Source organism: Sciurus carolinensis, chromosome X (assembly GCF_902686445.1).
Source record: "Sciurus carolinensis chromosome X, mSciCar1.2, whole genome shotgun sequence".
Lineage (NCBI taxonomy): Eukaryota > Metazoa > Chordata > Mammalia > Rodentia > Sciuridae > Sciurus > Sciurus carolinensis.
The window spans coordinates 86,664,930-87,818,362 of record NC_062232.1 but is presented as its reverse complement, the minus strand read 5'-3'; the positions used below and the strand labels follow the sequence as shown (position 1 = coordinate 87,818,362).

The window sequence follows — 1,153,433 nt, the reverse complement described above, 5'->3', positions numbered from 1 at the left end:
CTCTTTAAAGAGTGTAGGAAAGTTTTTAAATCCTTGAGGTAGGACATTACAGCAATACTGGGTATTTGGTATTTGGGACCTACCATTCAAAAGCAAAGAGTAATTGGAACTGCCTTTTCAGGGTGATGCAAAATAAAGTATCCTTTTATTCTAGCATTGTGAACCATCCATAGTTAGCTGGCATCGTAAGGGTGTATGGATTAGGTACTATGTGGTAAATGTCCTGAACAATATTATTTATAGCTCTCAAGTCTTGCACAAATTGGTGCTCATCAGTGTGAGGTTTCTTATTTCTTATAAGACTGAATAGGCATATTGTAGTGTGATTGGCAAGGCTGAAGCAACCCCTGTTTCAAAAACTTACCTAGAAGAGGCAGAATTCCTATTAGTGCCACTCTTCTAAGGGAGTATTGTTTTTCCTTGAGGCAGGTAACCCCGTCCTTCTTTTTCTTTCTTTCTTTCTTTCTTTCTTTCTTTCTTTTTCTTTCTCTTTCTTTCTCTCGCTCCCTCCCTCTCTCCTTCCTTCCTTACTTCCTTCCTTCCTCCCCTCCCTCCCTCCCTCTCTCTCTCTCTCTCTCTTTCTTTCTTTCTTTGATTGTGTATGTATTTATTTTTATGCAGTGCTAAGGATCAAACCCAGTACCTCACATATGCTAGGCCAGTGCTCTTCCACTGAGCTACAGTCCCAACTCCAGGTTACCCCTTCTTAAGCAAGATTTGATGGGAGTAATATTGACTTCTCTCCCTGGGGTTCCATCAGCCAATTCAGATGTACTTACTTTTTTGTCAACCAGTGGAATGGGTTCAGTTTCCTTTTCCTGGTTAACAAGCAAAAACTGAAACTGGAGTGCATTTTTTGGAGGCAATTGCAAATGAAGTTGTTGCTTTTTGGTTGAGAATGTTATCTGTGTCTTTAATTTACACAACAAATTCAATCCCAGGAGAGATATTTGGTAATCTTGCAAACACAAAAAAAAACTCTGCCTTAATTTTTTTCCTCCCAGTTTGCATTGAAGGAGTTGGAACAATGGATGATGCAGAGCTTGGCTTGTCACTTCTTGTTGGGGGCTGTGCCAGCCAGAACAGCGCCTAATCACATTGGCAGTGAGGAGGTTAATTTACATAAGCACACTCAGGTGATTTATCACTGGCCGTATTCAGTTAAGTCCACGCGCACAATGCGTGCACAGGTGTTCCCAAGCACGCCTGCTTGGGCCTGCTGGTTTTAAACCTTGCTGTGATGGGGCAGCTGGCTCTTCGCCTGATTGCAACTGGCGTGGCCCCGCCCTCCACCTCCTGGAGGGAATATAAGTGGGCGGTGGGCGGGGGCGCAACAGTAAGGAGCAGCAGCAAGCAGAGCAGCAGCTAGCAGAAAGAAGCGGAGTAGAAGCCATTAGCAGAAAGGAAGAAAAAGAAGCGGAAGGAAGATAGAAGTAGCTCGCAGAGAGAAGTAGAGGCAGCAGCAGAAGGCAGATCGCAGAGCGGAGAACTGGGAACACATCTTTAGGTTGCATATCACAGATAGGCAGATCGCAGTACTTGGGACGCATCACTAAGAAGCACCTTAGGTAGACGCACCCTTAGTTCACAGGATGCAGGATGCACCTTTAAGAAGAAGCAGCAGAAATAAGAAGAAATAGATCTCTGATAAGCGTAGAAGCCTCTTTCTCTAAAACTTTCTCTCTAAGCAAAGTTTCTCTTCCTGATAAGCAAAGTTTCTCTTCCTCTAAGCAAAGCCTATCTTTCTCTCAGGGTCTCTCTTCCTCTATGAATTAGTGAATATAGGAAAAATAGTTTATTTCCAGGCCCCTCTGATAAATACCTGTGCAATTGTTGCCGCGGGCGGCGACAACTTCTTACTGCTCTCAGGGTGCTATAGCTTAAAGAGGCCAGTTTAGAATTTAAAACAGAATAACTGGAAGCAGTGTTAACCAGGAAGTCAGTCAGTCAGGTCCCTAATGTCACTTGTACCTGGGACTCTTCTGAGGCTATTGGTATAGAGGCCTCCAACAAGGCTTAGAGCCCTGGGCTCTGTCACTCATCATCTGAGCTTTGGATTTTGGAGACTATTTGTTTTTCAGGGGAGCAGTTGGTTCTGAGGACCTTGGTTTCCTTGGACCATAATTTTCCCCACCAAAATATATTTCCAGTTATGATTAATCATTGTGTTGTCTGCCATAACATTTGGGTCCCAATTGGGCTCCCTCATAGGAATGGCTTCTGACAGTACAGAAGTCTTATTGGTATCCTCATCATAAAGCCTATGGGCTTCTTCCCTTGCCTTTTTCTCTTGCACTGTTCAGTGCTCATTGACCATGAGTAATAAGTCTAACAGAGTCTGCGTGTCCACCCAGGTTGAATGATGAGTGGCAAAAAAATGGTAGTGAGCAACTCAGCCATTTTCTGTAAGTCTTCCCAATAGGTTAGGTTTAAATGTTTACAATTTATCAAGTCAGGGATTGAGAAAGGACTATAAACCCAAGAATACCCTGCCAGATTCCCCTGTTCATTTGTGCTGTTGGAGTATTGCCTTAGTCGAAATTGTCCTGCTCCAGAAATAGGTGCTATCTAGCCAAAAGGAGTGTCCTGGCAGGCTTTAGAAGGGGAGATCATCCCTGACCCTGAGTCATAGCCCTGTAATGCTGACAGTGGGAGCTCCTTTTCCTCCATCTTCCCCTCAGCTGAAAGACTCCATATGGGACTAAGAGCTAGTGGGGGCCAGAGGTAGTGCCAGACAATCTGACTCGTCAGCCACCGGGTTAGAATTAGGATTAAAAGGGTTCCTTATATTTAAATTTATCAAATCCTCCTCAACCTTCTCTACTGACTTGCTAATGCCCTCACACACTAGAGGCTGTGCCTTTCTCTGCACCATCAATCTAGTCCCTGGTCAGGCAGACACCTGTACTTATGGAATTTCTTCATATTTTCCTGGCCTGTAGCAGAATAGCTCCAACTGTAAGTAATTTGGAGTACCAGACAGTGGCCACCTTTCTTTCCCTTCCACTATACACATTGACCAGACTGTGTTATACTAAAACACCATCTTTTTTGTAGTCATAGGCTTGTAGCTATACATGGCCCAGTCAGCCAAGATCTTTCCCAAGGGACCATCAGCAGAAACTGACACAGTGTTGCCCATGTCTTAAAGGGACCAATCACAGATTAAAAACAAACAAACAAACAAAACACAGAGAGACAGTTAACCAGAGGGAATTCACAAACCCAAAGCCAATAAACAAATGATAAGATCCCTACGTTCCCAAGTCCCACTTAACAGTGACTCCTACATCAGTGGCATCACAGATGTCCAGATGTTTCCACAAAGAAGGAACAAGAGGTTCCCACGAAGAGGAACCAGATGGGTGGAATCAAGCGTTTTGGCATTCATACTAGGGTACTACCAAGGGTGTTGCAACTTTACTGAATTCAGTTTCCTTTTTCTCAAAGTAGGTGATGGAGCAATTTGTACAGGTCAGGGAGAGAACATGAGAGTTCCTTAAAACAAAAGGAGCTTTGGCAGCTGCTGGAACAATCCCTCAGTCCTTCCGTCTACTCACAGGAACAGTTCCTCTGGTTTGATCTGAGACGAACTCACCTCATTTCCCAATTTCTCCAGTGGTGGACTCAATGAATTCACCAGCCAATTTGCATCATCAGCATCAAAGTGGGGGCGTTGCTCAGAGTGCCAGACCTGCCCATGAAAACTGGAGCAGGGGTTTCTCTGGGCTCCACACTGGGCACCAATTTGTTACTGAAAGCTCAGTCCTCATCCTGGATGCCTATCCAATAATGAAGATAATGTTTTGAGAAAAAGGAAAAATGAGACCAAACGGGACTCCTGTCACAGCGTCTTTGATTCTCTCCATCAGGGAAAGCAGAAGATTTTTAAAGAGGTGATTCTGAAGGAATCCTGTTTCCTGAAGTTAGGGAGGGGAGATTAGAGAGGAGAGATCAGGGAGGGGAAGATTTGGAAAGAGAGATCAGGAAAGAAAAGGCAAGGGAGAAGAGGATCAGGAGGAGAGGAAAAAACGTGTCTATTTTAGAGCAAAAAGGACTATATTGAAAGCATGGAATGAACTGCTGTTACAATTGGGCATGGAGGTGGAGACATTATGAATGGAATTAGTGCCCTTAAAAAAGAGACACCAGCCAGGTGTGGTAGTGCATGCCTGTAATCCCAGTGGCTCCAGAGGCTGAGGCAGGAGGATCTTGAGTCCCAAGCCAGGCTCAGCAGTTTAGTGAGACCCTAAGCAACTCAGTGAGACCCTGTCTCTAAATAAAATACAAAAAAATAGGACTGGAGATGTAGCTCAGTGGTCGAGTGTCCCTGAGTTCAATCCCCAGTATAGAGAGAGAGAGAGAGAGAGAGAGAGAGAGAGAGAGAGCCCAGAGAGATTCCTCTCCCTTTCTGTCACGTGAAAAGAGTGAAAAAGATGGCCATGTAGGAAGTATGTCCTTGCCAGACACCAAGTATGCATTGCCTTGATCATGAACTTCACAGGCTTCAGAACTGTGAAAAATAAATTTCTGTTGTTGATAAACTATCTTATTTCTGGTATTTTATTATAGCAACTGGAATAGACTAAGATAGTGTTATAGCATGTAGAAGTACTTTATTCATTTTCAATGATGAGTAGTAGCAATTGTATAGATAAATCAAATTTTTCCCTTTATAATTTTTTTTGTTTTATTTGCCATGAATAGTGCTGTTAACATTGTGATAATAGTTTCTATGTAAACATATGATTTTATTTCTGTTTGTTAGATATCTAAGAGTGGAATTGCTGGTTAATATGATAAATTTGTGTTTAACATTTTAAGGAAATGCCAAACTGTTTTTGAGAGTGACTACATTAATCCTAAAGTCCCAATAGCAATTTTTGAGGGTCTCTGTTTCTCCACATCTTCATCAACACTTGTTGTGTATCCTTTAATTATAGATATTGCTTTCTGTGTGAGGTGATATTTCATTTTTTTTCAGTTTCTTATCAAGAGTCATTACTTTATGAACCAAGGTTGTGATAGTGGCTTTAAATTTGTTTGTTTGTTTTTTCCCTAAGTCCAATTCTTGGATCATCTTGGTATTTGGTGCTATTAATTATCTTTTCAATTGGGAATTATTGACATTTTCCTGGTTCCTCATACAACAATTTAAAATATATCCTGGATATTTTAATATTATGTTGTTGGATGCTATATCTTACTTAAGCCCTATGAAGTTATTTTTTGTTTTAAATTCAGTCTAAAGTGTCCATCACTGAATAAATGAATAAAGAAAATGTGATACATATACACAATGAAATACTATTCATTCAAAAAAAGGATGAAATCCTGTCATTTGTGATAACGTGAATAGACCTGAAGGACATTATATTAAATAATCCAGGCACAGAAAAACTAATGTTGCATGATCTCACTCACATGTGTAATCTAAATAAGTTGATCTCATGGAAATTGAGAGTAGAATTGTGCTTACAGAGTCTAAGGTTACTGTGTCGGACAGTTGGGGAGATGTTGGTTAAAGGATACAAAATTTCAGTTAAAAAGGAGAAAGAAATTCAAGAGGTATATTGTACAGCCTAATGACTATAGTTAAAAATAATGTATTGTTCTTGAAAATTGCTAAGAGAGTAGATTTTAAGTGTTCTTATCACAAAAAATGAGAAGTATTTGAGTAAATTAGTATGTTAATTAGCTCAAGTGTACATATTTGAAAACTGCATGTCATTCATGATATTTTGTTTTTCATTTAAAGATAAATAAATTAGAAAAAGAATATCATTCAAATTGGAAAAGAAGTAAAATTATTTCTATTTATAGAAGACATGATCTTATATATAGAACTCCCTAAAGAATTCATATAAAAATCTTAGAGGTAATGAATCAATATACCAAGGTTATAAGATACAAGAATCAATATATAAAACTCAATTGTTTATTTACATTAGCAATGAACAATACAATAATGAAATTAAGAAATCAGTACTACATGGAGATTCCTTAGAAATCTTGGAATGGAACCACCATTTGACCCAGTTATTCCACTCCTAGGCCTATACTCAAAGGACTTAAAATCAGTATACTACAGTGATGCAGCCACATCAATGTTTATAGCAGCTCAATTCACAATAGCTAAACTGTGGAACCGACCTAGATGCTCTTCAACAGATTAATGGGTACAGAAAATGTGGTACTTATATGCAATGGAATGTTACTTAGCTTAAAGAAGAATGAAATTATGGCATTTGCCAGTAAATGAATAGAACTGGAGAATATCATGCTAAGTGAAATAAGCCAAACCCAAAAAACTGAAGTCTAAATGTTTTCTCTGTTAAGTGGATGCTAATCCATAATGGGGTGGGGGTAAATAAAGGAACTTTGGATTGTGCAGAGGGGAATAAGGGGAGGGGAAGGGTGTAGGGATGGGAAGGAGGGTGGAATGAGATGGATATTATTACCCTATATGTATGTATGATTATGCTACTGGTATGACTCTGCAAAATGTTCAGGTAGAGGAAAGAGGAGTTGTGCTCCATTTGTGTACAATGTGTCAAAATATATTGTACTGTCATGTATAACTAATTAGAAAAAATTTTTTAAAAATTTTAAAAAATAAAAAAGCACCATAAGTGAATTGATTTATTACTTTTCTTAGATGTAATTATATTGGGGTATATAAGAAAAAAATCAATACTACATATAAGAACATAAAATAAGCTAAACACTTAGGAATAAATGTAACAACACAATGTCCATCAATCAAAAATGTATATTTGTAGAATATTAATCAATCATGAAGTTAGTACTGATAAATTCTACAACATGTATGCACTTTGGAACAATATACCAAGTGAAATAATTTAGTCACAAAAGACCATATGTCATGTGTTTTTATTTATATAAAATATAAATATGAAATATATGGAAAAAGCAAGTTCATGGAGACAGAAAGTGGTTGCCTGATACTTGCCTGACAGAAAGTAGTTGCCTGAGTCTGGGTTTGGGCTTAGAAACAGGAGTTGAAAGTGGGCACAAGGTATCTTTTTGAGATATCAGAAATGTTCTAAAATGATTAGAACATATAGATCATGTTGATGGTGGCCAATATTTAATTTTAATAAAGAGCCATTGAATTTTAAACATAAAAACAAGTGAAACATTAATTATACCTCAATAAATATGTTAAAATAATCTTACTAATGGTCTTTTGTGCTGTTGTTGTATACAGTATTCTATCAGTCAATTGGAGATCTTAATGGGAGGAATGTTTCATTCTTACATATTACTCAAGTTCTATATACTAACACATTCCTTTCTATCTCATTTATTCATTCATTAGTTTTAGAATTATGGGTTATGTTGTATCATAGCCAATTAGCTATGATACAAGGCCATGATCCTGATGGTACACTTACGGTGCTATGAAAAGAATGTGTTAATCTCGTATACCAGATCATCTGCCGGCCATTGACTACTTATGCACTGATTTTGTGGATATATGGAATTTGAGATCACTGTCAGTATAAGCACTTGTTATTTCCACATTCTAAGATGGTTCTGAAGAGAGACTGAAGCAGGTTCGTTGGATGGGAATGCCAGAATCATCATGAATTATGCTTTTGTCTGCTTTAATTCACATGTCAGTATTTATTTTTACTCTACTGGTTTTTATTTGAGAATTCCTGTTATGTCCCTTATCTATCATTTATCCATTGATCATATTGATTCTGAGGATGAATTTGTATGTCCCAGTTTCCATTGAAAGCTGATTATAAGCTGATTATTATGCCAATAATCTCATCTAATGATAACTAAGAAATGCTATTTAATGACTGGAGGTACCAGCAATTATTAGGAAAGTCAGAAAAGGCAGCATACATACATCCTTCACAACCCTATTAAGGGGCTACCATGACAGTGACTGTGTGTATGTGTGTTTATGTGTGTGTGTGTGTGTGTGTGTGTGTGTGTATGTATGTGTGTACACATGCATGTGTGTTTGGGAAGGGTGTGAATTTATGGAAGATGCTGTGTCTGAGAACTTTTTTACTTGGAAAATATAGTTAGCACCTTATGAGTAGAGTTAGAAATAGGTGAGTCACCAGTTATTCATTCACTTCTCTTGTTTCTGTGTCCTAAAATAGCCTGACACTTGTAAAGGGAGGGCCTAGTTAGCCTGTGATACTTTCAGCTGTATTCTGTTGATGAACATAGAATAAAATGTGGACAATGAGAAAGAACACTAAAATTTACCATTGTTTTCATAAATCTGATATTAATTTTATGCTTTTATAAATATTCAGAATAGTTTTATTTTTAATAGGTATTAAAAATTCCCCTGGCAACCTGGGTATTAATTGTTGGAAAAAGTATGAAATTTTAGCAAAGACCTAAAAATCTCCCTCAATTGTCCCATATATTGAATATCCAAGCAAATAATTATCAAAAATTCCTTTTAATTTTACAAGGCATTTTAAATAGTCATATAGTGTTAGTAATATTCCAGAATAGCCAAGACATTTTTATTACATAGGACCATTATGGACTGTCCTTTTATTATAAAAAGATGTTTCTTTCTCTTTATTTTTGGAAACTTCAGGTACTTTAAAATTTATACAGATTTCTTCATATAAGAAACTCCAATATAAGAGCTTGAAATTTCTTTGGGGGTTTGGATAAAAGTGAGAAAAAATTTCCCATAGGTATTGGTGTTCATGAGCATAATATTATGAAGCATGCTTTTATTTATAGAGAACTCCATACTTATGATTTATTTTCTTTTAGATATGTGTTGATTAACTACCTGTGTAGGAAATATAGGAATATGGATTCCAAATTAATACTTTTTATAAGGTATGCCTATCGTATAAGTGAAAACTGCTTTTTTGTCTAGTGATTTTATTTCAACCTTAGAGACATGGTGAAAAATGAATCATATTTGTTAGAAGTGGGAATATTTAAAAACCCTCATTAGAGTATTTGATTTCTTGATTAACCTTAGAAAACTTTCATTTTATTGGGCATGGATTTGGCAAGATTAAATCTTTATATTTTACTGTGGACTGAGAAGGGTTAACTCAGCAGGATTAAGTTGCTCAAACCATGTACATTCCAAAGAAGTGCCTGTCTTCAAAACTAACCCTTATTTGGCTACTGGGAGATAATGTTGGAGCCTTTGGAATGTTCTGACTGATAAGTTTAATTCCATATGTCTGTGCCCTTGAGCCATGCTGTACCTGTTTGATTGTTTAAGTTTATCCTAGCAATGAGAATTTTTTGTGTGTGAATGGCTGTTTTTGTTCTAGGGGATGGGCTTGAATCTTAGTAACTGGTCATTCATGTGAGTGCTACATAGCTACATGATTGACCCACAGTAAAAGACCTGAAATACAAGGCTCAAGTGATCTTCCCTAATTCATATATATCATTTCTGGTAGCACTAGATATGTCCATGTGTGATTCTTCTGGGACACTTGGCAGCTTATGCCTGGTTTCTCTTGTATTTTGACCCATGCTCCTTTTCTGTTTGCTGACTCTAACCTGTATCCTTTCAAGGTAATACACCATAAATGTGAGTACAAGGGCTTCTGAGTCCTTTGGGTCCTTTTAGTAATCATTGAGCCTGAGTGTGGTCTGGTCGTAAAGGAGTGGGATTTAGTTGAGTAAACCTGACATGCTAAAACATTGCGAATGCATTTTTGTGGGGATAAATGAAGGAAGAAGGTGTAATGAAAAGTAAACTTTGACATTTGGATAACAGTTGAGTCACACCCATTATATGAGACAACAGCTATTATGCGATTAGTTATTAGAAGTAAAAATTACATAATAATTAAAGTTGATACAGTCCTGAGTAGTAATGAAAAACAATCTAAATAGACAACTTCTTAGCTATTTTTAGCTGTAATTGAGAAAATGAAAGCAAAGAATAGTGTTGAAGTGAATCCTAGCACTGAACTCAGATTTCATTCAATCTGAGCTGTGACTTTTAACCTCAGAACTATAACTGAAAGTGAAAATTGTACTGGAACAATGCATCACACTTTCGTTCTTCAAGATGGTATTCTATGTGGCAGATGGAAGAAAATCCAAAAAACTACTGATGAATGAGTATGGTTTTAAAGAGTTGCCTCCTTTTATGGGTCCATATAATCAGCTCCCTGAAAAACCTTAAGAAAAATGGATTGTAATAGTGACTAACTTGGGAGCAATCTCCTTGGTTTGGAATGCTGAAGAATAGAGAAATATATTTGGAACCAACCCATTGATTTCTATTGAATAGGTGACTGTGCATGCTCTACAAACACATCGGTTTCTTCCTGAGGGGATAACTAGTTTTATGAACTGAATAAAACCTCTATAAAGTTCATTTGTCCTGTAAGGGGATGATTTTTTTTCACCTACTTTAAAAGTTAAGGGTTATGCTCAAGATGAAGTAGCTGATATGCTGCATATGCAAGCCATGCTGGATTGGTGTTATAATTACTGAGATGTTCACTTACTTACTTTTATCACTTTACATCAGTTTAAATGCTGTGATTTAGGACTATCCCACATAATCTTGTTTTTGCAAAATCAAGCAGTGGTCTAAGAAGCTATATCAGATTTTTCATCTCAGATTTCCCCCTGGGTATCACAGTAAGAAAATGATAGTGACTCATCAGAAAATCAAGATATCCAGTAACTGTTGTCTCCGTTACATTTATTGCAAAGGATATCATTTAGGAAGGAATTTCTACGAGCAACTCTATGCTGGGTGATCAGTCTGTGCAGTGTATAGCTTCTGGCATAGTAATTACTGTGTAACTATAAAGCCTGACTATCAAATAATCAGAAAGATCTCTGGTTATGAAGGATGCTATATAACAATATAATTCTAACATGCTACAGAATTCTGCACAAAATATATTACCTTTGCCTATGTGGATGGAAAGCTAGTTAAGATTTTTTAAAAAAATGGATTTCTGATGCAATTAACTCAGTTGTACCACTGGGTAAATCTAGTTTCCCTTAGGGAATGGTCCCAACTTGAGCAACTGTCTTGTGTAAATAAGCCATATGATAATACTGATATTGGCAAAATATATTGGGACATTGAGTTAAAACCTGTTCAGAAGAGAATACAGATAAAAAGTGGACATAAAGAGCTAGATTTCACTAACCGTCAACTTACTTTTATGTTAAATGGTTCTATGTAAATTTATCACAAGTGATAAATAACATTGCATCTGTGGGAGAAATCAGTCAAATGAGTATAGAAATAATGTGTTTCCATTCCCCTGTGCTGGCTCCTCTAACTATTAGGCATATTCATACTGATTCTGTTGCTGTATCAATTCTATAAATGTTATAGTAAATGCAATTACACAGGAAAATATGATAATTTTGCTCTGAGTGATCCTAGGCTAAGGGCCAGAAGAGCCATCTGGGCAGGAAAGGGTTAAATTGACTGTCCTGGTTTCCTAAAATACTGTATATTCTAAGGAAAGGACTGTTTTCAGAACCAACCCTTGAGTTACTCCTGATAGATAACCTCTGTATATTTGAATATTTTACTTCAAACGTTTGTTTTCATTTGTTTTTGTAACTTGGAGCCTTGGACCATGCTGTACCAGTTTAAACAGATAAGTTTATTATTTATGCTAAATACCTATGTTGGCTCCAAGAGTGCAGAGGGAGGCTGGGGTCTAAGTTGGTGAGGTCAGTCAAAAAAGCTCTGCACTGGGCTGGGGATGTAGCTCAGTTGGTAGAGTGCCTGCCTCGCATACACAAAGCCCTGGGTTCAATCCCCAGCACCGCAAAAAAAAAAAAAAAAAAAAGCTCTGTATGTCTATGTGACAGTTCCCTCAAAAAGATCTGTACACCACAGTTTAGGTGATCTCTATTTAGCAATACTTCACCTGCATTGTCACACATTGATGCTGGTAAGTGTATTCCTGTGCAGATTTACTGGTAGGGGACACCTGGAAGTTTGAGCCTGATTTCTGTGAGACTTATCATGGTGTACTTTTCCCCCTTTGTATAATCTGATCTATTTGAACTGAGTTTTTACTGAATAAACTATAACTTCAGAGATAGCAAATTTCTAAGTCCAATAAGTCTTTAGATAAAATTATTGAAGTTTTTACTATATCCCTAAAACACATTGTGAGTAAAACATACACCACGTGTTAGAAGATTGAAGTTCAGATAAATTGAGATATATTGAGATATTCAATTATTTGTGAAAGGATCCAAAATATGAGAATTAGAGGATAGTATAACATAGGTGGGTCTTGTTTAGTACCATGTACAAACAGTGAAAGAGAGAACATCACAGAGAGTGTGAAAGAGAGATGTTCAGAATGAAATAAAAACAAAAGGAGAGAGAGAAGAGGAAGATGAGGAGGGGAAAGGGAGGAGGGTTGGGGAGAGGAAGAGACAGAAAAGAGGAACAGAATAGTGATATACATATGGGTATAAGAAAATGAAATTACTGGAAGTATATATCCAAACCTGGAAATACAGAATATATTGAGAAAAGGTGAATGAGAGCTGAACATTTGAATAAATTTTAGAAATATAATTTTGAATCATTTGCACATAGTACACATGGATTTTTGTTTAAAAAGAACAGAGGTTAATATTTTGAAGATATATAGAAAATATCACTTCTACTTGATTTATACTTTTTAAAAGATGAAAACATGAAAAATAAAATATGTTGAAATCTGGTGCAGAATTGCAGTATGAATAAAGAGTATACTTAAATCTTTAGATATGAAGCAGAATAAATGCTAAAAGTATATAATGAAATGTTGACAATTAAATATTTAGTATTTTGAATATTTTCACTCTCTCTCATTTATAGTGAGAAATCCTGTTGTAACAATACAGAGGAGACAACAATACAGAAGTGGGTTAACTACCTGGGGGATTTTGAGGAGCAGCAAGTCTCTTTCCAGGGCCTCTTTTGTCAGGCCTGGACAAACATGAGTTTTAATTCTTCTTTGGTTCTGACAAATCATATGCCACAAATTAAAGAGTTCCTTTCACATTTGTGTTCTTTGATTATTGCTAAAGGAGGTATCACTTCACATATTCACTGGCAATTGCCTTTTCATTTCCTATCATTGAATTGTGGTTGCATAATAAATCTCATTTCTCTTCCCCATGCATCTGGTGGGAAAGTTTAGAAAAGTACCTATCTGCTGGCAATTTAAATGCTGAAAAATAGAGGTCATAATGCTTACTCTGAAATCCGATGCTCCCGGACCAGCTGTGGCTCCCTATGGCTTGGTATTACCTTGAAGTTTTGATGCTGCTATTTATCCTTCACATTCCAAATAAAACACAGTGCAATTTTGTTTCCTCCTACCAGCCCTAGGATTGAAGAGAAGATGGCATTTGACTCTTTGTCAGAAAAGGAGATTAAGAGACAGAGCATACCACTGAAGGAGCTGAGCCATGCTCAAACCTATGTGAAGGACTCTCCGGTAAGAAACATTACCCACGGAGCTATACCAGCCTTTCACAATGAGGAGAAATGATGACAGATAGAATGGGGACCGTGGCATGTGTCTTGTTAATCATGTCATGGAGAAGCTGCTGAAAACTTTACTTTGTATATGGGCATGATGCTGTCCCAGCCCGGCCTTACACCCGTGTATCCCATGAGGAACATGGTGGCTTCCTGAGTAGGAGATCCTGAGATGAAACCCAAAGGGGATCTTCTTGTTGATTCTTATCTGAGAAGAAATGCTTCTTAACTCTGAGAGAAGTTTCATCCCTCTGAACTGAGTCAGTACTGATAATTGTCAACGTTCACGGTCAAACTCCTAAAGCTTCTTTCTACAACTCTCCATATACCATGGTCTGTAAGAGCCATGTGGCCTCGGAGGGTGATCCATAGAAAGTGAGCAGATTGCAGCATTGCCCAAGGGGCGAAAACAGGTCTCAAAATGTCAGAGGTCCAGATTGATTCGTCAGTGACTGGCAAACACAAGGAACTCTGTGGAAGTTTACCACTTGTCAGATACCTTTCCTTCTCCTTTTATTACACGTATGCATTTCCAAATATTGACCTGTGCATGATGGCACAGGCAGAACTCATCATGTGGTTTGCCTTCCTCTGTACCTGGAGCTTTTGATGTCTGCAGCTTCTGCAACAGTGACATTTCTCCAGAGCATCCTGAGAGTTCATGAGCATTCCACCCACACCAAACAACTTATCCACCTGACAGCCCAGAGGACTCTTGCAAGGACAGCATGTCAGAACAGATCGTAAGCATTGTTCAGAGGGAAGAAAAATCCACTCCCATCATTGCCTTAGCTCTGTGTTATGAATGAAGTCCTCACAATTTTGGGTTCTAGCATTTTCTGTGCTACTTCATTCTCTCAGCTATAGCAGGGTGAGTCAGAGAGTGAGCCTTTTTGATCTGGTGGAAAAGACTGGCATCTTGTGACTCAAGAGCCAAGGCTCTTTCTCTATTGATGACATTGAAGTAATGACTTGTGCCTCGATTGAGATCAAAAAGCAGTGCTGGGGATTGACAGGGTCTTCCATGCATCAGGAACAGCTCTCAGGGTTTCCCCTGATGAGTTAGTCAAACTGAGTGTGGGTCCTTGTTGGCCAATGGTGGCAAATAGCACAACCCTCTTGAAACCAAACAAAGTCCTCAAGCACTCAGGAAAGGGCATCTCAGAGATATTTCTTAGACCTCCTTCCTCATCCTTGAGTCCATGGTTCAGTTGCAGCAGCTAAGTGTCAGAGGTGGCTTGGGAGCTCACAGACTTCAGTGTCCCTTCACAGCCAAGCAGGCAATATGTTGGCCTCAAATAAATCCTCACCCTGAGAATGGTGGGAAATCAGACCCCGTTATCAATTGTTAACTTCCTCCATCGTCTATTGCCTGAATAGTTTGTTCCACGCAGTACCAGTAATATAAGGGTAGCTAAGTATGTCCCTTAAGCATTTCTTCACCCATTACCTTTGTAATTGGTAAGGCTTGCAGGGCTGACAACTCAGTGATGAATCCGACTCTGTGTGTGTGTGTGTGTGTGTGTGTGTCTATCTCCCATCTTAGGCAGTGCTACTCTGATGCAGGAAATATGACATCTTGTGTTTTTTATGATAAGTGTCTATGCGATTGAGTCCTAGGAGTTGGATCAGATATAATTACAGGCAGGAAAGGCTGAAACTGTGAATCAATTACAAGCCTGTGCAAAGTCTGTCACGACAGTGTGTTTGCGTGAGTCTGTCTGGGTCTCTGTATTTCTTAGAGGGAGAGAGTGTTTGGTCCTTCCTGTTGTGTGGGAGATGCTGGCGGCTCTTGCTGAGAGGAGCCTGAAGAGGCTGAGTCACCAGCCAGTGTTTTTCCTTCATTGATTCTGTGAGGGCGACTGTGCTAGGTGGGCCTTTTGATGTCTGGTTTCATAAAGCAGAGGTCTCTGACCTTTTCTAAGTAAGTATACTGCTTAAGATAGCTTTGCCCTCAGTATTTTCAAGACATGTGTCACAAGTCATAAAAAAAATCCACAGGGTAATAATTATTAAAGGTCTGTTAGAAGCACAGACACAATCAATGTTGGCAAAATTATTCAGTGAGTGCCAGATATTAGATATTCCAGTTTTGATATTCATAGGCCTTTGCTGCAAATGCTCAGTTCTGCCGTTTTCTCGGGGAATCAGCCACAGATATTTTTCATCAAGATAAAAAAATGAGGGTTGTTGTGTTCCCCAAAAAATGATTAGGAAGAAAAACAAAAAGACATGGCAGGAGAGATACTACTCTCAGGTCATCATTTGTTGGCCCCTGATAGAAAAGATTAGATATTTAAATATTTGGAGATGTCTCATGCTCACCTTCTGGACTCCAATACATCAACGTTTTGCTCATCACAGACATACCTGAGTCCGAACTTGGAAACAAGGTGTCTAAAGACAAAGCTGTGTCTTTTCAAGCCACTAATCTAAACCTCTCTATGGCTGTCCTGCGCTTGTGGCATAAGGCCTAGGCTCCATAGAAAGACTCTTTGAGGTGATGTGCGTGCCTGTCAATAGATACGGGTTTCAATGGAGTTAGCAGGAACTCTTTGTCCATGTCAACAGTGCTTTGGAAGAAATGTATAGTCTCTTTGGTGCTTGTTGCTGACGTCCATGCGTGATACCTGCTGAGAGAAAAACCAGATGGTAGAAAAGAGGTATCTGAATATGTCCATTCCACATTCCTTAGATGCACTCATTTTGTGACCTGGTCCCTGAGATCAATGCTCTTCCTTTACCCACTGTTGCCTCTTCATTATGATCATTGGCAATGCAACAGGGAGAGGGAAACCTAGGGGAGAAATGAGGAGGTGCGATTCCCATTTTGCTTCCTGATGCTGGCATTGCCACCCAACAAAGGCCCTTCACCCAGTAGTGACTTGTAGTTGATTTATGGGCAGGAAGGACCAGAGGAGATTTTCTTTTACCTTCAGGGCCACTGGGCATCGCACCTTCTCAGAAAGTTCAACTAGCAATGGCGTGCTGATGGCCCTTCTCCTCTCAAAACCTGAATCCCAGACCAGAGGTAGCCTCTCTTCCATAGGTTGCTTCCACTCAGACCAATATGTTTTTCATATTTTTCACTCTCCTCCCGCTATCTGGAAGCTACCTCAAATGCATTGGGAACACAACCAGATGCACCTCTTTTAAAGCAATACAATGAACTGAACACTGAAGTTGAAAGACATTGTGCAGTACAATCAATGATCCTGCTTTTACTGGTTTTCACATGAATCCCATTTCATCAGCTTTGGAAATGGCATGGGGGCTGCTTTTTCTGTGGGTTCTTAGGTCATTTTGTTCCAAGGGATAACCGTACAATGCAGTCCCAAAGGTATGGGAATTACACAATTTAAGCAGTGTTGGTTTACAACTGAATATTTTCACCTGGTATTTGCCTTTTGCGTAAAATGCTTATGAATCTATCTTTCCCTTTAATAAAAGCACTTGACAACCTGGGACCAGGGGAGAGGCTTTTTCTTCAAACTAAGAAAGGCTATCTCCAAAACAAACTGCTGTTAACATTAGGATTAGTGATGACAGACTAATCTTCCACCTAACATCAAAAGACCAGGAGGTCGACTCTGGCCACTCTTTTACTCAAGAACTACTAACATACAAATGATTTAAAGCCTTTCCCATTAAGATGTGAGCTACTGGCATGCTCACTATGGCTAAAATATGTGTGCATTGCCAAGAATGGAGTGGCATTATTGTTTTCTACAAGTCAGTTCCTCTCCTTTACAGACTGGTCAAGTCACCTAATCAATCAAGGACAGTGAAAGGGGCTTACCTTGCAGAAAGAGATAATCCCAAGAAGGCCCATTGGCCATGCTCACCATTCCACAGACTCCACCCCAGCCCCCTAACAGCTTGTACCCTTTCACCAAGTAATTGACATGTTTAGTAAACATGCTGTTTTACCACTTGCCATTATCTAAGGGAACTCCAGGCCTAGAATCTTGCTCTCCTGTATAAATATGCAAAGCCACCACTTAGGCAATGTGGGAATCTAACTTCCTACTTAATATATTATGAAAGAAAGCATGGATGTTAATTGCAAGACTTCCCTTTCAAGTAAAGTGGCAAAATTCAGTGTTATAAGATATCTTAGAAAATGTGACATCTTACTTCTTTATCATCCTCAGCAGACTGTGTAGTTTGAGTGTGGAGGACTCCCCATAGTAACATTTGCCTTTCATAATCATTTGATTGTGAATCCTAACCTTGCAAACTCAGACGGGTTTTTCCAGGCATTTTTACAAGTACTGGATATGTGTGTAAACCCAAGGTCCTCTGAGAAATTGGGGATACATTAAAACAGCTTGGGTGATCACCAGCCTCTTCTCCTGCTGGAGAGGACCTATGGGGAAGGAGACAGAGAATACAGTGACAGGGCAGCTTATGACTTTTCCTGAGGAGATTTACTTACTTGTTTATCTTCAGACTGTGTTGGGTTTTTTTCATAGAATATGAACCAAATCATTATTTCTAGAGTTGTGGGGTGATCCCTGTCAACGCCATTCACAGTAAAATGCAGACAAATGGGAACTCGTACGGATGGGGTAATATGGCACGGATTTGATTGAAATGGCTCTTCGTGAACTTCACAAAATACACATGTGGGAAGAACAAATATTTGAAATCCAGACACGTTTGTTTACACCAAACCTTTACTTCAACTATTAGAACTTTCAAGGAGGATTCCTATGATGGGGGAAAGAAGAGATGAATGTGACACACATCCTTGTATGACACAATACACTGCTTTGTGGGGAATTCACAGACATGCAGGCAGGCCCTGTTGTCAAGCGATGGTGGAATATCCCATGGGCTGGAGAGTGTTACCTGAGTGCCTTGTCACTGGTTGCCCCAGTGTCCTGGGTGATTTCCCTTTCAGTGTCCTTGTGCAGAATTCCACCTCTGGTCAGCAGGTGGCACTTTTCTACACTCCTGTGATTCCTCAGAAGAAAGTTTGTGGGAATGCTTCTAGTACAGCATGGAGTATGCAATACAAACATACGTAAATCCATGCATGCATTGGAGTGACAAAGCAGCTTTTACCAAGTAAGGGAGACTGAAATGTAATGATCTGGAATGATGTTCGGTTTCGTGGGCAAAGTAAATTCAAGAATGACGTGCATTGGATAATATCATGTCTGGGAAAAGTGCCACTGAAATCAAGTAGATGCACCAGCATGCCACCTTCTCCTTATCTGAGGTGGAGGGCTTCTCTGTGCATTGGTGTGGCCTGCACCCAGACCTGAGGGCTGCAGTGTCCTGGAGTTCCACCCTCTGATTTCTCATCCTGTGCAATGTTGTCTGCACTTCCCCTTCTGACCCAGGGCTGTGTTACAAGTGTTGGAGAGGAAGGGTGAGAGAAGGTGCTGTTTTGAAAGTCAGCTTTGTCGGACTCCGATCAAGGAGACTTATGACCTCTTCCTCAATTCTACAATTTTAATTGCTCTTTTTAATTTTAATTCGTTTTTATTCTGAATCAACTTATTGAGACTATAAAATATAAAGAATATTCTCTTAAAAATATAGCTCATTATAGTGTTCACTGCTAATGTGATGGTTTTTTGCTTCCTTATTTTTGTTTTTTAATACTTCTAAAACCTCATGCGTTTGTGGCTTATGTCTGCCAAAATGTTAAAATTCATAATGCTAATTTGTTTTAAATCTAATTTTTTGTTCAGTTAAAATAAAAAGGCCATTCCTATTTTATGTTCTCAGAAAATCACATGGTTTATGGAAAAAAACTCTTTTCTGAAAGACAATTTTCAATTTTCCTTAATGATATTATCACCTTTCTATACTTATGAACTCTAGGGCACAGCAAGTTTCATTGTAAGCTTCAGGGCATGTTTGTTAGCTGCACAGCTGAGACTCAAATCTGCATCTGTCTTTTCTAAAACTCTTGGATTTGAAGTGACTGACCATGAAATCTTTCCACTCTTTTCCCTTCCACTGAAACTACATAGTTTGCCAACCCACTGATCAGTGATAGCATCTTGGTGGCTAAGAAAATGTAGACCACCATGAGAGTTTTTAAACCTGGGAAGCACTAGAAGTCAGTACTGCTTACCTCCCCTTCTAAGAGCCTGTTACCTGCATGTTTTTGCTAGGATTAACTATAGAGAGAGAGCCTCTGTTAATGTAGCAGAAAGTGCTGCATAATAATGCAGCTGTGTCTCCCTCATGTGAATTATTTTTTATTGTAAACAAATGGGATACATGTTGTTTCTGTTTGTACATGGCATAAAGGCATACCATTTGTGTAATCATAAATTTACATAGGGTAATGTTGTTTGATTCATTCTGTTATTTTTCCCTTCCCCCCCACCCCTCCCACCCCTCTTTTCCCTCTACACAGTCCTTCCTTCCTCCATTCTTGCCCCCCTCCCTAACCCTAACTCCAACCCTAACACTAACCCCTCCCACCCCCTCATGTGAATTTGTGTGTGTGTGTGTGTGTGTGTGTTGTGACAGAATCTTTGTGTGCCTGTGTACTTTGATCATGACTTTGCACAGTTCTCACGAACTTGACTCATTTTTAAAGAATCTTAAAGTAACTAAAAGAGAACCACTTCTAAGCATACAATTGACTATCAGTGTGTTTTAGAGAAAAGTACCTGGGTAGAGCAGATCCTCAAATGTGAGATGATCAGATTAATCTATTGTTACCCTAGGGCACAGTGTACTTTGTGGGAGTTATTTATCCATTTTGTCCTCAGAACCCTTCAAATATACATGTACTCTAGACTTTCTTTGGCCATGGTAAAACCAGAATTTCTGGTTTGCCTTCTTCTGACATCCAGGTGCTTTATCTTCATATCTGTTCTCCTTTGCTGGTCAGTTTTTAGTGATCAATAATCCACATGCTTCTGCCTGCAGGAATGTGTCTTGTGTTAGGAAGGCTGAAATGTAGTTTATACCAGGTATTGAAATGTTAATCTGTGTTTCTAACAGGTGAATCAAGTTTCCCTCCAATTCAACCTTCCTTCCTTCCTTCTTTCCTTTTCTTTCTTTTATAATCCCTTGTATATAAGCTCCTTTTCCCAAAATGTCCATTTTATGAAGAACTTTGGGTATTGTCTCTAATATTTAATTAATTCATTCATTGAATTTTGCATGGGATAAGGGACTGAACTCAAGATCAGTACTGTGCTTCTGAGGATGTATGCGTACTTCCTGATTTCCTTAGAAAGTGGACATCATGAAGAACATTTTTGATGAAATTCTGGTTGCTATGACAACTGGGATATGTCATTTTATTCTGGAGGCAGAAACATGACAAAAATATTTACAAGCTGGAAGGAAATACTAGCAGCAAAATTGTTTGGCCTAGTAGGTGTCTACTATCACTGTGAGACTCTCTCTCACTCTCTGTGTGTTTTGGGAGAGTGAGTTATTTAATTGGATATTTGGAGCTATAAGCTTTCCTGTTTTATTGACGAGTCTGGAAGTTGATATGGAAGGGATGATAAATCACCTGTCATTCCTTGTGTTTCTGGATTGAAAGATGATACTTGATGCATGTGCACATCATCATATGAATTCTTCAAAGTAGAAGCCTCAAATTATTTCTGATTTGATACCACTGTTTAACAAATATTGTTGTTTGTAACCATAAAGATGCACATTATTCATTTTATATATACTTTGAGTAAAAAATATTGTGTGTATTATAGGAAAGAGAATTTGAACTCAGCATATGATGAGACATATGAGTAAGATTGGAAGCACTAATGTGAATTTTTAGAACTTCAGGGTTGAGGTCATGTTCACCTTGAGTAGCTAACACAGAGATTAACAAAGGTCCTATATTTAAAAGACTTATTTCCCATCATCATGCCACTAATTAAAATCTATAAATGGTTCCTCTTAATATAAACATGAGGTACAAGTTCCTTAGCAAATGTTCTGATTTTTGTTTTGTGTTTTAGGAAGTGAATGTTGCTTATACTATACTTCTTTTTCTATTACCACAGTGGAAATTAATGGCATTCTTTGTCAAAATCTCTGATTTAGAAGGAAGCACAATAATGTGGCTGTATTACTATAGTATGCTGACTTTAGTTCTTTTGGTAAAATACCAAGGAGTGGGATAGCTGGGTCATATGGTGGGTTTATTCCTATACTTTAGAAGAATCTCAATACTGCTTTCCAGAGTGGTTCTACTAAATTGTTTTTCACCATTCAGTCTGATGAGCAATAATTTATAATAATTTACATAATTTATATTAAATAGAAGAGAGGAATTTGAATGCAGTTGCCATAAAAAATTGACAAAATTTAAGGTGATCAGATATGCTAATTACCCCATTGATCACTACCTATAGTATACATGATTCAAAACATCATATTATACCTGAGAAATATTTACAAATACTATGTGCCAATAAAAATTTAAAGAGGAAAAAACTTCCATGCTGAGAGACTCAGATACCTTTTTACCTCGCATGTGCTGTCAATTTGTGATTTTTATCTCCTCTGTTTTTGTGTTGAAGTATTGAGCTTGAGTGGGGGTTAGTTTGTACATGGAGTGAGTTTCTCTGTTACTTTGTGGAGTTGTGAGTGTAACACAGTAGTAGGGTCTCTACCCTGTGAATTTTTATCCCAATCACTTCCCAGTACTTAAAAAAGGGAGAGCAAGGAGCATCAATAATAGTAACAACAAATATACAGTCTTAAAATAAATATCTTGTGCCTACTATGACATCTCTAACACTAATTCCTACATGAAGAGGAATGATGTGGTCAGCATTTAACATTAACGTCAACAATAAAGAGCTGTGAACTAGATCTAACGTTAAATAGCAGGTTTAAACTACGTTATCTACTCTATTAATAAACACAACAACATGAATGGTGGGAGGTTGTAATTATATAAACTAAATAGTTTATATAAATTATATAAACTAAATAGTTCTAACATAGTTAAATTAGTCCCTTCAGTGAAGAGAGTACAAGATGGGAAGACAAGAAAATATTTGAAATATTTAAAAAAACAGGAAAAAATTCTTAATACAATATGAAGGACTTGTTTCTGCTTAGGTGGTCAAAACCCATGGCAAGGATGGATGTTCATTGCTTATGGTGATGCACCATTCTTTGCATTTCTTTTTGTGTCATGTACCCCTTGGATCAAGTGCTAGGGGTTATTAAATCCAGCCTCTTGGTGTTCTTAGTAAGATACCAGTCAGTATGACCTAGAAATGAAGGTGGTTTTAATAGCTTTTAGCTTCCTGTCTCACATTATAGAGTAGGATAGGTTTTCAGTACTGACAATTGGAGTTTTATCTAGACAGTCTAGGTCATTGCATTCCCAGTGTAAGGATGCTGCAGTGTTCTAAATGGGCAGTTCCAGTGGTTGAGGTTTAATTCTGGCTATCCTTTGGAACTTTGTCAGGAGATATTTGAGATTACATCAATTCCTCCTGTTTCTGGGATCAAGGACATCCCCCAAGTACCACTTTTAGAGTAGTGGATCTAATCGATAGTTTTGTATTCCACTGCCATGGATGTGAATTTCCCAGTATCAGAACTGGAGTACGGATGTATCTCTGACCAGTTTCTGGCCTTTTCCCAAATGCTTCCATGGGCTCCTGATAACTACGGGAACTCAAGCCTTTCTCCCCTTGGTATCCCCAGCCTGGATCATCCTGGGCACAATCGTCTCTGCACATGTTTCAATTGCACTAGTCCAGGCACACTCTGGACCTCTGATAGGTACTCTGGGACAAGCTGACAATACCCTTTATGAACTCCCGATGTTCCACCTCTACAAGTTGCCATGCTGCCACTTACTGATAGTTCCTACTGCAACTCTCCACTTGCCAGTGAATGATTATGATCACTTTCAATCATCAACTTGCCCCACCATCTCTAAGTCAGTTAAGATTAGCCTCATTCTGTGTTCCACAGATTCTCTCTTGCCAAAATTATTCACAGTCCTTTTCTCTCTTCCTGTCTGTGTTACCTATTCCCTCTGCAGTGATTTGGTGGCACTGATGCTGCCACTGTCCACAGAGCTGGCACTTCTCTAATATATTATTTCTTATTCTGTATTCAGTGTTTTTGAGTTTCTGTGACTCTATGATTATTTTACTCTCCAATATTGAATTTCTGTAAATTCCCTCAATCACCCAGTGTTTTAATAAGCTATTTTTGCCCTTGTGATAAAAAAGGTGAAAAGAACGTGCTTTTTTTATCACAACAGCAAATAAAAGTTTATTTGGGGGCTCATGGTTTCAGAGGTCTCAGTCTGTAGACAGCTAGCTCCATTCCTTGGGGCTTAAGGTAAGGCAGAACATCATGGTGGAAGGGTGTGGCAGAGGAAAGTAGCTGGGAACATGGCATTGGGAAGCAGAGAGAGAGTTCTGCTCAACAAGGACAAAATATAAACTCCAAAGGCATGTCCACAGTTATCACCTCCTCCAGTCATACCCTACCTGCTTACAGATAACCACCAAGTTAGTCCCTATAAGGAGACTAATCTACTGATTAGATTAACCTCGAATAACCCAATTATTTCACCTCTAAACTTTCTTACATTGCCTCACACATGTGCTTTTGGGGAACATCTAATATTTAAACCATAATACCCAACTTATGGAAAAGCAATACTACTGCTGCTTGAATCACAGAGCTGTGCAGTAGCAACTGGAGAATATACCTGTCTTCTAATCTGCCACCTTCCCTCCCCTGCAGTAAACTTTTAAGGATCCCCATTAAGTTTTTGAATGAATGTCTTATAACCTATCTGAATTTATGCCAGAAGGAGGTGAAATAGGTGATCTCCTAGAACATCTTCCTCTTCATTTTGTGACCTCCTGAGAGTTGCTCTAACTCAGCTTTTGTTTCTCTTTTGAAGGAATTGTCATAAAATTCAACTACATTTTTTTACACGTGGCATACCTCTCTTGGAAATTTCTTCATTCTCATTTTCTTAATGGACTTCTTCCTCTTTGCTTAGTATCCCAGCAGAGGAGTCTTTATTAATGACATCCAGGAAGAAGTCCAAACATGGTTACAGAGCTCACAGTGGTAAATAACTGAAACAAAATGCCCCAAAACCTCCTGAGAGGCCTAAGGAACATTAGTTTTCCTGAGACCAATAAGGTGAGGTAACCAAACAACTTGAAGAAGGGATGCCAAGATTGATGAATGGAGAAGATGATTCTTTGTTCCTTTTTAGACTTTCTTTTCAAGAACAAAAAGGGTGCATAAAGTTCAATCTTAACCAGTTGTCAGATCATCCAGAAAAATGATGGACAGATCAGTGATAAGTTCCATTCCTATACTAGTCTTTTTTCTTTTTCCCCCAGACACAGTATGGATAAAATGAGTTCCAACCTCAGAATCTGCCAATTTACCCAGCCCTAACTCTATAATAGCCATGTATATATGCTCATTTTTTCATGATTCATCATAGTTATTGGAAGCCAAAGAGTTACTTTAAGCTGTAAATTTTCTCTATCAGTTTGCCCATGATGACATCATCTTATTTAAAATCATCTCCAGATGACACATGTGAATCTTTACTTGCAGCTAAGACATCTAGAAATGAAGATTTGCTTCCATTTGTGGATCACCAGAATGACATTAAGGACAGCATTCGTGGTTCCATTGATAATTAGTACTGTTTCTTTCTCAATTGGTTTTCAGCCAAATAGAAACCCACTCTTCACTTTACCTTCATAGCAAATGCTATGTATTGGTAAATGTCTTCAGGTCATTGGAGGTTGTCCCAATGAAGTTGTTGGTGTTTATTTGTGATATTGGAATAAAAACCTGGACAATAATGGAGGGTATCTGGAGGGTTTATGCCTGGGAAGGCACTGGGTCCCCCATACGGATCAGGGACAGCATTCAGTGAACTGTGGCTCTGGCAGTGAAGAGGCTGTGTTATTTGTGTGCGTGTATGTGTGTGTGTGTGTGAGTTATTTGTGTTCTTTAAATATTCTGGCTATTAGCCCTTTGTCAGATGTATAGTTTGCAAATCTTTCCTCCTTTCTAGGTTTCCCCTTTGATCTGTTGCTTTCTTTGCCATACAGAAGCTTTTTAGTTTGACATAGTCTGTCACTTTTTGTTTTTGTTGCCTGCCTGTCAGCACCAAATCTCACAGGCTTCTCTGTCATGCTGGGATTCTCCTGTTATCGTTGAATGAACACTTGTCTAAGTTATTATTTGTCTTAATAATTAATGAGGGAAGCAGCAGACTATTAAACACTTCTCAAATTGGAAATTGAATTTCCAGAATATTTTCAATAGAATAAAATGTACATTGGAAAGAATAGGAATGATTTTCATGACTATGGAGTGGAAGCACCAGTGTTGCAATCAGTTTTCTACATGTTTACATCTGTCTCTTAGAGAGTGGTATAGTAGTCTAATCAGTCAAAACCAATGAAATGGCTATATCCCAAGAGAATGAGATAATTCCTGGAGGGTCCATTAGCCAATGTTCAGCATTCCACTAGAAGCACCCTCAGTAATCTCCAGTGCCCATTACCAAGTCTTTGACATGTTTCACTGAAAGGGTGGTATTAAGAGAAGCACTCACACTTAAAGAGAATTCTTCACTGTAAATATTTTCTTTTCTTCCCTTTTGTTCCCTACATAAATGTGCAAATATTTTACTGTGGTCTGCAGGTGGCACCCATGATTTCATGTCATCCTGTGTAGCTGATGTATGAATTAATAAACATTCTCAGTAAAGTTCAAATTTCCTCCCATCACAACAGTAATTTAAATCTGCAAATGACTCTTAATTTATACATAAGGATAAGACACACACTCCTTAGCAATGCTTCTGATTTTTGTTTTTTGCATTTTAGGATGTGAGCATTGTTGACTTTATAGTTATTTCTGATTATTATGTTTCAGAAGAAATGCACAGTGTCTAAAAGACTTACTTATGACTTCTCTATCTCTTGTCCTGTTAGAGGTTTTATAAGTAAATGCTTTTTAAAATAAATAAAAAGCTAGGTGATCTCAATAAGGACAAATAATCCATAATATGGTTCATGTTCAAATTCCAAGGACTCTCCATACCTAGTCTCCTCAGAAAGACCAGCTACACTGTACTGTTTAACTCTCCCTCCTCTGAGCTCTTGGTCTAAGCTTTTAGAGTGGTCTCTTCACAGATTCTAGTGCTCTGGTATTAGCAGTGAATAGATAACTATAACCATAAGTATGGTGTCTCAAGTTTGAGGGGTCCCTGCGGTGATCTATAGAAACTTTGGCTAAGTAACCCTAATTCCTCAGAAGTCTGTGTCCAAGATCCGAGTATCCCCTCCTCCAAGTTCATCAAGTTTTAGAATCACCAAATCTTCCCTGTGCTTTTTCTAGACCTAAGAGTACATGATGCTGCTTCTACTACTGGTGTCTCTGATAACTCATTGCTTTTTATTTGCCTCTTTTGGCAGCAAAATAAAGCTATAACTTCTTTCTGACTTAAAAAAAAGGGTAGAGAATTGTTCATTGTTTGGTATTCATTTTGTCTCTTCTAAATTTCTTCCTTTATCTTTGATTTCTAGGAATTTCACAATGATAGGTACAAGTGTGTGTGTGTGTGTGTGTGTGTGTGTGTGTGTGTGTGTGTATGCGTGCGCTGGGTTGTGTGTTTGTATTTGTGTATGTGTGTATAAATGTTATGCTTTGGGGGTTAGCACATCTTCAATATTCCACTCAATATCGTTCATTATTTTGTTCCTTTGAACATTGTACTTCTCCAAGCTCTCTCCTGGTACTCCAGTTTCACATTTCTTATGTGGTTAGGTATATAACATTACATTGATAATTTTCAATCTAAGACAATTTCAAAGATAATTACTTTATATTCTCTTTTGTATGGTACCATTTTGGTTTTTGATTTGTTTTTGTTCACTTACATTATGTATTTTATTTCATATCTTCATAAAGTGTCCATAAAGTAATACTTAAGTGCATATGTACATGTAAATGCATTATCCCCATAATCTTTTATAATATGATAGGGAGAGTCAATCTTACCTTTACCATTCCTTTCTATCCTTGTTCCTCTCATATCTCATGTCATCAGGTTTCTGTTTACTGTTCAAGACATTGTCATTTTTATGTTAAGCATATGTAGCATTGTTATCAGTGTGTATTTTTAACATAAACTGAATCATTTGTACTGTATTGGGCTCTAGCCTATATTTTTAAACCTATGATTTTTTTCTGTTAGTGCATTCAGATCCCCATCAGTTTTTTTAACTGGTAAGTAACATCATTATTGACCTAACTAGAGATTTGTCAGTCTGTCCCATACATAGTACATTGGTTATATCCCATTTAATTGTTGTTATGATAAACTACAGTGCGCTGACTTATTTTGTGAACACAAGAAATCTTTTATCCTTGGGCACAATACAAGGAAATCAACATGTTCAGAAACATACATGTTGTTCACAAACCTGGTTACTGGTAATTAAGGAGGTCTCACATTTAGGATAAGAAGTTACCTTCTACCTTTTAACCCAGAACACTGTATGTGATATTAAAGTTATAGGATATACAAAATGCTTCATCTGTGGCAGAGTAATAGAACCTGGAGGGTTAAAAGAGCATCTTTGGAAGTAAGATGCCCTCCCGGACTGAGGAAACAACCAAAGTTTTGTAGAGTAATGACCTTCAAAACGGAGAGTATTCACTCTAGTCTTAATGCCTTAAAATGATTCATGAAATCTATGTAACTTTTTGCCCAAGCTCTTGCCTTTCCTTTTCTATGTGGGAGATAGCACTTGATGTTGTATACTTGATGAATAGGTTTTTGTGGTTGATTTTTTAGGGAAATATTAGGACTCAGAACTTTAATACTGAAAATTTTGCCATTTGAATGTGTGTATCTATATTTATGATAATATGTTACAATTAGGAAAACAAGAACCAACTCTAATTTTTTATTCCTAATTAGAAAACTGAGGACAATATCATTAGTTTTGTTTGTAATAGTTGCCATTTAAATACTATGTAAAAGCAACCCTTCTCCAATAATGAACCCTCTGAAGAAATATCAGTAATCAGTGAGAATCATAAGGGAAAAAAATTTAAAAATACAAAACTTTATCCAATTATTCTAAAAATTCATAATGGACCCAATGAAACCTTAAAAGTTTTTGTATAAATGCTTTTCTGAAAATTTATGCTAAAATTAGTCTGAAGATGGAAAGGTGCAAGGAGAAGCAAGGAAGTATTTTCTTTATGAGAGCTTTTTTATAAATTGTGGCTTTATTTTGATAAAGGGAACTTTCACCTCATACTTTTTGAAAATTATTTGTTGGAGGCTTTGAAATTATAAATCCTACTGCTTATAAGAAACTCAACTAAATAGCTAGTAATTTTAGGGAAGGAGCATTGTGGTAAATGAATCATTGCCTCTGGGTAATGGTATGACAGGATTTATATCAAGAAAAGTATCCTCATCCTTGCTGAGGATTGTGTTTCTTTTCACTTCAGAAGTTAAGTCATTACTTAAGAATGAATTTAACAAAATACAGCTTGCAAAATAGCTCCTCCAAAACACATCGTTGTTAATTGGAGATACATTCATTTTCATCTAGTTATTTCACTCTTAAAAAAGAGTAAATATCATAGAATAGATGTTAAAAGAGACTTTAAAAATAAACCATTCAATTTGATAAATTTATTTATTGATAATCTAAAATTGACTATGATGCTGTGGATTTCAAAGTTACTAGCTATAGTATTTCCCTTTTGTCATAAACTTATTATTTTCACACTTTTCAGATAGTGTTTTATTTGATTCTAAAATGACATATTGATTACATTTTTATACCCATGGTCTTCAGAGAATTTTTTTTTAAAGTTAGCCTGGTGTTCAATGTTCTATGAGTATAGCACTGGTACAGGTGTGGAAAAGAGTATCAATAATTTTATACCTTTATTTCCCTTTCAGGTTGTTATCCATATTTATTTATCTGTCCCTATAAGAATAAAGAGGTATTCCTATTAATACAAAATATGAAAAGATATCTTCAAGATTATAATGATGGAGGAAAGATGGCAGAGTATAGGAAGGGTACACTTCCCTGCAGTTCCTCAGCTTGAGATTTAAAAAACTGGAACACTGATACTTAGAAAGGTCAATGACTAAGGGAATTCACTGAAATTCAACACTGGACAGCAAAAGAATCATAGAGATACAGAAAATCAGAAAATTTGAACATAGTATAAGAAATAGGAGAGGAATATGGTAGAGCAGATCTAGGTAGTAAGCCCTGATCCCTCCACAGTCCAGAAAGGAGGCAGGCAGCAAAAGAAAAGCAAAAGAACCAGAGTTGAGTGACAAACTCAATGTTGGACATTCTGAGATTTAGAGAGAATTGAAGTTTGGTTACTGGAGCAGAAAAATAAGGATAGAATTCCTTAAACCTGAACCCACACCTGGGTTGGGTAAGAGTATAGAGGCAATAAAGAGGAGAGGAAAATTACGTAGGCTCACTTTCTTAACAACAGTTGAAAAGAAAACAGACCAAATAAAAATGTGACAAGAGCAACAAAGTCAGCTCACACCTATAATCCCAGCATCTCAGGAGGTTGAATCAGTTCAAAGATTCAAAGACAGATCACGAGTTCAAAGCCAGCTTCAGCAATTTAGCAAAATCCTAAGCAACTCAGTGAGATCCTGTCACTAATAAAATATAAAAAAGGGCTGGGGATGTGGCTCAGTGTTTAAGCACCCCTGGGTTCACTACCTGTTACAAAAAAAAAAAGGAAAAAAGAAAGAAAAAAACTACAAAATCAGTGAAGGAGAATAAGCAGTTTATCCCAAATTGTGGACTGAAATTCATGCCAGAAATGGCAGCCATTTTGCAGATTCCACAGCTATACAGCCTCCCTAAAAGATATTAAGTCAGGCTGGGGATATAGCTCAGTTGGTAGAGTGTTTGCCTCGCAAGCACAAGGCCCTGGGTTCAATCCCAGTACCGCAAAAAAAAAAAAAAAAAAAAAAAAAAAAAAGATATTAAGTCAACACAGAAACTCTCTGTTTCAGATAGCAACAAATAAAAGCAGAGGGAATACCTCTGCAGTGGGATGCCTCAATAATCCATCTAGAAGGAACTTGTAGAGGGATCACTGCTACCTGAATGTTACTGAAACTCCCTCCCTGTCACTGCAGACAAGGAAAGTACAGTGGAGCAGGCCTGAAGCTAGTCACTCCTGGGAAGTGCTAGCCTAATCCAGCACTCCTCAAAACCTCCTCAGGAGCTCAAGGAGATATAGAGAGGACACCCATGATTCACAGTTGTAGGCACTTAGATCTCAAAGGCAACTTTCTCTGTACCAGGCAGCACAGGGAGAGTGACACCTGCAATCCACAGTTGTGGGCAGTGGGAGCTCCAATACAGCCAGAAGAACTCTGCCCCAATAAAGGGAGGGGAATGGTACCCCCAATTCACAACCACAGACAGTAAGAGCTTGGATAAAATATACCAGCTGAGTCTTTCCCAGTCATAAGGACAATGCCCCAGTGACCTGCAATGATCAGGAGAAAATGCTTCCATACCACAAATCACTCAGAGAGAGCCCACAGTCATAGATCCCGCACTTGCATATAGCAACTAGGCCTTAAGCTACGTGGTAGAGGTCCCTATAGAGGGGAGGAAGTGTGCAACATTCTACTACAGTCAGAGCAACAGTCCTGAACCCTCCATCCTATTCTCCTTCACACAATAGAAACAGCCAGCAGACACAGCATAGCACCCTCCTCAGAGAATCTATTATGGTTTGGATGTGAGGTGTCCCCTAAAACCTCATGTATGAGACAATGCAAGAAGGTTCAGTGGAGAAATGATTGGGTTTTGAGATTCTTAACCTAATCAGTGAATTGATCCCTGATGGGATTAACTGAGTGGTAACTGGAGGTAGGTAGGGTGTGACTAAAGGAGATGGGAATTGGGGCAGGACTTTAGGGTGTGTGTGTATATATATATATATATATATATATATATATATATATATATGCAAGTGGAGTCTCTCTCTGCTTCCTAATCAACATTTCAGCTGCTTCCCTCTGCCACACTCATTCCACCATGATGTCTTGGGTCACCTGGAACACAGAGGAATGGAGCCGACCTTCTGTGGACTAAGATCTCTGAAAGTGTAAGCCCTCAGATAAACTTTTCTTTCTCTGAAATTGTGTTGGTCAGATCCTTTATTCGTAGTAGCAGAATAACTGACTAAAACAGCATTCAACCTCAGAGTCCTAGACTGACAAAGCAAACCAGCTGCTGGGAATTCCATAGGAATCAGGGCTTTGTCCCAGCACCTCAGAGGGATCCAAAGCTGAAGAAGAGAGATGGACATCTTCTAAAGGACCCAAATTTTGATGAAATTCAAACCATGAATTTTCAATACGAATTTTCTTCACTTTGGCATGGTGTACAATAAACAGCCAAGTATGATGAGAACTTTGATCATATATATTACTCTTTGATTAAATAGTTTCCCTGTTGTTTAATACTGTGCCCTCAATCCATCTGATTTTATTTATTCTAATATTTTAAAGCATTAATTGGAATCATTTACTCTGTCTTTGTTTTCCTAGTTCAGGTTTACACTAGCTCTTTTTAGGTCCAGTTTTCCATTTTACATTACCTAATACTGCCTCAAATGCTGCCCCATCCTTCCTTTTCTTCTCTGAACCTTGAACTTATTATGTTTTCTATTTTTTCTCTCATCTTTTATCCAATTTTTCTCTCCTTCCCTTTTCAGTTTCTATGTAACGTAATGACAATTTTGCTATCTATAATAACTAATTTTTCAACCTATCCCAAAACATACGAGAAGTTTATACCTGGATAAGAGGAACTGTGGAAAACACTATCAACAAGTTTTTGTTTTTTATAAGGTTATTAAGTGGCTTGGCATCAAAGTGATTGTAGTAAACAGAGTTTAGTATCTTCTCTCAAAGTGTTGCTGATATTGGGTATAGCAAAGGACAAATATTGAGTGAAAATATCAATACCTGGAATATTTGCCCATCCCAGGGATCCTCAGAAAAGACAAAGCTCAATATTTTTTCCTTGCATAAAACTAGAAGAGCTAATCATTCCAAAAGATATATAGACATATAAACAGCATGAAAAAAACAACGGAACAAACCACCCAAACAATCTACAACACTTTAACAACTGATACAATTGACACCAAAGTGGAGCAAATATCAGAGAAAGAATTTAGAAAGTTCATAGTTAAAATGTTCAGTGAGCTAAAAGAAGATTTAAACAATGAACTTAGAAAATACAGGAAGTGAAAGGAAGTGAAAGATCATTGCAATAAAAAGGAATTCTGAAAAAGAATCGAATGGAAATTCTGGAAATGAAATACTCAATAAATCAAATTACAAATTCAATGGAAAGTATCACCAAAAGATTAGAACATTTTGAAAACAGGTTCTCAGTCTGTCAAGACAAAGTATATAATCATGAAAATAGAGTCAACATCAAAGAAAAGATGTTAATAGACCATAACCAGAATATTCAAGAAATCTGGGATAACATTAGGAGATCAAATTTAAGAATCAGTGGGTAGAAGGCTCTGAAATACAAACCAAGAAACACACAATCTTTTCAATGAAATGATATTAGTAAAATTCTGAAATCATGGGAATGAGATGGAAATCCAAATATGAGCATATAGAAACCCAAAAAGAATAATATACAGAATAAGAGTAGAATATCAAAAGCTGAAAGAGAAAAATGGCAGGTCACATTTACAGGTAACCCAATTCAGATTTCAAAGCTCAGATTCTAAAACCCAGAAGGGCTTGAAATAATATATACCTATCACTGAAAGAAAATGGGTGTCAACCAAGATTATTCTATCCATCAAAGCTATCTTTTAGCATTAAAGATAAAAAAACTTCCATGATAAGCAGAAACTAAAAGAATTGACAACCGTTACACCTGCACTACAAAATACTCAATAAAATATTTCATGCAGAAAAAGATGTACAGTAAAAATGAAAGAGTAGAGTGATTAGTTGTACGAAAATAATAGTCAATTAAAGGAGAAACGAGTTAGAATTTAGCATTAGAAATAGATAAAAATGGCAGGAGATAAAAAGAATTCACCTCTCTTTAATAACATTGAATGTGAGTCGTCTAAACTCTTCCATCTGAAGACACAGATGGATATATGGGATTAAAAACAAGACCCAAACATCTGTTGTTTTTAAGAGATTAATTGTACAAAGACATCCACATACTGAAGGTGAAAGGATTGAAAAAGATAGGTCATACAAATGGGAACTAAAGTAAGCAGGGATAGCTACTCTAATAACAGATAAAACAGACTTCAAGCCAAAATTAATCAGAATAAAGAGGTCACTTCATAATGGTTAAGGGATTCACCCAAAAATGAGATATAATAATTGTAAATGTTTATGCTGCAAAGAACAGTGTACTTATAAGCCTAAAACAAAGACTTCTCAATATAAAAACTTCAATTGACAATAATGCAATAATATTTGGTGATTTCAGCACACATCTCTCAACATTACATAGGTCATTCAGACATAAACTAAGAATCTTCAGAAGAAAAGAATACTATTAATTGACTGGATCTAACAGATATCTATATAATATTTCATTCATCAACACCGGAATTCACTTTCTTAGTGGTACATAGAACTTTTGCTAAAATAGATAATATTTTAAGGCACAAAGCTAAACTTAGCAAAGAGTAAAAAATGGAGATAATTGCTTGCATCTTATCAGATCACAATGAAATGAAATTAGAAGTTAACAACAAGATAAAAATGAGAAAAAAATTCTAACACCTGAAGAATAAATAATACACTTTTGAATGAGGAATGGACCACAGAATAAAGTAGGGGAGACACTTTAAAACTTCTTAGAAACAAATAAGAATATAAATACAACACATCAAAATCTCCTGGACAGTATAAAAGCAATTCTAAGAGAAAAGTTTATAGCACTGACTTTCTACATTAAATAAATAGGAATATACCAAATAAATTATCTATTTTTACACTTCAAGTCCCTAGAAGAACAAAATGATAGCCAAATCAGCAGAAGACAGAAAATAATCAAGATCAGAGCTTAAATTAATGAAATTGAAAATAAAACAATACAAAGCTTCTGTGAAAGTGTTGGTTCTTTGAAAATATAAATAATATTGATAAACCCTTAGCCAAAATAACCAAAATAAAGAGAGAAACACAAATCAACAAAATAAGACATGAAAAAAGAGATATCACCACAGATACTTCTGAAATCCAGAGGATCATTAAAAACCACTTGGAAAATTTATGCTTGGATAAGCTAGAATATCTTGAAGATATTGAAAAATTCCTAGAGATATATGACCTACCAAAATTGAACCATGAAGATGTAGAAAACTTGAAAAAAATGAGATTGAAGCAGCTATTAAAATCCTCCCAAAAAAGAAAAACACAAGATCAGGCAAATTCTTAACTCAGTTCTATCACACCTTTAAGAAGAACTAATGCAAATGCTCCTCAAACTATTCCATGAAATAGAAAAGGAGGGAACACTGCCAAATTCATTCTATGAAGCCAGTATCACCCTCATAGCAAAATAAGGTACGTCAAGGAAAGAAAACTTCAGGCTAGTACTCCTGATGAATATGGGTGCAAAAATCCTCAATAATATCTTGGCAAATCACATTCAAAAGCCCATTAAGAACATAGTGCACCATAATCAAGTGGATTTCATCAAAAAGGGTGCAAAGTTGTTTCAAATTTATGCAAATTAATAAATGCAATTCACCACAAAAATAAAATTAAGGACAAGAATATCATCATCTTAATAGATGCAGAAAAAGTATTTGATAACATTCCACACTTGTTCACGTTGAAAGCACTAGGGAAACTAGGGATAGAAGGAACATACCTCAAAAACTCCAATAAAGTTCCTGGGGTACCCTTCTTGGCACTGCCCACTCCCATGGAGTTTCTACACTGAAGTAGCTACAACTGCTCTCTGGTCCTCTGGCTTCTCCATTCTGCATGGCACAGGATGCTCAGTTTCTGACCTGAATGGGAAGAGAGGGACTCAGGATTCAAAAAGAGGTACCAAAAGACTTTGGACCAGCTCAGAGCCACCAGGTGAGTCTCTCCAACTGGGCAAGGCTACCTGGATGGGGTGGTAGTCCCGGAATGCAGGGAACATTGTGGAGTACAGTTGCCCAGTGAGACTCCCACACTGGAGCAAGAAACCTGGACAACTGGGAGCATTGTAGAGGAGGGGCTGTGCATCAAGAGGCTATGGAGCAGAGCGAGGGTACCAAGACCGGCAGCAGGAACAGACCACAGGCAGATTCTCAGAGGAGGTGCCACCAGCGAGAGGCTTTGGTGCAGAGAAAGCTCCGCAGCCCAGGCATTAGTTCTGGACCCCAGGGAACATCGCAGAGGTGGGCTGCCCAGGGAGAGACTCACTCGCAGGGCGAGGCTCCCTAGCCTAGGAGGTAGGTCCGGACCCCTGTGAATGTCCCAGAGGAGGTCCAGCCCAGGTAATAGTTCTGGCCGGAAGGAAACTTCTCAGAGGAGAGCTGCCAGCGAGACTTCCCCACCGTGTGAGTCTTCCCTGCCGGGCGAGGCTTCCAAACAGGGTGGTAGAACCAGAGACACAGGCCCAGACCAGCCATGCCCCAGCCTGCAGTCTAGTCCCCCTTTTAGCTGACCATTGGTCAACAAGTGGAGGCGCCTCTGCCCACCAGCAGGGAATATACACCACCTGAAGGCCACCACCCCTAGAGGGGCAGCTTCCTTGTGGAGCACTGCATTATCAAGTTCCTCCAAGACTTCAGGCTACTGAAGGATAAGAGGGGATATACTAGAAATCTTCAGGGACATTATAAGTCAATAGAGTTTCACTACTACAGGGGTAGATACCTGAACAATATGAGAAAACAAGGGAAGAAAATGTCCCAAACAAACCTAGATGATACATCAATAAAATCCAATGACAGCATGGCAGAAGAAATGTCAGAAAGGGAGTTCAGAATGTACATAATTAAAATGATCAGAGAAGCAAATGATGAGATGAAAGAGCGAATGCAGGCTTTGAATGATTGCACCAATCAACAGTTAAAAGAGCAAATGCAGGAAGCAAAAGATCATTTCAATAAAGAGAGATATTGAAAAAAAACAAACAAACGGAAATCCTTGAAATGAAGGAAACAATAAACCAAATTAAAAACTCCATAGAAAGCATAACCAATAGGATAGAACACTTGGAAGACAGAACCTCAGACGTTGAAGAAAAAATATTTAATCTTGAAAACAAAGTTGACCAAACAGAGAAGATGGTAAGAAATCATGAACAAAATCTACGAGAATTATGGGATATCATGAAAAGGACAAATTTAAGACTTATTGGGATTGAGGAAGGCTTAGAGAAACAAACCAAAGGAATGAACAATCTATTCAATGAAATAATATCAGAAAATTTCCCAAATCTGAAGAATGAAATGGAAAATCAAGTACGAGAGGCTTATAGGACTCCAAATACACAAAATTACAATAGACCCACACCAAGGCACATTATTATGAAAATACCTATCATATAAAATAAAGACAGAATTTTAAAGGCTGCAAGAGAAAATAATCAAATTACATTCAGGGGGAAATCAATATGGATATCAGCAAATTTTTCAACCCAGACCCTAAAAACTAGAAGGGACTGGAACAACATATTTCAAGCTCTGAAAGAAACTGGATACCAACCAAGAATCTTATACCCAGCAAAACTTACCTTCAGATTTGACAACAAAATAAAATCCTTCCATGATAAACAAAAGCTAAAAGAATTTACAAAAAGAAAGCCAACAATATAGAACATTCTCAGCAAACTATTCCATGAGGAAGAGATGAAAAACAACAATGTAAATCAGCAATGGGAGGAACTACCCTAAAGGAATAGCCAAATAAAGGAGAAACCAAGTCGTGTCAAAAAAAAAATGAGCCAAATGACTGGGAATACAAATAATATCTCAATAATAACCTTGAATGTTAATGACCTGAACTCATCAATCAAAAGACACAGAGTGGCAGATTGAATTAAAAAGAAAGATCCAACAGTATGCTGCCTGCAAGAGACTCATCTCATAGAAAAAGAAACCTATAGACTAAAGGTGAAAGGATGGGAAAAAACATACCATGCACATGAACTCAGCAAAAAAGCCAGAGTATCCGTCCTCATATCAGATAACATGGACATCAAGCCAAAGTTAGTCAGAAGGCATAAAGAAGGACATTTCATACTGCTTAAGGAAAGCATAAATCAGCAAGACATAACAATCATAAATATCTATGCCCCAACCAGTGGCTCATCCATATACATCAAACAAATCCTTCTCAATTCCAGAAATCAAATAGACCACAACATAATAATACTAGGTGACTTTAACACACCTCTCTCCCCACTGAACAGATGTTCCAAACAAAAACTGAACAAAGAAATCATAGATCTCAAAAACACAATCAATAATTTAGACTTAATGGACATTTATAGAATATACCATCCAACAACGAGTGAATACACTTTCTTCTCAGTAGCACATGGATCCTTCTCTAAAATAGGCCATATATTATGCCATCAAGGTACTGCTAGCAAATACAAGAAGACAGAGACACTACCTTGTATTCTATCAGATCATAATGGATTGAAATTAGAAATAAATGAGTGAGTAAAAAACAAACTACTCCAACACCTGGAGATTAAATAATAGGCTATTGAATGATGAATGGATAACAGAAGACATCAGGGGGGAAATAAAAAATTCTTAGAGGTATATGTGAACAAAGAAACATCATATCAAAAATCTATGGGACACTATGAAAGCAGTTCTTAGAAGAAAATTTATTTCATGGAGCACATTCAATAAAAGAAGAAAAAAATCAACAAATAAACGACCTAACACTATAGCTCAAAGCCCTAGAAAAAGAAGAACAGAGCAACACCAAAAGTAGTAGAAGACAGGAAATAGTTAAAAACAGAGCTGAAACCAACGAAATTGAAACAAAAGAAACAATCGAAAAAATTGACAAAATAAATAGTTGGTTCTATGAAAAAATAAAGAAAATTGATAAACCCTTAGCCACACTAACAAAGAGAAAGAGAGAGAAAACTCAAATTACTAAAATTCATAATGAACAAGGAAATATCACAACAGACACGATTGAAATACAAAACATACTTAGAAGCTATTTTGAAAATCTATACTCCAACAAAATAGAAAATCTCGAAGACATCAACAGGTTTCTAGAGACATATGAATTACCTAAACTGAACCAGGTGGACATACACAATTTAAATAGATGAATTTCAAGTAATGAAATAGAAGGAGTCATCAAAAGTCTACCAACAAAGAATAGTCTGGGACCAGATGGGTTCTCAGCAGAGTTCTACAAAACCTTTAAAGACTATCTCATTCCAATACTTCTGAAAGTATTCCATAAAATAGAAGAGGAGGGAACCCTCCCAAACTCATTCTATGAAAACAATACCACCCTGGTACCTAAACCAGACAGAGACACATGGAGGAAAGAAAATTTCAGACCAATATTTTCAATGAACATTGATGCAAAAATTCTCAACAAAATTTTAGCAAATTGCATACAAAATACATTTAAAAGATAGTGCACCATGATCAAGTGGGTTTTATCCCAGGGATGCAAGGGTGGTTCAACATCCAGAAATCAATAAATGTCATTCACCATATCAACAGACTTACAGTTCAGAATCAAATGATTATTTAGATAGATGCAGAAAAAGCATTTGATAAAATACAGCATCCCTTCATGCTCAAAATACTAGAAAAAATAGGCATAGTGGGAACATTCCTTAACATTGTAAAGGCCATCTATGCTGAGCCCATGGCCAATATCATTCTAAATGGTGAAAAACTGAAAGCATTCCCCCTAAAAACTGGAACAAGGCAGGGATGCCCTCTTTCACCACTTCTATTCAACATTGTCCTTGAAACTCTAGCCAGTCAATTAGGCAGACCAAAGAAATTAAAGGGATATGAATAGGAAAAGAAGAACTCAAACTATTCCTATTTACTGATGACATGATTATATATTTAGAGGAACCAGGAAATTCCACCAGAAAAGCTTTAGAACTCATAAGTGAATTCAGTAAAGTAGCAGAAAATAAGATCAATGCTCATAAATCTAATGCATTTTTATACATAAATGATGAATCTTCAGAAAGAGAAGTTAGGAAAAATACCCCATTCACAATAGCCTCAAAAAAAATAAAATAATTGGGAATCAATCTAACAAAAGAGGTGAATGAACTCTACAATGAGAACTACAGAATACTAAAGAAAGAAATTAAAGAAAACCTTAGAAGGGGGAAGGATCTCCCATGTTCTTTGATAGGCAGAATTAATATTGTCAAAATGGCCATACTACCAAAAGTGCTATACAGATTCAGTGCAATTCCAATTAAAATCCCAATGACATACCTCACAGAGAGCAAGCAATCATGAAATTCTTCTGGAAGAATAAGAAACCCAGAATAGCTAAAGCAATCCTTAGCAGGAAGAGTGAAGCAGGGGGTATTGCAATACCAGATCTTCAACTATACTACAAAGCAATAGTAACAAAAACGGCATGGTGTTGGCACCAAAATAGACAGGTAGATGAATGGTATAGAATAGAGGACACAGACACAAAACCAAATCAATACAATTTTCTCCTATTAGACAAAGATGCCAAAAGTATGCAATGGAGAAAAGACAGCCTCTTCAACAAATGGTGCTGGGAAAACTGGAAATCGATATGCAACAGAATGAAATTATACCCCTATTTCTCACCCTGCACAAAAATCAACTCAAAATGGATCAAGGACCTCGGAATCAGACCAGAGACCCTGCATCTTATAAAAGAAAAAGTAGCTCCAAATCTTCAACATGTTGGCTTAGGATCAGACTTCCTTAACAGGACTCCCATAGCACAAGAAATAACAGCAAGAATCAACAACTTGGATAGATTCAAACTAAAAAGCTTTCTCTCAGCAAAGGAAACTATCAGCAATGTGAAGAAAGAGCCTACAGAGTGGGAGAAAATCTTTGCCACTCATCCTTCAGATAGAGCACTAATTTCCAGAATCTATAAAGAACTCAAAAAACTCTACACCAAGAATACAAATAACCCAATCAACAAATGGATTAAGGAAATGAACAGACACCTCACAGGAGATCTACAAGCAATCAACAGATATATGAAAAATGTTCAACATCTCTAATAATAAGAGAAATGCAAATCAAAACTACCCTGAGATTCCATCTCATCCCAATTAGAATGGTGATAATCAAGAATACAAGCAACGATAGGTGTTGGTGAGGATGTGGGGAAAAGGTACACTCATACATTGTTGGTGGGGTTCCAAAATTAGTGCAGCCACTCTGGAAAGCAATGTTGGGATTTCTTAGAAAACTTGGAATGGAACCACCATTTGACTCAGCTATCCCACTCCTTGGCCTATACCCAAAGGACTTAAAATCAGCATACTACAGTGATACAGCCCCATCAATGTTCATAACTGCTCAATTCACAATAGCCATATTTTGGAACCAACCTAGATGCCCTTCAATAGATGAAAGGATAAAGAAACCATGGTATATATACACAATGGAATATTACTCAGCCATAAGGAAGAATAAAATTATAGCATTTGCAGGCAAATGGATGAAATTGGAGAATATTGTGCTAAGTGAGCTAAGCCAATCTCAAAATACCAAAGGACAAATGATTTGCTGAGAAACAGATGATAATACATAATGGGGGGTGGGAGGGAGGCAAGAATGGAGGAAGGAGGGAGTGTATAGAGGGAAAAGAGGGGTGGGAAAAGTGGGGAGAAGGAAAAAATAACAGAATGAATCAAACATCATTACCCTATTAAATGTATGATTACACAAATGATATGCCTCTAGTTCATGTACAGAGAAACAAGATGTATCCCATTTTTTTACAATAAAAATAAATTTAAAAAAAGAAGGAACATACCTCGATATTGTAAAGGCTATATACAACAAACCCACAGCCAATGTCATAATGAATGCCGAAAAACTGAAAGCATTTCCTCTAAAAACAGGAGTAAGATAAAAATATTCATTCTTACCACTCCTACTTAACCTAGTTCTTGAAACTCTTGCCACAGGAATCAGGTAGTAGAAGGAATTTAAAGGGATTCAAATAGGAAAAGAAGTTAAATTATTTCTGTTACTGATGATATCATCCTCTATTTAGAAGACATGAAAATCTCCACCAGAGCAGTTCTACAGCTAAAAAACAAATTTAGCAAAGTAACAGTATATAAGATCAATATACATAAATCATCTGATACTCAATAACATAGATACTAAAAATGAAATTAGGAAAGCTATCCCATTTACAATTACCTCAAAAATATATACCTGGGAATATATCTAACCAAGGAGGTGAAAACTACAGAACACTGAAGGAAGTAATTGAAGAAGACCTTAAAGATAGAAAGACTCCCATGTTCTTGGAAAGACAGAATTAATACTGTCAAAATGACCATATTACCAAAAGCAATATACAGATTGAATGCAATCTGCATCAAAATATCATTGACATTCTTCACAGAAGTAGAAAAAGCAGTTTCTAAAATTCATTTGGAAGAGTAAGAGACCACAATAGCCAAATCAGTCAAGAGCAAGAATATCAATGTGGAAGACACCACAATACCATAAATCAAATTATACTACAGAGCCATAGTAAAAAAAAAAAAAAGCAGCATGACCATGGCGCCAAACTAGAAGTGAAGACCAATGGAAGAGAATAGAAGACACAGAGACAAATCCATAATACATATATGTAGTTATCTGATAGTTGACAAAGGTGTCAAAAGCATGTTGGAGAAAAGATAGTGTCTTTAGCAAATGGTACTGGGAAAAATGGATATCCATATGAAGAAAAATGAAATTTGATCCCTAACTCTTGCCCTACACAAAAAGTCAAATCAAAGGGAACAAAGACCCAGGAATTAGACAAGAAATGCTAGAAGAAAACACAAGGTCAACACTCCAACATATTGGCTCAGGCACTGACTTCATTAATGAGACTCCTAAAGCTCAAGACACAAAACCAAGAATCAATAAGTGAGATGGCATCAAATTAAAAAGTTTCTACATGGCAAAGGAAACAAAAACATGAAGAGAGAACCTACAAAATTGGAAAAGATCTTTTCTACCTACTCCTATGACAGGGGACTAATGCCCAGAATATATAAAGAAGTCAAATAATGTAACACAAAAAAATACCCAATTAATAAATGGACAAAATAACTAAACAGACACTTCTCAAAAGAAGAAATACAAATAGCCAACAAATATATGAAAAAATGTTCAACATTTCTAGTAATCAGGAAAATGCAAGTCCAAACTACATTTAAATTTCATCTCACTCCAATTAGAATGGCAGTCATCAAAAATACAAATAATAATAAATGCTGGCAAGGGTGTGGGGAAAAAAGGTACAATCATACATTATTGGTGGGACTAAAAATTAGTTCAACCACTTTGGAAAGCAATGCAGATTCCTCAAAATTCTTGGAGAGTACCCAACATATGACCTAGCTAATGCACTCCTCAGTATATACCCCAAAGTACTAAAATCAGCATATTATGGTGTTACAGTCAAATCCATGTTTATAACAGTGGACCTCGAAATAGCCAAGATATGAAAGCCACCCAGATGCCCATCAATAGGTGCATGGATTAATAAAATGTTTCATATACCTATATATGTACACACACACACACACACATACATACACAATGGAGTTTTACTTACTCATAAAGAATAATAAAATTATGGTATTTGCCTGTAAGTGAATATAATGGGAGACCATCATGCTAAATGAAATAAGCCACACTCAGAAAATCAAGGGTCAAATGTTTTCTCTCACACATGGAAGACAGAGGAAAGTAAGGAAAAATAGGGGGATGGAGCTGCTTGGATATCATAGAGGAAAGTTTAGTAGAATAGAAGAAGGAGATATAGAGGGAGGGAGGAGGGAAAGGTGAGTAAATGCAATATAATTTGATAAAATGATGCTAAGTACATGTATAAACATACCACAGTAAATTCTACCTTTGTGTGTGTGTGTGTGTGCGTGTGTGTGTGTGTGTGTATCAACAATTAAAATTAATTATAAACATGGTAGAGTTTTGGCAATAGGGAAAGGGAAGAGGAAAGGGAAAGAGTGAGTACCAAGGATGGAAATGAAGCAAATTAAATTCCATGCATGTACAGTTATGTCAAAATGAACCCAACTGTTATGTGGAACTCTGATGCACTGAGAAAAGAAAAAAGAAATGTTTTATTAAAGAAAAAGAGTATATTTACAGGACCAAAGCACATTGTGAGGGAACAGCTAAATATTTTTATTTAATGTACTTTGCTCATCTTGTTTTCTATCAGGCATGCAATTTTTTTGTAATGAGACTATAAATATCATGACTTTAATACATATGTATACTACTGTTAAAAAGAGTTTTACCCATAAAAATACAAGCAAATTTGAGTATTGATAAACATCAAAAGAGGCTGACATTTTTAAATTGACTTTGATATTTTATATAAGCATATGTTTAAATGGGATTAATATTCTGGGGTATGTGGACTTAAATACTCATAGTAACATTCCTGGATTATTGGAATAGTAATGCATTATATGTTCTTTCTTTTTAATTTTAAAAATCATTTTAGATTTTCTCCCAAGAACTTTGATAAAAAGTGAATATTTGAAGATGAAAATAATGTCTGAATTAGAAAAAATTCGCAGGAATGTACATAGGCATTCATCATTGGATATATGAAGGGGAATTTTTTTTTTTTTGGGTGCTGGGGATCGAACCCAGGACCTTGTGCTTACAAGGCAAGCACTCTACCAACTGAGCTATCTCCCCAGTCCCTGGATATATGAATCAATAGAAAAACTCATGTGAATATGGGATGTGTGTGTGTGTGTGTGTGTGTGTGTGTGTGTTTCTATATGTGTGTGTGTTGGAGGTTAGCAAGTTATTTCTGATTGGCTGGTCAACTGAATTTTGTGAGAAAGGTTTAGAAGTCCTGCTGAGAAAAATTAAGGTGACTTACTCACCAGATATTTACAAGTTTTACTGTGTCCGCAGGTGACACCTGTGATTTGATAGCCAAGTTGTCTAAGTCCTCTGCAGTATAGGACTCCAAACCTGAAAAATCATCACTGTTCGAAGAAAATGATACGTGCAGATGATCACCAAACTATGTATTATAAATGCAATGAGATCATATGTTGCATATAAGCATGTATAAAAAATAATGTGTTTATTATGAAAAATATTTTATGAAACAAAATTTGAAGTCAATAACACAAGTGCTAAAGTATATAAATTTATTGTAATACATATTTCTAAACTCTATGCAGAAAAATGGGAAAATATACACAAATACAACAAGAGAATTATGGACTGTGAAAACAAATTTGAGAAAAACAAATGCACATTCCATGTCATATATTTGCTTATTGCTAGAAATTTCTTAAGGCAAATATTAGAAAAAATGGTTTAAACATTCAAAAAAACTGTGTCGAAGTATTTATTTACATGAAAAGGTGCACAAATATAATGCTGAATTTAAAACTTTTGTATAATATGTGCACGTAACTATCTACGAATTCATGCAAAACTGTAGGAAGCAGAAAAACATATTAGCAGTGAACACTATAATGAGCTATATTTTTAAGAGAATATTCTTTATATTTTATAGTCTCAATAAGTTGATTCAGAATAAAAACGAATTAAAATTAAAAAGAGCAATTAAAATTGTAGAATTGAGGAAGAGGTCATAAGTCTCCTTGATCGGAGTCCGACAAAGCTGACTTTCAAAACAGCACCTTCTCTCACCCTTCCTCTCCAACACTTGTAACACAGCCCTGGGTCAGAAGGGGAAGTGCAGACAACATTGCACAGGATGAGAAATCAGAGGGTGGAACTCCAGGACACTGCAGCCCTCAGGTCTGGGTGCAGGCCACACCAATGCACAGAGAAGCCCTCCACCTCAGATAAGGAGAAGGTGGCACGCTGGTGCATCTACTTGATTTCAGTGGCACTTTTCCCAGACATGATATTATCCAATGCACGTCATTCTTGAATTTACTTTGCCCACGAAACCGAACATCATTCCAGATCATTACATTTCAGTCTCCCTTACTTGGTAAAAGCTGCTTTGTCACTCCAATGCATGCATGGATTTACGTATGTTTGTATTGCATACTCCATGCTGTACTAGAAGCATTCCCACAAACTTTCTTCTGAGGAATCACAGGAGTGTAGAAAAGTGCCACCTGCTGACCAGAGGTGGAATTCTGCACAAGGACACTGAAAGGAAAATCACCCAGGACACTGGGGCAACCAGTGACAAGGCACTCAGGTAACACTCTCCAGCCCATGGGATATTCCACCATCGCTTGACAACAGGGCCTGCCTGCATGTCTGTGAATTCCCCACAAAGCAGTGTATTGTGTCATACAAGGATGTGTGTCACATTCATCTCTTCTTTCCCCCATCATAGGAATCCTCCTTGAAAGTTCTAATAGTTGAAGTAAAGGTTTGGTGTAAACAAACGTGTCTGGATTTCAAATATTTGTTCTTCCCACATGTGTATTTTGTGAAGTTCACGAAGAGCCATTTCAATCAAATCCGTGCCATATTACCCCATCCGTACGAGTTCCCATTTGTCTGCATTTTACTGTGAATGGCGTTGACAGGGATCACCCCACAACTCTAGAAATAATGATTTGGTTCATATTCTATGAAAAAAACCCAACACAGTCTGAAGATAAACAAGTAAGTAAATCTCCTCAGGAAAAGTCATAAGCTTCCCTAGTCACTGTATTCTCTGGCTCCTTCCCCATAGGTCCTCTCCAGCAGGAGAAGAGGCTGGTGATCACCCAAGCTGTTTTAATGTATCCCCAATTTCTCAGAGGACCTTGGGTTTACACACATATCCAGTACTTGTAAAAATGCCTGGAAAAACCCGTCTGAGTTTGCAAGGTTAGGATTCACAATCAAATGATTATGAAAGGCAAATGTTACTATGGGGAGTCCTCCACACTCAAACTACACAGTCTGCTGAGGATGATAAAGAAGTAAGATGTCACATTTTCTAAGATATCTTATAACACTGAATTTTGCCACTTTACTTGAAAGGGAAGTCTTGCAATTAACATCCATGCTTTCTTTCATAATATATTAAGTAGGAAGTTAGATTCCCACATTGCCTAAGTGGTGGCTTTGCATATTTATACAGGAGAGCAAGATTCTAGGCCTGGAGTTCCCTTAGATAATGGCAAGTGGTAAAACAGCATGTTTACTAAACATGTCAATTACTTGGTGAAAGGGTACAAGCTGTTAGGGGGCTGGGGTGGAGTCTGTGGAATGGTGAGCATGGCCAATGGGCCTTCTTGGGATTATCTCTTTCTGCAAGGTAAGCCCCTTTCACTGTCCTTGATTGATTAGGTGACTTGACCAGTCTGTAAAGGAGAGGAACTGACTTGTAGAAAACAATAATGCCACTCCATTCTTGGCAATGCACACATATTTTAGCCATAGTGAGCATGCCAGTAGCTCACATCTTAATGGGAAAGGCTTTAAAATCATTTGTATGTTAGTAGTTCTTGAGTAAAAGAGTGGCCAGAGTCGACCTCCTGGTCTTTTGATGTTAGGTGGAAGATTAGTCTGTCATCACTAATCCTAATGTTAACAGCAGTTTGTTTTGGAGATAGCCTTTCTTAGTTTGAAGAAAAAGCCTCTCCCCTGGTCCCAGGTTGTCAAGTGCTTTTATTAAAGGGAAAGGTAGATTCATAAGCATTTTACGCAAAAGGCAAATACCAGGTGAAAATATTCAGTTGTAAACCAACACTGCTTAAATTGTGTAATTCCCATACCTTTGGGACTGCATTGTACGGTTATCCCTTGGAACAAAATGACCTAAGAACCCACAGAAAAAGCAGCCCCCATGCCATTTCCAAAGCTGATGAAATGGGATTCATGTGAAAACCAGTAAAAGCAGGATCATTGATTGTACTGCACAATGTCTTTCAACTTCAGTGTTCAGTTCATTGTATTGCTTTAAAAGAGGTGCATCTGGTTGTGTTCCCAATGCATTTGAGGTAGCTTCCAGATAGCGGGAGGAGAGTGAAAAATATGAAAAACATATTGGTCTGAGTGGAAGCAACCTATGGAAGAGGGGCTACCTCTGGTCTGGGATTCAGGTTTTGAGAGGAGAAGGGCCATCAGCACGCCATTGCTAGTTGAACTTTCTGAGAAGGTGCGATGCCCAGTGGCCCTGAAGGTAAAAGAAAATCTCCTCTGGTCCTTCCTGCCCATAAATCAACTACAAGTCACTACTGGGTGAAGGGCCTTTGTTGGGTGGCAATGCCAGCATCAGGAAGCAAAATGGGAATTGCACCTCCTCATTTCTCCCCTAGGTTTCCCTCTCCCTGTTGCATTGCCAATGATCATAATGAAGAGGCAACAGTGGGTAAAGGAAGAGCATTGATCTCAGGGACCAGGTCACAAAATGAGTGCATCTAAGGAATGTGGAATGGACATATTCAGATACCTCTTTTCTACCATCTGGTTTTTCTCTCAGCAGGTATCACGCATGGACGTCAGCAACAAGCACCAAAGAGACTATACATTTCTTCCAAAGCACTGTTGACATGGACAAAGAGTTCCTGCTAACTCCATTGAAACCCGTATCTATTGACAGGCACGCACATCACCTCAAAGAGTCTTTCTATGGAGCCTAGGCCTTATGCCACAAGCGCAGGACAGCCATAGAGAGGTTTAGATTAGTGGCTTGAAAAGACACAGCTTTGTCTTTAGACAGCTTGTTTCCAAGTTCGGACTCAGGTATGTCTGTGATGAGCAAAACGTTGATGTATTGGAGTCCAGAAGGTGAGCATGAGACATCTCCAAATATTTAAATATCTAATCTTTTCTATCAGGGGCCAACAAATGATGACCTGAGAGTAGTATCTCTCCTGCCATGTCTTTTTGTTTTTCTTCCTAATCATTTTTTGGGGAACACAACAACCCTCATTTTTTTATCTTGATGAAAAATATCTGTGGCTGCTTCCCCGAGAAAACGGCAGAACTGAGCATTTGCAGCAAAGGCCTATGAATATCAAAACTGGAATATCCAATATCTGGCACTCACTGAATAATTTTGCCAACATTGATTGTGTCTGTGCTTCTAACAGACCTTTAATAATTATTACCCTGTGGATTTTTTTTTATGACTTGTGACACATGTCTTGAAAATACTGAGGGCAAAGCTATCTTAAGCAGTATACTTACTTAGAAAAGGTCAGAGACCTCTGCTTTATGAAACCAGACATCAAAAGGCCCACCTAGCACAGTCGCCCTCACAGAATCAATGAAGGAAAAACACTGGCTGGTGACTCAGCCTCTTCAGGCTCCTCTCAGCAAGAGCCGCCAGCATCTCCCACACAACAGGAAGGACCAAACACTCTCTCCCTCTAAGAAATACAGAGACCCAGACAGACTCACGCAAACACACTGTCGTGACAGACTTTGCACAGGCTTGTAATTGATTCACAGTTTCAGCCTTTCCTGCCTGTAATTATATCTGATCCAACTCCTAGGACTCAATCGCATAGACACTTATCATAAAAAACACAAGATGTCATATTTCCTGCATCAGAGTAGCACTGCCTAAGATGGGAGATAGACACACACACACACACACACACACACAGAGTCGGATTCATCACTGAGTTGTCAGCCCTGCAAGCCTTACCAATTACAAAGGTAATGGGTGAAGAAATGCTTAAGGGACATACTTAGCTACCCTTATATTACTGGTACTGCGTGGAACAAACTATTCAGGCAATAGACGATGGAGGAAGTTAACAATTGATAACGGGGTCTGATTTCCCACCATTCTCAGGGTGAGGATTTATTTGAGGCCAACATATTGCCTGCTTGGCTGTGAAGGGACACTGAAGTCTGTGAGCTCCCAAGCCACCTCTGACACTTAGCTGCTGCAACTGAACCATGGACTCAAGGATGAGGAAGGAGGTCTAAGAAATATCTCTGAGATGCCCTTTCCTGAGTGCTTGAGGACTTTGTTTGGTTTCAAGAGGGTTGTGCTATTTGCCACCATTGGCCAACAAGGACCCACACTCAGTTTGACTAACTCATCAGGGGAAACCCTGAGAGCTGTTCCTGATGCATGGAAGACCCTGTCAATCCCCAGCACTGCTTTTTGATCTCAATCGAGGCACAAGTCATTACTTCAATGTCATCAATAGAGAAAGAGCCTTGGCTCTTGAGTCACAAGATGCCAGTCTTTTCCACCAGATCAAAAAGGCTCACTCTCTGACTCACCCTGCTATAGCTGAGAGAATGAAGTAGCACAGAAAATGCTAGAACCCAAAATTGTGAGGACTTCATTCATAACACAGAGCTAAGGCAATGATGGGAGTGGATTTTTCTTCCCTCTGAACAATGCTTACGATCTGTTCTGACATGCTGTCCTTGCAAGAGTCCTCTGGGCTGTCAGGTGGATAAGTTGTTTGGTGTGGGTGGAATGCTCATGAACTCTCAGGATGCTCTGGAGAAATGTCACTGTTGCAGAAGCTGCAGACATCAAAAGCTCCAGGTACAGAGGAAGGCAAACCACATGATGAGTTCTGCCTGTGCCATCATGCACAGGTCAATATTTGGAAATGCATACGTGTAATAAAAGGAGAAGGAAAGGTATCTGACAAGTGGTAAACTTCCACAGAGTTCCTTGTGTTTGCCAGTCACTGACGAATCAATCTGGACCTCTGACATTTTGAGACCTGTTTTCGCCCCTTGGGCAATGCTGCAATCTGCTCACTTTCTATGGATCACCCTCCGAGGCCACATGGCTCTTACAGACCATGGTATATGGAGAGTTGTAGAAAGAAGCTTTAGGAGTTTGACCGTGAACGTTGACAATTATCAGTACTGACTCAGTTCAGAGGGATGAAACTTCTCTCAGAGTTAAGAAGCATTTCTTCTCAGATAAGAATCAACGAGAAGATCCCCTTTGGGTTTCATCTCAGGATCTCCTACTCAGGAAGCCACCATGTTCCTCATGGGATACACGGGTGTAAGGCCGGGCTGGGACAGCATCATGCCCATATACAAAGTAAAGTTTTCAGCAGCTTCTCCATGACATGATTAACAAGACACATGCCACGGTCCCCATTCTATCTGTCATCATTTCTCCTCTTTGTGAAAGGCTGGTATAGCTCCGTGGGTAATGTTTCTTACCGGAGAGTCCTTCACATAGGTTTGAGCATGGCTCAGCTCCTTCAGTGGTATGCTCTGTCTCTTAATCTCCTTTTCTGACAAAGAGTCAAATGCCATCTTCTCTTCAACCCTAGGGCTGGTAGGAGGAAACAAAATTGCACTGTGTTTTATTTGGAATGTGAAGGATAAATAGCAGCATCAAAACTTCAAGGTAATACCAAGCCATAGGGAGCCACAGCTGGTCCGGGAGCATCGGATTTCAGAGTAAGCATTATGACCTCTATTTTTCAGCATTTAAATTGCCAGCAGATAGGTACTTTTCTAAACTTTCCCACCAGATGCATGGGGAAGAGAAATGAGATTTATTATGCAACCACAATTCAATGATAGGAAATGAAAAGGCAATTGCCAGTGAATATGTGAAATGATACCTCCTTTAGCAATAATCAAAGAACACAAATGTGAAAGGAACTCTTTAATTTGTGGCATATGATTTGTCAGAACCAAAGAAGAATTAAAACTCATGTTTGTCCAGGCCTGACAAAAGAGGCCCTGGAAAGAGACTTGCTGCTCCTCAAATTCCCCTAGGTAATAATAGTACTTGGGACTCTCGTGGGATCATTTCTTGAGGGCAGGAATTCAGCGTGTATAGTGTTATGCTGATAGGTGGTCTGTAGTCAGTGGACAGAGAATATATGATTGACACCTTTATCAATGATACTCAAAGAAAATAATTGTGAAAGGCATTCTTCAATTTTAGTCATTTTAATTGGCAAAATTTTCAAGCTGGAGATTATCTCTATTCTGACTAAATGCTTAGAAGGAACTTGTGCTCTTGCTGAAGATCACACGGGTATGAAGTGGAAAACTCAGATCAGGAGTAGTTTTCCTTTCTTTTTTTTTTGTAGTTGTGCATGTACACAACATCTTTATTTTGTTTATTTTATTTATGTGGTGCTTAGGCTTGAACCCCATGCCCCACCATGCAAAGCAAGTGCTCTACCCCTGAGGCACAACTCCAGCCCATGTCTCCTTTTCTGTATAACCAAATCTGGCACTTTTTTTCTCTCAGTTTCATCACTTCTTATTTTGTCATAAATCTTTGATTACTTAGAGAAATGCATCAAAAGCACTCTAAGATTTCATGTCGCTCCAGTGAAACTGGCAGTTTTCAAGAATACAAGCAATAATAAGTGTTGCCAAGGATGTGGGGAAAACAGTACACTGGTACATTGATGGTGGAACTGCAAATTGGTGCAAACACTCTGGAAAGCAGGATGGTGATTCTTCAGAAAACTTGGAATGGAACCACCATTTGACCCAGAAATCCCACTCTTCAGTTTTTATCCAGAGGACTTAAAATCAGCATACTACAGTGACACAATCACTTCAATGTTTACAGCAGGTCAATTCACAATAGCTAAACTATGGAACCAACCTAGATGCCCTTCAGCAGATGAAGGGGTAAAGAAAATGTGGTACATATACACAATATAGTATTACTCAGGCTTAAAGAAGAATGAAATTATGCCATTTGCAGGTACATGGATGGAACTGAGAAATATTATGCTAAGTGAAATAAGCCAATCCAACCAAAGGCTGAATATTCTCTCTGATATGCAGGTGCTCATTCATAATGGGGGATGGGCTAAGGAAAAATGGAGGAACTTTGGATTGGATAGAGGGGAGTAAGGGGAAGAGAGGGGATGTGAAGAGGGAAGGATGGTGAAATGACATTATTACCCTATGTATTTGTATGATTGCATGACCTGTGTAACTCTACATCCAGAGGAACAAGAAGTTGTGCTTCATTTCTGCACAATGCATCAAAATGCATTCTGCTGTCATGTATTACTAATTAGAATGAATAAAACATTAAAAATAAATAAAAATAAATGTTGACTACCTGTGCCTCATTATTTTACTTAAAATTATTATGTCACTACATTTCAGTCTTTATTTTTCTGCATTTTAGGTACTGGGGATTGAACCCAGGGGTGCAATACTGCTGTTTTAGTCAGCTTTTCACTGCAATGACTAAAAGACCTGACCAGAACAATTGTAGAGGGAAAGTGTATTTGAGGGCTCATGTTTTATGAGGTCTTCATCAATGAAGAGCATGCTCCATTACTCAGAGCTCAAGGTGAGGCAGAACATCAATGGAGTAAGAGTGTGGCGGAAAGCAGTTCACATGATGACTAGACAGCAGAGAGACTCCACTTACCAGATACAAAATATATATCCCAAAGGCACTCTACCAATGACCCACCTCCTTCAGCCACACCCTACCGACCTTTAGTTACCACTGAGTTAATCAAATTAGTGGACTAATTCACTGATTGACTTAAGGCTCTCATAACCCAATCATTTCTCCTCTAAACCTTATTGCATTTTCTCACACATGAGCTTTTGGGGAACACCTCATATCCAAACCACAAAAACCACTAAGCTACATCCCCAGTCATTTTTATTTTTACTTTGATACTGCATCTTGTTAAGTTGCTTAACCTCTCTGAGTTACTGAGCCTGGTTTTGAACTCGTGATCCTCCTGCCTCAACCTCCTGAGTTGCTAGGATTACAGGTGTGCATCCCAACACAGAGGTCTTAATCTTATTGTTTTTAAATGTAGAAAATTTAGATCAGTTTTAAATCTAGAACATATAAATTATTGTGAAAAAAAAATCCTGGATTTCCAAGCAACTACATGCCCTAGGTCTGTATATACTCTTAATTGAATCCACAAAAACTACCACATTTGGGAAAAGATAAGAAAGTATAAATATGTGTGAAATATGATGATTTTTTTCTTGATTTTATTTTTTAGACAAGAGATCATTTAATGCCTTTTTAAAATTTTCTTCATACATTTTGATATTACTCTGTATTGCTTCATCATGAAATTACTAATCAGGCATAGTATTTCAAAGTATATGCTTATACATGTGTTCATCTCATATACCAAACATCAATTTTTAAGAGAAAATTATCTTCTTTCTCTCTTCTATGAAAGTATATAGATAGAGATAAATGCATATACAAGGCAAACTATTTGTCTACACAGCATGATGGTAGGGAAAACACTCATGGCAGTTGGTGGGTAGCCAACCACAGAAAGATAACCAGCAACAGTAATATTCTACTCCCAATTAAATGTAAACTTGTGTGTTTGTGTGCGTGTGTGAATGTACAAGTGTGCAAGTGTGTGTTTTGTAAAAGGGCAAGTTATACTATTTTTATATTTGTTTTGTGGCACCATTGATTTAATTCAGGGGTGCTTAACCACTGAACCACATCCCCAGGCTTTTTTCACTTTTTATTTTGATACAGGGTCTCATTAAGTTGCTTAGGGCCTCACTGAGTTGCTCAGGCTGGCTTTGAACTTTTGATCCTTTTGCCTCAGCCTCCTGAGCTATGGAGTTCCAGAAGTGTGCCACTGTGCCAGCAGTTATACTATTTTAAGGTCATTTTGTTTTTACCCTGTGAATGCACATTAGAAATGCTAAAAAAGAGACAATGTGGGGAGGGGTTGGAGTTTAGGAAAGGTGCTGGAATGAGACAAACATCATTACCCTATGTACATGTATGATTACACAAACGGTGTGATGCTACTTCATGTACAACCAGAGAAATGAAAGTTATACCCCATTTGTGTACAATGAATAAAAATAAATAAAATACAATTTAGAAAGAGACAATGTGATTATACACTTCCAAAATTTTGTTCTTTTCATAGATTTATTTCTATGACTAAAAGTCTTTATTTAAAAAAATTGTAGCACATTACATGACTTTATTGTTTATATCTGTGATACGAGTTCTGCTTCCTCTAATGTTGAAGTTTGAACACTAGAGAAGCACACCAAGGCAAGCATATTAAGCAGGTTTTATTTAAAGGTAATAATACAGACTTCTCCCGGCAGGAAGAAGGGGGCCATGGTTGATGTTCTAAAGTTCCAAGAAGTGAGCACACCGTACATCTTTTATAGGTTAAATTCTCTTTTGTTCTCTAGTTCTCTCCCCCCTTATCTCTCCTTCCTGCCTAAGTGACTAGGCCTGGTTTTGCAGGTGAGATGGATAAAGTGAGAAGCCATGGGCAGCGGGAGGGCCAAAGTGATTCAGGCAGGCACGGGCCCAGGGGGCATTTATTAACAGCTCATTGCTTGCAGTCCTTGATAAGGGCAGGTAAATTGGTCATCAATGGGCTCCGGAGATCCTTGACATTCCATTCTCCCAGGGGCAGTCTCCAGCTTCCAGAGGCAAATGGCTTTCATGGCCTCCATTTCCTCTATTTGACCTGATCCCCTATTTCTACACTAACTGCCTATCCCCAATTCTGGCTTCATCTGTATGTATCTTAGTATGAATAATGTTGATTATGTATTGTTTGTATACCCTTGATTTATAAATTTCAGTGATTTATAAATTTAATGTTTCATGATTAATGTAAACAAATATTAGGAAAATATCTTAAATGAAAAAATGTCCAAATGTACTGTTACATCACTCAGTGGTCTCTTAAATATATTCTTTACTACCAAGTTTGTATATACTTAGAGATATTTTATTTCATTTTCTATAACCATAGCTACCTCACTTGATTCTCGATTCCTTCTCCTTCTTTCTCGTTCTCATATTATCTTTTACCATTAGTTTGTGACACTAAACAATACCTAACCTACATTAAAGTAGATTCAAAATCTCAGAGGTCTTTGACATTATACGAGTATTAAAATAGTATCATTTTCTCTGATCCAAATCTTCTAAAATTTACCATAATTCTTAAATACAAATTTGAATTAATATAAAGAGCAAATATTTATCTTGCACAATCAATGCCCCGTAAATTATATTTTATAAGGATGATAAAGAACAAGTTTTCAAACTTAGGAGGTTTTTATTCCCATAGTTTTAACAAAAATAGTATTCCATCTTCTACCTTTGCTGAAAGGATGAAATATAATCACTAATCAAGAAATAGTTTTCAATGGAAGAGAGATGAGTAGATTAGAGGAACGGGGTCAGTGGGAAGGAGGGTGTCCTGAGGATAAAATTTACCAGATTAAATTATGAGCATTATGAATATGTAAAAATGAATCCCACTATTATGTATAATTATAATGTACCAATAAAAATTTTTAAAAGAAGTACTTTTAAGTTATCCAAATGATAGCCATGCTCTATAGAATTATTAATTTGGGACCTATATTCTGATAACCCCTTATCTAAGTGGTTAATTAACATATATCCCAAGGAAAAGAAATCTGACATATGGATTTCCAAATAACCACTTATTTCCTAAAATGATCCACATGAACAGAAACACCTATAGACTAAAATTTGAATTTTTGTCACTTTTATTCCACATCCACATCACTCTAATTACAAGCTATTTACTTAAAGCTTCTCGTACTATGTGCCCTTTGGAAATTTAAAGGATCCTAAATGGTGAATTTCTAAACAGCATTGAGTAAAAAGATTTTTTTGTAATAAATGGGCAGCTCATATTGGTCATATATAATTGAAGGATGGCAGAATATGTCACCCCAAAATATGCGACTATGGCAAATAAGAGCTATTTTTTGAGCTGAATACACTTGGGAAACAGCAGGTGCAAGAGGGGCATTTGAATCTCTTCTTTCTGAAAACAGAAAATTAAAAGATACCCTCCCTATACCAGAAAAAAAGGAACATTCTTCAACAGAGAGTCACAGTTGAAAGAATTCTGTACAAACCGAACTTGCTAAAATAATTCTTATCTTCCTTTAGCCTCCCCACATAATTTAATTTCCTCCAACCACCTCTCTCAACCTAGTATAAAAAGCATTTAGGTTTTGTTGTTTCTTTGGTTCTTCATTTCCATATAAGGGCTCTCTTTTCACAAAAAAACATATTTTTATGCTTTTCCAATTTTCATCTGTTTTGTGTCAATTTAATTATCATTACCAGCTGAAAACTCTAAGAGAATCGAGACAAAATTTTGCTTCTCCTTACATAATACAAATGTTTTGGCTCTTCTGGAACCTTCAGGACACAAAATAAGTTTTAGAATTACCTGCTCTAATTAAAAAGAACTTTTGATAACTGATTATTTTGGCATTTACTGTTAGTATAATTTAGAGGGAATTTGGGTCTTCACAAAAATTCCATTGTTTTCAAAATAACAACTATTTTTTTCATGATAATTTTAATATATAATATTAAAATTAAAAATATTTTAAACATTTATAAAATAATAAATTTAACTTAGAACTCTTTATTTTTTCCAAATTTGATTCTGTGTCCACCAAGAGAATCCAATTGCAAGTACCAAAGGCTAATGAGGCTCTCCCTGCACAGATGTTGGGCTATTTTAGAACACAGAAACAAGGGAATTAAATAAGTAACTGGTGACTCAGCTACTTACATCTCCCTTTGTGAATAGTTGACAGTATCTCTCAAGTTACAGAGATCAGAACCAGCTTTTCCAATAAAATATTTCACTGCTTCAAACAGAAAGAAACACACACAAAAACAGTCATAATGATGATAGACCGCTGATAGGCTTGTTATAGATGCTTGTAAATATCCTTGCAATCTATTTTTACCTCTGGCCATTAGGGAGCATAACCCAGTTGTCATAGAAACCAGAATATCAGCATAACAATAAGTTTTACATTAGCTTTCCACAGAAACTGGGAAGTACAAATTCATCCTCAGAATCGATGCAATGAATGAATAAATGAATATCATATTACAAGAGATTATACCATCAATTTCCAAAAAAAAAATCATCAGAGTAAAAAAAAAAACAGGATTTTTGAAACAATGGATTTAAGTGAAAGAAAAGGATAGTTAATCATTGTGGGTTTCCTGTCAGACACATCAAATCTGTCCTCTGTCTATGTTTAGGACCACCATAGATTCTAAGTAACAGATGCTTGTGCTGAAAGGGATATCAAAATCAATACATTTCAAAACCTGTCCCAAAGCTAGGCAAACACTCAATAGCTCCAGACAGTGTGGCTCACAAGGTTAACAATTTCTATCTATTGCACATTAAATTCATCCTGAGTCATAGATTTGCATCATAGCTCAGTGATTCACCTGTGACTCACCATGTTAAAACCAAATGAATGAATGAGACAGAACAAAAATAATGTTAGAATTTGGACATAAAAACAATGCTAAAGACACAGATCCTGAATAATATCTGAGAATGAGATTTTTCCTCCACCAAGATATTTGTTGATAATGGACCTACTTTATTAGAACAGTCCCAAGAACTGTAATAACACCATATCCATGGACGTTTAATAATTTTAGAATGACAGGAGGAGAATATTTGTGAATATCAATCTTCCAGATGGAGGATTAGGGAACCAGCTACTGCAGAGCTGCCTGTGCTAAGGACACTGGTAAATTTTTGGACAAATATTTATGAAGATAGAAGCATGAAAACAGTGATTATAAGAAAGATACACTGACTTCTAGTTCCAGAAAAAAATAATGGAGATTAATTTTTCTTTCTCCTTCACCCTAAATATCATAGGAATAATTTGAGAATTAAGAAAGGACCATCAGGGTAAAGGATGAAGTTGACAGGCCAGGGAACTGAGAACTTGAGGAAAGATTTCACTGTGAGTCCATTGGGCTTTCTTTTTTATCTCTTGTATAATCATGCCTATATCAAAAAGTCCTCTAAGCAGGAAGCTCCAATAGCTATAGAAAAAAAAAAAAAAAAAAGAAAACAAGAAAAACATGTTATTTCTAGATCAAGGAACTGAAAAAAAATGATGCCTAGCAAAGATGTAGAGGGGAGATCTACACTTCCCAACAACCAGAGCAGTAGTGGTCTGATCCACCATCACAGCATAGTTAGCAGGGTCTAGCCAGGACTCCATTCTATGGTCCATGCATGGAGCAGTGACAAGTCAGTCCTTCACTGCATCAGCCAGGTCCTACTTTTTCATGAGCTCACCCAATTGCACTGGACACACAGGTGGTGCCTGCATGCACAAGTGGGAGACTAGCAGAACCAGAACAAAGCCAATCAGAATAGCACTGACCCAACCTCTGAACACTGAATTTAAAGGTCATAAAATTGTCTAGTATGTACAAGTTAGACCTAATAGGGTGATGGTTTGTTGACATGGAACATTTATGTATGATTAAGAACCTCCTAACATAATGTTCGAAATTTCCAGGATTTTATCAACAATCACTCATTGTACCAAGAACCATGGAAAACAACTTGAACCATATGCTAAGTGAAATAAGCCAGACACAGAAAGTCAAATATTGTATGATTTCAATTTTCTGTGAAATCTAAGGCATAAAAGAAATTGAACTTATAGAAGCAAAGATTAGAATGGTGGTTAACAGGGTATTGGGGATGGGGGAAATAAATGGTAAGTCATTGTTCAAAAGATACAACACTATAAATTGGATGAACAAATTCTGGGGATCAAATCATGGCATGGGTGGTGATGGTTGTGTTAGTTTGATTGTGGCAATCATTACAACATGCATATCAATTCACCATCTTTTATACCTTAAATAAATATATATGTATATAATTTTTATTTGTAAATTAAATATTCATAAACGAATATATAAACCCCTCTATAGTGCACTGGTACAGGAGAGAAGATAAATATGAGGCTGTCATTTTAGGGATTGTGCTCTTCCCTAGGCAGTGGTGAAGTAGAGTACCATATATAATCGATTTACAGACAAGTGTTTTACATACATGCTATGTTATGATTCATTTAAAAAATTTAGGTACATGATAATGACCACAAAAGCTTATCAGCAGAATAGGGACGCACATATCCATTTTGTATAATAAATACATGGTTAGAGAGATAGAGCTACTCTAGAGACACAGCTCTATTTCTTATCAACAAACATAGAAGCCACTACTCTGGTTGTTTGGGGGACTCAAAAGCAAGAACACATATAAAACCTCTTGTGATCCATAGGGTATGTGCCAGGTAATTCCAGAAATATGCCTTTATACAAACTGAGCGAATGGTTTCGACATTCTTTGCAATGAAGAGAAAATGGAGGAGGAAATCAAGACACATATTCTGGACTTTAGAGTTAATCAAAAAAGATAAATATTGATAGAACTGCTGAATTTAGTAAATAAAATTACAGGACACCCTGTTAAATTTGACTTTCAAATACACAACATATATTGTACAAGATATGCTTAAAATAAAATATTGTATATTTGAAATTGTTTTAATTGAGTGTAAAGTATTTTATCTGAATCTCATATTGGAGTCATTCACAGTTGTATTTTCTAACCAGAGAGCTATCCAGATGATGTGGGTTTGAGTCACAACTCTGCCACTTGCTAGCTCGTTTAATTTCAGTATGACTGTTCTGTTCCCTAGTCTCTTCTTTATGGTATCATTTATGAAAGCACCCAGAAACCACTCCAGATGCTGGAACTCACACAAGAGATTTTATTAAGTGGACAGGCAGAGTGTCTGCCCACAGGGTGAGAGAGAGAGAGAGAGTATGAGAGAGAGAGAGGGAGTGAGAGTGAGAATGAGAGAGAGAGAGAGAAAGAGAAAGAAAAAGAGAGTGAGCTAGAGTGAGAGTAAGAGTGAGTGAGAGAGAAATGGCAAATGGCGGGGGGAGCTATTGTTATGTAGTGGAATTTCCTGGGCTAATAACAATGGACCAATGACTGACTAGGAAGTTCATGGGCTAACAATCTGGGATGTGAAGTGGTGTGGGGGAAACAGAATAATGGCAGCAGCAAAATAGCATATCTCATGCCAATAATTTACACAGGTTTTTTTTGTTGTTGTTGTTGGTTGGTTGGTTTTTGAACACCCCAGAAAATCCTCTTGATTTAACAGTCACTTTAACAGTTCTTTGCATAAAACTCAAAATTAGTCCCTGAATTGACAGACCAATGTTCTTTTTATTATTTTCTTTTATCCCTTCCTTTCTCTATAACCTGAGAGACTGGAAACATCATAAAACTCCTGATGTTGTAAATGACTCAAGCATAGGTTTTGGAGCTTAGAAAATGGCACTTCTTTCTAGAGGAAGGTTCTATGTAATGGGAAAATTTGAGGTATGAGCTGAGTGTGTAATTCTTCTAGCATCTATTGTGCTCTGTGTTGTGCTCAAGATTATTGTCACAAGATTATAGATTGCATTATTTTTAAGACAAAGCACAATGAAAACTGCTGTTAAAAATGTGCCATTCTAGGGAATAGAAGTATCTGGAATGGAATATGAAGAATCAAGTGAACAAATGTGATGAATCTTATTATATTAACATAAAAAGAAAAATAACCAGATATAAAAATCAGGTTATACACCAAAGAGAATAATGATATCATTGATGTAAAATACCATACAGATACAATCCTTTGTTTCTCTGAGGACATAAGACATATCCATTTCCATTAGAAAAATGGTGTTGAACACATATGTGAAACTAATAAAATGAATTGATCTGAAGTCAGTAAAAGGAAAGGAGGATAGTCAGATGATCCAATGATGAGAGTCAACTGTAGTGTTACAGTCATAATGTAAAATTTAATCAAGAGAACATATTTCTATTTTAATTATTCATCTAATTTAGACCTTCCGAAAAACCATAAAGAGATATATGAAGTGTAAATGTTGAGAATATATTTTGAAATTTGATCAGTGGGTCAATATTAATGTAATATTAAAGAGGGATACCATTGAAAAGCACATAGGGAATAGTTAATATTAATCGAAGAAACTATTCACCAAGAAACCACGTATATCTAAGAATATAGGTTGAATTAAAAGATTACTTTAAAATATTAATTTAAGGGATAGTGACAAATTCAACACTAAATGAAATTTATTGAAAAGTTAAATGTAAAAATTGAGAATTCTCAAATATCGGATTTGACAGAGTGAAAGACAAAAATATGAATGATAGAAAAATAGAACTTGGACCAATAATAATGGAGCAGGAAAAATCCCATGAAAATGTAAAAGATGACAAGGAAATTTACAGGACACAGTGTAAAGGATAGGTGAGAGAGATTGAAGAGGAAATAATGATATTCGAAAAAATCAAGCAGAAAGTTCAAGAGGTGACCATGAAAAACCATGGGCCAAGAAGAGATCTGACAGCCACCAAAGGAAAAACTAAGGAGTATATTAGGCAAAATCCCCCCAGAAACATAAGTGCATCAGTCAGAGTAGTGCTCTAAAGGAAAAAAAAAAAAAAAAAACCACACACACAAGGTTAGTATAAGTGGGGATTTAGTAGAGAGGGTTGGTTAAAGAAGTTTGGAAAGTCCAAAAAGACATAAATGAAAGACTGACGTCATAGACAAAGATGGAACAAGATGGAACTCACATTCCTGGAGCCAGCAAATCAAGGAAAACCTGGGTATTCTGAGAACCCATAGGAGTAGAGAATAGCTCCTCAGAATTAAGGGTCAGACCTCTAAAGAAAGGAGAGTGTCCTGCTAGTGGTGGCTCCTAAAGGGGCTCAAGGAAAAAAAGCACAAATCATAGAATCATGTTTCTCAGAAGGGGGGGCTTCCTGTGTGTATGTATCTCAGAGGAGAACCCCCATACATAAATTTAAACTCAGACATCTAAGGAAAGAGTGATCCTAATAGGCTGCTTTTCATGGGCTTTCTGAATAGGCATAATTGAGTGCCTGGAGTTTGGGGAGCATAATCAGCAAAATGGATATTCCTGAAGACCACTCTTCTGGAATGAGACTATGTAAAATAGAAAGCAGAAGAAGTTCTCTCTCTCTTTTTCTTACTTTCATTTCCCTTTCTTTCTTCCCTCCATCCCTTTCTCACTATCCTTCTCTTTATCTTTCCTTCTCATTCTGTTATATACAAATACACAGAGATGTTAATTGCTTACAGATTTTGCTTACCAGGAACAGTGATCTGATCTATCATAAATGAAAACTAATGTTAATTTATCCCCAAATTCTCACAGTTGTTGAATTTAAACAAGTATTAGAGTAACTCGGTTTAACTTTAACTCAACACCACCAAAACTAGCCAGAATGTTTACCTACAGGCAAATATTATAGCTGTAAATCCATGTCTTATATATTTATAGTGCATTTTCAAGTCCCTTCAGCCAAAGATCACTAGGAAGATGAATAAGTTGAGTTTATTACTTTGTTGCAGGAAAGATAAACAGTAATCATGGGAAATGCAGTAGTTTCAATAAAGGAGTATTAGAGAGGGCTTAGAGGATTTGAACTTTGTTTCAATGTTTATTTGGTTCAGTGATTACTTATGTACAATAGAAGTATATGGCCTGTTAGTGTCAGGTAAACTTCCTAAAACCAGAGATGCTATTGTTTTTATTCATCACTATTTCAAAGCATGAAGAAATAAGTGAGCATACTAAAATTTCTTGTTTAAAATATTTAATTGAGTATATGATCCCTAAAATAGTTGTTTTCAGTCATTTCATTGATTATCATGTGATAGGATATATAAGTTTGGGAGATATGTTCTGGTAAAATAAGTGCATATTTTCAAAATTATCCTCACCAACACCAATACTTAGGGAAAAATTCATTTTTTTTATCAATTTTACCCAAAAGCCTCCAGCCAAAGTAGAAGGTATTGCCTTGGGGCATTCTACATGGTGCTGTATTTGGAAATTTAAAGGCACATGCATGCACTGTTTATTAAAAATAAAGAATCAGAAAACTTCATTATAATAATGGAGTCACTCATAACAATTTTGTGTTAAAATATTTTGACCACCTAGCTACCTTGCTGGCCCTAGATGACTTTTTAGAATTGGTTTGTAAATCAATGGGAATTTGATATTTCATTGCTTTGACATTTAAACCAATCAACTGAAATGTAAAGCAATTTAGAGGTAATTTAGATCTTCTTCAAAGTCCTTTTGGTTTTGTTTCTCTGAAAACTGAAACTAATAAGGATTTTGGTATTAAGAGCCATTCTAGAGAAATAGAACTTAAAGGATGAACTTTCTGAATGGGCTGTGGGATTTCTGAAATTGGTTCTCTAATCTTATTAGATTTAAATATGCTAGTGACTATTTTCAGGTAATAGAGTACTAGTAGTCCATGACATGACTTGGCAATAGAAAAATACAAAACATTTCCATCAAAAATCCCTAATTAGCCACATGTAAGGAGCAAGGATCTGGGTGTTTATGCATATGGTTTTGAGTATCTTTTGGAAATTTAATGTTGCTGAAGAAAGTATTGAAACAAAAAGTTGATTTCTGAGATTTCAATTCCCAGTTCAAGTGCAATATAAAGGACATGAAAGCTTCTATGTGTGACTTAAGTAGATTCTTATTGCCTATAGGTGCAGGGCTAGATTGTTGAAATTCAAATGCAAAATCTCTTCCTGTGATTGCTAAATTATAATGACTCAGGGTGTCTACTGTTAAAATAATAACATGGATTAGAAAAGAATGGGATCCTCTAAGTGGAAATGGGGATGTGTGTAAAGATACTGATGAAACTGGTGACATAGATTCCCAGAATTCTGATGAGTCTTCCTCGCCATTAGTAGAGGTCTCTATCTCTAGCAGTGGTGGCCTTTATATCCTATCTCAATCCAAGAGGATTGACCCTCACCACCTGAGGAAATTGTAATGACTTCTCTTGAGACTATTACCATGCAAGATAATGCTGATTCTCATCATGATTCATCTTGAACATCCCTCTTTGCTTCTAGATCCATAAGAAGACCCAAGTCCAGAAGACCTCTAGAAGGGAGGTACAAATTGTGACCTAAGCACTGCACTCTAAAAGAACTACTTGCATTTTATAATTTATATGTATAGAAATCTGAGGAACATGTATGGGAATGGATATGGAGGGTGTAGGATAATGGTGGAAGGAACATAAAATTGTACCAGTCTGAATTTATTGACACAGCCTCAAAACTAGAGATTCTGCATTTAATGCTACAGCTTTGGGATTTAGGAAGGGCTCTAACACTTTAATTTGGTTGGATGAAACATGGGCCAAAATGTGGTCTACAGTGAGTGAAATAGAAATGCCAGATTTGCCTTTGTTTAATGTAGACAAGTGGGTTCAAAGGTTAGGGAGATTGGAACTTTAGTGGTTTATTATTTAAGACCTACTCACACACACTGGAAGGGTCCACAAAACATATCTGTCACCATTACTCTGAGAAATCAACTTCTAGGGGAGTCCCGGTATTCTCTGAAGAGTTCTGCGATTGTTCTTATTTATTGGAAGGAACTTACAGGGGGTACTATGGTAACTGAATTAAGAAACCTAAATGCAGTGGAAATAATTGGATCCAAGGGTGGCAGGTGACAATATCACTGTGTTCCATCAATCACAGTAGGAACGTAGGAACGTCAGATGATCAATGGAGTTTTAGCTTCATTTCCCAAACTCATTGTGTGGCTATTTCTCCAGTTTCAGAATGCATAATTGGAATAGACATACTCAAAATTAGTCATAATCTCCACAATGCTTCCCTGACCTGTGTATTGAGGGTTATAGTGGTAGGACAGTCCAGATGAAGTCAGTAGAACTTCCTCTATCTAGACAAATAAACCAAAAGCAATACTATACTTCTAGAGAGATCACAGAGATCAGTGCCACCATCAAGAACTTGAACGATGAAAGGGTAGTGATTTCTACCACATCCTCATTCAACTCTCCTATTTGACCTATACAGAAGACAGATGGATCTTTGGAGAATAACAGTGAATAATTTTAAAATTAATCAGGTGGTAATTCTAATCACAGCTGCTGTACAGATCTGGTTTCATTGCTTGAGCAAATTAAGACATCTTGGTACCTAGTTTAAACTGATCTGATAGATGATATTTCTTAATAACTATTAGTAAGGAACACCAGAAGAAATTTACTTTTAACTGGGAGTACAACTTCACTATGCAATCTCAGAAATATATCAGCTCTTCAACCCTACGCCTAATTTAGTTCATGGGGAACTTTCTCTTCGACAAGATATCACTCAAGTTGATTATATTGATGATCTTATACTGATTGCAGCAGGCAGTAGCTACAATTTTAGATTTATTCTAAAAATTTGCACATCAGAAGGTAGGAAATATAACTGAAAAAAATTCAGGAACCTTTGACTCAGTGGAATTTCTAATGGTATGGAAAATATCAAACTGTCTTTCTAAAGTGAAGGATAATTATTGCATCTGACATCCTTCTACAATGAAAAAGGAGTCATAATACCTACTAGTCCCACTGAATTTTAGAGGCAACATATTTCTTGTTTGAATGTGTTATTCTGGTCCACTTATCAAGCGACCTGAAATGGTACTTGTTTTGAATGTGACCGAAACAATAGAAGTCTTATGAAGGAGGTCCAAGTTGCTGTGCAAGCTACTCTGCTCTTGGGGCCATATAATCCAGCAGATAATAGTTATTCAAGTGTCAATGGAAGATAAGGATACTGTTTGGAGCCTTTGGCAATCCTCTATATGTGAATTGGAACACAGGGCTTCAGAATTTTGGAGTGAAGCCCTGCCATCCTTCACGGATAGCTACTCTTTTTTTTTTTTTTTAGAAATTGTTCTTGACCTGATCATGGACCATAGTAGTGACTGAATGCTTAAACATGGGTCACAAAATTACCATGAAGCCTGAGCTATCCTTCATATACCACATTATCTGACCCATGAAGCAGGTAAAGCTGGTCTACATAGAGCAGTAATTCATCATGAAATGGTTTGCATGTGTGTATGTGTGTGTGTGTGTGTGTGAGAGAGAGAGAGAGAGAGAGAGAGTGATTGTGCTTGACACAAGGCCATAAATGCACTTGTAAGTTATATGAAGCAGTGGTTCAAATGCCCATGGTGACTTCATCACTACTCTGGCTTCACTGACTTCTTTCTCCCAGGCTATACATTTGGCCTCATGTGGAGTTCCCTACAATCAGTTGGCAGAAGAAGACTTGAGCCTAATTCACAGATGGTTCTTTATATTATGCAGGCACTACCCAAATGTGAATAGCTATAGAAATAAAGCCCTTTTCTGGGACATCACTTAAAGATAGTGGTAAAGGGAAATCCTCCAGGTGGACAGAATTTTGATTAGTGTACCTGGTTGTTCACTTTGCTTGGAAAGAAAAATGGTCAGAAATGTAATTATATACCAATTCATGCACTGTGGCGAATGTCTTGATTGGATGGTCAGATACTTGGGATTAATAAAATTGGAAAATTGATGACAAGAACATTTAGAGAACAAGTATGTGCATAGAACTCCCTGGATAGAAAACATAAATTCAAAAATCAAAACAAAACAACAAAAAACTCCATGAGGACATTTATGTCCCATGTGAATGCTCACCAAAGCAGGTCTCAGGAGAGGAAAATTTTAATAATCATCTCAGTAGCATGACCTATTATGGGGATACCAGTCAGACTTTTTCCCCAGTCAAACCTGTCATTGCACAAAAGGTTCATGAATCAAATGGCTGTGGTAGCAAGGAGGGAGGTTATGCTTGGGTTCAGGAACATGGACTTCCATTCTCCAAGGTTGACTTAGCTACAGTCACTGCTGCATACCTAATCTGTCAATATTAATGACCAACACTGTGTCCTTGGTATGGCTCCGTTCCCTGAAGTGATCAGTCAACTACCTGGTGGTAAGTTGATTACAGACTGCTTCCATTATGATATTCTTATTGGAATGGACACTTAATCTAGATATGTAATTTGCCCTCCTTGCAAGAAGTGCTTCTGCCAAAATTATCATCCATGGACTTATAGAATTCCTTATCCACCATCATGACATTCCTCATAAAATTGCTTCTTATCAAGCACCTGTCTTCAAAGCAAAAGAAGAAAAGAAATGAGCATATGTTCCACCACCTGGAAGTCTCTGGATTGACAGAATAGTGGAATGACCTTTTGAAGATTCAGTTGCAGTGTGAGCTAGGTAGTAATACCATGCAGGACTGTGGAATGTTTCTGCAGATGGCAGTGTATGCTCTGAATCAGTATACAATATATGATGCTCTTTGTCACACAACCAGGGTTCAAATATCCAGGAATCAGAGGGTGGAAATGTAATTTGACATCATTCACTGTTACCACTAATAACTCACTAGCAAAATTTTTGCTTCTTTTTCCTGTATTCTTATGCTCTACTGGCCTAAACAACTTAGCTCCAAATGGAGGAATGACTTCCACCAAGAGATACAACAATGATTCCACTGGAATGAAAGTTAAGATTGCAGCCCCAAATTGTAATAAAAGACAAAGGTCATTATATAAGGATAAAGTGTTCAAATTATCAAGAGGATATAATAAATATAAGCATACATGCACCTAATATCAGAAATCTAAATATAGAAAGTAAATATTGACAGATCTAAAGGGGAAAATAGATATCAATACAATAACAGCAGGGCTTCAATTCTTCACTATCAAAAAATAATAGATCTTTCTGACAGAAAATCAATAAGGAAACATTGTACTTGAACAGAAATTTTGAAAAAAATGGGCCTGACAGAGATATAAAACATATTCCATTCATCAGTGGCTGAAAATATATTCTTCTAAAGCATACGCAGAATGATCTCTAATATCAATCATATTTTAGTCACAAAATCTCAAAAAATTTAAGAAGAATGAAATCATATCAACCATCTTTTCTTATCAGAGTGCTATGAAACCAGAAATCAATAATGGAGGAAAACTAGAAAATTCACAAATGTGTGCAAATTAAACAACATATTCTTGAACAACTAATGAATTAAAGAAAAAAAAGAGAAAATTAGAACATATCTTGGCAGTCATTAAAGAAGAAACATAACATATTGAAACTTATGAGATATAGCAAAAACAGTTTTAAAAAGATGTTTAAAATAAATGCCTGTATGAACAAAAGAACATAAAGAGCTCAAATAAACAATCTAACCTTACATTTCAAGAAGAAAAACAAATAAAAAAAGAACAAAATTATCCCAAATGTAATAGATGGAAGGAAATATAAATATTATAGTAGAAATAAACAAAATAGAGTCTAAAAAAAGAAAAGATGAATCTAAGAGTTGGTTTGTGAAAAGATAAAATTGGCAAAATTTAGTTAGATGAATTAAGAAAAAAAGAAATGTTGCAGTTAGCTTTTTGTTACTGGAACCATAATACCTGATAAGAACAACTTAGAGGAGGAAAAGTTTATTTGGGACTCATGGTATCTGAGGTCACAGTCTATAAATGGCTGACTACATTACTGCATTACTCTGGGCCCAAATTGAGTCAGCATATCATGGAGGGAAGTTGCTCCCCTCATGGCAACAAGGAAACACACACACAGAAAGAGAGAGCCAGAGCAGAGAGAGAGAGAGAGAGAGAGAGAGAGAGAGAGAGAGAGAGAGATAGGCGGGGAGAGATACTATATGGAGAGCAACCCTTTCAGGGTATGCCTCAGTGTGTCTGCTCCTCCAACCACACTTCACCTGTCTACAGCTACCATCCAGTCCATTCAAACTAGGATGGATTGATTGGGTTACTGGTCTCCCAGTTAAATCATTTCATCTCTGAATATTCCTTCTGAAACACAGGAGCTTTGGAGAGATATCTCACATCTAATCCATGACAAGAAATATGACTCAAAATAAATATAATTAGAAACAAAAGACACATTACAACTGAAACCACAGAAATTCAAAGGATCATAAGAGACTGCTATAATAAATTTTTTGCCAATAAATTGAATAACCTAAAACAGACAGGTAAATTTCCAGAAACATACAACCTACTAAGAATACATCATGAAAAAATAGAGAAAATAAACAGACTAATAGTGAATAAGGACATCGAGTCAATAATTAAAAATTTCTCACCCAAGAAAACCCCAGGTCATAAACTTGTAAAATCTACCAAATATTTAAGGAAGAATTGATACAAGACTCTTCAAACACTCTAAAAAATGTAATAGGAGGAAGTACTTTCAAACTTATTTTTACAATGTCAGAGTTATCCTGACACCAAAACCAAAAAAGGACAACAGAAGAAAAGCAATTTTCAGATTAATATCCCTTATTAACACAGACACAAAAATCATCAATAAAATTTTAGCAAATGGGGCTGGGGATATAGCTTAGTGGTAAAGTGTTTGCCTAGTGTATACAAGGCCCTGGGTTTAATCCCTAGTACTGAAAAAAAAAAAACACTAGCAAATGAAATTCAATAAAACACTAAAGGATCATACATTATGATTATGTAAGATATATCCTTAGGATATTAAGGAAGATCAATATATGTAAATCAATAAGTGATATTCAACAATGATAGAATGAAAGGAAAAAAAACTCTAAAAAGCATTTGAAAAGTTCAATATCCTCACATGAATGCATGACTGATGTGATCCTGAAAATATACAACCAGAAAAATGAGAAATTAAACTCCATTTATGTATGATTTATCAAAATGCATAAATGTATTCTACTGTCATGTATAACTAATTAGAAGAAATAAAAAATAAAAAAATAAATTAAAGGAAAAGTCAAAGAAAAAAGTTTTTACAAATTAGATAAAGAAGAAATTTAATCAAACATAATAAAGGTCATGTAAGAAATTTTCTAATATGGTAATTTCTTCAATGGTGAAAAATTGAATGCTTTTCCTCTGAGATCAGGAACAAGATAAGTGCGCCCACTTTTGCTACTTCTTTTCAAAGTAGCACTGGAAGTCAGAGCCAGAGCAATTAGGCAAGGAAAAGAAATAGAAGGTATTTAAGTCAGAAAGGAAGAACTAAAATTGTTTCTGTTCATTCTGACATGATTTTATATTCATAAAACCCTAATGACTCCACAAAATAAACATATTAGACCTAATAAACAAATTGAATGTAAATGAAGAATTCAAAACCAATATACAAAATCGAGTTGCATTTCAGTACACTAACAACAAACTGTTCAAGATATGAACTAAGAAAACATTCCCATTTATAAAAGTGTAAAAACCAATAAGATAGGAGTAAGTTTCACTAAGGAAGTGAAAGCTTATACACTAAAAACTATAAAACATTAACAAAAGAAATTAAGAAGGCAAAAATAAATGGAAATATGGCTCATGTTCATTGGATGAATCAGTATTATCAAAATGTCCATAGTATCCAAAGTGATCTAAAAATTCAATATAAATCTTATCAAAATTCCAATGGTGCTTTTCAAAGATACAGAAAGAAATGATACCCATAATTCATATGAAACCACAAAAGAAACAGAATAAAGAAATCTTTTTTATTTTTATATTTTTTAAAATTTTGATACAGGATCTAACTAAGTTGTCAGTCTTGAACTTGTTATCCTTTTGCCTCAGCCTCTCAAGTCACTGGGATTACAGGCATGCACCACCATGTCCAGCTAATTAAAGCAATCTTGAGCCAGAATTACAAAGCAGGAGGCATCATACTTCATGATGTCAAATAAGATTACAAAGCTATAGTAGTTAAAACAGTATGGTACAGGAATAAAAATATGGACATGTAGACCAATGGATAAAGATAGATCTAGAAATAAACTCACGCATATATGGTCAAATAATCATTTGTGTGTGTGTGTGTATGTGTGTGTGTGTGTGTGTGTGTGTGTATGTGTGTGGGGTACTGGGGATTGAGTACAGGGGTGCTCTAACACTGTGCTATATCCTCAGACTTTGTATTTATTTTGAGACATGGTCTTGCTTAGTTGCCTGGGCTGGCCTCAAACTTGGGATCCTCCTGCATCAACTTCCCAAGCTGCTGTGGATTATAATGTGTGTGGCACCAATCCTGCTTGATCAAATAATCTTTGACAAGGGAATTAGGAACACACAATGGGGAAATGATAATCTCATTGATAAATGGTGCTGAGGAAATCCGGATATCTACATGGTAGAAAAAAATGTGTTCACACACACACACATGATCCTTACTTTACACCAGACACAAAAATCAATGCAAAATGAACTTGAACATAATACCTGAAATATAAAATCCTAGTAGAAAACCTTCATGACATTGATCTTGGATCTTGGCAATGATTCTCTTTCTCTCTGTCTCTCTGTCTCTGTCTCTGTCTCTGTCTCTCTCTCTCTCTTATGTGGGGTGCTAGGCATCAAATCCAGGTCTCATGCATGCTGCGTAAGCACTCTAGAACTGAACCACACCCCAGCTTCCAATGACTTATTTTTAATATGACACTAAAACCATAGTCGATCAATGCAAAAATAGCAAGTGGGACTACATCAGACTTCTGCATAGCAAAGGAGAGAACAAAATGAAAAGAAAGTTTATGGATTTAGACAAAGCACTTGTAAACCACATATCTAATAAGAGGTTAATACCCCAAATATATAAGGAAATTATATAATTCAGGTTTTTTTTTTTTGGTACCAGTGATTGAACCCAGGGACACCTAACCACTGAGCAACATCCCCAAATCTTTTTTATATTTTATTTAGAGACAGAGTCTTACTGAGTTACTTAGTGTCTTGTTAAGCTGTTGAGGCTAGCTTTGAACTCAATCCTCCTGCCTCAACCTCCCAAGCTGTTGGGACTATAGGCATGCACCACTGCACCTGGTTTATAATTCAGTTTTAATACATCCAAAATTCTCTCCCCCCATGAAATATATACCCAGTCCCACTAAAAATGGGCAGAGAGTCTGAGCAGACATTTTTCCAAAGAATATATAGAAATGGCCAACAGGTGTATGAAAAGGTGCACATCACTAATCATTAAAGAAATGCAAATTGAAATCATAATGAGATATTACCTCAAACCTATTAGGATGGGTAGTATCAAAACACCAAAAGTATCAAAACATTGTGGTGGTAATGTAAATTATACAGCTATTGTGAAAAATAGAACTACCATATATATGATCCAGCAATCCCAGAAATCCTATCTCTGGGGATATACTCAAAGGAAATAAAATCACTATCTGTAATGTACTCCCATGTTCCATGCAGCCTTATTCATAATAGTCAAGAATGGAAATCATCTAAGTATCTGTTGATGGATGAATGCATAAATTAAACACATAACATGTGCACACATGCACATACACAAATAATAAATTTTATTCAGTCTTCAAAATAAGGAAATGCTGATTTCTGACAACATTCATAAACCTAAATGACATTGTGATAAGTGAAATAAACCAACTTTAGGAAGGCAAATACTGCATATTTGTGCTTATATTTAGAATCTGTAGAAGTCAAGCATAAACACACAGAGTTGACTAGTGGTTAACAGGGTTCAGTTTGGGGGAAATGGGGAGATATTTGCCAAGGGATAGAAAATTTCAGTTAAACAAGAATAAGTTCTGAAGATCTAAGGTACAGCATGGTGACCATAGTTAATAATAATGTATTACATAGTTCAAGTTTATTAAGAACAGATTTTAAATAGTCTCCAGGAAAAGAAAAGGTAATTATGTAGGTGACAGGTATGTTACTTAATTTGATTTCAGTAATCACTTCCTAATATATACATATATCAAAACATTATGGTGTACATCATAAATCTATGTATGTTTTGTCACATATATCTCAATAAAGTTGAAAGGAATAAAGACTGCCAACTGACCACTTACAACTCCTCATGTCACTGAATCAATAGACAAAGAAGGAATTTACTGTGCCCGAGATTGAAATTAGACACCTACTTCATGATGGAGGTAAGACCAGTAGATTTCCTGACCCAGTGTGAGTGGGCCTCCTCCAATCTACTGAAGGCCTATGTAAAACAAAGGCTCCTCATTCTCCTTTGCAACCCCTCCTTATTCCCATAACCTGCAATCCTTGTCTTGTTTCCTAGGATCCATAGGTTTTGATTTTCCTAGAATTTTATCAATTTAATCATACATTATGCACTTTTTGAGTTTTGCTTCCTTCAGTCACAATAATCATGTTGAGATTCCTCTATATTGTCACATGTTGATTGATTTATATTTATTAATGAAACATATTGTAGTTTGTCCATTTAGTTCTAACTGGACATTTGAGTTGTATACCTTCATAGTATTTAGCTGATTTGAATAAAATTATTAAGCACATTTGTTTACAAGTCTTTCTATGGACATATGTTTTCATTTCTCTTTAGTAAATATCTAGGAGTATAATGACATATCATGTGGTAGGTGTATGTTCAACTTTTTAAGAAATGGTCAAGCTGTTTTTTGAAGTGTCTATACCATTTTACATTCTCACCAGCAGTGTATAAAAGTTTAAGTTCCTCCAACTTTGTAGTTGCTATGGCTAATTTTTTAAAAATTTTAACCTTTCTGATGTGTGTGGTGCTAACTCATGGTGGTTTTAATTTTTAATTTTCTTAATAATTAATGGTGTTGGACAACTCTATATGCCAAATTGCCATCTGTATATCCTATTTAACAAAGGTTGGCTAAAAATATTTCCCTGTAATTTTTGTATTATTATCAACATTTTAGATCTTACCTTATTTTAAGTTGTTTATTTTCTTATTGAGTTCCAACATTTGAAAATTATATTCTGGATGCATGACTTCTATCGAGGTATGAATCTTAGCTTGTCTATTTTCTTACAGTGTCTCTAGAGAAGGATAGAATTAATTTTGATAATGTCTGCCTTATCTATTTGTTCTGTTATAAATCATACTCTTGGTTTCTCATCTTAAAAAAACTTGGTCAGAAAGATATTCTCTAATGTTTTCTTCTAGATATTGTATAGCTTTAGGTTTAAGATTTAATTTGATGGTGCATTTTAACAATATTTTAGATATGATATAACTTGTGTATCAAATAATAGAATAAAAAGGGAGATAAATGTATTTTCTCAGAATGGAAGTCATTTCCAACTCTTTGAGATAGAACTAGATGACTTTCCTTGGAGCTTTCACTTCCTGTGCCACAAGGATCACATTTGGTTTTCAGAATAAATTTTGCTCAAGTCAGAGGATGCCAAAAGAAGTAAATGTTAAAACCTCTGCCTGTTCAGTGATACTTTAAATTTGAATGCTCTTTCCCAATTTGTCTGCTGCTATTTACATCTAAGAGTCTTTACATCGGTACTCCATGCATTTGTTCAAATTTTATGGTTGTATTCAGTGGAAGAGATCAGTGAAATGTGCTTATTTTATATTATTTGGAACCAGAACTAACATTCCCACTCTCATACATTTCTACTACTATTTTTACCTTACAAATATACTGATAACCCAGAAACTAATGCCATTTTTTTTCCTAAGAGACACAAATATCAGTGTTGGCCATACCCAGAAACTAATAACCATGACTGGTATTAGATGATATAAGCACTGGCAAGTGAAAGTGTATAAAATATTCTTCATTCATTGAACAGCACCTGTGCATATTAATCTCCCAATAATGTGGTGGAAGAATTCTGCTTCTCAGAATTGTGCCACCTAAAATTCTTCTTTTCTTTGAAAAAAACAACATTTTACTCTGCTAAATAATTTGATCACATATTTCTCAGCTTGACTTTCAATCCAAATAAGCAAATGTTTTCTTATTGTATAGAGTTCTGTGCCAATAACTTCTCCCATATTCCCCATTTTAAAGGAAGATTTTTAAACATCTTTAGTATAATATTTCTTTGTATGCTAAAGTGCCAAATAAAATGGAAAGTTTTCAATATACAGGCCTCTTTATATAAAACAAGATATAAAATAATTGCCATATATGTCCCCAAACCACTAATTTAAGAAATGCTAAGTAAATTAAAGAAAATCACTTTTTAAAAATGGCTTTATTGAGATATAATTCACAGATAATACAATTTACCCATTTAATGTATATAATCCAATGGTTTTTATTTTGTTCACAGTGATCATTACAATTTTAGAACACTTTTACCACCCAAAATATAACAATATAATGTGACTACTATATAATTATAATTACATAACCATTGACCATCATCTCCTTCTCCCTCACTCTCCTCTAAACGCCCAAACCTCTGGTAACTATTGTTCAACTCTACTTCTATGAGATCAATCTTTTTAGATTCTACATATGAGTGACATCTTGTAGTTGTTTGTCTTTTTGTGCTGGTTCTCTTTCAACCAACATAATGTTCTTTAGGTTCATCTGTGTTGTCACGAAAAAAAAAAATCCTGTCATGACAGGGTTGTTGTTATGGCTGAATATTATTCCATTATGTGTGTATATGTGTATGCATACACATTTTATTTATCATTCATTCTTGACAAACACTTAGCTTAATTCAGTTGCTGTTGAAATATGCTTTGGGATTAGAAATGTCTCATATCACAGCCCTCGTTCCATATTACTTACCAAAGAACAGAAGTGACAACAGTCTTTCAAGGAAAATCATGCATAAAGAGCAACATACTCTTGGTGTCAAGGACAGTCATTTTTAAATTTCAAACTTTTTCTGAAATATTCCCCAAAGCTTCAGAAATGGATAGCCCCAAAAACTTATTTCTCACATTTTTCTTATGCTTATCATTTGTATTTATATTAAACCTTCCTGGAAAATCCTTGAGATTTAACTACATTTTTTATTCTTAATGGGATAAATACAACAAATTTGTTAAGTATTTCTTTATTTTCCCTATATCAGAACCAACTGAAAATGGAGAATTGGGTAGCAGAGAGATTGGAAAAAAATTAGTTCAATCACTGATAATATGTAACCAAACTACTTCCAAATACTTTCTTTCCAGAAGTAGACAGATTTACTTATCTGGTGTGACACTGCTAGAAAATCACAGCCCTCATCATCTTTCAGCACTACAGGACAGGTTTATTTTAACTCATGCATAGAGAAAGGAATATTAAATCCCCATTTTGGATATTAAGATCCAAAGACAAAAGAGTGGGCTGAGATTGGGAGTGTAGCAGGGTGGTAGAGTACTTGCCTACCATGTGTGAGGTCCTGGGTTTAATCCTCAGAAAGGAAGTAGGAGGAGAAAAGTCTGATCCAGGTTCACTTAATTTCTTTCTTTAAGCTCACCAAAGTCACCCATCCAACCCAAGGAAGGAAAGACTTGGGAGAGATATCAAGAGTGTCACTCTGAAATCAGATGTTTTCCTTCCACAAGGAAATAAGCATCCGGGGAGATGGATTATCTACCACCCATTCCGATTTCAATGTTCTACCAGGTCTTTGTTCTCTTAACACACGTGGCTTCACCATGAATTAAACGTATGGAAAACCAAGTGTGTAGCTGCATCATTCTGTCATCAGAACTTATTAGAGGTACTTCTCTTCCCATCCAGCATATTTAAACATTTTTACTTGCCATTTGAGCCCTGTTTCTGGCACAAGAGTCAAAAATTCACTGTGGACTTTATCTAGCCACCTGCTCTCATAAGCAAGATTTCCCACATCTGTGGCAGCCAAGTATTCATTTACAAACATAGCCTTGCTTTCTCTATAGTCCCAGCCCTCTGCTGTAAGTTTATTATCTCTTTTATTTCTCATCCCATAATATCCATCTGTGTTACTCAATGTGTATATCACAGGTTCTAAGAATATCACATTTAGATATACCAATTGTAAAATGGCAACACTATAGAGATGCTTCAAAATTAGAATTAAAAGCTTTTCCTTTATGAGTTTCAAATAAATAAATAAATAAATAAATAACCAAAAAAAATACAATTATTTTGCCCTGTGTCAAATTAATTAAACCCCCCAGAATGTGAAGTCCTGCCCAATGCTTTTTTTTTCTTTTTAATTTTGTCCAAAGGTATTCCTGAGGCCTGGATTGTATTGACAACAGATATGTTCTGGTATGTAGATTTAATATAGTACTTTCAAAGTCTCAGAAATCACAGGAGTTGAATGTCAACTTTTTTATGAGCCTCACTTTTTTTTATATGCAAAGAAAGAGTCAGACTTAATAGATTTGATTTTCAAAGTAATCTTTCATTAAGTACATTTAATGAAAACTGGAATCTTTGTATGTGTTAGGCACTGTTCAAGGCACTAGAGATAGAGCAGAAATAAGAGAAGCAAAAATCATATGGGGTCCTAAGCTGGTATTCTAGGAAATTTTCATGGGTATAAATAAAAGATAAAAGCAACTTCAGATTTTAGGACAATTATCTTTTGTCCAATTGTGTTCCTAGAGCACAGTATATGGTATTGCCAAGGTCCATAGCAATGATTGAATGATATTTGATGAAGGAAAGGTACATGGATGAAATGTTGACTTCACTATTGTCAATCATTTAATGTAACTTATTCAGATGATAATACCTAATCATGAACTGAAAGGGAAAAAAATCTCATTTCAAAAGGTCAATTATGGAGCCATACTATGTAAAAGTGTGGATTAGTGGGGGGGAGGGGACTCATTCATGAATCCATTTTTTTCTTTTTCTTAACTAATTGGTGTGGGTAGAACTTTCAGTAAAGTGTTGTATAGAATTGATGGAAGCAAACATTACTGCCTGGTTACTGATATTCCGTGGAAAACTTTCAGTCTTTCACTAGTGTGTATGATATTAGCTGTGAGTTTTCCTTAGATGCCTTTTGCCAGGGTGAGGAAGTGTTTTGTATTCCTGGATAATTTTTTAAACAATGCAAATTTATTATCTTACAGTTACATCATTCAGAAGTCTGATAAGTGTCTCACTGGACTAAATCAAGGTGTTGGTAGGATTTTGTTCTTTTTTGCAGATTCCGGAGGAAATTAATTTCCTTGCCTTCTCCAGATTCCCATCCTACATTTTCAAACCAGCAATGATGGACAATCTTTCTTACATTGAAACACTGTGATTCATTTTTATGCCTCCCCTTTTCATTTTTCCCCCTCAGCTTCATTAAGGTGCAGGTCATATATAGAAATTGTATAGATTTCCAGTATATGATGTGATGTTATGACATGCACATGTATATATAGATATTGTGAAACAATTAAATCATGGTAGTTCATATATCCATCACCTCAGACTTTTTTGGGGTGAGAACATTTAAGATAGTTTCTTAGCAATTTCCACGTATAAAATACATTGTTTTAAGTATAATCACTATTCTATACAATAGATCTCCACAACTTATTCATTCTGCATAACTGAAACTTTGTGATCTTTGATCAACATCTTCTTCTTGCATTCCTCAGTCCCAGCCCCTGGCGACCTCCATTCTATTCTCTATGTGAGTCAACTCTTTTATGTTTTCTGTATAAGTGAGATCATGTATTATTTCTCTTACTGTGCCTTGTCTATTCAACTTAGCAAAATGTCCTCCAGGGTCGTCCATGTTGTCACAAATAATAGGATTTCATTGTGTATGTACAACAAATTTTCTTTACCCATTCATTCATCAATGAACTTTTACATCGTTCCCATTTCTTGGCATTGTAAAAAATGCTTCAGTGAACATGGGTGGGTAGATATGTCTTTGAAAGTAATTTTATTTTCTTTGGGTATTTACTATGAAATAAGAGTTTTGAATCATATGGTGATTCTAATTTTAATTTTTTTGAGGAAACTCCTTACTGTTTTTCATAATGGTTTACACTAATTTACATTACAACCAAGTGTTCTCTTCACATTCTCACCAGCATTTGTTATCTTCTGTGTTTTTGGTAATTTTCATACTAATAAGTATCAGGTGATATATCTTCATGGCTTTAATTTGCATCTCCCTGATCTTTAGCAATGTTGAACTGCCTTTTCATATACCCATTGGCCATTTGTATGTCTTCTTTTGAGACATATCTATTTAGGTAGTCTGCCCATTTTTAAATAGGTTTATTTGTTTTCTTGCTATTGAGTTCCATATAAATTTTGGATATTGACCTTTATTAGATGTATAGTTTACAAATATTTTCTCCCATGAGTTGTCCATTGACTCTGCTGATTCCTTTTCTGTACATTTCTAGACAGTTTCTTCTTCTGGTTGCACAGTTCCCTTATGTATACTGCTTGTTTAGTGATTATAAATTCCCTTAGTTTATGCTTGTCTTGGAAGATCTTTATTTCTTCTTTGATTCTGAAGGATAATTTGAGTGAAGATAGTAATCTAGGGTGTCAGTTGATTTCTTTCAGGACTTGAAATACATTATTTCATTCTTTCTTGGTTGTTTAAGTTTCTGATGAGAAATCTGATGTCATTTTGATAACTTTACCTTTAAATGTGACTTGGAATTTCTCTCTTGCAGATTTTAATATTCTTTTTTGTACTTTTGAAGTTTAATAAGTCATGGAGAAGTTCTTTGGGGTCATGTCTATTTGGGGTTTTTAAGCATCCTGTTCCTGGATGTCCATGTCTTTTCCAAAATTTATGAACTTTTATGATATTATTTTGATGAATAGGTTTTCTGTGCTTTCGACTTGTCTATTCTGATTAGCATAGGCATGGTCTTTTTAATGGTGACTCAGAGATCTAGTAGTTTTGTTATTCTTATTTATTTATTGACATGGGGGATTGAACCCTAGGATATTTTACCACTGAGGTGTAACTGCTATATCCCTACCTCTTCTTTTTTTTTTTTTTGAGTCAGATTCTCACTAGATTGTTGATGGTCTTACTAAATTGCAGAGGCTGACCTCAAACTTGTTATCCTCCTGCCTCAGAATCCCAATTTGCTGGGACTACTGTTTTTTTATTTACTACTGTCTGAATGTGATAATTCCTTAATCTTGCATTCAATCCACATATTCTTTCTTTCACTTGCTCTAGTCTATTGGTTAGGTTTATCAACTGAGCTGTTAATATAAATTATTAAACTTCTCATTTCCAATATTTCTGTTTTTTTTTTTCAAAATCTCTATCTCCTTATAAAATTGGTCATTCATGCCCTGCATTATATTCCTTAGTTTATTCAGCTCTTTGAATCCATTGAGCTTTTAAAAATCATTATTTTAAATTGTTTTCCAGCATTTAATACACGTTGCTATCTTTGGAATCAATTACTAGAGAAGTTAGGAGGTGTCACATTGCCCTTTTTGTGTTTCTATCTTGATATTTGTGCATCAGTTGGAATGGATAGCCCTTCCAATTTTATATGTACTGTGCTGAAGCCTGAGAGACATTCTTCTCTGTAGGTCTTGCAAGAGTGGGGCATCTCTGGTAGTCCATGCCGGTGTAGTATAGCCAAAAGTATATATGTAGTAAACCCTTTGCAGTTATTACGCCCATCTTGTCACTAGTGTGTGGACTGACAGGGTATGGGAGCAACCTATTCTGAGATTCCTCACAGATGCAATGTCCAAAACAAGCAGTGTTATTCCACTCTGCTTGTGTCATATGGGGGTGAATGTCCAGGAGCAGTATTTTAGGCCCTCTCTAGCTATAATCTATTTGGGGCCAGGTCTATGGTTGGTGGGTTTTATCTCCCCTACTCTTTTCCTTGGTGGGGGGGTACTAGGGATCAAACTCAGGGACATTCAACCTCTGAACTACATCCCCAGACCTATTTTGTATTTTATTTAGAGGCAGGGTCTCACTGAATTGCTTAGCTCCTCGCTAAGTTGCTGAGGCTGGCTTTGAACTCGCAAACCTCCTACCTCAGCCTCCCCAGCTGCCAGGATTACATGCCTATGCCACCATGCCAGGGCCCCTACTCTTTAATTTGAAATATCCATCAAGGTTTGAACAGATGTAAGTCATGTTTAGAGTGAAAAGGTCCAGATTCTCTGAGTTCTGCTGGAAGTTGAGCTCAGTGATAGAGTACCCATCTAATGTACTCAAGGTGCCAGGCTCAGTCCTCAACATTGCACAGAAATATAAAAACAAAACAAAACAGAAAAGCAGATATAGAAATAAAGTAAAAACCAAATAAAAACATCATCAATCACAACACCACCAAAAAAAAAAAAAAAAACAGAAAATAATAAGCCAAAAATAATGAAGAATAAACTGAAAAGTTAAAAAAAAAAGAAACAAAAAGGAAAAAGTAAGGAGGAAAGTTAAAAATCATAAAGAGAAATGAAAAAATAGAAAAAGGCAGGATAAAGGTGAGAAGTGGAATAAAAAGGAAAAAAGAAGAAAAGAGAATATTAAATATTGAACAAAGTTAAAGGCAAGAAAGTAAAACATATATGAACAAAAAGAGTGTTAAGTGCTTGCTTCAGCAGCACATATACTAAACATTGGAATGATACAGAGATTAACATGGCCCCAGGGCAAGAATGACACACAAATTCGTAAAGCATTCCATATTTTTAAACCAAAAAGTTTCTTCACAGCAAAGAAAACAATCAAGAACATGAACAGAGAGCTACAGAATGGGAAAAATTCTTTAGCATCTGCACCTCAGATAGAGCATTAATCTCCAGGATATATAAAGAACTCATTAAAAAAACACCAAAAAAACCCCCACAAATAACCCAATCAATAAATGGGCAAAAGAACTGAATGTGCACTTCACAGAAGAAGAAATACGAATGATCAACAAAACTACACTGACATTCCATCTCACTCCGGTGAGAATGGCAATTATCCAGAACACAGCAACAGCCGGGCATGGAGGCACATACCTGTAATCCCAGTGGCTCTGGAGGCTGAGGCAGGAGGATTGCGAGTTAAAAGCCAGCCTCAGCAAAAGCGAAGCACTAAGCAACTCAGTGAGACCCTGTCTCTAAATAAAATACAAAATAGGACTGGGGATGTGGCTCAGTGGTTCAGCGCCCCTGAGTTCAATCCCTGGTACCCACTCCACCAGAAAGGAATATAAGTAACAATAAATGTTTGTGAGGATGTGGGGGAAAAGGTTCACTCATACACTGATGATGAAACTGCAAATTGGTGCAACCACTATTGAAAGCAGTATGGAGATTCCTTAGAAAACATGGAATGGAACCAACATTTTACTCAGTTATCTCACTCCTCAGTTTATGCCCAAAGGACTTAAAATCAGCATACTACAGTGACACAGCCACATCAGTATTTATAGCAGATCAATTCACAAGAGCCAAGCTATGGAACCAACCTAGATGCCCTTCAACAGATGAATGGATAAATCAAATGTGGTACATATACACAATGGAATATTATTCAGCCATAAAGAAGAATGAAATTATGGCATTTGCAGGTAAATGGATGAAACTAGAGAATATCATCTAAGTGAAATAAGTCAATCCTAAAAAACGAAGGCCAAATATTTTTTCTGATATGTAAATGCTAACCCATAACAAGGGAAGGTAGGGAGGTAAGAATAGAAGTTCATTGGATTAGACAAGGGGGAATGAAGGTAAGGGAGAGGGGATGGCAAAAGGAAAGACAGTAGAATGAGTCAGGTATAACTTTCTTATTCTCATATATGAATATACGACCAGTATAACTCCACATCATGTACAAACACAAGAATGGGATCAAGATTGTAATGGGTTTCACTCCATGTATTTCAAAATATACCCTACAGTCAAGTATATCTAAAAACAACAAAAATAAATAAAACAGTGTTAACAAAAAAATCAATAAAAAATAAATATTTCCTTTCCACCAAGGTGCTTGATTGTGCAGCAAAAGTGTTTGCAACTGTTTCTGATCAGTTGTTTTTTTCATTGTTTTCTTAGGCTACATACCCCATATAGAGAGCAAATTCTGGGGATTATTTGTCCCCTTGTTTCCTTTGTGTTGCTTACCAGGTGACTAAAGGGAGTAGTTTGTAGCTGGAAATAGTTGAAATACCTCTCAACTCCCTTGTACACCAGAATGAGCTAGGATGGAATTCAAAGCTCCCCAGATAGTTTTAATATGGATTTATTTTGGTTGTATATTCTGAGAGCAGGGAATATTCCAACATTGTAGCACGTCACCAAACTTGCAGGAAGTGTGGATCTTGGTTAGCACTGGTTGCCTCCTATGTCCTTGGTGCTGTGCATTCCAAGGGCAGAGCTGATGTAGGAATGCTGCAGTGTGTCAAGTACTGTGGTGCTTTTTGTACTGAACATGTTGAGGACTGGAAGATGCTATGGTGTCAAAATTACCTGTGCTGAGGAAGTGATGACAGCTCTGTGCTAATCCAACACCCATGACTTTAGTGTTCTGAGACATTGCTTCTGCTTCTTACCCCAGACTCCAGCAACTATCTTCCAAAATCACAAGTTTTACAGGGGAAGTGTCTCCTCTATTCCCTTACATGTCAGTCTGGTTTCCCAACACATAAAATTCTCAGAAGATTTGTGTCAGAAACTCCCAGAGCCAAACTAACCACTGAACCAGGGTAGCAACATTGCCACAGAGGCATAGAAACAGGAAAATCCAGGGGCCTTTGACTCCCAGAGCAGTAAACTCAGACAAGACCTTCTGAAGATGGTTCTGTGTTACAGTATCATGAGAACACTCTGGAAAGTATAGAGAACATTTCCAAAGTCAGTTTGCTATGCAGGCCTATTTTCTAGAAGTTGCTGCTTCCTGTGATGGTGGGATGCACTGAAATCTCCCTCTTTCACCTCTGTCCCCATCCTCTGCAGTGCTGGGGTGCTCTGCCTCACCCTCTATTCCACTATCAAATTCTCTGTGTTTCTCCAAGTCTCTAGCTGTCCACTGTTGAATTTCAGAATTCTATAATAGTCACAAACCTTGGTATACAACTACTTTCCAATTGTTTTGGCTTTCTCTTGTAAAGAAGGGAGCAAGTTCTTTTTTCAAAAAATATTTGGTACCAGGGGTTGAACCCAGGGTCACTAAATCTCTGAGCCACATCCCCAGTCCTTTTCATATTTTATTTAGGGACAGTGTCTCACTGAGATGCTTACGGTCTAAGTTGCTGAGTTTGGCTTTGAACTCACAATCCTCCTACTTCAGCCTCCAAGACTGCTGGGATTATAGGCATGTGCCACCAGGCCTGACTAGGGGACAAGTTCTTGGTGCCATTAATGAACCATCTTGAAATGGTACTATGCTTTTTATCATCTTAAATTTTGGAATATGCTTCCTATTTGTTTATATAACACATATATAAATAGAATATATAAATAGAATATTTATATATAAAGAATATATATACATATATATCTATAATGTTAACTACAAAACAACCTCAGAATAGTCCTTCAGAAGGTATTCTAGAAAGTTGTTATCATGGGAGATTGATAACTCCATGTGTGATACTTTCCCTGAAAACCTTCCACTGGGACAACATGTGAAAATTGAAAATAGTGATATTGATGATTCTGACTCTTTGTAGGCTTATGTTAATGTGTTGTCTTCATTTATATCGAGAAAGTTTAAAAAGGAAAAAATTAAAAATAGAAAAACCTTATAGAATAAGAATGATAAAAATATTTTCATATAACTGTATAATATGTTCATAATTTAAACTAAGTTTTACTTTATTAAAAGAATCAAGAAGTTAAAGAATTAAAGTTTATAAAGTAAAAAGGTTATAATAACCTAAGGTTAAGTTATTGAAGAAGAAAAAACATTTTTATGAACTTAGTATCCTAAGTATGTGGTGTTTATGAAGTTTACAGTAGTGTATAGTAATGTCTAAGGCCTTCACATTCACTCACTCATTACTCATTGACTCACACAGAATAACTTCCAGTCCCGCAAGCTTCATTTATGGTTAGTACTTTATAGAGATGTATCTTTTTTAACTTTTTATATTATATTTTTAGTATGCCTTCTATATGTTTAGATACACAAACATTTATCATTGGGTTATGATTGTCTAAAATATTCTGGATAATATGTTGTACAGCTTTATGGTCTAGAATCAATAGGCTATACATGTAGCCTGGGTATGTAGTAGGCTATACTATCTAGATTTGAATAAGTACCTCTACAATGTTCACACAATAAGAAATTGCCTTATGATGTATTTCTCAGAAGGCATGCCCATTGCTAAATGAAGCATGATTGTATATATACCACATTTTTGTTTTCCATTCATTCTTCCAAGGGCATCCTGTTTACTATTGCCAATTTTTCTGTAGATTCCAGAGTTTCAGAAAAGTTAATTCTGACTCTTTTTGTTAGCATGTTTGTTGCTTTAGTGGATTGACATATCCTTGGAATTCCCAACTCTACAATTACAGAGACTCCACTCAAATAAATATATTTTTAACTTATACATTCAATGATGAAATCAACATTTTAAATGTGTATAATGTACTATAAGTTTTTGAAATGTATTATAATTTTTATTTCCAATTATCTTGGCAGAATGTATGTCTTTCTCTTAAAACAATAGCTTATCAGGTGAAAGGAAAATGGGTAGTTACCCATCTTTTGTGGTTTGGATATGAGGTATACTCCAAAAGGTCCTGTTATTATAGTAAAGTTCAGAGGTAAAATGGTTATATTATAAGAGCTGGTACCTAATCAGTTCATCCTAGTTTGCATAGATTGGGTAGTATCTGTAGCCAGGTGGAGTGTGGTTGAAGAAGTTGGGTCCCTAGGGGCAGGCCCTGGAATGGAATATCTTCCATGTGGCCCTTCCCATTTTTCCCTTTTTCTCTCTGCTTCCTGACACCAACATGAGCTGAGAAGTTTTCCTCTGCTGTACCATTCCCATATGGTGTTCTGCCTCAGCTTGGGCCTAGAGCAACAGATTTGATCATCTTTGACTGAGACACCTGAAACTGTGAGCCCTAAATAAAATTTTCCTCCTTTAAGTTGTTCTTGTTGGGTATTTTGGTCACAGCAATGCAAAAGCTAACTAAAACTCCATCTGATAGAAAATACAGTATAGTTGAAGTTCTGGTATTGTGATACCCTCTGCTTCACTCTTCCTGCTAAGGATTGCTTTAGCTAGTCTGGGTTTCTTATTCTTCCAGATGAGTTTCATGATTGCTTGCTCTATTTCTGTGAGGTATGTCACTGGGATTATAATTGGAATTGCACTGAATCTGTATAGCACTTCTGGTAATATGGCCATTTTGACAATATTAATTCTGCCTATCGAAGAACATGGGAGATCTTTCCATCTTTTAAGATTTTCTTTAATTTCTTTCTTTAGTGTTCTGTAGTTCTCATTGTAGAGGTCTTTCACCTCTTTTGTTACATTTATTCCCAAGTATTTTTTTTTGAGGCTATTGTGAATGGGATATTTTTTCTAACTTCTCTTTCTGAAGATTCATCACTTATGTATAAAAATGCATTAGATTTATGAGCATTGATCTTATATCCTGCTACTCTACTGAATTCACTTATTAGTTCTAAAAGTTTTCTGGTGGAATTTCCTGGTTCCTCTAAATATATAATCATATACCAGAACGTCAACTATACTACAAAGCAATAATAACAAAAACGGCATGGTATTGGCATCAAAATAGACAGGAAGATCAATGGTACAGAATAGAGGATGCAGACACAAACCCAAATAAATACAGTTTTCTCATACTAGACAAAGGGGCCAGAAACATGCAATGGAGAAAAGACAGCCTCTTCAACAAATGGTGCTGGGAAAACTGGAAATCTGTATGCAGCAGAATGAAAATAAACCCCTATCTCTCACCCTGTACAAAAATCAACTCAAAATGGATCAAGGACCTTGAAATCAGACCAGAGACCCTGCATCTCACAGAAGAAAAATTTGGTCCAAATCTTCAACATGTCAGCTTAGGACCAGACTTCCTTAACAGGACTCCCATAGCACAAGAAATAAAAGCAAGAATCAATAACTGGGATAGATTCAAACTAAAAAGCTTTCTCTCAGCAAAGGAAACTATCAGCAATGTGAAGAGAGAGCCTACAGAGTGGGAGAAAATCTTTGCCAATCACACTTCAGATAGAGCCCTAATCTCCAGAATCTATAAAGAACTCAAAAAACTCTACACCAAGAATACAAATAATCCAATCAACAAATGGGCTAAGGAAATGAACAGACACTTCACAGAAGAAGATCTACAAGCAATCAACAAACATATGACAAAATGTTCAACATCTCTAGTAATAAGAGAAATGCAAATCAAAACCACCCTAAGATTCCATCTCACCCCAATTAGAATGGCGATTATCAAGAACACAAGCAACAACAGGTGTTGGCGAGGATTTGGGGAAAAAGGTACACTCATACATTGCTGGTGGGACTGCAAATTAGTGCAGCCACTCTGGAAAGCAGTGTGGAGATTCCTTAGAAGACTTGGAATGGAACCACCATTTGACCCAGCTATCCCACTCCTTGACCTATACCCAAAGGACTTAAAATCAGCATATTACAGAGATACAGTCACATCAATGTTCATTGCTGCTCAATTCACAATAGCCAGATTGTGGAACCAACCTAGATGCCCTTCAATTAATGAATGGATAATGAAACTGTGGTATACATATACAATGGAATATTACTCAGCCATAAAGAAGAATAAAATTATGGCATTTGCAGGCAAATGGATGAAATTGGAGAATATCATTCTAAGTGAGCTAAGCCAATCTCAAAAAGCCAAAGGACAAATGATCTTGCTGATAAGCAGATGATGATACATAATGGGGAGTGGGAGGGAGGCAAGAATGGAGGAAGGAGGGACTGTATAGAGGGAAAAGAGGGGTGGGAAAGGTGGGTGGGAAGGAAAAAATTACAGAATGAATCAAACACCATTACCCTATGTAAATGTATGATTACACAAATGGTGGGACTCTACTTCCTTTACAACCAGAGAAATAAGTTGTACCCCATTTGATTACAATAAAAAAAAGAAAATACAATATAATTTTGATTAAGGGACCTTCTAAAAGTTGAGGGGGGAAATCAGGACAAATATTTCCTACTTCCCATAAAACAAGGATGTTATATCTTCAACTACCATAGTCATTACTATGAAAAATATAATTCTATCACAAATGAGCTGCATGCAGTTGAACCACCCAAGAGATAAAAATGCAGTCCCATCCAAGCACTGAGCATTTATTTCCACATCATTTTAAACTAGCTTTTCAAACAGTTTTTCACACAAAAGTCTCATTTCAATTGAAGATAAATAATTCTTTGACTTCATATTTAAACTTTTAACAGTTTAAATTTTATATTTGGACAATCATCTTATTTAGCCAAATGGAAGTTTTTTCTGTGACCCATCTCTGAATTCCCAGATTTTTGTCCATTTACTCCTTCTTGCAGCTCGGAATGACCAGTTACCAGTCAGCATTTGTATTATTGGGACCAATTGAAACTATTGTATGAAGCCAGATGTTAAATCTTGCTTGCTTTAAGACAAATGACTATGCATTTGAGATAATAGACTCATAAAAGAGTGCTCCGTAAATCTAGAGTAGCCAGTTCCTGAATCTAATGACTCCAGCTGGTTTCCGCATGGGGGGCACATAGCTATATTATGAAGATCCACTCAATATTAGTTATGAGGATGGCAAAAAGACTGTTTTAAGAAACCATGCAACTATTGATGAGTGGATACTCTAAAATGTACAGGGAAATTCAGGGATTGTGTAGTGTGAAAAATCTTGTTTAAGGCTAACAAAATTATTTATTACATGCTGAGATTTTATTCACATGTAGACTGCATACAGCTAATGCATTAACTTAATATTTTTATTACAGAAATTCTCTTGCAGAAGCAAATGATGTTGGTGATAATATGTAAGAAAGCACTGAAGGCATCTCTGTCATTGGTTTGACATTTCAGAATTTTTTCCAAAAGTAAATACCCATAATAGGGGAAATTCAGGAATTAGTTCAAGAAAAATCAAGTTTTTATCAATGAAGCAAAAAATTCAATTGCTATTTCTTAAAAACATACATTAATTTTTAGAATTATTGTTGCTTATTATATGACACTAGTGCCTTTTCATGCAAAAAGGTGAATCCTGTGTTTAAATATCAAGTGCACTCAAGGGATATATCATAAAATAAAATGGCATTTATTTGTCTTTAATTTTATTTGAAGTGTTGGTCCATTTCATCTAAGATATTAAATTGGTGTGTATGAAGATGTTGATAGCATCTTATGACCCCTTATTGTCCATGGGACTAGTACTGATGTCCCATCTTTCATTCCTGATATAGATAATTCGTTTCTTCTGTGTTTCTCTTGGTTTTCCTGGATAATGTCTTTTTTAAAATTATTTTTGTTAGTCATTGGTGAACTTTTTTTTTTAGTTAAGATACTTTTTTATTTGTTCTAATTAGTTTTACATGACAGTAGAATGCATTTATGCATTTTTTCATGTTTATTTATTTATTTATTTTTATTGTAAACAAATGGGATACATGTTTTTTCTCTGTTTGTACATGGAGTCAAGGCATACCATTTGTGTAATCATAAATTTACATAGGGCAATGTTGTTTGATTCATTCTGTTATTTTTTCCCTTAAACCCAACCCTCCCACCCCTCTTTTCCCTCCATACAGTCCTTCCTTCCTCCATTCTTACCACCCTCCTTATCCCTAAACCTAAACCAAACCCTAACCCTAACGCTAACCTCTCCCACCCCCCATTATACGTCCTAATCCGCTTATCAGCGAGATCATTCGTCCTTTAGTTTTTTGAGATTGGCTTATCTCACTTAGCATGATATTCTCCAATTTCATCCACTTGCCAGCAAATGCCATAATTTTATCATTCTTCATGGCGGAGTAATATTCCATTGTATATATATGCCACAGTTTCTTTATCCATTCATCAACTGAAGGGCATCTAGGTTGGTTCCACAATCTGGCTATGGTGAATTGAGCAGCAATGAACATTGATTAGAATGGCGATTATCAAGAACACAAGCAACAATAGGTGTTGGCGAGGATGTGGGGAAAACCCCACATTGCTGGTGGGGTTGCAAATTAGTGCAGCCACTCTGGAAAGCAGTATGGAGATTCCTCAGAAAGCTTGGAATGGAACCACCATTTGACCCAGCTATCCCACTCCTTGGCCTATACCCAAAGGACTTAAAATCAGCATTGGTGAACTTTTTTAAAAAATTTATTTTTTTGTATGTGGTGCTGAGAACTGAACCCAGTACCTCACACATACTAGGCAAATGCTCTACCACTGAGCCACAATCCCAGCTCCCTGGATAATGTCTTAACAAAACTTTCAGTCTTTTAGAATAACTAGTTCTATATTTAATTGATTTGTCCTATTGTTTTCCTGTTTTCAGCTTTGCTGATTTCTGCTCTAATATTTTCTTTCTTCTGCTTGTTTTTGATTTAATATACTCTTATTTTCCATTCCCTAAAGTGAAAATGTAGGTTATTGATTTTAGCAGGAGAAATCTGTGTACTACATCTTATCTAGAACTGAAAAAACTTCTAAACTTTTAATAGTTTTCATATGTGAATGGTTAAAATGTTTAATATATTATTGTTATGTACTACGTATTTATATTTTATAAAATATATACATAGTAATTGCTGGTCATCTTAACCTGAGAATCCAAAAAAGAAAGCCTGGTACAAGGGTTTCCATGTGAATAGCTTATTTGGCAAGTGAATTTGGTGAGTTAAGCATGAGTAAAATGAGTAATGAACAAGAAAGAAAAGTCAAATAAGTTTGCATCATTAAATTGAACACTACTATGGGCAAGTGCTACTTGATTCTATGGAATAGAAATTGGTATCCATCTTCACTGGGATCAATAGCTGCAACCTCAAATAGAAAGGGGGTGCAGTGTATTCAATGAGGATCCAAGTGATTGGATGGTATCCTTGAAGGAGGGTGCAAAACTGAGGGCACAGAATCAGATGTTGCTCTTGGAGAGTTATACATTCAGTGATGTCAATAACTTGATCAACCTTGGAAAGAGAGAACCAATGTTGTTGGCTCATGCTTAGGTTCCCTCTCTGTCACCACAACAATTCATGGATCCATGTGCTAAAACTAAGATAATTAAAGAGAGTTTTTCAACATCCATAACATCCTTAATTGTCTCTTGACAATTATTATGAAGCACAGATATGTGACTTGCTTCCATTCCTATAGTTCCATTCACAAGCTTCTTATTCAGATTTCATGTATTCAATTTCTAATCCTTCTTCTTCCAAGACTTTGAACATATCAGTCAAATTACTCTCCACAGTCCAGGATACCATTTCATCCAATTCCCTCCAAACAAAGTTCATTACCAAGTGTACTTCTCACAATTCAGCCAATTGGGAGTTTTCCTTTTAACCCTATTCCTTAGGGCTACTTTCAACTGATGCTCAAGTGTGGCAGCTGTCTATGTACATCTATCATCAACATTTAATGCTGACATCTGTGCACCAGGTCTGATACGTGCCTCTTCCATTAGTTGGTTATAGGTCACCTCCTACTCCATGAGCCCATAGAATTGAATAGAGGGAGGGACATCATCGCAATAATGGTCAGTGTCACAGAGATTTATGCAATCTGCTGATTTATTTGTGCTGTATCAGGCTGGATACCAAAGGTATCATTTCCAAAATGGGGTGGACTGCTGTTTAGTCTGTTGCACCTTAACACTTGGTGAATCTTTTGATGCACAGCTTATGATTGGCAGTTCCTATCATATAGTCATTTGCTGTCTATTGAATTAGACACTCTATTATGTATTAAGCCTTAACAGTATACGAGGAGTTATTTTTTACATGGCACACAGTTTATAGGAACCTCAGAATTCCGTTGCAATACATTCTTATTCACCATAGATAGTGCTATAAAGGATGTGAGTACTATCAGATATGCTGAGTCAAACGACTTTAGTAGCAGGACAACTTGTACTATGTTATCTTCAACTTGGTAGGAGACCATAATTTTCCACTGCAGATGGTAACATCAGATTTGGCTAACCAGGTCACATCTTGTTTTTGTAGATAAGAAGTAATACACCAGTCACCTGTTTCAATACCTACCCTAGAATACTATGATCTACCAGTCATTGCTGCAGAATTTAGTCAATCAAAATTACCTGATTCTAATCTGAACTTGCCTCCTATTAGGGCAAAGATAATTCCTTTGTGCCTGGAGGTTTTTGCTGTCTCTTTGGTCCTACTATCCTGGAATATCATTATCCCACTGTAATATAGTTTACTTCCAGTCATGGTTCACCAAGGAAAGCCAACACTGAGATACTAAAAAATGTCAGTGTTTTTCATCAATACTTTCCTTATCATTACACTGTCTTCTCTTCCCTCCTAGGGAAAATATTTCAGAGACAAGTTCTCTCTTCTCACACAATAAATCATTTCTTATACCCCTACCCCCTTGGCCTTCTTACCAATTCCTCAATACTCTAGCAAAAGAGTTCCAGTAGGCTGTTTTTGTCCAAGCTTAAAAGATATCACACCAGTAGCATATTAGGTCAACTCCAGGTCTTTGAACAAAGTTATAGGTGTGTGTTCCCGTGTTTCTAAGTTCTCCTGTATATTCACTGCTCTTCTTCCATGCTAGTTTGACATCCTCAAAATGCATTCCACCATATATTGTCCTAATTCATTATAGTACATATTAGCCCATTCCTATAGTACTTTCTGAATACAAAGTTATTCTCCATCTGATTAGAGACTGCAATTTGCCCCTTGTATTGTGATGAGACCTTATCTTTGTTATGAACTGGAGGGAATGAAAAATGTCAGCATTGACTGTTGAGTAATATAAGCAACAACCTTTGAGGTAACTGTTATCTGATGAGGTTATTGCATTTTCTCCAAAAAGATAGAGTCTGCCTGCCAATAGCTTGGGTTTTGGAGGCTGTAAATGCAAAGCCAAGGATTCAGGGGATTGTAGGTATTCAAGATTCTTACATTAATGTATGTTCCCAAGTGTTCTACTCTTCATTAGGATAGATAGATGACAGATACATAGAAAGATGAATAGATATGCCTGTAAATATTATGGATGCTATTTCCATGAAGCCATACAGACCTTAAAAATACATTCTGGATCTCATATTCAGCAGTCTGCTTTATAACTGAAAATGAGAGTCTCCTGAATCCAATGGGTTAGGGTGGATGTTAGCTCAGTTTTTCCCATCAGAGATTCAAATCTATGCTAGAGATTCATCTTAGGGCAATCTTAGAACCTTCCCTAACAACTACTCAGGCTGGAAGTAATCAGAGTCCACAATGAATTGGAAGCCAAGCCCATTTTCTTCCATATCCCAAATGTCATTCAGTGATCTACTCAGAGAACATAAGTGTGTCTCAGGCACACCTCCCTCACCTGAACATATACCACAAGATAAATGACATATTGAGAGAGATCAGATGCCTATTCTTTACCCCAAATCAAACAGATACCCAGGAACTCATGAATAGGGGGAAACTAGGGTCTTTGGTTTTCAAATACAGGCAGTCAGTCCATAAGGTTAATAAAATATTTCTAATTGTGATGACATAGTACATTGTATTCATTTAAAAAATTATATGAATATTCAGGAACAATATCTTCTGTGTGCCCTGTAATCTAACCTCAGGGCAAAACTTTAAGCCACATTATCACTTGAGGGAAACCATCCTTATTTAGAAGAATCAGACTAGCTTGAGCCATGGGATCCAGAGGCCTGGCTTCTAGGAACTGCCAGGAAGCATGTGGTGTTGCATGGGAGTGGTTCTCTGTCTCCTTCTGGAATTTTCCCCTAAGAGGATGGCTTCCCTAACCCCTACTCTATCCTGTCCATCACAGAAGCTCCTCCTGGTCCTTGCCCCCTTTACCTGTATATTATAAATAAAGGAGAATTGGGCAAGTTGTTGTTGTAAGAGGCCAGAGCTGGTATGACCAGACCTGTCACGCTCCCTCTCATAAAAAGAGTATGAACTCTTGTGTGTTCATTGAGTAGATAAAGTTTTTTGGGTAATAGATAGAAAAACCGCCAACATCCTCCTCCAGTAAACCCTTTTCTCCTCCACGTGGGACATGGCAGAGAGGACCCCCACAATCACTTGCTTTCCTCACAAGGCTATAAATGAGGTAGTACATAGTAAATGAGGTAGTAAAATATTAGAACCAGGAGATAGAGATAGCTTAATGAAAATACTGAAGTGGGTAATACACTGAAATCAGGGGGACACAGTATTATAGGATGAATAAGGGGTGATTTCTCAGGTTATAAAGTTCACATATTGTGGGGTGATGGTATGTTTTCAAATACTTCTCAGGGTCATGAGGAAGCTATTTGGATTAGTTCAGCCTGGATCCAAAGAAGGTTTTGTGGGATCTGCAGCAGATAAAATTGGGAAGGATTCTTCTAAAATAACACAAAATCAACCATGAAAATGAACATTTATTCAGAATGACAACTTATAACAAACATTAAAATGACAGCACCTATAAAAAGCAAAAATTAAAAAAAATAACCCACCACTTATGTAGTTGTATAATCTGGAGTATGGAGTGACCATCCGAAGTGAAGGATATAATGGTTTTATTACAAATCAAAATACCAACTTTTAAAAATTTTACATACACATGTAGCTATGTGAACACATATCAAGAGCCCAAGGATAACAGCTATCTCACTTTAAGATGTAAAATTGTAGACAGGTTCATGTTAAGTCTTCAGCACTTCTTATTGTAACAATTTTATTAAAATAATAAACTAGTTTTTCTTAGATGTAGTCTCATAAAAATCTTGTTTTGAGTTAGAATATATTCATCGGCTTCATCCTATCAATTGTCGATATTTAACCATATTTGGGTAATTGCCATATTTAGCCAATGGAGGCTCTTTCTGTGATCCATTTCCAAATTCCCAGGTTTTGGTCCATCTACTCCTTCTGATAGTTTGGAATGACTTACTAGTTGACATATTAGTACTGGAATCAATGAAAACTTCTGTACAAATAAGCCGGACGCTAAAGTTTGCTTAATTTGAGACAAATGACTACATATTTTGAAATAAGACTTAGAAAGAATGTAGTGCTTGCTTTCTATATGGTTTGAATCAAACTACATGGGCTCTTAAGCAGTAAGTCTGGACTCTGGAGTGACCAGACTGTGAATACAATGACTGTAGCTGCCTTTTACATGTGGTCAGACAGCTCTATTAAAAAGATCCACTCTTGGTTAGTTATGAAGACAGCCAGAAACCTGTCTGTTTTAAGAAACTATTCACTCATTTTAAGGACACACACTCTACAAAATTGAATTTCATGGAAGTATAGATTTGGATATCCTGTTCAAGGCTGCTGAAATTATTTTCTGCATGCTGAGATGTTATTCACACAAATACAGACTGCATGCAGATAATCCATTTACTTTATTTTTTAACTTTAGACTGTTGTTTTGCAAAAGCAACTGTGGTTAGTTATAATATGCAGCAAAGCTTATCTATCATCTATCTTTGGTTCTATGTCTCAGAGATACTTTTTTCCAAAAATAAATAGGCATGGCAGGAAAAATAATTCAACTATTTTAAGAGAAAATCCAGTATTTTATAAAAATTAAGCAAAAAAATATAATCATGTTTCTTTAACACTTCTTTTCTAACTATCTTGCTTAATATCTAACACCAGTGTAACTTTAATATTAAAATGACTGTATACACTGTATTTAACTATACAGCATAGACAAAAATGTCATAAAACCAAATAGTACTTTCTTTTAAAAATCACTTAGGAATAATTCATTCTAAAATGTTTTTGAAAGTGAAACTTCTGAAATCTGTTGATGACATTGACTTTGAAGAAGCATAAGAAAAAAAAAACATGTAGTGATATCTGCAGATCCTAGAGATCTTAAAAAGAAAAGCGAGTATGTTGCCCAAAGTCTTTCTTTTTCAGAAAATATTTACATTGTAGATAGTACTGTAAAGGGATTTTTTTTAAACTAACATCTGTGAAAGCTCCCTGTTATGATTTTGACTCTTGGGGTATTTAATGAGCTTCATTTGTTAAAGGTTTCCGTCTCTTTTCAAATATGATTTTTGAATCAAATAATTCTCTTTCCCTACAGCCAAGAGAAGGCCCTTTTAGATACTTTGCTTCAGCTGCTTCATAATCTAATCCATCAACAGCAGAAATTGAAAAAATGATTGCTTCTGGCAGGAGAACTTCCAGGATGAATTTAATTTTGTCATGTTTTATCCGAGTCAGCATCCTTTCATCTATTTGTTTGTAGATTTCCTGTAAATATTTCACTACCTCATCCAACTGATCATCATCTTCAAAGTATGTTTCAATACAGGGTGTGAACCTGTTTGCATTCAAAAATGATTTCAGCCATCTGGATGCTTTGGTGCCTTTTAAAATGGCCAAAAGATGGTTTTCTGTTCCCTTTGCATTCACAATAAAGTCCACTAGGTTCTTGTTGGCTCGGTCCCGAGCAGCCTTCATCCGGTCAGGGAGAATTTTCTGGAAGGCCATTTTCTTGGTCTGGGAAGTCACAACCATTTGTTCCACAGTATCATCACTCTGCAGCTTTGGAAATAGATTCCTGAAGGTATCCTGTTTGATTGCTTTCCTGATTGGATAACTAATGTCAGCAGCATAGTACTCAAGGAAAGAGCCTGTAAAAGATCCACAACCTATTCTAACTCTGTAGTCACAAATCAATGAAATGCACCAGTCAATACTTTCACTATACTCCTCCCTGGCTTTATCCACTAGTGCTTGTTTCTCTTTACAGTCAAACTTCTTTAATCTTCTGAATGGTACCCTAATGCCTTTCTTCTCAGGATTTATGTTTGCCTCAACAAAAAGCACACTTGCTTTCCTCTCTTTACGCCTGATGCTTTTTACCACTGCTGGCCAAAATGGGTATTTTTGATATTTAAACCAGACTATCATTCCTGTTTCAAATGAACGTGGCTCATAATGAAAAATGAAGCGTGGGAGTTCTTCATCTTCCTCATTATCATCTACTGCAGAAGAACTACCAGGATTTGGAGGTACTGACTTGTCAGAAGCTTGAATTTCTTCCTCAAGTTCCTCAAAATCCAATCTCTGAAAACTTCTTTCATTATTCACAAGAAGTGAATAATCCAGGACAGGGTTAGAGGCACTAAGTGAAGCCTGGCATTCCCCTGAACAACTTGCAGGGGATGTTGCAGCACCCATCTCTGATTCCACAGGTTGTTCCTGGGTAGCATCTGTGCATGGATTTGGATTTGAAGGACCTTCTCCAGGATCCTCAATATTCTCTGAGAAGGTAGAGCATTCAGAAGAAACAGCAGGGGTCTCTGAGCAGATGACTTTTTCCTCTTCTTTCAAAGTTTTGGGCATAGTGCCAATATCTGATGACAAAGTTGGAACAAATTTTTCATCTTTAACATATGCATCCTCTTCTTTGACTGTGGAACTTACAGATAAAATTGCTGAGATGTCGATCTTTTTCTTCTCTTTGTCATCATCATCTTCTGAAAGTGAAGGGAAAGTCTGGCACGAGATGGGGTTCTCTGATGACTTTGTTTCCATTTCACTCGGAATAGTATCAATAGTTGTGTGAACCTGTGGTTTATCATCAGGCTGGGAATTACCACTCTCTGAAGATATTAACAGGGATGTTGGGTCTTCATTTTCCTCAAGAGACTTCAGTAAGTCCCCTTCATGCCTCCGATACTTTTTACGAGGGGGTGAATCAGACAACTTTTGTGGGTCATTTTCAGACATCACAGTGGTTTCTTCTTCATTTGAAATGCTTGCTTGACTCAAAGTTTTTCCCTCATTCAGGATATCCAGTGCCGCTTTTAGTGACCTTCCATAGGCTGTTTCCTCTGGAGGTGGGGCACTGTCCTCTGACTGTACCACTAGAGAGGAGGCAATGGCTTCAACTTGAGATTTATCAAGGATCTTTGTTTCTGTGATGTCCACTTCAATCTTCTCACCTAGTGAGAGTATTTGAACTTCTAGTGAAATTGTCTTTTTTCTCTTACTGTCTGATGAAGTATCAGATCTGGACAAAACTTTCGCTGGCCATAACTGGTCTTTCCAATTGCATAGGACATACTCAACTTCCATTATGAATTAGACTTGTGTGCCAAGGAGTTCTTATCAGAAGTTGAGGTGACTTGCTGTCCTTGTCACTGCAAAAACAGGTCCTACAAAACAACACTTTCAACAAAGTTCCTTGTTTTAGGACTACAAAGAGTTTATAGCTTGTGTTTTGTCTTCACTACAATTACCCCAAGATGCTTGAACAAGTTGTTTGAATAGGACAATACTGGAGGATACTGAAATAGGGAAAAAGAAAAGTATCAGCAAATAAAATTATTTTGTCAAAATAGAATATGAACAAACCAAGAATAAATAAACTAGAGAGAAGACTGCTCAATGAAGGATCAGACAGAGAAAAATGCAGCATAATTTAAAGAGAGATAAGAACTAGAAAATTATTTTACCATACATCAGAATCAAGAACTTGTACATGTTTATTAAGGAGTCATGTATAGTATACATGTTGGCAGAAGTAGAAGGGCTTGTGGTGGTGTTTCAGGGAATCTATATTATTAAACACTTTGATATTTTTATGCCTCTACTATTAAAACTCTGGCAGTGGGTCTCCAAACTGAATATGCTTCAGAATCATCCAGAAGACTTAGATTTCTAGGCACCATTCTGAAAATCTTAATTAGAAGGTCTGAGTTGAGTTCAAAAATTCAAAAATTCATATTTCTAATAAGTTCTCAAATGATTTCAATGCTACATGTCAAAGAGGAACTTTTTGAGAACTAGCATGCTAGCCAAACACAACATTATAATTTCTAAGTTGTAAGTGCTTTTCTGTTCTATCAAAGCATCCAGACAAAGATAACAGGGTCTATACCATCCTGCATCCACACAATACAATGATGTTCTAAAAAGCATAAGTAGAAGGCAGAGGCTCAGAATGGCTGCTATGGACAGTTATGGAACATAGTAGTTTCAAGGATTTGAGAGCCAGACCATTGTCTGGAAACTTGGGTGGACGCCTGAATAGTGGTTTAATACATGATGTTCTCAAGATGAGAAGTTCAAACTTTTTAAGTTATTATGTTAATTACAAATGTTATGGCTAGAGAACAGGGAACAAGTTGAATTATACCCCTGATTCTCAACTGAATGTGATTTTAATATGAAATGTTTTTGAATTTAAAGTGTACAGCTGCAAAGCAGGAAGGAAAATGTCCTTCATGATCTCAGTAAGTGTTTAATGTAAAATGTTCCATGAAATGGGAATAGTCTTACCTTGGCACAATAATTATAGTCCTGTGATCCAGCTGTCTTGATTCTCACTCCAACTATTTGTCCAGCACAGCCTTCACCCTGCTGGGCACTTTCTGTGGTTGTACTTCCTTTCTGGGGTTCAAATGGAATCACATGCAGATTGCCCAGGTCTCATGAACCTCTGATATTAACCTAGGGTGTCCAAAAGGAAGACAAGGAATCAAGGAAATAAAATGGAAAAGGTGTAAGGAAATTTCACTATCAAAACACTAGAAAGCATATCATTCTGAAACACAGGGACAAAGTAAATCTTATCCCTAATGTAGGTGCCATGTTTTATAATATGAAATGTTCTTTAGTATACATTTATGTTATTTGGTTCATGATGAAACCATGTCTCTCAGGAAAAGTGTGAGGTGGGAATAGGAGAGAAGGAAGTAATAATTACCTGTGTCTACAAGTCAGAGTATAGATTTTCTATTTGAATCCTCAATAGTTATCATGTAGCTTTCTTTTTGATACACAAAATTTTCAATGGAATCACAATTACGCTGAACATGCTACCTCAGAATCTATTAATACAAAATAGTTTCATTGCTTTTTTCCTACTTCATAAAAATGGTTGCCTGGAGAAAATTTAGGTTGTTTGGCAAGTGACATCTTGTGATCAGAACCAGAACTGCAGCCAGCCCACAATGTGTAGGCAGGACCTCAATCACTATCAGATCTTTCTTATGGGAGGAGGATGGGAACTACTCTAGCCAGCCAGGAGCCTGCTTGCACTTCTAAGAATTCTCTATTCTAAATTAAGGGTTCTGTTGTATGGGATTATAACAGGAATATATGTCTTTAACCACAATGTTTCTTATTATAAAAACACTCACAAACACTTAAAATTGAAAAGATGAAAAAACACACATACCAAAGAAAGTACAATGCTATACAAACAATCACTATGACAACACTCTATGTATCATTCTAGAATTATTTTACATATATAGATGAATATGTTATCATTCCAAACTAGCTTTAGACCTCACTTAAGAGCATAGCTTGAACATCATTCTACATAAATATTTCCACATGATGTTTTATAAATTATTTTAAGTGAGGTTTTCCCAGGTCTGCAATATTTCAGCTCAATATTTCCATGAAGATGTGAAAACTAAACAAAGACATTATTAATTTTTAAAATAGAGAACAGTTTAGCCATCTCTGTCTCTCCAACTATACAAATAATTCCATTAGTAATTTGGCAGATATGCAATTCTGGATTTGGTTACATAGATTACAATAACATATATACATTCAACTAGCAAATGTATTTATTCTTAAGGGAGCTCATATGATATATGTTACTCTGTAATTTTTTATCTTATGCTATATGTCAGGAATTTTCAAATCACATATAGAGGTTCATGTTTATATATACCAAATACATAATATTCCAATATGTGGATATACAATGCCATATAATATTTTAAACTGCATATATAAATAAACCAAATAATCTGTCTCACTCTTAAAATTAGGTGATACATAAAAATTATTCTTGTTGACCATAACTGTATCTGTGGCCTGAAATAATGAACTGCAAGGAGGATAAACACAGGAATATTGTCAACACTGCAATCAGGCTATCCATTTGATCAGGTCCAGGAAAATTTCCACTACTGGCAAAAGACAGGGGATTATGGGAGCATGTTGTGTGTGTGTGTCTATGAATGTTTATGTGTCTGAAACAAAATGGATATGATGTTCTAGCTTAATTTTTATTTCACGATTATAAAAATAATCATGAAAAAATCCATTCTCAAAATATGAAAATAGGTTATAAAATACTATTTAAATAGTAACCTGATGACCCGGGTTAAAAGAGTTTATTTTCTCCCAAATTTCTTTCTAATCACCCATGTATATGTGTGTGTGTGTGTATATATATATATATATATATATATATATATATATATGTAAATACACATATACATATGCATATTAGTGCAAGTATCTTCCCTCAACTATATATTTGATCCCCTTTCCATTACTCATGTATATATGACACACAGTCGCCTTATGTATCAATCAATTTACAGAAGTATTTCCATCCATGCTGTCAAAATATTTGACAGTAAAATTTTTCTGTAAATCAATAAATGCTTAAAACTTCAAACAGTAACATAATGTCTGGCAATATGCACATGGAATGCTAAGTCAATAAATTAGGATGACCAGCCACACTGCACTGAGTGAAGCCTTAATTTAGAGGCTGTAATCTGATCACCCCTTCTCCCACTGTGGACTTATAAAGCATTGGGAGATACAAAAATTCCAGAGGACTAATTCCTTCAAAATGCCTGTAATTATCTCAAAACCACATTCCATTCCTACCACTCCAAGACCATCATCCCTATTTTTCACATCTATACTCTAGGGCCCTCAGAAGTCACTGGAAAATAATTAAATTTAAGACAGCCATTACCTTGAAGCTTCTTGTCAGCTGCAGCCTGGAGAAATGCAGCTCCTCCCCCAAGACTGGCCAGGCACAGCTCACTGCCAAGCTGCTCACGGAAGGCTCCACCCACTGGCTGAGATGAAGAGCAGAAGGCCCCTCCTCCCTGAATCAGAGGACAGAAACGGCAAGAGAAACTGCTTAAACGTTGAAGTATGGAAATGTTCCTTTTTAAAGAACTTTAAAGCGAAATGGCAACAAGTGTCTGTTTAATTTCCATTTGAATGCTTACAGTGGGTGATTTCTCATAGAAAAGAGGCAGCAAATCGGTTTATCATATAATAACCCAGTTAAATATTCCTTACATTTTTCTTGCTTTTTCTAGCATCTTACTGCTACAGGTGAATTTAAAACCCAGCTTTGTCAAACTGCACTGAACAAGACTGCTAAGGATATTGATAGGGACTGCATTAAAACTGCTCGTCATTTATGAGAGAACTGACTTAAAAATTCTTTTTTTTCTCTGTGTCCATGACATGTTATGTCTCTCCTTTTACTTAATTCTCTTCTTGAATCCTTCAGGGAGGTTTCAGCAAATTCTTCACATACATGTTCACTTAAATTTTTTTTTCGTTTAGGCGGACACAATACCTTTGTTTTATTTTTTTAATGCAATGCTGAGGATTGAATCCAGTGCCTCGCACATGCTAGGTAGGCAAGTGCTCTACCATTAAATTTTTTTGTGGGGGCACCAGGGATTGAACTCAGGAGCACTAGGCCACTGAGAAACATCCCCAGCCATATTTTGTATTTTATTTAGAGACAGGGTGTCACTGAGTTGCTTAGTGCCTCGCTAGTTTTGAACTTGCCATCCTCCTGCCTCAGCCTCCCAAGCCTCTGGGAATACAGGTGCACACCACGGCGTCCAGCTACATGTTTATTTTTGACAAGAGTTTGAACATCACTGGATTGGCAGGAAAACACCCATTTCATATTTCCTAATAACTGGGAATTCATCCTTTTATTGTGTTGTTGTTTTTCATTTGGGCATTTCAATGTGAGGTGAATTAATTTTGTTTAAATTTACATGTGTTTATCTGTTTCTATGTCAGAAATACAGTTTATGCATTCTGTTCATCAAGATTCTCCTGCATTAAATGTAGATTTCTGATTTAGATTAGAAATTCAAATTTTAAGTAACATTGATAATTTGAGGAATGAAGTGTTTTATTTGGCCTTTGTGTCATATAATACAGTGTTACTCACACTTATTATAATTAGTTTAAAATCCACATTTATATAAATATTAATGTTAGAACAATAAATAGAAATGAATTAATGAAGGTGAGTCCTAGACTGGTATATTTTTTGGCTCTAACAATTAGAGTATGTAATTGTAAACAACCCTTACATCTCAGAGGATAAATCACCAAAATGTGTATTTTGCTGATGTCAAAGTTCAATGTATGTAATCAAGTGGCCAGAGGGGACTGTTCCAAGTAGTCACTAGGTACCCAATTATTTTCCACCCTATGGCTCTACCATCTTCTTGGGCCTTGAAGTCCTTCAGTGCATTCTTTGCAACTGGCTAGCAGTCAAAAGAGAGAGGATGGAGAATCTCATGGATGGTTTGAAGGGACAGGTCTGGCAAATATCACTGCTGACCACAGTCCACTAGTCAGAACTCAGGAATGGAGCACCAACTGCCTTAAAGACTGGGGAATATACTGTCCCTGTCTTCTCAGGAAGAAAATATAACAGTTTGGTTAATAGATAGCATTTTCTGTGCCACAGGATGTTTTCTCTTAGAAATTTCTTTATATATTTCTGTTATCTGTTGAATGCTTTATTCATTTATAAATATAATGTTATATTTATAATAAATTGCCCATAAACTGCTAGTTGCCCACTTAATATCCACTTTTTGCATTTTTTCTCATGAGCAGAACTCCAGTTATATTCTAAGCAGTAGTATGAGCTCCTAAAATATTACTTTTCCCAGACTTCCTCACTGCAAGCCATGGCCACATGATGGAATTTCTTGTTGACAAATACAAACAACAATTGCTGTGAAAATTAGATTCTAGAGAAGGTACAAGCAAAGGGGCTAAATATTTTTTAAATTTTATTTTATATTTTTTAAATTTTATTTGATTTTTTTCATTTTCCCTTTTTCTTGGTTACTAGAAATTGCTCATGATAGATACAGTAAGGAAACCATTCCGAACCAAGAAGTGTCTTTAAATAGGATGTAACTCACTAGGGATGGATGATCTTGAGCTCCTGAATAATGGGACCACCTCATTTCAATCAGGACTTAGTGGAACCCTGAACTTCTACATTAAGTCACTGTGTTTTCCAATCTATTTCTAATAGTAGAATGAAGTACTTGATCTTATAATCACCACAAACAAAAAAGTCATTCTTATTGCAGAATTAATCCTTTCTAAGTATTTCTATGTAATTTAAAGAGGATTATTGGGGAATGTGAATATGAGTTTATTTATTTTTTAATTTTTAAATTTTTGTTGTTTTGAATTATACATGACAGTAGAATATTATATGGTTTATTTATACAAACATGAATTACATCTTATTCTAATTGGGATCTCAGTTTTGTGGGTGTACATGATGTAGAGATCCACTGGGTTTATTTAAATGAAGAGATATAATGCTTCATATATTTTTGTTTTCTCAGAAAAACCCAAAAACACACAAAATATGGTCATTAAATTTAAAACAATACTTTCTTGGATTTGTTATTTTCATTTTCCATATTGCACATAAATCAGGAAAGGTGATTTTCAGAAAAAGTTAAAGATCAATTCCAAGTTTAATATTTTATATTTAACTTTTATAGAAGGAGTTGGGAAAGAATTACAACCAATAATAATTGCTAATATTATATTACTAATATTATAATAATAAAGATATAGAATATTGAGATATAAAACCTAATACCTATAAGATTTTATATTCTGGGTTCTACTCTCAGCACTTGATTGATATATGATTTAATTTAATAATCATATGGTTATTTAATGGAGGACAGCCCGGTAAGTGATTCTTAATATTATAACAACAGTAATATTAAAAATAATAATGTTTTCTTACCATATGCCAGGTACTCTGCCATGTACTCTATATATGTCAACCAACTTGATTCTCACAAAATCTTGTCAGATCAGTATTACAGTTTGAATGCGTTCCCCCAAAGTCCATGTGTTGTAAACAATCCCCAATGTAAGAGTATAGATGTGGAGCCTTTAAGAGATAATCAAGTCATGAGGGCTATATATTGATTCCATTATACAGGAGTGGGTTAGTAATTGTGGGTATGGGTTGATGATAAAAGCATGAGTTTGGATCCCTTCTCCATTTTATGTATACTCTCTCACCATGTGATACTATCTGCCATGCAATGACATGGCAAGGTCATTACCAGATGCACTTCTTTAGTCACAGACGTTCCAGCCTCCAAAACTGTTACCTGAACAATGGCTATCGTGTATATATTATACATTCTCAAATATTATAGCAGCACAAAATGGAACAAAATAGTGGGTATTATGAGCATCCTCTTTTTGTAGATGAGGCATTGAAGAGATTGATGAATTTTTACAAGGATGTCCAGAGAGTATTTGGCATATGGCAAATACTTTGACATCTCAGGTGCTTTGACTCCAGGATCCACGCTCTTAATCACTAAGATACATTGCATCTGCCTCATTGTAAATGGAAAATGCCCTGTAAATGTGTGTGAAATGAATGGGTGAAGGAACTCATGTATTTAAAATAGTTATATGCCAGGAGTCACTGTAACTTAAAAGAGAATGCTGTCCCTGACTCTGCATCTAACCTGTCTCCCTCCTCCCTTTCTCTCATTATCTCCTATTTCTCTATACATTCAGGTATTACAGAGTTTAATATAGCTTAACAATCAATGGAACAAATAGTATTACACATTATATCATCTTTGTGAAATTCTATTAATTAGAAGCAAGGCACAGGTTCTATCCATACTCTAGTGGAAGAGATTATACAAGAGGGTGGGTCACCTAAAGCTTGCCTGCCACAATCCTGTATGACTGCATTTACATGACATTTTAAAAATGATAAAAGTAGCTGGGTATGGTGGTGCATGCTGGTAATCCCAGTGGCTCAGTAGACTGAGGCAGGAGGACTGTGAGTTCAAAGCCAGCCTCAGCAAAAGCAAGGTTCTAAGCAACTCAGTGAGACCCTGTCTCCAAATAAAAAATACAAAATAGGGCTGGGGATGTGGCTCAGTGGTGGAATGTCCTTGAATTCAATCCCTGGTACCAGAAAAAAAATGATAAAAGTACAGCAACAGTGAAAGATTAACAATCCCTGGTTTACCAGTCGGGAGGGTGTAGCTATAGAAGGACAGCACAAGGAGGTTATGAGGTGAGGAAATTCTTTTGTCTTCTGATTGTGATATGTTTATATTAACCTAAACATATGTTAAAATCCCTAAAATTGTATACAAAAGAGTTTGAGTATAGTATATGATACTTTTAAGTATGAGTTTAATATAATTCAAAGAATAAAAAAATTAATTAGAAATTTGTAATAATAACCATTATATAAAACCCTTTATATATACATGCTTTACAGATCATCTGATTTTTCCTAAATCATATTTATAGAGACAAAGATAACACCCAAGTATACGCTATTGAAAATCACCAGTCCCACTGTCATTTGGTATATAAAAAGGCATAACAAAATCTCATTCATAACTTAATAATGATGAATCTCTAGATAAATTACAAAATCAGAACTTTCCTTCAGCATATCAGAAAACTTAATTAAACTTAATACCAAAGAGTAACCAGCCCTTTTAAAGAGAAGCAGGACATCTTTCATCTTTGCCAGAGAATTGGAGACAAAGGTAGCTGCCATACAAGTAGATAAAAGGAAATCACTTAAAATTTTGGTGAATTTGTAGAGATAAAGCATGAACTAGTTTTTCAGTTTGGAATATCTGAAGTCCCCAATGCTTATTCACTTACTGCCAGGTTCTTTTTTATGTTCTTTAACCAGAAACTCAAACGTATGAGTAGGGAAAAAAACAAGAAACCTAAAGACTCCCCTGGTAGATATGAGGGTATTCTGGTTGTCACATCTGTCACCTCACTGATCACCAATGCTGATATGGCTGATGTGGTTGGGTAGGCAGGTCCCATCCTCCCTCACTGATTCATGGACATCCCTCCTGAACCTGTGCCTCTGATAGAGGGCAACCTTTCCCAATAGAGGAGGTCCATTCTTTGGTCAAGTGCATATGAGTAGCTGTGGTCCCCTTGGTCAAACCTCAAAACATTCTCTCAAGTGTCCACTGATTTAGGTTTGCAAGACACAAGCTGCTGTTGTGGAAAGACAGATATATAGCCTTAAACACTTAAATTCAAACCCTTCTGCAGAGAGCTAAAGTGTTAAGCCAGCTGGGGAGAAACAGCAAACTTTCTCCTGGACCCAGGCAAAAATCTAGTGCTTCTGAGGGAGGAGTGGAGACAAACTCATTTGCCTGGGAAGGGAAATAACAGGAAACTTTCCCATCCCTAGGACAAAAGCAGACATCCATTGCTGCTGGGGAGAAGCAGAAGCAAAAATCCTCTCAAGGAGCAGCGGGAAATCCTCTTGGGCCCAGGTTCTTACAAGAATGAACAGCAGTGGTCAGCTATTGCTAAGGCAGAGACAAGAAAGTATATCTTTCAAAAGATACAAATCCGAGGTTAGTTGCTATAGGGAGAAGACAGATGCCAAGACAGACCCTATTCTCAAGGTCCAGGTGAACAGGCCTCTATAAAGTTGAGGCCAGATAGGACGAGAGACAACACTCTATTCCTCCCCATGAGCCTAGAACCTAACACTCTCAGCAGCCTATTGCTGACAAATAGGCAAGAGGATGAAGACAGACCCTTCTCTGGTGGCACAGGTGTGAAGGAACGACTGAAAATTTAGGGTGGAAAATCATGAAGAAATAACCTCTGGCACTCCAGGCTCTACTTGAAAAACAAATAATTTAAGTTATGCAAGCCAGATAATAAAGAAGTGAGAAAAGGAAGGAACAATCTCCAGAATACTTTATAACACCAATATTAAGAACAGCTAATACTAAAGAAAAAAAGAAAACCTGACAGCAACAACTTCTGGAAATGATGCAGAGCAACTAAAATTCTTATAAATTTCTAGTGGAAATGTGAAAATGCAAAACTGCCACATTAGAAAACAGTTTGGCAGTTATTAATGTAGTGAAATATATATTTACCATTTCATCCAGAATCCCACTCCTAGGTATTTATCCAAAAGAAATGAAAAATTAGCTACACACAAAGATCTGGTTTGGAATGTTTAAAACCTTTAATCACAATCACCAAAAACAATAAATCACAGGATACACAAATTGTGGAACATTCATACTTCTCAGCTACATTAAGGAATAAGCTCCTGATACATGCAATAGTGTGGGTGAAGAGTAGACACACACACACACACACACACACACACACACACACAAACACACAAAGTGAAGAAAATCAGATGCCAAAGCCTACATAATTTATGATTGCATATATATGACATCCTGGAAAATAAAAAAGTTGGGAAAAAAATCAGATCAGTGGTTGTCAGGAATTGGGGTAGAGAGCGAGTACTGACTACAGTGGGGCAGGAAGGAACATTTTTGAGTTCAGGAAATATTCTCTTGATTGTATTAGTAGTTACATGACTGTCAAAGCTCATTAAACTGTACATGGAATAAACCAATAACTTTAACTCTACAAATTATACCTCAATAAACCTGAGTCTTAAAAAGGCATCCAATTAGAATATGACCTATATAAAAGACTTTGTATTTTACTGTGAAAGGAATGTAGATACATACAGATATTTTGATTTTTACTCTGAATCAAAGACTGCCAAAGAAGGTTGTGGGTACCATAAGGGATGTGTAAAATACTCCCTGGAATACAGAAAGAATATATTACAAATTCAAATTACTTCAATCTCTTCAATTTTTTATTAACTTCTACTTTTGAATTTGCTTTAAAGTGAAGTGGAGGCATCTAAGACACCTACATGATTTTTGACATGGTTGTATAACTTCCTTTAAGTTCATATTTTCATTATAATTTTTCATGAGTGTTTGGCTAGCACATGACACTTTTTAGGAAACCTGATGATATTAACATCCTATAGCTTATGAGATTTATCCTCAATGGCAGAGCTTTTAAGGATACTGAAGTTCTCACATGCCACTCAACTATATGAATGGCAGCAAAGGAAGGAGGAACATAAGAAGGAAGGAAACAGAGAATAGAAGCTAAATTCTTTAATCTGTTGATAGAAATTTGGTTAAAATAAGTCCCCAATGAAAAACAGAAGCTGAAAGGAACACAAGAGACAAACTGGTTATAGAATAACTGTCAGTATTTAGTGCATTAAATATAGTCAGAACATTCACAAACATCATGCAGGGGCCACAGGCATTGGTAAACCAAGAACTCTTAGACATTTAACAGATATACAAAATATTCAATGACACTTAAGGCAGAGACATACACAAACAACAAATTGGCTGTAAACACAGTTCAATCTTATTAATGTTCACTGGGTGAATATCAGTCTACCTGAAGAGAAAGAACATCAGGAAAATAAAAGTTTACAAAGGATGAGTATTCCAAGTGCAGAAAAAGGCAAGCCAGAGAATGAATCATTACTAGTGTCAAAAGGAATCCATGATCTCTGACCAAACATAGGATAGAGAAGGCATAAAAGAAAAACAAAACAAATAAACAAAGAAAAACAACCAACCAGTGACTTAGACATCTCAAGGGGAAAAAGTTCCCATGTTTGGAGCTTTGTATTCTGTAGGCAATGGTAAAAATTAGAATGCCAATAGAAAAAAGTACTAGGAGTTAATATTCAGGATGATGGAATGGGAAAGTTTTTAAAGCAATAAAATTAAAGAATGGTTTATGAGGACCTTAAAATCCCATCATGTCTGAGCATATACAAAGCTCTATTATACTCTGGGTATCCAAATATAGTGTTCTTCCTGGCAATAACAAGCAATGAGAAAGACCTTTCTCATATCTGCCTTGATAAATTTAAAGAAAAAATGAGTACTATCATCAAATATTGCCCACCTCTGAGATACCTACAGGAAAACATTCAAGCAGGATGAAAATTACTCCCATCACCACTCTGATTAATGGAGTTCATCACTTTCTTTCATGAGGAGATAAGATATATTATTACAGATCAAATTTTAGTCTAAACTTCAGAGTTTGTCAAGCAACCATTATGGCAAGATTGCTATGTTTCAAGTTCTCAAACAGATATAGAGACATGGATTTGAGAACCAGCTCCAACTTTATTTGTGGACTGAAAGACAATTGGTGCTACCAGATATCAAAATATATTGTAAGGTTAAAATAATTTTTAAAAGCTTAGTGAAAATGAATCAAACACTATTATCCTATGTAAAAGTATGACTACACAAATGGTATGCCTTTACTTCATGTACAGAGAAATAGTATGTATCCCATTTGTGTACAATAAAAATAAATTAAAAAAAGCTTAGTGAAAAATCTAAGTGTATAGAAGAGGTAGATATGGATGTAGAAAGGAAGGGGAAAAAGAAAAAAGAAGTTCAAAATGAACACAGAAGATCAGAATATGGGCATAATTCATTGGCACATCTGGATACAGACCAGAAATTAATCAGTGAACTCTTCATCATCTAAAAAACTCTATATGTGACTGGTCTGTGTTTGAATGCCTGGTTTAACCAGAAATGCACTGCCGTTATGGACTTCTATTGCCGCAGGGCTACTTAATAGTTTCTTCTTTCTGTGACTTATTCATATGCTTCTGAAAACTCACAAATAAGCTTGAATAAATAACTTCGGAAATTATACTTAAGGATTCCCAGTTAAAAAAACAAAAAAAGAGAATAAGCAAAGGAATATTTTCTGTCAGAGGAGAAGAAAAGTGGACAATGAAAATGGAGAAGGTGGCATGCTTAAAGGATGAATAAATACATGGCATAAGACCAAGAAACATATTGTGGTTTTAGAAAATATTTACAAATTCAAAATAAGAGAAGCAGTTGTATTATGTCCCAGTATGTGTCCCTGAGTATAGCTATTACCTAAAGGGAATAAGTGTGTATGTTGTGGTTGGATGGAAAGTGATGAAGGACAGTTGGAAAGTACATCAGGGACGCCATTTCTGCTACTGAGTATTTTGGTACTATGAGTCTTCTCAAAGTTTATTCTAGGGGACTGGGTATATGGCTCAGTGTTAAGAGTGCTTGCCTAGCATGTGTGAGGCACTGGGTTTGATTCTCAGCACTACATAAAAATAAGTAATGGTTCATCAACAACTAATAAAAAAAAAGTTTATTCTAGGGGAATCCTATTTTAACTTCTCTAAGTTGCCAGTGCTGCTCTGCCTACTTGAGACAGCCAGACACAGATACTTGGGTCTGTGTCTCCTAGACTGACCCAGGTAACAGCACAATAACTTAATTAAGAAGTGAGAGATTCTGGATGGCTGTCATGGCTACCTAGTGTCAGCATTGTTGTCAAGGACTTATTGAATGTCAGGTAGTTGGCTGGGACATGCAACTCTCACATAAGTAGCCAGCATTATGAATAATTGTTTAATTTATTTTTAAGTCTTTTTTGGTAGGTGTAGATGGGCAGCATGCCTTTATTGTACTTGTTTATTTGTGGTGCTAAGGATCGAATCCAGTGCCTCACACATGCTAGAAAAGCACTTTGCCACCAAGCTACAGCCCAAGCCCCTTGTTTAATTTCTTTACAGGAACTTAGCATACCCATGTTCCTCAACTTTTGATGGGGCTGTGTTCCAGTAAACCCATCATAAGTTGAAAATATCATAGTGGAAAATATATTTAATGTGTTCTGTAGACATGATATGATATGAAAACACAAAATAATATACAGAAAACACTGTCAACACAGTCACCTATAGAGCACTGATTGTTTTACCTCATGGCCCCATGACTGACTGGGAGCTGCGGATCATGACTGCTGCCCAGCATCAAGAAAGTATGTTGTTTGCACTGCAAGCTTGGGAAAATAACCAAATTCAAAACTCAAAGTATGGATTCTACTGAATATCAATGGTTTTTGTACCAATTATAAAGATGAAAAATCAGAAGTTGCAGCATTGCATGTTGAACACCAACACTAGAATGTATAGTTTTTAATTTAAAATGTTATGGTACCAAGTCAGAAACAACATACATTTTATTCCATAATCTCAATATGTTTTTAATATAAAATGTTTTATAAAATGGGGAATAGTCTTACTCTCTGTCACGTGGATTGTGATGGGTCTGGTCCTCTGATCCAGCTGTCTTGGTTCTCACTCCAACTGCTTGTCTAGCACTGTCTTCGCCCTGCTGGGCACTTCTGTGGTTGTACTGCCTTTCTGGGGTTCAACTGGTATCATATGCAGATTGCCCAGGTCTTATGCAACTCTGATATTAACCTCAGCTGTCCAACAGGAAGACAAGGAATCAAGGCAATAGAATGAAAAAGGTGTAAGGAAATTTCTCTACCAAAACACTAGCAGGTATGTCATTCTAAAAGGCAGGGACATAGTGAAATCCTATCCCTGATGTAGATGTTATGTCTATTTTTCCCTCATGTTCTTATAATATGAAATGCTCTCATTGACACAGTTATGTTATGCTGAAAACATCTCTATTTGGAAAATTATGAGGTAAAGACAGAAAAGAAGGGAAATAACAACTGCCTTATATCTACTATCACCAAACTATGAAGCAGTTTTTGTTGTTTTCTGTTTGAATCCTTGGGTGGGGCTTTGTCTCTCAGACACACAAATTTTTCAATGGAATTTCAATCACACTCTATATGCTCATTGTCCACTAATACAAAATATGTTTCATTGCTCTGTTTGCTCACTTTCATAAAAATAGTTGTTTGTGGAGAAAATTTAGGCTATCTGGTAAGCGCCATCTTGTGACCAAAACCAGAAGTGTTACTACCACGTCCTTGTTGGAGAAGGGTGGGAATTACATCCTGCTAGCTAGCAGCTTTCTCAGGCTTCTAGAATATACCATGCTCAAATTAGAGCTTTGTTATGCATTACACAAAAACAGAATCCAAATATCTTCACTTCCAATGGTCTTATTGAAAAAAAGAAACTTTGCATGCTCACTGAAAATTGAAAATATGAGAAAGATATATAAAAAGAAAGTATACTTTGAGAAAGATAACACTATTATTTCTTGTATATCTTTCCACATTTTCATTAAATATAAACATTAATGCACATCATTTCAATCCAGTTTTTTACCCTGCTTAAGCTCACAGTTTGAACATTTTCCCATAGTAGTAAGTATTTTCAATATGATTCTTCAATGAATCAGTTCAAATGTAATTTCCCCCAACCTTGAAGCACTTTATCTCAATCTTTTTTCTGTTTATTGTTGGAAAATGACTAAATATATATTAAAGATCATTTTAAAACAGAGATAATAAAACTTGTCCTGTCTCCTCAACTACACAGATATTTCCATAAGTAAGTTGCCTGTGTGTGCATACTTGCATGAGCACTATGTGTGTGTGTGTGTGTGTGTGTGTGTGTGTGTGTGTGTGTGTACAGTACCGGGGTTGAACCCAGGGACACTTAACCACTGGCCCACATCCTCGGCCATTTTAAAAGTTTTGAAACAGGGTCTTGCTAAGTTGCTGAGGCTGGCTTTGAATTTGCCATCTTCCTGCCTCAGCCTCGCAAGCTGCGCCTTTTATTTTTTTTCTGATTTGCTTATACAAAGTCTTTATTAACATAGTCTTTTCTCCTTAATGACATACAATGCTGCTTGCCATTCTGAAATTCGATTCATTTCACATAATACTACTTAACAGGCATCTTTTTTGAATCACTAGAAGTTCATATTTTCATTTGTTAGCTATGTAACATTTCACTAAGTGGAAGTATCCTGCCACATAATAACTTTTAAAACTGCTAATAGAAATAAACCAAATTCTCTTTCAATCTCACTTTTAAACTTAGATGATGTAGAAAAAATGGTTCTTGCTGACCACAGCTGTACCTGTGACCTGAAAGGATGACTTGCAGTGAGGACACCGGCAGGACTTGAAACAGCAACCAGAATACCTGTTAGACCAGGTCCAGGAAAAATTCCACTAATGGTAAAAGAAAACGGGAGTCAGAAAGGAGAACATGTGTGTGTATCTGTGAATATTTGTGTCTGACACAAAATGGGTATGTTGTTTCAGCAAAATTTTGCTCTTCTAATTATAAAAATGATCATGGAAAGAAAGCAATTCTAAAACCACTGAAACCAATTAAAATACATTTTTAAAATTGAGCAATCTGAACCCCCAGAGATGTTGACTGTTAACACCACAGACCCCCAATAAAAATGCAGATTTTTACAAGGGTTATCACTCAGCAGCATATCTGAATCTCTTTCCATGTACATGCACATTTATATTTGTGTTTGTATGTGTCATTCATTTTAAATGTTTACATATTTCTATCAATTATTTTTGGGTAGAATATAAATGTTTAAAAATATAATAAAATCTGTAATGAAGATAGAAACATGGAATGCCATGTAAAAAATTAACGTGAACGGTATGTCTCACTGAAGTCTTAATTTTAGAAGCTGTAATCTGATCACCTATTCCCACACTGTGGACTTTAAAAATATCGGGAGAAACAAAAATTCCAGAGGATTAATTCTGTGCCAGAAACAGCAATTTGACCAAAACCATGTTTCATTCCCACCTCTCCCAGGCAATAATCTCTAATATTTTTCACCTTAAAACCAAGGCCCAAAGAAATTCCCAGAAAATAACTAGCTTAAAGACAGCCATTACCTTGAAGCTTCTTGTCAGCTGCAGTCTCCTGAAATGCAGCCCCTCCCCCAAGACTGGCCAGGCACAGCTCACTTCCCAGCTGCTTGGAGAAGGCTCCGCCCCCTCCTGTGATGGGGAAAGCAGGGGGCCTTTCCCTCAATTAGAGGGAAGAGAATCACCAAGTTAAACTGAAATTCACTTAAAGGGAAAAATGTTCATTTTTAAGGCACTTGAAAGCGGAATGGCAACACGTGTCTCTGTAATTTACATTCAAACCACAAGGGTGGGTGATTTCCTAAAACAAAAACAAAAACAAGAGGTAGAAATGTCTTTATCAAATAATAAAGACCAGCAAAGAATATCTTTTATATATTTTCTGACTTTTTGGCACCAAATTTCTACAAATGATTTTTAAGATCCAACTGGTTAAGCTCCATTTAAAAGACCCACTAGGTCCTATTTGTGATTGCAATAAATTAATATATTATTTGTGGAGAATTAATTCTCTAAACTGTTAATTCTTTTGGTTGTGGGTCGTGCTCTTTTTTTATTCAGGTCTTTCTATTTATCCTTCAGGAAGTTCATAGATTTATCAACTACAATCAATTCTAGATATAAAAAAATCAACTAAAAATCTTTAATGAGGTATATATCTAAATACTGAAATTGCAAAAAAAAAAAGCTAGGGTAAAACAATGTTGAAAACAGAACAGTTTGATAAGACTGTTCTCAATGCAAAAATATCACACTATTCTAAAGTAGTTCTTACATATAACTAATAAATAGCAAAGTAAAAGTGGGCAAAGAACAAAAAGAGAATCCAAAATACTCTGAGGGAACAATTCTATTTACTTTCTTGTGAGCCAGATAATCAATGTAACTACAGGCATATCTGTCCTTCTTGTATATTTGCAAGCCTGGAATCTGTTTGGTTAGAGGTGCTTATATTAGGGGTTCTGTTATACAGCCCAATTGATTTTTACAATAGTCAATGCCCTACAACTTAACTTTCCCCTTGTACTAAAGCTGACATTTTGACTGCCATCTACAATTCCATTTACTTTACATCAATTTGTTCAGTGGAGAAAAGGAGGTGTTGTTTATTAGGGCTTCTCAAAATTCAAAATAAAAATTAAAACTGACCAATATATAAAAGATATTCACTTTCCCTAATAATCAGAGATGCAAATGTAAACAGAACTGAGATGTCATTTTTCTACTTAGTTTGACTGAAAAGAAGCAAAAAATGACATAGTGAACAGTTAGCAAGAAAATGGACATTTTCATACTCATGCCCAAGACAACAAAGTTGGGAAGAAGGCAAGATAAAATCAGAGCCAAAGTCCACCTGACCCCCAAACATAAGGATGTTCACTCTCTCCACCAATACTCACCGTCTCCTGGGCTTGGAATCTTGTCTCTTCTGTAGAATCAAAGATAATGTTATTTACTTTCAGATTGTGATGAAATTGGTGAATATACCCCCAGAGTGTGGATTAATTTCATGTTCCTGCTGGTGAACACATGGTGAACTACAACCATCTTCAATAGCTTACCATACTTATTCATGAACTCTTTCCATCTCTTACATTCTCACACAAATTTAAAAATATTTTGGTACACTATGCATCTGCACTGAGTATATCTGCATGACAGCATTCACTTGGCCTTAGAACAGTTATGACACGTCTTTTTTGTGTTGCTTGGTCTTGGCAGTAACTTCCTTTACAGATATGCCTGTTCCTGGACAGGCATTGAAAATCATTTTTCATGCAGTAAAGTGCCCATTTCATTTCACCCTTATTAACAACTGGCAATTCCTTGTTCCTGTGCTTTGTTGTTTATAATTGTCAATATGGGAAACTGTATTTCTATGTTTTGTTGAGCTTATTCACAAAATCCTCAAGAGATTAAGACATATTTAGATTTTTATTCCTTTAACTTTGAGTTTACTTCCTAGGAAGTGCTAGAACTTATACACTGATGGTGGATAATGATTCTGAGGTTTACGTCTCTTAAGAAAATGTTATGCTAAATTTTGGAACATAAATTCTAAAATTTTTGAACAACCCCATATGATCATAGGTAAACACATCTACCACATCCTAACCATTCAGTTTAGAGAAACTGTTGTATTATGACATAGCTCTTCCTGTATTGAACAGATAGGAAAAAAAGAACTATTTGCATTGGGGACTCTAAAGAAAGAAGAAGCCAACATTCATTTTCCCAGAGTTCTGTAACAGAAGGGTCAGGCTGGGACATTTTTCTATAACCACTCTAAAAAGAACATCAAGGGTTCTTTGGTGAAATATGGATTTCTGTTGGCAGGATACAATGTTTAGCCTTTAAGAGTTTGTCATGGAGGCATTATGACAGGGTTACGTTTTTGACATTTTTAAACAGGCAAGAAGTCAGACAGTTGTGGGTTTAAAACCCTTATTAGCTCAGTCGAAAGAAAACTCTCAAATCCTTGACAAGTATTTAGTTCATCATCTCTACATTGTAGTTCAAAAATGCATGGGGACAAAGTTTCATAGGAAATGTGCATCTCTGATATTAACCTAAGTTATGAAAATATCAAATATTAAACTACATTTAATGATATGGTAACAAAAAGCTGTAGCTACCCGGTTTTCTAGAAAGCAGTATTTTTGAAGACATCTTACTTTAGGGCCTTTAAGGTAGTTAATGGTTCTTACTTGCTGTAGCATTTTTATTATCCCCCCTGAAACTTCACAAAGTAGTTTGAATGAAGTTTTTTCAGTGAATGATAACTGGACTACATTAAAACATGGCAAAAAAGAGATAAGATAAAAATTTTACTTGGCTATGCAGAAAGAAGGCTGACCAACAATGGGGAGTGGAGATAAGATACAAGTCAGAAGAATAAATTGTATTGACAAAAGAGGTTGAGACACAGAACATATTTTGAGGGCCAGAAACAAAAACAGGTAAGTATGATGCAACACAAACTCCATACCCTATGTTTATTTTTTTCTCTTGTATAAGAAAAAGAGAATGTATATAGGAGGGTCTTTGACAATTAGGAATGTTATTTGTGTTCCTGGGTAATCAAACCCTTTTGGATCTCTCCGAGTTATCATAAGTAATGCTGGATTTAATGTTTTGTAAGCTGCTACTGCTTCCCGGTTTGTTCCAAGAAACCAGACAGTGGCATTCAACACCAACAACTTCAGTAAAAGCACGACCTTAGGAATCAGAGGTTTGTGATAGTTGCTGGGAAATAATTAAATGTGTTAAACCATTGCAAATATTATTCTAGGGAGTACACAGTTGTATCTAGAAGGTTTTAAGACTTTAAGAAGGTCTGAGGAAATCTTTGTAAGAATGCTATCTAGTATTTGGTGATGACAATCTAGCATAGTTGTTAAGGTTCTGAGAGCCAGGCCATGAGCTGGAACCTGAAGAAGACAACTGAATAGCCTTTTGCATGATTTCTTCATAGTGGTTTAATACATTCTCAAAATGATAAGTTCTAACTTTTAATTACAAACATTGTGGCTGCAGAATGGGAAGTCAAATGAATTGTACCTCAAATTATCAACCAGTCATAATTGAAATATGAAATGAAATTTAAAAATTAAAATGCTATAACTGTGGGCTGGGAGTACGGCTCAGTGGTACAACACTTGCTAATATGTGCAAGGCCCTGTGTTTGATTCCTAGCACCACATACACTCACACAAAAGTAATATGATACAACTGCAAAGCAGGAAGCAAAATAAATTATCCCTCATGATCTCAAAATGTTTTAACCATGCAGTTTCATGAAATGGGAAGAGACTTACCCTCTGTCACGTGGATCCTAGTGGGTCTGGTCCTGTGATCCAACTGCCTGATTCTCACTCCAATTGCTTGCCCAGCAGAGCTTTCACCCTGCTGGGCACTTCTGTTGCTGCACTGCTTTCCTGGGGCTTAACTGGCTTCACATGCAGATTGTCCAGTTTGTGTACACCTCTGATATCAACCTAGACTGTCCAAAAGAAAGACAGGGAATCAAACCAATAAAATGGAAAAAGTATAAAGAAATTCCCCTCCCAAACCCTAAGAGGTAGTCATTCTGAAACACAGAATCCCTGATGTAGATGTCATATTTATTTTCCTTTGTGCTGTTCTAATGTGTGAAAATTCTCTGTTACTTATTTATTATTAGATTCATGCTGAAATCATCTCCCTCAGGAAAATCAGGAGTTGGAGACATGACAGAAAGAAGTAAAAACTGCTTTGTGTCTACTATGAGCAAAATTCTGTGTAGCTACTTTTAATATTTTATATGTGTGAATCCTCACATCAGTCCTCACATGGAGTTTTTTCTTCTATACACAAATCATTTTCAACATATTTTTCAATCACACTCTACAAGCTGTCTCATAGTAGGCTAAAACAAAATATATTTCATAGATTTGTTTATCCATTCCATAAAAATGGTTGCCTGGAGAAAGTTTAGGAAACCTGGCAAGCACCATCTCGTGACCAGAACCAGAACTGCAGACTCTCAGGTCCTGGGGAAGGGAACTATAGTCATCTAGACAGCAGTCTTCTCAGGCTTCTAGAATTTTTCATTCAGCTTAAGAGTTGGAAGCATGTGTTGTACAAAAATAGGGTCATAAAGTCATAATTTCAGTATTTGTCATTACAAAATCTCTCCTGCACATTTCATATCTTTCTTCATCTCTTGAATTTCCAAAAACAAAAGCAAATCCCTACAACAATGGTCAAAATATGTATTGAAACTCTATGTATTTGTATATTTTTCCTACTGATACTTAAACATGTGCATGGTTTTTGAAACCAGAACTTTTATTCTTCCAATAATAATTTGATCATCTTTCAATATCAATACTATTTTCTTCATTATCTTTTTGTGAATTACTTTACAATAATTTTTCCATATTTCTAAACTTTACCTCATTTTCTCACAATGAAAATGATTCAAGCTTGTTTTTTAAAAATGAAGAAATTAGCTAAAATGTTCTGTGTCTCCAACTTCACTTATATTTACAATTTTAAAAGTAGCATACATATTTCCAGGTTTCACTTGCATGCAGTGTACTATTGCATACATATTCTTTTTTGAAAAAGCTGGGATTGTATGATGCAGGCCATTCTGCAATTTGTTTTTAAAAATACACACTGGATATGTTTTTTCATTGCATTTAGATATAGTTCTTTCTTTTTATAGGTAAGTAGTATTCAACATTATGAGTGAACTATTCTACGTGACTATTTCACAGTATGCTTTAAAATTTTTCTGAATTATTTCTCAAGAGTATATAGATGAATAGTTTCTACTTGAATGAGTAGTCTAATTTAAATTGTAAGAAAAGAACACCAACCAGGTAACTAGCTTTCTCTGATCAACAGAAAAAACAAACTTCAGCTAAACACAATGGAATGTGTGTGGGTATCTCTTCAAATATTTTAACATGATTTATTATTCCCTTTGGAGTTCCACTGATACACACAAAGAGTCTATAAGGTCATAAAATATAAATTAAGAAAATATACTTCATCAGTACTCCAGCCCCTGTTGTACACTACTTACATTTGAACTTAACCCCTTTGATTTTTTCCTTCATCACATACATATTTAAATACACTATTTGCATTTCTTTATTCAATTACATGTTTTAACATCTTTTCATGTTTTCATAAATTCACACCATTTTGGAGAAGGTAGCCCCCCCACACCGATTTTAAATGCTCACTGCAGGTTTTATATGCTGATACAGATACTACATGCTTAGTGAAATAATGAAGAAAGAAGGAGAAAATTTATTCTTTCCCCCCTTGATATCCTTTATTACGAGACATCCTTGATTACTGGATATAGTTTTCTTTATTATATTCAGATATATCTATTGTTTTATGGTCTCTCAGGTATGTTTTATAATATCATACAAATAGGAACATATCATTCTCTTGAGAGGTAGAGATGTAGACAAAGATCACCTTTTGCACATCATTAAACAAACAACTCTTTTAAAACACTGCGTATCCCCTGAACAAATAACCGAACTCCCAATTCTCAGAGGTACTTGAAACTGCGCAATTATACGTTACTTCAGATCACTATACAAACTCCGACAAAACAATATGATTTGTTTGAAATACAAATAACACGATCAAAGACGTATAAAACACAAAACATTTCCAGAAAACAACTTCTTTTTCATTCAGGATCATCATAACTGGTTTTTCAAAATAAGGAAAATTAATTTCCCAAGTTTTGTTTCATCGTTTACCCTAGCCAGTACTGGTTTTTAACTGAAACATAAAAAGCCTTCTTCAAAAGTTACGTTTGGCAACCGCATGAAAAAATTTTCCCCCCACAGGTGTAATCTGATCACCACCTCCCCCACTGTGGACTTTTAAAATATTTGAAGGAATACAAAATCCAGATATTAATTCCCTCACAGAAATAACGACTCCCACAAGGTATTGATTCCGTCACAGAATCAACGACTCACACAAAAAACGACTCTCCTTTCCCATTACGCCACATCAACACTCTCTTCTTTTTTCACCTTTACACCAAATCTTCTAGAAGTCTCTGAAAATAACCAGCTTTTACGACAGCCATTACCTCCAAGCTCCTTCTCTTCAACGGAAGCCTGCGAACCCTGCATGTAACGCGGCTCCTCCCCCACGACTGGCCAGGCGCAGCTTGCTTCCAAGCTGCTGGAAGATGCTCCGCCCCCTCCCTGTGATGGGAAAAGCGGGAGGTCGTTCCCTCATTTAGAGCCAGGAGAGTCATTAAGTCAAACCAAAACACAGTTAAAAGAAAGAAATGTTGTTTAAAACGAACTTTAAAGTGAAATCACGACATATGTCTGTTCAATATCAATTCAGACCCCCTAGAGCGAGTGATTTCCTAGGGGAAACAAAAAAGAAAACGAGGTAGCATATATCTTACTTGTATCATAGAGACGCCGTGAAAATATTCCTCACATTTTTTTCTGTCCCTCTTGCACTTTATTTCTGGTAAATGAAAGATTTACTGGCCCAACTCCCCCCAAAACGGTGCTAAGAACCTTGGGATTTTAGCGAATTAATATTTTATTTTAGGTAGGATAGATTCTTTGTAGTCTTGAATTTGAGCCTGGGACATATTGTACCTTTCTTTTTGTTGAAGTTTTTTTTTTTTTTTTTAATATTTCCTCAGGTCATTTCTAAAGAAAAACCCTGAAAGTCTGAATATACTAAATCAGAAAAAAATCATATGTATCTGTAGCACCATAATAAGTCAGTCAAAAGTCACCAATAAATATGAAACTGCTTTTCAATGCTAATGATTGTACACACAAAAATATCATCAAGCTAGGTCTTATATTTCAATAAGAAAGAACTGAAAAATAGCAGGAAGAAAGGGGCAAAGGACACAAGCAGACAATTCACAATATTCTTTATTCCTATGCAACATTAAGATTCTCTTCTAGAGAGGTTTCTATGCTAATAAATTGTTTTGCTTAAATATGGACTTCTATTAGTCCCACTTCACTCTCACAAAAAGCTATATCCTGCAATTTCCCTTCCTCTCTTAACCCATTATGTCCCATGATCACATTTAAATTGAGCAACAAATATACCACTTTGGGTAATATTGAAATAAATATTTATGTTTTTAGAGTTCTGTACTTCTGAGAGAAGTAATAGACAAATGATTTTTTATAATAGTAATATTGAATTATATACTAATGATAATGAATTATATATGAAGCTCTAGGTTATTTCCAACCTATTTTAATGTACCAGCGTCAGTTTCACTGAAATATTCAGAGTTCAAAACTTGAAACTTAATGGATTAATAAAGCTAATATTTCATTTGTTTTATTCCAATTTGTTCATTATTTTCCAGATATGACCATTTTGCAATTTTATGTTCCCACTAAATTACCTCAAAATGTGTGATAATGAAAAAATAAATAAAACTAGCTCTAACAAAAGTTGTGTAAAATATGGGTCAGTTCCTCCTGAGTCTCTTTTAACATACAAAGCATTTTGATTCTACCAGATTAGAGTCTATTTATTTTTCTCTTCTTGTATTATCTACTATAATTTCTTTTTCCCCACTGTATTGAAGTGTAATTGATGAAAGTGTATATACTCAAGATGTGCAATATGATGACTTATTATATGTATAAAATTTGAAGTGATTATCACAAGACAGTGATCATATCCATGACCTTACATCATTCCTATTGTGTGTGTGTGTGTGTGTGTGGTAATAATACTAAGATCTACTCTCTTAACAAATTTAAAATATACACTATATTCTTATTAACTACAGTCACCATGCTGTACATTTAGCCTCCAGAATCAATTTATCTTATAATTGAAAGTTTATACCCTTTGAACAAAATCTACACTTTCACACCATCCTTGATTCCTGGTAACAACATTTCTACTCCATTTTGGTGACTGTAACTTTTTTAGACTCCACATGTAAGTGAGGTCATGTAGTACCTGTCTTTCTGTGTCTGGCTTGTTTTACTTAGCATGATATTCACCTTACATATGTTGATGATAACGGCAAGATTTCCTTCTTTTTAAAGACTGAATAATATTCCATTATACTTACACCACTTTTACTTTGTTCATTTACCCATGGATGGACACTTAGATTCTTTAAATTTCTTGACTATTTAAATAGCACTGCAGTGAACCTGGGAGTACAGGTGTCTCTTCAAGATACCGAATTCATTACCTGATCATATAGTAGTTTTGGCTTTAATTTTTTGAGGAAACCCATGAAAAATATGTACCAATTTACATTCACATCGACCATGTATAAAAGTTCCCTTTTCTCCACATCCTTGTCAAAACTAGTTACCATTTGCATTTTAGATAATAGCCATCCTAACAGGTATGAGATGGTGTCTTAATATGATTTTGATTTATATTTCCCTAATGATTACTGATATTGAGAAACTTTGCCCACTTATATATTGTGTAACTTGCTTGATTTTTTGCTATTTAATTTTATAATACCTATGTATTTTGGATATTGATATTTCATCAAATATATAGCTTGCAAATAGTTTCTCCTATGGTTGTCTTTTCATCTAGTTGATCATTTCCTTTCCTGTACAAAATCTCTTTAGTTCGATATAATCCCACTTGTTCATTCTTATAAGTTCCCTCAAGAGCTTTGATATAATATAAAAAATGAAGGCTTCTCAACACTGAAATTCTATAAAACAGTTTGTCTTCATGGCAATCTCTGCAAAATTGTCAAAGTAGTTCTTCTAATGTGTGTCAAGGACATATCACTAAGCATCATTGTTTATTGAAACATAGTCATCAAGAACAGAGAACTGATAAATTTGGTTTTTAAATTAACAAGACTTTTAAAAATGTTGCTATTTAGAAGAAAAAGAATATTCTTTGAAGTGTTTCTTTTTATTATTATTGATATTGCTTTTATTTTGAGATATTAAAAGTACTTTAAAAAGCAGCAAACAAAAACATGTCAAAATATAGACGATGCAAATGTTGGTAAAGATGAAGAACACTTGGAAGTTTCATAAAATGGTGATAAGATTGTAAATTGGAACTAACATTTCAGGAAATGTTTTGATCTTATTGCCTAAAGCTGAACATTATGGAGATCAACAGAGAACCATCTGGAGCTTTAAGTAGAAGAGCAACATATCTAAATTGACAGTAGAGAAACAGTCCCCAGAGAAAACTGTGAATACACCAGGGAATATATAAGACCATCCAGTGTGCATAGGAAGTCAATGTTCAAAACTCTGTTTTTCATTTTGATTTATTTTATAAAAACCTGCTTAAACAGGTTTTAAAATGCATACTATAAAGTATTAGCACTTTAATGCATTAAATGCTTTATAAAAGTCAAATATTGAGGTAAATATCAATATTTTTAAAGTCATGATAGGTAAATATGGTAGTGTAGTTCTTTACAATCCACATAACTCTCCCACTTGTCTTTTCCCTGATTTGCATGCTTTGGTATTATCTTCTTATAAAAAAGATGAATTAGTCTAAATAAACTAAATTTCCTGCATTCTGATTCTACTGCCCAGGTAAACTAACATTACCCCCATGAAATGTTTGAAGTTGAATTAGAATAAGCCATGCTTTTACCAAAGGATTGGTTCTTGCAAACTTCAGACCAAGCTACAAAGTATGTGGGCATACAGTTATTCTATTTATACTGTAATAATAACAACAATGATTGTGATTTTTAAATATCAACCTAAATTTAATTTATATGTTCTATAATTGAATTTGAGATCTTGAAAAGAGACTGAAAAAATTTTGGATACATGGAAAATTCCTAAAAAAATCAGACAAAGCATCAGGCATATCAAGTTGTGGCACAAAACTATTTATTTTGATTCTTACTTAAATGTAAAATTATTAACATTTTAAAAGATAAAATAAAATGATAAAATAAGTATTGTATGTGTATGTTATTCTACTATGTTAAGAGGTTAACTATATTTTAATGTTTCAATTTGAATCTTGCTCATATGCTGTATGCCCACATATTTATACACATAAGTGTATAAATCCATATATTTATGTGGTTCTGTATATTTCAATACAATATACAATGTGATATTACTTTAGTAGTTTAGAAACAATAGAAATGAACGGGTTAAATCATTAAAATGAAAATAATCTTAGAATATGCAATCTGTTCTCATAATGAGATGTACATTTTTTTATTTTTCATACATTCCATCAAGAGAGCAAAATATTTAATATGTCCTACCTACATACAGATTTTAATGCATAAAAGTTAACTTGTTTTCTTTATGCTGCTCTTAGATTCTTCATTTTAGGAAAAGCTGCAATTTTTATTTGTTGTGTTTCATTCTGTTGAGTTTATTTTAAATATTTCATTGTCACTACAATTAATTATCCATGGATAAAACTGTTCCTTGCTCTAAGGTACTTATTTTCTAATTTCATTGGAGCAGTCAGTTTTCCCTAATAGTCTCTTTTATTTTCTTCCCCCATCTGACCCTAAATTTAGGATAATAAAACCATCAAGGTATCTTGTACACTGAAATCATCTTTGGCAGCTTCCACATGGCTATAAAGTAATAGAAAAAGCATGCTCCCTCACATAAAAGGAAGACTGAAAAATAAGTATATTGAATGTGCTCCACATTTTGTAATTCATCCACAATACTGGAAGAATTACTATATTTTTCAGATACATGTCATTGAAAAATGATCAAATCAAAAAAGTGAAAATAAAGTTCTTCTACATTAATTTTGTATACCTAACAGGGTGTTGATATAAATATATTTTAGTATGTCTTGTGTGGTGTCACACACCTGTAATTTCAGTTACTTGAGGGGCTGAGGCAGGAGGTTCACAAGTTCAAAGCCAGCCTCAGCAACTTAGCGTCACCCTATCATAATAAAAAAAATTTTTTTAAAGGGTTGGAAACATATCTCAGTGGTACATCACCCGTGTGTGTGTGTGTGTGTGTGTGTGTGTGTGTGTGTATTTCAGCGACTGTATCTTTTAAGTATAGTTAAATGTATGCTCTTAGTCATGTGCACAGAAAGGTGCAATAACATTTTATAAATTTATGTACAAGATTTCATTCCCAGGTTATTATTCTTAATGATAACTGTGATCCACACTTTATGGGAATGTTTTGAAATCCCTAGAGATTTAGCAGTCCATAAAGTTTTCTTATACTTACTGATGACAGTTGTAGTCTAAGTCATTAACAAATGGTCTTTTTCAGGCACACGTGTTTATGTATTATATCCATGAGGGAAGTCAATGCTCCTCTATTCTGATATATTTGATCATTCTACTAAGTTAACTCAAGCCCATCCACCTTCTGTCCCTCACCCAATGTATGCTTAATGGCACCTGTCATCACTGAAAGGTCAGGGAGTAGGCTTCATGGAAGAAAGTTACAAGAAACGTAGTCTTAGAGCCTCAGGGAAACAGATTGAACACAGGTCCTGAGATTCCAAATTTCCCAGACCATTTCAATCCATAAGCAGAGAACTTCAAGGAGGTAATTGTTAATCTCAAGACAAATTGAGCAAGAATTGGTTACATGTGACTAAGGGAGGACTGAATGAAAAGAATGAGAAAAATCTAATTGTGATTGTTTGCATTGGTGTGTTTTAGGTATTGTGCATAGCATTCTTTATTCTGACAATCTTTTACCATGATGTTTTTCTCTTTGTCTTTCTACTCTCCATTTCTTCTTCCACCTTTTAAAATTCTGACTCTGAAAATTACAGAGTAACAGGAATATCTTGCCTTTAACATGATTTAAAATGCGGGTGACCTCCACCCAAATCTGCAGAAAGAATATCATGGTGTAGCTCATGTCAACAAACTTAATTTTAAGATGCAACAGTGCAAATTCTTCAGATATTACAGTACATGTTACAGCATATCAGAATCCAAAGCAACACAAAGTTTCCTATGTTTTTGTTAAGATATTTTAATGTAAAAGGCTATGAATATGAATTCTCAGGGGATTAAAAAACTCAGCTGATGGCTCTACGTACGCAGGACACCATTCTTTAGCCCCACTGTTTAGCCTTTATATATTACCAGGGAAGTATATATGAAAGAGTGGTTACATGTTTAATATGTTAAATATAATAGACAATTTGACAGATATTAATTAATTCCTCAGTTCTGCCATTTATTAACTGCATAGTCTTCAATAATTTCCCTACTACCATGTGTTTCTGTTTTCTCATCTGTAAAATGTATGAATCATAACACTTACCATTAGAATTAACAGAAATTAAAACAATGTATTATCTCACTTGAAATCAAATTTGCAACTAATCCTAACAGAAAGGTCAAATGTAAAGTTACGATACCTAATCCAAATTGACAAGACTACCACCAAAGGAAACAAAATACACTTGATAATAATGCCTAAAAAGACCTCCCAGCAAACCATCTAATACTTGCTCTATTTTTCAAAGAGTCCCTGTTTTAAGAGTAGTAAACAATGCCTATTTTCTGTTAGGTCGGGGAACTTGGAAATTTGGGGGAAGTGTGGGATTGCCCCACAGTAATTGGTAAACAAAATTGATTAAGGAGAATTTATTAGTCTTTATTTTCTGGAGTTGGAAAAGGTAAGCTCATAAAATAGTAAAGAACACTTTTGGAGGAATAAGAACCATATAAAATAGAGCTTTGGATTCTTTTCATAATCTTTCTATAAATATTATCATGGTTTACTAGTTTCATACCATCAAAAGGCTGATAATGATACATTAAGGAGGTGTGTGTATATTTAGTAACATTTGATATGCTTATGTAAATACATCAGCATATACAGGAAAAGCACACGGCTTCCTGGACAACATTAAGATTGATTTACTGAGCTGGGGTTGTAGCTCTGTGGTAGAGCACTTGCCTGGCATATGTTAGGCACTAGGTTTGATCCTCAGCACCACATAAAAATAAATAAATAAAATAAAGGTATTGTGTCCATTTACAACTAAATACACACACACATATTAATTTACTTTGTGATTTTGTCCTAGATGTTGTAAACTATGAAATAACTTATGTAAATAAGTACAAAACTTGCTATTAATTGTGATTCTAATAATAATTTATAAAGTAAGCCCATGTCTGATTTCCCTCTATTTAAATTTTTTAAAATTATTCAATCAAATAATAAGGTAAAATGCTAGTTATTTTTAGGAGGATACCAAAAAATATGGTCAAAAGAAAATAAAGAAACATGTAAACAAACTAAAAAATGGGCAAAGTTATAGTTCTCATTTCAGTTTTCACCTTGAAAAAATATTCACTAGCAATAATTTGTTTTCTCTCTTTTTTTTTTTTTGCTCTGTTTCCAATCTCTATTGACCTTGTTCCATGCTTTTTCTTGAGATGTTCCTATTACACATTATTCCTGGGAGAATGAAAACTTTTAATCTCGAGCAGATATATTCTTAACATTTGCTACTTAAATAGGCTGTTTATTAAAAAAATTCTTCTAGCTGATATCTGGCATGTACTGTACTGCCCTAATCTTTTTTAACAACTGGCAGGAACATTCTGGGTTTATAAGTATATGAAAAGAAACTTTCTTAATTATTATAAAAACCTACTTGTTTAGGCATTCCTGTCTCCAAATTTCTGATCATTCCATTTCAACATCCTTTCTGCCCTGAGACACTCTTTCAAATATTTTTGTCATTTTGTTGTTTCCCAGGCTGGTAAATTAATCAAATTGGATACATGCTAGAGATAAAGCATGTTTAAAGCAAAATTTTATGCAAAGTCTGTAACAACCCCTAAGGCATAGGCCTTGACCAGTACCCCAAACTGACTATAAACAAACAGTATGACCATCAAAATGCATACTAACTGTATGTCAGACTACTTTAAGTGCAAGAGCAAAATAGAATTCAGTGGAGTTGAACTCCTGGATACTGAGAAAGGAAAAAAGTAATCAGTGTGTCACTGCCAGGGCCAAAGGGGGTCAAGATATTTCTATTCAAATGTATGGGAGCAGGGGAAGAGGGCCAAAGTGCTCCCAGTGGGAAGAGATGAACTCCCATAGAGAACACACAAACACATGACCCACAGGAATACAAGTGTGAGTTTGCTGCATTTGGGGATTTTGTGCTCCTAAGTCAATAGTAAAACCTGCACACTGCCAATGGCTAATAGTTCTATGAATTAAACTGCTTAGGGTAATATTATACTAACGATTTTAAATATAAATAAAGCTGCCCAAGACTTGACAATTGCATCATCACAACGCACAGGTAATTAACAAACAAAACATCCTAATTCTTGCCATAGTCAGGTCACAGGCAGTGCAAAACAGTTTCTCTTGAGATTGCCAAACAAAGAACAGATCCTTATGTGGCCAGTCTTGGAAATTAAAAAGGAAAAAAGTCATCTTATTCCCTTCATAACCCATAAAAGGAACAGCCTGGATGGGAATTTTTTCTGTATTTGCTTTTAGTAGAAGTCATAATTTTCAAGTAAGGATGTATAGAAGACCATTCACAAGGTCCACTATTTAGCTCTTATATGTTGTCGGGGATGCATATGCCCCAGATACTTACATATTTGATATTTTCAATACGATAGGCAATCTATTAGATATAAATTTCTTTCTCAGCTCTACCCTAGTTGAGTCATCTTAAGTAAGTTCCTTATCTTCTACATACTTCAGTTTCTTCATTTTAATATGTGACAATCACAATGTTCACCTCTAGAGTTAACAGAAGTAATCAAAACTGTACTGTTGCTCACCTGAAATAAAAATGTGTGAAGCTCCAGGAAATTTCTGGAAAATAAGTATTAAGAAAAACGAACACTACTACACATGAATTTATAAAAACAAAGTTAAAATGATTACAAGTTTTTAGTACTAACCTACCTAAGCATGTAGCAAGCAGCTAATGAAGACATAGCAAAAAAGGAAGAAAGGGAAAATGAAGCCCAAATGAACCACAGAGTATCTGAAGATACATTTGGTTCATTGATAAACTAGAAATCTAGCCTGAATTCTCTATACTCTGGAAAAATTCTTATGTCATTGATCTGGTTTTCATTTCTGATTCTATACTAAAGCTGTGATTTTAATAAGGTTCTTTTGGTTTTTAATTACTAATTGCTGTCACCTTTGATGATATCATCTTTTCCTCCTAAAACTTTGAGTGAACTTGCACACATGTTTTGAAAGAACAGTACTTGAAGATGCTAGAGTAAGTACAAGAGAGAAAAGAAGAACCTTCAAAGGAATGTTGTGTGTCAAAGAAGGAATCCTGTCAATGAGAATAAAGTAAAGATACAAAAAAAAGAGTGTGGAATATAAAGAGGAGACCACATACCTGGAATATACTTTAAAAATAAACTGTAAGAGTACTATCACATCATTTTAGGACGAACAAATTCTCATTATTGTTAATTTATTCTAAGTGATAAACATATATGTCACACACACTGTATTCATGTGTGCGAGAGCAACAGTGATGTTACAGACACACAAATGCTGAAAGTCACCTACACTGTTTTTATCTGAGCAAAAACCCATGAGTGCCCTGAAGCTATGGGAAAAAAATCATGCAAGTGCTGTGCTACCATGACTGCTAGAACTCCCATTGCCTCTATTAGAGTGAGAGTCAGCAACACCCTGCTGCCTAGGCTGCCATGGCATCCGAGACTTATCACCACAGCAAGAACCCAGGAAACATCATTTGACCCAGCTATCCCACTCCTTGGCCTATACCCAAAGGACTTAAAATCAGCATACTACAGAGATATAGCCACATCAATGTTCATAGCTGCTCAGTTCACCATAGCCAGATTGTGGAACCAACCTAGATGTCCTTCAATTGATGAATGGATAAAGAAACATATATATACAATGGAATATTACTCTGCCATAAAGAATGATAAAATTATGGCACTTGCAGGCAAATGGATGAAATTGGAGAATATCATGCTAAGTGAGATAAGCCAATCTCAAAAAACCAAAGGAGGAATGATCTCACTGATAAGTGGATGATGACACATAATGGGGGGTGGGAGGGTTTAGTGTTAGGGTTAGAGTTAGGGTTAGGGAGGGGGGCAAGAATGGAGGAAGGAAGGACTGTATAGAAGGAAAAGAGGGGTGGGAGGGGTGGGGGGAAGGGAAAAAATAACAGAATGAATCAAACAACATTACCCTATGTAAATTTATGATTACACAAATGGTATGCCTTGACTCCATGTACAGAGAAACAACATGTATCCCATTTGTTTACAAAAAAAAAAACTACACTAAAAAAAAAAAAAAAAAGAACCCAGGAAACACTTCTACTAAGGAAACCACATCACTACTGAGGAGTCCACCTTCTCTGCTGCTACTATTGTAGGAAGCACTGACACAAAAGAAAAAAAAAGAATGACGACAAAGACCAATAGCTTCTCTTTTTTACCATCCAATATCCTATCACTGTCTCCCATTGAAATAATCTAATAGATATTAAACTGGCAAGGGAATCTGGGAAAAGTAGTCTATGGGTTTCCTTCACTTACAATGCAAAATGGTAGGAAAGAAACTGAAAGCACCAGACATAGAAAGATTGCAATGTCTTTATTATCATTTTTTCTGTAAAATAATAACATACAGAAAACTAAAAAATACACTAAGATATATAGAGTAACCCCTGTCTTAGATGATCAATTTACAATGATCTGAAATTGATATTCATTAATTAAACCTTACTTTAAGCTTTGGATTTTAGTCTTTCCTGGGCTATTGATATGCAGTACAATACTTTCTTACAATGTTGGGCAACAGCGGCAAGCCATATCTTCAAATCATCTACAGGATTACAGGGTAAACAACTCTATAGTATACTGTGTTTCCAACATTATTTTGGATATTTTGTGTTTCGCTATGGCATCATGTCTACAAATGTCCCTCTGTGTGTTCTGTTTCTGGTGAGAAGAATAAGGCAATTAAGTCTTGAGATTAAATTAAAGGTAATTGCTCAGCATGAAAGAAGCAAGCCACTAATGTCCACTGCAAGTAAGGACCCTTGAATTGATTATTTCAACCATTCCAAAGGATAAACAGTGGATCAGACATGCAGTGAAATTGTCAGCATCACTTAAATTCATCATCATCACAAATAAAAGAGCTGGCTCAATCGATGATGTGGAAAAATTACTTGTCACATGGATGAAAACCAGATACGTAAGTGCATACCTTTCATTCTACTGATGATGCAGGATAAAGTAAAATGTCTTTCAATATGCTAAAAGAGTGTGCCAATGATCCTATGCATACACTAGTTATGGGTGGTTCCAGTGTTTCAAAAGGCAACATAATTTTCAGAATTTTATAGTCAACAGTGAAGCAGCAAATGCCAGTACTGAAGGAACTGAAGATTTTAAGGAAGAGCTGCACAGAATAATTGTGAGTTAGAAATATTTACCAAAAATTATTTAATGTTGATGAAAAGATAGTGTTTCAGAAGCATTTTCTAGAGTATACATATCTTAATCAAGACAGAAAAAGTCAGGATCAAGGCATTCAAAGACCATATAACACTGGAGGTGGTGTTGTTGCAGGATTTTAATTAAAATATTTTTGAGTCTACCCCTCAAAAAACCCTAGAGCATTCCAGGATGTGAATTAGAATGCACTTCCCATTTATTATTGCCATAACAAGAAAGTCTGGATGACATTAGCATTGATTAAAGATTGATTTTTTATTTCCACATTTTTATTGGAGCATTATGGCTGTACATATTGATGGAATTTGATGCTACATATTTGTACATGCACATAATACAACACTATAATTTAGCCAATACCACTCCTCAGTGGTTCCCCCTTTACCCCTGCCCTCCACTCCTTTGTCCCTTTCTCCTGCTGATCTTCTTTTAAATTTTAGGACATTCACCCCCATCTTTTGTTTTCATGTCTTCTCTCTAGCTTCTGCATATAAAAGAAAACTATGGACCCTTGACCTGAGTTTGACTTTTTTTGCTTAACATAATGGTCTCTAGTTCCATGTATTTCCCTGAAAATGCCATAATTCCATTTTTCTTTATAATCTTTATCAATAAGTCAAAGTGGGTTTTTTCTCTCATATAGTTCTCCGAAAAAAGATTTAAATTAATGAGTTTTATGTAAGTTAAAGTCTTAATTTGGTACTTGTAAATAGCACTAGGTGAAGTCTTAACTAATAATACTCTGAGATTTGTTAAGGTAGCAGATGGATTTAGGAAGAATTTTTTTTTTAAATCAGTCAATTTCCCATGTAAAGACTGATTTTTTAACTGGTTTATTTCATAGGCAAGAGAATATTCTAGGCAAAACAAGATTCCGTTCAAGATTCTTCTGAACTTAGATGGTGCTTCAGGACATCCATACCATATCAGTGACATGCACCCTGATGTAAAGGTTGTGTATTTGCAACCAAACACAACTGAAGTCATTCAACCAACAGACCTAGACACAATGGCTATGTTTATAGTGCTTTATTTATGTCAAACATTTCTGCAGGCTGTTGAAATAAATGAATCTACTCAAATACTCTTAGAGATTTGGAAAGATTTTAACATTGTAATTGCTATCTGGAAATTTTCTGTAGCCTGGGAAGAAGTCACACAGCAATAATGAATAGCATTTGGGAGAAAGTTTTAAAGATGTGAACACATTCAAAGACTTTAATAAGATACTGTTGTTGATAAAATACTAAGTAAGTAAAGAGGTATTAGTGCTTGGAACACAGCTAGCATTGGACATCAATGAAAAGGATATTCATGAGTTTATTAGCATTGAAGATAAAGAGCTTTTCAATGAGTAGCTGATAAAACTGAAGAAAGAAATAAGTAAAGAAATTGAGGCAGAGGAAGTACAATTTACACAAAGAACGTTTACAGCAAAGAAACTGGAGGTGCCAGGCTTGAGAGTGTATGCCTCTAATCTCAGTATCTTGGGAGGCTGAGGCAGGAGGATTGCAAGTTCAAAGCCTGCCTCAGCAACTTAGCAACTTAGTGAGATGCTGTCTCAAAAATAAAACTTATAAAAAAGGACTGAGATGTGACTCAGTGGTTAAGTGCTCCTGAGTTCAATCCCTGGTATTCTCCCCCATAAAAGAAAGAAACTGGAAGAGACATTACTCTTACCAGGGGAATACAGGTATTATAAGATATGGAAATCCATTATAAGAGATTCATGAGAGCTGACTGGTATGAGCAGGATGCTTTTTGGCTTGTGATACAGAAATATGTAATGCAAAGAAGAACCACACTGTAAGAGCAATCTTCCTGAAGAACACTATGCCTGCTAAACTGTCAACAAGTGCCAATGTCCCTGTGCCATCTAGTAGCTTTTCTTACACTTAATCAGAAGAGAGAGAAATTGATGACACTCTCATTGTAGCATTCATATCAAACAGAAATTAATTTTAGTTCAATGCATCAAACATGCTTCAGGTCCAGTGTGCTTTCTGCTGTGTGAGTTAATGGCGAGTTCCCATGCAATCATTCTATTTTTCACTTTCAGTACATTATTCAATACATTATATGAAATATTCAACAGTTTATTTTTATAATAAATATGTTTATCATTTTTATAATAAGATGATTTGGGAGCACATTTAAGGCAAGCTAGGCTAAGCTATGATGTTCAGTAGGTCAGATGCATTAAATGTATTTTTCACACAATATTTTCAATTTATGATGGGCTTATGAGGCCCTAACTCCATAGTGAGTCAAGGAACATCCATATAAAGAAGACAGTGTAACACACCAGAGATATTCACTGCTAATGTGTATAGATTTTATGCTTCATAAATTTTACACATATATGTGAATATTATTTGAAAGCTAGTGTTTTAATTCAATAATGTATATTTGAAACACTTTTCATCATTTAAAATATGATTGTGAGCAAGATGTACCTTTTGTTTCAAAAGTATCTCTTTCTTTTCTGGTAACCCAAATGTATTCTTTAAAAAAATCTATGTGAGGGCTGGGGAGATAGCTCAGTCAGTAGAGTGCTTGCCTTGCAAGTGCAAGGCCCTGGGTTCGATCCCCAGCACTGCAAGAAAAAAAAAAAAGTGGAAGTGAGAGAATTACATAACATAGAAGTAAGTTGGTATAATATTATATTGCAACCACCCCTAACCTCTCTGCTTTTCTACCTAGGGATGCTCTAATAATTACTCGAATCCTTTTTTAGATTTTAAAACCATCATTTTATTATTAGTAGTAGTACATATTAATTGTACAAAATAATGAGTTCCTTTGTTATATATTCATACATACATATAATGTACTTTAATTGTCTCCACCTTTCCTATTTCCCTTTCTTACCCACTTCCTCCTTCTGATCCTCTTCCCTTATACTTTTAAGTTGTCTTTTTTTTAGATTCCACATATGTGAGAAAACATGATACTTATTTTTCTGAGTTAGAGTTATTTTGCTTAACATGATGATTTCCAGTTCCGTCCATTTCTTGCAAATGACATGATTCACTTTTTTATGTCAGAATAATACTCTATTGTATATTTATTACACATTTTCTTTGTCTATCCATCTGCTGATGGGCATTTAGGCTGAATCCATTACTTGATTATTATGAATAGTGCCATGATAAATAGGGCTTTACACATCTCTTTTGCCATGTGAGGACACAGCATTTGTTGCTTTTGCCCCTTGTACCACATGGGGATGCAGCAAGAAGGCACAGATCCTCACTAGACACATCTGATTGTACCTTGATCAGGACCACGAGAGATAAGTTTCTATATGTAAATACTCAGTCTAAGGAATTTCTTTTATAGCATCAGGAAAGGACTTACAAACAAACCGTGTTTTATAACTTGATTTTCAAAGAGAGCTTTGTTTCATTTGATAAGTTGCTTATATTTAAAGACCATAATTTAATGAATTTTAACATATATAAACTATTGAAATTATTGGCAAAAATCAAGATTATTAAGTTTTTCATACTCTTCATAATACTCCTCCCATACTCAATTACTATCTCTAGTCAACTACCAATCTGCTTTCTGTCACTATAGATTTGTTTAGTTTTTTCTAGAGTTTTATATAAGCATACTTACACAGTAAACAATCTCTTTATCAGTCTATTTTACTCAGAATAATCATTTCAAGATTCATTCTTCTTGTTTTATGTTTAAATAGTTCATTACTTTCTATTGCTGATTAAATCTTGCATTCAGCAGATATACCACAATTTTTTATCTATTCAACTGTTGATGGGCATTTTTGTTTTTTCTAGTTTGGAGCTATTATAAAATAAAGTTGTTAAAAGTATTAATATGCAAATCTTTGTAGGGACTCACTTTTTTTCCTGTTGTGGATCATACAGTAGAGATATATATATATAAAACATTTTAGAAACTGCCAAACTATTTTCCACAGTGGTTGGACCATTTTACATTCCCATCAGAGGCATAAGGAAGTTAAGTCTTCTTTAACAACATTTAGTATACACAAATTTTTAAAAATGTCCTGTTAAGTGTGTAGTGGTTTTGATTTGCATTTCCTTAATTACTAATGATGTTGAACATCTTTTATATCCTTATTTATAAATCTTCCTTGATGATGAATTGATTAAAATATTTTGCCTATTATTTAACTTAAATTGATTTTAACTGATATAAAAAGCAAGCATTATACATATTTATGGAATACTATGTGATATTTCAATATGTGCACTGTATAATGGTCAAATCAAGGTAAACATATCTATATCCTCAAACATTTATTGATTTTTTTTGGTGAAAAATTTCAAAACCCTTTCTTCCTGCTTTTTAAATACATGGTACATTATCATTATTCATAGTCATTCTATCATATAGCATAACAAGAGAAATTCTTATTCCTATATAAATATAATTAGCACACATTCATCAACCTTTCTGTCCTTCCCTTTCCTTACTGTCCCCAGCCTTTTTTAACGACCATTCTACTCTCAACTTCTATGAAATGAACTATTTTAGATTCCACATATAAGATCATGCAGTTTTTCTTTCTTTTTTGAAAATTTTCTAATTTGTTCTAATTAATTCATGACACTAGAATGCATTTTGTCACATCATACGTAAATGGAATATAACTTCTCATTCTTCTGGTTGTACATGATGTAGAGTTACACAGGTTGTGTGATCATATATGTTCATAGGGTCATAATGTCCGATTCATACTATCTTCCTACTCCCATACCCATTCCCCTCCCTTCACTCCCCTCTGTCTAATCCAAAGTACATTTATTCTTCTCGCCCCTTATTGTGAATTAGCATCCACATATCAGAGAAAACATTCGGTCTTTGGTTTTTTGGGATTGGCTTATTTTGCTTAGCATGATATTCTCCAACTTCATTCATTTACCAGCAAATGCCATAATTTCATTCTTCTTTCTGGCTGAGTAATAGTCCAGTCATCTGTTGAAGGGCACCTAGGCTGGTTTCATAGTTTAGCTATTCTGAATTGAGCTGCTATAAACATCAATGTGGCTATGTCAGTGCACTGATTTTAAGTCCTTTGTGTATAAACCAAGGAGTGGGAGAGCTGGGTCAAATGGTGGTTCCATTCCAAGTTTTCTGAGAAATCTCCATACTGCTTTGCACAATGGTTGCAGCAATTTGTAGTCACATCAGCAATGTATGAGTGTACCCTTCTCCCCACATCCTCACCAACACTTATTGTTGCTTGTATTCTTGATAATTGCCACTCTGACTGGAGTGAGATGGAATCACAGTGTCATTTTGATTTGTATTTCTCTAATCATACCTAATTGAACTCTGTAACTGAACTCTTTTTTTTTTTGTTACAAGGGATTGAACCCAGAGGCACTCAACCACTGAGTCACCTCCCAGTCTTTTATTTCCAATTTGAGACAGGGTCTTGCTAAGTTGCTTAGGATCTCACTAAATTACTGAGGGTGACATCGAACTTTTGATCCTTCTGCCTCAGCCTCCTGAGCCACTGGGATTACAGGCCTAAGCCACAGCATCCAGTCACCATCTATCTTTCTGTGCCTGACTTTTTCACTGAACGTAGTATTTCCATTTCCATCTATGTTGTTACAAATGACTGGATTTCAAACATTTTATGGCTGGATATTATTCTAGATATTATTATAGTTGTATATTATTTATATGTACTACATTAACAAAGGGTAGAGCAGTGTAGTAAGCATAGGACTTTGTCTTAGAACTCAGGGCTGGGCTAGTGAAACCTAACACTGTGTAGATAATAATGGTCACCTCTCCATGCCAGTGCCCTCAAATGCAGCTCCTGGAACTGTGCTGGTGTCAGGGTCTCTGATCTATCAGACTTATATTCCAGTCAGCCTCATAAATGGGTGGTTGTAGTGGCTTTGTGCCATGAGTCTGACTTTATAATAGGCAGCCCATAGGAAGATGGGCCTTGTTCCTTCCCCACTGTTGTGCTGTCCTTGACTGGCTGTGACCTAAGGATGTAACACAGCATTGACTGGTTTTTTTAGTCAGTATAATTTCCTGAAGATTCATTCAAAGTTTTGTATATTTCAATAGCTCATCCTTTTACATTACTAAGTAGTATTTCATGCTGAGAGGGATGTAATACAATTAATCTTTTACCCATTGAAGGACAACTAGGTATTTCCAACTTTTTGTATTTTAAATAAAGCTTCTGTGATTTATTTAATCAATGAAGTTTTAAATAAATTAAAAGTTTCATTGATTTACAGGATTCTTAAAATATAAATTGTTGTTTCTCTGGGATAAATGCCCGAGACTAAATATGATGATTTGCTGAATATTTAGTATTAAAAATGCTATACCAGTTTTATTGACTGTACTCTTTTACGTGCCTGACAGCAATACACACAGTTTCTTTGCATCCTCATCAGGAGTTGGTATTATTCATTTTAAAGAAAAATTTAGGCCTATCATATAATGGTAGTGATATCACATTGTTGTTTTAATTTGCATTTCCCTATTGGTTAATCTTCTCAGTGCTTATTTTCCATGTTTAATACTCTTTAGTGAAATGTTTGCTTATTTTCAGATCGGATTGCTTATCTGTTAACATTGAGTTTTGATAGTCCTTTATACATTTTAGATATTAGACCTTTATTAAATGTGTTGTTCAGAAATTTTCCTTCCAATGAATAGTTTACCCTTTTATCCTCTTGACAGCGTCTTTATCAGAATCAGAGTGTTTAATTTTTAAAAGTAACTATTTTTCACTTTTAAAGAGTATCATTGATTTTAAGTCTAACAAGTTTGCCTTTCCCTGAATCCTGAAGAATTTTTCCTTCTTTTCTTAAAAGTTTATTTTGTAATGTTTACAGATTAATTTTATTTTTAACTAATACATAAAACATACAAGTTTACATATTAATGGCATAACATGTTATATTTCAATATGGGTATATATAGTATAACACTTTCAAACAGTTTTATAGATTTACACTTTACCCTTAAGTTCACAACCTATTTTGAGGCAATATTTGTATAAAATTGACTTCTATGGTGAATTTTACTTTGTCGCCACCCGCGGCAACAGTCGCGCGGATATTGCTACCACCTGCAGCAACAATTGCACGGGTATTTATTGGAGGGACTGGAAACTGAGCTACTTCTATTATCTTTCTCTTTAGTGGGCTGCTTTCTTGCTTGTTCAATTGTTCCCTAGCTTATAGAGGAAGAAAGGCTTTGCAAGGAGAGAGAGAGGCTTTGCATAAGAGAGAGAGACTTTGCTTAAGAAAGAGAGAATACACTTTCAGAGATCTATATCTTCTTAAAGTCCTGCATCCTGCAAACTAAAGGTGTGTGCTATCAGAGGTGCTTCTTCTGTGATCTGCCATCTGCCTTCTGCGATCTATCAGAGGTGCTGCTTAACCGTTGCTTATCGGTTATCCTCTCTACTACCTGCTTATTCGAGGTGCTTCCCATAGGTGCGTGTCTTATATACCTAAAGTAGCCAATCAGCTTAGGATTAAGTAGCACAGTTGGAGCATGCGCCACGGTACCAATCAAGAAAGAATGAGGGATATCTGTTGACCACTAGCACAAAGGAGACATTAACTAATTAGGCAAAGGTAGATCACGCAGTGTTAACATTAATTATGCGCCACCTCTTAGCTCAACGCCAGCCACCATCTTAGGGTTACCCAAACATGTCTTCTGCATTACTTCATTTCTAATGGTTGTCCTGCAGTTCCAGGACCATTTGTTGAAAAAGATTATCCTTCCTCTATTGAATTTCTTTTACTTGTCAAAATTTAGGTGAGCATATTTGTGTGGATCTATTTCTGTGTTCTCCATTCTGTTCCATTGATCTATGTGTCTATCCTTTCACTAATACCACACTGTCTTGATTACTGTACTATAGGTATTAATGTTCAAAGAGTGACTAAACTATTTCATTCCCTTGCCTTTCCACACAAATTTTAGAATAAACTGGTGTATGGCTGTGAAAACATTCTGGATTAATTTGGGAAGAATTGACATCTTTATAATGTTTACGCTTCCATTCCACAAACACAGTAAGTTTTTCCAAATATTCAGGTCTTTGATTTATTTTAGTATTTTGTAATTTGAATCTACACAAGATTTGTATACCTATATATTTCATTTATCTTGGGTTTATTGCAAATGACACTGTTCTTTAAATTTTGATTTCCATGTGTTCATTGTGAACATGTAGAAATTTGATTGATTTTTGTATGTTATTTTTTATATGAAAACATTACCAAACTCACTGATTAAGTGTAGGAGTATTTTCTACATTCACTAGAAATTTCTATTTTTATAATCAGGTCATAAACAAACATGGCTAAAATATGTATGCTTTTGTATCCCTTGCCTTATTGCAGTGGTTAAAATTTCCAGTAATATATTAAATAGAAATTGTGTGAGGAGAACCTTTTCCCAATCTTGGAGGTAAAGTTTTGTCTTTGGCCATTAAAAATGATGATGTTAGTTGTATGTTTTTTGTAGGTGTCTTATCAAATTGAGATAATTTTTTGTATTCTTAAATATGCTGAAATTTTTGTCATGATTGAGTAGTTGATTTTCTACATCAATTGGTATAATCATGACTTTCTTTTTGGCTTGCTTTTATGGTCCATTACATTGATTAATTTTTGTAAATTTGCAGAATAAATAAATTCCACTTGGTCATGTTGTATAAAGCTTATTACATATTGTTTGATTCAGTCTGCTAATATTTTTTTTTGTTGGTTATTTTTACTGTTTAATTTTGGAAGTGGGATATACTGGCCTTATAAAATAAATTAAAAAGTATTTTCTCCTCTTCTGTTTTGGGTAAAAATATTCATTCTAATTTTTCTTTGAATGTTTGATAGACTTTTTGAGTGAAACCAACTAGGACTAGAGATTTGTTTAACTGTGCCTTTTTATTTTAAACACAACTTATTGAATGGTCATGAAACATTTTTGAGTGCATTTTTCATCAGAATTGAATTTTATTATTTTGTGTTTTTGAAGAATACATACACATTTTCTAAGTAATCTAATTTATGGGCATAAAATTGTTTATAATATTTCTCTATTATCCTTTAAATGACTATAGGATCTGTAATGATAGCCCACATTTTGTCTTTCTAGAGGTTTATCCATTTTACTGATTTTTATATCTGCTTTTTGTTTCATTGATTTTTTTCATTGTTTTTCTTTTCTATTTCATTGATTTTTGTTCTTATCTTTATTATTTATTTATCTATATTTTGTTTTTGATTTATTTTTGTCTTAAGGTTTACTGAGGTGGGGAACTATTCATTTGAGACAGTTCCTCTTTTTTAATGAAAGCACTTTATGAATTCTACCTCATCTCTCTACCTTAGTTCACATTTTTTTAATTATGTTTTATTTTCATTTAGTTTTATATTTTATTTCCTTTGAGACTTTTTATTCAATCCAATGGATTATTTAAATATATATTCACCTAATATCCAAATTTTCATTTTTTCTTTTAATAGATGACAACGCATTTATTTTTTAATGCCAGTTTTGAGATATAATTCATATTCTATTACTATTCATCCATGAAAAGTATACAGTTTTCAATATTGAAATTGTGTTCAGAAATGTGTGAAGAAAAAAACATCATCATTTTAATTAATATGCTTGAATTAATAACATAAACAGTATTAGCTTATGTATAAACATAAAATACCACTTCACCTGGTAACTACTAAAATGTCAATGATAGTTACCAAAATGGCATACAAAATGTTCAAAGGAATTTAACCACCTGCCAGAGAGGTTGTCCATCCAAACTTAAACTTGACTAAGTAGCTAATGTGAACTATCAGAGATAAAAGTCACTAGTTATTTTGAAAACATTAAGACTTTTAAATAATCCAGATGAGCTATAAATTTTTAAATTTGCAAAAGGATTTGATTTCCATAATAGCACATCTATGGTTGTTAATTTGTGGTGATTTTATACTACAGGGGAACTCTGACAACAATTGGAAACATTTTTGGTTGTCAAAACTGGCACTAGGGGGTGATCCAATGGGTAGAGACCAGAGATGTAGCAACCAGAGATGTATCCTACATAGCATGCACAGGAAATTTCCCCTCAAAACAGAATTACCTGGCTCCAAATGGCAATGGTATCAAGGTTGAGAAACTTGTTTTTAAATTGTTTAAAACATGACACAATGTAAAATGCTATGAGAACAGAAATTTGATAAGTTATATTTCCACCACACACTGGTTGTTCTAGTATTTATTCAACAATAACAAATGAGCAAGAAGGTAGCAAGAGTGTGTTGCCGAAAGCTGGTTCCTTGTCCCCAATGCCAATTCAATAATGAGGACATGGTTTTGAGAAAAGGGAAAATGAAGGTTTATTGCTTTGTTAGCAAAGAAGAAACACAGGGGATTCCTGTTCCAGAGACTGTGATTCTGCCCATCAGGAGGAACAAGGAGATTTTAAAGGATCTATTCAAGGGTTACATTCCAGATGTGCTCTGATATGGGGTTCCAGAGCACCTTGATGGCGGGTTAGGATTCACTTGTTAATTTGGGAGATATTCACTTCCTAGATCCTCTGGCAGATATCTGCTTCCTGTGGAGGAGAGATAACTCAAGGTAATCTTGTTCCCTGCCCCCAGGTTAGGGAGCAGGAGAGGGAGAAGAGAAAAAGGAAAACTTGTCCCTTTTTAAAATAAGCCTCAGCACAAGAAATAAAAGCAAGAATTAATAACTGGGATAGATTCAAACTAAAAAGCTTTCTCTCAGCAAAGGAAACTATCAGCAATGCGAAGAAAGAGCCTACAGAGTGGGAGAAAATCTTTGCCAATCATACTTCAGATAGAGCGCTAATCTCCAGAATCTATAAAGAACTCAAAAAACTCTACACCAAGAATGTAAATAATCCAACTGACAAATGGGCTAAGGAAATGAATAGACACTTCACAGAAGAAGATATACAAGCAATCAACAAACATATGGAAAAATGTTCAACATCTCTAGTAATAAGAGAAATGCAAATCAAAACCACCCTAAGATTCCATCTCACCCCAATTAGAATGGCAATTATCAAGAATACAAGCAACAACAGGTGTTGGCAAGGATGTGGGGAGAAAGGTACACTCTTACATTGCTGGTGGGGCTGCAAATTAGTGCAGCCACTCTGGAAAGCAGTGTGGAGATTCCTTAGAAAACTTGGAATGGAACCACCATTTGACCCAGCTATCCCACTCCTTGGCCTATACCCAAAGGACTTAAAATCAGCATATTACAGAGATACAGCCACATCAATGTTCATAGCTGCTCAGTTCACAATAGCCAGATTGTGGAACCAACCTAGATGTCCTTCAATTGATGAATGGATAAAGAAAATGTGGTATATATATACAATGGAATATTACTCAGCCATAAAGAACGATAAAATTATGGCATTTGCAGGCAAATGGATGAAACTGGAGAATATCATGCTAAGTGAGATAAGCCAATCTCAAAAAACCAAAGGAAGAATGATATCGCTAATAAGTGGATGATGACACATAATGGGGGGTGGGAAGGGTTAGTGTTGGGGTTGGAGTTGGGTTTAGGGAGGGGGGCAGGAATGGAGGAAGGAAGGACTGTACAGATGGAGGGGAAGGGTGGGAGGGGGGGAAGGGAAAAAATGGCAGAATGAATCAAACAACATTACCCTATGTAAATTTATGATTACACAAATGGTATGCCTTTACGCCATGTACAGAGAAACAACATGTATCCCATTTGTTTACAATAAAAAAAAAAGAAAAAAAAATAAGCCTCAGAGCTATATTCAAAAGGGCAAGTGGACCACTGTTACAGGTGTAGCATTTTATGTGAGTTGAGAGAATTATTGGCTTTGGTATCAAAGAAACTGAAAATAGAATCCCAACCAATTCTGACAACTCCAAGCCTAAGTTGTAAATTATAAAAATAATACCAGTAATACCTATCTCTTAGTCTTGTAAGAAATTAAGAGAAAATGTTTCTAAAGAGGTTATCGAAGAGGCTAGGGCTCAGTAAAATCATAATCAATAATAAAAGGAACATAAGTTTCTTCCAATATTTAACCCATTATTTAAGAGAAACTGAATTTCTTATGAAATTAGCAATTTATATTTACTGGTCCCATCTTCTGGACACAAAACATTCCTGTTATGAAACCTATCTATTTTAGAGTCATGTCCATTATCTCTCTGTGATTTACAAAGTGTTTTGTCTTCATCGCTTTCACTGGAACTCCATGTTTTTATCTGTAAGTTCACTGGTATTCTTAGATGTGGTATTTTCTTTCTTTAGTCTTGGAGCTAATTCAACATCCTTTTCTGTAAGTCACCTTTTTCAGTTGTTAGTGACTGAGTCCCAGGAGTGTCCTGAAATCCTTCCCAACATGTAAGCCATGTTTCAGAGAGGGAGGCAGCTGCTTCTACTGTCCTGAGACCTATTGTGCACTGTAGTGGCTTCTCTTCTGGAAAGGATGAATATAGTATACACCAATTCCTTTTCCTCTTGTGACTGTGAGTGTGGCCAACATAAGACATCTCTGCATGTGCCTCCTCCCTCCTCTTGCTTGCACCCTAATATCCAAATTATTGAGGTTTTTCTATTGCTTTTCTGCTTTGATTTCTGATTTGAGTATGATCAGGGAACATATCATATGTGATTATATTTCTTTTAAATTTTTTGAGCTATTTTTGTGGTCCAGGGTATGGTCTATCTTGGTGAACACAGCATGGATACCTGAAAAAATTTATATTTTGCTCTTGTTGGATGATGTGTTACGTAAATGTCAATTAGAGCCCATTGACATTATGTTGTTCTGTTCTTCTATTCCTTGCAGATTTTCTATCAATTTCTGAGAGTAGGGATTGAATTTCCAAAGTATAATTGTATATTTCTCTATTTATCTATTCAGTTCCATCAGTTTTTGCTTCAGGTATTATTGATACCTCTGTTTACTGATGACAAGTTCTCCTCCCTCAAATGTTGAAGTTTGGACATCAGAGAAGCACGCCAAGGCAAGCATATTCAGCAGGTTTTATTTAAAGGTAATAATACAGACTTCTCCCAGGAGGGAGAAAGGGGGCCATGGCTGATATTCTAGAATTCCAAGAAGTGAGCACACCCTACATCTTTTATAGGTTAAGGTCTCTTTTGTTCTCCAGTTCTCTCCCCTCTTATCTCTCCTTCCTGCCTATGCGACTAGGCCTAGGAGTTGCCAGTGACATAGCAAAAAAGGTGAGCAGCAGATGGCAAGGGGAAGGGCCAAATAGAGATTCAGGCAGGTAGGGACCCAGGGGACATTAATTAGCAATTCCCTGCCTGCAGCATTTTGGGAGGGCTAGTTAGGCAGATAACCTTGGTGATCAAAAGGACTCTGGAGAAACTGACCTTCCAATCTCCCAGGGGCCATCTCCAACTTCCACATGCAGATGACTTTCATGGCCTCCATTTCCTCGATTTGACCTGATTCCCTATTTCTGCACTAACTGCCTGTTCTCAATTCTGGCTTCATTATGAGGGCCCGAGTTTTGGGATGTACTCATTTAGGATTGCTATATTTCCCAAGTGTATTCATCCTTTTCTTATTATGTACTGTTCTTTATCACTAGTAATTATCTTTGATCTGAAATCTACTATGTCTAATAGCAATACAGTCACTTCTGTATTTTTATAATGCTGGCATGATATATATATATATATATTTCTGTTTTTTAATATTTCTATCTCAACTACATTATTGGAAGTAAGCGTATTGTGAGGTCATCTGCTTGAAAAATCCATCCATCGAAACCTTTATTTTAGTTGGGCATGTTAAGTTGTTTTCATTTAAGGTAATGAATATGCTATGTTATTTATTCTTTTCTTGTTTTCACTGTTTCATGTTGTCTATCATTTATTACCTTCTGTGGATTATTAGAACAATTTTTTATAATTCCATCTTGATTTCTTTGTAGGATTTACAAAACTATGCTTTGTATAGTTTTCTTAGTAGATTCTCTAGGTATTACAATATGCATGTGTGACCTATTATATTTTACTGGTATGAACATTTTAGCCCTTTGAGTAATGTGACAAATCTTGCTCTCATTTTGGTCTCCTTACCCTATCTATTTTTAAATATAAGTGGGTTAAGTATTTCTTTTATATATGTTAAGTACCACATGAAATGGCATTATAACTTTCGCTTCAGCTGTCAAATATTATTAAAGCATGCCATTTTACCCCTATTTTTACCCACTAAATTTCTCCTTTGTAAAGTTACACTCCTTCTTCTATCATTGCATTTTTGTTTAGAGAATTTTCTTCAGTCATATTTAAATTATAGACTTCCTAACAAGACATTGTCTGTTTTCCTTCATTTGGGAAGATCTTTATTTTTCCTTCATTCATAAAGTAAATTTCCCTCAGATATAAAATTTGCAGCTGAAATACTTTTCTTCCAGTGTGTGGAAAACGTTGTGCCACTTCTTTCTGGTCTCCAGGGTTTCAGATGAAAAATCATGCTATTTTAATTATATTCTTTCTGGCTACTGTCAATTATTTCTTTCTTTAGATCCAAAAGTTTACTTGGAAATGACTTTCTGTGGGCTTCTCACAGTTTAGTTCATCTGATATTTTTTAAGCTTCTTGAATCTATAGATTATCTATTTCACCTACTTTGGGGAATTTATACTATTATTTTTTGTTTTTTAAAAACTGTTCTAATTAGTTATACATGAGAGTAGAATATTTGACACATTGTACACTAATGGAGCACAACTTCTTCCTCTGGCTGAACATGGTGCAGAGTCACACCTGTAGTGTAATCATACATGTATGTAGGGTAATAATGTTCATCTAGTTCCACTGTCCTTCCCATCCCCAACTCCCCTCCTCTCCCCTCACTCCCCTCTGCACAATCCAAAGTTCTTACATTCTCCCTCTCCATTATGGATTAGCATCTGTTTATCAAAGAAAACATTCAGCCTTTGGTTTTTTGTTTTTGTTTTTTTTATTATTTTATTGTAAACAAATGGGATACATGTTGTTTCTCTGTTTGTACATGGAGTAAAGGCATACCATTTGTGTAATCATAAATTTACATAGAGTAATAAAAGGGGTGGGAGGGGTGGGGGGGAAGGGGAAAAATAACAGCCTTTGGTTTTTGGCTTTGGCTTATATCACTTGGCATGATATTCTCCAACTCCATTCATTTACCAGCAAATGCCATAATTTCATTCTTATTTAAGGCTGAGTAATATTCCATTGTGTATATGTACCATATTTTCTTTATCCATTCACCTGTTGAAGGGCATCTAGGTTGGTTCCATGGTTTAGCTATTGTGAATTGAGCTGCTACAAACATTGATGTGACTGTGTCATTATAGTATGCTGATTTTCAGTCCTTTGGGTATAAACCAAGGAGTGGGATAAGTAGGTCAAATGTAAGTTCCATTCCGAGTTTTCTGAGGAGTTTCCATACTGCTTTCCAGTCCTGCACACAAATCAAGTCAAAGTGGATCAAAGACTTAGGCCCTAGAACAGAATTTTCACCTAATAGAAGAAAAAGTAGAACCAAGTTTCCACCATGTCAGCTTAGGAACTAACTTCTTTAACTATACTCCTATTATTTCTTTAAAGAGTCCTACTTTCCTCTCTGAGTCTTTGGTGAGAGGAGAATTGATTCTTTTGTTTTTACATCAGAACTTATTAAGACTTTCTCCATTTTAAAGTTTCTTTTTCTCTATTGTGTAGATTATGTAAATTCTATTGAAGTATCTATAAGTTTAATTATTCTATTCTCTCTCCCTTGTCTCTACAATTGATCCCATTCAATGATATTTTTAATTCAATTATTATTTTTCATGTAAATTTTTAAGTCATTGTATTACATAACTTTTATTTCTTTACTAGAATCCTCTTTATTTTCATTTGTTTCCAAAGAATTCCTACTTATTTGTTGAATCATTTTCTAATAATGGTTTAAAAATCCTTGTCAGATAATTCTAATTTGGATTTATCTCTGGCTTGGCATTAGTTTATTTTGTATTATCTTTCATTTTTTTCTTGTCCCTCATATGATTTTTAGTTGTATTTTGGATATTTTACGTATTACAGTATGAGTCTTTGTATTCTATTTAATCTAATTTTAGTAAGCTGTCTCCATGTTGAGTTTTAGTGAAAGGCCCAGGGGAGTGTGTTTGTATAGCTTTTACCCCACTTCACCAACACTACCTAGGAAAAAGTAAGGCACTGTCCCACATTGCCTCACTGAAGATGGAAGACGTAGAGGCTTGGCTTCACACTGTGCCCCAAGGACACCAGGGAGAACAGGATTATTGCCAATTAGTGCTGTTTAGAACCTCTTTGTTCACTCTTGTTGCTACTATATAAGTGGATGCTCAGTTTTCTAGCTCACTGACTCCAGGGATTGGAAAGAAAGAGGAATCCTTACTATTTCTGACTTGCACCACCTTGTTCAGTGTTGTTGTTGTCATATGAAGATGGAGACTATGCTCTTTAATTGATCCCATTGTCAATGTACCCTTGCAGATGATTTCAAGCACTGCCTGCTTCTGTAGGCCATGGCAATGGAAGTCAGCTGCCTGCTATGCCCTGTACCACCTGATGGGAAATTACACTGTTGTCTGCTTTCAGCAATTTTAACAAATATGAGTTTCCTGACCAGTGCCACTAACTCCACCTAGTAGGGAAATTGTAGTGTGAAGCTGCTTACCTGGGACAGGTTTATGGGGTGGATAATTGACCTCCAGTTCAGTTCCACAGAAATTACAAGAGGTAGGCAGTTTTCCATTAGTGTTTCATTGGAGTAGTACAATCATTGTCAAAAGATTTTCTGTTGTTGAGCTACACTTTTCTAACAACTGACAATGTGAAGTAGACTTTCCTTGGGACTTTATGTTATTTCATATTTCTGTTAGGTTTTCTGAGTTGGAGGCTTCTACAGTGCACTTTCCAGGATGTAATAAGGAAACTAAGAGAATTATCTGTTGTTTCTTTCAAGTCCTGAAGTCTCTAGTCAATCTTTCTTATTTCCAACTCATACAGAGTTGGCATTGCCTGTTTGCTGTATGTTCAGTGTTTCAGAGTTGTAAGCATAGAGAAGGATGGTCATAATCATTAAATCTCTCAATACTCAGATGCAAAACATAATGTTTAAACATCCTTTATCTATAATTTTGCTAACAGCAATAAAAATTTTACTACCCTGACCAGCTGATAAAAAAGACATATTGTTGTGGTGTTATACATTGCTAGAATAAATTTGGAGTAAATATATTTCAAAATTTAAGAGCAACTTTAATATATATCACTATTATAATGCTTTTATCTTGGTAATAATTTCTTACTTTAGATGCATTCATATATTACTATTGGCTCTATTCTGCATTACACTTTTTAAAAGAGAAGAAAGTAAAGGTATATGTATCTAACGATTAAGCCCTATGCATACATGAAATGTATTCATTTAAAAATAAGCAGTTTTATTTTTAGTCTTGTACTTTTCCCATTGCATTTCACTTTCTCGTTTGAGGTACACTTTTTTTCATTTTTAATTGTTTTTTTAGTTACATATGACAGTAGAATACACTTTTATATATTATACAAGCATGTAATATATCTTATTCTAATTAGGACCCCATTCTTGTGGGTATATATGATGGTGGGATTCACTTAGGTATTTTCACATATGTTTATAGGAAAATTATGTTAGGTTCATTTTATGGTCTTACCTATTCTTGCACCCCTCTCTTCCCTTCATTCTCCTTTGTTCAATCTGCTGAACTTCTCTTCCTATCCTTTATTTTGGTTTAGCTTCCCTGCATCAAATAGTCCACCTTTGTTTTTCAGGGGAATGGTTTTTTTCACTTAGCATGATAGTCTTCACATCCATCCATTTACTGGCAGATGACGTAATTTCATTCTTCTTTATGACTGAGTAATATTCTATTGTGTATATACACCACATTTTATTTATCCAATCATCTGTTTAAGGGCACCTAAGTTGGTTCCATAGCTTAGCTATTGTGAATTGGGCTGCTATAAATGTTGATGTGGCTGTGTCAATGCAGTATGCTGATTTTAAATCTTTTGGATATATGCCACAGAGTGGAATAACTGGGTCAAATAGTGGTTCCATTCCTAGATTTTTGAGCAATCTTCATACTGCTTTCAGAGTGGTTGTACCTATTTGCATGTATATCTTTTCCCCCACATTCTTGCCAACATTTATTGTTACTTGTGTTCTTGATAGTTGCCATTTTGACTGGAGTGAAACAGAATTTCAGTGTAGTTTTAATTTGCATTTCTCTAATCAGTAGAGATGTTGAACTTTTTAAGTATATTTGTTGACCATTCATATTTCTTTTTCTGAGAAGTATCTGTTCAGTTCCTTTGGCCATTTGTTTCACTGGATTATTATTATACTTTTTGGTGCTAATTTTTTTGAATACTTTGTATGTCCTAGAGGTTAGTGCTCTATCTGAGATGTAGGTAGCAAAGATTTTCTCCCAATCTGTAGGTTCTCTCTTCATATTCTTGAATATTTCCTTTGCTTTGATGAAGCTTTTTAGTTCGATGCCATCCCATTCATTGATTTTTAAATTTTATTTTCTTGCACGTTAGGAGTCTTGGTAAGGAATTCAGTTCCTGAGCCTATATGTTGAAGTGTTGGGCCTACATTTGCTTTGAGTATGTGCAGGTTTTCTGCTCTAATTTCTAGGTCTTTGATCTACTTTGAGTAGTTTTGTACAGGGTGAGAGATAGGGGTTCAATTTCATTCTATTGCATATCAGTCTCCAGTTTTCTCAGAACCATTTGTTGAAGAGGCTATCTTTTCTCCAGTGTATGTTTTTGGCACCTTTGACTAGTATGAGGTAACTATTTATGTAGGTTTGTCTCTTTGTTTTCTATTTTGTACAATTGGTCTTCCTGCCTGTTTTGGTGCCAATACCATCCTGTTTTTGTTACTGTAGCTCTGTAATATAATTTAAGGTCTGGTGTTGTGATACCTCCTGCTTCGTTTTTCTTGCTATGGATTGCTTTGGCTATTCTGGGTCTTTTATTTTTCCAAATGAATTTCATGACATCTTTTTCTATTTCTGTGAAGAATACCACTGGAATTTTGATGGTAATTGCATGAAATCTGTATAGGACTTTTGGTAGTATGGCCATTTTGACAATATTAATTCTGCCTATCCAGGAACATGGGAGGTGTTTCTATCTTCTAAGGTATTCTTCAATTACTTTCTTTAGTGTTCTGTAGTTTTCATTGTAGAGGTCCTTCACCTCTTTTGTTAGATTGATTCCTAAGTATTTTCTTTTTCTGATGCTATTGTGAATGGGATGGATTTCCTAATTTCTCTTTCACTGGAATCATCATTGGAATATAGGAATGCATTTGATTTATTATGGGCGTTCATTTTGCATCCTGCTACTTAGCTGAATTCATTTATGCATTCCAGAAATGAGGCATACTTTTCATAAACTAAACTCTACATATATTAATTGTATAGCTCAATGAAATTTTACATAAACATATAGTCCTGTAATCACCATATGGTTTAACATGTATAATAATTTTACCACTAAGGAAAGTTTTTTACCCTCTTTTCTTTCAATAACTACTCTTTCTGAACCAACAAAGTTTCTGATTGTACTGACATAGATTAGTTATGCCTGATCTTGAAACTCATGTTAACAGAATCATTCACTATTTATCCTTTTGAGTATGACTTCTTTTGTTAAATATTATCTATGAGATTCCTGTATGTAGAATTTGTCAGTAGCCCTGTCTTTTTTATTGCTGCATATTGTGCCATTGTATGACACTAATGCATACTTCCCAGGGTTCCGATTGATTTTAAAAAATATGTTTAGTTGTAGATGAACACAATACCTTTATTTTATTTTTATAGTTGTGTTGAGGATCAAATCCAGTGTCTCTCATGTGCTAGGCAAGTGCTCTACCAATGAGCTGCAACCTCGGTCCTCCAATTGATTTTGTATGTGTTCTATGAGCATTTTGTTAAATTTCTTTTCAGATATCTTGAACATATGATTCTTCATGGATTTGGCAACATTTGCTAGTCTTTTCTCAGTCAAGTTGTGGTTTTCTGTGGTTTGGTATGATAAGACATCTATTTCAACCTGGGGATTTTGAATATCATTAGATTGTTGAACTTATTCAATTTTTTTATTAGGACTTATACCCCTACTGAAGTATAATATGTGGGTTGGGCAGAATTCTGAATTATACTGTCTGTCTCACTAAAGATGAGTAAAGTAGAACTTCAGCTCTCCTTGCAACTCTGCAAACATTTTTTTCAGATCAAAGTGGGGCATTGACTCACACTGCTTTGTTGCCTTCAACTGGGATTATGTGCGCATTGTCCTGCTAATGAGAATATTAAAGAAAGCAGAGGGCTAATTCACACATTTTTTTGTTTTTGCTTTTGTTTTTTTGCTGCACAGCATCAAAGTGTCTTAAAATATTCAGGAAATAATATAATCAGAAGATGTAAGACTTGCACACTGAAACTATAAAATTGTTGAAGGAAATTAAAGAAGAAATAAATAAATGGGAAGATATTCTAGTTCATGGATGGGAACATATAATATTGTTAATATGGCACTAATCCCCAAATTAATCTACAGATTCAATGCAATTCCTGTCAAAATTCCAATGCTTTTTTTTTTTTGCAGAAATGCACAAACTGGTCTTAAAATTTGAAAGGGATTTCAATGATCTCTGAGTAGCCAAATAAATCTTGAAAAAAGAAGACAAAGTCGGGAGACTCAAGTTCTTGATCTCAAAACTTATGACAAAGATACAGTAATCAAAATTGTGTGGTATAAGTATAAAATGAGACTTATAAATATATTGAAGAGAATGAATAGACCATAATTAAACTATACATGTACAATGATTGTGTTTTCATAAGGATAGCAAGGCCCTTCCATAGGGAAAGCATAGTCATTAAAAGAAGCAATGCCTGGGCAACTAAATAGCTACATATTAAAGATGTTGGGTCTTTGCCTCATATTGTATACAAAATTCAACTCAAAATGAAAGAATAACCCAAATTTAAGAGCTAATACTAAAAAACTTAGAAAAATGTATAGTGACAAATCTTCATGTCTTTGAATGTGGCAAAGACTTCCAAAATATGACACCAAAAGCACAAGTGTCAAAGAAAAAAATTATAAAGTAGATTTCATCAAAATAAGAATATTTGAACATCAAAGGACTCCACCAAGAAAATTAAAAGACAACCTAGAGAATGGGAGAAAATATTTGCAAATCATTTGTCTGATAAGGTCTTAGTATCCAGAATATATGAAGAATTCCAGCAGCTAAACAACAAGAAGAAAAACACTCAAGTTTTAAAAAAGAGCAAATTCGTAAATGTTGTTTCTCTAAAGATGTAAAAATTGCCAACATTACATGAAAATATGCTATAATAAATTATCAGGGAAATGGAAATTGAAAATTCAATGAGATATCACTTTGAACCCACTATGATGCCTCCAATAAAAAATGTGGAAAACAACAAGCATCATCAAGGAAAAGGAAAAATTGGAATTCCCTGGTATGAATATAAAATGGTAGAGTTGCTATGGTATGCTTTGTTGATTTCTCAAAATATTGAACATAGAATTATCATGTGACCAAGAAATTCCTCTCCTACATATATACCCCAAAGAAATGAAAACATATAGCTGAATAAAAACATGTACATTGATGTTCATAGCAGCAGCATTGATTTCAAAACTGGAAACAATCCAAATATCCATTAATATATGATAAATGAAATGTGGTATAGCTATATAATGGAATATTATACTGTCATAAAAATGAAGTATTGATACATGAGTATGACATGGATGGTCCTTGAAAACCTGCTAAGTGAAAGAAGATATATATATATATATATATATAATATATTTTATACACACACACACAAACATTTTATATGAACTCTTCAGAACAAGCAAATCAACACAGACTGAAAGCAGACTACTGATGGCTAGGATCTGGGGGTAGTAAGAATGGAAAGTGGTTGCTTATTGGGTATGAAGATTCCTTTGGAGTTCGATAAAATGTTCTAGAACTAGATAATCATAATGACTTCACGGCATTGTTAATGTATGATAAGTCACTTAATTGTAAGATGGCTAAAGTGGCAAATTTTACCTTAAGTGAATCTTATGGCCCTCTAAAAAGATTTCTAATTTCTGCAATATTTTTAGAAAACTCTGCCACTATTGGCTTTTGTTTGAAATGATATGGCATATAAAAATTAACTTATTCTTCTCCAATCAAAACCTTACTATATTCTTAGATTATAAAGTGCAATTTATCATCTCTTTGGTCCATTTAGATTTAAAACATACATATGGGGGTGAGAGGGAGAATCTGGCAATGAATTGTTACAAAATAATAGCAATTTCCTTAACCACAACCCCAGATACAATCATGACCACAATATGTCATTTCCTTCTATCTCCCTTTACCCCAGTACCTGAAACTTTCTATCACTACCTTAATATTTCTTGTGAGCTACAGTCCTTAATAAAGCAGAGGTCTTTCAGGGAAGTACTTTCTAAAAATAGGATTTAGCTAGTTTCTTTACCTAAGTCTAAATTCCTAATATTCCATTTAAATTATCATTATTGGTTCTTGATGAACATTTACTTCACCAGATTAATTTAATACAGCTTGTCAAATGTTGAAGAGGATTAAAGAAGAAAAAGGCAAATATCGCTATATGAAATTACAATCCAAGCTTTTGAATATAAAAAGCAATGAATTATAACCTACAAAAAATTGACAGGATAATTTGGGATGTTAAGATATATTTTATAAGAAAATAAACAATGCAAAAAAATATGTAAGCATACAGACAAGTAGAAAACACATGTACCAAGTATGATCTAACAGAAAAATATAGAATTTTGCTTCCAGGAGAAATTATACATGGAAAATATACATTTTTATGCATGTGTATTGGAAGAGACAAAATTTGACAAGACAATATATACCCAAATGCAAAAAGTTTGATATTGTCCAATTTACCATTGTTGAACACAACTTGTAAGTTAATTATCAACCACAAAATGCATTCATCAAAGGCTGGGTACTTGGCAATGTAACAAAGTAACATTTAAATATCCATGAAATAGATATGAAATATGCATGAAATAATATATACTATATATATTGTGTACACATATACACACACATGCAGATAATAATGTTTGCAGAGAATGTGATCATGAATTGGAACAATTTAAAGAACATGCAGACATACTACAACTTCCAAAACAATTCAACAAGGAAAAGCAAATGTGCAAAGAACGTAAAAAATTTTTCTTAGCATTAATAGTAACTGGAAAACTTTTGTATCAAAACACGTGTATTAAAACAGAATTTCATTAGGTTGAAAAAAATGTTTTTAAGTTTCATATTACCTCTTGATGAAGATGTAGAGAAATGAGCACATATACAACCTGCATTACCAATTTGGGAACTTAATAGGTCACCTTGAAATGAAAACTGGAAGTCTTTACAGAAATTTTAAATCAGCCTACCTAGATTCCTGTTTTTGGAAATGACAAACTGATTTCTCTCACACCAATCTCTTGAAATAAAATATATATGGAAGTAGAAAAAAAGATTTAAAAACTTTCTGTTCAAAGATACAGGCAAGCTAGTGAGGCAGCTAAAACCGTAGGAGACAAGAATCTCCAAAGGAGTAGGGAGCAAAGGGATGAAGCTAAAATTTGTCAGGGTATTTCTCCATAAGACGTTTACTAATTTGAAAGCAGCAGCAGAAAGGTTGTGGAGATGAGCAGAGCTTCCAGCAGTGCCATAGGACTTGAGGAATAAAACTGGATCTTTGGGTCTGATACAAAGAAAAAGTTGAAGAATTTCAGTAAGGAATTACGAAGAGCTAGATACCAAGAATAAAAAATGAACTGAAAATAGGTCACCCTTCTCTAAATTGAATCTTAGCTTTGAACCACCCTCCTAAATGAAGATCTTCTTCCTTAACAGAGATAATAGCCTTGGTGCAAAGGACTAAATAAAAGATGTGTACTTGCAGTCCCAGGAGGAAAGAATACAAAATGAATAAAGTGAAATTGCTGAGAATTTCTAAAAATGTTTAAAGGCATCAAAATACACATTCAAGAAACAGTTTTGAAAGCTCTAGAACTGGAAGAGATTATTTAAATTATTCCTTTTCTTTCTTTCTCTTCAGTCGTAATTTGCTTGCTTATTGTATGGGAGAGAGAATTGGGTAGACAGCAAGGAAATATCAAAACTAGTTTAACTGAATTAAACAAACTTGGTAGATAAAGTGAACTTTGTAAGTGGGCCATGGAAAGAATAGTGCCTTCTAAAATGTGTCCAGTTACCCAGTTTCTTTTCAAATTTAAGCTATAGCATCTATTTAAAGGATAGAGAACATGTAAGAGTTTAGGCCCCAAATAAATCTTTATAGATTGATATTTTTAGTTTTCATTGACTGGGTTGAAGATACTATTTCTTTTAACAATAGAGAATTTTCAAATAGATTATATTTAAAGATATTGGACCCTGATATTTTAAAATATTATTATTTTAAAAAATTGGTAAATATACATATATACCTTAATTCTGAAATTCATTCCTTATCTCTTATTCTCCCTTTTATATAATCCATTAAAATGTAGTTTCAATACTCATTTTTGAAATGAAAAATTAGAACTGAGGTCTATATTACCTTTAATCCACATTTTATATATTTCTGTATAATTCAACTTTGAAAATATTACAACTGGATATTCCTTCAAAAAGATGACCTACATGTTCTATAGAAATCATAAAAAATTAGTTTAAAACTCATAGAGAGTTTTTTCAGCAAACTTGTAACTGGTGTCTTGGCCTGTTGTTTAGTGTCTCCTTCCTAAAAGTAACTTGTGAATTATGATTTATTTTATTTATGCCTTAAATACTATGTAGATAATCCTTTAGTAATAAAGAATTATAAATTCATAAAAGGAAACACATTTGGTACAATAATCCTAAGACTCACAGATGGAAAGAATAAAGGCATGTCTGAGATATGCCCAATTATCTTACCTGAGCCTTCATTCTCTTCATCTTTGAAAGATGATTCAGAGAGTAGAAGACAGACACACAATGCAAAGCCAAGAGTCACAGTTTTGGGTTACCAAATACACTTGCAGCCATAGAACTTTAGGGAAAGTAGGTATAGTGGAGTTTGTTGTCTTCTTCTATATGTTCCAAAGAACTTGGGAAAGAAAATGAGTTCAGGGCTTCAAATTCACAGACCAAGTTCTGGTTAGAGGACCAAACCACCTCTGTGGCTGCTGTAAGAATAATCCCTATCTTTTATATTCTTAGAGATGTGATTTCTGCAAAGCAAATCTTAAGCATAATATTGTGGGACATATAAATACAACCTAAATTTGTTTCTCAATGGCTTTCTCCTATTGAAGTTATAACATTGATAGAGAAGGATAGACAAGGACATACAGGAAGATATAAAGGTACATTTCAGAACTTCCATAAAGAGAACTGAAAGGTGTGTAAGTGTCCTACCAGTGATAAGATCAGCTGACTTGGTTGGTTCTTGGCAGCCCTGATATTCTGGGGCAGGGCAACCCAAACCTGGAGGAGAAATGGAAGGGATGAAAGGAAAGAAAATCATGGAAGAAACAAAGAAGGAAAATTCGAGTTTCTCTCTTTCAGATTCCCTTTCTTTCTTCAATGAAGATGCACATGACATCATGCGTTCTCATTTTGTTGATGGTATCATGATGATTATAACTGATTAATAGGATGTAATAACTACATGTGACATCTTAGTAAGACACTTTGTTGGTAGACTATAGGAAATGAACTCCACAAAAATTCAGGGGCTGGTCTCCTTGTTGAATTTTCTAGGGGTTCAAAGGTATAGCCTGTGTTGAGATATCTCTTCTAAAGGAAAGAACAATGGTTGCTTCTCTTCCCTACTACCAGGCACACTTTCTTAGTGAATTTTTATTCTGAGGGCATCATATAATTTATTTGTTATGGTAAAGCACACACATTTATTAGCAATCTAAAAGGTTACCAGTATTGAGTAGTGGTCAGAGAACAAAATCTCTGTAGTGGATCCAGACTACCGTGCAAGATGTTCTGCCACCTGGTTGATGTAGCCTAGCAGGTCAGTGGCACTGGCAATTGACTAGAAAATCAGGATGCTGTGTGGATCATTTTCCAGGCTCATATAGGTTATAAATCTGGTTATATTTCTTTCTAATCCTTATTTCAAATATCATAATTTATTTCTATCGATACCTTTACCCAGATAATTATGCTAGGTATTACATCATCTACCCCTTTTTTTTCAGAGAGGACAAAGATAAGTTATTCCCACTATGAAAATTCCCTATGAATGTTTTCCAAATTTAGCAACATGATCAATATGATTCTCTTCACTTCTTTTTCATTGAAGAGGCTAAGCTTGTCTAAGTGCAGAGAAGCACAGTCTGACAAGTTTCCAGTTCTTTGTAGTTCCTCTGATCTTTGTCTTATGAAAAACTAAATTTCCAAAATAGTTCCTCTTCTGTAGTCCATTTCAGTATGTATGTGACAGGAGAATGAAAGCAAATAGGATATTGATAATTCGGATTCGGATCTGAGGTTTTTCTGAGAAACAAAGTTCTTAAGAAAGATTGTGCTGATTCTAAGGGTTTCCACATAGGTGTGCCTGATACAGATGATGAAAGGTAGCCTTCATATGGTTATTTGCTTAGGAGAGAAGATGCCTTGAATATGATAAACTGTGCACACAATATGTGGGGAGAAAGTGAAAAATAGAGGAGAGAGGGTGGATGCAATTAATCATGGGTAGACGGGCAGAATATTTGGGGATTATACTTTAACCTTGCCCAAAGGCTAGATTTATAGGTTCAAGACCTGTAGAATGAGGGGCTATGAGATGAAGCTGAAGAGGTCCTTCATGGTTGCTTCTATTTTCTGCAAAGATGTTCAAGTCAGTGAATTGATGGTGGTTCTACCACGGGTGAGGCATTACTCTAAACAGCATTTCTCAAACTTTTTTGAGTTTTAGAATAAACTGAAAGATGTGAAAAACTGACTGGCAGATTTACTTTCAGAATTTCTTATTCATTAGGAATGGAGTGGAGCTTGGGAATTTTCATTTCTAACAAGTTCCTAGATGATGCTGATGCTGCTCGTCCAGAAATCCAATGACAAATTTGTCTGCCAGGTAAGTTGGGTCATTCCTTGGTTTCTTTCAAAAAAATGTAGTAGAGACCAGGTGCGGTGGTGCACAACTGTAATCCTAGTAGCTTGGGAAGCTGAGGCAGGAGGATCTTGAGTTCAAAGTCAGTTTCAGCAAAAGTGAGGCAATAAGCAACTCAGTGAGACCCTGTCTCTAAATAAAATACAAAATAGGGCTGGAGATGTGACTCAGTGGCCAAGTGCCCCTGAGTTCAACCCCTCATATCCCCCCAAAAATGTAGTGGAGGCTAGATCTCCATCTCTCTCTTTAGGTAAGTGGTTTAACTTGATACTTTAATTAATTGGATGTGTAATAAAAGAAATTCAAACATAGTTGAAATTGGTCCCTTTCTATATCTGGTAAGTCAAAACAAAAAGAAAGAGGCATCCAATAGATTCAAGACAGTGTTAACTCTCAAAAAAATTCATGTTATTAGTTTCAAACAGCTTTTATTTTTAATCTAAATGAAAGCTCTCGTATACATATACATCTAAGGTGTAGAATAGTTATCAATGTATGTGATATTTTGGATGATTAACTTTGGAACAAATCCACTGATGAAAAAATTCCCATGTGCTAACTTAAAATTGGAAAAATCTCAAATTCATGAAAAATAAATTCATTGTTTAAACTTCTTCCATGTTTTTCTATGCCTTCAAAAGGCAGAAAAAAGAAGACAATTAACAAGTGTACACTGTCAACATAAACCAATGATTTTCTAATTCAAAGAAAATATTTTACTGTCTTAACAGGAGAAATAAGCACATTTTCCTCTTGTAACACAGATACTTTGGTATCAGGATACTCATGTATTTCCTAATGTTTTCTATGAACTGACCACACCAACCTCATCTCTCTGTTGTCCAACACCAAAAAATGGGAGTGGGTATTTTCTCCTTGAGAGACTAGTCAGGAAAATATATACATCTTTCTACCTTAAAAGCACATGCCCTTTCCATAAACCATAATTTCTTAACCTTCCAGAACTTCAGATTCCATATTTATAAAGGGAAAAAAAGCAGAAGGGAGAAAAATGATAGATAAGATACAAGCTAATTACAAATTCAGTAGTAACCAAAATCATCTTATGGTTAATTTTCCTTTGAAGATCACATGAAATACAAAAATTTATAAGTGAATGAATATTTAGGTATCAGCCATTAATTTTGATTGAACTGGAAATTGTTAACTTTTTACCCCATTGTGGGTAGTTGCCTTCTCAGAGGCATCGTATCCTAATCAGTACACGGCAACACTATTCAAGGACACCCTCCTGTAACATGGCCTCCTCAGTTTCCTCTGACTTACGCTCTAACTGCTGTAGATTTCATGGGCACTCTGATGGCAGTTCCCTCTGCTAGGTATTCGCCCTCATAGCTCTCTGCTCTCTCTCCTATGTCCTCACCCTCATACTGAGTCCTTTCTCTCTCTTGAGTCTCCTAACTACTAGGGACAAATTCGACCACTATATCATCTTCATAGGGCCAGACCAGGATATGGCCATTCAAATAAATGCCCTGTGTTAAAGAACAGGCAAGGTCCTGGATTGGGGGCTGAAACCCTGCCATAGTGTACTCACAGTTACCTAGGATAAGTTCTTCTCCCTCCTCCTGTTCTCGTCTTCTCCTTCATGTTCCTTATTTCCTTCCTTATAGTTGTAGTCCTGCTCCTCTTCATCATTCTCACACCTCTCTCTGTTGTCTCCTTCCTGTTCTGGCCAGAGCCAGTGCTATGGGACATCAAGTTAGATCTGCTCAACATCAGACCCGACTTCTTCAACATTGAGCAATACCTTCTTGTCAGAACCTCCAGGTCAGAACTCCCAGTCACCCAGTTCCTCAGTAAAGCCTCACTCAGTTGCTAGAGAAACCAGAAAGGTTGTGGCTTCCTCAGTGCCATCTTCTGATTCAGCTTCTGGCAGCACATTCAATACAGTTTGTCTGGCATGTTCCTGCTCAATTCCACCCTCAGCTGTATCCTAGCCACTTAAGCCTGTGTCTCAATCCTCTGTGGCAGACATGGCAGGAATGACCAGCTGTTAGGACCTCAAGTGGAGCTGTGAGCAGAACATGATGATGTTGGTGGAGATGGCAGCTGTCCTTGTAACTGCCACGATGGGTGGGATGATGGCTGGGTCTTACTGGGAAGCAGTGGGGACAGTAGAGAAGGTGTTCACACAGGTGAAAAGCCTTAGCTGGTGCTGTAGAAGCCTGGTAAGAAGAAGGGTAGCCTGAGGAGATACTGCACAGTGGCGATGCCCTAAGATGGTGGTGGATGAGGTATGAAAGATCCTGTTGGCTGGGTTTTGAGAGTGGAGCCTGGAATGTTCAGTGAAGGGCCATGCCTCTTCCCCCTCAGCTGTAAGTTCATTTGCTGAAAAGTGAGGATAGACATGCCTAGTATTCAATGGGTAATCAAGGTCCTTAGGCTCTATGGACTACTCAGCATCATTTCTCTTTCCTTTGAGGCCTTAGTGTCTCGGCTACCTTTGAGAGTCACACAAGTCCTGTTTTTTTTTTTTTTTAATTCCACATTGTCATCAAAACAATACTGCTTCAATATGGATGAACCGTGCAGCACAGGCACTACAAATGGTCCCTGATTTCTACTCGAGATGGTTTATGCCAGGGACAGTCATAAAACAATTATACAACTCTGAGCTCAGCAGTGGCCAAAGAAGAGAAAGAGACAGAAAAGAACTTGGACATAATGTTATTAAAGCTACCTCATAAAGAAGATATAAAGTTGAGGGAGGGCACAAGATGACAGGGTAGACAAAGGAAGCACAGCACAGCAGTTCCTCAGCACCAGACTTCTAAAGCGGGAACTCTGCTCCTCAGCGAGGTAACAAAGGAACCTCACCTTCTCTACTGTCCCCACTGCTTCCCAGTAAGACCCAGCCATCCTCCCACCCATCGTGGCAGTTACAAGGACAGCTGCCATCTCCACCAACATCGTCATGTTCTGCTCACAGCTCCAGTTGAGGTCCTAACAGCTGGTCATTCCTGCCATGTCTGCCACAGAGGATTGAGACACAGGCTTAAGTGGCTAGGATACAGCTGAGGGTGGAATTGAGCAGGAACACGCCAGACAAACTGTGTTGAATGTGCTGCCAGAAGCTGAATCAGAAGATGGCTTGCCTCTGAGAAGCATTTTTTTACTGAATTGTAAAAAAAATATTCATAGGTCTACAGAAGTCAGTAACTTGAGCAGAAGAAATAATACCATAGATATTGCTAGCTAAAGATGCCATTGTGAGGAGTACAGACCAACAAGATGTGTGGCCTATGGATAAAAAATTTAAAATAAAGAAAAAACAACTTTGGAAACCCTTCAGAGGAAGGCTGATTTTAATGGGCAGAGTTGATAGGGTAAGCATCTTAGTGAAAACAAATCTAAAGTGATCCACTGGGGTGAAAGCTTCTGTGGGTGCAGAGAGCCCTCCACTAGTGTGACCAGGAAAGCCCTCTCTAGCATCATGCAGAAAGTTCTCTGTAAGCACAGAACATGCTGGCAAGTGAGAAAAATGTTACCAGTCCCTGGAAGCTGTACTGCTGCAAACAGAGATGGGGTGAGAAGGGGTGAGAAGGGGTAGGGGAGGATACGAACTCATAAAGGAAATTACAGCAGTCAACAAAAAACATCCCAGAGGGTGGCTAAACCAAAAAGACTGAAATAGGCACAAGAACATTTTACCTGGACCTTCCACCTTCTGGTCCCAAGGGAAAAAATTTCCACAATAACTGGCACCCCATAAGAATTATTGCAAACATGCTCCCTGGGACCCCACATGCTCATATACACTCCAGGGTGGATATCTGGTAATTCACAACCATAGCTGTGAAGATGAAACATGTGCAGGCTTAGGCCTACATTCTAAAGGTGGATTTTTCTGAAAGCTCCAGAGATCCAGAAGTGTAGCAGAGATAGGAAATGTCACAATAATATGGGGAGTGGACTGACAAAGTTCCAAACTCACCAAAGTCCTAACCTCAACAACTAGACATTCCAATATAGAATTATGCATCACTCCAACTAAGAAATTATACAATTCATCAGCACTCCCTAATCTATTCCATCCATTTCTGGGAGATTGGAAGCTGAATGCTACTACACATAGCTGGCAGCTACATGAGAAGCACAAGGACATTGGCCAAATATATGGGCACAAAAATAAATATGAAGACTGATAAATCCATCCTTGTCAACTGATTTGACCACCACAATGGAAATAAGTCCTCCATCTATCACTAAGTTTTTTTATTTTTCTCTTTTTAAATTTTTTTCCTGATTTCTTTTTTCCTCCATATGTCCATTTTTACTTCTTAAATTTTAACACTTTTTAAACATTATTTCATTTTTGTTTTATTCAGGTTTTTCACTGTGGTGACTAAATGACCCAAGCAGAACAATTATAGAGGAGGAAAGGTTTATTTCATAGTTTCAGAGGTCTCAATCCATAGATGGCAGGCTCCATTCCTTGGGGCTTGAGGTGAGGCAGGACACCATGGCAGAAGAGTGTGGTAAAGGGATCCAGCTCACATGAAGATCAGGAAGCAGAGAGAGACTCCACTCTCTAGATAAAAATGTATACCCCAAAGCCAAGCTCCCCAGGGACCCACCTCCTCTAGGCTCACCCTATCCACCTTCAGTTGCCACTCATTTAATCCTTATCAGGGTATTAACTCATTGATTGGGTTAAGACTCTCACAACCCAATCATTTCTCCTCTGAACCTTATTGCATTGTCTCACGTGTGAGCTTTTGGGGGACACCTCACAATCAAACCATAACATTGTAATTGTATCTTTCTTCACTTCTTTTTATTTATGTATGATTTTGTGTATATGTGAGTGTACTTGTGTGATTATGTATGCTTTCAATACCCAGATAGGTTTGAATATATATATATATATATATATATCCATTTAAGTTTACTCATATATTAATAGCTCTCCCATGCATGTGTTCATCATTTAACCTAGATTAGACTGAGGTATGGTACAATAATATGAGAGTTCAAGTTGTTTTTGATATTACATTTGCTGGTTCATTCATACCTAGGTTCTGGGTCCTCCTATCTCCCTTTCTTCACTATCTTCCCCAAATAGTAGTCAAAATTTCCTGTTCTCTCTTTTCTTTCTTTTTTGCTTTTTTAAAAATTACATTCAGTTAACTTATTACTCTGTCTTCGATATAGCTGACACCTGCTCCCTATCTCCTGCTTCTCCTCTGATCACTTTTTCAATTTTCAAGCACTTCAAATGTTTTCTTGCTTCCTATCCTATTTCACCTTACTTAAGAAACTGCAATCCCACTAAACAATAGAAATAAAATTCATTATAGTTAGACTCCATCCCTCAGGTGCTTCAGGCAGGCTACGTTTTTAGTGTGAAGCTGAGGTCATGAACATTCTGATTCAGTATATGTACTCAAGGTCATAAACATTTGCTTGTGAGCATATGTGTCCATTAATGTAACCTGTTGGCAATATGTCTTCTTTGAGTCTTTTCTGAAGACCTTTTTTATATAATGTCTTTGGAAAAGACTCAGTATATTAAATCAAACTAACTGGGGCTAAATGGGACTGGACAGGGGTGATTGATTCCTCTAAATAAAGGATGATCAATATTCCCAATGTGCCTCATATCTTTAACTTGCTGGATCTTCAAACTCTGCTTCCTGTACCTGAGACTTTCCCTCCTCTGACAGTACTGTTGTTAAATGCTGACCCTACCATTCCTAAATAGGTGTCAACTGGTGTTATAGATGAGAAAAGATACACTAGGCATATATCTTAAGGTTGTATATCTGTTGCTAACATTAGTGCCATTCCTGGATCCCCCATTCAAGGGGGCTGGAAAAAGATTGGAACACTTCAAGATCACAGTAGAGATCCTGATGCCAAGACATACAACTCAACCAAGAAACAGTGAATCTCACACCACACAAAATCTAACCCCACCTGAGCTTTAACATTACTTCAACACAAAGATTTGAGGAGATAAAAAAAAAAAAAAAAAACCAAACCAATAACCAGGACCCAAGGAGGAACAATCAGAGAGGGACCTCAGATCTCACTCCTTGACATCTACTCATATATCAAAAACAGAGAGAAGTCCCAAAACAAAAGGACAAGCACAGAAAAGAGAAAGGGGAATCCATCCCAATTGATGCATCAGTTTAAGACCTCTGAAAACATGAGAAGACTGACAAATCTACCCCCCAAATTCACAACCTCCCAACAAAAAATCACATTCATATTGAAGTGGATGCAATTCCAGAGAAAGATTATAAAGAACTGATTATTAAAATGTTCAATGACTAAAAGTAGATCTAACAAATAAATTAAAAGAGTAAATTCAGGAGATGAAAGAACACTTCAATTAATAAATAGAAACATTGAAAACAGAGAAACAACATGTATCCCATTTGTTTACAATAAAAAAATAGTTGTTGTGCAAAAAAAAAAAAAGGCCAACTTGAAAAATGCTGGGATAGAAGAGAATTTGAAGATAAAAGTTAAAGGCATTAGGAACATTTTCAATGAGACAGTTTCAGAAAATTCCCATATCAGAAATGAGATAGACATCCACATACTGGAGGTTGACAGAGCTCCAAAGAGACCTAATCAAATGAGAAATTCTCCAAGACACATCATAATCAAAATGTCTAACATAGAAAATAAGAAAAGAATATGAAGACTTACAAGAAAGAAAATGGTGTCTATCAACAAATGGGTAAAGAGAATGTGATATATATAATGGAGTTTTATCCAGCCATAGAGATAAATGAAATTGTGTCATTTGCTGGGAAATGGATGGAATAGGAGAACATCACAATAAGTGAAAAAAGTCATACTTAGAAAGTCAAAGTTTGAATGTCTTCTGTCATATGTGGAAGCTGTAGAGAAAAAAAGAAATAAAAGTGGGGATCCAAGATGGCGGACTAGAGGGTGATTGCATCTCCTGTCACTCCAGAACCCAGGATTCAAGAAGGGGAGGCACTGAGAGACTCGGACTAACATAGAACCACGGGGTGAGTCTCCCCCACCGGGTGAATCTCGGCCCGGGCGGCAGGTCTGGACAGGGCAGCTTCTCAGAGCAGGGCAGGGCAGCTAGAGTCTTCCCCAAGCAGCCCTGCTCCCTCTGGCGGTGGGCTCCTTCCACAGCCAGCTTCTCGGAGCAGGCCGCCCAGTGAGAGCCTTTCTGCACAGAGACAGCTCCAAATCTGGGAGCCAGCAGTGAGCTCCGGCCCGCAGGCAGTATCTGGGACCAGGGAAGGGCAGCCAGAGACTTCTCCAAGAAGCCCTGCTCACTCCAGCGGCAGGCTCCTTCCAAGACCAGCTTCTCGGAGCAGACAGCCCAGTGAGAGCCTTTGCACACAGAGCCAGCTCCAAGCCCTGGATCTAGTAGCAGGCTAGGGCAGCGTTCTTCAGAAACACTGCATTATCAAGTTCCTCCAAGACTTCAGGTTGCTGAAGGCTGGGAGGTGATATACTGGAAATCTACAGGGACACTATAAGCCAATAGAGGAAATCTGCAATATCTCAGAGTCCCACTGATATCTGACCAATATGAGAAAACAAGGGAAGAAAATGCCCCAAACAAACCTAGATACTATATCAATAAAACCCAATGACAGCACAGCAGAAGAAATGTCACAAAGGGAGTTCAGAATGTACATAATTAAAACAATCAGGGAAGCAAATGAGGAGATGAAAGAGCAAATGCAGGCATTGAAGGAGGAGATGAAAGAGCAAATTCAGACATTAAATAATCGCACCAATCAACAGTTAAAAGAGCAAATATGGGAAGCAAGAGATCATTTCAATAAAGAGTTAGAGATACTGAAAAAAAAAAAAACCCAGAAATTCTTGAAATGAAGGAAAAAATAAACCAAGTTAAAAACTCCATAGAAAGCATAACCAATAGGATAGAATACACGGAAGACAGAACCTCAGACACTGAAGACAAAATATTTAACCTTGAAAACAAAGTTGACCAAACAGAGACGATGGTAAGAAATCATGAACAGAATCTACAAGAATTATGGGATATCATGAAAAGGCCAAATTTAACAATTATTGGGATTGAGGAAGGCTTAGAGAAACAAACCAAAGGAATGAACAATCTAATCAATGAAATAATATCACAAAATTTCCGAAATCTGAAGAATGAAATGGAAAACCAAGTACAAGAGGCTTATAGGACTCCAAATATACAAAATTACAACAGACCCACACCAAGGCACATTATTATGAAAATACCTATCATACAAAATAAAGACAGAATTTTAAAGGCTGTGAGGGAAAAGAATCAAATTACATTCAGGGGGAAACCAATAAGAATATCAGCATATTTTTCAATCCAGACCCTAAAAGCTAGAAGGGCCTGGAACAACATTTACCAAGCCCTGCAAGAAAACGGATGCCAACCAAGAATCTTATACCCAGCAAAACTTACTTTCAGATTTGATGATGAAATAAGATTCTTCCATGATAAACAAAAGCTAAAGGAATTTACAAAAAGAAAGCTGGCATTACAGAACATTCTCAGCAAAATATTCCACGAGGAAGAGATGAAAAACAATGATGCAAATCAGCAAAGGGAGGAACTAGTCTAAAGGAATAGCCAAATAAAGGAGAAACCAAATCATGTCAAAAACAAAAATGAGTCAAATGACTGGGAATACAAATCATATCACAATAATAACCCTGAATGTTAATGGTCATCAATCAAAAGACATAGACTGGCAGATTGGATTAAAAAGAAAAATCCAACAATATGCTGGCTGCAAGAGATTCATCTCATAGAAAGACATACCCATAGACTAAAGGTGAAAGAATGGGGAAAAACATACCATGCACATGGAGACAGCAAAAAAGCTGGAGTATCCATCCTCATTTCAGATAATGTGGACTTTAAGCTAAAACTAGTCAGAAGGGATAAAGAAGGACATTACATACTGCTTAAGGGAAGCATAAAACAGCAAGACATAACAATCATAAATATCTATGCCCCGAACATTGGCTCATCCATGTACGTCAAACAAATCCTTCTCAATTCCAGAAATCAAATAGACCACAACACAAAAATACTAGGTGATTTTAACACACCTCTCCCACCACTGGATAGATCTTCCAAACAAAAATTGAATAAAGAAACCATAGATCTCAATAACACAATCAACAATTTAGACTTATGGACATATATACAATATACCATCCAACCAACAACGAATACACTTTCTTCTCAGCAGCACATGGATCCTTCTCTAAAATAGACCATATTTTATGCCACAAAGCTACTGTTAGCAAATACAAGAAGATAGAGATACTACCTTGTATTCCATCAGATCATAATGGATTGAAATTAGAAATAAATGACAGAATAAAAAACAGAATCTTCTCCAATACCTGGAGATTAAATAATACACTACTATATGATGAATGGATAACAGAAGACATCAGGAGGGAAATAAAAAAATTCTTAGAAGTAAACGAGAACAAAGACATATCATATCAAAATCTCTGGGACACTATGAAAGTAGTACTTAGAGGAAGATTTATTTCATGGGGTGCATTCAAAAAAAGAAGTAGAAATCAACAAATAAACGACTTAACACTACAGCTCAAAGCCCTAGAAAAAGAAGAGCAGACCAACAACAAAAGTAGTAGAAGACAGGAAATAGTTAAAATCAGAGTCAAAATCAATGAAATTGGAACAAAAGAAACAATCAGAAAAATTAACAAAATAAATACTTGGTTCTTTGAAAAAATAAAGAAAATTGATAAACCCTTAGCCACACTAACAAATAGAAAGAGGGAGAAAACTCAAATTACTAAAATTCGGAATGAACAAGGAAATATCACAACAGACACGAGTGAAATACAAAACATAATTAGAAGCTATTTTGAAAATCTATATTCCAACAAAACAGAAAACCTCGAAGACATCAACAAGTTTCTAGAGACATATGAATTACCTAAACTGAACAAAGAGGATATACACAACTTAAATAAATCAATTTCAAGCAATGAAATACAAGAGGTCATCAAAAGTCTACCAACAAAGAAAAGTCCGGGACCAGATGGGTTCTCAGCCAAATTCTACAAAACCTTTAAAGAAGAGCTCATTCCAATACTCCTCAAAGTATTCCATGAAATAGTAGAGTAGGGAACCTTCCCAAACTCATTCTATGAAGCCAATATCACCCTGATACCTAAACCAGACAGAGACACATCGAGGAAAGAAAATTTCAGACCAATATACTTAATGAACATCGATGCAAAAATTCGCAACAAAATTTTAGCAAATCGCATACAAAAATATATTAAAAAGATAGTGCACCATGATCAAGTGGGTTTTATCCCAGGGATGCAAGGTTGGTTCAACATCCAGAAATCAAAAATGTCATTCACCATATCAACAGACTTAAAGTTAAGAATCACATGATTATTTCAATAGATGCAGAAAAAGCATTTGATAAATTAGAGCATCCCTTCATGCTAAAAACACTAGAAAAAATTGGGGTGGTGGGAACATTCCTAAACATTGTAAAGGCCATCTATGCTAAGCCCATGGCCAATATCATTCTAAATGGTGAAAAACTGAAAGCATTCCCCCTAAAAACTGGAACAAGGCAGGGATGCCCTCTTTCATCACTTCTATTCAACATCGTCCTTGAGACTCTAGCCAGAGCAATTAGACAAACCAAAGAAATTAAAGGGATACGAATTGGAAAAGAAGAACTCAAACTATCCCTGTTCGCTGATGACATGATTATATATTTAGAGGAACCTGGAAATTCCACCAGAAAACTTTTAGAACTCATAAGTGAATTCAGTAAAGTAGCAGGTTACAAGATCAATGCTCATAAATCCAATGGATTTTTATACATAAGTGATGAATCTTCAGAAAGAGAAATTAGGAAAACTACCCCATTCACAATAGCCTCGAAAAAAATAAAATACTTGGGAATCGATCTCACAAAAGAGGTGAAAGACCTCTACAATGAGAACTACAGAACACTAAAGAAAGAAATTCAAGAAAACCTTAGAAGATGGAAAAATTTCCCATGTTCTTGGATAGGCAGAATTAATATTGTCAAATTGGCCATACTACCAAAAGTGCTATACAGATTCAATGCAATTCCAATTAAAATCCCAATGATGTACCTCACAAGAAATAGAGCAAGCAATTATGAAGTTCATCTGGAAGAATAAGAAACCCAGAATAGGTAAAGCAATCCTCAGTAGCAAGAGGGAAGCAGGGGGTATCGCAATACCAGATCTTCAACTCTACTACAAAGCAATAGTAACAAAAACGGCATGGTATTGGTACCAAAATAGACAGGTAGATCAATGGTACAGAATAGAGGACATGGACACAAACCCAAGTAAATACAATTTTCTCATATTGGACAAAGGGTCCAAAAATATGCAATGGAGAAAAGATAGCCTCTTCAACAAATGGTGCTGGGAAAACTGGAAAGCCATATGCAGCAAAATGAAACTAAACCCCTATCTCTCACCCTGCAAAAAACTCAACTCAAAATGGATCAAGGACCTCGGAATCAGACCAGAGACCCTGCATCTTATAGAAGAAAAAGTAGGTCCAAATCTTCAACTTGTTGGCTTAGGATCAGACTTCCTTAACAGGACTCCCATAGCACAAGAAATAAAAGCAAGAATCAACAACTGGGATAGATTCAAACTAAAAAGCTTTCTCTCAGCAAAGGAAACTATCAGTAATGTGAAGAGAGTCTACAGAGTGGGAGAATATCTTTGCCTCTCATACTTCAGATAGAGCACTAATTTCCAGAATCTATAAAGGACTCAAAAAACTCTACACCAAGAATACAAATAATCCAATCAACAAATGGGCTAAGAAAATGAACAGACACTTCACAGAAGAAGATGTACAAGCAATCAACAGATATATGAAAAAATGTTCAGCATGTCTAGTAATAAGAGAAATGCAAATCAAAACCACCCTAAGATTCCATCTCACCCCAATTAGAATGGCGATTATCAAGAACACAAGCAACAATAGGTGTTGGCGAGGATGTGGGGAAAAAGGTACACTCATACATTGCTGGTGGGGCTGCAAATTAGTGCAGCCACTCTGGAAAACAGTATGGAGATTCCTCAGAAAGCTTGGTTGGAACCACCATTTGACCCAGCTATCTCACTTCTTGGCCTATACCCAAAGGACTTAAAATTAGCATACTACAGTGATACAGCCACATCAATGTTCATAGCTGCTCAATTCACCATAGCCAGATTGTGGAATTAACCTAGATGTCCTTCAATTGATGAATGTATAAAGAAACTGTGGCATATATATACAATGGAATATTACTCCACCATAAAGAATGATAAAATTATGGCATTTGCAGGCAAATGGATGAAATTGGAGAATATCATGCTAAGTGAGATAAGCCAATCTCAAAAAACCAAAGGACGAATGTTCTCGCTGATAAGCGGATGATGACACATAGTCGGGGGTGGGAGGGGTTAGTGTTAGGGTTAGGGTTAGGTTTAGGGTTAGGGTTAAGGAGGGTGACAAGAATGGAGGAAGGAAGGACTGTATAGAGGGAAAAGAGGGGTGAGAGGGGTGGGGGAGAAGGAAAAAAAACAGAATGAATCAAACAACATTACCCTATGTAAATTTATGATTACACATATGGTATGCCTTGATTCCATGCACAAACACAGACACAACATGTATCCCATTTGTTTACAATAAAAAAAAAAGAAATAGAAGTGGGAAGTTCATAAAAATTGAAAGGAAGATCATCAGAGCAGAGGAAGGAGATTCAGCAGGAAGGAGAATGGGAGAGATATTAGAGGAAATGGTGAATGAAATCAACCAAAATATGCTGTGTGTATTATAAATATATCACTATGAATCATAATTTAATTTAGAATTATAATGCACCAATAAAAAACTAAATAGAATATTAGTAGAGAAAAGGGATCGAAGGAGGGAAGAGAAAGATAAGAGGACGTAATAGGGAATGAAATGGAGTAAATTATGTTACATGCATATATGAATACGCTGCAATAAACCACGCTATATAAATAAATGCATTAAAAATAGAAAAAATAGACTTTAAGTTACATCGACATTTTTCTTTTCCTTTTTAAAAAGATATACTCTACTCTCTTCTTTATTTCCTTTCTTCTGTTTCCTTTTAGTTGAGCTTTGTCTTCTTTTGCCAGTGTCTTAATGTGGGTCAGTTATTGATTTAAAATCTTTGTTCTAATATAGGCATTTATAGGTATAAGCTTTCCTTTAATAATTCCTATTACAGAGGGAGATCCAAGATGGCAAACTAGAGGGAGGCTGCATTCCTTGTTGCTCCTTAACTCAGGAAGCAAACAGAGGAAATCTTGTTTCTCTTTGAGGCAGTTATTGTTACCCAATGGTGCCCTGCTGTTTTCCCCATTCATCCTCCCTGATCACTGTCCTGTGCCATCATACCACCTGCCTTTTGAGTGCAGACTGCTCACTGATCACTCACTGACCACCGCCTATCTTCTGTCATTTGTCCATTTGCCTGTCTCTTGCCTGTCCCTCTCTGGCCTTTAACCTACTCATCACCCACTACTCAACATTCACCCGCTGATCACCCACCTTTAGCCTGCAGACTATACCCAGACTGCTTGTGGATCACCTGCTGCCCGCTATTGCCTGGAAGTCCATTGTTACAGTACCCACAGGTTTGGTGGTCACCACCTTTGGACACCAGCCAGGACCAGCAGGTCTTCCCCTGTGTTCACTGCCATCTCAGGATGAGGCTACCTCAGTATGGGGACTCAGGCCAGGCCTGGAGATATATTGGGGTACCTTCAGGTTTGGTTGCACCTGAGGTCTTTCTCCCCAGTGTGATGGTGGCTGCCATCTGGCTGACTCTTTGCAGGGTTGCTTCTTTGTGTGAAGGATCCCTGGTGGTCTCTCTGCAAGTTGAAAGGGCATTGAGATCTTGGGACAGCAGCAGGACAGAGTGTGGGGAATCTGAAGCCCAGGTCCATCAGATTGCAGCAGGATTTGCATGGGCCAGTCTGGGTCTGAAAATCCTGTGGAAAGCTGGAGCCTAGGGCAAGTACCCTGTGGGGAGCACAGGTTGAAGAAACTGGAGAAAATGACTTTCTCCAGATCAGTGAGTTCTGAAGTGTGCAGGGTCAGAAGGACCAATTATAATGGGTGGGAAGACTGGCAGAGGGTGTGAGGGCATCTTGCTATCAGCTCACCCACCAACTGGTCTGGCACCCACTGGGCTAGAGCTAACATCAAACTTCAGACAACCCCACCTATAGATGGAGAAGGGAAACTGAGAAAACTTTTGAAAGCCAACAGAAGCAATCATTCAATTTTCCTCTACTGAGACTTTCTTTTTTCTAGGTTTTTTTGCCCTCTCTCTCACACCTCTACCACCGTTGAATCCAAATATTCTTCATGCAGCAGTTTATTGAGAAATGGGATGTCTAAGTAGTATATTACAGTTTTGTTGTATATTCTTATATTTTTACATTTTTGAAATCTGTGTATATTTTCTCTCTCACTTATCTGTCTCCCTGGATTCTCTTTCTCACTTCTCTCATACTAATAGTCAACATCTATTAATTCCTCTCTTGCTCTTACTATAAATTTCTACATCTATCTTCTTTCATTCTCCCTCATAAACATTACATCTTACACTACTTCTGTTCCCTCATTGTCCACCATTTGAAATGGTAAACCCTTTTAGCAAACTTATTGTTTGTATTGTAGACCATAAAATCAAACACTTCATTTTTATCTATTGTGGTGAAATGATTACAAATGCCTTAATAGGAGCCATTTGGTTTAAGGTGGTATATTGTTTGCATTGGGTGCTGTTAATATTGGTCTCCCCCTTAAAGGTGAGATACTGGAAGCCTTCAGGGACACTATAAAGCTACAGGGTAGAATCTGTACCACCTCAGCTCCATACAGGTAGATGAGAAAACACACAAACAATATGAGAGAAAACAATGGAACAAAGTACCTCAAACAAACCAAGATGTTCCAACAGTAGAATCCATCACAACACAATAGAAGAAATGTCAGAGAAGGAGTTTAGAAAATAAATAGTTAGATTGATCTGGGACATAAAGGAAGTATTGGTGAGAAAATACAGAAAGTGAAAGATCACTTCAATAAAGAGGCAAAAATTATTAAAAGGAAAGAAGCAGAAATCCTCAAAATGAAGGAAACAATAAACCAAATTAAAAATTCAATGGAAAATATCTCCAACAGATTAGATCACTTGTAAGAAAGAACCTCAGACAATGAAGACAAAAAACATACTATTGAAAATAAAGTTGATCACACAGAAAAGATGGTAGGAAATCATGAACAGAACTTCTAAGAAATATGGGATAACATGAAAAGGTCAAATTTAAGATTTGTCAGAATAGAAGAAGGCATGGACATACAAACCAAAGGAATCCACAATATTTTCAATGACATAAAATCAGAAAACTTCCCAAATATAAAGAATGAAATAGAAAATCAACTATAAGAGGCTTACATGACCCCAAATGTACAAAATTACAACAGACCCACACCAAGGCACATTATAATGAGAATGACTAACATAGAGAATAAGGATAAAATTGTAAAGGCTATGAGAGAAAAAAAAATCAAATTACATATAGGGGAAAACCAATTCTGATCTCAGCTGATTTCTCAACCCAGACCCTTAATGCCAGGAGATTCTTGAATAACAAATATCAAGCTCTGAAAGAAAATGGATGCCAACTGAGAATTTTATATCCAGCAAAGTTAAGCTTCAGATTTGAAGATGAAATAAAAACCTTCCATGATAAACAAAAGTTAAAGGAATTCACAACTCGAAAGCCTGCACTATAGAATATTCTCAGCAAAATATTCCATGAAGCAAAAATGAAAAAATTGAAATTCAGCAAAGGGAAGAACTACACTAAAGGAAAAGCCAATCAAAGGAGAAACCAAGTCAAGTTAAAATCCAAAAATAAACCAAAATAACTGGGAATACAAACCATATTTCAATAACCCTGAATTTAATGACCTAAACCCATTAATCAAAAGACAAAGACTGGCAGATTGGATTAAAAAAATACCCAACAATATGCTGTCTTCAAGAGATTCATCTCATAGGAAAAGATACCCACAGACTGAAGGTGAAAGGATGGGAAAAAACATATCAGTCACATGGACAGGGTAAACAAGCAAGGGTTTCTATCCTCATATCAGATAAAATGGACTTCAAACCAAAGTTAATCAGAGGAGATAAAGAAGGACATTTCATACTGCTTAAGGGAATTATACACCAACAAGACATAACAATTGTCAAAATACTTGCCCAAAACAATGGAGAACCTCTGTACATCAAACAAACCCTTCTAAATTTCAAGAATCAAATAGACCACAACACAATAATGGGTGGGTGGGTGACTTTAACACACTTTCTCACCATTGGATAGACCTTCCAAACAAAAACTAAACAAAGTAACTATAGAATTAAAAAATACAATCAAGGATTTAGACATAATGGATACATATAGAATATTTCATCCATCGTCGAGCAGCACATGGATCCTTCTGTAAAATAGACCATATGTTATGCCACAAAGCAACACTCAGCAAATACAAAATAATAGAAATAATACCCTCCATTCTATCAGATCATAATGAAATGAAACTGGAAATCAATGATAAAAATAAAAAAAAGCAGAAGCTACTTCAACACCAGGAGACTAAATGGCATACTATTTAATGATGAATAAAAGAAGAAATCAAGGAGGAAATAAAAAATGCTTAGAGATAAATGTGAACACCAGCACAAAAGTATCAAATTCTCTAGGATGCTATGAAGGCAGTGCTAAGAGGAAAGATCATTGCATTAAGCTCATATATTAAAAGAATTAAAAGTCAACAAACAAATGACCTAACATTACATCTCAAAGTCCTAAAGAAAGAAGAATAAAACAACACCAAAAGCAGTAGAAGACAGGAAATGATTAAAATCAGAGCTGAGATCAATGAAATTGAAACAAAAGAAACAATTGAAAAAAATTGGCAGAACAAAATGTTCTTTGAAAAAACACAAATCTGATAGACCCTTAGCCACACTAACAAAGAGACAGAGAAAACTCAAATTACTAATATTCCTGATCAAAAAAATATCACAACAGATACTACTGAAATATAGAAAATAATTAGAAACTATTTTGAAAATTAATACTCAAATAAAATAGAAAAGCTTGAAGATATCAACAAATTTCTAGAGACATATGATCCACCCAAACTGAATCAGGAGGACATATACAATTTAAAAAGATCAATTTCAAGCAATGAAATAGATGAAGCCATCAAAAGACTACCAACCAGAAAAAGCACAGGACCAGATGGATTCTTAGCTGAGTTCTACCAGACCATCAAAGAAGAATTAACACCAATACTCCTCAAATTATTTCATGAAATAGAAAAGGAGGGAAGCCTTCCAAACTCATTCTATGAGGTTAGTATCACCCTTATAGCAAAAACAGACCAAGATACATCAAGGAAAGTAACTTCAGACCAGTATCTCTGATGAAAATAGATGCAAATTTTTCAATACCAGACATTGAACTATACTACAGGGTAATAGTAACAAAAACAGGATGATATTAGCACCAAAATGTACATGTAGACCAATGGTACAAAATAGAAGACACAGAGAGAAACCTACATAAATATGGTTATCTCATACTATACAAAGGTACCAAAAGTATACATTGGAGAAAACAGCCTATTCAACAAATGTTGCTGGGTAAACTGAAAATTCACATGTAACAAAATAAAATTAAACCTCTATCTCTCACCCTGCACAAAAATCAACTCAAAGTGTATCAAAGACTTAGGCAATAGAACAGAGACCCTGTGCCTAATAGAAGAAAAAGCAGGGCTATTCTTCATCATGTTGGCTTAGGACCTAACTTAATTAACAAGAGTCCTAAAGTGCAAGAAGTAAAATGAAGAATCAATAAATCAAATGAATTAAAACTAAAAAGCCTCTTCTCAGCAAAGGAAACTATCAATAAAGTGAAGGGAGAGCCTACAGAATGGGAAAAATCATCTTTACCACATGTACCTCTGATAGAGCACTAATCTCCAGAATTTATAAAGAACTCAAAAAACTTAACACCAAAAAAACCCTAAATAACCCAATCAATAAATGAGCTAAGAAACTAAACAGACACTTCACAGAAGATATACAAGCAATCAACAAATATATAAACAGATGCTCATCATCTCAGCAATTAGAGAAATGCAAATTAAAACTTTTTTGTGAATTCATCTCACTCCATTCAGAATGGCAAATATCAAGAATATAAGAAATAAGTATTGATGAGGATGTGGGGGAGGAAAAAGATACACTCATACATTATTGATGGGACTGCAGATTGGTGCAACTGTTTTGAAAAGTAGTATGGAGATTCCTCAGAAAACTTGGAATGGAACCACCATTTGACTCAGCTATCCCATTCCTTGGTCTATACGCAAAGGACTTAACGTCAGCATATTACAGTGACACAGCCACATCAATGTTTATAGCAGCTCAGTTCACAATAGCTAGATTGTGGAACCAACCTAGATGCCCTTCAACAGATGAATGGATAAAGAAACTGTGATACATATACACAGTGGAATATTACTCAGCCTTAAAGAAGAATGAAATTATGACACTTGCAGGTAAATGGATGAAACTAGAGAATATCATCTAAGTGAAATAAGCCAATCCCAAAAAACAAAGGCCAAAGGTTTTCTTTGATAAGTGGATGCTGATCCATAGTCGGGGGTGAGAAGGAACTTTGAATAATGCAGGAACTTTGGATTCTGCAGAGAAAGTGAGGGGAGGTATGGGGTGGTGGGAATGGGAAGGAAATAAATTCAAAGCCATGGGTAGAAAAATAAAGCCAAAATACTGACATTTTTTTTCTTTTTTTTCACGGTATTAGGGATTGAACCCAGGGCCTTGTGCTTGCGAGACAAACACTCTACCAACTGAGCTATCTCCCCAGCCCTGGTATATTTTTTCATGGAGCAAAATCCCAAACTATGTGCATCCTTACCAAATGGCTACTAGAAGCCAAAGGGAAAAAAGGGAAAATTGGGGGGAGGTTGTTTCTCATAAAATTAGAAGGGAAGTCAGTAGAGGAAGGGAATCAGCGGGAGGGAAAAGGGGAAGTACTGGGGAGTGAATCTGACAAAATTATGTTATGTGCATATATGAATATGTCACAGTTAATCCCACTTTATATATAATTATAATGTGCCAATAATATTCATTAAAAATTAAAAAATCCTATAACGGTTTGGATCTGGAATGTTCTCCAAAGTCTCCTATATTAAAGGTTTGACCCCAAGGCTGCAACATTCAGATTTGAGGCTCATGAGATCATGATGTTCTTTTTGCAAAAATTTTGTGTGTAGTAAATGCATTGCAATCATAGAAAGTTGTAGTCATGGCCTCATGCCTACTTGACTGTCCATGCTTTTATACATACCTGTACATCTAGTCTAGCCACCCTCATTTGGAGTTCTCATTATTGGGGGCCTTCTTAAGAGGAATTCTTATCCCATGAAGCTAAACAAATTAAAGATTTTTTAATTAGGAAAGTGTCAGCTCCAGTCAGTATCCAGTGCAACCCTCTAGATGGGCTCAAAGCCTCAATGTAATTAACATGTTAAGAACAACTTTACCCATTGCCTTGGGGTATCTATCTCTGGGCAGCATTTGAAGTTCTGGCCAGGATTCAGCTGTTGGGACAGTTTTTCTCTTTTACCATTTTCTGATAAAAGTAGCAATCCATGCATGTAGGGTATATTAGGGATGGTGTCTGAATTTCTAAGGGTCATCTGCTTGTAGATCAAGAGATGATCTGTCACACATCCACTTGCTCTAGGAAGAGGATACTTTAGTCTCTGCATTTAGCTGATGAGTACCATCTGAACTTTGTTTGTTTCCCCTTGTCAACATAAGGGCTTTTATGATGAACATCTACTTGAGTAAAAAAGAGCATATTATAAGCAGAACTGATTTTTATCTAAATCATATATAGTGTTAAGTAGTAGGGTCCATAGAAATAGATATTTGTAGGGGCACAAAGGGGTCTAATTGATAGTTAGGCTTGAGCAATAGTCTTCCTGGTGGTGACTTTGTAGACTCTAATGTAGAAGGTATTATATACTTTCCTTTCATCTTAGTTCAATGGTTGTAGAACTCATAGTCACCAATGAAACAATACCTAGAAAACCAAGAAGTTTAACTTTATCACTTCCCTAATGAATCTTAACCTTGGTACAGGGACTTCTATTCCCATGTGGTCAGAAGGGCACTGGCTTAATCAATATTTGTTTTTTTAAAAATGAGAGTCTTGGGCAAAAGTTGTTCAGCCTCTTAATATATCCTGAGACTTACAGAACCTGCCATTAGTCACAAGGGCTGGCAATGGGCAAAACTAAGAGGCATCACCTATCTGGATTTGGTTGTAAGATTTATAGAGAGATAGGGAGCACAGTTAGAAGAACAATGGGCTGAGGTGAACAGATGCTTCCTGGCGAGGACTCCTGGGAGCACCCAAAGCAGTTTAAATAGAGACTGGGCTTCTCTGGGTGGGGACATTACACCCAGAAACCTACAGTCACTGTTGCTACTGCTGTTTATTATCCTGGAAATGACTGTTCTTAGTATACTTTAAAGGACAGGATTTGTAGTAACAGACACTCCCTTTTTATCTTCATCAAGATTACCTCTGAAGGGGATCAAATTAAGTTTCTAAAGTCTATTTAGGGGTTCTGGGCAAATTAATCTTAAAGAATTTTGACTTAAAGTGTTTAACTTTCTCTTGAAGTTAAAACAACTCACTGCAATGCAGGGTATATATTCATACCAGAGATATACTTAGAGTTAGTTACTCAGCTCATGAGGGAACCTACATTTCCATCTCTGGCCCCACTGTCAGAGTCCTATGCAGGGGCTAGAATAGTGCTTCTTTAGCTTTCTTAGATTCTCTGTGTTGGAATTCTTGTATCCCTGATAGGGTAAGCTCAGCTAAGGTGTCAGGAACTGTATTAGTTAGGATTCTCTATGAGAAAAAGAATCAACAGAAAGTAAGATTATAAAAGGGGATTTATTAGATTGTCTTACATGACCAGAAGCTGGATAGTCCACAATGGCCATCTGCAGCTGGAGAGCTGTAAGAACCAGTAGCTGTGCAGTCCAAGAGGCAGAAGCCCCAGAACAAGAGGGATCAACAGTGCTACCCTAGTCTAAGACCAAGGCTTCTGGAAACTCCCTGGAGAATCACTGGCAGAGTCTGCTTTGGAAGAGTGAAGAAGTGAGATTCCAATATCCTCAGACAATCCAAGAAGCAATTAAGAACCCGTTCAAGAAGAGTCCAGCTTGCATCTGCTGCTGCTTCCTTGTTCTTGCAACTTTTATTCCATCCAAGCCACCATCATATTGGAGGGTGCTGCCCATGCCTAGGGAAGGTCTCCACTTCAGTTAGCTATCCCACATTCCAATCATTCCTAGACACACCCTAATCAACACACCTGGAAGCCTCTTAATCATCAGCATCTCTTAATCCAATCACGCTGATAATTCAAATTAACCATTAGAGGAACCAAGGAGAAAGACCACACGTCTCCCTTGGAACCAACATTTTATATAAAACTCTGCTAACACCTTCTGAGGATGTCCCATACCTTCCTCTAGTACTCCCAAAGACCCATGTATGTGACTGATAAATTGCTGCATGGGCCCCTCAGACTCTTGGAAATAATCAACTATCACCCTCATGGCATGCCCTACAAATTCCATTAATGCTTCCCAAAGGGCCTCTGTATGATTATTTTTTCTCTTCCAGAATGGCATTGGGGTTAATTGACTTCCTGGCTCACTGAATCAATTTGCTAGGAGCTCAGCTGAGCTGGAGAGATTGCTGAGGTGCCAGATGTCAGGGTGGTTATTTAAGTCAAGTGAAATGAAAGAATTGGTTAAGGCCTTAATCACTGGATAAGTTAAGCAAAACCTAACCTGGAGAAGATATTGCCTCCTCTCTATTCTGTTTATGCCCATGGAACAGCACAAGTTGAAGGTCAAGTGGATAGCCATAAGACACGGAGGTTGTCTCACTATTGAGGAGTGCTGAACAAAATGTTTTTGTAGTTGTATAGACCCTAGGGCTCAGAAGTGGGAAAGAACAAAGGGCTAGAATTGGAATTGTGAGTACTTATCTAGAACAGTGAAAAAGTACCTTCAAGTTTCCTCTACTCTCCTCAATAAAAGGAGATTTCAGCAAAGGCACCTGTGAAAGCCACCTATCAAAGACCAAAGAGTTAACTGTGTTAGGAATGCAGCTAAGTGGAAGAAACTGGCTGACCAGGGTACTTTGTTCTTTGACAGTAACTCCCTTCAGAAACTGCCATGCGTTTTGTAAGTGTAGGGTGACTAGAGAAGGTTTTCCCATAAGGTCTGCTAAGTAAAGCTTTTGTAATTGTTTATGGTCAGGCCTGAAAAATTGTATATGGGTTTTTAACCAGGAGTCAAACTCCACATTTTCATTATATTTTTTTTAAGTTTTTTTGTTATTATTTTTCAGTAGTTGCCTTAGGGCTTATCATATATGTCATATTTTTTTCAGAATCAGCTTCAGATTTTTACTACTTATTTCCAGTTAAATATAGAAACATTATTTCTATGTAGGTATATATCCCTTTACTATTTTGGGGATATTATTATGTGTATTACATATATAAATGTTACCTAATGAATAAGTCATTGCAATAGTTATTACTTTATATAATTCTATGTTATTTTATGAATCTGGGAGAAGAAAGGAGAATTAGTAGGTATTTATAGATTTTTGTTATTAACCTTTAGTTATAGTTTGGACCTGGAATGTTCACCCAAGACCCATGTGTTAAAGGATTGGTATCTAATTCATGGTACTAATTGGAGGTAGTAAAACCCTTAAAAGATGAGGCCTAGCTGGAGGAAGTTAGGTCACTTGGGATGAGCCCTCAAAGGGGATTATGGGACCCTGACCTCTTGCTCTCTCTCCTATATTTTCTCTTTTATTCATGACTATGTAGTGAGTCATTTTGCTCCATCATGCCCTCCCCACTAAGATATGCTGCCTCCTCACAGGCCCCAAAGTATGGTACCAACACACCATGAACTGAAACTGAGTAAAAATGAACCATTTTCTTTTTTTAAGATGATTATCTCAGGCATTGCATCACATTAACAGAGAGGATACACCTTCTTATTACAGGTGTTTCTCTTCATTTATTGCTATAAATTCAAGTTACCATTGTGATGGGTTGACATAACTCCATGGAAATGTTATAGGTCAGGCTCTATGGACAATGATTAAACAGACTTCATTTCACCCTGAGACTCCATGTTATGTAGGAAATGCTTCTCCCATGAGAACACCCCACCTCTGTACCCATCAACAGTTGCTTAGCATGACTTGTTTGGCAACACAAAATGACAAAATGGCAATTCTTGTTATAATGAAAAATTGTTCTCTTTTTGATTCCTAGTTTCTTAAATAATGTACCATGTTAATGGTGATGTCAACAGTGATTGCTTAGAGGTTAGTAACCGTTCTTCAGTTTGTACCTAAGTTTGACCCACTTCCCTCTCTGCTAATAATTTCAGACCCCATGATGTTAGTTTGAAATCACAGCAACAGACACCTATGATTGATGTACTGATTTATGGTATAAAAACTGCTGCAACTCTATGGTTGGGGCTGTTCTCCCAATAGCCATTTTTGGGGCACTGTGTGAGACAGTCAGCTGACTGGCTAATAAAGACTCTCAAATTTGGACTTCTCAGTGGTGATCGGCCTGTTTTTCAGTTGTGGTCCATAACACCATATGAAGTTATTTCCTTGCTCCTCTCATCTTTGTGCTGTTATTGGCAAATGTTACATATTTGCATATTATAGACCAAACTATATTTTATTCATATTGTATCATATAAATTCTCTTTAGATCTGTTAAGAGAAGAAAGAAGAATAAATGCCTTTTTATTATCAGATGTTTACTTTTTGTGTTGCTCCTTTTGTGTTTGAGGATTTAAATTATCTGAGGTGACACAATGTCAGCCTTTAGCCTTTTTGTGTAACTGGTGGGCTAGTAAAAACATGTATTTTTCTGTTGTTCTGGAATGTATTTTTTTCACGTGAATTTTTGAGAGATAGCCTTGCTTGTTATAGAATTCTTGGTTTCTTGGTTCACAGTTTATTTTCCCAGGTTATCCTGACTTCCATGGCTTCTTTTTTTTCTTTCCTTCCTTCCTTCCTTCCTTCCTTCCTTCCTTCCTTCCTTCCTTCCTTCCTTCCTTCCTTCCTTCCTTCCTCCCATTCTTTTTTTTTTCTTTCTTTCTCTCTCTCTCTCTCTCTCTGTCTTGTGGATGTACATGATGGTGATATCTGCTGTAGTATATTCATATATGTACATAAGAAAGTTAGGTCAGAATCATTCTTTTGTTCTCCCTTTATCCTCTCCCTTCTCTCCTCCTCAGTCTTCTACATCTAATTCTCTGGTCTTCTATTTTGATGGAAACCCCGACCCTTTCCCTTTCTCTCATTTTTTAATATCCCCTTATTTTGGATGAGCTTCCACATGTCAGAGAAAATATTTTACGTTGTTTTGATGATTTCAAGATTTTCTCCTGAATTTTAGATTTCACTATCTTTACTAAAAATGTCTATTTTATATCTCTTTGCATTTATCTACTTTGAGTAATTTGGGGTTCCTGGATATGTACATTAATATTTTTCATCAAGTTGGGAAATTTTCAATGTTTGTTTCTTCAAATATTTTTATTTACCTATATTCCTTCTCCTCTCCCCACTCTAGCACTCCCATTACATGCATGTTGGTGAACTTGATGTTCTCTCCCATTTCTCTGAGACTCTGTTCATTTATATTAATTCTTTTTATTTCTGTTATGAGAATCAATCTACCTTCAACTTCAATAATTCTTTCTTTTGATAGTTTTAACCTATTGTTGAGCACCTATAATTAATATTTCATTTCATTTATTATATTTTTCAATTCCAGAATTTCTATATGGTTCTTTTTTATAACCCTGATTCCTGGTAATGACCTGAGATGTTTGTCTCCAACACACACTTCTGCCTTGATGTTCAGTCAAACTTCAAGCCCAGAGGAATGGAGTTGGCTGTCTGTGTCCTAAGACCTTTTTGATGAGGTTTTGTTATCATACCTTCTCTAGTCATGATTCCCATAGTTCTTTCAACATACATACAATGGCTCATTAAAATTACTGACATCTGTTTGCTCTCATAGTTGTTTTTTTTAAAAAGATCTGTTTTAGTCATCTTTTATGCTGCTGTGACCAAAGGACTTGATTAGAACAATTTTAGAGGAGGAAAAGTTTAATTTGGGGCTCATGGTTTCAGAGGTCTTAGTCTATAGATGGCTGACTCCGTTCCTCCAGGCTTGAAGTTTTGCTGAATATCAAGACAGACATGTGTGTTGGAGACAAACATCTCAGGCCATTACCAGGAATCAGAGAGAGAAAGGTCCTTATGGACCAATTATAACCCTAATGTCGCACCTCCATGGACCTACCTCCTCCAACCACAACCTCAATTACTCCCTATAAGAGGTTTATAGGGTGTAAAATTAGGTTTACGATTAGGCTAAGACTATCAAAAACCAAGCATTTCACCTTTAAACTATCTGGCATTGTCTCACACATGAGCTTTTGTGGGACAACAAATATCTAAACCATAACAATGTCATTATGTGTACTGTATTTCAAGAAAAACAAAAGAGAGTGCTGGGGTTGTAGCTCAGTGGCAGAGTGCTTGTTTAGCATGTTGGAGGCACTGGGTTCCATCCTTAGCCCCCACATTAAAAAATAAATAAATAAAACAAAGGCATTCTGTTCATCTACAACTACACACAAGAAAAAGAAAGACAAAAGACAAAAAGCATAAAGAAGTCTAAAATGAATATATTTCAAAGATTCTTATTAAAACAAATATAAAGTATCATTTTCTACAAGAAATATACCCTTTTAAAATAAAAAAATAGTATTCTGAATTATATAAGCTTTGGACTGTTTGTTAAAAAATCTGCATGATTTTCTAATGAATAAAGATTTTCCATTAAACTGAGTTGGCCTATATGTCGTATTTTTAAATAGTTCAGTGACACAATTCATTAAATACACACACAACAGATAAAAATGCATGAAAATACTGAGCTTGATGTAAAGTGAAATTTTTTTATTAATACACTGAAAATTGACATAACATCTTTAAAATAAAGAATAAAAAGTTAAGTAATAAGACTTCTTCATTTTAGGAACTCATTTGAAAATGAAGCAGAATCTAATATGTATACTAAGCTGTACAACTTGTAACCTGCATAACAATAATTAACATACTCCTGGATTATCAGTTGTCTACACTTAATTTCCAATACTATACTTTCTGTATAAGCATAAAAAATATCAAACTTCTCTGGAGGAAAAAATGTGGTTTGTTGACATTTTTTACACAAAATATTCCAAGCTCATGGAAATTTAATGCAGTCAAGAGGCAAAGCATGCTAATTTTTATAAAGCTCATTTGAGGAAGAAGCCTCCCCCCAAATACATTACATGCTACTATAAAAATATCAACCTCTTATGGTAGCTTCTTTATAAACCAAGTTTTTAAAAAAATTTTATTAGTGCATTGTAGTTATACATTATTCTGGGGTTCATTTTGACATACTAATAAATATATATAACATAATTTGTTCCATTTCAATCCCCAGTACTATCCCGTCTTCTCCCCTCCTCCTTCCCCTGATCCTATTCTTCTATTTTATTAGTCTTCCTCAGTTCCTTTTCTCTTAATTTTAATTTGTGCATTATAGTTATACATATATACATATGTATATATGATATATTTATATATGCATAAAGTATAGTTTGATCAGTTTCATTCTGCAATTCCTTTCCTTTCCCATTCCTCTTCCCTGCCTCTCAGTTCCCTTTCCTTATTCCACTAGAGAATCAAGTGTTAAAGACTATTTTCATATAGCATTGGAAACTACCATGAGATCATATGAACTGTTCTGGTGGCCGAGTGTGTTGTGCCACAGAATTATGTATAAGTATTAATAGTTTCCAAGAATGTTACACAGAGTTTTGAACTGATTTCAACCAAGAGCACAACAAAGGTATTATCACCCCATACAAAATAACTAAAAATGTCAAGTCACTATGCTGAGTACGTCATTCCTGGAGGAAATGAAAGGCAACAAGAACCAATAAAGCCCAACAGATGACCAAACTCATTCTTTTCAAAAATCGGTGAGCATGGTGAGGTCAGGTGATGGAGGATGGGAGAGCAGATATGGAGATCAGGGGTCTCTGACACCCTCATGGCTGTGGCTTGCCTGGTGCCTGGGAATGTTTCTATGCAAGGGTACAGGATGCCCTGCATGAGAAGGCTGTGTGCAAGAGCCCTATCAGTTCTAACCTTGATCTCAGTCACACAGTTCCCGGGAAGAAAGGAATTCTAATGCTAAACAACCACAATGTTTCAGCAGCTCAACTGCTCTGGTTCCTGCCTGCCTTATAGCAACTTTTAACAATGGACTTTCTTTTTTGTTATTATTATTATTGTATACAAACGGGATACATATTGTTTCTCTATTTGTACATGGAGTCAAGGCATACCATTTGTGTAATCATACGTTTACATAGGGCAATGATGTTTGATTCATTATTTTTTTCCCTTCCCCCCACCCCTCCCACCCCTCTTTTCCCTCTATACAGTCCTTCTTTCCTTCATTCTTACCGCTCTCCTTATCCCTAACCCTAAACCTAACCCTAAACCTAATGCTAACCCTTCCCACCCCCCAATATATGTCCTTATCTGCTTATCAGCGAGATCATTTGTCCTTTAGTTTTTTGAGATTGACTTATCTCACTTAGCATGATATTCTCCAATTTCATCCATTTGCCTGCAAATGCCATAATTTTATCATTCTTCATTGCGGAGTAATATTCCATTGTATATATATGCCACAGTTTTTTTATACATTCATCAATTGAAGGACATCTAGGTTGGTTCCACAATCTGGCTATGGTGAATTGAGCAGCAATGAACATTGATGTGGCTGTATCTCTGTAGTATGCTGATTTTAAGTCCTTTGGGTATAGGCCAAGGAGTGGGATAGCTGGGTCAAATGGTGTTTCCATTCCAAGCTTTCTGAGGAATCTCCATACTGCTTTCCAGAGTGGCTGCACTAATTTGCAACCCCACCAGCAATGTATGAGTGTTCCTTTTTCACCACATCCTCGCCAACACCTATTGTTACTTGAGAGCTACACAAAGCTCCTAACATTGCACTTTGCAATTGTGGATTGCAGCTGTGGAAAACCTACATATGATGTCCTAGTTTCTGTAACTTTCCTGAATACAAAGAATAATGGTTGCATAGTCTTCAACCTGATAATGAGACATATATAAGTAAAGATTGCTGGATTAACTCTTTAGACCTGCATCTCCATAAGGGAACAGTCTCCACCTGATCCTAGCTTAATTTTCAAGATCTGTGTCTGTGAATATTTATTTTCCAATTCCCCTTCGCCCCTCACAGGACCTGAGAGATTGGTTGTGCTGGTCAGGACAAGGTGTACTTTTATCCATTATATCTGACATTACAGTTTGGAATGCATACCATCATCATAATGACTTAAATGTTTTGAGAGTCAGACATTCATATATTCTTAACTATTCTAAACAAGTTTTTCAAAAAGATTTCAGCTATTGTGGAAATAAAATATAAGTGCATATCCTTCTAAATAAAATTATAAGATTTTATAAATAAAATTATAAACTACACATTTACACATAAATAACTTTATTAGAGTCATACTTGTAGTAAACGGTCTTCTGCTTATTTTTACTAACTACTGAAATGGACTTCAGTAACCATTGATTATTATAGGACACCAAAGTGTAGAAGATCAAGATGATGTACAAAATGCAAAATTTCTATAGTAATGACAATATTTTGTGTTAATCCAAAAGGGCCCTGCATTCTCTCTCCCTTCAGTGATTTGATAAATCTTCATGTTTATTCTGGGGACAGAAAATCATGCAAGTGAAATCTATCTCTGATGTGAGATCAAACATGTTTTATTCTAAACATCTTCTGAAATGAAATCAATTTTAGGAGTTCATTGACATTTTTATCTATAAACTGGATTTCTGTAGAGATTCCATCAGAAGGTTGACAAGTAGAGATTTGTAGTGAGTTGTCAATTGTTACTGTTTTTGAAAGATCTCTTCCAAGGATAACTCCTTTATATGGTTTCCTTGTACACAAATATAATGTTCACAGAAAAGCTGGTATTTGACCAAGTGAATTTTGAGGTCTAAAATAGTAACCTTTTGGCCTAAACCTAGTAGAGGCAGTAATGTTGAAAGTTTGAGAAATTTATTTTAGAACTTCTCTGAAACATGGTCTTAATCTCAAATAAACATGATAAATAATATTGTGCAAGGGACTGGGCAAGCAAATGATGCATCTCCTAGCACATTTAGATGGATTACGGGGCACCAGTGTTTCATACACACCTACAAATAGGCAGAATTTTGCTGTGCTTCTTGTTTTCAATGGAAAAACAGGTCTACTATTTAGTTGTCCTTTCGTCTGTGATGGAACATGCGGGTTGAAATAATAAGGGTCAATTGCTAATCAAACAACATTACTCTATGTAAATTTATGATTACACAAATGGTATGCCTTTACGTCATGCACAAACAGAGAAACAACATGTATCCCATTTGTTTACAATAAAAAAAAGGGTCAATTGCTCTCCAGGCTTATTCATAGGTGCCCTTTGCATGAACTTATGAATTTAAATTATCTGGAGTTATTTGTGCTCAAAGGGTAGGATATACAATTAACTGTTTCTTATACTTCTAAACTATTATTTTCAGCAGCTTCAATTGAACTTCTTAATTTGAGAAAACTTCTCCATTAGTTACTACTATAGTATCAGTAGCATTTTTCTCCACCTGTTTCAAATAACATTGTTATACTCGCTCTTCAACTTTCACAGCCTGACCTGGAGAATCTAATCTTGATGTTTCTTTTTATTCACTGATGAACAAAAAAAAACCCCTCAAGACAAGAGAAAATACACTTTCCCAAAATATAGGTATTATTATTATTCATATCATACTACTATATTTTAAAGGATTTTATTTTTTTTGATTGTGCTTCCTATAATGAACTTAAAAAATTGAAATTGACAAACTGGTTTCATTTTTGGCAATTTTTCTTCTCCTGAAGGCAGACTATCAACAACCTCCATTTTCTCTTTGCTCTGGTAGTACATTGTTTGGATGTAGTTTGATTGCTGAGAACCTTTCCATGTTCTCAGCCTCTTCTTCAATGGGTAGCTCATTTTAAACTAACTGTGGCAATAGAGAAGTGTCCTCAGGTTATGGCAATGGTCCTGACAGCTCAATGTGTGTTGTCTTTTCTGTTAGCCAGAAGCAGTGATAGAACCATCTCTTCAGCCTGTTTTTAACCTACTGCCCTGCTGCACAAATGGACCTGTCAGTGTATTTCGACCACTTGTTTTTTCCACTGTTATGCTTAAAATTTCATGTACTGTCTTGACAATTTGAGCCTCACAGTGCCTTGAATGACTGGTCAGGATTTCTTTACTCTTGTCCAATATGACCCCAGTCACTGGGAAAGCCTTTTTACCAGGTTAGTTCTCCTATCAGCCTGGTCAGCTGCACTCCACCCAATCTTCAACCTAGTGAACTTCTATTCCTTGCCAAACTGCAAAATTATTCAAACAAACCAATCATATCATCCTGCAGGAACTAGGGTCCATTTTTTTTTTAATTCCAAAGTCTCCTTTCACAGTTCCTGCTTATTCACTCTGTTCCTAAATGCAATGGTTATGTGACCCTACATGACATACCATGTGCTCCTTCAGGACTGTATATTTGATTAATAAACCGTTAATTTAATATATTCTATGTCGTGTGTTATGTATTTGGCCATTGTTATGGTTTTAACCTTTAATGTCTCCTGACAATTTGAGGCTTTGAAAGCATGACTTCCAATACAGCAAGGTTCAGAGGTGGGGATTTTAGGCAATGATTAGATCATGGGGCTGTACTATCATCAGTGGATTAATTCATTTAGTGAATTAATAATTTGAGTGGACTATTGGGTGGTAACTATAGGCAAGTGAGGTGTGGGTGGAAGAAATAGGTCTCTGGGGCATGCCCTTGGGACCCATATCTTGTCTCTGGCCCTTTCTCAAACCCTCCACTCTCTCTGCCTATTGATTGCCATGAGCTGAGCAGCTTTATTCCTCCATGCCCTTCCCCCACAAAGTTCTACTTCACTTCAGGAACAGAGAAATGGAATTGACCAACCACAGATTTTTATCGTCTGAAATCCTCAGCTCGAAATAAACTTTTCCTCCTCTAAGTGGATCTTGTAAGGGATTTTGGTCACAGGGACAAAAGAAAGACTAACACAGCCATCTCTTAATGTTTGTGATAGAAGATCCCTGTCTAAATAGGAGTAGATCAAAATCAGGGTTAGTCTTTCTTATTTATTTGCATGCCTTATAATTGTGATGGGCTGACAGATCTGACTCCATGAGAATGTTATAGGCCAGACTCTAAGGGAAATGACTAAACAGACTCCATTTTGCTCTAAGACTCCATGTTATGTAGGAAATAAGCTTCTCCCATGGGAACACCCCGCCTCTGTGCCCATCATCAGTTACTTGGTGTGACATGTTTAATAATATACAATGGCAACTCCTATGTAGTAAAGAATTGCTCTCTTTTGATTCCTATTGCTCCTAAACAATGTACCATGTGAACAGTGATTGTGTGGATGTTAGTAACCATTCTTTAGTTTTTACCTAGGTAAGGGTCATTTTGACCCACATCCCCCTCTGTCGATGATCTCATGATGTTAATGTGTAATTTCGAATCATAGCAACAGACACTTATGATTAATGTAATTTTTGGTATAAGAACCCCTACAACCCTGTGGTCCGGACTGTTCTCCAATAGCCATTTTTTGGGGCATTGTGTGAGACAGTCAGCTGGCCAGCTTAATAAAGACTCTCAAATTTGGACTTCTCAGTGGTAATCGGTCTGTTCTTAAGTTGCACCCCATAACAATAATTATTGTGGGAAACTCCTTATTTTAGAGGCTATATTGCAGCAACTCTGATTGTTAGACCTGACCTTCTGGGACTTGCTACTGTTATTTGCTTTTTGATTAGTTTAGTGACTGGCTGGTTGGATTATTTTGGTGAAGTCTATTCCCCACCCCCAAGGCATAAAACCTCTGATCATCCTCTTCAGGGAGCACAGGCTTGGGCATGCCCAGGCGCCCTGGGATATTGGTGGTTGTGGCATTGCTCCTTTTGATTATCCCTTTCCCTGACCACCCTTGGCTGTTATTCTCCATTAATTGCTGTGTAAGGCATACATTGCTCAACCTACTGTTCCAATTAATTTCAGGATCCTTTGAAGGGATAGATTCTTTAGGTGGCATTTGAAAAATTTTTTCTGACTCCAAAGGAGAGAGGTCTTTTTAGCTTTTTCCCTGATTCCTTTCATAAACTTTCTTGCTGATACTTTATTTTTGTTTGTAATGATTCTATCAATTTCTTCTTAATAGCTCTTAATCAGAAACTCCATTATTTCTGAAAGCCATAAACTTCAACATTTTCACACTCCATTGTAAATGGGTTCACTTTCTTTGGGAAGAGATACAGAACTCTGTTAAATGACCTGATTTTTTTCCCTGGGCAAAAAGCTCTTGATCTGGATTTGGTTTCGGGGGCAAGAGTGAGCATCTCAATGAGTAACACTCCTACTTAAGGAGTTGTGCATTCAGTGGAGGGGGAGGTACTCAGGTTTTCTTTGCTTATCTCTCTCAGTGAAAAATCTCTACCTGATTGGGGACATAATATTCTCAGCAGTGTTGTGTCTAAGGTAAATCCTCCATCTTGCAAGTGGAGGCTGCATGAAAGATGTGAACCCCTCTTCTAAACTGCACTCACCTGGAACACAACCTCAGCAAAAGTAGCTGGGAGCAGGATAAGAAATGCTAGTGCCCATTCCTCTCTGGTAAGATCATTCTGGAGCCAGAGAGAGAGAAAGAGAGAGAGAGAGAGAGAGAGAGAGAGAGAGAGAGAGAGAGAGAGAGAGAACCCTGTTTTCTTGACTGTACCAACCTGGAGTTTCCATTTTGCTGAAATAGAGGAAGGGAATAGAGGAAGGGAAAGAAAATAATAGGCCTTGGTTCAGATACCACAGACTCTCACTATTCTCCCCAAATTTCAGTAGCCTTCCTTGAATGAATGTTTCTTTGCTTGCTGTATGACCTTAATACCATTTTAAGATAAGTTATGTAATTGGGCTTCTTAAAAAAGTGATTTTCACTGGTTTCACTGGGGAAAGAATCAGCAGTTCCTCAGGCTATCATGGCAGAAGTAGTACTTCTATCAAACTTATTAATCAATTCTTTAAAAGGTGATTCCATATCTTAAAATGCCAGCCTTTTTCATGTTTATTAGTGCACTGGTAGGTATCTTTCATCATGAATAGCATGCCATTTTCTGAGTTTGAGTGTCCTAGTTACAAAACTGTCTCAACTTAGACTCAAGAACTACTATTATGTGGGCAGAATTTGCTACTGACTTAGGAATGGGAACTTCTTGGCCTGACCAAGTTTCAATTCCTATTGGACATCAGTGGTAGCCATGAAACAGGGGCAGAGAATCCATGCAGTTCATTTATCAGGAATGGGGCCTACCAATTTCTTAAGCGATACATTTTTAAGTACTTATAATACTTCTCCATATCATAAGGGGAATTCCAGTTGAAGAATACTATGATTAGAACATTGGTAGTGGTACAAATGCAAAGCCAGGAGCCCATCTGGTTCTTCTAATCTAGTCATGTGGTTAGCATGGAGCAGCATAAAACACCAAGAGAGAGCCAATAGGCCCAGGTGGGAATGGGTAGACCAAATATTTAACATAGCCAACCTACAGTATTTGTAAAAATATTTACAAATATTAGGATGTAGGGCATGAAATCAGTTGGAAGCCACAATGTCCTATACCTAAGTATTTGAAATGTTTAAATCAAATAATAAACTGTTAAGTAAAATTTCAGTATCTCCTTCCACAATTGATATATCATTCTCAGGACCTGAAAGGTCAGATTTTAATTTAGAATTCCTGGACTGCTCTATCTTCTGTACCATCAGTGTGGGAAGAACTATTACCACAATTCTTGGTCTATTAGCACAGGTAAACGAGTACTCTTATTTCCCAACCTGACTTTCATCCCCTGCCATGACAAACCTCATCTGTGTGCATGTGTTTACTCGAGTCCATTCTTCACCTGTTCCCTATGTATAGTCGACCTGTATCCATGTATGAATATATACACCATCAATTATTTCTCCAGAGCATAAGGTAGAAGAGAATACAGGTGGTAGAAACAGGCTCGAGACTATCTGGGCAAAGAACTCAGGGGTCCCAGTTATCTTGAGGATGAATTGGAGTGACTAAGGACTTGAGTATCCATATATTCCTCTGGATCCACAAACTGGGCTCCTGACCCTGTGGGAAGGGCATAGCAGGGAGAGAACAAAGAGGGGTCTCCAAAACAAGAAATAGAGGACAAGGGACCCTTTTGGCAGGATCTAAGAGAAATACTATATTTTACAATTTGTAGAGCATAAACACTAACCAAACAGAAGCAAAATGAGGGTCTTCAAATCACACTATGTGGAGAGTTGTCTACATGGCTTGCCTTTTCCATTTAAATAATGACAACAAAGGGATCTATGCCTCATGTCTCAACAAGTGATTCTTGTCATAAAGAACATTACATGATAACACATTTTTAAATGTCAACACCATTGGCAGATAAAAGGTTATTGTGGATGCATTTCCTTTACTTCACTTTAATAAATGTTAACTGAGTAGCTACAGAGGGGTAAACAAAGTGCTTTGTACTTCGAGAAATGATAAAGAAACATTTTTAAGGTTATTATTAGTATTATTTTGGGGTGCCTCAAAAGGTGAGATTGTAGATACACAAATATAAAAAGTTATTATTAGTTAGACTATGGGATATCCTACCATAAAATAGGACAGAGGAAGGTATTAGATAATACCTAATAAGATATACCTAATTAGATAATACCTATAAGGCTAATTAGATAATACCTAGGCAGCCTTACATAAATCAAGAAATGGTCATCTACCATCAAATCTCTGGCTTTCATCCTTCTCTGATCCTCTGCTCTGTTCAACTAAGATTTTCTTTTCCTTAAACGACTTCTAGATAGCACAATTTTCTTGTTTTCCTCCTTTTTTTTTTGCCATTTTGACCTAGGAATGTTTGAGATCTACACAAAGGTATACAGAATTTAGTTGTCCCTCAGTATCTGTGGGAGATTAGTTCCAGGATCCCCCACAGATACCAAAATCCATGGATGCTCAAACCCCTTATATAAAATGGCATCTTGTTTGCATATCACCTTTGTACACCTTCTCATATTCTTTAAATCATATCTTGATTACTTATAATACATAGTACAATGAATACATAGTACAATGTAATACCATAAACAGTTGTTACACTATATTGTTTAGGAAATAATGGAAATTAAAGAGTCTATATTTCTTCAGTGCAGACACAATATTTTCCAAATATTTTTGATCCATTGTTGGTTGGACAATACACAGTTGTCTACCCATGGATCTGATGAACTGACTATACTATATTATATATCTACCACACAACTTAATATAATAATGCAAATACAGTGGAAACCTCCTGTGTTTCTTGTAGTGGGTTGAATTTCTCTTAAAAATCCTAATCCCTAGTACACTTGTAAGTATGATCTTATTTGGAAATAAGGTCTTTGTAGATGTAATTTATTTAAGAAACTCAAGATAAAATTATTCTGTATTTAGGGTAAGCCTTAAATCTAATGACTGGAGTCCTTGGATAAGGGAAAGGACAGTGAAAGAAACAGGGAAGGTCATATGAAAAGGAGGCAGATGTTAGAGTACTGCTGCCCTAAGATAAGGGATACCAAAAACCACCAGTATCTGAAAGAGGCAGTAAGGATTCTCACCGAGAGAATGGAGGGGGTGTCCATATACTGGAAACTTGATTTTAGACTGTGACCTTCAGAACTATCAGAGTATAAATTTCTGTTGTTCCAACCCATGTACTTCATGGTAATGCTTTATGACAGGTGTAGAAACCTAAGTGTAACCTTCTGCAATTGAATTATCCTCTTTCTCTCCATAAGACATAGCCACTACCCTAATTATGGTGTTTATCATTGTCATAAATGCCTTTCTGCATGGTACATATGTATGAATCTCTCCTATGTATATCTTTTACTGCATATATATGAATCCATAATCATTATGTGAATATTGTGCATATTATTAAACTTTGTATACAGGGTATCATAAAATTTGTATCTATCTGGAATTAGCTTTCTCATTTATCCATATTTTCCACTGTAACCATCCAATCGTTGCCCCTGCAGAAGTTATGTATCTATGTCCCAAGTCCTAGGAATTCTAGGCCCATCCACAGTCCAGTCTTTGTTGTCCTGTTCAATTTACCTAAAATTTGTCAATTAATTAACAATGGTGATGCTGAGTTTTCCTCCCACTGCTGTAAACCAGTGGTTCTCCAACATTAATGTACTTCATTAGTCACCTGAAAAAACGTGTAAATACTGATTGTTGGTCCACCTTCAAAATTTCTTATGTAGTATTTCTGGAGTGGACTTGGGTATTTCCATTTCTAACAAGTTCCCAGATGCTGCTGCTATTGCTCAAGCATGGCAGCCTAACAGCACTATCTGGTTTCCAGGCATGTTGGGTGTTATGATTTGAATGTGAGGTGGGTGTTAGCCAAAAATTCAGGTGTGAGACAATGCAAGAAGGTTTAGAGGAGAAATAATTGGGTTATAAATGCCTTAACCCAATCAGTGAATTAATCCCCTGATAGGAATTAACTGAGTGGTAACTGAAGTGGTAGGGTGTGGCTGGAGGAGGTGGGAATTGGGGTGTGGCTTTGGGGTATATATTTGTATCTGGCAAATGGAGCCTCTATCTCTGCTTCCTGATCACCATGATGTGAGCTGCTTCCTTCCACCACACTCTCCTGCCATGATGTCCCACCTTACCTCCAGTTCCGAGGAATGGAGCCTGATGTAAATGAACTGAGACCTCTGAAAACGTGAGCCCCCAAATAATCTTTTCCACCCCTAAAATTTTTCTTTCAGGTCTCTTAGTCACAGCAGTAAAAAAGCTGACTAAAACATTGGCACATTCATTGGTTTCTTTCAATAAAATGCAGTAGAGGCTAGAATTTCACCTCTTTCTTCGTGTAAAATGTTTAACTTGATATTGTAATTAATTAGGGGTATAATAAAAGAACTTAAAATGTAGTTGAAAGTGACCCCCTTCAATGACTGGCAACCAAAACAAAAAGAAAGATATATCAATAAATTTGAGTCTGTGTTATACATCAGCCGAGATTGGGTGCATTCAGGGTGGTATGGCCATAAATGAGTCAGTGTTATTTATCAAACAGTCTTTAGCTTATTTGTTTCAAAAACCTTTTATTTTGGACCAAAACGAATGCTGTCAAATATATCCAAAAAGCATAGAAGAGGAGTCAGATAACAGTGGATATCACTTTTGGGGTGACTAACTTCAGAACAAAACCAGTGCTGATAAAATGCTCACGTGCTGCTAAAAATCAGAAAATCTTTAATCTGTTACAAATTCACTGGTTCTTCCTTCTTGTATTTCTTTGCGTTCAAACTGTGGGAAGAAATAGAGATAACTGACAAATGTACACCATTAACATGCACAAGTGACATTCTAAATCTGAATAAACAGTCAATGTGTGTCTGTTGTCTCAACAGGCAAAACCAACACATTTTCCTCTTATAACCCAGATCCTTGGTATCAAAGTGCTCATGCATAAACATAATTTTATGTTATGATCACAGAAACCTCATTTACCAATTTTTAAACATTGAAAGTGCTTGTTTTGTTTTGCTTTGAGAGATCATTCTGGGATTTCAGTGTGTCTTTCCATTGAAAAACCTATGCTCTCTCCATAAACCATACTCTCTTAACCTACTTGGGTCACAGGTTTCATCTCAGTAAAAGGAGATTTTTTTTAAATGATATATGAGATATAAATTGAATTAATTATGAATTTAGTGAGAAACAATCTCTCTAGACTTATTTTCTTTTGATTGTTGTATGAAATACATAAATTTAAAATAGAATGAATACTTAGGTATGAATCACGGTGATTCTACTTGAAATCATTATTACATCTCTGTGATTAGTCATATACTCAAAAGCATTATTTCCTAAGTTAGTAAAAGAGACTATATTTCTGTACATGAATGATGAAGCTGCAACTAGAATATGTACTGTTACTTTAGCCACTTGTGGTCAACAATGTTCAAAATAAATGTTGGTCTCAGCTACAAAGTCTGGTCAGCTTTCTACATGGAGCAGTCATATAGCTCAAAGAATTGAAAACAAAGAGCATTTAAGAACATGCTACATTCCATACCATCTAGTACATAAGTACACTAATAATAGTAAACTGAATTTTAAAGCTAAATTTTCCACCATTTTTTTGTTATCCAGTTTACCAAAACCATTTCAAAGTGTACCAGGTATAGTGTCAGTAATGGTTAGGTGATATACATAGCTACACATAGATACCTGGATTCTAGGGGCTGCTTTCAGCTGGTTCTGAATTATTGTTAGGATCTTCTTCCAGTTTTTCAGTGTCATCCTCATCTTTCTCTTTCTCATATTCTGCTTCTTGGGCCTCATCATCAGAGTTTCCATACTTATATTCAGCTATTTAATAGTAAAGAATAAAACAGACCACAACTTCTCAGAAAAAAAATAACTCAATTAGCAATCAGTAGTAGCATCAGGGCTCTATTCTCAGGACAGAAGTATGTTTTATAAAAAGAATATCTGGATACCTTCCTAGTAGTTAATACAGTATTTCCATGGCTCTCACATTTCCTCTGGTCAATAGTTTCCATAGTGACATTTCCCCCTCTTTCCCATAGATCTCAACCCTGTGCTACTGATTATTTCTAGCCCTTTGGACAAGAAAGGATCGGAATCATATATGGGTCTGATTGCAATTGTTAAAGGTTTTGTTAAAACTTTACTGAACAACTATTTAATTGACTTAAATTCTATTGTTAATTTGTTCCTCAACCTATGAAAATATAATTTTAACCTCTTTCAAATGCTCTAGTACCAGTTCATCATTTTCTTTGATCATCCTGCCAAGAATCTTTACATTTTTAAAATCTATCAGTCAAAAACAGGGTATGCCATTTGTTTACCCTTTGCTTTTAGAAACTCCATCCATTTCCTCTTAAGATCCTTCCTGAACATTTAATACCTGCTAGCATTCATTTTCTGTGGGCACATACACTGCATTGCATACCTTCAGTCACTTTTCAAACAAAGACTAGTAGAAGGCAACATATGTTTCCTCAAGACAGGAAGGTATTTACAGAATTGGACTTCTACATGGGCCAATTGGGCCATAGGTTTTTGGAGAACACTGGCCCACTGCTTAACTAGGATAGGTAAGCTATGAGCATGCCCTAGAAGTGAGCCAGCAATTAACAGAGACATCAAAGGCCCAAGAACTTTGCTGCTGCCACCAATAACCTTCCCCTGTTACCAGGGTAGGTAATTGCTCTTCCAGACCTCTGCTCCCTCTCCTGGGTCATCGGGTTTCCACGTGGTCTGTGTGGTGCGTTACTGGGATAAGATCACTATAATAGGTAAGGTGTAGAAGGGAAGGAACCACATTTCACCACAAGGACCAAGACACCCACCAAAGATAACTTACCGCCAACTGTGACTTCTACAATTTCCTGATCATTTTCTTCATCATCGTCCTCATTGTGGCCCCACTCTTCATGGCTGTCCTCCTCTTCATTCTCCTTTTCCTCCTCCTCATTGTATTCTTCCTCTTCTTCCACCAGCTGTATATCCCTCTCTTCCTCAACATCAGGCCAGACATGCTCATCCTCCTCCTCCTCCCAAATGGCTTGCATCTCTGCTTGGAAAGCCATCGGGGCCACAAATCCGGCAGCTATATCTACCCATTCTTCAGGCACCAAACCGCCTTCCATGTATTTCTGATCTGGATTCACCCATCTTCCAACTCCATTCGGCCCCCCCGAAGCTGTTTCTCGCTCTTTAGTGGTGTCAGACATGGCAGGGAAAACACTCTAAGTTAGTTACTGCGATCTGGTGTCAGGGATGATGGCTATGAAAATGGCTGCCACCCAGGTGAATGCTGGGAGGGAGGGGAGGACTTTGGCCGCAGGGGCTGCTGGGATGTGGCAAGGGCACCAGAGAAGGTGCTCCCATAGGGGACAGCAGCTTGAGACTGCACCTGTGGAGGGAGGCCCAAGGAGTGACCTACCCCTGCTGGGCCCTGAGATGGTGGCTGACAAGTTGGGAAAGATTCGGATGGGCAGTTGATGGGGGTGGAGATTAGAGATGTCAACAAAAGATCACCGGCTTCCTCACGAGCTCTAAGCTCATTTGCTGAGAAGTAATGATTGACATGATCTGTGTCCAATGAGTGATCAAGGTCCTCAATTCCTAGAGTTTAGATCTTGTCTCCCTTAATTTCTTGAGTTCTTATGTTCTTGGGCTAACCTTTAGGTCTGGATGTGTCCTGTCCTTTAAATTTTGCCATTGCCAGAATTAAAGCAGTCCAATATATTTGTGCCTGGAGGCACAGGAACTATGAATTTTCCCCCTAATTTCTACCTGGGAAGGACTTATGCTAGGAGGCACGGACATAAAAAAATCACACATATCCAATCTCCCCAGTTTTATGAATCTGAGAGAGAGAGAGAGAGAGATGCAGATGTTGTAATGTTATTAAAGTTATTTAGAAAAGAGGATACAAAATTGAAATGCATAGAATATAAGGTTGAGAAGAGTTAAAAAAAGAAACTAGAGTAGGAAAGCATTTAATGAAAACTTCCAAATTTACATCAAGCCTCTGAAAAAGGCACAAAGGAGGAGGGATACTTGTTTGAATGCAACCATTACAGACATTATAAAGGAGGGGTTTCTTAGGATGGTTTCTGAGTAAACGAACTAGGACTTTGTATCACAATTAGCCCTACTAAGCCATGGTCTCGATTGTAAATAAATCTTAAAATTATGGATATATCCAACACTATTTCTTACTTTGGAAAATCTCTTATCACTCTGAAAATATTTTCTTACAAAAATATGACTTAGAAATATCACATTTCAGAAAAATGCTACCAATAAATCCTTTTAATTTCTCTGACCTAACTGAAATGTTTTTAATATTGTCTCTGGTTCCACTTCAAGAAGGAAGCCCAATGGTTCTCATAAAGCACTGACTTAAATTGGGAAAGAAATGTAGAAAACTTCTAAATCTTTTCTCTGTTCAAAGACAACAAAACTTAAGAATCCAAATCTGAGGTCTAAAGTTGGTTTCATCACTTGCTCTCCATTGTGACCATTTTGTGTTACTTATCCTCTTCAGGATTTAGTTTTATCATCTATCATCCTAGTGAAATTACTCCCTAGTTACTTCATAAGGTTGCTTTGACAATCAAATTAGATAATGGGCATGAAAGCACATTTCACATTTTGGTATGCTATATGTGCTTAAATATTATCAATATAAGTTGAATATTCCTTTGTCTGAAATGCTTGGGAATAGAAGCACTTTAGCTTTCAGATTTTTTCAGATTCTGTAATGTTTACATATGCATAATGAGATATCTTTTTTGTTTTCTGGTAGCAGGGATTGAACCAAGGGCACTTAACCACTGAGCCACATCCCCAGCTCTAATTTTTCATATTTTATTTTGAAACAGGGTCTTGCTAAGTTGCTCAGGGCCTTTCCAAGGCTGGCTTTGAACTTATGATCCTTCTGCCTCAGCCTCCCCAGCAGCTGGGATTGAAGGTGTGCACCACTGTGCCCAGATATAATGAGATATCGTGTATGGGATCCAAGTCCAAAAGTGAATTTATTCATGTTTCATTTATACTTTCTATGCATAGCCAGAATGTAATTTTATACAATACTTTTAGTTCAATTTTGTTTTGAGTTGGACCTGTCACATGAGGTCAGGTGTGGAATTTGTACTTGAAACATCATACTGATGCCGAATACTTTTGGAGTATGTCAAATTTCAGATTTTCAGATTAGGTATACTTGACTTGTAATATTGGTGTCCTATCTTGGATTATTGGAAATAATTTATTGATTTGTCTCTTGGGCCTTCAGAATGAAACTTCTGATTTGGTTTTGGCACAATCCACTTTTTCCCAAGGAACACAGACTTTAAATTCATATTCCCTGGGCATGCAAGAATTTGTATCATGCCTGTAGTCAAGGTTTGAGATGGGATGAGATGGAATTGTGTTTAGCACATTAACTATTTGACCAAAACATTTTTCTGCTTTATTTTTAAGATACTTTATAATGATTAGTGTTTCTAAATACACAGTTAAAACCTCCAAATTCTTTCAATAAAAAGAAAAATGCATCTTATTCTGTATTTCCTTCTTGTTTGAAGGTCTTCTTAATTTTTCATTCAAATCCTTAATCCATCTGAAATTAACATTAGCACACAGTATGAGTCTAAAAAATTCAGTTGATTTTTATTTTGAACAGCTAGATACAACACTATTTTTGAGTAATTCTTACCCTTCCATCTGATGTGTGGTTATACACCCCTTTGCATTTTCTCTAAAGGGAGAAAAATAGGAGAGGAATTTTGGATTCTTCTTGAATGCCAGAGCTGGATGATGGCTTAGAGATCACTTCCAAGACCATTTTTTTTTTCTTGGAAAAACTAAGACCCAAAGAATCTGACTGGCTTACCAACATTATGCTAGTTAGTAGCAGAGTGATTCTCAAAATATGTTTTCCTGAAGTCCAATCTAAATTTGAGACAGTATTTCTTCTTGCCTATCCAGTCTGTGGGGCATTTTCAGTTGAAGGCTTAAATAACCAGCCACAAAGGAAGTCAACTGCCTCAAGTTGAAGGACTCTGAAAGGATGAGACCACCCTGTCTTAACAACTCCTCCCATCCCTGATCAAAAATATTCTCAGGGACTAAGAAGTGCGTGCCACTGTTTCTGGAAATAAGGGACTCCACAAGTCAGGTTGTAGAAATAGACTAAATGTAAAATGGACCCATTACTTAGGCGACTTAATAAGTAATATATTGACTATAAATCTGTGTAGTTGAAATAATCAGGAAAGGTCACAATGAGTGGGCTTTTATCCAGAAAGAAGGAAGGAGGACTTTAGGTTAACTTCCAAATCTGGGCCATAGACCTCTGTGTGGAGACCACAGTTTTCATTTTCCCCTCAAATGCACTTGTTTTCTGAGAGTTTTCTTGACTCTCTGGAAGAAGGGATTTATAAGAGACCTGACCTTACACTATGGTCAGAACTGGTAAAACAATCTTTATATAGCTGCTTCTTTAGAATCTGGTGCTGATTCTAAACTCACCAAGATATAGGGTTAGGAAGAAAGAGTAAACATGGATGGGGAAATGTAAGGAAAAAATGGGACATGCAAGCAAAATGGAAACTATCTTTCTCTCACTGGAACACATGCCAGACTTTCTCCATGTTCAAGTAGAAAAATTGACTGCAATGTAGGACCTGGCAGAGAAGTAGAAGTCTTTCCACAAAGCTTCTCTTGAATCTGACCCAGACTTAGAGAAGCTGGAGGAATAGGACCCTGAAAACTAAAGCTACAAGCCTGGCTACTGCCATTGTCAACAAGGCAAACCAGCAGATGCACGGGAGAACACCTGGTCTACACAGCTACTCCTTCATTTCTTCTTTTCAAAGTTTAGGGAAATTTCTGTTGGGAACGACCCTAAACAGAAACATACAAAGAAAGATTTCTGGGAGATGTAGTTGGACTTAGCCCAAATTGGCACATTATGAATCTCCCACAGTCCAACTCTTGTCACCTTGGCACCCACAAGCAGCATTTTAATGCCTACTTCACTTATAAGTAAAGAAAAGAGCAAAGTCATTCTTCTACCTATCATGTTGCAACTCTCCCACATGCAACTGAAAACATGCTAAACCTCTTCATGCAAGAGGATACAAAGTTCCTGCTATGATCTGAATGTTTCCTCTCAAATCTTATGTTGAAATCCTAACCCCTCAGGTGATGGTGATACCACTGGTTATCAGTGATGAGTTCTGCTTCCTTAAATATTGAAGTTTGAACATTAGTGTGCTGAGGCAAGTGTTGAAAGCAGGGCCAGTCTCCAACTTCTGGGACTCAAACTGGCCTCCATTTTCATGATCCTACCTGATTACCTATCTACACTGACTGCCTGTCTTTAATTTTTGCTTCAATGGTGTTAGGTGGTGGAGCCTTTGGGAAGTGATTAGGTATTGGAGGAATAGCCATCATGATTGGGATTTGTACCTTTATAAAAGAGGTCCAGGAGGGGAACCCTTACCCTTCCTTGAAGAGGACATAGGGAGAAAGCATTCACCATGGCAGTTTAGAGGCCATTTAAACTTTAAAACATGTGCCTTGTATTAGGTCACTGGGGAAATGTCCTCAAAAGGGATTAAGGTTGTGCTCATGGAATCCCTTCATTATCTTTCATGTGAGCATGGTTTTATAAAAGCCTTACTCTTATCTCTGAATAGATCCCTGGCTTCTTGTCTGGCCTTGTACTCTCTTCCTCATAGATGCCCTCCCCCTAATGTGATCCCATCTTTGATAAGGCTCTCGTGAGAGCTGAGATCATGCTAATGTCATGCCCTTGAATCTCCAGAATCATGAGCTAAATAAATATTTTCCTTATAAAGTCACCCAGTCTCAGGAATTTTCTTATAGTACCAGAAACTTCACTAATAAATACTTTTATATTTCATTTGATACAAATATCCACCTTAGAGGTGAGACAACTGAGGTTTAGGGATTAAGTAACTTGTCTCAAATTACACAGTAAGAAAACAGCAGAGACATGACAGAAGTACAGGTGTAGTGATTCTGAATCCATAATACAGAACAAGGGAGTCTCCAGGGGGAAGGATGCCTTTCTCATGTAACACACAAGCCCTGCAGTTGCTACCTACTAGCTAAGCTCAGCAAAATCAGATGCAGCAAAGAACCTGTGCCATTGTATAACTATGCCACCAGAGGGCAGAGGTTTGGAAGTTGTCTTTTTAAAACATTCTTTTAGTATTTTTTTCTGCACGGACTTGGGGTAGCTAAGAGAGTAGGCAATATGTTCTATTACCAGAGTTGAGTATGAACTGACTTGGTATTCAAGAGACCTGAGCTTACCACTGATTTTCTGTGGGAAATATGCTCCAGTTAGATATGTGAGCATTTTGGGCATGTATGCTAATGCCAATAGATGAATGTTCCCTCTCCTATTTAGTTTGGGCAGTGGGTACTAAGTAGTTCAAGGTTTCACTTGGATGTGAGAATGATATTTAGCATTTGCTTCTGAACCCCAGGGCTGGGTGTGGTGCTTTCCACATAAGGAGCTCAGTCTTTATTCAGTTGAGAAGAAACAAGGGCAAGCTCATTCACCCTTCCCTACCCATTCCTCGTCAAAACACCTTGCTGGCTTCCCAATCCCCTCAGGTTAAAGTCTGAACTATTTATTCTGGTTTTAAAGTACCACAGTAGGCTGCATGTAAACCCCCGTATCTCCCCCTACTGCCTGTCTGACTTAAAACATATGTCTGTAATGTAGTCCTGAAGCTGGCAATGTCTGAAATAAGATACTTCATGTCAGGTATGTGATCAATTAGCATCAGGAATTGCTGTTACTATCACTACAGCTAGAAACTTAGAAAAGCAAAGCTGAATTCAGTTCTTGCTGAGTTTGGTGCACTTTTCTCCCAATTCTTCATTGTACAGTCAAGTACATAATTAATCCTGGATAGTGGGATTTTAATTCTACGTTCTTTGGCCCCTTCTGCATCTTCTATTGGAATTCTCAGGGCAAGGGAGGGTACATGGAATTTTAGTGACCAGAAAACAGGACTAGTTTTCCTCTTGGTATATACACGTGTGCAGCATCAGAAGACTAGGGTTTTGTGTTAGTCGTCTTTTTGTCACTGTGACCAAAATATCTGACAAAATTACAGGAGAAAAAATTAAAGAATGAGAGGCTTATTTTGAGCTAATTATTTCAGAGATTAAGCCCATTGTTTTCCTGCTCCATTGCTCTTTGTCTGAGGTGAGGCAAAACATCATGGTAGAAGGCTGTGGTGGAACAATAAAAAAAGAAAGATGTGGTGGAGATAAGCTGCTCAGCTAATGGCAGGTGGGAAGGAGAGAGGAAAGGGCCATGGACAAGATATAACCCTCAAAGGACTATAAATCCCCAGTACCCTACCATGCCCTACCTGCCTACAAGTTTCCATCTCCTCCCACTAGTTCACTCAAATTATTAATCCACCAAATAGATGAATCCACTGATGAAATTAGAACTCTCATGATCCAATCTCTTCCCCAAAGACTCACCTAGAAACACTGCTGCATTGGAGACCAAGTCTTTAATAGATGTGATTTTGGGGAATATTCCAGACCCAAACCCAGGATAGATAAGAGGTTTACTTTGATGTCACTTCCTCCTCCAATGAACAAATAATTTCCACAGCACCCATTAGAGAGGTATACCCAGCCTCTGCCTGTGTGTACCTTTCTCTCCAAAGGCCACCAATCCTAGCACTATTTGGCCTTGAATGGCAAGAACTGTCTTTCTCCTGCTTACTTTTGGCATCCATGGATGTTGTTCTGTCTGCTGAAGACACTTTTCCTAGCATGAATCTGCACTCCATTGGCTCTGACAGCTCTCTTTCTCTTTTGATTTAGATGAAGGATCGAGCAGCAGAAGAAATCACCCAAAGTTCAAATCTTATCATTTTTACTTTTTTCCTTTTGGCCTTGGTTTTGTAAATCATCTTTGAAAGTATCAACCCAGGGTTCATGTCAGGGTTAATTTGTAACTAAGAGTGTTCTAGTTTTGCAATACAGGGCATGTTATAAAGATGGAAAGGCGTTTCTTTCTGAGAGGTGCAAGTGACTTCTTGGGAATGTTCTGTAAGTACTTATTTTCTCTTTGGGAACTTTAAACATCTCTATCAACAAGCCAGAGTCCCAAATAACTGTGAGCTCCAAGTTTCTAGGTCCAAGGGCCAAGGTCTAAGTGTGGTCATCTGATAACTGACCTTCTAATCAGCCTTAGACTTTTACAGAAAGAGGACTCTTGTGACAATATGGAGATTGAATAGAGTAGTTTAAGGAGGATGGGATGGAGGAAATAGGAGGGAGTGTGACCTGACAGGAGTTGACACAGTGGTTCTGGCCATGAACTGAGGCAATTGAAGTAGAGGGGTGGACAGAAAGGAGAAGTAGTGAGAGGTATTCAGGCAGTATTCACAGGGCAACATAACTCATTAGAAGTGGGGAATGTGAATGAAGGAAACTCTCAGGATGACTCTGAGGTCTCAGGCCTTGGGTTCTCCACAAGCAGTGATGAAACAGACTGTGATGGAATGAAGATGAAGGAATGACAAAATGATATGTTTATATTTTGAAACTTTGAAATTTCCCAATTGAGACCAGGGTATGAGTGGACAATCCTGGTGGATATGTCCAATATATAGCTGAGTAGATGGTTAAGTATTCAGGAGAACAATGTGGACTCGAGAGAAAGAGGTTTTTGAAGTAACAGTTAAATGCCTAAGATGAAATCACTCAGGAAGAACAGGGAAGGTTGAGAAAGGAGCCTTGCCCTGACTCCAGGAATTTCTTCATTTTAGTCACAAATCCATCATCATTGGTTAGTCCACAGTTGAGTCCCTTATGCTATTTCCTTGTACTCTTCCAGGTTCAGAGAATCATATACTGGAGTATTCTGGTTCCACTGTAATAATTAGAAAATAACATGAGTGTGATAATAATAGTATTAATAGGTCTTAAAATTATAAATGACTCTTTAGATGATATGGATAGTTAAAGAGATCTAAAACACAAATTTATACTTTCATTTTCTTGTTGTTTAAAAATAGTACTGTGGTTTCCATGTATTTTGCATATGCACAAATTTTAGCTCATGAGGTTTATCATGATCACTATCTTTTATTCCAACTAATCATATGCCATATAAATTCCTCTTATTTTTTCTCTTAGCTATGAAAATGATAGGTGTTCTATCATCTCATTTCACAGATGTTATCTCAATAAAATGCTAAATTAAAACACACAAACACAATTCAAAATTCTAAACTATAAGAACACAAGCAGATAAACAGGAGTGCTAATTCTACCTAAGAATTCTTCCCTTTCCATAAGGCTACCTCTATTTCAAACAACAAGTAATTTGATTTCAATCAATTTAATATACTCATAGTATTTTCATACGTTGTTCCTACATCTTAATGAGAGTACACGGCATTATTTCTGTGGCCCTAGCAAGACATTTCTCCTAATACCTGCTGCCAGTAGATATGTCATAAGATTTTTAGAGGAGAGAGATATCCACCATTCCTTGGTTAGAACACCATAAAAAATTTGCTATTGTTTTACTGATCAAGGTGGATGATTTTTATGTCTCTGGATCAGAGAGTGTTTAATCCAGCTAAGCTTCCCCAATGGTTCTCTCAATTCATCTTTTATAGATTATCTTCCTTCCAGAATGACATTGTTATATCTGATTCTCTTGGTACTTGGGCTTCATGCTACAATCCATTGTGCACCACCTAACAGCTCTGAAGGCAAAGTAACTACCTGCCATTTGCCCCAACAAAATGCCACTCTCTATAAGATGTCATCCATCAATGCTGACTTTGCATTCAACCTGTACCGGAGGCTCACTGTGGAAACCCCAGATCGGAACATCTTCTTTTCCCCTGTGAGCATTTCTGCAGCTTTGGCCATGCTTTCCTTTGGGGCCGGCTCCAGCACCCAAACTCAGATCCTGGAGGTCTTAGGGTACAACCTCACAGATATTCCAGTGACAGAGATACAACAGGGCTTCCAACACCTGATCTGTTCACTGAATTTTCCAAAGAAGGAACTGGAATTGCAGATGGGAAATGCCTTCTTCATTGGGAAGCATCTGAAACCACTGGGAAAGTTCTTGGATGATGTCAAGACCCTCTATGAAACTGAAGTCTTTTCTACTGACTTCTCCAATGTTTCTGCAGCCCGACAGGAGATCAACTGTCATGTGGAGAAGCAAACCAAAGGGAAAATTGTGAACCTAATCCAAGACCTCAAGCTGAACACCATCATGGTACTGGTGAATTATATTTACTTTAAAGGTAAGACTGTAGTATGTCAATTTCAAGTCTACTGTTCGGATAATTTGGTGGAGCGCTGGGGGGAGCTCATGGTCTCTTATTACTGGCATCAGTAGGTGTCCCTCATGCCACAGTGATCTGCTCCACTGGACATAGCTGTGCATAGTATTGGATCATCCAGGAAGGACACACAGCTCTGTGCATGAGTCCAGGAAATTTCTAGGGAGAGCGCCCTTTCAGAGAGGTGGGTGACAATGGTATGAACATCCTGCTCATATTTGGCTAAAAATTTGTGGTTTTCAAAATATTTGGTGAAGTAGGACAAGCCTATTCTTGGAAGTAGACAGATGTGTATATAAGCTCTACTGTTATCCTCACTTGTTATGCACATTTGGACAAGTTACATAAATACGTTCATCATATATTGTGTGCCTCCTATGTACCAAACACTATGCTCCATGTGTGATTTACATATATTGTCTTATCCAGTCCTCATATTCATCCAATCCAAATTCATACAGTTAATAAATTTCAAAGCTGTTGTTCCCAACTAGGTGTTTTTAACTGTAAATCTGGTCCTTGTAACAACAAGAAATCATTGTACTCAAATGATTTCATATGATTCTATACTACATGTCAGCTAGGTTGGTAAAGTGAAAAATTATTGACCATAAACCATACACATATAGGTGGTCAAAATAGCAGAACAGATTTTTTTGTCTTATTTCTCCCTGTGGGTGAGTGTAAGTATATTTATTCTGAACACAAATTATGGAGTCCAATATTTCTGGGTATAATTCCTGGCTCTGCCATCTGCTAGCTGGGAGACCAGGTCAAGTGACTTTGTTTCTCTGATCCTAAGCTACTCATTGTAAAATGGTTGACAGTTGGTACCCACTTCTTGGTCGTCTTATTTACTAGATGAGATGGCAAATGGAAGCACTCTCATTGGTATTAATACAAGTTTAAAAGAAACACCTCTCTTTTTCTCTGTATTTTAAGCCCAGTGGGCAAATCCTTTTCATCCATCCAAGACAGAAGAAAACTCCAGCTTCTTAGTGGACAAGACTACCACAGTGCAAGTGCCCATGATGCACCAGACAGAACAATACTATCACCTGGTAGATATGGAATTGAACTGCACAGTACTACAAATGGACTACAGCAAGAACGCTCTGGCACTCTTTGTCTTTCCAAACGAGGGACAAATGGAGTGGGTAGAAGCAACAATGTCATCAAAAACACTGAAAAAGTGGAACCGCTTACTGCAGAAGGGGTAAATGACATATAGCATATGAGGGGTAAAAGGAGGGCATAATGGTGCAGGTGAGACAACTTTCGATGGAAACCCAGAAACTGGAGAATCACCCTGAACCACCAGTTATGTGATTATCATTATAATATGCCAAATCAAACCATGTGCCAGGCCCTTTGCTGGACACTTTACTCACTTCATTTAACCTAAGTGCATCATCAAAACTGCAAGGAGGTAGTATTATTGACATTTTTCAAATTAGAAAGAAAGGCCCAGAAAGATAAACTGTACTCTACAAAGTCAACCTGCTAATAAAATGTTGATCTCCTCAACACCACTAGAGCTTTGGGGATGGGTAGGATTTCAAAGTTGAGTGGTTGGGCTGTCTTTCTGGGCTAGGAGTATAAGATGGAAAAACCACGATGCTCCTGGATGATATTCATTGATTTTTGTGCCACTGGCTCCCTATCCTTTGCAAACACTACCAAAATGTCACCTTTTGATAATAGAGGACTTACCAGTTCCATATCTATTCCCAAAGTTATAGCATGACATTGGCTAACCCAGAGTGCAATCCTTCCACATAATTTATATGGCTTTTACACCATGTATTCATCTACATAGCAGTGGTTATCAATATTTAAGGGAGAAGCTGAGTCTAATAAAATGCCATCATGAAAGATATAGAGAAGGAGAGAATCTTTAGCTTGGTATGGTGATTACCATGTCTCTCCTTTTCATTACCCACAGGTGGATTGACTTGTTTGTTCCAAAATTTTCCATTTCTGCCACATATGACCTTGGAAACATGCTTATGAAAATGGGCCTCAAGGATGCCTTTGCTGAAAATGCTGACTTTCTTGGACTTACAGAGGACAATGGTCTGAAACTTTCCTATGTAAGTTGGTAAATTATGAGTCCTTGAATATATGAGCTAGAAGAACCATTGAGAGTCAATTAATTCACCCCTTTCATTCTATCACTGAAAATAATCTTTTATCTACAGGATGCGACTCCTTCTAGATCACAATTACACCGATTTAGTCCCATTACTACAAATAAGTCACTATAGCAGTTCCTCCCATCCCTTATCTAAATGACACTAATAGAAAATCTTAAGGATCAGAAGTGACTCTGGTGAGATACAGTTCTGGAGATGGGTGAGGTGCTTGCAGGTGACTCTGGGAGGCAAAAGTTCATGGAGAATAGACCTAAAAACTAGCCCTAAAATGCCAGGGATCCTTTAACTGCACTTAGTCCAATGACATTTATATTCAAGCAGCATCAACAAAATACAGAAAATGGGTGGCCTCAAATATCCTTTTCTTCTGTACCTCCAAACCTTCCCAAAGAATATTCCTATTTTTTCAGGGAACCAACAGTGTTTGTTCTGCTCACCACAGGTTGCCCACAAGGCTGTGCTGCACCTTGGTGAAGAGGGAACTGAAGATGTAGTGATCTCTGAAGTTGGATTCCTGGATCAGCGTGAAATAACTCTTCACCCTATAATCCGATTTAATAGAACCTTCTTGCTATTGATTTTGGAGAAAAGCACTAGAAGCATTCTGTTTCTAGGGAAAGTTGTGGACCCAACAGAAGTATAATTTGGGCAATTGCATGTGCATATTATAATGGTAAATAAATAAATAAATAATATAGCCTGATGTGATATCATTGATGTGGGCTTAAACTTGCCTTTACACATAGGTGAAGATTGGACCCTGGTATAATTGCCTGTGAAAGAGAGTAATCCTGTGACTAAAGATTCAGATAGTCAATGGCTGATTTATTATTACTCATAACAGAGGAAGATTCTGTATATATATTCTGAATATATTCTTTAGAACCCCATCTCCCCAATTATTTAGCTCCAGGAGATTTGACTGGAATGACAAATGCTTTTGCCATTGAAATAGTTGAAATACAGGTCAGGTCCTCATATTCCAGTATTTCAATAAGATCAATGAATATAAAAATGGCAAGGTAGTGGCTTATATGTAAATTTCCCAACTTTCTTCCTTCCACTGCTTAAGAATGCTTCTCGGTATTCTTGTCAGAACTGCCTTTGATAGGTTGAATAAAGCTTCTCCCAGTATAATACTGCTTTGTGACCTAGCAAGCATGAGACAACAGAGCAAGTGAGAAATTAATTCCCCTGTACAACCTTATCTCCCCCCAAAGTTCTCATCTTGCTAATTTATGAACTATTGGTGGAGCAGGAGTCATAAAATATCTTATAGCCCCTCATTTTTGGTGTTCTAATCAAACTCTTTTTCAAATATTGCTCTCCTGTCCCACTTGGTCAAGTAATACTGGGTAGCCTGTCTTTTGGTGTCTATATTCAAAGAAGTTTTATATTTTTAGAATCCTCAGATCCTTCAATAAGTTTTTCTGCCTATGCGTACCAACTCACCCCACTCACCAAAGTAGATTTAATCTCAGACAATATGTATTCAAACCCCTGTGTAGAATTTGGCATACATAAATAGCACAGTAAGGATTAATTCCATAGTTGATTCTAGTCTCAAGGTAAAAATCTTTCAGCAATAGAAAAATAGCAACAAATGCATTAAGTGCTATTATAGATATTAGATGTTATGCTTCCATAATATGTGCACATATTTTTGTAAACATATACATTTTATAAATATGTGTGTCAAATTTTTTCTTATTAGACACTTTCTTATAGGTTTGTTTATTTCTGATATAGTTCATGTTTTGGTCTTATGGATATGAAACACAGACATGGATAGTGATTCATGGTATAGAAAGTTAACTATTGAAATGGAGTCTGCTTTCAATGAAATTACATTACAATCCTAGTTCTGCTACTCACAGTATTTTGTATTCTTGAGCAAGGTAGCTAAACCCTGTACCTTATTTTTTCACCTTTAAATGGAAATACTAATAATATTCATGTCATCATTGTGTACCAAAGCCTATGAGATGCAGCAAAAAAGCTGACACTGAAATACATAGTGATAAATACTTACATTAAGTGGAAGAAAAATCTGAAAAGAACCCTAACTTTATATCTCACGGAACTAATAACAAATGTTATGTCTAAAGTTAGCATGAGAGAAAAAATAATATTAAAGCAGAAATAAAATAGAGAATATAAAAACAATAGAAAACAAACAATAAATTATAATTGATTTTTGAAAAGATGACATACCTGTAGGTAAACTAAAAAACAGAAGATTCAAAATCAGAAATGAAGGATGAGAAAATACAACTAATGACAAAAAAATGAATCAGAAGGCACTATTATGAATGAGTTTACCCCCCAAAATTGATAATGTAGAAGAAATAAATAAATTCCTGGAACCATACAACTTACTGAGACTGAGTCATGAAGAAAAAGAAAATATAAATAGACGTAACTAGTGAAGAGATTGAATCAGCATTTAGCAACTTCTCAACCAAGAAAAAAAAACAGGACCAGATGACACCCTGGAAACACTTATGGAATAATTAACACTAATCCATTTCAAACTCTCCCTCCCACACCAAAAAAGAAAGGGAGTGAACAGGCTTAAACTCATTTTATGAGACCAGATTTACTGATAACACAGTCAGACAAAGACACTACAAGGACAAAATTTGCAAGCCAACATCCCTGATGAACATAAACGTTCATCATCAGTAATACTAGCAAATCAAAGCTGGATATGGTGGTAGATGACTGTAATCCTAGCTACTGGGGAGGCTAAGGCAGGAGAATCACAATTTCCAGTACAGTCTGGACAATTTAGGGAAAGTCTGTCTCAAAATAAAAATAAAAGGGCTGGTGATTTATCTCAGTGATAGTGTGCTTTCCTCACATGCATATGGCCCTGGTTTCAATTCCCAGTACTGGAACAAAAGAAAAGAAAAGAAAGCAGAAAACCTATCAAACTGAATCAAACAGCACACTAAAAGACTCATACAACATTACCAAGTGGGATTTGTCTCTGGGATGCAAGGAAGTTTCACATTCAAATAATGTGATCTACCACATTTATTAAGAAGGAAGAGCAAAATATGCTACAGTAATCTCAATAGATTCAGAAAAAAAGAACTTGACAAAGTTCAACACATTTTCATGATTAAAAACTCTTAAAAACTAAGAAGAGAAAAAAATTACTTCATCATGAAGCTTGTATACAAAAAGCCTACAGGTAACATAGTTTTCAAAAGTGAAAAACCGAAAAATTTTTTCCTCCATGATAGGGAATAAGGCAAGAAACACACCTTCTCACCACTTCTATTCAACATAATGTCTGATGTCTAGTCAAAGATATTGGGCAAGAAAAAGAAATAAAAGACATTTGAATAAGAAAGGAAGAAGTAAAATTATATCTGTTTCTATAAAAAATGTTAGAATATAAATGAACTCAATAAATATGCAGAATATAAAACATCAATGTACAAAACACTTTCATTTGCAGAAAGCAATGAACAAACTTAAAAGGAAATAAAAATACAAACCTTTTTATAGTAAATAAGAAATAATAAAATAGGAATAAATGTAACCAAGGAAGTTGTAATAATATGGATATGGTTTTTTTTTATTTATTATCAATTTTATTATTAATCTCCCCACTTTAAGAAATAAGTAAAACAAATTATTTTCTATAATTTTGGTAATTAATACAATGGGAGGTAGCTTTCTTTTTTTTATTTTTTTTATTTTTTTACATTTACATAGGGTAATGATGTTTATTTTATTTTTCCCCTCCCCCCACCCCTCCCACCCCTCTTTTCCCTCTACACAGTCCTTCTTTCCTTCATTCTTGCCGCTGTCCTTAGCCTAACTCTAAACCTAACCCTAAACCTAATGCTAGCCCCTCCCACCCCCCATTATATGTCCTCATCCGCTTATCAGCGAGATCATTCGACCTTTAGTTTTTTGAGATTGGCTTATCTCACTTAGCATGATATTCTCCAATTTCGACCATTTGCCTACAAATGCCATAATTTTATCATTCTTCATTGCGGAGTAATATTCCATTGTATAAATATGCCACAGTTTCTTTATCCATTCATCAACTGAAGGGCATCTAGGTTGGTTCCACAATCTGGCTATGGTGAATTGAGCAGCAATGAACATTGATGTGGCTGTATCTCTGTAGTATGCTGATTTTAAGTCCTTTGGGTATAGGCCAAGGAGTGGGATAGCTGGGTCAAATGGTGTTTCCATTCCAAGCTTTCTGAGGAATCTCCACACTGCTTTCCAGAGTGGCTGCACTAATTTGCAACCCCACAAGCAATGTATGAGTGTTCCTTTTTCCCCACATCCTCGCCAACACCTATTGTTGCTTGTATTCTTGATAATCGCCATTCTAATTGGGGTGAGATGAAATCTTAGAGTAGTTTTGATTTGCATTTCCCTTATTACTAGAGATGTTGAACATTTTTTCATATATCTGTTGATTACTTGTACATCTTCTTCTGTGAAGTGTCTGTTCATTTCCTTAGCCCATTTGTTGATTGGATTATTTGTATTCTTCGTGTAGAGTTTTTTGAGTTCTTTATAGATTCTGGAAATTAGCGCTCTATCTGAAGTATGAGTGGCAAAGATATTCTCCCACTCTGTAGGCTCTCTCTTCACATTACTGATAGTTTCCTTTGCTGAGAGAAAGCTTTTTAGTTTGAATCTATCCCAGTTGTTGATTCTTGCTTTTATTTCTTGTGCTATGGGAGTCCTGTTAAGGAAGTCTGATCCTAAGCCAACAAGTTGAAGATTTGGACCTACTTTTTCTTCTATAAGATGCAGGGTCTCTGGTCTGATTCCGAGGTCCTTGATCCATTTTGAGTTGAGTTTTGTGTAGGGTGAGAGATAGGGGTTTAATTTCATTCTATTGCATATGGTTTTCCAGTTTTCCCAGCACCATTTGTTGAAGAGGCTATCTTTTCTCCATTGCATATTGTTGGAACCTTTGTCTAGTATGAGAAAATTGTATTTATTTGGGTTTGTGTCCATGTCCTCTATTCTGTACCATTGATCTACCTGTCTATTTTGGTACCAATACCATGCCATTTTTGTTACTATTGCTTTGTAGTAGAGTTGAAGATCTGGTATTGCAATACCCCCTGCTTCGCTCTTGCTACTGAGGATTGCTTTAGCTATTCTAGGTTTTTTATTCTTCCAGATGAATTTCATAATTGCTTGCTCTATTTCTGCAAGGTACATCATTGGGATTTTAATTGGAATTGCATTGAATCTGTATAGCACTTTAGGTAGTATAGCCATTTTGACGATATTAATTCTGCCTATCCAGGAACATGGGAGATCTTTCCATCTTCTAAGGTTTTCTTTAATTTCTTTCTTTAGTGTTCTGTAGTTCTCATTGTAGAGGTCTTTCACCTCTTTTGTGAGATTGATTCCCAAGTATTTTATTTTTTTCGATGCTATTGTGAATGGGGTAGTTTTCCTAATTTCTCTTTCTGAAGATTCATCACTTATGTATAAAAATGCATTGGATTTATGAGCATTGATTTGTAACCTGCTATTTTACTGAATTCACTTATGAGTTCTAAAAGTTTTCTGGTGGAATTTCCAGGTTCCTCTAAATATATAATCATGTCATCAGCGAACAGGGATAGTTTGAGTTCTTCTTTTCCAATTCGTATCCCTTTAATTTCTTTGGTTTGTCTGATTGCTCTGGCTAGAGTCTCAAGGACGATGTTGAATAGAAGCGGTGAAAGAGGGCATCCCTGCCTTGTTCCAGTTTTTAGGGGGAACGCTTTCAGTTTTTCACCATTTAGAATGATATTAGCCATGGGCTTAGCGTAGATTGCCTTTATAATGTTTAGGAATGTTCCCACTACCCCAATTTTTTCTAGTGTTTTGAGCATGAAGGGATGCTGTATTTTATCAAATGCTTTTTCTGCATCTATTGAAATAATCATGTGATTCTTAACTTTAAGTCTGTTGATATGGTGAATGACATTTATTGATTTCCGAATGTTGAACCAACCTTGCATCCCTGGGATAAAACCCACTTGATCGTGGTGCACTATCTTTTTAATATATATTTGTATGCGATTTGCTAAAATTTTGTTGAGAATTTTTGCATCGATATTCATTAAGGATATTGGTCTGAAATTTTCTTTCCTCGATGGGTCTCTGTCTGGTTTAGGTATCAGGGTGATATTGGCTTCATAGAACGAGTTTGGGAGGGTTCCCTCCTCTTCTATTTCATGGAATAGTTTGAGAAGTATTGGAATGAGCTCTTCTTTAAAGGTTTTGTAGAACTCGGCTGAGAACCCATCTGGTCCTGGACTTTTCTTTGTTGGTAGGCTTTTGATGACCTCTTCTATTTCATTGCTTGAAATTGGTTTATTTAAGTTGTGTATGTCCTCCTCGTTCAGTTTAGGTAGTTCATATGTCTCTAGAAATTTGTTGATGTCTTTGAGGTTTTCTGTTTTGTTGGAGTATAGATTTCCGAAATAGCTTCTAATTATGTTTTGTATTTCACTCGTGTCTGTTGTGATGTTTCCTTGTTCATTCCGAATTTTAGTAATTTGAGTTTTCTCCCTCTTTCTCTTTGTTAGTGTGGCTAAGGGTTTATCAATTTTATTTATTTTTTCAAAGAACCAACTATTTATTTTGTTAATTTTTCCGATTGTTTCTTTTGTTTCGATTTCGTTGATTTTGACTCTGATTTTAACTATTTCCTGTCTTCTACTACTTTTGGTATTGGTCTGCTCTTCTTTTTCTAGTGTTTTGAGCTGTAGTGTTAAGTCGTTTATTTGTTGATTTCTACTTCTTTTTTTGAATGCACCCCATGAAATAAATCTTCCTCTAAGTACTGCTTTCATAGTGTCCCAGAGATTTTGATATGATGTGTCTTTGTTCTCGTTTACTTCTAAGAATTTTTTAATTTCCCTCCTGATGTCTTCTGTTATCCATTCATCATATAATAGTGTATTATTTAGTCTCCAGGTATTGGAGAAGTTTCTGTTTTTTATTCTGTCATTTATTTCTAATTTCAATCCATTATGATCTGATAGAGTACAAGGTAGTATCTCTATCTTCTTGTATTTGCTAACAGTAGCTTTGTGGCATAAAATATGGTCTATTTTAGAGAAGGATCCATGTGCTGCTGAGAAGAAAGTGTATTCGTTCTTTGTTGGATGGTATATTCTATATATGTCCGTTAAGTCTAAATTGCTGATTGTGTTGTTGAGATCTGTAGTTTCTTTATTCAATTTTTGTTTGGACGATCTATCCAGTGGTGAGAGAGGTGTGTTAAAATCGCCTAGTATTATTGTGTTGTGGTCTATTTGAATTCTGGAATTGAGAAGGATTTGTTTGACGTACGTGGATGAGCCAATGTTCGGGGCATAGATATTTATGATTGTTATGTCTTGCTGATTTATGCTTCCCTTAAGCAGCATGTAATGTCCTTCTTTATCCCTTCTGACTAGTTTTGGTTTGAAGTCCACATTATCTGAGATGAGGATGGATACTCCAGCTTTTTTGCTGTGTCCGTGTGCATGGTATGTTTTTCCCCTTCCTTTCACCTTTAGTCTATGGGTGTCTCTTTCTATGAGGTGAGTCTCTTGCAGGCAGCATATTGTTGGATTTTTCTTTTTAATCCAATCTGCCAGTCTGTGTCTTTTGATTGATGAATTCAGGCCATTAACATTCAGGGTTATTATTGTGATATGATTTGTATTCCCAGTCAATTGTCTCATATTTGTTTTTGACATGATTTGGTTTCTCCTTTATTTGGCTATTCCTTTAGGCTAGCGCCTCCTGTTGCTGATTTGCATCGTTGTTTTTCATCTCTTCCTCATGGAATATTTTGCTGAGAATGTTCTGTAATGCTGGCTTTCTTTTTGTAAATTCCTTTAGCTTTTGTTTATCATGGAAGAATCTTATTTCATCATCAAATCTGAAAGTAAGTTTTGCTGGGTATAAGATTCTTGGTTGGCATCCGTTTTCTTGCAGGGCTTGGTAAATGTTGTTCCAGGCCCTTCTAGCTTTTAGGGTCTGGATTGAAAAATATGCTGATATTCTTATTGGTTTCCCCCTGAATGTAATTTGATTCTTTTCCCTCACAGCCTTTAAAATTCTGTCTTTATTTTGTATGATAGGTATTTTCATAATAATGTGCCTTGGTGTGGGTCTGTTGTAATTTTGTATATTTGGAGTCCTATAAGCCTCTTGTACTTGGTTTTCCATTTCATTCTTCAGATTTGGGAAATTTTCTGTTATTATTTCATTGAATAGATTGTTCATTCCTTTGGTTTGTTTCTCTAAGCCTTCCTCAATCCCAATAATTCTTAAATTTGGCCTTTTCATGATATCCCATAATTCTTGTAGATTCTGTTCATGATTTCTTACCATCTTTTCTGTTTGGCCAACTTTGCTTTCAAGATTAAATAATTTGTCTTCAATGTCTGAGGTTCTGTCTTCCAGGTGTTCTATCCTATTAGTTATGCTTTCTATGGAGTTTTTAACTTGGTTTATTGTTTCCTTCATTTCAAGTATTTCAGTTTGTTTTTTTTTCAGTATCTCTAACTCTTTATTGAAATGATCTCTTGCTTCCCGTATTTGCTCTTTTAACTGTTGATTGGTGCGATCATTTAATGCCTGCATTTGCTCTTTCATCTCCTCCTTCAATGCCTGCATTTGCTCTTTCATCTCCTCATTAGCTTCCCTGATCGTTTTAATTACGTACATTCTGAACTCCCTTTCTGACATTTCTTCTGCTGTGCTGTCATTGGGTTTTATTGATGTAGTATCTAGGTTTGTTTGGGACATTTTCTTCCCTTGTTTTCTCATATTGGTCAGTTGTCAGTGGGACCCTGAGATATTGCAGTTTTCCGCTACTGGCTTATAGTGTTCCGGTAGATTTCCAGTGTATCACCTCCCAGCCTTCAGTAGCCTGATGTCTTGGAGGAATCTGATAAAGCAGCTCATCCGAAGAAAACTGCCCCTAGCCCCCTACTGGTTCCACGGTTTGGAACTGGCTCTGTGCGGAAATGCTCTCACTGTGGGCCTGCGCCGTGCAGCTGGCCGTGTGGGAGGAGCCCACTGCCTGAGTGTGGAAGGCTACCTTGGGAAGACTCTAGCTGCCCTGCCCGGCTCCAATAAGCCACCTCTATCTGGGCTTGCCACCCGGGCCGAGCTTTACCCAGTGGGCAGACTCACCCGTGGCTCTATTTCAGTCCGAGTCTCTCAATGCCTCCCCTTCTTAACTCCAGGGTTCTGGAGCGACCGGGGGTGCAGTCTCCCTCTAGGCCGCCATCTTGGATCGCCTCGTGAAGAGAGCCTGCAGCCGGTTGGGCAGAGCCGCCTGAAGAGGTCTCTGGCTGCCCTGCCCTAATCCCAGAGGCTGTTTGCGGATCGCGGCTCTCCACTGGTTCGTTGCCGGAGTACGCTGCGCTGCAGGGGCTCCGGGACTCGGAGCTTGTTCTGGTCAGAAAGGCTCTCACTAGCGGGCCAGTTCCGTTCTGAGAACCTGGAGAAGCTGGCTGTGTGGGCGGGGCCCACCGCCGGAGTGCGCAGGGCTGCCTGTGGATGACTCTAGCTGCCCTGCCCGGCTCCGATAAGCCACCTCTATCTGGGCCTGCCACCCGGACCGAGCTTTACCCAGTGGGCAGACTCACCCGTGGCTCTATTTCAGTCCGAGTCTCTCAATGCCTCCCCTTCTTAACTCCAGGGTTCTGGAGCGACTGGGGGTGCAGTCTCCCTCTAGGCCGCCATCTTGGATCGCCCTGTGAAGAGACTGGATATGGTTTGAGAGTGTCATCCAAGGCTTCATGTGTTGAAATTTAAACCTCATTGTCAGGTATTAAGAGGACAGAATATTAAATTAATTATGGTGTTTAGAAATGGATGCTAACAGACCACAAGGGGAGGGCAGAACAGAAGTTCATTGGTTTATATAAAGGGGAATGAAGGGAAGAGAGGGAGCATGGAAATAGAAAAGACAGTAGAATTGATTGGACCTAACTTTCCTATGTTCATATATGAACACATGTCTAGTGTAACTCCACATCATGTACAACCACAATAATGGGAAGTTATACTCCATGTTTGTATGATATGTCAAAATACATTCAACAGTCATGTATATCTAAAAAGAACAAATAAAAAAGAAATGGAACATTGAAGAAGTGATTAGTATTAGATAAGATTCATTATAATAAAGATTCCATGATTGAATCCTGGTGACTGTATCAGAAAAGAGAGACAGACCAGAAGAGACTAACATATACGTGCATGCTCCCTGTCTTTTGTTAAGAAATTACACACACCTCCTTGGCACTCTTCCAGCAAGAAGCCATTACCAGATGCAGCCCCTCAGTTTTGGATCACCTCCATAAGCTAAAATAAACTTCCTTTCTTTATGAGTTATCTAATCTGTGTTACTGTGTTTTTAGCAACTGAAAATGAAGTATTGTAAAGGTGAAAGACTTGTATGGTGAAAACTAAAAAACATTCTGAAATAAATTAAAGAAGATACATATTAAAACACATACCCATATAGACCTAAGGTGACAATGAAACATGCAATGCATGAAGAAGCATGATGAAGAGTGTAGGTGAAAATAAAATCCTACATCTATATGTGATGACATCAAGAGACCACGTTCCTGCTTACCCTGTAGATACCTTAAAAGCTATAAACCTTAGTCCTTTGCTGGACTCTCTCATTCATTCTCCCTTCTGGCTCAAGCAGAAGTCCCTAATGAAGGTTTGTACTTAAATTCTTTCCAGGTCCAGTTTTCATTTCTACTAACTCTGAGCTTGGCAACTATAGGTAATAATAATACATTGTATACTTGAAAACTGCTAGGAAAGTAGATATTAAATATTCTTAACCACAGAAATAAATAGTAACTTTGTGAGGTGATGATATGTCAAACAGATTTATTGCAGTAGTCATTTCAAAATGTATACATATGCTAAAACAAAACTATACATCATAAATAGATATGATTATTATTGGTCAAGTGTACCTTTTTAAAAAATTTTAAAACTGTATTAAGCAATTCATGGATACACATATACGAAGTAAAAGTATAAAAAAACAGAAATACATACCAAATTCTTGCTAATCCTTACTTCTAAGGAAGAAAATATGGTGATGAGATTGAGTTAGAGAATAATGAGGAATTCAATCATATCTATAATAATTTATTTCATTTTTACTTATTTTTCAAGGAATAAAGGAAATACATAAACATTTTCTGTACTGCATTTTTGGCATCTGGTTCTCGTATTATTTTCAGTACTTATCTATAGTCTTTTAAACATTAAAAAAGGAAAGCATAGTTCAAATATAGCTTCTCTGGTGAAGTGATTCCTGATATTTTAAAAATATTTTTTGCTGTAGATGGACACAATACCTTTATTTTATTTTATTTATTTATTTATTTTTCATGTGGTGCTGAGGAAGGAATCCAGTGCCTAACATGTGCTAGGCAAGTGCTCTATCACCTAGCTACAAATCCTGATTTTCATAAGCAGACTTAGTATTTCTTTTCTCCCTGTTCCCACTGGTTCTTCTCCCTGACATCCACTGTTGTAGTACTAATTACAATCTATTTAATAATCTATTTACATGCTCACATGTTAATTCTTGCATGTGAAAAATGTACAAGGAACAAACTTCTAGGGCAAGTTAAAGGCTTTTTGGAGTCCAATTTCCCTTATGTTGAAGAGGAGGAATGCACCTGTCCCACAGATATTTAGATGATCTCTGGGCACTGGTGATGTGGTTTCCTGATGGATGGGGTTCAGGTGTGTGCACCTGGTGATGATTCATCAAAATGTACACTTAAGATCTGGGCATTTTTATTATGTATGTTCACTCCAATATTTTTTACTCCCACTAGGATTTTGATTGAATTAGAGAAAGATGTTTTCAAAAGGTGGGCCAGTAGCCCCCAAGGGTATTGGTGTTAAACAGCCCAGAAGCACTCATTCTTGGGTCTTTCCCATGGGAATATATCCAGGCCTCCAATGTGCCAAACTCCCAATTCCAGCTCATCTCCTGCATTTCTGCTTTGTTGCGTTCCATCCAGGGCTTCCAAGGACCCTGATTGCACTGGCACCTCCCATCCCAGACCACCCCCGGGCACACACTTGCTCTGGGAAAACTTCCCATCTCACAGGCATGTCCTGATCTCTTCAGCCTGCCTTTTCTACCCAGTATACAAGTGCATTCAGACTTCCTGAACCTAGGTTTTCTTTATTACAATGGGACTTTAGATTGATGAATCTACTCTCTCAAAATTTTGTTTCTGCTGTGTGAAACCTACAGATATGGCAAAGCTACATCCAGACCACAATCTCAGCTTATAAAAGGAAAAGTCATACTTGGAGCCTAGGAAAAGTATAAGGGAGGCAGGGTAGACACTGACTATTCTTGTAGCTACTAATTTCTCCTGCTTCTGGTTGCTTTCCTGCTGCCAGAACCACCCTCCATTCTGGTAGATAATTAAAAAGTTTAACCAAATCAGAGTAATTGCAGCTGAGATTCAGACATGAGTATTTTTGAAGAACCTCAGGTTGTTCTTATACACAGTCAGGGTAAGAACCACTGCTTTTGATTTGAGTTCCATCAGAACAAGGATTTCTGAAGGTTGAGTCAAGGTCTCCTTTGTCACCATTTGTGTCTAACACCTAGCACAAGAAATGGCCTAAAGTTGGCAGATTGTCTTGTGTCATCCGGGAACAGCACCTGTGATACTACTGTTAATATTAACTTGAGTTCATCCATTTCATAAGACTATCAAGGAACTAACGTAAGTCACTACCAGCTACAGACCTAGTGATAGCAGCAGGCTCTTCTGGAAGGTTATGTAAGTCACAGATTTTCTCCTCATTCTCAGAGACTACATGGCTAAAAGGTCTAGTATGATTTCCTGTAGAGAGGGGACCCTGATCACTGACATAGCACTGTCATGGAGCAAGTGATGGACTACATCATGTAATATAAACATTAGTGTATTTTGGGAGGTAACTACTCTGCACACATAATTGTCTAAAATTCTCCTTTGTTATGATGACTGTGATGTGTAATTTTATGTGTCAACTATGCTAGGCTACAAGGCTCAGTTTTTGGTTGCTGTGAAGATGTTAATAAATATGATGAACATTTCTATCAATAGACTGTGAGTGAAGCGGATTATACTTCAGTTGAAAGTTTTATGAAAAAGGAGTGAAATATCTGAAAAAAGAAGAAATTTTGACTCCAGACTGCTTTGAATCTGACACTGCAAAATCTACTATTTTCTGGGACTCCATCCTTCCAGCCTTGCTGATTTCAGACTTGTCAATCTCCACAATCATGTAAGTGAATTCTATAAAATCTCTCTCTCTCTCTCTCAATATCATATATATATATATATATATATATATATATATATGATATTTTTCTGGAGCTCACTAATATCATGAGTAATGAGTTTGTGAACATTTATCTGAAGCAGCTTATGGAATTGAAAAAAATTTTGCTATATTTTTCTATAACTTCACTGAACATTGATCTTGACCACTCAACTCTTCTAATAGCACATCAACTTCTTTAGTCATTTATTAAGATTTCCTCCCTTTTTAGTTGACTATATGACCCATATCAAGATTTTTCCCAACTATTTATTACTATCTCATGATAATTTAACTAACAAAAAAGATAAGATTTGCTCATGCATTGACTTGATATCAGGGGACAAGTTTCTTGTCCAGGGTAGTGAACATCTGTCTATATTGGCTTCTACTAATATTCCTGGTCCAAACTGGCTACTGTCCATTTCCATAGGCATTTGCTTCATTGGTGTATTCCCACACTGACCTTCATAGGGCCCCTCTAATAACATTGTCTTGATGCCTACTGAACCTTTCTTTCAATCCTGTGGTTCTTCTTCAATGTTTTAGGAAACTCCATGGGGCATGAAGTCTCAGCTATTCTCTTTGCCATGTGGGGCTTCCAGTGTCTCTAGGAGTTTATTCACATGTGCTTGCACTTCCACACTTCTCTAAGTTTTTTCTTCTATTATAAAATACCATGCTGAATGTATGGCTTATCCACATAATTCTCAGACTTCCAAGATGACATCTTAGAAATTAAGGCTAGATACTATACTTATCTGGAATTTGTTTTGGCCTCTTCATTTGGGACTTGGTGTAGGCAGATAGAGGAGACAGGTCAGAAACAGGTTGTAGGTTCCTTTTTTCAAAGTCTGGTATATTTGTTAATCACTGCTGTTTACAGTGGGTGGACCTGGACTGTGGCACAGTGGTTTCTCTTGGACTGTGAAAACATATTTTGTCCTGGGGATGTGAACTTTTAGGTAGTCTCTATTGTATGTACTTACGTGGAAGCCATGTCCAAGATCCATAACTGAAAGGAGACAAAGATGAAGGTTTTTCAGAAACAGTAAGTCTGCCCTGAGGATGCATGTATTTAAGTTATAGCCATTACTAATGTATACATGTGCCTTAGAAACACTGAGACATAAGAGCAAACTTCAAGAGGGTGAAGGTGAGTTTGGAATTGATGATTGGGTCTTGGATCAGGAGGACTAAGCTCTGTCCCCTCCCAAAAACAGTACACAAATGCTTTCTTGGCCTCTGGGGTAAGTCTCTTTGGTGCAAAAAAGTCAAGTTAATGAATAAGATAAATGATCTCCATTCAGGGGTGTCAAATTCATTGACTTTGTGTAGTTCCCTCACAGTGCTTTTCAATCTCTTCCTTAGAAATTAATTCCAAGTCCCTTGACAGGCAAGGTTAATTAAGTAGTTTGAGAAAGTGATATAGACCTCTGAGGCAAGATTATGTAATTTGGGTGAAAAGAGTTTTGTGTATTAAAAGACATACTCAAGAGAGTGAAGAAACTATCAGAGAATTGTAGAAAATATTTTCAAATAATATCTGATAAGAAATTATTATCCAGAATATATAAAGAACTTCTACAATCCAACAATAATAAAAATAACCAAATTAAAATATGGGAAAATGAGTTGTATAAATATTTCTACTAGGAAGATATAAAAATGGCCAGAAAAACTGAAAAGATGCTGAACATCATCAGTTATTAGGGAAATGCAGACCAAAACCGTAAAGAGACAACATTTCATACTGATTAGGGTAATTACTACATTAAATAATGGAAAAGATGTGTAGGAGAAAATGTGGAGAAGTATGAAATCTTGGATATTGCTGATGGGAATTAATAAATGGTATAAACTGTGAAAAACAGTATGTCATTTTCTTCAAATATTAAACAGAATTACTAAAATACTTAGAAATTTTGCTTCAACTTAATTATGCTAAAGAAATGAAAGCAATGGCTCAAACAAATGCTTGTATACCATTGATGACTAAATATAATATAGTGTATACATATAATGAAATTCAGTCATAAAAATGAAATTCTGACACATCCTATAATAGGAATGAACTTTGAAATCATGCTAAATGAAATAATCTATAATAGAACAAATACTGTGTTCTTCCAATTATATGAGGTACCTGGAATAGTCAAACTCATTGAGTCAGATGGTAGAATAGAATTTACATCAGGAAGATGGTTATGGTAGTAATGAGAAAAGGGAATTGTTGTTTAATGAGTATTGCTTTTATTTGGGATGATAAAAAAGTTCTGGAGAAGGAGAGTGGTAATAATTGCCCAACATTCTGAATTTACCTAATGCCCATAATTATATTTTTTCCATATTTGTATTGGTACATTACAGTGGTATATAATGGTGAGATTTGTTGTTACATATTTGTACCTGCACGAAATTTAGCAATAAAATTTGCCCAATATCATTTCCCAGTATCAATAATTGTACTCTTAAAGACTATTGAAATGTTTTCATTTAAAACAAAACAAACCAAAAAAACCCAAAACAAACAGAGTACAAATTTATTTTTGCATTCTTAAAAACATAATCCACACATAATAAAGTGTCCTGGATAGCATGGGACAAACCTGGTACTAAACCTTGTGAGGAATGAAATAAGCAGATTAACCTTCCCTAAAGATGCCTAGAATCACTTGAGAGCCAAGGTTTATATACATCGGGTTGGTGCTATCTGAATAAATGTGAGCAAGTCCTAGGGGTGCATAAGATGCCTGACTGGGAAGCAGAAAGGAAAAAAATAAATTAGATGTATCAATAAATATGTAAATTTATGATTGAGTATGTGTCTCAAAATATTGATACGCTATATCAAGGATTTACTATGTTGCAGGCACTATGCTGAGCATTTTATACATATTATCTCCATTAATTTTTATGACAACCTTATGGAGGAACAGGGAAGAGACAACTAACTGTCCTGCTCCTACTTCCATAGTGAAGAATTATTTATGGGAAATGCACCTAAGGAGGGACTACATTTTCTATCCACCCCATGCAATTTAGTGGATTAATGTGATCAGTACTCACGGTAGACTAAATAGTGGTCCCTAAAGTTACAAACATCCTAATCTGTGGAACCTATTAATTTTAATTTACATGGTGAAAAGGACTTTGTTAATGAAGAAAGTTAAGGATCTTGAGAGGTTGTCTTGGATTTATCCAGATGGATCCTAAATATAACCACAAGTGTCCCTTTAAGAGGGAGGCAATGGGATATTTGCTCACAGAGAAGGTAGTGTAATGATGAAGTCAGAGAGAGATTTGAAGACGCTATGTTGCTGGCACTGAGGCTGGATGAAGGGGCTGTAGTTCAAGGAATGCTAGGTATGCTGCACTTGAAGTTGAAAAGAACAAGGGGATTGATTCTCTTCTAGTGCCTCCAGATAGGGAACACTTTTGGCATCTATGTTTCTGCTCAGAAAATATGCTTTGTATTTCTGACTTCCAAAACTAAAAGGAAATCAATATCTCTCATTTTAAGCCCTTGAGTTTGTAGTAATTTGTTACAGAAGCCATAGGAAGCTAATACGGTTCCCATTGAAGAAAAATGGACAGAAATATGAACAGGGCCACAAAGCTATCTGCAAGGACTCTAGGTATTTTGACTTCATACTCCTCTTCTTCCATAAAATTGAATTTTATGAATGGATTAGTATAAAAATGAATATAATCTAACAAGGCACATTGGTGTGTGCCTGTAATCCCAGTGGCTGGGGAGGTTGAGGCAAGAGGATCATGAGTTCAAAGCCAAACTCAGCAATTTAGCAAGGTCCTAAGCAATTCAGTGAGATCTGCTCTCCAAATAAAATACAAAACAAGAGCTGGGGATGTGGCTCAGTGTTTAGGTGCCCCTGAGTTTAATCCCCAGTACCAAAAAAATAACAAATATAATCTAGGTTCAAATCATTATCATATGTTCATTATTACTATGTTCATTTTTCTTCTTTTAAAAATATATTAAAATTAAAATATTTTATATTCTTTTTAGTTTTTAAATTTTTTTTATTTTTAACAGACTGCATTTTGATTCATTGTACACAAACAGGGTACATCATTTCCTTCCTATGGTTGTATATGATGAAGAGTCACACTGTTAGTGTAATCATACATGTATATAGGGTAATGATGTTTGTGTCATTCCATTATGTTTCTTTCCCCCTGCCCCTCCCCACCCCTCATTTCCCTCTACACAATCCAACATTCCTCCATTCTTCCTTTTTCCCCTCCTCCACCCTTGTTATGTATCAGCATCCACTTATTAGAGAAAATATTTGACCTTTGGTTTTTTGAGATTGACTCATTTCACTTAGCATGACATTCTCCAACTTCATCCATTTACCTGCAAATGCCATAAATTCCTTCTTCTTCATGGCTGAATAATATTCCATTGTGTTTATATACCACAGTTTCTTTATCCATTCATCTATTGAAGGGCATCTAGGTTGGTACCACAATCTAGCTATTGTGAATTGAGCTGCTATAAACATTTATGTGGCTACATCACTGTAGTGTGCTTATTTTAAGTCCTTTGTCTATAGGTCAACGAGGGATAGCTGGGTCAAATGGTGTTTCAATTCCATGTTTTCTAAGGAATCTCCACACTGCTTTCCAGAGTGACTGCACCAATTTGTAATCCCATCAGCAATGTATGAGTGTACCTTTTCCCCCACATCCTTGCCAACACCTATTGTTGCCTATATTTTTGATAACGGCCATTCTAATTGGGGTGAGATGAAATCTTAGATTCGTTTTGATTTATATTTCTCTCTTGTTACTAGAGATGTTGAACTTTTTTTCATGTATCTGTCGATTGCTTGTATATCTTCTTCTGTGATGTGTCTGCTCAGTTCCTTAGCCCATTGATTGATTAGGTTCTTTGTATTTTTGGTGTAAAGTTTTTTGAGTTCTTTATAAGTTCTGGAGATTAGTGCTCTACCTGAGATTCATATGATAAAGGTTTTCTCACACTCTGTAGGCTCTGTCTTCACATTGTTGATTGTTTGCTAAGTAAAAAGTTTTTTAGTTTGAATCCATCCCATTTATTGATTCTTGCTTTTATTTCTTGTTCTTTGGGAGTCTTAATAAAGAAATTAAAACACTTTATATAAGCTCATAAAAATATCATGGAACACAGGTCTTTAGACTACTGTAGTTCATAGATAAGTCAGAGTTGTATGGCACTTTGAACCGTGGAGTTTATGGATCTAGTGTGCCTTCTATACCTTCTGTTACATGAAAGAGATCTCTCAATCCAACAGTTAACACCAGAAACACATTTTGCTTTTTATGAGTCACCATGTGAAGGAAAATTACCTTGTATTTTGAATACCAAGAAAGAACTGCTACATAAGTGAAAAATTAACATTTGTTGTTTCAAGTCACAGAAACTTTGGAATGCCTTTGTAACAGCAGCTAACACCATGATAATTAATATAGAAACTGGCATTTGAAGTGGAATTCATTTATAATGAAAAACTTTACAGCATAGCTTTGCTTAGTGGTCAATTTATATGAAATGAGGAAGCTAACATTGAAAACTCAAGATATGGATGCCCAAAATGTACAGTGGAAAAATATTGGATGAATTTATTATATATGGTAACTTGGAAGCTACACCAAATACCTTCTAAGCCCAAATCTCTAGAAGGAGAGACTGGATAACAGAATGTTGGTAATGTGTGTTAGTTGTTATCTGCTGCAAGATGTGCAAAAAACTGGGTGCACACAGGCTAAAAATTGGCTAGTTTGAGTTTAAAGAGAGAAAGCAATAGCATCCAACAATTAGTAATCTTATTAGTCTTATCAGGCTTCCACAATAAAAATACCATAAACTAGTGACTTAAACAACAGAAATTATTTTTCTCACAGTTCCAGAGGACAGAAATCCAAGAATAAGTTCTAGTAGAATCTATTTCTGGTGAAGACTCTTTTGTGGGCTTGTTGACAGCTGACTTCTCACTGATGCCCCACATGGTCTTTCTTCTGGGCAAGTGCATGAAGACAGAGAAATATAATTCCCTTCCTCTTTTTTATAAGGGCACTGATCTGATTACATTAAGACCCCATCATAATGGTCTCATTTAAACTTATTCACATCCTAAATCTTTATCTCCAAATACATTCATACTGAAGCTTAGGACTTCAACATATGAAATGTGTGGAGACATGACTAAGTTCATAGCAGTAGACTTGCAGGAATTTAAATGCCAACAACTGCTAGGTTCAAAATAGAAATAATTCAAACTGAAAAAGTCTTTAAGCAAAGAGGTTAATAAAAACTCCAAGTGAAAAATGACAGAACAGAGAACTCCAAAAGCCCATTGTTCCATAAAACAACTAACAAACCAGCAAAAGTCTGTCACAATTTTTCTTTTCTCCAAAGACTAACTAAATGCTTGCAGAAACGATAACTCTTAATCAAGAAAAAAATAGTGGAATCTGAGTAGGCACAGATAGATTTTTAAAATTTAAATTACATTGGTCCCTTATTCTTTTCCCAGAACAATGGGGCCTAGAAGACAGTAGTTTATATTGTAGGGAGTGATACTTGTATCAGAGAAAACAGAATGGACATTTTCTCAAAGGATTGTAGTTGGTTGGTTGCATTTAGTAGCTCCCTAGAAGATAGGTTGAAAATTTTATGGTAATTTCATCTAACTGTCTCACTTTTGAGGTGGCTATTCAAAAAAGATATTTAAGTTATTTAAAGACAAATGACTTTGTCACTGCTTCAGAGAAATGGATAAAAGTTGGAGCATACAGAACACTATCCAAAAAATTAGTGAACAAAAATATATGGATTTTTTGATTTGGGGAATATAGATTTTCAAATGCTCTAACATACTCTGAGGAAATATAAGGGTCCACATTGGTGCTAATGGTGCCTGTGATTTTGTGTGTTCTCAGAAAATACCTAAGGGCCTAAGACCTACCTCTGGCTGACATTCAGTTCTGTGCAAATGGAAGCAGAGTTGTAACAGCCTGGTTAAGTATTTGAGACAAGTCCCAATACATGCACTGAGTCCATATGTAAGTAATTGTTTTAGTATTTAGAATGCTAGGAATCTTACCAAAAAGAAAGGCTCCATAAAAGTGTGTATGGCATATACAGAAGTCTCTACATTTACTAGTTGACTAAGCCAATGTCGCAAAGACTTCATTTGTCCCACATAAAAAATATATACTTTATAAAGTTAATTCAAAAAGTAACTGAGCAAACAAATAGTAACAAATATAGCAAGCAGTAGCAACAAAGCCTAGGAATGGAAGAATAACTGATTTCCAGCATTACCACATAATGATACTCAAAATGACTGAAATCAACAAAAATTTCACATCATGTGAAGAAATAAAAAGTATAGTCATCATAGTGTGGACAAAATGGAATTGATAGAAATTGTCCTGGTGGAATCTAGGTATTAGGATTATAAAAAGATCTTTACCACCTATTTAAAATATGTTCAAAAAGCTAAAAGAAACTTCATGACAGGAGTGAAAGAAAGCCACAAAATGATGTCTCACTGGTTAAAGAATATCAATAAAAAATAGAAATTAGGAAAATAGAAATTCTGGAGTTGAAAAATATAGTAACTTAAATGAAAAAAATCACTAGATGAATTAGTAGAAGATTTGAGAAGGCAGAGAAGAGCATTGGCAAACTTGACAGTAGGTCAATTGGGAATCAGAAAGAAATAAGAATGAAGAAAGCCCAGTAGTCCTATGGTACACAATTAGTGTACAAACAGATGTGTAATGGGAGTCTTAAAAGGGAAGAGGGAGAAAAAGGAGAGTAAAGAACAGTTTCAAAAATAGGGACTGAAAACTTGCTCATTTTTGAAAGATATGACCACACACCTAAGAAACTTAATGAATCCCAAATAAAATAAACTGAAAGAGATATTTGCTGAGATATGTTATAGTCATATCTTCAGAGGACAAATAGAATCCTGAAACTAGCAACAGATAAGCAACTCATCAATTATAAGGGATCCTTAATAAGACTGATAAATTATTTTTCATCAGACACCATGAAGGAAGGAGGTAAGTGGTGGACATATTCAAAATGATAAAAATAATTTTCAATAAAGAATTCTAAGTCCAGCAAACTATTCTTCAAAGTGAAGTAGAAATCATGATGTTCTTAGAGGGAAAAAGAATCTGAGACAGTTTGCTATTAGTAGACTTGCCTGTTCTATGTGATTTCATGCATAAAATGAAAGGGCATCAGAAAGTAAGTCAAATCCACATACAGAAATTAAGAACAACATCTAAGTAAAAATTGGAATTAAAAAAGCCTGTCAATGTTAACTATGTATTTTTTTTTGTTTGCAACTCCTGTGTTTTCTTACATTACTTAAAAGACTAATGCTTAAACAAAACTTTAAAATGATGGACACATACTGTATAAAATAAAATGTAATTTGTGACAATAACATCATAAAGTGGGGGACAGAGACATAGAGGAACACGTTTTTTAACTGTTATAAATAATCTGGTACTAGTTCAACTTAGTTGCAAAATAAGATGTAGAGTATAATCCCAACCACTAGGAAAATACCTACATATATATATTTATGTATACATATGTATATGCATATATATAATATAAGTGAAATTGAATAAGGGACCTTGTAGGTATATCTATATTTATATATATTAAAACATTAACATGGAACTAAAATGATCTATTTTAGAAAAAATTCAGTAATCAAGGAACTGAATTACTAAAAAGACATTTAAAATCATAGAAAAATGGCAGACGTTAGTCCTTTCTTAACAGTAGTTACACTATATAAAATGAAATAAAATCTCCAATTTGAAGTCAGAAATGTACAGAATTGGTAAAAAATAATTACCAAAACTTATGATATCCATAAGAGGATGACTTTAGATTCAAATACACAAATAGTTTGAAAGTAATATGATAGGAAAATATTTCATGTGAACAGTAACTGAAATAGAGTTAGTGTAGCTATCTGGTTATCAAACAAAATAAACATTAAGAAAAAATTGTTATAAAAGGAGATCTAAGATGGTGGATTAGAGGGAGACTGCGTTCCTGATTGCTCTGTAACTTGGGTTTCAGGAGAAGAAAATCTGTTTCTCTATGAGATAATCTTTGCTGCTCATCGATCCACTACTGTTTACCCCATTTGTCCATTAAAATCACCCACTGTATGCCAGCATATCACCTACTTATTGAGTGCAGATCACTCACTGACTGCTGCCTATCATCAGCCATTTTCCTGTTTGCCTGCTTCTTGCCTGCCAATTGCCTGACATTTTTCACCCATCATCCATAGCCTGAGGTCCACCTGCTGATCGTCTGCTGGTAGCCTGCAGACCATCTGCAGACCACCAGCAGATTGCCTGCTGTCCTCTGTTCCCTGGAAATCCATTGTGACAGTACCTATAGATTTGGTTACACGTGGCTGCTGCCATTTTGGGACAACAGTCAGGACCTGCAGGATCTGCAGCCCAACTGAATGACAAACTCGGAGCCTGTGCCCTGCACTGCAGTTCCCCATTTGCCAACACGTTTGGAAGCCAGTGCAGCCATCTTGGATTATCCTGTAAGTGGAAGCTGCCATCATTAAGTGGGGCCAATCCCATCCTGAGACACCTGCTGGAGACTGGAAACTCATTGTCAGATTCCTCTCATTCATCAGGCTACTGAAGACTGGGAGGTTTGAATAGCATTTAACTGTTATAGTGTAGATTTTTTTCTTCTTTTTGAAAAATTTTAAGTTTTTATTTCTTTATTTTTCTCACTCTCTCTATTTGCCTTTTGTTTACCTGTTTCCTCAGAGTTTCTTTCTCACTTTTCTCATGCTAACAACCAACATCTTTTGATTCTGTTTTCACTCTTCCTATGATCTAGTACTTCTATATACTCTTTTATTATCCCATTAACAGTTACATCCTACACCCCACCCCATCCACTGTGTCCACCATTGGAAACTGTAGACCTCATTTCAAATCTACAGGTTATACTGTGGATAATAAGCTCATTATCTCTGTTTATTATGACAATACTGTTAACATCTTCATAGGAGCTATTTGGCTTAGGGCTGCATATTGTCTGTACTGGGTACTGCTAGTAATGATCTCCTCCTTAAAGAAGAGGTTTTGGAAACCTGTAGGGTCACTATAAGCCTATAGGGGGTAAAATGCAATACCCCAGATCTGCACTGCTAGACGGGAAGATACATGAACAATATGAAAAAACAAGGGAAGAAGTGTTCCAAATAAACCAAGATTCTATATTAATAGAATCCTATGACAGCATGGTAGAAGAAATGTCAGAAAAGGAGTTCATAACATACTTAATTAAAATAATTCATGAAGCAAAGGATGAGATAAGAAAGAAAATGCAGGCAATGAATGATCATTCCAATAAATACCAACTGCAGTAAGCAAAAGATCATTTCAACAAAGAGATAGAGATTCTGATAAAAAAAGCCAAACAGAAATCCTTGAAATGAAGGAAACAATAAACCAAATAAAAACCTCAATGAAAACCATCACCAACAGACTAGATCACTTGGAAGACAGAATCTCAGACAAAGAAGACAAAATATTTAATCTTGAAAAATAAAGTTGGCCAAAAAGAGAAGATGGTAAGAAACCATGAAGAAAAACTGCAAGAATTATGGGACATCAGGAAAAGACTAAATTTAAGAAATATCAGGATAGAGGAAGGCACAGAGATACAGACCAAAGGAATGAACAACCTATTCAATGAAATAATATCATAAAATTTCTTAAACCTTAAGAACAAAATGTAAAATAAACTACAAGAGGCTTACAGAACACCAAATGTACAAAATTACAACAGATTCACACCAAGGCACATTATAATGAAAATGCCTAACATCCAAAATAAAGATAGCATCGTAAAGGCTGTGAAAGGAAAGCATCAGATTACATATAGGGAGAAACCAATACGGATATCAGCAGATTCCTCAGCACAGAATAAAAAAGCTAGAAAGACCTGGAATAATATATTTCAAGCTCTGAAAGAACATGCTTGCCAACCAAGAAGCTTATACCCAGAAAACTAACCTTCAGATTTGATGACAAATAAAATCCTTCCATGATAAACAAAAGTTAAAAGAATTTAAAAATAGGAAGCCTGTGATACAGAATATTCTCAGCAAAATATTCCATGAGGATGAAATGAAAAACAATGATGTAAGTTGGCAAAGGGAGGAAATACCCTAAAGTTAAAGACAATCAAAGGACAAACCAAGTTAAGTTAAAAACCAAAAATAAGCCAAAATGACTTGGAATACAAGACATATCTCAATTATAACCCTGAATGTTAATGGCCTAAACTCATCAATCAAAAGATATATACTGGGAGATTGGATTAAAATAAGATCCAACAATATGCTGCCTTCAAGAGACTTACCTCATAGAAAAAGACATCCACAGACTAAAGGTGAAATGATGGGAAAAGACATGCACACAGACTCAGTAAAAAAGCAGGGTTTCCATCCTTCTATCAGATAAAGTGGACTTCAAGCCAAAGTTAGAAGGGATAAAGAAGGACATTTCATATTGCTTAAGGGAACCATAAATCAGGAAGATATAATGATCATAAATATTTATGCCCCAAACCATGGTGCATCCATGTATGTCAACCAAATCCTTCTCAATTCCACTAACCAAATAGACCACAACACAAAAATTATGGGTGACTTTATCACACTGCTGTCACCACTGGATATATCTTCCAAACAAAAACTAAACATAGAAACCATAGAACTCAATAGCACAATCAATAATGTAGACTTAAAAGACAAATATATAGAATATTTCATCCAACAACAAGTGAATACACTTTTTCCTCAGCAGCATATGGATCCTTCTCTAAAATAGACCATATGTTATGCCACAAAGCATCCCTTAGTAAATACAAAAAATAGAGATAATACCTTGTATTATATCATATCATAATGGAATGAATGTAGAAATCAATGATAGAATAAAAATCAGAAACTACTCCAACACTTGGAGACTTATGTTATTGATTGAAGTATGGATAACAGAAAACATCACAAGGAGGAGATAAAAAAAATTTTTAGAGGTAAATGAGAATGATGATACAACATATTAAAATCTCTGGGAAGCTACGAAAGGAGTACTAAGAGGAAAATTCACTGCATGGAGTGCATTCAAGAATAAAAACTAAACAAATAAATGACCTAACATTACATCTCAAAGACCTAGAAAAGGCAGAACAGAACAACACCAAAAGCAGAAGAACACAGGAAATAATTAAAATCAGAGCTGAAATCAATTAAATTGAAATAAAAGACACAATTCAAAAAATTGACAAAACAAAAAGTTGGTCCTTTGAAAAAATAAACAAAATTGATAAACCCTTAGTACAGTAATGAAGAGGAGAGAAAAAACTCAAATTACTAAAATTTGTGATGAAAAGGAAATATCATGACAGACTCCATTGAAATACATAAAATAATTAGACATTAGTTTGAAAATCTATATTCCAACAAAATAGAAAATATCGAAGACATTGACAAATTTCTAGAGACATATGATCCTGCCAAACTGAATCAGGAGGACATACACAATTTAAACAGATTAATTTCAAGCAATGAAATAGAGGAAGCCATCAAAAGTCTACCAACCAAGAGAAGCCTAGGACCAGACAAATTCTCAGCTGAGTTCTTCAAGACCTTTGAAGAAGAACTTATACTAATAATCCTCAAAGTATTCCATGAAATAGAAAAAGAGGGAGCCCTTCCAAACTCGTTCTATGAAGCTAGTATGACTCTGATACCAAAAGCAGACAAAGATGCATCAAGGAAAGAAAACTTTAGACCAATATCTCTGATGAACATAGATGGAAAAATCCTTGACAAAATTCAGGCAAATTACATAAAAAATATATTAAAAAGATAGAATACCATGATCAAGTGGGGTTCATCCTCAGAATGAAAGGTTGGTTCAACATCTGGAAATCAATAAATTTGAGGTTAAGAATCATATGATTATTTCAATAGATGCAGATAAAGCATTTGACAAAATAAAACACCCCTTTATTCTCAAAACACTAGAAAAAATTGGGAGAGTAGGAACATGCCACAATATTGTAAAGACTATTTATGCTAAGCCCACAGTCAACATCATTCTTAATGGAGAAAAACTGAAAGCATTCCCTCTAAAACTTGGAACGAGACAGGGCTGCCCTCTTTCACTACTACTATTCAACATCTTGCTTGAAATACTAGCCAGAGCAATTAGATAGACCAAAGAAATTAGAAGGATACAAATAGGGAAAGAAGAACTCAAACTATCACTATTTGCTGATGACATGATTCTGTATTTAAAGGATCCAAAAAACTCCACCAGAAAAATTTTAGAACTAATAAATGAATTCAGCAAAACAGTGGGATATAAAATCAAGACACATAAATCTAATGCATTCCTATTCATAAGTGATGAATTCTCTGAAAAAAAAATTAGGAAAACAACTCCATTCACAATAGCCTCAAAAAAGTAAAATACTTGGGAATCAATCTAGCAAAAGAGGTGAAAGACATCTACAATGAAAACTAAAGAACACAAAATAAAGAAATTAAAGAAAACCTTAGGAGATGGAAATATCTCCCATGTTCTTGGATAGGCAGAATTAATATTATCAAAATGGCCATACTTCCTAAGGTGCTATACAGATTTTATGCAATTCCAATTAAAATCCCAATGACATTTTTCATAGAAACAGAGAAAGCAATCATGAAATGCATTTGGAAAAATAAGAGACCCATAATAACCAAAGAAATCCTTAGCAAGAAGAGTGATGCAGGATGTATCACAATACCAAAACTTAAACTCTACTATAGAGCAATAGTAACAAAAATGGCATGGTATTGGTACCAAAATAGACCAACTGTACAGAATAGAAGACACAGAGACAAACCCACATAAATATAGTTATCTCATACTAGACAAAGTTGCCAAAAAGATACAATGGAGAAAAGATAGCCTCTTCAACAAATGGTGCTGGCAAAACTGGAAATTCATATGCAGTAAAATGAAAATAAACCCCTATCTCTCACCCTGTGCAAAACTCAACTCAAAATGGATCAAGGACCTATGAATTAGACATGAGAGCCTGCATGATATAGAAGAAAAATAAGCCCAAATCTTCATCATGTCAGTTTAGGACCAGACTTCCTTTACAAGACCCCCAGAGTTCAAGAAATAAAAGCAAGAATCAATAAATGGAATGGATTCAAATTAAAGGGTTTTTTATCAGCAAGAAAAACAATCAATAACCTGAAAAGGGAGCCCACAGAGTTGGAGATAAACTTTACCACACATACTTCAGACAGAGCACTAATCTCCAAAATTTATAAAGAACTTGAAAAACTTTATGCCAAGAATACAAAGAACCCAATCAATAAATGGATTAAGGAACCGAGCAGACACTTCACAGAACATATACAGGTGATCAACAAATACATGAAGAAGTGCTCATCATCTCTAGTAATGCAAATTAAAATCACCCTAAGATTTCACCTAACTTCAATTAGAATTGTTATCATCAATAACACATTAATAAACAATAATAAGTGTTGGTGTGGATGTGGGGGGAAAAGGCATGCTCATACATTGCTGGTGAAGTTGCAAATTGGTGCAGCCACTCTGGAAAGCAGTGTGGAGATTCCTCAGAAAATTTGGAGCGAACCCACCATTTCCAGCTATCTCAATCCTCAGTCTATACCCAAAGGACTTAAAATTAGCATACTACACTGATGCAGCCACATCAATGTTCATAGCTGCTCAATTCACAATAACTAGATTGTGGAACAAAACAAGATGCCCTTCAGTAGATGACTGGATAAAGAAACTGTGGTATATATACACAATGGAATATTATTCAGTTGTAAAGAACAATAAAATTATGGCATTTGCTGGTAAATGGATGGAGTTGGAAAATATCATGCTGAGTGAAATAAGCCAAACCCCAAAAACAAAGGCTGAATGTTTTCTTTGATAAATGGATGATGATACATAATGAGGGGGGCTGGCGGGGGTGGGGAAAGAAAAGAATGAAGGAGCTTTGGCTTGCGTAGATGGAAACGAAGTGGGAGGGGATGGGGGAAAGAAAGAGTGAACTGAGACAGACATCATTACCCTATGTACATGTATGATTACATGAATGGTGTGAATCTACATTGTGTACAATCATAGAAATGAAAAGTTGTACCCCATTTGTGTATAATGAATCAAAAGGCAGTCTGTAAAAATAATAAAACTAAAAAGTATTAAAAATACTTAATACAAAAATAAGGGTATCATATAATGATAAATTATCAGTTCATCAGGATGATCTTTCAATTATAAATATTATGCATCTAAGAACAACATTCAAAATATGTGAGGCAAAGACAGAACTGGAGGAAGAAACAATTGCTTAATAAACAATTGGGTGAGGAAAAGAAATAAATGGTGTACCAGTTGGAAATGTAGAAGTAAACTATGTCTATTTGTATGACATAATTTTATATTTACAAAAATAAAGAATCTGATAAAAAAACTACTAGAGCCAATAAGTGTTTAGAAATGTTGCTGGGTAAAAATCCAACACAAAAAAATAAGTCATAGACCTATTTACAAGTCATAAACAATCTCAATGGAAATTAAAAAATAATTTACAATAATTATTATAATAAAATCGAAATTCTTAAAAATAAATTTAACCAAGGAAATGAAAGGTTTGTACACTGAAACTATGAAAATTTGTTGAAAGAAATTAAAGAAGACTTGAATAAGTCAAAAGTTTTCCTGGGTTCTTGGATGAGAAGACTTAATAGGGGTAGGATGATATTACTCTCCAAAATCAATAAAATTCCCATCAAAATTATACAGGCACTTCTCTTTTTACAGAAATGGAATAGCTAGTACTAAATTGCATAGTAATTGTAAAAGATCTTGGAAAGTCAAAACAACTGAAAAAAAATAATGAAGTTGTAGTGTTCACACATCCCAGTTTCTAAACTTATGACAAACTATAGTAATAAATAAATGCTGGCACTGACTAACATGTAGATCAAAGGAATAGAAATGAGAGTTAAGAAATAAACCTATATATTTACAGTGAATTGAGTTTTGATGAGGACCCTAAGACCATTCAATGGGCAATAATAGTGTGTTTAATGCACAATGCTGGGGAAACTGTGTATCCATATGCAAACAAATGAAGTTGGACCCTTACTTCACACCACATACAAAAATTCACTCCAAACAGAAAAAATAAACAAATAGAATTGAGAATATTTGAATAAAACATGCCTCTTAAGACTTGTCAGTTAAAAAGATGAACTGTCCTCCAGCAAAGATCAGATTAAGTTTGTTTCTTTTTTGCTCAATACAGCTAAGTCAGATGGTCTCCATTAAGAAAAGAGAGAGCAATGATAAGTGGATGATGATACATAATGGGGGATGAGAGGGAGACAAGAATGGAAGAAGGAGGGACTGTATAGAGGGAAAAGAGGGGTGGGAGGGGTGGCGGGAAGGGAAAAATAACAGAATGAATCAAATGCCATTATCCTACGTAAATGTATGATTACACAAATAGTATGCCTCTACTTCATGTACAAGCAGAGAAACAAGTTGTACCCCATTTGTTTACAACAAAAAAAGAAAAAGAAAAGAGAGAGCAAAAGGATCAGGAAGCAAAGGAATGAGGCAGAAAATAATTGTGTCTAGAAAAAAATGTTAGGTGTGATTGCAGGCATACAGGAGTGGTTGAATATAAATAGCCTGAAAGGTTAATGTGTTTTAAGGCAATTGTTATGCTGAAGAAATCACAAACTAGTTCTGAAAGAGCCCACAATTGTATAGCAATCCAATGGCCCTCATACCTGTACTAACAGGAAGGGCACTGTTGAAAATCATGTATCAACCAAAGAGGGCAGACTCCCCAAACTCACCTGTGATATGGCCATGGAGAACAATGGACAAGAGAATCTCCCACAGAGAGAAGAATCAGAAACTAACCAAGGAGATCCCCCCCTGCCTGGTCAGGATGTCCTCAACATGACTGACTAATAAGATTACATTATTGCTATGGATGAGCAATCACTGTATATCTTTCTTTCTTCCATTTCCTTTTAAAAATATTTTTAGTTGTAGATGGACACAATATCTTTTATTTATTTATTTTTATGTAGTGCTGAGGATTGAACCCAGTATCTCACCTGTGCTAGGCAAGCACTCTACCACTGAGTTACAACCCCAGCCCTCTTCCATTTCTTAATAAGAGTTTGAACTGGGATTTTTCTATCCCTGTCTCAGGATTGTATATCTGGGATGTGGGAAGGTATATAAATTAACTTTCAGTTTAATAGGGGCCCAGTGGATTTTTATCTGTGTGTATTAAGTTGATAGAACATTGGGTTATCTCCGTTGGGAGGGAGGGATTGTATTCCACATGTGAGAAGGAACATACATTTTGATATTTGGTTGCCAGAGGAGCAAACGCAAATAACCGTCCTCCAAATACCTGTGTCTTCCATTCCATTGGATAATTTTTTTACTGGAAATAGCTGCCTATCCAGTGATTTTATTTCCTAGACTTTAAATTCAGACAGATATTTGTGACTTGTTTTTGCCAATGTAAAATCACTTCCACTCATTTTACATTGGTGAAAACAAGTCACAAATAACTGAGTCAAGAAGATTAAGGGGTAGATATTCCCTTTCCATTATATATTTCCTTATTTTCCTAGCTGGATGCAGGGCAATCCAGAATCTGAGTGTATAGAAGAGTCATAAGACAGAGGAGCTGGGACCTCTAAATCACTATGTGGAGAAAACCACTTACCATTAACAACTGCTTATAGTCTTACATGAAATTGAAACAAATGTATACTTTATTAAGCCATAAAATCAACAAAGTTTTTAAAATAAAATGATAAGCATTAACCTGATCTAGAAATGTACTATTATCCCCATGGTACAGAGGAGGAAATAGAGGCTCAATGCATTAAAGGACTTTCGCAAAGGCACATGATATATATAGAGATGAAACCAGGATTCTCATCTGGGTTGCTTCTATTCTTTTTTTTTAATATTTATAGTTGGATCTTTATTTAATTAATTAACTTATTTATATGTGGTGCAGACAATCAAACCCAGTGTCTTGCACATGCCAGGCAAGTGTTCTACCACTGAGCCATAACCCCAGATCTGCCTTTACTTTTAACTAGGACTTTCCTTGCCTCCTACGAAATAGTAGTCAGAAAGGTAATGGCAGGAGCACTGATCTCTTTTTGCAATTAGTTTTGCTGCAAGCAGCTTTTCAGAAGGCAATAAACAAAAACGGTCAAAAATCTTCACCTATTTTTAAGAAGGAAACACGTTTCCAAGAAGCCAGCTGGAAAGTTGAAACTGGATATTAGAGCAACAACATCTCCTTCAGAAGGGAGGGTATCATAAATCCTCTTAGTGACATATTCATATTTAGTTTTAGCAAACTAAAATGTAGACTATGTCAAGTGCTAGATGGGGATAAATACTATGGAGAACAAAAAAGCAGTGAGGAAAGAAGTACACAAGTTCAGATGCAATGGCCCCTTTCTTCAGGCTGGAGAAACAAGGGTTACTCTCTCTTTGTGATGCACCACACTTCCCAGAACCCAAGATGAAACACCGCCACAAGATCTAAGTTGATTTTTCCTACCCCTATCACTTATTTGTTTTATGTTTCTGCAAATTATTAACTGTGCAAGGTGAGATTTTGCAATGGCTAGTCTCAGCCTGCATCTCCCTTCCCCTACTCTGGTTTTGGCAACTATCCTATCTGCTTATCACCTCTTTACTGGCAAAACAACAGGCCTACCCTTTGTTGATTGTGGGCCTACTACATGAATAACTCCCTGATGCTGCTCTACTTCCTTTTCCCCTTCAGTCCCAGTTCCTTCCTTTTTTTAAAGCAACCAGGTTAGCATCACAAGTGTGCATTTTGAAGTTAGAAATATTTGAGTACAAACTCTGATTCTATTATTACCGACTTTGGGAACTTGGTGACATACTGAATGAATGCCTAAGTACCTGGAATGGTTATAAAACTAGAGTAAGATTTTGGAGTCATAACCTAGATTAAGGAGTTAGCACCATAACGTAAGTCAATGCAACTTTTCTCAGGCAGGACATTCAAGGGCTCAAATGAGTAGTGAATTAAATTTGAGTACTCCACTAAGCAATGAACCCCAACTTCTGGGGTGCAGGTAGACAAAGGGGGACACGTGTAAATTAAGAGTGGAAGAAAGAAGTCATAAATACTAAATATGAACTCAAGACCAGCTATAGGACTGACTTTGTTTTTACCTGGTCCTGGATATACACCTATATATTTTAATTAATATGTACTCTATTTCCCCTAATGTGGATAGCAACTGTGATGATGCTAAATCTAGTTCATAGGTTGAAGAATACTGAAATATTTTAACAATGTATTGGAAGTTATATGGATTTTTATCCACTGATCTTAGAATTGGCACTCAATAAAGTGATGAGATGTTTGGTACTGATAAATTTGTTTTGCATTGTATATAAAATTATTGTATCATTTTAGATAGGGGCTTTTCTAGAAGAGTCTATGAGAAGATGTATAGATACTAGGCACTCATAAGCATAGATTATAGTATACGTGTCTTACTTTTTGGCAATCCAAGCATAATTTTGCCCCTTCCTACTGGTGTTCCAATTTCTTTTTAAAGAACTACTCCTTATGTTTGTTGATTGCTTGTATATCTTCTAACATAAGGAGTAGTTCTTTATCCCATTTGTTTACAATTTTATAATAAAAAAAAAAAAAAAAGAACTACTCCTTGACCTTATGTTGTCTACTTAAATTATTGATTCTATTCTTTTAAGGAAGGCACATAACTCAGTTTAGATAATCTAATGTTGAGTGGTTAGATGCTGAACCTTAATCATAGGGAATAAAAAGATTGAAATTGTCTGAGTTTCAGGCAATTAACATGGCAGTGTCCTGACCAGACCAAACATTCTGTAAAACCACTTTTGTTCATTCCTAGCCCAGTTCTGCAGTTCCTTTTTGCATCTTGACCATTAATATTATTGTAATATGTTTACACTTGCTTAAGTTTACTTGAATTGTCTTCTATTTTTCCTAACTTTTGAAGGATTTCAGTTGAAAAATCACACATACCAAAGACATACATGGGTATTAGCCTCGGAACATGAATTTTAATTCTGTTTCTACCACTTGCTTATCCTCTCTGGTTTTCAGTTTCCTTACTTGAACAAAGAAGGTGATAAAATGACATCTACATCTTTTACATCTTGGAGTTATTGTGTGGTATGTGCCCAATAAATGTTAGCTTTTAGTATTATGTAACCATGATTAAAACTTTAAAAAAGTAAGAATTCCTGTACAAGAAGGAATCCCCTGATGCCTGGGTAATATCCAGACAATGCTGTAATAATGAGTCGAGTTGCTGTCAAATGAAATATAGTAAAAAATGTTAGCTCAGTCTAGATGGGAAAGGGTCAGCAGCTACTGCTAGGAATAATGTGAATATTTAAATAGCTTTTCAATAGTGTTTGACTGTTGGCTTGGATCTTTTGCATGTAACATTATAACATAACTGACCAGAGTTATGAAAATTTCTTCTGAATTAATTTAAAGAATTTATGGTGTGTGTGGGGGGTAGATGGAATTTTTCTCCTGATCTGGTATGGGGAGCTTCAAGTGATGTTGATTAAAACTTCCTCTTTCAATGTTTGTTTCCTTACTGTCTTTCATTATAGTCTTCAGCACTAACACATATAAAGTTAATTTTTTGGTCTGAATAGTCCCTAGGTTCATAACTCTCCCACTGGCCTGCCATAGATTTCTTAAAGAATTTTGTCAATATTATTTAACTAGTGTTTACTCTGAAAACACTGAGGACATTTAAACTTGCCCCATTAACCACTTTCTCTTTTGTATCTGGTAGCTTCAATTTTGCTCCAGACAGGGCAAAATGTTTCTTTTCCTGGCGCATGAGCAGTACTATCAGAAAAATATCTGCTTTTATTTAAAATAACTTTACTAATGGAATATCTTTTCTTATTGCTTATTTTGATTTAAATTCCCAGGTTTTGATAAGTCTGTGAGAGCCTAGATTTATTCAGTTATGAATATTTGTAATTCTTTTACTCTTCAAAAATACTGTATTTCTAGAGAGAGGGTTTGAAAATCAACTAAATTTCTGATTTGCAGACATACACACATAGCTGATAGTAGTTGGCCCTGAGTAGAAGTGGGTGGAAGTAAAGGTAAAGGTGGGTGTGGATATAGGACATTTAAAATATTACTTTATATTCACTTTTTGAATAAAGAACATGTGACACTTTTACAATTATATGGTTTTTAAAGTTATATACTTTTTCCTTCCAAATGCATTTTCTTAGGCTGTCTATTAAAGTGGTATCTATATTTAAGTATTTTATCTAACTCAAATTCTGTTATGGTTTGGATGTGAGGTGTCCCCCAAAAGCTCACATGTGAGACAATGCAAGAAGGTTCAGAGGAGAAATTATTGGGTTGTATGAGTCTTAACCCAATCAGTGAATTAAGTCCTTGACAGGGATTAAATGAGTGGTAATTGAAGTGTGGTGTGGCTGAAGGAGGTGGGCATTGGGGTGTGGCTTTGGGGTATATATTGGTATCTGGCAAGTGGACTCCTCTCTGCTTCCTGATCACCATAATGTGAACTGCTTCCCTCTGCCACACTCTCCCGCTATGATGTTCACCTCTGGCACCAAGAAATGGAGTCAGTCTTCTATGGACTAAGACCTCTGAAACTTGAGCCCTCAAATAAACATTTCCTCTCCTCAACTGTTCTGGTGGGTCTTTTAGTCACAGTAGTGAAAAATCTGCTAAAACAAATTCCATGGTCAACCATAATCATTTCATACACATGTTCTTGACTTTCTTACCTCTATTACTTCTCACACTTGGAAATGTCACAATCTCAATTAAATACAACTTTGTTTTCTGTGTATACTTAAAAACTGATCGGAGAAAAAAAATACACAATATTTAATTGCCGCACATTTAAAGAAGGCATTAAATGATACTTTCGATGTGACAAAAATATTCTTTTAAACTGGGAATTGAACCCAGGTATGCTTTAAAACTGAGCTACATTCCCAACACTCTTAATGTTTTTGTCTGAGACAGGATCTTACTAAGTTGCACAGAATCTCGCTGAGTTGCTAAAGTTGGCTTTGAGCTTGTAATACTCCTACTTCATCCTCCCAAGTCGCTGGGAATATAGTTATGTGTCACTGCACCTGGCTTATTGTTTGTTATTGGCTCATTAACTTTTGGATTTCGCATCTTCTTCGCTGACTTCAAACTTCCAAAGCCATCTCCTCCATCCTCTCTCAGTTGATGACTTTGTTTCCTATTTTGCAGTGAAAATTGAAGAAATTAAATAAGAATCTTCACATATTGGTTCTATTACTACTACTATCCACTTAGCAACATCTATGTCTATTATGGTTTGGATTTGGAATGTCTCCCCAAATCTGATGTGTTTGGTGGTGGGACTTCTAGTAAATAATAGATCATGAGGGTTCTAGTCTCATTAGTGGATAGACCCATTATAGGTTAATAATTTGAATGAATTATTGGGAGATGGTAGAAACTGTAGGAGGTAGTGTGTAGTTGGAAGAAGTAGGTCACTGGGAGCATGTCCTGGAAGGATATTTATTCTCCCTAGACACTCCCTCTCTCTGTCTTTGCTTCCTGGCTTCCATGAACAGATCAGCTTTCTTCCACCATGCCTTTCCACCATGGTGTTCTGTCTCACCTCATACTCAAAGCATGGAACCAGCTGACCATGTACTAAAACCTTTGAAACTGTGAGCACAAAATAAACTTTTCTTTCTCTAAATTGTTCACATCATTTATTTTGGTCATGGTAAACAACTGATGACTAACACAATGCTCATATTCTAAATTCCTGTACATTATGAAGATGAAATTCTCTCACTCTATAACCATTATTTTTGCACTAGATTACACATTCATTTTTGGGGGGGTACCTGGGATTAAACTCAGGGGCACTTGACCACTGGGACACTTCCCCAGTCCCATTTTGTATTTTATTGAGAGACAGTGTCTCAATGAGTTGCTTTGCACCTTGCTTTTGCTGAGGCTAGCTTTAAACTGACAATCCTCCTGCCTCATCCTCCTGAGCCACTGGGATTACAGGTATGCACCACAGTGCCCGGCTAGATTGCACATTCTTTTGCCTGCGTTTACCTTGAGCTCCACAGTTCTCCATTTTCTCTCCTTCATGATTATTATTTCTTGTACTCCAGTGAATCATTCTAAAAAACACAAATTTCCTGTTTTATTCCAACATAAAAAGTTCCTTGGTTTCACTTCCCTGTTAACACTACATTCCTTTACTGAACTTTCATGGGAAAACTTCAAAATTTATGAACACTAGTTCTCCAATTCCCTCATCTGATCTCATCCTCTGTCCTCTGCTTTGCTTCTCTCTCTCTCTCTCTATTTCATGTACATGCATGCACATATTTTATTATAATTTACATTGAGTAAAATAATTATTTTGAAAGTGTTTTAATGAGTTTTCACAGATATATACAGTCTCAAAATCATCTTCAAATCAGAACATAAAATATTTACATTGATCTAGAAGTGTTTCCTCATGTCCCTTTCCAACAAAACTCAACCTTCACTTCAAGCAAATATTGTTTCTGATTATATAGGGATAGATTAGGTAAATCTATTTTTAAATGTCTATGAACTCAATAGTCATTAGATATATTTTCTTTATATCTAGCTTCTACAGTTCTGTATTGACTTGAAATTCCATGGAATTCCTTGGCTATTTGAGCCTCACAGAGCTCAAATTTTAGGTGGTAAGATTCTGTATTCATTCTAGGCAAGCCTTTCATCTAAGCAAGAAAATTTCCCCCACCTAGCTAGTCTTACTGTCAGCTGAAACAAGCTATATGCCCTCTGTTCCTCAATCTAACAGATTTCACTTCCCCATTTGCTTGTGAAACTATTTAAAGAAGCAAATCACATACTCCTGGGATAACCAGGGTATATCATTATCCCTTCACTAAAAACACCTCACCCACATAACCCTGTATGGTCCATTATGCTCCCAAGTTCATATGGCCCTGCATGGCATATAGTATCCTCCTCCATGAGCCTGTGAAAAGAATATATATTACTAATAAACAGATGCCAAAAATCATCTGAGGATTTCAGGTATCTTGTATTCAGTCATTCCCAGAATCCTAGGGCATGTCTCCCCCTCTCACTGAGAGAGTGAATAGAGGTGATCAACCTAATGTTTTTAAAGTTTGTTATATTGTTGTTTGCATCACCAGCTTGTTTCTTCTATTACTGAGTAGAAGTCCATTGTGTGAATATAATATGATTTGTTTACTCAATTTTATATTCACTGATAATGGGGTAATTTTAGTGTTTGGGGCTAAAGCTGCTATTAATGTCCTTATATCAGTCCTTTTGTGGATTTAGGTTTTCATTTGTCAAGTTTAAATATCTAGGAATATAATTGTTGAGTCATATGCTAAGTTATATGTTTAAATTTGTGGGAAATTTCCAAAAGGTTTGTCAAAGTAGTTATATTGTTTTACATCCCACACTCATTCCCTTGGATATATCCAATCTCATGACTTTAAATACCATCCATATGCTAAAGAAAAAAATTCATATCATTATTCTACTTTTCACCCAGACTTAGGATTTGTATATCTAAGTGCCTGCTTGATACTTCTGCTTGAAATGTATAAAAATATATTTCAACTCAACCTACCCCAAATTGAACTATTAATAATCTACTTGATGCCAGGTCTGCCAGGAGACCTCTATATTATAGTTAAAAATAACTTCAAACCATGAAGTTTATCATTGACTCCACCCTTTATTTTTTCACAGCTCATATCTACTCCATTAGTGAATTCCATGGTTCCAACTTCAAAATATATCCATATTTCAACCATTCCTTGCCAAACACACTGCTAAAACACTGATCCAATCATTTTTGCTCTGTGTAATAGCCTCCTAATTCCTTCTCCTTCCACCTTTACCCTTTTCTCCCCTCTACATACAAACCCTGTTTTAACGTGGTATCCACAGTGATCTTTTTTACAATATCCTTATATAATATTTTTATTCCATCCATATTAGCCTCCTCAAAACATGTTCTTCCTCAAAACATGCCAAGTCCACTATTACTTCAGAGTCTTTGAGTCTTTCCTTTGCTTGGGATATTTCCTCCAGATATTTTCTTGTCTAGGTCTTTCACATCCTTCAGATATTTGTTTAAAAAATCAACTTCTTGGACTGGGGATATAACTCAGTTGGCAGAGTGCTTGCTTGCCTTGCAAGCAGAAGGCCCTGGGTTCAATCCCCAGCACCACAAACACACACCAAAAAAAAAAAAAAAATCAACTTCTCAGTGAGTCTTATCATGACAGCACTAGTTAACTTTGTAAACTTTTCCTCCTATTTGCATTTTTAACTTTAAAGTCGACTTTATTATGGTAATACATGGATAAGCCTTAATCACAATGTGCTAAGTGAACTAAGCCAGTCACAAAAAGACATTACTGCATGCTTCTATTTATGTGACATACATAAAGCAGTCAAACTCATATAAATAGAAAGTAGGATGTTAGTTTCCATGGACTGGGGGAGTGAGAAAATAGGAGTTGTTAAGAGCTTTGGTTAGTATAGCATTTCAGTCTTGCAAGATGAAAAAGTTCTAGAGATCTGTTGCAAGCAATGTACGTATAGTTACCACCATTTTAATATACTTTCAAAAATACTTAAAAAGGTATGGTAAGTTTTTTTTTTTTTTTTTACCACAGTGAAAAAGAAAGCAATAAGTCAAATTATAAATTAAATTTAACTTCCAGGCTTGGTGCTGCATACCTGTAATCCCTGTGGACTGGGAGACTGAGGCACGAGGATTGTGAGTTCAAAGCCAGTCTCAGGAACTTAGCAAGGCCCTTAGCAACTCAGTGAAACGCTGTCTCTAAATAAAATATAAGAGAGGGCTGTGTACGTGACTCAGGGGTTAAGCAGCACATCTGGGTTCAATCACCAGTACAAAAAAAATAAATTTAACAAATTGAAGGGAAAAAAATTAACTTTGACTTTGCTTCAACTTCGGTGTGTAAAGAGCTTAGAAGTCATAATTCTCATACTTACAAAAAAAAGAGAAAGTTGGAAGAACTGAAATTCAATGACAATTTTTGGAATTATTAAAAAATGACAGGAAAAATGCCACCCTTAAATCTGGAGACATAAGAGAGTTCAGAGTCACAACTCCATTCTTTTTACATGAAACAGAGGTCACTAAACCCAAGCAGTGATAGAAACACATCAATAATTTTGCGTGTCAAATATTGTGAGAGAAATTTCATAAGCCTTCCCTAAATTTTCATAAGTTTTACCTCAAAAAATCCCATCAGATTATCATGATGTAGAGCCAAAAATACTCAATCTTCACTCTGGCAAGAGGAGAAAAGTAACATAGTGAAGACCTTTCTTTTAAGGGGAACAGATTTTATCAGAGCTATATGCAATCTCATAGAAAAACATTTCCCTGGCTTCAACCTCATCCAATCTTTCTCTCTTACTTAAGGAGGAGAAACATACCAATATTAGTAAATATCACAGCTTAAGAAAACAGACTCATGGAAAAATAAATATTAAAAATAAAACTTTATTTTAATAGTAAAATAGTTTACTTTTATTTTAAAAATAATGAACACTACTTTTAGTTTTTTGAAGAACCTCCATAGTTTTTTGTTTTTCATTATGGTTGTGCATATTTATATTCCTAATAATATTTTACAAGGGTTCTCTTTTCTTCACATCATTGCCAATATTTACCTTCATTTTTTATGCTAGTCATTCAGACAGTTGGTTCTAATTTGCATTTCCCTGATGGTTAGTGAGATTGATATTTTTTCATATGTGTTGGGCATTTATGTGTTTTATTTTGTCTTGATTTCTGTTCAAGTCCTTTGCCAATATTTTTTAATCAAGATGTTTCTTTTCTCATAATTGAATTGCTTGAGTTCCTTATTTATTTAGGTTATCAACATCTTATCAAATGATACATGATCCCACTTGTGGATCTGTACCTTAAGGACTTGAAATCATTATGTTGAAGAGATATTTGCCCACTCCCTGCAATGTTCATTGCAGCACTATTCACCATAGTCAAGATGTTTCGAGAGTCTATCGATTGTTCATTCGATTTCTTCAATAGATATAGGCCTGTTCAGATAATTTATTTCTTCTTGGGTGTGTTTTTTTTTGTAGTTTATTTTTTAATTGACCCTTTTTATCTAAGTTATCAAATTCATGAACATGTAGTTATTCATAATATTACTTTCTTATTCTTAAGTGTCCATGGAATCAGTAGGGATTACCTCTCTTTCATTTCAGATATTGGTAATTTGTGTCTTTTCTCTTTTATTTATGGTTAGCTTAACTTACAGGTATATTGATTGCATTTATCTTTCTAAAGAACCAGCTTTCAGTTTTATTGATTTTCTCCATTGTTTTCCTCTTTCTAATTTCTTTTTATTTCTGCTCAATTTTTATTAATTATTTTCTTCTACTTGCTTCCACATGCTTAATGCTGCTTCTTTTTTCAGTTCCTAAGGTGGAAGCTTACATTACTGATATTAGATATTTCTTTTTTGTTATATATGCATTTAATGCCACCCCAAAATAATCACCAATGCTAGATGATTCCCTCATGCATTCCACAAGACATTTAAAGGAGAAACTATAACAATTCTAACCAATCTCTTCCAGAAAATAAAAGTAAAGTGAAGACTGCCTTGAGTGTGTTAGTCAGGTTTTTGTCACTGTGACCAAAATATCCAAAAAGAACTATATGGTGAAAACCATTTTATTTTGGCTCATGGTTTTGGCTCATGCACTGCAGAGATTGCTTTGGAATAGAAGTCAGGCAGAACATCATGGCAGAATGGAGGTAGCAGAGGAAAACTGCTGATCTCATTGTGGCCAGGAAAGAGAGGTGGGGGGGGAGAGAGAGAGAGAGAGAGAGAGAGAGAGAGAGAGAGAGAGAGAGAGAGAGAGAAAGAGAGAGAGAGAGAAAAACAGAGAGAGAGAGAGAGAGAGAGAGAGAGAGAGAGAGAGAGAGAGAGAGAGAATGAATATGAATCACAGGGGGACAAGATATTATCAAGATGTTATCTCCAAGGGCACATTCCTAGTGGCCTAACTTCCTGCAGTCATACCTGACCTGTCTATATTTACCACCTAGATATTCCATATAAATTAGGATGGACTGATAACCTCTGAATATTCCTACATCAACACAGGAGCTTTTGGGAGGTATCTCATATCCAAACTGTAACAATGATGTCAGCATTGCTATAATATGAAAATGAGATAAAGATATTGTAAGAAAAAAAGAGACCAAAAGCTATTATAAACAAAGATTCAAAAATCCCAATAAAACATTAGCATATCACATCAACAGTTTGCAAAAGTAATTATACAGTACGGTCAGTTGGAATTTATTACAGGTATGTTAACATGCTTCAACAATTGAACATTAAACATGTACACTATATCAATAGGCCAAAGAAGAAAAGCATGTTATGTAAATTGATGCAGAAAAAAGAAACTTGTCAAAATCCAACAGCCATTGAAAATTAAAAAAAGAAACTTTCAGTGAAGTAGGAATAGAGAGGAATTTCCTCAACATCATGAAGTCAATCTACTCAAAACCTCCAGTTAACATCATATTTAATGGTGAGGCACTGCATCCTTTTTCCATAATGTCAGGATCAAGATCCCAACATCCTTTCTTACCACCCCAATTTTACATCATACTGGAGGTCCTAGTTGGTGCCATTAAAGTAAGATATGAACATAAGGGGCATATACTTTAGGAAGAAAGAAACTCAATGTATTTTGTTCTTAAATGATAGTTGCATTAGTTGGCTTATCCCTGCTATCACAATTCCTGAGAAAATCAACTTAAAGGAGGAAAGATTTATCATGGTTTCAGAGTTTCAGTCCTTGGTCAGCTGGTTCCAAGGCAGAAACCTTATGTGGGAAGATAGTGAGTCAGCAAAGCTGTTCACCTAATAGCAGCTGGGAAACAGAGGGAGATCAAAAACAGTGCCAGAAATAAGAAAGAGTCACCAAGGGCACAATCTAAAGGACCCACCTCTTTCACTAGGTCCTCCCTCCTATAATTTTCACCACCTCCCCAACATGCCATCAAATTATAGCTCTCTTGGTAAAGTTAGAGCTCTCATGATACAATTACTTACCCAAATCCCCACCTCCAGAAAATAGCTGTATTGGGAACCAAACCTTCAATATATGAACTTTTGGGGGACATTGTAGATCCAAACCATAAAAAACATTACAGTCTATGAGAATATTTCACAGAATTGACAAGAATAGAAGTGATATTTATATCAAGATAACAAATTCACAATATACAAAAATTGTTTCCTATATACCTGCAATTTACATTTGGAATTTGAAACTTTTACGAATGAAAGGATCAGAAACTTGATGGACTTGCTCTGTATCTTTTTAAATGATATTTCCTATTGAATGGCACATTCCAAGATTTCTTTTTATATTTTTAAAAATTTGTTCCAATTAGTTATACATGACAGCAGAATGCATATGGACTCATTGTACACAAATGGAGCACAATATTTCATTTCTCTGGTTGTGAACGATGCAGAGTTAAACCATTCTTGCAATCATACATGTACATGTCCATCTCATTCCACCATTTTCCCACCCCCTACACCCTCATTTGCCCTCCCTCCCCTCTGCCCTATCCAAAGTTCTTTCATTCCTCCCTTGCTCCCCCCGACTATGATCAGCATCCAATTATCAGAGAAAAACTGGTCTTTGGTTTTTTGGGATTGACTTACTTCTCTTAGCATGATATTCTCCAACTCCATCCATTTACCAGCAAATGTCATAATTTCACTGTTCTTTAAGGATAAGAAATATTCCATTGTGTATGTGTACCACAGTTTCTTTATCCATTCAACTATTGAAGGGCATCTAGGTTGATTCCATAGTTTAGCTATTGTTAATTGAGCTGCTTTAAACATTGATGTTGCTACATCACTGTAGTTTGCTGATTTTAAGTCCTTTGTATACAGACTGAGGAGTGGGACAGCTGGGTTAAATGGTGGGTTCTTTCCAAGTTTTCTGAGGAATCTCCATACTTGCATTCCAGAGTGGCTGCATCAATTTGCAACTCTACCAGCAATGTATGAGTGTACCTTTTCCCCCACATCCACACCAACACTTGTTGTTGCTTGTATTCTTGATAATAGTCATTCTAATTGGAGTGAGATGAAATCTTAGGGTAGTTTTCATTTGCATTTCTCTAATATCTAGAGATGTTGAACTTTTAAAATACATATCTGTGATCACTTGTATATCTTCCTCTGTGAACTGTCTGCTCAGTTCCTTAGCCCATTTATTGATTGGGTTCTTTGTACTGTTGGTGTAAAGTTTGATGTGTTCTTTATACATTCTGGAGATTAGTGCACTATCTGACATGCATGTGGAAAAGATTATCTCCCACTTTGTAGGCTCTCTCCTCACATTGCTGATTGTTTCTTTTGCTGAGATAAAGCTTTTTAGTTTGAATCCATCCCATTTATTGATTATTGCTTTTATTTCTTGCACTCTGGGGATCTTGTTAAGGAAGTCTGGTCCTAAGCTGACATAATGAAGATTTGGGCCTACTTTTTCTTCTATTTCATGTAGGCTCTCATGTCTAATTCATAGGTCCTTGATCCATTTCGAGTAGAATTTTGTGCAGGGTGAGAGACAGGGGTTTAATTTCATTTTACTGCATATGGATTTTCAGTTTTGCCAACACCATTTGTTGAAGAGGCTATCTTTTCTCCATTGTATGTTTTTGGCACCTTTGTCTGGTATGGGATAACTGTACTTATGTCGGTTTGTCTCTGTGTTTTCTATTCTGTACCATTGGTCTACCTGTATATTTTGGTGCCATTACCATGCCATTTTTGTTACTATTGCTCTGTAGAATAGTTTAAGTTTGGTATTGTGATGCCTCAAGATCCACTCTTCTTGCTAAAGATTGCTTTGGTTATTCTGGGTCTCTTATTTTTCCAAATGAATTTCATGATTGCTTTTTCTAGTTCTTTGAAGGATGTCATTGGGATTTTATTTGGAATTGCATTAAATCTGTATAGCACTTTTGGTAGTATGGGCATTTTGACAAAATTAATTCTGCCTATCCAATAACAAGGGAGATCTTTACATCTTCTAAGATTTTCTTAAATTTCTTTCTTTAGCGTTCTGTAGTTTTCATTGTAGAGGTCTTTCACCTCCTTTTGTTAGGTTGATTCCTAAGTTTTTTGGTTTTTTTTTAGGCTATTGTGAATGCGGTAGTATTCTGAATTTCTTTTTCAAAGGATTCATCAATGACATATAGAAATACATTTGATTTGTGGGTGTTGATTTTATATTCTGCTACCTTTCTGAATTCATTTATTCATTCTAGAAGTTTTCTGGTGGAAAGTTTTGGATCCTCTAAGTACAGAATCATGTTGTCAGCAATAGTGTTAGTTTGAGTTCCTCTTTTCTTATTCATATCCCTTTAATTTCTTTCATCTGTGTAATTGCTCTGGCTAGAGTTTCAAGGTCTATGTTGAATAGAAGTGGTGAAGGAGGGCATCCCATTCTTCTTCCAGTTTTTAGAGGGCATGCTTTCAATTTTTCTCCATTTAGAATGATGTTGGCTTTGGGCTTAGCATAGATAGTTTTTACAAAGTTGAGGTATGTTCCTACTCTTCTTACTTTTTCTAGTGTTTTGAACATGAAGTGATGCTCTATTTTGTCAAATGATTTTTATGCCTCTATTGAGGTAATCATATGGTTCTTATCTTTAAGTCTACTGATGTAATGAATTGTGTTTTTGATTTCCATATGTTGAACCAACCTTGTATTCCAGGGATGAACCCCACTTTATCATGGTGCACTATATTTTTAACATGTGTTTGTATGTGATTTGCCAGAAATTTATTGAGAATTTTGCATCTAAGTTCATCAGGGATATTGGTCTGAATTCTTCTTTCCTTGATATATCTTTGTCTGTTTTTGCTACAAGGGTGATCTAAAGTTCCTCCATTCTTCTCTCACCCCCCTACCCCCCCACCCCCATTATATATCAGCATCCACTTATCAGGGAAAACATTTGGCCTTTGGTTTTTTGGGATTGACTTATTTCACTTAGCTTGATATTCTCCAATTCCATCCATTTATTTGTAAATGCTATAATATTATTCTTCTTTATGGCTTAATAATTACAATTTTTTAATTAATTATGTCTATGCATGTGTATTTACATAAAACTTACCCATTTGCTCATATATAATGCTGTTCAAATGAGAGATTCAAAATTGTTGAAGCATTGTGTGATTTTTTGAAACAGCTTGAAAGTCATGAAAGCTGAGTTTTAATGCAGGTGGCCTTGGGCAATTCACTTACTGTTGTTTGTTTTATTTACATTTTGTTTTCCCTTCCCACTCCTCCTCCTTCTTTTTTTTATTATTTTTTATTTATCTTTTAATTTTTTTATAGACTGCATTTTGATTCATTGTACACAAATGGGTACATCATTTCATTTCTATGGTTGTACACAATGTAGATTCATACCATTTGTGCAATCATACATGTACATAGGGTAATGATGTCTGTCTCATTCCACCATTTTTCACACCCCCTCCCTCTCATTTCCCTCTACATAATCCAATGTTTCTCATTCTTCTCTCACTCCCCACCCCCCACCCTCATTATATATTATTCTCCACTCATCAGGGAAAATATTTGGCCTTTGGTTTTTTGGGTTTGGCTTATTTCACTTAGCATGATATTCTCCAGTTCCATCCATCTATTTGCAAATGCCATAATATTATTTTTCTTTATGGCTGAATAATATTCCATTGTGTATATATACCAGAGTTTCTTGGAATGGACCCACCTTTTGACCCAGTTATCCTGCTTCTTCTTCTTTTGCTAATTCATAGTGACATTGCTCCAAACCTAAATCCAGGGAAATCTGCTAGAGAGCAGAAGGAAGGGTACTGGACCCACTCTGCTGACCATATATGGTATTTCTCTCTGTGCATGTAGAACTTCTGCATGCACCTAAGACACAAAACACCCTATCCCCCTGAGAGAGAGTGTAGTCTATTGGGCAAGGGAAACCCTGAAGCCATCCCTTCTGCAATATCACACAATCAACAAAGTTCTCAGGCCAGATATGTAATTTCCAGAGCCACCTGAATTTGCATTGGAGGTGGGCAGGGCAAAGTCTTGAGGATTACCCCTGGACCTGCTGTGATTTTCCCCAATAACCAAGAAATCCTCAAGACCACAAAAAACTACCATCATGCTAGGGAGGAATCTGACTGCCAGGTTGGGACAGCACAGTCTGTGGAGTGTTCTTAGGCTCATAGGCCCATAGCAAAACACCCAGAGATGCCTGTTTATACAAGAAGAGGAGGAGGGATGGGCAAACACTGGATGAATAGGCTATGATGACTGAGCTCCATGCAATTTTTTGAAGCAAGAGCCTGATCTATATGTGGATAAAAACGAATACACATTCCCCAACCCCAATGCAAGACCACTACCTCCATGGGCAGAACTAATCAGAGGTTACATAGTTAAGGCTTGGATGTTGCCTAGACCTTTGATGCCAGGCAAATTTAAAAACTGGAAGTACCTGAAAGAAGTCTGTTCATGTTAAACTGTCAGGAAGGAGAACTTTTCATATGTGTTTTTTAATTTTCCTTGTATTTTCCTACATTGGTTTTAGTGGCTTCCTGTCACTAGTTGCTATTTCAGATTTTTATATAACTTTTTGAAGTATTTTTAAACGTTTGTTTATTAGATTTTTCTTTTTACTTCTCTCTCATTTGTATTCCCTTGCCTCCTTTTCTTTAATTTCTCTTCTCAATTTATATTCTCTTTCTTCACAAATTTTAGTCTTTCAATTATTTTCATTTTTTCTTTTATTACCCTTCCTCTCTACCTTTTATATAGGTTAATGTTATTTTACCTCCTTTATTACCTAATTATTCAGTGTATTATATATAATCACTCCCCCTTTTCTGTTCTTTGTTTACTAGAGTCATACAGCACATGTACAAAAAGTTTTTATTGTATGTTGATATATGATTTGCTTTCAAGTTTAGCTATTATTGTTATTCTCTCCTCTCAAAGTGGAGCTTGCGATTCAACATATCACTTTGAACACATTCAATGCTGCTTTGAACACAATGAGTGGGTGCTTTGTGTCCCAGCCCAGGATATATCACAGAAAGTTGCTCAAGAAACAGACTCTCACGTAACAGTGGTAGAGATATTTACCCCCCAAAATAGAGAAAACTTCAACATATAAATAAATACAACATGAGAAAGAAAACAAGGCAGTAAGATGCCTCCAAAAGTTCAAAACTCCCCAACAACTGAATCCATACACATTTAAGTGTAGGAAATGCCAAAGAATTAAAAAGATTATTAAAATGATCAATTAATTTAAAGAACTAAGGAATGAATTAAGAAAGAATGCAGGACATGAAGGAGAATTTCATATATTAGGCCACAAAGCAGGTCTGAGCAAATACAAAATCAGAAAAAATTCCTTCATTTTTAAAAGCATAATGGATATTACAAATCAGTAGTAAGAAACAATACAGACACTACACAAAAAATTGGAGGTTGAATAATATACTTTTGCTTTATGAGAAGATCACCAAAGAGATCAGGGGAGAAATTTGGAAAATCTTAGAATCAAATGAGAATAGAAACACACTATATCACAATCTGTGGAATGTAGCCAAAGGAAATTTAAACAGGAACATTTAGTTTTAAGTGCCTACATTAAATAAAATTCAGAAAGATCTCACTTAAATACCTAATGATTCATGTCAAGGAATTAGGAAAACAAGAACAAATAAATGTCAAAAATAGTAGAAGGAAAAAAAATCAAAGATCAGAACTGAAATTAGTGAAACAGAGAATCAAACAACAATACGGAAATCATGGACTCACACCGGTGTCTGTCCAGTGATGAATGGATAAAGAAATTGTTTTATATATGTGTGTGTGTGTATAACAATTATGTATATATATATATATATATATATATATATATAGTAATTTTGTTCAACAGAGTTTTGTTCAGCCATAAAGAAGAATGAAATTGTGTTATTTGCAGGAAAATGAATGAAACTGGAGAACATCATGCTAACTAAAATAAGTCAACAGTCAAATGTGTTCTTTCATATGTGGAAGCTAGAAAGTAAAAAGGGGATCTTATGAAACTAGAAGATCAGGAGAGTGGAGGAAGGAGATTTGGGGAGGGAGGAAAGAATGACAAGGGAACAAACTAGGGATTTATATTGATCAAATTATGTTATGTGCATACATGAACATGTCACAATGAAACCAACTATTCTGTATAATTATTATGCACCTATAATAATAACAATAATAATGATGCAAAGATCAATGAAGCAAAGAGCTGGTTCTTTAAAAAAGATTGATATGTATGAGTATTTAAGCAAGATTGATAACATTTAGAAAAACTAATGAAAGACCAAATTAATAAAAACAGACATGAAAAGGGGGATATTAAAAAAGATCCCTCTGAAATCCAGAAGACTATTTGCAACCATTTTGAAGCTTATATTCCAGTAAACTGGAAAATGTAGAAGAAATGCGACTTATCATTGTTGAACCATTGGTACAGGTAGTAAGGACTGAATCCCATCAGGACCTCCTAAGAAGTGTATGCAAAGTCATCTGTTATCTCCTTTGTCTTATATTAGAAACAAGGAAAACATTGGCTCACTAGTGAATTTTCAAATCTGTCAGACGATTAATATTTTAGACAATCCATGAATGTTGTATATAGCTTATACACATATTGGAAGAAAACAGAATATTTCAGAGGTATTTCACTCTGGATTAAGGTTTCCTTGCAAAAAAAAATTATCTAAAAAGTTACGCTTTTAATAATTCAAAATGCCTGCTTTATTTATTGAATTTACTAATTTTAACATGTATACATAATTCAAGAACTCAAGCATAGTTTATGTTTTAAGTTATTTTTGCCAAAAATATCCTAAAGAGGTTGTTGTATATAGAAAACATTCAACTCTCTATCTTGAACATGTAGAGACAAATATCCCAGTTGGTTAGCAGTCCAGAGAAATGAATTACTAGATTTTAAAATCATTCTTATTATGAGCAAGTTAAAATTGATGATTACAGGCTTACTAAAGTCATGTGAATCAAAAGGAATTTACGCCAATTTTTGTAATTAAATTTAGTATCATGCAAACAGATACTATATAAGCATATAAAACGTATAAGTTTATAGAAGAAAACTTTAAAGCTTAGATTTATTATTTGCTATTTTTAAAAACCAGATTATGGAACTGTTATTAAGAGCAATCCCTTGTCTCAAATTTACATTCCCAAAGTTGAGACCAGTTAGAAATTTTCACCTTAATGACTAAGACCAGCAGCCTGTGTGGTCGAACATACCTATAATCCCAGAGCCTCTCAGGAGGCTGAGGCAGAAACAGGAATTCAAAACCAGCCTCAGAAACTTAGAGAAGTCCTAAGCAACTTAGTGAGACCTTGTCTGAAAATAAAAAATTAAATAAAAAATAAAAATAAATAAAAATAAAAAAGACTAAATCTAAGCAGTCTTAAAGAGCTTTGAAAAGTTTTGAAAAGTTTCCTTTTCAGAGACAGAAAATACCTCAGATAGAGAAAATTAAAAGCCTTAATTAGATAGAGCAAAATAACGATATACTTTAAGCAAGCCAAAAGAAGTGAAATTATGGGGCGGGGAGGCGGCAAGAGCTCAAAAAAAGTCATTACAGATCAATTTAGTCCATTTGTTTTTGATAGAGATTCATCTGATGCCTGAAGCAAAGACCATGCTTGGCAAATGTTTTGGGTAAGTAAAATGTGCTACTTTTTGGAGTTTCTTCCCACTGTTACCAGTGGTCCAGAATATCCATCTTACATGTTGCAGGGAAAACTGTACACACCAAGGGATGAATGGGGTTAACTTGATGTGCGGGTACACCGGACCCTTATTCTGCATGATATTCCTGAAATTCTTTGTAACGCAGGAATGGGGTATGTTCTGCAAATGAATCCCCTATGCTAGTAGATAAATCTGTACCCATAGCCCTCAGAATACAGTCTGTTGAAGCCAATTGTCAAGTTAATAAACATGAAACAGTTGGACTAAATCAGCATGCGCTTTCAGATTTATAGGCCATAATATAATCTTCCAAAACTAACCCAAACAAAGGAGTACTCTCCCAAGCAATATAATTAATGGAAAAATGCTTATGAACTCTGAGTTTTTATCTTACTGACCAATACCCAAAAAGTCAATGACTTAGGTGGGCTCACTCAAGCTCCAAGCAGCTGAAGTTCCAAATAGCTCACTCAAGCCCAGAGGATGAATAGCTGGTATTGCAAAATGACCCACTAAAGGTCCAAAAACTCAATTGCTGCAGATAAAATCCTCAGTGTGTACCCTAAGGACTGCCAACAACGTCCTGTAGACCATTACCAATAACCTTGATTTCCTCACCAGTGAAGCAATTTTTAAGTAGCTGAAGGTATGGCAGGAAGGAAAAGGACAAATTCCCTGGGATTTAATACCTCTGGGTAGCTGTGAGACCCTTCCTGAGTTCTCAACTGCAGGTTCAGGTAGTTTTGAAAGCATCTCAGCCCCAAGCTCTTTTCCCCTCAGAAACTTCTACAGGCCCAAAATATATGCTCTCGGGCAGAGTTTTACTCCTAGAATGATTTGCCAAAACTGGTATTGATTGACTCAAATACCACCCAGGAGGAAAGAGGCTAGGCTATAATGCTCAGTACTCCAGAAATATTTGGAGTCAAATTGGTAGGAAAATGGGTTTTATTTAAAGCCAGCTCTGAGGGAAGATAGATGAAACTTAATTGTTTCAAAGGTTGTATCCTCAAGAAGCTCTTAGTGGGAGGGAATCTTTTAAAAGAGGAAAGGGGTACATTAGCACAAAAGACAGGACTTCCACAGGTTTTGCTTCCAAGTCCCTGGAACCTCCTTTTCATGTCAAGAGAAGCCAGGATTTTCTGGGCCTAGCATCTCTATCATCTAATTTCAGAAATAGGTTGGTGAGAGACAAATTCATCCTGTTTTATCAAGACTCTAGTCTTGTATATAGTTTTGGACACTTTTGGATAGATGATTCCATTTGGCATGCATTTTAAAGACTACCTTCCCACCTGTTAAGTCAGGCACTTTTAGGTACTAGAAACATGCCTTTAAGTAAGGAATGCTTGGGAGATTTTATGAATTTATAATGTAAAATATTTGATGAAAAGTATATTGAATAACTTTGAAGATCCTTATATGTATCTCTGCATACTGCAATATAATGTGTTATCTTGTGAAGTAAATCACATTCAATTCAAATATTTGTGTAAACCATCCAGTTGAATATCTTGTTTTTGTGCTGTTTTTATGCTACTAAACGATCATTGTCATTACTCAAGAAGCTTGAGTACTATAGGGTCACAGTGGCCTCTCTTGTGTTCCTTTTAAAGATACACCAAATTTTAAAAGAGAATTTTTATATTGAACAATCTTTATCTTAATCTCATATTCATGAGGTAAAATCTTTTGAAATCATCACAATAAGTTATGGCCCTTTGGTCACTAGAAAACAGATGATACTTTCATGAGACAAGGAATGAATTTGTTCATTTTAAGTGGTTGTAAATAAAGTAGCACAAGGGACAATCCAAGCAAAACAGACAAATTGTCATGTTTAATTGAAAATGTATGTTAAGCACCAAATGAGGCACATTGACATATGGGATGGCAAAGCTACAAATTAAAATTAATCCCAAGTCTGATTTTGTACTTATCTACAGTTTGATTGTAGACAAACTCCCGAAAATTTGAATCCATATAGAATTCATTTTCCTCCTTCTGGAACAATAGTTTTTAATCAGTTGACATGGTTGTGATCTACAAAAAGCATGACATGTGACAATGCTTTCTGGAATATATTTAACCTTAATTTATTAGTTTCTACCATTCAGTTGTTGGAAATAAAGAAAGTCACAGTCAATGCCTTTATTGTCTTAAGGTACTTCTATATGAAAAAGTGCTGTTAGATTGGAAATCAGTGTTGGGGAAAAGTTGTTATATTTGCAGCATTGGAGCCTATAAACCTGCTGCTCCCTTTGTGAGTGATAAAGTTACTAACAGTTAATGTTCTTCAATTCATGAACTATCCCACCTCTATGATTTGGGAATGGGTTCCCAGGATGACACTCTCAGCCTCAGTGTGTTGCTCACTGTCGAGCAACAAGGTCTGATGGACTTCCTCAGGGCCTGCCTGAGGAGAATACGGGACCAGCAGGATGATGAGTGTCAGCGGCAATGGAAACCCACCAGAGCCGGGAAGTCTGTCAGCCACGAAGCACAGCAGGAACTCGTTTACTGAGGGAGTTACACAGCTTTTATGTAGGATGGGGGCTAGGTGGGAACCAATCAGCTTAAAGGTCAGCAAGGCACGGGGAATTCACAAGGGAGAGAGTCCCATAGGACTAAATGGCAAGCTCGAGCTGATCACATTCACGGAACTGCTGCTAACCAATCCCAGACAGTAGGGGATGGAGATGAGCAGGCCAATCAGGGAGTTGCTGGGTAAGAACACATTTTCAGTTTCCGGGGGAGAGTGGCAGTACAAAGAAGTCTGGGTAAACTGTTGGTGGATCAGGCAGTGCCACCTATGAGGAAGAGGTTGTCACGAGGGTGCAGCCGCCATTAGGGTGCATCCCCTACATCAGTGCTTCACTCTGTTCAATCTAATTGTAATTTGTGATGACACTTATATCATTGGTTCATAAATCTGTCATTTTAAGTAGTAGAAATCAGTGGGCCCTATGTATAAAGTTGGATGTATCAATTTGATTGTAATGAAGCATTTGGATTTAGCTTCTAAAAACCTGGAGAAGCTTAATGTGTTCGTGAAGCCAAGCTCCTAAAATGCCTGGCTTCTCTTGACAAATTAGGCCCATACCCAATTGGCACTAATGGGAAATTCTGATGAACCTCTCTCCAGAATGCCCTAAAATGACATGAAGTACGTGGGACCCTGCTTCTAATGTGTCATTGCTGAGACATCTGCTGAGAGAAGTAATTTCCCTCTGATTCCAATCTTCACTGACAGCCTGTCATGCTGATGTCGTCTTCTGTTTTCCATCATCAACCTGCACTAAAGTCTTTCATAAATGCCAAGAAAACATAAATATTTATGCCTCTTTTCAGAATAAGGTTCCTCCTCTTTCTACTGGACTTGAAAATACTGGGGTGAGAACGAGAGGGAAGCAGTATTAAAATTTGCCTGGGTTTTACCCATTCCATGTGAGTCTGCCTATGTATTTAGAAGAAATTTTATCCATTTTTAATTTCTCTACTTTAGCTGGAAAGATTTTCGATCAGATTAATATCCCCCTCTTCAGCCAGAATTCCTACTTCAATACCAGGCAGAACCTCTAGTATCTTCTAATTAGTGCATTATTACATAATTTAAAGAAATGAATATTCCTCTAAGGAGTCCTAATTCCAAGGCACTAGACAAACACTTCAATAATGGCACCAATCAATAATTTTGATAATTTTATTTTTAGAAGTTGAACAATGATTCATTACAGAGTTTCTGATGAAGCAATTACCATTCTCAAAATATTGTTCCAATATTTTCAGAGTATAGATTGAATACAAATTGATTTAAATAGTCACACTTATTGAAAGAAATTGAAGAGTACTTAAAATATCCCATTGAATGTGTGTGGCATTATTCCTAGTTTTATAGTGTCTCAAGTAAATGAATTTGGCAGAAAACACATTAATTTGTCTCAAAACTGGTAGTATGGAAAACATTAAAATTATGCATTCTAATGTGTGTGCGTGTGCGTGTGTTTGTCTGTGAGTGCATGTGCGATTCTGCTTTGCTTGCTTTAATATCTAATGATTATTTCTCTGTTCTGTTCTTCTGCGGATCTTACCTTACTTCAACTGACTCAACCACTCAGAGGTTTTCTTATCAGTTCTATTCATCCAACATTTTTTAGTTTTCAAATATTTCCAATTATACCTCTTATTTTGAACAAGGCTTTAATGAAAAAAAGTAAATTACACTAAAATAAAACCACACTGTATCACCAGTGCTGCTCACAACCTGCCAGAACTTTCATGCTTCAAACCATAGGGCTAGGAAAATTGGCTTACAGAAGTCGCCTTCCATATCTCTGTGATGGGCTGGGTTTCTAGGTATTGTTGCTACAAAGGTAAAGCATAGATATAATTTATTCTGTCACAAAGTATAGTGACTATGAAATTTCATTGTCCCTTCACTTTCTTCTTTCAGCTGGCAAAAGATGTGGAAATTCCATATCAGTTTACATCAAAATTGGAAATAGTCATTACCTGTGAACCACTTCAAATATTTTCAGTCCTTTCTGTTTGGCTAACTAACATTTCAATCCTCTTCTTGATATGTGCCCAGTTTCCTTTCTTCAGTAATACTTTATCCATTAAAGTTCAGTTACACATTACAATCTCTCTTGTGTGGATACTTCAGGGTGACTTTGTAGATGCCATTAATTATTGTGTATGTGTACTGGAATAACTGCCACAGAATATAAATGGGAGTTGACTTCCTAAAATAGTTTTTACTGTATTACTGCCTTAAAATATGATTTTAAGATAAAACTTATTAAGCTTAACACTGAGTAAATATTATGAAGAAAAAATGAATTCCTTAAAATACTTTTTTCTACATACTACCTAAATGAGAAAAATTTCTGAAATTCAAACATAGCAAGCTCCATTTGCTCAGCGATGAGGTACTTGCACAAAGTTCCCTCGTGGCCTTTTGGTGTACAAATTTAAAATAAGGAAGACTACTTCTAAGGAAATAATTTGACATAAAAGTTGTTTTTTTAAAAAAACTACTGCATTTAAAAAGTCATTTGAGTTGTAAACACTCAAAGATAAGTCAGTTTTAGGATCACATTATTGTGTCACAGTAACAGAAATGTGAATCACATTTATTAAGTTAATTTGTGGATTTAGGTTCTCCTACATTCTTAACATTGAGCTACTACACTCTTGATAAAAGTTGTTAGGAAAATCCAAATCTTCATTTCTGGCAGTAAAGTGCTGCCAAAGTGTGCTATGATGAAATCACACAATCAGCTGCTTTTTATTTTGGTTAACCAGGTAGTTTGAAAATTATTTTCCCACTAGCACTATCTTCAGGTTTTAGAACAGAGCTAGAGGAATTATTAATGAGGTATACTTTGTGGTAGTTCTGTTGCTTCTCTATTGCTCCAGAACTAACCATGCTACTGAGGATGGATATGCAGAAATTATGCTTTTCACCAGGTAGTAGTTACCATAGGTGAGCAAACATCACCTATTTATGGCGTCTATATGTGGGTGATGGGCTAGCATGACATTCAGTACTCTAATTTTGTAGACTTAGATATATGATGAAGGTTGTATTTTTTAAAAAGTCTTGTCATTTCTTTACCTACAACATTAAGTCATTACATATGTAATCACCACTGAAATAATTTCAAATTAATTTCTGATTTCACAGCAATAGAAATTTGAAAATATGAAGGATTAGCAGTTAAAATTTTTGTTATACTTTATTGTTTTTATTCTGCTTACTAAATGAAGGGAAATTTTGAAATAGTTTAATCTGGGCTAGGGCAAATATTTGGTGCAGTCTGATGGTTCTACCATCGTTAGTTAATTTTGAAAAAGTCAACCAATCTTGGGGATAGAATTTGACGCCTAAAATATTTAAAAAACAAAAACAAAAACTCTTTCTACAGTACATGTGTATTGGAGTTCAGTCCTGCATTCAGGCTTGCAATTGTATTATTCGGTGGTATGTAAAAATAGCTATTGCACATCTTTGGGGTTTGTGAGAAAAACTAAGCATCTGAGGCTTTCTTTCTTCGTGTTAAGAAGAAAACCAGTTTAACATGAGTGAAAAGAACATAACTGGTCTCTAACTGTGGGCTTAAATTGTGAGAAAATCAATGAATTTCCCCTCTTTATCACTATAATTTTCTCTGGGCATGCAGGTTGTTCAACCTTAGTCTGTGTTGTAAAATATTCACTACAATTTTTGTTTCATGATCTAACCATTGTTTCTTTATATGGTAAGAAAAATTACATGTAGTTTGTTTTATCTTTCTGAGAAACCTTTTCAGGGTCAGTTCTTTTGAATGCTGCTTGTAATATAATTCATAACAGGTTTCTTTACTCCATGTTGTAAATATGAATACAGATACTGTCCAAAGTGTCCTAAGAGTTTGTTTGAATTCACAGTAACAAAAGTTACAAAGTTTGTGCAAAAGATATCGTACACCACTGGAGAACATAGAGCTTGCTATAGTTAATTTTATATGCAAATCTACATTTCTCATTAAAACTATTCTGTGCTACATTAAAAGTTTCTGATTTAATTTTTCTCTAACAATAAAATTGAATACTCATTTTAATCTCTAAAATCTGAAGATGCAATTGTATATATGTGATGTTTACGAATATTGTAATAAATCACTGGAACCTTTTAAACACTGTAATTGCTTTGGAGCTCTTCAAGTTTTCCAAGGGTCATGAAGTAAACACGGCTGTGGTGATTGCGCAGGGTAGAGGTAAAGAACAGCTTTAAAAGAAAGAGAAAGACACCATCAATAGATATTTAATATATCATAACCAGATATTTCATAAACAAAAGTGTTAAGTACCAGTACATAGTTAAAATTTCAATTTATCTGCATTTGCTAATTAAAATACTAAGCCATACTGTTGTTTGGAACAGGTTTTCCTCCAACCACAGAAAAAATTTTTAATTAATTTGGAATTTAACTTACATACTTAAAAATAACCTTCCATATATTCTATAAAATTGTAATTCACACAGTTTAAATAAAATATTTTGTAGGTGAGACTCATGCTGATTTTTTGTTTAGTTTTTATTTTTTTAATTTAAAAATCTACTTTTAATCAAGTTGGCATTTCTTTCATGAAAGAAAAATTTTTCTAATGTTATTTATTATTGCTTTTAGTGTTTAAGAAGCCACTGAAAATTTCTGCTTGCTGCAATTTTCTGTTTCAGTGAAATAAACTGAGACCACTACATTGATATTAATGAGTCAAACCAAATGACTTACAGTGGGACATATTGGATAAACATGTACTGCTCCTCAGAACAGAGCATGGACATAAATATCAAGCACAGGTCCCCTTGTTAGGACTAAATTTTTTTGACATCCACAGTAGATAAATCCTTAGGAGAATATGAGACATAATAATGATGATGAAGATAAGGTACACAGGCTACTTGACTTCACATATTTTATGTGCCAGACATTCTTGTGAGATGCTTGCTATGTACATATATTTTGAACTTTCACACTTGTTCCCAAAGTAATTATTAATATTCCTATTTTGGAGATGAAGAAACTCAGATGAAGGCTCAGAAAGATCAAACTCCTCAGGTTCTCATTCCTGATTAGCTGGAAGAACCAGGACTGCATAGGAGGTTGATGTGGCCTCTAACACTGGTTCTTGACATTGCATTGTTTTACATTGAAAATCAGCATCCTTCCTTAATTTGAAGTGCTTTACTCTGGTTGTTGTGATATTAACTTGAAACCTCTGCAATGTCTTTTAAATGGGAAAGTTTCTTATTAGGATTATCTCTTCACACTATTATTTCCCATAATATGTAGGAATAGTAATGGTTCCATGCAATGAAATTTTCCATCTAGCTATTTGAAATAATTGTTGAAATTGATCAAATAACAAATAATTGCCAAATCTCAATTTTATTTTTTCTTTTCTGCAACATAGACTTCATGAAAACATAAAAACCTTTTCCTTTTCTATTATTGGATTATGTTGAAAGTTGTAAAAGACTTATTTGCCTCCCCTCCCCACAAAAAATGCTGGCAAAGATGTGGATAAAAAGGAGCTATCATTATTGGGGAAGTAAATTAGTATATTCATTTTTGAGAACAATGTGGAGGTTTATCAAAAAAACAAAAATAGATCTATCATACAACCTAGCTATCCTACCTCTGGATATAAACCCAAAGGAAATGAAATCATTACACAAAAGAGATACTTGTATGCCTATATTTATTGCAGGACTATTCACTGTAGCTTGAGAATGAGCCTAGGTATCCATCAGCTGATGAATGGATAAAGAATATGTAGTACATAAACACAATGGAAAATTATTCAGCCATAAAGAAGAATGAAATTCTCTCGTTTGCAGCAAAAATGAATGGAACTGGAAAAACATTATGTTAGGTGAAATAATCAGGCACAGAAAGAAAAGCACTATATGTTTTTCCTCATATGTGAAAGCTAAGAAAAGTTGTTCTGAATGCAGAATAATGATTACTAGAGGTTGAGAAGGGTGTGGAAGTGGTAGATAAATGAAGGTTGGACTTAATTGGTGCATACTGTATGCATGGGTTGAAATATCACACTGAACCACATTAAAATGTACAATTAATACACATTAACCAAAAACAAAATGCAAAAATATTTTAAAAAGACAGATTTGCTCAAGCACTTTTGTTTAAAAACACTATTTTAATATAAATATGTAAAGGACTATGTATCAAAGATAGTAAATTGATAAAACAAAAAATAGGTAAATTGTGCTTAAGACAGAACTAGAAAGAAATTTATATGGTTTTTGAAAACAAGGACTTTTTGAAACAATTTTATTATCTACCAAATTCATGTTTCTATTGGAAAAGGGAAATTTGTTTTTATCAGTAGTATGCCAATTAAAAAATAACCAAATGTAAAAAACAAATTTCTTTAGTTAATTTCAATGATTGCTGTACTTTTACTCTAACTGAAGGTATCAACTATACCTTGTCACCTCGGGTACACAGAAATCTCAGCTTCTTGATTGACCTGCGTTTTAGCTCACTTTCCAGAGCCCTTGATTGCATAGAGCGCACTTCAATGGCCTTTTGGCCCCATCCTGTGGTTCGTTGGGTACACTCAAAAGCTAGAATATCAATGAAAAAAAATCAGAAAACCACAAAATCTTTCCAGCAGTGGTAGATTATAATCACTATCAATTTTTCATTATTACAGTTTATTACTACCATGCAGGTTAACCCATCCCTTTCCCCCCTACTTCTATACTCAGTGATTTGGGCATTTTACTGTTCAATAGTATTTTTTAAACTAGCTATTCTAAGGCACCATTGTGACCAGCACTGAATTACTACATCTCTATTAATTCTTGTATTCATTTTCTCTAAGGCCACAGAAAATGTCAAGGATTCATTCAACTGTTTGTAGAAATCCAAATCTAGTCACAACTATTCTGCATTTAATAGCTATCTAAGTGAGGTACAGTGTTCCTAATAAGGATTATGAATAAGGATTCATGTTTGTGACATACATGAAAATTTAATTCATAAAAATTAAGTGTTAAAAATGACTTGTTCAAATAATTGCTTTAGCAACCTTAATATAATTGAATAAATTACCATGTTATAAGCAGAACCAATGCTAATTTGATACTCTTAAGACATTTTCCCTGCTCAGGAAATTTTTATTAAGATCTTAACTCTTTTAGCCCTGTTTTATAATACTTTGTGACAATACAGATTATGACAAAAATTGCCTTAAAGCAGAAAACCTAATTATGTAGATAACCATACAGTTAGCTGGTGTTATAAGTTATTTCATGGCACTGGGAGCAACACAATCATTAAATGTTTGAATTTCAAGATGCTATTCTTTATGTACTTTATAGGGAAATATCCAAAAGTAAATTAAATCATGACACTTAATATAATATCAAAATGTGTAACTCAAGTTAAAATAGTCTAGAAAACACAAATACTTTCATTTTTATATTAGCTTTATTTACATCAGAAATTATTACTTAATTTGACTTCCTGTTATTTTCTCTTTTGAAGGGAATAAATTCTGCTTGATAAAATTATAGGTCTTTTAATTGTTTTCCTTATCTTTATCAAAGTTTTCTAGGATGACTTTGTTGAAAACCAAATTTACCCAATCTACATATGTATCAATTAAATATACACTAAAGAACTCATGAAGGAATTTTGAACTTTTATAAAAATAAATTTGTTTTAAATCAGGGATTGAACTCAGGGGCACTTTACCACTTAACTACATCCCCAGCCCTTTTAATTTTTTTATTGGAGACTGGGTCTTTCTAAGTTACTTAGGGCCTCTCTAAGTTGTGAAGGCTCGCCTTGAATTTGTGATCCTCCTGCCTCAGCTTCCCAAGTCGCTGTGATTACAGGCATGTGACACCAGGCTCTGCAAAAATGACTTTCATATGCATGGTATGAGCAATGAATCTCTCAAATAAAATTATCAAACATTTATTATCTTCTTCCTTTATTATTGTAATTCAAACGAATTTTGTATATGAAATTGACAACAAAGTTATAATTAAATTACAATTATATTTTGATTCAGAAAGTGGCTGTCCTGCAGGAACTTTATAAGTTTTATTTCAAACTAGAATTACAATCACTCTAGCTTATAAAGAAGAAACCAGTGACCTGAGCAATGGGAACAGATGATAGGTTTAGTCTATGGATTGTTTTTTACCCATGTGGTTACTTCATTAAAAAGGACATTTTTGTCAACAATCACACACAGAACAAAGCTTCTTAAACATAATGCACAGGCTACCAACTACACATTTCATATGGCATCACATAATTTCCACCTTACTCCTGAAACACATAAATCTGCCACTTAACCAAGCTACTGAGCTAGCTTGCTTTCTGAAATAGAACTCACTCCGTGATTTGAAAGTGGGTATACTTAGTAAAACTTTCTGTAATTGTTATGCTTCTGTATATTTGTTTGAAAATGCAGAGCAATGTTCTTATTGATCTCATTGCCAAAGGCATTTATCACAGTTTAAGGAAATGTAAAATTTAGATACAGAAAACCTGGATCTGGATGAGTTTTAAAAAGCAAAGTAATTGTTTTTAGATAGAAAAATGGAATAATTGATTTCCTTAATATCAGTGTTATGATGTAGTGCACTCTCAACATATCCTTAATATTTAAACAAAATATAAGGTGTTTATAGTGCTATGATTTATATGTAGATGTCTTTCAAATTCTATCAACTTAAGATGACTTTTTGGTTTAGGTCAGAAATTTTCCTGCCTCAGTTTAAGAGCTATACAAGATGACTTTTCAAGATCTGTTACTGCTGTGATTATCTAGTGGCATAACTATAAATGTATCTTGAGTTTCCAAACTTAAACTGAATTAACTTTTCCCCATTTCTAATTAACATATTGATCACAAAAGCATTACTATAAAGGTTATAACATGATTTTTTTCACCTTCTTTTGCCTGAGATCTGTCAATTACACTGTTAGCATTTACCTTCTGTCAATCAAAATGGCTTTAAATTTTCTGTTAGTTCTTACCTTGCTGAGGAAAATGGAGCAGGTTTTCATGACAATCCTGAACCATGTATGTAAACAATAAAGGATTCTGCAGATGTAATGCAAAGTGCCATCATCCCATAGAGAAAAAATGTCCATTATAAATGAGTTCCTTCAAACTGGTGCTTAAAGTCACTTGAGGATCATTTTCAGTCATTTGATAGAGATTTCAGAGGTTTGAAGCTTCTCTCTGGACAAAGCACCTTTCTCTCTCTCAATCTCTCTCTCTTTTTTCTGTTCTTTTCTATACACACACCACACACACACACCTACCTTCTTCATTTATTTGCTTCCTTTTTGCTTTGTTAAACTCCTCTTCCTTCCAGGAATAGTTATTCTCCATTTAATCATTCTACCCTCTCTAATATTTTTACTTTTCCTTTGCATTCTGGTCTCTATCTACAATCACAACTATACTCACCATGCCTCAGAAATATGCACAACAATCTCAAAATTATTTGGATTTCTCAACCCTGTAGTAAGTCCATTGGTTAGGAAGAAAAATATGTCCTGATTTAAAGAAGATAATAAGGTAGTTTCTGTGTTGCCATCTGAGTGGTATTGAGGTCAGACATATTGCCTTTTTCTAAATGATGTGATTCTTTGCAGGCACATCATTCACTGAAGAGAACACTATTGACTATATAGAAGAGAAGTATTTTGCTCTTCTTTGACTGGAAGTTTCCTAAGACAAAGGTAAGCCCCCAAATTAACTTGATGGAAACAAGCATTTTCAACATTTGTGTAAAATTGCAAGCAAAGGGAGTGAAAGTAAAATTATAGATTATTGTGGACATGAATTAGTTCCTATTTGAATTATGTAACCATTTCAAATGAACCACTTAGAAGACCCAAATCAGTCTCTTTGTGGTATTCTTCATGAATGTGCTAAGTTTATCACACACAATTGCTTCACTTTACTAAGGGAATAAGTGTGCAGGATTCCAAATAACCACTGTACTTTGAGAAAATATAATAATTCAGGAAACCTTCTCTTGGGACACATTTTTATCCTTGAAAAGTTTCTCTGGGATCATATGAAAGAATAATAAATTGTATACATACCAACAGAAGATGGTATGTCTTTCCACACTTCAAGGATCTTCTTGAAGAGTTGTTCATTTGCTTCCACAGAAAGAGCTTCAGCGTTGAAGGTGAGCATCATGCCAATTCCCAAGCAATCAGGTAAAATGATGATATTCTGTGGTATAATGATTTCCAGGGGCTGGAATTATGTTCCATAAAAATTTATAGGTCCAACATTTTATCACTACTATTGTAATTGAAGCAGCTTGGCTGAGCAATAAAGACCAAAGCGATTCAAAGTATAGGGAAGAAGGTAACAAAAGAGCTGCTTTCCTTATGTCATAGAGTGATCACACTTTAATATTCTCCTTTTTATTTAGGAGAAAGAATGGTTTGAAAAAAGAAGAGATATATTTCCAAACACAGAAATTGCTTTAAATTGCACAAAGTATAAGGTATAATTATAGAAGAAACATTAGACAAGAGACTTGGATTTAAGTTTCACTTCAGAAATTAATGAATAATTTGATAATGAATGTATCATCCAAGTAATAAATGCACAATCCTTGGTTGTTAGTAAAATTCATTAAAATCAAAAATAGAAGATAAACCTAAAAATTGCTTGAGCTTAATACGCTTACAAAGGGCAACTTTATATTCTTCACAGCTTGAAATATAATAGTCATACCCCTTTGCAAAAAAATGTAGGATTTCTTATCCAACTTATACAATCTTCAAATCTATTGAATTCACAAATTCAGAGATGTATTAGGTAACATAAGAGGAAATACTAAGAAATATCTAAGTACTTCCAAATTTTAGGATGCATAAAATATGTGACAAAATTTGCTTTAACTACAGACATTGTCACAGTAACAGTACTTCCCTGATAAATAAACAATTGTGTTCTTCTATTGTTTCTCCAAATTAGAAGGTAAAAGAAAAAAAGATCAAAAACTATACTTGCCAAACCCAGCGTACTCAGGCCAAGGGCTTGAGGCCATGTCTCAGCAACAACAATCCTTAAAACTAAAATGGGGATCCAGAGGCGAAAAGCAATTTTAATGCGTTCCCTGGGCACTTGCATGAGCAATTGAATCAGAAAAGAGATGAAGGAAGAGAATAAAAGAAATTGCAAGAAAGAAGGTTGTCTCAATAAAATCTGCACACAATAAAACTGGACTGCTGCAAATCCAGACAGCCTCTGAGGTTATTATCTTTCTTCTCAGATGATTTCTGAAGTAACCAGATATTCTTTAGCACATGTGGCTCCCTTGTAGCATTACAACTTTTGTAATATAGCACTCTTGCAAAATTATTATTTTTAGTACATTCTGTTTCAGAAGAGACCCCTCATATCCATTAGAGTCATTTTTCTTTTAATGGGTCAAGGCACTAGGGCATCTGGCTAAAAATATTTTTGAATATACATAAGGTATCCTAATTAGGTCAGAAAATGACTTTTAAAAATGCATTGTATCTCATTGTAGCTTCCACAGTAATTAATGAATTTCTTAAAAAAGAAATCATTTTCCTTGTTCATTAGTCTGGTGAAACACTGGGTCTAAACTTCTTCAATAACTTTTCAAATAAGTATAAACTTGTATTAATGCTGCAGTGCTCAATATTGCCCTGGATTCTAAATAAATCCTCTTTGACACAATGTCAAAACTAAGATGCAGGAAGCTATGGAAGAGTAATATAATATTCATGATATATAAAAGAGTAATATAATATTCATATCAGAATTATTCTGATGTCATATCTAAGTGGTTTTGGCTGAGGTTGGTTCAGTATTTTTTACATTATAAACAGGGTAATTTGCATATAATCATAAATAACCCCTGGTGATCAGCTAATGATTATTGATAAAACTAAAACCCTTTTAAAAAGTCTCCACTAATGTTCTGACAATTGATCCATGTAATTTATTACAGAGGTATGAGATGATTCTGAAAGCTATTCAAAATACCACGTCTATACTAATTTAATAGTGCATATAATTTTTTTTTCTCCAGGAATTTTTACACAATGCTTAGCTGTTACAATTTTAATTGTCTATAAATTAGGGATTAAAAAAGCAGTTAATGCAGAGAATTGTTGATACAGGCTTTCCTTTCAAATGTAATTTTCAATAGGAAAATCAGCATTGCCACCATCAAATTTTAGACAAAGAATTATGTTTTATATGGAATATATGTAGGGGTATAATATCATGCTTAAATTTTTTTATATAAATTATGTGAGTATATTTTTAAAACTATCCATATTTTAGATGCTGCACCATATTTTCACTACTTAAGTGTTAAGAGTTGAGGTGCATTTGCTTTTTTAATGCTGAACCCTTTGATCAGAAATTACAAATGTAATTGGTATAATAAAACAAAATTTTATGATAATTTACTACATACCACAGTTAAAGTAATGCAATAAAAGAAGATACACATAATAATTCTGTATACTTTCATTGCATTTAAAAAATATGTTAATGTACTGTGGGGTACAGAAGGACTAAGACAAGGTCTTCAAACTCAAATACCTCTTAGGGCCAGTTATTATAAATATAGAAATATGGATGGATAGATGTTGTTGAGCATATACCCTATCTAAAATGGGGCAAACATGAATCAGTTCCAGTTGGTCAGGTAGCAATGTGGGACTGAGGTTTCCAGGTATTCCAGTTCATCAACAGAAGTATAGATTTTAGTTGTAAATTTTACTCATTGAAAAATAAGCAATGTGATAGACAAACAAAATACAGCTGCAGAATAGAGTCAGCTGTTTGGATTCAGAAGCCATCAGTGATTTTTGTTTGTGTGACACTTTCTGGAAATCAATACTTACATTTTAGTTTTCCATTCAAGTATAGGTAGTGTGATTCACATTTTAAGCCTTTCAGAGTTTTGGTAATTGGAAAAATTCAGTGTTATATAATAATTTCTAGGGATCTGAGAGTAGTATCTTACGTTATTTGGCAGGGTGACATCAGACATAACTTCAGATTCTGCATCAATGATGTGATATCCATCTGCTGAGCTGAAGAAAATCTTTAGTGTTTTCTCAGCACCAATAGCCAGGTCAACTGTCACTGGCTTATGACCAAGTGTTGGAAATACCTGCAAATATAAAACCAAATATGGCCAAAAGGCATTCGGACTAAGGTAAAAATTTCCCCATTCTTTTCTAGGTTTATAAAAGCCAGGCAGATTTTCAAAATGGCATATTGTATTTAAAGACCTATGTATTTGAACTTTTATTACATCTGTTACTACAACAAAGACAAATATAGTTAGGTTCTAAATATTGTTTCCCTTCAAATATCAAATGCTAATGATTGTCTAAGAGCCTTATATGCCCCTGAACTGTTTGATGTCTTTAAATTCCTTGCCTTGAGCTTCAGCAAATGAAGGAGCTCATCTGGTCTCTTAAATCGGTTTGCTGGATCAGCTGCCTGTATTTTTGCCAGTATTCGTATATAGGCTTCATAGGACATGTAGTCTCCTTCGGAGTCTGCTGATTGATCAATGCATACTTGGTAAGGAATGAAAAAGGCCAGACATGTTAACCTACCATAGACTGGGTGCAACCTAGGCTCCTATGGTTTCTAATACAAGGAAAGAAAAGGCCAAACAGGATTCATTGCCATGATCAGGTCACCATGGAGGGCTGAGCATTGCAGGGTTCACCATACTGTAGTCATGAGTGGAATTCAAGAACTGGAGTAGGACTTAGACAGGAACTGTGTATCAGGCTAGACAGATTATTGATACTTATCTCTTTGTTTTCCAGTCCATACCAGGTAGCTCTGACCAATCAGCAGACACCCAGGAACAAACCCATATCCAAATACTGACAGTAGGGCCAAAGCCCAATTTAGGAAGATCAGATCAGGGATGTGATTTGTAAGGACACATCCAGATTGTCTACATAGTAGACTGTGCTATTTATTTAAAAAACAATTATAGTGCAGATAGTCCTTGAGGAGCTGTTGTAAGAATCAGCCCATCTTTATCACATACATGTGATGTTAGGTCTACAAAATAGACCATGTAAACAGATCCTATTCTAAGATATAAAAGTTTTATTTGAATACCTTGCTGAGGTCTAGAAGGATGCGTCTCTATCAGTACTTTGTAAAAATCCATCTATGGACCAACTAGTTCAGTAGTGACTGGAACATTTGCTAAAAATATAGATTTACAGGCCCTACTCCAGACCTACAAATTCAGCCTGGGGTTGAGTCTGAGATCTAAATGTCTAACAAATTCTCCAGGTGATTCTGATGCACATCCAGGTTATATTGATAGAACACTGTGATTTCATTAACCAGCCTTCATTGTAATGGAGTATATACAAAATAATCTTATTTAAGTGGAATTCTAGAGCATTGTAATTAAGTTACTTACAGTCCTTGGTTTATGTGATGTGATAAACAGCAGCTTGTTTGGGACACTAAATGTTTCCCTTCCATGGTTCATCCATAAAAGTTCAGTTAAACCATAATAAAAGTGGAAAAATGAGTAAGCCTAAACACTGTTATACCTCACAATAGTTCTAGAGAGAAATGTATTTAGAGTTCCAGTTTGGAAGGAATGTAGACCCACCCATTTCCTACATAACCCCAACTATTCTAAGTATGGAAATGGAACAAAGGTTTTCTCTTCCCTCCTTCCTTTTCTTAATGGTGTTCCTCTCTCTACTATCTTCACACAATTCCTTACCTTTCCTCTACTTTCCCCCTACTAATGAGAAAATAGGGATTTTCTGAGATTAAAGTCATTTGGGGTGGCACCCAAAGTCTATGTTTGGGCATCTAGAAACAGATGTCTTTATGCTGACTACAGGAATTGGGAGTGAGAAGCTGGTGGGGATGTCCTGTGAAGAGAGGGGTAAGGGATTTCCCTCACATTCTCCCTTGCTGTGGTGCCTGTGGATTATCTATGAAAGGATTAAGTGATAATTATTGATATGATACATTCCAACTATAAAAGAGTAGTATATATTTTCATCTATGTACTCAAAAATATTTTTAACAATTTCTTCTCAAAAGAACAATGTCATGATTCAAAGGAAAAAGAGATCACTTACTTTAATAGCAGTGCTTTCGTCAAAGGACTTTGGTGCCCATGCATAAAGATGAATTGATGATTTCAAAGCAATTGCAATGTATGTTGTTTCTTCATGTTGGACTACAACAATAAAATAAAAAGAAATAACAATGCCACAGAATTAACAAGAATATTCCAGTGGTTTTATTTGTTATTGCAAATGTCACAACCACTTTGTAAGAGCATAAACTGTATAATTTTAGAAAATCTACTTGGTTACAATTTGATGCCCCCTAATGTAATTAGATTAATATGTGCTTTAAGGAGTGTCTGCATTAGCCTTCAAGAGAATTCTAAATTGTCCACTTAAAACTAAAGAACACTGATGAAAACAAAATTAAAGGTCTACATAAGTGGAAAAGACTTTCCATGTTCAGGGTAGACAACTTTGTCAAGAAAGCAACACTATCCAACATAATATCTACAGATTCAATGAAATTGCTAAAATTCCAGTGGCCTTTTTTGTAGAAATGATTAATTTTCACATGAAATTGCAAGAGGTTCTGAATAACTAAAACAATCTTTAAAATCAAAGTTGGAGGATACATATTTTATGATTTCAAACAATTTCAGTCACAGTAGCTTAAATATACTTGGAACACAATCAAACCAAGTAGGTGAAAGTCCACTACAATGAAAATTATAGAATACCACAAAAAGAAATCGAAGAAGACCTTGGAAGACAGAAAGACTCCACATGTTCTTGAATGGGCAGAATTAATATTGTCAAAATTTCCATGCTACCAAAAGCAATCTATAGAGTCAATGCAATTCCCTCTAAAATGCCATGACATTTCCCACAGAAATAGAAGAAAAAGTCCTAAAATTCATATGGAAGAATAAAAGATCCAGAATAGTTAAAGCTATCCTGAGCAATGAGTGATGCTATGCGTTTCACAATATCTGACCTCAAATTATACTACAGAGCTATAGTAACAAAAACAGCATGGTATTGGTGTAAAAGAAAACAAGAAAACCAATGGAGTGGAATAGAAGACACAGAGAAAAATCCACATAAATACATTCATCTGATCCTTGACAAAGTGCCAAAAAAATACACTGAAGAAAAGATAGCCTTTTTTTTAATGAATAGTGCTAGGAAAACTTGATATCCCTATATAATGAAACTAGATCAACTGATGAATGGATAAACAAAAGGACAAAAGGTGATCTACCTATAGAAAGCAACACTATTGAAGTGTAAAGAGGAATGAACAATTAATGTGCACCTTAAATTGATACATTTCATAATATATAAATTATTTCAAGAGGACTATAAAAAGTATATGAATGTATATGCTTGCTCTCAGCCCTTCTGATTCCCATGGAATATGTTTTCTTTTTCCTGATAGATTTATATTTTACATTAAACCCCTCTTCCTTGACTGGTATTATGTTTTGGATATGGGTGTTCCCCAAAACCTCATGTATAAAACAATGCAAGAACATTTAGAGACAAAGTGATTAGATTGTGAGTTGTGACTTAATCAGTGGATTAATTCACTTGAATGGATTCACTGGGTAGCAAGTTTGGCAGGTAGGTTATTGGTTGAAGGAGGTAGGTCACTGAGGGCATGCCTTTGTGGGTGTATATTTCTCCCTTATGAGCAGATTTTCTCTCTCTCTCTCTCTCTCTCTCTCTCTCTCTCTAAATATATATATATATATATATATATATATATATATATATATATATATATCTTTATATCTTTCCTGGTTGTATTGTCCTGAGGTGCTTTTCCTCTGCCATGCTCTTCTTCCATGATGTTCTGCCTCACCTTATGCCCAGAGCAATAGAGTAGACTCAATATGGACAGAACCTTTGAAACTGTGAACCAAAACACACTTTTCCTCCTCTATGTTGTTCTTTTCAGGTCTTTTGGTTACAGTGACAATAAAGCTGACTAAAACAGTGGGGATATTGATTACTTTTCTCTCTCTCTCTCTCTTTCTTTTTTTTTGTGTCTAGCTTTCTTTTTCATTTTCTTTTGTGTTGTTCCTAAGCAGGTCAAAGGAGCATGATTAATAAACCACTAACAAATACTCTTGGTTAAGCAAACACTTTCTATCAATTTTTATGGAGAAATAATTGGTACCACTCTATTGTTCTATGAATCTTGGAAGGCTATGAAAATACTAATAAGTATGATTCATTGCTATCTTCCTATATGAAGCTGCTACCAGTCTACCTGTCAATGGGACACACCTTTCACTATTATTTCTTTTGTTGGTCTCTGAGTGCTAGAGTGAAAAGGAATGGGGTCAGCCAGTAAAATTAGACTTAACTAGTACAGTCACTAAGAGCGCTGATTTACTAGATGGCTACCTTTGTAACCATGTCTTACTGAGATAAAAATTTAAAAATTAATAGGAAGTAGTTCTGCAATGTAAATTCCTATTTGAGATAACTTTTAACTCTGGGGAAAGAAAATTTATATCACATGGTTGGAGGGAAATAGTGATATCAAAAAGTAGAAGAAAGTAGGGTATATATATTTTAATGTACGTATGTGCACACATTTGAAAACATATCCTGGAAAAGTCACTTTATACTCAGAGCAACATTGGTAAGTCAGAATAGAAACATTTTGTTGACATATACATATATATCTGTATATATATATACATATAATATATATAATGAGATTTGAGCTATCTCCAATCTATGCTACTAGTTAACCTGATGGGGTAATCAGTGCTGAGGAAAAGAAGATAAAGAGGGATCATAGTAGAGGGGATTTGCTTCAGAAATGAAACAGAATGGGATGATATTACTTGACAGTTGTTTGTAGCTGAAAGCAGGGTTCTGAGGCCTTAGAGTTGCTACGTCATTTCATAGTGGATGGTTGTGAAGAGCTTGAAGATACGAAAACATTTTCTAATCAAATAGAAACAGTGGTTACACTCGTGAATACTGACAGTGGAAGCAAGAGTCAGCATGTCTTAGAAGATTTTTTTCTGACTCATAAAATTTCCTGCTCAGTATTAAGAGAAATTCTTTTTTACTGCTGTTTCAAAGAAAGAACACACATGAGTCTCTGCATACCCCTGAAGGTACATCAAGAATATTTATATAGTTGAAGTTATATATAGGCAGGAAAAATCAGTTTAACTGGAATATTCAGTTTGGATGGGAAGGAAAGAAAGATGAGGAAGTAAGTCAAATTTAACTTTAATTACTATTTCAGTTGGTCATTATTTTCTCAGTAAAGCCAAGATTGTAGCAGAAAAGACCTGAAAGATGTCTCAATGAAACTCACAAATTAGTTCCTTTCTCTATTTTGCATTTCATGATTATGTACTTCACCAAATAAAAGAAAGCAAAATTGGAATAGCTATATTAAATATGAAATGGGACATACGGACACTGAAGTGTTCACAACCAGTCAACTTATCAATAGCTTTGCAAGCTTCCTCTGTCTTCAGCATTTCTTCTTGCCTTCTTTTACTTTCTGGATCATTATTCAAAATCTTGTTTCTCAACCAAGTCAAATGATACACCCGAAGTCTGTTCTTACGGCCTTATGGATAAGAGAAGATATAGTAGTTCAATTTCCATGTAGCCTCTTTTTTCTATCTTAGAAGAATAAAAAACAGTAAAGGTATTTTGCCTTTTTAAACAAATGTTTTCATTAAGGTAACTTTTAACACATTACATTGTATCAGTGTCCCCTTCAGGATTTGGAAATATCATAGCTAAATCTATCTTCATGTCTCAATTCCAACAGATAGTTAAAGTGTCTACTAACTACCTCTAAGCCTGTCTAAGGTGAGATCTAAAACATTTCTCTGGGACAGGTTACAACTGCCACTAAGCAAGCAAAAAAATCATTCATTCATTTGAAATTTCGGTTTTTACAATGTCATGATCCCTCTGGGGTTCAGAGACCTAGTGGTTGTCCCTGGTAATGTGCGTGTATAATAGGGATGTCTGAATATTGACTGTTTAGGTATTTGGGTCCATTAATATAAATCTATTTGCATTCTATTATTCTAGCATGCTTATAAAAGGGTTAGTTTTATTATTTTTAACACAGTTTATCTTTTTTATGTTTATTTTTAAATGATTTTTAATATTTAAAATTTTTTGATTTATACAAAATATTTGTACATATTTATGAAGTACAATGTGACATGTTGATTTATACATACCTCAGGTAGTGATCAACTTGATATAATTAGCATAGCTATCAACTTAATTATATTATTTTTTAATGGCGAGTACATTTAATTCTTCTCTTCAAACTCTTTTGACATATAAAATGCATTATTGATAATTATATTCATTCTGCTGTGCCACAGTACAACAGAATTTATTTCTCTTATCTGATTATACCCATCATCTATTTAAAACCATCAGAGCCTCTGACCAACCTCTCTCCCTTTCCTCCTATTCAATTCAGTCTCTGGTAACCACTACTATACTCTTCACTTCTATGAGATCAATGTTTTAGTTTCTACTTGAGTGAGATCATATCTTTAATATTAGTTTCCTAATTGTAAATTTCAGCAAATTTTTATAATTAATTCAAGAAAATGGGCCATTAAAATTATACATTTATCTCACCAAAAGTGATTTTTTTTCTAGTCATATTAGGGTTTATAAGATTTATTATTATTATTTTTAGTTGTAGATGGACACAATACCTTTATTTTATTTATTTTTATGTGGTGCTGAGGATCAAACCCAGTGCCTTACATGTGCTTGGTAAGCACTCTACCATTGAGTCACAACCCCAGCCCTGGTTTATAAGATTTTTAATCTCAACAATATAATTCATACTTATATGATTAATGTGTTTTAAATAAAGTTTTTAGAGCAGTATTAGGATTCTATTCTTAAATAGTAAATCAAACTATTGAGTATTTTCCTATACTTATAATCTCAGTACTATGCTAAATAAAAATAATACACATTTAAAAGAAGATCAAACATTAAAGAAGGGCATATTTGAGTTAGAGAACACTAGATAAAAGATAAAGAAATCTGTTATCTACATGTGTAGTCTCTAAGGTTCCCAGATAGTCTTAAAAAACTAAATATTGCTTTTGTACCTCAAATAATTATAAATGAATGTTGAGAAAAGTGACTTAAAAAACCATGAGTTCTGAGCATACCTATGAAGTGTTTTCTTCTCTAATTCAAATTAAAGTCAAATTGATCCTATTTAGGAATACACATAATCAGTGTGTGACATGGCAGTTTGCATACTAATATATGTTCTACACACATATTTATATTATAAAATATATGACTCAGATAAATAATTATGATTAGCATGATCTTATTCTGTAATGAAACCTATTTCTTCAACATTTCCTCTTTTTTAACTGTCATTTTTTACCTATAGTAAGAATTAATACTATTGCTTTTTTGATACCAGGTCCTGTTTAGTAATCTTAATCACTATAACACCCATTTACTTGCTGTCTAATAGTCAAAGATTCAGACTTTGACCAAAACTAAGAAATTCAGCCATTGTGTAGGGAAAATATAGGGGTCTTTAAAAGGGAATTCATTCTTGTAACCAACCCTATCTTAGGTCTTGTGATAAGTTGATGCTAGGGACAAACTTTAATACTCAATCATTTGAACGCTTTGTTCTTTGTTGTTTCTAACACATCATAAGAAGGGCATATGTTGGATCCTGATGTGATCAGGTGTGCATGAATGGATGTGAAGTACAGCTGGGAACTTGTAAGAGGCTACTCTGAAAACAACCTGTAATGAAGCAAATAGTGTGGATTTTCTTATCAATAAATTAGGAGCACAGCCATCAAGTAAGTTAGTTTCAATTGTAAATAGAGAAGAAAATACAGGTAGAAGAATCTGGTGTCCCAATTAAAGGTTATATTTAAAGTATTCTCCTATGAACACTTTCACCTGAGAAAGTCTTTAACCCAGTTTGCAGTCTAATTAATCTGCATAATTACTCAGCTAATTTTAGTTCTTAAACAAACCAGAGATGGTAATCAGCAAGTTGAGCGGCTCTACAACTTGAATCTGGCGAAATGGTCGTCGCTTTATAAGTTTAGTAATGTCTGCCTTTCCACTTCTGTCCATCAAATACAGATTAGATCGGGTTCCCAGAAGCAAATTGACTCCTGTTCATCCATAAAAAAAGAAACATACTATATTAAATCATTTTATATTTTATAAATGGATTTATATTACATTTTTTGTTACTCCAGTGTGCTGATCTATGTAAAGGTCACTTTTATCACTTTTAGGTTAATGTTAATCAAATACTGTGTAATACTTACTCTTTACTAACAGATATAAAAATGCATTTAAATACATGAAAAGATAGAAGATAATATTTTCAAGCAAAATTCTATGGGCTCATATTTGGTATGCCACCTTGCAAATAGAATTTCCTTATATCTAAGTACCCTCTAGTAGCATCCCAAATTTTATTAAAATCAATCAATTCTTTTGAAAATTATCATTAAACATTCTTAGTGTAGCATATACAAAGGGTTTAATTCAGTTCATTTCTTATCCCTAACTATAACTAAGGGTTCTAATGCTTTTAAAATCATTATATGTAGATAATTTTTTAAATCGAATGATGCTGTGTTTATGCAGATGTTAAAACTTTTACATTGCTAAATGCCTGTAAAATTGGTTCTTATTTTCATGTATCTAAATTCCTATATTCTCTGTCTTTTATTTCTTGATTGGGCCTATTTTTTCAAATATAAGCACTATTTAAAGAACAAATGAGAGGACTGAAATAGAAGAACTGAAATTAAAACACAAAAGTATTGTGGCAGTTTTTCTCCATAAACCAAGACCTAGGAGAAAATTGGCCAAGTAATTTGCAGGAGAAAAATTCAGTGTCTTCCATTTAGATAATATTTGTGCTCTGAGGGTGTAAGGAGAAAAGACAAATGTTTCTGCCTTCATTTGCTCACACTGTCCTTCTCCAAATCTCAAGTCAATGGCAAGTTTTGAAACTGCATCTTCCTCCCAGAAGGGAGTTAAGAAAGGAGGAGGAAATATTATAAATTTTTACTACAATTTTTATTTTTCAAAATATAAATCACTTGTTATAAAATGAATTAGTAGACATTATTACGTTTTTGGGTATTTGCCACACTGAACTATTAAGTGCCTTCTTGTTATCTGATACACTTAATTAGCCTAACTTTGAGGATAATGTTTTTCAAAGTCAACTAATTATGCTTGGTACCCTGTTCTATTTTTAATTTAAAGCACTATCTCTTATTCAATCATACATTAAGTAAAATCTATCAAACAGAAATCAAAAGTTGACATTTACTATGGATTTTTATACTCCTTGCATTCATTAATTCTGCTTTATTTGTGATTCAACTGGGTTGAAGTAAAATACAGTCTCAGAACCACCCATATGATGATAACTCTCTGGAAACAAAGGATTGTAAAGGTGAAGTTAAGACCTACAAATCCTCAAGAATGTTTGAAAACAAGATCCTGCAAAATCTTTTTTATAAGACCTATTTATCTGTGTTATGGTTTGCATCTGGAATGTCCCTCAAAAGCTCATATATTGAAAGCTTGGTCTCCAGGGCAGCAATATACATGTTGGAAGTGACTGAATGATGAAAGCTCTGACTTCATCAGTGGGCTAACTCATCTGATGGTTTAGTAATTTGAATATGCTACTGGGAGGTGATAGAAACTGTAGGCAGATGGGTCACGATTGGAGGAAGCAGGTTGTTGAGGGCACGATATCTGTCCCTTGCCCCTGTTCTCATTCTGCTTCCTGACTGCTATAATTCGAGAAACTTTTGTCTACCACATCTTTCTGTCATTGTGTTTCTGCCTTGAAGCCAGTCAGTCACGGACTGAAACCTCTAAAAACCAGCCAAAATAAATCTTTCCCCCTGTAATCTGTCAGTATTTTGGTTGCAGCTAGAAAAAGTTGACTAACACAGTATTATATGCTGAACACTACTCTAGATTAGGAATACTAGTTTTAAAATTTCAAATTATTATAATCTAGTCAAATTTTATGTTTTATTTAAATTAATTAAGGTTACAAAAATAGAATAAAAAAGCAGGAGGCATCAATTCAATCATCAAAATTAATTCTTAGCAGATAATTACATTTTTATTTGATTGGTAACAACTCAGAAATAGTAAACAAATGTTTTACATCTATGATTTTCACAGGTTTCCTATATAGATTTTAAAAGATTCTTTTAAATAAAACCAAGTTTTGGGACTCAAACTCACCCCATAAAGAACCACAGAAAATCTCAGAAGTGAATTCCTTTTCATACATGTGAATTAGTGGTTTTTTACATGCAGGAGAGACATAGAGTGGGTTAACATTGACTTCAGAGGGTTGCTTAGGTGATTTCTCAGGTACTTCCACGAATCCAGCATATACTGTTAAGAATTAAGGGACAGATATTAAAAGAGATTACTAATCTATACATCATATGTGCATCAATGTTTCCACAAATAAGAAACAACTAGAAAAGTATATTTTCATTTTTTTTTTGCATTTCAATTTTACTGGAGGTAGCATTTTAGTAGTTCATAATCCATCAGACAAGACAAATAATGATGGTTAAAATACATTGCTAAATATGGATTTATTTTAAGTTATTATGATTATAATGCAAAAAAATCCAATAAGGGACTCAATTTCTCAACTGAATCTCACATTTTATGCACCATAAAGATTCAGTGAGGAACAGATTTTTATTTTATTTTTTAAAAGTTTTTAATAGTCCCTTATACAAAATATTGTGGTTAATTTAGATGCAATCATGCATGTATGGAATATAATTTGTTGTATTTTAGTCCCCAGAACTTCCTCTTTCCCTCCCTCCTCCTTCCTGCTTTTTCCCTTTTATACTCTACTGGCCTTTCTTCTATTTATTTATTTAAATCAGTGCTTTATATACATGCATAAAGATGGAATTCACTGTAGTATATTCATATATTTACACAGCCTAAATTGGTCAATTTCATTCTGCAGTTCCTCCCTTTTCCCATCCTTCCTCCTTCCCTACATATTCCCTTGCTCCACTCCACTGATCTTCCCTCTAATTTCTTAGGATCTCTCCTTTTTTCCTGTTATTTTGGTCTAGCTTCCAAATACAGTGTAATCATTTGACCCTTGACTTTCTGAGCCTGGTATATTTCACTTAACATGATGTTCTCCAGTTTCATCCATGTGACATCAAATGACATAATGTAGATTTTTAAAAAATCATGTATCAATAGGAATTTGGGTCAACTGAATATAAGAATTATTTAATTCCATGAAAATTTGAACAAGTGGTTCAAAATGTATGAACAGGTATCAGAATTGACAGATCATAGTAGACACACTCACAGATGGCACTGGCAAAATCATCAGCAGCCGCTCCCCCAGAACCTTTGGAGGGAGATGAGTGGCTGGCAGGAAAATCCAATTGTATTGATGAGTCTGATATGTCCTTATTGTCATTTTCATCAAATGCTGAGGGTGAACTAACTGAGGCAATGGAATTTGAGGACTCACTTCCACCATCTGGCTCCTAAAATGAAACCAAAAGTTATTTAATTTATTTGGAGGTTATCTGGGAGAAATATTCTAGGGGTTATTTGAAAAAGTTAATGCAAAGATTTTAGTATCTTCATTCTTGTAAAGTGCATACTTACTCAAAAATTCAACAATATCATCAAAATAGAGAGAAGTAACCTATTATTGAGATAATTAATGTTAGAGGAGAAACACAGGGAGAAGTAATTTCCCACCTATACAATTTAGGACCTCAAAATTGTGAAAATATGCCAGGTCCTGTGTTAGGAATCTTATTTCCTTGTCTTCACGAATCTCTTTAACTATCTAACAAGTATATTTATCTTCCATTTATTTATAAGAAACTAAAGTTTAGAGAGGTTTGATAATATTTCATATGTTGTAAACCTAGTAAATAGGGGAACTAGACCTTGAAGAAAAATTTGTTTGATTCTCAAGTGTACATTCAGCTATGTTATGTGAAATAGTTGCTTGAAAAAATATAAAGCACAATATGGTGTATCTTTTTCCATTGCTTTAAGGTATGTTGAGAGAATCAGTAGCATGAAAAACCTACACAGAGAATTTTCAAATGACAGTGAATGATGTAAATTTAACTTAAACAAATTCAGAGACATAAACATATTTTGATGAAAATCTAGCCTGCTTTCAGTAACTAACAGAAGACACTCAAGGATAGAAACCACACAATGTGTCAATTTAGGTGGCATTTCACATCCTGTGGAAAAACATACCAACTGTTTTTAGTAAACCTGTTTATTGATGAACTCTTCTTTGTGTATAGTGATTCTTGGCACAGAGAGAGTTGTGCCACCCTTCGGCAACTGGTTTTTATGACCTTCACAACCACAAAAGCATGTCATAGCAGTATGCCCTTTTTAAATTAAAATAAAAGGAAGACCTATTTACTCTGTAAATTTAAAAAACATTCCTAAAGATAACTAGAGACACCCAGATATACTATAAAACTTATGTTGGGATATCCTGTTTTAATCTTTAATTAAGACAGACACATGGATAGACATGGACAAATGGACATAGGTACTTTTCTACTGATAACTGCTTTCCCATTAGAAACTATTCAGAGAATTTTCTTCCTCCATTTTTTCCTTTTTTCCTTCCTTTATTTATTTTTTCCATAATTTTTATGTGCCTATCATAGACCAGACCCTAAGTTGGACTTTGAATTTGGGTGAATTAGTACAAAACTAACCAAAGATGGAGTGTACATAATTCCTTCCTTTTAATAGTTCATAATATTGAGTGACAGACATCACTAAACAAACAAGTTACAAAGTTATAATTACCAAAATGGAACTATATGCAAAATGCTTACAAGCACAGAAGTAGGTATATCTAATTCTGCCTTGGGAAATCAGAGATGACATTTGAGGTGAATCATAAAGGATGACTAATTCACCAAATTAAGAATCGGTGAGAGGATAATCTTCTAGACAGAGGGAAGAGCTTTCACAGAGAACAATAATTCATGAAAAACAGCATGGCACCTTCAAAACCAGTTTGTGTGGTAGGACAATGTGCTAGGAACGTAGATTTTCAAAATATTTCCTTGTTCTGGAGTTCCACTTGAATTTTCAGGTGTCTAGATGCTGTGCATTTGCCAAGAATTAGTTCAAATACCATGTAATCTAGGAAATCTCTGGGAAAATTCATATTGCTATAGCATCAATGAAGCTACAAGAGTATTTCAAACCTATTTAAACGTCAATTAACATTTTTTTTTGCAGTGCTGGGGATTGAACCCAGGGCCTTGTGCTGGCAAGGCAAGCACTCCTACCAACTGAGCTATATCACCTCAATACAGAATATACTTTTTTTTTTTTTCGAGATGCTAAGGATCGAACCCAGGGCTTTGTGCTTGCAAGGCAAGCACTCTACTGACTGAGCTATCTCCCTAGCCCTCAATTAACATTTTTGAATTATAAAATGACTAAACAGGATATTACTTTAATTAAAATTCTGTGCGTTACTAATTCCTTAAAAGTTTAAACATGCACTTACATATGACAAAGCAATTTCACTCATAGGCATGGAACCCAAAAGAATGAAAAGCAGATACTCAGAGATACTTCTATACCAACCTTCAAAGAAGATTATTCAACATAGCCAGAAAGTGAAAAGAAACCAAATACGATGTGGTATATTCATATGGTGGAATATTATTTTGTAGAGGAATGAAATTCTGATGCATGCTATAAAAAGAACCCTGAAAATATAATGCTAAGTGAAATAAGCCAATGATGAGTGAACTAATATTGTGTTTCAAATTATATAAGGTAGCTAGAGAGACAGTAGAATACAAATTACCAGGATCTAGGGAGAGAGACTGGGATTTAATTGTTCAGAAAAATATATATGTAACAGAATTGGATATTGATGAAGATTGAATAATATTGTGACTGATCTAACTTCCACCAAATTGTACATTTAAAATGGTAAATTCTGTGGTATGTGTTTTACAATAAAAATAATCTTTCCAGAAAAAAAATTGTATGTTTTAACAGATACTACTTTGAATATGTGATCTGAATAAACGAGGCAAACAAATAAAAGGCATATGTCCCCAGAAGTAAATAGAAGCCTCCAATTTAGAAGTAGGAAAGACACCCACATACCTATAATTTAAAAATGTTTAAGGCTTTGGGGTTGAATATTAAACTGTATTTGGAATATTGGAATGTCACGTATCACATTCAGAAAATATCCTCAAAATGAAAGAAGTTTCTCTTTTTCAAATGGTGCATTACCTCCTGTTGATGTTCAAAGTCCTGGAATACAGGTCTCTCCAATCCTAGATCATCTGTCTCTGAACAATGTTCTCCACTAAGTCCAAATGCTCCGTTATCATCATTGGCTCCACCGACTCCTTTACTTCCATCACCCCTGCTACCTCTTCCACTACCTATGTTGGTTCCATGTCCTTCCTGGTCTCCAGTGGCTGCATTGTCCCCACTGGTTGCACTTCTTCCATGGCTTTTCCTAGCTCTATGGTTGCCATAGCCTCTGCTGGTTCCTTCTTTTCCATCACTTCCATCACCACCTTCTTGCTTGCAGCTTCCATCTCTGCCATAGCTTGTCCTGATAACAAGGACAAATTAGTGAAAGAAGGCCACCAAATAAAAACACAGTTGAGAGTGAACAAATGAAATAAAATTAGAATTTGTCTTATACATATCTACCATGTCCAGGCATGTTTTAGCTTTATGTTAATGATATTAGTATGATACAGACAAAAGTAAAAATGCCTGTGTCCTGTGAATCTTAAATATTGAATTAACATCATAGCCACTGTCATTGGGTTAGCTACGTGTGGATAGTAGAGGAAAAAGAATTTTCATTCTTTATTAGGTACATGTGTTAGGTTAGAAGAATAAACATGTGTTTTTCTTAAATAATATAGTGTTTCATGCATTAGAAGCTTCAGAGATACATGATTGATCAATCCTGATCTGTATCAACCAGAATATATTTGAATAATTTTTCTTGCAATATATCAACTTTATATTAATTTAAACATATTATTTGATTTTCTAACAAATATAAAGGCTGCTTAGCTATAGAATCCCATGGGTAAACTGCTCCCATCAGGAAGTTCAGTAATATAAACCTACTATCTTCTAGAACTGAGATAGTCACTTAATTATTTTGTAAAATCACCATTCTTAAGAAAATATTGCAATGCTCTTTTTCTGCATAAGGGACAACATTAAATATATGTATCTGGAGTGATTCTAAAAGTAAAGTTATGTGACAATGGAATTCTTGGTAGATTTTTCAATTGAAAAAAATCAAAAGATCTCTTGGTAATTTCCCCACTAATTAACCAGAAAAAAAGATCATGTTAGTTTTGTTATATAGATGACACTAGATGACACTATATATGCACTTCTCAGCTGTTTGAGAAATGCATAGCTGTGTTTGCAAATACTGGAAGCATAATTCATTTCCCCCACTTCTCATGCCCATTTTGGTTTTACAGGGTAGAAAGATTCAGTGGCATTAAATTTTTCCATATTTTTATTGGTGCATTATATCACACATAATAGTGGAATTCATTGTTTCAGTGGCATTAATTTGAACAGAAACAAACAATACCAATTATAAATTAACTAATAAATACCTGAGTGTTAATAAAAATAATATGCAAATAATGAGAAATTAAGCATTTTGTATGAAAACAATTTAAAATGTATTGCTGAAGATCAAACCATGTACCAATATGTAAATAAAATTAACTCATCCTTTTGATAATACATCTTGAAAGTGAACAAAAGATGCAAATAGTTCTGAAGTTATAAAACTTGGACAGTGTAAGTAATCTAGAAAAACCAACCTTGACCAATTAGGAGCATCATCATGATTATCATCTATGCCATCACCAGACTCATCATTGTGGTCATCATCATCATGGTTTTCACAGACACCATTTGCCTGATCAATCTGGTTATCCAAGTCATCATTGCCATTGGCATGGTCATAGGTGTCTTCATAAACATCGTTAGAATCCTCATCATTGCCATCAGTATCAGCACCAGCATCATAGAGTTCAACATAATCACCATCCTCTTCAGGTGGCTGAATGACAGGTGCAGGAGTTAACCAATCATTCCGGAAGATTTCAGAGAGTGCATTATAGCCTACCCATTCATTTGTCAAGTACACAGGGGGTGATATTTTTCCTACTTTAAATCCATCTGGAACCTGTGTACACAAGAAAGGTTAATGTAGTCTCTAGTAGCCTCTCATTTTGTTTTAGATTGTGAAGTTTCCATGCTAACAACAGTTTAAAATATATTCCCTCAATTGAAACAAAGATGTTCGCTCACTACATATAGTCAAGATTTTAGTGAAGATAAGATGCTAAGACCCAAACATCAGACTGTGATTACTAGTGAACTTTCCAGATCACACACAGCAAGATTTACTCACTTTGTTTTTTGTATTACTCCTATTTGTCTGCTGAGGAGTAGACATTTACTTTCGATGCTGGAGAGCAGAACAGGTGACTTGATGCTTTATGGATACATTTTTCCTTTTTGTTTTAATCTCCTGACTTTGGGATTAATGCATCTTGAAGTCAGGTTAATTTCCCAGCTTTGACTTTACATGTCTTAGGTTATCTCAAATTATTTCAAACACTTTTTCAAAAGCAAATTAAATATAAATTCACCTCTTATGTGTAGTAAGTGTCATATAGTAAATTTTGGTATAGATATGTGTATGCTAGAGTTGGGGAAATTATAAAAATAAAATGATCTGTAAGCTTACTGCAAAAAGTGTTAAAAGTCTTTAATTTATGCAATCAGAGAATACTTTATTTGCTACTAAGTATTTTATTTTTTATGTTGTACCATTACCCAAGGAGTGCTACTAAACAAAATTTAGACATCTAATCCCTACCCTTTCCTTTGAGATCTACAAATATTTGCTTATTACTCCTCTCTCTCCAATATTTTGTGACAGAAGAAAAGTGAAATGAAATAGTATCTGATAAATTAAGCGTTTTTCATTTAATTTTTAACTTCTAAATTTTGCATTCTGGATGTTCACATAGTAAAGGGAATTATTTTCAAAATAAGACAAAATTAAACTCTTTAACCTTTCCCTCCTTAAGGGAATATGATAAAATGTATATCAAAACAAATTGGAAATTAAGAACAGATATAAACATATTAAGATGGACACCTACATGGACATCAATCAGCAGCTTCTGATCAATAGTAGAATAAGGTGGTGATGACTGGGACCTCCTTCCAGTCACAGGACTCTCCTCCTCAGAAGATGATTCTAAGGAATGCCAAAAACATGTCAGTAATAGTGGTGATATACTGATTGCCTTCATTTCTTCATTTGTTGGTGTATGAGTTCAAGTCCATGTTTTTCTTGTAGCCAGGGTCCTAAGATAGATTTATTTATTTATTTGGGTACTGGGGATTGACCCTACGGGTACTTAACCACTGAACCACATCCCCCAGCCCTTTTAAAATATTTATTTAGAGACCCTTCTTGCTATGTTGCTGAGACTGGTTTTGAACTTGTGATTCTTATGCTTCAACCTCCCGAGCTCTATTTTCAGAGGTAGTAGCAGGTTCAAATATTGCTTCATCTGTAGGCCTATATGACATTGTTGTTTTCAATATTTAATGTATACTTTCTAAATATTTACCCCTATACATATAAGGTTTCTCTCTATCTATGTAAGAATGGTGACCAGGTTGATATATTTTTAAAAGAAGAATGTATCAAGAATAGAAAGGGCTGAGGTTACCACCGGCCTCACGTACTCATCTAGTAGAAATAGAGACCAACAGTGTATAAGAAGATGATAGATTAGCCAAAACTCTCAGGAGTTGATTCTGCAATCTTAAGCTCCTCCAATTTTCACCCAGAGATATATCTTCAAATATTTCAATAAAGTTGAAGAGTTAACTACTGAAAAGAGACAAAACTTCACCCTTTCTCTAAAGCTGGCAACTTTCTATATGAGTACTGTGTAGTAGAACTTTCTGCAGTGATAGAAATGTTCTGTAACTTCACTGTAACAGTACAGTAGCCACTGGTCACACATGAATATTGAATACTTCAAATGTGATCAGTATGCCTGAGAAGTGAACTTTTTTTTTCTGGCTATTCCTAAGACAGTTATTTATTTATTTTTTAATTTAAATCATCTAATTGTTAGAGAGGATTTCCCCAGAGTGAGAAATGCTTATCCTCCCTTTGCTAGGAAAGCTGTGGCTTGCTGAGTACCAGGAGGCAAGAATTTTTTTTGATTTATTTTTATTGTAAACAAATGGGATTCATGTTGTTTCTGTTTGTACATGGAGTAATGGAATACCATTTGTATAATCATTCATTTACATAGGGTAAGAGAAGTGAACTTTTAAAGTTTAATTTTCAGTTTTCATTTTAATTGCCACAAGTGGTTAGTTGCTATCACATTGGACAGCTCAACTCCATAGGATATTTCCATTTAAATGCAAATTTATACATGTTTAGAGTCTAGCTTTTGATATTAAGTTTAAAATCTAGTAAGAATATTTCATAGGCTCCAAAATCAGTAGGTCTGGGTGAGCATTCTCAGAAAAAAGCTTCCCTAAGGGAACAATTAGGTCACTGCTTATTGTTTTTGTGTGCTAGAAATTAAAGATAAAGACAAACACCACTGCCTCTCTTTTATTTACAGTCTTAGTATCTATAGACAAAGTGTAGCCACTACAACTCTAAAAGGCACACATTTGTAAACATTGCTGTCTTTTGAGAACATTATAACAAACACAACCTAAAATATGGGTCCTTATTTTCTGGCATTGTTGTAATTTTCCCATTTATTATTTTTCTACGGAAGACTATTGTTTCAAGTCTTTTGGTTTGGGAGTAAACTAAATAAGAAGTTTGGGAAAGTGTCTTGTGATTTTGAGGCAAACCTGTAATAAGGTAATTTCCTCCGTGATGAAACCTGTAATTTCATGGAAATCTCAAATGGCCTATGAAGTAAATAGAATAATAAAACACAATTTTAGAACTGAAAAGAAGATTAGCTATTATCTGCATAGAAGCTATTCTCTTCTCCCTCCTAGCAATGTTCATGACTCTTTTAGTGCCTAATCCAACATTTATTTCAAAGAGGCAACATAAATAGACCTTAAATTTTCAGTTGTTTGTCCATTAGTAGTGAAGTTAGCCCTAGTTGAACCAGAAAAAAAAGGATCCCTGGAAAAAATTCCTAAAATCACTCCTCACTCAGGCTTATGATACTTATCAGAATATAGTATTTCTTTGCAAGAAGTCACAATCCTTTAAAAGAATTCTGGCACTATATGTCTCTTAAGTGAAGAATGTGGTTTTTATGTTCAGATCTTTGAACATTTGGTTTTCTATATTATTTTGCATATTAACATTTTACTAAAATCTGTATGCAACATTTTAAAAGATGACTTGGGGACTTGTTCAGGCATTTTCCCCTTGCTTAACTTACCTGAATTGTTTAAAAATTTGTAATGCCAGATTTTACGGTTCAAGGCACATCTTTGGTTTTGTTTATAATATGCCACAAATCTATAATTCATTTAAACTTTCTCAAAAGCACATCTTAAAATAAAATTCTTGTTTTACATTCATATCACAATTTGTGAAGTTGTTTTTGTGATTTGATTAATTTTTCATGATTCTGAATGAAAATCATTAGTTTGTAATATTTAGAAATATTTATGTATATCACATTTTGAGGAGGTGAAATAACAAGCTGACAAAACACACTCTCACCACTATTCCAACCAGTATTTTCAAGGTTGTCTATAAATTTTAGCTTGGTGATTCATGTCTCAAGTTCAATTTCCATAATTTTGACACTTGATATAATAACTAAATTTGAATCAACTACCTCCTCATAAATATTCCTAACTACTACTTAACTGCTAACAGACACTTCAGAAAAATAATTTTCTACTTTTCAAAGGTCATCACTGACCACCCAATGGCCAAATCCAAAGGCCTACTCCTACTTGGCTTCCCTGACATTTTTTATTCACTCTTTAATGAATTCTTTTCTCTTAACTTCTGAAATATAAATTGTTAACCATTAACTTAGTGTTTTGACTGTTGACACTTTGCGTTTTGAATCACCTGATGCTTCTGGGAAAATCTGAAGATTCTGCAAACTCCTTTGATTGATGTCAATGGGCTTCTGAGCTTCTTCCAAAAGTGATGGCAGAGGAACACTAAAGAAAAGATGGGAAAGCATGTGCCATGTGCTAATCATAGGGGAATGTACAATTTCTCATAAAGACAAACAAAAGAGTTTTTCTTAAATATATAATATATATATATATATATATATGTCATACTGAAAAGAAAGGGAGTTTATGTTTTCCAACTTCCAATTTCTCCCAAACCTGTTACTTTATCTAGAACAGAGAAATGATTTCCAAAACATAGAAATAAAACACATTTCACATATCATATTTATTTCTTAACATTTCTATGAACTTTCTTTAAGGTAGTATTCAGGCATTATTACCTGGGAAACACAGTGATAAACTTAATCTTAGAATGTATATGTGTATTTTTTTGGGGGGGGGTACTGGGGATTAAACTCAGAGGCACTTGACCACTGAGCCACAACCCAGCCCTATTTTGTATTTTATTTAGAGACAGGGTCTCACTGAATTGCTTAGGGCCTTGCTTTTGCTGAGGCTGGCTTTGAACTCTTGATCCTCCTGCCTTATCCTCCAGAGCCCCTGAGATTACAGGTGTGCGCTATTTTAACATGACGAATCTATTAAGTTATTATTATGCCAAATATTCTACTATTATTTCTTGATTTTAAATGTTTAGAGTTCATATTTAATGCACTATTCCTGATTTGGTAGATGGAAAGAGAGGGCACTTTAGTTCTTGCTATTCGAATTCAAAGACCCTGCTAAATATTCCAAACACTTTGGCCTTTCTATATGGGAAAGATATATATAAATATATATATATATATCTACATATCTATATATTATATATAATATATATGTATCCATACATAAAAATAATCTTTGAAAATTACTGAAGATCGCCAGTATTATAAAGATCAAAAAATAGTGACTGGTGTCAATGTCACATATGATATCTTATTGATAAAATATTGAGTTTTAGATCTAGTTTTGACTCTAAGTCATTTACAGACTTGCCCATTCTGTGGCATGAGCTTTTGTAGATGGGGGTAAGTTGTGTATATGTGTGTGTGTGTGTGTGTGTGTGTGTGTGTGTATCATGTAGTACATGCCAGAAAACTCACTTAAAATTTCAAGTCATTTTGTTGCCAATTACTAATTTGAACACTGTCAAATGATTCAAATAATTGTTTTATTAATATTGTGGATCTTGGGTAGCTAAATGACATGGGGACTGGATTATGACCAAATGTGAGAGTTCTAGTTTTTGGATCATTTTAGTTGAGCTTTTAATTGGGACAATCATGAGAGTGCTGGTGAGGTTGTCATTGATATTTTAGTTTTTATTTCACATAGGACTTAATGTCAAAGAAACAAAGTTTACCTTTCCATGCAATAATCATGAATAACTTGAATACAGATCAGACACATACCTTGAAGTGAACTTGACACGGTGCGTACGTTCCTGGTTATGAAGCACAGAAGCAGGCATCTCTTGGACCTTGAAGATACATTGTGATACTAGGTAAAATTCTCAATCATAAATTATTTTGAGTTATTAATTTAAATAAATATGCCATTCTTCATATATGTTTGTTCATAAAAATCTGACTTACAAAATATGATTTTTATAAATACGCTCTTTTTTAATAGTTACTTATACTATATAATTGGAACTGCTTAACTCTAATTTCTTTCTTTCTTTCTTTCTTTCTTTCTTTCTTTCTTTCTTTGGGAAGGGTACTGGGGATTGAACCCTGTGTTGCTTAACCACTGAATCACATCCCCAGACCTTTTGTATATTTTATATATACAGGGTCTCACTGAGTTGCTTATCCTTGTTATGTTGGTGAGGCTGGCTTTGAACTCGAGATCCTCCTGTCTCAGCCTCCACAGCTGCTGGCATTACAGGCATGTGCCACCACCCAGCTTTATCTGTGATTTCTGATGTTTCTTTTGAATTTTAGTATACAAACAGATTCTTGAGAGCATATTATCAAAACCGCTCATTTTATTGTTAGGGAATCTGTAACTCAAAGAAGGAAAATGACTTTTCTAAGAATATTACATCCAGTCAAAGAAATAAATAAAATCAGAATGCAGGCCTCCTAACTCTTAATTTAGTATTTTTTTCCATGTTATTACCGTACTTTTTATATCAACTCCACAGTTCTCACTCAAAATTTAAGAATTTAAATTTGAATTTCTTACTCACACATTTAAGCTAATCCTAGATTTTCAAATATTGTCATACATACATGCACATCATTAAAATCTCCCAAGAAAATTGTTCCACTTTAAAAGTCTTTTTTAAAATTTTATAGTTTGACTGTACTATCATAATCAGTATTCCAAATACTTTTACCTCTAAATAAATTTGGATTTTACTACTCATAAACCTATCCAATATAGCAAAACATTCAAGAAAGGGCATATATAATGAGCCAGTTTTCATGACATCAATGAGGTAAATTTACTTTCTGCCAATATTTGTAGAGAGGGCCATGAAATTTTGCCTTACCTCATTCAGTTTTATATACCTAAGTTTCTACTCACAATAGTTTGTAGCTACTCAAAATATAGATCATTCTGTCATGCAATGAGATCATCACACAAAATTCTTTAGAAAGGCAATTTCAACATTTTACACTTTTTAAAAAAATCTAGCATTTTCATGCTAATATAATCACTCTATATTTTCTAGAAACTGTACTAGCTTTAGTATGCTATTTTTCATCGTGAAGTGACTTTTCAAGGCTGTTTTTACACTCCAGCAGACAGATTGATGAGAAATGAAAAATCTTATCAATCTTCCACGTGTTTCACTAATGAGTGTTTCCAAATATAACCAGATGTTTGGCAGTATGCAGTTTAAATGTCTACCTGACAAACTATTTATACCTTCAATACAGATAGCTGGCATCATATTGTTTTGGTTTTTGAAGGTGATCTCAGGAAGTTTATTCTATTGCATTTTATGCATATATGTATGTATATATTTGAGACAGAGTAATGCTGTGTTGTCCAGGCTGCTCTTGAACTCCTGGACTCAAGTGATCCTCCCACCTCAGCCTCCCGAGTAGCTGAGACTACAGGCATGCTCCACTTAAGAAGTTTATTGACACTAGTAAACCAGAGGCCAAAATCACTCAAAATGGATACTGGTCCAAAGAAACAAACACAAGGCCCGATATGAGCTGTCTATGTTTAGTCTAATAAATGGAGAAGGAAAATGATTAGTAAGAATAGCATTTAATATATTCCCAACTAAATGCAGCCCATTAGTTTTCATGCTTACAGTGTCATACTTAAGGTAATAATTATTACCTAAGGGTATAAGAGAACTCATTTACTAATATGGTGAGGAAAACATATTGTCTCATTAAATAATAAATCTACTTCTGCAAATTATTAGTATTTCTAAAGAAATACTCTTAATCATTCACTTCAGAGGATGGTTAGTATTGGGGAACTATATTTAAAAAGATCTGTCCACAAAAGACTTCATAATAGACTCCTGTGAAGCATCTTTTCCTAATTAATAACTTATGCTGGTTAGGAACAACAATGATGCTCCTGATTCACCATCAATAAAGTGAGAGTTTGCATTTTTTACATATTCACCCAATCCATCCTAGTGACTAAGACTTTTTAGATGGCTGGTTGTTAGGAATGCTGGCTGTGATAACACTATCTTGTATACATAAGAACTAAACTTATCACACAGGCCTCACCAATATATGTGCTAAATATGATACTATTAATGAAGTCATGGAAACAGAAGTCAACCTTGATGCTAGGCTGAACGTCAGTATTCCCATAAATGTAAGAAAATAAATCACAGATTAAATGATCCAAGTCCTGTCAAAATTGGTATCCCAGAACAGACACAATCAAGGAGAAAGCTATATAGATTTATGTTACCCACATTTTTATGAGGAATATTTCTACTTAAGGAATGACTGACAAACTTTGATCATTCAAATTATGGGTATTTTGTGGACAATTAACTTTAAATGAATGAAATAAGCCTGTCAATTTAAAAATTGATGCTATTTGTTAGTGATAAAAATTAAGTTTTCACGAAAAAATTAGAATTTTTAAACATATCTGCTACTGAGCACTTGACAACTTACAAATACTCAATTATATTTATGATGAAATTGAAAATGATATTAAAAATTTTTTCATATTGTATGATTAAACATGTAAACATTTGGGAAGATCAACACACACAGTGAGCCAATATTTTCCAACTGACAAATGCATAAAGTGAAATCTCATGCATAAGCAAAACATCTATTTTCAGCACAAGATAGACCAATGGATTTCAATATTACTAATCATACAGAATTTCATTGATATGTCTTTAGGTTCCATTTCTTTAGTTTCGGAATATTATCAAAGAATATGCAAAATTGTTTGAGAAATCTACAAAATGTCTCCCATTCTAACTGCCTATATGTGAGAAGCCAGATTTTATTTGTATACTGTAACCAAAACAACATATGGCAATAATTAAATGCAGAAGCAGATATGAGAATTCAGCTATTTTCCATTAAGCAAGATAAATTAAAGAGATCTGCAAAGAAATAAAATAGTGACATTATCTCTCAAATTTTGTTTTGGAAAATATAAATATTTTTCATTAAAATGCCTTTATTATATTAACATGTACTCATTTCATTATTTTTAAAATAAATTAATGTGTATTAATATTTTTTGGTTTTAATTTCTATTAAGTTAAATATTGAATAGCATAATCTATATAATAAACAAAAGCTTTTTGGAGTTCTCAATGTTTAAGATTATGAGTTCCTATGATCAAAAAGTTTAAGAACCACTCTTTTAGACTCTTATGTCTTAGCAATTCATTGTAAGAAATTTACCTCATCTCCTTTAGGGTTTGGATCATATTGCTGTGATGGTTCTATTTGGACTTCTGCCTGAATTGAATGAAATACTTCATCATTGTCTGATGATTCATCTTCTTTGTCCTTTGAAACAAAGGAGCATAAATATTTTAATTTTTGTTAGAATGCAAACAAAAGTAACAACTGTATCATCATAATATACAATTGAAAAGATTAATTTCCAAATGTTAAAAATGATATAAAACAGTAGTTTCAAATAGTTTTTAATTAAGGATCTCATTTAAAAATCTGAGGAATGCTACAGATTATCCACATAAAACTGCATATAGAACCATATTTGCACATATTTTCAGGGGGATTGCTGACCTACTGAAGCTCATCTGTGGGATACAGATTAAGAGTCTCTGATGTCTTGATTAACTCATAACCCTCAACAAAGCTTCACATTTAGTACACTGTTAGAACTCCAAAGTTTGATCCTTTTGAGTAATGGAAGATCTGTAGTATAGAGGTGCAAAAGTTCTTCCCTAATTGAGCTCCAGGAGTTTAGGATATATATATATTTTTTTGTTTTAGTTCAATCAGTATTATCCCTTCAACTCAAAGAGAGTAAAGAACACCTGGTGTGTGTGTGTGTGTGTGTGTGTGTGTGTGTGTGTGTGTATTTTCCGATGGTGAACTGAAGTACCCACAAATGTCTCTAAACTCTAAAATAAAATTCTGGTATTTCAAAAGACCTATGACTTCAAGTATAATATCAATATTTTTCTTTTCCTTTCTGTTTTCTTAAGGATCATACAAAAATGAATGCTTGTATAAGTAGCTAGGGTCATGGGATTGGTATCTATAATTTATTAATATTTCCTTCTATTAAAAATGGCTTCCAATACATATATGTATATATATATATATATATATATATGAAAAAAATGTATGACAGTATGTATGTGCTATGTTGATAAAACCAGAATTTTGAGGGATAAATAAAAGGTTTTTTTTTCACTAGTGCAATGCCTATTAGATCTTAATTGGTTAACAAGACTCAATGAAAATAGTCATTAGCATGTTATATGCCCTAATTTCTGGGAAGTATCACTATTCAAGCCTCATAATTTCCCTTCTCCATCTGCTATCTTTCTCTTTATATTCTAGGAGTTAGGCAATCATTTCCCATTTGGGGCCTTTCTTCTGCTGCTTTTACCTTTTCTCATGTTAAATGTGTCAGGGAATTAGCATTTGTTCAATTGTTTCCATGTGCACAAACCTGAGGAATTCTTATGTAGATATTCAGACAAGATTCCTTTGTAACTACTACATCAATTTTTATTAGATAAATGGAAGTGGATAACAGTGTTTAATTTAGGATCATCACAATAATTCTTTTACATAAATGGGGTAAATGGGAAGTAATAGAAAACAACTGTTTTTTCTGATCTTGTCTAAACTCACTAATTTGCTTATCAAGCTCACAAACTATTATCAAAGTTGACAAATTAAATTCAACAGCTCCATCAAATTTTATTCACTTATATTAGAAAATTTTGAAAGAATGAAGATTTATTCTTAAATTAGGTTAACATGTTGTATTGCATATTTCAATAGGGTGCAGAGACCAAGTTATAATTTGTGTCATGGTCTATGCATTTATGCCATTGATTAAATTTGCAAAATGGGTGGTAAATTTCTAAACAAGTCATAAACCTGGTAAATAATGTATACACAATGTTTGGGAAACTGCTTTTACTTCTTTTATGACCTGTACAAAATTCATATTCATTCACTCATCCAGTCTAGCACTCCATGGCAAGAAAGAACAAATAAACTAATTTCAAGGATAGAGAAATAAAAAATGAGGTATCTTTGAAATTTAAATTATGCAAGAAATGTTTAAATATCAAAATATTCATATAGTATCTCTTTACTGGTTAAGGGAATCCTAGGTAGAAAATGGATAATTATATTTTATTTGACTTTACAGAGGAAAAACACAAGCAAAAACTAGCATTTTTCAGTCAGTAAAATGCCAAACACACTCACATTTTCAACTTGTCTCAATTCCTCCTCGTGCTGATTGAAGATGTCCTCCCATCTGCGTTGGCGCCTTTGCCTGCAAGCTTCTAAATCTGAGAGTTCAATTTCTTCATGTTTCCGTGATGACTTTATTCTAAACCTCTTTGGTGACAGTCTTTTTGCCAGAGCTTGCCTTAGACTAGAAACTTTTGATTTTTTCTTCCGTGCCTGCTCTGGTTGAGAGTAAAACATGTTTGATGACAGGTTTTCCATCAGGGTTTGCAGCAGACCAAGTGGCTTTGAGTTATGTGAGTTTGGTGCTCGAAGCAAGTCTCTTGATAGTCTTTCTATCAGTGCTTGAACTGAGTCAACTGCCTGTGAGGTCTCTAGTGCCCAGGCCTGTGCCTGAGATGACCCTTCATTTTGCCCTTCTATTGGAATGAGCACCTGAGTATCCAAATGTAGTGGCAACAGCACATGGTGGTTCTGTGACAGTAGAGGCAGGAACACCTGGGCATGTACTCGTAATAACTCAGGTTCCTCTGTCTCTGTCTCATCCTGTGCAGGCTCAACAGCCTGTTCCTGTACCTCTGGTTGTTCAGGTGCCTGGTTTTGCTCCAGATGCTGTTCAGGGGCCTGATTCTGCCTCTGCTGTTGTTCAGCGGCCTGGCCCTGCCTTTGCTGCTGTTCAGGAACATGATCTTGCCCATGAAATTCCTCTGGCACCTGGTCTAGGTCTTGAGGCTGATCTGATGCCTGGTTCTGGATGTGGGCCTGAGCCTGCTGCTCTTTGGGTACTGGAGTGTGAACCTGTAGAGGCCTAGGAACTTTACCCTGAGCCTGTAGTGGCATGAGCACCCGGGCTGCCCTCCTTAGTCGTGGAGGTGCCTTGATTTGCAAGTGCAGAGGCCTAGATGACTTAGACTTAACCTGAGCCTGTAGTGGCATGAACACCTGAGCTGCCCCATGTAGTCTTTGAGGTGCCTGAGCCTGGCCTTGTAGAGGCCTATGAGCATTGTCCTGAGCCTGTTGTGGCATGAACACCCTGGCTGCTCCCTGTAGTTGCTGAAGTGCCTGGACCTGTGGCTCCTCTCGATCAGGTAACCACCTTGGCTGAGAAGGTTCTCCATGCAGGACTCTAAGTGGTCTGCATCTGCTGCTGGTTGGCAATCTCAGAAGCTCATGAGTACAAGAGGGTCCTCTGAAATAAATATGCAAATGATTGCCATACAATTAGAATGTTTAGTGGAATGGAGTCTTTCAAGGAAATTACTTTTACTTTAAAAGATGGATATTTTCTGTGAAAAAATATATATTTTCAGTAAATTTTTCTGGAATTATTCTTGTCTGAAATATCTTGTAGCAAACATTTATAATGCTTAATGTATTAAATTATTAATATACTTGATCATTCTAATCCCACATAATAAGGAGTCTTTGAGTATTCATAAAAATTCTCAACATTTCCTCTCAATATCTCATTTAAACAGAGAGCTGGTGTATTAGAAAAGATGAAGTTGTTCTGAGCCAAAGGCTACTGTGTGGAATCAATTATCATGTGTGAATTGCTATCATGAAAATATATATGCAATTTGTTTAACACACCTGAATCTTCGCATGGTGTACTGTTCCTTAATAGCTTCTTCTCTTTCAAAGACTAGAGGTATCCCTTTTTTATATGAAAGAGAAAGAGAAATAATGTATAAACAGTCAGTAAGATGCATGTAATCCACCTTAGTCACTGTGCACACTCTGAAAGCTCAGGATGTAGAATGAATTTACAGAGGCAAGAGGAAGGCAGTGAAGAAAGTAGCCCTTCAAAAACACTTGTTTGGTGATTTACACAATATTCTCTCAGGTCCACTTTTCCAACACAGTACTGCTGTTATAGGCTGGCTAATTTCTCTGGACATAGGAAAGAATATTTGGCAACCCGATTGCTATAATTCTAGGGAAAGAAGTGATAATGAGGTAATAAAAGAATGGGACAAGAGAAACTCTGGGTGGTTGATGGGCATAGCTTCCACCTATAGGATCTATATGTAAAAACTTTATGGCTCAAAATTGGTCTTTGGTTTTTATAATGAGAAGGTAAAATCTTCATTCTGGCTTTTATGTTTAACATATTTAAAATATTCAGTTTCTTTCCTATCAGCTGTGCTGTCACTACTGAACTATAGAAGCTTACAAACAAGAACTTTGCTTTGGATTTCCTATATTAAAAGTTGGGGACAACTATATGTACATGCTCAGGGTAACCTCCATCTAAATGAGATTTTTCCTATAGGTAATATTCTGGACATCTTACAAATCCAGATATTAGCAAGTTATCATGTAGACATATGGTTTCCCTGCACTTATTTAGGACTGGTTGACCTCTGTAATGCTGGACCAATGACTTCATCTCTAGAGGTATATAAATAATCTGGCTGTTCCTCACTTGAAAACGGGATACATATGGTTATGCAGATAGAGCAATCACCACTATGATAAGTCCTGAAGCTGATCTGAGGATGCCTGCTATCATTGTAATTTATCCTTCTCCACTCCACTGTTATCTTGGATCCAGCCTATGGTCCCTGAAATTAAAAGTAGAATGTGCCACAAAACATAAAGATAGAGCTTCCAGCATAATTTTTCCTAGGATTGGTGGAAATTCATCTTGTCATTTTGAACATCAATAGATAGAATTTTACTTCTATTCATATAAATTAGTTCCTTTAATTACATCTCATAGTTGGAGATTAGTACATAACAAGAGCTTTATGTAATATGCAAACATTACTTCAAATTGGCTGTAAATAAATGGTTAAGTACGAACCTATTTTTCTCCATAGAGTCAATTAAAATAACTTTTTCTTAGGACTTTACTTAAAATGACATTATCACATCATGAAATTATATTTGAGGCTTTCAGTGTCTTCATAAATATGAATGCTTGCCAGATATAACTGGGAGCAATAAATAACCTCATATATAAGTACTCAGGAAAAAGATAACCAATAGAATAAATTGTTGGAGAAAATATATATTGAATGTCTCAGACATTTTGTTTTCAACATAATTTTTAAAAAATATTATTTTTCCCTGAAAACAGTAAATTCTGAATATTCATTTCAGTGAAATGAAGGATCACAATTTCTACCTTTTTTCTGTCTCTTTTTAATGATTCCAGTAAGATGTTTTGTTAATGACTCGATAACATGTCGTTCATTTTTTATATCCCGAACAAATGGGTGGTGAAGCATGTTTGCAGAAGTAGGACGAAACAGGAAGTTTTTTATCATGCACTTTTCCATGAAATTGTGGAACTTGCGGGACCTAAAATAAATGTATAAAAGGAATGAAAGAGCGTTTTTAGGCTTGCCACACCTCTATCCATCCCCAATCCCATGGCTCTCTGAAAGACATTTTTGGAAAGAGCTGCCTCTAGTTATTATAGTCCTTTCAAGCAGCCAATATCTTGCAGCTTGACAATACACATTATACAATGAGGTAATTTAAACCTCAGAAAAAGAAGCCACATTCAGTAGGATTTTCTACCCAAATCATAGTAGATATTTTAATGGGTTCAGAAGCATGTACATAATAATAACACATATGGTGTTCTGGCAATTAAATGGTTTACACACACACACACACGCACACACACACACACACACACATATGTGTATGTATGTATGTATTCTGTGAGACTAAAGTGGTCATCCCACAATAGTCATCTTCTGAAGCCAGAATATTTCACTTACTTTATGAAATTTTAACTGCAGAAGCACAGATATAATGATACAATAAAAGGGTGCTAACTAACTAGGATTAACTGATCTTATAAAATGACCCACAGAAAAATGTAGTCAGAAAGTCTGAATCCGTTGAAAGGGTTAAATTGAATTACAAGGAAGAATGTCAACAATCAAATCATAGTTAACACTTCTATCGGGGAAAATAGTAAAAAAAATGAAAATAAAGCAAGAGCCTAAGGTACTAGATCAACAACTTCAGAGAGAAGAATTTCCAGGTTTAGCTGTCCTGTATCACACTGAGAGAACAAGTCCTCTGCTTTAGGTGTGTGAATATTTTTTTATGGGTCCACCAAAAGAGGTGTATATCACAATCTCTCAAACTGCCTATGTAGGCACACTGAGAAACTTCACAAATGGTTAGCATTGGGGCAACAAATGAAAATGACCATTAATGAGAGAACAGTAATGTGATCATTATATATGCCGAAGGATATTACTAATTTCTGACTTGATGACTAGCTCTTTGCTTGTATTTTTTTTTTTTTCAGTACTAGGGATTGAACCTAGGGCCTGGTACTTGAGAGGCAAACACTATACCAACTGAGCTACGTACCCAGCCCTGACTACCTCTTATGAAAACTACCTTAATAGACTACCCTGATAAGATATTGAATTTTAGTTAGTATTGCCCAACAAGCTTGGTGAAGGAGGATTGATTGAATGAATGAAAACTTTGCTACATAAAAATGTTGAGTCAATGTATTTAGAAGATTAAGACATTTATCTTTACCATCCACTGGATTTGACAGTGGGAGCAGATTCCCGTAAAATAACGAAGAGGGCTTCCAAGGGCTGAAGGTTACACAGAGCTGCAAAGGAAAACATAAATTTAGAAGGAATAAAGAGTATATCAGCAGAACCCACTCTTCGTTTGGGAGGAGATTCTCAGAGTTCTTTCATACATCTGTAAAATAGACACTAAGGTATGAGTACACCCAAAAAAAATAAAGGTAGAGTTCACTGTAACACAAACGTTGTATTATACAATATTCCAAAATTTCATATTACTTGGTGTAACAAATAAGTAATAGATTCAATTATAGAAGAATTTTGAAGTGTGTGGTTGATCTACATTAGAAAAGTTAATCAAAAGTAGAGATAAGCACCAAACTGTTTCCTCAATGTAGGTATTTATAGTTGTGAAAGTAGAATATGTAGTTACAGAATGAAACTGCCTAGTATGTAGTACGTGATCAATAAATATTAACTATTAGTATTATAATAAAGACTTTATATGGCACTTCAATTCTTTGCCAAATTACTGGACTTTCATTGTTTTCATATACACAGCATATAAAGAAAAGCCTATTCTGATATGAGCTATATAAATTAATTACCTCATTGGTTTGGCAATTCTGCTTTTTTTCCATAAGTGTTAAAATATGTGTCTCACTTCACTTATTTCCTCTTGTGTTTTTGTTAAAGAAAACTGGTAGTGCAAAACTTCCCCAATAGACATCATTGGTGTAAATGCCACCTAACTCTACAAACATGTTGTTCATGTAAGGAGAGTTTGATGTGAATAGTTCTTAATGGAATCATCCTTCCTCTCCCAAAATGCATTCCATAGAAAACAGAGTGTCAAACAGACATCTTAGTAGTAGGAAAAAACCCTCACCAGAGTTATTTTATTAGGGTAATATGAAGGCAATTGTACAAAGTTCAAGCTTTGTTCTCAATTACATGGGTATCAATGAATAGAAAGTTCAGGCTTATAATTGAGGGCAGAATTAGCACCAAGCTCAAAATATCAGGATCAGATTTGACTCTTTTAATTCCTTTACTGTGTCCAATCAGTCACCCAGTCCTGTCCTTTAAACATATTGTGAGTGTGTACAATATTAAAGAGTTGTCATTTATTACTATCTGAGCAACATTCAGTCAACTGACATCTTCAGGGATCAAGAGTTAGCACATAGGCCAAGCCAGCATTTTTTGTTTTCCAATGGAAAGGAAAAAGTCACAAAAGAATGAAGCAGAGGGTGGGTAAAAGCGGTATGTCAACAGCAGCTGTGCATGGTTTTCTATGTGGCCTAATTTTAGGAATGTCAGTAAGTACCTCCCAGCGCATATCTCATAACACTACTTAAATGTTCACCATTTAGAGGCTCATTCCTTTGAAATAGCAAACCTTCTTTTAAAAACACATCTCTTAAGGGGTTGGACACATATTAAACTTGGCTTAGTTTAAATTAGGTTAAATAATACAGTTTATTCCTAACACATGTTGAGACCTGCAGACTCCTGAATACTGAAGGAATGAGCCTCTTGAAGGTCAGAGGTAAATTTGAATCATGAGGTGCTCAGGAAAAGATTGACATGGGGTGTGAGAGAGAGACACTACAAGGAATAGAAGCAGGACACTAAACAAGTATGGCTGAAAATATTAAAAATGATTTCTACAATATCAAGGAGAATGCTAAAATAGGGAAAGATATAGTCAAGATTAAGGTAAATTTGCTGCTGTAGACTTGACAAGGGTGAATAACCCCATCCTGATTCTCTTCCAGGAAAAGATGTATATTTACCTAAAAGATGGAAAATAAGAAATCTCTTCAACATTTGTTGATCTATGATATGATGGTGTTTGAATGTCTACTAGCAATATTCTGGCCTTGGTTTAAAGGTCCCAATATTCCTACCCAGAAACTGAGGACTAAAGGAAGTCCTGGTGTGCAAGGTGTTTTCCTCCTCACTAAAGGCCCTTATATCATTCTTTCATTGAGAAGTTATTCTGCCTCTTATTTCTCTGAGAAAGACTTACCGAAGAACAGAGGGAAATCATTTTGTAATCAGATAACTGTTGCTTTGCTTAGTCATTCCCTCTGAGATGAAAATTATCATAACCTGGAGGATTGCTGCAGTTAAACTCATGAAAATCACTTTTATGCAAATTTATCACTCCAGGCAGTAAAGGAGGGTGGTAAAAGAAAAATTTTAGTGGAGTGCCTATCTAGAGTTGCTCATGATCAAAGCTCCACCACTACACATACTTATCCAGGCATAGTGACCTTATTTTCTGTCCCTGTGGGTTATGAATCTCCTGTTCCCCAATGGTCTTTTGTCAGAAGCTTTCCATATGCATACTCTATGCAAAACTTATCTGTACTCCCTCTGTGAGTGTGCTCATTACTGCTGTTTTCCCCATGATTTAATATTTTGGATAAAAATAAGGATTTGAGAAGGACTTTGTGAGGAGTACTTAGAAACAATGGGAAAAAGGATGCAGACGACATGTCTCTTGCATGATTACTAGATACAATCATGTATCCTAACCAAACTCATGGAATACTAATATGAAATATCATATTGTGCATTTAAAGAGAGAGAAAGGGACAGAGAGAAGAAGAGATTGAGGAGGAAGAGGAGACATAGGAGAGGAAAATCAGCCTGCTGCTTCATAATCTAACATAATTTAAGCATGTTTTCCAAATAGAAATCATTAGTGGATGATGAGGACTAACTTGCATCTCTCCAGTTTCAATTTTATATATGTGGCATGTGCAAGGTTTTGCATTTAAAAATTTTCCATCATCAATTTTTTATTCATCCAACTTAGGTACTGTGCAGTTTGGAGGGCACTAAAACAGAGGCAGTAGGAAACTGATCTCCACAACTTTCCTAGCTTTATTTCAGGTACTTTTTGATATTCCAAGGGGTATCAGAAATTCTCAGAAGTTATGTTACCACTAATTCTACTTGACACTCCCATTGGTCTTGAAACACAATGTTAATTCAAATTTATTAAGCTTGGCAGGTAGATGCTGTGCAAATAGAGCATGCAGGTACATGGAAGTATATTAGATCTGCTTGCAGAGGGGGAAGCAAAGCCCTTACCCCACACATCCCTGAAGACATTTCCTCATTCCTCACACAACAATGTCAGGAATGCATTATCATTTATATCTTTCGATTTAAATATTGAGGACAGAAAATGTGTTATGAAGCCATGCACTAGAAGAATCACTCATTTATACTCAGGTTCACATTCCATTTCACTTTCCTACCAAAAACAGTGCCTTGAGAGGATGGCATATTACTAAGTCATTTAAATGATGGGGAGGTAGGGAATCAAGGGGAAAAGACCAAGGGTTTTGAGATGGCTGAAGGGAGCAATTAAGTGAGTTGGGTTGACTCCAAAGGGGGGTGGAAATGCTTAATTCTCAATATTGTTGAGGATTGGTTCAATTTCAATGATCCACTGGTGGATTTTCTCAACTATCCTAGCCTTTAGCAGTAGTAGAGTATGACCATAGATATTCTACAACCTAAATATTCCACCAGTAATTATAGATTAGAATGACTCTGAGTTCTGGTTGCTCAGGACAGTCAGGACCAAAAACCGTGAGGCTAAATTGAAACAGCACTCAGTCAGCCTAAAATAAGGTAGTATAAGAAAGAAAAGAACAAGCTGGTTTAACGTATCCAAATTCGGCAATTATGACAAAAGCATTTAATAACTGAAAGAACTACCATTAAGAGTTTGGCATGTAGTGTGACACCTGTGTGCTCAGTAAACCTGAGTGGTACACGTGGCAATATCATCCCTTCCAGGAAGTCACGTTTGTACAGTATGTTTCCCTTGCCTTTAACAAATATCAAACATTTTTACTCACGTGGAGCCCCTTCAGCCATTTCAATAGCAGTGATTCCAACAGACCACACATCACTCTGCAAAGGAAAAGATGACAAATAAAAATCACTTAAAATGGGAGATATATATATATATATATATATGTGTGTGTGTGTGTGTGTGTGTGTATACATATGTATATGTGTATATATATATATATATACACACACATACACATATATATATAAAACTTTTAGTATTAAGAATGTTAAAACAATCTTTGATGACAGGGGTGCCATTTCATGTTTTTTCTATATTGAAGCTTCATTATAAATTAATAGCATAGGAAGACATTATCTGAGCTTGTCACCAGTTAGAACCTCAACACAACAGGCTGTTATGGAATGAGGTTCAATGGAGGAAAAGTTCTTAGGTGTGCTGCTGGTGTTTCCTTACCTGAAATATCAAAAGGAACTTGCCATAAAGAAGTTCTAATATATAGATCCATAAGCTGTGTAGTCTACGGCAAATGATTTATATCTCTGAACCCCAATTTCACTCTATGTAAAATGGTCACTATGATAGCACCCATTTCATAGGACTGGTGTACATGTGTGTGTGTGTGTGTGTGTGTGTGTATACATACATTTAATATATAAATATACTTTATAATTATGTTAAGCATAATTATATTTAACAGCTTCTATATTAAATATAGATCTAAAATGTTACATGTAAATATAAGTACTAATTTATAAGTTACATAGTGTATATAAATTGTTAATATATTTACATGTGTAAATATATATTTCAGCAGTTCTTGTAATATAGTAAACTTAATCTGTAATTATCATTGAAGCCCATGGAAATTGTCCTCATCAATAATAACTGTACTTTGTTTTCCAGAGTGTGGAAAGTTCACAGGGCTACAGGTACACTGGCTGATTAACTCCTAAATGAGGTCAATGAAGTTTTGGAATCCTGGTTTATGGTTCCTTTTTTTTTCAGTCTTTTTTTTTGTTGTTGATTCTTTTTAGTTATACATGACATCAGAATTCATTTTGATATAATTATACAAGCATGGAATATATCTTATTCTAGTTAGGATCCCTTTCTTATGGATGTACATGATGGTGGGATTCACTGTGTTGTTTTCGTACATGTACATGGGAAAATTGAATCTGACATAATTTTCCCATGGTTTGTAGTTCTTAAAACTTCAGTTGTGATATTCTGAGATGAAGCATTGTTTTGACTAAATGGGGCAGAAATATAGAAATAAATAACTAATGCAGGTAAAATTCCTTGGAAGATTGTTAAAATATACAGGTATAAAGCTCTATTTTATAGCAATTCACTTGAAGAACTAATGCTTCTGTAGTCTCCACAGATTCTAATATAGCACTGAATATGTTATAAGTGTTCAGTAAATAATTACTTTGCAGATCAAGCAGAGGGCATTCAAAGAAATGGAAAAGAGATGAAACTTAGATTAATCAACTTCAAGTTTTGAGCCCTAGGTTCTACATAGGAAGACCACAATGAATTGTTTGGATGACTTATGATGTGGAGAGTGAGTGAGGTTTTTCCAGTCTATAGCAAACGGAGAGTTTTCTTTCTTTCCACATCAGCCTTTTGAAATGTATACATAGATGTATATTGTTCAAATTGCAGCTTCAGTGGAAATTTTAATAAATAGCACAAATTGTTACTTAATTTTTCTATTTCACTGATTTTCTGTGGTTTTAAAAGTGAACCACATGCCAAAGATTTTCTCTGTTACCCTGAATAATCAAATTATCTTTTTTTTTCTTTTTGGAGCTAAGTTATTTTGTAGAGTAATAATTGGCTTTACATTTATTTTTAAGTTTACAAAGTTCTCTGTCCCCAAATGTAAAATTTCTATATAAAGCCACATACTATAATATTTGTAACTAAGTAGTTGCAAGCAACATGAACTAGACATTCTCTCTCAAATTTGAATAACTCTCAATTGACTACTTTTTCCACATTCACAAAAGTATTATTTTCATGCATACTATCAAACCACATGGAGGTGGTTTGTGCTAGTTTTTCCTATTAAGTTAATGTGAAAGGAGGAGTTGCTTTTTTGTATTATATTTTACCATTAAACAGTAAATGTTCATCAAAAATCCTTTTCAAGTTTTGATTCCCATTGTCTGAATCCTTACACTTACTCTGTAATCATAGGAGCGTCTTGGGTCCTCATCACAGTTAATCACTTCAGGTGCCATCCAGTATGGTGTCCCAATGAAGCTATTTCGTCTTCCATTTGTTCTGCTCACCTGGGCACTCACTCCAAAATCCACTGCAAAATTTAGCATATGTCAAAATAATTAATCAGTAACAAAAAGCTCAATAAGTTATGGCTTTAACTCGGAAAGCCAATACAAAAGCCACAATGGGTAACAGATTTTCATTCCAGCTCTGAAAACTTTACCATGAATTCTACTCCAGGAATACTGGGAAATAAGCTTTTGCTGCTATTTATGTTGGAATAAGACTCAGTAGTGCTATTATAAATCTACAGTAGGTTTGGCTGTATGTTTACCATGAATATTAAAAATAAAGTTCCATTGGTACACCCTGAACCTCTGAAGTGATAACATATGTAGTATTTGGACCTGCCACCAAGCTAGAGGAAGAATAGCAGTATAAGCACCATCTAAGAAATGTAAAACATATTAGGAGTTGCTTAGGAAGCTCTCAATCCTGACATTAGGAAGTTCTAATGTCAATGATAAAGAAAATTTACTTTTCTAGAATTTAGTTTAAATGCTTACACAAATTTTCTGAATTAGATGCAAATAGTTATTGTGGCACACATATCTTAACTTAGGCTATAAATTTTAGTCTCCTATTCATCTGTGGGATACATTAGAAGAAAATATTTAGTATGGTATCCTCAGAAACAGACAGAAAATACGCTGAAGTAGACTGGGGTTATTTATTCCAGAAAAAATAAGACAGGGATGAAAAATGAAGTAGATTTTCTAATTTAGAATGGTTTCCAGGAATTTAGATGATGGTGAACAAAATTCACTGAAAAACAGCTTGAAGATTTTAGAGGAAGAAAAGAAAAAGGGAAAAGAAACCCTGATAGTTCAAGGCAGTTTAAGAAAGGTCTAACAAGAACACACACACACACACACACACACACATACACGTATTGTGAAGACCACCATTGGGTTTTGCAAAATCTCATTATCTATGATTTTTTAAGAAATAGTTTAAATCAGAGCTCAGCATTGTCACTATCCTTAATGGCCAAATTTAAAGGCAAAGAAATACCTGTGAAAGCCATAAGCTGATACATATGGTATGCATCCAGGGGAGAAAATCAGGGAGAAAAGACTAGAAGAAAGAGTGATGAATAGAATAAAAGGGGAAATCAGAAAGAGAAAACTAAAATTAAGATAAAAGGTATAGTAGAAACCTCAATGTGAATAGTTTAGCCTTTTATTTAATAACCTTAAGGCCTGGAATGTGAACATTATTGATTAATTGCAAATACGATATACTTATTTTTGTGTTTCTTTCATTTCCATCACTTCCTTTGCCTCTCATTAGGTTTGCCTTCTGCAAACTTCTCTTAATATGTTGTTTTTAAAAATATGTGAGGAGCCGAGAAAAGTAAAACAAATTGTGTGAGAATTGTGTGTGTAATAAGCCTGATTAAATTTGAATCATGCACTAAAGGTCTCTCCACCAGAGTGAACCAATATTTCAGTGATTTTTTTTTCACTTAATAACTGTGTTTCAAATGGTTGGATTGGCAAACAACTTGACCCAAGCTTAGGGTAGTGTTGCAGTACTCATGAACATAACACTTAGCCTTATGGAGGTATATTCATTCTGCACAATTGAATTTGAAATCTATAATGCCTCTTATGTGCCTTAAGGCAGTCTCTTAAAATTGTGCTTCTAGATTTGTAACTTTAGATAGAAAAATTGATACTTATTCTGGAAACTACTTTCACTTATTTTGAGAATAATTATTACTTCATACTTCTTCCATGAATGTCCATTTAAAAATGTTCTCAATGAATTATCAAAATCTCTATGCAGGTTCTATTCATTTATTAAGAAAATGGGAAATATCTTAAGATTATGTTAAGACACATGATAAAAAAAGAGTTGACATAATTTTAAAAATGATACTTATGTTTTATATCAATGGATTAATGGGGTTATTTGCCATTATGTAGTATTGACTTAATTTATGTGGTGCTATTGAAAAGCCAGCCATCAGTGTTTGTTTAAAATGTTTTTTTTTTAATTATTTTTTTTATTTTTTACAGACTGTGTGTTGATTCATTATACACAAATGAGGTACATTATTTTGTTTCTATCGTTGTACACAATGTAGATTCATACCATTTGTGTAATCACATATGTACATAGGGTAATGATGTCTGTCTCATTCATCATTTTTAATACCCCCTCCCTCTCATTTCCTTCTACATAATCTAAAGTTCCTTCATTCTCCTCTCACTCCCTACCTGCCCCAAACCTCCATCATATATCATCATCCACATGGAGTTGCAAATTGGTGCAGCCATTCTGGAAAGCAGTGTGGAGAATCCTCAGAAAACTTGGAATGGACCAACATTTTGACCTAGTTATCCCACTCGCTGGTTTATACCCAAAGGACTTAAAATTAGCATACTACAGTAATGCAGCAGCATCAGTGTTTATAGCAGCTTGATTCACAATAGTTAGATTGTGGAACCAACCTAGATGCCCTTCAACAGATGAATGGATAAGTAAACTGTGGTATATATACACAATGGAATATTATTCAATGATGAAGAAGAAGAATATTATGGCATTTGCAAATAAACGGATGGAATTGGAGAGTATCATGCTAAGTGAAATAAGTCAATCCCAAAAAAACAAAGGCCGAATGTTTTCCCTGATAAGTGGATGATGATAAAATGTTAAAAGGTGTAACATATTGTTTCCTCTTTTTTTTTGGTGAGACAAAATGCATAGCTATTATCAAATGAATTATGCCATTCTGAACCCTGAAATAAGAAGCCAGGGATTTTCTGTCCTTTGATTTCTAATTCTGAATTTGGCTCAGATATTATTAGAGAATCACTTCTAACCACCATCATTTATTTAAATAATTGAGGAAAAATGCAAAGAAATAATTCATATTTAAGTAATTTAAAAGTTCTTTGATATTCTTGGGAAAACATGAGTCTGTCATGTGTAATTTTTGAAATTCCCACCCATTACACAGAAATACACACATGGTAAATACTCACTTTAATTGTTGAAATAAATATAACAGATATCTCTAGCAGATGGTTAAACATTGACCAAAAGTAGCCCCCATTAAAATTTAGAACCTTTTATCAATATTATTTCAAAGAAGTAGTTAGGTATATCCTTTTTCTTTTCCCCACCTTCCCTTCCAAACAAAATTTTAAAATTTGATTGATTTTGTAGGCAGGGAAATCTCAGTTCAAATAAGTAGAGTATGTCATGAAAAGCACAGTTATTCTAATGGAATTTTCTTCATTAAAATGTTTTGATCCTCACCTTAAATATTGCAAGAATAAACTTACCCAGTTTTACTTCAGCATTATGAGTCAGTAGCACATTCTGACCTTTGATGTCCCGGTGAATTACTCGGTGTGCATGAAGGTGAGCTAAGCCCTGTAAGCATATATGTTAAAAAGAAAGTCACATCAGTATATATTTTTCTCTTTTCTGGTACTATTATTAGTATTTTGGGGAAAACTTTTGGTAAGAAAAATGGCCCAGGGTTGATTTGTCAGACAAAATTCTTTCTTTAGACTGGAATGAATACAACCAGTTCCCAGAAATTCTACTTTTGGCTATAAGGAAAGGAAAATAAATCAGGACACCCATGAAAGAAAAAGAACACCAAGAAGTAATGTTTGTATACATTGGGTCACTTTACCTTCCTTTCTAACCTCTATATTTCCAACTAACCATAAGAGTAAAGACCTGGACATACTAACTCTGTCAGAGTTCTGCCTTAGTTTTGCTCTGTTCCCCATCCAACCATTTGTTTAGTCCAAAATATTTTCAAGTCAGCCTTGTAGGCTGAGAATTTGAGGTAATATGGAAATTCATTTTAAAGCATTTGCAATTTGTGTTGGCTTACCATGCTGGCTTCAAACCACTCACCACTAAAACTAACCAGTGACCTGGCTAAACCATGATATGGTATGCAGTATTAGGCTGCAGTGATATTGCTCCAGACACTAAATGGGAGGTAATAATAGAAATAAAAATATAGTGAAAACTTATTAAGCCTTTATTCTTTGCCAGATATTTTGCTAAGTGCTTTAAATGGAGTAAATTTTTAAATTGTCATACTAATCCTTTGAGGAAGGTGCCAATATCACCCTATACTACACAAGGAAAGAGACACTTGGAGAAATTATGTAATCGACTCAAGGTCACATAGCTAACACATGGTGAAATGGAATTACAACTCAGTCACGAGTTTGCACTCATAACCATTTACATTAACATCACAAGCGAATCCAACCAAAATTGGAGAAGGACATTCTAATAATGTAGAGTGGTGCTGTTCAGTTCCATTAACATCTTCTTTGTTGACCCTAAGCCAAGACTTAAGTCACAAATTAAAAAATGAGATTGGTAGATCAAGAATATTGTTGCCTTTATCCATCTGGGTATTAGAAACAAAGAAAAAATGGTGGGGCAGTATTCAAAGAGGATATTGGTCTGAAAAAATATGGCTGCAGATGTTCTGTAGGACGGTGACTTATCCTGACTGACCGTCATCTTAAACTATGATGATAGTGCTATTCATTTTTAGATACAGATCTAAAATCAACAAAATTTATAATCTCAGTGGTCATTTCCCTGATCCATTTAAAACAATATTTTGAATTTGACAGAACCATTAGAGGCCAAAAAAAAAAGAACAAAGAACTAGTTACACATTTTGTGGTGTACCTTAAAGTTGAGGAACATTATCTAAACACTTGCTATATCTAAAGTTTTCTGGCTTTTTTAGGTTCCCTGATTCATAAGTAATGCTAAAAATTCTTAAACAATCAGATGAGGTGTAAGGTACATCTATATAGTTTTCTCAAGTTCTTTGAAGATCAAGGGAAAATGATTAAATGAAAACTTACCTGAAGGATTTCTCTGCAGATATAAGCAATCCAATCTTCTTTTAAACTCTGATTTCTTGTCATCCTCACTACATCAGTGACTGAGCCTGCTGCACATAACTCCATCACCATCTGTGGGGAAGTTAGGAAAGTATAAAGAATTAGAAAGTAATTCTATGAAAACATCTTGAGATTTTCAGTCCATATGGCTTGTATCTATATGTAATGTTTGGAGATTAAGGTATTGCAAAGACTGGCTCAATTGTCTGGTGGAAAACTCCAAAGAATAGTGGAATTAGAATTTGTGGAGGGAGGGGAGCCAGGTATCATCCCAGAAGTATTTAACCAGGAGGAGGGATTTGAAATAAGCCTTGAATCATAGGTAGTGTTTGGAAATGCTTAAATGGAAGAACATTCAGTTTATGGAAAACAGAATGAATAATGCCCTTGGAAATAAACTTGTGAAAGGGAAAAACATGGGTGAACCCGAAGTGGAAAGGAAAGGATAGTAGAGATAATTGTTTGGTTTGAAATGAAGTAAAATGTGGAGTATCAAAAGAACTTATATTTCAATATTAAGACTAAGTTTTGTTGTCATTGTTTTATTCATATTTTCAACTTCCAGTTTATTTTCTCCAAGATACTGGCAAACTACAACTTCAAAAGGAAAATTTTCTATTGAATTCCTGTAGGATAATTTCTTCCAAATGGGATTCCTACCAAGGAAATAAATACTCTTTTAAGGCTAACAGCTTTCAAAATATTAATTCTGAATTTTTTCTTTTAATAAACACAATTTGTCAGAAAATTTATTTTGGTGACCAATGAATTGAGTACCTAACTAGTAAATTTCCTTTGATAATATTAGCTAACTAGAGGACAGAGCAATATGAAGGAGAATATGACTATTAAAATGAACCTACCAAACTTTTCTTTTGTGCAGGTTTATGCATCACTGACTATGTCAAAACTATTTCATCGAAACTGCAAAAAGGTTTTTTTTAAATCTATAGGCAAGTTGTCACTATAAATGAATGAAAGCAAAATGATAAAAATAAAACCTTTAATAGTTAAAAAGTCTACCTTATTTCCTTTGGAAATGTTAATGTTATAGTTGTTCGCCACTGACATTAGTGCATATCTTTGACCTGAATATGTTTTCTTCAAAAGAAGAGAGGGATAGCCAAATTAAATCAACAATGCAGATAAACTAAAAGAAGTTGATTTTCACGTGAGAACAACAGGTACACAGTGGTAATGAAAGAAAAGGGGCTCATTTTGAACTATGACAGATCTTATTTAAAATAGTTCATCTGAGATAGACCCTAAAGATCTTTCTAATGTTATGTGAGTAAAGCTCAATTATTAGAGGAAAGCTCAATTATTAGAGGAATGTGAGATATTCATAAACATTTTCCAGGTTTGTAAGCACAGCGCTTGGCTCATACACTTTATAAATGGTAATTATTTGCTTATTTTCTTTATTCTGATTTACATGGGTAATAAAGTGTTAATGATCTCATGAAAACTCTTACCTCCACAAATAATTTATGCATTAAATGATTCCTCATCTTTCAGATCTCAGTTCAAGCTTTTATTTCCTTAAGGAAAAGTTCCTCTTTCCCCAGGTTAATTTAGGTTCCTTTGTTATTCATCCAATTGTAACATATTTTCCTTCTAAGAAGACATTTATTTTTGTGAATATTTGAATGACATTCATCTTTGCAAGTAGACTGTAAGCTCTAGTAGTACAGGGTCATGTCTATTGGCTTACTATTGTATCCCCAACATCTAGTAGAATGCCTAGCTAATAGGTGATTTTTCAGTGAATGTATGTTGAATGGCTGAATGAATTGAGTACCAGTAATATATATACAATAAGAAGACCTTAACATTTCTCATAGTTTGCCAAACTGTCAAGAGAAAAAGATCTTATAAGAAAAAACATGTAAAAAGATAAATGGTATATGCAAAAAAGGTACCATTATAGATGCATACTAAAATTTACTAAAATGTCTACGAGAATAGTCAGAGAATAGAAGTTTTGAGTTAATTGGACATTTGGAAGAAAATAGGGTTTAACTGAAGATCCCTAAATTTGGTAATTCTCAGAGGGCGGTGCTCAGCAGCAGCATTAACATCACCATTTGTACTTATTAGAAAGTACAAATTTTACACACATCCCAGACCTACAGAATCAGAAACCCTGTGAGTGGGATCCAGCATTCCATGTTTTGTGTGGCTACCACAAAATTCTGATGCATGCTAAGGTTAGAGAATCAGTGTTTTAATTCAAAATCTTTCTATACTGTTCATTGTCATCCTCAGGTCAATTACATAGAATGCAATAGAATCTTTCATTGACACTTGAAGATCCTGAAAAGCTTAAGTCACTATTTTGAAACAAATGCAGTTACTCACTATAACTGTAAATGAAAATGTAGAAAGTATAGAGATCATGTGTACAATGACTCCAGATTATGTTCTAAATATTCCATTTTTAATAAATACATCATTGACTAAATCTCATTTTCTTGCTAATAAAGTAGAGGGCATCAAAAATTCTGGTAGTTATGCCTTAGTTAACTTATGGTCTAATTAGCCTCTAAAATTTATATTTCATTGATCCAGAATTTTCGATACCCCAGCCATGACTAAGAAAAGAAGTCATCTAACAATTTAGAAAAGAATTTCTAGGAAATATGATTACTCAAGTATATATATATTGCAAACATTTAAAACGTACCCTTATGTCTTGTTAAGTGCTAGTGAGAATTGATCCTTTCCCAGTAACTACATTACAATTCATCAGGAAGCTTCCATAACATCACAACAGAAATTATTTAAAATTAAAAGCAGTTAAGCTGTACTTCAAAATATTTGTTAGATATTTCCAGTGTTCATTCAAGTTCTAAAAAGCTTTTTCTCAGCAGAGGAAACAATCAATAATGTGAAAAGAGAGCCTACAGAGTGGGAGAAAATCTTTTCCACACACACTTCACACAGAGCACTCATCTCCAAAGTTTATAAAGAACTTAAAAAACTTGACACCAAAAATACAAAGAACCCAATTAATAAATGGGCTAAGGAACTGGGCAGACGCTTCACAGAAGAAGATATATAGGTGATCAACAAATATATGAAAAAGTACTCATCATCTCTAGTAATTAGAGAAATGCATATTAAAACTACCCTACGATTTCATCTAACTCCAATTAGAGTGGCTATTATCAAGAATACATTCAACCATATGTGTTGACGTGGATCTGGGGAAAAAGGCACACTCATACATTGCTGGTGGAGTTGCAAATTGGTGCAGCCACTCTGGAATGCAATATGGAGATTCCTCAGAAAACTTGGAATGGGACCACCATTTGACCCAGCTATCACACTCCTCAGTTTATTCCCAAAGGACTTAAAATCAGCAGACTACAGTGATGCAGTCACATCAATGTTCACAGTTGCTCAATTCACAATAACCAGTTTGTGGAACCAACCTAGATGTCCTTAAATTGATGAATGGATAAAGAAACTGTGGCATATATACAAAATGGAATATTACTCAGTCATAAAGAAGAATAAAATTATGGCATTTGCTGGTAAATGAATGAAGTTGGAAAATATCATGCTAAGTGAAATAGGCCAAGACCAAAAATCCAAAGGTCGAATGTTTTCTCTGATAAGTGGATGACGATACATAAAGAGGGAGGTTGGCAGGGGTGTGGGGGAAGGGAAGAATGAAGGAACTTTGAGTGATGTAGAGGAAAATGGAGTGGGAAGGGGTGGGGGAAGGAAAGATAGTAGAATGAGACAGACAGCATTACCCTATGTATATGTATGATTACATGAATGGTGTGACTCTACATTGTGTACAACCATAGAAATGAAAAGTTGTACCCCATTTGTGTACAATGAATCAAAATGCAGTCTGTAAAAATAAAAAAATAAAGAAAGAAAGAAAATGTACATTTTTGAGTAAAAACTTTTCTTATTCAATAAGATCAGGGCAATTAAAAACATACCCAAAGTTGGTGCCTGTGGCCAGGGGGACTCAGTTTGAAAAATGCACCATAGAAAGACACAATGTTTTTGTGGAAAGAGTACTTCCTCAGAAGGTTGAGTTCAGTCCTGAGATCCTCTTCCTCATCCTATAGAATAAAAACAGAGATCAAAGCTTCAAAGCTGTGCAATTCAATGACTATTTATAGGAGAGTCACAAAGGAAAATCCTATGCAACCAAGTTATCCTACATAATAAAATCTCAGCTAGAATTTTCAGTGAATGGAGATATCTGGTTAACTTGAAATTTCAGAGAAACAGGGTAAGTTCATGATGTCTTATTAATCCAGTAGTTCTCAAATAGTGGTCCATGGCCCAATAGCACTGGCCACTGCACAAAGGTCCATTGAATGGAGTCATACCATTTTAGTTTCTTTTGAAATAGTTTTATTGATATATAATTCACGTGCCATACTATTCACACATTTAAAGTATAAAATTCTCTAGTTTTTAGTATATTTACAGAGTTGTGTAACCATCACACTCAATTTTAGAACATTTTTATCACACTGAAATGAAATCCCATACATTTCAGTTATCACCCCTAAATTCCACCCCACACTTATCTTAGTCCTAATCAACCATCAAACTACTTTCTGTCTATGAACTGGATATTTCATACAAATGAAAGCATATAATATGTGGTCTTTTTATGACTAGAATTTTTATAAAGTTTGTCCATGTCGTACCAGGTATTAGTATTTCATTCCTTTGGGTTTACCATTCATTAATTGATAGACATTTGGATTATATTTATAACTTTTTGGTACTGCAATTAACACTTCTATGAGCACTTATGTCAAGTTTTTGTGTGGATAGATGTTTTCATTTTTCTTGGGTATATATCTAGGGAATGATATTCCTCAATCCAGTAATTCTGTGTTTGGTATTTTGAAGAAATGCCAAACTGTTTTCCACAGTGGCTGCACCATTTTAAATTTCCAGCAGCAACATATGAAGGGGGTTCCAATTCCTCCATACCTTTACCGACACTTACTTTCTCTTTTTTTATTATAACCATTCTAGTGGGTGGTCTATGGTATATCATTTTGGTTTTGATTTATTATAACCTGATGCCTGATGATATTGAACCCATTTTCATGTGCTTATTATCCATTATATATGTTCTTTGAGAAATGTATTATAAAAATTCTTTGCCCTTTTTTAAAGTTGGGTTTTCTTTTCATTATTAAATTTTAAGAGCTCTTCATATATTTTAGACACAAGTGTGTCATCAACTATAAAATTCGCAAATATTTCTCCCATTCTCTGAGTTCCCTTCAATTTTCTTGAGACTATATATTGAGGCACTAAAATTTTAATTTTTTATGAAGCCAAATTAATGGTTTCTCATTTTGTTTTTGTATTTTTGGTGTCATATCTAAAGATCTATTGCCAAACCAAATATAAGGTTTTACCCTTGTGTTCTCTTCTAAGAATTTTACTATTTTAGCTCTCACATTTAGGTCTCTAATCCATTTTGAGAAATTTTTTTATAAAGTAGGTCCCATCTTAATTCTTCTGTATGTGAATAGCCAGTATCACACTGTATTGATTAGTCTGTGATTTATTACATTTTAGAGGCACTGGCTTTTTCTCTACTAATCTTTAAAAATGTTTAAAATAATTTATTTTCCTAATTACAGCAATGGTATATGTATATGGAGTAAGATATGTAAGTGGTCTATACTCAGTAAATCTTTCCCCGAATCATTTTAGCAGATATAGTATAAATCTTTCAGAGAGTTATGTATACTAATGTAATAGAGGAATGACAGATAAAGACATAATGATAAAGATACATGTATATTATACATGAAATTTATTTTAAATCGAAACGAGTTCATATTATTCTCACTATTTTTCAGTTCAAACATTTTCTGACTATGTAAAACACATCTTTATATATCAATAAGCAAGTCTGAATTCTTTTTATGGCTGCATAAGACTGCATAGAACAGAGATATAGGTCTAACACTCAACGGTTGGGATCAGGTCTATAGGTATTGCTTTTAAGAGTTATCTGTATAGTGATAATTTAAGCCTTCTGACTGGATGAGATCACTCAAGTAGAACACATGCTTTCACAAGATAACTATAGCATAAGACAATATGGCATCAGTCAGAAAAGAGCACCTACCATGGGCATTAGGACACTAGGTTTCAGTACTGATTTCAAAGAGTAGGAAATTCACTAATTTCTCTCCATGGTTTGTTTTACTTTTTTTAAAAGGAGAATGGTGACCATTATCTTTCCATGGAATGGTATGTCATTGGGTCCAAATGGGATAAACTATGTTAGGTTCTTTGAAATCTTAAGAAAAATGAATAAATACAAGCTATTATCACAAAATATGTTTTATTACTTAACCTCTTGTTTGAATTAGAGTTCTATCAGAACTGGGTACTCCTTTTTTTTCCCCTTAATCTACAAACATTGGCACCCTTCATTCGAAGTACATTTGTTATAGTGAAATAAAATAGGAAGAAATTGTCTCTCCCTAAGCTTCATCTATGTATGCTTATACCATGTTAACCAAATAGTTTGATAATTCTTCTGTAACCCTTATTACTTGCCAATCTAGGGAAAGAACCCTCATTTTTTATAAGTTGAAAATAACAAAACTTTCATATATAATGCACTGGAGAAAATTAAAATATTGTATTTATTACAAAAAAGTAATTTTAAATTGCTAGAAACTTATAATGAACATATAGGTTATTTGTGCATTTATATGGTATGATCCTAACTTAAAGTGAAGCACAGGGAAATAATATTCACATGAAAGAATGAAATAACAAATGATTAATACAAGGGAGTGCTTAACAAATTGAAAGTTGATGCTGATGACTCAGGAAGGAATTCTGCACTTGAAATATAGATTCACCACTGGGCTCCTTTGAATGCCTACTAGCTCTAGATTATATATGATTGAAAATAAGGAACTCTTACATTGTATCTAGAAAAGTTTAATTTATACATACTTTTTAGAAATATTCTTATTGTCTAAAGTGAAATATTTTTATGGAATATAAAGTAAAAAAAGACTGAAAATAAATTTACAAAGATATTCTTTTCTGAATTTCAGTGAACAAAGGATACTTTTGCTTCTGAGGGACAATGAACCAAGAAAGAACCAACTGATGTAAAAAGCAATTAAGGGGTTAACTACCAATTATCTTTATTTCTTCCCAGCATTTTCATCAACTACCATGACTTAATGACCTAAGGAAATAAGTCTCTTAGCTGAATTGAATAGATAACTGAATATATCTATTTGGTTATCAGTTTTTTTCTTAGCTTATTCTCTACCCAATGGGAAAATGGGCAATTACTTTTTATATTTAATTATACTGTGGCTGCATTTTAAATATACTCATGAAATGAATATAAGGCAATGCACTTGGCTTTGTAGTGTCACCAAGTCAATTTGATTTTTGCTTATAAATTAGCTTTTCTCCTCCCAAATGTCTATATTCATACTATATCTTATTTAAATTCTAAGAGAAATAGCTGGCAGCTGCAGATCATTATTTGGCATTTTCCTAGGATTTTTCAGTGAATTCATCCATAAACATTCAACTTCTAGAAAATAAATTTAGATATTTATTTGTCTTATTGGGAAGGGTATGGAGCCTCAATTGTACGTTGGAACCTCAGTGAAAGGTTCGTTCTATTTTTTGAATAATGAAGGCATAAATGAATAAAACTATCAATTTGTAGTATGAGGAAGTTCAGGTTCGAGTCTCATCCCAACCTTGCAAAAGAGTTAATAAATCCCCTTCAAATTCCTTTAATCTGTTGTCTACAAAGGTAAAAGTTAATCCTGTGACTTTCTTTTCTGTCATTTCTGGAAGACTCTTCAATTTCCTTCTGTCTTGTGATGTAGCCCTCTTTTGATATGGCAACAATATCTGGCACCATATAGAAATAAACCAGTGGGGCTACTAGCCATTCTGTATGTACAATCAGCTTATAGTATGATATGGAGGTTCTACTGATAGAAATATGAACTCTTAATACTGCAGTAAATAGGAATGAGATGCTGGTGTGAAGCTAGGAATACAAATAAGTTAAAGAGAAGCACAGACAAGACTTAGTCGTATTTGGTTGTTTAATGTCAAGCAGATTCTTTGTCACAATGCTCATATCACCTAGCAAGAACAGGAGAAGAGATAAATTCTTATCAGGGAAGCAATTTTTGTGGAGTCACTTTACCTATTAGGAACCTGAGGTATAGAGAAGTAAAAAGACCACTTTTCCAAATACTTTTTGACTCATTGGTGGTAGACTTGGGGTTTGAACTTTTTTTCTTAACTTCTACATTATTGCTATTTCCATGAAGCCCTGGCATCTAAAAGATGTGTGAGCCAGTCACACACTTTCTGTTCCAAAGGAATAAAGGTGTTTTGAAGATATTAACTGGCTGATTAGCTAACAGTGAATTTTCTTACTAAATAATCAGAGAATCAAAGTCCTTGACTAGAAAAACAAACTACCAAGGGTGGGTTTCCCATTTAAATGTAAACTCCCCCAAAACAAATAAATGTAGATCAGATATGTTTGGAAAGCATTAGTGTATTTGCCACTCTCAATTAACAGGAAGCTGAGCTTGTGAGAAACACGTAAGTACATTATATCCACCAGGCCAAGAGGGTAATTTGAAACACTTACACATCTCCTGTAATACGATGCTACAGCATTTCCTGGCTGAGGGCTGGCCTAAATACCCTGCTTTTTGTCAAGAAGAGGCAGCTGAAGGATACCAGTACTTCCTTTGTAATTTCACCAAATTCTAGAATCAAAGTCCGTTTTACTATGGAAGAAATACCAGCAAAGTATGGGGGAAGATCTTTAAAGAATTTTATTAACATGTTTGATGAAATCAGAATCTATCAAATAATTATATTTTTCATACCATATGATTTGTGGCTTCTTGATCTACTGAAGACTATTATAGCCATTGCCTTCGGATATGCCTTATTTCTCAAGATACATTATATTGATAAAGGGGGAGCAGTACTTAAAAGATAAATCATGAAGCTATTTAGCAATACTTTTTCCATATAACTAGAAAGATTCCAAAAATGATGTTGTTGATAGAAAATGTTGTTTTTAATATGCTGGCAGTATATTTATTAAGGCACAAAATGTTGAAAATATTTGAATCTCATATGTTGAATACAGGAGAAATGCCAGAAAATATATCACTGAATTTTATGGATAAGAGTGGGAATTCTGCTTTTAGATCCATATAATGCCAACATCTATTGAAAAGAGAATTCTATTTGCCTGAGCTTATTCTAGAGCCAGTTAGGATTAGAGATATCTCAAAAAGCTGCAAGTAAAATATATCTTCACACTCTTTCCAAGGCCAGTTTTAGGCAAAATTTGCTCTTGGTCCTATCAACAACTCTTCTATTGCTGCCCAGTGAGAGGCCTCCATGTTCTGTAGATGTACTCAACATCCTTCCTCTGCAGTCAACACTTTCCTGTTCAGATGACCATTTCTTCTAGGCCCTGCTCTTTGACAGATGCTAGTGTTCAAAAATGATGACTGAATCTATGTGAATATGTTAGAAGCTATAAATATATTATCACTTCTAGGCAATAACCCTTTAGAGGCAGCCTTATAGAGATAATGACATAATGCAAAGGGATGAGTTCAAAGCTGAAAATTACAGAAAAAGAATACTGGACTAATGAGCACTTTTAATACTCACACTGTATCTCCATCCAACAGACTTTTGATATTTATTCACTCTCACCCGCCTTCCTATTTCAGGTAAAGGAGTCTGCAAAACCAAGAACAAAAATGTTATCAGACCTACTGGTACATTCTGAAAATGATTTATGCCTAAGTATTTTGTGCTCCTTTAGGACTAAATTTAAGAGTAAGATGATATTATTCCCTTCTTGAGTCTCACTAATTGTTCTTTCTTATTACCTAGAGAAATTTGTCACAACTTTCATGATAATGGATGCTACTGCCATATTAATGGGAAAATTAAAATTCAATAATAGTAAAGTACTATTTCCACTTATAAAAACAGGTAATTAACACCAACTATCTATTGGCTAAACATGATTTTTAGATATTTCAAAAATCAGAGTATCTGAAATATAGATTAAAAGTGGGTCAAGAAATGGGCTAAGGAACTGAATAGACATTTCACAGAAGAAGATCTACAAGCAATCAACAGATATATGAAAAAGTGTTCAACATCTCTAGTAATAAGAGAAATGCAAATCAAAACTACCCTAAGATTCCATCTGACTCCAATTACAATGACTATTATCAAGAATAAAATCAACCATACATGTTGGCGAGGATGTGGGGAAAAAGGTACACTCATACATTGTTGGTGGGATTGCAAACTGGTGTAGCCACTCTGGAAAGCAATATGGAGATTCCTTAAAAAACTTGGGATAGATCCACCATTTGACCCAGCTATCCCACTCCTCGGTTTATACCCAAAGGAATTAAAATCAGCATACTACAGTGATGCAGCCATATCAATGTTTATAGCACCTCAATTCACAATAGCTAGATTGTGGAACCAACCTAGATGCCCTTCAATAGATGAGTGGATAAAGAAACTGTGGAATATTATTCAGCCATAAAGAAGAATAAAATTATGGCATTTGCAGGTAAATGGATGGCATTGGAGAATATCATGCTAAGTGAAATTAGCTGATTCCCCAAAACCAAAGGCCAAATGTTTTCTCTGATAAGTGGATGATGATACATAATGGGGGGTGGAGGGAGTAAGGGAAGAATGGAGGAAGGATGGATTGTGTAGAGGGAAATGAAGGGTGAGGAGGGGGTGGGGGAAGGAAAGATAATGGAATGTGACAAACATCATTACCCTATGTACATTTATGATTATACAAACGGTGTATACAACCAGAGAAATTAAAAGTTGTATCCCATTTGTGTACAATGAATGAAAAATAATTTAAAAAATGAAAAACAAAATTTAAAAAAAACAAGTCTCCTATGAGCTCTTGCACCTTAAAATGTAAACCATTTAAGGACCCAAACTCAAGTACATCAGTCCCTGCACCACCTCTCTCCAGGATAGAGCCTCCGCTGTCACCATCTGAGGAATCTGCCTTCTATTTCCCCACTCGGTGTCTACAAAGTACTTAATAACCCTTCCCTACCTGTCGGCTTTTATGGTTAGTGTCTGTTTTTTTGTAAGTAGTGTTCTATATGAAAAAAAAAATGCATTGGCTTCTGTGTGTGTGCTTAAAAAAAAAAAAGAAAAAGAAAGTGGAGGGACTTCTGTAAACACCCTGGATATACTATTGAGGCTCTAGAAAAGCTATGTAGCTATGTTTATGATAAAGTCTACTGCATAGTAGTAGTCATTAACTTTCCAGAAAGAATCAGGTAGTTAATATTTTTGGTTTGTAGGCCATAAAATCTGTTTGGTAACTTCTCAACTCTGCCGTTATAATCTGAAAGCCCTATGGGCAGTACAAAAAGGAATGAGCTTGGGTGGATTTTAATAAAACTTTATTTATTAAAAGAAGTTGGGTCCAGGTGTCTCAAGCCAAAACAAGGGAATACATATTTTCTAGAGTCTCATTCAAAAAAAGAAAAAAGCTGATAATTTGGAAGCCATGGTTTGCAGGGAAAAATAAATCCATAAAACCTCAAAACCCATTGAAACTCAGATTGGTTTGCAATGTTTGACAATTACTGGCAAAACAAAAAGCACACAAGTCTCTAAATAATTGCAGCAATTTACATCCTAAACAAATTGGAAAAGAAAAAATTATGGTATTGCCAACAGTTCTGTGAATCTGTATGCCTTTTCAAACATAAATTTTCTTTAGGGAATAATGAAGTGAAAATTTTCTGACCTTTGCTTTGTTCATGTTAATACTATCTTGAGAAAGTAACTTACTCAAGCCGAAGAAAGAGGACAGAAATCAGAACTTAGCAAATTCTATGACAATATGTTTTGTACCATGACACAACTTTATGAATGTTAGCAGGAACAGTACCAATTAAACTGTCTCTCTAGCTCATCTGTCAGAAATACATGAAAAATGTGCGTTTCTGATAACTTCTTTCCTTCTACCTGTCATTGAAAATCTAATGGCCTCAATTTTCAGAGGGAATCATTGGAGAGGGAAAATAATATCATGGAACACAGCAGGATTAACACAATATTAGGGGAAATAACTTCTTCACTATTCCAGACAACAGATAATCAACTGGAGGTAGAAATGAATATGGGTATTTTCCCCATTGTTATGGAATACCAATATATGTGGGACATTTTGTGTGACTAAAGTATTTTTAATGTAGAAATATAGTAAACCAATAAGTACAATATACTAATGGGTATAAATATTGTTAGGTAACAAGTATAATAGATCCAGGCTAACATAATAATTATATAAAACAATGAATTAAATACAAATAAAATAATTTCTGAACTGTTTATCCCACAAACACTGTCTACTAATAGAATGGAACACAGACAGATTAGTGTTACCTTACGAGCATTCATCACTTTAACAGCTGTAAAGGCACCAGTCTTTTCATGGAGGCCCTGAAACACAGGATAGTGACAATATCAAATGCTAGCTATATAGTCCAACTATCAGGAAGCAACCAAACTAAAAAACATAAAACTATATAAAGTCAAATACATAGCATATGATGAAATATAAAATATTTTACACAGATGAAATATAAGGAATATGTAGAAAAAATAAATATTAAATTATCAACATTTTAAAGCTATCCCAACAATTTCACTCAAAATAAAAGAAAGTTAATGGAGTAGTTTTACTTTTAATGTTTGTGTTAAGTGTGGACATAAACTGATCATTTAAAGATATTGCTTAGTTAATATATTTAGTCTAGGTTTGTATGACATCAAAATATCCAGATGAAAATTCAAATTTTCGTTTGAAGATGGTGGGAAAGAAGATGGACATTTCTTCACATACATAAGTTTCTCAATATTGGTCATTAGTAAAAATGACTCATAATTTAATAGCCTAAACTGTTTATTATGTCCTGAATTATATAAACCAAAAAGTTCATGAAAGATACAAGTTCTGGGAGTTTCTTTCTTATTGGAAACATGATGACTGCTAAGAACTTAGTCTTTTCCTAAATGCAAGAGCAAGTTATAAAATTATAATTTAAAAACTGAACATATTGGTTTAAATTTAAAGCTCTATTTTGTGACTTCTAACTTGTAAACATATTTCAACCTTTTGTAACAGAAGAAGTTTCAGTCCAGCTTTACTATGAGTAATTTAAACTTGGGATAAACTTAAACAGAATGCCTGATTTTATAGTTCTCTAGCAGAAAATTTGATTTCGGGGCTATACTGGGTTGAGCAGTGTCCGACCAAAGTTAAAGTTGATCTGGGACCCCAGATTGAGACCCTCTTTGAAAATAGATTCTTCATAGATATAATCAAATTAATATGAAGTCATACTAAATTGGGGTACTCAAAGACCACTATCACTTGTCTTAACAGCAGCAGCTTATTTCGATAGAATGAGATCATTCTGTAGGATTACAACAACACTTAAATTTAACTGATTTTATCAAAGTTACTGAATATGTCAAAGATTTCAGATTTATTTACACCTCTGAGAGAAAATACAAACACATACACACACACACACACATGCACACATATACATATATATATTCAAATAGCTCTTATGGTTTAGAAAGTATTGTTTCCTAACTATTCATGCAAAAATTTCCTACTGAAAATTTTCCCTTATCTGTATGCACAAATAAAACATGTTGGAAACTGGTTCTCATAGACTCCTTAAAACAATTACAATGCCCCCTTCCATGATTTTAAGAGGTTATTTATGGGCCAAACAACTATTCTTTGTAATACAAATTATTTGGCATATTAAGATATTAGTCATACATTATTTGAATTAAATGGTAGTAAAATTTAAAAGTTTTAAAATCTGAAATCCACGGAAAATAAACTTGTGATACATAGTAGTAGGATAACTGAATGTCATTAAAAGGTGCGACCCAAGTCCATAGAACAGAAAAACGTTAGCTTGGTTCTACCCTCACTTTATACAGTTGATTTTCCTTTGAAAATTGTACAAAATTATTTTGTCTAACAGTGTATCCAAACGTTGGGTTTCAAAATATACTCACTATTACCACAGAGGAAAAAAACCCAGGGTATTCAATTGTAATTGTTTAAGACAAAACATTATACAAGCTACCATAGAAGTCTGGTATGCACAGATAATAGCTAAAGATAAATTATTGTTAATAAAATAACATTTGAGCTGGACTCAGTGGTGCACACCTGTAATCCCAGTCACTCAGGAGGCTGAGATGGAGGTTCAAGAGTTCAAAGCCAGCCTCAGCATAAGCCAGGCACTAAGTGACTCAGTGAGACCCAGTCTTTAAATAAAATACAAAATAGGGCTTGGGATGAGGCTCAGTGGTCGAGTGTGCCCCTGAGTCCAATCCCTGGTACACACGTGTACACACACACACACACATACACACACACACACAATTTGAGAGAGTTCCCCTGTATTTTGACTTTTAAAACTTATTTTGAAACATTTTTGAACATAGAGAATAGTTTCAAAGATAATACCTCTGCACTGTATCTCCTTCACTCAGATTTTTCTAATGTTAACATGTTTTATGATTATGGTACAATTGTCAAAACTGAGAAATTAACACAGGTACAAAGCCTTTAACTAAATTATAGGCTTTTTTCTCATATTCCTGTTTTTTTCCACTAATGCCGTTTGTCCAGGACCCAAACTGGGATCCCACATTCTATCTAGTTGTCATGTCTCCTTAACCTCTTCAGTCCTTATTTTTTATGACTGACACTTTTCAAGAGTACTGGTCAAGTATTTTGTATAATGTTCCTCAATTTGGGTTTGGCTGATGTTTACTTGTGATTAGACTGAGGTTATGGGTTTTGGAAAAAATACCACAAAGATAAAATGTCCTTTCTTCACATAATATAAGGGGTACATATTATTACTATGATCATTACTATGATCAATAGTGATGCAAACCTTGATCATTTAGTTAAGGTAATATTTGCCAGTTTTTTTTTCCACTGCAAAATTACTATTTTCTCCTCTCACACTCTGTTATACAGAAGTGATTGACAATGGTTTTGAAGAGGTTTTGAATGTTCACGTAGAGAACCTAGAAGTCATCTTGAGATAATTGTTCAGTAGTGCCATCTTGTGGTTTACTGATTATATGGAAACTGGTGACCTTAGCTGAAGAACATGGTATCATAAATTGTCTGAGATGTTGAATTAGGACCAGTAAATCCAGTTTTTAGGATGTGTATTTTTTTCAGTTACAATGTAAGATTTATGACAAATAAAATAAAACCATTATTTGCTAAACACTATTTGGTAAAACACAGAAAATGCTAAGAAAGGAGTTTGGTTTTGAATTCTACATTGAGTGTTAAATAATTACAATTGTCATTGGCCCTAGTGAATTTCACACAGGAAAATAACAAGACCCCTAGATTATAAATGTGTATTCTGTTCTGTTTTTCCTCCCAGCAATATCAGTAATACACAGTAACCAGTAGCTGCACTGGATTAACAATGCTCCCTTAGATTGAATTTGAATATACAAAATGGCCTTTATACATTTTTTTTAAATTGGAAAATAAAAAGTGTATGCATTTCTGGTGTGTTAACAAGGTGATTTAATATATGTTTACATTGTTAAATGACTGAACCAAACTGCTTAACATACATTATCTTACATGCTTATGTTTATTTTAGTGTGGAAGTGAGAACACTCAAAATCTGTTTTCTTGAGTTTGAAGTTTCCCAATACAAAGAAATGATAAATGTTTAAGGGGATGGAAACACTAAATACTATGATTTGATCAGTATACACAGTATTTATTGAATTATCACACTGTATCAATATGTACAATGTTATATAAATATTTTTAATTACTCTTAGAAATTCTAAGTATACAATGCATTTTTATTAACCAAAGTCACCAAGATGGACAGGATGTATCTTAAATAATTTCTTCTAGCAAAAAATTTGTGTCCCTTGACCATTTCCCCAATCTTCACCCTGTACTGTGCTTCTAGTAAGCACTATTCTACTGTTTGTTAGTTTGACTTTTAGATTTTTACATAGTGAAATCATTTGTCATTGTTCTTTTTGTGCCTGGTTTATTTCACCTAGCATAAGGTCCTATGAGTTCATTCATGTCACAAATGACAAAATTTCCTCTTTTTAAAAAATTCTTGAGCATCAAAGAGCAAGAAGAAACTCCTCTTAGATCTCATTCCTATCATAAGAAATGGTTACATAAATCTTTTATGTAAGTTCATGAGCTCTGTACAGAAGATGATATATAATAGAAATGCTTTATAGCTATTGTGGTTTAGATATAAAGTGTCCCCCAAATTCTCATGTGTTAGAATGTTCACAAGTGGTATGATTAGATTATGAGAGTTGTAACCTGATCAGTGGATTAATCCATTTGATGGATTAATATTTTGAAAAGACTACTATATTGGGTGGTGTCTATGGGAGGTAAGGTGTGGCTGGAAGAAGTAGGTCAATGGGGGCAAGAGTTTGAGGTTTATATTTTCTTCATGGTAAGTGAAGCTGCCTCTGTTTCCTGACTGCAAACAACTGAGCAACTTTCCTCCACCATGCCCTTCTGCCATGATGTTCTGCCTCATCTTTGCCCCAAAGCTATGGAGTCATCTGACCATAGACTGAACCTTTGAAACTGGGAGCTCAAAATAAACTTTCCTTCCTCTAATTGTTCTAGTCAGGTATATTGGTCACAGTGAAGCAAAGCTGACTAAAAATATTCATTCCTGACTGTAGGCTAAAGACTATTGACATTGAGAATGAACAAATTTACTGTCTTCACCTAAGGAAACTCATTGTCTTGTTATCAAATTCATTCAACATATTAAAGATTAGTTATTAGCAGATGAAACAAATATTAAATTATGGTGTTAGAATCAACAGGAAGTCAGCTACTTTAAAAATTTTCCTCATGTGCCATAAGCAGAGAAATGTATAAAATTCATTCAAGTCTTCTCCTCCATTTTATTAAGGCAATGAAACTTCCTGATTACTCACACATTCGCTGTAAAAAAGACATTAATTATTATTTTCATTTATATTTTAGTATGTGTTAAATTGGTCAGAGAGGTAAACTGCAACAATGACAACGAATGGGTAAGTATTGATGTAATGGAAAGATAGAGGAGATAAAGGGCCAGAGCCTGAGAAATTCCAGGAGAGGTATAATGAAGGGAACAGATGTCTGGAATGCGAAGGAGGAAAAGTGAGTGGGAATAGATTTTTAAGTGAAAGGAGGAAGAAAGAGAGGTGGAAAGATAAACTGTTCCAAGTCACAACTTTATTAGAGGAATTTATAGTTTTTAAGATGTATATATCTGATAAAATTAGAGAACGGAAGAAAAGGCCAATACTTGTTTGTAACAGATTATTAGCTCCCTCATACAGTCTGTTAAAAGAGTTAAAGGAAATGAATATCTGCTACCACAAGCAGGACAAAAATAAGGTTCTAAAAAAACTTTCCTGACAAATTTGTGCTGTCACAGCTAACTGTTTCCTGGGGTTGCACACCAAAATATAGTAATTAGGATGAACATGTATTCTTTTCACAGTACTAGTTGAAATTACCCAGAAGAGAACATAAATCCCTCAATGTGTTGATTTCAATTTGGCAAGGATTTGTGTTATTAATGAATTAATTTTGATGATCAAATAGGCAGCATTGTTTAGTCTGCTTTCTACAGGAAAAGTAGTTTATTACTATTTTGATGCTTTTCAATGACTCCAAGATGAATATTAGCATTTTGAATATATCCTATTAATAGAAAATGTTACATGTCCTTGAATTTAAGATATGGCTCATATATTAAACATTGTTATGCCTTTTAACAATGTTTAATTTATAACCAATATCTTAAATTACAACACACACACACAACACACATACAATTTGCTTTAAACAAATACAATTCAGGAAAACCATGATATATATAGAAAGAATGATCATTAAAGATTTTCTTGTTTATGAAAGGACTTGTATTGGTATTGAGTCATAACAGTCTCCTTGAATTTATTTTTGGAAGGAGATTACTACATTTTAGATTTCTTCCACTTTGTGGGAATATCTCAAAAATCATACAGCAATATCAAATTATACACTGGGGATCCAGAATCAAATACAGTTAACCCAATAACTGAAGAAGAAATTCATGAATTGTCAGTGTCCTGGTCACCTGAGACAGCCTTGCTGACCTCTAACTGGCCAACCAGGCCACCATCTTCCCAAGCCAATACTTTTGGCACAAAACAGCTCAAAATTTTTACTTTCTTTTTATAGAACTCCCTTCTGCTTTTGGGCCTGTTAAGATAGATATAAGTGTTTCTTCTAGTTATTTGCTATGATTTCAGTTAACAAATGTAGAACATAAACCTAGATGGAGGGAAGGCACAAGGGAGAATAGTGGTAGATAGGAAGGAACTGATGGCCCTAGGTGGCAAGCAGTCTTCTCAAATAGTAACCACATTGACAATGTTGTGGAAAGCATATGGGGAAATTTATTAAATATAGGATATTTGATAGAAAAATACATTGAGTCAAGAAAGACTAGATATCAAACACATAACTATATTGAGTATTTGGTCACTTCATAAATAAAATCAGGTAAATCATAAAATTTCTTAAAGTCTAAGAATATATTTCTTTCATTTGGGTATCTCTAGTGTTTACACAGTGGTAGATAAGGTCTTTTTAATGAATGCTAGTTGAGTGAATGATGAATAGAGTAACTGGAAAGCTCCATCAAAGAGGTAGAATATCGATTGGACCGTGAAGATGACATAGCATTTGAAGAGAATTAAAAGTAGTCAGTGAGCCCAATGGGTGGAATATGAGTTGAGTAGAAAGGTCCAGCCACTGAAGACAAAAAGACCAGGAAAATTTAGTAATGTCCATATAGAAAGGAGACATGAAAATGAGAGGTGCAAGAATGCACCAGTTTTTATCATGCCATAAATTTCAGTGTAAACTTTGTTTAAAGTAAAACGTTATTTAAAAGAAGACAGAAGTCATCACTGAGAAATAAGCTATTAGTAGTTTAGCACTTCATGACTGGGTTTTGTTAGTTAATAGTCTGATGCAAAGCTCAGGATTGTTAAGTTACTGAAAAACCAGCATTGAATTGCAGTAATGATCAATTTTTTGGGGATTACACATTTTAAACCAGAACAAATGATTTAAAATAGCAGTTGTGACAGCTGTGTTGGGAAAATCCATCATTCTTCAGCAGATAATTACCACGTGTTTCCCCCAGAAAGAATATGGGACAGTCCTTGATGGTCTTGTAATTTTGATTAGGCTATTTTTATATCATGCTGCTAAAGAAATTGTTGAGGAAAGACTGCTGAATCTTTAGTAGTTCCTATGTAGTCCCTCCAGTTATTTACTTTGCCTTCTGTTGGCAAACCTAAACCACATAATCCCCAGGGCATTCTTTCTTTACAATTGGTTTTGTGGTGGGGAAAGTCCATGAGGCCACTCACTACACTCCTGTCCATTCTATTCTGTAATCTTATTTTTCATTCACACAATCTTGTCCTTGTAGTCATTTGTTTGAGAGATGAGCAAAGAAACCATATGATCCTTTAAGGCCATCAAGAGTGCAGCCATAAACAGCACCTGGGAGTACTTGATACTGTGAGACAGAAAAATGAGACAACATGCCTAGTAGGATAGTTTTGGTCAGCATCACATCTGTTCAGAAAAACAAAAACATGGAGCTGCAGAGAACTTTTGAGCATTAAAAAGTCTTATCCTGCCTCCAAGAAAGGCCTTTCTTTAACCAATCCTTGAAATGGAAAATAAGGGTGGTTGGTTCCTAGTTGGGACTCTTCATTTTGTTTTCCTTCTTAGTCTTCATCATCATTTATAAGCTCAACAAGTCTAAAGGGACATATGTGTTCAGGATGATTAGTTATTAGAGTTTTGGGGAAAAGAAGTAGCAAAGACTGTGAGATAGAATAGGGCAAAGAAAAATATACACACTAATCACCCTCCAATTCATACCTTATTCATCAGGCAAATTTATTTCTCTTTAACAATTGTGAAAGGAGGAAAGGTATGTTATTTGGGGAGATCCCCAAAAGAATTGCATAGGCTTCAACTTTAGAAGAGATTAAGTAGCTTTAGGGGACTCTGATATACAGATGTTTGGTAGATATTATTTTATAACTGACACAATTATTTAGATTTAAACTCTTTTTTGTGAAGCTAGGGATTGAACCCAGGACCTTGTGCATGGGAAACAAACTACCAACTGACCTATGTGCTCAGCACAAGACTTACACTATTTTTAATTCCCACAAAGTCTAGTATACTGCTTAGGTACAGACTCTGATAATTGTATTACATTAAAGGGCAATCATTTGGCTGTAGCAGGGCAATGAAGAGAGTATTTGTGTGCACATCCTATAACCACAAATGTTTTGACATAGCCAAGTGTAGGAAAATTAGAAAATTCCTTTTAGGTGTGATTTTTCTCCTTTTGGAGAAAATTCAGAATAGGCAGAAGCAGATATTTATGGCTTTGACCAGATGGAGCCTGGAGTTGAATAAATACAATTTTGACCTTGATACCTTAGGACTGAAGACATATATGATGAGGCTGCTACAACTTTCAGAGCAAACATTGTAAATTAAAGGGACTAGAGGGAAAGGAGGTTCTCTTTATTCAAGCACAGTAACAACTGAGATAGTTGCTAGACTTCATATTATTATAACACAGTTCTTACTTTTAAGCCACTCTGAAGATATGTCATTTCACACATATCAGACAGTAAATCTGTATTCAAGTTGTTTAAACAACACAAATGAAACTCACATGATCAGGTGATGCTACAGCCTCGTAAGTTCCTCTTACTTAATTAATCTTTTTACCTATTCATTTCCTCTATTGCACTGACAACTCCCTAAGGGCAAATTCCATCTTTGCATAATGATAGGGTCTAGCACATTGCCTGGCACATCATAGGCACTCATCAAATGTGTGTTCAACTGAACCAAATCAATCTCAGCATGCAGCTCTAAAAGGGGAGGAGATGCTGGGTACAGTGGAACATGCCTGTAATTCCAACCACTAAGAAGAGTGAGGAAAGAGGATTGCAAGTTCAAGGTCAACCTTGAAAATTTAGGGAGACCCTGTAGCAAAATAAAAGTAAAATGAACAAATAAAATAAAGAAATAATAGAACTGGAGATGATGTAGCTCAGTGGTACAGTATACCAAGGTTTAATGCCTAGTACAGCAAAAATACATACATACATACATACATCCATATGTAAATAAGTACGAAAAGCAGGGAGATGCATGGAGAGGTGTGTACACATATGTATGTGATTGTTGGAGATGCAAATATAATTTTTATGCTAAAAAACAGTATGGGAGAAGAGGGAATCACAGTCTAATATGTTCTATGATACACTGGAGTTTCCTCACAAAGGCTGTAAAATGCTGCAATGTAGCAAATTACTCCCAGAATTCAAGGGTTATTATCTATAGGTGAATTTCCTTTTTTTAACCCTATAATCATCCTTCTGGTTTCATTGTGAGGCCAAAGTTCCTCACAAATCTCTTCAGTCACAAAACCTCAAGGGAAAAGATATGAACTAGTTAAGGTCAGAGGGCATGAGCCTGAAAACATAGTGGAAATACCAAGGCTTCTGCCAAATTGGCACAAGTTGGAATTGTCAGGTCACATTACCTATTTCTCATCCATGTTTCCTCCAGTTACTACTTTGCTACCTTCTTCACTAAATATCTGATACAACCTTGTGGTTATATTAACTGTGGAAACACAAGATGGTGAAAGCTCCAATCACTTCATCTCCTTTTTGGTTTTGTTTTCCTCAGCAAACCCCTAAATTACCCAAATCTTGATTAGTTTAATAAAAAACCACATGCTGAACCATTTTTGTAGGTAAAAAGTTACAGAACTACCAGAATAATCTAACAGAACAATATTTTTCTTCTTCCAAAAATCTGGGACAGTCATGGTCATGCTTATTAGAACTGTGAAAGGAGTCAGAAGAGGGCCTTCGTGGTTTTAGTGGCTATGTAGCTTAGAAACTTCTCTGTAATTTGAGTCAGTTATGTGTGCTTATACAGCAGCTTCAACTGAGCTTTATTACCCTTCTTATTACTCCTGCAGGGAAAAATAGGTCAAAATATGTAGTAGCATCATTTGCAAATGGAACTGCTATGTATTGCGCTACAGGACTCAGATAGCAAATTGCACAAAATGGATGATAAAGTTCAATGTTTTTGGCTGCAGATACATACAACATTTGCTGGAAATAAATGAATAGCTATAGTAGGCAACTAAGGGAAGACCTCAATATACTGCTCTATGATAAAGCAGGCCTACAGGGGACAAAATTACAAAGCCAGTGAGGGTCACTATTAAAAATGGGCGACATTGTAAAGTGGTGGTCATTAATTCACATTTAAAGTTCCAGGCTGTAGCTGCACATGCTGAGGAAAGTACATAGGAAATCCATGAGACTAGGGCCCACACTATCTCAAACTCTCTGATAACTTATCTGAGCAGCTTTATTTGTCAAAGTATAGTGGAATCATAATCAAGTTGGAGATGACTATGTAGTTCTCCATGTGTGAAGCTTCCCCACAATGACATTATTTTTTCCTCTGACGGACCACATACTACAAAAATAAAAGGGAACAGGGCTACTGGAAGCCAATTTAGTATCCAGAAATTTTTCCCACTCAGTGCCTAACTTTTACTTTTTTCCCACTGTCACAGATTTTACACTTTATTTTATTTGGGCTTAACCATATAGCAGTGTGGGTGAGGGCATGGGCAAGGGCAAAGAAACAAATCCTCCATAAACAAACAAATTTCAGCACAAGATCAATAATGCTTCATTGCAATGTCACAATGTTTTAACATAGATTACTTTCTTTATGCAATGCATGAATCAGTTAACGCTCATGCAAAATGCATTCCATCTGCTCAGACAGATGTAAGCTGCAGTGTTTCCAATTCTATCAACAATACAACTAGCTGAAAGAGAAGCATTGACACAGATGGGCAATGGGTGAAGAGAGTGGCTCAAACTAAAGAAAAAGCTTTGTGTTGAAATGTACCCAGTAGAAAAATGAGAATCTCAATTCATCCATGTTTGTCCACAGCCTTTAGTATGAAGATGGAGAGGGTGTTTATCTCTTAGTGAAAAGTCTTTAAATAAGCTGAATTGCCTTTGGAGTCTATAGCAGTGATTAGCAGTTCTAAAAGGCTCTTTAAGTATCATAAACTTGAGTGGGATGGATACTACACTAAGGGAAATGCGAAGGAGTATGGAAAATGGAAAAAGAAAGAATAATAGAAAAAGTGAGAGAAGAGGCTGCTTGTGGAAGAAAGATTAAGAAATGAGAAAAAAGTTGACTTCTATTAAAGATAGGCCAAGAAATGCCAACAACAAGATCTAAACAGTACTCTTTCTCAAGTAAAACAAAGTGATAATTTACATCTATATCAATTTGCTAACTTATCACTAACTCACAATCCCTCCCAGACTCAAAAATTTGAGCATTGTCATTCTAGCCCCTAAGGTTGACTGAAAGCTACTTCTCCATGTAATCTGTTGCCTTGAATTCACTTTTGTGGATAATGATCCATGTCTGATATTCCCTCTCTTAACACTCCACCTTGCTACCACATTCATTCAGCATCCCATTCTGGCTTTTGTAAAGTCAAAGCACTAGCAAGCTTTCCCTTATTGATGAATTACAAAGGTCTTGCCCAATGACCTCTCTTCTCACCAAGGTACTACATATGCATTTCAACTGGAGCTGTTTTTGTTCAAGTGTTTTCAACTCTGAGGAATTACCAATGCACTGGGAATTTCAGCCCATTTTGGCTACTATAATGCTGGATTTGCCCATGACAGGCTGTTTACTTCAAGCCTACAGAAATGAAATTTGAAGAGTGTGAAATCAACTGAAAGGCTCAAAGTTAAACCCTTCAATATATCCCTCACAGTTGTGTGGCAGACAGAGGTGGATGGGGGGAAGGGATGGTAGGATATAGCCAAATAGAAAATGTTAAGCTGAAAACTGCAACATGATAAAAGGAGAATGGCGCTAGTGCATAGGAAAATTGATTCTAAGCACAGGAAGATCTTAGTTGAGGCTACCAAAAGTAAAAGTGTCACTGAGACAGGCAAGTAAAATCTGGCAAGACAGGGTGGAAGACTAAGGCAATAATCAAGATCAAAACACATATTTATATAAAATATCTGGTTATGTCAATAAAGTATGTGTATATGAATACATGCATGTGAAGGGTGGGGTGGAGGGAACAGTGTGTGTGTGCATTGCAGTAACAATTCCCAAATTTGGAGGAAAGGAAGGAAAGATAAAAAAGATCATGGGAGTAAGTAAAAACTAACTTGGTGGTATAAACAATTTGGACATTTTTCCCTTCCTCCTTCAGTTTTTCCTTTTTTTTTCCTGCTGTAATGCTCCATATTTGTTGATCTCAACTGCCCAATAGTATAGAGTTATCAGAGCCAAGATTAACCCCAAGACGCCCTTCCTATTTTAGTGCTATTTTTACTCTTTTACTACCTCTTATTAAAGAAGTAGTTATCACCTATGGGCCAGTCAACAGGCAAGATAGTGTAAAAATTAGTTTCTACTTTCAAAGAACTTTTAATATAGTAACAAAGATATACAACCCACCATATATAAGAGACAATGTGGCAGTTTTTATAATAAGTGTACAAATGAAAAGTTATAAGGTCCTAAGTGTATTAGACTTATATTTAAGATTTTCCTATGGAAAATATATCACAAATCCAGGTCAGGATTCTCAAAAATAGTGAGATTTTTTTCTATTTTACTTTTTTAAAGTCCTGGACATATATTTTAATTAATACATAAAAGCAATATTCTGTGAGGTCAGAGGATCTGTTTGACATCACACTGGTTCAAATGTCATTTATTATTGCTATAAACATAAGTTTCCTAATGAATCCATGATTAAATTCCATGGAGCATACTGCTAATATTTGGAAGACATAAAGAAAGCAACTACTATATAAAGATGACTGAATTTTTTTATGTTTTAATTTTAATCCATAATGGAAGAAAGTTTCATATATAAAGATATCTCTGAATTCAAATGTAGGCACAAATGCACTGTCTAAATATTACTTCAGTCATTTAAATAACACTTAATAGTTAATATTTTGATATTAATATTAATAATGTTTATTATCTTGATGTTATTTTAATAAATAACATTTACTATTATTTTAATAATGATATTTAATATTATTTTAATAAATTATATTTATTTTTAATATTTAATATTTTAATATGTAATATTTAAGACAATGCTTTTATCTGTTAAATGGTAGAAATAAATTTGAAGAGATTTATTTTCAGGTTGGGATTATATAAATCAAGGATTGAAGACTGATTCTTAATCCAGAATTAGGAATAAATTTTGGTGGTCTATCCAAAACCTCAGTAGCTTCACCATTGCTAGTCACCAGACTTTCAAAAACAATTGTATTCCCACCAGACTATACAGTTCAAAGAAGAAATTTCACTCATGAATTAACAGTGAGATGTGGCTCTGAGATATTCTTTGTCTATCTGAACAGTTTTAACAACTATATTCCACTTCATTTTTTGGCAGTATTGCCAAGATGGCCAATCTGAATTAATTCAGTATCTAATGTGAAGTATCTCCCAAATATTGAGCCAAGTTGCTTTTTTTAAAGAACCTTAAAAACCTACTCATAAATGGTTGGGTAAGAATGATTTTCAATTAACTCTTCAAGACTAATCTGAGATACAGATTTTTCACTGTTTTCCACTGTAACCAATCCAACAAAAATTAATAGAATGCCTATTTACTGAGCACTGTGCTAGGAAGTGTGTAATAGAAAATTTAATGTGGCAATACAAAGAACTTGTAAAAGCTGTTATCTTAAAAAGATTAAATAATTGTCTTACAATTTTGTCTACTATATCAATTTGCCTAACAATATTCTTTCTAACCATTCATCAAATATTTATGAATTATACTATAGATTTAATATTACTAGATATGCATGGAAGGTACAAAATACTCTTTTCCTCTTTAACTGAAGGTATTATTGGATTAGATAAATATCTGATAGAATAAACACTTTGAGCTTATATTAAAATAGTATTTTGACTATATATTATTTAGGTATGTTTGTGATCAATTACTAAATGTATAAATATTTTTGTTACATATGGTGACTTTCTAATTTTTACTGAATTTTGGTCAGAAAATAAGTTTTGTAGGATTTGGATTCTTTGGTATCTAAGATTTTCTTTATTACTCAGCATATAATTGTTTTTTTAAAATGTTCCTTCTGTGCTAGAAAAGAATGCTTATTTTCTAATTGACTGAAAAATTCTACATATTCTGAGACAAAGCTTGCTGATTGCGTTTGTGTGTGTGTGTGTGTGTAGTGCTGGGGATCCTTGCAGGTCCTTGTACATGTAATACAAGCATTTTACCACTAAGCTACATCCACAGTCTGCTAATTGTATTCTTAATTTTTTTGCCAATCTGGTCAATTCTGGGACAGACATCAAATTATTCCACTGTGATTTTTGAATGTACTGTATCAATATCTCCTTGTAATTCTCATAAATTTTCTTTATTTAGTTTTAGGGTATATTTTAGGTGCATATGCATAGAAGTTCTGATATTTTAATAATTCATCAATAGATTTCAATCCCATCTATGAGTATATCTCTTGTTTTTGCTAATATAAGTAAATTTGACCAAAATTCATTGAAGACTTCCTAATAGATTAAAACCTACCATTAAAAATCTGAGTTTTATTGCTTTTTGCTTTGTTTTCTTTAATGCACCTGACTTACATTGTTGAAGAACTATGCCACCTAGAGCACTCCCAAGGCTAAGCACTGTTTCTTGGGACACACTTGGAAAACAAAATAACTAACTGAACTGGTTTTCACCTGAACTGACTCACAAATGGCTGTGCTGGCAAAATCAAAATGAGGAAAGGATAACTTGCTATAACAATGCCTATAAGGCTCACACCAATATCCTTCTCTTAAATAAGTCTTCCGTTGATATAGAAATAGAACCAGAGGCCTGCATTGAAAGGTGGCAAACACAGATGGTTTATTTTCTTCCTTTTCTCCAATTTTATTTATTAATACACAACATTCAATTCCTTTTAGGTCTTAATTACAATATTTGCATAAATAGCATCTCAGCAACCTTTACCACTTGTTTGGGTTCAGATGTTTGTTGCACCTCTTAACAGCTGCTGAAACATATTGCAGGGTTTTCACTTCAGCAAGATAATTACAGACAAGATTCCACTTTCTCTCTTAGTCCACTTCTGGAATTTCACACAACCAAAGTACTCTGACTCCAAGGCCTTGCGTAGTGTTGCAGTCATGAGTCACTGTCAGTGTGGAAATTTAGAGGTTGCTCTTATTTATCAAATACTATACCTTTATATCATTGTGAACTATGAGAAGCCAGAAAATATCTATACCCTTTATGGGGCAGTATCTGAGTGAGTCTACAATCCTTCTTAGGGTAGATCCTATCCCTGGAAAAATTAAGTCTTTTCTCCAAGGAATACACCTCTACCTTTCACTGCCTCCTCTCCCACTATCCCTGCCTGCCAAACTATGTGTGGACTTAGTAAGATTGCTATTTTGTCTTGCTGAATGGAACCCTTGCAATACATTTTTGGGGGAATACCAGGGATTGGATTCAGGGGCACTAGACCACTGAGCCCCATTCTCAGCTCTATTTTGTATTTTATTTAGAGACAGAGTCTCACTAAGTTCCTTAGTGCCTTGCTTTTGCTGAGGCTGGCTTTGAACTCAGGATTTTCCTGCCTCAGCCTCCTGAGCCACTATGATTACACACATGTGTCACCGTGCCCAACTGCAATATATTTCAATAACTCCTAAGGCGGGCAACAAACATTTAAGTACAGGGATGATTCACAGTTGAAAACAAATATCAAAGGAAACTTGAAGGGGCAAAACATCTCTCTAGAGAATACTGAAGAAAAACTTAAAGAACTGTATAGAAGGGCAGAAGAAAGGAGGGAGAAGAGATTCCATATTCTTTCTGTGAGTGACAAAATAGGGTAGGGCAGTGGGTTTAAATTAATTTAATCGAATTTCATTAAAGTAGGGTTTAATTAATATCAGGGGAATGACCAAAGTGCGGAGCCAGAAAACTGACAGGACTACCCCTTTTTTGCCCCAAATCTGTAAATTTTACCTAGTATCTTAGCAACATTCAAACCCCCAAATTACTTAGTTTTATTTTCACAAATTCTGACCTGACCAAGTTTTGTCATATAGAAAGTACAATTTAATCATCAAATTAAATAAATAAGATTAAGTATTGAGAAACTCATGCACAGTTTTTCTCAGTTAATGTTTACACTCACTTTTTGACAATTTGATGTTTTTTGCCACCAGTTAAAACAAATGATTCCTTTTCTATAAACTTCTTCCTATAATGATGTGTTCAGTAGTTTTCTATTAATATTTCATTTCTTTTAATTTTAAATGATTTAACAACTTCAAGCTCATATAATTGGGGGAGTATTTCCTAAGAGTAGAATCACTTTGCTAAATTGGCAAATATTAACTGGGCAGCAACCAATACGTATCTCAATATCTCTGTGTTTATGAGACAACTAGATGGATTGCACAGTATTAAAGGCTCAATAACTGTTTTTGTTTGCGTTTCATTTAGATTTTTGATATTAAGTAGCACCAAGAATTGTGGAATCCTTCCTACAGGGATTCATTACTATACATTGTGCCCTTTGGATGAATAAATTAAACTGGAAATATCTATGCAATATACACTGTAAAAATTTTTACAATAGAGGAAAAAGTCTTTTAAACCAAATTTTAAGTCTCCATTCAAATGACAACTTTATATTCCTTTTCATGCCACTGAATGACCTTGGGTAAGGGAAAGCTTAGAAGATCCTCCTCTTGTAAAAACAAGTCATTCACCCGGGCTAACCAAATTGACTTCAACAGCAAAAGCTTTTAAGAAATGCTTTGGCAGAAGCCCTGCTTATATAGTTTTTTTATAAATCACCAATAAGATATCGAGAAATGACAATCTGAAAAATGTCAGGGTAAGAAATGAATGTTTCCTAGATAGAATTCTGAGATTGCTAGCCTCCTTCTTTCATCTGGAAAAGTGTAAAAAGTGCAGACTCTCCTGAACAGACTCAACTTAAGCCAATTTGAGCATTATTACCTTTGAAAGGGAAAAGTACTCTTTTACACAAAATAACAGAAATGATTGAAGGGATGGAAAATGAATCTTTCTAAGAAAGTTTGGAGGTATTAGATTGTTACACTGAAAAAGGAGAAAGTTCAATGGTATCTTAGAAAACAGTCTTTGAATATACAGGTCTTGGCTGCTGTGATTACTATAGGAAACTGATAAAAGAAGAAATAGGCATTAATTAAAGAAGGAATTATTTTTGACTAACCATCAGTGAGACTTTGACAACTACAATGATAACACAAAGAAATAGGTAATTTACTATGACAGAAACCTTAATTTTGTGTATATGTGTGCTTTTCCAATTAACGTAAAAGTCTGAAATTTGGCTAAAGAGAGGGTGTTGCAACAGAATTCTCTTCCCTATAGTAACAGTAGTCAATACAACTGCCTTCTTCTCTTATGCAATATTGGCTTCTTTAAAATCATCCCTATTGTCTTCATAGTGATTTTCTTTCTTGCTTTTCAGGAAATGTGATCAATGTGGTGCAAAAACCTGGGCTGAGATTTCATAAAAATCATATACCATACCGTTACATAGCTTAACAATTATTCTTTGTCTACCACTTTTACAATATTGATTTGGTTTGCCCAAGTCTGTTTTGGAAGACAGAACACAACCTCTCTTGCTACTTTCTAACATTTTAATGACTAAAATCTTAATTCTCAAATGGACTACTCTCCATGGGGAAAGTTTGTGTTTTAGTCAGCTATTATGCTGCTGTGACTAAAAGAACCCAACCAAAACAATTGTAGAGAAGGAAGTTTATTTGAGGGCTCATGGTTTCAGAGGTATTAGTCCATAGAAGGTCGACTCCACTCCTTGCAGATAGGAGTGTGGTAAAGAAAAACAGTTCACCTGATTCTCAGCACACAGAGAGATCTCCACTTGCCAAATGCAAATATATACCCCCAAACCATGCTCCCAATTACCACCTCCTCCAGCCACACCTTTACACTTCAGTTACCACTCAGTTAATCCCTGTCAGAGGAGTAATTCACTGATTGGGTTAAGACTCTCACAACCTAATCCTTTCTCCTCTAAACCTTCTTGCATTGTCTCACATGTGAGCTGTTGGGGGATACCACATCTAGACCATAAGAGTTTAAGACCAAAATATGTATTTGCTAAGTACTTTCCAGAGTCTCTCTACCACAAATGTATTACCCACTAGAAACAAATTTAATCAACTTGCTGAGAAGCATTAAGGCTACAATAAGCACAAACTTCTCTACCCTAGTTTTGACATCTGCCACTAATTGTATCCATCATAAATGTTGACTTAGGAAGGTTAATGCCACAAACAGACCCATTAAAAGCCAACTTTTTCTCCATATAGCTTGTTTGCACATCAAATGATTCATAGCCTAGTACCAAAATATTCTGTCTCCCATTGCTATTCTTTGAAACAAATCTCTGTATAATCTCAGCCAAAGGAAAATCATGAGGATGGAAGGACTTCAGAGATGGAAAATTCATTTATTTGGCTTTTTAAAGATGGGTGATGACTTTCCAGTTATTATTGTTTTTCAAAATTTCTTATGATTAGGCTTAATTGTGCAAGATAATTATCGGACTTTCTTTTCTCTTCCTGTTTGAAGTTTTAGTAGCTAAGCAGTAGAAAATTCTTGAATTTTATAGAAAACAGCCATTTATTTCTATATTTCATTATTCCAAACTAACTCTTGACTAATCCATTTCTCAGTAAAGGCTAAATTATTTTATATAATAATGATTTAGTTTGAAAAAAGACCAAGGATATTTATTTTTAAAGTTAGAAATCACTTATTATTGCCTCCTTAATAATAAAATAATTTCACTCTTTTATAGCAAGTAAGCACAATTTGTATCTTACCACTGACTCATTTTGTATGAAGCTCAAATATCTAAATAAAATTCATGGCAAGCATAATTAATAATAATATGTCTTGATAATTACATAAAATAATTTAAATAAACCTTTTACATTTGCAGTCAATTGATCTTGGACAAGGATATCAACACAATTCTAAGAAGGACTAAGTCATTTCAAGAAATGATGAGACGACCTGCAAAAGTCTTTATACCATGTATAGAAATTAACTCGAAATGGATCAGTTTTCTAAATGTCAGAGATAAAAACAAAAGTCATAGAAGAAAATATAGGAGTAAATCTTAGTGACATTGGATTAGGTTTGGTTTCTTAGATATGATCAGAAAAGGCCAAGCAACCAAAAGGCCAAACAACCAAAGGAAACAGATAAATTTTACTTGATCAAAATTAAGGTGAAAAATCTTAGCCCCTTGAAGTATGTTGCAGCGTGAAAATCCATTTTTTTATTTTAAGTCGAAAGTGACCTTGCTTATTAATTGAAATTCTTGACAGATTTTTTAGTTTGCAACAGGAGAGGAAATAAAACTTGTCCCCCTACTATTTTGTATTGAGTGAGTATGGTTTGCCAGGAAGTATTGTCCTCTCATGTTTTCTTGTATTCTTCTTGTTAGCAATGGTATAGTTTTTCCACCCCAGCTAAATACTGGCTTTTTGTAGCAAATCATTGAAAACCCAAATCATTGAAGATAGAATATTATACAAGCTGGTGATTGTCTGGGTTAGACAACACATACAGTTGATTTGGCTAAACTGACACATATGTGCAGCCTAAAACTAGATCCTTAACAAGAAAGCTGGGTCAGTCATCTTGAATTAATGACATGTAAAAGTAAGTGAATGATAATTGTTTGGAGAGATGGTACATACTTTAAAGGTTAGCCTTAAGCCTCAGTAACAGTGTCATATCTCTTGACTTCTGTTGTCACTGCTGCACCCTAACCCGACAGGAATTACTGCTTCATTTTCTTTGGGATAGAAAGCAAAACCTGGTGTCATGACTCTTATCCCAATAGTTCCTAGGAAGAATCAGTGAAAAGGAGCACCAGCCTGTTGTATGACTGCTGCTTTATAACTTTCATGACAAAGTCATGTTTTTTTCCTGTCCTTGTTACAAAATTGTAGCAGTTTCCCTTCCTTTAGTGAGGATGGAAGCTAATTTGTGGGTGGGTGGGATTGCAAAGGGATGGATACCCGTGGCCAGGAACACTGCACATGTCTCCAGTGCTCAGACCTGTCGAGCAGCCACTCCCCTGCTGCATGCCACGCATCTGTCGGGTTGCAAATTTGCACACATAAATAATTCCTCAGGAAGAGTTTGCACGTGTATCACCTCGCAATATTCTCTACTGACCAAACAAGGAATTTGAAGGTTTTCAGCACAAAAGGGTAACTTCAGAGTGGTCTGTACACCTACTGGCAAAGGTAATGGTGATCTGACAAACCCAACTGGTTTCTGCAGTTATAAAGTGAGCAGGAGCTTTTGTACCACAGTATTTAAATATTCCTCTTGAATCTCCCTGTATACAGTAAATAACCCTTCCAAATTTTGTCTTCTTATTGAGGCAGCCTGTGTTTTTTTCTTTTTCCCCCTTCCTTAGAGCAGTTAATTATTTCTGTGATTATTAAGTAAGAGGCATTGCCCTTGAGCTAAAATTCACGTTTAATAAGCAGCTATTATTAAACTAACTGAGCATTGTTTTATATATACACTAATCTGAGATACTGAAAAATTTACAATTAAAAAGAAAAAGAAAAAAGCCTGCATTAGCTATCCAGTCATTGTTTGGATGTTTTGAGTTGATTTTTTTGTGTGTCATTGAACTTTTAGCTTGGGATATTATGTTTACTTTAATCCAAGTCTAGACCTCTTAAAGGAACTTTGAAATTCAAAGTCAGAAAGAATTCTTTGACACCTGTAAGAGGTTTAGAAGACCTTTTTGGGTGTGGTTACTGTTTTCAATAAGTTTGTGTGAGATGAAGTTCATTTTTTTCAGAAGTTAAAATGATGGAGGTCATAGGAGTTGGTGGAGAAATAGCTTTCCCAATACTTTTCATTACCCTGTTGAAATTTGCCTGAGTTTCTGGTGACCAGAATATATGAAAGGAGCTCCATTCTTCCCAAGGGAAATGATTCCTCTTCTGTCCCCAGTATTGATTAACTAGTCCCTGGCACCTCCACTCTCCAAAACCCTAGTTTGAACCTCTCTCCAAAGCAGAGTGGCACAGTGCAGGTGCTGTTTCTGCTTACGCTGGTGGGGCGGCTGGGGGAGAAGTCAAGAAAATGCTAATCATAGATCCGTTCTTACAGGATTCCGGTATATATTGCACCTCTGCTAGTTGGAAATTGTCTTCCTTTCAGGTTGGACTACATTGTTTAGAAAAATGTTAATGGATTACAAATCTGAAAAATTTATAGGATGACCCTGGGGCTGAAAAGTCTGTGATTTGGAAAAAATAAATACTTTGTATTGATTCTCACATGTCATTTCAGTGTTGTGACTATGTACTAATGCAATAAGTCTGTGGATGTCCTCTTAGAAGAGGGCAGTTTACTCACCCTCATGAACCCTATTTGTTGATATTACAACCATGCAATTCAGGTGAAGTTATTCAGATGTGAAGTTGGGGGGAGCTGTGACCAGAATCAGGAATTCTGTGTAATTTGGGGATGAAATGCAGGCAAAAGATTTTGCCACCCGCTCCAGCAGCCAGGGCAAGGTTGTGGCAGTGAAGTCTCATCCTTGGCAGTGCTGACTGTCAGAAGGCATGACCAGGCAAGAGCAGGTGCTGTGCACATGAACTCATTCATTAGTCCAAGAAAAACAAAATGGTGGATGGAATACTTAACTGACCTGGGATACAAAGTCATTGACTTTGGCTTTGATTTTTAACCCTTGGTGGATTTTGAGTCACTCCTTCTGTATTAGTGTATATACTATCACTCTAAAACATTGTGGTTAATGAAATAAATCTTGTACAGATAAAAAAAATTAAGGTGAAAAGACAATACAAAGAATATGAAAATATATTTACACATGATGCATCTGATCAGAGGTATATATTGGCAAAAGATTTTTATACATATTTATTTAAGGAAGATACACAAATCATCAATTAGGACAAGAGCAGATGCTCATTCATCTTTAGGGAACTGCAAATAACAACCACAATGAGATACCATGCTACACTCACTAAGATGGGTATAGTGAGTTTTCAAAATGGAAAATAATTTTGTTGAAAGTGGAGAAAAATTCAAACATTTAATACCATATCAGCAAGAATGTAAAATGTAAATGTTGCAGTCCTGGTAGAATATGGTCTTGCAGTTCCTCAAAAATGTTCACATATGAATACATGACCAGTGAACCTCCACATCATGTAAATCCACAAGAATGGGATCCTCATTAGGATAAGTTATACTCCATGTATGTTGTGATATGTCAAAATACACTCTACTGTCATGTACATTTAAAAAGAACAAATAAAAACTTTAAAAAGATAAAAAGGAAAAGTCAAATAAAACCAAATGGTACCCCCAAAAGAATTGCACATAGATTTGCTGCATGACCCTGCAATTCCATTCAGAGGCATATAGCTAATAGGATTGAAAACATATGATCCCACAAAATCTTGTACATAAATTGTCATATCAGCATTATTAATAATAACCAAAAAGGATAAAATGGACCAAATATCCACCAAAACTGATGAATGGATAAAATGTGGTGCTATATCCTTAACAGTAAAATATCATTTGACCATGAAAAGGAACAGTGTCTGGGCTGCGGTTGTGGCTCAGTGGTAGAGCACTTGCCTCACATGTGTGGGGCACTGGGTTCAATTCTCAGCACCACATAAAAACAAATAAATAAGTGAAGAGATAGTATACATCTACAACTAAAATTTATGTTTTTGCAAAAAGGAACAGTGTCCAGATTCAACCCTACTAGCACAGAAGATCCTTGAAAACAGTATGCTATGTAAAAGTAGTCATTCACAAAAAAATCCCATTTTATATGGTTTAATTTAATATGCTTTAATTTGTGGAAAATATCCAGAATATGCAAATCCATACAAACAAATGGATTTAGCAGTTGCCAGTGGCTGGGGGTTAGGGAACTGAGAAATGCCTTTTAATGGATATAGGGTTTCTTTTGTGGGTGATAAAAATGATCTGGAATTAAATTGTGGCCATAGTTGCACAGTATTTGAATATACTAAAAACTACAGAACTTTACACTTTGAAAAGGTGATTGTCATAGGAATCATATCTCAATAGAAGTGATAATTCAAAATAAAGATCAAGTAAATAATGATTGTGGGAATATTAAGAATGAATTTCCTCTAGTCTTAAGTGAACAGTTAATCAAAATACACAGTTTAATAATAATAAGTAATATATTAAACGGAAATAATATATGGTCAATCTCTTTGGGGACTTAAGTTCTGGTATAGCAGAAAAATCACTTTAGTTTTTGAATTCCAGCTGTTTATCATTATCTAATTATTTGACTGTTAGGCAAGTTCCTCAACCTCAGGGAATGTTTCCTCATCTATAAAATGGGAATGATATACCTTCCTCACTGGATTGTCTGGGAGTTAAAGAAAATGGTAGCATATATAAAAGGTGTAGCATAATTCATGGCAAGCACTAAAAATTTTCACAACCAATTGGAATAAATACATTCAATGGAAGTACTAAGTTTGAGCTTCAAAAAACAAATTAAGGACAGGGGATTTACCTTCAAGAAGATCAAGATTGACTTGGTTATTTCAAAATTATAATGATCAGTTCTATTTTTCTTTCTAAACTTTCTGTATGAAAAGGGATTCTCAACCACTCATTTGCTCCTCAGCCCCTAATACACACCACACATGGCTACGGAAACATAAGGTAGTGCAAATAATTATATTTATGCATGACTAATGAGCATTATAAAGCAGGAAATAGCTGTAATATATTTTTACATATTGTAAAATAGAAGCCAGCCTTCTATGCACACTGTTGAGGAACATATTCAAGTGTGTTTGAGGGACATTAGACTTCTCAGCTTCTGCTGTTCTCCATGTTCAAGACACTATGTTAACCACACTCTGTAAGGTTTTGAGTCACTAAAATCGTGCTGATACTGGCTGCATACAATGAGGCAAGTCATTGACAATTAAGACTACTTCAATTATCACTGGAGAAGCTTATCTGGAAGATTTTATTGATAGATGCTCCTTGTATGCTGAGGAAAGCCATGGTCAACCAGAAAACATGCTTTGCCTTGGCTCTTTACTTTTTTCAAACTCATCATTTTATCAAGTTTATTATTTTATGTGGGTCTGTTAATGCTTGGAAATGTAAATCCAGTTCTCTCAAATATAATCTGTCTATATTATAAAGTACATATCAATATTCCCAAATGAATTATTCTTCCACATTCTATACTGATGCAAACAATAATCCAGGTTTTCCTCCTTTCTTTAAATGAAGTAGATTTATTTGAGCAAGCCAAGGCATGGAAGCAAGACACTAAAATACTCATGTTCACAAAATAGTACCTACTCATCATAAGAGCAAACTTTATTCTTTTGAGTATAATCCTCCTACATTGAGAATAAATTTTCATTATGTCATTTTTCTTCTTCCTCTACTAGCTCAAAAAACTTCCCAAGAAATTAAAGTGAAAACAATCACAAAATCTATAAAACTGATAATAGTCTTTTTACACTGGTCAAAATGTCTTGGGTCAACAAGATTCTGATTTCAGCAACCTGATACATCACTTCAACCCAGGTGGCTCCATCTTGACCCAGACACTGCTATAGGCTAACAGATGTTTCTCAAATTTCACATGACATTATCCATTCCACCTGTTTTTGTGACAGATGATTTACTTTCTGACACTTAAACAAGTCTCTCTCCCTATTCCTCCCATTCCCCCTGCCCAAGTCATGCCACCTCAACAGAGAAATCGTCTGAACTCAATGAGAGTTTACAAAGGCAGAAAGAAACTTTCAGAAAAGGGAAGGTAACCTTACTCGGCGGCACTAGAGGAGGAGGTATAGCCAGCAGTGTAGCTGAGCCTGAAATTATGCCTGTGGAGTTTCTGTCTCAAATTTTTTACTGTTATTTTTATCAGAGCTTTATATTTATGCATAGTATTTGGTTCAATCCAACAAACTCATACATGCATGGAATTCGATTTGGTTCGTTATCTCCTTTTCCCTCCCATCCTCCCTCCTCTCTGCTTCTTCTACTCTACTAGACTTCCTTTTGCTTTTCTATTTATTTACAATTGATTGGTTATTTTTACTTATACATAAAAGTGAAATTCTCTGTGGCATATTTATATATGCACATAACATGACGTTTTAAGAATTTATTCTGCATTGCCTCCCCTTACCCATCCCTCTACTTTGCCTCAAGATCTCATTCTACACTACTGATCTTCCATTCATCTTTATGACATCCTATCCTTTTCTTCCCCTCAATTGTGTTCTATAATGCAAAATGTTATCATTGTTACTGTTGTTTGAGAATGAGTCTTGCTATATTACTTCAGCAGGTCTGGAACTCCTGGGTTCAAGCAATCTTCCTGCCTCAGCTTCCTCCAGTAGCTGGAACTACATGCACAGCAGTATCACTACACCTGGCTTCAGAATTGTATTTATATAATATGTTGATTGTCCATTCATCCATCCACATATATTTTATCTATCTCTTTTTTCTAATAGCAAAGACAGACAAAACAAAAATTGGAGATGGTGCACAGTTTTTGGTTAGGTTTACTGAGGTATAATTTACATTAGTATAATTTGCTCCCATTATGTACATGCCTGAGTTTTTACAAACAGCATGTAGTCATATAACCATCAATACAATCCAGATGTAGAATAGTCTCATTACCTCAGAAAATCTCCTAAGGTGGCACTTTATTCTTACTTCTTTGATATAAATGCCATCATGGTTTTGAAAATGGTTATGTGCTGCTTAATAATGCTTCTGCTAACTTTGGACTGAATATCTGACAGTGGTCCCATAAGATCATAATATAGCCTAGGTGGGTTTATATAAGTAAATCTATGATATTCCCACAATGAAGAAATGCACTCAGAAAATGTCCCTGTCATTAATTGATACATGACTCTGTTTATTTATTTGGTCTTTGATATCAGGAAATTCTGATTTTTATTCACTCTAACACATTTTCTCATCTTAGATTCTTGGCATAATTATCTTTGTTCTTCTAATTTGGCTTTTGATCTCTCACCTTGATCTTAAAAATGCGTATTAATATTATACCTTGCCACAAATCCTTTAACAAAAGGCAGGATTCAACTTTAAATTGTTTATATGTGTTTACTTGATAACTGGCTGTAAGGAATAATGTGGAACATGGACCTATATCAAACTTTTGCTTCTTAACTGCCTGCATTTTAGCAATGAGTGTGATTCTAAGTCAAAGATTATGGAGCAAAAATATTTTCTCAAGAGCATAATAAAATGATACAAATAGTGATTGCTTAAAAAAGGAATTGAATCATTTGAAATTTCTTTAAAATGCTGATTATTGTCTCACAATTATTCCAGGACAAAGAATCATTAGACTCAAATAACTCATAACAATTATAAAGATAAAATTTTCCGATGACTTATTACATAACACATTGTGTCCTGAAAACTCTTACATATATAAATTCAGTTAATCCTCACACCTACTGTAGGGAAATTAGAATTATTATACCCACTTTGTAGTTGACAAAATTGAGAGGTCACATGCCTAAACCACAGAGGTACTTAGGTGGCAGAACTAGGATACAAATTCAGAAAATACAACTATACATTTTGAAACCATTTTATGATACTTCCTCTATCACTGTATATTTGGTCAAATAACTTCCTTTACTGACGCTTAATAACATACTCAATGATCCAAACTATTTTATTTACTAAATATTTGAAACAGCCCCATATATAGATATTTAAGGTTGGCTACTGCCTTCTATTTCTGTTAGTGATCCTGAAGTCCCTATTTCTGTTCCCTAAAAATATCAGTGATCCTGTGTCAATGGTATCCTTAGTCTGGTATATTGTGTTCTACTCCTTTATCAACATTGGAATGGCTTACAAGTGTAATAAATAGAGATATTGTTTTCTGCTTCTTTTACATCCATAAGTTCTTAAATAACTAGCATGCACATTGACAAGCCAATGCTATAACATTCAAAAATTGTCAAATAACCAGATGTTTATCATCTTATGTACATGAGCACTAACCCTATGACATAATGTAGTAAAATGAGATTTTTCATTGCATTCCAGGAGCTTTAGTGTTACTTTATTACAGATTGTTTACATACTGTTGAAGATCAAGTGGCAAAAGTAAAGAATAAAGCACAGGTCTGTGATTTAGAATTCCTTTAAGGAAAACGATTATAGTGGGAGTTCATTTGTCAAATATCTATGCACTTCAGCAGAGATTTCTCATAAATTCCTTGGTTTTCAAATTTGTTGTGATTAACATATGTAGGTATATTTTTATAAAGTATCAATTCAAGACTCTGACAAAACTGTCCAAAAAGATTTTTGTTTTAATCCAAGAAGGACAGATTACAGGAAAAAAATGAGTAGAAACAATAAAAATGTTACTAGCCTAAACTTTCTCTTTGAGTATGGTTTATAGATGTAAAACTTGAAAACAAATGGGTTAAGAAAAAATATTATCTTCATGGATTAAATGGAGGAAAACTATATTCTTGATTGTCTAATGAATATAGAGTGACAATGTGTTCATCCTCATAATTCTTAGTTTATTTAATTTGTTGTTCTTTTGAGGTTAGGTATGTCAAAATGTTATAAAAACATGAGGCATGAGTTGATAGCTTAATAATATATTTTATTTTTCACAAAATATTATATACACAGTGGTTTAGTTGCTCTCATGTTATCTTTCTAGCATAGTCAGAACAATATTTAAAAATACTACTGCCTCTTAAGTAAAGCATGAATATCTATAGGTCCCCACTGCCAATAAATTTCCTTTAATCTTTTGTTTTATAAGTTAGATAAAGATCATTCAGGAGATAGTCACCTGAGGAGATAATAAATTATGTATGCTGCAAATACAGACATGTCTCCCAGTTAGAAGAGGTAAGAGGGCCCAAGGAGAAAGTTTTCTGTGACTCTGTATCCCCACTCTTCTCGATCAGCATAATTTCAATATGCCTTTCCATCTGTCATTCCCACAATTCCCTGATCATTTTTAGTTTTCTTTATATTATGGTGTACATTGTATTACAGTTTTTTTCTGCATGATCCCATAGCTCAATCATGAAATTTTCCCCACTCTTCCTTATTTCAAATTTTACTTCTTCACTCAAAATTCTGTACTTTCATCTTACCATTTGGTATTTTTTCCTCCATCGAGTCAAAAACTTTATTTTAGCCTTGATTTATTAATCACAGGGAACATAGAAATAGAGAGAACAGTGTTTACCAGAGGCCTGGAAGAGTAGGAGGGGGAGGGATGGAGAAAGTCTAATCAATGATCACTAAGATACAGTTAGATAGGAGCAAGAAGTTCTGGCTTGCTATTGCACGATAGGGTTACTATGGATAACAATAACATACTATAAATTTCAAAGAGCTAGAAGAAAGAATTTTAACAGTTTTCACCATAAGCTGGGCATTGTGGTTCATGCCTGTAATCCCAGTGACTCAGGAGGCTGAGGCAGGAGAATCACAAGTTGAAAGTCAACCTCAGCAATTTATCAAGACTCTGTCTTGAAATTAAAAAAAAATAAATAAAAAGGGTAGGGGATGTCGCTCAGTGGCTAAGCACCCTGAGTTTCAATCCTCGGTACCAAAATAATAACAACAACAACAACAAACAACAATAACAAAAAGAGTTTTCCCCCATGAAGAAAAGGTAAATGTTTGAGGATATAGATATATTTAACTTGATTTAAACATTATTCAATGTATACAAGTATCAAAATTACATTGTACCCTCCTAATATTTATAACTTTTATGTTTTCATGTCTCAGTCTTAGTTAAAATTTTAAAAATAATAGATCAGAGCACAGAGAGGCCAACCTGAGGCCCATTACCATTTTCTTCCCCTCTCTTTAATAGCTTTTATATTGCTCATACTCACAGCTCATGACCGACCTGGCAGGAAGACAAATAATATATGTCCTCCAAGTCACTGGCACAACTAAGTGTTTATGCCTGTTAATTAAGATGAGATTCTCAAGTGCAACTTCAGTCCTTTGCCCTGAAAGGGCATAAGTAACATTTACTGAACACTCCTTAAGTACTATGCACTGTATCATGTAAGGTTAAATATCATCTTTCTTAATTTTACAGATGAGGAAACCTGAGGCACAGATAGGTTAAGTAATTTGCTGGAGGTCACAGACAAAAGTAATAGAGTTAAGGTTAAAACCCATGTGTGAGTGACTCCAAATCTCAGGTCTGAGAGATTCCAATACTTTCTGTCATACACCATGCAGTTCCCCAAGGCAATCCAGGTTTTATTTATCCAAAATAGGAATAAAAGGAGCTAATACAACTGAGGATTCTCTTCTAAGTACAGAAACCCAACCTCAGAAAAGAGCAGAAATATATTAATCTCTTTAAAAGTTCACTTAAAATGTTATGTAGCAGATCATATGGAACCTAGGTTCAGTCAACTTGGGTGCAGAGTAAAAGAAACAGGAGAAATGTAGTAGACTATATAAAATGTTTGACTCTTCCCTGTGACTCCAATAATTATAATTCATCTGAAGCCTACTAACCAAAGATAAAAATTATATTAATGAGGTTGGCAGATGTTTTAACTGCCTCAGTTTCTTACTTGGAATATATCACACCTCAGCAGTATTTTGAGATTATGTGCCTTGAATGAAATAATCAGCCTGTATAAGTTAACCAAGAACTAATTTAGCCAAACAACTACATTGATGAACTTTCTTCTTTATTACCAAATTTATTGACCAAGTTGACTGGAATAATAAACCAATCTGTTTGCCAGGAAAATAACAAAAGTCTTGAAATCATTGCAAAGTATCTCACTCTGTAAATCCTATCTTATATCTTTCTACATCACCATCCTCAACTTCTTCCCTTTTGAAAAATCTTGACCAGGTTTCCAGATCTGAAAGTTCTGCAGAAACATTTAGTGAATTCTAAGCCATCATCATGAGAAAATTTACTGCAGAATGCTGTTACACTACTCCAAACTATTGCACTAAGCTGCCATCACTAACTTGCCAAGAAAAAATTTTGTGAAGACAACCCCCAAATGCTACTCGACTGTGTATTAAGATGTAAGGAACAAATTGCTTAAGTTTCCAATTCTCTAACAGGATACATATGCAAAGCAAGGAAAAGTAACTAATTCTATAATCAAAACCAGGGATACATGCATTTCTAAACTTCTAGGGATTTGTGGTGTGGTAGCAGGGGAGTCAGGATATTTGCTTTTATCAGTGCCCAAAGACATGCTTTCATATAGTTTATTTTTTATTGTGAAGGAGAGTCTTAAATGCCTTCCACAAATCTATATATTCTAAGAACTTAATATGGAAGATAATCTACATAAATATATATGCCTGACATGGGGAAATTTTTCCTGCTTCACCCTTTTCCTGGAATGTACCCAGTGGGAGAGAAATATTCAGTTCATTTTCCGCTTCTTGGAATATTTAAGTAATGATGAATTTTTTATCTCCCAAATGTGTGTGTGTGTGTGTGTGTGTGTGTGTGTGTGTGTGCAGTGCACACATGTTCTTGAAATTGGGAAGGGAAGGAATCAGTGTTGCCAAATCACTGTGAAACCCTAATAAAAATATGATTTTCTTATGTTAGTGCCTGATTCTAAGTGAGGGTAATATGTGCATTGGGATAGAAGAACAGCTTCAGGGACAGGATATAAGTAAGAGCTGTACTAAGGCAGTGACTCTCCAACTTGGTACATTCCCAGAATGACCTAATATATTAAAACAGATTGTCCACTTCCCCCAACTGGCAATTCTAACTCAGAATTTGAGTTTCTGATTTAGTATTTCTGGGTTGGGTCTCAAGAATTTTGCATTTCTAACAACTTTATGAGCAATACTGATGCTACTGCTCCAGGAGACAAACTTTGAGAATAACTATACTCAGGGAATTAACATATGAAAGTAGAATCTGAGAATCAAACACTCTATAAGATCATAAAAGAAAAACAAAAGAGCCATTACAAGGATGACCAGAATATGGCATTGAAATTTACAGGAACCAACTGTAAGCCAGAAGGGAAAAAACACAAGCAATACCAACTACCATGATTCATTTACTTGACAGATTTGAAATTCACAAGTGTGGAATGGAGATATTAAAAAAAATCAAAGTCACTGCATCCCTCCTTTGTCACCAAGACTTTTAAGGTCTTGGGAGTTTGGGGAAGTTTGACAGATTTCCAGTAAGTACACAGTGACTAGATTTTAATACCACTTTATTATCTGCCAAGAGTTTAGTTCTGACTTCTCAGCTTCCCTTAAGAAAGTGGTCCACACTCATGCCACTTCAACTGGCTTCCTTAATTGAAAACATTGGTGCTGTTTTAGGGACTAGATGCTAACATTGCAGAGAAGGAGAAAGAGAGTTCATGCATTTGGCGTGGTTTAAATCCTGCTGCTTAGATTTGATATGTGCTTTAATCCCTCTTTTACATAGCCAAATATAAAAAAAAGAAAAAAAATATTGAAGTCCAAGGCTCAAGTTATCTGACCAAAGAGCAATGGAATGATCCAAGAATAGATGAATCAAAACCACATTTTTTAAAGAGAACATATTATCTAAACTATATGCTACTCTGAAGACATCTGGACAAATGAGCTTTATTAATACCTGGAAAGAGAGATAAAAAGCATAGTAGAAAGTCTGGTTACCAAAGTCCCAAGTCTCAAAACTTCTTTTATATCCATAACCAAAACTTTCACCATTTTTCTATTTGTCAGTTAACTTAAAACAGTCAAATCTATATGGTCATTTCCCCATCTCTTCTATTCTGCCTCCAGCATAGATACCTATGCTTACCACCACTGCTACTTTTTCAGTATATTGAAGAGTACTGACAATATTTGACCTGAAGTTCAGTTCTTCTCTCCACCAGAAAACTTAAAACAAAAACCACAACTCTGGATAAGTTTCAGGTGGGCAAACAAAATAGTATGTGCAAGAAGATTGAGAATATTTTTTCTTCATTGATTTAACATAGTTTAACTGTTTTCCCCCAACTGAAAAATAGATACTTGAATATACAGTATTTGTGTTGTGTGTTGTGTGTTTTCTCTTTTTTGAATGGGCCAAATCAATCAGCTGTTTAATACTGTGTAACCTAAATGGTAGGATTAAGTCCCTCCAGCCTTTCTCCTTTTGTTGCTTTGCATTTAAATGACAGGGTCAGTGAAGGGTCATTCTAAGCAAGAGAGACTTGAGCCTGTGAGAGTGAGAGAAACAGGCTCCCTCCATCAAGGGCAATTGGATAACCTCTGGCAAAAGTGTACTTAGCCTTCATTCCCCTGCCCTCCCTTTTAGCCCTTAAGGCTCTTTCCTCTTACAGAGGTGCTACATCTGGCTTGGCTTTCCTTGGGAACAACTCCCCTTGTTACAAAACTCTCCCTCTCAACTCTCACACAGCCATCAAAAATAATTTACCTGCCTTGTGCCTCATTTCCTTTGGGCTTAAGGTGAGAACTAATCTCATCTGTGCTAAAGTGTTAATCAGTGGCTTAATGCATTGCTTAATTTATAATATGCATGTGAGCAGGTGATTCCTGGTGAGGAGTCTGAAAGAATGACTCTACTCATGGGAATTTGCAGGAAAGTGGCAGGGTGTTCTGTGGGAAATATTTCCAGTCTGGGATATTTTCCTTCAAATCACACCACATTGAGTTAAATCTCTCCCTTCTCAACACAATGCTTAATTTTTCCAACTTCTGAAAAAAAGTGATTAATCCTTCCGATAATTCTAGTTTATACCTAGGATCTCAAGTTCAGCCTAATGAACAGTTCTGAATCAGAATATTTTTGAGTGGGTCTTGAGCATTTGCATGTTCAAATGATTCCTCCAGAGGACATTGGTGTGCACTCCTACTTAGAGCCTCTTTAATGTAGAAATAAGGGTATTCTGTTGCATTGGAGGGCAGCATGTCCAGACCTGCTACTACCTCTCTTCACAGTGTTGCTGAAACAGTTTCTCAATTCATGCCAAGCTGTAGATTACCCAGAACAAATGCAATATTGAGATCCACGATCTATTACATATTGTTTAATTCATTCTCTGTCCCTCACCGCCTCCTGACCCCTTGCACATCGAGTATCAGATGACGTGCTACAGAATCATATAGAGAGTAAAATAGTCAGGCTTTCACTAAATTCAGTGCTTTCAAATGATTACTACCAACTAATATATCTGGGAAAAATTATGTGAAATGTTACATAATAATACAAAGTTATTGGAGATAAGCATGTTGGAAAAGAATTCTAGAAAGTCAACTAACATATTTCCTTTATATATATTCAGATTTTCCAGATTCTGTCCAAAAAATTTGAAGAGATGCATAGCAGTTAAGGTTTATAATCACAATGAGAATTGTTAGTAACTAAAAAAAGAATAAGGAGGGGAACTGTAAAATAAAAATTAAAGAACTTGTCAGGGTATAGAGATGTGGAATGTAGTTGATGTGAGCTGAAGATAGAGGATTCATTTTTTCTCCTTGAATTTTAATGAGCATAAATAAGTATCCTTAACATAAAGTCAATAGCATTCTTTACTCATAGCTGTCATTTAAATGATTCTGGAGGTGCATTTGAATCATCAACCCTGATTTTTTAAATATTAGAGCTTAACTGGTATAATAAGAACAGATGTTACTATCAATCTGGATTATCACTATTCTAATTATTGACAATTTGTTGTGGAAGGGAAAAATGATGAGATTTTTCACTTTCAGCTCCCTAGGATATTTAGGGGATGGTTACCTAGACACTGCAGTATATGTTAATATCTGGAAAGCCTTGAATGAGTGGGAATGAGTTAGCAAATTATAGGAACATTGTATTTCTGTAGCAAATTGAAACTTTATATTTTCTGTTATTTGACCTTAAAAAAGTCACTTCCACTCTCAGGGCTTGAGTTTTGTTATCTGTAAATTAAAATTTGATCTACATTCTTTAGGGAATCCTCTAGCTCTCCCTTGTAGGATTTGCTTTTTCCTCATCTGTTTCAGTTTTCCAAGCATTGAATATTAAAATAAAGCCCTATTTAAAAAAGGCATTCCCCCATTAACTTCCCAACACTCAATGGTAAGAGCATTTTAAAATTATTTTCATTACTGATGAAGGGTCTTTTCATGTTCTTTCATGGGGTAATAAAATATAAATTACATAATAGATTTTACTGTCCCCAGTATTTCTGTGAAACTTCTGTGCCCTAGAGATTAGGTTAACAACTCTCTGGTCATTCACCTCATAGAACCATGTGTAAATTCAGATCTGTGTGACACCAATGCACATGTTTCCACTGTGGCAGAGTAGGGGATGAGGATGACTTGGTTACATAAAGATGGAAGCTTCATACAGCTTGGGCCTGATAAGTTTCTACATTAATTTTTAGCTAACCACATTGAATGCATTCCATGAAATTGAACTGATGCCTTTCGGGGCTCTCATCAAAGGAATTAGTCCTTTAAATAGTGGGAGTCTACTGTCTAATTTTTTTTGGAAAAGAAATTTCCCTCTTGAAATTTTATAGCAAAATATCAATAGCATGTCTAATTTTTTTCTGTTCTGCTTGGTTCTAAAACCTATATTGTGTACTGAATACTCGGCTGCTGAAATATTTTATGTAAAATTTATTCTTTGAAAAACAACTTTCTCTCAGTGAGAAAATTTAATTGAATACTTCTTAAATATTTACCACTCAGAACAAGGACTTCATGAATGGCTAATTACTTTCTCACAGTCTCTAATGTTCCTCATAAAATGTACCACGTAATCTGGCTTTGTCAAATGACTTAAAAGACAGTTCTCTAATTCTACCTTTATCAGAAACTCTTTGAGACTTACTGAGGGAAAACAATAATGGTATTGAAACTAGGAAAGCTGTATACTCTGGAGTTTTATCATAAACACTCTTTGTGGATTTGGTGTAACTATTTTCCAGGTCCTCACTGATCTGACTATGTCTCATAAAGGGTGCTCTTTTGGTACCTAACAACTCTCCTATGGTTTTATAGTTAAAAGCAAGGACTTTGCAGGCCAGTGAAATCTGAATTCAAAGGTGGTCCAGTCACATACTGCATGACTTTAGACAAGTTTCTTAACTTGCTACCCCTCAGTTTCACATATGAAATGAGAACACTTATAAAAATTACCTTATATGATTGCTATCAGGATTGAATGAGTTAATTCTCATATGTTTATAGAATAGAATCTGGTATGTAGTAAGCACTTAATTAATGGTATCTTGAATGGTCATTGGCTAAAATTCAATCTTTTTTATCTATACAGTTATAGTACATGGCCTTTCTTACTTTTTAATTGGGAGTGTGAATCACTAGAAAGAGGGTTAATGATAAAAGATCAAGCAAATGAGGTCCCGGAGAGGGCTGGCAGATCTTGACACTGTTTATGGCTCTATTTCTCTCTCTACTTGGAATCTAAACAAATCCAGAGAAGGCATAACCAGCAATGCCACATCAACCGGGGACCTCCAGTGTCATGCTGCTACTTTATCAATGTACTTATAATTTGCAGAAGCATTATTTATTTGGAAATTGTCAAATGTCCTTGAGGAAACATTATTTTACAAAATGGAGAAAATAGTACAATCTTTGGGCTATGCTGATGGATTTAGGAAGAGGGTATATTTAAGCAATTCTGCTGCCATTCTCCCTCAATTTCACACTATACACATGCCACTCATGCCCTGTTTATCCTTTCTTAAGGTAAGCTTCCCAGTGCCTAGGCAAAAAGAGTGACTTAAATTACAATTCAGAGAAATGAACCACATCCAATGAGGTGCTAAGTGACACAAATGGTCTTTCTGTGACCAATCTGTAGATTGAAACCAGTGATAGCCTGGCCTGTGAGATAGAACATAAGGTCTCTCAACAGAACTACCAATATCACTGATTAATATTTATTGCAATTATACTAGGTGCTTGTGCCCATATTAGTATAATTAAACTGAAAAGTTACCAATCAGTTTACCAGCCCAGAGTCCTTCTAAAACAATAAAGTACAAAATTCAGAATAACTTTGACTTTCTTCTCCAGCCTAGGGGACTGACCAGGTAAATAATCTACTTGGCAGGTTGATGATAAAACTCTCCTTCTTTCCTTGACCCAGCCATTCTGTGATAAGAGAACTACTCAATTGGACTTAGTGGCCCCTACAACTGACAGCAAAGCTACTTTGCTATGGAGCTCTAGAAGAAGCACAACACAACATTTTCTAGAAGAAGCAGGGAGAAGCAGAAGCTGTTCTAGGACCAGAAGACCACACCCACTCCACTCTCTGGCAGCTTCTTAGATAGGCCAATCCAACATTCTTTGCCATACCACACCAGGTAGGAAAGGCAGTTTCCCTTATTTCTTAACACAAGGTTGGGAGTGGTGAATCTGTGACCTGGGTAAGTGGTTATGTATAAACAAGGCAGATAAAGAACATACAAAATAAAATTCACGGGGCTGGGGATATAGCTCAGTTGGTAGAGTGCTTGCCTTGTAAGCACAGGGCCCTGGGTTCAATGTACAGCACCACAATAAATAAATAAATAAAATTCAAATTTCAGATAAATAATTTTTATTTTAAGTGTACATCTTTGGAATATACTTACATTAAACAGTTGTTCTTCATCCAAATTCAAATTTAATAGGACATGCTGTGGGGTTTTTTTTTTTTCTTTTTACAAATCCGACAATCTCCATTCAATGGTCTCTCAGGTACTACTGTTACTTTCCCTCTACTCTGTATTTCCCCAACCCCTTACCTGATCATCAAGCCTTGGAATATAAGATGTGAATAAAGAAAACCACAAAATATAGAATTAACCATCAAAATATGATTCCACACAGAATTCTGCAGTGAATATTAAAGTAAGGTATATTATCTTGTCCTTGCTCTTGTAACTTTTATAGAATGAAAAGTTTGGGGCTAAGTAAAGTTACTAGTGTCCACATTTCATTCTACATATTTTAATGCAAATTGAGGGCAAGTTTAATAAACAGAGACACATTCCCAGGCACTAAATCTCTAAAACTCTAATTCATGTTGTATGAATAACTATTGTTATTCATGTATGTATGAATAGTTATTCATACAAAATGAATTATAGTTTTCTGCCAAGTCTGTAATGATATATAAAATGTGAGTAATTGGCAAGGTAATTCACAACACCAACAGAACCAAAAGACATGAGCATTTACCAAAGGAGTCAAAAGCATATACCTGTATTTTAAAACTATTTTAGAATTTGTTTTAGTTGTAGATGGACAAAATAAGTTTATTCTATTTATTTATTTTTATGTGGTGTCGAGGATCGAACCCAGTACCTCACATGTGCTAGGCAATCACTCTACCACTGAGCTACAATCCCTGCCCATGTACTATATTTTAAAACTTGTATAGGGATATCCTTAATAAAGTACAGATTATCCTGTTTTGTAGAGTGAGGAACGCTTTACTACTCAGTGGAATCATGGAAATAGTTACTTTATAATTTTTTTCTATAAACAAACTATGTTGTATAAATTAATCAGTCATATTCTAATGGATAAGTAACCTCTCTCCCAGCCCAATTCACCTATCACTTATGCCACTGCCAGATCCAAAAATGTGGAGGAAATTAGGGAAGGTTTATCTGAAGAGTTCTGGCCAGAGCATCCCATCTTAAGGGCCTCAGGGAGGGGAGGGAGGTTGACAGTAAGTTATACTTCACTAATCCCCTTCCCTGGGTCCAGGCATTAAGACCTGCATGAGAATCCCTAATAGCATTTTGGATGCAATGTAAAATGTCCATTTTCCATTTTAGTAAGGTTATGTGTACCAGATGCCAACAAACATTTTTGGTAATTTCCATAAAAAAACCAGTCATTTAATTCCATCTGTATATTTTTAGAGGGGGTGGAAGTGGTAGTGGTGAAAAATATCAGTCAAGCCAATTTTCACATTGTACTGGCTAGAATAAACTATGCAATCTACAAATATCACCACTCTATTTTTTACTTCTCTTCAACTATTTTGCGCCTATTTTTCATGTCTACTACTTGTACTCTGAGTGAAGTTGTGGGGAAGATACCTCTATCTCTTACCAAGTGCTATATGTTGCTCAAGTATGAAAGGGCATAAATCAAGCATATACATATGATAGCCAACTGTCCCAGACTGGTAGGAACTTCCCAGGATATGGGATTGAAAAATTACCAAGCAAGCTAAGGAAAATTGGTGTGTGTGTGTGTGTGTGTGTGTGTGTGTGTGTGTGTGTAAAGAACCTGCAAAATTCACATTACTAAAATTTTTAGAGTTTAATATTTTGGGCCATTAAATTTCTTTTGAAACTTAATAAAATTTAAGGTAGTTAAAAAACCCATTACAGTGACCAGCAAGCGTGGGTAGAAGGCGAAGAGAAGCAAGGACATTTGTAGGCTCTTATTTATATGTGTTTTTCTTTCTAGTGGCTGCCAATTTTCCAAGTCAGGAAATATTTGAACATGTTCTAGACATCTTCCTGAAGGTATGAGGCTCTCTTGAAACCATCCTTATACTTGGTCATGCCAACAACACTACAGAAAACTACAGTACCCTGAGAAAAAACATACTCTTTCAAACTTCCTAAATGACTCATTCAGCAGAAAGTAATAAAAAAGTAAGGCTAATATTTTCATCCTTTGGAAATATTTATCTCTACACAGTGCCACCTTTTTTTTTTTAAAATAGTCAGAATAGAAAGTTACTTAGGTGGTATAATTTTGAAAGGCTAACCTGTCTCCAGCATTGGCTTAAGAGGGTGGCATTAGTCAATCCTTTCCATCCAGGTATATCTGTAGAGAGCCCCTGTTAAAATATGTCATTTGGGAAGGGGTCACTTGCACACATCCTTTTAGTTGCAGTGGAAACTGTGCTAAGCACTTATGTATATAAGATATTGTGATAGTCCCAAAGAGATTACAATGGTGAATAAGATAAATTTTTCAGATATACATAATTTTTTCATAATATCTACTTGTAGGATGACAAAACTGATAACAAAATTAGGACATAATTGTCAGAAACAGAAAACATACCAAGAAGTCTACACTGAAAAGTTTGCTTGTCATTTATCCTCGATGCCCTTGTGCCTAATGTATGCAATGCATTTTATTTACTAGGTGCTATGTAAGTATAATCAAGATAGAAAAATTCAGGTTCCTGTCCCTAAAGAAATTTTCAAAGTAGTTTTACAGTCTAACAAATTTTCAAGGGTTTATTCTAGGTCTTGTAGCTGGTTTCTTACTGTTATTACAACACTTTTATTTTGTGACAAGATGGGAGAAATTCAACTGCTTGCAAACTCTTGTAGAGTTTAACCACCAGGGAAACCTCAAGCTTTAAGTTTTGCTGAACCCTGCACCCCCATCTAATGAGAACAATATAAGGAGAATTTTACAGCATACCTTCTACTCATTCCCCCATCTCAATGCCAAACCCTATCTACATTCACCTGCTGAACTCTCTTCCTCTGCTACACTCTAACCTTCTGGGCTATAACCACTTAGGCCCTACATGTAATTTACTCCATCTGATCTTCTGGAAGTTCTGTTCTTATGCAGGGAACAAACAAAGGTCCCCTAAGTTTTATAAATTCTAATCTTCACTCATGTTCCTAGAAAGTCATCTATTTGAAAATAAGTAATTTTTAAATTTTATTTATTTCTAAATACCCAACATTCAGAAACGAATCATTCACAATGGATACATTATTTTTCAATGATCCTTCAGGGTCTTCCTCTTCCCCTGGGCTCCCAACATGAGCAGTAACTGAGGAAAAATATTCCTGACCCTTAGGATGGGACACTTCACTTAATCCAGTGAAGGGATAACAGAGGGCAGTTCTCTATCTTTCTAGGGCTTCCAGGAGTTCAGGTAAGAATGCTGTCATGAATTTCTAGTGTCCTATAAAGCCTATCTGCTGGTCCTCATTCACTTTTGAAATTCTATTAGGTTCCAGGAAAAGACCCTCAGGCTAGATTATGTTGTTACCCACCATGAGGAAAACAAATATGCTCATCATCATTAATGATCTTCATCACTGACGACAGTTCCCCAGTTTTCTGTAAACTTGGGCTCTTTTCCACTTGGGCAGTTTTTTTTAAACTAGATGATCTAGTTGAATGCTTTTTGACTCTGGGTTGTACATTTCAAGATTAATACAATATATTAGGGGTTAAGAACACACACCTAGGGATCAGGAAAATTTTGGTTTGACTCCTGAATTCACAGTATACTACTTTTGTTAATTTGTTCAGTAACTCAAGCTCTTGCATATTCAATTCCTCACTCTTTTCTGAATATGTGGACAATGACAGCAATGATACTGATTTCATAATGCTCTTATGAGATGTAAGTGAATTTTAAGGACTAGGTACAATGTAAACACTCAGTGAATGTTACCCACTTTTAGGAACTTGGGGTCACTATGTCTAAAAGTGACTATTATTTGAGTCTCTAAATTTTTTCAACAAGTTTGTATAATAAATAACTTATTTATTTTTTATCCATGTCAAGGAAAGTCGTCCTTCTCTGAGGACTCTTAGACTTATCCTTTTTGATCATGGTGGTGTTTTGTTTTGTTTTGTTTTTTGCTCTTCAGAGTTAATGATTTATACAAAAAGTTACAGGCAGTGCTTAGAATATAATCAATCTTCTTTTCCCTCAGGGGACTCTGAACAATCCAACCTTCTTTTCCTAGTCATAAAGGAACTCTGCAGAAAAAGGACAAACCTGAAAGAATCTTATTATTCTAAAATAAATTACACATAAACTACTACCATATTATTTCTCTAATTTAAGAGACACACAATACATATGCCCTTTTCCCTTTCTTTCTCCATGGTATGGCAGAGGAATAATTTTTTACAACCTAAGTGCAGGTGAACAGAGTAAAATAAGACTTCAGGATAAAGAACTGTTTAATCTTTTGAATAATCTTTGATATTTTAATTTTATTTTGCTAGTAGGCTTCTTTGTAAGAGCCTAACTTGAGAGTAGCCCAGACAACATAAAATTTAACAACTTCCACTTTTTCTTTGACACCACCACAGAGATACAGTAGCACATTAGTTTCTACATATTTTGGGCATTACCCACAAAACTACCTTAGATACAGATGCACAAATATGACAGATATTGGAAAGTCCTAAAATCATGTTAGGACACATTTTTTGTTTCAAAAGTAAGGCACTGCCTAAATTCTATTTTTTAAAGTATCTGTGTAAGGAAATGTGGGAACCTAGCTAACTAGTCCTTACTGGTCAACTACTAGAGGATAAAGGAGAGCAAGAATTCTTTACACTAAAACCACTTCTGATGAATTTACTCTGTAAATCTGATCATAATATACAAGCACAACAAAGTCTGCTTTTCAATATTTTAGACTGAGAGTACATTGATGCTACTAATACAGCCACACCCAACCTCACTACTTTTAAAAATGGTATATAAAAACGTATTCATATAAGCCAGGTATTGTAATTCCAGCAGCTCAGGAGGCTGAGGCAGGAGATTACAAGTTCGAGGCCAGTCTATGCAAGTTAGGTAGGCCCTAAGCAACATAGTGAGACCTTGTATCAAAAGTTGAAAAATGAAAATAAAAGTCTGTGAATATGGCTAACTGTTTGAATGCCCCTGGGTTCAATCCTTGGTTGCAAACAAACAAACAAAACACTTGACTACATACATTTTCCTCAGATTGATACATTTAAGGCAGCCTTATGTATGCACACTAAGTAACAAATAGGGAATTTTGTACGTTTATTTTTAATTGACTATTATTTCTTCTCATGCAGAGAGTTGTATTATGTTTAAAAAAGAATTTTACAGTTGAGGTGCTTTTATTTGACTGACCAAAGCCACTATTATGTAAATAATTTATTACCATAACTTTTGATTAAAAATGTTTATTTGTATACAAACATTTACATTTGTCTTTTCTGTCCCCGGGACTACTTTATATTAATCAACTGGAATAAGTATCTGAAGCAATGAGATAATGATTTTATTTCCCCAAAACTCCACATAGAGAATTTGAATTGCTCCCTATCTACATTTGTGAACTTATTAAACATATTTCAGTAGTTGTGAAAATTTTATTATGGACCCTTGGGAACAGAAATCCCACATATGACATTTACTTTCCCCTTTTGTTCCTATCTTACTATTAACTCCTTCTTCTTCCCTCAAGATTTACTGAGATTCAGGAGTAAATTTTGGAATAACATAGGAAAAAATACAAGCCTAAAATTCAGAGACCTGGGTTATATTCCACAGTTGAAGAGATGTCATGGCCAAGATAGAAATATTCTGTTTCCTCCAAGGCCTTTAAGCCTCAGCACTTTCCACTAATTTGGTCCCCTGAGTCTTAATTTATTTAGCCTATGCTGGTTCTTTTCACTCCTATTACAAACATTCAACCTCTGTTCTCTTATTGAGGAAAAACTTGATTTTGGAGTCTTACTAGATAGAAAGTTAGAAGCTTCATTAGACATTCTACATCCAGGAAAATAATACTATATTCCTATTTTCTCCTTTCTTTCCCCAATCTTACCCAGCTCCCCTGTTTTTTCCTATTACCCATCACTCTTTTCTCAAATGGGACGCCACAATTACAGGGAAAATACCTCCATCATTACCTCTACCTAAAACAAATCAACAAAAATTACCCACCAGATGTTCCTGATCATTCTAACAAGCACCTAGTACCTAACACAATGCTTAGGACATAGTAAGCATTCAATAAGTATTTTAAAGATATTTTATTATGGAAAATTTTAAACATTCAAACCAAAGTTTTTATTTAATGGATACATTTAATGTTTCCTATGCTAGAGCAGGCTAAGGTTACTTAACAAAGACCGAACTTCACTTTTCAGGCACATTATCACGAGGGAGCAACGTCACAGGAAGAAGGTGGAACAAGAAGTGGCTCTGGACTTGTGGTATTGCACTATGAAGACACAACAGTCTACTATGCCTATGGCCTCAATTAAGCTTTAGCTTCAGCTCCCACGTTAGTGACTTGCAATGTATAATGAAATACACAGTGTTAGTGCTTTATGAGCGCTCAAGTAATATTTGTTGGCTGACTTAATTGAGCTATATTTGCAAAATGGCAAGGATGTGAGGAAACTTTCCTACCTAAAAAGAAAGCATTCACAGTGCTAGACATTTGGTAGGCAAATAAACAGTATAATTTCAGCCTAAAAGGAAAAACACTCAAACCCCCATCCAATAGTGGCTAGGCAACCCAAATGTCAGCACCATGTTTCTGAAACTTAATTTAAAATATCATAAATTGTATGTCATCAACTTTGAGGACAACATTTCTTTCCTTCTTTTCTGTTGCTATTCCCTGCCCCAACTTCAAATCCAGAAAATTTAACAAATAATCCTAAATCTCACCTGTCTGGTGAGGCTTGCAAGTAAAAGCAATGTGTCAAGCAGTGATTTAAAAAGCAAAAAACATAAGGGTGATACATTAGATAGTGTTTTGAAAAGAAATTTCCATATTCAACAGTGCATTTCCAGAGTATAAACAATTTGGAATTTTTTCATGACTGTAACACTTACACCTTCATACACCTGTCCAAATCTGCTGACTACCAAGATGAAGAGGACTCCTTTAATCCCTATCAGATGCTTATTTATGATCAAGGTATATTTTAATTTTTAGAACAATAAGAAATCCAGTACCTTCTTCCTACATTTAATTGCATTCCAACTAGGTATCAGGCATATGTTATAAGTAGGCTGTAGAGCTATCTATAGATGTTTGCTATATTTCAGGTGAATTTTCCTTCACTTAAAATGGTTGCCATGAATCTTTTCCTTTTTCTGTTCTGAGTGCCTGCAAATGGCAATGTGGGAGCAGGTGATTGGTGTTAGCTGTGCAGGCAAGAAGTTATGAAGGTCAAGGTGAACTCATTCATTCTAGAAGAGCAGTTCATTGATTTACCTCACTAGCATTATGTTTTAAAAATGGTGTTAGATAACAATAACATATAATGAAGAATCCCTGCCTTTCTGATTTGTCTGCTACCTAGTTTTACCTTTGCATTGGATGTCATAGTAGTTACTGTGCAAAATATAAACTCCATCAGGTGGTGAAGTAGAAGGGAATAAAAGAAAGAACATGATGAAATATGAAAATATTTATTTTGTGAAATATGAAAATACTTCTACTAATAGCCAATAATCAACTTCTATTGTGGAAGGTGGGGAAGGGATTATCAGATTATCATTATTAGGCTGATGACAAAAAGAATAAGAATAGCTTCCATTTTACTGAGTCTCAGGCACTGTAATTTGTTTTATCCCAAATTCAGAAGAAACTCTGAAAATTATCTAGTCTAGTATATGTGTACTGCAATTGAAAAAATGAGCCCAGAAAAGTCAACAGACATGTTGAGTGTCAGTGGCAATCAGGTTACCAAGTTCAACTATGCCACCATAAAGGACTTTTGGTCTCTTTATTAATATTTTATAAAATAACTGTGGTCTCTTTGTGTACATTGCCCCTTGGGAAATTTTTTTAATTGTATCATTGAAAAATTAGTTCCACATTATTTTTGCAAAAATGACTTTACTTGCCCAAATACTAAATGTTCTACGAATTCAAATGATGCCCCATAAGCTATGAAAGTAATAGTTAATGGTGAAGAGGAAACTATATTTTCTAATTCTACTAGAGAAAAAAGGAAGAGTAGTACTTCTCTCTACTAAAAAGAAAGAGGAAAATAATCCCATAATTTCAAGTCAAATTTATATTGGCAAGAGGTGGGAGAGGGTGGGAGGATAGAAATTTAATTCGAAGAAAGAAAAGGAAGGGAAAAGGGCTATAATGTGGAGTGTGAGACTCAGTCTTCTTTGCAATGTACACAGACCTCAGCAGACAGCTGGATAATTGCCAGAGAACGAGGCCTTGGAAACAAGCTGGAAGACATTGGAGAGAGTTTAACCAAAACAAACACCAGCAGGGGATGTGGTTGGCAGCTCTGAAAAAGCAGAGGACTCTATGAGTCACTGTGACATTAATTGTGAATCATATGATGCTTCCATCTTGTTGTGCAGGTTACATATACAGCATTTGGCACTAATTTATATATAGATGTATATGTACACTATGTAATATGTACATTATAAAATATATGATTATATGTAAATTACATAGTATATAAATATATAATTATATAAACATATCTATATATAAACACATATTCACATAGACACATTTACAATATATGTGAATATTCTTTAAGTAATATTTACATATATAATATAAAATATAGGCTAGTAAAAATATAGAGTAGAAAAAAACAGCCAGATGAGGCTGAGACAGGAAGATCACACGTTCAACGCCAGCCTCAGCAATTTAGCATGGCTCTAAGCAACATAGAAAGACCCTGTCTCAAAATAAATGAGGCTCAGTGATCGAACACCTCTAGATTCAACCCCTAGTACTAAATTAAAAAAAAAAAAGAAATAAAAGCACCCAATGTCTTGATATTAAATACTTAATTCACAATTTTATCTGCATGTTTAAACATAATCATAATCAGGATGTATGTATAATAAGGAATAAATATCTTAATCATGGTTCTATATTACTATATTTTAATAAACACTGCTTTAAAGGAAAATTATATATTGACTGGGCACAAGGTAATCCATTTCCATTTGGGTTTTTTTAATCATTTTTTAAATTTGTCCTAATTACTTATACATGACAGCAGAAGGCTTTTCAACTCATTGTACACAAATGGAGCACAACTTCTCTTTTTTCTGGTTGTGCGTGATGCAGTCACACCATTTGTTTTTTTCATTTAGTGTGTTACTGAATTTTTCTTTTTTAAAATAATAGCAACTGTAATAATAGTACTGACAGCTTTTTAACATAAATTTACCATAGATCAAACATTTTATACATATTGTTTCTAAATTTTATCAAACCTTTCAAGGTAATTATTATTAGCTCCATCCATCTTATAAATAAGGAAATTTGTACTTAGAGATTAAGTAACTTGCTCAAGGTCATAAGCTCATTAATGACCAAATAAGCACTGAATGAGATCTGCCTTTGTCAAAGCAGGACCTTTTCACCACAATATGCTACCATTCTGCTGCAATGCGTATCTATATGCTTTTACTATATCTTAGATGGTTATCATAGATTTCCAAAAGTGGAATCTTTGATGTAGAGAGGATGAACATTTGAAAGTGTTTAGTATATACTCCACGTTGTTTTACATGAGGGTGGCATCAATATACAGTGACACCGTTCCCAAATTTTTTGCAGAAGAAAATTAATTTGGGATAGGAAAAAGGGGTGTCAAGTCAGTGAGTGACAGGGAGAATCTTTGTGGTGTAAATAAAGGTGAAATCAACTATTTTCTGTACACAGGTTTCTACCTTGAAAATCTGATGGTAAAGAATGTTCTCTATTTCTGAATCTGAATAGGTTCACATTAAATTCTTAGGAATTATGAATATGCACATGACCTAGCACTTGGCAAATACTTCACGAAGATTCAGTCCTAAAGAATTTACATGAATTTCTTACTTCTGATGAGGATGTGAAATCTGGAAAACATGTCCATCCTAACCTAACAACATGAAAAAGCCGAATAATTTTAAAAATCACAACTTTTCTTGAATCCAGAAAGAAGTCTCAAGGCAACCAAACTAGCCTAAGTTAAGTCTTAAGTAAGACAAGTGCCTGCAAGGAGAGATGGGACATGAGCACTAGCTCACCTGTGGCTGTAAGATGACAGGATCACCATAGAAGCAGGTATAAAGAATTCACCTATTCTTTAATGAAATGCTAAAGACCAAGTGTGGGCTTGCACGAGAGTACAGAAACCTCGGGAGCCACAAACTTAATAGAAATTTACACACACACACACACACACACACACACACACACTCACTCTGGCTTTTCTGCATGGATTTATGGAACAGACCTGGTAAAGAAAGATCACCACAGTGGGAAAGGCTAGAACGCAGTTCCTCTTCTTATAAGGAATAAAAAAATCTAAAGCTGTAGGGAAAAGACAACAAACCCTATTCTTCCAGGGTACAGAAGATCTATTGCAAATGGGGAAAGTTAAAAACATAATGTCTTTTACTTTGGGAGGAAGGAAATAATTAGTCCTGAGCCAAAATGATTAGTAGTGTGGCCTACCACTAAGGGGGTTGGGTTAACTAAGAAAGCCCCATTCCCATGACCCAGAGTCACAAGATCTGCAAGACAGGTTAATTAAGGAAAGCAGAAAATTCCTCCCTGCTTCACACCACCTGACTAACAAGCACTTAGTAAGAAACAATAGCACCATACCACTAGGAAAGGGCAAGAGCATGGAGAGAGAATCTCTTTGAGGCCCATGTGGACAGGGAAGGTCTGAAGTTGAAGGTAGATTATGTATACTGAGAAAAGACCCTCCATGAAACTCACTCACACACTAAGCACAAGGTAACAGAGGAATCTGAAACTGGTAGTAAACTGAGGGCAACCACAGCAATGACATAACCCAAACATAGTTCATTTCCTGTGGATTGACTCAACTTCAACATTAACAACTTAGTTGAACAAGTGTGCACACTTCAAGGCACAAATAATATTTACTCCAATCTATACCGATCTATATAGTATGTCTGACATTTACACAGAAATTTTGAGATGCGTAAAAGAGGGGGCAAAAGTTCACAAAACTTAACAAAACTATGATTGATACAAGGAAAGTTTTTGTGAAAAATATGGAAAACATGCGTGAACAAATAGGGGACTTCAGCAAAGATGTGAACTAAAAAATCTTAACTAGAAATACTAACAATAAAAAGAAAGTGATAGAACTGAAGAATGTCGTTTTTAGTCTTAGTAGACTTAAAAGAGCTGAGAAAGGAATCAGTGAAAGTGAAGACAGGGAAAAAAGTGATCCAAACAGAAACAAAAAACAAAAGAGAATGAAAACACCAACAGCCACACCCACCCACACATAAAAACTGAGCAACTAAGAGCTGTGGGTAATATCAAATGTACTATCACATATAAAATTGGATTTAAAAAACAGAAAGAGAACAGGGCAGAAGTAATATCTGAAGAGAAAAAGGTCAAAAATTTCCACAAAATGATGAAATATTTCAAGTCGTGTATCCAAGAAGTTCAGAGAACACTGAAGATCTCTAAATCTCATCTCTGATAAATACCCATCAAAACACACATGCACACAAAAAACAATATACAATAAATTTCAAATTTAAATTTCTGAAAAACAGTGGAAAGTCTTAAAGACTGCTAGAGAAAAAATACAAAGATGCAAATAAGAATTACAGCAAACTTCAGAAACTACATAAGTCAAATGACATTGGAATGTCACCTTTACATGCTGAAAAAAATGTCAAGCCAGACTCCTATACCCAAGTGTAAATGTCTTTCATAAATGCATGAGAAATATATATTTTCCATGCCAAGTCAGAGATTGTATTATTAGAAGCCCTGAGCTATAATAAACATTACAGGAAATTCTTTAGGTGTAAGTTCTTCATACCAGATAAAAACTTGGACCAACATAAAGAAATGAAAATTTCGGAAGTGGCTAAACTAAAAATTAATATAAAAGACTTATTTATTTTAATTGCCATCTAAATAAAATAGTAGTGTGTATAGAGGGAAAAGTAAACATAGTAAATACAGGAAAAGTGTAGTATTATTGTAGGTTTATGTGAAAGCAAAAGTATATGACAATAATAACGATACCACATCAGCTGGAATATCACACAGTGAAGTGGTTGAAACATCCCTTGAAGGTAGGCTGTCATTAAATTAATATTGCTATTAGTAGTTACATGGCTATATGTGTTTGTTTAAACTCATAGAACTTCAGTGAATGTTACCAAATATATACTATACTCAATATGTGTTAAAACAGGAAATTCTCATGCACAACTTACCTGCTTATTGTCTTGACTTCTTGGCATGGCATCACGGTTCTGATGAATAATGATGAGAAGCTATCCCCCTGTGTTGTCTAATCTTACCTTTGTTTCTTACCTTATTTTTGATATTACTTCTAATATTTGATGATAGAGAAGGGTCCAATCTTTGAGTCAAAAGAAATATTTATACACCCACACAGGCACACACACACACACACACACACACACACACACACACCCCTCTCAGGAATTAAAATACATATAAAGCCATGAAATTGTAAATGTGTCATAAAGAAGAACTACTCTTTCTGTCTATGCATAAGGTGTAATTTTCTATTAATTAGGCGGCAAAACTGATCAAGATCACATAAATTTTAACTAACTATTCAGTATAGGATGCAATTTAGATAGTATAAATAATATATTTGAATCTGAATCATATCACTGTCTATAGATTATTAGTTCCATAAATAGCTAAGGTCAAAATGGTTTAAAAATCTTTTGTTATAAAATACTGGCATTCTCTGTTCCTTATACTTGCCAAGGTTCTTTCTGCATGTAGGACCTGTCCACAGGCTATTTGTAATACTCAAATTCTCTGCTATGGTTGCTTTTTTGCAATATTTAAGAAGTGTCATCCTCTCCCAAATGAGTAGATGAGTTAGAGAAGAAGCCCTTTCTGGGAAAATGCGTTCTCAGAGGTGCAAGTCTCAGTAAGTAGAGGGTGCCACTGTCTGAATTAGAGAGCAGCCCCTTCCCCTAGGACTGCATATGTGTACACAACCCACATATACAGGGTCTGTCATGAGGATCAGCTTAGAGACAATAATTTTGTTTTGGAGGAACAGACCTGGAAAGAACATTCCATTCGTGTAGAACCTTATTCAGTGTAAAAGATTGAGAAAAATATTAATTTCTCATAATTAGAGAATGTGGGAAGAGTACTTGGAAAAACTTGTCATGAATACTGGCACTGTCCCTGTTTCCTATAATCCAAAGTGGTAGAACTTCCAATGCACTCTCAACACCATGGCAATGCTTAAGTCTTCCCCTGCCTCTACCTAGAATGCATTAACATTATCTTCCACAACAATGCCTTTTCTTGGTTACCTAGCTTATATTTATCTTTCCAGTAACAACTGTCAATTTCCAAGCGTTGGGAGATCAACATTGACACTCCAATATAAATAAAGGCCCCAGGCCCACTTCTATGCTTTTATGTTGCTAGCAATTTTCTTACATATAATATATCACAATTGAAATTACACTGTTTTTCTTTATTTTTTGTGTGTGCTTACTTATGTGGATTCCCCCAACCCCTCTACACACATACACACATACATTTCTCGATCATAAGCCTGGGAAAGGCAAGAATCTCAGTCTATTTTGTCGAGTGCTTTATCCCTGGAGGTTAATGGAGTGCCATACTTGGGACTTAATATGTAATCATTAAATGAATGCAGGATTTTTCTTGTTAGATTCTTCAGCAAACTTTATTACACACACACATATGCACACTCATGTATGCAAAGTGATAGAGAATTTTATAAAAACTTTCCTTTTTATAAAATATTCAGTTTAAAGTTGAATGTGGATAATTAGAATGACACATTCAATTATAATATAAAAAGTAATATTATTTGGGTACATCTCATTTGAATAAGTTCCCCTTTGCATTAGCAATTTTATTAATTTTCTGATAATAATTTTTAGAATATGTGTTGCATTTGTTGGTTCAAGATAGATTCACTAATCCATCCATTTTGTGAGGTAGATTCACAAATTCATCTCTTTAGTAACATTAAACAATAAGTTTTACAGATGTCATTAAGCTATCTTACTTTGATTCATCTCTCACAGTGAAATGTCATTTTACATTGTTTGACTTGCAGTGTGGGGGTTCAACTCATAATTATTTTTGTTATTAGAAAATGATGTGTAGTACATAATCTAATCTCACTTACCAAGTAGATTCTTCCATAAGTACCAAGGCCAATGGTTTTATCTAGTGAGAATATTCCAGTTGGATCCTGAAAAAGAAAAGATAGAAAAAAGATGTTAATATTCTTGAGAAAATTCCAATCTACCTAATTTATTCTTTTAAAACTTACATTTGAAGACCTAAGTGTCATTTACCAAAAAGTAGGCATGTCATAATATTTTGGATAGATACTAATCATTTATAAAAGAGAAACAGTGGCATGAGCCTTAAGTAGTTGTGTGTTTAATTATAATAAAACGTTAAATGCATACAATTATGTGAAGTTGAGGAACATTCATGATGCAATTAGAAAGGTAATTCAAAATAGAAATAAATTGACTTACTTGCTATTGAAGGAATCAGTTAGTATCCGTTTTTGAGTGCTAACCAGATAGGCAAAAAGTTTAACATATAGAAAAAGCATTAGATATTGGATCCAAAGTCTAGATGACTTATTTATATTATAACTCTTTAATAATGTTTTGTTAAGTGCATTAAAATTATACATAACATTGGTGTTCAATTGTACATAGACATATATGCATGGAATATAATTTGCTCCCCTTCAATCCCCCATTTATCATCCTCTTTTACACCCCTCCTCCCTCCCTGGATTCCCCTTCCTCTACTGCTCCTCCTTCTAGCTATTTATTGCTCTTAAATGGTCCTTTATAGATAAAGGTGAAATTAACTGTGGTATATTCATATATGTACATAGCAAAATTTTGTCAATTTCATTCCACAGTTCCTCACTTTTCCTATCCTCCCTCCTTTCCTCTACTCCACTGAGCTTTATATTCATGGAATCCCTTCCTTTTCCCCTTATTTTGCTCTAGCTTCTATACATGACAGATAACATTCTACACTTGAATTTCTGGATCTGGCTTATTTCACCTAGCATGATGCTCTATATCCATTTATTGGCTCCAGCCATAATTTCATATTTATTTATAGCTGAGTAAAACACCATTGTGTGTGTATATATCTATATCTATATCTATATCTATATCTATATCTTTATCTGTTGACAGGCACCTTGGCTATTGTGAATTTTGGTGCTTTAAAATTGATGTGCCTGTATCATTATAGTATGCTGATTTTAGATTTTTGGATATTTACCAAGAAGTGGGATAGCTGAGTCATATGGTAGTTCTATTCCTTGTGTTTTGAGGAATCTCCATATTGCTTTCCAAAGTGGTTTACTAATCTGCAGTGCCACCAACAATGTATGAGTGTACCTTTCTCCCCTCATTCTTACCAGCATTTATTATTATTTTTATTCTCAATGATTGCCATTCTAACTGCAATGAGTTGAAATCTCAATGAGGTTTGATTTACATTCCCTACAATAACTCTTAAGATAGAAATATCATATTTATATGTGAATAACAAAGCAAGATAATGACAACAAAAGAAGAGCATCTAAGAAAAATAAATATTATTGGTTTTGTTTTTAAATATTAATCTTTACATCAGCTGAATGCCTTTTTATGACACAAGTTGATATTTTCTGAGATTCAAGCTTAATATGGCATCATAGGAAACAAAACATATTCATGGACAGAATCCTAAGGCTACCCTATTCATCTTCAAGCATTATTTATTTACCTGTAAGTATAGGTATCCCTTGCTTGTTTTCCACATAACAGTGCTTTTTGAATTTTTACTTTTTGAATTCTAAGACTACCAGTCTATTTTAATATTTAAATGAGACATGAGTAGAGGCCAGTTTATACAAAGAATGGTATATCTATTATACATAGAAACATGTACATAGAAACTTTGACAAGTTCTTGGATATTCTACTTACTTAAAGAACACAAATATTTAATCCCATTAATAAACGTTTTTATCACTATGACAAAAGCAAATTAAACAGATAAACTATTGAATATATGAAACATATACAAATTAAATCGCATACTTCTTAACATTTGCCCGATGTTTGTGTCATCTAGCAAAATTGTCATAGGAAAATGACACAGCTCTGAAATTACTTCAGTCAACAAATATTCAACTGGATGGAGAGTCAGAAGATTTGAGTTTTAACCCCAGCTCTGCCATTAACTCCATCATTCTGGGTAAGTTATTTATTCTCTCTGGAATTCAGTTTCCAGTCATATAATATGAAGGTGTTGTGTTAGGTGATTTCCAAGCTCTAAAATTCTATAGGAAAAATAATCAGTTTCTACCATTCTAAAATCCAGATATTTCCACTGGATTAATATGGTAATTTTTAAAGCAGCAGCCTACTTTCTCAAAATCTTCATCAAAATTAATATCAAAATAGAGTTATGAGTATAAGCAAATAGGGAAGTATATTCCCAATGAAAATGATAAAGTTTCTTAAGATGACATTATTTAGGAATTAAGACGTAAAAATAAATTTTTATAGTGCCCTTGATATTACGCTTATCACTTTTGCTATAATTCATTGCAAGACTTACCCGTGAAAGTCAGGCAATAAAGAAATTATTAAATGACCAGCTTAGATACTTTATCACTTTAGCTTATTTTATTGAAGGACATTATTAAGGAACGTATTTTTAGACATTAGTAGTTTTGAAGAACAACCACGGTGACTTTCAGAAGATTCATACATGTTAACTGATTCCTATTGGTAAACCATTCTTTGTTATAATTAAGGCTGCACTTTAGCTGAAAAAGATACCATCTATTAGAGAATTGTGGTTTTGTGTATACAACTTTTATTTCTGAATCTCTGAGCACAGTTAAACTTCTTTAATCCCGTTTCTTGCCTTCAATAACATATGCACCTTATACTTCGATTTGTACTCGGTGTGTAATTACTTTAAAGAGAATCCAAGGAAATGTACTGTAATAATAAAATGCCTATGGATTTATAGAAGCCTTATTTTCTCCATATCTGTGTTGTCAGGAAACTGTTTCCTGTTCACAAATAACCAAACCATCTTTATTGTATTCATGCTCACACTGAATAAAACATTATTTTAAAAAATGTCCTGCTTTTAAAAGCAGCTCAACTTAGTACTCATATATTGAAAGACTATATTGTTTTCATTCATTTTACATATCATTTTTATTTTCCATCTTGAAGCTACTGTCTGTCAAGGCAAAATAGCTGTCAAATTGGAAAAAAAGTGGGAAGAACTGTGCCGATTACTAAGTTAATAATATCCAATTTCTTATATCATGTTTTCCACTTTGTCAGAGCAAGTTTATTCTGGGCTCCCAAGGAAGGAAGCATTGAAAATAATCTCTCTTTTTGATCATTGTGAAATTATGAGGTCCACATCACAGGCATTTCCATATTATTTGAACCTTTCCTCTGCCCTGCCACACTGAGATAAGAAAGTCAGAATAGGAAAGATATATCTATGACTGCTATATCAATTTGGAGATTATTCGGGGTTTCAGTAGGCTTTGTGTTCCATTTGGGTAAACAAAATAGTAAAGATGAAACTTCAATCTGTAAAGCTTTCCTGTAAGGGAAATTACTAAAAATCATAGTTTTAAAATATTTGGAACTAAAAAATTTTAGACAAATATTTTTGTGATATTTTCTACCTGGCTAAATTAGCCTCTGCAATTTAAAAGTCCTAGTATGACTGCTCCCTGAAATTCAAAATTCTGGAAAATCCTGTCTATCTTCTCAATTCTAGGGGAGAGGAGAAGGAATGCGCACCTTGATGACTAATTTTAATAAGGGTGGGGGGTAACAGAAAGAAAAAGAACCACTAGAAGGCAGTATTTACCAGTCAAGGGAGATACCATCAAAGCAGTTTGATCCACAAAACCAAACATGGCAGAGATTAAAGAAGAATTAGGAACCAATAAATGGTCACCCAAATAAGTAAGGAATTTTAAATTTAGGATAGTAAAAAAAGGAGTATGAGAGAGTGACCCAGTAATCAGAAAACAAAAGGAAGGAAAGATATTGTGCAGTACCTAGAATGACATAGCAGAGATTTTCTTCTCTTGTTTTAAAAATTGGAAACAGTGATTTTATGAAGAGTTTAAGAAAAAAAAATTAAATATGGTGGCAATGATACAAAACATGTTAGAATGACATTCAGGGACAGTTCAAGGAATTAACTTCACAATTCAAGAGGAATGTTTAAAAAGGAAATCTCTTCCTATAGATGAGTGCTTCTCAAATTGTGTCTTGCATAGACCCCCTCTCCATAAGAATCATCTGGAGAGTTCTGTTAATAGTACAGATTCATTGGGCCTAACACTGAATTTTGAAATAAGAATTTCCTAGGATGGACTCCAAGATGCCCAGATGATTCCTCTCTACTGTTTTTGTGTACTAACATGAAAAACACATCTCTATAAACTGGGGAAAAGACTGAGAAAATAGATTGAAGTACAATCTCAAACAAAGGTGATGCTCTAATATGTAATGGAAGATAAATATTTTAATCCTTGTAGACATGAAAGTTAAACTGCTTCCAAACAGGAGCTAAAGGACTTTGTGAAGTTGGAACTTTCTCATGACTGAATGTGGAAAGCAAGTTTGTTCTGGGTGGTAGGGAATGGGAGAGTTGGCAGTCATATTTAGATATAAACCTAATGTAATTCAAATATAGTTTTGGATCATGTACTATTTCAGATCACCTCTGCCACTATCATCCTCAAGGCCTGTCTAATCCTGACCCCAATATAGATTAGGACTACACATGGCAGTATCAAATACCAAGGCCACAGCCCTGAGGAATGTTATTACCATACTGGGCACAGAAGGCAAAGGGGACAATCATAGTGAAAGACATGCCAGATTTGGAGATGAAGAAATAGTTTCCAGTCCCAAGTATTGAGTGACACAGGCATACTAAGGGGGAAAATAATCACACACACACACACACACACACACACACACACACACACACCAGGTATTGCTGATGGGAAAGGTGAAAAAATACACACAAACAAACACACTCACATAAAGAAAATATAAAATCAAAAGGCTTTGCAATGATCTTCTTTTCGAAGAGGAACCACAAGCTGCAAATTTCTGCACTTTCTATTTTTTCTATCTATAAGGAACATTTGTTGAATAGGAAATCAGGAACAATTACAGCAACCCGTTAATTATATAAGCATGACAGAATTGACCTATTGTTCACTAATATTAGTATTAACCCTCTTATGACTTGAGAGTATTATACAAAAAAGTTTTATAATTATACAATATTAAAACTCTTAATTGTAAATATTGTATAATTTTCTCCCTCTTTTCTGCTTCCCCAACTTTCACTCTTGTTTAATGTATGAATTTGCAAATATTATCTAGTAATAAAAATACCAGAAACTTTCCACAAACCACTTTCTTTAAATCTCAGTTCACACAGCAAGCCTGTTCTCCCTCAAGGTTTTTTTTCCCCCTCGTGGTCATTTATCTGGTCAGCAGCAGAACATATAATGTATGAACCTTAAACTAGACCAATATTTAATTATATTTCTGTATGCTGCAAGAGAATTTTTGATCAATTTGCCAGGCCAAGATCTGAACCTCCCCTCATTATCTGGCTGTTGCCAAACTGTATTACTTGATATTGGCAGATGCTAATGTTCTGACCTTCACATTTGTCCTATTGAGGATAATTATTGCGAGCGATACCACCATATGCAGGTTTCTTTGCTTGCTTCATCATCTCTCCTTTGCATCAAAATGCAAAATGCAAAATTCCACACAAATGATTTAGATAACCTTTCTTCTCTTCATTTATTTTTACTTCTTTAAAGGGTCAGGAAATAAGTCAAATGTAAAAAAATTCCCAAATCATCGGTATATAACTTAGTCACCAAAGCAACAATAACTTCCAAATATCTAAAAATGTGACATAAAGAAAATTCTGAAGGGTATGTTGCTCTTACACTACATATCTCTTAGAGTTTGGATATGGGTGTTTGGGGAGAGGAAAAAGTCATGTATAATTTGCTCAGAGTGGACAACATGGTTCCTTATAAAATTTATAAATTTAAAAATTTTGAGAAATTGAGGGCTTTTTTGAGATTTTCATGAGATTTATAAAATGGGACCGAGCATTGGTGCCCTAAGGTTTTGTGTCTAGTACTCCCTACTCCCCTACATTACAAATCAATCTCATTTGATCCCCTCCCCACACATTGCCACCCCTACCTAACCTTCAGAAAAGTCATACTCCACCAATATGAAGATTGTAGTCTTTCTGAATATTTCCTGGACTCTCACAAATTATTATGTCCCAGGGCCACGACCAGGTCAGTTAGTCTAGGCTATTTCCCCCCATGTTTTGTGGCAATAATATTTTTACTTCTTTTTCTCATTGGACTTGGAATTCCCTGCCTGATCATTTCTATGAGGCCTTTCCCATTCCTCTCTTTAGTCATTTTAGAAAGGAGTTTATTTCAGTTTGTCCATGTGTGGTTTCACATGTCTGCTCTACTTTGCTTTTTTTCTCTCTCTCTTCCCCCACCATACACAGAATGTTGGAGAAGTGTGATGCTCCATTGGAAGTGAATCTTTATCTGAATATGAAAATTCTATTCAGAAAATAAGCCACCAATTAAGGCCTCCACATTCCAGAAATCTTATGTGCACATTGTAAAGAAGGAATTTCAGGTGCATGTGGGGCGAAAAAAAGTTCTATGGTATTATTTTACGAGGTTGCAACAATAATTGCAATTCTAATATTTGTAATTCAAAATGTGTGTATTGAGGTTTGTTTTGTCAATGACTGTGAACAATTTGCTAAAATGTTACTCATGTACATTGCCTCCCTCCCCAGACACAACATTCTTGTGTAAAATATATGGTGAAGTTTAGGGAATGCCACATATTTTGCGGGGGTCAGGTATCTGCCATTGTTATGAACACAATCTTTAAATGCCAAATATAAATAAAATTAAGGCAAAGAGACTTTGAATAGTCTTATAACCTCAAGGTTAATATTTAGCTTTTCCCAAAGCAAGCAGGCCACTGCCCCGAACTACAGATGCCTGGGGATCATTCCAGCACGGTGCCTGCTTATTTCCCTTTCTGAGAGGCCAGGGGCCCTTTGCATTCAAGAGAGGGTGCAAGTGAAATGCCAATCTAAAAAGGGAACTTGAAAAACGGATTTGGGTGGGATCCAATATCAGCCAGAAACCAGATGCCAATGAAATAAACGACACTGCTAAAATAATAAGTCTGCTAATAACAGTGGCGATAATAGCTCACCAATCAATTAGAAGTGTGGAGAAAACTGGGCATTGGGCAAAAAGATAACCCGCAGATGAAAATCACGAGAAAAAGCTAAGTCTGGTTAGCTATGGAGCATAATACAATTTTTAAAAAATGGGGCTGTGCAGAATAAACTTCTTTCCCAAGTGGCGTCGAGTTCTTTTCGCTCCCGCAACACTAAATCGGGAACATTGTCCTGGCGAGAATAAAGTTTTAGAAAGAGAGAAATTAGTCACCTAAAAGTAAAGGTCACCCGACGAACAGGCATCTCCGCTGGCAAAAGAAGAAAAAGACTGGGGCAGCCTGTTAAGAGGAAGGAGTGCTCTTAGGAAGTCAAGCGACTTCGCACTTTTTTGGCCTTTCCTGGAGTTCCGCTGGGACAGGTACCCAAGCACCGCTAGACAAAGCAGGCTACCTTTAGAAAATGTACCACTGTTTAGGGACCACTGACACCTTTTCTGCCCCACCGCCCCCCTTTCCCTTTGCTTTTCGGTGGAGCTTGACGCGGTCCCGGGTGCTCAGGGGGTATATATTCCTCCTGCCAGTTTCCCAGGTCCACTCCCGCGCCTGCTGTCCAGTCGAAGTCCTGGCCGACTCCTGCTCCAATGAGGCTGCTCTTTCCCTTGTGCTCAGAACTTGCAGAAATAGAGTACTTAGTGGGTGACAGGCGTCCTCCACTTACCGGCAAGTGGCCCAGATCTGTGACCTCCTTGTCCCTCCAACCCCCAGGTCCTGCCATGGCTTCCAGAGGAACAGGAGCTGGCGACAGACTTGGGAGCGCGAGGGGAATCAGTGGAAACTGACGAGAAGTTGAAGGGAGGAGAGGGGAAGGGAGAGGGCGGGAGAAAGGAGTGGGGATCGGGGTTTGTGGAGTGGGAGATAGAGGAAGGGAAAGTGGAGGGCAAAGAGCTGCGAGTGGAGGGAAGCTGAAGTTTGAGAGGCGGGAAAATAAGTTTGGTTAAGGCAAGAGAAGAGTTTGAGCGTTGGTCCTGGAGAATAAGCTAGAGGGGTGCTCCGCAGCCAGAGCGCAGTGTCTGCCCCAGCAGGGTGCGCCTCTTTCAGGGTGAGGAGGGGGGCGGTGCAAGGAGAAGGGGCCCGGGAGCAGCTCGAAGGGGATTGGTGCAGCGTCACGTCGCCAGGTGGGCAGCCGCGCAGCGGGGAGGCAGGCTAGGGGGGCCACTAGCCAAGGGAGGTGCTGAAGGACTATAACGGTTTGCTAGCTGGCCTTTCTCGGCCTTCACCCCGCCCCCGCCCTCTCGCCCCCTCCCAGGTCCACTTCTGTGCCCGCCGCTCCCGCCCCCGCTGGAGAGCGTTCCACAGGAAACTTTTTCTAGGCAGCTGCCAGCCCCGGAAAACCGGTCCCGCTCTGCGCCGCTCCCAGTCTGGGCCCCACTGCTCTGCCACAGTCCAAACAGCCCTCGTCTCCCCAAGAAACACTTGTCTTGTGACTTTTCTACTAGTCTATTTTCTGTTTCTGCTCCTCTGATTTTACTGATCCATTTATTGCAAAAACTCATCAAGTTAGAGAAGGAAAAGACTTGCCACCAGATTAGGGATCAAACCTAGGCAAGCCCTTGTTTGAGCGGAGGAGTGGAGCCCTAGGGCTGCCACAGCTCGGCCTTCGAAGCCACTAGCAGAGGGTTTCGCAGAACGGACAGAGACGCTAGAAACTTTCCTCGAGGCGGGCCACATCTCCTCTGGCCCGGGGGCTAGTTGGTACTAGGCCCGGGTCGTTCACTCGGAACAGCACCTGTTCACAGGTGCTTGGGGTAAAGAGAGACTGACAGTCTCTGCAGCCCGGGCCGCCCTGGGTCCTAAATTTACAGACGCTGCATTCGCATTTCGCTGAGAAAGTTCCTGCCTGCTTCCCAGTTTCCAGCGTTCGGGCCGGGTTTCATTCATTCGAACATTCAGTGCAAAACCTTTCCCCGCGCTCATGCTGCTCGCCTCTGCTCCCCGCCCACCCCAGCCAAAGCTCAGGTAGGGCTAACAGAAGATTTAAAAGAATCGGACAAACATGATTTAGCCTTAAGTTTGGCGCCCCTTGAAGCATTTATGGTAAAGGGAGTCAGTGCGGAAAAACAAACCACATTCTAAGCTCTTCTTGCACTGCAAAAAGCACGTTAGAAAATATCCCGAAGCCGCTTACTTTTCCGGGAGCTCACAGACTGCATCGCGCTTATCCTAACGCTTGGTCGGAACGCGAAGTGAGGGGTGTTTATTCCCGTTTCTTTTTAAATTATTTTTTAACCTTCTCTAAGAAGTTTTATACGAATAATTCTTGCCACTGTTCTCGCGCTCACCATTTCTGACCCACTCTTCTAACTTTTGTAATTATTATCTTAAGCATTAGTGGGTTTTATTTTTTTCGTGTCTATTTCACTGCCTGAGTTTGACCTCTTTACATTCCTAAACCTCGGAGCCTCCGTGAGCTGTGTAATGGCCACAGTCTGCCTGAGGAACCCGGTCTTCGCTAAAGAAAATTATCTGTTAACGGGTGCGGAGAAAGCCAACCACCACCTCCCACCCAAAACAAACCTAGGTGTCCTGGATCGAATTTTCTTCTTAATTCAAATGTGATATTTACTATTACAGAAATTACATTTTCCAAGAATTCACATCTTGATAACTCCACCACACACCACACAAATCTTGTCTTTTAAAACAGTTTAAGAATTCCTTGGTGATTAGTAAAGTTCTTATGGATCTGCTCTAATGTCAGTATGAAAATTAGCATTTCATAGCTAGAAAAGGGCAGGTGAGCCAGTTAATAGAAAGATGCACTTTTATATACACGTCTAGTTTTTAGAAATAGTCACCAAGTCAAGAAATGAATTTAAAGAAACTCTAAAGAGAATCTTCGCTAAAGAAAAGAAGCGTTCATAAAATCACTTTTTTAACAATGTGGTTTCCTGCATGTAATGTGTGGGGAAATGCCCCGTGGTCCCCATGGCAGACTGTTTTAGCCTGTCTAAGGGGGCAAGTCCAGACCATGCAAAAGAATCCAGGTTAGATCACTGGGCTCTCTAGTTGTAAGCCTCAGTGGGAGGCTAGCGGCTTCATGACTCCATAGGGATTAGTCACATTATCAGGAGAGACCCCCCTGGGTAGGAGGAAGGGAAGCTAGGTGTTTAACCAGAACGTGACAGAGAACATACATTTTTAAAGTTATTTTCAAGAAAATAGGAGGCATGGAAGAACATGGAAACTTTGCCTTGTAAGCTGGCATTATGGGAATTTTTGTGGCTTACTTCGGAAAGGTCAGCAGGGATAGCAGACCAGAAGGCAAATAGATGGCCCCTAAGCGTGAGGCTCAGATTAAAGTACAACCCTGAAATAGGGAACTTACTTTACAACTTAGGACTTCTCCTTCCCTCACCCCATAATCAGCATCTCCCCTCTCCTCTCCTGAATGACCCTTTTTTTTCTCTCCTGATATCAAACTCCACAAAAATAATCCTAGTCTGTACAGGGTCCAGGAATTTGTCAGATTGTGTTTTAACCACGAATGATCTCTCTGGCAGCATTATGCATCCCATATTTTTCTACCCCTTTCTCTTCCACTGCATTCTGTTATCTTACAGCCCTGGACTCTAGCTTTTGATCTTTTTTATTTTTAATAGCTACCTTTTATTGAATGCTTACTGAATGTTCCAGGCTAAGTGATTTGCATATATTCTCATTTAATTTTCTTAAAAATTCCTGGTTATTATTAGCCTAGTTGCATAGGAAGGCTCAGAGAGATGAAGTCGTTTCCCTAAAGCTTCACAGCTAGTAATTAGAGGATTCTGGCTTCCAACTCAGGCAGTCTGACTCCAAAGCCCACTTGTCAATGACTGTTGAAGGACCTGTGCATATTTTGAGACTGTGTGAAGAGGAGCCAAATTCAAAAAGCCTCAGGGTAAGAGAGATCAGATGACATTAGTTAGGCCCCTGAGCTATCCAGTTCCCCCTTCCCTGTTTCAGCCCTCAAGCCCTCCTAACAGAAATAACATGGACTTTATAAAAAGAAATGGAACCCAGTCATTACCTAAGAGTAGCCAATGACTTCCTGAGCAGAGATCACCAAGTGGATCACCTCACAGGAGAAAATCATGGATTTCAAGCTTAAGAATCTTTTAGAACAAAAAACCGCAGCACTTTCAATACTTTAAAAAAATAAAATTCCATTCCTATTTCTTTCAGAGAGATTTTTTGACTGGGAACAAACCTTACTCAGTGAGGACTTGAAGGAGGCTGTGTTTGTGAGCAATGGTGCTTAACAGACCTGAGATACTAAATGGCAAGGTTACAGCCAGTTAGCTCAGTTGGTAGGAGTACTGTAAACATGGTGTCAATGGCATGGGTTTGATTCCCCAGGGGACCAGTGTGCATCTCTCTATTCTTTGCTCCTCGATAACACCTACCCTCTCACCCATCAGTGTGCCTTTTACTGGAAAAGCAACTTTGAAATCAGTACTTCCATCTTTATACACAAAGAGCTATGTTTTCATCTTTTCTTATAAGCGGCTAATCACCACACTCTGGAGAAATTATACTACCAAGACATGTGTATCATGAAAAATATAGATTCGAAAGGTTCCTGGTTGTTTTTTTGTTTTTCTTCTGTTTTCCCCACATACACATTTAAGATTTGTAATATATGTTAATAGATGTGTATTTAAAGATTGAATCTCACAAATTTCTTTATTAAAATTTTCAAGCATAATGGCCTCCCCCTTATTTTCAAAGAATACCTTCCAAGGTCCCCAGTGAATGTCTGATACCAAGTATAGTACTGAAACCCCCCCCCACACACGTGCGCACGCACACACACACACACACACACACACACACATATAAATATATATGTGAGTTTTTTTCCTGTACATATATACCAAAGATATAGTTAGTTGATAAATTAGGTGTGGTAAGAGACTAACAACAATAACTAACAATGAAACAGAACAAGTCTAACAATATACTGCAATGGAAATTTTTTAAAACTCATGAATTGTTTATATCTGGAATTTTCCATTTAATATTTTAGATCATGGTTCACTGTGGGTAACTGAAACTGTGGAAAGCAAATCTACGGATCAAGAAAGACTACTGTACACAAAAAGTTCCATCACTTGTTGGATTTCCTCTTCTCTGATACCTCACATGTGAAAATGAATCAATGTCTCACAAACTTCTGTTACTACTAATTTGCTGTCTACAACACTGGGTAGGAATAGTGAAAAATGTTATATAGTAATCTTCCTGAAAAGAGTGTTCACATATCTGTGATTCCAAACATTCCAGGTTCAATATTTTCTAATATACTTGTAAGTGGCTGAGGGAGCCTATATATTTGAAAGAGCCTCAAGAAGTCTTATTAAACGGAGGAACCTTCTTTGGGAACCACTTGGCTAAAGGCCTTTCTTGACATTTTCTTTCATTATTGAGACACTTTTGCAACTGTAGGATTTCTACCATAGTTCCTAACACTCTTACTGCCACTACGTTTTGATATTTCCTATGTGCCTCTCCTCTACCTAATGTTTCTCAGGCTAAAGGTCATGAAATATGACTTCTGACCATAGTTTGAAAAGCTTCTGTTTGCTTGTCATGGAATGCTCTTAAGCTCGGCATGATTCAAGCTATGCTTGTTTCTAAAATGGGGCCCTGGAAATTTGATCCTAGAAGAACACAGGTCTTGTAGCTATTGAAAACTGGAATGCCACTCTAAAAAAGGCAATTGTTTTATAAAGAGAACTAAAAAGGGGAAATTAAAACAAAAAGTCAGATAGATTTCTGAAGTTGGTTTTGAGGCTTTCATTTTTTCCTTAGATTTTTCTCCCTTTAGAGGCTATAATAATTTGTTCTTGACTTTCCAGCTCAGCAAATTTAGGATATTCATCCATCCACCATCGCTTGACACAGATGTACATGGGAACACATTTACTGTGACAGTAATGAGTCTTAAGTTTCAGTTCCTCTCACTTGCAATTCTAAGGCCTTAGAAATGGCCCTAGTACTTCTGTAAAAATAATTTAATATTCTTTTTTCTAAGAAATGGACTTCCTAAATTATAAATGCTTTAAACTCAACAAAACTTGGATTTAGCCCTGAATATACAACATAAAGAGAACACAGTAAACTTGAAAAGTATGTGTGTGTGCATGAGTGTCTGTGTGTGAAATCTCCATAATATCACTGAAGCTTGAAAAACTAACAGTTGCAACTGGAAATGCAAAACTAGATAATATGATTACTAAAAGAATAGAAGTTCATAAGAGGAAGTAGTATTAGCATTGAACTCTAAGAAATTACTTTTCTATGTAAAAAAGGAATACATCGCATGAGCAGGATGGATATCCTATTGACTGAAGATATAAAAAGAGAGAAGAAACAGATGTAATTTTTAATGAGTATATGTCACAAAATTTCCTAAATCCAGATCGTAACAGTTTAGGGGAGAAAATAATAATAATAATATATTTTAATAATTTAAATTATTAAATTAGAAATTTTATACAATTAATATGTGCTTATTGTTACAAGTCAAAAGCAGTCAAAAGTGAATGTTGCCAAAGGTAATAATCTTTACATTCTCCATTCAATCATATATAGCCACCACTACTCCTCAAAATAATCAATATTAATAATTTGATGTATATCTTTATATGGTTCTCCATGGCCACAACTGTTGTGTAAACACACAGATGAAGAGTTCTCAGTCCTTGTTCTTTCCTTCTGTTTTCATTTTTAAAACAAAAATTAGACCACACTATTCACAGTTTCTACTTAAAATGTATATCAACAAATTCTTCTCAAGTGAAATATATAAATTTAATTCATCCTGAAATTATTCACTTAAATTTTTTTCTAAGAGAAAAAGTAAAACATAAGAAGTTCATAGATTTACATGCTCACAATTTCATTTATTAAAAGATAAAGGAAATAGAAAAGTTGCCTCTCTGGATTTAATTCTGAGCAATAAGGAAAAGATAGTGACCTAAAAATTATAAAATATGTGAGATAAACCTTGAAAACTATTCTGGACATTTAAATAGAGAAATATGTGAATTCTGGGCATAGTCATATACAATAGAATTAATTGTCAAATACAATAGAACTAAGGTGTCTTAAAATCATAATATATTCATGCATGCATATGTATACAGCAGTATCCCATCCATCTCACATTCAGTAGAAATCCTTCAATATAGGAGAATATATATATATACAGATAAATTTTATTGTGAGGTACTATACAAAGTTTGGAAAGGAAAATGCATTCATAGGGAATACACAGCTCTTGTGCTTAGGGAAAAATATCTAGACTCAGAAAAATGACAGATTTAAAATTGAAACTACAATAACAAAATTTTAAAAATCTGCAAATGTGGTTGTTTTGGTAGTCTCTGAAGCATAGTCAAAGGGCCACAAGTTTAGAAGTAAGCAAAATCTCAATTTTAAAAACAGGAAAAATGAGAGATTCCAGAAAGTATATACTAATACATTTATGTTGGTTATAAGGTAAGTTCTCTCAGAATATTATGAAGATGGCTCCTGAAAGATATTTCCCATGAACAAGCAGAGACTTACTAATAATGTACCGTGACAAATTGGTTTATTTCCTGTTTTTAATGATGCAATAACAAATTGTCAATATAATCCCCAATGAACTAGGTAGGCATCCTGGTATTCACCTTATGTGGTTTCCTCCCACACTGAATCAGGCCTTGCCCTACAAGACCGATAGCATGCAAAAGAAATGGTCTTATATAATTTATAAGTTTAAAGTCATTAAAAGCTCCGAAACTTCTAGCTAGGTCGTTCAGATTGCTGGGCATGTGGGAAACCATTTGTCAGATCTTGAGGACATGGAAGTAGCCCTGTATATTCTAGAGTAGCACTGCCAAATGGAAATTTCTGCTAATGTCGAACATGTTCTATATCTAGTATGACAGCCACTAGAAACATGTGGCCAAGTGTTTGAAACATTACAACTTCAGGACTGAAATTTAATTTTATTTAGTATTTTAAGATAAATTTGAATTTATACAAACAAATATGATAATGGTCAATACAACTGTCTAAAAATCCAAGAAATCAGATTTGTTAAACTTAAGAAAAAATAAATAGAAAACTAAGGACAGAAACTCTAAAACGAACATGGTTCAGATGTTTTTTTATCCTTGACTCAGTGTTCAATTTATTTATCAATATTTTAGGTGACAATGTAAAAGTCACAAATATAATTTTTGTTGATGAACTCAAACTTGGAAGAATTAGTAATTTATAGTTTGATGGTAGTTTTCTGACCAGGGTCACAGAAAGAAGGGAGTAGAGCTAGGGAAGTGATGGGGCTGATACATGAGTTAGTTCTTAGGGTTAGTTCAAAGGAAAGGGTCCCAAGGCCAGAAGAGGGTAGGGGAGACAAGCAATAAATTGGGCCTAGGTTTGGGAGGCAGTGAAGCAGAAAAGCTGAGAAGATAAAACTAGAGATGAGACTGGAGCTGACAGGAAGCTAGAATGATGAATGAGCATAGGGTTAAGAAAAGGAGGCAGGGGGTAAACTGAAATGGAGCAAGGAATAAGCACAGAGGATGGCCAGCTCATGCTGGATTTTTGGCTGCCTCGTTTCTCCTGTTGTTTTTGCTTATGGCTTTTTGCATTCCCACTGGGCTTGATATGGAGAAATAAAGCCCACAGGTCCATTCTGGAGAGAATTACACTATGTAAGAGCCTGGAATTATTGTCCTAAACCAACCAGATAACATTTTACAGAGATAAATGTGAAACTCTGTAGCTGAGTTCGGAAAACAAACAAGTCCATAAACATGGGATGTGAGAAAACTAACGTAAACAGGTAATGTTAATCTAGTGTTGCAGTGATACCAGAGAGACCAATAAAACACCCCAATCAAGGGCGATTGTCTGAATTGCACCCTATACTGAGTAAAGATATTTGAGGAGGTGTGACTATTTCAGAGTATTGCAATTTAAACGATTGTAGCTGTCTCCAACCAGGGAAATAATTTGGAAGTAATGATGTATTTGGAAGGGTTGAGGGTCTGGAGGCATATAGCATTTTGTACAGAAGGCTTAGGGAGATGGGAAGCTATCCTCAGATAATATTAAGTAGGGTGTTGTAAGGAAGGAAAATCAATAGGCTATAAAAAGATAAAATTCAGAGAAATTAAGTGAAGAGCATTTTAACAACCATCAGTTTAAAAAATTAGCTGCTTTCTAGAGGAGAGATTTCTCTATAACTGGAAATATTTCAAGCAGAGACTAGATCATCAATGGCCCCAGATTTCTATTAAAAATCTTGTGGATTAGAAGAGAGATTGAACTAAAGCAACTCTGTCTTTTCCAAATCAAAGAAGATACACAACTACTATTCTTTTTCTATGTTGCGGTCTCTCACTACTTAGCTAGAAGATATTGCTATTCTCTTTCTAGTATAGGGGCATGTACTAGCCCTAAGTCACACCCACAAAACCACATTTTATATAAGGTCACAGAACAAATGCTACCCACAGTTAGAATGCAAAGGCATAACTAGCTATTTTTATATGTGGAGCAAGCAGCAAGCAATGCAAACATCGCCACCACTCCTTCCCTCTCTCCTTAACCTCCTCCCACCCACTAGGCACTACCATGTTAAGTGCACTCATCACATTCTGCAAATATCTACTTCCATCTTCTCCTTTTAGCTCTTTGTAGTATTGGAATATTGAGGAGGGTCTTCAAGGTCAGTTAGTGTGAGTATGCGGGAGGTGGCTAGTGCTTCACCTCTGAGATGTGTCTGAGTGATTATACTACTCACCAAACTATAAGTTATGGGACATATCCAATCATTTATTTACCTTAGAGTGCTTCCAGGGGGAATCTGTGGGAAAGGGTGGTGTTGACCCACATGATACACATTCTCCTCCATGCAGAATGATGAAATCACAGTGGTGGTGGTATTCTTTAAGATTATTCCCTTTATGTATTTTTTAAAATATAGTAGTCAAAACATCATTTACAATCAGGGATGTGTAAAAAAAAGTTTCCTCAGTTGTTCATTTTACTAGTATTAGTTAGATTTTTATCTCTGTGACCAAAATATCTGACCAGAACAACTTACAGGAAGAAAAGTTTATTTTGAGCTCAATTTCAAAGGTTCAGTGCGTGTTCAGTTGACTCCAGCATTCTGGACTCAAGATGAGGAAGAGCATCGTGGGAGAAAAGCATGGCAGAGGAAAGCTGCTCACATAATGGTAGCCAGGAAGCAAAGGAAGGTGGTGGGGGGAAGCCAGGGGAATAATTCCCCAAGGGTGTGCCTGCAGAGTCCTACTTCCTACAGCCACATCCACCTGCCTACAGTCAACACCCAGTCTTCCATTCAATTTATTTCTCCATTCAATGGATTAATCTACTGACTAAGTTATAGCACACATAATCAAATCATTTCACCTCCTACATTAACAGAGGAGTTTTTGGAAGACACTGTGATATCCAAACAATAGCATTAGCAGTTTGGGATTTTATCTTTCCATGTCTTTTTTTTTCTGCTCAGACAAATATATGCAAATATACACAAACATAGTCTTTATTTCCTTGACTTTTTTCAGATATAATAAGTTAGATTCATACTAAATTTGTTATTCAGTAACTTACCTTATTTCACTTAATATGATATAAATATGAAGACTTATAGGTCTAATTGTATTAAAAGATTTAAGAAAATATTGATAGGTGTGAACACATAAAAACCAATAACTCAGCACTGAGGGCTCCATCTACCAATGCAGGCTCCCTCAGCCACCTCTATCTTGGGACATTGCAGCTGTTACCCTAGCCCCTTTGACATGGTAGCCTCCACTTTGGGACACCAGACAGGGCCTGGAGGCAGCCACCTGCCACAGCACCGCCTACCACAGCACTACATCTTCAAAGAGGCCTCTCAATGACACAGCACAACTTGCCCTTGATGTCCCATCTCTGAAAGGGGCTGCCTCCATCTTGGGACACCTCTGCTGCCATCTTGGGTTACCTCTGCTGCCATCATCTCCATCTACAGTTGGGGAAACTTCCATCTTGGGGCACAGACCAGGGCCTGGAAACCCAACACCAAGTGACCTTCACCATCCTGAGGGTGTAAATGTCAGCAATTCCAGACAACCCTACATATTGGATGAGAAGGGAAGCAGAGAAGATATTGAACTCTAACAGAAGCAATTGTGCGATTTTGCTTTGAGTTTTTTTTTCCCTCTTTTTTCCCACTTTCACTTCCCCCAACACTTTTGAAACCAAGTACTTTTCATGCATCAGGCTCCTGAGGACTGTGATGTCTGAATAGTACATTACAGTTTTGTTGTATATTCTTTTATTCTTACAATTTTCTCTTTTATTTTACTCTCTATAGTTTCCTCTCTTCTGTTTCCACAGAGTCTCTTTCTCTCTTTTCTCCTGTTAACAGCTAACTTCTTTTGGTTCTTCTTTCATGCTTCCTACAATTTAATACCTCTAAATTTCACCTCCTACAACATAAACACCACATCCTATACCCTCCGCTATGGTTATCTCTTTGTCCACCATTAGAAACTGTAGACCCTTTTGCAAACCTGCTGTTGATATTGTAGGTAATCATTGAAAACATCATTTCTGTTTATTGTGGCAAAACTGTAAGTGTCTTATTAGGAGCTATTGGGTTCAAGGCTGCATATTGTTTGCATTGAGTGATCTCCCCCTTAAAGGTGAGGTATTAGAAACCTGCATGAACTATAAGTGTATAGGGTAGAAACTGTAATACCTCTGATCTGCACTGCTAGAGGGGAAGACATATGAACAACATGAAAAAACAAGGGAAGAAACTGATCCAAAGAAGCCAAGATGTGACAAAAATAGAATTCATTGACAGTACAGTAGAAGAAATGTCAGAAAAGGAGTTCAGAATGTACAGAGTTAAAATGATCTGTGAAGTAAAGGATGATATAAGAGAGCAAATGCAGGCAGCAAAAGAACATTTCCATAAAGAGATAAGAGAGCAAATGCAGATAGTAAAAGATTACTTCAATAAAGAGAGATTCTGAAAAAAACAAATCCTTCAAATGAAGGAAACAATAAACAAAAACAACAATTCAATAGAAAGCATCATCAACAGACTTAATCACTTGGAAGAGTAAACCTCAGGCAATGAAGACAAAATATATAATCTTGAAAATAAATTTGACCACAGAGTGGAGATGGTAAGAAACCATGAAGAGAACTACCAAGAATTATGAGATAATATGAAAATGCCAAATTTAAGAATTATTGGAATAGAAGAAGGCACAGAGATACAAACCAAAGGAATGGACAATACTTTCAATGATATAATATCAGAAAATTTCCCAAACTGAAGAATAAAATGGAGAATCAAATACAAGAGGTTTCCAAGACAAAAAATATACAAGATTACAAAAAAACCACACCAAGGCACATTTTAATGAAAATACCTAGCGTACAGAGTAAGGATAGAATTATAAAGGCCATAAGAGAAAAGTATCAGATAACATATAGGAGGAGACCAATTCAGATCTCAGCAGCTTTCTCAACCCAAACCCTCAAAGCTAGGAAGTCCTGTAACAAAATATACCAAGCTCTGAAAGAAAATGGATACCCACCAACAATCTTATACTGGCAAAATTAAGGTTCAGATTTCATGATGAAATAAACATCTTCCATGATAAACAAAAGTTAACAGAATTTACAACAAGAAAGCCTGCACTACAAAACATTCTGAGCAAAATATTCCATGAGGATGAAATGAAAAATAACAATGAAAATCAGCAAAGTGAAGAAGTACACTGAAGGAAAACCCAATGGAAACAGAAACCAAGAAAAGTTATAAACCAAAAGTAAACCAAAATGACTGGGAATACACATCATATCTTGATAATAACCCTGAAAGTTAATTGCCTATAATCATCAATCAATAAGACATAGACTGGCAGATTGAATTTTAAAAAAACCAACAACACTATGTTGCATTTAATGGACCTATCTCATAGGAAAAGACATCCACAGACTGAAGGTGAAAGGATGGGAAAAAAACATATCACTCTCACAGACAGCATAGAAAAGCAGTGATTTCCATCCTATTAGAGAAAGTGGACTTCAAGCCAAAGTTAGACAGAAGGGATAAAGAAGGACATTTCATATTGCTTATAAGAATCATATGTCAACAAGACATGACTAACGTAAATATTTATGCCCCCCAAAATGGAGCATCTATGTACATCAAACAAACCTTTCTCAAATTCAGTAATCAAATAGACCACAACACAATCATACTGGGGGACTTTAACATACCTCTCTCACCACTGGATATATTTTCTAAATAAAAACTACACAAAGAAACTATAGAACTCAATAAAACAATCAGTAATTTAGACTGAACAGACATATATAGAATATTCCATCCATCAACAAGCAAATACACTTTTTCCTCAGCAGAACATGGATCCTTCTCTAAAATAGACTATACTTTATGCGACAAAGCAACTCTTAGCAAATACAAAAAAACAGAGATATTACGTTGCATTCTATCAGATCATAATGCAATGAAATTTGAAATCAACGATAAAATAAAAAATAGAAGTTACTCCAACATCTGGAGACTAAATGATACATTATTAAATGACAAATGGATATCAGAAGACATCAAGGAGGAGATAAAAAAAATTCTTATAGGTAAGTGAGATCACTGATACAACATACAAAATCTCTGAGACACTATTGGGCTCGGGTTGTGGCTCAGTGGTAAAGCACTTGCCTAGCATATGTGAGGCACTGGATTCAATTCTCAGCACCACATATAAAAAAATGAATAAAATAAAGATTGATCAACAACTAAAAATATATATATATAAAGAAAATTGAGAAAACATCTCTGGGACACTATAAAGGCAGTGCTAAGAGGAAAGTTCATTGCAATGAGCTCCTTCATTAAAAGAATAAAATGTCAACAAATAAATGACCTGACATTACATCTCAAAGCCCTAGAAAAAGAACAAACCAACACCAAAAGTAGTAGAAGACAAGAAATAATTAAAATCAGTACTGAAATCAATGAAATTTAAAAAAATTATAAAATGACAAAACAGAAAGTTGATTCTTTAAAAAATAAACAAAATTGATAAACTCTTAGGCACACTAACAAAGAGAAAGAGAAATAAGTTTCAAATTACTAAAATTTGTGATGAAAAAAGAACTATCACGACAGACACTACTGAAATAAAGAAGATAATTAGAAACTATTTTGAAAATTTATACGCAAATAAAATAGAAAATTTCAAAGACACCAGCAAATTTCTAGAGACAGATGATATACAAAACTGAATCAGGAGGACATATACAATTTAAACAGATCAATTTCAAGCAAAGAAAGAGAAGACTCCATCAATAGCCCACAAACCAATAAAAGCCCAGGACCAAATGCATTCTCTGCTGCTGCATTCAAAGAAGAACTAATACCAGCACTCCTCAAATTATCCCATGAAATAGAAGAAGAGGGAAACCTTCCAAACTCATTCTGAGAGGCTGGTATTACCCTGATACCAAAACCAGACAAAGACACAGAAAGGAACTAAAACTTCCGACCAATTCCCCTGATGAACACGGATGCAAACATACTTAATAAAATTCTGACAAATTGCATACAAAAATATATTAAAAAGATATTGCACCATGATCAATGGGGTTCATCTGAAGCATGAAAGGTTGGTTCAACAATCAATAAACGTAATTCATCACATCAATAATCTTAAAGATAAAAATCATATGATCATCTCAATACATGCAGAAAACACATTTGATAAAATACAGTGCTTGTTCATGTTCAAAACATTAGAAAAACTAGGGATAGTAGGAATATACCTCAACATTGTAAAAGCTATTTATGCTGGCAAAACTGGAAATCCATATGTAGCAAAATGAAAGTAAACCCCTATCTCTCACTCTTCACAAAAATCAACTCAAAGTGGATCAAGGACCTAGGAATTAGACCAGAGACCCTGCACCTAATAGAATAAAAAGTAGACCCACATCTTCATTATGTCAGCTTAGGACCTGACTTCCTTAACAAGACTCCTCAAGTACAAGAAATAAAATGAAGAATCAATAAATGGGATGGATTCAAACAAAAACACTTCTCAGCAAAGGAAACAATCAGTAGCGTGAAGATAGAACCTACAGAATGGGAAACTGTCTTTACCACATACACCTCAGATAGAGAACTAATCTCCAGGATATATAAAGAACTCAAAAAACTTAACACCAATAAAACAAATAACCCAATCAGTAAATGGGCTAAGGAACTGAACAGACACTTTACTGAAGAAGATGTACAATCAATGAACACATATATGAAATAATGTTTAACATCTCTAACAGTTAGAAGAATGCAAATCAAAATTAATCTTTCATCTCACTCCAGTCAGAATGGCAATTATCAAGAATACAAGCAACAATAAGTGTTGGTGAGGATGTGGGGAAAAAAGTACACTCATATATTACTGGTGGGACTGCAAATTGGTGCAACCACTCTGGAAAGCAGTATGGAGATTCCTCAGAAAACTTGGTATGCAACCACTATTTGACCCAGCTATCCCACACCTTGTTCTGTACTCAAAGGACTTAGAATCAGCATATAACAGTGATGCAGTCACATCAAATTTATAGCAGCCCAATTCACAATAGCTAACCTGTACAACCAACCTAGACACCCTTTGGTAGACGAATGGATAAAGAAACTGAGGTATATATACAAAACGGAATATTATGCAACCTTAAAGAAGAATGAAATTACAGCATTTGCAGGTAAATGAATAGAGTTTGAGAATATCATGCTAAATGAAATAAGCCAATCCCATAAAACCAAAGCCAAAATATTTTCTCTGATATGTGGATGCTGATTCATAATGGGGTAGGATCAAGGGAAGAATTGGGATTTATATATTGTCAGAGGGGAGTGAAGGGTGGGGAGGGAGTATGGGGCTGGGAGAAATAAGAAAAAAATGTAATAGAAACTATACCTATCAATTTGTATTAAAATAAAACATTTATTTTTTAAGACAAAGTAAAATTAACAAAACAAGCACTCAATGGACCTGAAAAAATGTTTGCAACATAAATTATCAACAAATGGCAACTGTCATTAATAGACAATTACACATATAAATTGCTAGAGAAAGGAAACTATCAAATAGAGAAATGGGCAAAAACTACAAATAGGCAATTCAGAGAAATAAATATGTAAATAGGCAATCAATATATGAGAAATCACTCACTCAACTTCATTAGCTGTTAGGATAAAGAAAACACAAAGAAAAAACAAATTTCATTAAAAAATACAGAAGTGGTAAAATCTCATTTAAAACCATGGTTAATAGTCAAAGTATATAGAGGTATATATATACAAAAATTTAAGTCTGAGCTTTGCATGTGTAGACTTATTCCCTTTAAGGGTATCGTATTATTTACCTTATAATTCTATATGAAGTAACCATCTGTTGGTCATATTTGTTGAAAATATTTTCCAGGTCCATTAAATTTATATAAATATAAATATAAATATAAGTATAAATATAATGGACATATGCAGAATTCTTGTTTTTGGTTTGTTCCTTTGTATATGACTTGACTTTAGCCCTCTGGTAGACTGATGAGAACACTGCAACACTGCAAAATGTGCTAACTAAAAAGTCACCATTTTTGCATACTACCCAGTTAGATTAGCATAATAATCATCTGCTGAGGAATTAACTTACCATTGTAGCAATATGCTTTCATGGAGATGGTTGTAGATATTAGCAACCTACTAAAAAACAGTCTTTATGCTAAATTTGGGTTAAGAAAAAGAAAAGTAAACACTGAACAGTCTCTTAGATTTCAGCTAAGAGGTTCTTGGTCCAATACATAACAGTACTGCCATCTAGGTCACTTTTCTAGTGCACATATCTCAGCATTATGTCTCAGACTCAGAGAAGATTATTTGTAATAAGTAGGCTTGATTTATTGGATGTTTAAGACATGACAAGCATAGCACTTATGTTTTACAGTCATTATCTCATACGAATTCTATGAGGATTCTATTAACATCTCCACTTTTCACATAAAAAAATGAGGCCCAGTGCGCTGCGGTTGTGGCTCAGTGGTAGAGCACTTGCCTAGCATGTGTGAGGAACTGGGTTCAATCCTTAGCACCACATATATAAATAAATGAATAAAATAAAGGCCTAAAAAAATGAGGCCCACAAGAGTGTGATTTCTTCAAGGTGGAGTGGGACTCGGATCCAATTCTGTGGAATTTCAAAGGTACAGTGGTCTATAGAACAGGTGAGTACATTTTTTTTCTTCAAATGGCCTTATGGTAAATATTTTCGGATTTGCAGGTGATAGAGCCTCAGTTGTAACTACTCACTGTGCCATTGTAACACAAAAGCAACCAGAGACAATATGAAAGCAGGAGAGCATAGCTGTGTTCCAAATAACTTTATTTGCAGATGCTGAAATTTGAATGGCATTTGCTTTTTCATTTATGAAATATTGCTCTTCTTTTCATTTTTCTAACCATTTAAAATGTAAAAGACACTCTTTGCTTGTGGATGATACAAACACCAGTCCCTGATCTATGCTATCTCAAAGATTTCAGAACTTATCATCCGCATAATTGAAGGACTTCAACAACCACTCTACTTTCTCTTAACTCAAAATAGGTTGGTCATTGCGGGCTCATGTCTAAGACTTTTTTGGAGTTATTTTTCTATTCAATACCATACATGTACTGTTTTTATCTGGCACAAAGTTATGCTGTAATAAGGATCCATTCAAATATTCTAGCATTCAGTGAACAAGCCTGCATTTATTGGATTCTTTTATTTTTTAAACCTGGCTCTTCTTTATTTCACATACCACGCCAAAGATTTGTCCACTTTGCCAACATTTGTTCTATAACATATTCATCCTCCAACAGCTTGGGGCATCTTCTACACAATTAACAACTCTCATAAAAATAATAAATATGTAACTTTTAAGATATTATAGTGATTGAAAGATTATACTAGTGTCAATGATTTTAACAATGGAAAGTTTTGCTAAAAGGCTCTGAAACACTGCAGTACATTCCAAGACATTCCTTTTTTTAATTCTTGATTTCTGTAAAATTATCATTTTGCCCTGTGTCCTTCAATATAGAGACAGTAAGATACATGGCAGCAAAATCTTGCTCTTTAGTTCCTGGCACAGTACCTGACACATAGTAGGTACACACTTATGGAAAAACTGAATTATTCAATAAAATGCTATAAAGTCAATGATTTTTGGAAGCTTATGATTGAAGAAAAACAGGAGATGCTTCCAAGACTTTCTTTGTAGGGAAATATCTGATAGGCCAGAAAACTACTTGACAGTGTTACTTACTCATCTTCCACATGTTCTGGTGGTTGACATGGTGGTATCTTTCCAGCTAGTCAATCTTTTGAAGATGAGGATTTGGGTCAGAGTTATCTTTTGTCAAGCATAAAAGCAAAGCTATTTCTCAGTACCTGTGGGCTTAGTTTTGTGTCCTGCATACTCTGTTATTTGAGTAAATGTGGGGAAAGAGTTTAATAAGACTAAAATTATGAATGTAGTTTCCTTGTAGACTTCTTATCTGCAGATTTCAGTATTTTATCAACTTTCTGGTGTAAATATGCCTCTCATCAGAAGATGGGCAGAGTATTGTGAATAGTTCTGAACAAACCTCTCACCGTTAACTTACTGGAAATTCAAAATCTATGTCCTACAGTTGATGGTGGGTCAGAAGTGTCTGTCACTTTGAGAAAAAAAGGAAAAAGGAAAAGAAAAGGAAGTAGGAAGTGGGAAAAAGTTATTTCACTAAAGAAAAACAAAGAATCTATCTGCCATACTTTTAGAGACGAATGGACCATTCTAAGTAGGAAAAGGTCATGGAATGATGTTTGACTTTCTTGGAAGGAAGTGGGATTAATTCATTTAGACAGTTTATGGAGCACTCATTATATGACAAATAGACAAAAACAATACCAGTGTGTTTTTACAAGTGGTAGGAAAATAATAAAAAGGATATGAGAAAGAATATCAATAAAGGGAATGGACCTTTTGTAAGTTAGTCAGACAATTATCAGTGAAACAGTGATATTTACTGAGAATGCTACCTGATAATTAAATCTTATACTTCATTTTGTTCTATTTTAATCCTCTTTCATTGGCTTGTGGGGAAGCTTTTCTAAATAAGAATTTTCCCCACTAATGTAATAATCTTCCTTAAACATTAAGGAGCAGTTAGCAAAGTGCAGAATGGAAGAGAACTGACATTTATTAAACATTTGCAAAGATATTCTCCCACTCTGTAGGCTCTCTCTTCACATTGCTGACAGTTTCCTTTGCTGAGAGAAAGCTTTTTAGTTTGAATCTATCCCAGTTGTTGATTCTTGCTTTTATTTCTTGTGCTATGGGAGTCCTGTTAAGGAAGTCTGATCCTAAGCCAACAAGTTGAAGATTTGTACCTACTTTTTCTTCTATAATAAGGGAAATGCAAATCAAAACTACCCTAAGATTTCATCTCACCCCAATTAGAATGGCGATTATCAAGAACACAAGCAACAATAGGTGTTGGTGAGGATGTGGTGAAAAAGGAACACTCATTGCTGGTGGGGTCGCAAATTAGTGCAGCCACTCTGGAAAGCAGTATGGAGATTCCTCAGAAAGCTTGTAATGGAAACACCATTTGACCCAGCTAACCCACTCCTTGGCCTATACCCAAAGGACTTAAAATCAGCATACTACAGAGATATAGCCACATCAATGTTCATTGCTGCTCAATTCACCATAGCCAGATTGTGGAACCAACCTAGATGCCCTTCAGTTGATGAATGGATAAAGAAACTGTGGCATATATATACAATGGAATATTACTCCGCAATGAAGAATGATAAAATTATGGCATTTGCAGGCAAATGGATGAAATTGGAGAATATCATGCTAAGTGAGATAAGCCAATCTCAAAAAACTAAAGGACGAATGATCTCACTGATAAATGGATGAGGACATATAATGGGGGGTGGGAGGGGTTAGCATTAGGTTTAGGGTTAGGTTTAGGGTTAGGGATAAGGAGTGTGGTAAGAATGAAGGAAAGAAGGACTGTATAGAGGGAAAAGAGGGGTCGGAGGGGTGGGGGGGAAGGGAAAAAATAGTGAATCAAACATCATTGCCCTATGTAAACATATGATTACACAAATGGTATGCCTTTACTCCATGTACAAATAGAGAAACAACATGTATCCCATTTGTATACAATAATAATAAAAATTAAAAAAAAACATTTGCTCTAAACTCTTCTCTTTGCATATATTATTTCATTTCATTCTTATAATATTCCTGTGATACCTATGCTAATTTTTTCTGTTTGGTGGATGAATAAACAGAAATTCAAGATGGCTAAATAACTTTCCCCAAAGTAACATAGGTGTCTGGGATTCAAAATTAAATTTGTTTTACCTCTAACATTTATTCTCTTTCCATTGTACCATGATGCTATCAAGCTGTGTAAATTAATTCATCAAGAATAATAATTGCTACCATTAGTGAGGAGGTACTACACTAACAGATGTAGACACATTTCATTTAATCTTCAATTGACTACTGAAGGATGTACTAACCCATTGTACATATGAAAAATTAAGGCCTCAGTAACTTAAATAACAAGCTCAAGTCACATGAATAGTCAACTATGGATACTTAATTTCACCATGTGATGATTTTGAGGACTTTATCACTTTTAAATCTTTAGACTTTTGATTAGACCTGTCTGATGTTCCCATATGTGGTTCTGTCCTGAAGTCAGGTTAAAGGAAATATTAGTCATTTAATTGAGTCCTTATATTTCTTCAGTCAAGGTCCAACTGCTCTGGGACTGAAGTGAAGCAGTAAAGCAAGATCACTTTTTTAATATAAAATAAATGGAATAAAAGAGGATATTGCTTGTATTTCTCTTTTGTCAAAAACACCATTTTCCCAGGAAACATAAAAATATACTAAGTCACATTAGATCTAAGCAAGGGAATGAATTATAGCTGTGGAAAGATTGAAAATGCTTGCTAGTGAACTTCCCTTCCTTTTAACTATAGCTGTTGATACACTACTTTTAGATTTTAACATTTTGCACATGGGGACAAAAGTTTTGCTGTTTTATCAAAGTAACAAATTCTTACAAACCTTATTTACATAAGAGTTGGAGAATATCTGAAATAGAAGGCAGAGGGATTGTGAAGTTGAGCGTGCATTTAGTTCTGCATTGATCACTATTCATGCATCTCCTCTCTTCATCCACATTGGAGGTGCTCCTTCATCATTCATATCTTCTTCAATAACCTGGGTTATTGTCTGCATTTTCACCTCCACAAGACCTTCTCTGAAAAAAGAAGCTGATAAATTCTTCAGAAAAAGACCACTAAAGCTAAATATAATACGCTTATTCACCTTGGAGGTGATAATAGTTTAATGTATTGTGAAACTACTCTATTCCTGACACTGTGACAAATATATTATTTCATTTTACCTATGTGATAATTAAATGGGGAATTATTATTATAGTAATGTCACTCTTATTTTATAAGTTTGGGAAAATGGGCACAGAGAGGGTCATTTATTTTTCCGAGGTCATTCATTTAATAAGTGATATAGAAGTGATTGCAACATGAGTCTGAATGACTCAAGGCTGTGTTTTTTATTTATTTTGTTTTACAATTTTTTAGTTATAGATGAACACAATACTTTATTTTATTTATTTATTTTTACCTGATGCTGACAATTGAACCCAGTGCCTCACATGTGCTAGGCAAGCACTTTACCACTGAGCTACAACTCCAGCCCCTCAAGCCTGTGTTCTTAATGAATTATGGTAGGATCTTAAGAAGAAAGAATAAAGCAATAACTGGGAATGTAGGTATTAGTAAGATAGATGAGAGAGGTATTTGTGGGTTGATGGGCAAGTGAAATGGGAAGGAGACAGATGGTATTTTCATGATATCCTAATATACACACCATGAATTAGGATGCATATTCCACTCACAATTCATAATAACAAAGAATACCTCTTCCAAGCCCAATCTTTCTTTTTATATCATTGAATTAATGTAAGTATAATATTTTGTTCTATTCATTAATTATCTTGCCTGGTTCTATTGCTAAATAGCACCTTTTGTGGGAAAGGGGAGATCACCCCTCCTCAGATAATTACTACCATATATTCCAAGGTGTTTAAACATTTATACTACTAGACACTAACCTTTAATTTGATAGTAGTTTTTGAAGGCAAATAAACTTTACTCAGTGGTGCAACAGAATTTAAAAGTGTAGTCATCTATTTTCTTGATTTGTGGATTCTACCTGTTTTGACCATTGTGCTGTCATCAGTGTTCAAGTGAATGAAATAGTCCTCATTGCTTCATTATGAATTGTATAGTATAGGCATGGATTTTCAGATCTTAAGTTTTAATGGTCTTGCATCAACAAGGGGGAAAGACACTGACTTTTCCTTCTTCATGGATCTTCTGACAAAGAATGTTGCTAGTATATCTGCCATTTATATACCCTTACTTCAAGACGATTTTAACAAATTTCTCTTAAACACCTGAGTTTATTTCAACGGATTCCACCAAAAGGAAGTTGTACAATTTCTCTGTCTCTTCCTTTCCCTAATATTTCCCATTAGACCAGCCAAGTTGAAACAGGAAGACCTTAATACATTAATCATATTGTACTCATTGTCTGTCCCATTGCCTTAGCCTGGAATGAGCTTCAGGTCTCACTCATATTATTTGTTAATCATATGGAATGGGACTTCCTGGTATTTTATTTTGAAATATTTATCCTTTCTTTCATGTAAAAGTAGCCTGTCTCACAATGTTTCTGGGTTTTTCAAGAGGGCCATGTGTACCTTTCCAGCATGAGATTAGTCTCCATGCTCAAAACACAACATCCCAACATTATTTCTCAACTACTACTGGTCATTGGAGGATTGCTATTTGTCTTTACAAATATACTCACATGCTGAATTTTCCTTTAAGGGCAATTCTCAATATTTTCAGAGTCTTGTGGAGTTACCAAATTCTTTGATTAATTTTTTGTCTTGTTGGGCTAGAATTAATCTCCCTTGGGTTTATGCCCTTGGCCTGGAATTTAATTTCAACAATGCAAATGAGGATCTCAATTAATGGAAGCATTTCTGTTTTGGTACAATATTTTAAAAATATTATTTAAATATTTTACACTTATAAATTAAAATTTAAATAGTAGCATATAAATTTACATTTGAAGTGTTTTCAAAACAAAGACTTTACCAAAAGAAGAAACCCTGCAAGTCAAGTTTGTATTAATAAATAAATACTACATTTTATTGATTTTGTTAAATTTTAAAGGGAAAAAAGTATACTTGGGTCCATTTAATGCAGCCTCACTTTGGTATATAGCTATTTGTTTTTTAGTGTCCAGTTTATAAACATTCACTGACATTGAAGGGTCAAATGTATTATATAATATATGTATTGTTATAGAATCAGGATATCCCAAGTTGCAGTGAAGGAAAAATGTTCCCTAATTATATACCTTTGTTCTTCTCTAAATGTACAATTTAAATATATATCCCTGATATCTAAATGTTTTCTGCAGGCATTCTTACAGAAAACAAATCATTCTATTTTGATTTTGTTTCAATTTCAGTTGAGAGTTTCAAACATTTTCTCCTATGTTTATTTGGTTGCTTCCATTATGCTGTCAATATTACTGTTTGTTTGAACTGTTGGGACACATGGCTGTTGGCAATGTGATAGCAGCAATTTTACGAGGAATTGAAGGATTTTGCTGATCTCTACTCTATCTGTATATGTACACTTGGCCAGATAACTGGTTTGGGGATTGAAACAGGAGGCTTAACTCTGTTATAAAGGGGCACTCATTTAAAATGAATAGTTTTACGTAACTGAATATTACATTATATGTTTGCTATGTTCTGGTTAACATGCACCCTTCTGTTAAGCAACAATAGTTGCCCTAGTTTTCCTTCCTCCTTTTTGTTCTTGGTGCTGGGAATTGAACTCAGGTGTGCTTTACAACTGAGCCACATTGCCAGTTATTTTAATTTTTAATTTTGGACAGGGTTTCCCTAAGTTTCTGAGGATCTTACTAAGTTGCTGAGGCTGATCTTGAACTTGGATCTTTCAGCTTCAGACTCCTGAGTCTCTGAGATTACAGGAGTGTGCCACTACACCCAGCTATCTCGGCCTTCTTATGAAGAAAAATATCCTTAATTTTCCCTACTCTAAAATACTACTTGATCATGTTTATTTGAAAATGTATTTTTGGGTATGGGAAGTGGGGAATCTATGTTATTGGGAGATTGTCTTTCTCCTCTCAAACTCTGATTAGTATTGGATTTTAAATTTCTTGCCTAGTGAAGTCCTTGAGACTATATTTTTATTATTGTAATTGCTTTGTTGTATAGTATAATGTAATTCATTGACTTTAAAATGGCTCTGTTCTTCAGTAATTTGTACAGCCATAGCAGGAGCACCACTATATGTAGGCATCCAGGCTGTGAAATGAAATTTGCTGAAATCCCTCCTTGTCCCACAATGGCTTTCTAACTGACCTGCTCCAGTTCCTGAAATTCCCACCATATCCTTTCATTCCTTGGACTAAGTCTTTATTGAAATCTTCTCCTAAAACATGTAAACATCTGGGGGGGTGTAATAACTCATCCTAAGTTTTAAATTCCATAACTTAACTGAATTTATCAAATTATATCTAGTAGAAAACAGGCTACTAAAAGAATGGGACTCAGGATGAAGAAGTTTTACTAGGAAAAATGGAGGAATAAAATATTTTGAATATGTCCGGGTTTGAGGAAGCAAACTGGGAACCCAGGTTGGAGAAATCCAACAATTTTGTCAATTGATCCTAATTCAAAGCACATTAAAATAACATAAACTTGTTTACATTACAACATATTGCATTAAACATTGCCCATCTCAGTGATTCTCACAGTTTTGTTGCTGTTCTGTTTTTATTCAACATTGTTTTCCTCCCCCTTTTTCCACTTTGAAAACCATGTTGGAGGTCTTTCCTTCTTTTTTCCGTCTCTTTTAAGACTTGTTTTTTGAGGTATTCTCTTTAAGGCCATTTAAATCTATTAACTTTTTCTCCCCAAATGGTTTCTAACCTTTTACAGAGAGATGAAGCTGAAACTTGTTTACCGATAGGTTAGGGCATCCAGAAGAAAAATGAGAAAATAGCTCTGTTTTAAAAGCTACTTTTGTAGCTTTTTAAAAGTATGTTTTAAAAGCATTCAAAGACTAACAGTGAATTTTCTTAATTTTTTGCCTCTCAAACAAGGGAAATTCTATCTGCCTGCTATCTTTGTAACTCACTGAAGTGAAAAGTTATAGGAGACTTTAACTGTCTCTGCTCAAAGGTTAACATCTTTCTTCCAATCAATAGAACTTAAATAATCAGGCTTGTATCATAGTTTCCAATTTCTTTCCTTTCAGGTCATGGTGGTCTCCTTCCTAAGCTTCTTGGGTGGCATTTTAAAATGATGGTTAAGAAATGAGACTAAGTGGTGTACAAGACTGCTGACTGGGAGGAGAACTTTTCAACAGAAAGAAGCAAGGACTTGGACATTCCAGAAAAAAAAATGTAAAGCATTTTATATTTATATCTGAGTTTATTGTTGGGAATATAATACCTGCCTCCTGGGTTATTACAGGAATTAACTGAGCTAATGAATGGGAAACACTTTGTATTAATGAATGGCACAAATGTTATTCCGAAATCAGTCTGCCAGTCTCATCTCTGATTCTCTGTCTCTTTCTGTTAAATCTTTAATACTCTCCTTTACTCTTTCAAACTCCAGAGAGAATCATTGTATCTTTTTCTTCTTTGACTGAGAATCTCTTGACTAACCTTCAGTTCTGGAGTTAAGCCCTCTTGGATTTGATTCTGAATTCTGCCATATCTGGTTATGTTTTATTAATATACAAGTCACTTCTACAGGCCTTGATTTCTGTTCCTATAAAACAAGGCTAATGATATATATCTAACAGAAATATCAAGAAGATTAGATATGATGACATATGAAAAGCATGTGCATAGTTCTTGGAACATAGTAGGTATTTTGTACACTAGTTCTACTATAGGTAGCCACTGAAAGCACAAAGGAAACTGTCCAAGTAGAACCTCTACTTCTTCCTCTTACTGACTCCCACTTTTTTAAAGTGACAAGGACTCCTTAGTAGTTTTTCTGGATTTTGCATTTTGGTTACAAAAGCAGGTATATTTACCCTGGAATCTGAAATAAGCATATTCTGCAGCATTGCTCAGTTCTCCTCATGGGTCACTTGTGGAACTGCACACTTACTGGAAGAAGCTGACCTTCACAGAGAGAGGCCCATGCTCTTTGGTTAAGGTTATAGGAACAGCTGTGTACCCGGTGAAAGCCTCCAAAGAAATGCATTGGCACTTATGATAAGCTTTTCTCAGCATGTTGACATTTCTATTGGCTTCAAATAGCCCTTGATATTTTAATACATTTAGGCAGTTGATAGGCCATTTCCTAGCAAAGTTGGACTTAGCTATAACAGAGCCTGGTGGTTTCCATATGTGAACCTTAATACATGAATTATCTTCCAAGGTTTACTTTTAGAATGCTTGACAGGCACATAAATTTACTTATATCAACCTCATCTGTCATTATAATTCACAAATGAGGTTTTCATGTCTCAGTGATATCCTTGCTCTTCTAACTAAGCATCATCTTCCAAGTATCCCATATGCTCTAGATTTCTTTTGTCCTTTAGGATACTCATGGAAGCTCTGTAAGAATTAAGGGGCTGTCAAAGTTCTACTACAAACATAGTTTTATTACTGATGTGGAGCAAAGGATAAAGAACATATCATAGAAGTTATAGCCAAATCTAAGCCTTCTTACATTGTAGCCCAGTTATGAACATTTTTCTGTGATGTTTTGTAAACATTAAGAACTTATATGTCCACCCAGCTTTTAATCATAATTTTGATGGCTTCTGCAAAGCAACTAAATGGAGGTGATAAACTTAACATACAAGACTATAGATAGATTGATTATGGGGCCTTTAAAAACATTCTCCAAAACATATACCATGGAATTCCAAGACCTTTATTCTCCCAAAAGATTCCTACCAAGTTTATCCATAAATGAGGAATTATTAAAGTCCAGTCTATGTTCAGTGCATACAATAATGAACATATTTCTTTTTGAACTCAACTAGATATAGAGGTAAAAGTAATACGAATGAATTAGGATTTTTTCCCATTTTCCTTCCCTTCTGTCACCAATGAATGATCTGTGTCCCCACTGTCATAAGAGAGTCATGTGGAGGAAAAAAGGGTTAGAGGAAAAGATATTTTAAAAAACTAGGAGGCAGAGAATAGAGAAAACATGATGTTAGGCACCCTGTGCAGGATGTCTCAGTGGGATTTGGGTAGTAAAAGGAAATCAAATTTGGAACTAGGAGCCCAAGAGACCAGTACAATCTGAAGGGTCTAGATATCAAAGGGTTACTTATTCTAAGTAAATATCTGGAGATTTGACCTCACTAGAAAACTAGAGTTTTACTTTGTGCAAACCAACATTAAGTCTTAGATATGGGACTTTGGTTATGAAACTTTTGCAAATGTTATACAAGATATGACTCACCTATACAAATCATTTTATTTTCTTTTCCCAAATGTCCTTCAGCTGAGTATTTTGGAGTCACTATTTAAATAATCAGCATCATAGGTATTTCATTATGAGACATTTATTTTTTTCTGTATTACATCTGTCTATGCAAATTATCAATGTGTCTTAAAGACAATATATCCCCTCACAACCCAGAAAAATCAGGGTGATTACTATCATTATCCTTTGGAATGTAAAGTTTTTCCACTACAATACTCACCAGAAATTTACAAACCTGTTGGTTTTCTCCCATTTAGAAGTTGATAGATCCCCTTGGTTTCTCAGTACTTTTTGCCTACGTTATATCATAATAATATGCCAAAATTGCAATACTTAAAAATGACTGACATTTGAGCAGGATCTTATATTCATCTACATGGAAGCTTGAGATATTTGCCCTCATACAGATCAGAAGGTTACAGTGATTGCCATCCTTTCAGCAGGGTTGTCCCATCAATTACCTCCTTACATTTTTCACCCACGTAAATGGTTTTATAACTCTGGAAAACTTAACAAAGACTGAGCCTGAAAGTCCTCATCTAAAAAATGGAGTAATATTTTTACCTTATAGAGTAATTATAAGAATCGGGGTGACAAAGTACATAAAGTATCTGTGGTAGATATTATGAATTGTTCCACAATATTCTGCACTAAACTTCTTCCTTAATCATAGTAGAATGACTCATTTTATTTTTGCACTCTGCCACCTGGAATTTGTTTCCCATACATCTTTACATCTGAGTGTAAACTATGTGATTAATTTCTGAGCAATGGGATACAGTTGAATAGGCAAGAAATTGAGAGCAAACTGCAGCTAACTTCTAGCAAAGGATTGAATCCTGCTAACTGACAGGTAAGTAAATTTTGAAAGCAAAATTTTCCTTAGTCTTACCTTCACATGAGACTACATCTTCAGTTAGCACCTTGCCTGAAGCCTTATAATATTATGATACAGACAATACAGCTAAGCTATGCACAGATCCTGACCTACACAACTCTCAGTTAAGGTACTAAGTTTGCAGATATTTTTAATGCAGCAATGGGTAATTGACACAGCAATAAATGTGGGGGTTGAAATATTTGACTTCTAGAAAATGTTCTAACAGATGTTCTAACAGTAGCAGATGTCCTTCTGCTACTCCTTCTACTTGGTAGCTGGACTAAAGATGTGGTGGCTGGAACTCCAGCAGCCATTTTGAACCACAGAGAAGAACAATAAATCAAACAGAAACTGGGTACTCAAGATTATTATTTAGGATACTACTTTGGATCACGTACATCTACCTAGACAACACAAAATCAATGTCATCCAGGGGGCCCATTCCTGTAATCCCAGTGGTGTGGGAAACTGAAGCAGGAGGATCATGAATTCAAAGCCAATCTCAATAACTTGAGGCCCTAAGTATTCAGTGGGACCCTCCCTCTAAATAAAATACCAAAAATGACTGGGGATGAGGCTCAGTGGTTAAGTGTCCCTGAGTTCAATCCCAGTATTTAAAAAAATCAGTGTCATTTTATTATTTTTTCTTTAAAAATTTTCAATTGAAGACAAAGTTATACCTAATTAGTGGTAGATTCTAACACTAATCTAATCATCTGTTAAATATATAAGAAACAATACTTCTTTCTATCCAGCCCATGGAAGAGAGAATATAAAATACCTCAAGCATAATACTGGTCTTTCAGGAACACACAATCTATTTTCAAAATTGGTTTAATGGTTAAGTTAAATTTTTCTCACTGAACTCTACCTCCACTGACCTATCCTTCTTACCATTTAAATATACCAGTTTCTCTGAAGATGTTGATTTCTCTTTTGTGATAGGAAACATAGGAAACATGCATTTTGTGATAGCAATATTCACCCTTAATCTTATTGATTGATCAAAAATCTAAATCTTTATATATATATACATACATACATACATACATATATACTTACATATTTGTGTGTTTTGGTTTTGTCACTAGAAAGCTGTATGAATTTACCTAAATCCTTTATAACCTCAGAGCCTCAATCTCCCTTCAGCAAAAGAAGAATAATAATATTTTCTTCCTGTTAGTGTATATTAAATTAGATAATGCACTTAAAATATTCAGCATTGAACTTCATACAAGTAAATACCATGTAAATGGTAACTATAATTATCATATTATTTGGAAGGTTATAAACAACACATTTCTCTAACCAACATGTTTTGTGTTTATCCTGGCCTACTTTGGTTCTAATCTGCAATAAATTGGCTTTTGGGTTCCCTGAAGACAATGCCTAAAATTAAAAGAATTAGTCTAACATTGAAATTTTCAGGCACCAAGGCAGACTAAGAGTGCAGTTTTTTTTTTTTTTACATTCTCCAGCATCCTTCACATTCCTCTTTACGCAGGTAGTCACTCCCTATTCTTATACCTATGGCAGACCCCAGAATGACAAAATAATATTATTTATTTTATTTTTCTGCAGAACTCCACAGGTACAAACTCTCCATACCATATCTCACCTTTGTTCAGTCTTCTGCTATGGCATCTTCTTTCTTTGTTGTTTTTAAAGCAGCTCTTTCTTAGGCCTTGATTTTTATATTAACCCTATGGAAAGACCTAGATACATACAAGCTTCATCACAACCTGGTCACTGGTACTACTTGCAGCATATAAAGAAAAATAGTGGTCAAATTTTGGTCTCTTCTATCAATTTAATGTTTCATTTTCTTGTGGGGGTCATCTGTGAGATATTTTGGCAAATGTTTGCTGGTCTCATCTTCTGGAAGTCAGGGTTAGTCACATAATTTACTCCCAGGTTCATATGAATTTCTTTACGCTGCTCATCCAGCTGCTTTGGCTGACCGAAGACTGCTCAATACTAGAATTTTCATACAAAACTCTCTCTGCTCTCTACCCCACCCAAGAAGCTTAGTTCCCTCAGGGGTGTGATCAGAATTGAAATCACTGGAAAATTATTGTAACTCTAATTGATGATAAAGAAATTCTTAGCTGGCCCCAGGGTTTAGCAGGCTCAAATATTCTGTACAAATGAGATTTTGACAGAGAAACAGCATCTCTGCAGACTTTAATGTTAGTGATGAAATATATTTCTAGTGGAGGAGAAAGATATTCTAACTTGTCTTCATGAGATTTTAGTGTGATATTTTTTCTTTTTTGTAGTCATGTTGTTGCACAATTTCACTACTTAATTTCCATTTTTTCTTTTTAAATGAAAAAATTTTCTTAAGTAGAAAAAACTGTTAATGTATGTTGACAAAATGTAACTATTTTTACATGTAATTTGCTTTTGTTTTTGTTTGTTAATTTTTTAATTTTTTCAGAATGCATTTTGAACATTTGAGAAATACACATGCACGCATATGTATGTGTTTTTGTATAAACATTATATATATATATATATATATATATAATCATTATACATTCTCTAGAATGAAGTTAACATATTTCTGAAGAAGAATGTTACTAGTCACCAATTGGTGATCATGGTTTTAATCAATGACGCTGTCCATAGATGTTTTAAAGACGTAGTCAGAGTCAACTAATATTTCCCTTGTTGATGCAATAGTCTACCAAATAGGTCATCAAGTAGATTTTCTTTATGTGTTTTACACATATTCTATCTTACTTACATATACAATATGGTTCCATTTTTTTAAAGGAACTGAAAGTAAAGGGTTTGTGAGGATGTGGAGAATTTGAAAACCTCATACATTGCTTATAGGAGTACATAGTGGTGCAGATACCACGGAAAAACAGTTCGGTAGTTCCTCAAAAAGTTAAACTGTGGAATCACCATATGATCCAGTGAATCTACTCCTAGGTGTAAATCAATAAGAATTGAAAATTAGTGTTCAAATAAAAGCCTGTATATTAATATGCATAGCAGCACCATTCACACTAGCTTAAAGGTGGAAAAATGTAAATATCCATCAACTGATGAGTGGATATACAAATATATACACACAATGGAATACACTCAATCTCTAAAAGAAGTGAAGTACTAATACATGCTAAATATTATGAATCTCAAAAATGTTATTCTCAATGAAATAAGTCAGACAGTAAGGGTTGCATATTGTTTGATTCCATTTATATGAACTATTCAGAATAGGCAAATATATACAGGAAAAAGCAGATTAGAGGTTGACAAGTCCTGGGGGAACAGGGGAAAAAAGGAGTGAGTGCTTAATGGATATAAGGTTTTCTTTTGATATGTTGAAATATTTGGGAACAAGATAGAAGTGTTGATTGGACAATACTGCAAATGTACTAAATGTCTCTGAATTGTATGCTTTAAAATGGTTAATTTTATGTTCTTTGAATTTTACCTAAAAAATGTGAAATGAACTCTGTCTTATATTTAGCTGGGAAGTCTACTGACTCATTTAAAAGAGAGCATGCAGTCATCATTCCTATTGCTTTCATGGAAATTTGTTTTTCAACAGTGAGGTTTACATTTTGCAGTTCTAAGATTAATTTGGTTTAGGGAGCAGAATACAGCAAAAGAACTTCTAGAGGAAAAAATATGTATTTAAAGAAAGTAGTCTTAGCTATTTGATAGTGTCAATATCAAGTTAAAAGTTTCCTTAAAGGCCATATAGGTCAACCTAAGTCCTTATTAAAACTCGTGTGTTCATGGCTGTTGAAAATCAATGGGTCTAACTGAAACACATTTTTTTTTCTGTTTAACTTGTCACATGTTGTGTTCCACTAATGATATTCTGTTTTTAGTTCCTCAGATATTCCTGTTATTTCATTTCTTGACCTCTTTATATTTTCTGTCCTTTTTTTTCTTGGAATGCCTTTCTTACACTTGGCTACATAGCAAAGTTACTCCTCTTTTAGGAACTAAATCAAAGTGTCACTTCCTCAATCTGACTTAGTTTCTCCTTCTTCTGTTGTACTTGACATCTTGCACATGCACCTCTGAATGCATTTAGAACACTTATAACTACATGCTTGTGTTCCTATTGTTTTCACTAGCTTGTGAGTTCCTGAACAGTACCCATATCTATTTTTCTCTGAACTTGTCCAAGTGACTAGAAAAGTGCAGAGCTTACATGAGGAGCTGAGAAAAGTTTGTTGAGAAACTTAATTACACAAATGACACTATAATACTGTTTTTCTTGGAGGAAGGAGAATTATGAAAATACCATTGGAAACTCAGTGATATCTGAGGGTGATTGTAGCTGCCACAAAATTCTTTTTGAGAATTTTAGCCACAAGGAATCCTGTCTCAAAGCCTCAATCATTTAACTCCTCCCAAGATATAATGTCTCTGCTGTTTTGTTCCCAGCTTCTCCATTTGAGAAAGGTTCCTGATTATTTGTGCTGGCAAGAGTATTTCCTGTAGATGCTCTTAATGTAAAATACAGCATTCTGAGATCATGGGATCTACACTGAAGAAGTATTTTTTCTACTTGTATCTGCTGCCATGGCTCAATTGTTCTGAAGACTTGGCCACTTTTTTGTGACCTGATTTTCTCCAAAAAAGACAACTCCCTCATCCCAAGAGCCCTTGAAAGTCTCTAGAAGCTTTAGCAAGGCAGATGAGTCCGCCAACTTCAGCACTCTGCCAGTTTCCATCCTGTACATGTTTTTAACCCTCAGGGTAGAGTGAATGCCTGGAGATATTCTTTCATAACATTTGTTTGGCAAGAAAAATAGAAAAAAAATGATAGCAGCCAAGGGTCACAGTTTCTACATCCTGCAAGAATATCTTTAAGCATATTCTACTTTTATTTTTGCAGACTAAAAAGTTCAGAGCCTGAGACAACTCTTCACATTATCATTTTTCTTTTTCTTTTTTAATTCATGGGATGGGGGCTATCACACTTACAATTACAGATTGCTCATATTTTTCAAGTTTGTTTCATTTTAAAGTGTTAACTTCCTTCCTCTTTCCTGTGCATCCTTCTACCTATGTTCTCTTTTCAATTTCTAAAGGAGGTACTCTAAATTTGTGGATCACTGACCTTTAGTAGCATCCATAGATGTGCTTCTGGAAATATAGGAAATTCCCTCAGGTTGTTATCTGGGAAAAAATTATGTACTTTTTCTGTGTGTGTTTTGTTTCTGAGGAATTGAATCTATGCATTTCACTAGATCCCCTACGTGGTCCTAAAGTTTCTTCAGAACCATCATCATATATCAACTTAAATGAATTTACTTTAAGGGAACACTTCAGATAATAAAATAAGGGTCTCTGACCCCAAAAGAAGTTTCTGCTCAAGAAATCTCTCTTTCTTTTAGGGAGTTCTTTTGAAATGAGGCTGGAATTTTCTGGATTGCTTTGTGATTAAATCCTCACACCTTGAGATTGAGTCTCCTTATTCATGCTGCTGGAACTTAGATATCACTAGCTAAGCTGTTGGAAGTCACATAAAAATCACCAGTTGTAGCTCCTAAAGGAGAAACAGCAAAGGAACTGTTGCTGGACTTATAAATCTTTTTCAAATATTTGAGGTCCAGTTGTTATTTGTAGGTTTCTGCAGAAAATGTTCCAGCATATTAATATCTGTGAATTTATATGTGAAAACCTGTGTACATTTCTTTATCAATCTGCATTTATTCAGCACTCCAAGATGATTTACACCCTCCTGGTCCCTGAACACCCTGAGGACAGAGTGTTACACATACTCCCAATTATTTATGCATAAAAATATGAGGTTTGGCCATTGGACTCACTGACATAGCTAAACATTTTTGGCCTCCTCACAAGGTAAAGAGTGGAGATGTGGCGGTTTGTGGACTTACATTCCATAGTCTGCACTGGTCTGTGGGGGAAGTGAAGAGTTGGGAGAAAAAGAGCTCCTTCAACTTCTCAGGCTACTCTTGGAGAAACAAAGTTTCATCCACTGAGGCACAACAGTAGAATTGGGACATTTTCAGATTTTGTTAACTTGGACTTCTCATTTATGCCCTTAAGTCATTCCCTTTCCCAACATTGCTCCCTGTACGTATGCTTTGTTTGGCTTAACAGGGAGAAGTTGCATATGAAGTGCATATATTTCACATTTGGTAGTCTCATATCTATGTTCACCATTCACCCAGACTTGACAGAATTTCTGCTTTCCTACAGTCTACTCATTGTTGAGTATTACCAAAATTGGGGTCTATGACTTATCCTACAGATCACCTGCATGTTTAATACAAAGCTCAGCATATAATACTCAGTATCTACTAATTATTTCAACTTTCATATTAACTAGAGATTTCTGGACCATAATGATTAAAAATAATATCTCCAAGTCCAAGAGATAAGGTGGTTGGATATTTGTTATGGTTTAAATATGAAGTGTCCTCCAAAAGCTCACATGTGAGACAATGCAAGAAGATTCAGAGGAGAAATGAATGGGTTGTGAGAATCTTAACCTAATGAGTGAATTACTCCCTGATGGGATTAACTGCACTGGTAACTGGAGGCGGGTGGGTGTGGCTGGAGGAAGTGGTTAATTGGGGGGCATGTCTGTGGGGTATATATTTTGTATCTAGAGAGTGAATTCTCTTTCTTTGCTTCCTGATCACAGTGTGAGCTGTTTCCCTCTGCCACGACTCTTCTGTCATGATATTTAGCCTCACCTTGAGCCCCAAGGAATGGATCCAACCCTCTATGAACTAAGGCCTCTGAAATTGTGAGCTGTCAATTAAACTCATCTTCCTCTACTATTGTTCTGGTTGGCTCTTTTAGTCACAACACTGAAAGGCTAAAATAATATTCAATTTAAGACCTAAAGCCAAAAATTAGAGCTCATTGGTCAGATGTGGCTTCTGTTCTTAGTGGTGGTCAACTCAGGTTGGATATGGTTAGACTGGACCTGACTCTAATTAGTGGGCAAAGCTGAAAGCTTCTAGGATGTATTTTCATTTACACCAGAATGATCTATGACCCTTCTGATGGGTATATTGAAACACAATGATAAGAATTCAGTTTCCAAAATTGTTCCACATGATAAGTCAGTGTTGTTTTAGTCCAAGTTAGTTTGACAGTGTAAGAAAGTTTGACAGAAGGGCAAGTCATTTAAACTATCCTTTAAAAAAATCCTTCTTTTATAGGATATTATTTTGACCATATGTTAGAATGTGAGCTTTATTGCGGCATGTCTCTGTATTTGTTTTGTTCATTTCTCTATCCCAGAGACTTCAAAAGTACTTCCAGAGAGGAGGCTCAATAAAACATTCCAAGTAGACTCTAACAATGAAGAGCTTACTGAGTAGCAACTATGAGCCTTATAAAATAACATGTTTTCTGGAGAGAAAATGAAAATTTTGAAAATGAAGCAATTCTTATTATCCATGAGTTTAGAATCCACCTGAAAATGTGAACAATTCAAAAACAATTACATTTTAAAGCACCCTAAGTGAAAAAAAGAAAGATTATTTTTGGCTTTGCTATTAATTCACTGGGTTAATTTGAATAGGTCACTTTATTTGGGAGTATCATCTTCTCCACATTCGGAATACTATGAATTAGATAAATTTAGAGATTTGACATGGTAATTCTGTACTTATTAATGCAGAGGAACAAGAGACACAGTGATCTGTAATAGTCAAAGAATGTAGGGTAAAAGGTGGACCAGAATTTGACCTTGAAGAATGAGTGCCAATTAACTGTGTGGAGGGAAGTACTGGGAGAATTTCAGGAAGAAGTACAGTATATACAAAGGCATGGGGTAAAGCATGAGTTTAACATAGATAGGAAGACTTTAATAGTGCAGGATATGTTTTGGAGAAGAGGGAGGAATAAGGTTGTCAAGAGGGAGTTGTGAAGGAGTTACAAAAAATAAGAAAAGAGTTTTGGACCCATCCACTCTTATATAAAGTGTGTGTATATGCATTTAATTCTTAGAACAGTGTCTGGTACACAATGAACTAAATGTGCTTCAACTATCAAATAAGTGTGTGTGAGTGTGTGTGTGTGTGTGTGTGTGTGTGTGAGAGAGAGAGAGAGAGAGAGAGAGAGAGAGAGAGAGAGAGAGATCGAGAGGGAGAGAGAGAGAGAGAATATATGTGTTTGGCTGGGACAGGAGAGGAGAAAATAGGGGAATGGAGGGGAAGGGAAGTGGAAGGAGAGTAGAGAGAGAGGGAGAGGTAACTAAACATTAAGGAGATCAACAGTAATGGTGAAGGTCAATTAGAAAGTAATCCTGCTAGATAGATTCACAACTAATTTGGGCTTTGTGTATGTAGTGTATAGGTGTAATATTTAGGATTTCAACAATCTGAGTATATAGTCCTAGGGCTACAGTCACAGGTTTGAGTTGTAAATATTCTTAGATATCAAACATTTCAACCTCACACTTAAACTAGAAATCCTTCGTGCATTTTTCCAGTCTCTTGAGGGTTTTCAGTGACAAAGTATACCATTTTATAAGGCAGCACAATCTGTTTATGGGTAGTTTACATCCACAGAGCTTTCTGATTCTGAGCCTAAATTTGCCTCCTCATGAGTTCTACTTATTATATTGGTTCTCCCTTTGGGACTACACTGAGTATGTCTAATTTTGCTTCCATGTCACATTCTGGCTAAATCTCTTATTTTTCAGGAAAAACATTTCCAGTTCCTTCAATCATCCCTTCCATGGCGTGATTTCAGTACTTGACCATCTGGACCATCTTTCCTCTGAAATATCTCTAGACTGACAAGATTCTAATTAGAATATGGGTGCCCAAAAGTGAACAAAGTCTTCCGGATGTGGTCTGGCTAGTGTGGTGTCCTCCCTTAGACCAAGCTTTCTACTTGTATTTCTCTATTCTAACACTGCATTTGCTTTCTAAGCAGCTACATCACACTATTGACTCATTTTAGCTTGTGATTGCCTAAAAGCCACAATTATGCAATGGCTTATTGACCTAGTGAACTTCCTCTTTATTATTTTGACTTTTCAGACCTGTTAGAATCTTCATGAGTGGAAAATTCAGGGAGTTTGGCAGGATAAAATATTACTAGGGTTGTTTTATTTGCTAGGAGAGGTGAATGCCTGCTGAGGTACACCCGCAAACTCACTAATTCCAAGTAGTTGGAGGATCTATTTGTTGAATTAGTGAAAAGTCCGAATCACATTTTAGTTTGATAAAGAATGCTATTTGATAAGAAATAGTAATTGGAATAAAGATTATGGTAATGTTTTCAAGGGAAGGACATACTTGACTAACTTTAATGAATAGACATGACTAGTAATTAACGGCACCCTTTCTTGCATACATTTCATGGTTAAAATCCTTTAAAACATTCCCTGTAGTGCTCAAGTTGTGCATGAATTTGCTAAGCTAATTTTTTTCCCTGAACAGAAGAGAGGAAAATGTAAGCAAATGATAACAGTTTTACAGCACCTACTACATAGGTGAGGGTCTCTTCTGGGCATGTAATATATTCATTTGGTCTTCCCAACAATCTCATGAAGTGGATACTATTGTTATCCTTAGCATTCTCATCTCTGTCTTCCTGATGAGGTAACTGAGGCCCTGAGAATTTAAGTAAGTTGACCAAACTGAAATATTCTATTTAAATTGAAATCTCGAATTCAAAGTCAGGCAGTATGGCTCCAGAGTTGGTGCTAACAGTGCTTCTCTTATCCCAACACTCATCCTTAGCAGAAAGTAGCATTCAAATGTCTTATAGTATCTTGAAAATATCCCCCACTTGCATTGGCCAGGAAGATTAAATTTAAGGTCAAGTCCATCTCCTAGGATACAGAATAATCTATTTTCTCTCCTGCAAATATTGTTGGTAGTTTTGGGAAGGAAGATTCACAACTAATTTGAGCTTTGTGTATGTAATGTATAGGTGTAATATTTAGGATCTCACAGATGGATCTATGAGACATAAAGATGTTAAAAATAATTTAGAGTCTCTTTCATTGGTAAGACATTGTCTGTCCTCTACCTGAAAAGGTAGATGAATGGGTGAATACTTTGAGAATCCAGTCTGAATTGCTGAGGGCATGATTAGGATAGTGGAGAGTATGACCAATCATGAAACCTAAATTCTAGTTTTGGCTTGGTCACTAATTGGTTCTCTAAAGCTGGAAAAGTGACAACATTTCTGCATCTCAGTTTCTCCATTTTTAAAGTAAGAGGATTAGGTGATCTTTTAGGTCCCTTCCTACTCTAATATGCCATGTTTTAAGATATTAAAGGAAACCAATGGTGGAAAAGTAAAGAAAAAGTTTAAAGAACTTCCATGAATGAAGGAATAATGCCAAGTCTTGGTTTCACAATTTTTAATCATCATATGGTTGTGGCTGAATTTGAAAGGCTAAGAGGAAGATCAATGACCCTCATCCTCCACAACATGGCTCAGAACTGGGTTTGCTCACATTAAAGGACAGAAAAGGAAAAAAGAAATCTTTCAAACCAATAAAGCTAATTTCATGTGAATTGGCATCAGTGCAAAATAAATTAGATGAGTAGTTTACAGTATATCTCCCATAATAATCTGGCTTGTCTTGAAACATTGAGCTTTTTAAACAAATTTTACTGCCTGGTCTATGGCTTTGTGGTTCTATCGTGCTCAAGGAAAAATGCTGACAACTTGTTTTTTGTTTCCACTGGCAGCATTACTGTTTTTAAATTGAAATGATAAATGGTTGGGTATGGTGCAATGGTTGAGTTCTGAGTTCTATGGTGATATTCTACATTTCTCTTTAATGCATACATTTTTATTTCCAGGTAGATTTCTACTGTTTCAGAAGAATAACCATTAGGTAATAATCATAATCAATGAGCAATTATATGGATTTTGGTCCTAATTCTCAAAAAAGAATTTGCTTTAATTTAGTCTTCTCTTCATTGAATGGGAGTGCTTTGAGCAGACCAGACAACACTGAGAAGAAAATTCCTCCTTGTTTTTTTTTCCTATGGGGGAAACCCAGGTGTGCAGGATATTTTTCTAATTTATTTTTTCCATGCCTTTTGAAGCATTTGAGAACAGTTGATTTGTATTTTCTCCACACATATTGCCAAAGACAGTGCTGGAGACCTGGAAAGATTCACTTTGATCTGAAGGTAGTTTTGCTTGCCATGTGCTTGTGCAATAGAGCACAAGTTGATAATCAAAACCAACACCCCGACCCTTAGCTTAGTCCTTCCATGCCTTATTTGAATCTTTGCGGGAAAGCTTAAACCTTTCTATCTTCGTCTGCCAAATGAGAAGATCCAGTTCCCAAACATTATACACAATCATTTTTAACCACTGTGGAAATGGGGTAATCAAAAAAGACTGCTGTTTGTGTTAAGATGTGTTGTGTATATTAACAAAATTATTCATAAATGAAACTTACTTATCTTGGAATTCCTATGACTCCTCTGCTTCTTGTTCATATAACTCCCACTCCCACCCTCAATATTTTCACAACATTCCCCATGTACCCAGTAACTTCTTGAATTCCTGCATTCTTCCTACTTTCTATCTCCTTCCACCATTATCAAAAAATCGTCCCTCAGTTGTCTCATAAAGGTAGGCTTCTGTATTCCACAATATATTTGTCACTTGAGCAAGTCACTTAGCTTCTGGACCTCAGTTTTCCCATAACTGAAATGAAGGGATTGAAGTAGTTCCTATTCAGTTATAAAATTGCAGAAGTCAATGCCTTTATTAATGTGTTATTTAGTAAATGTGTTTCCCTTCCTATTAGAGGAGTTTAGTGGAATCATAAAGGCTAGATTATTGCAACTCACTAAAATCATCATGATTTAACATAGTTTAAATTATTTTAGGACACTGATGATAGGACTGTTGGGAACTCCCTCATGAATATTTATTTCCTTTAAGTCACACTCCATAAATGGCTACCTATTTTGCTTATGCCTATAGTCTTATCCATATGTTGATTTCCAGGTAGCAAATATTCCATAAATGTAGGCATTTAATAAAAAAAATAGAGGTTTATATGATTCTTTTAAATCTGACTCATTACACATTTAGTTGAAGTCAGGTCCTATTAGGAAATAACCAATATTTCTGACAAGCTTCTTTAGCAAACTTCACTGTTGGTATCATCCCAGCCATACTTTCCCAGATAGTTCAGTATGATCAGCTCTTCCAAGATATTGTCTCACTGCAAAAGCAATCGCTTCTCCCAAATGCTACTCGTGTATCAAATGATTCTTTAACTCAAAAAAAATTCTCTTCCTGAAACACAGCTCATTTAGGGCTATTATCAAAAAGCTCCTTAATCAGCTTTTGGCCATATTAAACTACTATAAGAAGAATAGAGTTTGATTTTACCCAGGTTAAGGAAAAAAACAAACTGTGGTTGATTTTTTTTTTTTTTTTGGTGTTTTTTTTTTTTTCTTTTTGGCTTCTCTTTCTTTTAAAACAAAGAACAAAATGACAAATCCAAATTTGAGACATCTGGATGTTTCCCATCATGAGGCTTAAACATCTGCATTTTTTCACTTCTCATCCAGATGTTTTGGTCTTATGTAAACCTAGCTAAAGTGAAGCAGAATATCAAGCAATCATCTGGGGACTTTGATTAACATGGACAGCAAATCTGAATAATCCATGTTCTGAGAGTTCTGGTTTTTGTCTAGTGCAGAACGCATTACTAATGAGGTCAAAGTTACTGTAGTCTTGTTCCTTGTATGGGCCAGTTAGCTCTAATCTGTTCCATGACCACAGAATGCACCTCTAGCCTCAGCCAGCTGTCTGGAAAATGAGTGTCCTTGGTCATACATGCAGTCACGCAAGAAACTGAATAGCTGATCTCTACCACTTGGAAAATAAAATAAAAGTGCATTTCCCATGGATTGTGGATCAGCTGTGCAATTTTGGTACAAAGTAATAATTATAATACTAACTCTCATATGGTTCTTGTTCTTTGCCAAGCACTCTTCTAAGCACTTTATATACATTAATTCACAATGTTCACAACTGCCTGCATGTTGTTACTATATTCATCTTATAAATGAGAAAATGGAAGCAAAGAAAGGCTAAGGAAATTGCCCCAGATAAAATGGGTGGCATTTTAGTTTTCTAGGTATTTTCTCACATCGTCTCTATCAAAAATGTTGGGAAACTTGAATGCATTGGTTACCTCAAAAATACATCAGAATAAGGAGTGTGGTAAGAATGAAGGAAAGAAGGACTGTATAGAGGGAAAAGAGGGGTGGGAAGGATGGGGGGAAGGGAAAAAATAGTGAATCAAACATCATAGCCCTATGTAAACGTATGATTACACAAATGGTATGCCTTGACTCCATGTACAAATAGAGAAACAACATGTATCCCATTTGTATACAATAAAAAAAATACATCAGAATTCAGATATTTCTGCATAATCAATTTAAGGGTGGAAATACTACTGAGGCACAACCTGTGCCCATAAAGCAGGTTAATCTAATCTCTATTCTTCCACCTGATATGATAATTATAGGTATAAAAATAACTTTTGCAAAATGGAAAGGCAAGTGTTTGTTGGCAATAAGTCAGCATATTATGTAGCATTTAGGGAAAAGGATGATGTGGTTAGGAGCAATGAAATATGTTGGTTGGTCTCATGGGACTAAATTGTCTGAATACTTTGAGGAAGAATGATTTGTGTGACTGGCAGAGTGCTTAAGAATCTTTGATCTCCAAGCATGAATTGACTTAGAGTCCTAAAATTTCTAGTCCCCGAAAGGATGTAGAGAGATACTCTAATATATTCTTTCTCTTTGCTTTTTATAAAATAGCAAATGATAAAAGTGCTTGCCTAAAGAAGAACTGAAAAAAATAACTCTCATATATTTGAAAAACTCCAGAATTTGAAAGTTCACAGAGGCTCCCAAATATATTCATCCACTTAATCAACAAATGTGATGTAAACACCTACCCTGTGACCTGCTCTATTATGGGTGTTTAGAGTAGCAAGTGATAAGATGAGGTCACTCATCTTCAGAAACTCTTAATGTAGTCCTGTGTTTTTCCCTTCATAAACATAAAGTTTCTTCTTCCTATAACTTCCTAAGTAGTTATGGAAAAGCAAGTGCTTAGTATCTTAGTAATGGAGTCGATGATCATTAAGCCCCATTTTCTTTTCCCTGGAGAAAACAGACTACATTTCCCACCCTCCCATCTGATCCTCCTTTGGAATCTGTGTGCTTTCTATGGACCATCATATGCCAACCTCCACTCTCTCTTTACCCAACTAGTAGATGAATGGAGAAGACTCCTTGGAAATTGAGGATAGCAGAGCAATAAAATGGAAAGAGGCTGTCTTTAAATCACTGTGGAGCAGAGCCTCTCTCCATAAACTTGCCCAATCCTTATTAGACTTTAGTGTGAACAAATAATATTTTTTATTGTTAAAATACAAAGATATGGGTGGTTGTCATGAGCAACAATTACCTACCATGACTAATATACCTTATGAAATGTCCTTCATAAGATGGTAATTAGCTAATAACTTTACCTTCAATTTTAATGAAAATTGGGTTCCAGTCTCACCAATTCCTCAATTCCTTCCATTGTTCATCACAGGATCACTCTCTGCTTATTCTCCTTTTGATCCAAGATACTTCAACATGTCTCATGCTGTGCTTTGGCAACCTTGTCCAGTTTCTCTATTTTAGAATTGGTTACCAATAACCCCAAACCCTATCTGCCTTTTGGAACTTCTTTCCCATTGATTGAAATGTCTTCATTTTAAGATAACAATTCTTTATTTCAGAATGAGGTGAGATATTTAAATAGATTCAGAAGACAGCATCAGAAGGACCAAATTCCATGATATTCTTTTTTGTGAATTTGGAGTTATGATATGATTTTTAAACAGATTTACAGAATTATTTTGTTTTTCCTGACCATTTTCTCATCCAAATATGTTGGGGGATGCTTTAGTGGCAAAAAGACCTAGTATTGTGTTGTCTTTATTCTTGTTCTGACAATGTCAGGATACTTATTTAAGAAGAGAGTTTAAACACTCAAAGAATTCCTTTGGTTCAACTGACTTTTTAAATCATGGATGTCTATTAATACTGTTTTCTTTTTTTACTCTCCACTTTTTGCATCACAAAGTTCTGCCTATTTATCTTTCTCCTATTTATCTTTTCCTCTTTCCTTCTGTACTGTGGATTGAACCCAGGATACTCAACCACTGAGCTATGCCCCTGGTCCCTTTTTTTTTTAATTTTGAGACAGGGTTTTAATAAATCTCTGAGGGTTTCATTAAGGTGCTGAGGTTGACCTTGAACTTGGAATCCTCCTGCCTCAACCTAAGGAATTGCTGGGATTACAGGCATGTGCCACCAAGTCTGGCTAAATTTGCCTTTTTCTCAGAGGATCCACATCACCACCCCACCTGTATCTTTCAACATCTCACAGCTGAAAAACTGACCACTGTCTGCTAGTTAGCCTCCGTGCCTCCATTTTCTCCCTTTACTTAAAATCTTCTTGATCTGCTCTCAGATGAATGCTCCAAAAATTCTCCCAACCTTTTTAAAACTATATCTTCATATAGATTAATGTTCTTACCAGTCAAATGTCCTTGCCATCAGCTAAATAGAATTTGTTTATTCTTCCCAGATTCTTCACATGTGCTATTTTCTGCACTTTGGAAATTCCTATTCTTCACCACTGTCTTCTTCTCTATTCCAAACTCATCTCTTGCCCAAGTCAACAGTGAATTTCCTCACTTCACTTGTCTTCTCTGGATGTTCAATATTAACTTTCCTACAGTGGAATGTGTTTTATGATGCATATGATATATAAATTATTTGAAAACAATGATTTCAATTTTAAAAATTCTATTATACATTAGGCACTGGCCAGTAAGCAGTAGGCAATAATAAATACTCATGATTGCATTTAGTATCATCTGAAGAAAATATGGTTGAGAAAATATCAGTAAGTCTTTGGGAAAAATATAGATGGGTTTAGGTGAATCCATTGTAAGTAAATGGAGCACTGAAAAACATTCTTAAATTGCTTGTGGCCAAATTCAGTTTTAAAATACCTGGCAACTTTGATGTGAAAAAAAGTTTGAACTGAATGATTTTTGTTTATCAAACTGTCCCATACATTCATCAGAGAGCCTTAATGCTCAAAACTGTGACCTCCTATCAGACATCTTAAAACAAAAATGCATGAGTAATGGAGAAATTGGAGTCAGACAATTTTCAACATTAAATTATCTCCCATAAAAGAGCACGACAATTGCAAGTGTTCAAAATCAACTGATAACTGGAACTATTTTCTGTCTTCATTTTAGTATGGATTTATCAGTTCACTATCTCACCTTGGAATATGAATATAAGGAATAGAAAGATTTATATGTGTAGTAATTAGGGCATATGCTTTGGTCATCAATTTTATGATCAGTTGGCATGAAACAGCTAATTTATTTAAAAATAAAATAGACAAAAGACAATAAACGTTTTAAACCAGCGGTTCTATAGTCTTGTAAGCCCTTTGAATACCACAAGTGAAGAAGTCTCCTTCCCTTTCTTGCCAGAATACTCTTCTTTCTCACACTTGCCATTTTCCCACCCATTGCAGAAGTAATCCTTAGGATACTAATCATTTCCCTCTCCTTTTGAACTCTTTCATAAACTTCTCTTTCATAACTGAACTCTTGTTTTCACCTCAAATTGTCCCCTGCTTCCCCCTTTATGTCCCACAATGTTCAACATTCATCCCAACCAAAATATCTACCTTTCACACAATACTACCAGATTCAAGCCTTAACAAACACTTGAAAGTTTCTCTGTATTCATACTTTTGAATGAGTATTTGAAAACAGAACAGATTTGGATCTAATTCAATTAAGGCTTAGAGGCAGTGAAGAAAGATATCTTTTCAGGGAACATCCAGCTACATTTCAGAGTCTCCTTGGTTAGATTGGAGCCCATACATTATCAAATCTGCCAGATTTCATAATTTCCAAAATTAAACCCATAATCACATATTCCATCTCCCTGAGCATTTTTTGTTCTCAATGCAGTTTTCTTTTCCTATGTATCCATTGCTTTATGCATTTCTCATTTGTGTCATCATTTATGATCTTTTCAGGATGTTTCACATAAAAAGACAGCTTTTAAATGTATGTTTAAACAATAACATAACAATAAATTTGTTATAATTGTCTTAGAACTAGTTGTACAAATGGTCATCATAGATTTCCAAAATTCATTTCAGTGGAATGCTGAAAAAAAATTTCCCCACTGTGAAAGCAAGGAAAGCACATTATGTTCTAGATTAAATACTTATTATACCCTTATAGGTTTTATCTTTCAAAAATCTCAGATGAAAATTAAATTTTGAATTGCCATCTAGAAATAAATTTTTATAGATAGTGTACACATTAGTTCCTGAAAATGGTAGAAAAGGTTTCTTGTCAAGTTCCCCAGCACAAGTGTGAATGCTCTGTTTTTGAGTACCTACTAGTAGTGAAAGGATACATTGTGGCCAGCCAACTCAAATTGCTACCCACGTTTAATCATTGTAAATAAAGGAAGCAGAGAGACCCATGTTATATTTTCAGAACTGGCATGCTCAATACAGAACTATTAGTTTAAAAATACCACTGAACATTCTATTTGAATTAATCTAGATTTCTGTGAAAAATAAAACAGTAAAAAGTACAATTGGCCACTTAAACATATACTACTCATTTCATGCAGATTATTAACTTAGTAATTACACATAGCATTAAAGAACTAATACAGTAATTACAACTTTATAACATTTGGAAAACAGTTCAGAGTTGATAATTTTTCATTTTGAAATACCTATAGTTTTTACGGAAGCCAAATCTCCTTTCTCAGTGGAGAAAAATACATCTATGAAACACCTACATGTGTTAAACTGGACTTTTCAAAGGAACAACTAAATATCCCACTGTGAAGTGAACATGAATAACTGCTAAGCTTTTACACATTGTTGGTGCATAATGCATTTTGTGAACAGCTGGATATTGAAAAGCAAGAGAGATACAAGTACATTGAACAAAACTCATGGATCTCAAGGAGTTAGTAATGGAAAGAGGTTGAGAGAAATCATGAAAGCATATTATCTAATGTTTTCTTATACAATGATGTTCACAATTACAAGGCTTGGGCAAATTCTTGATTTTTACATATTGTGTACATTTACCCTTTTTTTATATTTCTCCAAGAACTTGGTTTATGAATATGAACCATTTGTAAAATGCCCCAATCAAACTTGATAAAGAATTAACTACCACAGGCATCTAGGTGGAAAGTACACAAAATTTGATTATTTGGAAAGAATACAAAGTAGTAATCCACAGTAGATACTAAAATAGGGGCACATTCCTTACAACAAATATGGAATAGATTATTCACATATATTTTGGGGTATGGCACAGTCACAGTCACTGTATGAGGATGGACAGGTTCAGTCTATCAAATATACTCTTTGAAGCACCGGGAATAGAGATACTTCTGCAGGAGCCTTGCACACATGGCCAAGCAGATATTATGTATGTACAGAACAGTCTATTTCACAACCACATGGCAGATGAGAATCTCTGCAATTGCTGCTCTACCACTAGTAAGCTCAAATCATTTAGCACTTCATCTAATATTACTTCTTTTCAAATGCTGACACTTGCAGTCAATATATATTTAAATTCAAACTCCAATGATGCTGAAAATCAAGTAGGAAAATGCCCACATCTTCATATAAAGCTTATAACAGGTCAAGAGATCATTTGGAAAAATATACCAAATGTGAATTTGTTAGAGAACAATAGAATGTATGTGTTTTCTAAGTTGTAAAACTTTTGAAATAAGCCAGAAAGCCATAAGTGTTGTTCAAAATTATCCTAAAAATTCACAGCCTGTCTATTCATTTGCTTCAGAAATGCACATTGTCTAACTACCTACCAGTTTGCCTACAGAAGATGTGCTTGCCTAACAAAACTAAAAGCTGTTATTATGAGTTGTTGATTTAGTCTACAGAAGTTGTCCATTAAGTTGAAGAAGTTTTACATGTTCAAATCATATTATTTTCTCAACTGATCTTCCTTTGCAGTCTTCCAATTGGAGTGATTCAACAAAATTTTCTTTATAATTGCTGATTTTTCAGTTACTCTATAAAAGGTATCTTTCCCCTTAAGCTTAGTTCAGAATTTTTAATTTCACTTAGTCATTAAGTTTTCCTTATTTCAAATACCATGTAAATGCTGAAATATTCATAAATATGGGGGAGATAGCTCACCTAAAAAGGTTGCAGTCCATGTGGTATAATAAAACCTGCTTGGAAACAACAAAGTTTTAAAATTTTTCTTTTCAGGAAGAAATTAAAACTGTACATTGGAATAAGGTGCCACACTACAAAAGTGAGTCCTTCTTCCCCCCCATTTGTCTGGAAATATAAACAAAAATATTGAAGTATAAAAGCGATTTCTGTGCCTTTTTATTCACTTTTTCAGCACTTCAATGTTCTCAGATGTACTTTATGCTTGGTACAGCAGAAATTCTGTATGCTCACATAACTGTTTGGAGGATTTCAGATTTTTCACTACCAAATATCACTGGTGAAGCTAAGTTCTTTGGATGACAAAGGTAGCAGGGTATTGTTTCTAGAAAATTCCTGTGTATCTTTCAGAGTATTACTAAGGGGTAACTGTCCATTGAGTAGTGTCAGTGGCAAGTTACAGTAAGTGTGGTGGTTGTCTAAGGAAGGTACTGGCAAGGTGGTGCTTGACATCTCATGTTTATAGCCTCTGCAACAGTGCCTCATTTGCATTGAATCTGAATGGTGGAAATCAGGGAGATCAGCTTGAGATGATGCCAGAGTTGCAGATGTACTGGTCATGGCAATTGAGGGTATAGGCTGGAGTTCACCAAAAAGTCCTTGTTCTGCAGAGTCCAGAACATGGCATCGAGAAAGCATTTCTTTTTTCTTGATAGGCATTTCATATATTAAATGCTTCCAAAACTTAGAATTTAATTTGCTGCTTTTGGGTCCCTTCCACTTGATCAGGGATAGAAGTTTGATGCTTTGCTTTAGTGATTCCACTTCCTTGCAATTCACCTTCCCTTTCAACTCTGTACACTCAATCAAAATCACTTTGATTTCTCCACTGACTAGCATGTTATGGAGTCTGCTTTCCAATTCGAAAATACTCCATCCCCGTCTCAGAATATAGTCTGGAGTTAGCACGATAATAAGTCTTCTGCTTTGCTCAACACATCTTGTGAGATCTTCAATGTATGCTACAAATCACAGAAAGAGAGAAAGAGTAAAACAAAGACATTGCCAGTCTTTAAAGCATCAGGTTTGCACTCTAGAATAACAGAGATCCAGTGTTTCACTAAAGTCCATCACATTTTCTTTTCTTGTATTGCACATTCAAAAAGCCCTTTTCCTTAAAAATTAAGAAAAATAAAAAATTACTGCCTAAATTCTTATTTTCTTTTGCCTTATCATTACTTACAGTGTTCTGTTAGCCAACACAAGCTCTGGCTTCTTCAGAGCTTTGGTATATTTCAGTGATTTTTATTTATTTAGTCACTTAATTCAAAGCAGGTTTCCAGGTTAGTACTCTAAGTGAACAAGCAATGAACAGGTCAATAAAAATAGATTTGGGGCCTTTTAATAAATGCAGGGTTACTGTGTATTTGTAGCTGCTTTTCTTCCTGTTTCCCCCTTTTAAATTAATATTATTTTTAATTGATAACTAATAATTATATACATGGCCCCTAGTTTTCATCTTCTAAACAAGTACTGATACTATGTTTATCAAACACTTGACAGGTAATGCTGATATACAGATGGTGAAAACAATCTCTTCCCAAATCAGTTTGTTTCTCAGAACACCTTCTGTCATTTGCAAACTTAGGTTTCCCTATTTTGCCCTTCAAACCCAGAGATAGGGAGGCAGTGTATGCCCATGTGCTTAATCTGAACCAGTTGCTTTTTGTTCTGAAGAGGAGTGAAGGGTGAATTTGAAGGTGGAAGATGGAGTGGAATGAAGGGTGAAAGAGAAGAAAACTATCAACTGAGAAGTAAGTTTTTGCCCTATCTTGTGGAGCAATTCTGAAAGTGAGGTGAATATGTTATGGCTTTTTTCATGGTAGAAAAACACTCAGATAACTCTAGATTTGTTTTCGCAAGGAATAATCCTTTTGCAATCAGGCTTCCCAAAGTATTATCTTCCAAGAAGGGAAATGCACACATGTGTTAACAAATGGAGACTTGGACACAGGTGCTGCATCAGAACACTGTCTTTACTAAGCAGAGCAAAAGGCCTTGTCTAATGTACAGTGCCCTCTAGCAGAAGCAGTCCTTACAGAAGCATAGCAACATTTGTCACTGCAAATTTGTCCAAGGTTACAGACTACTTTCACATTCAGCACATAGTGTGGGGACACCAAACAGCCCAGAACAAGCCATTTGAAAGAGACACTTATTTTACAGATGCATGTTTTACAGATGATCTTTCTTTTCCAGGGTTTTATTTCCACCACTTGGCAGCAAGAAAACTTTCACAAGTGAAAATGAGCAAATTTTCTACACACCCTACAGATAAACAAAACAAAAAAAAAGCTTTTAAAGAGATACACATAGAATTGCCTATTTAACAACTTGTTGTTATGGATGTTTAGGTTTTGACTTAATACATTTCAGGACTTTCTCATGCAGTAGGTACAATGACTGTATCTGAGGGGATAAGGCATTTAGGTTGGGATGGAATCCCTTAAATGAGTGTTTTATTTTAGGGATTATGTATTCAGGGGGGGAAATCAGCAGTGAAATCTGTAAAAACAAAACACAAAACAAAAAAACACCACACAGATAGCAATGGGGAAGTTTATCACTGCATAATTATCATTTAGAGAACTGGTGAAACAGAATGGAAGGAAAGGTAGAAAGTTTCAATAAAGTGGAAAAATATTATCCCAATGTATCAACAGCTCTGACTCTTCATTTTCTTCCTTTCTTTCTGCTCCCAAAAAGAAAGAAGTTATGTGGGAAGCTTCATCATTAGAAGTTGGATCTGTAAGATACAGTAAAAAACTATCATGCATCTTTCCCATTATTCTTTTCACCTTTCCTCCAAAACAAAACAAAATAAAACAAAATTCCAAAACCAGAATCATGGTATCAGTGAAGTAGTCCAAGAGACTAGTTTTTCTATGTGAAGTATGACTTTTGTTGATTTTATAGAGATATTCTTTACAAAATCATTTCCCAAGGGGTAACTTTGACTAGTAGTCTTTCTCATTACTTTCAGCACATAATTTAAATTGAAATATTGTTCTGTACAAACCTTGTCAGGAGTCACATCAAGTACATCTCTAGGAACAACATTATTTCTGTGTTCAAATGCAATACAAATGTACCTTTTGACTATATGTTTAAAAACAAAAGCTAGCTATATATTTATATTCATTAAAAAATTTACAACCTCAGTGTCTGCAGTCATAACAGAAGTTATACCTATATGTAGTAATGAATTTGATTGTGATATCATGGGTTTTGGTTTTGGTAGCTTCTTTTTGGGGGATGGGAAAGAGAACAGTGTAATATATATTTTACCATGTGTACAGTTTTCCTACTTCAGAATTTTTTCTTTTTTTTGGTACCAGGGATTGAGCTCAGGGTTGCTTAAACATTGAGCCACATTCCCAGTCCTTTTTCTATTTTATTTAGAGACAGGGTCTTGCTGAGTTGCTTAGGGCCTCACTAAGTTGCTGAGGCTGGCTTTGAACTTGCAATCCTCCTGCCTCAGCCTCCCAAGCCTCTGGAATTACAGGCGTGCACCACCATGTCTGGCTCAGAATCTATTCTGACATTTGACAACTAAGCAAAATGCAACATTTAGGGTCCGTGGGGCTTCTCAGCAACTCATTAAACATAATCTGCATTTGCCCCCAGAAAGAACGCCTGTCAGAACAGATCCCACTATGCTCAGCTGCACAGGGTGTGGTGTTGAAGGGAACCTTGGAGAGAGGGAGTGGTGCCTGTCTCCTGCATACTATGGCTGTGCTTATCCTGGCACAACCTAGTGGAGAGTGGAGGCAACCATCCAGATAATTTCGGCTGAAAACCTGCTGTGGAAGAAAAAAGTTCTGAATTATCCTGGTTTGCCCTATGTATACATTAATCATATGCACTGGAGTCAGTCAGTCAGTACATCAAAATTTTCCCTGGGTAGACACAGCCCAAGTGTCCCAAAGAAAACACAAACCATTTGCTTGGGCCCTGAATCTCGTGTTCCATTTCACTTGGTGAAAAACCAAGTGGAAGTTTTCAGATGTGAAGCCCACATTTCACTTCTTGGGATGGTGATCAGTGACTGGGCAGCAACCTCAGTGTTTGAAAGCAACTGGGGAAGTGCCTCAAAGAGCTGCCTGGCTTTAAGGAAAAGAAGGAGAGACTGTGCCTTTATCTCCATAATCTGGCTCACTCTCCATTTTTCTCTTTTTTCTCTTCTTCTTCCCCTTTTCCTCTCCCTATCTCTTTCTTTCTGTCTTTCCTTTTTCTCCTGTCCTTTCCCGTCTTTTAATTTTATCTCCCTCTTTGCTTTCTTTATGCCTTTCCTTCTCTTTTCATCCTTTCCCCTCTCTCCTATAATCCTCTCCCTCCTTCCTCTTCCCTTCTTAAGGCTTTCTTTATCTATCTTTTAATTTATCCAAAAATAAGATCATAGCTATTGTGAAAATATATGTAAATGAGAGTGAGATGAAACAGGCACAGTTCACCTTTTTCATTTGTTTATCTTTAGCCCCAGAGTTGTTCCTAGCGTGTATAATTAAATGCCCAAAATAATTTCCACATCACCTTGGGGTACATGTCTGCATCTAATGACTGTGACTTGGAGCATGATCCATTAAGGACTGTGTCCTATTTTCGTATAGTACATGAACTACAAATGATATTTTAAGTATTTAAAGAGTGTTAAAAAAGATGATGATGATGATGATGATAATGGTGAAAAAGAATATGATGCAACTGAGACCATATGTGACCCACAAACCCTTAAATATTTATTATCTGGACCTTTACAGAGAATGTTTGCCACCCCTGAATTAGAGACCAAGCAGAGTGGTTAGGTTTGGAAAAGTTCCAAACAAACTAAGCAGAAACAGGTATCAAGTTAAGACATTGCTGGTCCATAGTGTAGTCTCTGACAGGCCATGGGGTTTGCCCTGGTAGGGCTGTGGTTTTGTGGGAGACATTTTAGAAACCTTCAGAAAATGTTCAAAAAGCTTGTTACCACAAAGAGATAATAAAGAAATGTTCTGTTGGAAAAAAATCCCTAAATTCAAGCACATATGAAAATCTTGCCCTGACTTGTTCAGGCAAATTTAGCTACTGAGTGGCAAGAATCCTTTAAAAGACTCCTTTTTTTCCACATAAAAATGTAAACTATCCCTTAAATAAAAGGTCACTAAGTCATTTCTTTGCAAATTTTGGTTTGAAATAACTTGATGACAGAATAGACCAAAGGGTCTGTGTCTGATAGTTTTCAGTTTCTCTAGACAAGTCTGTGAAAACACTGAAGATTTTCTGACATGACAATTCAATTACATTTAGCCTATGTGTGATCTTCACAATTAGATAAATGAAATACCTCCTTTAATAGAGTTTTGATGGGGTGATTAATTTGGTATAAATTAAATTTTCACATTGTAAGTGCAAATACAAACAAACTTTTTCATTCATCTATGTTGAAATTGACAGTTAGGAAAATATTCTTGAAGAAAATTCATGTGAAAAGACACTATTAGGGATGTGTACCTATGAGGGAAATGAAGAGAATTCATGTCAGTAGCAACAGGACTAAAGGGAAAGAAGGAAAGTGACTACCTAAATTCTTATTAAAATCAAAGCAAATTTGATTTTAAAATATCCTTCAGAAGCCGTTGTATATTCATGAATTTCTTCAGAGTCTAGCTATTGCCTATTGACCACTTGATTTCTCAAATTAAGCAATTGGCTCCTTATAAATTATTTGTGTGTTAACACTTCAACTTATATCAGGGTTATTTATTATCAGGAGCATGTAGCATACTTTTAAAAAAAACAAGTTAAAGGACAAATATGTAGCCTGTAGACAAAGGCATTAATCATTTGATACACTTAAACCTGTAGCTATGTACTGAAGCTATTGCATAAAAAATACACATCACTGGTACAAGACAGAATTCATCAAGGCAGATGAAACTACTAATTTGGGGGAAACATTAGCTAATCTAATTGATAGTTATCAAAAATGATGTTTATAAAACTTATAGGATGATATTTTGACTTATAATCAGTCTTATATATGTTTCCCATATACAAAAGTATTTTTCACCACTATATATTTGTGAAAAATATTAGATCTTTATTATACCTACAGGCTTATAAAGAGATACTTCATAATATAGTCTCACTGAAAGTAGTATTTGGATTTGATGAGAAGTTTAGTCTGTTTACATTAGTACTTTTCTGAGCATATTGGATTAGAGTTCCTTTTCTCAACTCAAACATGAAGCGGGTGGCAGACAACTAATTTTATTCCATGTGAATAAATTTCACACAATGTGTTAAATTTTCATGGTTGTGCATGTCACTGCTGCCTCACACTTTTTAGTTCACAGACATTAGATTCCCTGGAAAAGGATTTTATTACTCCCAAAGGAAAACTTATTTGAATGGTATCCAATCTGTCCAACTATTAGAGGAACTATTGGCAATGAATACTTACAGATCCATGTACAAAAATGTTTTTTGCATGCCTCACTTCAGAAGTGACTAGGGATCATCTGACACCAGATGTATTCTCCAGTCATTTGTCATTTCATTGTCAGCACAATCACGTGGCTAGTACTAAGCGTTAGAGAACTGAGGATTAGATTAGTGAGGAAAGTTTAGCAAACTTAAGAGTGTAACCAAACATATTTTTCCCTTAAATTATTGAAAAAGTCATATGATTCTTTAGTGGGACAATTTATGGGAAATTGAACATAAAAAGATGAAAAGACAATTTGATACTTGGGGCCAAATTTGTAGGTGTAATTACAATAGATATGATTGATCAACCATATACATGATAATGTTTTTAGTTCACTAGTGTCTTTCCCTGATGCAATCATGCATGGATACTCAAGACTCTGATAGTATTCCTATGAATAGGAGGATAAACTGAGGTAAAATCATTTGGAGGAGTTTTTCCTTAAGTGTACCTACACATTTATAATTTTGTCCAAAGCTGTAACCAGAACTGGCTTGAATTATAATTATTAATAAATACTGATATGCACTTTTAAGCACCTTACTTTCTCACAAAGGAAAAAAGAGGCTTGGCAGGACTGTGTTTTTTATACTTTTAGTCTTAGAATGTTATTTTCTCCATCTGACCAGTGACCCTCAGTCTGATTCAATAGCATTTTAAGTTTTTACATTTTTAATCTCTACAGAAACAGTGAGATAAGATAGGCCCCAAAGCCTAAATAGTACTCATCCAAAAATGTCCCCAATCTCAGGATCTCACTTGCACAGCTGGCTTCTGTTGGTCACATGTCAGCTTCAGAGCACATCTGTTCATTCCTCAAGGATCCACTAGGCCCCATGAACAAAATGTGCTCTGTGTAGAGTGCTTTACACCACAAAACCCAGCAGCTGCAGGGGTGAGAAAATCTCTACTTCTCAAGTTTGTGTCTCTAGGCAGTTTGAGTAGGGTGTTTTCTATCTGGCTTTCTTTTGGTTGCCTGTCACTTCTGACATTCAGATGCCTATTGGCAACAAAGTTGCTTTTACTGTTCTCAGGGACAGATGTTTCTAGTCTGGGAAGAAACAGACCAAAATTTTACTGGAAAGTAAGAAATCTTGCCACATTTAGGCACCCAACCTGAAAAAACATAAGGAAGATCCTAGCTACAGGCTGAAGAATGGAAAGGTAATCACTGCCAGGAAAATAATGTCCAGACATGAAGATTAAGTCTCAGCATTTAGGAAAAAAATATTTGCATCAAATCTCCCCATCTCTTCTGGTTCATAATGAACAACAAACAACATTTCCCTGTAGGGCATGCAGGAAAGGTATAGATATATCCGGTTCATCTTCAAAAGTGATGACTTTGTTTCTAAGCTTTCTAAGAAGTCAAGAAAAAGAAAGAGTGAGAGTGTTTCAAGTACTTTCGAAACTCTGTGTTCATTGGAAAGGCTTATGTGTGGATGAGGTTCAGTTGGAACACCATAAGGGTGCACAAAAGAAACTGTAGGTACATGAAATTGAAGACATTAAATATAAGTGGGTTTGTGTCATATTCTTTATCTGATTCATAAAAATTTATTGTCATGAATGATTAATGATTTCATGAAGTGTGCTTTTAAGGTTCTCAGAGGCCTTATTGCTAGTTTTTGGAGGAAGGAGTAGTCTTAGGTTAACATGTTTTAAATGAGATGTGAGGGACAAACATAGCTTATAATATCGTAACTAGTTCCCCCCCACAGGAATGTGTCTATATTTATATAACATAACTTGTTAACTCTGTACCAATGGCTGCAAATAGAGACCACAGAAGCTTCTTTAATAACACACATACACCAAGTCCAAAATGTTCTACTTTGTCATTCATGTGTAAATCAAGTATATTATTCATATACTTCATCGACTTCCTGAATGCATGCTAAAAATGCCAAGGAAAAACTCATTAATCGTGACATGGTGACTGCTCAGCTAGCTCTGAAATGTTGATGGAAAAGAAAAATTGTCAAAGGGCCTTTTTAAGAACCTCTGCAGGTTACACTTGAAAATCGGAATTCAGAGAACATGAATTTCCTCATTCAGGAAGGAAGGATTAAAATCAAACACCCTCCAGTGGTTGCATCTAAAAACTGCATAGTTGTCCAAATGGCTTACTAAAAAGAAAAAGAAAAAAGAAAAAAAAAAAAAAAAGAAAAGTCTTCCTGTGTGCCATTGAGTACCCAAGATGCAAGTGCAAGTGCAAGTCCCTGCTCAGTCTGATGGTTGTACACAATCTCAAAATTATTAAAATGACTTCTATAGACTATAAAATCTCTGCCCATCCTGATGCCATTGTCTTGGGTGACTTATGTTGATGTATTTTAAATACCTAGGTAAACTACCTAGGTGACTACCTCCTATTATCTTTCATGCAGTATATATAATCCATAATAAAATCTTGAAACTTTGAGGTAGAAAATTTTATGATTTGTGCAATCCTTGTAACCCATGGTCAAGGAGGGCTTTCAGAATATGGTACACCAAAACAATCGATGGATTTCAATCAATGTGGACACACAACCAGTTGATCCAATGATGTGCAAAATATTCTACTACCTGTTTGGCTATATTGATACACTGAGCTGATTCAATTAATCTGTCAAGTCATCATAATGGAGCTGTAATAGGGCATAAGTTTATAATACATTTTTCTTATTTTCATGTTCTCCCAATCTTTCTTTCACCCTCATGCAAGATCTGCTTCATTATACACAAAGTAAGGGACATCTACTGAATATCAGGTAAAGTGGATCATTCACCTGTGTTCCATGTAAGGAGTAGTCTTAGGTCAATAGGTTTTAAATGAGATGTGAGGGACAAACATAGCTTATACACTATTTTATGTGCATAATGGTGAAGCACGTTTTTCCAGTTCAGAAGGATAATCATTAATGTTGACATGTTCAGACTGACATTTTAAAAATTATTTTTTGGGGTTGATAAAGAGTGCCAGTTGTGCCAACAATTATGAAACATAAGAAAGCAGAAAAGTCAGCACTGTAGTGAGTTCTATTAAAAATGATCTGATATATATTCCATTTTGGCAATGATATTATCATAATATAATTTAGGATACTATCACACTAAAATAGATTTGGCATAATTTCTGTTTTACAAGATGATTTTTCCAAAACATAAATATAAGAAATTATATATATATATATGTGTGTATATATATTTAACTAATGAATTAGGTCAAGAACTAGTAGAAGAATGTTTTAATTTTTAATCAGTGATTGACCAATATCTTCTATGTACTTCCATTTTTTAAAATTTTGGCATTGCCTGGAACAGAATGTAGGAGTTCACACATGCAAGGTTATATCCCCAGTCCGCTAAGCATTTTCTAATATCTAAAAAAATGAAAAATATATATACATACATATATGTACATATATGTATATTTATGGCATGTGTGTGTAGATGACACTTGCTTTGTGTGTAATGAAGCACATAATTTATGATGATGAAAGACGTGTGTATCTATGATGATGAAAGACATGTGTGTTTGTTTTAGCCTATTCTGAGGATTGATATTATTCTTATGAATTACCCAAAATTTTTTTCTTTCAATAAAACACTGCTTTTAGCTTTCACATTCACCTCTTTAAAGGAAATGCCTTTCAAATACTGCTATGCACAAATGTAAGCCCTTCACTATTTCATTCTTATTATACCTTGTCTTAAAGCAACACCGTTCAAACAAAATCAACAGACATCTATGAGACACTTAATGAAACCAAATCTTTTGTTAGGTAATAGTAAAGTATGAAGATAAATGAGATTCAGCACCTATTTATTGTCATAGAGCTTATAATCTTGCTGACTAAACAAGGCATAAATAGATGGAAAGCTACTATAAAAAGTTATAAAACAGAACAAAAGTACAAAATTTATAGCCAAACAAGTAATTATGTACCATAAAATTTGTACTGGAGGGATTATTATGTACTTTTCACAGATGCAGTGATATGAAAAAGGATAAATAGGATTTAAATAGGCATAGAAGACTAACGTGAACAAAAGCAATGAAGGGATACACAATGTATGTGAAAAGACACAGTTTGGCTGGAGTGAAAGCTTTGAACAGATGAAATGGTAGGAGACAAATTTAGGAGATAAATCTGGGCTAGTAGCAGGGTAAAATTTATTATTTAGGAAATAGTACACAATTAAAGTTTGTTGAACAGGGGTTGTGGCATGAACAAGGATGTGCATATGATATCAATGGAGTCAGATGGATGGCAGTTCACATAAGGCAATTAGAATGATAGTCAACATTGTAGGAGTAGATTTTCTATTTGAATGGTAGACATGAGAATCAAAAAGATGAAAGGGGCACTGAATTTTGGAGAAAGAAGAATGAAAAATAACACTGAGTAAGATGTTCCTCAGGGAATCAATCAATATAGAATGATGTTTAAAGTCATAAATATGAGAGAAATTACAAAAAAGAGTGGAGGACGATGGAATGAAGTTTGGAGAATCCTTATGTTCACAATTCTTACATTGAAGGAAAGAAATGAACGAGTAAAAAATATTTTCTTTGTTCCTTTCCATGCACGTGTAAGTGCAAATACTGAAGTATACACACAGACCTACATAGATACACATGTACCCTAAGAAAAAGATGGACAACCAAAGCTCAGTTCTTTCCATTTGTCTCTTGTGGACTGCTAATCAACTGAATAAAGGTTATTGAAGAAAAGATTGACATAGCAAAATGAGAAGTAGAGTCAAACAGATTTAGGTTCTGCTCCCGGCTCCATTCTTTGCCAATTGTCTAATCTTGGATTTCTTTTAGACTTTCATTCTTCATCTCTAAGACAAAGACCTAGGTACCTGATTTGTCTCTAAACACAGGTAATTGCAAAGATAAAGTGCAATAATGTATGTGAAATTATTTTATATACTGTCAAGTACTGAAAATATAAGCCTTTTCATTATAACGTGTTTAAGTTACCATGTTGTCTATTATAGTCACCAGTTCAATCTTCCCCTCTCAAGGATATTATCAGACACATATGGAAATAAATTTTACTACTTTTATTTTCTCTCAGTAACATTTTTCAAAGTTCTTTGAGAGCAGGGACCATACCTTTGGCTTCTCTGTATTCTCTTTACACTTTACCATGTATACATTCTGAACATTAATAAGAACAAAGTACATATTTTGACTTGAAGCTGAATTTATACTGAAATCTTAAATGTATACATTCAATATGTAGCACTAGTTAAAAGTGGCATGCAAATCTACAGTATCTAGCACTTCATAAAAATATTTTAAATACATCATGAGAGTGCTGAACCCAAAATGCTCAGGTACCCTTTTAAGTGGATTTTTTCCCCATAATACTGGGAATGAGTAACAGGGCATAATGAATAACAAGGTTGGAATGTAGAGATTCAGAATTATTTGTGAAAATGATTGGAGGAAAAAATAGGAGCACAATGACAGAAGACCAGCTTTGGAAATGAAATGCTCTGAAATGGTTTTCAGTGACTTTTATAGACTTTTTTTTTAAAGGACCATACTTTTCTCAGAACACTAATGTAATATAATTTTAAAAAATGCCATTAAGGTACAATTTAAAAAACACACCAATAACACAAATGAAAATGCCTTTTAAAACATTCAAATTCTCTAAAGTGGGAATACAGGTGTTGAGGAGAAGTTTAAATTTAAAAAATCTATGAGAAACAACTGTCTAAATACTTGGCGCTGATGTTTGAAGCCTCCATACAACTTTCCAAAAGAAACTCAATGTTTTAAATACAGAATTTGAAAATACTTACTTCCGCTTGGAATGAGATCCCTTTCTGGGATAAAGAGTTTGTATCCATAATGTTTTTCCAGGACATCTGGCAGTATTTCAAGAGCAAACTGCTCTTCTTCAGGATTGTCACAGTCTAAAGTATCTTGATCCACTTTGGTGTAAGACAGATAGGCATCATATTCCTTGTTGTCTTAGAGCAAAAAGAAAGAGTGGTAAGTATTAGATGGTTGTTGGGATTTTTAGCATTCAAGGAAAGATTTATTAAGGCATAAGATTTTGAATATACTTTTTATTCTTATGTTTTTATTGTTAACACATTAATTGTACAAGTTAATGGATTTCACTGTGATATTTCCAAAGGTGTATGTATTGTGCCTTACTTCTTCTACCCTCTCTTAGAAATCTATAACTACTAATAGGCTGAAATAAACAGTATAATTAATGGCTCTCTTTAATAATTGGAAAAAATAAGTCACATGACATGTTGTAGGAAATCAGGTCCATTTCAACATAACCTAGTCATATGATATGAACTAAAACTTTTATGCAAAGTTACATACATTTAGTTAGGAGAGAATAAAACACAGAATTATTTGTGATGTTCAATGATATGTGTACATGATTAGCTCAGTGGTTTTGAATGCAGGACTAAATAGACCAAAGTCATGGATTTGAATCCTTTATGTGCCAGTTGGCTTGGCTCTGCTACTTGGTCACAGACTATACCTTGTTTGTACAAATATTTGCAAAAGATCCAATAGGGGCTGGGTCCTGGAGTGTAGAAGATTGAAATAATCCAGCTTCACTCCTGGAGACACTACTTACAGCACATTCCATACTTCCAGTTGGTTAGTGTCATCATCTTCATATACAAAAAGCAGTTCATTACCAAATATTAGAGACAGCAGCTGGTTTTATACAAGTACATTGCCTGTTATTCTTGTTTAGTCCATGGCCAACTAATTTGACATAAGTTTCAAAAGAAGTCTTTGTTTCAAAATATATATCCTTCCAATATTGCCAAATTAGGTCTTCCTTCACATATCTAAGTCAGGGAGTTAGCTGTGCTTTGCAAGTGTATTTTTTCCTCCTTTGCTGTACTGGATCACAGCCAGCCTCTCTAAAATAAAACGTTCATGTATGCATGCATTATTTCCTACAAAATATTAATGAACACAGTTATTCAAAGTATTAGTCTCCATGGGTTTAGAAGGGCTACACTGGACAATTTGAAATGTTGTTTTCAAAATTCCCTCAGTTACAGAAAAAAGATTTTTAGAAATTATTGAGCACAGGTTCCTGACAAAAAATAAATGCTTATTAAGCCCAGTGACTTGCAAATGATTCTTTTGACAGACTGGTAAGCATTCCAAGATTGTTTCTAAAATAGATCAACATTTTTCATTTAAACAGATCTGATAAGAACATGGCTAAAACATGATCAAAAGGTAATTTATAGAATGAAGCAGCCAGACACCTATGATATTAGTGATTTCGTTCTACCTGCTGAATGAGGTATAATCTACAGACATACAAGACATAGATATCCTATTGTGAAGTAGTTCAGACCCCCCTGGCTACACAGAAATATTTGAGGTAGGATTTATGGTGTTCTAATTCTAGTCAGATTGCCTAGTCTTCATCACCCCAGCATGAAAGGAACTCTGGTCATCTCAGTTAAGATGGTCTCTGAGATCAGGAGGAAAGTTTAATAGTCTTTAGCATGTCCTTTGTATGCAAAGTAGTTCATAAACCTTGGTTAAGTTACTTGATTGCCTAGAAGCAGATGCATATGAAAGACGACCCTGGATAGTTGAGGAGATCATTTGGCTTACAAATTGTGCACATTCCACTGTTGTGCATAAAACTCCACTTGGAAGTGAGAATGTTCATGAGCAATGTTAATGTAAGAACCTCCTGGTAATCCTAGCACCTCTGCCCCTGTTCCAATCAAGCACAGGATGCACCTGCAAGCCCTTGACTTTCTCCAGCTATAATTACTCACCTGGGACCCAGAGCTGCTGATGATACACAGCTGGAAGAATAAAATAGGCCAAAGGACAAACAGCTCCATTCCTATGAGCAGAATATATTTCATTGTTCTTGGTGGATAGTGTTACTGCCTCAAACTCCATGTCCAGCAAGATCCTTGTTTGCTGTGACTTTGATATCCTTCCTATCTGATAAACTTCCCTAAATTAAACTACATATTAATCCATTCAACAATGATTTGTTGAGCATACACCATGAGCTAGCCACATGCACTGGCTATCTGACTCCATCACACATTTGAGCAGACCTTCTAGACTCTTATTCCAATGCCAGCCCTGACTAAGACTATTGCCCTCCAAATATGCCTAAAACAAACTCACAAATTTCTGGTCCTATCCTTACCTGCTCCACCTATATTCTGAATACTACAGTCCAATGCTGCAAAGACTTTTTCCTAGGAAAGTATTTCTATATTTGCATATCCAAAATCAATTATGACAGGGATCATGAATGTCTTTGACAGGTTAACACCCAACACATCTGGATAATAAATTTTACTTAGCATTCTAGAAGCACATCACTCATTTGAAAACATTTGCTTCTCATTTCAGTCCTGTCCCTTTATGATGAACTAAAGGTGAAGAGCTTATGGTGGTTGGCCAGAGCAGGAAGAGAGCTCTCAGAGCCACCATGTCAGATGTCCCAGAAACTCTAGGATGCCAAGTAGTGATCCAGGAATGACGCAGATGCCACAGCTTAAAAAATGCACTTCAGCCTTATGTAGACAGCCAAGAAAATCTCATGAATACCCACAGCTGTTGCTCACAAAGAGGTGAAAGATGGATAGAGCAAAAGTAACAACATGATGCAAATAAGGTTAACAGCAAGGCCTGAAAATTGTCTCAAAACCAAAAGACAGTTCAGGGACACTGCTTTTCTAGGCAACACTGATGAGCCTTCTGTGCTAAATCATGCTAAGCTCATCTGAGGAACCAGAAAATAGAGCACAATGCAGAGAGAGCAATAGAAGAAAGAGGACTGGCACAGTGGTCATCATAGGCATGCTGTTTAATGAAAAGAGTAGTTATGAAGAAGAGAACCGAACTATTTATGGAAGAATGTTCCTGTTGTCACACCTGTCCTTCCTTGTTTTTAAATCTAATTTTAATCTTGTTCATTATCAGGTATCATTCCTGTTTACAGCCCAGTTCTTCTGCAGCTGTGCTAAACATTGTTCTAAACCCTTAGCTTCTAAACTGAAAAACTTGTGTAACTTTGGTGATTATTAGATACCTGGTGCCTACTATAGCACACGTGTGTATGATGTGTTGATCATGAGAAAGAATATAAGTGAATGAAACGTGCAGTGCTTGCCACACAGTAGACATTTAATAAATATTAATGAACAAAAAATTGAAAGGTCAAGGAAATAAAGCAATGTGTTTTTATGTAAAGCAATGTAATTTTAATTGAAATGAATTCAATTAAAAATAATTAAGAAGTCAAAGTTTGTTGAATGAATTTTATTTTATAAAACATGAAGTATATTTATCACAACTTACAGAAAATGTCACTATTATAAGGTCAAAGAAAAAAAGTAGGTAAAATTAAGTTGTGTTTATGAGATGCCAAGTATTTATGTGAAGCATGAAAATGTTGGTATCTTATCTGGCTAATATTTGGCATAATTCAACTGGATATTTCTAAAGGGAGATTAAAATTCATTTACTCATCCTTACCACAAATCTGCTGACTTTAAAATATTGCATTCAGCTGCCACAGAGAATTTGTATTTAAGGTCCAAGTTTACAGGTAGGAATATAAAATATTTTAACTTTCCTTCCTAATGAATACCCTTGAAGTACCCTCCTACAGTACTGCATTCTCCCCTAAGCAATGGGTTTTGAATTAAATCTATACAATTTTCTAATTAAAATGCTCCTTATTACTGCAAAGTGTTCAACCACATTGGACAAATTGGTAATAAAGATGCAAAATGAAATATTTGATCCCTGGAATTCCAAAGATATTAGTATAAACTTAATATGAATTTGCATACTAGAGCTAATCAGTTACTATGGGTTATTGGGTATCTGTGATGAAAATTATTATAAATTAACCCAATAAATTATATCATATCTTACAGAGGTGATAAAACATGTTCATCTTTTACCTTCCCAAATGGATGCTTTAGCCACTCATTGACATCTGGAAACCAGTGACATTTTCCTCAGTAGCATATTTCATCTAGTTATTTTATGTGAACAGGTAAGAAGTTAGATTTTTCCATATGAAATACCATATATAGGAGCAGAGGGTAATTGACCACATTTTCATATATACTACTTACTGTAGTATATAACTATGGTTAGAACAGGTTCTATTTTCTCATTTTGAACATATGTGAATAAGAGTGTGTAGTACTTTTGAACAGGCTACTATAATTGTGTAAATGCACAGCATGAAAGTAAATGAGCATGCATATATACTCATCAAGGAACATTTCTCTAATTTATTGTGAAAATATGAAAGTCAATTAAGACTCATTCATATAGCCATTTAATAGTAACAATAAGACATAATTCAAAGATCTTCAAAAATTTGATATTACCTATCACTATAAAAATAGAACAAAATCATGAACTTCTTTTCTTTGAGGTAAGACCATTAACCCAAAAAAGAAAAAAAAAAAAAAAAAAAAGAACAAGCAAAATCTGTCTTGATTTCAGTATGAAGAAAATTCAGTTTTAAACTGCCTTTTAAATGATGATTTGCAAATTATACTTTTTCAAAAAATGTGGGCCAGGCACAGTGGTGCATGCCCGTAATCCCACAACCCCAATGATTCAGGATGCTGAAGCAGGAGGATTGCAAGTTTAAGGCAAGCCTTAGCAATTTAGGGAGGCCCTAAGTAACTTAGTGAGATCCTATCTTGAAGTAAAATAAAATAAAATGAGTAGGGCTGGTGATGTGGGGATGTAGGTAAGTGGTAATGTGCATCTAGGCTCAATCCCCAGTACCAAAAAATAAAATAAATCATAAAAATAAAAATTGTGGGCTTGCCTAACTAAGGCATTTTATGTATTTCCAAGGCTTACAGTAGTTTTGTGGGGTAAGGATTTCTAATATGTCATGGTAATTTGTTCTCTTGAAAAAATTGAAACATTTTTTGTTTGTCAAAAGAAATAATGCTCAGTACAATGCTTTGTTGATACCTCATACAACAGATTTCCAAAAATAATGAAAAGCAAATAGAAAATTATAACACAAAGTCGAAATATTTATCCTTTGAGTCACCTTTGAGAATAGTGCTACAAGTATTCAAAATATGTACATTCATGTACTTTGAGATGTAAAAGATATTTCTGTAAATTTTAATTTGTTTCTTGCATGTTTGTTTACTTAATGGTGGCAATGGCTAAAAATGATCTCTACATGTGACTTTTCTGAACAAAATTATGAAATTGATTTTTTAAAAATTCTTGTGGATCAAACCCAGGGCTTTGCACATACTAAGCAAGCTCTACCACTGACCAACACCCCCAGCCCTTTTAATTTTATTTTGAGACATGGCTATGCTAGGTTACCCATGCTAATCTTGAACTTATGATCCTCTTGCCTTAGCTACCCAGGTAGCTGGGATTAAAATACAAAACTGGTTCTTAATTTATTTTTTTTACTAATGAAAAGGGCATTAACAGAAATTGTTTATTTCCTGACCAAATAATTCCTTCTTATTAAACGTTTCTGGAAACTATTTCAAACACAGCAATACAAAAATTAAATTATTTCAAAAAATACATATATCCTTTACCTAGATTCACCTATTGTTAATATTTTTTCTTTCTTGACAGATAAACTGTTTTTCTAAATTGAGGGTAAGCTGCATACATCATGACCATTTACACATAAATATCTCAGTTTTTATTTCCAAAGAATAGGGATAGTCTTGCCAGGTTCTGCAACTCAAGTCTGTAATCCCAAGTGACTAAGGAAACTGAGGCAAGAAGATTGTAAATTCAAAGCCAGTCTCAGCAATTTAGAGAGGCTCTAAGCAATTTAGTAAGACCCTGTCTCAAAATAAACAACGATAAGGACTGGGGATGCAGTCAAGTGACCCTGGGTTCAGCCCCTGGTGCCCACTCCCTAAAAAACGAATAGGGATATTCTTTTACATAATCATAAATAAATATTTTTAATTGAACAGTAGGAGATAACGTACCATCAGTGATTTCATCACCTCCAAAACGCTGTCTATAGAAGAGCATCAGTTCAATATTGTAGCATTTGTAGATGATCACCCCCAGTACAAAGAGGAGGAAGATTGCTCCCAAGCCCCCTGCAAGCTCAATTTTGTAGATTAAATCTGAAGCAAACAGAATAAACAGGAAAAGGTAATTAAATCAGCAATACTAGGGATTTCTCCAGATTTCTAGTATGTGTGTAAGATTTATTACCCCTTTGTTTTCTCTTTCAAGAATATTCTTACATAATGCTTTGCTCTTGATATATGTGTATGAATCAAATTTTTGTAAAATCAATTATTTTCTAAAAATTTAATTTGCTTTTTAATTTTTTGTTATACATGATGATCACACATAATTTAACTTATTTAAACAAACATGTATTGTAATATATTTTATTCTAATTAGGATTCCAGTTTTGTGGTTATACATGGTGTGGCATTTCACTGTGGTGTTTTCATATATGTACATAGAAATATTATGTCAGAACCATTCCACTGTCTTTCCTATTCTTGTTTGATTTGATGTTAAAGGACATAAGTTCATTTAAAAAAGGAATGGTAACTCTCAATTTGTATTATTTTCACATATGGACTTTTGCTTTAATCGTATTTCAGGGAACTATTAAAGCTACTTCATTCTGGTTCTAGGGTCAGTGTTTTCTTGTTTTTGCTAAATTATCTCATTGGCTTAGCAAGATTACCATCTTGTACTCCTCAGGCCACAGGCCCTATTCTTCTGCAGGAGAACAACCTCATAAAGTTACTTTCAGTATCAAATAAAATCTAATAAGGTTGACATAGTTAACTGTTTCACTTAACCCCAGTAGAGCATAACCTAATACAAGGTAAGCAGAGGAAATTAGCTTACCCATTTACCCTACTTATTTGACTAAATGACCATAATTTATATGTGATATAATATGCACTGTGGAACTAAAAGAGAATGAGAAATATAGGCTAATCACTTGGCCTCTTTGATTAACACCAGGTTACACCTATGTTAGGCTGCTCCAGTGGGGTATTCCTAGAACTCTGAGAGTTGGAATAATCAAATCAACACATAATATAAGGAAACATAATGTCTCTCTGGCTCAGGGAACTGTGAATTACCCATAGCTTAATTAGTGCTATTAACAAAGAATGTATTATCAAAACTATCATGGAATTTAGGGGAATGGGAAATCAGAGGAGAATTTAGAATGTGAATTCAGCACTGTACAGAGAAGAAAAAATCTGAGAGACGTGAGACCAGAAATATATTTTCACTTAGGACAAGAAGGTTTAGTGGACTCACCACAATTCAATGAAATGGCTTGAATATTTGCTCACCTCTTTTTAATCTAATTTCATAATTAGCAAGTGTCTATTCTTTTACTAATTCAGTTTGCCAAGTGATGAGAAACTGGGAAAGTACATCAGTTGTTTCTGAGTTTGGTTGGCATTAGTCATTCTCTCTGGATGGATCAATTCTGGAGCACTGTCAAAATCAAATTATTGGCCATGACAGTATGTTACTCTTAAAAATCAGATAGTCAACATTTCTCTGTGAATCTCCTTGTCTCTTTTTATGATCATTGCTTGAGAAAAATTAATCAGGATCAATATATCAATTAAGATTGATTTAGCATGTTATACTTTATAAAAAGAAAAGCATATATCATATAAAAGTAAAATAACATTATATATAAAAATTTCATCCAATGTATTATATGCTGTGTAAATAATCCTATAGCACAAAAAATAGTTCAAATCTATAGATGAAGAATTTGAGATGGTAGTTTAAGTCACTTACACAAGTTCATGTACCTAAAAGAAGTGGAAAAAGGTCTCCTGACTTCAAATTCAAGGTTCTTTTTATTATACCACAGCTTTACATGAAAGTAACCTGAAAGTAACCACAGAAATACTGCCTGCTTTTCCATAGAACTGTTGGTAGTACTTCCTGAACAACATGCAACTTGGGAATTTTGACTCCTTTTGTCCTTTTAGCTCCAATGGAAAAAGGTAAACTACAATTTACCAAACATAATGAAAGAACTGGGCAGCTCTCAGAAACATCAATGGGGAGTACTGTAGAATCTTGTGCTGTAGCAGGGGAGAAAGGATGGGTTACCTGGAGTCCAGTTTATGAGAAATATGTTAGCTTTTGTGGGGAGAAAAGGAATTTTGTCTTGTAAAGGAAGTGAAGTGAGAGAGGAGATGATGGTGACCAGCCAATCAGGAAAATCTTGGAGTAAAACTGTAAAAATCACAAATAAATGTCACCTTTTTCAGCAAGGAGAGAGGGAAAAGAATGAAGAAAGGAAGAGAGTGGGACTGCTATGATGGACAATCTATATCAATGAGGAGTATTATGGGGGTTCACATAATGAGTAGTGTTATAGTATGTTCATTTGATTCTGTCTCTCCCACTGCCCCCACCACACCCACAGACAAACACACACACACACACACACAAACCCTCATTCCTTTCTCTCTGGTCAGAACAGCTTTAAATGTTCTCAAAGTCACTTAATGGGGATTTCCCCACCAATTTCTGTTATTGACAGTGTATAATTACTAGTAGTTAGATGTAAAACTTCAGCAGCAGAAACAATTTGTGCTCCGAGGAAGCAGACACCTTATTCAGCAGTAAATTTATGGAAGAAAACCATGATGTGAAAAGTACCTTTGTGATCTTGGGGTCCATTTTATGAAAAATGTCTTTGAAAGGTATTGCATAATGATGACTGTTTAAGTTGAAACTGTGGACCTAGTTTCTGAGACTCCACCTGTATTCTGTGATTCAGGCCATCACATCAAAAGGGAAACATCTATCCTATAATCAGAGGGCAGAATTGCCATCACCCAAATAACACCTGGCTTTTCTTTTGTCTTCTGTTTTCATTTGCCATTTTCCATCTCAGCAGGAGCTATATTACTAGGGACATTCCCAGAATGAGAAGTTGAAAGTCATTTTATTTGAGCTGTGTCTTGTACACTCTATAAGCATAGTTGTAGTTAGAAGAGCAAATATTTATGGGATGGGATTGTAACCTTTTCTAGGCACCCAAAGTACAAGTATAATTTTTATTCTTCTTACTTTGAACCCAGGTATTTCTTCATTGTGAACACAAACAACAGAATGGGACAAATACCACCTTGAAACCAAGGGACTAGAGAAGAAGAGGGCTGGGAATGTTTGAACTTGCTCTGACTTATAATTTGGGAGGCAGGTTAGGAGATCCTAACCTGAGGATTGCTGTTGTGATGTGAATGTTCGTGCCCTCTCAAAATTCATATGTTGAAACACAACCCCCAAAGTTATGGCATTAAGATATGGGACATTTGGAAGGTGATTAGGTCATGAGGACTCCTCTTTTATGAATGGGATTAGTGCTCTTGTAAAGGAGGTCTGAGGGAAACTGTTTACCTCTTTTGCTATGTGAGTACACATAAAATGCAGCATCTATGAAGAAAGGGCCCTTAGCAGACACTAGATATGCTGTTAACTTGATTGTAGACATCCCAGTCACAAAAATTGCAAGCAATAAATTTTGGTTATTTATATATTACTCAGTCTATGGTATTTTGCTGTAGCAGTCAAATGGATTAAGTAAGAAATTGGTACTGAGATGTAGGTTGCTACTCTAATAAACTTCTAAAAATGTGGAAGTGACTTTGGGTAATGGGTAGAGGTTAGACAAATTTTGAGGTGCACTGCTATGAAAGGAACTTTGAGAAATTTTGGTGAAGGCTTAGAATAAGAGATCTATAGGGAAAACCTCATTATTCTTAAAGATTACCTAAGTGGTGTTGATTTGATTATTGGCAGAAATATGGGTGGTAAAGGCCATTCTGATATGCTCTCACATATAAAAGATGACTGGATCTTTTCCAGACATGAATCTAGCAGTGCCTTGATTTTGGACACTACAGCCTCCAGAGCTGTGGGAAACAAGTCTCTATTCTTTATAAATTACTTGATCTAAGGTAATTTTTATGGCAACATGAACACACTAAGAAAACTTCCTATATATTTTGAAAAATTAGGGCATAACAAGAGCACTGGGAATGAAAAGAGGGATTCAGTGATACATCTCTGTTTTGTAGGAAAAATCTTTCTTCTTTGCAGAGAATCAGAAATAAAAATGAGAATTTCTTTAGCCTAAGTTCATAGTCTTGCTACCAAAGAAAACATTTAGGACAGACCTTGTACTGAAACTTAGTTGTACTTACTGGATAATGTTTCATCCAAGAAGAAGAAAGTGGTACATGTAAGTGGAAAATGCATACGTAAAGGACATCTTGTTTTTACAAAACCTGACCCTGTTAATTGGGTATGTTAGACTTGAGTTTTCATTTTACGGAAGGCCTTTTTTAGTTTAAGAATGGATTCATGACACCTCTTATCCATATTAATTACTTAGGAAATTTAAAATATTTGACTTACAGCTCATTAAAAAGTTGTTGTTTCATAAAAAAAAAACTTATTAATATTCTAGTTGGGAAATCTACAGTCACTGAGGTCAGTCTATGCTGTGATAAAGTCAAGAAGATCTAATTCCAAAGGATATGTCTGAAGTTTCTCAAGACAACTAAAACTTTGGTCTGACTAAAATAATTAGGGTAGAATCATATGGATTCTTGTTCTTCTTTAGGGTTCTACCATACTGTTGAGAGCTTCTAATGAAACTAAATGAGGAAGGATTAACTGCACCATTTTGCAAGAATGAAAAAGTGAAAAAAAAACTGCTACCTAGATTGGAGAGGGTAAACTGGTGTATCATGGGTGGAAAATTATTTTGTTGGACTTTACAATGTTTCAAAAAATGAATATCAATATTTAAAAATGAAAACCAGTCCTTTGGCTTCTTAAAAACTTTCCAGCTCTCATATACATGAGCCCACATTCTAGCAAGCATAGTAAAAATCTTCTAGAACAAAACAGAGGTTTCCCACTTTAAAGCAAGGGATGATTTCTTTAATCTATGTTTCAGTTACTCTAAAGTTTTGGCCGTTTAAAAAATATTCTCTAACTGCTTAGTCCCTGAGACCTTTGAGTTTTCAACACCAAAACTTAAAAGTATAGGTGGGTATTGTGGCACATGTGTGTAATCCCAGTGACTCAGTAGGCTGAGGTAGGAGGATTGCAAATTTGAGGCCAACCTAACCAATTTAGGAACATCCTTCCTGAAAATAAACAAACAAGCAAAAACAGGCTGGGGACATAGCTCAGAGGTAGAATGCTCCTGGGTTCAATCCCCAATAGCACACACACACAAACACAAACAAAATAAGAGAATAAAAACTTGGAAAGTAAATATTTTTGAAAGGAAAACATGTTTTTAGGTAAACCAGGGCAGACTAGTCAAGGTGAGAGCACAGATCAAATCTTCTGTTTATTAATCATTTTATCTGTTACCCCATTGTCCTGGTTCTCTATGGATAGATTTTTTAACCGATGAATATTTTTGAGCACTTATTGTGTTTTATGAACTAGGGGTGCAGTGATAAATAAGGTTGTTAAAGTTCCTGTTCTCACACTGTTTACTTTGTAGTGGAGGAAAAAGAAAATAAGCCAAAATATATGTAAATATAATATCAAATATGAAAGAAACAATAAAAAAGAAATAGAGACAAGTTAGAGAAAAATAAAATTAAGGATAATTATATTTCATATATGGTGGCCAGGGAAGATCTAATGAGTAGGTAATATATAATAAGAGAACTGTGTGAAATAAGGGAATGAGTCATGGAGATAGCTGAGGAAAGAGTGTTTCAGGAAGATGCAATAGCCTGTGTGAAGTATTTGAGGCAGGACTGTGCTTAAAGAGCATGAGAAGTAGAAAGGGCGCTAGTGTGAATGACAATTGAGACAGAGTATTATAGAAAGTGAGATGAGAAATAAGCAGATTGTGTAATGCCTTATAGGTCATAAATAAGATTTGGGATTTCATTCAATTCATGCTGGTAGGTCAGAATACAGTGGGGGCAGTGATGGAAGTGATCAGACTCTGGATAGGCTTTGAAAGTAGAGTCATGGGATCTTTTTTGATGGACTAGATACAAGATGTGAGTAAAGAAAATGTAAAGTGAAGACTGACTCCACAAATTTTGGCCTGAAGAACTGGAAGGATGGCAATAGAGTTGAAGACAGAGACAGAAGGCTGAGGTTTGTATGGAGGAGAAACTGGGAATCCTGTTTGGGGTGAGCTAAATTTGATATGGCTACTAGATCTCAAAATGGCATTGTTAAGCAGACAAATTGGTATTCAATTTTAAATATTGGTAACCCCAATATTTAAATACTAGAAAGATGAGAATTAATATCATCAGTTTTTCATGATTTTAGACAGGTTTACTTGTAGAAACTATGGCAGGTAGCATTGTTTTACAGAGTGGCTTGTTTGCCAGAGTAAGATTTCTAGAAATTTTGAGGAATGGTATTTGCTTCTTGCTTATCAAAGAGGGATGGCTTTATCTGAAAACTAACATAAAACTATGTCTTTCTCCCCTGGCTAAATTATAGTACCCTCATTATTTTTCTTAATAGCAGGTTTCTAATTGTAACATTATATAATTTTTGTGTGATTTTTTTGCTTAATGTTTAATGTATGACTTTTTTTTTTGCATTCTCCCCTCCCCAAAGACTATAAGCTCCACAAGACTTGTGAGATGTCCTTTTATTCAGCAGTCCATTCTCCACACCAAGCATGGTGGTTGCTACACATAAACCCTCAATAACGAAATAGAATTTTAATTATTTATTTGGCGAGAATGTATTCAAAGTACCTATTAGTGGCCAGACACTGCCTAAATTGCTAAGAGTACAGAAGTACAGTAGCATCTATGGCTTGGGAATCTCTGAACCTGAAACAAAAGTGAAATAAACAGGAACAAAGTGATCTTTGCCATAAGATATCTGGACATGGTGAGTACCTGTCCTTCATGTAGGTGAACTAAGTGGTTTCCTAGTGCATAGGAGAAATTATCCAAGATCAATATAACAAAAAATTATTTAGGCATAATACATTTCACATCCATTATATCATTATTATTTGAACTTCAGAGTAACTCCACAAGATAGATATTATAACCCCTATTTTACAGATGAGAAAACTAAGATTCAGGAATTATATTTGGACAAAAAAGTCCTACTGAACCATATGGCTGAACCTGGATCTCCTGACTTCACTTTCTATATTAGACCCGTTTACACTTATATACTCCTTTATTTTAAGACAGAATCAAGTTCAATGGAGTTAAGAAATGGTGCTAGAGAGATAGAAGCATTATTCTTGAAATAATGACACTTCCCATTTTCTTCCAGAGCTTCTGGTAATGCTCAAGATTAAGGCTGGTTGGAAAACAGAAATTCTATTCTGGCTAGGAGGTACAAATGGTAACCTTGCTGATTGAATGGTTCTATTGCTCTATAACCTAGGCAACAGAAACACTGATTGAGAACATTTGTTCTGCTACATTTACAAAACTTTTGCCAGATGTTCACACAAAGTATTTAGCCTTTTGCAACAATCAAGAGTCATGGCAAGGTAAGAGCCAATTCAGAAACTTATTTAGCTGCTGAAATTGTTGTTCCTCTGTCTGTAAATTTAGAGTTTCTTTTCTTTGTCTTTAGACACAGTTTATCCAATCTAGAACTGACTCTAGAAAGGGATCTCCATAAATGCCAAACTATTTAGGAATATATGGATCTATGAAAGACCGCTTAATACCATGTTACAAAATATAGCTTATAGTCTTTATATTACTAATTGAAAGGTTATATGGCAGTATTAATTATTTTATTTAAGTTTCAGTCTGGGAGTAAAAGAACAACTTTGTTTTTCATATGATAATATAATTTCTAGCATTTTGTTTAAATAATATAAGTAAAAAGAAGGTGAAATATATACAAAATATTGAATGACAGTATATATCGAATTTAATGTAACATGATTATAATCAAGGTACTTTTCATCTCTATTGATTTTTCAGACAGTAATGTTTAATTTCATTTATTTATTTCCTAGTGATACTGAAGGTCATAGGCATTTTATGCTGATATGCAGATGAGAAATATTGTTCCTTAGACAAAATGATCAACAGAAATTGACACTACATAATACAATAAGGCCAGGAAACATCTAAATTTAATAGCTATTGGTGACTAAACTAAAGATAGTTATAGCTATAAAAAGAAGTACCCTTTTTACGCAGAAGTACACTGGCATGTTTCCGTCCATTTCGGTTTTCTACATGGCAGGTATAATTAGCCAGGTCAGCCTCCACCACTGAATCAAAGATGAGTGTCAATTCAACTTCTTTTTCTCCAAGATGCTCTTTGAGGAGTCTGAAATAAAGACAGTATTCTTGGTTGAATCAATTTATTTTTGGCAGAAAGCATCTATGTAAAGTCTACAGATGGTTACACAGTTGCCCCAACCTAGGTCTCTGATAGGCACAGAGAGTTCTGCCTGGATGTATGTATATGTGGGCCCCCAAATAAGAAAATACAAAAAGTGTGTCTTGATCTGAAGGACAAGAAGAAAGAAAAGGAATAATGCACTCAGCAATACAAAATATTAACATGATAAACAAAGCCAACATGATTTGTGTGGCAAAAAAGATGGAACATTGACTTCCATATTCTAAACTGAGTTTATGACAACTAATTGGATTTTTTTTGTGTTATGGCATTAAGGAAAAAAATTTTAGGAATATAGGTTATGTATTAGAGGTTAGAGTTTTAGGGAGTAAAATGGTTGCCATATATATGAAAAGTAAATTAAAGGTGGTGAGAGTGGCCTTCAATTTTAAAATACCAGTGAGTAGCCTGTTCTCTTCTTTTCTCTTGCTAGTTGTCCAGTGCAGTAATGTGCAGGGCTCCCTAATCTCCCAATGATGATTACTCCATCACTATCATGGCCCTGATTTCTCCAGAAGATGCTCCACAATTACCCTTTTTCTTTGCCCTTTCACAAGAATAACATACTTTCTATGGCACTCAGCTCTTTGCTTTCTCAAATGAAGTTGCAAAGGGTCTAGAATAGCCAGCAATGAGTGTTCTTTGTAGAGAAGTTGATTTTCTGGAATTCTTTCCTAAGGGGTGCAGCTTTTGATTATTTGAAGAGTTATAGTCTTACTAGTAATTAATTTTCTCCTGAGTGAGATGAAAATGGGTACCCTATTGACTTTTCTCTATTCTGCTGCCTTTTGCCAAAGAGCGAACCACTAACAAGACAAAGCTGTGGCAATCCTGCAAGTTCTAGTACATGTCCTCAAATACATAGATTTGGAAGAATAAAATATTTCATAAGAACAATTGGGGAACCAGAAGTAATTCTTTTTGTTGTTGTTTTGTGATGTTTTGCTCTTTATTTACTTTTTCATTTGTTCTTCTTAGTTATATATGAAAGTAGAATGCATTTTTCTTATCTTCATTTTGGACATATGAATATGAGTGTAGAGAGGTCCCCTAAGTTGCTAGCATTGTGCATAAGTTGGAAAAGGCAACTGTACTCAGGAAAAAGCTGGGTTCTAAATCCAGGCCTCTCATTGGAACTCAAGCTGGGGGTCCTTACAAAATCATTAACTAAATTGTGCTTTAATTTAACTCATATTTATGTTGGGGAAAAAAAACCGATATACTTATCTTTATTGTGAGAGTGAAATGGGTTAATGTGATTTGAAAAGTAAATAGTGTTATGCACATGCCAAGGAATGTTATTATGCATAAACATTTCATTATCTGACGGTAACTTGTTTCAATTTTGACTTCTACAAAAATATTTGTATTTATATTTATATTGACTTTTAGGGTTGACTTGGTTTAACATCTCTGGCTTCTTTTTGAGGGGAGGAAGGGCATAAAGTAGGGTTAGTGGAAGAGAGTTTCCAGAATCTGAGAATTTCCTGTACTAAAATCTTAAGCCCAAATTATTTTCAAAACAGATTTTTTTTGAAATAAACCCTGTTTATGTTCTCTTCCAACAGTGTCCATACCTGAGAGTTGATAATACTGGCATTTGTAGTTCAAGTAAGTTTTTTTCTTGTCCATTACATTTATGCACATAGATGTACATAATACTGTACAAAAATTGAGTATAAGATTTTCTTCATTGATTTTTTTTGAGACAGTGTTTCACTAAGTTGCTTTGGGCCTTGCTAAGTTGCTGAGGCTTATCTTGAATTTGTGATCCTCCTGTCTCAGCTCCTGAGCCACTGAGATCTTAACTGAATTTTTGAGAGCACATCTGTTAGTCTTTCTGATAAGAGTTTTTCTTTCAGACTAAAGGTATAGTTTCCACTTTACTATTTTTTTCCCCAAGGAAAAATTAGAAATTTACTATCTTTAGGTTTACATTGATTTTGCTCTCTCCATTTCCTCCCTACTACTGGTAAATATCACCACATTCAATTATTTTAGCTCTATATAACCTGCAATGGGTAACCACCCTTGTAATTCCAAAAGCTTTTTAGGCATCACAAATTCAGGATGATTTAAAGCTTCACATGAAAGTCAGCCACAACCTCTGCCAGGCATGGGACCGAAAGCTGATCTTGAGCCTCACGACCAAACCTTTCCCTCTGCATTTCTAATGCAGTTTCCAAAAACAGCTCTTCACAGGCTGCAGAAAGAATTTGGAGAGAGGATTTGAAAAATGATCCTTGGTCCATCTATTAATATATATGAGGTGTCTTAATTATCAGCTCTTAAAAATCTAGAGGTGACTTGCTTTTTTGGAATTAAACAGAAGGTTGGTGTTTATGTCTACAAATCACTCTGCAGAGCAGTCATAATTTCCTATCAAATATTGATATGTAACAATTCATCAATGATTCCTTGTGAGTTTATAATAAGTGTCTAGCTATGGGCTAGATATTTGGTATAAGAGAAATGTAAACATTAGAAACTCTGGTCTCTAACTCCATTAAACTTTAAAATTCAAATGAGTAGACAAAATTTAAAGAGTTGAAAACATAGGAAAAATTAAGTAAAGCATGGTAGTACAGTTTTGCTTATAACAGAATTTCAAAGGAGGAAGAAACTATCTAACTTACCTAGAAAAGGCTTGAGAAACTGGGTAGACAAAAGGAAAGATGGAGGGTTTTCCATAAGAGAAGATAGGAGCAGGTTTTTGCAGAATGCATGAAAGAGAAACACTAAATAAACAGGTTTTAGAATGGAGGATACAGATGAGGGGATCTTGGGATATATTTCAAATGACCTCAGAAGTATCTCATTACAAGGATTAACATGGGGTGGGGATAGAAGAGCCACATGCATTTGAATTTATTTTTAATACCTTTTTTAGGGTGTAATTGATATACCAAAAAATTGCACCTATATATTTGACACAATTTGGTGAGTTTGGAAACATGCATAGATCTATGGGGATGATAATGAAAGAATCCAATAAATAATATTTAAGGCAATTTACTGTAGCAGTGAACAAGAGAAAATAATTTTGGGGGCAGAAATTACTACCTTCAAAAATAATTTTAGTTAGAACAATTATTAAAAACTAATACTAGAAAGAGTGTGGAAATTGTCACTTCCTTCCTCACTTAAAAAATATGTTGAACTAATGAAAAATTATCAACTCTTATGTCAATTAGGTAATCAAAGTCACAGGACAAACTTCTGCCCGCTGTGTACTTGTATCAAAATCTCAAGAGCTTGTGCCAGTACCAGAAGAAACACTTAAACTACAATTGAATGCAATGAGTTCACATACTAACACATTATATGGTATCCCATTAATATGTACAATGTTTATGTTTTTATGCATCAGTTAGGACAAATTAAAAAAAATTGCGATTGATGAATTTCTAGAGGCCCATTGTGCATGAAATTGAGAATTTAAAAACTCCATGGTATACAATCTTAGAGAGACCTCGCATTTTCACAAGTTTTGCCTACAGTCCAGAGGAGCAGAACCAGTTCTCAGGGTGAAAATTAGATAAAGGTCCCCTTATGCTTCAGGCAGGTTGAAAGGAAAAGGTAATAATTTTAAAATGAGCCCAGAACATTCTGTTCTCCTTTTCAAAAATCTGCCTTCAGGGGAAACTAGTTTATCAGAACCTAAACTATTTAAAATTTACCAAGGCCTAACCTAACTGGGAAAAGGGAAATACCCAACTTCAGGCCCTTCTAGCTTTCCTGTGTTCCCTAAAGGGAGGTGAACCTGAGAAACACTTATGAAGATAATAGTCTAGGGGGATAGGCTCATTAAAAGACTGAAACTTCATCATAGAATTATGGAATGATTGCCACCATATCAATCAGACTCCTATGTGATAACAAGGAATTTCAGCTGAAATAACTGCAAAGCTCAGATCCTCTTTAAGAAGCCATTGCTAGCAAAACAGTGGAGACAAAAATCTAGTACACTAGAGGAAGTTTTATTCTTTGACACTTGCAATATAATGAACAGCAAACATAGCCTAACCCTTAACCAGGTAAACAGAACATCTCACATCAAAGGCCTTTCAATCTCAGTTTATTTAACCCAATACATTTTATCTGATTTTCAACAAGAACAATGATGACAACAACAACAACAAAATTACAAGGCATGCTAAAAACTAACAAAATCCCCCATAGTTTGAAGCCATAATGCAAGCATATGAAGTAGATTCAGATATGGCAGAAATTTTAGAATCATCAGAATGGGAATATAAGATAATTTTAATTAATTTTTAAGGGCTCTGATGGAGAAACTGTATAATATGCATTAATAGATAAGTAATAAATCAGAGAGATGAAAATTTTAAGAGTGAAAAGTAAATGCTAGAAATTAAAGCACTGTACAGACATGAATAATGCTTTTGAGACTGTAGACTAGAAGTAGCCAAAGAAAGAATCAGTGAGCTCAAACACATAATGACTGAAATGCAAAGAGAAAGTGAATAAAAAGAAATACAACAAAACATTGAAGAACAATTTAAAATTTACCAAGGTACAATTGCAAAAAGGGAAATTATATATGTAATGGAAACCAGAAAGAGAAGAAGGGACCATCAGAAATTCTCAAAGTACTGATACCTGAAAATTTTCTAAAATTAATGACAAATGCCAATCTATACCTCCAGGAAACTCAAAGAATATCAAGCAGAATAAATACTAAAAAAAAACTGTACTTAGATATATCATATTCTAACTGTAGAACATCACAAACAAAAAAAAGTCTTGAAATATGTGAACAAAAGAAAATGCCTTAACTATAGAGGAATAAGAATAAGAAAAACTTCTGATTTCTCTTTAAAAACCATTTGAGGAAGAAGAATGTGGAGTGAAATACTCAAGGTGTTGAAAGAAAACAACCTCCCACCTAAAATGCTGTATCCACCAAAATTATTCTTCAAAAGTGAAGGTAAAATAAAATTTAGACAAGCAAAAACTGAGGGAATTTGTCACCAGTAGAAAGTGACAATGTAAAAAACAGATCTTTAGAGAAAATGAAAATCATATATATCAGAAATTTGAATCATCAAAAAGAAGAGTATTAGAATATGGCTAAATGAAGATAAAAATAAAATCCTATATTTTTGTTATTCTTAATTGTCTTAACAGGCAAATTTATTCAAAACAATAGCAATAATATGTTGATTATGCTGATACATAGGCACAATTAATGACAGCAGTTACCAAGAGACAGAATGAAGGAATGTGGAATACTTGGTTTTATTGAGCTACTACAAACATTGGAGGGGGTGTGAGTATGAAAGATGGTGGATGAGACAGACATCATTACCCTATGCATATGTATGATTACACGAATGGTATGAATCTACATCATGCACAACTATAGAAATGAAAATTTGTACCCAATTCATGTACAATGCATCAAAACGCAGTCTGTAAAAATAAAAAAAAAATTAAAAATCAACAAGACCCAAAGCTAGTTCTTTGAAAAAAATCAATAAAATTAATGGACTTATTTTATTAAGTTTTTTGTAATTGTTGCTGCTGTTACCAAAGATCTGACAAAAACGACTTAAAGGAGGAAAAGTTTATTTTGACTCACAGTTTTAGAGATCCAGTCCACAGCTAGGTGACTCCATAGTTCTGTGCCCCAGGTAAGGCAGAATATCATGGCAAAAGGGTGTGGTAGATAGAAGGAGCTCAAGAGAAGGCAACAAGTAAGCAGAAAGTGCTCCTCTCCCCAGGGACAAAAAAATAAAAGGCAAATTCATGCCTTCAAATGACCTACTTTCTCCAGCCACACCCTGCCTGCCTATAGTTACCACTCAATTAATTCATATCAGTGAATTAATCAGCGATTAGGTTATGGCTTTCATAATTTAATCACTTCACCTCTTAAATCTCTTGCATTTTCTCAAACATGAGCTTTTGGGGGATGCCTCATATCTAAACCACAACAAACTTCTAGCCAGAGTTGAGGAAAACAAGAGAAGTGTCACAAATTATTAAATTATGACAATCAGATATAAAAGAGAGGACTTAACTAATGAGACCATGTTCATTAAATGGAAATAATGAACCACTAAATCCACAAAAATGATAACTTAGATGAAATTCTTTGAAAGTTCAAATATATCAAAATTTGCACAAGGAGAAATAGATATCCAAATAGGTGAATAACTATTAAAGAAATTGAATCAATTTTAGCCTTCCAAAACAGAAAACACTATTTCAACATTTAGAGAAGAAAATCTATGAATTCTTTATACATTCTTCCAGAAAATAGAAGCAGAAAGAACATTTCTTAACTCATTCTTTGAAGCTAACCATAATCCAACATCAAATACATTACAAGAAAAGAAAAGGACAGATTAATGCCTCTCATAAAACATAGATGTAAGAAGTTCCAGCAAAGTATTGGCAAATCTAACGTACTTAATATGTATAAAAAGAATCATACATAATGACCAAGTAGAATTTATCCCAGATATGTATGACTGATTTAACAAATGAAAACAAATTAATATAATCCATCCTTTCATGCTAAAAAATATATGGTCATATCAATAAAAATGAAAAGACCATTTGATAAAACCCTACACACATTCATGACAAAAAAAAACTTTCTGCAAACTAGGAAAAGAGAACTGACTCAAAACCAAATGAAAAATTATTAAAGGTCTATTGCTAACATCCTACTTCACTGTGAGAAATTGAATGTTTCTCCCTAAGATCAGGAACAAGGCAAGGCTATCTCCTCTATCTCATTCTCCCTCCTTAAAATCATACTGCAAACCTTAATGCTACAAGATGAGAAAGAGAAAAAAAGGTATACAGGTTCATAAGAAAGAAATAAACTTTGTTTGTGGATAACATGATTGTCTATATGGGAAAATCCCAAAGAATCAGTGAAAATCTCCTTGAACTAGTGAGCAGTTATAGCAAGATTGTGGATTTCAAGGTTAGTACACAAAAGTCAATTGCTTTCTTATACCTTAGTTATGAACAATTGAAATTTAAAATTTAAAAGGCAACACTGTTTATATTGAGAACAAAAAATTGAAATATTAGGTATAAATGAACAAAATGTGTAATATTAATGAGGAAGTCTATAAATGTATGATGAAAGAAATGAAAGTTCTAAATAATGCAGCTATTTAATATTCAAGGATAAGAAGACTCAAAATTGTTGAGTCAACTTTTCCCAACATGATTTATAGATTTAACACAATCCCAATAAAATATCCAGTAAGTTGTTTTATGTACATTGGCAAACTGATGGTAATACTTATCAGGAAACCAAAAGATCCAAGAAAATTAAAATGATGATTGAAAAGAATAAAGTCAGAGAAATGACACTTGAGCTTATGACTTACTATAAAGCTAAATTATTCAAGACAGTGTAGTATTGATAAAGTATTAGACAAATAGATGAATGGAGTAGATTAGAGAAACCAAAATAGACCCACAAATAGTGAATACAATGATCCATCAATTGTATTTTATATTAAAACAAGGACCTACACACATCATTCATAGAAGTTTTATTTATAAAGGCCAAGACTTGGAAGCAACCAAGATGTTTTTGCGAGACGTGAATGGATATCTCTGATACGTTCACACAATGGAATATTATTAAGTGATGAAGAAAAATGAGCTATCAAACCAAGAACAGACAAGAAAACACCCTAAATGCACGTTACTATTTGAAAGAAACTGGACTGGAAAGACAGAATGATTATAGCCATATTATATTTAACAAAAGGCAAAAATATAGATGTAGATATTTAAAAGGTTTGTGGTTACCAGGGATTTAAGGCAGAAAGTAGGAGGGATGAATAGGCAGAAAAAGGGATTTTTAGGAGAGTAAAACTATTCATTATGACAATTCAAAGTTAAACATTTCCCCAAAACCCATACAAGTGTACAACACAAAGAATGAATCCCAATGAAAACAGTTGACTTTAGCCCATAATATTGCATCTGTATTATTTCATTAATTATAACATATGTACCACATTAATGTGAGATAGTAATAATTGGGGAAACAGGGAGGAGAGACAGAGTAGGTTGGTGGGAGCTCTCTGTACTTTCTACTAATCTTTGCTTTTAATTGTGGCAAAAAACACATTACATAAATTTACCCTCTTATCTGCTCATTTTCATAAGTCCATAGAACTGCTACTAAAATTATGCCTAACAAACTACAATTATTTCATCTTTGCATCTTAAAAATGTTATAATACACTTACATTTTAGGGTATGATTGGTCCTTAATTTTATATCGTCAGCAACTATCTCAGGGCTGTTAGCATCATGGGAACTCCATAAATGTGTATGAATAAATGAATGTGATCATTTAAAAAATGTCATGTGTCACAAGAATAAATGGAGGAACCATAAATACACATTGCTAAATATATAAAGTCAATATGAAAAGGGAGGCTACCTTCTGTATCACTCCAACTACACATGACATTCTGGAAAATAAACATGTTTGGATACAGGAAAAAGATCAGAACTTGCCAACAGTTTTTACAGAGGTAGAGAATATGTGGGGCACAGAAGATATTTCAGGTCAGTGAAACTATTCTATATGATACTGTAATGGTAGATAACATATCCTTTTACATTTTTCAAATCCATAGAATGAACAAAGCCAAGGAATGAACTCTAATGTAAACTACGAATTTCAGGCGATAAAGATATGTCAATGTAGGTTCATTGATTGTAGCAAATAAACTAATACAGTACTGGATATTTATAGTGATGGAGGCTGCCTTGGGGGGTCAAGAGTATATGAGAACTCTACCTTTTCCTCACATTTGCTATGGACTTAAGTCTCCTATAAAATTTAAAGTATATGTGTGTAACACTAGAAAGACACTATATTTGTGCAATGTAATACAATTTCATGCCATGAAACAGATATTTTGAATGCTCTATATGCCTAGCATTGTGGTGACATGAATTGCATCAATAAAATCAATACTGCCTCAAACTATTATGCCTTTCATTGTCGACTTCCTCTAATAAGATTTAACTATGTCATTGAAAGGGGAAAACTAAAACGTAGTATGAATTAACTCTGTATCAGTGGGTTCCATATCCATGGATTTGACCAACTGAGGACTAAATATATTCAGAAAAGATGTCTGTATTAAGTATGTGCACACTTTTTTCTTGCTATTATTCCCTAAAGACTGCAGAATTTCAACTATTTACACATCATTTGCATTGAATTAGTTATCAAAAGTAATATAGAGATGATTTAAAGGATATGGGAAAGACAAGTACCACTTGATCTCACTCATGTGTGGAATCTAAATAAGTTTATCTCATAAAAGAAGTTGAGAGTAGAATGGTGGTTACCAGAGTCTGGGGAGTCTATGGCCCAGGGAGGAATTGGGAGAGGTTAAACAATGGGTACTAACTTACAGTTAGAAGGGAGTGAGAAGTTCAGGTGTCTTATTACACAGTAAGGTGACTCTAGATAATGCTATCATTCAGTATATTTTAAAATGCTAGAAGATACGTTTAGCTGATTTAAACACTGCACGATGTACACATGTATTGAAACATCATGTTACTCCATTAATATGTAAAATTTTATGTTTTATATATCAATTAAAACAAATTAAATGCAAAATAAAGTATATGGAAAAATTTGTTTAGGTTATGCACAAACTATACCATTACCATTTTATATAAAGGACTTGAGTATCGGTGGATTTTGGTATCTGCAGGGGCTCTTGGGGGAAATCCCTCCAGGGTACTTGAGGACAAATGCACTACTTTAGCAGGGAAGTTACAAACTACTTTCTATTTGTTTTTTCTAGTAGCAGCAGTATTTTAATTATTTATAAAGATGTTGAATTACCACCAGAATCCACACTCTACACTCTTGAGCATCTGCCCGTATCACCAGTGCTTCTATCATTATAAGAAACCGTGGATGCACCTTACAATCAGATTATGTTCCAATAAACTCATCCTAAGTTGAGAAATTCATAAGTAGAAAATGCATTGAATACACCAACTTTATTGGAGCATCCTACCTGAGTGACACAGAATACTATGGAGTTTTCACTTGTTTCCCCTAGGATGATATGAGGATGGTATGACTAACTGTGAGCTATGGCTCAGTACTGCTGCCCAGCACAGAGAGTGTCATACTGTTTATCACTAGTCTGGAAAAAGATCAATATTACAAATTCAAAGTAGTTTCCACCGAATGTGTATCACCACTGTAAAATAAAAAAAAAAAAAACATAAGTTGAATCACTGTCTGTATGTATTAGTAAGAAACAGTGTGTTCTTCTAGCCACTCTGCTAGTATATGTTCATTGCTGCTCCCTGCTCTCTTAAAGATAAAAATCTAAAAGAACTATGGAAAGGAATGATAGAATAGCATTCACATAAGGAACACAGATGCAATGAGATATTAGCGAAATCTTGATTAATGCAATTGTTCAGGACTGGGGATTCTGGCTAATTGAATTTTATGTTCACCTGAAATTTAAATAGAAAATCCTATTGGTTTCTTAATTGAGGTAAATAATTCTAAAATGTCTAAGTCCAATTTTCATTTATTGTAAATGGCCCCATAAACTAAATTAAGTCCTCCTTTGATATCTAAGTATCAAGCAGAATCTCTGGGTCATTATTCTGAATTATCCATAATCATCATCCAGGAATGATGTTTTAGAAAATGAAGTATAGGAGGTATGTTTTAAAGAAACCTTTTAATTAAACAAAATCACTCTTTTGATGTGTCTTATTTGCTTTATATTTCATTGTTAAAGACTTATTAATCAAAGACCACAATCAAGTCCATAGTCTGACAAAATCAAATTTATTGACTCATTGTGTTCAGGGAGGGCACTCTAGGAACTGTGGATAGAGTAATTCTTGGTTGAAAAAAGGAAGAAATAATCTTTTGCAACAATTATGTTTCAATTATAAGTAGTAGAAAGTGAAGTAGTACTAAATTCTGGATTGGTTGGAGTTTCTGAAGTAGAATCTTAGTAAAGAGGAATTAACTAGGGATTGGATTTTGTCATGAGATGAGGCTGTCTTAGCCAATGGGTATCCCAACTAATAAATGTAAATAGCAAAGCAGGTCTGGGCCTCAGTGGAAGGAAAGCAGTAATCACTCAAGGGACAGGGGTTTCTTATGGCATTTTACAACGACTACATGACCCTGGGAGAAACAGTGTTTTCTGTTAACTTTGCAGTTGGCTTTATCTGTATGTCCTCCCAGTCTGATTAATGACAGTGCTGCTTATTCTCACTCCATACTGGTTTTCACTCTTTCAGTCCTAGGCAGGGACATTCTGGACAATTGAGGATTCTTGCTAGCTGTGTTTGGATGAATTCAATCAAGCCCCACAGGAATTATAAACTATTCAAGGGCAGCTCTTTCTTAGTATCTAAGCCTCAGTTTATTTATTTGCAAAATAAAGCTAATGCTATTGATTTCCAATTGTTATTTTGAAAATCCAAAATAATTTAGGATGCCAAAATGCTTTCGTGATCTGCTATATATTTTTAAATTAAGAAATGAAATTATTATTAATATAGTTATTGTTTAGTAACTATAGGTTCTTGTCTAGAGAAACTTACAATCCAAGACAAAACAGTTAAAGCTAGGCATCTAGAGTCTAATTATTAAATAAAGAGATAACAAATATGTCTTAGGTATGTTTTAAATATTTTATGCATAGGTAAAGCCTAAAACACCCTGTGGAACCATGGATATTAGATATTAGATATTACTTCTCCAAAAATATTTTTTTAAATAACCAGCAATTAAGTCTGACCCTAGGTAAAATCACGCTGCTTGTGAAGTTTGTCTTTTCTTGAAGTTTCTTCAGGACTTACAAAATCCGCATTAAAAAAATAGATGTGATAAGATTTGAAATTTATTTAAATCAAAGGCAAAGTTATTGATCAGGTTGCCTTCTTCCAATGAATGACCTGAAGATGAGAGAAATGAAGACATTACTTTTTGGAGCTCAATTTTGGGAAGGCCAAGAGTATGTGGAATGCTTAAGTCACTGAAAAATTATGTGTATTTCCCCAAAAAGGGCCTATCATTTTGCTTCAGGCTGCCTTGGACGCCATTTATTTCCTCTACATAGTCATGAGTGGCGGAAGAGTTAGGTCAATTATAGTCTGTGTATACAATGGTGGTCCCATAATCTTACTTAATTAGTGACATCATGGCCATCTTTGATTGTGTAAGTACACTCTAGAATGTGTCTGCCCAATAATAAAACATCCTATCAGTGCATTTCTTAGAACTTGTTCCCTTCATCAAGTAGTACATGACTGTACTTTGGGGACAAAGTGCTTATTCGCAGTTCCATATTTTTTAAAGGGAGGGACTATTAATAGGTTATTTTTGGTCTTTACAATACACTCATCTTATTTCAAGAATAAAACCTTTTCACACTATATCACATTTTCTATTTTTAGAGCATTTTACTCATTGAAGGAGAATATGTTAAGGTAATGTGATAGAACAAAAGACCAGAGAGTGGTGAAAGCAAGAGTAAAGAAACCAAAACTAAAAACAAAGCGTATATTCAATATGTAGCTTTTTAGGAATTGAATATAAATGAAATTATTTGCATTTTAAGAACATTTTCAGAAAAACCTTAAGATAAATTGATTTTTTTTCAGGTCACCAATTATAAAATATTTGGTAAAATGATATTTAGTATTGCCCGAGGAAGAAAATAATAGGTATTACAAGGCAATTTGTAAAGTTAGATATACAATTGAAAATTACTCTCTATTGGGACAAAACAATTGTCTCAAAAATCATACAGTCTCTTTCAACAATCAGATGCAATTCACAGCCCTGCAGGCAATCTCGAAGACTATCATGTCTTGTTTAATAGGATTGGTTCAATTTTTTCTGGCATTTTTTAATGGCACTGTGGAATACATATCACACTAGCAAATTCTTATTTTTTTTTTAATCTTTAAGCTTGTAAGATTTAATTAAAAGGAAGTTGTGTAGAGGTGTGGAACTGGGGTAGCCTTTCTAGAATGTAACAAAGGCTACTTCTATCCATGAACTCTCTGATGCCACTCTGCAAGCAGTTCCTATTAACTAAACAGAGGTATAGAAATCAGAAAATCCTCTGATGATGGCTGCCACTGGATCTCCTCCACACAATTATTTGACTTCTCTGAATAGACATGGTGAAGTTTACAGAGGGAAGTTTGTTGGAATGCCTTTAAAACTGTAGAAGAAAAAGAACTTGCAAAATTGCAGCTTCTGCAATGACTCACACACACAAAAATTTCCTTCCAATCTCTACAAATTATAACTTCTGGGTTCAGTGGAAGGGTTCTGATGCAGTTGCATGGGACAGGCTGGCAGTTGTGAATAGATGCTACATTTGAGTTCAGATTTCCTTGGGGCTTAATCTCTTAGCAACATCAAAGACATGAGAGGCCTTTGCCAATCTTTGCTTAAAGGGAGATAAAAGGGAATATGTGTGCCCAGTGTGGGGTCTAAGTGCTTTGGCAATGAGCTGCAAATCAGAAGCTGTTAAGGACCTCAGTGGTCAAAATGACCCAGAGAGCAAACAAATAAGAACTCTGAAATGCTTACTGGAATTTAATCTCATATGCTAGTCAAGCTTCATGGAATCTGCTAAATACAGAGGTGGTATTTTTGAAATCTGAGTGACATTATATCATCAAGCCCTCCGTGAATATCCAAACCTTTCCCCTGAGAGATTTTTAAAAATCCTCTATTCCTCTGGGGCAGTACTAAGAGATTAAAATTTGCAACACATACTTGTAGGATCAAGCTGCTGCCTAGGAAATTGAGAACCTAGGCAGTGGGGCTAGTCTTCCTGCCAGATTCTGTGCCTCTAGGGCACCTACTCCATAAGTCAAGTACCTGAGAGCTATTTATTTATATCCACACTTTTTAATATACTTGGCAAAGCAGTTTTAAAAGTTTATTAACATATACTAGTTTTATATAATAATGGAATTCAGTATATTTTATGCATGTGTGCATCATGCCCTGATCAAATCCAATCACCCTCCCCCCACTTGCACTTCTCAATGTCTAATAATCACTATTCAACTTTTTTAGGCAGTAAACTTTTGACATGTATGCACAACATAAGAGTTATGATTCAATTAAAATATAAATCTAATGCAATATCCCTTCTAGAGTATGAATGTTGGAGCCCCCATTTACATGTTAGAACCTAATACTCAATATGATAAGATTAAGAGGTGAGGCCTTTGGAAATTGGTTAAGTCCTGAAGGCCCCAAATTCATGAATGGGATAAGTGCTCTTATAATAAAATGGGTTCAGATAAGCTCCATTGTTCTTTCTGCTTATGAGGACACAAAGAAGTCACCATCTATGAGGAACAGGTTCCCACAAGACAACAAATCTTCTGTCTCCTTGATCTTGGACTTTCCAATCTCCAGAAATGTGAGCAACAACTTTTACTATTTATAAATTATCCAGTCTACAGTGTTTTAGAGTAACCTGGAGAGACAAAGGAAATTCTGAAGGACAGCCATGCTTTTAGAATTAAATTTTGTTTACAAAAATACCTTTGAGAGGAATCCCCTGATTAAAATCCTCAGTGTTTTGCCTTCAGAAATATTTCCTTTGGAGAAAATGTGTGGACTATGAAAGAATGTAGATATTCTCTTGGTTCTAGTAATAGGATAATTAGTAATTTTTTATTATAAACTACTTGATTTGTTCCAAACTGTCAGACTGTATAAAAATCTTGTATGCTTTGTTTCAAGGACATTAGCTTTGAGAGCTAGAAGACAGGGTCTAGTAGTTAACTTTTAGGTTAGCATAAATGGCCATAGCCTGAAGGAATGCTGGAACTCACAAGCTCCCAAATAAATCACAGATCACACAATTAATATTACAAAATGGTCAACTATGTGTTTGTGTTGGCCAGAAATTCCTGCCTCTTCATTTGTATTTCTCCTAAAATGTCTCTAGTTAGTAATTGGGTTGTGTGACATTTTCAAAATAAATTTTCTATAACTTTTCTCCACTGTAAATATATGATGTTCCTTTTTCTTTTAACCAGAGGTGGGTGTTGGGGAAGGTGGAGGAAGCAGACGTAACAAAAATCAAATAAACAATAACATTTTGCAAGTCCTGAAAGACTGACTTCTAAGCACTTACTAACCTGTTGATTCATTTGGCACCTGATACAGTGGCTTGTTCTGGAATTAATTACTTCATATTTTTCTGTTTTGTCTCCAGTCAATTCTAATCATTTGCTGCTAGAGAGCAACAGCAGCAGTGTCTCACTTCATCTTTTATAAAATTGTATAACCAATTTAGAATATAGTTAGACATGTTCTTAAAAAATTAATACTGTATAAGCCAATCCCCAAAATACAAAGGCCAAATGTTTTGTCTGATAAGTGCATGCTGATCCATAATTGGGGGGGGCAAGGGAAGATTGGAGGGACTTTGGATAGGGCAGAGGGGAGGGAGAGGAGGGAGAGAAGGGAGGGAGTATGGGAGTGGGAAAGATGGTGGTAAGAGACAGACATTATTACCCTATGTATGTGTATGATTGCACAAATGGTATAACTCTGTATCCTGTACAACCAGAGAAATGAAAGTTGTGCTCCATTTGTGTACAGTGAGTCAAAATGCATTCTGCTGTCCTGTATAACTAATTAGAACAAATAAAAAAAATACTGGAAAAGAAAAAGGAAGGAGACAAAAACTAAGGACATTGTAATTCTAAAAAAGACTTTAGTTTATATTAATGTATCAATTTTAGTTCATTAGTTGTAATAAATGTAGCAGAGCAATTTAGAATGTTAAAAATCAAAGAAATTAAGTATTAGGTATACATGAAACCTCCAAAATATCTTTACAATTTTCCTGTAAATTAGAAATTATTCTAAAAATCAAGGTTTATTATAGAAAAGAAGAGTTTGAAGGTTCCCAACACATGAAAATGATAAAAGTTTGAGGAAATGGAAATGTTAATTACCTTGTTTAATTATTACACATCGTGTACATGCATCAAAATTGTCATACTGCACTTCATAAATATGTACAAATATTATGTGTGAAATTAAAAAAGGATAACTTTCTGAAAAGCCAAATAATGAGTGTCATTGATCAAAATAATTAAAAAAAACTAAATTGGCTATAGGTTGCACTAAAAAAGTTTATTTTTAAAAGAAAGCTAAAATGAACTAAAAACTTAAATATTTACTATATAATTCACCCATTCTATGTCCAGATATTTAGCCAAGAAAAATGGAAATATATATATGCATTGAAAGATATGTATCTGAGTGTTTAAAGCAACTTTATTTGTAATAGTATCGAACTGAATATAAATCAAATGTCTATCAATAGGTGAATGGATAATTAAACTTACGTATCCATAGAACAATGCTCATCAATAATAAGGAATAAATTATTGGTACATAGAGCAAGATGGGTAAAAATTGAAATAATTGTATTAAATTACCTGGACAAAAAAAGTTAACTATTACATGATTCTGTTTAAAAAGACAGAACACCAGAATTTCAGATCATTTATTGTGACAGGAAGTTTAGCATTGTGGGGAGAATTTCAAAGGGGCACCAGGAAATGTGGGTGAGATATCTTCACAATGATAATGACTTCACAAGCATACACATGTATCTATCACTCTGCATGGATTGTGTACTTTAAATTTGTGGGGTTTTTTATTGTATGCCAATTAAACCCAATACAATTGTTTTTCTTTTTTAAAAATCCTCTTAGTCATGAGGATTAGTCAAGAAAAGGGAAATACTTACTTTAGGTTCATATAATTACTAACCTTGATGGAAAAACATAGCTTTGAGTTTTGGTAGTAGAAATTCTGCTACTAACTAATCATGTACCCTTTTGGGGATCGATCTCTTTCTCAGAAAAGACTGAAGCATGACCTTCAAGGTCATTTATAGGTAGATACATTGATAATAATCCTAAACGTGTACCTTCTAAAATGATTTAAAGAAATTTAGTAGGATTAATTTCAAATCTATTTTAACTTGATTGCCTAACGAAGTCATAATAATTAGGAAACAATGTTTGTATTGGAATTATCCTAAAGAATTATTTGTAATATATCAATTTTTCTGAAAAATCTACTTTATACTAGACAGAATTAAAAAAAAACAATTGACATAATATACAATTTACCTATTGGAAGTGTATAATTCATTAATTTTTTAGAATATTCACAAATAAGTGCAACCATCACCATGGTCAATTTTATAACATTTTCATCAATGGAAGAAAGAGAGAAAGAGAGAAAGAGAGAAAGGAAGAAAGGAAGGAAGGAAGGAAGGAAGGAAGGAAGGAAGGAAGGAAGGAAGGAAGGAAGGAAGAAAACCAGCTAGCCAGCCAGTTTCTGACTGCAAAACAGGTTTTTTATTTTTTTGGGAGGGGTGCTAAAAATGTTCTAGAACTATGTAGTGGTAGTGGTTGCACAACATTATGAATGCACTAAATGCCAGTGAATTGTATACTTTAAAATGACATATTTTACATTAAATTGTATTTTATGACATACATAAAAATGCACCCATACAGTTTAGCTATCACCCTCCTATCACTCCATCCTTCCCTACCAGTCCTAAATAATCTGTGTTCTACTTTCTGTCTCTAAGGATTTGCCTATGCTGGAACATTTTACATAAATCATATTAATGTATTTTTTCCACTGGTTTATTTTACTGAGAAAAATATTTTCAGTGTCTATTCATAGTGTAGTGTGTATCAGTCCCACAAATTTTTTTCATGGCAAATAATAATTCTTGGTATGAATATATCACATTTTGTTTATCCATTTATTAGGTGATAGACATTTACATTGGTTGCACGTTTTATGTATTATGAATCAAGCTACTGTTAACATTCATGGACATGTTTTTGTGAGAATATATGTTTTGATTTCTCTTGGTTACATAACTAGGAGATGCATTATTGCCTCAATTTACGATTGTATGCTTATCTGTTTGAGGACATATGAGACTGTTTTTCAAAGTGGTTGCACTGTTTTGCATTTTAACCTGCATTACTTAAGGTTTCCAATTTCTCCACATCTTCACCAATGTTTTATTTAAAGTTATTGTTTTATTAAAGCCATGCTAGTAAATATGAAGTGATATCATATGACTCTTCTGATTTGAATTTCCCTGATGACTAATGACATTGAATATTTTTTCATGTATATTTTTTCTAGAAATATGCTCCTATAGTCAAAATTTGGCATTAGCTCTTGGAATTCATGGACCATCAGAGTGGGTGGACACATGGTGAATAATTATCATGGAAGAAATTATAAATTGTATTTAATTATAGTAAATATTACAAAGTATACTTGTTTCATTTACACTTATATATTTAGTAAGAAAACTGAAGGACTATATATTAATATGCACTGAAATACTAGATTAATTTCTAGTACATGACTATTGATTGGTGTTTTAGAAAATGTTGCCCTATCCCTATCAGTAAAGGGAACATTCACTACAAATCACTATTTGTGAAATCAGTAGGAAACACCACAGATTGAGTGAGTGAAGAAAAATTTCCTATCCCTGTTTTGTAAAAAAAAATAAGAAAGTACTAGTTAGAATGAAAAAAAAAAAAAACAATTGCATCAAATTGATACCCATACATAAGGAAGGTATCTGTATAAGAGGAGAGTGAAAAAGATCTAGAGAGATGCTAACCTGAAGCATCAGTCACTTTCACGATGAGCAAATGATGCGGGGAAAAATAAACACTATTCAAAAAGAGTCAACAGTTATTTTGGCAGTGTATCAGTGTACTACTGTCAACACAGCTTTACACTTGTGACATATGAAGGTTGTCTGTTCCCAAAGAGGTAAATGAACATTTTCCCAATATATTGAGAAGTCACCTGAAAAATTTGGACCTTTGCAGTAACTGGATGGAGTAACAGTAGTCTCAGCTTGGGAAACTCAAAGGAGTTTTCTTAGGTAGCTTTGAGAGGTTCATTATACTCTGATGACTTATTCTTAGAACTTGAGTAAACCCACCTTATTGCAGCTTAAAAAGTTTTATTTCTTTAGATAGTTACCCTTTGTTTCTCCATCAGATCAGCTTTTAGAGAATGGAATGATTTGAAGTTGCAACTAAAATCCTAGGCAGAATCCCTTCTAGGATATTTTATTTTTTTAACTGCAAAGAGAGCAAAGAAAAATAAGCAAAGTTCTATACCTTATTTCTCCTTCTCTAATGTGACCTGCCAGTTCTTCAATAAACTTCTCCCCTTTCATCCAGTAGATCATTGGCCCAGACTCTCCACTGAATCCAAAGAATGCTTTGCAAGGGATATTCAGAGGCTTACCTGAGAATGAGAAAAAAAATGAGCAAATTGACTACTGGTTATCATTAGGGGCCAAGGATGAGCCCTTTAACAGTTGAAGGAAAACTCAGAGATGACATATGTTTCAACTCTTCTTATAATCATCTTATCATTGTACAGGAAAAATATTAAATTTTATGAAGACTTCTGGGAAATTTAAATATTCATGCTATTATATAAATAAAAATAATGTTACTCAGGATTTTAACTTTATTTTTATGATCTCCTTCTGAATAACTAACATGAAAGAATCAAATGGAAATAATCCCTTATTAATTTTGTTTTTTGAGAGAATTAAGTACTGCTAGTTGGACTTGCCTTTGAAGCTAAAATTAATCAGAAGTATGAGCTAATACTTGACTGGTTAATAAGGCATATCACAAATGATTATCCCCACTATTATTAAGATTGCACTGGGAAAATATGTTTACTCTGAATATTATCTTTTTTAAAGAAAAACTGAATAATATAAACAATGACGGTTAAGTTTCAATATCAACTTGAATGGATTAAGGGATACATAGATTGCTGGTAAAACATTATTTCTGGATATGTCTGTGATGATGTTTCTAAAACAGATTGGCATTTGAGCTGGTAGACTGAGTGGGCACTATCCTATCTGTTGGGGTGCTGGGTAGAATTAAAAGGCAGAGGAAAGGAATATTGACTCTCTCTATTGGAATTGGGGCACTTATCTTCTCCTGACTTTCAGCATCAGGAGTCCAAGTTGGCCTTTGGACTTGGGTACTAACACCAGCAGCTTTCTATAGTTCCTGCGGCTTCAGTTTTGGAAACTGAAGCTACACCCTCAGCTCCCCTCATTCTGGGGCTGAGGCATGGTACTTCCTGGCTCTCCAGCTTGCAATAGCCTATTGTGGGACTTCTTAGCTTCCATAGGCACATGATCTAATTTATCTAATAAATCCTCTATCTATCTACCTATCATCTATCACATGATCTTATCATCTCTACATCTCTGGAGAACCCTTAGTTTTACACAAACCAAAGGAAATTTGGGGAATTAAATATATATTTATAAAGGTACATAGAAGAAAAAAATTTTTATCATATATATTCTTTGCATCACTCACTTTGTTTAAATGATTCTAGGCAGTATTTCAGTACTTTTATTATGAATCATGATTATATGAAATGCCTTAAGTTCTCATCAAATAAGCAATTGTATTACAATTATAGAACAGTATGGAAAGAGTGGTATAGAGAGCACAATCCTGATAGTTTTGACATAGGAATTCCCAAATTCATAAATCATTTTAGGGTGTATCACTTGCTCCATAAAATGCACTTTTTCCTTGGTTAAAGTACTAGATGAAGCAATGTAAAAATATTTTTTCCCTGTGGAGTTCATGGTAATTTGCTAGCATCATTATTTTAAACTATGAACAAATACTCCATTGTACATTTCAATTAATTACAAACTTCCATGTTCTAAAAGTGATTTCTTTCTGAAACCAAATATCTTTAATGATCAAAACTAGCAGGCCCATTTGCTCAAGGAAACGATTTAATTCGAGTTAGGGTCTACATTATGATAAAGTGAAAATTAAGAAAACTATAGCTACCTGGTTATTGGGTGGTAGACTGACCTTACTCATAATAAGTGATTTGTTGCTAAATAATAGTTTTATTACATTGAAAATTTATCCATCAGCAAAATAACATGTCCTGGAAATTTTGATCATATGAGAGTTGTCAAATCCTTCCTTGTCAAGAGACTGTCCCATATGTTTGACACAAATTTAAAATAAGATTATGTGAAATGTACCTTCACATAAGGTTGTGTGAAAACCAGATGGTCTTGTATAGTGGAAAATGCACTGGACTAAGTGTCAGGAAACTTAAATCTTAGCTTTGGATCTAATATGGACAAACAAACTGGCCCTAGGCAGATTACCTAACTTTAAGTAAACTGATTTCTCATATATGTAATGGGGATGGTAATAAAACTTAGAGGTTCAGACAGGACAATATATGCAAAAGTGCTTGCTGAACTGCTGAACTCAAAAGCCTCACTGAAACGTTGCATTGGGTTGTTTTCCTTCTGAGGCTTGGTCATTTGAGAAGTCAAATATAAGCATAATCCAATGTGGATACTGAGATAAATACACATTCATTTTTACCCTGTCAATCTCATGTGCTTTTTTCATGAGTGCCTATGGGGCAATATCCTTCTCAAAACAACAATCTGTAAAGTTTTCTTGGATTCTAGAGTATGCATGATTCACCCTATCAGTCCCTTAGTTCTCTAAATCTGAAGAAAGGATTTTTTTCCAATGCTTTACTGCCCTTTATTCTCTTGAAATTAAATGCATTAAGAAATATCAAACCAGATGGTAGACAATCCAGAGATTTTTTTTTTTTTGATACTGAGGATGGAACTCAGGGGCGCTTAACACCTGAGCCACATCCCCAGTCCTTTTTAATTTTTTTTATTTTGAGAGAGTGTGTTGTTAAGTTGCTGAGGGCCTTGGTAAGTAACTGAGGCTGGCTTTGAACTGGTGATCCTCCTGCCTCATCCTCCCGAGTTGCTAGGATTACAGGCATGCACCACCATATCCAGCTCAATCTAGAAATTTTGATAAACATTATTATAAGGGATCCCAGTGGCTGAAACTACCCATATACATAGATATGCATATATTTTTTTGTTGTCATTCCTTTGAACTACGTTGAAAGTACATATAAATAAAATCTTTTAGTGATTCCTAACATGTCAGTGATTGGGACTGGTTTGATTTGAACCGAGAAAGACAATTATAAGGCAATGTGCAAAAAGGGTTGTTCTTGAGGTGGTCCATCAAAACTGAAAATGTCTACCCTTTCCTTGGCACTACACATAAGATACTGACTATTGCAGCAATTTCTATTGAATGTTTGTACTCTCCCATCAGATGGGTTCTTCTTAAATAAACACAATAGACAGATATTTCAGCAGTCCAGTTTCTACAAACGCTGAATAAATATCCTGAAGCCTTTTATCAATGGCCAAAACCAGGAAAACCATCAAACCATCATATGCAACACTCTGAGAAGAATACCAAACTAATAAGCTCTTGTGTCAGGTAGTGATATTCAATGTTTGCCAAGGGGTGGGCATCTCCTCTTCCAAAAGACATGAGAAGGATCTCTGTATTGATTGAGTAAATAACCTGAAATGGAATTTCTCCAAGCATTTCTAAAATCTAGTCTTTGTGCCAACTCCTATCTACCATTGTCATTTCTTAGCTACTGTATTGTTTTGCCTGAAGAAAATTTTCAAATTCATTCTGTTATGCCCTAGTAGTATAGAAGGTCAATTTACTTTTGCAGGTTGAAGACTACCATGGTAAAAAGAATTTTGTGAGTTGTTACATCAGTAATGAGGAAAGTTAGGTGTGATGTCAAGTGACGTACATGGAGTAGATTGACTCTTCACTGCCTCAACATTTCCCTAATTTCCTTCCTCAGAGAGCGATCTGAGTATCTACATTGTGAGAAGTGTGCCTATAATATCTAAAATCTCAACAGGTTTAAGTTTTAGCAACCATGACTTTGCTACTCATTTGTCTTATAAATAGATAAACACTACTATTGATGTGTTCAAGAGGAATACATTCTGGGGAGAGACTTTAAGCACTTAAGCCTTACCGAATTTTCTTTGGTGTTATTAGCCTAGACTTTTACAAACAAGATCATGAGGTGAGAAAGTAGTATTATGAATGTTCTGATAGTGGTGGTAGTAGTAGAGTTTGTTGCCTCTCTGAGTGAATATAAGTATGAATGTAGGTGGGGTTAAAAAGGGAGTAGGAGTTGGAGAGAAATAAGATGCACATCATGTAATTTCTACCATTTCTAGATTATATATATGTACAAATATATATATATATACATACATACATAAGGTATAGAACTTATGCATATAACATCCCTGAGTTAATTACAAATTTTATTGAGATAAAGGATATATATAATGCAGTTTATAAATAATAATACAACTATAATGTTTTTCTTGTAAGTATACTGTAGTAAATTGATTTTCACAGAATGCTTTCATTTATTTTTGTGGAAACTCTGTTTGCAGATGAAAAAGCAGTGTAGTTCCAATATGTATATTTGTCAATATTAACATTGAGATTAACAAGAAAGGTCAAAGTACAATAGATGCATTTCACTACTTTGCTCATTCTTCTGTTATATGAATGATTTACTTTGATGGATAACAATTTATTTTGCATTTCAAATCCGTAGAATGCTCTTAAGATAATTTTTAAAAAGTTGAGAGTGAATTATCTGATAGAGAGAATTGCAGGTAAGTGTGAAAAGATAAAATCTATTTTATTTTGAACACATCTTAATTTTTTCCTCTACTAGGACTTCCTAAAAATTTCTGAAGGGCAACAATTTTGTTTTCAATCTAGCTCTGCCACTCATGGGCTATGAATTTTGTAAAGGCCACAGATAACCATCAATATCCTTTTCTTGCAACACAGCTTTTCTCCCTTTGTTTTTCTCTTAAACAATTTTCCATCTCTTTAAAATTATCCTATTATCTCTACTTCTCAGGATGCAATTTTCTTCCATTGTGCCAGGCAAAGCACTACCATGATGGAGAACTTTTTTGTGAGGTTTATAATTTCATTATTTCATTACTGTTTTTTCACATATAGCTGGGATTGTTTTCTGTTGGAGTTCTGAGTGCTGTGGAGAGTAAAAGAATTCCCTCAGGGTAGTTCCAAGTTTGCCTCTTCCAAGGCCCTACAAGTTACACTGCTTTGCAACAAGTTTTTCTGTTAATTTCTCAGTTTAGGGTTTGTGCTGCCTGTGGAATGTGTGGATTTAAGCTCACACCCATGGTTGGTACTAGTTTAGAGTTCAATTTGTCTTAAATGTCTCTTTGCATTCATGGCAATGACTGAACTGAATGTGAATGTCCTGGTTGCTTTCCTGGACAAATGAACACTGTTCCTTGGTAGTTCTTCAGGTTTTAGGTAGTATAGACCATTCCGGTTTCTAGATTTTTGCTGGGTTCTTAGTTCTAACTCCATACTTTACATATATCTTGAGTTCAAACTCTGAGACCCCTAAAGTCCATATCTGGTTCTCATATTCTCAGGAGCTATTCAGCTTCATTTTACACCACTTTCTCTGGTCTTGAGTTCTTTTTTTCATTCCAAAACCTGAAAATTTTGCTAACTTGATTTCAATTAAGTCTAACCTTGTAAACTTTTTGTTTTGTTTTGACCAACAGTTCTCTGTGGTTATAACAAGTGATGAGCATTTACCACATCAATTTGTTATTCCACATACGCTAGGTGTCTGAAGTCCCACTACAAAAATCTATAAATTGTGTATCTTCAGTCCATAAAATAAGGTCATTTTATTTCTCCATCTCACCAAGGAATTAAACTTAGTTTCTGTTCCTGATAAAGCTAACATAAACAAGAGATTCTATTTTCTTCCCTGGGCTCAAACTCAGATTTGGCCTTTACAAGATGAAATGAAATGAAATGTATATAGTTCCAATGCCAATGTGAAAGCTACTTGCCTACCTGCTGTGCATTAGGTACTTAAGTCTGTAGCTTCACCTTTCAAGAGGTTTATTTCCTTCTTAAGAAAAGACTCCTCAATTAGGTAAAACATCTTTTATTTGTGCTTGTAAAAGTGCCCTGAGTTACATGCTCCAGTTTAGTAGGTCAGTGTCAGGACACATAGAACAAAGGAGCATGTGACTTTCAGTTGTGAGACATATTTAAAGAAGTTTGTTGCTAAGAACTCATTGAAGTTCATAAATTAGTTCCTCAAATATTTACAGAAGAGGTGAGGTCATTATTATATTAATGTCATTTTTAAACATATGCAATCTAGTATGCTTTTCTGAGTGGGAGACAAAGGATAATTTGAGTATGGGAGTGGGTGGGGGGAAGAGCTGGAGACTGGATTAGAGCAAATTATAGTCCATGTTTTTGTGATTATGTAAAAATGTATCCTAATGTTATATATAACTAAAAAGAATCAATAAAAAACAAATTCATTGCAATTTGAAAAAGAGTATATCTTAGAATTTATGTCATCTGTCCAGTAGGTTAATAGGGAAAAGCTGACTAGGGATGCAGCCTTGTGTTTGAGGTCCTTTCTAGTATGCATAAAGTGCTGGGTTTGATTCCCAGCACAAAAAAAGGAAAGAAAGCTGAGAACTAAGGATACATGGATAGTTATTCCTCAAGATGGAGAGAAATATAAATTCTCTCATTCTGAAATTTATACATAGTATACACATATACATAATATATATACAAATATATATATAATATATATACACAGATTTTATATATATAAACACATATACTTACACAAATATCTCTCTTCACACTGGTGTCTTATTCCTGTCATTCACAATGGTTCTTCATTCCTCGCACTAAAATTTCCTATCAATCCTCCAATATGTAAAGGATCTACTTGCAACCAAAACTACACTGGTAAGAACACCAGGGTGCTTGCTTTCCCTGAGAATGAGACTCAAATCAAGTGAATGGATTATTGAGGTTTAGAAACAGGCTTAAAAAGAAATTAATTTACTTTACAGAGGTCAAATTTTGAGCCAGCTTCAATGCTGAAAAAGAATTCATATCTTCCAATATATAGTGCAGTGTTCAATCAACTAGTCACATTGCATTCCTATCTGTATGCACCCAGAAAACAAAGCAGCTTCCACTTTCCAGAGTGATTTCGTGCAGTCTTTTCACCCTTTCTTTAAAAGAAGAGCCCTCTTCTCATGACTTTCTAAATTAAATGATAGAGACACCGAGGTAAATTCTAAATTATAGTTGAGAGCAAGCCATTATAAAACTAAAGGCAGGAAGAAAGACTGTATATTTTCCAGTAAGATTGAAAGGAAGATGAAAATTTGTTGAAGCAAAGAGACATGAGTTAGTTGTTCCAGATAATAGAAAGTGCAGATAAGTAGTGATTTTTACCCAGAAAACGGTAAGACTTTGAGAGAGAGAGAAGAAAGCAGTAGCAAAGTTACTCAATCTTCGATTTGGAAAGGAAAAAGCCTGGGAGAAATATTTTAGTACTCTTGGACTAAATTACTATTTTGGGAAGAGAAGGAGAGGTGAAAGGGAAGAAGAGGTGAGAGGTGAGAGAAGGGGGGGAAAGGTGAGAGGAGGGAGGAAGGGGGGAGGGGGGAGAGAGAGAGAGAGAGGGATATGGATTAAGGGTGCATGAATGCCTTAAATTTTTTCTCATTTCTTGTTTCACATTTTGTGTGAAGCCAGGGCATCTTTTTAAAAGTTATCTTTAAATTTTGTTGGTGCATATTAATTATGCGGAATGGTGAATTGCATTGTTCTATACTGGTAAGTAAATATAACATAATTTGATGAATTTCAGTCCCTAATATTTCCTCTTACCCTCTCCTTCCCCATCCTCTGGTCACCTTCTTCTATCCTATTGTTCTAGTTTCTATTTTAGTTGTGTCCTTTTCTTGTGACCCTTCTTTACCCACTAGCTTTCACACATGAGACAAAACATACAGTAATTTTCTTCCTTTGTCTGGCTTATTTCACTTAACTTGATGCCCTCCATTTCCATTTATTTTCCTACAAATGACATAATTTGTTCTTTGTTGCTAAATAAAACTTCATTGTATATATATGCCATTCATTCTTCATCCATTCATCTGTTGACAGATATAAAGGCTGATTCTGTAACTTGGCCGTTGCAAATTATTGTGGGATAAACATGGATATGCAAGTATCTCTAAAGTTTGTCAACTTTAGTTCTTCGGTGTAGTGCTGCATTATATGATAATTCTATTTTTATCTTGTTGAGGAACCTCCATACCAAATTCTATACTAATCCCTGTACTAGTTTACATTCCCACCACCAATGTATAAGATTTCCTTTTTCTCCAAGTCCTTGCCAGCATGTATTGTTACTTGTATTTTTGATTATTGCCATTCTGATTCGAGTGAGATTAATTCTCAGTGTGAATTTGATTCACATTTCCCTGATGATGAAAGATGTTGAATATTTTTTTCATATTTGTTGGCTATTTGACTTCTTTTGAGAAGTGTCAAGTTCTTTTCACCATTTATTTATTGAATGGGGTTACTTGTTCTTCTGGTATTGATTTTTTTGTGTCCTTTAAACACTTTAGACATAAATCCTGTGTTAGAAGGGTATCTGTCAAAGATTTTTCTCCTATTCTGGAACATGTCTCTTAATGCCATTGTTTTCTCTTCTGTGCAAAAGCTTTTTAATTTGATGTTATCCCATTTATTGTTTCTTGTTCTTATTTCCTGAGCTATATGTGCCCTGTGAAGGAAGTTGTTCCAAGTACCTACATATTTAAGTGTTCCCTGGTATTTTCTTCTAACATTTGCAAACTTTCTGATTTCACATGTAGATCCATTATCCATTTTGGGTTGAATTTTTTATAGGTTGAGAGATAGGGCTCTAGTTTCTTTTTTCTACATATGAATATCCAGTTATCCCAGCACCATTTGTTAAAGAGGTTGTCCTTTCTCTATGTATATTTCTGACATTTTTGTAAAAAAGTTATAGCTATGAAGATTTGTCTCTGTGTCTTCTATTCAGTAGCTTTGGTCTATGTACCTATTTTTATGCCAGTGTCATGCCATTTTTTTCTGTGGCTCTGCAGTAAATTTGAAATAAGGTATTACAATGCCTCTGGCTTTGCTCTTTGCTTAGAATTGTTTTGGCTATTCTGGTCTTCTGTTTTTCCATATGAATTTTAGGATTGCTTATTCTAGTTCTGTCAGGGATATCACTGGCATTTTGATGGGGATTACATGGAATCTGTAGATTGCTTTTGGTAATAAGTCCATTTTAACAGTAGTAATTCTGCCTATCCAAGAGCATGGGCAGTCTTTCCATCTTCTAGTGTCTTTTTCAACTTATTTTTTCTGCATTCTGTAATTTGCATTATTCAAATCTTTCACCTGTTTGGTTGAATTTATTCCTAGTTATTGTATTTTTAAGCTATTATGAATGGAACTGTCTTTCTGAATTCTTTATCAGTGGATTCATTATTGGCATATAAAAAAGCTACTGATTTTTTGTTTGTTTGATTTTTTGTTTTTGGTACCAGAGATTGAACTCAGGGGCTCTTAACCATTGAGCCATATCCCCAGTCCTTTTAAATTTTTGTTTAGAGACAGTGTCTCATTGAGTTTCTTAGGGCCTCACTAAATTGCTAAGGCTGGCTTTCAATTCAAGATCCTCCTGCCTCAGCATCTGGAGCACCACATCCAGCAAAACTATTGATTTTTGTATATTGATTTTGTATCCTGCTACTTTGCTGAATTTCTTTATCATCTCTACAAGTCTTCTGTTAGAACCTTTAGGTTCTTCTAAGAATGGGATCATAACTGTCTTAAAATAGGGATAATTTGACTTCATTCTTTCATATTTTTAACTCTTTTATTTTCTACCCTCCTGTAATTTCTCTGGTTAAACTTTCAAGTATTTTACTGAATAGGAGTGGTAAGAGTGGGCATCTTTGACTTGGTCCTCAGTTTCAATTTTTCCCTATTCAGTATGATTTTGGCTTTGTGTTTGTCATATACAGCCTTTATGATGTTGAGGTAAGTTTCTTCTATCTCTAGTTCCTTCAGGGTGTTTATCATGAAGGTATGTTGAATTTCATTAAAGACCTATTCCACATCTATTTAGATGATCATGTGATTTTTTTTTGTCCTGGGTTCTAATTATGTGGTTCATTTGTCTCTTGATTTGCTTGTATTGTACCATACATGAATCCCTGGAATGGAGCCAAATTGACCATAGTGTAGGGTATTTTAAATATGTTGTCAAAAATAGATCATTTTGATTTTTTTTTATATTTTCTAAGACTTGCTTTATGACCTAATATATGAACAGTTTTGGAAAAAGTTCCATGAATAGCCAAGAAAAAATATGTTTAGCTCTTGTTGGATAAAATAATCTGTAGATGTATGTTATGTCCATTTCATCTATAAGTATAGATTATATATGATATATCTTTGCTTACTTTCTGTCTGCATGATTTGTCTTTTAGTGGGAGTGATGTATTGAAGTTCCCCATTATTATAAGTTCCTTTATATAAAGTAAACTTCATTTATGAAATTTGCAATGACATTCAGGGCATAAATACTTATAATCATTACATCTTCTTATTGGATCAATCCCTTTCCAAGATGTAAAGGCCTTCTTTGTGTCTTCTAATTTTGGCTTGAATTCTACTTTGTCTAATATGAGAGTAGTTACTCCTGCTTGGTTTTGGATTCCATTTGCATGGAATATCATTTTCTTTTTTTTTCTCAGTTTATGAATGTCTTCACCTGTGAGGTGTTTGTTGGAGACAACATTCAGATGGATCTTGTTTTTTAATTCCAATCTTCCAGTCTATGTTTCTTAATTAGAGAATTAACATCATTTATATTCAGTGCTATTATAGAGAGGGATAGTTATTTCCTGTCATTTTGTTATATTTCTAACATTTGAATTATACTTAATTCTCATTTCCTTATGTATTCTCTGAATGATATTTTTCTTTCCCATGCTCTCTTGGTTATTTTTAATTTTTATCTTCTGTGTGCAATATTCCATTAAGTATCTTCTTCAATGCTGGCTTAGTGGTCATGGATTACTTTACTTTATGCTTATCTTGGGAGGATTTATTGCTTCTTCAGTTCTGAAGACCAGCTTTGCTGGATATAGTAATCTATGTTGGCAGTTATTTTCTTTTGGGACTTGAAAAACATCATTCCATCTACTCTTGGCCTTTAGAAATTCTGGTGCGAAATTTGCTTTTATACTGGTGGTTTTGCCTGTATAAATGTCTTGGTGCCACTTTCTTGGAGCTTTTAAAATTCTTTCTTTATTCAGAATTTTTGGCATTTTAACTGTAACATATCCTGGATAAGTTTTTTCTGGTATTGTGTATTTGAAGTTCTAAATGCCCCTAGTATCTGCATATTCATTTAATTCTCACAATTAGGGAAAATTCTACTGTTATTTAATTAAGCTTTCTATGCAACTAGCTGTATCTTCTCTCTTTTTTCAAGATCTATGAGCCTTAAGTTTGACCTTAAAATGTTGTCCTGGAGCTCTTCTATATTCTTTTCATAGTTTAAATGATTTTTCCTCATAATATATGAAAGGTCTAATTTGTCTGCCTTTTCTTTGAACCCTTGAGCCCTGATATTATTTCTTCTGTTTGGTATAGTGTATTGGTAAGATCTTGCACCATTTTTTGATTGAGTTTTTTCTTTTCAAGACTTCTGTCTGGTTCTTTTTCAGAATCCCTATCTATTTAAATGCAATTTCATACTCTGTATTTTTTCTCCTAGCTCATTCTTTAGAATATAATGTAATTCATTGCTCATTTTAATAATTAATGTTTTTAATTCTTTATATTTTTCTCTACCTTACTATCTATGACTTCAGTTATTGGAGGGTAATGTACCTTTGGAGCTTTCTGGTTCTCTCATGTTGCCAGTGTTTCTATGTTGAGATTTCTACAACTGTTGGAATGGATACACTTCCATTTTTTTATGAGAGGGTCTTTATATTGAAATTCTTTCTCTATTATGTGCCCTGGCTCAGTGGTATATCTCAACATCAAAGGACCCACTCATCATGTTTGTAGTATTATGCTCAATCCCTAGTATTGTTCTGAGACAAGATAATAATTACCAATGACTGCACCAACTTCACCCCCAAAAAATACAAATAAACCACAAAACCTTTTGAAAAATGTTCTCTGCAGCTCCTCTAGTTCAAAGTGGAAAGAGAGAGAGTAATACTCTGTATTAGTCTTAAAATTAGATATTAAGCTAAAATTAATATTAAATTATATGTAGCACAAAAAGATAAGGAATTCAAAGCAGCAAAAAAGGAAGAGAATATAGAAGAGACCTAAAAAAAGTAAGAAGAAAAAGATAGAAAATGAGAGGGTATAAAAAGAGGTAAAGGAAAAAAGAGAATAAGTACTATTAACACATTATAACATCAAACAAGAAAAAAAATTGTGAAATTGATGTATGCAATGTTAAAAAATCGAGGGGGATGCAAATGGATCAAATCAACGCTGATGACAATAACAGTGCAATCAAAAGCTAACATGAAAAAGTCTAAAACTACTCCTTGCTGAGTTATTTGAAATGAAGAGATTTCTTATTGGGTCTCCCGGATTTGGATACAAACAACCATGTGTTGGGATAAATGGTAAATGCTCAAGCCTCAGCTGTGGGTCCTCTGAATGTCTCTGGGCATAGAGGTAATGACCCCAGCAGTCATCTTTGTGCTGAGTTGGGGAACAGTGTATTTAGATTTTTCTTTGCCTAGTTCAGGATTCTTCTTCAAAACTGCATGGAACTCAATGTATGCCACCTGTCTATACAAACATTGTTCTGCCCTCCTGTGGCTTCAACTGAGGCAGCGTCATAGGTTCTTTGTTATGTCAGATTACCTAAGAACTCTCTGCAGCAACTGTTGCCCTTATTGTCTGTGGCTCAGCAGTCAGATCTCACCATGGTTCATATAGTAGTTTTGTATACCTGATGGGAAATGCTGATTCAAGGGCTATTGTATACCTTGCCCCACTTTTCTAGTGCAGCCAAGGTGACTCTGAAAGTTCCTGAATGAATTCCAGTCAAATGATATCCCACTACTCAAACAGATTAAACTGTGTTAGGCATTGTAGGTTTTGGTGTGCAGTAAAGACACTGAGTGTGGATTCTCTTTCTTGTGGGAGAGGATCAAGACTTTGGACTAGAAGCAGGCTGCAAACACCAGCTTCTCTGTAGTTTAGTATCAAAACAATGAGAGAACAACTACTTGGCAGGTGGGAGACAGAGGGAATCACTGAGGCACAATATTAGATTGCAGGAAATTTGGTTACTGGAACAGAAAGCAAGAATGAATTCATCAGCCCTGAATCTGCACCTTCAGTATCAGAGCAGTTCTAGGGAGAAGGGTAAAAATCAGAGAAAGAAAGAGAGGCAAACCTGACTCGTCTGCCTCAGAGACAGCAGAAGAGAAATTCAGACCAAATTAAGTTGGGAAAGGAGCTCTAGAAAAGGATGAACTGTTTAGAGTTAATAGAATGGACATAGCTGTGTTGCTTCTATTTAAACTGAAAAGAAGTTTCTGTTATTCAATTTTATTCAGAATGAATGCACACAACTCCCATGGTGACTATGCATTGTCCCTATAAACTTTGCTTACTTTTTCCTTTTTCATCTCTTTAGGCTAAAGATTAGTTGGCTTAGTGTCTAAAGATTCAAGTTTTCTCAGTCTTATCTTCCATTTAAGGGTTCCAGATGTACGTGAGACAGAAGCATGTCATGGAAAGAGTACTGAGGAAAGTACGTAAAATTTACAGCCCCAGTCATCCCACTAAGTTGCTGTAATTTTTTGACAAGTCCACTTCCCTAATGAGCCTGTTTCTTCTTGTAAAAAGTGATAGGGTCAACTGAGAAAAATCTCCAAGCATTCTTCCAGATCCAACATTGTCACATTTTAAGTAGCTGTAGTAGTATGGTGAGTGTTAGGATTTTCCAGGTGGGATGAACTGCTTCACTTTCTTTCCCACCCCTCCAAGTACTGGTCATTGTTTATTTGAGTGAAAGAAAGAGGATGTGAGTTTCTGTGCCTTGTGTAGGTTTTAGCTTTAGCTCCTAAGGCCCCTTAGTCATAGTGTTTGTGTCTGAGTCAGCCTGCCTGCTGTGCCTGGAGTCTTAGTTCCTCCGTATGCTTTAATTTCTGCCTTTTAATTTCAGAGAGGACTTCCTGCCTATGAACCCTACCTTGCCTTGAACCCTAGTTCCTTTCTACCCCACTGGCCCCTGGCTGCTTACGTTGGCTCTTCTGATCTTGGCTTATGGCCCGTGTTTCCTTGACCCAGTGCTCTGCATATCTCAGCTTGACAAAGGGATTTTAAAAAGCTCCCTAGGGGAAAAGACAAAGTCCTTGGATATTAACTCACTGCACTAGCAAGTCCAATTCATACTCAGCAAAATGAAATGTCAGGAGAGTCGAATTAAGAAAATATACTATCTCTATGTGTGTGATCAAATATGTGTATTGTTGCAGAAAAATTCATTTGGATTGAATTAATTCTTCGAAATTAAATGCACATGATTCTCTATGTCATATTAATTGAAGGCAAAACACAGACCACTTCTATAAATGCTTTGAGATGAAATTATTTCATTTTAAAATATTCTCTTATTAATATAGAAATCTAGGTTTGCAGAGTAGCCAACCTGTGTAATCATATCAAGAAAAGATATAAATCCACATTAGATTCATATTTAAATATATTTTATCTGTTTCAAAAGTTGTTTTCATACTATATTGAATTAAGTACTAAGGCTTATACAGTTGTGTCTATTCTAGAAGTCAGAGAAAAAAATATTAAAAAATAAAACATGGCATAACCATTAATTCCTCTAAAAGAGAATCACTTGTCATTTGTAAATACCTGATTGAAAACAAATAATTTTCTCTTTTGCACCTTCTGTATCATCAGAAGTACTAGTGAATCCTTTACTGATAAGATCACAACTTCTGGTACTAGGAATGACTGGCTAGTTAAATCCTGCTGTACACGTTTGGAAGAGAAATGTATCAGTGCAACCATGGCAATTCTTACTGTGTATCTGAAGATCGATTCAGGTATTATATGGTGGCTGAAGAAAATACCAATGTGTTTTCTGAACGTAATAGTGTGATTTAAAATGTGGCTGTGGAAAGCTTTAAAAAATCTCCAAAAAATAAAAACAAAAATAAAATGTGGCTGTGGTTTTAACACAGATGCCATTCAGTTTAATAAGTCTTATTGGCTGTCTGCAGACTGAATAATCCCATAAGGATCCTTTAATCCATCAGAAAATGGAAATATCAAGGTTTAATGCCTAGTTGAGAAAATGAGACCCAAAGCTATCCACAGATTACTGATCAGATTCATGTCACTCTATCGATTTTCTGAAAGAAAATAAGAGTTCTTTTGGACTATTATTTCCTTCACCACAAAAACTTCTGGTGTCCCACTTCATTTTACTATAGTTTGCAGCCTACCTGATTGGCATGCCTTTACTTTTCACCTTTGCCCAAAGTCTCATCCACTAAGATTTAGCTCAAGTGTCACCTATACTGCAAAGTCACCCCTGATTTCTGTAGTACACTCTAACTTTTTTCTTTGTATTCCATTTGCATATATATGGTCATAGGAAGTTAAAAGTTTCATTGAGCTCTGCTTCATATGATTATTACAACAAAAATAAGTGAAGTGCTTAATATGTTCTGTCCAAGTTAATCCTCACAGAAACACAGTGATTAAGGTGTTATTATTCTCAGTTTACAAATGAGCAAACAGAAGCAAAGAGAGATTAAACAATTTGTCCATAGTCACAAATATTGTAAGCGGCAGCGATTTAAAACCAGACAGACTCCAGAGTTAAGATCTTAACCACTCTTTCATATTGCCTTTCACAGATGTTTGCCTCCTCTTCCCAACTAAATGTTATGGACATTAAGAATAAAAACAATAACTTATATTTTATTTTCATTTCCTAGCATGGTGCAAGAGAGATAGCTATGCTCAATAATATTTGCTTGATTATTAAAAGCGTAGCTCAATTTATTTAATTGTTCTTATTTTTAAATTGGTATTCTCTAGCAGCATTATATTTATCTTTGTAAGTCATCACTCAATTTTGTAACAAACCAGGACACAAACAATAAATGAACACCCTGTAGTTCAAGCTTTTCTCTTTGTTAATTTATGATTGTTTTTTTGTTACCAGGGATTGAATCTAGGGGTGCTTTACCCTTGAGCCACATTCTCAGTCACATTTTGGATTTTATTTAGAGACAGGGTCTTTCTGAGTTGCTTAGGGCCTCACTAAATTGCTAAAGCTGGCTTTGAACTAAAATCTTCCTATCTCAGCATCGTGAAGCACTGGGATTACAGATGTGTGCCACCACACCAGCTCACTTACCCTTTAAAGAAGGAGGAGAGAGGAAAGGAAAGAGGAACAGTCATGATCTGGGTTGCCTTTTTGAAAGTCCCTGCAAGGCATGAGCCAACAAAGAAATAGGAAGAAAGAACTTCAATGTTTATCTACCTGTACAAATCAGTCAGAATATTATGTTCAGACAATACCAAACAGATATTGTCATCACCTCTTTTTGATTGAGTTTTAGATTTTGTCTTGAATCATCTTGTGTATAGAATCTTTCTTCCCTGTGCCCAAAAATTCCAGAGGAGGGAAGGGAGTTAGTCCAATGAATCCAGAAAGGGAGAGTAGAGTAGGTACATTCTACTGACTTAATAAGTTCAAATATTTTTTCTATTCTTTTAATATAAAATGACATATAAATGAAAACAGAGAATTTTGAGGTTAATTATTACATTTAGCAATATCATAATACTCAAAAAGTTAACTCCCCTTTATGCCTCTGTCAAAAGTTATGGTGAGTGAAAGAAATAGAGACCCGTTTTTTACACAGGGTAGTAACGAAGTTCTGAGTCTTTTGCCAGGAATAGGCTGAAACCAAATTCAGAAAGTTGGTGAAGTGTACTTTGAGATTTTCTTGTTTCATCTAGTGCTTTATCCACATTGTTTGAGTCATGAAATCCCCAGTTCTATGTCCTATCACACTGAGCCAACCTCCTGCTGGCAGTGGATTTTCACCCCATCATTGCTCTTGCCTCCCCTGTGGATGTCCATTGCCTCTAGTCACTTAGCCTTACTAGCTTATATACCTCCCCCATACTGTAATGTGTTATTATTAACTCTTTGTACTTTCCATGATGAAATAATTAGCCAAATTTGAAAAATAATGCCCGATTATTTGCTAACAGGATGAAGTTTAAAAAGGGGAATTTCCATTCTCTTCCATGTACTGTGCATTTTTCTTTAAAAATTAATGCATATCTTTAGCAAAGTTTCTCAAAAAGCAGGACAATTGTTAAGCAATAAAGATTGCTTAATACAGCAGAGTTTCTAAAATCCTTCTCTACTAATCTATTGACTCAAAGTCCTCAAAGCAGCTGCTCAATAATCTTTCCTCTTTCTCATGCAAAATTATCTCCCAAATCTGAAGGGAACATTTCTGTCTCCTCAGTCATCCTCTTCCTATCTTCTGGATCTAGTCCTATCTTCCATGAGTGGTACTCTGCTCTTTAATTCATAAACTATCTATAAAACTATGAGTTCTTGTGGTATGAAAACTAAAAAGAACCAACAGAAAATGCTAAAAAAAAAACAAAGAAACAATACTTGTAAAATCCAATCACACGCTGTAACTTCCCAATTACACTGTTAACTGCTTTATAAGTATCTTATAAGTAGGCTTCCAGAAATAGTGTTCTTCCTCAATTTTGATTTTCATAAGCTGTTATGTGTTATTCCATAAATATTCCACTTCATTTCAACAAACATATAACCAGTATCTACTATGGGCACCTTTCTTAGGTTTTGAGTGGACATAATATCAAATAATACATGGTCAACTCTGCCTTCAATGCTTTCAGTGTCACTAGGATCTCAATCAAAGTTGTTTCATGGCATTTCTTAGATTGGTCATTTTCTTTTTACCTATTTGGGTTCAATCTTAAGAACTTTTCACAAATTTCCTGGGTCCAGGATGATACCTTAAACTGTTTCTCTTTTCCTACAGTGTGAATGTTGTACAAATAGCAGGTTAGGAGTGACCTAGTTTGAGAAAAATGTCTCAAAGCTGATTGTTTCTGTCACATCCTCCTCTGCATTTGACTGGATCCAAGAGGGAATCTCAACATTCCTCCACCTGAGCCATTTACCTCACTGTCCTTCACCTACTCTCCATAGTCAGAAGCCTGATTTAAAAAAAAAAAATAAAGAAAACCTCATTCCCCACAGCTCTCAAGTTAAATAGACACTCAAAGTTGAGTTTACTTAACCACTCAACTTAGCAAATGAAGGAAGTCTTCATTCTTGATGCATTTGGGCTGGAAACTGGCCAACATGAATTGCACTTTATGGGCGTGGACTGGCCCTCTGCCATATATTCATGGCCACCTGACGGAAGGTATTCAATCTGCCATGTAGACGTGGGATTGGACAAAAATAGCTTTACACAGAGGAAACAGGGACACATTCTTTGGAAGAAATATTTAAGTTGACAATGCTGAATAACCTCTGCATCTAGGAGTACAGGTGGTATTGCAAAGGCCCCAATACTCATATTATCTCCATTTCTTGTTTGAATACCACCACATAATTAAGACCTCTGTTTTTTGCATAGGATTTTCTTAAGAAGATCAGACATTGAGCTCTCTGAGCTAAAAAAAAGCTAGGTCTTCTATCTTCAGTGGCCAGCATAGTGCTAGGCACACAGAATCCTTGATTTGCTGGCTAGACTACTCCTAGTTTAACCATGTATTTAATTGCATACAGAAAATGAATGTATGCTTGTTTTAATTAAATTCTGTTTCATTTATGCTATTTGTCTTTGGTGCACTGAGCCATAATTTTATTTTTACTATTGTCACATTTTTAGGATCTGAAGCAAACCATATCTCCTAAGCCTCCCTTTAGTAGTCTATTTTTAATTGTACTTCTTATTTCCTTATTCTTAATATTCACCCCAATCCTTTTTTCTTATCTGCAAATGATTAGTCTAGGTCTCCAAAGTTCTGTAAATAATTTCCATCCTGTGTTTATATTGTTCCTTGAATGTACTTGTAGCCAGAAGTGAGGTCCAAACTAGAATAGCCTGTTGTACTTAGCAGCTTCTTTCTCTTAATGAGTCTTTGCTTAGAACATTTTAGTTTCCTTTTTCATACTTTTTTTTCTGTTTATTCACACTTTCCCTACATATGTTAGAAGAAGTATATGCATCATTTAAGATTTTGATTTTAAGTTTCAGAATTTCCTGAGAAAAATTACACATGATTGTCTGCAAAAAGTGTAAGGAAAGAAGAGTTTTATTGAAATCCATAAATAATATACAACTACATTTTGAGTACTAGTTTACACTTCTCTTCATAGTCTTTTCTTGAAAGATAGCTAAAGGAGGTAAAGTGACCTGGCCATTTATTCCATTCTCTGCCTGTTTACTAAATCAGGAAAGAAATGCAGCATAGTAACTCAGCAGGTAAAAGGAAGGAAACTAAGGCATCCAAAATCTACAAATTATTCCTGAACAGTTGCAATTATCTGTATTGTCTTTGGCCTAGATATGCACATTGACACACATACACACCCATCTCACACACATATGTCCATTTGTGTAGATATTTTTTACTTTTTATATAGCTATATCTACCTATATATTTCCTACATATCTATATCCGCCTATATATCTATATCTAATACATTCTACATCTATCATCTAGCTAGCTAGTTTCCTAGCTATATATCATATATTTATTTTTCTTTCTAAGACAATATTAACTTCTCCCCTCAATTAATTATATCAGTCTCTGCCACATCCCCTTTGCACTACATATGTGTGAATAGAAGTACATATGTGCCCCAATAATAATCTCGAGTATAACCTAAAGTGGTACATGTGCTATGTACATAGCTCTACTGATGACCCTAAGATAGAGCAAAAAATCATAGAAAACAGTTGGGCAGGAAAAATATCCTTATAAAATTTGTACTTATATGGCATATAGTAAAATACTAACAGTAAAAAATACTACAAATTTAATTTAGAAGAAAGATTAATAAAACAAGAAATAACAGTACAATTTAAAGAAGAATATTTAATGTTTTAAATACTTTAAAAAGGTGATTGATTTCACCATTTACATATAAGCACATTGGTAGCTGCCAACCAATTTTGTCTATTCGTTAAGGCTCCATTGGTAAATGAGGTCAATCATGTGTGGTACAATTACATTTAAGTTATGTATTAGACATTTTAATTGAATCAATGGGTAATTGTTCAAATTATACTCACATATTTTTAGCAACTCAGTGAAAAAGTTGTATGTGTTTTTAAGAATAAATTTGATTATATTTATGAACCTGAATTTAAGTTGTATTCTATACAATTAAATAATTTGAAAATAAACTTGTTGATGTATATGGAACTTGCACACATGGTTTGTTTGGAATTTAATATACTCTACTATGGATTATAATTTTGTATATTTCTGACCTCCATATTATGCCATAAAATCCTTCTCAGACCTCATAAATAATCCTTCTTGGTAATCTTTGCAAAGTCTAACAGTGTCTTGTACTTAGTATGCTTTCAGTAAATGCTAACTTAATGAGATTAAGTGTTTTCTAAAATGCCTTGTCTATGCAATGCTTCCACATCTATGTTCTAAGTACTACATGTACTTGAAAGTAATATAACTGTCTTTACAATGCTTTTCATAATTTGGATTTCTGACTTGCTTTTGCACCCAACGTAATCTGAGACAGTGAGATCATGTTATTTATCTTTACAGAGAAAAGTCAGACACACATTTGATACTAAGATTCTTTTGAAAAATACATGAAGAAGAATGGATGTAGATAAACTTAGTGACAGCATTTGCATATCTGTCTCTAATGGAACTAGAAGGGAAGTTTGAAATCATCATGTCTCACTCTAGATGAGAAATGGAGGGCATGGATTTTTAAATAACTCTCACAATAACACATACTAACTATTTGTAGAGTTTACAATGCAATCCAAGTGCTCTCCCTCTAAGATTAATGCCCTTTCAAATATAGCAACTACCTCTGGCTCTTTATCTGAGGCCACTCTATAGCCTCCTCACAGGCCTTTTTTTTTCTTTGCCTTCAGTTACTTCTTCCTTGCAATTTATCCTTGTAGATTTTACCATGTTCCTCTTCTTTGGGCATTGATATATTCATGATATTTCTGTAATTCAAAATATAAAATGGTTTCAATAATCTCCAATTGAGGTTGTTCTCAACAGCAGGTAATTTTGTCTGGAAGGGAACATTTAGTAATAACTAGAGACATTTTTGTTTGTCACAACTGAGGGAGATGCTGTTATTTGTATCTATTGGGTAAAGACCAGGGATGTTGATAAATATCAATAGTGTACAGGATAATAATCATAACAAAGAATTATCCAGCCCCAAATATCAATATGCTGCAGTTAAGAAACCCATTCTAAAATTAGATGATTTTCTTGTTCTGCTTTCAACTGTCTTTTACAACCTTGTGTCCTACTACTTTTCTATATACTTAGAAAAATTGAACTATTTCTGACTTGTTATATTTGCTCCACACTTTCCCATTGCCCTTATTTTGCTGAACTTGATTTGGTGTTCCTCATCTGTTCATATTATTCTTATTTGTAAAAGATGACTATATAAGATTACCTCCATAAAAATATCCACTGATCCTTATAACCAGATTATCATCTTTTTTCATAGAAATTTGTATGGAAGCTATTTTTAAAAAAATATTACATAGTATTTTGTCAAAGTTTGACTGTTAGATTTTGAAGCAGCTATACCCTAAGTTTAGAGTTCAAAGGCTTATAACTCCACCATTTATTAAATGCGTTTCATCTTGAACATGCCATTGTACTTCCTTTGGCCTCATATTTTTCGTCACTGAAATGGTACAAATAATGTCTACTTACCAAAGGTGGTCAGTGGAGGAAGTTAAATCATCTGAAGGAAAGTGTTTTGTAAGTTTTAAAACACTATGTTAATGTTAGGTATAATTATTTTTATTGCAAGGGGAGCTAGCTGTTGAAAGTCAGGTAAATGTTCCATTTAACCTCATGTAGGGAATAAGTAATGCCATTGACCATACTGCAAATTTTCTGGTTGACCTTAAATGAGGGCATGGCATATACTTAAGTCTAATTTTACCTATGAAGAATACAGTGTGTTCTTTATACCTCACATGTACAGCTTGGTAGGAAGGAAAACACTTCCTTTCTCTGGAGAAGAAAGAGAACAGGTGAGTGCATTAGCCAATTATTCACAGCAGGAATGCCAGGGGCAACATGAGACCTACAAAACAATTTTTCTGCAAATACATCCAGCTCATAAAGAATGTCATGATTTACTTCCAGTTTCCTGCAAGGGCATTTGTCCTTGGGACTTTCCATCTCAAAAGCCCCAGAATGCAGCAGAACTTTGGTAGTAAAACTTTGGGAATAAAATATATAAGCACTAATAAGAATCTCGACTTTGCTTTTAGATGATAATTTGTCATAATGTGGAGGTTGTACCAGTTATATGTTGTATAACCCTTATACCTATGGAAATTAAGGCTGTATAAAAGCTTGAGATTATAACTATGCAGATGTTTCACACTAGAGGTCACTCTTGCAATCCAAGAACAAAATTCTGAAAATAAGAAAACACAGCAAAACAAAACAAAAAGCAAACAACCATCAACAACAATACCACAACACATGTATAATATCAGTGTAAAAGTTAAGGAGATAGTTTTTCATTTGAAATCTATGAAGGTGCTCTTAAAATGATCAAATGATTTGGTGATGTGATGTAGTGCCCTGATTGAGTGTGTGAGAGAGAAGAACAAATAAATAACACTTACTCTACCTGGCAGGCAGGCAGGCAGATAAGCAGTTCTTTACTGACTTAGGACATAAACCCAAAGCTGCAATGAAGTGATCAGCTTGCTAGGTAGACTGGGATGACATACATATTTTAAACCAACTTAATAGTTGGTAAGAGGAATTACAGGAATTCAATGCAGCAACATAGTGAAATATAAATATAAATATAATTGGTAGATTTATTTGTGAAAATTCATTTCTTAAATTGATGACAAATGTCTAAATGAGTGAATTTAGAATCACACTATGAGTTGTCTCAAGGACTAGGCATATGTTCATGTATAATGAATCTCTATCTATATATTTCATGATGTAAGAATTCACACTCTAATATTACTTCTTCATACCGCTCATTAATTCTTGCAAATCTGATTGACCTGTATAGTACCTGAAATTCCATTATAATCCCTTCCACAAGTTAATATACTTTACTTTCAGGTGTCCCTTATTAAATTAAAAAATATCCCAGGAGCACAAGAGGAGTAACAGATAAAGTTATTCCCATCATGAAAACCTGAATTCATTTTTAAGTTATATCCTCATAGGAACATTTGACAGAAAGGGCCTAAGGGACATAGGACATGTCATACAGGAGGAAACAGTGATGGGGTTTGGAGGTAGATAAGAAGAGGTATGGATGGTAAACTTAGAGCACAACTGGGAAATGCTTGAGGAGGGAGGGAGGTGTTGAAAAGAACAAAGAGATAATAAAGTCTCCAAATCTTGTTCACCTTGTAGTAGAAGGGACATTTTAAATCTCTGCCTTTCAACTGCAAATCAAATCAACATGATCACAAGGAGATTTAATACTTTTTCTTTATCAATGAAAAGGACAAATGATAAATAACATTATTGTAGATAGTAAGAAACAAGTTCTAGACCAGTAACAAATGAATTCTGGAGCAGCAAGTTTGATCTTTCTGACATATTCTCTTTCTTAATGACATGTTCAAAACAAGAATACAGCCATAGAAATGGGCTTGGGTTTCACAAGTTTGAATGTTTTGTTTACCAAAGCATATTAGTAAAATGTCACCATAAAGCCCCATTGGAATTCAAGCACTTTTTTAGAACTTCAAATGCTATTACCTGGGAGAATGATAGGCAGCTCTGCTGGAATGAATGAAATCAAATTATAGGATTTGAATTGGGAAGAGTAGGTAAGTAATTTAGGGAAATTCTTTTTACCATGTACACATTTGAAGAAAATCAGATGTCACAAATTCTGTCTAAACATGGGGAATGAAGCGGTTACATGACTCAATTATCTCCAATAATTCAAGCCCTGAATAGCTCTCTCTTGCCTCAGTTTCAGATTTAGCTCCCTGCCAAATTGTTATAGGAAATCGACTTTAACACTCATTTTTTTTTTAACACTCATTTTTAAGTTTAGGAAAACAATTCTTGATGAACAACCTGGCCAACTCCAATTTGTATTTCTGCTAGTGTGCTCCATAACCTTGGGAGAATTTACCAGTTCTTATTAATACTAACCACCTCCATAATGAATGAAAAGTGGGTGACAGAGATGAAAACTCTGTTGCCAAACAATAAAACACAAAACAAAATCTAGAATATATATAACTAATCTATATCTATATAAAGATTCTGCTGAGAGAAAATTAGTGACTGCTGGAAGACATTTAAAAGGAGTAACCTATTCCCTTTTACCTAGAAAGCAAAAACTGATAGCTAAGAATCTATTCTTTGCAACATGAACTGAAGGAAATTTGAAAATTAAAAAGAGAAAAAAAATCTAAGAAGTGACTTAGAGAAAAGGACAAAAAGATCAGCAAGTTTTTTCTCAGAGTGTGTTTCATCCAAAAGGATTAAAATAAGACCATGTTAAAAATAAGTAAACCTATCTAAGAAATGCACCTTGCTTCATACTAGGATCCTTACAATGGTCACAAAGAAAGCAGAGATTTGTTGAAACCTAGGAGAAGATAGATTCCAAATCCCATTTCACAGAAAAGGGTGGAAAATAAAGCAAGAGCAATGGTAAATTAAGCTAATCAGAGAAAAAATAAAGTGGAGTGATAATACTCAGAATATAGTCCAAGAGTATTTACCAATTTTTAACTCTATGACACAAGGTAAAGAACAATTTTTATAGCTTTCTATAATGCTACCAGAATAGATGATGAATGAGGAAAGGCATTTTGGTTTGTGATGTTCAATGCCACATCCCCAGACTATAGAAGACATATAGTAGACCCTCATATTGCTGGCTGAAAGACTAAATGAAAGAGGTATATCACTCTAATCTGTAGAGTATAATATAGCAAGAAATATAATGATGGTAGGGACAAATTCAGGTCTGTGGCTCTAAAGTTTACACAATTTGAGGAAGTATCTTTAAGTAAAAGAACACAAATTTAAGAATAAAAGTGAATAAGTGATAAGAAGCCACTTCGTATTACACATTTTTAAATGGTGATAAATGCCACAAACATCATAGAATCTAGAAAAATAATCACGTTTTCATGATTTAGCTGCATGACACACTTTGTACCTTTATTCCTTATACTTCTATTGAATATATTTTGATTTCCTCTTTATATAACAAAAAATTATTTTCTATAGACAGAATGAAAATAAAATATATTTCCTTTAACATAGTTGATGGATATTTATTTTTATTGTTGACTGGGAGTTTCTTTCAGCTGTATAATGTGTTACTATTCATAACATGAAAATTTTGACAATTACTATCAAATTTGGGGAAATTACTAATGATTTTTAAAATCAATTTTCCTTTAGATATAATTTTCCAAAGGTTTGTTCTAGCTCTCTATATTTCAAAGCTTATGTCTCTAACATTCACTTCTACTTCTGTTGCCAAACACTTTAAGAAATGTCATTATGCTGATATGACTTCTGATTCTGTAGCCTCTGATTTGGATTAGCCAGTACAGGGTGTGGTAGAAGGATTTCTTTTAGGCCAATGAAACTGGGGTCAATAACATAATTTATCTATTTGCAGAAATGACTGTAAATCCCATGAATATGTCCTACTAAAACAAATTAAATATTTTGTGAACTCAGCTTCTCCTTAGCCAGATCCCTGAAATGCTTGGTTACTCCAATGCCACCAGATAAGAGTGAAAGTGTCTAAACTGAATTCAGTTAAAATATCTGCTGCATATTTTATAAAAACATATGATAAGACAAAAACATTGATAAGGCAACTCTCAGGGTTTGGAGGATGCCTGGAAAAGTTAATATGCTTCATTAGCTTTATAGTAGTCAACATCTGAAGATAAGTGTACTTTGTAAAGTGCAAAGTGTCATAAAAATATTGATAACAAAAATGATGAGATGATAATATTACATAGAATGAAATATGGTGATATTTGTAGAAGATAACATGTTATGGGAGAAGGCACATTTAGTTATCTTGGAGTCAGCTTGTTGCTCTATGTACTCTCCTCCCTTGAATATCATTGTCAGAAACCAAATTCTGATGATCTGACCTGAATCTCAGGAAGTGGGAGGAAAAACTATTGGCTTGTATACCTATGTTGCTCACTCAGTGATTCCATAAAAAAGGGCCTTCACAAACTAATTGCAACAATGACAAGGATTCTCTGGATTGACATTCTTATTTTTACCATGTGATTTTTAAGAAAAATAAACAATGAGAGAAAATAGCTAATTCACTAATTCTTGGAAATAAACTGGTATTTTATTCATCATAATAGCATTTGCACACAACTCAAAAATGTCAGTGCTATATATATATGAGCAAGATATAATACTGATATAGTATCCAGGTATATATGTGTTCATATAGTTTCATAAGTCCTTGTAGTTTCTAAGCTAATTCTAACGCTGGTCAAGAGCACATTAGAATGGTCTATTCTGTACATGGGTAGGATCCAGAGTTCATCTTCCTTTCGTGATGTTTTTTTTTTTAAGCTACTATACTAATGTAAGTCCCAATCATTCAACTGGCATTAGATAAGCATAAAGCTTAATCATTCTTTCACTGTACATAACCACAGCCCAACAGGCCTTGCTCCTACCTATTCTGAGCCCTGCATAATTGATTACTGATTCTTCGGCCACCTAACCTCATTATCTTTTCTCCCATTTGTGGTACTGCTTCTGGTTTGGTATTTGGCATTACATTTTTATCTAGGACCTTTCCATCCTTCCTTGACTGAAATTTCGCTTCTCTTTTTGGGCTATATTGCCTTGGGTCACCCAAAGTAAATATTCTTTTGATTATAGTTGTCTCACAGAAATTCCTATCCTGGGGTACTCTGGTTAGGTTTCTCTTGGTCTCCCAGGACTAGAAACTGGATAATAGGTATAAAATATCCTTAATGTGAGTCATAGTTATTCACGTGTCCTCATCACAGTCTTCTCTCTGCTATGTCTACACAAGTTTTACAACCTCTCTGATGAGATGGACTCTACTACAGTTCATTTCATCAAGACCATTTACTTTGTTTAATTTTTGGCAGCTCCTTCACTCTTACTCACTAGGGATCAGATATGATATTCTTCATCCACTAATCATCAATAACTACATTTTAAATACTTCCTCTGTTTGATGTGTTACTGGTCATAAATATAAGATGGAGGCCCCTTGGCTATTTACCATAGTCCAAACCAACCATATCCTTTTAGATAGTAATATACCTCTTTAGATATTACACACTTGGATGATAGCTAGACACCTAGAATTGTGTCCTCCAGCTCTGTCAATCCCCATCACCTCAGTCCTGGGCTAACCTACCCTTCCTTCCCCATTGATTCATGTAGCTAAAGTCCCATGTGACAAAAGAAATACATGACAAATTCAGACATTTGCTTTTAGTCAGGCATTTATGAATCTCTAGTTTAATGTGTCAACCTTTTCTCTCTGACTACATTATGAATGCCTTGAGGAAAGGAGACAGGCCTTATGCTTTATATATATAATATATAAATCTCTCTCTCTCTCTCTCTTTCTATCTCTCTCTCTCTCTCTCTCTCTCTCTCTATATATATATATATATATATATATATGGAGATATATATATATATATATCCATAGTCCAGGATACATAATAAATATTAATGGGTGATTATACTTGAATTTTTGGAAAACAAAGTGTCAGGATACATGAGCTGATTGGGAAGAAAGTAGCAGTTTAGTGTGGATCCACATTTCATTCTCTTCTTGATATTAGATGGGTCACCATTACAGAAGTTATATGCAGACATTGTTTGTAGTATAAGCAAAAGAGCAATTGATTAAGAATGTGAATTTGAGGTCAGGAAGAAAATAATTTAAATCCTGGATTCAATTCCTAATTTTATCACATTCTAGTTGTGGGTGTTTGGTCAAGTCACTTATTCTCTCCACTTCAACATCTTCATACATAAAATTGTGAAGATAATAGTACCTACTCTACATTGGTTTTTAGGATGACTGAATGAGGTGGTGCACTGAAATGCTTAACCCAACGCCTGAATCATAGTAATGCTCCATAAGAGGTAGGCTTTATATTGATATTACAGCTACTTACTTTGTAACTGGAAGCTTGAACAGATCATGATTTTTTTAATATTATTTATATTAAAAGAGACAGCTGCATTTCTCCTTTTAGACTTTTTTTTTATAAACTTCTATTGGAGTTATTGGTTAAAGAATACAAAATTACAGTTAGATAGGAGGAACAAGAACAAGAGATCTATTATACAGGATGGGAACTTTACTTAAGGACCATAAATTTTATTTATGAAAAATGTTAACAGTAGATGTTAAGTGTTATCACTACAAAATGGTAACTATGAGAGGTGCATATGCTAATTATACAGATTTGACCATCCTATAATGCATATACTTCAAAAATCATGTTGTACATGAGAAATACAATTTGTTTTTTGGGGGGGGTACCAGGAATTGAACTCAGGGGCACTCGACCACTGAGCAACATCTCCAGCCCTATTTTGTATTTTATTTAGAGGCAGGATCTCACTGATTTGCTTAGCACCTTGCTTTTGCTGAGGCCGGCTTTGAACTGGGGATCCTACTGCCTCATTCTCCTGAGCCTATGGGATCACAGGTGTGCTCCACTGTGCCTGGTGACAAATGCAATTTATCTGTCAATTTGCTATTACTATGACTATTATTAGAATTTTTAAATTGATAAATATAATTTTACCTGTCAATTTAAAAATTCTAATTATATTCATAGTAATAACAACTAGCCTGTATTGGAACATCCCCTAGGTTAGATTTCCAATCATAAGAAAAGGCTCATAGGATAATCCCATCTAACTGTAAGTCTCAACTAAGTAATAGGTATACTATATAACATAATACTCCGTATTTGGAAGAATAGGGATTTCCAATGTGAGAGTTTACTTTATATCTGATATGTTTTCCCTTGAAACTATGGCACATTTTTTATTGCTTGACTATATCACTTTTCTATTGATTCATAAAACAATGCTAGATAATTGTGTACTGGAATAAGGACCAACAGTTAAAATATGTTTTTTACATGGACACTTAATACATTGGTTTTTGCAATTTTCAAGTTAATGTATGAAAAGATATGTAAAAAGTTGCTAAGGAAACTAGTTACATGATATAGCAACGGTTAATAAATGAACCTAACCTTCTTCAACCTTGGGTGTTTGCTACTTCCTCAATTTGCTAATAGTCCGCGAGGAAAGAGAGAAAGAAAAAAATCTCATTTCCAAAAAAGCCTTAATGACCATGTCTTCCTTTATAAACCACAGCCCCCTAAATAAAATCTTAGTAAACTCAACATCTTATGTATTATGAACAGTGTCCTAATGGTATGATTAGTAAAAGGTGACTTCATTTGGATCTGCCTTTTCATTATTAGTTTCTCCTTCATTTTTCTATATTATCTGGCATGAGGTATGCTGACGTTGCTGGACCAGTTATATAAAGTCCCTGAGTGGAAATGAATGTGGGTACCCATTCCAGATAACAGAATAAACAGGGACATATTTTCCATTAATCTAATATCTCAAGAGGGGATGCAGCAAGGGCAAGGATATGGGAATAAGTAAGCAACATAGTCTAATTAAAAGAAGTGATCAGGGGTCAGTAGTCTTGTGTTCTACTTCAAGCTATAGGGCATCAGACAAATCATTTCATCCCTCTGGGATTCATTTTCCACCTCTAATAAAGGTAGATGATAATATTTACTTAACTTCATTGGTTTGGTGTGAAGATCCACTATGCTTTATCTCCTTTATATTCCACATTCAGTTAATAATAAATTTTTGATGGGTTTACTTGCTAAATATTCTTTGAACTTCTCCATTCATTTCCACTCAACACTACCATAACGAAGTTAGTTGAAGTATTTTTCACTTGTTACCTGGATTACTCTGTCTCCAAAATTGTGGTGGATTTTTAAATTTTCCATGTCTTCTAATTAAAGATTGATTCTACTTCCTCATGCTTGAAACTGAGATGGCTTTGTGATTTGCTTCACCTAAAGGAATGTGGAAAAAGTAACAGTGTGCAAGGAATGTGGAAAAAGTAACAGTGTGCAACTTCTGAACAAGGCAGTTGGATGCCTTGTAGCTTTTGCTTTTATTTAATCTCTTGTTGCCTTAAAAGTTCATGTGTATTCTTTTCCTAACACCTCTGTAACAAATGGCCAAAATCAGTGGCTTAAATTAACACAAATTTATTTTATAGCTTGGAAGGTTAGGAGTCCAAAATCAGTCTCACTGAATTAATGTGAGGTGTCACTAGGTTGCATTCCTTCTGAAACTCTGGAGGAGAATGTTTTCTTACATTTTCCAGCTTCTGTAGGCTGCCTATATTCCTTGGCTCATGGCTTCTTTCTCTAGCTTCAAACCTAGTATGGTAGTATCTTCAAATCTCTTTCCAAATCCCTCACTTCTGCTTTTTGTCATCATATCTCCTTCTCTAGCTGGGATCTTCCTGTCCCCTTCTGATAACAACCCTCACAATGGTTGGATTGTGTCCATCTGTATACACCAGGGTAATTTTCCTATCTCATGATACTTTACTTAATCACACATGCAGCACCTTTTATTTTAGGGTGCAGCAATGAATTTTAATTTATAAATCAGCATGTTTTTCCAACTATAATAGCATATTGTGCTTGCTGTGGTAACATATATTACCTGTTTAACATATATCAACACCACATTGATAAGGTAATATATTGCTCTAATCTGGGGATTAGAGCATGGACACCTTTGGACAGCCATGATTCTCTCTTCTGTACCATGTAAAGAAACATGGGGTGTCCTTTTAAAGATGAAAAGCTGTGAGGATAGAGAGGCCCACAAAATAGGTAACACAAATGATTAAATTCATGGATGAGATCCCAGAGGAGATTTACAGAAGAGGTCAAGTGAGTACAAACCAAATTGCTAATCCACAGAATTTTGAGAAAACAGTCCAATCATTTTTAAAGTTTCTAATATTATTATTTTTTGGATAACTGATACTTTAGTCTCTCTGGAACCAGGTATACTACCTGTTCAAATTCATTTCCATACTGCTACTGGTATGATTTTTCTGAAATACAATTCTGTTATGTCATTCCTTTGCTTAGAACTCTACAATAGCTCCAACTGGTCCTCCAGTTAAGGATAAGTAGCTCAGTGTGGTATTAAGGCCCTCCATAATCTCATACCTGCTCATATTTCTAAATTTTCTTCATTCAATATTCATTTCTTTGATATGTGTGCTTCTGCATCATTGAATTACTAACTCTTACTACTGCATATTGCTTTGGAATGATCTAGATATGTCTTTTTCCCTCGCTAACCTGGGAATTCAAAGTCATGGATGTTGCTTCACTTTTATATGTAATTGCAGTACTTAGCATAGCACCTTGGATATAGTAGCACTTAATGAACCAATGCAAGAATGAAGGATATTTTTTGTTTGTAAAAAAGATTGGTTATTAATCATTTGATTAATTATTTGATAGATTACATTGATCAACATCAAAATTCAGGTGAATTTCTCCAAATAATCCATTTACATCACAGTGGCTTAACTACTAGTACTTGCTACCTATTTAAACATGGATAGATTATTTCAATTTTCAGTTTTTTAGTTTCTCCACCTATAAAATGGAGAAAGTATTAGTATCTAAGTGATCTGATGCATGTAAAGTGTTTACAGGCATGCTTGGAACAATATAAGTGCTATGTAAAGAATAGGAATTGTTATGATGATCGTGACAGTGGTGGCTGTAGTGCTGGTATGGTGGTCTGTGAGGGTATGTCATCCCACTCCTCCTTTATTAAATATACATTTGTGTTTCATTGACTTCTCATTTAAAACAGTTGTAACACATACCTCCTATCATGTGAATAATATTTAACACATTTACTTTTATCTTTATGAGATTTATGATGTTGTCTTTTCCTGAAAATTATATTTCAACAGTTTTAATTTAGCTGTGATTTTTTTTCTTGGCTCCCAGAGGTGAATCTAAAGTGACCACAGAACTATGCTTACAGTATTTTTATAATATTAATTTTGCTTTCAATTAAGTTTGTTATTCATTGCTTATGGTCAATATGTAGCTTAGCATTAAGTATTTATTTTTATAGTCTGATCATTTACTTTATCATTTATTTTATAGTCTGATCAGTATAAATAAATTAATATTTTATAGAGATCCCTGTTGACTGAGATACAACAGAGAATCTGGTTTGTTATCATTTTCATTGGGTAATTGATTTTATTATATAAGCATTTGATCTTTATAAACAGTTTATTAGTTGTATAGAGTGATCTTGGGTCTAATAACTGAGAGACAACAGAGAATATGATTCAGTATTCTTTTCTAATTGTTCATCTGTTTTGAGCTCAGGTCAATTAAAGATTGAAGAATGGGAACAGCCCAAGTGTTTAACTTCCCAGGCTAACCTATGACTAAAATTTTAGAATTGGTGTTATAAGCTTTAACTGTGTCTGCATGTTTAAGTGTCTTTAGGAGGTAATTAAGGATAAATAAGGTCATGATTTAACAAGATTATGAGAAAAGTAGAGGTTACATGATTCTCCAGCTAAATACTGGCCTCCTACAAGCCTAGAAAAGAGGGCTATGAATGAAACTAACTGGTTGGCACCTTGACCTTGAACTTCCGAGTGTCCAGAATTATAATAAATAAATTTCTGCTATCTAAATCTCATTTTCTCATTTCATGGCATTTTCTTAAGACAGACTTAGCAGAATAAGACAGGGTGTAATATTTTCCTCTATGATGGTGATATTAAGAAATTAGAATATAAGATCTCTTATATTAAAGGATTACTTTATAAAGATAAATTAAGTGCTTAAATAGAATATCCCTGAAATTCTAAGAGCATAAATAAATTGAACTTTAAAAATTTTCAGTGAGTTAGATTTTAAAGTATTCTTGCAAAATTCAGAAACCAATTCAGAAATGTTTCAAAAATTCAAGTTCACAATTTAGTAAAGACCTTGGTAAATACTAGTTTAATACTTTGGGTTTAATAAAAGAGATATGTCATCTATGATTTAATAGTGATAACCTTAAGATGATTGCAGATTTTCTTCTATTTAAGTATATTCATCATAAACTTATACAAGTTTACTGATGAAATAAGCTATATTCATTTTAATGTTTAAGATTATGAAGAAAATAAATTTGTGCTTAATCAAATTAAATAATTATTCTGACAAACTTTGTGTGAACAGGTAATTATTTCTATAGTTTGTTAGCTTGCAGGATCTTTAGGTAATTTGAAACCTTAAGCTTATGTTATTTTGACTAAATTAATAAATAGTCATTGGATACTTAAATTATTTCTAAGTAAGATAGAATGCTGAGGCATGGATTACTAACCATAATATTAAGATCCTAAGGATATTCTTATTTTTATATGCTACATAGAGACAATGTATTGGGGGTTTTTGGTGAACATATTTGTTTTGCAGCTTTGAGAAATCATATAATGTAAAGCTGTAAAAAGTTTTATGTTTATTAATGAGCTCTGCTGGAAACAAGGATGATGAGGTGTAACATTTATGGTTTTCTACCTCCCACCCCAAATTTCCTCTTTTACACAAAACTTACTTTGTTTAAAAGTTACAAACACACACACACACACACACACACACACACACACACACACACAAACATACACACACATTCAGAGAAATACAACTGTGCTTGATGTATTTTCATTTTCCAAGAGAAGAAGTCACTTTGTTCCAAAGGACTATTAGTGTTTTAGTCTCCAAATCCCTTTGTGATCTTAAAACAACTGAGGGTTCCCAAGAGGTCTTTGTGTGAGTTCAAACTATTGACACTATATTGGAAATTGAAACTGAGGAAATTAAAAATGTGCACTCACTGTTACATTAAAAAATAGCACTGGATGTGACTAACTAATACTATGAAATGAATTCTAATCTTGTGGACATTCTGAGATCAGTCCTAAAACAAGGTGCCTGTGCCAGTTCATTTCAGAATATGAAAGTACAATGAACAAAAAAGTTGGAAAAGTATTTTACTTGCCTTGGTTCATAATATCTGAGTTTGAAAAATTATGGACCGTTAAAAATTTTATCAGTTTGTTCAAATTTGATGGGCATGTTTCCTTGGTTCATTGCTTTCACTATTATATGCAGGGTTGTTATTGTTGTATTTTTTGTTGTTGTTTTATGTTCATCTGCTTAGGTAACAAAGACGTGTATCATACCATAATAACCTTCTTTGGTTTATGTTAACTTTATCACATCCTTGATTAAGAAAACAAAGATTCCTCACTTAGGATAGTGTTAAGGTTATTACACTCATGCATCTTCTACGTCTTTCATTTAATATTTTATCACTTTGAAATGAGTAGAGAGCTGTTGTTTCTCAGACACCTATAATCCAGTTACTATTTTCAATATTCAAAATATGCTAACAATATTTGATTTTTGTCCTCCCCAAGTATAATCCTACATATAAAATTAAAAAAAAAACAAACAAAATTTTCAGGCTATCTTTGACCTTGTAAAAAAGAGGTGTTATGGTTTTGATCTGGATTGTTTCCCAAAATCTCATGTATACAGAGGAAAGGCTTGTAGGCAATGATTGGATCATGAGGGCTCTGAACTCATCAGTCATGATTAACCCGTCACTTTATTGATGGCTGAAAGAACTACTGGGAGGTGGGACCTAGTTGGAGGAAGTAGATCCCTGGGGGCATGCCCTTGAAGGGTTGATCTTCTTTCTGGCCTCTCTCACTGTTTCCCAGTTCACATGAGGTGACCAGCTTTACTCTGCCATGTACTTCCACAATGATGTTCTGCCTCATCTCAGGTTCAGAGCAATGTAGCTGACTGACTGTGGACTGAATCTTCTGAAACTTTGAGTCAAAATAAATATTTCTACCTCTAAGTTGTTCTTGTCAGGTACTTTGGTCACAGCAATGCAAGCAGATCAACACAAGAGGTAATAAAAATAATTAGGGTTATTTGATGTATTGTTATTTATGAGTTTCATGAGGAGAGTTTTCCAATCAGAAGAGATGCTCACTCTGCTCTAAGTTAAATGTGTCTGGGTAAAATATTTTTAATATAAAACATTCCATGCTGTCCCTTGATATGTTTATATTTATCAGAATCCTGGTGGTATTTTGCCTGATATTAGATGGTCATTATATAGTATTCTTAGTCATAATTCAGTTATTTTAAAAACGTTATCTTGGTCAAATGTAGCTTAAATTTTAAATTTTATTGTTTTTTATTTTTACAGACTGCATTTTGATTCATTGTACACAAATGGAGTACAACTTTTCATTTCTATGATTGTACACGGTGCAGATTCACACCATTTGTGTAATCATACATGTACATAGGGTAATGATGTTTGTCTCATTCCATCATCTTTCCAACCCCCACCCCTTCCCCACTCATTTCCCTCTACACAATCCATCCTTCCTCCATTTTTCTCTTACCACCCCATGCTCCCCACCCCCATTATGTATCATCATTCAATTATCAGAGAAAATATTTGGCCTTCGGTTTTTTGGGATTGGCTTATATCACTTAGCATGATATTCTCCAACTCCATCCATTTACCTGCAAATGCCATAATTTTATTATTCTTTATGGCTGAATAATATTCCACTGGGAATATATATACCACAGTTTTTTATGCATTCATCTATTGAATGGCATTTAGGTTGGTACCACAATCTAGCTATTGTGAATTGGGCTGCTATGAACATTGATGTGGCTCCATTGCTGTAGTATGCTAATTTTAAGTCCTTTGGGTATAAACCGAAGAGTGGGATAACTGGGTCAAATGGTGGGTCCATTCCACATTACCTGTGGAATCTCCATACTGCTTTCCAGAGTGACTGCATCAATGTGCAACTCCACCAGCAGTGTACAAGTGTGCCTTTTTCTGCACATGCACGCCAACACTTATTATTGCTTGTGTTCTTGATAATAGCCATTCTAATTGGAGTGGAAACCTTAGGCTGGTTTTCATTTGAATTTCTCTACTAGAGATGTTGGACAATTTTCCATATATTTGTTGATTGCCTGCATATCTTCTTCTGTGAAGTGTCTGTCCAGTTTCTTAGTCCATTCATTGTTTGGGTGCTTTGTATTTTTGTTGTAAAATTTATTAAGTTCTTTAAAAATTTTGAAGATTAGGCTCTGTCTGAAGTGTATATGGAAAAGATTTTCTCCTACTCTGTGGGCTTTCCTCACATTATTGATTATTTCCTTTGCTGAAAAAAAGCTTTTTAGCCTTTTTAAACTTGAATATACCATCCTATCTGCCAGTGAATTTCAAACGGGAATTCACAGCACTTATTGAAGATGTTTTATATGTGTATGTGTGTGTGTGTGTGTGTGTGTGTGTGTGTGTGTGTATGTGTGTGTGTATATATATATATAAAATGTTTGGGTTATATTACAGACTTATCTGAATCTCTTAACTCAATATATTCTTGGTAGATTGTTACTATATACTTGGCACAGTCATTACATGTTATGTTAGGTTTATTGTGGTTATGTTAGGTTATGTTAGGTTTATATTTCAATATATTTTTCTCTGTAAAATTTTTATTCATTCCATTTGCATAAATTAGGTATAGTGTTTATGGTCTTCTGTGAAAATAAGATTAATAACTCTGATTATAATTATATTATCTGAAACATTTTTGGACTGACTCAACTATCTTGGTTTACATATAAAAGAAACAACCAAATTCCTTGTCAGTTTCATTATTCTTGTAATGAATGATCGTTAGATCTTTCACTTTTGAAAATTATCATTAATAAATTAACCATAGCCATTTTAAGTCTTTTTTCTTTTATAAAGATTTTGTTTGTTTCACTCTGATGCTTACCTAAAGTACTGCTATAAGTTATAGACCCAAGTGATTCATCTTCAACACAGAAAATCTGTATTAGACACTCAATGCAAAAGGATTGTGTCAGGTACTTTTACATACTGACTTCTGCTACCAAGATCCTGTGCAACAAGAATATTTACACAAGATATGATATGATGTGGTTTTCTAAGGATATTTTTGCATTTTAATGTTCTATTCTCTAGATTTACAATGAAGTTCTTTCTCTTTCCTCTTAAGCAATTATTGGGGTTCAGACATGATACATCAAAATATGGCAGACTGATTACTTTGAACTGGAAGAAACTAAAGTTTCAGATGCAAGCTCTTTCTGATCTCTCATCTGCCTGTCTCCTACTTCTCTCTCTCCTCTGAAGTAAGCCACAGGAAAAAAAAATGCTATTGCCCAACGTGGGTCATAGAAACTAGATTCACTTTTTCCCCAAGCCAGCCATGAAACCTAAAAAGACCACTCTCTCCCTTATCCCTTGAGGACTCTCATTCCCAAAGGGTCCTTCTCCATACCCATAGCAGGGGCAAGAATGCTACATGGACAGTCCTAGAAAAATCTGAACAAACAGATTTTGCTGGGTTCACCCCTCAGTGTATTGCCATTAGATCATATCCTTCTTGTCCAATTTTATTTGTACACTTCTGTCAAAATTGAAAAATATATAAATAAATATGAAGGGCTGGGGGTATAGGGATAGTTCATTCTGGGTCTTTGAGTTCTCATTTTTCAAGTCTCCCATATCATATAAAACTATGAAAAAATAAATTGTTATGCTTTTATCTTGTTAACCTGTCTTTTGTTATGTGAGTGTTGGTATGACCCTTATGAGAGGTGAGTAAAGGTATTGCACATTTCTGCCCCTAAACTATCTGTAATTCAAGGAGATTCTGCTTTTTTGAAACTGAAATGAAACATTCGTAAATAATATTTTGTTCTTCTTGTCTGACCCTTTCAGATTTCAAATTCTAGCATTGTTCATTGTCTGAATTATTTTGCAATTCCTTGTGAATTATAGGTAATGAATATGTAAATTCTATCCTGTGTGATAGAGATTTGACTTCCTTACCTCATTCTAGAAAAAAACAATTTTGTCTTTGTGATTGTTAATTTTAGGTGTTAGTTTGATTAGGTTTTGGAATATCTACAGTGAGGGTGTTTCCAGAAAAGATGAGAATATCAATTTGAGGAAACATAATGTGTAAGATCCACCCTCAATTTTGTTGTTTACAATTCAAACAGCTGAAGGTCCAGATAGAACAATCACAGAAGCAAATTGGTCTCTATGTCCAAGCTGGAATAGACTCTTCTACTTCCTAGAACATCAGAACTTCAAGTACTGTGGTCTTTGCATTCCAGGCCCTGTACCAATATTCCCCAGGGTTCTCAGGCCTTCAGCTCCTAACTAAGTTAAGCCATCAGCTTCTCTAGTTTTGAGGCTTTCAGACCAGAAGTAGACCATGCTACTGGCATCCCATATTCTACAGCTTGCTGACTGCCTATCATGGAACTTCTTAGATTCTATAATTGTGCAAGTCAATTTTTATAATAGATACCCTCTTATATATCTATATACATATGCTATTGGTTCTGTCTCTCTGGAGAACCATGATACAGTCTCTATTTGCAAATCATTTAAATATTCCTTTACCACATAAAAACTTTTTTTGACCTTTACTTTGAACCAGTTAAAACATCTGCCTGGATCCCTCATATGAATAAATAAATTTTAATTCATTATTATCTGCATACAAGCTATAATTCTATCTTGTTCTTGAAGGAGGTTAGGATATGCCACCACAAAATATGATGCTTTAATGTGCTGAAGACGTGAAACTGAGAATACTTGGGGAATATGGGATGCAGGCAGAGGCTTTTTCTAAGTTTCTGTCATTTGCCTAAGGAGGAATTCTCCAAAAGGAACTCAATTGTCATGAATTCCATCCCTGGAAACCTTATCAACAAAGGAAGATTAACTTGGATCACAGGAGAGAAGACTGGAGGTTGACACCATGCCCAGATATACTATCACCATTTCTTCTAAGGGTTGCTCTTAAGACGATTTTATTATCTGAGACTTTTGTCTGCATAACAAGACAACAAATTCATCATACAGTTTTTCCCTCTCACAACTCATGGCCACTTCCCCAAAAGTCCCAAATCTGTATTTCTTCCGTAACTTAAGATACTATATAAGATTCAGTGTTTTGATCCTTATTTAAGTCTCATGCTTTGTGGAACTCCCCTATGAACATATGTAATTGAAGTGTTTTTCTCTTGTTAATCTATATTATTTCAACTTAATTTGTCACCAACCCAAAGATACTAGAGGGATAGAAGGAAGCCATTTTCACTCTCCTGTATTTGGAAAATTATCTTTTAACAGTATATTTAATTCCTAGTTATCTTTCCAAATTTGGATCATACAGATGACTGTGTTCTTTCTATCAAGAAACTTTATAATTTAACAAAAATTTCATATAATGAAGTGCTTGACTTTCCATGACATATAACCTGGATAATAACTTAATGATAATCCCAATATCATTTTATTATTATTGTTTGTTGTCCATTGATCTTTCATTATGATTCCATATAGCAAACAAGTCTAGGGAATGGGAAACTGTGGAGTATAATTAAGATGTTATTTTGCCTATCACCTGCTAGTACAAAAAGAGTAACTTTTCTAGAAGTCATCTCTTCACACATTTGTATGATATATTTCATCCCTTAACAAAATATCTTGGCTTATTCATTTATGCTCCATTTCCTTTTTGCTTTGTCACATATAGATATTTTAAAACCAATGTTACTACTTGTTTGAGAAAAGTATTCATTCTTTCAGTTGTATGCAATATAGTTATTCTGTTACTATCTAGTTAGCCAAAGGAAGATTTCTTAAAAGAACTGCTGAATAGTCTCTGATAAGACATTGATATCTCTTTAGGGCCCTGCACAGGGATTGGGAGAAAATGCTGTTTCAAGTCTTAGAGACTCCTAATCTTAACTCTTGCTATGGTAACTATCATGCTGTTGACTCCTAGCATTAACTATCTCGAATAAAGGAAAAGACAAGGAAACAAATGGCAGTCAATTCCATAACCTGAAGAAGTGCTATCAACTCTAGGTCATTCTATAATATGCAATTACTATCTATTTCAGTTAATTTTGTTATCTATTATATAATATCTACCTGTAAAGTCTATTTTCTATATATTGAGTAACAATAATTAATCTTACAGATTAAAATATCTATGTAGTATTTTCATTTATCCTCTTTTCTTTCATTCGCTATGTCTAGTTCTTACATACTTATTGATACTCTTGGTTTTGATCATTGATCATAGGATAGTGGATCTACATTTTAGTTATCACAGGAAGAATCAGAATTTCAAGAGGTGACAGAAACTCCACATTTGCATTTTACTAGAAGAGCAGGCAGTACAGCTTTCCTCTCAGGATTTTTTTTCTGAAATCACTTCACTAATAGGCTCTGAAATGTAGCAGAGATTGGCTATACAGAAATGTGTACAAGAACATTATTTTTAACTTCCATTTAAACTTTTCCTAGAGTACATATAGGACCATAATGCTAGGGGCAACTTTGTCCCCAAGGGGATATTTGGCAGTGTATGGAACTATTTGTGGTTGCCCTCACTGGTGGGGAGCACTACTGGCAATTAGCTTGTAAAGGTCAAGAGGTACTGTTGAAGAGTACAAGATAGTTCTTTTCTCCATTAAAGGATCTTTCAAGTCCTAAATGTCAATAGTGCTGAGAATAAGAAATCCTGGCCTAGTGTACCAATAACGCTATCTACCTGCTATTGAAGTGATTCATTTTAGATAAGGAATACAAATAAAAACACTTTTCTGACTTTTATGGAGTCAGATTATTAATTTTGTCTGCCATTTAAAATAAGTAATTAGGGCTAGGGATATAGCTCAGTTGGTAGAGTGCTTGCTTGGCCAGCACTAAGGCCCTGGGTTCAATTCCCAGCACAGCAAAAATAATAATAATAATAATAATAGTAATAATAATAATAAAATAAAATAAGTATTTATCTTTGCTTTTTCTCTGGTGCCTAGTGTAAAAAATAGAGGAAATTACAGAAATTTAAATGATACAGAGTAAGAAAATTATTGGCATGTTTTGGAATGTGCAGTACATGTACACTTATACTGGAAAATATCATTCTACAAAGTTGCTATATTTTGGATCTGAAATGTCCCCTAAATGTCTGTGTGTCAAAAGCTTGGTTTCCAACTTGTTGCTGTTGGGAGGTGGTAGAAACGTTTAGAGATAGGACTTAATGGGAGGTTTAAGATCACTGGGGGCATTCCCACAAAGGAGTTTGTGAGATCCCAGTCTATTTCTCTTTTTTTGTGTGTGTGTCCTGGCTTTGTTCTACCATGACATGCTGCTAATGCTGCATACATACATGAGAGTCTGAAAGGCATTAGGTCCACCAGATCATGTACTGGAACATTCTAAACTGTGAGTCAGAATAAACTTTCTCTATTTATAAGTTGATTATCCCAGGAAATTGTTAAAATGATGGAATTCTGACGAACACAACTGCTAAACAAGTTTTACTTAGCCTACGGGATTTGATATTTACATTTCATGCAGAGAGGGGCAATTTATCAGGAAATATTGGATTTGGTGACAGTTTCTTTGACAGTGTTCAGTGGCAATTTTCCCTTACAATCAAAATCATCAACTTAGGAAATCTTCAACACAGAGATCTGAAAACTGGCAAAGTAACTATACTAAATTATTTAAATTATTCAATTTTAAAGTAAGTACCTCTTTGGTGCAAGGTAAGGGTGAATAAACATCTATAACAACCAAAAAAACAATAATAAGTCTGAGACATATTTGAAATTTCTAAAAATGGGAGCTTTGCTTTACATAGCACACAGAAGAAAATAATGAAATTACTGTGTCTCTTATTAAATATTATTTAAGAAAAGAATTTTATATCCCATCTGGTTATTTAGTAAATAAATATGTAGTCACTAAAGCATTATGACTTTGTATCTTGCTGGTTTTCTTATATAATTGCACTAGTGGAAGGGAATGAAAAATACTATGTAATTATCATCCAGTTTTGACAAGGTACTGTGTAGGAATCTATTCAGTTGTTGCTATGTAATTATTGAGGAGACCAATCATCTAACATTTCCTGTGCTTTGGCAGAGATTCCTCTGTAATATGGTACCAAGCGAGTCTAATGGTGAAAGAAATCTGCCAAGATTTATACCAATAATCTTTAGTGTGTCCCTTAAGGAATATAGATATCAAAGAGGTAGAGATTCCCTTTGGCCAAAGTTTTGGTGGGTGTCTTTGGGTACAAGGGAATACCTTTTATCCCACATTGCTTTAGTTAGTGAAATTTTGCTAATATTTGATGTGTCCCTAAAGTAGGTTATAATAAGTCTAATGCCATTAAGGAAGAAAAATTTTTGTGATCTCTTCCTAATCAACTCTGACCACCTAAGGAGAGTCTGAAAAATTCTCCTGCTTTTCAAACAACCAATAAAAGACAAACTGTGTGAGAGAGTATTTACCACCCAAAACAGCCTATATTAAACTCTCAAGAAATGGAAGTTACTATGAATGAGCTCAAGTCTGTCTTGTGATGGTTCAGTGATTTTGAAAGAACTTATTACTTTTTACCAATGGGGGAGGTACCCAATCAGACACAATTTTTGTTTTTAAAAATGCTTTATAATTCTTCATCTTCTTAAAGGATGGAATAGATATACTTTTCCCTATTCCTCCCAGCAAGTACAACTAAGCTCTGGATCTTACATTTAAAACAAACATAAGCAGACTGAACAGAGGGGAGAAGGAAAACAGGTTAGGAATCTCAGGATCAAAGAAATAACATACCAGTGAGCTACTCTGGGTTTTCCTTGTGTGTCATACATCCCAGGCTTGTTGCTGAGAAAACCAGAAACCCAGAAATGCTAACAGGCATGCTTTTCCTGGGACTTCAAAGACATGAATGTTGAAATTTTGTTATAGTCCCACAAGTCTTAGAATTTCTGTTCATTTTGTTCTCTAGTCTATTTTTTTCTCTGTTGTTCAGAATGGATAATTTCTGTTGTTCTATTTCTAAACCACTGATTTTTTTCACTATCTCCTCGACTGTTGAGTTCATCCACAGAGTTTTGTATTTCAGTTATATTGTTCTTTTCTAAAATTCCTATTTGGTTCTTTATTTCTTTTAATTCTTTGCTGAGACTTTCTAAGACTTTCCATTACCATATTGACTCCTCTTATTTTTAATTTGATTGAACTGTGTTCATAATTGTTAGTTGAAACATTTTTATTATGACTGTTTACATTAATTGTCAGATAATTCTAACATCTCTATTATCCTGTTATTGGTATGTATTGATTGTCCTTTCTCATTTAGTTTGAAATATTCTTATTTTTAGTTTAGCAATTTCCAATTTAAGAATGGACATTTTCAGATCATGTTTCTATTTAAACCTTTTGTTTTAGGTGGCTTTCTTTGACACCACTCCATCAAGAGAAGGGGGTGGGGGAGGGGTTCAGATAAGGTAGAAGTCCAGTTTTCCCACTCAGCTTCACTGACAGTAGAAGTGAGGGTTTCTTAACTACTGTTTGGTAGGTAGGAATTTCAGGTTCTTCCAGAGTCACTACTGACACCATGAGATTGGCCTCATTATGACTTGACAATGGTGAAAGGCCTCTGACAGAACCTTAGTGGAGCGGCAGAGAAATACCTTAGTATAGTCAGCTGAGTGTAGAAGTGTAGAGTCCTAACATGGTCTCCACTTACACTTCAAAGGACTGGGAGGAGTGAGGTTCTCAGTAATAACTGAGAAGGATGAGATAAAAATCTTGGCTATTTGTTCTAACTGAAATACAAAGCTCAGATTTAATGCATGCCTAATAAAAATCTCAGTGAGTTTTTTAAAAATAGATGTAGACAATACTATTCTAAATTTATATGGAAGGCAGTGGACTTAAAATTGATAAAGAAATTTTTTAAAGTAATGGCTCAGGAGGCTGAAGCAGATGAATTGCAAGTTCAAAGCCGGGCTTTGGCAACTTAGTGAGGCCCTAAGCAACTTAGTGAGACCTGGCCTCAATATAAAAAAATAAAAAGGGATGGGGAGGTGGGTAAGTGGTTAAACCAACCTGGGTTCAATCCCTGGTACCAAAATTTTAAAAAATAGTAAAACAAAGTAGTATTCAATGTTATTTCAAGATTTTTTATATAGCTATGGTCATCAAGACTTCATGACACTGGTATAGAGATACCTGCATGTGAATGTGGATGAATGGACTAGAACAGGACACCCAGATATAAATCAACAAAAATATATTCAACTGATTTTTACAAAAATGTAAAAGGATTTCATTGGAGAAATGCTGATATAGCAACTAGATATCCATGGATGAAAATAGTGAACTTGGAATAAAATTTCACATTTTATATAATAAAATTAGTTCAAAATGAATCAAGGATTTAAACATATAATGTTTATAAAACTGCAGAAATTTTAACACAAAAAAAGTGAAAATATTTGGGGTTTAGTGCTAGGTAAAGAGTTATTAGGCTTAAAATGAAAACCAAACTCCATAAGTGGAAAAAGGAGTATGGTGGATTTCATTAAAGCTAAAAATTTTTGCTTTGTGAAATATTCTGTTAAAAAGGGTAACAAGACCATCTCTAAAATGGAAGAAAATATTTGTAAATCACATAACTGGCAAAGGAATCAAATCAAATCAAAAGAGCATTTATGATACTCCCTAGTAATTAAAATGATATCTCAAAACACAACAGTAAGAAAATCAAATAATAAATTGGGATTTAAGCAAAGAACATGAAGAGATATTTTATCAAAGTGGTTGTAAGATGGAAAATGATCATGTGGAGATATGTTCAATATTGCTAAATATTAGAGAAATGCAAGCTAAAATCCCAATATCACTCCAGAACTATAATAATTACTAAAAAATGACAATACCAAATGCTGAAGAGGATGCAAGGAAACTGGATCATCCATTTATCCCTTGTGGGAATGTAAAATGGTATAATCATGATGTAAAACAGTTTGGCAGTTTCTTTTAAAACTAAATATGTAACTACCATATGACTTAGCAATTGTACTCTTGAGCATTTATCCAGAGAAAAAAAGAATTACATTCTCACACATAAAAATCTTGTAAATTAATGTTCATATCAACTATATTCATAATGGCCCAAATCTGGAGAAAATCCTAGACGTTCTTCAACAAGAAATGGTTAAGGAGGCTTTGGTATGTACATACTCTGGACAACTAATCAACAATAAAAAACTATTAATTAACTTACAACTTGAGTGAAACTCCAAGGAAGTATGCTGAATGAAAATATCCAATGCCAAAAGGTTGTATGCTGTATGATCTATTTATGTAACATTCTCAAAATGACAATTACAGATATGGAGAGCAGTTAACTGGTTGCCAAGAGTTAAGAAAGGAATGGGGAGAAGAGAAATTGCATATTTTTATAAAGGAGCAAGATGTAGGATCTTTATCATAGCAGAACAATTCTATGTCATGATAGTACATCAATGTCGGTATCCTTTTTGAGATATTGTACTATAGTTCTAGAAGACATTACCACTATGTGAAACTGGGTAAAGAGTACATAGTATATCTCCATATTATTTCTTATACATGCATGTGATTGTACAGTTTTCTGCAAATAAAAAAAATTAGTTGGAAAAATTGCATTGCATGGAGTAAATGAAAATGAAATCAGCATGTTAAGGACAATATGGCGAATGAAATTGTCTTTCAAGAAATAAAATCTTCTCAGGCATTTGGTCATGGAGAAGCCACAGTAGGTATTTTAGTAGGACAAACCAGGCTTTTCTATATATAATTGACATAAAATGTTTGTCCCTTTCTTATCCTTTGGGGATACTGAGCTCAGGAAACTGAAAGAAGTTGAACCAGTGGAATCCAAAGTAAGTAATGAATGAAAAATTAGCAACATGAGAAATTTCTTTTGATTTATTTGTTTGTGTAATATTAAAAACCTTTATCTATTTTTTATCCTAGGTATTTTGAACATCTACAAATAACAAAAATGAATAACCTTATTTTCTTTAGACATTAATTTTAAGACATCCTTAAAAACTTGAACTGAATCAACTAATTTTGAGCCATAGCGTGCTATTAAAATAATGTTAGATAAGTTTAAATCTATTTGAAATGGACCCTACATAGTTATTTTTCTTCAGCTGTGAAGTTGGGGCAAGTTAGTGACCATTTCTGTATTTTGCACTCCATAAAATCTCATTTTGAGAAAACTATAGAAGAGATAAAAATAATTTCAATTCAATAAACATATGCCCAGTTACTGAATCAATATTTTATTTCAGCAACTCAGTGAACAATTTACAATGAAACTTAATCACTTCTAATTTGTCAAAATGAAATAAAGCATCTTATTATTTATCCTTTTCATAAAAACAAGTGATGTTAAATAGTATTATGGTGGAGATAGGTTTTTACAAAGGTCAGTTGTTTTAGAAGTCCATCCATAAAAATGTAACAGGTTTTCTTAATTTGGCTCCATTTTCCCAAATTATAGAAAGAAAAACAGTATAATTTGCTGCTTTGTTAAGTTGAATAAGCTAAACCCCCAAACACACACAAACAAGGGCTTGTGAAATTTTCTTCTATATAAGATTGAAATTCATAGGTGATAACTATTGAAAACAAGGGTCTATGTATGAAAATCCTTTCTACTTGATGGCTTGGAGTATCATCTATCAACTATAGCTAAATATCATATAGAAAAATACCTCTAGCTGTTTTAGAGAAAGATGATAGGCTAATAGTTTGAACTTATTAGTGTCTTATTGATTATATATTTTATGTATCAAATTACATTGACAGTGGTTTAAAATAACATTTATTATTTCAGTTTCTATTGATTAGGAGTTTATAAATGGATTAGCTGGACAGATCTGACTCAGAATCTCTCAGGAAGTTAAAGGGATACGAATTGGAAAAGAAGAACTCAAACTATCCCTGTTCACTGATGACATGATTATATATTTAGAGGAACTTGGAAATTCCACCAGAAAACTTTTAGAACTCATAAGTGAATTCAGTAAAGTAGCAGGTTACAAGATCAATGCTCATAAATCCAATGCATTTTTATACATAAGTGATGATTCTTCAGAAAGAGAAATTAGGAAAACTACCCCATTCACAAGAACATTGAAAAAAATAAAATGCTTGGGAATTAATCTCACAAAAGAGGTGAAAGACCTCTACAATGAGAACTACAGAACACTAAAGAAAGAAATGAAAGAAAACCTTAGAAGATGGAAAGATCTCCCATGTTCTTGGATAGGCAGAATATTGTCAAAATGGCCATACTACCTAAAGTACTATACAGATTCAATGCAATTCCAATTAAAATTCCAATGATGTACCTTACAGAAATAGAGCAAGCAATTATGAAATTCATCTGGAAGAATAAAAAACCCAGAATAGCTAAAGCAATCCTCAGTAGAAAGAGCGAAGCAGGGGGTATCGCAATACCAGATCTTCAACTCTATTACAAAGTAATAGTAACAAAAAGAGCATGGTATTGGTACCAAAATAGACAGGTAGATCAATGGTACAGAATAGAGGACATGGACACAAACCCAAATAAATACAATTTTCTCATACTAGACAAAGGGGCCAAAAATATGCAATGGAGAAAAATATCCTCCTCAACAAATGGTGCTGGGAAAACTGGAAATCCATATGCAACAGAATGAAATTAAACCCCTATCTCTCACCCTGCACAAAAATCAACTCAAAATGGTTCAAGGACCTCGGAATCAGACCAGAGACCCTGCATCTTATAGAAGAAAAAGTAGGTCCAGAGCTTCAACTTGTTGGCTTAGGATCAGACTTCCTTAACAGTACTCCCATAGCACAAGAAATAAAAGCAAGAATCAACAACTGGGATAGATTTAAACTAAAAAGCTTTCTCTCAGCAAAGGAAACTATCAGCAATGTGAAGAGAGAGCCTACAGAGTGGGAGAATATCTTTGCCAACCATACTTCAGATAGAGCGCTAATTTCCAGAATCTATAAAGAACTCAAAAAACTCTACACGAAGAATACAAATAATCCAATCAACAAATGGGCTAAGGAAATGAACAGACACTTCACAGAAGAAGATGTACAAGCAATCAACAGATATATGAAAAAATGTTCAACATCCCTAGTAATAAGGGAAATGCAAATCAAAACTACCCTAAGATTCCATCTCACCTCAATTAGAATGGCAATCATCAAGAACACAAGCAACAATAGGTGTTGGCGAGGATGTGGGGAAAAAGGTACACTCATACATTGCTGGTGGGGTTGCAAATTAGTGCAGCCACTCTGGAAAGCAGTATGGAGATTCCTCAGAAAGCTTGGAATGGAACCACCATTTGACCCAGCTATCCCACTCCTTGGCCTATACCCAAAGGACTTAAAATCAGCATACTACAGAGATACAGCCACATCAATGTTCATAACTTCTCAATTCACAATAGCCAGATTGTGGAACCAACCTAGATGTCCTTCAATTGATGAATGGATAAAGAAACTGTGGCATATATATATACAATGGAATATTACTCAGCCATAAAGAATAATAAAATTATGGCATTTGCAGGCAAATGGATGAAATTGGAGAATATCATGCTAAGTGAGATAAGCCAATCTCAAAAACTAAAGGATGAATGATCTTGCTGATAAGCAGATGATGACATATAATGGGGGGCGGGAGGGGTTAGCATTAGGATTAGGGTTAGGGTTAGGTTTAGGGTTAGGGTTAAGGAGGGTGGTAAGAATGGAGGAAGGAAGGACTGTATACTGTATAGAGGGAAAAGAGGGGTGGGAGGGGTGGGGGGGAAGGGAAAATAATAACAGAATGATTCAAAGAACATTACCGTATGTAAATTTATGATTGCACAAATGATATGCCTTGACTCCATGTACAGAGAAACAACATGTATCCCATTTGTTTACAATACAAAAAAAATAATGCTATCCTAATTCAGAGGGTTCTGCAAGATAAAGCAAAAAAAAAAAAATGTTGACTGAGAGGGCAGTAATTTGAAATCCTGACTGTGACTTCAGGATCCATTTAAAGATGACTCACTTACATGGCTCTTAGTAGGAAGCCTCAGTTTCCCTCCATGGAAGATCTCTCCATAGGCTGTTTGAGTGTCCTCATGTTATAGCAACTAGTGTCCCTGACAGGGAGCAATATAAAGAACAAGTGAGAAAAAAACCATAATGCCTTTAATAATCTAGTCCCTAAGGTGACAAAGTGCTGCCTCTCATTTATTTGTTACAAGTGTTATTAAGGCCAGCATACCTCCAAGAGAGGGGCAGTGTCTACCACCCAAAGAGAGGAATTTCAAAGAATTTGTGGGCATTTTTCTAAAGCACTACTATGGCTAACTCCAGTTTATTTTGAGTATTTTTCCTTGTAATCTGTTGATAAAATTAATAGTAGCCACACAGCAAATAAAATATCAGTTACTTACATCCATAAATCAATTGTGTTACTTATACACCAATGATGAATTGACTGAAAGAGTAATCAGAAAAAAATATGCCATTCACAATAGCCTCAAAAAAATACTTGGAAATCAACCTAACAAAAGTTGTGAAAGACCTCTACAATGAAAACTACAGAACACTAAAGAAATTGACAAAGACCTTAAAAAATGGAAAGCTCTCCCATGTTCTTGGATAGGCAGAGTTAATATTGTCAAAATGGTTATACTACCAAAAGTGCTATATAGATTATAGCAATTTCTATTAAAATTTCAGTTATGTTCTTCATAGAACTAGAAAAAGCAATAATGAAATTCATTTGGAAAAATAGGAGATCCAGAATATCCAAAACAATGCTGAGCGAGAAAAGTGATTCATGCAAGATATCATGATACCAGACTTTAAATTATACTACAGAACTATAGTAAAAAGACTGGCATGTCATTGGCGTAAAAACAGACATGAAGACTAATAGAACAGATTAGAAGACACAGAGACGTACTATTATGATTTGGATGTGAGGTGTCCCCCAAAAGCTCACATGTGAGACAATGCAAGAAGGTTCAGAGGAGAAATGGTTGGGTTTTGAGAATCTTAACCCAATCAGTGAATTGATCCCCTGATAGTGATTAACTGAGTGATAAGTGAAGTTGTAGGGTGTGGTTGGTGGAGGTGGGAATTGTGGATGTGACTTCAGGGTATATATTTGTATCTGGCAAGTGGAGACTATCTGTCTCTGCTTCCTAATCAACATGTGAGTTGATTCCCTCTGCCACACTCTTCTGCCATGATGTTCAGCCTCACCTGGAGCCCTTAGAAATGGAGCTAGCCTATGGAATAAGACCACTCAAACCATGAGCCCTCAAATAAACTTTTCCTCCTCTAAAGTTGTTCTGGTCAGATCTTTTAGTCACAGTAGAAAAAAAGCTGCTGAAAACACATACCCACATAAATACAGTTATTTCATACTAGACAAAGAGCCATAAACATACATTGGAGAAAAGATAGCCTCTTCAACAAATGGTGCTGGGAGAATTGGAAATCCATATGTAGTAGATTGAAATTGAACACCCATGTCTCACCCTGTACATCTCAAATTGAATTAAGGACCTAGGCATTAAACCAGAGACTCTGAACCTACTAGAAGAAAATGTATGCCCAACTCTCCATCATCTAGGCTCAGAAATAGACTTCCTCAATAATACTCTTAAAGCACAAGAAATAAAATGAATAATCAATCAATCAATGGAATAGCGTCAAGCTAAAAAGGTTTTTCACAGCAAAGGAAACAATCAAGAACATGGACAAAGAGCCTATAGATTGGGAGAAAACCTTTACCACTTGTACCTCAGAAAGAGCATTAATATCTAGGATATATAAAAAATAAATAATTTAACACCAAAAAAAACCAAATAACCCAGTCAATAAATGGGAAAAGGAACTGAACAGGCACTTTACAGAAGAAGAAATACGAATGGTTAAAAATAATATGCAAAATGTTCAACATTTCTAGCAATAGAGAAATGCAAATCAAAACTACTCTAAGATTTCATCTCATTCCAGTCAGAATGGCAATTATCAAGAATACAAGTAACAATAAATATTGGTGAGAATGTGGATAAAAAGGTACACTCATACATTGCCGGTGGGACAGCAAATTGGCACAACTACTCTGGAAAGCAGTATGGAGATTCCTCAGAAAACTTGGAATGCAACCACCATTTGATTCATTTATCCCACTGAGTTTATACCAAAGGCCTTAAAATCAGCATACTACAGTGACACAGCCACATCAATGTTTATAGCAGCTCAATTCACAAAACCCAAGGTATGGAAGCAACCTACCTGCCCTTCAAGAAATGAATGGATAAAGAAAATGTGTTATATATACACAGTAGAATATTACTCAGCCATAAATAATAATGAAATTATAGCATCTGCAGGTAAATGGATGGAAATGGAGGATATCATGCTAAGTGAATTAAGTCAAAAAATTAAAGGCCTAGGGTTCTCTCGATATGTGGATGCTAACCAATAACAAGGGAGGGTAGAGTGGAAGAATAGAAGTTCATTGGATTAGACAAAGGGGAATGAAGGGAAGGGAGGGGGATGGGAGGGGGAAGGGAGGGGGAAGGGAATAGGAAGAACAGTAGAATTAATCAGATGCAGCATTTCCATCCTTGTATTTGAATACATCACTATTGTAACTCCGCATTAGGCACATTAGAATGGAATCCTAATTGGAATGGGTTTTACCCCATGTATTATATGCCAAAATACACCCTACTGTCAGGAATCTAAAAACAACAAATAAGAAAAGCTATCAGTTACACAGAACTCAATAATATAAGACAAATTTCATTGTGAGCCAAATGATATAAAGCATAATGACTTATAGTTGAAGTTTCTGAGAGTTCTGCCTAAGGTTTAGAGGTCTAGAACATTTTGGAAAGAGATGTCATGCTACCAGATGGTATCCCCATCAGCATGGAGGTTTCATAAGCATCATTGGAAGAGCTTTTTTTTTTTTTTTTTTTTTTTTTTTGGTACTGGATATTGAACCCAGGGAACTTAACCATTGAGCCACATCCCCAGCCCTTTTCTTTGTGTTTTATTTAGAGACAGGAGCTCACTGAGTTGCATGGGGCCTCACTAAGTTGCTGAGACTGGCTTTGAACTTGTGATACTTCTGCCTCAGTCTCCCAAGTCTCTGGGATTACAGGCATGCACCACCACACCCAGCCTAAGATCATTTGATGTACATGCAGAAAATGAGAATGGGAGCAATGAACTTTCTGTCATTAGTTTAGTGGGAGATAAAGGCTAGTATGGGCAAATCATTGAAGGAAAGGAATGAGAAACACTAGCAAAAATCTTGAAGATTTTGCTAAGATAGGGAAAGTTTCTCAAAACAAAAGAGGTATGTGCTTCAGATGTCACTATGTAGTTAAACTAGCTAGTGATTTCATCACCTGTTTTTACTACTGCCTTTTAATCTAAGGTTTACAATAGAAATGGTCGAAGTCAGTATGGCCAAATCCTTCTTTTAGTAAAAGAAGAAAGCATAATTTGTAAACTCACATCCTTATTAAAGAAAAGAAATTTACAAATGAAAAAAATTATATTTATGGATTACTTTTTAACTAGCTTTAAAGGGAATCTCCTTAATCAACTTCTGTTTCACCTGGACAGTGATAAAAGATTTAGAATGTCTTCCTAGCTCTTCCTTTTTAGAAATTGGAAAGTTGCTTTTTGAATCATCTGATAGAAATTAAACAACTGATAGGCATTAGACAATTATGCTTTTATGGATTCTCTAAAACTGTATGGTATCTCTAAGTGAAAGTAAAGAACTTATAAGATCCTTTCACCAACTGGCCCATCAAAATATGAATTACTTTCAAGGATCAGGGAAAGGATGGTTTACTTTTTGTATTAAAGTATATTTTCAGAAAAGTACTTTGAATAATATAGAGATTTGAATGCCAATAATATATTCCATAAGTAACAGAATTATCCTGTCAGTCCATTCTCTGTGTCAGTTATGAACCATGCCACAATCTCATTGTCCACAGTCTGCTATGGTCACCAACACTAGTATTTTGTAATAGCAAACTTCCACCAGCAGATTAATTTAATTGTGAAACTGGGCTCAAGATAATGTATATAACCAAAAACTAGAATGGATTTCTCCTTACTTTTTGTCTAGAAATATATCTGGGGAAAATTTGGGTCTTATATACTAACACAGTTTAATAGTTCACATAGGGTAATAGTATTATACTTTAAGCTGTACTTGGCCAACGGCATTATAATAATCTTGTTAAGAAAACTAAGATCTATGTTTAAGTTCATTGTAGGAAGTCCATTATCTTATTTAATACCTCTAATCATAATAGGTCCCTACTGCACAAAGCAATGAAGAAGGAGAAGGAGGAGGAGCAGGAAGAGCAGCAGGAGGAGAAGGAGGAGGATAAGAGGAAGAGGAAGAAGAAGGTTAATATTTAAATCTTTTAATGCACCACTACATGCTAAACTCTCTGCTAGAATCTAGAAGCAAAGTAAGACATATCTCTCAAAACTACCAGAAAATATACATTTTTTTTTTTTGGGTGCTGGGGATCGAACCCAGGGCCTTGTGCTTGCAAGGCAAGCACTCTACCAACTGAGCTATCTCCCCAGCCCCCAAAAATATACATTTTTGAGATGGATATATATATATATATATATATATCCATCTATATATACATCCATCTTCATACATTCATGTATCAGTTATGTTGAGTCTCCAAGATCACATAACAGTGCTATGCATGAAATAAGTGCTCAGTAAATATGTTCGACCTTTCCTGTTGAATAGTGTAAAACAAACAAACTGACTTTGATATGAAGATTTCCTATCAAAGTATGGTGATTTTTTTTCCTCCTATCTGTCTACCCTACACTCTCTAACACAGAAACAAATAATGGTGGCATGCATATATGTATAGATCATTTGTTTCTTGTTTTTCCTTCCAATTGGTTCCCTCCAAAACCATAAGAATTTTAAAAATAAGGAATTAAACTTAAAAGATTGTTCAATCTTCCAATGTCTCAACTCAGACAAGAACCTGATAATTAAAATACTGAAGAAAAGCTACAAGTACCAAGTTGATGACAGCAATCTAATTTAATCAACAAAATATCACTGTTAGAAGGATTAAAAATCAGAAAATGATGGTAGCATTCTGATAATTTCTACCATCTGATAAATGCTTTTTTTAAAGACTTGGGTTTATGGCTCAAATGTTAATTGATTCCATCTACCCAAATTGTGTTCTGTTTTGTACTCTGACATTGAAGTAATACAGATAGTTGCAAAATAGACTGAAACTGTTTATAACACTTCTGCAGCCAAACAAATTCATCGGAACATGAAAGCAACATATTTCCTGGACAATGATATTATGAAAAGCCCAACAAGCCAAAAGTCACAAAGTAATTGGCAATATTGAAGAGAATCTCAGAGTTAGAAGATCAATGCTTATTTTTTTAATTTAAATTTAAGTATACAGAATGGGATAATTTTGAATGAAATAGGATGGGGTTTGGTGTGGTGGGAGAGATGAGGAACTGTATAATCTCTACTATCAAAAACTAAGATTGGTGTTTGATGTCTGAGTCCTGGCTTTCAGCCTAAGATACATGCTTCTCTTTAGTAGAGAAAAGTGATACTTGGACACTTGTTAGGAAGAGAAATGTTGGCTTAGTAGATCAGGAGTATGCTAGAATGTTACTTTCCTTACCTTGGGCTTACAACAGAAAGAAACACACAAACATAATTCTAAAATATCAAGTGGAAAAGAGTCAACCTGCTTGGTCATATTATAGAAAATTTAGTCTCAGAACCATGTGAAGATTTTCCACCATTTCAATCACTTTTAAAAATTCTTAAAAGTTCCACATTTCCCTGGGACTTCTGCTTACCCTTGCTCCAGAGATTGTCAGTCAATGTGCTAAGTGGGTAGGACAGGAAGGAAGAATTAAACTGAAGTTTGACCTATACCTAGATATCAAGGACTGTCCAAATTCATTTTCTTTCAGCCAAAATGCTGATGGCAGTAAAATAAGTTGTGCTTCTGAGAGCCACAATGGTCTATTCAAGAAGATTAAAAGAAACTATTCTAAAGTCAGTTCACACTGAAAAACAGACTTTGGATATAATATTAAAATTGAGTTTACTTAACTGCAAAAGAACAAGGACAATAAGTCTTTATTCTGATTGGGAATAGATGTTGGTACACAAGCAATGAAAGAGGAGAAAAAGGGAAGGTTGAGGCATTTAAATGACTTAATAAGGAACTATTTCAACACAAAATAGACAAATAGAATCTTATTTGGTAAAGCTTCCAGGGCAAGCCTCCTATCAACTTCTTGAATTAACAGAGACAAAATCCATATTAATATTGGATATTAAATATGATCTTTACTTGAAATATCAAAGAAAAACTTTTCTTTCCAGTACTAAACTTTTATGTTTCTGTGATTAAGTTAAGAGATTAAAGAATTTAAATGAAAAGTGGAATATGAGCCTAAGGATTATTAGTTGAGGAGATAAATGGCATAAAAGGAAAACCAGCTCTTGATGTCCCAGTTGCATAAAGGAAAGAAAGACTTAATTTCTGTCTTTCACTGGCCTCCAGAAATATTGAGAAGAGTTCATAATAATTCACAAGGTTCTGGAATAAAAAATTCAAAGGATTTGATCATTTAGTTTTAGCCATCACCTCAAATGTCAAAGGATGATAAACTCACAGCCAAGTCACCAGAATCTTCAGGACATGCTTTTGAGTTTTCCAAGGTTTCTTGCTCAATCCTGCGTCAAGTTGGACATATTTGAAGTGTGTTACTTAAAGTATTTCAATTCTCTAAGAGAGTTGTTCATTTGTGTGTGTGCATACACACTTCTTTGCATAACTGGAACTACAAAATAAAGTCTGAAAATCAGTTTATAAAGAAGACTGATATTAAGTCTCCTGACTCATTCCCCACCTGCACCTGCCAGATACATGTGCAGGCAAAACTACATGTACATGCAAAGTATTGGATGGCCCTGGTTCTCTTAAATCAAAACATTTTTTCTCTAATAGGATCAGTATTTATCTTGAGAAATTATGAAGACATACCTTCAAGATTAATTCTTCATGAACAATACTTGGTTGAGGATGTAAATAAAACTTGTTTGAGGATATAAACATGTTCCATGGACATGTTTATATTTTGTCCTCTTTTAATCTAGGTTTTTAAATTATTTCTACTTCCAGGAACAAATAACACTACTGTCTACCTCATTAAAAGTGTTGCTAGAAATGACGAAGGAAGCAAGAAAGGAGAGAGGCAGGAGGGTGGGAAGAAAGGGAGGGAAGGAAGGAAGAAAAAGTAACCACATAGCTTGAGATTCATGAGGTATTGTTATATCAGATATGGTGTGAATCCCTTTGCCTGGATTCCTAAACACATGGAGTTTCAACAGTGTTTCATTTTATGCACCTTCAATATGCCATTACTGTGCCAAACAATGGGTAAGGATTGCTTTTCTGCATCACAAATTATTTCTCTTATTCTGTTATGTCACATTCTCATGCCCTTTTTTATGCCAGATATGAGAAAGAAGAGGAAAATCCAAGTTGCAGGAGAAAACTGAAATCCAAAAGGAGGATACTTTCTAGGGACTCCAAAGATCTTTTTTGTTGTTGCTGTTGTTGTTTGTGGTATAGTGTTTGAACCCAGGGGCGCTTAATCACTGACTTGCATCCCCTGCCCTTTTATTTTCAGACAGGGTCTTGCTAAGTTGTTGAGGCTGATCTCAAACTTGAGATCTTCCTGCCTCAGCCTCTCAAGTCACTGGGATTAGAGGCATGTGGCACTGTTCTGGGTCAAAGATATTATTTTCTTATTCTAAGACTCCACAGTAACAGTTCAGCACCAGGTTGATAATGTTTCTTTTGTTTTATTTGATGTTTGCTTTGTTTAATGACCTTTCTTATATTTTCTTCTATAAATGTACATTAAATTTTTCCATCTATCTATACTATGAACGGAGGCAGTATTTTTCCTTCTTTCGTCCTCATAGATCACATTAAACTATCGGTGTACAGTAAGTATTCGTAAATATGTGTTAATGAAGTAATGATATACTCCTAGGATGCAAGTTTATCTGATCTTGGTCATCCCTTTTATCCATGTGTTCAGCATTTCCATGGAGTACTATATTTATTGTGAACCTAATATGTATTTGCATTTTTATATAAGTATAAAAATTAGTATAAGCCACAGTTTTTCCCTTCAAAAGCTTCCAGTTTAATAATGGAAACAATATTGCATAAGAGACTATGAAGATTCAGTGACTTAATAGATGGAAAAGAAAATAGACATTATGAATTTAGAGAAGAATGTATAACTGTGGTTCGATTGATTAAAGTGGTCTTTCACAAGGGGAGGTTATTAGAAATTAGCTCTGAACAATATTTAACTTAAAATATCCTTGCAAACATTAATTGAATTTAAAGGCTTCAAACAGACTCTAGCATGGTAAGCAATCAACAAATAGTATCGATGATGACAGAGATGAGAGAAAATGAGGAGAAGGAGGATTGGATGGGTGGAAAGGCTGGTTATTTTGGGGTAATAGAAGGCATCAGGCAAATGGTGTATTTTAGGATAAAGAAAGCTGATGAGAATAGTTAAACCAAATAGAGGATCTGTTCTAAGGAAACAAAGTAACAAAAAAGTGTGTGTGTAGGAAATTCCATGGAAATAGGAAGGATAACAGTGGACTTGAGGAAGGAGATAGATAGAAAGGGGAGGGAGGAGGGATGAGAAAAGGAAGGAACTGCAGAATGAAATTAGCCAAAATAAGTTATGTATCTAAATGGATATACCACAGTTAATTTCACCTTTATGTGTATCTATAAAACACCAGTTAAAAACCAATAAATATATAGAAGGAAGTTCTGTGGAGTGTATGAAGGGGAACAGAAAGAGGGAGGGGAGGAAAAGAAGAAGTACCGGGGACATAAGTGGGACAAATTATATTTCATTCATGTACAAATATGTCAGAGTAAGCCCCACTACTATGTATAATTTGAATGTACTCATAAAAATATTTTTTAAAATGCAGAGAGAAAAGTTCATGTTAAGATTGAGGAAGACCTGAGTGTCAAGCTGAGGAATTAAGATTTACTTTTCTATCTGCAGTTAGGAGTCATTGGTATTTGACGGGTTCTTGCTACAATTTAATGGATCTGTAGGTGCTTTCATTAAGACAGGCATATCATGTACCTACATTTCACTAACACACTCAGTACAAAGATTCAGGCAGTCAAATCTCTATTTTAATCTAAAGTTGCCTGAAGTTGCCAGTTTCTCTTTCTAGTTCTAGTCTTTTACTTCTGCCTCAAAATGACTGAACCAAATGATTATTTTGACATAGACACAGCAAATATGCCTCCAAAACATAGTGAAAGCCAAGTGAAAAATACTATGTTGAATTATTGCATGGAATAATATTCTCTAATATTGTATCACATTCTGAAATGAAAAAAAATGATTGGCTGCAAAATTGGTCTATAATAATGTGCTAAATGCTATGCAAAGCCTGCACATGCTCTCACATCTTTACAGGAGAATAAACACAAAACTGAAAATTGAGAAAATTAACAAAATGAGAAAAGAAATTTGGAGAAGAAAGGAAGGGAAGTAAGGCAGAGTGGACAGTTTCCAATATTCAAGAGGGTAGAAAAGTCACATAATAAATTTCCATAAGTAGGAATAACTGAGAAATTGAAATTACATGAAGTGACAATATAATGTGAAACATAACCTGCATTGAAAAAATGAGCACCTTATGGGACATGGTACAAATAATATACAGACTTTACAGAATCATAGAACTAAGAAAAATTTTGAGATTTTACCACTCCCATCATCTTCATGCAAAACCTCACCTCAACCACCTCTGACAAGAGAAAATCTATTCTGTTTGAAACCAAAATGTAAAACACCCCAATGGTAATTTCACGACCTCTAAAGTAATATATTCTGGTGTTTGACAGCCTTCACTGCCAGTAAATTCTTCCTTAAACTTTCTTCTGCTATAGTGTCATTTCCTGTATCTCCACCCTCTCTGCAGATGGGGAGCATCTGGTCCTAATGATTGTCCTTCAGGTCCTAGAAGATCATTACTAAGTCACCCCTTAGCCAGTTCTTCTATGGGCTAAACAATCTCAATTCCCTTTGGTTTTCTCTTCTTCAGCTGATTTTCCTGCTGTTTATCATTTCTGTTCTGGAATAGTTTTAAAGAAGAAAAACAATCTTGCTGCATTTCATGCCAAATAGGCATACAATTAAAGCTCTAATTAAAAAAAAAAAAAAGAGCATATATCCGCCTAGGCTCCTAAGGCCAAGTATATTTTTTTTACAAAATAGCCTCTTTTCCTTTTCTCTATGACAAATGCCAGTGGAAAATCTTACTTAACCTAAAAAACAGTATTTCTCTAAGGATTTGAGCTGTGCAGAAGAATTATTTCTGGTGTGGACAGAGATCAACCTTTTCTGCCCCTGTCTTCATGGGTAAATTATGTAGTTACATAAAGGGAAAAGTTACTCAAAGTGCCACTGCCATAGGAAGTTTTACCACTTTATATAGCCTTAGGCAAAGGCTATTTTTCTGAACTCTGAACCCACCTTTCCTAGTTATCTTCAGTAATCCAAATAGAGGGAAATATTCCAGTCCTTCAAATTATAAAGTAATACTTTTCCAAAACCTGAAGGACGAAGAGTAACTGTCATAAGGTTAAGACAGTCATAACCAATTTTAGATATATTTGACCCATAAATTACAGTAAGTCAATTGTGAACTTCAGATATAAGCTTTATATATTGCTTTTAAACAATATAATTTATCAACATAATTGTATATTATGTTGTTTACAAATTCTTGTTGGCTTCTTTCTTCATTTGTAGTCTGGGTCTCTGTGCTCCTGCTAGAATTTAGGCATAAGCCACTTACTGAAAGGTGAAGATCATACTTTGATTTTATGTAAACTTTTGAGCTACACTCTGTGGGAACTGAGAATGTTTTGAATCCCTCACATACACCAGGCAGTGTACAAATGTGCTGCTCTTTATGGCAGAGTTTGGCAATGAATTAAATCCAGGGTAACACACCATCTCTCTTTAACAAGGGCAGTACAATAATATTATTTCCGAAGAAGAAGATTTGGGGGAAATATCATGCTTTTTCAATAACTAGCAGTTGTCTTCCCCAAGCCCCAACAGCTTGATTTGGTATATATTTCAAGTATATTAGTCTCCACAACACTACTCACAAACAAATAAATAAAAACACACAAGGAACTTTTGCCTTACTCCCTATTAGAGTAATAGTATACCACCCCATCAAGGTGTTGTTGCAAACCATCACCATGAGGGTGTGTCTTCATTTGTCCTCATAAACCAGTTACTCTCAGCTAGGGATACTTGCTCCCCAGGGAACATTTGATAAATGTGTGGAGTCATGTTTGGTTAGACAAGTGGAGATGGTAGTATAGCTGGCATCCCATGTATACAGGACAGGGATGATGCTAAACAACACATAATGCACATAACAGCCTTCCAAAACAAAACAAAACAAAAATATCCAGCTCCAAAATGTCAATAATGCTGAGGTGAAGAAATCTTGGCCTAGACTAAAGAGTACACCTGACAGACATTGTCATTCAGGGGAAGAAGGCTCTTCTTGGTCTCTGCATCAGAGTTTGATTTACTTGGGATGTTGCTCTTCTACCAATGTGCTGAATGTTTGATCTTGCTATATCCCTCCTCCTTTCTTTCTGAAAGATGGGAAGACCTGAGAAGACTCAAGGTAACTTTCCTTTTTCAAGTGGGAAGACAATGCCAACTTATGACTCTTCCTCCTCCTTAATATTTTTTAGTCCCAAGTCTTGTGGGAAATTTCAAGAGAAGTTATTCCCTTTTCCTTAAGAGTAATGTTCCACTCTAGTCCAAAGAGGTCCATGTGGCTGTGCCCCACCTCTTGAACACTCCCTTTTCTACCCATAGACAGTTTTTCTAGACTCTCTAGCTCTGGCATCTACTTTTCTATAGCTTCTGAATGCATCCAAATAAGTATTTGTTGGGTAATTATCTACATTGTGATATAACCTTGACTAATATACTTTTGAGTTCTTATTAACTGTTATTTAGTATCAGGAGCAACCTGACTCATTCTGGCTAACCAAAAATCCTGGTTAACTACTAGTAGTCTTTAGACATAATAACAGAATCACAGTTTCATCAAGGACTCAGAAAGAAACCAAAAACACCAAAGACTAAAACTGTAGTGGGTACCATTTAATATTTACTGGACATTTTAATGGTCCACTAGGACCTTTTATTCTTTTAGTGTCATTATTAGAATTCTATCTCAATTTGCTTGACAAATGTTAGGTAGAGGAAACAGATAAATTAAAGAATCCTGGATAACAGAATAAGGCCTGAATGAATATAAAAAAGGAGACAGATGAGTCAGTGTTATATGAATCAGATACCTCAATCTTTATACTTCAAAATATCTATCAAGGTGTACAGCACCATAGGCCTATAATCCCAACAACAGGAGAAGCTGAGGCAGAAGGTCCATTAATTTGAGAGCAGACTCAGCAACTTAGTGAGGCACTATCCCAAATTTTTAAAAAAGAACTGTGAATGTGTCTCAGTGGTAAAGCACTCCTGGGTTTAAAAAATATTAAAAACACAGAAAACATGGAAAATCAGAGAGCTAAATTGGTGAGGAACCCTCAGTTGCATCTTGAATGTAACTTTCAGTTATAATTTCTAACAAGCATCTACTTATATTCAACTAATTGGCACTTTAGTAATCTAAATGATTTAACTAAAGTTTTAAATAGCATGCTGACTTTTCCTCATCCACTGCTGCTATTAGGTGTTTTGTTTTCTGCTTTGCCTTAAGCCTAGTGTTCTGAGATGACACTGATATTTGGGGGCTGACTACACTGGAACTTTTGTCTGTTACTCTTTCCTTGACTCCTCTAGTGACTTTACAGTAATTCTCCACACTCAGACAAGTACATGAACTCAGTGACCAGCTCTCCTGTACCTTTGCCAAAAGAAAAATCACAGTTTTGTTTTGTTGCCTTGGAAAATAGAAAACACTAAAATTGCTCTGTGCCAAGTATGTTAAACACCTAGTGGCTTTTCCCCTACAGCACTCTACAATGTCATAGAGATGTAGCCCTGAGAATATCCAAATTCATCCTTTCATTCCTTTTTGTTTTTGTACAGCACTTTGCTCTGCAGATTCCTTGCAGAATCAGACCAGGTGAAATTGCTGAGGTTAAATATAGCCATATCTACAAATTTGATGATTGATTTGTATCTTAGAATTTGAGTTTCATGTTATTGCTATTTCTTTATTGTTATTTATAAAAACCTTCTTGTCTCTTACCAGCCTCACACAATCTACAGAAAGCAAGCTGGACATGTTCCCAACATGTAAGCCATAGGCAGTTTCCAGGAGTCCAGATCCTTGTATTGAAACTTTACTACTTTTTATCATTTCCACTAGAAGAGAACAAAGTTATGAGCATTAGAAAAAGTCCTGATTCTCCTTTGTGGATTATCTACTTTTCTTAATGAAAAGTATGTCATCATTCATTTTAAAAGGTGTTTCATAAAATCTGCCATAACGGGAAAGTTATTTTCTAATTAATATGAATAAAACTATCAAGTGTTTAACAGTTGTAGTTATTTCATCTGTCTTTTCAGGATTATTCCCAACCACCCAACTGTGATGGGATGAAAGATCTGGCTCCATGAGAATGTTATAGGCCAGATTCTGAGAGAAATGACTAAACAGACTCCATTTTGCTCTAAGACTCCATGTTATGTAGGAAATAAGCTTCTCCCATGGGAACACCCTGCCTCTGTGCCCATCATCAGTTACTTGGTGTGACATGTTTAATAATATACAATGGCAACTCCTATGTAGTAAAAAATTGCTCTCTTTTGATTCCTATTGCTCTTAACCAATGTACCATGTAAACAGTAAATGTGGGGATGTTAGCAACCATTCTTTAGTTTGTACTTAGGTAAGGGTCATTTTGACCCACTTCCCCCTCTGTTGATGATCACATGATGTTATTTTGTAATTTCAAATCACAGCAACAGACACTTATGATTGATGTGATTTTTGGTATAAGAACCCCTACAACCCTGTGGTTGGGGCTGTTCTCCCAATAGCCATTTTTTGGGGCATTGTGTGAGACAGTCAGCCAGCCAGCTTAATAAAGACTCTCAAATTTGGACTTCTCAGTGGTGATCCATCTGTTCTTAAGTTGCGCCCTATAACACCAACAAGGTCTTAGTATAAATGCCATTTTATAGATATGACAACAGCTCAGAGAAGTTAAGTGACAAATGTACATTCCCTTTCTTACACTTACACTGTACCTTTTCTTTCTTGGCTACTGAATTATAGGACTGCTTATTAGGTCTAATTTTTTGACCAAGCTATATTGACAGGTCAGCTTGACAGAGTTGTGGGATGTGTTGGTTCAGGTCCTTTAAGAAGCAGATGCCATAGCAGGATGAGACATGCAAGAGGCTTCCTGGAGGTCAAGGGGAATCAGTGATAGAAAATGGAGTGGAGACAAGGGAAACTGGGAAAGCCAATACACTGGGATGCAGTTTTGACTCTTGGTTAAGAGGGAAGGGAAAAGTTTTAGTTATTAACTCTTAAAATGCATAAAAATTCTAACAAAATTTGCCTTCCATTCGCCTTGGAAAATAGAAAATTTCCCAAATTGGGCAGAGCTAATGAAGTTAAAGTTGTCCATCAAAATTGCCTGAATATCCCAGGAATGGGATGCTCTAGAGTCATTGACATACTCACTCATTGGACAAGAGCTGCCTATGAGAAATTTGGCCCTGAGTTCAGTGGTTGTTTTATATCACAGCAGCTGACACTGTCAGTCAATTACACTCCTTACCTTAGGAGAACTGAGAGGCAGATTTTCATTGCTGCCATGGGGTTTAGGCTGGGTTAGATTCAGGGCTTTATTGTAGACATTTGACCTAATTAGGAAAGTCCATTTACCCACATTGTACTAACCAAACTCTTCTGAGGATCAGAGTTTAATCTCTTGTTGTTGTATCCTTCACAGTACCTGCTTAGGCAAAAAACAGGTGCTCAGTGATTGATATTAACTCAACGTGACTTGGTCAGCAGCAATCTGCCCTCCTGCAAAGTAATGCAAATAATCTCATGACACCTTGCAAAAATAAGATAATTTCCTTAAATGGCTCCTAAAATGAATAGCCCTAAAAAAAGCAAAGGTGACAAATACAGCTAATTACAATTACAATCTTTAAGAATAAAAACTGTAATTTTAACCCTTTGCTCTTCCCAAGCTGGCCCCTCTTCACAAATGGAAAAGCCCCAGGATTTGAACTATAGGACAAAACCTCCTGAATCATTGATATATCAACATATACAAATTTAGCAGACATGCATATGCACAAACACCGTTCTACTTATTGCTGTCATTGAATTCCAACTTCATATAATGTAGTCATGCCTTCACTCTGGAGTGCAATGAAACTCTGAATACATATGAACTTCCTTCACTCCCAGGTCCATCACTAAAACAGTGCTTAGAAAAGCCCTTGGATACCAAGTGTGGAATCATATCCACATCATGGGCAGGAAAGGAAAATAAAACTAGAGCAGGAAAGAAGGAAGACATTTGAGAGAGTCGAAGAAAAGTGGAGCAAGGGAGAGAACACAAGAGGAAAGATAAAGAATAATGCAGAACCTATGTTGGACATAGAAGCAACACATTTGTACTAATGATTTTGTGATTATGGGACTAGCTACACAGATTACACATGCTATTTACTGAAAATTAAGGAGTTCAATGATTTGGGCAATTAACTGGAATCACATATATCATAATATTAGCTACCCTGTGTTGAATAATCATTATGTACCAGGCACAGTACAAAGCACTTTACCTAAGTTACTTAAAACTTCTTTTCATAAATCCTGTGACATAGCTAACTAATACAGCCCCTTTACAGATGAAGCAACTACCATGAGAAAGGTCAGGCAACTATAAATGGCAGAATTCAAATGGGAACCAATTCTATAAGAGACATTTACCAACTGCACTATTTTGTTCCCTAACCTATCGAGACTATTTAAATTGCTTATTTATACATATTGTGCAAACACATTTTATTTAAGACTTTGAGTCTATAGCTAGGATAAGACATGGTTCCTACTCTCAAAGATCATATATTTTAGTCCCTGATTTAAAAAAGTACACTCAAATGCCCAAAACCAAAACAGGAATCAAAAGCAATCCAGAAATTCAAAAATGACAAAAGTACATTGAGAGAAGGGAATCATTCTGACAGTATGGTCAGTAGAATGGGTCTGTCAGACAAAGCTTCCTAAGGATGTGGTAATCTGAAGATACACAATCAAAGAGGGAAGAAAATACAGCATGATTGAATATTTGTGGCAGAAATTCCCATCGTGTATGAGAATAAATGATATAAGACTTGCTAAATGGCTTCCTGGGAAAGGAGTGCTGAAAATTCAGACATCAGACCTGAGAAGTTGTTTCTGAAACAAGAACTATGATGGAAAAGTTTGTTTGTATATATACTATCGTACTATGTAGCAACAACATCAAATTGAGCGAGACACATCATCATCAGAAAGTGTTACCACTGTGTCAGATCAAATCACCAGCACAAATGGCACCCTCTTGAGCAGTGCCAGCCAAGATGCCAAAGGCTGACTGGGCATGAAAGGTAGCAGATGGAGAGTGCCAACAAGGAGCTTGCCCAGCTGCTGACACTGCAAAACTTTGTCCAGCTGTGAAACTTTTCCTGGGCCAGAGTAGGTACAATTCTGGGACTGTCAGCTTGAGTCTAGTTCTCTTACAAAGAAGCAAAGAGGGAGAAGTGTGACCCAAGGAGGACACACATTTAATCTATTTTGTCTATCATTCCATGATAGTGTTTCTGTTCCTGTCCTTTGTTCTTTAAATGAATCTATATCATTCCTCTAAGATGCTAAGGGGAGAAATGCAAAATCCCAGTACAGTCAATATCATTCTGCCTCAGGTCTTTGCCCACCTGCTCTTCTGCTGTCCATCTCAATCAAGTCTCACTTATCCTGATTCTCAGACATTAATGACTCTAAACTCTGGTAGATAATGTTTGCATTAGACACTCTTTGCTTTGACAATCTAGACTTATTTCTCTGGTTTATTTACCTCAGCTCTCAGCTCTCTGTATACAGTTTTCCGCTTTCAACTTTGTACACACCATCAGCATCACCAAAACCTGCAGATATAAGCAACAGACAGTCCTACCACCCACTCCAACCCTGTAGGGCCCATACTAGCTATGCCAGTTTTCAGAAACCTTTGCCAAGATAAAAGATGGGACACCTGGCATAGAGGAATATTTCTACATTAAAAAGACTGTTTGAAAAATCCAAAAGTTGTATTCGGTTGCATGCTCAGGCTTCTAAGGGTCCAAAGGAGAATTATGGGAGAGAGAACCTTGTCAGTCAAGATAATTAATTCTAAGGTGTGAAAGGAGACTCTGTTTAAAGCAGAGCAGGCACTGGCAGCATGCCCACAGAGGCAGTTGTGATATAGAACAAAGAAAACTAGCCAAGGTGTCAGGAGATCTGAGTTCCAGGTATAAAAAGCTATGCATAGTTGTGTAAACTTGGGTAAGCCCTGTCCCTTCTGTGGACCTTGGATTTCTTATCTAAAAAGATGGTACTGGGTGAAATGACCTTGTGAGGTCAATTAGATATATCATGTTAGACTAATTGATAGCTTAGCAGATTGTCACATGTGAAGAGAGTAAAAATGGCTCTTTTTAATGCCTTGAAATCTGACTGCCAATGAGACAGATATATTGTTGGGAAATAAAAGCCATACATTGCAAAACTGAATAAGAGAGATCAGGAATTGGGTGGTGATTTTGATTTGTATGTCTGGGAGAGATGAGTGAGGTTGGTAATGTGTAATTCATTTGAAGCAAAGATGTATGGTGGATTAAAAGTCTATAAGTGGGGTTGTTAAATAGCTGGAATATATTTGTATAATGACATTTACATGATGACAATTAAGGAACCTTGATGGGGCCCACTTGATGCCAAATGACTTTGCTTTTCAATCAATATACTTGTGATTCCCAAATTCTGTGTGTCTGCATATTACTAAGGACATATGACACAGATGTCAAACTGATCACTTACATTTAAGCACAAATGAATTTCTTCAGTTTAGTCAATCCTACCTAGCAGGACTTTGAAGAAATGGAATACAAAATAAGCAAATATTGATGAAGGAAGGGATGATATGGGGCTGAGGGAGAGAACAGAAGTTGTTGTGCATAGGGAAAATTATTCAGAATTTGGGAGGCTACTTAGGAGTTGAATTTTGGTAATATATTCTTTTCTTTCTTTCTTTCTTTTTCCTAAGCAGAGATCTCCAGGAAGTCAGTGAATTCTGTGACATAAGAAACTTGAAGGAACTTTGTAAGGTTAAAAAGAGAGAACACACAGAAATGATTCAGGAGTATAAGGGAGACACACACTTTTAAATATCAGTGATAGACACACAAACAAGCAAAAATTTATCCCTTTCTCTCACACTCCATACCCTTGTATTCAATTATGGACTGAATGCCCATATCAAGTTGTGTCCCCAAACACCTCAAAAATATGAGAAAGTAACACTATTACCTATAAATATATTCCCTATGTATTCTTCATCCTGGTTGATGTGACCATCTTCTAATTACCTTGTCATCCAAGTTAGAAATAAAAGTACTAAAATCTTGGCTCTTCCTTATCACTCCACCACTTTCGCCAAGTTCTTAGACTCTAGGGTTTTACTTAATAATTAAAATAATTGTCACCCAGGATCCTTTTAATTAACTCAGTTCAAGTCCACCTTGTTTACTGTCTGGATTGCTGCAACAGCTTCCTAACCAGTCCACAGATGATTCTAGTCCACCCGTGAGATGATGATGTCAGATCTTCCATAATGCTGTCAGGGAAATCTAAGATATAATTCTAATCATGTCACCATTGGCTTCCAGATGCCTATTAAACAAATTTCAAACGATTACATGGAATATACGGGTTGTCTTCCATCACTTTCCTACATGTTCTCTTTATTCTAACCTATATCAAATCCCTTATCTTTTCCCAAACTTGTAATACTGCTACATATCCATGTGCCTTTCAACATGCAAACACTTAATTCATCACCCACTGTGAGCAAGCTAGGTTCTTACCCTTAGACTCAGGTCAGGAATCACCTCCTCAAGGAAGCCTACAACTCTGCCCCTATACCTGCCCTCCAATAGGTGAGGTATAATTCACTGTGTTCTCATAGCATCTTATGTAGCTCTTCTTGGTTTATGTCTAGTATCAAAATCATCAAGTTATTTTTCTGCTCCCTACTGGATTTTGAACTCCTATGACAAAAGCTGTCATTTGTCTGATATTCTTCTCTGTATCCCCTACCTAGCACAATGACTGGCATAGAGCAGGTGCTCAATAAATATTTGCCAAATGAATGAACAAATAAACAAAAGAACTGAGAGTTAATTTACAAATGAATCATTGAATTCCCATATTACAACCAGCAAAAAAGAACTTTTAAACACAAATTAAGGATTTTTGTGTTGGACATATCAACTCAAGAAAATGTAGGACTGGGATTGTGGCTCAGTGGTAGAGCACTTGCCTAGCATGTGTGAGGCACTGGGTTCAATTCTCAGCACCACCACATACAAATCAATCAATCAATTAATTAAATAAAGGTCCTATGAAAGCTAAAAAAATATTAAAAAAAAAAGAAAATGTATTTTCCCAACGAACTCACATTTTCATAGGCTAACACAGTACAGAACTTGGGATGCTAGCCTCGTGTCTTCCAATCTGAAGAGCCTATGTCTAGCTATTTTGTGCATACTTTTCATTAGTTTACCATCTATTTTCAATATTATTTTTACTCAGTTCTCTTTATAAAAACTACCCAATTAGGACTCACACAGTTCTTACATAGGCATTTTTGGCTCTGTCAATCAGTTTTAGCCATTAACAGATTAGTTGGAAATATAGGATCCTAGGCTTAAGAAAGGGAAAAAGGATCCACAAATGGTCAAATCTGCTTGTCTATCTTCATTTTGTTTAACTTGAAAAGTCTTTGTGTACTTTAATGACCAAGCCTAGCATTATTTTTTAACTTTTGAAATGGTTGGAGCTTTTAGGCAAATAGCTTTTTAGTCCATGCCAGTCTTTTTGGTTACTTCTGTGAAAAATGAAAGCAAAAATGATGAGCAGTTTAATCTCCAAACACAAAAATCTGGCCTACAAGATCCTATTTTAACTAGTTCTCAATAGATGTGGGTATTTTGAGCCTGTTGCAGGATTATTTGTAGTTAATACCAGAGAATGCAGCCTGAAACAGCAAAAGAATTCCTGTCATGGCTGATACAGGGAAGAAGGAAGGGTCCTGATGGAGTTGTCTGGAAGTAACTCTGAAATCACTTCATGGTAATGGTAGGCATTCCTGAGCAACCAGTCCACTAAGAGTTTGTTTAAAATTCATTTTTTCTAGTGAATTATTTGCTCTATTTTAAAAACCTAATATAAACCCGAATGGGTTTAGATGTAAGTTGTATCAATTGTAAGAACTACATAAAACCTCCTACATATTTCATAAAACATAAGCAATTCCTGTAGTCTTCAGCTAAACGTGGAATATCATAGGTAGGTAGATAGGTAATAAAGTCATAACTTTTCATAGAATTAGAATCTTAATAGATACATATTATGATAAAGGGAAGACTCCAAATTTCACATGCATTGGCTGACTGTAACAAGAAAATATTAGTCATGATCCTATGTGGGTCCAGTGGTTAATTGTTCAGCTTCAGATCCTGAGTATTTAAAACTCATGACTTCTTTGTGTGGATATGTGTCTTGTTTCCTTTTTGTTAATCTTTTTCTTTTTCTTTTTTTTAAGTGGGGAAAGGAAGAAGTAAACAAAGTTGCCAGATATGAAGATTTTAGATAGAAACAATTGAACTGGAAACAGATGATTATTCCACAATAAAAAATGAAGAGTGGTGGTTATTGGTGTGAAGGTAAATTGTAAAATGCAAAATCTCGTGTGGAGAAAAATTAATTTCAGTTTTCTACTACTGCTTCATCATTTTTATGCTCTCCATTCTATAACGCATTATCTCTTATTCCAAGTACATAACCTCTCAGCTTTCAGATATGTTCTAGATTTTGTTACTTAACACATTATAATTTCTATTTTCAGTACTTCTTTAACAGTGCTGTTGTGAATGCTTCACAAATGTTCATATGTTACTTGCACCTGATTTCACAAGAACACAGAATTTAGCTTGGGTGTGTATGGAAAATGGCTAATGGAGAATTATGATATGTTGTGTCCCATGCAATGCATTATGTTCCCAGTGATTCTGAGGTGAGGATTAAAAATATTATGAACATGAATAAAGATCAATTTAAGAAATAAATATTTCATACAAATGGCCAATAAATGAAAAATTATTTACCATCCTTAGTAATAAAGGAAATGCAAATCAAAACTACCTTGATAGTTCATCTTACTTCATTTAGAATGAAAATTATCAATATAGAAATAATACTAAATGCTGGCAAGGATGTGCAGAAAATGTACAGGCATATGTAGTGGGACTGTAAATTAATACAAATACTTGGAAAGCAATATGGAGATTCCTTAAAATCCTACGAATGGACCCACCATAAGACACACTCTTTGGTATTTATCTAAAAGAACTGAAATCAGCATACGATAATGATACAGGCATATTATGTTTATATCAGTAAAATTCAACATAGCCTCTGCTGGGGTTGTGGCTCAGTGGTACAGCACTTGCCTAGCACATGTGAGGCACTGGGTTCAATCCTCAGTACCACATAATAAATAAAAAATAAAGTTAAAAATTCACAATAGCCAAGTTATGGAACCAGCCTAAGTGCCCATCAACAGATGAGTGGATAAAAAAATGAGGTATACATACACAATGGAGTATTACTCAGTCACAAAGAAGAATGAAATTATGGCATTTTTTTTTGGTAAATGGATAGAACTGGAGAACAGCTTGCTAAGTGAAATAAGCCAGAATCAGAATGTCAAAGGTCAAATGTTTTTCTCATATGTGGAAGTGAGAGAGAATTTAAGAAATAAAAAAGGGTAAATCTCATGAAAATAGAAGGGAGATCAGTGGAGTAGAGAAAGGGGCTTGAGGGGAAAAGAGAGGAGGAATGGGAAAAGAGGAGGCATTGCAGAATAAATTTAGCCAAGTTGTCCTGTGTACATATATGAATATAGCACTGTGAATTTCACCTCTATGCATATCTATAAAGCACCAGTTTAGAAAACACAAGAAATAAACATTAGGAAGACCAGTATGGTAGAGGAAAAAGAGCAAGGGGAGGAAGCAGGAGGAGAGGAAAAGTGGAAGTACTAGGGACTACAATGGAACAAATTATATTCTATGTGTGTATGAATAAACTCCACTAATATGTACAACTCTAATGTACTAATAAGAACATTTTAAATAGAAATAAATATTTCAAAATGATAAATTGATATGTAATAGAGATATGCAGAGTGATTTAAAGTTTGAAATATTTACTGATATTTCAGCAAAAAAACTCATAAAATCTATAACTGGATCCTATTGAATACTAAACAGGATACAACTTAATACTGAGAAAAAATTGAGTGAAAAGAAAGAATAAACCTCCTCAAATAGAACCTGCATTTCTACTACAAGTTCTTCTATGCCTAAATTATTAAACATGGTATGTGCCAATTCAACTTTTAAAATAAATTGATCATTAATGTATTTTTTCTCTATTTTCTTTCACTAGGTACCACTTCTAGATGATTCACAACAAAGAATAAGAGAAAAACATAACCCAGGTCAACATAAAAGCCCAAGCTAGAAGAGGGGAATCTCAGCATGTGAATAAAACAGCTCTGTTCTTTTGAAATAAAATCTACCCTACCCTGCGCCATACATGATTCCCACAAATGTACAAAAGCCCTGGTACCAAAACTGAAATCTTTCATTTTTACATAAGATTAACTCAAGTGCAAAGTCACTTCATCTGATAGTTTTAATTATTTACAATTATGTTTTCTTTCCTCCCTTTCCCTTGAAGAACTAGCTATATTTGAAATAGTGGTTTATGTGAAATGTTTTCATATTGAATAAAATTATGCTTCTTCCACACCATTAAAGGGATCTCTAAAGGAGAACTCCTTCCCTAGTTTAAAAGAAAACTTTCAGTGTTGCAAGTTTAATGTGGGTATGAGGTTACCTCAAGACCATCAAATAGAATCACAGAATTTTCCAGGTGAATAATTATCTTCTCCCATCAGACTATTAATGATCCAGGATATATGTTTTTTTCTTTTCCTTGCCAAATTGTCTCTAGTAAGCATGTCTTGGTTTATAAACAACCCCTCTGCCCAAACAGCAAGAATAACAATTTTAAACAACTAAGAGAACAAAATCAAGAACATTAGAACTTTTCCAAATCTTCTACAATGCCTTCGATTACTGCCAAACCCTGTATTTTATCTACTTGATGTTTCTTCTAATGTGTAACCATAGTCTTCCCTGTTTCAATGCATAGTTAATTCCTTTTTTGTTAAGAAATGGAAAATGAGAGGAGAATTTGAAAAGACAATTCTAGCTGAGTCTTTTCTATAGTACATCTGATTCGGCCAATGAATGAAGATGGGGCTGCCAAATAAGTTAATGCTAAGGACAGACCACTGCCATCCATAGCTTCTTGAGAGGCTTAGAATCATGCCAGGACAGAGGGATGAAATGGAGTGTGTATGATCAGATTGAAGGAGTCATTTCAGAATTTCCTTTATATGAAATTTAAATATAGTTTTCGATTTCCTAGAGTGACTATTCCAGATGGGCCAACTTATTCAGTTTAAATAGGAACTGACCTACAATCACTCTTCCAGTTTCAAGAAGAAAGAATAGAGATTGAGTGAATCTGTTTATCATTTTTAAATATCTCTGCACTTTAGTGAGTTATATTCACTGCCCTTTTCATGTGGGAAAAGATGTAACAACAAAGATTTAAACAAGACAAGATGAATGGTGTATATGTTCAGAGAAAGTTTTCTTCCCGGCAAGCGTAAAGATCTAATAGCAAGGTAGCTCTTCCTTCTTGTAGTCCCCCTCTATTTTCTCTACTTTCTTACCTTCTCAACCCTAGAAAAGTAAAGCAATTCGTTTAGATTATAATTTGGAACCTACCATTCTTATCTTCTCCTATGACCCAATAACCCAAAGGTTAGATTTAGAGCCATTGTGTAACCCCCACCCTTTAGACTTTCAGTTCAGTGTCCTTGATGTCAGACACTGGGGATAAAGCCAGAGTGGTGAGTTGCAGCTGTTGCCTGTAATGTGACACCTTAGGAGAATGCCTGGCCTCTAATGCAGGTCCCTATTAAAGTAACAGTACAGAGTCAAAAATCATCTCAAATATCACCTCCTTTCAAAAGTCTTCCCTGTACCCCATCCCTTGCCTCTTAACCCAGTGTACCAGTATTTCATGGTTTTTACCTCGATCACAGTATTCATCATGCTGCATTATTTTTTGTTGATTTCTCTGACTCTTATTAGGCTATAAAATCTTTGGGGATGTGAACTCTGTCTTTTATCTCTGTATCCCCAATGCATAGCACAGAGTCCAGAACATAACAGACTTCCAATAAATGTGGAATGATTGACAGTTTCACACTAACATCTGTCTGCATCTGAGGGTCACCTGGGGGAGTATAAATTTCTTTTCTGTTTCCAACATTTTTATGAAAATTCAGCTACCAGAGAGAGATAACATGTTATACTATTATCTAGTGCCCTGGCACCTTTAATTTTATCACTATTTGTATGTCCTAATTAATTATATTTGTGCTTTATAGTCATCTTACATTTTAATTATTTTATGAATAAAGGTTCATGTAATAAATGCCAATTATAATAGGTAATCATACTTAACCAAGTAAGATGCACACTGTATCAGACACAAGGGATCATGTTTGATGGGAACAAGGATAGGAGAAGAGGTTAAGAGAATGGTTTTTTTAATAAATGTCTTTGTTCTTTCAAAGTTAAAATTTTCCCTTTGTCCTTTTAATCTTACTCCTTTTTTTCTCTGCCACATTCCTATTCTATAAATTATGCCTTCTAATTCCCTTTCCACTGGCTAGTATTGAGTCAACAATAGATTCAGTCCAACTGTGTATCCTACAAGAATCTTCCCTCTACTCTTCTATCACCCCAGGCTACCCACCTCCACTGTTTATCTTTCTTTGCCAATACTTCTAAATTGTAGATAGAATAAGTTGATAACCATAACCTCCACTGTCTTACCACCACTCATTTCACACTCATTCTTACATCTGTCCCTCCTTTCCTATCAGTCTTCGCTATCTGACTCCTGCACATTATTTGTGCTGAAACTTCTCTCTCAGAGGTGACCTGCTCTTGAATACATTCAATGGAAATAGAGCTTAAACAATTAAGAACACAAGTTTCAGAATTAAGCAGATTTTGATTTAAGTCCAGGCTGTGCTTTTAAACTATGAGGACTCAGTCAAGTTTTATTGAACCCATACTCAGTTTCCTCATCTTTAAAATAGGGGAAATCACAGTGTATCTCAAAAGAGTTCTGAGGATTAATGGAAGATTCCTGTGAAGTGCTTAGCATAGTACCAGGAGCACAGAAAGTGATCAATAAGTGGTAGCAATTTAGCCTACTATAAGTCCTTATTCTCTTCAATTTTATAGCATTTGACACTAGAGATTATGTACCTTCTTCTGGTAACCTGACCTTCCATGGCACTCACTCTACTGAAAACCTCTAGTTTTCTTCTTATCCTTCTAACTGCTTTGTTTCCATACACATAAGTGATTGGTCATTCTCCTCCTACCACATCAGTATGATAATGTCCTACAGTTCAGTTCTTGGCTTATATTTCTTTCTTTCTCAATGAGATTACATATATGGGTCTGGAATTCCCAAGTGAAGATATTGCATGTTTTCAGTCACACTCATTATCTTCCCTTTTAAATTGGCTTTCCTCTCAACTTGGGTCTTTCTATCACTTGTACCATAGATTTGGCTTTGCTCCAGTCAAACCATACTATTAGAAACCCTTTAACATGTCAAACATGCTTTAGAACCTTCACATTTTTGCTTTTATTGGTTGTTCTTTTCATGTTAAAGTTCAACCCATTCCTCAGAGACCATTTTAAATGTTATTTTTTCTTCTTCCATACCTTTCTTGTCAATGTAGGCTCTAAATAATTCTAGTTCTAACACTTTCTAGCTGTGTGATTGTGGGGAAGTTACTGCATAGCTTAGCTTCAGTTTTCTCATTTGGAACAGGAGAACAATCATAATTCTTAACTGATCAATTTGACATGAAGAGTAATTAAGTGTCAGATGGGGTGCAACAGAACTAAAACCCCAGCGGCTCAGGAGGCTGAGACTGGAGGATCTCAATTTCAAAGCCAGCCTTAGCAAAAGCAACTCAGTGAGACCCTGTCTCTAAATAAAATACAAAAGAGGGCTGGGGATGTGGCTCAGTGGTTGAGTACCCCTAAGTTCAATCTCCAGTACCTCCCAAAAAATTAAGTGAGAAAATTTTTACAAAAGTGCTTTCAATAGCATCTGACATACAATAAACCTCAATAGAGGATAGTGATTATTGTTACTGTTGTTAGTAGTACTGCTAAGCCAAATAGTAGTATTATCATGTCTTATTTACTTGGGACTCTAAAGAAATTAAATTCTTCCTCATTTATTCAACTTTCTTAATGCTAAGTTTTATTAGAATTATTTATTTATGTGGGTTGACACCTGTCATTAACCCCTTTCAACTAGAATATGCAGACAAGAACAATTTCTTCCTTATATTACTTTGAAGGGGCTCAATATATTTTTGTTGAATTTAAGTAAATTGAATTATATTTCCTTCTGGTCCATTTTGGCATTTCTTATTTTGATTGCATTGAAAGGAAGAAGTAATGATCAATGTTAAGAATGTAAAATTATTTGGTGTAGTATTTATTTTCTATCTTTAAAAAGATTCTGATTTTCCCTTTGCATAGTTTCCTACAACAAATTGTTTAGTTAGGGACTGTGCTAACTGTTGGTAAGTGGCAGGAGCTTAGCCTTAGAATTAATGGGAGAAATTCTGTGTTTGATTCATAGGAGGAGAATGCTTACTTTTCTTTTTTGCTCTCCTCTCAGATACATCACTTATGCTTCTTTTTCAGAACAAGGAATGCCAGACAATATTATCCATTGATTTATTTTGGTGTAGCAACCTTTAGACACCGGAGAGCATATAAGAGAAGAAGACATGTGCTTAACCCTAAAAAGAGGTCAGGTGAGGACCAGAGTCTTTATCCTAAGTTGTAAGGGAGAACATTAAAAGATTAAGGAAAGGATGATAAATAAATAATAAGAATTACAACCACTAGTGGCATTTTAAGAGTAAAGTCTAGGTGAATCACAAAAGTATTTGTCATGTGTTCATACACTTGCCCCTTGATCCCTCTAAATGATTCCTTCTGTGGACCTTTTAATGTGCTCATCACCAAATGTTCTCTCTAGACCCAATTCCAAAACCCAGTATCTCTCACTCACTCACAGTCAAGGATAAATTTGTTGAGAACAGCTCAGGGAGGTTCAATGAGCATACAGGTGTGTGTGTGTGTGTGTGTATGTGTGTGTGTATTACATTTCAAACAAGAATCAAAACTTTTGACTAAAAGATAGCTCTTTGAATACTAGATTTTGAATGTTAACTAAAAGGTAGAAGCCATGGTAGGAACTCTGAAGGGATGAAGAAGCTTTCCTATGGCACTTAATTCTCATTACAAAGGTCATTTGCTCTGCCTATGCATAATACCATTTTGTCACCATAACAAATTTGTCTAATTGTTATAAGGCCCAATACCAAAACAATTTAGTTTTGACCTTTTATTTCAAACTTTCAAGAATCAAGCAGTTGGTTTTAGTCCATATTCTCTGAAGATCAATAAATGAGGGGAGAAATTAGTGAAAAATTAGACAAGTTCAACTAAGATGATAACTAAGTATTACTTTTGGTTTGCCACATCTTCCTTAAAAAAACCAGACACATCTTAAGTAAGGATGCGAATTTATGAATGCATTCATTATTTAATTGGATCATAACAGGTTGTATAAATGACCAGTTAACTTATTTTTGGGTTGTTCCCTTTATCTACAAGTTCTCTTGGTCTAAATGCCTATATTACAGTAAAGAGATATATAACAAGGAATGAAATAATAAAAGTAGCAGTGGAAAAACAGCATCTTGAGGCTCAATCCACCTAACCTATAAGCTATATTTTCCTTTCTCTCAGAGGAGAAAAAGAGGAAGTTTCCATGACTGGGAAGAGAATGGAATGAATTATTGAAGGTGCACCTTCACACTGGAGCATAGAGAAAGTTCTGTGTCAATTTCCTTTCCTCAAAGCAGCAAAGAAGAGAAACTAGGTTTTGTGTAAAACTTGTACAACTGGGTGTGGCTGAAACTTCCCTCAGTGAGAACTGGTATGGTGATTAAATCTGTCTGGGACTGTGGTTTTCCCAACTGAGAAAGTCAACCATTTTGATTTGTTGTACTTGGAATCTTTTCCATAATAATGACAAGTTTTACACAAGTTAGATTATATGGTCTCAGTAAAGGCATATTATAACGGGAGGGTGGAAGAGCCCACACAGCCTATTAGGAATGAAGTATTAAAATTTCTGTTCTATTGAGCAGGAACAAATCCGAGCTAACATCTTACTTAAAATTAGAAATCATTTCCTAAGAGTGAAATATCTGTCTGGGGGCAAAACAGAACAGTGATTGCTGCCAAGAATTGTCATAAAGAAGTTCCTCCAATTCTTTGCTCCAGTACTTTCAAAAAAAAGATGACAATTTCGACTTTTTCTTCTTGAAGCTGTTAACAAGTCTCATTCAATACTGATAGCATAGGAACATTAAAAAATCTATGGTCTCTCAAGCAGGCCAAACTGTTAGTCTTCATGCCAATGTCAAATTCTGTCAGTTGTAGAAAGTCAAAATGTCTTATTACCAGAAACATATGGAAGTCAGAGGAGTGATTCATCCATTACATTAAACTAAAAAGGTTTACTGACCATTTGCACAGTATTCAACACTAGATTTAGTGGAGAATGCAAAAGTGTGTACAGGACCTTTAATCTCAGGGAGTTTATGAAGACCACACTTGAACATTCCAAAGGTCAGAGGCCAGTACCTGCTTTGGTTCTGTGTGGCTGTCAGCAGAGTTAAGCCATAAGGAGTTCAGATAGGCTTAAGTCATGGGCAGAAAAGGAAAAGAAAGGGAGAAGAATAAGATAGCACTTTGGAAAGCAGGAAGAGACAAAGGAAAGATTGAGAACAACAAAAATAAAAGGTACAAAAGGGTGAGGGAACTTTATTTAGGAAGAGAGAAGACCACACAGATGGACTAAACTTTAGATTGTCTGCCCTCTTTAGAGCATATCCACAACAACTTTAAGTGCTGGATTCCTTAAGTCAACGATGGGATCCACAGGTGAATTAACTCTGGTTTTAAACTGAAAGCAGCTAAAAGAAGGAAAAAGAACATGGGTTTTGTCATGCTTGAATTTTTTATCTGCTTATTACAACTTCAAGGGCTTGGAAGTTCCACCTTGCACTGAGTGAATCATGGCATCTCATTTTATAAAGCATTGATACTTGAATGGTACTGAGCCATCTTGCCTCTTACAGAGAGCTTACGCTTCCAGTCAAAAGCAGGCCTGGGTTTGTTTGTTGATTCATTTCCGAAACTGGATTCCAGATGAGTGAGGAAGGGGGGTTGTTTTTTTTTTTTTTTCAGGAAATTAGAGACTGTGTCAGGGTAGCATGCCCTCACCATCCTTCTCCATTTTTTGTGAAGAAGGACCAGGCGGAATGATGGGTGATTGGGGCGTTTATAACTATTGAATATGCCTAATCTGAACTCTCAGCAATTAGGGCTATTCAGCTTTAACCTTTCGGCTGGGCTATTCATTTCAATCAGATGTACCAGATGTACTGATTAAGTCTACACTTCTCAGGCATCTTCTATTCACCCAAACCCTCCATCAGATTCAAATGTGTTCTATTTTAAAAGATGCAGTGGACGCATTTCAACTAGAAAGGTATGGAATGAATCCCCCCACATTGCAATTTTTTTTTTATTTTTGTTAGTGTATTGTTTGGATAAAAGGGCTATTCAAGTTTGCAAGTTCCCTGGCTGCTTTTCCAAAGACACACATTCCCTTTAAAGAATTCTTACTGAACAATTTGATCATCTCCTGTGCAGTCTTCATTTTAAAGTTTAAGATGATAAAGGCAAGAAAGTGTCAAGTTGTTGTATAATTGCAGAATCCAAGGAAAGGAATGAGAATTCATTTAATTATTCTCATCACTTAAGAAATGAGAAAAGTAAGATCTACGTAGGAAATAAGATTTGTTCAAATTCACAATGAAATTTATGGTAGAACTGAGAGTTCTGACTTGGACAGAAGTGAATAAACAGGATCATAAGACACTACCTACTTACTATCTCTGTTCTCCTTTTTTGGGTGATTTATTCTTATAACACTCCACATTCAGTTTATTGACATGTAATTCCCTTAATGTTTACTTTCTAGACATTTTCCATTTTCCCAAAAAACCTAATTGAATAATCACTTCTGTACTCTAGTTAAAACCTTTAAGGGAAGTAGTCAAATCTTCTACAACACTTTATTCTCCATAATGCCTTTCAAAGTTTCCACAAAACTCTGATAAATATATAAGACAGCAGCATATTTTGGTGAAAATGAACTCTGAATATGAAGCCAAACAGATTTGGTTTGCAGCTCAGCAATGATACCTACTAGCTGTGTCCTTGAGTAACTAATTTGTCATACTGGAGCCTCTTTTCTACATCTATAATATGGAGCTCATTATCTATCTCTTGGGGTTGTTGTAATGATTGAGATAAGGCATACAGTGTGCCTAACAGAGTGTCTGCACTTGGAAGCAGTCAACAAGTGGTGGTCATTCATATTACTGAATTAAGGGGTGAGTGAATACTTATAAGTGACAGGCATCTACACTTGACAGGAAGGCCACAGAGAAGAGTTAAAGGGCCAAAAGAAGTAATTGAAGAACATCCCAGTGCCCCCTTGAGTTTGAATTTTGATTGTTTTAGTTAATTTGTTTGTTTTACTTTTGGCTTAAAGCCAGTGTCCAGAATATCCTGAAATTTCAGCACTGAAAGGTGCTTTGGAGATCACTTTGTAAAAAATCCACTCATTTTATAGAGTTGTAAAGTGAGCTTGAAAGGTAAATGGAATTCACTTTGGCCTTAAACACAGCTGAGGTAGAACCATACTTTCAGTCTTGAAGTGTTTCTTTCCAGTACTTTTTCATAATAATTCAGTGCATGCATCCACAAGGCATATATGATTTCAAATATGAGTACCAAAACATACTCTAAAGCTACACTTCATGATTTGAGTATTATGTAGTATTTTGGATTAGTCATTCCTTTATATCTTTAGCATGAATGATGAGTAAATGGTAAGATAATTAGGGAAAATCTGAAGATTTAATTTTAAGGCGTGCATGTATGATATGTATATGTAGGGTGTATGTGTGTGTCTGTGTGTATCAGCTCCTGCCTATACTCTCAGTGAATGAAATATACAGAAAAGAAAAATAGAAACTCTGCCAAAAAGAAAACTGAAAGCAAGTTTACCAAGTCAAAAGCAAACTACTGTGGCAGGTTGAAAATAATGGTGTGGGTGAAGAGAAGTACTTTGGATTATTCCCTTTCATTGAGGAAAGGGAATTTGTATTGGAAACTGAATGGGAAAATGTGACCTTTTAACTTCTGACTTTTTCTGTGAAGTTGCTAATCTCTTCTTCTATTTCCTTGTCATGACATTGCAGTTGTCATATGATTAAACAGTTCCATTTCAAAAGAACAGAGAAGAGAATGAGAGAATCTAACAGCAAGTTGAAGGCATTATAAAACAAGGTTCAAGAAATATTTTTATATTTTGGGCAGTTCAAGCATTTCAGAGATCAAGGAGACCTGGTAGCAAGAAGCCTATTCTCGTTCACTGGTTGGTAGATGTTCAATCCCCTTTGCAACTTTGAAAGTATCTAGTTACCTCCATTTGCACATCCATTCCAATATCCCTGACCTATAAGTGTGTTGTTTTTTGTTCTTGAATTTTCCCTAGGACTGGTTGTTATACCTCACAAGTTATGACATTAAAAAATTAAAATCTTTAGCATTTGTTCATTCTTATATCTGTATAAGAGTCATGATTTCATAATATTTTGTAAAATTATCTTTTTAAGAACAAAGATATAAAATATCTTTGTTTTTTAAGTATCCAGAAAACATATAGCAGAAAACACATTTTAAAAGTCAGGAAATACAAAGTATTCATCTGTAGTTATTGGCAAATTATGATTTCCTCCAGGATTAGTGGACTACTCATTCTGTTGAAGGAGAATAAGAAAGCTAGATCTTTTCATTTTTGATATAGGTGCATGACTAATGTGCCACACCATCAAAGCAGGTCCCCAAGGACAGTCCTCAGGCCTAGTTGCAAAAAGAGCAAAATGCAAAGTCAGCACCTAGAAAACCCTCTTCCCATGCCCACTTTACCCTACCACTCTATCCCAAGACACACAAGCTCCAGGAGAATAAAGGAATTCTGTTGACATAGTCTTGCCTGAATGGATAATGCAAACTTTCACAGATTTTATACTCAATGATTTCAGCAATTTAGGTGCCATTCCTGAGCCTGCCATATGTAGAATGACTGAGGAGAGCTGACTTTGTGGCATCAACAAGATTCCTTAATTATTCAAAGGGGTTCTGTGATGTGTACTCAGCACACACCTTTGGGTCTATTCACATCCAAGTACAAGCTGTGTAATAAAACTGTTTGCATCAGGGCCCAGGGATAGATCTGATTTCAAAAGGAGATCAGCACAAATTCATGTCATTAGGAGAACAACTTTCTGACTTTCCATGGGTTTCAAATAACAAAATCTTAATGGATGGAAGAAGAACTTCATGTATATAGTAGATGAGGTGTGATGGGGGTAAAGGGTAATAGGGTAAGAGTATGGTGGAGCAGGGAAATTTTATCTGTGTTTCAAATGTCAATTCTGAAAGACTTCCATTCATATTTCTAGCTGAAAGCAATAATACCTGACAACATACTGCATTGACATTCAGGAAACATAAATTTTCACCTTCTCTAGGTCAGTAGTTAATTGTGTGATGTTAGGCTATTCACTGAACTCCACTGAATTTTTTTACTTTTCACTTGTAAAATAATTATAAATGTAAAATGGATAATGCTTATTCTGAATCAGAAAAAAAGCCCATAATCTTAATAAAAGAGGATGGGCATCAAAAGATAATCCTTAAATATAAGTCATGATGAATCATATGACAATTAGTTACCTTTTTTAAACAAACTAATAAATGACCAAATTGCATTCCTAGGAGTTTCTAAGAAGACATGTGTGCTCCTGAAAAAGAAAGCAAGCCTTTATAGACAGTTTGTTCTTCAACTAAGTTCCTCTTGAAACAATACTAAACAAATATGAAAAACATTTCTAAGATGAATTAAAAAGTAGTTTCTCATTATTATTATAGTTTTTTGTTTCCCTATCACTCATCTTTCAGCTCCTGGTGCCAGCATCAGGAGCCATGTAACCTATACAATTTCTCCAAGTTTTTGTGATGCATACTGAAGTTTGAGAACTGCCAGGCCAAGGAGACAAGACTGATTTTTAAGGACAGGTAGAGAATAATATCTCAATGTATTAAATGACTAGCTTGGAGAACTTTTAAATCATTTTTGTGGGATTTTGCAATAAAATAAAAATTTTCACCCCTTAAGGACCATTGCCCTTGATTATGCTTATATTAAAAATCTTCTCCCACAAACCAAGGAATCTGAAGCTTCTACACATCATATTTTGAAGGAAAGGGTAGCCTGAAAACCACCCTCAGGTTTACTTTCTACTTTTTTCTCCATTGCTTTAGGCTGAAGAGGGATTTCTGGTTATGTCAGCACAAGTTGCACCTGGGACCACTCTGAACTCATATAATAGATTTAATGAGCTCATAATGGATTGTTGACCTTCTTCTAACTCATTAATGCCTTTCAGCAACTCTCCCCATTTCCTACTCCCTGTTAGCTTCTTTCCAAACACACCTTGTTGTGGAATTTCAGTAACAAAAAGATGTGTGTACCTCAAAAATTCAAAACACCCTTTTCAAAGGCTCTTCGGAAGAAAGGCAAGAATTTCACTGACTCCCTGCTTTTTTCTTATGGCAGCTTACTCCTATTCTGAAATATATACAGATCTGAGAGCCCTAAGTCTGTATATTATCTTCACTAAGACGTGCTTAACCTACCTGTCTTTGGGTCAGCTAAGAATTATCCAGCCAAGGATTTTAGCAGAATTTAAATAAAGCACCCCTACAGCAATGAGCTATAAATTCAAATTAACAAGGGTTGGGAGAGATTCTGATGCACTGAATTTATATTTTTTCTTTAGAGTTATTATTCAATGAAGTATATTTGAACAGCTCCCTAAACATCTGTAAGTAGTTTCTATCAGTGGAACTTATGTTCAAATTTGCAAGAATAATCATTTTGGTCTTTTTATAACTATTGCAACTCACCCTGAGCTTTCTTCTCTGAACATATTCAGAGGTAGCTCCACAGTGAATAATAATTTATTATTTTCAAATTGGCATTTGAGGGTGTTTTCACACTCCTCTAAGGATTCTAAAATATCTTTAGGGGAGGGGAAATAATTTGTTTCTGCACTATTCCCCATAATCCCTAGTATAGCTTGAATAGTAAGGAAAGACTTATATATTGATTGTTTTAAAGAAAATATGAATGGATTCAGCAGTTACAAGATGAAGTGCAATTTTTGAGTTGCTGTGAAGCAAGTCAGTCTGGAGATGTTAGCATTCCTTTTGATATCAGATACATAAAATAAAAGGACTTGTGGTCACATCAATAGGTAGAATTCATATTTCCTTTCTTTGTAATCCTACAGAATGTATTTAACACTTTGTTGATTCTGTCTTGTAATATAGTTTCACACATATTTGCCATATATCACTTAATTCTATCCTATAATGTAGTTATTCCTACTTTCCATATATGTCATACACATTGACCTATGATGTTCTTGAGGGTTTGGATTATATTTAGTAATCTTAATATCTCCATGTCTTAGCTCAGAGGCTGGCCAGAATGTGAAAAATCAATTAGCATCTTAGTATTCATATGTATTTATATATGACTGTATGTATGTGTTGTTTATGTTTCAGGATTAGAAATCTTACTGTTTTTGCTAAAAGATGAGGATGCAAATGGTTTCCTAAGACTTTTTCCAAATGCTAGTACTACAGTTGCAAAAAAACACTATAGAAATTGGGGTCTGGGAATGTAGTTCAGAGATAGAACACATGACCTGTATATGCTAGGCCCATGGTTCAGATCCTCAGTATCACACACACACACACACTCACACACACACACACACACACACACACACACACAGGAAAGGCAACTACAACAAAACACTATGGAAATCAAAACTAGTCAAACCCAAACAAGACATCTATGTCTAAATATAATATTAGTATAAATAAGTTATTACAATTTGGATGTGAAGGAAAATTGTATGCTGACTTTGTAAATGAGAAAAATTATTTGTGGCATATCATAAAGAAATAAATTTATCATATTTTATCTTCTGCATGTTAGGCATTTTCCAGGTTCTTTCACACGCATTAAGTATCTTATTTAATTGTTACAACCATCCTACTAGACAGATATTTTTAGTTCCACATTTCAAATGAGGAAACTGAGTCTTAGAATTTACCCATTCAAGATCACACAGAAAATTAGTTGCAGAGTTAATCCATGCATATGAATTCATATAATGTCATTGTGGCTGCAGAGCCTTTTTTAGCTTTATGTTATTGCTACTGGCAGAATGAGCTGGCACACTGCTTGCATTTTCAACCCTACCCTCAGTGTATGAATTCCAGACCCATATCCAGGAATGAACGGTATTTTAACAAAACACATTGAATAGCCTTTATAATATAGATGATCTATGGTTTAAAAAGAATATCTGGGTATGATTGGAAGGCCAAAGCTGGGCAGAAAAGGGCAACTGAAGTGTGATTTGTAGATGCAGTTGATGAGTTAGCTGTGATACTCATGTGAATGATTTACCAGTATTAATAGGCTGACTGTATAGTTGTATATAAGCCTCCAGTGAGTCATAAGAACAAGTAGTGAAGTCTCCTTGATACTTTTGAGATGCCTACTTTCAACATCCTTCCAAGAACACTGACTCTGCAGCATAGCCTCACTTCTTTGTAGTTGTAGCATTAGTTCAGGACAATCACCTGGCACAATGTAGCCCCATCCTAAATTTCCAACCTTATCTGGAGTCATTCTTATTCTCCCTCATCCTTCTTTACGCGCACTGGTCATATTTTAGGTCTTTAGTCAGTTAACCACTTTTCTTCAGTGCCGTCAATATGCTTTAATTCCTTCCTGAATACTCTTACTGCCCATTTACGTTGACTAACTGCAATTCACTCTTTGAGCCTCAGGTACCTTCCATGGAAAAGATCTTTCCTTAGGCATCTATGCCCCAATTTAGATTCAATTTCCTTTTTTATTATTTATTTTACATATTCCTTCCCTTCATAATCTCTTATTATTAGTGGTCACACATTTGCTTTTGTGGTCACTCATTTAATGTCTGTCTTTCCAAAGGAATCTAGGTTCCATGAAGGCAAGCACTATTTCTCTTTGTTCATTGTGTTGTATCCTCAACAGATAACATTGTGCCTAATTTGTGGCACATGATCAATAAATCCGTGTTGTATAAATGAATGATTCACCATAACTTATGGGCGGATCTTTAGGTTAACACTGAGAAAGAGAACTACTTATGTTCATCTGGTCTACAAAGTGTTCAAATGAAACCTGGTTGTTATAGTTTAGATCTGGATAGTCCCCCAAATTCTCGTGTGTTGAATATTTGGTCCCCAGTGGTGGGGCTTTTGTCAGGTGGTAGAAAATTAAAGAGGCAGGGATTAATTAGAGGAAGTTCATCACTGGGCGTGTGTCCTTAAAGGGTATATCATGTTGCTGGCCCTTCTCTCTTGGCTTCCTGTCTGCCATGAGGTGAGAAGATTTTTCCACCATGAATTCCCCACCATGATGTTCTGCTTCTCCACAAAGCCCAAAGAACAGGGTGAATATGGACTGAAACTTCTGAAATCATGAACCAAATTAAATCTTCCTTCCTCTAAGTTACTTTCATGGAATTTTGTCATAGCAATGGAAAGTTGACTAACACATTGGTCCTAGTGCTGAAAGAAATCTTAGTTCTAATTTAGTTCTGCTTTAGATTATTATATTACATCTGTAGTATGAGCCCATGTAGTAACGATAGTTAGAGTTTTTAAGCAAATGGACCTGATCCAATAACGAAATTGGCTTTTCTAAAGTCAGCACTCTTCAACAATAGAACAGGCTACTTATTTCAGATGTGAGTTTCTGGTCATTGGACATAGAAAGTCTAAATGGTTATCCGTCACAAATATTATAGAAAGAACAGCTTTATTGAGAGTGAAGTCAAAAGAAATGAACTCAAAGAAGCCTAAGTATTCTCAGATTATATAATTAAATGATTATAATAAAAATATGACAACATATTAGATTCATAATACTTAGAGTCACAATGTTGAAAAACAGAAAAATTACTGCTGAGAAACAGACTCCTGCTCCTTTAGGTGATGTCTGACAGCTGCCATGTATTTAGCTGTGTTTTTTCCCACAGGATATAAAGCTTGACTGAACTACTATTTTGAATATCCTGGGCAGTCTCTTATGCTTCTATCATCCTAATCATCAATGTCATTATTATTGCTTATTAACTTTAAATTCAGATCAAGGAAATAGACATTTATTGTGCTTCTATCAATATATATTTAAAATGTATGTAGCCTCCTAGGTAGATATTTTAAAATATTTGATTATCAGACTATTACCAAATTTATTATAATTGTGGTGTGATTAAAAGTCAGAGCACTTTAAATGAGTCAAGTGGAAACTTCCAATCTGGTTCATGCTTTAAGAATATTTACTTAGGGTATTTAAAGTAGTTTTTATTGACAGAGGAATGAATGCCACTCAAGTGAACCATCATTACTTGTTCCCCCAACATATATGTACATTAAAGCCTAAGGGAATACTTTAATGCTTCTGTGGAGCACTAACCTAAGGGAATGTGATAAGCTTCAGGGATGATTGAACTTTATGTCTCCGTCATTAGTTCCTGAGTTGTATGTTGGTAGCTTCACAAATCCAGAGATTAAAGACTTTTCATTTCTAGGGGTATAATTTTTGACCAATATTCACACTTCACTGAAAATATTTTAAGCCAAACACCTCAAAAAAATGGCATACTGGCAACAGTCTAAAACAAGTAAACCAAACAGATGCAGATTTTATGAGTCCCTTCCCTGTTGATAAACAAAACTCTGTCTGGTAGAAAGTTTAGACTATTTTCATATATTTGACATGCTCCATATTCTGTACTGACCCCTTCAAGCTTTGTTTTGAAAGGATCACAGGCAATAAGACATTTATTTGACTTTGGGCTTCAACCTTATTTCAGAGGGCCTCCCTATTTATAGGAGACATACCTGGTTTAAAATCAATGGGTTTGCCATGATGCCTACAAATTCACACTATAGAATATTATTTTGCTTCAGGTATGAATGCTTATTTATTAAAGCAACAAATATTTGTGTCTAGTAAGTTTCAGACTTCGTGCTAACTGTTGGGAAAAAAATCAAACAGATCAATTAAGTATTTAAGGGTTCTCCAGAGAGGAATTTGTCCATAATTAGGGCATGCTAAAAGCCTCATTCAAAACAATCAAAAAATACTGGGTGTCTGCAGAGCAATTATTATTATGCTGTGGATACTGTATGAGATTATTGAAGGTCTATTGAAATTATATATATTTATGATGTGTTAGAAACCCTTTTCTTTCTGGACAAAAGAGTGTGAAGAAGAGAAATGGTAGATATAACTTCATGTCGATATTGTACTGAGGCGTATTGGACCCAGTGAAATAAATATTCTTGGTTTTAGGACATCTTCTGGCCTTTCCAAACTAATAGAAGAAACTTCAAGTACACTAAGTGTTTGAGAACACTCTTGTCACAAGCCAAGACCCTGGGTTCAGTTCCATGTTGGCTGGAGATGTTCAACCTATTTTATGGCCACAAATATCTTAGATTCAAAAGCAAAAATAAATCACATTCACGTTTTTATAATTTTTTTAACGATAACAGAAAATAAATGAAAAGACACTTTTCCAACATCTTGCTGACTTTTAATAATCACCTTCAATCTCTTATTTTGAATAAAATTTATTGTTTGAAATATTCAACATTTTAATGTTATACCTTCAGAATTCTTGGTATTTGGAGAGATTTATGTCCCCTTCTGGGGGATTTTTTTTCCTATTTATCTAAGATCCCATGAGATGAAAACTCCGAAGTCAAACAAATGGGTATGTGAAGCACCAATCTGCCACTTATTAACAGTACAATTTTAGCTAAGTCACTTTACATATATAAATCTTTGTTTTTCTCATATATAAAATAGGGATAAGAAAGATTTTATGAGAATAAGAATATATAAGACATCTAAAGAACTTTAACCCTAGATCTGAACATACTGTGATTTGTACTACTCTGTTTTAAGTTACTAGAATAAAATAACGGAGGCTAGATAATTTACAAAAGAAAGATATTCAGTTCACATTTTTGGAGTTTGGAAGTTCCAGGTGATTGACTCTATTGATTTGGTCTCAATTGAGGGTCCTCTTGGCTGCACCACATCACAGCATGTGGCATCACTGTGGGAGTACAGGACAGAGGGAGAGATCATATGACAAAACAGGAAATCAGAGATTGGGTAGAGGCTAGTCTTCCTCTTTTATTACTTCTCTCATGGGAACTAACTGGGGTTCCATAAGAATTTCATTAATCTTCTCTGAGGGCAGCATCCCCAATGACTTTATCACTTTCCTCTAAGCCTGACCACTTAGTGGTGAAGTGGTGAAGCCCGACCAGTTGGTGAAGTGTTGCATTTATATAATTTTGTTAAGATGATATCAACAAACACTGTTCTCCATACTTAAAGTAATACAGAGAAATCCAAGGACACCTATTCTAGGGAGGTGATCTCATCTGGTTCCATGTCATTATGCACATGATTCCTATATCTTTGTTTTCTTTCTTTTTAATAATTTATTTATTTTGATTCATTGTAAACAAATGGGGTACAACTTGTTTCTCTGGTTGTACATGAAGTAGAGGCATACTATTTGTGTAATCATACATTTACCTAGGGTAAGGATGTTTGTCTCATTCTGTTAGTTTTCCTTCTCCCCACCCCTCCCACCTCTCTATTTCCTCTATACAATCCCTATTTCCTCCATTCCTGCCTCCCTCCTACACCCTCCCATTATGTATCATCATCCACTTATCAGAGAGATCATTCAGCCTTTGGTTTTTTGGGATTGGCTTATCTCACTTAGCATGATATTCTACAATTTCATCCATTTGCCTGTGAATGCCATAATTTTATTACTTCCTTAACATGACTCTCAAAGCACAAAAAATAAAAGTGGGGAAAAAATAATTGGGATAGATTCAAACTAAAAAGCTTTTTTCTCAGCAAAGAGAACTATCAGCAATGTGAAGAGAGAGCCTACAGAGTGGGAGAAAATCTTTGCCACACATACTTCAAATAGAGCACTAATCTCCAGAATATATAAAGAACTCAAAAAACTTTACACCAAGAAAACAAATAACCCAATCAACAAACAGGCTAAGAAAATGAGCAGACACTTCACAGAAGAATATCTAAAAGCAATCAACAGAAAAAATGAAAAAGTGTTCAACATATCTAGTAATAAGAGAAATGCAAATCAAAACTACCCTAAGATTTCATCTCACCCCAATAAGAATGGCGATTATCAAGAATACAAGCAACAACAGGTGTTGGCGAGGATGTGGGGAGAAAGGTACACTCATACATTGCTGGTGGGGCTGCAAATTAGTGCAGCCACTCTGGAAAACAGTGTGGAGATTCCTTAGAAAACTTGAAATGGACCCACCATTTGACCCAGCTATCCCACTCCTTGGCCTATACCGAAAGGACTTAAAACCAGCATACTACAGCAATGCAGCCATATCAATGTTCATAGCAGCTCAATTCAAAATAGCTAGATTGTGGAACCAACCTAGATGCCCTTCAACTGATGAATGGATAAAGAAACTGTGGTATATATACACAATGGAATATTACTCAGTCATAAAGAATTATATCTTTGTTTTCTGTCCTGATTTCTCCTCTCAGTTTCATCTGTCCTTGTTCCTCCTCTGAATTCCAAACTCATATCCACTTATCTCTTTTACATATCCAACTACATTTATATTAGGCATCTCAAAATTAAAATTCTCCAAATAATAAGCCTTCACCACATATATCTCCAAAACTTATGGTGCATACTTTACACCATTTTTCCTCTCATCCTCGAGTCTTATTGAATCTACATCCAAAGCATAGCTCATTTCTATCTTAATTTCTACTTTTCTAGAACAAGCTTCTATCATCCCTCTCCTGAACAACTACCACAGCATGTTAAATGATTTCCGTGCTTCTATCCTGGGCCTTTGTATTTTTACCTTAATCACATATATGTAGACATCTGATGGGATTCAGGAATGCTATGCCAAAATATTCCTGCAGAAAATCAGAATATGCTACCCCAAATTATGATTCTTTAGAATAAGGATTATTTTATTTTGAGCAGGTTAATTTCAGCCATACCCAGACACAGGAGAAGCTCTGAAAAGTCACATATTTTAAGCAAAATTTGTATCCATAAAGAAAGTCTCCATCCCTAAGGGTGTTTTCCTTTCTGTACCAGGAAGAGAGTGATGATCGAATTATTGGAGAAGATATTGAGTTAAACCTGTGTAATACACCTTATCTTTATTTTATGATGCTTTTCTTGTCTTCCATCTTAACCCTGCTTTTACCCATATACTTTTCTCTTTATTTCAGAAAACATGGTACTTAATCTTTACATCTAAGACAACCCTTGAAATTTTCTCATTTCTCTGGGTTATTGCTAATTTATACATGAGATATACATATTAATATACTTCAGTTTGTTTTTCTTGTGTTAATCTGTTTTTCATTACAAGAGTCCCTCCAAAAAAAAATTAAGAAAGTTAGGGAGAAAAATATTTTTCCTTCCCTATACTTCCTATGGGGAGAACATGAGTTAGCTTTGTGCATGTGAGGTAGTCTGTGAAGGTTAAAGCTGAAGACTCTCAGCTGGCTATACTTCCATTAGCTTAGGCAATATTTCCCTTGTTGAAAGAAAAGGAGTCCAGGTATCTTCATTGAAAAATGTAGTGTCTATTATGCTGATTATATTACATTAAAGGAATTTAGAGAGCAGAAGATGCTGGAAGAGGTTTTACCATGATAAATCCTGTTCTGTCTAAAGTCCAAACACACACAAAAAGGAGCAGTTATCTCTTGTCCCCTGCACTTTCATTAACTAAACTCTGATGTAAGGATGAGAGACTGAAGTTGTTAACACATCTAGACAGATTTTTGTCACATATCATCACCCATTTTGGGTCCTATAGAGAGAAAATCATTTATAATTCATTGTCTCTTTTGCAGTCCCAAAGGTCTTTGTCTCAGGTCTATCGCGTCCCCTCTGGCCGCAGAGAGAGACACGATAAATGTCTGAAGCTTTGGAAGTTTATTGTGCACAGTCCCTCTCCTACGCTTCTCTTACTCCTAGCTTCTGCGCACTCCCAGCTTCCCTTCTCCCAGCTTCTTCCAGCTCCCGCGTACTCCCAGCTTCCAGCTTGGCTTCAGCCTCCGCCTTCGCCGCTTCTTCAGCTTCTCCCTCTTCTTCAGCCCCCGCCGCTTCTGCCTCTTCCTCAGCTTCTCCTCCCTCGCTCTCCCACCCACCAGGCTTATATACACTTCAACCAATCAGGGGAGAGTACACGAGGTAAACGCGGACAGCTGCAAGCATAGGATAGGTACACGAGGGGGGCATGCTCTAGTCACATCGTTAACTAGCCAATCATTGGAATTCGCTGGTTGTTTACTGTATAGCTGGCCGCTTTTGGCTCAGCGTCAGGCGCCATCTTGACCATGCCTAAGGCTGGGGGTCCCGGAAACCCCCACAAGGTCATTCTATGTTCTCTGAGCACAATGAGTTCCCCTAAAGTCCTTTACTATTCTCTTAACATTCACCATTCTCCTCCTCTATAGAAAAGGGGTATGTATGTTTCTGTATCATGTTGACCTAGTGGGTAATCACACTTTTGTGACTTTTCCCTCATGCAATTATTTTTCCTCCTCACAGAAATATATCCGAATGCCATTTTTCTTATTTAATTGGTTTATTGTCAATTCATTATGGTGGATTTTTAGACAGCAAAGGGAAGATTTTTTTGTCTTTACAAAGGGAAATCAGGACAGTGCAATTCCATGTCCCTTATGATGGTCATCCTAATCAAAAGCCTTTACCTATCCTGTTTTAGGATATAAATGGGCAATTCTCTGATATTTCCTTACCATTACAGAACATTTAGATTTTACAAAGATTTTATGCTTTTATTGGAATTCTCTCAGTGAAATCTGTAACATAAGCATTTCTATACCAATTTATCACATAAAGAAATTTTGGATCAGAGAGGTTGTGACTGAAGGTCACAGAGTTTAGAAGTAGTGTAAAGGTGACTTACACTTTGACTCTAAAGTTGACCACTCTTTCTACTATGCTTTAGCATCTTGCTAATTATAGAGACATTGGTTGAATAGAAAACCTCATTTCTCATAACATTTCCTTACTAAGGTCTTGTTATTCTGTTTTTTCTCTATTTGTTATTTCTTCCCAGGGTATATGTGTGTGATTATTTATATTACCAAAACTGACACATGCATCAGGAAAAGGCAGTCTCCAAAGTTATCAGGTTCAGACCTTCTTGTAAAAACTTATCTGTTTAATAGAATATTTTAAATGGTAACTTTTTAAAAATCATTTTTGTGAAAATTATTCAATGATAATGTTCTTGGTAGGTGTTTATTCATAGGAAAGGAGTTGAGATTGCATCCATTCCCTGTCAGACAATCCATTAAAGAGAGTTTCAAGATAGCTTTGAATGCTGAGCACATGCTAAAGATAAACTTCCATATTCAGCCAACCTGGATTTATTATTAATATATAGTAGGTAAGATTGGTAAGTAAGTTTCAAAGAACTTTTCAGTGTCAAAGCCCAAAGCCTTGCCAGTTTATTTGAGAAGGTAGTCAAACCTTATTAATTAGTCAGCCTGTCAGCCTGTCATAAGAATTATGTGGAGTTGCAGGTAATAGCTCATTAGCAAGAGATATCTATTGGTAATTATGACAAGGTCAGGAAAGTAGTATCTTTCAAAATATGAGAAAATATTAAAAATACTAAGGAAAATGTCTTAGATTAATACAAGATTCAGAATCAGATACAGAAAACTGTGTCTGAAGAAGAGGAGCTTGATGGTCTGCTATATGTTCTATGATGCTCTGGGCACAAACAAAACAATTCTCAGAATTAGATAGCTGCTAACTGAGGTAGTAAAAGGCCACTCAGAGCTATGCTCATACACTGTTGGTAGAATTTTAAAATGGTATAATTATGTTGTAAAACAATTTGGTTGTTTCTCATAAAGTTAAATATACATTTATCACATCACCTAGCAATTCCACTCTCTAGTATTTGCCCAAGAGAAATAAAAATATATGTCCACAGAAAGAATTATATGTGAAGGTTCACAGCAACATAATTTATAATGGCTCCAAACTAGAGAGAACCCAAATGCCCATAAGCTGTTGGACTAATAAAATCTATGTTATAGTCACATAATAAATTTTAAAATAAAACATGGCTGAATTTCATAGACCTTATGCTGAGCAAAATAAGCCAAATTCCAAGGAATATATTCAAGATTTCATTCACTTAAAGTACTAGAATATATAAAAAGGATCTACAGGGATTTTTTTTAAGAAAAAGTCAGTGGTTGCCTAGAGCAGGAAAGGGGGAGGTACTGGAGATCAGCCACAAAGGATCATAAAAGAAATATTTCAACTTTGATTGGGGTGGTTATTATATGGGTTGTATTTGTCAAACCTTATTAATCTGTACACTTAAATTGTGTATTTACTTGTATGTAAATTATAGTTCACAAAATAAATTTTTGAATAGTTTTAAAAGGGGAAATGCATTTAAATATATCTTAATTGAAAGAAAATCTAACTCAATAAAATAAATCACCATAGGAAATCACTGTTGTTAGGATGGTATCTATCCTAACAACTAAATCCAACCCACCAACTATGGAAGTACTTTTTACATAAGGATACATATGCAATAGCTTCCAGTCTTGGCTGTTTTCTCAAGGATGGTAGCTTTGCTTTTCCCACTGGGATCTGTTCCCAAATCATATGGGAGCCATAGCAGGTAGAGAGACTCCTTTCTGTTCACATATATTCTCTGTTTAAAATAACTGTGCAAATTTTATGACTAAATGGTATGAGTCTATCAAAAGAAAAATCATAAGGCAAAATACCTGAAGTAAAAAAAAAACCTACTATGAAAACTTAGACTGTTATCAATCCTCATTAGTTTAATCAGTTGCTGGTACCCTTCCCCAGTCTAATTAGAGCTCCTTTTGAACCATCCTAGATTTTAACATTTGCCCTAAATCTTAGCCTGGGCACAAGAGCAGTTTGCTGCCTACCTAATCTATTCGCTCTGATTGATGTTGTGGGGTATCAGAGGCTGGCATGTAGCTGGTCACTTTAGGATCTGAAACCTCTTAATCACTTGCTAACTTTAATTATTCTCTGTTAAGAACTTATCTATTCCTGACTCACACTGTTCTCACTTCGGTTTAACTTTCTGGTATTCCTACACCGAGGATGGGGAAGGAACAGCTTCCCCCTACATAGGTTCTATGCACTAAAAAATGGAAAAAGCTGAAACTGAACAGAGATGGCAAAGTATAGAATGACTATTACCTTATCAGAAACGAAACCCCCTTTTAAAGGATCCTATGATTACTCCTTACCTTTATTTTTTTTTCTTTTCAGAAGTCAAATTTATTTAAAATTTTATAATATGGATAAAAGTTACAGTTTTACTGTATAATTCAGTGCCATTAAATATATTCACAATGTTGTGCAACTATCACTACTGTCCATTTCCAGAACCTTCTCATCACCTTAAACTGTCACCCTGTTTTTATTGGTACTGGGTCTTGCACATAAGAGGGAAATATTGTACCACTGGGCTATATTCCCCCATCTCCAGACCATCACTTTTTAAAATGAATAAGTATCAGTATTGATCTCCTTGCTGAAAACCTTAATTTTAGCATAAATTTATTTGCTGTCTACAAACAACTTATTTTATTAAATTTAACCATCTGGCCTCTTCCCATATTTTAATGTTTCTACAACCTTTAAAATATTTTGACTACACAGAACCAAACCATTTTAAGTAGTTGCTCAGAATAGCAGTTTACTCAGAGAGTGATTATGGCACAAGGGGTGTGACATTCTCCCATGATTCAGGGGATGAAGTTTCAGAACATATCCTAGAGAGGAGATCAGTTTCTCCCTACTGAACTCTGCCTTTATTTCAGGATGTGGCCAATGCATAATTTGTGGTGAATCATCAGGCTTGACTAAAAGGCATGACAATTTGGATTTCCTTAGACATAGATAAAATAAGAAAAAGTTGGTACAATCCACATTATCTGCTCCCTAATATTTATCTTAAAATGATTTTGAATATTGTTAATATAATAAATTAGTTAAAACCTGTAAAATTAGGTTAGACATGAAATTCCACATTAAAAAAATGAAAAAAATAGACATCTTTGAAAATTTTTATACTTTATTTATCTTACTTTTATCAATGGGTTGTTCTAGTCATTTTAAAAAGAACTTTGGCCTTTATCTATTATGGATTAATTGCAGATTTTAAAGATTTAAAACAATTATATTTCAAGGCTTAAAATGTCCCAAAAACCATCTCTCTGTACCAGAAGTCAAAAATATGTAAGCCAGAAACATTAATTATCTTGCATTTTTGTTTTCTGTTAGCTAAAATAACTCACTTCTGCCTAGGTGTCCACTTGCAGTTCTAGAGTTTTCCACTGGTTCTTTCCTTCATTCTGAGTTTCCAACCTGCCCTTTAAACTAGAGGCATGTCTGTCTTTATCTGTTTCAAAAACACTCTCAGCACTGCTTTTTTTTTTTTTGGTTAAAAAAAAGTCTTTGACATTTTAAATGTTGATTACTTAAAGTATCCATATTGCAAAATTTTATAGCAAAGATAGCCCTGACTTTAATTAAATTGCATGGTAAGATATATACACCTAATGTACTGTGAATTTATATAATTAAAATCACCCCTTATTTTTAAAATGATATAAGATCAAAATAATACAAACATATATTGAATAAACATATAACAGTTTTCTCCTTCTGAACTTATGAATCATAGTGTTACTTTAAATTAATCATGCCCTACCATTCTAACACAGCTTAATATTTTCTTATAAAATTTTACTGATTAAAAAATCTATTCAGTTCTCTCCTTTCCCTGAATTCCTATGGTATTTATTTCATTTTTTCCCTGTTAAGCCATCTTAATGCTTCTGCCAAAGACAGTTGATTATATTATTTCACAGCTCAAAAGCTTATAATAGCTGTATCCTATCTCAAGGATAATTTCAAACTGTATAACAGAGCAATCAAAGCCCCTTATAATTTGGCCCCTATCTTCTTCTCTGGCCTCAAAATCCAACCTGGACTATCAGGACTGTCCTCCAGTGATACCACACAGTTGAGTATCCTTAAATATGCCATATAATTTCGTGCTTCTGTGTATTGGCACATACTTTTTCTAACTGAAATGCCTTGTTTACTTTATATTGCCTGATGAATATCTGTGCATCTTTTGGTACCTAGCTAAATGTAACTTTCTTTATGAAAATTTCTCTGACCCTCACAGGTCAAGCAAATATCAAGTTATAATTTTAAGAGGATCATGCTAGTATAGAATTAGATAATAATATCAATGTAACAGAGCTGTAAAACAGAACTATGTACATCTGAGAATTTAGTGTATGATGAAGTGGTAATTTTAATCAAAACTATAGGACAATTGGTCATTTGTCTTTAAAAACAAAGAAATAAAACTTGATACACTTATAACATAAAAAACAAATTGATTTTCAAAAATGAACTATAAAATTACATTATATAAAAATAGAAGTCAATTCACTATTTGCATAGATTTTTAGTGGGGAACAAATTAGAAAGTAAACATCATGCTTCAATTAATAGATGACTATATTTAACTCTAACACAAATAAAAATTTCTCAATGAAAAGATACTCTAAACAAATTTAAACAGAAAGCAATAGATTAGGCATAATTATTCAAATTATTTACAATGTACCAGATAAGATATTAGCATCCAGAATACACAAAGAACTCATGAAATTTAATTGGAAAAGAACAAATTCCCTGTTTTAGTCAGTTTTTTTTTCTTCTGTGACCAGAAGAACTGACAAGAACAATTTTAGAAGAGGAAAAGTTCATTTGGTTCTCACAGGTTTAGAAGTCTCAGTTCATAGATGGCTGACTCCATTACTCTGAACCTCAGGTGGGGCAGAACACCTTGGTGGAAGGGTTGGAGGAGAAGAGCAGCTAATTACATGGCCACCAGGAAGCAGAAAGAAAGAGCTCTATTCATCAAGACAAACATAAACCCCAATGGCATGCCTCCAGTGACCTACCTTGTCCAGCCACACACTATCTGCCTACAGTTACCAACCAGTTAATCCGGATCAGTGGATTAGGTTAAGGCTCTTACAACCCAATCATTTCCCCTTCAAACTTTCTTGCATTGTCTCACACATGAACTTTGGGGGACACCTCATCTCTAAAATGAAGTATAACATTCTCCAACAGAAACAGAAAAATAATTTGGAAAGGCAGTTCACAGAAAAGGAAATGCATATGTCCAATGAATGCATAAAAGATGCCCATTATCAAGTACATTGGGAAATGTAAATGAACAGTAATGATATACTATTTTTAATAATTGAATTGACCAATAATGAATTAGTTTGAAGATACTGCATATTAATAATGGCATGGCAAAACAAGTACTGTCACTTAATTCTAATGGGAGAGTCAATTAGAATGGCCCCTTTGGAATGCAATTAGTATCAATTAAAATGAAATCAACATTAATATTATATAAAATCCAACAATTCTATTTTTCAATACCTAAACTAGAAAAATATTATGTGTGTGTGTATAAGAATGTTCACTGCAGCAATGTTGTAATAGTGATCAATTATAAACACCCCTAAATGAATATCAATGGTACAACTATGTGAACAAACTGCAGTATATACTTACTATGGAACACTATGTGGTAATTTACAAGGCTGAGGTACTAATTAGGCACAGTGTTAAATGCAACAAAAGCAAACATGCACATATATTTGTACAAAAGAATGTCAATTTCATTAAAAAAACTAAATTAATATTGTAAATTATCTGCAGGTACTATGTATATAAATGCTTAAAAAATTCAGTTTCAAGGAAATACTAATCTCACCTCAAATATGCTTATATGATACTATTATTAAGAATTAAAACCAAACAAAGGTAAGAGATAAGTTAGGTTTCTTTGCATTTGAACATTATTCACTATGAATTGTTAATTTGTTCTAATTAGTTATACATGACAGTAGAATGCACTTTGACATATCATACTTAAATAGAGTACAATGTCTCATTCTTCTGGTTGTACATGATATAGAATCACACCAGATGTGTAATCATTTATGTACATACGGTAATAATGTCTGATTAATTCTATCCTTCCTACCCCCATACCCCATCTCCTCCCTTCACTCCCCTCTGCCTAATCCAAATTACCCCGTTGTTGTTTATAAAAAGACCCAAAGGTCATTTCCCCAATTTTACATTTTATAACTCAAAATTCAAGGGAAGGACTATACCATAGATACTACTCTAAATTCATTATCTCATTTAATTTATATAACCAACAGGGCCAAGATAAGGGAGAGACAAGAGAGATCAAGTCATCTGAGTGAAGAGTTGGAGGTTGTCTTAATTTTAAAAATTGATATTTTTCTTTGTGACAGAGTCTGCATTTGAGATTTTTAAATATTATAATAAACTATTATTTGTCATGATTACTGAGTTTTTTCGTGTCCCCTAAATATTGAACCCATGGTGAGTGTGCCTCATAACTCTTCATACCATAAGCCCTAGGTAACAATAGTTAGAATCTGGTGATATTGCATGAATTTTATAAGAGAGGAAGTTAAAGTCCCACACCTAGAAAATTAGTAAATAATGAAGCCCAAATTCAAATCCAGGTCCATTACACTTGAAGCCCATACTTACCATCTCAGAGTTTCTATAAGATTTTATTTTGGTTTGTTTTATTAGTTCAATGAACTAATCTTCATGTTGAATGAAAATGTGCTTCATTTATCTTCCATGTATCTGTGCTTCTCACCTTATTTGGCAATTTAGTCTCAGCCTTGACAAACTAATTATGAAGGCACTCTGAACTTTTTATTGCTTACCATTTCTTAGAGAAATATTGAAAATATCTCACTGGAAATAGGATATGAATTATATAGAACATGAGTGGTTTTATCATACACTTCAAGAATCATAAACATGTGCGGACTACAGTGCAAATTTATTGACTTCATCTGATTTTGACAAAAGAGTAATTGAAAAATAAATAAATGATTGTTTATTATGAATTCTCATGTCTATTTGGTTTTATTTATTTTTGATACTAGGGATGGAACCAAGGGCCTCACACATGTGGAGCATGTGCTCTACCACTAAGCTACATCCCAGTTCAATGAAATTTTTTATTAAACACTCATTTAGATTTCCTCTCAGTGGTTCTCAACTATGGACTCTAAAGTCCCCATAGGAGGATTTAGAAATGTGTATGGATGTTTTGTTTACCCAATAATAAGTTCAAAATGACTATTTAAAATAATTTCAAAGGAAGAAAAATTACATCTATAATGATGGGAAGGGAAGGGATTTGGAATATCAGGAAATATTTCATGTAGGGGATTACATCACTGGTAAGTATTTTGCCTATTTGAGTAGGGGGAGAAGAACTCAAAGAACTTGAGTAAATAACAAACATAACTCACATGCATCTACTCACTATGTGTCAGGTACTGTTATGAAAGTTTTATAGGTTTATTATTATTATTTTGTTGTTTAACATAAGGTATGTGCAGCATGATATTTTGATATTATTTGCAGAGTGAAAAAATTACTATAAGAAATTTACCATGTTTATTTTCTAACACAGTTGCCTTTTTTTTGTAATAAGAACACCTAAAATCTTTCTTATAAAATTCCCAATATACAATATTATTAAATATAGTTCCTATGCTGTATTTTAGTTTTGGAGATTTACTCAGGCAACTCTGCAAGCTTTGACTTAGCTCTCCCAACTCCTGCCTACTTTTAAGAAGGTAACCACCATCCTACCCTCTATGTATTCAACATGTTTTCAGATTCCATGTGTAAGGGAGATCATAGATCACACAATATGTGTCTTCCTCTGTCTGGCTTATTTCGCTTAACATAATGTCCCTCAGTTTCATCCATGTTGTTGCAAATGACAAGATCTCCTTTTATATAAAAAGGTAAATATTATTCATATCACAACTTCTTCAGACATTCATCAACCTGCATTTAGTTTGATTTTTATCTTTATTATGAATAATGCTGTAGTGATCTTATTTCTTGACTCAATGGTTTCAGTTTCATTCCTTTATATATAGTAGTGTGATTGCTGGATAACATGGTAGTTCTATTTGTTTGTTTAGAAACGTCCGTACTCTTTTCCATAATGGCTATACCAATGCATATTCCTACCAACAGTTTAGATGGGTTCTCTTTTCTCCACATCCTCACCAAAAAACTCTCTTGTCTTTGTATGTTAGTCATCATAATAGGTATAAGGTTACATCTCAATGTGGATTTCATTTTCATTTCCCTAATGATTAGTGATATGAAGCATCTTGTCACATCCTGATGCTTATTTTTATATGTTCTTTGAAGAATTGTATACTCAGTCCCCCTTCATTATTTAATCAGGTTTTGCATATTTTTGCTATTTAGTTATACACATATTCCTGAAATTTTTATTATTAACCTCTTACGAGATATAAGATTCACAAATATTTTCTCCTACTCTGTAGGCTTCTTTTTCATTTGTTTCTTTTCCTGTGTCTAAGCATGATGAAGTCTTACTTATTTTTGCTTTTCTTGTTTGTAATTTTGGTATTCTATCCAACAAAATATCACTGCCAACATTAATGTTGAAAAACTTTTCCTCTAGGAATTTTATAGTTCCAGGTCTTATGTTTAGATATTTAATCCATTTTTAGTTGATTTTCCTGTATGCTGTAATATAGGCATCTAATTTAATGAATACTACACTTTCAACAACAGATAAATCATCATGACAGAAAATCAATTTTCTGGACTTGAACACTAGACTTGAAATACATTTTAGGCCAAATGGACTGAATAAATATGCAAATAATAATCTGTCCAATGGCAGCAGAATACACATTCTTCTCAAGTGTACATGGAACATTCTCTGAGATAGATCATATATTTGACCACAAAATAAAGTTTAACAAATTTAAAAGACTAAAATCCTATCAAATATCTTTTCTGACCCCAACGTTATGAAACTAGAATCAGTAACAGTGAAGGAAATGGTAAAACACAAAAATACGTGGAAATTAAACAAAATTCTCCTAAATAATTGGTGAGTCAAAGAAGAAGTCAAAAGATAAGCTTAAAATATATATTGAAGCATATTAAAATGAAAACACAACATACCACAGCTTTTGGGATGCAGCTTAATCAATTTTAGGAGAGAAATTTATAATAGTAAACACCTATGTTAAAAAAGAAAATAAATATTTTGAGTAAAAAAAATAACATTTTACTTTAGGAACTAGAAAAGAGCAAAATAAACCCAAAGTTAGCATAAGGAAGAAAATAATAAAGATCAGAAAGGAGGTAAACAAACTAGAAAATATAAAAACAGTAAAAAAGGTCAAAAAAGTTAAGACTTGTGGTTTTCAAAAAATTAAAAAGTAAACTAAATCAACAGGCCCTTGGCTAGAATAAGAAGAAAGAGAAGAGCCTCAAATCTATTAAACCAGAAATAAAAAAGAAAGGAATAACTCAGAAAATGGATATCTTAGAAAGAAAAGGATCATTAGGGCCTCTAATGTACAACTGTGTGCCAATAAAATATATAACCCAGAGGAAATGAATAAATTCCTAGAAACATACAACTTACCAAGATTGAATGAAGAAGAAACAGAAAATCTGAGCAAGATCAATAATATATAAAGACACTGAAGAAGTAATTGAATAGCTTTCAACAAATAAAAGCCCAGGACCAGATAGCTTCTCAGCTGAAATCTAGCAAACATTAAAAGAATTAATACTGATTCTTTTCAAACTCTTCCAGAAGACAGAAATAGAGGAAACACTTTCAAAGTCATTTTATTAGACTATCACCACCCTTTTACCAAAGCCAGATAAAGACACCACAAGAAAAATGAACAACAAAAAAAACCTACACGCCAATTTGTCTGCTGAAAAAAAATTGCAAAAGTCGTCAATGAAAAGTTTTAAAGGTTTTGTTTTTTCTGACTATCTTACTTTTTTTTGATTCATTGTGCACAAGTGGGGTACAACTTTTCATTACTCTGGTTATACATGAATTAGAGTCACACCATTTGAGTAATCATACATGTACATATGGTAACGATGTTTTTCTCATTCCATTATCTTTCCTTCCACTCACCCACTCCCCACCCCTCATTTCCCTCTACAAAATCCATCCTTCTTCCATTCTTCCCTTACCTCCTCTCCCACTGCCGCCATTATGTATCATCATCCACTTATCAGAGAAATAATCCCACCTTTGTTTTTTTGGGATTTGCATATATCACTTAATTTGATATTCTCCAACTCCATCCATTTACCTGAAAATGCCATAATTTTATTTTATGGCTGAATAATATTCTATTGTTTATATTTACCATAGTTTCTTTATCCATTCATCTATTGAAGGGCATCTAGTTGCTTCTGCAATCCAGCTATTGTGAATTGACCTGCTATGAACATTGATGTGGCTGTATCTCTGTAGTATGCTGATTTTAAGTCCTTTGGGTACAGACCAAGGAATGGAATAGCTGGGTCAAATGCTGGTTCCATTCCAAGCAAGGTATGAGTGTACCTTTTTTTTTCCCACATTCTCGCCAACACATATTGTTGCCTGTATTCTTGATAACAGCCATTCTAATTGGGGCGAGATGAAATATTAGGGTAGTTTTGATTTGCATTTCTCTTATTACTAGAGATGTTGAACATTTCTTCATATATCTGTCGTTTGCTTATAGATCTTCTTCTGTGAAGTGTCTGCTCATTTCCTTAGCCCATTTGTTGATTGGGTTATTTGTTTTCTTGGTGTAAAGTTTTTTGAGTTCTTTATAGATTCTGGAGATTAGTGCTCTATCTGAAGTATGTGTGGCAAAGATTTTCTCCCACTCTGTAGGCTCTCTCTTCACATTGTTGATTGCTTCCTTTGATGAGAAAACTTTTTAGTTTGGATCTATCCCATTTATTGATTCCTGCTTTTATTTCTTGCGATTTTGGAGTCTTGATAAGGAAGTCTGGTCCTAAGCCAACATGATGAATATTTGGACCTACTTTTACTTATATTTGATGCAGGGTCTCTGGTCTAATTCCGAGGTCCTTGATCCATTTTGAGTCGAGTTTTGTGCAGGGTGAGAGATAGGGGTATAGTTTCATTTCGCTGCATATGAATTTCCAGTTTTCACAGCACCATTTTCTGGGGAAGACATCTTTTCTACATTGTATGGTTTTGGCCTGTTTGTCTAGTATGAGATAAGTGTATTTATGTGGCTTTTTCTCTGTGCCCTCTATTCTGTACCACTGGTCTACCTGTCTATGTTGGTGCCAATACCATGCCCTTTTTTTTTTTTTTTACTTTTGCTATGCAGTATAGTTAATTCACTCATCACAGCAAGTTTTGACAACAAATATAATACAGAATTCTGATTTTCAGGAAAATGTTACTTACTAGATTTCTATAATAGAGAGCCTTAATAGTATGCTCACCAGTACATTGAATTTTAAGGGAAATTCTAGTAGTAAAATGCCTATTTAACATAATTTAGCCTAGACTCTTACAAACCTGTTTTGGTGGAAGAAATATATTTATTCATAAATTTCTGATATCATCAGTGTTCCAACCAAACATATTCTGAGAATTTTTATAAATAATGGAGTATAAGGTATTTGTAGAGAAAGTGGAGAAGAAGATATAAACATGAGACAATATTCTGTTTTTAGACTTCAAATAATGTCTTTCTTTTTAGAACATCATAAAATGCTCCATACTTCCGTTATGGTGATATAATGAGAGAGTAGGGACATGTTTTGATCAAGGTTTGTTCAACTAATTATTCCTATTTTATTTATATCTCTCACCATGACTTTTCCAACTTGACAGGCATTCTATATTTCTTCTATAGGGATAGACTAAAACAAATAGTTCCTACCACTTTATAAAGTAAGAAAATGACAAGACTTTTTCAACCATATGGAAAATTGAGCTATTAAAGTTAAAAAAATTCTGTGGTATTAGTATGAGAAGTTCAAATGGATCAGAATAAATAAGCCCAAGACATAGAAGCACACTTAAGAATTGGATAATGGGGGCTGTAGCTGTAGCTCAGTTGTGGAGCCATTGCCTAACATGTGCGGCACCAGGTTCCATCCTTAGTCATTCATGAAAATAAAATAAAATAATTATGAAAGAGAATTGGATTATGTAAAATGTAGCATGATAAATCAGTAAGATATGGTCACACCAATGATTATAATATTATACTAAGTATATAAAAGTAAAAAGTTAGATTCTAGACAGATACTCTATAATGAAATATATTCCAGATGTCTTATAAATGCTAAATCAAAGTAGGATAAATGAAAACTTGAAAAAAATGGGTAAATATATAGTATTGCAGTAAAAAGTACAACTTTTTGAGGATAGATCCATTGAAAAACAAAAAAAGAAAAAGGTTTGATAATTTTATGTTCTCATTCAAAACTATCAAGTATAAACTACTCATTCTGCAATTAAAGAATATAAATTGTCCTCAAAAATACAATTTATAATAAAAAATTGAACTTATACTGGAACGTAAAGCAAGTCTTAATACATTTTGAAGAATATGTATCATATAGACAATATTCTCTGTCCACACGCATAAAGTGAGATGTTAGTAATAAAATAAAATACAATAAAATCATTAATAATAATAATATCTAATAAATAAGAGAAAAATAATCATAATAAATCTTCATACATGTGAAAATTGAAAAAAAACAGTTTCAGGGTAAAAAGAAGAAAATATAATGGAATTTAAAAAATACTTAGTACTAGGTGATACTGACAAAATAGCACATCAAAATTTATTGGATGCAGTGAAAACTCACTATTTTTATATGAATTCATACACTTATATCCCTAATTTCCAAAAATGTTACAGGCAGAAAATTAATAAGGCCAAAACTGAGAAGATAGAAAAGAAACCACAGAATAAACTCAAAGAAAGTAGTAAAAAGAATAATAGTAAAACGGTAGTAGGAAACAATGATATTAGTAGAAAGTTAGTAATAAGAACAGAAAAGTCAAGAAAATAGAAAAATAGTAGTAAAGAAAATCAACGAAAAGAAAATTGTTTTATTGATAGATTTACCACAAGTGTATTGCCTTAGTAGTGGGGAGAAATTAAACCTAGAAAAAGGCTTCTTTCAAAAAGATGCAACTGATTCTAAGGAAAAACTATGCATCTTAACAAATTCCAATAACATTGAAAATAATATGACATCCTCTACAACCTAAAACCATAAAATTCAAAATCAATAACATCAGAAGAAGTAAGAAAACTATGAGCATAACCACAAAATGTCATTTGGTCGAGACATCAATAAAGAATGCAAATTATAGAATTAACAAGGATTGTAAAATTGATATTATAAATATACTCAATATGTTTAAAATTATAAAACACGAATGTGATCATTAAATAACAAGAGCTATAGAAAGACACAAGTAGAATTTATACAAGTTAAAAACACAGTATGTAAAAGGAAATTATTTCATTTATGAATGAGATCAATGGATTAAAAAACTCCAAAATACAAAAGATAGTGATATAAACTAAACCATAGATTGGAGAGAGAAAAAAAGACTGGCAATGGTATACAGTTGTGTGAGATGATGTTAAAAAATGCTATGTATTTCATTGTTTTCTAGGTGAAGAAGGATAAGTGAAACAAGAAAAATGAAGAAAAAAAAGGAATGAATATTTTCCATATGACAGTCAAAATAAGTCAGGTTAAAAATACACGATCTGCAGTAATTATGCAAGCCATAACATGGTAGAGCAAAATATATAAGATACAGATAAAAATAACTGTCAATATAGAATTTTATAGGCAGGAAGATGGTAAATATTTGGGTAAATATATATATGATTCTCTTTTTTCCTATTTAATTGCTTTTGAAGGTAATTCAATTTCTAAAGCAGGAAATAGCAGCAACACATCAAACTGGATAAATTCTCCAAACAATAGTAGCAGCAGCAATTGTGTATGAAGCCATCACCAAAATGGATCATATTTGGAAATTTAGCAACATACTTCTTACTTTATGGGATAAAGAAGAAATCACAAGAGAAATTAGAGAATATCTTGACCTCAATTAACATGAATACCAATATATCCAAATTTGCATAATATAGCAAAGGCAGTACTTGGAGATAAATTTATGTATTAAATGTCTATATTGAAAAGGTAGCGTGTGTATGGTCCTGGGTTTGGTACCCAGAACCAAAAAACAAAACAAACAAAAAGGGTAGAAAGTTCTCAAATCAATTATTTAAGCTCCAAGAAGCTAGTGAAAGTAAGCCAAAAGTAAGCACAAGAAATTAAAGAATAAAGAGCAGAAATATATGATTAGAAATGGAAATAAATAATATTCAAAAGGATGAGCATAATTTATAAAACTCTAGAAAGACTGAACAGAATAAAAGAACACATCGTTTATGTTAGGTAAGATAGAAGATATAGCATTACATATTCAAAGGCATATTAAGGTTAATTAGGGAATATTATAAAAACTTTATGCTAATAATTACCATTTAAAAGTTAGACACTAACAAGGCTTACACTGAAAAAAATAGATAACCTGAGTATCCTTACATCAACAAATAATTGGTTTCTTAGTTATAATCTTCCCAAAAATTATGATTGAATTTATACAAATTCTCAAATATATGAAGTAACCTATAGTAAGATCAATCAAATCAATTATTCCTTGAGGATGGGAGGAAAAGTGGTGTGAAATTGGATGATTGATAATATATTGTGATGGTTTTATGAATCACTTCATATACTAAAACTTGTCAAATTATACTTTAAATATATACAGTTTATTGTATCTCAATTACTTCTCAATGAAACTGTTTCCTCAAAAAGAGTAATAAATTTTAAAGCAAGATGGCTCCACTGGTTAATTTCCCCTACTACTAATTTTTTAGGGAAAACCTAATACAAATTATGTACAGAATTCTTCAAAAACATGGAAGATGAAGTAGAACTCCACAACTCATTTTAAGGGGTTCATATCACTGAATTCTGAAACCAGAAAAAAATTACAAAAAATTAAAATACATCAATATTTTTATGATAGACACAGATTCAATTGATGAAATGAATAAAAAGGCATTAAAATGATTATACCTTATGACCAAGTGGGATTTATCCATGTAGTGCTATGGTAACACTGTGAAAATTAACAAGTAATTCACCATAGGAACAGACAGAAATAGAAAACATAATATCCTACCATTAAGAAATTCATAAAGGCATCTGATAAAATTTACTACCCTCACAATAGAACAAAATCTCAACAAAATAGGAAACGTCCTCAACTAATAGATGGCCTCTATATAAAATCTATAGCTAACATTATACTTGAATATCAAGGACTGAAGGCTGTCTTCTTAAGAATAATATTTTCAGTAGCATAAAAATATGAAATAACTAGGTATATTCTTAACAATATTGTGTTATTTTGTAGAGTGCTTAGCATGGTTAATGCCCTGGGTTCAATCCTCAGCAACAAAAATAAATAAAGACTAAATGGAAATAACATGTATCGATGAAAAGATTAACATCCAACTTTGAAAAATTGGTGAAGCACTTAGATCATTTAAGGAAAAATAAAAAACCTAGAAAACTAAATGAATAAAATAAAATTATAAAATAGAAATAAAATTATAATAACTGATAATGTATTTTCCCACCTAAATATGCTTATATATATATATATGTCCTAGACCTTGGATTGTGTGGTGTAGGTAGACAATTTTATAGAGTGCTGGAATCATTTAAATTTATATACCCTTTCAGAAAGCAGTTTATGTTATCAAGAGACTAAAAAATATACAGTCTCAGTGTTATAACATCAACATTTAGAACCCTAGCCCAAGAAAATAACCAGAGATACATTGAAAATTTGTTCCCTCTAATATTCAGAAGGTTAGTGAAAAATTACATATAGTCTAAATGTTCAAAAACATGTTATCATTCCATAAATATTGGTATATCCAAGTGGTTAAAAAAGTTAAACATGATTTAGTTCACTTGTGAAGAAATTTTACATGGAAAATGTTCAAAGAAAATACTAAATAAATTAGGAAAGAAGATTAAATACACAGTTAAATTTTAAATTCATGATCTATCTACATTTATAATTATTTATGAAAACTGGCCTGAAACATTAATAACTATACTTTTTAAATGATAGGACCATAGATGTTTTATTTTCTTTATCATTTTTATATTTTCCAAATTTTCTGTAAAGAAGTTTAAAATTTTTATAATTGTCAATATCTTTTAGAATGCAGAAATGAATAAAAATTTTAATATCAGATTTTGGTTGTGGAAAGAGAAACTTCATGATTGCAGCAATATATTAAGACCAGAATAACTGTGAGCAGTTAATTCGCCTCATAGTTCATCTACACAAGATGGTCCATCTCAGGTTCTGTAATAATCCCCTGTTCCTAGGTTCCCTGCACTCTGCCAGTTGGTGAGTATCCAGGATCTTTCAACCACTTGAGATATTAGTCTGAACAAAAACTAAGTTGAGTCCACAGACAGACAAATATCCCAGAATGCATTTCCAACTCAAATGCAAATTATTTAAATTTCTTTTCCCCTCCAGCTCCACCTTTAAGTTACATGACTCCTCTCTCCTGCTTAGCAGCATAGAAATTTAAGAGATTCTAAACTGTTTTTTTAAATTTCCATAAATGCTTTAAGTTGTAAAATATTGGTCCAATGATGTTTAACAGAATTCATCTCAAAGCAAAAAAACTGAAAGAGTTACCAAGACTTTCCCTTTAAAAGTTATCCAAGGAATCCTCTCTCTGCCTAATTTTCTGAGCAGCCTTTCCTGGAGGAGCCTCGAGGTCTTGGTTTGATAATTCTTTGGTTTGACAGATTTGTTTGTTTGTCCTGTCCTATAGCTGTTAGGTACTTATGTTGTGAAATATGTCTGCTGCTGCCTCCTCTCAAGAATTCAGGCTATGCTGTTATTGTTGTCAAAGTTTGTTCATTAAAAGGAACCCCAGCTTTCCATAGGGTTGTTGAGTTAAGGTGATTGCCTGGGCCTCATGTTAGGGGAAATGGGAGATACATATTGTTGGAAGCTGTACAGTAATTCTGCTGGTGGACCCAAGGGAAATGGTCTTTGCCAGAATATGGCAAAAAATACATAAGGCTCACTTAATATCAGTTCTTAGCCTTCTTCCTCCTGCCAGAATAAAGGCATAAACATTGCCTAGGAATATCCTTCTCCAAGTTTATCTCTTTGTATATGACTGAGGCTACCCATTCAAAAGTTCTTTTCTATTTATTGTGGTCTGAGTTCACTGGATACAAATGTGGGATTTGGGGCAGAAAAGCAGACAGGATGATTTGTCATCAGCACTCCACTGAACATCATAAACTGTATCATAGATTTATCTACCAACACCTCTATTGAATGCAGAGTGCAAAGATGGCTCTACCTGAACAATTTACTTTCAGCAGTAAGTGTTTAAAGTAATATGTGGCACACTATTTCAAACAGAGAGAGAGCAAGCAGTATGAGTCTGTTCTTTGGTATGCATGGTGAGGCAAGAGTGAGTTTTTGGCTCCAAGGACTATCTGGGTCTCTTTGCTATCAATGTAATGTTCTGTGAGGATACCACAATCATTTCCAATCATTTATCTTGGGCTTAGAAAAGGAACTTAGTGTTTTGTTTTGTGGCATTTTTACCATGTAGTTGATGTTCTGAAGCAATATGGACTAGGGGATAACCTCAGATTATGGTATTAGAGACAGCATAGAGTACTGGCTTCTCATCTTCATACTTATGTGATCATGAGTAAGTTAATGTTCCTCTTTGATCCTCAGATCTCTGTTATGTGGAGTAATGCTGTGGTTTTGGATGTTCTGTACCCTTGAAAAACTCATGTTCAGATTTAATTCCCATTATGAAATAGTAAGAGGAGGGACCAATAAAAGTCTTTAAGAGGTGATTAGGACTCAGATCTCATGAATGGATTAATACATTTGTAGTATTAATGTATTAGCAGATAAATAGGCTATCACCGAGTGGGTATATTATAAAAGCCAGTTTGTCTAGATCTCTCATATGCTTCCTGTCTCTTTACCATTCAGTTTCCTGTGCCTCCTTGGAACTCGGCCAGCAAGAATGTCATCACCCTACTGGACACCTCAGTGTTGGACAAGAACCATAAAACAAAATAAACCTATTTTTTAATAACTCACTGTGATATTGTTTTTAGCATCAGACAATAGACTGAGACAAATAGTAATACCTATTGCACAGATTATTTTAAAGAATAAGTGTGATAGTAAGAAAGAAGTAGCTTAGAATCTATCTCATAGTAGTCTCAATGTTTGCTGGTAATAGGTGTGAACATTATAAAAGTAGTCATAGTAGAGATGTTACTCTTTTATTATTCATATCCTGATATTTCTGTGATTACTATATAGAGATTACTGGATACTGTGGTAGAGTCCAGCTTGCTAGTTTCCCTGGAGAGAAAAACAAAAGCAAATATGTTTCATTGCTTTTTTATTTCAAAGATTAGGATATTTTTTTAAAAATTTAACCATGTATGTAATTTAAACTTTTGTTTTCCTCATGTGAATTTATTTTATGGATTGAATATTCACTATGGATTTACATTTTTTTCCAGAAAGTGAAACTAAAGTCATTGGAATGACAAGAAACACTTGAAAAGTTAGTTGAAAGGAGAAAAATTCTTCTATTTTAGCACTGATATTCTCAAATGCTGAATGTCAATGTAACTAGCCAATATAAAATTTTACCCAAATGGAAAGCTCATCCATAAGACATGCAAGTGAAGCAAAAGTCGGGTAGCTGTCAAATACCAAGAGTCTACCTCTACCATTATTTTCTGGAAAAGAGGGCTGAAAACTCCAGTAATTAGACTTTCTATCCAATGGAGTTCAATCCCTGAGGAAGCAGAATACCCTTATTATAAAGAGGATCTCAATTATAATATGTACTTGAGAGCAACATAGACTCAATATTTTATATATTAATAAATATTTTTGATCACATGACTCTGAAAAGTCATTATAGTAAGGGTCCACTCTATAAACTTTGAAAATCACTTATTTTCAGTGTCTCCTATTTACAACAATGAGAGAAACAGTATGGAGTTTTCCAGTTAATTATTGATATGATAGTTTAACCACTGTTCCTTTGGTAATTATGAGGGGTGTACTTTCAAGGGGACAATAGGTTTGAAAATCTCATTCATTGCTGAGCTGCAATAACACTTATATCTGGAATTTCTAGGCGTATCATTCTCCTTACCTTCGGTATTTGGAATTTTAAGAGTTAAAGCTAAAAAGGAAATATTGATATTTCACTGAAGCAGACAGCATTACTTCAGAAAAAAGTATTAGTCACTGTGATTTAAAATGATGTAAAGCATAATTAAAGGTACTTGTAGGAAAAAATCTCAAATGTAAATATTAAAACATCAAACCAAGCCTGGCAGACATGGATTTTGTCTTATATAACCCCCATGTTTGACATTGCACTTAACCTTGAACATAGTAAGTGAACCCTTCCTCAAAAAACTGTAGTTTGTTTCAGGAACTATTCCCAATGTGAGACAATTATATTATTTATATATATATATATATATATATATATATATATATATATATATGTTAATCTGTAATCATATGTATGAAGGTTGGTTAAAAATACAGTCTTTCTACTGTTACAAATGATTGTAAAGTATGCATTGTACAAAGAAAGTGAAAATTTTCCTGCAACTGAGAACATCTTGAACTCCTCAAGGCTCACATAACTTCAGAGCGATGGAAACCACATTTTTCACTGTGTCCTATGTCCTACCACAGAATGGAAAAAGAGAAGGGGTTTGGTGTAGGGGAATTGAGGAGTGTGGTCAGTAAGAGGGGAAACTATGATATACTGGCACTTTAAACTTCTTCAGTATAGGGTTATGGGAGAAGGTGGTAGGAAGTAGGCACATGCTTTCTCATGGTTCAGTATGGTCTGGAAAAATGCCCTCAATTTTAGATGAGGAGAGAAATATTTAAAAAACCCAAGACTGTCAATCAAATCAACCACAATAGTATTGAATGCCTATTATATGTGAGGTAAAGAAAGCCAAAGGAATAGACTGTCTTTGATAGTACAACCTCATCAAGGTGACAGAACATACATGGATTGTGGTAAAACCTATGCCTAACTGTGTTAGTGTCATTAATGTTTAGAATAAGGGAGAAGATGTGATTTTAGGATCACTGGGAAAAGAAAGTTCATGGCTCAACCTTTTTACAAACTTTTTAAAAACTTCTTCATCAAAAAATATTCCATGAAAACATCAAAGTAAGTTTTAGGCATCATTATTGGCAATTATTTCTAGAAATAACTTTCCACTAAAATCACATAGGAGCATTCCAAAAAGATGGTGAGATTTTCCAGTCTTTAGCTCCATTATTAATGAAATACTCTGCCCAGAGTAGGCACTTGAAAATGTTTTGTTGAATGAATGAATTTCTGAGAATTGTCTTTTTAAATTATGTACAATAGTCTCACATTATTTACAGGGGATGCATTCCAAGACCCGGAGTGAATGCATGAAAGCACAAACAGTACCAAAACCCTTACAAATACTGTTTTAGCTCGTGAACACTCACACACATACACACACACAGTGATAAAATTCAACTTATAATTATGTGTAGTAAATATAATAACAATAATAAAATAGAACAATTAAACAATTATAACAATATGTTGTTATAAGTTATTTAAAATTCATGAATTGTTTATTTCTGGAATTTTTCACTTAATATCTTTGGACCACAGCTGACCTCAGGTAAGTGAAACTTTTGAAACTGAAACTGCAGAAATTGTAAACATCAGATAAGCAGGGGACTAGTGCAGTTGTTTTCTATTACTCTCTGCACTATTTCCATGTCATCTGATACTTCTGGGTCACTTCTGCAGTTTTTTCCATTAATTCTAACACTGAACAGGTAGTAAGATCATTTAGGTATTGAACAAAAGTGTTCTTTTACATAATTACATCTGAGCTCCCTAATAAGATATAAGACCCTTGAAGAAAGTGACAAGGCCAAACCTTCTGAATAGCATCAAGATGACTACTATTGGAAACCTTGTGTAGGAGTTGAGCATACTATACATTGCTGACCTAGTGACCGGCTAAATTTTTGGCAATTTTATCCAAAAGGCTTAGTAATGCTAGACTGGTTCCTCCCCTGTTTCCATATCTTTCATTCTAAATTGCACTAATGTGTGACTTGGTTAATGTCTATTAGAGTCAAGGAATATTTTAATACATTGTTCCCATTAGTATACTCTTTAGAATGCTTTTTTTCCCACCACACATCCAGCAATGTACACTACTGAAGTCTCGCAAAATCATACAATCTGTTACAAAGAAGAAAGACCCAGGTTTCTCTAAAGTATACTTAACACTACTAAAGTACTATCTCTAAACACAGTATTAGTGTAGAGCTGATTGTGCATTCAAGTGCCATCAATGAAAGCAAAGAGACCATTCAACCCTCCATGTGTCCAATTGTTATCTACCTTCCCTCTGGACTTTGCAGATTCCTGCCTAATGAAAAAGGAAATTTAAAATGTTCCTTTCAGTTGATCCTACTAAAGAAAGATGTCACAGGACTGTGAATCATAATCTTTGACATGTGATTATCATCCAAAATCTAAATGTCAGCTCTTTTTGAATTAGTCTGTCTGACAGAGACCTGAGACATGAGGAGGTTGGACTGTTGTATACAGAGCTTTCTTGGCCTGGTAGCCTGAAACTCCAGTGCGTCTTTCCCTGTATCTTCTTCATCTTCCTTGCAGGTTTCTTGCCTTCAACATAAGCCCAAACAACTCTTTCCTGTCCTCACAAAAACACTCCCTTGACTTAAGATTCCCTCTAGGTATTTTCTTCTCCAGTCTTTCACAGAAAAATTACTTGAAATATAAGCTTATATACACCGTTTTTTACTTTCTTTACAAGTCACTGATTTTCCTAAGGTCATTAGTGAACTTTATATTTACAAACTCAATGCATAATCTGCATTGATACCACTTTATTATTTGATCTTTCTTAAGCATTTCACATTGCCTTTATAAATATATATATTTTTTTCTTTTGACCTTCAGGATACACTCTTTTATTTCTCTTCCCCATTGGTAGTTCTTTGTAAATATCTTTCATGATCTTCCTATATACCGTGGGCTTTCTCTGCTATTGTTGAAATCCTGGTGTTTCCCTTGTGCTTATCCCTAATCTCCTACATTTCTGACCATATAGTGATCTTCTAAATTATTCATTACAAACCATCGCCTAAATTGCCAGTCACAAAGGGTGATGTTCACGACTATATCTTTATTTCAGAACTCTTTGTTCAATTCCATGTTTGTGTATCTACATGCCTAAAGAATACTTCCTCCTGGATGTCTCACAAGCACATCATACTCAACATGTGCAAAACTGAATTCACCTTATTTCCCTAAAAATTCTGTCTCTTTCTTAGGTTCCTCTTTTCTTAGAAAGGTAACCTGCACCTGTGGTTTTCTAAGTCAGAAATCAGTATCTCATAATCCTTCTTTTCCCTTACTACCAATATCCATTTGCCCATTACAAAATCATGTTTCTTCTTTCTTCTTAATAACATTAGCATGAAGCTCCTTCAATTTCATTTTACTACCTCAAATCCGAATTCATCATCTCATTCTGGATAACATTTTACCTAATTTTTCTCTGTCCAATCAGTCTGCCACAATGATATCAGAGTTAATCATATCACTGAACTGAATTAAAAACTTTCCATAGTTTCCCACTACTTTCAGTTTGAAGTTTAAAATCCTTATTTAAGTATATAAAACTCTTCATGACATGATCTCTGTCCACTCCAATAGCTTCATCTCTAAATCTTCTGCACATTTAACTTTTTGAGTGTATCAAAATATTTTAATTCTTCCAAATAAATAAAATAAGTTCAATTTGCAAATAGTTTAATGCAATAGACTAGAGGTCAGAAAAGTATTTCTATAGAGGGCCAAATTATAAGTACTGATACTGCAGATCATACAGTCTCTATTGCAACAACTTTTCCAAGACTACATGAAATTAAAAAGATTTACAGAAGCAGAGGCTAGTAAATTTAGCACTCAGTTAATTATTTGTTAACTCCAGCACTAGAGGACCATGCTGTGTAAAGAAATTCTTCTTAAATCGTTTCATAGAGCTTAGAGCTAATCTTGATTTTGTGTCAATTAGGATTTTTCACATATTGGGTTTACTTAAACAACTTATACCTGTATTTAAGACACTATGTAAAAGTCATTATTATCCTCAGAATGATCCAAGCTCAAACAAGTAATTAATTTCTATCCAGGAATTATGTTCAAGGACACAATACAGACTTAATCTTTCTTAAGGATTCCATAGATACCTATTTTTACTTGAAAAAGAAATGACATCGGAGGTTGATTATTTTTTCTTGTACTGGGAATTTAATCCATGGGCACTTTACTACCAAATCCACCAAGCAGACCAAAGATGTCTCCCACATGCACTCAGTCCTCATCTCCCTCAAGCAGGCCCCCCTGTTGCACTGAAGAGCCACCTGTGGAAACACTACATCTGCAATATCTTAATCCTATTCAGTGAAGTTGTTCACAGTAATTGGATTAATTATGTTGAGTTCTTTTGGACCAAACCTTTTGTCTTTAGAGTTGATCATTGTTTGTGGTTGCATGTTTCCTTCAACTGTGTTCTCCCTGGCATTCAGAGAGGAGGAGGGAGGAGGAAGAAGAAGGGAGGGAAGCTTCCAACAGTAGCCTCAACCTGTGTTTTCGTGCATTATTCTGAGAATAATTTCTGTTTCAAACAATTAAAAAAAGAAATAAACCTTCATTGGTTTAGCCAGTGGGTTTTTCGATACTTTTTGTTATTATTGCATAATCTAGCCTATCCTGATGTTCTTTCCAGAGGAATGACCGATGTATTCTCATTTAAGTATGTTTCATAATAGTTTCATATCTGTCAAACCTTGCTTCTCTGGGGCCAGTACTAATTTTGCACAAGTACATCAGTAACATTTTCTGACTACCCTCAGACTGAAGCATTTTGGATTGGTAGGTGTGCTGAATGAACTATCAGTGTCCTCTTCTCTTTAAGTGTAGTACTGATAGACTAATCACAGATGCATGCCTTGAGAGAATGTCATGAGTCTGGTATTTCTATCTCCCATTTTAAGCAGGAGATTACTTTATCTTCATTCTTCATATATGCTTTGCATCAGAAAGAAAAATGTTTGATACTAAAGGGGAAGATTGTGAATTGAAGAAGAGAAGAACATGCAAGTGATCACAATAGCATATATTTGGAGATGGCCTTGACATATCAAGTCTAAGTATATTTTAGACACCTTATGTGAACAGGAAAAAGGAAGAGAATATGTAGAAATTAGAAGAAAGTTATCTTTGTACTACTTCAGAACAAAAAATTCACTCTGTCAAAATAGAAGTAGGTTTCTATGAATGTAATTTATTTATTTTGAGGAGGAAAATGTCACACTGTTACCATGGAACTAGATATTATAATAGTCACCTTCTTGCAGCCATAATTCAAACTTCAGTGTGGCTTTCACTTAACCATAAACAAAAACTCATTCTCTTTCATTTATTTTATCAAATCACTCAAAATAAAAATGCAGAAGAGCCTATATAATCTTAGAATCATAAATTTTTTAAATGGAAGAACTTTAGAAATATTTTGGTTCAACTCCCTCTGTCACAGAGCAGGAAACTGAGATACGGAAGGAAGAGAATTGTCTTAGTTCATATTTACCTATCAATATTTCCTGGATATATTTATATGACTTGTCGGGACTCAGATCTATTTAATAAAATCTTAAAATATCTCATTAGGCTACTGAAGACTAGGAGGTTTGAATAGTACAGTATAGTTTCAGTGTAGAATATTTTTATTAATAGTATTATTAAGATTATTCCTATTATACCTACTATTATTCCTAATTTTCTTTTTTTTTTTTCTTTATTACTTTCCTTACTCTATATTCCTCTTATCTGTCTGTTTCCTTGGAGACTCTCCCCTTTCTCATGCTAACAACCAATTTCTTTTGATTCCACTTTTACTATTCCAGTGACAGAGTACCCCTGGAGACTCACTTCTTATCTCATTAACATTATATCCTACATCCCTCCCCATCCATTTTGTCCACCACTAGAAATTATTGCAAACCTATTGTTTATGCTGTAGATTGTAATAGAACTCATCATCTTTGTTTATTAAGATAATACTGTTAATATCTTAATAGGGACTATTTGGGTTAAGGATGCATATTATTTGTATTGTGCACTGCTAAGATTGATCTCCCACTTTAAGGCGATGCATTGAAAACCTGCAGGGTCACTAAAAGTCTACAGGGAGGAAACTGCAATACCTCAGATTCACACTGCTAGAGGGGAAGATACAAGAACAACATAAAAAAACAAGGGAAGAAAGTGTCCCACACAAACATAGATGGGGGAAGCTGTCCTTTAACAGAATCAGACTAGCTTGAGCCATGGGACGCAGAGAACTGGCTTCTAGGAACTTCCAGGGAGCATGTGGTGCTGCATGGGAGTGGTCCTCTGTCTCTTTTTGGAATTTTCCCCTAAGAGAATGGCTTCCCTAACTCCACCCTATCCTGTCCATCACAGAAGAAGCTCCTCCTGGTCCTTGTCCCCTTTACCTGCATATTATAAATAAATGAGACTTGGGCAACTCCATGTTGTTTTAAGAGGCCAGAGCTGGTATGGCCAGACCCATCACGCCCCCTCTCATTAAAAAAAGTATTGACTCTTGGGTGTTTATTGAGCAGATAAGGTCTTTTGGTAATAGATAGAAAAACTGCCAACATCCTCCTCCGGCTGTGAACCCTTTCCTCCTCCATGCAGGATGTGGCAGAGGGGACCTCCACACAGATTCTAGTTCAATAGAATCCAATGACAGCAATACTCATTCCTTTGGAAGAAATGTCAGAAAGAGAGGTCAGAATGCACACAAGTAAAATGATCCAAGAAGCAAAGGATGAGATAAGAGAGCAAATGAAGGTAATGAATGATCATACTAATAAACAATTGAAAGAGCAAATGTAGGAAACAAAAAAATCATCTAAATGAAGAGATAGAGATTCTGAAAAAAAAAACAATCAGAAATCCTTGAAATGAAGAAAACAATAAACCAAATAAAAAACTCAATAGAAATCATCACCACAGAATAGATGACTTGGAAGACAGAACCACAGAGAATAAAGACAAAATATTTAGTCTTGAAAACAAAATTGTCCAAGCAGAAAAGATGGTAAGAAATCATGAATGGAACCTCCAAGAATTATGAGATATCATGAAAAGATCAAACTTAAGGAATATTGGGATTGAGGAAAGCACAAACATACAAACAAAAGTAATGAATAATTTACTCAGTGAAATATCAGAAAAAGTCCCAAATCTGAAGAATGATATAGAAAATCAAATATAAGAGGCTTACAGGACACCAAATGTACAAAATTAAAACAGATTCACACCAAGGCACATTACAATGAAAATACATAACATACAAAATAAAGATAGAATTTTAAAGGCTGCAAGAGCAAAGTATCAGGGTACATGTAGGGGGAAATCAATAGAGATATCAGCAGATTTCTCAGCCCAGACCCTAAAAGCTAGAAGGGCCTGGAAAAACATTTTTCAAGCCCTGGAAGAAAATGGATGCCAACCAAGAATCTTAAACCCAGCAAAACTTACCTTCAGATTTGTTGACAAAATAAAATCCTTCATGATAAACAAAAGCTAAAAGAAATTACAAATAGAAATCCTGCACTACAGAACATTCTCAGCAAAATATACCATGAAGAAGAAATGAAAAACAGCAGTATAAGTCATCAAAGGGAGGAACTACCCTAAAGGAAAAGCAAATTAAAGGGCAAACCCAGTCAAGTTAAAAATAAGAAATAAGCCAAAATGACCTGGAATACAAGTCATATCTCAATAATAACCCTGAATGCTAATGGACTAAACTCATCAATCAAGACATAGATTAGCAGATTGGATTAAAAATAAAGACCCAACAATATGCTGCCTTCAAGAGACTCACCTCATAGAAAAAAACAAACCCACAGACGAAAGGTGAAAGTATGGGAAAAAAATACCACGCACATGGACTCAGTAAAAAAATGGGGTTTCCATTCTCATATCAGATAAAGCAGATTTCAAGCCAGAGTAAGTCAGAAGGGATAAAGAAGGACATTCCATACTGCTTAAGGGAATCATAAATCAACAAGATATAACAATCATAAATATTCATGCCCTAAACAATGGCACATCCATGTATGTAAAACAAATCCTTCTTAATTCCAGGAACAAATTGACCACAACACAATAATACTAGGTGATTTTAACACACCTCTCTCACCATTGGACAGATCTTCCAAACAAAAATTGAACAAAGAAACCATAGAAGTCAATAACGCAATCAATAGATAAGACTTAACAGACATATATAGAATATTCCATCCATCAATAAACAGATACACTTTTTTCTCAGCAGCACATGGATACTTCTCTAAAACAGACCATATATTATGCCACAAAGATATTCTTAGCAAATACAAAAAATAGAAATACTGCCTTGCATTCTATTAGACCATAGTGGAATGAAATTAGAAATCAATGATGAAATAAAAAAGAGAAACTACTCCAACACTTGGAAACTAAATAATACATTATTAAATGATGCATATATAACAGAAAACATCAGTGGGCATATAAAACAATTCTTAGAGGTAAATGAGAACTAAGATACGAAATATCAAAATCTCTGGAATGCAATGAAAGCAGTACTAAGTGGAAAATTTATTGAAAGGAGCACATTCAATAAAAGAAGAAAAAGTCAACAAAAAACGACATAACATAGCTCAAAGCTCTAGAAAAAGAACAGATCAACACCAAAAATAGTAGAAGACAGGAAATAATTAAAATCAGAGCTGAAATCAATGAAACTGAATCAAAAGAAACAATTCAAAAAATTGACAAAACAAAATGTTGGTTCTTTGAAAAAATAAACAAAATTGATGAACCCTTAGCCACACCAAAGAAGAGAAGGAGAGAAAAAACTCAAATTACTAAAATTCAGGATGAGAAAGGAAATATCACAACAGACACTATTGAAATTTGAAACATAATTAGAAGCTATTTTGAAAATCTATACTCCAAAAGCTTAGAAAATCTCAAAGACATCAACAGGTTTCTAGAGACATATGATCCACACTAACTGAATCTGGAGGACATATACATTTTAAATAGATCAATCCTAAGCAATGAAATAGAATATGTCATTTAAAGGCTACCAACAAAGAAAAGTGCGGGACTAGATGGATTCTCAGCTGAGTTCTACAAGATCTTCAAAGAAGAACTCATTCCAATATTCCTCAAAGTATTCCATGAAATAGAAGAGAAGGGAACCCTTCCAAACTCATTCTATGAAGCTAATGACACCCTGATACCAAAATCAGAAAAAGACACATTGAGGAAAGAAAATATCTGACCAATGTCCCCAATGAACATATATGTAAAAGTTCTTAACAAAATTTTATCAAATCACATACAAAAACATATTAAAAAGGCAGTGCTCCATGATCAAGTGGGTTTCATTCCAGGGATGCAAGGTTGGATCAACATCTGGAAATCAATAAATGTAATTCACCACATCAACAAGCTTAAAGTTAATAATCACATTAATATTTCAACAGATGTAGAAAACATCATTTGACAAAATACAGCACCCCTTCATGCTTAAAGCACTAGAAAAAATAGGGATAGTAGGAACATACCTCAACATTGTAAAGGCTATCTATGCTAAGTCCATGGCCAATATCATTCTAAATGGAGAAAAACTGAAAGCATTCCCCCTAAAAACTGGAACAAGACAGGGATACCTTTTTCAACACTTCTATTCAACATCATCCTTGAAACTCTAGCCAGAGCAATTAGACAGACCAACAAACTTAAAGGGATATGAAAAGGAAAAGAAGAACTCAAACTATCACTATTTGCCTATGACATGATTCTATATTTAGAGGAGTCAGAAAATTCCGCCAGAAAAATTCTAGAACTCATAAATGATTTCAGTAAAGTAGAAGGATATAAAAATCAATGCTCATATATATAATTCATTTTTATTCATAAGTGATGAATCCTCTGAAAGAGAAATCAGGAAAACTGCCCCATTCACAACAACCTCAAAAAAAATTTGGGAATCAATCTAACAACAGAAGTGAAATACCTCTATAATGAGAACTACAGATCACTAAAGAATGAAATTAAAAAAAACCTTAGAAGAGGGAAAAATCTACCATGTTCTTGGATAGGCAGAATTAATATTGTTCAAATGGCCATACTACCAAAAGTGCTATACAAATTCAATGCAATTTCAATTAAAATCCCAAAGAAGTACCTCATAGAAACAGAGCAAGCAATAATGATATTCATTTGGAAGAATAAGATATCCAGAATAGTTAAAGCAATATTTAGCAAGAAGAACAAAGCAGATGGTATCACAATACCAGACCTTCAACTGTACTACAGAGCAGTAGTAACAAAAAGAGCATGGTATTGGCACCAAAATAGGACAGAATAGAGGACACAGAGACAGACCCATACAAATACACTTATCTCATACTAGACAAGATGCCAAAAACATACAATGTAGAAAAGATAGCTTCCCCAGCAAATGGTGCTGGGAAAACTGGAAATCCATATGCAGCATAATGAAATTAATCCCCAATCTCTCCCCCTGCACAAAAGCCAACTCAAAGTAGATCAAGAACATAGAAATTAGACCAGAGACCCTGCACCAAACAGAAGAAAAAGTAGGTCCAAATCTTCATCATGTCTGCTTAGGACCAGACTTCCTTAACATGACTTAAGGAAATAAAAGCAGGAATCAATAAATGGGATAGATTCAAACTAAAAAGCTTTTTCTCAGCAAAGGAAATGATCAAGAATGTGAAGACAGAGTCTATAGAGTGGGAGAAAATCTTTGCCACGCACACTTCAGATAGAGCACTACAGAATGTATAAAGAACACAAAAAACTTTACAACAAGAATACAAATAACCAAATCAATAAATGGGCTAAGAAAATGAGCAGACACTTCACAGGAGGTCTAAAAGTAATCAATATATATATGAAAAAAAGTTCAACAATTCTAGTAATAAGAGAAATGCAAATCAAAACTACCCTAAGATTTCATATCACCCCAATTAGAATGGTTATTATCAAGAATTCAAGCAACAATAGGTGTTGGCAAGGATGTGGGGAAAAAGGTACATTCATACATTGCTGGTGTGGTTGCAAATTGGTGCAGCTGTTCTGGAAAGCAGTATAGAGATTCCTTAGAAAACTCTGAATGGAGCCACCATTTGACAGAGCTATTCACTCCTTGTCCTCTACCCAAAGTACTTGAAATTAGCATACTACAGTAATGCAGCCACATCAATGTTTATAGCAGCTCAATTCACAATGGCTAGATTGTGGAACCAACCTAGGTGCCCTTCAATAGATGAATGGATAAAGATTCAGTGGTATATATACACACTGGAATATTATTCAGCCATAAAGAAGAATAAAATTATGGCATTTTCAGGTAAATGGATGGTTTGGAGAATATCATGGTAAGTGAATTTAGCCAATTCCCAAAAAAACCAAAGGCCTAATGATTTCTCTGGCAAGTGGATGATGACACATAATGGTGGGGCAGGAGGTAATGGAAGAGTGGAAGAAGAATGGATTTTGTAGCTGGAAATGAGGTTGTGGCGAGGGGGCAGGGCAAAGGAAAGATAATAGAATGAGACAAAAATCATTACCCTATGTTCATGTATAATTACACAAATGGTATAACTCTACTTCATGTACAACCAAAGAAACAATAGTCGTACCCCATTTGTGTACAATGAATCAAAATTTTTTAAAAAGTAAAAAAAAAATTTTTAAAAATAAAATGGTTACTTGAAGAAGTCAGCAATAAAAATGCAAGTGTAGATCAAAAAAAGGAAAGTTTAAACCATTAATCACATATAAGTTAATGAGTTTATTATCCACATACTATGATGAATTATTTAATCTAAAACTAGAGGCACAGGTGCTTCTTATGTAGATAGAATTACAGTGATATGATCTATAGGGAATTGGGATGGCAACCATGTAATAGTAACCATTCAACAATAAATTAGTAATAATAAAAGGTATATACACTATTACTTCTTTGAATTGGTGTGATATTTGGCACTTCATAACAATGGTGTGAATATAACTTTTCAGTGATTAGTGATACTCCAGAGACCAGAATCTGTGTTGTTATGGGTAGCCTAGATGCAATGCTAAATATTTCATGCATTGAACAAAGGTTACAATGACTCCCACATTCAAATAACTTGTCTTTTAAAGTCAGCATTCCATGCAATGTAGTAATGCACAGTGTTAATTCACAAATAAAATTAGCCTTATTTGAAGTTCACCCAGTTTATATTTCCTGAATTGAAATGTGTAGTGAAAGAGAGAGTTGAATAAGGAAGTAAACAAATTATCTCTCTTTTTGCTTCTCTGAATGAGTTAAGTCACCAATAGTCTGTGAAGCATGTTAAGTTTCAAGGATTTATAAAATTTTGCTATAAATTGTTCTCAGTCACACATCCTGCCAATATAGCCTAACCTGGGCTTTATGACACACCCTGTTGTTCATCACCCATGTATTTTGGGCTGCCTCAAGAAAGACTAGAAGATTCTAGTAAGAATATTAAAGTAAAGGGACTTTGTCTTCTGATTTTCTTTTCTAAAATAACATGTTTATTGACACACATATATTTCATATACCTGATTTTAAAAAACTAAATATACACTGTGTGGTACATCTAGGACAGGCAGAAAATGTCAGAAATGAAAGTTAGGGTATAGGAGATGTTGCTTAAATATGGAAGAAAGGTATCAGCCCTTAATTTTCATCTCCTCAGTGAGACCATGTTTTCTGAGAAGTAGCTCTAACATAAAATGATGTAGTGTCTGATATGTTTGTGGCTGTTGTTTATATTTCTCTGTTTCCCTGTGTCCCTCTCTGACTCTGTTTCACACACACACACACACACATACACACACAAACACACATATATGTACACATATCTTGACAGATAATTATTTTCTTCTATTTAAATTATATTAATGTGCTCTGGAGATTTATGACAGGGGGTACTCTGAAAAATCCAATAAATGAGTGAAAGCACTAAAAGAGAAAGGACTGCATAAAGACAAGTATGTGTTTATTCTTCTCTGGGCTTTATCTTCCTTTGAAGAAAACTTTCTACAAATCCCTAGATAAATGTCATAGACTATAGATATTTAGGAAACTTTCATGGAAAAAAGATCTTATGAAAAATTTAATGCATCAATAACGTTATATTTAATAAATTCTATAAAATGTTTCCAGGCCAAGAAAAATCCAAGACAAATTGAAAAATGAGATTTTATGTATCAGTCCTCTAGATCCACCCACAAAAAATGGTATTGTAGAGGATAACCAAATAATTCAGGATGACATATTCCATTGCAATGGAATTAAAGATTGAAATGTAAATGAGTTCTTAAGAAGAAAGAGAAAAGGATAACCCATTAATCACAGATCTATACTTTTGGTAAAATATTATTTTATCGAGCTCAAAGTTCTCTGATCCTCTCATACTCTTCTAGAAAAATTCTGTACTGGGGGCCTGGCTCATCTTTAATATTGAAAGAAATTATTCTGATTTTCTGCAAGAATTACAGAAATTCACCTGTGTGTACTGTTTGTGTATGAATGTGTATGATTGTCTTCTTTCTTATGTGTCAGAGTAGAGAATTCTCATGCCTTTCATACTCCATGGACCTCAAATCTAATCTACTTTCCCCATAAATCTATAGCTTTAGCCTTGAGGGAGTATACTGCTCTAGTTTCATGCTTTGTGAAGTATTTGATTCATTGTTTTTGCATGTCTCTTACTCGGTATCACCAATGCTATTCTGTCCTTTATCTTGGATAGCTAGTATGTCCTAAGTTCTGGCTCTTAAATTGAAATCAAAGGCTTACAATCTCCTCTGGAAAATCTTTCTTAAGAAAATAATTTAAGCATCTTTAAAGTCACAATTTCTCAGACTGTTAGTTTTTCAGATTCTCTTAACATATGTACTAGGTTTCTCAACCCTTTTAGAAAAGTTTTTGTGGAAGAATTACTAGAGGTTAGAGACAAAGGGTAGCCTATGGTGAAGAAAAGAAAAGAACGAGAGCAGATGTTTGGGGAGCATGTATATATTTCCAGCACTACCATTTAACTATTGGTCAAAATCATAAAGAAGATATCATCATTTCCTTCCTTTTCATTCTCTCCTTCATGATACACATTCAATTAGATACCAAACCCTGTCATTTCTATTCCTAAATGCCTTTGAGACAGAGCCTTTCTCTCCTCATCCCTCATATCTTCCTGCTCCTCACCCTCTCATTGCTGCCATTAAAAGTATACATATTCAGGGCTGAGTAGTGGCTCAGTGGTAGATCCTAGCATGGGTGAGGCACTGGGTTCAATACTCAGCACCACATATAAATAGATTAAATAAAGTTTCATTAACAAATAATAAAAAATACTTTAAAAATAAAAATAAAGAATAAAATGAAAATATACATGTTCATCTTACTAACAGAGATACATGCATACCCACATTTATAGCAGCACAATTCACAATAACCAAACAGTGGAGGTGTCCATCAGTAGATGGATTGAAAAAGAAAATGTGCTATATACACACAATGGAGTTTTATTCACCCTTAAAGAAAATGAAACTTTGTCATTTGCAGGAAAATGGATGAATCTTGAGAAAATTATGCTAAGAAAAATAAGCCAAAATCAGAAGGTCGTATGTTTTCTCCCATATGTGGAAGCTAGAGAGGAAAAAGGAAAAAAAAGGTGTATGTAGAAGAAAGTTGATGAAAATCAAAGGGAGATCAGTAGAACAGAAGAAAGGAACCAGCGGGTGGGAGGAAGGTAGGAATGGGGGAAGTGCTGGGGAGTGATATTGACCAAATTATGTTATATTGTGTGTATGTACAAATATGTAACAACAAATCCCATCATTATATACAACTATAATGCACAAATAAAATTATGGAAAAAATATTTTAAAAGAATATGCACATTCCAGTTGTAGAATAAGCAATGGCTTTATTTTCCCGAGGAAACTTCTATAAACAAAGCACTTTGTTTTGCTTTCCTCTTTTCTGGCCTCCATCCATACTGGCTCCCCATCCATTCTATCCCCACATGAATCCCTATAAGCCAAGTTAGCATGGCAGCTTTCTGATTCTAAAGCTGATGTGACACTCTAAAAATCTTCACCAGCCAAATTATTCTCCATAGATTACTTAATTTGTGGAACATGTTCCATAATCACATTTTTCTCCTGACTACCCTACAACCTTCCCTTCTCCTTATTTCTTTGCCCCATTTCCTTTCTCTTGCTGACAGCAAGTGGTCAGTGGTATCTGGGAAAGAGAATCTGGCACCAATTCAAACTTGGCAAAGCAGCAGAAACTGCTTCATTTAACTATTTTTTTCTAAGTATAAATTTTGATAAACTAGGCTTGTCCACGCTGACTGCATAGGTGAGCACGGCACAGGGAAGACATGTAGTATGGGAAAGTGGCACTGAGACCACAGCATCCAGGTGTGCAACCACACTATGTTGGTCCATTAAAAAGTCAACTAAATTCTTCTTTATTATGTTTACAAGTTTGAATTAAAATTCCTGGATATTATGGTTTGGATATGAAATATCCCCTCAAAAGCTCACATGTTAGTCAATACAGGAACCTTTAGTGTTGAAATGATTAGATTATGAGAAATGCAATTTCATTAGTGGATTAATACATTTGATGGATTAATAATTTGACAAAACTACTGGATTGTTAAGTGTTGGCAGATGGAGCATGGCTGGAGGATGTAGGCCCTGGTGTGGGGGCCGTCCTGGGGGATTAAATCTTGTCCCTGGTTCCTTGCAGCTTTCCTCTACCACAACATTCTGCCATGATATTTTGCTTCATTTCGCGGCTGAATGTTTTCCCTGATTGGTGGATAATGATATAAAATGTGGATGGGGGGGAAGAGAAGAATGGAGGAACTTTAGATTGTGTAGAGGGAAATGAGAGGGAGGGTGGGTATGAAAAATGGTGGATTGACCGACAGACATCATTACCCTATGTACACGTATGATTACACGAATGGTATGAATCTACATCATGAACAACTATAGAAAGGAAATGATATATCCCATTTGTGTACAATGAATCAAAAAGCAGCCTATAAAAGTAAAATAAAAAATAAATAAATAAAAATGAATTAAAAACAAAGGGAAAAAAGAAAAAAATGAAATGGAGTCAGCTGACCATGGACTGAACCTCTAAAATCATGAACCAAAATAAATTCTTCCTCTTCTAAGTAGTTCCTGTCAAGTAGTTTGGATGCTGTAATGAAAAGTTGATTAATATAGTGGAAGACATTGACTCAGAATATTGTAATAAAGATGACACTGTACCCATTTGACAGATGGGACAATGCTCAAAGGAGATGTCATAAATGTGATCTACTTTAGTTCCCTACTGCAAAATTTGAAAATCCATAGCATAATAAGAATTCTTGCATTTCTAGGTCCTTGAAATATGTATTTTCCAACAGGTCTTTGAAAATTAATTTTTTATGTTATTTTTATTTATATCAATTTCCAGTTTTAATTCAGTTTTCAACAGACAATTGTTTATAAGCCTATTTCCTGACTCTTTGGAAACAAAGGTGAATTTCAATGTTTTCTATGGTCCCCTGAGAGCCTTCCGAAAAGAAATACATTTCACTTTTAAAATACCAATATTTCTAAAGCTCTAATGAATTTACAGACACCTAGTTCTCAAAGATGTGTAATGAATCCTTAAAAGTTTTGGTGCAGCAATAACCAATAAAATAGTATTTTATAGCTGAGAAAAAAATTACCTGAAGAATACAAATGATGGAGTTGGTCAGCCTCTGACATTGAGAAAGATCTCAGCTTCCCTTTGTGGGGAGTCACCTAAGGTTCCATTAGAGATAGAACAGGCAAGTGTCTGTTTGCCTAATATTCAGCAAAACTCGAAGCCTTTGTGGGGAGAACAGACGGTGGGAGTAGAGAAGGGAAAGGCAAAGTAAGACAGAGCAGGCATGGGGTAAGAGGCAGGCTTGTTTCGTATCCAGAATAATGAATGGGTGAATTGGTCCCATACCACAAGTGATCTCACCACATTCTGGCTAAACCATACCAAATAGAGGCTACAGCACAAGACAGGCATTACACCATTTGGCTTTCTTTGCTAACACTGCCCATCAGCCTATTTTTCTGACATTCCCACCATGTTATTACTGTATTATTAGAAAGAAAAATGTTGGCAGGGAAGGCACTTCTAAAATCACTTCATAAAGGCTGACAGCTTTAAACTGAGCTTCTGAGGGGGCAGGGAACCAACACTTGTTACCATGCAATTACTTGATAGTCCTCAAATGCCAAATGATTCTTAAATTTTCCTTCATAATTCTTTTCTCAGCTATAAAATACTATTTCATTAGTTATTGTTTAACCAAAACTTTTAAGTCGGTGTTTTCAAGATGACAGACTAGAGGGTGACTGCATTTCATGTCACTCCAGGACTCAGGATTCAAGAAGAGGATGTATGGTGACACTTGGGACCAACTCAGAGCTGCCAAGTGAGTCTCTCCCACTGGGTGAGGCTCCCAGGCTCAGGCAGCAGGACCAGAAAGCAGGAAACTTTGTGGAGTAGAGTTGCCCAGCAAGTGTCCCCTGCTGGAGCAGTGAACCCGGACAACCAGGAGTGTTGTAGAGGAGGGCTGCTCAGCGAGAGGCTTCAGCACAGAGAGAGGCTCCCAGGCCTGTGCGGCAGGACCAGACCCCAGGGAACATCACAGAGTGCAGCCCAGCCCAGGTGGTAGTTCTGGACCGAAGGAAACTTCTCAGAGGAGAGCTGCCCAGTGAGTCTTCCCCATCGGGTGAGACTTCCCTGCTGGGTGAGTCTTTCCCACCAGGGTGGTAGAACAAGAGACCCAGGCCCAGACCAGCCATGCCCCAGCCTGCAGTCTAGTCCCCCTTTGGCTGACCATCAGTCAACAAGTGGAGGTGCCTCTGCCCACTAGCAGGGAATATACCCCACCTGAAGGCCATCACCCCTAGAGGGGCAGCTTCCTCGTGGAGCACTGCATTATCAATTTCCCCCTAGACTTCAAGCTACTGAAGGCTAAGAGTTGAGTTATTGGAAACTACAGGGACAATATTAGTCAATAGAGGAAATCTGCAATATCTCAGAGTTTCACTACTAGAGGGGAAGATACCTGAACAATATGAGAAAACAAGGGAAGAAAATGTCCCAAACAAACCTAGATGCTACATCAATAAAATCCATTGACAGCATGGCAGAAGAAATGACAGAAAGGGATTTCAGAATGTACATAATTAAAATGATGAGAGAAGCAAACAATGAGATGAAAGAGCAAATGCAGGCTTTGAATGATCGCACCAATCAATAGTTAAAAGAGCAAATACAGGAAGGAAAACATCATTTCAATAAATAGTTAGGGATATTGAAAAAAAACATACAGAAATCCTTGAAATGAGGGAAACAATAAACTAAATTAAAAACTTCATAGAAAGCATAACTAATAGGATAGAACATCTGGAAGACAGAACTTCAGACATTGAAGAAAAAATATTTAATCTTGAAAACAAAGTTGAACAAACAGAGAAGATGGTAAGAAATCATGAACAGAATCTACAAGAATTATGGGATATAATGAAAAGGATAAATTTAAGAATTATTGGGATTGAGGAAGGCACAGAGAAACAAACCAAAGGAATGAACAATCTATGAGATGAGTCTCTTGCAGGCAGCATATTGTTGGATTGTTCAGTGAAATAATATCAGAAAATTTCCCAAATCTGAAGAATGAAATGGAAAATCAAGTTCAAGAGGCTTATAGGACTCGAAATATACAAAATTACAACAGACCCACACCAAAGCACATTATTATGAAAATACCTAACATACAAAATAAAGACAGAATTTTAAAAGCTGTGAGAGAAAAGAATCAAATTATATTCAGGGGGTAACCAATACAGATATCAGCAGATTTTTCAACCCAGAGAGTAAAAACTAGAAGGGCCTGGAACAACATTTTTGACCCTCTGAAAGAAAATGGATGCCAACCAAGAATCTTAAACCCAGCAAAACTTACCTTCAGATTTAACAACGAAATAAAATCCTTCCATGATAAACAAAAGCTAAAAGAATTTACAAAAAGAAAGTCGGCACTAGAGAACATTCTCAATAAAATATTCCATGAGGAAGAGATGAAAAACAACGATGTAAATCAACAACGTGAGGAACTGCCCTAAAGGAATAGACAAATAAAGGAGAAACCAAGTCGTCTGAAAAAACAAAAATGAGCCAAATGACCAGGAATACAAATCATATCTCTATAATAACACTGAATGTTAATAACCTGAATTCATCAATCAAAAGACATAGACTGGCAGATTGGATTAAAAAGAACAATCCAACAATATGCTGCCTGCAAGAGACTCATCTCATAGAAAGAGATACCCACAGACGAAAGGCGAAGGGATGGGAAAAAACATACCATGCACATGGACTCAGCAAAAAAGCTGGAGTATCCATTCTCATATCAGGTAATGTGGACTTCAAGCCAAAGTTAGTCAGAAGGGATAAAGAAGGACATTTCATACTGCTTAAGGGAATCATAAATCAGCAAGACATAACAATCATAAATATCTATGCCCCAAACAATGGCTCATCCATGTATGTCAAAAAATCCTTCTCAATTCCAGGAAACAAATAGACCACAACACAATAATACTAGGTGACTTTAACACACCTCTCTCACCACTGGACAGATCTTCCAAACAAAAATTGAACAAAGAAACCATAGAAATCAATAACACAATCAATAATTTAGACTTATTGGACATATATAGAATATACCATCCAACAAAGAGCAAATACACTTTCTTCTCAGCAGCACATGGATCCTTCTCTAAAGTAGACCATATATTATGCCACAAAACTACTGTTAGCAAATATAAGAAGATAGAGATACTACCTTGTATTCTATCAGATCATAATGGATTGAAATTAGAAATAAATGACAGAATAAAAAACAGGAACTATTCCAACACCTGGAGATTAAATAATACTCTATTGAATGATGAATGGATAGCAAAGACATCAGGGAGGAAATAAAAAAATTTTAGAGGTAAATGAGAACAAGGATACATCATATCAAAATCTCTGGGACACTATGAAAGCAGTACTTAGAGGAAATTTATTTCATGGAGTGCATTCAATAAAAGAAGAAAAAACTCATCAAATAAATGACCTAACACTACAGCTCAAAGCCCTAGAAAAAGAAGAACAGACCAACACCACAAATAGTAGAAGACAGGAAATAGTTAAAATCAGAGCTAAAATCATTGAACTTGAAACGAAAGAAACAATTGAAAAAAATTGACAAAATAAATAGTTGGTTCTTTGAAAAAAATAAACAAAATTGATAAACCATTAGCCACACTAATAAAGAGGAAAGAGAAAACTCAAATTGCTAAAATTCAAAATGAACAAGGAAATATCACGACAGACACAATTGAAATACAAAACATAATTAGAAGGTATATTGAAAATATAAACTCCAACAAAAAAAAAATCTCAAAGACATCAACAGGTTTCTAGAGACATATGAATTACCTAAACTGAACCAGCAGGATATACACAATGTAAATAGATCAATTTCAAGTAATAATAGAAGAAGTCATCAAAAGCCTACCAACAAAGAAAAATCTGGGACCAGATAGGTTCTCAGCTGAGTTCTACAAAACGTTTAAGGAAGAGACCATTCCACTACTCCTCAAAGTAGTCCATGAAATAGAAGAGGAGGGAACCCTCCCAAACTCATTCTATGAAGACAATATCACCCTGATACTTAAAGCAGACAGAGGAACATCAAGGAAAGAAAACTTCAGACCTTAATGAACATAAATGCACAAAAATTCTCAACAAAATTTTATCAAATCACATGCAAAAATATATTAAAAAGATAGTGCACCATGATCAAGTGGGTTTTATCCCAGGGATGCCAGGTTGGTTCAATATCCACAAATCAATAAATATAATTCACCATATCAACACACTTAAAGTCAAGAATGACATGATTATTTCAATAGATGCAGAAAAAGCATTTGATAAAATACAACATCCCTTCATGCTCAAAACACTAGAAAAAATAGGGATAGTGGGAACATTCCTTAACATTGTAAAGGCCATCTATGCTAAGCCCATCGCCAATATCATTCTAAATGGTGAAAAACTGAAAGCATTCCCCCTAAAACTGGAACAAGGCAGGGATGCCCTCTTTCACCACTTCTATTCAACACTGTCCTTGAAACACTAGCCAGAGCAATTAGACAAACCAACAAAATTAAAAGGATACAAACAGGAAAAGAAGAACTTAAAATATCCCTATTTGCTGGTGACATGATTATACATTTAGAGGAACCGGGAAATTCCACCGGAAAACTTTTAGAACTCATAAGTGAATTCAGTAATGTAGCAGGATATAAGATCAATGCTCATAAATCTCATTCATTTTTATACATAAGTGGTGAATCCTCAGAAAGGGTAGTTAGGAAAACTACCCCATTCACAATAGCCTCGAAAACAATAAAATACTTGGGAATCAATCTAATGAAAGAGGTGAAAGACCTCTACAATGAGAACTACAGAAGACAAAAGAAAGAAATTATAACCTCAGAAGATGGCAAGATCTCCCATGTTCTTGGACAGGCAGAATTAATATTGTCAAAATGGACATACTATCAAAAGTGTTATACAGATTCAATGCAATTCCAATTAAAATCCCAATGATGTACCTCACAGAAATAGAGCAAACAATCATGAAATTCATCTGGAAGAATAAGAAACCCAATCCTTACCAGGAAGAGTGAAGCAGCGGGTATCACAATACCAGAACTTCAACTATACTACAAAGCAATAATAACAAAAACAGCATGGTATTGGCACCAAAATAAACACGTAGATGAATGGTACAGAATAGAGGACACAGACACAAACCCACACAAATACACTTATCTCATATTAGACAAAGGTCCCAAAAACATGCAATGGAGAAAAGGTAGCCTCTTCAACAAATGGTGCCAGGAAAACTGGAAATCCATATGCAGCAGAATGAAACTAAACCCCTATCTCTCACCCTGCACAAAACTCAACTCAAAATGGATCAAGGACCTCGGAATCAGACCAGGGACTCTGCATCTTATAGAAGAAAAAGTAGGTCCAAATCTTCAACATGTCAGCTTAGGATCAGACTCCTTAACAGGACTCCCATAGCACAAGAAATAAAAGCAAGAATCAATAACTGGGATAGATTCAAACTAAAAGTTTTTTCTCAACAAAGGTAACTATCAGCAATGTGAAGAGAGAGCCTACAGAGTGGGAGAAAATCTTTGCCACACACTTCAGATAGAGCACTAATTTCCAAAATATATAAAGAACTCATAAAACTCTACACCAAGAATACAAATAACCCAATCAACAAATGGGCTAAGGAAATGAGCAGATACTTCCCAGAAGAAGATCTACAAGCAATCAACAGATATATGAAAAAATGTTCAACATCCCTAGTAATAAGGGAAATACAAATCAAAACTACCCTGAGATTCCATCTCACCCCAATTAGGATGGCGATTATCAAGAACACAAGCAACAATAGGTGTTGGTGAGGATGTAGGGAAAAAGGTACACTCATACATTGCTGGTGGGGCTGCAAATTAGTGCAGCCACTCTGGAAAGCAGTATGGAGATTCCTCAGAAAGCTTGGAATGGAACCACTATTTGACCCAGCTATCCCACTCCTTGGCCTATACCCAAAGGACTTAAAATCAGGATACTACAGTGATGCAGCCACATCAATGTTCATAGCTGCTCAATTCACAATAGCCAGATTATGGAACCAAAGTAGATGTCCTTTAATTGATGAATGGATAAAGAAACTGTTGTTTATATATACAATGGAATATTACTCAGCCATACAAAATAATAAAATTATGGCATTTGCAGGTAAATGGAAGAAATTGGAGAATATCATGCTAAGTGAGATAAGCCAATCTCAAAAATCCAAAGGACAAATGATCTCACTGATAAGCGGATGATGATACATAATGGCGGGTGGGAGGGGAGCAAGAATGGAGGAAGAAGGGACTGTGTAGAGGTAAATGAGGGGTGAGCAGGGTGGGGAGGAAGGCAAAAGTTACAGAATGAATCAAACACCATTACCCTATGTAAATGTATGATTACACAAATGGTATGCCTCTTCTTCATGTAGAAACAGAGAAACAAGATGTATCCCATTTTTTTGCAATAAAAAAGGCATGGTAAATAAAAGAAAACTTTTAAGTCTACTTGTTTGCTCTGCTGGAGCACCTGATTCAAAGACAGTAGCAGTTATACAGGTGGATGCACTATTCAAGAGCTATTCACATGTGAATACTGGGTCTCAGTGAGAAACTAGATGTGCCAGTTATTGAAATGTAAAAATTGTAGAAATTGTCAAGAAACTAATTAACTTGATATCATTGTCTCAATGTTTGTGCCTCTCAAAAGGATTCATATACTAAAATGCAATCACTGGGCTGGGATTGTGTTTCACTGGTAGAGCTTTTGCTCAGCATGTGTGAGGTCCTGGTTTTGATTCTCAGCATTGTGTATAAATAAATAAATAAAATAAAAGTCCATTGATAACTAAAAATATATTTTAAAAACATGTAATAACCAATGTGATTGTATTAAGAAGAAGGGCCTTTGGAAGTAGAATCCTCATGAATGGTGTTAGTACCCTTACAAAGAAGTCTGGGGGAGCTTGTTTGCTTCTTCCACCTTGTGAAGACACAGGGAGAAGATTTCACCTATGATGGAGACAGAACTCTCACCAGACCTGAATCTCCTGGCCCCCTGATCTTATATGTTTCAGACTCTAGAACTATGAAAAAATAAATTTCTGTTGTTTATAGGGCACTCATTTTATAGTATTTCCATTAAAGTTGCCTGAATGGACTAAGTTATTTGGTGTGAAAGAAGAAGTTGGGGAGGAAGTTGTTATTCAGAGTTCCCTAAGCCACTGCTATTCCTCTGAAACTATCAAGTCTTTATTGTGCTGTGTCTTCCTCTTCTTCATATTGTCTCCAAGCAGTTTGTTCTGGATTTCCTTGTCTCTTTCTACTCTCTAGAGACAGTATGTCATATAATGGCATGGACTTTGCTGAAAAATCAATCCAAAATTCATGATCATAATCTTTTGTTCCCATGAGACTTTGAATTTGCTTAGCCACTTTGTACCTCTTCTACAAAGTAGGTATGTTTGTGACTTACCTTAGGTTTTTTTTTTTTGGGGAGGATTAAATGGGATTATTTGTATAAAATAGCTACACATAGACCATACTTGAATATTAGTAATTTCGTTAGCCCTTAACTTTTTGAGGTCTTTCTGCCAGGCACCTACCTTTCCCTACTTCAGTAACTGCTTCCTTTTTATAGTTCTATTCATGCCTCACAAGGCTAACTAGAAAGTGTGCACTTGTCTCTGCATTAGTTAGAGTCCAAAATTCAAGTTGTCACAGTGGTTACAAGGACAGGATTCTGTGCCAAACTGCTTGATTTCAAACCCCAGCTCTGTCTTTAACTATGGATTCTTGAAAGAAAAGTTAACCTCTCTTGGAACTGATTTCCTTGTTTGTAGCATAAGGATAATAATGGTTCTACCTCACAGGATTATCACTGAATATAGCCTGTGTTAATTCTTCTGACTTGCACATAGTAGGTACTGTTAAAATACATAATAGTGTATTGTTAAAAATCAAATGTTATCTTCCAGAGGGAGTTCCCTAACTACCATATTTTAAATAGTAGTCATTCCTCTTACTTTCTTTTCGTTAATCCTGCTTCATTTTTTTAAACAATCACTACCCTCTGACACAACATATATTTATCTTTTTTTGTTTCTATTGTGGTTTCCTCTAACACTAAAATATTACCTACAAGAAAGCAAAGATTGTGTATTCTTTGACCTCCAACACTTAGAATAGAGGAAGAAACATAGTAGACATTAAATTGTTATTGACTGGGTCAATGAATGCTGTGTACAACTTTCCAATCAGAGCAGGATCTCAGATCTTTGAGAATGAGGGAGGCAACAACTTAAGCCTGGGGGCTTTTCTGTTGTCTACAGAAATATTGTCTATTGATGTTCCTCAGCAGAGCATCCTGAAAGCCAAATGAAATTCTGGGTGACTAGAACACTAAAATATTTCTCCTAAGTATGGGCATAATCCCCTGCTTATCTGGCATCCTGGCTATGAGGCCTACAATTAATTTCCTTAACCATCTCATTATTTGACTTCTGTGTGAGTGTGTGTGTTGTGGATGTGTGCATGCAAGTGTGTGTTTGTATACTTAAATTTTAACTTAAGGATAATTGTATGTATTTATGGGCTGTAATGTGATTTTTAATATATGTATATGTTTACACAATGTTTAAATTAGGGTGATTAACATATCATCAACTCAAATGTTTATTTTTTCTCTGTGGTGAGAATTTTCAAATTTAATTTTTTGTTACTTAAATATATATACAACATATGATTATGAACTATACTAAACATGCTAGGAAACAACTTATTTTTTATAATTCTGCCTCCTTTAATGTGTCATACAAGATTGTTTAATTGACTTATCACCTTAATGGAATAACTCTGGATCTCAAGTCAAGCCTAATACTTTTCATTAGTAGTACACCAAAACACGAAACAACCAATGAGAGAATAACTCTGTATAAGAGGAGATGGGAACAATATGTCTCCAAACCAACTGCCCCCAGCTATTTCTATTGTATATGTCTACTTTTGTAAATCACTGGATCACTGAAGTTCTAATGCTATCAGTAAGCTTGTTTTCTGCTCCAAATCAGATCTGCTAACTTTGCATCATCTTGCTGGTCATTGTCCATTTTATATTTATAAACTATATTTTCCTTTTTTTTTTTTTTTTGGTATGAGGGACTAAACCCAGGGGCAGCATACCCAGGCTTTTTTATATTTTATTTAGAAACAGATCTCACTAAGTTGCTGAGGTTGGTTTTGAACTCCCAATCCTCCTGTCTCAGCCTCCTGAGGTGCTGGGATTACAGGCATGTGCCACAACGCTCAGCTATTTTCCTTTTCTGATATGAAACACAGCACTGTCTATGTCTGCATAGTACCATCATTTTTAAGGAATATTTTATAGCAAAGGTCAGGAGACAAGAAGGGATTAGACATTAGCTCAGGGTGAAGCCAGGTTATTGTTCAGCGGCAAAATGAAGCAGAGGTACCCTACGTACCTAATTGTGAAAGGAAATAGCTCTTAGCTTTAGTATTACGCATATATCCTTTATATACATGACCTTCAAATGGCAGTAATGAATATCAGTTTTTCTGTTGATAAATATTGTTTCTCTGTGCTGGTGGGAATTTGAAGTCCATTTGGATTCTTAAACTACCAGCTGTGACTTATTAAGAATCTACATATCCCTCAACATGTGCAGCTGCTTGGGTAACCGTTGTTCTTACTATCCTACCAAATCTAGGCAAAGCATTTCAAAGCAAATGTGGATCAAAGAGTATTTCTGCCAATGCATCTTCATTTCAGACCTGATTCCCAAGGTAAAAGTGAATCTTAATAGCTTTTGAAGTTAAGCTGTGAGAATTGATATTTACTTAGCCACATATTTATTGATGATTGGCATACATATCTCAGGGAGCTTATGGTATAAGGGTATCCTACCTATATGATTATTTTAGCACCTCAGAACTGTTATAAGGGTCCATATCATGGACCATCTTATAAGGAAGATGTTCTATTTCTGAGGTTTTTTCCTAAAGAATAAAATAACTTCTAGGGGTGTAAATCTGACCTATTTTAGGGATGATGGATTCTCTGGTTCAAGTGAATTATGGTAAGTTAACTTTCCTAATGTCATAGATCACCATAAAAATAAAAAGCAGTCCACTTAATTCAGGCCTATAATAAAATACAACTATGAGACCCTCTGGAGTACTTAAGAATGGAAACTAAACTGCTTACTCTGGACTCTATGTCTTTGTCTTCTTCTTTCATTTGGTGTGATTGGAGGACAGGTTTATAGTGAGATATTTGCTTTAGTTTCTTTAGTTGTTGTTGAGTTTTTTAATTGAAATAGAAGTTAAAAAGAGAGGAGTGAGGGAAGAAGGAATAAGAATTGGTGAAGTGCCCATAATTAAGAGGGGAAAATGTGTTTTTAATAGGGCATCAAAATAATATTTGGAAAAAAATTGTTTCCCATAGTAGAGCAAGATGGAGAGAGAATGCAAAGTCAGAGGTTTGGCTAATAGGCAGTATCCTTCATCAAATGATTGCTTCTCAAGAAAGCATGGTGATTTTATTTTTTTGCTCACAGCCTTACTGTGCCTTTTTTGTCCCCCTGGAGTCCACACACAACTTATCCTACATGGGCTTGGCCCTTTCCTGCTCATTTCTTAACAAAATCTGCCCAATACCTTCGTTTATACTCAACTACAGATAGCAGGTAATTATGCAACCCATTCCCTTTTCTAGGTAAACTTCCATGTAAAGATCAAAGAAATTAAGTGAAAGGAAACAACTGTAAGAGTAAAGTTTGGGTATCAAGCAAAAAGTGGGCATCAGTATCTTCATCAGTCCTTTGAAATCTGAGCATAGGATATTTCTTATTCTATGCTGACCTGACTCAGAATGATAGTTTGTGTAGATTCTTGAGGTTTCCTTCTTTAAATATGTGGTAGAGATCTCATATTGAGCCTTGCTATTTTAGTTTGGGTAAGTATGAATGGCTATGATGAACAGGTGGAGTTAGTTTCTATCAGGGTGAAAGAAGAGGGAGGTTCTTATCCAAATTTTGTATAGGTTCCTGAACCAATAATGGGAGATAAAGAAGTATTGTGGTGCCTGATGTAACTTTTAATCTCAAGAATGGGTATCTGAGTCATATGGAGAATAAGGTTGAAGAGAGAAGCCAAAGAAGCTATTTTTACAACAGCAATAAAGAAATGCAGAGACACATGCAATGCTGCTACAGTGCCCAGGTGACAAAGTGTTGTAAATAGGAGTCTGACTGGTACTTTTCTCATTTTTACCAAGAGCAGCACTGACACAGAGACCTGGAGAGAACCTAATTGTTGGTTTGACTTCTCACAAGGTTTATTACTTTGGAGAACACAAGAAGAGATTATTCAAAAAAAAAAAAATCATGGCACCACAAGGTGGCATGGCAGCAGTGACAATGGCAGGGAAATTCCAGAGATATTTTCAAATATCTTCTTGGGGGCTGATATCAGCAAGGAGTCTAAAACAGATAAATAGGAGTAAAGCATCTGAGAACACATTTGAGACACCTCCAGATATTTTCCTGCATGACTGGGTGACACTTTGGGGAAGAAAAGAAAAAGATCTTGAAAATGTATAAGTAGAAAAATAAGGCAGTCATACTGGCAGTATTACAATTAATGTGACTTCATTTGTAAGAGCCTGGTGAGGTCTGACATTCATATTGCATAAACAAATGATCATTTGATCATTCAAAATTTTTCAGATATACATATATGTGTTAGTCAGCTTTTATGTTATTGTGATCAAAATACCTAGCAAAAATGCTTTGAGGAGGAAAAGTTTATTTTGGCTCATGGTCCTAGAGGTTTACTCCATGTTCAGCCTACTTCATTGCTTTGGGCTCAAGGTGAGGCAGAACATCATGGTGGAAGGGTGTGGTGAAAGAGATCTGCTCCATTCATGGCATCCAGGAAGCAAAGAGAGAAGGGGAAAGGACCCCAGGAATGATGCCTCTTCAAGGGCACAATCCCAGTGACCAACTTCCTCCAATTATGACCCACCTGAGTACACTTAACACCCAGTCAGTTTATTCAAACTAGGATGAACTGATTAGGTTACAGCTCTCAAAATCCAATTATTTCACCTCTGAATATTCTGCATCAACAGAAGCTTTTTGAGGATTCCTCATATTCAAACCATAAAAGCATGAGAATTTATTGTTGTTGTTGGCTTGTATTTGTGTTTTCATTAATGGAGATGACTTTCACCATAAGAAGCTACAACCTCTCAATAAATCTCTATAGTGGTCAAGAATATGCACCTTTGACAGAGCTATCCTGGTGGCAAAGAGGTGACTGACTCATAAAAGTCAAACCTATAGCCTTGACCTAATAAGTATGTTCCAACCATTTAAATTAACTGGCCATAATCCTGGGAAATATTTTCCTTCTCAACTCTAGAAACTCAATCTCAGTAATTTGATAAAGATAAGTTGGTTTATGAGTAAAAATTAGAAGATGCTCTGAGTCAATGGCCCTAGGCTTAGAAGAGTCAATGTAAAATAAAGATAAATGTGTGCTCTGGGCAGGGATTAAAAGAGTGCCAAGAGATAGAGTGGAACCTATGAGCAGGGAATTTTAAAAACTATAATGAATATTGAGGTAACTAGATTTAATTAAAACATAGACTTCCTAAATCCATTTTCTGTGATTATTTGTTATTATACTTAGGAGCTAATTAAGCAATAACAGATGTCACTAATACACAAATCTCATTACACATATAAAATATGGTTAGTGCAGAGAAGAAGACCATGATTAGAACATTTCTGAAAGGTAGCACTAACTACTTCCTTTTTGATTTCAAAGAAAAGTTTACTTTAGATTTTAGAAAGTATATAAAGTTTTAGTCAAAACTTAAGTTACTTTCTGGGAAATTATGACAGCAAATCAAGGTTTTCATTTTTATTCAAATGTATAAATATTCATTACATGTAATATGGGAACAGAATTCAGAATAGGAAAATAATTATTTCACCAAATTGGCCTTTGCCTTAGAGAATAAAAAGGGCAAAAAAGTGAGAATGTAATGGAAAAAATGTCATTCAACTCTGGTCAATCAGGAAGTTGCTTCATGTGACAACATTCTGGAATGAAAGTAGCAGGGAAAGAAGACTGTGACATATCTTCCTTTTGCTGTGGGGTGCTTCCAGTTTATAGCTAACACCTGGGTAGTGTCATTGTTTGCCTGGCGTACTAAGTACTTTGCATATGTTTACTTGATAAAAAAATTTAGAAGTTAAGGTATGCATTACTATTATTATATCCATTTTATAATAAAAGAAACTGAGACATAAAGAGGGGCATAACTTGCCCAAGAACCCAGGATGAATAAAATAGTGTTTGAAATGGGACTAGTAGAGTTTGACCTCAGAGTTATTGCCACACCATGCTGCCTACCAGTGTAGGTGACAGAATTATTTTTGGATTATGAATTCTTCAATATTCAGTCAGAATTTGTTTACCAATTTGAATGAGTAAATACCTTTACTAAATACATGAATTAAATAAAATATAAAATGTTTATATACGGTGTTATGTACAATTGTTTACTATGAGACAAGAAAACAGTGAAAATTATTAGCAAACCAACAGTTTTACAGAGTGCACAGCAACTTCTTATGAAAGCATAGCACACATTTATCCAGTGTCTCAATCTAAAACTATATGAATTGCCAACAAGAAATGTTTTTGTTGCAGGATGGGGGAGGAGTATTCTTCCTTTTATTCAGCTTTGAGTTGTATTTTATATAAGCTTCAATTTCATGAAAATTGTTGGGTAATTAATGCTAAAATTTGGAATTGTGCTCCAGGAGCCCTTTATATAGGTCCCCTTCTATTGCAGGAAACGGGAGCCACAGGAAAACTGGAAAGAAATATTATAATTTGCTTCCTGAATTAAATGGTACTTACAAGACATACTTTTTGAATTAGCAGAGATATAAGTATCAGGACTTTGCTTCCATTCCTTGTAAAACTGCTAACATTTGTATTTACTTGAAAATATGTAGATTACTGGTATTTCTTTTAGGATCTGGCAAAATATAATATTTGTGTCACAAAATATTACTTCTTTCAGGATCTCAAAAAAACCCTGATTTACTGGCTAGGATTACACTGTATTATTCCAGTGTATCTCTTTATTTCATTTAACAGGCTTTGGGGCAATGGTCTCTCATCTCTCTGGAATTATGACAGCTCACCACTGAGGGCAATGTTGGGGAAGAGGAGGATTGTGAACAGAGGGATCCAAAGTTAGAACATCTGCAGAATGGCTCTCTAAATCTTCTCTAAGCCACAACACACAGTATGATACGATTCGTTTTTCTAAAATGCAATGAAAAGACTTTCAACTTCAAACAACCAGACAATAAACAAACATATTTCCATGTGAGAGATCAAAAGGAAATTTTATAGCCCCATGGTTTACAGCAATAAGGCAGAAAAGCCATATGAAGCAGACCACTATCTTAGGCATTTAACTGAAATACTTACTCTGAAGTAAGAAGTGATTTATTAATAAAAAGTAATGTTGGCTGTCGTATGCTTCCTTATTATAACTTAATTCCTTTTCTGTTTTTGTTTCTATATTGAATTAGCAAGTTAATTATTTAAATATAATTTTAATGCCTTAAAAAGAGTGGTGTAAATTTTTCACTAAACATTAATAAAATATGGTGAGTAAAATATAAATAGAGACTGAGCCTTTCTTAGAAATGCTGATGACAAGTCTGGTCACATATAGGTTATCAATTTTAAATGCCACTTGAGTTTATCATTATTACTTAAAATTCCTTTGTGTATTACAGTGTGTGCAATAGACACTATTATGCAAACAAATGATGGAATAAGAGGCTGGGTGCAGTGGCATACACCTGTAATCTCAGCAATTCTGGAGGCCAAGGCAGGAGAATTGCAAATTTGAGGCTAACCTAGGTAACTTAGTGAGACCCTGTCACAAAATTAAAAATAAAAAGTTTTGGGATATAGCTCAGTGGTAAAACACCCCTGGGTTCAGTCTACAGCTCCACGAGAAAGAAAAAGGAATAAGGAATCTAAGACAATGTGTTAATTCATATGTAACAAATGATATTTTGGTTTTGGGGTGATCTGATACTATTGTGGATGGTGTGATGGTGTCAACTGCAGATCATTTTACTTTATCAAGAATTTCAGGAGAAATGGGCAATTGGCCCAAAGGTCGAAAAGAAGGAATTTTGTGTTATAAATTCACTTCTTGATTGCCAGATGACCTTGAATAAGTCTTTTGTTTTGGATCTCAGCTTCCTTGTGGGAAAATAACATTAAGTGGTAAAAGTGTCAAATAGTTGTAGATGATTCAATTATTTAAATAACTAAAAACAAATCACAAAATTCACAAGTAGTTAGCAAAAATCTAAAAAGCATTTCATAAAGGTCAACAGAATAAGCAAGTACACAAAGCTTCTGGTAAAGTACCCCTATGACATGACAAAATCTGACAATGCTAGTGATTAAATACATTTGTTTATTTATGTAAGGCACAATCCTAAATTGAATGTGTGGGGTGTATGCCTCTGGTTTTAAAGAAAGAAAAACCAAGTGACTAACCCAATGTTAACTGTTTGATCACTTATTTGTAAAGGTTTCTGAAGTCCAAATGATTTTGCTGCTCACTGACTACTTAAGGTACATCATGCAAATGAGACATGAAAAAAAAAACCTGCAATTCTAGTCAACAAAGGGCTGAAGCATATTCTTTATAAGAGGAGAAAAATGTCTTGTTCTCCATCTGAAATTCCCAATAATCTTTTACTCTAAAAGACAATTCACAAATGTTTACATACCTAATAAGAACAACTGAATATACTTCTCATTTGAAGCTTTGATGTCAAAAACTTTTCTCCAAAGCTAAAGCTTTAATAGAACCTCACAGCATGATGTAGTTTGGAGTAGGAAGGGAAAGGAATATGTAAAAATAAAACACTGCAAGGCACTTAGAATTTATGTATATACAATTTGATCAAACAGGGGCTGCCAAGAAACACAATTTTATACTAAACTATAATGGGAAGCCATCTTTGAAGTGTGGCTCAGAGCTTTCAAATGGGCTCCTTATGTATTTTGCTTCTGACCATGAAGGAATAACTGGCATTGAATGACTAACTAACAACAACTAGGGAAATGGATTAAAGATATGCAATAATGATTTTTCAAATTAGATATCATGCAACACAAAACTTGGACCCTTGAGAGACGTGAAAACCTGAGAAGCTACCCCATATTTCTGCCTGGGGGAATTTTTGAATGTCAGGGTAGGGCGGGTAGGAGAATCCACGTGGAACATGTTAGTTTAATTAAATTAAAGAGACAGAGGTGAAAATTTGGGGAGCTGAGATATCTGGAATTTGCAAGACAGAGCACTGGAGAAGATGAGCTACAAAGAGAATTAGTTCCACCAATCTGTGTAATGAACTCCTGAATCTTTGTCTTAATATGAAGCTTCACCCTGCATAAAGATCAAGGTTGGGAAAAAAATAACCTTGAGGGAGCTATAAATTCAACAATTCCCAAAGTTCACACAGGACTGGGAAAAGTTTGAGTTTTGATCATCTAGAGTGGAGAGGCCTTATTGAGTGCCTAGGAAAATAAATATAGAATGTAGAAGATTCTACCCATCATGACAAAATGCTACTCTCAACTAGAAAAAACATCAACCAATAGAAACAAACTTGAAAATGATAGAGATGACAGAGTTATCATATAAGGAATTTCAAAGAGATGGTATAAGTATGATCAAGTATTTAAACTTAAATATGACTTTAATGAAAACAAAAATACAAATTATAAAAAAGAACCAAATATATATGGAACTCAAAATATTAAAAAAAACACTGAATAGCCTTAATATAAATTGAATTATTGCAAAAGATAAAATGAAATTAAAAACTGATCACTAAAAGTAATCACAAGGAAAAAGCTTAAACAAGTAAACATCATCAGAGACCTGTAGAACAACATTCTGTAATTTAATATACATTTGAGTTCTAGAAAAGGGGAGGGTCAAAAAATTATGTGAAGAAATATAGGCTGAAATTTTTTCAAATTTGATTAAAAAAATCAATCACAAATTTTAGAAAGTTGTTGAATTCTATACAGAATAAACATAAAGGATTCCACATAAGCTGAGTGTGATTATGCACACCTATAATCCCAGCTACTTGGAGACAGAGGCAGGAAGATCCTGCACAATCTAGGGTGACTTGGTCTCAAAACAGAAAATAAAAAAGGCTGGGCATATAGCTCAGTGGTAGAGGGCTCACATAGCTTTTGCAATGTCCTGGGTTTGAGCTCTAGTACCACAAATAAAATAGAAAAAGAAAATATGAAAATGGCTATCTATTTCATTGTGGCTGAAAACCAAAAACAATGAAAAAATACTTAAGCCAATAAGGAGGATAAATTAAAGTTCCTTGCCATCATAAGATATTATCTTTCTAGAGTCCTTGGTTGAAATGTAAATACTCATGCAACAGAATACATTATACAAAGGAAACTTTTCTATGATAGAGTTTCAGTATTACTTTGAAATAGGACATGAGATGGGAAGGTCTCTGAGGGAATGTGACACAGAATATGCAAATGTGAAAAGGCCCTAGAGTGTGAGGTAACTTCTGGTGACATGTTACAAAGTGGGGAGTTAAAAAAGATACAGCAGACAAGTTAAATCAACTTAAAAGTTTGGACTCAGGATGATTGTGGCACCTCAAACTGAAGGTAATGAATTGGGGGCTTATTGCTAAACATAAAACTTTTCAAATTGGGAAATGATCTGTAAACCCACAGAGTATGTTTCTGTAAAGTTAGTCCTATTGAGGAAAAATAAGCTTATTTTCCCTTATGCAATAAGCTTAAAATTTCCATATCTGTCTCCCAAGTGATCAGTGATGCCTTGAGTTATGGGATATAAACCATGTTGTTTTGCTTACTACAGAGTGTAGAAGATTGAGGTAATATTGTAAAGCAAATTTTTTATAATTGAAATGTTTGTTTTATAAAAAAATTATTAAAATAGCATGACCATTGATTAAACTCTTCATTTAATTGAAGATATCATATAGGGTGATTTGAAAAGAAATATAAATGCCCCTTGTCCCTTATATTGAGTGTGTGTACAAATATATAACAACAAATTTCACCATTATGTACAACTATGAGGCACCAATGAAATTATGAAAAAATAAATACCTAAAAAATTATCTACGTTCACTATTAAAATATATAATAATTATTAATCATCTTGAATATAGTGGACTTTCTTTTATATACTAGCAGGAAAACGTGGCAATTACAAATTCTAGACATTAGCTCAGCCAGCTCTCATTTGTACCAGCAGAGTTAAAATTCTTTTTAGCTACTTACTCCTTTTGCCAGTAACACTTGTCCCAGTGAGAGTTTCCTCTTGATTGCCACAGCAGATCCCAACATGTCCTCCATCAGGTAGTTTCTGTGACCTGTTATAGATGGTTCTCTATTTCAAAGTCCCTGCCAACTAATCACAAAGAATCTCCTAAAACATGCAGTCACTCATAATCCTCTGGGCCATGTTTTTCTCTGATTATCTTCTTTCCTATCTTTCAACTATTCCACTATAGTTTATTCATTCTCTAAGGAGGCTCAGGTTGAGTGAGAGATCTTTTCTAAACAATAGCTAAAGATCACTTATTCACTAAGCTCTATCACAGACAGTCTAGGATAGTCTACCAAGAAATTCTGTTTAAAACTGCTTCTTACTATTTTTTTTTACTTTGAAATTTTCAGAAAACAATTTGGCAGTTATCAGAGTATTATAATATTTTGACACTGGAAAATAAAATCTATTTGAATTCAGAAGATATTTCACACAATTTAATCTTAACAGACTTTAAATTCGACAGTGTTCCAATGAATGACATAAAACATAATTGAAATTTTTTTAGAGACTGACCATGTATAATAACATAGTGACATTAAATATTATAGACATGTTATTATACACATGTATCTGTTAAAGTAATCTGGATTCAGCAGCAGTTAAACCAAGAAATCACAGTGCTTTAAAACAACAGAAAATCACTTCTTACTTATTCATAGACCCAGTTTCTGCCACCTTCAACAAACAGGATTTTAGGTTACTTTAGAATTCAAAATCGAGGCAGCAGATGGGAGAAGAGACAGAGGACAGGAATGAATGAGAGACTTTTATGTGCTATGCCCAGAAATAGCTTAAATCATTTTCTCTCATATTCTACTGGTCAGTAATTCAATTCCAAGGCCACTTCTATGTTTAAGGGAGTCTTGGGAGTGCATTCCATTTATGTGCCAAGAGAAAAAGGGAAGGAAGTTCCATGAGCAATTAAACTATCTCTGCCATAGGTGTAATATTGGTATGAGAAATGGGTTTGTGTTGGCTACCACAAAGTGCTTGTCATGGGTTTCAGAATATCACTTAACATATTATTAAGTGACTACTATGAGCTAGGCAGCATGTTAAGTGTTCTAATTAGAGTGAAACTTGAATCTACTGATGATCTTTCATCAGTTCATGGTTCAGTGAGAGAAAATACACATGAACTGACTTTTGTCATTCAGAATAATAAACATTATAGGAGAGATAAGTACAGGGATTCAAAGATCTTGTCAATGGAGAGAATTCCTCTCATTTACTACTTTCCTATACTTTAACTCAAGAGCAATGGCATTTTTCATTGTATATTAAGGGAACGTGAGATAAGTAATTAGGGAGAAGAGCATTTGTAACTTTTTATTGGTTCCTTACTGCATTATGGTCACTTTTATTTGCAACCCAGAAGCTTCAGAGATTGTATGGGACTAAATTCTTGCTTATTTAACATTCACTATACATGCTGCTTTAAATGTCTTAGAGATATTTTTAAGGGAAAAGTTTCTTTTTCTTTTTGGTATACTGTTTCAAGGGACTGAAGAGATGTTCCACCAAAATATTTATAATTTAATGAAAAATAAGTTCATGAATTTAATCACATTACTTTTATAAAGAAGGGTAGGTGCTTAAAATTCAAGGCCTATTTTTCTTTATTATATAAGAATAGGCATCTGTGAAGACTGGGTAGTACCACTTTTTAAAAGAACATGGTTTCTCTTCTACTACATCAGCAAAAGTAATGCTTTCAGAAGCATTTTCAGAGACATAATGGGATCCTGAAATTATGAGTGCAATACTTTTTAATTTTTAAAAATTGTTAATTATTCTTTTTGGTTATACATGACAGTAGAATCAAGGCATCTTCTCCAATGCCCTTTAAAACTACCATGCAGTTGTAGAAAGAACATTAGGCTTCATGTCAGGAGAAGAAAATTGTAGTCTTGCTTTATCAGTATTTACTGTAAGAACCTGAACAGCACATCACTTAATTTCACCTGATTTCATTCTAGTTTCTGTGTGTACAAAGTATATGAAAAAATGCCCATCACATATATATGTATGCATGTCTGTCTGTCTGAAAGTATAGCATGAGAGTTTCCTGGAATTCGGGTTATTTCTTTTAGCATAAAGTTATTACCAAAGTGATACAAATTTCATATAAAGTGAAACCAAAGAAAAATTATTTACTCTTTCTATGCAGAGATAACCACTCTTTGTGATATATCCTCCTACTTTCACTATCTCTCCAAAACTTTGTCATATAGTAGTAAACCCTGGGCTCATATCCTGCGTTTAAAAAATCTCTTTTCTGCTTCTCTAAAGTACATCCCATTTTGCAAAACGATCTACAAGCAACCAAGGGAGCACTTTTTCCATTATCAGTGTTAGAGATACCAGCTATTTTCAGTTTGAAAGACCCTGTGAGCTTGTGACAAAAAGGGAACACACTGATGACTTCAGGGTAAAGAACAGGGATTATATGGATAGGGCTGTAAATAATATTAAAGCTAGTGAAATGACCTGGATGGGACAGAAAGATTGATTTCATAGTTTATCTGAACACTCTTGGGAGATAGACAATGGAATATAGCCTTAGTGTTCAATTTCATTCATTTTTATTGAGTCAGGGGATGTTTAAAGAAATTTATAGGGCTCTTGAAAGTCAGCATTTTTAATAAGTGGCACTGAGAAAAGATTACACTGAGGGAGATCCAGGTGACAATACAGAACATGAGACATGAGGGAATTTGTAATGGCTGAACTAATTGTGGTGGAGGAGGACACACAGGAAGGCAGACCCTAGTGAATTATCTGTTCATCTTTCTGACTACTGCCTATTTCCCTACCTCTCCCTCTTTATCAATGACAGGTTCACAGTACTCAGGTCTTATTGTCTGGAAGTGTGTTGTAATGTGAAGTCTTGGTTTGCATAGTAATGCCATTCTCACACTCAGTAGTCATTCCTAATATGGAAAGACATCTTAGTGTAAAGTCAGGCAAGTTCCATAGACTTTGGAACCTATGTTTTTTCTGAGCATCTAGAGCAGCAACAAGGGATAACTGAAGAAATGGCAATTGATCCTATAAAGAAAGATTAATATAAAGAATTTTCCCAGAGTGACTGGAGCCCAAGACAGAAAATCAAGAGATGGGATTCAAGATTAAGTTCCATGAGTAAATGTGGGCTTCAGGTTTTAAAAGATGGGATGGGGGCATGACTCAGTGGTAGAGCACTTGCCTAGAATGCAAGAGGTCCTGGGTTCAATCCTCACCACAGCAAAAAAAATGTATTAGGAAATGTTAAGAGTTTGGTTTCTCTGGAGTAGTTATGGAGATGGTATTGGCCTGCCAAGTGCTTAGGGTGCTTAGTAGGGATCAGTACCTGTGGAAGGGAGGGGAGGGAGCAGGAAGGATTAGACAAGTCAAGAAAAACTGCCATCCAGGCCAACCACACATAAGTCTCTGGAGTATAAATGGCTCATCACCATGTTTCATATTTGTCTCAAATGGATGGGTGTATACCACTACTTCAACTAGTCTCTGGATAGGAAATTATGCCCATGGGAGAACCAGCTCTCCGTAGCTGAAACAAACCTTGAAAAAGTTGACAGTAAACTTTATATGTTGTGTTGTGAGTAGACAGCCTTCACTCCTTCCTTTAAGGGGGCTCTGGAAAACACATACTTCTATCTGTTGTGAAGGGCAGTGAGGTGGGAAAGCATTTTGCTGGATGAAGGTTAAGGATTCTATTAGTCCTAAAATCTTACTGTTTTAAATATAATGACATATCATAACAAATTGGGTCATTTAAAAAATCAATCCCTGCCATGAAAGAATATGATAAAGAAAAATATTCCAGTCATTACTATTAACTTAGGGACTATGACTCAATTAATGATAGATACATACACATACACATACCTTTATATAACAGGGAATAAATAATATATTTTATACTGCAGTTTGTAAGATAACATACTAACTTCACTTTCTTCACACCCAGAAAGAACCAAATCCAAATGAGTTATTTTATATCACAGCATGAAAGACTCAGATTGAATATTTTTGGATAATCTTTCCAAGAGTGAATCCAAAACTTCGAGGATAGTCAAAAGAGGAAACTCAGTTAAAACTATATGTTCAGAATATATTTGAAGGAGAATGTCCCAATGTAGTGAAGAGATATAAAAAGAGGTTGGTAAGATTTTTGCTGCCATTTGGGCACCATTTACTATATGCAGAAACTATGTAAATCTCTTTACATAAATTTGTGTTTTAAATTCTTTTAGCAACTTATGAAATACTTATTAATAGCTCCATTTTACAGATGAAGAAACAGGACTGTGATCAGTTAGCAGTACACTACTGATTCTTGTAATTTGATTCCAGAGCCTACCTAACACTCTTAACGACCATCTTATACTGGCATCACAAGAAAGAGGAATTTGAATTACTCTTGATAACTTCCAGAAATAAAATGACAAAACTCTACAAGGCCCCATGCTATCTGTTTGTTGCCAGTAATACTATATATCATTTTGTGCTTTGTTCTAATAATGCTGGATTGGAACAAGTAAAGTTATTTCCACCTCAGGGCCTTTTCCTACACTGTTCACCCTACTTGCTCTTTCCCTTACTCTTCACCTAATATTTATGTCAATTCTTCAAGTAAGCCTTTTCATATCTTCTTCCCCAGATTCATTTGGATGTTCCCAGTATATGCTTCTTCAAAGCATATATATTTTCAAGATATATTTGATTTTTAAATTTATTCTCTATCTACTTATAGTAGATTATGAGTTTCATGACAGCAAAGATTGCATGTGCTTCATTCACTATGTTTTCCTAAGTTATTCTGTATTTAATATATCAAGTGCTTGCTGCAAGATGACTAGATTAAAAGGTGTATTCATGGATTAAAAAAAAACTATCATCAGTGAATGGAAGCAACAATGATTCAGAGTTGAACAGTGATGAAAGAAGCCATCTTAGAAGGTACTAAAGTTATTAACATTGGAGATTTTCAAGCAAAATATGGACAGGCACAATAATGGAAGTTTTGAGATTACTTAATAGACATTTTCCTTATTCACATTGTGACTCTTCCACCCCTCCCATCAAGAAACAGAGTTTATTTCTCCATTCCTTTAAGCTAGGACTGGTCATTTAATTTTCTTTTGCAATAAGATATAAACAAATGTAACAGAAGTACACATGTAAAGTGTATACTTATTGAAACTTGTCCTCTCTGGAAAGATGGTTCCACCATTTGGTATTAGGAATAATGCTTTTGAAAATGAGAAATTACATTCCAAGAGATTTAGCCAACAGCTAGTGATAACCACCTGACATATGCATTAGATCAGATAAAAACACTGTTAGATAATAAAACCACTAAATAATTGCAGTCACATTACTGAACCCAGGTAAAAATAGAAGTGCTTAACTAAGCCTGGCTCACATTGGAGACCCATAGAATCATGAGCAATATATATTGATTATTTAAAGCCACTAGATTTAGAGAGGGTTGCTTAGACAGAATTAGATAGCTGAATCAGGGGATGCTAGGGAAAGGTCTCAAGTAACTGGCAGAGGGGTTTAGTGAATGACTTTATATGACCCTTTCACTCTTAAGAACTTACAATTAGAACTGAATGTATTTTTCAAATACTTAAATGTTGTTTGAAATGGTTATCAAGTCCCTTTGTATTAAAATACAGTATTAATCAATTCCATTTGCTATATATATCATGATTAAAAAACATTTAAGCATTTGATTTGTTCTTAAAGTTCACATAATTTTAAATAATTCTCTAAATCCTGACTAGCAAGTGAAATAACATTTAGGCTAAAATCTGTCTCATGGCCTGTTCTATGTCTCCATGTACAGACTGCAGGAGGTATAATTCATCCATAAAAGACAGCTGAAATACGTGCTGCTTTGAATTGTTTTAATATTGTGCACGAGGGACTGGAGGAGAAAATTAACTGCCGTATGCTGCCTCATTCAAAGTATCAGATGGATAATAATAAAACAGAAAACATATAAAATCATTTAGAGCCATTTTAGGACCATATGCTCAACTTCACTGACAATAATCAACTATAATATATTTCAGAAAATAGAAGTGGAGAGAGTATAATTTTGCTCATTATATTGGATGTTAGATTCCAAACCATTTGAATATTTCATGGATATATAGAAAATGTAGTTTGTAAGTTGAGATAACTAGACCTTTGATAAAGATGAATTCAGTTACTCATGGGGCATTGTTTCTCCACTTTTTGCCATAATTCAAATTTCTCCTCCATCAAAGGGCAAGCTCCAAGCTCCCAGTTTTCAGGACATTCTCCCAGATGTACTATAATTCATGCAGATTCCTGCTTCTGATTGTATCCTCCCATGTATGTACTTGTCCTATGGATGTATTAGTAGGCAGTGAATATTATTAGCTTTTCACAACTCACCATAAGATTTCTTTAAGCAACAGTAATCGCTAATGCTATCTTTCTTATTTTCCACTCCTACTTTTTTCTATTACATTGATCTCAATGCATTGCTTTTTTGGGGGGGGTCAGTTTTCCTAACTAATTATGAAGTTTCTTGAGAATCTGTGAATAACGTGACGTAGGACATTGGATTGAAAGATGGCACATATTAGGTTCTCAAGAAAATTCTTGGATAGATAAATGAATGAATTTTAAATTCTATGTTAATTATAGCTTTCAAAGGGAAAAAAATAACAAAATGAATCAAACAGCATTACCCTATGTAAATTTATGATTACACAAATGGTATGCCTTTACGCCATGTACAACAGAGAAACAACATGTATCCCATTTGTTTACAATAAAATAAAAAAAATTATAGCTTTCAATTTACAATCAATCCCCTGTGAAAAGCAAAGTGCTATATATATTCATTAATGCATTGAAACACAGAGTTCTTTATTTCTTTATTTTATTTCATGTGTATGATATTGTAATTTCATGCATATGAATTCTAGAATTCAATTCCCAAGAAGCAACTGTAATGATAAGAAAACTGAAAAAACAAACATTAAAAAAATCTGGAAATGGCCAAAGGCATACAACAATCTGAAAATAATTATTTTTGAAAAACAGATGATGTTTTCATTTTTGAATAAGAATAGTGGGACCCTGTGATGATATAGTAATTCTCCTATCCTTGATATTTCTCACCTTTCATCACAGCCAAGGCAAACATTCTGTCAAAGTATGTCAGACCACAAGAGCTGGGAGCCTCTTGACTTATAAAAATGAGTATTAGTGATATCCACTCCCAGTAGTATTAACAGCAGAAGTGACAATTATGGAGTCAGATGAGTAAGAAGAATGAATAGTTTTATTAATTCCAGCCTGTCCTCATGGTTGGGATAAACATACACCTTAGTTCAAAGTCAAAACTAATCTGGATGTAAAAGAATGGGAACAGGTGTACCATACGAACAGTTACCATAAGAGTTAGAGTAGCTGCATTAATATCAAAGATACAAAGAACATTTTATAATAAGATGCAAGACACATATTTATCTTGCATCTCTAATGATATAGGAGATAGAACAACAATACCTGCATATGCACCTAACATCAGAAACAACCTAAATCCAGAAAGAACTGAAAAGAGAAATTGCAATTCAATAATAATGTTTAGAGTTTTCAATACCAGACTCCCAACGATATGGAGAACAACTGGAGGGAAAATCAGAAGGAAACAAAAGATACAAACAACACTGTCAATTAACTAATAAATAGAATCTTCCACTCAATGACCACAGAATACATATTATTTTTAAGCATACATGAAATATTCCCTGAGATAGACTGTACAGTCAGTAGTCCATAAAACAAGTCTTATTTTTCTATCTCTTCAAACATTAATCATTGCTTTCTGGTAAAATGTTTCAAAAATAATTTCTTCCGTTATTTTGAAACGCACAGTATATTATTGTTATTTTTAATCATGCTACTGTATAATCCTTGGTACTGTGTAATGTAGTATCTATTGATCAACCTTCTACTATCCCTCCTGCCTCCTAATGTTCCTAGCATCTGGTGACTACCATTCTCCTCTTAAATATGAGATCAGCTTTTTTATATTTCACATGTGAGATCATGTGGTACTTGTCTTTTGGTGAGTGGTTCATTTCATTTACTATAGTGCTCTCGAGTTTCAACCACATTGTCACAAATGACAGTATTTCTTTCTATTTAGGGCTTAATAATATTCCATTGTATATATGTACTACACTTTCTATCCATTCATATTTTCATGGACTCTTCACTGTTTTCTATTTCTTGGCTATTGTGAATAGTGCTGTAGAGCACATGAGGAGGCAGATGGCTCTTCAACATACTACTTTCATTTCCTTTAGATACATAGCCAGCAGTGGGATTTCTATTTTCCATAATGCTGTACTAATTTGCATTTTCACCAACAGTGTGCAAGGGTTTCTTTTTCTCCATATCCTTACACGTACTTGTTACCTTTTGTCATTTTGATAATACCCATTCTCACTGAGGTGGAGCTTTGATTTACATTTCCCTAATGATTAATGATGTTGAGCATTTTTCCATATACTTGTTGGCCATTTGTGTGTATTCTTTTGAAAAATGTCTACTGAGGTCTATGTTCATTATTTAATCTGATTATTTGTTTTTTTTACTATTAAGTTGTTTGAGATATTTATATGTTCTGATATTAATGCTATGTCAGATATAATTTCTAAATATTTTCTCCCATTCTACAGGTTGCCTGCTTACTGTATAGATTGATCCCTTTGCTGTACAGAAGCTTTTTAGAACTGACAAACAAATCCAGCAAAATAAAATGATATAAAATCAACATGTAAAATCAATTAAAGTACTACATGTAAATATAAATAATCTGAAACAGCAATCCCATTTACAAGAACTACAACAAAAAATGAAATACCTAGGAACAAATTTAACTAAGCAGGTGAACAATTTCTATGTTGAAAATTATAAAACACTGATGCAAGAATGTGAAGAGGATATACAAAAGTGGAAAGTCATCCTATGTTCACAGATTGGAAGAATCAATACTATTTAAAAGTCAATACTACCCCCAAATCATCTACAGATAAATACAATCCCAACAAAATATCAATGTCTAGCAGGGCACAGTGGCTCAAATCTATAATCCCAGTAACCTGGAAGCTGAGGCAGTAGAATGGCAAGTTCAAATTCAGCCTCAGCAACTTAGTGAGGCTTTAAGGAACTTAGTGAAACCCTGTCTCTAAATAAAATACACAAAGGGTCTGGGGATGTGACTCAGTGGTTAAGTGCTCCTGGGTTTAATCCCTGGTACCAAAAAATAAAAAAAAATAGATGTTCATCACAGAATTAGAAAATAATAATCCTGAAAATCATATGGCACCACAGAAAACTCTGGACAGTCAAACCATTCTTTAGCAAAAAGAATAAACACAGAGGCATTATACTATCTGACTTCAAAATATACCACAAAATCATAGAAATAAAAATAGCATGCTACTGACACATAGGCCAACAGAATAGAATAGAGATTCTAGAAGCAAACTCACATACCTATATATAACTAATCTTGACAAGATATTAAGAACACTCAGCAGAGAAAGGATAGCTTCTTCAACAAAGTTGCTAAAAAAATTGGATGTTCACATACAGAAAAATTAAATTAGATCTCTCTCTCTCTCTCCAGTTACACAAATCAATTCAAATAGATTAAAGACATATCCTGAAACTATGAGAAAACTATAATAAAATCCATGAGAAATTATTGAAGATATTGGGAGGGACAAAGATTTTTTGAAAACTCCCACAACACAAACAGAAGAATTATGTGGGGTCAACTAAGTCTTCATTAGGGTATTACAAAACAAACACAAAATTTATTCAATATTAGTCATAGATATGGGTTAATCTCCTATTCTGTGTTTAAATCAGAGTAGGTGATCAACCTCTGTAATCTTTTATGTCTTCAAATATCTTAGGTTGATTGTGGGGGAAACTTCAGAGACTCAGTCAACCCTAAACATATGGGCATTTATGATATACAGGAAACAACTTATTAATAAACTCAGCATATCTCACTTCCAGTGAATTTGCACATCTTCAACATATTATCTGTGGAAGAGGAAGCCAATGTGTGAAGTATTAGGAATAGAGCAGAATTTATCATATTTGGATTTCCAATTCTGTAGCAACCATTCAAATATTTTCAACCTATTTGATGTATTGCCCCTGAGTTGCTGAATAATGATTATATTGTCTCTCTCCTGTGTATAAAGGGTTGGGCCATGCAGTATATACTCAAGACTTAGTGGTTGATTGACTGAGTTTTACAGGTGAGTCTACTGTTTTTATAGGATTTAGATGAGAGGAGAAGCCAGGTCACTTCCTTGGAAACATGTTTGTATAAGAAGTTATTGTTCCATGATTCCATTAAAGGGTAATGTTTACTTAAAGAGAGATCAATGTTACAATTTCTTCTAAAGAAATCTTAAGAAGTTTCTTTCTCCAAAGAATAAATATGTTTACTTCTCTTAAACAGTGGCAGCCTAGTGTGTATACAGAGTGCAGGAGCTTAAATTACCCTGCTATTGTGTTTAGATTTTATCCTATGGACAACTCAGAATGACTGAAGTGTTTTGAGGAGGGATGTAGCATAATGAGTGTTGTGCTTTAGAAAAATTAAGGTACTAGAGAAGGAGGTTGATTGAAGGAGTGGGGAGAAGAAGGATTAATTAGGAGGTTGTTCAGATTGTCTAGGCAAGCTAGAACCAGGGAAGAGAAAATGAAGTATGTAGAGGAGACAGACTGAAAAGAAATTTCAGGAGGAAGCATAAATGAATATTTGACAATTTACCACATTCCTTCTCTGTTTAGGCTATGTCACAGCTCAGTATACAATGAGCTGCAAAATCTGCCCCAATTACTTTTTCTAAATTTACCTTTTACTAAGCATCCATATATCTCATTTTGCAAATTTTACTGAATCACATTCATTTATTTAAGCATAGCCTGTACTTTTCCACTTATTCCCCTTATCTCAACATGCGTAAATCTGACTTGTCTTTGAACGTCCACCTCAAATACCATCTCTTCCCTCAAACTTTTCTGATTCTCCTCTAGTCACAATTAACTTGTCCCTATTCTACTCCTTCACAGAATTTATTATTTTTACCTCTGCTTTAGCACTCATCCCACTTTGTATGTACATCCCACAATAGTCTATCACCCACAAAATGAAGTTAAAAACCTAAGTATGATATCCAAGGCCATTATCACAGAAAGTAAGTAGTTATTTGGTCATTGATTTATTCACTATTTCACGAACAAATGTTTGTATAACTTATATGTGCCAGATACTTTGCTAAGCTCTGAAGATCTAATAGGGAAGAAGATAAAGTGCTTAATTTCATTAAGCATACATTCTACTGGAGGGGACAGGCAGAATCAAACAAATAAATTCATTAAGATTTATAGTCAGTGATATGAAGGACATTCCCAGGAAGAATAATACAAAGCAATAAATGGAAAGTTCCATTTTAAGTAAGGTGATGAACAAAAGAATATTTTAAAATATAATATTTAACTGAAGACCTAAAATGATAGAAGCAACTTCATGAGGAGTTTAAGGAAGGGAATTTGAAACAAAGGAAATAGGCTATGCAGAGTCACCAAGATGGAAAAGGCCATGGTACGTTCAAGTAACTGAAATGAAACCAACAAGAGGTTGAGCACATGATGAAGAGAATGGTTGAGTTGAGACTGGAGACATAAAGTCTTGGTTGGACACTGTAAGGACTTGAGCTCTTTTTAAGTTCAGTGGAAATTCATTAAAAGTTTAACCAGAAGCGTAACATGGTTTGATTTACATTTTAAAACAATCATTTTTATTGCTCTTTGGGTAATATAGAGATAAAAATCTATATGAAGTTCAACTAGGAGCTATTTACTGAATCCAAGCAAAAAATTGTGGTGACTTGATTAAGAAAAGGTAATGTATGTGAAGAAAAGAAGGCTAGTCCATCTACATATGGTAAAATTATTCAACAAGTACTGAAAATTTGAATGTAGGGGAAAATAATCAAATGCAATAGTTGAGTTTCTTATAGTTTGAGTTTCTAAGTAATGGCTTTTACCAAGATGCAGACTATTCATGTAGGAGGTAGATTTTAAGATGAAAGGTAGAGTCCAGTTTTTATATTGAGATACTTATTCAGATGCCAAATGAAGATGTCCATAGGTAGTTGAAAATGAATCAGAAATTCATCAGAGCAGAAGAAGCTGCAAATAAATATTTTGGCATCAATGGAATATAATGATAATCAAGTCATAGAACTGGAAGAGATTATTTAGGGAGAAAATTTACAGAAAGAATCAAAGCGAATCATGTACTCAGTCCTGAAGGACTCCAACATTTAGAAGATATAAGAAGAGAAGCCTACAAAGAAAATTTACTTAAATCAGCTCGTGATGTAAGAAAATAAAACAGGAGAGGGTAATGATTGCTGGAGACAAAGGAACATGTCAAAACAGTGAACTCAATTGTGTCACATGATACTTATTTCAGGTAAGATGATGACAGAGAAAGGTCCATCAACTTCTGCACAATGGAATTTTTTTGCTGATGTTTCAGGAATATTTTCAATGGAGTTCAGAGAAGGGAAGCCAGATTGGACAGGTTTCAAGGGTAAATGGAAGCTCACAAAATGAAGACAGTGAATGTGAATAAATTTTAAAATGAACTTGCCTTTATGAGCAACAGAGAAATGGAATGATATTTGGAGTAGATATGGTTGTAGAAAGGTTATTTCTTTCTGTAAAATGGGAGACTGGGAAATACAAGAGTTTAGCATTAATGGAAATAATCCAATAAGGAAGGATAAATTAGTGATGTGGAGAAATTATAAGATAACTGAAGTATAAAAATTATTGAAGAAGAGAAAGAGGATGGGAATAGAGTAAATGGAGGAATTTGCTCTTCACAGAATGAGAGATGTATGACTCCTCCTTTGTATGTTGTAGGAAAGGGGAAGAATACATTGGCAGATTGGGAACATGGAGAAGTTCCCACCTGATGATGAAGATGGCAAACATAGGCACTTATTTGCAGGCTGGTCTTCCCCCTTCTCATACACACACATGTACACAATTTGCTTGAAACTATCAGGTAAGTACTATTATGTCCATTTTATAGATGAAAAATCTGAAACACAGAAAGATTAAGAACTTTCTCAAGATAATATTTCAAATAGGTACCTGAGCTGAAATTCATATTAAGGCAGTATAAATATAATGACTTTAATAACATACTATATTTTCAATGAGGTATGAAATAAAGTAATCAAATGTAAGCAAAGGTAGGAAAGCTTGGATGAATAAGCCAAAACATAGGAAGTAATCATTTTGGTAAGTGGGAAGGCAAGTCTAAAAAGGAATATAGTAGAATTACTGGTTAATATTACATGCCTACTTTAGGTTTGAGGTCTTAATTTAAACAGAAATCAGTCAGTTATGATTAGCAACAAGTTCATAAATGTCATATATAGGTCTATGTTCCCCATGAAATAAAGTCCTTGAATGAAGGATATTACTTTCTTATCTGTGTATTCACCACAGCATCCTACAAATTAATAGATCCCTAATGTCTATTTAATTGAGATTGATCTATTGTTTCCAATTAAAATCACTAGAGACTTGTTAAAAACATTCACTAAGGGAAAAGACCTTTTGAATATGATTCAAACTGCAGATGTTTAAAAGATTGATAAATTTGATTACAAAAAGATATGCATGGAAAAACACCATATTCAAAGCAAAAATTCAAATGACAAAATAGAAAGCAATAATTTACCATACTTATCCCAAAAGGGTTAATATCCATAATATACAGATGTGCACTCTTCAAACTAATGTAAATAATAGATTAAAACTGTTAAGAAAATAGGTGAAAGATATAAACAGGTCACAAAATATATGAAACTGATCATTAAATATATTTTAAAAGATGATCAAGTTTTCTTATAATGAGAGAAATGCAATCAAAACTTTAATGAGATACATTTTCTCATCCATTAGTTTGGAAACACTTTAAAGCTTCATAATACACTGTTACTGAGACTGGCCAAACAGGAACACTCATATATTGCTGGTAAGGGTGCAGAATGATGATTCCTTCCAAGGGAATTTTGAAATGCCTCATAGTGTGCTGGTAAATGTTTGACAGCTTATTCTCAGGAAAAAAGTCAAATCCAAATTGAGGAAGTCCTGATGTGTAGAGTTTGTTAATTTCTTTGGTGAAAATAGTCCCACCACGGCCAATTTCAAACTACCAGAGTAAAGTCACTGAGCACAAATTGAGAAGAGATACAATAATAGCACACTATTTTATTGTTTTTCTACCATATACATAAAATTAATGTGAATAACTGCAACACCATAGATAAGAGTAAGATGTTGATTAAAAGAATTAGGAAGTAATGAGTTTAGAGTATTTATTATCTTAATTTTTAGTACAATTTTTTAAAAATATTGGACATTTATATTATTTAATTTTTGCCAATTGGTATGTTTTACAAAAAGCTTACAAAATCCTGAAGATGTAACAATACTCTTAAAAGTCAGTATAGAACACCTTTAGCACACTTCTGAAATAGATAAAAGGCTAAATAAATATACATGGAGATTTTACCCAAAATTCCCATTTTCTGGAACTTAGTCTAAAGATATATATTCAATGACACAAAATGCATCTGGCCAAAAGTATTCATTGTGGAATTTTTCATCACAAATATGTTAGAAATAATGTACATTCCCATACATAGGAAATCCACACAATGAAGTTCTATGTGTCTGTAAAACTACACAATAATCCTTCAGTGAGTGAATGGTTATATAAACTGCAATACATCCACTCCATAGAAAACTCATCAGCAATAACAAGGAAAATTTATCAATATAAGTTACAATTTGGATAAACTTCAAGGACCTCAAATTATACTACAAGGCTATTACAACAAAAACAGCATGGTCTTGGCAGCAAAACAGACATGAAGACCAATGGAATGGAAAACACAAAGGCAAACCCAGATACTCACAGTTATACTAAATAAAGGTACCAAAAACATTTGTTGGAACAAAATCTTTCTGAACAATCGGTTCTAGGAAAACTGGAAATAAATATGTAGAAGAATGAAATTTGACCTCTATCTCTCAGGCTGCACAGCAGTAAATTCAAAGTGAATCAGAGACCTGGGAATTAGATCAAATACTCTGCAACTAATAGAAGAAAATGTAGGCCCAACACTAACATGTCTGCACAGGAACCAACATCCTTAACAAGATTTCTAAAGTGCGAGAAATAAAACCAAAAATCAATAAGTGGTATGACATCAAATGAAAAGAAGAGAAAACAATTCAAAATATTAGGAGAGAGCCCACAAAATGGGAGAAGATCTTTGCCACTTGCTCCTCAGGGCATTAATATCCAGAATATACAAAGAATTTTAAAAAATGTAACACTGAAAACCAAAAAAAAAAAAACCCAGTTAGTAAATGGGCAAAATAATTAAATAAGCACTTCTCAAAAGAAGAAGTACTAATGATCAAAATACATATGAAAACTTTTGATACCTGTAGCAATTAGGTATGTGCAAATAAAAACTACATAGAGATTTCACCTGACTCCAGGCAGAATGACAATTATCAAGAACAACAAGTATAAATTTTTGAAAAAATGTGGGGGGAAGGGATACATACATCATTGGTGGGGCTGCAAAGTAATGTAATCACTCTGGAAAGCAGTATGAAGAGTCCTCAAAAGACTAGAAACGTAACCACAATATGATCCAGCTATCTCTGTCCATGGTATTATATCTAAAGGATTTAAAATCAGCATACAACAGTGGCAAAGCCACATCAAAGTTTATAGCAGCACAATTCACAATAGCTAAGCTATGGAGCCAGCCTGGGTGCCCTTCAACAGATGAATCAATAAAGAAAACATGAATATATACACAATGGAATTTTACTCAGCAGTAAAGAAGAATGACATTATGGCATTTGTCAGGGAATGGATGGAACTGGAGAGCATCAAGCTAAGTAAAATAAACCAGAGCAAAAAAGTTAAATGTTGTAGATTTTTACTGATATGGGGAAGCTAGTCCAAAATAAGAGGGGGGGAGAAAAAAAGGAAAAAAGAGGAAGGATTCCATTGAAATAGAAGAAAGATCAGTGGAGTACACAAAAGAGATTGAGGGATAGGGAGGAAGGAAGATATACTGGAAGAACAGTAGAATGAATCTGACCTAACTTTCCTATGTACATATCTGAATATATCACAGTGAATCACACCATCATGTATATCCACAAGACACTAATAAAAACATAAATTAGTATGGAAGAACTTGAATGTTCAGAGTAGCCTGATTCATTACAGTCATAAACCAGAAACTACCCAATAGTCTTTCAGTAAGTGCAAGGTTAAACTACAGTACATCCATTCCATGGAAAATTGATCAGCAATAACAAGGAACAAATTATTATTATACATAACAACTCAAGAAAATTTTGCTGAGTTGAAAAAATTTTAATCTTAAAAGAATATACTGCATGATTCTATTTATTTAACAATTGTCAGATCATTATAGATAATAAAGAACATATTAGTGGTCTTCAGGGATTAGGAATTATGGAACAGGATGTAGGTGTGGCTACCAAAAGGTACCTTGAGGGATTCTTGTACTGATGGTATATATGAATATCTTGATTGTGGTAATAGTTATGTAAGGCTATATGTGTGATAAAACTGCAAGAGCTGCACAGACAAAAAACATAACCCAGTAAAAATATAATTGGTCAAATAAGAATAACCCTGTTTTGCTCATGCCAAATTTGGGAGATGAATTTTGTACTATAGTCGTGTATGATATTAGCATTTGGGAGGCTGAGTAAGGTACATGGAACTTTCTGTACATTCTTTGCAACATCTTGTGACTCTACTATTATTTGAAAAATTTAAAAAATACATAAATTAGGTTCTCTATGAACTAATATGAACAAAATGGAGTGGTTTTGTAGAATATATTGTCAAATAAAAAGGTGCAAAGGATAATGAATATAAACATATAGTTCATAAATATAAATATAATACATATATGCAATACTTTATGAAAATTTCATAAGAAAATGGGAAATATGAAAAAAGACAAAAAGAAATTATGTGTTTTTTAAATATAACAAAAGAATAAGGTAGAAATAAATGAAATTATATAAAGGGAGTGGAAAGGTATGGGGTGAAAGTGATAGAAAATCAGATAAAACCTTTCAATGTAGTTTTGATTTGCATTTCCTTGAATACTAGGTATTTTGTTTTAGTGAGCTTTTTCACCACTGTGACCAAACATTGTTTGTGTCCTGACAAAAACAATGTATAAGAGGAAAAGTTTATCTGGGGCCCACAGTTTTAGAGGTCTCAGTCCATAGATGTCTAACACTCCTCTTCTGGGCACCAAGGTGGAAGGGCATGAAGGAGGAAAGCAGCTCAGGACATGGCAAACAGGAAGCAGAGAGACAGACTGCTCACCAAACTAAATATATACCACAGAGCTTTGCCCCAATGACCCACCTACTCCAGTCACACCCTACCTACCTGCATTTACAACCCTGTTAATTTCTATCAGTGGATTAATGCATTGATTAGGTTAAGACTCTCATAACCTAATCATTTCACCTCTAAGTTTTCACATATGAACTTTTGGGACACAACTCATATCTAAACCATAACAAACATTAAACAGTTTTTTTCACTTATTTGTTGGCCATTTATATTCTTCCTTTGAGAAATGTCTGCTCAGTTCATTTGCCCATTTATTGATTGGGTTGTGTGTGTGTGTGTGTGTGTGTGTGTGTGTGTGTGGTGTTAATTTTTTTAGTTCTTTATATATTCAGGATATTAATATCCTGTTGGAGGGGTTCCTGGCAAAGATTTTCTCCCATTCTATGAACTATGTCTTCATGTTATTAATTGTTTTCTTTGCTGTGCAGAAACTTTTTAATTTGATGATATCCCACTTATTGATTCTTGGTTTTATTTCTCAGGTTTAAACCATTTGATTTAGGAAGTCAGTGCCTGTGCAAGTATGTTGGAGTATTGACCCTACGGTTTCTTCTAACAGTTGCAGAGTTTCTAATCTAATTCCTAGGTATTTGATTCTTTTTGAGTTGATTATTGTGGAGGGTGAAAGGGGATTTAGTCTCATATTTCTGCATATGAACATCCAGATTTCCCAGAACCATTTGTTTAAAAGGCTATCTTTTCTCCCAAGTATGTTTTTGGCATGTGGATCAGATGCCCAAAAGGATGACTGAATCAGATGACTAGAACAAAGGTGAGCTTGTCTCTGTTCATCTATTCTGTTTCATTGTTCTACAAACTTGTTTTTATTATCTTCAAAGTATACTTTGAAAGTGGTACCTCAATGCCTCTAGCATTACTATTTTTTTTGCTCAGAAATGCTTAGGCTATTCTGGGTCTTTTATTTTTGCACATGAATTGTAAGACCATTATTTCTTGTCTGCATAGGATGTCATTTGTATTTTGGTGAGGATTACATTGAATCTGTAGAATACTTTGGGTAATAGGGCCATTTTAACAATATACAATTTTTCCTATCCATGAACACAGGAGGTATTTCCTATCTTCTAGTTTTTTCCATTTCTTTTTTTCTGTGTTCTGTAGTTTTTTTTTTATTTTATTGGTTCATTTTCACTATACATGACAGTAGAACCCATTTCGATATAATTATACAAGCATGAAATATATCTTATTCAAGTCAGGACTCCAGTCTTGTGGATGTTCATAATGGTGTAATTCACTATGGTGTATTCTTATATTTACATAGGAAATTTATGTCAGATTTATTCAACTATCTTTCCTTTTCCTATCCCCCTTCCCATCCCTTCTTTTCCCTTTGTCTAAGTCACTGAACTTCTTTTCTCCCCGCTCACTCATTCTGGGTTAACTTCCACATATCAGAAAGAACATTCTGCCTTTGGTTTTATGGGGAATGGCTTATTTCACTTAGCATGTTAGTCTCCAGATCCATCCATTTACTGGAAAAGATCATAAAGTTATTCTTTTCTATGGCTAAGTAATACTCCATTGTGCATATATACCACATTTTCTTTATCCTTTTATCTGTTGAATGGTAGCTAGGTTGACTCCATAGCTTAGCTATTGTGAATTATGCAGCTATAAACTTTGATGTGGCTGTGTCACTGTAGTATACCAACTTTAAATTCTTTAGATTTATACCAAGGAATGGAATATGTAGGTCAAATCGTGGTTCCATTCCTAATTTTTTGAGGAGTCTCCATACTGCTTTTCAGAGTGGTTGCATCATATTATAGTCCCACCAGCACCCTTTTCACCCACACCCTTGCCAACATTTATCATTACTTATATTCTTGATAATTGCCATTCTGACTGCAGTGAGATGCAATTTCAATGTAGTTTTAATTTGCATTTCTCTAATTTTTGTTTCAAGGCTCTTACCTTTATTGTTAGAGTTATTTCTGGGTATGTATTTAATATTCTTGATGCTATTGTGACTAGAATTGCACTGAATTCTTTTTCAGAAGATTGGTTAATGGGTATAGAAAAACTGTTCATTTTGTGACTTTGTATCCTCCTAATTTGTTTAATTTTTTATCAGCTCTAGAAGTCTTCTGATGAAAACATTGGGCTCTTCTAGATATAGGATCATATAATTGGCAAACAGTGATCACTTGACTTCTTTTCCTATTTGTATCCCTCTCCCATTTTTTCCTACTCTTGCTTAATTGCTCTGGATAAAATTTTAAGTGCTCATTTGAATAGAGTGGTGAAAGTGGACATTATTTTCTTGTTTCTGATTTTAGAGGAAATATTTCCAGTTTTCCCCATTCAATATGATGTTGGTTTGGAGTTAGTTATATATAACCTTTGTGATTTTGATAAGTCCCTTATATCTCTAGCTTCTTCATGGTTTTAGTATGAACAAAAGTTAATTTTTGAAGAATTTTTCTGCATATTTTTAGATGATATGACTTTTCTCCTTCATTCTATTCATGTAGTGAATCACATTTATTGAATTGTTTATGTTGAACCATCTGTGCATTCTTGGAATGAAACCAACATATACATGATGGATAATCATCTTAATGTACTCTTGAATATGGTTTATTAATATTTTATTAAGAATTTTTAATCTATGCTCAAGAATATTCAAATATGTCCTCATCTCTTTTTGGTATCTGGATGATACTGGTTTCACAGAGTTTGGAAGTGTGCCCTCTTTCAATTTCATGGAATAAATTGAGGAATATTGACATTAATTCTTCTTTGAAGGTATGGTAGAATTCAGCTGAGAATTAATCTGGTCTTTGGCTTTTTTTGTTGTAAGGCCTTTTATTACTGTTTCAATCTTATTAATTGCTATTGGTCTTAGGTTTTATATATATTCTTGATTCAATTTTGTAGGTAATATGTACCTAGAAATTTGTCATTTCTGCTGTATTTTCCTATTTATCAGAATATAAATTCCCAAAATACCCCTAATGATACTCTGCATTCCAATGATGTTTATGGTGATGTCTTTTTTAATGTCTAATTTTATTAATTTGGGTTTTCTCTTTACATTTTGAAAATTTTGCTAAGAGTTTATCAATCTTATCTATCAATTCAAAGAACCAAATCTTCATTACATTGATTCCTGTATTTTTCTCTACTTCATCAATTTTTGTTATGATCTTAATTATTTCCTTTTTTCTTTTGATTTTGAAATGTGTTCTTTGTTTGTCTAGGATCTTAAGATATATCGCTAGTGTATTTATTTGGAATCTTTCTGATTTTTCTTAATGTAGGCATTCAAAGTAATAAATATTGTTCTTAGAAATGCCTTCACTGTGTCCCAGAGATTCTGGATTGTTTAATCTCTATTCTCATTTGATTCTGAGATTTTTAAAACTTTTTCCTGTGATGTTTTATGACCCACTTTTTAAGAATATATTGTTCAATCTCTCTATTTTTACAGCTCCTATAACTTTTCTTGCTATTGATTTCTAATTTCACTGCATATTGATCTGATAAGATCCAAAGAAGACTTATTTGTATTTGCTAAGACTTATTTTGTGACCTAAAATATGGTCTATTTTTGAGAAAATTTCATGAGCAACTTAAAAGAAAGTGTATTCAGCTGCTTTTGGATGAAATATTCTGTAGAAATAAGTTGAGTCTACTTTATAATATTTTTTCAAATCTGAAATGTCTTTGCTGATTTTATGCATGGATGACCTGTCTGTTCATGAGAGAGGTGCACTAAAATCACTTAATGTTATTGTATTGGAATTTATTTTAACCTCTATGATGTGTATGGTTTGTATTTTTGTAATCAGGTGTATCAATATTTGGGGCAGAAAATTTTAGTACGCTTATAACTTCTTCTTGAAGTATTCACTCTACCAGTATGTAATGACTTGCTTCATGTCTTGTGATTAATTTTGACTTGAAGTCTGCTCTTATGGACATAAAATAAGCTACCCTTGCTTGCTTTCAGATTCCATTTCATGGAATATAATTTTATATCCTTTTACTATCAGCATGTGGATGTCTTTGTATAGGACATGCATCTCTTGCAAGAAAACCATAGTTAGATTGTGTTTTTTTTAAATCCAGTCTTCTAGTCTATGTCTTCTAAGAGGATAGTTGAAGTCAATTATAATCAGTGTTATTAAAGAGATGTGTTTTTTTATAACCTGCCATATGGATTTATTTGTAATGTTTAATTCCATTCTCTTTGCTTAACTAATCTAATGATATTTGTTCTATCCCAAAGTGTGATATTTGTCTTTATCTTCTTCTGTGTGTAGGAATTCTATAAGTATCTTTTGCAATGCTGACTTAGTAGTAATCAATTCTCTTAGTTTATCCTCATCTTGAAATGTTTTTATTCCCTATTAAATTCTGAAAGATAGTTTTACTGGATATAGCAATATTGGTTATTTTTTTCTTTTAAAACTTGTATTATGTTGTTATAAGCCCTCTTATATTTTAAGGTTTATGTTGAGATATTAGATGTTATACTGGTTGATTTACTTCTAAATTTGACCTGACCTTTCTCTCTTGAGGCTTTTAGAATTCTATCTTTATTCAGTATATTTGGCATTTTAATTATAATGTATCATAGAGACGTTCCTTTTAATTTTATATTTGGGGTTCTAAGGGCCTCCAGTATCTGGATGTTCATATCATTACCAAGATTTGGAAAATTTCTTGCTTTTATTTCACATGATAGATTATCAATGACTGTAGCCTATATCTCTACTTCTTCTACAATACCAATGATATTTTAATGTTGTCCCAGAATTCTTGTATATTTGGATTATTGTTTCTTACTTTTTTTGCTATTGCTCTCTGAGTGTTCAATCATATAACTTCTCTTCAAGGCCTGAAATTCTGTCTTCTATATGATATAAAATGTATTAGTGAGAATTTGCTGTGAAGTTTTTATTTGATTAATTGATTTTTTTCATTCCCAGGATTTCTGTTTGGTTCTTTTTTAGAATCTCAGCCTCTATTGAAACATTCTTTCATATTCTGTATTTTTTCCTGAGTTCATTTCTTATATCTTTTTAAAGTTCATTTATCATTTTAACAATAAACTTTTAAAATTCTTTGTCTGGCATTTTCTCCACTTTGATATCTATTGGATCAGCTATTGTAATATTTTGAACTTTTTAGAATATATTTTTATCTTTTCTCTCATTTTTCCTATATTTATGTGTTGATTTTTGCACATCTTTTGGGATGATTATTACTTCTACTCTTATATAAAGATTTAGTCAGCTGCTTTCTCTTTACTATGTGCCCCAGGTTGGGTGTATATATGTGTCAAACCTCATACTCACAATGATCATGATGTTATGGTCAATTCCTTGCACTGATTTTAGAGGACAAAATAATCACCTTTATGAATTTGATTCTTTCTAGGAAGTGGGCTTCAGTGTGGGCTCTACAAAACAGCTGTCTGTCACAGTTTTCTACCAGCAATTTGAAATAAGGTGTGCAATTCTCACTGTCTAAGTGGCTTTGCAGTTCCTTCCGTGGCTTAACTGAATCTTTCTTTTCTACCATTGTTTATAAAGTAAGGTTGCCATCTTTGCCTCCCTTTCTCTCTTTGTTACCACCACCGACACAAACATACACACACACACACACACACACACACACACACAGACCAGTCCTGGTAAGGGATCATGGTTAATGAATTATTTCCTCTATTCTCTTCCAGAAACCAGAACTTCCATGACCCTTCAAGTCTCTGACTTTCCAATATTATGTCTTAGAGCATTCCCTCTATCACCCAGCTCTTTGATCTGTTATTCTCCCACTGCTTCATTTCCAGACTGCAGAGGAGTAAAAATTTAATGCCTAGTTCCATTCTATCATCTTGCCTCTCTTGGTGGACTTTTCAGGGTATTATAGATATAGAATTACAACTTCTACAAACAGGGAAAATTTTGCTTCATCTTTTCCTATTTGTACCCCTTTGCTTTCTTTTTTCCTGACTTCTCTAGCTAAATTTTCCAGCACTATACCAAATAAGAGTGATGACAGTAGACACCCTTGTCTCATTGCTGATTTTAGAGGAAATACTTTCAGGTTTTCCCTGTTTAGTATGATGTTGGCAATGAGTTTATCATATGTTGCCTTTATTATGTTGATATATAATTCTTCTATACCTAGTTTATTCAGAACTTTTATTAAGAAGGAATATTGAATTTTTATCAATGACTTTTTTGCCTCTATTGAGATAATCATGTGAATTTTATTCTTCATTCTACTTATGTATTGTGTTATATTTATGTATTTTTATATATTGAGAGTGAGGAATTCTATGTTCATGTGTCAGGAGAATTAATATGATTAAAATGGACATACTACTGAAAGTAATCTTCAGATTCAATATAATCCCTATCAAAATACCATTGGCATTCTTCATAAAACTAGAGAAAAATTTTAAAATTTACATGGAAGTACAAAAGACCCTGAAATTTCCAAAAATGTTCCTTAGCAAAAAAGAACAATGCTGGAGGCATCACAATGTTGATTTCAAAATAATCTACTGAAAAAAATTAATGAAAACATGGTATTAGCATAAAAATAGACAGACAAATGGAATAAAATAAAGGACCCAGAAATGAATCCATGCATGAATGGTCGACTTTTTCTCAAGAAAAGAGTCAAAAACATAAATATGAGGAAAAAGAGCCACTTCAGAAAACAGTCTTGGGAAAACTGAACTTCCATCTGTAGAATACTGAAACTAGATCCTGTCTCTCAGATCTGTATAAAAATCAAGTCAAAATGAAGGAAAAATCTTAATGTTAGACCTGAAACTTTGAAACTACTAGAGGAAAATATGGGGGAAACACTCCAATGTATAAATATAGGCAATAATTTCCTGAAGAAGACTCCAATAGCTCAGGAAATAGTGGCAAGAATTAATAAATGAGACTACATCTAACCAAAAAGCTCTGCAAAGCAAGGGAAACAGTCAAGAGTCAAGAACCAAATTACAAAATTGTAGAAAATATTTGCCAACTATTCATCTAAAGGTTAATATCCAGAATATATTTAAAAACTCACAAAATAACAACAAAAGAACAAGTTATCCAATCAATAAATGGGCAAATAAGCTGAACAGACACTTGTCAAAAGAAGTGCAAAATTACAAAGTATGTATGAAAATATGTTCAACATCTTTAGCCATCAGGGAAATGCAAGTAAAAACAACACTAAAATTCCATTTCATCCTAGTCAGAATGGGTTTTATCAAGAAAACAAAAATTAGAAGTGTTGGCAAAGATGTGAGTCAAAAGGAACCCTTATATAATTTTGGCAGAGATGTCAATTGGTACAGCCACTATGCAAAAAAATATTGAGGTTCCTCAAAAGATAGAAATGAAACCACTACATGACCAGGTATAACTCTCCTAGGTATATAAACAAAAGAACAAAAATAAGGATATTATAGAGACATCTGCATACCCATGTTTATCGCAGTGTAATTCAAAATAGTGACATTATAAAATTATCCTGGATGCTTATCAATATATGAATGGATGAAGAAAATATGGTATATATGCACAATAGAGCATTATTCAGTCATAAAGAAGATGGAAGTCATGTCATTGTAGGAAAATGAATGGAACTGGAGATTGCTATGTTAAAATATAAGACAGATTCAGTAAGACAAGTATCTCACGCTTTTGTTCATATGTGAAATTATGAAAATAAAAGATTTCATGAGGCTAGAAGCAGGAATATTAAGGAAGGGAAAGGAGATGGACAATGGAGAAGGGAATAAATGATAGTAATAGAAAGGTTGAATATGATCAAAGCATGTTACAAGTATGTATGAAACAGTCACAAATAAACATTATTTTGTACAACTTACATGAACTAATAATTATTATAAAAAGTAACTGAAAGTAAATTTTACTTTTAATTAAAGGTATATTGTTGATATTGGTATGAATATAGTAATTTCAAAATATATTAAAAACCCTTTGTTTTATGGATTCACTTTCATTCTTTGGGTAAAGGGTGATGCAAGTAAGAAACAGCAGAAAAAAGAGAAATAAACCTGTGATGTTAAATTGGACATAGAAGTGTCAATAAGAATTTATTTTTGGGGCTGGGGAGATAGCTCAGTCGGTAAAGTGCTTACCTTGCAATCACAAAGCTGTAGGTTCGATTCCCAGCACCACAAAAAAAAAAAAAAGAATTTATTTTCCTTGAAAATTTCTATAAGCAAGGACACATTAATAAAAATGAGGAAGTCTGGCACTCATATTCTATGGTTTTAGAATGCCATTACCCTTTAAAATGATCCAGGGTTCCTTCCAGGACTGGGAGAGGAAGTACACAGTAAGTCTGGAACATTAAGTGACATAAAGTAAGGAAGTACTCAAATACTAATGCAGATATTTTAAAATAATGTAGGTATAAGCTTGAAGAAGAATCTCCTGGCCTAATTTGGAAAATATTGAAGATTGAAAAAGATTAATGTGAACTTTATCAAAATTTAAAACTTCTACTCACCGAAAACATGATTAAGAATGTGAAAAAGGCAAGTCAGAGACTTGGAGAAAAGTTTCAAAATCAATCAATCAACCAACCAACCAATCAATAGATCGATGGATCTCTCTCTCTCTCCCTCTCTCTCACACTGCCCCATCCCCTAAAAACACAAATAATTCCCAAAACTCAATGAGGAAAATATAAACAATTTTTAAAATTTGTCCAAAGTCCTGAAGAGGCATTTCACTAAAGAAGATATTTGTAGGGCTGGGGATATAGCTTAGTTGGTAGAGTGATTGCCTCGCAAGTACAAGGCCCTGGGTTCACTCCCCCATACCACAAAAAAAAAAGGAAGATATCTGTATGGATAAAGAAAATTGATATAGATACACAATGCAATATTACTCATTCATAAAGAAGAATGAAATTATGGTATTTGCCTGTAAATGGATGGAACTGGAGAATATCATAAGTGAAATAAGTCAATCCTAAAAAAACCAAAAGTTGGGCTGGGGATATAGCTCAGTTGGTAGAGTGCTTGCCTTCCAAGCACAAGGCCCTGGGTTCAATCCTCAGCACTGTAAAACAACAACAACAACAAAACAAAGGTCAAATGTTCTCTTTGATTTGCAGATGCTAACCCAGAAAAGGGCGGTTGGGGAGTTGGGGAGGGGAATAATAGAAACCCATTGAATTAGATAAAGGGAAATAAAGGGAAGGGAAGGGGGAGGGAAAAAGGAAAGACAGTAGAATTAATTGGTCATAACTTTCCTAGCCTTGTATTTGTATACACGACCAGGGTAACTCCACATCATTTACAACCACAAGAGTGGGACCCAAAATAGAATAAGTTATACTCTATGTATGTATATTCTGCCAAACTACGTTCTACTGTTATGTGAAACTAAAAATAACAAATAAGAAAAGAAGATATCTGAATTACTAATGTACATAAAAAGATACTAAATGTCATTTGTGATTAGGAAAATATAATTTAAAACCAACATGAAATACTAACACAGAAGGTACAAAAGGACAAAGAATTAATACCAAGAGTATATATCACCTTGAAAACCAGTTTAGCAGCTCATTTCAAGGTTGAATTTATGTTTACCATATGACCTAGTGATTCCACACCTAAGTTTGTATTCATATATGGAAAAGAGTCCATATATATTTATCAAAGGCCTTAACAAGAAGGTTGCTATTATATTTATTTACATATTCCAAAATTTGGAAATAACCCAAATATCTATGCACAGAATAGATAAACAGATTTTGGTATATTAATAAAATGTTATCTCATCAGCAATAAAAAAAATGAACTGTTGATCCAGGGATAATATAGATATATCTCAAAAATATATTGAAATGTGCCTTTCCACCATTGGCCTGCAAACCATCCATTCATGCTTCAGTCAAATTGACCCCCTCCCATAGTTTTCTAAACAAAACCATCATATTTATACATTTGCACATTCTGTTCTCTCCATCTGACAAATCCATCCTTCTTATCTTACTTCCTGAAGGAAATACTCTATTTTTACGAGATCCATGTGTGATTGCCTCTAACTTGTCCAATCTGTTGAGTTTGCATCTATCTTGTTTCAGTATCTCTTTAAATGAAATGAATGTCTTCATTTAACTTCTTAGTCTAACTGAATATTAATTTCTTGATGGCATGATGTTGTCTCATATTTCTGTATAACATTTACTTTACAAAATGTAGATCCATTAAAACCTTGTTCATTAAAAAAATTCAAAATTGGGTGTGTACTATTTGGTTCTATTATCTATTATATAAAGTTGGAAAAAGGCCTGTCAAATATAGGACAATAGATTTCACAATATTTCTTGGGGAGGACTGACTGAACAGGAACATGAAATAATTTTCTGGGATAACAGAAAAGTTCTACAGATCCATGAGTTGATTACACAGGTGTTAAATATAGATAAAATTTCCTGAATTGGATTTAAAAAAAAATCAATGCCAAATGACCAGTTGGGTTTTTGTGCAATAATAATGAATAATCCCAGAAGTAAATAAAGAAAAATCCATTTTTATTAGTAAAAAAAGAACAAAATAGTTACAAATATTATTACCAAATAGGTGAAAGACTTGCACATTGCAAACCATGAAAAGTTGCTGAAAGAAATTAATGGCACAAATTAGTGAAAGGCATTGTGCATTCTTGGATTTGAAGATGAAGAATTGTTAAGGTGATACTAATACCCAAAGGAATCCACATTATCATTGAAGTTCCTATCAAAATACCAGCAACTTGTTTTGAGAAATAGAAAAATCCATCCTAATATTCACATGAACTCTCAACTGACCATTGTCAAATCAGTCTTGAAAGATCACAAAGTTGGGGAATCTCACACTTCCTGATTTAAAAACTTACTTCAAAGCTACATTTTTCCAAAAGGTATGGTATTATCAGAAAGATATACAGACTAAAGGAATAGCACAGAAAGCCCAGAAATATACCCTCCCATTTACAGTCAAATGTCTTTCAATAGGGGTGCCCAGATATTTGAATAAGAATTATTTATTAGATACATTCTTGTATCAATGTTAAATTTCTTGAATATGACAGTTGTATTCTAGTTACATAGTTGAAAATCTCAAATTCTAAGTTATTTAGGGATGAAGTATCATCTACAACAGACTCTTAAATTGTTCAGAAAACAGTCCAAGTATACTTAGAAATATATGTAAATGTAATACAAATATGGGACAATGTTAATGAGTGGTGAATCTAGGTATAAGACATATGGGTACTCACTGTAATTTTTCTCATGATGATTCCATGATTTTGAAATTTTTCAAAAAATATGTTGGGAAAAGTAAAATAAAATAACTTTTAAATTATTTGCTCTCTCTTTTAAGCCATCTAATTTGTTTAGGCCAAAACCTGATGTATTCGAAGGAGGAAAGGAATGGCTGGATGGCTGAATAAATAGCTCAGAGTCAGATGCTCTAAATTTCAGTCCAGGTTCTGTCATTAACTTGTCATTTCACATGAGTTTCCTCATGGGTCAAATAGGGAGTGATAATACCTTCTTGCCATGTCTACTTTATAGGGCTGTTGTGAGGATTAAATGAGATAACAGATGGGAAAATACACTGACAAGGGGAAAAGTGCTATTCAAATACAGAACACACATATTGTTGTTGTCATCTTACAATATTATTGCAATGGTTGCTACTCAAACTATGGCCATAAATTGACAACTATTGCTGTGCACGTTTTCAGTAATGTGCATTTACCCCTTTGATTTTGAGATTCCTGTATCCCAAGTCATGGGTATTCCCTGAAATGATTGATAGTCCTTGCAGGCTATCATTAGCACTGAATGAGACCACTGGTGTCCAAGAGGATTCTGCCACATGCCTGCTTTCTGGCCAGCAGTTCTGCATATTTTCCATTTGAGTCAGTGGTAGAAGTTCTGGTTAAATCAAGTGTAACCAGAGAAGATGGTGGGGAAAAGGGAGGTTGGTGGAAAGAAAGAGGAAGGCAAGGTTGCAGGGTCACAAAGAGAATACTTGATAAATGTCAAAGTGGATAGTCAGAAGTCCTGAAACTAACAATTACAGATATATATCTCCTAGGGGTAGTTTGATTTTTTCACTAGAGCCATTTCTCCAGGTAATGGTAAGAAATTTGCTCCAGGTAATGGTAAGAAAGCAGTCCAAAATTCAATGTTGTATTCATACTATTTGGATATGCCCAAGACATTTGTTTCTATAATCATTTGAGGCAGGACTCATTTATCACTTAACTATTGATTCACTATCCTTGGCATACAAATTATATCACTGTTAATCTAAGGGTAATCTTTGGTTAAAAAAAAAACAAATGTTAAGACTCCCAAGCTATTTCAGAAAGGAAAATATACCTGTATATACACCAAAATTCACTGCATGACCTCTTTTATCCTGTACATTTTAGGATAGTCGCATTTGTTATGTAAAGCAATCAACAGGTCATTATTTTTCATGTAGACTTTGATCCACATGGGAACATAAATAGTTGAAACCAAGAAATACAGGTTTATTCAATTGTACCATTTCAGAAATAAATAGCTATGGAACAATCTTATTCTAAATTATGACTCCTGTAATTCATTCATTCATTCAGTTCTTCCAACTCACAATAGAACCTAGCCTTCAGGCTTAGATGCTCTTTGTCAAATTTTCATTAATAAGATAACCAATCTACACAGATTAAGAGGCAATGTGTTGTGGTCAATCAAATTCAAGGGAGCTGGGTTCTCTTCCTGGTCTTTGTGATCACAAGAAATTGATAAAAGTATTTTTCTCTTCATCATCTGTAAAAATTACCTAATAATTGTTGCCCAATCTTAGTGTTATTATAATGATCAAATCCAGAAATGCATTAAGATGATACATATTATTGAATGTAAGCATTACTACTTTGCATTAAACTTTGACATATGTGAAATACTTGTCTTCTGCCTAGAAAACAGTAAACGAGAAAAAGAATCAGACAACTTAGTGTATTTTTCAATTATGATTAAGTTAATGGCCAAGATGTCAAATAACACTCTTAAAATCTCTCTGTAGCCAAGTTGCAAAGCTTACAAGAAAGTTTAGAGCCTGGCAAAGAACAACTCTCAAAATGCCAGAGTCCTTTTCCTGGCAGCATCGATGGGACCCATAATAGCAAAGTGTGACAGCAATCCTGTCAATAACCACCGACATGGGAACAAGAGATACACAGTTCTTGTCTAGGCATGATGAAACCCATGCTATTTCTAAAGTTGTCCAAGATTGCATATTTGACTCAAGATTTAATCTTTAAAACATAGAAAGACACAAACGAGGCAGAATGAATTGAGGGAAAGATTAATGAAAGCTGATATTAAATAGTTACACTTTTCTCATGTGGTGAATCATTTTGAGAAGTTTGATCTTTCCAATAGCAATATTTTGGCTTGAGTTACCCCAGAGGATAATGATATGTAAATCATTTATTCCTTAAAAGCCATGGGCAAACCATTAAATGAAGAATACACTGATCACATCTGATAAAACTCAAGGAAGTTTTATAACTCTAATATGAAGATAATTATTATATATAATTACTTACGATTATATATTCAATAATTAAATATATTCCAAAAGGTGAAAGAATAAAATAATTACAAAGGAAACACATAAAGATATTCTATATAGGAAAAAGTGAAATTATTGTTCATAGATCCATAGCTGTTGATATAATTGATAGAATTGATATATTTGCTACTTTAATTATTACCAATGTGGGCCTGGGGCTGTAGCTTAGTGGCAGAGAATATGCTAGCATGTGTGAGGTACTGGGTTGGATCCTTAGCAACACATAAAAATGAACAAATAAAATAAAGTTATTGTGTCAATCTACAACTAATTTTTAATAATTATTACTAATAAAATCCATTTCAACTCTGTGATTAAGACAGCTCTGGATACATACTGCAACTTTCATCCATGAATATTTTTGTGTCTAACAAATACTAACTTCATTTCATGAGAAGAAAGAATTCAGACATTCTTGCCAGTGAGAAAACAGGGTTAATATCTTACCTACAGATGCAGAGGGTTATGGAACAGGGGCAACTTGTATGAGTTTATACAGGCAAATTTAATTTCCCTCTGTTCTTTTTTCTTCTGATGATTTGGGGAAGAGACATGGAAGAAGTAACAAGAACAGCACAGATGGGTTTTTTTCTCTCTAGAGCTCCAGAGGGAAGAACCAAGAAAATATAATAAAACTCCATGAGAAATTAACTGACAAGTCAACTTACAAGGATACCCTGAACACATATATGCATATCTGTAGCAATAGCTCATATGAAGAGCAGAAGAAATACCTATCATGGCCCTTAAATAAGCTCAAAGTCTCATAAAATTCACTAAATCATATTTTAATGTTATGAGCCATTTTAATAATGCCATGACTATAAAAGAAAATGCCAATATTTTTAGACATGCATACTAAAGTACTCAGGGGTGGAATATCATGATTATTTTTAATCATATAAAAATAATTGTGGAAAAATAATGGATTTATAATTATTATATCTAGCATTTGTTGCAAATATGTCATTAAATACTTGAAGAGTTTGTGTTTTATGTAGTTTATTTAGACTTAATTTATACTTATGTGGAAAAATATTAACAGTTGTAATATCTAGGTACTAGATTATAGATAAATTAACACTATTATTTTTGCTTTTGTGCACATTTGAAAGTTTTAAGGGAAAATCCTATTTCAATCTGACAAAAAATCTGAATAAAATGTTTTGAAAGCGACTCTTTCCCTTTACTTTTTATTCTTCATAGTAGCTGAAACTAAGCTGGTTTTTCCTTTTATCAATTATTTGATTGATTGATATATGCCTTGTTCTAAAATGATTTGTAAATGTATAATTTCACAACATTGAATAAACTTAAAATAATAGTAGGAAAGTGAAAAGGAATCATAACACGCAAGTAGTATCTACTACCCTCGTACAAGGTAGACCACAAGGTGAACCCAAGCTGACTGATAGCAAAGTGAACAAGGAAATATTTGTACAATTTTTATTTGGGCAAAAATAATTACTTAGTAACTAAGAAAAAGAAAACACGATGCTATTACTGATATTTACTGAGTATTTACTGTTTGTGTCAGGCATAATTCTAAACTTTTCTCATGTATAAATTCATTTAATCCTCACAACAGGGACTGTTTTATCCTCATTTTACTGGTAAGGAAACTGATATTCATAGAAAGTAAATAATTAGACAAAGATCACACAGCCAGGAACAGACAGAGTTGGGATATAACTACAGATAGTCATGACTAGGAAGTTTACATTTTAATCTCTAATATTGTCTTTTTTCCTGTTAAATATAACTTTTCCTAACAAAGAGGTCAGAAAGAAATGTATATCCCAATTAACACTCTCATAAAACATCTTTACTATAAACACAGTGGCAGGTTTCGTTGGACTTGTCATGATGATTTATAATGATCAGATGTAGCATTTGTTGCAAATAAGTTTTTAGGAGCTCGAAAAGAATGTATTTTATGTATCTTAAACATACCTCCCTCTATATGTTAATACTATTAATCTACTGAGAATAATTGTGCCCTTTTTTTTCAGAGAAATCTGAGTCATAACAAATTCTGAATTACTGGAACCAAATCTCTGACATGTTAAAAATGGCAAGGCTCAGTTTGACTTAATTTATACTTATTCTGGATAAAATCATGTATGACAGACTTTGAATGTTGTGATAGATTAAATACTGAAGTCAAACGGTGGGAAATGAATGATGAGCAGCTTGACCGAATGTTAAATCCTGTTATACTAACATACTATGAATTTGATCTTGAACAAATCAACAAAGTGCCTAACACCCTTGCATACTCTTACCTCCTTTCCCCTACTTATTTCTTATTCACACTCTTAAGTGTGGTCTTTGAGAACTTCTACATAGGGTGTGTGAATGATGACTGCAATATAATGATAAGGAGGATGCAAATCTGTTCTCAAAATCTAGAACTGTCTGATTAGGTAAGATTCAAAATTGAGATGGACTGTCATGAAATTATAATGTTACTGCACTTCATATACTTGCTTTGCTCACTTCAGAAAGCACTATTCATTCATACAGTGCTGAACTGTGTAGGAGACAGGGAAACAGGTGGCCTATTACTAGATCCATTAAACAAGAGATTTAAACATTACATATCCATCTTGAGGCAATTAGGCTGATCATTTTTTTTTCTTTTATGGTTTCACTGAAAACTCTTGGCAATAAAGGAATTATGAAATATGTATCTTAGCATTTATTTTTGATATCAAAAGCAATGGACTTTTCATGCATTAAAAATAAAATGGACCCCTATTCACTTTTCCCTTGAGGAATCCAGTACTTCAAGGCAAATTCGCTGTTCTGAGAGATGTGCAAATACAAGGAGTTCTGGTGTTTGAATGGCAAACAGGATTGTTGAAGCAACTTATTTTGATTGCCATATCATTATTTATTTTAAAAAAATGTCAATTATTACCAGCCACTATTTATCATTTAAAAACAGGCATACTTGCTAATGTGAATTTCAACAAGTGGATTTGTACCAGGATCTGTGCAAAACCTGATATAGGCATTATTTTATTTAATGCATACATCCTTAAAAAATTATCATTATCTCCATTTTATTTATGTGAAAACTGAGTCTAAAAGAAGTTACAGAATTTATTTAAGTCACAATGTAAATGGTGGAACTACAATTTCAAACCACACAGAATTAGTCTGAAATCATAAAGTTAACTACCATGCTATAATATTTTAGGAGCATAATGGCAAAATATTTGTGGGATAAAGATAAAGCAACCCACAAACACGTAGATACTGATGTAAATAAAATGTCAAGTAAGTTGGGACAAACCGAACAAGGTCAGTACTGACAGTCCATTCAGATCTCTAGATTTGGTCAAAAATCAGGTTATCAGAAAATGGGAGAAATTTTTCATTTTAGAAAATAGGAAATTGGGGGGGGGGGTTCCAAGATAGTGGACTAGAGGGCGGCTGCATTTCATGTTGCTCCAGGACGCAGGATTCAAAAAAGGAGATAGTGAGTGACTTGGGACCAACTCAAAGCCGCCCGTTGGGGAGGTGTCCTGGATGGGGTGGTAGCCCCGGAGTGCAGGGAACTTTGTGAAGTAGAGTTGCCCAGCAAGACGCCCCTCCCCCCGCTGAAGCGGTAAACACGGACCACTGGGAACTTTGCAGAGGAAGCTGCTCAGCACAGCGCTTGGTTTCAGAGTAAACCGCCCAGCTTCAGCAGCTGCCCAGAGGACGGCCTGCATAGGTAGGCGATTAGGTGCAGAACAGGGTCCCAGGTCCTATGCGGCTTTTCGGTGGAAGAACTGCAGAGACAAGCTGAGGGGCGGAGCGAAGGTTCCAGGACTGCGGGCAGATTCTCTGAGGAGAGGCAGGCTAAGGAGACTCATCTGAGAAGGGTGAGGCTCCCAGGCCCACGAGGTAGGACCGGGCCCCTGGGAACGTTGCCTGGGAAGGCTGCCCTGCCCAGGCGGTAATTGGGACTGAGGGGAACCTCTAGGAGGGGAACTGACCAGAGAGACCTCCCCACCAGGTGAGTCTTCCCCACCGGGTGAGGTTTTCCCACAAGGATGGTAAAACCAGAGACACAGGCCCAAACAGGCCTTGCCTCAGCCCACAGCCTAGTTCCCCTTTGGATGATCATTGGTCAACAAGTGGAGGCACCTCTGCACTCTAGTAGGGAATATAACCCACCTGAAGGCCACCACCCCTAGAGAGGCAGCTTCCTTGTGGAGCAACGCATTATCAACTTCCTCCAAGACTTCAGGTTACTGAAGGATAAGAGGGGATACACTAGCAATCTTCAGGGACATTATAAGTCAATAGAGGAAATCTGCAACATCTCAGCAGACAACTGATACCTGAACGACAAGAGAAAACAAGGGAAGAAAATGCCTCAAACAAATCTGGATGTTACATCAATAAAATCCAATGACAGCATGGCAGAAGAAATGACAGAAAGGGAGTTCAGAATGTACATAATTAACATGATAAGGGAAGCAAACGATGAAATGAAAGAGCAAATGCAGGCTTTGAATGAACGCACCAATAACAGTTAAAAGAGCAAATACAGGAAGCAAAAGACCATTTCAATAAAGAGTTAGAGATATTGAAAAAAAACCAAACAGAAATCCTTGAAATGAAGGAAACAATAAACCAAATTAAGAACTCCATAGAAAGCACAACCAATAGGATAGAACACCTGGAAGACAGAACCTCAGATATTGAAGAAAAAATATTTAACCTTGAAAACAAAGTTGAACAAACAGAGAAGACGGTAAGAAATCATGAACAGAATCTCCAAGAACTATGGGATATCATGAAAAGGCCAAATTTGAGAATTATTGGGATTGAGGAAGGCTTAGAGAAACAAACCAAAGGAATGAACAATCTATTCAATGAAATAATTTCAGAAAATTTCCCAAATCTGAAGAATGAAATGGAAAATCAAGTCCAAGAGGCTTATAGGACTCCAAATACACAAAATTACAACAGACCCACACCGAGGCACATTATAATGAAAATACCTAACATACAAAATAAAGACAGAATGTTAAAGGCTGTGAGAGAAAAGAACTAAATTACATTCAGGGGGAAACCAATACGGATATCAGCAGATTTTTCAATCGAGACCTTAAAAGCTAGAAGGGCCTGGAACAACATTTTTCAAGCCCTAAAAGAAAATGGATGCCAACCAAGAATCTTATACCCAGCAAAACTTACCTTCAGATTTGACGATGAAATAAAATCCTTCCATGATAAACAAAAGCTAAAAGAATATACAAAAAGAAAGCCAGTGTTACAGAACATTCTCAGCAAAATATTCCATGAGGAAGAGATGAAAAACAAAGAAGCAAATCAGCAAAGGGAGGAGCTATCCTAAAGGAACTCTCAAATAAAGAGGAACCAAGTCGTGTCAAAAATAAACAAATAAATGAATAAAATGAGTCAAATGACCGGGAATACAAATCATATCTCAATAATAACCCTGAATATTAATGGCCTGAATTCATCAATGAAAAGACATAGACTGGCAGATTGGATTAAAAAGAAAGATCCAACAATATGTTGCCTGCAAGAGACTCACCACATAGAAAGAGATACCCATAGACTAAAAGTGAAAGGATGGGAAAAAACATACCATGCACATGGACCCAGCAAAAAAGCTGGGGTATCCATCCTCATTTCAGATAATGTGGACTTCAAGCCAAAGTTAGTCTGAAGGGATAAAGAAGGACATTTCATACTGCTTAAGGGAACCATAAATCAGCAAGACATAACAATCATAAATATCTATGCCCCAAACAGTGGCTCACCCATGTATGTCAAACAAATCCTTCTCAATCTCAGAAACCAAATAGACCATAATACAATAATACTAGGTGATTTTAACACGCCTCTCTCACCACTGGACAGATCTTCCAAACAAAAATTGAACAAAGAAACCATAGATCTCAATAACACAATCAATAATTTAGACTTAACAGACATTTATAGAATATACCATCCAACGAAGAGTGAATACACTTTCTTCTCAGCAGCACATGGATCCTTCTCTAAAATAGACCATATATTATGCCACAAAGCTACTGTTAGCAAATACAAGGAGATAGAGACACGTCCTTGTATTCTATCAGGTCATAATGGATTGAAATTAGAAATGAATGAAAGAGTAAAAAAAAGAAATTACTCCAACACCTGGAGATTAAACAATATGCTATTATATGATGAATGGATAACAGAAGATATTAGGAAGGAAATTAAAAAATTCTTAGAGGTAAATGAGAACAAAGAAACATCATATCAAAATCTCTGGGACACTATGAAAGCAGTACTTAGAGGAAGCTCTATTTCATGGAGCGCATTCAATAAAAGAAGTAAAACTCAACAAATAAATGACCTAGCACTACAGCTCAAAGCCCTAGAAAAAGAACAGACCAACACCAAAAGTAGTAGAAGACAGGAAATAGTTAAACTCAGAGCTGAAATCAATGAAATTGAAACAAAAGAAACAATACAAAAAATTGACAAAATAAATAGTTGGTTCTTTGAAAAAATAAACAAAATTGATACACCTTTAGCCACACTAACAATGAGAACACGAGAGAAAACCCAAAACACCAAAATTCGGAATGAACAAGGAAATATCGCAACAGACACAATTGAAATACAAAACATAATTAGAAGCTCTTTTGAAAATCTATACTCCAACAAAATAGAAAATTTCGAAGATATCAACAAGTTTCTAGAGACATATGACTTGCCTAAACTGAACAAGGAGGACATACACAATTTAAATAGATCGATTTCAAGAAATGAAATAGAAGGAGTCATCAAAAGCCTACCAACAAAGAAAAGTCCAGGACCTGATGGGTTCTCAGCTGAGTTCAACAAAACCTTTAAAGAAGAGTTCATTCCAATACTTCTCAAAGTATTCCATGAAATAGAAGAGGAGGGAACTCTCCCAAACTCATTCTATGAAGCCAATATCACCCTGATTCCTAAACTAGACAGAGACACATCGAGGAAAGAAAATTTTAGACCAATGTCCTTAATGAACATCGATGCAAAAATTCTGAACAAAATTTTAGCAAATCGCATACAAAAATATTAAAGTTAGTGCACCATGATCAAGTGGGTTTCATCCCAGGGATGTAAGGTTGGTTCAACATCAGGAAATCAATAAATGTAATTCACCATTTCAATAGACTTAAAGTCAAGAATCACATGATTATTTCAATAGAGGCAGAAAAAGCATTTGATAAAATATAGCACCCCTTCATGCACAAAACACTAGAAAAAATAGGGATAGTGGGAACGTTCCTTAACATTGTAAAGGGCATCTATGCTAAGCCCATGGCTAATATCATTCTAAATGGTGAAAAATTGAAAGCATTCCCCCTAAAAACTGGAACAAGGCAGGGATGCCCTCTTTCACCACTCCTATTCAATATCGTCCTTGAAACTCTAGCCAGAGCAATTAGAAAGACCAAAGAAATTAAAGGGATACGAATAGGAAAAGAAGAACTCAAACTATCCCTATTTGCGGATGATATGATTATATACTTAGAGGAACCAAGAAATTCCACCAGAAAACTCTTAGAACTCATAAGTGAATTTAGTAAAGTAGCGGGATATAAGATCAATGCTCATAAATCTAATGCATTTTTATACATAAGTGATGAATCTTCAGAAAGAGAAATTAGGAAAACTACCCCATTCACAATAGCCTCGAAAAAAATAAAATACTTGGGAATCAATCTCACAAAAGAGGTGAAAGACCTCTACAATGAGAACTACAGAACACTAAAGAAAGAAATTAAAGAACACCTGAGAAGATGGAAAGATCTCCCATGTTCCTGGATAGGTAGAATTAATATTGTCAAAATGGTCATATTACCAAAAGTGCTATAAAGATTCAATGCAATTCCAATTAAAATCCCAATGACGTACCTTACAGAAATAGAACAAGCAATCATGAAATTCATCTGGAAGAATAAGAAACCCAGATTAGCTAAAGCAATCCTTTGCAGGAAAAATGAAGCAGGGGGTATTGCAATACCAGAACTTCAACTATACTACAAAGCAATAGTAACAAAAACGGCATGGTATTGGTACCAAAATAGACAGGTAGATCAATGGTACAGAATAGAGGACACGGACACAAACACAAATAAATACAATTTTCTCATACTAGACAAAGGTGCCAAAAATATGCAATGGAGAAAAGATAGCCTCTTCAACAAATGGTGCTGGGAAAATTGGAAATCCATATGCAACAGAATGAAACTAAATCCATATCTCTCACCGTGCATGAAACTAAACTCAAAATGGATCAAGGACCTTGGAATCAGACCAGAGACCCTGCATCTTATAGAAAAAACAAGTAGGTCCAAATCTTCAACTTGTTGGCTTAGGATCAGGCTTCCTTAACAGGACTCCCATAGCACAAGAAATAAAAGCAAGAATCAACAACTGGGATAGATTCAAACTAAATAGCTTTCTCTCAGCAAAGGAAACTATCAGCAATGTGAAGAGAGAGCCTACAGAGTGGGAGAAAATCTTTGCCAATCATACTTCAGATAGAGCACTAATCTCCAGAATCTATAAAGAACTCAAAAAACTCAACACCAAGAGTACAAATAACCCAATCGACAAATGGTCTAAGGAAATGAACAGACACTTCACAGAAGAAGACCTACAAGCAATCAACAAATATATGGAAAAATGTTCCACATCTCTAGTAATAAGAGAAATGCAAATCAAAACCACCCTAAGATTCCATCTCACCCCAATTAGAATGGCGATTATCAAGAACACAAGCAACAACATGTGTTGGCAAGGATGTGGGGAAAAAGGTACACTCATACATTGCTGGTGGGGTTGCAAATTAGTGCAGCCACTCTGGAAAGCAGTATGGAGATTCCTTAGAAAACTTGGAATGGAACTACCATTTGACCCAGCTATCCCACTCCTTGGCCTATACCCAAAGGACTTACAATCAGCATACTACAGAGATACAGCCACATCAATGTTCATTGCTGCTCAATTCACCATAGCCAGATTGTGGAACCAACCTAGATGCCTTTCAGTTGATGAATGGATAAAGAAACTGTGGCGTATATATACAATGGAATATTACTCAGCCATAAAGAATGATAAAATTATGGCATTTGCAGGCAAATGGATGAAATTGGAGAATATCATGCTAAGTGAGATAAGCCAATCTCAAAAAACCAAAGGAAGAATGATCTCGCTGATAAGTGGATGATGAAACGTAATGGGGCGTGGGAGAGTTTAGTTTTAGGGTTAGAGTTAGGGTTAGGGAGGGGGGCAAGAATGGGGGAAGGAAGGACTGTATAGAGGGAAAAGAGGGATGGGAGGTGTGGGGGAAGGGCAAAAATAACAGAATGAATCAACCAACATCACCCTATGTAAATTTATGATTACACAAATGGTATGCCTTTACTCTTTGTACAAACAGAGAAACAACATGTATCCCATTTGTTTACAATAAAAAAAAAGAAAATAGGAAATTGAAAAACTAACAGATTTCAAAACTTGCTATTTCTAGCTAATCAGGGTCAGATCAAGAAATTGAATCAGGGGCTGGTGATACAGCTCATTCAGTAGAGTGCTTGCCTTGCAAGCACAAGGCCCTGGGTTCGATCCTCAGCACTGCAAAAAAAAAAAAAAAAAGAAAGTGATTCAGTTTTAAGGAAAAATAAATGGGTAGGGTTCCAAAGAAAAAAAAGTGATTGATATACAAGAGAAAAAAAGTTTCAAGAACCTACTAATTGGTAACCTCTCAGGAATTGGTATAAAAAATAAGAAACTATTTACTGAGGAGGTACTGAGATACCATGGGAAGCAAAGGACCCAATAGTTGAATCAACTAGAACATAAATATACCTTCTTCACAATAAAAATAACTAATGAAATTTTGAAACACCCTGATGTAATTTTATGTGACTCTAAATAATGACTAACCCCAGAACCTCTGAATATCCAAATGCCTGATACAATTTAGGAAATTTTTCTTAATGATAAAATAAAATTTGATATTTTATGAGGGTGTGTTGACACATGAAATTATTAAATAATGCAGTCATGAAATTTATCATTATGTTGATTCACATATACTATATGTCAAATCACCTTTCTCATATCAAGCAATTTCAAATAGTAAAACCAGGAAGACACTACATAAAACTTGACATAGTCAGAGAATGAAGCTCCAATTCTTGAATCGAGTTTTTAGAATCAATTAAAATTCACCGTTGGTTCATTACATACTAAATTATTGATTTTTGCTTTAATATATATTAGGGATGTGTGATATGAAGACAGTGTAATAGCCAAGTCACAGAGTTATTGAGAGGATCAATTTGAAATAATATATGTGAAATCTCTGGTTTATAGTAAATTCTAGAAAATATTAAAATTTAAATTTATTTAATTATATTTCCCCAAAACTTTGGACAAGTGTTGCTGATTATATAGACAGGGTCTTTTATGTTACTTGGCATTGAGGATGATTTACATCACCAAGACATACAACTTTTGAGATGCATCTAAATTTTAGATGACCACATTCCTTCCCCTTAAGTGCCTTTATATCATATAATTTCAATTAGAGACTGCTAGAAAATTAGACATTAATAGAATTCTCAATCTATTATTGCTAATACTATATTGTTGTTGTATTATTGCCTCCAAATCCCATTGTGAGCTTTTGACCCATTTAATGCAGATGGTAAAATTCAGATGCCTGAAATTTGAATACCCTTGTTCTCAGAAACATTCATAATAGAACTATCTAGTTTAACACCATGAAAATGACTAAATCTAATCTAATAGGGGTTTCTAAACAGTTGCAGTATTAGTAAGCCTGGCATGGTACCTACAACACTGACTTGTGAATTTCCCTTTAAATCGTTTGTACACATGCAATTACCTTTGGGGAGTCTTTCCCAAAGTTCTATATGACTATAAGTAACTATATATATATATATGCATGTGTGTGTGTGTGTACTCTGGGAAAATGGGTGTGCTATTGACTGTGTCTTCAAGAAGAAAAACTATATGGCATAATATTAAGATAAAAAGAAGTAAAATCTATAGTCTTGATTGTGTTGTGGTTTACAATTGGATAAAGAAAAAATTTAAGGCTTTAGGGATAGTTTTCTTACACATCTGACAACTCAAAATGATCTCATTTTATAAATCAAATTTGACATGCTATTATTCTATAGTAAGTATTAATTAAACTACCTTGAAATATAATTTCAAAAAGCATATTAAAACTTTGCTGAAAAGCAATATCTGATAATCACCTGAGTATGCGCCGCTCAAAATGCAAATAGTGACACCAACTCGTTGACAAATGAAGTGTAAGTAATGTGGGTACAAAGAAAGATCACTGTGATTCAAAGCAATGAGAAGGTAAATGGAATGATCCATTCCAGACACTTAATTCTTGCAGCACTAATGGATCCTCAATTAAAAGCTTCACAACTCCAGCACTTCTCATTAGGTTCTCATTAGGGTACATGATCATTGTGTAGCAGATAATAGAAGGAGTCTAGTTAGGCAACAGGCTGAATGTTTAGTGCCTTAAATTTCATATTTTTAAGCAATTCATAATAAAAACTTCTGAATAGTTTTCAAATAAATAATTGTATTTTAGAACAAAAGAGAATGGAGTTTTGAATATGTCTCCTCTTCAGAATATAGATGTTGGAAAATTAGTTCCCAATATTTAGAGTTGGTGGGGCCTTCAGGAGGTGATTGGATCATGGGAACTCCACTCTCTTGAATGGATTAATATCTTTCTCTGGGAGAATCTAACCCTGTAACCTCAAGAGTGAAAGAAAAAAGAAAAAAATCTTTAAAAGAATGACCAAAAATAACAACAAGAAAAACAAAAAAGAGTGGGTTGTTATAGAATGAGATTGTCCCTCATACATTGTCTTTTCCTCATGTGCCTGCTTGCCCTTCTACTTGTCTGTCATAGTACGAGACAACATGAAATATTCACCAGAAATCAAGTGGATGGAGGTACCATGTTTTGGACTTCCCTACATCCAGAACTATGAACCAAAATAAGCATCTCTTCTATATAAATTACTCAGTCTAAGGTATTCTGTTATAGCAATATAGAACGGACAAAGGTAGAATTTTCTAGAGGGTGTTTAAAGCGAAAATGAATCTGTGGTCAGGTATTGAAAAGTCTGGGTAAACAATGCAGGACTTCTCTGTGACTTTAAGTTACATTGTGATTTGAGATACAAAACTCTGCTCTCATACTAGCATAGACACTGAGAAATAAAACAATACCTTGCTGCCTATATTAATATGACTGCTAATTTCTATCTTTGGTAGCATATTTTTTACTCTTTCAGGAGTATCCTTCCCAGGGAAATTGTGTGATTGCTTATGATAGGAAATTTCTGAAAGACCTAGCAGCTCTTCAGCAGAGCATTCATAGTTTGATCCTTAAGTTTCTTTGACTACTTCTCTCAGAATCATCACTTTGCTACTTCCACCAATCCTGGACTGTTGTATTATGATTCTTATCCAGTACTAGTTCAATTCCCATACTGTAATATCTATCTTAAATGAAATTTCAATTCTTAATAAATTCTGTCCTTACCTATTCACAAAAATAACATTGTCAAAGCTTTGTGGAGGTGTTATGGTTAGAGGTATGTTAGATATGAGGCGTCTTTGAAAAGCTCATATGTAAGACCATGAAAAAAGGTTTAGAAGTGAAATGATTGAGTTAGCCTTAACCCAATCAGTGAATTAATCACTCTGAGAGAGATTAACTGAGTGGTAACTGAAAGCAGGTAGGGTGTGGCTGGAAGAGGGTGGTCATTGCAAGTGTGCTCTTCAGGTATATATTTTGTATCTATTAAATGAATTCTTTCTGCTTCCTGGTGTAATGTCCTGAGATTCTTTCCTCCACCACTCTTCCACCATGATGTTCTGCATAGCCTTGGGTCCTGAGAAATGGAACTGACTATCTATAGAGTGAAACCTCTGAAATTGTGAACCCCAATTGAATGTTTCCTCTTTAAAATTTTCTTGTCAGGTCTTTTGGTCACAGCAGTGAAAAAGGTATCTAAAACAGCATGTAAGCAATACACTCAGTTTTGTCTTAGGAGACTTCAGGATAGAATCTTCAAGCAGACATTTCTTACAAGGTCTATAATATTCTAAATTTATTTGACTATCCCCCAACATATGCATGTATGTGTGTATATATGCCTGTGTGCTGTGTTGTATATGTATCATCTTGCATATTTATAACTTTGAGGAAACCTTATGTAATAGAAAGGTAAGCTCTATTTTCCAAATCTGACTCTGTTTCTAATTACTTGGGTGTTCTAGGGTAAATCTGTTCCTGTTTTGGGGCCTTACTTTCCTCACTTGTAAATGAAAGGATAGGACTAGAAGACTTCTGAAGGCATGGTAGATTCTTAATCTTTTTTTTTTTTTTTTTACCAGTGCATGAATGCTGAAAGATGTACAAATTTCTGTGTTGTAGCATAGGTAAGGCAGGTTGTAGATTTTAGATAATTCCCAGTATACTGGTCTTTCTGTGTGATTTAAAAACATAGATCAAACTATAAGCCAGTGTGTGATGTTGTTATAGGGTTATATTTAATTTACATGCAAGTTTTTGTTAGAAGCCAAGTATTTTAGATAAGTCACTAGGATATGGTAACTTAGAGACTGAAAACTATTGGTTCACAATACTTTCATTCCATGACAATAATTTCTCTAAGCAGTATTGAAGAGAACTCCAATAATCCCCAGACAAACTTATAAAAGAGAAATCTCTTTTCTTCTTTTAATAAATATAATAATTGATTTTCTAAAGCCAGATATACCACATAGTTCTCTAATAGGATCCTAGATGTAAAATAAAATCCAATACATATGATAAGGTACTGAGCTCAATTGTAGCAGTTGCCCAGAAAGTTATCATGACTGTATATGGGAGCGCTTAATCATTGTTACTGATATACATCTTGACTGTTTATTGATAGCTTTTCAATTTATGAATCACCTTAATATATAGACCATTTTATTTTTGTTGCATTCTCTTGCTTATATTCTCATTGAACCTATATAATAATTCTGAATGTAAGTGAAGGAGGTAGTTATTTACCTCATTTTGGAGATGGGGAAAGAATTTCATAAAAGTTAAAAAACTTGCGAGGATTACACAATAGAAAACTCAGGTGTCCAGCCCAAATTTTTAGGTTCTGATTTTACTCCTTTTCTCCTGTCCTCAAAATTTCTCCTTAAGGATACTCTTTGCCCAACAAAGACCACCTATCTGCTATATCCAATTGCATCTCCAATCATTCACATTTGATCATACTTTCTTCATTCTTTCATTTACTCAACAAATTTTCTTTGTTTCTACATTCTTGTGTCTTGATCTTTCTGCCTGATTCAACACTGTTTTGTATCCCTTTTACCCATTACTCTCAGATTTTTGCTTCTTCTCTGTCCCCTTCTCTGGCTTCAGTTTTCCTCAGACCCACTGAGAGTGTTTCCTAATTTCTTACCTTAGCATTCTTCTGTTATCTCTCTTTACCTTGCCTTTGGCAATTTTAGTTTAAATATTCAATTGTTATCTCTGTATTAACAGTACCCAAATTTCTTTCTAATAGGACAAAGGTACAAACACAATGCTAGGAATGTTTGAATGAGGTAGCAATCACTTCCAGGTTTGTTTTTTAAAGGGATCACAGATTGGGAATCAGAAATTTCCTGGGTTTTGGATAGGTTCTTAGAGGCTAAGGTTGGATTTGAATATGAATAAATGGTAGAAAAATTCTTCCAATAGAGAAAAAAGGATGAACAGAAAACAAATTGTTAGGAAATGATAGAGCATGTGGGGAAAAGAGCAAACCTTTTAGTTTGCATTATAGAATGAATGGATGAATGATAGAATGAATGAATGCATGAATTAATGAATGAATGATGCAGTGGGAATGTTCAATGAGATTGGGGGGGATCTGGCATGCTAGTTAAGAGAATTTTTACTCTTTGAACCATAGGTACTAGCAGGATCGCCAAGGTAAAGTAACCAGTAAGCAGGTGCTTACATAAATTTGAACCTAGGGAGATACTTTACCAAATTTAGAGCATTATACCTAAATGTTATTTGTATGTTTTTCTTTGCACTTAAACTAGATAGTAAGATTATTGAGAGGATGATATGTGTACATTTCATGTTGATTACTTCCCTAGTTTCAGTGTTTATTATAGTAACCTGGAGTCAATAAATGAATAAATGATGCCTACTTAATTTAATTACTTGCAACATTGTCTTTCAAAATGCTCCCGTTCTTTGATTTTTATAGCCTTTCACAATATGCTATGCTTCTAGTGGAAAGAAAAGAATGGTCTGAAAATCTAGGGGCTGATTCAAGTTTTCTACTAATAACATCTGAACTTGTCCTACAGTACCTGATCTATCTTGGCTCTTATTCAACATCTACTCTGGGTTAACTGAATCTTCTGGGAAATCTTTTAGAAAATCTCTGATGTCTTATAGGTGCACATTATTATCACATCACTACTCCCTTTTCATTCTATTTATTTGTCTGTCTTCTCTTGAGCTGTGCACTCCTTGCAGAAAAGGTCAATGTATTGTATTTCTATGTCCCTATGCATGTACCAAGCACACAGTAGATTCTAAAAGCATGTTAAGATTTTGATATTAGTTATTTGATATTAGCTTTTGCTATTTGGTTTTTGATATTAAACTATTTGATATTAGCTTTTTTTCCCCAAAAAATCTTGTATGTGAGACAATGCAAGAAAGTGTAGAGGTAAATGATTGGGTCATGAAACCCTTATTTTAATCAGTGAATTAATCCACTGATAGGAATTAACTGGGTGGTAACCATAAGCAGGTAGAATATGGCTGGAGGAGGGGGTTATTGGAGTTATGTATTTGGGTTGTATATGTCATTTCAGGTGAGTGGTTCCTCTGCCTCTTCCTGCCCCACTTTCCTTATTATCATGTCCAGAACTGCTTTCCTCTGCTACAGCCTTCCATCATATTCTTCCTCACCTGGGTCACAGAGCAATGGAGTTGACTTACTGAGACTTCTGAAACTATGGGTCCCAAATAAAATTTCCTCCTTATATGGGTCTTGTTGGGTGTTTTGGTCACAATGGTGAAGAAGCTGATTAAAACAAAGCAGCAGGGGTGGGGGTTATAGCTCAATGGTAGAGCACCTCCCTAGCATGTGTGAGGTACTGGATTTGACCCTCAGCACCACATATATATATAAATAAATAAATAAAAATAAATAAAAATAAAGGTCCATCTAAAACTAAAAGCAAAAAATTTTAAAAAGCAGCATATAGTGAATATAGGAATGATTTTTCCAAAGTTTGTCTTAAATGATAATATTTGCTTTTCTATTTATTTTCTCCAATATATATGACACTATTATTGTTTAAATGTGAGGTGACTCTCAAAAGCTCATGTGTTAGACAATGCAAGAAAGTTTAGATGTTAAAGGGGTTATGAAAGACCTAGCAATCAGCGCATTAGTTTAGTTAAATGGATTAAGTGGGTGATAACCTTAGGCAGGTAGGGTATGGCTGGAGGAGGTAGGTCATTGAGGGCATGTCTTTGGGGTTTAAATTTTGTCCCTGATGAAGAAGTCCCTCTGTTTTCTGGTACCATGTCCTGACTGTTTTCCTCTACCACATTCTTCTGCAGTGATGTTCTTCCTTAATCTAGGGCCCAGAGCAATGGAGTCTGCTGTCTATGGACTGAGACCTCTGGAATCATGTCCAAATAAATTTTCCTCCACTGAAATATTTCTCATCAGGTCTTTTGGTCACAGTGGTAAAAAAGCTAAGAGAGATATTTTAATTGGTATAGTGGGGGAATAAAATGGATTCTGTCCTCAAAAAATTTTCACATTCTAGGGACATGATCTGCCCAAATATGTGTGTATGTATGTATGTATGTATGTACACACACACACACACACACACACACACACACACACACACATATACACCCAAACTAAAAGGTTCAACCAATTTCTAAGCATGTTTTTTCACTGTCCTTTCACTGTAGACTGCTGTTAGACATTTGAATATTCAAAATCTGGATGATTCCTGACTTTTCCTCCAGATGTCATGCCATCTTATAATTATGGACAAAATCTCACCTATGTTCTGTGGGTGCTGTCAAAGGCAACCCACAATAACTTGCTGTAACTTTTGAAATCAGTACAAGTTCAGAATGTCGAATTAAATGAAAAATTCCTGCCCAATGCAAGAAAAATAAAGTTTCTTTTTGCCAAATCACTGCTGTGCAGAGTTATTTGCTGTCTAAGTAAACAATATGCACTCGATGAGAACACAAACTGACTGGGGAAAAGCACTGTAGCCACCTGTCCCCAGATCCTGAATCACACATTCAAAAGAAAATGTTTGAGCTGCATATTACTTATTCATATCCATTCCCCTCTCCTTCCCCTGACTTGTTGGCTTTGATCTTCTCTCAGAAACACATTCTTGCACTTTAAAAACTTCTAAACCCCACTGACAACGTTCAACTTCTCTAGAAATAGATTTTCTGTGAATCTAAGCAAGGCACAGAATCCTGACTTGTCACATATACTAAATAGTGTCACAAGGACAACAGTATACTTCTTACAGGTTTATGTAGTATTTTCTCATTTACTTTTATCAAGTAAGCCATATCAATTACCCTGTTGCTAAGTCACAAAACAGATGTCAAGAGATTTAGGTCCTAGCTGTTCTACTCCCTCCACTCTTCCTAGGCACAAATTCCCAATTTTCCTTGTCACCACACCCCTAACAGGCATCTCTGTCTAGTCAAGACAGTCTTATGTAGTAATGTGAGCAAGTCTTTTCTTCTGCACTTCCTACTTCAAATGATCCAAACCTGGCTTAACTCCTTGGACACACCAAAGATTCCCCGACTATTTTAGCCTTTAGTGAGCTCCCAAAACACTTATCATCTGTTGCATTCCAGATAATTCCATGTGACCAACGCCCTATCTGAGAGTTGATCAAATTTTTAAGGCCTAAGTGTTTAAGACATAAAACACTCTAATATCATTGCTGAACTTTCTTCTCAAAGGGAAGTTGTTAAATGAGCATACAAGAATATATAAGAGTAGTGTGATGATAAACAGGTTTTTACCTAGTATCCAAGACACCATGAACCACCTGAAAGAATGAGTATGGTTTTCAGCATAATGGATATTATTTTCCCCACAGAGTTTTTGTAGTTCTCATAGATTCTCACAGTGATCTGTGATATCCACTTGATTAAGAACTATAGAATTTGTGTCTCATTGAGTTGTCAGGAAAATCTTGGTCCATGGTTCTATCTTCAGTTGAACCAAATGGATATTGTAATCAGTGAAACGTTTCCTTGGGATTTTTCTGACTGTGAAAACAGCAATGGCTGTGAACTCAAAGATATACCTAAAGAATAGAAACTCTGAGCAGAGCCTAAGAATACTATTGTCATTATCTTGAATATTTATTTTTTTCCTGACATGTTCATAGTTCTAGACAATTTATAAAACTCTCAATATGTACTACTACATTTCTATTCTAACTTGGTCCTCCCCCTCTTCTCTGCTTCTCTTCAACCTTGATTAGATTGATTTGCTCTAAGAGGATCAGCCCTAGAGGCTGACAAAGGTTAATGTTTTAAACAAATTAAAGACATCAAAACCTTTGTTTACAGTGGCTTTCTTGTGCAGCCATTCCTTAAGGAACTTGGTTAAGTAGAACTGTAAAGCAAAACTTCTATTAACCCTTTGCTTCCCTTTGCTGCTACCTCATCCCACTGGACCATAGTAGTTTCTCCTCAGATGCCTCCTTTGTATACTTGGACTACCTTTTATATCTCTGGGGCAGTTCTGCCCATATATCTTGGTTACACATAGGAATTTGATGTTATGTTCATTAACTACAAGACTCTAATGTCTTTGGAATATTTTTTGAGTCAGTTTCAAATTATTTTACCACATATAAGATTTCTTTTACTGGTCACTGGAAGGTATCATTTCTCTCATCTGCTAAAGGAATAAACTAAGGTATAGAAGGGTTTAGCAACTTACTGAAGATTCAGTCAGCTGGAAACAAGAAGTCTCCTGATGCCCTGTGTCTGGATTACCTTGGATCATGCTGCTTCTCCTATGCTTGAGAAATTCAGCACTGGGTTTCCAGTAGTTATTGGTTATAAACCCCAAACTGGGCTAGGCAGTTTCACAGGATGCTTTCAAGTGAGAGACAGTGACTAGTTGGTTAAAGCCTTAATGTACAAAATTAGCCATACATCCTACTCTTCTTAGGAAATATACACTGCTAGTATTTATTAAAACCAGATTGGTTTTGAATTGTCATATTTCTGTCAACCAACAGAATTGTAGTTAGTGAACACCAACTTTCACTATTCCATTGTCATCTCATGTGATTTGATAAAAAAACAAAATTATATATGATGAAGTCAGTTAAAACTTTTATAAATTGTTGATTTCAATCTGGGTAAACCTAGAAAATGAAAAGACAATCCATATGATACCTGCCAGCTCTTTTGATGACCTCTGTTTAATTCTAAAATCATCTATTACTATCAAAAGTAAAGTCCCATATCTTTGTTTCCTTTCTTCTTAAATTTTCATGAATTCTTAAAAAAAATCAAACATATTCCATAAACAATGGTAAAGGATTGTTACAAAGCCTAATACTTCAATGAAATTAAGAGAGGGCGGAGGACTAGAAAAGAGCAAGCAGTAGACTTAGAAGTGATAATCTCACTCTGGATGTCAAGTGATCCAAACCCTAAAGGTAAATGCAAATTATCAGGTTCTGAATGAATTAATGTGAATGATTTAGAAACTGTTCAAAGAAGAGTTTAGAAAAAAACAAGGTATTTCAGTTTTGGGGGAGAAAAGAATGACAGCCATTATAGGGTAGACCTCTCTTTGAGTCCATCTGCCCATAAAAATCCAGTTCTTTTTAATTTATGAGATTTGGTCAATTAAAACAAAAGTTAAAGTTAAACAAAATAATTGTATCAAATTATATAAGCACTAGATTATTGATTATTTACTTGGGTTTTTGTTTCTTTTGTATTATCATGATTTAAGAAAGGTCCTATTAATACACATAAGACTGACTGAAAAGATTTTAAAAACATAATTGTCTGATTCTTTTGACTACATGTTAGTAATTGCATGTGTGAGTGTGTGTATGAGAGAGAGAGAGAGAGAAACAGAGAAGGAGAGAGAGACAGAGAGAGAGACAGAGAAGATATAGGTTTGCAGGTTACTTTTTTCTTTGATTTGTTTATGGATATTTTCTCACCATCATTTGGAAGATAACTTGTATTACTTAATTTTTCCTGGAATCATTCTCATTCCATGAGTTTTGTTCTTTTCTATAAAAGGTGTGTGCTAAATATATAACCAAACTTTATTTAATTTTTAGACCTTTTTAGGACTTTCCACACAAATAAATGCAAAAATCAGAAAAAAGCTTGTTTTAGAAAATACATTCTAATTTCTGGTTATGAAAATATAGCTATTATTATTTATTTGGGTATGATGAGGCTAAGAAATGCCATAGTAGAAATACCTCCATAACTTTGTGTTTCCGAATGATACAGAGAACGGCTTCCTACTGATATGTAAACTCTAGGAAAATGTTACCTTATGGACTCAGAGAATCAGGTCTATTAGAATAGAATTCACTAAATGTTTCTACAGCAAGTTCTTACCATTGACCCAAGCTCAATAAGAATCAAGAGAGAAGAGGAAAAGGCACATTTCCAATTGCAACATCTATCTTGAATATTGTTCAGTTGGAACAAATTAATAATCCATGAAAACAAAATCTGCTTGTAACGAATTTTACTCAGAAATTCTATATGGTAGCACTAAAATCAAAGAGAGAAGATCCAAAAGTTTGAAATTAGAATCATTAAGTACTTGCATAACACATAGTATTTTAAACTTAGTATGACTCAAATTTTAGATCCTTCATTATCTCTTACTTAATGAGCCAACCACATAAAAAGGTCTTGGATGCATTTGATACATAGTATATAACTATGTGGCCACTCAATTAAAAACAAAAAATATTTTCTTTGTAAAACATTCAGTTGAACATGGAATATTAATAGTCTTATCCACCTGAATGTTTATTTCAAGATGTTTTAAATATAGAAGAGAGAGATAGCTTTTAACTCAATATTGTACTACCTAAAATATACAAAGACATTCATTCTCAAAGCTGAAGTACAATTTTTTTTTTCTGTTAGTTCATCTGGCTACTACTAAAGCCAAGTTCATGGATCTAATTTTTATAAAGGTCGATCAGCTTCTCTCTACTTCAATTTCTTTTTTATTGGCTGTTTTTGTTATACATGGCAGAATTCATTTTGATATAATTATACAATCATGGAATATATCTTATTTTAATCAGGAGCCCATTCTTGTGGAGGTACACAATAGTAGTATTCACTATGGTGTATTCAAATATGTACATAGGAAATTTTTTTTCTCACTACTCCAAGTTCACAGGCACTATCCCACACAGTAATCATGATATTGACCAATAAAGTAATATTTATTTTGGAGAGGACACATGAAGGTGGGTGGTTGGGTGGTTTAGGGAAAAATTTTCTTTGTGGCTAGGAAAAAAACCTCAAACTACATGCCCTAATGAGAATAGGTTAATAGAGCTCTTTTTTGCATATGCAGGAGACCACAAAATAGCCTATTAGAGTTTTACTAGAAAATTTCTCCCAGCTTTCAAGAGGCAGGACTCAAAAATACTTGCTACAGAAATGAAATGAGAAAAAGGAGATATTATTCATATTTATAACATCCTTGTAGACTTAGAGCTACAAACAGGACACAGTGGTTTCAACATAACCAATGATCTTTTCTGAAATCTTAAGGACTGGTTAAACAGAACCAATGAAATAATATGCTGGTAAGTGAAATGATCTCCATGAGTTGCTTGCCTTTTAAAGCTCAGTTTGAGCTTTATGTTCACTCTCAAAGTAAGTAGTTAACTTCTGTAGTGTATGTCAGTTAATGTGACTGAAGGAGTTACATTTTCTATGTCATATTTGCAGAGTAGTCTACTAAATGGGCTCTCTATATTGGTTAGTTCCTTTATAGTATAGTGTGCTCTACCTATAAGATGAGTACTGTTCATTATCTATTGCTGCTGTAACAAGTTATCATAAATTTAGTGTTTAAACAGCAGAAATTTATTGTTTTACAGTTCTTTAGGTCATAAATCTGACAAGGGACGCACCAAGACTAAAATCAAGGTGTTGGCAGGGATGTATATTCTTGATATTCCAGGGAACAAACTATCTCCATGTCTTTTTCAGTTTCTAGCAGATATCTTATGAAGCTCAATTAGATCTTTATTTGTATTTACTTTCAATGTAACTGTAAGTAATTAACTTCTTACTATCCAGATTCCTTGCCTAGTAGCTCCTTTTCCAATTTTTAAAGCTGGAATCAGCATGTTGAATCCTTTTCACTTTGTCATATCACTCTGTATTCCTATTTTCATTTGCCTTCCAATTTTAAGGATGCTTATAAATCTGAGCCTACACAGTTAATTACAGATGCCATCTTAATTCCTTTTTGCCATGTAAGGTAATGTACTAACAGGTACCAGGAATTAGTCTGCAGACATAAGTAGAGAAGGCATTATTCTATCTGCCACATGAGATAAAATAAAGCTCAATGCTACTGAACATAAAATCCATTTAGTTTTTATACCAGTTACACAAACTCATGTCTAGCTTTTCATACATTATACTCAATGAAATGTTGGAGAGCATAACAAACCATATACACCTATGTATACATACCAGACACATGTATACACAAGCACAAGTACATACACATATATACACATTTCCACCCAAAGTATTACAGGGTTAACTGTAGTTATCTGGGTGCAGTGACACACACCTTTAATCCCAGCTACTTGGGAGCCTGAGGCAGAAGGATTACAAGTTTGAGGCCAGCCTTGGTAACTCACTGTCTCAAAATAAAATGAAAGGAACTGGGAATGGAACTGAGAGATACAATGCTCCTGGGTTTGATCTCCAAGACTGGAAAAAAAGAAAGGAGATAAAAGAAAAAGAAAAAGAAATGATGTATTAAACAATGTTCAACAAGTGTCTTTAATTACATGATATTACAGAAACTTTGATGGACTAATAGTCACTATAAATGTCCAAGATGGGAAGAGGGTGGGAGGCCTTTCCAGAATTTAACTCACTATAAAACTCTTGATCCAAATTATCTTGTGGGATAAGAGGGAAATACTGTCCTAAATTTTATTTAGGCATCCAATTTCAGTTGCTTTTAGAGACCAGTGCTTACAAGATTAACTGGATGACAATCTAATTTGTCTATTCTGTGGCTATAAATTGCATCTAGTCATTAATTCTCCCCTTTGAAATCTTTTTCATTTGTTGCTCACTACATACAAAACAAGTGGGAAGGTCCTAAAATAAACACACATACACATGCAGTTATATTTCTTGCCTTATGAAATTAAACCTGGTTTATGTAATTTAAAACATGTTAACCCATGAGAAAATTATATTTAATTTTTGTCAATGATGCCAACTTCACATGTTTAGTTATTATTAAGACCAATGTTTTCTCCAGTTCATGGCCACAACAGTCCATAATCCAACAGGCCAATGAAAGTCTAATTTTTGTTATAAGTTCTTCAAGCTTTTCCCTTCATTGGATCTTTCCTACCCTTGGGTTTTCATCCTAAATTTGATCTCTTTGGTTATGTCTTCTCTGTTCATTCCACATTAAGTAACCTCTCACAGTTAGTTTCTATTATAACATCTTGATTTTTTTCTTCATAGAACTTTATTAGAATCTGTGAACATCTTATCTTCTTTGGTTTCTCATCTAATATTTGTTTCTTTTCCCAACCAAAATGTAAATTCAATGAGAGCAGATACTTTAGTCAGTCTTGTTACTGCTACATTTCCAATGCTTAGAATTGTGCCTAACACACAGCAAGTAGTCAATAAATATTTGTTGAATGAATGAATGAATACCTATTCTATAGATTAGAAAGAAAAGCTGAATTAAAGAGGTAAATTACTTGCTAGTATCACCAAACCTCTTTGCAGCACAGCAGGGATCATATTTCTTGTCTCCTGATGCTTAGAGAAGTGCACTTTGCTTTATAGATGGTAATTTGCTAATTACTGGCCTGTGAATCTTCTGTGGTTTAATTGGTAGTTACTAGTCAATACTTCTGCCCACAGCTTTACAAACAAATCTGTAAGCACTGGTGCTTGATCAATGAATAAGGCTTCCAGTGTTAGACATAGGTAGAGAAGAATGAGAATGTTCACATTTTTTCCTTTTCATAAGCTAGAAATAAAATGCTTGCTTTTTTTTTCTTTTCTGCCACATCCTGGGAACCTTCTGTGGGCAACCCCACAATTGTTCTTTTCAATTTCTGAAGACTAAGGGTATCTACTGATGAGATTGTTTTTTTCAGAGCCAGTAAATATTAAGTTACTTGAGGTAAATGCTAAAATATGCAAGTAGAAGTATGGACACAATGTGAAATTCAAACACTCTCATTCTGATAAAAGTTATAGAGTTTGATGATTAAACCTAAGTGATGTGAATACTCTAATCATACAACTATGGCTTATGGCCACTATTACCTTTGGTTACTATTTCAGAAACCAGGTACTTATGCTAATTTTGTGCAATATTATCTCTGAAAAAGATCCTGATGTTGAAGGGTGAGGTTTTCAAGTATTCTCAAGTACTAAATGAAATCTAACTGTGGGCTTAGCACTGTCAAAGTTGCTATACAGGACCAAAAATAAATAAAACATAATACTAGTAATGCTGTGTTGTACTTGGGAAGCTTCGGGATCTCATCTTTCCTTGGGGCAAAAAATTGAAAGTTCACTTTATAGAGATCCCGTATCACTTTCAGGCAACTGTAGATTGTAATAGAACACAGGTTTTCAAAAACTACTTTACTCTGGAGAGCCCTAGGGGATCTTATGGCTGTGGTTGAGGCCCAGTAGCATTGGGACCTCACAGGAATCTTCTTGTTCACCAAAGCTGCTTCTCATATATCTGTTTTCATATTTGACTCAGCTTTAAATTTCTTTTACAGACATTGTTCTATTACTAAATGGGGGGATGTCCCTAAAGTAAATAATAATTGTTAACTTTTATTAAATCCCATTATTTTGATTCCTAGACCAAAGAATGTCTATCCTAAGTGCCTGCTAAGTTGTTTTTCAATAATAACATTAACATGAATTAAAATTAAAATTTTAATTAACATTTTGGCAATTGAAACAATTAGAGATCATTGAGAAAATTTCAGGACTAGGGTTAATAAATGCAGCAGTATCAAATCCATTTACAAGATGACTCTAAGGTGTGACCATAATATTAAAATCCCTTTCATAATGAATTTAAGAAGTAGTGCAACTTTAATCATTACATTTTTCATTTCTGCCCTCCACACCAACATCACCATACAAAGTCTTCTAAATCATATTTTCTTATCTGCATATGATGGGAGCGGGTAGAAAGTAATAAGGCAGATTTGCTTTCATTTTAATTTGCCTTGAAAAATAGTCTCATGATACATTATTTTGACCTTCTCAATATTGTATATTTTGATTTGATGGTCATTCCACCTCTTTTCCACAGTTCACTGAGGCTGTAAAGATGAGGAGATGTACAATTGCATACCCTGAAAATTATATATTTTTGAAAAGGTCAAAACAGTAGAGCTAAATGTTGCCGTTTGTAATTTACAGAATATATGACACATTCAAATTCAAATAATTCTTTCTCCTGACAAACAGAGTAAGAAAACATAAAATGGCACAACATGAATCCATTTGGGAAACAGACACTAGAAATAAAATATAGCCAGAGCCCAATTTCTTCCTTGGTTTCTTAAGATGGTGTTCAGTTTTTTATTCTTTTATAAGCACAAAAAACTTAAGAGGTTCTTGCAAAAAAGAGTTACATTTCACACAAATGTTAGCTTGGAAAATGTTCAAAGAAAAAATGAAAACTCAAAAGTAGATTATACTTTTTTATGCAAAGAGGGAACAACAATGTAGTAAAAAATTCAGTGGCTGACTTGGAATAATGTCACTTAGGATACTATGTACTACTTAGCTGTGTGACTATATATATGCCATATTTTTCTCTTGGGACTTGAGTTTTCTCATGGGAAAAACACTGTGATTGTGATTGTGGTTGGAGAAGAAGCTCTCTTACGAGCTCCCTAACTTGAATATTCTGTAATTTATAATTCAAATCTCCTTTCACACTTTCCCATGATGGGAGATTTTTTGCAAAGTTTGTCACTAGCCAATATATACAAGTAATTTCTCCTTTTGAAAGTTTGAATCAATTTTGCTTCCCCTTAAATTTGTGCTGAAGTTGTGACTTGCTTTAACCAATAGAATGTGATGCACAGAAATACCCTTTCCAGACCCAGTCATTAAGTGACCTAGCATCTTCTGTTTTAAAAGAGAGCCCCTAAATAAAGAAACTTAGAATAGAAAAGTAAAAAATATTAAAATGTTATCTGGAGAAATAGATAATCTGCCTGAAGAAAAACCGAAGTGCTTCTATTTAGAGGTGAGTACCATGGCCCAAGAAATGTGAGTGAGTTTATGATAGGTGTTCCAGGTCCACCAAACTCTCAGCTGAATAGAACTACTTTATTGACAATAGTTTAAATCATGTACAGCAAAAGAACTGCTCTGATAGTCATAGTGTCACAAAAAATAATAAATCATTGCATTTTAAGGCCCTACATTTGGGAAAAGGAATGTATATCTTAGAGTGCTAGGTAATTGATACATGCCCTTTAGTAAATAACGTCTTTATTCAAATAACTTGCTAATGACTATAAAGACTTTTATTACAACTACCTTCTTTCTCACCTACCCATATCTATCCCATTAAAAAATGTCCTAGACTGCAAGTTTCTTGAATAAAAGAATCATAACTTTTGCTCCCTACTGCATTCCTAGCTCTTAGCACAATTTCAGATAGTAGGTTAATTTCAGGGAATTGTTATCTTACCCTGCTTCAAATAACCACTTATCTCCATCTCCATCAATAACTTTGGTCTGAGTTACCTTCATTCTTTGTCTAAAATACGGCAATGTCCTTTTAACTAGGGTTCTTTGAAGTTGGGTGGAAGGGCATACCGGAAACTTCTGTGATACTTTTTCAATATTAAGTCCAAAACTACTTTTAAATGAAAAGTTAAAACATAAATGAACATAAATTATATCATATGACATCTTTGATTAGTATATTCCTATGAGATTCTGCATGATTCAATCACTTGCTTACCTCTCTGATGTCATTTTATGCCACCCTTCATCTCTGTTGATCCTTCAGCTACACTGGACTTAAGTCAAAAATATTTCCAAACCTTCCCCTTCTGGAGGGAAAGATCTACTCCTTCTACATGAAACATAATTCTCCTCATTTTCACATGGCACCTCCTCATCCTTTAAGTTTCTACTTTTGTGCTTTCTGAAAACATGCATCTGGACCCATCCACAAGGTCATAGATGTTTCTCTTTCCAATTAAAAATCTTAGTTGTAATTTGTAATTTTACATTCATATAAAATAGTAGGTTAACTTTCTTAACTTCTTTCTCCTCTGCTAAGATAGTAATCATCATGAGAGAAGTCATGTCATCCCCAATGATTAGAAAAATACTTCATACGTCATTCACACTCAGTAACTCTGTGGAATGATTCAAATTCAATGAATCTTTGCTTATCTAGTCTTATGAATTATTATTTAAATTTTATGCAAATTAGAGTAGCTTGAAAAAAAATCTTGTTTTGGGACATGAAGGAGCATCTTCAAGCAAAGAAGGGAAGGTGAGAGTTCATTTTGTAGCTCTACACAGAAGAAAGATTAAGCCATTGCATATCACCATAGCAGCACTAAGAACCTAAAGATCATAATGAAAGTGAATTCTATACCTTTATTTACTGTTCCATAGTAATATTACATTGGCATATTCAGTAATTTTGATATTCTATTATATAAACTGCCTTTTTTTTTTACACTGACCATACATGGTGTTGTCACTGCTGTGTATTAGCTCCTGGAAAAAGGATACAAGTTGCATTATATATTTAGACAGGAATATAAAGGAATTCCAGGTGACATCAATCCCACATGTCAGTAATCTAGAAACTGGGTTTATAATTATATGTTATCTATTTACAGGAAAATAAGAGCTATTTTGTTCTGTTTCCCAAACTATCCTTTTTCTCCACCACTTTTGGGGCTTAAATAAGTAAGGAACTCTGAACTTGCCTTTGCTCACTATAGCACTCCTGTGATTTGTATATATACTCTTAAAATTATGTTGACCAGAGTTTGCTCTTCTTAATATTGTGCTATAATGAATGTCTTTATTCACTTTTTTCTGATTGATATTGCTCTATAAACACAAATTCTATGGATACATAAGGATCTCAGTATTTTCCAGGTGATGAGGAAATATTTCTGTCAAAGGAGATAGTTAAAATTAGTAAGCAATTATGGTCCTAAGAAAAGGAAGGGAAAAACAATACTTCAAACAAAGACCAATTTTGAAAGGGTCTCCATTTATATGTGAACATTTTCCCTCCTGTACTTGGTAAGCTAAAGTTGTAGATTCAGCACTGAGACCACAGCCTATTTTTATATAAGGCTTCCCATTTTAGACCTGTAGGAGATCAGAAGATCTGCTTATGTGTTTGTCTAATAGTGAATTTTTCTAGGAATCAACAATGCTATTACAGCTCAAGCTTTCATGCTTCAAGATGTACTAATTTTGGTATAACGGACTTCTCATTTTGGTACTGAAGCTTTTACTTTGTTATCTAGATGTTCATTGTCATATGGATCTCAATGAAAGTATGCATGGCTTTAAGAATTGAATTGTGTCCCTCAAAAAACTTTGTACCTAACCTTAAAACCTAAAAATGTTACCTTATTTGGAAATAAGGTGTGTGCAGAGTTAAAATGAGGTTACACTGGACTGAGGTAAGTCTTGAAATCCAATGGCTGGCCACCTTATAAGAAGAGGGAAATTTGGAAACAGAAAAAGACACAGAGAGGAACACCATGAGGTGTAATGACTGAGGTAGAGATTAGAGTGAGGCATCTATGAACCAAGGGACAGCAAAGATTGCCAGCAACTTCCAGAAACTTGGAGAGAGACATGGAACAAATTCTTCCTTGGTTCCGCTAGAAAGAACCAACACTTGTGACACACTGATTTGAGATTTCTGTTCTCTTGAACAGGGATGCAAATTTTTTGTTTGTTTGTTTTAAGCTACCCTCTGGGTAGTTTGTTAAAGCAGTCCTAGAAAACTAGTACATGCAGTACAGGAGGATATGCCACAGTAAAATGCAACATTCACGTAAATATAATGCATCTATATAGAATACACAACTGTCTCCTTGTGGTTAATATTCAGATAAATACTCTATTTAGGCCCAGACATAATTGCTGTATACTTTTCACCTTCCATAAGGAAAGCAGAAATTCTGGTGTACCAAGAGCATAGAGAATTAATACACTTCAAACAGAATATAATGCAGTAACCATTCACTGATTGAAGTAGTACAATTAATTAATTGGGACCTTTTTCAAAAGCTCAATATTTGAAAATGCCATCATGACTCCCTATGGATAAGTACAAATAGACTAAGCAATTAAAATGACTGCATTCACAAAAATCCTGATCCTTTCATTATGGACAGCTAATCCTGGATTTAGGAGATGGACTCTGATTTATGGGCTGGAGAATTAAATGATCCAGAACGTTCCTGAAGAGGGAGAAAAATATGATGGAAAAGGTGTGTTTTTCTATATATCTGTTTTAACTGTACTAATCATGCAATCTCACGTCTGCTATTATTTATGGTTTCTGGGCTTCGGCAAAATTTAAATTGCTCATGATGCATGGAGAATTCCCAGAACTATGTGCAGTTCTTGACCACAGCAGTTAATGAAAACAAAACCATTAGCTACTAAAGAGGAAACCAAAAGTTTAAGGCTGTCTCCACATAAATGACACAACTGGATCAAAAAAGCCTCAAATCAGGTTTTGTTGTCATACAGACAAAAAAAAATACATGCTTAGGTAACTTAATTTGAATTTGAACTTTGAAAAAAACACAGATTTTAGTCAAAGTGGTTTGTGTAGCTTGATAAAAACTAAAACTTGTCAAGAGTTTTAAGATGGAAGTTAGCTATGGAAATCTAGACATGATTAAGCCTACTTTCTCAAAGGCAAAAAAATGAATAATGTATTTTTCACTGACCATGGAGCATATGATTATGGGGATCATTTATGTACTGTGAAAATGGTTTAGGAATTTATCTGACCACAGGTTTAAAATATTAGCCAACAGTGTGATGTGGCTGCTGAATAAGCTCACACAAACTTTTATTTATTTTTATTTTTTTTTTATTTTTACAGGCTGCGTTTTGATTCATTGTACACAAATGGGTACAACTTTTTGTTTCTATGGTTGTGCATGATGTAGACTCACACTATTCATGTAATCATACATGTAGATAGGGTAATGATGTCTGTCTTATTCTACCATTTTTCATACCCCTGCCCTACCCCCCTCTCATTTCCCTCTACATGATCCATCCTTCCTTCATTCTTCTCTTACCCCCACCATCCCACCCACATTATGTATCATCATTCATTTATCAGGGAAAATATTTGGCCTTTGGTGTTTTGGGATTGGCTATATCACTTAGCACACTCATAGAAGGTATCATTATTATTATTACAAATGTAGCCTAAGATTGTATGAGCTTTATGGCTGAATAACATTCCATTATGGATATCTTCTAAGAGTGTATTGTTTTACATTGTAAAGAATGCTTGCTTACAGATGATCTCATTTTACACAGTGACCAGAATACAGGAAGTCATTTCCTTAGCCCATTTATTGATTGGGTTCTTTGTGTTTTGGGTGTAAAGTTTTTTAAGTTCTTTATAAACTTTGGAGATAAGAGCTCTCTCTGAAGTGTGTGTGGAAAAGATTTTCTCCCACTCTATAGGCTCTCTTTTCATATTATTGATTGTTTCCTTTGCTGAGAAAAATCTTTTTAGTTTGAATCCATCCTATTTATTGATTCTTGCATTTATTTCTTGCACTATGGGGGTCTTGTTAGGGAAGTCTGGTCCTAAACCAACATGATGGAATTCGGGCCTAACTTTTCTTCTATTTGGTGAAGGGTCTCAGGTCTAATTCCTAGATCCTTGATTCATTTTGAGTTCAGTTTTGTACAGGGTGAGAGATAGGGGTTTAATTTCATTTTACTGCATGTGGATTTCCAGTTTTGCCAGTACCATTTGTTGAAGAGGCTATCTTTTCTCCATTGTAAGTTTTTGGCACCTTTGTCTAGTATGAGAAAACTGTACTTATGTGGGTATGTCTGCATGTCTTCTATCCTGTACCATTGGTCTACCTGTCTATTTTGGTGCCAATACCATGCCGTTTTTGTTACTATTGCTCTATACTAGAGTTTAAGGTCTGGTATTGTGGTATTGTAGGGTCTTCCAATTATACATCTTGCTGGTATTACCTCCTGCTCTATATTACGTGTTGATCCCATTTTTCTCCCTCTTTATTTGCTTAGGGCCATGCTTTCCTTTATTTCTCCACAGATCCTATAGACAGTAGGTATTCAATAAATATTAACTGAATGAGTCCTATCAATAATCCTAGATAAGAATGATAGAGTACCTTCTTGAAGCTTTGAATAATTAAGAGTAGGTGTTTGCTTTGGTATCAAATAGACCAAGGTAGATGCCTCTATTTTCTTTAGTTTGGTGATGTACATTACCCAAAACTATATTATCATGATACAATGTTGTGAAGATTTCAAAATTATCTTTTTATTGTAAACTTGTATTATTCCTCTTTCCTATTGAATCCAATTAAAGAAGCTGTTATTGGGATAGATACAAGATAGAGATATTGAGAAGAAACAAGATACTTATATTGACAACTAAGAGATAAAACAAGAGAGTTTGAAGAGGAGGTGTTCATCACATTCTAAACATCTATTGTATACCAGGCAAGGTGCTAGCAGAAAAATTTTTCAATGGTGCAAAAGAGTGTATAAAGATCCTGAAGAGTAAGAAGACACAGAGTAGTGGATATGAGGTGTGCCTGAGATACACCTGTTAATGCAGGAATGTTCAGAGGTATAATGATTCAATTATGATAGCTGCAACCTAATAAATGTCATTCTCATTGAATGGACTTACTGGATGGTAACTATAGACAGGTGGGATATGGCTGGAGGAGGTGAGTCACTGGGGGCATGCCCTGGAAGGGTATACTGTCCCTTGTCCCTTCTCTCCACCCCTTTATCCTTCCTAGCTGCCATGAGGGGAGCAACTTTTCCCCACCACACCCTTTCCCAATGTGCCCAGAGTTATGAAGCCGGCCATCTATGTACTGAGGCCTCTGAAACTGTGAGCTTCACATGAAGTTTTCTTTCTCTAAATTGTTCTTGTCAATTTATTTTGGTCACAGCACTGAAAAGGCTAGCTAAAACACACAGAAAACTATCCCATTAAGTAATCATAGGGTACTGAGAGATGCGTTTCAATAAAGTGGTGCAGGTGAAATTAAGTTTCAGGAGGTAAGAAATAAATGAGATATAATAAAACAGGTGCTCTGTATATATTTTATTCCCAATTGGATGGAGACAGGGAAAAGATGGTATAGTAAACCTTGAAAAGGTACAATATATCAAGGGAATATGTGTGTGTGTGTGTGTGTGTGTGTGTGTGTGTGTGTGTGTATAGAAAAAGAGAGAGAGAGAGAGAATTTGCTCTAAATATTATAATTATTATAGGACCTAATTTAAAATTCCAGGTTGTAAGAAGAGATAATTGATGGTTACCAAAACATATGGGAGGGGTACAAATAAGAGCAGAGGTAGACAATTTAAATTTGGAAAGATATAATGACATCCTTCTCCTTCCTCCATAAAGGTAGGGGGAAAGATTAAAGTGATACTTTGAAATATAGGGGAAGAAAACTGAGTCATTTTACATTGAATTGTCTTGGTCTATTTTCCCAGTGGCTGGATATGACGTAGGTTTAAGACCTATAGATGAGATAAATTATACTAAGTTTCCTTCACTGAAACAAAGAACATAGAATGGAGTTACAACACTTAGATGAGTAGATTAAATACAATAAAACAATACCTTATAAAGACAGCTAGACTATGACTACTAGAATTATTTATGGGACTATCTGACATAATGAAATTAAATGGAATGTTGAAAAGAGACAAGAGCCTAATGGAACAATATAACCATGGACTCGCCCTTGATATATGAGAAGTTGATTCTTATTCAGTTATTTCTACACATTATTACATGAAGGTAGGGTGTCCCTCTGATCTTCAAATTTTAACCTGCTCCCTCTGCTATTGGTTCATTATTTATTGTTGTTTACCTGCTCTCTTATTTAAGAGTTCTTTGTATGTCTAAAGAATATAAAAACTAAAATCTCAGGTTCAACACTAGAAATAAAAAAATTAAATGTATGCATACAGAAGCAACCTGCAACATATAAGAGGTACTTGTTTGATATACAAAATAGTCATTAATGAGAAGAGGTGATATTAGGTTAATAAAGTGTTCGGATATGAGATGCCCCCTAAAAACTCATATGGCAATGCATGAATATTCAGATATTAAATGATTAGATTATGAGAGTTGTAACCTCAGCAGTAGAATAATCCATTTGATGGATTAACAGTTTGATTGGATTTGTGGGTAGTAGTAACTCTGGGCGTGACTAGAGGAAGTAGGTCACTGGGGGTATGCCCCTGGGGATTATATTATCCTGGCTCCTTGCACTAAAGCTCTCTGTTTCCTGGCTGCCAGGAACTGAAAAGTTTTTCTCCATCACACCATTTCACCATGATTTTCTGCCTTGTTTGGGTCCAGAGCATTGGACTTGGCCAGCCACGGACTGAACCATGAGCTCCAAATTTTCTTTTCTTCTTCTAAGTTGTTTTTGTCAAGTATTTTGGTCACAGAAATAAAAAGCTGACATGTATGAGCTAACTACCTGACTGAGAGTGAGAGTAGAAACACAGAAGCAAGTAGATAAATAATTCCTATAACACATTCATATACTCAGTGTCATAATAATTTTGAACTGACTAATAATGGTGGTGCTAAGAATTATTTATTTACTACTGGTCTAGTTGATTCCTCATGAAAATGTTCAGTTAAACTGCCTGTGGGTGTCACAAAGAACCTTAATTGTTGCAAGTGTTAATGGCTAATGGTATCTTGTCCTCATGCTACTTTAGAGAATGATTAAAGAAATTAAATAGTACCTAAAAGTTCTTTGAGTTTTTTTGAGAAATATATTGCATAAATATGAGGTATTATTATTAAAGTTGACTCTTTCCTTTCCTAATTTCCTTTATATAGTTAGTATATTTTTCTTTAATTCTAAAGTACTCTCATGTTCCCACCATTGAGCTAAGGGGATTTTCAAATTAGGCCTTGACAAAAATTCCTTCTCTGGTATATTCCCCTATTCCATCACACATTCACATTCTTTTCATTCCTTTACTGACTCATCACAATCAGCCTTGACACACACCATGGCCATCATCTCAACAAGTTAAAATCTTAAGCTTAGCTATGAATGGAATACTATTATTATAGCAATAGGTGTATTCTCAACACATCTGCAACTAGAAAAATAAATAATCTGTTATAGGCCCTCAGTGAATCACAGTTCTTGGAAAAGAAATGTCTTAATCATATGCAATATTTAAATATACATATGATTTACTCCTGGATTGATAATATATTGTGAACTAAACCTAAACATATTTGTGTTCTTGATATATACACTACTAATTCAAGTTTTGCAATTCAGATACTGGCAAAGATTAAACTGATTTTATCAAAACTGTTGTCAGGACAAGTTTATCCTTTACTCCTTTTGATCACATTCCTTTTCTCACCTAAAAGGTCTTCAACTGCTTTTTTTTTTTTGCGGTGCTGGGAATCGAACCCTGGGCTTTGTGCTTGCAAGGCAAGCACTGTACCGACTGAGCTATCTCCCCAGCCCCCTATAGCTTTTAAGTCCTGCCTAAACTTTGCTTTTGTCAAACCTTTTTTCAGCAGTTATGCCCAAAGTGACAATACCTTTATCTTGTGGGACTCAAGTACCTACTCTTACAGGTTTAGCACCACCATCTTTGATCTTTCAGTATCCATTCATTAACTTGTTTGTAATGACTTTTCAGCATTTTATTTTTCTACATTGCTGTAAACTGAAGACTGGTATTGTTGCTAAAGTGACTAATTTCCTTATGGTGTTGCTCAGGCAACTTAGAGACTTCCAGATTCCAGTTTGCTACCTTAACTATAAATTACAGGCTTTGGCTTCATGATCTGAGATTTTTCCTCCAAATCACTTGAATAGGCCCTTATTAGGTGGTGACTGTGAACTATGACTATCTACTGTAGCAATATGAGAGATGCTAAGGGTAAGGATTGGAAGTTAGGGGGAAGATTATTGTGTTCTCTAAATGACAGCAATTTATACCTACTAATAAAATCAGATGTTCATACATCATTTGTGATATATTTAAGTTGTGTATGGTAAGAAGTATTTCTAAACGAGAAAAGTAGTTTCCAAAGGTTAATCCGTGTTTATAAAAATAACGGATAGAGGACAATTAAGGAAATTGAGTGATGCAAAGCTATTCTTCTACATCAGTTGTGAGGACCCATAAAGTGGTTCATGTATGAATGAAGGTGATATTTCCTCCATTTATAACAAGCTTAACTAAAACATAATTTTATTTATATAAAATTTTACAAAATATTTGAGTTGGAAGACTACCAAGTTATTTCTGTTTTCCCCTAGTTTGTGTCTCATGTTTGCACATATTCAAAATTTGTAACTTTTTGTCCATTCTAGATTTTTTAAAAGCATCCACAAACCATTGAATGAGATGGCTTAGAAGAAGGAACTGCCAAAAAGGACTGCAAAGTAGTAAATAGTCACATGATGCTTTTGAGGAATAGAAACTTCCTTCAGTTGACACATATTTCTAATGAAATTTAACCATAGAAGGTTCTTATTAGTTAACTTATTTTTAATCTCTAGTTCTATCCTTCCTATTATTGAATGTTACAGATGAATTTCTTTATCTCTGTTCAGATACTAGGTTACATGTAGCTTTCTGACCATTTAAGTGTACATCTCTCTAGAATAATTTTCTCTACTACCTTATACATGATAATCAATTTTCAGATATGGCTACAGCTTTCAAATCATTTTGCTATTTGAGAAGGAGTATTCTCCTAATTTACAAAGACTGAAAAGTCAAAATAATATTTACTGTCTTAACAATTTTATTTTCTTACTAAATCAATTCACACTAGATAGCCTATTAACTTGCCATATCTGATCAATCTTACCTTCTCTGTCCTTCTATTTTAAAAAGGAGTACCAGAGGTAAGCCAACAGTAGAAGAGAACTGAATAAACAATGCTGCTAATATTAATGGACATTATGTTTAAATGTGACGATAACATTTCTTCAAGGAAGACGCACAAATGTTCAGTAAGTATAAAATGTGCAATATCATTAACCTTTAGGGTAATGCATATCAAATCCATATTAATAAATACATATTGGGATAATTGTTATTTTTTAAAAAGGGAAAGATAATATGTGTTATCAGGTATGTAAAAAATCTTAACTTTTCTGTATTGATGGTACTAATGCAAAATTGTGCACTTATGAACATTGTCAGTTCCTGTGAAGATTAAACATAGAATGATCATAATACCCAGAAATTCTTCTCCCAGGTATATTTCAAAGAGAAATTAAAACATCTGTCCACACAAAAAATTTATATGATAACATTCATAGCAGCCTTATTTATATCAGCCAAAAAGCACAAAACCTGAAATGTCTATCAACTGATGGATAAATAGAATGTAGTATATCCATATAATAGAGTATTATTTAGAAATAAAAATGAGTGAAGATTTTATACTTGCTAAAACATGATTCAAATATGAGGATATTAATAATAATAGGATGGGAGAAATATGCTAAGTGCTAGAAGCCACTCACAAAATAACACATGCTGTAGATTTATTTTATGTTGAGTGGATATGATAGGCAGATATATATAGACATAAAGCTCACTGGGTTGCCTAGAAAAAAGGATGGGTGACCAAGGACTGACTGAAAGTGGGGAAATGAGAGAGCTTTGTATCTGGGTGATGAAAATGTTCTGATTGTCATATTTGCATAACTCTCTGAATGTATTAAATAATTTAAATATATGCTTCAAATGGGTTAACTGAAAGATGTATAATAATGCCACAGTAAAGCTGTTAAAATATGGTGAATAATTCTATTTTCCCAATAAAATTAATGGGATAATTAAATGTGATTATTCATATAAACTACTTAATATATAATACCTAGTAAACAATCAATAGCTCCACTATTAATAACTCTATTATACTATTATTGCTGGTACTACAACTATAAATACTGTTGCTACTAATTCTTAGTTGTATTAGTACAGCTGTTATTAAATATTATTATAGCAGCAGTAACAATTATTCTTAGTAGAGTTATTAATACAAAGTATTGCTATTACTAATTTCCATTATTATTATTAGTGGTAGAGTTATAGAATTATAATAATTATCATTGTTGTTAATTATTTAACTGCCCATATTAGACTGATTTTTTTTCTAGGAAAGGTTTTTTTCCAGGAGCTTTTTGTCCAGATGATATGATCTACCCAGTATGCTATAATAAAAATAACACAAACTCTGGAGTCAGACAAATCTGTTTGAAAGATCATCTCTATCACTTACTAAAATATGTACTCTCAAGCAATCTATTTCATGTGTTTGAGGCTAAGACTCCTTATCTGCAAAATGTCCAATAATATATATTAATAATTTGGGATCTTATGAGGAAAAATATAAGTTGGTGTATGTTCAAATGTTCACTGAAGTATCTAGTACATATTACATAGTATTTTCCTAATACATACACATAGTACCTAGTACATATGTATAAAATTATGATCATAGCATTAAATATGATGAAGTACCATCAAACTTAATAAAAGTTTGATTAAGTTTGATTGCCTGTTAAGATGTTAACAGGTCACAAGCCTAACCAAGTTCCTCAAAGATCAGTAAATACACAGAAGACTGGTTAACAATTATTTTATGTAAGAGATGATCATAAGTCAACTTGTTACATCATAATCAGTCAAATATTCAGTAAACCTATTAAAATTCTCTTCATTCTTAAATGCCTCAAATTAGAGGTTCAATAAATTGTTTTTTAGACAAGGAATTTTTCTAACAATTATTTACAACAAATTAATGAATATACCAATTGATACACAGGGAAAGTGTCCACCAAATAACTCTTTGCAATAAAAATCTTTCTTCCCGCTCCAAAAAAAATTCAAGAAAAGTACAACCAAGTTAAAAAATTTAGATAAAGTAAGGAAACCAGTTTCAGTCTTAATCATTAATACTGTAGCCAACTTTTAGTGTAAATTCTTGGACCAGATTTTCCAAAGTTGTAAATAATGTATGTGTTGTACAACTTGGGCAATAGAATGGCTTTCAGTTTGCAGTAGTCCATGCTTAGCTTGTGCATGTTACCCTGAATGAATAGTTCTTTTGGAAATAATTCACTAACCCTAGAATGTCTATAAGGGAGAATAAATGCTGCCATAAGCCAGCTCCAGTTATGTTAGCCAAGAAATATGAATGAGTTCATGATGCCTTCTTTCTTCTTCTCCAAACTTTCTTAAGTCTTAAGTTATTCAAGATTATATGAGAATATCCAAGAAGTTTTTGAAAGTAAAAGGATAGGAATAGTACAGAAAAACTTGTAAAGAAATCCCTTGCTACCACCATAACACACACGATGCATATATCACTCATGACTCCAGATAATGAAGTGATCACACATTGCTTTTTATCAACAATAATTCTGGTTTGACATTTTAGCTCAACTGGTTGATGACCTACTTAGGAGTGTTTGTTCTATATCAACTTTAGAAGGATTTGACTAATTTTGTTAAACCAAACTGACTCAAGGCTATTATAAGTTTCCATTTTAAGATTTGACATATTTAAGCAAATGATGAAGAAATTGTGATTTCAAAAATTCTATCTATGGCAATTTTTAATTACTTTTAAATAAATTTAGTATTTGGGTTGAGGTTACATAGCTATGTCACTGTATTTAGTAAAAACCTGAGAGCATGGCACATTTCATATATGAGACCCTGCCACAAAATATCATTATCCCTTTTCTCATCTCTGTTTTGGCAGTTATCATATTGCATTTCAATTCTGCTTACATACCTGTGTTTCCCATCAGACTGAGAATTCCTTAAGGTTAAGAATCTCATTTAATTCACATCTACAGCTTTAGGATCTAACAAAGTACTGGGCATCCAATAAGAACTCAATAGATGATTTTTAGATAAGTAAAGTCTAAAAAAAGATAAAGATTTTGTTGAACAGCTAATTTCTTGATTTGGGGTTTAATAGTTTTTTTTTGCCTTCTAGTGTTGAATATTAGATTCAATGTTATATTCTGCTTTATTCTCTTAAAGAGTTTTTCAGAGGTTTCTTAGGAGGCCTAATATAATTTTAGTAGAAACTTACATGCTGGGGAAATTGATATCTGATGAAGATTAACACTCTATACACATAGACAGTTTAAGCCAGTAATACAATACTCAGTTATGAAATATGTATTTAAATAGCCTGTGAAAGTGAAATAAATTCTGAACTAGAATAGAAAAGAAACAGAATATTTTATACTAGATCAGATTCATCCAGAGATGAACTATTGGCTTTTTCAAACATTTAAGGTAATAAATGCAATTATCTTGGACTGATCTACTGGTCTGAGTTTTTCTGATATAAATTAGGCCCCCCAGAACTTCCTTTTCAGTCTTTGACATAGAAGGAGAAAGTAAGTAGTATTTGTGTTTATTTTCTGAATAATAATGTCTGATTTATTTTAAATCTTAAGAAAACTTCCAAGAAGAAAATTATCATGGTGAGAACAGGGCACATTTTCAGATTCACACTTAATTAAAATTAGATGACTGATCTCAGTTCTTTAAATCCATAATTGCTCATAGCCTTTTGAAGCTTCTAGAAGTGTGTTAAAGATTGTAAAACATGCATTTGTGGCCCTAATAAAAACTAGTATATAAACAGGAGTCAATATATGTATCAATACATTTCAAGTAGGGCACCTGGGCCTATGATATTTTAATAGGGTAGTAGTAAATGTGTAATATAAATTAGGATATTGCAATGTGGTGTTGTTTTCTTAGAAAATATTGAAATATATTCCTTCTCAACTGCTGAGAATACAATTAGCACTAGTATGTTAAAAGTGTTTTTATTTCACAAATTTAAACTACCCTTCAGAGAGAGATAATAAATGGAAGATAACAGGGTAAAATTGGATTTGTGTATGTGTTGTAATTTGTTTTTCCCTTTATATTTCATACATTACCATAGGCAGTTTTAGCTGCATAGGCCTACTGCATGAGAACAATAGTTTTCATACTATTTTGTTATGAATGTGTATATCATCTCAAAATATATCGTTGTTTGGTTAAGATTAATCTTCTTTCAGCAATGCAATGTGAACACAATTTAGTAACGACCAAGTTGTCATCACTATGTCAGCAAAAATGTATGTAAATTTCTAAACTTGCAGATGACTAATGGATTACATTATAGAAGAAAGAAAGTTGAGATTTTTTTTCCCCTAGAGACACAACAAAAAATCTGTACTGATGCTAATTCCATGTACTAAACAATATGTATTTCTACTGAAAATTTTCATTCACTGTATTGTCTTTAGAAATATCCAGAACTGAGAGAAGTATCACCCTTGAACACCAAAACAATTGTTCCAGATCATGTTTTATAAAAATACTTTGAATGTAGTACTCAAATATTTTATACAGTATTTCTCATTTGCATGAATTGGCTACATAGAATTCTTGTCCATGGGAAAAAATGGCATTGAGAATGCTCTAGAGAATCGAATTTATGTTTGCTCTTGTTATATACTATTGCCTAACAAACTATCTCTAATTTATTGTCCACTGCCATTCACTTTATTTTACTCTTAATTTTTGGGTCACGCATTTGAGAACAGTTCATTTCATTAGTTCATCTCTACATGACACAAGTCAGGATAGCTAGAACTGAGGGATCTATTTCTAAGATGATTTCTTCACTCGCATGTCTGGCATTTTGGTACTCCATTGGTCTTTCTCTCTCCACATTGTTTCTGATCTTCCAAGGCATCTCCCTGCAGCTTGAGCTTTAAGTATCATGATGGTTTCAGAGCAAACCAGGAAACTGGGAGAGAAGTTGCCAGTTTCTCTTAATGTGGTCTTTAAAATCTCAGAACATTAATTATGCCATACTTTGTTGGTCAAGTGTATCCTCAAAGCCAGGCCAGAAAAAGATGGGAGATGGGACAAAATCAATATGTTGGGAATAGCAAAAAAGATCTAATGCCAACATTAATCTGCCACATTGTTATTTCACTTATTATATGATAGGATTTGGGAAGCCAAAACTTGATAAAGTGTTTAATAACCATTTGGATTGGATTGTTGTATTTTTTGGTATTTTTAATTTTAGTTCTAGTTTGAGGATGTTTGAAGCTAAATGTTGCTTGACAAACTTTAGATATGAAAGAAAATGACTTCTAGAAATTTTTATTACCTTAAAGAATTCTAAATGTTCCCTAGGCATAGACAGGGATGTCCAATAGCCCTAGTTATCTTTATGTATTTCTTTTTGATTTCTAGAGTTTTATAAACTCTCATCATTCTGTCTACAGATCTCCCATTGAGGCTAAATATCTCTCTGACATTTATAGTGCTGTTAATGTCACATTACTATTGAGGTATACGAGCAACTCACAAAATGATTCTCCTTTGTAAATATATGGTGTTAATAAATTTGCATAAAAGTTAAACTCACTTATAAATAGTCATGTGCTCCTTGAAATCCCAAAGATCTTGATTGTGTGATTTTGTTTTTCTTTCTCTGAATTGTATCGTTTTTTTAAACATATCAGAGACATAGTCTTTCTTGAATGAAAACATGGGAAGTCTTCTTTCTGTCAATAAAGTTATCTCTAAATTATGTTATCAACTGAAAATGGAAAAGTTCAGCTTTACATCTAATGTAATGTGTAAGTCAATTTTTTTAGTGATTTTTAAGGATGGCACTGTCAGTGGGGTATATTGACATATCTACCTATGTTGGAATACTTGTTCATATAAACCTTTATAAAATATACACCTTAATAGGTGCCATGAATAGCACATACAGGTGTTGCACCAAGTGAATTGAATAAAATATACCTATTACAAAGGTCCCTTTCACTAATTTATAGCAGTACTTCTCAAATTTTTCTGTTGAATGAGCATAATGGTGAAACAGAATGGCAAGATATCTCCACTGAGGACACAAACATGAAATGTACTTGTGACTTTTTAAATATTCAGGTAAATTTTGTTTTCACTCCTTAATATGTAAATTTTCAAATAAAAACAATTTTCCATTAGAATCGCCATGTAAACTAATGATCCAAGATCATTAAATGGATTCATATAATCCCTAACAAACCCCAGAGTACCCAGTTTGAGATGAAGAAGTATAAGTAAAAATTATTTGGGGATAAGGGTATAAGCATATCTCAATCTGAATCTGACAAAATATAATGCCTCCAAAATAAGACAGGGAATATGAAAAGAGCTGTAGTCAATACTTCAACATGATTTACAAAGCAGTCACCAGGTCCACAGTTTATATTTGACAACATGTTTACTATTTTCTCCATTTTTAGTTTTAACCTATTTAACATTGGCCCTCATATTGATAGTCTATATTTAAAAATCACTGTGCTGCATTTCATTTTAAAACAGTGAGCAAACACTTTGGAATGTAATTTTCTCTCTCCTGTTTCCAAGATATATATAAACCTCTAATGATTGTATTGAAAAGATCAAAAGTTGAGCCCAAAATTTCCAAAGTGAATTAAATATTGCAGTCACTTCATCCTACTTGGCTTTAAAATTTGTGGTTACCAATATGATCACAATTTTTTAAAAATCATGTACCCAATGTAAGTCTAATACATTTTCAGTCTATGTACTCAGTTTTCTTGTGGTTATTTTGTTTAGAATTGAAGAAATTGAGAATACTGGGTGAAATCCACAATAGATGAAAGCTCATGAATGTTAAAGAATGTAGGTTAGATTAAAGGACACAGTTTAAAAGAGATCCTAGCAGGCCTCTGAGTCCCAAGCTTATAGTACTCAAAATCACAAGGACTACTGACAGCACACTCAAAAAGTGGCTTAAAATCTCATTTCCTTAATTGAGTTTGTAAAAAGACAGTAGCACTCATAAATCAACTTATTACTTTTCCCCCCAACATAATATGAATCATAAATATTCAGGATTCCAACCTAAAATATTTTTAAGTAATACTGGATTGTGTCATTGGAAATATTATCAGATCATTTTAAAGGCAGTACTGAATGGCTGTGTTTTATATTAAAAAGTGCTTGGTCTCCCAGAGTTAATTCTCTCCAAATAAGAATTTCTGGCTGACATGTATGAAAAATTTTCTCCACCAATCACCACTGGAAGACAGTGTGAATCTATCAATCACAGAGTTAAAAAGTTCTGTCGTACAGCACATTTAATATCCAGTGTAACAAATTAGTATTACCATTCCTTGATGCAGTACAAACTCATTTCCTTAAACTGCCTACTCCAGTGTTATAAATGAGCAGAACACAAATTGATTTGCATGTAATAACAGTGGCAATAAACCTTTCCTGGTTTATGCAATTTTCCCCATCTGTTAACAGAGAGCATGTTTAGGATCTGTTATTCCCAGAAGGAGACTTACCCAGCTGGACATCTATAACACTTGGCTGATTCTCCATGGGGAACAATGGCTTGGGAGGCTTGTCTGTGAGTAAAGCTAGAGGAGAAAATGAAAGAAAGTAATGGAAAAATTGAGATAAATTATAGGATAGGAAAGATTCTATCATGTATGATATTTAATGTTTTTAGACTTGATGGTGTGTAAACATTTATTAGTGTTACTACTTGGATTGCTACTTTATCCATAAAAAATCCATTTCCCAGCACATTTAGAAGACCATTGATTCACTGTAAATAGGCCATTTCAACATCTACATCTTCCAACAAGATAAAAATGGACTATTTTGGCTGTTTTTGAAAAGCTTTTATAAAGAAATAAAGATTTAAAGAATATAATCAGAGAAACATTAAATCCTCATATCTGCTTTGTAGCACTAAATGTACTCAAAGAAATATAACCCTAGTGGACATTTCTGAGGACCTGAAACTTCTAAGACTCTAAATCATCTCCCATTCTCCACCTCGACCTACAGAATGTAATAAAGCACTGGTACCTTCATTACTAAGTGATTAAAAATACTAATTTTGTGCACCAAGTCCTGTGCTAGGTGCTAAGGGAGAAGGAATTAAAGTCTTTCTCATTTCCTTCAATTTACAATCTGTGAACACTGGACTAGTATGTGAAAATAAAGAGAGACTAGAACACAAAATATAATCTCATGATATATGCAACATTTGAGCTATAAGGCTACACACACACACACACCACACACACACACAATGTGTGGTAAGGGAATGTAGAGAGATCAATATTGGTTATCATTATTGGGGAACATGTTATGAAGGAAATTGATATCCCTATGAACCATAAAGGAGTGAGAAGATTTGGAAAAGTAGAGAGTAAGAAAAAAGAAATTCAGGAAAGTTTACCAACACAAACCAAGGGATACAGGTAGAATTTAGCAAGCATAATTTTCTTAGAGGAGAATGGTCTGGTGAGAAGGGTTGAATGGGCTGGGCTTGGGTAGAGTCAGTTGCTCCTGATGTATGTGCATCATGAATTGGAAATAAAATTAGATAGGTAGGATGAGGATCAGTTTTGGAGGACTGCAGTAAATATACATAGGAGTTTGGATCTGATATGTCAGGCTACAGTGTCACCACAGATTCTTGGGACAAAACCATGACTCAAATGAAGTGTTATCTATCTAATGTTATTTGGCTTGAAATATGGGATGGGCTAGAGAACAAAAGTAGCTAAGAGGATTGAGTAACCACATTTTGGGTATGGGGTAGCTATGAGTCAGAGCATGATGAAGACTGGGAAAATGAAAAAAGGAGGGATCAAATCAGAGTGATACCTGGAAGAAATAAAAGAGAAGAATTGGCATACAATTTCATATGTATTATTGTCATAGACAAAACTTATATCAAACTATTATTAATAGCCTGAATTTCTTTTAATCATTCTTCTATTTATGTCCTGCTTGAAATACTCAACTGCACTCTTACCAAAAAAAAAAAAATTTATCCTGCTTTTTAATTCACAGGAGGCTTATTATAGGATTGGGTTATAAAAGATAATCATGAAACCATTATTAATTGACTAACTTAGGAATTCCCTGTGGACATAAGAGAGGTTCATCTCATATTTGTGATGATATTTAGAAGAGAAAGAGAAAAACAAGAGTTGATCACAAGATGGGTAAGTTTAGGAAATATACTACTTTGGAGAGATTCCCCAAAATAGTTGTTGATAACAAATGCACCAGGAATATTTTGAATATTTACTTAACATTACCTTTTGTTTCTGTAATCTAAGTTAGTTGAAATGGGAAAATTGTAGTTGAATTAATTCTTCTCATGTTTCAACAAATCTTTGATATATGTACAACATGTATTATAGTTACAGAATTCAATGACATTTTTTGATTAAACTGATTTTGGCATAATTTAGAAGACCTACAGGCAAAATATCTAGGTATCATTTTATATATACATATACATACATATTAACTTAATTATATGATCTTGAAATATTATTTGAAATATAAGGAATAAAATTTAAATAATTGAATTCAAAAATCCAGTCACATTAGATGCTCAATTTTGTTGCTATTGTTTACTAATGTTGGTAACAGAAAAATATTTGAAACAACGTAAATATCCACCAGTAGGGAATGGTTATGTAAAATTGCTGTAATTTCATATGTTGATATATTAAGATACATCTTTTAAAAATAATTAGGTATACCTGCCCATTGGTTATGAAAAATATCTATAAGACATACTATTCAATAAAAAAGCAAGATTCCAAATAGCTGGCATATATAAGTTTGTTTGTGTAAGCATGAGAGTTTTCTGGATAAAAACATGGGTAATTGAGAATAGTGTTATCCTCAGGGTAACAAAAAAAGCACCCAGAAACCACTCTGGATGCGGGAACTCCCACAAGAAACTTTATTAGCAGACAAAATGTCTGCTCTTAAGGGTGAGAAAGAGAGTGAGAGAGTGAGGGTGTAAGAGTGAGAGTGAAAGTGAGAGAGAAGAGAGAGCAAATAGCAGGAGAATTACCCTTAAATAGTGAAAACCCGTGGGCTAATTGGACCAATGACCGACAAGAAAGTTAACAATCTAGATTAAAATATGGTGTATGTGGAGGGGGCAGAATCAGGGGAGAAATAGCTAGTGAAGCTACTATGGTTACTGCTGGCTTATTCCTAAAGCTAGATTTTATATTTTTAGCACTATTATTCCTGAGGAGAATATCCAATTTAACTTTTTCTTTTCTGTTGCAGGCAGTGCTTTGTGTCTATATGTATAACCAGATCAATCAATGTGATTGAAAAGAATTGTCAGTTTCCATGAATTTAGTGTATGAAATCAGTAGAATTATTTGTTGGATTGAATAAATAACATCACCCAAGATTTGTATACTGTTATAATTTTTGTTCCCTTTTGTTGCTGACTGATTTATTTATTTAGATTTGCTATAAAGACCAAGTGGAAGAGTATGAAAGGCAAGAAATTCCTTAATTTCAGTGAGTAAACTCATTTTGGAATTTGTATGTTAAGGACAATGAAATATATCCTCTAAAATCTATTCAAAACACAACTTGAAATTACATTTCAAAATGACTATTTTCATTACAAAATTTCACTGCTCAAACTTACCAATGTCTATTATGTATTCTAGAGGATAAAATCTGAACTTATCACTTAGGAACATAATGTCAACCACAAAATTGTCTTTAAAACATTCCTGCCTTTTCACTCACCTTTTATTTTATCAATGCTATAACCAAGTTACTTTGCACATTGTCCTTATTAACATGTGGTATTAATTTTCAACTCAGAATCTTGGCTTAAACTCTTCCCCCAAGTGTGGAAACAAATAGTAATAGCTATCATATTTATCATTTATTATCTACTGTTGCTAGGCATGGTTATAAGGTATGTTATATTATATTTTACAAATAATTTATTCAAAGTCAAGTAGCTTTTGAATCATAAAGTAGGAGTCTAAATTGACTTCTGTATAATGTCAGCACGTTCACAATGTTCTGAGACCTCCTTTTTCCTTTTGTCATTGCAAGACCTATACATTCTCTAAAAAACCTTCCCTAATAACAACCCAAACTAATATTTTGATTTTGGAAATCCTAAATCACTTAGTAGTCTTTGACCCACCCATTTGGTTCATAGAATACACTGCTTTGAGTACAAATTCATCCTCATTTTGCACAGGTATGTCTAGTTTTCTCAACTAGATTTTTAAATTCCTGGAGGACAAGGACCATGTCTCACATAAATCAGGAACTAAAATAGTGTCTGGCATTGTGGAAAAAATAAACACAAACTCCAAATTAATTTCCCCTTTTACTCTAAAAACAATTTATTCCAGTAGAATTCTTAGATTGCAAGGGGCAAATAAAATTTGCTAAATAAAACAAAAAGAGAACTTATCAGAATATCACAAGGACATTCAGAAAATCTGGGGAACTATATTGAGGAACAGAAAAGAAACCAGACTGTATTTAGATGTACAGTCATAAGAGATTACACAGTGATCTCATCTTGATCCCATTATTTGATTGAACTTGTTTTTAGATTTTTTATATGTGGTTTCTTTTTATTCTGGTTTAAGATTTTATATGGAAATCATAAATTTTATTAAAAAATATTTATCCAGGATGAATTTTTATTTTTAAGTTTCCCCTAAGAACTCTTTAATTTACTTTTTATTACAAAACTTAACTCACATTCATTGTACAGATTTGTGGGTTTCATTGTAACACTTCCATACATGAATGTATTGCACTTCGATCATATTAACCCTCTTTACTACCCTCCGTTTCCCTCCCTTTTCTTCCTCCTGCCATCTATCTCTTTTCCATTCCCTAATATAACCCCCTCTTCTACTTTCAGGTTATCTTTTTCTTTTGTAGTTTCTTTTTTTGTTTATTTCTATATATGGGAGAAAACATGTGATACTTGTCTTTCTGTGTTTGGCTTATTTCACTTATCATGATGATCTCCAGTTGCATCCATTTTCCTGCAAATGCCATGATTTCATTCTTCTTTATGACTGAATTTAATTTTTTTGTCCTTGGATCACTTTGATCAAGACTCAAAACCCCAGAAAAAAACAGGCTGAATAGATAAATTTTGAGATCTGGCCTTAGTCAAGATTGCATGCATATCATGAGGAGAAGAATCCCATAAAAGCCAGTTTTCTCAATCTCAGAATTATTAACACTCACTATCAGATAATTCTTTGTCATAGGTGACTTTCCTGTGCATTGTTGGATACATGGTAGCATCTCTAGATGCTACCCAAGTAAATGCCAGTAATTCCACTGCCATGTTTTGACAACTAACCATTGGTCAATGATCCCAAGAAACAAAACCATTCCTGATTGAGAACTACTGCCCTAAAGGAAATTTAAACTACTGTTGGGAAAAGAAATGAATACTAGATAGCCAACAGTAACAGGAAATATCACCTCTTTGCAGAGCTTTAAATGTAAATCACACTAATTTCTATGTGAATTATATTTGTTGGGGCATATAATGTAAATAGAAGTTCCTGGAGTTGTGCAAATAGATGGTCTTGTCACAGATTCACTATTCTAGGATTTTTTTAATTTAAACAATGATTTTGCTATGCCAAATATTTGGCAAAGTCTAAAATAGTCACTGGTATTTGTCAATTGGTGGCAACAACTGTTTACTGGAATCTTGCTTCTTCCAAATCATCTAGACTCACAGACTAACTCTGAAAAGGGATAATAGCAGCCTTGTGGCACTGTCTCAAAGTGCCCAGATGCACAGTTATTAGAGATTTCCTGAAGTTCTGAGGGAATTGAGGGTCTTGGAAAGAAAACTTGGAAATAGCCTCCATGTGGGAAAACAGAAGGGGGTTCTTACTAAGCAATTTAGATTTAGGGAAAGCTAAGGATTCTGTTAATATCCTTAAAGTTTCCTGTAATCATAAATGGAGATTTGCCAATATTAACTCAAGCAGTTGATTAGTTTGAAGATTTCATATTATGAATGCAGAAATTGCTAAGTTCTGAACATATAAGCATCATTATTCTTCAAAATACTTTGCATTTTCTTATGGGATTAGCTAATAATTGCTTGAGACAAGGAATATCTCTTTCTGAATTAACTACATAGATCTCCTAATTCTAAATTATGGAGTACACATTTTACTGGACACTTAATATAAGGTCCCATATATTTATAAATATTCTAGGTTTACTAGGCTGAGTCCCCTAAATTTAAGTGACTATTGAAGAAAAATACATACTCATCATAATTGTTAAATATCATCCTTAATCTTACAATACTATAAACCCAAACAGGACAAGTCCTGGGTACAAAGTGTCTCCTATGCCCTAACCTCTCTCATTCTGTGTTCCCTATTTCAGAGAATTTTCTCCTGCAGTGTGCTTTTAGGCACCCAGAGTTGTATTGATTCATCAAAACCTCTTGCAAAGAAGTCTTTGCAATTTAAACTTATTAAGACACCTGTAATTCTTCCCATAAGCTCTTTTTGAAGGCTTGCATCTAAATGTGGAATGAAAAACTTTATTCTTTTTGGGGAATTAATCAGCAAGAACACATTGGACCCCAGGGCCCATCCCTAAACTTTTATCTTCATGTTAATGTTGGCCAACAAACACAGTGTACTTCAGTAGAAGTCCATGAGGACAAATACAATTTTTTTCCCTAGATTCCAACCAGCATGTAACTCTTCACTATGTAACTCTTTTGGAAAGAAAGCCCAAGCATATTTTAAATACACCAATAAATACCTATTAAAAGTCAAGTTTTGCTTTCACTCTAGCTTTTTATTACCTCCATCAACTGCCTACTGTAGCAATTACTTTTATATAATTATTTTCTCTAACTAAATTCTAATATTCTCTCTTATATTTGGAACAGGACACAGAATGACATGGACTCTTTTTTTGTATCAGGGATGGTACCCAGGGATGCTTAACCAGTGAGATATATACCCAGTCCTTTTTCTTTTTATTGTGAGCCAGGGTCACCCTAAGTTGCATATGGTCTCACTAAATTGCTGAGACTGGCCACAAACTGGAGGTCCTCCCTCCTCAGCCTCCTGGTCTGCCAGGATTATAGGTGAGCACTATCATGCCTGGCACATCAAACATTTATTAATTCTCTCTAGAAAATGATGTATTCTCTAGGTGTCCCAGTTATAATAGCAAGGTCATGATGAATTAGTGGAAAAATTGTCAGTAATTCTCAGAATCATTTGGAGATTATTTTTCAAACCCTTGATTGCTTAGCCTTCAGATATTTTAATATTTATCTCCTACACCCCCCGTTAATAAGAATTCCCTTTATTAAATAACTGTTACTGATGACAATGGTTCAGGTACTTTATACACATATTTGGAAGAAAAAATTATTGAGAACCCACTAAGAGTCAAACAGGAGGTCACATACATAAGACTAAATTAAAAACACACATTCTACTTGCAGTAAAAATACCCCTGCCAGCATATAAAGCAATTGCAAGCATATGCCTTTTTAGCCTAGAACTTAAAGTCAGTTACTGTCTTTAAATAAATAAGTGATCCTTTAACAGACAGATGCTGTTTCTGGGGAAATATTGGGCTATGTACCTGACTGCTGCTGCCCCTGCAAAGCTCAGGGCCTCCCTAGCAACTGTCTCAGAGCTTGTATTCTGCCTTATAATTCAGTGAATGTGCCCTGAGGGTGGTGAATGATCAGGGATACTGTGAACTTGCCCTGAGATGCCCTTTACTCTGAATACCATATTTATTTTCACTAATATTTGAGTTTTGAGCAATGCTTGAGCTGTGGGAAAGCTTACACAAAGGCAGGGTAATTTCTTCTCAATACCATTTGACACAGGGCCCTTCTCTGGAGAGCAGAATGTTTATCCAGCACAAATCTGCCCAGGCATAAAGAAACTTCTTCAAACTTGAAAAGAAAACAACCTTGGGGAAAATGGAAGCTTAAAGAAAGGTTATGATCATAGTTTTCCCCCCTTTTTCTTCACAGTGAGTGAGATTTTTCCTACTCTTACCTTTTCTCTCTCAAGTAAGATTTTGCTTCCTTTTTCTAAAACAGTATTCCCAGGATCCTTATGTTGGTGATGTCAAACAAATTGCATATGCAGTTACTATCAAAGACATTACATAAGATACTACTGGCTTCCACACAGTACTTGAGATTCAGTTAACATTAAAATAAATGAGTGGTTAAATGTAGGATATAGGTCAATTTTACCTTGAATCAGTATCATCATTTGACTCTGATGATACTGATCTGTTGTGTTTTAGAAATTTGACCTAGATAGCAATGCCTAAGAAAAGAGTAAGATACTCAAGGATGAATAGTTTTGACTAGATAAACCTTATTGATTTTATTCATCTAGCTATTTTGACAGAAAAAGAAAATACAAAACAGAAAATAACGGATGCATCCAATACCATATAGGAAATTAGTGATAAAGCAAAAGAATAAAACCAAAGTTTTTGGAAGTCTAAGATAATTTTCTTTTTTCCTATGGGATTGTTTTAATTACCTATAGTGCTACAAGGATTCCTAATGAATAAATAATTCACATCATGAAAACATCACATGGGTAGGAAGTAGGTCAATATTTTTAAGAAGCTGCTGAAGATAAAGCAGACATTGATGGTCTTTAGAACATTAGTTCTATGTTAAAGTCCAGTATTTTTCCACTGTACCATGGCTAATCTTGACCTATTAAGACCCAAGTTTTCAATTCTGTGAACCTAATAGATATTCAAATATTATTTCCGAGTTACCATAAGTGGTATATTACTTCCTCCATTTAAGTTTTTATAGGTATTTCACATCTGGGATGATTGGACAAAATGGTTTAAGCATACATTTCATGCCAGATGCTTTTACATTAATTTTCTCAATAAATCCTCACAAGAATGTATAACATAGATTCTATTATTATCTATACTTGACAGGTGAGAAAATTGATGCTTACATCAAATAATTAGCTCAAAGTCATATTGCTTATAAATATACTATGGGTCCAGGATTCAACCTTAAGCTATCACACCTTTGACACCTTATTTTATTTCTTTTTAAAATTCAAAATAGATCCTATGTTTCCATACAAGTGTCACCAAAAGAAAAGAGAAAAGGAACTATATTACAAAATTGATAAGGTTGAAGTTGAATTGATTAAATAGTTGTAGCTGTGTCTACACAATTTCATGGGTGAGTGGAATGAAAATTCAATTCATTCTTTCACTCAGTTAATACATGTTTATATTCTTATTGCAAATATTATAGAAATGTATTCTACCAAATAGTGTGCATAGTTCAATGTGAAGTACAGATCTGAAGAATACATAGAATATCTAAAGGGTTAGTTTGTAGGACAAATGGATGTATACAAATGGATATAGTAAATAACATAAAGTGACAATTGACTATTTTACTTTTTATTGCTACTGTAACAACTTCCCTAGGAACTTAGATTAAATTGATTTATTTATTATTATCTTAGAGTTTGGAGTAGAGAAATCTGATGTGGTTCTTTTTAGGTTGAAATTCAAGGTGTACTTAAGTCTGTGTACTATTCTGAAGGATCCAGGAGATAATTCCCTTTCCTTTTCCAACCTCTAGTGGTTATACACATTTCTTAATGCTTGGCCTTCTCCATCTTCAAAGCCTGCAATGGAAGGGTGAGTCCTCACATTACATTAAGCAAAGCTTCTATTTTGCCTCCCTTTCCCACTTTTAAGAAACCTTAAGACATACTGGGACCACCTGTAGAATTCAGGATACTTTCCTATTTTAAGATGAGCTGATCAGCAACCACAATTCCATTTGCAACATTAATTTGCTTTTTCTATAGATTACAACATGTTCCTGACAGATAAGGTTGAGGACATCTTTGAAAGGAGGCCTCAGTCTGCCTAGCACCACGCTACAAGAGGTAATTTAATAACCTATAAAAATAGAATTTAAAGAGGGGAATATGACATTTTGAATATCTAAAGGATATTGCCATATGTCAATGTCATATGGAACTATGTACGTTACATGTGTTGCATTTCTGTAAAACGAATTTTTCTTTATTCATTTAATTTCAGCTGAATTAGTTTGTGGAAATAATTTTTGTATTTCAAACCAAAGCTCATCAAGGTAATTATTTGAGATTTGGCTAGTATTAATACTTATTTATGACTGCCAAACACATTACGTGTTCATATCCTGTCAACATAAGGTCTTATGACAGAAAAGAGTAAGGGAAAGCAAAATATTATTTAAGCAAACTTAAGTGTTTAAATGTGCTAATATTCCCCAAAGAGGATAACAGACAACCATCGATATTAAATAAGCAATTTCTTTAGAATCAAATGTTTCATGACAAGGATAATATTCTAATTTACAGAATATTCTTTTAGTGGACATTCAACATGATGTGATATTTAGAAATCAGAAAACAATTGTCCTCCTTGTTAGAGAGTCATTCTATATAAAAAGACTTAGTTTGGGGTCTGACGTGGAAAACACAATTGGTGTCAATCACAGGGCATTATCATTTTATACTCCTCTATGTTAGCTATTTCCAGATTTGTTCTGATGATTGCAGTAACACATTTATTTACAGGAGAGCAAAGAAACTGCATGATCATCCCAAACCCATAAATTGTAACTTACTGTTTTGCTTTGAAGATGAGAAAATTGAAGTTCAGAATATTCTTTTTTGGAGGACATTAAACATGATGTGATACTTAGGACTCAGGAAGAAATTTGTCCCCCTAAGAGGAGAGTCATAAATACTTCATTCAGAAAACTTAAATTATTCAAGCAAGGACCCACCTCTGGAGACTAGAGGCCAGTATCAGAATTTAAATCCCAATGTACTAACTCCTGTACTGTGGTCCCCTAGTCTCATTTAATCTTCACAAAACTGCTGTGAGGTGAAGACAGTTACTAATTTGTTTTATCATTGAGGAAATTAAGTTTCAGAGAGGTTTGGTAACTTGACCAAGGTTACCCAGATAGCAAAACTGGCAGAACTGTCATTCAAACCTACATTGATCTCACCTTAGAGTCAGGATCTTTCCCTCTGAATCTCTCCAGGATGAATATGTAATAGTATTTCAAATGAATTCAATCATACTAGAAAATCTGAAAAAAACATTGCTTTCCATTTTCATCGTTGAAGTCAGGACCTGGTCCGTAGAAATCTTGATTAATTTCCCACATGATGGCAGTTCTCTAGGTGGTTTCCAAGCTTTTGTCTTTTGTCTTTGTAACACTGATGAGCACTAATTTAATTAATCAAATATAATTTGATGATCTATGATGTTGAAATTGATTTTCAAATGAAGCCAATTATGACTGCTCACAGTTCCAAGGAGAAAATATTAGCTAAGTGATTTTAAGATGAAATTATTGGATGCAGAAGAATCAGAGGAGAAAAAATAAACTGAATTCACAAAGTACTCTCTCCTTTCAATTATTATCCCATTAAGTTCAACTAGGAGGCTAGGAAGGCAAGGATTGTTGTCTCCAGAAACTAAGATATGAAAACTCAGGATTTTTTTCTAATTCTGATGCAATTCTCTCCAAACAGGTGCCCTGGCTTTTTAAATCAACTTTATACACTTGACCTGTAATTATGGAACTTGAAAAATGACTCCATATTTTCTGATAGGACAAGCATTTCCTGAGTTGTCATTATCATTCATCTCCTATTAGAGCTTTGTCAAGAAATTGGGTCCAGTGCTCAGAAGGAGAGGGTGAGACTATAAATAAGCCAAATTTGAAATACCATAAGGCAGGCTAATGGTTTGAGAGGAAAGCCATTCCCACTATAATCTTATCTATATAGATTGATACGAATCAGTTTCCAAGTATACTCTAATTCACCTAACGGTCTGCACATCTCCCCCTACCCCACACACATTCCACCATTCCCTGGTCTGGACAGGCACTTTCTCTGTAGAACATTACAGTACAGGTGAAAACTCAGGTGTTCAACGCTGCTCTGGTCTTCAACCAAATTGATCTGGTGCCACTGGATGTTTCTACAGCAAACGTGCCTTTCTCTGAGAGTTTTTTTAGTCAAGAAGTGCTCAGATCATTTATGAAAGAACAAAAGACTTTTCAGGAAATTCTTGTGTTGGGGTGGTTACCTGGGGTTATAAACCATGGAAAGTACTGCAGGTAGGTTTTGCTGCATTAGGTGACTCAGTGTCTACTATTCTGCTTTTAGCCAGACAATCTAGTTACATGCTTAACTAAAGCTCAGTTATTTAAGATCTTTGTCTATGGGCTGATGACCCACCAATACTTTAGCATAAACCTGACAGCTAGAGCTTACAAGCATATTGAAGAAGAAAAGGGAATTGCTTAGTTCTTGAGAAGGGGATTTCAGTTCATGGGACAGCAAAAGCTCCTCATTCATGCGTTTTATGTCTACACAGACCTTGGGAATATCTGTGATATTCATCAGCATCAGGCTGATCTCACCCTAATTCAGAGCAGATGGTTGCTTCTATATTATGATTTTATAGGGAAAGTCTCTCCCAACTTTCAAAAACACCTGCCACCCACTATCTAGGTCATAAAAAACTCTAAAATGTTGCAGTCGAAAGCATAGGCTCTGGGTTAAGAACACCTGAGTTTGAATTCTGGTGCTGCCAATTGTGTGAGATTTTGCTCATGATTCCTAACCTCCTCTGGGACTCAATTTCCTCAATGTGTAACTATGAATGATAATATTACCCACTTTTTAGGATTTGTTATGGTTTGGATGTGAGGTATCCCCCAAATGCTCATGCATGAGACAATGCAAGAAGGTTCAGAGAAGAAATGATTGAGTTACAAGAAACATAACCAATCAGTGGGTTAATCACCTGATGGGATTAATTGAGTATAAGACAAGTGGGTGTGACTGGAGGAGGTGGGTATTGAGGGTGTGGCTTTGGGGTATATATTTGTATCTGGTGAATGGATTCTCTCTATCTGCTTCTTGATCATCATGTGATCTGGTCCCTTCCACCATACTCTTCCACCATGATATCCTGCTTCACTTTGAGCTCTGAGGAATGGAGGCAGCTGTCTATGGACTGAGACCTCTGGAACTGTGAGCCCTTAAATAAACTTTTTATCCTTTGCAGTTGTTCTGGTTGGGTCCTTTAGTCACAGCAGCAAAAAAAACTAACTAAAATAAAAATTGGTACCAAGAAGTGAGGTTGCTGTTGTGACTAATCTGACCATGTGGTTCAGAAACTTTTTGAGTTTTTTGGTTTTGGTGGGGGGAATTTTGAGATGCTTAGTAGTGCAAGCTGGAAACACTTTAGGTTGTAAGCAGAGCTTAATGACTGATTCTGGTGGGAGCTCAGAAGACCAGAATGCCTAGGACCATGGACAGTGAAGACAGGGCTCAAGAGGATTCAGAAAAGGAGAACTCTATTGGAATTTGGACTAGAGGTCATTCCGGTTATGTTCTGGCTAAGAAGTTGTCTGCATTATACCATGACCTGAGACTTTCTGTGAGGCTGATTTTAAATGTAATGGGCTTCTTAATCTGGCAGAAGAAATGTCTATGCAGCATAGCCTTCAGGAAGTGGCATTGGTAATTCTGGAGGCATTTAGTCAAGTTTATTTTGATATTCAGAAGCAGAAAGTAGAACAAAAATATTTGAAAAACTTGGACTTTAAAAGCAGGAGTAAGGGCTGGGGATATAACTCAGTTGGTAGAGTGCCTGCCTTGCATGCACAAGGCCCTGGGTTCAATCCCCAGCACCATAAAAAAAAAAAGAAAAAGAAAAAAAGAAAAGCAGGAGTAAAACTGGGCCTAAAGAAGTTGCATTTGTTAACGATCTTACTTCCACTAAAGAAATCCTGAAGACTTTGCCTAGATACAATAAGAAAGATTGCTTGAGGTGACTGGGGTTGTAGTTCAGAGGTGGAGCACTTGCCTGGCACGTGTGAGGCACTGGGTTCCATCCTCAGCACCACATAAAAACAAGTAAATAAAATAAAGGTATTATGTCCATCTACAACTTCAATTTAAAAAAAAAGATGAGGGCATTTCAAGAGTTGGCAAGACCACACCCATCTCATACTCAAGGGAGTAAAAGTGAAAATTCTCTTGGGAAGAGATCAGTGTGGAATCCTTCTTGCACAAGGGAGCGTAGGAAGTTCTTTCAACATGCTCAGCCACCTAGACACTCAGAGGCTGCTGCAGGCAGGCTCCCTGGGGTCTTGGTTACTGCTCCAGATGGCAGCAGACCTTGACATCAACAATGCGGTGCTGGTTCTGCAGGAATGCAGGACCCCGGAGTTAGGAGTTCATGGAGGCTTCCACCAAGATTGCAAAGGAAGGCCTGGGAGGCCAGGAAAAGTACAGGAGGGTCAGAGTCAGGGAGCTCTTAAAAGGTCAAAGCATGGAGATGTGAAGAGGAAGCCAAACCAGCAGTGGAGACTCCTAAGACTAAGAAATACCAGTAATGTGGGATATAGTCCTAGGAAAGCTGCATATGTTGAACAGAGAAAAGCCAACAGAAAGGTCACTTGGGCTATACTAAATAAGGCAACAGAGGCAGAGCTACACAAGCCCTCTGGAGAGGGCATGTCATGTGCTCAATACTAGACACAGAAATACATGACCTGTTTGCCCAGCTGGATTTCAGTCTTTCTTTGGTCCCATCCCTTCTTTCTATGCCCCTAGTTTTGTAAATGGAAATGTTTACTCAGTACCTTTTATATAGTGGATATTTGTAAATTGCTTTTAATTTTACAGGGGCTCACAATGTGAGATTGCCTTGAGCCTCAGAGAAGTCTTTGGAGTTGAACTTTGAGCAACTTCAGATCTGTTGAGACTATGGGGTCTCTTGGAAATGGACTACATGTATTTTTTGCATTGTCAGACGAGTGTGGGTATTTGGGGGCCAGGGACAGAATGTTATGTTTTGGACATGAGGTAACACCCAAGTGTTCATTTGTGAGACAATGAAAGCAGGTTCAGAGAAAAATGATTGTGTTATGACAGACTTAAACAAATCAGTGAGTTAATTACCTGAAGGGATTGAGTGGTAACTGAAGGTTGGTGGGGTGTGGCTGTAGGAGGAGATAATGAGATGTGGCTTTGGGGTACATATTTACATCTGGTAAGTGGACTCTCTCTGCTTCCCTCTGCAACATTCTTCGGTGATGATATCCTGCCTCACCTTGAGTCCCGAGGAATGGAACTGGCTGTGTATGGACTGAGACCTCTGAAACTATGAGTCCTTAAAAATTTTTTCTTCCCCTAAAATTGTTCTGGTCAGATCTTTAATCACAGCAGCCAAAAAGCTGACTAAAACAGAATTGTTATGGAAAACAAACAGTATCATGCTTTTAATATGCTAAGCAGAGAATTGGTTCAGAGTTTAGTTCTCAATAAATTGTAGCAAATACTATATGTTTGCCAATTAAAGTGTATATTGACTGTATTTCCCCTTAGGGAGGGATCCAATTAATTATCATATAGTGAATGAATTACTGAGAATAGTTATGATAAGAAGAGGGAGGCTGAAAGGACAAAAGTGGTGTATTGAAGAGAAGTGTGAGCAGAGTAGTGTTATGGTTTAGATTTCAGGAGTCCCCCAAAAGCTCATGTGTGAGGCAATGCAAGAATGTTTAGAGGTGAAGTTATTAGGTTATGAAAGCCTTAACCCAATCAGTGAATTAGTCCCCTCATAGGGATTAACTGAGTGGTAACTGAAGGCAGGTGTTTTATGGCTAAAGAAGGTGGGTCATTGGGATATGCCTTTGGGGTATATATTTTGTCCCTGGTAGGTTGAGTCTCTCTGTCTCTCTCTCTCTATCTATCTATCTATCTATCTCTCCTTCCTAGGGCCATGTCCTGATTTGCCTTTCTCTGCCCCCCCTCCCCACACACACTTCAGGCCCTGAGGAATGGAGTCAGCCATCTATGGACTAAGACCTCTGAAACTGAGCCCCCAGTAAACTTTTCCTTCTGTAATTGTTCTTGTCAGGACTTTTGGTCACAGCAGCAGAAAAACTGACTAAAACAAGTAGATAAAGAGCACCAGGATCACCCAGACATGTCTCACTCACTCTGATAATTAAGTTCTTCAATAATATCAGCCATTACAATACTTGTCTATACAGATCAAGGTTTAAAACCTACACAGGAATCAAAGTTTACTCAACAAGTTTAATGAAACACCTACAACAATGCAAAAGGAAATGGATGAGCTGGTAGATGTGCTTGAATAGTATCTCCATAAATAATTCACTCAGCATAAGTCACTGCTTTTATTGAGCCCCCTAGCTTCTGCAAAACCAATAGGAAATTAACCTAGATGGTCAGAATTCCAGCCCAGTATCAGTCTAGCTAAAAAGCAAATAAGCAAATTATTGTTAGAATAATGGAAGCCATTTAATCAGTTTAATGTAATGTCTTTCTTAAATTGGGCAGTCTAAAAGCATCACATTAACCATGTGTTGTATCTCTGAGATCTGAGCTAAAATTTAAGAGATAGGAGTTCTAATCCAGTCTCCACTAATAATTTATAGCATGACCTTGGGCAATTGAGTTAACTTTTCTATTGCTTCAGATCCTCATCTTCAAAACAGGGATGGTGATTGCCCTTTGAGGTTGTAGGTTAATCTGAGGAGAAAATAAAAATTTTCAATGTATAAACATGATAGTAGGTATAAAAAAGAAACTACAGACATATGAGCTGCAAATATAGAAATTTATCCTCAAAAGTCACAACTTACAACAAGGCATCCCAGAGATATAGCTGTCTTTTGCTGTTCTTAAGGTTCCCTGAGGAGAATATGTACATGATCATTTCAGTTGCTTCTTCAGTGTTTTAAAATATTTTTCCACCATAGCACTCGATTTTATGTTTAGTATAAGTTGATATAACTGTAAGGAAAGGTTCTTTTTCATTTAAGAAAAGGAAGAAGAATCATCAACTATATTTATGAATAACAAAAATATATACCATTTATATAGCACTTGCTGTAAGCAAAGTATTATTCTAAGGACTTTGATATTAATTTATTTAATGCTTCAAACAACTGTGTAAAATATACACAGTATTATTATGTCCATTTTACAGACAAAAACTGAGGCTTCAAGAAATTATATTATGTGCCCAAAGATATATATATAACTAGTAAAAACAACTGAACTGGAATTTAGTTCATCTGGTTACCAAGTACTTGGTAAATATAAGCTTAACAATATCCTGATAAATTACATCATTTTAACAGTATTTATTCTTACAGAATTTTAAAATTATATTTGTTTCTTCAACCTAGTATATGAGTTTCCTCTACAGAATCCCCAGCATTCAGCCTTGGCTTAAGAATCTTTCTATAATTCAATCATTCTGCAAGGTAGATCATTTCAGTTTTTAAACAACTATTAAAATTTTCCCCTTTACATTCAGTCAAAATTTGCCTGTCTGTACATTTTACCAGTTAGTCCTGTTTCTGTTTCCTGGGATAACACAGAATAAATTCCATACACCTTCTACATACCAAGGTCTAAAATATCTGCAGACAAATTTCTCGATCTCTTTCAACTTCTGCCCTTCTGAAAATCTTCCCCTCTCCAGGCTAAACACTCTCAGTTCCTTCAATTGTCCATTGTATTGTAAGTGACATGCTTTCCAAAATCCTTTTCCATCTTAGACATCCTTTTTTGGGCACAATACAGTCTGTCAATAGGCCTCTTAAATATGGCACAATAAACTTAACACATAATTTAAGATGTCATGTAAAGTGCAGTGGAACCAATAGTTCTATTGTTCTGACCCTACCTTTTAGTGACGTGGACTAAGATGGAATTAGCATTTTTTGGCAACCTAGACAACCTGCTCATGCTCCTAGCTAAATAAAATTCCAAGATTATGCTTTTGCAATTGGATTTTTAGACTTGAATAAAAAGCTTTACATTTTTTTCATATTAAATGTCATCTGGTTAATTTCAACCCATCATTCCAAATGACTGAGATATTGTTATAGGAGGATTATATCCTCCAAAGAATTAACTGTCCTTCTCAACTTCCCTGCATCTGACAATGTGATATGTATAATTTATGTGCCATCTAAGTCTTTGATGAAAAAATGCAGAACAGTACAGCACCCTGGGAGAGGGCTCTCTGGTGGTCAACAATGGTTCATTAATGAATGCTTAAATACAGTGCCTGCTGCCTGCCCAAATTCCCACACTGTGCCATCCATACTCCTTTGGGTGTGCTTCATATTCTGAGATGTTCTTTCCCAAATTGGATCAGCTAGATAATTTGTGGAGGGCAAAAGGAATGCATGGGACTCCTGGTGAAAATTATCAAGAATATCAAGACAGTAATAACAGATAACTAATTAAACAAGTTGGGGTTCTTCTAAGTTCAGGACGTCTTGTGACAGAGACTGCTAACTATTCATCAAAATCTGTTCCCTTTTCTTTATGAGTACATACCTTGACTTCACACTTGCCAGCTTTCTTTGCAGTTAGGTGTGACCATATGTCTGAGTTCTAGCCAATGTAATATGAGTGGGAGTGATATGCACCATTTCCAGGTCTGACCCAGAAAAATCTCCCACACAAGATTTTTTATGTCATTTTCTATTTCACAAGCTTGATGATAATGGTGACTTTTGGAAATCATGTGCTACCAAGTGAAATTCCAAGAATGAAGGAGCTTAGTTTCTTAAATTAAGAACAATTGCTAGAACTTAGGACAAGCAAAAAAATTTGTTTCTATCATATCTGTACCATTATATACCTTTGGGTTTGCTTGTTACAGTTGCTAACATCACACTAAATAATCCATTGCCTTATCATCAGTATTAACCAAAGGATGAATTGAAATTCAGATTTCTAGGTTCCTCTATCAGAACATAGAATCTAGCGACCTGGAGTGGGAATAGGAATATATATATTTAACAAATCCTACACAGCTGATTCTGATGATAAGAAGAGTTGGAGGGTCCGTTAATCTAGGGTTTTCCATACATTTTCCCTATGATAATGCCCTCTGATCTATGCTCTATTTCCTCCTGTTTGTTTCCAAGATGACATTCACATCATATTGTTAATTAATATAGTTCATAGAATACAAATTTATGTATGGAGCTCTACCTACCATCTTATAAATTTGGAATAGAAGTTTGATTAAATTATGAAGGAGCAGAAAGTAGAAGTCTACATCCCTGATGAATTCCGGAAGTTAATATACTAATTCTGGTTGTACCACTCCTGTTTCTTTTTGTTTAAGAGAATCAACATGCATGTGTTTGAACAATAATTAAGCAGGGTTTTCCGTTATATGTAGTTGAATCCAATCCTTATCCACAGGGAATTATGTTGAAATATGGTGCCCATTCATTTCCGTATGCTATTAGATGCTCTCTGTCTTCACATAAAACCAGGATTTCCCTGAGTAACTTGTCCAAGCATTTGAGTGACAAGTTCAAAGTGATGGAAGTCAATATTTCATTTCACTAGGATCTTAAATCAGATTGTGTTTCTCTTTGGTTAACTGTCTCATAGAAGGCTAGAGAAGTCACTCTTAAAGTCTTAAAATTTCAGAGAAAATATCCTTTGTTTAATATTTTTCAGTAAAAGACTTCATCTTATATCAGTTCACATACTTGTTAACACAACGGAGTAAATCAGTGTGATTTGAGAAACAAGATCACTGAGGCACCCTGTTTGCTTCAAGACAATTTTGTGAAGCATGTTTGAGCATGGTTCTTTCCTTCTCTTTTCTTTTTCATCTATTAGAAAGTAAAGAAAGAATGAAAGATGAAACAGGATCTGATCATTCATCTCGAAGGGACAGTTGGAGTTTTGCATACAAATGAAAGCTATCATTCTTGTCAGCTTTAAATTGGAGCTCTAAACACTATGTCTGCAGCCAATTAATATTCCATGACCAATCAGAGCACTCATGCAGACTGTTCTGCCACCCTGAAACATAATCCCAGGACCAAGAATTATTACCTATAGAAAATAGGAGTTTTAACTTGTGATTTTCAACCATCATGAGTGTATATATATATATATATATATATATATATATATATATAATTCATTTATGCTAAAAGCATGTATTTTCAAAAAAAACATTTTGACCAAAATGTCTTGACAATAAAAAGCAACTGAATAATGGGCCTAAATTACATGGGATTAGGCACTCTGGAAAGTAATGTCACCACAGGGTTCAGTTCAACAAAGTTGAGCTTCCTAAGGGTCATATACACATGGAGGGGAGGCTTAACACAGTTTTGATTTCTTATTCAGGAGACAAAAATCATCATTTGGCTGGGTGATTTGACCATCAATTCTGACTTTCAGTAGTGCCACCACGATCCCTTACAAATCCCCAGAATATGCCAATTTTGATGCTTTAGAAAGATATATGTGCAACATCAATAATGTCAGGGATAAAATATGTCTACTGAGCATGCCCAAGGGATCATATGCCCTTAAAAGATAGAAAAGCTAGAGAACAAAGACAACAGGCTTATTGACAGCTAACAAGAAGCCACAGGCATCTCTAAAACTGGAGACAGAGAAGTATTTTGCTTAAAAGCCCATTGTACATGAACAAAGAGAAAGTCCCTTGTACTGATGAAGGACAGGCCAATTTTCTCATTCTGAAACGTTGACAGCATTTTCCTTGCTGGGCTTGATATCTACCAAGTTGACTTCCTTTCCCCTTAAATTTGAAAATATATCTATGGGAGGCCATTTCTGGCTATTCAGATCCAGGTTTCAAATTCAGGAATAGGTGAAGCAGTCCTCATCAAGATGGATTAATTAGTTGCCAAAAATATAGTGTTCATCACTATAAAAGTTGAAATTTAAGAAGACAATGTCCTATACACTTATTTCAATGTCTTTGAAGTAAAAACAAGTCTATCTTTAAGTTATCACAGATGAAAATGAATCAACAATAGCGTATTACTAATAATCTCTTTTGAAAAATAAGATCTGGCACTCAATGCTCAGATTAATGCATAACTATAATTTGATAATACAAAATAAGAACATACCCTCTCCATTCAAAGAGATTATCAATACTAAATATACTGTAATGGCTCAAGAAAAATACTTCACTTAGAGTCAATTTTAAGGAGAAAAACAATACATATCTTTCAGGATTGAGCCTTGAAAAAGATATGAACGCTATGTTGTCTTTTTTTCTAGATGAGAGGGAAAGTAGAGACTGGAATTATAACATGGATTAGTTTGTAACAAAAGGTTTTCCTTTATTGACAATTGTCTATACAATAGCAATGAAAGGCTTGCTAGTAGATAAGAGTTCAAATCCTTACTCTACTACTTATTAACTATATAACCTCATGAAAACCATTTAACCACTCACTCTATGCTTCAGGTTTCCCAATAGTAAGAAACAATAGTAGCATTTATCTTATAGTGCTGCTAAAAGAATTAAATGAAATAATACATGAAATACTTGGTATATAGTAAGCACTTATTGATGTAATTTTGACTATTACCACAAACTTAGTCTATAAAACAAAGCTATGATCTTTAAAAAAATTCAATCATGAATGTCCAAACACTAATGTCATACTCTAATGTAATTGATCAAAGATAACTTTGCCAGAAGGTATTGAGTGACTCTCTATTATGTACTAAATACTGTAAAGAAACATATGAGGATTTTACCATCCCTGCCTTCAAAGAACGTACAGTCAAATCTGAAGTACGTAAAATATTTTTGGTGAAATGCAATAAGTGGTCTGTGACCAAAACTAGAAATGCTTAAGCTGTAGCAAGTAATATAAGCACAAGACTAGAATATAAAACTATCCCAAATTTCTTCTGTATATACAGAGGCAAAGTGGGAGAACAGATACTAATATCATGTGAAAAGTGATTTATTAATAGATTGTAGATAAAACAAAAACTTCAGGTAAGGCAAAATTTCTCAGCACAGCCATCACCCTGTATACTTAAGAGATAAAATTAATTTTAATGCTTTGGCTACTAGAAGGATCTTTCTATTACTCAACACTAACTATTTGCATTGCATGTCTTCCTTATAGGTACATGCATGTGGGGAGGGGGAGAGAGAGGGAGAGAGGGAGAGAGAGAGAGAGAAGAGAGAGAGAGAGAGAGAGAGAGAAAGAGAGTGAGAGAAACATCAAATATCTAGCCTGAAACTAACTTCATGTTAAAAATTCTGAACAAATTAGTTTTAAAAGGTATGTACCTTAATATAATTAAAGCCATTTTAATATAAGCAAATAACTAACATACTGAATGTGGTAATGTTGACAGCTTTCTCTCTAAGATTTAATGATAGACAAGAATGCTCATTTTCATCACTGTCATTTAACATAGTACTGGAAGATCTAGCCAGAAAAATTAGGCAAGAGAAAAATAAAGGGCATCCTAATTAGAAAAGAAGTAAAGAACTATAAGAAAAGATTTTGAAAGTTCCCCATAAATAAAGTATAAATATTTGTGGTGATAAATATGTTTAATCTGATTAAATCATTATGCAATGTGGACATGTACCAAATATTACATGATACTCAGCTAATATATACAATTTGTATATATTTATGCATCAGTTAAAAATGAATCTCCTAATTATAATACAATATAATTCATGTTTGTATAAATATGTCAAATAGACTCTACTGTCCTGTATAACTAAAAAGAATAAAAACATAAATTAAAAAAACATATCTACCACAATCTTTTTTTATATAAATACCAAAAGAGGTACTGTCACTTTGCTTAAAGTCAAATACCTGATAATCAACAAATGATAATTAAAACTCTAATTTTGAACTATCTAGCATCTTTCTGAATCCCAGGAAGATTATCACACCAATACTCCAGTTCCTTCAAAGGAAACCAATAGTTTATCGTGTTTATGACATAGATCCACAACTTCAACATCCTTTGCCTCAATATTTTATCAAACTATTCCTAAAGTGTCCTAAACTGATATAAATAGTTAAGGACAAATAGCTCTCCCACCACTTACTCTCCATTGGATGAAGAGCATATTGAACATTGAATGCTCAATAAATGCTTATTGATGAAGGGAAAGTCTTGTGATTTGATTCAACATTGGTGGAAAAAAAAAATCCATGGATTCCGTTATTCCACAGAAGCTAACGTACTATTGCCAAAGGGGTGGCGGACTAGTGATCCTTTCTGCTATGCTAAACATGTCAAATTTACAAGATTCTTATCTGTTTTTCTATCAAATAATCATGCTTCAGATAATGCACCATTTAAGAAAGTATGTTACCCAGTGATTTTCATGTAAGAGTTTTGTGCCATAAGAGAGAAAACTGAAAATAATTGCCTAATAATTACCAAAAGAAAAAGAAAATAGCGATCAGGATTAAGATGACAGACGAGGAGAGTGTGTAGCTATTTGAACTAAGGGAAAGTAGCATGGATAGGGTTGGACAAAGGACTGTGAACACTGGGACAGAAGAATTTAACCTCAATTTTGATTTGGAGCTAAATAATGTTTCTTGGAAAGAAAGAAGGGAAGAAAATGAGGGAAAGCATTGATGTTAAAGCACCTGGGCTACTCTCTCAGAGGTCATCATTTGATGAATTACCAGGTAGTATGTAAATTTATTGATTTGTCTCTGAGAACAATCATTCTGACCTTAACTTTTTCAATAGCTATTTTAACAAACTGTTCCTAAAATGCTCTAAATGGATAGCAAATAGCTAAGAAAAAGGGGATATATTTTTCCTCTTCATATAATCGCAAAGTGTAATTAGAACCAGCAGATATTTCAAGAGTCTTCTGTAATAAATAATGCCAAAACACAATGCAGTTAGTGTAAAAATTCCAAGCATTTCTCATCTTAAATAAAATGACACAAAGAATGCAAATCCATAGCTTCAGCAAATTTTCTCTTTCTGAAAGTGATTTATCACCATCAGATTATATTGCAATTTCATGAAATGGGCTTTGGTGGCATTTTGAAAAATTAGGAAGGGGGACTGCAACTGGAATGGAATAAAGAAAATATTACATAACCCCAAGGGCAATATTAATCTCCATCCAGATGGCTATTGTGCTTTCATTATCAAGAAACAATACGTCACATAGCTCCTTAAGAATCCAAATTTTGGTATCACTAAGAAACCCAGTAATGAGATAATTTGGAGATTATCCCTAGGCAGGAAGAATTAATGACGTAGTATGAAACCCTTGCATAGGGGGAACAGATAGAACTGTGAAAACCAAAAATACAAATGAAGGTGGATGATTTTAAGTATCCTGTTTATTCAGGAACTGAAAGAGTAACAGGTCTAAGACAGACACCGCTTCTTCCTTAAAGGAAGTGTACACTTTATAAATTACATGTGCACACACACACAGACACCCCTATACATACATGCAACACACAAATATCTAGGTATTGTATCTTTCTTCTGTATGTTGCATTAAACATTTGCAAACATTATGCCTGCAACCTCCCTTTTTGCTATTCAACCAGGTTTTGCTATTATTTCTTACTTTGTTTCTAGGGCAGTGAATTTATGACAGGATATGGTTGTTCTCCAAAATGAAAGGAAGTACTTCTCATGGAATGTTTAGTGATTTTTCTTTAAAAAATAATTGCTTAAACAAAACTAAAAGTTTGCTTTTCAGACAGCCTGAGCCTTCAGGGGGGAAAATGGTCTAATATTAATTTATGCAGATTTGTGTGGATTTGTGTTTAAAATGGCCTAACATACTCCATTTGGGAGACATTAACCCTTTTAAGTTACTAAGGAAATGTATAGTAAAAGAGAAATTCAAATCCAAATAAACTTTGGTAATGATAAAAAGATCTAAATGAAAGTGTCCATGGGTGAAAAGCTAGTAGCACTAGCTGCTTCTTTTTCTAATCCCTAATCCTCTCTATATATGTAGTTGAGCTGAAGGGGACTAAAGTCTGATAGGAGGCACTAAATCAATTGACACCCTAGAATCAACCTGTAAATCTGTGGAGTGATTCCATTTAGTCCTCCACAGGCCTTGGGACCTTGAAAACTCTCCTTGAATATCAGCAGCAGTCGGCAATAATCACTGAGTGCTTACTATATGTCAAGAACAGAGATTAGTGTTTTGAATGTGTTGTTTCATTTAATCCTCTCTACCTCAATCACTTCAATATAACATAGGAAATTCACATTTTATACATAAGGAAACTAGAAAATACATAATAAAGCAAAGATGTAAGTCTGTCTGTCTCATTTAATTGCCTGTGTTCCTTCAAAGTTTCCTCTTTAGCAACAGACTAAAATGACACATTTAAAGTTTCCAGTTCTTTAATGTATGCACCACATGGTTTATTTGTTTGTTTCTGGGTAAATGAGTGAATTGCTGTCTTTTATTCCATCTGGATTGGTAGGTGACTGAATTTTAGCTGTACATTTTTGTAAATGTTCATGATTTGCTCAATACAAATGGTTTCCCAAAGGGAGAATTTTTTTAAATGAAGATGGAAGAGACTAGGGGAAATCTTCTTGTCTATTGGCAAATAAACATAGATGTTTCAGTATGCTTAGACTATAATATCCTAGTCCCAAATCCCTGCCCTTTCATTTCAGGGTAAGGGAAGGAAAAGGGTTACAACAAATTCTAGCTTGCTAACCTCCATTACTTGGAAAAATTCCCAGATGAAGAGCATGGAATTTTTTATGTGCTTATGCAAATAACAATCCATATTTGTGCAAAACATTATAAAATGAAGTGGTTCACATGTGCCTGGAAGGAAAGAAGAAGAGAGGGAGGAAGGAATAATGGAAGGGAGAAAAGAAAGAATTTAAGGAAGGGAGAAAGGGAGAGAGGGAGGGAGATATAAGAGAATATCAGCAGCATTTGTTTTACAGAGAGATATATAAGATTATGACTGTATTTCCTAATGTGGATTTTGTCCCTTTACTTAAATAAGACTGTTCTTAAAATAATTTTGTGGTCACTTGGAGAACCTTACATAGAGCAGGTTACTTCCTTTATTATTATAAGAGAAGAAACACAGGAACAGAATCAGGGCATTTGTGGGCACTGAAGACAACTTTACCTGCCCAATCATTTTGTCAAGATGGGTACAGAGAAAATATGATTAGACAAACTGGATACAAAGAATTATTTAATATTTCAGGGGTATCAGTGACATTTCAATTTAGCTTGGACTAAATAAGTGAAGTATTGAATTCTATTGGTAAATCTGATGTATTCTCACTTAGCCTGGTATCATTTTATCAACAAAATTTCTTTCTAAGAATTTTATGAGTGTATATTTCTTTTTCAATTTATTTGTGAATTTGGATGCTTGATTTAGTTCATTTTCCTAGCTAAGATAGCAAAATAAATCAGAAAAATTCATGTAAAGGTTTTGATGATAAATTTTTATTTTGTATTAAAACACAAAACATATACATCCATGTTCCAAATACCCATGCTGTTAATATTGTATTTACTTTGGTTTCTAAATAAAGGGATGATAAATATATTTAAATAGATTTCTTTTCTTATAGCAACTCACTTGTTCCCTTAAAGAAATGTTGTGTTAATATCCTTTTCTGTCCTGCTCACATGTCTAAAGCAGAAGGATAAAGTCAGGAATATTATACTGCTGCTAAAAGATAAATAGATATCTGTTTGATGATATAAAAGACAATGAGGTTGTCTTTTAAAGGAAAGCCATAAAGATTTTATAAAAGTAGTACAACTTTAAAATAAATATTCAAGAACTAACACAGAGACAGAAGATACACAGTCTAGGTAGATAAATAGAAATTAAAAGTCACTTGCTTATACATAAAGAGATTAATACACAAGTGCCTATAGAGAGACAGTTTTACACACATATCACCCACACATTCTATATTGAACTAAATATTTAAGACTATTCATCTGAGAGGAGTATTTCTGGAATGGTTGAACAAGGACATAAAAATCTAACACTTCCATAAAAGCAATAAGAACACTAAAAACTATCACTTTTTTTCTGAAGAAATTAATTAAAGGTTTCAAAAAATTCAAAAAGTGTCTATTCATAAAAAATGGAAGAATCTCAGAAATAACAATGTGCTTTGTGGATTTTTAACTTGCTCTACTCCTCAGTTCCACAGCAACCTTAAAAACCAAGAGTCTTACAACTATGGTAGATTGAAAACTCACAGCCTAGGAGCCACTGGTAGAGACAGAATGTATTTAGAGCAATACAAAACCTTGTACATAAGAAGTTGTAACAATCTGATCTGTCTGAAAGTCCCATTCTCAGGATATGATATCGGTGACCAAGTAAACATTTTTAGCAACAGATAATTAGTAAAAAATGATCGGTATCAATTATTTAATTTCACAGATGCTCCTGGTAGCATTATGAATTAGAATGAACAACAGGCTAACCAAAAATATTAAAAAGTAAAATTGAGTAATGAGATGTCCATAGAGGATTTTGTGTAACTCTGATATGTTCTTGGGCATTCAGAAGGTCACAGTTCTGACCAAGACTTTTTACTGGACTACAAAAGACCACAGAAGATGTGCTAATTGATTTGGGTTTCTTAGGGCGCTGTTAAAAGTATAGTAAAATTGATTATGGTAGTGATTGTATAATTTTGAATATAATTAGCATTAGCATGAAATTTTAAGGCTTATCCATTCATTAGTGCTTTATTCCTTTTTATTACTAAATAATATATCATTGTATGGTTATACCATGTCTTCTATTTCTATTCATCAACTGGTAGATGGTTGGGCTATTTCCATCTTTGCCTATTATGAACAGTGGTGCTATGAATGCTTACATACAAGTTTTTGTGCTTTTATATGCTTTCATTTCATTACTACCAGATAAACCAAGCAGATCAAAGTACTTTTATAAAAGCTCTGAAAATTTAATGGTTATTGAAATTATACCCCCCATAAAAATGTCAGTACATGAGTGCTAAACTTAAACAGGCAACTTTTTGGTAAAGTAGTACATTTAAATAGGTGCTTGATAATACCTCCATAATGGACATGATGTCTAGGAAATTAAAGAAAATAACCCAATATATCAAGATTCAAGATAATCATAGTATGATGAGAAAATACAATGTACTGACCAAAAGAATTGGATGTTGAAATTATCTAGAAAGGATTTTAAGGCAGGTATCCATAAATATACTTCAAAAATCATTTGCAATTTTCCTGAAATTAAAAAAATAAATTTTAGCAAAAACAAGTTATTAAAATAAAAGTTATAAAATTGAATGATACAATAAATTAGCCAAAGCAATACTTAACAAGAAAAGTGATGCAGGAAGCATCACAACATCAGACCTTAAATTATACTACAGAGCTATAGAAACAAAAACAGGATGGTACTGATACAAAAATAGACATGAAAACCAATAGAACAGATTAGAAGACACAGTCATACCCACATAAATACTGTATCTTATACTAGACAAAAGAGCCATAAAGATACATTGTGGAAAACATAGCCTCTTCAACAAATGGTGCTGGAAAAACTGGAAATGCATATGTAATAGAATGAAAGTGAGCCTCTATCTCTCACCCTGCACAAAACTCAATTCAAATTGGATTAAGAACTTAAGCATTGAACCACAGTCTCTGTGCCTACTATAAGAAAAAGTAGGCCCAACTCTCCACCATGTCAGCATAGGAACTGACTTCCTCAATAAGACTCCTAAGCACAAGAAGTAAAATCAACAATTGATGAACGGGATGATATCAAACTAAAAAGCTTCTTCACGGCAAAGGAATCAATCAAGAACATGAACTGAGTCTACAGAATGGTAGAAAATCTTTACCACCAGCACCTCAGACAAAATATTAATCTCGAGGATATGCAAAGAACTAAAAAAATGTAACACCAACAAAACAAATAATCCAATCAATAAATGGACTAAGGAACTGAACAGGCACTTCGTTGATGAAGAAACACAAATGGTCAAAAATATATGAAAATAAATTTCAACATCTCTAGCAATTAGAAAAATGCAAATTAAAACTACACTGAAATTCTATCTTGTCCTAATCAGAATGGCAACTATCAAGACTATAAGGAACAATAAATGTTGGTGAGGATGTGGGGAAAATGCTTAACTTATACATTGATGGTGGGGCTGCAAATGAGTACGACCACTCGGGAAAGCAGTACAGAGATTCCTTTAAAAAAACTTGGAATGAAACCACCATTTGACCCAGTTATTGCTCCTTGGATTATACCCAAAGGACTTAAAATCACTATACTACAGTTACAGAGTAACTTCAATGTTTATGGCAGCTCAATTCACAATAGCTAAGCTATGGAACCAACCTAGGTGCCCTATAAGAGATGAATGGATAAAGAAACTGTGGTATATATACACAATGGAATATTACTCAGCCCTAAGGAAGAATGAAGTTTGGGCATTTGCTGGTAAATGGATGGAACTAGAGAATATCACACTAAGGGAAATAAGCCTGTCCCAAAGAACCAAAGGCAGAATGTGTCTCTGATATGCAGATGCTAACCTACAACAAGGGAGAGAAAGATTAGAAGTTCATTGGGAGTAGACAAAGGGGAATGAAGAGAAGGGAAGGGGGATGGGAATAGGAAAAACAAGAGAATCTATCAGACATAGCTTTTGTATCTGCATATATGAATATATGAATAATGTAACTTCATATCATGTACAACCACAATAATGGAATCCTAATTGGAACAAGTTATACTTTTTCTATGTATGTATAATATTTCAAAAATACTTTGCTGTCATGTAAAAAAATTTTAAAGATAAATTTAAAAAAATGTATGGATAAACCCAATAGTAGAATGGAGATGATTGCTAAATGCCTGTAAATTGAGGACAAGTAATATAAATCACCCAATCTAAATAAGAGAGAGAGCATATACAGAATAATAATTGACAGAGCCTCAAAGATGTTATGTGTGATAATAACAAAGCTGGAATATTTCTAGTGTCATAGTTCTAGAAGGAAAGTAGTAGAGCTAAAATTATATTCAAAGTAATAGCAATCATTTTTCCAAATTGGGATACCTTCACAGTTCTATACCTGGTAAGACTGTCCTTGAAGAATAAAAATGCCATGAAAACATTCTTAGCTAAAGGAAAACAAGAATTGGTTGCTAGCAGACCTACCTTTAAAGATTAGCTCATGGGTATTCTTCAAACATAAAGAAAATTATAAAAGAAAGAATCCTTGACTATTAGGAAGGCAGAAGGAACAAAAGAAAGGGCAAAAATATGAGTATATACAACCAACTATCCTTTTATTCATACATTTTATAACTCAGACTTGATGATTATAAAGAATAATGACATGTATATTCTACCATCCAAAATAATGAGCATGAAAGTTATTCAGAAAGATACAGTAAAAACACTAAAAAAACCTAATTTTTAAAGTTTCTTGAGTAAACCATAAGAATAAAAGACAAGCAGAGAAATGAGAACTAGAGGAAACAAACCAAAAATTAAATTTAAAAATAAAAATAAAAATCAAGGACATCTATATAGACCAGTAGAATGCAATGCAGATTCCAAAAATAAACCTTCACAAACATTATCAATTGATTTTCAACAAGGATTTTAGCACCATTTAATTAGGAAAGGAGGGTATTTTTGATAAACCAGGCTGGGAAAACTGAATAATCACATGTAAAGCTGTAATTGCAGAACCTTACCTTATATCATATACAAAACAACTCAAAATGGAAAAAATACCTAAACTTAACAGGCTAAAATAATGAAACTCTTTGAAAAATATATTGGGGAAAACCTTCATGTTATTACAAATCAAAACTGCAATAAGATACGTCAAATCCATTAGAATGACTAGAATTTAAAAACAACCACAGAGAAAAAGTATTGGTAAAATGTCAAGAAATTTTGGAAACTTTGTGCATTGCTAGTATGAATGTAAATTGTGGACACATTGTTGAAAACTGATAGTTTCTCCAAGATTAAATATAGGACTACCATATGACTCAGCAACTCAACTACTGAATCTATGTCCAAAGGAATTGGAAGCAAGCACTTATACAGCTATTTGTATCCTGGTGTTTATAGTAACACTATTCACAATAGCCAAAAGATGGAAAAAACCCAAGAGTCCAGTGATAAATTAATGCAAAAAACAAAATATGGCATATATATAATTTTCAGCCATAAAATGGAATGTAATTTTATGTATGCTATAATGTGATTGGAATTTAAAAACATATGGTAAGTGAAATAAATCCAATACATAAGGACAAATATGATTCTACTTACTTGAGTTACCTAGAATAGGCATATTTATAGAGCCAGAATGTAAAATAGGTGTTACCTGATGTTGTGAGAAAGGGGAAATGGAAAGTTATTATTCAATAACTACAGACTTCATATTGGGGACTATTACAAATTTGAGTTATAATTAGTAGTGATGAATATATGACATTCTGACTATATATAACACCAGTGAATTGTGCATTTACAAATGTATAAAAGTATAAACATTATGTTGCACACATTTTACCACGATAAAAATAGCAATAAACAAATAATAAAAACATTAATTACCTAAATATATTTGGTATAAATGGACCAATCAAAAGACTGACATTGGCAAATTTAAAAAGACATAGAACTAAATGTAAATGAAGTGCAATATATTAAAATATGGGATGCAGCTAAAAAGGGGCTGAGAGAGAAATTTATAATGCTAAATGCCAATGTTAGAAATAAGGAAAAATAGACCAGGCATGGTGGCACATGCCTGTAATCCTAGAAGCTCAGGAGGCTGATTGCAAGTTCAAAGCTAGCCTTAATAACATAGTGAGGCACTAAGCAACTCAATGAGACCCAGTCTCTAAATAAAATATGAAGGAAATGGGGCTGGGGATGTGGCTCAGTGGTTTAGTGTTAGAGTTCAATCCCACTACAAAAAAATATAAAAATATAAAATCAATAATGTCTTCAAGAAACTAGAAAGAAAAGAGCAAAATAAACACAAAGCAAGAAGGAAGAAAGCAGAAATCAGTTGGAAATGTTTCCCAGAAATTATTATGAGTGAAAGAAAAGCTATCCTGAAAGTGACATAGTCTGTGACTCAATTTATGTAACATTTTTTAAATGACAAAATTTTAGAAATGAAGAACAGTTTAGTGATTGTCATGGATAAGCACTGGTGAGAGTACACTAGGAATAGGAGGGAGGAATCATGAGGGATCCTTTGGGGAGATGAAAATATTGTCATCTTGATGGCATCACTATCAATATTCTGTTTCTGATACTACACTATAGTTTTGTAAGATGTTACCATTGGGAGAAACTGAATAAAGGATATATGGGATCCCTCTGCATTGTTTCCTATAACTACATGTGAATCTGGACTTATTTTGAAGTAAATTATGTAATTTTCAAAAATCTGTTGAAAGAGGCAAGGGTGACTGCAATCTATTGAACAGAATTAGGACAGTAGCCTGCTTAGTCACACCATACTTCCACATGTAAGAAAATATAATGGATATGCAGTTTTCATGATAAATATATGAAAAGTTTTCAGCATTTTATTCATGCTGACCCTCAGCAATTCCTGGAGGAATGTATATATATATATATATATATATATATATATATATATATATGAAATATATATATAAGAAATATATATATATATAAGAAATATATATATATATAAGAAATATATATATATATAAGAAATATATATATATATAAGAAATATATATATATATAAGAAATATATATATATATAAGAAATATATATATATATAAGAAATATATATATATATAAGAAATATATATATATATAAGAAATATATATATATATAAGAAATATATATATATATAAGAAATATATATATATATAAGAAATATATATATATATAAGAAATATATATATATATAAGAAATATATATATATGAAATTGCCCAGAAGGTATGATTTCTTCTTCTTCTTCTTATTTTTGTCTGTCCCTAAAGGGAGTGAATTTAGAGAATCAAAAATGAAAAGGGACTTGTATTACAAATTTGCATAACAATACATCTTTCCTTGTTGCTAGATTATATGGATAGATTATATGTTTTCTGGTCAATGATTAAATAATAGCTTGGAATGCCAAAAAAAAAATCTAATCTGATTTGAAGATTTGGACATAACAAAATCACAAAGGTGCAAATTATAGCAAGATCATATGATTTGCCTTAATAATAAATACAACTGAATAAATGACTTGGATTGCATTTAGAATAAACGGTCAGAGAGAATGAGTGGACCTCGGACAACTTATTTGACATGGAATATGGACAGTCTAAATTATTTCGGAACCCTGAACCTAAAATTCCTGACAAAGTGAGTCTTGTGCATAGGTGAAAGTGGTTAGTATATGCCAAAAGAAACTTTATCCTCACCATTAGGCAATATTTAAAATTCTAAGATGTGGAAGACTGAGTATGTGCTCCTGGGTCAGTGTGAAGGTATAAGATACTTAAAGTGACACAGGTTCACTAAAAACAGTTGGGAAAGGGGTTTTTAAGAAACATTCATAGATTATTTCCCAATTTTGCTTCCCAATGGAGGTAGTTACATTGAATATCTTGCTGCTCCTCTTCAAAGGCAGGTATTGATTATTAAAAGACTTTCCACAATGTTCAACTTGCATTTTGCAGCAACTGTGCACCATACATCATCTTATTATCTTTGTCAAGTTACTTCAAAATTCTGTTTAATAGGTCTTTAAAAGTACTTTTAAAATATCAATAAAATGTTCATTGCAGGGTTAAGGGTAATAAACTCTAAACTTCAACATCAACTGTCTTAGGATTTTCATTCTTAAATCTTTAGCAGGATAGATAATTGACATGTAGAGTTGAATCTGGAAAAAATCTTAGTCTGATAATTTTGGGTGTTTGAGAGTTTAAGAGTATTATTTATAACATTGAGAATCTTTATGACAATCAATGACCTCTCTGATATTTATTGGATGAAAATGCAAAACACACATACACACACACAGACATACATTTCTTGTTCTCCCAGTAGTGATAAAGACAGAGAATGAAAGAAACTATGGTATATATACAATGGAATATTATTCAGTCATAAAGAAGAATAAAATTATGGCATTTGCAGATAAATGGATGGAGTTAGAGAATATAATGCTAAGTGAAGTAAGCCAATCCCAACAAACCAAAGGCCAAATATTTTCTCAGATAAGTAGATGCTGACACATAATGGGAGGGCAGTTGGGTAAGAGAAGAATGAAGGAAATCTGGACTGTGTAGAGGAAAATGAGGAGGGGAGGGGATAGGGGAAGGAAAGAAGGTAGAATGAGACAGACACCATTACCATATGTACATGTATGATTACACAAATGGTATGAATTTGCATTGTGCACAACCATAGAAATGAAAAGTTGTACCCCATTTTGTACAATGAATCAAAATGCAGTCTGTAAAAATAAAAATAAATAATCTTTTTTAAAAATACCGAACCTGATATTTTGGATACATCAACAAAGCTAAGTCTTATGCACAAATGTTCTTTCATAATATTCTTGCTATTCAAAGGGTAAAAAAAGATGTGTTACACGGAATGTGAATTACCAGAAAGTCCTCTGCATTGGAATTTTACTGTGCTTTTCAAAATCAATGTTCCTAAATTATCAGTTAATTGTGCAACTTTATTCACTAGTTTGTGAAGAAAGCTGAATATGATCACTTCTGAAACTTTTCGTGAATTTGAGAATTCTATGATTTCTAATAACTATTTTATTTTCTGCTTCATCATTAGATAAAGGAAGTTTAAAAAGACCAATAGTAGCAAAAAAATAGAAGAAATTCAGTTTGGTTCTAAAATTGGCTAGAAATGCAGAGGTTTCATCTTTTGTATATGAACTGTTTTTTCACTATTTTAATGTACACATTAAGTTTAGATCATTTCCAGAAGACACAAAAATTTTTCAATGGTATTATTTAGCACAATAGGAAGAATTCAACATTGGAAATTTTGCCAGGGATAAAGCATACTTTCAAAGCACCACCTATGGCAAAAGGTACAATTGAAAATGTATCTTCGGGAAGCATCTAAAAGTGTTGTAGGGGACTATCTTAGGCCATATGCCATATTTGCATTAGTAATTATATACTGGAAGACTTTTCAAAGAGTAATCAGGAGACATCTGTAAGTTCATGGTTATTACTGGGGAAATACTCTACCCATATCTCTATTGAATGTGGTTAATAGGAAATTCACCAAATACAGTTGTTTTCTTTTGGTACCAGGGATTGAACCCAGGGCTGCTTTGTCACTGAGGTACATCCCAGCTCTTTTATTTATTGATTGATTGATTTTAATTTTGAGACAGAGTCTCACAAATTTGCTTAGGGCCTCACTAAGTTGCTGAGGCTGGCCTTCAATGTGCAATTCTCCTGCCTCATCCTCCTAGGTCACTGGAATTACAGGATTGCACCACTGTGAACAGCACCGAATATCTTTGTACCTTTCATTCAATATACAAGCAAAGGCAGTATCAAACTGGGCTTGACCTAAGTATCTTCAACAAATGCATGTGTAGAAGTTGTTTTAACCTCCCTTTATAGACACTATGCTTGCACACATACCTCATCTTTTCACAGATGTTATTATGGATAGACTAATCTGGGAAACCAGAATGTTTATGTAATCAAAGCACAGATGTTCATGGAAGGAACAGTGAAAGCACAGGCATGCCTGCCTAAAATCAAAGGGAATGACTATGAAAGCTAAAATAGATATTAAACACTCTTTCCTTTCTCTTATGCTAAAACTTCAATATCTCTCCTATATATTAAGAGCTACCATTTTTTAATTACCTCATGTACCAGGAACAATATCAGGCTCTTTAGCATTTATTCTTATTGTACTCACAATCTTATAAAATGGTAATTATTATCTCTATCTCTCAAGCAAGAAAACTAAGAGAATGATAAATTTGACCCTTTTCAAGTAGGGGAATAAGTTTGAGCCAGACCATCAGATAAGAAAAAGGTGTAAGGAGAGAGGTCAAGAGATACAGAGGTTTAAAAGTCATTTATACAAAGAGAGCACTTTCTGTTTTGTTCTAACAGTTCATTCTGAAAAAATAAGAGTAATATTTAAGTGTTGGATTTTCAAATATAAACTAGAAGTTCTAAGGAAAGATAGATCAAAGACTGAATAAAAGAAGGCTTCATGGAGGAGGTAGTTCTAGAAGAAAAGGGAAGGGAAATTGTGGGCATGAAAGCACAATATGAAAGGAAGCAGAGATATAAATGAGCAATTACATCAATCCATATTATTAAAAAATGATAGCAACAATGACAACTGTAATTTTAACATAGCAGTACAAAAAACAGAGACCTAGGATTAAGTTGTAGTCCTTCAACATTTATATATGTATGTACATGACAAACTTTGTTACATTTCTTGGTTTGTAAAATAGAAATTGTGACATCCATCCTTTCATCACAAAGCTTTTAAAAGTAATTAAATCTAGTAATTTTTGTGATTATGCTCTTATAGCTTTTCTAAAAAGAGATTATTATTCCATGTTATGCAACGGTGATTTTCCTCACAAACATTCATTATTGGAAAATCTCCATAAATTTACACTGAAGTCTTTAATACAAATAGTTTTATTCTTTCCTTTTAGAGTTCTTTACTGCAACTATTTATAAGGTAGTACATAGGGGACTAAGACTAGCCTTCAGATAAGCAGTCTATGTTTCCAGTTTCATGGATTTAACTGGTAATTGGTTGACCATTAAACTGAATTAGAAATCATGCAAAAAGATTTACATTGTCAATCCAATAAAAAGAGTACCTATAAAGTGTTCATAGGTTACGATCTACCCTTTGAACTGAAGACATTTTGCTCTGAATCAAAGGAGAAGGTATCCAGCATGTGAACATATGCCAAATTAGTGGAAGCATAGAGTTCCTGTTGCACATTACTAGGGTGATCAAGTATGAAAACACTGCAGAGGCAGGGGTGGTAATAATGTAAATGTAGGGATAACCTTCTATGTGCTTCTGCTTGTGTTGAAAATTATAACCATACAGGAGACAGGAAGTTGGTATTGTTTGGGGCCATTAGAGGGCAGGAACAGCTTTCTAAAATATACTGTCATCTTTCTGGATAATAGGGAGCTGACATTTGTAGGTAGTAATATAGGGTAGTACAAAAGGAATTAAACAGAGATTGCACTTCAGGAATTTTTTGCCTGGAGCTAGGGCTAGAAGATGGCACACTCTTATACCCTAGGTATATAAGAACCAAATTCATAATAATGAACCATTTTGTAGTTGTAATTTATGAATGCTATAAATAAAATATTTACATGGAAAAGTTATAGTATTAAGAATGTACTACAAAACTGTCAGAATGATCAATCAGGTTACAACTGTCCCATCAGATAAATGGCATTCTAAAGTTATTGCCTACAATAAAACCCTGTCTCTCACTTCTGGTGTTCTGTTATTTTCCTCTACTTGATGAGATGTCATTCAAAGACTTTATAGAAAGATACAGAAAAGATTTAGATAAGTTTAGACACTTACAGATCAACTTCACATACCCTCCACACCAGATGTAAAACAGAATGGAGGCTAGTACAGATTGAGTGTGTCTAATCCAATAATCCAAAATTTAAAAATTTTTGGATTTTTGAGAATGAGTCTCAATTTTTGGAGTTTGGAACATTAATAGAGTATGTATTTTGGGGTTAGAGGTGCTGACCTGGTAAATTTTATGCAAATATTCCAAAATCTAGAAAAATCTGAAGTAGTTCTAGTCTCAAACATTTCATATAAAGCATATACAACCTGTACCTAGAAATAAGATCCAGCTCCCAGCATATTCATAAGTCAGGGTCATGTTTACATACCTTTGAGAACCTCTTATGTCTTAGTTTGATATTTACAAGCTCTGTATTCCTCAGTTCAAGGCTGTCTCTCAGTATGAGACAATGGCTTATATCTTGCAAAAATAATCTATATGTGTTGGCATGTTTTAGGAGAGGACTAGAAATCTAAGGATTTATTTCAAGACCTGGAGGATTAAGGGGTACTACATTAGTCAGCACTACTTAGAATCCCATCTTTTATATTTTCCAAACTTTTCTTTCTTCTTCATTTACAAAATTTAGCCATTAGCATGCTGATAGTTTTGAGCATCCTATATATGTGGTAGTCACAATAAAGGAAATTACATGGACCAACCCTTGCATTTTCTCCCTCACAGTGATATTAACTAGGAGCATAATCTATTCTTCTTCAGTGAGAAATAGAGTAGAAAATAATATTTAGTTGATATTCTTTCTTCTAAACATTTAGGGTACTCACCCTTAATCTGATATACATCAGACTAAATAATACTGCCTAAGATAAAATAGCGGACTGGAGAGCTTCTGTAATTATTAACACTTTACATTATACACAGTTATATTTATAAACTTTGGAAGTGCTTGAAAATTCCGTAGTCAGCTTTTAGGGAACCTGATGTTTCTAAAAAAACAATCTATTTCTTTATCTTTATTTAAGTTAAAATTGCAATTGTTGGTGATTGTTTCCCTTCCAGAACATGTTTGGCTGCAGCTATACAAACCACTTAAGTTACTTTTAGTGGTATATACAGATTTTGCCAGGAATTCAAAACTCCAAAGTTATTTCATTTCAAAGCAATGTAGCCTTCAACTTTCCCATCTCTGAAGGATGAGCAACATTAATTTAAGTGACATGTTTTTGTCAAAGTTGCTTGGGTTAAAGACAAAATGAATCCATTTGTATAAACTGTGACTTCACTCTTGAAGGGTTATAAAAATATATTGTGCTATACTTAAACCTAAAACTATTAATATAGTTAAAATACGCCATCTTTTTACTAGAAAAACTAGCAAGTACTGAAAATGATATCATCAGTCACAAGTAATTCACTAAATATACAATTTAAGCAGCTATAGAAGAAAGAAAACACTGTTGGGCAGATCATCTGTCACTAAATCAAACATCTCCATTTTTCATTGGAAGAAGAGAATAAAGATTTTCAAGGCATATAGTATAGATAATTCAAAATTGAATTCCTTTTCCAAGGAGACAACCCTTCACATACTGTCATTTTGGCTGGTGTTTTCTGGGTTGGTATATGAATTTATTTTGAGAGGTAAACCTTCATGACTTTTTCTATTGAAGTCTGTTTCAATTTAGCTATGAAAGACATTCTCCCAGGCAGTCCTCACATTGTTTCTGTAGTCACAAACAGTTGTCAACACGAAGATAGATTTTAGAACTCTTGTTTCTAAAATCCCAAACCATCTTCTATGTCAGGTTTAATTTACTAGTATGCTAAGGTGACCAGATGTTTTTTGTTACAAAGATAATCTTGTATTTTAACTTCCTATTCCATTTTCATTGATATTTTCTGTCCTCATTGAGTCCTGGCTCCTTTTCAGACCCATTCAATACCACTCTGGACCAGAGCAATTATCTGCTCTGTGCAGTATACATTTTTCTCTGACCTTTACTAAAATATATTTTATAGGAAAACATAGTTCTTATTACCTGTGGAATAACTAGAAAATGATAAGTATGATCACTTTCAATACTTCCACTTACTCCATTTTTTGTTCTTTAAAAATTAAACTACTAAGGGAAGAATTTTGGATAACTTTGACTAATGTACTGTAGTGGGATTAATATGAATCCTGGTAGTGTTCAAAGTAAAATAATGCCCAAACCAAACATTCACACAAGGGACAATTAGGAATTATGGCTGGGGTTTTAGTCTCAGAAACATAGGATCAATTTAGGATATGAAGTAAAGCAAATCCATCAAAAAGAAGCAAAATCATAAATACAAGAGCAGGGTAAATAGTCACCACCTCAGAAAATACGGGGTTCAAGCTTTCAAATGACAACAGAGACAGAAATGCAGGCACTAACAGGAGAGAGGGTCTTCTACATGAATTTGAGGTCTGCATAACTTATGACCAGTTGTTTGTCTAACCTGCAATATGCACCTTCTCATGTGTTGAAGGGTTGTTGTTAGCTTTTCTTAAAAGCCAGCCCATGTGACATGAACAAAAGCTTCAATGTTGTCAGTTTAGTTCACATTGTCACTAAGGGATTTTGTATTTCCATAAGTCTTTTCCCCAATACACCTCTTCTCTCTGATGCACACTGACAATCTCTAATTCACTTCTCACCCCTGAAAAGAGTTTTCAACAATTACTCCTTTAGGTTATCAAGCATGGTCTTTTACTACTTTTTGCTAATTTCTTCCTGATTTAGTATCCCTGATAGCCTTATTTGGAGCTGGATGCTTCAGAATCTTATATCTTAATGCCAATTAAATCTTCCCCTTGTTTCTAGCCAAAGCGTCTCCTTAATCCTTGGCATATACCTATTATATGGTAATAAACCATATGCTTATTTCTCAAGTTGTCTACCTCTGTGCCATTGTTGGACTCTCCATTTAATTGTACACATTTCCCTAGTTGAGGGGACTGAGCAAAGAAGGTAGAAGTTTTGTTTGTTTTTGTTGTTGTTTATTTTTAAGTAGTACTGTAGAACCTAGAATGCCTTGAAGAACAAGGAGATGAAAACATCAATATTTAAATATGAAATTACAGTCATTTAATTTTAATTTTTGATACTGTTTTATCAATAACACTATTTCTTAAAATTGTAATGACAAAACAAGTTTATATAAAGGGCATTGAGAGAGTCATTTTATTTTTTTATTTTTTTTTTTTTTTTTGGGTGCTGGGGATCAAACCCAGGGCCTTGTGCTTGCAAGGCAAGCACTCTACTGACTGAGCTATCTCCCCAGCCCGAGTCATTTTATTTTGATGTAATGGAAATATTTAGACTTGTCAAGGTTGTTAATTTTGATGAGTTACTCACTTTCTCAATTTGAAACTGTTTAAGTGTATCTATTGTCCTCTATGATAGTGGGTATTATGAATCTTCTATTTTAAACACTAACAGTGAACTTTGATTAAGCCAGTCATTTACCAAATTGTCATGCTGAAAACAAAACATTTTTCCTCAATGAAAACCATTCAAATTGAAGGTTAATGGCTGTGGCTAAATATTCATCCACTCAACTATTTTTTAACCTACTGTAATGCTGTGTTTTATTGTTGTTCACAGGGAAAATCTTGGACTGGATTACTTTTAAATGGAATTAATCAGTGAGATTGGGGTTGATTAAATTAAACCCAAGATATGGAGTTCTTACTTCCTGCCTCTAGGTGGGTAATAATGCAATGTTATAGTTTTAGTAATCCATATATTTTCAGTACATGTCATATGCAGAGTCACAAAAAAGACAATTACAAACACATGCTTTATGCACCCATAAATTTGACATGAAAATGAAAATCAATATAGGTAAAATATTCCGATTAAGATACATTGTTATGAGGGTCACTTTGGAAAGAACTGCAAGTCTAATTTATTTTGAGTAACTTTATTAGTTTTACTGAGAGCTAATAAACATGAATTTATATGACAGATGTATAGATATTTGCTACACTGTTTGTACTATTGCATGTAAAGTTTAGTTTACCTGTATTTCATATCAATAAGAATGAAAGGGAAGTAAATTCTGCTTTGCTCAAAATCTCCCCATACTTGCACAGGTAGAACTCACTTTAAGGAAATCTATCATGCAAATTTAGCTTTCAAAGGTGAATAAATTACTGGATGAATTTCTTCTTTAGCATACTATATATTTTACAAAAAGACTCTCACTATTAAACAAATTCATATGCAACTATACTTACTCAGCTCTCAAAAAGTGACAATAAAAATAGATTTAAAATGAGCTTGTATAGTTTTAGAATTTCGATGTAAATAATCAGTCAATTGAATGATTTCTTTTATTAAGAAGTTAGGATTTTGAAATATTTATTTTTCTTGTCCCATCTAGGCTTTCCTTTCCTCGTCTGACCATGTGAAATATCTGTGAAAGTCATATATATATATATATATATACATATATATATATAAAATTATATATAAATATATATAAATATATAAATATATATAAATATATTTATATACATTTATCTGTAGTACCACAAAGATTAGGCTATATTCTTTCTAACCTCCAAACTAAAATTTGAAAAGCTAAGCAAATATACCTTCATTTCAGTGATGCAAAAACAGGCTGTCCTGTTTCTTGCTCCCTAAAATAGCTCCTTTACCTACTGGTCAATGCTTGGAATATCACCCACTTCTGGAGATATAGTTCTTTAAATTAAGACTAAGAGATCTACTCAAGTGAAAATGATCATATAGCAGAAACATATGTAGCTATTCTCAGTCATTTGAACTTTTGTGTTCAGTGGTTATTAAAACAAATCCTGAAAGCTGAGAGAAGGAACTGAGGGAAGATGAGAGGCCTAGAGGAGTATTGCTGATAAGATAAAAGCAAAGGAAGCATATAATATTAAATCCAAACCTCACTTATTTTGAAATTTTGGCTAATATCAACTGTAACTATCAGGATTAATGTTTAATAATTATCTTTATAACATGTATAGATGTAAGATTCTATGCATTTTAAAATATACACAGATGATTGTGAGACAGGAGTTTAGGGATACAGAGAAAATATTGTTTCAAAAGAGAGAAGTCCAAGAACCAATGGAACAGAGGAACCAACCATGAACCACTAGAATATACAACAAGCAACTCATGAGCAACCCTTCCCTTGTTCTTGTGTTGTGATCCTTGCCTGAAGTTTGTCAATTGGTTGAAAAGCAATAAACCCACAACATAATCATAAAACATCTTGAGGAATGGTTCTTTTAGGGAATATATGCATAAAGTCTTTGGTCCTGAGAAATGGCCATAACTTTATTATAATAGTAAGAAATACACTCCTTGGTGGAGACTTAAGATGCTAATGAGACATGATTGGAACAGGCAAATTCAATGCACAAGTACAAGGAGAACTGGTGTGAGAGTCTCTGCTAAGACATCATCTTAGTCCAGTCCCCTAGTACCTCTACAAAGAACAGAACCCCAGACCAAGGTGGTCTCTGTATTCCTCTCTCTGCCCCTCTCCTCTCATTATCAAGGGTGTACCTTCCCTTTATGAAAACTCTCTTACTCTGCTACCCATACCTGAATTGTCCTTGGATTCTTTACTTCAGTAAGAACCTGAAAAGTACAAGTAAAAGTCTTATCCACTCTTGGGAATCTCCTAGGACCCCTGTGTAGTGATAATTATAATTACCATTACAGCAGGAACCAAAAGAGTAATAATATCCCTGAGATTTTACTCATGCTAGCTTTTGAAATCAGTCTCTATCTTTACCACTAACCTCTGGTAACCATGGATTTCATTTCTCTCTCTATGGTTTTGTATTTTTCAGAATGTCATCAAATAAAGTCCTATACTATGTAACTTTTTCTTTGGTTTCTCTTTCACTTAGCACAATGCATTTGAGATTGGTCCATATTATTGTGTGTGTGAAGAGTTCATTCCTTTTCATTGTTGAGTAGTGATTCCTTTTATGGATTAACCATAGTATCATTAGTCCTTCACCTGTTGTAGGGCATTTGGATTGTTTCCAGTTTTTTGCAATTATGAATAGTGGAAATATAAATACTCATGTACAACTTTTATTGTGTACATTTTAAGATTGTTTGTCCATATGATAAGGGTTTAACTTTATGGGAAAACACCAAACAATTTTCCAAACTTTACACCATCTTGCAATCCTACCAGGAGAATAAAAGAGTTCCGTTTTCTCCACATTCTTTCCAGTGCATGACATTGTCACTGTTTTTTTTTAAATGTTAACTATTTTAATCAGAGTTAATGGTAGCTCATTGTGGTTTTAATTTGCGTTTTCTATGACTAGTGATATTTTAGCATATATTCATCTGATTTTTTGGTATCTAGTATATTTGTGGGTCAACTGTCTATACAACCTGTTTTAATTGGTTTATTGATTTTCTTATTATTGAGTTTTGAGAGCTCTTATAGACTGGATTTTTGTGAATATAATTTGTAAATATTTTCTCCAAGTCTTTGACATGTCTTTTTATTATTTTATCACTATCTTTCACAGAGAAAAGTTTAAAATTTTGATGAAATTGAATTATAACTTTTTTCTTTCATGGATCATGCATTTGGTGTCATATTCATGTTATTAGTATCTCCATTTCAGTTTGATCTGTGTACTTTTACAGAGGAGCACAGTGGAAGTATCAACAGATTAAGTCAACAAAACTTGGAATTCTGTGCCAGTTCTACCATTGTGACCTTTTGTCCTTAAACTTTTTGAGTCTCTAATTTTTTCTCTAAAATAGGGATGATAAATCCTGGACTATCCAGCTCAACTTTACATTCTCAGAGACTGATGACATTGTGAATATTCAGTGGGAACTGAATGAATAAGTAAATGATAAAATAATTCAAAGAATCAATTAAGCTCACATAAGTAAATTAGAGTGCTGTCAGCTATAAGGCATTATTGTTATGGAAACAAATCTAAACATTAATTCAAGGATAAAATTTTAGAGGACATGTCTATGGTTCTGCGTATTCATCTTACACAATTTCAAAATTTTATAGATGCAACAAGTAACTAAACAATTTAATTTGTTTAGGTTAGTTTATTTTGCTCCAGTAAATTAAAATGGGGATCCCTACCACATGGGCAACAGTTTTAATAAACTAAAAAATGGTATCAGCCAAATAACTGATGATTTTAAATTCTCACTGGGTACAAATATAACTATTGTAAGAGAAAAAAATAATAGTCACTATAACCTACCCAATAATACACATGTGTCAATTTCATAACCAAACATGGCTGGACTAGAATAATAAATTCTGAGTTATGTGGAAAGTAATGAAAAGCATAATACAACATATTTTCTATACCAAGGAACAAGTTACTTATTAAAAACAAGAATAGTTTTGTATATCAAAATTCAAGTTGATCTAATGATTGACACTCAGGCATGGTCTATAACATTACAAGTGTTAGTTTTCCATTTGTCACCAAGACCAAAAAATCGATTTTTATACCCACTGCCAGAGATTGTTTGAATAGTGAAAATTACTTGATGAGAAATAACTTTGGGTTAAAATCAAAACATTTGTCCCTTGTCTTAACATGGTCTCATTGGGTGGAGCTTTCCCAAGACTTTACTGGCACTCTAAAATTTGTGTGTATTTCCTAGCATTTGCCCTAAACTCTGAATATTCCCCTAACCCACTCCCCAAATAACTTTGTATTTTAAAAAATACACAATGTTTTTCTAGGAAATATTAGATTCAATATTCTCCAAAATTCTAATCAGAATTTCATTAAAAATAAAACTGAGATCTGCAGTCAGCCTCAGGGATAAGGGCAGGGCAGCAGGAGACCTCTTCAGGCGGCACTGCCCACTCCGGCTGCGGGCTCTCTTCACGGGGCGATCCAAGATGGCGGCCTAGAGGGAGACTGCACCCCCGGTCGCTCCAGAACCCAGGAGTTAAGAAGGGGAGGCATTGAGAGACTCGGACTGAAGTGGAGCCACGGGTGAGTCTGCCCACTGGGTAAAGCTCGGCCCGGGTGGCAGGCCCAGATAGAGGTGGCTTATCGGAGCCAGGCAGGGCAGCTAGAGTCATCCACAGGCAGTCCTGCGCACTCCGGCGGTGGGCCCCGCCCACACAGCCAGCTTCTCCTGGTTCTCGGAACGGAACTGGCCCGCTAGTGAGAGCCTGTCTGAACAGAGCACGCTCCGAGTCCCGGAGCTGCTGCAGTGCAGTGTACTCCTGCAAAGAACCAGCGGAGAGCCTCGATCTGCAATCAGCCTCAGGGATAAGGACAGGGCAGCCGGAGACCTCTTCAGGCGGCTCTGCCCACTCCGGCTGCGGGCTCTCTTCACGGGGCGATCCAAGATGGCGGCCTAGAGGGAGACTGCACCCCCGGTCGCTCCAGAACCCAGGAGTTAAGAAGGGGAGGCATTGAGAGACTCGGACTGAAGTGGAGCCACGGGTGAGTCTGCCCACTGGGTAAAGCTCAGCCCGGGTGGCAGGCCCAGATAGAGGTGGCTTAGCAGAGCCGGGCAGGGCAGCTTGAGTCTTCCCAAGGTAGTCTTCCACACTCCGGCAGTGGGCTCTTCCCACACGGCCAGCTGCACGGTGCAGGCCCACAGTGAGAGCATTTCCGCACAGAGCCAGTTCCAAAACGTGGAACCAGTAGGGGGCTAGGGGCAGTATTCTTCGAATGAGCTGCTTTATCAGATTCCTCCAAGACATCAGGCTACTGAAGGCTGGGAGGTGATACACTGGAAATCTACTGGGACACTATAAGCCAATAGTGGAAAACTGCAATATCTCAGGGTCCCACTGACAACTGACCATTATGAGAAAACAAGGGAAGAAAATGTCCCAAACAAACCTAGATATTACATCAATAAAACCCAATGACAGCAGAGCAGAAGAAATGTCAGAAAGGGAGTTCAGAATGTACGTAATTAAAACGATCAGGGAAGCTAATGAGGAGATGAAAGAGCAAATGCAGGCATTGAAGGAGGAGATGAAAGAGCAAATGCAGGCATTAAATGATCGCACCAATCGACAGTTAAAAGACCAAATACGGGAAGCAAGAGATCATTTCAATAAAGAGTTAGAGATACTGAAAAAAAAACCAAACTGAAATCCTTGAAATGAAGGAAACAATAAACCAAGTTAAAAACTCCATAGAAAGCATAACCAATAGGATAGAACACCTGGAAGACAGAACCTCAGACATTGAAGACAAAATATTTAACCTTGAAAATAAAGTGGAACAAACAGAGAAGATGGTAAGAAATCATGAACAGAATCTCCAAGAACTATGGGATATCATGAAAAGGCCAAATTTGAGAATTATTGGGATTGAGGAAGGCTTAGAGAAACAAACCAAAGGAATGAACAATCTATTCAATGAAATAATAACAGAAAATTTCCCAAATCTGAAGAACGAAATGGAAAACCAAGTACAAGAGGCTTATAGAACTCCAAACATACAAAATTACAACAGACCCACACCAAGGCACATTATTATGAAAATACCTAACATACAAAATAAAGACAGAATTTTAAAGGCCGCGAGAGAAAAGAATCAAATTACATTCAGAGGGAAACCAATAAGAATATCAGCAGATTTTTCAATCCAGACCCTAAAAGCTAGAAGGGCCTGGAACAACATATACCAAGCCCTGAAAGAAAATGGATGCCAACCAAGAATCTTATACCCAGCAAAACTTACCTTCAAATTTGACGATGAAATAAGATCCTTCCATGATAAACAAAAGCTAAAGGAATTTACAAAAAGAAAGCCAGCATTACAGAACATTCTCAGCAAAATATTCCATGAGGAAGAGATGAAAACAACGATGCAAATCAGCAACAGGAGGCGCTAGCCTAAAGGAATAGCCAAATAAAGGAGAAACCAAATCATGTCAAAAACAAATATGAGTCAATTGACTGGGAATACAAATCATATCACAATAATAATCCTGAATGTTAATGGTCTGAATTCATCAATCAAAAGACACAGACTGGCAGATTGGATTAAAAAGAAAAATCCAACAATATGCTGCCTGCAAGAGACACATCTCATAGAAAGAGACACCCATAGACTAAAGGTGAAAGGATGGGGAAAAACATACCATGCACACGGACACAGCAAAAAAGCTGGAGTATCCATCCTCATCTCAGATAATGTGGACTTCAAACCAAAACTAGTCAGAAGGGATAAAGAAGGACATTACATGCTGCTTAAGGGAAGCATAAATCAGCAAGACATAACAATCATAAATATCTATGCCCCGAACATTGGCTCATCCACGTACGTCAAACAAATCCTTCTCAATTCCAGAAATCAAATAGACCACAACACAATAATACTAGGCGATTTTAACACACCTCTCTCACCACTGGATAGATCGTCCAAACAAAAATTGAATAAAGAAACTATAGATCTCAACAACACAATCAGCAATTTAGACTTAACGGACATATATAGAATATACCATCCAACAAAGAATGAATACACTTTCTTCTCAGCAGCACATGGATCCTTCTCTAAAATAGACCATATTTTATGCCACAAAGCTACTGTTAGTAAATACAAGAAGATAGAGATACTACCTTGTACTCTATCAGATCATAATGGATTGAAATTAGAAATAAATGACAGAATAAAAAACAGAAACTTCTCCAATACCTGGAGACTAAATAATACACTATTATATGATGAATGGATAACAGAAGACATCAGGAGGGAAATTAAAAAATTCTTAGAAGTAAACGAGAACAAAGACACATCATATCAAAATCTCTGGGACACTATGAAAGCAGTACTTAGAGGAAGATTTATTTCATGGGGTGCATTCAAAAAAAGAAGTAGAAATCAACAAATAAACGAGTTAACACTACAGCTCAAAGCACTAGAAAAAGAAGAGCAGACCAATACCAAAAGTAGTAGAAGACAGGAAATAGTTAAAATCAGAGCCGAAATCAACGAAATCGAAACAAAAGAAACAATCGGAAAAATTAATAAAATAAATAGTTGGTTCTTTGAAAAAATAAATAAAATTGATAAACCTTTAGCCACACTAACAAAGAGAAAGAGGGAGAAAACTCAAATTACTAAAATTCGGAATGAACAAGGAAACATCACAACAGACACGAGTGAAATACAAAACATAATTAGAAGCTATTTCGAAAATCTATACTCCAACAAAACAGAAAACCTTGAAGACATCAACAAATTTCTAGAGACATATGAACTACCTAAACTGAACGAGGAGGACATACACAACTTAAATAAACCAATTTCAAGCAATGAAATAGAAGAGGTCATCAAAAGCCTACCAACAAAGAAAAGTCCAGGACCAGATGGGTTCTCAGCCGAGTTCTATAAAACCTTTAAAGAAGAGCTCATTCCAATACTCCTCAAACTATTCCATGAAATAGAAGAGGAGGGAACCCTACCAAACTCGTTCTATGAAGCCAATATCACCCTGATACCTAAACCAGACAGAGACACATCAAGGAAAGAAAATTTCAGACCAATATCGTTAATGAACATCGATGCAAAAATTCTCAACAAAATTTTAGCAAATCGCATACAAATATATATTAAAAAGATAGTGCACCACGATCAAGTGGGTTTTATCCCAGGGATGCAAGGTTGGTTCAACATTCGGAAATCAATAAATGTCATTCACCATATCAACAGACTTAAAGTTAAGAATCACATGATTATTTCAATAGATGCAGAAAAAGCATTCGATAAAATACAGCATCCCTTCATGCTCAAAACACTAGAAAAAATTGGGGTAATGGGAACATTCCTAAACATTATAAAGGCCATCTACGCTAAGCCCATGGCTAATATCATTCTAAATGGTGAAAAACTGAAAGCGTTCCCCCTAAAAACTGGAACAAGGCAGGGATGCCCTCTTTCACCGCTTCTATTCAACATCGTCCTTGAGACTCTAGCCAGAGCAATCAGACAAACCAAAGAAATTAAAGGGATACGAATAGGAAAAGAAGAACTCAAACTATCCCTGTTCGCTGATGACATGATTATATATTTAGAGGAACCTGGAAATTCCACCAGAAAACTTTTAGAACTCATAAGTGAATTCAGTAAAGTAGCAGGTTACAAGATCAATGCTCATAAATCCAATGCATTTTTATACATAAGTGATGAATCTTCAGAAAGAGAAATTAGGAAAACTACCCCATTCACAATAGCATCGAAAAAAATAAAATACTTGGGAATCAATCTCACAAAAGAGGTGAAAGACCTCTACAATGAGAACTACAGAACACTAAAGAAAGAAATTCAAGAAAACCTTAGAAGATGGAAAGATCTCCCATGTTCCTGGATAGGCAGAATTAATATCGTCAAAATGGCTATACTACCTAAAGTTCTATACAGATTCAATGCAATTCCAATTAAAATCCCAATGATGTACCTCGCAGAAATAGAGCAAGCAATTATGAAATTCATCTGGAAGAATAAAAAACCTAGAATAGCTAAAGCAATCCTCAGTAGCAAGAGCGAAGCAGGGGGTATTGCAATACCAGATCTTCAACTCTACTACAAAGCAATAGTAACAAAACGGCATGGTATTGGTACCAAAATAGACAGGTAGATCAATGGTACAGAATAGAGGACATGGACACAAACCCAAATAAATACAATTTTCTCATACTAGACAAAGGTTCCAACAATATGCAATGGAGAAAAGATAGCCTCTTCAACAAATGGTGCTGGGAAAACTGGAAAACTATATGCAATAGAATGAAACTAAACCCCTATCTCTCACCCTACACAAAACTCAACTCAAAATGGATCAAGGACCTCGGAATCAGACCAGAGACCCTGCATCTTATAGAAGAAAAAGTAGGTCCAAATCTTCAACTTGTTGGCTCAGGATCAGATTTCCTTAACAGGACTCCCATAGCACAAGAAATAAAAGCAAGAATCAACAACTGGGATAGATTCAAACTAAAAAGCTTTCTCTCAGCAAAGGAAACTATCAGAAATGTGAAGAGAGAGCCTACAGAGTGGGAGAATATCTTTGCCAACCATACCTCAGATAGAGCGCTAATTTCCAGAATCTATAAAGAACTCAAAAAACTCTACACGAAGAATACAAATAATCCAATCAACAAATGGGCTAAGGAAATGAACAGACACTTCACAGAAGAAGATGTACAAGTAATCACCAGATATATGAAAAAATGTTCAACATCCCTAGTAATAAGGGAAATGCAAATCAAAACCACCCTAAGATTTCATCTCACCCCAATTAGAATGGCGATTATCAAGAATACAAGCAACAATAGGTGTTGGCGAGGATGTGGGGAAAAAGGAACACTCATACATTGCTGGTGGGGTTGCAAATTAGTGCAACCACTCTGGAAAGCAGTGTGGAGATTCCTCAGAAAGCTTGGAATGGAAACACCATTTGACCCAGCTATCCCACTCCTTGGCCTATACCCAAAGGACTTAAAATCAGCATACTACAGAGATACAGCCACATCAATGTTCATTGCTGCTCAATTCACCATAGCCAGATTGTGGAACCAACCTAGATGCCCTTCAGTTGATGAATGGATAAAGAAACTGTGGCATATTTATACAATGGAATATTACTCCGCAATGAAGAATGATAAAATTATGGCATTTGTAGGCAAATGGTCGAAATTGGAGAATATCATGCTAAGTGAGATAAGCCAATCTCAAAAAACTAAAGGACAAATGATCTCGCTGATAAACGGATGAGGACATATAATGGGGGGTGGGAGGGGCTCGCATTAGGTTTAGGGTTAGGTTTAGAGTTAGGCTAAGGAGAACAGTAAGAATGAAGGAAAGAAGGACTGTGTAGAGGGAAAAGAGGGGTGGGAGGGGTGGGAGGGGTGGGGGGGTGGGGAAAAATATAATAAACATCATTACCCTATGTAAACGTAAAAAAAATAAATAAATAAATAATTAAAAAAAAAAAAAACTGAAAGCAAACCAAATCGAACAAAGCAAAAAAAAAAAAAAGAGAGCATAATGATAGTTTTAGATCAAACACTGGAAGAGCCAGCTTCTTCTAACTGCCCTACCTATACTTCCATAGCCAAACACAGGAAAAATTTGAAGTGAACAATTCCCTCTTGGTACTGTGATTTTGGTAGCAATTAATACCTCTCCCATGTAACTGAAGGATAACCAAAATTTCATAAATAGGTCATTTCTCGTATCCAAGACACTTTCCCCCTGCACCCCCAGGATAAATGGGTAAATGATGAACCCATTTACCCATTATTAATAACATACAATGAATGATCTCTGCAGGTATTTTCCAGATGTTATTTACTAGATAGTGACTGTCTACATGTGAGAATACTAAGCAACAGATGTGACATTGGTGGTAAGAATATTCTAGAGTGATAAAATTACAGAAAAGAAAGACTGAAGACCTTTAATCCAGTACTCAAATTTGTTGGGAGCAAGTACATTCTAACCATATCTTAGAACCTGAAGTTTCTTGGTTTGGTTAACTGAGCTCGACAATAAGGAGTTTATAGGCCTTGTCAAACTTTGGCCAGAAAAATTTTGGCCAGAACAGGCTCCAAAGAACTGATTTTTCACCGTACATTCAAAGCTCTCATCACAGATTTCTTAGCCCCACTGTCAAGTCTACAAATGTCAAATCTACAGCATATGTACGGTAGACATATTCTTGCCTGTCTCAAAGATAGACATCATAACAATAAATGAGGGGAACATGTTATTTCTGGACATGGTTCTCCCTAGAACCTCTAACAAATGCCCTCTCTATCTAAAGCTAATCACAGTTTTGTTGAGTAATTGGAAGATATTTTTCATGTTTTACAATAAGCAAGTTGGTTAAAATTAATATAGTTAGATCATGTTATGGAGATTTAGAAATACTAAAGGTCAGATAATGTCCTTTAAGGTTGAACATGGGCCTATAGGAAAAGCCTGAATAAAGTAGGTTATCAACAAAGGAGGTTTTGGTGCTGAAACAACAATATTAGGTATAAAGAATTGCCACTATCCATCGACTTCATTTTGATGTAAACTTCTATCAAATTTGCTAAATGAAAAGCTGGGTATCTGATGATGATTACCTCTTAGATCACATGCCTCTGGAACAGACCCAGTTACTGGATGTCATATCCTAGAAACATTGGGGGACATCACCAGGTAAGATTGTATTAGTCCTCTGTATTTCGCTTTTAATCCTATTCAATTTGAGTTTCATGTCAAATCTCTTTTCATAACCAGACCTGCCAATAGTAAGGCACTTATTACCACCTCAGTAAAATTTAGATATGATTATATCACCACATGAACTTTATTTATGTATCAAGATGGAATTGCAAATGCTTTGAAAATTGCTTTGCTTTGTTAAATGATAATTTTTATTCAAGTTTTACTAAAAATGTTTCACTAAAATACGTAGTATATGACTTCATAAGTTTGCAGAGTCAGTATTATGCTATGCAACAGAGTCCATTTAATGCTAAAAACTACATTGTACTTAGTAAGCAAAAATTTTGATTATGTAGCCAAGTGATTCTTTAACAGTAAATATTAACAAAAATTGATCTAAAATGATGTATCAAAGAATATGCCATAGTTTCATAGGTATTGGACCATAAGTATTTTCAATTTACAGATTGCCAGTAACATCAACTTTTGTGGTTTCAAATATCCTTTTTTTAAAGTTTATTTTTATTGTAAACAAATGGGCTACATGTTGTTTCTCTGTACATGGAGTAAAGGCATACCATTTGTGTAATCATACACTTACATAGGGTAATGTTGTTTGATATATTCTGTTTTTTTTTTTCTTTCCCCCCCCACTCCTCCCACCCCTCTTTTCCCTCTATACAGTCCCTCCTTCCTCCATTCTTGCCCCCCCCATTAGGCATCATCATCCACTTATCAGCGAGATCATTCTTCCTTTGGTTCTTTGAGATTGGCTTATCTCACTTAGCATGATATTCTCCATTTTCATCCATTTGCCTGCAAATGCCATAATTTTATTATTCTTTATGGCTGAGTAATATTCCATTTTATAAATATACCACAGTTTCTTTATCCATTCATCAATTGAAGGGCATCTAGGTTGGCAGAAGATCTACGAGCAATCAACAGACATATGAAAAAATGTTCAACTTCTCTAGTAATAAGAGAAATGCAAATCAAAACTACCCTAAGATTCCATCTCACCCCAATTAGAATGGCAATTATCAAGAATACAAGCAACAGTAGGTGTTGGCGAGGATGTGGGGAAAAAGGTACACTCATACATTGCTGGTGGGGTTGCAAATTAGTGCAGCCACTCTGGAAAGCAGTGTGGAGATTCCTCAGAAAGCTTGGAATGGAACCACGATTTGACCCAGCTATCCCACTCCTCAGCCTATACCCAAAGGACTTAAAAATCAGCATACTACAGAGATGCAGCCACATCAAATATCCTTTAATTAGGAAAATATTAACAAATGTTTCAGTATACTAATGATACTATACAATGATGAACATTGGCATTTTAATTAGAAAAGATACTGTATAAACCTGGCAATAAGTGTTTCTGGAATGATCTCAGAATGTAACATGATATTATAGGCATAGTCCCCAAATTTTAAATACTTAAGTTCTAACAGAAAAACAATGACAATCTATTAACATATATACCATGAAACTGCATTAACCAAGTTTCATAATTACATGGATTAAGATAGATAAAGTAGAAGTAATAATATAATCCCCAGTAGGAAAAAAACACAAAAAGTAAAAAAAAAAAAAATAAAGTGAGTTTAATTGTATTATGAATGACACAGAAATTCCATCTCACATGTAAACTGTTCCATCAGTTGGTATTGAAAACTTGGAATATTTGAGAAAGATTTTGTGGTCAAATATTTACTCAGAAGGAGAGAGTACCAGCAATAATTGGTAATGTCTGCCAACGGTATAGGAAATGATAGCACAAATATCAGGTAATTTCCATCCTAAGCTCTATCAAAATATCATTTTCAATATTATTGCCTAAATTATTTTTATTGTCATACAGAATTTGAGATTATCCGTGTGAATCAGAGTAAACATAAGAGAACATGTTGGCTAACTAGAGATTGGGCTTGGTTAATTCAAGATTTTCTGGAGAATGTAGGTCATGAGAATTCTTTATTTGATGCATAAAGCTTATGAAATTTTGTTTTCCCTCTTATTTGTTATTCACAAAAGTAAATGGGAATGAACTTCAAGACAACAGTTAACAAATAGATGTTTCTTCCTACCATAAACTGGTATACTAGGTACAAACAATCCTGAGCCTGAAGGTTTTAGGTTCCATAAAATGTGTTAATACTTTTGAAGTCTGAAAACTGTGCTATCTATAGCCTATGGATCAAATTCAGCTTGAGTTCTTTTTTGTATATAAATTTTTATTGGAATATGGTCATTCCATTTGTTTATTTATTGTATATAGTGGATTTTAAGCTACAATGGCAGAATTGAGTAGTTATGACAGACTGATTGGTTTGCAAACAGAAAATATTTACTATCTGTCCCTTTACAGAAAATTGTTGCTGACCCTTAGATTATTAAATTATTCTTTGCCAAAGTATATGGTCAGCTTGCTTCAGAATTACCCATCTTCTTGTTGAAATGCAGAATGTTGAAACTACATTCAATTCACTGAGGCTCATTTTCATAAATAGCAAATGATATACATTTTATCAAGCATGACAGTTGATTCTGAAGCATATAAAATTTTGAAAACCATAGTTTGTGTAACCAAATCTGATAGGTTTAGATTCTAAATCAAATATCCTGATAATGAGGGATGTCTGCAGTATCTTTAATCTGCCAGAGTAATTGAATGCTCTCATGGTGTTCCTGAGTTAGCTAATAGAAATTCTATTTTATTTTTATCTCTTGAACATTCAGCATTCTATCCTTATTGAGGATCATGTACAACTTAATAACTTAAACCAGATTTTCATAATTTTTCAATATACTAATTTATGTAATCCTATTGTTATTTATAATTGGTATAGCATTACATCAAATGCCAAGTGATGATCCATTTATGTGATAAGAAGTAAGATTTAGTAGAAGATTCTGGAATCTTACTCTAGTTTATTTTCATATTCTAAAGCTTTCTTTAGTTGAAGTCTGGCAAGGTATTCCTTTCACATCAAGGTATTTTTGGGTGTTCTCAAGTTTTTGTCTTTGGGGCAGAAGAGGTCTCCATATATTTCAGCAGACTGCCTCCAACAAAGGAAATTTAAAGGTTTTTCAGATTTTCCAGGGTGGAAGAGGGGTGCTAAACTAAGTTCACCTAATTTCCAAGTTCTTCAATCACATTTGAATTCTCAAGGCAATTGACTATTTGTGTTATTTTAATATAAATCTGGTGATTCTTAGGATTTAGAAAATAAATGTCCCATGTTCTTGGATAGGCAGAATTAATATTGTCAAAATGGCCATACTACCAAAAGTGCTATACAGATGCAATGCAATTCCAAATAAAATCCCAATTATGTACCTTACAGAAATAGAGCAAGCAATTATGAAATTCATCTGGAAAAATAAGAAACCCAGAATAGCCAAAGCAATCCTTAGCAGGAAGAATGAAACAGGGGGTATCGCAATACCAGAACTTCAACTATACTACAAAGCAATAGTAACAAAAATGGCATGGTATTGGCACCAAAATAGACAGGTAGATCAATGGTACAGAATAGAGGACACTGACACAAACCCAAATAAATACAATTTTCTCATACTAGACAAAGGGGCCAAAAATATGCAATGGAGAAAAGATAGCCTCTTCAACAAATGGTGCTGGGAAAACTGGAAATCCATATGCAAAAGAATGAAACTAAACCCCTATCTCTCACCCTGCACAAAAATCAACTCACAATGGATCAAGGACCTTGAAATCGGACCAGAGACCCTGCAGATTATAGAAGAAAAAGTAGGTCCAAATCTTCAACTTGTTGGCTTAGGATCAGACTTCCTTAACAGGACTCCCATAGCACAAGAAATAAAAGCAAGAATCAATAACTGGGATAGATTCAAACTAAATAGCTTTCTCTCAGCAAAGGAAACTATCAGCAATGCGAAGAGAGAGTCTACAGAGTGGGAGAATATCTTCGCCACTCATACTTCAGATAGAGCACTAATTTCCAGAATATATAAAGAACTCAAAAAACTCAAGAATACAAGCAATAATAGGTGTTGGAGAGGATGTGGGGAAAAAGGTACACTCACACATTGCTGGTGGGGCTGCAAATTAGTGCAGCCACTCTGGAAAGCAGTGTGGAGATTTCTTAGAAAACTCGGAATGGACCTACCATTTGACCCAGCTATCCCACTCCTTGGCCTATACCCAAAGGACTTAAAATCAGCATACTACAGAGATACAGCCACATCAATGTTCATAGCTGCTCAATTCACAATAGCCAGACTTTGGAACCAAACTAGATGTCCTTCAATTGATGAATGGATAAAGAAACTGTGGTATATATATACAATGGAATATTACTCAGCCATAAAGAATAATCAAATTATGGCATTTGCAGGCAAATGGATGAAATTGGAGAATATCATGCTAAGTGAGATAAGCCAATCTCAAAAATCCAAAAGAGGAATGATCTCACTGATAAGCAGACGATGACACATAATGGGGGGTGGGAGGGGGGCAAGAATGGAGGAAGGAAGGACTGTATAGAGGGAAAAGAGAGGTGGGAGGGGGGGTAAAGGAAAAAAATAATGGATGAATCAAACATCATTACTCTATGTAAATGTATGAATATGCAAATGGTATGCTGTTACTCCATGTACAAACAGAAACATGTATCGCATTTGTTTACAATAAAAATAAATTTAAAAAAAAAGGAAATAAATGAAGTCCAAGTAGCATAAATGGCTAGTTCTAGAAAAGGAACACAACATCCTTGAAGTATCCAGATTAGGAGACTCTATAAATATAACAGAGATTTAGTATTGGCTACATTGTGAAAGTCTATTTTATATCCTTTCTGCTTTGTTTTTCTCTCAATAATTCATGTTGAAAATCATAAATACTATTGGTTGCTTTCAATTATCAAATGAAAAAAAGAGGGTGAGCAAAATTTCTCTTTGTCAAAGTGAATGGAAGGAGCAAGATCTGGAGATGGTGATGGAGTCAGATGACCTCTAGAGACCTAGTACAGAGAAACAGACAGAGCTGGATGTTTTCAGGAACTCTAAAGGAAATGGCTTCTGAGATTGTCAAAGCAAATCACATTTGAACCCAGTATAAAGTCTGAGTTAGCAAAACACAGACTTGTGAAAGAGAATAAATTTGAGCATTTGTAAAATTCACTTTCAACAGAGGAAGGGAAAATGACCGTATTTATCTGTGTCCCTGAAGTTTGGATCTGAACAATTTTTATAGCTTGCACAAATTTTAGATCACGACTATCTATTTGTAAAATATTTCAGGCATTTGGAAATACTTTGATAGTTCAATTTATATAGTACATAAATATTTTGTAGCTTTATTTTTCTTGTAGGAGTTATTATTTCCTTGATTTTTATACAGCTTTCTGAAACTAGAGAATCCTATATATTACTAGATGATTCAATTTTTTTCTTTTATAACATTATAATATTTGTGAATGAGTTTTATTTTTCTGATATGCTGCTTTAAGCTAATGTTTATTGAAAGTTTACTTTTCAATATTTTAAACCAGATTGTTTTTGGAATATTTCAAATTGCTAATGTCTACTTACATTGACTTTGAATATTTATTATTTTAAATGTTTTCAAAGGAAATTGAATCAGAAACTCAAGCACAGATTTGTCAATGTCTCTTCTTATTACTGACAAAGGCCAATAGTTAGTATTTATTCCTATACCAACATCTAAACTTCATCACATGTGCCCACACAAATGGCTTTTTCATAATGTCAAAGAAATGAAGATGTTTCCTTCTAGGGAAGGCATTCCTTCCCCTAATGACATCAGTAAGCTTTCAAATTTGATCCAATTCATTAAACATGGTTAATGTCTACTAAACACAAGGATCAGTTCCAGGAGCTAGAAATCAGTAAGGTCTGCATGTAATATATGCATCTGTTGCATATATAAACATGATTCCAGGTTTAGAGACATGACATTTGCTAGGAAAGATAGGGAGCCAAGTGATACATCCTAAAGTAAATAAAATGTTTGAGGTGACTCCACTTGGGAAAAATCTCTCCCTAGGCCTAGTTATATAAACCCCTTGTTGTACACATGTCTGACTCAGATGCAGGAACAACAGCTGCTGGAAGTCATAGAGTGTTAGAGAGTTCCAGAACAGGTGGGAGGATGAAGAATCAGAGGGAAGAAGGAGACAGCCTAGTGCTGGCAGCAGGAGGCCTGACCAGGAGCCTGCACAAGCCCCACCCCCAGCACGAGAGAAAGAATGGAGCCTGGATAGCAACTAATCCAAGGTGATCAGATTACAATGCCTTACTTGGCTGAGCTACCAAATTCCCAAAGGACTCTGTGGCACCCATTAGGGAATTTGGTACTTGTGATAAAAATAACATGGTATATTTTGATGTTGCAAGTGTGGTGTATTTATAAAGAAAATTCATCTTTGGACATAAACTATGCTGAACATAAGAAATGAAAAGTGCTTCTATTCCTTATGTTTCTCCCTTTAAAAGAAATTATTCTTGTAATTTTTATTTGAAATCATTGTAGTAGGCTTGGGGTTATCCTGGCTTTTCTAACTCAAGATTTCCTCTGGTGTGCTCTTAGAGTATATGGCCATGACAAAAGTACCATAAAATCACCAAACCTCAAAATGGCATACCTGCAAATTGAAGGGAGGGAGAAGGAATAAAATAATCCATTTATTCATTTATTTATTCAGTTACTCATTCAAAAGCCAAATATTTAATTGTCAACTATGTATCAAAGATTGTATTAGGTACTGGGAACACAAGATAAAGAGACACAGTCATTGTCCTTATGGACATCACAACAGACCGGGCAGATAATAAAAAAGTAAATAACATAACTACAAATCACCAAAAGAGTGCCTTGAAGGAAAGGAACAGTGTACAATGAATGAGAATAATGAGGCATCACTTAAATGGGACAAGAGGAGATGGTCAATGTGTTCTCACATAGTTGTTTATTAGAATGAGAACTTAAGGATGAGATATTGCTAAACCAGAAAAGAACAACACAGGAAAATGAAATGGGATGTGTGACACCCTGAGGTAGGTAGAGTGTGGTGAATGAGAGAACTCCAAAGGTCAGAGGGAGAGTTGATCATGAAGTTGAGGTGGTAAACAGGGGTCGTGTGGCACAGGAATCTAGTGTAGCGGTTTGAATCCTCCTAAGAGTTTGTTCAGCTTGCTCAGTGAGCATTACCATTCATTCTTTCAATAAATGTTTGTTGAGTGCCTGCTATGAGTAGGAACTTTGCTAGGCTGAGGAAATATAAAATTTGACAACAAAACAGTAATTCCTACCCTCATGGATCTGACATTTTATTGGAAGATACAGCTGAAAATAAAATACAAAGCAGGAAATATATACAAGATAATTACAGATGTGATATGTGCTGTGACAGAAACAGACAAGTGCTGTTATAGAGAACAAAAGGGAGTTATGAACCTCTTTAATTAGTTTCATTTTCTTTCAGGGACTTTGAGCTTAAATGGGCTTTTGTTGTGCTTCTTTTTTCTGTATGAGACAAGTTTGTCATCACTGTGAGCAAAAATACCTGACAAGAAAAACTTTACAAAGGAAAAGTTCATTTGGGGTTCATGGATTCAAAGGTTCAGTCCATGGTCTGTCAACTCCATGGTTTTAGGCTGAAGAAGGTGAGAGAGAACATCATGGTGGAAAGGCTTGGCAAGGAAAGCTACTCAGCTTATAGTAAGTAAGAAGAAGAGAAAGAAATAGAGAGAGAGGGAAAGAGGGAGGGAGAGGCCAGAGACAAAATATAATCCTCGAGGGCATGGTCTCAACAATCTACTACTCCAGTCATATCTCATCTGCCTCTATTTACTACCCAGTAATACATTCAAATTATTAATTCATGAAACAGATTGATCACCTGATTAAGTTATGGCTCACCTTATCTAATCATTTGATCTCTGAACATTCCTGCATTGCCTGACATGTGACCTTTTCAGGGGATACCTCATATCTAAACTGTTAACAGCTTTTTGCATGTTTTATTGAAATAAGCTAAATTATATCTGGAAAAAGTATTTGTATTTCAGAGTAGAAGTCCCTTCCTTTTTTCCTAGTTCCCAACTTAATAAAGAAATTCAAACTTTCAGTCCTATAAAGACCTCATGAGAATAATTAAGAGTTGGAGGAGCCAAGGTCAGTAGACTCTTTCAGCTCCTCTTCTCCTAGAATAGACCTGCTCACAAATCAGCAAAGGCAAACAAAGGGATAGAGGGTAGGACATTTACATTGAATAAAAAAGATGGTTAGTATCATTTAATTTCAAACTTACTAAATCCTATCCATAGTAATCTGCTTAAAGAAAGAAAAATAAATCATTAAAAGATCAGATGCAGTACTGACAATTCCTGGGGAGGACATGCCCAGTACTCTAAATTAAATCTCTTTCTTTTTCCTGTATCCTCAATTTCTCTTTTCCTGATTTTTCCTTAATCTCATCTTTCTGTTTTTCTCTTCTATTTTGTTTCTATTTCTTCCCTTGCTTGTCTTTTCCTTAGGTCTGCCAGGCACTTAGAAGGTGACATCTGCCTTCCTGATTGCATTCACTGTGAAGAAAGTTGCTGAGCTTGAACTCAGATAATCTCCTTTACTCTGCCCATGTTTCTCAATGGTGTGGTCATAATTAGGGACATGGGTTGTGATTGCTACTCCTCAGCAAGTTGAGATTTAAACTTCCCTTATTCAGGTTGGCTGCTCTTGGAACAGAAGACTCCAGTAATCTCACAGGGCAGACTCTTAACTGCCCTGGATTTCTGTCAATTCTGATCCTGCTCTGCTGGCTCGGTTGGATGGAGACCCAAAGTAAACAACCTGTCCCTCCAAGTCCAGCTGGTCACCAAAATAGGACTACCCTGGGTAGTGTCCCATAGGATCATGAGGCATTGCAGCACTGGGAACAGAGCTAAGCAAGAGATAAGCTTACTGAGAAGGAAGACAAGGTGGAAAGAAAAGCCTTGTCACCATATACTTAGTCCTTTTGGTTATTGTTCAAATAGCTTTTCCATCATACCCTAGTCCCCACTTTCAATGTAAATCCTCTTTTATCATTCCACTTCCTTCTCCAAATGTGTAGTATTCTTATTCTCAGTGGCATGATTATCCTGGTTTCCCAATTCTGCCTGTCTTTCTTCAGGAAGTTCAGAAGATGTGGTCATTTCTGTCCAGTAGCAGCCTAAGACTGGGATTAAGCTCAATTGTACACTAATACTTTGAATAGGCTAGTGGGGCTTTTGATTAAATTTTTCTATCTTCCCAATTATAAATGGACTGTTAAACTGTTGGTTACAAATCTTAATGTTAAGTACTCATCCAAGATTTGTTATCGGAATCCATTTCTGAGAGAATTATCCAACATAGCATAGCTATTTGTTAAGGGACATAAACCTATTTATGTTTCATCGATATAAATATAGCTTATATTATGATTTTGCTTCATGATGTGCACACTTGTTAGGTTTTGAGATACACAAAAGAAGGAATCCCAAATAGGCCAAATACATATCTAACTGCAGTGGGTGGATTATGGCACTGATGAACATACACTATTGCTAGAAGTGGAGGCAGGGGTTCTAATGCTTTGGTTTAGCATGCAAGAAATTTCTATTAAAATTGTCTCCAAGTGGAATGGAGTCCCTTTAGTGATTGAAAGGCCACATTTTAAAGATTTCATGAAGATCAAGGAGTCAGATTAGATCAGTAGTTCTGAAAAAGTGCATGTACCAATTATATTGAAAGTATTCAGTAGGTACTTTCAGATCTCCTGAATCAAATGTTAGTAGGACCTCTATTACTTTCTGTTGCTACAGTGAAATATGTGACACAGGTTAACTTTAAAAAGACAGGATGTTTATTTAGTTTATAGTTCTACAAGTTCACATCCAAATGGCATAGCACTGGCTATGTTAAGAACTACTCTTTGGCTATATCACCTCATAATGAATAGCAATGGTGGGATTGCATACAGATGAAGGATTGTACTTTGAACTAGGAAGCAGAAAGAGGTAGGAGTTAAGCATTCTTCATTTATAATACCTTTACATCAATAATTCAGTCACATAAGAAATTACTTAATCCATTTTGAGGGTAGTTTCTTCAAAGACACAGAACCTCCCATTAGGTCTCTCCTCCTCAAGGTTTCATAGCACCTCCCAGTACTGCCACCCTGGTGACCAAACCTCTAATCACATGGACCTTGGTATCAAGCAAACCATAACAGAGCCTAAGACTGTATTTTCAACAATTGCTTTTAGGTACTTCATAATTTCAGGACACATCTTGGAATCAGTGAACCAAACAACTTTAAAAATCCCTCCAAAATTAAGTTTTTCTTTAATTTGTTGTAATCAAAAGCAAAAAAATTATTTTTAATTTTCTCATGTCAACATTATTTTTTACTATGAGACTTCACAATACTGGATTATACTTACTATCATTTATTAGTAAAAATTTTCATTTGTATTCTTTCCCTTGTTTTTACTACTGGCCTTGCTTTAGAAGATAAATACAGGAAATCAAAAAAAAAATACCTGCAGATAACATTTCATATTAATTCTGATTTATAGTCTACACAAAAAGGAGTGACAAGATGAGAAAATATCTGATGAAAGAAGATGTAACTGATATAAAAAATCTACTTGATTTCATTTACTGAATCAAATATTATCCATCAGTTTGGAGTTACCTCTGTAGTAGAATTGCTGATTCTGCGCTCCAGCAGTTTTGTAGACCAAACTGTCAGCAAAAGAACATATATAATTGTTGGCACAAATTTGCAGTGATACTTGCATTGCTCTTTGGGTTTGAAATAAATATAGAACTTTTTTCTTTACATCTGTTGCCTTCTCATGTGGATATGTTTGTGATCATCTGTCCAAAATATAGTAGCATGCAAGTCTATTTATGGAAAACACCAAACAACTTCCCCACTCTCAATTCAGTAGAATTTTGGCTTTGAAGGAGGCTTATGGAAATAGATGTGGAATCCTTGGTAGATAAAGAATTAATACAAATACTCAATGTAATTATGTATGGGGTGACTAACACACTTGTTATACTGAGAGCATTTCTACCACAAGTCCATTCAATGCTTAGAAAATTAGGAAAATCTAAATTATAAGCCTTTTGATTTTAACAAATATTTTTATAGTCATATTTTTAAAGTAATAGTAGGTTGATAATACTGGCTTAACAACACAAAATCAACATTAGTACAGTGAAATTTTCCTTTGCAACAAATGAATTTCAAATATGTGGCTGCTGGTGCACTTGTATTAGCACCAACAAAACAACAAAACAATATCCCTGAACAATCACACAATGTAGATATTCCCTTATCAAGTGTTATAATGGAATTTTCTATGTGTTATTCTGAATTGTTTAATGCACTCAGATACAGAACCAATCTATTTTTGTGGTGGTAACTAGGTGATATAATTCTGGAGATTTGTTTTTACTTCCATGTCGATGACTACTGAGATTAAAGAATCTTCTAAGTTTGGCAGAACCAACCACTGGTACTACTAAGGACAATGCAGCATATGACCTTTAATTGACTTTGGTATGTTTAAATTGAGCCACTTTAAAATTGCCTGAATTTAGATCTCCAAACAACTGGATAGCAAAAGTAGTTGGAATATTTTCTGCTCTTGGATACTAATAAACCAATGATAAGTAAGCAAGTCGCCAGGTAAGTTTTGAAAGAATGAATCCCCATCTGTATTTTGTGATTAGTATAGATTGACTCTTCATAACCTACCATATCTGCCATCCAATGATTACAGAAGCTTGAACAAATAGCAAAGATTCACCTATGTTTAGTATAATTGTAGTAGTGAGTATATACTATTGCACTTTATTTTTTTTTAATTTATTTATTTTTTTTATTGTAAACAAATGGGATACATGTTGTTTCTCTGTTTGTACATGGCGTAAAGGCATACCATTTGTGTAATCATAAATTTACATAGGGTAATGTTTGAACTATTGCACTTTAATTCCATGAAAATTAGTTAATGATTATTCCCTGCAAAAGGATTAACCAAATATGCAATAAATTAATCTATGATTAATTATACATATTAAAATGTTTCAGTTGATATAATTTCATATAATGTTTGGTTTTATACACACATCTGTGCTATATTTTCATGGAGTCTAACATAACAGAAAATGGTGCTGGCAGAGGAAAGAACAGATGAAAGGTAGAGTAATTGACAAAGGTAAAAGAGGACTGACACCAGGGTGAGGAGAACTTTAACAGAGAAAAGGGGAATTCAAACTTGGCACTTGAGAACATACTGTATAATTTAACCATCATTGATATACTTATTTAACCTACTTTAGGATGTTTGCCATAATTATTTATTGAGATATTGATTCATTAATTCATTTTCTTCATTCAAACATGTATTGAGTACTACCACATGATTGTCGGCCATACATATACAGACATCAGTTAAAGTCCTTGTTCTTTAGAGTTCACATTAAAGCTGAAAAGATGATAAGTAATTATGGCTCATTGTACTATAAGCTAAGAGAGGCATATGAAAATTACTCTGAATGGGCAGAGGAAGGAAGGAATTCTTCCTTTTATTTCTATGCAGGAGACTCAGAGATTTAATATACTATTAGAGTTGTTCTTTAATAAATAAGAGTTAATAAACATTTTCTAACCAAAGAAATCATGGAAGAGCGGTGTAAGCCTAGGAGTCATATCCTATGTGGACTGGATGCTCTGTGGAGTAGAGGGGAGTAGGGACTAAAAATGGAGTCTCAAATATTACTGCTATTTATGTACACAGGTAATTCTAATAGTAATTTTCTTAATGTTAAGATCCTGGTCTCATCATTTTCCATCCTTCCATTTACTCATTTCATAACGATCTTCTTTGTGTCTCCAAGATATGAATTAGCATTGATATATGGTATTACTAAGGTATTGACCTTACCATAAAAGAACTCATGTTATGGTAATAGAAAATAATGTAAAAACATAATTGTAGTATGCATGATAACTTCTGACCAAATAAATGTTCTTTCTTGCCATATTTGCTAATACTTCATAAATCTCATGCAAATCTAACTTCCTGTTTTTTTTATAAAAAGAGGCAGCACCGAGCGGTTTCAAGATGGCGGACTAGGGGGCGGCTGCATTTCACGTTGCTCCAGGACGCAAGATTCAAAAGAGGAGATAGTGAGAGACTTGGGACCAACTCAAAGCCGCTGGGTGAGTCTCTCCCGTTGGGGAGGCGTCCCGGATGGGGCGGTAGCCCTGGAACGCAGGGAACTTTGTGAAGTAGAGTTGCTCGGCGAGACGTCCCTCCCCCCACAGGAGCGATAAACACAGACAACTGGGATCATTGTAGAGGAGGCGGCTCAGCACAGCGCTTGGACTCGGAGCAACCACTGGGGCTCCGGGCGGCTGACTGAGGAGGAGCTGCGTGGCGAGTTGTTTAGACCCAGAACGACCGCTTCTGAACACCGGGGGGTTGCCCGGAGAAAAAGGAGAAGCGTGTCGGGTCGCTTGGTCTAGGAGTGACTGCATCAGAGCCACAGGCGGTTGCCAGAGGAGGAGCTGCGTGGTGAGCTGTTTGAACTCAGAACGACCGCTCCCAAACACCAGTGGCCTGCCTGGAGGAGGAGCGTGGCGGGTCACTTGCTCTAGGAGTGACTGAATCAGAGCTACAGGTGGTTGCCAGAGGAGGAGGCGAGTGGTGAGTTGATTGGACTAAAAGCGACCGCTCCTGAACACCGGTGGCCTGCCTGGAGGAGGAGTGTGGTGGGTCACTTGGTCTCGGAGCCACTGCTCCTGAACACCCGGGGGGCTACACCGAGGAGGAGGAGGAGGAACAGGGCGGATCACTTGGACTTGGAGTGACTGCCTAGGGCTACGGGCAGTTGGCGGGAGGAGGAGACGCGAAGTGAATTGCTTGGGCTCCTAGTGACTGCGTCGGAAACCTGGCCGCTGTCCAGAGGAGGAGGTGTGTGGCGGGTCTCTGGGTCTCGGAGCTATTGTACAGGGCTCCAGGTGGCGGCTCAGAGGAGGGCCTGCATAGCCAGGCAATAAGGTGCAGAGCAGGGTCCCAGGAGCTAGGTGGCTTCTTGCTGGAAGAGCTGCACAGAGACACGCCTAGGGGCGGAGCGAAGTTTCCAGGACTGCGGGCAGATTCTCTGGGAGAGGCAGTCTAAGGAGACTCGCCTGCGAAGGGTGAGGCTCCCAGGCCCAGGAGGTAGGTCCGGGCCCCTGGGAACGTTGCAGAGGAAGACAGCCCAGCCCAGGAGGTAGTTGTAGATTGAAGGGAACGTCTAGGAGGGGAACTGACCAGTGAGACGTCCCCACCGAGTGAGTCTTCCCTGCCGGGTGAGGTTTTCCCACAGGGACCGTAAAACCAGAGACACAGGCACAAACAGGACTTGCCTCAGCCCGCAGCCTAGTTCCCCGTTGGATGACCATTGGTCAACAAGTGGAGGCACCTCTGCCCACTAGCAGGGAATATACCTCACCTGAGGGTCACCACCCCTAGAGAGGCAGCTTCTTCGTGGAGCTCCGCATTATCAACTTCCTCCAAGACTGCAGGCTACTGAAGGATAAGAGGGGATATACTAGCAATCTTCAGGGACATTATAAGTCGATAGAGGAAATCTGCAATATCTTAATGACCCACTGATTCCTGAACAATATGAGAAAACAAGGGAAGAAAATGCCCCAAACAAATCTAGATGTTACATCAATAAAATCCAACGACAGCATGGCAGAAGAAATGACAGAAAGGGAGTTCAGAATGTACATAATTAAAATGATTAGGGAAGCAAACGAGATGAAAGAGCAAATGCAGGCGTTGAATGATCGCACCAATTGACAGTTAACAGAGCAAATTCAGGAAGCAAAAGATCATTTCAATAAAGAGTTAGAGATATTGAAAAAAAAACCAAACAGAAATCCTTGAAATGAGGGAAACAATAAACCAAATTAAGAACTCCATAGAAAGCATAACCAATAGGATAGAACACCTGGAAGACAGAACTTCAGATATTGAAGACAAAATATTTAACCTTGAAAACAAAGTTGAACAAACAGAGAAGATGATAAGAAATCATGAACAGAATCTCCAAGAACTATGGGATATCATGAAAAGGCCAAATTTGAGAATTATTGGGATTTAGGAAGGCTTAGAGAAACAAACCAAAGGAATGAATAATCTATTCAATGAAATAATATAAGAAAATTTCCCAAATCTGAAGAATGAAATGGAAAATCAAGTCCAAGAGGCTTATAGGACTCCAAATACACAAAATTACAACAGACCCACACCGAGGCACATTATAATGAAAATACCTAACATACAAAATAAAGACAGAATTTTAAAGGCTGTGAGAGCAAAGAACCAAATTACATTCAGGGGGAAACCAATACGGATATCAGCAGATTTTTCAATCCACACCCTAAAAGCTAGAAGGGCCTGGAACAACATTTTTCTACCTCTGAAAGAAAATGGATGCCAACCAAGAATCTTATACCCAGCAAAACTTACCTTCAAATTTGACGATGAAATAAAATCATTCCATGATAAACAAAAGCTAAAGAATTTACAAAAAGAAAGTCAGCATTACAGAACATTCTTAGCAAAATATTTCATGAGGAAGAGATAAAAAACAAAGAAGCATATCAACAAAGGGAGGAATTACCCTAAAGGAACTGCCAAATAAAGGAGGAACCAAGATGTGTAAAAAAAGAAATGAATAAATAAATAAAATTTTAAATATGAACCAAATGACCAGAATACAAATCATATCTCAATAATAACCCTGAATGTTAATGGCCTGAATTCATCAATCAAAAGACATAGACTGGCAGATTGGATTAAAAAGAAAGATCCAACAATATGTTGCCTGCAAGAGACTCACCTCATAGAAAGAGATACCCATAGACTAAAGGTGAAAGGATGGGGAAAAACATACCATGCACATGGACTCAGCAAAAAGCTGGAGTATCCATCCTCATTTCAGATAATGTGGACTTCAAGCCAATGTTAATCAGAAGGGATAAAGAAGGACATTTCACACTGCTTAAGGGAAGCATAAATCAGCAAGATATAACAATCATAAACATCTATGCCCCAAACAGTGGCTCACCCATGTATGTTAAACAAATCCTTCTCAATTTTAGAAACCAAATAGACCATAACACAATAATACTAGGTGATTTTAACACGCCTCTCTCACCACTGGACAGATCTTCCAAACAAAAATTGAACAAAGAAACCATAGATCTCAATAACACAATCAATAATGTAGACTTAACCGACATTTATAGAACATACCATCCAACCAAGAGCGAATACACTTTCTTCTCAGCAGCACATGGATCCTTCTCTAAAATAGACCATATATTATGCCACAAAGCTAATGTCAGCAAATACAAGAAGATAGAGACACTACCTTGTATTCTATCAGATCATAATGGATTGAAGTTAGAAATAAATGAAAGAGTAAAAAACAAAATCTACTCCAACACCTGGAGATTAAACAATATGCTATTATATGATGAATGGATAAGAAAAGATATTAGGAAGCAAATTAAAAAATTCTTAGAGGTAAATGAGAACAAAGAAACATCATATCAAAATCTCTGGGACACTATGAAAGCAGTACTTAGAGGAAGCTCTATTTCATGGAGCGCATTCAATAAAAGAAGTAAAACTCAAAAAATAAACGACCTAACACTACAGCTCAAAGCCCTAGAAAAAGAAGAACAGACTAACACCAAAGGTAGTAGAAGACAGGAAATAGTTAAACTCAGAGCTGAAATCAACGAAATTGAAACAAAAGAAACAATACAAAAAATTGACAAAATAAATAGTTGGTTCTTCGAAAAAATAAACAAAATTGATAAACCTTTAGCCACACTAACAAAGAGAAGACGAGAGGAAAACACAAATCACTAAAATTCGGAATGAACAAGGAAATATCACAACAGACACGACTGAAATACAAAACATAAGTAGAAGCTATTTTGAAAATCTATACTCCAACAAAATAGAAAATTTCGAAGACATCAACAGGTTTCTAGAGAAATATGAATTGCCTAAACTGAACGAGGAGGACATACGCAATTTAAATAGACCAATTTCAAGTAATGAAATAGAAGAAGTCATCAATAGCCTACCAACAAAGAAAAGTCCAGGACCAGATGGGTTCTCAGCCGATTTCTACAAAATCTTTAAAGAAGAGCTCATTCCAATACTTCTCAAAGTATTCCATAAAATAGAAGAGGAGGGAACCCTCCCAAACTCATTCTATGAAGCCAATATTACCCTGATACCTAAACCAGACAGAGACACATTGAGGAAAGAAAATTTCAGACCAATATCCTTAATGAATATCGATGCAAAAATTCTCAACAAAATTTTAGCAAATCGCATACAAAAACATATTAAAAAGATAGTGCACCATGATCAAGTGGGTTTCATCCCAGGGATGCAAGGTTGGTTCAACATCAGGAAATCAATAAATGTAATTCACCATATCAATAGACTTAAAGTCAAGAATCACATGATTATTTCGATAGATGCGGAAAAAGCATTTGATAAAATACAGCACCACTTCATGCTCAAAACACTAGAAAAAATAGGGATAGTGGGAACATTCCTTAACATTGTAAAGGCCATCTACGCTAAGCCCATGGCTAATATCATTCTAAATGTTGAAAAACTGAAAGCATTCCCTCTAAAAACTGGAACAAGGCAGGGATGCCCTCTTTCACCACTTCTATTCAATATCGTCCTTGAGACTCTAGCCAGAGCAATTAGACAGACCAAAGAAATTAAAGGGATACGAATAGGAAAAGAAGAACTCAAACTATCCCTATTTGCTGATGATATGATTGTATACTTAGAGGAACCAGGAAATTCCAACAGGAAACTTTTAGATCTCATAAATGAATTCAGTAAAGTAGCGGGATATAAGATCAATGCACATAAATCTAAGGCATTTTTATACATAAGCAATGAATCTTCAGAAAGAGAAATCAGGAAAACTACCCCATTCACAATAGCTTCGAAAAAAATAAAATACTTGGGAATCAATCTCACAAAAGAGGTGAAAGACCTCTACAATGAGAACTACAGAACACTAAAGAAAGAAATTCAAGAAAACCTTAGAAGATGGAAAGATCTCCCATGTTCTTGGATAGGAAGAATTAATATTGTCAAAATGGTCATACTACCAGAAGTGCTATACAGATTCAATGCAATTCCAATTAAAATCCCAATGATGTACCTTGCAGAAATACAGCAAGCAATTATGAAATTCATCTGGAAGAATAAAAAACCCAGAATAACTAAAGCAATCCTTGGCAGAAAGAGTGATGCAAGGGGTATCGCAATACCAGATCTTCAACTCTACTACAAAGCAATAGTAACAAAAACGGCATGGTATTGGTACCAAAATAGAAAAGTGGATCAATGCTACAGGATAGAGGACACGGACACAAACCGAAATAAATACAATTTTCTCATACTAGACAAAGGTGCCAAAATATGCAATGGAGAAAAGATAGCCTCTTCATCAAATGGTGCTGGGAGAATTGGAAATCCATATGCAACAGAATGAAACTAAACCCATATCTCTCACCATACACGAAACTAAACTCAAAATGGATTAAGGATCTCGGAATCAGACCAGAGACCTTGCATCTTATAGAAGAAAAAGTAGGTCCAGAGCTTCAACATGTCGGCTTAGGACCAGACTTCCTCAACAGGACTCCCATAGCACAAGAAATAAAAGCAAGAATTAATAACTTGGATAGATTCAAACTAAAAAGCTTTCTCTCAGCAAAGGAAACTATCAGCAATGTGAAGAAAGAGCCTACAGAGTGGGAGAAAATCTTTGCCAATCATACTTCAGATAGAGCGCTAATCTCCAGAATCTATAAAGAACTCAAAAAACTCTACACCAAGAATGCAAATAATCTAATCTACAAGTGGGCTAAGGAAATGAATAGACACTTCACAGAAGAAGATCCACAAGCAATCAACAAACATATGGAAAAATGTTCAACATCTCTAGTAATAAGAGTAATGCAAATCAAAACTACCCTAAGATTTCATCTCACCCCAATTAGAATGGCGAATATCAAGAATACAAGCAACAACAGGTGTTGGCGAGGATGTGGGGAGAAAGGTACACTCATACATTGCTGGTGGGGCTGCAAATTAGTGCAGCCACTCTGGAAAGCAGTGTGGAGACTCCTTAGAAAACTTGGAATGGAACCACCATTTGACCCAGCTATCCCACTCCTTGGCCTATACCCAAAGGACTTAAAATCAGCATATTACAGAGATACAGCCACATCAATGTTCAGAGCTGCTCAGTTCACAATAGCCAGATTGTGGAACCAACCTAGATGTCCTTCAATTGATGAATGGATAAAGAATCAGTGGTATATATATACAATGGAATATTACTCAGCCATAAAGAATGATAAAATTATGGCATTTGCAGACAAATGGATGAAACTGGAGAATATCATGCTAAGTGAGATAAGCCAATCTCAAAAAACCAATGGACGAATGATATCGCTAATAAGTGGATGATGACACATAATGGGGGGTGGGAGGGGTTAGTGTTAGGGTTAGAGTTAGGGCTAGGGAGGGGGGCAAGAATGGAGGAAGGAAGGACTGTATAGAGGGAAAAGAGGGGTGGGAGGGGTGGGGGGTAAGGGAAAAAATACAGAATGAATCAAACAACATTACCCTATGTAAATTTATGATTACACAAATGGTATGCTTTTACGCCATGTACAAACAGAGAAACATCATGTATCCCATTTGTTTACAATAAAAAAAAAAGAGGCAGCACCACATGATTTTCTTTCTATTTATTTAGAAGTGCTGGGTGTCAAACCCAGGGTTAAGTGAATGCTAGGCAAACACTCTAGAATGGAGCTACACCCCCAACACTGATTTTATATTTCTTAAGAACTTCATTTTACCTCATAAAATACTTGTTGATCTCAACTGAATTGAACTCCAGAAAAAAAGAAGAAAGACAGTGCTCCAATTTGCAAGACAAAGCTAGCTTGGCAAGATGGTAAAAGAGACAAGGACAAAGTATGAAGAAACACTGGCCTAGGTGTTGGTACACGAGGGAAATAGAGTAATTTAAAAACAAGCTCTGATGTTTTTAACATGTTGCTTTTTGGGTTTGGACTATATCAGATAAAGACATACTACTACTAACATGGCTGGTCTCTTTCTTATAACAATGAGAAACAAATGAAATTGAGGGAAAGACTGAATGAGAGAAAAGTCCTCACCATTCCTCTTTAATATGGGGAGACTTTGGGAGGAGGATGCTTTAAGGAACTATTTTAATAAATATAGGGTATTTAGAGAGCTACTAGTAGAGAAATAGTAGTAGTAAGCATTAATAGTATATTTTAAAATAATGTAAATAATGGCTTACATTTTTTGCTAAAAATACATGGGTTACTTTTCATCTTCATAAATATTCTATGAAGTAGGACCATCAATATAGTCACATTAAAGATATAGATTCTAAAGGACAGAGAGAGTAGGTGACTTGCCAATATCACATAGCTAGTAGTGGTGAAGGAATGTGTGAACTCAGCAGTCTTATTGGTGACACCATGATTTTAGAAACTGCAGAGATCAAGAGTACTCTAGATGCTGTATTAGAAATAAAATAGGTATGTGTGTGAAACCGAAATAAGAAGACTGTTTCCCATTCTCCACCAAAGCTTTCATTCATGAAATAATCTGTTTTCAAAAGATGTTTCCCCCTATGACCAAGTTCAAGAGGTGCTAACTTCCTCCAAAGCTTGTAAGAGATTTTCCCACAACCCCCACCTACACAAAATGCCCAGCCCTGACTTCTATAGAACCTTCCTGGGGTGTTAGTACTATGCACCTCCATCATCTTTTGCAAGCTGAGCACAGACAGACCCAAGATATCTGGGCAGGAAACTATGTCAAGTATGAACCTTGGTGTGAGGAGCGAAAGACAGAACATGTGCAGAAATCCTGAGTTGTGTACAACCACTTTCAAACATGCTTCTCCTAAAGTCTCCTCAGAAAGTCAGACTGGGAGCCCTGTCCCAAGTGCTGTCTCCCTTGTGCACAAGCATAATTCCCAACAAAGCCTTATTCAGTGGGTATTGCTTGCTTCTTCATGAATTCTTTTGCAAATTGAGAACAAAATAACTCTGGGCTGATTGGAAAAGGAGTATGGGTGGAGACATAAATGGCAGCAGAAAGTAAAGTTTGATATAAGGCAAACAGCATCAGAAATACAGGAATCATGAATATGACTTTTCTGATTGTGACATTAAATAGTATCTTGTAATAATGGCATACTCCTACTTTCTAAAACTGTTAATTCTGATTATATCTATCTCCATAACTAATTTTATCTATCTATAACCAATGGAAGTTAAAAGGTCTAAATTTACATCTGGTTTTCCAAAACTGAAATGAGCACATAAAATTTGAGTTTGAAAGCATTTCAAATATCACACTAAGATGTTCTTATTTAAAGTAGATATTTGTTCTCACTGTTTCTCCATAGTTAACTCAGAAACTTCAAAAAGAGAGGCTTTAATATTTCTCTAAGATATAAAAATGTTATTCTATAAGCAAACTACAAAAAGAAAACCTAGAAAAACAACTTTTCTAACACAGGTGACTTTTTATGTTGCTCTTTTAGGACATTACTATTTAAATAGAGATTTTAATGTGCTACTTAGTGTGAGGTAGATTTTTTTGGCTATTAAAATGTTAATGAGAATGTTAACTAAGTCAGAAACTATTGTCAAAAAAGGAGAAAGTAGGAAAATCCACTGTAAGGTCATTTAAGGAAGGCTAAGCTTAAACCTTGACTTTGTCAGGGAAAAAATAATTTCTTGATAGAAAAATATGAAGAAAGCTCAGTGCAATTATACTTGTTTATAGCAATACTATTGAGCATTTCACTAAGGGACATATGATTTCATTTTGGTGTTACAAAAACTAATAGTCTCAAGTGGACCCACATACCTAGACAGCTTTGCCTAGAGCAGGAACAGTGAATTGACAAACCATGCAAGTATTTGTTATTACCGCATCTACTCTCTTAAATGTAATGAATTATACAAGGTCCTAATACAGTACATACAGGATGCCTTCAGATAGATCCAGTGCTTCATGAATCTCCAAAAACCTTTATCTTCTCCAGTAATCAATTTCATCATTTATGGCCAGAAAATAGTGACTTGTGCCCTACTGCACATCTCAATAGCTTGTAAGGGCTTTCCCACACTTTCTATTTATCCATGATTACCAGATACACCCCACTGACTGAATTCAATAAAAAATTATTGTGAATATTATTGCCAGTTGTTAAAATGATCAATGGATGGTGGAATAAGAAAGGAGAGACTGGACAAGTAGGAAATTGAAGATAGAAATGTTTATTTTTGTTTTTTACTGATCCATTTATGCTCTGATTCTGAATTGTATGACAACTATTCCCCAAATATTGTGGTCCTAGTCCATTTTCTGCTGTTATAACAGAATACCACAGACTCTAATAATTCTGATTGGCTCACAGTTCTGAAGATTGGGTAGTCCAAGAGCATGGCATGAGCATCTGGTGAGAGTATTTGTGCTACATCATAATAGGGCAGGTGAGCACACATGGGTTATTGAGTGGATGGGATCTGATCTTACCTGTTGAGTGCAGTGACAGAGGATGGGGGAGCAGTTACTATGATCAGAGGTCTCTGATGCCCTCATGGCTGTGGCATGCCTAGTGTCTGGGAATGTTTCTATGCAAGGGTACAGGATGCCTAGCTGCTGTAGCAATGCCCTGCATGAGGAGACTCTGTGCAAGAGCCCTATCAATTATAACCTTAATCTCAGGCATACAGTTCCCAGGAAGAAAGGAATTCTTATGCTAGACAACCACAATATTTCACCAGCTCCGCTTCGCTAGTTCCTGCCTGCCTCACAGTAACTTTAAACAATGGACTTTCTTGAGAGCTACACAAAGCTCCTAACATTGCACTTTGCAACTGTGGATTCCAACTATGAAAAAGCTACATAGATGTCCTAATTTCTGTAACTTTCCTGAATAAAAGAATAATGGATTCATAGTCTTTAACCTGATAGAGACTTATATAAATAAAGATCGCTGGTATAACTCTTTAGCCTTGCATCTCCATCAGAGAGTAGGCTCCACCAGATCCCAGTTTAATCTTCAAGATCTGTGTCTTTGAAACTTTATTTTCCAATCCCCCTTGGTCCTGTTTGAATGTGATGTGTCCTCCAAAAAGCTCATGTGTGAGACAACGCAAGAACATTCAGAGGTGAAATGACTGAGTTATGAAAGTTTTAATGAGTGAATTAATCTGAGTGGTAACTGAAGGCAGGTGAGATATGGCTGTAGGAGGTGGGCATTGGGGACATACCTTTGGGGTATATATTTTGTGTCTGACAAGCAAACTCTCTTTCTCTCTGCTTTCTGATAATCATGTGAGCTACTTTCCTCTGCCACACTGTTCTACCGTAATGTTCTGCCTCACCTTCAGTCTTGAGAAATAGAGCCTGCTGCCTATGGACTGAGACTTCTGAAACCACGAGCCCCCAAATAAACTCTTCCTCCACTAACATGGTTCTTGTTAGGTCTTTTAGTCACAGCAGCAAAAAAGCTGACTAAAGCACTTTTTATCAGGGGTCACTCTTTCCAATAACTAACTGTTCCTGTGATAAATGGCATTTTTCATTCATGACCTAATCATCTCTTAAAGATGTTTATTAATGGTTTCACACTTAAATTTCAACATTAGTTGTGGAGAGGGCATTCAAATCATAGCTATCCCAGTGCTATTTGTACTTTTGTTTCTCCAGCCTCCATCTCCCTTTCCATTCCCATGTGCCCTCCACTGTGGAAATAGAGTTTATGTTTTAGAGAATGCAAGTAGGAACTTGAGCCAAAAGCAAACAGTTTTGTAAACTTCCTTTAAGAAGAAATTAGAATATTCCCTTGAAAATAGTTGGGATTATTTTTCTTCTGAAGGCAATTTACTATTGTGCTATTTATTCCCAAAGGCTAAAGATACAATTCAAGTAACATGGGAAATTTACTTAGAAGTTGACTCCAGGCAAAAACTTTTTGAAATTATTTCAACTTCTCTTATTCCCCTTCTTCCTCCTTCTCTAACTATTACTACCTATTACATCTGTATAGTACATTATAGTTTACAATATATTTGTTTTAGCCAGCTCTTGCATTGTTCTTACTAAAAGATCTAACCAGAACAATTTAGGGGAGGAAAAGTTTACGTAGGGGTTCACGGTTCCAGAAGTCTTTGTCCATAGAAGGCCAGCTCCATTCCTTGGGGCTCAAGGTGAGGCTGAACATCATGGAGGAAGAGTGTGGCAGAAGGAAGCAGCTCACATGATAATCAGAGAGCAGAGAGATAGACTCCACTCACCAGATGTAAAATATATACCCCAAAGACATGACACCAATGAACTACTTCCTCCAGCCACACCCCACCTGTCTTCAGTTATCACTCTATTAATCCCATCAGGTGGTCAATTCAAAACCACCTGAATTATTCTCAAAACCAATCATTTCTCCTCTGAACCCTCTAGCATTTTCTCACATGTGAGTTTTGGGAGGACACCTCAAATCTACACCATAATATATTTACAAAGGCATTCCCTCATTTGACCTTTTTGTGGGTACTGGGGATTGAGAAGTCAACGAATCTTCACCACTGAGCTACATCTCCAGTCTTTTTATTTTTTAGAGAAAGGGTCTAGCTAAATTGCTGAGAGTCTTACTAAGTTATCAAAGCTGGCTAAAACTTGTGATCCTACTGCCATAGCCTCCTGCATCACTGGGATTACAGGTATGCACTACTGTACTCAGTTCATTTGATCATTTTATGTTCATTTAAAAATATTTACAGAACATCTATGCTTTGCCTGGCCTTGTGTATACAGTGGTGATTAAAACATGAAATGCACTTACCATTTTCAAAGAGCATTTAAAAATAAATTTATCTTACAAATTGATGACAGTATCCTTAAGTAAAAGAATTTGGTGTTATAAATTATCACAATGGATCTAATTTACATCAGGACACAAGAGAATGTATCTCTGAGTGACATGTGAGCTGAAAGGGATCAGAATCACTCAATAAGATGAAAAATGTGATAAAGTATTTCCTGGACCTACTGAACAACATTTAGAAAGGCCTTGTGCAAAAATGAGGTTGGCCCATTAAAATGGAAAGGAAAAGACAAAAGACAAGCATAGATTAGAAAGTAGATGATGGTTACCATTAAGTTATACATTCCATGTATAGTGGGAAACTATTGAAAGATTTTATATACAGAAATAAGAGTAGCCTATTTAACTTCTATATTGGTGCTGGTAATAGAAATTGCTTCTCTAGCATGTGCAAGGCATTGGGTTCGATCCCTAGTATTACAAAAAATAATTATTTTTAAAAATTTAGAAGCCACATTAAAAAATAAAGTGAAAAAGTGAAATTAATTTTAATATATTTTATTTAACCTGAATATCCAAAATATTATTATTTCAATATGAAATCAACATTAAAAATTACTAAAGAGTTATTTTGGATTTTGTATACTAAGTCATCAAAATCCAGTGTATATTTACACATAAAACAGGTCAGTCATTTTCATGTATTTGTTTGTCAGATGGCAGCTAGAGGCTACCATTCTGGATAATATTGTCCTATAAAGTTCACCCTGACTGCTGTGTAGAGAATAAAGTGGAGAGGAATGAGTGAAAACAAGTGATTAGTTTCCTGTGGCTGTTACAACAAATTACTATAAATTCAGTGGCTTAAAATAACTACAATTTACTACCCTATAGTTTTGTACATCAGGATTCTACCATGGGTCCTCATGGGCTACTGTTAGCAGAGTTATATCCCTTCTGGCAAATATAGATAAAATCAATTTCCTTGCCTTTTCCAGCTTCTAGAAGCCACATGCAATTGTTGACTAATGATCTTACTACTCTAACTTCAATGCCTTCTGGTTCTCTCACTTTTGTTTCCCTATTCCTCTTTTATTAGGACCCTTTTGAACACACATGACCCACCTAGATAGTACAGGATAATATCCCATTCTCAAGGTCAGCTGATTAGCAACTTTAATTGCCCCCGACATTGCAATTGTAACCTAACATGTTCACATATTTTGGGGATTAGAATATGGGCATCACTCCAGGAGGAGGAGGGATTCTGTTTAAAATAACAAAGAAGCTTGTTATCTACCTTAAAACAATGTTTTCAAAATAATTAATTTACCATTTTATAAAATGATGTCATATGATGACAAAATTTATGAAATGCAGAAAAATAGAAAGAAGAAATTAAATAAAAATAGCACCATGCAAAATTTATTGTACAGAAACTTCCAATATTAATATTTGTTAAACATCATTCCAGCCATCTCTCTCTGTAAAGATTTGGGTAGAAAGATTGAGAGAAAAGTAATTTCACCATCACAGGATGACATTCCATAATATTCTATTTTGAATAAAAAGTTGTAAAAAGTAAATTCAATAATTTTACTTGAATTTAATATAAAAATAAGTCAAAGTCAGTTAGAAGGAATTACTGAGTTTCAAATACAGTTTTCTTTCCCAGAGTAGATATTAATTCCTAAGATATTTCCCTGAGTTTTAAAATTTCTTATAAAATGTTTGAACTTTGAGCTATCAAACATTTAAATTCCATGTTTGAAATATTTATATAATACCCTCTGATACATTTTAGTGAGGAAAGATTCTAAAATTAAGAGATCCCAAGTGACTTGTTCCAAATCAAAGTTTGTTATTCTTCTGTTTTCCTTTATAGGTTCTCTTTTACATAGTTCATAATTATTATTTTTGTCCCTTCCCTCTTCTCCTCCACTCTTCTACAACTGCTCTTTTACAAACTAGATCTTTAGTTTCTGATCTTGCCATAATTCATTGAGAAAATGACAGTAATCAGACAGGAATTCTCCAACTAGTAACCTAAGCATATATGAATGCTCATATTCTTCCTTCATTCTAATTTTTATGAATAAAACTCTCTCCTCCTATATAAAGGCAAACATCTCTGTATAATGAATTACACTGCTTTTATCACTTCAACTCTTCTACAATTATCTCCTTCCTTTATTCTAGTATAAATTTTTCCTTCTATACCTATTTATTTCCATCCACAAATGTCAAGCATCTCCAATCTTGAAACAAAACAAAAAACATCCCTTGATATACCCCTATAGCTACAATCTCATATATTTCCTTTCATGGCAGAATTTCTTGATTTGTAGAGAACTACCAACTTCATTTTCTTATTCCACATTCTCTCATCAATGAACATTAGTGGTGTTCCATTTATCACCACTGAATAATATCCATATTGCCAAGTCTGTTAATCATTTCTTAGTTCTTATCCTACATATGTTCTCAGGAACATTTGACATAGCTTACCAATCCTTCTCACTTGTAATGCTGTCCTTCTCTTACTGTCCATCATTTCACAATCTCTCCTCCCTTTCATCCTACCTGACTGACCAATTCTTTTTTCTAACTCCTTCTCCTCTGCTTAACTTCTAAATATGAAAGAGTTAAGATTCTGTTCTAGAGTCTTCTCTCTATGTATACACTCTATATGTGACTTAACACATCTCATGACTCTCTATAGTATAGATACGTTAGTGACTCCCATATATGCATTATTGCCTGACTTCCACCAGGAAAATCAGTCAGTATCATATATGCAACTATATATCAACATCTCAATATGGATGGACAATATCTAAAACTTGATAAGGCAAAATAGATTTCTTGATTTTTGCTACTTTGTATCCCACCCAAATGACTTTACCACTGTCTTCACTATCCCAATTCATGGCACCTCTATTTATTCAGGTGATCAAGCAAAATCTCTAGGAGTTTTCCTAATTTCTCTCTTTCACTTGCTGTTCAAACTTATTCTCATTAACAAGTGCTGTTAACTATAAATCACAAAGGTACTCCAAATATTTATTGTTCCCTTATAATCTATCTTCTATGCATCAGAATGATTATATATGTACACATATATATGTCCACACACATATATATGTATATAAGGTGATTGGCTCAAGTCTACTTCTCCAAAGTCATTTCCTACCATCCTCTTCTTTTTCTACTAAGCTTCAGATTCACAAATAATCTTTCAACTCCTTTAACGTGCAGAGATCATTTTCACTTTGGGCCATTAGATCACATTAGCTTGGCATGTTCCCCCAACCCCTATTTTCATGTGGCTGAATGTTTTGTGATAGTAGGACCTCAGTTTTTCCTTAATATCTAATGCATCCCCATTCTAGAAATCTCTACCACATCACATATATGTTTTTTTTTGAATGTGACTTGCCACTAGCTGATATTCTTTTCTTGTTTTGTATTCTTATCCACTTTAACTCTCTGCAAGAACAGTCTCTGTAACAGCAGAAATCTTATCAGACAGTTTTGAATCATTTTTCCCTAAAAGAATACCCTGAATATTTTGAGATAGGACCTCAAAAAAGTAAAAATTGTTAGATTTATAGAATTTTTAAAGAACTTCTATTCTATAGCATGTTTCATTGGCAAATGTCAATATACCCTGTATTTGACATATGTGTTCACAACTTCACTATCCATATAAATTAATGTTACTGATTTACAAGCATAGGTACGTAAAATTAAAGCTATGAATAAAGATAAATTAATTAAACAAGAATGTTTTATTTGACATTTAAAGTTCCATGCTTATAGACATACCCAAGCATTTCAAAAGAGAGAAATTTAGAAAATAAACCTCATATCAGCCATAAGAAATTTTTTAGTTTTGGGCTTTGACTTGAAATGATCTATTGTAATATTGCATTTTATAGATAGTGGTATCAGGACCCAGAGAAGAAAAATAATTTGTTGAAGACCATGTATATAAGTAAGTGCTAGAGATATATCTAAATTCTAGGTTGTATCACTCTTAACTTTCAGTGCAAATTCCAAATGAATGTGACATGGTGTTCTAAAAGGACACTAATATATTTCATGTTCTGAAGCCTCTTAGGTTTTCACATAATTACAGGATGCTAATGCAAGGCTTTTATCTTAGTGGTTTTAATTAATTCCTTCACTAGAGGAACCCAAATTTATATCACTGTTAATCTTATGTGGCTACATCAGATCAAAGTGAAAACTAGTAGTAACAAAGGAAGAAAGTTTGAGTGTTTATATGTTTAGTACAAGATCTGTATAGATTTATGAAATACATTTAGATTTTGTTATCTAAATTATTCTGAAACAAAATAATTTTTGCAAGCTTTAAAACACCAAAAGTCAAACTAGACCCATCCACAAAATCTAACTCTAATACAATGTGATCACACTTACATGGATCACACATCATTTATCAAAATTAAATATATCTATACCTATCTATATTTTTCCATGTGTAAAAATAAAATGTGAATACTACTGTCTTAGAATGATGTCAAATTATATGCAAAAATTCTGCTTGCATAGGAAATATTTGTCATGTAATTTTTATTGAATATTATAGCATAGCATGCTATATATTTAATCACAATTAATATTTTAAGAAAATATAATAAATTATATAAATATGCATTGACAACATTCTATGAACTAAAAGAATTTTGTCTTTTTGAGGAGTAGAGATGGAATGTATATGGAGAGTCGTGATTTAACTTTTCAATCTATGAAGAGTGGAACCCTATCAGTTGACGTATCACCAATGCTAGAAACTATAGGATCCAGTCCTGTATACATGTTGAAACACTTGAACATAATAAGTAAAATATAGTATTGTAAGATCGGAAGATCCTATCATCTCGTCCAACTATCATAGCTCCTTTCTTTGCCAGGGATAAATGTGTTGCCTCCCTCTTACCCCTGAATAAAAGAGAAAAATTAAAAAAGAGAGACAAAAGAAAATTTCAGGGAAAAAGAAAGCACCATCTTGCATGCAATGAAAATGAATTACATATTAGAAATCATCTGTCGCAAAAGCAACAAACACCAACATTCTAATCCATGTTGGGGAGATGAGGTGATCTAGTGTCTGGGAAAGAGGTGATTCTTTCCCATAATCATGATCAAAATAAAACAGCTAAATATAATGCCTAAGACTAATTGAGTGACTAGCCACAAGGATCAATCAGTAAGACTTTGAGGAATACCTATGTGGTAACTAGCACAGTGTGAGGCACTTTGGGAAAGACAAGATGAGATTGTAAAGCTATACATAAGAATCTTGCCATCTAAAAAACTTCATGTCTACACATATTAGAGTAGGCAACAACATATTTTTATTTCCTAACGAAAAATCAGGTAGACCTGGGCATAGTGGCACCCACCTGTAATTCCAGTGGCTCAGGAGGCTGAGGCAAGAGGAAAACAAGTTTAAAACGAGCCTCAGTAACTTAGTGAGGTTCGAAGCAACTTAGCAAGATCTTGTTTCTAAATAAAATAAAAATATAAAAAAGGGCTGGGAATGGGCTAGGTTCAATCCCCAGTACCACAAAAAAGAAAGATGAAAGAAAAAGAGAGAGAGAGAGAAAGAGAGAGAGAGAGAGAGAGAGAGAGAGAGAGAGAGAGAGAGAGAGAAGAGAGAAGAGAGAAAAAGAAGGAAAGAAAGAGAAAAAGAAGGAAAGAAAGAAAGAAAAAGAAAGAAAAAAGAAAGAAAGGTAGGTAGATTAGTGAATTGTAAATTATTCCTCTTACAAGGAGGGAACTAGACTAGAGACTGGAAAGGGGAGTGGGGCTAGAGATATTTTAAATAACAGGTATGGAAATGTAGGAAAGTTATTAGGAATTAGCGTAAGTGCTTTTTTTGGTACTAGGTACTAGGGATTGAACACAGGAGTGCACTGAGGCACATCCCAAGCCCTTTTTTATATTTTTATTTTATTTTGAGACAGGGTTGCCAAGGTACTTAGGGCCTCATTAAGATGCTGAGGCTAGCTTTGAACTTGGGATCCTGCTGCCTCAGCCTCTCTACCCACTCGGATTATAGGTGTGCACCAACATGCCTTTTTTGTTTTTTGTTTTTGACACTGAGGATGAACCCAGTAGCACTTTACCACTGATGTATATCCCTAGCTATTTTCATTTTGTGACACAGTCTCACTAAGTTACTTAGGCTGGACTCAAACTTTTGATCCTCCTGCCTCAGTCTTCTAAATCACTGGGGCATGTTGGGACATGCCTATAATCCCACCAAGTATAGCAGCTCTAGTGTTCTATAGCACAGCAAGTTCACTATAGTTTACAACAAATTATGGTATATTCCAAAATAACTAGAGACTGAAGGTTCTCAACACATAAATATGATAAATGTTTAAGGAGATCAATACAAATGAACCTAGTTTGGTCATTATACATTGTTCAGATATATTGAATTATCAAATTGTAGTTCATAAATATATACACATACTATACATCAATTAAAATAATTTAACAATAATAAAATAAAAATGTATATAAAAAAGCACATGAATTTCAAGCATTTAAGTTGCATACATCATTTTTTAATATTTATTTTATTTATTTATTTTGACTCATTGTACACAAATGGTGCACAGCCTTTGTTTCTCTGGTTGTACACAAAGTAGAGTCGCACCATTGGTAATGACGTTTGTCTCATTCTGTTACTTTTCCTTCCCTCACACCCTCAACACCCCTCTTTTTCCTCTATACAATTCATAATTCCTGCATTCTTGCCTCCCTCCCATCCCCTGATATGTATCATCATCCACTTATCAGAGAGATCATTTAGCCTTTGGTGTTTTGGGATTGGGTTATCTCACTTGGCATGATATTCTCCAATTTCATCCATTTACCTGCAAATGCCATAATTTTATTCTTCTCTACAGCTGAGTAATATTACATTGTGTATATACACCACAGATTCTTTATCCATTCATCAATCGAAGCGCATCTAGGCTGGTTCCACAATCTAGCTATTGTGAATTGAGCTGCTATGAACATTGGTATGGCTGCATCACTGTAGTATGCTGATTTTAAGTCCTTTGGGTATAGACCCAGAAGTGGAATAGCTGGGTCAAATGGTGGTTCCATTCCAAGTTTTCTGAGGAATCTCCATACTGCTTTCCATAATGATTGCTCCAATTTGCAGTCCCATCAACAGTGTATGAGTGTACCTTTTTCCGCTCATTGTTGCCAACACCTATTGTTGTTTGTATTCTTGATAATAGTCATTCTAATTGGGGTGAGATGGAATCTTAGGGTAGTTTTGATTTACATTTCTCTGTACAGTTTTTTGAGTTCTTTATAGATTTGGGAGATTAGTGCTCTATCAGAAGTATGTGTGGCAAAGATTTTCTCCCACCCTATAGGCTCTCTGTTAACATTGTTGATATCTTCTTTTGCTGAGAAAAAGCTTTTTAGTTTGAATCTATCCCAATTATTGTTTCCTGCTTTTATTTCTTGTGCTTTGGGAGTCATGTTAAGGAAGTCTGGTCCTAAGTTAACATGATGAAGATTTGGACTTACTCTTTGTTATATAAGGTGCAGGGTCTCTGGTCTGATTCCGATGTCCTTGATCCATTTTGAGTTGAGTTTTGTGCAGGGTGAGAGATAGGGGTTTAGTTTCATTTTTCTGCATATGGATTTCCAGTCCTCCCAGCACTATTTGTTGAAGAGGCAATCTTTCTCCATTGTATGTTTTTGGCACCTTTGTCTAGTATGAGATAAGTGTACTTATTGTGAGTTTGTCTCTGTGTCCTCTAATCTGTACCATTGATCTACCTGTCTATTTTGGTACCAATACCATGCCATTTTTGTTACTATTGCTCTGTAGTATAGATGAAGGTCTGGTATTGTGATACCCCTGCTTCACTCTTCCTGCTGAGGATTCCTTTAGCTAGTCTGGGTCTTTTAATCTTCCAAATGAATTTCATGATTGCTTACTCTAGTCCTATGAGGTACATCTTTGGGATTTTAATTGGAATTGCATTCAATTTGTATAGTACTTTAGACAATATTAATTCTGTCTATCCAAGAACCTGGGAGATTTTTCCTTCTTCTAAGATTTTCTTTAATTTCTTTCTTTAGTGTTCTGTAGTTCTCATGGTAGAGTCCTTTCACCTCTTTTGTTAGATTGATTCACAAGAATTTCATTTTTTTTCAAGGCTATTGTGAATGGGGAAGTTTTCCTAATTTCTAGTTAGTGGATTCATCAATTATGAATAAAAATGCATTAGATTGATGAGCACTGATTTTACTGAATTCATTTATGAGTTCTAGAAGTTTTCTGGTGTAGTTTTTTGGCTCCTCTAAATATAAATCATGTCATCAGCAAATGGTAATAGTTTGAGTTCTTCATTTTCTATTCATATCCCTTGAAATCTTTGTTCTGTCTAATTGCTCTGGCTAGAGTTTCAAGGATGATGTTGAATAGAAATGGTGAAAGAGGGCATCCCTGTCTTCTTCCAGTTTTTAGGGCAATGCTTTCAGTTTTTCTCCATTTAGAATGATGTTGGTCGGGGCTTAGCATAAATAGCTTTTATATTGTTGAGGAAGGTTCCTACTATCCCTATTTTTTCTAGTGTTTTGAGCATAAAGGGGTGCTGTATTTTATCAAATGCTTTTTCTACATCTATTTAACTAATCATGTGATTATTTACATTAAGTCTCTTGATGTAGTAAATTACATTTACTGATTTCTGAATGTTGAGCCATCCTTGCATTACTGGAATGAAACACACTTGATCATGGTGCACTATCTCATTAATATACTTTTGTATGCAATTTGCTAAAATTTGGTTAAGAATTTTTGCATCTTTGTTCATTAGGGATTTTGGTATAAAATTTTCTTTCCTCAATGTGTCTATGTCTGGTTTTGGTATCAGGTGATATTAACTTCATAGAATGAGTTTGGTAGGGCACCCTCCTCTTCTATTTCATGGAATACTTTGAGAGTATTGGAATGAGCTCTTCTTTGAAGGTCTTTTAGAACTCAGCTGAAAATCCATCTGGTCCCAAACTTTTCTTTGTTGGTAGGCTTTTGATGACTTCTAATCATTGCTTAAAATTGATCTATTTAAATTGTGTATGTCCTTCTGATTCAGTTTAGGTGGATCATATGTCTCTAGAAACATGTTGATGTCTTCAAGGTTTTCTGTTTTGTTGGAATAGATTTTCAAAATAGCTTCTAATTATGCTATGTATTTCAATAGTGTCTGTTGTGATATTTCCTTTTTCATCACAAAAATTAGTATTTTGAGTTTTCTTTCTCCTTCTCTTCGTTAGTGTGGCTAAGGGTTTATCAATTTTGTTTATTTTTTCGAAGAACCAACTTTTATTTTGTCAATTTTTTCAATTGTTTCTTTTGATTCAAGTTCATTGATTTCAGCCCTGATTTTAATTTTTTCTGGTCTTCTGCTTCTTTTGGTGTTGATCTTTTTGTCTTTTTCTAGGGTTTTGACCTGTAATGTTAGGTTGAATATTTGTTGACCTTTCCTTCTTTTATTGAATGTAATCCATGTAATGAATTTTCCTCTTAGTACTGCTTTCATAGTGTCCCAGTGATTTTGATATGCTGTATCTTTGTGTTTACCTCTAAGAATTTTTTAATTTTCCCCTGATGTCTTCTGTTATCCATATATCAGTCAATATAATATTATTTAATCTCCAGTTGTTGGAGTAGTTTCTGTTTTTTATTTTATCATTGATTTCTAATTTCATTCCTTTCAATCTGATAGAATACAAGGTAGTATCTCTATTTTTTTGTATTTGCTAAGAGTAGCTTTGTGGCATAACATATGGTCTATTTTAGAGAAGGATCCATATGCTGCTGAGAAGAAAGTGTATTTGCTCATTGATGGATGGAATATTCTATATATGTCTGTTAAGTCTTAATCATCAATTGTGTTTTTGAGATCTATTGTTTCTTTGTTTAATTTTTGTTTGGAAGATCTGCCCAGTGGTGAGAGAGGTGTGTTAAACTCACCTAGTATTATTGTTTTGTGGTCTATTTGTTTCCTGGAATTGAGAAGGATTTTTTGACATACATGGATGAGTCATTGGGGCATAAATATTTATGATTGTTATGTGTTCCTGATTTATGCTTCCCTTAAGTCATGTGAAATGTTCTTCTTTATCCCTTCTGACTAACTTTGGCTTGAAGTCCACATTACCTGATATAAGGATGGATATTCCAGCTTTTTTGCTGAGTTCATGTGCATGGTATGTTTTTCCCATCCTTTCACCTTTAGTCTGTGGGTATCTTTTTCTATGAGATGAGTCCCTTGAACACAGAATATTATTGGGTCCTTCTTTTTAATCCAATCTGCCAGTCTATGTCTTTTGATTGATGAGTTCAGGCCATTAACATTCAGGGTTATTATTGAGATATAAATTATATTGATATAATTTGGCTTGTTTTTGGTTTTAAAATTGACTTGGTTTCTCCTTTATATGTGTATTCCTTTAGGGTAGTTTCTCCATATGCTGACTTACATTGTTGTTTTTCATTTCTTCCTCATGGTATATTTTGCTGACAATGTTCTATAGTGCTGACTTTCTGTTTATATATTCTTTTAGCTTTTGTTTATCATGGAAGGATTTTATTTCAGTATCAAATCTGAAGGTAATTTTTTTGGCTATAAGATTATTGGTTAGCATCCATTTTCTTTCAGAGCTAGAAAAATGGTGTTCTAGGCCCTTATAGCTTTTAGGGTCTGGGTTGAGAAATCTGCTGATGTCTGTATTGGTTTCCCCCTGAATGTAATTAGATTTTTTTCTCTTACAGCCTTTGAAATTCTATCATTATTTGCATGTTAGGTATTTTCATTATAATGTGCTTTGGTGTGGATCTGCTGTAATTTTGTACCTTTCGTGTCCTGTTAAGCCTCTTTATTTGATTTTCTATTTCATCCTTCATATTTGGGGAATTTTCTGATATTTCATTGAATGGATTGTTCATTCCTTTGGTTTGTTTCTCTGTGCCTTCCTCAATTCCAATAATTCTTAAGTTTGGTCTTTTCATGATGTCCCATAATTCTTGTAGATTCTGTTCATGATTTGTTACCATCTTCTCTGGTCAACTTTGTTTTCAAGATTAAATATTTTTTGTTCAATGTCTAAGGTTCTGTCTTCCAGGTGTTCTAGCCTATTGGTTATGCTTTCTATGGAGTTTTTAATGTGGTTTATTGTTTCCTTCATTTCAGGGATTTCTTTTTTTTCAGAATCTCTATCTCTTTTTTGAAATGATCTTTTTCTTCCTGCATTTGCTCTTTTAACTGTTGACTGGTGCAATCATTCAATGCCTGCATTTGCTCTCTTGTCTCATCATTTGCTTCTCTGATCATTTTAATTATGTACATTCTGAACTCCCTTTCAGACATTTCTTCTGACATGCTGTCATTGGATTTTATTGATGTATCATCGAGGTTTGTTTGGGATACTTTCTTCCCTTGTTTTCTCATATTGTTTATGTATTTTCCCCTCTTGGAGTGCAAATCTGAGGTATTGCAGTTTCCCCCTTATAGACTTATAGTGTTCCTGCAGGTTTCCAATACCTCACCTTGAAGTGAGAGATCAATATTAGCAGCACACCATACAAACAATATGCATCCTTAACTCAAATAGTCCCTTTTAAGTTATTAACCATATTATCATAATAAACAGAGATGATGAGTTCAATTATTATCTATAGCTTAGTCAATAGGTTTGCAATAAGGACCATGATTTCAAATGGTGGGCAAAGAGGACGGGAAGGGGTGTAGGATATAAAGTTAATGAGATAAGAATTGAGTCTACAGAGGTACTATGTCATAGGAGTAGTGAAAGTGGAATTAAAGGAATTTGGTTGTTAGCATGTGAAAAGTGAGTCTCCAATGAGACAGATAGATAAGATGAAAACAGAGAGGATGAGAAAAATATTAATAAAAGAAAAAAAATTAAGAATAATAGTAGGTGTCATAGGAATGATCGTACTATTACTACTAAAAAAATCTACAAGAAAACTATGCAGGACTGTAGTCTTCAGTAACCTGATGTGTGGGAGGAACTTGGTAATGCAGTGACTTAAAAAGGTGGTGCCCCTCTAGGAATGGTGGCCTCCAGGTGGGGTATAATCCCTGCTAGTGGGCAGAGGCACCTCCACATTTTGATAGATGGTTAACCACAGCACGGGTGCTAGACTGCGGCCTGGGGGTGGGCTGGGGCCTGGCTGGGCCTGGTACTCTGGGCTCAGCTGTCTGGGCACTGAAGCTTTGCCGGGTGGTGCTGGGTTGGACCTGGGTCTCTGGGCTTGCCTTCCCAGCATGGAAGTCTCACCCAGCAGTGCTGGGCTGGGCTTGGGTCTCTCGTGTACATTATTTTTAGCACATTAAATTGGAGTTACGTGGCATAAATTCTAGAACCAAAAATTAATCAGTAAGTAACAAAGCTAAGTATATAAGTGAATAAAGGACATAGCACAGAACTTGACATCAGTAGAATTTCAAAATATTGTCTTTTTAGAGATTTGGACAAAGTGGTCAGGGCCAGAAACGTGGAAACAGTCTCAAATCTCACAGACTTAAAGGGGAAATACCAAAACCTTATTACATGAACATCTTTTGGCAGTTCAAACCTGAACTACTCCATAGATATCTGAAGGTCAGATACCATGAATCCCAGACACTCCCTAAGGTATTAGCATTGAAGTAAAATGACAAAAATATGATGAATATCATGTGCGCCCCATGTGAGTTACCTAAAGTCTTTGTTTTGGATTTCTTTATACAGATTCTGTCTAGTTCTATGAGCTTTTCTATACATCATGAGCATCTGCAACCAAATTGCACCAGTAAATCTCATAAAACTGCTTCCCTGAGACTAGATTTAAGATGTTAACACAACAAGAATAGTTTCCTCATTTTATCTAATGGCTAGGTGGATCTTTTATACTTAAAAAAATAATATTTCAAAATGTCATTTACTTGGTAGAGAAGAAAAGGGAAAATGGCATTGTTGAATCTCTTTAATAAACTGTGTATTTGCAGTTGTTCTCAGAAAGCATTTGGAAAGCAAAATGTTACTCAAACCATTTTACCAAATTAGCCTCAAACCATTTTACCAAATCCCCAATTGTAAGAAACAAAACAAAATCCCAAACAAAATAAATGTAAAAGTTGATATTCTTTCCCTATTGTTATGGTTGGATATGAGTTGTCCCCCAAAAGCTCACATGCTAGACAATGCAAGAAGATTCAAAGGAGAAATGATTGGATTGTAAAAATCTTAATCCCATCAGTGATTTAATCCCGGATAGGGATTAACTGAGTGGTAACTGAAGTGGTAGGGTGTGGAAGAGGGAGGTGGGAGTTGGGGCATGGCCTTGGGTATATATTCATTTCTGACCAGTGTAGACTCTCTCTGCTTTCTGATCACCATGTGAGCTGCTTCCCTCTGCCACACTCTTTCACCATGGGGTGCTGCCTCACTTGGAACCCCAAGGAATGGAGTCAGTCTTCTATGGACTAAGACTCTGAAACTGTGAGCCCTCAAATAAACTTTTCCTCACCCACAGTTGTGTAGGTTGAATCATTTAATTACAGCAGCAAAATAGCTGACTAAAACAAATTATCCAATGGTCTGACTAAAACAAAAATCGGTATGGAGAGTGGGGTTGAACCCATGCAGGCAGCATACCCAAGGCCACGCCCCAATTCCCACCTCGCTCTTCCACAGCCTACCACTTCAGTTACCACTCAGTTAATCCCTATTAAGGGATTAAATCACTGATAGGATTAAGATTTTTACAACCCAATCATTTCTCCTTTGAACCTTCTTGCATTGTCTCACATGTGAGCTTTTGGGGGACACTTCACATCCAAACTATAACACTATTTGAACATGTATTTTTTTATCTTATATATTTATTGTTACTGGGGATTGAACCCGGGGTGCTCAACCACTGAGCAACATTTGCATCCTTCCCATTCCTATTTTTTCTGAGAAAGGGTCTTACTATGTTGCTTAGGGACTCACTAAGTTGCTGAGGTTGACTTTGAATTTGATATCTGAATGCCTCAGCCTCCCCACCTGCTGGGATTACAGGAGTATGCCATAGTACGGTCGTGCACCCTGCTAAAACTGTACTTTTAAATACAGAGTCCATTTGAAGAATTTAGAACATTTTAACTTACATAATAGGTAAAGTTGAGTGGTATAACAAATCAGAGAAGAAAAATATAAATTTAGATAACTCATACAGTTCTCACCAACCAAACAATACTTTTGTAGTCTCTTCACTATGTTACAGTACACTTTAATTGATGAAGTGTCTCCTTTACCACTGGTAGGATTTTTATGATTTGCAAATCTTTGAGTGGAACAGGTATAAGAGATAGATAAATAAATAAGCTCAAAATATGAACAGCTTGAGCTTCTGTTATGAGTTCATAAATGCCTTAAATTAGGAAGAATTACAGTGGGATTTGGAGCTACTGGGATATATTTGCATCTTGAGCTACTCTTTTTACCACTAAGTAGAGCAATTTACTGACTCTGTTCCTTTGTAAGAAACAAAGGCATATTGTTGCCTACTATAATCTGTTAGCATAAAGATTTTGAATGCACTGTAACATGGGCACATAGAGTTTGAGACATATGTTCAGTACTGGAATCTGTACAAGATTTTAATTTTAATCAAAGTCAAAGCAGTCCATGACTTGGGTCACCGTCTGTCCTGTAGCAACAAAGACAATGTAGATATTCTCAGTGGCTTTGTTTCATCCCAATTTCATGATATAAGGGTATAGTTGCTACAATGGAGACATAAAAGATATGAACAAAAAGAGACCTAAAATAAATTCATTCAGGGAATAGCTATAATGGTACATTCTTAAAATGTTCCCCTCCAACTTTTCTAAAATTTGTATACAATTTGGAAACAGGCTAGGAAAGTAAGTTTTCTCATTAACCTTATCTCACTGAGTATTATCAGTATTTGAGGTTGAAAGTCTGTCTATAAAAGTGGTGTCTTATTATTACTAATAGTCCAATCCCACTATATCATGGTAGGATGGTATACCCTCTATAAAGATTCTTATAATTTAAGAATAATATCTTGTGACTCTGAATTATTTCAAATAATATGGCTGAAGATTTGTTAAAGGGATTCTTAATGAATATTAGGTTATTTGTAAATTTTACCTTCATATCTATAAATTTTATTGATTACTTCTCTGTGAGATTTAGGGAATATACACTGAAATTACATCCCATTCAACTAAAACATTAATTGTCTAATTGTAGGGGTACTTCTTTTAAAGTATTGTTTTAGGAAAGCCTAATTTTTTTCAAGAACTTAATCTTTGTTAGATACCTTCAGGATGCATATAAAGATATGCTAATTAATATAAAATTTGACTTACTCTGTCCCCTCCAACAGGACAAGGGTTTCAGATAAAACCAGGAATTAAGATGAATGATCAGATTTATATATATTTGGACAAAACCTATTTTTAAAACTAATGATCAGTGACTGATTGATGATCTCTACCTGTAGATATCTTTTTAATTTTTAATAGCACCACAAAGAGGATAATTAACTTCTGTGAGTGCTGGCTCTGGATTGCCTCACAATTTTAAGCAAGTTTATCTGGCCTTATTGAAAAATAAGGGCATGTTATCCCTATAAATCTCTCCTTTTCACATTACTTGTATAGTGAGTGCCTGGGAGCTCAATATTATGAACTATAATAATAGTGGTGGAAATAATCATTAATATTTTTATTAATGCATTATAGTTATACATTAGAGTGGGGTTCATTTTGACAAATTCATAACACATGGAATATAATATGCTCCATTTCAATCCCTAGTGCTTCTTATTTCCCTATTCTCCTTCTTCTCCCTTTTCCCTTTCCTCTACCCTACCAAATTACTTCTATTTATTATTGTTTTCTTAATTGATGTTTTATATATAGATATAAAGGTGAAAATCATGTGGTATATTCACACATGCACATAGCATAATTTACTCAATTTGATTGCCCAGTTCTCCCCTTTACCTGTTCCCCCTCCTTTCCCTCAATTCCCTTCCTCTACTCCACTGATCTCCCTTCTATTTGCATGGGATCCCCTGTTTCTTCTCTTTTTTTACCCTAGCTTCTGCATATGAGAGAAAACATCTGACCTTTGACTTTCTGAGTCTGGTTTATTTCACTTAGCATGAAGTTATCCGATTCCAAGTTCATCCATTTACCAGCAAATGCCATAATTCTATCCTTTATGGCTGAGAAAAACTCCATTGTGTATATATACCACATTTTCTTTATCCATTTATCTGTTGATGAACCCCTGGGTTGGTTGCATAACTTGGCTCTTGCGAACTGTGATGCTATAATCACTGGTATACCTAAAACTAATGCTACATACATTCTATAATATCTACACTCTGCATTCCTAATCTTATGATGAGGCTGTATTTCCTGTGCAAAATGAAATATATCTTTTGCAAACTTCTTAGGGATTATGACTATCAATCAATCTTGTATACCCTTTTGGCAATTTATTTTTTTGTTGTTGTTATTTTTTTCCCTTCCCCCCCACCCCTCCCACCCCTCTTTTCCCTCTATACAGTCCTTCCTTCCTCCATTCTTGCCCCCCTCCCTAACCCTAACTCTAACCCTAACACTAACCCCTCCCCCCCATTATGTGTCATCATCCACTAATTAGCGATATCATTCGTCCTTTGGTTTTTTGAGATTGGCTTATCTCACTTAGCATGATCTTCTCCAGTTTCATCCATTTGCCTGCAAATGCCATAATTTTATCATTCTTTATGGCTGAGTATATTCCATTATATATATATATACCACTGATTCTTTATCCATTCATCAATTGAAGGACATCCAGGTTGGTTCCACTATCTGGCTATTGTGAACTGAGCAGCTATGAACATTGATGTGGCTGTATCTCTGTAATATACTGATTTTAAGTCCTTGGGTATAGGCCAAGGAGTGGGATAGCTGGGTCACATGGTGGTTCCATTCCAAGTTTTCTAAGGAATCTCCACACTGCTTTCCAGAGTGGCTGCACTAATTTGCAGCCCCACCAGCAATGTATGAGTGTACCTTTCTCCCCACATCCTCGCCAACACCTGTTGTTGCTTGTATTCTTGATAATTGCCATTCTAATTGGGGTGAGATGGAATCTTAGGGTGGTTTTGATTTGCATTTCTCTTATTACTAGAGATGTTGAACATTTTTCCATATGTTTGTTGATTGCTTGTAGATCTTCTTCTGTGAAGTGTCTATTCATTTCCGTAGCCCATTTGTCGATTGGATTATTTGCATTCTTGGTGTAGAATTTTTTGAGTTCTTTATAGATTCTGGAGATTAGTGCTCTATCTGAAGTATGATTGGCAAAGATTTCTCCCACTTTGTAGGCTCTTTCTTCGCATGCTGATGATAAGATTGTATACTTAGAGGAACCAGGAAATTCCACCAGAAAACTTTTAGATCTCATTAGTGAATTTAGTAAAGTAGCGGGATATAAGATCAATGCACATAAATCTAAGGCATTTTTATACATAAGCGATGAATCTTCAGAAAGAGAAATTAGGAAAACTACCCCATTCACAATAGCTTCAAAAAAATAAAATACTTGGGAATCAATCTCACAAAAGAGGTGAAAGACCTCTACAATGAGAACTACAGAACACTAAAGAAAGAAATTAAAGAAAACCTTAGAAGATGGAAAGATCTCCCATGTTCTTGGATAGGAAGAATTAATATTGTCAAAATGACCATACTACCAAAAGTTCTATACAGATTCATGCAATTCCAAATAAAATCCCAATGATGTACCTTGCAGAAATAGAGCAAGCAATTATGAAATTTATCTGGAAGAATAAAAACCCAGAATAGCTTAAGCAATCCTTGGCAGAAAGAGTGAAGCAGGGGGTATCGCAATACCAGATCTTCAACTCTACTACAAAGCAGTAGTAACAAAAACAGCATGGTATTGGTACCAAAATAAAAGGTGGATCAATGGTACAGAATAGAGGACATGGATACAAACCCAAGTAAATACAATTTCTCATACTAGACAAAGGGGCCAAAAATATGCAATGGAGAAAAGATAGCCTCTTCAACAAACGGTGCTGGGAGAATTGGAAATCCATATGCAACAGAATGAAACTAAACCCATATCTCTCATCATGCATGAAACTAAACTCAAAATGGATTAAGGATCTCGGAATCAGACCAGAGACCTTGCATCTTATAGAAGAAAAAGTAGGTCCAGAACTTCAACATGTCAGCTTAGGAGCAGACTTCCTCAACAGGACTCCCATAGCACAAGAAATAAAAGCAAGAATTAATAACTGGGATAGATTCAAACTAAAACCTTTTGGCAATTTAAATGTCCTTATTTATCCCACAGACCCAGTCCACTACCTGCCCACATGGATCCAGCCTGGTACCTGCATGGCAATGCCATGCCTTCACAGAAATGACTGCACCATTGTTCCCTAGCTACCAACAAGTGGCAGCCTCCATCTTGGGACACCTCCACCACCGTCTTGGGTTACCTCTACTGCCATCACTACCATCTTTATTTGGGGCATATTCCATGTTGGGACACCTGTTGGAGACTAGAAATCCAATATCAAGGTACCTACAGTTTAGCTGCTATTGCCACCATCAACTAGGGATGTGGCTGCTTCCATCTAGGGATAACAATGAGGACCTGAAAGAACATCACCAAGGTCCCTGCAGGTTTGATGACTTGTGAGGTATCCCTGCTACGTGTGCTAATAACCACCATCTTGCTGCAGAGGCAGGAAAGAGCCTTACATGGGGTTGGTAGGTGAGAAAAGCGTATGAGGGCATCTTGATCCCAGCATGTTCAGCCACTCAGTCAACCAGTCCAGCACCCACTGGGATCCCAGAGACATCAGGGGCAACACTTGCTGGGATCCGACATCAGCCTGGTCCACAACTTCCTTCCCAGAATGGCACCCATCAATCACCTTGTCCTTCCAGTTTTGTAATCAACAGGGCCCTCAGGCTCCTCAATCCCCAGTGTCTCAACCACCCCATAGCCACCAATCAGGCCCAGTTCTTGCAGTTACATGGCTGACCCACAGCTCTCAATGCCTGTACTGATTTGCCCGGTACAGAACAGTTTTGCACAACAGGCACACAGGTCCCAGCACTCAGCCCTCAGGACCTCTGGGGAGAGAGGTTCCTGATTGGGAAGTTGAAAGGGCAGTGAGAAGAGAGATACAATTTAGAGACTAAGTTATAGACCAGGAATTGTGGATTCTACAATGAGGGAAGGGGCTAAGACCAGGCTCTTGCATCACACAAGTGGACCACAAAGGAGAGTCCTGGGGTGCAGTCTTCCAGAGTGACAGGCAATTGCTATCCCCTGCCTCCAGGAGTCCCACCTCGAAGTCTAAAACTCCCACTTTAGTAACTGTCATCATCCTAAGGTTGGAGTTCTCTGCAAACTCCAGACAACTCCACCTCTCAGAAGAGAAGGAAGGCAGATAAGATATTGAACTCCAGCAAAACAATTTGTTCAATTTTTCTTCAAGACATTTTTTTCCTATTTTTTCTTTTTTCTTTTTTCTTTTTTGCGGTGCTGGGGACTGGACCCAGGGCCTTGTGCTTGCAAGGCAAGCACTCTACCGACTGAGTAATCTCCCCAGCCCTTCTTTTTTCTTTTTTCATTTCCTACTCTCATGTCCCCAACATCTTTGAAATCAAATACTTTTCATACATCAGGCTACTGAAGACTGGGGGTTTTGAATAGTATATAATAGTTTTGTTGTAGATTCTTTTATTTTTTTCACATGCTTTTTCTTTTTCTTTTTATTTACTTGCTCTATTTCCTCTTATTTATCTATTTCCTTGGAGTCTCTTTCTTTACTTCTGCTGAGAACCAACTTCTTTTGATTCCTCTTTCACTCTTCTTATATCTAGTACCTCCAAAATCTCACCTCTTACCTCAGTAACATCACATTCTACACCCCTCCCCCATTCTCTTTGTTCACCATTAGAAATTGTAGAACTTACTACAAACTGATTGTTTATGTTGTAGATATTAATTGAATACATCATCTCTATTACTGCAACAAAAATATTAATGCTTAATAGGGGCTATTTGGTTTAATACTGCATCTTGTTTGTATTGGCTGCTATTAATACTGATCTCCCCCATAAAGGTGAGGTATTGGAAAGCAGCAGGGACATTATAAAACTATAGGGGGGAAACTTTAATGCCTTGGTTCTGCATTGCTAGAGGGGAAGATTCAGGAACAACATGAAAGACAAGGGAAGAAAGTGCCCCAAACAAACCAAGATTCATTTTAATAGAATCCATTGACAGCATGGTAGAAGGAATGTCAGAAAGGGAGATTAGGGAGATTAGAATGTACATAATTTAAATAATCCATGAAGTAAAAGATGACATAACAGAACCAATGAAGGCAATGAATGATCACATCAATAAAGAGTTATAAAAGCAAATGTTGGAAGCAAAAGATTGTTTAATAAAGAGATAGAAATTCTGAAAAAAAACAAAACAAATCCTTGAAATGAAGGAAACAATAAACCAAATTAAAAAATCATAGAAAGCATAACCAACAGGCTAGATGACTTGGAAGACAGAACCTCGGACAATGAAGACAAATATTTAATCTTGAAAATAAAGTTGACCACACAAAAGATGGTAAGAAATCATGAACAGAAACTCCAAGAATTATGGGATAACAGGAAAGACCAATTTAAGAAATATTGGCATTTAGGAAGGCATAGAGATACAAACCAAAGGAATGAACAATCTATTCAATGACATAATATCAGAAAATTTCCAAAATCTGAAGAATGAAATGGAAAATTGAATTAAAGAGGCTTAAAGGACACCAAATGTACAAATTACAACAGTTTCACATCAAGGCCCATTATAATGAAAATGACCAACATACAAAATAAGATAGAATTTTAAAGGCCAAGAGAGAAAATTATCAGATTACATATGGGGGAAAACAACATGGATATCAGCAGATTTCTCAGCCCAGACACAGAAAGCTAGAAGGGCCTGGAACAATATATTTCAATCTCTGAAAGAACATGGATGCCAACCAAGAACCTTTATATTTGATGATGAAAAAAAATCTTTCCATAATAAACAAAAGTTAAAAAAATTACACTAGAAAGCCTGCACTACAGAAAATTCTTAGAGATAAATGAGAATACCAATACAACATATCAAAATCTCTGGGACACTGTGAAAGCAGTACTAAGCAGAAAGTTCATACCATTGAACTGATTCATTAAAAGAATAAAAGTCAACAAATAAATGACCTAATATTACATCTCAAAGTCCTAGAAAAAGAAGAAGAGATCAACGCCAAAAGTAGAAGACAGAAAATAATTAAAATCAGAGCTGAACTCAATGAAATTGAAAGAATAGAGACAATTGAAAATTTGAAAAAACAAAAAGTCAGTTCTTTGAAAAAATGAACAAAATTGATAAATCCTTAGACACACCAATGAATAAAAGGAGAGAGAAAACTCAAATTACTAAAATTTCTGATGAGAAAGGAAATACAACAATGGACACTACCAAAATAGAAAATATAATTAGAAGCTCTTTTGAAAATCTATACTGCAAAAAAATAGAAATCTTTTGAAGATATCAACAAATTTCTTGAGATATATGATTCATTCAAACTGAATCAGAAGAACATACACAATTTAAACAGATCAATTCCAAGTAATGAAATAGAAGCAGCCATCAAAAGCCTACCAACCAAGAAAAACCCAGGACCAGATGGATTCTCAGTCAAGTTCTACAAAACCTTCAAAAGAAGAACTAATACCAATACTCCTCAAAGTATTCCATGAAATAGAAAAGGAGAGAACCCTTTCAAACTCATTCCGTAAAGGGAGTATCACCCTGATACCAAAACCAGAAAAAGACACATAAAGGAAAGAAAATTTCAGACCAATATCCCAGATGAACATAGATGCAAATTCTGGCAAATCACATATAAAAACAAATTCAAAAGATAGTGCATCATGATCAAGTTGGATTCATCCCAGGTATACAAGGTTGGTTCAATATACAGAAATAAATAATGTAATTCATACATCAATAAACTTAGAGTGAAGAATCATATGATAATTTTAATAGATGCAGAAAAAGCATTTGATAAAATAGAGCACTACTTCATATTCAAAACACTTGAAAAGTTAGGGATAGTAGGAACAACATTATAAAGGCTATCTATGTAAAGCCTCATGCCAACATCATTCTAAATGGAGAAAAACTGAAAGCATTCCCTCTAAAAGCTGGAACAAGACAGGGATACCCTCTTTCACCAGTTTTATTGAACATAGTCCTTGAAACTGTACCCCAAACACTTAGATGAAATAAATTAAATTGATAGAAATACAGAAAGAAGAAGTCAAATTATTACTATTTACTGATGACATGATTCTATATTTAGAGGAGCTGAAAAATTCCACCAGAAAACTTCTAGAACTAATAAATTAATTCAGCAACATAGCAGGATATAAATCAACACATGTGAATCTAATGCATTTCTATTCATAAGTGATAAATCCTCTGACAGAGAAATTAGGAAAACTACCCCATTCACAGTAGCCTTAAAAAAATAAAATATTTGAGAATCAATCTAACAGAAGAGGTGAAAAATCTCTACAATGAAAATTACAGAACACTGAGGAAAAAATTAAAGAAAACCTTAGGAGATGGAAAAATCTTCCATGTTCTTGGATAGGCAGAATAATATTATCAAAATGGCCATACTACCAAAGTGTTATACAGATTCAATGCAATTTCAATTAAAATCCCAATGACATTCCTCATAGAAATAGAGAAAGAAGTCATGAAATTCATTGGAGAAATAAGAGACCCAGAATAGCGAAAGCAATCCTCAGCAGGAAGAGTGAAGCAGGAGACATTACAATACCAGACCTTAACTATGTTATAGAGTAATAGTAACAAAAACAGCCAGGTATTGGCACCAAAATAGACAGGTAGATCAATGGTACAGAATAGATTACACAGAGATAAATTCACATAAATACAATTATATTATACTAGACATAGGTGCCAAAAACATACAATAGAGAAAAGATAGCACTCTTCAACAATGGTGCTGGGGAAAATTGGAAATCCATACGCAGCAAAATGAAATTAAACCCCTATCTCTCACCCTGCACAAAACTCAACTCAAATGAATCAAGGACCTAGGAATTAGACAAGAGACCCTGCACCAAATAGAGGAAATATTAGGTCCAAATCTTTATCATGTTGGTTTAGGACCAGACTTCCACAACAAGACTCCCAAAGTGCAAAAAATAAAATCAAGAATCAGTAAATGTGATGAAATCAATCAACTTTGCTGAGAAAAATATTTGTATTGATTTTGACTTGCACAGTGCTTATAAGGACATGTACCTAAAGAATTCAGTTATGTGACATTAGTAGACAGTAACAGAATATCTTTTAAAATTTATAGGTCAAAACAAACAAACAAACAAAACCAGAGGAATAAAAAGCAGCTCATAGAATTGGAACCCTTACCCCTTACTGGACATAGGATGATGAATTTACCAGTCTCTATTTTTGTGGTCTTTTCAAGGGAATTCTGTGGAATATACAAATTACCCTCATTACTTTTCTAAATTTTGTTAAATATTCATGTGAACTATAATGAGCATCTGTTCCACAGATATAACCTTGTCTCCAGACTTAGACAAGAATCTGTTTTCTAAATATAGTATTGACAGGGATAATCTCAAGGAGGAGCTAAAGGACAAGATGTTTCTGTAAACTTTCAAGTCATCAGGTACAGACTGAGTTTTGCTGCTTTCCCTGCACTGTTAGGCACTACAGAGAAGATAAGAATAAGAAGACTAAAGGAAGATTAATGTGTTCTTTATAATGTATGGCATTCAAATTCATCTTCTAGTTGTTGAGCTAAGGTATTGAAAAGAAAATAGACTTTTTTCCTTATATTTAAAATGTATTTCTTTCACAAACAACTATTAGAATGTTCTAAATCAAGTACAGAAGGTTAAAAACTAAATCCAAATCTTCCTGAAACATATTGATTTGTCTCCAAGCCTTTTCCTAAAATTAGCCATAGAGTCTTACTTTGAAATAAATATAGCAAATTACTACTTTGGAAATTGGGCTTTGGGGAATCTATGCTTCCATTTCAAATGGTCATTTTAAATTATATACATGAAGAAAATAAAAAAATCTTTAGGTCATATTTTTCTTTTAGAACAAAATACTTATGCTCTTCAAAGTGTGTATAATATTTCTTCTTTCATTTTTAAGCTGCTTATATCTTTTAGCATATGATGGGCCCAAAAAGTCAAAATGAAGGAAAATTTACTGAAATATGCCAACAGATCTGATTTACATTGGCATCATCATTTTATAAAAAACCAAACTTCTCTGAAGATATTCCCAGCTCAAGAAGGTATACAGCAAGGAATATTTGGCTGGAAGAACTAAATGGTTATGAAAGTGGCAAGTTTCTGAGGTTGGAGGGCTAGCAAGGACCCTGGCAGGAAGACAAAGTGAAATGGCATATATCAAGGCTCTGTATCATATTGGAACACAACTCTCAAAACCGTTCCTATTATACTTGCTATAGTTCATCAAGAAGGCAAACAGGAAACCAGGGATAGTATGATGAATTACTCAGCATTACTCTAGTAATTACCCTAGTAAGATCTAGTCACAACTAGCCTCTCCTGTCTCAGAAATGGTAACTTTGGGTGTTGCTGAGATTCTTTGAGTTATTAAATATAGTGAAAGAGAGCTAAGGAAGGGAAAATGGGTGAAAACCAGTAATGAGTAAGTGGGGAAAAGAAGAGGTATCAAAAAATATAGAAATTAGGGTTGGAGTTGAGGCTCAGTTGTAGAGTGGTTGCCTAGCACATGTGAGGCACTAGTTCTATTCTCAGTACCATGTGAAAATCAATAAATAAAATAAAGATATTGTTTTCATCTACAACTAAAAAATAATTTTAAAAAATACAGAAGTGGTCTTCATTCATTCAATAACCATTTGTTGAACCTTGTATACTAGGAACTGAACAAGAGTATGTCCATTTATTTGAGTAATTCTTTACTTATATAGGAGAAGGAGATACATTAAAAGACAATAATAGTATATATTCAAAACTATACCTCCTATGCACTGGATCTTTTCTCCTTCCATTTGCCATGCAACTTTACTCCATCAAGGTTCTTCCTCTTTCTATGTATATATGAACTTTCCTTCTTAACTTATCTTTTTTGTCTCAATCTGACTTTTACTCTTTATTTTCTTTCACATGCAATTGTATTTAAAATCTCAATTTCTCTTTTAAAATTCACTCAATTTTTGCTATCTTCTGCACTCAAGCATCCTTGAACCTGTGCTTGCTATCAGTGATCACCTATTAACATAATTAAATTATCCTTATCTTGACTTATGTATTGCATTTGATACTATTCATCTCACTGAAAACCTAAACTTCTACTTCCATGACATAATTTTTCTTGTTCTCTCCCTTACTATCTAGCCATTTCTTAGTCCTCTGTGAAGGTCTCCCTTAAATATGAGTCTTCTCCAGAACTTCATCCTTGGTCCTCTTCTCCCCTTCAGTATTCTCCCATGTTATTCAGTCCATTTGATAATATCTGTTATCACCTAGTACACTATTGACTCCAAAATCTTTACCTGTAGGCCTAACCTCTCTCTTGAGGACCAGACTCAAACATCCAATGTTTTTTCTAAACATTTGCACATGATTACCCTAACGGCTCCTCAACTTTATGAAAAATGAATGAATAAAAAGAACTCATTATTTTTGCCAAACCCTGATCATCATATTTACTTACTCTGCAATACCAGAAACTCTAATTCTTCCTTTTAAACTTGTTTTCCCAAATAACATAAATCCAATTCTATCTCATTAATATTTTCTAAATCTATTTTCTCCTCTCATTTTATATTATGTAAATATTCTACTAAATGGTCTTGTTACCTTCAGATTTGCTAGATTTTCAAACCATATTCCATATAAAACACCAAAATGACCTTTCTAAAATTAATATCATACTCTGTCACATACTAGTATTAAGCCTCTCAATGATGTCTCATTTCCTGGAGTATTGGTCTTCAATTTTTGCAAGCATAAAAATCATCTGGATACTTGTTAAAACAGGGATTTGAGTTCCACCCCCTGGGTTTTTAGTTCACTAGTGGTATTGAGCCTCAAAATTCATGTTTCTAACAATTTTCCAAGTTAATTAGGATGCACAATTGGCAGAAATTAGCATTTGGTTGTTCAGGGAGACAGGAAAAGGGAAAAATCAAGGATGACAGATTAAGTTTTAGCTTTAGAAACTGAGTGGTTCATGGGTACAGATACTATAAAGGAAGATATAAGAAGTTGGGAAGGGGACAACTAATGTGATGAGCACAATTTCAGACAATTTGAGGTTGTTTTTTCTAGACTATACCCTCTATTGCCCTACCCTTACCTACCATGAACATACTCTAAGTTCTAGCCTTATTGTACAGTTTATGAATAATTGATTGGACTGAACAACATGTCACTCTTCCAGGGATCTATAGAGCTGGAGCAATTTTGCCTCTCACTTTTCTCTCTTATGAACTGTCCAGCTTAAGTGTTTCTCTCTCATTTTAATCTTCCCTTCTCAGCCTCCACTTTTTCGCCTCTAAAGGGAATTTAAGAATATCTCTTATTGAAAAAGAAGATGGTTATATGAAGTTGTATGTGAGAATCCATTTAGCCTCAGAGAAGGCAGACTGGAAAATAAGTTTCTAGTTTCTTCTAGTACCAATTTTCTAGTGTTTGAAGAAAGGTCATACATTTATGAATGAAAAAGATGCATACCACCCCCATATACTGTGCCTAAGGCCTTAAAGTCATGATAGGTAATGGTCAATTCATAGATTTTCTATACTGCCTAGCTAATAAGCAAATCAGGACTTAATTATTAAGTGTTTACTATGTAGTATTTGGCCATACTTTCCACAGGGTTACAATCTGCTCACAGAGAAAAAACCAACACATATGAAATTAGAAAGCAATTCATTATTAAATATATGCTATAATTCTAATAGTGTAATCAGAGGATAAGAGAGCTACGTATCACTTGAAATAATAGAGAAAGCTTCACAGAGGATTCAGGGCTTGATCTAAATGATGGTGATTGGTAAGAATTTGGATAAATTGAGGAAAAGAGAAAGAACACCCTGTGTCCGGATAGAAAGAGCATAGTCATAGAGAAGAATTAGTATAGTTTGAATAGTAAACAATGAAAAAATTATATAAACCCCAGAGAAAAAAGATTTGGGACAGATTAAAAAAGAAACTAGGGACTGGGGTTGTGGATCAGCGGCAGCATGCTCACCTAGAATGCAGGAGGCCCTGGGTTCAATACTCAACAACACATAAAAATAAAATAAGGTATTGTGTCCACCTGCAACTAAAAAACTATATTAAAAAAAATAAACTACATAGGTGGGTAGAAGTCAGTATTTGAAAGATATTGAAAACAATACAGAGGAAACAGGTCTTGAAATTGTAATGGGGATTCTTCACTGGTCCTGCATTGGAGAAGCAGAGTTTTGGTAAATCTTTGAACAATGTTAGATTAAATTAAAAGAAGAGGAAAGACTAAAGAAGAGAAACTAGTTATGAGGCTGCTACAAATGGCAAAAGTCAGACATGATGAAGGCCTGAACTAAAGCAGTTTCAGTGAACTATGAAAGATGGACGATTCTCCACTAATTTAAGAATGGAAGAAAAGTCAATTCTTTATACATTTTGCAAATGGTGAATAACTGAATAGATAAATGAATTTCTAGATATCATGAATTCAATTTGGAGCTAGATTAAGACATTTATAGGTCTTTGGTTCTGAAAAGATCACATCCCCAAATATAGGTAATTCAAAGTAAACACAATTCTAAAATATACATTTTATTTTTCAAATATAAAAAGCTGCTTCCCATGGCTACTCCAATGCTTCAGATATACTCATTAAGATTTAGGGCTTGGGCTGGAACTCAGTAGTAGAGCGCTTGCCTCACACATGCATGGCATTGGGTTCAGTCCTCAGCACCACATAAAAGTAATAAATAGATTTTGTTCATCTATAACAAAAATTTGTAAAAAAAAAAGATTTAGAGACATCTCTGAAATGCTAACACCATAAGCACATGAGTAGTCTATCCATTAGGCAATATAGAACTGCTAGGAAATTGAGATAACACCAACAAGCCTCTCACGGTGTTTCATAGTATGCAAAAGTCATTTCACAAATGTCATCTCATGAGATCAAATGATACTGTGAAATTGGTTATAGTCATTTTATATGGGAAAACACAGAATTATTAAATGCTTTGTCAAAGTCCTTTTGATCAGAGACACATCATTTTAATTCTTCAAGCCTCAATTTCTTCATCTGTGCGAGAGGATAATAAAAATGCCCTCATAAAGTAGTTGTGAATATTAAATTAAACAAGGTATGTCTAAGTGCCTCACATAGTGATATGGATTTTTTCATATTCAAAAATACTTGTTGATTTGAAATTATCCTGGCATCAACAGAATCTTAGAAAATCTTCTAATTAGTACATTAGTTCTAATTATTTTAGAGCAAGTATTTCAATTTTAAATTGTATGCCAAAAATCATCTCAAATACACTTAAAAGGCTTAACTAAGGAGTAAAGTCAACAAGTATGTTATGATTTGTTAACCTGAAAGGGGGTCTTTTAGAGATTTTGTGTGTTTTCATCAAAGTCGAAATGTGGCAGAAACTTGAGCATTCCTCCACACATTCACTCACTCACTCAATAAATATGCAGCATGACCAAAGGGAATACTAAAGGTATACATGTATCTCCATCTCTGAACTTGAGAACATTACTTGCACATTTCCATGGTTGATTTATGAGACCCTTTCACTAAGAGGGATAAATGTATTATTAGAACTACTGAGAATAAGGCTCATAACTCACAAATATGCCATTTGTACCTTTTAAAAATATGTCACTGTCAAAGTTCTTCATCTTATCCTGGGACCTGTGACATGTTGTACATATCTTAAATGTGAAAAATACTTTATATACATTTTGGTGACAAATCAGTAATTCAAATACTGGTAAAATGCCAGGCAATAATATCTGGTCTGGAGTTCTACTTAGTTTTTATCAACTAAGGTCAAGATTAGAGAGTTGTTATTCATTAATCCATCTATCCACCATCCATCCATCTATCCATCTATTCTTTTTGTTTGTTTAAGATGCGAGAATAACACAAGATTCTTCTGTACAGACTCTGCTTCCTAAGAATATTACAAAGTAACTCTATGAACTGGTGTTAATGAGAGGTTCTAAAAGGACAATTGAATAAAACCTCACTGGTTTCAAGTTCTGCCAAATAAGTATTCAAATAAGTAGTCAACAGGACGTGGCTAATAATAATCTTTCTGATCTTCAAACCCAGTCAATATTCTTCAAGTCTAAAGGCTTATTTTTGCAGATCAGCATATTTTAATAAAACCAAAGTTTTGCTAAGGACTGAGATTCCTTAGATGTCACTAATTTCTTGGAGCACCTTACAATATGATTATTATTCATTCTGAAGTCTCATAAATAATCAAAGCATAACTACATTGACTGAAATAAATAACAAAATATCAAAAGCTAATTTCCCCATGTGTAAAATATGTATAACCATACTACTTTGCCTTGCTTACCTCAGAGTCTGTGTCAAAAAATCCAGGGATTAAATGAAAAAAAAATCTGTTGAAATGTTTCTTATACTATAATATAAAGCAACATTGTGAGGTAAATGATCATGATCTTGTCTTTAATCTCATCATGAATTTATTTTTTATCAATTAGATTTTATCAATGATTCTCTTACCCACTTGACTTATATGAAGAAGGAAATGCATTCCATTGGGATCTGGATGGAATGAGTATTTACAAGGTGAGTTTTTCATACTAGATGTATCAAGAGTCAAAAATTTATGCCTTGCATATTTTAATTCTGTGAGGATGTTTCATACAGAATTTCCAAGAATGAAATTAAGGTTGAAGGAAATGGTTTCCTTTTACTAATACACTTAATTTCCTTAAGTATGTTGAAGGCTCCCCATAGTGGAGAATATTATCTTATGAAGCAGTATTTCTATATCTTGCATTAAAATCCAACAATACTGGAAACTCTTTTCTAAGCTAATCCTTATCTAAAGATGATGGTTTCAATAACCCCGTTCACATTACAAATACATTGTCTTAAAACTTTCTCTGGGGATTAACGCTTCATTCATTCTTTTTTGCAACAATATACATTAAACACCAATTATATACATCAGGCACCCTGCTAGATAATGGGACCATTTTGTTGTAATGGCAGATTCCTTATCATCTAGAATGTAACAATATGAATATTGATATATTGTTTTAATGCTAACTATGAATGGATGAGATTCTTTTTTTTTTTTTTCTTTTCTTTTATTGTAAACAAATGGGATACATGTTGTTTCTCTATTTGTACATGGCGTAAAGGCATACCATTTGTGTAATCATAAATTTACATAGGGTAATGTTGTTTGATTCATTCTGCCATTTTTTCCCTTCCCCCCCTCCCCTCCCACCCTTCCCCTCCATCTATACAGTCCTTCCTTCCTCCATTCCTGCCCCCCTCCCTAAACCCAACTCCAACCCCAACACTAACCCTTCCCACCCCCATTATGTGTCATCATCCACTTATTAGCGATATCATTCTTCCTTTGGTTTTTTGAGATTGGCTTATCTCACTTAGCATGATATTCTCCAGTTTCATCCATTTGCCTGCAAATGCCATAATTTTATCATTCTTTATGGCTGAGTAATATTCCATTGTATATATATACCACATTTTCTTTATCCATTCATCAATTGAAGGACATCTAGGTTGGTTCCACAATCTGGCTATTGTGAACTGAGCAGCTATGAACATTGATGTGGCTGTATCTCTGTAATATGCTGATTTTAAGTCCTTTGGGTATAGGCCAAGGAGTGGGATAGCTGGGTCAAATGGTGTTTCCATTCCAAGTTTTCTAAGGAATCTCCACACTGCTTTCCAGAGTGGCTGCACTAATTTGCAGCCCCACCAGCAATGTAAGAGGTGTACCTTTCTCCCCACATCCTCGCCAACACCTGTTGTTGGTTGTATTCTTGATAATTGCCATTCTAATTGGGGTGAGATGGAATCTTAGGGTGGTTTTGATTTGCATTTCTCTTATTACCAGAGATGTTGAACATTTTTCCATATGTTTGTTGATTGCTTGTACATCTTCTTCTGTGAGTGTCTATTCATTTCCTTAGCCCATTTGTCAATTGGATTATTTACATTCTTGGTGTAGAGTTTTTTGAGTTCTTTATAGATTCTGGAGATTAGCGCTCTATCTGAAGTATGATTGGCAAAGATTTTCTCCCACTCTGTAGGCTCTTTCTTTGCATTGCTGATAGTTTCCTTTGCTGAGAGAAAGCTTTTTAGTTTGAATCTATCCCAGTTATTAATTCTTGCTTTTATTTCTTGTGCTATGGGAGTCCTGTTGAGGAAGTCTGGTCCTAAGCCGACATGTTGAAGCTCTGGACCTACTTTTTCTTCTATAAGATGCAAGGTTAGGGATAGTGGGAACATTCCTTAACATTGTAAAGGCCATCTATGCTAAACCCATGGCTAATATCATTCTTAATGGTGAAAAACTGAAAGCATTCCCTCTAAAAACTGGAACAAGGCAGGGATGCCCTCTTTCACCACTTCTATTCAATATCGTCCTTGAAACTCTAGCCAGAGCAATTAGACAGACCAAAGAAATTAAAGGGATACGAATAGGAAAAGAAGAACTTAAACTATCCCTATTTGCTGATGATATGATTGTATACTTAGAGGAACCAGGAAATTCCACCAGAAAACTTTTAGATCTCATAAGTGAATTCAGTAAGTAGCGGGATATAAGATCAATGCACATAAATCGAAGGCATTTTTATATATAAGCGATGAATCTTCAGAAAGAGAAATTAGGAAAACTACCCCATTCACAATAGCTTCAAAAAAATAAAGTATTTGGGAATCAATCTCACAAAAGAGGTGAAAGACCTCTACAATGAGAACTACAGAACACTAAAGAAAGAAATTCAAGAAAACCTTAGAAGATGGAAAGATCTCCCAAGTTCTTGGATAGGAAGAATTAATATTGTCAAAATGGCCATACTACCAAAAGTGCTATACAGATTCAATGCAATTCCAATTAAAATCCCAATGATGTACCTTACAGAAATAGAGCAAGCAATTATGAAATTCATCTGGAAGAATAAAAAACCCAGAATAGCTAAAGCAATCCTTGGCAGAAAGAGTGAAGCAGGGGGTATTGCAATACCAGATCTTCAACTCTACTACAAAGCAATAGTAACAAAAACGGCATGGTATTGGTACCAAAATAGAAAGGTGGATCAATGGTACAGAATAGAGGACACGGACACAAACCCAAATAAATACAATTTTCTCATACTAGACAAAGGGGCCAAAAATATGCAATGGAGAAAAGATAGCCTCTTCAACAAATGGTGCTGGGAGAATTGGAAATCCATATGCAACAGAATGAAACTAAACCCATATCTCTCACCATGCACAAAACTAAACTCAAAATGGATTAAGGATCTCGGATGAGATTCTTCATTGGTAAAAGGAGGGAGGTAGGGAATGGAGAGATTTAAGGCAGGAATCCAATCACAAATGCCAGAGCAATGGGGACTCATTGAAGTGTTTTACATGGTGGAATGATATAATTTAACTTGCATTTTAGAAAAATCATAGGATTGTCTTTTTTCTCTGAGAGTCTGACCATTAAAGGGACACAATAGCAGAGGAGGAGAACACAGAAATATATGCTGAAAACTTTTCTTTCAATTGATTTGAATCCAGATGAGAAGGACATGTTTATCTTTTAAGTGATTCCTGACAGAGGAGCACAAATGAATATGATTGAAGGTATGATGAGTTATGGGTATATCTGAACATTTCCATAGTCTGCAGGTGGGGAGAAGGCTGGAGATCAGGTTGGGAAAAGCAGCAGGTAGGCAAGTCTCCATGTTATCCCTAGGTAAGTAGACCATATGAATTAGTTTCCTTCTGACAGTTTCAATTTATGAGACTATTCTAGGCCAGTTGTCTTAGAATAATTATTAATAATAACTTCTTTCATTCTGAAACCTTTTTCACTTTAGATGATAAATTATATGGACACCCTACATTAATATAAATACTAATGAGATATTAATTCATCACCTTGGAAGTTAGTTTATTTATTTATTCTTTTTTACTTTGAATACCTGGGATTGAATCCAGGGGCCCTCTACCACTAAGCTATATCCCCAGCTCTCCACCCATTTCCATTTTTTAAATTATATTTTGAGATAGAATCTTGCTAAGTTGCCCAGGCTGACCTCAGAATTGCAATCCTCCTGCCTCAGTCTCTTGAGTTGCTAAGATTGTAGGCAGGTACTACTGTGCTCAGCTTTAGAAATCATTTGAAAAAGCACAATCTTGTAAATCCCAGCTTCTGGTATAGAGAGAGCAGTGTGAATCATCCTCTACCATAGAACAGAAATTCCCAACAAACAACAGTATGAGATGAATAATTTGATGTTTGTCAAACCTTTGTCTGACTAGTCTGCAGTGACTTTCCTGAAAAATTTAGCATAATTATTCTGAGGAAATATCTCTAAGACATTAACAAAACCTGAAGGGCACTGTATGTAGTCAAATTCAAGCCAGCACAACAATAGCATTCTATAATTATGAGAGGGACTTAAGAGTGCCAATGTTTATAGAAAAAGGCAATTTAATGCTTTTAAAGTTCTTGATCATAGAAAGGAATGAGGGGACCAATAAACAGTAAAATTTGTTGACTGGTCCATTAAAAGACAACTGTTCATTGATATTAAAATCATAATTTGATTTCAAAATGAATAGATTCCAACTCAGTGTGATGATCTATTTTATGTCAAAGTACTTTAAAATTATAAATAAATTATTCTTTTAATTTCCAAATCTAACACAATTATAAATTTCTAGAGTTCCCAAGCAAATGGTATATCTTGGAATTCACATTAGGAACACAGTGGGAAGCACAAAATAATCTACCAAAATTAAGTAGGAGAAAATCATTCCTGTGAGCATACTTTAAAAACACATTAAAATTAAAATATAATAATTTATGCTGATAATATATCATGCTAGAAATTCCTTTGCAGCCAATTATTTATAATAAAATATAAAAGCTTGCATCTCAAGTTGCAATCTCAATTGACTCTAATAAGAAATTAATTCCCAAAGATTAGAACCCCTTTTATGTAATAAGACAGGAACCATATCAAGACAAAATGATAATAAGATGCAATCAGGTTTTATTAAATAAAGTTAAACTGTGTTTAAGAGAGATATGCAAACCTCTGATAAATCTAGGCAAAAGAAAATGCAGACTTGATCCTAATTAAAGAGTGATTTCAAAGATCAAACTAATCACTGACTGAGAGATTGAGATATACAAACCTTATGTTATTTTAATGATAGATTAGATGACTAGTGCATTGACATTTTCATTGACTGTAGTTATTGCTCTTTCTCCTCTCCTTCTCCAATGAACAAAATGGCTTATTCTTAAACATGGAAATATCCTATAATTATAAAAATCTATCCACCAATAGACATAAAGACACCAATTTTTAAAACAATATTTATATAAAATATGTGGTCATAACAATTCATTTTGTTTTATTAATAGTATAAATTTTGAGTCATTAGTAGTAAATTAAAAATATTTCCACATTGGTAAAATTTTATGTTTTGACCCAAAACTTCTTGTGTTATTTCTCAGTTTGCTCATGGATACTCTAAATGCTTTGTTTAGGCAGGCAAAATTATAGCAGCTGATAGGGTTCATGTAACTAATCTGTGTGTTTATAGAATACTTTTTTTTCAATGAAACATTTTCTAGAAACTCACGCACAATATAAGTCAATAATTTTGTTTTATAAATTAACCTAAATGCATTGCATTTTGAAAATTTCATATTTTAAGAAGTGTATTGAGAGTGTCAAGTCCTGTATTGCCTAATGTGAAGATAAATCTATATTAAATTACATAGCACAATGAAATAATTATACACTGTAACTACATGTTTCACTTACAGTGCAATCTTACCTGCTTTAGTGTAAGGAAATGGTCCTGATTACAATGATTGCACAAATAAGATATGACAGAACTGTCCATTCATAATCACTAAATTAGAGACATTTTTACAGAAAATGTACATGACGAAAGTTGTTATGAAAGATATGCAAATGATGCAAATGATAAGGTCAACCATTTATTTTATGTTTTTAACTGATACAAAAAAACATGAAAATTATACACATAAATGGGACACATTGTTATATTTTCATGTATATGTTCATTGTCTAATGTTTAAATGAGGTTAATCACATAAAATAAATTTATTACCTGAAAATGATTTCTTACATAGGTCCAAACAGCAGCAAAAAAAATCTTTTTATAACATGTATGAAGTCATGCCCTACCTTGGCAAGTGAACTGAGATTCACATATGCATACATTCCCATGTATATCAACTCTGAACCTCAAAAGAATGCTTGACTTGAAAACCAGAAGGAGCCGTTAGAGACCATGTAGTTCATGTTTTCTCTTCTCTAATTCACATTTTATAGATGAGAAAACTAAGGTCCAAGGAGATAAATCACATTTGTTAATGTCTGATAACACGGTAGCAACAGAGCCAGGTGAAAATTCATGTCTCCTAAATACCCACTTTCATTATATGAACACATAGGCAGGACTAAATTTAGCAGTGATAAGAAAATATTCTACTTTATTAAACCTCAACAAACTTCTGTATTATTTATCTTCAGATTAGTGATTTTTAAGCTAGTTTTGGGAGGGCAGTATTTCTTATAAGAACATTTATAAGTGTACAGTCAACCTTTGTGTTACAACTAAAATTAATCAACAGAATATGCTTTCAATACTCTAGGTAATCACATCATGCCTGGGTATTGGCAAATGATTTAAGTGCCAAATTTTGCATATTTTATGATTTTACTGGCATCAAGTTGAATTGCCTATAACCATATACATATAGATGTATATAAGTGATGCCTTCATGTCATATGACAATCACAAGACATAGTGGCACAGTGTAGTTCATGTAATAAAAAGCCATGTGTCCCAGTAGCTTCGGAGGCGAGGTAGGATAATTGTAAGTTCAAAGCGAGCCTCAGCAAAAGCAAGGCATTAAGCAACTCAGTGAGACCCTGTCTCTAGATTTTAAAAAAAATACAAAATAGAGCTGGAGATTTGGCTCAGTGGCCAAATGTCCCTGAGTTCAATTCCAGTATGCCTCCCACCAAAAAAAGAAGCATGTGTATATTGAAGTACCTCACAATGTATAATAATGCAGCCATATGCAACTCAAAAGAACTTGCACTAATTACTCAGTATATGATTGTATTTTTAAGAGTGATTTTATTTCTGTAACACTTAGTTAACATGATTTTTAAAGTTATCAATTTTGTGGTTTTATTTATATTCCATTTGTACAAATGATATACACACACACACACACACACACACATACACACATATAACTTCTAAGGGTTTGAAGCTACTTCATTACAGTCTGTCTGGAATTTTATAAAATTTATAATAAGCATAATTTAGAACACAGTAGGTATTTACAGAAGTTTTCTTCCTTCAAAGACTTAATTTACTATCTGGTTCCTTTCATGAATGAGATTACGTCATGTTATAGTTTGATACTGGTGGACAAAACACTGAGGAAACAAGGAAATATGCTTCCTAGACTGTAAAACATTAAATCTAAGGTTGAATCTTATTGCAATATTAGTATCATGAGAAAAAAAAGGAGAAAATTTTATATGGTGTAAGCCTTTGCTTCTTGTAGGTCTCCCTATCATCTCGTCATACATCTTTTCTGCTTCCAATAATAGTTTTCTTGAAATCTGAGATTCAGTCCCACAGGTTACTGCTTGGTAGCTCTTTCTACCTGGACATTTTGCCATTGACTCAATCTCAGAATGCCAGACACCAGAGTAATTTCCCTCCTAAGTCATTGATCTCTTTAGAATTAAAAAGAAACATCCCGCTGGGTACAGTGGCACCTGCCTGTAATTCCAGTGACTCGGGAGACTGAGGCAGGAGGATTGTGAGTTCAAAATCAAACTCAGCAATTTAGTCAGGCTATAAACAACTCAGTGAGACCATGTCTCTAAATAAAATATAAAAAAGGGCTGGGGATGTGGCTCAGGGGTTAAGCAACCCTAGATTCAATCTACTCCACCACCACCACCACCACCACCACCACCTCTTTTTGTCATTCTGATTTGTCACTCTTCTTGTCATTCTGATTTGAGACAGCAAATTCAGTTCCTTCTTTCTTTAAAATGCCTACTGCATTTAGCATCCTGTCTGTTCTCATTGGTACTGCCCTGGTATAATTTTTTATATTCTCATATCTGGATTTTTAAACTGGTACTATGGATTTTTAGAATACTGGTACTCTGTTGGAAGCACTGTCCTGGTGATTATAAACACAAACTCAGGAAACTTTCTGGGTTTTAATCTCAGTTCTGCCCCTTATAATCTGAGAGTTCCTGGAAAATTATTTAACCTCTGTGTTTCTTAGTTTTACCATCTACATAATAGCAATGATAGTACTAACAAGACTTATAGGGTTGCTGTTAGAATTAAATATATTAAAGTGGATTGAAAGTAAAACTAGTTGACATATAATCAGTAGTCAATAAATGTTGTCTATTAAAATAAATGTCTACTATCTCATCTCTCCAAATCATAGAATTTCTGCATAATGACCTTGTGTGAACAAGCCCATGTGCATCTTGCTTTATCAACATGAATGAATTTACCCCTCTATTTTTGATTTGTTAACATGCTTGTTTTCTACATTAAAACACAAAGACAAAATGGATACAAGGGAAAAGGTTGCTGAGAAAAAAAAGCAGAAGAAAATTCTCTGGTGAGGTAGCATGAGGAAAATAAAACTCAAAAGAATATTTCAGGAAAAAACATGCATTGATGAGTCACACCAGATATTGGTTCAATTTCCTGAATGTATGACCTTGAGCAAGTAAATTACTCTATCTCCACTTCTTCATTTGTAAATTGAGAATAATAACAGTAACTACCTCGTAAGGTTGGTGTGAGATAATACATGTAAAAACACTTAGAATGATAAAATATAAGCTCCATAAGGGTAGGCACTTTTTACTGTCTTGTTCACTGCAGTATCACTCCTGAAATTAGTACCTGGTCCACAGTAGGCACTCAGTGATTAGAAATGCATGAATAGTATTTCTGGCCATGGGCACTTAGCAAGTGATAGCTACTATTATTAGTCATTCCCTTCTTTCCCCTGTACCTGCTATATTTATATTAGCTCTGAAAAGTGGAACCAGAGATTTCTCATCATAACTTCAGAGCAGGAAATGATGATCTCTACTGTCAAGTCAATAAAGAATCCAATCAATTAAAAAGGAGCAATATGTATGTTTGCTATCTGCAATTCCCTAATTGCATTTTCATTTATCTTTTAACAAGTGTTTTCTTGTTGACTAGAATAAGTCAATACTACAATCAGGCATGAGGAATTATCATTGTGCACATTTTGAAAAATGCAAGACAAGATAGACAAGATGGCTATATTTTTTTTTCTTGGTACCCAGGATTGAACCAAGGGGCACTTAACCATTGAGCCACATCCCCAGCCCTTTTTCAATATTTTATTTAGAGACAGGGTCTTGCAGAGCTGCTTAGGGCCTCACTAAATTGCTGAGGCTGGTTTTGAATTTGTGATCCTCCCGCCTCCGCCTCCCAAACTGCTGGGATTACAGGTGTGCACCACCATGCCCAGCAAGATGGCTGTATTTCTTTGGAGTGAAGGGAGCTATGGAATAAGGAGCCACAAGACTAGGTTGAAATATTGACTCTGTAAAGAGTTGCTTCTGTCAGCTTGACCAGCTCACCCCTCTTTAGAATTCAATTTCATTATCTCTTTCTCATTGGAGAAAACTACAAATTATGTCCTTATTTTAAGTAGGCTTTATATGTAAACAATCTATCTTTAAGCTCTCAATCTCTGAAATTCCCTCTGATCAAAATATCTTTTTAACCTCCTTACCCTGCACTCTTCATGAGTATGAGAGGGATACATGGTAAAATGTTGTGCTTCTCAATCATTTCAGCCACAAGGAAAAATTTATCATTTCTCCATGTTCTCTCAAGCTTTAAAAAAATATTCTAGAGCATCCACATTCATGATATAAAGTTCATTTTCCCCATTTCTATTCACGAAAGACATATATAGCTGCCAATCAGTTTCCCATCAGCATGAGGTAGCCAGTATTACAAAAATGAGTTGATATAATTTCAGGCAAAAGCAAAGAAACCTGACATTTTAGTCAAGTTGTGTAATATATTGCAAGTAAATGAATGCTCTCTGTTAGCCTTCTTTCAAATATTGAAAATGACTCATAGGTTCTCATTATTACCTTCACAGATCCCCTCAGGGAGAAGGTGTGGGCAGAAAACTCAGGCTGGGATATTTGGTGCAATACAAAAAATATGGATTCTAATAAATAACACTGATCTTAGAGCCTCATTTCTGACTCTCTGTCAAAGAGAAAGAACAATACCTGACATACTGTTTTGTACCTAACATTCTTAGTACATTCTATGTGTCAATCACTTTGCAAATGCTTTATATACATGATCTTATTTTAACCTGATAGGCATCTCAAGAGGCAGTCATTATCCCCATTTTAAAAATAAAGAAACTGAGGCCTACAACGCCAAGTGACTATCCAAGATTATACCACTGGAAAGTAATGGAGCAGGAATATAAACCCAGATCTACTTGAGCCCAAAGACAAAGTCTTTATAGTTATACTATATTCTCATATCCTGGGTATATACAATAGCAAAACAGTTGGCAGATTGTTAATCATTATACAAAAGTATGCAACAGTTCCTATCAGCATTTGCAGAGAAATTCCATTCCTATGGTCTCTCCCTATGTTTGGCAATCCATGATCTTCCTTTTGTATTGATTTTCTGCAGTGTCAATCTGTACCCATTGGATAGCTACTTCAAAAACACACTGATAAAAGTTCCTCTGAGGTTGACTTTCTGCCATCTATGCTTTGCCAGTGACAAATCCTGAGTAATATGCAGGATGGAGGATATCTATAATAGAAGCCATTGTTTTCCATGGCTTCTATTTCTACCTATCAAAAGAGTAATCCTTCAAGGCTGCTCTCTCTATGAAGCTAAGGATATCAACCACACTCTTATTATGATATGATAGATCCTTCCTTTGATACACTATGTCATTATGCTTTTAATTTTCTCTCTCTTGAAATTACCAGTATCATTCTGTTTTATCTCACAGCTATTTCTGTAATAGTCTCCACACCCCATAGACAACTACAAATTTCTAGGGCATACAAATTGTTTCACTATTTGGGTTGGACAACAACATGGTTGAGAGGGGCCTCAGAAATCATTGGATCTAGGACCTACCTCTAAAACAAGAAGTAAATCACTAGGTTATATAGCAATTAAGAGGTCAAGCTGAGATTAGAAAGCAAGTTTCCTAAATCTAATACCACTGGACTGCCAGTTAAATTTCCATTCTCCACAATGACTACTGTGATACCTTGACATAGTATCTGTTCAAAAATATTTGCAGAGTGGAATAGAAAAGTGAGGAAAACAGAACATTATTGAGAAGCTAATGCATTTTGTATTTTATTAAATGTTAGAGCACATGCTCCTAGTTGGTAAACATGTTACACGAGTAGGAGGAAAATGGCTGAATGAAAATTTATTTGGAAGAAAAATAAATTTCACTGAAAGTTTTACAGTTCAGATACAAAATCTGTTAAAGGAAAAGCATTTTTTCCTATTCACTGCTTTCATTATAACTAAATATATTCTAAAAGCTGCTCTTTCATTGTTTCCACAACACATTTTCCAAAATTCTGAATACCCAACAGGGCATGCTTAATCCAAATGTATTATATCATCTTTATCACCACTTAATTTTGTTCAAATGATTGTGATAGCACAAGGAAAATCATCCAAGTCTATGACCTACCAAAACATTGGATTCTAATCTGTAATTTTTCTATATTTCATATTTCCAAAATTCTCAGTTTTAGAATATAAGCTATAGGACACAAGTTAAACAAAATATTCTTCCTCAAGCAAAAATGATGATCTGGGTTTTTCTCAAAACTTTATCATCATAATTTTCTTATATAATATTTCAAACCTTGAAAATCTTTCCTCTAGCTCAAATATTAGCAAGTAATCAACATGAACCTCATCTATTATTTTTCTGCCTTGTTTCTCTAAACCAGCAGTTTCCGGTGAAACAAGTAGAATGCCCTTTTGAAAACACATAAGAGTGGTAGTGCCTCTGCATCTATAAAGTATAGATAAACTCATATTGGTAAACTTTAAAAAGACTATTATTAAGTTTTTCTGGGGGCAAATAGCCTTGTTATAAATATTATTTCAATTTCTAGGTTTTGTTCATATTTATTTACCTTCTATAAAGCTGTTTCTGTATGAGGAAAATATACTTGTTGTCTTCAAAATTTGTCTGTGGTCTAGAAGCTTGAGTTTATGTTAATCCTCAGATGCCCCTGAAAGCCAGGCCATTTTCCCAGTGTGGAACTTTTAAACAGGCCAACACACACAGCCTTTTGCCTTTCTGGGAGTCTCCTTGTTTATATTGAACTCCTAAGTAAGTTCACAACAGAGTTCTTTTTTGAGGGTACCTAATCTCATGCATTTCATCAATCATTTCACCTTTGTAAACCTGGTCTTCCAAACTACAAAATAAAATATATTGGTATAGAAACTTTGTCTTATAACTCTTTTATATACAACAGTGTCTGTGTCCAACACAGTGATAGAGACAGAATAAGGCTTCATAAATACTACAGAATTGAATTAATTTTTCCAACTGGCATAACTTCCAAATATCAAGCAAAACATATTAACAAATTGTCAATTTCATTTGGTTAATTCATGCATTAAAAATTGAATATTTGACATTATCTCAGGACACTCATATATAAATATATACACACCTAAATGTTCATTGATGGAGGGGCTGATAAATACAATTACAGAACAACACATGATAAAATTTTATGAAGTAAATTAAAATAATGAGTAGATACATATGCTGAAATAGAATTTCTAAGATATTTTATAAAGAGTGTAAAACACAAAGTGTACAGCTTCATATCAAGTTTGTCCCCATTTGTGTAAAAGAAAAAGAAGAGAATGCATAGACGATATGGATTCATTCACTTAGCTGATATAAAAGTAGAAATCTGGGGGGAGTTAGGACAAAAATCTATTGAGTTGTTGCCTCTCAAAAAAAGACTGAGAATGTGAGGCAGTAGGTAGGTATAGTTTAGTTACCTTTCAGGTTATATTACTTGAACATTTTACTGGCTACATATATGCATTCATTTTTCAGTTAATAAAAACAAAAAATTTAAAAAATTGATAGATTAATGTGTCAAGTGTCTAATAACATATATGATTTGTCAATATTGTCCACAATTTGACAGTCAACATGCAAATTATTCTATAAGAGAATAATGCCAATGTCACTTTAAGAATTTCCTATAGATTAATTTCATAAAATAGGGCATTTAGACCATTCAATATATCTCTTTAATGAACAGTTAGTTTTCTTTGCACACATCTAGTTCTAATAAGGCTTGGAGTATCATTATTGGAGTATTTATTTTTTTAATACCCTGATGAGGAAGATCTTATTGACTCTTTTAGAGTAGTGGCAACTTCTGAAAAAAAAATCTAAGGGTTTATCTCCTACCATGAAGAAAAACAAAATTTCAAGTAATTTGAGAAATGCTGAGTGGTAGATTTAGAAGCACCAGAATAAGGTGGCTGCCATTTTTCAGCCAATTGAAGCAGAAACAGCAGAAAAAAGGATTTTCTTCAGTAAAGATTGAAAACTAGGTTAATATAAAATCTTCATGACTTGAGACAAATTTTATATTTCTTACAGGAAAGAAAAAGAATACTTGCCGGGAGAAAGAATAAATCTCTCAAAGTAAACATGTACGACATGACTTGAGGGAGCAGTTGGCCCAATTTGTGAACATTCAATCAGTGGTCTACAAAAGAACATGTTAAGGTTTCAAGTTCAGACTTAAACTTGCAAGGACCAACTAGCCTTAATAATTGCACTATCTGGGTGAGCTGAGGCATTTCACATCTGAGTAGCAGCATAGTAATCGTTTTAGGTTTTTCCTAACAGTGAGGCCTGACTTTCCTAAATCATTTAAACTACCCATCCCAGGACCATGTGACTAAGTTCTTCCTAGAAAGCTGGGTGGGGTTAATGGTCCAAATTGCAATGCTAGCATAGAGTCAAGATACACAAAACATGCAGATATTGTCTTGTTAAGAATTACTTAAGTTCTTAGTATACTAGAAATTGAGAGAAAACAAAAATCATGAAAGAAGTAGAAGATGTAAATCTTGGTTTCAATAACTTATGAAACAGTTGGCAAAATAAGACTTACTCACATCAAACAACTAGAGAACAATAAATACCATCATGTAACCAAATGATGCCTTGTAAAGAACTTTATGAATAATTCAAAATCACTGGTGATGAATTTAAACAAATTGAGCTAGTTTCTTACGTCTTATAATGGGAGATGGCAGTTTTTTCAAAATCAAGCAATGTGGCAATAAATGGTTAACCTATTTCCTTCAAGCTAGCTAATTAATTCCCAGAATGCCAAATCTAGTTTCATCAAATGAATGATGAAGTCTGTCTTTGTCTGAAACACTCTGAAAAATATAGACAGTAAAGGTGGTTATTCTTCAGGCCATTTGGCATAAGCCTGACTATCCTTTGGGACTCTGACTCTGTCAGAATGGAGGAGTCTTTCAAGCTGTATTCCCTATATTACTTGCCAGGTGTCCTCTTTCTAAATATTCTGATACTGACTGACACAATAAGAGGAAATTTTAAGAATCCTGTCTCTATAGAGTAAATTAATTAAAAAAAAGTAAATAGCTAACTTGACACAGAATTAATGAGATCCTTGTGAAATTTAGTGAAAATTTTAAAGTTGAAGAAGACCACCCAAACTCTACGACAGGTAAAATGCAATAAAAAGATGATGCAATTCTTTGTATGATTCAAAAACATTAGTACCAATTAGGACAGCAATAACTGGCTCCAACTTATCCTCAAAGAAACTAAATGCTTATTAAAATGGAATTTTAGTTTCATACTATATGCTTTTATCTTTTATGGGTTTGTTAATATCTGAGATATTAGCAGATTACAGTATCTTCAGAGGAGTTTCCTAAGATTATCAAGGACCTGAAAACTATGCCCTAAATAGTTTTGATGGAGATGAGATTTGACTGTAGGAAGAAATATTTAGATTCAAGGTAGTGCTCTTCATAAATAAGGATAGATGGATAGAAAAGGAAGCAAACAGATTTATCTTCTGTGTCCCCAAAGAGTAGAAATAATCTAATGGGTAGAAGCTATATGGAAATATATTTAAGCTTATAAGAAGTCCTTTCTAATTGTTCAATAAAAGGACAGATTGTGGCTCAAGAAGAAATGAGTATTCTGTTGTCAGAGATATTCAAGTATGAATTTAAAATCCATTGATAATGATGCATAGACAGAATTCCAGAATAAGAGACATAAAGGGAAATGAATTAATAGAAAGCCTCAAGATTTAGGGGATATCTGAAATTTAGTACTGATCCACTATACCTTGCTCAGTTCCATTCATTTCCTGAACAATCAACTCAGTCATAACAAAATAAAGACCATAAATATTTTAAATGTGATAGTCTGTGTTAACCCACTTCACTAGTTTATTACACAAAAATCTAGAACAGTATACTATCATGTCTTTCCATGTCAAGAACTGAAACAAAGGGTATTTTTTTATCTCTCTGTATACTACAAAATTTCTAACTTGAACCTACATTAATTGAGTACTCTTTCATTGTATTGAAATAAAAAATAAATAATACTGATATATCATTATTACTACAAAAATATTCTAATTGTATCTATCTCTGGTAATCTACTACTTGCCTATATGTCTGAGAGAATTGACTAGAAGAATATAAACAAAACAATAATTGAGGCTGACTCTGGGTTCTAGGTATATAGATGGTTATATGTTGTTTTCTTTTAGTCTTCTAAGTTTACAAAAGTAAACATTTATTTTTTGAAAAATAAGCAGGTTTTCCAAACTTAAATACTATAGCAGACAGACTGCCAGTATGAATGAATAAATGGGGCAGTGGAACATAATAAGAATAGTGACTTATATGACTTGGAGAACATATTCTGGTTTGAAACAGAGTGGTTACTATCAGTTCTAGCTATTAGTGACATAGGGAATTGATGAAAAGCATACAGATTTTTATGTTACTCTTAGATGTTTAAATTATGGCAAATAGTGCAAAAATTTAAAACATTAGAGATCAAACAAAACAAGTATCTGGGCCTGCATATGGTCAGTTTACCACTTTTGAAATGAACAGACACACTGGGAATAAAAATAAAAGAGAACATATCAGGTCATGGTTCTGTAGCTAGCATCACAATAAGTACCCAAATATTCAATGAGGTTAATACAACTAAAAATCCCCAATAAAGAAACTGAACTCCAGCCTGGTTACATAATACCACAAAGTCATAATTCTAGTATCATAGGCTCGGATTCTATTTGAGATTATCCTTCCTTCAAAGTTTATGATCTTCTTAGTATTCCTTTAAAGATAAGAAAATTTAATGGAAGATACCATAGACCAGAGGCTAGGAAAACTTATCTTTGGTCCTAATTCTACTTTACTAAGTATGTGACCTTGGGCATGCTACTTTACTTCTCTGAGTTTTGCTTTTTCTAAATATAAAAAGGAAAATAATAACAGTGCTTGCAGTATAGGATTACTATGAAAACTAAATGTTCAACACAGAGGAACAACTTCAAAATGTCAACTAATATTATTTTAATACACTATTTTATTGATTCTTTTCTGATTGAAGATGACATGGGATCTCAGGGTCATGAGCCAGGGAATCACCATTCATTGGGAAGGCCTACAGATGGAAAAAGGAAAACTGCAGTCCAATCTTTACAGGTATTTAGTCTGAGTCATGCTAGAAGTTGTTGATTTATACTAATTATTATTGATACTTAAATTGATAACTTTGGAATTTTTTGTCTTACTCCGTTCTAGTTGCTAAGATGAAATACTATATATGAGGAAGTTTGTAAACAATCTAAATCCTTTTCTCATAGTTCCAGAGGCTATAAATGTCAAGATCAAGGTGCTGCAGATGGCACCTTCTTGTTGTTTCCTCACATAAAGGAGCTCTCTGGAGGGGCCTCTATTTGGAACACAGATACCATTTATGAGGGCTCTGCACTCAAAACCTAATGACCTCCCATAGATCCCACCTCCAAATACCCTCACAATGAGTATTAGGTTTCATCCTCTGAAGTTGTGGGGAAAAGACATTGAGATCACCACATTATGGACTCAATAATGGCTTAAACAAGACTTTATTAATGAAGGGGATCAAAATATGCCATGCCAAATTATGCCACTTTCAAATAAGGATTATTTTGAACTGAAAACAATTAAAAAATAATAAAAGAAGCCTTTGCCCTCTCCCTCTTTGCCTAAAAGTAGGGCATAAATTTTCCTTTCTGATGGTATCCTCTTTCTCCTTTCCCACACAGAAAAATCAAACAACCCTAATATAGGAGACAAAAATTCATACCAAGTTGTTTCTACAAAAACAAATGCTACTAAAAATCCTATCTTCCATTAGTTTTTCCATATATTTACCTTCCAATAATTTATAACTCCTACAAGCTATAACCCCAAGCTACAAACCCCTCTCCCATTGTCTTTTTATGTCTCCATGGTTTATTATCCTTTGTTAACATGATACTTGAGCTCTCAAGCCTAACTACTACTTAAGTTATTCACATATTTTCCTTCTATTTTTTACTTCTTTTCTATAAAACTGCAATGTGCATATGGAACATACAATTTCTCCTGTTAATCTGTCTTTTTTCAGTTTAATTTGCAGGCCTTTGCTACTGAATCTTAAGAGGGTAGAGGTAAAGTACTTTCCTTCTACACTAATTTGGGGAAATTTAGACATAAACCTATTAGCATGGTGAGAAATAAAACACCACAAATCCTCATGCTGATTTGGTTACAACTTTTAAGACTGATCAAAATAACTGGCCATTTCAGTGCTACATAAATCATAATGATTATTACCTAAAACAAATGTTTAGTTTCTATTTTTATTACTATAGCCTGATTATTTTCAAAATATATTTTTGGAGGGCTGAAGATTTCATCAATATTTTAATGAAATAACAGGCCTGTTTAGTCAAAATATTTTTCTGAATTGATGACATTGTAGGGTCACTTATTGTCAAGGATAAAATTTGTGATCTCTTGGGAGGTGGGGTTTATAAAGTTGCCAAGTTCTTAGACTGGGAAGGAGCACAAGAAGTAGACTTCTTTGTGGTATATAACAGTGAAAATTGTAAAATATGTCTTAAAATTTGATTATCTACTTTAAGAGAATTATATATTCCCATCAGTCTCCTGCATGACAAAAGTATTAATATGGAATAAAAGCAGTCCTTTCCCTTTTAAATTAAATGAGACTCTTGAACAGAAGCTGTGGGTTTTATCACACTGAATTGCAAAGCAAAAGTCATTCATCCACCCTCAAATTTTCAAAGGTACAACAGAAACAGACTGGCAAAGGATGTAAATGCTATGCAGGGAAACCATTCTGTTTCACATGTGCTAAAGCAAAGATGAAAGTTATATGTGTTAATTATAATTTGAAAAGCTTTAAAGACATTCTGAAGATCAATGAGAATCTTGCATAATTGTTTTGAACAGATTATGTGTCTGTTGATAAAGGAACTGAGCAAATGACATTGTTGTTTAGTAGTCAGTAATTACATATTCAGTAAAAGCCTGAAGTGTTCAAAGTGCAAAAGAGAAGATAGATACCATATAAAAGAGAGGAGAATCTCACACAGATGACACACCCTATTTCAGAAATTTACATTCAAAAGTCAATGTACAGTTGACACATCATGGAAGGTCTTCAATCACCTAGCCAATTTATTCAGCTTCTACATAGACCTGTGGTTAAATACTCTGTGAAAATTGAACAACTCTATGGAAGTTAATTCCCTAGCTTCCCTTGGACACTTATTAGAATGAGATCTGAAGGACAGTTTAAGATATAACTTAGAGGCTTAAAACACATTTATTATTTTACAAGTTCCATGGGTCAAGAGTCCAGGTACAGTTTAGCTGGGTCTGTTGCTCCCAGGCTATAATCCAGATGTTGCATAGGGCTGCAGTCTCCTCAGATTTGACCTGAAAAATACCTCCTTATAAGGACATTTATGTTATTGGAAGAATTTATCTCCATGTTTTTGTAAGATTGATGCCACACTTTCTTAGAGCTCATCATCCAAAGGCTGCTCTAAGATCCAATCGGATAAAGATTGTGCCTTCTCATGTGACCTTTTCCATAGGCCATATCACAACATGGAAGCTTACTTCTTAAAAGCCAGCAATGGAAAGAGTGTCTAAAGTCTGCAAAGACTATGTCTCACATAACAATATGACACTGGAGTGGCCAACCCTCATGTTTACCATACTTGGTTGGTTAGAAGCAAGTCCTGGGTATATCCCTACTCAAGGGGCATATACAAAGGCGTGAACGTTAAGAAGTAGAGAATCTTTGGGGGTCACTTTTGGGTCGGCCTTTCTTAGTCACAAAAAGGATAAGGAAATTAAAGTGGTTAAACTAGGAAAAGAAGGAATCAAATTATCTCTGAATATGACATGATCCTATATCTGGAAGACCCAAAACAGTTCTACAGCTTATAAGCAAATTCAGTAAGTAGCAGTATATAAGATCAACATTAAAATATTTCTAGCTTTCTTATACTTCAATGTGAATCTGCTGAGAAAGAAATCAGGAAAACTATCCCATTCACAATAACCTCTTAAAAGAAAATACTTGAGAATAAATCTAAACAAGGAGGAGAAAGCCCTCTACAGTGAAAACTACAGAACACTGAAGAAAGAATTTGAAGAAAACCTTACAAGATTGGAAAGATCTTTCATATTCTTGGATAGGCACAATTGATTTTGTTAAAATAGCAACATTACCTAGAGTGTTACAAATATTTAATACAATCCCCAGAAACATATCAATGACACTCTTCATAGACTTAGAAAGAAACATTCTAAAATTCATCTGGAAAAATAAGAGACCCCACAATAGCCATAGTACGATGCTGGAAGCATCATAATACCAATCTTAAATTATACTACAAAGATATAGTAAAAATGCAAACAAAACAAAACAATAACAACAACAACAAATCACACAGTACTGTCATAAAAACAGAGTGAAGAGCAAAGGAATAGAACAGATGACACTGACACAAACCAACATGCATATAGTCCCCTGATACTTGACAAAGATACCAAAAATATCTACTGTAGAAAAGATTGCATTTTTAAAAATCACTGGGAAAACTGGATATCCAACTTCAAAAGTATGAAGCGAGATCCCTCTCTCTCTCACTCTGCATAAAAGTCAAATTGAACTGGATAAAAACATCTAGGAATGAGAACAAAATCTTTGCAACTTCTAGAAGAAAATGTAGGGTCAATACTGCAACACGTTGTAATTGGAACCACCTTCTTTAAAAGGACTCCTAAAACTCAAGAAGTAGAACCAAGAATCAGTAAGTAAGAGTCCATCAAATGAAAAAGCATCTGCACAGCAAAGGAAATGATTAAGAGCATGAAGAGAATGCCGACAGTAGAAAATCTTTGTCAACTACTCCTCTCACAGGGAACTAACAGCCAGAATATATTAAGAACTCAAAAGATTTCACACTAAAAAAAAACCAAAAACACAATCAAAAAATGGTCACACACACACACACACACACACACACACACACACACAATGGCAGCCAAAAAGAAGAATGAAACTAGGGCATTTTCAGGGAAATGGATGGAGCTGGAGAATATCACACTAAGTGAAACAAGTGAGACCAGAAAATCAAAGATGAAATGCTTTCTCTCATATTTGAAAGGTAGAGTAAAATAAGGGAAAACTGGAGGGATACCCCATAAAAATAGAGGGGAAATTAGTGAAGTAGAAGAGAAGAGGATTGAGGGGGAGGGAAAAGGAATGAGGAAAGGGAAGGACAACACCATGAAATTGACAAAATGTTACTACACATATATATGAGTTACAACAATGAATTCACCTATACTTATATTTATAAAATACCAATTAAAATGAATCAATACATAGAAGGTAAACCAGTACAGTAGCAGAAAGGAATGGACAGAAGAGGACTGGGGATGGAAAGAGGAAGCACTGGGGACTGAAATGGAGAAAATGTAATTCCATGCATTTATGATTATGTCAGAATGAACTCCACCCTTATTTAGAACAATAATATACTAATAAAAGCAATAAAAATAAAAAGGAGTTATTGATTAACTTTTCTATTTTCCTTGTGGTGCTAGGGATTGAACCTGGGGCCTTGTGCATGTTAGCAAGTGCTCAACCACTGAGCCATGTCCCCAGCCCCTAAAACAAATAACCCAATCAATAAATGGGTAAAGGAACTGAACAAGCACTTCAAAGAAGAAGAAATAAGATTGGACAAAAAACACATGAAAAAATGTTCAACATCTCTAGTAATTAGAGAAATGTAATTTAAAAATACACTGAGATTCCACCTCACTCCAGTCAGAATGGAGATTATAAAAAAATTAAAGTAATAATAAATGTTGGTGAGGATGTGGGGAGAAATACATTGCTGGAGGAAGTGCCAATTGGTTCCACCACTATGGGAAGCAGTATGGAGATTACTTAGAAAACATGGAATGGAACCACCATTTGACCCAGTTATCTACTCCTTAGTCTATACCCAAAGGACTTAAATCAGCATACTACAGTGATATATCCCACATTGATGTATATAGCAGCTCAATTCACAACAGCCAAGCTATGGAACCAACCTAGGTATCCTTCAACAGATGAATGGATAAAGGAAATGTGTTATATATACACAGTGGAATATTACTCAGCCATAAAAATGCACACACACACACACACACACACACACAATGGCAGCCAAAAAGAAGAATGAAACTAGGGCATTTTCAGGGAAATGGATGGAACTGGAGAATATCATGCTAAGTGAAATAAGCCAGTCCCAAAACTACAAAGATCAAATGTTCTCTCTGATATGTGGATGCCAACCCACACAAGGGAGGGTGGAGAGGCAAAGAATAGAAGTCCATTGGATTACACAAAGGGAAATGAAGGAAAGGAAGTGAGGAGGGGAATAGGAAGGACAGTAGAATTAATTGGACACAACTTTCCAATGTTCATATATGAATACATGACCAGTGAAACCCCACATCATGTACAACCACAAGAATAGAATCCTAAATAGAATAAGTTATACTCCATGTTTTTGTAATATGTGAAAATATATTCTACTGTCAGGTATACCTAAAAAGAATAAAATAAAATTTAAAAAATAAAATAAAAAGAAAGTAGAGATTAATTTCATTTTCTTTTTTATTGGTTCTTTATAGTTATATTTGACAGTAGAATCCATTTTGGTATAATAATACAAGCATGAAATATATCTCACTCTGTTGCTTGATTCAGCTTTTTTATTTTTTACAAAGTATCACCTGTTAAATGACTTCAACCACCTTGTTTCCTTCTGCCACTCTAAACAATTCTTATATCACCAGACGTCACGTTCTCTGGACTGATTTTCTAGTGCATACCTACCTCCTTAGAGGATGAAAATAACTTAGTCTTCAGAAGGCTATTCCATTGCTCCTTAAAAATTTTCTTGCATGAAATTGTTATTAATAATCACTAAATAGCCTATCTAATTTATTTTTTCTTGATGAGTTTGTTCCATGCACTTTAATAATTCACCACTACTCCTATTCTATAAGCCTTTTACTTTACACTCCATCTTCTTTAGAGGGAAAGACATAACCAACTTTGGGAGAGGGCTTTTAGATCTTCTCAATCACTGGTGAGTAATTTGGCAAAATACTATTATAATGCCCCATTAATTAGATCATGACAATCCTCCAACGTGCTAGAAGAGCTCCTACCCTTGGGACTTCACACTTGCTGGTTCTTCCCTCTGCCTACAAAGCTATGCCCTAGCATGTCAGCATGGCTCACCTCTGTTCCCTCAAATATCTGCTCTACATCTAAAAGCCTCTCCTGATCACCCTCCAAAATATCAACATTCTCCCTCATTCTACTTCTTACCCTCCTTACAAAGCTTTAAGTTTCCTCCAGAGCCCTTAACTTCATTTTCAGATATCACATATTAATCTACTTTGTTGTGAGTCACCTCTCTAAAATATAAATTCTAGGAGGACAGCAACTTTGCCTTTTCTGCCATCCTGAACCATTTTGAACTGTGACTAGCATAAAATAAGACTGAATAAATATTTTCTCTTATTATTAATATTGTTTAATAAAGGATAAATGAAAGGTGGGCATGAAAAAAATAAATCCGATTGATGTAAGCTATTACTGAGTAAACTGATAATTGAGGCCTGAATGTAGTCAAGAAAAGGTCCACTCCTTGGCTTACTCATTACTCTCTAGTTTCACATAATATTCCTGTTAGCCATGTGCAGATATTGCTCTGCCTTATCAAAGTCACTTATCTCAGGGTGATAAATACTCATAATGTGGTCAGTAATATACCAAAGACTATAGAAATATAAAGAAGAAAGTTTAAAGCATACTGCTTAAAATTATGGACTTAAGGAATCCGAGAGGTCTATATTCTGTCAGTTTTGCCACATTGTAGCTCTGTGACCTTCGACAACTAAGTTATATTGTCTAACTTTTAATAACCTTATCCCCAAAATAAAAACAATGCATCTATAAATTCCTCAAATTTGTTGTGAGGAGTAAAAATAATATTTTGTAGACAGGATAGACAGGACAATTTTAATAACTACTGAGTATAATATTAGATACTACTAATATCAATGAATATATTATCATCTTTTTTATTACTATTGTTATAAAATTATAGCATATCTCTGAGGCAACTAGAGACCAACATAATAAAGTGTGGCAACAAGGACCAGAATGTGTCTTACAGACTGTCAACAATGTACCACTACCACTTGCTGGCATATTTCTCTATTACCAAGGTCATGAACATGGTATTATAGAAAAAGCAGTTTCTTTTAAGCAAGAAAACTTGGGTTAAAGTATCACCTCTACTATATTTCTCATGGGTGACTTTGAACAATTCATAATCAAGTTGAGCTACATTTTTCTCATTTATAAAGTGAAAATATTTTTTAACTCAAAGGATCATAATAATGACGAATGAGATAGTATGAGATCATCCAGCACAGCATAGCATTCTTACCAAGTAGGAATTAGGTAAATGTAAATTAAATCAAAATCTGATATATTTATCAACTCCAGATTATAATTTGACCTTTCCCATACTATTTCCTGCATAGAAGGGCATATCTCTCAATTCTCCTCTATTTAAATACTAATCAAACTTCAAGGACCAGCTGAAGTTGCATTGCCTTGTAGGTGATGCTCTGATACTTGGTCCACAGCACAGAATTCTCAGCTGCAGCTGCTAATATTAGGCTGCTAACCCTCAAAGCTAAACCCATAAAAGGAATTACCCTTGGCTATAAGGAACAGCCCAGCCCAAGGTTAATACTTTCCAGGAAGTGGTCCATGACCCATAACTCTCAATCCTAAATAGGGACTAAAATACCCAAACTTCACGCTCAAATCGGGGCAATTCTGAAGGTTCACCCCAGCTTCAGCTATCCTTTTAACATTTACTGTGTAAGCAACCACATTGTAGGTCAATTTCTATGTTTACCCTATCCTGCCCTTCACCTTTCTTATGTCCTCATAGGAAAATCTTCCAAGAGCAATCCTCAATATACCTAATACACATATTTCCTCATTTAAGAATCTGTTTCCAGGGAACTCAAAATAAGTTATCCCCAGAAATCTTTTGGACCATAAGAGTTCCTAAGATGTCTTGTCCCTCTGAGGTTCAATATTCATTTGTCAGTGTGGTACTATGTTCAGCCTTGTATGATGAACTATATTTTTAAGTATTTATAACATACTTCCTGCTAGATATTTTGTTCTTGAAGGCAGAGAATGCTTACTCCATTGAGGCAAATAGAATAGAACACATACTAGGTGTTAAAGATACTACATTTTTGCAGAAATTTTAATTTTTAAAAATTTAAATTGATAAATATTAATTACAAGGGTTGTTGATGTAGTTCAGTGGTTGAGCACTTATCTAGCATGTGAAAGGCTCTGGATTTGATTCCAAACACTGCAAAACGTAATCATCTACAACCTCAAATATTATCATTTATTTTCAGTGAGAATAGATAAACTCCTTTCTTCTAGCAATTTTCAAATACATAATATGTTATTTTTAAATGTATTCAACCTGTGATGCAGTAGAACACCAGAACTTTTTCCTCCTAACTATAACTTAGTACCTATTGACAAATGTCTCTCCTTTCCCTGTCCCCTTATTAGTCATTTCTGGCTACTACTATTCTATCTTCTTTGAGTTTCACTTTATAACTTTTTATAAGTGAGATAAAAGTATTTGTCTCTTTTTACATGTTTTATGTCACTTAATATAATGTTCCCCAAGTTTATCCACATTGTTGCAAATTACAGAATTTCCAGATTTTATTTATGTTTTCATTTTGAGACTGGACAAAATTTATTGGATGTATGTGTGTGTGTGTGTGTTTATAAAGCTTTTAAAATCCATTCAGCCAACAGACATATGAAAAATGCTCAATGTCTCCAATCATCAGAAAAATGCAAATCAAAACCACAGTGAGGTATTGCTTCAAACCTGTTAGACTGGCTATTATCAAAAGGATGATAGAGAAGTGCCAGAAGGATGTAAAGAAAAGGGTACACTTGTACATAGTTGGTGGGAATGTAAATTAGTACAGCCATTATGAATAACTTTATGGAGATTTCTCAAACAATGAAAAATAGAATTACCATATGATTCTGGGTTTTTTATTACTTTGCTAACTGTAACATTAAGAAGCAACCCATTTTCATTATTTACCAAAAGAGCAGAATGAGCTTTTAAAAATGTGAGTTTGCTTACTCCTAGGTATGTCATCACAGCATATCGCCATAAAATTTATGACATTGTTAAAGAAAAATGATTGTGTGGACATAAAATGCATAAGGTGAAATGAAAAATAAACCTACAGAACATCATGCTTTAGAAATTTTCTAAAGCATGAAAATTTGCACTGGCTCAATCTGTGGTTACTAACCACAAGTACCATTTGCCAAATCATCTGAATTGCACTTCTTTCAACTGTTCTCATGGTGGTCCTACATAGAAATCATTTATACATATGTATGCATATATACACACACATATATCATATATATAACATTTATGTATATATATGCACACATACAAGTATACTGCATTGCATATGTCTCTATATGTATATACACACATGTACATGCATATATATATACTTTTTAAAACTGGAAAGATATCTTGGATTTAGGGGAAAAGAATGTCCTTGAATAAATTTCAAACATGCCTCATCAAAGAAAGCAAAAACTATGCAGCCATTTTATCCATATCCTATTTGGACCTGTCCTGATTTTTTTGACTAACAACCAGAATTAGTACAAATTCTTCGTTTATTTCTGAACAATTTAAACAAATGATAAGAGCAACAACAAAAGTTTTTATTGATATAGATGCAAAAAATATCCCATGTCTTCTACAAGTGCACTTAAAATAATTACTGTAATTAAGACTAATAATATGTGTCCAAAATTAAAAATTGCATTCTGGCACATGCCTGTAATCACAGTGACTCGGGAGGCTGAGGCAGAAGGATCACATGTTCAAAGCCATCCTCAGCAAAAGCAAAGCACGAAGCAACTCAGAGACCCTATCTCTAAATAAAAATATGAAATAGGGCTGGGGATGTGACTCAGTGGTCGAGTGCCCTTGAGTTCAATCCCCAGTATCCACCACCCCAAAAAATTGCATTCTATTGAAATTCATGTAATTTAAATAATGTAAAATTACTATATTATAATACTTATATCTAAAAATTATTGAATATTTATTATTTCCCAGACATTTAATTTCATTACATTGTAACAACAACAAAAATAACATTAAAAGCTTTTCTAAAATACTCTTTGCAAGGGATTATTCTAAGTACATTAAATGAACTATCTCATATAATCCTCACCACCATCTTTGAGGTAGGTTTGATGTGATTTCCTGTTTAGAGGAAAAGGAAGCAAAGTTCTGACAGGTTAGGAAACTCTTCCAAGGTTCCCTAACTCAAATGGTGAAGTAAAGATATGAAAATAGGTTATTTTAGTCCCAAAGATATGGTTGAAACATCTATATGGCCACCTAATAATAAAAAACCCACCAATTTTGTAGTTTGTATATTGTGACTGAGGACACCAAAATGTGTATTATTTCAAACCATTCATTATTTTAACAAATATTTATTTGGAGCCTACCTGATTCAGATAATACAGGGGTTACAGTGGCAAAGACATTCTTGATTTCTCTTTCCTTTCCCTCATTCAAATTTTCCAATCTGTTGTCAAGGTCTATAGGGTTTGATATATTACCATAAATAGGGGAGAAAGGAACCCCCACTGACTTATCCTGGAAGGTTTGCGAAGACTTACAAGTAAGAGGAATAATCCAGGTTTGAGGCACAACCAGTAAAATAAATATCATCAGTGCTAATATTTTGCTCAACTTTTAGAAAAAAATTATCCGTTTAGGTTGAGTCTATTGAAAATAATAAGAATAAAAAAATAGAAGAGAAGTTGGCATGCTTTATGGGTTATTTTATGAGCAATTCAGGTATTATGATACATACAAAGAGGCTTACAAAGAGACAGATTAGAGCTCATTAACACAATATGAAGTGTCTATGACTGATGACATCTTGGTATGTTCTGGATGGTGAAAGAAGAATCAATAAATAAGAAGTAAAAATGTCTTCTCAATAGATAGTATCTCCCCAAAACTTAGACTTTTTATAGTAAACTTAAAATATTTGCTTTTCAATATGAAGCTATCACTCTAAACACAGAACTTCCTAGAAAATACAGTCTGAATTTAGTTTTTCAGAAACAAAAGCTCTCTCTCTTTCTCATACACACACACACACAGGCATGTGTGTAAGTATTCTAGGATACTTTAAGACTTTTGCATCTTTATTACCTTTAAATGCAACAGAATCCCTATTTGAAAAAAATACATTTTATATTTATGAAGCTATAGAATATTTTTCAGTTTAAATCAAGTAGGGATATTTTATGATGAAGGGATACCTAAAATGCAAGGTTAAAAACAGTCAGTAGTAGTATCAGCCTAAAATCCTTAGACTGTATAGCCTATTTTATTGTGCTGCATCCTAGGCTTATTTTAAATGTGTACTATAATTCTTTCCATGGCTATACCCCCTTCTCTAACACCCCAAGGGAAAAAATAGGTTAATCATGTATTTGCCAAATATGTACTAGCAACTTGTCATATGTATAGTCGTATCAAAGGGTATTAAATCATGAAAGACTGTCTTTAACATATATAAATATATAATTGAATGGAGCAATTAACAAAGGTATGCAAGACTCAATAGAATAAAAGGAACTAGAGATGAGACTTTCATTCATATTGTGGGTGTTCAATGAATATTGCCAGAGCTAATAGGATACAATGGTGATCATGATAGATATGATCATGACATTATACTTTACATGTCTAGTTAGAAAGGAAATTAATTAAACAAAAACTACAGTAAAATGTGCTGAGTGCTTTGGTAAGGGAAAGGTTCTCTGCATGAGGCACCCAATTGAAATTTAGGGCCTCAAAGAATGTTTCTTAGAGGAAGAATATTCCAGGCAGTATAATTAGCATGTGGAATGATAGAGAGAGGTGAAAGGAAAGTTAGAAAGCAAAAGTATGCAACAATGAGAAAGAAACACTTAAGGAATTGAAAATTCAGTAAGACTGAAGCAAAGTCTGCAAAGAAAAAAAAAAAGAGATGAAGACTAGAGCAGTGAGTTTGGTCACTACCTATATTGTATAACATTTAAAAAGATCCCAGGTTTTATTTTCAAGGATATGTAAAACCCTGAAGGATTTTACAAGGGGTGGTACTAGAACAGAAAGTGGACTACAAGGTGAAACAAAGAGACATAGAGTAATGTGCACAGTGGTTTGGTGAAAGGATTAAAGTGGACATGAACAGGATGTATTTGGGAGGTAAAGACCAAAGGGCTTTTTTTTAAAATTTATTTTTTTATTTTAATTTATTTTTATTGTAAACAAATGGGATATATGTTGTTTCTGTTTGTACATGGAGTAACAGCATAACATTTGCATAATCATACATTCACACAGGGTAATAATGTTTGACTCATTCTGTTATTTTTTCCTTCCCCCCCACCCCTCCCACCGCTCTTTTCCCTCTATAGAGTCCCTCCTTCCTCCAGTCTTGCCCCTCTCCCGCCCCCCATTGTGTCATCATCTGCTTATCAGCGAGATCATTTGTCCTTTGTTTTTTTGAGATTGGCTTATTACACTTAGGATGATATTCTCCAATTTCATCCATTTGCCTGCAAATGCCATAATTTTATTATTCTTTATAGCTGAGTAATATTCCATTGTATATGTATATATATATATATATATATATATATATATATATATATATATATATCACAGTTTCTTTATCCATTCATCAATTGAAGGACATTTAGGTTGGTTCCACAATCTGGCTATTGTGAATTGAGCAGCTATGAACATTGATGTGACTGCATCTCTGTAGTATGCTGATTTTAAGTCCTTTGGGTATAGGCCAAGGAGTGGGATAGCTGGGTCAAATGGTGGGTCCATTCCAAGTTTTCTAAGGAATCTCCACACTGCTTTCCAGAGTGGCTGCACTAATTTGCAGCCCCACCAGCAATGTATGAGTGTACCTTTTTCCCCACATCTTCTCCAACACCTATTGTTGCTTGTATTCTTGATAATCGCCATTCTAATTGGAGTGAGATGGAATCTTAGTGTAGTATTGATTTGCATTTCTCTTATTACAATAGATGTTGAACATTTTTTCATATGTTTGTTGATTGCTTGTAGATCTTCTGTGAAGTGTCTATTCATATACTTAGCCCATTTGTTGATTGGGTTATTTCTATTCTTCATGTAGACTTTTTTGAGTTCTTTATAGATTCTGGAAATTAGTGCTCTATCTGAAGTATGATTGGCAAAGATTTTTCTCCCACTCTGTAAGCTCTCTCTTCACATTGATGATAGTTTCCTTTGCTGAGAGAAAGCTATTTAGTTTGAATCTATCCCAGTTGTTGATTCTTGCTTTTATTTCTTGTGCTATGGGAGTCCTGTTAAGGAAGTCTGATCCTAAGCCAACAAGTTGAAGATTTGGACCTACTTTTTTTTCTATAAGATGCAGGGTTTCTGGTCTGATTTCAAGGTCCTTGATCCATTGTGAGTTGATTTTTGTGCAGGGTGAGAGATTGGGGTTTAGTTTCTGTTGCATATGGATTTCCAGTTTTCCCAGCACCATTTGTTGAAAGGCTATCTTTTCTCCATTGCATATTTTTGGCACCTTTGTCTAGTATGAGAAAATTGTATTTATTTGGGTTTTGTGTCCATGTCCTCTATTCTGTACCATTGATCTACCTGTCTATTTTGGTGCCAATATCATGCCGTTTTTGTTACTATTACTTTGTAGTATAGTTGAAGTTCTGGTATTGTGATACCCACTGTTTCATTCTTCCTACTAAGGATCGCTTTAGCTATTCTGGGTTTCTTATTCTTCCAGACGAATTTCAGGATTGCTCTATTTCTGTAATGTACATCATTGGGATTTTAATTGGAGTTGCATTGAATCTGTATAGCACTTTTGGTAGTATGGCCATTTTGACAATATTAATTCTGCTTATCCAAGAACATGGGAGATCTTTCCATCTTCTAAGGTCTTCCTCAATTTCTTTCTTCAATGTTTTGTAGTTTTCATTGTAGAGATCTTTTACCTCTTTGGTTAGATTGATTCCCAAGTATTTTATTTTTTTTTTGAGGCTATTGCAAATGGAGTTGTTTTCCTCATTTCCCTTTCAGATGTTTCATTGCTTCGTATAAAAATGCTTTAGATTTATGCGTGTTGATTTTATAGCCTGTTGTTTTGCTGAATTCACTGATGAGGTCTAGAAGTTTTCTGGAGGAGTTTTTTGGATCCTCTAAATATAGAATCATGTCATTCCCAAATAGTGACAGCTTAAGTTCCTCTTTTCCTATTCTTATCCCTTTAATTTCTTTAGTCTGTCTAATTGCTCTGGCTAGAGTTTCAAGGACAATGTTGAATAGAAGTGGTGAAAGAGGACATCCCTGTCTTGCTACCATTTTTAAAGGGAATGATTTCAGTTTTTCTCCATTAAGAATGATGTTGGCCACGGGCTTAGCATAAATAGCCTTTACAATGTTCAGGTATGTTCCTACTATCCCTATTTTTTCTAGTGTTTTCCGCATGAAGGGGTATTGTATTTTGTCGAATGCTTTTTCTGTGTCAATTGAAATAACCATATGATTCGTATCCTTAATTCTATTGACAAGATGGATTACGTTTATTGATTTACGGATGTTAAACCATCCTTGCATTCCAGGGATGAACCCCACTTGATCATGTTGCACAATTTTCTTAATATGTTTTTTGATATCATTTGCAAATATTTTGTTCAGGATCTTTGCATCTCTATTCATCAAGGATATTGGTCTAAAATTTTCTTTCCTTGATGTGTCTTTGCCTGGTTTGGGTATGAGGGTGATAATAGCTTTATAGAATGAGTTTGGTTGGGTACCCTCCTTTTCTATTTCCTGGAATCCTTTGAGAAGTATTGTAATGAGTTCTTTGAAGATCTTGTAGAACTCAGCTGAGAATCTGTCTGGTCCTGGGCTTTTCTTGGATGGTAGATTTTTAATAGCTTCTTCTATTTCATTGCTTGATATTGATCTGTTTTAATTGTGTATGTCCTCCTGGTTCAGTTTTGGAGGAGCATATGTCTCTAGAAATTTGTCAATTTCTTCGGTAGATTCTATTTTGTTGGAATACAGATTGTCAAAGTAGTTTCTCATTATGTTATGTATCTCAGTGGTGTCTATTGTGATATTTCCTTTTTCATCACAAATTTTAGTAATTTGAGTTTTCTCTCTCCTTCTCTTTGTTAGTGTGGCTAAGGGTTTGTCTATTTTGTTTACTTTTTCTAAGAACCAACTTTTTGTTTTGTCGATTTTTTGAATTGATTCTTTTTTTTCAATTTCATTGATTTCAGCTCTGATTTTAATTATTTCCTATCTTCTACTACTTTTGCTGTTATTCTGTTCTTCTTTTTCTAGGGCTTTGAGCTGTAATTTTAGGTCATTTAGTTATTGACTTTTCATTCTTTTCTGGAATGCGCTCCATGCAATGAATTTTCCTCTTAGTACTGCTTTCATAGTGTCCCAGAGATTTTGATATGTTGTATCGTAATTCTCATTGACCTCTAAGAATTTTTTTATCTCCTCCCTGATGTTTTCTGTTATCCATGTTTCATTCAATAGCATATTATTTAGTCTCCAGGTGTTGGAGTAATTTCTGTTTTTTATTTTGTCATTGATTTCTACTCTCAGTCCATTTTGGTCTGATAGAACAGAAGGCAGTATCTCTATTTTTTGCATTTTCTAAGGGCTGCTTTGTGGCACAACATATGGTCGATTTTCGAGAAGGTTCCATGTGCTGCTGAGAAGAATGTGAATCCACTCATTGATGGATGGAATATTCTATATATGTCAATTAAGTCTAGGTTATTGATTGTGTTATTGAGTTCTATGGTTTCTTTGGTTGCTTTTTTATTTGGAAGATCTATCTAGTGGTGACAGTGGTGCATTAAAGTCACCCAGAATTATTGTGTTGTAGTCTATTTGATTTCTGAAATTGAGAAGGATTTGTTTGATGTACAGGGATGCACCATTGTTTGGGGCGTAAATATTTACTATTGTTATGTCTTCCTGATTTATGGTTCCCTTAAGCAGTATGAAATGTCCTTCTTTATCCCTTCTGACTAACTTTGGCTTGAAGCCCACTTTATCTGATATAAGGATGGAAACCCCCTACTTTTGTACTGAGTCCATGTGCGTGGTAGGTTTTTTCTCATCCTTTCACCTTTAGTCTGTGGATATCTTTTTCTATGAGATGAGTCTCTTGCAGGCAGCATATTGTTGAGTCTTTCTTTTTAATCCATTCTGCCAGTCTATGTCTTTTGATTGATGAGTTTAGGTCATTAACATTCAGGGTTATTATTGAGATATGATTTGTATTCCCAGTCATTTGGGCTTATTTTTGGTTTTTAATTTGGCTTGGTTTCTCCTTTGAGTGATTTTTCTCTAAGGTAGTTCCTCCCTTTGCTGACATTGTTGTTTTTCATTTCCTCCTCATGGAATATTTTGTTGAGAACATTCTGTCGCACAGGCTTTCTAATTGTAAATTCTTTTAACTATTGTTTATAATGGAAGGATTTTGTTTCATCTTCAAATCTGAAGGTTACTTTTGCTGGGTATAGGATTCTTAGTTGGAGACCATGTTCTTTCAGAGCTTGAAATATGTTGTTCCAGGCCGGCCACAGGGCTTTATGATCCATTAGTTGTTGTAGGCAGCGGTAAGGAAAGATTCTAAGTTTTTCAGTTTCAGCAACTGGGTATATGATTATGTCATTTACTAAGAATGAGAACATAGAAGTGGGTAAAGGCCATAGATTATGACAACTAGGGCAATCTATGACACACTGATGAGCAGTATAAGTATATAGGTTCACAGTAAATAGAAGGATAGTGAGGTACTGTAAAAGAGGCGGTACTCAAACTGGGTGGGATTTTAGGGAAGGAGGCAATATAGTGAAAAAAAATGTAATGCACATTCAAGGAATGGCAAATGATCATGACAGTAGAACATGGGGTTTCTTTAAGGATACCTCAATGACAGAGATGCAGAGAGAATTGGATACAGTTTTTTTTTAAATCATGGTAAATAGTAGAGGCTAGCTAACACCAGAATTGGCAATCCACCAAACCACTATCAGTATGACCTTAGGCAAGTCATTTAGTACTTCCTTCCTCAATTATCTCATTTATGAAGTGAATGGCTCCCAGAATCTTCAACTTCATAGATCAGTAAAATTTTTAAAGTTAGGAGGAAGGACCATGGGACAACAAAATACTCCCAACTTTATTTGTCTAAATTTGCACATTAAAACCAACAAATATACAAATAAATCTCTACCATTTATGAATACTATCAATTAATAAAATAGAGATATTTCAAAACAAAAATGCAAGGTACTTTCAACAAATTTTCAAATGGATAAATTTAGTTTTATGGAATGCTTACTTAATTGTCCTTGTTTTTCCATTTCCACTAAGAATTGATACAAACTTCTGGCACTGGTCTAGAGACCAGAGTTTGACAAACAGTGAAGTGTATTCCAGGATTCCTTCCAGTAATACCATTCTAGGATTTCTCGGGTTCCTAAGAGTTTGTTTATCAAGCAAGAGGGAGCCATTGACAGTTTGGGGGATTAAAATGAAACAAATAAAGCTGTTTTAGAAAGTTATATGGGAGTTGTTGGAAACAGAAAACCAAGTAGTTCAATCATGTGCTTACTATCAGAATTGAGGCAGATAACAAGGCACAGACTAGGGCATTGCCAATAGGAATAGAAAGTTGGAATAAATGTGTCTAGTACCACTGATTCTGGTAGGCCTTATAGTGTGCTAAGTCAGAACTTTAATGGAAGGGTTAGCCAAAATCCTGCCTTGCCTCAGAAGTTCTATTTGCTCCTTTCATCTGGGAGACTTTTCAGGAAGTGAACCCAAAAACATTTTTTTCTGACTCAACATATCTAAACCATAATTTCTATAGTCTCTGGAAGGAAGATATTATATTATTCATATTGTGCTGAACAAACCAAGGAATGAATAACTTGAAGAGGGTGAATCATAAAGAGGAAACATATGCTAATGAGTTGCTTAAAATTGGTGCTTGGAGAGGTCACAAATGAAAATAGTCCTATGCCATGAAATCTAAATTGCAGGACTCAAACAGAAAATCAGAGAAAGCAGCTTTTTTTTTGTATTCTGAGCTATATTTTCCCCAACCTTACACAAAGAAAATCACAAATAGAAACTACAGGTCATCGTGTGAAATTTGGTGGAAGAACTGCTGTTCTTTAATGTTGTTGGATTAAATTCTCATGCCTCTATACTTGTGAAAGTTCCTAGATTCTGAAGATTTAGGTAGAAAATGTATACCTGTATAAAACCTCATGATTAGTCAACAGAAGTTTCCATTGCTTTGTTTTATTTTAACTTGTATGAAGAAGAAAACTACAGGATGACTACAATTCTTGAAAGGACCATGGAACTAGAAGGTGCTAGAATGTTAACTTGACATAATTGGAAATCAGAATTTCTAACTAGGTCACTATTTAGAGGTTTTTTCCTTTACTTCTGATGGTACTGGTACCAAGTTTTCAAACCAGAGTTCTGTGAACCACTACATGACATGCAAGGACTACACATAGCTGAGATATTGATTGCCTTGGCCCTCAAATATTCAGTCTCCTCCCTTACACTAGTTTTCTGCACAACTAAGTATAATTTTCAGCATGCACTACAACATGAAAAAGTTGGTGCACTTATATGGAGACTAGAGATTAATAACTGTATCCTAATATTTCTCACATAGGAATCTTTATGAGAATAGTAACAATGATAGTTTACCATTATATGGTCTTTACCATGTACCAGAAAGTATTATATTTTATTTATTTAACCCACCTTATCCTACAGTAGTCCTTTGAAGTAGTAACTATTAGTTACTACTATAGTAACTAATAGTATACTACTATTTTATAAATGAAGGAAAGTAGAAAGGTTAATATTAAGGTCACTAAGTCAATAACTGAGAGAGAACTAGGATTCCAAGTCAATATGTCTGGCTCCAGATTCCTCATTTTAACTTTGCTTTATGCAAGAAAAAATAAATAAATAAAAGGATATTGCAAAAAGTCGCTAGTTCAGCACTAGGGATTGACAGATGAGTTCTAGGAGCCCGAAGTTGGGAGAAGATGCTATTCCAGAGACATATTAAGAGTCATAAATGGATATCAGAGTTTCTGGTTTTCAATAAAGCAAATAAAGAGCAGGATTTAGGCTCAATAATTAAGGCAAAAAAAAAAAAAAACAAAAACAAAAGAAAAAAACAAAATAAAACAGGGAACACTGGGGAAAAAAAGAAAATTCAAGGTGATAACCAAGATTGCCAGACAAAACCAGAGTGAACCTAATGAAGAGCAACAACTTGAAAAATGGTGGAAAGACAGATGTTTTTCAGGGAGCGTTATTAAACCAAAGACTGCTTAGAGTGATGTTTATCAAATGGTAGCCATTTTCCCTCTGGTGACAATGTCTGGAGAAAGTTTTGATTGCACAGTATGGTATGTGGAGGGTATATATTGTACTGGAATCTAGTGTGTAGGATCCAGGATTGCTGCTAAACATCTTCTAATGTATAGGATATTCTATTCTCACCCAACAAGAATTATCAGGTTCAAAATATCAAGAGCACAGCTCAGTCTCTCTTGTCATATGAACAGTTAGTAATTATATGAGATTATGACTATGTTACTACATATATGTATCTTATAATATTACTTTGTATATCTTAAACACACAATGAAATTTATATTTTTAAAGAGGATTTCTACTAAGAAATGGTTGGCCTAGAGGCATGACTTTATGGCAAACCCTGACCAGGAAACTGCTGGTCAAGGTGATACTGGCCTATGGCAATAATGGTAAAAAAGAAGAAGTAAAAGGAGAAGATGATAGTGACATTGATAAAATATGAATAATAATACCCCAACAAACAATAAAAGCAGAATCTACTCAGTGGAGTGTTTCCTAGACACTGTACCAAGTTCTTCATTACACTATCTTGCTTAATCCTCAAGGCAAAACTATGAGATAGGTGCTATTATAAATCCAACTTTACACATGTAGAAAATAAGGCTCAGAAAAATTAATTACCTTATCCAGGATCACAAAACTAGGAAGTGACCCAATCAGGGTTCATACCAAATTTGCTGACCACAATGGTATACATCATTGTATTCTATTGTATGGATGCAATTAACTAGGGATCGGAAGCAAGAAATAGACTTGAAAATTAATTCTTTCCAGGTACTTTGTGTGTGTGTGTGTGTGTGTGTGTGTGTGAGAGAGAGAGAGAGAGAGAGAGAAAGAGAGAGAGAGAGAGAGAGAGAGAGAGAGAGAGAGAGAGAGAGAGTAAGATATTATGAAGCAGAATTTGAGGGATAAAACTGATACAAATCGATGAATTTTTAAAAAGATTCTGCATCACTCAAAAAGAAGGTCTCTATGCCATTTTATGAAAGGGACCTTTGGGAATCAGTTTATTTCAAACTCGATTCCATATTCATATTCCTTTTGGATTTGGCAGCTAGCCTTCCTTCTCACCAAGGACACTGTGTATATCTCTGCTAAAAGTAGAGAAGGTTGTTTAAAATTGTCCCTTTCAACAATTCTACCTGGAGAAAAATAGTTACATTTACTATTCTTTTCAATGCTAAATTAATACACAATGAAGTCCTTTAAAAAAACTCATTTTAAACTAGAGTAGTGCCCCCCGTTAATACTCAAACTGCTTATGATATCCAGAGGCCAGACTGCATCTTGGAAATAAAACAGCCTCATTCAGTCAAAGCCAGCTCTATTCCAGGTAGCTTGTGACACTGATGTTAGTTCTGTCTCCCAAAACCAGCAATACAAAGGCCTGTCAGTCTTCTTCAGGGCCTTTCAAGTCAGATCCTATTTTCCTGCTGTCACAAAATGTAGCCTCAGTCCGTATGACATCTACTTCCCCATTTGGCAGAAGGCTCTTTGGTGACAATGAAAATGAAGGCACTTTCTTTTCTGATAGATTTTAGAGCTTATTCATAGGTAAAGCTTTTGTTTCCTCATGGCTTGTGCTACTACAGGAAAGTGAGTATCTCAGCACTCCAGTAGTTTTCCTTTTTGTTATTTTTATGACAAAAAAAAAATCACTGCTCATAGAAATCAAAAGTGAAATGCCTGGAGTTCATTCAATGCATTCTATGTTTAAAGCTCTCAATATTACCTAACTCCTTTCATTTAATTTTATTTTCCTGGGACATGGAATCATTGACTCCTGGTTTATGGGAGTTAATAAACTGCATTTCCTAATACAATCAGGGTTTATTAGGCCTAAGTGAGAGGCAGCTGGTTCAAAAGCCTGACAGGTTTTACAAACTCACTTCTACTTAAAATAAAGTTCATGTGTGTGTATGTATAATTAACTTCATAGCCCTACATAAGTAATGGATAGTTTAAGAAAAGCTTAGAGTAAGTTTGAGTGATATCAGAGATATTAAGTATACTCCTGACCTTTATAGTCCACATAATAACTTCCTGTCTGAAGCCTGCCACAAAAGGGACAGGACATGTCTCCTCAGATTCAAATGTCTCATTACACTGTTGATGTGGTTTTCATATTGCTCCTTGGAACGGAAATGCCAACAAATGTTTTAAGTCTATTCCTGTGTTTATTCCATGTCTAGCATACACCAGTAGGCAAGAGTAGGCAAATTAAATTCTTAACTAATTCCTGAGAATATATTCTGTGGAGTATCCCTAGGTATGAAACAAAAGAATGAAATTTCAGTACATTTAGATGTTTATTTACTTTTCTTTCTTCAAAGAATTAAAGTATCAGAAGACTGAAAAAGATAATCATTGATCTCATAAGGGCAGGAGGCTCTTATGTTAAGAAGACATTATCCATGTAGAACAGTAGAAATACATTGTTAATTACTTAAATGAAAATCCTGAGCTTAACTAATAGATAAAATAATGATTATTCACTGCAAGAACTAATCTCTCTGATGATTCTTAACAAAGTGAGCTCCTCTAGTATATGTGTTTGTTTACATATTGCTATTAGGAAGTAAAAAGGTGCAAAGTAAATAATTGAATAGGTATACAGAAAATAATTTTAAACAGAGGTGATTATGATAAAAGTCAGTGATTTCTTACATACATTTAAGAATTTATAGGTTATTTTCCTGAACCAAATGTTTCTTTTGATATATTAAGTATCCTGGAATTATATTAAAAATAAGCTCACTTCTCATTTTTATATTTACTGCTATATTACAGCTTGTAAATCTTTAGTATATAGGACAGTAAACAAGACATTCAGTTTTGCAATGTTTGATGAAGAAAATCAATTCTACTTTGGGGAGAAAGTCACCTTTGAGAATTACAGATATTTATATCAAAAATTCTCAGTCTACACATTTTCAGATTTATATTTCATAAAATTATATTTAACTTCAATGCCAATCATAAGTAAAGAATTGTGAAGATTTTCATTCAATTTTTGCTTCATAGTATCTCTTTGTCCAAATCAGGACTAGTTATAGCATATAACCAGGAGACTTGGGATATCCTGGTTTCTCCTTTAATTAAATTATTCTGGAGAGCAGAGAGAACAGTGTATACACATAGTATGATTTGCAGATGCTGCCTCTCTTAATGACTTAAAGTCTTTAGTGAAGACAAATACATGTGTCTTATGAATGGACTGTACTGAATTGAATTGTCAACATCAGAATTTCAAAGGGGATGATCAGTAGTAGAGATGGGAGGTGCGAATTGCTGTTCCATTCCAAAATAATAGTAGCTGACATATGTGGGGCATTTATTCCATGCCAGGTTGTGTTCTTAGAACTTTACATGGATTAACTCATTGATTCTCATAACACAGATAGAAGGTAAACAGTTTTATGAAGCACGTTCCATTATTTTTCCTATTTGAAGAAAAGAAAGCAGAGGCACAGAGAAGTTACAGAGCTAGTAAATAAGTAAGTAAGCTGAAATTAATAACTATGTAGTCTGCCTCTAGAGCCTAATCTGTCCCCAGATTTTATTGTTTTGTCCTAATATCATTTCTTAATTTAAAAAGTAATACATATTTATTATAGAAAATTTTGATAATATAAAATAAAAAAGCAAAGCAATTATATATTTGCAAACTTACAAGAAGAAATAATTACTATTAAATTTTAAATTCATATATATCTTTTTATAACGACAGATCCACATGTATATTCTTTTTTTAAAAAAGTACAATATTAGTTTATAAAAGAGCTTACCCTTTGATCCAATGATTTGATTTGTGGGTGTCTACACTGTAGAAAATATTCAAATATTCAGAAATAATTATATGGGTATATAACCACCAAGTAGTTATTTATGCTGGCCTAAATTAGAAGGAATCCAAATGTCCATCATGGTATATTTATTGAATGAGCCATTAGACAGTCATTAAAAAATCACAATAATGAGAATTTTGGAACAATGTGTAAATTATTTATAATGTAAGAAGTTCTGAAATCCAGCATAGACAATTATACTGTGTAATTACAAATATTTAACCTTTATGGATAGGAAAAAAGTCTGAAATAAATATACCAAATTGTTCATCTAAGTCTTATAAGAATAGTCACATTATAGTAAATCTTTTAAAACATATTCTATAATTTACAAATGTTTACAGTATAGTTTTCCTAATTAATTGGTTGTGATTTAAAATATATAAAAGAAAAACATACTTCAAGGAACATATTTCCTACTTATAATGTCAGCCTTGCTTCACATGGAGAGTCAGAAATTCACTAGCTAAGTCTAATGATTTTTTGAGGATAAATAGGCCTTCCAAGGACTATGACTCTTCAACAGAGCTACCTGACCAAAATTGTATAGAATGTTTTCTATCTTCAAAGATTCCTCATTTTATGTATCCCATTTATTTACAATAATAAAAAAATAAATAAATAAAATAAAAAAAATAAAATTAAATTAAAAAAAAGATTCCTCATTTTTTTCACAGGGTAGTTATGTCAGATCTATTTCCTAGGTTTCAGGACACAGCCAATTGCTATAGTTCCTATTCTTCTTTTAAGATAAAATATGATATATTCGACCTTGGAAGATAGAAATAAGTTCTTCCTTATCATGGAGTAGGAATTTTCAAAATTTATCCCTCAAAATAACAGTGTCAGACCAAATTGCATGGCCCCTCTGATTAAAAAGTTACATTTTGTTGCACATAATTCTTCTCATTTTTCTTTAAATCAATCAACAAGTGGACTGTTGCCCTTCAATTGAGACTAAATAAAGGAGATATAAGTTTAATCTTACTTCGAAATTGATAATTCCAATATCCCCACCCAGAGTAACATTCTGTTTTGATTGCCAGCTTAAGTTTTATTCATATAGCTGAATTTTTCTGGTTTATTAATGGTTAAAACAAAACAGAATCTGACCTAAGGTAATATTTCCCATAGCATTCCACAGTGTCCTAGAAAGTTCCCTAGTTATCTCCCTCTCTCCTAGCAAAAGTTTTGAGGGACTAGATGTACTAGATGTGCCTAGAAAGCATCTTAAAGATTCCCTTGTGGAAAGTTGTGAAGAAAATTTGGGAAGAAAACCACCAGTAATTATGGAAAAGAAATACAATGTAGATAATTTAAATGTTTATAATGAAATGTTTCAGCATAGGCCCCTCTATGAAGTTACTGAATTACATCCTCTGCCTGTAAGATGGTGATAATAATTCTTAACATTTGTTTCATGGCTAGTGAGAAATCTCATAAGGTTATATAATAAAGATTTTGATTTATATATAAGCCAAAGTAGTAAAATAATATTTTGTCTACAAGCCAGTTAAAGATTAAAGTTCAGTTAAAAATGCCAGTTAATTGAGAGTTGAATCAGGTAAGTTTCTCCATAATTTCTCTCATTTGCATTTATTTGTTCTCACTGGAAACATCTGAATGAATGAGAGGACAAACAACCATGTTTTCTTTTTTCTTTTTCTTTTTTGTTCATTGTGTCATATATTTAGATAAATCTGGAAACAGACAAGCCTAAAAGTATGGAAACGAATGAATGATTTTTTTATACTATCATCCTGCATTTTAAAAGTATAGTTTAAAGTATTTAAACATAGAAAAATATTTATGACATAAGATTCAGATTTTTAAAATTCAGAAAACTGAACTAGGAAAATATTATTAGACAACATCTATGAAAGACAATGTCTCAGATTGAAATAGGACACTGTGAGTTGGTCTCTATCTGCAAGGGAGAGCTTGATCATCTGAACCAGATGCTGTGGCTGCCACAACACTGTAACTATTAAAGCCCTTTCTTAGTCTTTTCTGGTACTATAACTGAATTCCACAGACTGGGAAGTAGTCACTTATTCATTCAACAATAATTTATTGAATATATATTATATGCCTGGCATGAATTAATTTAAGCACTGGGAATATATGAGTGAAAAAAAGAGACAAAAATCTGTACTTGTATTCTAGTGGGGAAAGAAGGTAGTAAATAATAAGCAAGATTAATAAGTGCAATTCATAGAGTTATAAAGTAATAAAAGAAAACCTAGATCAGGATAAGGTGAATGGAGAATATGTGTGAGTGGGAAGTTATATTTTAAACAAGTCAATGTAAACTTCATTGAGACAGTAATGTTGGATCAGAAGGCCTGAAGGAGATGAGGGAGGAAAGCCTGCAGATATTGGGGATAAGAACATTTCAGGCAGAAAAATGGCCTAGACTATTGCTGAGGTAAGTGTGTTCTATATGTTCAAGGAATGGCAAGGTGGCCAATGTGACTGAAGTGAAGGAAATGAAGTAGAGAGGAACAAGAAATGAAGTCACAGAGAGATGCCAGAGGTATATGCTCTTGAGGGTCATTACAGGGGCAAAAGTTTTAATTTTCAGTATGATAGGTTGGTAAGTCAGAACACTTTTCAGCAAATCAGGTAAGAGTCAATGGTAGGTCAGACTTCTAGTAGCAGAACTGGTGGTGAGGAATCCTCAAGTTTTGCAAGTATTTTGAATTTTAGGCCAGGTGCACTTCCTGATACATGTATTCACCTGAGTAAAAGAAAGAGAATGATTCAAGGATCACTTCAAGATTTTGGTCTGACCAACTGGGAGATGAAGTACCCATCATCTGAGATTGGGAAGACTATAGGTTTTATGGAGATATCAGTTATTCAATTTTGGAAACATTAAATCTGAGATGTTTATTAGACTTCCATGTGCAGATGTAGAGTTGGCAGTTGAACAGATACAGAGATGTTAATCTGAGAGCCATCAGCCTATAGAAAATACTTACAGGATTAAATAGAGAGAGAAACTAAAAGCAAATCCAAAGTCTAAACCTGGGATACCCAGTGTTTAGAGACTGGAGAGGAGGAAGAGAGACTAAAAAGGAAGACTATGGTTAAAATAGTGTCTCTTTGCCTCTCTCTATCTCTTCTCCCTTCTCTTCTTGCCTCCCCTCTTCCACCCTCCCCCTTCTCTTCTCCCCCACCTCTGTGTTTGTTTGTGTTGGTGGGGTTCAGTTAGGGGTAGGAGAATATTGGGAATCAGTCCATCCTGGGAACAGGGGAGGCTTTTTTTATTACTGGTATTATTCAGAATTACTGACACATGGTGATAATAAAACATATGCAAACTTATAGTATGACATTATTTTTATATCTCTATAGACAATGCACTTCTTTATTACCTATACTCAGAGCAGACTGCTTCCATGTCCCCAGCTTTAGCATGCTAGTGAGTATATGTTACACACTGTAGTTTAACAGATGAAATAATTAAGAAACCTTGTTTTTGTTTTTTGTGTATTCTTCATTATTTTTCAGCATTGTTATCTACCTTGGTTCTCTTACTTCTAACTAGCATCTTCACTTACCAGCCTTTGAGCTTTTGAGTCGATATATGCTTTCTGAAGTGACATATGTGACTGTTCCCAGCCTGATAAAAGTATAAGCCTCTCTTAAAGATGATAATAATATAATTTCTATAATATTATTATTAGAAAAATCAGGGGGGGTTTAATTTTAAAAGGATTCTGTTTTGATATTTTTGTTTAAAATGTGTGTCCCCCTTTTCCTCATACCTAGACAGCTGTATCTCCTCAACTTTCCCACACCTCTCCATCTTTAGTTCCTTTACAGATGTTCCATATACATGTTAATTATGAGATTCTGAATACATCTGGTGAGATATTTCCAACAGCTGGAATATGGGACCAGATGCTAATTTAGAGGTTTTATTAATAAATGATTCTCTATGTGTTTTGAGGAACTCCTAGACTTGTCAATAAGAAAATAACATGGCAGATGACAGAGTAGAGAGTCCTAGAGAAACCACCAAGAAAAAGGGTAATATTCTGGGTCAAATGACTGGAATCTGCCTTGGTAGTCGTGGGCTAGATACTAGTATCATCTCTTGGTGAGGGCCTGTATTTGAGTCTATACAAAGGTTTGGATTCCAAGGGGCAAACACTGAATCTTTAGATTTGGCTACAGGAAGTCAACCTAAAAGCATTTAAGAATAGCTTCTATGTGTTTTGCACCATTCTACATGCTGTACCTGATGCAGAAGTAATGTTTGTTCTTCTTTTTAAGCTGTTTTATAAGCTGTATTTTTTATCAGCAAAGAGTATATGAATACCCCTAGCTACAAATCTGATAGTAATATGAACTAATACAAAATCCTCCACTATTTCCCATCCTATGGAAAAAACTGGAACATGAAAATAGGACTTTGGTTCTGCATGCAGCATACTCTGCCTAATCCAATGCCTATTATTTTAATAGAAAGCCAAGAAACATGTGATGGGAAGACATGATTAATTTCCAAGCATCTTTTCCCAAATTTTTCTTTTTTTACTGGGGATTGAACCCAGGGGTGCTTAACCACTGAGCTACATCCCAAGCCCCTTTTTATTTATTTATTTTTATTATTTTGAGACAGGGTCTTGCTGAGTTGCTTAGGACCTCGCTAAAAGTTACTGAGCTTGCATTTGAACTCACAATCCTCCTGCCTCAGCCTCCCAAGCTGCTGGGATTATAGGCCTGTGCCACTACACCTAGCTCCTCTGTGAATTTTTATCTCATTACGCCCAATGAGACCTCTCCTTATTCTAGACACACAGAAAACTTATTGACTGCCCCAACTTTTTGTGATACTCTTATAGTCTTCTTTGGGTTGTTACTAAATTGTTTCATGTGTAGCTATTTAATGTTTTTTAGCCAGGTTATAAACTGTTAGGGCCTGGGCAAACAATTCAACATATTGTTTGTAGCTGATGTTGTGGCTTAGTGGTAGAGTGCTTGCCTAGCATGTGTGAGGCACTGGGTTCAATCCTCAGTACCACATAAATATAAATAAATAAAGGCATAAAAATGCAATAACATTATAAAATAGATATTGCTTGGCTAGCTATTAATTTGAAGGTACTGGTTCAGCAGCATGGGGGATAGTAAAGAAATATGGTAAACTAGAGAGTACATGTCCATTTTAGAGGTTGTCACATTAAAAAAAATAAACACTGTGCTTTTGAAACAAACACATGTGACCAGTAAGCTGCCAATTTAAAATTCCTGGTCTAAACTAAGCTGTGAGCAGTAGGGATGGACAAGAGAGAGCATGCAGGAGATGGAGAATTAATATGCAGTGAAAGCTGATTCAATGTGTAATGGGAAGGAAAGAATGGGATCATAGATGTCTGAGTTTCTAACCTGAAGACAAGGAATATGGTATTATTATATACCAACAAAGAAAGAAAGGAAGGAGGAGCATGGTTTTGGATCCTAAGTTTAAATATCATGGTGAATATTGGATATTACCCAGGGAGGGTACAGAATAAGAGCAGAACCAAGGACAGGAAATGTTGATATTGTAGGAGTAAATAGAGAAAAAGAAATATGCTTCTATGACTAAGGAGAAGAACCAGGAAAATGCATTGTCTTAGCATCCAAAGCAGGAGAAAGTTTTAATGAATAGAATATCCTAGAAAGAATTTCAGAGTGCTTGACACCTAGTAGGCATAAAATAAAGATTTATTGAATGAGTGATATCTTGAAGGGACCTCAGCATAAAGGCAAGAACATCAGAGTACATCACACTCTTTTTAGAAGGACACAGCATTTACTTACCATCAACAACTGGGCAGCTGAGTTATTCCTCTGCAGTGTGTAAGTGAGTGATGTTATCATTTGATGATATTATCAGTTCTGTAAGGTTCAACAAATCTCCTGCTTAGAAGACAATCATTTTGTTTTGAGTTGAATGGCTCTCTGATCACTTGTATTTTCAAAATGGAAAATGCTTGGCTATTCTCCAGTACAGTTTCAAAGTTTGAGAAGGGCTACAGAAATTTTCCTCAAAATAGCCATTAAAGTTCTAAATGAGAAATATTTAATCTTAACCAATAACTGTATTCATTTGGGTGTGTGTTTTTATTGGCAAGGCATTTTTGTGTTACAGCAAAAAGATGTCTCTAGAGACAAACTAAGGGCATTAACTTCTGCCACCTCTAGTTTCTTCTGTTGTGTGGTAAGACCAGAATTCACTATGTAATTCAGTGTGTAACTTGCTATATAGCAAGGCAACTTTAAAGCTCAGTTTTGCTTTCCAGGGAATCCTTTATTTTCAGCCCTTTCATCATATTCTATCCTTCTGGACCCAACTCAAAGGTGATTGCACCAAATCAGCACAACCTTCAGTAAGAATGGATCTAACTAATTGAGGTAGTCAACTACGAATATTTTCATTTGAGTTTTTATAACCAGTGTAAATGGTTATTATATGTATGTATATATATCCTCACATGCTTGAATACCTCAGTCATTCATTAAAAATCTCTCCTGAGAATTAACTGTATCCTAGTTCAATATCATGTTTTCCCCCTAACTTTGAAATAATTAGTCCAGGAGCTAGGAGCTAAAGCAATGTTGTGGCTGCCAGGAAAAGATGAAAGTTTTCCAAGTGAGCATTCACCTTTTCCTTTGATTGAGAGACCCACTTAAAGGAGTTTATGTGCCACAGGACACAGTTCTGTAACATATTGTAATTCCAGTTAGTTCTGAATTAGCTTAATCATCAGTTGGCAGAAGACACATTCTTATGTACAAACATATACCTGCTGAGGAAACAAATCTGATCCTACCTACTGAATATGTATGGTGTGACTAATCAGGGTAAAGATTAGAAGCTAGGCTCAGGGACAAGAATATTAAGAGAAAATTTCTTGGTAAACATATCAATGGTATGGTTACCAAACTGAGAAAAAAACATAAAAGCCCTTGAAATACAAGCAGAAAAAATATAAGTATCTGAACAGAGAGGTAAGCTAGAAAGACACAGGTCTAGAAGATTGCAACTTTAGGCTTCACTTCACCAAACTGCACCAAGTCACCTTTGTTCTAAGATTTCAACTTGGCATGTCTAGTTACCCTACTCTATTATGCAAATACTTCACGGTAATAAACCTCTATATAAGAAATTTTGCACCTATGTTCATTAGGGATATTGGTCTGAAGTTTTCTTTCCTCCATGTGTCTCTGTCTGGTTTTGGTATCAGGGTGATATTAGTTTCATAGAATGAGTTTGGAAGGGTTCCCTCCTCTTCAATTTCATGGAATACTTGGAGGAGTATTGGAAAGAGTTTTTCTTTTAAGGTCTTGTATAACACAGCTGAGAATCCATCTGGTCCTGGAAATATTACAATAAGCTAGTTTTCAAGTTTCATTGCTTGTTTTTTTGTTTGTTTGTTGTTTGTTGTACCAGGGATTGAACTCAGGCACTCCACCACTGAGCCACATCCCTAGCCTCATTTTGTATTTTTATTCAGAGACAGGGTCTCACTGAGTTGCTTAGCACCTTGCTTTTGCTGAGGTTGGCTTTGAACTTGCAATCCTCCTTCCTTAGCCTCATGAGCTGCTGGGATTACAGGCGTACACCACCACACTCAGCTGTTGTCTATTTTTATTATGTAAAGGATGGCGTGTGTGTGTGTGTGTGTGTGTGTGTGTGTGTGTATGCGTGTTCACTAGTACATAAATGGTTTGACTGGTGAATAAGATACTGAGGCTTGTACGAGGAGAGGTAAGACAAAGATGCTAATTCAGATTCTAGGTGACCAAATCAATATATGCAAGATTGCATTAGTGAGACACACTAAACTAAATGGTTAGTAAGAGAGGGATTTTTCTGAACAGGAGAGTCCAGAAAACCATCATTGAGTAGAGAACATTTGAAAAGCAAATTAAAAAATGAAAGATGAAAAAAGAGTGGCAAGAGAGAAAGTAGAGCAAAGGCAGAAGAACTGGCACAAGCAAAGACAGGTAGGCAGAAAGGAAAAATCCATGTTCAAAGAATCACCATAGCAATTCAAATGAGTTATAGTATTAGGCTCCTATTGGGGACCAGCAGCAAATGAGGTTGAACAAAATTGAAGCCTTAGCCCAGTGGTTTTCAAACATTTATGTGCATCTACATTACTCACAGGGGGTTGGGGAGAAGGCTTGTTAAAATAGATTTTTGGACCCTTTCCAGAGATTCTGTTTCATTAGTCTGGAGAGTTGCTGAGGAATTTGGAAGTCTAATAGGCACCTGCAAGGAATGCTTATGTGGATTTCCAGAATGTACACTTAAAGGAAGTATTAAGTTAGGAGATGATATTCTAGTAGAATTCACTATCAGATACCTTTCAATTCCAACTTTTATTAGAGCATTTGTGATAATAATCTATTTGAACTGATTCTATTTGACTCTCTTTGAAAAGATATATTTTATAAAGCAAGTTATATCTGTAATTCTAGTTGGAATTTTTTTCAAATAAACAGGAGCAAAACATCAAGAAATAGTGCTTTAAAATTTATATATTAAAAGGCTGACCCAACCATTTTTCCCAGCAATCAGTGTTTGAAGGTCACAAACAACTAATTTTTTCTTTGATTTGGAAAAATCAGGATCACCTGCTCTTCTCTTTATAAAAATTATCTGTTCAGTTCACTGTCTGGGAAAATTTTGGTTACTTTGGTTTAAATGTTCATGAGACCAAAATCTGAAATGCTGCCATAAATTCCATTTGGACAGCATCATACACTTATCAACTGAAATCTATAAGCTTCCACCATTAGATAACCACAATTTAGGCATGTTTTCCCATAAATAAGCACAGGTTATAAATGACATTTTTCCATCTAAAAGGAGTCTTGAAGGCCAGGAACCAATGTAGGCTAAAAACAAATTTGTGAAGTATGATTTATTTTCCAGTTACAAAAATAAACTAAGGGTATTCCAGGAAGGAAAAACAGCACAAGGGAACATGCATAAGCCAAAAATGTCTTGTGTTATAAGAAATGGATGAGAAAACAGTGGAAAGGATGCTGGTTTCACTGGAAAGTATAGGTTGAGGTCATATGTGATAAAGAGCCTTGAATAATAATTATCATATAGACTAATACCTACATAGAATTTACTCTGTACCAGGTATTGTTCTACACACTTTATTTACATTAACTTATTTAATTATCACACATGCCTCTGTCAAACTGCTGTTATTAGTCCCATTTTATAAGGAAATTGAACTACTGGGAGGTCACCAAAGGATTATTAGGCATGATCAGGTTTGTATTTGAGAAAGGTATGTCTGACTACAGTGTGGAAGATGGTTAAAAAGCAGAGTTATTAGAGGCAGATTAGGAAGTAATTACTTTAATAATTCAGGCAAGATTTAACAAAAACTCAGAATTAGGGCAGCGTAAATGGACCTTAAGAACATGTTCAAGAGGGAGATGGGAGGCAGAATTGACTATACTAAATGGTCAATTGAATTTCAGGTTTACAGAAATTTTTAGTGGTGAGAGGATTATTATGACTTCTTACAGGACTCACTTGTGTATATGGGAAAATGGTGGTGACACCCCTCTGGACAGCAAACATAAAAAGAATCATATTTCATTTAAATAAATCATATTTATTTAAAAGGAATCATATCTGACAAGGAAGCAGACGGGTATCAACAGCATTTATACATTTTAAGCATTGGCCTAATGAAGATTGTACTTTCAACCCTTGCAGAGTTTTAGCAAGAATCATTTTATTGTGACAGGATGGTAGGAATTTTTTGAAATCAGAAAACCATGGCACATAAATGCAATTTAAAATTTTATCAAAGCTTAAAAGCCAGAATGTCTTGCGTTGATCTGGCCCTCATTGCTATATGTCAGTTTAGACATGATCCAATAAGTCCCAAATGGAGAACAAGGAAATATTTGAACAAGAAGTACACATACTACCTCAGTATTTATCAAGTTTTAATATACACACAAATTACCTTGGAAATCTAGTTAAAATGCAGATTCGAATTCAACAAATTTGGGGTGAGATATAAGACTGCATTTGTTTTAAATTCTCAGGAAATGCCAATATAGTTTATTCATGGACCATACTTTGGGTTACAATAATCAAGGTAGATGTTATCTAACAAATATATAATGTCCACATATGTAATTTAGAATTTTCTAGTCACATTAAGTCAAAAGAGCTAGTGAAATTAACTTGAATAATACATTTAACTAGCTCAACTTATCCAAATAATATGATTTCAGTGTTTATAATACTTAAAATATAATTGAGATATTTTACATTCATTTTTCTGACTCTTTGAAATCCAGTGTGTAGTTTACACTTATAACGCATATATCTTAACTTGTAATAGGCACATATAAAGTGTTTAAAAGTCACATATACAGGACATGAATATTCAGTGTCACATCAGGTGTCTTGAAAGAATGATCAACAACCTGAAATCTTCCCCATGAAAATGATCTCAATTTTCCACAATGCACTTGAAAAGTTTTACCCTACTCCATTCAAAATCAACTTTTATCTTACTAGTAAATATAATTAAATTCATATTGGATTTGCTTAGTTCAACCACCATTGACTTTTAATTTTAATGTAAGTTACCCAATATATGATAAGCTTATTTTAGATCAAGTCACTTAAGAAATTGAAGAGGAGGCAGAATCAATACTGCAGCTGGAAAATTTAGATATAAATTTAGACCCATGAGAATTCTGCCCCTTTTTACTTCCTAGGTAACTGGGGACACAATAGGTTTTCTCCCTTGTAAAATTGGGAGTGGGGCTTGGACCATGACCTCTAAGGTTCCACTCAGTTTCATTGTCCACTAAGCTGTACCTAGTACTATGGGTCATAAGCACATTCTAATTACAAATCAACATCTGAAGCAACAAATGGACCTATACCAACACTTCCAGTCCTTGGGTCATCTCCACCATATTTCAATTCTGTTGATTAATGAACTTTGAGTAAGGATCCATAGCCAAATATTTTCTATTGAATAAATCTATATTCACTCAACAAAGAAAAATGGCCTTTTCTTTGGAAGTAGTTACCTGCCAGGAATAGAGTTTGTGATTAATACCACCCAATAAATCAATCATAATTAGCTATCTAAACACTCAGCTAAACTGTATAAGGTTTTGCTTCTTGTAACAGGCAATGCCAAGGTTAAAATGAGGCCAGCAGATACCAACTAAGAAGGAACAGAAGATATTAATATATTTACCATACCCACTTTCATGTTAAAGCCATAACAAATTAAAATCTCTTCTCTGTTGCAAGTTGCTAAACTTTAATTAATGCAATTTACTTAATAGAACATCATGCAAATATATTGGGATAGGTTATAGCCATGAAAATTAAGCTAATCTTATTTTAAAATGGCAACTGGTTTTGGAAGCCCTGGGGGAAACTTGCCATTTTAAAGTAAAACTATGCCTTTACTTTGCATGATTTAAACTGTTCTGATTTCATTTTGGTTAAGAGTAGGTTAGTTTCATGGCTCTTGCCTACCTATCTCTTCAAATATTTATTATTTATTTATAGTGAATTCTTTAAAAATCCTTTCTTCTAGATTTTTAAAATGTACATGCTACTGTGCAATAGCACACCAGAAACTTCCACTCCTATTTAACTGTAACAGTACCTATTGATCAACTGTTACTCATCCTTCCCTCTCCATTATTCTCAATTTCTGCTAAATACCATTCTTTTCTCAACTTCTATGAGATCGGCAATGAAAAAGGCATCTATGTAGAGGAAGGATGATACTCTTTGCAACAGAGGGTGTTAGGATAATGCAAGAAGATTAATTTACAGTTCTACCTGATACCATATGCAAGTATTTGAAGTACTCCAAATGGACATAGATCTAAATGTAAGAGCTAAAACTATAAAATTATTGAGAAAACACTGGAGTCAAGCTTTGTTTGATATTAGTTTAGCCAATGTTTTCTTAGATATATTATACTAGTCACATTTCCAGTACTATAAAAATACCTGAGATAATCAAATTTAAAAGATTATTTATTTTGAGTCACAGTTTTGGGTATTATAGCATATGTTCATTTGGCCCCATTACTTTTGGCCAAAAGACAATACAAGATATCTGCAGCATGTGACAGAGGAAGCTGTTTACCTCATTGCAGCTGGCATATAAAGAGATAAAGAGGATAAGTTAGGGTCCTAATACCCCTTCATTGGCATGTCCCCAATGATCTAACTTCCTTCCACTAGTATCCACCTCCTAAAAGTTCTAACATGTCCCAATAATGCCATATGTTGGGGACCAAGCCTTCAACACATAGGCCTTTGGGGTATATTTGAGATCCAAACTATAGCATACACCAAAAGTTCAAGTGAAAAATAAAAAGGGGGGGTCAATTGGATTTTATTAAAAATTTTAAAATAGTGTTCTGCTTAAAAGTTTACTATTAATAAAATGAAGGACAAATCACAGACTGGGGGTAACATGTAAATTACTTATCTGATAAAGAGTATTTATTCTTTATATAAAAAGGACCCTTATAACTCAAATAATAAAAAGACAAAGAACCAAATGAAAAATGGGCAAAGTATTTGAACAGACATTTTGACAAAAATATCAAAAAGTGCTTTATTAGCATATGAAAATATGTTCCACATAATTGTTTTAGTCAGCTTTCTCAGTGCTGGGACCAAAATATCTGACAAATACAATTTTAGAGGAGGAAAATTTATTAGATGCTTACAGTTTCAGAGGTTTCAGTCCACAGATGACTGACTTCATTGCTCTGGGCCCGAGGTGAGGCAGAACATTATGGTGGAAGGGTGTGGAGAAGGAAAGCAGTTCAGGAAATGGCAATGGGGAAGGGGAGAGGGAGAGAGAAAGAGAGAAAGAGATAAAGAGAGAGAGAGAGAGAGAGAGAGAGAGAGAGAGAGAGAGAGAGATGGCGCTTTCTCTGCTCAGCAGGGACAAAATATAAACCCCAAAGGCATTCTCCCAGTGACCCACCTCCTCCTGCCACACACTACCTACTTACAATTACCACCCAGTTAATCCTTATCTGTGGATTAAGCCACTGATTGGGTTATAACTCTTATAATCTGATCATTTCACCTCTGAATATTCTTTCATTGTCTCATACATAATGCTTTTAGTGGACACCTCATACCTAAACCACAACATTTAGCTAACAGGGAAATGCAAGTTGAAACCAAAATGAGGTATCACTTTACATACACTAGGATGGTTATAATCAAAAAGTTATAGGGGCTAATGCTGGAAAGGATGTGGTGTATTTGGAACCTGCATATATCACTAATACAAATGTAAAATGGTGGAACCACTTTGGGAAAAAGTCTAATAGTTCCTTAAAAAGTTAATTACAGGTTACCATATTATTCAACATTTCTATTTACATGCATGTATTCAAAAGAAAGAACTTGAAAACATGATTATTCAAAAATGTGTACAGGAATATTCATAGCAATATTTTATAAAAGTCCCAAAGTAGAACAATGCAAATGACCATTAACTGGTGAATGGAAAAATAAAAATGTGGTATATATCCATATATAGCAAAAATGTAGTTCTGATACATGCTATAACACATATAAACTTGAAAACATGCTAAAGTAAACATCAGACACAAAATAGCACATATTGTATGATTTCATGTATACAAAACTTCCAGAAAAGGTAAATCTAGAGCTAGAAAGTAGTTTAGTGGTAGTCTGGGGCTGAAAAATGACAGGAACTGCTAATGGGCATAAGAGATCTTTTCAGGATAAAGAAAATATGTGAAAATTGAACTATGGTGATGATGGCTTTATAACTTTGTTAATTTATAAAATAAGACTGAATTATACTCTTAAACAGTTAAATTCATAAATTTAAATTTATTAAATTTTACCTTGATAAAGCTATTAAGTATGTATTAAACATCCATGTTAAAAAGAATATAGAAGTACACTGTAGTGAATCCCATCATGTACATCCATAAGAATGGGATCCTGGGGGCGATCCAAGATGGCGGCCTAGAGGGAGACTGCACCTCCGGTCGCTCCACAACCCAGGAGTTAAGAAGGGGAGGCATTGAGAGACTCGGACTGAAGTGGAGCCACGGGTGAGTCTGCCCACTGGGTAAAGCTCGGCCCGGGTGGCAGGCCCAGATAGAGGTGGCTTATCGGAGCCGGGCAGGGCAGCTAGAGTCATCCACAGGCAGTCCTGCGCACTCCGGCGGTGGGCCCCGCCCACACAGCCAGCTTCTCCAGGTTCTCGGAACGGAACTGGCCCCCTAGTGAGAGCCTGTCTGAACAGAGCACGCTCCGAGTCCCGGAGCCCCTGCAGTGCAGTGTACTCCTGCAAAGAACCAGCGGAGAGCCTCGATCTGCAGTCAGCCTCAGGGATAAGGGCAGGGCAGCCGGAGACCTCTTCAGGCGGCTCTGCCCACTCCGGCTGCGGGCTCTCTTCACGGGGCGATCCAAGATGGCGGCCTAGAGGGAGACTGCACCTCCGGTCGCTCCACAACCCAGGAGTTAAGAAGGGGAGGCATTGAGAGACTTGGACTGAAGTGGAGCCACGGGTGAGTCTGCCCACTGGGTAAAGCTCAGCCCGGGTGGCAGGCCCAGATAGAGGTGGCTTAGCAGAGCCGGGCAGGGCAGCTTGAGTCTTCCCAAGGTAGTCTTCCACACTCCGGCAGTGGGCTCTTCCCACACGGCCAGCTACACGGTGCAGGCCCACAGTGAGAGCATTTCCGCACAGAGCCAGTTCCAAAACGTGGAACCAGTAGGAGGCTAGGGGCAGTATTCTTCGAATGAGCTGCTTTATCAGATTCCTCCAAGACATCAGGCTACTGAAGGCTGGGAGGTGATACACTGGAAATCTACTGGGACACTATAAGCCAATAGTGGAAAACTGCAACATCTCAGGGTCCCACTGACAACTGACCATTATGAGAAAACAAGGGAAGAAAATGTCCCAAACAAACCTAGATACTACATCAATAAAACCCAATGACAGCACAGCAGAAGAAATGTCAGAAAGGGAGTTCAGAATGTACGTAATTAAAACGATCAGGGAAGCTAATGAGGAGATGAAAGAGCAAATGCAGGCATTGAAGGAGGAGATGAAAGAGCAAATGCAGGCATTAAATGATCGCACCAATCAACAGTTAAAAGACCAAATACGGGAAGCAAGAGATCATTTCAATAAAGAGTTAGAGATACTGAAAAAAAACCAAACTGAAATCCTTGAAATGAAGGAAACAATAAACCAAGTTAAAAACTCCATAGAAAGCATAACCAATAGGATAGAACACCTGGAAGACAGAACCTCAGACATTGAAGACAAAATATTTAACCTTGAAAACAAAGTGGAACAAACAGAGAAGATGGTAAGAAATCATGAACAGAATCTCCAAGAACTATGGGATATCATGAAAAGGCCAAATTTGAGAATTATTGGGATTGAGGAAGGCTTAGAGAAACAAACCAAAGGAATGAACAATCTATTCAATGAAATAATAACAGAAAATTTCCCAAATCTGAAGAACGAAATGGAAAACCAAGTACAAGAGGCTTATAGAACTCCAAACATACAAAATTACAACAGACCCACACCAAGGCACATTATTATGAAAATACCTAACATACAAAATAAAGACAGAATTTTAAAGGCCGCGAGAGAAAAGAATCAAATTACATTCAGAGGGAAACCAATAAGAATATCAGCAGATTTTTCAATCCAGACCCTAAAAGCTAGAAGGGCCTGGAACAACATATACCAAGCCCTGAAAGAAAATGGATGCCAACCAAGAATCTTATACCCAGCAAAACTTACCTTCAAATTTGACGATGAAATAAGATCCTTCCATGATAAACAAAAGCTAAAGGAATTTACAAAAAGAAAGCCAGCATTACAGAACATTCTCAGCAAAATATTCCATGAGGAAGAGATGAAAAACAACGATGCAAATCAGCAACAGGAGGCGCTAGCCTAAAGGAATAGCCAAATAAAGGAGAAACCAAATCATGTCAAAAACAAATATGAGTCAATTGACTGGGAATACAAATCATATCACAATAATAACCCTGAATGTTAATGGCCTGAATTCATCAATCAAAAGACACAGACTGGCAGATTGGATTAAAAAGAAAAATCCAACAATATGCTGCCTGCAAGAGACACATCTCATAGAAAAAGACACCCATAGACTAAAGGTGAAAGGATGGGGAAAAACATACCATGCACACGGACACAGCAAAAAAGCTGGAGTATCCATCCTCATCTCAGATAATGTGGACTTCAAACCAAAACTAGTCAGAAGGGATAAAGAAGGACATTACATGCTGCTTAAGGGAAGCATAAATCAGCAAGACATAACAATCATAAATATCTATGCCCCGAACATTGGCTCATCCACGTACGTCAAACAAATCCTTCTCAATTCCAGAAATCAAATAGACCACAACACAATAATACTAGGCGATTTTAACACACCTCTCTCATCACTGGATAGATCGTCCAAACAAAAATTGAATAAAGAAACTATAGATCTCAACAACACAATCAGCAATTTAGACTTAACGGACATATATAGAATATACCATCCAACAAAGAATGAATACACTTTCTTCTCAGCAGCACATGGATCCTTCTCTAAAATAGACCATATTTTATGCCACAAAGCTACTGTTAGTAAATACAAGAAGATAGAGATACTACCTTGTACTCTATCAGATCATAATGGATTGAAATTAGAAATAAATGACAGAATAAAAAACAGAAACTTCTCCAATACCTGGAGACTAAATAATACACTATTATATGATGAATGGATAACAGAAGACATCAGGAGGGAAATAAAAAAATTCTTAGAAGTAAACGAGAACAAAGACACATCATATCAAAATCTCTGGGACACTATGAAAGCAGTACTTAGAGGAAGATTTATTTCATGGGGTGCATTCAAAAAAAGAAGTAGAAATCAACAAATAAACGAGTTAACACTACAGCTCAAAGCACTAGAAAAAGAAGAGCAGACCAATACCAAAAGTAGTAGAAGACAGGAAATAGTTAAAATCAGAGCCGAAATCAACGAAATCGAAACAAAAGAAACAATCGGAAAAATTAATAAAATAAATAGTTGGTTCTTTGAAAAAATAAATAAAATTGATAAACCCTTAGCCACACTAACAAAGAGAAAGAGGGAGAAAACTCAAATTACTAAAATTCGGAATGAACAAGGAAACATCACAACAGACACGAGTGAAATACAAAACATAATTAGAAGCTATTTCGAAAATCTATACTCCAACAAACAGAAAACCTTGAAGACATCAACAAATTTCTAGAGACATATGAACTACCTAAACTGAACGAGGAGGACATACACAACTTAAATAAACCAATTTCAAGCAATGAAATAGAAGAGGTCATCAAAAGCCTACCAACAAAGAAAAGTCCAGGACCAGATGGGTTCTCAGCCGAGTTCTATAAAACCTTTAAAGAAGAGCTCATTCCAATACTCCTCAAACTATTCCATGAGATAGAAGAGGAGGGAACCCTACCAAACTCGTTCTATGAAGCCAATATCACCCTGATACCTAAACCAGACAGAGACACATCAAGGAAAGAAAATTTCAGACCAATATCCTTAATGAACATCGATGCAAAAATTCTCAACAAAATTTTAGCAAATCGCATACAAATATATATTAAAAAGATAGTGCACCACGATCAAGTGGGTTTTATCCCAGGGATGCAAGGTTGGTTCAACATTCGGAAATCAATAAATGTCATTCACCATATCAACAGACTTAAAGTTAAGAATCACATGATTATTTCAATAGATGCAGAAAAAGCATTTGATAAAATACAGCATCCCTTCATGCTCAAAACACTAGAAAAAATTGGGGTAATGGGAACATTCCTAAACATTATAAAGGCCATCTACGCTAAGCCCATGGCTAATATCATTCTAAATGGTGAAAAACTGAAAGCGTTCCCCCTAAAAACTGGAACAAGGCAGGGATGCCCTCTTTCACCGCTTCTATTCAACATCGTCCTTGAGACTCTAGCCAGAGCAATTAGACAAACCAAAGAAATTAAAGGGATACGAATAGGAAAAGAAGAACTCAAACTATCCCTGTTCGCTGATGACATGATTATATATTTAGAGGAACCTGGAAATTCCACCAGAAAACTTTTAGAACTCATAAGTGAATTCAGTAAAGTAGCAGGTTACAAGATCAATGCTCATAAATCCAACGCATTTTTATACATAAGTGATGAATCTTCAGAAAGAGAAATTAGGAAAACTACTCCATTCACAATAGCATCGAAAAAAATAAAATACTTGGGAATCAATCTCACAAAAGAGGTGAAAGACCTCTACAATGAGAACTACAGAACACTAAAGAAAGAAATTCAAGAAAACCTTAGAAGATGGAAAGATCTCCCATGTTCCTGGATAGGCAGAATTAATATCATCAAAATGGCTATACTACCTAAAATTCTATACAGATTCAATGCAATTCCAATTAAAATCCCAATGATGTACCTCGCAGAAATAGAGCAAGCAATTATGAAATTCATCTGGAAGAATAAAAAACCTAGAATAGCTAAAGCAATCCTCAGTAGCAAGAGCGAAGCAGGGGGTATTGCAATACCAGATCTTCAACTCTACTACAAAGCAATAGTAACAAAAACGGCATGGTATTGGTACCAAAATAGACAGGTAGATCAATGGTACAGAATAGAGGACATGGACACAAACCCAAATAAATACAATTTTCTCATACTAGACAAAGGTTCCAACAATATGCAATGGAGAAAAGATAGCCTCTTCAACAAATGGTGCTGGGAAAACTGGAAAACTATATGCAATAGAATGAAACTAAACCCCTATCTCTCACCCTACACAAAACTCAACTCAAAATGGATCAAGGACCTCGGAATCAGACCAGAGACCCTGCATCTTATAGAAGAAAAAGTAGGTCCAAATCTTCAACTTGTTGGCTCAGGATCAGATTTCCTTAACAGGACTCCCATAGCACAAGAAATAAAAGCAAGAATAAACAACTGGGATAGATTCAAACTAAAAAGCTTTCTCTCAGCAAAGGAAACTATCAGAAATGTGAAGAGAGAGCCTACAGAGTGGGAGAATATCTTTGCCAACCATACCTCAGATAGAGCGCTAATTTCCAGAATCTATAAAGAACTCAAAAAACTCTACACGAAGAATACAAATAATCCAATCAACAAATGGGCTAAGGAAATGAACAGACACTTCACAGAAGAAGATGTACAAGTAATCACCAGATATATGAAAAAATGTTCAACATCCCTAGTAATAAGGGAAATGCAAATCAAAACTACCCTAAGATTTCATCTCACCCCAATTAGAATGGCGATTATCAAGAATACAAGCAACAATAGGTGTTGGCGAGGATGTGGTGAAAAAGGAACACTCATACATTGCTGGTGGGGTTGCAAATTAGTGCAACCACTCTGGAAAGCAGTGTGGAGATTCCTCAGAAAGCTTGGAATGGAAACACCATTTGACCCAGCTATCCCACTCCTTGGCCTATACCCAACGGACTTAAAAGCAGCATACTACAGAGATACAGCCACATCAATGTTCATTGCTGCTCAATTCACCATAGCCAGATTGTGGAACCAACCTAGATGTCCTTCGGTTGATGAATGGATAAAGAAACTGTGGCATATTTATACAATGGAATATTACTCCGCAATGAAGAATGATAAAATATGGCATTTGTAGGCAAATGGTCGAAATTGGAGAATATCATGCTAAGTGAGATAAGCCAATCTCAAAAAACTAAAGGACGAATGATCTCGCTGATAAGCGGATGAGGACATATAATGGGGGGTGGGAGGGGCTAGCATTAGGTTTAGGGTTAGGTTTAGAGTTAGGCTAAGGAGAGCAGTAAGAATGAAGGAAAGAAGGACTGTGTAGAGGGAAAAGAGGGGTGGGAGGGGTGGGAGGGGTGGGAGGGGTGGGGGGGAGGGGAAAAAATATAATAAACATCATTACCCTATGTAAACGTAAAAAAAATAAAATAAAAAAAAAAAAAAAAAAAAAAAAAAAAAAAAAAAAAAAAAAAAGAATGGGATCCTAATTGGAATAGGATATATTTTATATCATTGTGTAATTATATCAAAATGAATTCTACTGTCATGTGTAACTAAAAATAACTAATAAAATAGCAAATAAAAATGTAGAGATATGAAACTGAATTAGATTCACCCTTTCCTACAATTTGCTTATGAAAGATATTTTAGAAAGGCAGATCTGTCTGATGAGGTAAATGACATTTTTGCTGGTCATCAGAAGCAAAGTGTTCAAGATTAGGAGCATTTTAAATATAAACAAAATTTTTATGTTACCTTCATAACCAGGTTTATATTCCTATATAAAGAATGAACTGGTTAAAAAAAAATCAAAGAACATACTGGAAGTGAATTCCGAAAATCTAGCTCATATATACATACTTGCTATTATTAAAGACTGGGGCTTTCTGATCCTCAGTCTTTTCATCTGTAACCAAAAGAACAATAGAACAATGTATGTGAAATTGCTTTTTAAGAAAAATTTGCAATATAAAGTGATTTTTATCATTAGTAGAGGAAGAAAAGATAAAACATTCACATACCTAAATATGTTTAAATAGCAGAAAATTACCTGAACAAGATATAGATATCATGTTATTGAATTTCAGAGTAGGGAGAGATTCATTTTGATCTGAGTGAACAGAAAATTTTCATGGAAATGCTGACATTTGAACTAGGCCATGACAGATATGTGCATAAGAGTCTGTTGAGATGGGTTAAAGGCATCCATTCAGAAACAGCAGGGAACGTGTGGGCCACACACACGCACAGAACTCAAAATACGTCCACTTACTTGAAGTATGGCTTTCTTGCTTTCTTATTCATTCCTACAACTGAAAGTTACCCTCCAATTGTATTCCACGTCTACTCATACACTACCAATTTCATCTGTTCTGCAGTGCCCTTTTAAAGACTCTTTCTAGCCCATCTCACACCCCCATAAGATGTAACATCTGATCTCAACTGACCACTTTGCTCATATTTCTCACATGGCATTGTCCTAACTTTGCATGGCATTACAGTCTTTGGATTATGATTATCTGATACTCCATAGATTGTAAACATGAGGGAAAGAAGATTTTCATATTACTTATTACAGTTACTAGACACAATACCTCATCAAAACTCTTTACGGTATATAAGTATATTCACAATATTTGAGAATACTGAGAGCTTATTCTTTGCTCAATATAGTACTAGATCGAATATAGCATAGGACTTGATTCCTGCCCTGAAGTTGCTTGCAACCTAGCCCAAAAGTCCCAAGTTTCATGTGAAGTAATTCATAGAACACTAGAAAACAGAATATGATACATATATCACTGGGGTTTGCTCCAGCTAATATCCAAAAGGGACAGTATAGTAGAGCTGAGTTAGTCATGTCTTCTCTTAGGCAGAAATATTACAGACGGTCAGATAGAGGAGAGGAGAGCACAGTTAAGCAAACACAATATGGAGACTAACAGTAATTACTTTAAAGGCAAATGTAAAAGTAAACAAACACATTGGTAAAATTTTACAGAATTTTTGTTTGTGTTCCCAAAGTTCATTCATGAGTATTGCAGGAAGAGCTCTGAGATAGTCTCAAGAATCCTGACTTCTAATATATATACTTTGTATGATCATTTTTTGAGAATATGACAGGTTATCACTCTTGATTGGTTTATATTATATGGCAAAGGTCAAAAAATTTTCCAGATAAAATCAAGACTCCCAATCCGTTGACCTGGAGTTAATTAAAAAAAATTAAGAGAGATTGTTCTTATTTAACCTGACCTAATAAGGTAGAACCTTAAAAAACTGAAGCGTGGGAAATTCTAACAGCAGATATGGTCTCCTTGTAGCCTGGAAGATAGCAAATACTTATATAGATGGAGGGAGCCATGTAACTTGGACATGAGGCTAGCCTCCAGGAACTAAGAATGGCACCCAGGAAATATTAAGAAACAAAATGGAGACCTCATTCTTATAACCACAAAGAAATCAATACTGCCAACAATCTGAATGAGGTTGGAAGAGGATCCTGAGCTCCAGAAGAGAACATAGCCCAGTCAAAGACTTGATTTGAGTCTTGTGACACTTGACTAGGGGCACCTGCTACCTTGTACCTGCATTTCTGATCTACATAAACTGTGGGAGAATAAATGAATGGTTAAAAGCTAATTAAGCTTGTGGTAATTTGTTATGCAGCAATAGAAAACTAATACAAACATAATTAAGAACCTGTGACCTAAAGGAAAAATATGGACCACCCAGACAATATTCCATAACAGAAGTGGCATTTAGAGGTCAGGTGGCACCATAAAGATTCTACATAAATATTCTACACATCTCAGAAAAGCTTTGATTATTCTTCAGGTATAAGCAAGGGAGCAAGTTATATATCAATTTCCTGGAAAGACCACCCAATCAAATAAATTCAGAAGATTCATTTGCACTGCAAACCATTATTTCTTAAATATGTACAGTTGTCCAGTAGGCAGTCATTTTCCCTTTTCTTCCTAGCATTCTTGCCTGATACACCCACAAAGTCTTCTCTCCAGTCATGGTTGCTGAGTGTTTGAAATTCATTGTTCTTACTACTCAGAGACACTGTGTTGGTTACTTGGAAATTGTTTCTATTGAATAGCCCTCACAGCAGACTTAACTCATGTGCAAAACTATACAAAAAACCCCAAAACACAGATATCCTTGCATCTCATATGAAGAAATATTTTCTTCTTTCATTTGCTCCCATCAAAGCATTCTTTTCTAGTGTATTACTATTACAGATTCCTTGCAGATCAGAGGTATTGAAACAATACAATAATTCATCCAGGTATTTATACAATGACTATCGCATGCAAGTTATTGTCTGCATTCTCTGTAGGACATGGTCAATTTCACAGGTGTGTAATGTGTACATTTGCACAAATCTCTGCATGTGGAATAGCCCTGTGCTGGATTTAATGCTCTTCTTTTGCCATCTTGATGTTATAGTTTGGATATGTGGTATCTCCTAAAAGCTTATATGTGAGCAATACAAATATGTTCAGAGGTGAAATGACTAGATTATAAGAGTTGTAACCTGATCCATGGATTAAACCATTTGACTGGATTAACTGAGTTGCAACTGTAGGTAGGAATGATGTGGCTAGAGGAAGTAGGTCATTGGAAGCATGACTTTGGGGTTTATATTTTATCCCTGGCACCTAGTTCACTCACTCTGCTTCCTGGCTGATATGAACTGAGAAGCTTTGCTCCACCATGCCCTTTGGCCATGATATTCTGCCTCACCTCAGACCCACAGCAATAGAATTGGCTGACCATGGATGAAGACCTCTGAAACTATGAGTCCAAATGAACTTTTCCTTCTCTAAATTGTTCTTATCAGGTCTTTTGTGGACACAGTTGACACAAGGTTGACTGAAACACACAATTCCTAATAATATCTGAATAAGGAGCCCCATATTTTCATTTTGCATTGGAGCCCTAAAATTTATATAGCTGGTCCTTCTGTGGAAATAAAATGCAAAGGAAGACACATATGCACTAAAAAGACAGTGGGATATCTGCATGCTAGTCTTGGATCTGTCATTGAAGGGTTGTATGTTCTTGTTCAAGTCATTTCCTCTTCTCTGAGCCTCAGTTGTCATTTCTATAAATTGAGGAGGTAAAAGTAGGTCAGTGTTTCCGAATCTTACCTGATAATGAGGATCACCAAGGGTACTTGTTATGAATATAAAGAACAAATTATTAGTACAAAACTGTGACCCTTCCTTTGAACTGGTATCTATCCCCCATCAAAGTTCTATTTCAACACAGGTATATCTGTATTCCAGCACTGATGCCCCACCCCCAACTCATAGCCATAACAGAAGTTGTATTTGTTGGGGGTACAGGTACATGAAATCAGGCAAGACATAATGGAGGAGGCTGCACTTGAGCTAGACCTTGAGGAAGGGGCAGGATTTCCCAAGCATGGAGGGAAACACCTTTTCTTATGACCCGAGACCTCTTTTGAGTAAGTGTGAACTTCACAATACACACAAAATACACACTCACATAAATACTCTTTCACATATATACACTCACTTAACCATATGCTTATACACTTGCTCCCAGGCAGACAAGTATTTCTCAACTACTATTATCTGTCTCCTGGCATGCAAGCTCTAACCTTCAGCAGGGGTGATCAAACCCCTCTCCTTCCTTGTACCTTACTGCATATGCATAGTTGCCTAGTATGCAGCCATTTCAACCTCTTACTTCCCTTGATTCCCTTGGAAAATTAATTATCAACCTTCCATTCCAAACACTGTTGCTAAGTGATCAGAATTCATTGCCCTGACCACTAAGAAATTTAGTCACTTTTTAATTAAGGGTTTATAAAGTTTACATTACTTGAATCAACCTCATAAATTCATAAACTCAAGGGCAAAATCTCAGTTTAATTTAAGAGTTCTGCTTCTAACTCTATCACAGCTAGTTCCTCTAGTCTTCCTTCTCCATACTGATGCTTCCCTATGTTTTAGTTTAAAACCCTATTAGCAAGCCTTAAGTATGTTATTAAACAATTCATCATTTTACTCACATACTAATCTGCTCTCTTCAATCTACCACTTACATTACATAATTCTGAACTGTCATATGTGTGTGTATGTGTGTGTGTGTGTGTGTGTGTGTGTAGTTCCACATTTCAGTTTTGTCTTCTTCCATTTTTAAGAACATAAGTCATTCTGGTATTTTGTCAATGGAAATGTGAGTTCTGCTTTTTCTTCCTGGTGTTCTTTTCTGTGACATCCTATTAAAACTGCCAGCCCCAAGAGTTCTCTGAATCTATCAAGATCGGACTTCTATAAGCTTATGAGTGGATGAGTGCATGGTATTATTACCATTATACATGCATTTTATTTGCAATATTCTGATAATATTGACACATTTTGGAACATCTGCATATGTTGTACAAGTAGCAATAAAATAATCAAACAGTAAATGGCACCATTATATTTTATTTTACTGATACATAAACAACTGTACAGTAAAATAGGGAATAAAAAATCAGTAGCAAGAAAGTAAGCATGATAGCACTCTTTTAAATCTCCTATGTTCATGGCATTTTTCAGAATCATCTTGCTTCTTTCATGAACACATTCCCATCACAATGGGTACAAATAGCCATGTCAATGCCAATAATTCCAAAGTTATGATGTTCCCACCCTTGAGTTCAATTTCCTAGAACCACTGCCTAATGCTTCATACCAAGCACTATTCAGATGCCTGACTTTGCAAATGCAGGCACCGATATTTAATACATTGGGAGTTTTGCACTTGCTTGGATCATTTCATGCGATTCGACAAGCTACCAGCTTTGTGTGTGACCTTGCTGTGGCATTAGAGGGAACTAATCTTACTGATTCTTTCCCTCTCTCTGATAGCAAAATAAGTTGCAGGTCAATCTGGGATCTTTGTCAGGCTGAAACCTAAACATCAGCCAACACAGAAAGAACAGCTCATCTCAAAGATTCTTTGCCAGGCTGTGAGAAACCTGGTGCAGCAGCACAATATCTAAGCTCCACAAAGTCCTTATTAAGTGTGACAGCAACAGCTGGAGCTGCTAGAACTGGCAGAGCACTGAAAGAAACATAGGCCCATTAGAGAAAGGAAGAAAAAGGGTATAATTTGAAATATTAAATAATATATCTCTGAGCTACTGGTGGTCATGAAAATCCCAGTAGCCTCAGTGGAGTATTGTACTGTATTAAAGGCAATGGTTATGTTCTCTGAACCTGTCTTGTCATATTTCCCTTTCAAACATAAAATATAACAGCACTTTGGAAAGTAAATGTATCTCATGTTCTGCCTGACAAATAGTAATAGTTATACCAGACAAGAAGAAATAGCTTATATAATAAACATATCTGAGGCTGACAGAAACTCCTAAGGTTGACATTCAAGGCCTTCTATCTGCTTAACATATCCTACCCCACTAGACATCACTCCATAGCTCTCTACCCCAACTCTGGTACTATATCAGTTAAGAATCCTTTCCATATAAACTATATTTATTTCTTCCTCTGCACCTGCACTCTATTTCTGACTCTTCTTGGAATAACCCCCTCTCCAGGCTCCAACTTGAAACAGTCTATTTGCATTTTCCTTTGAGCACTACCTCAGGTTCCCACTCCTCCAAAAACTTTCTTTTACTGAACAAAGTCTTGTGATGTGTTCCTTCTATTTATTTCCATGGTACTTATTAGCTGTACCATATAACCTATCCCCTGATTCTACATGATTATATATAATTCTCTAATAAAAAAACCTCATGAGGTTCATAGACATATCCCTCATAGTGAGTTACTAAGTGTGCTTAGGACATATTAATTTATTAAATACTGTTTAGTGATAAAATATGTGAAATTTGAATTCCAAATCTAATGCTATATACAAAGCTACAGGCAAATTATTTAACTTTACTAAGTTCCAACTTTCTCATCTGTGAAATGGAAATAATAGTAACTGTCTCATAGAATTAACTTTCTTATACTTACATTTTATTTGTGCCATGTAAGTTATATTAATGTTTTTGGTTCTGGGGAGGGGAATGCCACTTCAGAAAACTTTTGGTTTCTCTTGATTAGTAAAGAGTGCTGTTGAAAACAGACCCATTTCACTGGATTTACTGTCCTCCAAATGTGATTATTTTAAATAGGAGACTGAAAATTGGAGTTTTCACACTTTTTTCCCTTTCTTCCCAAATCTTTTCCTCAAGGTGACTATAGCGATGTAAGGAATTACTGATGTCCATTAATATTCTAAAAGCAAGCTTGTTTTAGTCAGTTTTTCTTCAGTGCTGTGACTGAAAGACCTCACAAGAAAAGCATAGAGGAAAAGTTTATTTGGGGCCCCTGATTTCAGAGGTTTCATTCCTCTAGATGACCAACTCCATTACTCTGGACTCAGGATGAAGAAGAACAACATGGTGGAAGAGTGTGGTTTTGGAAAGTGTCTCAGGACATGACATGAGGAAAGAGAGAGAGAGAAAGGGAACAAACTCCTCTAGTCATGACAAAATATAAACTCCAAAGGCACACCCCCACAGATATACCACCTCCAGTCATACCCTACATGTCTACAGTTACCACCCAGTTAAAATCTATAAGAAGATTAATGTTCAGATTAGGTTAAGACTTTCATATCCCAATCATTTCACCTCTAACTTTTCTTGCATTGTTCTCACACATGAGCTTTTGGGAGACACCTCATATCTAAACAATAACAAAGCTCTTCACAGGGGCTAAAATAATAAGCATACCCTTAAATAGCATTTGTGAAAGTTGCTTAAACTAGTAGGGTATAGTAATAGTAATAGTGGTAGTAGTCATAGTAATAGCAACCAGAACAAAATATTTTTTACACTTTCAAAGTATTTATTATGTGCCAGGTAATTTTATATACTTTGTATAAGTGATGGTAGCAAGAAAGCAGCATAGAAATTTCCAGTACTTGTCCCCTTCTACAAACATCAAATTTAATAACTATTCATGTGTGAGAATGAAAATACCTTCACAAAAGCTAAGGAACCCACATGAGAGATTATAGTACCTGGCTAAAGAACAGCAATAAGCAAAGATATATTGAAGATAGCAGGAAAAATAATTTCATATTACCCACATTATTCTTCTCCCAAACTTTGGCAGCACAGTGCATATAGACAGAATGGAGAAAGAAGTGCGCACCTAACTTAACCACACACACCAGCACCAAACCAGTCCCAGTGAACCTCAACTTTGGGCCTTCTTCATTCCTCAGTCTCAGGCTCTAGGCCTACTTCAGTGCCAGACTAGATTCAAAGTCTCCATACTCCAGTAGATTCAGGAATCATATCTGCCCTATAAACCCAGGTCCTAGGCCAACCTTCCTGACAAGTCTAGCAACAAGCGGTCCCCCAAAGAGACATACAAATGGCCAAAGATACATGAAAAAATACCAAACATCACTAATTATCAGGGAAATACGAATCAAAATCATAGTGAGATATCACCTGAGAGCTTTCAGAATGCCTAATATCAAATAAATGATGGATAATAAATGCTGTTGAAAGTATAAAGAAAAATGAACCCTTTCATACTGTTTGTAAGAATGTAAGTTTGTACAGCCTAGGGCAAACAGTATAGAGCTTTCTCAAAAACTTGAAAGAAGAACTATGATAAGATCTATCATTTCCTCTTCTGTGTATACTTCCAAAGTAAATGAAATCAACGTGCCAAAGAGATAACTGCATACAAATGTTTACTATAGCACCATTCACAATAGTCAACCAAGATATCTATGGATAGAAGAGTAGATTTTTAAATGAGGTATGTATACACAATGAAATACTATTCAGTCATGAAAAGGATGAAATTCTGTCATTTGTTTACAACTTGGTTAAACCTGGAAGACTTTATACACTAAGTGAATTAATCTAAGTGCAGAAAGATAAATATTGCATAATTTATATGTGGAATCTAAAAATGATATACTCATGGAAGCAGACAGTTGGAATAGTGGTTGCCAGGGGCTGGATGGTGGGGAAATGGCAAAATACTGACCAAAGGGCAAAAGGTTACAGTTCTGTAACATGAATAAATTCTGGACATCTAATATACAGCACAATGACTACAGTTATAAATACTATATTGTATACTTGAAAACTATATAGAGAGTAGATCTTAACTATGTGAGGTGATAAGTATGCTACTTAGTTTTTTGTAAAAATCATTTCATAATTTATGAACATATCAAAACATTACCCATTATCCAAAATATATACAATTTTTATTTCTCAATGCAGTAGTCCATTTTATGTTGATAATAATATAATACTACAGACTGGGTATATAATCCTGAGATTATGCTGGAAACTGAGAAACAAAACAGTTATGCAATGTTTCCAATGTTATACAGTGAGTAGGGATGGAAACAGGGTTCAAAACCAGTTCTATGGGAGGAGTTAGTGTTAGGGTTAGGGTTAGGTTTAGGATTAGTGTTAGGGAGGGTGGCAAGAATGGAGGAAGGAAGGACTGTATAGAGGGAAAAGAGGGGTTGGGGGTGGGGAGTAAGGGAAAAAATAACAGAATGAAACAAACAACATTACCCTATGTAAATTTATGATTACACAAATGGTATGCCTTTACTCCATGTACAAATAGAGAAACAACATGTATCCCATTTGTTTACAATAAAAAAAAAAACAGGTCTACGTGGCTGCTAGACTTCTGTTTCTAATCATTTTATTAGACCAACTTGTCAATGAAATTTAGAAAAGAATAAAGAATAATGTGAACCTCCTAACAAAAGTTTCTCAAATCAGTATAGTTATAACATGAACTGGTAGTTGGTCGGTTAGCTTTTAATTTAAATAAATGATACCAGAAACCTGGATGTCATCCTTATCTGCTCTTTCTCCCAGACCTCTCACATCGTATCATGCTCCAATTCCTAGTGATACTGTACCCTGAATACCTCTCAAATACATTTATTGTCTTCATCCTCAAGGTCACTCTCTTACTTTGGGCATCACTGTAAACTCTCAACTCATGAAGTATTCTATTTAGTCTTTCCAGTTTCTAGTCCATAGGACAGCAAGAATATTTTTTTCTAAAATGAAAGTCTGACAATATTGTACCTTCCTTAAAACCCATAAGTGACTCCCCAGAACCTTAATTATAAAACTAACCTTCATAATCTGGCTCACAACATAAAGTATTATTCATAATCTGGATTATGTTAACCTCTTCTATAAGGAGCTCTTCTACCAAGTCTGAATTTCAACAATAAAAGAATGACTTACCATTCCTCCCACATGCCTTAGTTCCTCTTAAATCTTAAGATAAAAAAAAAATTGTACCTTGGGTTGAAGGACACATGAAGCAGAAGAAGACTTTAAGAGAAAATAAACCAGAAACTCAGAGCATAAAAGTGGAAACCCTTTGCAAATAGATAATCATAATTGGTGCCTTTTCTATTTGCAGTTCTCATCAAAACACCAGCTTGATCAATTAGCATTGAATTATAAAAGAAATCAATGCTAGTAATTAAACTTTTAATAATTATTTACATCTCACAGGAAGGATTTTTTTTTCTATTTTTTCCAGCACAACAAATGGTTATTTAGAAATATCCAAACCAAAAGTTGCTGAATTCTATTTCAAAGTGTTTTTCAACACCTGGAAAAGATCTAATTTACAATATTACTGTTGAGGTAGGCAGAGTGATTTGCGGAAATCAGATTAAAATGAGTAAATTATTATTAACGTGAAGCTTCCAAGCTAATTACTCATAAAGCCCAGATTAGAGGCTCTAGTGATTCCTAACCTAACTCTCTTAAATTTGTTTTTATAGATATTGTGTGGTTTATTTTACCTCAAAAATTACTGAAGACCTTCATTCTTGAGTCATGGGTTAAAATTAAAAGCTGAATCAATATCCTCCCATTCCAGTGAATTCTGCCATTAGACAGTGAAGGCAAATTGGCTCCTCCAGATTATACCCATTGTTATTCCCATTAATCTTGCTCTCCCAAAATCAGTTATTTGCGTATGGATTAATTGGAATCTCCTTATGAGTAAGTTTCTTCAATCATTGTTTCTTTGATTTTTGACTTCAATAAGATTTCATTTAAAGAATAATCTATATACCATATGGTAACCAGTTTATTTTCCCTTAAGGTAAAAAGCCTACACATTTAAATACCCTGACTTTGTTTTCCAACCTGGTTTTATCAGGAACTCTTTGAGCAATGTCTTTATTATAATCAAATTGTCTACATATCTTTGCTTCATTTTTGGGTTAAAGCCAGATAACTAATGAGTACAGTCTTAGGCATCACTCATTTCACGCCCTTTCCCATTTATTAGCAAGCTGATTTTTCTATAATAGCCCATTACTAGCTATATTCATTTTTAATACCCTTGTTATTCCACCAGGCTAATTTGCTCAGTGTTAGTTCCATCTGTTTTTCACCAACCTCATCAAATAGCATACAGTCAAAAATGAATGCACAGCAGAAAACAAATTAGTGGTTGCTGGGGGCTAGGGAAAGAGAGTGATGGAGAATGATTGCTTAATAGGTATGGGGTTTCCTTTGTGGTGATGAGACTGTTTTAGAACTAGATAGAGGTAATGTTTGCACAATATGGTGAATCTATGAAAGGCCACTGAATTGTATAATTTAAAGTGTTTAATTCTAGATTATGTGAATTTTATCTTATTTTTTTAAAGGTAATAAAAATTATCTTCCCCCATAGCACTTATATTCAAGTGGGGAAAAGAAGATAATAAACAAAATAAAAAGTAAATTAGATTCTGACTTAAAAGGTGATATGTACCACAGAGAAAATTAAGCAAGGTTGTGCTTTGGAAAGGAGGTGCTATTTTGTGTGTGTGTATTATTATAATTGTTGTTATTACTACTAATACTACTATTACTATTTGGTGCTGGGGCATGAACCCAAGTCCTTGTGCATACTAAACATATACTCTGTTACTGAGCTACACCCCCCAGGCAATGTAATATTAAATAGGGCAATTGATGAAGACCTCATTGAGAAAACAAGACTTAAGTAAAGACCTGAAGATGTTAGGGGATCTACCCACGTGGGAACAAGATAGAAAAGTATACCAGACTTAGAGAATAGCAAATGAAAATGCCCTGAGGTCCCAATGGTTTCTAAAGGACTATATCTTCAAAGTTTCTTTTGTCTGACATTGAGTTAAACTGCAGGGACTAAGAAAATATTATCACCTCTGTCAAGGGTAGAAGTGTTCTTCTTGATGTCAAATTATTCTCTTTTTTAATGGACCAGGCTGATTTGTTTAGTAAAAGCCACACTGGAACCAGGAACTAACATTTATTTCATTCAGATGAAACTTCTATATCCAAAAATGGATGGAAATAGAACTTTTGGTTTAAACTCCAATTGTTATTATGGTCATTGGCCATCTACAGTAAGTTAACATTCTTTCTGCAGGTACATCAAGATATGAATGTGGGGAGAGGAAAATGTTAATTTGATTTCCTGTCTTCTGTTATGTTTTTTGTTTCAACAAACACTCTGATTTGAATTTAAAAAATAATTGGGTTTCCAGCCCTTTTCCTCTCTTTCTCAGAGAGATAGGTATTATTTCCTAGAGAACTAGAGTAAAATGATCACAGAAATATTGCAAACATTAGAGGTTTTTGTGTCCTCCCATCTCAAGACATTCTGTTCACAGGTGCTTCAAACTATTTAAAGAGGTTCTTCTGTTCCTGCAGTTGAATCAAGCAGCACTGAGACTTGTATTTGTTTATTGACTTTATCCTGGCTTAATCTTACTTCACTCACCCTAAGTTTCCTTTTTCTCCATTTCCAAATACTTTTTCATGTGCTTTCATAAGCTGGTCCCAGCTTTTGGGGGAATTAGATGAGAAATGAAAATAATAGGAAAAAGCAAAGAATGACCTAATAAACCAAAAGAAAACATCAGATGAAAAAAGGACCTGCCTGTAATTTGTGGTGTGACCGCAAATGTCTGGCTTTGCCTGTTTGATCTTCTCTAGTCTCCTCAGGAGCAGAAACAAATTATCACATGGATGCATACAAAGAATTATTTTAAAAACCCAAAGAACATCAAACTAAGCACATATTTGGACCACTTAGATCCACTAGAGGATAAGTTCACTTCCTAATACCAGCAATATTGGTGACTTTTTTCAAACAAACAGTAGTAACTTATGGATACCCTGGTCCAATTAGTTCCTAAAGGAAGGAATGGTGTCAGAAGTAACGTTTCACTTTGCCATAGGACATTTCTTGTGGCATTTGCATTTTTATTGATCTAAGAAGAACTAATTGAGAGTCTAAAGTCTATCATACAGATGTGATTCATAAAAGATTATAATTCATTTTATTCAAAGAACTCATTAACAAGACATTTTAGATAAAGGAAGGCAAAATGCTTCTTCACACAGGTTTTGATTAGAATTTACTTAGGTTCAAACAGTAAATGAATTGCTACATAATCCTTTCTGATGACATAAGAATAAAAGTCCACTGCCAAAACATTTTGTAAAGCAACCTTACTTTAGAGAAAAATATGACATTAAAAATGTAAGTATTGGGGGATGAGTATGTAGCTCAGAGGTAGAGTGCTTGCCTAGCACATGTAAGGCACTAGGTTCAATTATCAATCAGCACCACATGAATATAAATTAATTAAGTAAGTAAGTAAGTAAAGGTAAAAATGTGTTTTGTGAACTCTGAGTTTACCCATCTCTCCACTTGCCAACTCCTTCACACTGTGAATGCATTCATTTAAACTTTGAGGTGTAATAAAACATTTATATTATTAAACTGCCAACTAAATCACCTGCATTCCCAAGTCCTGAACAGAATCTGTAAAAATCATTGCAAAAGAAGGGCCATTGATACTTTTACAAAGGATCATTCCCACTAATTTTTAATGGTTTATTTTTGTGTGTAAAGCATAGTTGAGCATAATACAGTATCATTGGTAGGTCATTCTAGTTGCCCACCATTGATCTGCAACAATAAACAAGTTGTAAAACTGGGGTGTAGCTCAGTGGTAGAGTGCTTTCCCTGCATACGTAAGAGCCTGAGTTTGAGTCCCAAAAACCAGAAGAAAGAAGTATATGAATGAATTGTGAAAGAAAATGTAACATTGAGATGTACCTCTCCAGGAGCTTTGGAACCCAACTATAAATATTTTTACCAAGATGAATCAATAAATCTTGAAATTCTCATTTATCTCTGCTTTCTTATCATAAGAAATGTGGCTTAAAGCTGAAAAGGACAAAGTCCTGATGTTGGTCCCTGTATCTACCAAAGTTATTCTGAGCTCTAAAATCATTTCTAACCCGTTAGTTTCATGGTTTTTTTTTTTTTTTTTTGGTAGGAAATGTTTATTATATCCTGTTTAATTACATTGGCTATTATAGTCTCATATATACATACATAGTGGAATGACTAACAAGATAATTAACATATGCCTCACCACACAGAGTAGATTTTAAGTATTCTTACCACAAAAATGATAACTATGTGAGAGAATGCAAAGTTGATTTTTATCTTAATTAAAACCATGTATATAAGTGTCTGAGACTCTCTGTACAGAACTGAAAGTCCTACACATGCTTTCAAAATTCATAGATTTCATATTAGTTCTAAACCATCCTCATGTATATTGCTATATAACTTTACAAAATGTCATACCAAATATTTCTGTATCCAAACAGATTTTCCCCCAAAAGAACAAAGAGTAATTTGTCTCAGGAATGAATATAGAACCGGGATTTAAATTATCCAACTATATCACTTGGGATTAGAAATTAAATACCTTTTCCATAAGAGAAATATTTTGAGCCATTGATGTTGTGGCTGTAGCAACATATAACTTACAGATATCTTTAATTGATTCTTCAGTCTCTAGACACTGAATTAGATGATGTACACTTCTAATAAAAGAGAATAGGATGCATCTTGCTTCTTCAACTGAGTTGTGGGTTTCATTTCATTTTTCCCTGGAAGGAGTATCATAATCCTGCCCATTCTTTGCATGTAGGCTCAAGTTGTCTTGTCCTAACCTGTAACAATGCTTTCATTTCACATTTTGCCCAGTTATTAGGGAAATAACTAAGGTATGGATGATCATTTTTAAAAGGAGAGCACTTAAATGATGTGTGTGAAGAACAGATCATTTACCCCTGACCCCTTCACCAGTAGAAGAGACATTTAAATTGGTAATTCCTTTGCTCAATTTTCTTGTAAACAATATCTCACAGACAATTTTGAGCAAACAAACTGTCTCAAAGTTGCATGAACTAACATGCACACGTTGACAGCCACTTGTGAATTATCTACATTAGGAAGGAACATGTTTTTCACCTAAGTTCCAGACAAAGCTTTGTTCTGAAAGCCTTTTAAAATATTATGGTGTGCTTACTTGCCTTTGTACATTCAATTTCTGATTAACATTCAATAATATTTAACATTTTGATATGTACCATGTCATTAACAACAGCATTCACCATACTGTGTTGCATAGCACAACTGATCTTAGAGTTTTGCTCAGCACTGCATGGCCTCAGTAGGCTATCCAGTTTTACTTCTTATGTCTGTTTTTCATGACTTTTCTATCTCCCTCTAGCTATAATTTTATTATTTCTCGCTTTTTGATGCAACCTGTATACTTACTTAGAGTTGCCTCCTCTTACCTTTAAAAGTTAAAATTATAACATTTTATTGAACTTACAATGTATATAAATTAAGTATGAGTATAATATATGTACAGTACATATAATTATCCACAAAGGCTGAGGGGGATAAATTAAATTATAGTGTTGCAAAGTTCCCATATTTTATAAGGAGCAAAAAATACTTTAATTGGATGGGATAAAATAAAGGCATATGTAACCAAAGGAAACACCTAAAAAGGATATAAGGAAGTATAGTCCAATGGCCATAAAAACTAAAATAGCATATTACAAGTATTTGGTATCTCCCCAAAGAAAAGAATGAAAAGAACAAGAGAAGAACATTAAAAACTGGGTGCTATGATGTAACTGAGTAGCATAGTGTTTGCCTCTCCAGCATGAGAACCTTGGTTCGATCCCCAGTACTAGAAAGAAAGAAAAACACATTAAGACAATTACACAAATTTGAATATGGACTTCAGATTAGATGAAAGTAATGAATCAGTGTAAAATCTCTAGATTTCAATAATACTGTGATCTATGTAAAAGAATACCCTTGTTCTTAAGAAATACAAACTGAAGTATTTGTGGTTAAAGGGGCATGATTATCTTCAACTTATTATCAAATTATTCAAAAACACATGTTATAATTATATAAAAATATATAATGTATATGTTACAAATTTGATATTTATCTCTCTCTCTCTCTCTCTCTCCCCCTCTTTTAGAAATGAATAATGAGAAAACTTTCAAGGCAAAATGTAAGAAAATAAAATTGTGATTCTGTGCAACAAAATTTATACATCTCAACAAATGGCATGTGGAAAACCTGAACAATGCTTGAAAACTTTCAGCTCCATACCATATAATTGAGGAGTTAAGAATAAATCTTTGTAATCATAAGGAAAGTTATTCAGTTCCTTAAAAGAAATGAAACATTTCCAAAATTTTTAAAAGATCAGCAGATTTAAAACATAATATTTCCCCATTCATCTTACTAAGTACAATGATAATCAGAAAATAAAAAGAGAAATAATAGCTCTCTGCCCCCAGCAGATATTCTTTACAGGCCTCCCAATTTAATTTTGTGCCCTACGACTTTATAATTATCTTTATATTTTGTAAATTAAAATCTTCATCTTCCAATATAGATTATCAGTCATAGTAAAGTTTCAGCCTTGTTTTCCAGCAATAGTAGTAGAGCTTTTGTTTTCTCATACATCAGGTGTCTTCAAAATAAATTGCAGAAGAATTTGTATTCAGGAGCGAATGCCAAGCATTTGAAACAGCAGTAAAGAGTATTCAAATGAGAATCTTGGATTGGGGATTTTCCAACCCAGAGAAAGAGATAGGGACAGAGACACAGAGATTCAGAAAGGGAGAAAAGTAGAGAGACAAGGAGGAAAAAGGACAAAAAGAAAAGCATATATTAAAGATGAAAGCTATTGCTGACAATACTTAATGCATAAAATATATTAAAATATATCTATTGTGTGTATTTATGGTAAAAACACCTAACATGAGATTTATCTTCTTAAAACATGTTAAAGTGCACAAAACCATATTGTTAATGATAAGTATTAAGCTATAGCGCAGATTCCTAGTACTTATTCATTTTATCTAACTGAAACTTTATACCCACTGAGAAACAGAAGGAGGTTTTTGGAGGTGATGAGTATGTTTGGTACTTTGATGTGGGGCTGGTATCAGGTGGATGCATATGTCCAAACTCATCAAAATGTATAAATATGTTTAATGTTCATGCATCAATTATAGTTCAATAAAGCTTAAAATTGATCAATTATGTACATAAGAATGGTTGAGTTACACTCAGTTCTCAAATATTTTAAGGAATTTATCTGTAGTAATACTTATTTCATGCAAAGTTATGTGAAAATCTCCTTTGATGTTACATATCTTCCTTCAGATACTCCCTGATTTCCCCTTCACAGAAAAATTTCTGAACAGAAACTCATTTTCTCCCCTTCCTCATTTCCCAGTCTCTCTTCAACTCACCCCTATTAGGGTTTTTCCCCCACTATTGCATCAAAACTTACTTTTATCAAGGTTTCCACAATATTGTCAAAAACAGTAATCTATTCCTAGTCCTCACCTTACACAAACTCATCAGCACATACTAGAATTGATCACTCCCTCCAATTCAAAACAGTATATTCTCTTGACCTCTGTGATACCCATATTCCTGGTATTCCTTCCACTTCATTGGCTACTCTTCCTCTCTCTTAACTGACACTTCTCCTACCCAATCTGAAAATGATGAAGTTCTTTCAGTTTCAAAGTCATATCTTTTTATCTTCCCTGGTTAATATTTCCTGGATGACCTCATCTATTAGCATGGACATGAATGTCATTTATATAATGATGACCTTCAAAATTACATCTCCAGCCCTGGATTCTTTCCAAGGTAGACACTCTCATATCTAAATATGTCTTTTATTTCTCCATTTGAGTAACAAATAGACACTTCAAACTTATAACACAAACTGAACTCTTGATTCAAATTCCAGCCTCAACCTTGAACTTAATCTTCCCAATTTCCCCAATGTAGTAAATTGGATCACTATCCCACTTAGTAAAATAAGTGAGAACCCTGATTCATTCTTAATTCCTTCTTTTCCTTCACCACGCCATATATAATCCATTAACAAGTACTGTTCATTCTTTCTCCACATTATTTTTTTCATTTTTTATTTGTTCTTTATAGATACACATGACAGTAGAGTGTATTTTGACATTATACATACATGGAGTATAACTTACTCTAATTAGGATCCCATTCTTGTGGTTTTATATGATGTGAAGACTCACTGGTTGTGTATTCATATATGAACAGAGGAAAGTTTCTTGAAAGGATGATCGTAATGGATAATAACCCACTAATTTTTCTGCTTTTATGGTTCAACCATAATCTAGAGAAAGAGTTCCTTAGGGCCTCACTAAGTTGCTGAGGCTGGATTTTATTTTTAATTTTGATTCATTGTACAGAAATGGGGTACAAATATTTCTCTGGTTGTACATGAAGTAGAGTCCCAACATTTGTGTAAACATACATGTACATAGGATAATGATGTTTGTCTTATTCTGTTATTTTTCCTTCACCCACCCCCACCCCACCTCTCTTTTTCCTCTATACAATTCATTCTTCCTCCATTCTTGCCTCCCTCCCACACCCTGATATGTATCATCATCCGCTTATCAGAGAGACCATTCAGTCTGGTTTTTTGGGATTTGCTTATCTCACTTAGCATGATATTCTCCAACTTCATCCATTTATCTGCAAAGGCCACAATTTTATTCTTCTTTATGGCTGAGTAATAATCCATTGTGTATATATACCATAGGTTCTTTATCCATTCGTCAATTGAAGGGCACCTAGGTTGGTTCCACAATCTAGCTATTATGAATTCAGCAGCAGCTATGAACATTGATGTTGCTGCATCACTGTACTATGCTGATTTTAAGTTCTTGGGATTTAGGACAAGGAGTGAGATAGCTGGGTCAAATGGTGGTTCCATTCCAAGTTTTCTAAGGAATCTCCATACTACTTTCTAGAGTGGTTGCACTAATTTGCAAACCCACCAGCAATGTATGACTGTACCTTTTTCTGCACATCCTCACCAACAACTATTGTTGCTTGTATTCTTGATAATCGACATTCTAATTGGAGTGAGATGGAATTTTAGGGTAGTTTTAATTTGCATTTCTCTTATTACTACAGTTGTTGAACATTTTTTCATATATGTTTTGATTGCTTGTAGATCTTCCTATGTGAAGTGTCTGCTCATTTCCTTAGCCCATTTATTGATTGGGTTGTTTGTATACTTATTGTAAGGTTTTTGAGTTCTTTATAGATTCTGGAGATTAGTGCTATATCTGAAGTATGTGTGGCAAATATTTTCTCCCACTCTGTAGGATCTGCTCACATTGTTGATAGTTTCCTTTGCTGAGAAAAATCTTTTCAGTTTGAATCTATTCCAATTATTCATTCTTGCTTTTATTTCTTGTGCTTTGGGAGTCATGTTAAGGAAGTCTGGTCCTAAGCTGAAATGATGAAGATTTGGACCTACTTTTTCTTCTATAAGGTTCAGGGTCTGTGTACTGATTTCAAAGTCCTTGATCCATTGTGAGTTGATTTTTCTGCAGGGTGAGAGATAGGGGTTTAGTTTCATTCTACTGCATATGGATTTCCAGTTTTCCCAGCACCATTTGTTGAAGAGGCTATCTTTTCTCCATTGCATATTTTTGGCACCTTTGTCTAGTATTAGAAATTTGTATTTATTTGGGTTTGTGTCCGTGTGCTCTATTCTGTACCATTGATCTACCTGTCTATTTTGGTACCAACACCATGCTGTTTTTGTTACTATTGCTCTGTCGTATAGTTGAAGTTCTGGTATTGTGATATTCCCTACTTCACTCTTCCTGCTAAGGATTTCTTTAGCTATTCTGGGTTTCTTATTCTTCCAAATGTATTTCATGATTGCTTGCTCTATTTTTATGAGGTATGTCTTTGTAATTTTAATTGGAATTGCATTTAATTTGTATAGTACTTTGGGTAGTATGACCAATTTGACAATATTAATTCTGTCTATCCAAGAACAAGGGAGATCTTTCCATCTTCTAAGGTTTTCTTTAATTTCTTTCTTTAGTATTCAATAGTTCTCATTATAGTGTTCTTTTAACACTTTTCTTACATTGATTCCCAAGTATTTTATTTTTTTCAGGCTATTGTGAATGAGGTAGTTTCCCTAATTTCTCTTTCAGAGGATTCAACACTTATGAATAAAAATGCATTAGATTTATGAGCATTGATTTTATATCCTGCTACTTTACTGAATTCATTTATGAGTTCTAGAAGTTTTCTGGTGGAATTTTTTGGCTCCTCTAAATATAGAATCATGTCATCAGCAAATAGGGATAGTTTGAGTTCTTTACCTATTCTTATCCTTTTGATTTCTTTGGTCTGTGTAATTTCTCTGGCTAGTGTTTCAAGGACGATATTGAATTGAAGTGGTGAAAGAGGGCATCCCTGTCTTGTTCTGGATTTTAGGGGGAATGCTTTCAGTTTTTCTTCATTTAGAATGATGTCAGCCTTGTGGTTAGCATAGATAACCTTTACAATGTTGAGGTATGTTCCTACTATCCCTATTTTTTCTAGTGTTTTGAGCATGAAGGGGTGCTATATTTCATCAAATGCTTTTTCTGCATCTATTGAAATAAACATGTGATTCTTTAGTAAGTCTATTGATGGGGTGAATTACATTTATTGATTTCCAGGTGTTGAATCGACCTTGCCTCCCTGGGATGAAACCCACTTAATCATGGTGCACTATCTGTTTAATATGTTTTTGTATGTGATTTGCTAAAATTTTGTTAAATTTTTTGCATCTATGCTCATGAAGGCTATTGTCTGAAATTTTCTTTCTTCAATGTGTCTCTGTCTGGTTTAGGTATCAGGGTGATATTGGCTTCATAGAATGAATTTGGAAGGGTTCCCTCCTCTTCTATTTCCTGGAATACTTTGAGGAGTATTGGAATGATCTCTTCTTTGAAGGTCTTGTAGAACTCAGCGGAGAATCCATCTGGTTGCACACATTTTTTGTTGGTAGTCTTTTGATGAGTTCTATTTCATTGCTTGAAGTTGATCTATTTAAATTGTATATGTCCTCCTGATTCAGTTTGGGTGGATAAGTCTCTAGAAACCTGTTGATATATTCAAGATTTTCTATTTGGTTGGAGTACAGATTTTCAAAATAACTTCTAATTAAGCTATGTATTTCAATAGTGTCTGTTGTGATATTTCCTTTTTCATCTCAAAAGTTAGTATTTTGAGTTTTCTTTCTCCTTTTTGTTAGTATGGCTAAGGTTTTATCAATATTGTTTATTTTTTCAAAGAACCAGCTTTTATTTTGTCAATTTTTTGATTGTTCCTTTGATTCAATTTCATTTATTTCAGCTCTAATTTTAACTATTTCCTGTCTTCTACTACATTTGATGTTGATCTTTTCTTCTTTTTCTAGGGCTTTGAACTATAATGTTAGGTAAATTATTTGTTGATTTTTCCTTTTTTTATTGAATGCACTCTATGTAATGAATTTTCCTCTAAGTACTGCTTTCATAGTGTCCTGGTGATTTTGATATGTTGTATCTTTTTCATGTTTACCTCTAAGAAATTTTTTATTTCCTCCAATATCTTTGGTTATCCATGCATCAGTCAATAGCATATTATTTAATCTCCAGTTGTTGGAGTAGTTTCTGTTTTTTTTTATTTTGTCATTGATTTCTAATTTCATTCCATTATAATCTGATAGAATACAAAGTAGTATCTCTAACTTTTTGTATTTGCTAAGAGTAGCTTCATGGCATAATATATGGTCTATTTTAGAGAAGGATTCATGTACTGCTGAGACAAAAGTATATTTGCTCATTGATGGATGAAATATTCTATATATGTCTGTTAAGTCTAAATTATCAATTGTGTTTTTGAGATCTATGGTTTCTTTGTTCAGTTTTTGTTTGGAAGATCTGTCCAGTAGTGAGAGAGATGTGTTAAACTCACCTAGTATTGCTGTGTTGTGGTGTATTTGGTTCCTGGAATTGAGAAGGATTTTGCTTGACGTACATGGATGAGCCTTTGTTTGGGGCATAAATATATATGATTGTTATGTCTTGCTGATTTATGCTCCCCTGAAGCAGAATGAAATGTCCTTCTTTATCCCTTCAAACTAATTTTGACTTGAAGTGTCTTTATCTGATATAAGGATGGAAACCCACACTTTTTTACTTAGTCCATGTGCATGGTATGTTTTCTTCCCATCCTTTCACCTTTAGTCTGTGGATGTCTTTTTCTATGAGACGAGTCTCTTGAAGGCAGCGTAATGTTGGGTCTTTCTTTTTAATCCAATCTGCTAGTTTATGTCTTGATTAATGAGTTTAGGCCATTAGCATTCAGGGTTATTATTGAGATATGACTTGTATTCCCAGGCATTTTGGCTTATTTTTGGTTTTTAACTTGACTAGGTTTGTCCTTTAATTTGCTTTTCCTTTAGGGTAGTTTCTCCTACATTGTTGTTTTTCATTTCTTCCTCATGGAATTTTTTTTTTTTTGCTGAGAATGTTCTATAGTGCCGGTTTTCTATTTGTAAATTCTTTCAGCTTTTCTTTATCATGGAAGAATTTTATTTTGTCATCAAATATGAAAGTAAGTTTTTCGGGGTATAAGATTCTTGGTTGGCATCCGTTTTCTCTCAGAACTTGAAAAATGCTATTCCAGGCCCTTCTAGATTTTAGGGTCTGGGTTGCAAAATCTTCTGGTATCTGTATTGGTTTCCCCCTGTAATTTGACTTTTGTCTCTTGCAGCCTTTAAAATTCTATCTTCATATTGTATGTTAGTTATTTTCATTATAATGTGCTCTGGTGTGCCTCTGTTGTAATTTTGTATATATGGTGTCCTGTAAGCCTCTTGTATTAGATTTTCCATTTCATTCTTCAGATTTGGAAAATTTTCTGATATTATTTCATTGAATATATTGTTCAGTCCTTTGGTTTGTATCTCTGCGCCTTCCTCAATCCCAATAATTCTTAAATTTGATCTTTTCATGATATCCCATAATTCTTGGAGGTTCTGTTCATGATTTCTTACCATCTTCTCTGTTTGGGAAACTTTGTTTTCAAGAGTAAATATTTTGTCTTCAGTGTCTGAGGTTCTGTCTTCCAGGTGTTCTAGCCTATGGTTATGCTTTCTATAGAATTTTTAATTTGGTTTATTGTTTCCTTCATTTAAAGGATTTCTGTTTGTTTATTTGTTTTTTTCAGAATCTCTACCTCTTTATTGAAATGATATTTTGCTTCCTGCATTTGCTCTTTTAACTCTTGATTGGTGCAATCATTCAATGCCTGCATTTGCTCTCATCTCATCGTTTGCTTCTCTGATCATTTTAATTATGTACATTCTGAACTCCTTTTCTGACATTTCTTCTGTCACGCTGTCATTGGATTTTATTGATGTAGCATCTAGGTTTGTTTGGGACACTTTCTTTCCTTGTTTTCTCATATTGTTTATGTATCTTCCCCTCTAGGAGTGCAAATCTGAGGTATTGCAGTTTCCCCCTTATAGACTTATAGTGTTCCTGCAGGTTTCCAATACCTCACCTTGAAGTGAGAGATCAATATTAGCAGCACACCATACAATTAATATGTATCCTTAACTCAAATATTCCCTTTTAAGATATTAACCATATTATATTAATAAACAGATTATGAGTTTGATTAATACCTACAGCTTAGCCAATAGGTTTGCAATAAGGACCACAATTTCTATTGGTAGAGAAAGAGGATGGGGAGGGGTGTAGGATACAATGTGAATGAGATAAGAAGTGTGTGTATAGAGGTACTATGTCATAGGAGTAGTGAAAGCAGAATTAAAAGAAATTGGTTGTTAGCATGTGAAAAGTGAGAACAAGTCTCCAGGGAGACAGATGGATAACAGGAAAATAGGATGAGAAAAATATTAATAAATGAAAAGAAAAGTAGTAATAATTATAGGTATCATAGTAATGATCATAACATTACTACTAATAAAAAAATCTACAATAAAACTATACAATACTGTTTAAACCTCGTAGTCTTCAGTAACCTGATGTGTGTGAGGAACTTAATAATTCAGTGACTAAAGAAGGGTGCTGCCCCTCTAGGGATGGTGGCCTCCAGGTGGGGTAAAATCCCTGCTAGTGGGCAGAGGCGCCTCCATGTGTTGACAGATGGTCAACCACAGCATGGGTGCTAGACCACTAGCTGGGTGCAGACTGTGGCTGGACCCGGCTGGGCCTGGTTCTCTGGTCTGGGACTCCCAGGCGCAGAAGTCTCCTGTGGCACCACTGGGCCAAGCCTGTGTCTCTGGGCCTTGCCTCCCAGGCGCAGAAGTCTTGTGCAGTGGTGCTCGGCTAGGCCTGTATCTCTGGACCTACTGCCCCAGTGTGGAAGTTTTGCACAGCCCTGAGGCTGGTTTTGAACTCAAAATTCTCCTGCTTCAGCCTCCCAAGCTGCTGGGATTACATGTGTGTGCTAGTGCATCTGACTCCGACTGTGCTTTGAATAACATTCTAACACTTTATTCCAGTGACAAGTATCCATATGATCTAGTTTCTGACTACCTCTCTAACCTCATTTTCTAATATTCAACCTCTTGCTCTCTATGACCCAGACACATTGTCTTTCCTTTTTTATCCCAAAGCATACTCTAGCTTTTTAATATTGGTTCTTTCTTTCTGGTGTGCTCTTCACCCTAGATCTTTCACCTCACATATACCTCTGCTAAAATGTCACATCCTCAGTGAGACCTCCCCTACCAATTTCCCTCTTTAACTGTTTTTATTCTAGCACTTGTCACTACCTGACATTATATATTGTACTATATTTGTTTATTGTTTTGTTTCCACTATCATCATGTAAGTTCCATGAAAGCATATGGTTAACTTTGTTCATTACTATAAACCCAGTGAGGATCCAATAAATATTTGCTGAGTGAATGAAGTAGCATAGTAAATCACCTCGGAGTAAAAGTTCTTTAGAGTTAGAAAAGACATCACGTTAACTAGATCAGTCCAATATTTTTTTATAGGGGCAATGCCATAAGCCAAAAAAACCAGAGAGATCAAATGGCATATTAAAGGTGATAGAATTTTCTGGTGACAGAGCCAAGACTAGTGTTGAGGTCTTCTGATTCCTAGCCCAGTGCTCTTTTCTCCGATCCATTCTGTCTCTTGCTGTCAGTCATACTGAGAAAAACAGTTGGAAAATACTTTGCTGAAATATATAATGCCTTTCTGCTTAAGTAAAAAAAAGATACTAAAGTGTTCCATAAATTCAGTTTTTTTCACACATTTGGTAGTTGTTTACTGACCATCTACCATGTGGAAGATACTGCTTACATTAAAGAAGTATACACGAAGTGACTCTTTCAATAGATTATAATCTAGAAAAGGGAATAAGCCCAAACAATACAATGCAAGTCAGAATGTAATAAGTTTCATGACTGTCAGAAGTATTATGTGGTTCCAGAGGAGGCACCAGATTTGTCTAGCCAAAATAATTATAAAAAATGTGGTCTTAAAAGGTGAGAAGGGCAAGTAACTGGGAAATAGCATAAACAAAGTTGTAAGAGAGTGAGAATGCTGGCATTCTGCAAAGAGTGAATAGTGTAGTTAAGATGATCCATGGAGTCTCTGTGGTGCCACTGTAATTGATAAAGCTGGAAAATGTTTGGGGTAAGAACTCATTTGCATATGTGACCAAAGAATTTGAGTTTCATTTCCTAGGTGCTTAACCACTATTTTATAAATAAATTTTAAATAAATGAATAGAGGAACTATTGCATCTTTTGAAATGGGATGGCATGATATGAAAAGCACTTTAGAATGATTGCTGTGGCAGCTGGGAACAAGATGGATTGATACTGTGTATCTGAAAGCATATAGATTAGTTTGGGTAGTTAGAAATGAATCAGGAAAGAAGTAACTAACTAGAAAGTAGTGGTGAGGTGCTTCCATTACTGTTCAAATAAAACATACATGCTTTGAAAATTTACATGAATAGGGAAATGGACTAATCATTGCTATACTCTATATGAGAAATTTTCATATTTGAACTATTCCCGCATTCAAAAATTCTAAACCATATTTACATTGTAACACAAATGCATGTGTATGCACACATAACACAAACAACTGAAATCTAATTTCACAGACATACTTTCTCTTACTATGCTATATTCACATTGATAGTTCCTATTGTATTCTCAATTTCACTGAAAAATTATCAGTCACAACATTTGACACTGATTTATAGTCTACTAATGGGTCATATGCCACAGTTTGAAAAACATTACACTAGATCTAGTCTCCATGATTTAGATATTTAAGTCATGAGATTTTGATAATATTTGTTCAATTATCTATCAAGAGTTAATCAATTTTCCTCAAAACAAATAAACCAAGACCTAAAAAAATTACAGATTTTGGGGCCTCTTACAAATGCTTTTATGTGAAAATATACCTACCTCACATCAGACTACTTTAATAACCTAATCAACCTGCCACCAAGATCACAACCTCAAGAGTAATATGCCTATTTTTTATGTTACCCATTTCCTACTCAGAACTCTTCCATATTTCCCTATTCCTTGTTTAAAAATCCTGAACTATACACTCTGATTTTCATAGTCCTGCATAATTTATTTCCTCCCTATTCAACCTAATTTCCCCCAAATCCTCACATATATGATCCTGCTAGATTGATTAATCCTAAAAACACACATCGTAATTTCTTCCTCTGTAATGGACTCACTTTATTGTCTCTCCATGAATGTCCTCTTTTTTTACTTCATCAATCACTAAACCACAAACTCTACTCCATCTACTTCATGTAGCATCTTCCTCTCACTGAATCCTTGTGAACACATACATAATCACAGGGTGTTTGACTCTACTATAGTTGACCCTCTATTTCATTTTTATAAGTTTTAGCTGAGGCAATGTGTTGATTGGAAAGAATATATACTTTGGAGTCAGATATACTTAAGTTTGAATCCTTAATCTGCCATTTAATAGTTGTTTCCTTTGGAAAATTTCTTCTCTAAACCTTAAGTTTCATATCCATTAGTTATTAATAATAGTACCTACTTCAGAAAGTTGTGTTAGTCAGATTTATGTCACTGTGAAAAAATGCCTTAAACAAATTATAAGGATGAAAGGTTTAATTTGGCTCACAGTTTCAGAGTCCATGGTCCATGAACACTTGACTGCATTATTTGTAGGCCAGTGGTGAGGCAGAACACCTTGACAGGGAGTGTGTGGTGGACCAAATTTGTTTACCTCATGACAGCCAGGAAGCAGGGTGAGAAAGGAAGGGACCAAGGTACCAATACTCCTTCAAGGGTATGCCCCCAATAGTCTAACATCCTTCTACACAGATCCATCTCCTAAAGGTTCCACCACTTTCCAAAGACTGGTGATAAAGCATTCAATATCTGGCCTTTCGAGGACATTTAAACCATAATGGTAATTCTGTGTTTTAAATGAGATAATGCCAAAAGGATTTAGACAATTTCCTGATATATGTCAATGAGTATTTCCTTTTATTTTCCTTACCTGTAAACAGAGATGTCATTTATTATTTTGCATCTACCACAGGGTTAAGTGAATAGTAGGTACATAGTAAAATTTAATTGATTTATTGATCAATCAATTTGCCCTTCTCCATTGTGGTATCAAAGTTCTCCCAGTCAACATACATTACCTATTAAATGTAGCATCCAGAAATAAAGGTAAAACATATTCTTTTTCATTTAGCTTACTTTTGCTGAAATTTAGGTGTGAGAGATTCCAATAGATTTGAGAACTACAAGAGATAAACCCTGAAAAGACAGTGCTTTCACCAGATCACCTTACGTATTGCTGTGACTCTACCCTCAGTGTTTCATGTATTGTATTCTGTGCTACCTAATTACACGAATGGTTCAAAATAAACATGTCAGTTATGTGGCTGTAAATATTTTTAGAAAATCCTTGTATCTAAGGTGGGTAAAATGCCCCATCAGATGAAACAAGATAATCTCTCTAATGTGTTCCCATTCTATCATAGAACAGGCCTATTTTTGAAATTAATTATTATTAAGATGAAGGTGTCTGATGAAAATATACAGGAATTTCCCTTGCCTCAGCACCACAAAATGTAGAGGTCTGGTAAACATAAACTGATGTTTAAGAATTTGTCCCCTGAATTGTGGGAAGTAGTGACAGATATGGGAATAGTATGCCATGTGGTTTACCACAAAGGACAGGTAAAGGAAAAAGCACATCACTTTCAAGTAAGACAAATGTTATTCATTACATTATGTTCTATTGTTACAAAGTACTTTTGCTCAACTCTTTAGTTTTAGTTATATCATATTACAAATAGTTCAATCACTGTGTTGCACACTTCCTAAGCTAGCTTCTTGGACAGCTCAAATGTATTTGTTAATATTTTTAGGCTGTTAGAGCAGAAAGGCTCCTTAGCATTTGAGGTGCTGAGCTCATTTCTAAAGGGTTCTCTGTCCCATTGGAGGTTAATATTACTTTCTCAAGAATTATGTTTAAAATTGTAAAGATTACCTGTACCAAGTTGACACTTTTATCTTTAAAGAAACATATGGTTCACAGAAAAATAAAACAATATCACTTTGAAATGTATGAAAACATGTTTAACATCAATCATAATAGGATAAATTAAAAATAATATGCAATAAATACAATATTCCCCCTACGTGCTAGGGAAAGAACCAAAAGTTTGAAGAAAAAGTATGCTGACGAAGATTTGGGAAATCACATATTTTCAGAACTGTAGGTAGAAGTATAAACTGATAAAGAAATAGACAATTTTGTTACATTTTAAATACATATATTCTTTAATCCACTAATTTCACTTTCAGGAATTTTACACACACATCCACACATTATAATATTTGTCATTCTATTTGTGTGTGTATACATATATGTGTGTATAAGGACATATATATATATAGATAGATAGATTTTCATTCCATGGTGTGTGTGTGTGTGTGTGTGTGTGTGTGATATTGTGCAGCCATTTAATAGTGACCTATCTACCATTCCTGGTATGGAATGATAGCCATACAATGTTAAGTACAAAAATTCAAGTCACGTGAAATGTATGTGTAAAGTATGTTACCCTGTGCCAGTTGTGTATAAAAATAAATATACGGACACATGTATATGTATACAAATAGAATGAGAGACATAACAACCAGCGTACACGTTTTGTTCTTTTTTTTATGGTAGCGGTTCTTAACCGTTTTGGTTTCAGGACCACTCTTACTCTTAAAAATTAAAGATGAGCCCAGGGAGCATTTTTTATATAGGTTATATATTTACTGATTTACTGTATTAGAAGTGGAAATTGAGAAAATTTCAAAATATTTAATAACTCATTGAGTATAATAAAATCATAATTATATGCTTTGATGACATATTTGTTTTAAGGAATATAACATATTTTTTCAGAAAAATAATTTTATTTTCCAAAACAAAAAATACAGTAAGAAAAACGGTATTGTTTTACATACATATTTTTTATTACAGCATTATAATTATGCATAATATTGGGTTCATTTTGACAAAATTATACATACAAGGACTTTGATATCAATCCCCTTTTCCTCACCTTTTCCTACCCTACTCTCTCTCTGTTTTCTTCCTCCTCAACTGTCCTAATCTTCCTTTCACTCATTCATTAAATTATTTTTGATTAGTACTTTCTACATATGCATAAAGGTGAAATTCCCTTTGGTACATTTATATATGTCTCTAAAATGATTCTGTGAGATTCATTCCATATTTCTTCCCCTTTCCCTTCCTTCCAACCTCCCTCTCATTCTCCTAATTCAACTCCACTGATCTTCCCTTTATCTTTATGATATCTCATCCCCTCTCCCACTGTCATCTCTCCCTCATTTTACTCTAGCTTCCAAATAAAAGAGGAAACATTTGACCCTTGATTTTCTGAGTTTGACTTATTTCACTTTTTCTTCATGTCCATCCATTTACTGGCAAATGTCATTATTTATTTCTTCTTTATTGCTGAGTAGTTTTATATACATATATATTTAATCTCCTTAATCCCAGACTTATTAGAAGACAGCAAAAAATTCCATATTTGTTTTTTGAATACAACATTTTGTGGTATATTTTTGCTGGGAATATATGAAAAAAAAATCCAGCCCTGCAAATATATGTAGTTGGAAATGGGAGGAGTATTTTATCAACCTTTTCTGAAAAGTATAGATGAATTTTGATACTACACCAAACACTTCAGGTAACAATTTCCTAATGATTAACTGAAATATGGAATCTTGTATCAAAACAATTAACATTTTAGACTCTGCCACTTTAAATCCATTGACCCATGTTGCTCTTTGAGTGGATAGTTTACGCATACATGATTTGTAAAAACATGCATTGTTTTTTCTGGAAAATGTTGCTTTACTAAGCTCCCATAAATGCTGGTGTATTTCATGATTCTTCATCAAAAATATCATGCTTATTAATATTATCATTAATTTCATCAGTTATTAGAACAATAGTTTTGAATTTGCAGGTCCTATGAAAAGGTCCCAGGATACCTAGAAATTATTGAATTAAACTTGGAGAATGAATATTACATACAATAGAATATTTATGCAATGATATCCCAGAAACCAGAAAAAAATTATTGTATCTGGGTGAGGTCAGAGGAAGAAGGGAGGTTTTGCAGTGTACAGCTACTTTTATTGTTTGTATTTTATTTTACTGGGTACAAGTATTACATATTCAAAAATACAGACAGTTTTTTTCTTTGCTTCCTTAATAAATCTAAGTAACTTCATCAATAATTCTTAACAGGACAAAAGACTTATATCTGCGAATTAGGGTTTATATTCCTAATGACTGTGATTGTATCATAAATGTCACAAGTTCATTATGATTGTTTGAAAAGCATTAAGATTCAGGTGGACACAAGTGTTCACAATAAAGTTTCATTTTTGCTTCCCCAGCATTTCTGTCAAAGAATTAATGAATAACAAACAACTATTTAAAAGCAGTAAGCAAAAGATATGTCTCATATTCTTTGAATGATTTTCATTTCTTATTTTTAGAAGCACAAAGTATTATACAAAGATCCCAGTGAACTCAATTCTCAAATATACTATTCTATGAAAGGCTTTGACAAGTAGTGATTCGGCACATAATATAATAATTCTTTACATTTCAAAATGGTTTTGATTTTGATCAAGCCTAGGGGAGGTTTTAAATAGGCAGAAACAGCCTTTATGAAAGGCTAAGGGCCCAGCTGTAGATCTCATTCGATGGTCCTTCAGAGCCATGTGTGCCAGCACTTGACCTACTTTTGCCAAGCAGAAAAGAAAGGTTCTTACTAGAAAACTGAAATTCTATGAACTTGGATGGTTCACTTAGAGGAAAATCCAACTCCAACAAATGTTAGTGAAGTACCAGGATATTCAATACTTAGTGACAGGATTCTCAACCTGAATCAAATTTAAGCAAGAGATTTATACTCCTCCTGACAGACCAATATTGGAACTTCAAGTATTTAGGAGACATATTTTTTAATTATTTTTTTTAATTTTTGCAGACTGCATTTTGATTAACTGTACACAAATTGGGTACATCATTTCATTTCTATAGTTGTACACCATGTAGATTCATACAATTCATGTAATCATACATATACATAGGGTCATGATGTCTGTCTAGGAGACATTTTTATAATCATTAATATAATTGCTCAAGGAAGAAACAGAAAAGTTATTTCTTTTTTCCTTCTTCTCTCTTTTCCCTTATCAATTTACCACCAACTACTCCTCTAATACAGAAATATTTTCCCAAATTAAAGTCTTCAATGGCAATTAATCATCAACAAGATGAAATCCAAGCTTCTTAGCATGGAATACAAGATTCTGAATTGTCTGACCATTGTTACTTTTTCTAGTCCTTCTCCAACTTGTCTACTTGATAAATTAAAATCCAGTTTTCAAAATAATGCTCAGCTATTTCAGTTCTGTGAAATATTTCTGGATATGTTTTCCTGTTGTTTACTGCACCTTAACTCATCACTGATACCTCTTTGTCCAAAATCAACTCTTTTGAAAAAACCCTCTTCCATCATACCTTAGCCCTGTCCAAGATGAATTCTGTGTTTCCATATTTTGTACATGTCCCCACTATAGTACTATATATGTAGTATTACCATTAATGCATCTAATTCCTCTATCCATAGAATCCCTAGAGGCAGAGACCATAACTTATTTATCTTTGAATTTGAACAAAGTATTTTTGGTAAATTCCTGTTGATGGACATTTATTTCGGATTGTAATGATCTGTAATGTCTATTTGGAACTAGGAAAATTCAATGTGCAATATCTTCTAATCCTTATAATAAATCTATAAGAATGATGGTGAAGATGATAATGATCCACACTGGCAATAGAGGACATTTAGGCTTAGAGGAGTTAAGGGCCTTGTCCAAATTCAAATAGCTGGCAAGAGGGCATGATTGGTATGAGAATTTCTGTGCCTTTTCTATTAAATTACTCTTGGCCTATAACAGTTAAAAATGAGAATTGTAACAAAAAGAAAAAGAGGGCAGCAATACATACTAGTAACTTATTTAATGGAGAAATGACCAACCACATATAAATATAGGTCTACTGCCTTGTAGCCTCCCAGGATTATTTTTCTAAGAATTCTGTGAACATATCATTACCATTCATAACCCCAAGAAGCACACTAAAGAAAGCATGATGAGATCAACATTTCTCTGTAGTCTAGTCACTGCTACATAGTCTTAAGGTTAGAATATAAGTATTCTAATTTAAAGTAAAAGAAAGGAAAGTGGTTTTCCTCCAGTGTGTACTCACAATATTCATTGGAGGCTATTAAATATGAACCTCACTAAAACGAAACTAGTGACAAAAAGCAGATGGGCAGTTGCCTGGAAACAAGTGCTAAGGGAATTAACTGCAACTTTCAGAGTTATGTACCTTTTTAGTGTACATGTATTTATCAAGACTCATCAATGTGTACATTTTATTGAATGTAAATTATATATCAATAAAGTTAATTTTTAAAATATATGTTTATAATACATACAAACCAAACTTAAATATATTATGAATGTGTACTGTCTTAAGGTAATAAAGATTTAAATGGGAGTATATGTGAAAAGATTAGAGAATGACTTTTACCTTACAAAAAGTACATAGAAAACTACTCAGTTTATTCAAACTATGATTTGCTATACCCTAATCTGATTTACAGCCCACTTTCCAGGACCCTGTCTATATCCTTTAAAGGGAAAGAAACACATGAATAGTACTGCTAGCAGTTGAGAAAACAGCTAGTGACACCAGAAATTGCATCTTGACTCTTAGGTATATAATATACAGTCAAGTTAATTATCATACTAAGCAGAAGATGGAAATGAGAAGGTAAACAAACAACTGTCTTTTTGTTTCAATGTTTAATGTCTAGTGGACAGGTCTGACAAATTTATACATAACTAAATCCCAACTCCATGCTGTCTTCTCTTGTCAATGCCCCAACAATTCCCCAACTCAGTCTATTCTCTGAATGAGTCTCCTCCTCTGAACTTTCTCAGTACCCTTGGTGTATCCATATGTCTGTTGAGACAGCTCACTGTTACACTGCAAATTCCTCTTGATTTTGTGTAGCTCCTCCCCCAAAGATTATGAGTTTTTTGTGAATAAGAACTAATTTTATTCATTTCTGAATCTCCAACAGCTACCATGGTACTTGACACATAGTATATGGAAATATCTGAAACTGAATGCAGCTTGATATAATTGGACCTCTCACTAAAAGATACCACAATCCATTCATTGTACAAGCAAGAAACCTAAGCATCACTCAAGAGACATCCTTCTATTTATATCTAGTCCATCAAAAAGTCCCAATGATTTTACCTTCTAACTGACCCTCAGAGTCATTTACTGCTCTCCATATCCATAAATAAATCCCACACTAGTTTAAGTTACTATCACCACTAGCCTGGACTAGTGGAAGCGTATATATTTTGGCATCCCTCCAATCCAATCTCCACAATAAAGCCATCTGATTATGTCACAGCTACACTTTCTTAAAAACCACTTTAATGTTTCACTGTTTCTCTTTGGATAAAGAAAAAATCTTTAGTAAAAGACTCCATATTGTCTGTTCCTAAATACCTTAATTTGTTTTAATCTCCTTGTTCCCTACTTTACTCCAGTCAGTTGCAGTTGGCCTTAATTTATTTCCTGACATTTATCATAATCTCTTCACAATGCCTGGTTACACATGGTTATCTTTTGTCCAAAAATGTCTCTCCTTCCTTTTCCAGTTAAATGCTCACTTATTCTTTGTATTTCTAAAGTTCGACTTCCTCTAAGAAGCCTTCCCTGATCTCCCTGATAAGATCACATCCCCCAGATACATGATATTTCACTCCATGTACATTCTTCTTACACATCATTTTCACAATTAAAAGTACCTGTGTATTTATGTGATTAAAAACTGTTCCCTCCACTAGATTTTAAACTGTAAAAGGCAAGAACCGTCTGTGAGTTTGCTTATCACTGCATCCTCAGAACTTAGCACCATGCTTGTCATAGAGTAGGAGACCAAGTTTGGGGGGATTTTTTGTTTGTTTGTTTGGGTACCAGGGAATGAACCCAGAGGCTCTTAAAGACTGAGCCACATTCCCAGCCCTTTTTATGTTTTACTTTGAGACAGGGTCTAACTAAGTTGCTCAGGGTCTTGTTAGGTTGATGAAGATGGTTTTGAACTTGCAATCTTACTGCCTCAGCTTCCTGAGCTGCTGGGATTGCAGGCATGTGCCATTGTGCCCAACTCCAAAATCTTTTTTAAATAAATTAGTGAGTACACCTACACAGAAACAATAGCAGATAAATAATACATCATTTTACCTTTAGGGATTTGAAATATTCATTCAGCAGATAATCATAAATCTCCTACTCAGTGTCTAGGAATGTGATAAAATTATAGGAACACAAAAAGAAAAATTAGAAATTACAGGCTAGTTTAATGAAAGAATTATCCTCCCAACAATTTCATTTATAGAAATATAATTTCTTTGCTCATCTAACATATTTTTTTCAGGAGATTATTTGCACTTTCTGATTTTTACTATGTTATGAGAGGTTATTTTGTTCCATGATTATTTGTTTAACTCTGTCTCAATTTTTTTCTGATCTTGAGCTGATTCTATCTTTTAATACTTATATGGGGGCATGTCTATCCTTTCTAGTAAATTAATAGTGATAGTAGTAGTAGTAGCAGAACTAATACTTGTAATAGTACTATTAGTAAACAGAGTAAATAATTATAGTGACAGTGGCAATGTCAGAAATAGGTATCATTTACCTCACTATCTCAAATTTTCCCAAATCTACAAGACAAAGGTATACAAACAGATGTAGGAGCGGAGACTCAGGGTAGTTCAATGATTTACCCAGGGTTACTCACCAAGTAAATGATAAAAAAAAAAAGAATCTATAACCACATCTTTCTTACTTTAAATCCTGTGCTCTTTTCACTCCATCACACTTACAAGATTTTTTCAGTTGTTTCCTGCAATCTCCCTGCTAACAGACTTGAACATTCATGAAACAGTTTGTGATATGATTTTGTAGTACACATAATCACCAAGGAAGGATGCAGGTTTTGAGGATCAAAATATCTTTGAATTAGAAAATTGACATGTTATCTAATCAAAGAGGATAAATATGGAGTCTACTAAGGTTAGTTTTAAAATTGTCCTCTTTTGATGTCAATTCTGAGAGTTATTGAAGTACATAAACTAATGGCTTTTAGAAAATGTCAAAAACCCCATATATTTCCACAGTTGTGCTTGAATGACTTTTATAAACTAGATCAGCATAACTCTCTGAAGGCTTTACATTAAGTTGACTTAAACATTTCAATTATAATGAAGACATTGATTAAATTTGGCATATAAAAATCCTTCAAGGCAAGACTCAGGACAAAGTTAGAAAGAGACTGTGGAGCAATAGGAAGTGGTAGAATGCAGCACTACAATGGAAAAAGTCCCAGGTTACCTACTGCCAAGCTGTATCTGAGCTTTTGCTATCACACACCTACAGAATGAGGGAATCAGATCACATGCTTATCAAAGTCCTTTGTAGTTCTTATCTACTCCTGAATGTACTTCAAATTTTCGTATCTTACTGGGTAAATAAAAAGTCTGTGTAGATGTAATTCTAAGCAAGCAGAAATTGATTAATTAATTAGTTTCAAAAGAAGTCTCCAAGAATTGGAGAATATTTACATGACAGGACTGAATAGACTTATGATGCCTTTTGCAGAAACTCCAAAAATTAACAATAACTATCTTTCAATCATCTCTTTTTCCTAGTTGTCCCCACCACCCAGACCTACAGGAACCAGTTGGTATGATTAGATGTTCCAGCAAACTCCATGCATGCAATGCAACGGCAACTATCATAGTGCCTAGTAGAGAAGAGATATTGAAGAAATCTTATTCAAATTGAATTAAAATTACTGGGTACAGTGTTGCACTCCTGTAATCCCAGCAGCTCAGGAAGCTGAGGCAGGAGGATTACAGGTTTGAAGCCAGCCTCAGCAACTTAGTAAGGCTGTAAGCAACCCAGTGAGACCCTACCTCAAAATAAAAAATAAAAAAAGGGCCAGGATGTGGTTCAGTGGTTAATCACCCTTGGGTTCAATCCCTGGTACCAAAATAAAATAAATTAAAATTATAAAATGTAAGAAAGAAATGTGATCAAATCAGACTGCACAAGGGAAGACAAGCCTTATGGGCTCTCAGGGCACAGGTAAGCAGCAGGGTTTACACACAGATGTGAGGGCTTTCAGTTTGGAAACAGTCACCCAATGCCTAAAAGCTGGAACTTACATGTCATCAAAGATCTATCATAATATTTTATAACACTTATTTCCTAACAAGATGAGAATATGAGTTATTCTTCCTGACATTCAAGGCCCTCCAGTACTCAGGTCTACTTTCTTTAGATAATGCTCTTTCTCATTGTTTTCCAATGTAGTCTCCTGGCTTTGCTCAGTCATTAAATTTGAGAATGTGTGAGCTACAAGCTTAGGAATCAGAAACTGGTCTTCAAATTCTAGTTCATTCCCTCATTGGCTGTGTAATCTTAGGCAAGTTACCTAATATTGCAGATTCTTGATTTCTTCATGAGTAAAATAATAACACGTACTTCATAGGGCTTTTGTGAACTTGTCATTGAATGAGATGAATAAAATTATACTGGCTATTATTTATTGTGAACAAATTATTTACCAAGCAATATAGTCCTTTCATTATATTATATTTAGGGAGTTGCCCTACTATTGGTAATATTTCTCCAACTAAGAATTCAGAACAGGGTATCCAAAAGGCATATGGAAGGTGCTGTTTCCTCCAGATGGTCAGTAAGCAATGAGTATCCCAATAGGAAGCTATGCATGTGCACCAGAAGTCTAGGGACAGGCCCCATATAACAATCCAGTGTAGCAGACTTTTATTTAATAGCAGATCCAGCAGCAAAATTTTCATCTCAAAAATTTCATTCTTTCTTCATTTTCCTTAGAGCGTAAAAGACAGTAAATCATAAGAATTCAAGTCATTTCCTAAAATGTGGAACTGGAATGATTTGTCCCATACTTGCTATGTGGCCTTACAGAAGTTGTGTAACTTATCAAGTCTGAGTTCTTTACCTAAAAATTGTGGGCTGCACTTTTCAGAGCTGTGGTAAAAATTAGAAATAATGTATATAAAGTGATTAATGGGATTCCCACCTTAAATAATGAATAGTCACTAGGTTTAGCATGGCATTAGTTATATTCTTCTAGCTCTGAAAGATTCAAATGTCAGCTAAATGTAGGATGTCATTTCATATATCAGCAAAATACAGGTACAAACATCATGCTTGATATTTAACAATTTGATGAGGCTTGGAAAAGTCATGATGAGTAGCTTTTTTAAACTGTCATGATTCTGGGAAAAGTCTAACATAGGGCTGAGTACTGCAGTTTGCATTGATCTCTTATAACAATCATCAGTTTCCTCACAAAATTTAGTACTTTATTTTTTCCCATTCTGTATACCACACAGACAGCTCTAAAATGTATACATCCAACCCACACTTCTCCCTGCATGTAAGACTCATATATCTAATTGTCTATTTAACACTCTCTAGAGGATATCCAATAGATATTTCAAATAAAACATGGTCAACCAGAGCTCTTAGTACACCCCACAAAATGTAGATTTCTTCAGTCTTGCCCATTTCAGTGAAATACATTATTGTCCACCTATTACTAAAACCAGTAACATAAGAATCACCATGAGAAAGTAGAGTCATTTCTATCTTTGTAGTTATCTCTTGAATCTGCCTGCTTTTTAAATCCCTATAACTGTATTTCTAGTCTAAGCTACCATCAATATATGCTGCTCCCTCTGAAATATTTTCACTCATTGTTCACCTTTTTGCTGTTTCTTAGCATTCAGAGTCCAGTTTATTTTGCATCAAGTACCTGGTCTCCAATTTCATCTATTTTCTTTTTTATCAGGTATTACAATATATAACTATATAATTAATCACATATATATTAATTTAATGCCCCAATTATATTTCAAGTTCAATCAGGGCAGACAACATATCTCTCATATACATATATATATATGTAAATGTATATATATTTATATATATTTAGTTGTAGGTGGACACAATACTTTTATTTTATTTTTATGTGGTGCTGAGAATCAAACCCAGTGCCTCACACATTCCAGGAGAGCACTCTACCACTGAGCCACAACCCTAGCCCCAATTTGTCTCTTTAGTCACCTTTTTTTTTTTTTTTTTTTGGTACTGGGGATTGAACCAAAGGTTACTTAACATCCCCATCCCTTTTTATGTTTTATTTTGAGACAGGGTCTCACTAAGTTGCTTAGGACCTTGCTAAATTGCTGAGGCTGAACTCGAACTTGCAATCCTCCCGCTTTAGCCTCCCATGTCACTGGGGTTACAGGCGTGATTTGTTTACCACTGTTCATATAGCACAATATGCATTTGGTGAATGTTCAAAGAATATTAAATTATTACTTAGGGATCCAGGGTTGATAATTCTGCATTAGATAATAAATATTTATTTACATATCCTCAAAAGTACTTAGTACTTTTTACCACATGATGATGAAAATTATATAGCATCATGAAAATACTTTTACTAACACAAAATATAAAGATATTGACAAATGTTAGATTTTAGGAACAAGAAAAATTATGCAGTTACAATATGATTTAAAATTTCTTTTATCAGGAAAATTAAAGCAAAATTATTTCTCATACAACTATTATGCCAGAGTTTATGATGAATCCATGATGCCCTAATCATTAAAATTGAACAAAAATTTGCCAGGCACACTGGTGCACACCTGTAATCCCAGTGGCTTGGAGGACTGAGTCAGGAGGATCATAAGATCAAAGCTAGCCTCAGCAAAGCTGAGACTGGATGCCCCTGAGTTCAATCCCCAATATTCCCCCCCAAAAATTGAACAAAAATTGGGGTTGTCTTAAAAATTCTGAACATTATTATTACTGCCTTCCCATCTCATTTCTCCAAACTCAAGTTCACAGTTATCAGACATTATAGGTGGGCTCCATTCAAAGGATCCAAAACACACAAAATATTTAAATCCATTCAACAAGCATACTAAGTGATTACTATATCAGATACACATGCATGTGGTTTTCCAGGCCATTCAGACAAGGCAGTGTGCCCCATAAAAGAATTTACTCTTTCCCTACAAAGCCATGTCCATGCAGTTTATCACTTAGACTTTTGCATCTGGTGTTTGCCAGTTGCTCTTGCTCCTCAGCATCTCTGCTGAAGCATAGTGCCAAATCAAGGAGACATTCCCAGCCATATAAAGTACTCCTGGTACCAAGAAATGATTTATAGACTTGAACTGATGAATTATTTTCCCATTTGACAGCCAAAGAAGGCCATTTAACTGCCTTTATAAACTACTAGGGATGAATCATAATGACATAAAGAATTGTTGGACAGGAAAACGCCAGTCTCCCCAACATGCTTGTCCTGTGGACTCATTTCAACTTCAGCTTTGTCTTAGCTGCCTTCTCTCTTGGCTCACTCATCATTAAAATGCCCTGCTGGTTGCAAAACTCATTTGTACAGACAACAATATTTGCTCTGAGCACCTTAATTGACATGATTGCATCTCTTGAATGAAATAGTTCTTCCTGAAATCCCTATTTATGCAGATCTGTGCTTGAATTTTTCAGTCACAGTTAACTTCTTGATTTTGAAATTCATCCTCTATAAAAGAAGAACCAAATTAAAAATAGCAATTTGTCTTTGGCTGTTTATCAGATTAATTTCTTGTGGTAAAATGGCTACAAGTTCACCTTTGCAAGTTATTTTGCAACAACAACAATGACAATGATAATATTAATAATTATAATAACATCAATTGTTGAATACCTGCTTCCTAGACAGCTTTCATATATTTTCTTCAACTAAAGATATCAACATTACTTTCACTTTATACATGGGAAAGACACTGAGGTTCAGAGAGGTAAAATAATTTTCTCAAAATCACAAAGCTTCTTTCAGAATCATGATTTTGGTCATGATATTCTGGGGCTAAAACAGGAACCATGGAAGCAAAACAAGTTTTTAAAATTTTCCACTAGTCTTCTCCTAGAATCAAATTCTTGTTTCACTGAACCCCCATATATATATATGTGTGTGTGTGTGTGTGCATTAGAAGCATATTCCTATAAATATGTTGCTAAGCATAAGATCTAATCCTTCTACATTTAAGAAAATCCATTCTAGTCAAATCAGATCACAGTTCTATGAGCAATACATAGTTATATAAGCTTTTAGTATTAGAAAGGACTCAGTTTTTGGAAAAACAACAACTACCTGGGTCTTCCTTATGCGATCATCTTTATTTGCTATAGAATATTTGGAAAAACTACTTCTCAAATTTCAATTTCCATATACGTGAATTAGGGACAAAATGTCATATCTCATAAGACTGTAGGATAACTAAATGAGACCATCTGTGTGAAAGCACAGAATCCTACTCCTAGTTCCATAATTCTATGTAGTATTTATGCATAAGGGTAAATCTTTGTATCAGGAGAAGTAGATCTTGGAAGACATTGATATAATTGGTAAGACAAAACCTAAACAAAGAAGATTTCTAAGATTATTACAAATTACCATCAGATAGTATGTTAAAAACTTTTGCTTTTGGGAAAAAGAAATGGATTAGTCTGCGAAGGCTTCACAGAGAAAGTACAGAACTATAAAATGGGTACAGGGGAAGAGTAGAGGCAGAGTATGAAGGTGGTAGGTAGGCAGGAAAGAAAAGAGCTAGTAAAATTTACTGAGCACTGTTGTGTGCAGGAGCCATTTAAGAAGCTTATATCAGGGCTCCTTAAGAGCAGTGTTTCAAAACAAAATTGATTTAACTCTAGGCTCCACAATTTACCAGGTGTATGATCATTGACAAGTAACTTCACTTCTCTAACTCTCCATTTCTTCCCTTATAAAATACAGAAAATACCACCAACCTCATGAAGTTGTTGTGAGGTTTGATTCGGTGTAAAATATAATGCTTGACAATAAATGGTACTTCTCTGAACATCTACTTCAGTCTACAGGATTTACTTTGTATGGCTGGTATTGTGCCATACAAAGTTTCTTGTTTTCATTCTTCTAGAAAGGTGGCTGTATAGAATAATCTCAAATTATTCAAATCATTGCTTTCAGATTTGGAGGAAAAAGGGTAGCTAAGACTATCACACGTAAACATAATGGACCTAGAGAAATCTGTGTCGATGTGCACCATCTATGAGACACGATTCAATCCCTCCCCAAATTTCCTTCTGTCAGTAGTAACTTGGTATCAGAGAAGTCAGTCAAGGAGTCAAAGATCACGTCTGATATTGGAAGAAAGCCATTGGAACACAACTGGCTTGGATTGGGCACATTTGCCATATCCCGCTGTCATGTGCTCCAACTTATTCACCCCAGTTCTCCAAGCTGATCCCCTACACAGATGCTTGCAAAATAAGTTCATAGGAATTAATGTTCTCATAGTCCCTGACTTTGCAGAAAAATAAGACTATCTCTTTGTGAATGGGGAAGGTAATAGTGTTAGTTCATCACCCTATAGGGCACAGAAACATGACACACATTTTCCTAGAACAGAGACTGGCAATCTCTTTGACCCTGACTATCACTATAGGGTTACTAAATAGCCCCTATGCCAAAGGTTGGGAGAGAAAAGAGAGACAAAATAAAAATGGCTGAGGAGAACTGATTTCAAAAATAATTGCTCTTTAAATTGACACCCAAATCCTCCTTTCCAGTAATTCTAAGCACGTTATTTTTCTCCCTAGTCCCTAAAGGTCAGAAATAGGATTGACCTTGTTTCTGGAGAGGACAAGTGGCCACCTGCAGGGTAGGAATTATGACACTCTGGGAAAGGCTCCCATAGGCCCTGCCAAGTTGCCAGAAATTCATGCCATTAGTCATGCCTATGAGTTACAGAATTGAAATAATCTATTAAATTGCAAATATGCTAGCTGAGAATGGAAAATGCTTTTGCTTTTTTTCTGTCACAAATTCCTATGCTTATTGAGATATTAGATTAGACCCAGCAGAAAACAAAGATCTGAGAAAATGGGATACAGAGAAGACAGGACATTATTAGAATAGATAAAATAGGTGAATAAGGGAAAGAAATACCATTGAGGGCAGGTTGGGTACACTGGCAAAGCCCTGAATAACCCTGGAAAGGAAAAGGAGGCCTAGGAAGAAAGGTAATGAAGCTTCTGTGAGCCAGTTTGTTCCTGAGATTTTTGCACCTGCAAGCATGCAAAAGAACAGTCAATTATGAAATGCACAGTTAAGTCATGCGAAAAGTTCTCTTAATGCAGCCAAGAACTATTGACTGCTGAGATCTTTTTTTATTAAGTCACAGAAAAGGTACAAACAAGATCCATTTTCAAGTGATAATCAGGACACATGCATTCAGGTTATGTTAACTGACTGCTCAGAGAGAACATGAAGGAGAAAGAACATATGCCAATGATTTGTTTCTTTCTGTGCTTCACATCACACAGTTTCAGGGCAACTTTAAGGTGGATGCTTTCTCCCCTAGAGCTCTTCATTTATCTGTAACATTGGAGATCAACTTGCTTCATCATCTAAATCGCCCTTCTCTGTAAAGTGATCAATTTGTCAATATTCCTCCTGTAGTATTACATCCACAGATTGTGCCCTTCACTCTCTACTTGGATCGACCACTCTATTGAATGGTGTGATTAGGATAGCTTCTCAGTACTGTTCTCAGTTTGTCTATTAACTTTTCTCCAGGCCACTTCAGGGGTTTTACATTTTTTCTCTATTCACTGCTGAAGGTGGACATAGTGCAGCTGATTCTGAGCAAACCACACAGGCAGTTGTTTGTTTAAAGGTCCTACGGAAACAAATATTTTAAGGCAAATGCCACAAACAGGCAATTCCCAAATTGATTTAACTCACAGGCATGCTTTATTTTGTCCATAGAGTGCTTTATAATCCAGGGATTTTCACATAAAAACCGGATTTCCACATCTCAAAATTTAGAGGGCCTGGCAATATTTGATCCTCAGTCTCACCTGGCAGCAATCAGTTAGGGCTGAATTGGTTCAGCCAGTACACTCCAATTTGCCATTCCCTATTGCCTGGAACACCTGGTCTACACCACTCACATATATGACCTACCTGGCTGCTAGAAGCATTTGAATATTTATTAGGGAACTCCGCCATCCAAATACTTTTCGTTTTAAAATAACAATTATTATTTCTTAAAGACAAAGCAATGGATTAACATATTAACATTTTAGATTAAAGATTATTTTAGGGACCCATAGATCTGAGCTCTTGACTCTCCATCTTTCAAGTCTATCTGGGGTTGTATCTCTTCTTTTGGTCCAGCACCCAGGATTAAGGGACTTCAGAGAGACTAACAGGGGGGTAGGGAAGGAAAAGCATTGGACTAAGACCTGGAATGAGATGGGGAGTGGTTCTAGTCCTGGTCATGCTACTACACAGCTGCCACCCCAGGAAAACATTTTTTTAGTTTCTCCAAGCCATAGTTATTCTTCTAAAAACTACTATGGCTACTATTACTACTACTACTACTATTACTGATAAAAATATCACCTTTACTACTGACTCCATGAAGTTCTGGAGAGCAATAAAATGTAAAATGATTTTACATTTATTTGTCAATTTACACTCATTCAACAGGAGTAAAGTGATTCAAAATTATAAATTTTTGATCACAAAACTGTCTTATGGGTTACCCAACCAAAGCACTCACCAAATAAACACCCATCCAAACAAAGCTACAAATAATTTTTGGAAACCTGTTATATGCTCAGCACTTGGGAACAAAGAAAAGAAATAGTCAACAAATGCCATCCCTTAAGACTTGTTGAGAAAATAAGACAAACAATGAAACATAATAAACAAATATAATTATGATATAAAGTAAGTGTCCAATAAATATTTTATTGAAATCATAAAGTTATGGGCATTAGTAGGATCCAAATAAATTACACAATCACTTAGCTGTTCACTTAGCTTTCCTGATGTTTTTTTCTGTGGAAACAGAATCCTCAAATGCTCTTAAGAGGAAAAATGTGTTTTATGGTCATACAAGTTTAGGAAATGTCCTAAAATGCATCCCATTTTGCTTTGGGAAATTAATAAATATTAGAATATTATAAGCAGTAAGATTTCCTGGGATGACTTGCAAAAATAAAATTGAATTTCACCTGGCAAATAAACAAATGGTCACAGAACCTCTTTTTCTTCTCCCCTTTCTTTCCTCCTCCTCTCTTGGAAATCTCTCAAAAATTTTCTTAATGTCCCTTAGAATTTGAGCTCCACAGAACACAGTTTGGGACACACTATTCCTGGGAATAAATTTAATATTTTTACAAGTTCCCAGGGGAACATTCTTCCATCTCCCTACCTGTCTGCTTTCAGAATTACATTAAAAAACTTGGATTTTGAATTACTGTGGCACATTGAAAGCCCTGATTTATGTGCAAACTGATCTTTATCAACTGAGCCAACATTGTTTAACTAGATGCTTCTCCATTGCTTCACTTACTGTAGTTCAGAACCACTGTCATAACAGTAGTAAACCTATTTGAATCTATTTTTCCTCAACATAGAATGTCCAATAATAGGGACTGAAGCACAAAAACATGAAATATGGCAAATTCCATCTTTCATGCATTTTTACTTTTCATTCTTACTTCTGTGGCATTACCCTCAGTTCTGATTCAATTCTGTTTCTCATTCCTAAAGATTTTAACTGAAGCAGGGCATGGTACTGCATGCCTGTAATCCCAGCAACTCCAGAGCTTGAGGCATGAGGATCACAAGTTCAAGACCAGCCTCATCAATTTAGTGAGACCCTGAACAACTTAGCCAGACCTTTTCTCAAAGTAAATTTTAAAAAGAACTGGGGATGTGGCTCAGGTGTTAAGCAACACTTGGTTCAATCCCTGATACCAAAAATAAACAAACAAATAAATAAATAAATAAATGCTAAGGATTAAGCTAAAAAATTCAAGCGTATCCTATTACGGTATCTAAACTCCAATAGGGAATTATTGAAAATCAAATAGTTCATGTCCAAAAAGCATATTTCAGTGGAAAGATGGATACTGTGATAAATATTTTGGTATTTATTCTCAAGATAGGCAATATATGTTTAGTGAATGAAATTATATGATTTGTTCTTTGTGATGATAAAAATTTAAGAGTCAGAAAGACCTAGATTCATATCTGTACTCTTCCTATTACAAAGCACATGACCTTGGGCACATCATCTCTCCAAGTTTTAATTTCTTCTTCTTTCAAATGGGGACAATAATAATAACCACGGTTTTCTGGTTGTTGTGAGTATTAAATAAGAAAATGAATGAAAAATCCTAAGTATATTGTGTACCATATAGTGAGCCCTCAAAATAGACATTAGCTTTCTGGGTTCCCCCATCATGATTATTATAAAATTGTTGGCTTACCCCCCTTTATCCTATCCTTAATCAAAATACCCAATTTCATTTATTCCACCAACTCTCAAACATATCACTGTATTCCATGTTATTTTTTTTTTACCCCCGTGTCTCAGTATTAACAGCAGAGGCACAAAGAAAATAAGAGTCAGGACCACAAACAGCATGTTCTCCAACATGAATGTGAAATTTATCTCTGGGTGTATATAACTGTCACTTTCCACACCAGAGGAAAGTTATTCTAAGAACAATGTAGTCTAAATGACATCTGCAACAATGCACCACAGTTAAACTTTGCAAAGAGGAGATTAAAAGCACTTGCTGAATTGGTATATTTGAATATCTTCACCACAGACTGATTCCAAATTATACTTTGCAGTTTTACCAAGCTTTGTATATCCATATAGCTATGCTACTTTTATTGCTTTACAGTGACCAAGCATCAAATCTTTGAAGTATATCCAAGATAAACCCTTCTAGTCATGTCATTCAGACACCAATGGTTAAGGGATTACTCTTAATATGTGAAAAGATCCCAATCAGCAACTCTAGAGGTATCTACAGTAATCCAGATGAAGGGCATAATTTGAATATTTACCAGATAGTAGGTTAGTGGGGTTTTTTCCTAAGTAGTCAATGATCATTTCTAAAAATCTTCATAAAAGTATGAATTTGTGAAAGATTTGCCTTATGAACAGTTAATTACTTTCCAGATAAAGTTAATCTATGTTGGCTTCCTGCTTTATTTTTGAACATCCCCATAATTTATGTGTATCACTGACCTTCTCAAGGCTGACCTTCTCTTGTCATCCCAGGAGACCCTATTCCATTACCCTGCTCACGCTCTCCCACTCCTTTCCTCCTTCTTCCATTATCACTTGCTCTACATTTTCACGTTATTTTAACCAAATCCCCTGTCTTTCCTTATCACTTTATCTAGTCCTCTGCACAAATTCAATGATCTATAAAATAGCAAATAGTTACCTAAAATATGGTGTGGGATATAAAGCTGCTAGCTGTGGTAATCACTGGCAAATAACCTAAACATATCTATTTATTCTTAAAGTCCTCCCTGTTCATCTGCAGCTTCTAAAATTATAAAAAGAAATTGCTACAATAATATCACACAGGTATGCTATGATTTGTATAATCAAAATGTTCTAGACAAGTTGCATTTAAATGAAATCTTATTTAAAAGCAATAAGAAGGTAACTAAGAAAAGACTATAGCATATTCTTTTAAATAAATAAATAATTTCATAAAACAAATTATTACCTTTTAACTTACCAGTTTTGATTGTCTGTATCTTTTTATAATTGATCTACCTTAAATAAATATAAACTATAAACCTTAAGAGATCACTTGTTTTACAACTGATATATTTCTCAGAAATATAAATTTTAAAAGAACACCCAGAAAATAACTTTTTAAAGTTTGAAAATCTTGTAAAACTTGTAAAATTGCAATATACCTTCTTATAGAACATCATATTATTCAATGTTATAATTAAATGATTCTATTAATTTCACATTGAAATTCTTACTCCATGCCTGTATAGTGGTAAACTCAAAACAAGTTAGGGTTTCTCTTTAAATAATCCCAGTCTTATATTCTGAATTATGAGAAGACAATCTGTTTAAGTATTTTCCATAATACTGAATGTACAGAGCCAGTATAGAATACATTGCAAAACAAATCAGCCTTCGCAGAGCAACCACTTGAGCTTCCAAGAAACAATTTTGTTTCTACATCAATCAAAACATTTAAACTGTGTGAATAAATATTTAAACTTCATATCTTCTCATATGAATGATGACCATTGACCCAAAGATAATCATGACTAAATTTTGAATTATTCCTTCACCTAGTTCATTTCTTGGCATGTAATATATACTTAGTAAAATTTTATTTGAATGGTAAATGAATAAATGACTGTTTTCATTGATAGAGGTTGCTTAACCCACACAATCCCTTGACATGTTTCCTGTGGTAACCAATGACCACCATTTTCATGAGAGTTATTAGAAGTTTAAGGGAAACAATTTGGGGTTGATGAAAATAAGATAGTTTTATGTGTATGAACCAACATGCTTACAAGGAAATCAAAAGCACCATTTTTTTAGTGTTTCTCAAAAAATGACCCTTGGAAGGCATATACCCAAATGCCTGGAAAAAAGTAAATTCCTTGTCTTACTGATGTACTAAACAAGAATCTAGGAAAGGGACATGGGAATCTATATTTGAAGATTTTTCTCCTCATCCTACCTGGGTCATTCCACATGATTCTGATGTACATTAAATTTTGTGAACCTTCTGGGCACAATGACAGATGCCTGTCATCCCAGCAACTCAAGAGGCTGAAGTAGGTCCTTCTGGGCAAATTAGCAAGACCCTGTCTTAAAATTTTATAAAAATGAAAATAGTTGGCAATGTAGCTCAGTAGTAGAGAGCCCCTGGGCTAAAACCCTGGTACCCACTAACAATCTAAAACATATTGTGGGTGAACCTCTGTAAGGTATCCAGATGAAATTTTAATCCAATAGTTCAATTATACTAAAAGTTTACAGCAAATAAATCAATAACATAAAATATACAAAAGTGGCTATAGCTTAGCCTTTCCAGTTTCTAAAATGAAAATAAAGATGCAAATTGTTGCTACCATATTCTATTAGAACAGAGTATAAAGGAGGTTTTGTGTTTAATCTATTATGGTTCAATTTAAACACAAACCAAATACTACAATATTACAAAATGTAGTAAATGATTGCCAAATGAAAGTGACTCCAAAGCATCTGTTAAATACTGGTGACTATGGTCAAAGTGACAATGTCACAAGCCTTTGTGCATGGTCAAGTCACTTATTAATGATATATAACTGCCCATGATTAAATATTCTACCATGAATGAATCCTGGAATTCTAGTTCATGTTGGAAAACAGAAACTAATCAAAAGCAGATATTTGTTATTTGGGATTGGCCTAATATGGTAGTTAATTTAAAAGCCCATGAGGATGGAACTAACCTAGTTACCCTTTAACAGATGAGTGGATAAAAAAAAATGTGGTATACATATACAATGTGGTATACAAATGTGTGTATACACAGAGTATTACTCAGCTATGAAAAGGATGACTTTATGACATTTGCAAGTAAATGGATGGACCTGGAGACTATCATGCTAAGTGAAATAAGCTAGTCCCCCCAAAGAAAAGGTTGAATGTTTTTCTGATATGTGGAAGCTAACCCACAATAAGGCGTGGGGGGGAAGAATTGATAATCAGTAGATTAGACAAAGGGGAATGAAGGGAAGGGAGGAGGAATAGGAAAAGGAAAGACAGTGGAATGAATCCAAAATTATTTTCCTATGTGCATATATGAATACATCATAGTGAATCCCACCATCATGTATATCCATAAGAATGTGTCCCAAATAGAATTAAATACTTTCCATGTTTGCCAGATTATATCAGAATGAATTCAATAAGAATTCAATAAGAAAAGAATCAATAAAAATTAATTTAAAAAAGTCCATGGGGGAAAGAATATGCAATTTTAATCCAAAGAACTATTTAAACTTGCACAGAAGGTGCTCTCCAAATTCAAATTAAAGTAAAACTGTCATTTATTATGATAAAAAGTGGACAAAATGTGTGTACACTCATTATAAAGTTTTGGAAAGGACAAAAAAAATTGAATCTTGGGGATCAAAAATTTAAATAAACTATATTTTTAACTTTTTCCAGATTCTACATATAAATGAAATTATTATATATTTAAAGTATTTACATGATACAGATTGAACATCCCCAGTCTGAAATCCTAAATTCTAAGTGTGCCAAACTCCAAAATATTTTGATTGCTGACATGATGCCACAAGAAGAGTGCTACACACTCGACATCATGTGATAGGTCAGAGTGAAAAACACAGTTGGTCTAAAATATTATATAAAACTACTACAAGGTTTTATATATATATATATATATATATATATATTAGGTTCTTGATTCCTAAATTAATTTTTCATATTCTGCATATAGCATTTTCAGTGAAATTCATTAATGATATGCTTTCCAACTGATTGATTTGCAACCAATTCGAAGTTCACAGAAATTTGCCTCCTTGAATAAAACTATTTCTTCCCAAACAAAATTACACTTAAAATTTAATTTGCTATAATTCGGTAGAACCAGTTCCTACCTGTAACTTTCAATTCAGTTGTTCGTCTTACAAGTTTTCCTTCATACTTAAGTTCACATGTGTAATTTCCTCCATCCTCTTCTTGAACTTCCTGGATTAGAAGGGCATTTCCCTTCTGTATTATTATACTTCTCCACATTTTTGGCTTGCATTCCTAAAAAGAAAATATTTGTAAATAAATGAAAAATAAATATTCACATCATTATGTCATCATACTGACAAGTTACTACTTTCACTTTTTTTGTATTCTTCTCTTTAGTTTCAAAATAGGAGCTAAGGAGTTAAGTCAATGACCAAGCAATATCACAAATGTATTTTATTTTATCTCATTCAAATATTATCACCATTACATTAAGAAAGATCTGACATCAAGAGCCAGAAGATTTTTGAAGTATAGTGCAAAACTAGAAAAGCATACATGTTCCCTAAATGTAAGAGATGTAGAATAGAACCTTAAAAGTTGCTAAATATATAATGCCCTGTGTTTTTTGTTTGGTTGGTTGGTTTTTGTTGTTGTTGTATTTTTTTATATTTGACATGGGTATTTCTTAAAAGTTCTAAGAGGATATGGTTCACTTAGCCATTTAGCTTATTCCAGGGGAGTCTTAAGCATTATTAAGCTTTCATAAAATGTTTTTGCTATGGCAAGGAAGTTTATAATTCTTTCATTAATTCCTCCTTATTGTAAAAGACTAATAATACAAATACTCCAGAGACTCCCTCCTTGTGGTCAAGAGATCTATTTTGGGGACTGGGGGAAAGGGTCTAAAAAAATTGGTTTGAAGGAATTATCTAGAAACACAAGTAGGGAAAATGAGAATGTGCTTTGTTATAGTAACAACTTAAAGAAATCATCCACTTACTTTGTATGTTCAGTGAACAGAGAGTAAGGTTTGAGTTTTGAAGTCAATTTGTTTTACTCTTCTGATGGGAATGTGAGCAAGTCCTTCTACTGGGACTGGATTTCCTTATAAAGGAATGCATAACACTTTTGCAGACAGTGACACTTTTCCAGAGATTGACAAACAATAACAAATTACATAAGAATATTCAAGAATATTTGACCAAGTGGCATTGTCTTTGGGGACAATTTCAGACAACTTTGACATATTGTTCCAGTCTGTCTATTATTTACCACAAATTTTCAATTAAAGTGGTAACCAAATACTGTTCAAACATCAGTGGAGGCTGTGAGGGAGTGTTGCATAATCAAGGCAAAAATAGTTTATCATCTACATTGATTCTCTCAATGGAGGCAAGAAATTTATTGTGAGGAAGAGTAAGTGGACAATAGTAAAAAGCTCTTTTCACTTTCCCCATTAAAGCATATACAGTATCTACATCTTCTCCTGTTCTCCTCACCCTCCTCAATACATCCTAAACATTCACAGAAAGTTAGAATGTATGTTGACTCTCTAGATTCAGATGTGAGTGCCTGTGTAAATGATTTGAGGGAGTGAATACTCATTTATTAGTTTTTCACCATAACAATTTTTCTTCTGTTTGCAGGAGTTTTGACAAGAAAACACAAAAACCAGCACTTAAGTTCACAGGTATAATATTTAAGAGATGAACTTGCTTTATGTTCAGTACAACTACCCACACATATTTTCAAAGAATAAATAAAAGTAATATTATAGAGAACATCTAGATATAAGATTGATTTACTCCCTAGGGCTTTTTGGAAGAACAGTTAAGGGTCTGTCTGAAATTATATTACATACCATGTCTGGCAAGGTTTATCACCTATATGAGATTTACTTCTGAGTTAAACCTTGGGATATAAGGTTTCTGGGAAAATGAAGAAGAAAGTCTGAACAGAGAGGGAAAAAAAACAGCCCAGCTGCTACTGTCGTCATACAATAATAATCCACAATTATTTTCGCATTGCTTCCAACTCTGATAGCCTCAGATTTCTAAAGAATCATTCTGAAGGTCATTAAACAAAAATATGGTCCCTCTGGGCATTTTGAGAGGAAAGGAGAATGAAAACTGAGCTGGGGGTAGGCAAATGAGCCCACACACTCATTTTATTCAAAGATAAATGTTATTGTTTTCTCATGTCATTTGGTAGCAAAGTCCATATCCAATTAGTTCTAACCATTTTCATTTTCCCTGCTCACTGTTTTGATTTTCTCCCAGGAAGTAAAGAATGTATAAACATTAGAAAATATCTCTTGATGAAGAATTGCCTGGAATATTATATGTTCTTCAAGACAGATCTAGAAAGTCCAAAGTGGCAACTTTCCAAGTTGCCACATGCAGTCTTATAAAGGATTATTTATATCCAGTAGAAGTAGGTTTTGTTTTGTTCTCATTTTTTTCCTGAAAAGTGCAGCATAAGAATATACCAAGTTCAGGTTACTGCCATCCCTCTGAATACAATGTCGTAAAGATGAAGAAGAAAATGGCCTTTAGGTTGAGATAGCTCTAGGTTAAAATCCAGAGTTCACCAAGGTTCTGTGATCATGGGAAAATTTGCTTAACTTCCTTAGGTCTCAATTTCCTACTCTGCAATATGGTGATAATACTAATTACCATCTGAGCCACCAGAACCCAAGGGCTTGCAGGATTTATTCATTGTATTCTTGTTGGGCAGTACTATATAGCAGTCATCCAGCACAGAAAATGTTTTCATTTCTAAACCTTCCCATTCCTGGATCATGTCTCTCCAGAACCTCTGGCTGTTGTTGGTAAAAATCAGTGCTAATGGGCTAATCATATAAAAATAAATCTTCACTAAATTGTTTAAATATCACCAGTAAGATAATACTTTAATGCACTGAAAACATAGATCATAAGAGCCCAGTCTAACCCTAAACCTAACAGGTAGTATCAGGAACTGTATTTTGATCAGAAGAACCTTTAAAGTATCTTTCCCATGTAGATGATCATCCTGCTACTCACCCCCATCCACCCTTCACAAAGTTACTTTTTTGGCCATTCAACTAAGGTCTAGATGTCTATGTAGAATCTCAGAAGTTTTCCAGGCCTTTAAACTCATTATTTGCAATGTTTGTTCCCTAAGCTACTGGCTGCTAAGTTTAATGTTATCACTGCTTCTCTCCTGACTCTTATCTTACTACTGGAAAAAAAAAACAATGTCACCATACCTTATTGCCCCATACCTGTTGAGATTAATTCTGACAGCCTGTTAGGCAAAGAAGTTTGAAGCAAATAGGTCAAGTCTCAACATGGTTGTTTGTCTGCGACCAGGACAATCTGTCAAAGGCTCAACTGTGTGCAAGTGCATAACATTGGCCTCAGTATACAAATTCTCTACTATTCATTGCCCCCTGAGATTGTTAAAATAAATTTTATCAACTTGAATATTGAGGACCAATCTTCCTGGAGTAGCCTAAGTTCAACAAACAACTTCATTTTGTACCCTGGAGGTCCATTCACACAACAGTGTGTCATAAAAATCCTTGCTTAGTCAACTTAATGGTAGTATGTAGAGACCAAGTTATTTCCCTCCCTCCTTCTTTGGGTGGCAGATATCCCATGACAGTAGTTGCTGACTTAAGCACCCCAAATACACAACAAAGACATTTGTTGACCAAGACCATTGAAGTGAAATGTTGCCAGACATATTTGAATATTGGAGTTTCCACCTTGAAATATTAACCACTGTAGTCACAATTTTACTTATGAAATGCCTTCCTCATGCCCACAGGTGCTTTTTAATTCATATGACGTAGTTGTGGTTACTTTAGTGCCATTCACAACACACAACACATTCCTCATGGCAAGTATATCAAAAAGATTAATTTAAATACTTCTTCTGATTCTGAATGCCACAATGCAGCTGCACAATCACAAGCCAATCAATTTCTCATCTTAAAGCACTTTTGTTTTATTACCAATACCCAAGATTTCAGAAAAATTTCTGTCCTTTCCTCTGGAGTCTGTTCCTATCCCTTGAGGTACTCATGTATGTTTAACAAACTTTATGGAACCAAATTTTCTACAAGTTGAATATGGAAGACATAGTTAAAAGCACAATTGTAAACTAGGTATTAACCTTGCTGTTAAGGTTTGGATATGAGCGTGTTCCTAAATTTCTTGTGTCAATTCAGGAATATTCAGAAGTGAAATGATTAGATGAAGACAGCTGTAATCTCATCATTCCATTCTAATTTGAATAGATCTATTTGGTGATAAACTGTAAGCAGTTAAAGTGTGGTTGAAGGAGGTAGGTCATTTCAGGAGATGTGCCCTGAAAGGTTCCATCTTCCCTGTAGGCCCTTCCCCTTGTTCTCTCTGCTTTCCAGCCACCATGAGGTGAGCAGTACTCCTCTACCATGCTTTTTCCATAATATTCTGCCTCCCCTTGCATCCACAGTGATGAACTTGGCTAACCATTGGCTAAAACTCTGAAACTATGAGCCCAAATGAACTTTCCCTCCTCTTAAAGTTGTTCTTGACAGGTATTTGCTTGTTGACATCAAAGCAAAGCTGACTAATACACTTGCCCTTTTCAGCCCTATCTCTAATTCAGTTATCTGGGATAACCCACTTCAAGGAGTCCTTCCTCTCCCAAACTGTATTTCTCCAACTCTCTCTCTTTACAGCCTTAATGTTGATATTGGGAGCAGTATTAGTCAGTTTCTCATTGCCGTGACCAAAATACCTGACACAACTTAAAGGAAGAAAATTTATTTTGGCTCAACATTTCAGAAGTTTTGTCCATGTTTATCTTGTTCTAAGGCAGAAACATCATGGTGTCAGGACAAGGCAGATAAAAACTGCTCAGTTCATGATGGCTGGGAAGAAGAGAGAAAGAGAGGAAGGGCCTGGGCATATCCCCAGTGATCTACTTTCTCCAACTTGGTCCCACCTCCCAATAGTTCATCCAGCTATCCAGCCAGCCAATCCACTGAGATAGTCAGTGCTCTCATGATCCAAACACTACCTAGAAACCCCACTTCTGAACCTTGCTGCGTTGGGAAGTATACTTTCAATATGTGAGCTGTTGGAGTACAACCCAGATCCAAAGTATAAACATAGCCCACAGTCATTGAATTTATAAAGTCTAGACTCAAGCACTTGGATCAGAACTCCAAGTTCTATGTTATTGGACATGCTATTAATCAATGTAAGACTCAGTTGCTTCATCTATAGCAAAGAGGTAATGATACTCTTTACCAACTGAGGTGATTATAAGGAATAAATGAGGTAATATATGTAAATGCACTGTACTATATGGTATCACATGCTAAAATCACTCAAGAAATATTAAACATTATTCTATTATTCTTCATCCCCTGGTAGTGAGTTTCCAGATTATACAAACATCTATTATGGCATATGAATTATCATAAGGAGTTAATGTGACTCATATTTCTACAGGAGTCTAGATGCAATACTTTAACCCAAAGTTATAATTCTATGCTGGGATCAGTTTGACATGTAAGTGGTCTAGAAGGCATCACCACCATTTTCACTGTTATAAAAAATGTGGAACAAACTGAAAATAAACAAACCTTCTCAAAACCATCAAATGACTTATGTTATATGGAAAACTACAACCCCTTTAAAATTAGCGGAAGAGGAAAATACAGACACTCATAGCTCATTGGGAACAGAACTGCCTTGCTGCTGCCAGCAACTGGTGTGAACACCAACCCTACCTAGCCTTTAAATTGGAGGAAGAAAAATAGCCAGCTCCAGCTCTCCTAAACTTCCTGTCCAATTAGTAAAGGGTGAGAATAAACATAACAAGTAGTTGTGGAGGTAGTAGCCCAGAGACAAGTCAGGGTAAAGGCTGAGACTGAATCATATAACTATAATACACTTCCCCTTGCCCTATACCTTGCCAACATATTCATAAGACTCTTGTTTAGTAATATGGGTTTAAAGTTGACACTGAAGGAAAACATGGACTACATGTAAGAACATATAAGTAATATAAACAGAGAAATGGAAACTTTTAGAAATTATCAAAATTAAATGATAGATATCAAAACATTGGAAAAGAAATAAAAATGCCTCTTATTGGTTTATTAATAGGGCAACTATGGAAAGTCAGTGAGTTTGAAGATAATGTCAATAGAAACTTTTTAAAGAGAAGAAGGAAATAAGAAGGAAAAAGAATAGGACAAAATATCAAAAAATTTGGGGACAAATACAAAAAGGTTAATGATGATAGGAATGAGAAAAGTAGAATTAGAAGAGAAAGAACAAAAGAAATATTTGAATTCTAATGCTGGATGATTCATTTATTACAGCAGCCTCAGTGTGAGCAAAGAATGTTGTTTAAGTAGTCATGATGAACATTTGAACTGAGTTTTATTAATATATAAAAGATAGGCAAGTAGGACATATCAGACAGAGAAAATAACATGTGTAGAAAGACATACCCAGAAGTGAAAAAGCATGAAAACAAAACAAAATTACAAATACTTTTTCTCTCTTGGGAATGACTATATCCAGACATGAAAAGTCCTATTCCAATCCTAAGATAATTGCCCACTTTCAGTGTTCAAATCCTAGAATCCTAGTACCTCTGCCACTGTAAAGCTTATCTCAAAGGGCTGTTGATTAAGCTCAGAATAGAAGATGATAGTTGACACAATGTCAGGTCCTGTAAACACTTGATAGAAAGGAGCTGTCATCTAAATGGTTTTAGAGACTCACAGGAGTTCATTAAATAGCAATATCCTAAAATCAGATGTGTATTTCTGAAAGATCGTTCTTCTGGTTATGTAGAAGATATACTGGAAGAAGTACATTGCTTAAGAGGTTTTAATTTGCTTTGATGAGTTTTTATCTGTTAGATGTCATTAAGGTTATACTGAAATTATTCTAAGCCTGTGTTCCTATAACAATTTGGGAAGTATTAATAGCAAACTCTTTAAATTTGAAAAAAATTAGTATACCTATTGAAAGACAGTAAAGATAGACAAAAACAAATCATGTTGATATATCAAGAAAATATAAAATCAAAACTCAATCTTAAAACTTCTTTCTCCCCAAATCAACATAATTGGCAACAACCCAAATGGCCATCAACCAGTGGCAAATAGTTAAACAGTGGTACAAATATATAGTGGAATAATAGGAATACTACTTAGCAATAGAATGTAATGAACTATTGATACATGTCACAATATAGATGAATCACAATTGGATTATGCTAAGCAAAACATGCAAGACACAAAAGTTATTTAGCATGTAATTATATTTATATAATATTCTGGAAAGCAAAATTATAAGAATAGAAGGCATGATATTTTAAACAAGGACAGTTGCTGACAGGATTAAGTATAAAGAGACATGGAGGAACTTGGAGTGATAGAAATGTTCTGAATCTTGATTGTGGTGTGTATTTTTTGAAACATAGCAAATCAAACTGTACATGTAAAAAGGATGAAATTTTGTTTGTAAATTATACAGAAAAATATGGCATAAAATAACTGAGCCTTACATTCCCAATTAGAGTCTGAGATGACTTATTAACTCTATTACTGACTTTGTGTAATTTTTCTGTCATTGCAACAAATATAAGAATTTTAGTCATGAATTTTATCACGTGTCTAGTGTATAAAGCAAGTGTTATTGCATCTAATTTATATGTAGAGAAATTGAAGCCCAGGGATATTATTTATCCATTTTAATGATAGAAGGCTGACAAGAATGGGGGTACCCAGACTTAAAGCCCAGTGATTTATACATATATCAGGTACCATATCTTCCCATACTAACCAATACATTTTATAATTTACAGGAAGTAGAGAAGCCCTTTCCCACTTTAATGCCATAACTAGGAATAAAAACAAGGACAAATAAATATTAAATGTTATGTCAGTGGTAGTGGTTTCAGGAAACACCAAACTAAAGTCTTCATGGGTATTTCAGTTAATTCCTTTTGGATAAAAGTGTCTGAAAATTCACTTAACAAGATTAAACATTCAAGGCGAGAATACAATTTTATGGTTACAAAAGAGGGCATGAATTATTTTTTATTATATTTCCAAAATGACCAAAAGCCTTAAGCATTTTGGTGACATCTTTTTTTTTTTCTTTTTTAATCAAAAAGTATTAGTCATTTTGACTCTGGTATTTTGAGTTCTCTGATAAACATTTCTTTCCCCTTTAAGAAAACAGTCATAATGTGAGAAGATAAGTCAGTATAAAGCTCTTACCTTTAGCAATTTAACTTGTTAAAATGAGTGATGGTATTTAACACTGGTCATTCCTAAACTCACTTTTTGTAGGTAACTTTACAACTCATTTGGAATTTTCTTAGCGTATATGGGTCAGATATCCAATTATTTTTACCAAGTTAACAATTACGTCTATTTCACTTTTTAATAATTCATCATTCCCCCTCTACACCCATTTCTTGATTCTCTTTTTTATTATACTAGTCTATTATCTTGTTCTAAACACTTACTATATTAATCAATGCTATTTTTCAGTAATTGCTAGTATTTGGTAGAAAAAGCTCCCTCATATGCGTGTTTTTCTTCAAATATTTTTGGCAATTCTCATATATTCATTCACACATATGAACTGTGTAAAATGTTGTTAGTTTTCAAAAAATTAAATTCTCTCAGTTTGCATTATTTATATATATACAAAAAGATCTAATCTTTCATTCTATCATACTCTCATTTGCGGAAATATATTCTGACTCTCCAATAATTTAAATCAGATCTCACATCCTTCAGTAAAATATTTTTATATAGGTCCCTTCCCATAATTGTTAAGCATATTCCAAAGTGTTTTATGGTTTATCATTATTGTAAATGAGATAGATTTGCTTTTCACTTATATGTGACTCATCATTGCTAGTAAAAACAAAAGCTATTTAATTTTTGTTTTTAGTAATCTACCTTATTGAATTTTCTTATTCTATTTTTGTTGTTGTTATTGTGGTGGTTGTTGCCATTGCCTAGTCTCTTGGGTATTCTAGGTATAAACTCATGATCTCAAAATTAACATTGGAATTAATCTGACCAAATTTTCCTATGTACATATATGAATATACCACAGTGAATTTCATCATATATATATATACATATATATATATATATATATCCACAAGACACTAATTAAAATCCATATAAATAAATAGAATAAAAAATCAGTAAAGTATAGGAAAGGGAATGGGGGAGGGATGAGGGGAAGGAAAGGGTAAGTACCAGGTGTTGAATGAGAACAAATTAAATTCCATGCTTGTATAATTATGTCAAAATGAAGCATAATATTATCTATAACTATAATGAACTAACAAAAATTAAGATAATTTTCCTTTTTTTAATGCTTATATAACACATTTCATTTCATTTTCATGTTGCATCAGTTAGAACCTCTAAAACAATGTTGAATAACGGTAATGAGAAAGAGCGCTTCTACCTTGTAAGTCGTGGGTTTAAGAATATATGTATGTTAATAAAGATGCCCACTGTAACACTGTGCTTATTAAAAATAAAACCAGACAAATGAATATACATAATGTAAGTGGAAGAACAGTCAAAGAAAATAAGAGAGTTCCATCTTATGAACTATTATGCTGCTATTAAAAATGAATTAGATATACCACAGTTACTTTATCCATTCATCTGTTGAAGGGCATCTAGGTTGGTACCACAATCTAGCTATTGTGAATTGAGCTGCTGTAAACATTGATGTGGCTGCGTTACTATAGTATGCTAATTTTAAGTCCTTTGGGTATAAACCGAGGAATGGGATAACTGGGTCAAAAGGTGGTTCCATTCCAAGTTTTCTGTGAATTCTCCACACTGTTTTCCAGAGTGACTGCACCAACAGATGAATGGATAAAGAAACTTTGGTATATATACACAATGGAATCTTATTCAGTCATAAAGAAGAAAAATATTATGGCATTTATAGATAAATGGATGGAATTAGAGAATATCATGCTAAGTGAAATAAGTCAATCCCAAAAAACCAAAGGCTTAATGTTTTCCCTATAAGTGCATGATGATAAATAATGGGGGTAGGGGGGTTGGGGGTGAGAGAAGAATGGAGGAACTTCAGATTACATAGAGGCAAATGAGGGGGAGAGGGGTATGAAAAATGGTGGAATGAGACATATATCATTAACCTATGTACATGTATGATTACATGAATGGTATGAATCTATATGGTGCACAACCTTAGAAATGATGTACTCCACTTGTGTACAATGAATCAAAATGCAGTCTGTAAAAAAAAACAATTTAAAAAATTGGATATGGGGCTGGGGGTAGCTAGTGGTAAAGCATATGCTTAACATCATGAGAAACTTGATTTGATCCACAGTACCAGAAAAATTAAATTAAATCTATGGAATCAACATGGAAGAATATTTATAATATGTTTGTATGTGATGAGGAGACCCAAAGGGTGATATGTACATCATGTTCCTTTATTCATCAAAAGGAGAAAGAGAGAGAAAGAGAGAGAGAGAGAGAGAGAGAGAGAGAGAAAGCACATGCAAGCATAAAGGAGTCTGAAAATATAAAACATATAAGTAATATTAATTACCTGCTACAGTTAAAATGGAGTAGAATAGTAAGATGTGGTATTCATCATGCACTTATACATTGTTTTTCAAAATGATCAGATTTTAAGTACATACAGACATACAAATTGAGTATTCATTTCTGAAATACATTGAATCAGAACTGTTTTGGATTTCTGATTTTGGAATATTGCATACACATAATGAAATATCTTGGGGATGGAATCCAAACCTGAACATGAAATTTACTTATGTCTCATAAATATTTTAAACGCATTACCTTAAGTTAATTTCACATAATTTTTGATAATTATGTATAAAGCAAAATTTAATTATGTGGAGTTTTTCAATTGTGTCAAGTAGCACTCAACAAGTTTTGAATTTTGGAAAATAATCAAATTTTGGATTTTTTGCATTAGGAAAATTCAATATGTATAAATGCCTACATATGCATATGTATATATATACATATATATGTATATATGTATGTATATATATACACATACATACATATAAACACAGATACAAACATTCACTTCTTTTACCTGTTCTCTGAGTTTTCTGAAAAATTCTTTAAATGTCAAAAGAAAAGGGAGAAATAAATCTTGTTAGGCTTAAGCAAGTTGCATAAACACTTTGGGCTTCAGTTTCCTCATAAATAAGAGGAATGAGTTGTACTAGATGGGTTCTAACATACATTCCTAAAATATCATACTTTCTGATATTTAGCTCTATTTTGATCTTGAAGAAATTCTCTTTCTTGTTCATTTGAGTCTTTGTGGATGCTTAGATTCAATACAGAGTCCTTAAGAAGTATTTCAGGGAGCTGGGGTTGTGGCTCAGTGGTAGAGCACTTACCTAGCATGTGTGAGGTCCTGGGTTTGATTCTTAGCACCACATATAAATAAATAAAAAATAAAGATCCATCAACAACTAAAAACAAATTTTAAAAAAAAGCATTTCAGGATTTGTTTCTAGAGAAATATTTTGATAGAGAATCCTGTTTACCTCAGCGATGCAAGCATATTTATTGCATAGCATATGTATTTAGTAGAACAATTTATAGTGGTGCTTTAAGAACATTTATTGGAGGTGAGAAGTTTAGGGCTTGAACTTAATTGACCACCTGCTAGTTAAGTGAGCCTATGTAAGTTATTTCACATTTCTCATATGTAAATAGCAGATAACAGCCACCAATAAGTAGCCTCATCTTTTGCTAACTGACAGAATTCAGAAAAAATGAGAAATACACCCTGTCCACACAACTCTTGTATTTGAAGGATGACTAAGATTATATTACTAAACTGTCTTTAGGTTTTAAAATTATTTATACCCCAAAAAACAAACAACACAATTAGTAAGTGGGCAAAAAGTACTAAACAGACATTTCTCAAATCAAGAAACAAAAATGGTCAACAAATATATGAATAAAAAGGTTCAAAACCTCTAAACAGAAATGCAAATCAAAACTACACTAATATTTCATCTCACTCTAGTCAGAATGGTAATTATCAAGAATACAATTAATAATAAATACTGGTGAGGATGTGATAGGAAAGGTACACTCATAAATTGTTGGTGGAACTTCAAAGTACTATAATCAATCTGGAAAGAAGTATGGAAATTCCTCAAAAGAATAGAACCAGCATATGAACCAGCTATCTTACTCCTCTGTATTTAACCAAAAAACACTAAAATCATCATATACAGTGATACAGCCACATCAATGTTTATAGCAGAACAATTCACAATAGACAAATTATGGAACCAACCCAGATGCCTGTCATACATGAATGGATTAATAAAACATGGCATATATACATGATGGAGTTTTACTTAGCCATAAGAATGAATCTATGACATTTTCAGGTAAATGGACAAAACTGGAGAAAATCATACTAAGTGAAATAAGTCAGACTCAGAAAATCAAGGGTCAAATGTTTGCTCTCATATACCAAAGCTAGAGAAAAATAAGGTGGGATTGGATATCATAAAGATAAAGGGAAGATCAGTGGCATAGAGGAAGGAAATCAAGAGGGAGGATGGCGGATGGGAAATGGGAGGATATGTGCAATGAATTTAACAAAATTATACTATGTTCATAAATAAATATATCACAGTAAATTTCACCGTTATGTATATCTAAAAACATCAATCAAAAATAAACAAATAAGGAAGTGAAATGAAGACCAGTAGAGTAGAGGAAGGAGAATAGAGGGAGAGAGGAGGGGAAAGAGTGGGGAACACCAGGGACTGCAATGGAGTAAATGAAAATCCATGTATGTATAATTTTGTTTATTCAAACTAGTTAGGTTATATTTAACCCAACTATGATATATATGTATATGCATTAATAAAAGAAAAAATTGTATGTGTGTTTGTCTGTGTGTCACATTTTATGGGAAATTAAATCAGAGTTTCCAAAGCAGTGGACCATAGCACTCTGGGGTGCTTCACAGGGTTAGTGTTGTATATACTCATTGATTTCCTGTTTTGCAGGTCTAAATCAGTCAGAAAGGACCAGGAACAGCTATATCTCTCAGGATAGGTCATCCACTAACTTCACTGTGCCATATTATCACTTTCTAAGCATGTTATTATATAAAAAGATTTGTGAAAGACTTCTTGACTATTATGTACCAAGGAAGTATTAATTGATCTTTTTATTGAAACATTTCTTTGCAGATTCATATCTACGGTTAAAAAAAAACAGGTATGTCCATTGCACTTTACTCAATACAAAGATGCTATTGGTCACAAGTAGCATATGTTCTTTACATATTCATTGATGTAGCTCCTGCCTGGAGAGTTGAAAACCTGTTCATGTATCATCCTCCATAATAACAGGGAAAGGTGTTTATTTTGGTCAGTTCCCTATTTCCAGTCCCTATCCTGTTATCTCACACATGTTCAACAAATATATATTGAATATTCATTGTACAAATGAATGAATTGGTTTGTACTAAATCATATATTTTCAAATAATATCAATTTTAACTAATGGCAACTATCTGAAATTAGATCATTGTGGCAAGTAAACAGATTGAAACTGGCATCATGGACCTTATTAATACCAGGCTACCATCTAAGGTAACTAATCAAATAGGTGAACTTCAAAGTGTATATTTGTATTTTTCACTGTTAGTATTCTGTTAAAGTTAGGGGAATCTTCAGTTTAGAAATGGGATAAAGGGACTAACTCTATAAACTTGTGACAACATAGCACTGAGTTAATAATGAGGTAGTTTCAAGTGTTCTTAGTTCAATAAATAAAATAATCTTTAAGTCCAATTTCTAAAAATGTCTATAAAAACATGTAATTGAATATTGTGCTCTAATATCTAAACTTCCTTCCATATAGTGGCAGGAAGAACTTCTAAAATATATCCCCTCTCCTCACACCCTTTTGCTAATGGATAAAGTTCACATAGAGGTTATATGGTCACATTACACATGACCCTTGCATTCCATAGACATGCAGAGTTGGCTTAACCATATTCACAAATACATCCCCAGTGCTACCTGATTCACCTCTATCTTTCAATGATTACAAGTAGGCAGGGAATGGTAGTCTTCAGAGGTTGGCACTGCATATTGCAGATAGTCTTAGAAATGCAAAAGAGAAGGTGAATGATATAATCTAATAAGAGAGTAAATAAATAGTAGAGATAGTTGAAAAAGAAACCAGTTTAAAGATTAAACATGTTTGAAAAAAATGACTGGGAAAAGGATTATGCAAAACATACTTTTCAGTGTTAAAATACTTGCAATAAAGCACTAGATATATCTAATTTTGGATGTATATTAGAATGAACTCTGGACAAATGGATCCTTCCCTTTATATTGCTGTACCCTGAGAAAATTGCTTCTTAGACAGCCAGGTTGGGAAAACACAGACTGCAAAGCATATAGAGCAGATTATCCAAATATTGATTGTAAAAGGAAATATTTTCCCAATACATCAAAATATCTTTGTGGATTTATCTGAAACACTGTATGAGAACCAAGTGTTAAAAATACATTACTAAGTTTTGGAAACTTTGTGTGAACTTTATATACTGATCCCTTTGTGTATTAAGTGACTAAAAAGGTAGGGCCAGAGGACAAACTGTAAGTTACAAACTGCAGTTTGACTTTTGCTAAGTCACTTAACTTGTCTGAATCTCCAGTTACTTCTTCCATACAATACAATAGGGATAATAATAAATAACTTATGTGGTAGTTCTAAAGCCTGAGTTAATCCAACTGCACGCTTAAAATACAGCCTGGCATGTGGTAAGTATTGAATAAATATCAAATATCATCATGATTATTACTTATCATTGATGAAATGTTAAAGAAATATTAAATATCATGAGGGGTAGAGTAAAATAGTAGTTGAGTAAAAATCCTCCAGTGATTATCTCCTACAGACAAACAAGTTTAACAGCTATACACCCACATTTACAACATTTACAAGAGGTAAGATAGTCAGGACACCATGGAGCCTGCTTTCAAAATAACAAAACAAAAAGACAAATTATATTGAAGATAGCAGGAAGGAAGGAGTTATCCACATCACCCTCCCCCCAACTTTAAACAGCATAAAGACACCTCCCACATTGGGGAGGGAGAGGAATTAGGTCCAGGTCTCAGAATCAAAACCCCAGTCCCAGGCCCACCACAACGATCCCTGGTACAAGGCAGAGATTCATGACCCCTACTGCCAGTATAATACCGACAGACTGAGCCACTGGAACTGTGATAGTCAGATAGCAAATAAACTACTGCCACTATCCCTCCTCCAATCTTGAGCAGCTGATTCAGGAGCAAGACTCAAAATCTAGCACAAGACTTATCTTGGAGTTCAGTACCAGGCTTGTCTCAGTAAGACCCAGCAGCACGTAGAAACCAATAGCTCTGTACCCAACAGCTCTCTGTCAGCTTACAAATAAATCCTTCAGACCTGACCTGGCATTAGGCAAAAAGCTGTGCACCCACAGTACAGACTCCACTTTTGGCCTGCATCATGGTCATGATGCAGTGGGCCACACCCTTCTCCTCCATGAAACTGTGATGTTCACTCTGGTTGGGAAACTCAGCACAACCCAGCATAGTGTCAACCTAGATGGCCAAAGGACTGACTTTACCAACACTACCCCAATATTGGACAGCACAATATAGAGCAATACCCCATTTGCTGGAAGTAGGATAGGGTAATAAGCATTGAACTTTGCCCTGAAACTTATTGCCAGGCTGGTAAAACCTGACACTAAGCAGATCCTAACAACCCTCTGCCCAACACATCCTGCAGGGGAAGCCTCTGGAACAGCTCCAATGATGGAGAAGACACATGACTCCAGTTAATCAGATTTCTATTCCAGCAAGAATCACCCGAGACTGGTTGTAATAGTCTTGGGCCATGAGTTAAACTCAGCAACTGGCAACCCATAGTAACTTGGCCTTACACTTTGCACAGTACCATGTTGATCTTGGTAGGCCATGGGATCAGGATGTGACACAGCCTAGAATCATTGGTGGCCACCGGTGTGGCATAGGAGCCTGGAATTGGTCAATCCACGGTAAATCTACCAGGTTAGACAGAATCCCAGTTTATAGTCATAGGTTGGTGACTGTTGACTAGGTATCTGGGAATATCCTAGAACAGAATACTCTTTCTAGGGTCATTTTGATCAACTGTGAATTTGGTACAAACCTGCGCTTAGATTGCCCTCTAGTGCCGAACACTGAGAAAACACCAATAGTATACTCATGGCAACCTTGGACCTGGGTGCCATCCAGTGATGAAATAGTGGTAATGACTAGTCTCAGAGAAAACAAGCAGCCTGCTTAGAATTTCTGGAAGAACAGGCAGAAAGCCAGATTAGGAAGACTGGAATGAATACCTAGTCCTTCAATGCCCAGACAGTATCATGCCAATAAACATCAAGAACTTTCAGGGAATCATAATCTAATCTACTGCTCAAAATAGGGCATCAGAAACTTACCAAGCAATGATCAGTATGAAAGAACCCCCCCAAAATTTGAAACAACTGTTTTGAGGAAATTCAGTAAGCTTCAAGAAAACACAGAAACATTTCAATATTCTAATAGAGAAACTTAAAAAATGGAAGTAAATAAATATCAAATAGAATTTCTTGAGCTGAAAAATCAACTCAGTGAAATTAAAAACACAACAGAAGGAAACAATAGCATGATAGATCAGACAAAAGAAAAAAAAATCAGTGGAGTTCAAAGGCAGGCTGTTTGGAAATAGAGGGATAAAAGGAACAAAGAAGAGGGACAAAAGCTTACAGGAACTTTGGGACAGTATTAAAAGAGAAAATATTTGGGCAACTAGGGCACAAGAGGGACTTGATTATGCCAAAGTGAAAGAAATCTTATTTAAATAAATAGTAATAAAAATGTTGCAAACCTAGACAGGGAAAGGAAGGTCAAATGTCACCAGGTCAAATTTAACAAACAAAAAAGAATTAGAAGAATCACTGCTATTAAAATATCTACAAAGTCATCTATATGTTCAATGGAATCCCTTTCAACATACACACATATGCATGCACACACATACACATACACATACACACAAATACACCCCAAATAGCCAAAGCCATCTTGAACAGAACAGAACAGAGCAGGAGGCATCAAAAGATACTACAGAACTGTAGTACTCAAAGTAGCATGTTACTAACAGACACACAGAACAACAGAATGGAATTGAGAGACTACTAGTAAACCCACATGTTTACAGCTATTTTTGACAAAGGTGCTAAGAACATGCATAGCCTTTTCAATAGATTCTGTTGAGAAAAATTGGATACCCAAATGGGAAATAATGAAACTAGACTTCTGTCTCACACCAGTTACATAAATCTACTCAAAATGGATTAAACACTCAAATGTAAGACCTGTAACTATGTAATAACAAGAGGAAGTACTTCGGGACACTAGAATGGATAAAGATTTTCTTTTTGGAGAAGAACCCAAAACTATAGGATACAAAATCAAACATACAGGAATGAGATTGTATCAAACTAACAAAAAGCTTTTTTTGGTAAATAATCAACAGAGTGAACATACAAGCTACAGAATGAGAAAAAATATTTGCAAACTGAACATCTGACAAGGGACTGATATCTAGAACAAATAAAGAACTCCAAAAAGTCAGTAGCAAAAAGAATAGTTTGATTGAAAATGGGCAATAGACCTACATTTCTTAAAAAAGGGGAAAAAGACATAAAAATGGCCATCGCATTTTTGGAAAAATGCTCAGTATCATTAATAGTGAGGAAAATGCATATCAAAATCACAATGGTATATTATCTCACTCCAGTAAGAATGGTCAATATCAAAAAGTAAAAATACCAAGTCATGATTTGAAGGTCATGACTTGGTCATGATATGAAGAAAAGGGAATCTTTATACACTACAGGTGTGAAAGTCAATTAGTACAGCCATTATGAAAAACAGTTTGAAGGTTCCACAAAAAATTAAAAATAGAAATACCATATGATCCAGCAATTCCCTGCTGGAATATTCAAAGGAAATGAAACAGTATGTTGAAGGGACATCTCTATCCCTGTGTTCATTGTATCACTAATCACAACAGCCAAGAAACAGGGGGAAAAAGAAATATCTATCAAATGATGGATAGATAAAGAAAATGTGTCACATATACACAATGAAAAACTATCCAACCATAAAAATAATGAAATTCTGTCACTTGTGACAACAAATAGGGTACTAGAAATCACTATGTGAATTGAAATAAGTCAGGCACAGAGAGAAAAGTATCAAATGATTTCACTCATATGTGGAATCTAAAAGTTGACCTCATTTTCTGTGTGGGTGGTAAACTGGGAAATATACCCAGGGGTGCTTTATACCACTGAGCTGCAACCCCAGTCCTTTTTATTTTTTTATTTTTAATTTTGATCCAGGGTATAACTAAATCACTGAGACTAGCCTTGAAGTTGATCTACTGGTAGTTAAAAGTAGAAACGTGGCTGCCAGAGGCAGGGGAAGGTAAAAAGGAAATGATGAAAGAGACAGTGTTAATCAGTGAGTACCAAGGTATAGTTAGATAGGAGCAAGAGGTTCTGATGTGCTATTATTGAATAGTAGTATGATTATAGTTAACAATAAGGTAGTGTACATTTCAAAATGAATAGGAGAAGGGACTGAGTGTATAGCTCAATGGTAGAGTTCTTACCTAATGAGCAGAAAGCCCTGGGTTTAGTTCCCAGCACTGCAAAAAACAAAAATAGAACAGCAAAACAAAATAAGTAGAAGAGAGAATTTTTGAATTTTATCATCACAATTAAATGATAAATATTTGAGGACATGGATTACATGATGTATATGAGAATGAAAACATCATATCTTGTACCACTAATGTGTATATTTTTGTTTTTTTGTATCCATTAAAATAAATTTCATAATAAAAAGTAAATTTTAAACATTATTATTCAGGAAAAGCTGAAAAAGTCTTTTGCTTCTCCATTGTTGTTCTTTTTGTAAAAATTGAGTGGTAGCATTTCCCAAGGAATAAATTGTTTTGGTATTTAATGATGATAGTGATGTCTAGATAAATGAGGAAAAGGGAAGAAATAATTTAGCCTAAAGATATGAAGATGAGATAGAAGAATGAATTAGTATATAAGGAGGCCAATGACCTGGAATTTACTTCAAGCTACTATCTCTTGGGCAGGTTAAATTCCCTTCCTCACCTATAAAATTGAAAAAAATTGTCCTACTCTCTTTGCCTGGATCCTTAGCACCAGCACTACATCTTACAGAAGTGCCAATGATCAAGGCTGGGTCTTTGCAGAAAAGAATAAATAATTAAGAAAATGAACTCTTGAGCCACATTGCCTTGAATTTAAATCAAGTTTTGTTTGCCATGTAACTTTAAACAAGTTACATCTAAGCCTCCATTATTTTCTCTATTAAATGGTTATAATAGTATTCTCCATAGGAGAGTTGCATTCAGATTTCAATAAGATAATGCACAGACCAATCCTAGCACAGAGAATGGCACATAATAAGTGCTTAATAAATATGAAAGAGATAAATGATGGCATGAAGGATTACACTAGCTGGGGGTGGTGCCACACGCCTGTAATCCCAGCAGCTCAGCAGGCTGAGACAGGAGGACTGAGAATTCAAGACCAGCCTCAGCAAATTAACAAAGCCCTCAACAACTTAATGAGACCCTTTCTCAAATAAAATATAAAAAGGGCTGGGGAATGTGACTCAGTTGTTAAGCACCCCTGGGTTCAATCCTGGTGCCTACCCCGTCCCCCCAAAAGGATAACACTAAATTATAAGTCTATTTTTATGTATAATAAATATCATGGTCCTTTTTAATTTGTCACAAGATTGTCTTCACTAAGGAAAAAATAAAAGGAATATATCACAGTTCAGAACATGCTCTTGTGGTTTATCAGTAAAATCTCTCATGTGTGAATATGGAGAGGCTTCCAAATGTAAAATCATTTAAAAGCTGTGGGAGTTAGGGTTAGGTTTCTCTGGAAACTGAAGGTCAGTAGAATCCTAGAGACAACCTGCTACAGCACTTTATGTGTTGTTTGGGTCCAACAATGCACACCGGGTCTACACAAAAATTCTTCTTGGTCACCTCCAGCTGTCATATATAAAACTGTCAAACTCTGTGGCTCAAAACCAACAATGGACTGCGCAGTCCTGCTATAGAACCCCAGAGCCCCAGGCTAGCATCCAAAATATTGTAGCTGGACTCTTATAGTTGCTCTCACCTTGCCTATTGGGTCCATTCTCTACCTTTGTCTGTCCTACTCTATGCCCAGAGAAGCTGAAGATTATTGACTCTCTACCATCTTTGCCTCTGATTTTTCTTTGAGTTCAAACTGGGAAGGCAACTAGCAGAAAACCAGAGAGTAGGAATTAAGAAAGATTAAGGTATTTATCTGGCTCATTCCCTCCCTATCTTCCACCTGCACATGTTCCTTTAAGGCTGCAAATCTTTATAGGCCCTCTGTATTCTTGCTAGGTTCCAGTAATATGGATCCTTCCCCTTACCACTGTAGACCAGTGGGGTGAATTTAATAGCTTACCCTCTTGTTGGTTCCCTCAACTCTGCCTATACCTCTGTAAATGAACATTTCATTCAACTCTCCTCAATTCAACTTTCACTATGTGTAGCTTATTTCCAGCTGTTAAACCCTACAAGTGTTCACAAATGCTACACTGAACCCATTTCTCTCTGTGTTCACTACAGTGGCTTTCACAATGTAGATCAACATAACATCTAATCTTTTCAAGTACTATTACTTGTAATGATGGACCTCTCTGTTACTAACAGTAAATAATATTTATATATCTAAATAATATTAATATGTCCACCAAATAATTCTTTCATGTATTATTTAAATCTTCACCCTTATTCCTATTTGGTCTTATGAGTTGTTTTGAAGGAAGATTTTGTTTGATTTTAGCCATTGGGAGAGGTGGGATTGCTTCTGACACCTGCTGATGGAAATGCATGAAAATCAGTGGTATATAGGAGTCATATGTCTCAATTACTTGATTTTAGATCCATTGATTCTGCTTAGTGAAATATTTAATACCAAAAACCAGTAGTAAAATTTCTCCCTCTTTATATTCCCAAAGCCTACCACAGACTGAGGTAAAAAAATGAATTTGACAGCATGCTGAATTACCTTGTACCAGACAACATCGGGCTCCTGATCAGACTTTTTAAAGTCATCCATATCCGGGCAGGAGATCTCCTTTCTTTTAGTGACTTCAGATTTTTCTAAATAGCGGATTCTGCTATTGTAGCACAGGCCTGATTCATTCTCTGCTACAGTCAAGGACATTGACACCTTCATACAATATGTTGAGTTTCTGTAGGAACAGAAAAATAACAAACTGGCTTTATTGGGTGTTTACATCTTTGTTTCTACTCCATATATCAAGAGTATTGACTTTTTCATTTAGGGCTTGCCTAAAAATCAGAAAAAATTATTAAAACGACACACAGCAATTTTCTACTTCAACTGACACAGTGATATGAAATAAGATGCTAATGTGGACATCGCCAGTCATAAAGTAGCTACAGAGCTTCATAGGGGAGTTACAACCATCTACAGAATTGAAACCTAGATTTCTTTCCAAGTAGTAAATAGTGATACACTGAAAATCTAAGTGAAAACCAGTGAGAAAGTTTCTATAACTACAGCTATCATTATCTCTACTCTTCCTCCATGGATAGTCCTTTAAAAGTTATTCAAGTGATTGTTGAATTTTACCCTTGGTTTCTTAGCCAACATTTCCTTTTATAAGATATATACAGAAAATCAGATCAACATACAGAGGACATGTGTTAACTTATATACCTTTTTAAGGTGCTTACTAAGACGTGCCAAGGATCAAATTTGGGGCTCCCATAAAGAACAAGTACTAATAGAGACAATTCAAATTAATCCACCAATACTTAACCACTGTAAAGGAATTTCAACATTGAATTTTAACATTAGATACTTTAGAAACTGGATATTAATTGACTAACTCATTATGTGAGAGTATGAAAATTCTGCTTTCTTTTAACTTGGTTAGTATTTTCTCAGTAATAATAGTTCAATAAACATGTTTGATTGTTTGACTAATTTAATTAACTACAAATCAATAAATAAAATATTATGCCTTCATTTCTGGATGTATACTCCATGACTTTTCCCTACAGAGGATGTCAACCACACAAAAGAAAATTGAAATGTGTGGGGAAGGCAGAAGCAGCCTGATAAGACTGAGAAGATCAAATGTAAATTTTGATAGGAGTGTTGAATCTTACTTTATGGAGGGTATTTTAGGAGTATGTGATCTAAATATTACAGGATACTTGCTGCCAAAAAGTACAAAGTGCCAAGGGCAGCTATACAAAAACTAAGAGTTTCTATCAAAAAGTAATAACAGTTCTATAACAGATGGAATTTGCATGCCAACCACTAACTTTAAGAAGGCCCCAAATGATTGGTGCTATGCATACTCTTTAGTACTCACTCATTGAAATTCATATATCTCAAAACACAGGAGTACAGACAGCTGTGTGCATTGGGCTTATAAACTAACAAAATCTAAATGAATCCTACTTGGGAAGTTAATTAGTAAGCACCCTTGACTATGTCATCTGAGAAGAATGATGTCAAAGTACTCTAATTCTGATGTGCAGATGCAACCCAATAAACTATGTAGATTGTAGGATATTGCTTTTCTTCCTTCCTAATGTGGAACCCAAACAGCATGAATTATGCCCACTAGTATCAAATGAAAGAAACTCTCATAATCTTGACAAATGTTGGATAACCTTTTTAAATGCTATGAAGTTAAAGGGACTATGATAAAATGTCAGGAAAGAATAAAGTTGGGTTCAATCAATTTAATTCTTTTTGACCATGATTTAAATAGTTTTGTGCTAAATGGTTTCAAACTGTCTTGTTTCCAACAAAGCCATACATGATCTGGTTCATCATTGTCCTCTTTTCTTCATTCATTAAGGTACAGTCACAATGGCATTTTCTCTATTCCTTCAGCACAATATACAAACCATAGACCTATACAAACCATACACCTTTACACTTGCTTTTCTCTCTGATATTCTAACATTTGTTTATTTGATAAATATAAGCTAATTAGGGCAAATAATTTTTTGCTCTTTTTCATGACTCTATCCCTGGAATATAAATGAATAGGTAATAGAAGTTCAATAGATGTTTGTTAATTAAATGAGTAAGAACCAAGAGGTGTGTGTAAGATATGTTATCTCTGCTCTACTTGGGCATCAACCCCACAGGGTTCAAACACTTTTATTCAGATTTAGTTATATAACTGTTTGAATATCAAATTCCTAGATCTATGACCTAGATAATTTTCAATTATTCTTAGATTACCACTAGTGGAAGAATTAACCAAGTTTTGTGTGCATCTGCATATTGGCAAAAAATGGAATATATGTGCTATATCTGGGAGACAAGGAGGACTAGAGCAGTGGCAGGGGATAGAGGGAAGATAAATGCTCACGTTTTAAAAGGTATTTAATACAGAAGGAAAAGAAACACGTCTGCTGGATATCCAAAGTATTCTGAACACTTCTTGATGTTACAGACTTTAAACATACTGTTCCATGGCAATAATCCATACAAATGAAAGAGACTTACTTGTTAAATAACTTCTCATTGTTATACTATACCCCATGAAAAGAGAATTGTTCACCAGAGGTCTCAATAATAGAAGGAATAGGTAGAATGTCCAAAACCCAGAAGGAAGCTCACTATAAAATATATTTATCCCCCAGCAGAAAATGAGGTTGACTAAAGTAAAGGATAATTCTAGTATAGTGGTTTTTTTTTTAAAAAAGAACACATTTATTTGTTTATTTTAATTTTTTATTTTGTTTTAATTAGTTAGAAAAAATATCTGCATATCAGAGAAAACATTTGGCCTTTGGTTTTTTGGGACTGGCTTATTTCATTTAACATGATATTCTCCAACTCCATTTACCTGCAAGTGTCATAATTTTATTCTTCATGGCTGAATAATATTCTTTGTGTATATGTACCACAGTTTCTTTGTTCATTCATCAACTGAAGGTCATCTAGGTTTGTTCCATAGTTTAGTTATTGTGAATTGAGATACTATAAACAGTGATGTGACTGTGTCACTGTAGCATGTTGATTTTAAGTCCTTTGGGTATAAACCAAGGAGTGGGATAGCTGGATCAGATGGTGGTTCCATTCAAAGTTTTCCGAGGAATCTCCATAGTGCTTTCCACAATGGTTGCACCAATTTGAACTCCCACCAACAATGTATGAGTGTGCCTTTTCACCCATATCCTTGCAAACATTTATTATAGCTTGTGTTCTTGATAATTGCCATTCTGATTGGAGTGGTTAGATTAGAGTGGTTTTGATTTGCATGTCTGTAATTACTAGAGATGTTGAACATTTTTCCATATATTTATTGATTGGTTGTATTTCTTCTATGTAGTGTCTGTTCAGTTCCTTACCCCATTTATTGATTGGGTTAGTGGTTTCTTTTTTAAAAAATTTTTAGTTATAGATGGCACAATAAATTTATTTATTTATTTATTTATTTTTATGTGGTGCTGAAGATGGAATCCATTACTTCATATGTGCTAGGCAAGTGCTCTACCACTGAGCTATAATTCCAGCTCATACAGTGGTTTCTTAACCACTTTGAATTAAGCTTTGAACTAAGACTCACTGGATTTATTTAGCTCTTGGACCTCAGACAAGTTAATTAATTCTCTGTTTTCCCACCTGGAAACCAAGTAGTTCTTTTTGATGGATCTATTACAGATGGAAGAAAGGAGGTCTTTTATTATAGGGCTATGAGCAAAAATAGGTCCACATTCTTAATTGGAATGATTATAATGCATAACCTCTCTAGACCATTGTAAAAGGTAATTAAAATAATATGTGCAAAATAAATAATATAGTATTGGCACATAGTAGGTATTTGATAAATTGAAGCCATAATTGGAATTGTTAGTATTGCTAGCATTGCTATATATATTGCTAATAAATAATAATTTTGATTTATATGTGAGATAATAATCATGAACAACCACCAATATATTTAAAACAACACACTGTCAGCATTGTGTTAAGAAAGTCCACTGGGTTAGTAATGCTACCTGACAGGAAGAGTACAGAAGAAGTGAGTTGGTAAGGTGTCTAATACCAGAGGGTTGTGCCGGTCTGAAAGGATAAAAATATCACATTGATTTAGGCACAAAATAAGTGAATCAAGAAAGAGCAACTAAAGCACGAAGAAACTCCTAGGTACTCTAAGTACCACAAGGCCAGGACATTGAAGTCAAAGGGTTAGTAAAATTACATTAACCTTCTGAAACACCTTAGACCAGTGTCTTCTATTATAAAGCCCAGATGCCCAGACATATCTTCAGGCACAAGACATGAGACTCTCTTATGTGTCACTGTCCAACCCTTTCAAAGTATTAATGATGCAGGCTGTGCCAGCAGCACTTGCATTAACTTGAGATGGTAGTAAGGGTAAGGAACTCACCCTGGAGATGCCTGATGGGTTAAAGGAGGAAATGTTTCAGTCCTCTCTAACCCTTAACTAACCATCGACAACCTTAGGCCATTGCTGTCCATATATTTACTCCTACTCTACTGGCACATGAACAGTAGACAGCAAATTGCTTTGAACAAGCCCTAATATGATGTTGTTGATGATGACCAAGATCCTGGTCAAAGACAAAGCCTAGTTTGAATCCTGCTGTCACTATGGCTGACCTATTAAAAGTGTGATCAAGATTGTCTGACAGCCTGAGATTCAGGTTGATTTTTATTAGTCATGTAATCCAGCTCCGGCACAGTTCCCATTAAAATCTTGCATTATTTAGATTTTATTTTGAAAAATGCCCCAGGCCAGTTCTATTTAAAATATTTCATGCAACTAAGACCCCAAAAAATGTTACTTTTCTTTCATTAGGCACAATTAGAGCTATGCAAGTTTGAGGAGGTAGAATGACAATTGTGCAAGAACGGGGATTTTTCTTTATTCCTCTCCCCCTTATATATCCTGAGGAAGACAAGGAGCACATCAAGGTGTAAAGTAAACAAAGGGTCATCCCAGTGATATTGTGGCAACAACTTACAATTACTTGCATTTGTCATATTTTCAAGTAGAATTGTACCTCAGTATCCACAGAAGATTGGCTCTAGAATCCCTACCCCTTCCTGTGGGTACAAAATTCCCAGATGATAAAGTCTTTTATAGAAAATGGCATTGCATTTGTGTATAAACTGTGTACATCCTCCCATATTCTTTAAATCATCATTAGATTCATCATAATACCCAATATGACATAAATACTATGTAAATCGTTACGTTGCACTGTACAGGAGATAATTACAAGAAAAAGTCTGTATGTTTTAAGTACAGATGTAATTATTTTATTTCTTATTATTTTTGATCCATGAATGGTTGAATTCATAGATGCTAAATCCACAAATATAGAAAGTCAACTGTACTTTTATAACTACTATCTTACTTAATTCTACCAACATCCATGAAAACAGAGTAAATATTACTTAACAATAGTAAAACATAAACAGAGAGAACAAGAAACTTAATCAAGTTGATATCCTGGTCAGTGGTTTAGAGTCAAAGTTTTTTGGTTACTAGTCCCAGGGTTCCTAAGAACTTGATGCTAACATTAATTAAGGGCCAAACTAACTTGAGGTTATTCATGCCAACTTGGGGAATATGAAGAAAGAAAAGCAGATGATCAAAGAAAACATTTAAAGAATAGTATTAGTAATGTGCACAGCAAAATAATTTGCAAATTTGAAAACATTCAGTTCTGATTTGGAAGTTTTCATGTAAGCTATTTTAGATTGTAATTTATACTTTTTCTTCCAGAGATATTTCTAAGGGAAAATTTGACCATTCTTGTGTTCTTGGAGCAGAGGAATTACAGGCAAGACTAGGATTTAAAACATACATGAAAAATCAAAATGTCCCTTTCTAACCCTCATGTATAAACATGCTTATACTATAAAATGTAAAGTTTTATTCCAGAATTTGAGTTTATGTGAATTTGTTGTATCATCAAGGATAGCCTAAAAGCAGAAGTCCTAGATAAAATGCCTCAGGAAACAGCTGAAACTTTTCTAAGTGGTTCCTGCCACAGACTTATATTCACTTCAAAATACTTCCCTTGCAAATTCCAGAAGCATTTAATGAACAGCAAACTAAAATAAATTTCACTTTTTGACATTTTAAAACTGTGAATTGACTGCTATACATAACTATCAATCAATCTGTCCTTGTTAGATGAGGCTGTGTTCCTCAAAACAATAACTATGTACTGATATTGTAGCGAATTCAGGGAAGAGAAATAAATGAATAAATAAAAAACTTCAGATACTTTGATGATTTCTACGTCTTTATTTTCATTACAAAAATAAAATATTAATGAAAAATCTTTGAACTTATGTTAAAGGAAACTTTCAGAATACTGTAGGAATAACTATATAAATTTCCAAACATGATTGTAATGCATTAAAAGGCCAGGAAGGCCAAAACTGGTCAATTTATTAACATCATTATCTATGAAGAATGACAAACTTATAGAATCATTCAAACAATATTTTATCAGTTACTTCCTGTGTGTCATACTTCTTATATCCACTGAGAAGTAGATATAAACCTAATACAAGAATAAAAGTATTCATACTATTATAAGCATTTGGGAGAAAAACACAGGATCTTTTGATAAAAACTCATTTTGTTATTTTTATTCTGTAAGCCTTACTTTCAGTTTTTAAGAATTATGAAGAATTCAGAGGGTTTTTTTTCCTTTTATGTTATTTTTTATGGATCTCTGGCCTGTGAAACGTCAATAGATTTTTAAGTTTGTGTACTTTTTTCCCATTAGACAGACTGGTTTAGTAAACAAACAGTACTTGATAGAAATGTGAACAGAGGATACTTTATTAACTCTTTTTATCTTCTGCTAACATGAATAGTCAGTTTAGGCATGATACTAATAATCTCCAGCTCAGAATCATTGAAATACAATTTGCTTATAGTTCATGTTACAGTTAGTCAATAGATCAACCCAGGGACTAGGACTGTACTTGAATAGATTACTGCTGGATATTTGGTCTTTAGAGGCAAAGAAATCTATGTTCAAATTCCAGCTCTATCATGTTCTATCTACATGACTAAGCGTGTTTTCATCATATATAAATGAGATTAATAAAAGCAACTATTCTTACAGGGTTGTTATATTACACAAGTATTAAGAATTATAATGGGTCTGAGATTTTAACCTATTTCCAAGCTAACAAGTTATCCTGCCAGTTACAAGGAGATTCATGTGTCAGAAATAATAAGTAATTTCTCACAATAATATGGAACATCAGTATGTGTGTTGCTTTCCCAACCCAATCTCATAGGATAATAGAAAGAGAATCAGGAGACGCCTGTAGAAGCAATGGGCTGCAGTATAGTAGAAGAGCTTCAATGTTAGGAAGCACATATCTTTTATTATGGGTCATAAGCATATCAGCACTTTGGTCCAGAAGGAAATAGGCTCTTTTTTCCAAGGCTGTAAGCAAACCTTCCCTTTGCTTTAGGAGACATTATTTTTATCTTCCAAGAGTCTTCTCTACACAAACAACTTTGAAAAAATAATCCAGGACAAAGGGTAGTATGCTCATAAGACATGCAAAAATTTGAGAGACCCAGGACAAAATCTCTCCTAACAATTAAATAGTTCACTTAAAGCATTTAGCATAGTGCCTGGCATATACTAAGCTCTCAATAAAAATAAATTCCTTCAGCATCATCACCACTATTACCACATTACCTAAAAATACAAATACCACAAAATACCCACAAATACCTATAAATACAAATACCTACAAAATACAAATACCACATTACCTCCCAATATAAATCATAAAGTAAATGAAGATTTTTTTTCTTGTTATTAACTTTAACAAAACAGTCAATGGACCAGAATAGAGGAAGCTTTACACTTATTCTAAAAACTATTTGCTTAAGATAAATATTGTCATCAAAATGCCCTTTATCATTAATTTAAAACAAACTATAATTTATTCTGAGACTGAGCATTAAAGTCAGATAACTATCCATAATTATATATTACATATTATTTGACCCAATTCATATATAACTGAGAATCATGGAGTTTTCTAGTGATAGTTCATGTCATCATTCCCAAGGAAAGCAACTATAGTTTGTCACCTAAGGATATACAGTTAATTTGCTCAGAATTTGACCCAACGATTGATTGAAAATGTGGGTAAAGGTAAGAGGATAATCAAGGTATATTTAAAATATTTATTGCCATCACGATTATGCACACTATAATTGATTCTTCCTTTCTTATTAGGATGGAGACAATTTTAAGAATAATAATATGAAATACATCATCCCATAACCAAAAAGTTTTCCATAAATCTTTGGAGAATCCTGATGTTTCTATTAAAAACAACATATCTCTCATTCAGAAAGCCTTCCCCAACCAATTGCACTGACTCTATTCCTACCTCTTCATTGGTTCACACTTACATTACAGATATTTTCTGTCAATAAAATTGTTTCATAATTTTCCTCATAATATTCACAAAGGTTTTGCCAACTTCTCAAGTTACATTGCAAACTCTTCAGAAAGAGTTTTCACACAATTACCTACCTCTCCCCTGACTTTGTGTTGAAAACTGTATAACTAAATTGTCTCAGCATCTAATCTATCATGCCCTATGTCTCCATGATCTATTCTCTGACTTCAGTCTATGCCACCATAGCTGTCAGTTTCAGAGACCTTGAAAGACTCATCAACATTCAATATTTATATTTGCTCCTCCAACTTCACTCTATGGCCCACTATCGTTCAACTTCTGCCACTTCATTCTATTGATTTGCTGATCAGCAGAATCATTAAGAATACCTTATTAGCTGAACTGGATGACCTTTTGTTCATTAGGTTTAGCTAACAATCTAAACCTAATTCAATCCAACCTCCATACATTATTTGAAAATAGTAGCATTCATTCCACCTTCAAAATCTCTTAGTTTAAAAATAGCCCCCTACTTTTTCTACTTCTCTGACCACTTCTATTGCTTAATATTCTTCCTTGGGTTATACTCGAAATGTTGACCACTCTTCCCTAGACTTCAGTGTTTTCATCTGTTTCATTTTTTTCTCCCCATCTAACAAGCACTGGATCCTACCAACAACTGAGCACTGAAACCATCCAAAGCCATAATACATATTTCCAGTTATGTACTCTCTCTCATGTTCCAGCCTAGTTGAGTCACCTGGGTCAATTTAACTGTCATGAAGGCACTTATAAATCGAAACTGAAATTATCTGTCTTCTATAGTCTGATTTTCATTCTGTAATATTATCATGGTTAGAGGCATCATTATTCATAAAGCCAAGTTTCACCAGTCAGATACCTCTATATCATCCTCCACTCCACCCATATTTATTCCCATTATAAAACTAATTAATAAGTCATGCTAATTCTGTTTCAAAATCTGTCCTCAAGGGGGTGATGGAATAAGATTGATTATTGAGTACTGAGATATTAGATAGGAGTAAGTAGTTTGGATGTGCTATTGCACAGTAGGGTGATTATAAATAACAAAAATGTACTGTCCATTTCAAAAAGCTATAAGAGAGGATTTTGAAAGTTTTCACCATAAAAATGATAAATTTTGAGGAGGTTTATAAGTTTAACTTGATTTAAACATTATAAAATGGGTAAATGTATCAAAAAATCATGCTATCCCATTAATATATACTTTTTAAGTGTTTTTAGGAGTTAAAAATAAATTTAATTCAAAATTTAAAAATTTTGCACTCTTCTGACATCTCATCTAAATTCTGCCATAGTTCAAACCCAAATCATATTCTGCTTATGCACTGAAATAATTTTCTAACAGACATCCCTCTCTTTTGTTTTTCCCTCCTCTAATCCTTTAGTCATATGAAAAAATATTAATTTTCTAAAAATGTTTATTCAGCAGAATAGAAATAATGGCACCATACAGAGAAAACTGATTGAAAGTCTATGTTTAAATTGTTATAGAAGGATAAATGGGAAAAAAATGTTCTTAGATTAGAAGAACAGAACACAAAGAATAAAGTAGACAGCTATTAAACCACCAAAGAGTAGACACTGATAGAAAGGAAGAGATCCATAAGGCAGAAATCTTCTTGCCCTATATTCTCTCCCTAGGTTATTTCAAACCTACCAAGAATTCCATTTCTACTTCCCAATACAATATCTCCAACCCTGTTGTCTTTTCTAAGTATTAGACTCAAACTGACGACTGGGTATCTCTACCAGGTCACCCAACATGTTACCTCAATATCAATATGTATAAAGGTAAACTAACTCCAACCAACTGCTTCATTTTCCATCAAAGTCTATCTACTTAGTCCCCTACACCAGAAACCTGGGAATTTTCTTAGGCATTTCCTCATTCTCATCCCTAACATCTCTATGAATTCCACCTAATAAATACCTCTCTGGCCTGGTGCAGTGACTCACACCTCTAATTCAAGCAGCTCAGGAGGCTGAGACAGGAGGATCCCCAATTCAAAGCCAGCCTCAGCAACAGCGAGGTGCTAAGCAACTCAGTGAAACTGTATCTCAAAATCAAATACAAAATAGGGCTGGGGATGTGGCTTGGTAGTTCAGTACCCCTGAGTTTAATCCCTGGTACCAAAAAAAAATAAAAAATCTCACTCTCTGCATTCTTCTCTTCATCGCTACATCCAGCACCTCAAGTTACCTCTTGAATTACTGTGGTATCTCACTTATTCTCCCTATCATCTGCCTCTTTCACCTTTCCTCACAAGTTCAATTTCAACATTCTTTCCAGAGTGCTCATTCTGCAGAAGTCACTCTAAAATCAAAATATGAACAATGCTCACTGATGGCTGATAGATAAAGTAGTTTATATGTAAAGAAAATACAAGACAAGTATTGTAAAAGAAGGTTAAATCAGGGAAACTCTCTACCTTTCGGATTTAACTACCCTCCTAGGTAATATTTTAATGCCTGTTTTTTTCCTTGTTTACTAACTTACAGGATAAATACTACCATTTTCAATGTAGTTCATAGAACAAATTACAATGCTGAATAATAAAGGATAACTGCCCTGATTTTTCCAGGAATGGATAATGCAAAACCCAAGATAAGTGTATATGTGCATGCCTTATTCCTTTGGGATGCATCAAAAATAGGAGAGGAAAAAAAAAATGGAGAGTTTTATATCTTAAAGGCAGGCTGCAGAAAGACTCTAATATCAGGACAAATAGTGTATCATAAACAGCCATCATAAATTTTTAAGCTTAGGAGTAACATGATCATAGGAAAGATTAAGAAGCAACTAGGAATGAGGAGGAAATTAAACACAGGAACAATATTTAGAAAGCAATATGTAAATTCCCTAAGTGTAAATGCATGTCCAAGAAGTTTCTAAGGTAGTAGCAAAGGATATGGTGACCAATTTGTTGCCTACCTTTTGGGGAATTAGGTGGCTTTTTTTTTTTCAAGATTTCTCTATTGCACAACATAGAAATAAGTAGGAGGTCATTGGCCTGAGGCTATCCCCACATTTTGAGTTCTAACCTAAGCTATAAATAAAATTAGTGTATTAAAAACTCAAACTTCAAAGTATTACAAACAGCTGGGTTTGCAACAATCAAAATCTGTGGAGGCAGGCTCTCTTCACGGGGCGATCCAAGATGGCGGCCTAGAGGGAGACTGCACCCCCAGTCGCTCCAGAACCCAGGAGTTAAGAAGGAGAGGCATTGAGAGACTTGGACTGAAATAGAGCCAGAGGTGAGTCTGCCCACTGGGTAAAGCTCAGCCCGGGTGGCAGGCCCAGATAGAGGTGGCTTATCGGAGCTGGGCAGGGCAGCTAGAGTCATCCATAGGCAGCCCTGCGCACTCTGGCAGTGGGCCCCGCCACACAGCCAGCTTCTCCAGGTTCTCGGAGCGGAACTGGCCCGCTAGTGAGAGCCTTTCTGACCAGAACAAGCTCTGAGTCCCGGAGCCAGTGCAGCGCAACGTACTCCGGCACACAAGCAGCTTCAGGGACCAGGATAGGGCAGCCAGAGACCTCCCCAAGTAGCCTGGACCCCTGTGGTGGGAGGTGCCTTTCAAGTCTAGCTTCTCAGACCAGACCGCCCAGCGAGAGGTTTTCTACATAGAACCAGCCACAAGTCCCCGAACCAACGGAGAGTTTCGATCTGCAAGCAGCCTCTGGGATCAGGGCAGGGCAGCCAGAGACCTCTTCAGGCGGCTCTGCCCACTCCGGCTGCAGGCTCTCTTCACGGGGCGATCCAAGATGGCGGCCTAGAGGGAGAATGCACCCCCAGTCGCTCCAGAACCCAGGAGTTAAGAAGGGGAGGCATTGAGAGACTCAGACTGAAATAGAGTCACAGGTGAGTCTGCCCACTGGGTAAAGCTCGGCCCGGGTGGCAGGCCCAGATAGAAGTGGCTTATCGGAGCCAGGCAGGGCAGCTAGAGTCTTCCCAAGGTAGCCTTCCACACTCCGGCAGTGGGCTCCTCCCACACGGCCAGCTGCACGGTGCAGGCCCACAGTGAGAGCATTTCCGCACAGAACCAGTTCCAAACCGTGGAACCAGTAGGGGGCTAGGGGCAGTTTTCTTCGGATGCACTGCTTTATCAGATTCCTCCAAGACATCAGGCTACTGAAGGCTGGGAGGTGATACACTGGAAATCTACCGGGACACTATAAGCCAATAGCGGAAAACTGCAATATCTCAGGGTCCCACTGACAGCTGACCAATATGAGAAAACAAGGGAAGAAAATGTCCCAAACAGACCTAGATACTACATCAATAAAACCCAATGACAGCACAGCAGAAGAAATGTCAGAAAGGGAGTTCAGAATGTACGTAATTAAAACGATCAGGAAAGCTAATGAGGAGATGAAAGAGCAAATGCAGGCATTGAAGGAGGAGATGAAAGAGCAAATGCAGGCATTAAATGTTCACACCAATCAACAGTTAAAAGAGCAAATACGGGAAGCAAGAGATCATTTCAATAAAGAGTTAGAGATACTGAAAAAAAAACCAAACTGAAATACTTGAAATGAAGGAAGCAATAAACCAAGTTAAAAACTCCATAGAAAGCATAACCAATAGGATAGAACACCTGGAAGACAGAACCTCAGACATTGAAGACAAAGTATTTAATCTTGAAAGCAAAGTTGGCCAAACAGAAAAGATGGTAAGAAATCATGAACAGAATCTACAAGAATTATGGGATATCATGAAAAGGACAAATTTAAGAATTATTGGGATTGAGGAAGGCTTAGAGAAACAAACCAAAGGAATGAACAATCTATTCAATGAAATAATAACAGAAAATTTCCCAAATCTGAAGAATGAAATGGAAAACCAAGTACAAGAGGCTTATAGAACTCCAAACATACAAAATTACAACAGACCCACACCAAGGCACATTATTATGAATTAATAATAAAGACAGAATTTTAAAGGCCATGAGAGAAAAGAATCAAATTACATTCAGAGGGAAACCAATAAGAATATCAGCAGATTTTTCAATCCAGACCCTAAAAGCTAGAAGGGCCTGGAACAACATATACCAAGCCCTGAAAGAAAACGGATGCCAACCAAGAATCTTATACCCAGCAAAACTTACCTTCAAATTTGACGATGAAATAAGATCCTTCCATGATAAACAAAAGCTAAAGGAATTTACAAAAAGAAAGCCAGCATTACAGAACATTCTCAGCAAAATATTCCATGAGGAAGAGATGAAAAACAACGATGCAAATCAGCAACAGGAGGCGCTAGCCTAAAGGAATAGCCAAATAAAGGAGAAACCAAATCATGTCAAAAACAAATATGAGTCAATTGACTGGGAATACAAATCATATCACAATAATAACCCTGAATGTCAATGGCCTGAATTCATCAATCAAAAGACACAGACTGGCAGATTGGATTAAAAAGAAAAATCCAACAATATGCTGCCTGCAAGAGACTCATCTCATAGAAAGAGACACCCATAGACTAAGGTGAAAGGATGGGGAAAAACATACCATGCACACGGACACAGCAAAAAAGCTGGAGTATCCATCCTCATTTCAGATGATGTGGACTTCAAACCAAAACTAGTCAGAAGGGATAAAGAAGGACATTGCATGCTGCTTAAGGGAAGCATAAATCAGCAAGACTTAACAATCATAAATATCTATGCCCCGAACATTGGCTCATCCACGTACGTCAAACAAGTCCTTCTCAATTCCAGAAATCAAATACACCACCACACAATAATACTAGGCGATTTTAACACACCTCTCTCACCACTGGATAGATCGTCCAAACAAAAATTGAATAAAGAAACTATAGATCTCAACAACACAATCAACAATTTAGACTTAACGGACATATATAGAATATACCATCCAACAAAGAACGAATACACTTTCTTCTCAGCAGCACATGGATCCTTCTTTAAAATAGACCATATTTTATGCCACAAAGCTACTATTAGCAAATACAAGAAGATAGAGATACTACCTTGTACTCTATCAGATCATAATGGATTGAAATTAGAAATAAATGACAGAATAAAAAACAGAAACTTCTCCAATACCTGGAGATTAAATAATACACTATTATATGATGAATGGATAACAGAAGACAAATTATTTAATTATATGTCAAATTACCACTCTTCTTAAACATATAAGGACTAGGTGGGGAGAGAGAGTAGACTTTTATATACATGGCTGTGCATATCCAGCAGATACTAGTACAGGGAGACAAAACAGGCATATGTGCATGCCTGCATGACCACACATGACACGCACACACACAGACACACACACATACATACACACACAAAGCCGCTATAGCTCTAGGGTGTTGAATAGACCTCTGGAATACAAAAGGGATAATCAAGCTGGGTGTGGTGTTTCACACCTATAATCCCAGCTACTCAGGAGGCTAAGACAGGAGGATCACCAGTTTGAGGTCAGCCTGGGTCATTTAGCAAGACCCTGTCTCAAAATTAAAAAAAAAAAGGGGCTGGGGATATACCATCCAACCAAGAGCGAATACACTTTCCTCTCAGCAGTACATGGATCCTTCTCTAAAATAGACTATATATTATGCCACAGGCTAGTGTTAGCAAATACAAGAAGATAGAGATACTACCTGGTATTCTATCAGATCATAATGAATTGAAATTAGAAATAAATGAAAGAGTAAAAAACAGAAACTACTCCAACACCTGGAGATTAAACAATATGCTATTATATGATGAATAGATAACAGAAGATATCAGGAAGTAAATTAAAAAAATTCTTAGAAGTAAACGAGAACAAAGACACATCATATCAAAATCTCTGGGACACTATGAAAGCAGTACTTAGAGGAAGATTTATTTCATGGGGCGCATTCAAAAAAAGAAGTAGAAATCAACAAATAAACGACTTAACACTACAGCTCAAAGCGCTAGAAAAAGAAGAGCAGACCAATACCAAAAGTAGTAGAAGATAGGAAATAGTTAAAATCAGAGCCGAAATCAATGAAATTGAAACAAAAGAAACAATTGGAAAAATTAACAAAATAAATAGTTGGTTCTTTGAAAAAATAAATAAAATTGATAAACCCTTAGCCACACTAACAAAGAGAAAGAGGGAGAAAACTCAAATTACTAAAATTCAGAATGAACAAGGAAACATCACAACAGACACGAGTGAAATACAAAACATAATTAGAAGCTATTTCAAAAATCTATACTCCAACAAAACAGAAAACCTTGAAGACATCAACAAATTTCTAGAGACATATGAATTACCTAAACTGAACGAGGAGGACATACACAACTTAAATAAACCAATTTCAAGCAATGAAATAGAAGAGGTCATCAAAAGCCTACCAACAAAGAAAAGTCCAGGACCAGATGGGTTCTCAGCCGAGTTCTACAAAACCTTTAAAGAAGAGCTCATTCCAATACTCCTCAAACTATTCCATGAAATAGAAGAGGAGGGAACCCTCCCAAACTCGTTCTATGAAGCCAATATCACCCTGATACCTAAACCAGACAGAGACACATCGAGGAAAGAAAATTTCAGACCAATATCCTTAATGAACATCGACGCAAAAATTCTCAACAAAATTTTAGCAAATCGCATACAAATATATATTAAAAAGATAGTGCACCACGATCAAGTGGGTTTTATCCCAGTGATGCAAGGTTGGTTCAACATTCGGAAATCAATAAATGTCATTCACCATATCAACAGACTTAAAGTTAAGAATCACATGATTATTTCAATAGATGCAGAAAAAGCATTCGATAAAATACAGCATCCCTTCATGCTCAGAACACTAGAAAAAATTGGGGTAGTGGGAACATTCCTTAACATTATAAAGGCAATCGACACGAAGCCCAAGGCTAATATCATTCTAAATGGTGAAAAACTGAAAGCGTTCCCCCTAAAAACTGGAACAAGGCAGGGATGCCCTCTTTCACCACTTCTATTCAACATCGTCCTTGAGACTCTAGCCAGAGCAATCAGACAAACCAAAGAAATTAAAGGGATACAAATAGGAAAAGAAGAACTCAAACTATCCCTGTTTGCTGATGACATGATTATATATTTAGAGGAACCTGGAAATTCCACCAGAAAACTTTTAGAACTCAAAGTGAATTCAGTAAAGTAGCAGGTTACAAGATCAATGCTCATAAATCCAATGCATTTTTATACATAAGTGATGAATCTTCAGAAAGAGAAATTAGGAAAACTACCCCATTCACAATAACCTCAAAAAAAATAAAATACTTGGGAATCAATCTCACAAAAGTGGTGAAAGACCTCTACAATGAGAACTACAGAACACTAAAGAAAGAAATTCAAGAAAACCTTAGAAAATGGAAAGATCTCCCATGTTCCTGGATAGGCAGAATTAATATTGTCAAAATGGCTATACTACCTAAAGTGCTATACAGATTCAATGCAATTCCAATTAAAATCCCAATGATGTACCTTGCAGAAATAGAGCAAGCAATTATGAAATTCATCTGGAAGAATAAAAAACCTAGAATAGCTAAAGCAATCCTCAGTAGCAAGAGCGAAGCAGGGGGTATTGCAATACCAGATCTTCAACTGTACTACAAAGCAATAGTAACAAAAACGGCATGGTATTGGTACCAAAATAGACAGGTAGATCAATGGTACAGAATAGAGGACATGGACACAAACCCAAATAAATACAATATTCTCATATTAGACAAAGGTTCCAAAAATATGCAATGGAGGAAAGATAGCCTCTTCAACAAATGGTGCTGGGAAAACTGGAAAACCATATGCAATAGAATGAAATTAAACCCCTATCTCTCACCCTACACAAAACTCAACTCAAAATGGATCAAGGACCTCGGAATCAGACCAGAGACCCTGCATCTTATAGAAGAAAAAGTAGGTCCAAATCTTCAACTTGTTGGCTTAGGATCAGACTTCCTTAACAGGACTCCCATAGCACAAGAAATAAAAGCAAGAATCAACAACTGGGATAGATTCAAACTAAAAAGCTTTCTCTCAGCAAAGGAAACTATCAGAAATGTGAAGAGGGAGCCTACGGAGTGGGAGAATATCTTTGCCAACCATACCTCAGATAGAGTGCTAAATTCCAGAATCTATAAAGAACTCAAAAAACTCTACACGAAGAATACAAATAATCCAATCAACAAATGGTCTAAGGAAATGAACAGACACTTCACAGAAGATGATGTACAAGTAATCAACAGATATATGAAGAAATGTTCAACATCCCTAGTAATAAGGGAAATGCAAATCAAAACTACCCTAAGATTTCATCTCACCCCAATTAGAATGGCGATTATCAAGAATACAAGCAACAATAGGTGTTGGCGAGGATGTGGTGAAAAAGGAACACTCATACATTGCTGGTGGGGTTGCAAATTAGTGCAGCCACTCTGGAAAGCAGTGTGGAGATTCCTCAGAAAGCTTGGAATGGAAACACCATTTGACCCAGCTATCCCACTCCTTGGCCTATACCCAAAGGACTTAAAATCAGCATACTACAGAGATACAGCCACAACAATGTTCATTGCTGCTCAATTCACCATAGCCAGATTGTGGAACCAACCTAGATGCCCTTCAGTTGATGAATGGATAAAGAAACTGTGGCACATTTATACAATGGAATATTACTCCACAATGAAGAATGATAAAATTATGGCATTTGTAGGCAAATGGACAAAATTGGAGAATATCATGCTGAGATAAGCCAATCTCAAAAAACTAAAGGACGAATGATCTCACTGATAAGCGGATGAGGACATATAATGGGGGGTGGGAGGGGTTAGCATTAGGTTTAGGGTTAGGTTTATGTTTAGGGATAAGGAGAGCGGTAAGAATGAAGGAAAGAAGGACTGTATAGAGGGAAAAGAGGGGTGGGAGGGGTGGGGGGGAAGGGAAAAAAAATAAACATCATTGCCCTATGTAAACATATGATTACACAAATGGTATGCCTTGACTCTATGTACAAATAGAGAAACAACATGTATCCCATTTGTATACAATTAAAATAAATAAATAAATATAAAAAAAGCTAGAAGAGACAAAAGATAATAAATGCCAGAAGTGTATCCTCCAAAAAAAAAATGATGTTAAAGATAAATTGAATAGTTTCTGAGAATTGAAATTATCCTAACAAAACCTCTTACTTCATTAATCTGTACAAGTGTGTACTACTGTTTGCACAAAATATATTATTTTTAATGTTGCATTATGAGCTTTGTTTTTAAACCTCTTGAATATGGAGCAGCAGCCTTTTCAGGGATCCAACAGGGAAAAATAAAGATGCTTTGAATTTAAAAAAAAAAAAAAAAATCTGTGGAATCTCAGCCAACCACAGGAAGTCAAGCAAACAGATCATGCCCAAATAAGGCAGATTGCCTAGCTGTAACCTAATAGGTGATTTCTCTATTTCTGTGTTTGGCCTATAAATCTCACTGCTCAGGCTGAATCTTTTCTGGTCCTGAATCTTGATTCATGAATCTGCTCAAATAAACTTCATTCAACTTATCTAAACTTTTAACCAAAGAGTGGATGAGTTACATTATGAACATTCTGATTTGAGGGGTCTTTAGGACATACATGAAATGGGAGTAAAGTGCAGGAGTTAGGCCAAATCATGCCAACTGCCTGCTCTAAATAAAATTTTAGCAGAATACAAAACATGCTCATTCCTTTAGGTATTATTTATGACTACATTTTTACTACGAGTATTTGGGATCGATATTCTTTTTCCCAGAACCTCAAATAACTACTCTCTGGCCCTTTACAGAAAATGTTAACTAAACCTCCTACTGGAGGGAGTTCAAGAGTCTGGAACAGGAGCTACAGAAATTTTCTCCAGGGGGTGGAGCCAGAGGCCACTGACAGGTTGGAGATGTTTCCTGTTCTGGAACATTCCACCTCTAGGGGTCCTAACATACCTTGGGGTTAGATGAATATATTTTGGGAAGGAGGGGTTTCAGCATTTTGCGACTTGTACAAAAGCTTAATTTTCTTTATTTTGTGTTTTTCATGACCACTTTCAGCAAATTAATTTACAGATCAAAAGCTACACAGGATCAGGGAAATGAAAGAAATGTTTTTATCCTTTCATTTCTAAGTTTAGCTCCTCTCCTCCACCCTCTTCCTTCAGGGTCTACTGGAAGCGACAGAGGAGTTGGAGCCACTTCCTGTTCTAGAATATTCCATGTGTAGGAGGGGTCTCACCCGACATGGAGCAAACCATTATGGTGGGGTAGGACCTTTTGGACTTGCTCAGGAGAGCTTCGTTTTCTTCGCTCTGGGACTTTTCCAACCAGTCCCGTTTCTTCACGCCTTCGATGGCTTTCAGCCTTGTGGTGGGTTCCCTTATAGGCCCAGGAGGGGGCGCGACCTTCCTTTCTCACTCTTGCTCACCCCTGTAGTCCCTGGGAGTTGGAACCGTCCTAGAGTAAAAACCTAGAGATTGGGCCGAGAGGCTCCCTTTTTCCGGAGCCCTCAGAGTGAGCGGGACCCCTTTCTCCGTGGGAGAGTCTGTGGTGGGCCTGGATCTCCTCTGGTGAGGCCTGGTGGGAGGTGTTCTAGGACTGGACAAGGGAGCCAGAGGGTGATTGTGAGGGGCGGGGAGGAGACGGGAGGAGAGGACAGCGGAGCGCAAGAAAGGGGAGGAGACTGAAGGCGAGGGGAGGGGCTAAGGGCGGGGAGGAGATGAGGGCCAGGGGAGGGGCCAAGAGCGGGGAGGGGAGGGGATGAGGGCAGGGGGAGGAGCTAAAGGCGATGGGGGTGGGGAGATAAGGGTGAGGGCAGAAGGGGCTAAGGGCCACAGGGTTGGGGTGTGGGCGTGGGTCGGGAACTAAGGACATTGGGGGTGGGGGTGGGGGGCTGCAGAGGATGCGGGAGTGGGGGAAATAAGGGCCACGGGGTGGGGATGGGGGTGGGGGGCTAAAGGCGAAGGACACAACTGGTTGATCCATCTCTCAGGGATTAGGAAGCCACAAGGCCCTTAAACATCATGGCCTTGAAACTTGAGGACCCCTGTAGTGGATTTCGGCATAGCAACGTGGTGGCCTTCATCAATGAGAAGATGGCCAGGCACGCGAAAGGCCCTGAGTTCTACCTTGACAATCTGACCTTGTCCTGGGAGGAAGTGGAAGATAAAATAAGAACCATCCTGGAGGACAGTGAGATACCCAGCGAGGCCCAGGAGGCCTGCGCCTGGGGCAGCCTGGCCCTAGGCTTGCGCTTTGCTCGCAGGCAGGAAAATTTACAGGGGCACAGGATGCAGTGGCTACAGGACTTTGCCAAATTGCACAAGTCAGCCGCCCAAGCCTTGACTTCAGAACTGAAGCAGCTCACCTTGCAGCAAGAGATGGAGCGCAAGGAGGCTGCCTTCCAACTAAGGCTGGCCCAGGCCAAACTGGTGGAAGTGCAAAAAGAGTGTGACCTGCTAAAATGGAAGCTGCTCCGGGTGGTAAGATCACTCTGCCATGCCCCCTGCAACTTCAATCCCTGCTCTAGACCTGTCCCCCACCCCCTTACCCACAGACCACATCTCAGCCCTACCCACTTCTCCCCAGGAACTGAGGGCTCCCCCTGAGCAGCTTGCAGATGGGCCAAGCCTGGCCACTTCCAGAGGGATAGGGACCGAAGGAAGTGAGATAGAAGAGGCAACAGCGGCTACAGATGATTCTACAGGAGGAGAAAGAAGAGAGGAGAGTGATGCAGTGGGGGCTGCCCCCATGGACCCAGAAGAGGAGCTGGGTGGAAGCTTCCTGCAGCTTCTTGGAACTACAGAGCCAAAAAATTACACCTCTGGTGGGCAAAGGGAGGGAGATCTTGTATCCATGGAAAATTCTATGTTTTCTCTCTCTGGGACTCTGAATCCTGGGTTCATAGCCTCACCAGAACCCCTCCCTGTCCAGCTCCCTGCCTCATTCTCTTACTCATATTCATCCCTGTTGTCTCCCTTCCCAGCCTTACCCTCACCATCCCCACCATCAGGCATGATCACAGTACCCTCTCCACCTCAGATGCTTTCCCATAGCTCAGCCTTTGATGTTAGCCTGTGGTCTGCTATGGGGACCCAGGGATTAGAACCTCAAGAAACCTTTAATAGGAGAGACTTTGAACCCCATCAGCAGAGAAAACCTCCAGTGTTTCGCAGGCCTGGGGATTGGGACTGCCCTTGGTGTAAAGCTGTGAATTTTTCACGAAGGGAAAGTTGCTTCCGCTGTGGGAGGGGAATCTGGCTGCAAAGCCCTTAGTGAATTCAGAAATATGAAATAGAACCAAAACATACCCAGTGGGAAATCAATTTTCAGAGATGGGGGGAGGGGTGGGAGGGAAGTGAGGGGTGAGAAGTGGGGAGCGTGCAGATGGTGGAGGGAGAAACATGATTTTTTTATCTCCCCTTTTGTTTTTTGTTTTGTTTTTGCAATATTGAAGATTGCTTCCAAGAGTGCTCTGTGACCCTGAGCTATGTATATCCCCAGCCCCTTTTTTTTTTTTTTTAATTTTGAGACAGGGTCTTGCTAAATGACCCAGGCTGACCTCAAACTGGTGATCCTCCTGTCTTAGCCTCCTGAGTAGCTGGGATTATAGGTGTGAAACACCACACCCAGCTTGATTATCCCTTTTGTATTCCAGAGGTCTATTCAACACCCTAGAGCTATAGCGGCTTTGTGTGTGTATGTATGTGTGTGTGTCTGTGTGTGTGCGTGTCATGTGTGGTCATGCAGGCATGCACATATGCCTGTTTTGTCTCCCTGTACTAGTATCTGCTGGATATGCATAGCCATGTATATAAAAGTCTACTCTCTCTCCCCACCTAGTCCTTATATGTTTAAGAAGAGTGGTCATTTGACATATCCTGGGCCACACAGGTTCTCAGGCTAGATCATCTGAACTGAGAGGTTGATGCCATAGTCAGGATGGTCAGTGAAGCTGTGGGTAGATTAGTTGGGGCCAGAGTCACTGCCACAAACACTGAGGCCTCAGCTGAGACATGGTCCTGACTATGGGGAAGCAAAACTGGGTGCTTTACAGAGGTATCATATGAAGGACAACAGTGTGAGGTTCCAGGGTGCAGCCAGGCTTAGAGTTGTTGATCCAGTGACTCCAAAAGAACTGGAGAGAGTGGCTGTGATGCAACTCCTTTTCACATCTTGCAATTACCTTACCCGCAGATCTGCTTTCCACAGATCCCCTTTCCTTTAAGCTAACTTGAGTAGGTTCCTATTCTGGAGAACCAGATTGTTTCCCAGTCAGAAATGTACCAGCAGAGAAATTTCAAGCAACAGACCATCAAAGAAACTTGAAACTGGCTGGGGATTTCCACCAAGATTTGGCAAGTAATGGAAATTCCTACATCCCAAGAATCCCCAAGAATGAACCGGATAAGAATGGCTCATGTTCTGAGGTAGTTAAATCAAAAGAAACAATCAAAGAAATCTTGGGGGTAACCCTAGGTTTATACTTGACTCAAATTAACACAGCAGAGATTTGCCACCCCTTAGGGAATCCCACAGGGCTGCATACAAAGGATACGAGCAGCACCAGCTGCCAGCAATAATGCTATAACTGTATAGCCTCATGACAGGAGAATTCTCCCCATTCTTCAGTAGATGAAACCAGGGACAGATCTGAACTCATACCACTGCTAAGGTGAGTGAGCAACTGATAGCACCCAGAAGGTATGCTGATCTAGACCATTCTCTCCTCCAACCTAATACCATGAAAAATGTGGTAGAAGAGTCTGGCTCTAAATCTCAGTGAAATCAGGAATGTGAAATAGAACCGAAGCATGTCCAATGGGAAATCAACCTCCAGTGGGAGGGGGAGAGGTGGGAGGAAGAGGGGAGCGAGTACAGTAAGGGGGTGGGCGGGAGGTTGGTCTGTTTCTCCCTCCTGGTGACCATAAGCTACATTGAACGGGGCTAAAAGTGTGCTTTAGCCCTCAGGTGGAAGGATGGGGAGGAGGTGTGCATCTGGAGCACAAGGAGACATGACTGGAGAAGCCCTGGACATCACCTGGGGACGGTGGACCTACATACCAGAAAACTGCCAGGGCCCTGGGACATCCAGCAGAGATGTGACTTTGGGCTGTTTCCTCTTGGGAAGGGTGTGCACAATCACCATCAGAACTGGAGGCCAGACACTTAGCCTGGAATTTTCAGAAATGTCTTTGGGTTTGTTTATATCCCTCTAGATAGGCTTTCCTAACCTCATTACTCTTGACTGTTTCAATTGGATAATTCTTTACTATGGCGGGCTTGCCAGTGCATTATAGGACATTCACCAGAATCCCTAGCCTCTACTAGATGCCAGTGATACCCACCCTACTTACTCAGTCATGACAGATAAAAATGGCTCTAGATATTGCTACATATCCATTAAAGGTTAAAATCATCCCAAGTTGGAGATGACTGGAGGCAATAAAGTAATTAGGAATAGTCTGATTAGAGGATGAATCAAAAGAAGGTCATGTATGCTGAGGGGCCCTGAGAGATATAAGCTGAAAATGTCCATTGGGTCTGGCATTTACTTTGGATTTTCAAGCAGATTCAGGGGAGTTGCAGGGTAGAAACCAAACTGCAAGGACTGAGTGAATGGGAAGTGAGGAAGTGGAGTCAGTGAGGGGGAGCTCTTTTTAAGGACAAAGCTTGACTATGACAAGATGAAGTTAAGTGGGATACGTGGTTGAGAGAGTTCTTTTTGAATGTGGGAGAAAGTTGAGCCATGGGGAAGGAGATAACAAAAGCATTAAATATATGAAAGAATAAAAAACTGTAAACTATATGAGAGATACAGCCACTGTATTATTATTTTTTAAGTCTATGTTCGTTACTTTTTATTTTTGTAAACAAAATTCCTTTAAAACTCCTGTTAGTATACATACATATTTGCTATATATATTTCTAGATTTATGTTTAAGTAAGTATATAAAAGTTCTGGTAAGACATTAAGCAAATAATTCATTAACTGGGGAGAGTGTACTCATCTCTGAGGCAGTGAGTGGTATGGAGTACAATTGGGGCCATAAAATGAAGAGCTTTTACTTCTTTATAAACTTCTGTTTTGTGAAAGTCAAATAATTAAATGTTCAAAAATTTAAAAAATGGATTGAATTTATTGACTTGGATAGATATAGAAAGGCCCCTTCCTCTGGGACAAAAGATAGAAGACACTTTGTGGCTAGACTATTGGGGACCATGGGTTCTTCTGCCTGTGTGTCTGTTAAACAAGACTCCTGAGTGGGCAGGGATGGAAGGTTGAGAGGGGTGGCTTCTGAATGATGGTACATTTAGGAATAACCATGGAAATGGGTGTGGAAAATGGGGAAGGAGAAAGAAAGGATCCTTAAATCATTAAGCTGCACAGAGGACCCCACTGGGATAATACCAGTGATGATAATAATACCAGGGATGGTGATAGGAGTCCAGGAGGGGGCATTGGAGAGGAAGGTGTAGGATTTCAGAAGGGGCACAAGACACAAATCTCTCTAGTTCTTCAACTTGTTTTCATATTTTTTCAGTAATGGATTCAGTCTGTTTGAATTTGAATTTTATATTTGGTAGGACCATGGAAAGACAGAAACTTTTACATATCTTCATGTGTTACGCCCATTTATTTTTTCCTATAAGTCTGAAGGAAAGAAGTCAATATCTTATAATTGTTTCTGCTCCATCACTGATTACTCTCTACAAACTCAGCAGAAGTGATATGACATGACTTTGAGAACTTGTGCAAGGATGCTTAGTGATACAGAGAGCTAAAAAGGAAGATATCTTTAAATACAATATAGCTGAGGGAAAGACTTAGCTCTAGTGGGCAAGAAAATTGGATAAAAATTTCAAGGGTACAATGCCATGTTTGTAAACAATGAATTTTACCTCTGGAAAAGCTGTGATTGGTTCTCTCTGGGCTTGCCTTTTGAGATAACAACAAAGTGTTAAAAGGGAATATTGAAGGCTCCTCTGTTGACCTTTCTTTTTCTGATGACACATCCACACTGGAAAGTCAAACTTGACTTTACCTGTCTCCAAAATAATGGGAAGTAAAAACAACTCAAACCATATTTTATTTAGAAACAACAATGCTTTTCATCTTTGTTTCATATCATATGAGATCAAAGTCAAGAGTTATACAGAAACATTACTTAGTATAGCAGCATCCCTGAATACCTCAAAATTCAGGATTTTCTAAGTGACCTAATGATGCATCTCAAGGTCTTCAAAAAATAAGAACAAACTGAACCCCAAATCAGTAGAAGGAAAGAAATAACAAGACCAGAACAGAAATAAATGAAATAGAGACAAAAAGAAGACAAAGATTCTTTGGGATTGGCTTATCCCACTCAGCATGATACTCTCCAACTCCATCCATTTACCTGCAAATACCATAATTTTATTCTTTATGGCTGAATAATATTCCATTGTGTATGTATACCACAGTTTTTTAACCATTCATCTACTGAAGGGCAGTGGGGGGTGGGGAGGGGGCAGGGGAAGGAAACATAATGGAATGAGACAAACATCAGTACGTGTATGATTACCCAATTACCAAGTGTGACTACTTCATGTACAATGAGAGAAATGAAAATTTGTGCCCTATATGTGTACAATGAATAAAAAATAATTTAAAAAACAGAAAAAAGTTACATAAATGAATTCTTTAATTGAAAATAATAAAAGAATACAAAGGTTCAATGAAACAAAGAGTTGGTTCTTTGAAAAGGAAACAAAATTACAAATCTCAGTTAAACTAACCAAAAGAGAAAAGACCCAAATAAAATAAAATTAGAAGTGAACGAGGGCATATTACAACAGATAACCTCTGAAATCCGTAGGATCATTAAGGGATATTTTGAAAAACTATATTCTAATAAGGTGGAAAATCTAGAATTAATTTCTGGGCACAGAAGACCTACCAAAGCAGAACCAAGATGATATATATATATAAAATATCTAAGTAGATCAGTAACAATAAGATAGGTATAGTAATAAAAGTCTCCCAAAGAAGCTAAGGACTGGATGGATTCACTGCTGAATTTTACCAGATTTTTGAAGAAGAGGTAAAAGTAATGCTCTTCAAACTGTTACATAAAATAGAAAGGACAGGAACCTTTTCAAACTCATTCTATGAAGCCAGTATCACCATGATACCAAATCTGGATAAGGAGACAAGGAAAGAAAACAAAAAGAGAACTAGACCAATTGCCTTGATGAACATTGATGCAAAAATTCTTAATACTGGGAAATAGAATTTAGCATCACATTTCAAAGATCATGCACCTCAACTGATAAAAGTATAAAGAAAATACATTCAATACAGTATCATTTGGCCAGAAAGAATGAAATTATGTCATATGCAGAAAAATGTATGGAACTGGAGTACATCATGTTAAGCAAAATAAGCCAGACACAGAAAGATAAGTATTTCATGTTTTCTCTCATATGTCGAAATTAAGGGGGAAAAAAGACCTGAAAGCAGAAGACAGACTATTAGAGAATTGGATGAAGAAAGGAAGAGAAAGGGAAGAAAGGGCAGAATGAATGAAGCATAGTATGTGCATGTGTGACAATGTTACAGTGAAATGCACTAATATCTAAAATTAATATGTACTAATAATTATGATGCAGTGCTTCAAATAAAAATATTAAAAGTTAAAAATTAAAAGAATATGGGTTTTCTGTGACTTTTTGTCCTGATATAAAATAGTGGTGTTCACAGCATTATTCTTTGCATGTCAACTCACAAAATGACCTTTCTGCTATGTATTTCTCTTTATAAAACTTAACATATCAAAAAAGAAAGATGCATGCAAGCAAACTAAAAGCCTCTGGACTGTAGTGATCTAAAGGTTTTGACCAGTGAGTAAACAAGCAATATGTATGAAAAGCCTGTTCTGTGTATATATACACTGTGTGAGGAGGAGGATTGGCTAATCTTTCAGTTAAGGAGGACAGATAAATGTTCCTTGAGAGTAAAGGAAAAGAATGTAAACAGAAAGGGTGTCACAAACCCTTTCCTTATAGGAAATTAAGGGATAAGTATTGAGCATGCATCAGGGTAATAAGGTTTAAAACACACAAAAAAAATGCATATAATATTTTTATACCCAAATAGTATATGTTGCCTTACTCTTGAAGAATGTGATATGGTCTGGAAATGATTGTGGAAATGATTTGTTTTAATTAAATCAATGTCCCAAGGGTGGAAATTCTTATCACCATCCTACTTTGCTTTTCTGTTTCATAGACACAGATCAAGTCTGTACCCATCAAATACCAACCAGCTATCTTGCCAAGGTAGATCATTATCCAGTGTGGTGAGAGAGTGATCATGGCTCCATGTGAATTCATCCCCATTCTTGAGAAAACTAACTGAATTGTATGTTCTGTTTAATAATACCATCAGCAGCAGCATTGCTCTTCTTCAATCAGGGTGGAATCTTAGAATGGAATTTCTCCACTTCATACATACGTTATCTCCAAGGAAACAACTACTATAAAGGTGCCTTAATACTTGACTACAACTTAAAATGTACATTAGTTGTATCTTTTAGCTTTTCTCAGAATCGGTCAATTTCTTAAAATATGCAAGACCTCCAAAATTAAGGATTAGTTATTGTTAGGTTCACATTTAGAAAGGGGCCATGATAAACTCAGGTTCCAGCCAAACTAACTGCCTGTTTTTCCTTGTTTGCAGCTATATTTCCTTGCCTCTTTACCCCTGAACGTTGTTCCATCTGCCTGGGAATATGTCTACTATCACTGTTTCGATTCTCAAGAACAATTAATCTCAAACACCACTGATTCTATAAGTCAAAATCTGTATTTACATATTCTCTGCCACTACTTTCCCTCTATCTTTCTTATAGCATTCAGTACCTTATCTCATGTGTAAAGGGATAAAATATATTAAGTTTAATGTTTGCAGCTCCCCCCACCCCCGCACCCACCCCACCTAGCCTCCTTGCCTTCTACACATAATTCTCTTTTTGGCTACATGGTTCTCTCCAAATCTAGCAACTTTTAAGGAGACTCTTAGTATAACAGATCAGTTATTGGCACTTAGTGTGCAAAATAGGAGTAATGGCCATAAAGAACTGACAGACTGCAAAAAAAACAATGCCAGTTTAACTAAATTATACTCAAAAGTAGAGAGCTACTCACAAGTAAAAAAAGTGATAGAGGATGAGAAAGGGCAAAGAAAGGAGAAACTTTTTACATTCCAAGGAGCAGTTTTAGTTAGGAGTGAGAGTGATGAGTGATAAGAGAAGTTTCTGGGCAGCTACAGTATGTAAGAGCTATAAGAAGTGAAAATAGAATGAACAGATCATTGGAAGTTTTGCTAGGGGTCACAAATTGACTCTTCTTTGTTGTTTTCAAAGGGATATGTAATATAAACTTAAATATTCAAACACTGAAAAGTATATTTAGTTGCAGGTCTATATTTCCTAGGGTACAATTCTATGCTGAATCCCATGATATCCTGTCTTTTGAGTTATGCTTGTTTGGTTATGATTCGTAGACATGTCCTAATTATCCTTTTAATCTATTAGAAAGTAGGAGTCCTATGATTCACTTTTGCTTTTTTAGTGCTTTTCACAAGGAGGTATTCAATAAATATTTGTTCAATATATAACTGATATTAGAAAGCTGAAATAATATTGACTGAAAAATATCCCTATAACTTAAAAACAAATAAATAAGTACTTGCAATTACTAATGAATTAGTTCTCATTTCTTTTCCACTATGAAACATTTGAACTTTAAGGTGAATGGACGGACTGGGGATATAGCTCAGTTGGTAGAGTACCTGCCTCACAAGCACAAGATCCTGGGTTCAATCCCCAGTACCGCAAAAAAAAAAAAAAAAAGTAGAGGTGAATGAAGAGAACAAGGTTTCATGAAGTGAGTTCATGAAAAACATAACAATACATTTAAGACATCTGATTAATATTCATTTTAGCACTTTGTCATATGGTAATTATGCTTCTCTGATTGTGTGTGTTGTACATTGGATGTTTGGGAGTCAGAGTTAATAGACCAAAACTAAGAGAAAGATAAGGATATACTCCCACAGAGTTCCTCCATCCCTCTTTTTTGGTAGAAAACAACATCTAAACCCTTCTGTATATTGAAAAATGATCACACAGGACTTCAAACATTGTAACCAAATAGTCTGGTTCTATCTCTGAAAACATCTGTTTTTAACTTTATCCTCACTTTACATGAGCTTATAATCTCTGTTTTACTACCCTCTGTTGTCTATCTTTACTCAGAATTTTGTCATTTGTTTTTAACCAGAAATAGAATTTAGGGGACACTTAACCACTGAATCACATTCTCAGTCCTTTTTTTTTATTTTTTTAAAATTTTGTTGCTGAGGGTAGCTTTGAACTTGCCATCCTCTTGCCTCAGCCCCCTGAGCTGCTGGAATTACAGGCATGTGCAGCTGTACCCTGATAGAATTCTGTCTTTATCACCAGACAATACTATACACTGAGGAAACTGCAGATAGAAACACAGAACTGTACACAAGCAGGAATTGACATATAACCATATAACATATAATGAGGTATGTAATCATACCTCACTTGTTGTGATACACAAATAGAGACTCATATAAAGACAGTTATGAGTATGTAATAAATGGGAAGAGAATAGAACACACTGATTAAGTGTATGAGCTCCAGGATCAGATATAACTGCCAAAGTCTCAGTACCACAATTATTAACCATGTATCTTTGAACAAATTCTTTAACTTCTATGAGTAATGGTTTTATCAGTTTCAATAATATGATCACCTTGTAGGATTATTCTGAGGAGTCACACAATTTTGTCATAATAAAGTCTTAAAAATCACAGTTTGGAATAATAGTGATCATGGTAGTAAAATTAGAGATAAGAGCTAATGTATGGACAGCTAGCTCACTCTTTGTTAGGATTAGAGCTAAGTGCTTATCAACATTCTCTGAGATACATACTCTAGTTGTCAATCCTCCACATTTTTTTCTATTAATAGCACCATGATTCACTAAGTTTCTTAAGTCAAAAGCACAGGAGTCATCCTCTTTTCAGCTCTACACATCTACTGCATCAGTATGTCCTGTTCTTTCATCCTTCAGTACATGTCTAGATCCATCTATTCTCTTATTTTCATAGCTACCACCTTGATTCCAAGAACTGTCACATCTCTCCTCAACTATTACAGATGCTTCCCATCTTGGCCTCCTTGTTTGTCCTCTTGCAATCCATTCTCACCAGGACAAACAAAGTGATCTATTTAAAATGGAAATTTGATCTTGTTACTCTCCAGCTTCAAACAAAGAAACAGATTAACCATTTTTCCTTTTGCCTCTGATTACTAATAAAGATCAACATCTGCTCTCCCCACTCGGGCCTGCGTCACAGCGACATGGCTAAACGCACCAAGAAGGTCGGAATCGTGGGTAAATATGGGACCCGCTACGGTGCCTCCCTCCGGAAAATGGTGAAGAAAATTGAAATCAGCCAGCACGCCAAGTACACTTGCTCCTTCTGTGGCAAAACCAAGATGAAGAGATGAGCTGTGGGGATCTGGCACTGTGGTTCCTGCATGAAAACAGTGGCTGGTGGTGCCTGGACCTACAATACCACTTCTGCTGTTACAGTCAAGTCTGCAATCAGAAGGCTGAAGGAATTGAAAGACCAGTAGGAGTTTGAGACATCCCTGGCCTATAATAAATGGGTTAATTTATATAACAAAATTGTGGATGTTGTTACTTGTATTAATTGGATGTTCTGATGTGCATTTCATTAATATTCAAGAAATTTGTAAATTGAAGCCCTTCTAATGTGAATTGGGAATTTTGCTGAGGTTGTACCCCATTCACAATAGCCTCAAAAAAAATAAAATACTTGGGAATCAATCTCACAAAAGAGGTGAAAGACCTCTACAATGAGAACTACAGAACACTAAAGAAAGAAATTCAAGAAAACCTTAGAAAATGGAAAGATCTCCCATGTTCCTGGATAGGCAGAATTAATATTGTCAAAATGGCTATACTACCTAAAGTGCTATACAGATTCAATGCAATTCCAATTAAAATCCCAATGATGTACCTTGCAGAAATAGAGCAAGCAATTATGAAATTCATCTGGAAGAATAAAAAACCTAGAATAGCTAAAGCAATCCTCAGTAGCAAGAGCGAAGCAGGGGGTATTGCAATACCAGATCTTCAACTCTACTACAAAGCAATAGTAACAAAAATGGCATGGTATTGGTACCAAAATAGACAGGTAGATCAATGGTACAGAATAGAGGACATGGACACAAACCCAAATAAATACAATTTTCTCATACTGGACAAAGGTTCCAAAAATATGCAATGGAGGAAAGATAGCCTCTTCAACAAATGGTGCTGGGAAAACTGGAAAACCATATGCAATAGAATGAAATTAAACCCCTATCTCTCACCCTACACAAAACTCAACTCAAAATGGATCAAGGACCTCGGAATCAGACCAGAGACCCTGCATCTTATAGAAGAAAAAGTAGGTCCAAATCTTCAACTTGTTGGCTTAGGATCAGACTTCCTTAACAGGACTCCCATAGCACAAGAAATAAAAGCAAGAATCAACAACTGGGATAGATTCAAACTAAAAAGTTTTCTCTCAGCAAAGGAAACTATCAGAAATGTGAAGAGAGAGCCTACGGAGTGGGAGAATATCTTTGCCAACCATACCTCAGATAGAGTGCTAAATTCCAGAATCTGTAAAGAACTCAAAAAACTCTACACGAAGAATACAAATAATCCAATCAACAAATGGTCTAAGGAAATGAACAGAAACTTCACAGAAGATGATGTACAAGTAATCAACAGATATATGAAGAAATGTTCAACATCCCTAGTAATAAGGGAAATGCAAATCAAAACTACCCTAAGATTTCATCTCACCCCAATTAGAATGGCGATTATCAAGAATACAAGCAACAATAGGTGTTGGCGAGGATGTGGTGAAAAAGGAACACTCATACATTGCTGGTGGGGTTGCAAATTAGTGCAGCCACTCTGGAAAGCAGTGTGGAGATTCCTCAGAAAGCTTGGAATGGAAACACCATTTGACCCAGCTATCCCACTCCTTGGCCTATACCCAAAGAACTTAAAATCAGCATACTACAGAGATACAGCCACAACAATGTTCATTGCTGCTCAATTCACCATAGCCAGATTGTGGAACCAACCTAGATGCCCTTCAGTTGATGAATGGATAAAGAAACTGTGGCATATTTATACAATGGAATATTACTCCGCAATGAAGAATGATAAAATTATGGCATTTGTAGGCAAATGGACAAAATTGGAGAATATCATGCTAAGTGAGATAAGCCAATCTCAAAAAACTAAAGGACGAATGATCTCACTGATAAGCGGATGAGGACATATAATGGGGGGTGGGAGGGGTTAGCATTAGGTTTAGGGTTAGGTTTAGGGTTAGGGATAAGGAGAGCGGTAAGAATGAAGGAAAGAAGGACTGTATAGAGGGAAAAGTGGGGTGGGAGGGGTGGGGGGGAAGGGAAAAAAATAAACATCATTGCCCTATGTAAACGTATGATTACACAAATGGTATGCCTTGACTCTATGTACAAATAGAGAAACAACATGTATCCCATTTGTATACAATTAAAAAAAATAAATATATAAAAAAAAGAATAAATTTTGTAAAAATGAAAAAAAAAAAAAAGATCAACATCTTATTCTGTTCCACAATATATGCAATAGAATGTGGCTACTGTCTGTCTTTGCGCTCTTGCCTAATACCATATTCCCCCTGGTTAATTGTGCTCCACCCAAACTTTTCTTAGCTTTCTTTTTTTAAAATTTTTTAAATTGTCAATGGACCTTTATTTAATTAATTAATTTATATGTGGTGCTGAATATCGAACCCAGTGCCTCACACATGCAAGGCCACTGAGCCACAACCCCATCCCCTTAGCTTTCTTGAATATGATACCACTGCTTCCACTTAATACCTTCTGACTTGCTGTTCACTCTGATTGAATGGAGATTGACTCCTTATCATTCAGATTTCATTCTATATGTCACCTAACTGAAAATCACCTCCTAGTTACTTCTATAAAATGAATCTTTTTATTTTCACTATATTTCCTAGTGTAGTTTTGTGAATATTTTTGTTATTTGTATGTTTCCCCCAATCTAGAATATAAGTTGCATAAGAGTAGCCACTTAAAGCCATGTTATTAAAATGTATGTATTCAATATCTAAAGTAGGGTTTTAAAATAACATTACTCAAATTAGTAAATGATTATTCCTTTTCCAAGTGAATAAAAACAAGGCATGCTGACATAATATACTGTTGCTTCCTGGGTTAGTGTATAGATTGAAAACTGAGTCCACTGGTTGAACTTGAGAAGTCATATAAATTGCACAATGTCACACAGCTAGTTAGTAAGAAAACCCAGATTCAATCCCAAGCAATCCAGTTCCAGGGTCTGAACTCTTAATATGATACAATAGTAGTAGTAACATAGAAGACCATACCACAAAGTAAGATTTATGAGTCCTCATATCCTTCTTTAACCCCTAAATGCAGATGATGTGTCATAATTTTGTCTTGGATTCATCATAGTGATTGGCACAATACTGGACCATAGAAGTATCTAATAGATATTCTCACTGAAGTTACTTTTTTATGACTGAGACTAGAATAATTGCATTTCTTGAGTCTTCTTCCCATTTAGAGTTTAACATGATATATACATTTTTTTTTGTCACTAACAAGAAGGAAGGTGGAGGGGAAACACCAATTCATAGCAATAGAACCCTCCTGATAGAATACAATTTCAATACACTGTTGCTAGCAGTAAGGACTACTATATTGACCAGTACATCTTTCTTGGAGACTCCAGTAGCCACACAAGGGATCAAGAGTGAGGTGCCACATATAGAGATACCATTTGATTCTACTAATGAGTGTGCAAATGTATTCTGGGGGTAGTGGTAGATTTTTCTTTTTTCTTTTGTGGTACCAGGGTCTGAACTTAACCACTAAGTCACATCCCCAGTCAATTTTATTTTTTATTTTGAGACATGGTCTCACTAAGTTACCCAGGTCCTCACTGAGTTACTGAGACTGGCTTTGAACTTGCTATCTTCCTCCCTCATCCTCCCAAGTCACTTAGGTTATAGGTGGGAACCACCATGCCCAGCTCCTGGTGTACTTTGATACAGATAAAATGTGTTCCATCCCTGCTTTAAGATGATTCTACCAGCACTCTCCATATTAGTGTTGGAGTCAGAACCCTACTCCTTCAGAGTTTACAAATGAGTTCACTGGTGAATCTTAGTATGAGCTTTTTTTGGGGGGAGATGAGGGCCCCTTAAATTCTTTAAATAGGGAATTTTAATACAAATATTCAGATTTAATTATTTTCTTCAAAAATTCAAAATACCTGGCAATTTTGGGCCTATATCTATAGGGCTTAACATTAAGAGGTCAGGAAGAATATGAGGTGTAGAGAAAGAAACTTAAGAAAGAATAACTGATGGAATAGGAGGAAAACTAGGAGAGTATAAATATCTGAAAATCAGGTAAAGCAGTGACTGCCAGGGGAAGTGGAATTGAGAGGAGTTTTTAGATGGCATAATTATTGACCTGTGTTTGCTGTTGGGATGATCTGGTATAAAGAGAAAATCTCATGATATTGGAAGAGAAGAGAAAATTGCTCATGTACTATTCTTACATAGGCTAATAGGGAGAAGACTTAGAGCACACATGAGGTAATTGGCCTATATATGAAGTGCCTGGAATCTATCTATACTACGAGGCTATAAGGCAGATTATATAGATACAGATATTAGTAGGTGTGTGAATATAGTGGAAGTTCTCTCCTGATAGCTTCAATGTTTTAGTGAAATGGGAAGTAATGGGTTGGAGATGATGAAGATTTGAAGAGAGGAGGCAGCATAAACTAATTATCTGGGCAGATTGGTGACTGAATGGACTAAGAATATACAATAAGACTACCTGCTAGCATTAAGGATCATTTGAAGTTCATTCATGTAAAGCAAAACCAGTCATTGTTACTATATATTTCCTTCAGTAAGGTTCAGCCACAAGAATAAAGGCACAGCATAGATGGACAGTAGATTTAACAATGTTGTGATTTTCACAAGCAAGTAAAATGATGGGAGAATGGTTCAAGAGAACCAAAAGGGTATATATGGGAGTGATTATAATGGTGGATCACTATATACTAGGTGGACCTCTTAATGTTAAACCCTATAGATATAGGTCTAATAAGCAGCTGGAGATCTGAATGGGATCAATAGATGATCAGAGATAGAATATAGAAGGAATGGGATAGAAAAAGTAGGAGGTGGTGGCAAGACAGTAGAAGGTGTGAAATGAGATTGTGGATGGAACAGCTATAACATCCAACACTGCAAACTGTTTCAAGTGGCCTGCCACACTCATTACATTACCTTCTTGACCCTTGAAAAGATTTTGACTTTGCAACACATGCACTAGGTTGCAACCTTAATTCTTATCAAAATAAACATAATTCTGAAATCCACTGCATTTTGTGTAATGATACAAGGAATAAAAAGTATATATGAATACCAGTATTAACCAGCTCATCAATGGATATTTGAAATCAATTTTTATGATTATAAAATATAATCCATTAATTCTAATCCTAATTGACTAAACTATACACATTTGCTTCTCTCCAATAAACAAACTTAAAAGAGTTGAAATTATATTAGTAATATGCAACAAAACGATTATATTCCTCCAAAAATACACATACACACACACATACACATACACACATAATTTGATGTTAAATGAAATTAAGGCAATATCACCACTTCTTTGATATGTCGTTAAATATAATTTTATAAACAAGTATATTGTCAAATTTTGGAGACTGAAAAATAATTTTGTCAGTTTATATCTGTGTTTTTATGCATAATTGCTACCAAAATAATGAAATCAGGGACTTCTATTTATAACAGAAAATAGACAAAACAATGAATTGCATTTCATGTTAGCCTATAAGATCAAAGAAGGCATCTTTACTATCTTAAGACCCTGCTATACAATCTTGATCTTTTATGGGGTCTATTAATTCTATAAGATCCAGGATTTCATTTTTCCAAGAAGACACTATCATCTCTCCTGGAAATTGCTACCCAGGCAAATGAGTTGTTGACAGTTAACTTTTCAAGCATCAATAGTTAAGATGGAATTGAACTATTATAAATGTTCAATGTCCTTTGAAATCTCTGGTATCCATGGTGGGGAGTAAGGTCAGGAGTGTAGAATGTGATAAGAACTATTTTTTTAGTGTTTGAGATAAGCTAGGACAATCACTTTTCTTTCCAAATGATATCAGTTTCCTACAATATAGCATGAAGGGAATCCGTAGTACATATTCAATGAAATTTTTGTTGCCTGAAATATAAAATTTTGCTGATGTATGTTACTTGGACATTTATACTTCAGGATGATTTAAGAGCAATAATCAGGGAAAATAACACATTTTATTTATTTCTTCTCTTTTATTATGGGATATTTTAAAATATACCAAAATTAAAAGGATAATATAATGAACACTCAGATATCCATTTTACAGATTCAAAACTTAGCAATATATTACATTTCTCATTTCAAATACTCCTGCCCCCTGAACTTTCTTGGTGATGGTTTGCTGGAGTAATAATCATTAAAGTATGACTTGATAATTCACACTTGAATAATCAAAGCAAATGTTAGACTCTGAGCAGGATACAGTAAGGATCTCTGGAAAAGGTTTGTGGAGCTTTCAGATTTTGGGACCCCAGTTTATTTCAATGATTATTAAATAGCAAAAATAATTGAATTATTTTCTCATTTGATAAAGGGATTCTTTTTTTCTACATCCTTGTAGAAATAAATGCTCATAAAGGATTTGAATCTCTAACTAGTTCTCTAAACATGGCCATGTCTATCCCCAAATATGCAGGTTTCTCTATTATTTTTTATTATTTTAACATCCTTGAATTTGACTCAGGACTATAATAGTACTATATTTGTCTTCATCCACATCTTAAGTCAGCCTTATTCCAAAGTGTTGAGAGTGATGCGTGGGATTTTATTAAATAAGATTACTATGTCATTTTATCCTATTAAATGTCTTCATTGAAAAGATTCAGGTATGGATGAGGGAAAATAGGAATTCTTGGATTGGTACTGCCTCTCAAAATATAACTTTATCTTCCAATAATCCTTTATTCCTAACCTATTAACATGCTGATAAATTCAAGTTAATTACTGTTGAGCCAGGTCAAAGAAAAATTATAATTAGTTACTGAAATATCACAAACAGTAACTTTACTATGATTCAAATGGGTAACAAATATTACTAATATCTCATATCTGTATTTCAAGTACCATGAAATAAATAATTTCTAATTAGGTTAAGAAAACTCATTCATGATTAAATTGAAGTGGTATCAAATTAGGAATTTTAGGTGAATATTGACATTGTCAATTTAAGAAACTTTTTCTACTATAAATGTTACTCAGAAATTGTATAAAATCACCTATATGGAGTGATTTCTCACTTGGCATGTATTTGAAGTCAATGACTGCTACTTGATCTGAAAAGTTTGTTATTCACAGAAAAATGATAGTTACTTCACTTATGTACACTAACTTTCTATTTCTATGTCTTTGAGTTGACAATAATGGTTTCTTCCTTTATATTTTCTTTTTGTTTCATTAATATTTTATTTGACATTACTGTTCTAGTTGTTAAAATTCTTGGTTATCATTTCAGGTTGAATGATTAAAGATGGGAAACACTACTATACCTTTGTTTGGGAAATGGAGTCTTGCTATATTGCCCAGACTGGTCTCAAACTCCTGGACTCAAGTGATCCTCCTGCCTCAGCCTCCCATGCATACCACTTAGCCTGGCACATTGTACATTTGTGTACATTCTTTTTTTGTGTTAATAGGCTAGACTATTCTTCTACAATCTTTGGTTTAATTTCTATATATTCACAAGCTTATTTAAATCATTTATCCAAATTCCAAGTTATTGAAGTATAATTAATTAACTACAATCAATTTAAGACTTTAAACAGCCAAATGTTTAAGATTCTTTTTAATTATAATTATTAACTTGCATTAATTATACAAATTAATGGGTTTAACTGTAACTGTGGCATTTCCATACATGCCTATACTAAGCTTTGATAATGTCCATCCTCCCATCTCCTACCCCTTCTCCCCAGATCCCCTTCCTAATTCCTAATCATCACCCTTTCCGGTCATCTTTCTTGTTGTTTTTAGTTGCCTATTTTAGAACAGTGTTTTTCAAATTTTTTTACTCTTTAACAAAAATACATATGACAGATAATACTCAAAAGTTTCACCCAACACAATCGGTCCCAATTGTTCCCTAAGGCCTGCTGCATAAACAAAATAAGGTAACTGTTAAGCTTGAATCCAAGTCTACGCTCAATGAAATGACATCCCTTTCTCTTTACTGACTTGAGTACCACTAACTCAGATTTTATCTACAATAGATATAAACAAGTTCAATTTGATGTGTACTTGAAAGAGGGCCATGTATAGGAAATGACTTAAGGAACAATAGGAAGTTTCATTACTCTCAGAGTATTCCTTTACTATCTGTGAACTTGTGCATGAAATCATGCAAAATATAATTTAAAAGCAAACATTGTCAACTGATAGGACCTAGAATCACCAACACCCTAGAAGCATCTGAATCTTGATTTCTAATGCTATTCTCTATTAAAATGAATCAGGGTTCTTGGGAAAATGGCTAATTTTCAGCCTGAGGCAGGACATATACAAGATAAGCTTGAAACATCTTTTGGTAATGTAAGAAAGTGTTAAAAAAAATAGCTGGTTGCAATGGCACATGCCTGTAATCCCAGTTACTTGAGAGGCTGAAGCAGGAGGATTTCAAATTTGAGATCAGCCTGGGCAACGTAGTGAGATCCTGTCTCAAAATATTTTAGAAAACAATAAAAATTAAGAGGGCTGGGAATATAGCTTAGTAGTTGAGCATCCCTTGGTTCAATCTTAAGTACAAAAAATAATAAAAGTGACCCAAACAATTCCGCATTTATGGGGTTATATCAAAGGAACAAATAAGCCAATTGAATGAATTCCCAATGGGCAAATACGAGAGATTTGGAGCAAGAAAATAAAGTAAAATTGCATTACAACCCAAGGCATTATATAACTATCCATGAGTCCATACCAATACCAATATGTAAATATCCATGAGTCTATACCAATACCAATAAATCATTAAATAAATAAATATGGAAGAAGGGACAAATCTCTCCATGCAGAAGAATTATAAATAATTCATGTAGATATTCCACCCTGAAGGAGGTAAAACACAACTCTCCATTCCTCAAGTGTAAACTTTGAATAATAACTTTCTTCCAAAGACTACAGTATGGAAAGTAAGGAAAATCTGCAACTTCACAGTGGAGAAAGGCAAATGCTACCTCAAGCCAGGTGATCAAAGTTAACATCAACAGTAGTAAGTCATATAGATCCTTCTACCCTTGATACAATGTGTTAAGAATGGTCTTTTACCTCTATGAACTTCCTCTACAAAACACATCATCCCAGTTCACCCATGAGGAAAATACCAGATAAATTTCAACTGAGGGATATCCTAAGACATATTTGACTGTTACACCTCAAAAGTTCAAGGTTATCAAAAACAAGGAAAGTCTGATGAACTGCCATAGACAAGAGGAGCTTAAAGGAGATATGATAACTACAAGGAATAAATTCTTACAGATGGGATCCTGAAACAGAAAGGGGTATTAAGGAATAACTTAGGAATATGAAGAAAGTATTTACTTTACTATAGAACAGTATACCACTATTACATTTGTACATTGGTTCATTAATTTTAATAAATGTATCATAGTCATGTGAGATATTAATAAGAGTACAAATATGCAGAAACTGTCTGTACTTTCATTGTAATAATTCTGTAAATCAAACTGTTCTAAAACTTGAAAGTATATTTAAAAAAATAAATAGGGAACCCAGCAGCTCAGGAGGAGTTCAAAGTCAGTCTCAACAAAAGAGAGGCACTAAGAAACTTAGTGAGATCCTGTCTCTAAATGAAAATACAACATAGGGTTGGTCAAGTACACTGGAGTTCAATTCCCAGTACATCCCCCAAAATAAATAAAATAAAAAATAAATAGGGAATTTTTGTTACAGCACTTTTGTACACATATAAACCTGTAAACAAAGTGTATATTCTTCAATAGAAAAATTAATATTTCAATTGTGGTGTCATAAACTATTAAGCATCAGAATATTATACACTGAAAGTGAATGAGTGAGCTCTCAATCAATTGACTTGAAGAGATTTCTACTAAGTTTATTTTACTAAGAAAATAAAATGCAGAGAAATATAAAACCCTGCTTTTATTTTGTAAAACAATGAGGAGAATCTTCATGTAAATATGTTTGTGTAAATTTTAAAGAGTAAGGAAAACACATGTAATATACACACTAAGTTGTTATCGTTGCTAGGAGTAGAATGGGTTAGAGGGGAAAGGGAAAAAGAGGAGAGGAAGCTAGACTGAGGACATAAGTAGGGCAGAGGAAGTAAGCAATAATTAGTTCACTCATTCACTATACATTAAGCACCTGTGCATAGTGAGTTAATGCTTTGCAAATATACTTTAAATTTGTGAAAACAACAAACAAACAAAAGCAATAGAGGTAGGTAGAGGGAAAAGGGATGTTTTTGATTGGCATGCTGTGTAGTGAGGATGTAGCATATGGAGGTTGTGAGCAGGGAAAAAGAGTAACAACACCCTGGAAAATACAGTGTCAGTTACTATAGCAGAATTACACCTACTTCTCAATTTTGTCAAGAGCTGCACAAGTAGAAGAAAATGTTGCTTATCACTAAGGGTGTGATGAAAATAATTGATGCTTCTGCCAAAATCCTGGGGATTTTTTCTACCTCAAACAGAAACTGAACTCACCATTTGCTCTCCCAACCTTTCTCTCCCTACACAAAAGTGATTCTTACAGCATCAAGAAGGTTCTCAATTTGATACACCACCTTGTTCTCCTGTCCTTTACAACAATAAGACCTTGCCAGGGAGTTCCAAGTGCTTTTGATGATGAAGTGACATAGCTTTGCATCAAAGTCCATAGGAGACAAAAATAGGGTCTGTATTTTTCAGAAGTTAAAATCAAATAGTAGAGTGCAGATCCCTGGTGAGCAAGATCAGAGACTCTTAAAATGGAAAAATTGAAATGTCATCTCAGCTATCTACTTCAGTACCTAATCCAGTCTATAAATGAGATGCTAGATCCTAGATTCTAGTATTGGGATAGAGGGGGAAGGGAAGACATATTGTACAGTCCCTATAAGATAAAACAGATTGTTATTCACTATAAACTTCTTACAAGCAAGAATTATGTCTGTGAAATCTTCCCAGTATAGCACCTAGAAACTCAGGATGGCTGTGTGTTTACAGAGATCTATGCTGAATATTTAGACACAGTGGAAGCAAACTCACATTGAAAATTCTTCAAAGGATATTAATAGTAGCTCTTTTGCTAAGAGGCCTACTAGCAGCATTTGAAGCTATTTTCCATCAACAAGATAGGAGAGACCTTGGCCTAAATGATATTTGACATCATTTTCATGGCCATATTTCAAGATCATTGAGCCCATTGTCTCTATGGAAAAATAACTACTAATATAAGACCTTGGGGTGGGGGTGGAGTTGGAAAAGAAAAGAGTCACTAAATTGTCTGTATTAAATAAGCACCCACAGTACTTTGGGATAATTTGATAAGAATTTGCTGTGTATTTGTTAGAATTGAACTTACCGAAGCGCTCCATGCCCTGTAACCTCTTAAGAACATATCCACCATATACTGTGAGGTACATCTGCGTACACTCCAGTCCCAATCAAAAGACTATGTCACATGATTGAGCAGTATTTTCACATGACACTCACCTTAAAACACAAGTGTAGAATCCACTGTCTTGTGCCTCAGCTGAGTGAAACCATATTGAATCTTCCTCTTTGCTCATCCTGACCTCTGAAAAGATGATGGGTTCTTCCAAATCACCTTTGTTTTTATACCACATAAGCCTGAGCCCAGTGCTTTGGGCCATGCTATAGTTAGTACGAATATAACTGTAGAAAAGGGCACATTTCACTCGGACTGGTTCACCTGCCAAAGCCATGTATGTCTTGAGATCCACTGACCAGTCAATGCAGCCATCCACTGAAAGAAAACCAGATGAATCATGAGATTCAGTGAGCATGTTTGGTAGTAATGATAAGAGCAACAATCATTTCCAGCATGTACTATGAACTTTCTATGAGCCAAGTACTGAGTCAAGTGCTTTACATAGGTTACTTTATTAAACCTTCTCAGTGACCCTATGAGATATACCAGTATCTTTCTTATACTGGAGCAAACAGACCCTACTCTAGCTCTGTGCCTCTAGGTTTTTTTCTGGTCAACTACAGCAAACTTCAGCTTGGTAAACAAGATCCTCCTAGGAGCTCTAGCACTCATGCCAACGAGGTTTTTGTCCTGTCCACAGACATGTCCCAATTCCAGCAGTGTGGCTGGGCAATTGAATTGCTCCTACTAGCCATGGAGTATTTCCTTTGCAGGGTCATGTGAAATTAGACTGCTAGAATAGCACTGATGTATTGATTTTAGATGACTCAAATCATTGATTATGTAGGAGTTCCACAAAACAAATATTTATAAGAGAACCAGTACAACCTAGGAGCAGGCATGAGATAACAGTGGGATTCATATTTTACTGATGAGGACACTGAAACTCAAATAAATGACCTTGCTCAAGGTCACACACATACTAAGTGGTAGAAAACCCATCTCCAATTGCAGGGACTATATTCTTAATTAGTGTATACTGCCTATGCCTATAACTTTAATGAGAAATATTTTATTATTTATTTGCCTCTGGGGTAGTAATGCTGGGGTTATAAGGAGTGGGCACCTAAAGTGATTATTTGCTATTATATGCATGTCATTTTTCTATGGTATGAACTATTAGTAGTTGATAATTAATCACAGGTCAATTTATCTTTATACCTTTAGTTCTACCTTGCTGCTTAGCTGGTGTGTGCTCATGGGACTATATTAGATTAATGCCAGCTTTAATCAAATAATATTAGGTAGGTAAATCTACCTTTAAAGACAGTCATATATAGCAAACTTGCTCTTTACCAGAAGGGCTAGAAATGAGACACTGCAGCTAATTTAATATGGTAGTCAATATAATTAGTATATTCTTCCTCTGATTGCTTATTTTCAAAGAATTTCATCAAATTATGCTACATCCTTTTTTTTATTGTAAACAAATGGGATACATGTTGTTTCTCTGTTTGTACATGGCGTAAAAGCATACCATTTGTGTAATCATAAATTTACATAGGGTAATGTTGTTTGATTCATTCTGTTATTTTTTCCCTTCCCCCCCACCCCTCCCACCCCTCTTTTCCCTCTATACAGTCCTTCCTTCCTCCATTCTTGCCCCCCTCCCTAACCCTAACTCTAACCCTAACACTAACCCCTCCAAACCCCCATTATGTGTCATCTTCCACTTATTAGCGATATCATTCGTCCTTTGGTTTTTTGAGATTGGCTTATCTCACTTAGCATGATATTCTCCAATTTCATCCATTTGCCTGCAAATGACATAATTTTATCATTCTTTATGGCTGAGTAATATTCCATTGTATATATATATCACAGTTTCTTTATCCATTCATTAATTGAAGGACATCTAGGTTGGTTCCACAATCTGGCTATTGTGAACTGATGCTACATCCTTTTATGTTACTTGATTACTGTTTATAAATTAATCACTCCATAAAATGTATAAACACTGCCATTTTAAAATTACAAGTTTTGCTTATAATTTTGTGAATTGATCTGCTTCCTCTTTTAGATGCTGAGAACTCCTCGGTAGCCCAATATGTTTAATTTTTCAACTCAGTTGACAGGAAGTTGAAAGCTAAATTCAAGGCCGAAGTGTAATAACTATCATACCTCAGGATTTCACTGTCTGTATATGAAGGGTTATTGAACTGGGATTCAAGGTTACCCAGGGGAAGTATGTGTGGATTGACTTCAGGTTGATGGCAAAATAATGTATCTATTTGCATATGTATACCATTCTGAGGAACTTTTCTACAGCGTAAGATTTGTTTTTGAACTCCCTGGTTTGTGATCTCTTTTTCTGACTTGATTTTTCTCTGCCCTGCTCTAACTGGGCTCTTTTATTTTAAGTTGCCTGAATTCTTAATATAATATGTGAGGTATTCATTAGAAGTAAATACTAAAATTTTAAAAACTCACATTAAATTTAAACTGAAGGGCATATAAAACTTCTTTGAGTATTCAAAGGCAGCAAATTCATCACTATGGATTTTAATGACCATTGTTCACTGTTAAAGCCAAGAAGATATAGATTGCTGATCACTGGCTATCTCTTGGGTGTCCTTTTAATCCACCCTTTGGTTTTGGTTTGTTTACCTATGATTTGTCAGTCTTATAATTCAAGTTAGAGAGGGAAAATTTGAATTATTTGAACCTTTGGGGGTTAATGTAAATTACAATAACCTATCTCTAGATGTAATTTTAATACTTATTTTATCATCTTGAAATGAATTTTTTATTATTCTTTTTATGGATTATCCATGAAACTGTTCCCATGAATTGAAATGAGGAAATGATAGAAATGTTTTAGGACATATAATTTTTTCATAGGTTGATTTTAAAAGTTGATTAATAGAAATGAAGAAAACATGGAGATGATAAAAAAGAGATCCATGTTCCATTTCTTATTCTCCATAAACCGTTAGATGCACAGTAATTGTTTTTGAATTAATAAACTCGACTTGGCAAAAGAGTCTTAAATTCTATAATTGCTTAATTGTCAAAAAAATCCTTTGGAATTTTTTTTTTCATTTGCTCCCTAAATTCCTTTAGCTACCTCTTCTGAACTATTACATCTGAACTATCCACACTTTTACAATGTCAAGCCACTTTGGTCCATAAGGGATGAGAAATGATTGGTATTGAAGATAATCAAAATATCTCCTCTTGAGTTATAACAATCATGTTCAACAGTTCAAAACATTTAACGGCTCTTACAATTAGTTCTTTCATATAGAACTTGAGAGTACACTGAAAATTCATTTTATTTTAAGTACTATATAAGCAACATGCATTTGATTTAATAGATTTATACCCTCTTTCTTCTTCTGTTATCTTGTGTTAGGTATCAGAGGTGGTGTATGTAGAGAACACAAACCAATAATGGGGAACATGTTTTCTAAACATTATCCCCTTTATTCTTTTATTTCTTAGTATTCACAATACAAGGTTATACCATAAGGTATTTAGAGAGACCTGAGAGATTTTTCACATTAAATAGTCAAAGATATGATATCAAGAATCTATGAAGGCCCATATATCACCAAATATTCTCCCATACTAATTTGTCACTAGTGGAGTAACATTTCTGTGAGCTAAGTTATTTTCATCTTCTATATAAAAAGTATTAGAGCACTAATAGATTCTAATGAAGTAATATGGTCTATTTTTATTGGATTGCTATTCTTAGCAATCTAACTAGGGAGCAAGAATGGATGAAATAAGATATAGTACACTGATTTTCAGATTTGGGACTACTGAAGCAACTTAGAAATATAAACTGAGGTGAGGGGTCTTAAAGTCAAGTGAAAAGCCAACATGAAGAACTTGAAGGTTTGGGTTTAACAGAGAAGAACTTAAAGATATCAGAGGGTCAAAAAAAGGCAAAAAGAGGTAAAAGGTCACATAAAACTGAATTTGCCAAATGTCATCAGAAGTCACAAAATTATGTCACATTTCTTTCTTTCTTATTGGTTCTTTTCAGTTATTCATGACAGTAGAATCCATTTTGACATAATTATAAAGCATGGAATATAACATGTTCTAATTCAGTCCCCAGTACCTCTCCTTCCTCTGTCCCACCTTGCTTCCTTCCCTCTGTTGATCTTTCTACTGTTTACCAATGGTATTCTTTTACAATAATTTCTTGGGGATGTATAAGATGGTGAGATCCACTGTGCTATATTCATAAATGTACATACAAAATTTTGTCAGATTCATTGCATTGTCTTTCCTTTTCCTATTCCTCCACCTTTCCCTTCATTCCCCTTTGTCTAATCTCTGAACTTCTATTCTTCTCCTTCTCTCCTTATTGTGGTTTAGCTTCCACATATCAGAGAAAGCATTCAGTCTTTGGTTTTTAGGGATTGGCTTGTTTCACTTAGCATGATAGTCTCCAGATCCATCTATTTACCAGCAAATGTCATAGAGTTATTCTTCTTTATGGCTGAGTAATACTCCATTGTGTATATATGCCACATCTGTTCAAGGACAATTAAGTTGTTTCCATAGCTTAGATCTTATGAATTGAGCTGCTATAAATATGGATGTTGCCATGTCATTGTAGTATGCTGATTTTAAGTCCTTTTGGTATAAACCGAGGAGTGGATAGCTGGGTCAAATGGTGGTTTTATTCCAGGTGTTCTGAGTAACCTCCATAATGGTTTCCAGAGTGGTGGTGCCAATTTACAGTCCTACCAGCAATGTATGTGTACCTTTTTCCCCATATCCTTGCCAACATTTATTGTTACTTGTAGTGTTGATAATTGCCATTCTGAACATGTCACATTTCTGTCATGAAGAGTTTGTAATAACATCCTACACTTTCAGAGCCTGTTGCATATTGACTTTCCATACCTGTGTGGCAAATAGCTGAATGAAAACATCTGTGATACTGCTGAATAAGGTGAAGGCTATGGCAAGGATGGTGACATACTGAGTAGTGCACAAAAGAAGTCCAACTGTGAACTTGACCTCATCAGCACAGGCCTCCAACCCACAGAATCCAACTTATTCTTTTTACAGCTTCAGTGGTAGCTGTGGTAGCAGGCCCCCAACAGGGTTCCCGAGAAAAGTGTTTTCCAGATAAATTTTGCTTCTCCCACAGGTGACTTAATAACTGATTCTCACTTGGTTTATTGTGTAAACAGAAGCACTATCAGAAAGGAGAGTTTTCCATCCAAAAGTTGAAAGTCTGAAGCTTTAACTGCCCCCCCCCACATGAATGGTGAAATTCTGTAGAAGCATCCTACAGAACAAACACATTGAAAATCCAAGTGCATGAATATGTGCCCTCTGCTTAATAATCAGTACAGTTACAAATATTCCAATCCTTCCATTATAAAAATACCTCCAGGGTGGAGGGTTTAGCTCAGTAGTAGAGCACCTACTTGGCTAACATATGCAAGGGCCTGGGCTGATGCCCAACACTGCAAATTAAATAAAGCTGCATACAATTTCAGTGTGGCTACTGAGGATTAAATATCCCATATTCGAAAATATATTCTATTTCCACTTTATCCATTTTCTGTGCCCTCTTTTTTTTGCAATTTTAGCCATTGTCCTTTTTATGTTTTGTTGACTAATTTTTTAACCAAGCAAATTTTCCCCTTTTCAGTTGTTCAGTTTGCTTTATAACTGCTAAGATATAATTCTTTAGGCAACATTTGGTTAGATAAATGTTTTGTTTTACATTGCTTACACATACCAGTAATATTCATTGTCAATTGGATTTAAAAGTACAGAGAATTTTACTGGTTTCTCGGAGCAAAGAGCAAAGTATAAGATTTGTATAAACTGAAGGTCAAAATAATGAACCCCAAATTTCCTGCTTTCAGTATACACTAAGCATTCAATAAACCAAAGACATTGTTATAGTTTCAATCTGGAATGTTCCCCAAAGTCAATGCAGTAATATTTAGATGTAGGGTTTTGGGGAAGTGATTGGATCACCTGGGGATTAATCCTTTGATGGGAGGTGGGATGTTGTTGGAGGAAGTAGGTACTGGGGTGTCCCTGGAAGAGTTTACTCTTCCCTTTGTCCCCTTTGTGTCTTTCTCTCCTTCCAGGCTTCAATGAACTAAGAAGCTCTTCTCCTCTGTACTCTTTAATCTATGCATAGCAATTGAAGTATTTAAAAGAATAGTTATGTTGCTTTCGATTCTCCATTCCCTTGATTTAGATTTATATAAGGCTCACAGAGTTATTACTCTTGGTTTAGTCTTGTTGGCATAAAATCCTCCAATATCTACATTCTCTAAAACAATTATAATGGAGTAAAAAAGTCACTTAAAAAAAGAGCGGCTCTCTATTTTAATCATTTTCATTCCAGTTAGCAAAACAAGTGTGTGCTTAAGGAGCTTGACATGAAGATTCAAAAGAAAGAGTATATAAAGTAAATAAAGGTATATGGTAACATCCATGCATTTTATTTTGCCACAGGAAGATTCTTAGGAGTGAAAACTAGAACAGTCTCCTACAAAATACCCTGAAGCTAGAAAACCCGTTTAGTCCCTTTATATCAGATAAGCATCCTGCTGTCCCCTCAGTATAACCAGAAGACCAAATCTTGCCACACATACTTGCTGTAAAAACAAAGCCCTGTGAAAAGTCTATAAATCCCTTTAAAAGGAGATATTATCAACAATGAATATAATGCTATTTTAGGAGAAAAAGGAATATCGAGTGCAGTAAAATTAGACTCTAATGGCTATGTACATTACAATTATTTTGCTGGGGGATAGTATATATAGTTGTACATAGAATTGCTAATTTGGATTTTGTCTTCAAATTGTAAATCCCCTGCATTAGGTAAAATAGCTAATTAGCTTGTGAGAAAATATGCAAACCAAAAACACTATGATGTTTCCTGCAATTTGAATCCTTTCCCTGAGAAGTATCCCATTCTAGTTTATAGGTGCTGTGATTGACAAACTTATTTTTTAAACAACTGGTTTTTTTTTTTTTTTTTTTTTTTTTTTTTTTTTTTTTTTTTTTTTTTTTTTTTAAACTCTATCAACTCTATCCCATTCATTTTTACCAAGAGCTCTCCTTCTAAATCTATAGGGCAATTGTTGGGGGCAATTCATTAAATTACCACTAGAGGGCGAGCTGCCCAAGGTTTTGTGAAGCACTTAGGGTTTCCCGGCCAAATCTCTAAAATTAAGGATTTGTTATTGACCAACTGCAGGTTGCTGGGGAGGAATCTCCGTAGATCTATGGGGATGAAGCACTGTGGTTGATAAAATGAGCCAGAAACTGAGAACACAGATGAAATCTTGATAAAACCCAGGAACCTGGCTACACAGGTCAGGTGAATGACTCAGCACATAAATCCCCACAAACAGCAGCAGAGGTTACCAGAATCCTTACATTCTGAACAACAGGGCATTGTGCCAAGTGTTTTTCATGCATTTTTCCCATTTAATTCTCATGTCAACTCTGAAAAAGAAGGACACTTGCTTTTCCCATTTTACTGATGAGAAAAAAAAAGGACAGAGTGTTCAAGTGACTTGCTCAAGGTCACTGAAGTTGTAGTGGCAGATTTCAGACCCCAACTGAGATATAATGGATTCCAGAATTTATACTCAATCTCTGTGTGTTCCATATTCTGCCTCATATTCCTTTTCTCATCTCAGCTAGTGAGTCAGTGAAAGGTTAAAATTTGCTTGGTGCTATCAAAATTGTCATATATATTCCATAGGGTTTATTCCTGTCCAGTAGAATAGACCCTTCCAGTTGAGTGATATTATATCCTCAAATAATAATCACTGGGAATAATAGCCATCAAATAATATATACCAATTATTTATCCATGAATTAATAAGTGATTATAAAGTGATTAAGTATTAATAATCCATGTATTTGATGTAACCTCCAAAGATGATATCTAAACCTTGAATAAATTTTATTTGACCCATCTCAATTTATTTAAAATTAAATATCTAGAGATGATCACCCAGTTCTTACCATTGTAATCGAGGCCATTATACTCATTGAGTACAGTATTATGATCATTTTTATTTATGTTTTAATGTAGGAGTTCAATGGCTTCTCTTTCTGTTTCAGACCATTCCTCACCTAAAGACAAGTTTCATTTTATTTCTAGCCATCAAAGTGACACTGCCTACCTCAAATGCACATACTGCAAGTAAAAACAAGTAAAACTCTAAGAATTCAGTGACCTGTACCCTTATTACTAGACCCGGGAATCCATGTTCCCAGCCTAGAATTATGGACAGAACTGTTCATGTTTTTTTTTAAATTAAAGTTCTGACTATGGGAAAATACTGTTTTTAAATTTCATCTGTGCACTAGTACACATCAATAGAAGAATTGTAGAGCTCTAGTTCTATAAATACAATGAATGATTATTGCTTCAGATTTTTAAAAGCAGTTTTACATTTTTTATGAATTGGATTATATGCTTCCCTTTCACACTTTTACCCCCTACTATTGATCAATGGGAAAGTTCGGCCTAAATGAAGTCCTTCATTTCATTTCAACCTAGTTATTAAGCTTAATAATGGGCTGGCAACCATCTTCATTTCCCTCTCATTACAGGATCTGTGCAATGCTTTGTCAAGATCATTCTTTTGATTTTATCCAATGAATGAGCCTCAGTAATGTTCTGAGGTGAAGCATGGGGAGGCATTACAACCAACTCCTTCACTCCTGATTTCCTGAGGCCTGATGAGCCGCTTTGGGAATTGGTCACTAGCCAGAATCTCTTCTCAGATGCATTGATATTAATGTGAAGGCAGGGGCAGCAAATGTGCCTATTGGAGACAGGATATTAGCACTACCACTCAACTACTCTAGCAGGCTTTCTCCTGCCCCCTCAAATCCAGGATGCTTGGCAGTGAGCTTCTTTCCTGTGCCAAATCTACTATACCTCCCATGTTTGCAGTCATCTAAGCCAACAACTTTGGGAGTCATCTTTGAATCTTGTCTTTCCCTTCCCAATGACCTCCCCCTACTCCTCCCATAAGACATTAAGTCTTACAATTTCTTAAGTTACTCAAATCTATCACTTCCTCTCCATATTCATAGATCCTGAAGTATAGGTCCTTCTCATGACTTGCCTGGATTATTGCAATATACTTTTTTGGTCAGCTTTATTAAATTTAAATTGAAAAATAGCAATTTTATATACTTATAGTATACAACAAGATGTTTTGATATAGATATTTGTACTGGTATTTGTATACATTGTGAAATAATTAAACTAAGCTAATTAATATATCCATCACTTCACATTATTTTTCATTTTTTGTGGTGAGCACATTGAAGATCTACTCTTTAAGAAATTTTCAAGGATATTGTACATTATTGTTAACTATACCCACTATGTTATGTAATAGATTTCTCGAAATTGTTCCTTCTGTTTAACTCAAACTTTATATTCTTTAACCAATGTTTTCTTATTTCAGCACTCCATGCTCCTGATAACCACCATTCTACATTGTTTTTATGAGTTCAACATTTTATATTCCACATAAAAGTGAGATCATGCAGCATTTATCTTTCTGTGTTTATTTTATTTCACTTGACATAATATCCTTCAGGTTTATCTGTGCTGTCGCAAATGACAGCATTTTCTTCTTTTATATAGATTAAGAGTATTCCATTATATATGTATGCGTGTGTGTGTGTGTGTGTGTGTGTGTGTGTATACATACACACTATGATCGCCCACTGCCCGCGGGGACAATCACAACACGTACGCTCTTGATCACAGGAACCAAAAAGCCCTTTATTCCACAAGTCTCAGACTTATATTGAGAACATCAGCCTATCAGGGAGTAGACTACCAGGAAAGTCAGCCTATCAAGGAACAGTCTCCAGGCAGATACCAGGATCGCCTCACGTACAACAGCCAATCAGTTACTTCCTGAAACTTGTTTACGAGTGCAGCTATGTCTGGCAAGCTGCCAGGCGCCATCTTAGAAATCAGGCCACGGTGCGGCTCTGGGGCCCTCAGAGCCTGCCCCTGACAACACACACCATATTTTCCTTATCCATCTCTTTGTGACACTTAGGTTAATTCCATTTCTTGGTTATTATAAATAATGCTACAAAGAATGAGGGAATACAGATGTATGATATTTAACATATAATTATTTTTTCACATTTGATGTGTCTTTCACATACTGATTTCATTTCCTTTGGCTACATGCTCAGAAATACTTCTGCTTTTAATTTTTGAGGAACTTCTATATTGTTTTCCATAATTGCTATAATAATTTACATTCTACTCAACAGTTTACAAGGCTTTCCTTTTTTCTAATCCTTGCCAATACTTGTTTTACTTTTCCATTTTGATAATAGCTATTTCAACATATGTGAAGTAATAGTTCATTGTGGTTTTTCATTTCATTTATGATTATTGATTATTGATTTTTTCATATACTGGTTGGTCATTTCTATGTATTCTTTTGTGAAATGTCTTTTCAAGTCCTTTGTCCATTTTTCAATTAGGTTATTTGTTTTCTTAAGTTATTTGAGTTTTATATATCTTAGATGTTAACCCCTTATCTGATAAAATCTAAGTTTTTCATCCATTCCATAGGTTGTCTCTTCATTCTGTTTCTAAATTTTGCAGAAACTTTTTAATTTGATGTAATGCCATTTGTCTATTTTTGCTTTTGTTGCCTATGATTTTGATGTCATAGTCAAAAATAATCATCACCTAATCCAATGTCATGAAGCTTTTATATCTGTCTTCTTCTAGGAGTTTTAATATTCCAGGTCTTACTTTTAGCTCTTTTATCGACTTGGAGTTGATTTTTACCTGTGGTGTCAAATGAGAGTCTAATTTCACTCTTTTGTATGTAGTATCTAGTTTTCCCAGCAGCATTTATTGAAGAACCTGTTCTTTCCCCATTGTGTTATTAACAACTTTGTCAAAGATCATTTTACCAGAAATGTGCGAATATATTTCAGGGCTCCCTTATCTATACCACTGGTTTTTATGCCTGGGGTTTTTATGCTAGTATCATGCTATTTTAATTACTATAGCTTTGTAGTATATTTTGAGGTCAGGTAATATAGGACCTCCAGTTTTGTTCCTGTTACTCATGAACAGTTTTGCTATTCAGGGACATTTATGGTTCCATACAAATTTGAGGATATTTTCTAATCCTGTGAAAAATGGCATTGGGATATTTTGATAGTAATTGCATTATATGTATACACTGCTTTGGGTAGTATAGATGTTGAAACAATAATATTCTTCTAATCCATAAACACAGCTTATCTTCCCATTTGTTTTCTTCAATTTCTTTCATCAATGTTTTACATTTTATAATATACAAATTTTTTACCTCCTTGGTTAACTTTATTGCTAAGTACTTCAATGAATGAGTTTTCTTGATTTCCTTTTCTTTGATTTTTGGATAGGAGTTTTGGTGTATAGAAACGCTACTGATTTACATATGTTGATTTTGTACCCTTCTATTGTAATATCTTTCTAAATGATCTTACAACTTTTACACCATAATTTAGTTTGCTTTGGTTTTTTTTGAGGTGTTGGGGATGAAACCCAGGACCTTGTGTAAGTGCTCTACCACTGAGCTACATCCCCAGACCCCAATCTGCTTCATTAAATTGCTATCAGTGTAATTCTCCTGAAGTATATGATCATAGCCTTTCACTGCTAATAACCTTCAGTGAATTCCTGTTTGCAAATCTCTAAAACTAGCCCTCCTAATCCCTCTCAGGACTGCCAATCTTTTTGGTCCCTAGTCACAACTCTTCACACATCCGAAGGTTTAATCAAATACTTACCACTGCCTAAACAGGCCATTCAGTATTTTGCTTTTGCCCCTCTGTTTCCTTCTACTAGAATACACTTTGCCTCTGTGCCAAACTATTGAGATTCTACAGATGCTATGAAACTGCACTTCACTGCTGCATGTGCATTTTCCCCTTGGTATTCTCACCATGTGTCTGTCTACAGGGCTCCTTCACAATTAAGTAAAGGGTGTCTCATTTTCTCTGTGTCTCTAAGATAAGGCCCACTGCAGAGCACATAGTAGGTACTCATTCAGTCTCTACTAGATTAAATGATGTGTGCAACTGTTTCCCAAATTCACTAATAATGAAAAGTTGTTTGTACTTGTCAAAGATACCGTAAGATTCCTTCTGCTGTTTCCCAACCAGAGCAGTGATATGTCTAAACTCTGATAGGCATTTCAGTAAATACGCTTCAATGTACAAAATATGTTCATAATAAAAAACAATTGCAATCTTTCCATTATCTAGTATAATGAAAAACAGGAATAACAAAAGAATTTCTCTGCCATTCCATTGCTCCAAAATTCATGATTCCCTGCTGAATAAGTAAAAAAAAATCACTGAGTTTACTATCTAGGCCCCTTCAAATCAGGTCAACCCTATCAAAGTGATTATTTCCCACTCTTCAAAAGAAACTCCATGCACAAGACAGACAGACCTCCTCTATCTGTGTCTTATCTTTTTAGAGAGCAGTTATGCTTTGGGCTCTGGTCTACTCAGGTCTTTCTTGTTTTCCAACTTCCTACCATTTATTTTGCCTTCTATGAACCCACGATCTAAATTCATGATTCATGCTGAGCTGAATTTATCCAGGTGTCAAACTAGAAATGTTATTCTGGTTTTCCTATCACACTGCTTTACACGTGTCAAGGTCAGAAAGGTTGTGTGTGTGTGTGTGTGTGTGTGTGTGTATGTGTGTGTGTGTGTGTGTGTGTTCCCTCCCTCCTTCCCTTGCCCCCTCTCTACATCTCCCCTCAGTACTGTTTGGACCAGACACTTAGTAGACCTTGTTGAATATAGATTTACATATTCTCATCCCAGGAGACCTCACACAATAATGTGCCACTAAACTGCTTTGACTGCTTTGGTTGACTAATTTTTCACACTACCTGGAAATTAACCTTTAGATTGTTGAAAATCTTTTCTAAAACATCTGAATCCACATTCCTGTCATAGAAAATAGAGAACTAGGAAGAGAATGAAATCCTTCAGGATTATAAAGATGTGTTAGGACTTTGAGGTCATCACCTGTACCCCAGTTTCAAGGTGGTAAAAATAGCATAGAGCTGGCTGAGGATCAGAAAACTTGGGTTCCCATTCCACTCCTACCCAACTCTGGGAAAGTCAGTTTCTACTCCAATAAGAAATAACAATATTAAACTAGACAAGCTCTAATGTTGCACCAATAATATGAACTATCTGATAGATATTGAGGTCCATGTTCAAGAAGATGCTTATGTGTGTACTTGGAGTATCTCCCCATGGTGATCTTTTTTATTTTTTTCTTAATTACAATGTTACAGAGAACTGAAACAAATAATTTTGTGAACTCCCATTATTTCACCATCTAAAATTAATAATGTTAACCTTTGTTTCCAATTTGCTTTTATTAGTTCTGTTTTATTAAAGAAATAAAACATTGCAGATACAGTGAATGTCCACTTTAACCAGCACACGCAGTCCCATCTTCCTTTCAAACCCCTGACTGGAGGTACCTAGTACTCCTTCCAACTTTGAGACTTTTACATATACAGGCAAGTACCTCGAAAAATATTCAATGACTAATAGCTTCTCTTTCAAGGGGAGGGGTCATAGATGGAACTAAAGACTGAGTAAACTGAGGGATCTTATGTATTCCAGTCAACAGAGGTCTAAAAGAGTGTACATGTATGTGTGTACATATCTTTCACACAGATACTGAGACTTTCCTATTACTGCTTTTGGTATCAGTACTTATATGAATTTTATATCTGTTTTACTGATTTTCTGTTGAATTTCTCAAGCATTTGCAGATGATAACATGTTATTACAATATGAATTACTTTTATTCCATCTTTATATTAAAGTTAGATTATTAGATATTTTTCTCAAATTTGGCACATAGGTAAGTCATAATATTTATATATTTCACTTGAAGATACTTCAATAGGCATTATTTAATATTATAACAATAATTATTTTCATATATTTTATAGTATAATAATATATATTATTGCATAAATTATAATATTTATATTTGGTATATACTGTATTATAATAATTTGTGTCACAATATTATTATAGATTACATGTTTATATATTATGAATTTATGTATGTAAATTTATTATACTACATATATTTACAGTTTATAAATTCACATGTATTTATATAATGTGTTTTTGTATTTATGTAGTTATAAGATATACTAAAATATTATTATAAATAAATATATGTAAAATTACATTTACATTTTAAATATAATGCATTGCATTATATGAATTGCTGGTTTTTTTAAAGAGTTAACTCTTGACAACTTCATGATTCATTCTGATGTATATCCTAGGTAAAAATTATAAACATGAATAAAACTTCATTATCTAATATTGTAGCTATCCTTAAAAGGGGTACTAGAGTAGGATAGGGTTGAGAAGCACTTTCTTGGTAAATATTTTTATTATTTATCAATACAAATGTGTCTGTGCAAGGATCAAACAGTTCATAAACCTGCAAAGCAGTTTCAAGCCTACAGGCCTTTTAATGGCTGTGCATGCCTAATACACTATTCCCTCACATATCCATATAGACCCCTGATGGCCAATTTCTTTCACCCATCTGTTCAAATAGGTTGGGCATGAGAGGAATTTACTGGTTCTTAGATTGATTGCAGGTTTGATCAGTCAAAGGGTTCTGTGGCTTAATATCCTACCCTTATCATCTCCAGAAAGCAGCTTCTAGACCCTGAGTACATCCCCCTTCCTCCCTCCCCCGAAGAACATCCCTTCCTACCAGCATTGTGTACATTGTCCATTCAGTAAACTCCAGGCTCATCAAGGCTGGAATCGAGGGGGACACTAGTGGAAGGAGGCAGAAATTTTTCACTGTTGGCCACCTGAATTTGCTGTCTTCTCCCAGGCATACATCACCTTGACCCCTGTGGTTCTGCCTAGCAGCAGCCATGGAGAATGTGTAAGTTTGTGTCAGCCTGTGTGCTCTCAAAGAGGAAATCCTCACACCAGTGGTAAAGTGGTAGTCCTCTGTGACCCTCAGAAGTAAATGCATTACAGGAAGAGAATTTAGAGTTCTTTGAGATGGTGAAACTGGGGTGCTGGGCTGGGACATGGGGATGACTGGGAGAAGATGTAGCTCCATGGAGTTGGGTACTGATAGTATTGACATGACTAACAGAAATGATATTCAAGAGGGCATCACCCACAGCCAAGCTGGCCCAGGTCAGGGAAAAGGGTCACATTCAGAACACTTCTGAATATAACCTGTATCTGTGTAGTGTTAGCCCCTTAATCATAAAAATCATCATTACCCAGAATGCTGACCTCACCTTTTCCTGTCTGGGAAATGAGTGTAGTTACAGAACTTTCCCTAATGTGACTATATGTGTGTTTAGGTTAATATTAGAAGGTTAAATACTTGTCATTTTACCTGTGCTCTAATCATCGCTGTAGGGAAAAGGGCATAATTCTAGTATATCAATAATACTAATTTTAAAGTTACATTAATATAATATGGTACTAGTTAGCCAGGAGTACCACCAGGAAATTCTGTGTTATGTTTTACCTTCTATTATTTTAGGATAATTACTATACACCTATTATTTGTGTTTACATTATCTTTAAAAATATTCTTTAATTATTTTACCTTTAGAGCATCAATTGCTATAATTAATGTCATTAGATTATATCATTAATCATTATTATAATTAATGCTATAATTAAATTACCTTTCATTATGCATATCATAATCATTTTAATTATGTTTTACAGTAAGTACAACATAGTTTTAATAATTTACTAATAAATGTAATTGATTCTATACTGCTAAGAAACCCTGGCATTCTCTTTTCATCTTTCAGAATCACCATAACTGTGGTAAAGCATTAATGCAGTTATTCATGTTATACTATTATTTTTGTTAAATTGCAGTAACTACCAGTCCTGTAGTCTTTTCCACTCTGGGAAATGGTAAAATCATATCAGAGCTAACCTTATTTTTATCATTATTTTTGTTTTAGTTATTATTAGTATTATTATTTAGTATATATCCTAATAATGAATACCAATATAAGAATAATGGCATTATCTGTTTCTGTCTATGAAATAAAGATGATTTTGGAATATAGGTAATATTGGTATTATAGTAATTAATACCATTGCTAAGAAGCTTGGCATATATCTGTAAAATGAACATAATTATGAAGCCTCACGGATATTGCTATTATTATTTCATTTATGTTAATAAGATAATTTCCCTTAATACTAGTAAAAGAAATGTGGGTTTCTTATAAATTAGGAAGAAATTTATAACTTACAGGTTGTTTGTAAAGTTTCAATAACATAGGACCTAGTATCAAGTAGTAATAATGTTAGTACTGATGATGATATTAATAATAGAAGAGCTTCTTAAGTCCTTATTGTGAATCAGGCACTTAAGTGTTTTACATGTGTTGACTCATTTAATCATGAAAATAAAATAGTTCTTATAGATATTCCCAGTTTACATTTGAACAAACTGAGACTGAGGATAAATGTCTTGCCTGAGGTTCAACAACTGTTTTGAGTCCAGGTTCTGTTCTCTTAACCATTGCCACTCTTATGAATATTGATGAGAATAATTATGATATGTTGCTAATATTTTTATCCAAGCTATAGAAATATTTTTGTTACCATTTATTAGAGAATGAGTGTTTCCTACTTTCTGTTCTCTAAAATGGTTATAGGCACAGGCAGTAGCTGATGTTGGAGGTTTTGACCTTGGGGATCCAGCCAGTGGTGCACTGACCAGTGTTCCAGGTATTGGGAAGGACTGATCTCTTGCTCTTGATATTGTCAGGAGACTCAGATGAAGTAGCTCAGGCCAAAAGTACAAGGTATAGTGTCAGTACACGCTTCTCAAAGATTCATTAAATATTCAACATGACACAACTTCCTGGTATCCCAGATAAAAAGAGTAAACAATATTTAGGAAGGGAAAAAGACAAACAAAGATACTTTTCCCAGTGCTCAGTAAGTGAATGACAATAACTCTTTTCTTTGTCCAGCTATGGCACCACTCTCTTCATCTTTATCAGCCCACCGTCCCCTCCCTGATCAAAGACACATCATATTGATAGTCTATTTTTTATGCTATTTATGTGACTAGTATTCAACATCACACAGTGGTACAAGGCTTCCAAACTGCATGTGTTCAATAGAGTGTATGCTTGGATAAGGTCCAGATCAATCAATATTGCCTGGAAGACTGCTGAGGGAATGAAGCGAGTCTCCATCCCTGGGGGATGACAGCATGAATGATGACGATGCCTCAGTGGTGAATGAGGAATTGAGAAGAGAAACAGGGAAGATTTGTTAATGGGGTGAGTTTTGCCAGCCCTTCATAGGAAAAAATTGGAGGCAGGAGTTCCCTCTAGGAGTGGGAGGGTGAAAGAGAAACTCAACAAAATGAATGAATGGAAGTTTGTCTTAAGAAACTGTTAGGATCTCAGGTACACCATCCAGCATCAGTTCCACATGATTGTAGATGGCTAGATGAGAAAGCTCTATATGCTAAAACAGAGATGGTATGGTTTACCTGGGTATACCACACCTGGCTATTGATGTTCATTTATCTACCATTGAGCTTGGGAATCCTTCAGAAACATTTAAGGGTAATCCGGCCTAGACTGCCACAGTTAGGACTATTAGGACAAAGAGCCCCAGACTCAGTGCTCCTTCCCCAACCAGAAATCATGACCACCTTCTTCCCCTACTCCAAGAAAAAACATTCTCCCTCCCTCTGGAAAAACAGTTAGATGCCAGGGATCTGGTATCTGCTGGTTTCTGCTTTACTTTTGGCACTCTCCCAGACCACTCCTGAGAAAAACTACAACTGTTTACCCACTGTGTTTAATGTGATTCAGATATGGGTGAGCCTGGAGACATACCAGAATTACCCATACCAAATAGGTCTTACCATGAACTTCCAGAGGGATGAGTGATACCCTCATTTAGGTGGCCAGGAAAGGAGGATGGCTCTGTACACTCTGTTTTTGGGAAACTTCAGGATGGGAGAATCTTAAGTTTCAGAACCCTAAGGACCCTCTGATTCATATGTCCCCCTTTCCACTCTCATCCCTAGTTATTCTAGCTCAGTTTCTTGAGATTGTCAATTTAACCTTGACCACTAATAGTTATTATAATAGTTAGGCTATGCATACCATCATCTCTCCAACCCAAACTTAGGCTCCTGGATTATGCTTTGGGTGAAAGTAGGGGTAGAGTCTTTGGATCTTGCTATTCCTAGTGAAATACTAAGTCCCTTGCCCTCCAACAAATAATACTTGTGCCTACTTCATAGGTTCATTGAGATGCTTTTATGATGAATACATGCCAGGTACTCAGAACAAACTGTATCTAATATGTAATAAGTAATCATGTGTTTGTTATTGCTAATGGTAATATCAAACACAATTTGTTTTATAACTTTTACAGTAACACCTTCTATCAGTAATATAATTTGTGATATTAGAAAATTTGGATATTAGGAAAGATATTCTATTATTAGAAATAACATCTCATATCAGTAGTGATAATTCAGTTTGCATTGGCAAGTATAATTTAACCAATTATCCTAATAATGTGCCCTTAAGATTTTATAAATATTTTCACATACTTGTTTGTAATTTCCTATTATCACCATATTTGCACATTATTTTGCAGCTGACAGATGCGAATGATTCAAAAGACTGTTTCCCTTTGTTTTATATTTCTTTGAATGGAGTCATTATTATAAAGCTGCAGGAAATCTTTTCATAACAGAAAAGAAGCTGTGACTACACACTCTTGTCTTTATGACATTGATTCTAATCTGATTAGGTGGATCTGGGATGGATACCTAGTTGGTGCCTGATGGCTTTCAAAACTACAGCACGAAAAGTCTGTTGCTTTTCCTGACTATGCCTGGGACCAATTCAGTTGACAAAAGGAACAAGTAGAACCTACACCTTCCCTTCAGTGCATTCACAGAGTTACTTTTACAAAGACTGAAAGGCTTTCCAATTAAAGGGGTTGATCTGACTTTGCCTCCATTGTGCCATTTAGGATCTTTGGGAATCTTGAACTTTATTGAATTACTGTATCTTATACTCTAGGAGGAGTAACAAACATCCATATATCTGAGATATTATTGTTATAAATTAGCATAGATTCTGCTATCTGATTAGCCCAATACTTCCTATTATAGGACCAGAGAGATAGTTTTCATTAGATAGAAATGGTAGAAGGAAAAATGAAAAGGACACTTAGCCCATTAGATGCTCTCTAACCCTTAGTAAGTTACACTGTTCAGTGAAGAGTGCATGAATGTTATATGGTACAGTCAAAAGGACAGATGATTTGAAAAATCTGTATTTTGATGAAATTTCTTACTAGCTGAACTTAAAACAGAGAGATTTTTTAAACAACAAGGAAGGGGATCTGAATGGAGAGATCTTTTATTCAGTCCTTACTACATGTCAGATATCATATTAGGTGACTATGATGGTTAATTTTACCTGTCAACTTGACTGGAACAGAGGATGTCCAGTCATTTGATCAAATATTATTTTGAATGTTTCTGTGATGATGTTTCTGGGTGAGATTCCCATTTGAAACTAAGTAAAGTGGATTTCCATCCCTAATGTGGATGGGCCTCATTCAATCAATTGAAGAACTGAATGAACACAAAGGCTAAGTAAGAGAGAATTCCTTCATCCTGACTGCCTTAGAATTTGGACATTAGTTTTTTCCTGCCTATGGACTTGAAATGAAACATTGGCTCTTCCTGTGTTTTCAGCCTGCTGACATTCAGATTGGAACTGACATTCTTTGTGTTTCTGAGTCTCCAGCTTGCTGACTGCAGATCTTACGATATCCATCTCCTAATTGCATAAGCCAATACTTTTTAAAGAAATCTCCCTCTCTCTTGATATCTATCTATCCATTAAAATTTTTTCCTATTGGTTGTTTTTCTCTAGAGAATCTTGACTAACACAATGACTTTTGTGCATTTAATCCTTACCAAAATCCTGGCGTACAATATAAGTCCCGCATTTGAATGAGAACACAAGCTCACAGAACTGATATTGTGCTGTACAAACTTTCTCATGTCATTAACACATGGAAAATAATAAAATATATTGCCTTATTGGGATAAAATGACAAGGCTTCTTACAGCCTGATGTGACTTTCCATTCCAGATTTTCTGGCTTCCCAAAGGCTAAGGGATCAATGCACTATCATCATTGTAACCTATCTTCAGCACACTGGTTGAGAAACTCTGTTAAGTTACCTAGCCAAGATCACATATTTGTTATATAAGCATAATATTAAAATATTAATAATAAGGTATATCTATGCTTGAATTCAGAATCTGCGATTAACTTGGCTATATGAATTTGGACAGTTAGGATAACTTCTCTATGCCTCAGTTCCCCATCTGCAAAATTATGCCTTTCTAACAAATCATTAGAGAATGAAATGTATTTTATATAAGACTTCCAACATAGATATTGGTGTACAGTAAACACTGTATAAATACTAAGGCTGCTAATAACAATCATAACAATAATGAAGTAGCAAAACAGGGAGTTCGTGACTCCAAAGTCTATGTTTCTTCCTTGCCTCTCTTGAAGACAAAATTCCATAGCTTTATGATTTTGCAATGAATTTATCCCACTCGCCTTGGAAACAAGGCTATATTACTGTGTGGATGTATGTATGCAGGTACATTGAGGGCAAGTTGGATCCTACCAAGCTCTCTGCTCTGCAGCCCTTCCAAAGCTATTTCCACAGAATCTGTTACTCTTCCTAATGTTTTTATTTTATCATCTCCTGTTAAAGTGACTGACCAGTGAAATGACTGAATCATAACAGATCAGATACTTTGTCATAAGTAGCTACGGTGAAAGTGTGTAGTTTTGCAGCCAGAGCAAGTCCATAAGAAATGGGTCTGAAAGAGAAGAAAAAATAAAACTGACAAAATAAAGGTTTAAAAATATCTTTTGAAAATCTCATCTCAGCTCAAATAGCTATGTGAGAGTTAAGAAATAATTTCTTAGAAAACGTCTCCATGGGAGGCGCCAGCATAATCATAGGTCATAAGATAATAAACATACCTCTTCATGATAGAGTGCTGGGCCAACCCTTCCTACAACTCATTATACCTGAATGCCAGTGTTCAACCTATTTCACTACTCCTGTCAGTGATCTGTAACTCCTTGATTGTAGGTTCAGACAAGAGGTAAGGGAAGTTGGAGCACTAAGTCCAGCTTGCCTAGTTATCTGGTTGAAGAAAGGCAAGATTAGAACTCCACAGACTAATAATGATGACAAAGAGAAACAAATGGAAGGTAATTTCTAATAAGGCTTGTAACATTTGAATTTAAAAAAATGGTCTTGCAGTGAGTTTGGACTATATCTTAATTATAGAAGTGCTGCCAATCAAATAGATGCTTCCTCCCTACTCCCCATTAAAGACACAACCAAGAAGCCTTATCTTATGTAACTGTACAGTCACAAATCTAGGTCAGTTTGTCTCCATTTATGTGAAGCAGAGATGTTCTTCTTAATATGTTGTCAATCATCCCAGTTCATGTGCTTCCTGATTAATCTGGAATCTGGCAAATTCTCAAATTCATCTCTTCAAATTTCTAGAATGAGCAGGATGGTTCTCAGGTAGCACCATGATTAAGATATCCTTTCACCTTTTTTCTTTTGTGATTTGATCGGATTTCAATTTTGATTATTTTCCCAAGGCTTAAAGTGATAGCAAAGATAAAACTCCTGGCATTTGAAAATGGAGTCAGTCCTACATATTTTCCCCAATAGAACAGTGGATTCTACATATGCAAAAAAGAAAGGGCTTGCTGGAGTCATTAGTATCTGCCTCTTTCAGTATATGAAGCTAAAAGGGACTTGTTGTATTCAGATATTAATTGATTTTGGTGAGAGAAGGCATTTCAGTTTTCCATTTTCTCATTTCATTTATTTATTTAATTTCAACACACATGTATTAAGCTCCTGTTTATTAGACGCTAGTGTAGTTCCTAGAGCTACACTGTTGAATAATACTAGGTCCTTACTCTCTGGAAGTTTACAGTCTAGTGTACTTATTAAATTACTTATTAAACAATTACAATGATGATATTAATAGGTAAAAACAAGGGGCTTACAATGTGCCGGGTACTATTCAAGTACTTTATATGTATTTGCTCATTTAATACTTACAATAACCTCTGCAGGTTGGTTTTATCATTATCATTTCCTCATTTCATGGACAAGGATACTGAGCTTAAGTAATCTAATCAAACCTACTTTGCTGGTAAGTGTGAGAACTAACATTCAAGTCCTAGGAGACTGCTCACACAAGGCCATGCTTTTAACCACTTAGTATACTGCCTCTTAAATATGATACCAAGAAGAAAGCATGATGTGTTTTGACAGCTACTAAGCCAGACTGGAGGTAAAGGAGAGCTTTTCAAAGGAAAACCTTGGCTTAATATTTGAAGAATAAGTCAGTAGGTCGATGAATACAGTGGACAATTAGAGGAAACTATTCATGTAAGGTCATAGAGACCTAAAACAATATGACAGGTTCAGGAAACTATACTAGTTCTATATGGTTATAATATATTAGTAAGTGTTAGAAGAAGATTCCAGAGAGGTAATAAGAGACAGATCATAACAGGCCTTGTTTAGTAAACCAAGAATTTGGCAATTATTGTGAAAGCTATGTGGAACCATTGAGTTCTTTAATGATTAGCTTTTGACAAAGGTCATTCTAGCACTAGTATTGAACAAAAAACAGAGGGGATCAAAACTAAAAGTATGGTGATCACTTATGAAATTATTACCACACTTCAGGTAAAAATTGTGAAGATGAACCAAGGCAGTAGCATAGGGAATAGTGGAATAGATATAATTGATGCTTAGGTAGCAAGATTGGATTTGTAAGAGATTGAACATGGAGATTGAGAAAACAAGAGTGGTTAATGGCTCCCACGTTTCTACTTTGATGGCAATACTACCAATCTCCTTAATTTTATGGCACAGTTGTTGGTACCCCATAAATATTTCATAACAAGTGAAGAATATATACATCAAAGAATTAATGAATGGACAGTGTTAGATATTTATGGAGTGTAAAAGATCATTGCTAGGATGTAGATTGTTAAGGAGAGAAAGAAGAAAAGAATGATCCATGGTTTCTTGCTCAGATAATGTCCTTCCTAAACTGAGATAGGCAACACAGAAGAAAGAGAAGTTTGGAGACAAGAGTGAGGAGTTAAAGGTTTATTTTTTCATTTTACATGTACATTTAATTTTCTTATCCAAATGTTTTAAATGATGTATGAAACATAAATGATACACAAACATAAATGTGGTTCTTTAAACCACACAACGTAGCAACTGCTCTCAGTATCCTTATTTACAGATGATGAAATTAAGACTCAGAGATATTATGCAACCTCTTCAAATTCACTTAGCCTATAAGTGGTAGAGTCAGCATTTAAGCGAACTTTGTCTGAGTCTCAATACTGAGATTTTACCAATATACTGTAGTGCCAGTCCTTAGCAGGGAAAGAACATGAATTGAAAGTACTTAAGGGAGGATATGATTAAGCCAGAGAGCCTGTTGTATCCTGGCCATTGCAATAACTTAACAGGGCTCTTATCCTTGCCCTGTTCATTTTGCTTATTAGTAGATCTCACATTTGCCACTAACTAGCATTTGATCACCTACATTTTTCACAACTCTTTGTACAGTATCTAGGTTGAGCTATTATTTTATCTAATAGTTCACCTAGGGTCACCAACTTGTCCCAGTTTGCTCAAGACTGAAGGATTTCCCCAGATGCAGAACTTTCAGTTATAAAATCAAGGTAGTCCTGGGAAAACTGCAAACCAGTCACTCTCAGCACATTTAATCATAATACCAAAATGGAAGCTTTGGGATCAGCTTAAGCCAATTTCCATTTTACTAAAACCTCTCATCCAAAGATGAATATGAGAACTCCATCAATCACTATTCTGAGACACACCTGATTACTTAGAAATGTGCTTCAGCTCAAGATTTGTGAATTCCAGGATAATGCAAGATTTCTATTTTGTTTTCAAAGGCAATTGAAATCCTTTTAGATCATTCTTCTCTACCTTCACCTGCTGACAGGAATACATGAATGTCCTCTAGTCATTACAACCAATGTCTAATTCATCACCTGCCCAGCTACTTTGTATAAGTTTTATACCCATGGGAGAACTCTCTTAACTGTTTTCTTTATAACTCGGGTATAAAGGGAGGTCTTAATCAAATAACCAAGCTTTAAATAGAGGTCAGTGACAAGATGGACAGGTAGAAGTAGGAAAGGACCTTGAACCAGTCTCTTCTTCCTACTTTAGTTCAAGCCTCATAGTAAGCATTTCCTGCCTTTCCTGAGTCATAAATGACCATCTTCTTTAGGAATAGGGATGGTTTGGCAAAACACCCATAAGACCTAGAGATTACACAATGCCAATTCTCAGAAACTAGGGTAGAATGCACTGAAAGTATTTTGGTGTTGTTATACTTTCAGATACTAATTCAATATGAAATATACATGATATACTAGCAGATGTATCAAATATTCTAGAAAATATAGTTTATCATCCTACAAAACTTACGTGAAAATAAAATCACTCCAACCCTGCAAGGAAACTCCACTTTAGTAAAGATTAGCTTCTATTCTTATTGTCTATATGTGGAAAATTGGGTAGACAGTTGGAAGGAACAAAAAGCAAAAGCAGGAACCTTGTCAATTGCTTTTGCATGTTCTTTCCTGGGGTGAAACAAGTAGCAAAAACTTGTGTATATTAGGGGGAAAGTGCTTTTCATTTTCAGTGGGAAGAGGGGTTGATTTTAGGCAGGCTTTTCTGCAAGGCATAGAACAGGAGTCAGTAAACTTCTTTTTAAAGAGCTCAAAAATAAATATTTTCAGCGTTGTAAGCAATACCCTGTGTCACTGATATTCAACTCTCCATTATAATTAGAAACCAGAAATGGACAGGTTTTGAAAAACTAAGCATGACTGTGTTCCAGTGCAAACTTATAACCACATTTGGACCCTGAGCCATAGTTTGCCAATACCTCATCTATAGGTTAGAGGAAGTCCAAGACAATTGCTTACGTTTTTTTTTGTACCTCACATGTTATGGTTTATATGTGAGGATTCCCCCAAAAGCTCATGTGTGAGAAAATGCAAGAAGGTTCAGAGGAGAAATAATTGTGTTATGAAAGCATTAACCCAATTAGTGAATTAATTCCCTGATGGGATTATTTGAGTGGTAATTGAAGGCAGGTGGGGTGTGGCTAGAGTATGGGGCATTGGGAGTGTGGCTTTTTTTTGTATTTGGCAAGTGGAGATCTCTCTCTGTGCTTTCTGATCATCATGTGAGCCACTTCCCTCTGCCATACTCTTCTACCATGTTGTTCTGCCTCACCTGGAGTCCTAAGGAATGAAGCCAGCTCTCTAAGGACAGAGATCTCTGAAATTGTGAAACCCCCAAATATAGTTTTCCTTCTCTACAATTGTTGTGGTCAGGTCTTTGAGTTACAGCAGCAAAAAAGCTGATGAAAACATCACAATTCCTATTTTGGAATCCTAACCCTCAAGGTAATGGTAGTAGAATGTGGGACGTCTTGTAAGGTGATTAGCCCACATACTCTCTAAACAATATTGTAAAGCAATTGATCTTCATTTCCGCAAAATAAATTTTGTCCATTTTTAATGATATATTCAGTTGTAGATGGACACAATATCTTTATCTTATTTATTTGTTCATATGGTGCTGAGGATTAAACCCAGTGCCTCACATGTGCTAGGCATCACTCTACCACTTAGCTACAACTCCAGCCCAATTTCTTCCATTTTTATGGGGCTTTATTTATGAAGCATTTTCCAAGAATGTTCACTTCTTCCTCACAGCAGTCATGAGTGGTAGACAGAGAATTCATGGTTATTCCAAGTTACATAGTAAAATGAGACCTTGGGAAGTTAAGCAATTTACTCATGTCATATATTAAGTTACAACTCCATCCTTAATTCCACAGTCAGTGTTCTTGCAATTGTAGCATAAGACAACTAAGTAATTTATATTAATGTATAACCTGAATTAGAGCATATTCTAATAATGATGAGTAGACACAGACTGGGTTAAACAGCTGGATATTTATTCTGGGGATAAGGAAATTTATTCCAATCATTAAACTCAGTTCAAGAAACTATGCAGACATAAGCTTTTAGAACTCTCCCATAACAGTTTTTAGGATCAGAGCCAGGAAAGTCACATTTTAAGGGAACATACCTAATGCTATCCAGTGACTAAATCCCATTGGAAAGACTCCAAGTCATACCCACCTCATAATGAACTCTAATTTATGGAAAATAATATTTTAGTGAGATTCCAGTGGCAAAATTTTTCTGTTGTGGTTTTGCAAGGCATATGATCTTGAAGGCTGTTACAAAATGAAGATTTTGACAGGTGATAGTAAATGAAAAAGTGGCACACAAATTGCAATGTTCCTGAGTTAGTAATCATTTTATAATGTAGATTACATTTTCCAATTCCTAACAATTGGCAATTTTCTTATTTAAAATAAAACCATGTGGTCTAGGCAAACTGGGTGAATTTTAGCATGAACCATAATAATTTATGAGCAATTATAGAAGCACATGTACACAGCCTCTAAGTAATTTGTCTTTCTGCTTGCTGTCAAATAAATAATTTTTGCATCTTGAGTCTGCCTGTAATAATTTTGCTATGGCACCATCACCTGGAGCAATTTATACTATACAGTTGTTATACCCATTTGTCTCATATCATGTTACCCAAAATTCAATTTTAAATTCAAGTAAGTTAGAAAAACCACAATAATTTGTTGATATTCTGTCTAATGGAGGTTAGTGTGACTTAAGTATTGAGTGATTTTTAACCATGCACAATTCAAAGAGATCACTGTATACTTACTGGTAACATCTGGAAGTTTCAAACCAGATGGATCTATTGGAGATACTTTTATGTGTTGAAACAGGGGCCTATATTTTCAATCAGATATTCTGTTTGGTTGTCTTTCTTATATTTAGATAAATTAAGTATGTAAATATAATTAGTTTGAAGACAGAACAAATGCCAAGATACTTTGCATAAGTTTGATACCTTTGGAAAGTATCAAACCTGGATGCAATTTTGGTGTCTCAGATAAATCAAAATAAGAATCAATCAGTTTCTCAACCAACAAGTCCTCCTTTATCTGTCCTTCCCTACAATCACTTAGATTTATGGCTTACTTATTTTAAATTCTCTATGACTAGTTTTTGGGGAAATGAAACAAAAGGCAGATGGATAAACTGGGTTGAATATATGCATACATAATTATTTGAATATTTGTATTTGAATATATATTTCCTAGAAAAACACTTCAGAGCACTTATGCAATTGGAATAAGGAAAGCTCCTAAAGGTATGAATGGCAATATTTTCCTATCTATATACATATATATTTTTTTTTCTTTGTGCAGTATTGGATATTGAACTCAGGCCCTCTTGCATGCTAGGCAAGAGCTTTACCACTGAGTTATACCCCCATTTCTATTATACATAATTCCAAGACCATTCTCGCATACTTCTTTTGAGCACCCTTACATTATATAAATATCCCTTGATGTGGTATGAATGCATATATAAAAACTTATTATATTATACAACAAAAATAATGTGACAAAATGCATCCAGGATGCCAGGACAATTTCCATTTCTATTATAATTAGGCAGTGTAATGAATGCAGTAATCAGTGAGTTATTAAAGCAATGAACTCGAATCATTGATGAGAAATCTGAAATTGGATCACACACTTGTGAAAGGGCTATAGGAAAAGTTCAACAGTCCTATGGATACTAAGAATCAACTTGTGAGGGAAAGGAACATGAATGATGGAAGTTGGTACAGGTTTTCTTTGAAATTTATCTAGATTTATAGCAAATGTTCAAATCAATATGGGCTTCAGATTGGATCACTAGGTCAGACACCAAAAGATTATGTTCTGTGAAAGTAAACATTTTTATCACAGACAATAACAAAAAATATGTTGGTTCTTTAAACCAGTCATATGTCACCAATAACTGAGTTACCTTAGGCAAGTCACTTATTCCATGTTATCTGATTCCTCTAGGAAAAATTAGGTGCTTGGGCTACATGAACTTTAAATTTCCTTCCAATTCAAAGTCCATAATATTATGAGGAACACAAAATAATTACCTATTCTCTGGTACTGACTTAAGCCACATAACAGAATACATGGAAAGACTTGCAGAAAGCAGTATGAATATTACCTATGCGGAGTAAAAAGTATTTTCTCAAAGTACTTCACATGACTTTCCCTAAATGGCTCTTCCACACTTAGCCTTAGTACTTATATTTTCCTTCTATTATAGTAATTTCTTTGTGTTGAAATCAATATGTTTCCAGAAGGTTCAATTAGAAATGTATTAGATGCAGGACCCATTGCTACCAATATAGCACCAATTAGTTTACTCGTAAACAAAAAGAAGTTTCCACAGGGACCTGGTAAAGGGTACTATGGTTTGGATTTTTTTTTAACCTAAGAGATTATTTGTTGGAGAATTGGTCTCCAATGTTGCAATATGTAAGATCATGAAATCTTTAAGAGGTGGGGCTTAATAGGAGTTGGTAAGGTTATTTTGGTTGCTGCCCTCAGAAGGGATAATGTACATTTTATCGGACCCAGGTTGGTTCTTTTGAGAGTGATCTGGCCCCTCTCTAGTCTTTGGCTTCCTGTCTTACTATACAAATCTTCCTCTCATACGTGCTTTGCTGTGTTGCCATATACATGATATGACACAATCAGGGAGGCCCTTGCAAGGGCTGTTGCCATGCTATTTGGATTTGCAACCTCTAAAATTATAAGGTGAATAAATCGCTTATTTTTATGAAGTACCCAGCGTCAGGCATTTTATTATAGCAATAGGAAATGGACTAATACACAGGAAAATTTTAATATACCCCAAGATAGCCCCATCCTATTCTTTCCTTCCCTTCTTTCCAGTTTATTAGTAGAGAAGACAGAGAAAAACTTAAAGTAAGAATCTTCATATGCAACAGAATGAAATTAAAACCCTATCTCTCACCTTGCACAAAAATCAACTCACAATGGATCAAGGACCTTGGAATCAGACCAGAGACCCTGCATCTTATAGAAGAAAAAGTAGGTCCAAATCTTCAACTTGTTGGCTTAGGATCAGACTTCCTTAACAGGATTCCCATAGCACAAGAAATAAAAGCAAGAATGAATAACTGGGATAGATTCAAACTAAAAAGCTTTCTCTTAGCAAAGGAAACTATCATCAATGTGAAGAGAGAACCTACAGAGTGGGAGAGAATATTTCCCACTCATACTTCAGATAGAGCACTAATTTCCAGAATATATAAAGAACTCAAAAACCTCTACACGAAGAATACAAATAACCCAATCAACAAATGGGCTAAGGAAATGAACAGACGCTTCACAGAAGAAGATCTACAAGCAATCAACAGATATATGAAAAAATGTTCCACATCTCTAGTAATAAGAGAAATGCAAATCAAAACCACCCTAAGATTCTATCTCACCCCAATTAGAATGACGATTATCAAGAACACAAGCAACAACAGGTGTTGGCGAGGATGTGGGGAGAAAGGTACACTCATACATTGCTGGTGGGGCTGCAAATTAGTGCAGCCACTCTGGAAAGCAGTGTGGAGATTCCTTAGAAAACTTGGAATGGAACTACCATTTGACCCGGCTATCCCACTCCTTGGCCTATACCCAAAGGACTTAAAATCAGCATACTACAGAGATGCAGCCACATCAATGTTCATAGCTGCTCAATTCACAATAGCCAAATTGTGGAACCAACCTAGATGCCCTTCAATTGATGAATGGATAAAGAAACTGTGATATATATATATATATATATATATATATATATATATATATAATGGAATATTACTCAGTCATAAAGAATAATAAAATTATGGCATTTGCAGGCACATGGATGAAATTGGAGAATATCATGCTAAGTGAGATAAGCCAATCTCAAAAAACTAAAGGACAAATGATCTCACTGATAAGTGGATGATGATACATAATGGGGAGTGGGAGTGGGGTAAGAATGGAGGAAGGAGGGACTGTATAGAGTGAAAAGAGGGGTGAGAGGGATGGGGGAAGAAAAAAATAACAGAATGAATAAAAAACTATTACCCTAGGTAAATATATGATTACAAAAATAGTATGCCTCTACTTCATGTATAAACAGAGAAACAAGATGTATCCCATTTGTTTACAATAAAAATAAATTAAAAAAAGAATCTTCAGAAGGAGATTAGAATTTTTAGTTTGATTGGTTTCTCAATCTGAATGAGAACAATATCAGCACTTGAAATTCCCTTCACTTCCACTCTGAACCTTTATAGTCAGAACTTCTCACCAAATTCCAGGCTCTAGAGAAACAAAAACTATTCCTTCCTACAGTCTTGAAAAACCTTGTATAACTCTTTTTAGCTTTACAATTTGGGTGTATTCTTTAATGCCTCTAAAGTTTATTTTATTCATCTCCAAAATGATAATAAAATAATACCTACTTCACAGAGTTGTAGAAATGGGATAATATACATAAATCACTCAGTATGGTGTCTAATACATAGTAAACATCATGAATAGAACTCCTTCTTCTAAAACCACAAGTCTGGGGCATTGATGTGGAGAGCTCTCTCTTGTTAGCCACTGCATAGCACCTCTGTGGGTTCAGAAGCAAGATGATGAGGACAAATATGGTAGCAAAACACAATGCTGAAAGTGATCCTTTAGAAACCCCTTCATATTATGGTGATGTGAAATTACTTGCCCCAGTTTGCACAGCTGGTTAATAGAAGATGAGGGATAAGGGCTCATGTAATGTGAATTTCATTCTAGAGTTATTCAGTCCAATTCAAGCCACCTCCTGAAAAACTCCTTTTCCTATTGCATTATGAATCCAAAATCAGGCAGTCAAACAGGCCATTGTAACAGCCCCAGTAAAAGATAATGATAACTGTAATGAAGTGGCAATGAAGATGATAGAATTTGGAATATATTTCTGAGAATTTGGTGATGATTTGGATGTGTGATATGCTAAAAATAGGTGAGTCAAGAATAACTCTTAGGTTTTGTGCTTAAGCCAAAATGAATGGAATTGCCATTTGTGGGGAGAAAAGAAGTAACAAGGACCAGACGAGGGAAAGATAAGAATGAAGAATTTAGGTTTCAAATGGTGCTGGGAAAACTGGAAATTCATATGTACCAAAATGAAATTAAACCCCTCTCTTTTACCCTGCACAAAAATCAACTCAAAGTGGATCAAAGACTTAGGCACTAGAAGAGAGACTCTGTGCCTAATAGAAGAAAAAGTAGGCCCAAATCCCCATCATGTTGACTTAGAAACAGACTTCCTTAACAGGAATCCTAAAGCACAAGAGGTAAAATCAACAATCAAAAAATGGAATGGATTCAAATGAAAAAAAGCTGCTTTTTGTCAAAGGAAACAATCAATAATGTGGAGAGAACCTATAGAATGGGAGAAAATTTTAATCACATGCACCTGACATAGAGCACTAATCTCCAGAATATATAGAGAACTCAAAAATTAACACCAGAAAAACATCCTAATCAATAAATAGGCTAAGCAACTGCACAGAGACTTCACAGAAGGAGAAATACAATTGATCAACAAATATATGAAAAAAATGTTCAATACCTTTAGCAATTAGAGAAATGAAAATCAAAACTACTCTAAGATTTCATCTCACTCCAGTCAGAATGGCAATTGTCAAGAATATAAGCAATAATAAGTGTTGGTGAGGATGTGGGGAAAAAGTATACACACACATTGTTGGTGGGACTGTAGATGGTGCAACCACTCTGCAAAGCAGTATGGAGATTCCTTAGAAAACTTGGAATGGAACCACCATTTGACCCAGATATCCCACTCCTCAGTTTATATGCAAAGGACTTAAATTCAGCATACCAGAGTTACACAGCCACGTTAATATTTATAGCAGCTCAATTCACAATAGCAAAGCTATGGAGCAAACCTAGATACCCTTCAACAGATGAAAGGATAAAGACAATATGGTATATATACACAATGGAATATTAGCCTTAAAGAAGAATGAAATTATGGCATTTGCAGGTAAATGGATAGATCTGGAGAATATCATGCTAAGTAAAATAAGCCAATCCCCCAAAACCAAAGGCTGAATGTTTTCTCTGATACGTAGATGCTAATTCATGATAAGGAGGAATGGCTAGGGAAGAATCAAGGTACTTTGGATTATGCAGAGGGGAGTGAAGGGAGAGGAGGAGGTATGGGGGTAGGAAGAATAGTAGAATTAATTGGACAGCATTACCCTATGCACATATACGACTATACTACCAGTATGATTCTACATCTTGCACAACCAGAAGAATGGGAAGTTATACTCTATGATATAACAAAACGCATTCTATTGTCATGTATAACTAATTAGAACAAAAAAGGATCTTTAAAAGTCAAAAGAAAGACTCTAGAAGAAATAAAAATGTTTTATATTAAAAAAAAGGAATTTAGGTTTGGCATGTTATGGGTAAGATATGTTATGGAGGACCTTAGCTAGACATTAAAGGTAAGGTGTACAAAAGGGTCTAGCTATAGATAAAACTCTTCCTTAGTGCTCTATATTTCTCCTTATAAAACAGCTTGGTTCTAGACTGTAAAGAATCCATATTCTCACTTCTCAATCAAAACCTGTTTATCAGGTAGAATGGCAAAATTTGTCCACTCTAAAGATAAATAATAAGCTTTAATTATATCTTATTTTGCAGGGAAATTTATATGTTAAAAATAACAACCCAAATATTTCCTACCCACTGTCTAATTTCTAAAATGCTATTTCTTTTGTTGTTCAATAGGAAATGATATTTATGTTTTGGTTAATAGAATTTCAGTAATGAAAGATTTATTAGGTCCAATGTAGGGTTTATTTCTTTATACTTTGCTGCAATATACATTCTTCAATCCTTAACCCCCATTTCCATTTCAAGGAAATCACCTGTACTGGCCACAACAGTTTGGACCATTGTGTACCCTCAATGCAAATGCACTCATTCCATAGGCTGGCTGGCAACCTATGAAAAGGTCTGTCTTGAAAAGTTGAGCTAAGCAGTCATTTTCCCTTTTGATTTTTGTAATTGGGAATTAATACAATGACCCTGATAATTGAGTGGCGGGTGAATTAGAAGGAAATGGGACACTTGAGACTAAAAAGTTTGAGGACCACATGTAAGCCAGGGATCACACAAGGAAGCCAGCAGTAGAGAACACTGTAGACAGGTGAAGAGAAGTATATCAAATGGTGGCATGTACAGTGTGTGTGCCTTGTAATTAGTCAGATCCTGAAAGAAAGTAACCTTCAATTCTAATGGTTTTTTTATGCTTTTTTTCCAATTTCTATTAGGTCTGAGTATGCTGGGCCACAATATGTCCTTGGATTCCTACAAGCCTGGAAAATGTTCACATCGTATGATTTTAAAAGGATCTTTTTTTTTTCCTTGAACTGACATGAAGCCAAAACTAATGCTAAGATAGTTATCCTGTTGATCATCTTATGTTATACACAGGAAAAATTAACTCAAGAAATTCAAGGGTTTTGCCTATGTTCTTACAGCACTTATAGGGCCAGATCTGGCAATAGAATGCAGGGTTCTAAATTTTTTTTACCAGAATAGAGAAATCCATGCAATAATTTTCTATAATGGAAATTCCTGTCAAAAACATTGTCTAATCAATTTAAGGTAACATTTAAATATATGCTTAAAGTAATTGACTTCGTATATGAGTGAAAGGTATTTGGGCAGAGTCCTATGTCCTATGTCCTATGTCTATAAATATTTTTATTTTATTTATAGACATATCCTTTTCTCTGATTACTATATAAAATTAGGATCATAAAGCTAACTATTTTTCAGGCAATAGCAACTCTCTTCAGAGATGAATAGCTATATAGTTCAACTGAATAAAGAATATTTTGAAAATGAAAAGAAATGAACCAAATTTTAAACAGTTTACAAAATTGAACAAACAAAATCTGTCATTTGTGCAAATATATTCACTTTCTGGAGTGGTGCTAAAGTATGCAAATGGAGCTAAAAGCTGCATTAGCTATGAAGCAGAGTCTATACTACAGCCAGGAATCTTAGAATAAAGTCCACCAACATTTACAAGTCCCTATTGAAACATAAAATGTGTGATCTAATTCAGTAAACACCACTGGAAGAGGAAAAGAGAATATGAAAAAAGAGACATTAAAAGTCCATGTAAGTTTTGAGGCTCAGGTATGGTAATGTAGTTAAGCTGTAATCTTCATCATCATAATGATGAACTTGGAAATATACCTATAAGATGACTGACCCAAGCCCTCTGAGATAGTGAAAGGAAACACTCAAGGAAAATATTTTTACCAACCACAATGAGCCTTAGAACTGGACTACATAGCATAGAGATCTAAGGAATAAAACATAGTTTCTGCCCTCAAGAGGCTCCTAATGTCTCTTCTTGTAGAGCTAAAACATCCTTACATTAAAAGCCAGGTTAATATAAAGCACATAGTCTATGTAAGTGCTTGCTGAAGGTAGAGCACTAGGTCTCTGCCTAATCATAGCGTGCAAAATCTTTGCCAGCTGGAGTGGACTTTCAGTTAATCCTGTCTGATGATTATGGACAAGGTGTGTTGCTCCCCATGCTCCTTTGGGACAAGTTCTCCTACAGGAAGAAGTACTGAAGCTTGAAGGATGAGAACATTTTGATAGATATTCTCCTGGTCATTTGGACTCTAACACTCCCACTTCCTTCCCCTACCACCTGGAAATTCAGCCTCTCAGGAAACCTTGTCAAATCTCTTTCCATAATGCTTCTCACATCTGCATCCATCTCATCAGTTCTGTTCTCACTGTCATCCTATTCAAAGCCATCATTAACTCACATCTGAACCCTATTACAACCTCCTCACCAGGCCCCACTCTCTAGTGTCTCCTCCCACTAATCTACCCTACACACAGCTGCCAGATTCATCTTTCTGAAGTGCCACTTTTGTCCTGTCTCTACCCATTTCCTATATGATGCATTTTAAATTCCTTTCCCTGGTATTCAAGTTTCCTTACAATCAGAGCCCAGACTATATTTCTAATCTCATTCTTTTTAAAATAATTTTCTGGTTCATCCAGTCCTACTTAACTGTTCCCACGTTTTTCTTAATTTCCATTTCAAGCTTCTGTTCACAGTTTTCCCCAATCAGAAACAGACCCCTTGGCCATCTTTATTGATACAAATTTCATCTCCTTCATAAAGATTTCCCTGATTACCCCAACCAATGAATACTTGCTCCTCTGACTTCAAATTATTCTCGTTCTACTTATTTTAACTCTAGTTTATCCTGGGCATATTCCTCTACCCTACCCTTAGCAGAATAGGTGATAAGGATAAGAAATACGAAAAGACACTAGGGGGTAAGCACTGAGGAAGCCAGGGGACCATTTAGAAGGTTATTATACTCTCGAAAGCAAGAGATAATGAGGTCTGGAAAAGATTCAGACCCTGGGAATACAAAGGAATTAATGGATGAGATACATTACGAAAAAAGAATCAACAGGACTTGATTGATGAGATAAGGGAATCAAAAGGATGAATAACAAATGAGTTGGAAGTTTTGAGGCTGAATCATGGCATGAAAATTAAAAAGGTGGTATCAAACTGGTTTGGTAAAGAGGGCGACAATTTTTTTCTTAGACTAAGTGAGCCTATGGCAGGTTACAGTGGGTGATTAGAGAAACAAGAGCTTATAAAAATGATTAGAGTTGGAAAAGAGCTGCTTAGAGGTATTCACTGAAGCCATGATTATAAATTCATTCATAGGGGCTGTGGTTGTAATTCAGTGGTAGAGTGCTTTCCTAGCATATGTAAGGCACTGGGTTTGATCCTCAGCACCACATAAAATAAATAAAAAATAAATATATTCTAAAAAAGACAAGAAGGAAATCTTTTAAAAATAAATGCATTTATAAAGAGAAAGAATGAAGAACAAGAAAAAAAGGGGAGCAAGAGAAGAGGACCCAGTGGAGGAGACACCTGAGAAATAGAAAGGAATAGAAAGATGATACAATAAACAGAGCTTCAGTGCAATAAAAGAAAACAAGTTCAACAACTCTGATTCTGATCATTAGGATATCAATAGTAACTTCTTTTTAAAATATATTTTGTTTTAGTTGTAGATGGACACAATAACTTTATTTTATTTTTATGTGGTACTAAGGATCGAACCCAGGACCTCACACATGCTAGGTGAGTGTTCTAGCACTAAGCCACAACCCCAGCCCTATAGTAACTTCTAAGATGTATTAGGAACTATGCCCAACTTTATAAAAGATAGGATGTTCTGAGTGGTAGGGAAATAAAAGTAATAGTGTCTGGCACTAGTGATAGTAGAGAGAAAAAATGGCACAGAAGCTAAAGGTCAGAGAAGTGAAGAAATAAATTTGATATAATTGACCTCTATTGTATCATATGGTGACATTCCTGAGTTGTATGGTTTAACAATTAAGAGTACAGATACTAATGTTGGACTGCATGATTTCATATCCCACATCTGCCACATTCAACCTGTATAAACTGGTGACATTTACTTAACCTCCCTGTGATTCACTTTCCTTATCTATAATTTGCAGATACTGAAAAATAATATCTGCCTCCCTGGGTTGTTTACAGATTTAAGTATGTTAATATGGGTCACATGGTTAGAATACAAAATATGTTTGATTAATGTTAACCATATTATGACATTTATTCTTAGCACATGATTCAGGTCACATGGTTCTCTATACAGATACTTGTCCATTTTCCCAAAAGGACTCCAGGCTGGAAGAACCATTCAAAATCAGCCCTGGTATTAATTGGTTTGGGAAAAGGACTAACACAGAGATGTCAAGTTGTCTCAGAGTTCAACAGAGCTAAATAAACAAACAAAAAAATAACTGTCTTTGTCTGCTCTTTTCTGCTGTTATTCTGAACAGAATTTTATTGACTCATGGCTCTGGAGGCTAGGAAGTCTGGGGTGAGTGACACACCAGGCAAAGTCTTTCTTGCTGTGCCATCCCATGGCAGAACAATAAAGAGAAGAGGACAAAAAGGGTCAAATTTGGCCTTTGATAAGGAACCAACTCCTAAGATTATCCCATTCATGAGAACAGAGTCCTCATGTCCTAATCACCCCTTGAAGGTCCTGCCTCTCAATACTGTTACAACTTCAACATAAGTTTCAGAGGAGACAAACACTCAACCATATCAACAATTATATTTGTGACACTCAGGAATTTGGAATTTTTCTGTCTAGACCTTTTAGTGCTTTGAAGACAGCCCATATATTACCTATGAGTATTCAAAATTTTGCATATCATCTCCAACAAGTATTATGATTTAAATGAATTGCAGGACACGAAAAATTCTTCATTTGATTAAAGAAACTAGTAAACAATAAAGGAAGTAATTTTTGCTATGCAATGGCTCCTTAGAATAATGCAGTATCTAATAATAAAAATGTTCCTTCTTATTTTTATGGGCCATAGAGCACACTCAGTGAACTACGAATAGAATGAGATTGAACCAACTAAAAATTCTATGACAGGATGAATCATAGGTACTCATTTACAGCACTATATACCTGAAATAATTTTTCTAGAGTTAAACTATTTCATGTAATTGTGTACTCATTTTCTAATATGTTGAAATAACATAGACTCTGGGTACAATCAAAATTTATTATTTACATTTATCATTTGCTCCCACTTCCAGTGTGCAGTAAAACAGAGGAAGTAGAGCCTTCCTTATAGTTGATTCCTGTTCACTATGATAAATGTGCAGATCTTGAAATACACCTTCAGTTTGTTAATGTGCTCAAGAGTGGATACCAATGGGTTATAATGGGTTATTGTTATATGATGTGATTTCTTTCTTCTTCTAAAATTAAATATTAATTACTCAGATCACAATTAAGAGAAATCTCATCTCATAATTTGAACTCTCCACTTAGAAAGTGGCACATCATATAGAGACAAAAATCATAGCAGTACACTCACTAAAAATAACTTTCAAGAAATGAAGGACTGAGTAGAATTCAAATCAGTCATGTATACCTTCTCCATCTCCATCTATGACTATAGACATTGTTCACTGATGGTCAAAGGAGTGATCCAGAGATATGGGGCACCATAGTTAATATATTTGCTTAAGAATACTCTAAGTGTTCCCAGCAAAATAGAAAAAACTTATTTTAGTTTGGACAACTTTTACATCAAGACAGGAAAGTAGACAATTCAGAAAGATTTCCCAATAATTTGAAAATATCAAGGAAACTTTAAAAGTGTGATACATAGCTAAAACAGACCCTTTAGAAATATAGTTGCTATGTATGTTTTCTCCTAAAATGCAGCTATTTTGTCTGTTTCTCCACAATGTAGAATATTCCTAATACTTGATTCTTTTGCTTTTTCCTTATATTCCAAGACAAGTCAAGGAAATTATGGAACAAAAGATTTTATCCATTTGTCACCTGTGCTGATTTACTTCATGTTTGGTTGCTATATTTGTTATATAAGTATCTCTAAATAAACAACCAGAATAATAATCTCTTAAGATCCCTAACAGATTTCAGGCCAAAGCCTGAACAATTATGGGCAAACCACCCAACAAGAGAAGTACTTATTAACCTCCATGAAAGACAGACTATTTTGTTCTTTCTCTTAAGGCTGAGGCAGATGAAAAATTGTCAGCCTGGTCCAACTTGAGTCAGACAGTAGATCTCTTTTCTACTGAGGCAGCTGTTCATTTACTCTAAGGAATGAAGATATTTAACAATATCAGGAAACAAAGAAATGCCAAAAAGAATGCACTGTGTAGAAAAAGAAAGGCACCTGGGAGTCCTTTAAACAAGACATTTCTAGCTTCAGGGAATTGTTTGAACAGATGGATTTTTAACCCTCCATGGGTCTACTGGACTCCGATTCAGTTGGGAACTAGCTTGTACCTCAGGAACCTTAAGGTGGAGGTTGCTCCACATTCTATCAATCTATCTCATTGGAAGAAAAAGTTAAAGGTTGAACTCTGATCCAATTAACAAAGAGAATATGTGGCACAGCACATCTTTTGATAATAATATTTGGATGTTTTGCTGCTCTGTTAATTAACTCGTGTTTGATTTAATTGTGTTTTAATGTGGTTTTCCTGCTTCAATGGTGATTTTGTATTAATGTTGAACTAATTTGATGCCCAAGTGTCTTCATTTCATATGTTTTGCTGTGAAGAAGCAAATGGAAATGGTTTAAAATCCGAGATTTTGGCTGGGCAATGGGACACTTGCCTGTAATCTCAGCAATTCAGGAGGCTGAGGCAGGAGCATCACAAGTTCAAAGTCAGTCTCAGCAACTTAGCAAGGCTCTAAGCAACATAGCAAGACACTATCTCAAAATAAAAAATAAAAAGGGCTGGAGATGTGGTTCAGTGGTTAAGCACCCCTGGCTTCAATTCCCTGTACCAAAATGAGAAAATAAAGAAAGAAAAAAATAAAAATAAAAAAGTAGATTTTTGAATAGAACTTGTGTAACTTAAAAATACTTAAGTTCATTCTAATTCAAGCTGCCCCTACACATCAATCCATACACCATTACAACTCTATGAAGAACAACATATTAGCATTATTAAAATTAAATTTTATTTTTAAGTAATTATGTAAAACATTTGTATTGTGAATTACTATTTACAGTGTTTTAATATACATATTCTTTGATTGATACAATATGAGGTAAGTACTATTACTATTACTTCCATTTTACAGACAAACCTAAGGAGCAGAATAGTTAAGCAACATACTCATACTAGTTAACTAGCAGACTAAGACTTGCAGCAGATGTTAAGTCCACTGCTCCTTTATTCTATTTTCCCTGCTTTTACCAGATTTTCCAAACATTTCATTCAAGGGTTTCAATTGTGTTCTTCTTTCTAAGGCCTTAGTCACTTAAATGAAATCTCAGTCTAAGGAGATCATACATATAGATATGCCTTAAATACATATATAGCATTTAAAAATGGGATTACATATATTCTCCCTGCCAAAAGAAATTCAAAAGCAAAGGTTTTATACTACAGGGAAGACATGGTTTATTCTTTTTAAAAGTCTCAAATACTGAGAAAATGGCCTCTCTTTCTGTCACCTTCACATCACTCATGAACACACTTTGATTTCTTCTCCTACCTGCAGACAGCCAAAGAGCATGTGCATCTGGTGACCTATCTTATTCAATTTGTGGTGCTATAACAAAATACCTTCAATTGTGTAATTTATAAACATAAGTTTGATGTTTACAATTCTGGGAGCTGAGTAATCAAAGATCAAGTTAGCAGCAGATTCAGGGTCTAGGGAGATCTTGCACTCTTCTTTAATGACAGCACCTTCCTGCTGCATAAGTAGAAGGGATGAACAAGCTTCCTTAAACCCCTTTTATAAGGGCACTAAGAGGAGTAGGCTTTAACACATGAATTTTGTTGGGGAGGATACAAACATTCAGAGTATATTATTGCCTCTAAGGATTTTTCTGTTTATCAAGGGAAATTTCTTGTAAGATTATTTTAAATTCAGATAAAAATGTGAACCCACTAACATGAAATACAACTCAGAAACTTTTGTAAAGGGAAACTAAACATCACTATTTTCTCCATCTTTAGAACTGCCTCAAAAAGATTGAACATCTACTTCCTTTGTACCAAAACACATTCCTAGATTCCAATAAAGTGCTAGAAAGTTTTAAAAAGAAAAGATAGGTCTTTCAAAATCCATCAGCTGACGTGTTCATAACATACTATTCATGAAAAACAAATGGTAAAGTACATATTCACATAAGTTTCTTTGTATGCTGTCAACTCTGCTGCTGTTCTGATATAAAATGAAAGAACACTACATTTGCCATCAGAATTGTAATATATACAGGCTACTGAGAATAAAGAAAATGTAGTATAATCAGAAGGTGACTATATGTCCATCTCACATAATTTTTTTTTTTTTTGCGGTGCTGGGGATCAAACCCAGGGCCTTGTGCATACAAGGTAAGCACTCTACCAACTGAGCTATCTCCCCAGCCCTATATGTCCATCTGGTAATCAATGTGGAGAAAGAATAGTGTCCTAGGAGAAGAGCATTTTACCACTTTTAAATATGGTAGTTAGTGATGCAAATGCCAGTGTATCACTGACTTTTGAAAAGCAGAAAAGTGAAACAATTACCTCATTAAATGAAGTTTCTAGATCAAAAAATACCCTGTCTGGTTTACTAATATCATATCAAATAAAGTATACTTCAAGGCAAAGTTAATCTGAAGAGACAAAGAACATTTCATACTGCTTAAGGTTATCAGAAAACAATAAGAAGTAAAAATTATAAACAATTATGCCCCAAACAATGGAGTGTCTATGTACATAAAAGAAATCCTTCTCAATATCAAGAATCAAATAGATCACAGCACAATAACACTAGGTGACTTCAACACACCTCTGTCATCACTGAATAGATCTTCCTAACAAAAACTAAATAAAGAAGTTACAGAAATAAAAAGCACAATTAATAATTTAGATTTAGCAGACTTATATAAAATATTTTATCCATCAATGACTAAATACACTTTCTTCTCAGCAACACATGAATCATTTTCTAAAATAGACCATACCTTAATCCAGAAAGCAACTCATAGAAAACACCAAAAAGTAGAGATAACATTTTGTATTCTATCAGATAATAATGGGATTAAAGTAGAAATCAATGAAAAGGTAAAAACAGAAACTACTCTAAACTCTGCAGTCTAAATAATATAATGTTGAAAATACTATTGAATGATCAATGGATAATAGAAGAAATTGGGGAGAAATTTAAAAATAGAGGTAAATGAGAATAGTGACACAACATATCAAAATATCTAGGACACTATGAAGGTGGCACTAAGAGGAAAGTTTATAACATTGAGCTCACACATTAAAAGAATAGACAGACATCAAATAAATAATATAACATTACATCTCAAGGCCCTAGAAAAAGAAGGACAATTCAACACCAAAGTCAGTAGGAGGCAGGAAATAATAAAAATCAGAGCAGAAATCAATGAAATTGAGATTAAAAATAAACGATTCAAAAAAAAAACAATGAAATCAAAAGTTGGTTCTTTGAAAAAAGAAACAAAATTTATAAACCCTTAACCAAGCTATCCAAAAGAAAAGGGAAAAACTGAAATTATTAAAATTCATGATGAAAAGAAAATATCACCACAGACACTACTGAAATTCAGAAAATAATAAGAAACTCTTTTGAAAATTTTTACTCCATAAACTAGAAAATCTTGAAGACATTGACAAATTCCTGAAGACATCTGACCTACCTAAACTGAAATGGGAGAATATAGAAAATTTAAAAACAGATCAATTTCAATAAATGTAATTCACCACATAAATAGACATAAAGAGAAGAATCACATGATTATTCCAATAGATACAGAAAAAGCATTTGACTAAATACAGCATCCATTCATGTTTAAAACACTGAAAAATAGGGATAGAAAGAACATATCTCAACATTTTAAAAACTATATAGGACAAACCCAAGGCCAATATTATTCTAAATGGAGAAAAATTGAAAGCATTCTTTCCAAAAAAACTTCTTTTTTTGGAAAAAGAAATAAGCAAATTAGAAGACATGAAGAGTACCTTTTAGTTTGAATCTGGTCCTAATCCAACATGATGAAGATTTGAAACTACTTTTTAATCTACATCTGTTAGATATAGATGTACATGTATGATTACACAAATGGTGTGACTCTACTTAGTGTACAACCAGAGAAATGAAAGTTGTAGCCCATTTGTATACAATGAATCAAAAATTAAGAGTAGCTTTTAAATACAAAGTACAAATATAAAATTCACATTATTCAGATAAGAAAATTTGAAAATCTGTTGATTGAGCATTTTTTTATCCTTACATAGATTAGGGTTGTTAAGATGATTTTTTTAGACTTTGTTAGGAGAGAATAAGTAGGAAGGTAAAGCCCTGGGAAGTCCTAAACTATTAATTTTGAACAAAAAGAGAATGACATAAGATCATCAGGAGAAGGAATAGAACCCGCTTGACCACCTCAGAAGGCAGAGTGGAATATATCTTGTTTGTAGGAGAGGCATGTTGCAGTCTATTCAGGCTGCTATAACAAAATACCTGATTGACTTATAACCAACACATTTATTTCTCATAGATCTGGAGGTTAGGATGCTCATAAGCAAGGCACTGGCAATTTTGGTGTCATCGAGGGCCACTTTCTGTGCTTTCTTATTGTGTCCTTACACAGCAGAAGTAAAATATCAGGCCTCTGAGGACACTTTTTTAAAGGGTACCACTCCCTTGTGAGAGCTCCATACTTTTTATTTACTTACGATCTAAGCATCTCCCAAAGGCCCCTGTTTTTACTATTATCAACATATGAGTTTCAGGAGAACATGAATATTCAGACCATTGCAGGGAAGAACAGGGTAAATGTGTCTCATAGTCCAGAGATACAATATAGTCTTAGTAACAAAGGGAAAACTATATTAGTATAGGCTGGGTAACTGTGGTAGACCTGGGTAGACCCAAAAAGAAATGATCAGACACTCATCTGAACATACAGGGTGCTCTCTCAAAGACTGGGAAACAGATTAAAAGGAAATGATCATGCTGGGAGCACTTGGTGAAACTGTTTACTATTACTTTGAGTCTGTAGGGCCACATCAGCAGCCAGGCAAGTTTGAATTAAGAAAGGTAGACACTAACTAATGTTATCTCTTGTAAATAATTTCTACTCTAATAGTTCCTCCCCAGCCTTCTTTCCTCTATGTACTAACACACTACAGAAAAATTGTAGGGGTTTTAGAGACTAAAGAGAAAAAGGGAAGGCTGATGTAGGACAGTTCAGGGCCCCAAACCTGAGTGAAAGTCAACTGAGGAGTTTCTCTTATTTTACATGCAGCAAACAGATAATATAGTTCATCAGATCACACTGTAGGGTTCATAAAGCAACCTTATATATACTATTTCACTTTAGTATCCACAAAACATCCACAATGCAAAGGACTTAGATCTTCTGGCTTTAAGAGTTTGGCTTTTTAGAAGAGTAGAAATTAGGTTTCACGTTTCAGTAGAAATTGGCCAGGAATTTGCTGATCTTTATTCTCCAAAATAAAATTAGGCTTACAAAAGATTTACTCACTACCCATTTTCCAGGTTTGGGGGATATGGAACAGAATAAAATACAAACCTTGACTTTTGGAACATTCTCTTCCTTATTCTGTGGTAAATATTATGATGGACCTGAATTTGAATGAGAGGCAGCTATTTGAAAAAGAACATATATGAAAACAGTGGCATGAAGAGGTAGATGTTACCCTTCCTAGAAAGACCTCATGCATACGCTACATTTGTACCCCTTGGCACCTAAACTTATTTAGTTTAGGCTCCAGCTCTTTGAGGCTGATGGTAAGGTTAACCTCTAAAAACCTAATTAGTATAGATGTGTAAATAGCTAACACTGGCTTAATTTGCATCCTTCCTAAGATCTGAATCTTAACTAAGATGGAACTGTCTGTGATTAAAAGGAGAGAAAAGGAGGAAAAAATGTCTTATCTCTAAATCTTCCTATATTGAATGTGAGTTCATTCATTCACCATCATAGAAAAGGAGAAAAGGCATGGTAAATTTAAGAATAATCCAAAGAATAAAGTATTGGGAATGATGAAGTACTGATGAAGCAGTAAGTAGCTGCTTACCCTAAGGGGAGAAGGAAAAGCAGCTAAAGGTACAGGAAAGGTTGGCAGGAGCAAATGAGAGGAGACAAAGACAAAAGAAAGACAATAGATTAAACACACACCAGAAACATCCATCCAAAGAGATTCTGATTATAATCTTTTAGATCCCCAAAGTATACCAAGAGAACTAAGTATTTAATATTCTGAATAAAAGGATCTCCATGAGAAAATAGTAAGTCTCACATATAGGAAACGTCTTCTGAAATCACAGATTTAAACAATCTTCACTGAAACTGCAGAGGGATTCGCTCTCCCCTTCTCCTTCCTCTCCCTGCCCCACCTCCTGTGTGTCCTTAATGGCAGAAAAAACACAGTATCCAGGCAGGATGTCTTCTACAAGGAGCAGAACATGAGGATACTCCAGGGGACCTGGGCTTAAAAGCCCAATTGAATGAGTGGGGGCTGTTGGGAAAATGAACTGGACAAAACATTATTCCTGTTTAATGGATAAGAAAAAAAAATGAAATTCCTGAGAAATAAGAAATGTGCAGTAAGACCAAACAAAGGATAAGAATAAAGGTAGTCATATACAATACTTTATTACAAAGTCCCCTTCGAAGATGTAATTTGTCTTAGCAAAACTATTGTGCACATATAGGACTATTAGGATAGATATGAAGAATAAGGAGAAAGTCTGAATGCCAAAATCCTTCAGAAGATCAGCTAAACTCATTTTTTTCCAGGATTGGTGGGAAATAACATATCTAAAAGAAAATGAAAGCAACTTCAGGGAAAAGAGAATTTGTTTTTTCCTCTTAACGAATATATGATGAAAGCAGTCATTTCTCTTATTTTGCGTAACGTGCCAAGTTGTAAAACAAAGACTCGATATTTGAGCTTGCATGTGACAGTGTAATAAATACAATTATAATCATTTGCATATTAAAGGTATCATTACTACTTCATAGCAAATATGTCCGACAAGAGAGAATTGAAGAGAATTTCTCCTTCCAAACAGGCAACATAAGCTTTTGGCAGATTTGACATAATCTGAAGTCATGCTGTGTCAAACTGTCAATTGCAGGAATTCTCCAAAGCTATCACAGATCTTATCCCAATCGCTTTTAAGACTCATCTGATGCCACATAATTGAAATAACCACAGGTTATGATGTGTTAATTTTATGCAAGGAAAATCATAGGGTACCAATATTATACTTTCAACCAATCACTTTTGTGGGAAAGCTGTACTAAATTTTAGTCCCTGTGATGGCTCTCCTTAAGCTACATACCCTTTATAATATGTGGGGGCTCATTTAAAACTAGTCTTAAATATGAGATCTGAGGTTTCCTTCCTCTAGGATATAGTAGCCTGCCTTCAGTGGTACACATATGAAAAGATAAACTAATTTACTTGAATTATTTAAGATACTTTTGGTTATTTCTGCAGGACATTCCTTAAGTGGCCTATAAAGTAAAACCTCATTCAAAGGTGCCATAAACATACATTGGAGAAAAAAGCCTCATCAAAAAATAGTGTTGTGAGAACTGGAATTCATGTGCCCAGAATGAAATTTAACCACTATTTCTCACTCTGCACAAAACTCAACTCAAAGTGGGTCAAGGACCTGGGCATTGAACCAGAGACTCTGTGCCTATTAGAAGAAAATGTAGGCCCAACTCTACATCATGTCAGCTTAGGAAATGACTTCCTCAACAAGACTCCTAAAGCACAAGAAGTAAAATCAAGAATCAATAATGGGTATCAAACTAAAAACTTCTTCTTAGCAAAGAATGCAATCAATAATGTGAAGAGGGAGCCTACAGAATGGAAGAAAATATTTACCACATGCACCTCAGATAAATCATTAATCTCTAGGATAAAGAACTCAAAAAATGTAACACCAAAAAATAATAATAATCCAATCAATAAATAGACTAAAGAACTGAATAAGCACTTCAGAGAAGAGAAAATATGAATGGTCAACTAATATATGAAAAAATGCTCAACATTTCTAACAATTAGAAAAATGAAAATTAAAATTACACTGAGGTTTTATCTCACTCCAGTCAAAATGGCAACAATCAGAATACAAGTAACAATAAATGTTGGTAAGGATATGGGGAAAAGGGTACACTCATATATTGCTCATGGAACTGTAGATGTTTGCAAACACTCTGGAAAGCAGTATGATGATTCCACAAAAAACTAGCAATGGAACCACTAGTGGACCTAATTATACCACTCCTCAGTACATATCCAAAGAAGTTAAAATCAGCGTATTGCAGTGTCACAGTCACATCAATGTTTATAGTTGGACAATTCATAATAGCTAAGCTATGGAACCAACCTAGGTGTCCTTTATCAGATGAATGGATAAAGAAATTTTGGTGTATATACATAATAGAATATTACTCAGTTATAAAAAAGAGTGACTTTATGACATTTGCCAGCAAATGAATGGATCTGGAGACTATCATGCTAAGTGAAATAAGTCAATCCCGAACAACCAGAGGTCAAATGTTCTCTCTGATAGATGAATGGTAACACACAACACGGTGGAGGGGAAGAATAGAAGTTCAGTGGATTAGACAAAGGGGAATGAAGAGAAGGGAGGAGGAGAGGAATAAGAAAGACAGTGGAATAAAACTTACACAATTTTCCTATGTACATATCTGAATAAACCACATGTACATATCTGAATAAACCACAGTGAACCTCCACGTCACGTACAACCACAAGACTGAGATTCTAATTAGAATAAGGTATGCACCATGTTTGTATAAACTTGTCAAATACTTTACTGTCTTGTATAACTAAAAAAGTCAAATAAAAATGATAAACCACATTCAGTGCCTTGTAACACTTGAAACTTTCTCAACTAATGTTCACCTATAGGTTTTAAAAATATTTTCACAGAATTCTATATTGTCTGTCATGTAAAATATAAATAAGAGCTAGAAGGCTGAGGCAGAAGGACTGCAAGTTCCAGGTCAGCCTCGGCAACTTAGTGAGATCCTAAACAACTTAGTGAGACCCTAAACAACTTAGTGAGACCCTATCTAAAACTACAAAAATGGGCTGGGGATTTGGCTCAGTGGTTAAGCATCTCTAAGTTCAATATCCAGTACCAATAAATAATAATAAAAATTAAAAAATTAAATCTCAATGAGAGATTTAGCATAGAGGTGATGTAGAAATAAAGTTAAAAGTTAATTAGATTTGAATTAGCAACTTATAAAACCACCCTTTAGGAAATCATTGTTTATTTTAAAGAACTTAGTAATATAAAAGAATGGCACTCATTTAGACTTGGTCTGAGACACATTATAGAATCATTTAATAAGAAATAAGAATTTTGGGCTGGGGAGATAGCTCAGTTGGTAGAGTGCTTGCCTCACATGCACAAGGCCCTCGGTTCAATCCCCAGCACTGCAAAAAAACAAAACAACAAAGAAATAAGAATTTAATAAGAGTAAATAAGGAGGTGAATTCTAGAGGACAGACCTCTATTTTGGCTATGTCACTCCCTTGCAACCTTTTTGGGATAATGAGATTAAAGGATTTCTGGTTACTCTTTGGGTTCCATAATCTCTGATGCTCTTTTCTACCACTCTTACCTATTTTCTTCTACATATCCATACAAACTTCTCACTCCCCTAATTTGAATTCATTCTACAATTGGTTTCCCTAAATGCTTTCCTCTCATGAAACACAATTTCACATTACAACCCTGCATTAGCATTTGCTACTGAACCTCTGAAATTACTCCTTTAATCCTCAAACACCCTAGTTCAAAATCCCTTCCATAAAGCTTGCTTAGAGTCCTAGGATTTACATATTCATTTGCAACTGGAATAGGCTATTTCATAAGTATTGCATCAATTGAGTTGCTTTGAGTAGTACCAGAAAATCCAACCTCAGTGGTTAAAGCAATGAGTGATTATTTTTTCACTCTTAAGGAAAAAAACTTGAGAGGTAAGAAGCCCAGGGCTACAACTGCTTTACAATGCCATTCACATACCATGTTTGTTAAACCTTTACTCTACCCATGAACTTGATTATTATCCTTGACATGTCACTTCATGGTGCCAGACTGGTTACTGCACATCCAGCCTAACTTCTGCATTCTAGTCAAGAAGAGAAGGAAAGCAGAAAGAGGTAGTACCTAATCTCGACATATGTGCTATGCTCAGATGCCTGTCACATAGTCACATTAGCTGCAAGCAAATATGAGTAGGCAGGTTGTTGCTGTCAACAAAACTGGGGTTCTTATAGAATGGCAAGAGAATGACTATTAAGATTTTAGTAGCATTTTTGCTATAGTGTTCTTCACTTTAGTCAAATTTGACCACAATCTATTCTCTAATTAAACAATAACCTTCCTGAGGGTCAGAGGCCATTAATTTTATTTGTTTATTTCTCCCTCCTCTCCTTAGCATACTTACACCTTTCCATGCCTGATGCTAAATAAATTATCCAAGTAGGGAGGTATACCACACATTATCTTCTATTACTGCATTTAATGGCATTTGATAGTATAAATGTGAGTTTATCCCAGGAAAAAGAGCAAGCAACACATACATTTTAAAACAAATTGAGTTACACTAGAATACAATATGGGTCCTGTTCTCTACCAAATAATTCCAATCTACAATGGACTGAATGTTTCTGTACCCCCACAAAGCTATCTATTGAAACCCAATCCAAATTTGGTTTATTTGGAGATGAAGCCTTTGCAAAATGATTAGGTCCTAAGTCGAGCCCTCAAGAGTGGGATGAGCCCCCTTATATGAAGAGACATATGAGCTAACTAGCTTTCTTTCTGCCATAAGAAGACACAAGGAGAAGGCAGCAGTCAGCAACCTGGTAGACAGTCCTCACCTGCAACTGACTCAATTTCTATGATTAAAAGCCACTCAATCTGTGGTACTTTGTTACAGCAACCCAAAATAAGAAAACCATTTACTTGATACTTAAAACCCTCCCCAACCTCTCTCTCCTAAAATTCTCCAGCTTTATATACCCTGCCTTTTCACAAACTGAACTACTTCGCTTTAAATTCAATATCTTATTTTATGTAATAGACCTTGATCAAGCAACACAGAAACAAGCAGTGACAACAAGTTCTGACTCTTGAATTTGTCCCTTCACACAATATCCTCTTAACCATATTCAGTATCCAAAATTTCTCATTGTTCTCCATATATTCTTTTCTGATTCAATGAGATAATATGAGTGTGTGAGCTGGGAGAGAGAGCAGAATGAAATGCTAGGTCCCTATGTTTGTTTTCCAAACTTATCCATTACATATGGTCAGGGTGCTGTTTACTACCTTAAGACAAAGCTGAGAAGTCATCAGCATTCACAGACCAAGATTTATTGTTTTTATATCTGTTGTACTATCAAGAATCTAAAAGTACTTAACCTTATCTCTGTGAGTCTAAAAGAACTGGCATTCAGGAAGGATTGTCTCACAGGTTTCCACCATAAATAACATGATAGGGCCAGGACCCTGGGAAAGGGCAGAGGGGTGAAAAGGGAATAAGAAAGTTCTACTAAGTGCTCGTTGAGGTTGACTTTCTACAAGGCTACAAAGTCAAGAAATTCTATACACCATCCTCTGGATTTTAAGAGTATATTTAGCTACTACAGAAAAGTCATTGTTTGTGTGCCTTTTTTCAGAGTGAAGGTTTCAGACATGATAGAGTATAACAGTGATACTACTAGGTTAAAAAACTGGCATATAGTTGGTATTGATAATAGCCATTCTCCCAGTTCCTTAACCTCAAAGGAGTTCTTCCTTCCTCTCACTTCTCATAGTACCTTGCTTTTACCATTATTTTGGTGATTTTTTATTGATATTTTACAATCATCTCTTACTGGATTATAAACATCTGAGGGTAGAGAAAGCCCAATTTAACCTCGTAAACTCCACAAAACCTGCAGATAATGCCTCAAAAATTGTAGGTGATCCATTATTGAATGAAAAACACTGTTAAATGAACAAATAAAAAGTAATGCCTTAATTCATGCAAAGCAAACATTTGAGACATCTAAATGGATTTTTCTGCAGGCCAATTGAGACATTCCAGAAAGATACAAAAGAAGACTTACTACTAGTGGCTATCACCTAACTAGACCACAGGCAAGCAGCCACATTTTGATTCAACAAGTACTTATTGGGGAAAATTGTATCACATTGACCATGAGGGTAGTGTACCAACTTGTTTTCACATTGGAAATGAGAGTAAAATGACAAAAATCTAACTATTAAATGAGCCATGGCCTTTAGTTAAAACAGCAGAACAAATCAACCAAAACCATAACAAAAAGAACAAACTCTCAATCCCCTGATTGAAATACATGGCCACATGCACAGAGCTGCATCTGAACTTTTAGAAGAGGAAAATATATACTACTTATTTGTGTTTTTGTTTCTCACTTTGTCATTTAATACCATTGGTGCTCTCTCTATTGTACACAAAAAGAGAATTTTGTGGTCACTTTGGCACTCATAGCTCCCTGGAGGCCTCCTACTGCCTAATGTGTCAAATAGTATTTCTACCCACTGTTCTAGAAGAGTACTGCCCAGTAGATCTTTCTGCATTAGTGGGTATTTGTGTATTCCAATATACCAATGGTTACCACTGTGGCTATTAAGCACTTAGAATGTAGCAAATAAGTCTAAGTAACTAGATTTTTAATTGAATTAACCCTTAATTCCAGTTTAAATAGTTACATGTGGTTAGTGTCATTGCATTGGACAACGCAACCATAGAACTGTGTGGAAAGATAGGAACCTTCTTACAGTGCTGTCTACTCTCTTTTCCTGCCTTCAACCATGTGCTATTTCTCCTTCTCCATTCATCATGCTGTTTTTTATTGCTCTTGGTGGTGGTTTTGGAGAAAGGGTCTTACTGTATCATCAATGCATTCTAACTTGCACTCCTCCTGCCTTAGCCTCCTGAGTACCTAGGATTATAGATGTGTAACACTGCACTGAGTTAAGATTCTCTTCTCGTAAGTCTCATTCTCCCACCAGAAAACATACACTGACTGGAATATCATATTCCTAATGTAGATTACTTGATAGGGCAGTGGATGGCTGCAGATAGGGAAACAACTCTATTCACATGAGTTTATATAACTCTATCACTGCTCAGGTTGTCTCCATCCCAAGAAATAAAAGAATATAGCGGGACATTCTAATTTGGCTGTACTGTCCTCTCACCAATTTCTCTCATCCTATTTGTTAGCATTCAAGATGTTTCTGCAGAAAATTTACCCCATTAGCCCTCTGGAAAGCAGTGTGGAGATTCCGTAGAAAACTTGGAATGGACCCACCATTTGACCCAGCTATCCCACTCCTTGGCTATACCCAAAGGACTTAAAATCAGCACACTTCAGTGATGCAGCCACATCAATGTTCATAACTGCTCAATTCACAATAGCCAGATTGTGGAACCAACCTAGATGCCCTTCAATGATGAATGGATAAAGAAACTGTGGTGTATATATGTACAATGGAATATTACTCAGCCATAAAGAATAATAAAATTATGGCATTTGCAGGCACATGGATGAATTTGGAGAATATCATGCTAAGTGAGATAAGCCAATCTCAAAAACCAAAGGATGAATGATCTCGCAGATAAGCAGATGATGATACATAGTGGGGCGTGGGAGGGAGGCAAGAATGGAGGAAGGAGGGATTTTATAGAGGGAAAAGAGGGGTGGAAGGGGTGGGGGAAGTAAAATATAACAGAATGAATCAAACACCATTACCTTATGTAAATGTATGATTACATAAATGGTGTTCCTCTACTTCATGTATGAACAGAGAAACAACATGTACCCCATTTGTTTACAGTAAAAAAAAATTTTTAAGCCCTGTCCATTCTCTATTCCTGTTCCACTAAACTTTTGTTCCTGTTTTACTAAACAATCACAAATTTAGTGATGGAATAAGGAGACAATAGAAGAAAACAATAAAGTTTATTGTTGTTACAACCTAATGTCAACTAAAATATTGAGATAACACTGTAATTTTCTGATAACAGCTTTAGTTCTTTCAAAGAACCTAAAGACATACACCATGAGCAAATTATGATAAAACTCTTAGAGTCAACTATTACATGTAATCAAACACCCTCCTGAACAGTGTGATTCACCATATTCATTCAAGTGCTTATTTATTATATAGCATTTGTATACTGCACATAGCAGAGAGTGATAGGGAATGTAGATTACATTTGTGAATGCCTATATGGAGTGTATTTACAACATCCATTTGCAACTGTCCAGAAAGGAAGGTTTAGGAAGACCAGGCAATTAAGATCAAGGCAAGCAAATTAATACCAGGGAAGAATCTAACATGAGCCTGGGCCTTATGACAGTGGTCAGGTGCAGAAAAAACATATTCCATCTTCTGAATTCAGCTAGATCAATGTAAATAAATATTACCCCATTGAAAGCTCCTTTCAATTAGAAAGCATTAACCTGGATGCGTATTCAGGTGCAATGAATAATCATCTTGTTAACACTTGAGTATAATCGATAATGCACAAAGTCACAAAACAGTATCCTCATTGATGTTCACTGTTAGTTTTATTTCCATGCCTTATTTGATATGCATGGAGCTGATTCCATTAAAGCTGATGACACCATCTTCCAGGCCCTCAGTGGAACCCTTTCCTGTCCCAGTCTCACTCTGGTGGCAATCCCAAGAAAGTACTAAAATGTGAAGTTAGTTCCAAATCCATAGCTTGTGTTTTCACAACCTCTGCTTAGAGTTTCAGTAGAGCAGAATGACAATTAGTATTTAAAAATCCTAAATCCCTGCTGACCCACTGTGCAAAAGCAGTTGTGGATATGGTCATGTGCATAAAGTGTCTCCTTGTGGAAAAGTATAAAAGGTGGCTAGTTTCCAAACTTTATATGAAATCCCTAAGCGAAAACAGGAATCAATTACGAAGTTGATTGTTTTGATATTTGAAAAGTGTCAAATAATTTCTGAGCATTTACTTGCCCATCACTGTGCATAGGGATTAAAACCACAATTTAAAATACAGCTCATGCTCCCCAGAACCCTATAATTTAATTCTCTACTCTAGATCTACCTCTTATATTAGTAGTGTCAAAAATATTTAGTTAGCAATTATCTCTACTACTGCAAAATGAGGCTTTCCCTATTTAGCAGTCTGCAAATATATAATGGAAAACCTAGATTGCATAAAGATTTGCTTTTGAACTTCTTTTTATGTGAATTCTCCTTTTCTAATAAGAAAACCAACAACTAATTTTAATGTTTCTGCAGCCTGTAGGAAAAAAGAAACTAAATAACAGTACCATATGTGTGTATAGGATAATCTTAAAAACACCAAATCATTTAATGGCTGCTCTAATTACTGATAACTAGTCACTAAGTACAGAAAACTCCTGAGAACAACTGAAATAAAAGGGCCATGAAGATATTCTTAATGTTAATGTATTCCTCAGGTTGTAGCAAGGCATTCTTGTTAAACACCTTAAATACTAACAAATATAACCTGGGTGTATTTAATTGTATTACTCAGAAGATGGCATAGACAAATAAGAATGTAGCAAAGGGAAGTGGTCCTTTTTGTAGCTCTGAATCCAACTAAGATGCAACTTTTCCAAAGTAGCGATCTTTTTTTTTTCTGCCCCATTTTTATAGTTTGGATCTGGAATGTTCCCCTAAGTTTTATGTATTAAGGACTTGGTACCCAATGCAGCAATGTTCAGTGTGGGGTTTGAAAAGTAATTGGATAGTGAGGGGTCTGATCTCATCAGTGGATTAATCATTGATGGAGTCATAATTTTATTACATTAGTGGGAGGAAGTGGAAATTGTACAGAGTAGGTCATGGTTGAAGCAAATAAGTCACTAGGGGTGTGCCCTGGAAGGGAATAACTTGGCCGCAGTTGTTAATGTTGCTCTTGTTCCTCTTCCTCTTCTCTTCCCCTCCCTTCACCCCTTTCCCTCTTGGGTGGCACGAGATGAGTAGATTTGTTCGGCCACATGCTACCGTTTGAGCCAAAATAAATATTTCCTCCTTCATATTGTGTATTCTTGGGGTATTTTTTACAGTGATGGAAAGCTAACTAACACACACATCTTGGTCACCAGCAGCAAAACAACTTTGACCCATGCAGGCAGATAAGAAATACAAGGAAACTCTACTTGGAGATGCAGGAATACAGTCAATTTCACATTAATTTCTGATATTGTGCACCAAAGATTAAAAGTCTTGAAATCAAGGATTTTACAAGGAAAAAAATAAAAGAGATCAGATTAGAGGATTAGGTACAAATAAGAGCATGTAAAAAAGACCTATACTTGGTCATGACCAGCAATAACTTCTTTCTAAACAATGAATGGAAGATAACATTAGAATTCATCACATAGAACTACAAAATATATATGGTCCTCATTATAGAGTGTGAGATGCCATAATTTTTAATTTTCATTCATCGTTCATAAAGTCTCCCCTATCCTTCAGATATCTGCCCCTGCAGACAGCATTAAATATCTGAACTAGATGAGCTGTACTTATATATTAAAACCACAATTTTCACACTACAGAGAGGAAACTAAGCAACTACTTTTGAATAATTCTGTGTAAGTATACTTAAGAAGGGGACATTGTCTTATTCCTCATCGTATCTCTAGAACTTAGCACAATGCCCAACACATAGTAGGTAATTAATAAATGTGTGTTGAATGAAAGAAAATGTGAAACACATACTAGTTCAATAATACTAGGTAGCAGTAGAGCCCCTTGGTACAGTTGTATCTAGATGAAACTATTAGTTTTAAATTTTTGATTGAATTGAATAGAAGCTACATTGTATAATTCCATCAATAAGAGGTAGAACTGAATTTGCTTATTGAACTGATTAGATAATTTATTAACATAACTAAATCAGATTCTAATTGCTCTGGTATCTTATGTAAATATTTATAATTAATAAAAGTAGACTGTGACATCAGAAATCATTCTAAGTCAATCAGAAAATGGAAATAAAAAGGAACGTGATATTAGTAAGATAATTTTACAAACATACAGTTATGTCACACAGAAATAGTAACATTATAGAATGTCTCATTTGTGATAAGAACATATCTACAGGCTGTTCTGAAATGATGTCCTGTTACAATAATGTTAGGGTTTGAATGTAGATTCCTCCCCAAAAAATCATACACTGAAACCTAATCCCCAATATGACTGCATTAAGAGGCACAGAAGATGATTAATTCATAAGGTCAGAATGCTCATGAATGGAATTAATCCTGGTATAAAAGAAACCTGAATGAACTTGCTTATCCCTTCCGCAATGTAAGGACACATAGAAGTGCCATCTATGAAGAACAGGGCATCAACAAACACTAAATTTGCTGGTACCTTCATCCTGGAATTCCCAGTCAGAACTGTGAGCAATAAATTTCTATTATTTAGAAATTCAGTCTAAGGTATTTTACTATAGCAGCCTAAACAACATGAAAAATTGTAATCATCTTACTGTTGGTCCTGAGAGTAAATTTATACAAAGACACTTGGAATGTGCACATATCCACACATATGTGCAAGCATGCACGTGGAAATCCAGAACTTAATATCTTAAATTATGAGCAGAATAAATGAGCAGCTATTTGTTAAAAAAAAACTGCTTTCGTCACGCAGAAAATATTAATGTGAATTTTCCTAAGTTAAACGTTAAATTCAAACTTTGTTCACAACTCAGTATTTGACAAAAGTTAGGAACAGGAGGGAATTGAAACAATGCTAAAGTGTTACCAACCATAGTCTATTAAAGAGCAATAAAAATAATGTTACATACCTCTCCAAGATTCTGAAAATCAGTGGAGAAAATATAATTTGACCCAGAAATTTTATTTATATACAACATTTACTGGAAAAAATGAAATCTACCTCCACTCAATATTTTTGTGGATTTTTTATATAATTACACATATCTTCAAATTTATGAAGAAGTAGGTGCTATAAAATAAAGGAAACAATGATAGGTGTTCCTGAAGCTCAGTGTTGCCAGTGAAATAGGGAGAGCAATGTTACTTCATGGAAACATTTTTATTGAACAAACTTCAACTCTGCAAGGAACTCTCCATAGATCATGCTTTTAGCTGATTCAACTTTCCCATTTCAGAATTGCACTTTCTACTCTGCTTTTTCCCATATTGATTTCAATTAAGTTTCATCTCTAAGAACCTAAGAAACTTCATATTGTGTTCTTCTTTCCTTAGTGAATTTTCCCCCAAATGTCTTCTCTCTGCTTTAATCACAACACAGGGAATACAAGAAACAGCATGATCTCTCTTAATAAATACTCTGAGATTTTAATTCTTCTTCTTTCATATATGTCCCCAGTGAGATTTCTTCTCTAGGTTTTCCTATAGGATAACTTTTTATAGAGGAGGTCATTGATTTGGAAAAGGAATAGGGTGGGAAGACAGCCAGGCACGTTGTCCCCTCTTCTTGGCCACCTTCCTATTGCAGCTGGTTATCTGAAGGCTGGGCAGTATGTAAAATATCGTGCTGGAATGACTAAATTTGTGCTTCTGTTTTCTCCCTAGAACCTATTTTTTTAAGAAACCCTGAATTTTAAGTTGATCATTGTTATTATTATAAGGACTCTTACCTACTTTTAAATGCTGAAAATTATCTTAATTGAACCTTTTTAGAGGAGGCAACCTACCCACCATTTTGAATAAAGCTTTAAATGGCTAATGGCATTTGACAACATTCTGGTTGAATTTCCAACTGTGATCTTCCTTTGATTAAATAAATAAATAAATGGTGGAGCACCAACTCTGTCACCTGAGCATTGTTAAAGCTGACATTTGCAAAACAAGTATGCTAATATGACATTTTCCTTCTTCTTGGTACTTTGGTATGATCTGACAATGAACCAAAAGGACTTTCCTTGAAACCTTTGGTATTTGACCAAGTGCCACCTATACATCAGTGCTTTCAGATTATTGTCATTTCCTGCCTGCCTGCCGTTAATTAAAGGAATAGTCCACAATAATACTTGAGCAAATTTCTTATCCTCACCAAAAGTAACAGAGCACTGTAGCCAGTTCAAGATTATTTTAAAAGAATTGCAATGCCATTTTAGTCAAAAGAACTGCTATAGCTATTGTGAAACAATTTTTTATTGTACACACTCACTCTGTTTCCCTCCCTGGAGTTTAGAAATAATTTAGTAAAGCAGTTATCCACTCATAAGCCTGTGTGTCTCTCTTTCTGTTACATTTTGCTGTTTTACAACATTCATGCAACTCCACTAATATGCCAGTGAACTTTGAATGCCTTACTCATTTGCTCTGTGATGTTCACAAAATATTCTGCTCAACTTGAGGAAATATTATATTGACCTTTGGATGAACAAAACTAATTCACAGGCTGGATGAGAAAACTATGGTCCTTGGACCAAATCCATTCTGCTGTCTAGTTTGTATTGGCCTATGAGTAAAACATGTTCTTTACAATTTGAAATACTGTTTACAAATCAACAATACATGAAAATTTTATGAAATTCAAAACTCAGTGTCCAGAACATTTATTTACACACACACACACACACAATTATTTATGCCTGTTTCCATGCTACAATAGTAGTTGAAGAGTTGTGATAGAGACCATCTAGGTCACAATGTCTAAAATTTACTACCAGGAAAAACATTCCCTAATCCTGGTCTAGAGTTATATTAAAGCCTTATTCAGTTCTATACCCTTAAATATAGCTGCAAAAGTACAGCTTTCCAAAGCTTACACTTAATCAGAGATAAAATTGATATTCTTTAAAAAACAAAAACAACTAATCAACAAGTACAAACAAATAAAAACTCTACCAAAATAAAGTCTATGTTTATTCTGTGTGAATTTGATTACACTACCTTCCTTTTCTTGCTTCTATAAAATAGGAGTTGAATGATATCCTTTCTCTGGTCTTTTTCAAATCTAGGAATCTCAGATTTTCTCCTTTTAAAAATTTCTTATTTACAGAGCAAAAATATCACTACTTTACTAAAAGACTCACCATAGGTCTTTAGTATCTAGTAAGCTCTTCCTTCTAGGGTACTTGAGTATTTGTGTAAGAGGTCATTCCTTACAAAGTACTCAACTTCAACAAATAGTTGAAGTGTTAGGCTACTAGAGATATCTTATAAATGGTAGTAATTCTGATATGATCCTGAAAGTCAATGGGACATGGAATCCAAGTGCAGAAAGAAGATTGGCAATGTGAGCTTTCTGATATAAATCTATTTATGAAAACATATTACTCAATTCAAATTAAACCCATGTTTATGATAAGCTCACATTTGTCTTGATCCACTAAACAAGGCATGTTAGCACATTTCTACCTCAAAACTGTCTATGAACCAACAACATTTACTGTCTCTGGGAGCTTGTCAGAAATGCAGAAAATAAGGCCCCACTCAGTATACTGATTTATACATATATTAAAATATGAGAATCCCTGGTGTAGAATAGGCTTTCCACATGTTGTACAGTAAGACATCAGAATCACCTGGGGGTGCTATGTAATCATGGATATTTGTTGGCCTGAATCAGAATCTCTTGAAGGATGTTGAAAAATCAAGTTTTAGAAAGTATTCCAGGTGATTATTATAATACTACTTGCATAATATTATTTGAAAACACTGAAATAGTGGTTTATAACAATATTTTTTTGGCAGAAATTCCATGTTCTTCTACTACTAACTCTGTGATATCATGTTACTTGAATTTTAGCTCAATTTCATCTTTGTAAAATAAGCATTAGAAAAGTACTCACCTTATAGAATTAGTGGAAGATTCAAATACAGAATGCCTGTGTCTTGCATACATTAAGGAAACAATAAATGTTACCTTATAACCCAGGAATTATCTTCATTTCTACCACTACCAGCTACAGTAACAGGTGTGATGAAACATAAAACTGAACACAGAGGTGGGATGAGAAGAGATCATATGGGGCTTTGTTTCCATACTAATCAATTCACACTTTAATCTAAACACATTGGAAAAGGTTTCTCAGCAGAGAAGTTACCCAAGTTGAGGTCTTGGTGGTTAGCGAGGTTATTCATGCCAAAAAAGGTCAAGAGATATCACTTAGTCTCTCAATATGCTTGTGATATGCATTTCATAATAAGAAATATTTAACCCCAGTCATCTTCAATATATAATTTAGACAATAGTGGATCAGGGCACAAATGTCTCCTGACCCCATATTTATCAACAATTCATAGTTCTCTGGGATAGGAATGACCCTCTAATATAAGACCCTTAGGTCTTTCTATTCTGCCAATAAGTCAACCATATTGGTTAAGAGTAAATAGAAGAATGAGACAAAAATCAAAGATCTGGGAAGAAACCAATTTCTATAGTGTGAAAATATGTGTCCCTCCAAAATTCACAAGTTGAAATTTAAAACCCAACTTGATGGTATTAAGAAGTGGGGTTTTAGGATCAAATTAGGCCAGGAAGTATCTGCCTTCATGTATGGGATTAATGACCATGTAAGTACTTAGAGGTGTGACTTTATCCCTTTTTGCTCATCTGCCATATAAGGATACTGCATTTACCCTCTTGCCATGTGAAAATGCAGCAAGAAGTTGACAGCTGTTAAGACTCAGAGAAAACCATCATCAGGCACGGAATCTGCTGGATACTAGATCTCAGAGTACCCAGCCTTCTGAACTCTCTGGAATAAATTGGTATCTATAAATTACCCAGCTGAAGGTATTTCATTATACCAACAGGAACAAACAAAGACACAATAAGTGACTGCAGACAAAAAAATGCATAGAACTAAGCATTCTTCATTGAAGAGAAGTATTCTGAGTTGGGTTCAGAAAAAAGTTAAATGTCTATCAAAAACAATAATACATTAGAAAACTGAGGATGTATATCCACTCAGGAAGTTGCTGTTTTCCATTTCTAGTTTGCTTTCTTATTTTAAACTTCTCAATGAAAATTTATTTTCATTTGTTTGTGTCATCCAGAGGTAAAGCATTTGAGTTTGTTTGCTCCAATTCTCCTTTTGTATCCTTATGAAATAACAGTTAAAAAAGCTATTAAAGTCACCAAAATGGCCAACATAAAAGAAGTCTTTAACAAAACTTATATGGCAAGGTTCAAATTTGGTATGAAACACTGAAAAAATTATTGTGGTGACCTTCTCAATTTCTTATTTAGATAGGACTTCTAAATAAGCTCACATAAAGAGTTTTGCCACTGTTTCCTATAAACCAGCTGTGTGACTTTGGCAAGCCACTTTACTTCTCTAAGTGTACAATTTTCGTACTTTAATGTGTCCAGAAGCTCAAAAGATCTCAGTTTCTTCCAATCCTAAATATATATTATCCTTCAAAATCACCACATACAATTTACACTCAGTCTCAAATACCCATGATGGTCCTAAGTCACATGACTCTTTCAGAATATAAGGCAGATATCTACACACAGAGAAAAATATGAACCATGATAAATATGAGCAAATATTTGGATGATAGTCTTTGGGGAAGTAGTTAGCAACACAGAGCTTCTTTTGCTGGAATGAAAATGTCTGTCTCCAGGGCTGTCAATCTTTCAAATATTGAAGCTACTAGTTACAAAAAAAAAGTGATTGGTTTCTTACTACTTTACAACTTTACTGATTACCTTGTCCTTATCTGAGATCTACCCAAATGCATCTAGCAATTAAATCCTTTCCTGCTTCCTCTTTTGGGAGTCTCTTGCACACATGTAAAAAACTGGAAAATAATCAGAATCAATTTTTATAGAAGAGAATAAAAGGAGGCAAAATGAAGAATAGTTGAAGCTCACAGATTTTTACTATATTGAAAGAATTTGAACATTCTAGAGCATTTCTGGACAAGATCCCAAGGGTTATAAATGAAGGACTATGCTCATTACTGTATGTGGTGATGCTCTTCTGGCAGAACCTTGAAGGGATCTTGATCAACTTGGGAAGAATGCTCTAGTATATGCTGGTTGTATTTTTTAGTAGGAAATGTTATGCTGACATTCATAGAAAATTAATGCAGTTGGCATATACGTTATGAAACAAACAAATGCCTACCTAGACATCTGTAGTTAAAATTCAGATGAAGAGAAATGGCTTCCACCACTAAAATTTCTGGCCTTTTCAGAAAGTGGCATATTAATTAATCTGATTCACTTACTACACACAACTCCAACCACTAAGAAAATGATTTCATCTACTTAGCACGTGGCTAAATGTGGATCTTATTAAATCTTTAGCGGAAAAAAAACTAGGTTGGAACTTACAACCATTGAGAAAGGAAAATGTTTAAGTTTACCTTTTTGGCATTGAATGCAGGGGCACTTTACCAGTGAGCTACATTCCCAGCCTGATTTATTTATGAATGTATTATTTAGACACAGAGTATCACTAAGTTGCTTAGGGCCTAAGCTAAGTTGCCAAGGCTGACCTCAAACTTGCAATCCTCCTGCCAAAGCCTCCCAAGTTGCTGGGATTACAGGCATCTGCCACCACATCTGGCTAAAGTTTACTTTTTAATACACGTGTAATATACTAAACATATGATGATGGTCATAAGCATACAAAGGTAACATCCAGAGTCATTCATACAGGAATGTTTACTGACATGACATGTCCACATCTATATGATCAATGAATCCTGGGAAAGAGTCTCTAGAGAAGGTTCAGATCAGGAGAAAATGCAGATGTAATATTTATCCTCCAAATGGATCCTTCCAACTGATTCTTTGCTTAAAATTTACCAGACAACACCCAATGTACTAGTATAGCATTTATACTGGATCAATAGATGTGTCTATGATATCCACTTGAATAAGTACAGGAAAATTACAGGGAGATAGGATTTGTGTCAATATTTAGGAAGAAAATTTTAAAAATGGAATAGGCTTCCTTCAAAAAAAAACATGTTCTATCACTGCAGAAGGCATTCCAATACTGGGTAGGAATTTGAATTAAATTGTTTCTAAGTTTCCTTCTAATTCTGAAATTCCATTTTCTAAGAGTATGTTTACACCTACTTGAGAAAATTAATTTTAAGTACTTTATAAATACCAACTGAGAAAAAAGAGTAATTACAAATTATTATTTCTTAAACACAAAGAACGTCTATCCAAGTATTCCATGAAATAGAAGAGGAGGGAACCCTCCCAAACTCATTCTACGAAGGCAATATCACCCTGATACCTAAACCAGACAGAGACACATCGAGGAAAGAAAATTTCAGACCAATTCCTTAATGAACATCGACGCAAAAATTCTCAAAAAATTTAGCAAATCGCATACAAAAACATATTAAAAAGATAGGCACCATGATCAAGTGGGTTTCATCCCAGGGATGCAAGTTTGGTTCAACATCAGGAAATCAATAAATGTAATTCACCATATCAATATACTTAAAGTCAAGAATCGCATGATTATTTCAATAGATGCAGAAAAGCATTTGATAAATACAGCACCCCTTCATGCTCAAAACACTAGAAAAAATAGGGATAGTGGGAACGTTCCTTAACATTGTAAAGGCATCTATGCTAAGCCCATGGCTAATATCATTCTTAATGGTGAAAAACTGAAGCATTCCCCCTAAAATCTGGAAAAGGCAGGGATGCCCTCTCTCACCACTCCTATCATATCGTCCTTGAGACTCTAGCCAGAGCAATTAGACAGACCAAAGAAATTAAAGGGATACGAATTGGAAAAGAAGAACTCAAAACTATTCCTATTTGCTGATGATATGATTATATACTTAGAGGAACCAGGAAATTCCACCAGAAACTCTTAGAACTCATAAGTGAATTCAATAAAGTAGCAGGATACAAGATCAATGCTCATAAATCCAATGCATTTTTATACATAAGTAATGAATCTTCAGAAAGAGAAGTTAGGAAAATACCCAATTCACAATAGCCTCGAAAATATAAAATACTGGGAATCAATCTCACAAAAGAGGTGAAAGACCTCTACATGAGAACTACAGAACACTAAAGAAAGAAATTAAAGACACCTTAGAAGATGGAAAGATCTCCCTGTTCCTGGATAGGCAGAATTAATATTGTCAAATGGCCATACTACCAAAAGTTCTATACAGATTCAATGCAATTCCAATAAAATCCCAACGTTGTACCTTACAGAAGTAGAACAAGCAATCATGAAATTCATCTGGAAGAATAAGAAACCCAGAATTGCTAAAGCAATCTTTCGCAGGAAAAATGAAGCAGGGGGTATTGCAATACCTGAACTTCAACTGTACTACAAAGCATAGTAACAAAAATGGCATGGTATTGGTACCAAAATAGACAGGTAGATCAATGGTACAGAATAGAGTACACGGACACAAACCCAAATAAATATAATTTCCTCATACTAGACAAAGGGGCCAAAATATACAATGGAGAAAAGTTAGCCTCTTCAACAAATGGTGCTGGGAATATTGGAAATCCTATGCAACAAAATGAAACTAAACCATATCTCTCACCGTGCACAAAACTAAACTCAAAATGGATTAAGGACCTCGGAATCAGGACCAGAGACCTGCTTCTTATAGAAGAAAAAGTAGGTCCAGATCTTCAACATGTAGCTTAGGGACCAGACTTCTCAACAGGACTCCCATAGCACAAGAAATAAAAGCAAGAATCAACAACTGGGATAGATTCAAACTAAAAAGCTTTCTCGCAGCAAAGGAAACTATCAGCAATGCGAAGAAAGAGCCTACAGAGTGGGAGAAAATCTTTGCCAATATACTTCAGATAGAGCACTAATCTCCAGAATCTATAAAGAACTCACAAAAACTCAACACAGACTACAATAACCCAATCGACAAATGGTCTAAGGAAATGAACAGACACTCACAGAAGAAGACCTACAAACAATCAACAAACATATGGAAAAATTGTTCAAACATCTCTAGTAATAAGCGAAATGCAAATCAAAACCACCCTAAGCTTCCATCTCACCCCATCAGAATGGCGATTATCAAGAATACAAGCAACAACAGGTGTTGGTGAGGATGTGGGAGAAGGTACACTCATACATTGCTGGTGGGGTTGCAAATTAGTGCAGCCACTCTGGAAGGCAGTATGGAGATTCCTTAGAAACCTTGGAATGGAACTACCATTTGACCCAGCTATCCCACTCCCTTGGCCTATACCCAAAGGACTTAAAATCAGCCTACTACAGAGATACAGCCACATCAATGTTCATTGCTGCTCAATTCACCACAGTCAGATTGTGGAACAACCTAGATGCCCTCAGTTGATGAATGGATAAAGAAACTGTGGCATATATATACACTGGAATATTACTCAGCCATAAAGAATGATATAAATTATGGCATTTGCAGGCAAATGATGAAATTGGAGAATATCATGCTAAGTGATATAAGCCAATCTCAAAAAACCAAAGGAAGAATGATCTTGCTGATAAGTGGATGATTGATACATAATGGGGCATGGGAGGGGTTAGTTTTAGGGTTAGAGTGAGGGTTAGGGAGGGGGGCAGAATGGGGGAAGGAAGGACTGTATAGAGGGAAAAGAGGGATGGAGGGGTGGGGGAAGGGGAAAATAAATAATAAAGTAGAAATCATTTCAGGAAAAAAAAAAAAAAAGAACGTCTATCCAGAAAACTGTGTTTGTTAGTTTAGTTGAAAATCTCTGGGCTTGAATAAGATAAAATTGCATTCTTCAAAACTATTTTTTTTTACTTTTGACTGGCCTTTTCTCTCCTGGGATACCTGTCACAAAAATCACCATTCACTCGGATTAGTAAAGAGTTAGCATATAACTTTGAGAAAAATAGATGAACATTTCAGAAAGTGCAGGACTAGATGATTAACTGGCTTTTTGAAACATTAAACTTTCCAAGCACAGCGTTAATGCATCATTACACATTTAACAACAGTTCTTGAGCACCTTTCAGTCTACCCAAACACCATACTAAGCTCTGGGAATAGATACAATGGAAAAATAAAACAGGCACAACCCCGTTTATTGTGTAATTTATAATATTAACCACTGAATTTTAGTGGAAAAATAATTTGAACTTAACAAATTGGTATCTCCCCTTCTAAATGGCAGAAAGACAACAAGAAACTGGAAGAAAAACTACTATACACAAACAAAATGATATTGGAACAAAGACTGTTAAGACTATCCTTAAATGTATGGTTGTGGAAGGTGTGAAAACATTAAAATAATCCTTTTCCTAACATAATGAAAGGAAGGAAGGCATGCAGGCAGAAAATATAATTAGTATTCTTTATGATTTAAGAATCGTACTCAATGAACAAGCATGTCCTTTGAAGCAGGTAAAAACAATCAAAGAGATTCAAAAAAGGGGAAAAAGACATCTCAATAATTTTTAAAAATATTATAATACTCCTGAGGCTTAATAGGCACAAGGTAAATTTTACATAACTATGTTCATGAGTCATATTATCTTTCACCAAGACCTTGTCATCTGGGGTCAATGAATGGGTTTCATGAATCTACGAATATGTGTAAAAACCATGTATGTATGCATAGTCTGTGGAGAGACTTCACAGCTTTTTTTTTCCAAATTCCCCAAAATGACATACAGTCCATTCTACCCAATATCATCACAATGTTTGAAAAAAATCATTGACATTAAAGGCAACATGGTGAAAGACACCAGAAAAGCAAGACGAGCTATGGCAGAATAAAGACCTTTGTAGTACAGGGAGGCATAACTAGTTAAGCATTTAGACGAGTGCCAGCACTGTGATGAGTCAATTTACAAGTGACAGAAAGTCAGGCTGTGCCCCTAAAAAAAACTGAAATTGTTCTGATGATTGCCACATTTAAATACATGATTAATAGGAATGAAGTTGATGAGAATTTGCTTCCTCAAAAAGGAATCATAAGATTATCACACTTAAGCATGTTGAGACTACTTATATCTAAATTATCTTGGGAGAAGACCAAAGTGATGTTGATTAGAGTAATGGGGGGGTTCTTTTAAAAATTCTCTAGTGTTGAAGGAAAATTCTATATGAAGAAAAAATGCAAACACATAAACATAACCCGATTCAAGGTCACTCAAGTCAGAGAAATAGTAGCTCACTTACAGACCAGTATGTATACATAGCTTTGGATATTTAAACACATATTAAATAATCCTCTTTCACTTTACCACTGCCATCGAATCTACAAAGAACACCCATTAATATGCTCTTTGTTCCTAAAGCCTGGCAGAATTCATGATTTTAATTCACCAACTAAATCTCAGATCATCAGTATACCAATTATTTTCAAATATCACCAATCATATAAAAAGAGAATAGTTTGATCCATTCTTTTTCCAGAGTGAGGAAAAATGACACCTGGTTGGATATGTAAATTCTATTTGTATGATAACTGGTTGGGATAAGAGGATGGGTCAGACTTGAGCTAACTGGTTCAAACAAGGGCTAGATCTTTAATTATGATGACTTTCAAACATAGTAATCTTACCACTCTAAACTGTACTTTATGACTTCATTGTGAAAATGAATCCTGAATATGACTCATAGGAATAAGTTTTCCTGACATGCCCTCCCCCCACCTCTAATCTTTCTTTCTCTGCTTCAGCCGCTGGGTTTCTATCTTTACCTTTTTACTTTTTTTTTTTAAAAGAATCACTGTTTCTCTCCAGTGGGACAAAGTACCCCAAGTAAAGGTATCCTGGTAGAAACTAATCCTTTATCTGTCCTACCACACATAAGAAGTACTATGTGAACTTAAGAAAAAGGAAAAAGTAAATAGGCACAACAAACATTACTTATTGGAATGAAATATGTGCTCCATTTCATTTTAGATCATCAGGATGAGCTTAGTTCTAAGCTTTCAATTTCAGGAAAGCCTCAAATATTTATCTTTGGGGCAATGTCCAAAAGGCTATTTATTGGGTCCTGGGCTTGTACAGAACAGAAAACAGGTCATTTACTGTCTGCCCTTCCCACACTTCAAATGTTAGCTTTATGAGAACTCAGATTTTGGTTTTTTTAACAAACATATTCCTGAATCTAAAACAATGCTGAGAATCTATTACATGCTCAGCAAATGTTTCTGTAGTACATAAATGAATATGATTTATGCCCATTTTAGACTTATCCAAATAATTTTTGCTAAGAATTTCTTTTTGTTTTATTTATAAATAATATCTCACCATATATGCACTTTTTTCACATAGGTCTTTTGGTTCTTTGAATTAATTCAGAAATCCCTATGCAAGTTCCCAGAGAGCAATTGTCATTTGCCTTATTATCATTTTTTTATAATTCTCCAGGCATTTTAAGTGGGTTAGTCTGGGTCACTCATGGATACTGCCTGTGTCTGGTGTTGACACAGGCTTTATTTTACGAGTTTTAAAATTTAAACCTGTTTTCAAACATTCCCTGTTTACCAAGTATAGCTTCTTTCTCGTCTTCCTTTTTTTCCTCCAAAGCACAAAAGGAAGCATTTAGGACTTGGGAGTTGACTACAGCAAATCTTCTTGTTGGAACTTGATTGTTTGTCAAAACAAAACAAAAAGCTAAACTTCTAAAGGTCATTCTTGTTCTAAGGGTTACAATTTTCCCCTTGTGCAGTTCTAATAAAAGAAATATGTATGTACTGTTGAACTAGATACGCTCCAGGGATCAGATATTAAATAGACTGTCACAAAGGTAACCTGGATACAAACAGATGGACAAGCGCTGGATCTTCAGCTGCACTATTCAGTGGGGTTTCCTTTAGCCAATTTGAATGTCTCAGAGGATGAGAGCCTTTACACCTGACACATCTGTGTTCCAGATCCCCTGCCTTCAAATGACTTTTTTGAATGTTATTGGAAACAACGACATTAAGATAATGGCAGGAATGACAGTAAGGCATGCACAAGGGAAGGAAAATAAATTAAATCAATTAGCATTATAATATTGGTTTCCTGTTTACATGTCTTTCATATCAATTCCATATACACAATACCCTGATGCTCAAAGTATTAGCCACCTTGCTTTGATCAGATATCAAAAATAGAAAAAGAGAGGGGTGCCTCTCATTTGCTATTCTTAATCAGTCTCTTTGTAATGCCACTTAAGTTTATAGAGAAACAAAAATGCTTCAATATAATCTATTGCTTGTGAAAAATGAAAAAAAAAATCAGAAAATAAAAGAGGTTTAAATAAGCTCACTTAATAGAAAAACCACATGCTCCAATTTACTTGATTTAATGGAAATCCACTCATACCCTGTATAAATGAAGACAAATGTGCATAACCAACAGCCCTGTTAAAATGGGCAGTAGCAGAATGTATCATTTGAGGTCAGCTGTCATCTGTTTGAATGGGTCCCTTAACAGATCACAGAGCAGATGGAAAAGGCCAGTATGACATGACTCTCTGACTAATTATAGCATTACCAAGACAGCATATGGACTTTGTATGTACTGGAGAATTTTATTCAGTGAATTTATTGCACATAAATTCCGTGATGTGCTTCATTTGGTTTACATTACCTTCAATATTTATATTTCACTTTAATTGAATCATTTTTATCTATGGATTAATAGGTCAGGCTGTTTTTACCAATTACAGCTGATTCTTGTTGAAGCCCATCTTTTTTTTAAAAAAAAAAAGGTGTGGAATTTGAATTTATGTCTTATTCAACATTCCTCAATTTAGAATAGTATTACCATCTCTGCCTACAGCTGTCATTCCTGAAATTAGGGAGAAGGGTCTTAATGTGCCAGATATTTGACACATTCTAAGGTCTGTAAGAGAGTGCTTATCCTTCGCTTTCAATAAACTGATTGGTCTACCCATGGTAAAATGCACAGCAGGACCAAAAATCCCCAAAGAGAACTCAATCAATTTTGTGGGAAACCCTTACAACCCTTCCCAAAGTCAAATCCATGGGAGCTACTGATCTAATTCATTTAAAAAGGAGTTGGAGAGCTTGGATTTTACTGCAAATCTGTCACACGCAACTCTGCATGGACACGGTATGCATCACTGAAAATAATTTAAAACTTCTGCAGACATCAGGGAGTATAAGTCTAAGTGCTAAATTTAGGTGACAGCACAGATAAAACAGGAAGTGAAATACTGCCCAAAGAAACCAGCCCTTGACTTGGTCAAGCCAGAATTTAGATCCACAGTCCACAATATATCAGCAGCTGTAATTTAACTGGATTCCCAGAAGAGCAATAAAATGGAGCTCGGGAAGAGGGCAGTAACATCACACACATCAGCATTGCTTCCACTCCAAATTTCCAGATCTTACTCTTGATCTTTGCTAAAAGGGAGATTTAATTTGGATTCAAATAAATATTAGGGCAAAGAGAAAAACTGGTGATGTTCTGATCACAAAGATTTAAATATTATTTCATTTTTTCTGAAATTACTAGAATAACTCAAATGTAATTTGAGTTCTATTTCCACCTACCTAGGGGCACACATATTTCCTGAGGTTCCAATTCCTTTATTCCTACATAAGGACACATAAATAAGGGCTTTTCTGGTTTAAACAAGCTTTCCTTTTTCCTCCTAAAGAAGTTATCTTGCAGTCCACAGTTCAAAATTCCACTGTGACAATGTCAGAATCAACAGTTGAGAATAGTGATTAGTAGCATAGGCTCCGGTGTTATGCTGTCTGGGTTTGAGTCTTAATCAACCACTTAATAGCCTTGTGACCTTGGATAAGTCACTTATTTGTGTCAAATTTTCCTCTCAGTAAAACCTGGGACAACAATAGCAACTATTCATAGGGCTATGGTGAAGATTACATAATAGTTTATGAAATACACTTAAAATATAGCTGTTTTAATTATCAGAGTAATTAAATTACTGTAGTCAATTGTCGTGAATATTATCATTACAATAATAGCTGTAACTGATTCATTGGACAATATGTCAACGGAACCCAACTAAATCATCTAGCTTAACTTCATTGCTCACAGCTGTATGTTCTTTCTCAATACCCAACACCTATTGGTGGACATACATGCTAGGAGTGAGTCAATCCATTGACTGGCAAAAGCCAAATCATTTCCTTCAGAATTTAAACAATGACAAACAAAACATTCAAGACCACAATACGTACAACAACCACCTGAAGCCCCTGCAGCCCTGATGAACTGGAGGTATGAGAAAGTAGATATTAAGAGCCAGACAGAGGAAACTGTTCCACAGAATGCAGGATGGAACAGCTATGCAGAAAGAAGCAAAAATGACAAATTTTGTGGTTATGGACAGCAAACGATGGGTAGATGAGCTCTCTGAGAATTTCCAATTACCCATAAGGTAGGGTTACATAGGACTCCCTCTACCTTTAAAATAAATTTTTCTTTACTCAGCTGAACTTGTGACAATTTCTGTTCCTTGCAATCACCTCTAAGTCACATAGTTATGCTTTAATTGTATTCAAATTTCTTCTCTTTGCTTTCTTATTTTTTAAAAACCTGGCCTAAGTTCTTTCCAACAGGATTTATAGGTGTTCAAACTGATTTATTGAACTGTGTAAAATACAACACAATCTTTTTACAACAGAGCTTGTAGCTAAATTTGGCTATAGTACAGGTCAAAGTGTGTCCTATAAAATGAAACAACTGTACTGAGCATGGTTTCTCTGCAAAACTGACATCCCATATGACCCTTCGTCAAGATACTGGCTTCACTATTGCAGGTGTCTAATTCACCTACAGAGCGATATATCTAAATTTACATACCTTTAGATGACAAAGAAAAAATAGAAGCACCCAGTCATTATTAGTTTCCACATCTCATTTTTATTAGGGTGGTACAGTGTGTTTTCTAAACTATTGCATATGAAGGACATTTCATAATATACTCACACATCTCTGCTGACAGGGGAATAGCTATATGTTCATGAGATTCCCCAAACAAGAATAGTCAGTTATCATTTAAACAACAAATCTGAAGAAAGGAAAAGCAATATATATTTCAGAAGAACAGCAACATTGTGCATAAATCCATGGAGATTTTAAGCTTTTTTAATACTGTTTTTCTTTCTCTTTTTCTTCTTCTCTTTATTTGGCTAACTTGGCATTCTGATACATATGCACAGTGGCAAGGTGTCCAAAAAATGGCTGAAACCTCTCAGACCATTCAAGTGTTCTGACTGTAACCACCTTTTAGGAGTATACTTAATCCTAACATGAATTGGACTCAGTTTCCTCACATACTTGTGAATGGAATAAATGGGTTACACACTCCACATTACCAGTATCTCCAAGAAAAGGAAAAGGGCATATAGCTGGCTGAGGATGTCTTTTCCTCTCATCTCACCAGTCCCAGAAACAGAGGTCTTAGTACTATTACCTTCTTTTAGCTATTGGGCTGATAGCCCTGATCTTTGGGATAACAGATTAACTTCCCATCCAGTAGCTTTTTGTTTCTGGATTACCAAACGCCCCATTTAAATTGTCTGTTAATACCACTTCAAGGGCTGGGGAGATAGCTCAGTTGGTAGAGAGCTTGCCTCGCAAACACAAGGCCCTGGGTTCAATCCCCAGCACCGCAAAAAAACAAAAAAAACAAAAAAAAAGGAAAACACTACTTCAAAAATTTTTTGACTCAGTCATGATACACATCGATCACTGGACCTTCCCACAGTGTGAGAACTCAATAACCTTAAATAACCTTTGGAATTTCCATTTGAATATTTGCTTAGGTTATGAGTCCAACATTGACTTGAAGTCTATCATGCAACTAACAAAGAACATTTAAAAGAGTAGTTTATTTCTATCTTTACTCTGCACAGTTCTACATGGTAGAAAATGGACCACTGTACTTCATGTATCTAAATGATGTTAATGACCTGAACAAAAAGCCTATGCATTGGCTTGTTATTCAGTAGTGTGGTTGGATTACTGTCATTCAGTCCTTAGGAACAGTAGAAACAGGTTGGGGTAAAGAGTATAGTCTCAGGTTCAGAGCCATTCAGTCACATGAGTGTTTAACTGTAATCTGTTTGGGGAAGATGACTTATATGTTTTAAGGAAAAAAAAAACCCAAGAGTCATTACTGTTTCATTAGAATCAAAATATTAAATATTAAGAAAATATTTCTAGAGATTATTCCACAACCCCAAGACCTCAAATAAAATGGTGCATTCTCTCTACCATACCAGTACCCCCCACTCCTAATCACATCCACTGGTTTCCCAATAAAATTCTGGACAATTCAGTCTTAACTATTAGATAATGAATCTTTACTTCTGTACTAAATTTGTGATAAGAAAAGTACTTTTCCATCGGATCCAAGATGGCAGACTAGAGGGAGGCTGCATTCCTTGTCGCTCTGTAATTCCGTTTTCAAGCAGAGGATATCTGTTTCTTGATTGCTCACTGTTAGGCACCTATCATCTGCCATTTGCCTGCCTCTCGCCTGTCCATCACCTGCCTTACTCCTATCCATCACCCAAGCACGAGGTTCACCTCCTGATAGTCCGACAACAGTCAGCAAAACTGATCACCGACCGCCAGTGAAGCACCAGCTGCCTGCTGTTGCCTGGAAGTTCACTGTTACAGTATTTGCAGGACCTCCTGCTGACCACGGCCACACCCTGAGCTGCAGCTCCCCATTTGCCAACACATTTTGAAACCAGAGCGGCCATCTTGGATATCCAGGAAGCGTAGCTCGATCTTTAGGTGGGACAAAACCCATCCTGAGACACCTGCTGGAGGCTTGAAGCTCATTGTCAGGAGCTATTTGGTCTAGGATTGCATAGTGTCTGAATTGGGCACTGCTAATATTGATCTCCCCTTAAAGAAAGGGTTTGGAAACCTATAGGGCCACTATAAGCCTATAGGGTGAAATCTGCAATACCCCAGATCTGCACTGCTAGAGTGGAAGATATATGAACATCATAAAAAAAAGGGAAGAAAATGATCCAAACAAATCTAAATTCTATATTAATAGAATGTAATGACAGTATGTTAGAAGAAATGTCAGAAAAGGACTTCAGAGTTATACATGATTAAGATGATTCGTGAAGCAAAGGATGAGATAAAAGAGCAAATGCAAGCAATGAATGAAAATACCAATAAGCTGAAAGAGCAACTGCAGGAAGCAAAAGATCATTTCAACAAAGAGATAGAGATTCTCAAAAAAAAAAAAAAAAACGGAAATCCTTGAAATGAAGGAAACAATAAACCAAATAAAAACTCAATGGAAAGCATCACCAAAGACTAGACCACTTGGAAGACAGAACCTCAGACAATGAAGACAAAATATTTAATCTTGAAAATAAAGTTGCCCAAATAGAGAAGATGGTAAGAAATCATGAACAGAATCTCCAAGAACCATGGGACATCATGAAAAGACCAAATTTAAGAATTGTTGGGATTGAGAAAGGCACAGAGCTACAAACCAAAGGAATGAACAACCTATTCAATGAAATAATATCAGAAAATTTCCAAAATCTGAAGAATGAAATGGAAAATCAAATACAAGAGGCTTACAGAATACCAAATGCACAGAATAACAACAGTTCCACAACAAGGCACATTATAATGAAAATGCCTAAATACAAAATAAAGATAGGATTTCGAGGCTGTGAGAGAAAAGCATCAGATTATGTATAGGGGAAAACCAACACAGATATAAGCAGATTTCTCAGTCCAGACTCTAAAGCTAGAAGGGCCTAGAACAACGTATTTCAAACTCTGAAAGAACATGGTTGCCAAACCAAGAATCTTATACCCAGCAAAACAACCTTCAGATTTGACGATGAATAAAATCCTTCCATGATAAACAAAAGTTAAAAGAATTTACAAATAGAAAACCTGCACTACAGAATGTTCTCAACAAATATTCCATGAGGAGGAAATGAAAAACAACAATGGAGATCAGCAAGGGAGAAACTACCTTAGAGAAAAACCATTCAAAGGAGAAACCAAGCCAACTTAAAAACCAAAAATAAGCCAAATGACTGGGAATACAAATCATTTCTCAATAATAACCCTGAATGTTAATGGCCTAAACTCATCAATCAAAGACATAGACTGGCAGAATGGATTAAAAAGAACGACGCAACAATATGCCTGCCTGCAAGAGAATCATCTCATAGAAGAAGACATCCACAGACTAAAGGTGAAAGGATGGGGAAAAAAACCTACCACACACATGGGCACAGTAAAAAAGCAGGGGTTTCCATCCTTATATCAGATAAAGTGGACCTCAAGTCAAAGTTAGTCAGAAGGAATAAAGAAGGACATTTCATACTGCTTAAGAGAACCATAAATCAGGAAGACATAACGATAGAAAATATTTATGCCCCAAACAATGGTGCATCCCTGTACAACCAACGAATCCTTCTCAATTTCAGGAATCACATAGACCACAACACAATAATTCTGGGTGACTTTAATGCACTGCTGTCACCACTAGATAGATCTTCCAAACAAAAGCAAACAAAGAAATCATAGAACTCAATAAAACAATCAATAAACTAGGCTTAATAGACATATATAGAATATTCCATCCATCAATGAGCGGATTTACTTTCTTCTCAGCAGCACATGAAACCTTCTCGAAAATAGACCATATGTTATGCCACAAATCAGCCCTTAGAAAATGCAAAAAAATAGAGATACTGCCTTGTGTTCTATCAGATCATAATGGACTGAGAATAGAAATCAATGACAAAATAAAAAACAAAAATTACTCCAACACCTGGAGACTAAATAATATGCTACTGAATGAAACATGGATAACAAAAACATCAGGGAGGAGATAAAAAAAATTCTTAGGGTCAATGAGAATGACAATGCAACATATCAAAATCTCTGGGACACTATGAAAGCGGTACTAAGAGGAAAATTCATTGTATGGAGCGCATTCCAGAAAAGAATGAAAAGTCAACAAATAAATGACCTAACATTATAGCTCAAAGCCGTAGAAAAAGAAGAACAGAAAAACAGCAAAAGAAGAAGACAGGAAATAATTAAAATCAAAGCTGAAATCAATGAAATTGAAACAAAAGAAACAATTCAAAAAATTGACAAAACAAAAAATTGGTTCTTTGAGAATGTAAACAAAATAGACAAATCTTAGCCACACTAACAAAGAGAAGGAGAGAGAAACCTCAAATTACTAAAATTTGTGATGAAAAAGGAAATATCATGACAGACACACTAAGATACAGAACATAATGAGAAGCTACTTTGAAAATTTGTATTCCAACAAAATAGAAACTACCGAAGAAATTGACAAATTTCTAGTAGTATGCTACTCCCAAACTGAACCAGGAGGACATATACAATTAAAACAGATCAATATCAAGCAATGAAATAGAAGAAGCCATTAAAAACCTACCATACAAGAAAAGCCCAGGACCAGACAGATTCTCAGCCAAGTTCTACAAGATCATCAAAGAAGAACTCATTCCAATACTTCTCAAAGTATTCCAGGAAATAGAAAAGGAAGGTACCCTACCAAACTCATTCTATGAAGCGAATATCACCCTCATACCCAAACCAGGAAAAGACACATCAAGGAAAGAAAATTTTAGACCAATATCCTTGATGAATATAGATGCAAAGATCCTTAACAAAATATTGGTAAACCGTATCCAAAAACATATTAAGAAAATTCTGCACCACGATCAAGTGGGGTTCATCCCTGGAATGCAAGGATGCTTTAACATCCGTAAATCAATAAACGTAATCCATCTTGTCAATAGAATTAAGGACAAGAATCATATGGTTATTTCAATTGATGCAGAAAAAGTGTTTGACAAAATACAACACCCTTCATGCTCAAAACACTAGAAAAAATAGGGATAGTAGGTACATACCTGAGTATTGTAAAGGCTATTTATGCTAAGCCCATGGCCAACATCATTCTTAATGGAGAAAAACTAAAACCATTCCCTTTAAAAACGGGAACAAGACAGGGATGTCTCTTTCACCACTTCTATTCAACATTGTCCTCGAAACTCTAGCCAGAGCAATTAGGCAGACTAAGAAATTAAAAGGATATGAATAGGAAAAGAGTAACTTAAGCTGTCACTATTTGCTGATGACATGATTCTATATTTAGAGGACCCAAAACCTCCTCCAGAAAACTTGTACACCTCATCAATGAATTCAGCAAAATAGCATGCTATAAAATCAACATGCATAAATCTAAAGCATTTTTATATACAAGTCACGAAACAGTTGGAAGGGAAATGAGGAAAACAACTCCATTTGCAATAGTCTCAAAAAAATAAAATACTTGGGAATCAATCTAACCAAAGAGGTAAAAGATCTCTACAACGAAAACTACAAACATTGAAGAAAGAAATTGAGGAAGACCTTAGAAGATGGAAAGATCTCTCATGTTCTTGGATAGGCAGAATTAATATTGTCAAAATGGCCATACTACCAAAATTGCTATACAGACTCAATGCAATTCCAATTAAAATCCCAATGATGTACCTTACAGAAATAGAGCAAGCAATCAAAAATTCATCTGGAAGAATAAGAAACCCAGAATAGCTAAAGCAATCCTTAGCAGGAAGAATGAAACAGGGGGTATCGCAATACTAGAACTTCAAATCTACTACAAAGCAATAGTAACAAAAACGGCATGGTATGGTACCAAAATAGACAGGTAGATCAATGTTACAGAATAGAGGACATGGACACAAACCCAAATAAATACAATTTCCTCATACTAGACAAAGGTGCCAAAAATATGCAACGGAGAAAAGATAGCGTCTTCAACAAATGGTGCTGGGAAAACTGAAATCCATATGCAACAGAATGGAACTAAAACCCTATGTCTCACCCTGCGCTAAAATCAACTCACAACGGATCAAGGACCTTGGAATCAGAACAGAGATGCTGCAGATTATAGAAGAAAAAGTAGGTCCAAATCTTCAACTTGTTGGCTTAGGATCAGACCTTCCTTAACAGGACTCCCATAGCACAAGAAATAAAAGCAAAAATCAACAACTGGGATAGATTCAAACTAAAAAGCTTTCTCTCAGCAAAGGAAAACTATCATCAATGTGAAAGAGAGAGCCTACAGAGTGGGAGAATATCTTTGCCACTCATACTTCAGATATAGCACTAATTTCCAGAAATATAAAGAACTCAAAAACTCTACACGAAGAATACAATAATCCAATCAACAAATGGGCTAGGGATATGAACAGACACTTCACAGAAGAAGATATACAAGCAATCAACAAACATATGAAAAAATGTTCCACATCTCTAGTAATAAGAGAAATGCAAATCAAAACCACCCTAAGATTCTATCTCACCCCAATTAGAATGGCAATTATCAAGAATACAAGCAACATTAGGTGTTGGAGAGGATGTGGGGAAAATGGTACACTCATACATTGCTTGTGGGACTGCAAATTAGTGCAGCCACTCTGGAAAGCAGTGTGGAGATTCTTTAGAAAACGTGGAATGGACCCACCATTTGACCCAGCTATCCCACTCCTTGGCCTATACCTAAAGACTTAAAATCAGCATACTGCAGAGATACAGCCACATCAATGTTCATAGCTGCTCAATTCACAATAGCCAGATTGTGGAACCAACCTAGATGTCCTTCAATTGATGAATGGATAAAGAAACTGTGCTATATATATAATACAATGGAATATTACTCAACTATAAAGAATAATAAAATTATGTCATTTGCAGGGAAATGATGAAATTGGAGAATATCATGCTAAGTGAGATAAGTCAATCTCAAAAATCCAAAAGACAAGTGATCTCACTGATAAGCGGATGATGACACATAATGGGGGGGGTGGGAGGGGGTCAAGAATGGAGGAAGGAGGGACTGTACAGAGGGAAAAGAGGGGTGGGAGGGGTGGGGAGGAGGAAAAAATAACAGAATGAATCAAACCTCATTACCTTATGTGAATGTATGATTATGCAAATGGTATGCTGTTACTCCATGTACAAACAGAAACAATATGTAGCCCATTTGTTTACAATACAAATAAATTTTAAAAAAGTACTTTTCTTATCTTCTTTTCAAAACGTCTTACTTTCAAATCTCAAAACATTTTGAATGAATGTTTTGATCTGAAAAGCATACCAAAAACACACAGTGATGAAGTATGACAGTAATAAGTTCCCCAAACTTGAAGGTCTAAAATGGTTGCAAATGATGTTTCGAGTAGATGTATCTGATCACTCTCTAGGGAAAAACTTAACATTTTAAAGGATTCTTTCATAAATATCTTGGCAATTACTCTCTGGACCTAGGTGAAAATGCAATTGTCCTGCAGGTACATTTGTCAGCAATGTTAAGTCAGTCAAGAAGAACTGGGGCTCCAGATAATGGTTATTTTGTGAGTGTGAGAGTAAAAGGCATGAAAGCATTTGCTCTAAAATTCTAATATCCTACCAAAAATCAGTTCTGTATTAGAGTAATGTTCTTGGCCAACGAAAAAGCATTTTTAAATCTTCAGAAGTATACCTAAATAAAAAGGTCACTTCAGACTTCAGTTACCTTTTAAGTATTTCCACATAGTTTTGCTATTCTATGAATAAGTCTCACAGAAATTCTTGCATTCCGAGCATGCTTCCCTTGGGTACTAGACTTGCTTCTCTGCTACTTTCATACCAATTCACCTCCTGGTTAGTCCGATCAGTAAGTATAAGCACTGTGGCTGCCAAACCACAGAAACTATAGCCAACGCTATCTAGAAATATCATTGCACTGTAAAAAAATGCAAGACACATTCTACAAATTATACACATATAACTGTAAAATGTAAATAACAGTCACCATTTATGAAGTATCTACTTTGTGTCAGACTCTTCATAAATATTTTCTCTAATTTTTCAAATGTCCAAGCTAATTTTTGTTATCTCTTATGGTTTGGATATTTAAAGCCTCCCAAAGTTCATGTGTTAAAAGCATAGTCTCCAATGCAGAAAGGTTCAGAGGTGGGGCTTTTAGACAATTGTGAGAGCTGTAACCTCATCAGTGGATTATTCCATTTGAGGCATTAAAAATCGAATGGACTACTGGGTGGTAATTTTAGGTACACTGGAAGTGACTGGAAGAAGTAGGTCAATGGGGGCATGCCCTTGGGGATTATATGTTGCCTCAGACTCCTATCTGTATGTCTCTCACTCTCTCTGCTTCCAAGCTTCCATCAGCTGAGCAGCTTTACTCTGAAATGCCATTCTGCCATGATGTTGTGTCTAATCTTTGGCCCAAAGTAATGGAGTTTTCTGACCATGGGCTGAACCTCTGAAACCATGAGCTACAATACACTTTTCCTCCTCTCAGTTGATCTTTTCAGGTATTTTGCACACAGTGACACAAAACTGACTAAGGTATTATCTTCATTTCAGAAATCAAACAATGGAATATCAGAAAAGTTTGGAAATTTTCCACAGACCACACAACTAGTGAATACAGTTAGATTTTGATACTCATATTGTCTAATAGAACTCCTACCATATAGCAGGCACTGTGTGAGATACTTGGCATATATTATCCCATTTAATCCTCACATTAATTCTAGGTGTTATAGGAACTCTTCTTACTCACTGCTTAAGTTTCCATAGAAAACACAGGAAGGAGGGGAGGAACAATTCCACCTTTTCTCCATCCCTCACCACTCCTGCCTAAGGAAGGAGAACAATACTTGATTGGCAACATCAAGAGAAGGAAATAGACAGGTGTCATTCACTTATTTCTAAATTTGCAGTGTTTATTCCAGAAAACCCAGATTCCCAGCTCAGCCATTAAGAAAGATTTGCCCTTGAAGGATAGGACTGTAGTTGTCTAGTTTTTCATGTGACTGACTGGTTTGGTAGCTTTAATGCTAGGTGAAAGTAAACTGCAATAATTAGTTCTCAGTTTAAATCAACATTGTTAAGAATGAGATTTAGGCAGACAGACGCCAGATTCCAAGCCCACTCCCTCCCCCACCATGCCGCTGCACTGACTTGGTGCACCCTCGCTGGGGCTCCCCATCTTCTCTGGAAGACTGGAAGCCCTTTGACAGGTTCCTCTATTTACTCACTTTCATCCTACACCCTTCAACATCCTCTTGTTCACTACTAGAAATACTATAAATAATTGAACTCTTCCTGTTTACTACAATATTGTTAAAGTCTTTATAGGGGCTATCTGGTTCAGGGCTGCATTTTCTTTGTATTGGGTGCTGCTAATATTGATCTACCCCTCAAAGGAGAGATACTGGAAAACTGCAGGGTCACAATAAGTCTGCAGGGGGAAAACTTCAGTACCTCAGATCTTCATTGCTAGAGGGGAATATACAGAAACAATATGAAAAAATAGGGGAAGAAAGTGTCCCTAACAAACAAAGATGCTATTTTGATAGAATCTAATGACAGCATGGCAGTAGAGGTGACAGAAAAAGAGTTTAGAATCTGCATAATTAAAATGTTAAGCCATAAATGAGATAAGAGAGCAAATGCAAGCAATGCATGATCACTCCAATAAACAGTTAAAAGAGCAAATGCAGGAAGGAAGCAAAAGAACACTTCAATAAAGAGATAGAGATCCTGGAAAAAAAAAAACCAGAAATATGTGAAATGAAAGAAACAATAAACCAAATTAAAAACTTAATAGAAAGCTTCCCTAAAAGAACAGATCTCGTGGAAGACAGAATCTCATACAATGAAGACAAAATATTTAAACTTGAAAATAAAGTTGAACAAACTGAGAAAATGTTAAGAAGTCATGAACAGAAACACCAAGAATTATGGGATATCATGAGAAAAACAAATTTAAGAATTATCTGTATTGAGGAAGGCACAGAGATACAAACCAAATGAATGAACAACATGTTTAATGAAATAATATCAGAAAATTTCCCAAACCTGAAAAATGAAATGGAAAATTAAATACAAGAGGCTTATAGAACACCAGGTACACAAAATTACAACAGATCCACACCAAGATACATTATACTGAAAATACCTCACATACAAAGTAAAGATAGGATTTTAAAGGCTGCTAGAGAAAAGAGACGGACTACTTGTAAGAGGAAACCAATACAGATATCAGTAGATTTCTCAGTCCAGACCCTAAAAGAAAGAAGGGCCTGGAGCAATATTTCAAGCTCTGAAAGAACATGGATGCCAACAAAGAATCCTATACCCAGCAAAACCAGCCTTCAGATTTGATGATGAAATAAAATCTTTCCATGATAAACAAAAGTTAAAAGAATTTACAAAAAGAAAGCCTTCAGTACAGAACATTCTCAGTAAAATATTTTGTGAGGAGGTGGTGAAAAACAACAATACAAGTCAGCAAAGGGAGGAACTACCCTAAAGGAAAAGTCAATCAAACAAGAAATCAAGTCAAGTTAAAAAGCCAAAAATAAGCCAAAATGACCAGGAATACAAATCATATCACAATAATAACCATGAATGCTAATGGCCTAAACTCAATAATCAAAAGACATAGACAGGTAGTTTGGATTAAAAAGAAAGACCCAACAATAGCCTGCCTTCAAGAGACTCATCTCATAGAAAAAGACATTCACAGACTAAAGATGAAAGGATGGGGAAAAACATACCATGCACATGGACCCAGTAAAAAAGCAGGGGTCTCCACTCTCATATCAGATAAAGTGGACTTCAAACCTAAGTTAGTCAGAAGGGATAAAGAAAGACATTTAATACTGCTTAAGGGAAGCATAAATCAGCAAGACATAACAATTTTAAATATTTATGCCCCAAACAATGGAGCATCTATGTACATCAAACAAACCCTTCTCAATTTTAAGAATCGAATAGATTAAAACAGAATAATAGTGAGGGACTTTAACACACTGCTCTCACCACTGGATAGATCCTCCAAAGAAAAACTGAACAAAGAAACTGTAGAAATAAATAATACAATCAATGATATAGACTTAATAAATATTTACAGAGCATTTCATCCATCATCAAGCAAATATACTTTCTTCTCAGCAGCTCATACATCCTTCTCCAAAACAGACCATATGCTATGCCACAAAGAAGCCATTAGTAAATACAAAAACATAGAGATAATACCTTGTAACCTATCAGACCATACTGGAATGCAATTAGAAATCAATGATAAAATAACAAACAAAAACTACTCATACACCTGGAGACTAAATAATATGCTATTGAATGATGCAATGATAACAGAAGACATCAGGGACGAAATTAAAAAATTCTTAGAGGTAAATGAGAATAACAACACAACATATCCAAGTCTCTAGGACACTATGTATGCAGTACTAAGAAGAAAGTTGAATGCATCAAGTTCATACATTAAAAAAATAAAAATTCAACAACTTAATGACCTAATATTACATGTCAAAGCCCTAGAAAAAGAAGAACACCAAAAATAGTAGAAGACAGGAAATAATTAAAACCAGAGCTGAAATCAATGAAATTGAAACAGGAGAAATAATTCAAAAAATTAACAAAACAAAAAGTTGGTTCTTGGAAAAAGTAAACAAAATTGATAAACCCTTAGCCACACAAACAAAGAGGAGAGGGAAAACTCAAATTAATAGAATCCATGATGAAAAAGAAAGATCATGACAGACACCATTGAAATGCATAATATAATTAGAAGTTACTTTGAAAATCTGTACCCAACAAAATAGAAAATACCAAAGACATTGAAAAATTTTTAGAGACATATGATCCTCCCAAACTGAATCAGGAAGATGTACACAATTTAAACAGATCAATTTCAAGCACCAAATTAGAAGTCATCAAAAGCCTACCAACCAAGAAAAACCCAGGACCACATGTATTCTCAGCCGAATTTTACGAGATCTTTAAAGAAGAATTAATACCAATACTCCTCAAATTCATCCATGAAATAGAAAAGGAGGGAACCCTTCCAAACTCATTCTATGAGGCTAGTATCACTCTGATATCAAAACCAGACAAAGGTTAATCAAAGAAAGCAAACAGGGATGCAAGTTTGGTTGAACATCCAGAAATCAATACATGTAATTCATCACATAAATAGACTTAAAGTTAAAAATCATATGGTTATTTCAATAGATGCTGAGAAAGTGTTTGACAAAATACAGCACCATTTCATACTTAAAACACTAGAAAAAAATGGGAACAGTAGGAAAATACCTCAACAATGTAAAGGCTCTCTGTGCTAAGCCCACAGCTAACATCATTCTAAATGGAGAAAAACTGAAAGCGTTCCCTCTAAAAACTGCAACAAGACAGGGATGCCCTCTTTTATCTTTCTATTCAACATCATCCCTGAAACACTAGCCAAAGCAATTAGACAGACCAAAAAAATAAAGGGATACAAATTGGAGAAGAAGAACTCAAGTGTCACTATTTGCTGATGGCGTGATTCTATATTTAGAGGATACAAAAAACTCCACTAGAAAACTTCTAGAACTAATAAATGAATTCAGCAAAGTAGCAGGATATATAATCAATATGCATAAATCTAATGCATTTCTATTCATAAGTGATGAATCCTCTGAAAAAGAAATTAGGAAAACCACTCCATTCACAATAGCCTCAAAAGAAAAAAAAAATAAAATACTTGGGAACCAATCTAACAAAGGAGGTGAAAGACCTCTACAATGAAAACTACAGAACACTAAAGAAAGAAATTGAAGAAAACCTTGGAAGATGGAAAGATCTCCCATGTTTTTGGATAGGCAAAATTAATATTGTCAAAATGGCCATTCTACCAAAGGCACTATACAGATTCAATGCAATTCCAATTAAAATCCCAATGACATTCCTCATAGAAACAGAGAAAGCAGTCATGAACTTCATCTGGAAGAATAAGAGACCTTCAATAGCCAAAACAATCCTGAGCAGGAATAGTGATGCAGGAAGTATTTCAATACCAGACCTTGAACTATTCTACAGAGCAATAGTAACAAAATGGCATGGTATTGGCACCAAAATAGGCAAAGATACAGAATAGAAGACACAGAGACAAACCAACATAAATACAGTCACCTCATACTAGACAAAGGATCGAAAAACATAAAATGGAGAAAAGATAGCCTGTTCAACAAATGGTGTTGGGAAAACTGGAAATCCATATGCAGTAAAATGAAATTAAACCTCTATCTCTCACCCTGAACAAAACTCAACTCAAAATGGATCAGGGACATAGGAATTATACCAGAGAACCTGCTCCTAATAGAAGACAAAATAGGCCCGAATCTTCATCATGTTGGCTTAGGATCAGACTTCCTCAGTAAGAGTCCCAAAGCACAAGAAATCAAAGCAAGAATCAATAAATGGGATGAATTCAAACTATAAAGCTTTTTCTCAGCAAAGGGTACAGTCAAGAATGTGAGGAGAGAGCCTACAGAGTGGGAGAAAATCTTTTCCACACACACTTCAGATAGAGCGCTTATCTCCAAATTTATAAAGAACTTACAAAATTTTACACCAAAACTACAAAGAACCCAATCAGTAAATGGGCCAAGGAACTGGACAGACTTTTTACAGAAGAAGACATACAGGTGATTAATAAATATATGAAAAAGTGTTCAACATCTCTAGTGATTAGAGAAATGTGAATTTAAACAACTCTAAGATTTCATCCTACTCCAATTAGAATGGCTATTATCAAGAAAACAAACAATAATAGATGTTGGCATGGTTGTGGGGAAAAAGGCACACTTTTACATTGCTAGTGGAGTTGCAAATTGGTGCAGCCACTCTGGAAAGCAGTGTTGAAAATCCTCAGAATACTTGGAATGGACCTACCTTTTGACCCAGCTATCCCACTCCTTGGTTTATGCCCAAAAGACTTAAAATCAGCATACTACAGTAACACAGCCACATCAATGTTTCTAGTAACTCAGTTCACAATAGCTAGATTCTGGAACCAACCTAGATACCCTTCAACAGATGAATGGATAAAGAAACTGTGGTATATATATGCAAAGGAATATTATTGAGCCATAAAGAAGAATAAAATTTATGGCATTTGCAATAAATGTATGGAATTGGAGAATATCATGCTAAGTGAAATAAGCCAATCCCAAAAAACCAAAGGTCAAATGTTTTTCCTGATAAGTGAATGATGATATGTAATGGGGGTGGGGTTGGGGAGTGAGTGAGAGAAGAATGGAGGAAATTTAGATTATGTAGAAGGAAGTGAGAGGGAGGTGGGTATGAAAAATCGTGGAATGAGACAGACATCATTACCCTATATACATATATGATTAAACAAATGGTATGACTCTACATTGTGTACAACCATAGAAATGAAATGATGTACCCCATTTGAGTACATTGAATCAAAATGTAGTCTTTAAAAAGTAAAAGAAATTATAAATAATTTTTAAAAAGAATGAGATTTCTATTTTGATCTTTGCCTGAATCAAAGAGCGACTCCTAATTCAAAATATGAAAAGAGGAATAATTTCCCATCCTGAAATCCCAAAAGTGTTAGTCTTATTAGACTCATTGACTTAATCTGCTCAGGCTTCTATAAAAACACTTCATAATATAGGTGGTTTATAAAAAACAGTCATTTATTTGTCACAAGGACAATTATTTTCTCGTTGATGCCTCACATGATAAAAGGATCGAGGGAATTCTCTAGAGTTTCTTTTATGATAAATCTAACCCCATCCATGAAGCCTCCACCTTCATGATCTATTCACTTCCTAAATTCCCATCTCCTAATGCCATCACATAAAATACTAGGATTCAATATATTAATTTTGGGAAGACTTGAGAATTCAGTCCTTTTCATTCCACCCTGTGCCCCCCAAAAAACATACCCTTCTTATGCAAAATATTTTCATTTCATCTCAAAAGTCTTAACTTGTTTCAGCTTCAACTAAAAAGTTCAAAGTCCCATCTAAATTAATTTAAATCAAATATGAATGACACTTGATCTCTGATTCATTCTGAGGCAAATTTTTCTCTAGCTATTGAATTGTGCTATCAAACAATTTATGTGCTTCCAAAATCCAGTGGTGGGAAAAGCATAGGATAGGCTTTTCCATTATAAAAAGGAGAAAGAACAAAGGAGCCACTGGTCACAAGCAAGTCTGAAATCCAACAGGGAAAACATTAAACTTTAAATCTTGAGAATAATCTTTGACCCAGTTCTCTGCCCTCCAGAATAAGAGGGTTAGAGTTACTGGTTGTGACCTAGGGCTCAAACACTGACCTAACTAACTCCACTTTCTCCCTCTGATTCCATCTTGTTGTTATGACTTGATTTCATTTTCCTTCTGTGTTTCCCAAAGTCATTATCTCCTGAACTTACCTTGGATTCTAGGAACACAGTTTTATAAATAAATATTTTGACAGAAGATCAAAACTAACTTCAAGCAACAGCAAACCTCTTGGTGCCTACAAAGCTCTGCATGGTCAATCTCTAATAAAATTGCCTGGGATAATAATCTATTAGTTCACAGCCAGACCAAAATGACCTGTTCTGCTAGCTCTGCAAACCTCTGACATATGCCCTTGTTCCTCTATTCTGTAAACCTCAAAGTTCTTTTCAGTCCCTTGAAATCTGATCCTAGGTCACTAGACCTTTCTGTTCTTCCCAATGGCCATAAGGAGAACAAAGCTCCTTACCTGACTTGACCATAACTCATCTTGTTGATTAGCTTTCTGGAACAGATTTCTGACCCTGGTGAGTGGGGAACCTCCCCATCAGAACTAGGGCTTTTCTCTAACACTTGTAACAAACTTTGGTGATCCAGCAAGTTTGCCACAAACCTTGGGCAACCCTTGCAGTTAGCTGACCCCGGAGAAGAACGAAGAATTAAATGATCCCATGCAGATTCCAAAATTAATTCTATTTTGGGATCTCTCTATTCTTTTCAATCTGGGCTGGCATTAGCTGTTTTTACAATACCCTGGGCTGAGTATCCCACCTTTCAGACCACTGGGATGGAGGTCTCATCACTGTAGCATTGCCAAATATAGTTTGTGTCTCACAAGCAGTCCTGTCCCCATGGCTTTGTGTGGCTCTGTCCCCACAGTAAATCTGTCTGGGTTACATTTCCTTGGCGTCTATGGGCTAGAATCATGCACCAGTGAATCTACAAATCTAACATCACAGGGGTTTCACTGCCCCCACAATTCCCTTGGATGTTGCCCTAACATGACCTCTTTGTGTTATCCCCATATTGGTTGGATCTCTTGTATCCTGGGCCTGTGATGGAAAGGGTAACCGTGATGATTATCAAAATACCTTTCTGGTCATTCTTACATTGTTTTGGGTAACAGATGGAAGATTTTAGATAGCTAATTTCCTTATCAAAATGGGTATTTGACCAGACCTTTCATATTCTTTCCTTAACAAGTTTTTTCATTCCCTTTAGTTTAGATAAGCTTATAATTTTCCAAATCTTTAAGTTCTATTAAACAGAACTTAAGGATTTCACCTTTAATTCATTTTTCTCCTTTTGCATTTTGCTTTAATTGCTCATGAAGAAACTGACTACTAAGTCAACAATTTGTTTATACATTCCCGCAGATAAATATCCAATTTCATTGTTACAAAGTTACACCTTCCATGAAAAACTAGGACATGAACATATTTCAGAAAAGTTCTTTGTCATTTTATAATAGGAAAGGCCTGTCCTGCCTCATCCAATAGCATGTCCCTCATTTCCATTTGATATCTTATCAGAATGAACTTTCAACATCCCTATGTCTGTGAACATTCTGCTTTGGATTACCTAGTCATTCTCTAAGAATATTAAGGCTTTTTATGCAATTTTCTTTTTTTTTTAATTTGGCCTTCACCAGAATTGCCTTTAAAGGTTCATTCATAGGATGTAGGATATTTTGAGCTTGTACCTCAGAACTTTTCCAGCCTCTACCCACTTTCTAATTCTAAAAACACTGCCACATTTCTATTTGTAGCAACAGCCATACCACTTCTTAGCACAAATTTCTGTCTTATTCTCTTTGACTTTCTATAACAAAATACCAAAAACTGATTGACTTATAAAGAAAAATGGTTTATTTCTCACAGCACTGGAAACTGGGAATTGCAAGACCAAGGTGCTAGCCAATGCAGCATCTGTTGAGGGCCTAATTCCCTATACAAGACCACCTTCTCAGAGTAACCTCACATAGTAAGAGGAAGTGAGGGAATTCTCTGGAGCATCTTTATTAAGGTCACTAATCCTATTACGGAGGGTTCCACCCTTTTGACCCAGTCACTTTCCAAAAGGCCCACCTCCTAATGCTATCACCTTAAGGGCTAAGATTTTGACATATCAATTGGGGGATATAAATATTTAATCTATTGCATACATTTTCCAGAGGAAGAAATAGGCCTAGGGAAGTTATTGTGCCCAAGATCAGGTAATTATTAAGTGGTAGAAACAGGCATTGAGGCTAGGTCTGTCCTACTCTAAAGCCCTCAATCTTTCCACACTGTACTGTGAATGAACTACATCCATGTGCACCACAATTATCACAGATAATCAAACAAGGTAGCCATTCTTCAAAACTAACATAATTATATGGAGAAGGAAAAGGAACAACAAGCAAGAGCAAAAACAATGACAAAATTTTGTTAGTTTTCATTTCCAAGATAAGATGAGTATCAGAGAGAATTCAGGGAAGACAGATGGAGATTGAAGAACAGGGGGTAGGGATACAAAATTACAGCCAGAATTCAAAATATTGTGCAACACAGTAGAGGTACAATTGTTATGGTTAAGATGTGTGGTGTCCCCCAAAATCTCATTTTTGAGATGATGCAAGAATTTTCAGAGGTAAATTATTAGATTATAAGAGGTATAACCTAATCTTGGATTGATCCACTGATGGATTAACTGGGCAGTAACTGTAGGTAGGCAGGATGTGACTGGAAAAAGGAGGTCACTGGGGGGTACCTTTGGGGTTTATATTTTGTTCTTAGTGAGAGGAGCTTGGTTTCTTGGCCATCTTATCCTTAGCTACTTTCCTCTGCCACACCTTCCACCATGATGTCCTGCCTTACCTTGGGGCCCAGACCTATGGAGTTGACTGACTATGGGCTGAACCTCTGAAATCATAAGCCAAAATAAACTTTTCCCTCCTTTAAGTTGTTCCTGTAAGGTATTTTCACAGCAAGGAAAAACTAACTAAAACAAAATTATTTTACTCTGAGAAGGCCTCCTCTGGGGCAGAAGAATTTATTTCTGGAAAATGGGCACGCAGCAAATCTCATTTTGCTGTATCCAAGTTTCTGGTTAACAAACTTTTGAATAATTAGATGACTGAGATTATTTGGCTAGACTCTCTCACCTCTGATTCTCCCTTACCACTGCCTCCATACATAGGGGCACTTAGGCCCATTTCTATGGAAGGACACCCAAGGCTTCACATTGAAGTTATGTATGGCAGAGAAATTAAAGAGAGAGGCTAGGAAAAGAATGTCATTTACACTTAGCATGAACTATACAGAATGTGGTCCAATAGTCATATGTATCAGCATCACTGCTATCCATAATGAAACTTCCCAGGGGGATACCTTTGTTCATTCAAAGTAACTAGGCTTATTTCCTGTTTGCTAGTAGTGAGACCCTAGAGAATATAGTGCTAATAGAGTTTTGGGCTCTAAGTACAGATATGGTGTCATCCCCACATAATTATAGACATTTGCCCCTGTATAAATTGCAACAGATACAAGATTAGCTGCAAAGATGCTTGCCTTTGGTAGCAAAAAGTGAGATCTGTACAGAATGCCTTTTCCTTTATATAGCTGTTATGAAGACATAGCAATATCTCAAAAGTTACTTCTAAATATAGGGCTAGGACTAAAAGGGCCCTTTTCTGATAATATGTTCCCTTTACAAAAAAACAACGAAGAATGAATATGTATAATTCCCTCAAGGAAAAGGTGCTTCCCTTAAGGGAAGCTGGAAAGCTACAGACAGAATTATTCTATTTTAGAAGTTTCATTCATAGCAACTTTGGCTGCAGAAGATGCCTGCATCTGCAAAGTTGTGTGGTGAGGATAGGTGACTTGACATACAAAATTATACTATATTTGATAGTTTCATGGTAACAAAAATAAATAGACACAGAAATTCAAACATGTAAGCTAATATATATTCAGTGAGCTTGTGCTTTTGACTAATACTCTAAATACATTACCCAAATTGACTCTTTCAAATATCTTTCCATTCATTTTAATTTAATACCTTCATGTGAGACATTTTCATTCAAGCAGAGCATGATATAAGCACAGTTTCAGACTCTTATTTCTTTTTAACCTATAAAAGCCCAACTTTGTTCAGAAACCACATTAGCAATTTAATAAAATTTCAGCTAGGTATCTGTGCATATTTTTGTGGGGAGAGGATCAAGAAAAAGGCATGTAATCAATCAACATTCTTCTTTTTAAGCAGGGCTGTGTAGCAACAAAAAAAATTGGAAAGGTCCCAACAATTGCAATATACTCACTCTAAACAAAATTAATGGTTTTCCTAGAGGCAAGCACTCCTGTAGTTAAATTGTCTACAGACTAATTTAAATTGTCTCACACTGCTGGGTAATAGAATTCCTTATGCTTTAGAAAAGGGTGTTCTCCCAATGCAGTGGATACAGACAGTAAGGTTTGGGGACAAAATCACTAAAATTTAAACAGTTACATTTGGCAGAGCCTGAGTTGGTTCATTGGCCCAGGAAGTGTCGCAGTGAAGTACATAGACATCAGAGCTGGAAAGCTCAAAATAATTCTGATCAAAGATGAATTCCTCTTATAATAGTTAAATAGCATCACTGTCTTAATTTCTTTCTCTTCATGCATGGGAGCATGAAAAATGAGACCAGCCATTAATTTATGTCAGCTAGAGAGAGATTCAGAGAGAAAGCATTAAGCATCTACCATGTAATTTCCTTCCTTCATTCTCAGTTTCAAAACAACAACAACTAAAAAAATGCCCAAGGAAACTTTATAAGTTAATTAGGAGTCAAAAATATTTTCCTGAAAACTGTCATTGCAGGAGTACTCATTAAAATAGTTTGGAACAGCAATGTTATCTAATATCATTACTAAATCAAGAAACTGAAGCATTTTTCAAGGCAGATAATTATCTTATCTAGAGGAAATGTTGTCATTGTTTGCTGTGTCCTGCAAATGGATATTACTACATGAATTTGGGGCTTGATATGAAACAAAAGTCGAGAAAGGTAAAGGAATTCTTCAGACATGACTTTTTATTAGACGACAGTATATCAGGAATATCTAGCCACCCTTTCCTTTTTATCCTCCAGATTTTAAGCTTACAGTTATTAGTAACAAAATTAATAATGACTTAAGTGGGTGGGCTAGGTGTTGCAGACTACAAAAAAAGAACACACTGTACCTTCTATAACACAGACCATCTTAGTACAATTTAATTTAGAAGAGGTTGCTTCCATCAAGTAGATAAAATAGAGAATTGTGGAAAAATTGTTCCATCTTATTAAAACTACTACATTTAGGAGTAAAGTGAGGAGGATTTGAGATGGTAGATTAGAAGTGCCTAGAATTTGCCTGCTTCTGCAAGAAACAGAATCAAAACAACTGGATAGCAGCTAAATATCAAGGTGGGTAACTGGGAAGTTGCTGAGACTTGAGGTGGTGGAATAGAGTGTGAGCTGAAGCACGCAGAACTGATCTCAACAACACAGCACAGGGTGGGGCAAGAGGAGAAAGAGGGAGAGTTCTGGTGAGTGCCAGTGGCATAGGATTTGGTACCTTACAGAAATACACTCTATACAGACTTCAGACTTAGGATCTACAGAACAAACTGGCCATGGAGAAGTGTTCTTCACTTCCTAGTATATTCTCATAGTGCTGTCATAGGAAACCATCTTTAGGAGGTCTTGTCAGAGTATACTGCCCTAGGACCTAAATGTTCCTGCAATTTCAAGTCTCCATGTCCCCTAAGCAGTACTTCTGCACTGGTTAAGGGAGTTGCTGCCTTGAGAGTCAGTTTGATTCACAGGAGAGTCTTTGCCAAAAACTTGCTAAGAATTCTATGCAATGAGAAACTGAACTACGAGGCATAAGGGAATGAAGGAAACTTTCTCATTAAAAGCAGTGGAATGGGATGTCAACTATAGGAAACACAGACAGGGAACAAGCAGTCACATAGGATTTCATGTAGGAACTCAGTCTTGAAACACCAGAGTTATAGAAAGTGCATTGTATGGGGCCCACCACCACCACCTTCTTCAGCACAGATAGTTGTGACTCAACAACCATCCTTATACTCAGAGTACTCAGCATCTGAGTCCCTCATATACTGCAATGTTAATGTGTCAGTCAGCTTTTTGTCGCTGTGACAAAATACCTGAGAAAAACAAAGGAGGAAAGATTTATTTTGGCTTAGATTTCAAAGCTTTCAGTCCATAGTTGGCTGACTCCATTGATATGAGCTTGTATTGAGGCAGAGCATGATTGTGAAGACACCATGCTAGAGTAGAGTTGCTTAGCTCATGTTGGCTGGGAAGCAGAGTAGGAGAGAAAGAAAGGACAGGGAAAAGATATACCCTTCCAGAGCATGCCACAAGTGACCCACCTCCTCCATCTAGGCCCCATCTCCTAATGTTTTCACCACTTCCCTATAGCACCAACAGATGGGGACAAAGTCTTCAACACATGAACCTTTGTGTCCAAAAGTGATGTCCAAATTATCACATTCTGCTCCCCTAGCCTCCAAAGGATGATGTCCATCTTACAATGCAAAATGCAATTAGACCATCTCCAGGAGTCCTCAGTCTCCACTATCCCTGAATTGCTCTAAAGTACAAGTCCATAGTCTCTTCTGGAACTCAAGGCAAACTCTTAGCTGTGAGCCTGTTATGGTTTTGATGTGAAGTGTCCCCAAAAAGTTCATTTGTGAGAAAATGCAAGAAGGTTTGGAGGAGAAATGATTGGGTTATGAGACCCCTTAACCCAATCTGTGAATTAATCACCTGATGGGAGTAATTGGTAACTGAAGGCAGGTAGGGTGTGACTGGAGGAGGTAGAGCCTCAGGGGAGTAACTTTGGAGTATATATTTGTATCTGGCAAGTAAAGATCTCACTCTCTCTGCTTCCTGTTCATCATGTGAACTGCTTCCCTCTGCCACACTGTTTTGTCATGATGTTCTGCCTCATCTCAAGCTTCGAGGAATGGAGCCTGCTGTGCATGGAGTGAGACCTCTGAAACTGTTAACTCCCAAATAAACTTTTCCTCCTCTATAGTTTTTCTGGTTGGATCTTTTAGTCACAGTAGTGAACAAACTGACTAAAACAGAACCCATGTTTAAAAAAAATTACACACAATCACATACAGCAGTGAGAAAGCATAGTAAACATTCCTATTTCAAAAAGGAGGAACAAGAGTATAGAAAGGAGGGACAGGACCAAAGCATGACTGGAACTCAGCAAGGCAATTGTTAAATCAAAAGCTCCAAATCCAGCATCTGTGGCACATAGTAGCATGATATGGACTCCAAATGGCTTTATTCCCCTGTCCTTATAACCTTTCTAGTTGCAGCCCACATGGCCTTCCTCTTGGACTAGCTCTTCCCTTTGACTCTGTGAGATGAAAACCAGACCCCTATCTCTCAGTTTGGATGTTCCTCAACAAACTAAAAATAGAACTACCATATGATCCACCTGTACCATTCTTGAGGATTTATCTAAAGAACATGAATTCAGCATACAAAAAATGGAGCAGTATATCCATGTTTATTGCAATATTGTTCTCAATATCCAAGATATTAAATTTGCCTGGGTATCCATCAACAGATGAATGGATAAAGAAAATGTGGTACACATACACAACAGTTTTACTCAGTCATGAAAAAGAATTAAATAATTCTATCTGGAGGAAAATAGATAAAACTGGAGATCATCATGTTAAGTGAAATAATTATCACATATTTTCTCTTATGTGGAAACTATAAATAAATAATTGATAATGATAAATGATGACCTTGAAGTAAAAGAAGGACTATTAGGAAAGGGAAAGTGAGAGAAGTGGAAGAGAAGAGAGGGCAATAAAGGGTAGAAGGGAAATAGACATGATCAAAGTATGATATATGAAGATATGAAATTATTCCTTTGAAATCAATCAATTTGTACATTTACTATAGGTTAATAATTATAATAAAAAAGTAAAGTGTCTAGTTCAACAAGATTTAAATCCTTGCAATTTTTATTACATTACAAAATAATTTTAAATAAAATTTTATCCATTGTATTAAACATTTTCCATAAACCAGTATAATTAGATACAGTGGAAAAGAACATGTAAGAAAACATTTTGAGCTTTCGTTTTTTAAAAAAGGCAACAAGAGAAGTCATTTGATATTTTCACAGCACAGGTTGCAGTTTGCATTCTAAAAGGTTCTTTCACCTTATGTTTCTTTATCCCAGTGTAGTGAATGTTGCCTTGATTTTTTTTTCCTAATGTTGCATTCATTTTAACCAGTGATGCCTTGCAGCCAGTCTCTGCCAAATACAATTTACTCAAGGACTGCTGAGCCTGTCAAGTGGAGTTGGATGTATTTATCATGAAAGGGGTTCCATGTGTGGCTATTACATTCACACTATAGAGGAAATGTTGATTCTGACTTCAGACAAACCTCAGAGAACACTGGATTTTTCTGGATCTAAATACTGTCCTCTCCAATGTTTTCTGCAAAAATAATCCATGCACCCCGACGTTGCCTCCCATAAATCCATTCAGTCTTTCTTCCTTACTAATGGGAACTACATTTCTCAGTCTCTCTTGCAGATAGGGTTGAATAATAATTTGTAAGCAGAAGTTGTGGAGGGCTTCTGGGAAATCTCTTAAGAAGTTTGACTTAGCTGGGTATTATAGAAAGAACCCTGAAATGAGACTCAGGAGACAAAGACTTTCGTGTAGATGGGTCACCAACTTGCTTTGTGTACTTAGAGAGTCACTTTCACATTGTACCTTCATTTTCTCATATGTAAAGTGAGATTGCTAAATTATATAATCTCTGAGTTTCTTTCCAAATTTAAGACCCTACATTTTCTCTCCCAGTTGCCAGTTTCCAAAGAGGTAAAAATGTAAAAGCACAAAATGATTTGTTTGTGCAAACTATAATATGAAGCATAACTAGATCATATTTCTTTACCCTCTAGTATATTAAAAATAAATCAGTTCTCTTTTGCTTTTGCAGATATAGTATATTGTTCATATTCATTCAATAATTTTAACATTTTTACTGAGATATGATTCTTATACCAAAAAATTCACAATTATTATGGCTAAAAATATTCTATTGTTTTGGGTACATCACATCGGCTTATCCATTTATCGGATGAGAGATGTAATACCCCATTTTGGATATTATGAATATTGCTATGAATAGTTCTGTAAGATTATCTATTAATGTGCCAGTATTGTGTTTGGCATATAAGACAGATATAGTCCCTGCCCAGAGGAAACATGCCGTGTAACTGGGAGGAAACACATCGAATAAATTACAATGTGGGTTCTGAGTAGGAAAAATAATAAACTGAAGTCTAGATAGAAGAGACTGCTACAAGAATAAAAAAGGAGGAATAAAAAGCTGAGCCTTGTGGACCGCTCCCATGTAATTTTTAAGAATATAGTAGAAGTACTCAAAAGGAGACTGAAAGGAGCAAATAACTTTAAAGGAAACAAGGAGAGTACAACACAGAATTTTAAGAAAGACTGCATATCAAGAAAGATAGGACGGTCAATTTTGGAGAACATGAATGGAAAGTTAGATAAAATTAGAATGCATAAAAAATAAAAAATGAAGGAATCACTTGATTTATTGACAATAAAGTCACTGGTGAACTTTGCAAAAACCAACTTAAGTAACATGATAGGGAATGGGAAGTCAGATATGACTTTTTATGTCTTTCTAAATATTCTTAAAGAGAATCAACTTATTAAAAGCAGAGGTCCTTATGTCCTATAATGAATGAATGAAATGCAGATTAATTGGAAAATTCCTAAATGTAAGCTGTTTTCCCATTTTCTAATTCACTAAATATTTCCAGCAACAGAGTTAAAGGACTCATCCAAGGTCACTCAACTGGTCATTCACTGGCAAATCCCTGACTCAAACTCATATTTTCTGACTTCAGTTTTGGTGCATTTCCCAAAGCACCATAGCTGCATTCCTCTTTAAAGATTCTCTCAAGGTACCCACTATGAGTAAGTACTCCATAAATGCTTTGCAAATGGTTTTCTAATTAAGGTACTGTGTGAAATGTGAGATAAGGAATGAATTTTTACAACTAGTCCTAATTTAGACAGTTTAACACCATCTGCTCTGTAACATTCTAAATTCTGAACAGCTAAGTGATAAAGATGAGATAAATGATGACAAATAATGCCTGTATTTAGAAATGCTTATTGAGAATAGATATAACATTATAGCCAATTTTGTATGAATCTGTGTCCTGTTAGACTGGACACACCTTGATGGTAGGTAATTAATCTCATCAATCTCTAGAATGCCTAGCACAGTGCTTGACCCAGAGGAAGAGACCAATAAATGTTTACTAAATCACATGGTATAGCAGAAGGAAATACATTTTAATTTCCTGATCTTTCCTGCCATATAATAACAATTGCTGCCATTTACTATTATGTGAGATATTATCCTAAGCCATTTATTGACTTAATCCCATTTAGTATTTGCAAAAACTCTAGGTCATAAGTACTATTATCAGCCCTATTTGATACATGAGATAACTGAGGCTCAGAAAGATTAAGTGACTCCTGTATTGCTACAAAGCTAGTAGATGGAAGAGTCAGCCTTCTAACACGAGTAGGACTCCAAAAGCAAAGCTCTCAACTTTGAGTTTCTTTCATCTGAACCTAGGTTTTTGTGTAGCATTCTTCATTGTTTTTCCAGATGGGAGTTGGAGTAATCAATGAAAAACACTTGGTGCCACACTATCTTTTTTATTTTTCCCTATTCCAGATAGTCTTGAATTTCCAAATTTAATAAAATTAATACAAAAATATTCTTAAAGAGCAAATGCTGGTTCTTGATTTTACTTCTTGCACTTTAGGAGTCTTCTTAAGGAAGTCAGTTCCTAAGGTCACATCATGTAGATTTGGGCCTACTTTTTCTTCTAGTAGGTGCAGGGTCTCTGGTCTAATTCCTAGATCCTTGATCCACTTTGAGTTGAGTTTTTTGCAGTGTGAGAGATACTTTTATTTCTTTTTCATTTTGCTATATATGAATTTCCAGTTTTCCCAGCACCATTTGTTGAAGAGGCTATCTTTTCTCCAATGTATATTTCAGGCTAAATGTTTTCTCTGATAAGTGAATACTAACTCACAATAAGGGAGATGGGTAGGGAAGAATAGAAGTATTTTGGATTAGACAAAGGGAAATGATGGGAAGGAAGGGGGAATAGGAATAGGAAAGATAGTAGAATGAACTGGACATTACTATCCTATGTGCATATATGATTACATGACCAATGTGATTCTACATTATATACAACCAGAAGAATGAGAAGTTATACTCCCTTTATGTATTATCTGTCAAAATACATTCTATTGTCATGTATAACTAAAAAGAATAAGTTAATTTTTTTAATAAAGAATAAATGCTGGGGCTTTTAATACTTTGTGGATCCTGAAATCCAGACAAAAAAGAAAGTCGCTTACTCACTATATCTGCACTGGTAAAACCTTAGCAATTTCATTCTTCCTCAGTGTCTTTATACTCTGTGTTTTATCTTTAATCTTTTGTGCTGCTTCTCTCCCACAAATGGGCTATGAATGTATTTGGGGGACTATAAAGCTGAGGATAGCTTTCCTGGCTGAAGAGAGATTAGATTCTACTTTTTCAGGCCATTTCCCTCCTACTCAATAGGAAATAAGGAACTGGAGGCTGCCCACATATATTCAAGTATCATGTATTACTTTCAAGGGGGTGAAAGTAGAAGGAGTTTTTAATATTTGTAGCCCAATTCAGAAATCAAATCCTTGTAGGAAAAATTAAATATAAAAGTCTCTGAGCAAAGGAATGAAGTAATATGGTCATGTCAAAGAAAACTGGCCTGGAAGTAGGAAGCCCTAGATCTGGCCTTATCTCTGTCACAAAAGATTGTGTAACCTGGAGCAACTAACTTTCCTTTCTGGTTCTAGTTTCCTCCTTTTTACTTGAACCAAACTAATGAGCCCAATTAGCAGTGAAGTGAGTCAGAAATACACTGTCTTTCTGGCATTCCTTTACAACACAGATAAAACCAAAGCAAGCACCTTGATCTAGCACAGAAAGCCTTGGCCTTGAAAACAGACATTGGAATTGATTCTGTAGTCTGTTACCTCCTTGAATTTGAATGAGTCACTCACCTCTCTGATACTCAGACTCTTCATATATGAAAAGGGATAATAATAGTAACTACCTCACAAAATTGTTGAAGAATCAATAATGTAATCTACACAAAGAACCTATTATAGTGCAAGATACAAAGTAAGTATGTAAGAAAGCATTAGTAATAGTAGTAGTAGTAGTATGTGCATTTTTTTGGTACTAGGGATTGAACCCAGGGGTCCTTAACTACTGAGCAACATCACTAGCTCTTTGTTAATTTTTTTAATTTTGAAAAAGGGTCTTGCTAAGGTGCTTAGGGTCATGCTAAATTCCTGAGGCCAACTTTGAACTGAATCCTCCTGTCTCAGCCTCCCAAGCTGCTGGCATTGCAGACGTGCCCCAAGGTGCCCAGCTAGTATGTGCATTTGATGCTGATTTCAAAGTCTGCATCAAGTCCAGAGCTTCATATCCTTATCTTTGCAATGTGTATACTTTATTATCAGGTTAGCAAGAAGATAATATAAGATTCATATACTTAATATCCTAACAATTATTGAACACTGAACAAGACCCTGCAGTGAACAAGACATATAACTGTGAACAAGACGGGCTGTTTATGTTCTCTTGCAGCTAAAATATACTTAGAGGAACCCTAAAATGAATATAAAATTGAAGATTTAACATCATTTCAATCAGTAAAAACATGCCAAAGAATGACAGGTTCCATTCCTGCTTCGAAGAAATAAGATAAAATCACCTATTACAATATCTGCTGCTTGGCCAACATTCAAGCACATTTATCACAGACTTTTATAATTATATTTCTACCCCTAAATATTTTTCTCTCAACAATCAGGATTTGATTCTATGAGAACATTTTATGTCCTTTTGATTCATCAATATTGACTAATGCTCTAAGACAGCACACAGTTGCAAGTTGGTATAGTTTGGATCCCAAATGTCCTCCAAAATTCTTGTATTGAAGGCTTAATCCTCAAGAAAGGATTATTCAAAGGTGGGGTCGTTGGACAGTGTTTGGATCATTAAGGCTCTAACCTCAGCACTAGATTAATCCACTGTTTCATACCTAGGACTCATACCTAGTGGGTTTTAGGTGAAGGACTTTCTTATAAAGTTCCCTCTCTTCTTTCTCTTGCTCACTCTCATTCTCTCTCTCTCTCTCTCTCTCTCTCTCTCTCTCTCTCTCTCTCTCCTTTTCTCTATCTCCACTACCCAGGCTCCATGATGTGAGCAGCTTTGCTCAATGACATGTTCCCTTCCACGATGTTCTGCCTTAACACAGAAACAAAAACAAAGTAGTAAGAAGAATATGGACTGAAACCACTGATTCAGTGAGCCAAAGTAAGTCTTTTCTCCTTTAAGTTGATTTTATCAGGTATTTTGTCATAGTGACAGAAAGCTGAATAACACAATAGTCTATAAATGATTGTTGAATGAATAAATGTATTAAGGATGAATGAATAAATGAATCTTCCCTTTCTGGTTTCCTTGCAATATTATTCAGAGTTTTGCTGTAAGTAAGTAAGGTCTTGGTGTTACCTGGCTGTTCCAGAGACCAACTAAAGGCACTAGTCCTACTTTGGTCATAACAGCCTATTCACCTTTACATCCATTGTCCATTCAGTTATGCTTACAAAGTTTAAAAACATGTTGATTATTTCCCAACTATTATCTTAATTTTCATATGTCATACCATGTCTGCCAACACACACACACACACACACACACATACACACACACACTATTTCTATAAAGTTTCTTCACTGAGGCTTTTCTGAACTTTTCTCCAAAATAGTATAGTATTAAGTGAGAGATGATTAATTACATATATTTGTGAAGATAAAATAATTATAGCCAATGGTCCATCTTTAATGGCAAAGATCTTATTTTGGGCCTATAGCTGGCACCACCAGGATAGGGATTAGAAAGAAGAGCTTGCAATTCTGCTTAGCCTACCACTTTCAGCTAAACTAGGACCACCATTAAAGAAGAGTGACCCTGAAGCTAAGACTCTTCACTGACATAAACACTGTTTGCTAACTTCTCTCTATAGTCACTACAGTTAATGGAGCTGCTAGGTAACTTCAAGTGATCAAGGATATCCCTTTGGGAAAGGAAATCTCCACAGTACATTTTTATCCAGGCATCTGAAAACTACCTTACAAAAATAATTTTTCTTTTGTCTTTTATTAAGGAATCAGCAATACTCTTCATCTTCCAGCTCACCATAAGGATAGCAGAAATATTCTTTGTGGGTCACTCTACCTCCTTCAGGTTGTAACAACTTGACTCTGCTAGTACTGGTTTGTAAATTTCCACCAGGTATTCAGCTCTTAGAAGACAATTACATTAAGTTCCTTTCCTGTTCCAAGCACCCCAGGTCTGTTTTTCCACTATCAAGTTGTAAAGATGAATGGACATGCCCAATTTTTCATATTTACATATCCATATTCTCACAAGCCCACATATATTCACACATACACATTTATTAACATTTTTGAACCATGAGGCTTCTCTGGGTTTGCTATATATTTCGATTGGGGAAGTATTTGAATGACTGTAAGTTGGACAGATCATCTTATTACATGAACACTTGCATACTGAGTTTGTTAGTGTAGTCAGTGTAATTAGTCTTCTTTGTGACTAATGAAATAAGATGGCATAGGTTTACAATATAAGTACAGATGCAAGAAGATTAATAACAGGTTTCCTAACTGTTTTTCTCAACCACAGATGGGAAACCAGAGCAAATAGGGCCTTCTTGATAGTCCCAGAAAACAGGAGCATGTGAGACCAAGTAGAATATCAAAGAAAGAGGTCAAATGAAATTACCAGTTATTTTTTAAGGCTCACTTAATACCAAATGTGAGAATGCATCATAAAGGAGGTGCATACTGACTTATTAAAATGATGTGGTTGTGACTGAGAGGAGGTATAGGGAACTTAAAAGCATTAATTCATTCAACTAAAAATATTCATTAATATTACAATGTTAATCCAAACTTTTAAAGAATGTTTAAGGAGCTGTAATGAAGCAGGTCAGAGACCCCCACCCAGAAGACCCTGGCCATAAATAAGCTTCTCCTCTTGTCAGAAAGAGTTTTACAAAGAGTATCAGCAAGTAGGATGTCTGAAGAAGGGCTCAATGTGGTTAGATGCCCTATTTCTGTTGTTCTGCTCTGTCTTGTAAAAACTAAATTTAACCGCGGACTTAATGAACGTACTCTGCTGTCCTAGTATACCCTGTAAACCCACTCCCCCCAACTGACTATTGTAAGAAATGGGACAATTGGCACCTTATGAGAACTCAAAGAAAAAATTACTTTTATGTAGACTACTGCAAAAATGTACAGCTCCCCCCGCTCACCACTGGGTATAAAGTTCAAAGAATTTCTAGACTGATGGTTCAGAGAATGTTTCAGGCATGAGTCACACTCTGGATGCATCCAATAAACCTGCTTCTTGAAAATTCCTCTGGGGTCCAACCTCTTCTGTAAATGTTACCTACCCTGATTTGATCGTTAGACATTGTATATACATAATGAATTTTCTACACTACCACATAAAATTAAACAATTAAAATAAAAATTAAAAATGAAACTAATATTTAAAACAAAGACTTGAAAGAAAAACATATTGAGTACTGCTATGGTTTAAATAAGTATCCCATGCACTATTAGGGATTTGGTGGAACCTTTAGGAGATAGGGCCTAGTGGAAGACCCTTCTGTCACTTGGGCATGCCATAAAGGGTCTTCTCAGGATCTTCCTCTTCCTCTCTGGCTTTGCTTTCTGGTTCATGAGGTGAATGGTTTGCTCTACCATGCACTCCTGCCATTAAGTGCTTCCTCAGAATCCCAAAGTCAGACTTGAACTGGAACTACCAAAACTATAGACAAAATAAACCTTTTCTCTTTATAAGCATCTGGCATTTTGTTGTAGTAATGGAAAGCTAACACAATTACCTAATGCTACACAATATTCTAGGCACTGAAGATATCTAATTTGTATCTCAAAATTATATGAAATATATAAAACTGAACATGTATAAATCATCACCCCCAGAAACCTCTCACAATATTCCTCATAGAAAGGAGCAGCATCAACCACTCAGGTAAAACAATAACAACAACAAAACAAGCTATTTTTTACTGCTCTAATTTTCTCACACCTCTCATTCCATCTATCAGTACATTTTATTACCTGTGATTTTAAAAATATATGGAGAATTTGACCACTCTCACTACTTACACTACTATCAGAAGATTGACATCACCATCTCTGACTCTGGATTACTGTGTATCTTATTAATTGGTCCCTTTGTATCTACCTTTATTCTCTATCTATTCTCCATTTGATGATTCTAAAACATATAGTCATGTCACTTCTCTATCCAAATTGAGCCATGAAACTCAGAAGAAAACCCACAAATTTTACTAGGCCCTAATATGTCCTATATGATCTGGCCATTCCTTCTCACGTTGTCACTGTGATATTACCTTATACCATTCCCAACCTTACTCATCAATCCATTCCTGGACGTCTTATTGTTATTTGAATACACATGCTTGCTCCCATATCTGGACATTTGTACTTATTGTCCTCTCCCTCAATTGAACCAATCTTCTTCCCAAAATAAAGATGGCTCCAAAGCTCATTTTCTTGTCTTTACTCAGATGTTCCCCTATTACAGAGACCTTCCCTAATAATCTTTTTAAAATTTGTGATATACTCATAATACCACCAACACCACTATCACTGCCACCACCATTGGACATTTACCACACTTCCTTCTTGCTTTTAACCATCTGGTACATGATGTACTTTACTGTTTATTTTGTTACTATCCCCCAAAATAGAAAATAAGTCACAAAGGGCAGGGAATTTTTATCTATTTTATACACTGCAATATCTTTGTGTGTCCTTAAATAGTGCCTACTACAGAAAAGGCATTATATACTAGGCACTATTTAATGAATGAAGTGGTGAACAAGGAGGACTCTGATCTCATGGACTTTAGATTCTTGTAAGGGAATACAGACTGTGTTAATTAGCTTTTCATTGCTGTGACCAAAATCTCTCACAAGAATAACTTAGAGAAGCAAAAGTTTATTTTGGTTCATGCTTCAGTACATGGTCATCCAGTTCCATCAGTTTGGACCCAAGATGGAGATGGCATATGGAAGGGTGCAGCAGAAGAAAGTGGATCAGCTCATAATGGGCCCCAGGAAGCAAAGAGGGGAAAGGGAACAGGGCTTCAGGTAAGATGAATCCTCCCAGGGCATGCCTCCAGTGACCTACCTCCCTAAGCCAGGCCTCACCTTCCTACAGTTGCCAGTCAGTCCACTCAAAATAGAATGTATTCAGTAGGTTATAGCTCTTGTAATCCAATCATTTCACCTCTGAACATTCCTTTTTTAACACAGTAGCTTTTAAGGGACACCTCATACTTAAACTATCATATAGATTACAAGGAAAAATAAGGAAATGAACTAGAACCTATAAGTTAATGATAAGTAACATACCAATAATTTAAACAGGTTTTTTGGGAGGTAGTACTTACATGGCTCTTTCAGTATTGGTGTCCCAGGTAATGTTTCTGAGGAGGCAAAAATGACAAGGAAATATGCCACAGAAAGATCAGAAAGAAGAAAAGCTGTTTTAGGCAATGGAATAACTTGTGCAAAGACTGTAAGGCAGAATACATTTGTGTAATTTCTATAACTGCAAGGAGACAAGCATAACTGGTAGTCATCATGAAAGTGCTGGAAATGAATGGATAGGTGATCTAAGATGAATACCAGATCATATAAAGCTTTTCATACCTAGGAGAGAAGTTTGAGTTCTGTTCTAAGCATGAAGGGGAACCACTGGAAACGTTAAATAACAGAATACCTTGACAGGACTTATGTTTTCAGATTATACTTGCTGCTGTGCTGAGAATGGATTTGAGCAGAAAGTGAAAGTGACATGGATTATGTGAGTGGTGAAGAGGGAAAAAGCGTATGAGGTAAAACTATGAATTACATGTGGCCAGGGAGAAGAAAAGAAATGAGAGATATTCCCTAGATGATGCATGGCAGTAAGCTCCAATATAGAGGGATTTATATGAAAAGAATAACATGATTACATTCTGTGAATCTTCCATTTGCCCTTCCCTATCCATACTTTCTCAGTATTTGAAAAAAAAAACTTAAAATTCTTTTCAAGTTGGTTAGATAGAAGGTCATGACCAATAAGACAACTAAAATGGCATAGTCATTGCTAGAATTAGAGGGAAAGTAAACTGCTGTTATCTCATTTGGACTGGGGAAATGCTAGGGAAGTCAGTTAAGGAAGAGGAACCAGAGGTTTTGGGGGCAATAATTTTGATGTAGGCAGAAAACCTGGAAAACAGTGATGCCATAACTAATTTTATGTGTCACCATGACTGATCCAGAATGCCTAGATTAATTAAACATTATTCTTGGTGTGCATATAATGGTGGTTTAGAAAGAGATTAATATTTATACAAGTAAACTTAGTGAAGCAGATTACCCTCTCGATGTGAGTAGGCCTCATCCAGTCTGTTGGGGGCTTGAATAGAACAAAGGGAAAGGAATAAAGAATTTCTTCTTTCTCTGTCAGACAACAGAGTTGGGACATTGGTCTTTCACTTGGGCTGGAAATTAAACCATCAGTTCCCCTGAGTTTCCAGTTTGCTAATAGCACATTTTATAATTTCTTGCCCTCCATAATCAAGTGAGCTAATTCCTTATAAAACACGTGCACACGCGCACACACACATACACACACACACACACACACAGTATTGGTTCTGTTTCCTTGGAGAACTCTAACGAAAGTGATTAAATAACTAAAGTCACTTGAGAAAATGTGGGTTTTCAGGAACAGAGTCTTTGTACATGATGGAGAAGATCTGACAGATAAATGGAGGAGATGGCAAATTTTGGGGTTTATCAAAATCAAATCTCTTTAAGATCTGAGACAACAGTACACCAAAATATATTTGTTTTTATTCTCTTCCTGGACTAGCAGGCAATTGAAGCATAATCTTTCAGAGAACACAATTGGTAGTGCTGATGGTTTAGACTAGTCAATTAGACTGTGGGAAGATGACACAGAATCACACAAGTAAATGCTGAAGTTTTGCAGGATGCAGTGGCATGCCTATAATCCCAGCATCTCAGGAGGCTGGGGCAGGAAGATCACAAATTCAAAGCCAGCCTCAGCAAAAGTGAAATACTAAGCAATTCAGTGAGACCCTGTCTCTAAATAAAATACAAAATAGGAATGGGAATGTGGCTCAGTGGTCGAGTGCCCCTGAGTTCAATTACTGGTACAAAAAAAAACACAAAAGTTGAAGTTTCAGGAACCTGGAACCAGCTATGTGTGTTACTTGTCACTTTTTGCATGGTAAGTCTTGAAAAGTAAAATGGATGTAAGAATTCCCTAGAAGAGTTCTTTCATTTGTGCCTTTTCCACACTCTATGCACCAGATATATTTTTTCTTTATTCTTTTCTTTCTTATCTTTTTCTTCCTCTACTCTTTTATTTACATGTATATTCTTTCATTTGTGCATTATAATTATACATAGAAGTGGGAATCGTTGTGGTATGTTCATACAGGAATTTAGCATAATTTGGTCAATTTTATTCCCCAGTTCTTCCCCTTTCACTACCTTTCTCTTTCCCCCTTGATATTTCCTCTATTAATCTCCCTTCTAATTTTGCAAGATCTCCCCTTTTTATTTTTTTCTCTAGTTTCTGCATATGAGAGAAAACAATCAATTCAAAGTGAATGAAAGACCAAAGAATTAGAAAACTGTGCAACTGCTATAAGAAAACATAGAGTCAACAATCCAACAGATAGGCACAGGCACCAACTTCTTCTTTAATAAGACTCCTAAAGCACATGAACTCAAGCCAAGAATCAATACATGTGATGGAATCCAATTAAAAAACTTGTGTACAGCAAATGAAACAATTAAGAGTGTGAAGAGAGAGCCTACAGAATGGGAGAAAATATTTGGCAGCCACTCTTCTGATAAGGTATTAATATTCAGAATATATAAAAACTCAGAGAAATTAGCACCAAAAATTCTCCACAGATAATCCAATCAATAAATGGGCAAATGAACAAAATAGACATTTCTCAAAAGAATAAATGCAAATGAACAAGAAATGTGTGAAAAAGTATTTACCATCTTTAGAAATCAAGGAAATGCAAAACTATGCTGAGATTTCATCTCACCCCTATTAGAATGACAACCATCAAGAATATAAATAATAATAATAAATTCTGGTGAGGATGTTGGGAGAAAGGAACACTTCTTTTCTGATGGGACTGCAAATTAATACAACTACTTGGAAATCAGTATAGAGATTATTTGTGTAAATATGTGAAAATATACTATACTGTCATGTATATCTAATAAGAACAAACATTTAAAAAATACAATAGTTACATAAAAAAAGACTAAGAATGGAAACACCATATGACCCAACTAGAGCACTCCTCCATATTTGTCCAAACAAACTGAAATTACCATGGTATAATGACATATATATTCCAATGTTTATCTCTATTTATGTGTGTGTGATCCTGGGAAGCAACTCATGGCCACAAAAATGCTAGGTAAATGCTCTACCACTTAGCAACACCCCCAGACCTACCATGAAATTAAATATATTTAAATTCTCTACTCAATATTATTTCCCAAGCACATATTACGTATTGAGGCCACATTGCTGTAAAAGATTCAAACATGAAAATACCCTGGATCCTATTTACAAGTACCTTATGACTCCTCAGGCTGAGAAGCAAGAACTGATTTTGAAACCATGGTTTATAGAGCATACTTTCTTTGCCTTAATTCATAAATATGCATGTTTAGAGGAAGTATTTAACAGAAACAATATCTTTAAATTCCTGACTGTAGAGTTCTAGGAGTTTGTGAGTGGATTGGTCACATATTTCTCCAATAGGAGCTGCACCATTTCTACAATATCCTTCGTTTTCCCTGCTTTTTACATTTCCAAATTCCTCAAAGGAGACTGAAATACAAGCATTCATCATTAGAAAAACACAAATATACTTACATATGCAACATACTAGCTATATGAATTGCTGAACATGCCTAAGATTATTAAGTTTTATGATAATTCAGATCGAGTAGAGACTGATGAAAATTTAATATGCAAAAAGAGTCAGAATGCCTCCCCAAAATGATCTCAGAAAGATACTACATGCTAATCATTCTGAAATGGGGCTAATCACTAAAATACAGCATCCTCCCCCATAAAGTTGTTCTAGTCAACTAGCATTTGACATGTGTTTGGAATTGAAGCCAGGTAAATTCTTATGCTTAGTGTAGGTTTTTCTTATCCTTGTTGATATGAAAAGCCTTGGTTTTAAAATTTGACTTATCATAGTTTAATGAGGAAGGGTCAAGTAAACCCTTTCTAGATTTAAAACCTAAACTTGTGGGAGTCTACTGGAACTCAGGCCTGTATGGAAGGCATTTTTACTACAAAACCAATTAATCATGTGCCCACTGGGGAGAGAAAGAGGCAGTTATTCATTCCCTAAGTTGAGTATAATTATACTAAATTGAGTTATGAAAACTGTGAGTCTCTTTTGGCTGGGACCCTGGCATCAAATATAAATAATTTCCCTGTCTATGTGACATATACATGAGAAGGCTCACAGAGCTAAGAATAAATTGGTGCCAGCAAGTGTTATTTAAACACACATTTAAGGAAAGTGAAGTTGGCATTCGACCATTCCTTCAAGAGTGCTAGTGCCTCAGTAACTCACACTCCATAGGATCTTATACCTGAAGAGATCTATCTGCTCTAGGCCCCTTCCTTCAGACTGGTAATGACTGTACCAAACAGAATTATACAAACCTGTTCACTTATTGAAGTTCTCCAGCTCCCTTCAATCAATCATTCTGATTTTCTTAACATCAGGCAATCCAGTCTTTTCTATTGAGGACATCCTTCTGCCAGAGAACTGGGTCTGTCACCACACCCAATGACCAGGAATTCACTAGCTACCAATAAAGGATGTTCTTGATCATTAGTACCACCCTGTTTTTGGTCAATTTTCAATGAGGACTAGTCCACACCAAATGAAACAAGTATAAAGAAAACTGATACTTGAACTCAGTAATGAGCTGCATTATAGTATTGAGGGTGTCTTTGGTTGCAGCAAGTTTCCAGACACTCTAGGTTGCAAACTAGGGTCACCCAGACCTCCCACTGAATTCTTCATCCATTATTTATTTATGTCCTTAGCTTTCACAGTGTACAGAAGACCACAGAAATCTTTCAGTATGATTCCTGACTTTAGTTTGAATATTAATCTTAGGGTTATGGAAAAATCCAGCTAGACAAGGTATATTATTTTTGTGTAGTACTAAAAATTGTAATTAATTATATGACTATTTTTTTAATATTTGTCTTCCTTGTTAGACTATAAGTTCTCTGAAGGCAGTGACCACCATACTCTTGTACATAGATGTACCTCTAGTGCATTTTCAAATCTTGACATAGGGTATTTTCTCATTTAATGTTTGCTGAATGAATATATGGAAACGGAGAACAGTGCACAGAGAAGATAATTGGCTACATCATCATCTTGCCTACAACTATTGAGAGAACTTTCTCTAATACTACATCATCCTGATATCATCTCTGTCTCAGAAATAACTTTTTCTAAGCCATACCTTCACCATGTTAAACTTATCCCATAGTTTTCTGCCATAACATGATTTTGTGTCAGTCATTTATTCTGGTCACATCAAAAGAGCACAGAACAAACTATAATTGAAAATGGACAACTTCCCAAATCAAGCACGACTCTGACACAAATCAGGAAAGGAAGAAACAGTAATTCATTCTGGCACCTTAATTAATTATCACACAGATTGCTTATTGATTTTCTTGTATTCAGTGTGATACTTTATGAAGTACACTACTTTCATACTAAGTGTGAACAGCATGAAGAAGACCTGCAGATCAAAATATATTTAAAAATTTGAGAATAAAAGGTCAGAGATTTTCCTAGGAGTTATAACAAATTGTGCCCAAACAGATATGCTTAGTACTTGAAAATATAGTTTCTTTGCTTAGGTAATCAAATATCTGTGACTATGAGGTTAGGCAAAAACATTTCAAAATAAATGATGTCTCATGGGACTTTTTATGGTGGTTTATGAGAACTAGTAGGGTCAAGTGGGGAAAACAGCCAAGAACAATGGTTGCAACCAGAAAGAAAATGAATGAGGTCCAGCAGAAGATGGATTGAAAAAGTAGGAAGACCTAGAGTTATGGTTTGTATATGAAATGTCTCTTAAAGGCTCATGTGTTAAAAGCTTGATCCCCAATGGAGCAATGCTCTGAGGTGGGTCTTTGGGGAAGCGATTGGATCATGAGGGCTCTGACCTCATCAGTGGATTAATAACTTGATAGTCTTGTAATTTGATTTCATTATTAGAAGACAATAGAAGCTGCAAGCGTTGGGGCAGAGTTGGAGGAAGTAGAACACTGGGACTGTGTCCTGGAAAAGTATTTCTTGTCTCTGGCCCTTTCCTTTTCTGTGCTTCCCAGCTACCATGAGGTAAGCAAATATGTTCCACTGTTTTTCTCCCATCACACTCTGCACAGAACTAAAATCAATGGAACCAATTGCCTATGAAACTGTGAGTCAAAATAAACCTTCTTTTACCTCTATCCTGCTTTTAACAGGTATTTTGTTACCATGATGGAAAGTTAATATACCTAGCAATGAAATTCCCGCCTAGAAAGAAATGGAAGAATTTTAAGTTGTGCGTTAGCATGGAGACATAAGTCCAGCATTACAAGGACAGAGACAACAGAGAGAGAGAGACAGAGAAAGAAACTGAAAATGAGGATTGAGGACAGCAGTAAATTGAAGAGTTAATAAAGAAAAGAGTCTTATAAGAGATATATGGGAGCATCATATAATGAGAAAGGAGATAACATAAAAATTCAGAATTATCCAGCTCTTAAAAGGAAATTTTCAGCCCTCATGGGCCCTGATAAAGACATGTACACTTCTTCTAAAATATGCTATTTCAGAAGTATTATTCACACATCTTATTTTTGTAATGAGCTTTGTGTTTCATTCCGAGGTGAGATGGACAAAATGAAGTTACTAGAACCCTTTTTCCCTGTGTGATGGCTGTTATTTCCCAGATCTTCTCCCCACAGTTCCAGGCATACAGTCAGATATTTCAAATACAGACCAGGTTAGTAGATTCTCTAAGAGCCTTACCAACTTTGAATCTTGTGATGTGTATCCTAATTAAATTGCTTATATTTTCATCAAGGCAATTTGTGGGACAAGGGAAAGATTAAGTTATAGGGAAATAGTCAAGTCAGAGGAGAGAATGAGGGAGGGGAAAATATCACTGAGAATTCAAAGAACCATAAAAGGGATATTTTTCAATTACAGTTGCTACACAACAAACAACATATGCATGTCAAACATACAAACTTTAATGGTGTGTACAATGAATAAATAAGCTTTTTTATAATTCTATGAGGAAAATTTTATCAAATGGAGGTAAAAAGATAAGTGATTCTAGCTGAAATTGAGTATTGCTTAACCTTGAGACTGTTTTTTTTTCTCAATTGACCTTGGAGGTATATTACCTCGGTAGTCTTTTCCCTACTCCCCCTCCCAGAAATGAGATATTATTGCTCATTTATGCTGCAAAACAAGTAGAAAAGGTCTACTCTATCTACATTAGTCTGTACATGAGCCAATATCCTAGGTGGACCATTATACTTTCAAGCTGCCATAGCTTGTGAAAGATTATCTGGGTAGCTTAAAGTATCACAGAGACACTCAGCGACAGGTAAGAAATAAAATTTTGTATTGTTTGCATGCATTTGTTTTCTGAGTCACTCAGAGTAGATTTTAATTTTTTTCCTCAAAGATATCATTAGGAAAAATATTAAGTGTTTAATTTATATATAATTCATAAGCAACAAAGTATTCAAAGTATACAGTGGTGTTGGTATATTCAGAAAGATGTGTGATCATCACTTCTACTTAATCCTAGAACATCTACATCACTACAAAAAGAAGTCCCATACTCATTAAGTAGTCACCGCTCATTCCTTCCTCCATCCAGTCCCTAAAAACCATTAACCTGTTTTTTAATCTCAATCCCTATTCTGGACATTTTATATTAAAAAAATCAAGTAATATATGGCCTTTTATGCCTGATTTATTTCACTTAGAATAATATTTCTAAGGTTCATCCATGTGTAGTATGTATGAAATATTTCTTTTTGTTTCAGAATAATACACCAATGTGTATATTTTATCCATTCATTAGTTGGTGGACATTTGATTTGTTTCTACTTTTCTGGTGTTATGAATGCTATGAGCTTTCATGTATGACAGTATGAATATATACTTTCATTCCTCTTGGGTGTATAGGTTTAGCATTTTGAGGAATTGCCATACTGTTTTCCAAAGTGGCTATATTATATTACATTCTCATGAGCAATGCATGGGGTTGCATTTTCTCAAACCCTCACAATATTTTTCCCTTTGTAAATTACAGTCATTCTAAGTAATGTGAAGTGATTACCCTGTGATTTCCCTACTGATAATATTGAGCATATTTTCACATGTTATTGATCATTTGTAAATCTTCTTTGGAGAAATATCTATTCAAATTGTCTTTTTAAAATTGGGTTGTCATTTTATTGTTAGGTTGTAAGGGTTCTTAAGAGTTTTTATGTAGTCTAGATACCAGACTCTTCTCAGATATAGATTCGCAAATATTTTCTCCAATTCTAAGGTTAATCCTTCCATTTTCTTGATAGTGTAGTTCAATGTACAAAACTCATTAATTTTGAGGAAGTCTAATTTATCTAGATTTTGGTTGCTTGTGATTTAGGTATCATACCTATGATATCATTGCCTAATCCAAGGTTGAAAAGATTTACATATATTTTTTCTAAGAACTTTATAATTTAAGCTATTATATTTGTCTTTGATCTATTTTGAGTTAAGTTTGTGTATATGGTATGAAGTAGAGGTACAATTCATTCTTTTGCATGTGAATATCCAGGTGTTCCAGCTACAATTATTGAAAAGATGATTCCCTATTGAATGATTTCATTATCCTTCTCAAAAATAAATTAACCATAGATAAATGAATTTATTTCTACATTCTCAATTCTATCCCATTGAAATTTATATCCACTCTTCTTCCAGTACCACATAGTTCTTATTACTAGAGGAAAAACCACACATGATCATCTCAGTAGACATAGAAAGAATTTGAGAGAAATCCAACAGTCTTTCATGATAAAAAAAAAAAGCAATCAACAAACTAAGAATAGAAAAGCACTTTCTCAACTTGATTATGGCATTATGTTAAAAATCCAGAAGCTAGAAGCATTGTTAATGGTGAAAGGTTGAGCAATTTCCTCTGATAATCAATAGCAAGATAAGAGTGCCCAGTCTCCCCATTTCTAACTAACACTATTCTGAAGCTTCAGTGTGATAGGCAGGGAATCTATGGAAGAAAATGAAATTAAAAGATTCCTGATTGGAAAGAGGAAGTAAAACTATTTATTAGCAGATGATATGACCCTGTATATAGAACATACTCAGAAATCCACTAAAAAACTAACAAATGAGTTCAAAAAAGTCGTAAGATACAAGGTCAATATACAAAAATATACAGTAGAAATAAACAACCTGAAAATGAATTGAAGAAAACAATCCCATGATTAATAACAAGTAACATAATAAAATATTTAGGAATAAATTTAACCCTAGAGGTATAAGACTTATATACTTAGTACTATAAAACATTAATATAATACATTAAAGACCTAAATAAGTAGACAGACACTATGCACTCATGGTCTGGAAGACAGTTTTGTTAAGATGACAATACTACCCAAAGTGAAATACACATTTAATGCAACCCCTTTCGAAATACCATCTACCTTTATTGTTTAAGAAATGGACAAGTTAATTATAAAATTCATATATAATTATACAGGAGACTGAATTACCAAACAACCTGGAAAAATAACAAATTTGGAAAAATCATGCTTGTTGTTTTCAAAACTTACTACAAAGCTACCATAATCAAAATAGTGTAGTACTTACATGGGGATAAACACAGATCAATGGAGTAGAAAGGAGAGTCTAAGATTAAAAAAATACATACACTCTTGGTCAACTGATTTCAACTATGGTGGTGCCAAGAACTTTCAATAGGGAGTCATTTCAATATATGTATATTTCAATATGTATATGTGTGTTATATATATATGTATGTGTGTATATATATATGTATACATATATATAAAATACATATGCATACTGTATATATATGTGGCAAGTGATTTATATTAAATGTATCTTATTTGATCTGTTTATGAAGACACTCACTCTTAAGTTTCTGGAAACAGTGTGGAACATAAAAATTAATACATTTCAATAGACCTTTTACTTAACTTGCAAAGTATGTGCTACTACTCATGCTATACACAGAAGAAAAATGCATCTAAGAAAGGCTAATCATTTTCCTGTAGGTCACACAGCCTGAAAGTGGGATAACCTGGAATTGAACTTGGATGCATGACCATATAATTCAAGATATTATTATTCCACCAATAAGCATATAAAGGTTTTATTAATGTTTTCACCACACCTAAGGGCATAGCACAGCATGGACTACAGTTATCAGCCTTTAATGAAGCACTAGTCATTGCCAAAATAAAATTAGAGACAACACTGACCTCAAAGACATAGCAATGTCCTTTTTAGAAAGCACTGTTGCATTCAATATAGCATAAGATATATACATAACCCTGCAATAAATCCAGAACTTTTGTCTCCATTTTACAGATGAAAGCAATACATATCATCTTTGGAATCACAATTCACACTTACTGTGTTTACCTTGTGCCTAATACTGTACTAAACATTTTACCTGTAGTTCTTTATTTAATCACTGTAAGAGACCTATGAAACTTGTTTTATTTTAAGCACCATTTATACATGTATGGAAGCTGAGGGTCAGAGAAGGAAAGTAATTTTCTTATGGCCACATAGTTAATGATGGATTTGGGATTTACACTGGTTTGCCTTACTGCAAGGTGCTATTTGCTTTTACTGTTAGCCTATGTAGTAGACTAGCTACAATTTTGCTTTCTTTTTTCCCCTACATCAGAAATTAACCAAAAAATTTTATCAAATTCTTTGCCTTCTTTTTTGTTAAATCATCCTAGGTGTGCCCTGATTTATTAAAGTTTTTGATGATATTCTATATGATATGACCCTTTGAATTCTGTTTCTTATTTCTGAACAGGTACACATTACCTCAGAACTTCAGGGAGTCCCTCCTGTCTTTCCTCCCTGTTTCTTTCTCCTCTCATTATCTATCACATTCCCACCCCATTCTCCATTCTTTAGAACAACATAGATATACAGACTAGGTGGCTCTTCTGTGATTTGAGGAGACCCAGGACGATTATAAAGCCCCAAAACTCCCCGTTAGAAGTCTCAACAAAAGATACTCTTTGTCATCATGGTTGTTCTATGATCAAGATACCCATATTTAAAAACAAATTGTCCCAGAAAGAAGTGTCAAGTTTAAATTAACACTTAAAACATATTTTTTGAACAGACCATACAGAATAGAACCCTTTGTGAATCAAGGTGTGTGTGTATGTGTGAGAGCACATGTGCACATATAATAGGATTTATAAGCCTTAGTGCTTAAAAGAGGAGTTTGGTGGAATAGAAGCATACCATGCACAAATTTTCTATTCACATTTGTCCCTTTGCATTTTCTAAATGTAGACCTAGTTTGCAGTTCAAGATATAAGAAAAGGTTCAAGTTCAAGAGCTGTAGGAGGGAAAAAGGTAGATGGGGGAGGAGTATATTTTCTGCTTATTGTTTTAACCTCAAGTCAAGTCCTCCCTTGCTTTGCATATGAGAACACACAACATTTCATTTTCAGAGACACAGAAAAAAGTTTATTTAGGAAACCAGAGACACAGTTAAGGGAAAATGAGGCCATCTCCAGGGAGAGATACAGCCCATACAACATTTTATAGATCACTGAGATTGCATCATTTATCAGGCATATAGGGCATACATAATGGGAAAATAGAAGGAGATTGGCTTGTTTATCTATTCTAGCTGTGCAGACCTTGGCAACTTGATTGACCTCTCTATACCTATTTCTAATAAAGAATTTAAACTTGTCCAAAAAGAGGTCTGAACTTTTCTCTCAACTCCTGAGGGGTAAACTGTATTTACAGGGGGTCTTGGGCTACCCAGATAATAATGATATGGTTTAGGGTAGGAGCTTTGGGTCACTTGGTATCAGTAGATCTAGAAAATGAGCTCATCCATATGGGCCATTGATCAATTGTGCCTGTGTAATACAGTATCAATAAGAACTCTGAACCCTGAGGCTTGGGTTAGTTTCCCTGGTTGGCAATATTCCATGAGTACTATCACACATAGATGTCAGGAGAGTAATGTTCCCTGACTCCACAGTGAGAGAATAATGGGAAGATCCACATGTGGTACTTCTGCATTCTGCAATATGTGTTTCTTCCCTTGGCTGATTTTAATTTGTATCCTTTCCCAGTAATAAACCATAACCATGAATATAATAGCTTTTGATAACTTCTGTGAGTCCTTATAGTGAATTATCTTACATGAGGGTGATTTGGAGAAACTTCCATTCTTACAGTTGGTGTCAGAAATCAGTAGTCTTAAAATCGGTGACTTCTAACTTTGTACTTGGTTCTAACTCTTTGCAATCTAAGCTTTCTAATTTCTAAAATGGGGAATATAACCATTTACCTTTTGAAGGATAATTATTAGAATGAAATGAAATAAAACATTGAAAAGGTATAGCACTCAGTAAGTTCCTTGATAAAAGACAGGTATCATCATTAAGCAAACAACATAATCATCATCGATAACCCTTTTGTATAGATTACAAAACATACAGTGTCTCCTTAACCAACTATCTCTCAATCATTCACAGCAACTTTGTAATTAATGCCTTCATTCTAGATGGGGAAAAAGAAGACTACAAGAGTTAAGTGACCCTAATTTATTAATTCAATTGATAAATGTTAAATACCTACTTCCAGTGAGGCATTTTTGCTATGTGATGAAGATGCCATACATCTCCAAGAACACATGCCTCTAGCACTCATGAGGCTTACTCTCTAGTGGGAAAGCCATTTAACAAATAAGAATCAAAATTCAAAATTTAATAAATAGTTTGAAAAAACAGAAGAGGATATGAGTAAATTAATAAATGGCATCAGAGGACATGAATCTAAACTTTCAAAGACTAGTGTTCCAACATTCCATTGTCTTAGTATACATCTAGTAGGGTAGCAAACCATCCTGGTTTGCCTTGGACTAGGAGGTTTCCCTGGACACAGGAATTTTGGTGTTAAACCTGGAACAATGATTGTTCAACCTAAAATCTAGTATCCAGTGATGTGACTCTTCTTGTAATAAGGTCAATTTCTACATGTGTGAACAGTTGGGGATCATTTCTAGTGAGTTACCAACAGAAGAGTATGAGAAGGCTATGAACCAGAAATTGTTAGCTTCAAAAGCTACTCATGGGACAATCACTACCAGGTGTACCTTTGAAGCTAGGCTACCTTTGCAGTGAGCTCCAAGCCATCACTGGTGAAGGTTGTTCTAGTTGGAGAAGAAAAATATAGTGAGATCTGTAATTTTGCACATGCAAGAACACTTAGCTCAAGTTAGTGTAAGAAGGTGTGGCCCTCACTCATTCTTTCCTTAGAGTGAAATCACCTACAGTTCCCAGAAGCAGATAATTTTATATGGTATGTAAAAAAAAAGAGCTGGGAAGCAAAAGAGAGGATTGAACCAGCAAAGGCAATTGCTACTAAAGCAGAGGTGAACAGTTTTTCCAAGGCCAGCTGGTAAGCTCTCACAGTTCATATTAAAACAACAAATGTACTTTTACATTCAAGGAGCCAGAATCATGCATGACCAACTAGGTCTGGCAGTTGAAACTCATAAGACCCTAGAATATATCTGGGAGAAAGCACAGGGAAGAAGCCAAGTTATAGCAGTGGACATTTTAGCAAAGACTTGGGTTTGAATGAACTCTCATACCTGAGATAAGGTTACTTTTCCTGTCTTCTGAAGGATGTTCCCAATTTTGTACTGTCCAACCTTTTATTGAGCTCTGAGAGAATCATACAGGTTTATTTGTGATAAACTCTAGCAGAAGTTGAGGAAACCTCAGAGAAATGCTATTACTATATCTAGAGACCTTTTAAAGAAAGCGTCCTGAAGCAGTTCTTTTTCATGTAAGCTGCTATGACCTGTGTTGAGGAAATCAACCCTATTCTGGCTATTTGCTATTGGACCAGAATTTTCTGCATGTGTGGTTAAAGGAAGATGGGGAATATTTAAGCCAGTTTCATGGTATCACCTCAACATTGCATGGCTTGTTCCTGACTGACCAAGGAGAATAAGAAATCTAGAGGTTACATACTTTGTGCTCGACTACAGCAAACTATTCACTTCAGACTCAGAATCAATTATTTCTCCTTCTCTTCTTCCTCCTTTTCCTCTTCTTTCCCTTCCCATACTATCTTCAACAATTCCTCCTACTTTTTGATAAGACATAATACATCCAAGTCTGATAATGAATTACACGTGGTTAGAAGGTAACAACCATTTTGACTTTTTAAAAAATAGTTTCTGGAATATTAATCAATTTCTTTACATAAAACTAAGAAGCCAGAATACAGTTATAATGGTTTAGAACTTGGGCCTTTGAAATTAAAGTGAGTTCTCTTATTCACTATGGGATCTTAAACAAGGCACTTAATCTTCCTAAGCCTCAACTTCATCATCTAGAAAAGTGAGGATTAAATGAAGAACTGATTATAAAAATGCTAGCAGAGTTCTTGGAGCATAATAAAACAGTCATTATACTCCACACTGGCTATTGTTTTCATTGTTATATTATGATTCCTCCTACTGCCATTACTACTACTGATGACACTAGGAAAGACAGTGAGGTTCTGATAAAATGGACTCAGAACAAGTAAATATTGTGGAGAAAAATTAAGAGATGGAAAATCAGATGAGGAAGGGAAACAAGGGCTTATGTGGGACATTATACTAGAAAGTTTTGGCTGAAGAGGAGACTACTAGGCAAATCATGGTTGAGCAAAACTGGAGACATAGGAGCATGTAGAATAAGGGTAAGGACACCCATTTCACCTACCTGACAACTTGATCTATCTATATAGTTAGTTGGAAATTTTTGTACATTCATTTTTATATTTTTTCTCTTCTATTTCTAGGCTGAGAAAGCATTTTGGAGTCAAGGACAAGAATAATATGGTACATTTAAAAATCCCCCAAAAGGGGAAGTATCTAATCATGAATGTAGAAATAGTATCATAGCTGAAAATAGGTTGGAGAAGTACAGAACACTCCTTCCAGTTAAGCAAGAAAACATTGGTAATCTACTTAAATGAAAATCAATTTTAGTGGCTTCTTTATTACACTTTTTATGGTTTGCAAAGTTCTATCCTTTTAATGCTGGAGAATGAATGCTATGTAATTCTATACCAATGATAAATTTTCCTTTAGAAGAGATGTGAAGGTTTTTACTTTTTAAAGAAGAATTATTCCCCTAGACTCTTTATCTGGTATCCAAGCTGTTTAATTTGTAAGGCCATATCTCTGATTCACAAAACTTTAAGTGACACTAATCGGGCTCAGCTATTTTCATTATTAATGTACACCAATGCTAATCTAGTGTGACTTGACTCTTTAGCCATAGTATTAAGGTTTTTCTTCTCCCTAAAGCAGGATTTAAGATTAGCAATAAAATTTAACATTTTTGTATTATCTTCTTTCTTTACTGATGTTACATTCATTGAAGATTAACTGGTACCCATAAGTAGGTTTCAATTTTAAAACACACATTTAGTTCTGATTGTTTTCAGGGGACTATTTTAATCTCAACAGCACATGTAGAATAAGACTTAAGGTGAAATTTATAATAGGAAAAAAATACAAGCAATGAAATAAAAGACAGTATAACCTATAGCCTGTTTTAGGTTTTGATCTTTCTAGATTTACTATTATAAGCAATCCTCATGAATATGGTCTTCCAGAAACTTAAGTTCTATGATCATTTGGACACAGACTGGACTTTAGTTGACTTTGCATTATCTATGAAGAAAGGCTTTGACAAGCAAATTAATGACATAAACAGAAAATCTACAGGAATATTTGAACTACTTAATAGAGCAAACTGTGCTTTTAAACTTTAATTCCATTCCATTATTACAGTTATTACAATTACTAATGAATGCTAGCTTTCATTAAAGCAGTCCCAGCATGAGTCTTACTCATCACCAACTGCCCACACTATTTTACACATATTTCACTATTTAAATTCATCAGTAGTTTGACTTGGTCTCTCCCACAATTAGCGTGCATTAGTAGTGATGGACCATTTCAAGTGATGATATGATTTACACAGTACCATTTCTCAGAAGAAATTCAAGAACATTCTTATGTAAATGAGACTGCCTTTAAACAGATTTTGACATTTCCAGTAGATCTTAGAGAGTCATTTAGTAGAGTATGCTACAATTATGTAGTACAAATGTGTTAGAAAAATAATACATTACTAGAATTGAACCATGGCAGGGTTCATAAACCACATAGTCAGAAGTGCCCATATTTCTTTTGGAACTAAAATAATCAAGGGAGAATCAAGATTACAAAAGCAGTTCTAGCTCCGAGTCTCAGAGAATTTGGCTTTAAATATTATCTTTCCCCAAATTTATAAGACACGATGTAATTGGAGGTGAGGATAAGAGAGAAAGAGGGCCCACTAAAAGTAATGAAATTAGATAACTCATGATATTCAAACTAAAATCCAGGCACTCCCACTACATTAAAGAAACCATCTCACTTTCAGGTACTGACTCTAAAATCACTTTCCAGTGGACCTATCTATATACCCTAGTTATGCCAGAGATTTATTAGGTGTTTACAATTAAGTATCACAGCATGCCTATAGGAAGAATTGTTATTACCCCAGTTGAAAAGAGTAAATGCCTGAATCACAGAGGGTTAGGAGAACTGCCATTTTTCTCCTAGGGTGTTGCAAAGTTGAGGTCAGAACATAAACTACCATCTAGATTTCCTTATTGATGGTGATGAGTGAGTAACTGCAGTTGCTGCTGTTAATGGAGGTGATAATGACAATAGTAGTGGCTGCTGCCTACCATGTTTGATTCTGAGTATTTCCCATACATTTTTTAAATGTTTTCATCAGGGCATTATAGTTATACATAAGCTTTGGGTTAAGATGTAATCAAATATTCCTAGAATTTAATTTTCTCCACTTCAGTCCCCAGTATTTCTTCTTTTCCTCTCCTCCTCCATCCCTGTTCAACTTCCTCTATTCTACTGGTCATTCTTCTGTTTATTTTTAAACTAGTACTTTAGAGATATACATAAAGGTGGAATTCACTGTGTTATATTAATATGCATACTTAGCATAATTTGGTCAATTTCATCCCAACATTCCTCCCTTTTTCAATCCCTCTTCCCTCTCCCTTAATCCCCTTCCTCTAATCCATTGCTCTTTCTAATTTTATGGGATTCCCCCTTTTATTTCTTATTTTGCTCTGGCTTTTGCATATGAGAGAAAACATTGAACCTAGACTTTGAGTTTGGCTTATTTCATGTACAATGATGTTCTCCAGTTTTATCCAGTTACCAGCAAATACCATAATTTGGATGAGTAAAACTCCATTATGAATGTACGGCACATTTTAATTTACATTCATATGTTGACAGGCACCTGGAATGATTCCATAACTTTGTTATTGTCAACTGCACTATTAAAACATTGATGTGCCTGTATCACGATAGTATACTAATTTAAGTTCTTTTGAATAAATAGAGTGTGATAGCTAGATCATATGTTGGTTCTACTCATATTCTTTTTTTTATGTACCAATGATTGAACCCAGGGTTGTTTAACTACTGAGCAACATTCCCAGCCCTTTTAATATTATACTGAGTGGCAGGGTCTCACTGAGTTGCTTAGGGCCTTGGTAAGTTACTGAGGCCGACTTTGAACCTGCAATCCTCCTGCATCAGCCTCCTGAGTGCCACCATCCCTGACTGTTGCTAGTCTTCTAAGGAATCTCCACAATGCTTTTTAAAGTGGTTATGTTAATTTGCAGTCCTCCCAGCAATGGAAAAGTGTACCTTTTCACCCATATCCTCACCAACATTTATTATTATTTATATTCTTGATGATTGCCATTTTAACTGAAGTGAGATAAAACCTCAATGTAGTTTTGATTTGCATTTCTCTGAATGTCAGGGATGTTGAACAATATTTCACATTTCTTGGCAATTTTCATTTTTTCTTTTGAGAAATCTCTATTTAGTTCATTTGCACATTTATTGGTTAGGTTATCTGCTTTTTTGTTGGTATTAAGTTCTTTGAATTGTTTATATATTCTGAATATTAATCCCCTGTCAGAGAAGTAGCTGGCAGAGATTTTTCTCCCATTTTGTAGGATTTCTATTCACACTCTTAATCATTTCCTTTGCTATGAAGAAGCTTTTAAATTTGATGTTGTCACAGTTATTGATTCTCAGTTTTATTTTTTGAGCTTTAGAGGTCTTTTTAAGAAACATGGGGACTGCATTAATATGTTAGAGTCTTGACCCTAGGTTTTCTTCCAGCACTTGCAAGATTTCTGGTCCAATTCCTAAGAATTTGGTTCACTTTGACTTGACTATTGTGTGGGGTGAGAGAGAGGGATCTAGTTTCATTCTTCTCCAAATGGATAGCCAGTTTACCTAGCACCATTTGTTAAAAAGGTTATCTTCTCTATTGTATATTTTTGGTACCTTTTTGGAGATTCAAATGACTGTATCTATGTGGTTTGACTCTTTGTCTTCTATTCCACTGGGTTTTTTGTCAGTTTTGATGCCAATACCATGCTATTTTTATTACTATAGCTCTGTAGTATAATTTCAGATCAGATATTGTGATACCTCCAGCATCACTTTTCTTGCTCAAGATTGCTTTGGTTATTCTCAGTCTTTTGTTCTTCCAAATGAAATTTAGGACTGTTTTTTTCTAGTTCTGTGAAGAATGTCAGTGGTATTTTATTGGGATTATATTGAATCTGTATAGCACTTTTGGTCATTTTGACAATACTAATTCTGCCCATCCAAGAACATAGGATGTCTTTCTAAGTTCTTTAATTTCTTTCTTCAGTGTTCTATAATTTTCATTTTAGAGTTCTTTTACCTCCTTGATTAGATTTGTTCCCAAGTATATTTTTTGATATTATTGAGAGGGGTTAGTTTTCCTGATATTTTTTTTCTGAGCAGTTTCATTATTATACTATAGGGATATTATTGATTTTTTTAAAGTTGATCATATATCCTACTGCGTTGATGAATTTGATTACTCTAGAAGTCTACGAGGATATCCACTCTCATCACTGCTATTCACTATTGCTCTTTAAATTCTAGCAAGAGCAATCAGACAAGAGAGAAAATTAAAGGGATACATACAGGAAGAGAACATGCCAAATCATCTGTTTGCTGAACATATGTACTATATCTAAAAGTTCCATAACTTCACCTGAAAACTTTTAGAGCTGATAAACAAATCCATGCACTTTTCTTTGAATCCTCCTAATGAGGTAAGCCCTATCATTATTCCCAATTTATAGATGAGGAAATTTAGAAAGAGTGTGTAGGTGACTTTTCTGAGGCCACACAAGTAGTAAGCATTAAAACTGAGACTTGAATCACAGTGTGACTACAAACCTCTAGATGTTATCAAATTCTTCTCAGCAGAACAAAATGTTCCTTGTGTTTTGCCATGGAGTTTAAGAAGTTCTCTTGCCTCCCTTAATTATCTCACCTGGCTAGAATTCTGTGAAAATAAAGTCCAGTCCACAAGTATCAATGTTGTATGCTTAATTTGAATCTGTTTCATAGCCAGTAACAATATCCATAACTATAGGTAGTCAGCCGCCAAAAACAAACATTTTGATAAGAAGGATGGAAGACAGGAGTACATATATGATATTGTAAAGTGTACATTCCATTGGTGGTGAAAAGAAAATATTACGAGCCTCAATTTATAGATTTTAAAACCAATAATCAGAGAGGCTAAGTGATTTGCCCAACATCACACTGTTAAGGAATTCCGTATATGGCATCATCCAGATCCAAGTATAGTTTTATCTATGCCAAAGCTCATGTCATTTCCTGTTCACCACATGATTTCCCACATATTTAAGGTTAGGGAGGCACTTTCTGGGGTTAGATTGTCTGGGTTTAAATCTACCTGCCTTGGGCAAATTACCTAATGTCCCTATACCTCAGTTTTGGTATCAATTTACAATAGAATCTAAATTTAAAATGCAAAAAATTAATTATGTAAATCAATAAATTTTAAAAATAATAGAATCTATTTCATGGGGTAGTAAAGATTCAGGGAGAAAATATATCTCCATTCAATCACTGATATCTAAGTATCCATCAGTATATTCCTCACACTGTTGCCTGTTTCTTTTTTAATGAGTCAGACTAACTTTTTTAAAAAATGTATTCATTCTTTATAGATACACATGACAGTAGAGTATATTTTGACATAATTTTACAAAAATTTGTAAATATTTGTAATATGTTGTATTCTAATTAGGATCCCAGTCTTGTGGTTGTACATGATGCGGAGATTTTTATCTGAGTTTCTGTTTTCTGAAATTTGGATTTGCAGTGCCCAACACAAATTTTAAATATTCTTCATTTTTTTGATTTTAAATTTGTCAATTGGCAAATTATAACTGGTTATATTTATGGGGTACAATATGAAATTATTAAAGTAAGCTATCATATACCTTAATACATTTTTATGGTAAGGACACTTGAAATTTACTCATTTAGGAATTTTTAAACATATAAAACATGATTTATTATGGTCACTAGGCTGTGCAATGATCTCACAAATGTCATTCTTCCCATCTAATGGAAACTACACATGGACCAAAATCTTCCCATTTTCCCCACATCCTAGTCTTTTTTTTTTATTGTAAACAAATGGGATACATGTTGTTTCTCTGTCTGTACACGGCGTAAAGGCATACTATTTGTGTAATCATAAATTTACATAGGGTAATGTTGTTTGATTCATTCTGCCATTTTTCCCTTCCCCCCCTCCCCTCCCACCCTTCCCCTCCATCTATACAGTCCTTCCTTCCTCCATTCCTGCCCCCGTCCCTAAACCCAACTCCAACCCCAACACTAACCCTTCCCACCCCCCATTATGTGTCATCATCCACTTATTAGTGATATCATTCTTCCTTTGGTTTTTTGAGATTGGCTTATCTCACTTAGCATGATATTCCCCAGTTTCATCCATTTGCCTGCAAATGCCATAATTTTATCATTCTTTATGGCTGAGTAATATTCCATTGTATATATATACCACATTTTCTTTATCCATTCATCAATTGAAGGACATCTAGGTTGGTTCCACAATCTGGCAATTGTGAACTGAGCAGCTATGAACATTGATGTGGCTCTATCTCTGTAATATGCTGATTTTAAGTCCTTTGGGTATAGGCCAAGGAGTGGGATAGCTGGGTCAAATGGTGGTTCCATTCCAAGTTTTCTAAGGAATCTCCACACTGCTTTCCAGAGTGGCTGCACTAATTTGCAGCCCCACCAGCAATGTAAGAGTGTACCTTTCTCCCCACATCCTCGCCAACACCTGTTGTTGCTTGTATTCTTGATAATCACCATTCTAATTGGGGTGAGATGGAATCTTAGGGTGGTTTTGATTTGCATTTCTCTTATTACTAGAGATGTTGAACATTTTTCCATATGTTTGTTGATTGCTTGTAGATCTTCTTCTGTGAAGTGTCTATTCATTTCCTTAGCCCATTTGTCAGTTGGATTATTTACATTCTTGGTGTAGAGTTTCTTGAGTTCTTTATAGATTCTGGAGATTAGCGCTCTATCTGAAGTATGATTGGCAAAGATTTTCTCCCACTCTGTAGGCTCTTTCTTCGCATTGCTGATAGTTTCCTTTGCTGAGAGAAAGCTTTTTAGTTTGAATCTATCCCAGTTATTAATTCTTGCTTTTATTTCTTGTGCTATGGGAATCCTGTTGAGGAAGTCTGGTCCTAAGCCGACATGTTGAAGCTCTGGACCTACTTTTTCTTCTATAAGATGCAAGGTCTCTGGTCTGATTCCGAGATCCTTAATCCATTTTGAGTTTAGTTTCGTGCATGGTGAGAGATATGGGTTTAATTTCATTCTGTGCATATGGAATTTCCAATTCTCCCAGCACCATTTGTTGAAGAGGCTATCTTTTCTCCATTGCATATTTTTGGCCCCTTTGTCTAGTATGAGAAAATTGTATTTATTTGGGTTTGTGTCCATGTCCTCTATTCTGTACCATTGATCCACCTTTCTATTTTGGTACCAATACCATGCCGTTTTTGTTACTATTGCTTTGTAGTAGAGTTGAAGATCTGGTATTGCGATAACCCCTGCTTCACTCTTTCTGCCAAGGAAATTCCACCAGAAAACTTTTAGATCTCATAAGTGAATTCAGTAAAGTAGCGGGATATAAGATCAATGCACATAAATCTAAGGCATTTTTATACATAAGCGATGAATCTTCAGAAAGAGAAATTAGGAAAACTACCCCATTCACAATAGCTTCGAAAAAAATAAAGTATTTGGGAATCAATCTCACAAAAGAGGTGAAAGACCTCTACAATGAGAACTACAGAACACTAAAGAAAGAAATTCAAGAAAACCTTAGAAGATGGAAAGATCTCCCATGTTCTTGGATAGGAAGAATTAATATTGTCAAAATGGCCATACTACCAAAAGTGCTATACAGATTCAATGCAATTCCAATTAAAATCCCAATGATGTACCTTACAGAAATAGAGCAAGCAATTATGAAATTCATCCTAGTCTTTTGTAACCACCATTCTACTATCTGCTTTGATGAGATCAATTGTTTTAAGATTAAACATATAAGAAAGCTGACATGCTATTTGTGTTCCTGAGTGTTGCTTATTTCACATAGCTTAATGTCCTCCACGTCCATCCATGATAATGAAAGTGACAGAATTTTCTTCTTTTTTGAAGATCAATAGTGTTTCATTTTTTTGGTTAGATCTGGAATTTCTAGGTTTCTTGTATTGAAGGTTTGTTGCTCAATGTAGTAATGTTCAGAACTGAGGATTTGGGGAAGTGATTTGACTCTGACCTCATCAATGGATTAATCCACTGAGGGATTCATTGCTGAATGAATTATTTGAAGATGGTAGAGTCTGAGGGAGATATAAACCTGTTGGAGGGACTAGATCCTAGGGGTCATGCACTTGGGGACTGTCTCTTGTCCTCTTGTCTGTCCCTCTCACCCATCCTTTCCTGTCACACCCTTCCACCATGGTATTTCTGCCTCACTGCACGCATAGGGGCAATGGAGCCAGATGACTATGGACAGAAACCATGAGCCAAAATAAATAAAGCTTTCCTCCTCTAAGTTGACTTTCTCAGGTATTTTTTTCACATCAACAAAAAGCTAACACATCCATTGTGTTTATATTCCAATCTTCTTTATCAATCCATCTGTTGATGGACACTTAGATATCTGTTGATATCTCATCTATTGTGAATAATACTATAGTGAGCATGGGAGTGCAGATGTCTCTTTAACATACAGAATTAATTTCCTTTGGGTATATATCCAGAAGTGGAATTGGTAGATCATGAGGTAGTTCAACTTTAAATTTTGGAGGGACCTCCACAGTTTTCCATAATGGCTGTACTACTTATGTCCTCACCAAGAATAGATGACATTGTGCTTTCCACCATATTTTCTCAGCACTTTCTTTGTGAGTTTGATAACAGCAATTCTAACATGTGTGAGGTAATATTCAATTGTGGTTTTATTTTGAATTTTCATAATTGTTAATGATACTGAAAGTTTCATCATATATCTGTCCATCATTTGTATGTCTTCTCTTAAGAAATATTGATTCAGATCCTATGACCATTTTCAATAAGGTTATTTGGGTTCTTGTTATTGAGTTATTTGAGTTACTTAAATGTTTTGACATGAACCTATTATCAAATGTATGGCTTGCAAATATTACCTAATTATAGGTCATCACTTTGCTTTTTCCTTTGCTGTGAAAAAAAATTCTAGTTTGATACAGTCCAATGTGCCTATTTTTGTTTTCATTTCCTGTGCTTTTGAGGTCAAATCTTAAAAAAACCGCTTTGCCTGGACTAGTATCAAACAGCCTTTTTCCTGTTTTCTTCTATTTTTACAGTTTCAGATTTTATATTTCAGTTTTTAATCCATTTGGGTTGATTTTTATGTATGGTATGAGTCCAATTTCACTATTCTACATGTGACTATCCAGTTTCTCCAACAATATTTATTGAGAAAAAAATGTCCATTCCCTATTGTCTGTCCTTGGTTCCTTTGTCAAAGATCAGTAGATTGTAAAAAAGTAGATTTATTTTGGGGTTTTCTAATCTGTTCCATTAGTCTATATATATTTTTAAAGGTAGTACCATGTTTTAATTACTATAGCTTTGTAGCATATTTTGAAGTCTATTAGTGTGATGCTTTCAGCTTTATTCTTTTTGCCCTAGATTGATTTGGATACTTATATTTTTTGTGGTTGCTATGAGATTAAGGATACTTTTTGTTGCAAAAAAGTCAAGGAATTTTGATAGAAATTGAACTAAATCTGAAGATTCCTTTGGGTAGTATAAACATTTTAATATTTGTTTTTCCAATTCATGAGCACAAGCTATCTTTCTGTTTATTAACATTCTCAGTTTATTTCACAAATATTCAGTAGTCTATAGTATACAGATCTTTTACATTACTTGTTAAAGTGATTCCTAATTTTTTTCTTAATGCTATTACACATAAGATTGTTTTCTTTATATCTATTTTGGATAACTTGTTATTAGCATGTAGAGATGCTACTAATTTTGGAGTGTTAATTTTGTATACTGAAACATCATTATATTAATTTACTAGTTCTAACAGTTTTGGGTAGAATCTTCAGGATTTTTCTATATATAAGTTTATGTTGTCTGCAGAGACAATTTCATACTTTTTCCTTTCCTATTTTAATGTTACTTAAAAACTTAAATTTAAACAAACTCAAATTACTTAAAAATAAAAATTGAGTTCCTCAATCACACTAATAACATTTCAGTGACTCAATAGCCCCATGTAGCTAATAAGTCCCACATTGGATAGCAGAGATTTAAAATATTTTTCAACATCTCAGAAAATTTTAGTGGACACAATAAGATATCACATAAATTTATGTATACACATGTATCATTGAAAGGAACTGGAGAAATTCACATTGACCTACTGAAGATGGGGAAAGGAGTAAATAAGAGCTTTCCTATTTTGTTAGGAGTACTTTCATATTGTTAAAAATGTGAAAATATTTATTACTATAGAAACTTAAGAAAATACAATAACTTTCTCCAAAAGTAAGCAAATTTTAAAAAAGACTGCTTAAAATTCTTAAGATAAGGTAGCTCTTCCTAAGCAAACTAGAAAAGCCTAAAGGGATAGGAGCAAATGACTGGCTATTTCCTCAATGTATAACACACAGCAAATATATGTTGCCAAATAAAGTATGACTTAGAAGAAGGCTTTCTTTGGGATGGGGCAGATGAGTGGATTTTTTTTATTTTGCCTGGATAATAAGGGGCCTCTGTGAGATAATATTCTCCAATGAGAAGAGCCTCTTCAGTCTGGCCCTGCCAAAAACAATAGATTCCCAAGCCTATTATACAGCAACACTTAAAATAGCAGGACCACATAAAGAAAATCATAAGCATTTTATGTCCTCAAAAGAAGCTATGCTGAGTCCTTTCCCACCTAGAGCAGGGGCTAGCCTTCCTGACTGATTTTATAACTCAGAGAGAATGTCCTGAATTATTCAATGACTCCTCACCAAAATGTTGATGAAGTAAAGTGAGAAACAGAAAATCAATCCTAATGAGAATAATAGCTTTTAACTTTTAGATTAAGGAGAAAAGTTGTTAATGAAAAGGCTCTGACAATTCAACTACTGTTGGAAGAAAAAAATAACCCCAAATCCTCAAGTATTCCCTACTTCCTTTATATAAATATATCTTTGTTTTGTTTGATCTGATACAGAGTTAATATGTCTTTGTTGTATAACAATTAAAATATAAACATACAACAGAGGGAAAGTCATCAAGAACTCTCAGATCCACTCTGGATAGCGCTCCCATTTCTTTTCCAGAAATATACTAAATATATTCTTTTCATAAGATCTGACTAAGACTGTGTTCTTCAACTTGTTCATTTCATTTACTAGTATAACTTGAATTTTTTCTATGTTAGGAAATAGGAATACATGTTTTCAGACCAGATCTGTACAACCAAATTGAAATAAAGGTTTGCGGAGTATAAGGCAGTTTAAATATATCAAATCAGATTCATTTAAGCATTTGAAAAGAATAGAATTGTGAAGTGGATTGTATTGGGTGGGAATTGAAATATTCAATTTTTTGTGTAGGTGTGATGGTTCTTATTCTCTACTCATGTTGCCCTCCTTGCCCTACATGGTAACACAGTTGTTTAACAGGTCATGGTAATTGAGTGAAGCTCTTTTCCCAACCAACCTCCTTCCTTACACAACTCCCATCCTGACTTTTTCTTGGGCCATTTTCCTGTTAAGAAGCTACTCCTTAACAGGAAAACACGTCATTTGGGGGAACAGGCAGGAAGCCACTTAGATAAAAGCATGAAGATTCACATTTGATTGCTACGTTGAGAACTTCCAGAAATCTTTTGGTTTTCTGGAAGACCTTCTGACCTTGACAAATTTTAACACATTTCACTTCATTAATGGTAAAACCAGATGCAGCTACAACAGCATCTGAAGAAAGCATTAGAATGCATGGGGAACAATTAATTTCTTGCATCCTATCAACCATTGTACATGTTTTGCAGCATCCTAACTCCTCAAGAATTTAAAGAAGAGTAGAATACACTGAGTCTTTAGAACTCTGATATAATTAAATGCCAACCTAATGCTATTTCTGCTGCAATCTATCACTGAGCATGATGCTGCCCAACAATACCTAATGAAAGTTAATAGTTTCATTTCTTTTGGGTAATAAAAATCAGCTGTCTACCATAGAACATGGCATTTCTTCTAATCAATGCTCACTTATAGATCCCAGGAGGTAGTACAAGGAAGAAACAGGTGACATGGACTTTCCATTTTACTGATGGGAAAATGAAGATTTGAGAAGGGAAAGAATATGGAGCCCATTGGTCTCTCAGCTAAGGCTAGCACATAGGACCCTTTGAATCTAGGTTACTCTCTGATTTAACTTGACTAAGAAAAACTTTTGAAATATTACACAGTGCTATGGATAAACAAATGCAGAAGACTATATTTCAAGAGATGGGATGTTAACTTTGGTAATATTTCAATGAAGGTTATAGAAAGGGAGAGTTTTGGCATTTCATCTAGAACTCTATTGCCTCCCAAAACTATTTTTATACCTTCCCTAATTTGTCTTTTTGCATGGAAGCATATTTAATAAAGTCAGTTAAAATATGTGTGAAGGGAGAAAGAGGAATTCATACCTACCAGTAGATCATTGATTATATGTAAACAAAGATTTACTGAGTGTTCCAAAAACTTATCCCACATGTCATATTTGTATTTGTTAAATTAATGTTGTTTCTTTTTTAGTTTCACTATCCTGAGCCATTTATCAAAAATACATTTTAGTGGAGCTGGTTAGTCCAGACATTTATGTAACTGACAAAATTCACTTCTTGGTCCCTTACAACCATCATATTTGTCAGCCAAAATCCCATCAGCTCTTCCTAGGACATAGTTGAGTTTAGTTGGAATCATAGTCAGTTCTAGTAAGTTTTGCTTTGGGGAACATTTATTCAGAAAACTGTTATTCAGTATAATTTTGAACATAAGCAAAATTTTGAATATAAAGAAGTTAAAAATTAATAGATAATAGGGGTTGAATGTGATAAGCAGGCAGGATGCCTGAAAAACTGATGAAGGCATGTTCGGAGACCAGAACAAAGACAACTTTTTCAGTGAAGTATTAGGGACAAATTAAGAAGAACAGAATGAATTCAGATAGTTGAGAAAATTATAATGCACTAGTTACAAATCAGCAATGGCAGCATCATCTTCACTGAAGGGGGATCAGTAGAGTAGAGCAAGTGAATCAGGACAGAGGAGAGGAAGGAAAGAGTATACTGCAGAATGAGATTGATCAAAAGTTATGTGCATGTACAAGTATGTCATAATCAATCCCACTATTGTATATAATTATAATGCACCAAAAATATCTAAAAAGAGAAAAAATAAGATAAAAGGAAATATTCACATTTGTGTTTCACAGGAGTGGAAACTCTTTCAGGTTTCTGTGACAATGGCTTTGTTTGGTACCCACCAGAAACTTCATATCTCTCTTCAGCTGTATTTCCTGTCTCTCCCACTACCAGTGACTTGCAGTGTTCAGAAAATTCAAGCTTTCTTTTTACCATCTTTTTAAATACAAGACTGATCTGAAAACCACATCAGAAAACTTTTCTCCAGAGTTGGGAAATGGGGAATGGAGTATAGGAACGGGGAGGTACAAACACACAGATGAACCTAAAATGAACAAAGAAATAAATAAAAAAACTACCTCCTAAGAGTTAGATAGCTGATCTAGGCTACCAAATTTAGTATTTAGTAGCAATTATACTAAACCTATTATAGTAGGTTTAGTTTAATACCTACTAAACCATAGGCCTTCATCATAGTGACTTGCAAAATGACAAACTAAAATAATATAAACTGAGAAAGTTTCTTTAAACAGTAATAGTAATACAACTCTACTGCCAACATTTATGTAAAACTTAGAGCTTTAGATATTTCATCACATAATATTTTATACTTTTTTAAATGTTCTTTGTATTAGCTCTTCACAACTGTCAGTATGTTACTCACTTAAGACAATATTCCCAGACTTATTTTTCTCAAAATTAATTTTTTGTCCTCAATTCCTGCTTCTTCATACCTTGCCCACTTCTTATCCTGGCAGGGAACAGAAGGGAATGCCTAACCAAAGTGAGAATCCAGTACTTTTTTAGGATAAGTATAAGAGATATTAATATGAATTTGATAGAAATCAATTTAAGAAATCATGTAAACATGGGATCAGACCTCAATTCACCCAGAAGAAACTTTTATAAACACCCATTTTGAGCAACCCTCATCAGAGAAACTGTTATATGTAAAAAGAGAAGCCAAATGTTTTCTCTGATACGTGGATGCTAATTCAGAATAAGGAGTGGGCGGCTAGGGAAAAATATAAGTACCGTGGATTAGACAGAGTGTAGTGAAAGGAGGGGAGGGGGATGGAGGTAGGAAGGATAGTAGAATGAATCAGACTTTAATACCCTATCTGTGTGATTCTACATCTTGTACAACCAGAAGAATGAGAAGTTATACTCCATTTATGTATGATGTGTCAAAATGGATTCTATTGTCATGTATAACTAATTAGAACAAATTTTTAAAAAGCCAAAGAATATTTCTCTATGTGTGTCATATGAATCCTTCAAGAGTTAACACATGGTTGGCCTTTCCAGTTATTTAAATTGAACTTGATACTGTTCAGGGGCCAGATACTCTATTACCAGATTGTTTTGGTTTAGGTTTATTCTTATAATCAATTGGAATTATTATATTTGAGTACCTATTTAATCTTCATAACTTTGTTTCCAGATAACTATATAACATAAAACATGCAGTCACCTAAGTATTTTAAAATACTTTTTTAACTTACAATGTCAGTGCACACAGTCTGTAGTTTTTAAGAGCTCAACATATTTGCTTTCCATTTGAGTCAAAGGCAACTGGCTGACAGGTAACTGATGGAGAAATTTCACACCTACTTAGTAGCTATTAAAACCAGGTGGCTCTGAGATTTTGAAAGAAAGGATGAAGCAGAATATTGGCTAAAATTTTTCATGAAATAAAGGAAAAGTCTTAGCATTTATTTTGCAATGGATTGGTAACAATATCATTATATAAACAAAGATAAATCCTTAAACAGATGCTTTGGTACACAAATATAGAAACATGAAGTCTGTAAAAACCCGCATGAAATTCTTTTGGTAAAAGAGCCTAACTTATATACTACAGATGATGTAAAGGATCTATTATTATTGTTTATTGGGGAATGAATAGTCAACATTGAAGCTGATATTAAAACCAGATTCTTCTCCTTTACTCAGTTTTGAAGCAGAAGTGAAGCTCTTCCAACATGGAGAGCACCTTCAACATTTTGGTTTTTGGTCAAATAACATACTGCCATGAAGTATGTCACTATCACACACATTTGCATTTACCTTTTTGGTACATGAATGTTGATAATTATCTGCCAATAATTTACAAACATGTTTGCTCTTGGTTTTCAGGATTCCATTTGGAGATAAAATGGGTTTGATCCTGCTCTCATATTTTAAGCTTTGAAGTAATTAGACTGAATACAGCCTGTGTGATTACTATTATTAAAATATTTGACTTTTATCATGGAAACTGACATAGCAACTCCCTCACTTGGTGCTGAGTTATGTTAATATTTAAGAGAAAATCATTTGTTTAGTGTGTCAACTCTTCTATGTTCACACCCTCTCCCACTTTGTCAATGTCATCATCTAAATTGAGTTAATTTTACATTATTAGAAGACTTTGAGTTTTTCTGGAGGAAAGGAAAAAATCTCCAAAATGGTTCTACATTTATTTAAAAAGCTTCCCTTGTTTCTAATACATTTATTCAACAAATCTGGATCTTTACTATGGATGTCTAATTCTGAAAGGTCTTTGTCACTGAATAGTTGATCAATTTTCTGTTATTGACAGCAGCAAGGAGGGAGAGGTAAGTTTCAATATATTCAGATATCATGCTATTTCATCCCGGCAAAAATTTGAGACCTGATTTAATATAACTATAAAATTAGCCCTGAAAGAGCATCTATCGTTCTACCATCTAAAATAATTAGTCAATAATAATAATATATACAGGAGATTAACAAATATATGAAGAAGTATTCAACATCTCTAGTAATTAGAGAAATGCAAATAAAAACCAACCTAAGATTTCATCTCACCCCAATTATAACAGCTATTATCAAGAACACAAGCAATAACAGGTGTTGGTGTGGATGCGGGGGAAAAAGGGACACTTGTACTTTATAGGTGGAGTTGCAAATTGGAACACTGGAAAGGAGTATGTAGATTCCTCAGAAAACTTGGAATGGACACACCATTTGACCCAACTATACTACTCCTCAGTTTATACCCAAAGGCCTTGAAATCAGCATACTACAGTGACACAGCCACATCAATATTCATAGCAACTCAATTCACAATAGCTAGATTGTGGAAGCAACCTAGATGCCCTTCAATAGATGAATGAATAAAGAAAGTGTGATAGGTATACACAATGGAATATTAGTCAGCCATAAAGAAGAATAAAATTGTGGCATTTGCAGGTAAATGGATAGAGTTGGAGAATATCATGCTAAGTGAAATAAGCCAATACCAGAAAACCAAAGGCCAAATGTTTTCTCTGATAAGTGGATGATGATACATATTGGGGGGGGGCAGGGGAGTAAGGAAAGAATGGAGGAACTTTGGATTGTGTACAGAGAAATGGGGGGAAGGGAGCAGGAGAAGGAAAGACAGTGGAATGAGACGGATATTGTTACCCTATGTACATGTATGATTACACAAATGGTGTGAATCTACATTGTGTACAACCATAGAAATGAAAAGTTGTACCCCATTTGTTTACAATGAATCAAAATGCAGTCTGTAAAAATAAAATTAAAACAAATTCATTGTTTAGCTCATCCATCATTTATGAATCATCTACTATGTATTAGATGCTGTGATCTCTACTAGAGATAGAATGGTAAACAGGCCTAATTCTTTCCCTGCAATAAAGAGATCCTGCTTTTCCCTGTACTACAAGGGATATTTGCTAGATGGAGGTAGCTATATTTGTGCTTGGCATAGGTAAAAAGAGCAGAAAAGAGAACAAAGAATTGTATCTAGAATTAGGTAAGTGGGCCACAGTACCATTAACTGGATTAACTGGATTAACTAATATTAAAATCTGACCACCCTTACCATAAATAAATTGTCTTTGCCTTAGCCAAACCTACATGTTACTGTCCATGCAATTTTGCTCCTTACTAAACAGAGCAATAAAATTCAAGTGATTGCATCAATAAAGACATCTAATCCGGCCAAACAATTCAGTTGATCCAATTAATTAACTTACTAGCTAGTTTAAAAAATGCACAGTAAAACCTTGATTAACTGGTATGCTTAGGGAATAGGATATTGTAGGTAATTGAATTGTCTAACCAAAGTTGAACAGAAAGCATTCTTGTTGTTTTAAACCCGTGCTGAAAATTATTTCTAAATAACCAAGCCAAATTTCCAGCTTATGAGAGTGCAGTTTAGTACAGAGAATTGCAATAATGATCATTTAGGACATCAGGGTCACAATTGTGCACATCAGCACTCACTTATCAGAGCAGAAGATGGGAAATTAGAATGTCTAAGACTGTGGTTTGACCTAAAAACATTTCTGGGATGCCATTTTTCAAATGAATTCTTGATAATATCTTGCTTGAATTTTAGCCTCCTTTTCCCCCAAATTAAATGCATAATAATAATTATAAAATTTAGTACTTTAGTAAAGTATAATCTGCTAAAATAGTACCTAGCTGTTTAACCTTCCATCAATAACAAGAAATCATATACAGACCTTAGCTATAAAAGGGGTTTAACTTCTCTTTACAGAGGAGGAAAGATACAGGGGGCAAAATTGACTTAGATAAAATTGTACAATTAAGGGAAGATCAAAGATTATGGTGTCATATTGAGTAAAACAAAGCAAGTACTTATTAGAAGAGCTTTGATTCATTTATCTTAATTAAAGGAATTAAAGACCCTGTGCATGTCTATACATGTGCGATGGTCAGATAATTTCTTAATCTTAGTTTCTGATACAAATGTAGAAATGATCACAATACATGATGCATAATGTATGTAAATGCAGTTTGGTCTAGAATTGTAATAAGCAGCAATTGCTGATTCAAACTTTTAAAAAAATTGTACAATTAATCTCAGAACTGAGCCTTGTATCCAGATTTCCTCTTCCAGAATCCAGGGTTTTATATGTTATACCCACTGGCAATAATAAGTCCACAGGTTATATAAGCTCTACTTTTTTTCAAGTCAATCTAGCTGCTCATAATTGTCTCGCCAGTGCTAAATTTCTTGATTTCATCACATCAGTATTATAATTATTATACATATAACCATAACTATTTGAGTGTTCCTTTATTGTTTTTTTTTTTTTAACCAGTTCAGAAGTGTGCGTATTATGACAAAGCAGAGTAATGGATTTTCTATAATACATCAAAACAGTCAATACAACATTGGGTGCTGAAAATTTTCAGAAGTCCCTTTTTATCTCAGAAGTGTGTTGAAATGGATCTTTGAAAGTTCATCAGTCTGCTCTGTCCTATGGTTGATGTTCTTTCATTGAAATGCAAATCAAAATTTTCCCAGAATACTTATTAGTGCTAAGAAAGAAGACCAGTATATAGAAATAAGAATATATACCTCCTTAATAAAACTGTTTGATATTTCCACTTGGAATTCTTTATTTCAGAAAGAATACAGGTAGGAAAACTACTGATTTTCCTGTTTTGCCCACTAGAAGAAACTTGCCATTTTTTTTCAAAATTAAAATAACAGTGGTGTTTGCTAATTTATCTTCTGAATATGTTTTCTAAAGCACATAAAGAGAAAATTCAAATTATAGGAAAATGTTGCTTTTATATGTAAGTTTATCCTTTCACCTTTGAGAAAAGAAAAGTAGGCCTAATTGAACACACTAGTGTATTAAGTCATTTTGGTTACTTTCTTCCTGGCCAGTAAACAGAGTACACTCTTAATATAGGATTTATCAAATAGGCAAATCTACTTACATTTTGGTTAAATCTTGAGTAATTGAGACTGAGTGCTTTTCCCACAAACTTTTTGAAGATGTGCCCATTGCCAATAGAGAATAGGATTTTATAGTGGACTATATCAAATCCACAGACAACTCCAGTTTCTGTTCTAAGTACTCACCCTTTAGCCTTTAACTTAAATATTAATTCAGAAAGTAGCCAATAGCATAAGATTAGAAGCAATTGTGTTTTTATATATATCTTTGTGATCTTCATTATTTCATTTTTATCACTATAAAACACTGTGTAATACTAAAAATAATAAAAACAAGTTATTAATTTATAATATTGCAAGAATGAAAAAACGAATCCTATAAATGTTACACAGGTAATTTGTGTTATATCAGACATTAACCATTGTTGAGAACTATGTTTGTATTCCCCAAAATTCATGTTGAAATCTACTCTCCAATGTCGTGGTGTTTGGAGATGGGTAGTGGAAATAGTGAGGATAGAGACCTCATAAATGGGATTAGTACCCTAACAAAAGAGGCCCCAGAAAGTAACCTGGCCTCTTCCACCATGTGAGAACACAACAAGAAGATGACCATCTATGAATCAGGAAGGAGGCCATCATCAGATACCAAAAGTTATTAATGACTTTATCTTGGAATTCACAGCCTCCAGAATTGTGAGAAATAAATTTCTGCTGTTTATAAGCTACCTAGTCTATGGAATTTCTATTAAAGTAGCCTAAGCATATTAAGTAAGTCAACTATCTAGAATTAATACTATATATCTAACCTGATTTCACCAGTAGAATATTCACATTTGTGTAATAAGTAGAGTTATAATGAGGACAACATAATGTGTTGGTAATGGTTTCAGAATCAATAGTAAAGGAATATTCATGCTATTCATTCAAATTTTTGTTTATAAATGTGAAATTGATGGAGAAAAAGGATAAATTCAGATTGTAACTTCTTTAAGTGGTTGCACCTATTTCTTTTTGGCCTTTTGTCTTTGTTCAGACAGTCAGATAATTCAGGCTGAAAAGAAATCCAGGTTAGGACCAGAGTTATCTACATCAGAACTCTCCAAGAGAATTTTGTAGTAATGGAAATACTCTTTTTTTTAATTTGCTCTTCTTAATTATACATGACAGTAGAATCTATTTTGACATATTTATACAAACATGGAGTATATCTTACTCTAATTGGTACCCCAGTCTTGTGGATGTAAATGATGTGGAGATTCACTGTGATGTATTCATATGTGCACATAGGAAAGCTGTGTCAGATTCATTCCATTGCCTTTCTTATTCCCCCTCCCTTTCCTTCAGCCCCCTTTGTCTAATCCACTGAACTTCTAGTTCCCCCACACCCTTTTTGTGTGTTAGTATTCACATATCAGAGAGAATATTCAGACTTTGTTTTTTTAAAATTGGCTTATTTCACTTAACATGATAGTCTCCATTTCCATCCATTTAACAGCAAATGTCATAAAGTCATTCTTTGTAGCTCATTAATACTGAAGTAAATGTTCTTTACCTTCACTGTTCAATATGGTAGTTGCTAGCCAAGCATGTCTGATGAACATAATATATATGGTTGTATGACTGAAGAAGTGAGATTTTAACTTTTCACTAATTCATGTTTAAAGCTAAATGTAAATAGCCTTATGTGGACAGAACAAACCTAGATTTTTCATATAAAACTGTCAATTAATGAGAATGGGGAGAGGACATACAGAGGGAGGAAAGAGGAATCTGGATTCTGTTTTATTTTTTTAAGTTTTGAATACCATATGTCATTACCAGTAGCTTTGGAGAATTGGGCAAATTGTGTGATCTCTTTAGTCTTAGCTTTCCTTATCTATAGTCCTATAATAGTGGGTTGTTATGAAGATTTAATGATATGATGTAAGTGAAATCCATAACTTGGTGCCTGGCATAGAGTAGCACTGAAAACACAGTGGTTGCTATAATTATTACATGATCAACTCCAAAATTCCTATTAATTTTGGGTTGTCAAGATAGTTTTAATTGTCAGTGGAGTTGTTTCAATGTATGGCAACTGGAAAAAAAGCAGAAAGTAAAAGATTAAAAATTTCAGGCATTTCAGAAAGGATTCAGAAAGGAATCCAACATTTTTCTCTCCACACTATATTATGCAAGAACAAAAATTTGGAAAGTGACTTCTTATGGCTGCATCAAAATTCCTGGTAAGAAACAACTTAAATCTATAGAATTTAAAATCTATAAAAGGAATAGGAGTTTTAACATGCTGTTGTGAGAGAGTTTCTGAAAATATGGCAAGGCAGGAAAAAAAATTTAATTACTTAAGTAATTATTAAGTAATTTTTACTTAATTACTTAACTTCAAGTAATTATTTTGGGAAGCTCTTCCAGAAACATAGGTGTTTCCTTTATTTTTCTAGTAGCACCTGCAAAGCTCGTAATGCGGTCTTCTGCTGATCAAGAATCTCATTCCAGAGAACAGTATTGGGCAGATATCTAGTTTTCTCTCAGTATACTTTTATGTTCTGCATTAACATAATTCCAAATTCTTAACTGAGCATTCTTATGCTGGTCACTCAGCATAAAAACTAAAATTCCCAGTCTACTTATACCAGCTGCGGCCAGTAAATTAAGTCTTAGCCAAGGGAATATAGGTAGAAGTCCTAAAAGTTTGTCCTTCTCTTTCCTTTCCTCTTTCTTGCTGACTAGAATGCACATATGATTGGGGGAAGTCCTACCTGACTACAAGGTATCCCTTAGAATAACCTTGACTGCAAGGTTATCCCTCAGACAAGGAAGGGCTATAAGATGAAAGCAGTAGACCATACCAGCCCTACTGTGTATCTCTGCAACTGAATACATGAAACAACCTGTTTTGTTTAAGTCACATTTTAAAGAATCAGTACACTTTATACATAAGACAGGATTCACTGTGATATATTGTATATGCTCAGGACATATTTTGCTCAACTTAATTCCCCAGTACCTCCTGTTTCCATCCTCTCCCCAAACCCCACTCCCCATTTCTCTACTTTCCTGTTCACCCTTATATTTCCATGAGATCCTTTTGTTTATGATTCCCTTTTACTATCTAGCTTCCATAGATGAGAGAAAATATATGACCCTAGAATTTCTAAGTCTGGCTTATTTCACTTAGCAATGATGTTCTCCAAATCTATCCATTTACCAGCAAATGACATGATTTTGTTCTACTTTATGACTGAGTAAAACCCCATTGTGTATACAGACCACATTTTCTTTATACATTCACCTGTTGCCAAACACCCACACTGGTTCCACAGTTTGGCTATTGTGAATTGCCCTCTATAAACATGGGTATGCATGCATCACTATAGTATAGTGCCTTTAATTCTTAAGGATAAATTCAGAGGAGTGGTAGGGCTGGGCCATTTGGTGGTTCCATTCCTGGTCTTTTCAGGAATTTCCATACTGATTTCTAGAGTGGCTTTAATAAGTTACAGCCCTACCAACAGTGTATAAGTACTCCTTTTCCCCACATTCTAACCAGCATTTATTATTTGTATTCTTGATACTTGCTATTCTAACTGGAGTGAAACAGAATCTCAGCATAGTTTTTATTTGCATTTCTCATATTGCTAAATATGTTTTCATTTGTGTTTCTTCTTTTGAAAAATGTCTATTTAGTTCACTGGCTCATTTACTGATTGAGTTATTTGGGGGTTTTGGTGTTTAAGTTTGAGCTCTTCATATATTTTGCATATTAATCTTGTGTCAGAAGAGTAGCTGGCAAAGACTTTTTCCCATTCTGTGGGTTCTTTCTTGACATTCTTGTTTACTTTACTGTACAGAAGCCTTTTAATTTGATGCCATCCCACTTAATACTGAACTCGAAGAAAAGTACTAAAATTCAAATGGAAGAATTAAAGACTCAGAGTAATCAAAGCAATTCTCAGAAATAAGAGCAATGCTGGAGACATCACAATACCTGACTTCAAATTATACAAAATTATACTATAAAACAATATTAACAAAACAGCATGGTATTGGCATAAATACAGACATTTAAGACCAATGAAATAGAAGACACAAAGACAAATCCACACAGACAGAGTTATCCAATCCTTGACAAAGTTGTCAAAACACATTGGGGATAAAACTTTTTAATAATTGGTGCTGGGAAAAATCAAATATCCATATGTAGAAAATTAAAACTTGATTCTTATCTCTTAGTCTGCACAGTAGTCAACTCGAGGTTGGTTAAAGACCTTAGAAATTAGACCAGAAACCTAGAAATTGCTAGTAGAAAACATATGATCAACATTCCAAAATACAGGAACAGGCAATGATTTCTTTAATAAGACTCCTAAAACTCAGGAAATTTAAGTCACTTTAATTTAAGGTTTACTATCACCCACAGCCAAGCTTCATTCTAACTAATCATAGCTATTTTAGTTGAGACTGTAAACAACTCTTTCCAGTGAAGAAGAGATCCAAGGCACATCTTTTTCAGCTTACCTTCTCCAAAATAAGGAACACACTTTCAGAGGGTACTCAAATAAGAATTTAGCATATATTGATGCTAATCCTATGCAGGATTTTAGGGTTTAGTCAAAACATAATGGAAAGCTGAATATTGCAATATACTAAGTACTGCTTCTAAAATACATCCTTCACACTGGAATACTGAAATTCACCAGGCTGCCTTATAGACAGAAACACCTAATATTTTTTCTATCAGTTGATTCTTGTTAACTTTTGATAAAAACTATTTGCTATAGAATATCTGATATTGGGCAAATAAATGTTCTGATGAACATTCCTTTTACAAAACTCTGAAATCTGAAATGTTTGGATTTCAGAGCATTTTTATTTTGTATTTTCAAATTAGGTATGCTCAATTGGTAAATTATATGCAAATATTCCAAAAATTTTAAAAAGAATCTGAAACATTACTGTTCCTTAGCATTTCAGATAAAGAATACTCAACCTGTACTTTCTGGCAGGTTGTAGAAGAAAAGCAACCAAATGTGTCCTAATAATTTTATACTGTTAGAGTGAAAAAAATTTCCTTATAGCTGTTCTTTGAAGGATAGTTGGTATTATATTAGGAAGAAAAGACCATTAATCATAGTCACTATGAGAACAATTCTGATAATGGTTTTAGAATTCAATGAATGTGTAGTTCACTATTTTTTTAAAATTAAGAACCTATAGAATTTGGGGGCAAAGTACTCCCATAGGCTAATAAAGAAAAATCAATCATTTCCCCCAAATTAATACTGGATTCGTTATTCAAAGTGCAGAGAGTACTTAATTTTCAAGAACCATGTGTATTGACATTTCAACTATGTAGACGTAACTTTATTTACTGTAGTAAAAGCATATTAATGTTGATTTATTTAAACACTTCAATGAAGTGGCAGTTCAGTTTAATCAAATACTAACCTAATTGGGTTATGTTTGATTTTAAAGTTTCAAAACACTACTATAAGATTTGTTAAAGGCTGAATTTAGGAAAGTTATAATCATTAAAAATTTACATTATGTGCTGAGGCTATACTGAGTTTAGTGGCAAATTTCCAAGCAGCAGACCTTTTAAAAGACTAATTGTCTGTGACTATGTAATTCCCTCAGTGCTGAGCAGGCCTTGCATTGACTTGCAAATATCAAGTTAGAACACTGCCCAGAGCATCCACAAGAAAAAAAATGCCTAAAATATAGAAGAGGGAGGAAAAAAGAACTGCTGCTATATGTTTTCATTTTTCTTTCTTCCTTTTTAATTTCCTTACTGCATATTCTACCACTGTCATAGTGCTAGCTAAGATAGTAATGGTTTGGAAGATACATCAGCATTTTCAGAAATCCACTCTTCACCATTCTCTTCCACGTGTCCCATATATTCCAAACACAGGATGCCATGCACCTCTATGAAACATGAAAAAAAAATTCAATTAATGAGACAGAAGATCTGTCTACATAATTGAATTTTTCAGGATTCTGTTGGACAACTTTGCACCCTGTAGGCAAGCCAATGATAAAGTTTTATTGAAAGGATTAGTGAGAACAAGTTCAGAGAATCTTGTAATGAAATGAAAAAGAATTATTTTAATCAAGGGTGATACAAATTCCCTATGACTTAAACATTGTTGTCTAACTTTCAATTTAGAAGTTAGAGTCATTAAGTCTTTAGTGCTTAATAGAACAACCACTAACTGCATGGGATTATTGAGAACTTAAAATGTGACTGGTGCAACTGAAGCATTGCATTTTTAATCTTAATTGATCTAATTTAATTTAAATTGGCATCTGTTACCAGTGATCACTATACTGGACAGTGCAGATCTAATGACTTTATCAAATTCTCTTTTTGGTTCTTTCAAGATTGCCTCATAGGTGGTGATGGAAAGATGGATTCCTCTAAACCTCTACTGTCCAATATGGAAGCCACTAGCCACGTATGACTATCAAGCACATGAAATATGGTTAATCCAAATTGAGATAGGCTGTAAGTCTAAAATACTGGTTTTCTAAGTATCATCATAAAAAGAATTAACTAAATATGATCAATATATTTATATTGGTTATTTGATTAAAAAATTGTTATTAATCATTAGTACATTATAATTATACATAATATTGGGATTTGTGATACATTCCAACATGCACATAATTTGTTCAGTTTCATTCTCCAGTATTTCCTTTTCCACCCCTCCTCCCTAACCCAAACCCATCCTCTATTCCTTTACTCTATTTGTATCCCTGAAATGATAAACTTTTTGATATACTGTTAAAATTTTATTTTATCTGCTTCATTTTTATAGTTTTAATTTATCTACTAGATATTTTGAAATTACATATGTAATTCATATTTCTTTTTTCTTTTTTTTTTTGCAGTACCAGGAATCAAACCCAGGGCCTTGCATATCTCACATTATATATCTATTGGACAGAGCTACTGGAAACAAATTAGATCAAAGATTTAATTCACTATGCATGAAAATATATCAAAGAGTGAAAAAGTTTTGAAGTAGTGTTGCAAAAATTCAGTTGTGTGACTTACTGCTCCATTACTAAATTGACCCTATACTTACCATGTCCTCCATGCCCTGTGTCATGAAAATCTCATTCACATAAAGAACCAACTTTTGGTTCTTCTCCTTATTCTACCAAGACTCTCAAAATGAACATTCCTCCTTTTATGTAATCTCCATTACATTTGCCAACTTCCACACCAACTGTTCCCTTACTTCCTCATTTCTGCACTGTCCCTTGTTTCAGAGATGATCTGGAAAGTTGTTTCTAAAACAGATTATGGGGCTGGGGATATAACTCAGTGGTTAAGCTTGTGTTTAGCTTGTGCAAGGCCCTGGATTAAATACATAGCACCACAGAAATACATACATACATACATACATACATACATACATACATACATACATAAAAAAATAAACAAATGGTTCAGGCACTTCAGTTTCCATTCTTTTATTGGGTTTATTTTATACCTGTCATTTCTTTCTCTGTTCCTTTTCCTCAATCTATTAACTACCAGAAAGAGTTTCTTTTCCCAGGTTAACCATGTTTTTGACATGATTAAACACCACAGATTTCCTATGATGTCATTTAGTCTTTCTATGTCATAGCAACTAACAGTCATTTTTCAGTTAGCATGTCCATTTTCCATCACATTGTCTCTTTCCAAAGTATGAGAATTGAAGCAGACTAGGAGTATCTAGCCTACTTGCATAATCCTAAAGTGTTCACCCTGATAAAAATTAAGCTAGAGCTGGCAATTTTAAATAAGCAAAAGCTCTTGTTAAAATAGAAGACAAGCTTATGAAGAGATATTCACACTTAATTGCTTCTAAAATCTTCTCTGTAGAGCACAGGAATCCTGCATCATTAGCAATTGGACTGAAAATGAACCTTAACTCTGAAGCTAACTTCAAGAATGATCAACCAGAAGTAAGTAGTTTGGAAAAGTGAATTTCCCTTCTTGCCAAAACAGATGAATAAATATATTAATTAGTTAAAATCAAAATTTTTTTCTGTTTTCGCTAGCTAAAACAGCATCTCAATCTTATATAGAATGCAATGACAATAACAAACATACATATAGAAACCATGAGAGATCTAAAAGAAAGGGAAGCCTGAAGAAAATACAAGTTAAAAAAGCTCAGATACTGTTTAAAATAATAATGAGTGGTGTCTTCTAGATGTGCATCATATTCCAAGCCAAAATTCCAATATTGAAATTAAGTATATCTTTGAGAAAAGTACTTTCTATATGAGGAGTGCATGCAACTCCCTGCACAAGGCAAGAAGTTAAAGGTAATAGAGACACATTCAATCTCCTTTCATTTTCTACCATCTACGATTTGTTCTCCACTCCTACACACACACACACACACACACACACACACACATACACACACAAACACGCCCCTCTACCTTCTTTGTGTAATAAAGGAGCCTGTTAAGAAGCAGCATCTATTATCTGGGAGGGCAATTAAATTAAACAAGCCTCAACCCTTAGATTTAAATTAAGTTTTAAGTTCCAATTCTGTAGCAGAGAAAAATAGTCCAAGCTGGATGAAAATCTAGACATTTAAGTTCTGTTAGGTGAGGTGTTAGGTGTGAAGATAAGTCTGGATATGGGATACTTCCTTCTGTGTGGAAGGAAGCATACTGAGAATCTCTAGATATTCAGAATGAACAAACAGGACAAAAATAAGGGATAAGATCATATGGAAGGCTTAATCTGCCAAATAGGATGAAGGAAGCAGAATGATGCAGATGAAGAATGCCCAAGACAAATTGCCTATGTTTGCCCTCTTACTAGGTCTAACACCAAAATAAAAAATCTTAATGTTTGTAATGGCAAAAGAAGCAAAATGGACAATGGACAATGAAAGATTGAATGATTTCTAGCAGATTAGTCATTAGTAAAAAATACATTCTGATTAGAGTGAGATGAAATCTTAGAGTAGTTTTGATTTGCAATTGTCTAACTACAAGAGATGATGAACATTTTTTCATGTTTGTTGATTGATTGTATTTCTTCTTCTGTGAAGTGTCTGATCAGTTCCTTAGCCCATTTATTGATTGGGTTATTATTTTTTTTTGGTGTTAAGCTTTTTGAGTTCTTTATATATCCTGGAGATTAGTACTCTATCTCAGGTGCATGTGACAAAGATTTCCTCCCATTCTGTAGGCTCTCTCTTTACGCTATTGATTGTTTCCTTTTCTGAGAAGCTTTTTAGTTTGAAGTACTCTAAGATTTCATCTCACTCCTGTCAAAATGGCAACCATCAAGAATAAAAGTAAGTATTGGCTAGGATGTAGCAAAAAAGTTACACTAATACAATGCTGGTGGGACTGCAAATTGGTGCAACCACTATGGACACAGTATGGAGATTCCTCAGAAAACTTGGATGGAACCACCATTTGACCCAGCTATCCCACTCCTTGGTTTATACTCAAAGAACTTAAAATTAACATACTACAGTGATGCAGCCACATCAATGTTTATATTAGCTCAATTCACAGTAGCCGAACTATGAAACCAACCTAGGTGCCCTTCAACAGATGAATGGATAAAGAATATGGTGTGTGTATGTATGCATATACATATATATATATATATATATATATATATATATATATATATGCGCAATGGAATATTAGCCATAGGGATGAATGAGATTATGGCATTTGCAGATAAATGGATGAAACCAGAGAATAATATGCTAAGTGAAATAAGCCAATCCCAAAAATACAAAGGCCAGATGTTTTCTCTGATAAGGGGATGCTGATCCATAGTGGGGTGTGGGTAGGGAAGAATGAAGGAACTTTGAATGTTGCAGAGGGTAGTGAGGTTGGGTGGGGTAGTGTGGATGGGAAGGATGGTAGAATGAGACAGACATTATTACCATATATATATGGTAATATATATATATATATGGTAATAACTACCAATAGTGTAATCATATATATATATATGGTAATAATGTCTGTCTCATATATATATATATATATATATATATATATATATAATCACACTACTGGTGTGACTCAGCATCATTTAAAGCCAGAGGAATGAGAAGTTATACTCCATTTGTGTACAATGTGTCAATGTGCATTCTACTGTCATGTATAACTAATTAGAACAAAATTTTAAAAACTAAAATATCAGATTACCACTGTTAATACGTTACTAAATCTCCTGGAAAATGTATCTAAAAATTAAAAATATGTAAATATTATAAAATTCAGAATAAGTATAAATACTTTTTAAAAGAATATAAATTAATACTGCATTCAAACCTACCAGTATCCATTATTTATGCATCATTTTGATAGTCACCAAGCTCTTATATTTAAACTTATAACTGAAGTTCTTAGTGAGTCAAGTATAATCTATTGTTGGAATGCACTGCGCTGAATACAATGCAGACTGACAGACTAGTCAAATATAGGCATGGGAGACAGAGATAAATCAGTACTTGGATTTACCAAGAAGCAAGAGGTAGGTTCACTCTGGAATTTCAGAGTTATTGCTAGGTGCTTATAAGAACTGGCAACTGGAATTTTTAGTAGAGACTAAGAACAAAACAAAAAGAATGAAATAAAAGTTGCAATTTAGGGATACATTCAGATTGGGAAGCAAAGAATACAGTAAGTACTGGAGGGTAGGGTCAGGGTTAGTTTTGGGAAATAAACAGTTCTCCCCTGGGTTAGCCTAATACTGCTCATGGTGGCTTTTAATTTTTGATTGTATTAAGCCACATTTTCTCTCCATTTATTTTTCAGAGTTAGTACACATGTGAAGGCCATGCATTTCACACAGTAAAAACAGCTATATATCAGTGGCAGGGAGTAAACGCACAAAATTGAATTTTAATTACCCACAGAGGTATCCTGACCATTTCATATAGTAGGATATCTACAGGGGCCTGGAAACCTTAACGTAACCTCTTTCTAAGTAGTGTCTAATTTAATGAAAGGATAAGTGTAAAGTCCTAAGTAAAAGAAAACAGTGTTTTTCATAGTTAGATCAATTTCCACAGAAGAGATCAAAATTTATTTAGTTGAAATCAACATTTTAAAAAAATCATTATTTTAATTGAAGAAATATGGATGCATTTTTAAAGTCAAGTAGTACTACTAGGCTTAAAATGATAAGAGCACCCCCCACGTCCTGTCCAACTGCTGATATCTGTTCACCAAAAGCAAAATACTTCTCTTTGCTCTATCCTTTTAGTGTTTATCTCCAACTATCTAAATAATATGCTTATACTGTTATTTTTTAAAAATCAGATTTAGTTAGTATCTGCTGACTTCCTATTAAGACAACACAGCTTCACCAAATGAACCCCTCCACCCAACACATATACCTTATTTGGCAAAAACAGTTCAGTGTTTACATTATTATGATCATATGACATTATTTATAGCTGAGATATTCAGTTATTATGATTACCTTTCCATCCTTGTATAACTTGTTTATTTTCTGGAGTTCATTAGTTGGCTCATTTTTTCTTTATTTGGTTTTCTATGCACCAATAAGTAATTCAGCCCTCAATTCTCTGAAGAGTTAAAGGACTCTTCTGAACACACAAAGATATAATTATGCTACCATTCTCATCTTGGAGCTATAAGAGTTCTCTAACTATTCCAGCCCATAGTAAAAGCTTGGCTGCCAGTTTTTGGGAGCTGAGTACAGAAGAGACACTGGGGCTTTCACTGTTTAATGTACATTTCCCCTGTTTTCAGTACAAATCATCTATCTCTTCTATCCTGATCTGGGTCTGGTGTCCCTGAGCATAGAGTCTGAGTGATTAAGACTCCCCAAAGAGTAAACCTGTCTCCAACCAGAATGCAAGTGGGCAGGGAAGATATCTGGATGTACAGGGTAGGAAAGGGATTTGGTCTGGGGCTCCCTTGCTCTGATGATATTCCAGGACATCACCTATTTTCACTCTCGCCTACTCCCCTGCCTGAAATGTGATATTTCTTACTATTGAAACTTTCTGGGGGCTGGGGTTGTTGCTCAATGGTAGAGCATTTGCCTAGCACATGTGAGGTCCTAGGTTTGATCCTTAGCACCACGTAAAAATAAAATAATATTGTTGTACCCACCAAAAATTTTAAAATATATACATATTTTTAAAAAACTTTCTGGGATTGTTTTAGAGGGAATTGACTATTTCTTACCTTCACATTCCCCTCCTCTACAGGCTTAGTTTCACTTTTCCAATGTCTACTGTGTTACTATAACCCTTGGCCATCAACTTTCCAGCTTTCTTTGTTGCCAACTCTTGTCTACTGTCATCTTCTAGTCATTGTCATTTTTTGAACAATTGGCATTTATTATTTTAATATCATCTTAGTGGGGTTTGAAGGTGGAATAGAGATGCATACCTATGTTTAATTCACCATGTGTAACCTCATTAATTTTTAAATGTTTTATTAGTACATTGCAGTTATACATAACATTGGAGTTCATTTTGACATAAACATACATGTATGGAATATAATTTGCTCTACTTCAGTCCCATGTACTTCCCCTTTACCTTTCTTTCTCCCTCTCCCTGTTCCCCTTCCTCTACTCTACTGGCAGTGTTGAGGTTTTTGGAACTGTAAAATGTTGTGGGAACTGTAAAAGAAAGTATTTAAGTCTTGGGGTCTCTATCCTCATCAATAGCTTAATGCTGTCTTTTCTGAGTGAGTCAGGTTGGAATAAAATGGATTTGTTTCTGAAAGAACATACTATTCTAAAGCAAGACCACCTGATGCTTGTCTCATCTGCACACAGCCATCTCTCTTTCTACTTCTCTGTCATGTTGTAATGCAGATAAGAAACCATCTCCAGGATGCCAGTGACATACTGATTGGACTTTCCAGTTAGCAGAATCACGAGGGAAAAGAACCTTTTTATTTAGTAAAGGACCCAGCCTCAGGTGTTCTGCTACTGTACCATAAAACAAACTAAGACATATTACATAATTCCTTTGAGACCTGGGATAAAATAGTGGGGCTGGAAGGATCCAATAGGTTGAAGTCCATGGTGTTCACAAATGAAGGAACCAGGAGTAAAGAGAATCTAGAATGCCTAAGTCTTGGTTCTGTGCTTTTTGCATTTATCTCACTGAGTCACTTACATGCAAAGACTATTATCTTTTAAATTGCCCTGACATTCCAATAAATGTTCAAAACTTTCTACAAGTATTCTGAATACAGGCTTAATGCATTTAGTGGTCTATGCATTACAAGTTGGCTTAGAGCTTCGCAGATGATTTATTTTGCCAATTTTTAAATAGTCTTCATCTCTAGTCTTTCTCATTCAAAAAAATGTAGTTAAACTGGTAGAGTCGATCATAAAATGAAGCTCAGTAATGAAAGAATTTCAGCTTATTGTGACTATTTAGATTCTGCAACTTCAAAAAGATTATAACTCTTGGCTGGTGTTTACAAAACAGAAAGGAAAAGAACCTAAATATGGGTAGGGAAAACTCCCATTGTGAAGTTCATGAAGTTTATGATAATTGCTTCCCTTCTACTTGAATTTGTAAGTAGTGGTAAACTAAGATTTTTCCTACAGAACTAGAAAAATGCCTATCTGCCTCTTGAGGATACATTGACTATGACTCTTTTTCCACAGTGTAAGGATCTTGGAAGAAACTGTAACTGAGTAGAGAAGGCGATAAGGAAAGAGAAAGATGGGAAAGACCTTTATCAGTGCAGCCATAAGGAGGTAGTCAAAGAGTAGGAATGGAAAAAGGGATTAGGAGTTGGGAATTGGAAACTCACTGCCTCCCACACCTAATTAGGAAGGTTTTATCAAAGAGATTCCTAACCAATGTGTTAAAAAACACTAATTTGCAAAAACTTGGTTTTAGATGAGCCAATATATCTATCCCTTCAGTAATCAGGGTGACTGAGTAGGGTCTGAGGCATCCAGATCCCATGGCTAGTCTCCCTTGATTTAGTGTGCCACACAACATTTCTCCCATTTATACATGTGCTCTGATGTGGAGAAAAAAGGTGATCATTTGTCTTTAAAAGATCAAGGTATATCTACAAGCAGAAGTGAACTCAGAACCTATTTACAGTTATGTTGAGAAGCACAGGACATGTCTTCCCCATGAAGGCCACACAAGATGGAGAGTTAATGCTCTTTGATTTCTGTGCTGTCTTGGAGTTGAATATGTCATTGACCTTGCATAATAGTTATTTGTTGCATCTCACAGAGCTATTTTCCTTTTTTCCAAAAAAATTCCCTTTAAGGAACATTCCAGCTTATTCCATATGTTTGTTTCCATTGCAACCTTTCTTGTATCTTTAATTTCATTATTCTTTCCACAGCTCCTTGTACCTTATAATAAGCTAAATCCATAATTTTTCTTGGTAATGTTTGCACAGTTGGAGATATTTGTTGATCTTTAGACTTCCATCTAAGCCAAGACGTATTTTGTTCCTTTAATCTTCCTTTATAAATTATCCCCTCCAAGCCCTTAAACAAGGAAAGGTCAATTTATTTATATATACTATTGAAATATGCCATTCTTCCTTGATATAACATCATTCGTAGGCATTGATCCTATCTTATATTCTTTTTGAGTTCCCTGTGGCCTATGTTGTTCAATAAGCAAAAAGTATATTCAGAAAGATAAATTGCAAAAGGCATATTCCTGTAAGGACACCAAATGCAGACAGAAGGTAGAAGTGTGAAGATGGAACTAGAAATAATGAAGATACTGGTTACTAATCCTCAGCTCTATGATACAGGCATTGGAGATTCAGTCACTAATTTCAAATCTATAAAGGGGTTTTCTAACCAAGTGGACTTCCGCCAAACACCATGTGATAGTGCACATGATTCCTTGGTCTCTCACTCTACAAACACTTAAAACTTTTAAACACTTAAAAGTCAGACCCAGAAAAGGAACATGAGAAGGATTGTATAGGAAACTGGGAGAAAAATCTGGAGAGTATAATGTCAAGAAATCTAGGAGATATTGTGGTTCAATACATGATTAATAAGATCAGCTATTAATGAAATATTGAGTATAATGGGGACAGAGGAGTTATTGTTGGATTTTGCAACATTATTGTTATTAGTGACTTCAACAAGAGCTGTTTCAGTTGACGTGTAGACAGAACAGAGTGGAGTGGATGGAAGAAGAGAAGTGTGATCATGAGGCTATGGGTAGATCAACAGCCAATGGATGGGATTTATGCAATTAGTGGTGGATCGAGTACAATTTTTTATTTTTATCAAGAACAACTTTAAAGGTGGGAAACCTTTGACTATTTTCTCTGTCTCCTGATCATGCTTCCTCACAGTTTTCTTTAATATTTTTTCACCATACTCTTTTAACAACCATCATGATAATATAGTACTTTTGAAGAACTGCACTTTACAGCAATGCATGTTCTCTCTGCACCACCTCTAGTTATGTTCAAAAACCAATTAGAGGTGTGGAAATAGAGTCAGTGAATGTGAAATTTTTTTCAGGCATTTGTTCCATGAAAGGGAATAGTGAAATGGGGCAGCATCGAGGAGGAAACAGAGATTGAACAGTTTTATTTACTTGATTATTTATGACAGGAGAGAACAGAGCATGTTTCAATCCTCTTGAGAATATTCCAACAAAATGAGAGAAATTGAGTGGATGAGATCCAAATAGCAGGGCAGATCTTTGATAGGGTCCTGAATTCATCAACTGGTATAACAGAAAGAAAAGCAAAGTATGAATCTGAACTCAGCAATGAATATCCCTTTATTGAGGCTGATCTGAAGATTTCAGGGAGATTACAATTTGAAGCTCCTGGTCTATTGAGTGATACATAGAAGGTGCTAAATGAATACCTGGAAACCTGCTGTACATCTTACTATCTCACACTGTCATGGATCCAATCCACACTCCTCAGTCTGGCATTGCTGGTGCCCTGTAACTGCCATCCTCCCTCTTTTTCCTGACAAGAGTCCTCATTTGCCTCACACACATTGAAGCGTGTGTGGCCCATTTTCCCTATCAGTCCCTCGCACATGCTTCATCCTCCCTGCCCACAACACGCACACATATAAATCATTATCATATTACTCTTCCATTTTTCTGGAGGCCTTTCTCAGATAACATCACCATCTTCACAGCTGTTTCTCCATTCTTTCTCAAAGCAGCAATAGTGTTGACATCCAAGTAATGAGCATCATTCCACTAAGCTCATTTCACTAAACTCCCACTCAGCCCTCTTAGGTTACACTCTCCTTTTACATCACTTGTTCCTATTGCTAATTTTCCCTATTCCTCTTTGTCTTCCAGTAGATACTCAAAGAATATACAGTAGCAAATTTGTGCATGCTAATATTCATAAAAGAATGTTTCACTGAAGCATATGTGAAGTTAACTTGTGACCTAAAAAGGCATGTTTGTATTATATCTGACAGGACTCTACAGTGAAAATAAAATGAAGTAATGCTGAATAAAATTTCTCATCATATACTGACATTCATAGACTTTGGTCTTTATCCTTTAATATGGTGTAGTATTATGCTCAGCAGCAAGATTCCAAAAGAACTGTCATGGACAATTTTTGTGAATAAGGGCTGATAGTTTAAATTCATGCCATAAAATTGTTAAAGTGAAATGGGGATGTCACTCAGTGGTAGAGCAATTGGTTCAATCCCTAGCATTGCTAAATGTGTCACATTAATGTGATTCTGAGAAATCCTAAACATGAGTTTCTGATGCCAAAAATTTGAGGACAGACTCTGTACACAAAGATATGTCTTCTAGAAAACCTTTCATGAAAATAAACACTCTTTTGAGTTTCCCAAAAGAAAATATTTCTGGAAATTTTCTTTTTATTTTAATAAATAATTTGATAGTTAAATTAATGTTTTTTTTTTCCAATTTGGGAAATTGGAATTTTATGTATATGTAAATGTGTATATATTTTTGTAGGTGTTAGTGGGTTTTTTGTTTACTTGTTTATTTGACCAGTTGGTATTATTTATTTTAAACATTATTTATCAGTATATATACATTCAAACAGAAAATTTAAAAAATCTGAATGGTTATATACCAAACCATGCTGTGTGGGTAGGGGGATAAGAAATAAGGCTAAAATTTTCATTGTTTTGTAGGTTCCTATGATTTTATTTTTGCATGAAACATTTGTTTTTTATTTAAAATATGAATTCAAAATTGATAAATACAAAATAAAACAATTTGAATATCAATGACTTGCAAGAGAATAAAAGTCATTTTGGGGAAATTCAGAAATTAGACATCATTGTACATTAACAAGATTTTGCCCATTTAAATGAAAATCTATTTACAAATGAAAATATTTAACTGATGAAGATAATGGCTAGTTTTAGAAGCACCACAGTATCAAATACTGATTTATAAGAAAGGAAAAAATCAGGATTAGGTTGAAAAACTTAGAACATTGTTTCTACCTTGCTACTAACTAGCTGTGTGATATTGGCTAAATGATTTAAGCTTTTTGTACTCCCGTTTCTTAAAATCCTCATGAGGGGTTTAGCTTGGATTCATGGTTGTCCATATTCCATGTTATTTCAGGGACCCATATTTTAGTATACCAGCAGTAGGAGAGGGACACTGAGGTGACAAGAGGTTAAGAATAAAATGTCCCATGCTGAGGTAAAATGACTTTTCATAAACAGTGGTCAATTACTGACTACTCTTATATTGTCTTATTACTGAAAGAATGATAATGATGCCTCATGATCATCAATAGAGGTCATGGTTTATGTAGAGAACCATATAGATTATGAGAGATACTGTATTCAGAAATAAAAGATTCCTATACAAAAAGGGAAACTGTATTACTACATTAAAGTGTCACAGCAATGCTTTGTAGTATTTTTTCACTAGAACACGGTAGATACTTGTTATGATTTGGATATAACATATCCCCCCAAGAGCTCATGCATTAGAAACATGACATCCAATGCAGGAATGTTCAGAGGTGAAATGATTCTGTTATAAGAGTTGTAACCTGATAAGGAGATTAATTCATTTGATAGATTAATAATTTGAATGGATTACTAACTCTAGGAAAGTGAGTGTGACTGAAGGGAGAACATCACTCAGAATATGCTTTTGAACTATATTTTGTCTTTAGCTCCTTTCTCCCTCTGTCTTCTTTCTGGATATCTCAAAACTCTGGAAGCCATGAGCTGACAGCTTTCTTATACCAAACCTTTCAAGATGATGTTCTGATTTACTTCAGGCCCAAAGCTGTGGAGTCAGCTGAATATCCACTGAACCTCTGAAACTGTGAGCCCAAAATAAACTTTTCCTCCACTAAATTGTTCTTTTTTTATTTTTTTAAAATTTTTTAAATTTTTTTAAATTTTTTTATTTTTTTTATTGTAAACAAATGGGTTACATGTTGTTTCTCTGTTTGAACATGGCGTAAAGGCATACCATTTGTGTAATCATAAATTTACATAGGGTAATGTTGTTTGATTCATTCTGTTATTTTTTCCCTTCCCCCCCACCCCTCCCACCCCTCTTTTCCCTCTATACAGTCCTTCCTTCCTCCATTCTTGCACCCCTCCCTAACCCTAACTCTAACACTAACAATAACCCCTTCCACCCCCATTATGTGTCATCATCCCCTTATTAGCGATATCATTCGTCCATTGGTTTTTTTAGATTGGCTTATCTTACTTAGCATGATCTTCTGCAGTTTCATCCATTTGCCTGCAAATGCCATAATTTTATCATTCTTTATGGCTGAGTAATATTCCATTGTATATATATACCACAGTTTCTTTATCCATTCATCAATTGAAGGACATCTAGGTTGGTTCCACAATCTAGCTATTGTGAACTGAGCAGCTATGAACATTGATGTGGCTGTATCTCTGTAATATGCTGATTTTAAGTCCTTTGGGTATAGGCCAAGGAGTGGGATAGCTGGGTCAAATGGTGGTTCCATTCCAAGTTTTCTAAGGAATCTCCACACTGCTTTCCAGAGTGGTTGCACTAATTTGCAGCCCCACCAGCAATGTAAGAGTGTACCTTTCTCCCCACATCCTCGCCAATACCTGCTGTTGCTTGTATTCTTGATAATCACCATTCTAATTGGGATGAGATGGAATCAGGGAGGTTTTGATTTGCATTTCTCTTATTATTAGAGATGTTGAACATTTTTCCATATGTTTGTTGATTGCTTGTAGATCTTCTTCTGTGAAGTGTCTGTTCATTTCCTTAGCCCATTTGTCGATTGGATTATTTGCATTCCTGGTGTAGAGTTTTTTGAGTTCTTTATAGATTCTGGAGATTAATGCTCTATCTGAAGTATGATTGGCAAAGATTTTCTCCCACTCTGTAGGCTCTTTCTTCACATTGCTGATAGTTTCCTTTGCTGAGAGAAAGCTTTTTAGTTTGAATCTATCCCAGTTATTAATTCTTGCTTTTATTAATTCTTGCTATGAGAGTCCTGTTGAGGAAGTCTGGTCCTAAGCCGACATGTTGAAGCTCTGGGCCTACTTTTTCATCTGTAAGATGCAAGGTCTCTGGTCTGATTCCGAGAACCTTAATTTAGTTTCGTGCATGGTGAAAGATATGGGTTTAGTTTCATTCTGTTGCATATGGATTTCCAATTCTCCCAGCACCATTTGTTGAAGAGGCTATCTTTTCTCCATTACATATTTTTGGCCCCTTTGTCTAGTATGAGAAAATTGTATTTATTTGGGTTTGTGTCCGTGTCCTCTATTCTGTAACATTGATCCACCTTTCTATTTTGGTACCAATACCATGCCGTTTTTGTTACTATTGCTTTGTAGTAGAGTTGAAGATCTGGTATTGCGATACCCCCTGCTTCATTCTTTCTGCCAAGGATTGCTTTAGCTATTCTGGGTTTTTTATTCTTCCAGATGAATTTCATAATTTCTTACTCTATTTCTGTAAGGTACGTCATTGGGATTTTAATTGGAATTGCATTGAATCTGTATAGAACTTTTGGTAGTATGGCCATTTTGACAATATTAATTCTTCCTATCCAAGAACATGGGAGATCTTTCCATCTTCTAAGGTTTTCTTTAATTTCTCTCTTTAGTGTTCTGTAGTTCTCATTGTAGAGGTCTTTCACCTCTTTTGTGAGATTGATTCCCAAGTATTTTATTTTTTTCGAAGCTATTATGACTGGGGTAGATTTCCTAATTTCTCTTTCTGAAGATTCATCGCTTATGTATAAAAATGCCTTAGATTTATGTGCATTGATCTTATATCCCACTACTTTACTGAATTCACTTATGAGTTCTAAAAGTTTTCTGGTGTAATTCCCTGGTCCCTCTAAGTATATAATCGTATCATAAGCAAATAGGGATAGTTTGAGTTCTTCTTTTCCTATTCATATCCCTTTAATTTCTTTGGTCTGTCTAATTGCTCTGGCTACAGTTTCAAGGACGATATTGAATATAAGTGGTGAAAGAGGGCATCCCTGCCTTGTTTCAGTTTTTAGGGGGAATGTTTTCAGTTTTTCACCATTTAGAATGATATTAGCCATGGGCTTAGCATAGATGGCCTTTACAATGTTAAGGAATGTTTCCACTATCCCTATTTTTTCCAGTGTTTTGAGCATGAAGGGGTGCTGTATTTTATCAAATGCTTTCTCTGCATCTATTGAAATAATCATGTGATTCTTGACTTTAAGTCTGTTGATATGGTGAATTACATTTATTGATTTCCTGATGTTGAACCAACCATGCATCCCTGGGATGAAACCCACTTGATCATGGTGCACTATCTTTTTAATATGTTTTTGTATGCGATTTGCTAAAATTTTGTTGAGAATTTTTGCATCGATGTTCATTAAGGATATTGGTCTGAAAGTTTCTTTCCTCGATGTGTCTCTGTCTGGTTTAGGTATCAGGGTAATATTGGCTTCATAGAATGCGTTTGGGAGGGTTCCCTCCTCTTCTATTTCATGGAGTACTTTGAGGAGTATTGGAATGAGCTCTTCTTTAAAGGTTTTGTAGAACTCGGCTGAGAATCCATCTGGTCCCGGACTTTTCTTTGTTGGTAGGCTTTTGATGACTTCTTCTATTTCATTACTTGAAATTTGTCTATTTAAATTGTGTATGTCCTCCTCATTCAGTTTAGGCAATTCATATGTCTCTAGAAACCTGTTGATGTCTTCAAAATTTTCTATTTTGTTGGAGTATAGATTTTCAAAATAGCTTCTAATTATGTTTTGTATTTCAGTCGTGTCTGTTGTGATATTTCCTTGTTCATTCCGAATTTTATTGATTTTGTTTTCTCTCGTCTTCTCTTTGTTAGTGTGGCTAAAGGTTTATCAATTTTGCTTATTTTTTCGAAGAACCAACTATTTATTTTGTCAATTTTTTGTATTATTTCTTTTGTTTCAATTTCGTTGATTTCAGCTCTGAGTTTAACTATTTTCTGTCTTCTACTACTTTTGGTGTTGGTCTGTTCTTCTTTTTCTAGTGCTTTGAGCTGTAGTGTTAGGTTGTTTATTTGTTGAGTTTTACTTCTTTTATTAAATGCGCTCCATGAAATAAATTTTCCTCTAAGTACTGCTTTCATAGTGTCCCAGAGATTTTGATATGATGTTTCTTTGTTCTCATTTACCTCAAAGAATTTTTTAATTTCCTTCCTAATATCTTCTGTTATCCATTCATCATATAATAGCATATTGTTTAATCTCCAGGTGTTGGAGTAGTTTCTGTTTTTTTACTCTTTCATTTATTTCTAACTTCAATCCATTATGATCTGATAGAATACAAGGTAGTGTCTCTATCTTCTTGTATTTGCTAACTTTAGCTTTGTGGCATAACATATGGTCTATTTTAGAGAAGGATCCATGTACTGCTGAGAAGAAAGTGTATTCACTCTTGGTTGGATGGTATATTCTATAAATGTCTGTTACGTCTAAATTATTGATTGTGTTATTGAGATCTATGGTTTCTTTGTTCAATTTTTGCTTGGAAGATCTGTCCAGTGGTGAGAGAGGCGTGTTAAAATCACCTAGTATTATTGTGTTGTGGTCTATTTGGTTTCTGAAATTGAGAAGGATTTTTTTGACATACATGGATGAGCGACTGTTTGGGGCATAGATGTTTATGATTTTTATATATTGCTGATTTATGCTTCCCTTAAGCAGTATGAAATGTCCTTCTTTATCCCTTCTGACTAACTTTGGCTTGAAGTCCACATTATCTGAAATAAGGATGGATACTCCAGCTTTTTGCTGAGTCCATGTGCATGGTATGTTTTTCCCCATCCTTTCACCTTCAGTCTATGGATATCTCTTTCTATGAGGTGAGTCTCTTGCAGGCAACATATTGTTGGATCTTTCTTTTTAATCCAATCTGCCAGTCTATGTCTTTTGATTTTTGAATTCAGGCCATTAACATTCAGGGTTATTATTGAGATATGATTTGTATTCCCGGTCATTTGGTTCATTTTTTAAATTTTATTCATTTATTTATTTATATTTTGACACAACTTGGTTCCTCCTTTATTTGACAGTTCCTTTAGTATAATTCCTCCCTTTGCTCTTTTGCTTCTTTATTTTTTATGTCTTCCTCATGGAATATTTTGCTGAGAATGTTCTGTAATGCTGGCTTTCTTTTTGTAAATTCTTTTAGCTTTTGTTTATCATGGAATGATTTTATTTCATCGTCAAATTTGAAGGTAAGTTTTCCTGGGTATAAGATTCTTGGTTGGCATCCATTTTCTTTCAGAGCTTGAAAAATGTTGTTCCAGGCCCTTCTAGCTTTTAGGGTCTGGATTGAAAAATCTGCTGATATCCATATTGGTTTCCCCCTGAATGTAATTTGTTATTTTTCTCTCACAGCCTTTAAAATTCTGTCTTTATTTTGTATGTTAGGTATTTTCATTATAATGTGCCTTGGTGTGGGTCTGTTATAATTTTGTGTATTTGGAGTCCTATAAGCCTCTTGAACTTGATTTTCCATTTCATTCTTCAGATTTGGGAAATTTTCTGATATTATTTCATTGAATAGATTGTTCATTCCCTTGGTTTATTTCTCTAAGCCTTCCTCAATCCCAATAATTCTCAAATTTGGCCTTTTCATGATATCCCATAGTTCTTGCAGATTCTGTTCATGATTTCTTACCATCTTCTCTGTTTGTTCAACTTTGTTTTCGAGGTTAAATATTTTGTCTTCAATATCTGAAGTTCTGTCTTCCAGGTGTTCTATCCTATTGGTTATGCTTTCTATGGAGTTCTTAATTTGGTTTTTTGTTTCCTTCATTTCAAGGATTTCTGTTTGTTTTTTTTTTCAATATCTCTCTCTTTATTGAAATGATCTTTTGCTTCCTGTATTTGCTCTATTAACTGTCGATTGGTGCGATGATTCAATGCCTGCATTTGTTCTTTCATCTCATCATTTGCTTCCCTGATCATTTTAATTATGTACATTCTGAACTCCCTTTCTGACATTTCTTCTGCCATGCTGTCGTTGGATTTTATTGATGTAACATCTAGATTTGTTTGGGGCATTTTCTTCCCTTGTTTTCTCATATTGTTCAGGAATCAGTGGGTCATTAAGATATTGCAGATTTCCTCTATCAACTTATAATGTCCCTGAAGATTTCTAGTATATCCCCTCTTATCCTTCAGTATCCTGAAGTCTTGGAGGAAGTTGATAATGTGGTGCTCCACAAGGAAGCTACCTCTCTAGGGGTAGTGACCCTCAGGTGGGGTATATTCCCTGCTAGTGGGCAGAGGTGTTGACCAATGGTCATCCAAAGGGGAACTAGGCTGCGGGCTGAGGCAAGGCCTGTTTGTGCCTGTGACTCTGGTTTTACCATCCCTGT

At 35.0% G+C, this 1,153,433-nt stretch overlaps 5 protein-coding genes, 1 long non-coding RNA gene, 1 other non-coding gene and 2 pseudogenes across 27 annotated transcripts; 4 read left to right on the top strand and 5 right to left on the bottom strand.

Moving 5' to 3' along the window:
• Positions 1-24,124: 24,124 nt before the first annotated feature.
• Positions 24,125-51,016, bottom strand: LOC124971595 (broad substrate specificity ATP-binding cassette transporter ABCG2-like; annotated as a pseudogene).
• A 30,896-nt stretch (positions 51,017-81,912) lies between these two features.
• On the top strand, positions 81,913-82,017 carry LOC124972715 (U6 spliceosomal RNA). The gene has a single exon (XR_007106508.1). It is a non-coding gene; the product is annotated as a U6 spliceosomal RNA (small nuclear RNA).
• Positions 82,018-94,913: 12,896 nt separating this feature from the next.
• On the bottom strand, positions 94,914-122,106 carry Pwwp3b (PWWP domain containing 3B). Of its 11 annotated transcripts, none has more exons than XM_047536296.1 (9): positions 121,644-121,774; positions 118,962-119,146; positions 116,544-116,572; positions 115,171-115,444; positions 114,378-114,471; positions 112,606-112,791; positions 102,269-102,435; positions 99,811-99,981; positions 94,914-98,816 (listed from the first exon to the last, which is right to left on the bottom strand). In XM_047536296.1, the coding sequence occupies exon 9, from the start codon at positions 98,602-98,604 to the stop codon at positions 96,523-96,525; it is 2,082 nt and encodes a 693-aa protein (XP_047392252.1). In that variant the 5' UTR covers positions 98,605-98,816; positions 99,811-99,981; positions 102,269-102,435; positions 112,606-112,791; positions 114,378-114,471; positions 115,171-115,444; positions 116,544-116,572; positions 118,962-119,146; positions 121,644-121,774; the 3' UTR covers positions 94,914-96,522. The 11 variants fall into 11 exon arrangements, with proteins under 11 accessions (XP_047392252.1, XP_047392259.1, XP_047392258.1 ...); XM_047536303.1 differs by having other exon boundaries at positions 115,171-115,347; XM_047536302.1 differs by having other exon boundaries at positions 115,171-115,275.
• A 76,142-nt stretch (positions 122,107-198,248) lies between these two features.
• Positions 198,249-207,561, bottom strand: LOC124972131 (proline-, glutamic acid- and leucine-rich protein 1-like). Its single transcript, XM_047536366.1, has 4 exons — positions 207,493-207,561; positions 200,554-200,904; positions 199,389-199,529; positions 198,249-198,461 (listed from the first exon to the last, which is right to left on the bottom strand). The coding sequence occupies exons 1-3, from the start codon at positions 207,557-207,559 to the stop codon at positions 199,396-199,398; spliced, it is 552 nt and encodes a 183-aa protein (XP_047392322.1). The 5' UTR covers positions 207,560-207,561; the 3' UTR covers positions 198,249-198,461; positions 199,389-199,395.
• A 193-nt stretch (positions 207,562-207,754) lies between these two features.
• Positions 207,755-212,937, top strand: Serpina7 (serpin family A member 7). The gene is made up of 5 exons (XM_047536365.1): positions 207,755-207,821; positions 209,402-210,046; positions 211,028-211,301; positions 212,031-212,178; positions 212,684-212,937. Exons 1-5 carry the CDS (start codon positions 207,770-207,772, stop codon positions 212,882-212,884), a joined length of 1,320 nt encoding a protein of 439 aa, XP_047392321.1. The 5' UTR covers positions 207,755-207,769; the 3' UTR covers positions 212,885-212,937.
• Positions 212,938-225,048: 12,111 nt separating this feature from the next.
• On the top strand, positions 225,049-418,002 carry LOC124971982 (uncharacterized). 11 transcript variants are annotated; one of them, XR_007106411.1, is made up of 8 exons: positions 225,049-225,089; positions 225,399-225,579; positions 275,009-275,095; positions 275,534-275,584; positions 278,404-278,586; positions 300,162-300,266; positions 386,709-386,831; positions 417,511-418,000. It is a non-coding gene; the product is annotated as an uncharacterized LOC124971982 (long non-coding RNA). The 11 variants fall into 11 exon arrangements; XR_007106413.1 differs by lacking the exon at positions 225,049-225,089 and adding an exon at positions 225,096-225,246 and having other exon boundaries at positions 225,332-225,579; positions 417,511-418,002; XR_007106410.1 differs by lacking the exon at positions 225,049-225,089 and adding an exon at positions 372,260-372,318 and having other exon boundaries at positions 225,096-225,579; positions 417,511-418,002.
• Nrk (Nik related kinase) lies at positions 266,502-392,789 on the bottom strand. The gene is made up of 29 exons (XM_047536046.1): positions 392,622-392,789; positions 384,734-384,799; positions 333,723-333,779; positions 330,933-331,004; positions 325,172-325,297; positions 321,171-321,281; positions 319,599-319,689; positions 316,200-316,330; positions 314,045-314,099; positions 310,159-310,237; positions 308,771-308,946; positions 307,231-307,294; positions 305,653-306,826; positions 303,631-303,738; positions 300,175-300,242; positions 298,707-298,801; positions 295,771-295,868; positions 294,415-294,782; positions 292,829-293,159; positions 289,872-290,055; positions 288,758-288,913; positions 286,495-286,638; positions 283,896-284,054; positions 280,510-280,614; positions 278,814-278,956; positions 278,392-278,541; positions 275,465-275,624; positions 271,808-271,947; positions 266,502-269,577 (listed from the first exon to the last, which is right to left on the bottom strand). Exons 1-29 carry the CDS (start codon positions 392,676-392,678, stop codon positions 269,482-269,484), a joined length of 4,764 nt encoding a protein of 1,587 aa, XP_047392002.1. The 5' UTR covers positions 392,679-392,789; the 3' UTR covers positions 266,502-269,481.
• Positions 418,003-440,187: 22,185 nt separating the features above from the next.
• On the bottom strand, positions 440,188-991,395 carry Il1rapl2 (interleukin 1 receptor accessory protein like 2). The gene is made up of 9 exons (XM_047535288.1): positions 991,082-991,395; positions 948,553-948,739; positions 927,382-927,535; positions 709,762-709,836; positions 486,108-486,237; positions 466,615-466,760; positions 458,402-458,545; positions 452,207-452,377; positions 440,188-440,885 (listed from the first exon to the last, which is right to left on the bottom strand). Exons 1-9 carry the CDS (start codon positions 991,393-991,395, stop codon positions 440,188-440,190), a joined length of 2,019 nt encoding a protein of 672 aa, XP_047391244.1.
• On the top strand, positions 979,417-979,779 carry LOC124971981 (60S ribosomal protein L37a-like; annotated as a pseudogene).
• Positions 991,396-1,153,433: the final 162,038 nt, after the last annotated feature.

Excerpts from the sequence above, each read along its gene's own strand:
- Pwwp3b (XM_047536301.1), bottom strand. The coding sequence starts at position 98,604 with ATGGAAGTTGAGTATGTCCTATGCAATTGGAAAGACCAGTTATGGCCA.
- LOC124972131 (XM_047536366.1), bottom strand. The coding sequence starts at position 207,559 with ATGGAGTGCAGATTCATGCTAGGAAAAGTGTCTTCAGCAGACAGAACA. Across the intron at positions 200,905-207,492 it reads AACATCCATGGATGCCAAAA|AGCGAGAAACAGCTTCGGGG; the intron begins GTAAGCAGGAGA and ends ACACCACTAAAG. Across the intron at positions 199,530-200,553 it reads TGTAGAAGTCACAGTTGGCG|CTGAATATAAGTATGGAAAC; the intron begins GTAAGTTATCTT and ends ACTATTAAATAG.
- Serpina7 (XM_047536365.1), top strand. The coding sequence starts at position 207,770 with ATGGAAAGGCGTTTCTTTCTGAGAGGTGCAAGTGACTTCTTGGGAATG. Across the intron at positions 207,822-209,401 it reads TGACTTCTTGGGAATGTTCT|ATTATCTTCCTTCCAGAATG; the intron begins GTAAGTACTTAT and ends CATCTTTTATAG. Across the intron at positions 210,047-211,027 it reads GAATTATATTTACTTTAAAG|CCCAGTGGGCAAATCCTTTT; the intron begins GTAAGACTGTAG and ends CTGTATTTTAAG.
- Nrk (XM_047536046.1), bottom strand. The coding sequence starts at position 392,678 with ATGGCAGGACCTGGGGGTTGGAGGGACAAGGAGGTCACAGATCTGGGC. Across the intron at positions 303,739-305,652 it reads AATTGAGACAAGTTGAAAAT|GACAAAGAAGATGAATCATC; the intron begins GTGAGTGTGTTT and ends TTTGTTTCAAAG. Across the intron at positions 271,948-275,464 it reads AGACATACCATCTTCTGTTG|CTTTTGAGTGTACCCAACGA; the intron begins GTATGTATACAA and ends TTGATATTCTAG.
- Il1rapl2 (XM_047535288.1), bottom strand. The coding sequence starts at position 991,395 with ATGCTCACTGAATCTCATGATTCATCTGGTTTTCTTTCAGTGGATGGC. Across the intron at positions 709,837-927,381 it reads AACTGAATTGAAAGTTACAG|CTTTACTCACAGACAAGCCT; the intron begins GTAGGAACTGGT and ends TTTCTCCTCTAG. Across the intron at positions 466,761-486,107 it reads ATTAGAGAAGGAGAAATAAG|ACTCCTCAAAGAGCATCTTG; the intron begins GTATAGAACTTT and ends TCTTTATTTCAG.